This window comes from Nomascus leucogenys, chromosome 1a, assembly GCF_006542625.1.
Source record: "Nomascus leucogenys isolate Asia chromosome 1a, Asia_NLE_v1, whole genome shotgun sequence".
NCBI lineage: Eukaryota > Metazoa > Chordata > Mammalia > Primates > Hylobatidae > Nomascus > Nomascus leucogenys.
The window spans coordinates 62346736-63461988 of NC_044381.1; the positions used below are offsets into that span (position 1 = coordinate 62346736).

Below are 1115253 nucleotides of genomic sequence, written 5' to 3' on the forward strand. Positions count from 1 at the left end.
CTATTAGAGAAGCAGTTAATGAAATAGAAAAACAATGAAGAAAATCAATGAAATCAAAAGTTGTCTCTTGGAAAGATAAACAAAATTAGCAAACCTTTAGTTACACTAACCAGGAAAAAAAAGAGAGAAGACTCACATCATTAGAATCAGGAATGAAAGAAGGGATTCACTATTGAGCTTACAGAAGTAAGAATTATAGGGGAATATTATGAACAACTACATTAAAAAATTAGACAAGTTAAATAAAAATGAATTAACTCAGAAAGACAAAACTACTGAAATTAAATCATGAAGAAACAGAACATATGAATATAGCTGTAACAGGTAAAGCAATTAACTTAATAATTTAAAAAGTTCCTTCAAAGACAAATCCAGGCTCAGATGGTTTCGCTGGTGAATTCTACCATACATTTAAAGAAGCAGTAATATTAGTTCTTTAGAAACTCTTTCAAAAAATAGAAGAGGAGATAACACTTCCTAACTCATTCTGTGAGGCCAATATTACTCTGATGCCAAAACCAAATATAGATGTCAGGAGGACAGAAAACTACAAATTAATATCTTTTATGAATATTGGTGCAAAAATACTCAACAAAATACTAGTAGGGCCAGGCGTGGTGGCCTGTAATTCCAGCACTTTGGGAGGCTGAGGCAGGCAGATCACAAGGTCAGGAGATTGAGACCATCCTGGCTAACACAGTGAAACCTTGTCTCTACTAAAAATACAAAAAAATTAACTGGTCATGGTGGCAGGCACCTGTACTCCCAGCTACTTGGGAGGCTGAGTCAGGAGAATGGCGCAAACCCAGGAGGTGGAGCTTGCAGTGAGCCGAGGTCGCAACACTGCACTCCAGCCTGGGTGACAGAGCGAGACTCTGTCACAAAAAAAAAAAAAAAAAAAAAAAATACTAGCAGCCTGAAACCAGAAGTCATATTAAAAAGGGTGATAAACCATGCCTTACTGAGATTCATGCCAGGGATGCAAAGTTGGTTCAATATTTGAAAATTAATTAATATAATACACCATATGTGATGGTTAATACTGAGTTTCAAATTGATTGGATTGAAGGATACAAAGTATTGATCCTGGGTGTGTCTGTGAGGGTGTTGCCAAGAGAGACTAACATTTGAGTCAGTGGGCTGGGGAAGGCAGATCCACCTTTAATCTGGTGGGCACAGTCTAATCAGCTGCCAGCGAATATAAAGCAGGCAGAAAAATATGAAAGGTAGAGACTGGCCTAGTCTCCCAGTCTACATCTTTCTCCTGTGCTGGATGCTTCCTGCCCTCCAACATTGTACTCCAAGTTCTTCAGTTTTGGGACTCGGACTGGCTCTCCTTGCTCCTCAGCTTGCAGACAGCCTATTGTGGGGCCTTGTGATTGTGTAAGTTAATACTTAATAAACTCCCTATTATCTATCTATCTGTCTGTCTGTCTATCTGTCTGTCTATCTATCTATTTATCTATCCATCCATCCATCCATCCTATTAGATCTGTCCCTCTAGAGAAGCCTGACATACACCATACAATAGGGTAAAGTTTAAAAACCACACAATCATCTCGATAGATGCAGAAAAAGCATTTGACAAAATTCAACACCCTCTTGTGATTAAAAACACTCAAGAAACTATTAATAAATGAAGAATTCTCAATCCAATAAAGGATATTTATAAAAAATTCACAGCTAATATCATACTTAATGCCGAAAGACTATATCCCCTTAAGATCAGGAAAATACAGGAAAGTCTACTCACAACTTTTATTGTATGTTGTACTGGAGGTTCTAACCAGGACAACTAGACAAAAAAAATGAAATAAAAATAATCCAGATTGAAAAGAATGCAGTAAACTGTCCCTATTTGCAGATAACATGATCTTGTATATGGAGAAATCTAAGGAATCCAATAAAAACAATTAGAAATAGTAAATACATTCAGCAGGGCTATAGGCTACAAGATCAATATACAAAAAGCAACTGTATTTGTGTACACAAGCAGTGAACAATCCAAAATTGAAATTAAGAAAATAATTTCACTTAAAATATTATAAAAGAGAATACAATTTAGCCAAGGACATTAAAAACTTACACCATAAAAATATAAAACATTTTGAAAGAAATTAAGGAAAATCTAAATAAATGGAAAGAAATCTCACCTTCATGGATTGGTAGCCTCAAACTGTTAGGATGAAATTTTTCTTCAAATTTTTCTGCATACATGATGCAATTGCTGTTAAAATCCCAATGACTCTTCTTCTTCCCACCAAGAAACCCTAGTAGCCAAAACAATTTTGAAAAATAATAAAGTTGGAGGACTCATATTTTCTGACTCTAAACCTCATTACAAAATGGCAGTAGTCAAGTCTGATACTAGCATGGAATAGATAGAACACTTGCAATTAATTGGTTTTTTAAAAGATTACCAAGAAAATTTAGTGGAGGGAAGAATAGTCATTTCAACAAATGATGCTGGGACAACTGTATATTCACATGCATAGTAATGAAGTTGGACCCCTTGTCACACTCTACACAGAATGAACTAAAAATGCATCATCAACTGAAATGTAAAATCAAAATCAATAGAAATCTTAGATGAAAACATAGGGGCAATCATCATGACCTTGGATTAGGCAATCTGTTTTTAGATATGACACAAAAAATACAAGCAAACAAAAATATATAAATTGGACTTTATAATTAAAAGTTTGTGCTTCAAAGAGTATCATCAAAAAATTGAAAAGATAGTCCATACAATTTAAGAAAATAATTTTAAATCATATATCTGATAAGAGAACTGTATCTAACATTTATAAATAACTTTTTTGTAATTATATATTATAAAAAGACATAAAATCAATTAAAGTAGGAAAGGATCTGAATAGACATTTCTCCAAGGAAGATATACAAATGGCCAAAAATCTCATTTAGAGATGCTCAATGTTATTAGTCATCAAAGAAGTGGAATTTATAACCACAACGAAATATTACTTTACTCTCACTAGGATGGCTATGATAACAAAGATATAATAAAAAGTTTTGATGGAGATGTAGCAAAATTGGAGTGTCCATAAATTGCTGGTGGTAATGTAAAAATGGCACAGGTGCTTTTCAAAACTGTCTGCCATTTCCCCAGAATGTTAAACATAGACTTAATATATGACCCAGAAATAATTCTTCTAGATGGCATTTCAAGAGCAATGCAAACACGCCTGCATGTGCAAATTTGCATGCAGATGTTCATAGCAGCCTTATTCAGAATAACCCCCCAAATGGTACCACACCAAATGTTCATCAACTGTTGAATAGATAAATAATATGTAGTGTATCTACACAATGGAATATTATTTGGCAATAAGAAGAAATAAGATATTGATATATGCTGCAGTATGGATGAACCTTGAAACCATTATGCTAAGTGAAAGGAGCCAGGTATAAAAGATCACAAATTACATAATTTTATTTATAAAGACAAATCTATAGAGATGGACAGTAGATCAGTGTTTGCCAGGCCTGGGAGAGGGGAAGCAGGATGGAGAAGTGACAGCTAATGGGTGTAGGTATTCTAAAATTGATTATGGTGATGGTTGCACAAGTCTGTGAATATACTAAAAATCATTGATTGTAGACTTTAAATTGGTGAATTTTTATAGCATGTGAATTATATCTCAATAAACCTGTTAAATTAAAAAAAGCTGAGTGAATCCCCAAACAGGATAAATCCAAAGAAATTCTATTCATAATTAAACTTCGGAAAACTACAGAAAAATCTTGAAAACAGTGAGAGGAAAAAAAAACACCCTTCGAAAGACAATTCAGATGGCATTAGATTTATCATCAGAATCATGGAAGCCAGAGGAGAGGCACGACAGTCTTCAAGTGCTGAAAGCAAAGAAACATCCCCCCCAAACTCTATGTCCTGAACACTTTTCTTTTTTGAGTGAGGTAGAAACGGAAACATCACGAGACAAAGGAAAAGTTTAAAAATGTTCACTAGCAGAACTATCCTAAAAAAAAAAATGGCAAAGAAAGTCTTTGAAAGAGAAGGGATATCTTGGAACATTAGAAAGGAAGAACAAATAGCAGGAAAAGCCAAAACACGGATGAATACAATAAACTTTCTTTTTTCTCATGAGTTTTCCAAATTATGTTTGATGGCCTAAGCAAATATTTCTTAAAGGAAGTATTTAAGACAATTATATTACAAATGGAGGATTATAAATGGACTTACAAGGAGGTAATTTTTCAGTCTGGTAAAGTATCAACACCAATAGATCTTTGTGGTGCTGGAATAGTTCTGTATCCGGATTTTCATGGTGGTTATAGGAATTGACACATTAGTGAAATGGCATAGAATGTTACACATACACTTTTCAATGCACATTTCCTGACTTTGATATTATACTATAGTTACATAGATGTAACTCTTGGGGAAAACTGGGTGAAGGGTACATGGGACCATTCTGTACTATGTTTGCAACTTCCTGTAAATCTACAATGATTTAAACATAAATTTAAAAAAAGGGAATGATGACTCAATGACTAGGGAAACACCTAGGGCACAAGTGCAAGTGTCCGTGTGTATTTGTCTGGGTGGAGGGAGAGAGAGGGAGAGGGAGAGAAAGCAAGAGAGGTGTATATGTGTTGAATAGAAACACGCCGAATTGGAGAGTGGGCAGATATAAAATGCAAATTTAATCTACTCATCAGCCTGGCTGATGGTAGTTCTCATATTTTGCTGTAGAATATTATTTTTCCACAATAAATTTCTCTTATTTTTTATCCCATCATCTTCTGAGAACTCCCACAATCTAATTTCTGAAGCCATAATTGTAACATAAATCAAAATAATTATTTGGATCCTGTTCTGTTTTGAGGATGGCACCTTTGTCCATCCTCCCCCAAAGTCAGAACGCATGCTCCAGTCTTGCGGCTTTGTTTCTTACTCAAGTGTGTCTTTGGTGTTTACTTGCATTCTTCATGATTTTATCCATAAAAAGGCAGACTTTAAAAAGTAAGCATGCATTTGGTAAGTACAATCTATGTGCAAAGTAGAGTTAATTTTGGAGATTAGAAGACTAAATAGGATACTTGAGAAAATAAATGGATAATTAATGTTGTGTCATATATTTTTCAGCTTTATTTGCAGCAACTTTAAACAGAAGAGATTAAACTAGAAATATATAATACAATAACCTTACCAAACAGAGAAGCTAATTATAATTAAATCAAACAGAAGGTGGGATCTGCTGGTGACAAAAAAGAAAGATAAAAGCAATGATTAGGATAGTGGGAAGAGTTGAAATGAAAAACAAATCCACTTATAAATAACCATCTCCTCCCTCACAAAAAAGTTGACAAAAATTGAAGTTAATCTTTATTTCCCTAGAAGAAGGCAGGATATATGAGAAACGTATTAACCTGTAAAGTTCATTCTATTCAATAATTATCCACCTGTTGCAATGAATGATAAATGCTTCCTAGAGTTCTGCATCTTCCAGCAATGTGGCAGATTGATACATCTGAGGGGGAGCAAGCAGGCGTGAAGATTAAAAAATAGTGTCATGGATTTGCATTGCATTTCTTTTAATAAGTAGAAAAAAATATTGGATGTAGAGGGGGAACTGAACCTCATAACCGGACTGAATGGTTTATCAAGAAGTCCAGGAGTATATGTAAGAGAGAGGTGCCTAATGCATGTTCCCAACCCCAAAAAGATGAGTATGAAAGGAGCTCCAACTTTTTACATTTTCATTTTTCAAGGCAAGCCAACAACATTAAAGTTCAACTTAATCTTGGATTTTAACCTAGCTAGCATATAAGCAATATTTGTTGTACTTTGCCTTCACCTAAAAGAATATAATGATGTGTTTTAGGATTATCAGGCACATAAAGTAGTACAATTTAGGGGTCTTGACATTTGCCAGGGAGATAAAGAACCAGGTCCGATTGTCCTGAATATTCTTCCTTCTCTTCTATTTTAATATCAGAATGTTGAAAAAATCCAGCTAACATAAATTTTAAAATGAAGTCAAAAATGAACGATGGACCCCACCACATTAGCTTGGCTATGGTGGAGGCAAGAAAATTGTGGGTTGAGGTATAATAAGAGCTTTCAGTTATTTTAAAAAATAATCATTGGTGTGTAGAGCTGCCACCTCCCCACCAACTGCCTCCATGACTCACTGCCCATTCCCCATCAGCCCTGGGGAGCAGAAACGGGGGAGGCTGGGTGATAGACCTTATGTAGTGTTCAGTTGTTAGCTGAAAAGTTGGGCTAGAAATCTGGCTAGTGGGAAGTGTTTCCTGTAGTGCTAAAATGCTTGATGACATCATCTCGGGTTCAGCCAAAACCAAACCAAACAGTGTTACCATATTTTGCAAGTAGTAGACACTTCTGCAAATAAATGCATCATCCTTGTCATTCACAATCATCAGCACCATCACCCCCATCATACTGGAGATTGAAATCAAGAACTGGGTGGCCTTTCTCCATTAAAGACCAAATAAATAAACAGCCTTTGCCACAGAGCAGTTTAAATATGCATAATTTTATCTATTAATATTATTTGCCTCTGCGTTCTTACAAGGCTATTGAGAGAATCTACAATTGATTGTATAAGTAAAAAGGGAAATAATATGCAAGTGCCAAAGATCTATATTATTTTAAAATATGCATTTGTCACATTTATTTCAGTTTGTTCGTAGTGATAAATGCATATTTTATCACTATCAGTGATGGCATTTTTGAGTGCCTTGAGTAGCTCAGATTTTGAGGTACAAAAAGATTATGATTTTTCCATGCTTCCCTTTAAAAGGTAATCTTTATTAAAACAAAACAAGTCTAAGTACTATATATTGATAAATTAAGAATAGGGATTTTAAAAGCTACTTTTAATAAGATAACCTTATTTCTGAAAGGAATAATAAATTCAGTTTTCACTTTCAGGTGTAGCAGCATGCCTCACATATTGAACTTGTTCAATGAGTTATTTTGCTATCATTGAGGCTAGTTATGTTGAAAAGAATGAAACATCATGTTTTCACAAAACATAGATTGAATTGTTTAGATAGATGGTGATAGGATTTTTAAAAACTTTTTCTTTGGAAATAATTGTAGATTCTCAGTAGGTTGCAAAGAAGTGTGCAGGGAAGTCCTTTGCACTTTCCCCAAGCTTCCTCACTGTTAACATCATGTACAGCTATAGCACAGCATGAAAACCAAAAAATTGCATCAGAAAAATCAATAGCATTTATTCAGATTTCACCAGTTATACATGCAACTCATGAGTGTGTATGTGGGGTGTGTGTGTGTATAGCTCTATGCAAGTTTATCACACATGTTCCTTGCATAACCACCACCACACTCAAGATAGTCAACTGTTCTATCAACATGAGACTCTGTAATAAGGATTTTAATCGTAGATTTTTATATGGTTTGACTATACCAAATATAGAAAGTATGTTTATATATATATATATATAAACCATCTCTCTATATATAAACCGTCTATATCTATCTATCTATCTATCTATCATCTATCTATCTATCTATATGAAAACGGATGTAAATGATGGAAGGCACTTTTTTTCCAATTTTCCTCCTGAAAATTTTTATTTGTTGAACTGTCACATTGAAATGACCCTGAAAAAAATGTGTTCAAGATTTTGTGTACATGGATATAGAGTGGCAGTATATATCAGCCTATGGTAAGTCAGCTGAACAAAGACATGAGTAATAAAAGCAATGATACATGAAATCCAATTTATGAAAATATAAAAATGAGATTATTTATTGGTGGGGGTAGAATTCTGAGGCTTTTCCTGTTCCCTCGCCCCAACTTCTTTGGCACTTACAAAGAACCCTAAGACATTAAAGAATCCTAAGACTTTCAAATCACTACTTCAGAGCAAGCTCTCCTATTATTCTTTTTTTTAGTGTTGTCCCATATCTCCTTGTACCCAATATCTCAGAGAATTTAACGAACAGCTCTTTTTGGGGCTACAGAATTTTTTTTTGCACAATGCTTATTTGTGTTTCACTCTTGCTTCTGTTTCAAGGAGAAGACTGACATTTTGACGTTTCTTTCTTCTTTTTTTTTTTTTTTTTTGGAATTTTTTATAGCCTAGAGCAGAAACCACTTGTAGTCAAAGCCTGTTCCGCTTTGTTGGAAGAGCCAAAGCTCATTGAGGAAAAGGTGTTGTGTGTCCCAGAGGGAGAGGGGAGGTGTGAGTAGTTTGTAAGGCAGCAGAAGGAGAGAAGAAAAAATGGAGAGGACACAACTCAAAGTCATGGGGTTCTGGAACAGTGGGGACCTGAACATTAAGCTGTGGCAGAGCTCCAGGCGGGTGCAAGCCTACTGGGAAAGGAATGCATAAGGAAGCAAGAGAGCCTAAATCCAAAGCCCAGGACTTCAAGCCTGGGCAGAGTGGGTATATGACAGGAAAGCAACAAAACAAAGAACTTCAAGAGACATGACATTTCTCAGATATTAGTGCGATCTAGAGAGGTGGAGGAAGTCACAACAGAATTTCTTGATGAATGGCTGTTCGTCTGATGAAGTTAATTTAAGAAAAGCACAGAACAAACACTCTTCTGCCCTAAAGTATACAGACTGAGATTTATGCTTGCCTTGGAGTTTTACTTATCTACCCCTGCCCTGCTCCTCCTATATAAGATGGAAATCTTGTATGCACTTGTTTGCCTCTGAACCTCCAGTACCTGGAACAGTGTCTTGCATACGGTAGGAACTTAGTACTTATTTGTTGACCGAATATGGAAACAGGGCGAGAAAGACCACATTGAAGGAAATACCAATTACTTGAAATCACCCTTTTCCTTTGAGTGATTAGTTTTTATGATTGGATCAAACTTTTCATCAAACTCTTGCTTTAGAAAGAGACTTCTGAATACCCAAAGTCTCTAGATAGATAAGACTTGAGATTTAATTAAAGTAAAACTCAGATTCAGCTGAAATTCTAGATTCATATTAAAACAATTCTTAAATCTTTCTAATGATGGTTCAGCTTGGCCCCATTAGGAGAGTTTCTGCTATATACTGTTTCTAAGTGGGGTTAATATTCTGGAAAGGAATAGGAATATAGTGATGATCAAAACAGATGGTCCTCCTCTCATGAAGGTCATAATCGGGCGTTCCTGGGCCATCTGTCATTTATTTCCTTGATTATCTCCATGATATATACTTCCAAAGCAGAATGTTGAATACAACTTTGAAACAGTGAGAAGTAGGTACTCATTAAATGGAAAGAAAATGTGGGGTAATGGCTTTAAGTGAGCTATTGGAATCAGATTGCTTGAGGTTTGAATCCTAGCTCTGCCAGTTACTTGATGTATGACCAAGGGCATCTTACTTGACTTCTTGTGCCTCCATTTCCTCTTCTGTGATATGGGGATAATAGTTATACCTACAGCACAATGTTGTTGTGAAGTGTAAATAAGCTAATAGAAGTGACACATGGAAACAGTGCCTGGCACATAATAACTGCTCTGTAAGCATTAGCTGTCATAATTGTCTTTATTTAATATTTTTATATGGTATAGTCATTAAAGGGTTGAGAGTAATTCCTAATCCACAGTAAATCTCAAAAATATTAGTTATTATTTGTTACATGTTTCAGTGTTAGGAGGTGTCTCCTCTGGCTAGAAGAATATATTTAAAAACAAAGTTTTCACTTGGACAAAGTTGTCTTTATTGGAGGAAGTCACTGAGGTTATTGTTTTGTTCTGTCATTTAGTTTATGTGAAGCTTCTTTCGTGTTTAGTGTGGCATAAACTCATCCTTTGTAGGCTAAGATACTAAAGTGAAATCATTGCTAAACAAAATGAATTCACTCAGGAATCTCTGTTCAAAAAATAAGAATGTGTCATGGAATACTATAATTTAACTAAGAGTTTGCATAATGGTTAGCCAAGATAACCTTTCCCCAAAGAGTGAGGTCTAAGTATTAAAAACCAGAGGTAGGTAAATAAATAATCTTTGGAGACATAGACATTTGTCTTTTAATGGCGTCACTGTGATTCCATCCCGTTGTCCTCTTCCCTGAAGCAGAAAGCTGCAGGTCCTACTGGGTAGAGCTTGGGTCCTTCCAGGGAGGAATTAGGGCACTATTTTTTTCATCTTCATGTACATATGTGCAAGGCAACCCTCAGGGCTTGTATGTTTTAACCTGTGAGGAAAAGAAAGAGGCAAACAATGACAAGGGGAGTGATTTTGCCAGATCGTTACTTGACATTTCCTAATGTACAGTGTTGTGACCGCTCATTTGTGCTAGAGTTATTTTTGGTCAACATTTCCTTCTCCTCAAAGTTAAACAAATAGGAGTTCTAAATTCTTTCTTTTGAGAGAACCTCAAAACATATGTTATTTAAAGCTTCTATCTAAATCTACCAACACTATTGAAATCATGTGTCAAACTTTTAATGATTTTTCTGTCTGCCAAACTTTATGTTATAGCTCTTTGATGTTTTGGATTTCTGTGGTTTTCTAAAAATGTCTAACTCCTTTTCGTTTGTTATTAATGGAGTGTGTGTGTGTGTGTGTGTGTGTGTGTGTGCCTGTGCTTGGTGTAGCTCCAATCTGTATTACTGCCTTCACTTTCTTTTTGCAGTGACAATGTTGTGATACAACCAGCATCATCACAAAACCCTTTTATTGAAGCAGTGTGCAAAAATCAATTTTGTGACCATCAAGCCATTTTGGTTCCTATTGTATTGTGACTTATTAATGTAGAAAATATGTTTTAGATCTTATATATTCTGATTCTATAAATTTTTCAGGCCACAAATAAAAAGCAAACACTTTTTTCTTGCTAAGATAAAAGAAATCTTTTTAAGGGGAGAGGAGTTTGTTTTTGCAGCAGAGAAAAATAATTCCAATGAGATGATTAAGTTCCAAACAAATTTAAAAAAGCTACATATAAGACCTTGAAAATAGTGTACTTATAATAAGTAATTATTATAAAATGGGAAACGACAGGTATAATTGAACCACCTTTTACCTCTAGGCATGGAACTGTATGCTTTATAATTGCCACAACACTTCTGCTGGATACAGGTTATGTTCTGCCCGTATTACAACATGCTGCACACCAAGGATACTGTGGATTAAAGTTATTTACCCCAAATTATATAGCTAGTGATATGGTTTGGCTGTGTCCCCACCCAAATCTCATCTTGAACTGTAGTTCACATAATCCCCACGTCATGAGAGAAATCCAGTGGGATGTAATTTAATAAGGGGGCGGTTACCCTGATGCTATTCTCCTGATAGTGAGTTCTTACAAGAACCAATGGTTTTATGAAGGAGTTTTTTTCCCTTTTGCTTGGCACTTCTCCTTGCTGCCACCATGTGAAGAAGGACGTGTTTGCTTCCCCTTCTACCATGACTGTAAGTTTCCAGAGGCTTCCCTAGCCATGCTGAACTTTGAGTTAATTAAACCTCTTTCCTTTATAAATTACCCAGTCTCAAGTATGTCTTTATTAGCAGCATGAGAATGGACTAATATAGCTAGTAAAAGTAGGAGTTTGAATCCAGATTTGTCTGACCTCCAAGTTATGTTCTTTACACGTAATCATTTTTCCCCAGCATAGATACAGCATTTCCTTTTATTTTCAAAGACGAGATGAATATAAAGGTCAAACCGTTTTTGGTCTCTCTTGAGTGCAAGATTTAGCTACCAGTAAAGCATGTCCTTCTTGAAAACAATGTGATAGTCAAGGTAAAGATCATAAAGAAAACTTTCTTCATTTCCACAAAGAAAGCTAGTCAAGAAAAACTTCATCAACTTCAATGCCAAATCACTTAGGGCTATTATTGTGGTAGGAGCATTTTCCCTAAAAGCTTCCTGAATTTAAGAGAAGATTGTAAATATACCATTGTCAATGGGAATTGTCATAATATTTTATTTTTTAAAAAAGATAAAACTACCTTCCATTATCTTTTGCAGCTAGAAGAAAAAGCTTTATGATTCCAGGCATTTTATCTAGGAGAGAAGTAACGAGTACCATATGGCATGTCTGTTGTGAAAAGTGGTATAGTGTTTTATCATCCAGAAAATAGCACTGGCTATTAAATCGGAATTCATGTCATTGGATCACGGAGCCAGTCATACTAAGAAAAGAGCTTGACAACCTCCTCCAATTCATCAGCATGTGTGACCATCAAGTTACTACCCTCTCCAAAGATAGCAAATTCTGGAGCATTCCTAAGTGTGGCAGTCCAGACAGGGAGGTACTCAAAGCAGAACTGAAAGGTTTTATGGCTTCTCAGGCTGGTTCAGAGAAGGATCTAAGGTGATTGTTCTTGTCTGGTAAAACCTAGAATATATCTGAAAAGTTAGGAATTCCCAGGGCTTCCTTGGCTCCGGCTTCCCCAACAATTGTTTTAGTCTGACCTCAAATCTCACAGTTTGTCTTGAAACATAATTCGTCTTTAAGAGACCAGAAGTGAACTGAAAAGGGGTGAGGTATGATGTCCAAAATATTAGCCTCAATAAAACATTCCATTCATTGCCCACCCTTGAGGTTGGAACACGCACACACTCACACACACACACTCCTTCATGATTCTTTCCAAGAGGAAAGAATGTTTCTCTTTTTTAGTAAGATCACTGTTCTTGTTTTTAGAGTTTTGCATAAAGGTTCAGTTGCAAACTCCTATAGCTAGGAGACATCCTAGAGTACAGGGAATTAAATATATCTGGAAAAACTTATGGGAAATAGTGAAGGAAATGATTGTTTTTTTAAAAGGAAATTTTATAATTTTTTAAAGAAAGCTGAAGACTCTGGTTGGGGTGCTATATAGAAATATTGCAAATGGAAAGGAAGTTCTTCCCATTTTTTTCTCTATCTCTCTGACACAAAAACCCACAGGTTTAATAAACTAAAATAGAAAAGAATAGACAAGGAGGCTTAAATAATTTTCTTTTTTCCTCCAAGGTAATAAATATTGCGCCTGATTTATATTCTCATTAAGTCACTGAAAAATGCACCATCACATTTAGAACAAGTCCTTTGTAAACAAGGGTAGTCTCAAAGGTGCCTCTACACTTAGAAATAATCATTTACTCTGTCAAATAAATAAGAAATTGATGGAGGACAGATGCTACTGAAAAAGAATAAGTAAATATTTGATAGCTAGTTTGACAAATAGAATTAAAGAGCATTTTATGTACCTATCTTTTTTTTTTACAAAAATAAGCAGATGCATAAAATAAGTAGAGTATTCAGAATTTTTGAATTATTTCATTTCAAAATGTGAATGAGATCAAATGGTGTTATACCTGGAAAGGAAGAAAAGAGGAGTGCAAATTTAGGGTCAGATTCTATGACTCTTCCATAAAACATTCACTGAGCCAAACATTTGGATGCCTAATCAAGTCATTTATGAATTCTGTTGACATTTAGGAAGAATTCAGAACGCTTTAAGGTTAAAACTTAGATGTAGGCCCTTCTGCCTCAGATAAAATAGAATAATAAAATAGGTAAACTTTCTTATGTTTTTAGAGGATGATGACATGGAGATAAAGCTTCTTAGGAGATGAAGAAGAACGCAATACTTGTTGTGGGGCCACTTGGTTTAACGCAAAAACAAAAACAAAAACAAAAACAAAAACAAAACAATGTAGAAAAGCCCCTTTGTTCTTCTGGGCCTCCTTGCAATTTTTCTCTCAGCAACAGTGTAGGCCTCTATGATGAGTCTTTTAATTCTGGCACACTGGCTGAATTCCATACAGCCAACTGGGTGTAAGAATGAGATTCAAAAGGCAAAAGGCCGCAATTGCTGCCCCTGTTCCAAATGACATTGTGCAAAGCCAAGGATTACCTTGCAGGATGTGGGCAAAAACTTTCTCCATTGTTCACGATTGAATCATCTCACAAACAAATCACTTACAGCAGTTTCTTTAGCCTGGGGTCTTGCATCTCCTAAAATTGTACGCACACTCCTGGGACTGCGTACAGCAATGCTTTTCTTTGGGGGCAGGGCCCAGAGCTTCCCAAAGACTTGCAGTCTCTTAACTGTTCCCCACCACCACTGCCATACTTAAAAACCTACTTGGAAATTTTTATTTGTTGTTTTTTGAAGTCAATCACAATGATTCAGGTAGTGTTTTAGGATTATGCATAAATTTAGAACTGTGTTATCCAATATGGTAGCCACTAGCCATATATGGTTACTGAGTACTTGAAAAATGGCTAATCTGAATCGAATTATGCTGTATATGTAAAATACATAGCAATTTCAGACAGCACAAAAATGGTAAAATATCTCATTATATGGATTTTCATATGGATTACATGTTGAAATGATCATTTTGGTTATATTAAGTTCAATATAATATTAAAATTAATTTTACCTGTGAATACTAGAGAACAATATTACAAGTGATTTTTGAATTATATTTCTGCTAGCTAGTGCTGGCCTACAATGTACAATTCTACATATTACACAGATTTAAGAAAACTAAATAATTTTTGAATAAAGCACCTATCCTTAGAGGGAAGGGAAGAGAACAAAAATGGGCCAGGAACTGAAAAAAATGTTTCAGCCATTATTTTCTCATTAGATTCTCACAACTACCCAGTGATGAAGTTAATATTGGCTAAGAGAATACTGAATAAAATGGAAAATCTCACAATCATTTCCTTTGACTTTAATTCCTAAATCAACAATGACAGTCCATTATTTTAACAGTAGTGATTGCTCATGACTATAATCCCAGCACTTTGGGAGGCTGAGGCAGGAGGATCACTTGAATGTAGGAGTTTGAGACCAGCCTGGGCAACATGGTGAGACACCCATCTCCACAAAAATAAACAAACAAACAAACAAATAAATAAATAATTTAGACAGGTGTGGTGGTACACACCTGTGGTTGTAGCTACTTGTGAGGCTGAGGTGGGGATAGTTTGAACCCAGGAGTTTGAGGCTGCAGTGAGCCATGTTCACACCACTGCACTCCAGTCTGGGTGACAGAGTGAGACCCTGTCTCAAAAATAAATAGATAAATAAATAAATAGAAATGAAAAAAACCCATTAAACTAAATTAGTTTAAAATTAGTAATTAGTAGTAGATTAATATATAAATGAGTAATTAGTAATATAATTAGAATAGAATTATTCTAGTTTACTATAACATACTAATAATATAGTAGTATACTGCTAGTAATATAATATTAGTATTATAATGCTAAAAATGATTGAATACACTAAAAATGGAGTGCAGTGGTTATATTCCTAGGCTCAAGAGTCAGACACACCTGAACTGAAATCCAGACTCCATCAATGACTACCAGCGTGATCTGGGAGAGTTGCTTAGGCTCTCTAAACTACACTTTCTTAATCTTCAATACGGACGAGAGGATAAATTGAGATAAATATGCATTTAGTAGTGGACTTAGTTACATCATAAATATTCAGTAACTGTTAGTTGTTTATTATTATTCTTGCTGTCATTATTATGAAGTCAGACAGGCTGGAGGTTGAATCTCAATGCTGCAACTTAAAAGTTGAGTCATTTAGGCATATTGTTACCCTGTGTGCCTCTGTTTTTCTTATCTGCAAAATGACAATAATTTTCATTTCAAAGAGCTCTTGAAAAGACTAGTGATCTCATTCAAGATACTTAGCACAGTGCTTTTCATAGAAGAAGCAGTCTATGTCATGCAGTTATTATTGTTTCCTAGATAAGAGTGACACAGTGGGAAGGTGCATGGGCTCTGGAGCCAGACTTCCGGGGTTCAAGTCTTGGTTCTGCTGCTCTCTAGCTATATAAACTTCAGCCATTTTATTTAGCCTCTTTTTACCTCAGTTTCCTCAGTGGTTAAATGGAGTTATTGTAAGAACTAAACAAATTAATTCATGTAGTGAGATGGTGCCTGGCATATAATAAGTGCTTAGTACATGTTAGCACTTTTAATAGCATTGTTGTTAGTTTTTCGTTTTTCATATTTTATTCTTCCTTTCATACTCTTAGTGGTTTCTTTCTCTTTTGGATTCTTTTCAACATATCTCATGTACTTCCAGGGCACTCATGAATCATATGTGAAGAAATTGATGACACTTGGAACCAAAATAAATGCCATGATTTTGACCACTGTGTTTATTTGATATCGTAACAGATGCAATTTGCAAAGGGTGTGGTTATAACAGACACATGGAGTTTTCAAATTACCTATCATGTTCAAGTTAAGTTTATCACAGACGTGGTCAAGAGATTGAGATTCTAAGAATATACTTCAAAATTGAAGAAATTTGTAACATTTGAAATCCAGCTGACCAAGGCATATTATGGAGCTGGCTAGAAACTTTCACCCAGATTGCAAAGTTGTTCACACAGGTGAACAGCTCATAGCATACATAGAATCTTTATCAATGGGTGTGATGGAAGTAATGAATAGGACTACGCCACATGTGTTTGTCGTGGAGATCTGGTTGAAAAACACTGGTAGAAAATAAGAAGTGAAGCTAACTCACCAATCAACAAATACTGAAGGATCACTTTGGCAGGTAACTTAAAAATTGCTTTATCATTCCCCTTTAGATAAAAGAAGTATTTATCTATAAAGCTTTCTTGAAAAAACAGGAGTTTAAAGGATTATGGCTTTTCCATTTGCCTTTCTCATTTTAGACACGCTTTTATTTTAACAAACTTGGCATCACCTTTCATCTTCTTGCACATTGAACACGCTGATGAGTTTTGTTTTCATGTCATCAACCTGGATGTAAAATGCTGTTAACCTCCTTTAATATTATTATAGCATAGAGCATATACATTTCAGCCAATCAGATGACCTTTTCCTAGTAATAACTGGAAGAACTCTATATAATCTGGTACAATGTATTTACTTTAAAGCCTAGTTTAATATAAACCATTTGTTAATACCAAGTTTCACAGTAGGTACTGGAAGCTCTACTGAATGACCCGAGACTCCATTCACCAGGCAAAGACAATTTCAATGAAATACATTGTGTTCCCGATAATAGCTTGTCTCAGTTTTAGCATATTGTTGATTTTGTTTCTTTTGTTGAAGTCAAAGGATACATGTGAAGCATTTGGGAATTTTAGTTAGTTCGTTGAGTCTCTGCTTCCAGACTCTATTCAGGTTCCAATAATGATTTTGTTTGAGTTGGAGGAAATGAATTTTGATAGTACATCAGAGATGAAAATGTAACTAAGCTGCTACTTTTTGTTTAACTAATTGCTTTCACTTCATTCACTTTTGTACTTTGGAGGTGGAGAATGTACAAATTTGTTCTGTTTTGAACAGTGAAAAATATTTAAGAGTGTTCTGTTTAATATGCTCAGATTCAATGGTATTTAGATAGTTCTTTTTAGTGTGAATAAAAATTGTGATTAAGAAACATGGGAGTTTTGCATGGTAACTTCCATGTTCTCTTTTCATTCTGTTTTGCAGTAGACCAAATGACATTCCTGTTTGTCTTTCTGAACAAAATAGTTACGCAAATGGGCAGTTTAAAATTTTAGTTTTATAAGACCATTTAATGCACTTACCTTTAGGAAACAAAAATAAGCACTGAACCTAACTGTTGAAGACATCACTGAATATGTTCCCTGACCTGTGTGATGCTTTGAGAAATTCATAATTCCTTCAAAATAAAAAGGAAGAAAAAGTAATGACTTCTGCTATGCTCCTAAGACTGTGTTATTTTTTCCAAGATGAACTTTAATGTTTTTCTGCAGTTTGTAGTATAAAATAGAAATAATTGGGCTTTAGCACAAATGATTGCCTCATGTTCTAATGCTGTAACTCCGGAGCAAAAAGGAAACAATAGTTTATCTTTAGAAATTCCCAGGCTCTGGGCTCTGCACCCCTCCTTGCCACATCTGTGTTGTGCATCCTTCTCTATCGATCTCCTAGAGTTCTTGCCTCACGCCTGAAAACTCTGGGCCTCGGAGAAGTGGTAATGAGTGATAAAACTTAAAATATTGCTCATCGCAGGAGTGGCATTTTTTAAGAAGCAAAAGTGGTGAATTGTAGAATTAGAAGTTCTGGTGTCTATGATGCCGGAAAAGCAGTTTGAGGAAAAATTTGGCCCTTTTAGAGAGGTAGCATCCAATTTGTTTGACTGTTAACAAGATCAGTTCCTCATGGGGATAGTTGAATCTTCTACTGGTTCAAAAGTTGGTTAAGCTTAAACACCTTATTTTAACTTAAAACAGGTTATATGTATTCATTTCTTGACCTAAGGATAAAGTCTTTTCTTTGAGTATGTTACTAGCAATTGAACTTCTGGTTTATCTTTTTGCATAAACCATATCCATCACGTAGGATCTGTAGTTTCCTTTTCATTTTAAATAGAGAGATATCTTAATGACAACTGCAGAGAAATCTGAGGGAAGCTGGCTTCTGTATTTTTTCTAGACTATTATTATTATTATTTTTTGTTTGTTTAAACAGTTTTCTTGTCCACATCGTGTTATACCAGTATATATAAAAACAAATTGAGGGGTGATTTTTTTTGTCTTTTTTCTTTCCAAAACACTTTATTTGGTTTTCACAGAAATGCCACCTTCTTTTGTTCTCATTTTGTATCATGGTTCATAAAATTTAATGAAATTGCATGATGATCACCAATACAACATACAAAAACGGGCTTGGAAAGAAACACAGTAGACCCTGAGAAATATACAACTCAAACGGGAAGACCAGAAAGTTGTGTGGCAAAGAATAGCAGATTTGTTATTAGCTTTCAGAGTATTAGGAAAAAGAGATCCATTCTTCATGTATGTTAAATGGAGGTCAGTTAAAAGGCTTTCTTCTGTCTGTAAAAGCCATTGTCTCAGCTCATCTGGATTTTAGTAATGGAGTTTTCTATGGCAATTTTCCAAATGGGCTCTTTTTCCTATAATCTCAGAGGAGGTTTTTCAATATTTTCAAATTTTTCCCAAATATTTCTAAATTCTAGGAAGAAACAATGCCAGTACATGCTGCTTAAAATATCTACATTTTGGTTTAAGCAACTTTTTTTTTTAACACAGACATTAGACTTCATATATATTATATTATTCATATATAAGTATATATTGTATATTTATATATTATGTAATTTCATGTAAATTATATAAATTTAAAATTTATACAAATATATAGAGATGACTATAATATAATCAAAAGAGAAATTGGAATTGGCTAAAAATCTGAGGTTCAAGGCTCGAACTTCCAATTATTAGTTGGGAGAACTTGGATCAGTCAGGTAACTATGCTCAGTCTGTTTCCCTTCCTGAAAATGCAGATAATAATATCTACCTTAAGTAATGCATGAAATTATCTTGACAATTTAAAATGTCACAGTTATATGAGACATGCATGGTTGTATAATATATAAATGGTTATATAAGAATGTAAAAAGTACTATTATGTGAAATGATACTAGCATCAGAAAACACGTTTAGATGGGTTCTCTCTCACCCTCCCTCTCTCCATCCCTCCTTTTGTTTGTTTGTTTCTTCCTTCCTAGTAAATATTTTATTGAGGTAAGACACATATGAAAAAGTACATTATTTATAATTGTGCTGCTCTATAAATTTTCCAAGATGAGGACACCCTTGTTACTACCACCAGATCAAGAAAGAGCACATTATTAGCCCTCCAGGGACCCTCCTCATTTGTCTTTTGATCGCTATAGAATGCATCCTCTAGAATGCATCCTCCTGTGGTAATCACTGTCCTGACTTCTAGTAGTATAGATTGTTTTTGTTTAATTTCAAACTTTATATTAATGGAATTTCACAATATGTATTCTTTTGTGTATACCTTCTCTTGCTCAATATTGTTGTTGCATCACCCATGGTTTTGCGTGTAATAGTAATTCATTCATTCTCATCAGTGTACAGATTCCACTGTCTCAATATACCATAATTTATTCATTTTGCTGTTGATGAACATTTGTGTAGTTTCTAAATTGGGAGTTTTACAAATAGTGCTGCTATGCACATCTTACAGTCTTTCATTAATTATAAGCATTCATTTCTGTTGGGTATATACCTTGGAGTAGAATTGCTGGGTCATAGAGTATCCATACAATCAACTTTAGTAGATAGTGCCAAATGGTTTTCTAAAGTGGTTGTACCAGCATACATTCTCACCAGCAGTGTGTGGGAGTTCTAGTTGCTCTGCAGCTTTGACAACATTTAGTATTTCTCTGTTTGCTTAAATTTTCTGTCTGCAGAAATTTAGTCATTCTCAAGGGGATTTTATGTCAGTATGTATTTATTCACTTATTTTAGAAATTATTTAGTAATAGGTGGACATTTAGCTAATTTATACCTGTCTTTCTTCTCTTTCCTATTCTCTCTCTCATTTTCTCCCTAATTTTAATGGTTATATTATTTTTGATTCTATTGTTATTTACCTTTATAATTTTATACCATTTACTTGAATCATTATCTCTTAACCCTGAAATAAGATTTTAGAAAACTATTTACCTATAGATTTAGAAAGGGAAATAAACTTTATATAAATATGAATTTATGCAAATGCATCAATGAACAATAAAGGAACGCTTATACTAAAAACTCCTACAAATCATAGTATTAGTAGGAAGGCTGGAGAATTGGAGGATTTTGCTGGGAGAATTTGGTTTGTTCTTTGCAGAGAGAAAGAGGGAAGGAAAAAAGGTGAAGGAAGGAAAAGGGAGGAAGGGAGAGAAAGACAGAAAGGAAGGCAGGAAGAAAGGAAGAAAAAATGAGAGGGAAGGAAGGAGGGAAAAAAATGAAGGAAGAGGAAAAGAAAAGAGTGAACTTTTGTAGCCAGGTTCTCTGGCCTGCAGCGACTTCTGCTTGGAGGACTTGATAGGATGTGTAACCATTGAAGACTTGTCAACAGATGCTGCAGGGAATATATGAGATTGTTTTTTTCCCTAAAAGAGAGTATAATTTTCCCATAGCTATACCCAGATAATTTCATCCACAGAGATGGCCAATTTATTTAAACCAAGATAACCCCATTATTCCTTTTCTTGATTAATAGTCATGGGCTTTGGGAGATTTTTTTGCTTGGATTACAGGAATAATTGTTTCAACTCTCATGCTTGTTTGGCTTCTGTGGGTCTCAGCCCTCAGGTCTGCAGAAAAGAATTTAATTATGACTAAACACAAATTCTGCATCCTATCTCCTGCTTTGTAGGTATTGACTAATCCCACTTCACTGTGAGTCTAGTCATAGTGATTAAGCTTTTAGTGAATTCACAAAGTAGTTGCCCCAGATTCATTGAACACCCACCATTTTCCAATTTCTCTTACTATGTGAGGGTGCTGACTCTCACTTTGTTCCCCAATGCATGTAAGGACTTGACAGAAAAAGCCACACATTGTTTAGCTTAATAAGAGAAATTTTAGGGGACTGTAAAGACTGTCTCAAATACTTGATGATTATCATGAGGAACACATGTTTAAATAGTGTGACCCCCCCCCAGAATTTAAAATAAAGGTGGAAGGCTTGGGGTTCAGCTTAGTTTGTAAGAATGGGCTTTCTAATGCTTAAAGCTGTTTTACAAGGAAATGCTCTGCTTATGAGAAAAAGGATATCTAATGCCAAAGGCTGATTGTGTAGGCAGAGAGTTAATGGTAGCTTGTTGGATTTTTAAAGTCAGATCTATTAATGTCTATTTCACTCTGAGACTCTATGAATCAATATGCTGCATTACACTGAATCTGAGATACCATCTATGATAAAATGCATCCTGATTTCAGAGAGGTTTTCCCTCTCTGAAAAATTGTAGGTGTTAAAGTTGATGAAATATGGTTTATATTCTCTTATTTCACAAGGAGAGATTTTTGGATCAACATTACTTTGCAGCTTTGATTCTTTTCTCTGTTTGCCCTCCCCTCTCATACTTTGCTGGGTTAAGTTAGTTCCTGGGTATACCTTTGGGTTTTCATGTCCTAGAGATAACCAAATGAATATATATTTCCTATAAACTCTTTTGCAGTGAAGCACATGACTACATACCTAGAGCAAATGGGGTTTCAAGAGAGTTTCTTCTGATTATTGACTCATTCACAGACTAGTAGAACCATGTAAACTTCAGATCAAAGAGTACCTAGGGCTAACAGAGGACTGTTGACATTTGACAGTGTGTTGAGATCTTTTTTCTGTTGTTTTTAGAATACTAAAGTTTACTTCTCAGAATATCTCAAAATGTTATATTTTGATTGATATATAAATAAAATTTATATATTTGCTTTTCATTTTACAAAGAATAGCTATTATTTAACAGTATGGTAATTTTTGCTTTAATCTTATCACATTAATTTGCACATTATTTAATGCCTAGAGACTATGAAGAAAAAAAGGTTTATGCCCTACTTCCCATTTACCTTTTGAAATTTATTAACATCCACCTTTTGTAATTGCAGTGACTCTTCTCTAGTAAAGCTAAGTTGCTCTAGAAATGGCTTCTAATGTGTATTCCAGAATTTGAATGCTGGTGATTTTCAATGTGTTCTTAGCTTTGGTGCTGCCATTCTCCATTAATTTTGTAAAAAATATGATAGACTTTCACTTTATTCTTCCAGTTCCTGGCTATTACGAACTTTGGAAAGACAAAAGAATATCAGAAGAGGAAAGGGTCAGTTTTCTGGTTGCCTACAATCACATCTAATTTAGCCTCATATACAGTTCCAAGACATTTTTGGTACCTGTCAAGTGCAAAAAAGAAATGCAGAGATCATCTTCAAACAAGCCTTTAAAAACAGTGCTTTAAGATAAGGGCAATTGAAAGCTCATTTTTAGACCAAACAGCTAAAAAATATGACACATGCAGTCACTACTCATCATTACATTTTTCTAAGTACATCTAAAAATCTCATCAGTTGCTCTGAGTATGCACTGATGTGCTGGAACAGTCTTTCATGACAGACACGCTTTATGGCAGGGTCATCTTCCCCTTCATGGGTGGATGTGGGTGAACCAGGGTCTCCTGGCTCTGCACAGTGAATGTTCTTGGATGATGTGCCTTGATATACCTGTGAAGGCCTCTCTTAGCTCCTTTTAAAGGATGTTATTATTATACCTAAAGAGTGAACTTTCAAGGCATCCAGGTTAAAACACAGGCTTTTCATCTCTTAGCGAATTTATATAGTCATACCTATATACCCCTTTGTAAGCAACCAAAGGAAAAAGTAAATATTTACTTTAAGGAATAATATGCTGACTTTTATTCTACCCCCTCGTTGGTATTTGGTTTTCATACCTGCGTAATTTTGTAAACTAAGCATAATCATTTTGATTTGTTTTAGTGAAGGGGAGGAATCTGGACTAAATTACGGTATTTCCATGAAATGTCACTAATAATTTCAAATCCATGAACTTAGATAGGGAGTGAGAAAATGTGAAATGGAGCCTGTGGTTTTCTCATTAAATAGCGTCGTGTGTTGCAAACATTGTTTAGAGTCTCATTTTGTTTAATATGGGTGTGTGATTTCTAGACACAGAGAGTTGTTTAAAAAGATAGGATGTATGCCCTGTGAGTCTCTTTTACTTAAAATGGCAGGATTAATATTCATGTGACACTACACACACAGGTGCACAGCTGTGGGATTTTAGAGCTCTGTATTCCATTCCCGTAAACTAGCCAGTTTCAGAACCTCTGCTTAATCACACTGACCACTGCAACTCAGATTATGATTTTTACAGCTAGTGCCACAACACCAATTTTCCCACAGCATTTCTTTCCCTCTTAATCCTCCTTCACCTTTGCCTCCTGGGAAGATCTGGCAATATTCAAATAGGACAGAGAATGCTTGATTTCAGAAAGAAATGAAAACACATCTGTTGCCATTGCAACAGATAAGCAACCAGACGGTCCTTTTCAACCGGGAGCGATTTTAGGCATCACTCCCTTCAATGGTGAGTAAAGCTATTGTTTTCAGGTTTTGTTAATTTTTGATGCCCCCAACTGCCCTCTCGCATCTGATCAAGGGCATTCCTGAACATGTGGACAGCTCAGTCTGGTAAAATAACTGACAGAAAACTCATGAGGGCCAGCCGGCTGTCCTAATGAGCCCAAAACATGAAAGAACAACAAGGTGCAGGGGTCACAGAATACACAACACACAGGAGCTCCACCACGAATTCGTCTCATGTCATCCTCACTGCTTAACCGCCCAGGGTGAGAGGGGAAACTGAATACCCCATTCCTACCCCGGAAAGAGAAATGAGTTGAGGTAAGGAGAAGTAACAGCCTTCCCTTCCCAAGAATCCTCCTCTGCCTTACCGCCACAGTACAGGCCCTTGAAGGCCCTTAATTGCTGATGCGGATGGAGCAGCTAGAATCACCTTGGGAGCTTTTAAATATCCTGATTCCCAGGCCACAGCCAGGCCAATTAAATTAGACTCTGAGGAATATCACCATTTAAAAAAGAGAAAGAGAAAAAAGATCCAGGTAACTCCAGTGTGCAGCCAAGTCTGAGACCCAGTGGGCTAGTCTGAGCAAGCTGGAGAAGAAATAAGTGCGGCGTCTGACAAGGGGATGAAGCTCCACTCTCCCCAAGGATACTTAGGAGCGAGTTGTTGTTGCAAAGAGAAGGGAAGAAAGAGAGCAGGAAAAACAAAGTTGCCCCTTCCTGTCTTTTTTTTAAGTCAACTGCAGTCTCCACCCACCCAGTGCGGGTAACCTAGGCTTCCACCCGCAGCTCGGGGTGGGGGGAGGTGCGTCCCTAGGTCTGGGGGACTGGGCAGGGTGAGGTGACCGCTGGGAGCGCTACCCTGCGGCGCATCAACAGCCTCAGGCGTGGGCCCTGCACTCTCCAGAGAAGGCGGCGGCTGCCGGGTGCAGAGCAATTTGGGGACGCAAAAGAAAGCTGGCTCGTGCGCAGGTGGCCCTCACAGCCCCAGCCCACAGTTGAGCCAATCGCGGGCGCAAGCGCAGCCTGGTGGCGGCGGCGGTAACGGAGAGCGGGGCTCTGGCAGGAGCCCGCGGAGGCAAAGGCAGCGCCAACCGAGAGCCGCGCGCAGGCTGGAGGCAGACCCACGCGCAGGCTGGAGGGAGACCCGCGGCGAGGAGCCAGCAAGAGCGCTCGGCGCTGGGCTGTTTCCCGGCCGAGGGAGGCAAACTTCTCATGGGGAAGAAGTGGAGGGATGCGGCGGAAATGGAGCGGGGCTGCTCCGACCGCGAGGACAGCGCGGAGAGCCGCAGACGCAGCCGGAGCGCCAGCCGGGGCAGGTTTGCCGAGTCGTGGAAAAGGTTAAGTTCCAAGCAGGGGTCCACCAAGCGCTCGGGACTCCCGTCGCAGCAGACGCCGGTGAGTGGCCGGGGCGGGGAGAGCCCCAGTCTTTGCTTTCTTTTCTCCCTTCGCACGCGACTCGAGCCCTTTCCATGGTGCTGAACTTGCCTCCTTAAGGGTGAGAGCCAGGGAACTTGTGGCGCCGCTTCTAATGAAAGAGAGTGCTGGGGGCTGTGAGGAAGGGCGAGAAGGAACGTCTTCCCTCCCTTCAGCAGGGGAGGGTCTCCTGACGTCTCTGGCGGCTCTGCAAAAATTGAAAACATGTTCGAGAGGCGAGGGGGCTCGCTGTTAGATCGTAAGAGTTTTGCAGTTAACATAGCGTGTGAGACGTTGTCGAGTGTATTGTGACTCCTGTGTACGTTCCCAAGGGTCTGTCTGTGCAGCATGTCGAAGGTACTCGGCCTTCGCTGAATGAGGGCGGAATAGAAAGGGCATGCCATATTTTTACTCTCTTAGCACTTGCTCTTTCCATCCCACACCCCCACTATTTTAATGGGAGCGTTTAATTGTTTGCAGGATGTCATTTGCATACAGAGAATAGCAATAATATCCCAGGTGCTTGTAATCCTACTGCTTAACATATACAGCGTTCAGACAAGTTTTCCCATGTGTCAGCTCCTCTTCACTGTCTAATTAGTGCAATAAAAGCACTCCAGTGAAATTAATATAGGCATCATATGTGTGTAGAGAAGTGCAGTTGATAAAAAACTTTAGCTGTATTTGCATTTTTAGTATGTGAATATTATGTTTTCCTTTATCCCAGAGGGAGAGAACTCTGTTCTATAAGAGAGCGCAAAGCCCTCCTGTTGCTTCTGGGGAAGGAGGATACACCACTTTCAACTTTCCAAACATCATTAAGAATACCAGCGTGTGTGTGTGTGTGTGTGTGTGTGTGTTTGTGTGTGTGTCTGTGTGTGTGTGTATTTGTTTTACACCCAAAGGGCTTGACAGCAGATGTTGCGTATTGAAGAGACTTTGATTTAATTAAAAGAAAGAATGGTACATAAGCATTGATCCCACAGCGTGATTAATGTTACCCTGCTCTGTTTTCGGGAAGTCATCGCTGACGGATAAAAATTAAACCCTGAAAAGTAAGATGTTTAAACATTACTTCCACAGAATGTAATATAAACATTTAAAATTTTTGGTGTGTTTATTTTGGTTGCTTGTTTACAAAAATGTTATGAAATTTCAGGTATTTTTCTCAAATACTTAATGTTTTTTGTGAGCAGGTTTTTTCATCTAAATATGGGTATAGCACCCCTAAAAAGGCAAGTGATTTTACTTCAGGTATAGAAATATTGTTTAGAAATATGGACTCGAAAATATATTTTACAAAAGAATATTAATCTGAAGATAGGTTTTTCTGAAATAAATTATGTGGAAAATATAAAATTCATGACATCTGCTTTTATCAAGTATGTGAACTAAAAATTCAATCCTCTTTTTAATAGGAAGTCTAAGTGTTAATCTAAGGAACTTCTTAAGCTGCATTTTTGATTCTGTTCAACAGGTGTGTGCACAGTCTGTATCAGGAACACATAAAATCTTCATATAACTATGTTATAAGTTAGAATAAATGATTGCAGGTTTGTTACCTAGAATAAAAATGTGGGAAAGAGCCTAAGAGTGTACCATGACAACCAGAGACATCTGGAAAAGTAACTACGTCCTCCTGTTTACTAAGGATGATGATGGTGCTGTACTTCTCTGTAGTACTTGTTAATTGAAACATTAGTAATTCAGTTAAAAACCAGTTAAGGCAAAAGCCTGTGCTTATTCTCACATTGCATGGCAAGTTTATATTGATTTTCTTCTAAAAACCTAATAATAAGTGCTTCTAGCTATAATTTTTAATTATCAGTGTTTTAAACAAAGATAGTGAGGTTTTGTAAATCTTAGAGCGAAGATGGTGGTTTTGAACCAAGGTTTGATTCTATAGTTGTTAACAATGAGTTTTGACTTCATTTGTAAGTGAGATACCCAACTTATTATGCAAACAGGAGGAAGGAAATCATAATGCTTATAGCAGACATGCTTATAAAAGTTTTTAATCTTTAAGGTAAGATTTTTTCTCTCCCTTAAAGTGAGCTGTAAAAAAATAGCCTAACCTATAAAGATTAAAGCAGTTAATATGATTAATGCTGTTCTTTATTTATTCTTATGAATAAATAAGATATTCTATAATGTAGCTGTGAACCTTATTCATTATGTGTTGTCCCCAAAATATTGTGGTATCCATCCTGACAAAGAAAATATGAGGGGTTCACTCTTTCTTTTGAAGACAAAATAGAAAAATGTGGAAAAATTTGATTAATAGTATAACATGGGGGCTTTCATAAATCTTTATTCTTTTGAGAATATAAAATAATTGTTTTTTTAATGTGACATTTGTTACTGTCTTCTCTGCTTTAGTTGGATTCTTGAAATCACTTCCAGTTAAAGTTATTCCCAGGGAATGATATAGGCCATGACTCTGTCCTCAAGGGGAATGATTGTATTAGTTTTTTTTTTTTTCTTTTCTTTTTTTTTTTGAGATGGATTCTTGCTGTGTCGCCGGGCTGGAGTGCAGTGGCACAATCTCGGCTCACTGCAACCTCCGCCTCCCTGGTTCAAGTGATTCTCCTGCCTCAGCCTCCTGAGTAGCTGGGATGACAGGCACACACCACCGCACCCAGCTAATTTTTGTATTTTTAGTAGAGATGGGGTTTCACCATGTTGGCCAGGATGGTCTTGATCTCCTGACCTCGTGATCTCCCCGCCTTGGCCTCCCAAAGTGCTGGGATTACAGGTATGAGCCACCGCGCCTGACCTAGTTTTCATTTTCACTAGCAACAAAGCATTGCATACATCGTAATTAATAGAAGATATTTTCTTCAGTAAGGAGAGTTCTGCTATACTCCTGGCATCCAGAAATACTTTATTCATGATCTGAGACATGCTGTTTTGGTGTGTAAAGTGTAGGGGAGGTTGGCTTGACTTGACTTTGGAAGTTAGATTTCCTACCTACTTATCACTAAATATGTAGGGGTTTTCTTAGAGGTTGGGTAACTCCATGATTTTGACGCCAATATTAGAAACCCAAAAGTTGCATTTCTGGCAGTATCTTTGGAGTAAATTAACTCTTGATGCTCTTATGGAGTATGGCAGGCCTATGGTAGAAAATGTGTGCTATCCCTGCCACTGCCCACTTGGATCTGCTTCTGTTCTGGTGACAGGCAGAAGCAGCGCTGCCCTGTGCAATAGCTGAAGGAAGGGGCAGCTGTTCTGTGTCCTAATAGTGGCATTTAAAATGCATGTTCTCAAGTTCTGGACCACAATCGTGGGTGTGTCTAACGAATCAATCCTTGTTGATTTGAGAAGACTTTTTTTTTTCCATTTTTGTAATTCGGGAAACATCTTCTCTCCCATATTTTAAGGCTTCATGGTTTACAATGGAAGCTTTATGAATTCATGTTGCTTTGCTATAATCCATTAATCTACAATACTAAAATTACACCCCAAATCATAAAATTCCGATACGGTAAAGTGGTATTTAATTATATTCATTCCTTGGAAATTGTTCCTGTCTGAGATTAGGTCATAGGTGATTTTTCAAATCTAAACTATTTTTTAGTAAATGTAAAGACATTTTATATTAATTTCATAGTTTTATTATTATGAAAGTTATACATTTGAAATTCAGATATCAAATTAAGTTTCTGGATATTAATGTTTTAAATACTGTGTGTGTTGAATTGGTCAATAGGTATAAAAGTAATTTAAAACTTCTTTGTCTCCATTCTATAAGATTTGGATTTCATATTTCTTTGTGAATTATTGTTCTTGTTATTCCTGCTATTTGTTTTGATTCTGTCTGTACAGAAATGCATGGAAATCTATTGAAAGGTGATTCAGCAAGTGCTGTCTCGCATTACAAATGTCAGCTGCTCACCACAGCATGTATGTATTTTTATTTCATCTCAAATTTTTTAATCAGAATATAAAGAAAAAAATCCAGCATTATTTTGGGAAAAAGAGAAAAATAATTTAGATTTCAATTAAGTATATTTATCCTCTCCCAAATTATATGCTCTCCTTTTTAAACTTAATTTAAATTTAACCACACATTTATCTTTATTTACTTATTTATTTTTATTTAGGTAAAATATACATGTACAATTTACCATATTTGCCATTTTTCAGTGTATAGTTTAGTGGTAATAAATGGATTTATATTCTTTTTTTCCCCTCCATATCCCCCCCTTTCCCTTGCACTAAGCATGTATATATTTTTAATTTTAAAAGGAGATTTCTCTTTCTACCCCCACAGCTATTTAAAAGCTTGTTTTCAAATAGATGCAGATTTAATTTAGTCTTTGAGTAAACTCTGTAAAAGGAAAAAAAGAAACTGTGCTGAGGGAGTAAAATGATGGAGGTGTAATTAGAGTTGTTTTTCAACCTTAGACAGCACTCTTGCTTCCACTAATGCTATAATTACCCTTATCAGCAGGTACCAACCACAGATTATCACACCTTGTGCAGACAAGTGGGCAACTGAGAGAGTGTATGGAAACAGCAGTGAGTATGTAGAAAGCACAGTGCTGCCAAGTAAGCAAGTCCATTTCAGCTGGTTACCAAAGCCACTCTTCTCACAGCTATTTGAGATGCTGTGCGTGCAAGAGGGATCCACAAACAAACCTACCATTCGTTTCTGTTGTTGACTTGCCCTCTTTGAACCTACTAGGTAATTTCCAGTTTTCCCTGCTAAAAGCGGAATTCTTTAAGGTCTTAAAATAAATGAGGAAGGCTGGGCACAGTGGCTCATGCCTGTAATGCCAGCATTTTGGGAGGCTGAGGCGGGTGGATCACGAGGGCAGGAGATAGCGACCATGCTAGCCAACATGATGAAACCCCATCTCTACTAAAAATACAAAAATTGGCTGGGGGTGGTAATGCGTGACTGTAGTCCCAGCTACTCAGGAGGCTGAGGCAAGAGAATCACTTGAACCCTGGAGGCAGAGGTTGCAGTGAGCCGAGATCACGCCATTGCCCTCCAGCCTGGAGACAGAGTAAAAACTCCGTCTCAGAAAAAAAAAAAAAAAGCCGAGTCAAAGGCAAAAACTAAAGTCAGAAAAACTGATCTCCCAGCCAATTTCCCATTTAAGGATTACGTGGCTAGTAGGTCCTTTGTGGCTATCATAGAAACAACTGCAACTGGGTGAAAAGAATTCTCGTTTCCTTTTTCAGTGTCTAATATGCTATTGCAATGTCATTAAACCTTTAGTAGTTTGTTCTTGTTACACAAAGGCCTCTCCTGATGAAAGCAGAGCGAATCTCCTGCAGTGCTAGCCCATTACTGTATAAACCATTTCTTGACAGGTTGATTTTTGTCTACTGCCTTTTACTCATTCTGTTAAGAAAATAAAAATGGGACAGTGTTGTATTGCTCAGGAATACAGTTGTATTTTCTGGTTATTGTGATATTTTTTGTGTGAACAACAACAAAAAAGACCATTTTCTGATAATGGTCCATTTTGTTGAAGCATTTCTGAAATAATATCTTTCTCTAGTAATTAATATAACAACCAACAAGCTCCTCCTCCTCATCACAGTGAATTAAAAATTTTAATTTAGTTTCAGCTTTAATTTGAGGACCACGAATATCTTAGAAAATGCCTAATTCAAATACTTTGTTTGGAGGAGTAAAATATCTTTGCATTGTGATGATTTTAAGTTTGTTTTCATTATTCCCAAAGATATTAGAACAGCTTCTCCTGCGATTAATTACTAGATCTTTAAAAACAATGGAATCATTAAAAATAACTTCTAAATAGTAAGAAAACATTACTTTCATTTTGTTAGACCAGCTGTGATGGTCTTCTATGTGTTGCTTTTACTTTTTATTTCTTTCATTTGCAAAGCCAAAAGAGGGCTGGTAAAGCAAAAATGAAAGGATTATAGAGAACAATGTTTAAAGAAACATTCATCTAACTTTTGTTGAACGCTTAAGAGGTGTTAGGCACCATGGTAAGTACTGGACAGCCTCTCTAATACAGCTGATAGTTTAACACAAGAGATATGCAAAGTGACAACACAGAGATATACAAAGTCTAGCTTTATAGTCAGAGTACATTGGAGCAAAGGTTAAAGTAGTCAATGCCTCTTTAAGTGTGGTGGTGGGAGGTTTGGAGAAAAAGCTTCTGAGATATTTATGCCTGCTTCTCAAAAGATGAGGAAGAAAAACAGTCACTTGGGTTTTGCAATTTGGAAAGAGGGCAATAATACCTTTCTGAGAGTCATTTTAAATGAGTCATGAGGATAGATGCCAGTGCAGTGAATGGGAGACAAGTTAGATGAGGAAAAGAAATAACAACCATGACAGCAAGTGCAAATATTTGTATGGTACAGTATGGTGGCTTTGGAACTGAGCACATATAGATTGGAATCCTGGTTCTGTCCATTATTAGCTGTGTAGCCTTGGGTGAATTATATTTCTATGACTCTTTTCTCCTCAGTTCTGTTAGGATAAGCCTTCTTCCTTTCCTAGTGAGTTTGATTCACTTTAGTGTTTTGTTAATAAAGTATTTATTTATTTATTTATTTATTTATTTATTTATTTACTTATTTTTTGAGATGGAGTCTCGCTCTGTCACCCAGGCTGGAGTGCAGTGGCTTGATCTCAGCTCACTGCAAGCTTCTCCTCCCGGGTTCATGCCATTCTCTGGCCTCAGCCTCCCGAGTAGCTGGGATTACAGCTCCCGCCACCATGCCCGGCTAATTTTTTTTGTATTTTTAGTAGAGACAGGGTTTCACCGTGTTGGCCAGAGATGGTCTCGATCTCCTGACCTTCTGATCCGCCCGCCTCGGCCTCCCAAAGTGCTAGGATTACAGGCGTGAGCCACCGCGCCTGGCCTAAGAAAAGTATTTATTGTATTTATTTTTATTTAAAACTTAGTCTCAAATATACAAAAATAGTAGAGAACATGACAAAAATAATCCACATAATCATAATACACTTTAGAGATGAACAATTTGCCATCTTTTCTTCATATTTTTTTGAAATAAATAAAATGTCTTAAAAAAAGCTAAAATATCCCCATGCCATTTCCTTGATTGTCTGGATCCCAATCTCTGACCTGAGCCAAAATTTTGCACGGGGCAGCAGGGGAGTGGTGTTGGCCTTCCGATCTAAGACTGTATTAACATTCAAATTAGACAGACTTGATTTCCAGACTGATTCAGGTCATTCGCTGGTTTTGCAACTGAATCTTATTGTCTTCCATCATGATAAAATGAAGATGAAAATACCTGCCCCCTAGGATGACTTATGAACATTAAGTGTATTGATATGTGTAGTTAATTCAGTGTCTGGTCAGAGCTATTCACTGAATAGAAACAGTTATCTAACTATTGGTGTTAACTAGACTTGTTACAACACACGTGAAAAGCAGAAGTTGCTTTTGTTTGACAGGAAATATTGTTTATGGTCTTTAATTTTTCTGAAATTAGAATGTTGTTGATCACATCCATGATGTAATGACTGATGATTGTATTGGGCTGGTTTTGAAAATGCTTTAGAAAATAAAATCAGCTTGTCTTTTCCAAGGTGATTATTTTCTACAGCAGATCCTGGTCCTTGAAATGTCCATTCTTCTATGTTTTTACCAAAGGTAGTTTGTTGACATTCTTGGGGCTAAAATATAACATCCATACTATAATGAAATATGATACTTTTCGCTTTTGGCATTTTTATTACTGGATTCTTTATGTATTGAAATAGAGTATAATTATAAAATTAATCTCTTCATGAAGCTCAAGGACTTTGGGAAGGAATGTTTTTAAAACTTTCTCTTATTGTGGGATATTACAAACATATACAAAAGTAGAGGCAATGTTGCAATAAACCTATAACCCAGCTTTAATAATGATCAAATCATGACAAATCAATCTTGCTTCATTTATATCCCTATTTTCTATTTCTTCTGTCTCCCACTAGATTATTTGTAAGAAAGTTTTAGGTATTACATCGCTTCCTCTAAAAAATTTCTGGAAGAGAAAGATTTATTTATTTATTTATTTTTGAGGCAGAGTCTCACTCTGTCACCCAGGCTGGGGTGCAGTGGCACAATCACCGCTTACGGCAGCCTCAACCTCCAGGGCTCAGGTGATTCTCCCACCTCAGCCTTCCAAGTAGGTGGGACTACATGCATGCGCCACCACACCCTGCTAATTTTTATATTTTTTTTTGTAGAGAAGGGGTTTTGCCACATTTCCCAGGCTGGTCTCAAACTCCTGGACTCAAGCGATCCTTCCACCTCAGCCTTCCAAAGTGCTGGGATTACAGGCATGAGCCACTGCAACCACCCGGGACTCTTTATTAAAACAAAACTGTAACACTATAATCAAATTAAGAAAAAACTTCTTAATACCCACAGATATTAAGTTAGAACTGTATTTCCTTGATTATCTCATAATTCTGTTTGAATTAGAATCCAACTGTAGTGGACACATTATAATTTTCCTTTTTAGTCTATGGTTTTTCCTCTCCTGATCTCTCTTCTTTTCCTCTCAACAATTATTTGTCAGAGAAATGTATTTATCCTGCATAGTTTTCTACATTCTGTATTTTGCTGAATACATCCCAATGGTGTCATCTCAGATGTTTCTCTGTCTATTGTGTTTCCTATGAACTGGTGATTTGACCAGGTGCCTAGATCACTTTTAATTTGAGTTTTTGGCAACAATACTTCATAGGTATTCTGGCTGTCTCTCATTTTTGGGTATTAGCCACCACTGGGGATGATTGCTTAGAGAAGGGGCTGGCAAATTTTTCTTCAAAGAGCCAAATAGTAAATGTTTTAGGATTTTTTTTCTTTTTTTTTATTCCGGAGTTTCGCTCTTTAGCCTGGGCTGGAGTGAAGTGGTGCCATCTCTGCTCACTGCAACCCCCGCCCCCTGGGTTCAAGCGATTCTCTTGCCTCAGCCTCCCTAGTAGCTGGGATTACAGGCGCCTGCCACCACTCCCGGCTAATTTTTGTATTTTTAGTAGAGACAGGGTTTCACCATGTTGGCCAGGCTGGTCTGGAACTCCTGACCTCAAGTGATCCACCCACCACAGCCTCCCAAACTGCTAGGACAGGCATGAGCCTCTGCGCCCGGCTGATGTTTTAGGTTTTGCAGGCTATAAGGTCTCTTATAATCATTCAATTCTTGCTGTTACAGTTCTTTCAAAAGCAGCCATAAGCATTATGTAAATAAATGGTCATGGCTGTGTTCCAACAAAACATCATTTATAAACACTAAAATGGGAATTTCATATAATTTTTACCTTATGAAATATTATTCTTTTGATATTTTAACCATTTAAAAATGCAAAAATTATTCTTAGCTTACAGGCTAAGAAAAACTGATAATGGAATGGACCTGGCCTTTATTTGGAGTTTGCCAAGATCCATTATTTTATTTGGGCATTGCAAAATATGATATTATGATTCTGTCTTTCCTTTTTCATTTATTAGCTGAAATAATTTTATAAACAGAAACTTCCTTCATCAACTATTTTCTTATTCTGAGTTATAATTCTTATAATAGTCAAGATAAATGTCTGAGATAGTTTTTAAAAAGTTGAGCTAATAATAATAGGAGTTGTGTGGTGGCATTAATTTGTTAGTGTACTGTCAGGCCTTAGATTTTAATTGGGGCATTGTATTCAGTTAACTAGCAGAAACTATTTGGCCCATTAATTGTGGAGGCCAATTAAAGTATTATTAAGAAATAGAACTTGTAAAAATATATTGTCAAACTATTTCTGTATTAAAGATTCTGCTTTCAGAATTTAAAAAAGTGTTGGGCATCGTGTTAAGTTTCCAATGCTTCCATAAGAAATTACTACAAACTTAGTGGCTGAAAGTAACATGTATTTATTATCTCAGTTCTGTAGTATGGAAGTATGACATGGGTTTCACTGGACTACATACACATCAAGATGTCAGCAGGGCTGTGTTTCTGTAATATCTAGATGAAAATCTATTTGCTTGCCTTTTCCGGCTTCTAGAAGCCACCCACATTCCTTGGTTCATGGTCCCTGTCTTAGTTTGTTTTCATACTGCTGATAAAGACATACCCAAACCTGTGAAGAAAAAGAGGTTTAGGCCGGGTGTGGTGGCTCATGCCTGTAATCCCAGCACTTTGGGAGGCTGAGGTGGGCAGATCACGAGGTCAGGAGATTGAGACCATCTCAATCTAGTGAAACATGGTGAAACCCCCATCTCTACTAAAATACAAAAAATTAGCCAGGCATGGTGGTGCGTGCCTGTAATCCCAGCTACTCTGGAGGCTGAGGCAGGGGAATCGCTCCAACCCAGGAGGCGGAGACTGCAGTGAGCCAAGATCAAGCCACTGCACTCCAGCATGGGTGACAGAGCAAGATGCCATCTCAAAAAAAAAAAAAAAAGAAAAAAAGAGGTTTAATTGGACCTACAGTTCCACTTGGCTGGGGAGGCCTCAGAATCAAGGCAGGAGGTGAAAGGCACTTCTTACATGGTGGCAGCAAGAGAAAATGAGGAAGAAGCAAAAGCAGAAACCCCTGATAAACCCATCAGATTTTGTGAGACTTATTCACTATCACAAGACTAGCACGGGAAGACTGACCCCCATGATTCAATTACCTCCCGCTGGATCCCTCCCACAACATATGGGAATTCTGGGAGATACAATTCACGTTGAGATTTGGGTGGGGACACAGCCAAACCATATCAGTCCCTTTCTCTATTTTCAAAGGCAGTAAAGTTACATCTTTTTGGCCTTTCTGCTATCATATTGCTTTTTCTGATTCTCCTCTTCTGTCTCTCTCTTCTGCATTTAGGGAAACTTATGATTACATTGGGTCCACCTGGGTAATTGAAAAACCATCTCTTTATTTTAAGGTCAAATGATAAGCTACCTTATTCCCCATTGATATGTAAAGTAGGATATTCACAGGTTCTGGAAATTAGGATGTGAACCTCCTTCGGAGGTTATTATTCTGCCTTCCATAGGCATTGAGATATTACTTTTTGATTTGTTAATGCTTCACTAGAAAATGTTATGGAGATGGTGTTGAATGATTCTCTCTAAGGTGTCTTTAAATACATGATAAATACTCATGTGTTTGCAATGAGGTTCTGCTGGTAGACAAAGGAACAGAATAGATGAGGTTCCTTGTACACTTTGGTTTTCTGAGTGTTGAATTTATAGTGCTGGCGGTAGAAGAGGAAATTGCCTTTCTTACTAGTGGATATTCAGTAAATTTGGGTATGTGAATGTTTTGTGTTAAAGAGCACCCACTCCCTACAAGATAAAGACTCAAATGCTGTAGAAGAAAGAAATGTGAAAAAGACTTCTGAGAGACTTACTTGCTACAGATGGGAGAAATGAAACTAGGATTTGGCATATAACATGATATATTGTAAGTCTATTAGATAGTAATTATACATATTTTATATATTATGACTATATTATTCACATTATAAGTACACTAAACTTGTCTTAATTATATTATTAGTCTGCTAAAAAGTTTAATAAGATGGGTCAAATGAGTGAGAAAACCAATGGATTGTACTCATGAACAGATAGTGTAAATTTCAGTTATTGATTAATTGAATCAAAGCTGTACAGGTAAAATAATTTTTTGAATATTCTTATTTAATATTTTCTCCATGGATATTGCAAAATGCAATTATTAATAGTTTGTAAATATTTTATTATTTTTTTCTTCTCAATGAATGAGAACAACACTTAAGTTGAAATTTTGCATTATAATTAATTTTAAAATGGAGCTGTTACCATTTTTTCCTGTTATTTGAGGACATCTGATTTTTGATAAAAGTGTCTCCTTTGCTCCATAAATAAAGATTATAGTAATAGATAATTATTATACATCACTGTTAATAGGCAAGAAAGAAAGGTGAAAAATTTAGCACTCAGGCTTCAAAATGTTAACGTCAAATAAGGTGAGAAGTTGAGTCTCCCTTTCTTTTCAAAAATGGGCCTATTTTAGGGAAGTATGGCTTTGTGAAGAAGTCTAGAAAATTCTGAGCTGAAAAACCAAATTACTGCAAGTACAACTGAAGTCATACCATATTGGGCCTTGAACAATTAAACTATAAAACTTCATGGAAACAATAAATAGATTGTTTTCCCTAGAATATCTGTCACAGAGGATGTGTTTTAGTCCATTTAGGCTGCTCTAGTAAAATACCATAGCCTGGGTGGTTTATAAACATCAAAAGATTATTTCTTATCATATTGAAGGCTACAAAGTCCAAGATCAAGGTGCTGGCAGATATGGTGATTGGTGAGGGTGAAGGCCTGCTTCCTAGGTGGCTGTCTTTTGCTGTGTTCTTATGTAGTGGAACTTTTTTATAAGGGCACCAATCCCATTCTTGAGGGCTCCATTTTCATGACCTAGTCATCTCCCAAAGGCCCCAACTCCTAATATCATCACCTGGGGAACTAAGTTTAAACATATGAATTTTGGGGGTGACACAAACATTTAGCACTCAACAGGATGACTTTATTAATTTATTTATTTATATTTTTTGAAACTGAGTCTTGCTCTGTCACCCAGGCTGGAGTGCAATGGAATGATCTTGGCTCACTGCAGCCTCCACCTCCTGGGTTCAAGTGATTCTCCTGCCTGAGCCTCCCGAGTAGCTGGGACTACAGGTGTGCGCCACCACACCTGGCTAATTTTTTATGTATTTTTAGTAGAGATGGGATTTCTCCATGTTGGCCAGGCTGGCCTTGAACTCCTGACCTCATGTGATCTGCCCACCTTGGCCTTCCAAAGTGCTGGTATTACAGATGTGAGTCACCGTGCCCAGCCTCAGGATGACATTCTATGATAATTCAGGAAATTTCCAAACTGCATAAAGCTTCTATGTGTTAGAAACACAAAGAGCTAGGGAGTGTGAAGCATCCAACCTAGAGCTGCTATTGTCCTCTCAAAAGTCAGAGAGATATAAAGCCAATTTGCCTATAGCATGTGTAGCAGGTAATCTTGGGTTATGTGTCTACAACACTCATTTGTATCTGTGGGAAAGTTTTGAGCTTAAAATTGCAGCACTTGTTCAGAATTAGGGAAAAATGAACAACCATGTTTGTAGATATACAGCTGATGGAGACTCTGATGGTTGGATATTGTATTAGTTTGTTTTCATGCTGCAAATAAAGACATACCTGAGACTGGGTAATTTATAAAGGAAAGAGGTTTAATTGACTCACAGTTCAGCATGACTGGGGAGGCCTCTGGAAACTTACAATCATGGCAGAAGAGGAAGCAAACATGTCTTTCTTCACATGGTGGCAGGAAGGAGACATGCCAAATAAAGGGGGAAAGCCCGTTATAAGACCATCAGATCTTGTGAGAACTCACTCACTATCACAAGAACAGCACGGGGGTAACTGCCCACATGATTCAGTTACCTCCCACTGGGTCCCTCCCATGATGTGGGGATTATGGGAACTACAATTCAAGATGGGATTTGGGTGGGGACATAGCAAAACCATACCAGAGATGAAGGCTTAGAAATTCTGCAATTGGTCATTCATGGCTGCAAAGAAGTACAAGTGAAGCATGAAACAAAAACTAAAGAAAGCTGAAGATTATATTCATAGCACAGCATAGAAACCAAGACAAAGGCAAAAAGACTTGGACCTTCACTTTTAGACACTTTTCTCTTTATCTTTCCTAACTAAGGATTTTACTGTAGTTATACTGTATATTATTAGTATTACTATTCAAACTTGTGTGTATAATTAAGTTTAAGGTAATTGGTGAGTATTCATTATATGTCTTTTATTGTTGTTGTCTGTATAAATTCTCTCATAAAAGAAGCCCTTCAGGATTTATTGAGAGGAAGTAGTATAATTGGACCTGACATTTGCCGTCACCAACACATTGCCCAGAGTGGGTACCAGTTTCAGAATAGGATCTATTCCCATTTTTTGGCTTCATATCACAAAGTCATCCCTGTAAACACACATTTTGAACAAAAAGATAAACTTTAAAATTGTTTTCCCTGTTCTAAATTATTGACAGCCATTTTGTGACAGAGAAATGGGTTTTTATGCATTTAAAAGCATTAGATACTCCCACACTAAATGAAATTAATTTTCCTTAAAAGATAAACAATAATGATTCAAATTACCAAGGCCTAGGACAAAATGAGAATGATCTGGCTTACAGCTACAAAAAGAGCTCATTGCTTTGAAGGTTCATCAAGTTATTGAATGTAACTATAGAATGCACTGGTAACAGTAACTAAAACAAGAGCTTAATTCATGTTATTAAGACCAAACATCCCAAATGAATAGGCCATGAAAAATGAATGCAGAAGGAACCAGAGAGAAGCAAAAAAAATGTCCTACTTTTGTCTCATTACCCACTGAATAGAGTTGGGGGACAGAAAACATTATTTTTTCAATCATACTGTATCTTATATAACTGGTGCCTTTGGGTCCACTGATGGAGACAGACTGTTAGGCTGGTATGATAACATCATGGTCCTGTATTAATGTGAGCAGTGAGGTAATTCACAGGATATTGTATTACTGCATAGTTTATGAATCATACACATTGTAAGACCTCTAGAAGGCTGGATGTTATTGCGTCTTCCTGGGTAAAAACCTTATATGTACATAGAGTATAATCGGGTCCTTTGGTTTAGGATCTCCTTCAGGGCAACGACTGTATTTTATTCATCAGTGTATTCCCAAATCTTGCTGAGTGGCTGGCATGTTGTAGAAACTCAGTAATTGTGTGTGAAGTAAATGAAAGAGCATAATGAAAATCCTGTAGACTTTGGTGTTTCATATCCTGGACAGAGAGAAGATGAAGTAAGAGAGAAAAATGAGCATAATTTTGGCATTTATTAATACCAGGCTCTTTTAATGATCTCTTATGTAATCTTTCATCATCATTCCACTGTGGGTTTTATTTTGGTGCACAAGTTATGGAAGAAGAAATAAAATTTCAGAGAAGTGAAGTCTATTTTAACCAAGGTCAGCTGGGAAAAGGTAGAGAAAGAATTCAAATATAACTACCCTTTAATTTTTTGTCAATATGCTATGATTTGTGAATCAGAGGTAAGATGATAAAAAGAGTGTAAGCAGCGTTAATGTGTGTCTTTTCCCTCACAAAGATGATTTCTTCTTGAAGTTGGCTTAAAGGTCACTATGGATGTTGACACTAAGTCAAGGCAGTACTTGATAATGAGACTATATTGTCTGCAGGCCTGCAAACAAGCTTAGTTTGAGGAGAATTATTGAATGAAAAAAATAAAAAATAGGGCAATATAATTGTATTTACATGACCTGAAGACTTTATTTCCAGTATCTTTTTAATGTGCTGAAACATTTACTTATCCTTTCAAGTTTTAGATAAGCCCTGGTTATTTCTTTATGTGATGTCAATCAAAACCAGATCTAGAAAACTTTAAATTCATCAAGTGAAACTTACACAACACTTGTTAAGTGGGCTCTCTCTCTCTCTGTGTGTGTGTGTGTGTGTGTGTGTGTGTCTGTGTGTGTGTGAGATATCCACTATCAAAAATATGACAAGAGACAAATAAGTATCTTCATTAGGAGTTTAATTTGAGGAAGTTATTACCTTGGTTTATCTCAGGGTTAGAATAGAGTCAAGCCAATATGCTGTATCTTCAATATTTTTGATTGTATCAAACAAGTATTGATGTCCATCACAATGACCCTCAATCAAGATACTGTACTCAGTCATAAGAGGATAGATTTCTGTTTTATGCTTCCTACTTATTATGGCAAGAAACTGCATTCAGATCAGAAAGAGAAATGTTCAGAATCAATGGGTGGAAGAAGAGTTGATGATTAACTGGAAAATCATTTAATCAAAAATACCCCTTTCACAAGCATTCTTTTCTTTTAAATGAAGTCTTGCTCTCTCGCCCAGGTTGGAGTGCAGTGGCATGATCTCGGCTCACTGCAACCTCCGCCTCTTGAGTTCAAGCGATTCTCCTGCCCCAGCCTCCCAGCAGCTAAGACTACAGGTGCACGCCACCATGCCCAGCTAATTTTTGTATTTTTAGTAGAGATGGCGTTTCACCATATTGGCCAGGCTGGTCTCGAACTCTTGACCTCGTGATCCACCCACCTCAGCCTCCCAAAGTGCTGGGATTACAGGTGTGAGCCACTGTACCTGGCCACCAGCATTCTTATTTAATCTCACTCTGTATGCTTATAAAAGGTATACGACTACAGCTTTAAAGCCAAGTATATTTAAAATCTAATTAGGACATGTTGCCTTTTGCTGCTAATCTAAGTAGTGACCATAGAATTGAAGAATTTCCATCCATTCTTTCCCATCTTGTAGGGATATAAGAGAAGCAAAATGTGCTGACCCTCTTCATTTGTTATGAGAAGAGGGGGGGAAATGAATATTTGATGTATGCTTAGCATTTTGTTAAGCTTTTTTTGTTTATAAAAGTTTCATATTTCATATGTGTTATCTCATTCGATTTGTACAACAATCTGATTATGTAGGTAACATTTTCATTTTATCAAGTTCCAGCCCTCCTGGAGCTTATATTCTAATGAAGGCCAGCAGAAGATACACTGGTAAGCAAATGAATATGTAATAAAATATCTAGTGATTATAAGTGCTGTGAGGAAAAATAAAGCAAGACAGGGAGATAGAGAATGAGAGGGGGCACCATTTGAGCTAAAGAGAAAGCCTATCTGATTGTTGCTGTTAGTTAGATGTCAGAAGGAAGTGAGGGAGCAAGCCATGGAGATACTAAATGAGGGAAAGAACATTCCATGCAGAGTGAACTGCAAGTACAAGTGTCCCGAGACAGGGGCATGCCTGATGTGTTTGAGGAACAAGAAGGCAGCTAAAGAGGCTGGAGCAGTCAGCCTGGAAAAGAGGGGTAGGAGAGAGAGATTTGAACCCAGGTCTGACTCCAAACCTATGTGCACAAATGCTCCCCTCCATCTATGAATTGGTGGACTGTGTAGCAATTGGGGAAAGATTAGGGGATTCAAAACAACCCTAGGCTTTGCAATATACACGTGAGTAATGTAGGAAATCACAAACAGAACCGTAAGATGTTTTATTGAAGGCAGGATGATGTAGTTTGGCCTTTAGGATATTGGAAGCTGTGTATTTGCAGATTCCAACAACACAGGGCAGATTCAACTGCAGTGACATGAGAATGTTAGTGATAGTTACCCATGTTGGACTCCATGTTCCAGAAACTGTTCTGTGAGATCTACATATATTGAATCATTTATTTCTCGTGACAACCTCATTGTACTCATTTTACAGATAAGGGAACTAAGGCACAGAGATATTAAATAACTTACCCAATGTTGTGAAGTTTAGGTCTGAAATCAGCCTGTCTGGCTCTACATTCTGTAGTCTTAAAAAGTGGAGGAAATAGAAAAAAATGTAGGGCAATTCTTCTTTTATTCTTTTATTATTATTTTTTAGCCCATTACTTTTCTGAAATATGGAGCAAAGACTGACAGGTGAGCTACCAGAAAAAAACATTTACTCTTATCCCTCTGAAGAATATGAAAGGTAGTTGGGAGAAATGAGTTAAGAATAGTGAAGATCCACTTCAATAGTCAAAGTATTTTCTCATTCCAGTTTCCCTCTGGCTGATGATCAGGACAAAAATGAGATTAACCAATGAGATACAGTGTTGTGCAAAGACTAGGTCCTCAATAAAATGCTCTTTATATCTAGATAAAAAAGCTGTTTCCTTTTTTTTTTTCCTTTGAAACAGGGTCCCGCTTTGTTGCCCAGGTTGGAGTGTGGTGCGATCATGAAGTTCTTACTTTCAAATTAAGAAGCAAATTCTTGAAATCTGGGTCAACTTGATGATTATAAGGTATTCATTGAGTACCTACTCAAGGATTAAAAGGAGCCATGAGAAAGTATAAATCTGTTTTTGTTGTTGCTCTTGATATTTTAAAAATTTGTCTGTGTGTTATATGTTTTTCATTAGGCAAGTCTTTTAGATTAGTATCACTTGCAGATTGGCTGCCGAAACATGCCAGAAGCATCAGAATAAGTAGTTTTAGATTACATTTGTCAAGCTTGGTAGAGATTCATCAACGATATAAACACTCACACATACACACTCACAGTTCCTAAGAACAACAACAAAAAACACATGTCCAGAAATTCTGAAGAAACTCAATGATGAAATGTAAAATTCTTCATCCAAATATGTAACTGATTTTAAACAGCCACTCCATTGGAGAAGGGTTCCCAAACTTGATGGCCATCTGAATCACCTGGAAAGCTGTTTAAAAAAAAACAGGCTGGCTGGCGCAGTGGCTCACGCCTGTAATCCCAGAACTTTGGGAGGCTGAGGCGGGCGGATCATCTGAGGTCAGGAGTTTGAGACCAGCCTGACCAACATAGTGAAACCCCATCTCAACTAAAAAAAAAAAAAAAAAAGTAGCCAGGCATGGTGGCGGGCGCCTGTAATCCCAGCCACTTGGGAGGCTGAGGCAGGAGAATTGTTTGAACCTGGGAGGCAGAGGTTGCAATGAACTGAGATTGCGCCATTGCACTCCAGCCTGAGCAACAAGAACGGAACTCCATCTCAAAAAAACCAAAAAACCAAAGAAACAACAACAACAAAAAAAACAGGCTACTGGATGGACTATACCATGCCTGTGAACTTTCTATCTCTGTAGCAGGGTTAGGAAAACTATAGCTTGAAAATGTCCTCAGGTGATTTAGTTGATAACCCAAATTATGATAACACATTTTATTTTGTATTTTATTTTTTTCAACTTTTATTTCAGATCCAGGGGGTACATGTGCAGGTTTGTTACAATGGTATTTTGTGTGATGCTGAGGTTGAGAGTACAGCTGAATCCATCATCCAGATAGTGAAGTGAGCATAGTACTCAAGAGGTAGTTTTTCCACCCTGGCCCCCTGCCTCCTCCTCCCTCTACTAGTCCCCAGCATCTACTGTTTCCATCTTTATGTCCATTTGTACCCAATGTTTAGCTCGCACTTGGTGAGAACATACAGTATTTGGTTTTCTGTTTTTGTGTTAGTTTGCGTAAGATAATGGCCTCCACCTGCATCCAAGTTGCTGCAAATGACATGATTTTGTTCTTGTTTATGCCTGCATAGTATTCCATGGTATTTATGTACCACATTTTCTTTATGCAGTCCACTGTTGATGGGCACCTAGGTTGATTCCATGTCTTTACTAGTGAGGATAACACTATTTTAATGACCATTATCTATGATGGTGGTTCTTGATGTTAGCATATATCAGAATCACCTGGAGGGCTTGTTAAACCACAGCTTACTGGGTCCCATCCTCTGGATTTTCTAAATAAATACAGTTGAAGTGTGGTGTGAGAATTTGCATTTTTAACAAGTTTCCAGGTGTTGCTTCTGCTTCTGATGGTCTGGGCGTGACAGTTTGAGAACCCCTCAGTTATAGAAACTTTAGAGTAAGACTGAGGAGGGTTTAGGAGAGATGCGTATCACCACTTTGAGTCTATCAACAACAACCTGGACTCCATGGTACAAGATGGAATCACTGACCACTGAAGAAAAAAAATACTGTGAGTAAGACATTATTGTTCTAAGGTATAATTAATCAATTCGGTTGTTTGTGGTTTTAGCGAATTTGTGAGTAATGCACTAACCAGGGGCAATACAACATTATACAAAGTCATTTCTTAGCCGACTACCAATGTCTAAAATCTAGTTTCATGAGATTAGAAAGAGTAAAGTTGGGGAAGTAATCTTTTATTCAAGGATGAAATCATAAAATGGCAGACATAAAAAAGGGAGATAAGCAGGCGTTTCTCAAGACAGAGGAAAAAAATAGAGAATTACCTCTGGGATTAGGTCTGAATTTTTTTTTTTGGTCTTAACACCTTAGTAAGTACTTTACAACCGTTAGTACAGTGTAAATCAGTGTTCTTACATCCTAAATTCTTCTGAGATGCCAAGCTAATAGGAATAAAGTCAAGGAAGCTTTTCACAAAAAAACCTGTGAAGCTTCTATATGATTTATGGGGTCCAGTGTAAAATAAATATGCAAGTCCCCATATTCAGAAGTCAATAATTTTAAATGGCAACAGCAGAACATTACAGCATGGGGCTCTGTGCAATTAAACCAATCTCGTGTCCCCGAAGCCAGCCCTGGGTATAATCAAGAGAGTTTCAGAAGACTGGAGTTGGATTTGAGTTCTATCCCTGACACTCTGTATCACTATGAGTAACCTACCTTATCTCATGGCTTGTGAGTTTCTTGATATGTACAGTTCGGAGAATAATCCTTATCTTGAAAATTTATTGAGAAAAACAAGTTAGGTAATATGTAAAAGTCCCAGTGGTAGTGTGTGGTATATGCAGACCATTAAAAAAACCTCAAAAACCCTTAAATTAAAAGAAAAGAGTTGCTGGGGCTGAAAAGATTATTTATTTTCCCAGTATGGGTGTCATTTTGCAAATTCTTATAAAGCTGATTAATTCCTTAAATGTTTATTGATTGCCTATAATGTGTTAGGCATCGTCCTAGGTGCTGGGCTTACTGATGTCCTTGTGCAGATCGCAGTCTAGTGGGAGACACAGCCAATAAACAAGTAGATGAAACCTAATTATGAAATACGAAAAGTGCAGTGGCATAAAATAACTGGCACAAGGGGTATAATATTAGAGGGAGGCCAGGGAAATCTTCTCTGAAGAGGTTACATTGAGGCTGTTATAATCTAAGGGTGGAGAAAGATCTAGTATAGGAAGTGCATTCTAGGTAGAGGGAGCAACATGTGCAAACTCTCTTCAACAGTGAAGAACTTGGCATGTTTGAGGAACTAAGAGAAGATTAATAGGTTGGAGCCAGAGAATGAGGCAAAGAGTGCTATGGGATGAATTTAGGGAGAAACATGGGGCCAGATTTTGTAGCCCCTTATGGGTCAATGTCTGGGCTTTATTCTATGCATGATGGGAACCATTGAAGAGTTTTAAATAGGAAAATGATGTGAGCTGATGAATATTGCTAAAGTCTCTCCAGATGCGTTGTGAGGGGAAGAGTTGGAAAAGGCAAAAGAAAAGAAGTGAGAGGTTATTGTGGGGGAAAACCTGGTGAGAAATGATGGCCTGGACCAGGTTGGTGACAGTGGAGATGGGAAGAAATGGACTGATCTTCTAATGTATTTTTGTGGTGGGTGCAATTGAATTTGCAATTAATATGCATGTGGGTGTTAAGGGAGGCAGATGAATCAAGAATGGGTCCTATATTTCTGACTTAAGCAGCTGGGTGGATGGTAATATTTATAGAAATCCTGAACACGTGGGGAGAAATAGGCTTTGGAAGAAAGCCAAAGGCCAAGTTTTGAACATGCTGATTTTGAGATGGTGGCAACAAATTGGTGAGTTCAATACATGTGACTAGAACCCAAAAAGATGTCCCAGTTAGAGCTAACCTGGCTATTATCGGTTTACGGGGGATATTAAAGCCCATGAACACATGATGTTAATTAGGATGATAGTACATAGAAAGTAAGGGGGTCCAGGAAAGAGCCTTGTGGATTTATTTAGTAGAAGTGCTGAATTATCTGGAAAGAACCTTACGACATTGTAATGTTGAAGGTAGTCTATAAGGCATCTTTAAGAATTCAAATGATTTGAGCTTTGGGCGGAGCTCAAAAGGCACCCTAGAATGTTGAAAAACTATTGAGCGGTGCTTGCGACAATTGGGAGCAGTCAAGGTCTAGAAGCTCAGCCAGCCTGACATCATTCAGCCATTTTTGTCAACTTGTCCTTAACAAGGTGGATATGTTACTGGATTTGCAAGAAAAGCAGATGAAAAAAGTAGGTTAGCTGGTAGAGTTTGTAATGTGGATTCCTCTGGTGTTGTCTCCAGGGTCATAAGCGTCCAAAGTCATCTCCAGGGAGGAACTTTTGTCCTTCCTGGTAGAGAAGGGAGAAGGGAAAGGTTTGTAAATTTATGTTCTGCTTTCAGGCAAATAGGAGGGCAGAAAGCTTTGTGTGTGTGTGTGTGTGTGTCTGTGTACCTACATATATACGTGTGTGTGTGTGTGTGTATCCATCTTAAATTTCGTAGTTCCAAAAAGGCATAATGCACTTTGTTTTCTTGTATTTCTAGAAGAATATAGATATTTTTTTCCACCCACAAGTTTTAGTAATGAGCATAAAATATTGAGAGAAAACAAACTGCTTTCATGGCGCCAGGCTTCGGTTGGGAAGACTGTTTTGTAGAGAATGGTGACAGCAAATTATTCTCAGTAAACAAAGGAATGGTTACTCAGAAAATGCCAGCCTTCTTCATTGCTTAGATGAGATGTTTGCTTCTCCCATATGCAGATCACATTACAAAATAGTTGCAAAGAAGATGAACCTTGAAAACAAAAATTGCAAATTTTGATTGGTTTTTAGAGGGTAGTTCTTTAAAAACAATTATTTAAGGAATTTCTAACTTTCAGTGGATCTTTCGTATTTCTTATAATGTTTTCAGACTAAAGTTATCTGTCAGAAAGTGAAAATCTGCTACAAACATAAAAAGTGAACTTACTGTTAATGAAAGCAACTTGCTCACAGCAGGAAATGCAGTTTTACTCCAGAATTTTTCTTTGATGAGCAACCAGTGATAGACTGAAATGGAAGTGCTGGAAATGAAGCCAAACTCTTAATAATCAGCTATATAGGGGATTGTCGTAGAACACATTTGTCAGTTTACTGGGCCTAGACTTAGAGAAGGTTTTGCATTGTCGATATTGCATCTTGTTGTGGTGATAAGAGTGTGTGGGGCTTGTAAAGGTCACCTCTTACTGGGTCTGTGTGGGGAGCTGATAAGGCCAAAAGTTTAGAAATAATTCTTAAATCTCCACTGAGCAGAAAGGTATCTAAGTTGCTATAATATATAGTATAGTTGTCTTAAAGGTCCAGAGATACTGGAAAATATCAAATAATATGTGTGTTTTATCGGCTGACTAATTTTCAAAGGGTAACTGTTTGTAAGAAACCAAGCATAACGATATGAGAGGAGTTTAGTCAAATGTGTCTCCTTTGGAGTTTTTTAATTTAGCAATCCTGGCAACATTTTTTATTCATTCAGAAGTTTTTGTATATATACTACTAGAAAGATCCATCAAGTTATATCATTTATTCAGTATAAAGTAGTGATTTTCAAACTACATTTCGTAAAACCTCAGGTTTTCATAAAATATCTCTTGAGACTCCTTGGGAAATTAGGCATGTGGTCAAGGGGGCATCACTCTTTGCCACTAGGCCTAACTCAGTAATGAATAAAGATTGAGGGGTCTTAAATGTGGAAAGGTCCCTCCAAGGCAAAGGAGAAAACGATTGTCCTAAATGACACATGCAAGTGGCATTACTTGCTATATCTATTTAAAACTGTATAGATAATGTGTCACATTTTCCTTCAGTGTCTAAGACACTATTCTTTTTCATATTTTTCTTTCAGTATGATATCAGAATAATCATGCCTTCTTCATAAGTTGGTACTCATTGTATCTTTGTGATATTGGCCACTGTAGGGAAAGAAAAATAATTTTCCTTCTACCCTTCTACATTCTCATCTGAGACCCCTGTAATAAGTTAACAAGAGAAAACCAAACAGAAGTTTATTAACATGTATATTTCATATATTCGGGGGAGAAAACTCAGGGAAAGAGGAAATCTCAAAGAGCTGGCTTAGAACTCTGACTTACGTAGCATCTTCAACAAAAATAATATATTTTAGAGAAGTGACAATACAAAAAAAAGGGACATTGAGTCTCCAGGGGTGGCAAATTGTGGGAAGATAGTCATGTGTATATAATGATGTGGTCAACGACAAATCACACATTTGACACTGGTCCCATAAGATTATAATAGTGTATTTCTAGTATTCCTTTTTTACGTTTTGCTATGTTTAGAAGCACAAATACTTACCATTGTGTGACAATTGCTAACAGCACTCGGCACAGTCCCATGCTGTACAGGTCTGTAGCCTAGGAGCAATAGGCTGTACCTTATGGCCTAGGTGTATAGCAGGCTATCTCAGCTAGGTTTGTGTGAGTATACCCTTATGACATCTGCACGAGGACAAAATGACGCATTTCTTATTAAGTCATGTATGACTGTATATGGGAAACTAATGGTAGGTAGATAAAGGCTAGTTGGTATGGTTTGTGGTGTGGATTCCTCTGATGATGTCTCCAGGCTGATAAGGGTCTAAAGTCATCTCTAGGCAGAAACGTTTTCTTTCCTGGTAGAGAAAGGGGGAGGGACACCTTTGTAAATTTATGTTCTGCCTTTAGGCCAATAGAGGGAGGGAAGAAAGCTTTTCTTCCTTTTTTTTAAAATTTCAACTTTTATTTTAGATACAGGGAGTGGATTGGTGGTTTGTTACGTGGGTATACTGCCTGATGGTGAGGTTTGGGGTACAATTGATATTGTCATCCAGGTAATAAGCATAGCACCCATTGTTTTTAAACCCACACCCCCTTCCTTCCTTCCCACCTCTAGTAGTCCCTCGTGTCTATTTTTCCTATCTTTAGGTCCACGTTTATCCAATATTTAGCTCCCACTTACAAGTGAGAACATGTGATATTTGGTTTTCTATTTCAGTATTGATTCGCTTAGGATAATGGCCTCCACCTGTGCCCATGTTGCTGCAAAGGACACGAGTTCGTTCGTTCTTTCTCTTTTCTCTTTTCTTTCTCTTTTCTCTCTCTTTTCTCTCTCTTTTCTCTCTCTTCTCTCTCTCTTTTCTCTCTCTTCTCTCTCTCTTCTCTCTCTCTTCTCTCTCTTCTCTCTCTCTTCTTTCTCTCTTCTCTCTCCTCTTCTCTCTCTCTTCTCTCTCTCTCTCCTCTCTCCTCTCTCTCCTCTCTCTCCTCTCTCCTCTCTCTCCTCTCTCCTCTCTCCTCTCTCTCCTCTCTCCTCTCTCCTCTCTCCTCTCTCTCCTCTCTCTCCTCTCTCTCTCTCCTCTCTCCTCTCTCTCTCTCCTCTCTCTCTCTCCTCTCTCTCTCTCCTCTCTCTCTCTCCTCTCCTCTCTCCTCTCTCCTCTCCTCTCTCCTCTCCTCTCCTCTCCTCTCTTCTCCTGTCTCTCCTCTCTCTCTCCTCTCTCTCTCCTCTCTCTCTCCACTCTCTCTCCTCTCTCTCTCCTCTCTCTCCTTCTTTCTCGTTCTTTCACTTTCTTTCTCTTTTTCTTTCTATCGCTTTCTCTTTTTCTTTCTTTCACTTTCTCTTTCTCTTTCTTTCACTTTCTCTTTCTCTCTCTCTCTCTCTCTTTCTTTCTCTTTCTCTTTCTTGCTGTGAGAAAGCTTCTTTTGGTATCTGTTTCTCCTTGCCTTCGACTCAAAATAATCCTTATGCCAAAGTGGCATATTTTAGGGTGGCATATTCTGCTTACTTTCTCTTTATTACTCCCCTTTCACATTTCCCCCAAACATTATCATGAAGGGAGAGATTTATATAAGACAAATCCGTCACGGTTAAGGACTCTTTGAGAGGGAAGTGGTCAACAGAGAAAATCCATGTAGCATTCCCAGCCTCAGATTTCTCTTTGGTCATCCCCTAATTCTCTTCTTTTCCTGTCTCCCTCATAACAGACTTTCCATCTCCACCATGCACCTCAGGATCTCTCAGATCCGCGTTCTCCTCCCCTTATGAAGAGTAACAGGACACAAAGACAGTAGCTAATGTTTAAGAAGGTTTAAAATAGGAAAATGATGAAAGGTATTATTTAAAATGAGGTATAACAGAAAACTTTAAATCTGAATGTATAATTGGACTGTGACTAGTTGATTATTAATAATGTTATTCATTATTTGATTTAAAAGAATAGTTATGTTGTATTTTATGGAACAAATCCTAAGAGTTTAAATGTTCAGAATGTCAGAATTATAACTGAGATATGTATCTGAACCAAGGTAAGATCACACTTATTATTCTGACTTTTATTATAGAGCAGAAATTATTAGTCTGATATATTATGAGAAGAAAATAAGCTAAATTGAGATGATTTATGTCCGAACCCTTTTTATAGTGTATTTCAACTGTTTTAATTGTGGTAAAATGTTCATAACATAAGATTTACAATTTTATCCATTTTAAGTGTACAGTTTAGTGGTATTAAGTACATTCACATTGTTGTGTCAGAACTTCTAAGGAAACATGGGTTGTGATATGTATCTTTGGTTACAAACTTTTATTGCAAATTTTGTTTTTTCTGTTTTGCTATTACCCCATTATGAAAGTTAAAGTAAGATAATTCAAGATTTATGGCTAAAAGAAATTAACTGACTAGATACCTGACTGATTTTTCTTTTATTATTATTATTATTATTATACTTTAAATTTTAGGGTACATGTGCACAATGTGCAGGTTTGTTACATATGTATCCATGTGCCATGTTGGTGTGCTGCACCCATTAACTCGTCATTTAGCATTAGGTATATCTCCTAATGCTGTCCCTCCCTCCTCCCCCCACCCCACAACAGTCCCCGGAGTGTGATGTTCCCCTTCCTGTGTCCATGTGTTCTCATTGTTCAATTCCCACCTGTGAGTGAGAACATGCGGTGTTTGGTTTTTTGTCCTTGTGATAGTTTACTGAGAATGATGGTTTCCAGTTTCATCCATGTCCCTACAAAGGACATGAACTCATCATTTTTTATGGCTGCATAGTATTCCATGGTGTATATGTGCCACATTTTCTTAATCCAGTCTATCATTGTTGGACATTTGGGTTGGTTCCAAGTCTTTGCTATTGTGAATAGTGCCACAACAAACATACGTGTGCATGTGTCTTTATAGCAGCATGATTTATAGTCCTTTGGGTATATAGCCAGTAATGGGATGGCTGAGTCAAATGGTATTTCTAGTTCTAGATCCCTGAGGAATCTCCACACTGACTTCCACAAAGGTTGAACTAGTTTACAGTCCCACCAACAGTGTAAAAGTGTTCCTATTTCTCCACATCCTCTCCAGCACCTGTTGTTTCCTGACTTGTTAATGATGGCCATTCTAACTGGTGTGAGATGGTATCTCACTGTGGTTTTGATTTGCATTTCTCTGATGGCCAGTGATGATGAGCATTTTTTATGTGTTTTTTGGCTGCATAAATGTCTTCTTTTGAGAAGTGTCTGTTCATGTCCTTCGCCCACTTTTTGATGGGATTGCTTGTTTTTTTCTTGTAAATTTGTTTGAGTTCATTGTAGATTCTGGATATTAGCCCTTTGTCAGATGAGTAGGTTGCGAAAAATTTCTCCCATTTTGTAGGTTGCCTGTTCACTCTGAACAGTTTCTTTTGCTGTGCAGAAGCTCTTTAGTTTAATTAGATCCCATTTGTCAATTTTGGCTTTTGTTGTCATTGCTTATGGTGTTTTAGACATGAAGTCCTTGCCCATGCCTATGTCCTGAATGGTATTGCCTAGGTTTTCTTCTAGGTTTTTTATGGTTTTAGGTCTAACATGTAAGTCTTTAATTCATCTTGAATTAATTTTTGTATAAGGTGTAAGGAAAGGATCCAGTTTCAGCTTTCTACATATAGCTAGACAGTTTTCCCAGCACCATTTACTAAATAGGGAATTCTTATCCCATTGCTTGTTTTTGTCAGGTTTGTCAAAGATCAGATAGTTGTAGATAGGCGGTATTATTTCTGAGGGCTCTGTTGTGTTCCATTGATCTATGTCTCTGTTTTGGTACCAGTACCATGCTGTTTTGATTACTGTAGCCTTGTAGTATAGTTTGAAGTCAGGTAGCGTGATGCCTCCAGCTTTGTTCTTTTGGCTTAGGATTGACTTGGCAATGCAGGCTCTTTTTTGGTTCCATATGAACTTTAAAGTAGTTTTTTCCAATTCGGTGAAGAAAGTCATTGGTAGCTTGATGGGGATGGCATTGAATCTATAAATTACCTTGGGCAGTATGGCCATTTTCACGATATTGATTCTTCCAACCCATGAGCATGGAATGTTCTTCCATTTGTTTGAATCCTCTTTTATTTCATTGAGAGTGGTTTGTAGTTCTCCTTGAAGAGGTCCTTCACATCCCTTGTAAGTTGGATTCCTAGGTATTTTATTCTCTTTGAAGCAATTGTGAATGGGTGTTCACTCATGATTTGGCTCTCTGTTTGTCTGTTATTGGTGTACAAGAATGCTTGTGATTTTTGTACATTGATTTTGTATCCTGAGACTTTGCTGAAGTTGCTTATCAGCTTAAGGAGGTTTTGGGCTGAGACAATGGGGTTTTCTATATATATAATCATGTCATCTGCAAACAGGGACAATTTGACTTCCTCGTTTCCTAATTGAATACCCTTTATTTCTTTCTCCTTTCTGATGGCCCTGGCCAGAACTTCCAACACTATGTTGAATAGGAGTGGTGAGAGAGGGCATCCTTGTCTTGTGCCAGTTTTCAAAGGGAATGCTTCCAGTTTTTTCCCATTCAGTATGATATTGGCTGTGGGTTTGTCATAGATAGCTCTTATTATTTTGAGATACGTCCCATCAATACCTAATTTATTGAGAGTTTTTAGCATGAAGGGTTGTTGAATTTTGTCAAAGGCCTTTTCTGCATCTATTGAGATAATCATGTGGTTTTTGTCTTTGGTTCTGTTTATATGCTGGATTACATTTATTGATTTGCATATGTTGAACCTGCCTTGCATCCCAGGGATGAAGCCCAGTTGATCATGGTGTATAAGCTTTTTGATGTGCTGCTGGATTCGGTTTGCCAGTATTTTATTGAGGATTTTTGCATCAATGTTCATCAAGGATATTGGTCTGAAATTCTCTTTTTTGGTTGTGTCTCTGCCAGGCTTTGGTATCAGGATGACGCTGGCCTCATAAAATGTGTTAGGGAGGCTTCCCTCTTTTTCTATTGATTGGAATAGTTTCAGAAGGAATGGTACCAGTTCCTCCTTGTACCTCTGGTAGAATTCGGCTGTGAATCCATCAGGTCCTGGACTCTTTTTGGTTGGTAAGCTATTGATTATTGCCACAATTTCAGAGCCTGTTATTGGTCTATTCAGAGATTCAACTTCTTCCTGATTTAGTCTTGGGAGGGTTTATTTGTCGAGGAATTTATCCATTTCTTCTAGATTTTCTAGTTTATTTGCATAGAGCTGTTTGTAGTATTCTCTGATGTTAGATTGTATTCCTGTGGGATTGGTGGTGATATCCCCTTTTTCGTTTTTTATTGCATCTATTTGATTCTTCTCTCATTTCTCCTTTGTTAGTCTTGCTAGCGGTCTATCAATTTTGTTGATCTTTTCAAAAAACCAGCTCCTGGATTCATTAATTTTTTGAAGCATTTTTTGTGTCTCTATTTCCTTGAGTTCTGCCCTGATTTTAGTTATTTCTAGCCTTCTGCTAGCTTTTGAATATGTTTGCTCTTGCTTTTCTAGTTCTTTTAATTGTGATGTTAGGGTGTCAATTTTGGATCTTTCCTGCTTTCTCTTGTGGGCATTTAGTGCTATAAATTTCCCTCTACACACTGCTTTGAGTGTGTCCCAGAGATTCTGGTATGTTGTGTCTTTGTTCTCGTTGGTTTCAAAGAACATCTTTATTTCTGCCTTCATTTCATTATGTACCCAGTAGTCATTCAGGAGCAGGTTGTTCAGTTTCCATGTAGTTGAACGGTTTTGAGTGAGTTTCTTAATCCTGAGTTCTAGTTTGATTGCACTGTGGTCTGAGAGACAGTTTGTTATAATTTCTGTTCTTTTACATTTGTTGTGGAGTGCTTTACTTCCAACTATGTGGTCAATTTTGGAATAGGTGTGGTGTGGTACTGAAAACAATGTATATTCTGTTGATGTGGGGTGGAGAGTTCTGTAGATGTCTATTAGGTCCGCTTGGTGCAGCTGAGTTCAATTCCTGGGTATCCTTGTTAACTTTCTGTCTCGTTGATCTGTCTAATGTTGACAGTGGGGTGTTAAAACCTCCCATTATTATTGTGTGGAAGTCTAAGTCTCTTTGTAGGTCACTCAGGACTTGCTTTATGAATCTGGGTGCTCCTGTATTGGGTGCACATATATTTAGGATAGTTAGCTCTTCTTGTTGAATTGATCCCTTTACCATTATGTAATGGCCTTCTTTGTCTCTTTTGATCTTTGTTGGTTTAAAGTCTGTTTTATCAGAGACTAGGATTGCAACCCCTGCCTTTTTTTGTTTTCCATTTGCTTGGTAGATCTTCCTCCATCCGTTTATTTTGAGTCTATGTGTGTCTCCGCACGTTAGATGGGTTTCCTGAATACAGCACACGGATGGATCTTGACTCCTTATCCAATTTGCCAGTCTGTATCTTTTAATTGTAGCATTTAGCCCGTTTACATTTAAAATTAATATTTTTATGTGTGAATTTGATCCTATCATTATGTTAGCTGGTTATTTTGCTCGTTAGTTGATGCAGTTTCTTCCTAGCCTTGATGGTCTTTACAATTTGGCATGTTTTTGCAGGGCTGGTACCGGTTGTTCCTTTCCATGTTTAGTGCTTCCTTCAGGAGCTCTTTTAGGGCAGGCCTGGTGGTGACAAAATCTCTCAGCATTTGCTTGTCTGTAAAGTATTTTATTTCTCCTTCACTTATGAAGCTTAGTTTGGCTGGTGATGAAATTCTGGGTTGAAAATTCTTTTCTTTAAGAATGTTGAATATTGGCCCCCACTCTCTTCTGGCTTGTAGAGTTTCTGCTGAGAGATCCACTGTTAGTCTGATGGGCTTCCCTTTGTGGGTAACCCGACCTTTCTCTCTGACCGCCCTTAACATTTTTTCCTTCATTTCAACTTTGGTGAATCTGACAATTATGTGTCTTGGGGTTGCTCTTCTCAAGGAGTATCTTTGTGGCGTTCTCTGTATTTCCTGAATCTGAATGTTGGCCTGCCTTGCTAGATTGGGGAAGTTCTCCTGGATAATACCTTGCAGAGTGTTTTCCAACTTGGTTCCAGTCTCCCCGTCACCTTCAGGTACACCAATCAGACGTAGGTTTGGTCTTTTCACATAGTCCCGTATTTCTTGGAGGCTTTGTTCGTTTCTTTTTATTCTTTTTTCTCTAAACTTCCCTTCCCGCTTCATTTCATTCATTTCATCTTCCATCACTGATACCCTTTCTTCCAGTTGATCACATCGGCTCCTGAGGCTTCTGTATTCTTCACGTAGTTCTCGAAACTTGGCTTTCAGCTCCATCAGCTCCTTTAAGCACTTCTCTGCATTGGTCATTTTAGTTATCCATTCGTCTAATTTTTTTTCAAAGTTTTTAACTTCTTTGCCATTGTTTTGAATTTCCTCCTGTAGCTCGGAGTAGTTTGATCATCTGAAGCCTTCTTCTCTCAACTTGTCAAAGTCATTCTCCGTCCAGCTTTGTTCCGTTGCTGGTGAGGAACTGCGTTCCTTTGGAGGAGGAGAGGCGCTCTGCTTTTTAGAGTTTCCAGTTTTTCTGCTCTGTTTTCTCCCCATCTTTGTAGTTTTTTCTACCATTGGTCTTTGATGATGGTGATGTACAGATGGGTTTTTGGTGTGGGTGTGCTCTCTGTTTGTTAGTTTTCCTTCTAAGAGACAGGACCCTCAGCTGCAGGTCTGTTGGAGTTTGCTAGAGGTCCACTCCAGACCCTCTTTGGCTGGGTGTCAGCAGCAGTGGCTGCAGAACAGCGGATTTTCTTGAACCACAAATTCAGCTGTCTGATCGTTCCTTGGAAGTTTTGTCTCAGAGGAGTAGCTGGCCGAGTGAGGTGTCAGTCTGTCCCTACTTGGGGGTGCCTCCCAGTTAGGTTGCTCGGGGGTCAGGGACCCACTTTAGGAGGCAGTCTGCCCATTCTCAGATCTCCAGCTGCATGCTGGGAGAACCACTACTCTCTTCAAAGCTGTCAGACAGGGACATTTAAGTCTGCAGAGGTTCCTGCTGACTTTTTGTTTGTCTGTGCCCTGCCCCCAGAGGTGGAGCCTACAGAGGCAGCCAGGCCTCCTTGAGCTGTGGTGGGCTCCACCGAGTTCAAGTTTCCTGGCTGCTTTGTTTACCTAAGCAAGCCTGGGCAATGGCGGGTACCCCTTCCTCAGCCTGGCTGCCACCTTGCAGTTTGATCTCAGACTGCTGTGCTAGCAATCAGTGAGACTCCGTGGGCGTAGGACCCTCCCAGCCAGGTGCGGGACTCAATCTCCTGGTGTGCCGTTTTCCAAGCCCATTGGAAAAGTGCAGTTTTAGGGTGGGAGTAACCTGATTTTCCGGGTGCCGTCTGTCACCCCTTTCTTTGACTAGGAAAGGGTACTCCCTGACCCCTTGCGCTTCCCGAGTGAGGCAGTGCCTCACACTGCTTCGGCTGTGCTCACGTATGGTGCGCTGCACCGACTGTCCTGCACCCACTGTTTGGCACTCTCTAGTGAGATGAACCCGGTACCTCAGATGGAAATGCAGAAATCACCCGTCTTCTGCGCCGCTCACGCTGGGAGCTGTAGACTGGAGCTGTTCCTATTTGGCCATCTTGGCTCCCCCTGACTGATTTTTCAATTTCTTTAGGAGTAAATTATCTCAGAACCTTATTCCTCAGGGAAAAAGATACCTAATAATTTGCAGACAAACAGAAATGCCACTAGAAAATGTGGTATCTTCTGCACATTTGAATAAAGTTCTCAGTCTTGAAACATCTGAACAGCCATTTGATTTCTTCATCCTTTGGGGGAAATAGGCTTTTTTTAAATGCCCCCAAAAATAGGGCTTTCAGAATAAACAAATATTTTCCACATATTGCTACTATGATAATCACTGTACTACATTAAATCCTAACAATAAGGCCTTTTCTGTTTACTAGTCATATAAATTATTTTGGAAGAAAAATTGCCCTAGTAAGTAGACACAGTAGTGGGATGAGCAAAACATATAAGAGCTCCAATATTTTACATTTTTTTTGATAGCTTTTTAGTTTTATTTTCCTCAGGTTTGCATTCTCTACTATAGACTTTCACAGTTCCTCTTGAAGTTCATGGCACAGTAATGAAACAACATTTGTTAGGTGCCTTATGGTTTTCAAAGCACTTACATGTATATATATATATATATATATACACACATATATACTTACGTGTGTGTATATATACACATATATATTTACATGTGTGTGTATATATACACATATATATTTACACGTGTGTATATATACACATATATATTTACACGTGTGTATATATACACACATATATTTACACGTGTGTATATATACACATATATATTTACACGTGTGTATATATATACCCATATGTATTTACACGTGTGTGTATATATACCCACATATGTTTACACGTGTGTATATATACCCACATATGTTTACACGTGTGTATATATACCCACATATGTTTACACGTGTGTATATATACACACATATGTTTACACGTGTGTATATATACACACATATGTTTACGTGTGTGTATATATACACATATATATTTACGTGTGTATATATATACACACATATATATTTACACGTGTGTATATATATACCCACATGTATTTACACGTGTGTGTATATATACCCACATGTTTACACGTGTGTATATACCACATATGTTTACACGTGTGTATATATACCACATATGTTTACGTGTGTATATATACCCACATATGTTTACACGTGTGTATATATACACATATGTTTACGTGTGTGTATATATACACACATATGTTTACGTGTGTGTATATATACACACATATGTTTACGTGTGTGTATATATACACACATATATATTTACATGTGTGTGTATATATATACACATATATGCAAAGGATACTATATATATGCATACAAAGTATATATACATAGTATACATATATAGTATATACATATGTATACATAGTATATATATAGTATGTAGTATATATATATAAAAGGATACTATATATATATATACAAAGGATACTATATATATATGCATCTGTGTGTGTGTGTGTGTGTGTATGTGTATATATATATATATAGTATCCTTTGAGCCTTTTAGGAATCCTTTTAAGTTGAGACAGGCATCCTCAGTTGAGTTTCATAGATTGAGATACTTAACTTTTCTGATATCATTAGTGATGATTGATTATTTCCTGACTGTTCAGGACCTTTCCCATTTCCTCATAATACACTAATATCCCCTCCCCGTTGATGGAATCTGCTAGGACTGCAATGAGGTACCCACCAATCCCTGGTCATGTGGGTGAGGATGAGACCAGAGCATAGGCAATTAGAGGCTCCCTTTTGGAATGTGAACAATCAGGCTGCCATAGGTCCAGTTCTGCTTCATCTCAACGAGGGTGTATCCTGGTGAGACCATTTGTATTGAGAGAACTGCTGAACTTCCAGCTGCCTTAATCCAGAGCTGCCTTTGTTCCTGTCTTTTCCAAGTTCTTGAACCACCTGGAGATTCTATGAGTCCCTGATAGCCTCTCAATAAATTCCCTTTGGTTTGTGTTTGCCAGAATCTGTTTCTGTTGCTTGCCACCCCAAAACCAGCACAAGGAGATTCCCATTTCCCGTGTGGTGGAAGTTGGTACTTGGACCCAGATATTCCAGGACTCATTATGTTTCATCATGCTGCTGACTATTATTATTATTATTTTAAAGCACACTATTAAAGCTAAATTAAAAGCAACAATTCACTCATCCTTTAAAAAATGATTTTCAATTTCTCAAATATTTATTCCTGTCCCTTTTTACATTTTTCATGTCCTTCTCACCAAAGAAAGGTCTTCAGTCTTTTTAAAAACTTAAAAAATCATCAAGTTTAAAAAACTTATTTCCATCAGGTGTTTTGCGAGTGACCGAACATGACAAATAAGAATGATATATCAGGTACAGGCAAATCATTTGTTTTAAGAGAGAATGGATAAAGATGGATATACAGTTACTTGATGTTTGCCTTTTGGAATAATCATGTCTTCTTCTATTTTATAAAGTCACTTTCTTAGAGTATTTCTAGTTTAGAAGTCTATGTGAAATAATAAAAGAACCCAGAATGGTGTGCTCTCTAGTATTCCATTTTCTTGGCACTTATTTCATACCTTTCTCAGATATATTTCCGTTAATTCTTTCTAGATAAATTTTTATTTACTAATTTAAATTAGTGCACTAATTTAATAGGATTATGAGATAATATTTTGGAAGACCAGTTATTCATTCAGTTGCTGTTGGGGCAGGCATTGTGCTAGCATATGTGCATGTGCCTTTCAACAAAATAGTCACTGTTCTCAAAGATTTGAACAGTAACTTCATAATAAAGGATATGTAGCTAGTCAATAAGCACATAAAGATATGTTCAATACCATTCGTTTATCAGGGAAATTCAAGTTAAAACCATAATGAGATATCACTATACACCCAAGAGATTGGCTAAAATTAATGATTGACACTGCTGGTGTTGGCAAGGATGTGGAGCAATTGAAACTCACATGTGTTATTAATGAGAATATAAACAGGTACAAACATTTCAGAATAGTTGAGAAAACAGTTTCTCAAAGTTTAACGTGCACATACCATATGGCCCTGTGATCCCAATGAAAATATATGACCACACAGACTATCACATAAATGTTTTTAGCAGCTTTATTAATAAGAACCCCAAACTGGAGACAACCCAGTGTCCATTAATAGATAAACAAATGAATTGTGGTATATCTCTACAATGAAATACTGAGCAATAAAAAAGAATGAACTATTGATACATGTAACTACATGGTTAAATCTTAAAAATATGCTGAGTAAAGAAACCAGACACAGAATAGTACATATTGTATGATTCTATTTATATGAAATGCCAGAAAAGACCAGTGTAATTTAGAGGGACAGATAGATGAGTTATTACCTAGGGCTCCCCTTAAATTGGGAAGAAGTAAAAGGAAACTTTCTGGGGTTATAAAAACTTTCTATATCTTATGGTGGTAGTTTCACAGGTGTATAGTTTTGTCGTAGCTCATTGAAATATACATTTAAAATGGGCACATCTTACTGTATGTAAATTATACCTTAGGAAAGCTGACATAAATTTAGGTGAATAGTGTCCCTTAAAAATCTTATTTTGTAAGTCATATGTTAATGTGATTGTACTTGAAAACATAAGGCATTTTACTGGTTATGTTTTTTAAAATATAGTGCTTTTTGGCAATTTTAAACATAATTCCTTTTCATCAACAATGACGTAAGATGGAAAATTTATCCAGGAAACCAGCTATATTTTCTACTTATGGCAAACAATATCTTATTTTAATTATGGAACAATAATTAGCCTTCATATTTTTAAGCAGCTTGTGCTATTAGTTTGGGAAAAACATTAAAACAGCAAAAACTATCATTTTAGATGGTGAGAAATTGATGACCAATCCAAACTAGTTTATCAAATATAAAAGTAATCGTAATTTAAAATATTTCATTCAACATTGGATTGTATATTTTATAAAATTTGTAAGGAAAAACACACTAATGTATTAACTTTTCTCTGTTCTCTTAAGTATCTATTCTGATTTATATTACTAAATTTTCTCCACTGATTTACAACGTTTAACAGGTGCCAAATCCCAAACGATGGTTTGATACTATAGGTTAAATTACCAGGTCTTTTTTCTTTGTGAAATACAATACTATTAAATATTCATTTATTGAGAAGGGCAAATCTGAGCCTCACTGTCAACTAATGGAAAGTTGGAATATTATAACAAGATTACTTTTAAAATGTGTTTTCCCAACGCCTCAGGCAATAGTAGAAATTCAATATTTTTCTATCATTCATTCTTGTAATACAATTTTAGGATGAGTGTTTTTGGAAGTAATCTTCTCACTTTTTTTCTAGTACTATTTTATTCTTAGTGTTTTGTATTTTATAAAAATCTTTGTACCATAAATCTAGAGATAAATCTAGAGAGGCTTTTAGAAATGGAGACCACACTAAGAGTCTCTTAAATGCTCATCCAGGGGGCTGGATATAGAAAACTGTTCCATTGAGTCAGCAATAGAAGGTAGGTGAAACATTTTATAAGCGGGAATTAGTCAATTTTCCATGTTAAGGATATAATGGTCATATACAGCAGCTGAGATTTTTAACTTCTCAAAGTCTGCTTGTAATTTTCTTATACTTCTAAAACTTACTAGATGATTTATTTCCTTAAAAGTATATCTTAGTATCACCCAGTGTACTGCTTTTATTTATGATGTATGAAAAAAAGTTGTTCTCATTAGGTTATTTTTATCAGCTCTAGATAAATAGAAAAATATATGTATTTAAAGAATAATATTAATAAATAGACAATATTTAGGTCTACCATATTTACATCTAATCATGACAGTATTGTTTTCATGTGGCTAATACAACAACCACAAACTGAGTAGCTTAAGACAACAGAAGTTTATTCTCCCACAGTTACAGAGGCCAAAAGTTTGCGATTAGTCTCACAGGCAGAAATCAAGGTGTCAGGAGGGCCACACACTGTCCAGGAGAGAATCTGTTCCTTGTCTTTTCCAGCTTCTCTTGGGCTATCAGCATTCTTTGGCTTGTAGCCTCATCACTCCACTCTCTGCCTCCATGGTCATTGCCTTCTCTTCTGGATGGTCAAATTTCTTTCTGCTTCTCTCTTACAATGATACTTGTGATTGCATTTGCGGCCCACTAAAATAATCCAGGAAAATCTTCCCATCTCAAGATCCTTAACTCAATCATATCTGCAAAAGTATATTTTTCAAGTAAGATAATGTTCACAGGCTCGAGATCAGAACCTCATATCTTTAAGGGCCATGATGCAGGCTGTTATAATGACCTAAAAAAAATGAAGCTTGCTATTTTATTGCTCTTTTCCTGTCACCTCAAAGCACATATGGTCTTTCCTACACATTTTTAATTTAAAATATTTAGTCAAAAAGACTGAGTATGTTGCATAAGGCTGTGTGTGTTGTAATTCACAATAATCATACGAATCTTGGGATTTCTCTGCTTCATGAGTTAGTATCATGTCTCTCCAGTATCTAGTAGAGATTTTGAACCAAGATCTATGTGCATTTTATACCATATGTCATGTACCTGAGAATTTCCCTGACAGTCCAACTTATAATATTCAGTCCTATTATTAACCACTATATCTATCATATGTTACATTTTTTTTTACTCAGATGTGATTACTGTATACAGGCAATCTGACAGAATAGATCTTAATGATTTTAATGGATCTGTTTAAAAGAATAATGACATTTCATTTTGTTCATATTAGTTCTCTATCACATCTATTTTTTCCTTTGTGAAAGGAAGGAAAAAGGTAATCAATGAATAAGCTCTTAAGAGAGTGGTGATATAAAGTCTGTTTCACAACATCGAATTATGACAACCTATTATAATTATGATGAACTGATTCTTTTAATAAGGTATTGATGTAGCAGAAATAAAGTCCATCCTATTAAAATTTTATTTCCATGGTCTCTCTTAGGTACTGGCTTCTGCCCTCAAATGGTATAATCTTTCTTCATCTTAATAGTATCTTTTAGCTTTGTAGACCACAGGACATGCAGCTTGTGAGAGAGAAAGGTTATAGCTGCCATAAGCGTTATGAAGAATGGCACTACAATAAGTGCAATACAATGGTATAAATTAAATTTTGTTTTTACATAACAGTTAAAAGGTTATGGTTTCATTTAGCCTTGTGAATATTACAAAGCAAAGAGTCATGCTTGGGAAGCCATTTTTAGATTAATGTCAATAACTGTGGTATAAACCAGTGAGGAGATAAACATGCTCAGAGTCTTAGTTTGTTTTATGTAACTAACAGAATACCCGAGACTGGGTAGTTAAAAAAAAGCGAAATGTATTTTTCATAATCCTGGAGGCTGGGAAATCCAATATGAAAGCATCTGGCAGGTTAGGGCCCAGTCTCTCTGCTTCCAAAATGTCACCTTGAATGCTAAGTCTTCTGAAAGGAAAGAGTGCCATGACCTCACATGGTAGAAGGGGAACTACTTCTACAAGCCCTTTTAAATAAGGGCATTAATCCATTAGTGAGGGTGGAGCTCTCTTGACCTAAATACCTCCCAACACTGTTGCAGTGGGAATTAAGTTTCTAATATATGAATTTTGGGGGACACATTCAGACCATAGTATTCCATAAGCACTATTCATTGAACAAATATAAAGTAACTACAGTATTATGAGACTTGTTAAAGGTATAGTTTTGGGCACCTAACTGCCTGTGTACAAATCCTATTGTCATTGCTTACTAATCTTATGACTTTGGGAGTCACTTAATTTCAACTAGCAAAGTCTGTTTTCTTCTCACTTATAAAAAGAATGATAGACACTTTCCATATTATAATTTTGAAGGTTAAATTAGATGAGGTATATAAAGCACTTAGGACTTCCTCATGCAAAATACTCAATAAATATGAGTTATAAATTTTTTTAATTTTATTTTTTTATTATACTTTAAGTTCTAGGGTATATGTACACAACGTGCAGGTTTGTTACATATGTATACATGTGGCATGTTGGTGTGCTGCACCCATTAACTTGTCATTTACATTAGGTATTTCCCCTGATGCTATCCGTCCCCTCTCCCCCCACCCCACGAAAGGCCCTAGTGTGTGATGTTCCCCACCCTGTGTCCAAGTGTTCTCATTGTTCAATAGGAATTGAGTGAGAACATGCAGTGTTTGGTTTTCTGTCCTTGCAATAGTTTGCTCAGAATGATGGTTTCCACCTTCATCCATGTCCCTACAAAGGACATGAACTCATCCTTTTTTATGGCTGCATAGTATTCCATGGTGTATATGTGCCACATTTTCTTAATCCAGTCTATCATTGATGGACATTTGAGTTGGTTCCAAGTCTTTGCTATTGTGAATAGGGCCACAATAAACATACGTGTGTATGTGTCTTTATAGTAGCATGATTTATAATCCTTTGGGTATATACCCAGTAATGGGATGGCTGGGTCAAATGGTATTTCTAGTTCTAGATCTTTGAGGAATCACCACACTGTCTTTCACAATGGTTGAACTAGTTTACATCTCCACCAACAGTGTAAAAGTGTTCCTATTTCTCCACATCCTCTCCAGCACCTGTTGTTTCCTGACTTTTTAATGATGGCCATTCTAACTGGTGTGAGATAGTATCTCATTGTGGTTTTGACTTGCATTTCTCTGATGGCCAGTGATGATGAGCATTTTTTCATGTGTCTGTTGGCTGCATAAATGTCATCTTTTGAGAAGTGTGTGTTTATATCCTTTGCCCATTTTTTGATGAGGTTGTTTGATTTTTTTTTCCTGTAAATTTGTTTAAGTTCTTTGTAGATTCTGGATATTAGCCCTTTGTCAGGTGGGTAGGTTGCAAAAATTTTCTCCCATTCTGTAGGTTGCCTGTTCATTCTGATGGTAGTTTCTTTTGCTGTGCAGAAGCTCTTTAGTTTAATTAGATCCCGTTTGTCTATTTTGGCTTTTGTTGCCATTGCTTTTGGTGTTTTAGACATGAAGTCCTTACCCATGCCTACATCCTGAATGGTATTGCCTAGGTTTTCTTCTAGGGTTTTTATGGTTTTAGGTCTAACATGTAAGTCTTTAATCCATCTTGAATTAATTTTTGCATAAGGTGTAAGGAAGGGATCCAGTTTCAGCTTTCTACATATGGCTAGCCAGTTTCCCCAGCACCTTTTTATTGAATAGGGAATCCTTTCCCCATTTCTTGTTTTCATCAGATTTGTCAAAGATCAGATGGTTATAGATGTGTGGTGGTATTTCTGAGGGCTCTGTTCTGTTCCATTGGTCTGTCTCTGTTTTGGTACCAGTACCATGCTATTTTGATTACTGTAGCCTTGTAGTATAGTTTGAAGTCAGGTAGCATGATGCCTCCAGCTTTGTTCTTTTTGCTTAGTATTGTCTTGGCAATGCAGGCTCTTTTTTGGTTCCATATGAATTTTAAAGTAGTTTTTTCCAATTCTGTGAAGAAAGTCATTTGTAGCTTGATGGGGATGGCATTGAATCTGTAAATTACCTTGGGCAGTATGGCCATTTTCATGATATTGATTCTTCCTAACCATGAGCATGGAATGTTCTTCCATTTGTTTGTGTCCTCTTTTATTTCATTGAGCAGTGGTTTGTAGTTCTCCTTGAAGAGGTCTTTCACATCCCTTGTGAGTTTGATTCCTAGGTATTTTATCCTCTTTGAAGCAATTGTGAATGGGAGTTCACTAATGATTTGGCTCTCTATTATTGGTGTATAGGAATGCTTGTGATTTTTGCACATTGATTTTGTATCCTGAGACTTAGCTGAAGTTGCTTATCAGCTTAAGGAGATTTTGGGCTGAGACGATGGGGTTTTCCAGATATACAATCATGTCATCTGCAAACAGGGACTATTTGACTTCCTCTTTTTCTAATTGAATACCCTTTATTTCTTTCTCCTTTCTGATGGCCCTGGCCAGAACTTCCAACACTATGTTGAATAGGAGTGGTGAGAGAGGGCATCCCCATCTTGTGCCAGTTTTCAAAGGGAATGCTTCCAGTTTTTGCCCATTTAGTATGATACTGGCTGTGGGTTTGTCATAAATAGCTCTTATTATTTTGAGACACGTCCCATCAATACCTAGTTTATTGAGAGTTTTTAGCATGAAGCGTTGTTGAATTTTGTCAAAGGCCTTTTCTGCATCTGTTGAGATAATCATGTGGTTTTTGTCTTTGATTCTGTTTATATGATGGATTATGTTTATTGATTTGCATATGTTGAACCAGCCTTGCATCCCAGGGATGAAGCCAACTTGACCGTGGTGGATAAACTTTTTGATGTGCTGTTGGATTCGGTTTGCCAGTATTTTGAGGATTTTTGCATCGATGTTCATCAGGGGTATTGGTCTAAAAATTCCTTTTTTTTGTTGTCTCTGCCAGGATTTGGTATCAGGATGATGCTGGCCTCATAAAATGAATTAGGGAGGATTCCCTCCTTTTCTATTGATTGGAATAATTTCAGAAGGAATGGTAGCAGCTCCTTTTTGTACCTCTGGTAGAATTTGGCTGTGAATCCATCTGGGCCTGGATTTTTTTTGGTTGGTAGGCTATTAATTACTGTCTCAATTTCAGAGCCTGTTATTGGTCTATTCAGAGTTTCAGCTTCTTCCTGGTTTAGTCTTTGGAGGGTGTATATGTCCAGGTATTTATCCATTTGTTCTAGATTTTCTAGTTTGTTTGCATAGAGGTGTTTGTTTATAGTGTTCTCTGATGGTAGTTTGTATTTCTGTGGGATTGGTAGTGATATCCCCTTTATTATTTTTTATTGTGTCTATTTGATGCTTCTTTCTTTTCTTCTTTATTAGTCTTGCTAGCAGTCTATTTTTTTGAGCTTTTCAAAAAACCAGCTCCTGGATTCATTGATTTTTTTGAAGGGTTTTTTGTGTCTCTATTTCCTTCAGTTCTGCTCTGATCTTAGTTATTTCTTGCCTTCTGCTAGCTTTTGAATGTGTTTGCTCTTGCTTCTCTAGTTCTTTTAATTGTGATGTTAGGGTGTCAATTTTGGATCTTTCCTGCTTTCTCTTGTGGGCATTTAGTGCTATGAAGATCCCTCTACACACTGCTTTAAATGTGTCCCAGAGATTCTGGTATGTTGTGTCTTTGTTCTCATTGGTTTCATAGAACATCTTTATTTCTGCCTTAATTTTGTTAGGTAGCTATTAGTCATTCAGGAGCAGGTTGTTCAGTTTCCATGCATTTGTGCAGTTTTGAGTGAGTTTTTTAATCCTGAGTTCTAATTTGATTGCACTGTGGTCTGAGGTACAGTTTATGATTTCTTTTCTTTCACATTTGCTGAGGAGTGCTTTACTTCCAACTGTGTGATCAATTTTAGAATAAGTGCAACGTGGTGCTGAGAAGAATGTATATTCTGTTGATTTGGGGTGGAGAGTTCTGTAGATGTCTATTAGATCCACTTGGTATAGAGCTGAGTTCAAGTCCTGGATATCCTTGTCAACTTTCTGTCTCGTTGATCTGTTTGATGACAGTGGGGTGTTAAAGTCTCCCATTATTATTGTGTGGGAGTCTAAGTCTCTTTGTAGGTCTCTAAGGACTTGCTTTATGAATCTGGGTGCTCCTGTATTGGGTGCATTTATACTTGGGATAGTTAGCTCTTGTTGAATTGATCCCTTTACCATTATGTAATGGCCTTCTTTGTCTCCTTTGATCTTTGTTGGTTTAAAGTCTGTTTTATCAGAGACTAGGATTGCAATCCCTGCCTTTTTTTGTTTTCCATTTGCTTGGTAGGTCTTCCTCCATCCCTTTATTTTGAGCCTATGTGTGTCTCTGCATATGAGATGGTTTCCTGAATACAGCACACTGATGGGTCTTGACTCTATCCAATTTGCCAGTCTGTGTCTTTTAATTGGGGCATTTAGCCATTTACATTTAAGGTTAGTATTGTTATATGTGAATTTGATTCTGTCATGATGATGTAAGCTGGTTATTTTGCTCGGTAGTTCATGCAGTGTCTTCCTAGCATCGATGGTCTTTACAATTTGTCATGTTTTTCCAGTGGCTGGTACCGCTTGTTCCTTTCCATGTTTAGTGTTTCCTTCAGGAGCTCTTTTAGGGCAGGCCTGGTGGTGACAAAATCGCTCAGCATTTGTTTGTCTGTAAAGGATTTCATATCTCCTTCACTTATGAAGCTTAGTTTGGCTGGTTATGAAATTCTGGGTTGAAAATTCTTTTCTTTATGAATATTGAATATTGGCCCCCACTCTTTTCTGGCTTGTAGAGTTTCTGCTGAGAGATCATCTGTTAGTCTGATGGGCTTCCCTTTGTGGGTAACCCAACCTTCTCTCTGGCTGCACTTACCATTTTTTCCTTCATTTCAACCTTGGTGAATCTGACAATTAGTGTCTTGGGGTTGCTCTTCTCAAGGAGTATCTTTGTGGCATTCTCTGTATTTCCTGAATTTGAATGTTGGCCTGCCTTGCTAGGTTGGGGAAGATCTCCTGGATGATATCCTGAAGAGTGTTTTCCAACTTGGTTCCATTCTCCCCGTCACTTTCAGGTACACCAATCAAACATAGATTTGGTCTTTTCACATAGTCCCATGTTTCTTGGAGGCTTTGTTCATTTCTTTTTACTTTTTTTTCCTCTAAATTTCTCCTCTCGCTTCATTTCATTCATTTGATCTTCAATCACTGATACCCTATTTTCCACTTGATTGAATCGGCTACTGAAGCTTGTGCTTGCATCATGTAGTTCTCGTGCCATGGTTTGCAGCTCCATCAGGTCATTTAAGGTCCTCTCTACGCTCTGTATTCTAGTTAGCCATTTGTCTAATCTTTTTTCAAGGTTTTTAGCTTCCTTGCAATGGGTTCGAACATCCTCCCTTAGCTCAGAGAAGTTTATTATTAACGTTCTTCTGAAGCCGCCTTCTGTCAGCTCGTCAAAGTCATTCTCCATCCTGCTTTGTTCCATTTCTGGTGAGGAGCTGCGATCCTTTGGAAGAGAAGAGGTGCTCTGGTTTTTAGAATTTTCAACTTCTCTGCTCTGGTTTCTCCCCATCTTTGTGGTTTTATCTACCTTTGGTCTTTGACAATGGTGACCTACAGATGGGGTTTTGGTGTGGGTGTGCTTTTTGTTGTTGTTGATGCTATTCCTTTCTGTTTGTTAGTTTCCCTTCTAACAGTCATGACCTTCAGCTACAGGTCTGTTGGAATTTGCTGGAGGTCCACTCCAGACCCTGTTTGCCTGGGTATCACCAGCGGAGGCTGCAGAACAGCAAATACTGCAGAATGGCAAATGTTGCTGCCTGATCGGCCTCTGGAAGCTTCGTCTCAGAGGGGTACCCGGCTGTATGAGGTGTCAGTGAGCCCCTACTGGGAGGTGTCTCCCAGTTAGGCTACTTATGGGTCAGCGACCTACTTGAGGAGGCAGTCTGTCCATTGTCAGAGCTCAACCACCATGCTGGGAGAACCACTGCTCTCTTAAAAGTGTCAGACAGGGACGTTTAAGTCTGCAGAAGTTTCTGCTGCCTTTTGTTCAGCTATGCCCTGCCCCCAGAGGTGGAGTCTACAGAGGCAGGCAGGTGTCATTGAGCTGTGGCGGGCTCCACCCATTTCGAGCTTCCTGGCTGCTTTGTTTACTTAGTCAAGCCTCAGCAATGGCAGATGCCCATCCCCCAGCCTCGCTGCTGCCTCACATTTCGATCTCAGACTGCTGTGCTAGCAGTGAGCAAGGCCCCATGGGCCTGCCAGCCACAGGATATAATCTCCTGGTGTGCTGTTTGCTAAGACCATTGGAAAAGTGCAGTATTAGGGAACGTCCTGATTTTCCAGGTACCAGCTGTCATGGCTTCCCTTGGCTAGGTAAGGGAATTCCCCAACCCCTTGTACTTCCCTGGTGAGGTGATGCCCCACTCTGCTTTGGCTCACACTCCATGGGCCGCACCCGCTGTCCAACCAGTCCCAGTGAGATGAACCTGGGACCTCAGTTGGAAATGTAGAAATTACCTGTCTTCTGCGTCGCTCACTCTGGGAGCTGTAGACTGGAGGTGTTCCTATTCGGCCTTCTTGGAACAAAAGTCAAGTTACTGATTTTTCTGATTCTGAGCTAGATAGGAAACATAAAACCATCTAGGAGAAAATAGCCAATTTGATGAATTTAAGCCACATTCTCCATCCAACGTAATGAGTAGGCCGTATTTAATGAATGTGCTCAGCGTAAGTTTTTCCTTCAGTGTGGATCAGAGCTTCTTTGCAGCCTTTATACTGGCCCTTGGATTCCACATATTAAGCCTGATCATTGCTCTAAACGTGTACCCTTAAACTCTGAGTTCTGGTTGCAGATCTTTTTCCTGTCTTTGAGTTCAATTCTTGATCCCTCAAGCAATACTGTCACTTCCACTTTCTAAGAGGACTCAATACCCCAGAGTCTCCTAATCCAATGGAAACTGCTTGTTATCGTTCTTAAAGGCACTGATGCAAATGACATTATTATAACAAGAATGATTGAACAAAATAGATGCCTTTGGGTTGATTTCTAGTCACTCTTAATCTCTGGAGAAGTTTTAGTCACACTGCTTTTTCCATAAACAGAATTTCTATTTTCTCTCTTTAAAAAAAGGTACATTTGTTGTCACTGCATATGTGCGTGTGGATGGGGTGTGTTTTTTCTCCTGGTACATTGATGTAAACAGTTTCTTACAAAGGAAGGTTGGCCTTAGCTAAAGACTGATATTGGCAACACTTATCTAAGTTAACTTCCAGACTCTCTACTTGGAGGTTTCTCCTTCCTAACATAACTTTCTGTCCTTTTATTCCTTGAGGATAATTTTAGTTAACTTCTAATTATGTTTATTTTTCTATAGAGTGTATTTGTATAGACAGAGACTCTGCCATGTTCCTTTTGCATTGCTCTTCATTCATCTCTTTATTGACTATTTCATTTAACAAATATTATGCACTTTAGCATAGGCATCGTGCAACTCACCAGTAATAACATGGTAAGCAAAATAGATAGGCTTGGATCTTTTCATAAAGGGAGCTATTTACTTTTTTTTTTTTTTTTTTTTTTTTTTTTGAGACAAAGTCTCTGTTGCCCAGGCTGAGTACAGTGGCGTGATCTGAGCTCACTGCAACCTCTGCTTCCTGGGTTCAAGCGATTCTCCTGCCTCAGCCTCCCGAGTAGCTGGGATTACAGGTGTGTGCCACCATGCCCAGATAATTTTTTGTATTTTTAGTAGAAACAGGGTTTCACCATGTTAGCCAGGATGGTCTCAATCTCCTGACCTCGTGATCTGCCTGCCTTGGCCTCCCAAAGTGCTGGGATTACAGGTGTGAGCCACCGTGCCCAGCCACCAATTTTTTGTTTGAAAAAAGATAACGCTATATTAAATGATGGAAAGCTTTATCTTTCTTGTTTTTATTCCATTACTTCTGAATATTTCTGCACTTAGATGTGAAGCAATAAAGAATAGATACATAGATGCTTTCTTTAGCCTTTGGCATCCTTTAAAAATATATTTTCATCTGGAATATGTATTAGTTGTAATCTGCCAAATATTACTGCTCTTTGAGGAAACCCTGGTACAGGGAATAAAGACAAATAGAGTTGATAATTTTACAAGCATGAGAGGAGAAGAACCATCAGAAGAAAATAAAATTCGTAAAATGACATTTTATTACAAAACAATTAGAATTAGATCTCAATATGTAAAAAGCAAACAGAGTTTCAACAGGACTCTCTGAGCTTAGTGGTAAGAGTGGTTTAAGCTTACTTTTTTTTTTTCGCATTCCTAAAGGAAGAGACACATCTGTTTGTATAACATTGAAGAAAAGGAAAAAAATCATGTGTATGAATCAAATTTCAGGATAAGACTTTGTTTATTTGAGAATAAAACCTAGCAATTATCTACTGGTATTAAAATATCTTCTGGAGTAGGAGGAGGATATGTTTAGCTGGCTTATGTCTCTTCCAAATCTAAACCCAATGTCTAATGATTATTTGTACCATTTTTTAAATTCCTAAAAGGAAGATTTTTAAAAAATATTTGTACATTTTGCACTTTGCTCTATGTGCAGGACAAGGCCATACATGTAGTAAGTAAGCAAGTGCAAAATTTAATAGAATAAAGTTGTTTTTATATGATAGACTCGATGAAGACAGTCAGACAAGGAGTAATTATCATTTTACTTATCAGTTGGCAGATATTTACTGACAATTCATATGAGGCAAGAAATATACAAGGTGTTGGAATGTGAAGTAAAATGAGATAGAATCCATGCCTTAGAGGTATCCACTTAACATGCATGTTAATTATAGCACAATGTAGAAATATCAAAATGTAGCTATGTATAAAGTACTGCAGGAGCCGAAGGGGTCATGGACCAATGCTTCCTGGATAAGTTGAAGAGGACCTTACAAAGCACACTGGATATTTGGTTTAGATCTAGAGAGATTTTCTAGGTGTTGAACGAGACTAAAGTGTAACAGGCAGGGACAATAGCTTGTGCAAAGCCATAGAGGTACAGAAGGACCTGGTTTGTGACAAAGCAGAAGAAATTGGGGCATGGAAGTTAGAGGGAGTCTAGGAAGGCATGGATCTTTTGTTTTGCATAAAGTCCAGGTTTTATTCTCTATGCAGTGGGGAGCCATTGGATGATGTAAGCAGACCAGTGACATTATCTTGAAGTACCTCCAGCTAGTTTTAAGAATGGGTTGGTGGAGAGGAAAAGACCAGAGCCAGCAAGGCAACAAAAGCAGTCAGAAGATGATAGCATTAGTCCAGCCGAGCGATGGCCAGGGTCTGTCTGACATAAGACATAGAGACAAGAAGGGGAAGGAGAGACTTAAGATTTTATAAGGCAGATTTGAAAGAACTTGATGAGTAACTGAATTATAGAAAAAAGAGAGATGAATAAGTTAGAGGAAGGCATCTGGTATAATTTCAAATCCTAAAAAGATTCCCATGTTATACTATGTTGTTCAGGTGGAAATGCATCTGATTAAGATTGATATTAACTCAACTTATTGCCTAAGGAAAACCTATTAATGTAACAAGCAATTATCATTTATCTCTTATGTGTTGGACACTGATTTCTTCTTAAAAAGTCAGTAACAATAACTAGTTTTACTGAGTGCTACTTATTTAGGCACGATGCCAAGGACATAGACATTTTTATCATTCTTGCAATCACCTTGGGATGTATGTATTACAGCCCTTGTTTTATAGATAAAGATGCCCAGGCACGAGTGACTTGTTTCCCCTGTAACCTGCCAAGCTTGTAAGAGGTTTCCATAATAGAACAAACACTGGACATTTCTAGTTCAAAAACCCTGCTATTTTCTAGCTTACTCTGCCTCAGTATATCAATTTAATATATTCTGTGTTTTAGGATTTTGGAAAGAGAAATATTCCTGACTGATCATTAGAAAGCACCAACTTGTCCACATCCTCTGAATTACTTTAAGTTTGATTCCTGTGGATTCTTAGTTCTCCTTTTAAGATGCCTATGTTGTTTATCTTGCAGCAGTCTCTGAGGTTCCATGGGTCTTAGCTCTTTTGATGGTGTCTCCTGAAGACTGCCGATGAGAACTGTTTTATATTTGCCTTACAAGTGGTATAGAGCATAGGAGTCACGCTGTCTGGGTTCAGATCACCCCCTCCATCATTTATTAGCTTTATGACTTCACTTTAATTCTTTATGCATATACTTCTTTTTTGCTCATTCATCAAGAAAAGATTATAGTTTTATTTCACAGGGTTGTGGTGAGATAGTTAGCATAATAGAACCTGGCATATAGCAAACATTTTAAAAATGATCATCATTATTATTTTTTTTAAATGACCTAACACTGTTGAATCATACAGTTTCCAGAAACAAGTATATTATTTTTGCATTTCTTACTTTGCTGTCTTTATACATACTTTCTTACCTGGAGTAGACAAACTCAGTTTCTAAATCTTCAGTTGCTTCTTTCTCTAGAACAGAAGTTGGCAAAGTTTTCCTGCAAAGAGCCAGAAGGTAACTATTTTAGGCTTTGAGGTCCATATGGTATCTGTTACAATTGCTAAATGCTGCCATTGTAGCATGAAAGCAGCCATAGACAATTCTGAAAGGACGAATTATTCTGTGTTCCAATAAAACTTTAATTATAAAAACAAATGTCCAGCTGGATTTGGCCTGCAGGCATAGTTTGCCAACCTCTTTCCTAGAAAGTTCTTTCAAAGTTCCCAGTCTGAGTTGGGAGCCATTCTAGGTGAGCCTTTATCCACTCATTACCTCCTATTGAACATTCTACTTGCAGGAAATAATTTATATCTTTCATAAGATGAAGAACTTTGAGAACAAGGATTGTATCTTGTATTTGTCATCTCTTTGTAACTTTTACAAGGGTAGAAATGGTTCGTTAATGTTTCTTGAGTGAATGGATGAATTTCATTAACAGGGTGCTGTGCACTGGCTCTATGATTCAATTGCTGTTAAAAAAAAAATCTGACCTGCACTGATAAGATTAGTGTAAGGTTCAAATTGAGGCTCAATCAGCATGGATCATAGTTGGGAAAGGCTTGGCCTCCCTGTCTCACAGATAACACAAAATAAGCATATACTACTTCATGTTTGCTTTAAAATAATTATTTTCCCTACCAAGGAGTACAACTCTCAGAGGCCATTGAAATGAAATGATGCAATATAAACAGTTCTTTTATTTCTTAGAAATAGGATCACTCAGTTAAGTACAATTTTAAATTTAGTGATGTAGGAAAGACAGTGTTTGGGAATGGGATGTTGATTAGTTTTAGGCTTTGGAAATGCCTGTTAATGGATTATCAAAATACACAGGAGAAATGCTACAGACCTTTGATATATGCATGACAAGACCTTTGTGCATCTTCAACTTAGCTGAGTAGGGAGGAGAATGAAGATAAGGGTTACCAAAACCCAAAGAAGAATTGATCTGGAGGAGACATCTGGCAAACCGCATGATAGAAAATGATCAAATTTAGACACCTCTTTTCTGATTTCTCTTTATTTTGCGTACTGTAATTCTTTGTTGACTACTAAAGAAGCAAGATTTTGTACCACCTTTTCATGTTTGTTCATTAAATTGTCTAGACACATACAAGTGAACTCGATATTTAAATAGCTTTGGATTTCCATTTTTTTTTTTTTTTTTGGCAAAAGTAAGCAACAAAGTGCCAGGCTGTGTAGACTTGCATGCTGCTTCTAATTTGCGATGAGTAATTGACAACAATTTGAATGTTCATTTCTTTCTCCATTTCAACCTCGCTGGCTGAAAGTTGGCAGAAACACTTCTGATACATAAACCAGCCATCACTTTACGGGTTACACACTGATAATATATGGTGTGCCTTTTAGAACTGTCTCTCGCCAGTAACTCATGAGAGTGATTTGAGGGGATAATATGAACTTTTAGAATTTCGATTTTTGTCTCTGCCTGAAGGCTGCTCCGCTGGATAGATTGAGTAGTCCATGGTCAAATCTGAGTATAGACTTTATTTTGATGTAGGCTTAGAAATCTGAGGCTGATGTCCTTTGAAATGGCAAGCAAATGCTTTGCCTTCCCATTCATTCTAGTTACCACTATTCAAATCCAATTCTTTAATACCTCAGCTTAGTAGCATATCTTCCATTCTTTGGTTACTCTCTTCTCTAACCACCGTGTGTATTAATATTATTACAAAACTGCTTTCAGAATATCATTATTTGTTCTAGAACATGCAATGAATTCTTTATCTACCTCATCAAGGGCAAGTTCTTCAACTTTGCTTTAGATTCTGAAATCTAATCTCATTCTGTCTACTTAACACACGATTTTCTCCTTTACCTAATTTAAAACACTATTCCTGACAGATGGATTTACTTACTGTCCCCTGGGCCTGCCAAAACCGTGTTCTTCATCTGCATGCCCTCCTCCAATAGTCTGCTCAGTTGAACACTGGTCAGTCTCTGAGATTGTCCAGTTCCCTGAATCCTCTAACTACCTTAGCCTACCCTGATCTAACCTTCCCTCATCTTCCTTCCACCCCACATGTGTTTGTTTCAGTTAAAAGAGCTCTAAGTTCCTTGAAAGCAGAGATTACTAGCCATGTGATAGATTTTTTTTTTTTTTTTTTTTTGAGATGGTGTCTCACTTTGACCCTCAGGCTGGAGTGCAATGGCACGATCTTGGCTCACTGCCATCTCTGTCTCCCAGGTTCAAGTGATTTTCCTGCCTCAGCCTCCCGAGTAGCTGGGACTACAGACATATGCCATCACACCTGGCCAATTTTTGTATTTTCAGTAGAGATGGGGTTTTGCCATGTTGGCCAGGCTGGTTTCCAACTCCTGACCTCAGATGATCCACCTACCTTGGCCTCCCAAAGTGCTGGGATTATAGGCATGAGCCACTGTACCCAGTAATTGATTCTTAATAAATGTGTGTTTGGTTTTACTAATGAGCATTAGAATACCTTTCTTTGAATGTATTTTTATAAAGTTGTTTTTTCTATGTCATTAAAACTTCTGGATTCTGAAAAAAATAAGAACTAGTAAAATGCATTGCCATACACTTAAAAATAGAACCAAACTGTTTGCTTTTGGTACAGTATTAATATTTTGGCAGTAGATTATAACTCTTTACCAGTAATAGTAAACTATGGCAGGTCCTGGGTTTTAAGTATTAGCAATAAATAATTTCAAAAAATTTTGTTTTGAAAATTGAAAAAGTTAAAATTAATAAATGTAAAAATTAAAGAATAAAAATGCTTTCTATTCTACTTCTTCCTCAATTAGAAGTATATTAACCCAGATTTCTCTTTTACCCCCATGCAACTCTTTTGCCACCCAGTTAATGAGAGAAGAGGGTTTCAACAATAAGAGAATTAAATAAGAACATAAGTAACAAAAATCCCTCTCTAGATCATCCCAGTGAATGTCAAAGTAAACTTTGTGTATAATATAAAAATATCTCAGTTATATTTTAATTACAGAGCCAAACACTTAGAATTAGCTGCTGGATGTATAGAAAACTCCCATCAACCATAATGTAAGGATCAGAAAATCTTCCCAACCTGCCAGGCATGGTGGCTCACACCTGTAATCTAAGCCCTATAGGAGGCTGAGCTGGGTGGATTGCTTGAGTCCAGGAGTGGCAAAATGAATGAATGAAAATCTCCTAAACCAGAATTATTTTTACATGATTCTGTAATGTAGTTGATATTAATGATAACCCAGAGGCATTGAGCAAGATTCTGACTTAATGTTTCAATTTTGGAAGGGACTTTAATGGTTACCCAAAACAACTCCCTTATTTCTCACCTGAAGAAACTGAGGATCAGAAAGGTTAAGGAATTTGGTCAAGCTCACTCAGCTTTGATCCAGAGAACCTGATCTTTTGTTACCCAGGCCCGGATTTTTTAAAATTTTCACATCATATTCAAGAAAAAGAATAAACTATATTCAGTAAAAAATCAACAACTCTGGAAACTAAAAGAAAATATCGTCTGGGCACAGTGGCTCACACCTGTAATCCCAGCACTTTGGGAGGCTGAGGTGGGCGGATCACAAGGTCAGGAGATCAAGACCATCCTGGCCAACATGGTGAAACCTCGTCTCTACTAAAAATACAAAAAATAAATTAGCCGGGCGTGGTGGCGGGCGCCTGTAGTCCCAGCTACTTGGGAGGCTGAGGCAGGATAATGGCGTGAACCCAGTAGGTGGAGCTTGCAGTGAGCCAAGATCATACCACTGCACTCCATCCTGGGCCACAGAGTGAGACTCCGTCTCAAAAAAAAAAAAAAAAAAAAAAGAAAATATAAGGAGTAAAATGAATATCGTCTACCTTTAAATTATCCAAAGATAGCTTATTTTATAGATTCCCTTACAGTCCTTTATTTGAATCTATATTGAATACATAATGTAACTTAGCTATAATCACTGCGATCACATAAAATATACAGTTTTCTATGTAGTTTATTTCTACTTAGAACTTCATGAAGCAAGGAGGTTGTGGGTTTACTTTCTGCTTTGTTCTTAGTGCTTTGAACATTCTCTAGCATGTGCTGGGCATCAACAAGAACAACTTATTTCCCCATTAAGTAGTTTTCTAAGTCATGATTTTTAATGGCTTCACTATATTTCATTATATAGTTATACTATCTTAGTCTCTTATTTTGTACCATTTTTTATATAAATAATGCTGTTATGAAGATTCTTGAAGACAGATCTTTCAGAATACATTTTATTGATTTTTTTTTAGAAGATAAATATTGACTTAGCACTATTGGGACAAAGGGTATGGTCAAAATTATTTAAGGCTAAATTATGGGCATTGTTCATTTTATTAATAGTATCAATTTTGATATTTTTTCCTTAATAGATGAAAAAGAATTTTCATTTTAAAGTTTACATTACTCTTATTCATCAAATTGAATATTTTTCAATATTTATGGATTATATTGTTACTTATCAATTGCTTGTTCATAACCTGTGTCTTATATTTTATGAGGACTTTTCTTACATTTCTAATTTTGCATTAGTATAGAGATTGTATGAGTCTGTTCTTACACTGCTATAAAGAACTACCTGAGACTGGGTAATTTATGAAGAAAAGAGGTTTAATTGACTCACAGTTCCAGAAGCTGTACAGGAAGCATGGCTGGGAAGCCTCAGGAAACTTACAATCATGGTGGAAGGCAAAGGGGAAATAAGCACGTTTTACCATGGAGGAGCAGAAGAGAGAGCTGGGGGAAGTGACACACACCTTTAAACCATCAGATCTCCTGAGAACTCATTCACTCTCATGAGGACAGCATGGGGGAAATCCACCCCCATGATCCAATCACCTCCCACCAGGTCCCTCCCCCGACATTGGGAATTATAGTTCACCATGAGATTTGTTGGGGACACAGAGCCAAACCATATCAGTGATTTATAGATTCAAAGTACACACAGCTTCTCATTTATTCATTATAACAACCCTGTGGGGAAAATAGTGTATTAATCCTACTTTATAGATGAAGACAAACTTAAAAAGTTGTTACTTACTCAAATATGCAGCTGGGATAAGAACTGAGCTTTTTTCTATTAACATTGCCCTGGCCTAAAAAATATCTTTTCAAAGGAGAGATCCTTGAACTTATAAGATAAAGGAGAACTAATACTACATGAGAATATCAAGTACTGTATAATTAAATTGATGTAATGTGAAGCTTATCATGGGGCAGATCAGTGCTGATTAGCTTACTAGCACTGATGTGAACATCTGATATAGGCTAGGGACTCAATTCATTGTTGCTGAGCAAATGGCACGGTCTAAACTGGATAAACTGGATAAAGTTGCTAGGAGGGTACATGGTTGTTACGGCTGAAAATCCAAAATATTTGGGTAAGAGTTTGGCTTGGAAAAAAGTCCATTATATTTGTCAGTCAAGGTTCAGATCTACATTTGAAAGCAGTTTCTTTCAACTTAAAGAATCTCTAAAGCGTATTCAAAGAGGTTTGCATGTACCCAATATTCTGGAATATATAATGTAGACTCATCTTTTTCTTTCTCTTTCTTTTTCTGACGTAAACATAAGATTTCTGCATAAACGTAATATTAGACCATGGGAATTTAGGTGACTGCATTGCAAATTGCATAATCTCACCTGAAATTTATTTCAAGCTTTTCTGATATAGGTGGTCAGAAATTTAATGCCAGAATTTAAATTCATTGTCATTCTTTCTGCTTTGGAAAGAATGTATCCGAAGAGAGCCTTGTAGGGGAGAAAAAGCTCCAGCTCTTCCTTGGTGAAGTTTGCATTATTTTAGGTTTAACCCAACAAACACTTTAAGTCACTGTGATGTTGTATATAACATTCAACAGACCTTAGGGTGTCAAGAATCACAGTTATTGAGATACAGTTTATAAGATTATCTGATTTCAAGAATGCATTCTATTCTTTAGGATAAAAAGGAAAAGCAAAGATAGAGAAATACAATTATACTTAAAGGCCCCTTTTAAAAAAATAGATATTACAATAGTATTGGAAAATATGTGCTTTACAAACAAAATGTATTTTCCCCGACCAATACCCTCCAGATAAAAACCATATTATTCTGGCTGTAAAGGAGTGTAATAGTAGCTGCAAAAATCTTTATCTAAATGGAAATATATTTGATTATTGGAAAACCATGGTTTTATTCTGATTACCAACTGTACTATTTTTATTTAGAAATATCTTATCATACTACATTAATGTTGTTGAATTCTCTATGTTGGAGAATTGGAAATGTGTATATATGAACATTGAAGGGGAAAAAAAGCTGGTGCATGTTTTCCTTCCACTGTATATAAGGCTTAAAATTTTTTTTTTTTTTTTTGAGGTGAAGTCTTGCTCTGTTGCCCAGGCTGGAGTGCAGTGGCACGATCTAAGCTCACTGCAACCTCCACCTCCCGGGTTCAAGCGATTCTTCTGCCTCAGCCTCTCTAGAAGCTGGGACTACAGACATGTGCCACCATGTCTGGCAAATTTTTTGTATTTTTTTAGTAGAGATGGGATTTCACCGTGTTAGCCAGGATGGGTCTCAATCTCCTGATCTTGTGATCTGCCCGCCTCGGCCTCCCAAAGTGTTGGGATTACAGGTGTCAGCCACCACGCCCGGCATTTTTTTTTTTTTTCTCCTTAAAGAGGAATTTTATTCCAAAGTTCAACTTTAACTTTTTAGATTTGCTTCTCAGAATCATCTTTCTCCTGAGGAAACTCCTGTGGCTGGGGTTTCTCAAGTGTAAGAGTGTAATAGGATGACTCCCATCTAAAGTTGTGGCCTCCTGATTTTAAAATATTCTTTTCCATAGTAATGAACCCATTGTTTAAAATGAAAATTAAAATGGAAGTTGTAAGTTGTAATTTACTTTATAGTTGTTTTAGACCAAATCGTGTAACCTCTTAGACTCTTAAAAGTTGTTAAATAAATTTGTGCTTTGATAATCATTGCTGCTGCATAACTCTTTGCACATTGAGGATTTTTTTTTTTTTTTTTTGAGCAATGGCACTTTTCTTGTTTGCTTGTTTTTTGGTCTCAAGTCATTAACTGAAGAGCAGTAGTTCTTAAAAGCAGTTTACCGATCGAGACCACGGTGAAACCCCGTCTCTACTAAAAAATACAAAAAATTAGCCAGGCGTGGTGGTGGGCGCCTGTAGTCCCAGCTACTCGGAGAGGCTGAGGCAGGAGAATGGCGTGAACCCGGGAGGCAGAGCTTGCAGTGAGCCGAGATTGCGCCACTGCACTCCAGCCTAGGCGACAGAGCGAGACTCCGTCTCAAAAAAAAAAAAAAAAAAAAAAAAAAAACAAAGCAGTTTACCAATCCGGATGAAAGATACATATCTGTCAAATTACTAGTGATAACTTCTAAACGTCACGAGGCAGAGCAGAAAACCATTTACAGAAGTGTTTGTCACTTGCCTGCTTGAATTTGTTTTTTAATCCTAATAGTTGTTTCCCATTGATCATAGAATTAAGACCACATTTTCCAAGTCCTTCAAAGCAGTTCTCTCATTTTTATTAACTTTTCTTATTCTCACTTTTGCTTTTTTAGCTTTTCTAAATGGTTTTCCTGAACATTTCCCTCACTGGATTTTTGTCCCACTCCCACCTTTGTACATTCCCCAAATTCATACCCAGTGGAAATTGTCCTCCTGCTTTCAGATTGTCAAGTTTTAAAATTTTACATTAATTCTGTATTTCCATCTCTTTCACTAAAACTTTCTCACCTCACCGGTTAAAGGGTATTAAAAGGCATTTTCTTCGATATGAAGCTTGCCCAGGAGAGCACATTCCATGAACCTAGTAAGTGCTTTTGGTCATGATGAGAAATAATTAACTAGAATTTTAAGACCTTAGTCAACATTTTGATCTTTCAAAAGATTGAAACAAGCTTAATTAATTTGCTAACAGAAAAATCAGAAAGGAAAATAGTTAATGATTGTTGATCTTTTATTTTGGTACCAGTATTACCTGAGTACCATACTGCTGCGGTCAATTACATGAAGTTAAAGTTAACTCTTCCACAGGGCAGCTCCACGTGTGATTGCTTCTCAAACAAAGCACTCTCCCTAGAATGTCTAAAGTTTTTGTACTATCAGACCTTTTCCTGTGTAGTCTACTGTGGTTCATTAAGAAACTACTTAGAATTTCCTACATGATAGTATTAATCATTTTCCTAGGTGATATAGGAGTCCACAGTTCCGCTGAGGAAGGCAAAACATATCTGAAGCTGATAAATCTTTGTATTAGAAATCACATAATTAAGTGCCAAATTGAGTACAGGAGATGGAAATACAGACTAGGGATACACTGAAGTGTTCCGGGCGAAATTTCATTGAGAAGATAGATGTGGACTTGAGCTGTGCAAGAAAAAACGAAAGGATGGGAAAAGCACTGGTGAGGCTTCATGATGATCAACAGAGGTGCTATTGGCATTTTGGTAGCACAGTGTCTCATCATGAGGTATTGCCTGGTCATTGTGGGATGTTTAGCATCCCTAGCTTTTGAGTACTAAATGACAGCGGTACTTCCAGTTGCAGGGGCAATCAAAACACCCCGCACAGGTCCAAAGCACTCACTTGGATATTATACTTGCCTTGGTTGGGAGCCATGCCTGGGACATGCCATCCTCCTGTGGACAGTTTGAATTTTGGCCGTTTGAGGCACAGAGTTTATGATGCCAAGTAACAGGAGGTGAAGGTTTATATATTGACACTGTAATGTATTTTAGGAGAAGATGTAGAATTGGATGCTTTTAAGAAACAGGTTGATTTTTTTTTCTCTTGAAATTATTCCTAAATCTGAGTTTTGCAGTCAACCAGGGAAAACTTTACTGTGGATCCGAGAAAAGATTGTGTGACATAGGCAGATCATACATCAAAAAGGCTGGGATGTGTGAGAGCAACATAGGAACCAACAAAATATAAGTTATTGAAATTGGTGAATTCAAGAAAAATCTGGGAATGGGTCATTTTTGGCTGACTTATATGCCTATGCAGGGAAAAGACCTTCATACTTAGTGAAGCAAGCTTTGGACTAGTTTTGGAAGCTTGTAGTCTCCATGTATCTTTAGAAATTATGCATAATTATAATACTAAACAAATATATGCTTATCTTTTAAAATGTGAAGAATGCCAAACATTTTGGAAAAAGAAACTAAAAATTACCTCACCAAGGAATTTTTTTCAAACTATGCTTTCTATGGTTGAAATCATACAATATACACAATTTAGTTTCCTGTTTTTTAAATTTAATTTTAAATTTAAATTTAAAATTATGAAAGTATTTTACTTGCACATTAAACTCTTTATAAGAATATTGCATCAATAATAGAATATTTACTATAAATGGTCAAATAATTGTACTGTATTCTTTATCAGTTCTGTAAAACTTCTCATGTTAAATAAACCCAAATGAGGAAGCATCATTGATTTTTCTCGTGTTTTAGCAGTGTTTCCTAATCTCTTGCTTTCTCTCATGTCTTTGAGGGTCTAATGAACAATCAGTGGATCTCTTCCAGAAAGACGTGTACATAATACACATTTTTTTCTGTATTATAAAGCAGTCTCCAGACCTCCTGAAGACTATCTATGGATTCATTAAAGGAATATAAATCCTGGACTATGAATTCCTATTTTTCAGCACAAACTTTCTTTCGAATATGGAAAAAATCAGGAGAAGAATTAACTGTGATGTTGAGATGTCTGTCACTTGCTGGTCTCAGTGGAACTTAATGATCTGAGTGTGTTGTATGGTATACTTATTGCCAACTGTTCAGTACCCTGAGGCCATCTTCAGAGTTTGTTTATTCCAGGCCATTGTACCAGAACGTCTTTATTGATGAAGTTGGCTGTGTGCGGTTGGAAGGGGTATGAAGAGTCTCTAGGTTATTAACTTGGGCAGAACTGTGAAGTCACATCTTCAGAGTCTAGAGACAAGTCTCTTTACAAGTATCCAAAGATTTTCCTTGGTGATTTCTAACTTTTCCTTCAGGTGTTTTCATCTTTCTGTTTGGTATTCCATCCTCAAGCTCTACCAAATTCTCCCTTTCAAGCACCCTTAATTAGCACTTACAGCATTTCCCTTTTCATTCCTTGCCCCACCACTATCTTGTCTATTTTATTCTTTTCAACCTAGGCTAGGTACTGTTCTGGGACACAAAAATAAAAAGATATTTTCTCAACATATAGTATGTTTCACCCTATGCTGTGCTATTCAAAATCTCTAGAAATTCCTTGAAAGAGGTGATTGTTCTCAAACTTCCATTCTATGCATTCCCTTGGCTGTTTTATTGCTATAGAAACCTCAGTAGGCCTAAAAGTCACTTCTCTGACTCCCTTGGCCTGAACCAGGCTGTTTTCTTACTGTGACATTATTCCAATCCCCTTAGACTCAAAACTGCCCAGTCATTTTCCACATCTTTATCTCACTGTCCAATTAGAAACATGGTATCCAGTCCTTCCTAGAAAACAGATCATTTCTTACATTCCTTCCTTTTCATACCTATTGCTCCAGGCCATTAACGTATGACTTAGATTTCTTGTTTACTTTCTACATGGTTCTATATTCCTACCAAATAACTTTCCAAAACGTTACTTTGATTATATTACACATGTACTCTAAAACATTTGATGATTACTCCATTTCCTAAAGGCGAAAGTGCTTTCGATTGAATAATTATTCAACTAGAATATCCTAAATGCCATTCTCCATGCTGTATAGGGTACAAATGCGATTTCGATGTAGCTTCCCGAGAAACTCACAGTATAGCAGGAAAACTGAGGTGCACATAGTTAACTATAGTGTTATATAGAAGGTGCTGTAAGTCTTGAGAGACAAAAAGTTTTACTAAATCTGAGAGAAGAGAGTGATAATTCCTTCTAGTAGAGAGGCATAGGGGAAGATACTACTTTAAAGCCATATCTGAAAGAAAGTAGGATGTAGACACAAGGAGAAATGAGGCAGCATGTTTGAAAATGGAGAGGATAATCTGAAAAAAGACCAACACCCAGCCAAGGCAAAAAATACCCCAACAAAATTTGGGGAACTTCAAGTTGTCCAATTCAAAGTTGTTACTCTGGCTCTCAGGGCTTTCCAGATAATGGACAGCCATCTTTCTGGACATGTCTCCTTCCATTTCCGACCCACATTGTCCTAGGCTTTCTTGTCTGACAATGCTTTGATTTCATTTTATCCTTTCCTTTTACTTTTCTGCTAGTGGGCTCTTACTTTTCTCTCTAACCAAAGTTCAAACTGCCAGTCTGATGTCCCAATTCACATCTGAAAATGTGTTTTCTTTGTAGGTACAGTGTTTGTTTTTAAATTAAATTTGGATGCCTAAATGTGGGGCAAGCACACTCTATTTCACCACAGTCTGCCTAATTTTCATTGTCATATTTTCTAAATTGGCTTTTCTCTTTTTAGTTTCTGCTCAGGCTCTTGTCATAGGGATTTAAAATCCCTTGAGCTCACTCAAATTCTACTGAATTTTTCTTTAAGAAAGACTGTCCAAGCCACTCTAGCCCATAGAAATAACTTCTATCTTTAAATTTTCTTTCTCTTCTGATCATACTGTTCTATGCTTTTCAGTTATAAATTATGTATTGCCTTAAAATACCTCTAAATTGAGTGATTTAATAGCTACTTAAATGTTTAACTATTATACCTTATCTCTTCAGCCAGCTGAAAGAACTAGAAGTATTTCATGCCCACAAGAATGACTTACATTCAGCATGAGTGCAAAAAACATTAGGTCGAACCATAAGGAATTACTACCTTTGTTTGTCCAAATGGTTGAATATCAGCAATTTGAAAGCATTCGATGTAATAGTCAAATTTGACTTTTTACCTTGCAAATTTATAAAACTCCCCAAAATGGATTTTTAAAATTTTATAGCTAAATATTTGTTTATTTAGCATCTTTAATATAATCTGTAATATAATCAAAGTAACGTTTTGGAAAGTTATTTGGTAGGAATATAGAACCATGTAGAAAGTAAACAAGAAATCTAAGTCATACATTATGGGCCTGGAGCAATAGGTATGAAAAGGAAGGAATGTAAGAAATGATCTGTTTTCTAGGAAGGACTGGATACCATGTTTCTAATTGGACAGTGAGATAAAGATGTGGAAAATGACTGGGCAGTTTTGAGTCTAAGGGGATTGGAATAATGTCAATTATTATGGAAAAATTTCAATAACATTTGATAGAGCTTGACCACTGTATTTATAAATTAAGAGTTTAAAAAGTCATTTTAATCTGGGCACATGAACAATAAATATCATTAATCTATACTTATAGAAAAATCACTATTTTGTTGAGGAAAGGTAACATCTTAGGAAAGATCACGTCGTATTTGATCAGCATTTTTTTTCACAGAAAGAAAGAAGTAGACAGTTGTAGTTGTTTGAGTATTATCATGGACTCAGTTACTGGAACTTTAATTCTGGTCTGAAACAGGTCACTTCATCTTTTTACCTTCTGTTTCCTGTTGTGTAAAATAGAAATAATGGTAATGATACCTTTTTCACAAGCTTGTTGGAAGGATCAAATAAGATACCATGTAAAAGATTTCAAGGATGTGCCTAGTACATAATAGACACTCATTTTCCTTTCCTTTTTTTGTTCAGGCAAGGGTGGTCTTAGGGAGAATGTTAGTTACAAATGACAGTAATTTGTAATCATCAAGACTAGGGAAAATATTTGCTTTCCTATTTACTCATGTTTTGTTCATTTGGATCTACATAATAAGTATCTCTGACTTTGTGTCTCAATACCTTTACCTATTCGTCTATTGTTGCTTTCTTGGTCCCAGACAACTTCAAGTCTCTTAATCTTTGCTTGAACTATAATTTTCCCCACACTCACTAGGGCCCATTTCTCCATACCCTGTACTTCTTTTTTCTTTGCAGCACTCATCACAATTGCAATGGAAAAGTAATCATGGAGCTCAGTGTTTAATATCTGCACCTTTGCTAGTATATCTTTGCTAGTACAGTGACCATGCTGATTTCATTTGTTGTTGTTACTACAGAACCAAGCATAGTACCTGGCCTATAGTATCGTAATGTTTAATGAGTACTTGAGAATCAATGATTGGCTGACAGTTTTAATTCATACATTTATAGACAAAGACCTAAGAGTGGCCCATGCACAGCCAAGATGGAATAAGGGTCTGTTCTCTCGTCCAAACTCATTTTCCAGCTATAAACTACCTAAAAGAAGTACAGATTCTTATTTATGAAACTGGTAGAAAGGAGAATTTTGCCTTTAGTGAAACCAGTGACGTGAGCTCTGTATTCAAAATGATCAGAATATAAAGAATTGCAAGTAACTAATGCTGAAATTTGGAGAACTAGAAGTGCAAATGTTATTCAGAGTATAAGAGCCAAGTTCAATTGCTGACTCAGATGAGAAAGTTAGTTTTAGTTGATATAGTGAATTTACCATTAAGTTTCCTTTATGTGTATAAAAATCAGAGTAAATTCATTCTACTTCTCCCTCACCTGCCTCTCTTCTTTCTTAAATATACTCCTAGTAATTTTGCCTCCTGCTTTCTTCCATATGCCAGTGAGATCAATCTATCCGTGCATATTGATCTGTCTGTGGATGTCTATGGATACCTATCCATCTATCTTATCTGTCTCTGCATACCCAACTATCTACTGATATCTATTTAACTCATATGTCATATCTGGAGAATGTAGATAACTGTGTGTGTGAGTGTGCACACATGTATGCTCCTATGTATTTCACTAATGTTCTGTCTAAAATATCTTCCTAATAAGTTTTCTTTTTAAATTTTATTTTTCCATAAGTTATTGGGGTACAGGTAGTATTTGGCTACATGAGTAAGTTCTTTAGTGGTGATTTTTAAGCTTTTGGTATACACTATACCATATTTGTAGTCTTCTATCCCTTGCCCCATTCCTACTCTTCCCCCAAGTCCCCAGAATCCTTTGTATCATTTTTATGCATTTGCATCCTCATAGCTTAGCTCCCACATATCCGTGAGAACATATGGTCTTTGGTTTTCCATTCCTGAGTTACTTCACTTAGAATAATAGTCTCCATTCTCATCCAGGTCACTGCAAATGCTGTTAATTCATTCATTTTTATGGCTGAGTAGTATTCCATATTATGTATGTACACCACAATTTATTTATCCACTTGTTGATTGATGGGCATTTGTGTTGGTCCCATGATTTTGCAGTTGTGAATTGTGCTACTATAAACCTGCGTGTGCAAGTATCTTTTTTGAATATTGACTTCTTTTCCTCTGGGTAGATACTCAGTAGGGGATTGCTGGATCAAATGGTAGTTCTACTTTTAGTTCTTTAAGGAATCTCCACACTGTTTTCCATAGTGGCTGTACTAGTTTACATTTTCACCAGCAGTGTAGAAGTGTTCCCTGATCACCGTATCCACACGAACATCTGATTTTGATTTTTTTTTTTATTATGACCATTCATGCAGGAGTGAAGGGGGTATCACATTGTGGTTTTGACTTCCATTTCCCTGATCATTAGTGATATTGTGCATTTTTTCATGTTTGTTTGCCATTTGTTTATCTACTTTTGAGAATTGTCTATTCATGTCCTTAGCTCACTTTTTGATGGGATTTTTTTTTCTTATTGCTTTGAGTTCGTTGTAGATTCTGGATATTAGTCCCTTGTCAGATGTATAGATTGTGAAGATTTTCTTCTAAATAAGTTTTCCGGATGGGTTATTTGAATTTCGTTTGGAGTTAAGACATCTCTTATTTTTCTCATGTAACATTTTGTTATTTTCTCCTCTCGTGCTCTAAGAACCTGTTGTTTTGCTATAATTTTTACAGCAGGATCTGATACTTTCAAGTGGCCAAACCTGTTCAAATGGCCAAGCCTGTTCACATTAGTTTAAGTTCCCAGATACCTCATTTTGATGCTCTGAAAAACAGTAGACTCTGTTGATCCCTGGGCTCTGGATGGCAAATCTGTATTTCCTCTCCTGGGGCACTGAAGCCACGTTAGGGAAATTGAAGAAAAAAATTCTTTTTTTTTTGTTGTTGAGTTTTAAGTGACTTTGCTCTGAAGCTAAAGACTCCCTTGGCTGGTATATGTAGAACTGTTAAAGAATTGAGAGGCTAGTGAATGTATCTGTAGGCCCGAATATACTCTGTCAACTATTCTCGAGGCTGAAACAGGTAGAACTGGGAGGAGTATGGATTAATTCTGCTTCAGTGTTCATGACTTACATTTTTCTTAAGGAAGTTTTTCATACTGTCATTGGCTTTCCTTTGTGCATCTTACATTGAGGCTGAAATAATACAGCCAATTCCACGCATGTACGCTAAGGCTCTATCTCAGAAGTTTTGTGGGGAATGATTTGTGGCAAATTTTTCTTCTCACTTTTTACATTTTTATTTTAAATCTTTCTCATCACCCAGGTGCTTACTTTGACTCTGTCAGGCAGAAGTGATTGAAAATAACCAGATCTTTTACTTTTCTTGAAAAAAGAACGCCGTTACTTTTTTTATTCTCCTTAACTTTGTGTGTCTATGTATGTTTCTGTATGAGATTGTAAACATAAAAACATGAAAGTCAAGCTTCAAGGAAAGTTTTTTCCTCTTAGCTCATCATAAAACTGGTCGTTCCTCTTTTTCTTGTATAACTATGTAAGATGGGTGCTGCCAAGATCTTACCGACAGTTGCACAGAAATCCCTGACTAACAAGTCTTTGATTACTGTGGTTTCCTTGAAGACAGGAAAAGAACCCTTCAACTTCTTAGAACCAGAGCTGCCCAAAGAATATTATATGGCAATTAAAGAGTTACTGGAGAATGTAGATGATGTGGAAATATATTCACAATATGATTGAGTAGAAAAGTATAACATAATAGAAAAGTTATGTATGTATGCATCTGTGTGTGCCTGTGTGTGTACATGTCTTGATGAATATTTATTTTGATGTTAATAGTGGTGGTCACTGGAGATACTATTTTGGTTTAAAATTTTTAATAAAATTGCAGTAAAATTAATAATGGAGGTAACCTTTCCTGAGGGCTTACTGTATGTTAGGCATTGTGAATGCGATATCTGACTTGTTTCACTTCTCAAATTACTCAATAGTATACATATTTTAATAAGTAATAAAATAATGTTGATGTTTCAAAAGAAGTCTTCCTTTTTCTTCCTACTTTGCCGACAACAAATATTTAATTAGATAAATTGTGGCATTAACATTCCTTTTCATGAAGATTCAAAGTCTTCCATTTTATTATACTTCAAGAAATCTCTTGATAGGCAGTTTATAGATGTAAAGTAGAATGGCTCTTGGTATAAGTTAAGATGTGATATTTAGGATTCTGTCACTTTTGAACATCTGTGGCTCTATAAACACTAGGTCCTTCCCTGAGAGAGATCCCACAGATGATCTGCTGCTATAAAATTAAAGATCATGCTCAATTATCTGGTCTGACCATGAGGATTTAGAATTCAGAAACGAGGTCTGATGAATTCTTTGGTGTTCTTTGGTCTTCAATGCAGTGGTTCCTGAGGCTGTTGAGGAAGCTTCTTAACTGGCTTATTTTCCATCCATAATTAGGAAACCATTGCCCTTTTAGGTAATCCAAATTTTCAGAAATCGAGTCTAATTTGTTCCTTGTAACCTCATAAATCATTGATCTATTCATACTTGGTCTCCTTCCCTGAAAAATTTGACCTCACTTATTCTTATATGTTAGATAACTATCTAATAAGTGTAAGAACCATCAGTCGAGCAAATGCTGTCTCTGAGAAAAGCATTTCCAAACATTCTGACTGTTAGCATATGTTCTCAGTACCAATGGAAGATCACATGTACTTACTAGAAAAGGATAAATGTTTGTATTGTGTATATGTCTGTCAGCCAAACACATGGTAAACTAAGAATCAAACTGATTTTTATGGAACACTGATTGTCATTTTCTTCAGAAACTTTATAATCTATTCTCAGGTTTTGGAAGATTTATTAAAGTTATTGCTATAAATTAATATTTTGAGCCCTTATACATGGCTTAAGCTACAGGCCAACTATATAATAACTGGCTTACTGTTATATAATGAATAATATCATATAGTAATAATTATTTAGGGATTACCATAGCAGCATGAAAATCAATGAAAATGAGTTATGTATACACAGTTCCAATATCCAATTGACTACCAGATATATCTGTACCTTGATATTGCACAGACAGTTCAGAGCCAAGATTTCTAGGCTAATTCTTATTAGTTTTGCCAACTCAGCTCTTCTGAATGTGTCCCCTTTCTATATTTGCTATCTTTTTTTTTTTTTTAAAGACAGAGTCTTGTTCTGTCCCCAGGCTGCAGTGCAGTAGTGCAATCTCAGCTCATTGCAACTTCCACTTCTCGGGTTCAAGCGATTCCCTTGCTTCAGCCTCCCAAGTAGCTGGGACTACAGGCATGCACCACCACACCCGACTAATTTTTTGTATTTTAGTAGAGATGGGGTTTCACCATGTTGGCCAGGATGGTCTCAATCTCCTGACCTCGTGATCCGCCAGCCTCAGCCTCCCAAAGTGTTGGGATTACAGGCATGAGCCACCACGCCTGGCTTGTATTTGCTATTTTAAGGAACAGCCCGCCACTTTTCTGCCTCTTTCTCTCAACTGAGCTAGAAATCTTGGATTCATTCTTAACTCTATTCTTTCCATTACCACTTCCACATCCAACCAGCCACTACTACTTGTCGACTTTATGCCTAAATCTTCTAAGACTCAGCAGGTGTGGTGGCTCACGCCTGTAATCCCAACACTTTGAGAGGCTGAGGTGGGTGGATCACTTGAGGTCAGGAGTTTGAGACCAGCCTGGCCAACATGGTGAAACCCCGCCTCTTCCCCCCCCCCCAAAAAAAAAATAAAGTAGCCAGGTGTGGTGGTACACGCCTGTAGTCTCAGCTACTTGGGAGGCTGATGTGGAAGAATCCCTTGAACCCAGGAGGCAGAGGTTGCAGTGAGCCAAGGTCATGCCACTGCACTCCAGCCTGGGTGACAGAGTTAGACCCTATCTCAAAATAAATATAAAATAAAATATTCCAAGACTCACTTAAATATAACAGATAATCTGTTAATGTAATTATATCAATAGTAACTGCTTTTCAAAAATTGTAGATAAGGACTAGTCATTCAATTTGAATGAGTGTCATGGTCTGGTTGCAACATGATTGTGAAAAACTGGAAATAAGCCATGTTGGAAGTACAGACTCAGTGTGTTCAGATCTTTTCAGCATTTTGTAAGAAGTTAGAAATCTGGGTCATTGTATGGAGTCCTGATTTCTAAATGTAAGCCTCTAATACAAATAAAGATGTCCCAAGCCAGTTTAAAAGTTCTATAAGTTAAATTTACTTTATGAGTTGCTAGCTTAGATTTATGCATATAGATCATGCTGGGTACCAAATTTTACATGCGTTTAAATTGAGTTCTTTTTTCTAAATAGTTATTAAATAAATATTTTTCAGAAATAATTAGTTTTCTAGATTGATATTTTGAGGCTACAAAAGAGACAAATATGGAGGTGTTATTCTACCTTCTCATGTTTTGGAACCATTCTTCAAAACTTCAAGAACAAACTTCTGATATTAGGATTTTGGGCTCCCCTTGTGCTACTCAAAGCTTTTAGAATTTTTCTTTGTTTTTTCCTTTATCAAGTAATAAGTGTGTTTTCATTCCCTAAAGGAGGATATCATGTGACTGTCTCAATTGAGGTATCTCAGAAGATGAAACATTTTCTAATTTCTTGGTTATATTTTGCCAGAAGGGATAAACTTCAGAGTCCATTATACTTTTTTTCTCTTTTAATTAAAAGATTTTTATTAACTGAAGAATGAATGCCTTTTATGGCTGTTTTTAAAAATGACATTAGAAGTAATCTTTCTTTATTTTAGACTCTGGAGAGTGCCTGAACAATCTAAAGGCTCACCTAAAATTCTATCAAAATAAATTATTCTTAATATGGTGTTCTTACAGAATTTAATGACTGAAATAAATTGTTACATTTAGGTACAAGGCACAAGAGTTTTGCTTTTCTTTCTGACATTGCCTAAAAACCCTAAGATTGCTAAAGGCTAGGAAAACTATAGCTAAAATTTCAGTGGTATCTATGGGAGCATCAAAGAATAGAAATGCGAGTGACTGGCAGTTTCCATGGCAACAACGGAATTTTCGGGCTAGAAAGATGTGTAGGTTACACCATCAAATGTGCCAGAGATTGGTCTCCATGACGACAGCAGTGTGAATGGGGAAATGTATGCTCATGAGATTTTGTTTTAAAAGCCTATTGGGTTATTTTAGAAGAAAAGTCTTTGCCAAATTAATATCTTTTCTATTATGCTTTACTTTTTGTGGAAAACATATAGTTAAAATAAGGGATTCCATTCGTTCTAATATTTTTGAGAAAGTAACATTCTTAAATATTTGTACTACCAAAGAGGTTATTGACTTAAAGTAACTCCTTTGGCAGCATTTCTGAAATAAGGAACCAAAAGAATGCAGGTTTTTCCAATTTATTTACTTTTACATTTCAACATTTATTTCCAGGAGTAGTGCCCCTAAATATGAAAACAACTAGAGTTATTTAAGTTTTCTGATGTATATGAACATCGATTAGCCACCAGAATATATGATATATTAATAACGTTTTACTCTTGTGGTATCAAAAGACAGGATTTATTACAGCGTCATGGAATAGAAGAATACTGAAAGCTAATTACTACTCAAGTTATGCTTCCATTTGTAACAGCTTTTGATGAATTTTTCTTGTTGGTGTGTTTCAAAAAACTCTAACTTATAAGCACTAGCAAAATGGATCATTCCTTTAGTGTTTTGTGTGCATAATTAAGGATGGATATACTATGTGTTAGTGAAGGATTGACTCAATCATAGAAATAAACACTGGCCTTATGCCTAAGGTTTAAAATACTTTGGGAACACATTTTGTTTTTGTTTCATGGGCAGATGCTTGTGTAATCATTTTTGAGACCTGCTTGGTAAGATTGATGTGTTTATGTTAGGAAATATACAACTTACAAAACTATAAGCAGGGAAAAGCAAAAAAGGGGTAGTCTCCTCAGGGGTAGTGCCAGCTGGAAGCAGTTTGAACTCTTAGACTAAAAGAGACAAGAAAGGAGCCAGTCCCAGAACCTGAAATAGTAGCTGTGGAGGAGGGCCACCTGACAGGGGCTGTTGCCTTTAGTAGAGGGACACAGAAACCAGCTTAGAGAAGCCTAATTAGCAGGAGCTGAGGAAGGAAATACCCCAACCACTCTCTCCACCATTTCAGTCTCCCACTGTTGTCTCCTGTTGGCTGAACCCAAAAGAAGCCAGAGGTCAAAGATGCAAATAGGTGCAGTCCATAACGATCAGTTTACAAGGGCACAAAACAAGGAAAAGAGGGTCAAAAATGAATCTGGGAGGGCAAACACAAGATTTCCAGTACCACCAGAAATGATACATATTTCAATGTGCCAAGAAAATTAGTATGAGTTAAAAACACACATACACATGTACATACACGTATATATACATACACATGTGTATGTATCAGTTGGAGCTAACAGTGATAGAAAATACTGGTGTAAAATGTTAGAGAAATAATTCCTTTTATGTTCTATTTAAAAAAGCAAAATTGAATGTTATTAATGTTAAGGTATGATTAAAGTTTAAAAACTAATGAGTTTTACTTTCTCATTGTTGATAATCATTTATCCAGCATCTGCCTAGAGCATACAATATTGTTTTGGGCTTATACAGAGTGAGCTAAAGAATATAGTCCCATTTTCTAAAGATAAGTATCTCAGTCCTGAAAAGGATTACCAAAATATTAGATATATAAACCACCAGAGAAGACATTATGTAAACCATCTCAGTGGTTGATGAGTGTGATGCCTAAGGTCATTTCTAAGTAGGGGTGAAGGAAATATAAGACATTGTTCTGGCCTTCAAGAGCTAATCATTTATTTGAGAAAGAAGAATCTGTGTTCAAGAGACCAAGGGACGTTAAAAACTATATGTGATAAAGTACAAAAAAAAAAAAAAGACTACACAGATATAAAAGTTATATTGCTCTTCGCTTCTTTTTAAAAAAAATTCCGGGTGCAGCACACCAACATGGCACGTGGATACATATGTAACAAACCTGCACATTGTGCACATGTACCCTAAAACCTAAAGTATAATAATAAAATAAAAAATAAAAAAAATTCCAATCAAGAATGCTACTTATTTGAGGGTTCATCTGGTACCCTTGCTGGCTCCACACAAGGCAATAATTTTTTAGTAGTTTCTTTTCATATAGCGTTATATGTGTGAACTGGTTGGCTTGGTTTTACAATTGAATATTCAATTGTAAATATCCCACTGTACTTAAAGTAAGAAGACTCAAATATTAGCTTTACTATTTTCCAATAGCGTGATTTAGATTTTAACGTTTTAGTGCCTCCATTTTTTTACCTTTAAAGTACAAGAAAATTTTACTTAGCATGAAACAATGCATGGAAAAGTTTTTCAAATGCATTTGGCACATGGTAAATCCTATAAATAAACTGGATCCTGTTCTTTTACTTGTAATTTAAGCAGTTGAATTTTTCATATAGGGTTAGAGATGTAACTATTTTAAAAGTTTAATTAAAATTTTTGTTTAATAGAGGAGTAAACTGGAGTTTTGAGAAACTAAATCTTACACAAGGCTATATAGCTAATAATGCTAGAAATGGGATTCAAAACAGTCTAACACTAAAGCCATGTTCTTAACCAGTACCACAGTTTTAAACACTTTACTAAATTGTGTTAATGACATGCATGCATTTATCTATTCATGCACTCAACTTGGCATATACCACAGTATACAGTAATTTTTACTTTCCCCTCTCCTAAGTTTGATAGCACCATGTGGGAAGTAGGTCTGAGAAGAGAGGAGGTGCTCAAAAACTGTAGAATTAATCCATTAACATTTACTAAACTCAGGCCCTTCTTTAGGTGCTGGGGACAAATAAGAAAGATGAGGAACCTGGAAAGAATATTTAATAATCATCTCATCCAGAACTAAAGCCATCCCTCATATTAGAGAAAGTGGTGTAGTGTTGTGAATTATATGGACTCTGAGATAGACATACTCCCATTCAAATCTTCATGTACATTTAACTTCCCTGAGCCTTAGTTTTCTTAGCTGTCAGTGTGGTTAATAGTGACTAAGTCATGTTGTGAACACTTGTGGTGTGCTGCTAAATATGTTTATATTCATGTAAACATTCATTCATTCAACACATGGTAGCCAGAAATAATATTTTAGTGCCACCTTATTTTTAATGCAGCCGCAGATATCTTTCAGCTTTGAAGTTGGCAATTGCCTAGAATTCCACTTAATCACTATTTGAAAGTATTAAATGACACACCAGGCCTTGCCTGGTCATTGAAATGGCCACACTGTGAATTGACCATACTTAAGGAGTCTTATTTCCCACTAGACTAGTTGGTCCCCAGTGGACCAACCCCCAGTTGGACCCCAGTAGGTCCCCACCTACTCTCTTCCACCTCTGTGACTTTGATTATATTCACTCTATGCCTGAATAAATCATCTTTCCTAATCTACCAGTCCGAATGTTACTACTTTTATATTTAATTTCAATTTTCTTTGTCCAAAAAGTCATCTCTGTCCTCTATCGTTTATTATTGCCTGAGAGTTCTAGGCTCTACCATATTGTGTAACACTATTTTATGCTGGCTGAGGTTGTTTGGTGTCATTGCATGCAGGTGAGACTTAAGGGCAGTAATTGTCTTGTATTTTTAAGTGTAGTCATGGCTGAGTCTTATTTCAATCTCAACACCAACCTCACACTGATTGCTTATCTCAACTTGTGTATATAGTATCCTTCCAGTGGATACAGGAGTCATTCTAGCTCTTCATTTTGTCACCCCCTACTCCCTACTATATATGGCCAAGCTGCATAACTTCTCCTCTAGAAAGTATTAAGTAGTTCTGAGTCAAGATGCTGAGAGCTTCAGGGATCTTCTTGGCCAAAGGTCAGGGTATTGCCATGTTCCTGTCAGGACCTAAGTTAGTAAGTATGTTTTATTTATGAAGCAGCAAGTGAAAGATTTAGAAACTCAAGGGACAAAACTCAGGAAAAATGAACCTTATTTAATAAAGTCACTTTTACATTTAAGATAATATGAAATAATAATCAGATATTAGCCATACTATTTTCTTTGCTTTCTGCTGATGAAGTTTCTTTCTCTGGGAAGACCTGTCTCCCTGAAAAGAAGTAGGTTAGAGAGGTAGGTTCGTGGTCAACCCTGTGGGCTTGAGTTGGTTACTGATTCCCCAGGATTAAGACCACTCTTCTTAGTCAATAAAATGATTGACAAAAATAAAATCAAATTAAAAATGCTCCATTCTGAAATGTGGTGCTGAGAGTTGGGCTTCCTCATTCTCTAATTGGTAATATTACCAATTCACAAGCATGCATACTTCCTCGCAACATAGGGCAAGATTTAAAGTATTTAAAGATCTTTTTTTAATCATTGTTTTCTCTTCATTTTGTGCTTTGTATATATTATCTTTTGGGACTGGAATGGCCCATGACTTGAATTCGAAGAACAACAATGACATGTTAGCAGCCTTTTACTAGAAGGAAGAATTCCCCACAAGCAAATAGCCAAGAAGACCACTGCACATTGAGGAAAAATGAAGGTCCCTTCTAATGCTGAGAATGTTGTATACTAACAATTTTAGTCAAGACTTGTATTTCCTGACACTATACATACACATTCTTGGAAAAACATCAGTAGAATCTGCCTTGCCTCCGCCTGCTCCATCTTAAAATTAGATGAAAATAGAACCAGAGGCCGGGCGCGGTGGCTCACGCCTGTAATCCCAGCACTTTGGGAGGCCGAGGCGGGCGGATCACGAGGTCAGGAGATCAAGACCACGATGAAACCCCGTCTCTACTAAAAATACAAAAAATTAGCCGGGCGTGGTGGCGGGCGCCTGTAGTCCCAGCTACTCGGAGAGGCTGAGACAGGAGAATGGCGTGAACTCGGGAGGCGGAGCTTGCAGTGAGCCGAGATTGTGCCACTGCACTCCAGCCTGGGCGACAGAGTGAGACTCCGTCTCAAAAAAAAAAAAAAAAAAAAGAAAAGAAAATAGAACCAGAAACCAGGGACTGAACACATGGCAATGCATAGTGGTTAAGAACAAGAACCTGGCATACACCAAGAAAGTTCCTTGCATATGCTGTAGGAGTGAATGACATACTGACCCTATGGTTCTCTTGACACGTTTTACAAGACAAGTATAGGAAGTTTGACTGTTTGAGCTCTTTCTCTGCTAGACTATAAAGATTTTGAGGCCAGGGCTGTCTGATTCACAGATGTATATATAGTTTATGCTTTTCAACATATAAAGACTGACCAAGTATTTATTTGAATTTAAAAAAAAAAAGATTCTGGGAAAGAAAAAAAATTCTGTATACCAGAAATTCCCAGCTGTGAGTGTTTGAGAGTCATCCTGGAAGCTATTGCATCATTCAGAGCCCACACCAGATCAATTAAGTGGGTGAGGCTATTTTCGGTATTCTTAAAAACCTCTCTAAGTGATGCTAATCTGTAGCCAGAATTAAGAGCCACTGCTCTGACTGTAACACCAAAATTTATGTGTCTTACCATAACAGAAAAACAAGACCCAACAATCAGAAAGTGGCTTTGGTGACAGAATTGAATGTAAATAAATGCCAGTTAGTCAATTGACTATGCTAAAGGATTGTGAAGCAATGAAAATTAATGTACGCTTTTATAAACCAGAGTAACCATTATCTTGTTTCAGAAAAGTTGATACGATTTAAAGTATGGTTCCAAGTAATGCTCATCAACATTTTATATCTGCAGAAGACCTACTTGGACAGTGTAGATCCATTCTGTCACACATCATAAAGATAGATTAAGTGTTTATATTTTCCTAATATTATAAATTTGCCACTTTAGGTAAGTATTTCACGTAGCAAAAGTTGAAATCAGATTATTTAAATATTGTACAATAAGAAAACTGAAACAAGATAACTATAATGTAGTTATAAATTTCTGCAATGCCAATTTACACCTAAAATGGAGACAATACTGGTTTTTATTACTTAAAAATGTGTACTTTTTTAGTATTTATATCTTCAAACCCATAGCACATGGCAATTCTAATTTTACTATTGCTAGACATTGAAGTAGGAAGATACAAATGTAAATTATATCACTGTTTCAGAGATAGTTGTACACATTATATATAATTATTCAATAACATATAGTGCTGTAATAGTATTTAGTATAAAGGCTGGACTTACTTGGATCCTACCCAAGCAAATTTATATTTTAATTAGCAAGTATAATTTACTAAAAAGTTTTACTTAAATGATATTTGAAGGTATTAACTCAAAGGCATTGTTCAAAATAAAATGTTTTGTTAATTTGAATAGTGACAACATAGAAACACTCTCTGGTTTCCAGAGGGGCAGCAAGAGGAAGCATATGAGTGAAATGCAAGAAAGAATAAAGTTGGAGTCCTTTATCCTCAGAACTTGGTGTGGTGTCTGTGATTTATTAGGTGTTCAATAAGTGATTGTTGACTGAATAGCACTTTCATGTTGTCAGAACTAGGAAAATGATAGCACAGACTGTCAATGCCTTGGACTGGCTCTAACTATAGCATTATTAGATGAGGAATATGACAGTTGAAGCTGCAATGGACTTTTTGCTTAATGGCTCTATAAAGTGGTTGTACCAATTTACGAAGTGGTTGTATCCATAGTACATGCAAGTTCTGTTGCTCCACATTCTTGCCAACTCTTAGTATTTTTGGTCTTTTTCAATTTGGCATTTCAGCGTGTATATAATGGTATCTTACTGTGATTTAATTTGTATCACCTTGGTGACTAATAAAATTAAACCCTATTTGGCCTGTTTGACTATTTGCATATCTTCTCTTTCAAAGTGTTTCAAATATTTTCTTTATTTTTCTGTAGGGCTGTCTTATTTTAAACTCTTGATCTATGAGTTATTTATATATTCTAGAATGAATCATTTACAAATATATATTAGAAATATCTTTATCCACTCTGTAGTTTGCTTTTTTACTCTTTCAATAGTGTCATTGGACAATCCAAATGTCCATCAATACTAGAATAGATAAATAAATTTTGATATGATATATTCATATAATCAAATACTATATAGCAATGAGTAAGATGAAATATAGCCACATAAAAACCATAGATGGTTCCCATAAACATAATATTAGCCAAAGAATCCAGACACAAAATAGTACATATGAATTTTTTTAATATGTTCACAAACAGGCAAAAATAATCTATGGGAAGCTAATGTCCTATTTTTTTTTTTTTTTGTCTGGGTGCTTTTCACATGGATGTTAGTAACGTTGGTGTGTTCACGTACTAAAAAGACATCAAGTTATACACTTATGATTTGTGTAGTTTCTGCATATAGTATACTTTTCTCTATGTTATGCTTCAATAAAACTTTACATAAAAAAGATACAGGCTAGCCACACCTGGAGAATAACATACCAAGAAAGAAACTCTGAGAGATGAGAGAGGTGGGCATGGTGATTTGCTACAGAACTGTCTCATGGTAAGTTGGTTCTGGCAACGTCCATATCATGTTTCTGTCTATTGAATGCAAACAATTTCAGAGGGCCAATAATTATATTTTACATTAAGTGTAAACTTGAGATTTGATTTAAAGAAACTTAGTGAGACCTCTGTGTGGCTGATCCCTTCTTGTAAAATGCCTGAAATAATTGTGTTTGGATGGTGGTTAATATTCCATCTCCGAGGTTAAAAAATAATTTCTTAGAGGGCTTTTAATGTCCGTATACTCTAGAATTATTATAATGATCTGCTATCAAAGCATCTTTGGTCAATAAGAATTGTTAATGAATGGCCTTATGTTTAAATTTTTCTATCTACGTGAAGCAGTGTTGTGTGGTACAGAGAACAAATAATTCGGCATCTCCAAAAAGCTTGTTCAGTTTTACCATTTATTCTGCATTCATATAAATTCCTTAATTTGTGAGCCATTTCTAACTTGCAAACTAATATAATAACACTTTCATGGCACATGGTAGCTATGTAATAATTGGTGGCTATTAGTATCAATGTAATTTGTATAGTTTTTTGAATTTCAAATTCTATTCTCTAGAGAATGTAATGTGCAGTAAGAGAGCTGAAAATTAAATTTTATGATAAGCATAAAAAATAGAGAACACTTAAAAATTCAACTTAAATATTGAGTGGAGATCTAAATATATATTTAATCCATGCTTCACTGTGCATTTGTGAACAGAAATTTCCAAATTTTCAGTTTTCAATGTTAATAGTTAGAATATAATTGAATATAAATCATATGACCTATTTTTGATGAATAGAACCTGAAAATATACATTTAACTTAGATAGAAGGAATTATGACTGTATTGATCAGGATCATAATGATGATAAATAGCTAACAGTTATTGAACCCCTACCATGTGCCAGACACTCTTTGTTAGTTTTATACTCATTTACCTATTCCTAACAAATTGGATGAAATAGAATATTTATACTCTATTATACTAACTAGGAAAGAAAGATATTAAGGCATTACTTTATACATGGTTACAAATATAGAACTCCTGAAAAATTACTTGAGGAGTTACATATCCATTTACTGATAATTATGAAAACAATGATATATATTTATAGTCTTATTAACCTATTCATGTAAATCACTTGCAAGGGAAAATTGTTTCTCAAAATTACAAGAATTTGCCTTAAAATTATTAAATCTGTTATATCTTGTCTGATATTCTTTAAGCCTAAATAAAAATGATGAGATATAAAATTCCATTTCTTCTAGTCCATTTCTTAGAAGAAATGGACTTTTATATCTCATCATTTTTGTGACTTCTTCTAGTTAATTCAGCAAAATTTGCAATATCACTCCACCTCCTCAACACCCAAATTGGAAATTATGATCTGTTTGCTTAAGGAAACAGATTAAAGTGTTGTCAGGCAGTATCTAAATGCATCATTTAATTTTATCAAAGATATGTTTTATTGCAGTATAATACACAGATATACCTTGGAGATATTGTAGGTTCAGTTTCAGACTACTGCAATAGTTACACAAATCTTTTAGATTCCCAGTACACATAAGTGTTATGTTTACACTACACTGTAGTGTATTATGTATGCAATAATATGTCTAAAAAACAATGTACATACCTTAATTTAAAAAGACTTTATTGCTAAAAAGTGCTAACAATCTGAGCCCTTGGTGAGTTGTAATCTTTTTACTGATGGAGGGTCTTGCCTCAATGTTGATGGCTGCTGGCAGTTACTGAAGGTTGGGATGGCTGTAGCAATTTCTTAAAATAGGACAAGAATGTTTCTTTTCTTGGAAATTTAAGTTCCTTGTAGATTCTGGATATTAGACCTTTGTCAGATGGGTAGTTTGCAAAATCTTTCTCCCATTCTGTAGGTTGTCTGTTTACTCTGATGATAGTTCCTTCTGCTATGCTGAAGCTCTTTCGTTTAATTAGATTCTATTTGTCAATTTTTGCTTCTGTTCCAATTGCTTTAGATGTTTTCATCATGAAATCTTTGCCCATGCCTATGTCCTGAATGATATTGCCTCGATTTTCTTCTAGGATTTTTATAGTTTTGAGTTTTACATTTAAGTCTTTAATCCATCTTTAGTTAATTCTTGTATATGGTATAAGGAAGGGGTCCAGTTTCAGTTTTCTGCTTTGGCTAGCCAGTTCTCCCAGTTTATTTATTATTTATTATTTATTATTATTCCTATCATTTATTAAATAGGGAGTCCTTTCTGAAACCATTGTTTGTTTCTGCCAGATTTGTCGAAGATCAGCTGATTGTAGATATGTGGTCTTATTTCTGAGTTCTCTATTCTGTTCCAATGGTCTATGTGTCCTTGTACCAGTGCCATGCTGTTTTGGTTACTGTAGCTTTGCAGTATAGTTTGAAGTTGGGTAGCATGATACCTCCAGCTTTGCTCTTTTTGTTTAAAATTGTTTTAGCTATTTGGGCTCTTTTTTGGTTCCATATGAATATTAAAATAGTTTTTTCTAGTTCTGTGAAGAATGTGACTGGCAGTTTAATGGGAATGCATGGAATCTATATATTACTTTGAGCAGTATGGCCATATCCATTATATTGATTCTTCCTATTCATGAGCATGGAATGTTTTTCCATTTGTTTTTGTCCTCTCTGATTTCTTTGATTAGTGGTTTGGAGTTCTTGAAGAGGTCCTTCACTTCCCTTGTTATCTGTATTCCTAGGTATTCTATTCTTTTTGTAGCAATTGTGAATGGGAGTTCATTCATGATTTGGGTCTGATTGTCTGTCGTTGATATATAGGAATGCTAGCAATTTCTGCACATTAATTGTACATCCTGAGACTTTGCTGAAGTTGCTTATCAGCTTAAGGAGCTTTTGGGCTGAGACAATGGGGTTTTCTAGATATAGGATCATGTCACCTGCAAACAATGACAATTTGACTTCCTCTCTTCCTATTTGAATACCCTTTATTTCTTTCTCTTGCCTGATTGCCCTGGCCAGAACTTCCAATAGTATGTTGAATAGGAGTGGTGAGAGAGGGTATCTTTAAATGCTTCCAGCTTTTGTCCATTCAGTAGGATATTGGCCATGGGTTTGTCATATATGCCTCTTCTTACTTTGAGGTATAATCTCTCAATACGTAGTTTGAGAGTTTTTTTTTTTTTTTTGACACGGAGTCTCACTCTGTTGCCCAGACTGGAGTGCAGTGGCATGATCTTGGCTCACTGCAGCCTCTGTCTCCTGGATTCCAGCAATTCTCCTGCCTCAGCTTCCCAGGTAGCTGGGATTACAGACACGTGCCGCCACACCTGGCTAATTTTTGTATTTTTAGTAGAGATGGGGTTTCACCATTGGCCAGGCTGGTCTCGAACTCCTGACCTCAGGTGATCTGCTTGCCTCAGCCTTCCAAAATGTGAGGATTACAGGCATGAGCCACTGCGCCTGGCCTTTGAGAGTTTTTAATGTGAAGGGATGTTGAATTTTATTCAATGCCATTTCTGCATCTGTAGAGATAATCGTGCTTTTTGTCTTTAGTTCTGTTTATGTGATGAATCACGTTGATTTGTGTATGTTGAACCAACCTTACATCATGGATATCAAGTCAACTTGATTGTGGTGGATAAGCTTTTTGATGCGCTGCTGGATTCAGTTTCCATTTTAGTGAGGATTTTTGCATCAATGTTCATCAAGGATATTGGCCTGAAGTTTGCTTTTTTGTTGTATCTCTGCCAGGTTTTGGTATCAGGATGACGCTGGCTTTATAGAATGAGTAAGGGAGGAGTCCCTCCTTTTCAATTTTTTTTTTTTTTTTCTGATTTCAGTAGAAATGGTACCAGCTCTTCTTTGTACCTCTGGTAGAATTCAGCTGTGAATCTGTCTGGTCCTGGGCTTTTTTTGCTTGGTAGGCTATTTATTACTGCCTCAGTTTCAGAACTTGTTATTGGTCTATTCAAAGATTCAGTTCTTCCTGGTTCAGTCATGGGAGGGTGTATGTGTCTAGGAATTTATTCAAGATTTTCTAGTTTATGTGCAATAGGGGTTTGTATAGTTTTCGCTAATTGTTTGTATTTCTGTGGGGTCAGTGGTGATATCCCCCTTATCAGTTCTGATTGTGTTTATTTGATTCTTCTCTCTTTTGTTCTTCATTAATCTAGCTAGTAGTCTCTTTTGTAATTTTTTTCAAAAATCCACCTCCTGGATTCGTTCATTTTTTTTTTTAAGGGTTTTTCATGTCTCTATTTCCTTCACTTCATCTCTGATCTTGGTTATTTCTTGTCTTCTGCTAGCATAGGGGTTTGTTGGCTCTTGGTTCTATGTTTCTTTTAGTTGAGATGTTAGGTTGTTAACCTGAGATTGTTCTAGCTTTCTCATGTGGGCATGTAGTGCTATAAATTTCCCACTTAACACTGCTTTAGCCACATCCCAGAGACTCTGGTACATTGTGTCTGTGTTCTCATTAGTTTCAAATAACTTCTTGATTTCTGCCTTAATTTCATTGTTTACCCAAGAGTCATTCAGCAGCAGGTTGTTACATTCCCATGTAGTTGTGTGGTTTTGAGTGAATATCTTAGTATTGAGTTCTAATTTGATTGCACTGTTGTCTGACAGACTGTTTATTATTTCAGTTCTTTTGCATTTGCTGAGGAGTGTTTTACTTCTATCACATGATAGAGGTAAATATTGATTACATATGATTATGTAATGTGTTAGATCTCTTGAAGATAGCATGCCAGTGGGTCTTGACTACCCAGCTTGCCATTTGGTATCTTTTAATTGGGATATTTAGCCCATTTACATTTAAGGTTAGTATTGTTATGTGTGAATTGATCCACATTAAAAAGTGGGCAGAGAACATGAACAGACACTTCTCAAAAGAAGACATACATGTGGCCCACAAGCATATGGTAAAAAGCTCAACATCACTGATTATTACAGAAATGCAAATTAAAACCACAATGAGATATACCATCTCATGCCAGTCAGAATGACTATTAATAAAAAGTAAAAACAACAACAACAACAACAACAAAAAGCCAAAAACAAGTGCTGGTGAAGTTGCAGAGAAAAAGGAATGCCATTACACTGTTGGTAGGAGTGTAAATTAGTTCAGCCATTGTGGAAGACAGTGTGGTGATTCCTGAAAGACGTGGAGGGAGAAATACCATTTGGCCCAGCAATTCCATTACTGGGCATATACCCAAAGGAATATAAATAATTGTCATAAAGATATACGCATGCGTATGTTGATTGAAGCACTATTTACAATAGCAAAGTCATGGAATCAGCCTAAATGCCCATCAGTGATAGACTGGATAAAGAAAATGTGGTATTAATACATATATACAATGGAATACTGTGCAGCCACAAAAAAGGAACGAGAACATGTCCTTTGCAGGGACATGGATGGAGTTGGAAGCCATTATTCTCAGCAAACTAATGCAGTAACAGAAAACCAAATGCCACATGCTCTCACGTATCAGTGGGAGCTGATTGATGGAACACATGGACACATGGCAGGGAACAACACACACTGGGCACCTGTGTGGAGGATGTGGGCGGGGAGAGCATCAGGGAGAATAGCTTATGTTGGGCTTGATACATAGGTGATAAGAGGATCTGTGCAGCAAATAGTTTACTGTGTAACAAACTTGTACATCCTGCATATGTACCCCAGAACTTCAAAGTTGAAGAAAAAAAAAAAAACAAAAGACAAGAATGAATTTTTTTCAAAATGGTTGACTCTTTCACCGAAGAGTTCTCTATGGCATGTGATGCTGTTAGATAGCATTCTACCCACAGTAGAACTTTCAAAATCAGTCAATCCTCTTAAACCCTGCCTCTGCTTTACCAACTAAGTTTATAACCTTTGTTATCATTTCAGCAGTGTTCACAGCATCTTCACCAGGAGTAGATTCCATCTCAAGAAAAAACTTTCTTTTGAGCATCAATAAGAAGCAATTCCTTATCTATTCAAATTTTATGAAACTGCAGCAATTCAGTCACATCAAGCTCCACTTCTCATTCTAGTTCTCTTGCTACTCTACATCTGTAGTTACTTCCTCAATTGATGCTTTAAACCTCTCAAAGTTGTCTATTATAGTTGTAATCAACTTCTTCCAAACTCTTGTTAATGTTTCTATACTCACCTCCTCCCATTAATCATGAATGTTCTTAGTGGCATCTAGAATGGTGGAGGATCTTAATGTACTTTGCCCAGATCCATCAGAAGAATCACAATCTGTGGCAGTTATAGACTTAAAAAATGTATTCCTTCAATAATAAGATTTGAAAGTCAAGATTCCTCCTTGATCCATGGGCTGTAGAATGTATGTTGTGTCAGCAGGCATGAAAACAACATTCAACTCCGTGCACATCTCCATCAGAGCTCTTGAGTGACCAGGTGCATTGTTAATGAGCAGTGATAATTGAAATGAATATTTTTTTGTTTTTTCTCAGAAGTAGGTCTCAGTGGGTTTAAAATATTCAGTAAACCATTCTGTAAACAGATGTACTGCCACCCAGGCTTTGTTTTTCCATTTGTAAAGCACAGGCAGAGTAGATTTGGTATAATTCTTAAGCACCCTGGGATTTTTAGAATGGCAAATAAGCACTGGCTTCAAATTAAAGTCATCAGGTGTGTGAGCCCCTAACAAGAGTCAGCCAGTCTTTTGAAACTTTGAAGAATTGACTTCTCCGCTCTAGCTGTGAAAGTCCTAGGTGGTCTTCTTCCAATAGAAGGCTGTTTTGTCTGCATTGGAAATATGTTGTTTAGTGTGGCCATTTTCCTCAATTATTTTATCTAGACTTCTGAATAACTTGTTGCAGCTTCTACATTGGCACTTGCTCTTTCACCTTGTAATTTTATGTTAACAGAGATGGCTTCTTTCCTTTAATCTAATGAAATAATTTCTGCTAGCTTCAAACTATTCTTCTGCATCTCCCTAATCTCAGACTTTATAGAATTGAAGAGAGTTAGGGCCGTGTTCTAGATTAGGCTTTGGCCTAAGGGAATGTTGTGGCTGGTTTGATTTTTTTCTATCCAGACCACTAAAACTTCCTCCATATCAGCAGCAAAGCTGTTTTGCTTGCTTATTGTTTGTGTGTTCACTGTAGTAGTACTTTGAATTTTTTTTCAAGAACTTTTGCTTTGTATTTACAACTTGGCTAACTGGCCAGGAGGCCTAGCTTTTGGCCTATCTTAGCTTTTGCCATGCCATCCTCACTAAGCTTAATTATTTCTAGTTTTTTATTTAAAGTAAGAGATATGAGACTCTTCACTTGAACACCTACAGGCCATTGTTGGGTTATTAATTGGTCTAATTTCAGTATTGTTTTGTCTGAGGGAATAGACAGGCACAAGGAGAGGGAAAGAAACAGAGGATGGAAGAGAAACAGGAATAGCTGATAAATGCGTGTGTTCTGACTGCTTCATCTATCAATTAAGTTCATGTTATGTGGGTATGGTTTGTGGCACACCAAAACCATTACAATAGTAACATCAAAGATCAGTGATCACAGATCACCATAACAGATATGATAATATTAAGAAGAAAGTTTAAACTACTGTAAGAATTACCAAAATGTGAGACACAGACATGAAGTGAGCACATGCTTGTTGGAAAAAAAGAGCTGCTGGACTTTGACACAGGTTTGCCAAAATCTTTAATCTGTGAAAAGCACATTGTCCATGAAGCACAATAAAGTGAAGTGCAATAAAATGGTGTATTGCCTGTGCATGCAAAGAAGTACACAAATTATAAGTGATGATATTTACAAAGTAAACACACCTAGTCAACCATAACCCCGATTGAAAAATTGACTGTTCCTGGCCAGGCACGGTGGCTCACCCTTGTAATCCCAGTACTTTGGGAGGCCAAGGTGGGCACCATGCCCAGGAGAATCGCTTGAACCTGGGAGGTGGAGGTTGCAGTGAGCTGAGATAGCGCCGCTGCCCTCCAGCCTGGCGACAGAGTGAGACTGTGTCAAAAAATAAAAAAATGGACCTTTCTCAGCAAATCAGAAGTTCCCTTCAGCCTCCTTTGCATTTACTACACACCTAGATATAGATTTATTAGTCACCATTTTTGTTCAATATCTCTAAGTTTCGATTCTTTAGAAACATGTTCATTTTATTTTCAAGTGCATTGTCATAAAGTTTCTTAAATCCTCTTATTTTTTAATATATAGAGTATTAGTCCTTTAAAAACTTCTAGCATTCCGGCCGGGCGCGGTGGCTCACGCTTGTAATCCCAGCACTTTGGGAGGCCGAGGCGGGCAGATCATGAGGTCAGCAGATCCAGACCACGGTGAAACCCCGTCTCTACTAAAAATACAAAAAAAAAAATTAGCTGGGCGTGGTGGCGGGTGCCTGTAGTCCCAGCTACTCGGAGAGGCTGAGGCAGGAAAATGGCATGAACCCGGGAGGTGGAGCTTCCAGTGAGCCGAGATTGCGCCACTGCACTCCAGCCTGGGCGACAGAGCGAGACTCCGTCTCAAAAAAAAAAAAAAAAAAAAACAAAAAACTTCTGGCATTCCAATTAGCATCCTCTTTTTTCTCCTCCATCAGCATTACTAGGAATTTTATTAGTCCTCTCAGATAAACACATTTCATTGTTTATTTCTCTTATTATAAACTTGTCATCTATTCTGGGCATCTGTGTTCTCTGCTCTTAATTTTATTTTTTTCCTTCTGCTTTTTTGAGGTTTTGTGGTTCTTTTTCTAAATTCTTAAAATAGCTAGTAAGATTATTGATCTTAATTATTCTTTTGCAATATATGTATATAAGACTATCTTCTAAGCATGGCATTTTCTGCATCCTGCATGTATGTCTTATTTTTATGATCATTCGGTTTACTATTTTCTACTTTCCATTGTGATTTCTGCTTTGATCCATGTTTATTTGGGGGATTTTTATATTCGTCACACATTTCCTTTCTACTTAATATTTTTATTTGTTGAAATTAAGTGAGTTCAACTGAAACCCATATTTATTACAAGTTGTCAAGTTTACTTATTAGTGTTTGTCTAGTTATTCTGTTGTGAATCAAAAAGATTTCATTTTGTTATGGATCATAAAGATTTGCTTTTTTAAATGAACCAAAGCCAAAACATTTTATTTTTTCACCTAAACTTAAGTGTTAAAGCAAACATTTCAGACTAGTAAATCATTAAAGCTGTTACATGCAACTATATTAAGGCTAGAGATATTTATTATATTAAAAAAGCATTATAAAATGCTACATATTAGGCATTACCCTATTTTGATTTACTAATTATTGTAAAACCTTAATACCAATACACATTCAGTAATAGAAGCAGCAGCTCATCTTAGCCTGACATTGAAATTGGTAACTACTTGGAGCTCTACTTAGGGTGCTAATCAAATATAATTTATAGTTGATGAGAAAGGATTTTTTTCAGTGCTTTGAGGTTTAGAAAAATATTGATACAATTAATATATAGTCTGAAACCTATTTAAATTTTACTAATTAAGTGAAACTTTCAGCCCCAAAAGACAAATATAATGTCATATGTTGAACACTCTAGGAGCAATAATAACAGTAATTGCTCAATTGTTATCCTATATATATATATTTTTTTGAGATGGAGTTTTGCTCTGTCGCCCAGGCTGGAGTGCAGTGGTGTGATCTCTGCTCACTGAAACCTCCGCCTCCCAGGTTCACGCCATTCTCCTGCCTCAGCCTCCCAAGTAGCTGGGACTACAGGCGTCCGCCACCACTCCTGGCTAATTTTTTGTATTTTTAGTAGAGGCGAGGTTTCACCATGTTAGCCAGGATGGTCTCGATCTCCTGACCTCGTGATCTCCCCGCCTTGGCTTCCCAAAGTTCTGGGATTACAGGCGTGAGCCACCGCACCCGGCCTGTTATCCTATATTTCTACATATCAAAGGATGGTTTAACAATTTTTAAGAGGCAGTAGAATTAATATGCCATTTTAGCATTTGTAGAGTAAGAAAAATTCTCTCATTAGTATAATTAAAAGCAATCCACAATTTTGATTCTAAATCTGGTATCACTATATTTTTAACATATAACATGCAGTGCCTATAACGAAGATTCACATCATTGTTAGGCAGAAAAATTAGAAAATCCTCACAACAAGGTAAATGATAAGAATTTAGAAATTGATAAATGGTTATTTACATAAATACATAGAGTGTATTTTACAGTTTCCTATGAGGAACTTGTAAATACTCTCAAAACAATACTCTAGATGTATGAAATAATAGCATATATGAGATTTTTAAGCTACCATTTGAATATATGTTATTCCTTATTTTTTAAAATGTGATTGATATTGATTTCTACTATCATAATGGGAACCCAGAAGTATCTGAGACAGGTCTCAATCAATTTACAAAGCTTATTTTGCCAAAGTTAAGGATGCACCTATGACAGAGTCTCAGGTCCTGATGACATATGCCCAAGATGGTCAGGGTTTTATACATTTTAGGGAGAGAGGAGAAATCAATCAGTATATGTAAGACATACATTGGTTTGGTCCAGAAAGGCGGGACAACTTGAAACAGAGGCTTCTCTGGGTCATAGGTAGATGTAAAAATTTTCTGATTGGCAATTGGTTGAAAGAATTACTATGAATAGAAAGGAATGTCTGGGTTACAATAAGGGATTGTAGAGACTAAGGTTTTATCATGCAGATGAAGCCTCCAGGTAGCAGGCTTCAGAGAGAATAGACTGTAAATGTTTCCTATCAGACTTAAGAGAGTCTGTTCTATCAGTAATTACAAAAGGGAGGAGGGTATAATGAGGCATATCCAGCTTCCACTTCCCATCATGGCCTGAATTAGTTTTTTCAGGTTAACTTTGAAATGCCCTTGGCCAAAAGGAGGAGTCCATTCAGATGGTTGGAGGTCTTAGAATTTTATTTTTGGTTGATAACACCAAACTGAATGTGGCTTTAGAATTTATATGATAATTAGGCTGTTTTTCTCTTTCCTGGGCTTGAAATTATGAGCGCAACTTTTTGGTACAAATTATTGGAGGGATACTAATATGACTTTTCAGGTTTCTCTGTAGGCCCAGAGGGTTTTTTTTTTTTTCTTTTTGTTGTTGTTGTTTTTATTAGGGAGAAGAGGAAATGGGGCAATTTCTGAAACAAAGATTATGCTTAAAAGAATGGAATGCGTCACTGAAATGACACTTTGGTCTGGACTTAGCACACATGAAGTGGGAGTTGACTTTATAACTTTCATACTGTGTCATATGCCCTTAACTTTTTCCAAAGCATTTGTTAGGTGTGACCAGCAACTGTGACTTTATTCTGTTGTGCCATGGATTGATTTCCTTATAATGAAAGGGCTTCAATTAGTGAATAAGTTGAACTTGTGATTCGTAACCTTCTTTTAGCTTTAAATTTTCTCTCATTTTAAGATCTTAGAAATTAAAGGGTAAGAGAAAAATCTGCTTTGACCCCCGTCATTTCACTTTTGTAAAGGACTGTGGATTGTTGGTGAATACTACCTCAGTCTACAAATATGAAACTAAAAAAATTTATTTAGATGAGGATATGGTTATAAATATGGTTATATAGATCATCATTCTCTGGCTACTACTAGATCATATGAAGTGGCTGTTGAAGTAGGCATTATCTAGATAACCAGTTAACTAGTGAGCTAAAATCAACCAACAAACTTAGCTAATAATTTTTTTTCCTTTCAAAAAAAAAAAAAAGGGAAAAGGAAAGTGACAGTGAAGTGAAAAAAGAGAGAAAGCAGGCTAGTAGATCAGGAATGTAGTTTAAAGTACATAGGGCCACATGTATAGATTTTCTGGCATCTCTTAACAAGTATATGAAAGAGTGACTCGGTAGGCTCAGACTCAGACCACGCTACACCGGTTCGGCCAAGAGATCTTTATTAGAGGCAGCGGGCTAGGCTGGGCAGGAGGCAGAGAGAGAGAGCGTGGTGGGGGGTTTGCTTCTTTTATACCCAGGAGGGCTGCGTGGATGTTTGTGATTGGTTGGGGTGGGGCTTAGAGCGAGGCGGGAAAAACACCTCTCTCTGATTGGTTTTTCCTTTGGCGGGTTTGCATTGAGGAAGAAGAACCCGGAACCAGCACCATTAGGGTGCTCTAGTTACCTAACATTCCTCCCTTTTTTGTTTTTTAAGAAGTGGGGAGGTGGGCGTCACTGTTCCTCTGGTACTTCCTGCTGAACGGGGGTGTCGTGGGAAGGGATATTGGAGGAATGTAGGGGCAGAGCAATAGCAGGAGGCCAAGGAAGACGGCGCTGAAGGTGAACACTTCCCCGGGTGTGAAGTCTAAAGATGTCCCTTGTAAGTAGAGGTCATCTATGGACACGAGCCATCCATATGGCAGGGAAGGATCTGCTATGAGCCACGTATCTTCTTGGAGGGCCTGGAGGAAATCTAAGAAATTACAGGTCCTGGAGGTGGAGGCCATGGGTAGGTGAGTCCTGGTCATCTTCTTCGGTTGCTAGGAGTTGGTAGTGCCTGATGAGAAGCTGGTTAAAAGTCTGGTTAGATAAGGAGGAGATTCGTTGTTGCATGAATTTTATTAAGCAAGGGAGGAGGGTACAAAAGGCCGCTATTCCTAGGAGGGGTCCGAGAAAGGGTAGGACCCAAGCTAAAAGAGGCATTTTTAGAGTGTCCCAAAGTGAGAAGCCTGTATTCGTTTCGAGGAGCTTTTGTCTTATGTCATTAAGATTTTTTATATTAGTCTCGACAACCTGGGACTCATTAATAAAGCAACAACAGCTTTCTTGGAGGAAAATGCATGTGCCTCCCTTTTCAGCTGTCAGGAGGTCTAGGGCTCTGCGGTTTTGGAGGACTACTCCGGCTAAAGAGGTGATTTGTCGCTGCAGGGCGGCTAGTGACTGCGCAGTTTGTTCAATAGTGGATTCTAGGTGTACCTTTAATTCATTAACCTGCAAGACCCTGTATCCGAGGGAGGTGGTCCCTAGAGCGGAGCCTAGAAGGGAGGTTGCAAGGGAGAGGCCAAGGATGGCAGGTATAAAGACAGCCCATCTTTTTCTTGGGGACTGATTTATGGTAGGGTGGTTAAGGTTGAAGGCGGTGGTCCCTTCAGAAAGGGAGAGGAGGGTAAGTTGTGGCAGGAGTGTGACGGGGAAGCAGGTGGTATTGATGGAGGAATTGATTGTTTTGTAAAGAGTGTGGTTACACCAGAAGAAGTATCCATTGGGGGCGGAAGAGTTAGGGTAGGAGGTGGAGGTATTGCAGAAGGGAAAGGATTCAGGGAAGTCTGCGTAGCAGGTAACAGCCTGGGACGTATTGAAGAGGGGAACCCCGGATATTAAGGGGGTGTTGAGGGGTGGTGAATGATCAGAAGTGTTGGTAGTGTTTGGGAGGGTGACAGGAGCAGCAATAAGTGGAGTTTTATTGAGGCTGGCAGATAGGAAGCAGTTGGAGGGAGAGATATTAGAGGCATTTAACAGTTGGATTCCTTCCTGTAGAAGTAAGAGCCAGGATTGCTGTACTGAGACGGAAACAGAGGAGGAGTCTAGCTGCTGAAGGAGGTCTTCGGTGGCTTGAGAGATGTCGCTGGAGACGCTGGGAAGTGTGAGGAAAGGAAGGGGGGCACTGGGGCGTGATCAGGAACTTATGAGAGCATGTTAGGGGTGGGGTGGTCTTTGGCTGCATGGGGTGGCCCCCTACTTTGACTATAGGAGGACCAGAGGTGGAGACAGTGCCTTAATACTCCTGCAGAACCGAGGAAGTAGGAGGGAAATGACGAGACGCCTACTCACCGCAAGAGGCACCCTGGGCTCCTGCGTGGTGATGGTGTGTGTTGGGAAGAGGTCCTAGGGCCCCGTCAGTCATAGGCTGCCAACATAATGAGACTGGCTTTAGGACAGGGTCTGGCCCATCTCCCCCGAGGGAGCTGGGGCAGTTGGTCGCCCAGTGGCCGGATTGTTGGCACTTGGGGCATGGTCTTTTGGGTGGCCTGGGATTAGGACACTCACGAGCCCAATGACCTTTGTTCCCACATTTAAAGCAGGGTCCAGGGGGTTGGTGGTGAGTGGTGGACATAGAGGCATGGTGTCCGATAGGCTGGGCTGAGGCCTGGAAGGCCTGAGCCAACACATCTGGCACTTATGCGTCCTTGTCTGCTCTTCATGGTTGTGGTAGACTTTTTGAGGATCTCAGTCTGCGTGGTAAAGGGACCTCTGTCTAGCTGTTTTTAGTTTGGTCTGAATGTCTGGGAAGCTTTGTGTGAAGAAATGCTTTGGGGTCTATGTTGTTGGATTGTTGGGGTGCCTGTGTAAGGCGGGTGAGGAAGGCGGATGGGTTTTTAGGGGAAGTTGGAGGGGTCGGAGAGGAAGTTGGTGGGGTTGGAGAGGAGGTGGGGGCAGGGATTGTTGGTGGCGGCGCAGTGGCGGAGGGGCAAGGTTGGGGATGGTGATATGGTGGTGGTTCGTCAGCAGGGTTAAAATCGGAAGTAGGAAGGGGAGAGGGTTGGGAAAGACTTTTGGAGTGGAGGCCAGCCATGACACTTGTTGTGGTTAGGGTTAACAGGGACACATAGAGGTGAGGCTTATCGTCTAATAGGAGAAGCTAGGAATATGGAGGATCTCTGCCCAATCTCCTGTGTGCACAATCATTGTAAGGGCCCTGGGGAATTTCAGGGTCTAGGGTCCCATAAGGGGCCATTCATTTTGGTTGTCTAAGGGGTAGGTCAGCCAATCTTGCGTGCAGAATTTGATAAGGCGTTTAGGCTTGAGGTCGGCAGCAAGGCCCAGGGTAGCCAGATTGTCTAGAAGGCATTTTAGGGGGGAGTCGGCCAGCAGGGATGCGGAGCCTCCCATGGCGGAAGGAGAGGCAGTGATGGCTAAGAGGGCGTCCCCTAATTAGCCGAACACTGTAACCAGGTTCAGGGCCTTCGGTTGGTCGTCACCAAGGCGAAGGGACTGAAGGGCCAACAGGATGGCCGAGGGACCGTGAGCCACCTGGTACCAGGATTTTGTATGTAGCCAACAGTATGGCACGGGGCGGAGGCTCAGGCCGGAGGGGCGAGGAGGAGAGGGAGAAAACTCCGTTCCCTGCGGGTCGAGGAGGGAAAGCAGGAGTCTGCCGCCCCAGTATAGGACTAGGCGGCAGGCTACGGAAGGGGACTTACCAAACAGGAGCCGCTGGTGGATGCGCTGTTCGGCGGACGGGAAATTGGGCGAAGGCCGGCCGGGGCCTGGTCTGAGTCTGAGGGGAACTGGGGTCCCGCCGGAGGCGGGGAGTCCCAATCCGAGTCACAGCACCAATGAAAGAGTGACTCTGTAGGCTCAGACTCAGACCACGCTACACCGGTTCGGCCAAGAGATCTTTATTAGAGGCAGCGGGCTAGGCTGGGCAGGAGGCAGAGAGAGAGAGCGTGGTGGGGGGTTTGCTTCTTTTATGCCCAGGAGGGCTGTGTGGATGTTTGTGATTGGTTGGGGTGGGGCTTAGAGCGAGGCAGGAAAAACACCTCCCTCTGACTGGTTTTTCCTTTGGCGGGTTTGCATTGAGGAAGAAGAACCCGGAACCAGTGCCATTAGGGTGCTCTAGTTACCTAACAGTATATGCTTGCGAAAGATGTAGACCATGTCTTCTATATGTAATGTAAATATGCTGCCCATTGTAGTAGGTTACAAACAATATGTGATTTGATGAATGCTATTAAGGAAGAAACTTCAGGACATATAGAAGAACTTATAGCATATTGAGAGTTGCAAAAAATCCTATGGTTTGTGTCTTTAAGCCTTTTCGGAACAAGTCATGGCATAGATAGTGACAGACACATTTATATATTCTGCATTTTCCTGGTGTGACTATGAGACTCTAGCCATAAAGTTTCTGTCTTTTTTCCTCTTTAAAAAATTTTTCCTCAGACTCAATTTATAAAGTTTCAGGAGCTCTGTACTGAGTAGAATGCCTAATTTTATTGCAGGTCATTCATTCATTCAATGTTTTTTTCAGATCACTTTTTATGTGCTAGCTCTTCTGATCTCTGCTTGGCAAATAGGATTGAACAAGATAGACTTGGGGGCCTTTCCAACTACTGGGTGAGGCACTATTCTATTCCCTTGGCACACAAAATGTTTGTTGGCTGAACTTTTTCTCCCTTGAGGCCTTGAGATAAAAGCTTCCTTGCTGTTAGTACGATTCACATGGAAATTCAGGCCTGGAGTTTAGCCAGCTGCCTGAGAATTTTCCAATCACTGTTTGTTAGTGAAAGATTCAGGGTTGCAGTAGCTTCCCTGGGCTAATGGATGAACTCTGCAGCTGTCAAACAAGTAATCAGATGGTCAAATCAGCTTCTACAGTTTTACTCACAATCAGAGGGAATGGTACCATTGGGAGTCTCATCACATTTTAGCAAAGAAAGAATTTATATTAAGGTCACTGTGGCACATCTAAAAAAAAAATCTTGGTCCTTTCTTCAGATGTTTAGGTGTAACCCTGGTTACTGAAACTTCTTTACTCAGTGAACTTAATGTGTGTGTGTGTACACATACACTCATATATATATGTGTGTGTGTGTGCACATATATGTGCATATATGTGATATATATACACACACGCACACACACAGGAAGATACTAAGGCAGCAAGTTGAAAGATCAGCGATTTAAGACATTTGAAGTAGGAGAAAATAACTGTTAGGAGGGCAAAAAGCAACATATGCCTGTCCAGAAATTAGCTGCATATCCTCTTTCTCAAGAGTGGTGGTAACTTTCCCATGGAAATTCTTCCAGTAACTTAATAACATGGGGGAAATTGCTAATTCCTCATACCTTGTTCTCTTTAGTTTACAGAGCACTTTTGCCTTTAATGCATTTTCAAATAACCATCCTCTTATTTGATGGTTTTGATGAGCTTAGAACCTGGACTAGATCTTTTTGGGTGAGAAAGCAGACTTGGAGAGATTGGTTACTAAATGGTGAAATCATAACCACAGCTCAGATCCTTTTTGTCCTCGTGTAATATTCTTTTTCGCTACATGACCTTATTTCCAATCAAAAGAAAATTAAAAAGAAAAAAACTGCACAAACTGTTACATTTACAAACTTGCCTTTTACAGGTGAATTTAGACTCGGTGAACCAACAAATCTCCATTTCCCTAACTACAAAATGGAGAACTCATTGAGTTCTCCTGAAGATTAATAGCCTTAGACCTAGTGTCTGGAACAGAGGCAGACGTTCCAGGGTGGTCAGCTCTTATTATGATAGACTTCCCAAAATACTTTTGGTCTCTCTTGAGCATTCATGGTCTTGATCATATTGATCAAATACATGGTTGCTCTTCATCATTCATATGCATTCTTTTCAAAATGTCCTCTTAGCTTGGGGTAAAGCATTGCCAGTATCTCTCAATTTTTCAGACTCTTATTTTAAGGAAGAAAATTAGATTCTGAGATTGCATTGAATGTTTTCCTCAAAATCATTTTGTTTTGTTTATCCTCTTGTTGGAACAAGACAGTTCCTTAAAAAAAAAAACCACCTGTAATTGTTATTCTATTCATCATAGTACAAGTTAATGCCTCTATCTGCCTGACACTTTTAAAAACAGTCAATTAAATACTCATTTGCTCTATAAAAATCTTCAATTTCTTTCAGTTGGTGAAATCTTATCTATAAGATTTCTATAAGAAATCCATTTGAATTTGTAAATTTCTGAATGTGCAGATTTACCCCTGCCAAATTTTATCTATTAGAGATAATAATCTCTAATAGTAATTAGTAAATAGTAAAAATAGTGATCTGCATTGAAATAATAAATAGTAAAAATAGTAATCTGCATTGAAATTACTGAATTTATTTTAAGTATAGCTGTCATGTAATAAAAAATATGTATATATATTTTAAATGTACAAACAGAAGCTCTTGCCATGAGCCACTGCCCTACAAAACAAATTACTAGCAGGAGATCGATGTCTTGGGAAGATAATACTTTCAGACAGCAACTGAATGTGTCCTTAAAATACAAAGATAATTATAGTGGCCCTACAAGGTTAAGTCCTAGGCAAACTGGTTCTGTAGGTAGCTTAGGTGTGGAGACTCATATTTTCCTTTCTCTCCTCCCCTCATACCACCTTGACCTCTCTTGGTACTTAGGCTATGAGACCCTGGCTGTCTCCAGGGCTGCTGAGAGCTCAACAGGGCCTCTCCCTTCCTTGGCCAATGCATATTCCGAGCTCCATGCACCTCCCTGTCCCACTCCCAGGTACCCCCACCAAGTGTCATTCCTTCCATACTAACTTCATTTCTTCTGTCTTCCAAGGAAACAGTAATAGGATAAAAGTGCCCATGTACTTGTGCATACTCTTTGACAGGTAATAACACGTTTGTATTTTAACAACCTGGGCCTTAATTATAGAAAAGAAATGAACTCAAATTTTTAAGTTACATCGTGTACTATTTTGGAGTGTTTACTATGTGCTAAGCAATTACCATACCAGATACTATATTTGTAAATTTCCTATGATGACCAATCTCTGAAAAGCTCTTTTAATAGCTTTCACCTCATTTTATTCAGCTCAAATGGAACCTCAGAAAGGTGTTCCTACCTAACATGCACCCCTCCCCATCTCTCTTTATCCCCCTTTTTTATTTAACTTTGTTTCATGTCACTTATCATGTGGGTATACTATTAAATATTTATCTGTATATTGGTTTATATTCTGGTACAGCAACTAAATAGCAGCCCCATGAGAGCATGAACTTCATTTTGTTTACCTCTGTATTCCCTATATTTAGAACAATAGGTGCTATATACTTATTTGTTGAGTGAAGTGAGGCTTAGAAGTTAAATAATGAGCTCAAAGCCACATAAGTAGGAAGTGGTGGGAATGGACAATAATCCAGGCTTGTTTGGCTCCAAATTCTTCTGTCATTATACCATGCCACAACTTTCTACACCCCCAATATAATGAGGGATTCTAATTAAAGAAATGGAGGGTGACAAAATAGCTATTCAAGGGACAGTTTTTTTGCTAAGCTACATACCTGAGATCTCTAAGATCATAATCCATATGTTACCGTTACCATCTATTCTACTTGTACAGCTAGTCCAGTTATATGTTTATATTTGGGGAACTTTCAGAATCTAAGATAAAGTGATGTCTTGAATGAAATTAAGGTAAAGGAAACATTTTTATAAGATGAGAAAAATAAAATGAAGATCAGTTTAATGTGAGACTTGGATATTGGAAGATGATAAAAATGTGGAGAAATAATTTTTCATTATAATCTTTACATGCAGCCTGGGGTTTTCTTAGTGAGAAGACAAACTTCACCAAAAACATGCTATTATGTGCTTTAATATTAAACAATTATTATGAGCCAATGGGATGTTTGTAGGTAGACTTCATTTGTTCATTTATTCCAGGTAGCCAGGGGTCACAGAATGGTGGAGGAAGCTTTGTCTGTTGTCTACATTGAACTAAAAGAGAAATTGGCTTTGCTGCGCTTAAGTCCTTGTCAGTTAGCTTATTTCCTTGTGTACCTTTTCTTTGTCCTTTTTTTCCCTTCCTGACCTGGTGTGACTAACATCAGGTCTTTCTTTATGTCTGTAGGTCTACGTTGTTAAAACCAGCGGATTCTAGTGAGAAATGAGATTGCATCTTATTTTATTTTCTTTCCGAAAAAGAATAGATTCCTTACCCTAGGCAAATGCTTATGAACATTCATGTGATGATTCAGTTATAAAGAAAAAGGATGTATTTTTGTGTCTCAGTAAATCTTTAATGATTCGGTTACTGGTTTGCTTAATTGTAGACTTCTTTGTCATTACTTGCAGCGCCCTGGGTCACTTCCCAGAATGATAAAAGACATTTTATTTAATGAGACATACTACTCTCAAGCTGTAGGTATAAATATTCTTTTATTGTCTTGTCCATGAAGTCCTTACCACCTCCTGCCTCCTAGGATTGACAAAGATTTTTTTTTTTTTTTTTTTTTTTTTGAGACGGAGTCTTGCTGTGTCGCCCAGGCCGGACTGTAGTGGCGCTGTCTTGGCTCACTGCAAGCTCCGCCTCCCGGGTTCACGCCATTCTCCTGCCTCAGCCTCCTGAGTAGCTGGGACTACAGGCACCCGCCACCACGCCCGGCTAATTTTTTGTATTTTTAGTAGAGACAGGGTTTCACCGTGTTAGCCAGGATGGTCTCGATATCCTGACCTGGTGATCCGCCCGCCTCGGCCTCCCAAAGTGCTGGGATTACAGGTGTGAGCCACCGCGCCCGGCCGATTGACAAAGATTTTAAAAATCACTTCCTTGTCCCAGTTTAGCTCTGAGCCTCACATGAAATTCTAAGAGGATTTATGATTCTTTATAGTCATTTGGAATAACCAGTTGGGTTCTGCGATAAGCAAACAAATTAGCTGACCTTCTTTTAATCGCTCTGTCTCCCTGACACTGCTGAAGGCAGATGTGTTGAGGTAATCTGCCCACCACATGCACATTTTACTCTGGCCAATTAGTGGTTGGAAATGTCCAGAAGAGTATCCCGTATAATTAGGCATGGCCAAACAATGACTGCATGTGTCTCATATTATCTTTGAATGTTCAAGTTTCCTTAATTGGTTCAAGAATTAGTTTTCAACATTTTTTAGAACTGATAATCCTAATGGTGGTGAATAAAAATATTAAGGCTTCCCCAAGAATAACAATGATTTTTTTTTTTAAAGGAGAGAGCCCAGTTCTTTTTATTGTTGTTGTCTTACTTCCGTATGCTCTGCTCTTTATTTGCTTTCCTTTTTCTTGTTTTGGTTTTTGCATGCATGTAGATCTCTTGTCACCCAATTGTGAGATAGCCTTGAATCTTTTTTCCAGTCCTATTATTTTTCCTGGTTGGCATTAATAAATAGCTTTCAAAAGCTAAATGAACTTAAACACCTCAAGTTTAGCATATCATTTAATCCATGTATTTTGTAACTATTTTTGTACATTTATGTTCTAGACCATGCATTTCATAACTATTTTTGTACATTTATTATGTGCCTAGGCCTGAGGACACAGTGGGGTCTATGCCAGGCTCAGGTTCTACCCTTACAGAACTTGTAGACCAGGAAGGTGACAGGCTTCAGCAAGCACTTAAATCTAGTGTGATGTATTATGGTAGTGCCCAGGATCAATAGGAAAGTACCAGGGGCCTCCTGGCCAGGGGTCGGGAAGAATTCCCAGAGGAAGTGCAGTGCGTAAAAGCTAAGACTTGATGGGTGAGAATGAGTTAGCTTAGAAAATGAGATTTTACAAAGCACATTTTTACCTCTTTTGGGCTTATGAGCTTCTAGTTCTGGCAAATGTAGTTTATATAGGTGGATAGAGCCAGAAAAGTTGTTTGAAACCAAAACCAACTTGTTGAATTAGAAATAAAACAACATATAGTTCAAACCAGATGGAGCAGTATGGTGACATGCAAATAGAATGACATTGGAATGATAAAGGCTTGAATTCAAATCTTAACCCCTGCTATTTAATGGTAATTGTAATCTCAGTTAATGGTAATTGTAATCTCCCAATTTGGTTTAGGAAAAGTCACACAACTCCAGGCCTGTTGGCAGGGGAACTACTTATTTGACTAGTATGGGCATGATTTAAGACTAACAATTCTGTAGTTACACAAGAAAATGATGGTAGACTAGTGTTATTAACCTGAGAGTGATATCAAATGTCTTCTCATTTCACTGGGCATTTCTCTTAATATGCTCTTAACTCTTCAGTAGTAATTTGTTGGGTTCCAACAGAGCCCACTTGCAGAAATTCTGCTATATGAAAAGTGTATGAAGGACCATTAGTACAGACAGTAAAACAAATGCAATTAACATTTCTGTTTTCTCAACTTTAACATTAGTAAGGCTTCTTATTTTCAAAGCATTGCTCTAAAGACAATTTTGCTTTCTTGGTTCCTTTGCTTGTTTTAAATGAAAGAATCACTCTTTATATTCTTCAGCAATCCCAATTAAATACCACTAGGCTTTTTCAAACCCATGTCTGCTAAGCTTAATTCCTAAGGCGGCATTATTGCTTTTTATCTTCACAAGTTTTGTACTAAATTACATGCAATCATTAGCTAAAGCCATAATCTGTGTTCCCAAATCTCTCAGGTTTAGTAGCTACCAGATACTATTTAATTTGAAACTTTAATTCATTATGTTAGAAGAAAATGTATTTAATTACAAGTTATAAAAATTGTTATCACTTCTGTTCAGAAGATTTACCTGTAGTCATAGAGACATGAAATAATATAAAATGGAGAAGATCATTCTGATGGTTGTTAATTTAAAACTTTAATTTCAACTCTTATATTTTTAGAGTGTATAAGTATACTGGCTGCCCTGGTGTAATATGCTTTAATTGGATAATAGTAACAGTGTACTTTTACTATTTACTGTACAGTATCCTTCAGGGCCAGCCACATGGGAAATAGTCAAGAAAGCAGAATTTTTCTTTGTTTCACTCACAACTTCCAGCACCAACACCCTTCTTGCTATTCTGAAAGAAGATCCTGAGGTGAGCATCTTTGACTATTTTTCAACTCTGCTGTTTCTGAGGTCAGTATCCTTAGGTCTGGGCTGACAGTTAACGGCTATAGGAGCATCACCTCCCAGGGGAATTGATTTTGCAATCAACTATTTTTGAATAAAGGAATCTTAACCCCGTGGAATGAGAGATGTTCAAGATATGGGAACAAACAGACTGGGGATAGTCGAACCCTGCCTGAATTCCCTTCATATACGCGAGGTGTGGCCTTCAGGGGCCTTATCTGTGGGCATGATTAGTGTGGTAAAGATAGTATTAGCTGGGATTTAGCAGCCCGAGGTGCCTTCCCAATGTGGATTAAGAGTATGTGATCTTAAATTACCTCCTAGCTGAACCTTGGTTCTCTGGCTTGCAGAATGAAGGGGCTTCGACTAGAACATTCTGTGATTCTGTAATCTCTTTCATCTCTTTTTACACACTAGCTTCCATTGGACTGCAGGTTTAAAAAAAAAAAAAAAAAGCAAGATTTCATTTCAAATGTATTTGAACCTGATCAGGGATAACTGATTAGTCCTTCAATCTTGTAATAAATCCAGCTTAAATTGTTTCAGCTTTTTGGTGGAAATTACAGTGTAGTGTAGACTGAAAAGTTTAGAGCAATTTCACACAGAATAATTCATAGGCACTAGAGACAATAAAAGCCATTATTAATGCCAGAAGTTGCTCCATTACTGTGACAGTGCCATGGGGACACTACCAATAAATATGCAGTCTGGTCCAAAAGAGAGCTTGCATATGAACACAGATGCAAGAGAATAAACCTTGCTCTCTCTCCAGCCAGCTTGACATACCTGAGCCCTTCATATGTAAAACTCCTGTAGTTACTACATTCTAATCAACAATTTTCGTTCTGGTCAGCCACAGGGACAACGCATGAACCAGCCTCTGCCATCAAATACTTGTGTGTGTGGATACATTATTCTAGTCCCTTTTTCTTCCTTGATCTCCACCTAGTCCCTTTAATTTTCCCATAACTCTTTGGGAGTTAATTTTTTCTTAAGCTATGGTCTCTCAAAATAGCACAGAGAGGTATTTAGTGTCCTGAGATATTTATTAGTTTTTGAAATTGCAAAACCCATTTCAGAACTAGATGATAGTGAAGACTGGGAGGCTGAGGTGGGCGGATCACCTGAGGTCAGGAGTTCAAGACCAGCCTGGCCAACATGGTGAAACCCTGTTTCTACTAACAATACAAAAATCAGCTGGGCGTGGTGGTGCACACCTGTAATCCCAGCTACTTGGGAGGCTGAGGCAGGAAAATTACTTGAACCCAGGAAGTGGAGGTTGCAGTGACCTGAGATTGTGCCACTGCACTCCAGCCTGGGCCACAAAGCAAGATCCACCTGAAAATAAATAAATAAAAATTAAAAATTGTTACAAAAATTCTTAATATACACAAAAGGAGAGAATAATATAATGAACTGCCATATGTCTACCAGCTCGCTTCTACAGATTCAACATTTTGGCAATCTTCTTCCTTCTTGATTATTTTTCTGGATCATTTTAATGCAAACTCTACCATTATTACTTGATGATATAGTGCTGTGCTCTGGGCATTAAATCTTGTTTAGAAAAATTCAGTTGAATGCACAGATAACTACAAATTGACTAGTTTATCTGATTCCAAAGAGAGCTGATGCTGTGCAATCAGAGACTGCCTCTAAGAGCTGGTATATGATATTGCCTTATTATGAATCATCTACTAAACTGCAAGCTCATGAGAGCAGCGTGAGCTTATATGCTTAATATTTAGACTGTGGTTTTCAATTTAGAGATTAGAATAAAATTAGAAATCAAATGTATCTTTGTTATTCTTTCATTCCCAACTATAGTACCTAATCTAGTGCCTTGTGATGAAATATCTGACTTATTTTAAAGCTGATTTTGGTGAAATTAACATGTCATATTGAAATTCTTAAGTTTGATCTGTTGTTTAGCTTTCATGATCCTGTACTCAGAAATGTTTATAACAAAATTATGATGTTTATAATACCATTCTATCAGTTCCCTGATTACCAAAATGGTAGAGACTCGTTCAAGGTCAAATAATTATATGTGGTTGAATTAGAACTGGACTCCTGACTCCTGAGTCTCGGCCTAGGACATTGGCTACTATCTCTTTTTGCCTTCTGTAATCCAGTGGGAGCTTTGAGATTACCTAACCTATCTTAAGATCACCCAGCTTGGAAGTAAAGATTAGGATGATGATATAAATGATAATGATGAAAATAATAATAACTAACACTAATTGTAGTTATGTGCCAGCCACTCTTCCTCTAGCACTGTTCATTCTTTCTCTTGTATGTAATAAATGTTCATTGAATTCCCACTAAGTACCAGCCACTCTTCTAGGTGCTAGAATGTAGCAATAAGCAAAACCCCAAATCTCTGTTCTTAGGCATCTTATCTTATAATAGTATTTTACATAGATCATCGCATTCTTAAAATTTACATAATAACTATGGATAGTTACTCTCATTCGCATTTTATTGTTAGGAAAATTGATTGACAGAGAGCTTAAGTATCTTAAACCCAAGATCATACAGATAAGATGGGACACCCAGAATTTGAATTGCCCTGAGTCCTGAAAATAATGAAATTTTCTGCTTAATGTGAAGCTCTAGGGACATCTTAAAATCCTAGATGGAAACATGCACCCAAGAAAGTTACTAAGAAAAGACAGGGAAAAGATAAATATATGAGCATAATAAGAATTATGAGATGCAACCATAATATTTGTTGCTAGCAATTAAACTGAAAAAAAAAATCATGCAGTAGGTTTATGTTTTAGAATAATAAATAGCAGTGGGTTAATAGCAGAGGTCTCAGGTATGGGTTTAAATTATGTTAGTTTAAATGAGATGAATTAAGTCAACTGGAAGCATTTACATAGGCACATTTTAAATATTCTGTGAAGGTTTCAGTAACTTCTATTTAAAATTTCCTTTCTTCATGGATGCAGCCATACTTGGTCATTACAGAGATATTGCACACATGTGTGAACTTGTGCATGCATGCACACACGCACACCTCACTTTGTGAGATTTCCCCTTTCACTTTATTAACCACTATTTGACTCTTCACCAAATAGATTGTGCGAATTCCAACAGATTCATTGCCTCACATTCAAGCTCTAAGACTTTTCTTTTACATTTTGCTTCTTCCCTAATGTCACTCTTTGGGTAGTATAGGACAATTGCTACAGTTAATCTTGCCCACCCTAGTTCTTAGTGCTTAGATAAATGATACTTGGCTTTCATTTCAGAAAACTCAGTGAGGCACTATATCATCAAAAGAAGTATTACCAAATTCATAATATATGTTCAGTTTATTTATTTTGATGTGTAAAGAACCATGTATTTTTAAAAAATTTTAAAAGACCATGGGATGTGATTGCAGCTCACAGAAAGTTTGGAAATTATAGGCTACACGTGTTCATCCCTTTGGTAATAATAGCACCTATGCATTACAAACTCTGATAACCAGATGGATAAAACCACATTTCCAGAGCTATGAGTTTGATCTACTTCCCCGTGATCAAGTGCTTGGTGGTAGAAGATAGATGTCACATCACGACTTTAAAACTTCTGTTGACTCCTCCTTTCACCTTGCTCCATTTTCTGTTCTTTCTAGTTTCCTAGCTACACCTCATCTTCTGTTCTTTCTTTACTTTCCAGCACCTTTATATTTAAGGTTTGAAATTTGAAATATCTTGTTAGAGGGCTTGCTGATAGATAGGCATTTAGGCTCATGGCCTCTTTAATGTGAAGAGAACAGAGAGCTTGAGCAAATGGGCATGCTTGCAGCCCTAGATTTTTGGAAGTTATACCCTAACCAATCAATAGGGTAGACTCCCTTAGTTGTTTTTCCAGTATTGGTGATTGTGTTGATCTTACTTAGCCCTGCCTGACAGATGATGCACATTTTCTTAAGCTTGTAAGTCTGTGATTTTCCAATTGATTTAGAGTTAACAGATCTATGTGGGGATTGAATCCATAACTTTGGCCTCACTAAACCCTACTAATGAGTGAATTATTTATAGATAAAACCAAAAAGAGAAAGCATCAACAATAAGATGCTGTTGAGAATGATAATGATTGATAGCAAAATAAGTTGATATCCTGTTACTGAGCTTTCAGACTATTTTGCCAAAAGTAAAATCTGAACCCAAGCTTATCAAATTTATTGAAGATAAAATGACTGGTATCTTCTAGTCAGTATGTAGGTTCTTTGGAGAAATTATTGTGTTCTCTTAAAATACAATAAATATTGTACTCTCTCCATATTGTTCACTCATTTCTGCACTTTTTCCTACCCCCCAAGGCCCTCGTTGCATTAAGACCTGGGACAGAAATGTAGAGTGAGCAATCAAGCCCATTTTGACAAACAGAAATTTGTTTGCAACATAGAATATCATGTTTCATATTGCTTTATAAGTGCTTTTGGAATCACTTTCCTTCATAACAGATTCATAGGAAAAGCTTTGAACTGAATAGTTATTTGACTCAGTCTCTCTGTATAAAGAAGAGGAAAAAGAAAAGAGAAAAGATAAGAAAAAGATGCATTTTTTTTTTAAGGAAAGCATACCACTTGAGTATGATGCAGTTAGACCTACTTAGAATATCATCCCAGTGAGCAGACAGCATGATTTGTATTTCAAATAAGGCTAGTTAATTTTGGTGTGTGACATGACCACAGACAGTGTTCTCAAATCCTGCAAAACATCTGGAAAATGCATGCTGTTGTTAATTAGAGACTGGGCCAGAAAATGCTGATGGATGCAAATTCCTGCCAAAGCGAGGGGACAGTACTGCTATCTTTGTATGCAATGGAGAGAACTGCTACGAATTTCAGTACAATAAAACGTGTCTGCTTATCTTTGCATTTGGAGTTCCTAAGCTTTGGTTCATTATCACATTACACATCCCTCACTGTCTGGGATAATGGCGCTTGAAGAATGTGAACACACTTTTTAGGAAATATCACAACTTTGGTTTCATAATAAATGACATAAAATTGTACATTTAGACATAGTGCCTTTTGCTTCTTTAGAAATAACACCATGTAGCAAGTACTGATACTGCAGCAAGAAGTAAAGCTTGCAGTGTTTGAAAATGAGTCAAAGACATAACTTTTAAGCAGTATGTTCATTATTTTAAGAATTGTTTTCCCCCATAGCAAATATAGTTTTGGGAGTGACTCTGATTGCCAGATTTCTGGCAGGTGGGCTCTCCGTTTATACATACTCTGCTGTCCTTTTATCACTATTTTGTTTTTCAAGGCTACCATCAATCACATGACTTGTCAGGAGCCATGTTACATATATTCTATGTTGCAAACAAATTTCTCTTTGTCAAAATGGGCTCGATTACTCACTCTACATTTCTGTCCTAGGTCTTAATGCAATAAGGGCCTTGGGGAATAGGAAAAAGTGCAGAAACAAGTGAACAATATAATTATGTCAAGTCCCTGCTCTCTCACTGATCTCTCTCTCTGGGGCTCAGGGCTGGAATACACAAGGGACTAAGATTCAGAACTGGATATGCATAATAAACAGAAAATGGCAGAAATCTCTTAATTTTGTGCTACCATGTCAAAAAGTTCTCTTCACAATAACAATTGCTAGCATTAATTGAGAAATTACTATGGACCAGATACCAACCCCAGTGGTTTTCATGGATTATCTCCTTTAACTTCCACAGTAACTGAATGAAATTATTATCCCCATTTTTACAGTTGTTAAAACACAGGCTTAGCTAAGTGAAGTAATGTGCCCCATACAGATAGAAAGAAGCTGAGGTTTGAATTCAGGCCCATCCTCCTAATTACGTCTCTATTTTACAATCTCATAGTATAGAGACAGTAACTTCTGAGTTTTCGGGGTCACAGACACCACACAAAAATGGTTCCATTAAACACCTGGATGCATAGAGGGAAACAACACACATTGGGGCCTATTGGGGGGTGGAAAGAATAGCTAATGGGTACTAGGCTTAACACCAGGATGATGAAATAATCCATACCACACACCCCCATAACACAAGTTTACTTATGTAACAAACCTGCACATGTACCCCTGAACTTAAAATAAAAGTTAAAAAAAATTCCGTTAAAAGCGTATGATATACAGGGCTACAGTAAAAGTAGCTGTTTCCATTGGTTGAATGGAATCACCTGCTTGGCTTGATTTCGAGAGTGGCGGAGAGACCCACCTGCTGGTTATTGCCTGAAGTTTCATGATTTGGGATTTCCTTCAGGAATAAAAACACATTGAAGCCCAATCAACCACTCGCTAGCTTGCAGATTGCTTTTCCTGAAGTGTGCTTTTTCTAAGTGTAATGGTTTAGATCATTCAGACTTTAATAGAAGTTTTACTTGGCTAATAAAAATCTTATTTTTTTTCAAAATATTCTTTTCTTTTAAGGGATATAATATAGTCCCTGGAGAAAAATGGAATATTTTGTGTTTTACTGTGGTGAAAATCTAAATATTAATGCTTTATGAAGAGCAGAAGTTTTGCCCTCGCTCATGCTCTGTATCCACATCCATGGTGGGTTGTTAGAGACCCAAGCCAGAGGGTCTTCCTTTGGCAGTTCTTGCCCACAAATAATACATGTACTTCCTTTTACCTTGTTGGAGAGAAATAGTCACATGGCCTCAAATAACCACAAGGGGACTCTATCGACTTCCTAGGGCTGCTGTAAATAATGACTACAAACTGAGTGGCTGAAAATGACAGAAATTTATTTTCTCACAGATTTGGACTTCAAGTCTGAAATCCAGTTGTCAGTGGGGCTGGATCCTTGTGAAAGTCTGAGTGGGTATCTGTTCCATGCCTCTCTCCTAGTTTCTGGTGATTGCTGTCAGCCCATGGCCTTTCTTGGCTTGTAGAAACACTAGGTCAATTTTTGCCTCTGTCTTTACATGGCATTCTCTTCTTTGTGAGTCTGTATCCAAATTTCCCTCTTAAAAGAAAACCAGGCATTGGGTTAGTGCTCACTCTAATCTTCATTTTATAATAACTTGATTATATCTGTAAAAAACTTTTTCCAAATAAGGTCACATGCACAGATACCAGGAATTAGGACCTGGACGTATCTTTTTGGAGGAGATGTAATTCAATGTATAACAGGAACCATTAATTGCAATTGAACCATGAGATTGGAAGGAAAGAGACAAGAAAACATATGGCAATGGGTACCAGTGGCTAATTATGTTCTCATTTAACATTTGAAACGGAGACACTTCTTTTCATAAGTTGCCAGGAGTTTAAGAAAGGTTAGCAGCTCAAAGAACTAAGAAAGATCTGACGATAGATGTAAAACAAATAATTTACGTGTTAAGAATGTTTGAATAACAGAGAGATACTATTTGGGAAAGGAGCCACAAGGACATTTACGGTTCATTGATTTGAGGCCTCTACTTACCTTTGCCACCTTGTGGAAAGAAGTGAAACAGATTTGTTGTAAGCACAGGGGCAGAAATACAAACCAAGCCCTTTTACCTAACTGGAGCATTTTATATAGAATATGGCATCATCCCGGCAGTAATTGTGACAGAGGACAGAGGATAACTTAGAAATAAGTAGAATGAGACATTTCGGTGGCAGGGATGTCTCAAGATTTAAGAATATATTACAAGGAACATCATGTGATTACAAATAATGATTCTGTTTAAGTTGATGATGAAAAATTAAGGATTATTTGAAAAGCTGACAAGCTGTGTATTTGATTATTACTCAGGTATCTTTTGAAATAAAATAACTGTTTTAAAATTCTGTCAAAGGGTAAGTTGTAATTGGATAAATAAGCTGTGGGAAATGCATAGTTATAAGTGCCTTGGTTATGAAGCAGGTCCCATCGAAGCTTGTTTAACGTCTCCACAGTGAGGTTTGAGTCGTGTACCTAATGAGTGTGTGGGCGGATGGGATGCAGGGAGTATCCTTGGGGTCTGCCAAGTTACAAAATAGAGTCATTGGTAAGGTGGCATCTGAAAACCTTTATCTGTGGCCCTCACTTATTACAGGATGAGTCTTCTTGCAGCTAGACATTCTCTGTGGCCTACTGCAACTTGCTTGTGTACCTCCCTATTGACTCTCTCCCAGAGTTTGGGGAGTGAGGGTTGACAGCGGTTAGACTGTTCATGCATTAGAATCTCAAATGTCAGAAAAACATGAACAAAATTTCAGGAGCGGAGAGAGGAAAGCATATGGAAATAACAGAGAAGGGCTACAGTTACATCATATGATGGGTGGCCTGGATCTTAAAATAGTCTGCAGTACTTGAGATGAGAGGCCATGAGATGGAATAGAAAGATTGGGAGACAGAAGAGCTGGGTTCTAGGCCAAGCTTTGTCACCAACCATCTGTGGCTTAGGCAAATCCCTCATCTTTCAAATGAAACCAGATGTTTTCTAAACTCCTTTTTGGCTGGAAACTACTGTGGTTAAGGATGTTTACAACTTTCTGTTCACCAATATATGTGGTAGATGATTCATGAAGAATACGCAGCCCTCAACATTGGGGAAGCGTTATTTTAGAAAACTGCCAAATATTTACAAAAGAAGGGAAACTTAGGTTTGGGGTCTGAACTGGGTACAGAGGACTATAATAAAAATAAAGATAGAGCAGATATCTGTCAAGGATAATAATAAACACATTCCAATTGACAGACACTATTCTAAGTGTTTTCTATCATTAATCTTTGTACAGTTTTGGCAGAGGAAAGAGACCACAGAAGGTTGAAGTCACTTGCCCTAGGCAACACAGGTAGTGATGAGGTGCCCTGACTGTTGAACCATTGCCCTTAACCCCTGCATCCTAACTCTGCCGTGGATAGATACAGAGACATTCGGTGAGAAGGAAAAGCCAGGGGACAGTAGTGGCCTTGGACATCTCTTACCTTTATGCATTCACCCATTTACTCAACCATTATTTACTGTGTACTAACTGCCAGTCACTGTTCCAAACACTAAGGAAATAACGTAATCAAGGGAAGTCCAGTTCCTGCCTCCACGGCATTTTTAGTGTAGTGTAGAGGAACGTAGGGAGTCAAATAACACTTAAAATACAGCGTGAGAAATGCTGACACCGGTTGGGAACAGTCAGAACATGTGAGGGTGGGGTGGTGCATTGGAGAAGGAGTAACATTTAAGCAGTAACCTGAAGGATGAATATGACCTGAAGGTTATTTCAAGCAGAGAGAGCAGGTGGTAAGAATCTGGAGTCAGCTGTTAAACTTTGGGCTGGTGCCAATCTGGCTGCTTGAACATCAGTTGTGATTCTGATTTGGTTGGTGTGGGATGGGACCTGAGTGTTTATATTATGAACAAAGTGGTTTGGAAGCCAGGATAGTTTGACTCCAGGAGACCTACGTGGAGGCAGGTGGTTCTGAGGCCCCACCTGGGAGTTTCGAATCATGTTGGAAAGGGGCAGGAAAAGAGCTGAGTTAGATATGAAAGGTTACAACCTCCAAGGGAGCTTCCCCCTCTGGGTAGACTTTGGTTTTGGTGGTGCCTGAGATAGATAAAGGCTAGAAATTCTGGGAAAATCTGGTAGTGTTTGGGCCACCCAGGGAAACAACTGGAAGAGATACTAAAGTGACATGGCAGAACCTGTTTCTTTGTTTGAAAAAATATATATAGTTTAGGAAGTATTTATAAAGACTTGTGGCAAAAAGCTGCATTATGGGATGAATAATGTTCATTTAGATGCTTTCTTTTGCATGTGAACCATGTGACCAAGTGCCTGTTAGTATTTTGACACTATATGCAAATATTTTACACTAACTGCCTAGGTCAAATGCTGGAATAGCATATCCCATTTTTTTTTTTCAGTAAGTAACTCTAAAAGAATATAAACAGAGAATCATCATTTTCAATAACCTCAGTGACATCTCTATGCTATTCTTTCCAGGGAAAAATAAGTTGAATATAATGGATAACTATATGAAGTTATACTATATTTGAGTTGCTCTAAGAATACTCATGGGAGAAATTAAGTCAGTTTTCTTTTGAAAATTTTTTATTAACGTTTCTTCTGAATTATGGAACTTTTCTAATACATAAAAACGTAAAACAAATAATATAATGAACATTTGTATGTACACTGTTCACTTAAAAAGTCTTCCCATTTCCAGCTGGGCATGGTGGCTCACTCCTGTAATCCCAGCACTTTGGGAGGCCGAGGTGGGTGGATCACGAAGTCAGGAGATCAAGACCATCCTGGCTAACACGGTGAAACCCCGCCTTTACTAAAAATACAAAAAATTAGCCAGGCATGGTGGCGGGTGCCTGTAGTCCCAGCTACTCGGGAGGCTGAGGCAGGAGAATGGTGTGAACCCAGGAGGCGGAGCTTGCAGTGAGCCGAGATCACACCACAGCACTCCAGCCTGGGCAACAGAGCAAATCTCAGTCTCAAAAAAACAAAAGACAAAAACAGACAAACAAACAAACAAAAACTTCCCATTTCCTTTACTCTCTCCTACCTTCTTATTGCCTCTCCTCCCATAACTTTTATTGTTGGACTTAGTGTTTATCATTTAGGACATTTAAAAACATCTTTCTATGTAAGCATATAACCCAACAAATATATATAGCAAATTGGACATTTTAAAATGTTATGTAAATCATAGCTTCCTGTAGATATTCTTCCACAACATTTTTTGTCCATTATATTTTGAAGATACACCTATGTATATATTACTACATTCATTTTCATTGCTTTGTAGTATTTGACTGTTTAAAAACACAATGATTTATTTATTCATTCTCCTATTGAAAGACATTTAAACTGGAAACCATCTAAATGTCAAATTCTTTCACTAATCATATATATAGTTTCGATCATTAAGTTTTTGCCATTTATAGGTGTCTCCTTCCTTCATTTTCAATTATCATCTAGGTTATAGAATAATTGTTTCAGAAAGAAGTGTATCGTAAGGCAGACAGCATTGCAACAATCACTAAATTTGTTCACATGAATCCAATTACAGCCTGAACACTGTGTACCTAAGCTTAGAGTCTAAACTAAGGCTGATTTTCTAAATAGATAGTAGCTGGTTAGCGATAATAAAGCCAACACTCTGGTTGTATTCCATAACCCAATACTTTCTAGCTCTAGTGAGTTTAGTAACAGGGCCAAACAAATTGACAGCAATCTACAAGAAAAATGTTTTCATATTAACTTATTCAGGACAGCTCTTCAGGTTCACCTTTAAAAAGGATGACTTTAGGCAAAGATCACCCAATCAGATCCTGTCACACTCTTGGCCTTTTCAGTCTTGGATTCCGAATCAAAAAGGCCTTTGTTTTTAGTCATTCCTAATTTCCAGAAAGTTTTAGAAATAGTTGCTTTATGAGCATGGAGGTAGATATCAACATAGCCTAATCGCCAGGGTATTTATGGAACTATCGCCCCCTCCCCAAAATATCTTCCACACCAGTTATCATTGATCTTTCAAATGTTCTCACTGGAAGGTACATCTTTCTGCTGTATGACTAAAGATAAAGCTTATTAAATTTGGGGTAACATAAAGCTTGGCAAATGACTTGAAGTTAGATGACAGAGCTGGCAATTTCATATGATGGAAGAAGAAATCCAAGTCAACAAAATAAATTGAACTAGAATGAAAGGAAAAATTCAAAAATCAATGTAAAAGCATTGGACTTGGTCAATTATATTTGACAACATTTCATGTGAAATATCTGAGGATTTTAGGTGATACAAATCTTCATGTGAGTCAGCAATTCAATTATTCTGTGAAACTGAAAATGCAAACTTAAGACTACAGGAACAGCCTTAGGTGGAAGTATAATTTCACAATCAACAGAAGCAATCCATCTATTGTATTTAGGAACTAGTCAGACAACAACTGGAGATTTTTTTGCAGTTTAGAATCTGCATTGTCATTGGAACATTGATAAACCAGGAATCAGCAAACTAACCAGAGTATTGAAAGATTGGGGATAGTGCCATCGAAGAATTTTTATAAAAACTAGTTTCTATGTAATGACCTACAGTTCTGTTGTCATGATTGACCAGTATTTGACATGAAATATCTTGAAGAGATTAAATTGAAACAGTATGTAAATTGTGACTTCTTTTCATAGACTGTGAGATATTTGCTCATTTATTTGTGGAAACATCTCATGATTTTTCCAGGTAGGACAAATCATAAATAGCAAGATTCTAGAAGAATCCATTTGATACAGTCTCCAATCCATAGAGTGTGTATAATTAGTAATACCCTTAAGTCAGAGCAAATGTTAATTTTTTAGCTTCTACATAGGTCATTTTTTAGGCCTATATATATATGCACTTACAATGAGAACACTATTATGATGGAGTGTCTATGTATATGCACTTACAATGAGAACACTATTATGCTAGAGTGATGGATCCCAGGCTTCCATGTTATCACTTTTCTTCCCCAGAGTCCAATAGTGGTATGGAGGATTTGGTAGTCTGTTCAACGACATGAACAGGTTCCAGTTCTGTAGCAGAGTGTAAGAATTCATGTGGGGGAAAGATTTCACAACATAGTCTAATAGTTTCTGAGGCTCCCTTTCAAATACATTTTGACATTGGTCAAAAGAAAAGACATTTGAGTGACTGTTGATTGTAATCATATTTTAAAATGGACCTATGAAAGAGCATTCATTAACTTTAAATGTAGGTTTTGATTTGTTTTGGTTTTGGCAAACTTACACAGTTAAAATATTATAAAATATCCTGGGGTTTTAAAAACCTAAATTCAATCTCCATTTAAGGAAACGATTTACTGAACGTTATGCTGAAGTCTTCTTAGTGGAATTTCTCTTTGCTGGTTTTCTGGAATGCGAATTGCTCTATGAGTCTTAATCTGCTCAGTTCTGATGAAGCCGCTAAAAATGTACATTTCCATTGTGATTTAAGGTGGAAGTTCCCCTGGCTCTACCAGATTGCCTCTCTTCTATTGAGCTTTCAAAAAAAGTACAAGGTCCTGATATTGAAAACATGTAGTTTTATAATTTTCTCAGTCAAAGACTGATTTAAATTACATATGGATTCTTGGATAGTAGAGAGAGAATTTCAGAGCCATCATAATACTGATAAAAGATGCATTTTTGGATCCATATTATCTCCATCTCTTATTTTCTAATCTGAAGTACCACTGGAGCAGGCAATCTTCAGAAGAATGTAGTACTTTTCTAGCCCTAATATGAGCCAGGTGATGTTCTTGAGCATACAGTGTATTTGAAGCCCAGGAAGGGGGAATTTAAAGCACAGCATGTTTGATTTGCTTTTGATTTCACATGTTGGCTGACTTAACTGATCTTCAATAGCTTTGTTTAGGAAATTTCACAAAACGGATCAGTGGCCATTCTAGGAATAACTAACTTACATTCTTATTCTTTCATAAATAATACAAACTGGCTGGGCATAGTGGCTCATGCCTGTAATCCCAGCACTTTGGGAGGATTAGGTGGGTGGCTCACTTGAGGCCAGGAGTTTGAGACCAGCCTGGCCAACATGGTGAAACCTCATTTCTAGTAAAAAATGCAAAAAAAAATAATAATAACCTGGCTTGGTAGTGGGCGCCTGTAATCCCAGGTACTCGGGAGGCTGAGGCAATCGCTTGAACCCAGGAAGCTGAGGCTGCAGTGAGCGGAGATTGCGACATCGCACTCCAGCCTAGGTGACAGAATGAGACTCAGTCTCAAAAAATAAATAAATAAATAAATAAATAAACAAACTGTTTTCAGAAAAGTCAACTACCAGACTATCAAAATGACAGAATTTTTGAAACAATTTCTCTATCTGCAAAAAAAATGAGAAAAGTCTGCTTTTCTTTCTGGGTTATTTTGCAGATTAAATGAGTTACATACTGTTTATGAAAGGACTTAGCACAGCAACAACTATACAGGAGAAAGTAGTGAAGTAACTGAATTATGCTGCTCTAAGATATTCAATCACAAAAAATTTAAAGTCTAATAGCTGTAGCAACTGTTCATCAAATGTAGCAATGATTCATAGACAAGCCACAAAACTTTTTCTGGGTAATTTCTAAATAATTAACATTTATTTAATTTACTAGTTTCATTGCTCACTGAAATGTGTCTCTGTGTATGTGTAACTTTTAAATTCTCAATAGGGCAAGAAAATTTTCTTTTTAGGGGCTTCACACTTTAAGCTGTCTGCCAATAATCAGAAAATAACAATTAAAATTTTTTTTAATTTCTTTAGGTCATTTGTCACTTTTGTATAAAAAGAAAATATTCCTTAAAGCTCATGGGAGTTGTTCATTTTAACTTTTTTCTCAGCCAAAGAGGATCATACTATTTCTTCTTAGTGCAAATCAATCAGCCCTATTTGCAGGGGATGTGTATCTTCTCAACTTTTCAAGAAATAAGCAATCAATAACATCTTTAAATGTAAGGTGTTAAAACCTAATAAATGCAATTTTAATTAAAAGTTTTAATTTAAAATTTTAATTAAAATTATTTTAGTATTATTTTTCATTTAATTTATTTTTAATCAAAATGTTTTTAATAAACACGAGGCCTCACTATGTTGCCCAGGCTGATCTCAAACACCTGGCCTCAAGCGATCTCTCAGCCTCCCAAAGTTCTGGAGTTACAGGCATGAGCCACCTCACCTGGCCTAACGTCTCTTAAATTTCATGTTAAATTACAGGGGATGAATTTATTGTCTGGGGGCAAAAAATTAAACTATTCAAGATGTTTATTTTGTGATTTTAAAACTGTCACCACAGTATTGATGTAAAAGTTTTGAAAAATTTAAAATCAACCACTGTCTGTCAAGCATGATAATAGTGTATTTCAATAATGGTAAGTAAATTAACTAAAAAATTGAACAGAACTAAGTAAAATCCACGGACAAAGAGCCTTTCTATGCTTTGTCAGAAAATAAGACAAGAAAACCTCAACTCTTTGTGGGGGAGAACTGCAGATGCTTATGAGGGTACTACTGATGAAAGGGTTCTAAGGAGAGTTACAGGAAAACTGACAGTAACTGAATGTCTATTATATATCAACATTTTCACATTTGCTATCATGATTAACCTTTCTAGCAACATTATTCTTAGGTGATCGTATAATTTATTGTCCAGGTGGGGATAACTTCAACCACGAAAATGCTAAACCAAACATGATATTGGAACAAAAGGAATATATCAGAGCTATTTGTGAAAAGCAGAATATATAGTCTGCACATATGACTTACCTTTTTCATTATAGGGAAGCTCCCTCCCCTTTTGGGATTTAATAGCCAGATTTCCTAACATATCAGAAATGTCAGTTTCACTCATCACAGTTCACTCATGGTTTGTGCTACATTTCTAAGTGGTGAGAGCAATGTTGTATCCTGACTATCCGTGCCCAGAAAATAAAAATACAAAACAGATTCTCTATCGTGATCCTCACTCCCCATCCCAATCAATGAGATTTTTCCAAAAGCAGGTAGTACTCCTACCTCCCACCCCTACTCTGTTCTCTTCCGTACAGAGCTGCTGGTTGTCTCTCTTTGCTTTCCTGTTTCAGCCAAGAAAACAAGGTCAAGATACCACTCCTCTTAATTTTTATATTTTCTCTCATTACTTTATCTGAGGCTAACCTCCTTCCTATGAGCTACTCCCTGCTTCCCTTGGCTCTTGGCCAGTGGAACCTCTGTTTCCCAAAGGCACCTCTTTCCAGTTAAAATTCTTTTTATCTTTTGTTTTTCTGGTTTACAACAGCTGTTAGTGACACTGGCTCCCTTGCAAAGAGTTTAGCTCTCTGTATTGGTTTACCAGAAAGCTAATGCAGTTTAATGAGGCCCAGTGCCTAATTTTGTACTTGTACTATTTTATTTCTTAAAGTACAACCCTAAGCCTATAGAAGCAGCAAACTCCTAAAACCCAGGACACAGTGAGGTGCAGAGACAAAAGGTAAAAATGAGGATAGCAAGAAGGGTCAAGATTTTGTTGTTAACTTTATTGCATGCAAATTAAACATTAATTTTTTAAAGTCTACAGATTTTAAGTGTACAGTTTGATACTTTAAAGATTCATCCTTGTTTTATGCATCAATAATTTCTTTTTATTGCTGAGTGGTATTCCGTTGTGTGAATATATGATATAATTTTTATTTCCACACATCTGTTGGTAGAAATTGTTGTTTCCAATTTTGAAGTGAGTAAAACTGCTATGAATATTCTTGTACAATTCTTTGAAAGAATATATGCTTTCATTTATTTTGATAACATATCTGTGTGGTATTGCTGTCTTTTAACAAACATTTTAAGAAAAATGTGCTAAACAATTTCCTATAGTATACTATTGGTAAGGTTAAGACTTCCAGTTGGTCCACATCTGCCAACATTTTATGTTGTCAGCCTTTTCAAGGTGAGACATTCTAGTGGATGTGTGGTGTAATTTGTAATTTTAATTTGCATTTCCCTGAAAACCAATAACATTCAGCATGTTTTATGTGGTTATTAAACATTTATATATCTTCTTTTGTCATATAACTGTGCACATCTTTTGTCACTTTTTTATTATACTTTAAGTGCTGGGATACATGTGTAGAACATGCAGGTTCGTTACATAGGTATATGTGTGCCATGGTGGTTTGCTGTACCCATCAACCCATCATCTACATTAGGTGTTTCTCCTAATGCTCTCCCTCCCCTCGCCCCCCACCCCCCGACAGGCCCTGGTGTGTGATGTTCCCCTCCCTGTGTCCCTGTGTTCTCATCGTTCAACTCCCACTTATGAGTGAGAATATGCAGTGTTTGGTTTTCTGTTGCTGGATTTGTTTGCTGAGAATGATGGTTTCCAGCTTCATCTATGTCTCTGCAAAGAACATGAACTCATCGTTTTTTATGGCTACATAGTATTCCATGATGTATATGTGCCACATTTTCTTTATCCAGTCTATCATCGATGGGAATTTGGGTTGGTTCAAGTCTTTGCTATCGTGAATAGTGCTGCAACAAACATACGTGTGCATGTGTCTTTATAGTAGAATGATTTTTAATCCTTTGGGTATATACCCAGTAATGGGATTGCTGGGTCAAATGGTATTTCTGATTGTAGATCCTTGAGGCATCACCACACTGTCTTCCACAATGGTTGAACTAATGTACACTCCTACCAACAGTGTAAAAGTGTTTCTATTTCTCCACATCCTCTCCAGAATCTGTTATTTCCTGACTTTTTAATGGTCACCCTTCAAACTGGCATGAGATGGTATCTCATTATGGTTTTGATGAGAATTTCTCTAATGACCAGTGATGATGAGCTTTTTTCATATGTTTGTTGGCCACATAAATGTCTTCTCTTCAGCAATGTCTGTTCACATCCTTGGCCCACTTTTTATCTTTTGCCACTTTTTAATTTGAGTGTTTGTTTTCTTGGTATTGAATTGCAAGAGTTCCTTATATATTGTTTATAAGTCATTTGTCAGATATATTGTGAATATGTGATGAGCAGAAGCTTTTAATTTTGATGAAATCTAGTTTATAACTTTTTTATTAGTACATTTTGAGTCCTAGCTAAGAAATCTGAATCTGTCAACCTCAGTCGTGTGATATTGTCCTATGTTTCTTCTCAAAGTTTTATAGTCTTAGCTTTTATGTTCGTCCACTGTATTGCTATTATTTTTCCCTAGCAACTAATAAGCAACTTGTGAGAGATATTTTTAGGTCATGCAAATATCCTGTTTTTTTAAAAATACATATTCCCTGGTAGATTTAGTATCCATTGATGTTTCTCGGTCCAGTTAATTTTTTTTTTTTTTTTTGAGCTGAAGTTTCACTCTGTCTCCCAGGCTGCAGTGGAATGGTGTGATCTCGGCTCACTGCAACCTCCGCCTCCCGGGTTCAAGCAATTCTTCTGCCTCAGCCTCCCGAGTAGCTGGGATTACAGGCAGGCACCACCATACCTAGCTAATTTTTGTATTTTTTGGTAGAGACAGGATTTCACCTGTTGAAATCCTGTTGGCCAGGCTGGTCTCCAGCTCTTGACCTCAGGTAATCTACTCTCCTTGGCCTCCCAAAGTGCTGGGATTAAAGGCATGAGCCACCGTGCCCAACTATCTCAGTTAATTTTTTCTATGGTGGTTTAAAATGACAGATTTTCAACTTACTCCATATTCATCAGTTATCATCTTATGTAATGAAGATTCTCTCCTCTCCAGTTTATCTATCTATCTATCTATAATCTAATCTAATGTAACATGGAATAATAGATTCCTATTTTATGCAATAGGTTATAATCGTTATCATTAATTTGATACTCAAATTGTCCCAGATATGGCCAGTAGGTGCCCCTTCACCATGAGTCCCCATTCCTTTTGAAAAACCTCCATCATTCTTAAAAATAACTTCCTTACTTTCTGGCTTAATAAGATGACTCAAGCTCATCTTATATTTTCCCTACATAAGACCTGGAATCGTCAATTTCTTCAAAGATTCCTGGATATTTTATTCCTTCTAATGGGAAATTCTATGTTAGAAACCAGTATCTGGGTTCTAAGAGTGCTTGCTTCTCCTGAGATGTTATTACTTGGAGGCCCTTTTAGTGCACAGAGTTAGAATATAAATATATATTTACCCTTTTCTCTTTATGAAATTACTTTCTGTAATTATTTTATGTAGATAATTTCAAGCCAATCTCACAGCATTCTTCTGTGTTTTCTTTTGTATCTCCTTTCTTCCATGTGAGTGGCCTAGCTCTCAACAATATCAACAGATCTATTCATTGTCCAACATAATATGCACAAAGTAGCTCCAGAATGGCCACCCCATGCCGTTACAAAAGCCAACCTACTAATAAAAGTTCAGGATGTATTTAAATCCCCTCCCCACACCGATAGTGAAGTTGTATTGTCAAAATACTTTGATCAGAAGCTACTTGGACTAGTTCTTTCTTTCTTTTTCAGTGTCATTATTTATTATTATGAAATATAGTTGAGTACATTTATTTTTGTCTGCATTCAGTTCTGAGTTTCCTTGCTTCCTTTTTAGCTTATTTTTGTATGCTAAATACAACATTTATGTGCTCCCAAAGTCAAAATTATACTTAAAAAATATACTAAAGGAAGTGTGGGTCCATTCCCTAATCCTTTCACTCTTTTACCCCCCTTCCTTCCCTACTGTAAGCCCTTATAGAAAATCTATATAATTCTCTGTGTCTATATAGTTCTTCTTGTGTTTCCTTTGGCAAAAATAAGCATATTTATTTTTTTATTTTACCTTTCTTATACAAAGGGTACACTATTGTAGATATTTTTAAATTTCATAGACTTAGTAATAGGCACTAAAGGATTCTTCATTTTTGTTGTAGCTTGATAGCTTATTACTTTTTATCACTGAATAATAAACCATTATACAGATGGACCACAGTTCTTTTAAAAAATTCACTTATTAAAAGACATTTTGGCTCATTCCAATCTTTTTACAACTATGAATAAAGCTGCTACAAATATGTGTGCACAGGTTTTTGTGTGGATGTAGTTTGGCTGATTGGGGTAAAGATCTAGGAGCATAGTTGCTGGATCTTATAGTAAGCCTAATTTACTTTTGTAAAAACTGCTACATTGTCTTTCAAAATGATGGTACTATTTTGCTTTCTCACCAGCAATGAATGAGTTTTTGTTGCTGCACATCCTTGCCAGCACTTGGATATACATTATTTTTCTCTTCATATTTTTTACTTAATTCTACATCTTGGAAATTATTTCATATCGCTTCTTGGAGTTTACTAAGTACTTTTTATAGCTGTATAGTACTCAATTGTGTAATTGTATCATAATTTATTCATATTTATCATATAATATCATAATTATTCCACCAGTCTTTTATATTTGGGCATATTCATAGTTTTCAATGCTTTTGCAATGTGTTTCAAAAGTGTGTTTTCAGCATAAAGTTCTTGAGGTAGAATTGCTGAATAAAAGAATAAAAGCATATATATTTATTTATATATATATATATACACCTATTTAAAGATATCACCAATTTCTTCTCCATAAAGTTTGGCACATTTGGCGTTTCAAATGTGCCAAACTTTATGGGGAAGATATTTAAAAGTGATATTTAAAAGTGTCTGTTTCCCCACAGCCTTGCCAACATAATCTTTCTCATTTTGATAGATGAGAAATAGTGTTTCTGTGTGGTGTTACTCTGCATTTTTTTTGAGTGAAGTGTTTCGTCTGCATAAGGACCATTCTTAAACCATTTTAAATAAATTGTTCCTGTCTTTTGCTCATCCTCTCTGCCTCAATTTTTGGAAGCTCTTTACACTTTAGGGGGATTAGCTCTTTATCTGTGATGTATTGCAAGTATTTTCTCCCAATTTGAAATTTTTCTTTGACTTTGTTTATGGTATTATTTTTAATGCAGAAGATATACAAAAGTGGAATGTCCTCGTATATACTTTTCTCCACTTCCCTTTAAGTTAACATCTTCCATAACCACAGGAAAATTATCAAAACTAAGAAATTAACATTGGTATGTACTATTAACTGAATTACAAATTTTATTTGATTTTTTTTACCAGTTTTTTTTTTTTTTACTAGTTTTTTTTTTTTTTCCAGGATCCAATCTAGGATTCTACATTGAATTTAGTTCTCATGTCTTCTTACCCTTCTCCTATTGAGCATTCAATATATATCCTTGCGTTTTGTAACCTTAGCAATTTTGAATGGTACTTGTCACTCATTTTGTAAAATGTTTCTCGACTTGAGTTCGTCTGTAGTTTTCCAGTGAATAGGTTGAGGTGGTGCATTATTGGAAAAGATACCAGAGAAGTGATATGCCCTTCTCAGTGTATCATACCAGATGTACATGTCACGTTGGTAGTGATGTTAACCTTGATCATTTGGTTAAGGTGGCGTCTGCCAAATTTCTTCACCATGAAGTTACTTTTTTCCTGTTGTAATTAACGAATATTAGGGTAGGATATTTTGAGATTTATGCAAATAGCCTGTTTCTGCTTAAACTTTTGTTGACACATTTAGTATTCATCAGTGGATATTGCCTGCAGCAAATTTTACTGTGGTGTCCCACTGGTAATTGTTTACTTTCCTCTTTCTTCCTATATATATCAATTGAAATTTTTTTATGAGTTCCTTTTCCCAGTTTATTCAGTTATTTGTATAACCAATATAGACTCATAGATATAGTATTATTGCAATAATATATTTTTTTATTTTAATGCACAGGGTGTTCCAACTTTGGGAGCTTTTTCACATTGGCTTCTGTGCCCTTTTGACACAAACTGATGATTTTTGGTGGTGGTGATGGTTGTTGTTGTTTTTTGGCACTTTCTTACTTTCTGGCACCCCAAATCATCTAGGGTTCTCTTGTGTAATTTTCCTGTTCTTCCTCTAGAATGACCACTTCTACAAGGAGCCCTGGTTTCTTTTACTGGAAAATGGTAGTAAGAAACAAAAATCTGTTTGCTAGGTATGCTCACTGCTACTGGGTGTCACTGCTTTTAGTCCTATTCAATAGATAGAGCTAAGAAATATATGTACATATACCAACTGTATTAGTCTGTTTTCACACTGCTGATAAAGACATACCCAAGACTGGGCAATTTACAAAAGAAAGAGGCTTATTGGACTTAAAGTTCTACATGGCTGGGGAGTCCTCACAATCATGGTGGAAGGTGAAAGACATGTTTTCCATGGCAGCAAACAAGAGAAGAGAGCTTGTGCAGGGAAACTCTCCTTCTTAAAACCATCAGATCTCGTGAGACTTATTCACTATCACAAGAATAGCATGAAAGGACTTGCCCCCATGATTCAGTTACTTCCCACTGTGTCCCTCCCACAACACATGGTAATTCAAGATGAGATTTGGGTGGGGACACGGCCAAACAATTTCACCAACCCATGCATTCACACACATATTGGTCTCTGTATTTAGCTCTTATTGTCTGCAATACATTTCATTTACACATTTGTTCAACCCTGGCATATGTATACTTGCAGAAATGCTAAACCATGTCCCAGGAGAAACAAATGCATCAACTTCAATCCAATGTTGTGTAGATTTCTTTTTGTCTTTAGCCTTACAATGTTCAGTCAAAATCCTGTTTTCAAAGTTACTTAGGTCAGTTTTATTCCCTAGATCTACTCAGTGTGATTATGAGATTTATTTATAATACAGATAGATTTGTTTGACACTGTCTGAATTCCGTCTTTACCTACAACCAGTTTTTGTAAATTTATGTACCCAAAGCGTCTATGTTGTGTCTAGTTCTGAATTTTATCAAATGCATAGTCATGCGTTCACCAGCAAAGTTCATATAGAACAACTCCACCATCCCCAAAATTCTCCTGCTACCCCCTCAGAGTCAACTCTTCTCTCCATCTCCCAGTCTCCAGAAATCACAGATCTGTTGTCTAGTCTTATAGCTTTGCCTTTTCTACAGTACTAAATAAATTGAGTCATACGCTATGTATGGCATGATGAACAGATCTAATATTATCTTTTCCCAAATAGCTGATAATTATCCCAACATGATTTATTTAAAAGTGTGTCTTTGACCCAGCAGTTCAAGAGGCCGCCTTTATCATATGCTAAATTTCTATATGTTATTGAGTCTATTTCAGTACTTACTCCATTCCATTGGTTCGTCAATTCATGCACTAGTACCCACATTTTTTTACTTTTGGAGGCTTTGTAGCATATGTAAATATGTAAGTATGTATCCTTTGTAGCATATGTAAAGCTATTTTTCTTTAAAGCTCTTTTCTTTGACTGTTTTTCTAGTTATTCTTGCATTTCAATTTTTCTGTTTGAACTGCATTACAACTTGTGTAGCTCCAGAAAAAGGATTTTTATTGTGATCACATTAAGTTTATGAATTAACTTTGACATAACTAACATCTTGATATTTGAGACTTTTAAAACAATAACAAGGGGTGTTTTTAATTTATGTAAGTCTCCATTTATATCTTTTAAGGATATTTTTATAATTTTGTTTATAAAGGGTTTGAAGTTCATTTTTGAGTATTTTTTTATTGATGGTATTGTGGATTGAGTTTTCTCTTGTATTTTATCTTACTCTGTAAAAAATATTGATTTTTTTTAGCATCCTAAGTTTATATCTGCTACATTATCTAATTCTTTTATCATTTTAACCATTGGTTCTCTAGCCATTCCTGGGTATACTATCATGTTATCTACAAATAGAGATAGTTTCATTTCTTCCTGTTTCGTGTCTAATTGGATTGGTTAACACCTTCAGTTAAATAGTATTGAAAAGGTGAATACTGGACATCTTTGCCTTGTTTTTGATTTTAGCAGAAACACCCATAATGTTTCTCTGTCAAGTAAGATGCTGACTCTAGGACTGAGAGAGGGAGGGGTGTGTGTGTACAAGGAAGTATCCATCTATTCCTCTTTATCAAGGATTTTTATTTGAAATGGGTGTTAAATCTTGTCAAAGGCTTTTTTTTTGCAGCTAGTTATGTTTTATTTCAGATACTGCTTTTTATCAGTTTTAGGATTTTCATTACTTTTACATTTTTTGTATCTCTTCTGAGATCCCCATCTCTCATTACTCATATGTACATCTTTTCCTCTAGTTTAACATTGATCATAGGTTCTTTTTTGTTTTATCAATTCTTGTCCACTAATTCTGAAATCTGCCTTGTAACTCGGTCTGTTTCTGCTGACTTTTCTCTAGACTGAGTCATATTTTCATGTTTCTCTGCTAATTTGCTGGACATATTACGTATGACACATCATATAGACTTTGCCTTCCACCATTTCCCTCTGAAGAGCATTGAACGTTATTCTAGCAGGCGATTAAATTACTGGCAGATCATCTTGGCCTTCTGAAGTCTTGGTTTTAGGTTTGTTGGAGTAAAGCTAAATCAGGCTCGTACTTACTCTAAGGAACATCTCTGAGTCATTAGATGTGACTTTTATTCCTCAAGTAAACAAAGGTTCAAAAAGGGATGGCTGAAGTTTTTACCGAGCCTTTTGACTTAGTGAGCAGTGGGGCCGAAGTTTCTGGTCAGCTCTCTTTTTTTTTTTTTTTTTTTTTTTTTTCTGTTGTTGATGTTGTTGTTGTTATACTTTAAGTTCTGAGGTACATGTGCAGAATGTGCAGGTTTGTTACATAGGTATACATGTGCCATGGTGGTTTGCTGCACCCATCAACCCGTCATCTACATTAGGTATTTCTCCTAATGCTCTCCCTCTCCTGGCCCCCAACCCTGCAACAGGGCCCGGTGTGTAATATTCCCCTCCTGTGTCCATGTGTTCTCATTGTTCAACTCCCACTTATGAGTGAGAACATGTGGTGTTTGGTTTTCTGTTCCTGTGTTAGTTTGCTGAGAATGATGATTTCCAGCTTCATCCATATCCCTGCAAAGGACATGAAATCATCCTTTTTTATGGCTGCATAGTATTCCATGGTGTATATTTGCCACATTCTCGTTATCCAGTCTACCATTGATGGGAATTTGGGTTGGTTCCAAATCTTTGCTATTGTGAACAGTGCTGCAATAAACATATATGTGCATGTGTCTTTATAGTAGAACTATGATTTATAATCCTTTGGGTATATATCCAGTAATGGAATTGCTACGTAAAATGGTATTTCTGGTTCTAGATCCTTGAGGAATTGCCACACTTTTATCTTCCACAATGGTTGAACTAATTTACACTCCCACCAACAGTGTAAAAGAGTTCCTGTTCCTCTACATCCTCTCCAGCATCTGTTGTTTACTGACTTTTTAATGATTGCCATTCTAACTGGCATGAGATGGTATCTCATTATGGTTTTGATGAGAATTTCTCTAATGACCAGTGATGATGAGCTTTTTTCATGTTTGTTGACTGTATAAATGTCTTTCGATAATTGTCTGTTCATATCCTTCACCCATTTTTTGATGGGGTTGTTTGTTTTTTTTCTTGTAAATTTAAGTTCCTTGTAGATTCTGGATATTAGCCCTTTGTCAGATGGGCTTCCATTCTGTAGGTTGCCTGTTCACTCTGACGATAGTCTCTTGTGTTGTGCAGAAGCTCTATAGTTTAATTAGACCCCATTTTTCAATTTTGCCTTTTGTTGCCATTGCTTTTGGTGTTTTAGACATGATGTCTTTGCCCATGCCTATGTCCTGAATGGTATTGCTTAGGTTTTCTTCTAGTGTTTTTCTCGTTTTAGATCTTATGTTGAAGTCTTTAATCCATCTTGAGTTAAATTTTGTATAAGGTGTAAGGAAGGGGTCCAGTTCCGGTTTTCTGCATATGGCTAGGCAGTTTTCCCAACACCATTTATTAAATAGGGCATCCTTTCCCCATTGCTTGTTTTTGTCAGGTTTGTCAAATATCAGATGGTTGTAGATGTGTGGTGTTATTTCTGAGGCCTCTGTTCTGTTCCATTGGTCTATATCTCTGTTTTGGTACCAGTACCATGCTGTTTTGGTTAATGTAGCCTTGTAGTATAGATTGAAGCCAGGGAGCATGATGCTTCCAGCTTTATTCTTTTTGCTTAGGATTTTCTTGGTTATGCAGGCTCTTTTTTGGTTCCATATGAAATTCAAAGTAGTTTTTTTCTAATTCAGTGAAGAAAGTCAGTGGTAGCTTTATGGGGATAGCACTGAATCTATAAATTACTTTGGGCAGTGTGGCCATTTTCATGATATTGATTCTTCTATCCATAAGCATGGAATGTTTTTCCATTTGTTTGTGTCCTCTCTTATTTCCTTGAGCAGTGGTTTGTAGTTCTCCTTGAAGAAGTCCTTCACATCCCTTGTAAGTTTGATTCCTAGGTATTTTATTCTCATTGTAGCAGTTGTGAATGGGAGTTCACTCATGATTTGGCTGTTTGTCTATTATTGTTGTATAGGAATACTTGTGATTTTTGCACATTGGTTTTGTATCCTGAGACTGCTGAAGTTGCTTATCAGCTTAAGGAGATTTTGGGCTGGTCAGTTCTTTCAACCTGCTATCTTTTTTTTTTTTTGGACAGTTTGTAGTCTTGCCCTGATCATGTATATGTTATGAAACTGTCCTACTTACTTCCTAGGTGAGAAGAATGATTTCTATTATTTTGTGGTTATTTTTCAGGCTAGCTTGCCAAAAGACACTGATGTCTTCTTGGAGTATGTTAATAAGCTAATAGTTTGTTTTGAATGAATTGATTGGTAGGCTGGTGGAGCAACACCTTTGAATATTTTTCTCCTGGACTGATCAGTCTCACGGACTCCATGATGATTTTTCTGACTTTGGCAAATCTCTCTGCTGCTCATGCTGTTCATATGCAGAGTCAGATGCCAAAAAGGGCCGTATCTCCCCACTTGTAAAAGGGTTAAAGATATTTAGTATTGAAGTATAAAACTGTTTCTGTTAGATTCTAATAAATTCCACTTGATGTTAAACCACACCTGACATTCTTTATGTTTACAAAATTAATTTGAAGAGTTGAACAATATATGGTAAGTCCGTGGGAAATAACTCATTTTAGAAAGGTTATTTCTGTATTCTTTTAAATAACTCAGTTTATTGATCCCGGGGGCCAAACATTAGGCTAAGTTTAGATTTCTTACATTCTTTCTTTTTTTTTTTTGAGACGGAGTCTCGCTCTGTCGCCCAGGCTGGAGTGCAGTGGCGCAATCTCGGCTCACTGCAAGCTCCGCCTCCCGGGTTCACGCCATTCTCCTGCCTCAGCCTTCGGAGTAGCTGGTACTACAGGCGCCCACCACCACGCCCGGCTAATTTTTTGTGTTTTTAGTAGAGACGGGGTTTCACCGTGGTCTCGATCTCCTGACCTCATGATCCGCCCTCCTCGGCCTCCCAAAGTGCTGGGATTACAAGCGTGAGCCACCGCGCCCGGCCCGATTTCTTATATTATTTCAAATGAAAAAATAGGAAATTTAATTTCAGCAATTATATTCAGAATTGTTTCATATCAGTGATGAGGAGATGCTTTTGTATGTAGCGTTATCAAGTTTAAAGTGTTTAGTATGTATAAGTCACATAGGAAGATTATAAGGTCGTGTTCTATTTTAAAAGTATTCACTGTATAAGAATTTAACCACAAGTTATTTAGTTTAAAGATGGCTATTCTCTTTGTGAAGCATTATTTCCTTAATATTGGTTTTGTATAAATAGTCTTCTGGTATATTGAAAAAAAATGTAATCTAAAAGAACTTGATTTGCCAAACTTCTACCCAGGGTTTCAGGGCAGGGTCTAGGGTTACTGAAATCTGTAATAGTCAGTCAATGCTAAATAGAAAATCTTTCTAGGGAGGAGAGCTAACTCCAGGTCTCCAAGAAGCCGTGACCATGTTTCATGCCTGCAAACTTATTAATATACTTTCACATCATTAAAGTGATTACAGGTGCTTCTATCCATAATTTTTTGGTTACCCATGATCTCCTTCCTAGTACCTTCTAGTTCATTTCATTCCATTATGGCATTTAAAAGCTAAGTGGTGGTGACATTTTGTAATGTAGGGCAAAATTCCATCATATATTATTACCAATAATTGATTTCTCTTCAGTGATTCTTTATGGAGCTCAGTATTGGTGTGTATATGTAGAATAAAGCAACAATGAGGTAAGTAGTTGGAAAGAAAAAGATGAAGAGAAGAAAACAATGCAGTAATTAAGGAGTTAACTCATAAAGCCTTGAACCAGCATCATTACTGTAAAAATATAAAGGAAGTAATATTTAAGCTAATTAAGTTAGAGTTAAAGAACAACTAATCAGATTTCATAACTCAATGGAAATGGCTATGGTGGAATGGTTCAGGAGGAGGCAATTTGGGGAGAAAGATGGTTGTTGAATAAGAAGGAGGATAGCTAAGAGAAAACACAATTTGAGATAAAGGATTATAGTTTAGGGATGTGGCCAGAGATAGAAATGGCTATTTGGGATTCATTCTCTTAGAAATGATAGATGACACGTTGAGAGTGGGTAAGACAGGATTAGCCATCGTCTGTAATAGAGCAGATGATGTTATGGTAATTCTGTGGCAAACATTTATAGAAATATTTTGTCTTAAAATGTTTTAGTATGACTTATATCCATGAGTACATTTTTATGTTAGAAATTGGTCTCTTTTTCCTAGCAGTTTGCAACTCATGTATATTAACCACAGTATAGTCTTTCACATTTAAAAAGGGGAAAATAATCCCTTAGGTTTTCCTCTGCTGCTTGCTTATTAGTATTCTGTGGAAACACACGAGTAAAATATTAGGCAGATTTAATATTAAGAGCTTTCAGTGATTCAAGGTTTCCTTCTGGTAAATTACTTAGTTATAATTTTTTTCTCTAATTTTATTACTGATGGTTGTGCCTACTTGCACCAGAGCTTCTTACCTTTCAAGATACCATCTCTGTTGGCATGTTACACTTTAGAAGAAAAATTAGTTTGTTGTTTCATTTTATTTTAGAGGACTTTCTCATTCCACAGATTTATCAATGGATGATCACTTTTGGTCATCATCTCTGGCATTTCCCTTATTAGCATACCAGTGGAAAATTGGAGCTTTGCAATTCCCTTTAACCTTCAGATGTGTTATTTTCCTCTGTGTAACATATTGAGCTATTAAACGAATTGGTTTTCAACTTAAATAGAAACAGGAGATTTCACACACTGGAATCTGGGTTTCCAGCTGCTCTTGAAAATTTATAAAATTGGTTCACATTCTGTATTAGGTATCTACTGTTTCAAACAACAATATTTATTATCTCTATTTCTGTGCGTAAAGAATCCAGGTGTAGCATAATTGGACCTCTGGCTCTAAGTCTCCCACAAAACTGCATTCAAGTTATCTGGTGGGGTTGAAGTCATCACAAGAGTCTGCTGGAAGAGGACTATTTCAGCTCACTCCCATGGTTGTTGGAGGAATTCAGTTCCTAAGAGGATGCTGGTCAAAGGTCTCCCTCAGTTCTTTCTCACAGGGGCCTCCCCATAGGGCAGTTTATCACATGGCAGTTTGCCTTATCAAAGCAAAATTGAGAAGAGCCAGATAGTGTGCTAGCTGCACAGAAATGGCAGTCTTTTGTGAGATTATCTTGGAAATACCATCTTGTCACTTTTGCTGGTTCCTACTCTCCCATTGGAAGTAAATCTCTAAGTTCAACCCACACTCAATAGGAGAGGATTATCCATGGGCATGAATGCTATTGGGAGCTATTTGAGAAGTCGATTTCATACTGCTGAGTTTTCACAGCACAGACACTTGTTAGAGCTGAGTTCTGACCAGTTTCCTGGAAGTATGTCATGAACTCTCTGGTTCAGAGCTGACCTCTTGCAGTCCCCTTAACGGATTCATGTTCCCTGCTGGGATTCCGTACACAATTGAGTTTGTAATCTCTGTTTAGTGTCATTGTCACTATCTTTTTTATAGAAATATTTGTTCTACAGTTCAAAATTCTTCCCTTTTCTTCCCCGGGAAGACAAAATAACCACATTGAGTCCAAGTATTATACTTGAAAGAGACCAGATTGAATATAGGCATATTGTTATACCATGTTTTGGAAGTTCTGTGAGAATTCTCCTAATTTTGATTTGAACTTTATTGACATGGATATTTCAATGATTTAAAAACTGTTTGAGAAAACCTAGTAGAATATATTACATAAAAATTGTCACACTTAGAAACCAGCAAAGCTTAATTTGTGTTTTTTTCTGGGCAAAGCTTCCACTTTGCGCATACATTTAAAAATTTTTCTAAATGTGTTGTTAATTAGAAGCTTGTGGCATTACACTGATCTTTTTAAGAAATCCTATAAAATTGTATACGAATGCTCAATGGTGTGAAGTAGCATCTTCATGAAATTGTGCAACTAAAATGAAATATAGGAATCAATTGGTAAGGAAACAGATATCACACTGTAACTTTTCTCTTTATCTCCTGATTTCACATTTTATTTTTGGTTCATCAGAGTAGAATCTACTGCATTCTTACGACTGGCTTTGTAACAAATACATTTTTAAAACTGAGTTTATTTAAATTAATAAAATGTCACTCTTAGCTCAATTGTCAAACTGTGTTAGGTTTCACTAGAGCAAAGTGTTCTGTGCTGAAACACACACACAGACACACACACACACACACACACACACACACCCAACATTGAAAACCACTGACCTAGACTAAGTTTTTGGGGGCGGGTAGACAGACTTTAGCCAAAGATGTATCCAAACAAAAGCATTATTCCTAGTCGAAATCATAAAATAGTGGAATAAAAGCTTGTTTTTCTGTAATAGCTACAAATAATATTTAAAAACTCCAAGGTGCAGCAAAATTCTAAAGTATATTTTAAAATCATCCAAGATTTGAATATACTTAATAGTTTTCTTAGTCAAGGGGTTATTAGTAGTGGATAGATATGTTGATTTTGTTATTTGACCAGTGTATTCAATTAACCAGAATTTTCTATTCCTTAAACATACTGTGTTTACAGAAAGTTTATTTTATGAATACTATAGCTGTACAATAACCTGCATAAATAGTTTAACCCTCCTCCTTCTCCTCCTCCTCCCTACTCCACCTTCCTCTTCTTCTCCTTCTTCCTCTTCCTCCTCCTCTTATTCCTCCTCTTCTTCCTCCTCTACCTCTTCTTCCTCCTCTACCTCTTCTTCTTCCTGTTCCTCCTCCTCCTCTTCTCCTCCTCCTCTTCCTCCTCCTTCTTTTCTTTCTTTTCCTCCTTCCTTTTCTTCCTCCTCCTCCCCTCCCCTCCCTTCCCATCTCCTCCCCTTCTCCTCCCCCTCTCCTCTCCCCTCCCCTCCCCTCCCCTCCCCTCCCCTCCCCTCTCCTCTCCTCCCCTCCCCTCTCCTCCCCCTGCCTCCCTCCTTCCCTCCCTTCCTTCCTTCCTATCTTTTTGTCCTTTTCCTGTTCCTGCTTCCTCTCCTCTTCTTCCTTCTCCTCCCTCTCCTCTTCCCCCTCCTCTTCTCTTCCCCCTCCTCTTCTCTTCCGCCTCCTCTTCTCTTCCCCCTCCTCTTCTCTTCCCCCTCCTCTTCTCTTCCCCTCCTCTTCTCTTCCCCCTCCTCTTCTCTTCCCCCTCCTCTTCTCTTCCCCCTCCTCTTCTCTTCCCCCTCCTCTTCTCTTCCTCCTCCTCTTCCTTCTCCTCTTCTCTTCCTCCTCCTCTTCCTTCTCCTCTTCCTCCTCCTTTTCTTTCTTTTCCTCCTTCCTTTTCTTCCTCCTCCCCTCCCCTCTCCTCCCTTCCTCCCTCCCCTCCCCTCCCCTCCCCTCCTCCTTTACTTTCTTTTCCTCCTCCCCCTCCCCTCTCCTCCCCTCCCCTCTCCTCCCCCTCCCCTCTCCTCCCCTCCCCCCTCATCCCCTCCCCCTTTCCCTCCCCTCCTCTCCTCCCCCTCCCCTCCCCCTCCCCTCCCCTCCTCTCCTCTTCTCCCCTCCTCTCCTCCCCTCCTCTCCTCCCCTCCTCTCCTCCCCTCCTCTCCTCCCCTCCTCTTCCCTCCCCTCCACTCTCCTCCCCTCTCCTCCCCCTCTCTTTCCCTCCCTCTCCCTCTGTCCCTTCCTTCCTTCCTGTCTTTTTCTCCTTCTCCTCTTCCTCCTTCCTCTCCTCTTCTTCCTTCTCCTCCCTCTCCTCTTCTTCCTCCTCTTCCCCCTCCTTTTTCTCCTCCTTTTTCTCCTCCTCCTTTTTCTCCTTCTCCTTTTTCTCCTTCTCCTTTCCCTCCTCATCCTCCTCCTCTTCCCTCTCCTCTTCTGCCTCCTCCTCCTTTTTCTTCTCCTCCTCCTTCTCCTTCTTATTTTTAGAATATAAACTAAATGATAAGAAATGTAAAAAGCATGCTTAGTAAATAGTAAATATTGGGGTTCTTCTTGCAAGATTATAATGTAGAATATAGAATAATTATGTTTTATGTAGAATATAAGTCATATAAAATGTAGATGAGAAATGAAGCAACTATGTCCAGTAACTATGTCAGGAAACCAAATATTACTGTGCCGTCTATTATAAGCCTGCATTATAACTTAGATCAACATGAAGGATATTTATTATGAGGCAAAATTACTGTGTGGCTAGTTTATCTTATTTGAACATTAGTGAAAGTTTTCATATGCTTTTAAACACATATTTTTAGATTTCACAATCTAACTTTTAAAATGAGTTTCTGTTGTGTAATACTTGTTTTCACAAGAAGTTGTATAAATTTATCCAAAATTTTGCCTAGGATTATTTTTATTGTGGTATAATTAACACACATTTATGATTGTTTTCTAAGTAATCAATAATTTACTAATATTTTTAAGATCAACTATATGAAATTATGTTACCTACTCTGGAGTTCTAATTTGTCTTCTTAATTTTTTAGTGGAAAATTGAGATCCCAAGAATCTTAGCAGCTTTCTCAAGCTCTCATGGTCATTTAAAGATACACAAAATCTGTTTTTTGAGACCCAGACAAGTCCTGTAAAATAAATGGAGATGTATCTAGGCCAGATCAGCACTTCTATCACCTGCTGCCCCTCCTGAGGCTATGGAAACACCACCAGGAAAGACTGTGGTTCCCTTTTGACTCTAGGAGTTTTAGTAGGTTCTGCCTCCTATATCTGTGTGAATCCTTCTCACAGTCATCTGACATACTTGGATCTTAAACTGCTGCTGCCTTGTACTCAGATTCCCCTTATCTCTTCTCTCTATAGTGTATATTAAGTGTTAAATCCTAATTTACACTGGGTGTATTAAACACTAAGTTTTTAATATACCCAGCACCCCGTCCCTCCTTTTCTGAGATAGAGAAATCAGAAATGTAATCTGTGTCTTTCTGCTATGGCATACTAAGAATTTGATTTCTTATTATTAGAAAAATATTGGCAGTAGGAAATTCTAACATTTCAGGGATATTGTGATCATTAGTATCATAATAGCTGGTCAGTAGCTGGCATTCAATAAATATGCTCATTATCCGTTTTCTAGTGTAAATAATTAGTATAGGATTCTGAATTTTAACAGTGCCATTTATGTGTGAATCTACACAATGATTATAAAAGTGTTTTTCTCTCATTGAAGCAGGCCCTACACAGAACTGAAAACTTTTTGGTTCCCTAATTGAGTTACTGTGTATTTCTGAAAGTAATTAAACTATGTAACCTTAACAAAAATCTGCAGTCTAGTTTTTCACAGATTCAGACTGCAATTTCTGCTCTAATTAGCCAAGATTAGGGAGATGTTCCTGTGTGTGGTCCGACAAACACAAGAGCCGCCTGCAGGAAGGATACAGCAGGACTATGCCTAAGGAATACATTTTTGGGGTGCTATGCTGGGCACCATGCTGCAGCTCCTACCAGACTGTGATTGCTAGTGGTTTGGCTTTCTTCTATTGTACTTCTAAATTTGGGTTCTTTTTTTCTCACTCTTTTTTTCTGGTCTGCCAACTTGCATCTCACAACTCCTGCGAATTAAATCTTAGAAAATGATGCTTCCAAGAAATTTTCTGTATTTATTTGTACAAAGGTTCATGAGTGCTTATGTTTGAGTTATTGGATACTCTGCACATAGCAGGTGCTCAAGAATCCTCCTTTAATAGAATTTCAGAATCATATAAACATGTTTTTACATTGTTAGACAATACCCCCAAATGCTAGGGCCAGGCATATATCTCTTTTCTCCAGGATAAAGGATGCAGGAAGAATATAGAGCAGGAGAACTCTAGAATTTAGAGATAATAAATAGCTTGAGGCAAGATATTTAAGATTCATATTGATTTGTCTTCATCGTTACATATTATTTTGAGTACTCACGACAGTGGTTTTCAACCCTTATTTTAACCTGTAACCCCTTCTCCCTCATGCAATATAATTCATATCTCCAATTTATAAAGCATAAAGTAGAGCTCCTTTAGTTGCTGCCTCTTCGTAGCCCCTTTGAACTTTTTGCTGTATTCCTGAGGTTCAGCTCACCTATAAGGCTTTGGGATATTCCACACTCAACTCTTATTGACCAATGGAAATAGTGAAGAATCATCAGATAATCAAAATGGTATTTAATTCAGACTGTCGAATATATGCTTGGAATCATTTTAGATACTGTACAAAACAGAAAATTATAAGACCTACTCATTTCTCTGCAGGTGCTAATTTGAGAGACAAAATAAACACACATGAAATAAGAGTGAACAGTCAAGGCAGTTGATAATTAAGCATAGCTACATCGCTATTCTGGGATTGTTGCTACTGTTGCTGTTATGTGTGCTGCAAAGCCAACGTTAACAAGCAGCAGGTAACATTCAGCAGTGTTAGACATTTTTCTTACCTTATCTTATTCATCCTCATAATAGTTCTATTGTCACCTCTCTTTTACAGAAAAGGAAACCGAGGCTCAGGAAGGTCAACTTCCTTGCCCATAAACACCAGAATAGAATTTTGAATCCAATTAAGTCTACACTTTTGATTATTACACTTTGCAGGCATTCAGCATTGTCCATATGTGAGTACAAAAGGTATTGGCCTCTGGGAATGGTTATAGGGATAAATTGCTTTCTGTGACAGCATTGAAGGTAGCAGTTAAAATACAAATGGGACCTGTGCTATAATGCAGTACATTAGACATAATAAAAATATCCGAGCAGTTGAAGGAGCTTTTGTATTTTGAAACCAGTTCCATATAAATTGTGAATTTTTAAATAAGTGATTGTTTTGTTACAGGTATTGCTATGTCCATCAGAAAGGATGAGGAAATTGACCAAAAGACACCAAATGACTTGTCTTATGCTAGGTGGCTAGGGAGAGATCTGGGAATGGAAATCAGTCTTCTATGCCCCATTCTACCAAGGATTTTTTCAAAATTGGGAAAGTAAAAAACAGACATTTTTCTAGATTTAGTGGCAAACCTGGTTTGTAGGTTTAGTGGCAAACCTGGACAGGTTGAGCTTCCACATATGTGCAAAAGATAAAAAAGAAGTCACCCAGGTTGCAATGTAGTGGCCCAATCTCGGCTTACTGCAACCTCTACCTCCTGGGCTCAAGCAATCCTCCCACCTCAGCCTCCTGAGTAGCTGGGACTATAGGCATACACCAGCATACCTGGCTAATTTTTGTAGTTCTTATAGAGACGGGGTTCTACCATTGTTGCCCAGGCTGGTCTTGAACTCCCATGCTCAAGCAATCTGCCAGCCTCAACCTCAGCCTCCCAAAGTGCTGGGATTACAGGAGTGAGCCACTGTTTTAGGCCTTATTCTATATTTTGAACAATTTTCTTGATTTTATAGAAAATACAAAGAAGTTGTTTTATCAATCAGCCTTTTTTTACTTAACAAAACATTTCATACTTCTGGCCCAAATACTTGTGATTCCATTTCCACTAGAAATGATAGATTCATCTCTCTTTTTAAGTTCATTTTTGAGCCTTTAATCTCAGCATTCTCATGTGCACCACAATGTGAATGTAGCAAGACAGGTAAGAAGTACATTCTGGTTGTAATACATCCTTGACATCTTATGAAGGAGAGAGTAAAATAGAATGACAGAAGCCAAGAAGTAACATAGGGGATACGGTTTATGTATAACCTCAAACTCTTTCATGCCTCAAAGAGTTAGGAATTCAATATGTGCAAATTTTCTTACTAGAAAAGAATTAAAAGTGATACTGTAGAATTATGAATGCCATTATCCATCTGAAAAGTGGTAGGCAGGTGGTCCACAGGATTTTATTTCTTTATGATGAGATTAATTCTTATGAGTGATATCAATTTTCTGTTGCTGTCATAACTAATTCCCACAATCTTAATGGTTTAAACAACAAAACTGTATTACCTTAGAGTTCTGTAAGTCAGAAGCCTCAGTGACTCTCATTGGGCTAATATCAAGGTGTCAGCTGGGCTATGTTCCCTTCTGCAGGCTCTGGGGGAGGATCGATTTCTCTACCTTTTTCAGCTTCTAGAGGTCACCTTCATTCCTTGGCTTATGGCGTCCTTCTTCCATCTTCAAAGACAGCAGTTGTTACATCTCTTGGTGACCTCTCTCACTTTTATCTCAGACACAAACGTTCTTTTAACAACTCATGTGATTCAAATGGGCCCACCTGCATAGTTCAAGGTAATCTTCCTTTCTCCAGGTCCTTAAACTTAATCACACTGCAAAATCCCCTTTGCAATGTAAAGTAACATATTCACACGTTCCAAGGATTAAAACATGGACATCTTTGAGAGGTCATTATTCTGCCTACCACATTGGGTAAAATACTAAACAGTTAGGGAGTAACCAAGGGCAGAGACAGATTGAATTAATGGACATGTTTTAGAGAGTGTCTGTTGGTATGGTCTTCAAGAGAAGAACCAACAAAAACAAAATTATCAACAGAAAAGTAGACATTGGGATAACACCTTTTAGTTAGCAGTTGCCACACTTTGCACATAGAGCAATCCTCTTTGTTCAGTCAATATTTAAATAAACTAATTACACGATTAGGCCTGTCCTGTCGTCTGTTTCCCAATCTGGGTAGCAGATGTAACTCCATCATTTAGGTACTTGAAGTTCTGTAGCAAACAGTTGAAAACTACTAAGGTAAAATAAAACTAGGTTAATAGACAGTTTCTAAATCCAGAGTTTCTTGCCTAGAGTATATTTAGGGTCCACAGGAGAATGACAATAACTATAGCCCAACCAAACTTTAAACCAAATTTTGTCTTCTCAGAAAAATGTTTTTGACTTAAATAGACAAAACTATAATATGTCTACATCAAAAGAAGGGCAAGATTTTGTTCTAGTTTTTAAATTTGCAAAATAAAAAGTCCCAGTTGTCACAAAACTTATTAATAAGAAAAGGCAGATTCTACTATTAAAAATCTTTTTAAAATGTTGCTGGATAATATCCTCTGTTTTAGTTAATTAAATACCCTAATTTCTTCAGAATCCTTTTAAACTGTGTTTTTCTTAAATTGATTTTAATAAATGAGCTGAAGGAAATGAATATTCATGTGAATCTAGTAGATGGCTACAAACTTAGCTGGATTTGATGGTCTTAAAATTAATTGTATTTTAAATTAATTGAAATTTAGAGCTCAAGCTATAAAATCAGTGACAACTAAGCAGGGATCCAGACAGAGTAGAAAGATAATTTCATGTCATGGGAAATTTCTCAGTTTCAAATGTATGGGAAGTTTGAAAAATGCCTCTTCCTCCCCATTACTGATGCTTATAAAAGCAATAACTGGTTTTATATACAAAAAATGCCTGAATTATGCAATAGAATCACTTGGTCTATTTCTAAAAGTTAGTTCATGTGTGAATGTAAATCAATACCATATTTACTTGTGTAATTCTTTTACCCCACCCCCTGTAGAGTGGGCTGGACAACCTAGGAAAAATCCAGAATCCCTTTGATTTCAGTCTTCCTTGATGGAAAAGAGAAGGACTCGGTGAAGTAGAGGAAATTTGGCGGCAGAAAAAGGTATCAGTGCTTATTAAACCCTACCATGTACCAGATATGCTGTTTCATACTTTCTACACATTGCCACACATTTTAGTTAGTTATCACCCAGGAGACAACACTGAGACTTAGTGTGGCCAAGAACCTTGTACAAGATGAAACACTCTACATAGTCTATAGTCTAGCCTGGCTTGGATGCTCATAGGCTTGACTCCAAAGCTTTGTTTTTCTTATCTCTTCCACGCTGCCTCTGAATGTTAATGCCCTTTTTTTTTTTTTTTTTTTTTTTTAATTTCCTCTTCTCAATCAGAAGGTCCTGCTGGCCTCAAAGAGAAAACCAGCTAAGTCCCTCCAAATCTGACACTGACATGTTTATAGGATTCCCCAAAGCAGCCCAGGGCCCTCAAATTAGAAAAGCCTTCAAATCATGGGACTTTACTTGTTCTAGTTGGGGGATTCATTTACTTTTCTAACCTGTGGCCTCACTCCTAAGTGATGACTCCTGTCTGGGAGCAGATGGAATGTGTCATGCTCTCTGAATGGGGGTGGGCCATAGTTATGCTTCAGCTCAAATTCTCCCTGTCTTGTCAACCCACATCAGATTTCTCTGAGCATTTCGGTTTCCCTCTCCATTGCTTCATTCTATATGTTCTTTGGGATTAATAGGGTAGGTACGGGGCCAAAAATAATTTTCTGAATTTTAAAAGAAACTTTTCAATAATGTTGACTATAGTTGAAACTAGAGAACAAAGAAATGATCACAGAGGCTACTGAAAGAGAAACTTAAATGTCGAAGAATAAGGAAGGCAGGACTATGTGGAAAATAAGTTTGATAAAATGCTATCAATTTATGTGATATTTTTCTTTGATAAAAAAATCATATGATAACTGTGTTCTTGGTGTATTTATCACAGGTATAAGTGAGTTCTCTTTAAGGCCAATAGGATATTATCAAGGAAAAACTCCTGTAAAAAATGTTTAAAATATAGGGAGGGATTACAGTGAAAAGATATTCATCACACCATTATAATGCCCAGCAATAGGAGAATAGTTAAATAAATTATTGACTCTATTGTGAGGTCCTCAGCCTTTAACAGTAGTGTTTATGAAGAATTTATAATGACATGGAAAAGAATTTTACAATAATATTCTAAAACAAGATAGGAATATGATCTTTTCTTAATTATGAAAATGCAAAAGAATTCTCAACAAAACTACTAAAATGTTAACAGTCTTGCCCAAGGAATTCTGGTTTATTGCTGATGTTTTCTTCTGCTTCATTATACTCTTTCAATATTTACAACCAGAAAAATGATAAGGTTTCATGATGAAAAAGAAAAACAGAGTTTGAGTATTTTCAAGTGACCAATGAGGAAATAAAATATCCTTCTGGTCCGATGGGATTTCTCATTGTTGCAATTTTAATGGATTATGTGATCTTTCCGTTTAGATTAAAGCCAGTGGAAATAAGGAAATGACAGTAAACCTAAAGACTATGTTATCTCAGTAAAAGGAAAAAGTAATTAGAAAAGTTATGCAACAGAAATGTCTTAACTGTGATAGATCAAGAAAATGGATATCAAGAGTCATATAAGATACATCTTTCAGACATTAAAATATGATATGATTTACTTTCAGACACATATATAAGTTAAATAATCTTGGAATGAAACATAAATGACATCTTAATGCATTTGCTATGTTTTGCCTTTTCATAATTTCCTTTAATGTAAGATTATCTTATAAAACAGACAGGTCACCTAGAAATTTAGGAATCAGGTATGAAATCTCAGTTCATTATTTTAAAAACTTTCAAAGTACTAGATTTGGGTATCCATATCAGTGAGCAATGATTTATGTAAGAACATAAAGATAGTACTTTAAAAATTTTTAGTGTTTTGTCTTAATAGACTCTTTTTTAAACAGCAGATTAGGTTCACTGCAAAACTAAGCACTCTTGGTGTTGTATGTTCTATGAGTTTTGGCAAATGCGTATAATGACATGTCTCTCCCATTGTTTTACTATACAGAGTTCACTCTTGGTGTTGTATGTTCTATGAGTTTTGGCAAATGTGTATAATGACATGTCTCTCCCATTGTTTTACTATACAGAGTAATTTCACTGCCCAAAAACTCCTCTGTGCTCTGCCTATTCATCTCTCCTTCCCTCTAATCCCTGACCACCACTGATCTTTTACTGTCTCCATAGTTTTGCCTTTTTCAGAATGTCATACAGCTAGAATCATATAATAATGTAGTCTTTTTCAGATTGGTTACTCTCAATAATATGCACTTAAGTTTTCTCCATGTGTTTTTATGGCTTGATAACTCAGTTCTTTTTGGCGCTGAATAATATTCCATTATCTAGATGCACCACAGTTTTTAGCCATTAACCTACTGAAGGACATCTTGTTTACTTCCTAGTTTTGGCAATTTTGAATAAAGCTGTTACAAACATCCATGTGCAGGGGTTTTTTTTGTGGATATAAGTTTGCAATTCATTTGATTAAATGTGTAGGAGTACAATTGCTGGGTTGTATATTAAGAGTATGTTCAGTTTTATAGGAAACTGCCAAACCGTCCTCTAAAGTGGCTGTACCAATTTTGCATTCCCATCAACAATGAAGGATAATTCATATTGCACCACAGCCTTGTCAGCATTTGGTGTTCATCTTCTGGATTTTGGCCATTTTAATAGATATGCAGTGATATATCATTCCTGTTTTAATTTGCATTTCTCTGCTGACATTTTATTATGGAGCATCTTTACGCTTGTTTGTCATCTGTTTCTTTGGTGAGCTGTCTGTTCATGTCTTCTGCCCATTTTTAATTGGGTTGTTTTCTTACTGTTGAGTTTTAAGAGGTCTTAATATATTTTGGGTAACAGTCCTTTATCAGATACATATTTTGCAAATATTTTCTTCAAATCTGTGTCTTCTCATTCTCTTGACTATGTCTTTCACAGAGAAGAAGTCTTAAATTTTAATGAATCTCGGCCTATAGATTACTCCTGTCATGGATAGTGCTTTTGGTGTTAAATCTAAAAGGTCACGACCATACCCAAGACCATCTAGAAAAGCTCATCCAACCGGAACCCAGAGGCCTCATGTGGCCCAGGATGCAAATTCATAAACTTTCTTAAAACATTATGAGATTTTTTTGAGTCCTTGAATGCAGCCCAACAAAAATTAGTAAACCTTCTTAAAACATTATAAGATTTTCGTGTGTGTGTGTGTGGTTTGTTTTTTTATTTTTATTTTATTTTTGTTTTTTTGCTCATCAGCTATCATTAGCATATTTGATATGTGGCCCAAGACAATTCTTCTTTGAATGTGGCCCAGGGAAACCAAAAGATTGGACACCTCTGATCTAGATTTTTTTTCTATGTTATCCTCTAGAAGTTGTATAGTTTCACCCCTTACATTGAGATCTATGACTCATGTTGAGTTACTTTTTTTGCAAGATTAAAAGTCTGTATCTAGATTCAGTTTTTTGGCATGTGGATGTCCAGTTGTTTCAGCACTTGTTTGTTGAAAAGACAGTCTTTGCTTCATTGTATTGCCTTTGCTCCTTTGCCAAAGATCAGCTGACTATATTGATGTGTGTCTAATTATATGGCTGTCTGTTCTGTTCCATTAATGTATTTTTCTGTTTTGTCAATACTACACTGTCTTGAAGAGATATTACTTTTAAAACTCACAGCTTCTTCTGTCTGGGTTTGACACACATTTTCTGCAAAATAATTGCATTCTTGAACATGTTGCTCTCATGTTAAAATTAGTTCTGATGTTATACACAGCATAAGTACAGGAGAAAAGATGAATTTACAGAAAAATTCTTTAGTGAGAATTTGTTTTCACTTTGTGTACAATTTTTAAAACCATTTATTTCTGCAGGAGTAAACATGAAATAAATTATTAGGATATTATATTTTCTTAAAAGTCACCCTCCAAAAAAGTATTTAAGGTAGAAGAGATGAAGAAAAATAAGCTTAATGTTAATTTACTACAATTATAGAATAATCCTTCTAATAATTTTTAGTAATAGTTCTATTTAAGCCTAAAGTTAAGGAACAGATTGAGAAATTTACAACTCAGTATCAGATTAAAAACTCTTCTATTTTTTTCATCTCTTAGTTAACTGTCATCTTTCTCTCCATAGTAAAAAGAAAAACATTAGGCTGTTTTATCATCAGGTTAAGAAACACATTAGGTTAAGCTTTCTTTGGTGCCTAGATTTTGGTAAGGTGTGTTACTCAGGATATTTTCCTATGCTTGAAGTCAGAGCATGTCTGGTCAGCTGGAGGTGATACTGAGAGACTGATTTGTATTAGCCAAAGTCACAAGAGACTGATTTATAAATCTTAATGTCTGCTCATTAATTTACAGTAGGAGCTACACATAATACAATAACTGGATTAGTTAATCATAAAAGACACTCCCCTTGGGTGAGAAAATGTGCTCTGGTGGCCAAATTATAGGTAGGAAACTTGCTTGGTGGCTATGAAATTAGAGCAATGGGAATTGAATATTAACAGATACTACTTTCCAGCCAAAAGAGCCTGATAATTTACCCTTTGCCCCTCCAGAGATTTTCCTATTCTAATAACCAGAGATATTGCCTAGATCTCTTCTTAAAAATTTACCTTACCCACTTCTTTCTCTAGATTCTTTAAGGTTACTATAACATACTGTAATTAAATCATCCTTCATGAAATGTTGGTTTCAGTTTTCAAGATTATAGTACATTTCAGATTAGTTTTATTTTGGGTTATTTTTCCTGACTGCTAGAGAGACATATAAAAAATAAACTCTCTGAAAATAACAACATAATAGATTATAATTTCAATTATTGTGTGATGATTCTTACCTCATTTAATTTCAGAGATTGCTATACATTGATTTAAGATTCTTATCCTGTGCTTTTGACTTGTTGCTTTCCTTTTAATATATTGAATGATAGGCTACCCAAGATCTCATTTTAATTTTCTATTTTATTTAGATGGTTTGCAAATATTCTTAGTTTAGCATTTTTGCTATCCACCTTAATATGTTATACCTGTTTCATTTATGAAAATAAGTTCTTTCCCAAGATGTGTTCTCTACTGTAAAATTCTTTCATACATCAGTTTATGGGATGAAGAATAATGATAGAAATATTTCATTTAATTTTTTATCCCACAAATCACTCAGAAATTTTTTAAAATAGCATGCTGAGGGAATCTTTTATTCTGTCATTTTTGTCAATTCTGCCATGATACTTTCATGGCATTTTAGTTGAAATGAATGTGTGTGCATTTCAGTTGTAAATCAAGATGTCATCATATTGCTTGCAGAAATTATGTCATTCTAAGAAAATGGAAATAATGAAATCAATATCAAGTTTTGTTTTTCCATTAAGTATTTATTAAATACAATGTTATTCATGTGCCCATTATTTCAGAATTACACCAAAATTGTAAGAGCAAGAAAATAACTAAAAATCCTGGAATGAGAAACTGCAATAGTGATGGATTTGGCAGAGCATACTTTATTTTGGGGATAGGGAATATGTGATGGTAGTAATGCCCTGGATCCTTCCAATATGTTTACTAAGTAACTAAAATGATTTCACCTTTAACAATCTATACTGAGATATGTCCATTTTGTCTGCATTAAATATCAAGCTATTGGTATCCTTCTGGAAAAAATATTAGACATGCTACTATATTATGTTAGTTTGAGTGTATCTGCATTAAGAAAATCCATGAAACATAGAAATTCTGCCATGAATACAAAACAAAAATGAAATATTTATGTAACTCACCTCAGAAATCTAGGTGTCCTAAACATTACAGCTATTAAAAAGCTGGGCAACAGACAAGATTGGTTGTTGTGAGTCTTTTTGAAAAGGTATAAGTAATCTGGAAGCAACACTACTCGATGCACATTAAAAGATTAAAAGTAAATTTCAGATGGTGACGTGTTTGTATCTCCCACTATGTCCTGTTTCTTCAGGCCACTCCTGCGATGCTTTAGAACATGTAGCAGCATATGTAGCAGCACCTCTAAATATTGACCAGACAAGGGCAGGATTCTACCCAATGGAAAACTCTGATAGCCTATTCAAGTCTCCATCAATCTATGTCATGTCTCTTGATGAGAGAATGACATATTCTTTGGTGTGCTTGGAGAGTGACCTTAAGGGAGGAATGTGATTTAATGTCAGTGCAGGACCCAGTGCATTAGAATTAGTGTCATAATCTCACTCCCAAAGATTGGCAATCAGTCTCAGCCAGAAGCAACTGTGGCCTGTATTTCTTTTCATTGCAAGCTTACTTTGGTTTTCTGCTTCTGCGGTTTCATCTTCCATTTTTGAACTTCAATTACAGAGCACAGCAGTGCTATTTATGTCAAAAATCCCCATTACTTTGTTTGCTGAGGTGTAAAATAATTTTCCTTTTGAGTCAGACCAAGTGCTACCTAACCTCCAACTGATCCTACAAAAAGAAAATGATTAGGTTCTTTAAGAGTGTTAAATACTATCTTTAGGTATTTTAATGAAATGGTAACTGATCATTAAATAGTTATGACAACTAGATTCTGCCTGAATTGCTAATAAGCCTGGATAAATGTAGTAATCACAAATTGATGTTTAAACCAGATGTATAAACAACCCTGTTAATCTTCCCCTCAATTTTCCTGAATTCATGCTGAGAACATCTCAAATAATCCTCTAAATTTAGGCCTTCAAAATGTATAAAGACAAACAGAGAAATAGGTTATTTTAAAGAAATAAATATTTGTCAATGATCAAATACTTTTGCATTGATTATAAATATGAATTATTGATTTAAGGGGCAGGGATGTTAAAATGTATTGAAACTTGAGTAAAACATTGCCAGGCGTGGTGGCTCACCACCAAAAATACAAAATTATCTGGGCATGGTGGCACATGCCTATAATCCCAGCTGCTTGGGAGGCTGAGGCAGGAGAATCACTTGAACCTGGGAGGTGGAGGTTGCAGTGAGCCAAGATTGTGCTACTGAACTCCAGCCTGAGCCACAAGAGTGAAACTCCATCTTAAAAAAAAAAAAAGAAAAAGAAAGAAAGAAAAAATAACTTCTAATAAAAGGCTCCAGTAAAATAGGTAAGTACAAAGTAAATAAATTTTTAAAACATCCCAGCACTTTGGGAGGCCGAGGCGGGTGGATCACGAGGTCAAGAGATCGAGACCACGGTGAAACCCCGTCTCTACTAAAAATACAAAAAATTAGCCGGGCATGGTGGCGGGCGCCTGTAGTCCCAGCTGCTCGGAGGCTGAGGCAGGAGAATGGTGTGAACCTGGGAGGCGGAGCTTGCAGTGAGCCGAGATTGCGCTACTGCACACCAGCCTGGGCGACAGAGCGAGACTCCGTCTCAAAAAAAACCCAAAAAACAAAAAAAAACAAAATAAATGCCTTACTAGAAATAGTCACTTAGGAATTACAACAAATATTGAATTTATAATAGTAGCAAATTGCATGAAATATATAAAAAGTAATCTGCAAAGAGATTGCGCATTTTTCTATAAACCTTTACTGAGATAATGAAAATGTGAATAAATAGACATACTTCTAGTGGGGAAAAAGTATATCATATGTTAGGACATCCAAAATGGATCTTTGAAATAATGCTTTTCAAAGAAAAGACATGTGTTATTAGAAAAGAATAACTACTGAATAAATCTAATTATAATACACATAACCTCTTCCCCCACTAAAAACAGAGGGCAGGGGAGAAAGCAGACTATAAAAAATAAATTATTTCAAATGAATGGTTAGCAGTTTGGGGTACAAATTCAGTTAAATGCATGTTTTATATAATTTACTACAATAATTTCTAAAAATTAAAATATGTAAACATATAAGAAAAAATAAAAGAAAATTGGATACTTATCAGCTCTTAGATGAAAAAATTCTAAATTTAATACTGTTAGAAGAAATCAACAACTTAAAATTCAAATGCAATTATAGGATTGGTAAATAAACAGGGAAATAAAGATCTAAGCATCTATTAGGAAAACAAAGAACATAGAAAAAGGAAATAAAAATAAAAGACAAGAAAAAGAAATGATGAGATTTCCATGAAGCCACTAATCATATGTATTGCCAGGCCACATAAAACTAACTGGAGATTATCAGTACTCACAGAAATGTTCATGGCCTTTGACCCAGTAATCCCACTCAGGCATTCCAGATTAAGACGGAATTCAAATGAATGTAAAGCCAAAATAATTAGTCTTAAAAAATGCATAAAATGTTCAGCAGAGGAGCAACTGCAGTAAAAAACTGGGAGCAAACTAGTGAGTGATCTATGAAGTGTTAAATTAAGTTTTGTAGTAATGTCAAAGATATTTTACAGATAGTAACAGTGATACATAAGGAGCAATATGGAGTTATCTTTAACCAGATACTATAAGGTGTTTTTGTTGTTGTTGTTGTTGTTGAGACGGAGTCTCGCTCTGTCACCAGGCTGGAGTTCAGTGGCGGGATCTGGGCTCACTGCAACCTCCACCTCCCAGGTTCGAGCGATTCTCCTGCCTCAGCCTCCTGAGTAGCTGAGACTACAGGTGCACATCACCACACCCAGCTAATTTTTGTATTTTTAGTAGGATGGGGTTTCATCATGTTGGCCAGGAACGTCTCGATCTCTTGACCTTGTGATCCACCTGCCTCAGCCTCCCAAAGTGCTGGGATTACAGGTGTGAGCCACCATGCCTAGTTTTTAAAAATCATATTTGAAAATAAATACATAGGAGGCTTATAGATATCAGAATAGTGAATTTATAATCTGTTTTTCAAACTCTTTGGATTTTTTAATATGAAAAGACAAACCGAGAAGTAGAATAAAAGTTTCTGTATTGAATATGTCTATTAGTTATAGAAATATTAAACCAAGAGGAGGAAATGAAAAAACAAAGATCCTAGGAAAGCACCTCATTCAACCCAGGACACATTTCTCTGAAGGGGGATCCCAGTCACAAATGGAAACTTTGTATGACAGTTCAAGTCATTTGCTGCATGGCTCTCCAGAACCTATCTTCAGGGATCTCCTGTTCAGTCCAGAATTTAGACTGCATGATTTTGATTTTATCTAAATAGCCAAAATGTTTCTTTTTCACCTTCTAAACTATAACCAATCAAACAAGTTTGTAATAATAGTTACCAGGTAGCAAAGCAAGGCCATGTGCTCTCTACATTTTTGCTTGAGAGTCTGTGCATGTAAAACAAGGTGTATATGCATGACAGTCAAATTTCCTTTTTATTAATGACAGTTGTCAAACTGGACAGGAGAATTGATCCATCAATGTGAAATACAGAATGGGAAAGTTTAGTGTATACAACAAAGCACCCTTTCTCAGATATTTTTCTTGCAGTTAGAATTGCAAAGAAAAGTCCTGATCAGGAAAAAACCCTGATCCTATAAGGAAGATTTTTTTTTTTAAAGAAGGAATTCTGATCCAAATATAAGGTAATTCCTGGTAATGAGCATATATGGCTGTAAAGAACAGGCACCATGATCTAAAGAAAGAGAAAGCACGTCAATACTAGCACTCCAAAACTTCTGAACATCACCTGTTAGCCCTGGCTTTCCTACCATGCTGAATAATGACCTTCAAATCCACTGCGTACCTTTGCTTACAGACTAAAATCTTTTGGGGAATTGTGCTCTTCATTACATTGGAGACCATTAAATTATCTATCAATTTAGTTTTGTATAAGCAAAACAAAACATTTTGTATCAAAATGTGCCACTTGAGCTACTCGTAACTCCATCTAGTCAGAACTCTGTCTTTACTAATATTTTCTTGTAATTTTATTTACCAGACCTTTACATTGGAGAAAAGTACCAACAGCAGCAGACATCAGCAGGTTGACACAAATTAGGTCTACGTGGCAGTTTTCTGCCTTACTCCCCTAGTATGATGAATGCAGTCATTTTATGAGGCTCACCATTCCTGGAAAAGTTTTTGCTAGAATGTCTAAAAATCAGCCTCCATCTCTGTCAGTCCTAGAGGTTTCTGAATCTTGGTTCTTGGCTTTCCTCTGTTTCTACAGCATTCCAAATGTATTTTGATTATAATTAAGCCTTTTAAAACATTTCTGTCCATTCATTTTCTCACTGCACTAAATGTCCATGCCTTTCTTGCAAGTATAATGAGAAGAGCATTGCCCTCATAGACACATGTGTATTCCTATTACCAGCTGTGTATGTTTGGGAAAATTCTTGGTCTCTTTCAGCCTTAGTTTCTTATCTGTATAATGGGAGTATAATCTGTCTCACAGGGGTATTTTAAGAATAGAATGTGACAGGGAAGGCCAAGTCTTGAGCTTAGTACCTAATAAAAAATGTTCAACTAGTGGGAACTATTCTTTTGTGGTGATGATGGTGTCTCAGAAGCTCTTGGAATCCTAGGCAAGGAGAGAAGACCATGATCAAAATGAGAGACTCACCCAAGCTACAGAACCCAACCAAACTAATCAGTAAAACGTAATCTGTTCTGTCTATACATGGTTTCACTGATGTCTCCATTACTCTTGTACTGTATCCTGTAGTATTTAAGTATGCCTCAAGAGAGAACGTTGTAGGTCAGATTGCTGCTCTACAAAATAACTTCTGCAGATATAATCGCTGACCTAATTTTTAGTACTTTATTTTGTATTTACATGGTGATGTGGCATGTCTATGATGCACTATTCAATATGCAGAGGTTTGAGAATAATTCATTTAGGCTTAATTTAAAATGGAATTTGACTTAAGGATTACCCTTCCAATAGATGCTAGGTTGGATTTCTTTGATATTTGTAAACCTTAATTCTAATTGACATCTGGTTGATGCCTTGTGAGAGTATGCTTATTTACAGCTTAAACCAGTTCTTACAATACCAACTTCTCATCTCACTAACACAAAGGATTTTGGAACACCGCCTTCCGTCGGATGAGGTGGGCATCCACAAGAGGCTCCTGCAGCTTTTCAAAGCTGACACTAGTTTGGAAAAAATAGTCTAGCTGAAAAGCAAAACCCAGATCAAAACCAGATCTGAAGAACTCTATCCTTAACTTGGTATGTTAATTTGGCATGACTGCAATAAAACAGTATAAGTATATAATATTACTATCTCTATAGCTGTGTAGACAATTTATGTACATCAAGTTCAATTTGTTGCATTAATTATGTGTGCAGTTTCTTCAAGCTAACAATTTTGTGTATTGGTGTCCAATACGTATGTGTCTGTATTCACAATGTGTGAGTTACTAACATATTAATTTCACTTAACAAAACTATTTATTGTGTACAATATGTTGTTTTAAAATATATGTATTTTATAGAATGGCTAGCCTCAAGTGTGTGTTACACATGTTTTTGTATAGGAATTAGAATAGTTTTTTTTGTTTTTGTAATTCACAGAAACAAATCTTGAACAATCATTGCAATACAATAAACATAAAGCATAGTTTTATTTTCCCTAAGTATTTCTATTAAAAACCTGTTTAAAATAATGTAACAACTTTATGTTCTACCTTTTCTCCTGAGGTCTTGATAATAGAGTTTTATTTTCTGTATCTCTGTAATTTAATAAGCTAGTGACAAAAGCTAGGCTATTAGATTTAATTTTCACTAACTCTAGGCAAAGCTTGAGCTCTGTTTTACAGAGTTTCTCTCCTCTGTCCCTCAGGGAGCTTATATCTTCTCACTAATGAGCTAAAGATGTAAAAACAGTAAAGTGCCAAGAAATGCATGGGATCATAGCTAGTGGCATGGGGATTGCTCACACATGTGTTTTACCTTAGTCATTCTGACTTACTGCCATTTCTCTAATTGTCCGTCTTGGGATTTTTATTATGTATTTCTCCTTCTCCATTTACCAGTGTTCAAAAGTCAACATGTAAAAAAAAATCACCGTAACCTGTTAAAATTTCTACTGCAGAATGCAGATACAGTGATATTTAACTTTGTTTCCTATAATTAACTCCACTTGGTGTTGAGCTTCCATTTCTGTTGATGGTGGAGGAAAATAAACTTTGTCTTACCTTTTCACAGTAATTTGTTCTCTTCCTTTACACAGTTTAGGTTTTTTATAGGGCAATGAGTCCAGGGTTGTTTTCTCCCATCTCCCCGTCCCTTTCCTTTTCTTAGGGAAGATGGGGAAGCTTACATCACACCATGATGGTGGGGTGGGGTGGGGTGTCCAGGAAGTCCTCTGGGTTCCTTCAGGCCACTGTGGGTGAAGAAACTAGATTTGCTTTGTCTCTGAGCATTGGTGAGCGCCCAGTGCTAGTGTCCCTAGAGTCTGAAGTGGCCTCAGGCTTCAAGTTCCGAAACTCTGCACACAACTGCTTTCATTTACTGTGGCCACCAAATATCTTCCCTAGGCCTTTTTCAGTGACATAGCACTATGCTTTTTTCTTAATTCTTGACTTCTCCCTTTGTAGTCTCTTCAGTCCGTACTATAATTTACAAAGCCTCCCTCCCCCCTCCCTCCCCCCTCCCTCCCCTCCTTCCTTCCTTCTTTCTTCCTTCCTTTTTTTTTTTTTTAGAATATTTATTCCATATTTGGCAATTGACATTAATAATCTCTATGCTGAGTCTTTCAGCTTTGTCTCATTGGGCCTCCTAAATCCATCCTCTCGACAAAGACTGGCTCTTACAAATAAAAGCTCTGGCTCTTACAAGTGTTTCTGACATGGCCATTAAGAACTCATTTTGAAATTTAAAAGTAGAGTATAATTGTATTTGCTGCATTCTGCCAGTCGCTTGAACCAATGGATGCCTCAGCTTCAAGGAATATAATGACTGTCAAGAATTGGAGAAATGAAATTATATCAAACAGCATTTTAGAATTATTTGATCTCATTACTTTAAGCTCATGCATTGCAGATCTTGCATATTTGTTTTGTTCAGTATTGCTCATAGAATATTTTGGTGGCTTTTAGACTTTCATATCAATTAGGTAGTCCTTCTTACTCAGTCTGTTGGCCTTTCAATCTGGTCATAAAATAGTAGGTGACGAGGATAAATAAAATATTTACTAATATTTATAGGCAAATTTCTATGATTTCAGACATGTTGAAGAGTATTTGCAATGACTTTTATTCTGTGTGATTAAAATAACTACAGTTGATTTTTTTTCAAATGTGTACATTTTTTAAACTACAGTTTCATAGAAAGTAATTTAAAAGCCTACAGTGTAGGTGTTGATTTGCGACACTAAATTATACATGATTTTTTGTTTTATATAGACATTTGGAGTTTGCTGTATTATTCCCAAAGCTATGGCAATTATCTGTAATGGTTAGAGTAAAGAGGGGCATAAACACAAATGCTGTTTCATTCAGTGCAAAATTTGAAGGGAGGATAATCAGATTTTCTAACTATGGAGACAACCTCTTGAGGGTAAATCCATGTTTCCACAGAAATAGAAAGGAATTTAATATTTATGAAGCATCTACTATATGCTAGGTACTACATTAATAGCTTATATGTATATGATGTTTCATTTAGTACCTATTAGGTAGACAGTTCTTATAATAATAATAATAAAGCACTTTATAACGAAGCAACTGGCTCACAGCCCAGCTGGAATTTAAAAACTAGGTTTCTCCCCCGCACCCTATTGCCAAACACGAAAATCATCTTCATAAAATCTTTCCCCTTATCATCTGAGCAGCAGTTGACATTTGAATAAGGTGATATCTTTAAAAGATATACATAGAGAAAAGTTAGCCAGATAACCAAGAAAATGATTCATTAAATATATTTTTATAATATTATGTTTTGCCATATGATATATTTAGTCTGAGTCTTGTATAAATGGCTTCAGTATGTGGCTTTGAAACTGAGTATAAGTGATTTTGAGAACAATTAAGCACAATATGTTGGTACATACTCAGTGACCCTTGGGAATTAAGAATAGCAGTGATCAATGTATAAAGCATCAGTTTTCCCTCTTGGGAATTATTTTAGAAATAGGACAAACTTTAGAAGGGAAATCTTTCTATCTATAACATGTAAAATTACTCATAATACCATTCAGGTCCCCAAACATTCTTTGGGTGCTTTTGGGCAGGGTTCTACGTCACTTGCTCAGAAGACAAAGATGAATGAGATGAGATCTCTTGCCTCTAATCAGACATCAATCCTAATTAAAACTTTTTGGTACATGTTGCCCTGAGACAGTTCCCTGAGGGCAGGTATTCTGTTTTCTTATTTCTTCTTATGCTTTTAAATGGCATAGACATAGGAAGTGCCCTATACATATTCATTTGATGGTGATGAAATGAGAGCACGGTGAAATGAAGCCTCGGTTTAATAGCACGGAATCTAGCACATAATAGCTATTGAATATGTGTAAATCACATTGAATCAAATTTCAAGGTGCTACTTAAAGCATTTTATTGAGGATCCAATTTGGTCCTGAGAATATGAGTCAGTATAGTGGGTATCCCCCTAAATGCTGAATCCCATATATCGTATATATCTGATTATTGGCTTTAGAAGTTTTTTCCATTTCAGAATTTAAAATCACATTTGAAATAGATCATCTAGGGATTGCTTACACAGTTGTAAGAAAAAAGGAACTGTCAAGGCTTTTATTAGCAAACTTTTACATCATAAAGACTGACCTTTAATTAACTGAAGGTTCTAAATTAGGAAGTGTGAGGAAATTCCTGACTTAGAATTATAGTTAATCTTTTAAACCAGCATCATCTTTAAAAACAAACATACACAAGGAAGGCTTGCTGTATTCACCATTCAGGACGTTGTTTTGAGTTAACAGTACTGAGTTTAAAAAAAAAAAAACCCTTAATGTCAAAAGTTGTGGTTAAGTAGGTAAGTCTTCTATTTACTTCTTCAGTGTATATTTTGACAAAATAGAATGCTTAGGAAGGCACTAACAGACCTTACATAAGCTAAGAAGTGCATAGATTTTACAATTGAATGGAGGGAAGAATCGAATTAAATAATTTATTAGCCCATTAATCAGCAGCATCCCTGTCGTGGGCTTCCATGATAGTGTCGTTAAAACCAGCTCGCAGATTCATGCATTTTGAAAGTGTGTTTTGACCACCAATGAGAATATATTTAAATTTTTACAAAGTTAATGTTTCTAATGTTTATAAGGTTACTGTTTCTTTGGTTATCCTATGATTAATACTATTTCACCATTATAGACATCCTTTTATCTTTAAGGACCATGAAATAAGGAACAGTGTCAGTGACATCTTGGTTCTTTATAGCTCCAAGCACAGAGATAATTGTCAATTCGAAATTCTATTTACTCTTTACATATCGGTTATGCTATCTGGCAGCAGATGACACAGCTCCTAGCTAACTTTACTAGACTTTCCTAGAATCACCTCCACTATTGAATGTCTCCTATATAAATATGCCTTCTTGTGGATTTTCATCCCATTTTCTCTCTCCCTTACATTATAATATATCTATTTAAGCTTAGTTAACTTTTGCCCTCTTATCTGGAGTTTGATCCTTAATAGTCATTTTTCCCACAAATTTTCAGTTTCTTTATAAATGTGCACAAGGCCATTTTAAGGGAAGGTATACAGTGTTAGCCAACAGAAAATAAGATACAAAGTTTGTTTGCCTATCCAACAACTTTTACATGGAAAGTTCTTTGATTTTTATGAGAACTGAGAGGCACATTTCACAATATCTAACCATTGAACAATTACATAGTTAACAAATTAGAATAGTTTCTATTACATTAACATTTCTCTTCCCTCCTTCCTTCCCTCCCTCCCCTCTCCTTCCTTCCTTTTCTTCTTTTCTCCCTTCCTTTGTCTTTTTCTCTTTTATTTTCTTTCTTCCCCCTAACTTCCTGTTTTTTCTCTTTCCTTCTCAATTTCAATTCCCTCATTTGTAAGACTGGGAGAATATTAATACAGATATAGTAAGAGAGTTGTTAGAATTAAGAGATTAACACACACTAGCGTTTACCACAGCCCTGGGCACAGAGTTAAGTCTTAGGTCAATTTTGAGTGATTAAAATAAATACTTGATTTTGTTCATCTCAGTCAAAACACATTCAGACTTAGAATTGGAGAGCCTTAATAATCTAAAGAGTCCTAATGTTCTTTGGTTTGCTTAAGGTATTTTACCTAGTCAGTTGCAAAGAGAATGCAGTCAGACCTCTTGGCATCTATCTTAGCCTGTACTCTGCAAGCACAATCAATGGTTTTCATCATTCAGAAGGTGTGCACTAGAAAGTTCTGGTGTTGAGTAGAAAAAATGTTTTCTGGGTTCAACGTTAAAAAATTAAATTCAGCAGTCTCTTTTTTATCCTTTCTTTTAGACAAAGATTTATCTAGTATTACCTTCCTGGAAATGAGAGGAATAAAATACAGAGTTGATTCTCTTATCTAGGAAAGTAGGACGATGTCAGCTATAAGTTGAGCTGGTTCTTATTCCCATGTTAGTTTTTGATTTGGTGTCTTTTTCCTTATAAAAGAGGGTTTCATAAAAATACTGAGATTTATTCTGCAGGTGAAAGCACATTTGCCTAGTGACGCAAGTACTCTGAAGGAGGCCTGTTTTGAGCTAGAGAGAGATTGAGAGAGAGTGCGGAGGTGACATTAGAAGGTGTCTCCTGTGTTGCTACCTGCAGTTTTATCTTGCGCCCTGGCCAAGCAGTGATGAGGCATCTGTTTGGACTCTAAATTCCTATTAGTGTGAGAAACAGATTTTTTTAGAAAAGTATATGATGGTATAATTAATGGGATTAGTGAAGTACCATATTGACTATATACTGCTGCTAAACAAATGTAAAACCATAAATCTTTATATCTTCATTTATGTAAAAAAAAAATGACCAGATTATTTTGAAAGTCCTTCTTTGTGCCATGATACTTTGGGGAATCAGATTTTACTGTGCCCTGGACCATATTCATCCCTTGAGCTTAGACAAATATCTCAGTGCATGAGTTTCTTGATCTTCACAATGAGGAAATGTTGGATTGACCCAACCAGATGTATGGATTATATTTCCTGATGAGAAGCAAAACAAACAAGCAGCAAAAACAAACGTTAAAGATTTCCAGATCAAACAAAGTTGAATATATCTTATATTCTGCTTTGATACTCATAATGACACCCCATTAAATACTTAAGATATCCTGCAGTAAACAGTCATGTTTAGATTTGACTCAGTTTACTAGAGGAATTTTTTTTTTCTGGTGACAGAGTTTACTAGCATACTGTGGACTACTCACCCTCCCACAGATCTTAGACTAGAGTACCTCAATTCCAACTGTAAACATTTTGATGCTATGTTTATAAAATACAATTTAAGAGACCAGTATGAGTTGGTAATCACCTCTTTAAGTCTGCTCAGCCATGCACCATTCACTTTATTGTCCATAAGGGTCAATTACATTACAGGCATGCTAAGGAAACTGTGAAATTGGGCAGTCAAGTGGTCAAGAGAAGGAATATGGAGCCAAGACTGCTTGGATTCAAACTCTGCTTCTGCCACTTACTAGCCATGAGACCTGGAGCAAGTGAAGAAACTTAGTGCTTCATTTTCTATTGATATGTTTTGGCTATGGCCCAACCCATATCTCATCTTGAATTGTAGTTCCCATAATCCCCACATTTGGTGGGAGGGACCCAGTGGGGAGGTAATTGAATCATGGGAGCAGTTTCCTCCATGCTAGTCTTGTGATAGTGAGTTTTCATGAGATCTGATGGTTTTATAACGGGCTTCCTCCTTCATTCCGATCTCATTCTCCTTACTGCCACCATGTGAAGGATGTGTTTGCTTCCCCTTCCACCATGATTGTAAGTTTCCTGAGGCCTCACCAGGCCTGCAGAACTGTGAGTCAATTAAACCACTTTCCTTTCTAAATTATCCAGTCTCAGGCAGTTGTTTATAGCAGCATGAGAATGGACTAATACATCTGTCATCAAGTAAATGAGCAGATAATAGCACTTACATCTTAGGTCTCAGATCAGGAAGATGGCCCAGCATATCGTGACTTCTCTATAACCATTATACTATTAGATACCATTATTGTTATTGAAGAAGGCTGGTGACTCCTCTTCTGGAGATACTGAGAAGTAATGAAAAGAAAACCCAGTCTCTAATAAAAAATACAAACAAATTAACCACGTGTGGTGGTGCACACCTGTAGTCCCAGCTACTCGGGAGGCTGAAGCAGGAGAATCGCTTAAACCCAGGAGGTGGAGATTGCAGTGGGCAGAGATCGTGCCATTGCACTCCAGCCTAGGTGACAGAGCAAGACTTCATCTCAAAAAAAAAAAAAAAAAAAAAAGATTCGCATCCCATGTTTGTTCATGTTTGTTCATGTATTGTTCAATTTTCATCGCTTTAAATCTTCTCTCTGCAGTGTTTTTCATCTTCAATAATGGCATTACCCTTCAGCAGTAGTAGATGCCCAAAACTTATGAGCTCAATTAGTAAGTTCTTTCTCTTCTACTTTCCAAATATTTCTAAAAACCAGCTCTTTTTTTTTTCTTTATTGCTACCATCTCAGTGTGAATCCCCACCATCTAGTCTGTTGGGTCCTGTAGTAATCTTCTAATGGTCTGTAGTTTCCCATAGTCCTTTTTTATCAGTAGCAGCTAGAGTGCTAGTTTAAAAATATATCAGATAATTTGCCTAGGGCTCACGTGCATTAGAATAAAATTCAAGCATGTAACTGCGACCTTCAGAGGTCCGCCTTAATCTCATGAGGCCCCATTCATGGTGCTTTGGTCAACCTGGCCGAACACACACACCTTGTTCTCTACTTGCTGTTTTGCATTTATGTTCATTCAACTGGTGGTATTTCTTCCCAAGATCTTCGTAAGGCTGATTCCTTCTTTGTATTCTAGTCTAGGTCAAATGTTACGTTCTCAGAGAAGCAATCCTCCATTGCCCTAGGAAAAAGTAGCCTCCAACACACTCTATCTGGATTTTTTGTCTACTTGTTAATTTTTTTTTCCCTCTTCCTAGCAGAATATGAAGCTGCAAGGGGGTAGGGACCTTGTTAATGTCGTTCACAGGCATCTAGAACAATAATCTCTTATTTTCATTTCAATGTATATTTAGTGGCTGAATGGAGTCTTTAAGGGCCAAATAGTACTCATCTCACCAGTTTGTTTTGAAGATTAAAAGACAAACTATACGTAAAACAGCTGAGTCCAGAGCTTAGTACATGAAAGCTGTTGAGTATCTATGTTTAGTATTTGTTAGTATTTTAATACCATTTTCACAAACATCTTCCTATACACCTCTAAGGCTTTAGGAAAGAGACTCTATTGACTCCCCTAAAATCTGGAGAGGATGAAGAAGCAGAGTCAGGGCTGGAGACTGGATCTTAATGCCTTTGGTCCAGGAAGAGTTCTGTCACTGTGTTGATCAACTTCTACTTCTGTGGTAGAGAATAGTAAGCATTTAACTTTTTTTTTTTTTTTTTTTTTTTTTGAGACGGGATCTTACTCTGTTGCCCAAGCTGGCATGCGGTGGCATGATCATGGCTCACTGAAGCCTCAAACTCCTGGGCTCAAGGGATCTTCCCATCTCAGCCTCTCCAGTAGCTGGGACTACTAGTACATGCTACCAAGCCAGGATTGCTTGTTTGTTTATTTACTTACTTATTTGTACAAATACAGTCTTGCTATGTTGAGCTGGCTGGTCTGGAACTCCTGGGCTCAAGCCATCCTCCTGCCTCAGCCTCCCAAAGTTCTGAGATTACATTTGTTAGCCACTGCACCTGGCAGCATTTAAATTTCAGAGACTTTAGATACATGTTCATACTTTATAAGATAAATTATACTTTTGTTAAAGAAAAAGGAAGCCAAAATAGATTTCAAACCATGATGGAGTTAATTTACCCTCCTATGATTATTTAAAACAAATCTTTTATCATAGCTAATCACTTGTATTTTTTTCATGCCTTCTAATATTCAACATTTGGCATGAGTGCTCATTCTACAATAGTACTCTGTCTATTGTAACTCTATAATTTTTAATTTCTATTCACAGGCTTTGAAAATACTGACCATTATCATCTCCCTTGAATGAATACCTCCTACCTTGCTGAGCTTCATGTTATTTGCATAATGAATCGGCAAGGTTTATATTCAGAGACCTATATTGCTCATACAGTTATGCATTTTGCAAAAAGTATTATGAGATATATCACATGTACAAAAGTGTGTGTAACAAGAGCATAAAGAATAGCATTAAATAAACACCTCTATTTTTAATATCCAGGTTATAAAAATAGAATATGATCAGTATCCTTGACATTTTCCTCTTACAGAGATAATTATATCTAAATTTGGTATTAATCATTTCCTTTTCTTTATGTCCCTAAATAATGTAAGTTTTGTTTTGCCTGTTTTTGTCCAGTTCATATAAACGGAATCATACTATGTATATTGTTCTGTGATTTGTTTTTCGCTTTATGTTTGAGATTCATCCATATTGATGAACATACTCAGAATCAGTCGATACAGAATTTGATTGTGTGAGTAAATCACAATTTAATGCTCTGTCATCTTGTTGATGAATATCTGAGCTTAGAGTTTTTTGCTATAATGAACGACGTTTTTGTGGACATTTTCTTATGTCTCCTAGTACACCGTTCAAGAGTTTTTCTGGGGTTTACACTTAGAATTAGTCGTAGGTTTATACTTGGTCATTGAATATTCTCATATTCAACTCTACTATGCAATACCAAGTTGTTTCCCAAAGTGATTATATCAAATTACATTTTCCTTCAGTGATACATAAAAATTCATGGAGCTTTACATCCTCCTCTATATTGTCAAGAAGATTGTCAGGCTTTTTAAGTTTTGCCAGTCTGGCAGGTGTGAAATGGTATCTCCTTGAGATTTTAATTTGCATTTCGTTGCTTACTAAAGAGTCTGAGCATCATGTCATATGTTTATTTGGCGTTCCCATTTCCTCTTCTGGGAAATGTTTGTGTGTTTTTCTATTAGATTTTTTGTTTTTGTCTTACGGATTTATAGGAGTTCTTTTTATATATTCTGGGTACAGTTTTGTTTGTCATATATACAGCAAATATTTTCTCTGTTTTTGGATTATCATTTTATGGTCCCTCTTGATAAATAGAAGTTTTACATTTTAACAAAATTGAATTTATCAATAGTTTTCTTTTTTAAAAAATTGGTACATAAAATATTCTTTACTATGATATCATAAAGATAATCACCTACATTTTCTCAAAGATCCTTACCCTTCACATTAAAGTCTTGGAAGATATTTTTGCATTTATTCCAAGAAGGAATTGATGTTGTATTGTGTTTTATATGGATTTGTAATTATTCTGCATAATTACTGAGAAATCCATTCCTCGCAGGTATACAATACCAGCTCTATCTTATATGAAGTCTCTACATACGCATGAGTCTGTGTCTGGTTCTCTCTCATTCCGTTGGCTTGTTTGTCCTTAAGACAATATCATTGTTATAGTTTTATAATAAGTCTTAATAACTGGTAGGGATATATTTTCAAGATATTCTTAGTCGTTTACTCCTACATGAAAATATTTAGAATTACTCTGTCAAGTTGTTTGAAACATCCTTGGGATTTTTACTGAAATTGCATTAAAAGTATAGATCAATTTGGGGGAGAAGGTTCATACCTTTACAATATTGTGCATTTTTTTTCACAAACGTAGTATATCTCTCCATTTATTTAGGTCTCTCTTAGAGTCTTTCAATAAAATTTTGAACATTCTACATAAAGGATTTGCACATCTTAAAATTAGATTTATTCCCGGGTGCCACCAACCTTTTTTATTTGTAAAGGATATATTTTAAAATTGAATTTTTCTAATTTGTTCTATTTAAAATCAGTGTACTTTATTTTAATAATTTGGAAATGCTTAAGTTTTCTATGCATAAAATGTCCATGAATAATGGATGTTTTATTTCTTTATTTACAAACCATTTATGTGTTATCTTTTATCTTGACTTATTGCATTGACTCACAATCAAAGTTAATGTTGTAAGGAAGTGATAGTGGGCATTTTTTGTGTGTCATTTGAAAGGGAATAATTTTAATATTTCACTATTGAAAAGATAATCGCTGTAAGGTTTTTTTTTCGTCGATACCCTTTATCAAGATGAAGTTGTATTTTATTTGTTTTTAAAAAGTTTTTATTACGAAGTGATGCTGAATGTTAAAGAATACTTTTTACCAAATACATTGAGATGAATATGTAGACTTTCATTGAACTGTAGCTGTGTTGACTTACATTTCTGGATTCTGATGTTCAACTAACTTTATGTCCTTGAGATAAATGCAGTTTGGTCATTTTGTATTTGCTTTTTTGGGCATTGCTGTGTTTGATTTGCAATTTTAGTTGAATGACAGTATATAATCATTCATTGATATGTGAATGATTAGGATTGGCCTGTTATTTTTCATTTCTGGTGTCTCTTCAGTGTCAGTATCAAAAGTTAGACTTGTAAAAAATTTGGAGAAGTATTTCTTCCCTTTCTGTTCCATAGAAATTGTAATATATCGAGGTTATTGATTCTTTGAAGGTTTGTAGAACTTGCTGGTAAAATGCTCTAGGTATGATATTTTCTTTGGAAAATCTTAAACAGCTAACTTATTTTTTAAAAAGCATTATTAGGATTATTGTAATTTTCTATTTCTCCAATCTCTTAACAGACTGATAGTAATACTGACTTAAGTCACTTTTAATAATTCACACATTTCTAAGAATGTTCTTTTTACCATATTTTCATAGTTTATTTTTTATAATATCTTTTATTACTTTTCATTTCTGATATTGTTTATTTCTCCCTCTTTAAAAAAGTCAGTATTTTTTAGAGACTGCTGAAGTTTTTTAGCCATTAAAAACAGATTAACTCTGTTAATTCTCTCATATCTTCTTTTCTGTTTTCTATTCTTCTCATCTATTTCAGCTTTTGATTGTTATTTTTTTTCTGATAGCTTGTTAAAATACAATTCTCCTTTTAAATGGACTCCTCAGCCTACTTAAGCCCTGGGTATGTGTGTATGCATTATCTACCTTTCTTCTAAGTGTGGTTTTCAACTTTTGAGGTACTGTTTTCATCAGCATTCACCAGGTTTTCAATGTTTCTTCTTTTTCATTATGCTTTACTTTTACATGCGCTCTTTAGAAGTGGATTTCTTTAATTTCTGTTGTTTCTATCTTCTTCCTCCTTATTCTGCCTGCTCTTCTTGTCTTTCTCCTCCTTTTTCCCTCTTTCATTATTTGATTCTAACTTAATTGTTGTAGTAAGAGAACATGATCTACATGACGTTATCTAAAACAGGATGAGATTTGCTTTATGTTCTGAATTGCAATCATTTTCCTAAATGTCCCATCTGAACTTGAGAAAAACATGCAGTCTTCTGTTACTCGTTTCAGGATTTATTTGTCCATCAGGTCAACCTTCTGATTCTGTTACTCAAATCTTTTCTAATTTCAATAATTTCTTTTTGATTGCTTTATAATATCAATTATCAGTGTATCAGAACCTCCCACTATGAGGGCAGATTTGTAATTGTTTTTTGTATCTGTATTATTTTTTCTTTTGTAGGGACATATACATTTGAAAACATTACATATTCTTGGTAAATTAAATAACTAATCAATAGGTAATGACTTTCTTTTACCTCTGCTAATATTTTTGCCTTAGGGTCTATTTTGATGAGTAGTGATTAGCTTGATTCAGCTAATATTTGGCTAATAAATCTTTTACTATTGTCAAAGAATATACTTTTGACAAATTAAAGATCTAATTGGCTTTTATGAGCAATTCATGAATCAGGCAACATCTAATCTACAAAATAGAAAGAGCTCTGCTGGGCATGGCAAAACAGTTGGTTTTGAGCCAGAACTAAGAAAGTACAATATGAGAAAGGAAAAAGGTTAACATCAGGTTACTTTCCTTGCAAGAGTTAAAGCAGAGGTTACTTCCTTGTTATGCTGGCTCAGGTATACTGGGCCTCTTCTGACTGACTGTTGTGAATCTCCCAATTTTGGAAAAATTGGTATGTTTGGGGATTTTCCTGTATTTTAAGATTTCAGTTTAATTATGTGGCATTTGATAAGACTGTCTCCATTTTGGTTTGGTCTGCTGAGGCCTGGTACAGGAGTTCAATCCCAAATAATGGCCTCAATAAGTTTTATTTAATAGTCTTTTCTCTTTTAAATGTTTGCATCTTCATTAATGGTATATATTTGGATTTTATCTTTTTGAATCAAATATCATCTGTGTTTTTAGAGAGTTTAGTTCATTTACATTGATTATTGCTGATATATCTGTCTTCATTTCTAACATATTGCTTGTGCTGTTTTCTTTTTTCCTTGCCTTTTTCAACTTTTTTCTCTTTCCATTCTTCTCCATTAGTTTAGATTTTATACACTTATGTCATTCTTTTAAAAGGTCCTATACAGTTTAATAAGCATATTTAACAAAGCCTAATAAATATTTTACCTCCTCCCAAACAATATAAGAGTTTTAGAATGATTTGACTTGAATTACTTCCTTCCTGATTTGTATAATTGTCTTGGATTTTAGCAATATCTTGATTACTCTAACTCTATAAATGAGACCTGTTTTATTTTTCTATATTATTTTGAGCATGTGTCTATATATTATTCTTGTTTATCATTTCTTGAATTTTATACATTCCTTTTGAGGTAATTTTTTCTAACATATATCCTTTAGAAAGCTCTTTAGAGAGTCTCCTATTTCTAAACTCTGTTTCTGTTGGTCTGAAAATATCTTTGTTCTACCCTCATTCTATTGGACATTCAATTATTGGAACTATTTCTTTCTCAATATTTAAAATGTATTATTCCAAATACTGGCTTCAAGTATTGCAAACAGAAATCAACATTCAATATAATTCTTTTTCATTTGTAGGTCTCTTTTTTGCCAATTTTAATATCTTTCTTTTTCTGGTATTCTGAATTACATTATGATATATTGGTGAGTTTCTTCTTATTTATTCCTGCACTATCTTAGACTGCTTAAATATATAACTCGATGTCTTATCAGTTCTGAAAAAGAGTGCATCACATTACCTTTTCACGTATCACCTATGTCCTATCATGTCTTCTCTTTTGTGAACTTTGAATAGATACATCTTTCATTTTCTCATTCTGTTTTCCAGCCTCTGAGCTTCTCTCTTTTTTTTGTATTTTTCAAATTGACATATCATAGTTGTACATATTTTGGGGGTACATGTGATATTTTGATACAAGAATATAATATATAATGATCAAATCGGGATAAATGAGATATCCATCACATCAAACATTTATCTTTTCTTTGTGTTGGGAATATTTCAGTTCTTATCTAGCTCTTATCTAGCTTTTTTTTTTTTTTTGAGACAGTCTTGCTCTGTCACCCTGGCTGGAGTGCAGTGGCACCATCTTAACTCACTGCAACCTCCACCTCCTGAGTTTAAGCAATTCTCTTGCCTCAGCCTCCCGAGCAGCTGGGATTACAAGCATGAACCACCAGGCCTGGCTAATTTTTGTATTTTTAGTAGAGACGACATTTCACCATGTTGGCCAGGCTGGTCTCAAACTCCTGACCTCAAGTGACATGCCCGCCTTGGCCTCCCACAGTGTTGGGATTACAGGCATGAGCCACTGTGCTTGACCCTATCTAGCTATTTTGAAACATACAATATATTATTGTTAACTGTGATTTTCCTACTCTACTGTTGAACACTAGAACTTGAGCTTCTGTTTTATATTTTGTCTCTCCTTGTTTCTCAGTGCTACATTTGGAATAATTTCTTCAGCTCTATCTTTAAGTGCGCAAACTTTTCCTCAGGTGTGCTTCATCTGTTAAATGCATTTATGGAGGTTCTGATTTCTACTATAGGCTTTATCTCTAGAAGTTTTATTGCTTTCCTTTTTAAAACGTTGAGGTCAATTTTTGATGGTTTCTTTTTCCTTTGACATACTCTCAGTATCATCTTTAATTTCTTTAAGTGCATTTATAGATACTAAATATTCGTGGGGTTTGCAAGACAAATCCTGCAGTTAGCATTTTCTGCTGTCTCTCTCTCTCTCTCTCTCACTGTTTTGTTACATATTTTGTGATGCCTTTTTAAGTGCTAAAGTGTGTTCTTCCAGAGAGGATTTGAATTTGCTTTGTGTGTGGCATTAGAGGTGCTGCACGTCCATTACATCTTTAAAATAAATGTGTATATGAGGGACTGTTGAGCCAGTTACATTGTGGAAATTGTGTTCTCCCAAAACACAACTGGACTTGGAGTTAGAAAGTCTTGGGATTTTTTTCCCCCCCTATTTCCACCTAGAGTCAAAACCAAGGAGATATGCATGCCCCACTGTCTCTCTCTACAGGAGGTTTTATTTTTGTAGCTCAACCATTGGGAGCTTCCAGTTTCATATCTGCAGCTCTTCTGTCTGACTGCCTATCTGTTGGGCCCTCAACTTTTTTCTTTGATTTTCTTTAAAAATCTAGGCTCTGAGTCAACTCTGGATTGGCTGATGTATCCAGAGTAAACACCGGCTTCAGTGCTGTGCACCTCTTTGTCCATCCTTTATCATTTCTGGCCTCCAAGGAGTTCTCTTCATTTCCCTAATAACTCAGCTCTGTGTGAAAATGCCTTTTAAAAAGTTCCACCGTTTTTAGTTCTTCCTTGTTACTGAGTTGGTGTGTGTGTTTGTGTGGTTTTTGTGTGTGCATGTGTAAAACTAGTCTGCTATACTACTAGAAGCCAAACATATATATTTTTCAATAGGGAACTTTCTGTCATACTCAGATGAACTTTGTCTATTTGTCTCCCTGTATGTACACATGTGCACATATGTGTACGTGTATATATACGCATATGAAAAATAATGCTATGTGTAAACAGTACATTATAATTTTGTTAATAATCGAACAGTTTTAGCTCTACATCCAGAAAATAGCATTTATTGTAGACAATATTATGAGATGCTAACATGCCTTCTCCTTCTAATCCCTAAGGTATCTTTTGTTTTAATATCATATTATGATATTAAATATTATAGGATAAAAATATATTTAATATAAATTTAATATCAGGGTTTAGAGCAAGGAATAATGGGGAAAACCTTGACTTTAAGAAAGCAAATGTTGTAAAATTTCCATCCAGCCAACAAAAAATATTTAACATTTTTAAAATATTTAATATTTAGTATTTTCTGTGACCGAGTCCAATTCTAAATTGAAAAGGGATAGTTAACACAGATATGCTGCCCTCTAGAAGTTTAAGTTCAGGCTCATTGGTACCTGTATTTTGTAATACCTGTAAATATCTGAGCAAACTGACCAAGGGTTTATAAGAATTGCCACCTCAATTGTACAGTAGCTGCTTCCAAAATCCAAATTCCAGCTGTTACTGCATATGTGACATCGGGCGTGTTGCTTAGCCTCTCTAATTACCATTTCCTCATTTATTAAATGGGTTAATGAAAATAACACATGTATAGGTCTTACATTGCTGCTGTGAGAAACAAAAGATCTTATTCAATTGATACACAGTGCATGGCTGTATATCAATTGTATTATTGTATTAATAGTCCAGGCTTTTTTTTTTCTGAGTAAATGACACACTCTATAATTCTGGAGTTGTAGTTTTTTTGTACATTGAAGTCCAGCAGTTGAATTTTGAAGGCCTTCCTCTGTACCCTCCAAACTGAGAGCCTACGCTTGTAATATTTCCACTTTCCTGAAGTTGCTCAGCATTTATATACCATCTTATCTGTTACCATGAGCACAGATAAATTACCCCAAATAGGATGGAATTTGTGGGACAGCCTCATAGTGATTGCCAGTATATAAAAATCTTATATGCAACCATGAAAGCTCATTGGTGTATATTCTGAAACTCCTGAGACTTCAGAAGGTAAGGCAAGTCATTCCTTCTCCTGTGAACTATTCTATTTCTGCCTCTTCTTGGCATTTGTACAATACATACAGGTATTGTTTCTCTTACACAATGTATTTCTCAAATTAGATGGTAAATCTCCAGAGGATGCGTATCCCGATACTATCTTATTATGTTATTTTATATACATATATTTATTATTTATATATTTTATTATATATTTTACTGTATATTTTATATTATATAATTTCGTATTATGTCAATATAATTTATATATAATATATAAATTATATAATATAGTATATAATACAATATGTTATATATTATATAATATATATGTTGTATATTATATAATATAATTATATAATATACTATATAATATATAATATATAAAATATAATTATATTATATAATATACTATATAATATATAATATATAAAATATAATTATATTATATAATATACATAATATAATTATATAATATACAATCTATATATATCATATAATTTATATTATATATTATACATATATTTATTATTTTTATATATATACTTAAAATGTTGAGAATAATCTTACTCTTGGTTCATTCATTCATTCAATCAGCAAGTATTTGTTGAGCACCTAGTAAAAGACGCTTACAAAGAAAAGTTTCTAGGCTCTAGGGTATTTCCCAGTAAACAAGATACAGAAGATTCTGCTCTCATGGAATTTACATTGGCTTAGAGGGAGACAGGAAAATGAACAAGGTTTGTAAATAGTGGTCAAAGAATGCTTCTGTGAGAGGTGACATTTAAGGTTTGAATTAAACAATGTGAGGCATCTGAAGATGTGAGAAAATAATCCAGGCAGGCGAAAGGGGTTGGCATTTTGAAAAACAGGAAAAAGACCAGTATAGCTGAAACACAACAAACAAGGGGTAGATTGGTACAAGATTAAATCCGAGAAGCTGACAATGGCTAGGTTAATACGTGATTTTTATCAGTAGTATTCCAGGTGGAATTGAATAGAATGTATTGTACTGACTTCTATTTCCTTTTGCCTCTTCCCCCCTAAATAGGGGTTTTCCATTGCTAACCTCCTAAGTTAAAAGTAGTAAACTCATTATTTCCTGATTCCAGTGAATATCTCTTTTCCTATCCCAGTCTTCCACACTCATTATAACTCCTTTGGTCACAAATGACCAACAAAGCTAGTTTGGTTAGTGATGTATTAAAGAATTAATGTATTAATGGGCTAGATTCTCTGGGTTGAGATTTTCCCTCTCTATGGAAGATGGATTTTGCAAAATGAGCTTTGCACATGAAGGGCAAATCACAGCAAGATTCTGGCTCCTTGCAACAGACAGATTGCAAATCCAAATAAATTACATGCCCTCCCCTGGTTTAGCTTAATTTGAATTACTATTGTCTAATATGAGTTTCCTGAATTGTTAATCATGATTTATCAACAAATTGATTAGGAAACTACAAAACTACTAATCGTGGTCTGATGACACCTCACAAAATTGCAGTGATTCCCACACCTCGCTACCTTCTTATGAAAGGAAATTCTGAAGATCTCAGAAAAAATTGTCAGACTTTCTCAAACAGATGTAGAGCCCTTGATTTTATGGCTTACAGGTTTTCAGAAATAAATCACTTTTTTTCCCCCTGAAAATCACATGGCTTTTTGCATTAAATAAAAATAGGAGAAAATAAGGATTTGAAGGAAAGTTACAGGCAAATATGAATAATTTTGTGCTGTGACATTATAAGTCTTCCTGCTTATGTAAAATGGATATGCCACTGTTTGGAAATTACAGCGCATAATGGATTAATTTGTACCTGCAGAGTGATTGTCAAGGGGAGTCTAGGTGACAGTCCTCAGTGAAGCTTGATTTTGAATTTGGTACCTACTCCAGCTGGGAAGTTAGGCTGGCGAAAACAGCAGGAACAAGCTAAATGTGTGCAGAGACTGGTGGTGGTGGTGCCTCTTCTCAGCAAAGAAAGCCTTGTATGATGTCTGAGCACTTGAGCTGGCTTGGACCAAATAGCTGAGGCATTATTTGATTTGGACTAAGTAGCCCTGAGATGAAATGGCCTTTTATTCAACTTTGTTAAACTGGGGCGTGCTGGGCCTTGTTTCTCTGGAGTTTGCCAAGTGAAAGGATTGGCAGCCTCGGAAACAGAGCAAGACATTTCTGCCACATCAGTCTCTCGATGGCAACAGTTCGAGCTAATAGGCAGCTTTTCAACTCTGAGGACTATACTGTTTGCTCAGTGTTTCCTTGCTTTGTTTGGGTACACAAAAAAGAATAGGAAGAAAAAGAGGCAAAGGCCATCTCTTTACATAATGCAGCTATGGCCCTCTAGTGGGTGCTAGTGAGAATGCAGGTAATTTGAACAGCGGTTGGAAAGATTAAATTATTTCTAACCCTCAGGTAACATGGTGCATACCCAGAAGGGTTGGAGGAGTTCAGGTTCAGTGGGGCCTAAAACTTATACAGTTTTAGAAGAAAATGTAAAATATCTTAATTATGTAAGTGTTACAAAAACATGCAAATATGTAAACACATTATTAGGGTTCTTTCCCATCTCCCAAGTTTCATGAATTTCATGGTAAATCTACCTCTGGATTTACCTGTTCTATGTTTGCTGATTTTAACTAAAATTGAAATTATGGAGAATACATTTTTTAAAATGTTTGAGAATTGTAGCTTTTTAGTCTATAAAAGTTATTTTGAACAAAAAATGTGATATACTTTGTAAGTGCGATACAAAATTCAGACTTAATTCACAATTTTTTCTTAGGAATAGTTAATCTAGCTTTTATAGCATTTTGCAGAGTGAATAGCCTTTTTTATTTCCCAGCTGAGTTTAGAACTGTATGTACTAAGTAATGTAGAATACATTAGTCTTTAGCTTATAAAATCTTAATTGAGTTACGGTAAAGTGCGAAGTTAGTAAATATTAGTGAGTAACATTGCCCTCACTAACCAGAAGAAAGTATTCTAATGATCAGCATGGTCAATTCTACTAATTTATGGCTTACCTATATAAAAAGATGTGTCCCATAATTAGAAATGTTTTTTATCAGAAATGTGTGACCTCACCACTCAAAAGAATAACAAGCTAATATAACAGTACCGGGTTTATTAGGCTCAGATTCTGAGAGGCGAGCTGAGAGACAACCTGTAAGGCCATCTGATCGAGTCTCCTAGGCCACTAGACAGATCAAGGTTTGTATTCTCCATGTTTTCTTCACGTATAAGGATGGCTGATTTTAAAGAAAAACTTAGGTTGAGCTTCTTGATCTCTCCCAATATTGAGACAAACTACCTGAAGGATTAAAAACTCTGGATGATTATCCTGAATCACTAGATGTCTTTTAAGTTGAAATGGAAGTTAATTTTATGTTTGCAAGTATAAATTATTTTAACTTAAAATCCAAAAAAAAAATAGCTAGCTTTTAGGTTTGCTTTTGTGGCGTTTCAGGCACTGGTCTATGTATCATGCTAGTGCAGTACTTTCCATGTATTATTTCCTTTATCCTGGTAAAAAAAAACCCATTGAAGCTGGTACTACAGGTGAGAACACTAAGGACCACAAAGGTTAAATAATTTTCCCAGGGTCATTTAGCTAGCAAGTGGCAGAACCAGGGCTCATATCAGGCATTCTGCCTCCCTAATATGTTGTCTAACTGTCAGAATGCCCCAAGGAAACCCACTGGCGATGGGAAGTGGGACAGATTAATGCATTAAAAAAGGAGGAACATAGACACAATTATGAAACACAACTCTCAGAAGACAGTATCTGAACTCACATAGATGTTGGTATATTAGATAGGGCAATTGACTTGTAATTTGAAACTCCTGAAGAGGGGTGGTAGTTAAAAATATAAGAATAGAGCTGGGTATAGATCCAAAAGAATTGAAAGCAGAGTCTTGAAGAAATATTTGCATACCCATGTTCATAACAGCATTATTTGTGATACCCAAGTGCCCACCAACAGATGAATGGATAAATAAAATGTGGTATATAAATACAATGGGATACAATTTAGCTTTAAAAAGGAAGGAGGCCGGACGTGGTGGCTCACGCCAGTAATCCCAGCACTTTGGGAGACCAAGGCGGGGGATCACGAGGTCAGGAGATCAGGAGATCAGGAGATCGAGACCATCCTGGCTAACATGGTGAAACCCCGTTTCTACTAAAAAAAAAAAAATAATAAAAATAAAGCAAAAAATTAGCCAGGCGTGGTGGTGGGTGCCTGTAGTCCCAGCTACTCGGGAGGGTGAGGCAGGAGAATGGCGTGAACCCGGGAGGCAGAGCTTGCAGTGAGCCGAGATCGCACCACTGCAGCCTGGGCAACAGAGCGAAACTCTGTCTCCTCTGTCTCCAAAAAAAAAAAAAAAAAAAAAAGGAAAGAAATGCTGACACATGCCACAGCATGGAGGAAGTTTAAGGACACCATGCTAAGTAAAACAAGCCAATGACAAAAACACAAATACTGCATGGTTCCACTTACATGAAGTATCAGTAACAGAGTCACAGAAATGGAAAGTAAAATGATGGTTTCCAGGGACTTGGAGGAGGGGAGAATAGGGGAATCGTTTAATACAGACTAAACTGTACAATTAAATATGGTTAAGATGGTAAATTTTATGTGACGTGTATTATACCACAATTTGATAGGAGTCCAAGAAAGGAATAAGAGTTGAGGGATCACGATATGGCACCTTGGGAAGCACTAGAAAGGAGGAAAGAAGGGCTGAAAGCGAGACTGAGAAAGAATGGTCATCAGCGGTGCCCCGAGGGGTAGGGACAGACATTCTTACCAGTTCAAGGTGGCTGGCAAAGCTGGTAGCATACACACATACCTTAGGTCTTACTGACTTAAAGATATCTGGTCACATCAGCCACTTGTAGAGTCTGATGATATTTTAGTAAGTGAGTTATTTTACATTGGGAGAGGATAGTGGGCAGGGGCAGTAATATTTCTAAGTAAGAACATCTCTCCTGTGGTTTAAGTTCTCATGCTGGTGAGTCTTAAGAAAGAGCATGCCATTAATTTTAACTTTAAATTCCTATACAGATGGTGCTCACAGATGTTTCCAACAACAGACTTCTAAAAAAATAACAATTTTACTTGAAGTTTAAACATAAATATGCACAGACTTTGTAGTGCTTTGGCATACCTCTTGTTTTTAAAAATAGCACTACCCTTTCACCTGCTTGGGGTGAGTGAGCCTTTGTTTAGTTACAATTTTCTTTCTTTCTTTCTTTCTTTCTTTCTTTCTTTCTTTCTTTCTTTCTTTCTCTTTCTTTCTTTTCCTTTCTTTTCCTTCTTTCTTTCTTTTCCTTCTTTTCTTTCTTTCTTTTCCTTCTTTTCTTTCTTTATTTTCCTTCTTTCTTTCTTTCTTTCTTTTTGAGATGGAGTTTCGCTCTTGTTGCCCAGGCTGGAGAGCAGTGGTGTGATCTCGGCTCACCACAACCTCTGCCTACCAGGTTCAAGTGATTCTCCTTCCTCAGCCTCTGGAGTAGCTGGGATTACAGGCATGTGCCACCATGCCTGGCTAATTTTGTACTTTTAGTAGAGACAAGATTTCTCCATGTTGGTCAGGCTGGTCTCGAACTTCCAATCTCAGGTGATCTGCCCACCTTGGCCTCCCAAAATGCTGGTATTGCAGGTGTGATCCACCGCACCTGGCCACAATTTTCATATCTACAGTACCTTACCATTGTTGAGGATGTTATTGTACACTCAAATGTGGTTTTCTCCTGTAATTGTTATGAATTTAATAAGAAATTAATATGATGGCTTAGGAATCCAGCAAATTCTAAAATAATATGAAAAGCATACCTCCTCAGTTCAGGAAGAGTGTAGTTAAAATGCTGTAGACAGCAACGAAAAGGACAGAAAGATAGACGTGACTCTAAACTCCTACCAGCAGAATTAATTCAAATATATTGAGTGGATTCCATGTACTAGATACTATACCTGGGGAGACAGCAATGAACAAAATGCTTTCCCAAGAAGCCTTATTCCAGAAAGCAAACAAAATATGTGAATAAAATAGATGGTAGCAGATGGGGGCAAATGATTTTGGAGGTAAGGTGACCCAAGCTCTAACCTGATCCGTAAGTGTGTCTGGGTGCTTATGAACTGTTCTTAATGGTCATTCAACTTCTGTCACTGTCCCACTGCTAAAGTTTGCCTCTTCTTTATGCCGTGTGTCCTGAATTGCTGTTGCTTTCTCAGCTTCTTCCATGATGGAGGCTAAACTTGAAAAGCCAGGGTCGGTCCTTGTCACTTTGACACACCTCCTAACTTTGCTTGTGGTCCTGACTTGTCTGTGAGAGTGCCCCTTCCTCTAGGATATTCACTCTCCATTTCAGCAAATATTTATTAAGAATGTCTTATATACAAGACACTTTCCAGGTGCCAGGGACACAGTGGTGAACAAGACACACGTGATCTTTGCCTGCATAGAGCTTACTATCAAGCTAGGGAAAAACAAAAAAACATATAAACAGTCAAGTGAATCTAATAAATGCTATAATGGAAGCAAATAAGATGCTGAAATAGAGAATAATAGGGGAATGAATGTAGATATATTGATCAGAGAGTTCCTCCTTGAATGTGTGTCATTTGGATTAAGATCTGGAGAAAGAAAGGAATCAGCCCTTGTATTTATGCATTTGTGTGTGTGTATGTGTTTGTGTGAGAGGAGGCCACAAGAACCCCATGTGCAAAGACCCTTAGCTAAGGGGAGCAAAACCCAGCACCTTCAAGGAGCTGCACAAAAGCTTTTGTATCACTGAGTCAGTGTTGGAATACAGGGAGGTCTGAATCTGTTTCTTAAACAAAGCTAATGCTAAAATCTTATTTGACTCCATTATTTAATTTTTTTCCTCCCACAAATCCTCTCTCAAATCTAGGGCTTTTCTTTTCTTTTCTTTTTTTTTTTTTTTTTTTTTTTTTTGAGATGGCCCCTTGCTGTTGTTGGCTTTTTCTGAAGGGGAAGGGTGCTGACTTAGCCAGAGACTTCTGTGATTTGTAGGGGTGCTTTACTTGTCATAGCATCACACATAACCTATATATATTCCCATCGGGAAATTTTCCATTCGGGGAATATTTTTCCACAAACATTCTGTTTAAACAAAATTTCAAAATCATAATGAGACTTCCCTAATGAAATTTGCCTACAAAAATAGGCAGTAAATTTTAGTGGTTCACATGACTGCAGGACCCACCATATGGCATTCACATGCCTGAGATGCTGGTGTCCATCACCGGAGGGAACTGCTTAGTTGGAACTACCATGTTGGAAACCATGTATCAGTAGAGCATAATTGGTTTTACATTACACAATAAAAGGGGAGAACCTTATACATCCTTTTTTTTTTTTTTTTTTTGAGACGGGGTTTCACTCACATCACCTGTGGTGGAGCGCAATGGCACCATCTCGGCTCACTGCAACCTCTGACTCTGGGTTCCAGCAATTCTGGCTCAGCCTCCTGAGTAGCTGGGATGACAGGCATGTGCCACCACACCTGGCTAATTTTTGTATTTTTTAATAGAGATGGGGTTTCACCATGTTGGTCAAACTGGTCTCAAACTCCTGACCTCAGGTGATCCACCCGCCTTGGCCTCCCAAAGTGCTGGGATTACATGCGTGAGCCACCGTACCCAGCTGGGATAATTTCCATCAATGCTGGGTATTGGTACCTTTGAAAAAATATCAGTCAGCATTGCTCCTGAATCATCTCTCCCTGTCTACGCTGAGTCCTCTCCCCCAGGCTCTTCCTTCCTTAGAGGTTGTCCTCTGAGCCTGCTTGGGGGCTGGGGGAACCAACACTTCCAAGCGTTCTTTCTAGGCTGTCATAGAGTCCCTAACAGCCCTCCATGTTATGCCAGGCTTACTAAATGGCTTCACATCTTTCCAAGACACTTGCCACAAACACATGTGCATGGTAAAAACATACAATTTCATTTTTTTACTCCTACAAAGTTTTCCTTTTAAGTCTAGATTTCAGTTTCTTAAATAAAATATACTTTATTTTTCAGAACTGCCAGATGGACAAATATTTAACTACACCCTCTATTGCCTTGAAGAACGTCAGTAAGCCAGCACACCTTTGAGCTCCGTTGTGTAACTATCCGTATTTGGAGATTTTTTTTTTCATAGTATATTTTCTACCCAATGGATCTGGCTCCAACTGTTTATATTTTCACAGGAAGGGGTTGCCCTCCTCTGTCTGTGTACACATTTTGGGCTCAGTAGCTGGGCCAAAGGAAATATTTGTAGTAAAGGCCCATCTGTTAAAGAAATCAAGTTTCTTTCATTTCCACCATGGGGTATTCTTCAGCAATTCGACTGAAGAAAGAAATGAGCATAAATGGTTGTTGGTGGTTGTTTTTTTTTTTTTTTTTTTAACCTAAGCAGGATAAGTTTGGTGAAGGGAGAACTTGACATGAGTCTTACCAACCTGATGACCAAAAGAGAAGTATCTTCTTATGGCATTAGTGTGCATTTCTTTGATTATCATTGTAACGGACTATTTCTGCTTATACTTGTTGGGCACTGGTATTTTCTTTTCCTTTTAGGTTTAACCTTTTTGTCTTGATAGGTAAGATTTCTATAATATATGTGTTACATATGGATATCTCAATATGTCATCATTAACCCTCTGTCATATACGTGTCCAGGTTATTTCTGATCAAATCTGTCAATCTGTTCCTTTCTGTCCAGTTGAGCCACATAGAGTTACTGTTTCTGTCCATCAAACATGACAAAAAACCTCAGCGAGGACATACGGTTCAACCTAAATAGTTTATAAGCCTTTGATGTCAAATCTAGAGAGTTTGTATTAATCTTATATGATGTTGCATATGTGCTTTTCCTCATGCCTAATAACATATACTATTTAAGAATTGTGTTTCTTTGAAAATTAACACTTTATTCCTCCTTTTAGTTTTAGACTCCCTTCTAACATGGTTCAGTTTTATCTGATTTGGTATCTTCTGCATTTGTTCTGATTCGAATACTGTGGTGCTCTTACCTTTCCCTAACTCCTTTGAGATTCCATTCAAGAATCGCTCCCTTTGGGAAGCCTCTTTGACCTCTTTGGCGTGGCCAAGTGCTGTTCTGTGCTTCTTTGGGGAACCCTAAGAGTATTTCTTCCATGGAATTTATCACCTCTACAAATGTTGTTGATTTCCCCTCTTCTAATCTGGGATCATGTCTTAGTTACTTTCAAGTGCTAGGATTTAGGACAGTGGTTGCCTCATAGTAGATCCCCAGTTATTGTTCCTTTTACTGAAATTGTACTAATTGATGAGGATTTTCCCATGGACCAAGAAATAAAGCAGTTATTTCTACTGCTTAATGCTTAATGCTAGGTGATACACATCCAAGCAGCTGCCCCAGCCCCAGCACTGGTAGAAATAACAGGACCACTAGAACAAAATGTGCTGCCTTTTGCATTGCTATCCCACACTCTTTATAATTAGTCGCCTTTCCTTTGTCTTTCATTTTTCTTTTTATGTTTTTAAAAAATAATCTCCTGCTTTGCAGTTCTACTCTCTTTGTCTCTGCATCCTCTTTTCCTGAAGCCCATGTGTGGAGAGTGGTGCTTAACTATTTCATGTGTATATGGATTACACATTGCTGAAGTATTTTTCCTGTTAGCGTTTTCTCCTTCAGGTTACTTTAATACAGACTAGATATTTGTTAAAATATTGCCATTAGAAGAGTCAAATTATTATATTCATATTGGACTGCAGACATTTTCTATTTGGGGAGGTGCTCTGCATTTTACCTGGTCGTGAAAATATTTTGTAGACTAATGAACCTCTTTTGTAGACTTCACTTTTTCCTGCCTTGTAATACTCTTTGTTGTCCACATCTTTTTTTTAATCACTTAAAAAAATTAGACTCCTTTGATTTGTCACATTGATTTTTCCAAAACTTTCAACTGATACCTGTTGCCTTTTACCTCAGTATGACTCATCATAAACTATTTATAACAAACAAAAACAAAACTATTTTTATTGAATTGTATAGCCTACATAGGAAAAAACACAGTAAACAAAATAAATGCAGTTTAAGAATAATGAGGAAATGCAGAACTATGTACACATTACTCAGGAAAACAAATACATTTACTATTCCCATTTCAGACAAGTTTGAGCACGTGAGGGTGGTGTGGCCATAGACACCATTCCCATTTCAATCGCGTCTTCCTTTCTGCGCAGGCCTTCAGAGGTGGCTGCTATCCTGAATATCATGTTTGTTATTCCCTTGCTTTTCTTAATAACTTTTCTTTAAAAAATAAGCATTTTTGGAATTCCTAAATATTACTTAGTTGTATCTGTTTTTGTAATTTAAGTAATGAGATCACATTGTGTGATCTCTTAAGTAACTTGATTACATCATTTATCATTATAGTTTTGTGATTCACCTACTTCAGTGACTAGAACTTAAGTTCATTCTTTTTCATGGCAGTATAGTATTACTTGGTATGGGCATATCACAACTTATTTTTTCATTTTACTTATGAGGCACACATAGGAGTTTTCCAGTTTTATTGCTATCATAAGCAGCATAATTATAAATATTTCATGCATATTTCCTGGTACATATAGGCAAAAATTTGTCAAGAATTAATACCTAGTAATAGAATTTTTGAATCAGAGGCCAGTATGTGTTCAACTTTCCTACGTGATTTCCAAAGAAGTTTTATTCCTTTACATATCTGCTTTTAATGAGCAAACACCCCCTTTGCTCTCTATTAATGGCATTGCTTGATATTATTCTAAATTTATATTTTTGCCAACCTTGTAGTCATGAATTATATCTCATGATTTTAATTGGTTTCTTTGATTACTAAAAGGGTCAACACATTGTAATCTACTTATGGGTCATTTATTTCTTCTCCTTGTAAAATTTGTGATTATTTCCTATTTTCTCATAGTGTTTCTTACTGATTCTTGGAGTTTTTTTGTATATGCTACGTAGTAATATTTGTGTTGTGTCATATCCAGATTTATAGCTTATATTTTTACTCCCTGATGGCTTTTGAGGATAGAAGTTTTTGATACAATCTTACCCTTCATAATCTACCCATTTTGTGCCTTAAATAATTTTTACCTCCAACATAAAAAAAATTTCCCTAAATTGCTTTTAAAATTTTGCCTTTCACATATGTGTGCTTCATTCATCAAGAATTGATTTGCGTGTACGGTTGACGAAGGGATTTTTTTCCACATATGTAGTCAATTGTTCCAGTGCAATTTATTTGTCACAGTTCATTCTTGCAGCCGGGTGCAGTGGCTCATGCCTGTAATCCCAGCACTTTGGGAGGCCGAGGCGGGTGGCTCATGTCAGGAGATGGAGACCATCCCGGCTAACATGGTGAAACCCCGTCTGTACTAAAAATAGAAAAAATTGGCTGGGCTTGGTGGCGGGTTCCTGTAGTCTCAGCTACTCGGGAGGCTGAGGCAGGAGAATGGCGTGAACCCGGGAGGTGGAGCTTGCAGTGAGCCAAGATCACGCCACAGCACTCCAGCCTGGGTGAAAGAGCAAGACTCCGTCTCGGAAAAAAAAAAAAGTTCATTCTTTCCCCATTGATCTACATTATGAACTTACTCATATATTGCATTTATGCACTCATCATTCTATTTTGGGGTTCTCTATTTTGTTCTAACAAACAACTAGGGCTTTGCCTCAGGTTCTGTTTGTTAATCACTACTCCGATACCTATCTTCAATAATATGGCTTTATAATTGAAGTTTGCTATCTGGTAGTCAAGTTCCATGACATTATTCCTCTAATTAATTAGCATGTATAACTATTGGAACTTCATAATTCCCTACATATTATAGAAGCAGTTTGTTAGGCTCCACATATAATACACACACACGCACACATACATGTGCACACACACACACGGGGTTGGAATTTTTATTGGAATCGAATTTCTAGATTAATTTGTGATCAAGTAACATTTTTGCAATATTGACTATTCCAATCTGTTAACGATTTTCACTTACACTATTCTTTTATATCTTTCAATAAAATGTTATCATTTTCACCATAGAGATCATGCATATGATTTTTCTTACTATTGTAACTGGTAGAAAAAAATTTTAATTAAAAACACTTAACATTTTAAAGCTTTGTTGCTGGGGAATAGAAATTCAAATGATTTATCTGCACTTGTTTCATATCCAACAATCTTGCTAATTGTGTTAATAAGTCATAATTCATTGGAAGATTCTTTTTTATTGCCCATAAACATAATTATATCATAGTAAATAAAGATCATTTTGCTTCTTCTTTTGTAATTCTTATGCTTTTTTTTCCTTGCCTTACTGTATTGGCTAGGAGATCCAAAGTGAGAATGAACAGAAGTGGTGATAGCAGGGATCTTTGCCTTTCTTTGCAAACTCAAAACCTTCTTCTTAGACTCAAAGGATTAAGTATTTCAACGTTGAGAATTAGAAGGGCTCCCTTTATCTGACATAGGCCTTAATATCACTGAAGTCCCTAAGAAATTAGTTAAATCACTGGAGGTGAAGGAGAGGATGTTAAACCAATCTGAAAGGTTATGTTTGTGTCACAAAACATACTAGAAGCTAGAAGTAAAAATTAATTTCCATTATGGAGAAATAAAGTGGCATGCTTTGCATACCTAAGCTTGTAGACGAAAGCTCATGCCCACTACACAGTGAATAGATTCAAGAAAATGACACTTATTTTAGTGCAGAAAGCATCCTCAGAGTTTTAGGTGAGCATTTGCTGGCTCTCTCTATGCGCAGTCTCTTAAGGAATTTATGTGCAGAAAATTCTCCCTATTTGAGAGCAACACAGTTACTGACAGCCTAACTAGTTTTTGCAGCATTTCCTGTAGGAAGGGAAGATGACAGGGTGTTTGTAGGGCTCCTTAACCGTCTGTATAAATGTAATATAAGTGGCCTGGCATGCTCTTTCACTAATACCTTAATAGGTATGTGTAAGTTATGGAAAGAAAACAGGACAATAGTATTATCCAGCTGTCCCATTCTGAAGGAAATCAGAGCCTCTTAAGTCTTACCCAGTAAAACCACTAAGTTCCATGACAAACAAAAAGAGAATTTTCAGTACTTGTCCTGAAATAGGGAGGGTTTTCTGTAGAGTAGATGTTTTTCCCTCCTGAAATCCACTTGGAGACTACAGATGTCAGTCTCAAGACATAATAAATCAAGGACTACCTCTGTTTGACATACATTTGTCACAGTGGAAGTGGTCTGAGCCTTTGAGCAACCTGGAGCATGGATAAACTAATGGATAAGGGAGATGGATAACTCATACCTCTGGGAGAGGAGTGAATGAGCAGTGTACAACAACCACCGGTAACAGATGAGGACATGCAAACAATGAATTTTATCCATAGACACATTTCATTCATAATTACCCAGAGAAAAAAGGTGGCATATCCTTTATTATAGTCAGGGATCGAATTTGAGAAACAGGATTACTCAGGGAGGAGGGTCTTGGGGAGCACTGTGCAGAATGTAACTGAGAGATTGTGAAGTTACCAATATGGAGATCAAGGTTAGCCTGAAGAACAGATTTCATAATGCCCAGCAGACATGCATCTAGGACAGAGTAACCTGGACTTTGCCCCAGGAACAAACATTAAAAAGTTGCTTACATTTGTCATCATTTTTAGAGATTCATTATCTCCCCAAAGAGTTCCAAACTGATTATAGACACAAGTGTAATTGGCGCTTTGGGGAATAGATTAATAGTAAGCATTGTGAAGTTCCCAGAGTCGCATAAAGCCTTCCTTTTGGTGTTATAACCTTAATGTATAACCTTACTGACACCCTTAATGACAACCTTAACAAGAAAAAATACAAGTCATAATTACACCTTATCAAGTTATCACTTATGAATTTCAACTTGGCATGCCAGTGCTGCTGTCTCTATGGTTTTATGCCAAGAGGTGAAAGAGAATAGAAGACAGGAAAACAGAATTTCTGGTGAGAGGTCAGGTGGCAGAGCCATCTTTTTCTTTGATCTAACATTGTCATGTTTCTTGTCAAAGTTATTTGCAGTAATTATGGCTTTGCTGTAGTTCTTCATTGTTGAAGAACTGTATACATGGAACCAAACATCTATCTGATAAAGAATGGAGCACAGAACAAGTAAAATTCTTATTTCTCCTTTTAACTTCAGGATTCTGGTCATGCCAAATGATTGTTAGAGAATTAAAAATGCTTTAATAGGCTGGGCTCAGAAATCCCGGCACTTTGGGTGGCCAAGGCAGGCAGGTCACTTGAAGTCAGGAGTTAGAGACCAAGTCTGGGCAACGTGGTGAAATCCCATCTCCACTAAAAATACAGAAATCAGCCAGGTGCAGTTGCATGAACCTGTAGTCCCAGCTACTCAGGAGGCTGAGGCAGGAGAATCGTTTGAACCTGGGAGGCGAAGGTTGCAGTGAGCTGAGATCATGCCACTGCACTCCAGCTTGTGGAACAGAGCAAGGCTCTTGTCTCAAAAAAAAAAAAAAAAAAATTTACCGCTTTCATACAATGTTCATACTATAAATTCATGCACATTTTTAGATCCTGGCTCCTTATTTGCCTTATTAGAATTATGCATTTAAGTTCTTTTTACATAGGGCATAAATATAAGTAAATAATATAACACTAATAAATATATGATCATACAAAATGATAAAAGTATAATATAAGAATATATAAATCATATTTATACAGTTTCTATTATACAAATGGGTGAATTTCATATTATAGTCTAGAAATAAACTATGTACAGGTATGTGAGTCTGTTCCAGTGGATACAGTTGAGTTTAATCATTTTATTATACATTAGAAACCTCTGAGTCTGTTTCATCTTTGTATTTCCCAAGCTCCTTAAGTGCTTATCAAATGAATAAATACATGGAGTGAATAAATTTATAAATGAGCTAATGAATATATCAATACCTGGAAAAGCGGTTAGTGCATATTGGCATATTTGGACTTTGTGCACTATATTGTGAAATAGACTCATTTTTTAAATATTTTTATGTTAATATATAAGATTTTGAATGTTTAACATTTTAAAAATTGTTTTGTCACTGTTTAAAATTGACCTATGTGCAATTACAGTCACCTTTAAAATAGTTTCTCTCAATAGCAATTCTATTTTCTTGATGTCTCAGACATTAAAAATTTTTTAAAAGATAAGAAAAAATGACACTTTTCTTCCATAACCCCATACCCAGACACTGAAAATGATGCTCTCTCAATTCAATTTATATTTACTACCTGTGGGGTTTATTTGCCAAGATTCCTTTCAAGCACAACTCATACTTTTCTACTTGTGAATTAAAATATATCCCCTCTGTTAACCAAAATTATGTCTCAGACTATCCAGCTGGCACAACAAGGATCGGATAAGTGGTGCTGAATTGGCTCTTCACAAGAAGTAAGACAAGAGCCACTAGTTTGGCTCCCTAGGGATAGACAGTGAATAGATCTTTATCTTTTTTTCTCTTCGCATCACTCTGCAGTTTGCCTCTTTCTTTCATGTGTTTTGATTCAAGGAGACAGCTTCTGTTACTGTTCATCAGGTGGAAAATGGCTCAGCTCCATATGCTTGGAACTTTGTGTCCAGGGCTGTTGAGGATGATAGTGTCACCTCCCGTTGAGAAATCCATGGAGGTACGTTTGCCAGTCCAGTCATTACCCAAATTAAGCCAGGCCCAGCGAGTCCTTTGCGGCTCTTTGGTGGGTTGTTTTTTTTTTTTTTTTTCATTTGCTGAAGGCTAACTGAGAGGCCCTTACTCCCCTCTTCTGCTGGGTAGAAATGTTTCCTTAATCTTGCATAGAATCTGAGGCCGATGAGCCACCACACAGGTTGAGAAAGGGATTTATTTGAGTAGCCAACCTCCTCTGTGCTTTGGAGAAATAAGTGAAATAGAATTTTCACAGAGTGGTAAGCCATTCTTTCAACAGGTATTTATTGAACATGTATTCCAGATGACCCAATTTAGGCATAAACCTTGATGAAAAAGGCAAAGTTTCTGCCTTCAAGAACTACATTCCAGTAAGAAGAGGCAGATGGTAACCAAACTAACAATAATAAAAAATTAACAAGATAACAAGCTATGAATAAGTGTGAGAAAGAAAATAAAATGGGATAATTTCATAACACGTGACAGCGTAGGTTCTTTTACCCCTGAGTGGGTGTCAGGAGAGCTCTATATGAGAAGGTATAATGGTTATTATTGCTGTGCAACAAATTATTCCCAAAATTAGCAGCTTAAAAAACAAACATTTATTCTATCTCATGGTTTTTGTCAGACAGAAATAATGACTTATTTGGGTAGTTCTATTTCAAGGTCTCTTGCAAGGTTGCCATTATCTGATGGCTCAACTGGGCTAGAGAATCTGCTTCCAAGATGGTGCACCCACACAACTGTTGGCAAGAAGCCTCAGCTCTTTCCCACATGGATCTTTCCGTACGATTCTTAGGAGTGTCTTCATGACATGTTGACTGGTTTTCCCCAAAACAAATGATCTGAAAGAGCAAGGCAGAGCAGCAATGTATTTTATGTCTCAGCCTTGACACATCATGAGTCACATGCCATCATCACCATATTCTGCTGGTCACACAGATTAATGCTGATGCTGCGTGGGAGGAGACTATTACAGGGCATGTATACCAGGAGTAAAGGTATTAGGAAGACATCATCCTTCCTACCACAGGAAGGAACAGTTGCACTGAGGCCAGAATAATTGCAAGGAATCAGTTAAGTGAATACCTAGGAAGGAGGGCTTTCTATTAAAGGAAGCAGCAGTTTCTATGACACTGAGGCAGGGGAACCTGGTTGTTGCCAAAGAATAGACATAAGTCTAGGCTGAATAAGCAGGAGGGTTGTATGGGATGAGTCCAGTGAGCAGGGGCCAGATGACATGGACCTTTTAGGGGTTTGAAATATATTCTGAATGATGGAGTAAACTGTTAGAGAGGTTTTTTGTTGTTTGTTTATTTGTTTGTTTTTGAGATGGAGTCTCGCTCTTGTCGCCCAGGCTAGAGTGCAGTGGCACCATCTTGACTCACTGTAACCTCTGCCTCCCAGGTTCAGGCGATTCTTCTGCCTCAGCCTCCTGAGTAACTGTGATTACAGGCACCCATCACTATCCACGACTAATTTTTGCATTTTTAGTAGAGACGGGGGTTTCCCCATGTTGGCCAGGCTGGTCTTGAACTCCTGACCTCAGGTGATCAGACTGCCTCGGCCTCCTGAAAGTTTTAAGTGGAGCAGTGACATTAACTGCACGACTACATATTGAACAAAAATACAGTTTTGAGAAATGAACTGGATATGACCTGTAAAATTGCAATACGAAACAGAAAGAATGAGTTAGACTAAGACTGTTGACTTCTTCCCTTGATGGTCATATTATGTAAACTCATAAAGGTGAGACATACAAATATTTATTCTACTTTGTTGAATAATAGAATAAAAGTGATCCAGGGATTTCAATATGAAGAGTGAGCATCTCTGAATTAGTTCTGACCTCCTATTCTGTCATCATGAAAGAGGTTCTACTGTTGACCAGATTATTTATAGGGAACAAAATCCACAGTAACTACAGGCAAAAATATATTTTATAAATGTTTCAAGGGCCAAGTTACATTCCTGCTGAGGTGTTTTCCCTATTATTTGTCAGATGTAGGGCATCACTCACTCCGATTTCTCTAATTCCTTTTTCATGCTGTTAAAATGCAGGTTTTAACTCATTTACAAAATAATCACCTTAGACATAAAAGAATAGCCCACTCTCCCAGCTCACTGGCCAGTGATGAGTCTTGCTCTTTATAAAGTTGTTTTGATCTCCAGAGAAAATGCAGACTTTCATTTAAAATGAGATTATTCTGCTCTGTTGCTTGGTGCAGGTGTTGAGACTCTGGCCATGGTTCACTGAATTGGAGAAGGAATGTGTTCAGTTTTTCTCTTAAACCAGACATGCTTGACATGCCCCTGCTGAGTCCCTCAAAACATTTCAATGGTAACAGAATCTAGCAGATAAAATCCCAATCGTGTGCAAAATTAACATTTTCTCCAGGCCTAATGGTTTGATGAGACATTCTTATCTCTTCACTGCTTACTTACACTTCTTTCTTTTTACTTAAGAACGGGAATTGTGCTTTTTAGAGCCTTGTGTATAATCTACCAGCTCTTCAGAAATGATTGTACTAAACATTGTTCTTATTATTATTCAAAGTATTTCTAAAGTTGGAGTGTAACTTCATTATAGAGTTCGAAAACTGTATCTTGGTTCACTCGCTACCTCTGCCTGCCCCCGTGTACGTGCTATGCTTTCATTCATCCTTAAGTAAATCATGTGCTTTTGTGTCTTTACTCCTTTGTATACATGGTTTGCTCTGCCTGAGATGGCCTCTAACCTTAACTCCTCTAATGAACTTATATTTCTCTGTCAAAGTTCAGTGCAAATATCACTTTCCCTGAGAAGCCTTCTCTGATTCTTTGTTTTTTTTAATTTTTAATTTTTTAAAAATTTTTTTGGAGATGGAGTCTCACTCTGTCACTCAGGCTGGAGTGCAGTGGCACACTCTCAGCTCACTGCAACCTCCGTCCCCTGGGTTCAAGTGATTCTCCCGTCTCAGCCTCCTGAGTAGCTGGGATTACAGGCACCTGCCATCATGCCTGGCTAATTTTTGTATTTTTCTAGAAACTGGGTTTCACCATGTTGGCCAGGATGGTCTTGAACTCCTGACCTCAGGTGATTCACCCGCTTCAGCCTCCAAAAGTGCTAGGATTATAGGCATGAGCCACCGCGCCCGGCCCTCAGATCTAGCTCCTATTGCCACAAGCCCATGCTAGGACATTCAGGCTTCCATTAGAGCATTGTGTTCCAAGTATTATAGTTGTTTAATTTTATCATTCAATTCATAGTCCCTGACATATCATAGACTTAATACAAGTTGTTTATTATTATTATTATTATTATCATTATTATTTTTTGAGACGGAGTCTCGCTCTGTCACCTAGGCTGGAGAGCAGTGCCGTGATCTCAGCTCACTGCAACCTCTGCTTCCTGGGTTCAAGTGATTCTCCTGCCTCAGCCTCCCGAGTAGCTGGGACTACAGACATGCACCACCATGCCAGGCTAATTTTTGTATTTTTAGTAGGGACAGTGTTTCACCATGTTGGCCAGGCTGGTCTTGAACTCCTGACCTCATGTGATCCAACTGCTTCAGTCTCCCAAAGTGCTGAGATTACAGGCATGAGCCACCACACCCAGCCCAAGTTTATTATTTGATGGCCCAAAGCCATTTTAATCAATGTAAAATATTTCAAGGTTTCCCAGAAAATTTGTTCTGTGTCATTTGCTCCTCAGAATCTTGTAACAGCTTCGAAGAATAGGAAGCAACTTCAGATCAGCTGATCTCAAGAGATTTTAAATACATTGAAGTGGGAAGTAATCCCTATCTTTTTTATACCCCCTAGGAACTATGGTAACAGTAGCCAGGAAGATCTGAGGTTCGTTTTAAGTGATGATTGTGATGACTGTTCTCATCATGTATTATCCACTGGAACTATGAGCAAAACTGATATACACAAGTCTGTCGTCCGTCATGTGCATTTAAATTAGGTGACCTAAAATAAGTGCCCATCCGTGTGGCTGGGCATTTAAAAAATAAAAGTATAATTAATAATCACACAAAAAGAGTAAGCTGTATAATAATCACACAAAAAGAATATGTCTTGGCATCTAGAGTGAGAGGTGGGCTGTGGAGTTTTAGGTCCTCTGTGAGGAGTGACAGAGATAAGTAGAGTCTGAGTAAATAGCCTCCTTGTGCCTTCCAAATCTTTGTGGCCTGGGGATAAGAAGGAGCTGCAACCCAAAGTACTTAGAGAAATAGCACCCATTCATTTAGCCATGCATTCATTTATTCATTCAACAACCATCTACAGAGCTGAGTGCTCCCTATGGGCAGCCACTTACTGGGGTCAGAACCACAGTGATGAATGAAACAGGTCTTGCCTTCATGGTGCTTCCAGTCTAGAATGAGGGTAAACATGAATAACTTATTTATTACATTTTTGATAATCGTCATAAAGTAATATTCCGGAGTGTTATAAGAGCATGTAATGGTAGAGGTGGGTGTTAATTAGAGGGCTTTTCTAAGGAGGTGACAGTTAAGCTGAGCCTTGAAGGATAAGGCTGTCAGGCAAAGGAGAAAGGAATATGGGAGGATAGGAAGGGGGCAGGAGGTGAAGGGAAATCCAGTGCTCCAGGTAGGTAGAATAGCTTCTCGGGACTCTCCATGAATTTGCCATAGATGACCTAATGGCGTTAGCTTTCTTAAGTTTTTCTAAATTTGAATCATGTGGAATCAAATTAACTTTTGTCATTTGGCATAACATTTTTTTGGGGGTGGGGGGCCAGAGAAGTATATAGCATTTGAAGGATTAAAATTGTCATCGTTAATAGAAACACAAAACACTAAGTGAAATAATCTAGCCACAGAAAGACAAATACTGTGTTAGTCCATGAATATGAGGTGTCTAAAATAGTGAAATTTATAAAATCAGAGAAGAATGGTGATTACCAGGGACTGAGAGGGGGAATTGAGAAGTTCCTAAACAATGGGCATAAAGTTTCAGTTAAGCCAGATGGATGAGCTCTAGAGATCTACTGTACACCATTGTGCCTACAGTCAACAATACTGTATTATACACATGCAATTTTGTTAGTGATATCTCAGTATTCTTACCACAATAAAATAAAAATAAATTAAAAATAAAAATAAGATAAAAACACAAAACACACTGAAATTATTTTATTTATGCCTCTGCTCATTTTGCCCCTTTGGGAAGAGTAAAGATGGGAGAGAAAGACAGAGGGATAAAGAAGGGGGGGGGGATTCTTGGAAGGATTACTGGACAAAGAATAAAGGCATAGAAAGAGAAAACAGAATATAATAGAAGCAGAGTTATGAACTGTATGTACCAACTACTTTTTAAAAACTGGTTTTGTCCTTTCTTACTGGAGCATCAAAGGTAGACCATTTTTTTTGCCACTCCCTCATGATATAAAAATTCCTCACAACCATTAATTTTTCTTTGATATTTTCAAAGGGATTATTCTCCAGGTATCAGTGCCCAGAATCATATAATTGTGAGGGCTGGATAAAGTGAAGGCAAGAACCCAGGCACACTTCAGTTCATTGATACTGTGTAGTGAAATACAAAGTGGGGAGCTACAATATGAAAACAGAGAATGGCAGAAACTTCTTAGGATTCTAGTTTTGGCTGCAGTGGACTCCTTGAGTTTGGAGGTCTGGCAGGCTTCAGCTGCTCCTGGTGTTGGAACTGGAGATAGACACCTGTTCTCTTTCTCTAGCCAGAGAGGAAACAAGCCAACAAACTAGTCGACACTCAGTGGCAAGATAGGTTATTCATCCTCAAACGGATATCAGGATGTGATGTCAGTTGATAATGACAGTGATAGTTCTGAATTTTAATTGAGTGGGTCGCTTGAACTTAAAATATGAGAGGAAAAGAGGTGAGAGAAAGAATAGTCACTGGTTAGGTGAGGTGACGACAGTAGTTACTAATGACTCAGCTAACGGCTGGATATTAGAAAGGAAAATGTAAACATACAATAGATATTGCTGGTGTTAATTTCAAGGGTATTTTCCCTTGCTGCTCAACACTCATAATAGGCTTATGAATAGTTCTAAGCTATCTATCATGGAGGAGTTTAAGCAATTAACATAGGCTTGAGCAACTCTTTTTTTTTTTTTTTGAGACGGAGTCTCGCTCTGTCACCCAGGCTGGAGTGCAGTGGTGCGATCTCTGCTCACTGCAATCTCCACCTCCCAGGTTCAGGCCATTCTCCTGCCTCAGCCTCTCCAAGTAGCTGGGATTACAGGCACCCGCCACCACGCCCGGCTAATTTTTTTAATATTTTTAGTAGAGACGGGGTTTCACCGTGGTCTCGATCTCCTGACCTCGTGATCCGCCCGCCTCGGCCTCCCAAAGTGCTGGGATTACAAGCGTGAGCCACTGCGCCCGGCCTTGAGCAACTCTTGAGAACAGATGTTTGAAAACCAATGACAGGACAAGGAGGTATTGGAAATAAAGGTAGTGAAACTGGAATCAGAAGCCTATTAAATTTGGTTGACTTGATGTATATAATCAGATGGGACAGAAAAGCAATAGCTATTTAGCAAATATATTCACTTACATGCCAGTATATGTCACCATTTTCAAAGAAAGTTTTTAAAAATCAGTCTTATTACTGTATTGTTCCACCTCTCATCCAAATGATTTCCTCTTGCAAAGGATATCAGCAATAAATTTAATAAGCTGCATAAGGAACTTAATGTCAGAAAGGTAACTTATATTCAGATAGTCTATCTGGCTACTATGGGACATCTAGGCATTATTATGCTCAAAGAAAATTTAAAACTTCTTGACATTTAAAATTTTGACACTTTAAAAATATACAACATATTTTGTAAGTAATATGAGTGGCTTTATTAACTTGTATATTTTTTCTTTGCATCATGAAAATTCTAATTCATCTTTTCCACTAATTTCTGTTAAAATATTGAAGATCTCTTGCTTGGATTTAAGAAAACTACGTGGGTGTTTCATACTTATATCTTTCTTTGCTATCATCCAAATTAAATATATTTCTTTGTTAAAACATTCTTTCTCTAGTATTAATAAGAAATGATACACCCACGCACCACCAATACAGTTCTAAGAATTTTTTCAATTTGGTATGAAGTAGATTTAAAATACATATTTTAGGATAGAAATGCTCTGCCTTGGGACATAGAGGATGTAAGATGAAGTGGTTTTATAAGGTGAGAAGAAAGGACGGCAGCAATGACGCTTAAGGTGAGGGAGGGTAGCATGCTGGACCCAAGTACACCTGTCTAGATTCTGACTCAGGCTCCGTTCAAGGGCCATCTTGAGCAAGTTACCTAGACTTTCTTAGTCTTGGCTTCCTTACCTGAAAAATGAGAGATAGTGGAGCCCATTTTACAAGGGTTTGTTTCCTAAGGGTCAAATAAGTGAATGTGTGTAAAGCTTATAGAAGCTTTTGTGTTTCTATGCTTAGAAGTGCAACCTCATCTATTAAGCTGAATTTATTATTTTCATTTAAGAGGAGGCTATTTTTGTGCCAATTTGGGGACTTTTCTTTGGATCACTTACTGAGACGGAAACATCATTCACTCCCTTACCCCAGCTTTAATGAAGTGTAATTGATAAATAAAAATTGTGTATATTTTAGTGTTCTCGTCATTCAGTTTTGTTATCTATTTAGATAGTACAGATGGGAGGGGAGGTGTGGTCTGCTTTTGTCAATATGAATGAATTCTCTCTGACTTCTGAGAGGGGGCACACCATTCCACAATGTGTTTTTCTTCCTCAGCTCTTGGCCCTTCTTGTGGGGTGTGTGTGTTACTTTTCCTTTTCATTCTTCTCCTACTTCAGAATCTTTACGATTAGGTCAAAAGTAAGTCACACTAATTGTGTGGGCTAGATCAGGGGTAAGGATTAATAAGAATAGGTGAGAGTGGCTGGAGTGGTGGCTCATGCCTATAATCCCAGCACTTTGAGAGGTTTGGAAGACAGAGGCAGGAGAATCACCTGAGCCCAGGAATTTGAGACCAGCCTGGGCAACATAGTGAGACCTTGTCTCTACAAGAAATTTTAATAAAAATTAGCTGGACATGGTAGCATGCATGTGTGGTCCCAGCTACTTGAGAGGTTGAGGCAGGAGGCTGGCTTAAGCCTGGGAATTTCAGGCTGCACTGGGCTATGATCATGCCACTGTGCTCCAGCTTGGGCAACAAAGTGAGACTCTGTCTCAAAATAAAAAGAAGAAGGAAAAAGAATAGGTGTATTTGGGTATTTCAGACCAGGGGTGATTATTCCCTCAGTTGATTCCACGGCCCTTGTACATATTCATGGACATCTTGTACCTGGACTTGCTGTGATTGTGCCAGAATCAACACACAGCTTTGCTTCTCTTCTCTATGCAGAACCATGTAAGTGCTGTAGAGGATATGAAAGTAAATAAGATGAGATCTCTCATGACTAAGAAATGTTTCCCTGCAAACATACACAGTGTTAACTGACACCTCCATGGAGATCTGTAATAAGCACCCTGAGAGCTACTGCTCAAAAGGTTGGAAGATGAAAGATACTGTTGTAGACTCAGAGGTCTTCATGAGACTCACCTTTGGGGTTTTTCTTTCTCACAGTCTTGGAAGTAAATTTTAAGCAAAATAAAGTCTTTGTACTATCTTCTCATTTTTTGAAATTTAATCTTTGTGAAATTAAATGAAGAGAAAAAATATTAGTAAAAATTTGGTTACAGTGACATTTTAGACATGTTAAATGTCTAAAAAATGTAAGCAAACTTGGAGGAAACTTATAAAGTCAACTAAGATGAAGGTATGAAAATTATTATGAAAGCTCTTATGATGTCAAATAAAAATCAGGATTGTATTAGTTTTAAGTAGAAGACAAAAAACTTAAAAATAGTGGTGGTCAGTGAGAACTGTGAGATTATTAGTTATTTTTAGTTTTTCCAATTGGCCTTAAAGCCATTGTCATGTTTATGAAGCTTTAAAACAAAATTAAAGAGATTAGATATTCAAATACAGTTATTACCATCAAGAAATTAAAGGTAAAGAAGATAGCCGAATAGGAACAGCTCCAGTCTGCAGTTCCCAGCGAGACCAATGCAGAAGGCAGGTGATTTCTGCATTTCCAACTGAGGTACCAGGCTCATCTCATTGGGACTGGTTAGACAGTAGGTGTAGCCCACAGAGGGCGAGCTGAAGCAGGGTGGGGTATCACCTCACCCAGGAAGTACAAGGGGTTCAGGAACTCCCTCCCCTAGCCAAGGGAAGCTGTGAGGGACCGTGCCTGTGAGGGATGGTGCTATCTGGTCCAGATACTATGCCTTTCCCATGGTCTTCACAACCCCCAGACCAGGAAATTCTCTCGGGTGCCTACACCACAGAGGCCCTGGGTTTCAAGCACAAAACTGGGAGGTCATTTGGGCAGACACTGAGCTAGCTGCAGTTTTTGTTTTTCATACCCTAGTGGCACCTGGAATGCCAGCGAGAGAGAACTGTTTATTCCGCTGGAAAGGGGGCTGAAGCCAGGGAGTAAAGTGGTCTTGCTCAGCAGATCCCACCCCGCCAGAGCCCAGCAAGCTAAGATTCACTGGCTTGAAATTCTCACTGCCAGCACAGCAGTCTGAAGTCGACCTGAGATGCTCAAGCTTGGTGTGGGGAGGGACGTCTGCCATTACTGAGGCTTGCGTAGGTGGTTTCCCCCTCACAGTCTAAACAAAGCCCCTGGGAAGTTCAGATAGGGTGGAGCCCACCCCAACACCACAAAGCTGCTGTAGCCAGACTGCCTCTCTAGATTCCTCCTCTCTAGGCAGAGCGTCTCTGAAAGGAAGTCAGCAGCCCCAGTCAGGGGCTTATAGATAAAACTTCCATCTCCCTGGGATAGAGCACCTGGAGGAAGGGGCGGCTGTGGGAGCAGCTTCAGCAGACTTAAACGTTCCAGCCTGCTGGCTCTGAAGAGAACAGTAGATTGCCCAACACTGTGCTTGAGCTCTGCTGAGGGACAGACTGCCTCCTCAAGTGGGTCCTGGCCCCTGTGGCTCCTGACAGGGAGACACCTCCCAGCGGGGGTCAACAGACACCTCATACAAGAGAGCTTCCACTGGCATCTGGCAGGTGCCCCTCTGGGACAAAGCTTTCAGAGGAAAGAGCAGGCAGCAAACTTTGCTGTTCTACAGCTTCCGCTGGTGATACCCAGGCAAACAGGGCCTGGAGTGGACCCGCAACAAACTCCAGCAGACCTGCAGCAGAGGGGCCTGACCGTTAGAAGGAAAACTAACAAACAGAAACCAATAGCATCAACATCAACAAAAAGGATGACCATACAAAAACTCCATCCGAAAGTCACTAACAGCAAAGACGAAAGGTAGATAAAATCCATGAAGATGAGGAAAAAAGAGAGAAAAAAGCCTGAAAATTCCAAAAGCCAGAATGCTGCTTCTCCTCCAGAGGATTACAATTCCTCACCAGCAAGGGAACAAAACTGGATGGAGAATGAATTTGACAAATTGACAGAAGTAAGTTTCAGAAGGCAGGTAATAACAAACTCCTCCAAGCTAAAGGAGCATATTCTAACCCAATGCAAGGAAGCCAAGAACCCTGGTAAAATGTTAGAAGAATTGCTAACTAGAATAACCAGTTTAGAGAAGAATTTAGATGACCTGATCGAGCTGAAAGCATAGCACGAGAATTTCGTGAAGCATACACAAGTATCAATAGCTGAATTGATCAAGCGAAAGAAAGGATAACAGAGATTGAAGATCAACTAAATGAAATAAAGTGTGAAGACAAGATTAGAGAAAAAAGAATGCAAGTAATGAACAAAGCCTCCAAGAAATATGGGACTGTGCAAAAAGACCAAACCTACGTTTGATTGGTGTACCTGAAAGTGACAAGGAGAATGGAACCAAGTTGGAAAATGCTCTTTAGGTTATTGTCCAGGAGAACTTCCCCAACCTAGCAAGGCAGGCCAACATTCCAATTCAGGAAATACAGAGAACACCACAAAGATACTCCTCGAGAAGAACAACCCCAAGACACATAATCATCAGATTCTCCAAGGTTGAAATGAAGGAAAAAATGTTAAGGGCAGCCAGAGAAAAAGGTCGGGTCACCAACAAAGGGAAGCCCATCAGACTAACAGCAGATCTCTCAGCAGAAATCCTACAAGCCAGAAGAGAGTGGGGGCCGATATTCAACATTCTTAAAAGAATTTTTGACCCAGAATTCCATATCCAGCCAAACTAAGCTTCATAAATGAAGGAGAAATAAAATCCTTTACATACAAGCAAATGCCAAGAGATTTTGTCACCATCAGGCCTGCCTTACAAGAGCTCCTGAGGGAAGCGCTAAATACGGAAAGGAAAAAATGGTACCAGCCACTGAAAAAACAAACTAAAATGTAAAAATATACAAACCAAAATGTACAAACCAAAGTGTAAAACCATTAACACTGTGAAGAAACTGCAACTAATGGGCAAAATAACCAGCTAACATCATAATGACAGGATCAAATTCACACATAACAATATTAACTTTAAATATAAACAGGCTAACTGCCACAATTAAAAGACACAGACTGGCAAATTGGATAAAGAGTCAAGACCCATTGGTGTGCTGTATTCAGGAGCCCCATCTCATGTGCAAAGACTCACATAGGCTCAAAATAAAGGGATGGAAGAAGATTTACCAAGCAAATGGAAAGAAAAAAAAAAAAAGCAGGGGTTGTAATCCTAGGCTCTGATAAAACAGACTTTAAACCAACAGAGATCAAAAAAGACCAAAAGGACATTACATAATGGTAAAGGGTTCAATGCAATGAGAAGAGCGAACTCCTAAATATATATGCACCCAATACAGGAGCACCCAGATCCATAAAGCAAGTTCTTAGAGACCTACAAAGAGACTTAGACTCCCATACAATAATAATGGGAGACTTTAACACCCCATTGTCAATATTAGATAAATGAGACAGAAAATTAACAAGGATATTCAGGACTTGAACTCAGCTCTGGACCAAGTGGACCTAATAGACATCTACAGAACTCTTCACCCCAAATCAACAGAATATACATTATTGTCAGCACCACATTGCACTTACTCTAAAATTGACCACATAATTGGAAGTAAAACACTCCTCAGCAAATGCAAAAGAAGGGAAATCATGACAGTCTCTCAGACCACAGTGTAATCAAATTAGAACTCAGGATTAAGAAACTCACTCAGAACTGCACAACTACATAGAAACTGAACAACCTGCTCCTGAATGACTACTGGATAAATAACAAAATTAAGGCAGAAGTAAATAAGTTCTTTGAAACCACTGAGAACAAAGACACAATGTACCAGAATCTCAGGGACACAGCCAAAGCAGTGTTTAGAGGGAAATTTATAGCACTAAATGACCACAGGAGAAAGCTGGAAAGATTTAAAATTGACACCCTAACATCACAATGAAAAGAACTAGAGAAGCAAAAGCAAACAAATTCAAAAGCTAGCAGAAGGCAAGAAATAACTAAGAGCACAAGTGAAGAAGATAGAGACATGAAAAACACTTCAAAAAAAGCAATGAATCAAGGAGCTGGTTTTTTGAAAAGATTAACAAAACAGACCACTAGCCAGACTAATAAAGAAGAAAAGAGAAAAAATCAAATAGACATAATAAAAAATGATAAAGGGGTTATCACCACTGATCCCACAGAAATACAAACTACCATCACAGAATACTATAAACACCTCTACATGAATAAACTAGAAAATCTAGAAGAAATGGATAAATTCCTGGACACATACTCCCTTCCAGGAAGGGTGTCAAATCCCTGAATAGACAAATAACAAGTTATGAAATTGAGGCAGTAATTAAGAGCCTACCAACCAAAAAAAGCCTGGGACCAGATGGATTCACAGCCGAATTCTACCAGAGGTACACAGAGCAGCTGGTACCATTCCTCCTAAAACTATTCCAAACAATAAAAAAGAGGGACTCTTCCCTAACTCATTTTATGAGGCCAGCATCATCCTGATACCAAAATCTGGCAGAGACACAACAAAAAAAGAAAATTTCAGGCCAATATCCTTGATGAACATCGATGTGAAAATCCTCAATAAAATACTGGCAAACATCAAAAAGCTTGTCCACCATGATCAAGTTGGCTTCATCCCTGGGATGCAAGGTTGGTTCAACATATGCAAATCAATAAACATAATCCATCACAAAAACAGAACCAATGACAAAAACCACATGATTATCTTATATAGATGCAGAAAAGGCCTTCGATAAAATTCAACACCCCTTCATGCTAAAAACACTCAATAAACTAGGTATTGATGGAACATATCTCAAAATAATAAGAGCTATTCATGACAAACCCACAGCCAATATCATACGGAATGGGTAAAAACTGGAAGCATTCCCTTGGAAAACCGGCACAAGGCAAGGATGCCCTCTCTCACCACTGCTATTCAACATTCTGTTGGAAGTTCTGGCCAGGGCACTCAGGCAAGAGAAAGAAAGAAAGAGTATTCAAATAGGAAGAGGGGAAGTCACATTATCTCTGTTTGCAGATGACATGATTATATATTTAGAAAACCCAATCATCTCAACCCCAAAAGGCCTTAAGCTGATAAGCAACTTCAGCAAAGTCTCAGGTTACAAAATCAATGTGCAAAAATTACAAGCATGCCTATACAACGATAATAGACAGAGAGCCAAATCATGAGCAAACTCCCATTTACAATTGCTTCAAAGAGAATAAAATACCTAGGAATCCAACTTACATGGGATGTGAAGGACCTCTTCAAGGAGAACTATAAACCACTGCTCAAGGAAATAAGAGAGGACACAAACAAATGGAAAAACATTCCATGCTCATGGATAGGAAGAATCAATATCATAAAAATGGCTGTACTGCCCAAAGTAATTCATAGATTCAGTGCTATTCCCATCAAGCTACCACTGATTTTCTTCACAGAATTAGAAAAAACTACTTTAAATTTCATACAGAACCAAAAAAGCCTGCATAGCCAAGACAATCCTAAGCAAGAAGAACAAAGCTGGAGGCATCATGCTACCAGACTTCAAAGTATACTACAAGGCTACAGTAGCCAAAACAGGATGGTACTAGTACCAAAACAGATATATAGACCAATGGAACAGAACAGAGGCCTCAGAAATAACACCATACATCTACAACCATCTGATCTTTGACAAACCTGACAAAAACGAGCAATGGGGAAAGGATTCCCTATTTAATAAATGGTGTTGGGAAAACTGCCTAGCCATATTCAGAAAACTGAAACTGGATCCCTTCCTTACACCTTATACAAAAATTAGGACAGATTAAGGACTTAAACATAAGACGTAAAACCATAAAAACCCTAGAAGAAAACCTAGGCAATACCATTTAGGACATAGGCATGGGCAAAGACATCATGACTAAAACAGCAAAAGAAATTGCACAAAAGCCAAAATTGAAAAATGGGGTCTAATTATACTAAAGAGCTTCTGCACAACATAAGAGATTATCATCAGAATGAATAGCCAGCCTACAGAATGGAAGAAAATTTTTGCAATCTATCCATCTGACAAAGGGCTAATATCCAGAATCTACAATAACTTCAACAAATTTACAAAAAACAACCCCATCAAAAAGTGGGCAAAATATAGGAACACTTTTCAAAAGAAGACATTTATGCAGCCAAGAAACATGAAAAAAAAAACATGACACTGTTTGTAGGAGTGTAAACTAGTTCAACCATTGTGAAAGACAGTGTGGCAATTCCTCAAGGATCTAGAATCAGAAATACCATTTGACCCAGCAATCCCATTACTGGGTATATACCCAAAGGATTATAAATTATTCTTCTATAAAGACACATGCACATGTATGTTTATTGCGGCACTATTCACAATAGCAAAGACTTGGAAACACCCTAAATGCCTATCAATGTTAGACTGGATAAAGAAATGTGGCACATATACACTATGGAGTATTATGCAGCCATAAGGAAGAATGAGTTCATGCCCTTCACAGGGGCATGGATGAAGCTGGAAACCATCATTCTCAGCAAACTAGCACAGGGACAGAAAACCAAACACTGCATGTTCTCACTCATAAGTGGGAGTTGAACAATGAGAACACATGGACACGGGGAGGGTAACGACACACACCAGGGCCTGTCGAGGGGTAACGGAATAGGGGAGGGAGAGCATTAGAAGAAATACCTAATGTAGATGATGGGTTGATGGGTGCAGCAAACCACCATGGCACATATATACCTATGTAACAAACCTGCATGTTCTGCACATGTATCCCAGAACTTAAAGTATAATTTAAAAAGAAAAGCTTTGTTAAAATATTTTAAAAATAAGGGTAAAAATTCGTCATGATACCCAATATAATTAGTAGTCTATAACTTTTAAGAGGGCAACTTTCAGGATACTGAGACCAAGGAAACTTCTATTACCCCTTTGGGTCTCAGATTTCTTTTTTTTTTTTTTTTTTTTTTTTGAGACGGAGTGTTGCTCTGTCGCCCAGGCTGGAGTGCAGTGTCTCAATCTCGGCTCACTGCAAGCTCCGCCTCCCGGGTTCACGCCATTCTCCTGCCTCAGCCTCTCCGAGTAGCTGGGACTACAGGCGCCCGCCACCACGCCCGGCTAATTTTTTGTATTTTTTAGTAGAGACGGGGTTTCACCGTGGTCTCGATCTCCTGACCTCGTGATCCGCCCGCCTCGGCCTCCCAAAGTGCTGGGATTTCAAGCATGAGCCACCACGCCCGGCCCAGATATCTTATCTTATAAAATATTCCTTGGATTTTGGAAAGATTAAATGTAATAATGCATGTAAAGCAATGATCACAGTACTCAGTGGCCAGCAATCACGCATGAACATATGAATTTAATGTATTAGTATCTTTTAAAATATTGACATATTAATGAAGAGTAAATGTTACTTTACGGGGTAGAAATTCAAAATGAAAATTCCACCAATTTTCTTTACTTAGTAAACACCAAGTAATCATTATCATATAAGTCATTCATTTTTCAAATAGGAAAATAATATGAGATACGAGAGATAATTCATTCTCAATAATTTAAAAAAAATCTAAGTGATGGATAGGTTGTACTCCCTATAATAAATAGAATTCATGGGGACGCTAGCTTGAAAGCTCACTGCTGAACAAGTGCAAAGGAAGTATGGCCAGGTCCAGGTGGCGCAAGAGATCAGATACTGGAGCCAGGCTGCCTGAGTTCAAGTCCCAGCTTTGCCCCCGGCAGCATGAACTTAATCTAAGGTTCCCCATCTGAAAAGTGGGGTTAATAACAGCATTCACTGTATAATGTTATTGGTAAGACTTAAATGGGCCAGTGTGTGCAAAGAGCCTGGTACATAAATGAGCAACGTTTAATTTACCTAGAAAATGTGTCTATGAAGTTTTATGCCTTTGAATATTTTCATTTTCATAATTTTAGCCTTTTATGCGCTCTCAGAAAATGTTAAATCCTGATACTTTTTAGATGGTGAAAACCTTCAGATGTGCATTCTTGAGGCGTAAATACTTACTGAACGAGTATAAGAAAATCATCTCACAATGCAATTTAACACGTAATGACGAAATACCTCTGTTTCCCCATTTTACATATCTGGTAAATATCACTTCATTCTTAGAATATGAAGAAAATAGACTTCTGGATGAATATCAAAACAGTTATCAAAATATCAACTATAGTGGAGGGATATTAACTGTGGGATGACATTATCAAAAGACCCATCAGCACCCTATCTCAGCTTTAGAAGTCAATATACATGGAAGTACAGACTTAGTACAAAGATATATTCACTTGCGTTTAGTGGTTTTAAGAAGGTATTTTCCTCAGAAGTGCTATATATACACAGTTTCTCCTAGTATAAATCAATTCACTTTATATAAGTTGTAGATATAAATGTGTAAAGAAACCATATCTTAAATAGCTTAATCAGGCCCATGCTTTGCTATTATATTGAAAAATCTCATATATAATGTTTTGCCATTACTATCACATAGTTTTTACTGGTCAGTCATTGGGTCCGTGGCATGAAGATTCTCATCGCACCAGCACTGAAATCGCTATATTTTGCCTAACCTGTTCTTCCTCCTGTTTTCCCTTTTCTGAAAAATGATCCCACAATGTACAGTTACTCTATTTGACAACCTGGGATCCATCTTCTCTCTCTTCTGTACACTCTACCAACCTATCATCTAGTCATTTACCATATTCTCTCAACTCTCTTCCCTATCCTTCATCTAAGAGGCCATCCCTTCCATTTTCCTATCAATTTAAGGCCTCATGATCTTTATCTGTACTATTACAGCCCTTTCCTAATGGGTTTCTCCTCTGGTCCATCTGCTACATTACTTTAGAAGGATAGCTTTAAAACAACTTTTCTACTCATGCAAATTTACTTTATACGACTAGATATTTCCCAGAGTGCTCTGCAAACACTCATTCTGCACATGTTAAAGATGGTACATTTGATGGCTAACACAGTGAAACCCCATCTCTACTAAAAATACACAAAAAACTAGTCGGGCAAGGTGGCAGGCGCCTTGTAGTCCCAGCTACTTGGGAGGCTGAGGCAGGAGAATGGCGTGAACCCAGTAGGGGGAGCTTGCAGTGAGCCGAGATCCTGCCACTGCACTCCAGCCTGGGCGACAGAAGGAGACTCCGTTTCAAAAAACAAACAAACAAAAAAAAACATTTGAGAAATGCTGGCTTAACCATGTTAGGGTTTCTTAATTATAAGATTTATCAGAATGTTTAGGATTTATACATTATGAATATCCAAGATGTTATAATACGCAACTTTTCCTAAATTTTACTTACGTGTGTGTGTGCACGCGCGCGTGTGTGTATATATATATGTATTTTTTTTTTTGCAAGGGTACAGAGAGAATTGGTTTGCTCTGGAATACACTTTGTAAAATACTATTTTATTTGCCTCTCTAAACCTTCAAATTTCCTATCAACTTATAAGTCATAGCACAAATTTTTTAACGTGCCTCGCAAGGGCCTCCTGCTATCACCCTAGCCTCGCACATGGCATCTGTTCTTGCACATACCTTTTGTTTTGGCCCCATCAAACTGTATCTAGATCCCATGTCAGGCATACTGTCATGGCTCTCATGCATTCCTCCCTACCTGAAATCTTTTCCCTTAGCTTGTCTACTTGAAGTCCTCTTCACCCCTGAAGATGAGGTTCAAATATCACCTTTTTAAAGCTTCCTCCCACACACCCAAGGAATCTTTTTTTCCCTCTATACCCCCCGGTATGGAGCTCTCTCTTGAAGTTCTCATCACATTTTGTTAAATTGTTTGTATACCATTCTCCTTATGTACCAGTCTGGGTGATCCTTTATCATCAGTGTTCTTCAATCCTATGTGCCTCGCACCTGTCACATAGTTGGTGCTAAGAAAAAGAGTAGTTCTTCTCTAGTGGTAAATGGACACACCACTGTCGAGAGAGGGACAGCGCGAGAAAGTTAGGACTATAATGAAATCAGAGGCAAGGCTATGTTTACTCATTAATACACAGTGACTTCAGCCATGAAAACGTTATCCCCAGAAACTGCATTGGAATTCCAACTCAATTTCCTCCTTAAAAAAAAGCTCTCCAATCAAATGTTGAGCATTTGTAACTTTGAAGATTACTTCTTACTTTCTCTCTTTTCTGCTTTCATGGCCACCATCCTTCTGAATAAAGGAGAAAAGAGACAGAATGGCCTTCAGATGGGCTGAAATCCTTATTGAATATGTCATATCTCAGATCTTGGAAGCAGATCAAAGGAGAAGCAATAAATTGATTTTTTTTCTTTTGATTTAACCACCCACTCTTGGTTGGCTGTAGATGATTCATTTTTGAAAACAAGATAATTTTGGCAACAGCTGTCCATAAGAAGCTGCAGAGTTGGCTTTCTTCCAAGAGAAAAGAGATTCAGATTATGAATTTACTCAATAATAACCTTATAGAGTTTTACAGCTAAAATGAGCATATAGAAACCCATCATTTTACACGTAATAGGATGGATGCTGGCACAGAATAAAAGACTTGCCCAAGGTTACAAGAACTATAAATTTACATTTAATGGGTGGCAAAGGTATGTTTTTGCTCAGGTTTAAAAATGTAGTTCAAAAAAGATGCAAGAAATTAAACCAGAATAGACTTCAACATCCTCAGGCAAAATAATATTTTATGAAGGTTTTGTCTCCTCTTTACCTTCCATTTGTGTATAGCATTATGTCTTTTATACTAACTGATGTTTTATGTTAATAAATTGTTTTAGTAGAGGTGTGTTAACAGGATTGATGAAGGAACGGATTATGACGAGGTGGCTGGTGTCTGCAAATGTGGGCAGGATGGTGGGATGCCTGGCCAGCCAATGGGTATTATGTGAATCACGATCTTGTAAAAGATTTTTCCAAGTGGATTTAAAGCATTCTTTTAAAATTTTTGTTTACTTTTGTTTCTTAGTACAGGAAACTCCTAATTATTGACTAACCATTTAGCATTTTTTTAAAATGAGCCTTGCAAAAATTAGTAAAAATGTTTTTAAAAATCTTCAACATTTATGGAAGCAAGATGGTTTAGAGAGTTTAGACATGAGGCACTGGGAATGCAGAAATGATTAGAGATGGTCACAGTGGTAGGTTCTGGTCATGTTTGCTTAAAGTCAGTCCAGTAATAGATTAGTGGTAGCTATGGGGACTTAGACAAAATACCTTTGTGGCTAAGTTGGGCTAGTTAAGAGAAGAAAACGGCTGTGTGGCTACAGAAATAGGCAGAGTCCAAAACTGGGTGTGGCTTTGCTGGAATCAAAGCTGTCTATGAAAGAGGTAGGGGATTTCTTTTGATATTTGGAAAATTTTAGCCATTCTCATCTGGATGAAAGGTAAGAAGGGACCCTTTGTCTTCTTTCCTTTCATCTTCATTTTTTTATTCCACCCTCTTTCTTTTCTATCCTTGCCCTTACCACCTCTGTACTTTAGAGATTGCATTACGTTTGATCTTATCATGTACACATAAAGCTTATGCAAACTGTCTAAATATGTACAAGGCCAATTTGTTAATGTAGTTTGGCATTCAACCTTTAATAAATACTGTTTTGGTAGATCATAATATTTTGTATAAAACCAAAGTGATTTCTTTTTTAAAAAAAATCATTTAATTTTTAATTGACAATATTTATCTTGTACATCATGTTTTAAAATATGTATACATTGTGGAATGGCCAATTTGAGCTAGTTAGCATATGCATTACTCACATACTTATAACTTTCCATGGTGAAAGCACTTAAAATCTCTCAGCAATATTCAAATATGTAATACATTGTTGCCAACTAAGTCACCATGTTGTACAGCGGATTTCCTGAACTTATATCTCCTGTCTAAATGAAATTTTATATTCTTTGACCAACATCTTCCCAACACAGCCTCTAGTAACAACCGTTCTACTCTTTTCATCTACGAATTCAATGTTTTTAGATTCCACATATAAGTGAGATAATACGGTGTTTACCTTTCTGTGCTTGGTTTATCTCACTTAAAATAATGTTATCCAGCCAGGCACAGTGGCTCATGCCTGTAATCCCAGAACCTTGGGAGCGTGAGGCGGGTGGATCACAAGGACAAGAGATCAAGACCAACCTGGCCAACATGGTGAAACCTCATCTCTACTACAAATACAAAAATTAGCCGGGCGTGGTGGCGGACACCTGCAGTCCCAGCTACTCAGGAGGCTGAGGCGGGAGAATCTCTTGAATCTGGGAGGCGGAGGTTGCAGTGAGTCAAGATGGCGCCACTGCACTCCAGCCTGGTGACAGAGTGAGACTCCATCTCAATAATAATAATAATAATTATTATTATTATTATCCACTTTCATATATGTTGTCACAAATGACAGAATTTCCTTCTTTTTTGCGGTTGAATAGTATTCCATTGTGTAAATATACTACATTTTCTTTACCCATTCATCCATTGATAGACACTTAGGCAGATTCCATATATTGGCAACTGTGAATATTGCTGCAAGGAACATGGGAGTGCAGACATCTCTTTCACATACTGATTTCATTTCCTTTGGATGTATACCCAGTAGTGGGGTGGCTGGATCATATGGTAGTTCTATTTTTAATTTTTTGAGGAACCTCCATACTGTTTTCTGTAATGGCTGTGCCAAAACAGTTTCTAGTAGGATAAATTTGGGGGCAACTGCTCCATTTTAATATGTGTGAAGAACAATTGAAACTTTAACCTAAAGCCAGATGTCTCAACCATGGCACTATTGACATTTTTGGCTATACAATGCTTTGTTATAAGTGGCTGTCCTGTGTGGTGTTATGACAGTTAGCAGCATTTCTAGCCTGTACCAACTAGATGACAGCAGTACACATATGCCCACTTGCACTAACTAAAAATGTCTTCAAATATTGCCAGATGTCCCCCAGGAGAGCAAAATTCCCCTGATAGTCACTGACCTAAGCCATAACGCATGGTTTCTTCCTTACTACAAACATTTGTCTTTGAGTCAGTAGAACTTTTCAACTAGTGATTTTTTTTTCTTTACCCATCAAACATTTATTGGACATCTTTCAATGAATCAGATGTGAGAAATGTGAAAATTAAGAAATTGCCCTCACCGACTTCCATTTCAATAAAGAAGACAGACACATGGAACAAACCATTACTCTCTAGGTTTCAAACGTAATTCTGTAAAGGTAAATCCATGGTTCTGTAGGAGCCAAAAGGATGTTGAATCAAATTTGGACAGGAAAACTCAGCCAAGTTCCATAATGAAAGAAATCTTGACCAGGGTTGGTGGCTCATGTCTGTAATCTCAGCACTTCAGGAGGCCAAGGCTGGCAGATTGCTTGACCTCAGGAGTTCAAGACCAGCCTGGGCAACATAGAAAGACTGCACTTCTAAAAACAAAAAAAAAATACAAAAATTAGCAGGGCGAGGTGTGCATGCCTGTGGTCCCAACTACTTGGGAGGCTGAGGAGGGAGATTGACTTGAGCCCAAGGAAGCCAAGGCTGCAATGTGCTTGATTGCTCCGCTGCTCTTCAGCCTAGGTGACAGAGTGAGACCCTGTCTCAGAAAAAGAAAGAAAAAGTCTTTCTATTATTTTTGGAAGTTCCATAGCAAATCTCCCCATTATTTTGTGGGCTGTTTCTCCCGTGGCTCCTCTTAGCTCCGTGAATGCAGGACATTTTAGTCACTGAAATCTATTCTTAATAAAAATTGCACAATTTTTTGAAGAAATAAGTTGGTCCTGGAAAGTGCCTTTCATAGCAGAATTCTGTGTCGATGAAGGAACTTGCTGGGACAGAGGTGGTTTGTATCATAAGTTGTCATTTTTAGAAAGGTGAACAAAGGAATGTCAATGTCTGATAAACATGTCATGGGTTTAACGGAAATGAACAGAACCCAGAATGTCAATAACAGTCCAGGAAAAACCACTGTGTTTCCCTGATATGCAGTATCCACCTTGTCTGAAGGGCTGAGCAGCAGATTTTATGAGGAACCATACCTGCTACCTCAATTGGCCATAATTAGAGAACCTAAAAAAAAAAGTTAACTCAAATTGGTTTCAATCTAAATTTTCCTTCAGGGAAATCAGTATATCGGATATCTGCACTCCCATGTTTGTTGCAGCACTATTCACAATAGCCAGGATTTGGATGCAGTCTGAGTCTCCATCAACACATGAATGAATAAAGAAAATGGAATACTATTCAGCCATAAAAAAGAATGAGATCCTATCATTTGCAACAACATGGATGGAACTGGAGGTGGTTAAGTGAAATAAACCAGGTACAGAAACACAAACATAAGTTCTTACTTATTTGTGGGAACTAAAAATCAAAACAATTAAACACACAGAGATAGAGAGTAGAAGGATGGTTACCAGAAGGTGGAGAGGATAGTGGGAGGGTGGGGGCAGGAGAAGATGGTTAATGGGTACAAAAAACAAAATAGAAATGAATAAGACCTATTATAGCACAACAGAGTGATCATAGCCAAATAATTTAGTTGTACACTTTAAAATAACTGAAAGAGTATAATTGGATTGTTCGTAACAAAAAGGATAAATACTTGAGGGGATGAATAACCCATTTTCCATAATGTGATTATTAAACACTGCATGCCTGTATCAAAATATCTCATGCCCCGTATACATACCTATGTACCCATGAAAATTAAAAATTAAAAATTAAAAAATTCCTTTGGAGAAGTGAGCATTCTAATGTTAAAAATTAAAATTCTGTGGTACAATGAATTAATATGAAACTTTAATTTTTTATTTAGTTAAATAAACATTTATGATAAAGCGCCCAAGAATAAAAGACAGCATTGTGGGATTGCAAAAAATGAGAGAAGATATAAGCATTTAGTCTTGTAGAGAAGATGAACACAGAACCAAGTTAATTTATCAGAGGGTAAGATTAGTGCTATGATAGGGGAGTTCACATGAGGAAGTGAAGAATTGTAACTGGTGAATGAGGCAGTGTGAGCATTAATCTTTGTATTTTCTGATTTCCTGAGCACAAGAACATATATCAGGAATATTTGCAGGTCAAAAAATGCCATCTACCAATATTAATGAACCTGGTAGGAGTCTGGGATATGGCTTCAGAAGATTGTTGTCAAACTCATTTTTCTCTTAGAAAAACAATAAAAGGAAACTTTCTCTAAAAGTACAAGAATACTTATCTTCCCATCCATCCATTTATCCATCCATTTCTCTATCCGTCTTCCAAAAAGCAGTTGAACTGATCTTTTTGGAACAAAGCAAATCATGTCACTCCTGTGACTATGTTTTCAGTGGCTTCCCGCTGCTCTTAAACTGAAAACCAAACTCCTTCTCTTCCATTACCTACAACATGCTGCAATGACCGTCTTCTCCTACCTCTCTGGCCCCAGGTCATCTCACTCTCCCCTTTGTACGTTGTCCTGTAGCTACTCTGCCTACCTCCCCTCCCCCAGTGAATCTTAGGACCTTTGCATATGCACCTGCAATCCTGATCCCTCTACTCCTGGCTCCTGCCCTTCTTACTGCTGACTCTCATGTTTCACATCAAAGGTTCGGTGTCATTTCCCTCGACCTTTGTTCACATCCTCCTTTATACTCCAAAGCGCTCCTTGAGAGTAGGAATCCTTATCTGTTTTGCTCACTAATGTGTTCCTGAACCAGGCATAAGAAATAGTATATGCTCAGTACATAGATTTCGAATGAGTAAACCAATAATTTTCTTGAGTGTCTGTCACCTACACTGGATTATAAGCTTAAGGACAGCAGTATGCCCATTTTGCTCACCATTGTATAACCAGTGCCTAAATCAGTGCCCAGTCCAACGAAGATGGTCCAAAAATAATTTTTGAAGATATAAATAAATGAATTCATAAAATGATTTATAAGATCTATTTCAGGTAAAAATAAAAAGCAAAATGCGAACAATAACAAAACTTACGATCCCAACATTAGGCTGCCAACAGATATGGGAAGGGAGAGTAAAAATTTTAGCTTCAAGTTAAATACAGTTGTAAATATCTATTCAATTTGAATTTATTATGAACAAAATTCCCTAAAATCGTTTAAGCCAAATTCTAAATGTACTTCCCCTCCTATATAGAATTGTGACTCCTATTTTATGATTCCTTATGCTTCTGTCATTTAAATGGCGTTTAAAGATTGTTAATGGACTGTATTTTCTTAATGTCAATGAGGAGTTATCAAGCCTTAAATTAAGGACTGCATGAAAGACCAGTATTCACATTGTACAGTTTTACCAGTCTAAAATCCTTCTCAAAATTGACCACCAGATGGTGATGTCTGGGAAAACCATTCCACTTGAAGAATTCTTTCTTCAGCCACTTGATGGCATCTCTCCGTTGTTTTCAAGATCTCCTGACCCATTCATCTTAATTCTTTTTGTGTTCCAGGTCTGCGTTGCTTTCTGTTCTGCAGTTCTTTCCTATCTCATAGACTCCCACTACGATACCAGTCATGTGTAGGATGTACTAAAGGGAAGGTCTCTGGGACATTCCTTTGAAAAATATTTGTTGTGAACATTTTTAAATTCTAATTGTTTTAATTGCATTTTGCAGCAGAATAATTTTTTTTTCCTTTTTATCTTTAAAGGAAACAGCTGTGTAGGCTTCTTTAAATTTGTGAGAAAATATATATATCTCAAGGGACAAAAATACTGGTTAGCGTATTTGTGTATGTGTATATGTGTGATGTCTTTAAGGCTTGATGATTAGCTTGCACAGTAGTGTTATGCTGCTGAACTATATTATGATTCAAAATAGGAACATTTAAGCTGTACTCTTTGTAGTAAAATACAGACTAGTTATACCTCCTTTGCTTATGTAACTTCCTCTGATTGTTAAAAAATATTTATGATAAGAATGTACAATCACATCAAAGCTCCAATGTAGAGTTTGGTTTTATAGTGTTTGCAGGTAAATGAACATTTTCGAATGAATATATTTTTCTTAAGGACTGGTAATTTTTCTTCTGAATGTAGTTATATTCTCATTAACTTATTTGTTTTGGCCTTATGGAGAAGTCTTGGTTGGCATTTTATAAAACAAAGTTTTGGGTGACCATACTTTCAGGGATTACTTTCAGAGCATATTAAAGATCCTCCAGATGAGTTTTGCTATTAATAGTCTGCAAATGAAATGAGCAAATTTTTTCAAGTGCTATTTTTAAGTCAGGAAGTATATTCCAGATGAAACATTTTTCTCATTGCCTGCTCTTTAAAAGCAAATCATAGACATCTTAAAGCTCATTAGAGATTTATCTGTTTTGAAATAAAACTGTTTTCCTCTTCTTCCTTCATGAAGATTTTTATCTGTATATCTTTAAGTGGCTTATTGTTATACTTTGAGCCATAAGGCTCACTCCTTTCAAAACCCCTGCTTCCACAAAACACAGAACTTTTATTTATGATCATGATGCTCACGGAGGTTGACAATCATAAGTAGTTACGTACATGTGTAACAATAGTTGGAGACACATTATAACACACCAGGGCTCTGTTAAAAGTGTCTTGGCTGACTGGGAAGATCGAGCAGACAACAAGAGTAAGTTGTGAATAGCTGGAAAAGGGGACTTTATCTCTCCTCTGGCCACCTTAAATCAGTTAAGACAGGATTTGCAACAAATAACAAACCTCAACAAAATTAAAATACGAGGAAAATGTGTTCTGTCACCTAAAAAGGACTGAGATATGATGGTTCCAAGTTGGTTAATGTAGAGCCTAGAAGAAATCCTTTCTGTCTTCGCTTCTATCATCCCCAGTCTGTTAGCTTTGTCCCCTGGCGTGTTCCTTCATGGTCACCAGGTGATCGTATATTTCTAGGAGTCACATTCAAATACCAGAATGTCCAGAGGAAGAAGAAACCACCTAACCATACCCAGAGGCCCTGCAGCCAACTCCCTCGGGTCTCATTGGCCAGAGGTGGTTGAACACTCCTGTCTAAACCAATCCAAAGTGAAGGAATTTGATTTTTATGATTGCTTAGACTATTCAGTTTACTAAGTCACATAGTGGGAGAATTTTCCGAAGGAAAACATGTAAGAAGGGTGAATGGGTTTCAGATTGAAAACCAGTAATTTCTGATGCCTTACGTTTCCAATTATTGGAGGTTTGGAAGAGCTTGAACAAGTTCAGTAATCAGAAGAAAGGTGAGATGTACTTAAAATCTCAATCATTTCAATGTTCTTGGATTGAAGACCCTGAGAAGGACAGTCTATCAGCTTTTGACATTGTGCTGTCAGCCTAGCAAGGCTGGTCTGTTTTGTCTCCTTAAATATTTCACTATTACACCTACTTTAAGGCCTTCACTTTAGCCAGTAAAATAGATCATTTGTTATAAAATATAAATTTAAGGCTCTGGGCCTCCTTGTTTTAAACCTATTTCATGATTGTTGGATCTCATATTTCTGCCAGGGATGGTAATTCTAGACCATCACTAATGACTAAGCAGCAGAAAGGAGTCTGATCTGGTATTCCAGTATCCCATTGCCCACGGGAGCTCTTCCCTTGCTCTGAGCTGATTACCTAGTATCACTGAGAAAATAAAAGTTCAGCTCATAGTAATTTTTATCAACTAATCTTCTCTTTGACATCTCTGAGTTCCTCCTCCTTCCCTTCTATTTCTGAGGATGGAATACCTCTTCTCCCTTCCAGTGCAAATTCCTCCCTGGTATATTTTATTCCTTCCTCTCCTGACTCTTTTGAGCTTTGTCATCCAGTTTCTTCTCCCAGGTCACCTAGGCTAGGCACTTTATACTGATTTTTGACCCTTTCCTTTACTCCGTATGCAATGAGTTGCCAATTCCTATTGATTCACCCTCTCAACTATTATTAATTTTTTTTTTTTTGAGACAGAGTCTCACCCTATCACCCAGGCTGGAGTGCAGAGGCATGATCTCGGCTTACTGCAACCTCCACCTCCCAGGTTCAAGCGATTCTCCTGCCTCAGTCTCCTGAGTAGCTGGGATTACAAGCATGTGCCACCATGCCCAGCTAATTATTGTATTTTTAGTACAGACGGGGTTTCGCCATGTTGGTCAGGCTGGTCAGGTGGCTCAGGCCTGTAATCCGAGCACATTGGGAGGCTGAGGCAGGCAGATCACCTAAGGTCAAGAGTTCGAGACCCTCCCAGTTATCTTTTTTTTTTTTACAGACACATATTACATAAATATTCATATATATACACGTAGATATGCACATACATCTATAGTTATACATACACATATATATATACACATACTACGTACACATCCATATATATACACACACATATATGGATATGTACATACATCTGTAGCTATACACACATATATGCACATATATTACATACATATTCATATATATACACATACGTAGATAGGCACATACATCTATAGTTATGCATACACATATGTATACACACATATTGCATACATATCATATATGTCTACACACATTTTTTTTCCCATGAACTCTTTGAAAGTAAGGTGATCATGACCTTTATCCCTAAATACTTCAGTGTTTTATGACCTTTATCCCTAAATACTTCATCTTCTAGGAATGAGGACATTTTCCTACATTACACCGAAGAAAATCAACAATAAAGCACTAATATCTACTAAGCTATTCAGCCCATATTCACATTTTCACATGTCCCCACTGGTTCCCAAAAGATCTCTTAGAGCTGTTTTTTTCTTTTCCTTTTTTTTTTTTTAATTTTTATTATTATACTTTAGGTTTTAGGGTACATGTGCACAATATGCAGGTTTGTTACATATGTATCCATGTGCCATGTTGATTTCCTGCACCCATTAACTCCTCATTTAGCATTAGGTATATCTCCTAATGCTGTCCCTCCCCCCTCCCCCAACCCCACAACAGTCCCTGGAGTGTGATGTTCCCCTTCCTGTGTCCATGAGTTCTCATTGTTCAATTCCCACCTATGAGTGAGAACATGCGGTGTTTGGTTTTTTGTCCTTGCGATAGTTTACTGAGAATGATGGTTTCCAGTTTCATCCATGTCCCTACAAAGGACATGAACTCATCATTTTTTATGGCTGCATAGTATTCCATGGTGTATATGTGCCACATTTTCTTAATCCAGTCTATCGTTGTTGGACATTTGGGTTGGTTCCAAGTCTTTGCTATTGTGATTAGTGCCACAATAAACATACGTGTGCATGTGTCTTTATAGCAGCATGATTTATAGTCCTTTGGGTATATACCCAGTAATGGGATGGCTGGGTCAAATGGTATTTCTAGTTCTAGATCCCTGAGGAATCGCCACACTGACTTCCACAATGGTTGAACTAGTTTACAGTCCCACCAACAGTGTAAAAGTGTTCTTATTTCTCCACATCCTCTCCAGCACCTGTTGTTTCCTGATTTTTTAATGATGGCCATTCTAACTGGTGTGAGATGGTATCTCACTGTGGTTTTGATTTGCATTTCTCTGATGGCCAGTGATGATGAGCATTTCTTCATGTGTTTTTTGGCTGCATAAATGTCTTCTTTTGAGAAGTGTCTGTTCATGTCCTTCGCCCACTTTTTGATGGGGTTGTTTGTTTTTTTCTTGTAAATTTGTTTGAGTTCATTATAGATTCTGGATATTAGCCCTTTGTCAGATGAGTAGATTGCAACAATTTTCTCCCATTCTGTAGGTTGCCTGTTCACTCTGATGGTAGTTTCTTTTGCTGTGCAGAAGCTCTTTAGTTTAATTAGATCCCATTTGTCAATTTTGGCTTTCGTTGCCATTGCTTTTGGTGTTTTAGACATGAAGTCCTTGCCCACGCCTGTGTTCTGAATGGTATTGCCTAGGTTTTCTTGTAGGATTTTAATGGTTTTAGGTCTAACATTTAAGTCTTTAATCCATCTTGAATTAACTTTTGTATAAGGTGTAAGGAAGGGATCCAGTTTCAGCTTGCTACATATGGCTAGCCAGTTTTCCCAGCACCATAGGGAATCCTTTCCCCATTTCTTGTTTTTGTCAGGTTTGTCAAAGATCAGATAGTTGTAGATATGGGGCATTATTTCTGAGGGCTCTGTTCTGTTCCATTGATCTATGTCTCTGTTGTGGTACCAGTACCATGCTGTTTTGGTTACTGTAGCCTTGTAGTATAGTTTGAAGTCAGGTAGCATGGTGCCTCCAGCTTTGTTCTTTTGGCTTAGGATTGACTTGGCGATGTGGGCTCTTTTTTGGTTCCATATGAACTTTAAAGTAGTTTTTTCCAATTCTGTGAAGAAAGTCATTGGTAGCTTGATGGGGATGGCATTGAATCTATAAATTACCTTGGGCAGTATGGCCATTTTCATGATATTGATTCTTCCAACCCATGAGCATGGAATGTTCTTCCATTTGTTTGTATCCTCTTTTATTTCGTTGAGCAGTGGTTTGTAGTTCTCCTTGAAGAGGTCCTTCACATCCCTTGTAAGTTGGATTCCTAGGTATTTTATTCTCTTTGAAGCCATTGTGAATGGGAGTTCACTCATGATTTGGCTCTCTGTTTGTCTGTGATTGGTGTACAAGAATGCTTGTGATTTTTGTACATTGATTTTGTATCCTGAGACTTTGCTGAAGTTGCTAATCAGCTTAAGGAGATTTTGGGCTGAGACAATGGGGTTTTCTAGATATACAATCATGTCATCTGCAAACAGGGACAATTTGACTTCCTCCTTTTCTAATTGCATACCCTTTATTTCCTTCTCCTGCCTGATTGCTCTGGCCAGAACTTCCAGCACTATGTTGAATAGGAGTGGTGAGAGAGGGCATCCCTATCTTGTGCCAGTTTTCAGAGGGAATGCTTCCAGTTTTTGCCCATTCAGTATGATATTGGCTGTGGGTTTGTCATAGATAGCTCTTATGATTTTGAGATACGTCCCATCAATACCTAATTTATTGTGAGTTTTTAGCATGAAGTGTTGTTGAATTTTGTCAAAGGGCTTTTCTGCATCTATTGAGATAATCATGTGGTTTTTGTCTTTGGTTCTGTTTATATGCTGGATTACATTTATTGATTTGCATATGTTGAACCAGCCTTGCATCCCAGGGATGAAGCCCACTTGATTATGGTGGACAAGCTTTTTGATGTGCTGCTGGATTCGGTTTGCCAGTATTTTATTGAGGATTTTTGCATCAATGTTCATCACAGATATTGGTCTGAAATTCTCTTTTTTGGTTATGTCTCTGCCAGGCTTTGGTATCAGGACGATGCTGGCTTCATAAAATGTGTTAGGGAGGATTCCCTCTTTTTCTATCAATTGGAATAGTTTCAGAAGGAATGGTACCAGTTCCTCCTTGTACCTCTGGTAGAATTCGGCTATGAATCCATCAGGTCCCGGAGTCTTTTTGGTTGGTAAGCTATTGATTATTGCCACAATTTCAGAACCTGTTATTGGTCTATTCAGAGATTCAACTTCTTCCTGATTTAGTCTTGGGAGGGTGTATTTGTTGAGGAATTTATCCATTTCTTCTAGATTTTCTAGTTTATTTGCATAGAGGTGTTTGTAGTATTCTCTGATGGTAGATTGTATTCCTGTGGGATTGGTGGTGATATCCCCTTTTTCATTTTTTATTGCATCTATTTGATTCTTCTCTCATTTCTTCTTTATTAGTCTTGCTAGCGGTCTATCAATTTTGTTGATCTTTTCAAAAAACCAGCTCCTGGATTCATTAATTTTTTGAAGGGTTTTTTGTGTCTCTATTTCCTTCAGTTCTGCTCTGATTTTCGTTATTTCTAGCCTTCTGCTAGCTTTTGAATGTGTTTGCTCTTTCTTTTCTAGTTCTTTTAGTTGTGATGTTTGGGTGTCAATTTTGGATCTTTCCTGCTTTCTCTTGTGGGCATTTAGTGCTATAAATTTCCCTCTACACACTGCTTTGAATGTGTCCCAGAGATTCTGGTATGTTGTGTCTTTGTTCTCGTTGGTTTCAAAGAACATCTTTATTTCTGCCTTCATTTCATTATGTACCCAATAGTCATTCAGGAGCAGGTTGCTCAGTTTCCATGTAGTTGAGCGGTTTTGAGTGAGTTTCTTAATCCTGAGTTCTAGTTTGATTGCACTGTGGTCTGAGAGACAGTTTGTTATAATTTCTATTCTTTTATATTTGCTGAGGAGAGCTTTACTTCCAACTATGTGGTCAATTTTGGAATAGGTGTGGTGTGGTGCTGAAAAAAATGTATATTCTATTGATTTGGGGTGGAGAGTTCTGTAGATGTCTATTAGGTCCACTTTGTGCAGAACTGAGTTCAATTCCTGCATGTCCTTGTTAACTTTCTGTCTCGTTGATCTGTCTAATGTTGACAGTGGGGTGTTAAAATCTCCCATTATTATTGTGTGGGAGTTTAAGTCCCTTTGTAGGTCACTCAGGACTTGCTTTATGAATCTGGGTGCTCCTGTGTTGGGTGCATATATATTTAGGATAGTTAGGTCTTCTTGTTGAATTGATCCCTTTACCATTATGTAATGGCCTTCTTTGTCTCTTTTGATCTTTGTTGGTTTAAAGTCTATTTTATCAGAGACTAGGATTGCAACCCCTGCCTTTTTTTGTTTTCCATTTGCTTGATAGATCTTCCTCCATCCCTTTATTTTGAGTCTATGTGTGTCTCTGCACGTGAGATGGGTTTCCTGAATACAGCACACTGATGGGTCCTGACTCCTTATCCAGTTGGCCAGTCTGTGTCTTTTAATTGGAGCATTTAGCCCATTTACATTTAACGTTAATATTGTTGTGTGTGAATCCGATCCTGTCATTATGATGTTAGTTGGTTATTTTGCTCATTAGTTGATGCAGTTTCTTCCTAGCCTGGATGGTCTTTACAATTTGGCATGTTTTTGCAGTGGCTGGTACCAATTGTTCCTTTCCATGTTTAGTGCTTCCTTCAGGAGCTCTTTTAGGGCAGGCCTGGTGGTGACAAAATCACTCAGCATTTGCTTGTCTGTAAAGTATTTTATTTCTCCTTCACTTATGAAGCTTAGTTTGGCTGGATATGAAATTCTGGGTTGAAAATTCTTTTCTTTAAGAATGTTGAATATCGGCCCCCACTCTCTTCTGGCTTGTAGAGTTTCTGCTGAGAGATCAGCTGTTAGTCTGATGGGCTTCCCTTTGTGGGTAACCCGACCTTTCTCTCTGGCTGCCCTTAACATTTTTTCCTTCATTTCAACTTTGGTGAATCTGACAATTATGTGTCTTGGAGTTGCTCTTCTCGAGGAGTATCTTTGTGGCGTTCTCTGTATTTCCTGAATCTGCATGTTGGCCTGCCTTGCTAGATTGGGGAAGGTCTCCTGGATAATATCTTGCAGAGTGTTTTCCAACTGGGTTCCATTCTCCCCATCATTTTCAGGTACACCAATCAGACGAAGGTTTGGTCTTTTCACATAGTCCCAAATTTCTTGGAGGCTTTGTTCATTTCTTTTTATTCTTTTTTCTCTAAACTTCCCTTCTCACTTCATTTCATTCATTTCATCTTCCATCACTGATACCCTTTCTTCCAGTTGATCGCATCTGCTACTGAGGCTTCTGCAATCTTCGCATAGTTCTTGAAACTTGGCTTTCAGCTCCATCAGCTCCTTGAAGCCCTTCTCTGCATTGGTTATTCTAGTTATCCATTCTTCTAATTTTTTTCAAAGTTTTTAACTTCTTTGCTATTGTTTTGAATTTCCTCCCGTAGCTCAGAGTAGTTTGATCGTCTGAAGCCTTCTTCTCTCAAGTCGTCAAAGTCATCCTCCATCCAGCTTTGTTCCGTTGATGGTGAGGAACTGCGTTCCTTTGGAGGAGGAGAGGTGCTCTGCTTTTTAGAGTTTCCAGTTTTTCTGCTCTGTTTTTTCCTCATCTTTGTCTTTTTATCTACTTTTTGTCTTTGATGATGGTGATGTACAGATGGGTTTTTGGTGTGGATGTCCTTTCTGTTTGTTAGTTTTCCTTCTACCGGACAGGACCCTCAGCTGCAGGTCTGTTGGAGTTTACTAGAGGTCCACTCCAGACCCTGTTTGGCTGGGTGTCAGCAGCGGTGGCTGCAGAACAGCGGATTTTCATGAGGCCACAAATTCAGCTGTCTGATAGTTCCTCTGGAAGTTTCGTCTCAGATGAGTACCCCGCCGAGTGAGGTGAGACCCTCTCAGTTATCTTATCCCTCTCCACTGCCACTGTTGTCTTTTGCTAAAGTAATTTTAGACTTTTGGAGCTCAGTAGACTCTGTTCCCTGAATCTAGCACTTCAACAGTCTGGGGTTTGAAATAGTTTCCATTTTGCTAGTTTTTAGCTTTATTAAATATTCTGAGAGGTAACCTTTCAGTAATCTATATTTGCTTTGTGATACACTAGAATTATGTGTGCACACAAAACCTGAAGAGGCTAAGATGGTACTAACTAACTACCAAGTACAGCGAAAGCACTAATTAAAGTGTCTTATAACTAAATCTTCCTGATATTAGGGTAGGTGAATTAGAACTGTGTGAATTTACAGAGGACAATTTCGAGATGGCAAAGTAAATCCCATTATTATTCATACCCTATAAGTAGGTTGATAAAATTGTATGCAAATGTCAGTTAATTTTGTGAAACCAGTGATTTGTATAAATGGCTATTAAACAGGGCCAATTCAATTCTGGGTACTGTTTGTTAAAGCAATCATTTGCTTTTCTTTTTCCTTTTAGTTAAAAGTCTCAATCCATTTTATATTATGGCCAGAACTGAAGGGCCTGGTGAAATATCTCATTTTCCAGAACCATATGCTAAAATGTGTGAAGGGGAAGCACCTTAAATAATTTTATTGAGTTTGTGTAAAACGGTCTATTGACTGTTCTACTCTTGATTTCATTGATTTTGTCCATTCACAAATCCAAAACGTGATCTGTCTTGTTTGGAGACTTGGCATACATGCCTTTTCTTTTCTAATTGTTTTCTAAAGTACAAATAATTTGAAAAAATTTTTAAAATCACTTAAAAAGCTCTGGAGATGAACATAAAACATTCTTGTGAAACTATGATCTTGTTAGGACTAATATTTCCTTGAATTGGTTTTGTACCCATTATTGGATCACATAAAGGGAAGGTTAGACCACCAACTAAGGAGTCAAACTGTGCAGCAATCCACTTCCCAAACCCCCAATCCAAGTACCATTGTGTAATTTTAAAAGTTGTAAAACATTTAACATCCCAGTCATACTCCAATCCCTCCTTTCTTAACTAATGACCCTGGGTTTTGCTTCACTGACAAAATAAAAAAGCCACTCTCCTTTAACTTCATCAGATATCCTTACCTTTTCTTCTCTTTTATAAATCTCTCTTCTATTCCTCCCCTCTTTGGGGCACTTGAGTCCTCCTGTTTTCTAATGTTAGCTACAAACCCTGTGTCTTTGACATCTGTTCCTGTCTCCTGAGCTTTTTAGCCACAATCCTTTAGTTATCCACGTTCAAATCATGACACATTTAAATCACAATCAGCCCTTTTCCAAAGTCCCTTATCAAGTGGGCTTGTCTGTATCAAGCCATTCCTGTTCATTCAACTTCAACTTCTCCATAGTTCTTCTGTTTAGTTCTTTCATTTCCACCACTACTGCCCTGGTTAAAGCCTATCCCACTTGTATGTCCTTACTACTAATTTATTCTTATAAATTCTCTCAGCTTAGTTCTTAAAACAACTGTCATTATGTCATTCCTTGCTTCAAGAGCATTCATTCCTTCATTGCCTCTCTAAATATCTAAAGAACGAAGTTCAGATGTCTCTTCATTGTATTTTTTTTTTGAGATGGAGTCTTGCTCTCTCACCCAGACTGGAGTGCAGTGGCGTGATCTCAGCTCACTGCAACTTCCGCCTCTTGGGTTCAAGCGATTCTCCTGTCTCAGCCTCCCAAGTAGCTGGGATAAGAGGTGCATGCTACCACACCTGGCTAATTTTTTGTATTTCTAGTAGAGATGGGGTTTCCCCATGTTTGAGGTCTCAAATTCCTGACCTCAGGTGACCCACCCAACTTGGCCTCCCAAAGTGCTGGGATTACAGGCATGAGCTACCATGCCCAGCCTCTTCATTGTATTTATACTCCTCCTTGATCTGACACAAAACCACCTTTCTAAATGTTTCTCCTAGAATAGTCTTTGATTTAGCCATCTTGGACTTGCCAATGCTGTGCCAAGCAGTGAAATTATCATGATTGTCCTGTCTCCGCTCATGTTGTTCTAGCAACCCCGAATGTCCTCCCCACCAGCCTGTGCTGTTAAAGCCTATTTATCTTTCAAGTTCCATTTTGAATACCATCTGGATTCTGGCAACCCTCTTCTCCTAATCTATCACTAAGAATTAACTAATCATTCTCTGTACTACTAAACTAAATTCCGTATAGTGCTATCAAATCCTTCACTTATCCTGCTTTTTATTGTAGCCTGTGGTTTATTTGCATTTTTCCCATTAGGTGGTATGTTCTTCCCACTTCCCTGCCCCAAGTACCCAGCAAAGTGCTTTACACATATCAGGAATTCAACATTTGCTGGAAAGAAATTGCCTGTTATCCAAATAGTCTGGCTTATGTTTGAAGGGATCTTAATAATTTTATGAAATTTGGAATAAAAAGTAAAGTACAGTGTACAGCTTTCTAGTGTCCAATGTACCGGTTGGTTCCCAACGGGTTTTTGATGTGTTTAGATACTGATTCCTTTACCCCTCAAGGCAGCATGACAGTTTGTGTGACTTAGAGGATTTTCCCCAATATGTACCACAAATATTATTATGTTTTGTGTTTCCCATGTTATGAAGAAGGTTGGCAGAGTGCTGAGAGTATGAGCACTGGAATCAGAATGGCTGCATTAGAAATCTGACTCTGCCATTCACTCATTTGAGGCTCAAATTATTGAGGCTCAGAGTGTGGAGTTAGTTTTATTTTTAGACTCAGGTCAAAGGGGCCCCAGTTCCCAACCCCATACTTTAGAAAGCTCCACTCTGGCCTCCCTCTGACCACCTCTTTTTTTATAAGATGAGGAGTTCATGCTGCTACGGGAATGTGCTTAACTGTACCTCCCCTTTTAGGACAAGCCCTGGATTCCTGGGACCTCTTGTCTAAATGCCCTTGTTCCCACTTCGAGTATCTTCACGGGCCTCTTTCCTCAGCTTGCCTTACTATAGGTAGGCCACAGGCACAAACTGTTGTCTCGAGATGGCTGTTTGAAGTGATGTGCCTTAAGCAAAGACATGTGAACTGGAGGTTCACAGCCCGTTCACCTGATGTCCCCTGCAGTGTGGGACACAGGAATTCAAGAACTTAAAATCAAACAAGTTCTTATATGTTTCATGCAGGTATATTTGACAAGGGTAAAGTATGTATTTTAGAGTACGTATTTTATATAACAGCCTATTGGCTTGGTTTATAACTTTTGAATATTTAAACTTAAGATGTGTCCATCTTCCCTAGGCCTTGCGTATGTTATTAATGCTTTCTTCTCTTACAGATTGACAGTGTAGGTTAATTAGGCTAATGTGATTACAGCACGTTGGTGTTTAGTAAGTGATCAGTGAATATAAGGTCTTGTTAATAATAATAATTTATTCTTCCATTCATTTGTTTAAAATATATTTATTGAGTACTTACAATGCATAAGCATGATTTTACATAAAAAGACAGATAAGATTCCTGCTCTCATAAAGGTTACATCTCAGAGAGACAGACAGTAAAGACTTAAAGAAAAGGAAAAGTTGCAAGTAATACCAAAGGCAATACATAAAAATGAAATGATGTGCCAGAGCCTGGCAGGGCAGCACCATGCAGTCAGGAAGACATTCTTCCAGGAGGTGTCAGCTGCACAGTGGAGATGACAGCAGATGGAAGGAGCCTCTGTATGAAGGCAGGTAGTAAGAGAATAGCAGGTGCAGGCTGGGTACCATGGCTCATGCCTGTAATCCCAGCACTTTGAGAGGCTGAGGTCAGGAGTTCAAGACCAGCCTGGCCAACATGGTGAAACCCAATCTTTACTAAAAATACAAAAATTAGCGGGCATAGTGGTGGGTGCCTGTAGTGTGGCTACTTGGGAGGCTGAGACAGGAGAATCACTTGAACCTGGGAGGCAGAGGTTGCAGTGAGCTGAGATCATGCCACTGTACTCCAGCCTAGGTAACAGAGCAAGACTCGGTCTCAAAAAAACACAACAACAACAACAACAAAAAAAACAGGTGCAAAGTCTCTGGCTCTGGCTCTGGCTCTGGCTCTGGGGCACAGATGAGCTAAGCAGCACTGGGGACAGTGATGGCCAATGTACAAGAGGCAGTGATTTCAGTGTACCCCAGCTACACTGGTTTGGTATTAAATCGGGTAAACAGGGCAAAATAACTTATGTTTAACTGGATAAGCAGCATGCATTTTACTTTGAGGCAATGGGGAGTCCTTCGAAGTTTGTAAGCAGAGGCGTGATATAATCTAATTCACACTTTTAAAAGCTCAATTTGGCTAAAATATGGAGAATGGAGGATGAAAGGTGATGAAGGCAGTCATGGATGATAAAAGGCCAAGAATAAAAGTAGGAAGATTAGGGAAAAGACTCTGACTAAAAGCCCAGGCAAGAAGTTGTGGCAATGATGATAGCAATGGTGGTAGTAATGGGGGTAGTACTAATAATATTTATAAAAGTAACATCAATATTAATATCAGGAATAATAGCCATAATAGTGATAGTAGTAAATAGACATCTTTCTCTGCCAAGTTCTAATTGAATACTATAGAATCCAGTTTTTACGTAGCCAACTTGCGTTTTTGCAAAATCTAAATTCTTCCACTGGCATTTCATTCTGTTAACAAAAGTCAAGCCTAAATAAACACATTGTTTTCACCGTCTAATCCGGTAATGACGGAGACTTTTCAGAGTAGTGCCATGTAGTTATACAGAGTGTTCTGTGGGAAATTAGACATTTCCTCAGTTAACTGACTATTTCACGGACTCTGCCCCCTATAGATCATGCCGTCATCTGCCAGTGAAGAAACCACATCTGCGCAGTTAGTGACCTAAGGTGGAGGTACTTTGATTTAATTGTGGCTTCTTGTCCGTGTCATAGGCATACATTGTGCATAGCCTGGTACTTTGTCCTACTGAAGAAAAATGGAAGCTTATGGCTAAAATACTGCTTTACCCATCTATCTGCTATAAAAACATTATTTAAAACTATTGAGGGGCAGTGATTTCCCAAGTTAACATTTATGCAATTGTAAGTGTTTTTGTCTTAAAACCTCCTTCCAAAAGCAGTAATATATCTGAGTCATTCTGATTCTCTGTGCCCACTGGCACAGTGACCATTGCTGCTGGATATCTAATTAAATGAATGTCCCAATAAAGTCACATGAGCTATATTTTTGCCTAGGAATAATTAGAAGGAATATTAACTTGCACAAAGTCCACATCAGTCTATCTCTTAAACCTTTCATTGTAAAGTGGATCTGCATGTATCACTTAATGTATTTCTATGATTTTTTTTGCAGGATGAGTTTAGGTTTTATAGTATGTCAGATTAGTAAGCTTATGAAGCATTAATATAATGGAACAAAAAGAATGGTTTTTAAAGGAACATAATGTTCATACAAGTTGTAGTGATTGACTAATAATATAAAGCACAATCTACATAGTAGGAAATTTTTAACATAAAAAATTTGGTATCCTACTAGGAGCCAAAAGAGTTCAATTAAAATTCAATTCAGTTACAGAATAGAATTCTCATATATTCTCTGAAAAATGTTACATGGTTGCAGATTTCAGAATTTTTTTTTAATTATACTTTAAGTTTTAGGGTACATGTGCACAACGTGCAGGTTAGTTACATATGTATACATGTGCCATGTTGGTGTGCTGCACCCAGTAACTCGTCATTTAACATTAGGGATATCTCCTAATGCTATCCCTCCCCACTCCCCCACCCTACAACAGGCCCTGGTGTGTGATGTTCCCCTTCCTGTGTCCAAGTGTTCTCATTGTTCAATTCCCACCTGCGAGTGAGAACATGTGGTGTTTGGTTTTTTGTCCTTGCGATAGTTTGCTGAGAATGATGGTTAATTGAACCAACTGAATTTTTGGCTAGATTCAGTTAAGAAAGGCCAGGACCATAGTGAAAGGAGCTACGAAGTGCATAAGCCAGAAAAGCTCTGGAAGCTTTGCCAGTCTTTACCACCAGAGAAGATTTTAAATTCAGAGGTGTGAAACAGGAAAACTGGTGAGTGTGCGATTACCTGAGGTTCAAGGTCTGTTTGGAGGATGTTGCACTTAGACGAACTATTAGATTTGTGCTATTAGCTTTAAATCCTACAAAGAAGTGATAATTTTAAGTTATTTTTCTTTACTTGCATTTCTGTTGGAAGCCAAATAACTGAGAGTATTTTAAAAGCTTTTTATGTATTTGGAACAAAAAGAATGGTTTTTAAAGGAATATAATGTTCATACGAGTTGTAGTGATTGACTAATAATATAAAGCACAATCTACATAGTAGGAAATTTTTAACATAAAAAATTTGGTATCCTACTAGGAGCCAAAAGAGTTCAATTAAAATTTTATCCCTGGCATGACCTAGATACTACTCTATGAATTCCTTTTAGCAGACTAATCCTAGGATGGGTAGACTGCAGACTCCTGTTTTCTTTTGTTTTGGTTTTCTCCCTGAATGTTGTTATCCTTCTCTCTCTCAGCCTCTCTCCCTGAATCTAACTCATCACTAAAAATATTTTTATAAAAGTCTTAAAATAACTTTTTTTTACAAATTGCTATCTTTGTTCCAACAAGAGAAGATATATTTGTTGCTATTTTAAACAATTCTGGCTATTTGATGCAAACATTTAAAGTTGATTGACACTTTCATGAACGATTTGTATCAGAGTTGATATAGACTTGGATAAAATATATCAAACTAATGAGCAAAGCTATATGGTAATAATAATGTATCCTGTTGCTAATAGTCATGGTTAGAGTTACAATACATTTATTCTTTAACTCACTCAAGACAACACTTGTTTATTGCTTACTGTAGTAAATGGGACACCAGGGATAAAAAGATGAACACAGCATAGTTCTTGCCCGCCAGGAACTTGTAATCTAGCTAATCTCTCTTCTAATGGTCATTTTGAAGATTATCACAATAACTTAACATTTCTCTAACAAGCAAAATAATTATTCAATGTTAAAATAAAAAATTGTTTTAATTTACAAAATATGCTTTAAAGAATCTGGCACAGGTGCAAAAAGTGGTACATATAAATCTCATCTAGTTCCAGAGGAAAAGAAACTACATTTATGTAATAAATTTCAAGATGCACTAAATTATCCCTCTCAGCTATGTTTAGATGCCATAGGTTCTCTTTAGTTAATCCTTGACAAAAGAATGAAACCTTTCAAGCGAATAAATTCTTAGGTTGCAAATGTTGTGAATAAATGCCACAGACTGCCCTTAATTCCATTTTCTAATGAAATTCCTTTTTTCAACAAAGACCTAAATAGGCAAACAATCTTTGATAATTCCAATTCATGAGGCTCTAGGATAGTGATATAAATTAGTTTCAATGTCCAACTTTTATATTTGGTACACTTAAGTACTTGGAGTCAATAACTTACATGAAAGCATATTTTCCCCATCCCGATTTAATTTCCCTTTTTTAAGACAAAAAAGAAAGCCCATTTAATAAATTACTAATTCTAAGAAGCACATATTATAGTACTTTTCTGAGGAATAAATGGTACATTGCATTTTCTATTGAGTTATGTTCTGAGTTTACATCACATGAAACAGGCAAATATTTTCTGTAAGGTACTCCCTGTTTTGACTCATGACTTTTGAGGTAAAAAGGTGGTTTTGTTTTAAATTTCTGCTAATACTTTTAGTGATGTTTATTATTTTCAAAATATTATTTAGTGATTAAAAAATACTCGGATCATTGTGTGTATTACTTGGAGCAGGCAGAGAGAGTTATAATTTCACCCAAGTTAGAGAATGATGTGTAGAGAAGGAAGCCAGGCTTAATCTTTGAAAATAATGTATATTTTCCTATAGAATATTGAACTATAGTGGATGTAATTTAATATTTTTAGGAATCCGGAAGTGCCCTAAAATATTTAAATTGCAGGAACTATGTGTTTTGAAGTGTTTATCTGTGCGAAACTTTTCAAAACACAGCAAAAATTGCACTAGTAAACTTGTTCTTCTATTTTGGCTTGGGAAATTATATCACTAAAAATGTATTAATGTTGCTAAATTTCACTGCATGAAATGTTAAATGTTCTGCATTGGATTTGTGGTACCAGAGCTTTAAAATTCCGGTTTTTGTGTATGTGTGTGAGTGTGTGTGTGTTTTCCTTCTTCAAGGCAAGGAGGTAGGGAGGGAAGGTGATCTCAAGAACAAGCGATGCATTTGATCTGACACAGTCATATGCACCTTTGGAATATTTCAGTCTGAGATATGTATTTTGGTGACAGCAGGTAGAGTTGGAAGAGTACTATGTCAAGAATATTAATACCTCTTAGGACAAGGGTTGGCGATTTTTCAAAAGTATTATCCAAAACTAACATGAGTATTCTTGAGGTGTACTAGGGAGAAAGAAAGCTCAAATACCTTCCACAGGTGAATGGTAGATGGTTGTTTGTATGATATGATTTAAATAGCACCAAGAAATCCCCCTTACCCTTAAATGTATTCCTAAGTTTTCTTCACAACCTTCACATGGCCTGAATGCTTAAAGTTCTAGCAGTTACAAATGCATTACAATGATAAGACCTTGTTAACAAGTAAATGGCCTTTGAAGGATAAAGATGCATCACATCAAATTTTATATTGATAATATTTAATCATAAACATTCCAGAAAGACGGCTTCCTTAGTCAGTAGATACTGATGAAGAAAAAAAGTTCATTTTGGAGCAGTGGGAGCTTGAGAAGAACTGCAACCTGAGAGATAAGGAAGAGGGCTGGCCAGAATTAACTAAGGGCTCCCTAAAATAAAGTAGGGGGACACCATAGCCTGGCTGCACTCTGAACTTCTTTCCCTACGGGTGAATTGATAACGTATCTGACATTAGTATGTGTATCACTTGGAGCAGGCAGAGAGAGTTATAATTTCTCCTGAGTTAGAGAATGATGTGTAGGGAAGGAAGCCAGGCTTAATCTTTGAAAAATCGAGCATCACCTCTGACAGGCATTATTCATGATCTATGTGAGATGGAATAAAAGTAGATTTACTGACAAGAAAATGGATGTCCTAATAATTTAATAATGCTGCGCTTTTTCATAGAAAAAACGTCTACATTCTAGAAATGCAGAAGAGGTGTTACTTTGATTTTAAAAAAGGTTGAATTTCAGCCAGTTCTTCATTGCAGTGAACAATCAGAAGTTTGACAGATACACGCTATACCCTCTGCCATAGTTAGAATGTGTCCCCTCCAAAATTCAGGTGCTGCCAATGCAACAGTATTAAGATGTGGGGCCTTTAAGACGAATTGAGGACTATGAGGGAATCTTCCTAATTAATAGGATTAAGGCCCTTATAAAAGAGGCTTCATGCAGCATTTAGCTAGCTTGCCCTTCTGTTTTCTGTCATCTAAGGTAGCAGCAAGAAGGCCCTCACTAGACCAAATGCCAGTGCCTCGATCTTGGACATCTCGGCCTCCAGAACTATGAGAAATAAATTTCTATTCTTCATAAATTTCCCAGTTCAGATATTCTGTTAGAGCGGCACAAAACAGACCGAGACACTCTCTAAGGAGAAATATGAAGGCGAAAAATCTGCCCAGCACTTTTTGGAAGTATTTTGGTATTTCTGCTTGGGAGAGTAATAATTATATTGAAAATGGTATCAAACCTTTAAAAAAATTAAATCCTGTCAGCAGCACTCAGGACTTAAATGAAATTCATTTTCCAGACCATCTAATAAATACCAAGTAGAAAATGTGGGCTTTCTGTTGCTATCCACACCCTTTTTCCCCTCAGCCACCTTGTAGGAAAATAAAGCAGGTTTCTGAAACAAGGTGCCTGGATAAAGAAAGACTACTTAAAATCCCAAGAAGGGAATATTTCTAATGGATATGATCTAGGAAAATGTTGAGGTCATATTGGTCATACCTAAAACTGTGTTCATAGTATCATCATTTCATTCAGAAAAAAAGTTTAAGATTATCATATTAAGTCTCTGATCAAAATTTTGAATTATCAAAACAACATAGCTTGATTATACCTGTACCTTGTACATATCAGCACAGCACCAAACTATACCTGCCTTTATTTTAGCAGATAATTTTCCCTTTCTTCTTTTCCTTTCCCCTATCCCCTTTTCCTTTCCTTTCTTTTTTTTTTTTTTTTGCTGGAGTCTTGCTCTATCGCCCAGGCTGGAGTACAGTGGTGTGATCTCGGCTCACTGCAGCCTCCGCCTCCCAGGTTCAAGTGATTCTTATGCTTCAACCTCCCAAGTAGCTGGGATTACAGGCACCCACCATCATGCCTGGCTAATTTTTGTATTTTTAGTAGAGACAGTGTTTTGCATTGTTGGCCAGGCTGGCCTTGAACTCCTGACCTCAGGTTATCTGCCCACCTCTGCCTCCCAAAGTGCTGGGATTACAGGCATGAGCCACTGCACCCGGCTTGTTTTATTTTTCATATACCTACATATGTGTCCTGCATATGTATAGGTTTAAAAGCACATGCCTCCATTTATCTTAGCAGATATATTTATTGAAGGGAGTGGTGCGTAATTTATTTCAGTTTGGACAGTAAACAGGTGTATCTTATGACCTCTTAGGACCTGAAGTGTGATCATTCATTCCCAGAGGATTCTCTGGAGGCTTGGGGAACAGTAGTTGAGGAGGTATGTATAGTAAAGTACCTTTCTTTTGATTCCTATTAAGTGAAATAAGACTATATACTTACCATTACTTTTCCTGCTACTTCTTTTTATTTTCTTCTGCAAATGTGGGGTGGGTAGAGGGTGGTGTGGGGAGAAAGGAGGGGAGAGGAGGGAAGAGGAAGAGGAGATGGAAATTATAAGATTTTAGAATTAAAAGAAACAGTATAGAGTGCAGATTGAAAAATCACACCTTAATTTACTGATAAGAAAACTAATGTCCAGAGAATTTAAGTGACTTATCACAATCCATACATGGGGAAAGTTGTGGATCTAACACTAACAATCAGGAGCTCTAAATTTCAGCCAAAAGCCATTTCCACAACGCACAATAGACAACACATTTGAGAATGGAGACAGTTAATTTGTGTATCCCTGGAAGTGGTTTTTGCAGGTTGTGCCTGTTAACTTATTATATGACATCGGTAGACCATAGAAAGTTGTGAAGTTACTTAAACTTTTTTTACCACCATAGGTACAAATTATTCTACAGGCCCACAATTTGCCTTTCAGGTAAGAAATTAATGTACAACAAATAAGGGAAGTTATGAAGCATTTTGTAAGCTCGATCCTAGGCATATGTAGTATCTCATGAGAATAAAGAATTATTTTCTACCATCACGGATAGCTTGGGATAACACAGAAGAAATATGCATCAACAGCCCTTTTCAAGTCTAGAAACTGGAGTTTTTCAATATTGAGAATTTCTGGGAAACATCCAGATTGGCACCCATTTGTGTGTTTGACTTTGCAACATTGCGGATGTAATATCTGAGTCTCAGAGTCCCACATCTAAAGAAAACAAACACTTACTGCCAATTTCCAATTTAATTAAAGCAATTTACTGAAATTATATCACCAAAGCTAAAAATGTATCCTATTAGTGATCAGAAACTCTGGAAGATATAGATCATAAAACATAGAGACTACCTTAATTGTTATCTGTTCCATCTGTCAGACTGTGCAGACTAACCTAATTGATATAGTCATTTGTTCATTTATTCAACAAGTAAATATATTGATTACCCACTATGTACCAGGCACTGGGGATACATAGTGAACAGGACAAAGTCCCCATGATCATGGGCCTCATGGTCTAGTGTGGGAGACAGACAATAAAGCATAAAAAATGCATAATGCATTTTCGAATAGTGACATGTTCAATGCTGACAAATCAGGGTAAACTTCTGAAGAATAACTGGGGAGGATGAGAAAGATTGTAATAGAGTGTGTGGTCAAGGAAGGCCTCTCTGAAGAGGAGTCATTTATGGAACAGAGTCCTGAATAGGTGAGTTAGTCAGCTGCAATATAGCAGAAGAACAATACAAAGAACAGCATTAGCAAAGGCGCTGCAGGGTGCCAAGCCTGGCATGTTAGAGGTGCAGCAAAGAGGCTGGAATGGAGCCAGCAGGTGGAGTGGCATGGTTGGCGCATAGGTTGGCGCTGTCATCAGCACCCAGATCACAGAGGGAGAACTGCTGTTCATGAGAAGGAATTTGAGGTTAGTCCTTACCTTCTCAGAACTTGTTCTATGAAGCCTATGTAGGATAAATAAGAAATGGTTATTTGCATACTGTTTGTTAAAAGGTACATGGAATTCCTGAGTAAGCAGCTTGAATGTTTTATTTTACAAGACCAAGAACAGAGAACACCTGTAGTAAAGAAGGTGGTGGATAACAGGATATTATGTCTGAATTGTGTCTCCCAACCTGTGCACACTCCTCCAAATTTACATGTTGAAGTCCTAATCTTCACTACCTCAGAATGTGACTGTAGTAGGAGTTAGGGGTTTAAAGAGGTAGTTAAGTTAAAATGATGACATTAAGGTGGGTATAACTGGTGTTCCTATAAGAAGAAGAGACTAGGATACAGACACACCGAGGAAGGACCTTGTGAAGACACAGAGAGAAGACCATTTACAAGTTGAGAGAGGCTTCAGAAGCAACCAGCACTGCCAACACCTTGATTTTACACTTCTAGCCTCCAGAATTGTGAAGAAAACAATTTCTGTTGTTACAGTCATCCAATCTGTGGTAGTTTGTTATGGCAGCACTGGCATACTAACACATGTGGGTCATCAGAATTTCATAGTTGTGGTTGTCAGCTCCTAAGATGGCCTCCAACGATCCCTGCCACCTTGTAGGCCCACCCTTGTGTGATTCCCTCCCATAGTGAATTGAGCTGATCTGTGTAACCAAAAGAAAATGGTAGTGACTTCCAAGGCTAAGATATGTAACACTTCTGTCTTAATGGATCACTTGCTCTGGAGAAACCAACTGCCGTGTTGTAAGGACATGAATGCAGCTCTATATAGAGGGTTGCATGGCAAGGAACTGAGACCTCCTGACAGTCATGCACGTGATTGAGTAACTGTAGGAGCAGGCACTGTCCCTCTGCGAATATCCTGACTGCAACCTCATTAGAGATCTTAAGCCAGAACCACACAGCCAAACTGCTCCCAAATTCCTGGCCCATAGGGATTGTTAAATAATAAATGTATATTGTTGTCGTAAACTACTAAGTCTGGGAACAATTTGTTACACAGAAATAGGTAAGTAATATAACAATTAAGGAAGGGACCTCAGCGAAATAGCTCCAGTCCTTCTGGTGAATCTGAAAGTAGGTCAAATGGATTTTATTCAGTCTGATTAAAGGAAAGACTTTTGAGCTTCACTGCAGAGAGAAATCTCAAGCCTGGAATGACATTTTAAAGACTTAACTGAATTTCTGGCTATTAGGGCTTTGAAAATTTGGCTTCTTGCAAGCTCTAGAAGTCTTTCTAATGCTAATAATAACACCTACAATTTATTTAACTATGATTTCAAACATATTTTCACATAAATGTTCTCATTTAATGTAGAAGATGGCAATTTTTCCTGCAGTTCTCAGAATTCGTGTAGTTATTTTTCTAAAGTTATCAAGGCTGTTCCCCACAGAATAATTGTATAAGATAACGATTTTTTTTTTTGTTTTTATGGTGCGGATGATGCCTTTGCAAGGTAATATAAGATTTTCTCACATCTTAACATGGCTTTTAGCTTTGCATACAATACTTATACCAAGAATTGAGCAATTGAAGATAGCTGTATATAATTTTTAAAGCAGATTTTGACTGGAATATGAATATTTGCTACTGAAACTTTACCTTAATTTTTGAATTGTAATTCAGAGACAAGTGGGTTGTCTGTTGGCTACAAGTGATCACTACAGCTTTAAAAATAATGAAGCATGGAGTCTTTAATATAACATAAATCTGTGATTCTCCTTTTGAATTTTAAAGGAGGGAAAAATGATTCATTTGATTTGAAAAGGACATTATTTCTTATCCTTATTGGGTTTATTAGTGCAATTGTCTCATGTGATCTTAGGACAATGTTTTATTGTTGGACAGTAAGGCAGGACAGTAAAATGAAGACCCTGGTTTGCCCTTTTTCTAGCTACATATGGCACTTTCAGATGTTAAACCCTAGCAGAAGTCGGGGACTTGAAGCAGGTCTCTCCTGGATGAAGGCTGATGACAGAGCAGATATAAAGCTGTTCATAAAAGAAAGGTGATCCCTGGATTACCCCAGTGAAGCAGTGTGATAATGGGGACTGGAATGTTAGCTCAGTATAGCACCAGTGCAGAAGGTAGCAGGGTGTATGGAGAAGAGATACAAACTAAAGTGTGGACCAGTAAGGGAGAAGGATACAAGTTACAGAATGAATACCGGTCAGGTGTGGTGGCTCACTCCTGTAATCCTAGCACTTTGGGAGGCCGAGGCAAGCAGATCACGAGGTCTGGAGTTCAAGACCAGCCTGGCCAACATGGTGAAACCCCATTTCTGTTAAAAATACAAAAATGAGCTGGGTGTGGTGGCATGCACCTGTAGTCCCAGCTACTCAGAAGGCTGAGGCAGGAGAATTGCTTGACCCTGGGAGGCGGAGGTTGCTCCACTGCACTCTAGCCTTGGCGACAGAGCAAGACTGTCTCAAAAAAAAAAAAAAAAAAAAAGACACTGAATTCAATTTATAAGTGCGTTAGAGTATGCATCAGGGAGTGAGCAGAGCAAGGAAAATCAACACACAATTTTTATAGTGAATAGATCAGAAATTGGATGGTAGATTATTGATAGCATGTGTCTTGGAATCATATCGGCTTCAGTTTAACTTCTGGTTTTATAATTTACTAATTAATAGTGTGGCCTTGGCAGGTTTTTAAGATGGTGTGATAAGGTTCCTAGCACAGATCAGACTAACTTGAGGTAGTTACAAACATTGCTTGTGCCAGCCCATTGCTAGATTGGAAGCTCGGATGCCCTCTAGTTGCTATATCCTTTTCCTTCTTAGAACCTGCCCATTTGATACCAACATCTTCGTGAAAGACTGCTCTCTAAAGCCAGCCGTCATTTTTAACTTGTAAAAGATGGTAGTTTATAACTAGAAGGCATCTTTAATGTCTCGGAAGAAATATAAGGTCTTTGGAGTACTTTGAGTTCAACTCATTAAAGGGACTAATATAAACGTGACATTTAAATAAACTGATTTTTAAATCTTTTATTCAAGTAGAAATGTGTTTGTTTCCGACTTTTAGGTTCAAGGGTTTCATGTTCAGGTTTATTACACGTCACTGAAGTTTGGCATATGAATGATCGCATCACTCAGGCAGTGAGTGTAGTACCTGATTGGTAGTTTTTTAACCCAAACCCCCTTACCATCCTCCCCACTCTAGTAGTCCCCAGTGTCTATTGTTGCCATGTTAATGTCCATGTTTACCCAGTGTTTATCTCCTGCTTATAAGTGAGAACATGCAGTATTTAGTTTTCTGTTACTTAGGATAATGGCCTCCAGCTGCATCATGTTGCTGCAAACGGGAAACATTTGTATGTGTCATGTACGTATAACAGTTTCATATTGCCCCTGTAACAAATGGCCACCAATTCAGTGGCTCAAAAAAAGAGCACAGATTTGTTTTCTTAGAATTCTGGAGGTCAAAAGTCTTCAAGTAGGTCAGCAGGGCTACATTTCTTTGAAGGCTCTATGGAAGAACTCATGTATTGTCATGTTCTAGCTTCAAGAGGCCACCAGTATTCTTGGTGTGGTTTCATATTCAAAAACAGTGATGTAGCATCCTCCAGTCTCCCCCCTCTCTCTCTTTTACCCTTTGCTTCCATTGTCCGCATCTCTTTGACTCACATTCTCTTAGTTCTCTCTTATAAGGGAGTTCTTACAAGACTCTCATGATTTAATTGGGCCACCCAGATGATCCAGCATAATCTCCCCACCTCAAGATCCTTAATTTACAGTCAACTGTAAAGTCCTTTTTGCCATTTAAATTAATAAATGGGCTGTGGGGATTAGGATATGACTATCTTTGAGGGGATCGTAATTCAGCCTACATCAGTATGTATGTTGTGAGTATATTGTATGTCAAAGTAGCTTGACATATTCCATGGAAGAACATTACTTTATTCCTTTATTTAGCTAGGAAAAACTGGTTAAGTTGTGGTTCTGAAACCTAGTACAAATAGTAATATTTCCTTTCTGCTTTCCTGTGATATGAGAAATTTGAAGATTGCCTTTAAGATATGGAGGATAGACAGCCCAGAAGCCAAAACAGGAATATTTACTTAGAAACACAGAGCTTGGAATCTACAGAACAGCATTTGCAACACTGAAGTCTTGTAAGCTTGACTGTAGCCTTAGGTGCTCTTCAGTTCATGGCCAATTTAGAATCTCACTGTCATGGAGCCTGTGCAGATCAGGATCCTAACTTAAAGTAAAAGCATGAGCAATCTGAATCAAGTCTACTTTGCAAGTGTAGAATTTGGGGCAGAAATTGTTCTGCTGCAGAGTTGGCCTACAAGCACTTCTTGAACTTTAATTTTTAATTTTTGTGGGTACATAGTAGGTATATATATTAATGGGGTATAGGGATATTCAATAAAGGCATATAATGTATAAAATTACATCAGGGTAAATGGAGTATTCACCACCTCAAGCATTTATTCTTTGTGTTATAAATGATTCAGTTATATTATTTTAGTTATTTTAAAATGTACAGTTAAATTATTGACTATAGTTACCCTGTTGTGCTATCAAATACTAGATCTTATTCATAGTTTCTATTTTTTTTTGTACCTATTATCCCCACTTCTGCCCCATTCCCCCCACTACTTTTTCCAGACTCTGGTAATCATCCTTCTACTCTCAATCTGCACAAGTTCAATTGTTTTAATTTTTAGCTCGCACAACTAAGTGAGAATATGCAAAGTTTGTCTTTCTTTGCCTGGCTTATTTCACTTAACATAATGACATTTAGTTCTATCCATGTTGTTGCAAATGACAGAATCTCATTTTTTTAATGGCATATTTTGATGGCTCAATCTCATTCTTTTTATGCCTCCATTGTATAATAATACTCCATTGTATATATGTACCACATTTTCTTTATGCGTTCACCTGTTGACGGACACAGGTTGCTTCTAAATCTTGGCCACTTTGAATAGTGCAACAGTAAGCATGGAAGTGCAGCTATCTCTTTTATTTCCTTTCTCCTGGGTATATACCTAACAGTAGGATTGCTGGATCAGATGGTAGTTCTATTTTTAGTTTTTTGAGAAACTTCCAAACTGTTTTCCACAGTGATTGTACTAATTTACATTCCCACCAAGAGCATACAAGGGTTTCCTTTACTCCACATTCAAGCCAGCATTTATTATTGCCTGTCTTTTGGATATAAGCGCTTTTAACTGGGGTGAGGTGATACCTTACTGTAGTTTTGATTTGCATTTCTCTGATGATCAATGATGTTGAGCATGTTTGCGTATCCCTATTTGTCATTTGTCTTCTTTTGAGAAATGTGTATTCAGATCCTTTGTCCATTTTTAATAGGGTTGCTTGAGTTCCTTATATAGTCTGGTTATTAATCTCATCAGGTGGGTAGTTTGCAAATATTTCCTCACATTCTGTGGGTTATTTCTTCATTTTGTTGATTATTTCCTTTACTGTGAAGAAGCTTTTTAACGTGATGTGATTCAAACTTTTTCTTTGGTTGCCTGTGCTTGTGGGGTATTACTCAAGAAACCTTTGCCAGGTTTAATATCCTGGAGAGTTTCTCGAAAGTTTTCTTTGAGTAGTTTCATAGTTTGAGGTCTTTGATTTATGTTCTTCACCTATTTTAATTTGATTTTTGTATATGGTGAGAGATAGGGGCCTAGTTTTATTCTTCTGCATATGGAAATCCAGTTTTCCCAGCACTATTGATGAAAGAGAGTGTCATTCCCCAATGCATGCATTTGGCACCTTTTTCAAAAATGAGTTCACTCGTGATATATGGATTTGTTTCTGGTCTATGCATCTGTTTTTATGCCAGTACCGTGCTGTCTTGGTTACTACAGCTCTGTATTATAGTTCGAAAATAGGTAATGTGATTCCTTCAGTTTTGTTCTTTTTGCTTGGAATAGCTTTGACTATTCTGAGTCTTCTGTGATTCCATACAAATTTTTTGATCTTTTTTTCTACTTCTGTGAAGAATGTCATTGGTATTTTTATAGGGATTACATTGGATCTTTAGATTGTGTTTGGAAGTTGGACATTTTAACAATATTGATTCTTCCAATCCATGAACATGGAATATCTTTCCAAATTTTTGTATCTTCTTCAATTTCTTTCACCAAATGTTTTATAGTTTTTATTGTAGAGAACTTTCACTTCTTTGGTTCAGTTAATTCCTAGGTATTTAATTTTATTTGTAGCTATTATAAATGTGATTATTTTCTTATTTCTTTCAGATTGTTCACCATTGACATATAGAAATGCTACTGATTTCTGTATGTTGATTCTGTATCCTGCAACTTTACTGAATTTATCAGCTCTAACAGTTTTTTGGTGAAGTCTTTAAGTTTTTCCAAATAGAAGATTTTATCATCTGCAAGCAAGGATAATTTGATTTCTTCCTTTCCAATTTGGATACCCTTTATTTCTTTCTCTTGTCTGATTGCTCTAGGTAGGATTTCTAGTACTATGTTGAATAACAGTGGTGAAAGTGAACGTCTTTGTCATGTTCCAGATCTTAGAGGAAAAGTTTGTTTTTCCCCATTCAGTATGATACTAACTGTGGGTCTGCTGTATGTAGCTCTTATTGTGTTGAGGTATACTACTTCTATACTCATTTTTGGAGGAGTTTTATCATGAAGCGATGTTGAGTTTTAGCAAAAGTTTTCAGCATCAATTGAAATGATCATAAGATTTTTGTCCTTCTTTCTGTTGATATAATGCATCACATTGATTGATGTGCATATGTTGAACCCTCCTTGCATCCCTAAGATAAATCCTACTTGGTCACGATGAATGATCTTTTTAGTGTATTGTTGAATTCAGTTTGCTAGTATATTGCTGAGAATTTTTGCATCAGTGTTCATCAAAGATGTTGGCCTGTAGTTTTCTTTTTTGATGTGTCTTTGTCTGGTTTGGTGATCAGGGTAATACTGGCCTCATAGAATGAGTTTGAAAATATTTCCTCCACTTCTATTTTTTTGGAATAGTTAGAATAGAGTTTCTATTAGTTCTCTAAATGTTTGGTAGAATTCAGTAGTGAAGTCATTGGGTCCCAGGCTTTACTTTGTTGGGAAATTTTTTATTATGGCCTTGGTCTTGTTACTTGTCACTGGTCTATTCAGGCTTTGGATTTCTTTACGATTAAATCTTGGTAGGGTGAATATGTCTAGGAATTTATTCATTTCTTCTAGGTTTTCCAATTTATTGGCATATAGTTGCTCATAGTAGTCTCTAATGATCCTTTGGATTTCTGCAGTGTTGGTTCTAATGTCTTTTTTTCATTTCTGATTTTTTTATTTGGATCCTCTCTTTCTTTTTTTCCTAGTTAATCTGGCTAAAGGTTTGTCAATTTTGTTTATCTTTTCAAAAAATCCAGTTTTTGTTCCATCAGTGTTTTTATTCATTTCAGTGTCATTTGTTTCTGCCCTTATATTATTTCTTTCTTCTAACTTTGGGTTTGGTTTGCTCTTGCTTTTCTAGTTCTTTAAAATGCAACATTAGGTTGTTTGTTTGAAGTTTTTCTTATTTTTCAATGTAGGGACTTAAAGCTATAAACTTTCCTCTTAGTTTTGCTTTCACTGTATCCCATAGGTTTTGTATGTGTAGCTCCTTTATCATTTGTTTCAAGAGACGTTTCAATTTTTTCTTAATCTCTTCGTTGATTCACTGGTCATTCAGAAACATACTGTTTAATTTCCATGTGTTTGTATGGTTTCCAAAATTCTTGTTATTGATTTCTAGTTTTATTCCATTATGGTCGGAGAATTTACTTGATATATTTCTTACTTTTTTTTTTCTTTTGAGATGAAGTATCACACTGTCACCCAGGCTGGAGTGCAGTGGCATGATCTCGGCTCACTGCAACCTCCCCTTCCCAGGTTCAAACGATTCTCCTGCCTCAGTCTCCCGAGTTTTGTGGCTTAACATATGGTCTATACTTGAGACTGATCTATGTACTGAGAAGAAGAATGTGTACTCTGCAGTCATTGGATTAAATGTTCTGTAAATATTTATATGCCCACATGGACTATAGTGCAGATTAAGTTTGATTTTTTTCTTATTGTTGTTGATTTTCCATCTGGAAGATCTGTTCAACGCTGAAAGTAGAATGTTGAAGTCTCCAGCTATTATAGCATTAGAGTCTATCTCTCTCTCTCTAGCTCTAATAATATTTGCTCTAAATATCTGGGTGCTCCATTGTTGGATGCATATATATAATGTGTATATATATATGTGTGTATATATATATCTATATATATGTGTATATACACAGACACACAATCATATCCTCTGCTGAACTGACTCCTTTATTATTATATAATAACCTTCTTTGTCTCTTTTTATAGTTTTTGACTTGTGATATTTTTTGTCTGATATAAGTATAGCTACTCCTGTTCTTTTTTGGTTTCCATTTGCATAGGATATCTTCTTCCATCCTTTTTTTTTTCAGTCTATGTGTCTTTAAAGGCCAAGTGTGTTTTTTGTAGGCAACAGATTGTTGTATCTTCTTTTAATCCATTCAGCCACTCTATGTCTTTCAATTGGAGAGTTTAGTCCACTTATATTCAATCTTATTATTGATGAATAAGGACTTACTCCTGCGATGTTATTTGTTTTCAGGTGGCTTTGTCACCTTCTCTTCTTTTTTCCTTTCTGTCTTCCTTTTAATGAAGGTGATTTTCTCTGGTGATATGTTTTAATTTCTTGCTTTTTATTTTTTGTGTATCCATTGCATGTTTTTAAATTTGAGATTACCTTGAGGCTTGCAAATAATATTTTATAACCCATTATTTTAAACTGATGAGGATTTAAGTGATTGCATAAACCACAAAAAAACTAATAAAACTCTATAACTTAATCTCCCCACTTTTTTTTACCTTTTGTTTCTTTCTATTCATATCTTAGTGTACTGTCTATGTCTTGAAAAGTAGGCTGGGTGCGGTAACTCATGCCTGTAATCCAGCACTTTGGGAGGCTGAAGCAGATGGATAATCTGATTTCAGGAGTTTGAGACCAGCCTGGCCCACATGGTGAAACCCCATCTCTACTAAAAATACAAAATCATTGGGCATGGTGGCAGGTGCCTGTAATCCCAGCTACTAGGGAGGCTGAGGCAGGAGGATCATTTGAACCCAGGAGGCGGAGGTTGCAGTGAGCTGAGATGGTGCCACTGCATTCCAACTTGGGTGACAGCAAGACTCCATCTCAAAAAAAGAAAAGTTATAGTTACTTTTTATTTGTTTATCTTTTCATCTTTTTACTTAAGATATGAATAGTTTATATACCACAATTACAGAGTTAAACTATTCTGAGTTTTGTGTGTGTACTTATTATTATCAGTGAGTTTTGTACATTCAGATGATTTCTTATTGCTCATTAGTGTCCTTTTCTTTCTGATTGAACTACTTTAGTATTTCTTGTAGGACAGCTCTGGTGTTGATGGAATCCATTAGCTTTTGTTTGTCTGGAAAAGTCTTTCTTTTTCCTTCATGTTTGAAGGATATATTTACTAGATATACTATTCTAGGGTAAAAGTTTTTTTCCGGCCAGGCACAGTGGCTTACGCTTGTAATCCCAGCACTTTGGGAGGCCGAGGCAGGCGGATCACGAGGTCAGGAGATCGAGACCACGGTGAAACCCCATCTCTACTAAAAATACAAAAAAATTAGCCGGGCGTGGTGGCGGGCGCCTGTAGTCCCAGCTACTCGGAGAGGCTGAGGCAGGAGAATGGTGTGAACCCGGGAGGCGGAGCTTGCAGTGAGTCGAGATGGCGCCACTGCACTCCAGCCTGGGCGGCAGAGCGAGACTCCGTCTCAAAAAAAAAAAAAAAAAAAAAAAAAAGAAGTTTTTTTTTCCTTCAGCACTTTACGTCATGCCACTCTTTCCTGGTCTGTAAGCTTTCCACTGAAAAGTCTGCTGCAAGACAAGACATATTGGAGCTCTATTGTATGTTATTTGTTTCTTTTCTCTTGTTGCTTTTAGGATTCTTTTTCATTCTTGACTTTTGGGAGTTTGATTATTAAATACCATAAGATAGTGTTCTTTGGGTTAAATCTGCTTAGTGTTCTATAACACTCTTGTATAGGGTGTATCAATATTAAATATTGGTAGCCTTGTATAGGTTTGGGACATTCTCCGTTGTTATCCCTTTACATAAACTTTCTACCCCTATCTCTCTACCTCCTCTTTAAGGCCAATAACTCTTAGATTTGTTCTTTTGAGGCTATTTTCTAGATCTTACAGGCATGTTTTATTCTTTTTTATTTTGTCTCCTCTGACTTTTTGTTTTCAGATACCTGTCTTTAAGCTCACTAATTCTTTCTTTCTGCTGAATCAGTTTTGCTGTTAAGAGACTCTGATGCATTCTTCAGTATGCCAATTGCATTTTTCTTTTCTTTCTTTTTTTTTTTCTTTTTGAGACAGGGTCTTTCTCTGTCTCCAGTTGCGTTTTTCAACTCCAGATTTTCTGCTTAATTCTTTTTAATTACTTCAATTTTCTTGTTACATATATCTGATAGGATTCTGAATTCCTTCTCTGTGTTGTCTCAGATTTCTTTGAATTTCCTGAAATCAGCTATTCTGAATTCTCTGAAAGGTCTCATATTTCTTTCTCTCCAGGATTGGCCCTTGGTGCCTTATTTAGATTGTTTGGTGAGGTCATATTTTCCTAGATAGTTTTAACGCTTATGGATGTTCGTCAGCGTCTGGACATTGAAAAATTAGATATTTATGGTAGTTTTTGCAGTATGAGCTTGTTTGTACCTGTCCTTGGGAAGGCTTTCCAGGTATTCAAAGAGACTTGGGTGTTGCGATCCAGTGGTCACTTTAGCTGTATCTGCGTTACAGGGCACCCCAAACCCAGTAGTGCTGTGGTTCTTGCAAACTTGTAGAGATACTGTCTTGATGGTCTTAGGTAAGATCTGGAAGAATTCTCTGGGTTACCAGATGCAGATTCTTGTTTTCTTCTCTTCTCTCAAACAAATGGAGTTTCTCACTATGTGCTGAGCTGCCTGGAGCTGGAGGAGGAGTGACACAAGTACTCCTGTGGCCCCACCACTGGGACTATACTAGGTCAGACCTGGAGCCAGCGCAGCACTGGGTCTTGCCCAAGGCCTGCTGTAGCCACTACTGGGCTATTGCCTATGTTTAGTTAAAGACCTAGGACTCTGCAATTAGCAGGTGGTGAAGCCAGTCAGATTTGTGTTCTTCCCTTTAGGGTGGCAAGTTCCTCCTGAGTCCCAGACAGGTCCAGAGAGGCTGTCCAGGAATCTGGGCCTAGAGTCAGAAACCTTAGAAATCTACCTGCTCCTCCAATATATTGTAGCTAAGCTAGCACTGAACCCACAAGACAAAATCTTTCCCATTCTTTCTTCCCCTTTCCATAGACAGAGGAGTCTCTCCCCATGTCCAGCACCACCACAGGCCTACAGGGAGTACTGCCAGGGTATCTGCCAAGGATTCTTCAGTCAGATTGTAGTGAATTCTGCCAGGGCTAGGACTCACCTTTCAGGGAAGTGGGCTCCCCTCTGGCCCAGGATAGTCCAGAATTGCTGTCCAAGAGCCAAGTCCTGGAATTGGGGACGGCAAGAGCCTGCTTGATGCTCTGCCTCACTGTGACTGAGCTATTACCTAAGCTGAAAAACAAGTCTCTTTTATTTTTCCCTGTCCTTTTCTGAAGCATAAGAAGTCTCTCCTGGTAGCTACCACAGTTGTGAATACACTTGGTCACACCTAAAGCCAACACATCTCAGAGTCTCACCGAAGGCCCATGACGTGTACTACCTGGCTATTGCTGCTGATTATTCAGGGCCTCAAGGCTTTTATGTCGGCAGAGGATGGATCCTGCCAGGAATGGGTCCTTCCCTTTAAGTCAGTGGGTTCTGGCTGAGGATGTGTCTAGAAATGCCCAGAAGCTGGGACCTGGAACAGGGGCCTCATGACTCTGACTGGTGCCCTGTCCTTCTGTAGCTGAGCCAGTATCCAAGTTTCAAGACAAAGTCCTCTTACATTTCCCTCAAGAGGAAGGAAGGGGACTCTTTTGGAGCTATGAGCTATGCTGCCTGGGTTTGGGGGGAGGAATGGAACAAGCATTCCCTTAGCTACCCTGGCTGATGTCTCAGTAGGTCACCTACCCACCCCCCCAGCTCCCAAGTCCACTGGCTCTGAGCCCAGTTCAGTACTAGGTCTTGCCAAGAAGTTGCAGTCTTTGTGGCCTAGACTGCCTTTCAAGTTTATTAGGAGCCCCAGAGCACTTTATCCCATGGTAGTGAAGCTTGCTGAAACTCAAGTTCCAACCTCTGCCATGGGCAATTCCTCTCTGGCTAGGGCTGGTCTAAATGTTCCCTCTGTGGGTATTAGCTGAGTCCTGCCTGGTGTTGGTAGCACTGAGTTCCAATGCTAAACCCACAATCACTGTGCTCTGCCTTCCCCAAGCACACAGATTCTCTTTCCACACCATATGGCTGCTGCTGGGGGATGGGGGAGTGATGGTGTTGTCATTTCAAGACTGTCTTATCCACCCTCTTCAGTCCCTCTTTCAGTGATATGAAGTTAAAACCACTTACTGTGATTGCTCACTTGATTGTTGGTTCTTAGGAGAGTGCTTTTTTGTGTAGATGTAAAATTTGGTATTCCTGCAGGGAGGACAATTAGTGCAGGCTTCTATTTGGCCATCTTGTTCCACCTCCTCAACCCTACAAGTGCTTCTGTGTTCATTTATTAAAATTGCCTATCTCAATCATCAGAAAGAACACATATGAATGACTTGTGGTCAGGCTCAGTGCCCTTACTCCCCCTTCCCAACAAACAAACTACCAAATGAACAAAGGACCACCTCTTCTGTGATGATCACTCTTCTGTGACAAGAATGTTTGGTGTTTGTCAGTAGAACTTTGTTTCTTTAACTTATGGACTCAGATCCTTATTCAACACCAGGCATTCTGGGGAGATTGAAACTGTTATCAGCCATAGAAAAAATGGATTTATTATTATATTTTTAGTCATTCATTCAGTCAGTCATTTGTTCATTATCTATTTATCAGCAGTGTACTGCTCAATATCAGCTTCAACTAATATATTTGAAGCACATCCTAAAGGCAAAACCTGTGGGAGGTACCTTGATCTCATATGAAGATGAATTAAACATAATTCTTGCTTTTCAAGAGCTAGTGATTCTTTAAGGGCATATAAAAAATGTAAGAATTAACCCACATCTTAGTGGTAGGGAAATTGATATTTATCTTATTAAATTTAAAACGACTGGGCACACACATTCACTCATTGCAGCTCTGGGTAGCTGCTTCTTCTGAGGCAGACATTTCCCTTCATCCACCTCCCTCAAGTATGTTCTAAATTTCCTACTCTTTGTCTTACCTGGTTTTTATTCCCCAGTTTGTCTCACATAGGCTCTGGAATTAGCCATTGGCAGGTGGGGTCCCCAGAGGTAATTGGCCTGTGTTTGATCCTGTGACCTGGCCAAGACTTGATCTTATTACCACTTCTCTCCTCAAAATGCTGCAGCCACATGTGGACCTCTGAACAGGCCCCATGCAATATGCCAGCAATGAGCCACTATTAGCTACTGGGCATCACAACTGTGGATGGTCCCAAAAGACATACGTGATAAGTGCCAAACACATAGCAGATTTCTCATGATTTAAAATGGAATGTAAAATTAAAAAGAATTATTTTAAAAGAATATAAAATTGATCAATAGTAATTTTTAATGCTTTTAAATATGTTAGATTAAAATATTAAAATTATTGTTTTATTTTTAATATGGCTCCTGGAAATTTAAACTCATATATATTTATGTGATGTGTATATTTCATAACATTTAAAATGTAAAATTACACTATATTTTACTGCACAGTTCTGCTGTAGGATGAGGGTCGGCAAACTTTTCCAGTAAATGTCCAGATTGCAAATGTTTTTGGCATGGGGTTTGTAGGTAATACCTAATGATCAAGAGCAACTGCACTGAGAGTAGAACAGAACAGGGAAGAGTCAGGATTTGGCCCAAGGCCATAATTTTCAGAAACCTAATCTAGTACCTAAAGCAATGGGTGAAGAACTCCCTCAGACATGTTGGTTTTAGTTGGCTTTTGGAGCTCTTACTCTTTCTACATGAGTCATTTTCACTAGCTCACACATGCATTCACACAGCTACCAGTGATCCCAGTAATGCTCTTGATGGGCCCGTCTCACATTGTACTATCTTGGAATTAAGATGTATGTGAGGGGCTCCAAAAGAGTCATGAAAACAACTGATTTGCATACAAGATGGGAAAAGATTAGTGTTAAAGCAAAGTGAGTGCTGTGGGAACCCAGGAGGCTGTTGGATGCGCAGGGGATGGTGTCAAATAGTTGGTCACCTTTTTCCTTGGGAGCACTCTTTGGAGGGTGGTCATGTATTTTCGTGTGTAGACTTTGTATCTGTCAGATGCACATATTCTCTTATTTGCTCTTCAAAATCTGTGCTATGTTATTAAATCCATTCTAGAAGGAGACAATGACTTAGGATGAGTAATGTGTTCAAAGGAACATAGCTTGTAAGGAGTGGAGCTGGGATTAGAAGGGGGGTCTATCTGAGACCAAGATTTACACATAGTCTTTTTTTTTTCTAAGTTGTACTGCTTCCCATGAAGGTCCTGAATGTCTGAAGGTATAAGCAAAATCTCAAAATAGGACAAGAACTAAGAAAATTTCAGTTGGCCCTTAAATTAGTTAATAAAGGCTATTGGAAGTACATGGTCTGGAATTAGCTTTTCTTCCCTAACTTACCTATTTAGGTCAACTGGTAAGCAGATCATCATAATAATAATAATAATAATAAATCAGACTTTTCAAAATTAAAGAGTACTATTTATTAATACTAAATTCAGTGACCAGAAAAGTAATGACATCTACTAACTATTCTAATGCCCATATGGCAGGATTTTGTAAAATCTAATAGTCTAGATATCACCTTTGCACAGAGTTGCTAGTGTCAAATATGGGATAAACTACGATCGACTCTTTTGAGTCCAGTTATTTAAAAACAAACACTAGAGGGGCTTTAAACATGTAATTTTTAAGGGAACATTTTGTTATACAGTTCACCAGGCAGAAATAGATACAATAAACAGTGAATTATAAAACAATGGGAACCTGATATCAACTTCTTTCTCACTAGTGAAAACTCAATCTGGTGGTTTTAAACCTCCTTGGTGAGGAGTGGGGGTCATGGAAGGGGAATACAATCCATTTTGATATTACAATAAAAATCTCCCCAGAAAAATGTAGCTTTGAACACACACACACAATTTTGTACACACTATCAGGCAGTTTCCAGACCCTTCAAGGCCACTCGTAAACCCATTCTATGACCCCCTGACCTGAATGCATTGTCCCATACGTTCTCTTGATCCTCTTTTATAATTTCTGTTGGGCAATCTGATTTGCCCGGGTTCACCCTGATTGACCCTTGTTCTGAACTCCCAGATTAATGTTGTTCATACCTTGTCAGTATCTAAAACAGTTTCTGAAACTCTGGAAAAATGTCTGTGATATTCTGTAGCACATGCTTAAATACTGGTGTCAAGAAGTGCAGTAGAAAGTTAACTGTAGGAGAGTGTGCAGTTTTTAGTTAACCCAAGTTAGCAGCAAATTATAACAGTTTCTTTTTATCTGAATTCAGGACAATTTTATTGGCATATGTATGGCAATTACTTTTTCCTGTCAATGATCTAAATATCTTTAAATGACTAGGCTAGCTGATTCTATCACTTAAAAATTTGAGATACAGGTTTAGAAAGTACAGACTGTCACCAAAACTTACTACAGTTGACCATTAAGAGGTTCAGGAATATGTATACTATTTAAGAGATTAAAGCATACACTGATGGGTGCTGTTTCTTGTCAAATCTGTGATGTATGTACTAAAATTTTTAGAAAGTTTTTAACAGCAACTGAGATTCCTGGGGAAAAAGCCCTTCCCTCATCTCCCAACCCCCACCCCCAACACACACACATAACCTTCTTTAAAAGTTTGGTAATTCTAAATAGATCCACTGCAAAGAAATGGAAATGCAGCCTTTTCTCACTAGAAAATTTTGAGCACAATCATTACACAGCCATGAAACCACTGGTTGATATGTTTCTCATTCCTTTAGACTTGGTTAAATTAGCATTCATTGTGTAAAAGTTTCCTTGCCTGGTAAGCACTTAGTCATCCAGTCTTTTGTGCTCCTAGAATATATAGGACTTTGAACAGATTATGTAGCATTCATTGGAATGTGGACCTACCCTTCCCACTAGACTGTAACTTTGGCCTTGTCCATTTTGTATCCCCAACAAGTTGGATAAACCATTGTGGACATATGTACTGATATGTAAACACAAAGGCCCGAAGTAAAATTCATAACATGCTACCAAAAAATATCGCTATGCTTTATTATTTTACATAGATGAAAGTATAAAGTTTTGCTCTTTAGGCAATCGCCATGTGAAAGTGATTTAGGCATGGTGACTTGTGCATAATAGGTAGTCAATAAATGTGTTGTGTGTGTTGGATGAATGCGGCATGAGTTTCTACAAGAAGGACCAAAAGAGAATGGTCATATCAGATAGCCAAATGAAGGATGCAATGTCTGTAATGGAAAATTAAATTCACTCTTGGTGAGATTCCTTGGCAAATTTCATAGGTAATGAAGAACTTTAGCAGCTAGATTGTCTAGGTTCAAATCTTGACACTGCTGTTTACGATGTTACCTTTGGCAAGTTATTTAATCATACTATGCTTTAATTTACTCATCTAAAAATGGTTATAAAAATATATCTATCTAATATAGTATGTTTTTTATGCTATTGTTATAATTGAATTAATATATAGAAAGCGCTGGACATGTAATGAGTACTACATGAGAGTGTGTTGTCATTGTTGTTTTTGAGTCTGTATATCTGAGATAAAGAGGAATAAACAAACTGTATGCCTGCTTCACTTCCCAAAATTCTATGTGCAGGATACACTGGGATTGTGTGGATAGGGAAAGTTAGAGCAAGACCCAGACTGCCATTAATTAAAATTTAAATAACCACATGTCCCTTTTCTTCTTTTGCCTTTAATCAAATCTTGCTTTAATACATGATGAAAATCAGTAAAGCAAAGCCATCTTATTATTGGAAAAAATTATTTATAGATAATCTTGGCAGTTTGTGATTCAAGTGAATTGATTTGCAGCTTGGCAAGGAGATATTTGGATGGAAACAGTGATTCTGTCTTTTCCAGGCCCCAATCACTCCAAGGTAGTGAGTTGAGTCCTAGAAGAGGATCTCAAATTCTTCCAGTCTTCCAGGTCACTGTTAAGGACAGCTCAGCAGAAGGGCTCTGGAGGGGAAGCTGTGGGCAGGATGCACTGTTGTTTAAGCTTCATGCCCAAGATACCAGGTTTGTTTGTCTGTTTGGTTCCCCGGTGGATTACCTCACTTTCCCCAGAGCAGAATGGTCTGTCTCAAAGAGCATCAGACTTCATCAGGACAGCTGGATTTCAGTCCAGACTTAAAAACTATTGCTTTAAACCTTTAGATGTCAAAGTTTTTCCATTTCTCCTAGGCCCAGAATTTTATTAAATGGCTTTAATCAACACACATTTTTATTGTGCACAATATAAGCACAGTACTGCACTAAATACCATGGACAGAAATTCTGGCTTCCCAGAGAAGTGATGAAAGTGTCTAAGCAAGGGACTGCTATGCTTACCCGTCGACTTGATTATGGAAGCCAAACACTAAACATCCCTTCATTCCTTTTCCTCCAACCTCTGTCTGACACACACACTTTAGTGCCTGTAAAAGTGTAACAAGGTGACTGTTGCATGGCATATCTTTGCTAAATATGACCATGAACCCTGTTACACTGTCTAGATTTTATTAGAGAGAGAATGTTTTAAGAAAGGGCCACTGACTATGCTTGTGCAAAACCTGTGCTGTACAAATTACAGCAATGGTATTTTCAGAAAGGATGTCTTCTTCGGTGGTAATATGAAAGTATTTGCTGTTTCCCTAGGGATGATTCTATTATGGTTGTATTCAATTCAATGCCATGAACATGTGTTGAGCACCTAGTTATGTGCCCAGTGCTGTTAAGATACAGAATCATAAGTAAGCTAGAAGTTCATCCCTTCTCTAAAAGAATTTACAGGGAAGAGGATCTAGCTAGATATGAACATGTCAGGAAGAATATTGAGTTCAGTGCAAATGTGCTCTTTGCTTGGCATTTCACTTTCCATTTAGTCCTATAGAACAATTAACTAATTATGTACCTTTCATTTCCTGTATGTGTCTAAAAGCTATTGTGGACATATGTACTGGCATGTAAACACAAAGGCCCAAAGTAAAATTCATAACATTTTACACAAATAGCTATACTTTATTATTTTGTGTAGATTAAAGTACAGTATTTTCTCCTTTAGGCAATTGCAATGTGAAAGTGACTTATAATCTTTGATTCCTTTGCCTCTCACCACGAACTAGACAACTATGAGAGAGAAATAAGTATAAAGATCTTTTAATGCGTTTTATCTGACAGGTACCTATGAGATCAATTCATTCTAATATACGCACAAATAAGAATAATTAGTATTCCCATTAGTTAGAAGCCTATTTACAAAGTAATTGTTTGAACCAATTCTATTGCTTTTAATAAACTCACATAAATTTGTTGTTCACATGAATTTGTTGTTCATAAGCAACAAAGAATTTTTATAGATCCCTTAGTTGAGAGCAAAATTCTGTCAGCAACTTCATACTTCAGTTACAGTCAAAGAGTAGATTCTCATTTAAGCCATCAAATGCTTAGCTTTCACAGTAGACATACACTAAATCATTTTTCATGAAACTCTGCAGGTTCCAGGCTATTAACTTCTGTTCCATCTTGAGCTATGCCATGTGCCTCTGTCCTCCCATGCTGTGAGCCGACTAGGGGCAGACATTCCCATGGATTGTAAGTAACTTTGAGGGTCTCTCTGCTACTTAGTGATATTAACTTCCTGCCTTTGTTCTGCCCTGAATTGTCTGTTCATCCTGGCATTAAACACAAACAGAATGGTCATAGAAAACTCTTTAAAGCAGTAAATGAGCAAGTGCCTTACACAATTAAACCACCAGCAAAGAAAATCTTCAATTCCTCACAAAAGTGGAACTGAGTTCTCTAGAGATTTCATTCAATTTTATTTTACGCTTAAGTGAATCTGCCTCCTAAATTGGCTAATTTCCTAACCATGGTCTAAAAAATTTAGCGTGTTCATTAGTAGTAATCCAAGAATGCATTTAGTTAAGACAAGTTCAGAGATAATCTTATTAAATTCTGGTTTCTTCTGGAAGGAATCTCTTAAGACACAACATAAGGGAAGTTTAGGCAGCTCTGTAATCCATTCCATGGATCCTAAAATTAAATTTGTAATCCTGATCACCAATGAATTGCAAAGCAGAACCCCCAAGTCTAACTTAACTTTGCAGGCTTTTGGTGATAGGGCTACCAGGAATGCCTGTTACAAACATACAGAAGCACCGTGAAGAAGACTCTGTTTTCACAGTTGGCTTATTTGCATGTCTTGCAATGCACACTCTTCAACATCTCCTCCATATATAAGCCCCATTCACTGCCTTATTAACATACATTAAGAAGTACATTTTTAAATATTTGATTTCTAGTGCAAATGGCAGTAGTGTTGAGGGATACTCATCATTTAACAAATGTATGAACTATTACTTTTTGTCACTGTTTATGTTAAACACGAGTAGAACATTTTCCCTGCCCTCCTGGACCTTACAGTTTTGGGTTTTTTGTTTTGTTTTGTTTTGTTTTGTTTTGTTTTTTTGGTGAGAGAGAGTGAACAGATACCTGCAGTGAAGTAAAAAAACAAAAAATGATAGAATTACGACAGTAGTGAAGAGGCGTCAGGTGCAAAATGATAGCAGAATTTACCTGGAAAAGTGTAAGGACTCAGGGAAGCATCAAAGAGGAGAGACTATTTCATTTGACCTTGAAAGATGAGTTTCCAAGTCAGCAGGATGGGGAAGGAGGTTACAGGCAGAGAAATCAACAGAAGTAGAGATATGGAATTATAAGAATACATGGAATATTCAGGAATATGTTGTTAGTCCTATGTGGTTGGAATGCAGGGTGCATGAAAGTGGAAGATAATAATGCCTATAAAGAAGGTTTGGTAGTGCATCATGTTCAACCGTTTGGCCTTTAGCCTTCCAGTACTCAGGAGCCATCAAATATTTAAAAGGGAAGTGACAGAATATGATAAAATTTGAAAATGATGAATGGAGCCATCATAGAGAAAAAACTGTACAATTTGATAGCTATAGTTAGTGTGTCTAGAGCAGTTGGTGAGCACTTGGATTGTTTCTCCTTTTTGGCTCCTACCAATTATGCTGCTGTAAATATTTGAATGCAAGTCTTCGTGTGGACGTATGTTTTCATTACTCTTAAGCAGATACCCAGGAGTGGAGATGCTGGGTTGTATGATAAATAAACATTTAATTCTTAAAGAAACTTCCAAACTATTCTTCTTCTACTAAGATTTTTTGGAATGCCTGGACATTCTGATACATTAAACTGTGATTTATATTCCCTTCCTACAACTATTGCTGCTTTTCCAACAAATCTCCTTTTCTCATCCTCTCAGTCTTCTCATTCTGGGGATGCTGGCAGCTTAAGGTAGACCTTGTTTATTAATGTCAAGTGAGTTGGAGGCATTTTTCTCCAACAAAGACTGTAATTACTCATTTCTGCATGTTTTAAGAAATTAGGAGTTTTGACACAGTGGTTTGGAGAAAGCATCTCATACCTCAAATAAAATGACTTTGCTTTGAAACATGGAGGCAGAAAACAAAGCATTTAAAGAAAAGATAAAAATTATCACAATGTAAGATTTAGACTTAAATTTTCAAAGTAAATATAAATCTGCACCAAGCTCTGATGTGGTAAGCAGATTCTATTATATGTTTGTTGTACCAGGAAAAAATAGGTTATTCTTGACTTTTTAAAAGTCAATGGATGATATTGTTTATTTATACAAGAAGTTATTATAGATCTAATGGAATTTAAGGGCCATGTCTTAGCTGCCTGGTCAGAATTTGAAAATTGGGGATCTTTGTAACAATCTGTTGAGAACATCACCACCTCCTAATATGCTAAATAAATAATGTTTTCCATTCCTGTCATATCTCTTTTTTAAAAAGATGAAGTCAAAACACCAAACAAAACACAGTATTTCTATTTACGATATTCCAAGGCTATAAAGTGAAAGTGCTGTTGTTTTCCATTTCTGTCATATCTCTTCCTTAAAAAGGTGAAGTCAAAAAAAAAAAAAAACGTAGTATTGCTATTTATGATATCATTCCAAGGCTATAAAATGTTTTCCAAACTTATTTGTTCTAAGCCTAAACATGACAAACCAAAGAAAGAATTAAAGCCAAATGTTTAGTTCAAGCGTTGGCTAACTAAGGCCCATAGGCAAAATCTAGCCTGCTGTTTTTTTAGAGCCCACAAACTGAGGATGGTATTTAAAATTTTTTAATGATTGAAAAAAAATCAAAAGGAGAATAATATTTAGTAACACATGAAAATTATATGAAATTTAAATTTTAGTATCCTCAAAGAAAATTTTATTGAAACATGGCCACACTCATTCCTATGCATATTATCTATGGCTGCATTCTGCTGCGGTGCCATAGTAGAATAGTTGCAACAGAGATTGTATGGCCTGTAAAGCTTAAATAGTTCCTAGCTGGTTATTGAAAGAAAACATTTGTGGACACCTGATCTATATATTCAACCATAAAACTCACGCTGGTCTTATGTAGCTGATTAAAAATAAGTATATTATTTGTTTTGTTTTTGATTTCTTGGTTTGTCTTTACCTTTACCATTGCCTTTGTTCTTCACTGCCCAGAATGTATGCCTATAAACTTTGTGTCATCAGTCTTTCCTGTGAAGTGTTATAATACATACATACATACATACATACATACATACTAAAGTTGGCTGCGATCACTCTTAGCACATTGTAAAATCTCTATAAGGGGAAAAATTCAAGTCATTTTAATATTAAAATAGAGTTTTACTTTCAGCCCTTTTTCTTTAAGAAAAATCTTCCACTGACAATTACCACCCGATGTACATTCACGTTTTTCTTCATGAAAGTTTTATCTTGAAAGTGTCTTTTTTCTAAGAGGAGCATTTATGGGGAATGCTAGTGTCAGCCATGTGCCTTCTTAATGGGTTCAGCAATCAAATACATTTGGAGAGCAGTGCAGCCTGTTCTTGATCCATGGTGCACATTTACATATGAAAGACTCTGAGTTCCTGTGGTAAAGAGATTAACTTGTTTGACTCAGTATATTCCCTTGGAAACTTTTTTTTCATATAATACTGATTAACAAACTCAAGGAAACACCAATAATACACTGATTCTTTGTATTTTGTTTTAGTCAGGAGTCTAAATTAAAACCAAACATTACACCAAACCTCAATATAAGGAACATGAAATCACAACCCTGGGCAACATAGTGAGTCTCTACAAAAGATAAAAATTATGTGGGCTGGGTGGTACACACTTATAATCCCAGCTATTCAGCAGGCAGAGATGGGAGGATGGCTTGAGCCTGGGAGGTTGAGGCTGCTGTAAGCCATGATCATGTCACTGTACTCCAGCCTGAGCAACAGGGTGATACCCTTTCTCACGAAAAACAAACAAAAACAAAACAAAAAAACTATGAAATCAGCTCTGTTCAGGCTGAAGCATGGAGGCAGAGGATGAGCTCCACCTTTCTGTCTTCCCAGCTGAGCTCTCCAACCTACCCCAACATCTTGGGGCCTTGTGGAATCCATTACAATTGAAGATCTATGATTTACAAATGTAAGTTTATAAAATGGGCTTTCAAGCTATATTCTGTATAAAGGATGTTATGGGTTGAAGTGTGTCTCTCAAAAAGAAGTCCTAACCCACAGTACCTCAGAAAGTGACCTTATTCGGAAATAGGATCATTGCAGATACAATGAGTGAAGTAAAAATGATGAGGTCACACCTAAGTAGAATGGGCCCTTAATTCCAGTAACTGATGTTCTTATAAAAGGGGTAAATTTGAACATAGACACACATATAGGGAGAATGTCATGTGAAGGCAGAAATCAAGGCGATACTTCTGCAAGCCAAGGCATGCCAAAGATTGCCAGCATATCACCAGAAGATAGGAGAGAAGCCCAGAACCGATTTTCTCAAACAGCCTTCAGAAGGAATCAACCCTCCCAACAACACCCTGATCTTGGACTTCCAGCCTCTCAAACTATGAGACAATAAATGTCTATTGTTTTAAGCCGCCTAATATGTGGCATTTTGTTACACAGCCCTAGGAAACGAATATATGGGACACTGAAACTTTGAATTGGCATCACTGTCTTTAGTACAGAACACATGGAGAAAGTTACTACTCTTCCTATTAAAAAAAAAAAAAACAATCATATAAGAGAACAGTAACAAATGAAAGAAAGAATGAATTTCAAAGGGTTTTACCTTCTGGAATAGAAAAAGGAAGCAGAACATCAGTGAACCTTCTAGGTACCATTGAGAAACAGTCAAGGCTTAGAGATGAAGGTTAATGACTCTGAGATTGCTGCAAGGCTTTGGAAAGCTGTGACTAGCTTGAATGTACTGTATTTTTTTTCTACCCATCTGATTTCTAATCATGAATAGAAGCAACACCCTCAAAAAGGAAAAGTCTGCCAGAGAATGACTGTGTTACCCCAAAATTCATATGCTCAAGCCCTAACCCTCAATGTGACTGTATTTGGAAATAGGGCCTGCAGGAGGTGATAAAACTTAAAAGAGATCATAGGGTGGAGCCCTAATCCAATTGAGCTGGTTCCCTCTTAAAAAAACGAAGAGACGCCAGAGCGTATGCCTTCTTACGCTCTCTCTGTCTCTGCCATGTGAGAACACGGCGAGAAGATGTCCCTCTATAAAGCAGTAAGAGAACCCTCACTGGAAACTGAATTGGGTGGCACCTTGACCTTAGACTTTGCCTTTTCATCCTGCAGAATGGTAAGAAGCAGATTTCTGTTGTGTAAGCCATCCAATCCATGGTGCTTTGTGATAGCAGCCAGAACACATTAAGACAAAGTCCATGTGCCAACTGTGTAGAGAGCAACAATATCTTGTTCTTGGGCAACTGTATCCTACTCTTGAGGTTGTTTGATAGGAAAAAGAACTTCTTACAAAGGAACTTTAAATGGGTCAAAACTCTGGGGCCTCTTGGAAGTAAGGAAGGGTACCAGAAGGAGTCAGTATAGGACTGAGAAATGCTCCACGGCAGTGGTCCTTGACCTTTTGGGCACCAGGGACCGATTTTGTGGAAGATAGTTTTCCCACAGACCAGGGAGTGGGTCAGGGAGGGTTTATGGATGATTCAAGTGCATTACATTTATGGTGTACTTTATTTTTATTATAACATTGTAATATATAATGAAATAATTATACCACTCACCAGAATGTAGAATCAGTGAGAGCCCTGAGCTTGTTTTCCTGTAACTAGGCAGCCCTATCCAGGGGTGATGGGAGACAGTGACAGATCATCAGGCATTAGATACTCATAAAGAGTGCACAACCTAGATCCCTCATATGTATGGTTCACAAAAGGGTTCCTACTTCTATGAGAACCTAATGCTGCAGCTGATCTGACAGGAGGCAGAGCTTAGGCAGTAATGCGAGCCATGGGGAGTGGCTGTAAATATGCGTGAAGCTCCTCTGGGTCCCCTGACGCTCATCTCCTGCTTTGCGGCCCAGTTCCTAACAGGGGGTTGGGGACTTCTGTCCTGGGAAATGTACCCTTGGGATTCCCTAAAGGAGAAGTTGGCAAACTTTGTCTGTAGAGGACCAGGCCAGCTGGGAAGTATTTTAGGCTTTGTGTGCCATATGGTCTCTGCTACAAGGTCTCAATTCTGCCATTATAATGTAAAAGCAGCCATAGACAAAATGTAAATGAATGAGCATGGCTGTATTCCAATGAAACTTTATTGATGGTCATTGACATTTAAATGTCATATAATTTTCATGTACCATGAAACATTCTTCTTTTGATTTTTTCCAACTGTTTAATAATGTAAAACCATTCTTAGCTCATGGACCAGACAAAAAGAGGCAGCAGGCTGGATTTGGCCTGTGGGCAGTAGTTTGCAGCGCCTGCCACAGATACTTACCCTCTGTCTCTATCAGCAGGTGCTCTTTGCCTCTCTCTGAAATTTTACCAAGCTTACTGCTGTTTTTGGTGTGCCAATATTTGGCAGATGTTACAGAGAAAATACGATGGGCTCCAATACCTGGTATTTTTTTGTTTGAGATGACTTTGAAATTTTTATTTCCTTTTGGTCCAATTGATTTGATAGAGAAGAAAACAAGTCAGTCTCTCTCTCTCTCCCTCCCTCCTTCCCCCTCTCCCCACCCTCCTGTCTCTTCCCCCTACCCCCTCATTGCCTCTCTCCCAACTTCTTCCATTTTTTCATGTAAAGCTCCTTTCTTTGGTTTTATGTTTTAACTCATAAAATCATTTTTGGAATTGGTTTCCTCATCTGAGTGTTAAGATTTAAGAAATCATTTTGCTTATAAAAATGCCAACACACATTCACTTCCTTATATAGAAGTGAAAAGCTTATTCCTTAAAAAGCAAGCAATTTTAGCAATTATGGTACATAATATAAACGAGGCATCTATTTGCTAATTACTGTTTCCCATTCTCCCATTGGCCAGAATTCCATTTCTAGCTATGGCATATGAATAATTAAAGTGATCGAAGTCTCATGAATTACATTGTGTCTGGATGGGCTAAGACTTCATTATTCACTTAAGTTCATCACAAGTAAATAGTTGCATGGACTGCTATTAAAGTCTTGAGGTTTGTGCAACTGGAGATGTTTTAGGTTCTAGTTTTTCAAAATATGTGATAAAACTTCATAATAATTTGAAAAGCACAGAGGGTTACATTTATGTTTATGTGTCCCTGACCATCTCAATTTTTAACTTGAAAAATGGAACAACAAAAGGGAGAATTACAGTATATAGTTTAGCAGATATGATATAATTATTTAGAGATGCTATTTTGGCCATGTGTTAATAGCACTACTTTTGATGAATTTAGGAAACTTTCATATTCTTTTGTTTCTAAATGTTCATTACATTAATGCAAGTAGGATATTTTATTTTGATTGACTTCAAAGATCTAAGTAAACTCTTGGAAGCTGGTGTCACAAGTAGTCAATGTTAATTAACGCAAACCAAACTTGGCCTTTGCAGAGCAATTTGAACTGTTTATTCTTAACAATACCAACACTGACAACTGCTTATAAATGTTCCACTGCAGGAATATTTTCCATTGACTTGTACTCCTGTTTTTTTGGGGTAAAGGATGAAAGTCTAGTATTTCACTCATTGTTTTAAATACTTTTCAGTACCTAAATTATTGATATTTTTTGTGAGTGTTTTGCTCAAAATAGAATTTAAAACTGCAGCAAGTTGTACTCTTGCTGTTCCCTTTATTCTAGAAGTACCGTTTTACACTATTATTTAGTAAACAGTTCCAGCTAAGGTGAGTGTCAATTGTTATCAGGCAGGTATGCTAGATAAAAATGCAGATGAATAGGTAAACAATGTTCTGTCTACCCTGTTCTTTGGCAAAACACCCGCACAACATTAATTTTCTTTTCCAGTTCTCTTTCCTCTTCCCCTCCAGGGCTAGAGATGGAAGAAAAAATTGAACAGAATTGAAATAATTCTGGCCCTTCTCTATCTGTCAGCTACTTCTCTCCTTCCTTGCTCCTATAATGGAGGATGCATCACTCTAGGGGTTAACTGTAGAACTAAGAAGGATTTCGGGGACAAGGAAACCACTCTCCTCAAAGAATAGCTCAGCATAATTTGGAGCAGTTAAGGAAAAAATAAAAGTGAAGTTAAGCTGTATGGGGCCAAGGATAAAAGTAAAAGAGATTGAAATACAGCAATTGTCTATGTTCTTTTATATTGATTTTTCAAAAGGGCAAGGAAGATCTGTTGAAAAGCATTAAAAAGACCAACTGGTTTTATATGACATATTCAGAAATACTTTAAAGTTCATCTTCATTTTGAACAATATCTGATTCAAAGAGTTTCTGTAATTACATTATTCATTACTGTGTGGAGAATTTATAGTGCTATACTATGCAGTGCCAAATTTCCCACTGATGAATTAGCCAAATGATATGCAATATCTGTTACAGGATACATTCTGGATATCACATTTATCTCTTGTGCCAAAAATCACTTTAGGAGATAATGACCAATTTAATGGGACACACTATCAAAGACCTCAAGATGTTCTTTAATTTTGGTTTGTGAACTTGGCTATCACTTTGTTATACAGTGATCATCAATGACATTTAAATTATATCTTTGGTAGAGTTAAATTAGAAAGTTAAATATGACTAGGAATTACAGTGAGAAATAACTTTTATGAAAAATTGAACATAATTATTTTTAAATTAAACATATTTTCTCATTTAAACTGATGAAATATGTAAGAGATGTATTTATCTCAGAAATGAGGTCTGTAATTGTTAGCAGCATGGTGTTTTTATGGTGTCTTAATCCTTTTATTTAAGAAAAATGAATTTTTATAGAAACTGGCTGTTTGATTTATAAAATTTTAAGGAAAAGCATTTTCATCCTAATCTTAGTTACCAGATGTATAGCATTGTGATAAACAGCTGGATTTTAAAAATCAACACTTTATTTTATACTGGAAGCTATGCCTTCAGTCTTCTTGCTTAGCTTCTGCACCCAACTCAACTACTGATAAAGAGAACATCCCATGAGAACTGTCTAAGGTAGCCTTAGGTTCATGAATTAGTCCTTGATGTAAGTTAGAGAAATGGTTTTGTACATTTTGAGTCATTTTTTTTTCTGCAAAACATTTTGCAACACAAGCAATGGGGAAATGATTCCCTGGTTAGTAAGTGGTGTTGGGAAAACTGGCTAGCCATATGCAGAAAACTGAAACTGGACCCCTTCCTTACTCCTTATACAAAAATTAACTCGGGATGGATTAAAGACTTCAATGTAAGACCTAAAACCATAAAAATCCTAGAAGAAAACCTAGGCAACACCATTCAGGACATAGGCATGGGCAGTCTTCATGACTAAAACATGAAAAGCAATGGCAACACAAGCTAAAAGTGACAAATGGGATCTAATTAAACTAAAGAGCTTCTGCACAGCAAAAGAAACTATCATCAGAGTGAACAGGCAACCTACAGAATGGGAGAAAATTTTTGCAACTGTCCATCTGACAGAGGGCTAATATCCAGAATCTACAAGGAGCTTAAATTTATAAGAAAAAAAAAACCCCATCAAAAAGTGAGTGAAGGATATGAACAGAAACTTTTCAAAAGAAGACTTTCATGTGGCCAACAAACATATGAAAAACAGCTCATCATCACTGGTCATTAGAGAAATGCAAATAAAACCACAATGAGATACCATCTCACACCAGTTTGAACGGCGATCACTAAAAAGGTAGGAAACAACAGATGCTGGAGAGGATGTGGAGAAATAGGAACGCTTTTATACTATCGGTGGGAGTGTAAATTAGTTCAACCATTGTAGAAGACAGTGTGGCGATTCCTCAAGGATCTAGAACCAGAAATACCATTTGACCCAGCAATCCCATTTCTGGGTGTATACCCAAAGGATTATGAATCATTCTACTGCAAAGACACATGCAAGTCTATATATTTTCCTTACTTGATAAGCTTTGTTTTTATTTTTTATTTTATTTTTATTTTTTATTATTATACTTTAGGTTTTAGGGTACATGTGCACAATGTGCAGGTTTGTTACATATGTATCCATGTGCCGTGTTGGTTTGCTGCACCCATTAACTCGTCATTTAGCATTAGGTATATCTCCTAATGCTGTCCCTCCCCCCTCCCCCCAACCCACAACAGTCCCCGGAGTGTGATGTTCACCGTCCTGTGTCCATGAGTTCTCATTGTTCAATTCCCACCTATGAGTGAGAACATGTGGTGTTTGGTTTTTTGTCCTTGTGATGGTTTACTGAGAATGATGTTTTCCAGTTTCATCCATGTCCCTACAAAGGACATGAACTCATCATTTTTTATGGCTGCATAGTATTCCATGGTGTATATGTGCCACATTTTCTTAATCCAGTCTATCGTTGTTGGACATTTCGGTTGGTTCCAAGTCTTTGCTATTGTGAACAGTGCCGCAACAAACATACATGTGCATGTGTCTTTATAGCAGCACGATTTGTAGTCCTTTGGGTATATACCCAGTAATGGGATGGCTGGGTCAAATGGTATTTCTAGTTCTAGATCCCTGAGGAATTGCCACACTGACTTCCACAATGGTTGAACTAGTTTACAGTCCCACCAACAGTGTAAAAGTGTTCCTATTTCTCCACATCCTCTCCAGCACCTGTTGTTTCCTGACTTTTGAATGATGGCCATTCTAACTGGTGTGAGATGGTATCTCATTGTGGTTTTGATTTGCATTTCTCTGATGGCCAGTGATGATGAGCATTTTTTCATTTGTTTTTTGGCTGCATAAATGCCTTCTTTTGAGAAGTGTCTGCTGATGTCCTTCGCCCACTTTTTGATGGGGTTGTTTGTTTTTTTCTTGTAAATTTGTTTGAGTTCATTGTAGATTCTGGATATTAGCCCTTTGTCAGATGAGTAGGTTGCAAAAATTTTCTCCCATTCTGTAGGTTGCCTGTTCACTCTGATGGTAGTTTCTTTTGCTGTGCAGAAGCTCTTTAGTTTAATTAGATCCCATTTGTCAATTTTGGCTTTTGTTGCCATTGCTTTTGGTGTTTTAGAAATGAAGTCCCTGCCCATGCCTGTGTCCTGAATGGCATTGCCTAGGCTTTCTTCTAGGGTTTTTATGGTTTTAGGTCTAACATGTAAGTCTTTAATCCATCTTGAATTAATGTTTGTATAAGGTGTAAGGAAGGGATCCAGTTTCAGCTTTCTACATATAGCTAGCCAGTTTTCCCAGCACCATTTATTAAATAGGGAATCCTTTCCCCATTGCTTGTTTTTGTCAGGTTTGTCAAAGATCAGATAGTTGTAGATATGCAGCATTATTTCTGAGGGCTCTGTTCTGTTCCATTGATCTATGTCTCTGTTGTGGTACCAGTACCATGCTGTTTTGGTTACTGTAGCCTTGTAGTATAGTTTGAAGTCAGGTAGCGGGATGCCTCGAGCTTTGTTCTTTTGGCTTAGGATTGACTTGGCGATGCGGGCTCTTTTTTGGTTCCATATGAACTTTAAAGTAGTTTTTTCCAATTCTGTGAAGAAAGTCATTGGTAGCTTGATGGGGATGGCATTGAATCTATAAATTACCTTGGGCAGTATGGCCATTTTCACAATATTGATTCTTCCAACCCATGAGCATGGAATGTTCTTCCATTTGTTTGTATCCTCTTTTATTTCATTGAGCAGTGGTTTGTAGTTCTCCTTGAAGAGGTCCTTCACATCCCTTGTAAGTTGGATTCCTAGGTATTTTATTCTCTTTGAAGCAATTGTGAATGGGAGTTCACTCATGATTTGGCTCTCTGTTTGTCTGTGATTGGTGTACAAGAATGCTTGTGATTTTTTACATTGATTTTGTATCCTGAGACTTTGCTGAAGTTGCTAATCAGCTTAAGGAGATTTTGGGCTGAGACAATGGGATTTTCTAGATATACAATCATGTCATCTGCAAACAGGGACAATTTGACTTCCTCTTTTCCTAATTGAATGCCCTTTATTTCCTTCTCCTGCCTGATTGCCCTGGCCAGAACTTCCAGCACTATGTTGAATAGGAGTGGTGAGAGAGGGCATCCCTGTCTTGTGCCAGTTTTCAAAGGGAATGCTTCCAGTTTTTGCCCTTTCAGTATGATATTGGCTGTGGGTTTGTCATAGATAGCTCTTATGATTTTGAGATACGTCCCATCAATACCTAATTTATTGAGAGTTTTTAGCATGAAGGGTTGTTGAATTTTGTCAAAGGCCTTTCTGCATCTGTTGAGATAATCGTGTGGTTTTTGTCTTTGGTTCTGTTTATATGCTGGATTACATTTATTGATTTGCATATGTTGAACCAGCCTTGCATCCCAGGGATGAAGCCCACTTGATCATGGTGGATAAGCTTTTTGATGTGCTGCTGGATTTGGTTTGCCAGTATTTTATTGAGGATTTTTGCATCAATGTTCATCAAGGATATTGGTCTGAAATTCTCTGTTTTGGTTATGTCTCTGCCAGGCTTTGGTATCAGGACAATGCTGGCCTCATAAAATGTGATAAGCTTTGTTTTTAACCAAGTCACCTAATATTTCTCATCTTAAAACTCCAGTTTCCTTTAAAATTTTTGAAGAGTGTTTTCAGAATAAGAGCCAGAGTTTCATTTGCTTATTTTCTTTCTCTGAGGTGACTCTTTCACACTTTTCATTTGTGCTGAAATCACAGTGTGCAAACACAGGGATTTATGTCATTTCTCATGGAAACTATCAGTAGACAGTTCAATTTGCTCATTCTGATGACAGTCTCAGGCCAGAAACATTTATTAATTTGTGTGAATGAATCACTTTACAGACTGCACAAAATGTAAATGTGGGAAGAATGAGTAATTCTTGAGCTGATATCTTTAGTAGATAATTCAAAATGTATCAGCATATGTTTTTAGGAAAGTGTATAATTAGTATAACTTTTATTTTGTCTGTGTCCTCAAACTACCCCTAATGTGTTTTAGCACTTCACACAGTATTGCACATAACTTGTATTGAAAAAATGTTTAGCCAACAAATTTGGCATGGATGCCATTTCATCTCCTTTACCCTCCCTCCAAGGTCCATTCCTTCTTACGCACTCTCTACCCAACTAGGTAAAAGAAGCACACCTAGGCATTGCCACTCTTAAAACTCAAACAAAAGTTTAGAGTAGAACATGTTAAATTCATTTTGGGCTGAATGACAAGATGTTTTTTGAAGTTTTGAGAGTAAAAATAGTACTTATTTCATAGAAATAACAGTTCTTATTCCTCTTTTAACACTCGATCTTTGAAATGAGATTACTTTTTTTTTTAATTATTTGATTTGCTTAAACATTCGTGCGTTACTTTCTTTTTTTAAGTTTTGGGGTACATGTGCACAACGTGCAGGTTAGTTACATATGTATACATGCGCCATGTTGGTGTGCTGCACCCATTAACTCGTCATTTAACATTAGGTATATCTCCTAATGCTATCCTTTCCCCCTCCCCCTACCCCACAACATTCCCCAGTGTGTGATGTTCCCCTTCCTGTGTCCAGGTGTTCTCATTGTTCAATTCCCACCTATGAGTGAGAACATGCAGTGTTTAGTTTTTTGTCTTTGTGATAGTTTGCTGAGAATGATGGTTTCCAGCTTCATCCATGTCCCTACAAAGGATATGAACTCATCCTTTTTTATGGCTGCATAGTATTCCGTGGTGTATATGTGCCACATTTTCTTAATCCAGTCTATCGTTGTTGGACATTTGGGTTCGTTCCAAGTCTTTGCTATTGTGAATAGTGCCGCAATAAACATGTGTGCATGTGTCTTTATAGCAGCATGATTTATAATGCTTTGGGTATATACCCAATAATGGGATGGCTGGGTCAAATGGTATTTCTAGTTCTAGATCCCTGAGGAATCGCCACACTGACTTCCACAATGGTTGAACTAGTTTACAGTCCCACCAACAGTGTAAAACTGTTCCTGTTTCTCCACATCCTCTCCAGCACCTGTTGTTTCCTGATTTTTTAATGATAGCCATTCTAACTGGTGTGAGATGGTATCTCACTGTGGTTTTGATTTGCATTTCTCTGATGGCCAGTGATGATGAGCATTTCTTCATGTGTTTTTTGGCTGCATAAATGTCTTCTTTTGAGAAGTGTCTGTTCATGTCCTTCGCCCACTTTTTGATGGGGTTGTTTGTTTTTTTCTTGTAAATTTGTTTGAGTTCATTGTAGATTCTGGATATTAGCCCTTTGTCAGATGAGTAGATTGCAACAATTTTCTCCCATTCTGTAGGTTGCTTGTTCACTCTGATGGTAGTTTCTTTTGCTGTGCAGAAGCTCTTTAGTTTAATTAGATCCCATTTGTCAATTTTGGCTTTTGTTGCCATTGCTTTTGGTGTTTTAGACATGAAGTCCTTGCCCATGCCTGTGTCCTGAATGGCATTGCCTAGGCTTTCTTCTAGGGTTTTTATGGTTTTAGGTCTAACATATAAGTCTTTAATCCATCTTGAATTAATGTTTGTATAAGGTGTAAGGAAGGGATCCAGTTTCAGCTTTCTACATATAGCTAGCCAGTTTTCCCAGCACCATTTATTAAATAGGGAATCCTTTCCCCATTGCTTGTTTTTGTCAGGTTTGTCAAAGATCAGATAGTTGAAATGAGATTACTTTCAATTGTACTACTATATGTGGCATTGAATTGAAAGATGATGATGATGATGGTGATGATGATGGTGATGGAGGAGGAGGAGAAGCAGAAAAGAAGGAGGTGGAGGAGGAAGAGAAGGAGGAAGAATAATGAGAGTCAACACTTGTGTAAAGCTCCCCATACTGTGCCAGGCACTGTACAGAGTACCATGCTTATTAAATCATTGAATACTCACAACAGCCCTAAGAGGTAGATATAACTGTAATCATCATTTTATAGATGAGGAAATTCAGACACAGAGAGGTCAAGTGACATGTCTAAGGTCACACAGCCAATCAGTAGCATAACTGGGACTTCAACAAGGACAATCTCCAAAGTTATTCTTTCTAATATTTCTCAGTTTTACCCATCCCCTATTGGGCCTTTAAGACATATTTTTGGCTAAATAGACAAGTGAGCAAATGAAAGCTTAAAACAGACTGGACTGTATATATATTGTGTTTTAGTACAAAATTAAGCACAGTGGATTTAATTACAACTTACTGAGACATGTTAAGAGGGAAAAAGAGACAACACTAATATTGAATATGCATTGTGAGCCAGGCACAATGGTCCTGTGAAAGGGATATTTTCCAGAGATGCAGATAAGGGAGAATGAAGCCCAGAAAAGTTAATAAACATGCCCAAGGTGACATAAGTGGTAAAACCAGAATTCTAACCAGCTCTGTCTTGTTCCAAAGCGTGTCTGTTTTTCTGGAACTAGATCTTCCTTAGACAGTATCAGTCGGTGTAAACCAGAAAAGCAGAACCAGTTACAAATGTATGCTGGCCAAACCAAACACTTCTAGGAGCCAAACTGCAGGCCATCCATTTGCAACCTGGCTTTGAGTAATTGGCATTGTTTTCATACCATCAGTGCTGTGGGAAGGCTATAGTATTATTTGCCAATTTGGGGACTTCTCTTTTGCTAAAAGAAAGTCATTATTCAGTATTTACAATGTTGCTGCTTAAAGGACATTTTTCTAATACCCACGACAGAGCAGACTCTATTGTAAGCTATGTATGTAAGTTTTCTCATTTAATCCTTCTAACACCTCTATGAGGTAAGCTGTACTGTTAGGTTCAGCTTACTGATAAGGATACAGAGGAGCAAAGGGTTTTATAAGTGACATAGTTGGTGTTCAGACCTGTGCAGCCTGGCTCCAGAGGCTGAGCTCTTAAAAATTACGCTTCACTAAAATGTTACAGTGAGGAAGACTGAAGTTTACCAACTGACATACCACCCTGCATTGTCCGAGTACCTGGGTCCGTTAATCTTCCCGTAAGGTTTTTGTGTACCTGACACTTCATACCTAGAAAGATGCTCAAAATAAACATAAACTAAAAGGCAGGAGGTGTTAAAAGTAATAACCTGAAATTTCTCTTATTCTGCCTATGAAGTCCACGCCAGAGAGCTCTATAACAAAGTCCTGTTAAAGCATTAGTGACCAAGGCCTCTCATGAGGGGTACAGAAAGGCCCAACTTATACTGCATCCTGCTTTAGAGCAGTTTTGTGAAGAAGCAACTGCATTCATAAAAAATGGCTCAAAATCCTGTTCATATCCTAGTTTTCTTTGGAAACACATATAAGTCCTACAAATACTGCTAAATAACATTTAAAGGAAAGAAAAAGAAGTTCCCTGTTACTAGATTTGAATTTAGTTTAATAGGAATTTAACTGCCAGGTGCCAGTTACTGGAGAAATTGAAACACTGGAAGGTGTTTGGGGTCAGAGATGGAGGAGAGGGGAGAGAAGCAGAACAGGTCAATTCACAGGGAAGAAGTAGGAAATGTGGCAAAATACACAGGATCATGATAATGGAAAATGCAGATATTAGACTCCATGATGTTAAGGTAGATATGCAAATATTGAATATGCACATGGACAGGGACCAGACGACAGTAAAGATAAATACAATTTAAAAAATGGAATGAAGGGAAGACTTTCGAAAATTGGGTAGATTCATGATAAAATCCAAATTAAAAAAAGTGAATTTGGTGATCGAATGTGTGTGACTTTTTTTTGGCCATAATTTCAATACTATCAGAAATAAATTACTAAAAAAGAAAAACAAATAATTAAGACCTAGAGGTTGGGAAATCAAATAAATATACCACAAGTAGAGCAAATAAGTACAAAACACACACACACACACACACACACACACACACATATAGACATAAAATATTAACTTTTGGGTTCGGGAGTACACGTGCAAGTTTGTTATATGAGTAAACTCATGTCACAGAGGTTTGATGTAAAGATCACCCAATACTTATTTTTTGTGCTCCTCTCCCTCCTCTAAAGGGTGGCTCCTCTCCATCCTCTGGTAGGCCCCAGTGTGTGTTATTCCCCTCTTTGTGTCTATGTGTTCTAATAATTTAGCTTCCACTTATAAGTGAGAACATGCGGTATTTGGTTTTCTGTTCCTGTGTTAGCTTGCTAAGGATAATGGCCCTTAGCTCTGTCCATGTTTCTGCAAAGGACATGATCTCATTCTTTTTTATGACTGCATAGTATTCCATGGTGTATATGTATCACATTTTCTTATCCCAGTCTTCCACTGATGGGTGTTTAGGTTGGTACCACTTCTTTGCTATTGTGAATAGTGCTACAGAGAACATATTCATGCATGTATCTCTATGATAGAACAGTTTATATTCCTTTGGATACATACCCAGTAATGGGATTGCTGGGTTGATTGGTAGTTCTATTTTTAGCTCTTTGAGGAATCTCCACACTACATTCCATAATGATTGAACTAATTTATACTCCCACCAACAGTGTATAAGTGTTTCCTTTTCTTAACAACCTCACCAGCACCTGTTATTTTTTGACATTTTAATAATAGCCATTCTGACTGGTATGAGATGGTATCTTACAGTGATATTGAGCTTTGCTTCATATGCTTCTTGGCCGCATGTATGTCTTCTTTGGAAAATTGTCCATGTTCTCTGCCTGCTTTTTTATGGGGTTGTTTTTTTTCTTGTAAATTTGTTTAAGTTCCTTCTAGATGCTACATATTAGACCTTTGTTAGATGCATAATTTGCAAAAATGTTCTCCCATTCTGTAGGTTGTCTGTTCACTCTGTTGATAGTTTCTTTGGCTGTGCGGAAGCTCTTCAGTTAAATTAGATCCCATTTACTAGGTTTTGCTTTTGCTGCAATTGATCTTGCTGTCTTTGTCATGAAACCGGTACCAATTCCTACGTCCAGAATGGTATTTCCTAGGTTGTCTCTCAGAGTTAAAACAATATTCTTTAATGTGATGGTCTCTAAATTGCTTCTTTATACTTAATGAAATGAGAGATGCTATGTCAGTGTTTCTTTCTGTGATGTATATGTCATGATCCTTAAGGACTTACTTAGAAATTGATTCAAAGTGATTATTCTTGGTGTTTTTTTAGTATAGATTTTGGTAACATATGATTGCTTTTTTGAGTTTAGCTAAGTTCTTAGATCTAACTGAAATTAAAGGTTTCTTTTCTTTTCTTCTTAAAATAACTGTTGCATACTCCCAATGGTAGAGTAGGCTTTTAGTACTGTAGTGGAACCAGTTGTTTATGGCTAAAAAATATTTTCCAATGTATGTGTATTATTTAAGGTAAAGTTTGGTGCTGTGGCAGATAAATTCAGTGAGTTCACACGGTAGGAATTCACTTCTCACTTGCATCAGAGTTCAGTATGTTCCTGGTTGGGCGGCTCTCCTACAAACAGTGATTCAGGGACCCAGTCTCTTTCCATCTTCTAGTTTTACTGTCATCTTTTTATGATTCCCAGGCTCACTTTGGGAACTCTAGCTGGATCAACTGTGGGAGCTTTCATGGACCAATGGGATCCAGAAGTGGAATGCCTTCTTTTGCCCAGTTCTGTTGGCTAAAATTCAGCAACAGGGCCACATCTAACTTAAAGAGAAGTTAGGAAACGTAGTGTAGCTATGTATCAAGGAAGAAGAGGAAACAGCGTTTATGGAACACATAGTCTTGGTCACAATCAATCCTCCCGGTTGCCATATGCCTATTTAACTCTTCCTCCCACGTATGAGCACACTTACCTCTTCCCAAGAGAAACCCTAAACTATTAGAAAGAGCCATCAAACACTTAATGAAAATTTCCATGATCTATAATTCTAAGTTGGATTTCCTAATTTAGTAGAAAAGGGTGGGAATGGAGGGAATCTGATTCAAACTACCCATTATGATGACAAATTACAAAAATTGTAAACAGTGTCATGTAAAACAATGTAAAACAAATGTCAACATCACCTATACTTGTAAAAAGGATTATTTTTCATTTTAAAATCTGTATGTGTGTATGCACATTTATTTTAACTTTACCTAACTTTGATGGTTTGGGTGCACGCTGAGTGATCATTAATTGGTGTTTTAATGAATGACGAAAATGTGAGATACATACAGAACCTTATAATAATAAGGAATTGAACTCCAGTTACAGGAAGTGATGTGTCAGTATCAAACCACTTGTGAGTAGTGTATTTTCCATAGTCCACACTGCCTTTCTGCAGTTTAGATTTCTTACTTGGAATCCAGTGGATGGCAACATCATCCACTGACTCAGGTAATACAAGAGAATAAAAAAGTTAAGTTTGGAGAACAAAAAGGACAATTTTGTGTTTTGTTTTGGACTTACAGAGTTTGAAGTCATAGCAAGATTTTGTGGACAGATTTAATAGATAATTTAAATTTCAGTTTCGGAGATTAATAGAAAGTTGAGGGTTGGAGATATAAAGGGAGTTAGCAGCATGATAGTGTCATTTGGATTGAATAGGGGAAAATAGACATTTTAGGAGGTGCTGGTAGAGAAAAAGGAGGATGAGAAATGGGAGATTTGGGGATTTGAATTCATTAAAGAATCTAAGTTTGAGAAGAGAGTTTGAATGAATAGAAGAGGGTAAAGTCATGACAATTATGAAAAGAGGATGAACAACAGTGTCAAATACCGAGTGGAGTCCCACAGGACACTAGTGACTTTTTCAGATATTTACAGGAGAGTCAAGGAGGTGGAAGACCTTAAATGGACTGAGAAGCAGAGCAGGGAGTGAACGGAAGTGATGACCACATGGGGGAAATGAGAGACGGAGATGATTCCACATCATTATAGAGAAAATGGGATGAAGGAAAGACTTTTGAAAATTGAGTAGATTCATGATAAAATCCAAAGTAATTTCCTGTCAGCTTTGGGGAGATGATTCTAGTGTTATAAATGGCTTATAAATACCCATTCATATCATCTCCTTAAAGGTAATTTAAAGCTAAAGTTACCTGTACACCATATGTACACAATTCATTTCCCCTCAGCTTTATTGAGATTTAATTGACAAAAATGGTATGTATTTGACAACATGATGTCTTGGCATATTTATACACTGTGAAATTACCACAATCAAGCTGATTAATATGTCCATCTAAAACTACTAGAAGAAAACATAGGGGGAAAACTGGTCTTGGCAATGATTTTTTTGGATATGACACCAAAAGCACAAGCAACAGACACAAAAATAAACAATTGGGACTACATCAACCTAACAAGGTTATGCATAGCAAAAGAAACAATCAACAGAATGAAAAGGCAACCTAGAGAATGGGTGAAAATATTTGCAAGCCATATGTCTGATAAGGGGTTAATATTCAAAATATTTAAGGAAGTCACACTAAATAGCAAAATAAAATAACTCAATTAAAAAATGGGCAAAGAACATGAATAATCACTTTTCCAAAGAAGGCATACAAATAGCCAACAAGTATTTGAAAACATGCTCAACATCACTAATCATCAGGGAAATGCAAATAAAAACCACAATGAGATATCAGCTCATACCTTTTAGGATGGCTGTTATCAAAATGTCACAAGATAACATATAATTCTCTGTCATAAATTCTCGTAAAAAATTTTTACTTATTTATTAGTGTCCTTAATCTGGACACGTAAATTGCCAAATTGCTTTCAGAGAACAAAACTTCATGCCTTTTCATAATTCTCATGATTTTACTCTCTTTTATTCATTCAAACTCTCTTCTCAGGCTTAGAGTCTTTAATTGATTCAAATTCCCAAATCTCCCCTCTTCAAAAGCCTAGATTTGGAAGAACATTAAAAACACTATATAAAGGCAAGTATCACAATGATATCCTTTGGATGTCTTATTCAATAATATGTACTTTTGCTATAGTTTATTTACATAAAGATTTAAGCCACTGCCTTCTTTAAGCTCAGACATAAAGGTTACTGTATATGAGATGCATTTTTCTTCCTTTAGTTGAAGACTGAAAAAGCAGAGCAAGAAAGTAACATGTTTATTAGAATGTTCCATTTAGTGCTGTGTGAGGGAGTAAAGCATATAGTTACCTCCCCATTCACTCTCCAGGTCAGGAAGGCATAGGTAATTCACCTCACAGATACGACATCACCCTGAAGCAGAGGCTACCAGTGGCTGAAAGTCACACTTCAGTTTTCTGATCCTTGATGATGTGATGGTTTTTTTTTTTTAATGCTGTTCCGTTGTTTCTTAAGGCACTCTGTACAGATTAAAGTTATAACAATTTACTCCACAATGAGAGAAAATGTTTATATTTTAAAAAGAGCTGCTCCAAATTGGCAAAATAGCAATGCTTACAAATGGTTTTTATCTTGTAGGCTTGCAGGGGAGTATAGGACAGTCTAGTACAGAAGTGCTTAAATTGGCTGTCACTGGAGTCCAGACATTTGGGTAGTGTAAAGAACTCAAAGTTTAAGAATTAATGAGACCACATGAATAAAAGTAAATGAAAAAGAAGGATGACAAATACATAAGTGTTGGAAGGAAGTAAAGCATTAGTTGCAAGCTTCTAGCACAGACCATGAGCTAGGAAGAAATGGAAGTGAGCTGGAGAGGTTAGCTGTGGAAAGCATTGTGGAAGAAAGTGAACTTGAAAAGGTATTTGAAAGAAGGGTGGGCAGCCTTTGTCTTTATAGACAAAAAGCAAATAAAGAATGACACAGAGTCTTGTTTTATTAAACAAAAATTTATACTGTCTACTATGTAGCCAGCACCACGCTGGCCATTGAGGATACAGAAGAGATGAGGTCAGAAATTACAGACCCATTCAATACAGCTTTATGTTTAAGAGGGCTTAGAATCAGTATTCAAATTCTGGCTACATTATTCTCAGTGTGTGGCCTTAGGAAAGTTACAGTAGCATTTAACTTTCCTTATTTCTAAATCTAAGACAATGGCTCCCTGGTGGGGGGCTATGGTAAGGAATACATGGGAAAATATGTCTAAACTATTAAACGGTGTCTGGTGTTTATATAGTAAATGCTCAGAAAATGAATATTGCTTTGCTTGGATTGAAGCTTATGTCTAGTGAAACAGAAGGAGATTTCACTAGAGTGTTTGGTTGGCAGGGAACCTGTGAATGGCCTTCATTGCTGGTCTAGGAAATTTGAACACATTCTTCATAAGTCGTAGAGTCCTTACAGGACATTGCCCAGGTGAATATCATGATCAGAATGGTTACGTAACAGGTGGATTAGAACAGAGGACATGGCGGCCAGGCGTGGTGGCTCACGCCTGTAATCCCAGCACTTTGGGAGGGGGAGGTGGGCGGATCACGAGGTCAGGAAATCAAGACCATCCTGGCTAACGCGGTGAAACCCCGTCTCTACTAAAAATACAAAAAAATTAGCCAGGCCTGGTGGCGTGCACCTGTAGTCCCCGCTACTCCGGAGGCTGAGTCAGGAGAATGGCATGAACCCGGGAGGCGGAGCTTGCAGTGAGCAGAGTTGGCGCCGCTGCACTCCAGCCTGGGTGACAGAGCGAGGCTCCAACTCCAAAAAAAAAAAGAAAAAAAAAAAAAAAGAACAGAGGACATGGCATTCAGATGGCTAATAATGCTTGGCATCCTGAAATAAGTTGTATCATAGTTTTCTGTTTTTAGGAAGATGTGGAGACCCTATTTTAAGAAGAAATGTACAGCATGAATTTAGGCAATTTATAACATGATCCTAAAGAGTTTTTGAAATGTTTATACAAAACTAAACATTCCCTTTGTCCTACTCTTAATCATCCTGCCCATCCCTCATTATAAGGAAGCCCCAGATACCTGAAAGACTTCTATGTTTTCAGATATTTTATAAATAAAATTATTGGATGGGGGAAAAGATTGTTGTCATTGAACTAATTACACTAAGTCTCTGTAGCAAAAGTTGTAATATGATATTTGGATATTAATGGGAGTTTTAATTGATATAAAAAGGGCTAGTATTCACTCGGCAAATACCAATTTAATGCTTATTATTTACTTAGGTATTTGTACAAGTTCTTTAAAAACAGATGGACTGACCTGCTTTGTTCAGTAGGATTGTTCGGTGTGTTAGATACTTGCCGATCTCAACTCAAATGGGGTTTTTGATCAAGCAATCAAGCAATCAAGGAGATCATTGCTGCCTTGCCCACATTGCGCAGCTATGTGAAGTGACATGGATCTGCTCATGCCTTGTGTATTAAGCTGTCAACACCACTGAGCCCATATGCTTTTAGACAAAAGGCATTTGGTTTGCTCTTTCAAATCTCCACATCTCTGGCCATTGGGGAAATCAATTTGTAACTTGAAATATATAAAAGTGACACAAAAATCAAGATAACAAGAACAAATCCTCTGTTGATGTGGCAGATTTTTCTCTACTTGCTGTAGGCTGCAGATAAATTTTAATATGAATAGCACATGTGAGTGGAAACACTATATATGACTGTTGATATGTAAAGTTTTGGAGATAGAAGATTTGAAAACCACATTAGAGGTATATGTTATCAAGAAGTATATAATCCCATTGGATGGGGACAGATACACAAATAAAATATATACAGCAAGAGCTGACTTGAGACATATACAGAGTGTTATGGGAATGAAAAAGGAGGAATAAGGGTTAAGGGGTAGAAGAGACGTTTCATTTGGGTCTTGAAGGATGAACAGGTATTTGATAAGTGAGTGGTTGTGTGGGGAAGATGTAGTAGTTCTAGACAGAAGGAGTAGCTTGGTGACAAGTACAAAGACATGAAAAAATGATAGCCGTCAGGAAGCCATGAAGGGCCAGGTAGAATGGAGCATGGGAATGATGGGATTAAAACACAAAAGCTGAGATAGTTTCAGCATGCAAATAATCCTATCTTTAGGGCAAAAGACTTTGTACATCCAATAAATGAACAATACAGACAGCAGCTTAAGGATGGGTGTATATGCATGTGTGTTAGTACCCAGTATTGTAACATATAGGTAATTTTGTTTAAAACAACATACATATACAAATGTACCATATATGCTGTTCAAGGACAAGCCCACCACTCAGTATTTGAAACAAAAAGCTGAATATATTGTTGATTAAGCAAGGGAAAGCTCTACTCCTAAAGCACAGTGACCAAAGTAAGTGGATGATCTTGTGCAGAATTTGGGGAAGTCTTTTTCTTTTTGGGTGTTTGAGTTTAAAGGACTTTTAGAAGTAGGAGTTTAGGGACTGGCTGATCTTTATCCCAGAAATTTGAAACATCATAGAGAGGCAATTCCTGATTGACTGATGTTCAGAAGTATCCTTATTGAAGTGGTATCGGCACATATTGATGACCAGTCCCAAAATTATATATTCAAGGCTTGGGAATGAGAACAATCAGTGTCTGTCTGTCTTGAATTTGTAAAATAGACCTTTTTCCTCAATGGACATGCCCACAAAATATCACAAGAATATGAAAATATGAATTTTATGCATTTACTGTATATGCCACTGTGCTTATTACTTTATATACATCCTCTTATTTATCCTTGTTTCAATTTTAAGAGATAGATATTATTTCTTCCTTTTACAGGACAAAAAAGGAAAAAGAGTTGTTGAGTAACTTGCTCACTGTCACAAAGCTAGTGAGTAGCTAATTTGACTCTTTGCAGGTAAGAAAGCATAGTGACTTCTGGGTCATGGTAGACTTGGGTGTCTGGGAGGCAGTGCTGAGAGGTCTGCCTTAGGGCAGTAGGTATTTGAGAGACATGAACTCTTTCCCCAGCTCCTGGGCGAAGTCTAAAACCCCATCTCCCAAGGCTCTTCAAACTCAGTGGTTGACTATTTCTATGATGCAACATTATAATAATCATTATAGTATTTATAACAATAAATACCATATGATGGCATCAAAATATTATCCACAGATTAAACAAGAAGGGGAAATATAAAATTGCTTGTACACAATGATTCTAGCGATATAAACCTCTACAGGCACGTGGTCTGCCTATGGATAGCAACTCTATAAATGAGCACTGTTATTAGGCCAATTTGATATTTTCAATATAAAAATTTTCCTTTTCCTAATCACATTAGAAAATATGAAGATGCTTGATAGTATCTAGTGTTATCAAGGATGTGGGGGAGCATGCACTCTAAAACAACACTGCCAGAAGTATAAATTGGTGCAGTCTTTCAGGAAAGCAATTTGACATTTACCACAAAAATTAAACATAAGCAAAAGTGTTACTTAGCACATCTCCTTCCAGAAATGTATTGTATAGACAGACTTTCACTTGTGCCCACAGGAAGGTGTGCAAGGATGTTTATTAAAGTTGTCTGTAATAGAAAGAAGTGGAAAGAACCTAAATGTTCATCAAAAGAGGAATGCTAAATAAATTATGATATAGCTATAGAATTGAATACTGGTTAACTTTTTTAAAAAAGGCAATGATCTGTCTATCTGTCTGTCTGCCTGTCTGTCTTGAAGATATGTTCAAAGAGTTGCAGAAGAATATGGAGAATATATTCCCTTTTGTGTTATGAAAACTATGTTCATATATATGATCATATATTCTTGGAATATGTCTGAAGAAATAACAAAATTAGGAGTGGCCAGCTTTTGGTAATGGGGAAACAGAGGAGACTTTTAGATTTTGTTTAGTAATCTTCTGTATTGTTTGAGTTATTTTATAAACAGTGTATATTTTTTAAGTAAAAGTAAACCTTTGGTTAAAATAAATCTCTGTTACTGTTTTAATTCCTAAAATGGTTCTGTGTTTTCCAGTTTCGTTAATGCCAATTGTCCTATCCCAGTTTCCCCAGAATTCTTGATGGAGTCAGTGGGAAAAGGGGTATCTGTCTGGGTAAGAGACGAAGAGAGCATATCCTTCTCTATTCTCTCATCCCTTTTTCTAGCTTTGGAGGCCTTTGCTTAGAGCTGAGCACCCAGGAAGATGTGGAGGAATAAGAAGTGGGTAGACTTTTGTTGGAATTGTGTCTAGGAATTTCCTGGAGGGAAGAGAGAACTTCAAACTATGTATTGAAACAGAATTCAGTTGGATCAAACTATATAGAAAAAATAATTATGATGCCAGTATACCTCCTCTTGAATGTAGATGAACCAATTAGAAATGAGGGGATAATTTAATTTAATTGAACTGAAGTTTAACTTGATCTAATCTATGAAGAAATTGAGTACTGTTAAAAAGATATTCGAAGGCTTGTTTAATCTGCTCTATAGAATTGCTATTAAAGATTTTGTGAGCTCATTGTTGGTATCAAACATGCTAGTAATTACACATCAGACTTATGTTCAAAAGATTTAATCAAATTAAAACTTGCCCAAAATTATTATGCCCACGTGATAAAGTATTATATACTGTCATGTATTATTTTTAAGAAGAGTTTTTAATTATTAGGGAAAATATGTTCGTGAGATTCTGTTTAAAACTCCATGGGAAAATATGTTCGTGAGATTCTGTTTAAAACTCCATGACATGCTCCCATTTGTTCATAGATGAGTTGACATAACAAGAGACTTTTTGCTAGCTCATCTTCATGTACAAAGCATCAGTCCAACAATAATATATGTAAGAAAAACTTGAAGATTTTATAGAGAGTCAAATCTGTTCTTTTTACAGGAGCTAAGTATAACAATAGCTCCTAATATGTTTCTAATACTTTCTATACATTGTTTCTAATATATCTCTAATTAGTAATCTCACACATTTTCATAAAATCCTAACAAATTTCATCCCTAATCTTGGTCTGGGCTGACCACATATTGCCATGATTTATTTGTGTATTTTTTTAGACACAGTGCATCTTTGGACATCAATCTTTCTGGAGGCAAATTCACGAACTAAATGCCCTTGGAGACAGGAAGCTAAGATACACATAGAATTTGCCTTAAAAAACATACAGTGTAAGACCAGAGCAGAGAGGGCATGAATTTAAGAAGAAATAGAGAAGTGGGTCACCTTAATAATATGATTACTTAGATTTTTCAAATTTTGTAGTTTGCAGATAGTTTAAATGTATTGGCTACTAGTTAATTTTTGAAATGTTTTTAATATAGCAAATAACCTAGGGACTAAACGTAGTTTCTAGGTTGAAGTCATAACCTCCCACAGTTTAGCATGTGACCTTTCTTGGAAATATGGTAATTGCAAATATAATTAAGTAAGATGAGGCCATACTGGAGCAGGATGGGCTCCTGGTCTAATCTGATTGGCATCCTTATAAAAATATAGTGAAGGTTGAGAGGCACAGGTGAATGCTATGTGGAGGATGCCGTGAAGGCAGAGGTTAGAGTTATGCAGCTGTAAACCAACGAGTTCTAGATTTTCAGCAAACCACCAGATGCTAGGAAGAGGCAAAGAAGGATTCCCCTATCAGTTTCAGTGACAGCATGGCCTTAATTCTGAACTTTTAGCCTCCAATATTGTGAGACAATAAATTTCTGCTGTTTTAAGCCACCCAGTTTGAAGTACTTTGTTAATGCAGTACTAGGAGATGAATACCCCATGAATATGTGATTATGATGCTCTTCACATGCACACGTCCATTCTCTGTAAGGTGCCCCGGCTCATCAGAGTGGCCATTGAGCTCAAGGATGAGATGCCTTACCTGTCTTCATTTTCCTGATCTGTAAAATATTTAGATGACTACCCAAAGCAGTGTCATATGCAATGAGACTACACATAAAACACATAGCACAGAGCCTGGCATATAATAGATGCATAATAAATAAACACGAATTCTGTCACATTACCTTGCTTTAAATTGTGCAAGGCAGCAGATTGCTCCGGGAGAAGCTTTGTGCAAAGGCTGTCCTAATTAGCCTTTGAGTGAGAGAAGCCAGGTCTATGTCACTAACAGGGTATAGTTCTTACCTGGCCTAAACAGCCGAGAAAGAAACAAAGAAGGTCTATCTACTTCCAAAGTAAGCCTCTTTGGTTTTTGTTTTATTACTGTTTCTGTTTTGTTTTTTTGCTACTCTACATGAAAATAAAGATATTTGTAGAATTGCTACAAGTGAATGTCTTTCCTTTAGATAAAGGGATGGGATCATGCTTTTCAATTGTCAGAATCAGGGAAGAAAAGTGTGGAAATGAATAGCTGTGGTTATACTTAGTGTTATACGCAGGATTGCTCTGAACTGATTTTTTTCCTAATATCTCCTCTCTTCTTTCATGCATCAGTTGTTACACACTGGATTTTTATTACATTAGAGTGTGTGGCTTCCCCCACAGCACCTTTTTTACCCTAAAGAGTTCTCTCCAGTTCACTGAAGAGCCATCTTTGAAAAGACACTTGGTTTCTCTGAGCATGCACTTAGCTCATCAATGCGCGTGAGTTCATGCCTGCTTGTTACAGAAGACTGACCAGTCTTAGGTTGGGCATCCTACATCTTGGCATCTGCTGTTCTAATTTGTGTATTTGTGTGTGTGTTTGTATATGTGTGTTGACAGCCTATTTCTTACTCATTCCCTCCCTTTATTATAAGAGTGAAACAAACATCTTTATCAGTTACACATGAGACTCAGGTGCACATTCCTCTGGCCTAAGCAACACATGAAATTAAATTTGGATGAGCATGTAAAGCTCTTGTCAGGCCCTTGCCTGAGAGCAAGCTTTAATGGGTCAGAGATGGAAGTGAGCATAAGGAGAAAAAAATGGGGCAACAAGACAGAAGAAAAAGCAAAAATGGGGACTGCTCATGAGAATGTTTTGCCTCCTTCATAATGTTGCCGAAGGCTAGTTCTAGGTTAACACTTCACAGCAAGAAAATAGTCCACCTGCTGTATGCATACGTGGAATCTGCTCAATAGTGTCATTATAGAGACCAATTACAGAAGGAATCAAGGAGTAACAGATACTGAGAGAAGGCCAGGTCACTTCCACTTTTGGGGCTTTGATAATATTGAAGAGGAAAAAAGAGAAGAGAACACAAAAGGAGAAAATAAAAGTTAAAACCAGGTCATGAAACTGTAGTATGGTTTACATGTTTTCCTTCAAGTTAACACTCCTTTCCTATAGAGAACCGAAAGTCTAGATTTGAGGCCCTTGCTAAGAATGAGCATTGGGTAAAGTGGTGTTCTTGCAACCCCCAAGCCGGACCCTGACATTGATTGATACCATTAGTTATCCTTTGACCTAGTTCCATATGGTATGTTTGAGAGCCATTGTTCTTAGGTAATAGCAATATCTCATCATGGGAGGTATTCCTCCCTTTTTTTCTGATACTCGCACACTGGTAACATCTCGAAGAGCACCCCTAATAGCGGTGTCTGGAGATTTGCATTAAAAATCTGGCTGCCTGTCTGGATTCTGGCTGAACTGATGATGGGGCTTGATATCTCCTGGCAAGGGTGTGAGAGATGTGGCAAAGCTGTGGTGCTGTTGATCTGTGTTCATTCAGTGGGGGCCTGAGTGAATTGCTTCTGAACTTTTTATACCTCGTATAGTAACAGGCAAATGAGTGAGGCCTGAAAGATTTTAACCGTGCTTTCTTCTACTACTCTTTGGCCTACATTCTCACAGAGGAAACCTGCTTTTCCTTTTTATTTCAAATGCCCCCATAGATTAAACTGTGATAGATATACCTGTTAAAGAATTGAGGAAAATGAGAAAATGATGCCACCTATATTGTTCATATTATTAGTATGTTCAGAGAGCAGTGTTATTAGCTGCAAGAATGTGATAGAAAGTCAAGAAGGGAAGATTTTCCCAGCTGTGTGTATTTAGATGTAAAAGTAACCTAAATAAAAAATCTTTAATACGTATTGGGAAATTAGCATGAAATTAATAAGTAAAGCTTGGAAAAGAATATGTTAGTATATAATAATAAATATTATGCGGTGCAACTGTGCTTGGCTAGGACTGTTGTCAGGGTGATTTTCAGGAGAAGCAGCCAATAATTGTAATAAGACAGGAAATTAAAAAGCAGAAAAGGAAAGATTTTCAAAGGGGCTGGATGGCTAGAGGAGAAATGCCTCCAGCATTGCCACACTGAGTAGAACTTCCAAGAAAAAGATCTGATTCAAGAGAGATGTTTTCTTCTCTGTTCCTCTACATTCATTATCCTTAGAGAACTTGGCAGGAGACCAACAGGTGGTGGTGAAGACAAAATGCACAGTAAATGCCATGGCCTTGACCTTGCAGAGTTTGACTGTGCGGATCCAGTAGGACACACACAAGTTTTGCATCATATTTTTTCCATATTAAGTCTTACTTAAGTGGTGGATGTTGAATAACGTAAAATACCTTCTTTTATATACAAAAAGCCCTGACTATTTACTACCTTGTCTGGTATGTTCTATCTATATACCACCAAATTACTTAATATCTTTTTCTTTTTTTTTTTTTTTTAACCCCACTTGGGGAATGAGTTAAATAATTTTATTCCCAGATGTGCTTTAAAAATTTTCAACAGGCCGGGCGCGGTGGCTCATGCCTGTAATCCCAGCACTTTGGGAGGCCTAGGCAGGTGGATAATCTGAGGTCAGGAGTTTGAGACCATCCTGACCAATATGGTGAAACCCCATCTCTACTAAAAATACAAAAATTAGCTGAGAGTGGTGACGCATGCCTGTAATCCCAGCTACTCAGGAGGCTGAGGCAGGAGAATCCCTTGAACCAGGGCGTCGGAGGTTGCAGTGAGCCAAGATGTCACCAGTACACTCCAGCCTGGCAACAGAGCGAGACTCCATCTAAAAAAAAAAAAATAAAATAAAATTTAATAATGAGCATTTTGCTAACATAAGTAAGCCATTATACTATTTTATGTTTTATTATGTTGAATTTGATCAAGTAAGACTAAAAAATGCTAAAAGTGTCTTTTAGGACAAATAGGCTCTTTTATGTTTTTGATAGATACTTATGAAGTTTAGAGCCATTTTCTTCTTTGATATTTACCTGCCAAGTTAAGGGGGAAGAAAAGGAAATTGTCAGGTTTTGCTTGGCCATGTACACTCATTTGAGGTCTTAAAGGAACTTGGGTTCTTTCGTTGGTTTGAAACCCTGGAGGGCCATTCTTCATTCTGAAGCTATTGTTGGGGAAGTAAAATTCCATGGAGAGGGAGCTGTGTGCATCTCTAGTGATATGTGGGCTGGTGGGTTAACAATATTTGTCATGTGCACACACACATACCCCAATAATTCTTTTTCCTATTCTATGATATGACTTCAACTTAAGAAATACCTCTGAAATTCTAGTGCCAAATACATGTTTGAGAAAAAAAAATGCATCATATATTTAGCACATAAAGTGCTTTTGTATGCTTGTGTTCATCTCATAAGATGTAGTGCATATAAAAAATAAGACATCTGAGTTATGTGCAAAAGAGAGTATGGGGCATGAATAGTGTAGAGGCTGGGGTTTCCATTATTTGATGTGCCTAACAATAACCTATGGAGCTGGTAAACATGCAGATTCCCAGGCCCTCCTGGTGATTCTGAGTCTGCATTTATGGAGTGGCCCAGGAATTTGTGTTTTAATGAACATACGAGGTGATTAATGACACAGGTAGTGCTGGAAACACTGAGAGGATAACTTTATGTGGTGAGTATTACTTTGGGTCACACATTTGAGGAAAAGTTATGTCTAAGGATTTTTCACCTGTTCAGTCATAACATCCCATGTGAGTGTGTATGGCAGATACAAGAAAAGAAAAGTAGAAAAGAACCTCTCTGTTGCTAAAGGACACTGGTAAATTTGACATCACTTTTTTGTTTCAAAGAGAAAAACTTCATCTGTCGAATGTAATATATTATTTATCTCATAGTAAGGATTAAATAAGGTAGTGATTATAAAATGCTTCTCGTTGTATTCCACAGTGTCTGATAAAATATTTAATAGGCGTCATGCATCCTTCTTCTATCATTCATTATTATTTAAGCTATGTATTTCCTATTTGCTGCTTTATCTTTAATACAGTGAGTTGACCTAAGGGCTCAGATTATCATTTTGTTTATCATCTTGTGGCTGAAGAGCAAAGTTTTTTCCTAATCCAAAAAAAAAAAAAAAAAAATTTGCAGTTTCCCACTCTATTCTTTTTTTTAAAAAAAAAACAAATATTTTTATTAAAACAGAAGTTGAAGTTTAAAAAGGCATCTACTTTTCCTTATAGGGCTCAAAGTTGTAGTGAGCTGTAGTAATAGAAGATCAGTTTCCATACAACTTAAAAGTGAGCATGGACAGACAGTTCAAATGGCGAGTGACTGCGATAATCCCTTTGTCCTCAGGAAGAGCACAGATCTTCCTTGCTTTATAAAGTAGGAATATTTTTTAAAGGCATAGTTAAATTATCTTAATGGAAATGAATTCAACTCGTGAAGTGTCTGGGTCCTCAAATTAGAGCAGTCTTGTCAATCCCTTGTGACTATATTATCATAAAGAAAATAGACACTCAAGAGCCTTCAGGAACCATTTGCTTTTATCCTAGCAACTTACTTCTCCTACTACTAAAAGGCCAAGCAAATAGTACCTGTATTCTATAATTAGAGAATCTAATATGCTAGAATTTTGAGGGGAGGTGAGGAGTCTCTCTTCAATAACTATTAGCCTTTTTATGTACTCTAGCTGCCTAATCTTGGGACTTAGAAGGTTTAACTGGGGTCAAAAAATTTCAAATCTTACAAGATTTATACAAAGAGAAATCTCATATGATACAGGCTTTCTTCTTTTTAGTAAAAAGTATTAAGAATTCCTTTGGCAACAGGCAGAGAATGTGGCCTGGGTGGATCTGCATGTCCTCACAGCTACTCATGACTTTAGTGGGAACTGTGTATCCGTGGTATCTCCTTCCTTTGTCTCCAATAAGACACACTTTGAGAAATTAATTTAACCTCGGGGTGTTTGTTTTGGATTCCCATGTCAAGTATTACAAGTCACATGTCTTTCAAATAGAGTACGTACAAAGTACAGGCTTCCTCCTAAAAATGGATTCTTAGGGAATTATGTCTAGATTAAATTCCCTTTCAAGTGAATTGAATTTGAAATACATTGGGGATGATAGCCCTTTCTAAGAAAGATGTATGATAGGCTGGGTGCGGTGGCTCATGCCCGTAATTACAGCACTTTGGGAGGCCAAGGTGGGTGGATCACCTGAGGTCAGGAGTTTGAGACCAGACTGACCAACATGGTGAAACCCCATCTCTATTAAAAGTACAAAAATTAGCTGGGTGTGGTGGTGCACACCTGTAATCCCAGCTACTCAGGAGGCTGAGACAGGAGAATCACTTGAACCCAGGATGTGGAGGTTGCAGTGAGCTGAGATTGTGCTATTGCATTCCTGCCTAGGTGATGAGAGTGAAACTGTCTCAAAAAAAAAAAAAAAAAAAAGAAGGATGTATGATAAGGTTCTCCCCTTTTATTGTGTAATGTAAAACCAATTATGTTCTATTGGTAGATGGTTTCCAACATGGTAGTTTCAACTAAGCAGTTTCCTCCAGTGATGGACACCAGCATCTCAGGCACGTGAATGCCATATGGTGGGTCCTGCAGTCATGTGAACCACTAAAATTTACTGCCTATTTTTGGAGGCAGATTTCGTTAGCGAAGTCTCACTATGATTTTGAAATTTTGTTTAAACAGAATGTTTGTGGAAAAATATTCCCCAAATGGAAAATTTCCTGGTGGGAATATATGTAGGTTATGTTTAATTGGTATGACAAGTAAAGCACTGCTGGTCCCCTACAAATCACAGAAGTATCTGGCTAAGTTAGTGCCTGCCCCTTCAGAAAAAGCATGGAGTCTGTGATTTCCTTAGCATTCTGTTTTAAAGTTTGTTTCTACTGAGGAAATTTCATTTCTCAAAAATCTGATTTGTTCAGAATTACCTAAACTGCCCAAATTCACCAGCAAATAGTGACTCTTCCATTTTATTTTACATCGTATGCATTTTAATTTGGTTTCTAATAAAGCAAAGCAAAGTCAAACACAGACCGGGATGAGAGAATGAGGAGCCACTCCCTGCCTGAGACCTTGGAAGTGGTGTACACCTTGCTGTTTTGCCAGACAAGTGGACGACTGCTTGATGACTATTAACTTTTACGATCGTGAGTGGTGAGGCCCCTTTCTTTTCCCTGCCCGTTTTAATAATTGACTGGTGCCAGCAATTCTTTTAGGCCCAGTGTGACCGGTCCAGCCCAGTCTTCCATATTGGAAGCACTAATGCATTTTTAGTTGGCACACTGCATTTCACATCAAATTGTTCTGTTTCAGTTGTGTTGCTTCTTTCTCCCAAACTGGGCTGTTAATTCCTTGAAAACAGGAGAAACCTAGCATATAGGAAAGAGCCAAGGAAAATCAAGGTTTAATATCTTCTGAATATTCCCTATTAATCAAGTTCATCATTATAATGCATGAAATTTCTATTTAATAAAAGTTTAAACTGTTCTTTAAAATGTTAAAAATATTTTGAGATAAAAGTAAATTTGTAGCATCCAAGTTCTATGGTGGCTGGAGAGTCACTGTGGGAATAAAATAGATTAATTACTTAATAGAAGAAACTCCTCTGAAGTAAAAGAAACATCCATCCCTGCTTGTCTGAGTGGAGGCAGGCATTTTTAACAGTGAGCTCATGACTATGAAATAGATAAGGATCCTGTAACATTTGTGCCTCGCATTTAGTTAGAATATACTCTCAGAATGGAATGAATCTCACAAAATTGCTATTTTCTCTCAGGTATATTATTCATCTTCTCAGAATTTTCCTGCATTTTAGTGATTACTTCTTTAAATAGCTTCTAACTACTCGTGCCATAAATATAATATGCTAAAGAAATAGGGTTCAAGATGTTTCCACAGTAGAAAATATATTTTTAAAGTAATTATTTGCAAATGTCACGTCAGATTTTTTAACTCTTAAACATCTTTGATGTGGACTAGTCTAAATTCCTGACAGGAATCTTATTAGATAATAATAAACAATAATGAGTTTGAACAAAAAATTAAATTGCCTGAGATCTTACAAAAGTGAGAGAATTATATTTTGTTTTTACTCCCCCTTTCATTTTAAATTTCTTGACTGTATAACTTACTCTATTCCGATGCTTTTACACTATACTATAGAAAATATTTATGTTTATAATAAAACAAAACATACTGAGTTTATGCACCCGCTTTCTGTAATATGCTCTATTCTCTTGTATTTTAAGTTGTGAAAGACTATGACATATGCATAAGAATTCCTCCTTGAAGTGTGGTCTTGTCGATAAAAAAACAATGATACCTTGTACACATTGCTACACTTGCCATTGTGACGGTTTATAGGTTTATTATATTTTATCTACAGTGGACTGTATGATAAAATTCTTATCTAGAAGGAAAAAAATCCTAAAACCTACTAAGCTTGAATAATGCTTTTACTTGTACTGAGTTTAAGATCGTATCTTGGTTCAGTATAAAACATCTGTTAGCAAAGGAAGTTTTGTTAGAAGCTTTTTTTTTTTCTTTTTTGGCTTTAAGCAATCCTTTCTGTTCAATACAAAAATACAGCTCCCTATAGTTTAAGGAAAGTAAGGTAAACAGAAAATGAAAACCTCATAAAAGTCAATGTAAGATAACCCTATGTGATGCTCCAAGAGACTAAAAACCAAGCCTTAGTATGCTAGTCCTAAAGGTAGGGGAAACAAAAGCTAAAAATCTACAAACCCAGTGAAGTTTGGGGCCTGGGTTGAGTATATTTTAGAATATTTAGAATATTAGTTGGGCCTTCTTTAAGTTGAATATTTGAGTATGGGAAAAGATAGGTTTTCCTAATACATGAATAACACAAGGTTCTATCTACATGTGTGAAAACTTAGGTCTTTAATGTACAGGCGTAGGTCATTTAACGATGAGAATACATTCTGAGAAATGCATGCATCCTTGGGCAATTTTGTCATTGTGCGAATATCGTAGAGTATACTTACCCAAACCTGGATGGTATAGCCTAGGCTATGCTGTTTAACCCAGAGGTCCCCAACCTTTTTGGTACCAGGGATGGGTTTTGTGGGAGACAATTTTTCCATAGACCGGGGTAGGGGGGCAGGGATGGTTTTGGGATGATTCAAGAGCATTACATTTATTGTGCACTTTATATTATCATTACATTGTAATATATAATGAAATAATTATACAACTCATCATAATGTAGAATCAGTAGGAGCCCTGAACTTGTTTTCCTGCAACTAGGGGGTTTTGGGAGACAACAACCGATCACAAGGCATTAGATTCTCATAAGGAGCACACAATCTAGATCCCTCGCACGCACAGTTCACAGCAGGGTTCATGCTCCTGTGAAAATTTAATGCCAATGCTGATGTGACAGGAGGTGGAGCTCAGGTGGTAATGCAAGTGATGGGAAGTGGCTGTAAATACAGAAGAAGCTTCGCTCTCTTGCCTGCCACTTACCTTGTGCTTGTGTGGCCCACGTTCTAACAGGCCACGAACTGGTACTGGTCCATGGCCCAGGGGTTGGGGACCCCTGGTCTATCCTATTCTTCCTAGACTACAAAACTGTATAGCATGTTACAGTCCTGGGTATTGTAGGCAACTGTAACACAATGGTTAAATATTGGTGTATCTAAATGTATTTAAACATGGAAAATATACAGTAAAACTCCTGTATCCAAGATTAAAAATGATATACCTGTATAGGGCATGTACCATGAATGGAGCTCGCAGGACTGGAAGTTGCTCTGGGTGAGTCAGTGGGTGAGTGGTGAGTGAATGTGAAGGCCTAGGACATTAGTATACACGACTTTAGACCTCATAAACACTTCATACTTAGGCTATACTAAATTTATAAAATTTTATTTTTTCAATGATAAATTAACATCAGCTTTAATCTTTTTACATTATAAACTTTAAAATTTTGTTTGACTTCCTGACTCTTTTGTAATAAACCTTAGCTTAAAATACTAACAGATTTTAGCTAACAAAAATATTTAGCTGTACAAAAATATTTTCTTTCCTTATATCCTTATTCTATAGGCCTTTTCAATTAAAAAGTATGTTATTTTACTTCTTAAATGTTTTAACTAAAAACGAAGACACAGGCACACACATTAGCCTAGGCCTGCACAGGGTCAGGATCATCAATATCACTGTCTTTTACCTCCACATCTTGTCCCACTGGAATGTCTTCAGGGGCAATAACATGCATGGAGCTGTCATCTCCTGTGATAACAATGCCTTCTTCTGGATACCTCCTGAAGGACCTGCCTGAGGCTGTTTACAGTTAACATTTTTAAAATAAGTAGAAAGAGTACCTCTGAAATAACAATTAAAAGTACAGTATATGCATACACTAGTAACATAATCATTTCTTATCAAGTATTATGTACTGTATGTAATCATAGGGTCTATCCTTTTATATAGCTGGTAGCGTAGTAGGTCTGTTTACACCAAGATCACCACAAACATGTGAGTAATGCATTGCACAATGACATTAAGATGGCTATGACATCATTATGTGATAGAAAATTTTCAGCTCCATTATAATCTTATGGGACCATCTTATATGTGGTCTGTTGTTGACCAAAATGCTGTAATGTAGTGCATGACTCTATTAGAGAAAGATTTGCCATTGCATGACATAAAATTACTACACTGCATAGCTGGTAACATTTCCGCTCCTGGGTTCTATTTTTTAATGCCTAATCTATCCATGTCCTTTCTCATTTAATGATTTTGATCTCCATGTTGAAAACCTATGTGACCCGTCTGTCACCTGACTTTCTGCCTTCTGTGATGGCACAGCCACTCACCAATAGCCTGGAAAATAGCTCTGATCAATGGATGTTACTTTGCTTTGGGGATCTTTCCCTCTGACACTATCCACACTGCCTGCCACCACTAAGACCAGTCATCACTCCAGCCTGCCTTCACGTTGACATCACTGGGTGCATTTTGGCTATCACATACATCCCGGTCTTTGGCCTCTAGTCTTTATGATGTTAGGGATTTATTTTTCCCACTCACAGTTCCCTTGTTTGCCCACCTCAGAGTCAACCACATGCACTGATGATTCTTGGACCTGTCTCAGCTCTTGTTCTCTCACCTTCTGCTCCTTTTGAAGGGAGGAAAGGGTAGAATTAGGCCTAATGTGGCCTATTACAGATTCACACAAATTCAGTCTGCCCATTAATGCAGCTCCACAAGCCATTTACTTCTCTTTCGTGCAACCCTAAGCTCCCTCTCACAGAGGCCACACATGATTTGATTTTTCTTTTCTATCTCTCAGTCCTACTTTCCCTCACTTCCAAATGTGTAGCAAAGATCATGGCAGTCTGGCAGGAACTGCTCTGCATCTCTGGTCATGTTCACCTCCATGTGTCATTTCCTTCCTCCCAGCTTGCTTTTTCCTACACCTCATGCCTCCATGAAATTTCTCTCTGCCTACCATGTCCTTATAACTGTGGGAAGGCCCTCAGTCTCTCATTCATTTCCAGTAACCCCAGCTCCTCCTCTTCTACTTTTAAAGATTAGCTCTCACTATCTGAAGACAAAGCAACCAAATAGCTTTTGGTCAAGTGTGCTGTCCTCTCTCAGAACTCTCATACCTAATGTGTGGCCCTCACCTGATTGCTGCATTTTCATCATCAGGATCTCTTATGTCCTTTGACCCTGGCTTCGAACCATACTGAATTCACACTTCTGATTCTTCTCCAGTTACCTGATGTCTTGTTTTTCACCCTCAGATTTTAAATGTGAATGTTTTTAAAAGTTTTTCATGGTTTTCACTCCTGGTTCTTTGCTTAGCATTCCCCAGTTTCAACACTCAACTATATTTTCATGATGCCCCAAAATATGCCTTCACACAGAACTCTCTCCAAAACTGTAACTTCATTTTCTTTTTTTTTTTTGGAGATGGAGTCTGACTCTGTTGCCCAGGCTAGAGTACAGTGACATGATCTCAGCTCACTGCAACCTCCACCTCCAGATTCAACTGATTCTCCTGCTTCAGCCTCCCAAATAGCTGGGATTACAGGTGCCCACCACCACACCTGGCTAATTTTTGTATTTTTAGTAGAGACTGGGTTTCGCCATGTTGGCCAGGCTGGTCTTGAACTCCTGATCTCAGGTGATCCACCCGCGTTGGCCTCCCAAATTGCTGGGATTACAGGCCTGAGCCACAGTACCCGGCCGTAACTCCATTTTCAATGGCCTGCTGGGTATTTCAACTTAATTTTCCTACGATGTCTTCCATTTTAGCTCGTCTAATCAGTTATCTTTGTCTGAAACCTTTCCCATTCGACATGCCTCCCCCTAATGATTTTTTATTTCTAACTTTATTTTAATTTTTGAAGGAAATATATAAATACTTGTACAGACATATGCCTTTGGCTTGGTGCTAAGATAATCATATGCAGAGTCGGCTATCACTTCAGATTCTGGAGTATTTTTCTTCTTAGAAAGTACACTGTATTGCAGATGAGTGGTTTATCTTTGAATGCAGTGAAAGTGGAATGACTTTATTTTTAGCAATTTATAATGCAAAGCAATGCCCAGATTGTCAATTATTTGCTAATCAAATTCATTGTCCTTTAACAAGTAAAAGCTCACAAGTAAGAACAGTTGTTTCAAGAAATAAATTGGTGTTCCTAGGTAATATATCTAAAAACAAATTAAAAGTTGATTCAAGGTGTCCTGCAGCCATTTCAATATCATTCTTACCTTAGATGAATGTAGAAAAGAAATGTGGGCATTTCTAATGTGCTTGTCTCCAAAGCTGTTTTACTGGCAGTTAGCAATCTGCCTCTCCCCGTGGCCCCTTGCGAAATTTTCCATAAGGAATTCATGCACCTCCCTCAATACACAGCCACAGATCTTGGTTCTACCAAATGCAGTGGCAGCACTTGCACCTATATTTTAAGGAACAAAATGTAGTGGCAAAGTGTAACTTGTTTCTTTCATCGCCACCAAATATAAGACATATAAGGTAAATATACTGCCTTTCCACATACATTTACAATTTACCACTTGATTTCTTTGTTTCTCCCTACTCACAAATCCTTTCCAGTGTATTAATAGATTCTGTGATATGCAACTAATTCATACTGATAGCAGTCATAAATACTGCATACATGGTAGCAGTTGCGGGTAGTGGTGTTACAATCACATATCATTAATACATATAATTATATAATATAAAGCAATTGGTGATATAGTTTCCTATTTTCTGTTTATGCCTATCATTAACATACATTCGTGGCATGGGATAGTCAAGGCATTGTGGAAAATGCAGTTATGTGACAGGGCACATATAGTCTAGTTGTAAAGAAAGAACAAAAAATTAGGCAGATAAGGCGTCATTGACAATTGAGTTGTTCAGTAAAAAGCAGTCCAGAGGAGGAAGACTTTATGAGTTGTGGGAAAAAAACCCTTCTAGTGTTTCTTTCCTTTCCAGATCTATGTGGCTTTTCTAGTTTGTTATGGTTTTCTGTGTGTTTATGCCCATTTTCTTCACCAGTTACAAGATGCCTTTGCACTTTAGATACCTCTAGAGTAAATGGGCATAAGCAAACAGCTTTCCATGTGTGATGTCCTTGCTATATGTTACACCATCTTTAATTCTTGTGTTTCCTCCACTCCACTCTGATTCACTTCATTTCAGTTCTGTTTAGATATTCTGTTTGGAGATTTTTCTAACGCATATCATGTTCAGTAAATCTGAGTGCCAGTGAGAGAGCTTTTATTATTTCTCTCTGAGACCTCACAGTTAAAAATTATGAGGTCAAGGCAGGAGGATCACTTCAGTCCAGGGGTTCAAAACAAGCCTAGGCAACATAGTGAGACTCTGTTTCTATAAAAAATAAAAAATTAGCCGGGCATGGTGGTACCTGCTTGTGGTTCCAGCTACTCGAGAGGCTAAAGTGGGAGGACTGCTTGAGCCCAGGGAGGTTGAGGCTGGAGTGTGCTGAGATCACAGCACTGCACTCCAGCTTGGGTGAAAGAGCAAGACCCTGTCTCAAAAACAAAAAAATTATGACTTGCTATTTGGCTGCAAATGTCCTTGAACATGACAATGATAAAACTATTAAAGACATTTATTCTGTTTGTTTGTTTGTTTTAACAAGTTCCTCTATCAGGAATGAGATCTTCCCTCTCCCAACCAACCTCTATCTGGCTAAATTCTTATAGTTTCAAGACTCAGTTCAGGAGCCACTTCCTCCAAAAAGGCTTCTATGCACTGGGCACAGTGGCTCATTCCTGTAATCCCAGCACTTTGGGAGGCCGAGGCAGGAGGATTGCTTGAGCCCAGGGTTTGAAATCAGCCTGGGCGACAGAGCAAGACATGTCCTACAAAAATAAAAACAAAAAAACTGGCCAGGCATGGTGGTGTGCATCTGTGGTCCCAGTTACTTGGGAGGCTGAGGCAGGAGGATGACTTGAGCCCAGGAGGTAGATGCTGCAGTGAGCTATGATCACGCCACTGCACTCTAGCCTGTGTGACAGAGTGAGACCCTGTCTTTTATTTTTTATTTATTTTTTTTTATTTTTTGAGACGGAGTCTCGCTCTGTCGCCCAGGCTGGAGTGCAGTGGCGCGATCTTGGCTCACTGCAAGCTCCGCCTCCCGGGTTCATGCCATTCTCCTGCCTCAGCCTCTCCAAGTAGCTGGGACTACAAGCGCCCGCCACCACACCCGGCTAATTTTTTTGTATTTTTAGTAGAGATGGGGTTTTCACCATGGTCTCGATCTCCTGACCTCGTGATCCGCCCGCCTCGGCCTCCCAAAGTGCTGGGATTACAAGCGTGAGCCACCGCACCCGGCCGAGACCCTGTCTTAAAAACAAAAACAACAACAACAAAAACCCTAACACCCTCCCCCTCCAAAATAAATAATAATAAAAAGCCTTATGTGGTGCCAATCTGGTCTTAGATGCGTGAAGCTGCCACATAACACAGATCCAGGGGCCATTTACTTCCAACTTACATGAATGACACCTCCTGGTTTTATGCAGTTCACAGCCTGAGCAATGGTGTATAGCAGCCTTGGGTACATGTTGCCTTCTTTGAGCTCCAGCAGCACCCTGTGCTTTTCCTCATTACCGTATTGTTTCTATTTATATTTCTATCCCTTAACACATTGTAGGTATTTTAGAGACAGGAATTGTGACTTAATTTCTGACCCACACTCAGTACATAGTAAAGGTTTGTTTTACTAATTTTTTTAAAAAATGAAACTTAATGGAACCTCTTGGTAAAATTCATACCTTGATGAAAACTCTAAAGACCTAAGCTTAATCCACAGTGTTGCTACTTATCCTGACTCACAGGATTAGCAGTCCAGACGTTCTTCCCAATACTGACTCCTGATCTAAATACTGGGGTTTCTGGTTCGTAAGTGTCTTGTTCACCTCATTACCTGTCCCTTCCCTTCATCTTTGTGTTGTCTATTCTGCTGTAACTTAGTTCATTGGCCGTTCATACTTTCTCTCTCTGACTCATTAATTTTACAGAAAGAGTACTAGAGAATCCTTTCAAACTTCTCCACCTCCAATTTCTTCTCCTGTGCTTCTTTCCTCTTATTTTCCATTGTGCATCTCTCACCATCTTCTTTCCTACTTGTCACTGGAAATTAGAAATTAAGCAGTAAAGGCTGAATTGGATTTTTATTTTTATTTATTTATTTATTTATTTTTTGAGACAGAGTCTCACTCTGTCACCCAGGCTGGAGTGCAGTGGCATGATCTTGGCTCACTGAACCTCTTCTTTCTGGGTTCCAGGGTTTCTCCTGCCTCAGCCTCCCTAGTAGCTGGAACTACGGGGTACACACCACCATGCCCGGATAATTTTTATAAAAAATGTAAAAATATTTAAAAATTTTTTAAAAATTTATATTTTTATACTAAACCAAGAAGGGGTTTCGCCATGCTGGCCAGGCTGGTCTCGAACTCCATACCTCAGGTGATCAGCCCACCTCGGCCTCCCAAAGTGCTGGGATTAGAGGTGTGAGCCACTGCGCCTGGCCCTGAATTTGGATTTTTATGTCAGTATATATTTTTCTTCCCTGCCTCTCTTCCTAATGAGAAAAATATCCATAGATTTAATAACATCAATAAAGATTCAAATCTGTCTAAATGAAACAGAACAACTAATTAGAGCACTTGCCTCGAAATATATTTTTTTTGGTTCTATCAAGACATAGTTTTCAATTGACTTTCCTGATCTACCCTTAATCTGTATGCATAGCCACATTCCGTACATAATTTGTCTTTGCATATAAATAACATTCACCTACATACTCTCTCCTTCCAAGGCTGCATTTCTCAGTCTCTTCTTATATAGAATCAATGTTGAGAGTCCTGTTTCCAACCGTTGGTGAATATAAAGAGCATGTATTGCAGACTGGAGGCCTGAGGGTCACATTTGAACTGCAAATGTGTTTTATTTGGAATGCATACTACCTGTAAACAAAATTATTTTTTAGTCAACATATGAATATTGGATGATTTCACACACAAAAACAAAGAGCAACAGATGATTCACTTTGCAACATGGCAAGAATCAGCTGGAACTTAGCAACGATGACTTCATTTATACAGGTATCCACTCCCTAGTAGACCACAGTTCTCACCACTCCCTATTTTCTCCCTGATGTGAATGCCTGATACAACCTGCCCTTCATCTGTGCTCTTACATTGTATTGTTTTATTGGAAATGGTTTTTTATATCCATGGCTTTGTTAATTTTGAGGAAATGAAACATAGCTGGAGAGGACAGTTTATTTCAACAAAATCTGGAAGCTAGCTTCTTCTTTTGTATCAGTGAAATATATTCTTACATATCAAATGCAATTTTTAAAAGTGTCTCTGGATCTTTACCCAGGTATCCTCACTCATTTAAGTTACTTCTTTTTGGTAGGCATTTATGTTTCTGACCTTCAAAAATGTAAATAATAATGTTATTAAAATTATGGCAACACCCCTAGGAAGCATCTACTGTCAGTTACACAGCGTAATCCATGTAGAAAAATGTCAGGGCTAAAGAAGGGTGCTTAGTGATGCTGACATTGCCAAGAATGGTGAAGAGAGGTTCCGATTTAAACTCTCAGTAATTCTAAATCTCCATTCAGTACTTACTGCTGTCTTCCTTTGTACCCAAGTGGAAGGTAGGGGCTGGATTCAGAGAGAACAGATGGTATAGGATCTGTCCTAATTTACTCTTTGATACTAACAAGTACAAAAGAGTGAAAACTAGATTACAAAGGAAGATAGCAGATAAGATGCATATTCAGAAAGCCATTCCAGTTGTGCATGCCGCTTTGAAACAGAACTGTCTGGTGGCTTCAAAGCCTTCTAGAATTTGCTTCTAGTCCATTTTGGCAAGATTATCATGCAAATACTACTACTAAATATGTCATGATATGATGATGGGTGATAGTTTTTAACTTGATTTGCTTTACCTATTAAAGTAAAAATTTGGCAAGCCATTTTGGTATTCTCTCTAAGATAATAACAGTTCTTCCTCTAAATGAGGTATGTCATAGTGCACTTATTTTTAGATTCAGCAAAAATAATTCTTTAGCAGTTTATTTGTCATAATATTATACAGCTATTGGCAATATAAAACAAAAATTACAGTTTTATTTTCTTTATTCTCCTACACCCTGCCCTCCACTTACCCTTTGTAACTTTTTGAAATTTTCTTCTGTAGAATGCAACTAGAATGCTGCTGGATATTTTTTAAATTGTGCTGTCATTATTCCCTCCATAACTGGTTTATTAGGAAAGTCTGGGCAAACCTCTCCTAGCAAGAAAAACCTTTTTTTAAAAAAGAGCTGTCATCAGCTTGTGCAAGGGCTGAAGTCAGAGGGAGTTTTAATTGAAACTTCCACCATGAGCTTATGGCTCTCAGAATTCTGGAAGCTGCTAATTTGGTTCTAAATTAACTTCTGTAAGGAGTGGAAGATTGTTGAATTTAGGAATGTTATTACTATGTGGAAGAGGGATACCAATAAATAATGGAAAATGAAATGTCTCATGGAAGAAAGAAGTGTGTTTTTTTGCAGAAGGGTGTGATATGTTGTCGTTTGATTGGTTTTGTGAATGAAGCAGGTATTATTCTGGTAAGTTCACTCTTGTGTCCTTCACGTCTTCTAGTGTACAATTTTGGAGTACCAGAGTAAAATAACAGTACATTTTAAATAAAAGATAACAATGTCTTCATTTCATACCTAGTGGTCTTGAGGAAAATCACATAAGGCAAATAAGATAAATAAAGAAATCATCTAGGTAGGTCTGGCTAAAATGAATAGATGCTTTTCAGAATGATCTGAATGTTCTTCTATGGTTTTAAACCAACCATTGACTAGCACAAATGGTCTTTTAAATAATAAATATCTCACATATTTTACTTGATTCACATTTTCAAAATATTGGTTTCAATGAATTTTTAAAACTTTTTTTGGTAACTCTTTTTCTGTTTGTTTTTGTACAAAAATGGAACATTCAACAGAGCTCTTGAATCCTTTCTGCCAATACCTCATTTTTCTCAAACAAGATAGTAAGAAATTATAATGGTGTTGACAGTACCTGGGACATTTTCATATTATTTCTCATCATGCCTTTTATCAATTACTAGTGAATGATTCTAGGATATTTGTATGAAATTTCAATTTATGCATCCCATTGTTATACTTTGTCACTCTTATTTCTAAATAACTTCTGTTTGATATGATAGCTAAATTTACTTTTATGTAATCAAAGATATAATGTATTTAAGTTTCACATTTGAGCTTCTACATTAACAGTCCATTAGTCCTTTTATTCTTCCTTTCTAACATTGTTTAAAGACTTCATAGCCATGAAATACATGGAGACAAAAACATTATATTTTTATTTCTTCAGTCACAGCTTTAAAATTTCCATGTTGAATTTCCTTCTAGTCCATTTTGGCAAGATACTGTAACCTCGGGTCATTCCTGCTTATACTCCAGTGTCGCGTCTGATTTGAAGTTCTCTTCTGTTCTCCCAGGAGTAGACTATGGCCTTGGCTGCTTGGACTTTGGTGACAGGAGGACAATATGGTCTCTAGATCCTCACTTCCTCTTCCTTTTCAAGGCCTAGTCCCTTAGAGAGACTAGGCCTAAGCTCTAGGGAGAGAGAGAAGTTGTGGAAGCAGAGCTTGCTAGATAACTGGGCTGCTCGGTTCCTTCTGGTTCCACCTCATGCTCTGCTGAGAGAATGGCTTTCTGAGTAGATGCTTTATATTTGGGGAAAGAGGGTGATAGCTTTGTTCATCCTCCGTTTGGTGACTTCTGTGGCTGTCGACTCCTGCAGAGTGGGTCGGCTAGTTTCCCTGGAGTGCTTCCAGAAGACCATGTTTTCAGTTCATTCTCATGATGGAATACTCCTCACTTGGCTGTGCCCTTCCTCTGTCTTGCTTGATTCTTCATAGAGGACCACAGGAATCACAGGAGTCCTCTTCTGTGTCCACTGACATGCTATGGGAAACTGGAAGGGGCTGCCTCACTGATTTTCATCACGAATGTATTGAACTTTTGTCCTTCTGAGACCTGCGACATAGGCTACTCTGAAGGCCCTTCTGCTGTCAGACAACTCTATCCTCGAATGGGTGGAGACTACCAGGTTCTATAGTTTGCCCCACATTCCTGGGGATAGACATTAACCTCACCTACAAACTGTTTTACCATGCTCAACTCTGGCTCAGGAATCAACAAGCCAGGCTTTCTCACCAATGGCTATAAATGAGTCTCCTCTGAAATACTTGACTTTAGAAATAATTTATGCCTCTCTCTCATGATTAGGGTAATGATGAGTCACCTTTCAACACAAATAGCAGACACTCAAGAAATCTGAGCTACCCTTTACATTCCTCATTCTACAGATTGAGGGAAAAGAGGGCAGGGAGAAAGACTGGTGAGTGGAAAACTGGTTCTGCCACCTCTTGATAGACCCCTTGAGAAGAGGAACACTCCTGGTGGCATGTTGTTATACATTTTGGACCCTAGTTGTAATATAAAAGGTCCCACTCAACATGCTGTTAGAAGTGTGTGTGCGCACGTGTGCAATGTTCTATCTTCTATGGATTTAAAGCTACTTTGAGGCAGAAACCATGTCTCGCTGCTTTCTTCATACCCACTTATTACCCTGTAACAACAAAACCCATAACAAAACAGCAGTAAAAACAAACACTTCAATGATGCTTACTATCTATAGACCAGGCACTGTTCTAAATGCTGTATATATATTTATGCTTTTAATTCTCACAAACCTTATGAGGTTGATATTATTGTTGTAATTTTGGCTTGTAAAAATAGGTATAGGTAGTTAAGTAACTTGCCCATGGTTTATAGAGCTGATAAGAGGTGAAGCTGAGATTTGGACCCAGTCAGCCTGGCTCAGGGGCTGGTCTATACTGATTGTCCTTATCATAAACATATGCACACTGTGACCAGGTGTAAAGACAATAAGACACAAGGATTATTTGATCAGTCAGACTTAGTATATGAAGAAACACATCAAACTTTAATTATTTAAGTGAAAAAAACCACATTTTTCATGTTTGAAACTTTATATTATTGGACCCAATGAATGTAAAATCTTATGGATTAAATGGAATCAAAAAGATAACTTATGAATGAATTGAGCACATTAAAGCAATTCCTGCCAAAGCTAAGAGTCAGAGCAGTTTTCTAGTGAATAACCATCTCTGAATATATCAGTAGTGCTTACAAAGGTAAGTTTTTAAAATTCCAAAACATAATGGTTATCTAATCTCAAATACTATCTGGTACCTCTGTTTTTGTTGATAGGAAAATAAAATTTAGTGAAAGTTCCAATCAGAGCAATGAAATTCATTGTTCTCACTCTCCTTCTCTTTAAAATCACTGACAATTGTCTCCTGTCTATACAGATACTTTTCAGGCCATATTCCTCTCTCCCTCACACTCTTCTCTTACCCTCTGCCTCTGCCCCTCATTCTCTACCCACCCATTTTTTCCTCTCTGGGAGCAACAGGGCAAGCAGGCTGTAGGGTGTACAGACTCCCCTGTTTGCCTCTCCTCCAGCCATGGAGTTCCTGTCGGCTCTAACAGTGACTGTCTGGGGTAAACTCAACTTCGTGACACTGCTATTGTAGAGAAAAAAGAGAAAACTGGTCAATTCAAATACAGCAGGAGTTTTCCAAAGCTGTTAAACCTTGTCCATCTAAAACAAATTGCCCTGAAGCATTTCAAATTGTAAAACAAACAAGTAAATTCATTGAATTTGTTGGTAAATTAGCTTTCAGCAAACTGGCTTTAAATGAAGTGGTTGTCCAGCCAACTGGTGACATGATGAATTATCTTTTGGGATATTGGCCTTGAGGCTGCCTAGGCTCCTGCCTTCTTAATTGTACAGCTCCCCTTGGGTGCCAGGCGGTGCCCCTGCATCCTTTGTGCATATGCTCGTTAGCATCTGTTGCTTGATAGAAAGAGTCCCAGCTAATACTTCTGAACCTGCTGGATTTTGGATTATCTGCTGAAATTTTCTGGCCACAATGACCACTGACTTCCATGGGGCCAAATCCAGTGGCTACACTTCCATCTTCATAGTTCTTGATAATTCTAATGCTTTTTTCCTTATTGACCATTCTCTGCTACTAAAAATCTCTTTCTTTGGTTTCTAGAATCCCTCTTTCCAGGATCTGTGGCCTTCCTGCTATTTCTGTCACCTTTACAAATCCCTCTTCAGCTACCCACTCCTTTAATAGGTCTTTCTCCAGGACTCAGTCTTTGATCTTCTGGTTGTCTTACTTTACATCTTAGATGTGCTTATCCTCGCCCATGGCCTCCACTAATGTACCTACGCTGATGATTCTCAAGGTATATCTCTTGTTTTGGCCTTTCTGCTGATCTCTAGGCACATGTCCAGCTCTCTGTTTGTTACCTCAATTTGATTATCTCACAAGCACTTCAAATTCTCATCATTCTTTTCCAAATTTTCCTCTTTGACATTGCCTACCCTAATAAATAGCACCACTGTTAACCACTCAGTATACCAAAGCATGACTCCATCTCAGTCACTTCTGCCATATCAATTCAGTCACTAAATCCTGCCATTTCCATCTCCCTAATCAATATCAGTCTCATCAATCTACCTACCTACCTACCTATATCTTGTTTCCCCTCTTCATCACTGTTGATCCTGCCCTAATGCAGGTATACATCTATTCTCGTCCAAATCACCACATCCGCTCCTGAGTGATTATTTTCTTTGCAATCTCACCACTTCCCAATCAATTCTTCACACTGTGACCTTGGAGAAAGTTTCCAAGGTGCATTTCTAATCATGTCACCTCTTTGGGTAAAAGTTGTCCTTAGATGTCCGCTCCCTTCAACACAAGGACCATTTCATTAGCATGAACATAAGACCTTTATAAATTGGCCTTGGCTTAGCTCTCTAACATTTATTCTTTCACTTTCTGAGATGTATTCATCACTCCAGCAACATTTCCCACATGCACTATGTAAATTAGTGACCCTCAGCCATTGTTCCTGTTCTGTAACACCCATGCAAACCTTCACCTCCCATAGGAAACCTTCTCTTCTCACCCAACCTAAGTGCTCCTCTTTTGTGTTCCTATTGCATCTTGTACATGCACATCTCTACCTTAATACTTACCATACTTTTCTGGAATAATCTGTTTACTTTCTTGTCTCTTACACGGAAGTCCAAATTCTATTCACTTTCTCTCTCCAGAACTCAGCCCAGTACATAGTAGGTAACTAATGAAAGTTTATTAAATAAATGATTAATATATAAATGAATGAAATATCATAAATAAAGATACTAGCAGGGATTTCCTAAATTAAAAAATTCAAATAAGTTCTCTGAACAATTCCACTTGTGTAATTTAATTTTGATTCTCAAATCCTCTTAGTTTTGAGGACTGTTGCATTCTTGCTAACTACATGCTTCTAGTAATATTGCATGAAGCTATATATGTAAAATAAAGTATACCCATTTTCTTGAATAAGAGTACAATAAAATGCATGATACAGAAAAACTAGTGATCTAAATGATTGAAACTACAGTGTTTTTCTCATCTTTGTCTGTTGTCATATCCTGTCTGTCATGATGACTGTTAATTATTATTGTACAGTAGGTATGAGACCTGCAGGTTACCAGAAAGCCAGAAAAGCCAGAAGCATTGTATTTTATTATGAACTCATCCTTCTCTAATCCACAATGCAGCTATTTACTTTTTTTTTTTTTTTTTTTTTTTTTTTTTTTGACAGTGTTATGCTCTATCGCCGAGCTTGGAGTGCAGTTGCACAATCTTACCTCACTGCAACCTCCACCTCCTGGGTTCAAGTGATTCTTGTGTCTCAGCCTCCTCAGTAGCTGGAATTACAGGAACACACCACCACAACTGGCTAATTTTTTATTTTAGTAGAGACGGGGTTTCACCATGTTGGCCAGGCTGGTCTCGAACTCCTGACCTCAGGTGATCCGCCCGCCTCAGCCTCCCAAAGTGTTGGAAGTATAGGTGCAAGCCCCCGTACCAGGCTGCAATTTACTTTTAATTAAGCTGTTTTAAATGATTATCTGGCATCTGCAGTAACTCAGTAATATGATTATAGTAAACTTTTAGGTATTTCACTTATCTCTATACAGTATATTAAATTATTAAGACTCTCCTTTTGACATAATTTTTCTAGAATGTAGCATCTTAAAGTCTAAGCCTCTTTTTAAAAATAATCCCATTTTTCTCTAGAGTTTGAGTAATCAGAGGTACTCCTATTCACTGTTTCCTTAGCATGGTACGCTGAGACAGTACCCAGTAATTATATCTTGAATCTGCATTTCTGAAACTGTGTTTTTCTTTCAGTTACGTCACATTTAGAAGAGTTTTAACCCAGCAAAGCCCTTATATTATTTGCAAGGCTTAGGGTTTATTCAAGGACATAACAACAGATAACAGGAAGTAAGATGCATGTTTCTTAATCTTCTTGGAGTTCTAGACCCCTTAATAATCGGATATAGGTCCTTTCTCAAGGAAAATACACATACTCACACATTCACAAATGTTGACTGCAAGTTCAGGGCATCATAGATCTCTAAAAGAATTTCATTGACCAAGAACACATGGACACAGGAAGGGGAACATCACACTCCGGGGACTATTGTGGAGTGGGGGGAGGGGGGAGGGATAGCACTGGGAGATATACCTAATGCTAAATGACGAGTTAATGGGTACAGCACACCAACGTGGCACATGGATACATATGTAACAAACCTGCACATTGTGCACATGTACCCTAAAACTCAAAGTATAATAATAATAAAATTTAAAAAAAGATATTATTCTTTAAAAAAAAAAAAAGAGAGAATTTCATTGACCTTCTAGGGTCCGTGGGGCTCAGATGAGCTCTGGAGTCAGGTTTGGTTATCACTGCAGTGAAGAATGTTGTGTTGGGATGTGACAGAAGGTGTGGCCAAACCAGAGGTAACCAAGAGACAGAGAAGGGCTTGGAGCTCATGAAAGTAGTTGGGGTTTCCTCCTAAAGAAACAATTAGACCTGTGAGAAGTAAATTGAAGGATATTTACAAAACCAAGACTAATACATCAGAAAGTAAAATTTTCATTTATTTGATGGAGAAGCTTGATATAATTTTCCCTAAGCTTCAAGGGGAATATTGGGTTTCCATAGTCACCTCTGTGCTCAGTGGAATGACAGCAAGGAGGAAACTTCCCATTTAATTAGGCTGAATTGATTTACATTGAATTGGGAGGAGTTAATTATTATTATCTACAAAATATAAGGCTTGCTTAGGTCTAATATTTTGTCTACCAGCAATACAAAACCATTAAATTATGTCCAGTCCAGTCTCATAAATATAATTGGGAACCTTAGAAGTGTCAGGCACTGTGCTAGTTTCTAAAAAGAAAATAAAGATGTGTTTAAAAGACTGTAGCTTCTTGGATAGCTTGAGAAAGAGACACAGAAAGAACTTTGTTAAATGGTATAACTCAGGTCCAGTTATGAAGGGAATGAAGAAGATTTGATCCTACCTAGTGGAATCTAGGAAGGCTTCACAGAGGAGATGGAACTCGAGCAGGCTTTAAAGACAGATTGTATTTTGTGGAAGTAAAGTGTGGAGACAATTTTAGATACAAATATGTTCTGAACAAAAACATGGAGATTAGAAAGAGTGAGAAGGATAAGTAGTGTTCTGGAGTTGGGGCAGAGGTGTTATGACATGGGTTAAGGAAATACTCTATATGGCATAACTTACTTTGCATTTAACACTCAACAAATATTGAGCACTTACTATGTGTAAGTAGCGAGAGACAAATGATAAACAATGATCATAGTTGAAAAATCATAAATGATTTTAGAAGATGATGATGTGCTATAAAATTTTTTTAAAGAGCAGATGAAGGGATTGGGAGTGCCTTGTAAGATGAAAGCTAACACTTTAATTTGAATGGTTCAAGAATAATTCATTGAGAATTCAAGTGATATTTGAGCAAAGACTTGAAAGGGACGACAGAACCTTTAAGATATTTTAGGGGAGAATGCTCCAGGAAAAGAGTTACAAGGCCAAAGTGTGCCTGATGTGTTCAAAGAATAACATGGAGGCCAGTGTAACTAGAGCTGAATAGGTAGAAGAGGAGTCAGAAATACAGTCAGAGAAGTAAACAGATGTGTAGTGGGGTTGTAGGGAGGTGAGTCCATAGGGAGATGAGTCCTATAGGATCTGATAGAAGGTTTAGGGACTTTCTTGCTTCCTCCACCAACGCTTTCTCCAAACACCCAATAGTTCCCTAGTTTTGGAATCTCATAGAAAATACGGAGTAAATGTTTTCCCATAGCTTTCCCTTAGAAGGGCTGTGGTGATTCATCTATTCACATCTCAGCAGACAGAGTCAACATAATCTCCACATGCTTTAAAATTTTTTATTCAACCTCATAAATCTCTGAAATGTAGATGATCTTAGTAGACTTCAAATAGTAAGGAAGCAATATTTCAAGTTGCTAAGTGTTCTCTGTATTGACATATACCCATGTTGCATTAGATACAACAGGTATGAGCCCTTTTTCACTGAAAAAGGGCTCATACTCTTTTACTCTTTTACTCCAAGGCTAGTCAAAGGAAGGCAGTTATATAATAACTTTCTTAAGAGCAAAAGATGGGGAGATAAAATGATATATTCGTATGCTTTATGTTTGTTAGGATTTTTTTAAACATATGTGTGTTTTCTTTGGCCAAACATTGAAGTATGTATTCTTGATATCTTTGATTCAACATATTGACATATGAGTTTCCTCTTCTAATTAACACAGATGGAATAGTCGAGCCTTATTTTTCCACATGATTCTATCTATAGCAGGGATACACAGAAGCATATGTTTGTTAGTGCCTGAGTGTGTTAATGGACTTCTATAGATCATTGCGTTCAATACTGTTTACACTATACTGTCTCTCTTAAAAGCTTTCAGAGCTTATCAAATAGCTCTGTAGTAGTCACCATTCTCCAAAGAACCAATTAGAACCAATTGGACACACACACACACACACGTAAAACCAATTGGATACATGGACGAATGGACATATCTCTATCTCTATCTCTCTCTCTAAATATATATATATATATATTATATTGGCTCACACCGTTATGGAGGCTTAGAGATCCCACCATCTGCTTCCTGCAAGCGGGAGACCCAAGAAAGCCAGTGGTATAGTTTGAGGGCCTGAGGCCCAGAGCACTGATGGTGTAGATTCCAGCTGGGTTCTAAAAGCCAGTGCTGAGGGTAGGAGAAGGTCAGTGTTTCAGAGCTCAAGCAGTCAGGCAGAAAGGGAAATTCAACCTTCCTCCTCCTTTTAGTTCTATTCATGCTTTCAGTGGATTGATGATGCCAGCCCACATTGAGGAGGGTAATCTGCTTTGCTCAGTCCACAAATTCAAATGCCAGTCTCTTTTGGAATCATATTCATAGACAGGACCAGAAATAATTTTTGAACAGCTATCTGGGCACCCCATGGCTTGGTCAAGTCGACACATGAAGTTAACCATCACAGGCTCTATAAGAGAGACATTATTTTAATTTTAAAGAAGCATTACCTGAAGCTTACAAAGGTTAAATAGTTTTTCCCAGGTGCACTGCTTATTCAATATTAGTTCATGTTGCTCAGATTCAAAATCCTTTGTAATTTCTACTTTATTCAATTGTTTTCTTCTTTTTAACTCTCTTTGAACATTGTGTAACTAGAATCTGGTAGAAGAAATAAATTGTTAACAGATCTACAGGTACTGGGTGTTCATCCTTACTGGATATGACAGTAAATTAGATATTACTAAATTAGTTAGTATGGGTTTAAAAGTGTTGTATTCAAATCACAGCTTTGTCTATCGTGAATGGTGTAGCTTTGGTCAAGTTATTTTCAGTTTTGCGCTTTTACTTCCTGATCTATAAAATGAGGATAATCACATTAACCTTCCAGAGTTGTTGGGGGAATCAACTAGGGGCATATTTTGGACTAAATAAAGCTTCAGTTTTTGTTACTTGAATATAATAGGATCTTTTCTTTTTGTGCTTGGCAAAGTATGTTTCTGTATCAAAGATTAATAGTCTAAACTATGTCACAACTTTAAGATTGCATGTAATATGTCTTACTGTACAATATTGTAATTAGGTTTTCAATAAGAAAAGTTCATTACCAGTCTTGCATGACAAGTTATATTAACCTCATTTAACCCAGTCAACTGTTCTGTAGTGCCAAATGCAGACATTTGTTGACAATCTGTCCTCTTAATCTTTGCATAATTTAATTATTTCAGTTTCAACAATCTGTCTGTGTGCTCCTGAGCTTATATCTTCTCTTGCTAAGCTACTTGATTGCTCCTACCTAGAAAAGAATGACTAAAAATATCATATCTTCAACCCAATTTCTTTTATGACTTACCATCCATCTGTAGTCAAATATTGTCAGTTAAATGTTAGACCATTAAAGCTCTATCATTTTTGTTTCCCTGTAATGCTTAAAAACATTATTGAACTAGCAAAGGATTTACAGCTAATAACCGAATTTTTGTCAGAGTTTTTAGTTTCTAAAACATATTAATAGAAACTCAGAACAGCTTTGCTTTGATTTGTGGATTTAATTGATATTACCTTTGTGGGTGTAATAGAATCCCTTAGAATGCCATTGGCTTAATCTCATCCTGCTCTTACTGTGAAAGAGGCAGGCACTGGACAAGTGATACTACCTGTATGTTCAGGTGACTTTAGAATGAAAAAAATATATAGAAACTAACATATTTTGAAAATGATAGCTATAGCCTTTGAAACTTTTTGGAATAAAAAGTAATACTTTTAAATGTGTTGTAATAGCATTATAGACATCTTCATGGTAATTTGCTTCTGACTTTTTTAAAGTTGTGAGACTTTGGTATTTTAGTAAAAATAGTCTTTGCCTTCAGAACTGTAACATTTGTTAGATCAGCAAACCAAAATATTCCTTCAACATTGTGTAGGTGTTATGCCTTTTTTTGATAATGTACTGTTATTCATTTTCTATTAATGTTTGGAAAATAAACCTAGACTCTAAGAAAGTCAGTGTGTATGCAATGTGGATCATTACAGTCAGGGAAGCCCTTACTCATCCATGTGTGTGGGAAGGAGGCAGAAGTGGAGCATTTATATCTTTGATAAAGTATGCTTTATGGAAATTATGCTGGAACATTGATATTCCAAGACACAATTCCTGTGGAAGTCCCATTGTGACACAGGTTATGACTTAAATCACCTCAAGTTATTTGGTCTTGGAGGATGGTTGTAACGAGTATGCCCACTGCCACATCAAGCTGTCTTCATTTCCTTTGCAAACCAATTTGGAATGCATTCTTAGTGACATTGAATATTCTTCCATTAGAGTTTGCAAATTTTCAAGAGGGTAATATTTTTCCTGTTATGTATTAGAAATAAGTCTACATACCTCTTAAGAATCTTAAAGAATGTTTATAGCAAGTTTTCCTAAGTATGGTGAATAAGGAAATATAAGTAGATTTTGTCTTATTAATAACTTGAAAAAAATTATATGGGATTGTATTGGTAGCAACCTAATCACAATCAGTTATTCTCATTTAAAGCATTAAAAGTTAATTCTGAGAGCAAGAAATTAGATTTGTTTGTTTATAAAAAGTAGATGAAAAGACCAGGCTGTTCACTTAATAATTAATAAGCATAGCTGGAATTTGCTGATCAGTTATTATTTACCAGGTACGATGATAAGCCTTGTGTGTGTGTGTGTGTGTGTGTGTGTGTGTGTGTGTGTGTGTGTGTGTAGTATATATATATAATACCTAATGAACAATAAGATAGGTGCTGGTGGTATCCTAATTTTTTATATAAAGAAGCAAAGGCTTAAAGAATTTAATGACTTGCCCAAGTCTACACAGCTGATGAGAATTAGTATTCAAACCAGGAAAATAATCTGACCAGAACTCACACCCTCAAACACCCACTCAATGGCCTTTCTTAAACTCCATTGTACCTGAACTAAGTCTACCTATTAGGTCAAAGAACCCCAACATAGTGTGACTGCTAGAATATGGCAATTTATAGATTAATTTAGAGTGATGGCTTTCAGCTTTCATTGTGCATCAGGATTATAAGGGGAGTTTAAAAAACAATTATAATAAAAATACATTTGGATGTATTAGGTACAAAAGCTTAACACCAGATGAGCCAAACTCACTTCAGTCTCAAGAACTTTGTAACTGGCCTATACTTGACACTTGCCCTGGGTGATTTCTTCTCTGTATTCAGGTTTCCATTCCTAAGTTTTTTCAGAGTGACAGTCTATGAGTGTCTCCCAGCATAACTCCCCTGAAAATTTTTGATTACATTCCTTTTACAAGTTTTCTTTAAAACACTTTTAATTTTATGAAATTGTGTTATTTTACTTGTGTATTGTTGGTGTCTTTGCTAAGATGTAAATAATGTGAAAAGAGATCTTGTCTGTCTTGTAGATGTATGTATCTCTAATATAAGATAGGAACTTTGTGCCAGGCATGGTGGCTCAGGCCTGTAATCCTAGCACTTTGGGAGGCCGAGGCAGGTGGAACACCTAAAGTCAGGAGTTCAAGACCAGCCTGGCCAACATGGTGAAAACCCATCTCTACTAATTATACAGAAATAAAATAAATACGAGCATGGTGGTGTACGCCTGTAATCTCAGCTACTTGGGAGGCTGAGGCAGGAGAATTCACTTGAACCCAGGAGGCAGAGGTTGCAGTGAGCTGGGATCATACCATTGCACTCCAGCCTGGGTGACAAGAGTGAAATTCTGTCTCAAAAAAAGAAAAAAAAAAAAAGATAGGAACTTTGGCATACAGTAATTATTCAATAAATGTCTGTTGAATGAATGTGTTAACGACAAAGATAGGATAGACTTTTGTTTAGTTCATCTGTTTAAGTTCATCTGCTAAGCCAGCTCTCCCAACGGTAGACACAAAGTCTACATGTATCATTGTTTCCTAGGTGATTGGGAGGAGAATACAGATGTTGTACAAATAGGGGTGGGCTGGATTCAGTTTAAAATTATACTATTTGATAAAGCCTTCATTTGTAGATTTGAGGATAAAACAGTTTCTGAAGAATACTATGTTTTCCATTAATATGACAATACTAATACCTCTTTGATATGTAGCAAGGCTAATTTTTAGACTATCGAAAAAAGTTTAAGATAATGCTTTTTGCATGAGTTTGTTTCATTAGTAATACCAAATGTATTTCTATATTTTCTGTATTTTCTGTATTTCCCATTTTAATGGGAATCTTGAGTTTCAAATTTTAAACTGTATCATTCTTTGGTGCCACTGCTTTCCAATCTTGGCATTCCATTCTTTGAATAAGATCAAATTGGTTGGGAAAAATTCCTTTTGTAGAGATGGGAAGTTGGGTAGTACGGGATGATTAAATTATTTCATAAGAAAGGTTTTTGGCTTATCTCACATGGCAGTTTCTAGGACTGCCAAGGTGTTGTACAAATTCCTAGTATAACACAAAGGACAGTCTAAACCTGGAGTGAAATCAGATTAGTGTTTACTGTGGAATGGAGAAGCCTTCTTCAGGTAGATTATTTTGAAGGAGGGAGGGGGCAGTTGTGTTTTATTCTACCCAAATGTATTTTGACCTGCTGCCAGTTGGAGTTTGCTGGTGTGTTAAATAATAGTAGATTCAGGGAACCCTTAAATGTGAAGGGGGCTTACAGATAACTTAGTTCAGTTATCTCATTTTATATCTGAGGAAACTGAAGCCCAGAAAAAAGACTTGCCTCATAGCTACATGCTGTGTCTTCCCAGCTAGTATTAATGAATGGTTCAGTGACGTTTTGGTGTTTATTCTAGAAGTGTTTTTGCTTTGTACTTATAGAGCTTAAAACTACATGTTTTAAATATAATAAGTGCTTATGGATATTATATTTTAAAATGTTATTGGGTAAGAGATCTAAAGCATAAGTGTTTATTTGAAGTAACAATTTGAAACTAAGGTTGTCTTTTGTATATAGCTAAATTAAAATTATTTTTATTTCAAGAACTCCAAGATCATAAACTCCAAAGTTTTTGTTGTTGTTGTTATTTGTTTATTTAAGGTTTGGGCTATACCATTGCAGTTCTGTACAGGTTCACTCTCACAGTGCCAAAACAAATTTACTCTTAGTGTTTATGTAAAGATGGCTACATACACCTCAAGTTGCAAAACAGTAAAGGCACTTGGAAAGAATTACCCTAAATTAGACTATGTGCAATAAGGTTGCTAAGTTAAAGGAAAAAAATGAAGATGCTCATTTTTTTTCTGTACTTGTTGGGTCCCATCTTAGACCTATAGAATTTCATTTCCCTGTTGGGGGATGTTGTCTTGAAAAAGCATGGCCTTCTAGGTCAAGTCAATGAGGGTGCAAATCACTCTGCTATTTATGAGCAAAGGGTTTATTAGGATAAGTGACAGAATGATCCTGACCCTCTTTGACTCAGCTGCAAAATTATCCTGAGATAATAGTAGAGTGAGCAGGGATGTGTCCCAAATCATCAACATTAAGGGAGTATAGACATTTAAAAAAACAAAATTTGGGCTGGGCGTGGTGGCTCATACATGTAATCCCAGCACTTTGGAAGGCTGAGGTATGCAAATCACTTGAGTTTGAGAACAGCCTGGCCAACATGGCAAAACCCCATCTCTACTAAAAATACAAAAATTAGCTGGGTTTGGTGGTAGATGCCAGTAATCCCAGCTACTCAGGAGGCTGAGGTAGGAGAACTGCTTGAACCCAGGAGGCGAGGTTGCAGTGGGCTGGGATTGCACCACTGCACTCCAGCCTGGATGACAGAGCAAGACTCTGTCTCAGAAAAAAAAAAAAAAAAAAAAAAAAATTAATGGCGCCATTTAAAATAGTGTGAAATGTACATGTTGACAACATATACACTGAGCTTAGCAACTAATTAGCAAAAAGATAATTAAAATAGAAAGTTGTCATGTGACAAGTACTGTTACTGATACTACCCTATGTGGTACATTACCAAGATGATCTGATGGTGCTGCTTTCCCTGGGCTCAGTATTACCATGACTGCTCTGATTTTGATGATGCCAACCTCACAGGGGTGTTATGGAGATTGAAATAGCATATGAAATGCTGTAATGGCATGACAGCCATTGGCCACTATGACAGGGGCTGCTTCTCAGTTCTCTCAGTTTAACATTATGCTGACTTTACTAATCAACTTGCAATCTTTCCTACTAGACTTTCAGCAGGGTAAGGCCACTGTTGTTTTATCCTTTATGTCTACCAAACACAGTGCCTGAAATGGAATAGATCTTCCTTAAAGAGTTCAAATGAATGTGTACAGTCATCCACGAGTTACTTAACTGGGAATCATGTTTTCATTTTGAAAGCTAAATCTTTGTCCTAATAGAAAAGGGGAACTAATAAAGGAGAGTTAAGTTTGTATCCTACTCCTGTGATGGCCTTGACCTTGGACAACCTTGGCCTCAAACTGACGTCCTTATCTTAGGCAGCAGTAAGGCTAGGAAGCACCAGTGGTGATTATCTCAGTACAAGGACAGACTATGTATTATCTCTCACTGGATCTCCCCTCTGCGTTTCACTTCATTTGAAATATAAAAAGTTGAAATTCATAAATTAAAATAAAATTATCCTTTATTTGTGTTATTTTCATTGGGTATAAATGATCTAGTTAAATGGAAAATAGAACTCTTTTTTTTTTTTTTTTTTTTTTTTTTTTTTTTTTTTTTTTTTTTTTTTTTTTTTTTTTTTTTTTTTTTTTTTTATACTTTAGGGTTTTAGGGTACATGTGCACAATGTGCAGGTTTGTTACATATGTATCCATGTGCCATGTTGATTTCCTGCACCCATTAACTCGTCATTTAGCATTAGGTGTATCTCCTAATGCTGTCCCTCCCCCCTCCCCCCACCCCACAACAGTCCCCGGAGTGTGATGTTCCCCTTCCTGTGTCCATGAGTTCTCATTGTTCAATTCCCACCTATGAGTGAGAACATGCGGTGTTTGGTTTTTTGTCCTTGCGATAGTTTACTGAGAATGATGTTTTCCAGTTTCATCCATGTCCCTACAAAGGACACGAACTCATCATTTTTTATGGCTGCATAGTATTCCATGGTGTATATGTGCCACATTTTCTTAATCCAGTCTATCATTGTTGGACATTTGGGTTGGTTCCAACTCTTTGCTATTGTGAATAGTGCCGCAATAAACATACGTGTGCATGTGTCTTTATAGCAGCATGATTTATAGTCCTTTGGGTATATACCCAGTAATGGGATGGCTGGGTCAAATGGTATTTCTAGTTCGAGATCCCTGAGGAATCGCCACACTGACTTCCACAATGGTTGAACTAGTTTACAGTCCCACCAACAGTGTAAAAGTGTTCCTATTTCTCCACATCCTCTCCAGCACCTGTTGTTTCCTGATTTTTTAATGATGGCCATTCTAACTGGTGTGAGATGGTATCTCACTGTGGTTTTGATTTGCATTTCTCTGATGGCCAGTGATGATGAGCATTTCTTCATGTGTTTTCTGGCTGCATAAATGTCTTCTTTTGAGAAGTGTCTGTTCATGTCCTCTGCCCACTTTTTGATGGGGTTGTTTGTTTTTTTCTTGTAAATTTGTTTGAGTTCATTATAGATTCTGGATATTAGCCCTTTGTCAGATGAGTAGGTTGCAAAAATTTTCTCCCATTCTGTAGGTTGCCTGTTCATTCTGATGATAGTTTCTTTTGCTGTGCAGAAGCTCTTTAGTTTAATGAGAACTCTTTTTTAAATAAAATCCAAGCTGTATTTGAAGTCCAATTTAAAGATTTCTTTGAGGTTGAAGCCTTTTAATCATGGTGATTTAATCATATAGGTATAATAATAATTATAAGGACATTTGTCAAGTCCTTAAGTCCTCAGAAGCAAGGTACAAGGCAACCAACATTCAGCACCTTTCTTGAGAATACATAACATACACCCTCTCAAGTGACTTGGTTTTTAACAGTGGCCTTGACTTGAAAAATAAATCTCTAAGTTACTATGCAGTAAATCTCAGAATCATTTATCTTACAGTTTATTACAGTGCAAGTTGAAGGTGATAAAATTCTTATCAACAAGGAGTTCACAGTTTTATATGTGATTAAGGACATGCACTTCTTGTTATTTATAACATGTGTCCAGATTTTAAAAACCCTCATTATCATAAAATCAGCCATGACATATAAATCGATTGAAAAACAAGCCAGAGTTCTTACACCTTTTCTGAAAAGGAAAAGTAGATATATCTTCCCTGGTTTTTATAACATACATTTTTCATTTGTTGATGGCAGATAGTTGAAGTAAAAAAACTCAGAACCTTCACATGAGAGCTCAGCGAATGTCTTTGGCAAAATAAAAACACAAAATATTCACTGTTATCCACCTTGCCTTTTTCACTTGGAGCTCATTCCATATTAGTACCTATAGAATCACCTCATTCTTTTTTAGTGGCTACTTAATAGCCCTTTATTTGGATTTATGTAATGTAGTTAACCATTCTTCTATGGCTGGAAATTTATGTTGTTTCTAAATTTTTACTGATATAAACAATGATGCAAAGAATATCTGTGTGCATGTCTCATCGAACTAATGGGTGAGTACTCTGTAGAATAAATTCCTAGCAGTAAAATTGCTAGGTCCTTGGGTCAACATTTTTTAAAATAAAGATGGCCAAATTGCCCTTCATAGAAGTTCTATCAATTTGTATTCCCACCAGGAGTGCAAGAAGATACACAATTCTTCACATACATATGTCAAACTTTTAGATTTTTACCAATCTGATAGATGAACAATGGTATCTGTACTTTTAGAGTTTATAAAGCTCTTGTAACAAATAGGAGCATTTGAAGTCATTTACATTTCATTTTCTATGAACTCTCATTGTGTTCTGTGCCCATTTTTCTTTTGGATTGTTGGTATTCTTTTGATTCACTGAAACTCTTTCCATATTGGAAAATGTATCCCTTTGTGATAGAATTTGCAAATATTATTTTCCTCATTTGCCATTTATCTTAGGGCATTTTAGTGACATGTTTTGCCAAGAAGAAAATTTAGATTTTTACCTATTCAACTTATGAATATTTCATTTTATGGATTCTCATAGTGCGTGCGCGCGCGCGCGCGCGCACACACACACACACACACACACACACACACACCCCTATTCATTTCTAGTGTTTTTAGCTGGTATTTATTTTGATAGAGAATAGATAGAGATCAAATCTGAATTTTCGCCAGATGGTTTCCCAGTCATCTCAACACCATTTAATCTCTCTTCTGCTGATTCAACATGCCACTTATATCATAAACCAAACTCCTGTATATATCTGGATTTGTGTCTAGACTCTACACTGTTCCATTGATCTTTTAGTGCAACAGAACAACAATATTTTAATTGCAGTAGACTTATAATAAAACCATTCTTCATTCCCTCTTCATTAAATTCTTTCCTAAGAATTTTCTATTTGTGCACATTTATTTTTCCATGTGATTTAGATAAACATATTTGTATAGGTCTAAGAAATATGTTGTGATAGTATTGAAGGTTGTGCACCAGTATCAGTTTTCTCAAGTACCAGCCCTTTGTGGTTGTAGGAGAAGGCTATTTCATTGAATTTGGGCATCCATATTATACTGACTTCATATAAGTAATTTGAAAGATTGTGTTCTTTTTCTATGCTTTTGATCTGTCTCAGTAGTATTGGAGGTATCTGTAATTTCAAATTTCCAAATTTGGCATAGTATTGAAGGTATTTACTCTTTACAATTCAATTTCACCAGGGAATTACCTAAGATTGGTGCTTATTCAAAGGTATAAGAGAGTGTGGGGAGGAATCACTTAATTTAATTTTTACCTGTTAAGATATTTATATACTCTGCTCATCTGGGTCAGTTTTTATAAATTGCATTTTCTTAGTAACCAATAAATTTCTTACGGATTTTCAAATGTATTTGCAAGTTGATGTGAATGATAGCAACCTTTTATGTATTTTCATTTTCTGTTTTGAGGTTATTTCCCCCTTCTCGTTGTGTATATGTGCATGTGTGTATATAGACCTCCCATTCTTTATTAGTTGTGCTTGTTATTTATCCTATTTTTAAAAATGACAATCTCTGGTATTTTTTAATTCCACAACATTTTTGCCCTCTAATTATTTTTTTTGTTTCTCTTTTCCAGTTATTTCTTATTTTATATTGCTTAGTTTCATTTTGCTCTTCTTTCTTGTGTAAATTTGGATACTTATTCAGTATTTTGTTTTGTTTTCATTTATATGTTTATATATATTTGAGACAGGATCTTACTCTGTTACCCAGGCTGAAGTGGAGCCTGGGTGACAGTCTTGCATGTTGAGATCTCAGCTCACTACAGTTTTGACCTCCCAGGCTCAAGCCATCCTCCCACCTCAGCCTCCCAAGTAGCTGGGACCACAGGTGCATGCCACCACACTCAGCTAATTGTTGTATTTTTTGTAGAGATGGGGTTTCACTATATTGCTCAGGCTGTCCTTAAGCTCCTGGGCCCCTGTGATCCACCAGCCTCAGCCTCCCAAAGTTCTGGGATTACAGGTATGAGATATTATGCCCAGGCTTTTTTGTTTATTAATATAAATATGTTAACTATATATTTTCTCTTAAACTTGGTATTAGCTGCTTTTTACCATTTCCAAGTGTATTTTCATTATTTATCTTTATTACCTCTTTAACTCACATGTACCTGTGTATGGTTTGGTGGGGTGGGAGGCTATTGAGGTTCGCTATGTAGCCTAATACTTGGTAAATTTTTTTTGTGGACATTCCATAATTACTTCGAAGAAGTTATTGTCTTTGTTTTCAGGTTATAGCTGTTTTTTTTTGTTTGTTTGTTTGTATGTTTGTTTTTGAGACAGGGTCTCACTCTGTCACCCAGGCTGGAGTGCAGTGGCATGATCATGCCTCACTGCAGCCTCCACCTCCTGGGCCCAAGTGATCCTCCCACCTCAGTTTCCCAAGTAGCTGGGAGCACAGGTGCAGACCACCATGTCCAACAAGTTTTTAAATGATTTTTTGTAGAGACTGGATCTCCCCATGTTGCTTAGGCTGGTGTTGAACTTCTGGGCTACAGCGATCTTCCCACCTTGGCCTGCCAGGGTACTGGGATTACAGGTGTGAGCCACCACTCCGGCCTATATTTTCACTTCTTCTTACTTGCTTTCCCGCCATCCTTCTCTTTACAATTGGTTGATTACATTTTATTAGATCTAATCTTTTTATTTCTATCTTTGCATATATCTCTACGTATGCTATTTGACCAGCTATATGATTCTTTCTGAATCCCCAGCTCTAAAAAGAGAGGCTATCAGCATACATTCACTACCATCACTTTCTTCCTCATTTAAGTTTTGATACTTATATTATTTCTACTTTTTATAGTACTATTACTATAATGGCCACAGATTTGATTTTTGTTTTCTTAGCCTAGAACTAGATGGCTTCAATGGCCACTGCCATTTGCTATTCTTACTCTCTTCCTTAGCTGAAATTCATCCTATGACTTTCAAGAAATTTTAAACTCCTTAGAAAGTTTTCTATGAATGTTATTCTCTGAGTCTTGTATGTTGAAAAATGCCTTTTTTGTGGCCTTTATACTTTAGTGATCACTTGGCTGGGTATAAAATTCTTAGTTCATGTTTTCTTAGTTCATGTTTTTCCTAAGATTTTCCAGGTGTCAGTCTCTCATGCACTGGCTGTATATTCTGCTCCAGAGAATTCTGTGAACAGTAGGCAGAAGACAAGAGAGGAGATTAAAAACACATAAGCATCTAAAATAAGACCTCAGAAAAAAAGCATTTCAAAACAACATCCAACACACCTCAGACGTTGAAAGTATTATTGTAGCAAATCACATGGTAATGATAGATCCCAGGGTGTTAAGAAAAATGTAAATTATTTTCAATGTTATTTATAAAAATTCAAGCAAATGTATAATTTGTTTTAAAAATATCCTTCTAGTAATTAGAGAACTATTTACATGTTCTAATATTTTAAATACTATTGATAACTTTAGCTGATTTAAAAAGTTTGTTATGTGAATTTTTTTTTTATTTCTTGAGGACTCAAAACTAAGGTACATAGTTTTGCTCAGGTAGGAGAACAAGTAAGCTGTAATAAATTGAGATTTTTTTTTTTTAACTTCAGAAAATTCTTTTACACTACTCTCTGTCATCCCCACTTGAGAATCAATAATTAAGTACCAAACTGGATAGAGTACCATGAGAGGAAGGAAGGAGACTTGCTGGCTGGATTTTTCAAGGTGAGCTTCTTGGTGAGGTGGGTTTTGAGCTGAATAGATTTTTGTAGGGGTAGAGAGGAAAACAGAATATTTCTAGATTCTGGGAAATGAAATGTTGGTCAGAAAGTGCCACATAATTAGAACCCCTGGTAAGGCCCCTGTTTATTGCATTGTTGCTTTCCCCAGGAGGTCTGAGATACGAGTTGTGCATATACCTTTGTCCAGAGGCAGCATTTTCTATTTCTGAGAACTTGAATCAGCAGGCTGGGCAGCAAATAAAGTTACTTCTTCAGTCTGTCATGTGATTAGAACACTTGAAATGGGATAAATTCCAAAATGTTATCTTTACCAGATTTCCATTCAGACTAGAGATTGGTTTAAAAGAATCATTCAGTATTCAGCACACATCTCTTGAGGGTTTTTGTCAAGTGTATGCATAGGACTTCAGGAGGCTCTGGGTCAGAGTTCCCTTATAAGGAAGAACAGTTGAGTTTAGTTTCCATTAACCTTTTCTTAGCCAGTAGAAATTCTGTTGCCTGGCTGGCTGTGTGTGTGGGTGTGTGTGTGTGTGTGTCTGTGTGTTGCAGGCAAGAGGGCAGATGTTCAGTGATAGTGTGTGTCTCAGTGAATAAATGGTGAACTCCTTAAAGGCAAGAAGCAAGTCCATTAAATTTTTCTATCTGGGGTTTAGGGATAATGCTCTGCATAAGACAGTATTTTAGCAAATGTTTGTTCAATGAAGGAATATTAAGCTACAGCTAATACTAAATAAGAAATCCACGAAGCTATCTCCTTGATGAAAATACTCTATTTTTTCACTGTAGGTTGCAAGTGACAAAAACCCTACTCAAACTAGCTTAAGCAAAAAAGGGAACATGTGGCTCCTAGGCTGGGACAACCACGTTGGTGTTACTGCTTTTGGACAAGGTTAGATCCAGGGGCTCAAGCAATGGTGTCAGGTCTTTCAGTTCGGCTAGCTCCTACTTAGTTTGCCTCGTAGACAGGTTTCTTTTTGAGGCAAGAAGATGACATCCAGCAGCCACAAACACATCTTAGTGCTTTAGGTAGCAAATGGCTGTTGCCTTTGATTAAAGGGGAACTCTGGTTGGCCCAGCTTGTGTCACATGATTATTGCTGAACCAATCACTATGGTCAAAGTTTGGAGGACTCAGGTAAATGGTATTAATAAATTATGAAGAGCTACCAGCTGCTGAGATCTTCAAGAAGCAGCATGTTTGTTCAACGTGCTGTGGTCATGGGTGTTGACCCATTTCCTACAACCAGTAATGGCCTCTAGGGCACATATAAGTCAGGTGCTGTGTGTTACCAACCTGATAGAATGGTTGTATTTCCAGAAGAATGGAGAAAAACGATGTAGGTTAGGACAAAACAACCAGTCCCCACTACTGTTATTAAGGTGCTCCCTGGAGCATAATTGAGCTCTAAGAGGAACCTGCTATGTCTCCAAAGACTGATGGGACAGAAAAGAAATGTACTGTTTTAGGACAATTGTAGCAGAAAAATACTAGTGTTAAGAAACAGAATCTCAAGTTAATGTCTCATAGATTGGAACAAGTTGCTTCTTGAGGTTTCAAAATTTCATCTTTGACATCTGGTGGATTGTTTACTATGCTGGGTAGAGGGGGAGCTTCTGGAATGTATTGTAGCAGCCTGGCAAGCTAGGGGCTTTGGCTGGAACTGCAAATGGCACCACGGTGATTCGAAAGCTCCATCATTCTCCTTACCTACGGTTTACAAAAGCTGACTTTATACCACTGTGTCATTGTGTACCCACGTTAAAAACGAAGGAACATCTAAGGAGTATCTACAAGATAAAACGTAGTTTGGGAACATTTTCTCCCATTCTTCCAAATACACAAAGATAATATGTGTTTGTTATTCATTTTGTCTGTAAATGGAAAATTGATCTAAACAGTAGAAATATGCCTGAAAGAACAAATATGTACCTAACAGAATCACAGAGTACCTCTGTCTTCAGATGACTTCATAAAGAACGATGTTAGTAGGCAGATTATTTTTCTTAGTTTTTTAGAATTTTTTTTTTTTTTTTTACCAAATTTGATGAGCTGAAAAATATAATGAGGGGGGAATTTTAATGTTTAATTTTGTACTTTGGAATTTCCTTCTTGATTTTAATCTTTTATTCTAATTAGTTTATAAGAGTTTCCTTTGTTAAAAGACAATTTTAGTTACACTTGGAAAACTTTAATCTGGAATTTACTCCCATGTTTTCAGACATGTTTCCTTCAATGTTTTGTTTTTCTCAATAATTACTTAGAATAGTATATTAACAGTAAGTAGTATACTTTCCTTTTTGATTGCACAGAAGAAAAATGGATTTTCCATGAGAAAATAGACAATGGAAATGCCTGTTTTGTCCATTCTTCATATTATCTGCATTTCCTTTTCCTAGAAATTCAATCTATGTCTGCAGGACAACTCCAGGTTTTGTAACAGCTTAATAGGACTTTCAGAGCACTCTTGAGTAAATGCAGTCCAATGGTGTGGTATTTTCTGCATTCTCTCAGAGTTTTTCAGAATCCATTCTCAAAGTCTCTTATCTAAAGGAACATACATTTGGTACCGGAAAAGGAAAGGGCAGCAGAAGCCCTTGGCTGAATGCCCACATTCACTCTCTTCTGTTGTTACTTAACCTCTGGTGTGTACTAGCTCCAGGGAAATTACCCTATTAGACTTCCAAATGGAGTTCCGTCTGGTATTTAAGGTAGCATGTACATTTTTTTCATATCCTTTTTGACTTCACAATAGACTAAAGGGCATGTGACCATTGACTCTTTGCTCTTCATTATAATTATGATGATAAACAGCTGTTCTAATTTCTCTAAGAATAATACTAAAAACATTTCATAATTTGTTATTTACTGTCAAGTTTTTGTTGGACTATTAGCCAACAGATATTTATGGAAACAAATAATTTTATCTCATTATAACTTTTAAGATAATTTGCATATTTCTGGTGACACGGTTATTTGGAACTCAAAAATATAAATCTGGGTCGTCATGGATACATGCATGCCGAAGCTTATTTTATCAAATTATTACAAAGCGTACTATTTATTTTTAGGATATAATAGAGTTTAATCAAAACACCAATGCTGTTCATTTTTTTCCATTAAGGTTATTATATTAAGCATATTGCTGCTTAATTTCTTTCTTGTTAATGTTTTCTCTTAATGACATTTTATCGCCAAAGGGCACAGTTTAAACTGCGTGTCAAAATGACTGATCAGCAGTCTGGCTTGACTTTTGCAGGTCTTCCTTTCTCCTGCTGATATGTCAAGTAAGGATTATATATAACTCAGAGTAATGTTCGTTATAATGAGTTAGACCAACCTACCAGGGAACTCATGTAATTGACCCAGATGAGGGAAATGTAATTGACCCATATGAGGGAAAAAAATAAAACCTTAGCTTCCCCTAAGCAAAGTCCCAAATCTTACGATATTCTTCCTATCTTAAGGGTACAATAACAATTCTTAAGAATAGTCTAGAAGCAAAGAAAGACTTGACTGATATTTAAGAAGGAAAGAGAAAAGAATGAAAGGGATGAGTGGTGGAACCAGAGATAGGTCAGGTTGTCCATGAGCAAAAAGTAGGATAAAAAGGCTTGGAAAGGTTTTTTTGAGTATGCCAATATTGGGTAAATTACAGTGATCAGATGGGCCTTTCAAAAGTAACTTGCTTGGATAGAGCATACTACTTCTAGAGGCACAAGGTCAAACCAGAGTAATAAGAAGTTTCAAAATCATGTACCTTATGAAATTTGGAGCTCTCATTTATTTTTTCTTATCCGTAGTGTTGGCCACAATGTAAGGAATATTATGGTATAAGGAAGTGATTGTGTTAAGACATAGAGAAAAACTAGATTTGAGAACTAACCAATACAAAAAGAAAAGATGTTGCTTGGAATATTCTTTTTAAAAGGCAGCTCCAGTAACTAAATTTATAGTGAATAGGAAGACATATATGTGGCCAACAATCATATGGAAAGCTCAATATCACTGATCATTAGAGAACTGCAAATCAAAAGCACAATGACATACCATCAGAGATACTAGTCAGAATGGCTCTTATTAAAAAGTCAAAAAATAACAGATGCTGGTGAGGTTGTGGAGAAAAAGAAATGCTTATACACTGTTGGTGGGGTGTAAATTAGTTCAGCCATTGTGGAAGACAGTGTGGCAATTCCTGAAAGACCTGAAGACAGAAATACCACTTGACCCAGCAATCCTGTTACTGGGTATAGACCCAAAGGAATATAAATCATTCTATTATAAAGATACATGTATGTGTATGTTCATTGCAGCACTATTCACAATAGCAAACACATAGAATCAACCCAAATGCCTATCAATGATAGAATGGATAAAGAAAATGTGGTACATATACACCATGGAATACTATGCAGCCATAAAAAAGAATAAGTTCTTGTCCCTTACAGGGACATGAATAGAGCTGGAGGCCATTATCCTTAGTAAACTAACACAGGAACAGAAAACCAAATACCACATATTTTTACTTATAAGTGGGAGCTAAATGATGAAAACACATGGACACGTAGAGAGAAACAACACCCACTGGGGCCTTTCAGAGAGTGGAGGGTGGGAGGAGGGAGAGGATCAGGAAAAATGATGAATGGGTACTAGGCTTAGTACTTGCATTATGAAATAATCTGTACAATAAACTCCCAGGACACAAGTTTACCTAGGTAACAAACTTGTACTCTTGAATTTAAAAGTTAAAAAAAAGTTAATGGGACAAAGTTCTACCAATGGAAACAAAAAACTTTTTTTTTTTTTTTTTTTTGAGATAGGATCTCATTCTGTCACCCATGCTAGAGTGCAGTGATGTGATCATGGCTCAAGTGATCCTCCTGCCTCAGCCTCCCAAGTAGCTGGAAATATAGGCATGTGCAACCAGGCCTGTTTTTTCTTTCTTTCTTTCTTTCTTTTAACATTTTCTTTTTAATAATTGTGTATTTTCCATTATTTTTTATTTCCCTATGGTTCCCAGGATGGTCTCAAACTCCTGGGCTCAAGTGATTCTCCTGCCTCGCTGCCTTGGCCTCCCAGTGTGCTGGGATTACAGACATGAGCCACCATGCCTGACCAAAACTATTTTGAATACTGTGTACTATTTACAGTACAGTAACAGAATCTGATAGTGCCTGAAAAATACATCTTCACATAAGCAGAAAAGACAACTTCAATATAATTTGTCACACAGACTTTTTTAATATAAATTATCAGTATAAAGTAAATCTGAGGATGTTACCTTTGTTGAAGTTAATGTGTTCAAATTAGCATGGTTGATTCTTTTAATAACCTGGTTTCAATATTAAAATTTAAACATTAGATTTGATCTCACTTTAAAATGAATAAAAAAGTATATGTGTGTGTGTGTATATGTGTATATATATGTATGTGTGTATATACATGTGTGTATATATGTGTATACATGCAAATGTAAAAAATAATGGCTCTTATTAAAAAGTCAAAACCTCTCTTATTGTCTGTTTCTCCTTTCCAGTCTCAGTTCTCCACTTTCCTTTGGTGTTTTCTGAGATAACTACTAAATGAGCTATTTGTACTCAAACTCTTGCTTTAGGGTTTGTTTTGAAGGTAACTCAAACTAAGACAAATGAAAACCGTTGCAAAGAGAGTGGCCACCACATGCAAAAGGGTTTTGGAGATGCTCTGCCAAGAGACTGACCAGCTCAAGCCACTCTCTTGAGAAACAGGAAACCAGAGATCTTGATAGTTTGAAGTTCAGTCTAGTGTTACAAACAAGGGATTCGATAAATTTTACCCTCTTGACTATGGATTTGTTATTCTTGACCCTATTCAACATTTCAAAGTTTTTATATAACAAAGGCAAAGATTAAGATAGAAACACTGCAGTTTTGACAAAACTCTTTCTACTTACTTATGGAAACATTCAGACATTATATACTGGTGTTTTGGACAATGTCTACTGTAGAGAAGAAACTTGGATATATTATGGCCCCAGTGAATGGAATTTCAGAAAAAATCAAAACAAGTACAGCAACAAAAATATTAAAGATGCTCTTGTGGAAGAAGAAATTCCATTTCATAGGAAATCAAAAGGTCATGCCAAAGTAATTGAGATTTTGCAAGACAACAACCAGCAGAATGACAGACATGAGTGAAAATGGTATGAGAAAAATATAGTCAGCTTATAAAATGTAATAAAAATTTATTTTAAGTGGTAGTGATATTATTAATCTCATCATTCAAGTCTCAGAGATCTGCTTCAAACACTGACACGTTTTGTTGCAGATTCTGACAACCTGATGTTGTACAGATAATCACGTTAGCTCAAAATATTTCAGGTGTGTGTTTGAAAAGCCCCTTTAACTTAATAAATAATACATAGACAAAAGAATATTTTGGAACCAGAAGGTAGCTAAGAAAAGTCTATAGTACTTTGAAAAAATCAGTAAAAGAATGAAATCAAAGCTAATAGATGATAGGGCGAGTTACATCCATGGCTTGTTATAATCATTTTGAACTGTAGGGGTGGTTTTTGAACACTAAAATCCAGCTTACATGTGAATTTCATTGTTTTTTTTATTTTTCTGAAAAGCTCAAAATGTGCGTAAATCATGTAGGAATATTAGCACCACATCCAGCTAGAGATATTAATAAAGATCTCTGAAGCTGAGTACATTGATTATTGTTCAAATTAAGTTACACAGTCTTAGTACAACTAATTAAATTATCAGAATAAGAATCAAAAACTTTAAAACATGTGAAGAGTCAAGCTTTCTTATTTCTTCATGGAAATTTTTATTTTATATGTCAAAGATACATCCTGTTTAATGTTCTTGATTTAAATTCTTGTAAGCATAAAAATATAAAAATGTGATATGCATAATCTTTTTTATAGTTCAACATGAATGAACACATAACAAGCTGAACATCAAGTGTCTTATCTGACTACTTTTGAAAATGGAAACTAATTACATTTGAATATAAGAGAGTCCGGCTCAGGAATGCTCCTTTGAAACCCCCTGGTCTCCCCAGGCAGAGCCAGTTTCCTTACTCCTCTCTGTTAACATCGTACCTTGCTTACATTTATATTATTATGCTTTTCACTCTAATGAATTTATAAAGTATATTACTATATGGTATTTGCCTGACTAAGTACATGTAAGACTTAACAGTGAAGTACTAGCCTTGCTTATCTGTACCCTTGCTCCTTATCTCAGTACCTGACACATAGCAAAAGCTCAATAAATGTTTGAATGCATGAATGCATGAATGAATGAATGAAGAAACATGTTGATTTAGGGCATTCATTGAGGAAAGTTATATGCCTATTTGCTTTAAAGATATTGTAACATAAAAATATTTTCAAATATTATTCTAGGATGGGATAAATGACCAAACTTGGGAAGGTGTCAGGATGTCATATTGAAGATGGGGAGGAGAGAAGAAGAGGTAGAATTGGAACAGATTCAGAGAATGAACAAGGGAAGGGAAATAGCTGTGCTTTCAAACCCCACACTATGTCTTTTGGAAATGAAAGACAATGTTGAGTAGGAATTTAAAACACCGGAGATATGGTGACTGGGCTGATCACATCTCTGCCACTTCTTAGGTTTGTGACTTTGAGGAGGTGAACTTTTTTTGTCTTTCAGTGTCTTCTTTCAGAATTTGCTTCCTATATCTGCTTAAATTGAAGCATTCAGCTGCAAGTAACAGAAAACATACTAGTTTCTTAAATAATAAAGGCATTTGATTATCTTGCATAATTATTAGTAGAAGTCTGAGGCTGTTGATTCTAGCTTAGCTCAACATTTCAGGATGCCAGCCTGCTATCTCTTTCTCTTGGCCTCTTCCTCATGATTTCAAGGTGATTGCTATAGCTCTAGGTATCACCTCCTCAAATAACAGCATTCCAGAGTTAGGGAACGAGTAGAGTGACAGCAAGTAGCATAGCAAGGGCTGCAAGAGAGCTTGGATGCTTTTTTCGTTTTTCAGGAAGGGAAGCTCTTTTCCCAAATCTCCATGTCATTTATTTCCCTCATTGACCAGACTGTATATAAAGGATACTTGGAAACAGGCATCTTATTTTTTAGCTTCTCTAGCAGAAGCACAAGTAAGAACGAGGTTGAAAATGTCAGTTAGGTAGCCAACTAAGAGTACGTGTCCCTGTTGGAATAAGGATTATTATTATTTCTTAGCACTGTGGCTGGCTACAGGGTAAGTATTCATTAGGTATTACTACTTTTATTATTAACCATTCTGTACTGCAGTGAACAAAATAATTCTAATGTAAGTTAAAGTTTCTATTGCGAAATCGGCTAGTTCCTACCAACAAAATTTTTTAAATAAATTATTTACGAGCTCAGATATTACTTTTACTACCCTTTTAGTATTATCTCCACCCCATCCTTTTCTTATTCAACCCCCACTCTGTTTTTGTGAAAATTACCAAACATGACAAATAATTTGTTCCTATTTTTAAGTCTGAAATGTAAACAGTGGTTTTTCTGAAATACCAATTAAGATGAGTGGAAATTTTTGTTTTAATTATTTTGAACACATCTCCAGGAATTAAGATTGAGTTTTACCTCATAGCTTCACAACTGATAAAATTTTCATAGCAGAAAACCTCTTGAGATAGTACCTTGCCACACAGCCGTTTCTATGTGTACTCTTTAGCTAGTGGGAAAATGTGTCTAATATGCTGTTCCCATCAATTTAATCTTTGAGAACACTGCTTATTTCAGTTACAACATGAATTGTGGTGAGTGAGGACAGCAATTTGGAAAGATAAAATAGCATGTATTTAGTGATTCTAGTAAGAATACCAAAGAGGTAAACAAAATTAACAAAATGAAAAGTAACCTCTAGAGGAGAGAAGGATGAAGGTAATAAAATCTACAGACGGGTAAGTTATCCTACCAAATTAAGAGACCCCTTTGAATATACTAATCATGAGGCATTCTTTACACAAGCTATATATTAGTAGAATTTGCAAAGTCAGTAGCCCTGAGCAGTAGTGTTCATGTTTGTAAGTGGAAAAATAGTCACCTTAAAAAAACAATTTATATATTGAAGAAAGGAGAGTATACATAACTATTTGAAATGTAAGTTGTAAGTACACCGAGGGGATCAAAGAGCCAGTTAAAGAAAACGAAGTTATCCCCAAGGAAGCCTGATATGATTTCTGTTTAATAAATAGTTGACTATTGGGAAAAATGGGATTATAATCTAGACATACTATTGAATGATGTTATAATCTCTTCTTTTTTTTTTAAACAACCATATTGAAATATAATTTACATGGCATAAAGTTCACCCATTTAAAGAGTACAGTTCAACAATTGGACCTATTTTTAAGCAAACCAAACTGAAAAAAAAGTAAAAGAAAAAGGAGAGAATGCTTAGAAAAGATTGATTTCCTATTAGAAACTCATATAAATACTGAAAAATCTCCTGGAGGACAAATTTTTTATTTAAAACCCAAAAGCAAATTAAAAGTAATCTTATATACTGCATTGTTCTCTGTGTCCTGAGTTCAGGCACCCGTAGCGTATGCACAGGATCATCTCTACCTGGGGGTGGAAAAGCTCCAGCGTTTCTCCTGAAATGCATGGGAGCAAATAGAAACAGAGGCATAGAGGAAAAGTCGAGTGCAGAAAGAGGCCATAGAGAGATTTGACATGGACCCCAGTGTGTGAGTTTGAGAAAGCAAGTATTATTATGTTTCATTTTCATGTTTTCTTGATTTCTAATACTTCCTCTCCCCAAGGCAACATCGTCTATTTTTTTTCCTTTTTTTTTTTTTTGAGACAGAGTCTTTCTCTGTTGTCCAGGCTGGAGTGCAGTGGCAAGATCTTGTCTCACTGCAACCTCAGGCTCACAAGTTCAAGTGATCCTCCTGCCTCAGCCTCCCGAGTAGCTGGGATTACAGGCGCCCGCCACTGCACCTGGCTAATTTTTGTATTTTTAGAGACGGGATTTCACCATGTTGGCCAGGATGATCTTGAACTCCTGACCTCAGGCAATCTGCCCACCTCAGCCTCCAAAAGTGCTGGGATTATAGGTGTGAGCCACTGCACCCAACCTATTTTTAATTGCAAAACTTACCTTAACATATATTTTCAACTGTTTAAATAATGTAAAAATGTTACTTTCTAAAAATACTTAAAATGTATACTCCAAGCCTGAAGTTTCCTTTTGGAGATTTTACAGAACTCTCTTGCATGTGACTCCTTTGGTGGCATATCAAAATAAGAAACTGATGAGGGTTAAAGTTCAAAGTCATGTGCTTTTCCATTTAGAAAATTAAAAAGGAATAAGAGCTATATTTTTCCAGGAAAAAGATTAAGATAATTAGAATTGCTCAGCCAATTTACCAGAGTTTATGTTGACACAATTGCCAAATAGATTATCTATAACCCCGCTAATGGATCTTCAAAATTCTGTTTGCAGAACTCATATTTTCATGTTACTGTGTTATGCTTAGATGAGCTGGTCTTGTGTATTAAGTACTTAAGTTAATTTGTTTACTTGATATTTATTAAGCTATTAGATTTGTATTTGATGTTAGTTCTTTCTACAAACGGAGAAGCGATATACAAAAAATAATGGATTTTTGCCTTAGGTTGAGGTCATGAAAATGATGGTACTTAATCTTTATTTTTTTGAAGAAGTACCTTTTTTCTTTGTCGGTTTTGTGTGAATTTTAATACCTTTTTATTAGTTTTAAAGGAAAACCACAAAATAAAAACTAACTTTTGCATTATTAAGCACACCCTTGGAGTGTCTAGAGGTTGAGGAAAAACTGTTTCAACAACTAAAAAATGAAACATAAATATTGACAGGTTTGCTTTCCTTGTACTAGTCTTGGTTCAGTCCATTTTCTACACAGATGCTAGAATCATTTTAAAATGCAATTCCGATTACATTTACTGCACAGTTAAAAACCTCAGTGACTCCCCCACCCTCACTCCATCCACTTTAATGATACAGTTTAAACATCTTAGCAACTGTCGTCGTCCACACCAGCTTCTTTTGCTGTACAAAACTACTTCTTGTCTTCAAAGTGTACCATGGGCCTTCTTCCTTCCTTGCCTTTTCCGGGGCTGTTCTCACTGTTTAAAGTGACTTTCTCTTACTTCTGTGGCTGAACTTGCTAAATGTTTGTGCTTCCAGAAGGAGCTCAGAAATCTCACGTCTCCCTGAGGCTCCTGTTCCTGTGTCCTCTTCGCATTCTTTGCATCTCTCTGTCTGGACCGGGATTAAGAAACACACCTGGGAGCAGCTCCCTGGTCCCTGTTCTGTAGTGAGCATATGAATTTCCTTAGACACACCATAATACCACTGGAAATGTGTTCAGGAGAAGGATATTAAATTTGTTATGCATGATTGAGAAGAAGTAGGATTGATAAGTGAAAATCCCTAAGAAGTAGGTTCCAGTCACAATATGGTCCTATCCCTGGACTGCCTTCTCAGGTGGATGAGCCTGGGTGCGTGTCAACTTTTGGCTTCACTAGATGGAGTGTCCATGTTTGATGTCAGAGCTGAATGACTTGAAGCTACAGAAAGCAGGCTGAGCCTAGCAATCTGCCATCATTTCCCACGTGTCACTCAGTCCTTCCTCCAAAGTCAACTTTAAAGGATTAAACCTTCTTGAGCCACTAGCTACGTAATTGATGTTTTCAGCTTATCTAAGAGGTTGAATATCCAGTTGGATCTTACCTTTAGTTTAGCACTTAACATGCTATGTGAACTTCCTGTCTTCTATAGTAGTTTGTCTGTGTGTTCAGTCCTTGTGTGGACGATGTATTAATCTCTTCGTATCCTCAGTACCTGGCATAGTGCTGCACACATAGCAGACATGTAGAGGAATTGATTGAATTAAATTCGTCCAGCTAATTGATGTTAATTAAATCACACTTAAATCGTGTCTTTATACATTTACTAAACTCTTAAATTCATGGTTATGCTGCAAGTGTGGCATCAAATCCTATACTCAGAGAAATATACATAACTTCTCAGCAAACAATAAATAATGTTTGTATTATGTATTAATAACACTAGAAGTATGACTCTTTCATTCTACTGAGAAAATGAGGCAGATCTATAATTTGCTGAGGTTTTTTTTGCCTGAAGATAAGCATATGCTCAGATATATCTGAGCCAGATGTTCCACAGCATAAACTTCAGTAGCATGAAAAACTCTCTACTTATATCCATAATTCCACAATGTTTTAGGTAAGTTTAGCCTCCTAGGTTTTCTTGTTGCATGAGCCCTGTAGTATTAAGTAATATTTGCTTTCTATTCAAAATAGGTAGTGCTGAAAATGCCTTATTTTGTGGATTACTGGAAATTGATGGAAACAATCTGAGACTCAATGGAACTAGTCTTAAAATCTAAACAGCCCTGGGAAGAACTCAACAGAGAATCAACATCACTCTTATTATATACATTATTCCGAGACCCAAACTAGCAAGGTGCTCTGACAGAGTTCACATTGCTACTTCTGGGTACAGCCTGGAAAAGAATAGAGTTGCCTTGACTTCCATACTATTCCCATTCTGTTATATGTAATTGAATCTCCATGGCTTCTGCTTCTCACTCTTCTCTGTGTCCCCCCAACAGAACTGGAAGTGACAGATAGAAGGATTTGTATAAAGAGAAAGCTAAATAAAGAGGAATAGGGAGCTGAAGAGTGACTGAGAATTTGCAGTCCAGTATATGGGTAAGATGCCAATGGAAGATGACATTATGAGCATTCCTGCCTAAGACCCAAATAAGTTTTGGCTCTAGGTGAATGCTTGAGGAGTCACTAACATAATATGAGCATGCTGAAAATTGTCATAAGGAATATTTTGGTGATTTGGGATTTAGGTAGGTATGTTCCTATGAGGCTGTGTTTATGGTAAGAGTTCCTCTCATTGACTTTCTCTTTGTTTACCTCTTGCCCAGTCTTTTCTATTTGAAGGGGTAAATGAGTTTTCACACTGAATTTTTCCCCAACTGATTTAGTACCAGGTGGACAGCTCTAGAAAGAGATGTTCCCTATTTTCTGGCTGTAAGTCCACAGACCTTAATTCAAGGTATTGACTCTGAGCTTCCAAGTCTCTAGTGGCTTAGATTCTAGAAAACTAAGAAATCTATGTTACATTTATTCAGTAACAGACCAATAAGATAGCATTCAATTCACTCATTGCTTTTGCCAGTCAACTTTGTGGCAGAGATCACTGCCACATTGAATTATGCGGGATTGAATTTGTAAGACTAAGATGACAGGGATTTGAAGGCATTTGGATTCTTTCATTTATGGAGATAATGTTCGTGAGAAAGAAATTTTTTTCTTTTTCTTTTTTTTAATTTTATTGTTATTATACTTTAAGTTTTAGGGTACATGTGCACAATGTGCATGTTTGTTACGTATGTATACATGTGCCATGTTGGTGTGCTGCACCCATTAACTCGTCATTTAGCATGAGGTATATCTCCTAATGCTCTCCCTCCCCCCTCCCCCAACCCCACAACATTTTTTTTTTTTTTTGAGATGGAATATTGCTCTGTCACCAGGCTATAGTGCACTGTTGCAATCTTGGCTCACTGCAACCTCTGCCTCCTGGGTTCAAGCCATTCTCCTACCTCAGCCTCCTGAGTAGCTGGGACTACAGGTGCACACCATCACACCCAGCTAATTTTTGTATTTTTAGTAGAGATGGGGTTTCACCGTGTTGGCCAGGATGGTCTCTATCTCTTGACTTCATGATCCTCCCGCCTTGGCCTCCCAAAGTGCTGGGATTACAGGCATGAGCCACCGTGCCTGGCTGAAAAATCTTTTAAGAATATTTGGAAATATGAAGCCACAGGCCTCATTTAGAACAGATTATGGATTATATTATGGAACCGAAGATCCCTGTATTCACAATTGCTACTTAAGAAATGTTATCACACCATTTGGATAGGCCTACAATAAAAAAGAATAATAAAGGATTGTGGTTTGGTCAAATATCAGCAAGGAAATTTTATTCAGTCTTTAAAATGTAATGAGAGAGAGATTGAGATGCAAGCACACACACACACACACACACACACACACAGACAGTTTAGATAGTAGGCAAAATAATGAGACCAGTAAGGAAGAAGAATGCAGCAGAGGTGGTTTTCAAAGCAGCTTACTAACCATAGAACACTTATAAGAATATGTAAATAAGTGTTTGTCTGTGCTTAGATTGGAAATGACCTTTCTTCAGCATAACATCTACTGTGTGTGCTATAAAGAAAATGGCTGCTAGAGTGAATGTATAAATATTAAAAATTTCTTGTAAATAACATCATCAAAATTAAAAGCTATGTGGAAAACTACAAAAATACTAGCAACTCACATGACAATGGATTAATGTCCTTAATATAAAAAGAATTCTTATGAGTTAATAAGAAAAATAAAACTCTAATAAAAGAAGAAGCAGCCGGGCGCAGTGGCTCATGCCTGTAATCCCAGCACTTTGGGAGGCCGAGGCGGGCGGATCACCTGAGGTTGGGAGTTCTAGACCAGCCTGACCAACATGGAGAAACGCCGTCTCTACTAAAAATACAAAATTAGCTGGGTGTGGTGGTGCATGCCTGTAATTCCAGCTACTCAGGAGGCTGAGGTAGGAGAATTGATTGAACCCGGGAGGCGGAGGTTGTGGTGAGCCGAGATCGTGCCACTGAACTCCAGCCTGGGCAACAAGAGCAAAACTCTGTCTCAAAAAAAAAAAAAAAAAAAAAAAAAACAGCAGCAATTTGCTAGAAGAATTACAAATGGCCACAGGAAAAATGGAGCTTTATAAGTTACCAGATAAATGTATAACACATTTCTTTTTCTGTGATCATCTTGGCCAAAAATTAATTTAAATTAATGATATGCCCAGTTTTGTCAATGATTCACTAATAAGGACGTTCTTATACTTTGCTGAGGGGCACGTAAAATGGTTCAACACTGCTGGATAGCAATTTGGAAATAACTATCAAGAGCCTGAAAATATATTCATGATTTATGAACTAATCATCCTTCATCCTAAATTGTGTCTTAAGGAAATAATCAGAGATGTGCACAAAAATATATGATTGAATACTGTATTGTATATCCATATCGCATTATTTATAACATTAAAATTGCAAATGAGCTGATTATCTTCCATTGACTAACATAATAAAATCCTATATAACCATTAAGTATTGTATTTTCTAAGAATATTTGATAATATGGACATCAATGCATGTATAAGTATATTAAACTGTATATGAAATATGATTTTTAAAATAGTTGGTAATATTTCTAAAAATTACATCAACAGTTATTGATGCATAATGAAAGAATAGATACATTTTAATTCTTTATATTTTTATGAATTTTAAAACTTTTTGACATAAAAAATTGTTCTTTTATTATCAAGGAAGACAATAAATACATTTTCCTAATGTACAAAACAATCATGAATTTTGAGTTTATAGTTTGGTGAATTCCAGCAATTCTATACAGTTGCTTAACTGCCACTTTATTCAAGACATAGAGCATTTTTATCACCCTGAAAATGTTCCTCATGTCCCTTTGTAGTTGATTTCATCTCCCGAATGATCCCTGGCAACCATTGCTCTGCTTTCTGTCACTTTTGTCTTTTCTAAAATTTCATACTTAATTTTGAGATTCATTCACGTTGCTGTGTCAATATTTTCTTCTAAAAATGTATATTTTGAAAGAATGCTCAGTATGTGGTTCCCTGCAAGAATTAACTGTTAGAGGGAAGAGGCCATGGAGCATAAGGCAAAGAACAAGAGATCGAGACTCAGATCTTGGGGAAGTCACCTATATTCTCAGATTCTCAGTTTGTTCAGATGTAAAATTAGGATGATAATATCTTTCTTACCCTTATCTCAGCATCATTATGGGTAATGGATCAGAATATGTTTGTTGAACCACTTTGTGAGGCATCAACATCGGTTTCTATTTTTATTATTATTGTGAACCTGATTAAAATGGCTGATACGTAATTCAGTGTTCCTGTCTCCTTCAAAATGAGATTTGCCTTTACATAAAATAGAGAGTTGCCTTCATAAAGGTATATTATGACATCAAGTTAAGCCTTTGATGAATTGCCATCATGGGAAATATTTATGAATTGTCCAGATTTTTAATGAGTGGCAATTGAATTCTCTAGCTTGAGTTATCTTCAGATTGAATTTTTGATATCTTTACTTACTCCTTTTCCTCTTTTGCTTTTCTTTTCCAAAACCAATTCCTCTGTATTTAGATGTTGGTCTCTACTTGCAGTTTAGAGTCTGAGAACTTTTCCTTTTATTAATTTTTTGAGAGTTGAATAAACAATTCCTAGACTTTTTAAGGCTATGGAGTTGAGATTTGGGGAAGCAAAAGGGCACTGTAGAGTCAGTATGTGTTCAAATCAGTTTATAGACAAGCAATAGTCACCATAAGGAACGCTAAATGACTTGCAAGAAATGATTATAACAAACATACCTAGTTCACTCATTCTTCATTTGTTCATTCTATAGTCAACAGATTTTGATTGAGTTTCCATTATGTTCCAGACAATCTGCAAGGATCTAGGATACTGTCGACAGTTGCCCTATAGAAATTACATTCCATTCGTAGATTAAGGCCAAAAGTAAATAAACCAATCAGTTAAATAGCTACCAATTCTGAAAAGTACAGGAAGAATTCAAACAAACAGCTGCAATGAATGTTGAAGAAGGGCTCGAGAGATCAAGGAAGGACTCTCTAGGGAGATCACAGAGAACCTGAGTTTCACAGCATGAGAAGGAGCTAATCTTATGAAGAGCTGGAGGAGAAAGCTTTAGAAGAGGGGACAGCATATGTAAATGTCTTGTGACAGGAAACAAAACTAGAAGAAATAAAAGTGGTTAGGCATGATGAATTGGAAACGTCAAGAGTTGAGGTTGGAGAGATAGGCAGGATCAAATTTGTCACATCATCAAAAACGAGGAGTTCGGAGTTTTTCTTAACTCCATGGAGAGAACTAGATGATTTTAGTCATAGGAGTGGCTTGATCTATTTTAATCGTGGTGTTTTCATAAAAGTAAATATATCATGCTCTCATCTGATCTGAAGCCAACAGGTTCACTTGCAAAGAATTTAATTAAAGTACAAAGAAAAATATACCCATTAAAGCTATGTCTACCTATTCTTTACTAAAACAATAATTATGAGTTTTTCCTTGGGATAGTATCAGGCACTACAGAACATTATAATTCTTTCTCTATTATCATCTCTCTCCTTCCTTATTGAGGAAGTCTTCCCAGAGACAGCTGGGTGTCCCATGCAGTCAACCAGATACCCTTTGCCAACGCATGAACCATTTAGGCACCTGCAGATAGCTTTGGCTGGATGCTGAATAAAAGCAGTCAGAATGTGATTTATTAACCAATTTAGAAGCTGCTATAAATCAAATTCATCTTTGGTACCTTCATTTTCTAACTTAATAGCTTCAAGTTAGTAGTAGAGTCTTGAAAATATTGTTTTATTTTCTCCCCAAATACTCTGAACATTTTATATGAAGTCCAAGTAAATGTGAATAATCCCTGTAACCATATAATTTTACTTATATTGTTACAGAGATACGTTTGGTTTGTACTTACTATAGCAGGCATAAAGTTTCTGGCCATGTGCATCTTTTGTGTCATTGCAACAAACATCTTGTTGTCATAAGTTTCTAGAATGTTATCTTTCACTCATGAATAATGATAGATCATGGTTTTTTTTTGAGATACCCAACTTGAGTATCTGAAACTTAATCAGTTACCTTAAAAACACATTTTACTTTTTATGTATACATTTTTGAACCTTATATAATATATGAAGAGTTTATCTTTGAATTCAAAACCTACCTCTGAAACTTACAGTGTAAACTTGGGTATTTAATCTTGCTGTGCTTTAGTTTCCTCAACTAGAAAATGCAGGTAGGAATAAAAGTTGGATAATACTGATAATTACGTGAGTTTGTATATGTTTAAAAACTTACCCAATATTTGCAAAAAAAAATCATATAAGTTATTTAGAAACATCCCTTTTTCCATTTAATAAATACTGTGTTTCAGGCATTGTGTTAAATATTGAGCATACCAAATGAGTACAGACAATCTTTATCTCAACAGAGAGGCCAGCCGGATGTAACTAGAAGGTAGGGAAAGGGGATATGGAAGTCAGCCGTGCAAATAAAACAAACCCAGAGCTACTGGAAGAACCACTGCTTCTTCTGTGCTTTGCAGGATTCTGGTGTTAGGTTAGATAAGTTAGGGTCATTGGGTTGTTTTTCCTTTGTTCAGATTTGTCAGAGCAAATACTAGCTTCTTTTTGGGAAGCCACAGGAACCCTGTATAAATATTTTTATTTAATTGGCAGCAGCATATTGTAATGGGTAAAAGCATGGGTTATAGAATAAGATAGACCTGAATTCAAGGCCAATTACCAGCCACGTGACCTTCTGCATGTTTCTTAACCTCTCTGGGTCTTAACCTCTCTGAGGCTATTTCCTCATCTGTAATACTGGGATAACAATACTGTAGAGCTTACAGGTTTGTTATGATAACTAAATGAGCTATGTGCTTAACCCTTTTTAACACATAGTAAGTGCTTGAAAAAAGTTATTAATCATCATTTTAATATTATCACATAGCCACTATCTATTTTAAAAATAAGGACTCATAAAAGTTATATGAATTGCCCAGTGACTTAATGTGGATTCAAATCTGTTTCTCCCTGATTTCAAAATCCGTGTAATTTGCATTTATTTTATGCCTCATCAGGAGAAAAAACAAAAACTGGACCATTGTCTCTCATAAAGTAAAATCATTTAATCCCTCCCATTACTATTAATAGTAATAAAAATAAAATGAATGGCTCCTGCTTGTCAAAAATATGATACCAGAATAAATATCAACAATGTTGCATTTTTTGGAAGGCTGACAAAAATAGATAGCAAGTACGGTTTTCATTAGCTTTCTTTATTAAAATTCTCTACCAAGCAGAGTTACTGCTTTGAGGATCTTCCAGATCACAGTATGTCTCTGTTTCCCAGGTGAGCGGACCTTATGGTCCAACCCAGGGCTGGCCATTAGTGTGAGAAGCCCAGAGGCACAAGGCAAGGTGTGTGGCTGGGGCAGGCCCTCAGCTTTCATTGGTGCAAGTCAGAGGTGTTTGAGAAGTTATATGTGAGGTGTGAGCTTGAACTTGTGTTTGATTTGGGTATCCATTGGCCAAGAAATCTGACTTAAGCTGCACTGTTAATAACGAATGCTGAGCTTCCCTCCAATTCATGCAAGTTATTCTAGTAGTAATTGGAGATTCACTGCCTAAATTTCTCCTCCTAAAAGATATTAATTCGTAAGTTATTTATCAAGTTGGTCAGATTTGTGGCTTTCATAATGAAAATGTATCTAAAATACCTACATTCTATGTGTGGGTGTGTGTTTGTGCTTACATGTGTGTATGTGTTGCAGATATTTAAACTTAGAACATTTACAGTAATGAATAGCTTTGCAAATATTAGAAGAGTGAATATTAAGTGATCAGAAATGCACATCTCAAATTCTTTTATTTTTAACAAGCCTGTGGGAACTCATTAGAATTTTTGAATTATACTAAAACCCCATCCCCTTTGTGAATGGAAATTTTAGGGTTTCAAGGCTGAATAAGGTTGTATTTTAGCTCTAGGCCTTTGAATATCTGTTATACATTTTTTGGTAGGTGTATATATAGGATTTCTATTTTGGGCAAGATGGAAGCTGCTTATATACCTTTGTGTTTTCCAGAGTGAGACATTTTATGTATTAAAGTTTTACACCCCATTATTGGAATATATGATTCCCTGTCATATCCACTATCTACTTTAAAAGTAAGGATTCATGGGACTGCAGAGGAAAGCAGTAAGGAGAGTCAGAGGTGGCTCTCTTCTCATGTGTTCTCTGCAGCTTCTTCTCTTACTGGAAGCAACAAAGGAGGAGATGAAGGTGTTTTGTTTTGCTTTGCTTTTCCTAGATCACTAGCTGTGGGAAGGATGGCACATATGACTCCAATATTGGTAATAATAAGTTGCTAATATTTTTCTAGCTCTTACCATGTGTGGGAACTTCTAAGTTTTCTGCCCATATTGGCTTATTAATTTCACATTATCCCTTTGACAAAGGTAATATTATTATCCGCAGTTTGCAGATGAAGGAACTAAAGCATGATGAGATTAAATAACTTCCCCAAAGTGACATGTAAATGGTAAAGCTTGGGTTTACCTTCAGGCCATTCGGTCTATGGCCTGTGCGCTTATGGACTATGCTACATACCCTGCCAGTGGTATCCATGAACAAGATAACAATACTATTATTAACAACAACGTAAGTAATTGAATTTAAATGTGTTTTTCTCTATGTTAGCACTGTGCTAATTGCTTTAACCTTCACAAAAACCTGGAGGTGGAAACTGTTGTAGACCCCATTCTTACAGTGTGGAAACTAAGCCTCTGAGAAGTTGTGTAACTGCCCCCAGGCCACATAGTGGGTAAGAGGAGGCACTTAGGTTTGGATCGAGTCTGTCTGACTTCCAAAGTTACAGATAAAGATAGGGAGGATGAAACACAGACAGTCCAGTCCCTCCTCATTTCTTGAAATAAGCATGAGCTTTCCATTAGCCCATCACTACCCGCCACCACCTCTGTTACAAGTCGGGGTCAAAAAGAGTAAATTACTCACATCAGTTCAGGGGTGTGTGTGTGTGTGTGTGTGTGTGTGTGTGTGTGTTTTGGTCAGCTATTACTTAAAATCTATGTTGAGTATTCTAATTAATTCAGGAAACAATGTTTAAAAAGAAGCTAAATTATTAGTGAGTTTCCCCTCAAAGCTTCCTAAAGGACCTTCATGAGAAGTAATTCAAGAGATTCCAGAGGATTAAGAGACTACTATATTTAAAGTACCCCTATAACATAATATTGAATATAACCCTGAAGAGAGTTTTTTTGTTTTCCTAAAAACTCTATACCGTCATGTGAAGAAAGATTAATGGCCCAAGATGCCCAGTGTAAAGAAGAGGAAGTGTGAGTGGAGCTTGTTAAGTATCCTTATACATTTGGAAAACTATGCTCTGAGAGACAAACTTGACTTGGAAGTTAGAGGCAAGGACATTTCACCTCAGTCTTAGGTAGAATTTTCTGTCAACCAGAACTGTACAATCACGGAATGGGCTGTCTCAAAAACTCACCCACTCTCTGTCACCACAGGCATTTGTGCAGACGGTGGACAGCAGTCAGAGATGCCAGGGAAGAGAACCCAATAACGGAGGGAAAATGAATAGATAACAATTGCAGTTATGAGATATTTTTATTTTACATGGAATAAATGCTGCCTAACCTACTTAACAAAGTGAGCCATGTGTTTTAATAAATTTTAGTGTATTTTAGAATCTATTATCTACAAAAGATGGCAAAAGGGGAAATATACCTTAAGAAAGGAAAAAAGTTAATCTGTTTGGTAAACATATTTGGAAATACATTAAGGATTGTTCTGTAGGTAAATGGAATCTATACAGAGATCTAATATTTTGGAAAATACTGTAGAAACATCAAAAAGTGCCTAAAAATGTTATAGCTGTAAGTGAAGTTAAAAGGAAGAAACAAGAAAAGTATGTTTTTTGACAGAAATGATAAATTGCCATGAAGTTCATGAGACAAATGATTTTTTGAAAAAAATAATGGTTCTAGGTCTTTGAGGAATCACCACACTGTCTTCCACAATGATTGAGCTAATTTATATTCCCACCAACAGTGTAAAAGCATTCCTGTTTCTCCACAGCCTCACCAGCATCTGTTGTTTCTTGACTTTTTAATAATTGTCATTCTGAATGTTGTGAGATGGTATCTCACTGTGGTTTTGATTTGCATCATTCTATTCATCAGTGATGTTGAGCTTTTTTCCATATGTTTGTTGGCTGCATAAATGTCTTCTTTGGAGAAGTGTCTGTTCATGTCCTTTGCCCTCTTTTTAATGGGGTTGTTTGCTTTTTTCTTATAAATTTGCTTAAGTTCCTTGTAGATTCTGGATCTTAGACCTTTGTCAGATGGATTGCAAAAGTTTTCTCCCATTCTGTAAGTTGTCTATTCACTCTGATGATAGTTTCTTTTGCTGTGCAGAAGCTCTTTAATTTAATTAGATCCCATTTGTCAATTTTTGCTTTTGTTGCAATTGCTTTTGACACGTTTGTCATGAAATCTTAGCCTGTGCCTATGTCCTAAATGGTATTGCCTAGATTATCTTCTAGGGTTTTTATAGTTTTGGGTTTTACATTTAAGTATTTAATCTACCACAATCCCATTACTGGTATGTATCCCCCAAAATATAAATCATTCTATTTTAAAGATAATATACACATATGTTCATTGCAGCACTACTCACAATAGCAAAGACATGGAATCAACCAAAATGCACATCAATGATGGACTAGATAAAGACAATGTGGTACATATACACCATGGAATACTATGCAGCAATAAAAAGGAACGAGATCATGTCCTTTGCAGTGACATGGATGGAGGTGGAAACCATTATCCTCAGCAAACTGACACAGGAACAGAAAACCAAACACTGTTATGTTCTCATTCATAAGTCGGAGCTAAACAATGAGAACACATGGACACAGGGAGGGGAACAACACATACGGGGGGGCCTGTTGCAGGAGGAGAGCATTAGGATAAATAGCTAATGCACTTGGGGCTTAATACCTAGTTGATGGGTGACAGTGCAGAAAACCCCCATGGCACACATTTACCTGTGTAACAAACCTGCACATCCTGCACATGTATACTGGAACTTAAAGTAAAATAAAATGTTTAACAAAGAAAATTCAAAGCACAACCAAATTAATAAAAGAGGCCAATCATTAAGCAAGCGAGACGTTAGTATTAAGACTACAAAACACTGAAGCAAATGAAGGTGTCTACAAAGGCTCACCACCGGGCTTCTTCCTGGTTTTTCCCCTGGATGCTTAAATATCATCCTTCTGCACTAGGTGCACTACATCCGTATATTAGAGCCTGAAAATATATGTACAATTGATGTCCAGATACCTATGAATTTTAATGTTGTAATAATAAACTCTGAAAAATTACATTGCAGCACTGTTTTTTTAGTGTCGTTTGCAGAAAACACATTTCAGAGGGAGGCTTTTGAGTTCTCTGTACTACCTGGTCACTGTCATTTCCTTTCTGTTTTCTTAGGTTTTCATGGATCAGTTCCTTTTATATCCAAAAGATATAAAGAAGACAGGGTGCAAAGTGGTACAATACTATACTGAGGGTGCTATGACTTTTTTGAAGAGAAGGAACGTGGTCTTCAAAAGAAAGAATTCAGAAGGTCTATACAATGGCCCCCTTGTCAGTATTGAGAATGAGCTCAAATTTCATCATGATTCTTTGGTTTAGTGTCATTTACACAGAAAATAAAAAGGGAAGATAATCAGTGGGAAGTGGGCTTTTCTGTAGCACGGGAGAGAATTAGAGTTGGTTGAAAGGCAGGCTTTGGAATACAGAAATCTGATATGCCTTGCTTGCTATTTTTTAGGATACAGAAAGCTAGTATGATTATTTCAGAGCTTTAAGCCTGCTAGAATTTGTTCTGCAGGTATGCAGACATCTACATTCATAAGATTTATAAGTAAGCACTTTGAATTTGTGAGATGCTAATATCTGGGGCTGGGCTTGCTCCTCTCTGCTTTTTTTTTCTCATTAGACTTCTCTAAAACTGGGGAAGGCATCTTCTATGTGAAAATATAATTTCTTGAAAGTAGATAGGAGGGTCTTGAAAATCCTTCTTTAGATGTTTTGATAGCAAACAATTCTGGCACAAAGCGTCCCCAGTGATGGAAGAAAAACTGCCTCTCATGCACTGTCATCCTTCTTTGATCTTTACCTCTTTTGCAGTGTAATCTCCAAATCAATTCCCTGAAGATTTTGTGCTTTTCTCCTCTAATTGCCATTAGAGAGGGCTGTGAATCCTCGTACTTCCTCATTCTGCATAGTTTCTAACAGTTCTCTTTGACCAAAGTTATTCAGTAAAATTAAAGGGGATAGGAGGATCAAAGGCCATGTGTTTTCAGAATGATGCGGTCATTTTTGTGGGGTCCTTACCATTTTGAAATAGTGCAGGGCAGGGGGTAGGCAATTGCAGTTTTTCCAGCATTTTCGTGGAGCAGGGATCTCACCGCCTCAACAGAACCACTTAAGGGCATTCATTTAAAAGCTTAGAAAGGCTGGAGTCTTCCCCACTAAAGGCAGCACCTCACAACCTGATGAATACCACACTGCATGAGGAAACCCACGCTGCCCTTGCAGTCTCCCACCTTCCTCTTTACCCCATTTATTAAACTCATGGTTAACTCACAAGATGCATTCAGTTTTAATTTGTCTTGCTTGACTTCATTACCTACTACCATATGTATGCATGCTTAATGAAAATTGTCAGTGGGTTTCCAGCTCAGAATCAGCACATGCTACCCAGAAGATGGACCATGGTACAGGTATTTAGTATATGCCAGGCACTATTCTAAGTGCTTTGCCGATATTAGCTCAGTTAGTCCTCACAACAACCGTAGGCATGTGGGTTTATTTTAATCTCCATTGTACGGATAAGGACTACAAGACACAAAGAAGGTAGGTAAATCTCCCTAGACTAGCTTCAAAATTGGAATTTGAACCATGCAGCTTGATTCCAGAATTCATGCTGTTAACTAATACATCAACATCAGACCAAAGTAATAATCTGAAAGAAATGCTGAGCATTCTTCTTTAAAGTCTTTAACTCTTATGTAAGATTAAATTACCAAAAAACAGACGCAGTGGTTTTATTCCTAGAGCCCCTTTTGAAAGAAATAGGAGACAAGAGAAAGCTTGTCTTTACAGCCTAGTAGACTGGTTTCAATCCAGACTCCAGTTACACTAGTATGTAAGACTTGTTAATAATTTCTGTGGACCTCACTTGCTTAATCTGTGAGATAAGGATATGACCATAACACCTACTCCATAAGGTTGCCATGGGCATAAACCTCTGCAATGCATTGTGCTAGGTGATACATGTGAGCCGTTATTATTTTAATACTGCCTTCAATCCTTTGTGGAAATAGAATAGTAACAGAAAATGAATCAACTGTGTATGAGATCTATTAAAGTGATATTGTTTGATAGAAGATAATTAGAGACATAAATTTTACTATACAAGGTAGGTCAATGGTCTGCCTTCCACTGGTGGACTAGTTTTCTGCAATATCATTCTTAAATTTTTGACACAAGACCATTGTGAGTGAAATGGTGTTGTAGCGCAGTGTGTCGGTATTGATTTCATGCTGGAGTGGGCCTGTGTTGTCCCAGTTCTGAATCACAACAGTGTATCACCTCTGCTTGCACTGCTCCCAGTTCAGCTTCTGACTGTGTAATGGTCATGGAGCCGGGATTTACCAATCTCTTCAAGTTAATTAGAAATGGAAAATGAGCATAGTCACAGAGGAAAAAATAAATAAGATGGCGATGCTCCAAGGATGTGAGGATTCTCCCCAATAGGAGTTGTCAGGTCAACTGCTCCTACTGAGGCCGGATGCCAGGGGGAACGTGGGAGCTGAAGGGGGGTTGTGTCAGGAACTCCTTTCTCCTCTCACCCTCCCAACTTACCTTCTCTATGTGAAATTATCCAATTTCTACCTTCAAATTGAAAAGCTGTCCTTTAATTCTCTCTCACCACAGGAGTCCTAAAGACTATACATTCCAACTCAGCAACTGTTTCATAAAGCCTCCTTAGAAAATGATGGGGGTGGACACCCCACTTGAGGAAAGTCCATTCTTTGTAGACAGCATCCCACGTGGCACTTTATGGGTTAAACTTGTGTTGCAGAGAAAGGGTATCAAGTGGCTTTCCAGGAGATAACCCCCATTTAAAAACTGCCTTCTCTAAATGGTGAGCCAAATGCCCATTAGTTTGCACTGCTTTCTATGAAAGGAACAACCCAGTGTGTTTGAGTTTGCTTCTGTCTCAGTGTCTATCATCTATACAACGGATTAACAGGATGAAGACTGTCAATCACGGATAATAAAAACCTCAGAACACGACAAAGATCTCTTTTACTACAGATGTATTTGATGATAGCCTCACTTTATTATGTCACATAAATCAAAAGGGAAGCATTTATCTCATCATTCGGAGGCACCCCTTCTCTCCCTGTGTCCTTGCCCCTCCCCCCGTACCAGTTCCCAGTCCCTCAAAGATGCTTTGTGCAAGAAAGTGCAAGTTTCCCGTTCTGGCTTCATTTTTGTTCCCTTTTGCGATCCTCCTGGCTCCCCCCCAAACCAAGCTAGCAAAGCAATGGCCCCGGTTCCCCCCCAACGCCTGACCTGCGTTTACTGGGAGGAGAGCGGGAGAGGGAGCGCGCATTCCGGAGCAGGCTGCTTTGACTCCGACCACAGGCTGTTTTGTGCAGGCTGTCCCTCTCCTTCAAAACCGTGCATCCCCTCCCCGAAGCAGCAGGCAGTGTGCCTCCATTCAGCCACATTTGGTATGCATGAGCACGGCTGCATAGAGAGAGGAGGTGGCTTTCTTAAGAAGGTTCAGGGGCTCAGGCAAGGCTACTTGACTCGTCTTCCAAGTTCCAGGAAGCCTCTGCCCTAATGGAATTTGCAGGTGTGAAGATGACCATGGGATGTCAGAGCCGTGGGGGACCGTTTATTTTCTAGGCATTGCTGAGGTTTTCAGTTTCTTGTTTTCCCGGTGGAATTTGGAAGGGGTCATGAATCAGGCTGATGCTCCTCGACCCCTAAACTGGACCATCCGGAAGCTGTGCCACGCAGCCTTTCTTCCATCTGTCAGACTTCTGAAGGTACTGTAACTTGCAGCTTTGAATGGCGCTAATTGTGCTTTTCAGATTTAAATACCCAACTTGGGGACTTGGGCTGGGACGCACCTTTAGGGGAGCCTAAATGCATGCAGTACTGGCTCTGCGGTCTGTGGCTGGAGAGAGGTTCTCAGTACTCTTGCCCTCCCCCCACGCCCCCCACCCACACCCCGTGGTGTCAGAGACAAGAGGCTGGTGCGAACCACACTTGAGAAGGAGATTTTGGTCTCAGAGAATGGGCTACCTGGTGCTCCCCCACCCCTTTTAACCATTCCTAAAACAGAATTAATTAACTTCTTTGGGAGGGTGGGAATAGTAGTGGGAGTGAAATCTCTTACTCCCTTGTGTTTGGCTCCTGGCTTTTCTTTCTCTCTCCCTGGGGAAGCCCTTCGACCCACTTTCCCTTTAAATGGAACCTGAGAGAACAAAGGATTCTCCTCATTAGTTTAAAAGCTTTGTGTAGTTAGGTGGCCAGTCAGGTGAAGACGAACAAGGAATGAGCCTCCTCAGACAGTGACTTTTTTGGTGCCCTTGTTTTTAGAAAAGGCATAAAAATGTGAGTCTCCTGAGTGGAATCAGTAGTGGAAAAGTATTGTTAAACATATATTGAATGTCAGCTCTCTCTCTAGCTGTGAGTCACACAAAAGAATGGCACTACACCTGAGCAGGAATTGCCACCGTGTGTCTGCAGCGCTTCTCTTTCCAGAAGCAAACGCATTAAAGATACTGAAAAAGTCCATACAACTCTGTACTAATCCACCTTCACGATCTTTCTTGTAGGGTGGAAAACACAAATTAGATTTAAAGGTGCAGGAAACAAGCATTTTTGCCCAGCCAATAGAAGGTGGTAATACTTAATAGGGAAAAATAAATATCTCTGATGTTCTATATCCATTTGAAGTTACAAAAGGCAAAGTTCTTAATTCTCTTTTCCTGAGTATATATGCTCTTTTGATTTAGTGACCACTGAGCATTGAGTCCAGTGGCTACAATGGAGAATTAATGAATTAGCCCTGAATACATTACACTTGGAGAATTTTGTTCTGAGGGTGTGTTCTGGTTAGGTAAGGTTTGATGTGGACAGTTAGTTCCATACGGCTAAGTGGTGCCTCACAACAGAGTATTACCCCTTGCCTGAGTTTTCCTTTTCTTGCTAAACACCAACTGGTATTAACTTTCAACAAAGGCTGCCCCAAGTGCTGTTCAAACTCCCATGATATGGTTGTCATGGCGATGGCTTGCTTCCCTAGGGACTATTTAGGAGGAAAGGCAGGTTTGGGTATGGGTAGTAGAAGAGACTCTTCCTTGGATATGTGTGTTTTTGCTGTGTTGGAACAACATGTGTGGTAGGGCAAGAAAAAGAATGAGGCCAGAGAATTAACAATTCGGTGTATATTTTCTCCAGAATCACTAGTGAATCAAGAGTCGGGGCAAAGAATGGGCATATCTAAGTCTCACTGAAAGAATTCAACTCCAGTAATTCAGTGTGCAATGAGAAATATTTTTTCAATTAAAGTCATGTATCAGCTTTAAACCAAGATAATGCTTTTTAACTCTTCTTGACAGATACGTGACTATCACTCTCCATATATTATTAATTAGTAGGCTAGTTTTTTAAAATGGAGAATGTTATTCATTTACTAGTCAAAAAACCAGCAGAGAAGTACCTACCTGAGGTACTTCTTTTAGAAGAAGCTCTGTCTTTTTAGGCGAGTGAGCTCTGTCATCTTTTGTAACTGAAAGTACTGTCCATACTTTCAGGAGACATTGTTAATGCTATAGCAGTACTTTCATTGGCATACAGCTCAATCTTACCATCCTTTATTAAAGTATTACCATGCTTTGTAATAATTTATTGAATAAAGTGCATTACTGTGTGTCCTTCCCATTTTTTCAATATCTAAAAGACAGGATGGAACCTTACTGGAGGACTTTTTTCCCAAATGACATCTGTAATTTTGAAAGATCATAGCTATCCTCTGAGACTTCAGATATTGAGCACATTTCAAACTCTTAAAGAAATAAAGTCATACCAAGTTCTTTCAGCAATACTTAGAAAGAAATAAAAGCTGCTTTGGTATATGAACAGTTGTATTGTCCACTCTCTGACTGTGAATGCTATGTATTTTTTTCCTATGGATTGTGTTTCTCCTGTGTTTGCTTTGCTAGTTCCTATGTATTCTTGCCATTTTATCTTTTGAGTAAAATGTAAGTTCATGAATAATAATTTGCATGTTTTGGTAAATGCTCTTCCTGGCTTAATCTAGAAATGAAATATTTCATAACAGTATTTCTTATGTCCCTTACTTTCTTTCTCCTCCCTCTCTTCCTCCCCCTTCTCTCTCTTGTTCCACCTCCCTCCATACCACCACCACTATGTTAATTTGATGAATGGATTCTCTGGGAATCCAGTAGATTATTGAAACTTAAGGTAACAAAGCCAATTCTCCTATTCAACAGGTAATTTTTATTCATCTTCCAAGCATTATTCTGATATGACCTGCCCTCTTTCAGTGCCCCTACCTGTCAGTAAATGCAGTGTAGGTCCTGATGGCTTGATTGGATTTAGCTAAACTCTGATCAGTCACCATTTCTGACAGACTGGACTCAAGCCAATTTCCCTTTCTATCCTTTTCCTTGAAAATGTGTGTATCTTTGCTAACTTCCTTTGGTATCATGTTAATATTTAGAAATGGCTTCATAATCCTATTTCCTTATTTTCCATTTCCTAATAGAAACAGGATACTAAAGAATTAGAAGGGGAAGGCCGGTATCTGAAGTATGAATTAAACCCAATGAGCGTTGGAAAATACTTATTATTCCTCCTGAAAGCATCTCATTTGTTGTTTTGTCCATCTCAGAGCAAATTTTGAACATGCCAACAAACTCACATTTTGAATTTGGGGTTGCATTTGGAAATAAAACTTGGAAATGAATTTCTGGACAGGCACACAATGATGATAGCCAAAAGACAGAGCCTGTTTTCAAATGGGAAAATTTCAAATGGGACCCTTTCCAAATCATTTCTCTTCTGTTGTCATTTGCTTTATTCTTATGTGTTTCAAGATTGCATCTTACTATTAATCACAAAAAAAGTCAAGTTTATTTCAGTGACAGAATGTTCTTAGCATATTTCATATTCATTATCAGGTCTATCTTTGCCATTGTTTTATTTGGAAGATTTTATTTTGGTAACATGTTGAATTTGAAGATTATTTTTAGGGCAGAGAGCTTTCTGTGTATTGAAGTCTTGGCGAACTTACTGAAGGGAAGGCTTCTGAAAAATGGGTTGCATTGGGAGAAAGGGAACACTGTATTTGTGACAGATTTTGGAAAGAAATTTAAGTCAGTGTGTTAATGAAGACCAAATGATTAGTATCATTTTTAAGACTTTCTAATTTTTATGTTGAGAAATCATATGACTTTGCTCACTTTAAGCAATGTCAGAAATAGAATAAAGAACTTACATTCTGGAAAAGTCAGCCTAGACACTGGGTCCTAATTCCACTATGTTCCTAACCAGCTGTGTGACCTTGGGCAAATTACTTAATCTTTCTGTAACTTGATGTCTTCTTTAAAATGAAGGGTTTGGGTCTTGACTGGATTTAGATCCAATGTCCGAAGCCTGCTATGCTTCTTGGGCATTGAAGAACGTTGTCTATTTGGACTGAAATAATTGAATATTAAAATGGAAGAAGGAAACGGGTAAACAACAGTGTTTAAATCATATTAGGTTGGTGCAAAAAGTTTTTAATGGCAAAAACCACGATTACATTTTCACCCACCTAATAGAATGCCTTGTCTGCTAAGCTACAGCATTTGACCATTGTCTTGAAACTAGGCAGAAGGGGGAGGCAATTTAAAATAATTTTTGCAGCGAGGTGATCACCAGATTTAGGTATTATATAGTTGCTCTGGCTGTAATGCCTAAAATGGGTGAGATGATGCAACTGGAAGCGGAAAGATTAGATTAGAGGCCTGGGGAATTGATGAGAACCTGGCTAAGGCAAAAGTAATGAAGGTAATATAAACAGGGCCTTGCTAAATGGACTAGTTGTGGTGGAGAGAGGAATCTAGGATAACTTCTGAGTTTCTATCTTTGCTGTAGGGTTGGCTGGTGGTCCCAGCATCTAAGAATTAAGATCCTGAGAAGGAAGTATGGCGATTCTCACTTTGCAGTTCCTCTTTCCCGGGCTAGAAAGGGTATTTCAGTTATTGACTCTAGTAGGACTGACAAAAGTAAAGAATATTATTCCTTATCTCACTCATCTCATTAACGAGGATGAGCCTCATGGAGTGTCTGATAGCAGAATTCTTTGATGCAAATACTATTCAAACAGTAATGTCACTGTATTTTTGTTATATACCGTGCCTTCTGATAAAACTATGCAGAGTTTTACATAGTACATTCCCTTTTAAATTATTTTGGAATCTAGTAAAAAGCCCAAACTGTTATTTTTTATCCTTTCTCTTTTTGATGCAGAAGTATTACTTCAAGTAGGTAACACAAGGGAATTAATTGAAGGAGCAACGATCAGGTTAGGTTATCAGATCAGCACAAATTCTGCCCAAGTGCTAATGTTTTACACTTCTATAATTCCATATAATGATAACCAATGTTCATTCTATTGTCTCTGAAGCAAAGTAAGATCCAAATAACCAAATGTATTTGGTCTGTCTTCTGTAGTTGATTTCAGGCATTCCAGGAACTGACTTCCCTCTGGTGTTCTCAAACTCTTCAAGGAACGATTACGTTGAAATTTGTTTCCATTGTGTTTTAAATTTATGACCTTCAAGTTGCCCCATTCACATCTAAAATTCTGAATCTTTACAAAGGAGGTAGAATAATGTCAATAAACCAGAAACTTTGCTTAGCCTAGACAGGGTACTCAGCCACATGCTAGGGACCAACAGTTACATTTCCACCACGAGAGAGGAAATAAACACCCATTATGTCTAGGTGAATATATCGGCGAATCCTGGCAAGCAAGGCCAGATATTTATAATGGACTAATTCCATGAAGTGCCTTGAAGATGGGAAACTTGAAGAATAAACTGCTTTTAGGAAAACATGATGTATTGTTAGGCAGAATTTTAATGGCTACAAATAAAAGAAACTTCCATCTTTCCATCTCAGCCTGCCAGCCTCAGATTCCCTTAAGAAAAAAAGTGAGAAAAGAATAAAAGAAAATGGGACCAAACTAAAACCCAGGAGAGAGGGAAAATGGTCTGGTGTGTATCAAATGGTGGCTTTGACTCAGGCTGCTGAACAGTGAACCATGTGACTTGCCTTTTTGTGAAATGTTCTTCAGGCAGCCTAAGGAAAATTCCTGAGGCAACAAGAAACCCTCCTGTCTCTCTGGAGAGTTCTGTCTCCTGATGACCTTTTTTGTGGAGGCAAGAATGAAAATGTGTGGTCACTGGGGAGTGAGGAGGAAATGGCTGGGACATCCAAGTCCAGGGGCCACTGCACTCTGGGATGCTTGGAGGCACAGTAACGCCCCTGGCAAGGTCTGTCTCAAGGGAAAGGGCCCTGCCGTCCTGGCAGATGACTTCCTGCAGGGAGCCAGGACTCTGCCTACCCACCAGTGGTTCCACACCCTCCCCTCTGCTCTTTGTTGGTGTAACCTCAACTGGCTCCAAGTTAATTTTCAGATCATATTTTTTCTCCCTTTCCATTATCTAGCATGAAAAAGAGTTTTACAGGCTGTGACCAACAAAATGTATTCAACAAATGTTTGATGAATGAACAAACAAATGAACAAACACATGAAAGATATATGAAATCCCAAGAATGCTTAGAACCACTTGGGGAGCTTGTGAGAAAAGCAAATAGTCAGGGCCCACTCTCGGAGGTGTTGACTGAGTAGGTAGGTGGTGGGTTCAGGAATTTGCATTTTCACTGTTGTGCCAGTGATTCTGAAGTCCAGAGCTCTTGGAAGGACCCCACATTGAAAAAAGCTGCCATAGATTCGGCTAAGCTGGATGGAAACTTAATTCAGCGGCCCTTCTGATGCTGGTATCTGGGAAGAACAGATTTTGTGTTAGTCGACAGTGGTTGCAAAATTTTTTAAGTAAACAGTTGTCAGGTTTTCAAAATGTAATCATGAAAGATCATTGACAGAAAGAGAAGTAAATTGAGTTCAGCTGCCCTGCTCTGAGTTCTAGATGATATATATAATCTGAAGAAGTGTTTTTCCCTATTTCTTTTTATTTTCTGTTTGTTTATATGATCATTTCTCTGCATTTTTTTCATGAAAATTTTTAGTCACATGATGTGAAATTTCAGAATTTTCTATGCTATTGAACTTAGACGGAGATATGGTTGTGAACGAGAGCTCCTAAAAATAGTCTTTCATGGTCAAGATTCTGGAACATCCTACATATGCCCCGTTTCTTTATTCTGCTATAATGAATGGCCCTTGGGCTTGCAGTGGTCACTCAAGGGCATGTCCCTCAGATTCCAAGGTATGTGATAGGACCAAGTGAGTAGTGGATTATATATAATCCACTTTTTTCAATGTGGGGTCCTTCCAAGAGCTCTGGACTTCAGATTATATATATCATCTAGAACTCAGAGCAGGGCAGCTGAACTCAATTTACTTTGGGGCAAAGTCTGAAGTAGCCATAACTGATGCCCATAATTCTAGATTCCCCAACCCAACCACCTCTACCCCACAACCTTCAAAAACTAACCAACGATTCTGGACAGAAAGGAGGAGGAAGAGAACATTTAGGGCTTTCATTTGGGAAAGGATAATTATATTTACGATTAATTTTATACTTGGAAAATTTTTTAAATGCTGCTTAATATTAAATATTTAATATGAAAAAATAGAGTGAACACAATTTTCTTGGCTCTTGAGCATGTGGCAAAGATACAGTGCTGTGACTGCTGGGGTGGGATGGTTCAGGTATAACAAAATCTCTAGGAAGGGCACACTTAATTTTTATGTTTATCACACAGAAGATTTGTGTTTAACAGCCTTTGGGAATTCTGATCTAACCATTGGTTCTTCTGTACTTCATTTTCAGAGGGACATGCATAGGAGTTGTAGTTTAGGGGTAGCATTGATTAGTTTTATTTCTTTTCTCCCAAATAAGTAAAGATTCTTCAAGGTTTAATGCATAGGTAGGTAGGTAGGTAGGTAGATAGATGATAGATAGATAGATAGATAGATAGATAGATAGATAGATAGATAAAATAGATAACTGATAAGGAAGGTAGGAAGAATTCCTACATTTTACATACTGAATTGTCTTACTTGAAGAAAGTTTTATCCAGCACAATGAGTACTTGAAGCAGTGTTTCTCAAAGTGTGATCCAAGACTGTCTATGATAGAATCAGATGACAATGACTTCACATAGACCTACTAAGTTAAACCCCTGGGTGGACCTTGCAAACTTTCATTTCACAAACAACCTAGATGAATGTTATGCACTTAACATTTGAGAATCTGCTTCTAAAGTGTAGTGCTTTAGTGAAGAGATGTTGGCTCATTAAAATTAGGCTCTGGCGTGACCAGGCCTCAGTATCTCATTTTTATTGTTAAAAATTGAGCACTCAGTATCTCTCTGTACATTTATATAGACTCACAATGTATCCACATCTTTAAAGTTCTCATGCTCACAGAGCATTGAATGACTTTTATAATTATTTTTAAGGGATCATGCAGGAAACCTAATTTAGATACCAAAAATGTGTAGTCGATAGGTAGTATTCCAGATTCAAAGAAAATATGGCATGTCAGACTCACTCTTTGTTTACTTTAGGAGACTGTACACTTTCATGATTAGAGGCAGAAAAACTTTGCAGCAGAGAAAGCACATTAAGTCTAACTGCTGCCCTAATCAAGTGGCCATTGCTGAATCAAGCAAGCTCCCTCTCATCTGCTCCTTTTCCTCTATACTATCTCCCAACTGCTAGGATCACCCATTCACCACATTGCCCAAACTGGAAAACCTCGGTTTGTGCCTTTTGCCTTGTTTTCTCCCATCCTTATGTAATTAGCCAATCAGTTCTGCCAGATTTCCTCATAAATATATCTCTGTTCCACCCCCTTCTGTCTATTCCTAGTTCCCAAAATCAGTCTCTCTTTTTCTTGGGCCCAAAATACTACAGCTGCCTCCAGTGTTGTCTACTTCAAATCCATCCTTCCCACAGCCACCAGAATGGTCCATTTAAAATGCAAGTAAGACCAGGGTGCTGCTGTGTTTGACATTCTTCAGTGATTCCTCATCTCTTGCAGAATAAGACCTAAGCTCTTTGGCATGGAATACAAGACCCAAGGTGATCTGGCCTCTCTCTACTTTGCTGCCTCCTTACCTTGTTTTTCCCCTCCTCAAATCATGGAATTCCGTATAGCTGGGGTTTTTGCACGACTTATTTCTACTGCCTGGAAAACCTGCACCAGACCTTCTCCTAGCTAACTCCTGCCCATATTTTAATGCTCAACACAGGTAAGTAGGATGAGTTCAGAAAAATTTCCCTGAATCCTCTAAGCTAGATAAAGCTCTCCTCTCCTGCATGTCCATAAACATCAGTGGGTATTTCTAGCTTTACTTTTAGCATGTTGTGGTATTATTAGCTCTTCCAACTCATTATGAAAATCTTCTTGAAGTTGAGAATCATATCTTGTTCAATTTGGTGTGTGTAGCATTTAGCAGAGAGCCTAGGATATCTTGGGTGCTAGATGAATTAAATTTGAATAGGTAAATATTGGAGAAAATGAGTAACTGTGCTTTTGATTAGTGTTCTGAAGTTGCTACTTAGAGGAACCAAATGGTATTATAGGGTCTTGGTAATTTTTTTGTGATTAAAGAATACCTTGAGCTTGAGATGATTTAGTTCATAGATTCCCCAAGTTGGAAGATTAGTTAGGGAGTTGAACCAATACTTCGTGCTCAGTGAAAGCGACCCAGAATAAAATACGTACTCGAGGAAGAATCTATGTAGGTAGCACCAGCTATCTGCTTTGATAATATACACTGAAAGAGAAAGTGAGAGATAAAAATTATCTCGTCTATTGATCGTGTTGGAGAAAAGGCATTTCTTAATTTGGTGATCTAACATATGTTAATATATTTCCTTTAATATTATTGACTGGGTTACATTGTAAAATAGATAAAATACTATTAGAAGAAAAACTGTACTGTTAAACTTGCTGGGGCCACCCTTGCTTTATCCTCTAAATATGCCTTTGGAAAATGTCTAGAGATAACTGTGTAGGCTCTACCCAACTGAAATATTTTGGTGTTTCCGTTTGAAGGTAAATGTGACTTAGGATTTATTTTTCTGTTAGTCATAGATTATTTTACTATATCATGTGTCATGGGTCAAGGTCAAATAGAAATCTTAGCTTATCAGATTCCTACAGGGAAAAATAAATCAGAGTCAAAATAACTTGCTTATGGAAGAGATCAGAATTATTAGAAAATTATGCTACTGTTTGTTGGTTAAGATCAATAATACATGTGGCTGGAAAGAAGGTAAATAACTATTTGCTGGCATAATCTCTGTGATAATCTCGCTAGAAGAAAATATTGGAAAGAATGAGCTATGACACAGGCTTCCATAAGAAATATTTGCTCTATTGTGCTAGTCCACAAATAAAGGATCACTTGAACATTTAGGACCTGGCAGATAAATTTGCAGGATTGTTGAAAGCTTTGGGCTAGCCTAATGATGTTTCGTTAAAACAGGATTTCTCAGCCTCAACACTACTGACATTTGGGGCTGAATAAGTCTTTGTTGTGGGGGACATCTGTCCTGTGCTTTGTAAGACCATTTATTGGTATCTTAGGTTTCTATTGAAACAAACCAGGAGCACTGCACCACCACCCGCCATCCCCATTGTGAAAACCAAAATGTGCCAGATATTGCCAAATATCCTTTGGGGGCGAGGGGCAAAATCACCCCCAGCTGGCAACACTGTTTAAACATTTCCCCTTGAAAATAGATATTAACGGGTGGGTACATTAATTGATTTTTCTGGAATCCCAAGAGATACTTCCTAGTGATAGGAAGGGAATGCTTTAACTTTAGACACACTTTCTTTTTCATTTTACAAGAAATTGAAATTTAGCTTACATTTGGGAAATTAACTGGTCCAGTTTTATTCACTAAACACAGACTAAGAAATCATTTTCTCATCTTATTGTCAATCATCTCTTGTAAGAAAATTGAATGTAACCAATTTGTCTGAAAGTGTTTGAATGTTCCATATATGTTGTTTTGTTATCAAAAGCAGAGCATATTTTGCAGTTTGATTGATGGTTATCCAGTGAAATGTTTAATTTTTACCATTATTTTGTTCTGTAATAACTTCTACTTAGAACTGCTTAAGAACAATGCAATATACATTTCATTTCAATGAATAAGTGAAGAAAATATTTCACTTTCTCAAGACAAATTTTTTATGTGACATTAGCTCATGTGAGCAATCAAAGATTTTGGGATAAAAATCTAGTCATTTATACAAGCAAGCTATATAGTTTAAAGATGAGTATAACTATAGCTAATTTCAATCATTAATTTCAGCATGATCAAATGGACAAAAAAATGGAATTTCAGCTCTTAATTGATTCTGCAGTAATTAATATCCTAGCTGAGTTACCTAGAATAAGTAGTTTTATCTTTCAATGCTTCAGCTTTCTCATCTATAAAATGAGAGAATAAGGTTAGATCAGGGTAGGCAAGGTTTGTATAAAAGGCCAGAATGTAAATGATTTAGGCTTTGTGGGTCATACACCCTCTGTTGCAACTGCTCATGTAGTCTATTGTAACTACTCTGTGGGTCATGCAGCCTCTACTGCCATACTCAGTTCATGTTACATTGAAGCATGAAAGCAGCAACAGGCAATACACAACAAAGGAGCATAGCTGTTTTCTAATAAAACTTATTTATGAACCCTGAAATTTGAATTACATATAATTGTCAAATGTCATAGAATATTCTTATTTTCATTGCTTTCAACCATTCTAAAATGTAAGAACTATTTTTAGCTTAACAGCTGTACACAAGAGAGGCAGGTGGTACTTGGCCTGTGCTCCACAGTTTGCCAACTATGAGATGATCCTTAAGGTTCTTTCCACCTTTAACATTCTTGAATTTACTTAGGAATGACGGAAAAGCCATTTGGATGTTCCTATTTGTCTTAAAACTGCTCAGTGTCTGAGGGAAATTGAGACTAAATCATTTGTGCTTATTGGGGAGCAGTGTGTGGTGGGCTATCTTATGAGGGGTAGGAGAATACTTGTTCTCCCTCTAAAAAAAATTGATGCAGTCTCAGTTCTTCAAAATATGTCATGACTCACAAAAATATATATATTGAAATGTACAGGGACTGAAAATGAAATGATAATAAAAGCTTAACATTTGAAAGGTGCTTTTCAATTTGCAGGGTACTTTCCTTTACATCAAATGAAATGAGCTTCATAGCAACACTGTGAACAAATGTGGTGGGTTCAGTTACTCCTCTTTATAGCTGAAAAGATTCTGGCCCAAATAGGTTAAGCCACATATTAAGGACTTTTCTAATTCCAAACTCCTTCCCTGCAGTCCTCTGCATCTTGTGTTTGGCCCTGTTACCGTCTCTCTTCATCTGAGGCCCAACTAGATTGTGGAGTTATATCATGCATTAATAATAAACATTGGTAGATTGTCTAGGCCCAACTAGATTGTAGAGTTATATCATGCATTAATAATAAACATTGGTAGATTGCATTAATAATAAACTTGACTACAAAAAGAATGAAATGGCTAATTCTCAAAATGATTATTGACAAGATAGAAAACTTCTTTGAGTCTTAGTGTCCTTCATTATAAATTGAAATAATAAGAATACTGTTTTGTTTTATTCATAAATTAATGTTTATATTAATATATGAATAAATATGAATAAATATGTGTTTGCATATAGTTGGTATGCAGTTTATATGAATTCCATTCCTTTCAACCTAATAAAACAAAAGTGATGTGATGCAGATTAACAGAATTCAAGGTGTCTTTTGTAATAAATTAGACTCAGGGAATGCATGTTATCTATGTGCAACTGCTTTCACTTCAGAGTTATTGTAGATTGTGTTAGTCAGGATTCTCCAGAAAAAAAAAACAAAAAACAGAAGCAGTAGGATGTATATATATATATTGAAAGAGATTATTTTAAGGAATTGGCTTATGCAGTGGTGGAGACTTGACAAGTCCAAAAGCTGATGAGGGAGGCCAGCAGGCTGAAAACTCAAGAGAGAATTGCAGCTTAAGTCTGCTGGAGAGCCAGAAAATTTTAGCTCGAGTCTGCTGTAGAACCAGGAACAGCTGATGTTGCAGATAAAATCTGAAGACAGTCTGCTGGCATTCCTTCTTGCTTGGAGGAGGTGAGCCTTTTGTTCTTTTCAGGCCTTCAGCTTATTAGATGAGGCCCACCCACATAATGGAGAGTAATCTGCTTTACTCAGTGTCTGCCAATTTAAATGTAAACCTCATCCAAAAATACCCTCATAGAAACACTCAGAATAATGTTTGACCAAATCTCTAGGCACCACAGCCCAGAGAAGTTGACATATAACATTAACTATCACATAGATAATTGTTAATCAACTCATGATAACTTAAATAAAAATTTTCCTCTAAAGTTAACCTCTAAAATAACAATGACTGAAATGAAGTACAGCCACAGGGACCCAGACTTCTTTGTTATGGGGCCCTGGAGTCTCTCGTTTCTGCCTCTCTTGGCCCATCTGCTTTATAGTTTTCTTTGTAAGTTAGCTTCGTCTATTATTCTGTATTCTGCTAACACTTGGTATAGTGCCTAGTTCCTTGTAATCTCAAAGTTGCCTTCCTTCTGTCTCCTCAGTTTATCTCTCCCCTTCTCCTATGGAAAATCTCATTAACCAAGGTATGATGAGATGTCTACCCTTGTTTATTTAGCTCTGGTCAGAGAAATAGAGTCACAAGATTTAAAAATGGCCACCTAGACCCATTCATCTAGCAGGTGATGTGGCGGGGAAGCAGCCTCTCTTAGCAAGGATGCAGGCACAGTGCTTCACTAACTCAATTAGCATGAACTTCCTACACGCATAATAGCTTAATGGCTCTGGAATCTACCCAGACCTAGAAGGCATGGCAAGCGATCCAAAACTATGATTTCACTCTGCAAGTAATGATAAACAATTTTTCTATACCTTTTGCTAATATTTAACAAGAGGAAATGGAGTTCAACTACAGAATCTGATTTTAGGTATGCTATAAAGACAGTATTTCTGATTAAGAGGCTTAGAGAGTCTGGAATAAGTAGTAGACTCTCCTTCACTGGAGGAACATATTGAAATAATGAAGAAATGCTTTTAGAGTTCCACCCTGAGATGGCAGGATGTGTTCAGATGTCCCCGTAAATGCCTTCTTGAGTTGCTCCCATTGTTCACGGTTTCACCACTGATAAAAGGATCCACAAGCTTTATCAATTCTTCTGGTTGACTGAAATTGCAACATCCCAAATTTATGTCCTTGAAAAAAGAAAGAAAATAGCACATTGTTTGGAAGTAATGTCACAGTAGACTAAATATGGGTTAAAAAATTTTTATGATTTTTGAAAAATTAACCATGTTTAAAGGAGTTCAGAATAAGAGATTATTAATATTTCAACAGAATGTTCCTGCTTTCATTGAAGTTTTTCTGAAGGATAATAGTTCATACAAATGTAAAACAGTCAAATGAGCACTGTTTTGCTTTTAAGTGTATAGCAATTCATACATCAAAACAGCAGTATAAAATTAACATTTCACCCCCAATTGATTTACTCTTCACATACTTATTCATTCTACAATCATCTATTGCTAAGTGTCAGAAACCGTACTAGGTATTAGAAACTCAAAGATGAAAAGAACAGGCCTTTGATCCAAAGGAGCTGATATTGGAATTGAGGAGACAAAGAAATTGGAAATAACAATATAACTTGATACATGTTTTCATATTGGTAAGCAGGGATAGAAACACCAAATACAGGCTGGGAAGATGGGCAAGGTTTCCTTGAAAAGATAACCCTTGAGCTGAGTACTGAAGGAGATACCAACCAGAAGAAGGGGCAGAAAAAACTATTCTGGATTAAGTAGAGTGCTGCAGTACAGGCAAAGGCAAGGACGCATGCTGGAGATTATTGCTTATGGTGGGAACTCCCTTGAAGGGAATGAAGTATGAAGTAGAGGGGCACGTCGTGGGTGGAGTGGGCTGAAGAGAGTGGCGTGCAGCATAGGGACTGCATCTGTGCAGGGTTGGGGGTATATTTATAATTTATACTGCTTTGATGTACAGCTCATACTTGTTTAACAGTCTGCCTAGTTTACGTTGCTCAAGTTGAAGTGCAATGTGGCCACCTCCTCACCCTCTGCCTCGAAGAAGCTCCATAGACAGCACCATTGTCCCCAGCTGTGCAAATGCAGAGGCGAACCCAAATTCGTTAGTCATTAAATGTGGGAATTGCTCAGCCACTGCAGGATGCTCTATTAAGAGGGTTACACTGTAGGAGGGATCTTCACTTTTCTTTCCTTTTTTTGTACCCCCTGGCAAACTCATTTTCCATATCCAAACAACTTTTCAAACTGTCTCATTGTGGAGAAACATTTTATCCTGTTTTATACATTTTAAAATGTTTTCATCCAGAATGATAACAGCCTTAAGAGAATTATAGTAAACAAGAGCTATGGCAAGAACATCTTTCTTTTGCTCTGGACAGCTATAAAATGTTAGGCAAAGGGAATAGTGAGCAGTGTTAGTCCATTTTCATTGCTGTAAAGGAATACCTGAGGGTGGGTAATTTATAAAGAGAAGAGGTTTATTTTGGCTTATGGTTCTGCAGGCTATATAGGAAGCTTGGGGCCAGCATGTGCTTCTTGTGGAGGCCTCAGGAAGCTTACAATCATAGCAGAAGGTGAAGGGGAAGCAGGCCTGTCAAAGGAAAGAGAGGGAGCAAGAAAGTGAGGGAGGAGGTGCCAGGATGTTTAAACAACCAGATCTGTGGATGCAGAGCAAGAACTCCTTCATTACCATGGGGAGGGCACCAAGCCATTCACGAGGGATCTGCCCTCATGACAAAACACCTCCCACCCGGCCCCATTTCCAACTCTGGGGATCATATTTCAACAGGAGATTTGGAAGGAACAAATATCCAAATCATATCATGAGCATTACTTTGCAGTTGTCAATAGTGGCATATCACTGAGCAAAAGGAAAGCATGTGTTTTCAAATGTGTCCTGAATAAATACAAAGATGAATTCTGGATATCTGCTCTTTACATCTAAACTGACTTTTCTAGCATAGTCATCTTCCACCATTCTATAAAAGCCGCTAACAGGTATCCTACTTAACTGAACAGTGGAACATCATCAAGAAAACCTTCTTGAATTGAGTATAACTTACAGTAGAATTTGTGACTTTTTTCTATAAGCTCAATAATATTTTATAAAAGAAATCAGCCATGTGACCACAACCCATATCAAGACATATTAATTGGCATCATCCTAGAAAGTTCTTTAGTGACCTTTCCCAGTTAATACCACAGCAATCACTACCACCCAAGGTAACCACTGTCAGATTTCCATCACTGTATTGTATGTGTGTGTGTACACACGTACTATGTTCTGCATATTTTACTGGTTTGACATCTTTAAAAGACTTCTCTGGCTCAGAAGAGAATGCCCCTCCTAGGGCTAGCCAGTTCTTAGAGATAGCAAGGTTTAGCCAGGAGCATGGCTTTGATACACAAACAATCCAGAGCCATGCCTCCTCTATCTGGCCCTTACACCCCAGGACACAATATTCCTCTGCTTTAATCATCTCAAGGCCAGGTATCAGGCAACTAGGGACCACCCCTATAGCTTACAGTCCACTGAAATTATTCAGAATAGCCAGTCCTAACATGATTACCCTGCCTGCCTTACCATTCCCTAGGAAACCCCAGCAAAGGCTGGGGTCTAAGCTGTCCTGTAGCTCCCGTCTTCTGCCTCCTAACCACCCTGGTGTTTTTCCCATGTGACCCTGCGTGGCATACAGTGCCACCTGTCTCTAGGACTTGGGAAGATAATAACCTTTGTTTTCCTGAGTCTCTCCTGTGCCTCCTCTCATGGCCACATCTGACTGGCCATCACATTAAAGTATACAAAACACACTCTATATTAGTTTTGCCTGTCTAGGACTTTGTGTAAGTCAAGTCGTACAATATGTACTCCTATGTCTGCCTTCTTCCACTCAACAAGCTCCTAAAATTTGTTCATTTTCTTTTGTCTGTCATTCTGTGCATATGTTGTATGAATACAGCTTAGCTGATGTATCTTTTTTCCTGTTAGTAGACATTTGGGTTATTTCCCATTTGGGGCTCCTATGAATAAAGCTGCTATGAACATTCTTGTTGGACAAAGCACTCATTTGTCTTGTTATATACCTAGGAATAGAATTGCTGGATTATAGAGTAGGTATATGTTTGACCCTAGTAGGAACTGCCGAAGAGTTTGTCAAAATGATCATACCATTTCCTACTCCCTTTAACATAAAATATAAGCGTTTCAGCTGTCACACGTTCTCACCAATTGGCATTGTCTTTTTCTTTTTTTAGTTTTAGCCATTCTGTATAGCTTTTTCTCATTGTGATTATAATTCACATTTCCCTAATGAGTAATGTGATGTTAAATTTCTCATACAGAAATACCTTTAAAAGCAATAACAACAGCAAAAAAACTTAATGGGTAAAGTTGAGCAAAGAGAGGACGAAAATGAACTTTTATTGAGTTGCTATTGTGGTTGGAGACTAAGATGCATGATTTATATGTTGTTTTATCTTCAGTAGTAAAGCCTTCTTATCTCTGGTTTTCAGATGAGGAATTTGTAAGTGAGACAGGTTGAATAAAGCTGGAACAGTTTAATAATATTAATTACTTTTCATTGTGGTGAAATAAGTGAATGCACCTATAGTTCTGAGAATATGCCCTAACACATGAGAAGCATTCCATATGTTTTTGCTGTTTTGAAACATAATGCTACAAATTGTAAACAAAAGCAAATTAGCTCATGGATTTTAAGGAAAATCAGTCTAAAGTAGGCTATACATTTAACTATCTGAACTTAACATCAGGAAGTTTTAAAAATGTTGGCTGTGCCACTAGGAATGTGTTTATATTAGTAGTAGTGGTCGCTTATGAAGAGTTGCTAAGTGGGGTGGGCATGGTGATTCACACCTGTAATCCCAGCACTTTGGGAGCCCAAGGCAGGTGGATCACTTGAGGTCAGGAGTTCAAGGCCAGCCTGGCCAACCTGGTGAAGCCCCATTTCTACTAAAAAATGCAAAATTAGCTGGGCGCGGTGGCATGCTCCTGTAATCCCAGCTACTCAGGAGGCTGAGGCAGGAGAATTGTTTGAACCCGGGAGGCGGACGTTGCAGTGAGCCAAGATTGCACCATTGCACTCCAGCCTGGGCAACAAAATGAGACTCTGTCTCAAAAAAAAAAAAAAAAAAAAAAAAGAGGATTGCTAAATGGGCCAGATTATCTGCTCCATTATTTCACAGAGCTTGGTTTTGAGGAGAAGTGTCCACATTTCAGAAAGAGGGCATAGTCTGTCATTAGTTGATTGATGAATTCATGCCTTCAACAAAACGTCCCAGGTGCCTGCTATGCATGAGATGCCATACTGCATGCTGGAGATGAAAACTTGTATGTAATTGTGGTTATCCTCTGTGGAGTTATAGGAAGAAAAGATAGTCTTTGGGAACATGCTTTATCTCCCTATCCATCCACATTTACTTCTTTAATCAGTTATATTTAGACCACCTTGAGTGATTTTGAAGACTTACTTGGTCATTGTTCTGCCATCTTTGTTCCAGGACTCTGCAGTCAGCAAGGTATTTTTTGTCTCTTCTAAATAAATTTTAAATATCACAATGACACAGTTTACCAATATTTAATATTAATTTTTCCTTCAACTTTGACTTCTAAAATCTCAGACCTTACTTGGTAGAGTTTTCAAATAATCATATTTTGACCTCAGCAGGTTGAGAGACTAGCTTTCACAGGATACTCAGGTAACAGGAGAGCAGGCACTCATTACTTTGTTCTAAGGTTCCTTTTTCAATTTTTCCTTTTCTATTTTTAATAACTTTCTTTCCTTTTATCAATAAGAAAGCATAGTAGGGGTATTTACTTTGGTTGTAATCAGAATTCAAGGGAGAAAAATAATACAAGTGTTTGAGACAGTTTCAAACACTGCAATTCAGCATGTGATTTATTGAGGATGGGCCTTTTAAAATGACCACAGCGACTATCCATTTTATTTATTTACATAAATCTTATGCCAAAAAGGTTTTGAGATAGTGATGTTTTTAAACTAAAAAGCAACTTCTTTGATTAACTAAAAAAAAATTTTATCCCTGCAAATTCTGTTCAAAAACAAATATTGAAAGAAGGTAAATATGTCTGGTTTATCAGGAAATGGCAAAGCATATATATGTAATGGACTCAGAAATAGAAATCAATCCAATAAATGTTTTTGACCATGTCCCATGTTTCAAGCTCCATGTGTTATGTTAGCAATACAAAGATGAAAATAGCATAATCTTTACAGTCTAGGATCTGACCAACTAATGGGAGGAAATTTACATGACCAATTAATCATAATGCTTTCTAATAAAAATGTAATAGAAGAACATACCAGATATTTAAGAAAGCAATGTGTGAAGCAACGAATTTTGCTTGAGGAAAAAGTTAACTATAAAAGGGATTGTATTTGAGTTGGGCAAATCTAAAAGATGATTAAGATTTCAATAAGGAAAGAAAGAGATAAAAGGCATTCCAAGGAGAGGAAAGAGTATGTGCAGAAGCAGTGTGGTGTGAAGAAGCATGGCATGTTGATCAGGGTAGCCGAGTAAAGTAGGCATGAGGGAAAAGTAGGCAGTGTAGCATAAGCTAGGACCAGAAACAGGAAGGACTTCATGTGCAATGCTCAGTAGTTCGAACTTTTACATTTTAACATTTTGAAATGTTCTTCGGGGAAAATGTGTTCAACAAATATCTACAGAAATCAGCTGTGTGACAAAGTCTGGACTAGGAACTAGAAACTCAACAACAAGTAAAAATTCATTCTCAGCCCTTAGAAATCCCAAGTGGAGCTAGACTAACATAGAAACAATGGTGATTCCCGGACAGGTGGTTTCAATATGATGGGAGTAAGAAGCATGAAGGAAGGCTGTGTTTGCTCTGCATCTGAAAGAACACATTTTATTCACTACCAAGGTAATAGTGATTATGTGCCTAGCCAAAAATTAATGTATCTGTCATGTCATTTCTGATTTTGCTTTGGTATGGAGAAGATAATTAAAATATATTTGAAAAGAAAAAAGCATGCTGGAACTCCACCTTCACAGATTTGGTGTTCAAAGCACAGATGTACTCCTCTAAAAGGAAAGCTGGAATAGTTTTGATTTAATTGCTTCTTCTGAATGGCCCAGAGACAAAGCTGTTGGACTTCATGGCCTTTACCAGTTTTGCTATCAATAATACAAGAGATGGATGCTTAAATGTAGCTTTCTCACAGGGGAAATGCTGTCACAGGAGCCAATGACCTAAATTGTCTACAAACATCAAACTTTCTAAAGTGAAGAGGACACATCTGCTCTTTGAATATTAAACTAGTCACTAAACTGGGTCAGAAGGCCTACAAAGAGTGCATTTACAGCATAGAAAGTGTCGTCTTTGGTTTTCATTACCTTGAAGAAATTAAGTTTATTTCCTGTGCAAATTGCTTCCGATGAAAGATTTTTTGTGTAATAATTCACCTTTGACAACATAGCTATGTGCCAATTTTTAGAGTTCCTTAACTGAGTTTGAACTAAGTCCTTGGGAATTAATCATTCCATCCTACCTGTACTCCCTGTACTCTCCTAGCCCTGTCTTCATTTACACATACACACAACATTCAGCCTTCCCTTCGGTCATTAGAAACAGTCTTAATAATAATTTCAGATTGCTTTGGCACATTTTCCTACATTCATTTCCAGGGAAGAAGGAAATCAGTGAGGACTAAGAGAAGACTTGGGTTGGGTGATTTGGTTGATCTAGAGTGACTGACTGTGGAGGTACTGTGGGTGTTTAAGAGAGAAAAAAAGTCCACAACCATCTCAAGAGAAGGGATCATCTCTTATTTATGGTTTATTCTGCAATATCAATCCTGAAATCAATGATGCTTATTTGTTTCCTGAATGAATGAGTAGATGTGTTAGTCAGAAGTAGAGGCAGTAAGTGTATTATTTCAAGAGAATAAGCAGTGGAGGAGAGATAACCTAGCAGGTGGGCAACTGGTGTGGCATGGTCCAGAAGAAAGGTTAATTTAGGTTTTAGATACATGAGAAAAAGCAAGTAGAGAAAGAGAGATTTTAAATGCTAGCATTATTTGGGAAGAAGAAAGAATAAGTCATGTCACTTGCCAGGATAGAAAATGTAACTTACCCTGAGATCCACGGTGCATTTGTGTTACGACTCTAAGTTTCCTTTCATTCATTCAAATTTAATAATAGCTACTATTTATTAAGCATTTACTATGTGTAAGGCAAAGGGATTTTCTTGCAAAGGAGAAGTCTAATGGGAAGCACAATATAAATATTCGTTGAATAAGTCAGTGGGTGAGGAGTGAACTTCATCTTCAAAGACAAAAGGAAGAGCAGTTAGAGGCACAAGGATTCTGATGGGGAAGGAAGGGAAGTGGAGACTCTTATGCTTTAATCATATTAAGATAATCATAGTTAAGATTTAGGAAATGATTACTGTATGCCAGGTAGTATGTTATACATTTTACTTATATTACTTCATATATACCTCCCTGGTGAGTGTGGGTTAGTATCCTCATAATTCATAGTTAAGGGAACTAGAATTATTCCTAGAGTTAATTAGACTGAAGGATCTATTGTGACGAGCTAGGATTTAAAATTAGAGTTTCTGCCGCCAGAGGCTATCACTTCCTGAGAGTGAAGGAATGAGGCTGGATATTTGAGCATCCTTTACTTCTAATTTTTCAATGGTTTCTTATCTTCTCATGCTTACATCTTTATTGCTAGATGGATTGTATACTCATTTAGGGTAAAGACATTGACTTGGCATCTTTGAATCTCCCTCAGAGACTAACAAAATTTTCCTGAGTCATTGTAGTTGATTGAATATTTGTTTATTAAATTACTTGTTAATCAATGGAGTTAAAATTTGAGATCTAAAAATCAGGAATCAAAAATCAGAAAAGAATTTATTTTTGTAAAACATGATGAAACAGAAATATATCTATCCCTTGAGATGTGACCAATAAGATCTGAAGTCAGACTGTGTCAGGAAAAACTTCTAAAATGAAGGCATGTACAACTTCTTTCATTGTAAAAAATAAGAGACTACAGCACACTGTCAAACACATAAATCAGTATACATCAATAGGGAGATAGGATATCATAGTCATTGGGGTTACACTGCATATTCCAGTCTCATCTCAATAACTGATGACTTTGGGTAAAGGACTTACTCTCTTTAAACCTCAGTTTCCTCATCTGTAAAGGGAGTAATAATGACACCTCCTTTCTAGGGTTGTTAAGATCAAATAAAGTAACATAAAGAGCTTAACTTTGAATGAATAAAAGAAAGCTTAGCATTATAACACAAGTGTAGAACGGATCTCAGGTTGAGCATAAGTTGTAATTTCTTATTTTCTATCCTGGCATGTGGATGGCTGGCATAATGGCCTCGCCCCAGGTTTTTTGAGTAGGGAAACCCATCTAAAGGTAAAATCACAAACAAGCTATTGAATCATTAAAAAAGTCTCACAACAGAGAGGAGGGATGAGCTGCCATATAACATTGTACCTACCCTGTACACTTCAAGGAGGTGAGGATAATGGTGAGAGGTGAGAGAGCTCTTTTTCTATAAAGTGCCTAAGATACTGCAAGTACTGACTGATATGGTCTGAATGTTTATATCCCCCCAAAATTTATGTGTTGAAATTCTAATTCCTAAGGTGTTGATATTAGAAGGTGGAATCTTTGGGGAGGTAACCAGGTCATAAAGAAAGAGCCCTCCTGAATGATATTAGTGCCCTTATAAAAGAGGCTCCGGAAAGCTGCCTTGCATCTTCCACTATGTGAAGACAGAGTGAGAAGGCACTATCTATGAACCAGAAAGTGGACCGTCACCAGATTCCAAATCTGTCAGTGCCTTGATCTTGAACTTCCCAGGCTTCAGAAACGTGAGAAATAAATTTTTATAAGCCACCTAGTTTACAGTATTTTGCTGTAGCAGCCCAGATGGACTAAGACATCAGCTAATATTGCTTTGGCTTCAGTGTCATGGTGTGAAGCCTAAGTATTAGGGAACAAGCATTTCCTCCTCGTGTGAGCAGCCCAGTCTGGCAATGGCACCATACTGATGGCTCTGGGAGAGAAGGAAGTGTGGCGATGCCTAGGCAGGCATGAGTATCAGTCCCTCAATGGCGGGTCTGGATGTAGTGACATTTGCGAAATGCTGTCCTAGGTTTCACTGGCCACTGAAATTTCCAGGGGGCTCCAAGAAACCCTTGGAGAACGCTTGAGGGGGAGGAGTAATCTTCCGGTTTTTGAGGTTATAAACAGAATTATGCTACAATTATATCCATACATTTACCACTTCCAGGCCAGTGTGGTCAGGGGAATGGGAAATATCTAGAATTTTAGAGCTGAAAAGAATGTAACTGGTCATCTGGTCCAATTTTATTCGTTATCCTGAGGTCTAGAGAGGCTAAGTGATTTTGCAAGACCACATATAACATGATCTGTTTAACAAAGCTTGGATGATAGGGGAGCATTCACCACTGCATATACTCACTACTTACTAGCATTGTGTAAATTGCGACTCAGCTGAATAGTGTAAGTAGTTACGTTAAACCAGAAAACATCGGTAGGAACATCCCAGCAGCCTGGCTTGCTCTGTTTCCCCACGCATATCTGCTCCTTTACCTCTCTTCAAGTTTGGTCTCCAGCTAACAGATGATGTAAAAATAGGCTTCATTAATTCCTACGCACTAAATAAATTAATGTTGAGGTGCCACTGGGTTCACACTGAGAACTGTTGGATTTTACTGCTCATTTCTCAGTGGTTGCTTTCATTTTCTTTTTGTTACTTTTCTGTTTGGGGTTGTGTCAGTAGTGGACATCAGAGTAACCTATGGTCCTAATAAAGGGGCTAATAAGAGATAAGTAAATAGGTTGCACATGTCCCAGTGTTGACTGCACAGCTATTGTCACACAGTGAAATTCCCATGGCCTGAGCATGTATCAAATACATGCTGGTATTGTGTGAATTTTTGCGTCCTTTTCTTTTCCTCTTCATGGCAGCATGTACTTGAGAGTCCTGGATGGTTTTAGGAACCTTCTTATCTACATATTTCCCTTGCTGGACAGATTTAATCATAGATCCTATCCTTTCCACATGTCTGTAACTTTGTGCCATCTGTGATATTTGGCAGCTGCTGGTTACATCCCAAGTTCCTCTTGGCCCCAACATCTATTGGTTTGGATGAAACGGGAAGTATTTCATCTGTTGGCAATGTCTTTTAAAACCACTGATTGGTGATTTTGTCACCTAGGATGTTGAGATAATCATCTCTCTTCTGTATGGCACTGTTGAGCACTTGGAATTCAATTTACAGCTATTTTTAAGTCGTAAATTGCAGAGAGCACATAAGCTGGAATAGTGGGACTTTTTTTTTTGGTCCTATATGGTATATATTTGGTTTTAGGAGAAATTCACTGGTGTCAATGAGAAAGGAATACAGGATTGGAAGTATCAGAAAGTTCTCTGTGATAAGTAAGTTTTAAGCTAAGAGAAGTTTGGAAGAACCTTTCAACTAAAAAATGTACATATATATTCACATATAAATATGTTAAATGCACATAATATTAAGTGTAAATACTGTGCAAACATAAATTAAACATACTCTTAATATATACTACATATATATGTGTATGTACATGTGTATATATACATAAAATGTTTGCCAGTTGTATATACAGTATATATCCCAAAGTTAGGATATCCATGTACTGTATATCCTAATATATATACCATATATCCTAAGTGTTCAGAATATCACTACAAGACACAGTTACAAACAATTTCTATTGCTTTATATATTTTCTGAGTTTTCTCTTTTTTTAATAAGCATAGAGCATTTTTATAAAAAGGAACAAACAAACCTTATAAAGCAACCCATCCTAGAGTCTTTCTGACAGCAAACCATGAAAGCTGCCAGAGTCAGGAAGGACATAGGAAACTGTTAGTGTTGCCTGGGCACTGGCCAAATAGGTCACAGGAATTGGTTTCTTCCCCTACCTTCTTCTCTGAAACACCAGCAATTTTGAGCCAGGGTGATACATGTGATCAATGAAATGACTGCCATGGGATGATCAGATAGACTCCAGCAGCTGTTCTAGAGGTAAATTCTGATTATTTTTGAATGCTGAATTTTTGCGTTCTCGCAAATAGTGCCAAATAGTCTGTTCCCATTAACTCACAGAAGTTTCAGAAACATAAATTTACCTGACCACCACTGTTGAGTTGATGTGGAAGTTAATGTTTAATTATGAAGGACTGTTTGCTTACAGATAATGATTGCAACACCCCAAGTAAATAAAATCTGCCAGTGCCATGCTAGGTTCTTGTACCTCCTTCACCATTTTATTTGAGAGAGAGAGAGAGAGAGAGAGCGAGAGAGAGTGTGCGCGTGCTCACAGAGGATGGGGTTTCCAACAGTCATTGGGAGGTCCTCTAAGCTTGTCACCGACTGGGTCTCATTTTCTCTCTAAGCCTCTGGAAGAGCTCCATAGCACCCTGAGGCAACATAGTATGTGGTCTTTGTTTTCTCTCTGATTTCCTGAATCACATTATTCTAATGACTTTCAATTAAAAATTTAACCATGGACATGATTACCTTGTTCCTTCAGGTCCTAGAAAGGTAGTTTCAGCAATTTTTAGTAGTTTTTTTTTTTAAGGCAACTAGATATCAAAATTGATTGAAATAAGAGGGACTCACAGTCTATGCTGTTTCAATTCTGGGTAGAAGTATAGCATTTGCAACATTGTTCTGAATTTACATTTTTTTTCTGATCACTGGTCTATTTTAAGATGGGAACAAATGAACTTAGTTTTGAAACACTAACTTCACTTAAAATCACACTTGGTCCTCCAGAAACAAGAAAAACTAATTTTGGAAAGTATCTTATTTGAATAAACACCTTTGTTTAACCCTTAAATAGATAAAGCCAAGGTGGTCTCCACAGAACCACGGACTCACTTTGATTTTTACAATTGACCTATGTGATCATAGATGAAGAGAATTGTGATTTTATAAGTTATTCTGATGAAAACTCCATGTCCACTGTGTGTCTCTCTGGTAGCTATCTGGGTGAAGAAGGGATAAATCTTCACAGCTATTAGAAGATAATACAGGTAAATGGAAATTCTGTCTCTCTGTCTCTCTTTTTTTTTTTTTTTTTTTTTTTTTTGACACAGAGTCTCATTCGGCTGCCCAGGCTGGAGTGCAGTCACACAATCTCAGCTCACTCTAACCTCTGCCTCCTGGGTTCAAGCAATTCTCCTGCCTCAGCCTCCCTAGTAGCTGGGATTACAGGCGCATGCCACCATGCCCAGCTAATTTTTGTATTTTTAGTAGGGACAAGGTTTTGCTATGTTGGCCAGGCTGGTCTCGAACTCCTGACCTCAGCTGATCCACCCACCTTGGCCTTCCAAAGTTCTGGGATTATAGGCGTAAGCCACTGCACCTGGCCTCAAATTCTTTAAGAGGTAATTTAGTCTTCTACCTGTTTAAGATTTGTGGTAAGAGCTGATAAGAAACTGTGCAAGATCTTAAATAGAGGCATCTCCCGTCGTGCCCCACCTCACCCCTCAATCTCATGTTCTTTCATGACAGAAGAAAAAGAAGGGAATCTAACAAATGGTTTCGTCTTTCATACATGATGACAGAGTCAGTTTTACCCCTTCTCTGTTGATTTAATAAGTAAATCTTTTGTTAGTAAAAACAGGAGAGTTTTTGTTCACTTAAATTTTAACAGCCAAATGTAATCAGACACTCAGAAGTCCAAGAAGCAAAAAGGGAAATAGTAATATGCCTTGTGATCCCTATTCCAGTTAAAAACCAAGGCATTTCCCAGGGCTTGGATTACAGTCCATTTTGTAGATAGTCATCTGTGGGGATGATATGGCTCCTCTTCTGAATACAAAGTAGTTGTTTTGGATGGAGTATGCTAAGAGGACTTAGACCTTCCTAGAGCTATGTGTGCTTTCAAAACTGGAGAGCCTTATGACTGTCTTTTTTCTCACCCTTGCTGTAAACCCTAACTGTATCCCATAAGATCAACATTATATTGCCAAGTCGAGTGTGTGTATTCTGTGATCATAGAGGATGGATTTTTTTTCTTTAATGATGTAAATGATTAAACCAGAGGCACAGTTTGATTTTTAGTACCTACCTTTATAATAATATCTAATGTACCACAGAGTAGTCACTGTGCCAGGCACTGTGTGTGGTACTTTTATGCACCAAATGCATTTAGTTCTCCCAACAGACTTATATATAAGATTGCCCTCTTTCCCTATAAGAAAATAAAGTTTATATAGAGCTAGATCTTACACTGCTAGTAAATGGTAGAGCTGAGGTTTGAACCTAATCTGTGCCCTTACCCAATAATTTTCTTCTCCTATATTCCTCTTCTATTTCTCTTGGAATTATAGGGATTCTCTAAAACAGAACACAACATATAGTAATAGAAAAGAAATAGAGAAGCAGCCAAGGGAATAAAATGAGAATATGCAGGACTAGAAGACGATTCAAATTTTCAATCCTAAATTCTGTCAGAAATAATTTCTACAAGAGGAAGGACTTTGTCTTTTGTTTTCATTCTTACATCCCTAGCACGCAGCACAATGGTTAGCAAATGGAGGCAACCAAATTTTTTTTAAGTTTTTTTTAAAATTTATTTTATTTTTAAAATTTTACTTTAAGCTCTGGGATGCCTGCACACAACGTGCGAGTTTGTTATACAGGTATACGGGTGTCATGGTGGTTTGCTGCACTTATCAACTGATCATCTAGGTTTTAAGCCATGAATGCATTAGGTATTTGTCCTAATGCTATCCCTCCCCTTGCCCCCCACCCCCTGACAGGCCCCAGTGTGTGATGTTCCCCTCCCTGTGTTCATGTATTCTCGTTGTTCAACTCCCACTTAGGAGGGAGAACATGTGGTGTTTGTTTTTCTGTTTCTGTGTTAGTTTGCTGAGATCGATGGCTTCCAGCTTCATCCATGTCCCTGCAAAGGACATAAACCCATTCTTTTTTATGGCTGCATAGTATTCCATGGTGTATATGTGCCACATTTTCTTTATCCAGTCTATCATTGATGGGCATTCGGGTTGGTTCCAAGTCTTTGCTGTTGTAAATAGTGCTGCAATAAACATGTGTGTGCATGCATCTTCATAGTAGAATGATTTATAATGCTTTGGGTATATACCCAGTAATGGGACTGCTGAGTCAAATGGTATTTCTGGTTCTAGATCCCTGAGGAATCACCACACTATCTTCCACAATGGTCAAACTAATTTACATTCTCACCAACAGCGTAAAAGCGTTCCTATTTCTCCACATCCTCTCCAGCGTCTATTGTTTCCTGACTTTTTAATGATCGCCATTCTAACTGGTGTGAGATAGTATGTCACTGTGGTTTTGATTTGCATTTCACTAATGACCAGTGATGATAAGCCTTTTTTTTAATATGTCTGTTGGCCACATAAATGTTTTCTTTTGAGAAGTGTCTGTTCATATCCTTCACCCACTTTTTGATTGGTTGTTTTTTTATCTTGTAAATTTGTTTAAGTTCTTTGTAGATTCTGGATGTTAGACCTTTGTCTGATGGGTAGATTGTGAAAATTTTCTCCCATTCTGTAGGTTGCCTATTCACTGTGATGACAGTTTCTTTTGTTGTGCAGAAGCTCTTTAGTTTGATTAGATTCCATTTGTCAATTTTGGCTTCTGTTGCCATTGCTTTTTGTGTTTTAGTCATGAAGTCTTTGCCCATGCCTATGTCCTGAATGGTATTGCCTAGGTTTTCTTCTAGGGTTTTTATGGTTTTGGGTTTTACAATTAAGTTTTTAATCCACCTTGAGTTAATTTTTGTAAAGGTGTAAGAAAGGGGTCCAGTTTCTGTTTTCTGCATATGACTAGCCAGTTTTCGCAACACTATTTATTAAATAGAGAATCCTTTCCCCATATCAGGTTTGTCAAATATCAGATGATTGTAGATGTGTGGTGGTATTTCTGAGCCCTCTGTTTCTATTCCATTGGTCTATATATCTGTTTTGGTACCAGTACCATTCTGTTTGGTTACTGTAGCTTTTTAGTGTAGTTTGAAGTCAGGTAGCATGATGGGAGGCAACCAAATATTTTGAAACAAATGAATGTCTATGTCATGCCATTCATAAATTTATCACAACATTTAATGTAAGAGCTACATTATAATAATGACCAAAACGTAGAGGATATTAATTTTGTCAATTTAAATGAATGTTGCCATATTGGGCTTAAGGAATCAGAAATTTAGAATCACAGCAGGAATAAATTGAATACCTAAGGCACTCTGTCTTTGTTATTCTTAACAATTCCTAAGAAATCTAATTGTTATTATTGGTAAATACCTTCCTAACCAGATCCCAAAATTTCAAATTGAGTTAATTTTACAATTTATTAAGTATGAAGAAAGAAAAGCTAAAAAAAAATGCTTAGTAAATTGAAGAAGTTAGTATTACTGCTATTAGAAAATAGAAATTTACAAGAAATCACAATTAAATTTCAATAAATTCATGTTTCCTTATACTTACAAAAATTGGTAATAAGTGAGTTTTCTTTTTTATGGTTTAAAAACTTTATTCAGGTTGCTCCACTGCAGAGTTCCAGAGGGCGCCATTCATAGTGTTGTGAATCTATTTGAATAGAGCTCTGGGATTAGGGGTGCTCCCATTTCACAGCCATCAATACCTCTGCCTTTTCTTTTCTCTATAAAGACAATTTAGGCCAAAGCAACAGATTCCTATTTGTTTCATTTTAGCACTTATTAAATACCTCTGTCAGAGGCTGGGCTAGAAGCTTGCAAATGTATAAGACATGACCCCTAAAAGAGACTCACTATCCATTAGAATGAAAAATACTAAACTGATGTGACTGTTTCTTTATATATAGACAGATGTGACTGATGATGTAGTGATACAGATACAAAGATAATAGATATAAATAATACATGCTTGTGCTTTGATAGCTAGAAACCAAGACTATTATGATATTTTAAATTTGGGGCACCCAAACAGAATTCTCATATATACCTTAACCATTCACAATCGTCAAAGCTGCCTTTCTCTATGGGCTTTCAAATACTAGATGATGCTCGAAAACCGATCTTTTCTAGGGTTTATATCCTTGATTTTCTTTATCAATACATGTAACTGGTGATTTCATTTGTATTAGGCATGACTGGTTGCAAGCTGAAAATGACAGTAAATTCAATCTCAACCAATTTAAAAGCACAGAAGAAATTTATTGTCCTGTAACTGGAAACCCCAGGAGTTGTTTGGCTTCAGGTACATGATGTTGCTAAATATTGGGTTTCTCTCCCTGGATCTTTTTATTACACTTCCTCTGGTTTGTATTAATTCTTGGCAAGATCCCCTCTTGTGGCTCAAGGTGATGGCGACAACTCCAAGTTCATATCGTTGTATTTCAAAGGTTCTGATCAAAGGTCCCATGGCAAATCCAAACAGTCACTGTTGCAAGGGGTAGGCAGTGCCCTGACCCCTCACATCTATATTACCTGCTGCAACCCTGAACTGGGATGGATTCCCCAGCTAAGGAATGACTAAGACTGAGAGAAGGGTAGTTCTTTAAAAGTTTGGGTTTCATTTACCAGCAGTGGGTGAAAGGAATTTTGGGTAGCAGAAAAATAGATAACCACCACAAAGACCATAAAGAGAAATTTGATCTTCTTTATCCTTTAACATAATCAATACAACTTCTGTTAATAAAAGCTGTCAGCATCCCAAAGAATAAAATGTCTTGTCTGTAAGAGAATGGTAAGCATGTTGTGTTTAAGCTTTGAGATCTCAAGTTGTTCCTTGTCAAGCCAAAGTCCAAAGGTAGTAATGCTGCTGACCCCAGCAATATTAAGTACAATTTAATTTAGAACAGAAAAAAAGGCAGTAAATTTTATGAAGCATGTTAAAAATAAATGGTGGGGGAGGAGTTGAAAAATTTCCTACTGTGGATATAAATCAAGAGTCTAAAAATTTTATTGAAGCCTTAAAAATCACTACATATGACTGATTGTATTACTAATAGTACCTAACATTTTTTAAGTACTTCCTATATGCCCGGCACAATACTAAATAGTTTTAAATATCCATTTAATCCTGAAAGTAATCCCATGGAGTAGGTAGTCATTATTCTTATTTTACAGATGAGAATTTTGAGGCTTGGAGAAGTTAAATAACTTGTCTAAGATGATAGAATGGATGAATACTAGAGCCAGCTTTGAACTTAAGTGCAGTTTGAGAGACAGTGACTTAGCCTGTGCCGCCAGACTGCTCCATAAACAGAAATAACCCAAAGCAAGAAAAGCTGTTGTCCCACTGCTTTTGTACTAGCCAAGGCAAAAGGAAAGAGCACTGCAACAGTCTGGGAAGCATCTCTTAGGGGACACCTTGATACAGATGAGGGCATGATGTGGAGGGTGACCAGGTTGGTGGTGGATCTGGAAATTGTTGGATGAGAAGATTTATATCAAGGAAAAGAGATATAACAACTTCATCTGCTTGTGAGAACTGGCTTAAAGATACAGAATTATATTTTGTTGCATAGTAGAATAGTTGCTGCATGTTTCAGAGGACAGTTTGCAGCCAAGGAAAGTCTTCTTAGCAACTGTCCGTTGGCACATGCCATTCCTTCTGTCCAGAATGCTTCTCCACTACTTTACATGTCTAAATTCAACCTGTCCTTGAAAGCTTGAAATGCCTCTTACTCCACAAGACCTTGTTCAATCCCCTCACCATCAAGGTAGGTTTGTCTCTTCCCAGTAACTCCCCAGAGTGCTAAGACTCTACTGTGCCACAGACACCACCCCTGCCCTATGCTGTCCTGTATTAATGTAGGGCAAGCTTGTCTAATCCACAGCTTGCAGGCTGCACACAGTCCAGGATGGCTTTGAATGTGGCCGAACACAAATTCGTAAACTTTCTTAAAACATTATTACTTTTTTTGCCATTCTTGTTTAGCTCATCAGCTATCTTAAGTGTTAGTGTATTTTATGCATGGCCTAAGACAATTCTTCTTTTCCAATATGGTCCAGGGAGGCTAAAAGATTGGACACCCCTGATGTAGAGCTCCTTTCTCTGATGGCAGCCTATAAGCTTTCAGGATACGACCTCAAAGATGCAAACACCAGGATGCTCAGGACATCTGCTGAGTGGCCTTCCTCATGAGACACTGAGCTTCTTCTATCTCTGGGTGTCTTCATCAGAGAACTGAAGACCATGGTTATGGTTGCTAACTCTTGGACTGAATGGAAAGTATATTATATGATTTCCAAGACCCAATTTTATTCTAAATGTCTGATATTTATCGCATAATTTTATGATTCTTTGGTGTTTTCTTTTCACATCATTGTCCAAATATTATTTTATACCTCTGACAAAAAATTCTAAGTCAATTTCTGGCTCTGTAGTACCTAGATGCCTCTAGCTACAGAGAAACACTTTCAAGAGTTAAAAAGGAAGATACAGATAATATAGACAGAGTCTGTTATTGTCTTTTATCTCTCCTTAACTAGGCTACTTATATGGAGGTAGAAATGCTATTTAAAGAAAAATATGTGTTGTATATATTGCCACGTATGCTCTTTGTATAGCATGTTTGGAGCTTATAAAACACTTTTGCAAAAGTTGTTTTATTTTATAGTGACATAGAGACTATATAGCAAATTAACACTATAAGCAAATATAATGTTATATATGAATATATATGAAAATACATATTCATATATCATACATAAAATATGTATTAATATATATGATATATAAAGTATATACCATATATATAATAATGTAAATCATATATGTAGTTTACAAGCTTGGCTTGGTATTTGAGGTTGCCTTCTGCCCTGGAGAGCAGCTAATATAGTACCATGATTATTTTTCAGAGATATGTACTAGAGAAAGAAGAAAACAGAGAGCTTCTATCAGAAGCTGTCTCCTCTTTCCTCACCACCCCAAGTTTCCATTATGCCCTTTTCTCACTCTCTTTCCACCTCTCTGCCTAAGTGGATTATCATCTCAACTCAATGTACAAGTGAGAATAAAAAGTTTGGATGAAGTGACATCCAAAACCAATGGATCATGAAAAATCTTTCAAAAAGAGGAAAGTTTAATGAAGCAGTTTTACAGAATTTTAAAGCTGGAAATGACCTCATGTATATCCACATACTAATTATGTTACCTTGAACTAGATAAAAATGAAGAAACCTCATTATGCTTTTGAAATTCTGTTTCTTATACCTAGTAATGTCAATTGGCTTCTTGGTCGGCACAGACAGTTTTGGACTTTCTACAATTAAGTAATGTTATTTAGCTTGAGTCTAGAGCCAGAGAGAAGCAACATCTGTATATTTGGAAATATTTTGTTAACCAAGTAGTTTAGTTTGTATGGTAAAGTGTCATTAGATTATGTCTAAAGATTATGTTGGTTTCCAAGTGTATTTTGTGTCAATCTTTTAAAATATGATATACTAGATTTGAGGATACAACAAGCTAATTCAGGCTTCCATGTATTTCTCTATACTGTTGCCATTTCATAAAATGCAGTTCCTTCCTTGCCATCTGCAAATGCCCCAGTCAACTTTCAAAATCTATTTGAGCAGCTTCCATCCCAAAATCCATTTTCTTGTTTGGGGTATAATCAAGTGTTCTGTACTCTGTGTAATATTAGTTCATAAATACTTCTCTCAGTGCTTGTCTCAAGTGTCTCGTCTTCCATAGTAGGCTGAGGAATCACTGTAACCCGACATGTTTGTTACTGTAGCTGATTGTTGACAAGAGCTCATTAAAGAACAGAGTTTTTCATCCTCTTTGTATTTCTAGCACCTAGCCCAATATCAAGCACAACGGGGACTCACAATAAACACTTCATTAAAGCATAAATAACAATGTAAGGGTTAAGGTGGATGAATAGATGCAGTTTCTTCCTATCAACATTTGAATTCAGGGAACATCATGTCCACATATTTCGAGCTTTTCAAATATTTGAACTTCTAATACTTAATTACTTTGTATTCATGCAGATTATAATTTTCAAAGTACAATTATACCATGTATTCTTGCTGAAGTCGTTTATTAGTTAGAAGTGTTTTTTTAGTCTTTCTACCCAGTAGAGTTGGTCTAAACATGCAACAGCCTATGTTTAAAATCTACTTTGCTGATTAAAATAAGGAAATAAGCTTGTACTGATTCTTTCTGTCTCTTGCCAAAAGCTTGTTAAGCCAAGTACACTTTACATTAATAAAGAATGTACCCAGTCATGCAGTGAGGTACAAATATATTGAGGGCCCACCAAATGCAGTTTTACTGCTGGGTTCTACAAGGGTATCAAGACAAATAAAATAGAATCTTCCCTCCATGAGTTCAAAGGGTGATCACAGAACAGACATAAATGGAAATAATTTTTTAAAAATAAAAGGCACAGTAAGATTTATGCTCACTCAATGTCATAAACAAAAGGCGGTGATAGAACAAGAGGAAAAAAATTAATTTGTATTGGTGGGATATGAAAAGATCTTTCCCAGGAAATGGGATTTGAATTCAGCTTTGAACTTTCCTGTATAAGCACAGTATAAGCATAAAGAGAATAAAACTTCCAAGAGGAAATCACAACTTGGACGCAAGGCTAGAAGTAGCAAGGCGAAAAGCTTTTCTATGGGCATAGCTGGGATTGGGGAATAGCAATAGGATATGAGATAAGGCTGAAAAGTAACATTTGGGTAAAAAGTTCTTGCTGAGGGGTGAGGGTCTGGCTTTAATTTCCCAGTCACCAGAGATACATAAAAGTTTTTGAGGCCAAGAAGAGACAAGCTATGGTGTTCAAAAATTTTCAAGAATCAGAGACTTTGGAGTCAATGGCTATTGAGATCATAAGCAGCAGGAAATTCGGTAGTTTCATAAGGAAATAAATGCTCAGGCATAATTCTCATCTTCTGGAATCAGGGCCAGGACTAGAGAAAGGCATGTGAAGTGCCGAGAGTGTAAATTTCAAGAGGCACTAATTCTCAGTGAAAAGTACATGAAATAGTGCCTCACTCATCCTAACCTACTCCTAGCTCTGCCTAGAATATTAAGTTAGCATCACCCTGAAAAATATTCATCACGTTTCCCATCTCTTCCTATGAGTAGTGAAGTGGCAGATTAGATTCTTTCCTTAGGCAGAGGCAGAGTCTTCAACTTCTGCAAGGGGAGAGGAAGAGCTGAATTGCATAGAAAGTTTGCACTGCAATGAAATAACAACAGAGAACCAGGCCAATTAGAAAAAGATAACTTTACTCTCCATCAACCTGAAGCTCCCACTTATCCTGACAGGATATGCAGGTCTTTGTTACTTTGACCTCTTTTGGTTAGATTTTCAATATGAATGGAGAAAAAGACATCTTCAACTGGTTGGTGATGAGCATCTAAATCTAAGCAATGGATTTATGTCAGTGATCCATTATGATAATCTAGACTTATACCTCATTTTTAAGGTTGCTGAGAAGAGGAGAAAAAATGAAAATGAATCTTTTAAAAAAATTGCTTTCTTTTTTTTCAACTCTTATTTTAGGTTTAGTTTTTCCTATGAGTATATTACATGATACTGAGGTTTGCGATACTAATAATCCCATCACCTAGCTACTGAGCATAGGACCCAATAGTTAGTTTTTCAAACCTTGCCCTCCTCCCTCCCTCCCCCACCTAGTAGTCCCCACTGTTTATTATTGCCATCTTTATGTCCTTGAGTATGTAATGTTTAGTTTCCACTTACGAGTGAGAACATTCAGTATTTGGTTTTCTGTTCCTGCATTAATTTGCTTAGGATAATGGCCTGTAGCTGCGTCCATGTTGCTGCAAAGGAGATGATTTTGTTGTTTTTATGTGGCTGTGTGGTATTCTATGGTGTATATGTACCACATTTACTTTATTAAGTCCACTGTTGATGGGCACCTAGGTCAATTTCATGTCTTTGCTATTGTGAATAGTGCTGCAATGAAAATGCAAGTGCATGTGTTTTTTTGGTTGAGCAATTTGTTTTCTTTTGGATATAACCAGCAATGGAATTGCTTAGTTGAATGGTAGTCCTATTTTAAGTTCTTTGACAAATCTTCAAACTACTTTCCACGGGGGTTGAATTAATTTACATTTGCATCAACAGTGTATAAGTGTTCCCTTTTCTCTGCAGCCTTGCCAGCATCTGTTGTTGGTTGACATTTTAGTAATAGCCATTCTGATGGGTGTGAGATGGTATCTCATTGTGGTTTTCATTTACATTTCTCTGGTGATTAGTGATGTGGAGCACTGTTCATGTTTGTTGGCTGCTTTTCATGGTTTGTTGGCTCTTTGTTGAGAAGTATCTGTCATGTCTTTTGCCTAGTTTCATGGTCACTTGTGTACTTGTTTTGAGAAGTACCTGTTCATGTCTTTTGCCCAGGTTTTTATGGGGTTATTTGTTTTTTGCTTGTTCAATAGTTTCATTTGCTTATAGATTTTGGATATTGGAACTTTGCTGAATGCACTGTTTGTGAATATTTTCTTCTGTTCTGTAGGTTGCCTGTTTACTCTGTTGATAGTTTCTTTTGCTGTGCAAAAGCTCTACAGTTTAGTTAGGTCCCACTTGCCAGTTTTTGGTTTTATTGCAATTGCTTTCAAGGACTTAGTCATAAATTAGTTCCCAAGTCCGACGTCCAGAATGATGTTTCCTAGGCTTTCTTCTAGGATTCTTGTAGTTTGAGGTCTTACATTTAAATCTGTAATCCATCTTGAGTTAATTTTTGTATATGGTGAAAAGTAGGGGTTCAGTTTCATTCTACTGCATATGGCTAGCCAGTTATCTCAGCACCATTTTGTTGACTAGGGAGTCCCTTCCCTATTGCTTATTTTTGTTGATTTTGTCAACGATCAGATGGCTAAAGGTGTGTGGCTTTACTTCTGGGTCCTCTATTCTGCTGCATGGGTCTACATATCTGTTTTTGTACCAGTACCATGCTGTTTTGGTTACTATAGACTTGTAGCATAGTTTGAAGTTGGGTAACGTGATGCCACTGGCTTTGTTCTTATTGCCTAGGACTGCTTTCACTGTTCAGGCTCTTTTCTGGTTCCATATGAACTGTTGAATAGTTTTTTTTCCTAGTTCTGCAAAAAATGACATCGACAGTTTGATAGGAATAGTGTTTGTAGATTGCTTTAAGCAGCATGGCCATTTTAATGATATTGATTCTTCCAATCCATGAGCATGAAATATTTTTCTATTTGTTTGTATCATCTAGAATTTCTTTTATTGGTGTTCTACAGTTCTTCTTGTAGAGATCTTTCACCTCCTTGGTTACATGTAGTTCTAGGTATTTTTTTGTGTGTGTGGCTATTGTACATGAGATTGCATTCTTGATTTGGCTCTCAGCTTGAACATTATTGTTGTATAGAAATGCTACTGGTTTTTGTACATTGATTTTGTATCCTGAAACTTTACCAAAGTCAGAATAAATCTTTTTAAAGCCAAGAAGTAGGTGTCACAGAACATTTACTCATTCATGCCCAAGATCATTTCGTGCTATTACTAATTCATTCCCTATTGGCTATGTGAAGCCATGTGCAATGACAGATTCTTAGAGCAGTTTTTATTTTATAAATATACTACGTGGCTCATTGTTAAAATTAGTATATACCGGACCAAGCATATCTATTCAACTACCAACAGCCAGCCAGTTTCTCAAGGATGCCACGAGAATCACAGGAAATATTCAGGAAGTACCTGTCACAACATTAGCACATTGTAGGTCCTTGGAGCCAAAGACTGGCTTGCCTTCTTCCCTTCTTTCGAAAGTCTCCTTCTTCTGTAGAATCCCTGTCTCCCACATAGACTGAGTACACATCATTTCACTTCAAGATTTCAATGCTAAGATAAATCTTCTAAAGTATGTTCGGATGCCCTATGCCAGGAAATTTACTGACTTTAATATATTTCACTACTACTTGGAAGAAAAAGTTGGTTAAAAACTATATATATGTATCTATATATACATAGATAGATATATATACACACTGCATATATACGCAGGCTGCCAGTTTCTTAAGGTTGCCATGAGAATCATAGGAGATATTCAGAAAGTACCTGGCACAACATTAGCATACATATGTGCAGTGTGTGTATGTGTGTGTGTGTGTGTGTGCGCGTACATAATAATACATTTTGGGGACTTTTATGCAACACTGGTTACAACAAATGCCCTTTAATGTACGAGCCTACTAATTACAGCAAAAAAATAATTAATGCATAAAGTAATAGTCATTAAAAATAAGGAATATATTCACCCCTTTTTTCATACTTTCCCATCCATCAAAACATTTTAGTATATAGTCAGAGCATTGTGAAATTTGCAATTTCAGAATAAGTGGCTCTTAAGACTGGCTCATCCAATAAAATGCAGAGAGAGGCAGGATGAAGGATCGGAAAGAGGACTGGCTTGAAATCAGTCATACTTGGGTTTTAATTCCCCATTTACCAGCCTTGTAACCTTGGGCAAGTTGCTTGCCTTTCTGAACATTTGTTTCAGATATTAAATTTTCCCACTGTGATGTTGTAAGCATTTCATGAGATGATGTCTGTAAATCATCCAGGGTAGTTCCTGATCCATGATAAGCACTCAATAAATGGTAGTTATCATTATGAGACTGAAAATAATTACATTTTATGAAATTATTTTCATCTCACACAATCACTCAGCCATTTCAATCTCTGTATGTTCCAAGAGATTCACTTGGAATTCAGACTCATACGTCTTTAAGCTCTCAGTGGGTTCTGTTAAATGCATTACCTATCACATTGTATCATTTAAACGAAGGCTATTCCTTGGAACACACACACATAGAAATATTTAAAATATTTCTCTATTTTGGGACATGCTAGAAATCTCCATATTAAATCTCTATGTAAAGACTTTTTCAAATTGTCTTCTAAGATGTTATCTATTCTGTTCCTGCCTGTACAATTCCTTTTTGCTATTCCAAAGTCTCTTACAGTTTAAGTAAAACTTAATATCTATTGTGTTTTTACATGATTCTCCTTGTGATGTGTCTCTATCACCACCTAGTAAAACCAACCCCTTGGTTACATCATTAACCATTTGATTTGTTTTCCCTGATGTCGATCACTTTAACTTCAGTAACAACCTTGATTTGACAGGATATAAGGCTGTGTGAGATAATTTAGTCCACTAATGATAGGATCATAGGGAATTAGAATAGAAGGCATTTTATAGAGTGTGTAGTTCACTTCTTTCTTTACACAAAAAGTTCTGAGAAGTTAAGGTACCTTGTGAACTATCATTTAACAGTGTTTGTGACTTATGTCTTAACATCAAACATAGATTCCCTTTATTTACCCAGAATGAAGTTAGAACACAGCTCTAACTTACCTTAGGGGGATCCTCCCTTTATTCCTTATGTTAGTAGGTATTACATGAGAAGACATTACAGAACGGTAAAATGATACAGTCTTGCTAAAAAGAAAACGTCATGAGTGTCAGGAAAATTGGCATCATGAGAAGTGTTTCCTAACTTTTATTTTCAACATCAGCTATTTGGCCATCTGTGCATTTACTCCTAGCAATGACCACTACATAATTAAATCTAAAGCAAACAAATTATCTTCAGTAACTACCAAGGAAAATGCACTTCATACATCTGATATAGTCCTACAAGATTTGAGATTGGCACTGGGGTCAGTTGAGAGTATTCGACTGATAACTGAACACACACTTAACTAAACTGATATTTTAAAAACTCTATTTGCTACATGTAAACATTTGTAGTCAGATTCACTTTTTCTACTTTCTTTTCAATATGGATTTGTTTAAAAACACATTGAGGTTGTTACATCTGTGCAAGGACATACAGTTCTGCTAGTAAAAAAAAAAAATTAAAAGATTGGTGGGTAGGTAAATGTGGCTTTTATCTTATTTGTAATTATCATAAATTGTAAGTCCAATGAATCCAAGTGGCAATGTTGCTAAGAAAAAAGCCAGAATGTAAAACAGATGTTTGTACACTTTCATTAGAATTGCTTAATGCCAAAACAAGACTCAGCGAGATTTGAAAAGAAAAGGGTAATCATTTCAGAAATAGGATACAAAGCATGTAGTTAAACCAAATTTCTTATTTCTAAGGGCTCCTATTGTGTGTACGTTTGTGTGTGTGTAATTTCAAACAATGGCATAAAGCATTTTTATTTAGGTATTCTGCCAAAATTAAAGTCACATTTTCTTAGTAATGCCATAAAAATCTTCCATAAAGGATTCTTGTCTTGGCATCTTGCAAATCTTTTCCTGATTGTTCTATGTCTCTCAAAAAACTTCCCTTGTTTGAGCCTTTATGTCTAACATTGAATAAGCACTTTTACATACTGGGAACCAATGTAAGAATTTAATCCTCTCAGCAATTACTAAGGGAACCACTTTTATTATCCCATTTTTTAATAATGAGCACACTAAGAAACTGAGGTCAGCTTGCACAAGGTCACACAATTTGTGAGAAATGAGCCAGGAGTGGAATCCAGGCAGTCTTCCTTGAGAGCCCTAATTATGTCCACAGATTGCCTTGCATGTTCACTATTCATTACCATTCTCTGTGACTATATCCTGTCTTTCCAGGTAGTCTGTTGACATAGCCATTGTTCCTCTTTATACTTGTAAAGGCAGAGTACATTTCAATTTGATAAATGTCAATTTAGCATCACATCCAGGAAGCTGAGGTGGGAGCGAGGAGAGGGGGGTCTTGGACTTGCCAAGATGAGAGCTGAGAGGGACATTCCTACCTCCAACAAGCCAGGTATTTCTATTCTCTCCCCTCACATTCTCCGCTTTTTGGTACTGTCCACACAGTTGATTCCAGAATGTGCATATAGAAGGAGTTTAGCGTTAGCCATCCCAGTGGAAGGAGGGACTTATGGACTTTCATGCTTACTGTGTACACACAAGACCAACTACATAAGTTACCAGGCCTGGTACAAAACAAAAATTCAGGTCCCTTATTCAAAAAGCAGGAAAAAAAGTTTCTTTCTTCTGTAGTATCTCCCTCAACATGTCATGGTGTTTCTTATTTGCTATTTAATGTTGCACTTCCTAAGCATGGGAATACTTACTAGCTAAGTGCACCTAGGACCCTGAAGGAGAGACTTGGGGAGACGGCTGTTGATGGGTAGAGTTGGAGTTGGGGATGACCAAGAATTCATCCCAAGGAGGCAGTGGGAGATAAGACTGCCACTGAACCTAGGCTCCAAGGACCTGGCCTTTACCTCATTGTCCTATCATCCCTGAAACACAGAATCCACATCACAAAATAAACTTACTAAGAATGTCAATATGGCTACTACAGTGTATTAAAGCCCAAGAACAAGGCTTCCCTTCTTAGTTTGAGGATCTTTGCAATGCATGGGTGGCACACCCTTGAAACTGGCCCTTTGTAATACTTATTTGGTTTGGTTGGGGGCTGGGGAGCTTACGGAAACTATAGCTAAAACTTCTCCGAGTTATCTGTGGCTCCTGCCACCATTAGGGTTCTAGCATCCTTTAGTGTTACTGTTGTCTTGTTCCAATTACTAGACTGGGAATCGTAGAGAACAAAGTCTCCCTTTTTTTTTTTTTTTTTTTTTTTTTGAGGTGGAGTTTGACTCTTGTTGTCCAGGTTGGAGTGTAATAGTGCGATCTTGGCTTACTGCAACCTCTGCCTCCCGGGTTCAAGCGATTCTCCTGCCAAGCCTCTCAAGTAGCTGGAATTACAGGCATCCACCAACATGCCCAGCTAATTTTGTATTTTTAATAGAGATGGGGTTTCTCCATGTTGGTTAGGCTGGTCTTGAACTCCCAACCTCAGGTGATCTGCCCGCCTTGGCCTCCCAAAGTCCTGGGATTACAGGCATGTGCCACCATGCCTGGCCCAAAGATTCTCCTTTAAGTCCTTCTGAGCTCTCCTAAGGTGACCAGAAGACCACTGGGGGTAATGTGGGCAGCGTGGAAAGTCCATTTCAGGATATAGGAGCCTTTCTAATCCAACCCCAGAAAGAGGACTTGCACCACTTGGTGAGCACATCCCCTGGACTCACTGACAAACCCTGTTGGCTATTAAGCCAGCGGGAGGGAAGCAGATGGATGCAATTTGCACAACCAAGCACTACATTCCATTGGGAAGACTCATATGCATTATTAATAAAGAACTATTTACTTTCCAGCTTATCTCCAACCAGAGGGTACAGTTCTGAATATGCAAGATGAAAGGGACTTTAGATATCACCGCTTCACACCCAGGTACTTTACCAAAGAAATAAATGAATCTCCTGGAAGTCACTGGTAACTTGACTTAACTGAGATCACACACCTCCAGAGATACAGTTTTGAGGCCTGGACTTTATTACAGCACACCTTTCCTTTAAAGATTGGCACAAGTTCCTTAGGACAGAAGCCATCCTGAGGGAACAGCACAGAATGCTACCCTCACAATCATTCCTTCACTCTAAACTGCAACTTGCCACTGTCCATAGATCAAACTGATGTACTTTGTTCCCATAGAGAGCACTCTTGTTTTTTCATCTTGTGCATTACTCTAGTGGTTTACCCAAGTTCCAGCCACCAACTCTGATAGACATAGTCAAACATTCTCTCTCCTTTGAGATGTTTGGATTGTGCAAACAGAACAATCTTCAACGCAACAGCTAGCCTCAACACAGCAGCTCGTCACCCCTGCCTCCCCAAGAATTCAAGGCAGGTGTGAAGGTAGAGAGTTTAGGTCTGATATGAAAAAAAAAAAAAGGTGCTCATTCTATTTAACTGGTGGTGAGTTCCTTGAGAAGGATTCTGAGGTTGCGTCCAGGCTCAGTGGGGAAAGCAGGCTGTGACCACTGGCACTAGCTTCCTAGGATGCCAGGGCAGAAAGGGTGACAGTCATGGCACTTGTTACCTTTGTATCTGCTTAGCTTCTTGCTCTTGATTTCTTTCTGCATTTATTATGCTCTAAATTGAAATGATATTGGAGAATATTTTAGCTAAAATTCTAGGCACATAGTCTAAATTTTATACTCATTAGGCCTTGCTGGCAGAAAGACTCTTATACTATTTAAAAAGCAAGATTACTAGGGGAAGATGCTTTTTGTGATCCCTTTAACATTGAAAATACTTATTTAACAAAATGTTATACCTACATCTATGCATACAAGACTGACTACTTTAAAACTCTGTTTTTAGTTATGGTGAGTTCTAAAATTTTTGTAACATAATTAATTGAAGAAGTAATACAGGCCATGACAAAAATGTTAGAGGATAAGAAAGCATTCCATGAAAAACATTGTAACATCTATCACCAATAATTAATTCCAAATGCTTTCTCCCAAGAAGCAATTACTATTAATTCCTTTCATATCTTTCTAGAAACTTTACTATGTATAAACAAAAGTGTGTATTTATACACATGGGAAGATACTTTACATATTCTGCATCTTCCTTTATTTTCACATAAAATTATATCTAGGAGAAAATTTCATATCAGCACAAAGAAATCCTTCTCTGTCTCATTTTTTAGCATATCTATATATTTTCATTTCAAAGATGTTTCTTAATTATGTAACAAATCATCTAAAGAGGATGGTTTCTAGATGTTTGCAATTTATCTGTACTATTTTGCAAACAATATTGTTTTAAGAATTCCCCAATAGAAAAATTCCTCCCAAGTATGTTTTTGCCCACAAGCGCACATATATGTGTAAGATGATTTTCTAGAGATGGAGTTGCCAGCTCAAAAGATATCTGCATTTAAAATTTTTGATCAGTATACTCCAGCCAGCTGTACACCAAGAAGCTTGTGTGGTTGGCTACCATTTGAAAAACTGTGCTAAGATAGGAAAAAAAAAAAGACAAAAACAAAACAAGTGATTTTGAGTTGAATTAATATATTATAACATATTGAAAGTATAAAGGAAACTGACTTACATAGAATCTAGCAACAATAAGTAGTTCAGTTTATCAAACACATATGGAGTTGCCTATAGTGCCTATTGTGTACACCTGCGGTGTACACAGGTGAGTGTGGCTGCATGCCTATCTCTCTGTCTTCACGGTCTCCACCGTCCACTAGTGCAGGCAGAGTGTGGGTAAAAACGGGTGTTACAGGAACACAGGTGAGAAGCTTTCAGTTAGGTATGGTGTTGATAAAGAGGAACTCATGTTTGTAGTACTTTTTGGTACCTCAAACTTCAAACATCTTGCAGCTTTAGCCTATAGCATTTATGTACAATTCAGAACAGAGTGATATACCCACTGTTTCCTGAAAGAAAGAGTGGAAAGAAAAATGTGTTCACATAGGATATGTATATCTATGTGAGAAAGAGATGACCTGAAATGGGATTGAGGAGAGTGTGATCATGAGTCAAGTGATGAAGCTTACAGAAAGAGTTTTGCAAACTGGCCAACAGGTAATAATGTTTGTCCCTAACCCTTCAGTAATCTTTGGAGGGAGGATGGGCTTTGTTAGTGTTTGGTGTTTTAAACCAGTGATTTCCAAACCTAGAAGTACTTCCGAGTCATTTGGAAACTTTGAAACGTAGATTCCTGGATTCCTGGGCACTAATGCAAGATTTTGATTCAGGAAGTTAGAGAAGGAGCCCAGGAATCTGTATTTTCCTGTTTAGGTGTATGAATTTATTTGGGTGATCCTGGTGCATGGCCAGGATTTAGAACCTCTACAGGAGAGGGCTCTACAGCCTGGAGTTGAAAAGGAAGAAAGACTATAACCTGTTAATGGTGTAAGAAACCCTTGTAAGCCGGGCGCGGTGGCTCACGCTTGTAATCCCAGCACTTTGGGAGGCCGAGGCGGGCGGATCACGAGGTCAGGAAATCGAGACCACGGTGAAACCCCGTCTCTACTAAAAATACAAAAAAATTAGCCGGGCGTGGTGGCGGGCGCCTGTGGTCCCAGCTACTCGGAGAGGCTGAGGCAGGAGAATGGCGTGAACCCGGGAGGCGGAGCTTGCAGTGAGCCGAGATTGCGCCACTGCACTCCAGCCTGGGCGACAGGGCGAGACTCCGTCTCAAAAAAAAAAAAGAAACCCTTGTTTAGGCCAAGTGTTTGTAGTGTAGAAAATGTGTGTTTGAATCTCAGGGAAATTGATTCTCCTGTTTTTGAAAAAGTGTATGCCCTGGAAACTGTTATTAGAGAAAGGATGGTAAACAAGGCAGGTCCCTGATGCCTTTTAGTTTGTAGTCCAGTTTTTGCTCTATTCAGTGATCTTTGTGAGGGATTCTCAATCACACTGTACCTAATGCCTGGGATCCAGCCACAGATACAATTTACATTTCCAAGATGGGCCGTGAGCATTGTTGTCTTTTTAAAGCTCAAGAGCTGTGATGTTGAGAACCCTATCTAGATTTGTATGAGGTTGAGGAAAGGACATTAGCTTTTCCCCAGCTTTTCTCCTCTCCCAACTCAGCTCCCTTTCTCCCCTGATTTCTGGTGCAGGGAAAGGTACAATCTTGTCAAACACTTTTGAGATGGAGAGGGAGGGTGTTGTTCATCGTGCTAAGTGGCGAATGCTAAGAGCAGCAGAACAGTGATCTTCAGTGACTGGCAGAGGTATATTCCTGGGTGCGTGGCAGCCCTCCCTTTCCCAGCTGATGGCTGCTGCCAAGAACTCTCCACCCAATCCAGGAACCCAAGAGCAGAGGAAAGCTTTTCTCTTCCTAGGGATGGCAGTTTCATTCTATGGCACATTAGTTCATTGTTTTTATTACAAAATTCAGTAATATGCTAGTAAATGTTTGACAGCCAGCTCTGAAAAGTACAAAATCCCTGATTCATAACGTTTTCCTAGTTTCATGGTGTAAATGCTCTCCTGTGTCTGATTTCGAGCTGACTGCAGTTTAACAAACAGCCGTCTTGCAAAATTTTCGAAAACTGAACAATTTGCTCTCCTGAGCCTGTGTGTGCAGACTCCAGCCCACCACTAGTTATGTCTTTTTGTCCCCCCCCCCACATTCTAATCATTCTTCATTTTCGATAGTTTATTTTACGTACACATACAGTTGGTACTTAACTGTATCTTAAATATATCTCAATGAAACCATAAAAAAAAAGAATCAAGTATTGGGACTAAAGTTTTGTTTCTTTTGCTATGACCAGTGATTTCCATCTCTGTCCTGTTTGTGTTTCATGTAGAGGAACAACTTACCATGTTTCTAGCTAATATTTACTCTTAATGCACTCCGTTGACATGAACATTACAATTAAGAATAGTGTACAGTATTTCTATTCATCAAGATCTTATAAACCTTATGCCAATGGAGTTACAGTTTTCCCTAAATTGGAAAAAGAAAACATTTTGCTTTAATATTTACTTTTGTTCAAATATTATTTAGATAAATGGCCCAGGTATCTATTATTTATAATTTACTTATGACTCAGAAGCTGCTCATTAGATGGCTTTTTCAAGTAAAGCTTGACTTATGGTGTGCAAATGTTTATAGGTTTTTAAAGATAACAACAGGTGTATATTTAAATTAAGTCTACCAAATAGTATAGGAGAGGGGATAGTTGTTTTCTGAGGAATTATTATAGAAATCCACATAGGAACAAGTTTGTATAGAGAAGTAAAGATATGTACAAATATTCAAAAATGAGCTGACCACTTCTAGCATTAACCCCTACTCAGCCCCCTCCACTTGACATCTTATCTACTTAAACACAGAACAAAATGCAATGCAAACAAATTTCAGAGTTAAATTGGAAATGCTTCAATATGTGAAATTTCACTGATGGCAGTGTTGTTGGTGAAAGGCTCGAATCTTGTGCAAAGCCATAAACAAATGATAATCTGTTTGAGTTAGCTGAGTCAAGAATTGAAGGAGAAAAGAAATCTAAGGATAGATTCTTCAAAATTGAATTATTTGAATATCAATAATCTTGATGCAACCAACCAGAAACAAAAACCAAAAACAAATCATAAAACAAAACAAGCGCAATATAGTCATTGTGGAATGACTAGAAGTCAATGACTTCCAGAATGACAGTGACTTCTAGAATTGTTGAATTCTAGAAGTCAGCATATGATGTAATTATAATTTAAATTTCTGACGTATAACATAAAATAAATTATTTCCATAATTTGAATTTCTTTATTATTGATTAAAGTCTCATTCAAACTTTTCACCCTCATTTTTTATGATAAAATTTTTTTTCTCCTTAAGGGTTATTTCAAGTTAGCCTTTCCCAGGAACAGTTATCCTTAAATGAACACAGTGACCTACTGATGAATTCTGTTTGCGTTCAGAGTTGCCAGGTCTCTGTGTTTTTAGTAATAAGTACAACAAGAATAATTACTGAGAATGTACTATTTAACATTTCACTATGACTGCACTCCTCTGAGTACTTTACAGGTGTCATCTCTTTTAATGCTTACAACCACCCTGTGAGGAAGAAACTTCTATCATCATTATTTTAGATAGAAAAGTACCTGAAGCAGGAGAGTGTTAAGTACTTTTGCCATTAAAAGTAATGGCAAAAACCACAATTACTTTTGCAGCAGCTTAATAACTCGCTAAAGAGAGAGCAGGATGTGGACACTGGGAATCTGATGCTGAAGTCTGCTGCCCATGGTTCCATTAACATAATAGGGCCCAAGAAAACCAAAACTGTCAACTCGTCAAAGTCAGAGAGTAAAATGACCCCAAGTCATATTCTTTTCTCCTTTAAAACATAAATATTAGATGAACAGGAATAAGCAAAGATCTTTAACAGGAAATTCTCTCCTTAGTAACTGGTTTATTCAGATACCTGTCAGAGTAAAAGACTATGAGAAACAGCTGCACAGACTGCTTGCCTTATGCTTGGAAACTAGTAAAATATTTGGACAATAATTTAAATAAGAGCTAACCATATATGCCTTGCCTGTTCTGGTAGTTACTAAAATGGAATTAATTGTGGGCTGGTGAATTATATTGTTAACAATAATCATGGTTCCGCTAGCCTCTTTTAGTCAGAGAAAAAAGCGTGTTGTAACTCTTGAAGTTACTTATTATTACTGAAAAGCCCCAATTTAATAGAATCAAAAGATGTATTCTTTATACAGAAAAAAATAATCCAGCAATGAAAGTTGAAATTTGAATAATTTTATATGATAGAAGTATATCCTTTTCCTTAGACTGGTGCTTTTCCAGCTTTTTTATAGCTACCTAGAGAAATAAAAGTAAGATAATCATAAATGCCTTTGTACCACTGTAAAATTCAGCATTCTTTTTTTGGCATTATCTCGGCAATATTTTTCTGTTTTTTTTTAAGTAATTAATTTGTGCATCATGGTGTTCCTGTCATATATAAGCTGCCAGCTTGAAAAGCAAAGCTCTGTGTTTTAATATTATGCAATGCAAAAAATAATATTTTCTAAATAAATTGGTTTATTTTTTATCGATAATCTGTGGAATGGAACAGGGAAGTATATTACAGCTTGCTTTTCTTACTCAAGAAAATATCAATGGGCATTTTGGAACATCAGCAGTAGCTGAAGCTACATCTCTGGCCAGCAAAATTACAGTAATTAGATAGTGTCAAGAACTAATCACTGATGAGACTTCTACACTTTCTCAAGCGCAGAACTGGCAAATTAAATAAAGGGCTAAGAAGGATACAATATGTTTTTCTCTGAAGACTACTGGTCTTCCTTTTACTACGTAGTTTGAACCATCACATGTCCTACTTTCCTTTTGGTCTTGATAGCCAAGAAGTTCAAAAGTAAGACTTTGCTCAAATTTAGGGTCTTGCATTAAGCCTGTTTTTCCAAGTCTCACCTCTCCTCTTCCCCTTCATTCTCATCTTTACGACTTGATTTCCCCTTTTATAGTCTTCTGTTCAAAGTTTTAGTATTATTTTTATTTTCATGCACTATGTCTGACTGCCACAATTACTACTTGAGACCATCACTATGACAGTTACTCCTGTTACTACTTGAGACTGTTGTTATGAGACTGAACAAATGGGAATGAACGTAGAAATGAAAACTTAAGACAAAAGAAACTGTTCTAAAGGAAAGGCCAGGGGAAGAGAAGAGGGCTCCCTGCTTCTAGTGAGCAAAGGCAGCCACCTCGAGCTTCTTCAGCCCTTCTTTTTTATTGGGTAGAAAGAGTAGGGAGGAGGAGGTAATGATTGGTCAGCTGCGTAATTCATCAAAAGTTCACATTATTGCTAACAGGCTTCAGATGTGCCTAATCAGAAGAAACACTTGTGCATTGGTCGTGACTGCCCTCAGCATTCCTTGTGGGCAGCAGATGCAGTTTCTCAGTTTTCCAACATCCTGCTTTCATGAGAACAGTTTGCTGTTTACTCACATAGCCTCCAGTGGTATACTGAGTTGATCACGACCCTCACTCTTTTGGCCTTCAACAATACATGATATTGTGCCTTGTTTTAGACAGTATTACTGCACAAGCTCTGGAGTCAGTTTGGGTCCAGCTCTTGATTCTGCAACCCAAGAACTGTGTGATATTGGACCCACAACTGAATCCATCTATCCTGCATTTTCCTGTCTATTGAATGGGGCAGTAATGGTACCTGCCTCTTGGATTATTGGGAGGATTAAGTGAGTTAATATTGTATTTATTAGGTGATTTAAATGGGGGATCTGGCACATGGTAAGTGCTTAATAAGTGTTAACTATCGAAGAGATGAATGGAAAGACATGCTCACAGGGAAATATAAATAGGCAAATCTAAGACAAAATGCTTTGTAGAAATAATGATAGGTTTAGCTATCTTAACTTAAAAAAAATTAATTGATGACCACCCTAAAAGCAAACTGTGGCCCTGATGCTGACCAACTGTTATGACAAATAGAGAAATCTCAAAAATGTAGAATTTGCCATCAATGAAGGTGTTCCATAAACTCCTGGAAACTAGATCTGAAATGTTTGGGCTTTCCTATATAAAGAAATCAGATGGACATATGTTTTATGACTTTAGTTTCAATTAGCTCCACTCTGAAAATATCTCTTACAGGTCTGGGCCTATGAGTTCTACCACCCAATACCTAATCAAGAGCTCCAGTACCAAAAACATCTGAATCCCATTTCCTACTTGTTCCTCTTACCCATTTCTTTTTTACTTTCCTGGCACTAAGAGGACTTCTGTGATGTCTCCTTGAAGGAGTAAAGGAGAGATAGACAGATCTGAAATGTATTGATTCCCTCCATGTGAACCACATCCTATTCTAGAGGCTCCACCTGCATCCTCCTGTCACAGGCGGTTGTTAGTATCTCCACTTACATCGCAGGTTCAGGAGCGTTAAATGAATCTCTCAGCACCCTATATTTACTAAGTGGCAGAGTCGGATTCAAACCCAGCTCTATTTGGCACTAAAGTCAATTCTCTTTCTGTTCCATATCTCTAATCACTCTACTACCAAGTCAGTGGACAAAGATTGCTAGAATGCATTAATTTGGTCTTGCATAATTAGGAATCTTTAGCAAAGGATGTGGGGTGTGGATTACAATTCCCTGTTGTAAATTTCTTGATTTTCTGGGCAGTTTAATATCATTCATTTCATTGTCAAGATTGTAGTCTCATGTAGATAGCCTTCTAACAATCCCTCATCATTTACTGTTTATGGCCCCAGACATTCTTAATTACTCACAGCTAAGCTCATTTCCTAAACACTATCTTATATGAAGCCATTTTTATTTTTTTATTTTATTTTATTTTTATTTATTTATTTTTATTTTTATTTATTTATTTATTTTTTTGAGACGGAGTCTCGCTCAGTCGCCCAGGCTGGAGTGCAGTGGTGCAATCTCGGCTCACTGCAAGCTCCGCCTCCCAGGTTCACGCCATTCTCCGGCCTCAGCCTCTCCGAGTAGCTGGGACTACAGGCACCCGCCACCACGCCCAGCTAATTTTTTTTTTTTGTATTTTTAGTAGAGACGGGGTTTCACCGTGGTCTTGATCTCCTGACCTCGTGATCCGCCTGCCTCGGCCTCCCAAAGTGCTGGGATTACAAGCGTGAGCCACCGCGCCCGGCCGAAGCCATTTTTATTAGTTAAGGTGCAGGCTATACTTTTGTAATCAAAAGATTCCAAAATACAGTGGCTCAAATAAAAGAATGGTTTATTTCTCGCTTGAGGAACAGTCTAGGGCTTGCAGGAGGTTCCGTTACCCTCAAAACATGGCTTCTTAGCTGGCTTGTTTCCCAAGGAAGGGAGAAACAGGGAGACCAAGGCAAGGAGATGGCCCAGAAATGTACATGTGACTTCCACTCACATCTCATTGGCTCAAACTAACTCATACCTACATACTGGGGGACAATCAGTGCTCTTTGACTCACCACCCCTGAAGACTAAAAACTAAAGCCCTGTAAGGCTCCTTGCTGTCTGCTAGATTGAAGGTCACCAGGCTCCCATGCCCTCTATGATGAGGTCCCATTGGACTCATTCCATTCCATTTTTTCTCTAGAGACTCACTAATACAGGGTTGTAACAACCTTAGAGCTGATAAGAAATCTTTTAAAGCAACAGTTATGGTTCTGACATATACTATATAATAGTCTGTATATTTTAAGCCCATCAGTTGTGTTGAAAAAAGCTCCAGCCCCACTCCAGGATAGAGAGTGTTGCAGATAGGATGAGAAAAATTAGATTGCTGTTCAGACTAGCTATAGAGACAAAGATTTATGTTTATATTATAAAAACATAATCACCACACTAAAAAGATAATTTCAGAAATTAGATATCTCTTTTTATCCTGTCAACCTCTCCAAACCTCATCATTTTTAAAAAAAGTGAATACGTTTTTATTTGCATGGATATCAGTTGACAGTGAATATTCAACAACTCAGAATTTTGCAAATGTTGTTCTTCTAAAATATCTTGCTATGATTTTGTGTTGTTTTGATTTTTTTTTTTAAAGGAAAATACATCTGATAAGAAATCTGGCCCAAGAGAATTTAGAGAACAAAGCTTACAGAAATTGCAGTGGATTTGTTCCACAACCTGGTGCAGAGCTAAAAGCAAAGTAAAGACATGTTTCTCTGCTCTTGAACAGTCCTCTCTGTTTCAGTCAGCAGCAGAGAGCTGTATAGCTGAATTTCTTGTTGCAGCATGCATCATTCATGACCTGATGGAGTAGACAAAGTGCATAACAATCGATGCAGAAACCCTGCCGCATGAAAAAGTTCACCAGTAGGTTACAGACTTCTCTGATTTTGTTTTCTGCTGATCAAGGATATTTCCTCCTCCCATTTCAGAAACAAATTACTGATATATTTTGATAATGACACTTTGACCAGATATTTCTCCTTTGATTTATATGCTGATTTGGGTGATGAGAATTTTGGCAACTGTTCTAGTGAAATAGAATTTCGTGGTCAATACTCATTAAAATAAAAATTAAGCAGAATGATAACTTGGCATATTAAAGTATTAGACTGGTGGCTTTAAACCTACTTTTTCTTGCTCAGAATAGATTGGTGTTGAGGGAAGTCACTAAAAGTACCTTTTTTAAAAAAATTAATTTTCACTGGGCACTGTGGCTCACGCCTGTAATCCCAGCACTTTGGGAGGCCGAGGTGGGTGGATCACCTGAGGTCAGGAGTTCAAGACCAGCCTGACTAACATGGCAAAACCCCATCTCTATTAAAAATACAAAATTAGCTAGGTGTGGTGGTGTGTACCTGTAATCCCAGCCACTTGGGAGGCTGAGGCAGGAGAATTGCTTGAACCTGGGAGGCAGGGGTTGTGGTGAGCCGAGATTGTGCCACTGCACTCCAACCTGGGCAACAGAGTGAGACTCCATCTCAAAAAAAAAAAGAAAAAATGAATTTTGGCATATAGGCCCTCCTATTCCTACCCAACCTATCTATCCCCATCATGCCACCCCCATAGTAACCGTTTGTATTCATTTCTTTTTGCACTTTCATATAAACACAATTACACATTCTTGGCCAGGCACGGTGGCTCATGCCTGTGATCCCAGCACTTTGGGAGGCCAAGGCAGGTGGATCATGAGGTCCAGAGATTAAGACCATCCTGGCCAACATGATAAAACCCCGACTCTACTAAAAATATAAAAAAATTAGCCAGATGCGGTGGCACGTGCCTGTAGTCCCAGCTACTCGGGAGGCTGAGACAGGAGAATCACTTGAACCCACGAGGCAGAGGTGGGCCGAGATGGCGCCACTGCACTCCAGCCTGTTAACACAGCGAGACTCCATCTTACCTGGTGCTACATATACCGCTGCCCACTTTGTTTTTCTCACATAATATATCTTAGCTTTCAATATGAGTACATAGGCAGCTTCCTCATTCTTTCATAGAACTATATATTTTTCTGCTGTATGAATGTGGCAAAGTTTATTTAACCAGTCTAAGGGGCATTGTTTAATTAAATTTTCAACTACCCTGAAAGATAGGCATATTATTCTCAATTTGTAGAGAAAACCAAAGCTCTGAGACTTTCTGTCATGTTTCCATGATCATCTCTATCTTTCAGATCTGATAGATTGGATCATATTATACCACCATGATGGAAGCAATACCGTAAGTTCTAAAATATTGGGTGTTCTTAGTAACATCTCCTTTCTCCATATGTTCACAAGCAAGGTTTTGAATACCAAAGGTTCTAAACTTAAGAACACATGAGAATCATTTGATGCCTTTGAAAATGCAGATTCCTAGGCTCCACACTCAAAAATTCTCACTAGTATGCTTAGAGTCAGTCACCAGAACACTCTTATCCCAGGTTGCCCAACTTCAGCATGGCCACTCACATAGCATGCAACACAGAGGTCCTGTTTGGCAATCATTATTTTGAGCATACACCCAGATGATCTGGGGGGCAGTAATCCCCGGGCCACACGCTAAGACACACAGCTGTAAGTAGTTTCTAGAAGCACATACTATTTGTGTAGGACATCATGTTTGGTAGTTAACACCATCCTGGTCCCAGTGCCACCTGGTTCAATGTGGTGCTCTGGGCCAGGCTTTGTTTTCCAGGGCACTTGGCACCCTGGCTGTGTTTGGGGCCACCTTAGACTCGCAGTGGATGCAGGAAAGCAGGAAGCTGAGTATCTCTTGTTCCTTTGGAATTGAGAAAGAGTACAGTTCTCTGTAGCAAATTAGCATATAAATAAGTTCTGTTGAATTCCCAATTGCTGAGTGCACCAAGAATTGAAAGTATGTGCAAGACATTTAATTAGGAAACTCAGTCTCCAGAAAGATGGAAAACAGGGAAATCTTCCATGAAGAAGAGTTGCTTCCTGAACTTATCTTTTCCCTTTTTGATAGGTCAGAAATCATAAGAATGGGGCCATTTGCATGAAACTAAACACCATAGACAATCAGAGCCAGAAGAACCATCAGAGAGCATGTAAGATGGAGATTCTTAACCTAACACCCCAGAATGGCTTCCAGGTGTCAGCGGAAGCCCTGAAATCATGAACAAAGTGTTGCATCAAGAGTTTCTGAGCTCCTCAAAACAATTAAGAATCACCAACATTGCCTAGCACCCTGGTTTTACCAGTGATGAAACAACAATCTAATGACTTGCCAAAGTTACATCATAATTAGTGGCAGAGACAGGGCCAAAATATGGAGATCTTAATATGCGGTCATTGATATCTCCAAGGACTTTAAAAATAGTACATGAAGGTGACCCAGTAAGAGCCCTTGATAAGAAACATGCAGTTGCCAGGAACTGCAATCTTCATATTAGGAAATATTAACTGAGCATTTAATTTATGCTAACCACTGTCCTAAGTACTTTATATATTAACTCATTTGATTTTCCTAATTTCCCCAGAAAGTAAGTGATATTATTGTTAAATTTTGTTATTGTCATTGTTATCTTCATCCTTTTTATGTACATTTTTAAAGTACAAAAAGATGATTTATTTGCCAGGATTTTTATTCTGGCTGCATAGCCCATATTCTTCATCATTGTGCCATGCTGTTTCTTTCTATGGAGTCTTTTCCTGGTAACTTCTGCACTTCAGCATGAGTTCTCAAATGAAGAAACACCACTCATATGTTTTTCAATGATAAAAGACTAGATGGTTATATACTAAAAGATCAACAGCAGTTATCTCTGGATCATGCGATAGTGGAATTTAATCTTTGCTTGGTACTTTCTACTTTCCAAATTTTCTACAAAGTATATCTGCTGCCTTGCTAGTTAAAAAAAAAAAAGTTCTTTTAAAATACTATACACAGTTTAAGGAACCTAGAAGTTAATTGCCTCCTTGTTTTATCTGAAGCCATCTTGACTTCTGTACACATTCACTGTCAGGTTTTAGGCCTCTGGGGGTATATTCTTGCCTATCGTTGGAGTGCTTTTATGCATGTGGGAGTTTCAAGAGCTGACAGAACTGTATTAATGCCTTCATGGGTTGAAATGTGGTCCCATGGCACTAACCCTAAAATCAACAGAAGGAAACAGTTTTTTTTTCCCAAACCTCTATCTGTAGAACAAAAAGAATGATAACTGATGTGGGTTATGAATGTGTAGTTTATAAGGTGTTAACTTTTGATTTCAGAGAGATGAACAAAGAGTGGACACTAGTGAGACTAGATATAAAGAGGGAACAGGGGCCAAGAGAGACTGACAGGGGGAAAACCTGTGGATAGACCACATAGGAAAAGGTGATCTGAAGAATAAACTACATTCAGCCATGATTCTACATCTCATAAAAAAGAGAATAATATTCAACAGCCTTCAGTGCTAGTCAACAATAATTTATCAGTGTACATCTTGATATGCCAAAACTCAGAGTTGTTAATTATACAGCAACATGAAATGTGACCCCACTCTGCATATAAGACCATCAGAGGCCCTCTCTGTTCTAAGCTGTTACAAAACAGCATTAAAACAACTTAACGACTGCATCCCATCTGCCATGACCCCATTCACAAACATTTATAGAATCCATTATTTATGACCGGGAGGACCTGTGTTATGGAATTTATTACGATTTCAAATATCAAGTTAATGGGCAATTTCTTGGAAAGTCTGCACAGAATCCATTTCTTATGATTTTATCTCTTGGTATGAAAATCAGACCACATCTCAGTTTCTCAGGAAACTTAGCATTTCCCAGGTGTCAAACTATGCCATAGCCAAGTTTGCCAATATTTGAATAATAAAGGTCACTAAGCCAAATCTTGTTTAGGTATTATTGTCATCAAGATATGAAGTATTTCACTTTAGTGAATGTTTCAGAAGATAGAATTTATAACTGTAAAGTTTTGAAGCTTGTTTTTTTCTAACTTTAAACATATAGGTAGGAACATTTCTCAAATATGTGATACGTTTCTGTCCTTTCTGAAGCAAGGCAATCTGGGTGACTAGAGGCCATCAGTACATAAACAATGCCTCATTCTTGAGAAGTACTGATGCATCGACAGCAGTTTTCTCCTGCAGTTAAGTCCCAGATGGCTGTGCTGGTTCAGTTTTATGTCTGCATTTGTTGGATTTTTGATCTCTTCTCTTAGTTTCCCACTGCCATATGTCATAGCTTGTTTTTCTAGCATATCAGTCTCTAGAAATGCCCAGACTCACACGTATTGTGTTGCTGCTCTCCTACTGTGGACTCAGAAAGCTGATAAGAAAGTGTGTGCAAATTAGACTGTGTATGAAGAGTGGAGTGTGTTCTTGTGTATAAAATGCATGAGTTTCAGTGCACAGACATGTGATGCAAATTTTGTTTGCTTTCCTTAATCTCCTGGTTACCAGGATTGCTTTAGATAATTGAGGTGATTTGATGAGTGATATTTTAGGTAAGTTATGTTTTGCTGTAATCATCAATAGATGTTTTTAATGAATTCACTTAATAATATGCCCTAAAAATACTTAGAATACATTTTGGCCCTATTGTTTAGAAATGTAGGATGAGCAACTGAGTCACAGAATTCTGTGATTGTGATTTGACTATATTAGCTGGTCAGTAGCAGCACAGATGGTCCCTTAAATCTCCCAGTGTTCAGAGTGCTAATTCATTGATTCACTCATTAAAGTGGTATTTAAGAAGGAATAATTTTGTTCTTGTATGCATAATGATTTCAGTATTAAGAAAGAGCAGAGCTTCATAGAAATATAACACTAAAAGAACTTTAAACCAATTAGAGGCATTTTTAATAACTTAGCGTGAAAAGTCATCTTTACTTGACAGTCCCACTTGATTGAACATGTTTTCTTCATCTGTTAGCTTTGAGATTCTTAAGTGTCTATTACCTTCTACAATAAAACTCAACTTTGTGGCATTGTTCACTGTACAGAGATTTGGACAAGTTTCACTCATAAAATATTATGGAAGCTCTGATATACTAATTGCTTACAAGCCCTATCCCATAGCTACAGTAAAGTGTGTTATAAATAATCAACTCCTGCTAGACATTCACCTCTCATTTACCTTGTTCAAAACTAATTCCTTCCAATATGCCTCCTCCTAATGTGCCTATATATTAATTCAACTTTTTGAATAAATGGAATGTGCCACGACCTACCCCAGACACTTGAACATAATCTCAGCCTGCAAGAGTTTCTGGGCTAATAAGAAGATAGCAATAAACCAATAATGTCTGTAAAAATTACTTTATTACAATTGAACTAATGGAATTTTGGCTCAAATATTTAGTCACTACAACGGAAACATTAAAGCAAGGAACATGAAGTCATTGTAGGGTTTTAAAATGGCTACTGACTGACATGAATTCAAAGTTTCGAACAGTCTAAATTCTAAACACTTACCTTTACATGCTTTTCCTCCTAAATAACCACTCTTACAATTCATACATTCATGTCTTTAGGTAAAGAAAACTTAATTTTAAACCCTTGAGGCTGGGTGTAGTGGCTCATACCTATAATCAAATATAAGAACTTGAGTATAAAATTTGAAAACTACATGGGGAAATGTCTTTATCATGCATCTCTTGATAGTCTACTGGTCTACTGAAAACTCTCTATTAAGTAAAACTGTGGCTAAAAAAAAAAAACAAAACAAAAACCATAGTGATACTTACCTTGTGTAATGTAAACAATTTTTTAAGCTCTTTAAAGTACATTTAGATTTATTGGTAACATATTGAAGTCAGTTTTATCTCCAAGCATTTCTACTTCCTAAACCATTAGCAAGAGACTCAAAACAACTTCACCAAACTATTGGACCTCCAGGGTTAACTTGCCAACATAAAAATCTGAAAAACTTTGTAATCACTATCAAAAATACAAAAGAGAGAATAAATTCCCAGGTAAAAAGATTTACAAAAAAAAATTACTTTATTACAATTAGGATGAAGGTTATGAGCTAGAAGTTCAACATGAGAGGGTAGTATTAAAATCATATTTTAGAAACTTCTTTAATGGGGACTCCATATCATGAGTTTCGAATTCTTATTGGCTGTTTACTCATGTTGCCTATCACATACATTTCTTGTTTTTTGCCTTCCTATGTTTCCAACCTAATTTGACTCACTCTAATAGGCATGCCATGGTGCCCTTTAGTTCTGGGTCCTTTCTAGATCTCTATTCAATGACTTTCAGTCTCTTCCACATCTCTCTTCTTACACCTTAACTCTGGAAATGTCACCTGGGAAAAAAGGTCCACCTCTCCACAGACACCTTTGGTGGTGTTTCTTTATCAGCAAGAGGAATGCCAGTCTTTTTATACTGCATTCTCAGGTGTTATCAGTCTACATTTCCAGCTTTATCTTGCAATAGTCCCTAAAGCCACCCTCCCCTCAGCCCCCTCAGCCATCTTTGTCTACTGGATGTCTCCTGAATATGCATTTATGCTCATTATTAACTCCGTTAGCTATGCTGTCCTGCCTCTGACTATTGAATCCCTCCAATCCTCATCTTTCAGGATAGATTCCTCCCATGAAGATTTTTACAGTCCACAGGGCATTCTGCCTTCACTGACCTTATAACATTAATTTACATTTGTTACTTAACAACACAGTCCTGCCATTTCATTATATTGTAACATGCGATTACACATCCAGGCGTGACAGTTTCTAAACATCAAGGACCATGTCACTTTCAACACACAGCACATGCCTTGTGTGAACTAGGTACCCAATAAATATTTACTGATTTCATAAAAGAATTCTAACTGTACTCAGCTAAGCTATTGATCACCATCAAGGAGCACCTGCATAGGAGCAGCATTCCAGGCTCCTCAGGGATGTCAGGTTTAAGGGCTTTGTGACTTTCCCAAATGGCTCATGAGAGGAAGGTGAGTGCTGTGATAGACATGAATCAAGACCTGCTTTGATGATTGCTTTGATGATGTGACCAGTATGGCTGGATTCTACAGATAGGAGATACAGTATTATTTAGTTGTTACTTCAGAAAGCAAGGTTTGTCTTCCACGTCAGTTCTTGTCTCATCAATATTTTATTGCCATTTTTCTCTCCTGAGAATGCAAGAGTGTCTTAGTCCATTTTGTGTTGTTATAACACAATATCTCAAATTGGATAACTTATAAAGAAAAGAAATTTATTTCTTTATAGTTCTGGAAGTTTTAAGTCAAAGGTGGAGGGGCCTACATTTGATGAGAGTCTTCTTGCTGTATTATCCGTGGTAGAAGGCGGAAGGCCAAGAGAGGGTGTGAGTGAAAGGGGAGGGGAACTGAACTCATCCTTTTATCAGGAACCAACTCCTGAGATAACTAATCCACTCCCATGATAGCGGCATTAATTCGTTCATGAAAGTAGAGCCCTTATGACCTAATAACCTCTTAAAGGTCCCTCTTCTCACCACTGTTGGATTGAGGATTAAATTTCCTACACATGAATTTTGGGGATGCATTAAATTCATAGCAGTAAGTATATTGAATTTGCATTTGCTGAAAGAAACAAAAGTATTTAGAAAGCAAATCAGCAGTTTTAAGCATCACTCCACTGGCTGTAGTGAAGTTGGCATATGTTTTGAAAAATCTGTTTTTGTATGGTTTTATACTGTGTTTGTATTGATGTTCCTGCAATGAGCAGAATATAAAATTTTTCTTGCTCTTGAATAACAAATTGAAGGCATAGAAAGGAGGTTATTTAGACCATCACATTGACTGGCTTCATATAAAGACATAAAACTGAAATGCCCTAAAGACTCATTGGCATATCTTGCATTTTAATAAAGGGAAGGTGGATTAAAACCACAGAGCATTAAACAATTGGCTTTCTGAACTCCTGGAGGTAAGATGACATATTCCTGGAAAGTCTAGGGAAGTAGCATTGGGGGTTGCAGGTGGTTATTTAGTACTTATTATGAATCTTCATTGAAAGTTGCTATATGTCTAAATTTGTATTACCCAGCTGTGGACCATGGAAGATATTTCTAGGCTCTAGGGCAGTATAGCAACTGCAGAGGCTAGAGTTTCCTGGAGGCAGTGAAGCCATTCCAGTCCACATTTCTGGGGCCTTCTGTGGTCAAAGGGGAAGATTTGATTCCATGGTCACTATGGGCTTTTAGGTCATTGGGGTCACAGGACCTGTGTCAGGGGTCCCCATTACCCCTCTCTCCTTGGGTCCAGAGATGCACTAGGAAGACTCACAAGATTCCTACAGTCATATTCATGGCTGAGGTTTATTACACAGTAAGGATACAATGTAAAATCAGCAAAGGAAAATGATGCAAGGGATGAAGTTCAAGGACAATAAGCACAAGCTTCCAAGAGATCTCCCTTCTGAGTCCCACAGGATGTGCTTAATTGCTCCAGCAATGAGGTATGGCAGCACATATGAAATGCTGTCTACCAGGGATGCTCACTAGAGACTGAGTACCTCAATTTTTATTGGGACTGGTTACAGTAAAAATTGGCCACTCTCTACCTAATACATACCAAAATTCCAGACTCCCAGGAGGAATTTATATGTTTATCATAAACCGTATTCTTTTCAAACATTTTAGGCACAGTAAGTCACTCTTATCTGTCCTGGGAATTGTGGGAAACTTCCCAATATCCAACTTTCCTGACACCAGCCAGGGGTCAATTTTGCAGACAGGACTTTCTAGGAGTAACAGTCTCTGGCCACCTCTGTTGATTCCACACCACACAAGCCCCATGTGCAACTGCATTTGAGGACTGTATGATTGGGATGTCCCAAGCCAGTAAGTTATCTCTATCTTTTATCCATTCATTTAAAAAGATTACATATTCCCCCATGGTAGTGCAGGAAGTGGCCTCTGTCCACCTCTTCAGCCATATAGTAAGCTACTGACCTCTTTGTTTGTAACAAGTCAGCCACATTGACCTCCTGTCGATTCTTCCAGTGCTCCAGGTGGCTTTCTATTTCAGAGTCTTATTGTACACGGCACCTGGCTGAGTACTATGCATTCTTCAGCTCTCACCTTGACCAACACTTATTAAGAAATATCTTCCCTGACCCTCTTTTTAGAGGGATAGAGACCCAGATGAGATAAAGACCCACTTTTTACTCAATTTCAGAGTACTCTGCTTTTCTCCTCCTCAGTATTGATGACAGTTGCAATTAATGAAGGCACAAAATTAATGTTTTAAATATATTTTAATATTTGCCCTCACAAGTAAGTATAAGGTAGCTTGACTAGGCAGGGACCATGTTTATGTTGTTTGCAGCCATATCCCCAGATGACTAGTACCTGTGGTCAACCAGTGTTGGTTTAATGAAATAATACATTGAATGCTTTCAAAGAGTACTGTCAATGCTTTGACAAATAAGGGCTTGCCCTGTCCCAGATGGATTTGTCACATTGGATAGAAAGGAGTCAAGCAAACAGATGATCAGGACACATGCTAAAGATTGAAGAGACCACAACTCATGGCCCATGCTTGTGATTTTGAATCTTACAATTACACAGTAAATAAAATGTTTCCACATAGGGTTACCCCTTAATAGCTGTAGGGGAGCATTGAGAGTCTGACAGGCCTGGATTTGAGACATAGTGCTTCTACTTGTTGAACGATGTTGGACATGTTACTGAACTTCCAAGAATCATATTTTTCCTTAGCATGTTATACATTTGATCTTACAGCATCATCTGTCCAACCTCAGTAGTTGAACATAAGGTGCTGAGCACAGTGCCTGATGCATAGGAAATGCTGAGAAATGTTAGCTGTGGTCTTGAAACTGTCCAGCCGGATAGGAGCTTTGAGGCTACACTGTCTTTCCTCTCACCCAGTCAAGGAGTCCCTTTTCTAACTTTCTTCCACAGAACACAGTTATGGTAGAAAGCTGGTCCCTGGGAGCTCACTGCTTCAAAAGGAACCCTATTCAGCTGTGATGATTAGCAAGCTCTTGCTTGCATTGATCCCAGATATGCCTGCTATAACTTCTAACCTTGGACTACGATTCTGTTTTCTTGGGCAATACAGAGCAAGTCTGATTCTCTTCTACATTTCAGACCTTCAAATGTATGAAGACAGCTGTCAGGTCAAACCCAGACTTCTTTCCTTCAGAGTATATATCTGTAACATCTTCAACCATTCCTCATACCATAGTTTTCATACCCTCCTGGTTTCCAGACCCCTTGTAGTCTTGGCTGCTCCAGTTATTAGGTTGCTTCAGAAATACAGAATCAACAGGGTGTGTGTGTGTGTAAAGGTTTATTTTAAGGGATTGGCTCCTGTATTTTTCTAAAGTATTGGCTTATATGTTGTTGGCAAGTCCAAAATATGTCGGGCAGGTTGACAGGCTGGAGACTGAGGCAGGAATTGATGCTCCAGTCCTGGGGCAGAATTTCTTCTTCCAGGGAAACAGTTTTTGCTTTAAAGGCCTTCACTTGATTGGATAAGTCCCACATACATTATCAAGGATAAACTTCTTTATTTAAAGTCAACTGATTATAGATGTTGATCACATTTACAAAACATCTTCCCAGCAATAGCAAAATTAATATGATTAAATAACTGGGTACGATAGCCCAGCCAAGTTGATATAACATTAGCTGTCACAGGCTGTATCCTTAAAGTATGGTACTCAGAACTAAACAGGAAACATTTACTCTGATCGGGGTCCAACCCAGAGAGACTGTTAGCTCCTTTGGTCTGGAAACTAGTATGAGTGTGTTTTAAGGTTTTATTAACTTTTTAATAAATAGCCGGACTATACTGACTTGTTTGCGTTGAGCATATGTACTACTCTTGCAAGCAGGAGGCCTGGAATCTCCTAGAGAAGTTCAGGCAGAGGGAGCCTGGCAACAAGGGAAATCCTGAGATTGCAGGGAAGAGGGTGAGGAAGAGATGCTTTCAAGAAGCCTGGAGGGAGTGGAGACAATTATGTTTAACACATTCCGTCTTTGGTTTTGGTAACCCTTAACAAGTCTTTCTCCTCCAGCCCTTCTCTTCAATGGTCCCTGCCACCTAGAGCTGCTAGCATAGTATGGAATAATAGTGACTGGTTAAAAAAAAATGAACAAACAAAAACTTCAGACAAATTATAGAGTTTATTTGAGCAAAGAACAATTCATGAATGGAGCAACATCTTAAACCAGTGGAGATTTAGAAAGTACCACCCAGCAGTGTTAGCAGTGAGATTTGTAGTCTGGATACAGAAGCAAAGTAAATCATCTGAGTGACTACCGTGGTGTGATAAATTGGCTACCTGTGATTGGCTGAAACTCAACTGTTTGTTATAGTCCAAGTTAGGTTTTGGCTTATTTACATAGCGTGTGAGGTTACAGTTTGCTATATAGGGACTTGAGGTACAGAGGCAGCCTCAGGCCTAATTTAAGTTAATTTAACATGACTTATGGCGTTATGTCTATTACAGGTTATTTACAGCCTAATAGATGACTTTAGAAATTTGAAAAGCATGTCATAGAAATGCATTCATTGCAGCAGAACTTCTGACTCCAAAGATAGGCAGGGAAGGAGATATTTTTGGAAACTGGTACAAGATTCATCAGGGAGACCAGCTATAATCCTACTCTCCATTTCTGAAATCTGTCCACTGTCTCCATCAAGAGACTGACTTCACCAAGCACTGTATCCATTTTATTAACCTTCAGAGCCAACCCTTCTGCAGCTGTGCAGCTGTGCAGTCTCTGTCCCTGGTTTGGCTTCCTAATTCCCGTATTAATATCAAGAGGGCCTGGGCAGCTGAAGAATCAGCAGGAGAAAACAAGAGAATGGAGCGTGTCACTTCAAAAATGGTATAAGCCATGCAGGCTTATAGTATGCAGCCTTATATCCATCAGCCAGAGCTGTAGATTTTATTGTATATACAAAGCTACTTCTGTGTGGCTGCACAACTTGCTTAAAACATGTATCTAATATTATTTGGGAAATATCAAGTCTTGTGTTGGACTATGCCCTGGGTTCTTTCTGTTGCTGAAGTGGTAGCAATTTCTAGTGCATTCTTTTACAGGGATACTATCTGTACCGCTGATAACACACAAGATAATGTTAGGTACTCCATGGATGACCTTTTTAATTCTAGACTTGTATGTTTATGTATTTTAATGCATATTCTTATAAAATGAGGTGTAAGATTTTATTCATTTGAATGCATATTTTAAAAGCATAATTATTGCATCAGACATGTAACTGCCTGTTGCTTAAAACATGTAAAGGTAAAAATTTGAGTCTATTTTAAATCAAATGTTAAAAAGTAACAGTACAGACAATATTACAGGTATGGAAAAGTTGAAAAACTGCCATGAGAATGACTAAAATTGGAAAACACATGATCAATTGGAAAATGTTGTGCTTTATCATCAGAACTTGGTTCAGATTTTGGCTTCATTATGATCTCCTTAAGGTCTTACATTTCTCACCTATAAAAGGCAAATGATAACACTTAACCTTTAGGATAGGTCTGAGGATTAGAGCTAATAATATGAAGTGCCAGACACATCATAGACACTCTCTAAATAGCAATCATTGCTTTTAGTACTTTAGATATCTTAGAACACAATGGCACACATATAGAAAAGATGAGAATGAAAGGTAGAGACCTAGCATCAAGAAATAAAAACAGAAAACGATTTAAATCCATGATGCTGCATCAGTCTAACTAAACAGCAGTCTAGCTAATGCTGTTGAGAGCACTCTGTTATCTGACAGTAGCTTCAAATACAGAAGCAGAATGAGAAGACAACAACGAAGCCAAGCCCAGGCTGGGGCTACACAAAAATAGACTCAGTGGTAGAGAAAGTGTCCCGAGAGTTTCAGTTAAATGTGCACAGAAGAGCAATGGACTGCCCCCCTGGCCCTTCAGCGGAAAGGGAAAAAATGACCATAGGATCTCCTTGGCAAGTGGAGAAGCAGTAAGAAAGGCATAGAAATCCAACTCTGTGTCAAGGGGGTCACGAGTGGATGGCATGAGTGTCTGAAGACTTAACAAAATGAAAGCAACACTACAGACCAAATCTTTTATCCTCTTTCTCTATTTTGTTGAATTCTAAAAGAGAGCACCCATGCTTGTCATCAAACGCCAGGAGCCCCCAAAACATTTCTTCTCATTGTTTTGTCCATCTTAGTCAATACATTGATATGATTTTCCTCTCAAGACCAAACAAGTTCCAGAGTGTGGATGAATCCAAGCAGGCTACAATGCTTTGCTAGGGCTGCCATAACAAAGTAACATACACTAGGTGGTCTAAACAACAGAAATTTATTTTCTCACAGTTCTGGAGACTAGAATTTCAAGATCAAGATGTCAGAGCACTGGTTTCTTCTGAGGCTTCTCTCGTTGGTTTGTAGACGACCATCTTCTCTCTATGTCTTATAGTCTTCCCTCTATGCCTGTCTGTGTCCTAATTTTTTCTTCTTGTAGGGATACCAGTCATATTGGTTTAGGGCTCACACTAAAGACTTCATTTTAACTTGATAATTTTTATAAGACCCTATCTCCAAATACAGTCACATTCTGCAGTACTAGGGTTAAGACTTCAACATGAATTTTGGCAGACAAAACTCAGCCCACAACACATGCCTATTGACCACTCCTGGAAAGGTAGAATTCACAGTGTGACCCTCTAACTGGACATAAGAAGCCTAATCTTTATATTTATGAAGAGTGTCTCATTATCCATATCTCTGCAGTGTATTCTAAGGATCAGAATCAAATCATCTTTCTCTGAAGTTTCAAAATTAATAAAACTAGATTTCCTTTGAACATAATATGAAAAGATCAGAACAAGAGGTAGCACACTGTGATTGGTGTGTTAATTTTCATTCACAGACAATGAGTGCTTTATAAACACTAGAATATAATATTAATATATTCTCCCTCAATTTTTCTAGTCCCAATTATACCCTCAAGGATTTGTTTTGATACTCCTTTAAACTTGTTGTGAATCATGCTCTGCCACCAGATACTTGAATGTCCTTGGATAAATTTGCTCTAGGTCTAGTCCATTCATGTGTAAAATTGGGATGATAATTACCTGATAGGGGTGTCTTAGAGGAGATAATGGCCCTAAAATACTTTATACAAGGCCTGACATACAGCAGGTGCCAAATACATGGTAGGTAAAGCTATTAGGTTATTTGTATACAGACTATATGGGAAAGAGGCTAGATTTCTAGATGCTGGGCTGGGAAAGCAACAGAGAGAAAGGGGTGGTCCCCTTAAAATGATATTCTCTGTCAAAAGCAGAAATTCTTCTGGTTTACTCCCAAATCATTCATTCAAAACAACATTTATTTATGAACTCAGAAAGATACACTAACTGAACTGTAGCAACCTTGGCACATATAATGTTGTCTTTAAGGAACTGGCATAAAGATCTGAACTCTTATGACTTCGGTCTACATCACCAATTCCTTTAATACAGCAAGCAGCAAGGCTGGAGATTCTATAATAGGTACATATTTGAATTCTGAGAGCTGAGGCTACTCTTCTTAAAAATTGTTCCAATTGAATATAAGAAATGACGTGTGTTGAATATTTTCCTGCCACTCACAAGCTCTGGCTATAAAAATATATGCTGAGAACTAGAAAGCTGGACACCTTGTTTTTGCCCTCTTGATTCTATTACTCATCATTCTTTTTTTTTTTTTTTTTTTTTTTTTTGAGACGGAGTCTCGCTCTGTCGCCCAGGCTGGAGTGCAGTGGCGCAATCTCGGCTCACTGCAAGCTCCGCCTCCCGGCTTCACGCCATTCTCCTGCCTCAGCCTCCCGAGTAGCTGGGACTACAGGCGCCTGCTACCGTGCCCGGCTGATTTTTTGTATTTTTAGTAGAGACGGGGTTTCACCGTGTTAGCCAGGATGGTCTCGATCTCCTGACCTCGTGATCCTCATCATTCTTTACTTTTCCAAACTCTGTATGAAATCTTGAAGACACCTATAATTTCCTCCATCTTATTATCTATTTCCAGTGATGTCTAATTATCTTCAGACAGCCTCTTCATTATTTCTATTCTCTACTGCACTATCTTTAAGTTTCTACTAACTCTTGCCCAGATTATTATTTTTATAACCAGTCTCCCTGTCTTGATTTGCTCTCCTCTTTGATCCACCTCACTTGCCTGATTAAATTTCTTAAAATGTACCCTGTCCAAACCACCTCTTGAAATCACAAATATTCAGTCAGTAAGCTGCCTCCCAAATGGTCTAAATACAACCTAAGCTCTAACCTTAACATGACTTAATAATGCCTCACTTCCTCCCAAGGACACAGAATCTCCAAATCTACTCTGAACCCACTGCTTAAACTACAAACATAGCTAACATTTCTTGAGTGCTGCCTAGCAGCCAGGCATTGTGCAGAAGGCTTTATATGCATCATTTTTTAAAATGATCACGATAACCCTGTACGTTATTATAAGCTACTGTTATTGTCTTCATTTTATAGACTGGAAATGGGGACTGAAGAGGTTAAGGGGCTTTCCCAAGGTCATCAAAGCCCTAGTGACGAGGTTAGGTTTACCTGATTCCAGACAACCCTTCTGCCCCAATCCTGCCCCTTCAGATTTGCCAGTCCTTCAGGTTTATCCAAAGCAACTTCTCTAGTGAAATTGCAGGCTCCTTTGTTATTACAACCACGGGGATGCCAACTATATATTTTTATTCCTTAAAAGATACAGCGTGGTTTTAGCCTTCAGTTGATATTCAGTAAATGTTTGATGAATTAATAGATGAAACGGGTCATTTCAGATAAACCAGACAGTGAAAGTAAAAACAAAAGTGGCACCTAGTGTTACTGGACTACTGGATGGACTGACTTACATAAACAAAAGCTGAACTGCATTAAATTTTATTTCGCTTCGTAACTACCTCAATAATCTATCTCAAGGGCAGCATCAACAGATTCTATGAACTTTATGAGTTCATACCTATGAAGGAAAATTGCTGATGTGTGGCCTTCTAAAGGCGGGAATAGAGTTTCACAGCAAGCATCCTAAATGATAATCAAAGATGCACACCCCTGCACGTGGGAAGCATCTCAAGCCAGTCCACAAAATCAGCCTTCTTGGAACCGTGATGTTTGCTCAGCATCAGTAAAACCAATGGGTGATCTTGGGTAAGCTGCCTCCTCTTTGGGTAAGCTGCTTCCTCTTTGGACCAAGTTCCTTATCTTTAATCTGAGGAAGCTGAAAAGTCATCTTTCTGTCCCAATGCCAGCTACAGTTTTCCATGTACCACACATCATGCTAAAGGCGAACATATATCAATGGTGGATAGCACAGTTAGTAATAAGGCAAAGCCAGGATCTAAACCTGCAAAGTCGTGCTGAATTTAAAGCCTTCACCATACCATGTAAGGCCTCTTCCAGCTCTGTGTTCCAGTGATTCTCCTACAAGTTCCCTTTTACATTGAAGCTCTTGAGTTGCCTGGAGGCTTTTATACTCCAGTGTCTGAAGAATCCCGACCCAGTTTTGTGATAGTTGGCAAATAATATGTATTAACGATGTTCATGCTGCTAGCCTTTAGAGTAACTTCTAGGAAAATCTCAGTCATTGCATCAGCTGGTCTGACTCATACCTGTTGGAAGTATGCTGGCAAACGAGTGTAAGGAGGCAGACCAGGAACTGGAAAGAAGCATCTGCTGCCAAGTCCATGTCACCAGGAGACAGTTAGAACCTTAGACATTTTACAATATTTTTAAAATTTCTGAAAACCTCCCTAACCTCCAACAGAGCTGAAAAATAACACAATTGTCAAAATTGGGTGGTGGAATTTTAGGTGGCATCTGTACCTCTTTCATTGTCTTGTGTTTCACTCACACTGAGCGGGTTGACACTCATTCTCTGCCACTGCTTTTCTGGATGACGTTGAGAGACCTTAACTTCTCAGGGCCACAAACTCTGTGTGTGTTTAATAATACAGCTTTTCATTTCTGGGACACTTTCCCTTCAAAATCTGCATGGAGGGCACTTTTAAGAAGGTGCTGGGAAACTAGACGACTAGCGCTGCACAGGTGAGGATACTGAGGTAGGGTGAGTTAGCTCAGTAGGGCCCAGCATGGCGTCATCGTCTACACTAGTCAGGCTGGTTCTGGCTTCAACCACATTCTTGTTTAGTAGGAAACTGAAATTCTAATAATCCTGAGGTGCATTCCAGTTTGTGAATTGCAAGACTTGTTTAAGAGACAATTTCTCTCCCTGCTGCTTTTTTTTTTTTTCATAGGATGGTTCTAAAAAAGAGGTATACTCATTCGCTGGTTAGGAAACTCTGTATGCACTATTGGCGACAAAAGAGTTACTGAGATCCACTTTAGGTGGTTTTAAACGTGTTTTTTATTATATTTTCTTGATAGTAGTATGATATTTTATTTGCCATAAAAATATAGCTTCCAGTGGCCATTTCAGTCAAAAAGAGGAATAATTAATCATCTCACATGGACTCCTGTTCTTTGACTTTCAGGAAGTTAATTTTATTTGGTGAAAGTGAGATATGCTTTGCTTGTGCACTGAACATAGTAGATGATGGTACTTTGGCCATTTTCAGCAAACTCCTAGATACCTAGAGATATAGGGTTTTTTGAATGGTTGTCTGGTTTGTTTGTTTTGGAATGATACCTAGAGATGTAGGGTTTTTTGAATGGTTATCTGGTTTGTTTGAATGGAGGTGGCAGCAAGTCTCAAAATGCCTTTCATCGTTAAAAATGATTATAAAGTGTTTGCAAGAAGCATAAGTGATTTTCTGGTTTCAATAGGTAGAGCAAAGGTCATGAAACATGCAGCACTCATGCCACCACTTCTGTGGTTCCACACCTCTTGCAGACATAGCTAATTGAATATGGCATTCTTTCCTGCTGACTTGGGTCAAGGCCTCAGAATACTTTCTCAACGCAGCAGTTCAGGAAGCTACAGCCAGCTAATGAGAACTGGTACTCAAAACCCAACTGCCATCCTACATTTCTTCCCTTGTGGGTTTTCTAGATACAGCTGTCTTCCAGACCCTTTTCACCAAGCTCTAGAATTCAATAAAAGTCCAGCCCTTTTATAATAGCCTTTGAAAAACATTTACTCTGGAAAATATATGGTGTCTAAATATAATACATTTATTTTGCTTTATTTGGTTTAATGAGATTATATCTCTTTACTGTGGTTTAATTTTAACTGCATCTCTTAAAACTATTTTTGGGGACACTAGGGTATGAATCTTTGATCATACACATTAACCACCTGTGTGAACTTTACCAATTTCATTAACTTACCTGAACTTCAGATTTCTCTAATATGAAGTGCAGATAATAATATGTACAATGATCCCCTTAACATGAAGCCAAATTCTGTGCCAAATTTTCTTTTCTTCGAGATACGGAAACAACCCCCTAGAGATAACATAATGCTGCTTTTGTATGTTCTTCACCCTTCACCACCCCCCAGTTTCTTTTCCCTCTGACTTGGCTATTCTGATTTCAGGTATATATTTGATCAGAAGATGTTGTATAGAAGTAGATAAGGCATGCCAGAATTCAACATTAGTTGGCATAAAATTAAATAATATTTTTTTCCTCATATTCCTCTAGATGATGAAACTGAAATGAACACCAAAACTATGTTCTGCAATATGGTGACATAAAGAGAAACAGCTAAATAATATTTTGGCCTGAATATTCAGAGCACATTTGGAATGTACAATAAGACTATATAACAACCCCCCCCCCGCCATTTTCACTTTCTGTCCATATTTTGCATAGCCTAGCCTGGAGCCCCTAATATGAGTGAAATGGCATGGTATGGGGGGAGGATGATTGGACTTGAGACACGTGCTCATGTGTCAGCTCCATAACTGACTACTTGCGCACCTTGGATACGTGGCTACCTCTATGAGACTCAGCGTCCTTCTCTTTGAAATGAAGGAGCATGATAATATTGAACTCACAGTAATGTTGAAATGAGATAATGAATATGATTTAGTGTGTTTAGTAATGGATTTAGTAAACTGCAGTAAACTGTTTAGCACTTAAACATGTTTTTGAGTCCTAAAAGAGATGTTTAAAAACATTTTGAGTGAACGCCAACCAGTTAAGAAGTACAGACTGAGGCCACAAATCTAGTAGATTCTTTATAGAGTAATACTTTGTTCAAAGAAAGTTCTGCAATGGAAACTTTAAAATGCATGAAAAAAACAAGCTGCTCAAGTTGAAGAAGAAACCCAATGTTAAGCCCAGTCATCTTCCTCTTTTCCCCTAGAACTCCTCAGGAACCGGGAGACACAGTTTTCAAAACATTGACAAGTTTTACAGATGAGTAAACTAAAGTTTATGGATGAAGGAGAGTTATTTCTTGTGAGCCAAAGTCAATGGCTTCTTTGGCAACTGCTAGTCAATCTATAAATCAGTCCTTCTCCCTTCCCATTAATCAGGTGCTCTCACTGTATTATAAATGCATCTGGACTAAGGGGAACCCTCTTCTTTGAAGTGAGGTCCAGAGATATTTGAAGAGAGACCAACCAAGATGAGGGCTGTGATTACTGTTAGTTCATTCAATGTGGATGACCTGCATTCCGTGGGCTTGGGCCCATTTGCAGATGAGTAAAACTTCTCTGAAGAATGGGTGTGCACCAGAGTTTCAAATGTACAGGTATGTTATTAATATATAAACAGAAGTGTGTTTAAGAAAATTAACACTTCTAAAAGTGACACTTCTAGCCAACAAGTAGCATATAAAGATGTTATTTTTTGTGGAAAAATATACATAACATCAAATAAGATATAATATTTCTTATTAGATAATTATGAAATATATTTCAATAATCTGAGAGATTCCCACTCATTACTTTGGTTTTCTTGTGATTTCTGTCTGACATGGCAGGGACTTTAAAACTAGTCTAGGAAACACTTTTATTTCTGTAAGCAAAACTGTATCTTATATCTGCCTTAGTTAAAGATACAAATTGTACTTTTTAATATTTATTTGTTAAATTCTCTATTACCAAGGTGTATCGGAGATCTACATGAATCTCTCAGTAAATAATTGGTACATTTTATTTATATGCAGAAAAATTGGGAGTCTCCTCCATCCCCAGCATCATATTCCATACCTACAAAACAATGGCGAATAAGTCATAATCCCCATTTAACAATTTTCTCTATGTATTGATTCCTGCTATGTGCATGATACTGAGGGGAGCACTTCATAGAAGACAATGAGGCTTTTGAGCGCCTTCTGTCTTCTGGGTTCAGTTGTTATTTCATTTCACATTATTCCAGAATAACCTGCAAGAAGGTTGTTATTATATCATGTGTGTGTGAATGGTAAGACACTGAACATAGGACCTACCCTCTCAACAAGTTTTTAAGTGTACAATACATTATTGTTGACTATCAGAACAATGTTGTATGGCAGATTTGGAAGCAGGTTATTATTAGTGTTTGGGTCACAGGTGAGGGAACTGAGCCTCCGAAGGTAAGGGAAATTTCCCAAACTCACAGAACTAGAAAACAGAGGAAATGGGATTTTAATCTAGTCTCCCAAGACTCTGGAGCCCATCCTCCATTACACCTCAGTACCTCCTCTGCCCTCAAAGAGTTGCAGCCCAGCAGAGCCAACACAAACTACCCACAATGACCAGACAAGGTAGAAATGGCCAAGTGTCAACTGCTTCCAGGGACCTTCTCATCTGGCCATGTCTTCTCTTCCCCTGCAAACCCAGGCAACATACAGGCCTCCTTATTGGCTTGGGCTCCTTAGGCTACCCTTTTCCCCCTTTCCTCTCATAAACTTGGTTAATTTGGTTTAAGTACAATTATAAAATGATGCTTTAAGATCTAAAACTCACTTCAGATATGGATAATATGAGAGTAGTGTTAATACAATATATTTTGGAGAGTATTGATATTATATACTATATTTTAGTGTATGTGTTCTAGGATTTGGAGTATATATGCATACCATATATTTTGGAGAGTTTTCCTCACACTCTGAAAGATGAGTACTTACAAGTCTGAGCCTGAGAATTTGGGCTGATGTGGAGCTGTGTGTGTGGAGGGGATCATATTGCTAAGGCATGTTAGAACAGCCTTGGGGTGAGGGAGTCGGGTTGTGCCTCATAATAATAAAGGTAAGTCAATGGAGTCATGTATAATGCCTGTTGACTCTCGAGCAATGATTGTACCTAAGATGATAGAGTAGCAAAGAAGTGCTGAAGTATGTGAGGGTCCTCAGCCTTCTCTGGGGGAGGAGTCATTTGTCATATTTCCCTGGAAGCAGTAGATTAGGATAAAGCTATTTTATAAGATAGCATTTAAGAATGTGAGTTTGAAGGGAATGAATAATTTCCACCTGCTTTCATCTCATAATAGCTAATGTGGGCAAGAATGTAGCCATAGCTCAAGCTCCTCATGAGAAATCATATGTCCCTTTTCCATTAAGTGATTTCTAGTACCTTGAGTTGTTTAATATCTCACAGAAATACATCCTGATATTCCTCTCACATCAGTATCCAGGTGAGGTTTTGCTTTCTGAGGTAGTCTCAAAAACTGGACACTGCTTTTCACTCACCTGATGTTGCTAAGCTTGATTGTGATTTCCTGCAATTTTTCATGTCCTTTCTCATGCAAGACTCCAACCTAACCAGCACATCAAACAGAGTAGATTCGAATCATAGAATCAAATGGGGTGAGTGGAACATGGTTCTACCTTCTGGCCGGAGCAATAGACGAAGTGCCTAGAGAGGGAACAGAACCAGTCAAGAATTCTCCTGATTTAGATAGTAAGTGAGAATAACAGTATTGTTGCTGAAAGCGCATACCACCCAGCATGCTTGCTTGGGGAAGATGGATTGGACTATTCATGCATGGCCAGTGAGTCAAGTGTTTACAAGGACATAAAGATTTGTGGCCATTCAGCCTGTAACTTAGTGAAAGGCTACCTGCTGGGCAGTGTAGATTAGAGGGGTTACTGAATTCTTTGACATAAAATGAGGTAGGTATCAAATACCTAAGTACTCTAAAAAATTAAGAGATAGTTTTTTAACCAATCTTCTGTTTAACAGATATATTGAGTACCTGTTCCCAACAGGATACCAGTCTTGGCTGTGTAGGGGATGGAATGATGAAAATGTATACTCTTCTTCCTTTAATAAAAGTGTTAATATTTGGTTGGTGCAAAAGTAATTGTGGTTTTGCCATTAAGAGTAATTAAAAGTCATGGCAAAAACCATGATAACTTTTGTACCAACCTAGTAATATGCTAGAGTATATATCTAAAGTTGAATCATGATATGACCAGAGTAGAAAATAAAATCACACATTCCTACATTCATTCGTTCATTGAACAAATAATTATTAAGTACCTAATACCTCAGACACTTTACAAAGCATTGGTGAGTCACTGGTAAATGAGAGAATCAAAGACTCTGCTCTTACCATACCGTTTTTCATTTGTTTGTTGTGTGAGTGTGTGTGTGTGTGTGTGTCTGTGTGTGTGATGCAGCCAGTAGTCTTGTATCTTGAAAGCAATGATTTTCTGTGGCAATTGCATATGTATCTTCTTATAGTTTTGTAGTTTCTACTATGGAACATATGTAGCCGGTCTAGCTTTTGCTGATGACAAAGGAATGAGTTCTTGCTTATGGTAAAGGAGTAGATCCGATCATGTCAATGGAAATAATAAAATGAGCAACATGTTCATTTTATCCAGAGGATAGCCTAAGTTACAGGGGCTGTCCACAGCCTTGCTTCAGTCATATTTCAATCCCTGTGTGAAATCAACCTATTGATGGAATCCCTTTAAACATTATTTGTGACATGCGTACATTCTTAATGATGGATTCTAATTCTGGGACATTCAAGTAAAATACTTCATAAGAATTTCAGAAAAAAATTATTAAAATTTTCTTACCTGATGATAAATGCAGGCTAGAGGATATGAGTGCTTAGAAGAAAATCAAGAAAAAGTAGGATCATATTAAAAAATTGAAGAGCCATATTAATGACTATACTCTATTTATTTTACATCTACAAACTTAGACTATAGTAATTCCTAATAATCTCTGGTGGTAATAATTCCAAATTGGGCAAGAAGATATTCACATATGAACTCCTTTCTCTGATTAATTTGGGACCTTCTCCATCTACTGGAAAAACATTTCATTAAATTCATTTTCTACACACTTACATGTACACACACACACTCTTTTATTTCCCTTATGATCTGGAGGAATTCATCTTTATAAAATTGTAAGAAAACCTTGTGTTTTTCCCTCAAGATATTTCAAGGGTCAAGTTCTTAGGGATTACAAAGGTAAGACTATTTTGGCATATGTGTAACTCTGGAATAGGTATATGGTATTTGGTGCTTATTACGTTGAACATTCCTTAAGTGAACTTTATGGCATTTAGAAAAAAGCAGTGGAACACAACTATGAAAGGCCAAAGACCAGGTAGACTCCATTTCCTCCTGGTCAGTTTTTCATTCTGTTCTCCTATACAAATACCTGTTCCATATATATGTTGCTTTTGCAACACTTTCAAGTCATAGTAAATCCATTTTAGATTATAAGGGCCTCAAGGGTTTGTGTGTATAATTAATTTCCTTTTTCCTACCTTCCTTTAATTGTTAAGAAGGTTCCTCTAGGAAAAAAATATCTCAATAAGTGACAATAGGGAAGGAGGGTGGGTGATAGGTCAGGGAGGATAGATCCGGAGACAGGCAGCAAATAGCTGATAACCTGGAAATCCTTGTGGAGGGCTATCTGAAGCAGATAACAATATTTGGATACTGAAAATAGAAGTGCCCTTTCCCTTGATACTTTATGGGCCTGCTAATTTATTTCTTCCATTTCCAAGATACTGAATATTAAAATTGCCTTTACTTATTTAAAAGTTCACAAAATATTGAGTTGCAAAGAGTTATTCATGCAATGTTTCCCAGCATGAATTCGTTAGAAATGTTATTCTCGCAGAATGCTCTGAGATAAAAGAGTTTAGTGGTCATAAAAGTGTAGAAAAGGCCGGGCGCGGTGGTTCACACCTATAATCCCAGCACTTTGGGAGGCCGAGGTGGGTGGATCACAAGGTTAGGAGTTCAAGACCAGCCTGGCCAGGACAGTGAAACCCCATCTCTACTAAAAATACAAAAAATTAGCCGGGCGTGGGGCGCTTGTAATTGCAGCTACTTGGGAGGCTGAGGCAGAGAATTGCTTGAATCTGGGAGGTGGATTCAAGCCAAGATCGTGAGCCAAGATTGAGCCACTGCACTCCAGCCTGGGTGACAGAGCGAGACTCCATCTCAAAGAAAAAAAAAAAAAGAAAAAGTGTTGGCAATACCACTGGCTGTAGACACTCCTGGAAAGTCACACATTAGCAAATGGAAAGGTCTAGGAGGTGTGACAGTAAATAATCCTATTTATTTTTGTTTGCCTAATTTTCCAAAATTATTTGGCTATCGAACCTCCAATTTTATGGGTTAGAACCTGAACATTTTCATCAGAACTAATGTTACACAGTACGCTAAGCTCTGTGGGAAGCACCGGGTTGAGTAGTCTTCTCTGAGTCTCTTAGCCTGTGTTTAGAACTCTTCATAATTTGAAAACAAATCTGCATTACTTTCCCAAGTCTCTCCTTTAGGAATACTCTATTCTTCTTTTCTCCCTGTCAAAAATTTCTTGTCTGCATTTTTTATGCCTCATCTGTCCCCCTGCCCCATCCTCATTGCTGCTTCTTTGATGAGATCCATCAACTATCTCATACGCAACTTGCAGGCAGAGTTTACTCAGTACACAAATATTTATTAAGCATCTGTGATATAACAAATTGTACACTGGGTACTCATGTGAGAAAGAAAACTTAGAGGCCAGCACAGTATCTGTCTTCAGGAGTTTACAGTGTAGCCGAGAAATCATTTTATTATAATAACTTGTGATGTGTTGCCTGCCATAAGAAAAATACTAAGGAGGTGAAAATAAGGGAAAGATAATATTCAGATGGGGACAACCTAAGAAGGTGACATGGAAGGAGGATTGAGATGGTATTCCAGATTGGGTGAAAGCATTTAAAAAATAAAACCCTATAGTCCCAGCTACTTGGGAGGCTGAGGCGGGAGAATCACCTGAACCCAGGAGGTGGAGGTTGCAGTGAGCCGAGATCGCACCACAGCACTCCAGCCTGGGTGACAGGGCGAGACTCCATCTCCAAAAAAAAAAAAAATAATAATAATAATAATAATAACAATAAAAATAAAACTACAGGAGTATTTAAGGTGATAATAAATCCTAGAGACTCTTCAATGGAGTGTCTCCTGGATTGACCGAAATACAACAGAGAGCAACAACAGTTAAGGTTGGAAATGGCTGGGCGCAATGGCTCACGCCTGTAATCCCAGCACTTTGGGAGGCCGAGGTGGGTGGATCACGAGGTCAGGAGATCGAGACCATCCTGGCTAACATGGTGAAACCCCGTCTCCACTAAAAATATAAAAAATTAGCCGGGCGTGGTGGCGGGCGCTTGTAGTCCCAGCTACTTAGGAGGCTGAGGCAGGAGAATGGCGTGAACCCTGGAGGCAGAGCTTGCAGTGAGCCGAGGCCGCGCCACTGCACTCCAGCCTGGGTGACAGAGCGAGACTCCATCTCAAAAAAAAAAAAAAAATGCTGGAAAGGAAGTTTGGAGTCACATCATAGATAACAGATCATCTTAAATGTCAGGCTAATGAAGTAGGACTTTTTGTAGAAAATGGTGGCAGATATTGAATAATTGAATGTCTTCATAATGATACAATAAAAATGTCGTATTAATGCTCAGAATATTAACTTAGTAGAAATTACTAGAAAGAACTAAAGTGAAAGATGACTGGAAGCTGAACATACAAGAAAATTGGTGGAAAAGCAAAGAATATAAACAGACTCAATGAGACTTGGCAAGTAATTGATCATGGAGTGGATGAAAACCAAAGATGAGCCTGAGTCTTTGGGTTTTCTTCTCTGAGAGTCTGGTGACAGAAATGGGAGCAGCTGCTTGGGGGTGGTGAGGACCGGGTGTTTGGGTTTTGATGTTTTTCTTTTAAGAGTCCATGGAACATAGAGATGCCATTTCTATGCAAGCAATTGGAAACACAAACTTGGAGATTAATAGAGGGGCTTGGATAAAAAATAAAATTTTAAAAGTCTTGTGACTAAACTTAATAATTGAGATCATAGAGATGAATCAGATGCTCATGAGAGAAAGTACACAGTGGAAAAAGGTGAGATTTAATTATAGAAAAGTCTAGAAAGTGGGAGGGGAGTTCATGAAAAAGATAATGGCATATTGTGAGATAAAAAGAGAATCAGTTGGGGTAGTACAAAATTATAGAAAATAAGCAGGGGAAGTCTCAAGGAGTGATGTGACATGATGAAGAGATGAAAAAGGACCAGGTCTAAGGAAAGACTACTAGACTTTGTGAATCAGAGGTAATGACTGAACCTTGAGAGAGTATCCAAGAGCGCAGAGGTGTTCAGACTGTATACTGCACTGAAATTCCTAGGACGGCTTGTTAAACATAGATTCGCTGGTCAGTCCCCATTCTCTCACCCCAAGATTCTGATTTCACAGATTTGCAGTGAAGCCAGAAAATTTTTACTTCTAAAAAATTTCCAGCTGATCGTGATGTTGCTAGTCCAGGCAGCAAATTTTGAAAATCATTTCAATAGAATGATGGAAGGTTGTAATAGCTGTGGGAGGATATAGGAATACATGATAACCAAGAGGTCTATGCAGCAAATGGAGGAAAGTCCAAAATATTTGCCTATGAAGAGAAGATGAGAAAAAGCTGTAGTTCTGGGGCCTAGTTTTCCTTCCTATTGTACCCAGCACTGTAGCTTTTATATTTTATGTACTCAGGATTTTCTGTACATTAAAGATAATCACTAGTCATTTCTTGCTACTTGCTCTGATAGCTGAGACTTCTTAAATATAGCTTTAAATGTGGTAAACTCTTCCAGGTTCCTCTATCTTTTCTTCCCAGAAACTGCCCCCAATTTCAACCTCATATCCAAAATATAGCAGCTGTGTATCAATCACCCACTAACTACCAAAGTTGGAATATAGCAAGGTTTGAAGCTCTCTGGAAAGTAGATGGCTACTAAGGAATCCAGAGAGAATATGTCAGACAGCCTTTTAGCCTCGAAAATGCAACAATGTGTACATTTTTACATTTAGACACTTAAAAGCTGAAGATCAGTTTTGCAGAGACACAGAAATTTCCAATTTTCACATAAATCTGCAAGGACTTGACAGAAATAGTGTCACTGCTTTCCTCCAAATGCAGTCATGCTCATGTGTAATCCCAGGAAATAGGAATTAATGCAACTCTTGCAGTTTAGAAAAGTCATTTCGAAGTCTCTATAGTGCTTTTTTTTTAATGATACTATGATTTTATTACCTATAATTTAACACACCATGGTGCTTTCTGATGAACTGTTTATGGCCCTTTCATTCTTCCCAACTGCCAGATATGGAATGCTTATTTAAATTAAATTTTTCCTTTCTTATTCAAAACCTTTTAAGGACTCTGCTGTTTGAAAAATTGACTCTTACCTGGGTAAAAAGAGAACGAACAGTTACCCAAATGCAATCAAATACTGTCAGAGGGCAGAAACTTCTATTACTGATTAGAAGTCAACTTCAGAACATCCAAAGGTTACTTCTTTTACATGTAAATATTAGCTTGGACATAGGAAATTGGAGGCATGGAAATTCAAGGAGAACTGCTAAAGAATGTTGTAAGAAGAAAAGAGATGGTGTAGGGAGCTTAGCGTGTTCCTGCCACTTACGGGACATTTATCGAACACCCACTATGTGCTTAACATAGGAAGGAAACAAGTATAAGATACATCCCATTCTTCATGTAAATGCCATCTATTTGGGTGACAAGACAAAATGACGTAAAACAGCAACAAATAATTTTTTAAAGCAGTTGTTGAATGGCATGATATACATGAAGTGGGAAATGCTATGTAATATGTAAACATTGAAGAATAGCAACACAAATTAGTACAGCAGAGGCTCAGTTGATAAATTAATTCAGTGCAGCATTTCCCAAACATATTTGGCCATTGCCCTTTCCCTCACCTTTTTTTTCAAATAACAACTTCAATATTCTAAGGTACATACTTTAGTAAGTGGTTATGGAAAGGACAAAGCCAGATGCTAAAAATAAAGTTGTCTAAACTTTTTATCCTCAGATTTCTGAGCTCCAAAACTAGGAATAATAATCTCATGGAAGATGGATGGATTAAATTAGGTTCTGTGTGCGTGTATGTATTAATTAGCATCTAGAACAGTACCTCACATGAAATTGGTATTCAATAATTAGTAGCTGCTATTATTATTATTTTTAATTATCTTTATACAGAGGGGACAATATAAGAGAAAATATTGAGGCAGGATTGAGTATCATTTGAGGGCAACGAGGAGACTGGCCTGTCCAGGGGAAAGTGTTCTGTTTTGAATACAGAGGGGATTAGATTGGCTAAATCCTACCTGAATAGGTTTGGGACTTAATTCAGAGGAGAGAGGAGTATTAAGGACAAAGGAGAAGAAACTGGGAAAATAAAGGCTACCTAGAAGTATAGATATCAAAGACAGTAGCAGTTGGCCCTCATCCAACCTAAGGTCACCAACTAAACCTTTTTGTGAATGGCTTGTACCTGAGTCTGGTCTTTTCTCTGAGCTGGGTCAAGTGGGAAATAACAGCCTTTTTCTATGCATTGATTTGGACATTGCCAAGAAACCATCAAATGGAGTTAGTCAGAAGAACATACTTTTGCATATATATTTACTCTTCTTTTCCACCATCACTGATATGTTGTACCTCTCCACCAAGCTGATCATAATCAAACCCAATACCAGAAAGGAACCATGTCATAACAGAGAGGGTTATTGTGGTTTGAAGGAAAAATACTTGTTTTAAGTTTTTACATTTTGACATCATTTCAGAATTCCCAAATACTAGCAAAATATTATAAAGAATCACCATATACTTTACTTGGATTCACCAAACTTTCTCATGTTTCCATTTTTACTTCCCCTCTTTCCTTCTCTCTCTCTCTACACGTACACCATACATGCACACCCAATTTTCTTCTGTACTGCTTAAGAACTGTTTCAGACATACTATACCTCTACCCTAAAATACTTAGACTTTCCCCAAAACAAGGATATTCTCTTTCCTAACACTAGTACAGTGATCAAATTCAGGAAATTAACATGAATACAATATTATCTAATCTAAAGGTCTTATTCAGATTTTGCCATCATCCCAAAATGTCTTTCTAGCAAAGGAAATTCCTAGGTCCCATGTTGCCTCCAGTCATCACGTCCCCTCCATTTCCTTCAGTCTGGGAAAGTGCTTAGTCTTCCCTTATCTTTCATGACCTTGACACTTTTAAAGAGTACTGGACAGTTTTTTGGTCAACTCTGTCAATATTTGAGTTTGTCTGATGCCTCCTCATGATTATATTCAGGTGATGCATTTTTGCCCCAGAAGTGGCATGGTGTGTGTCCCAGTGGCTTGCATCTGAAGACACCTGATGTCTGTTTCTCATTCCTGCTGATGTCAGTTTTCATCCCTAAGTTGAGGTGATGCTTGCTAGATTTCTCTACTGTTCTTCTCTGCTTTATTTTGCAATGATGTAAATATCCTGTTCCTCTTGTTTTGGCATCCATTGATGTTTGTTTCTGAATCAATTATAACCATGATGGTTGCCAAATGGTGATGTTTTTAATTCCAATCAAAGGCAATTTTTAAAAAGTGTTTATTCAGAGAGATGCTACTCTATGTTAATTAGTCTAGTTTACCAAACACCACTCTGAAAGTAAAATGTTTTAAAATGTTTTATATACAGCATGAGAAAATATCTCTAACATCCCACTGTGACTGTTAATGTCCTGGGGGCTGGCACTGCTGAGAAAGTATGGAAAGCAATACCAGGTTGATGAAAAGCTATGAATTTCAAAACTTCTGTTATAGAGACAGCTTCATTCACTAATATTTACCTTTAAAAATATTGAGAAATACTATGTGCTTCGCAATAAACTATTTTTATAAAAAATTCCAGCTCTAGCTACCAGGAGCTCTTTCTGCTTAAAGACATAAGAGATTTTGGTTTTTGCTTTCACTTAAGCAATAAACTTGTTTGTGTAAGATTGAAAACAGATTTGAAACCAGTAAAGCCTTGTTTGAAAGAGCCGCAGGCTTTCTTTTCCCTGCGTAGGGACTCTAATTCTCATTCCCATTATGTAAAAATTATGACAAAAAATTGATTTTTCATAACGCCTATGAAAGTTATTGAACAAGGAAACAGTTTAGTTTTTAAAAACTATTTCCCTTATAATCAAATTATCAAATATTATAATTTTGAACCTATATTATAAAATGTGACCATCATATTCCATGAATACAAGAGGTGAGCATGTATTATGCCCCAGATACGGGGTGTAATACTAATAACTATAGTGTATAATGATACATAACGATAATGATACAGGGTATAATGATAATTATAGTCCAAAGTCACCCTGTGAGGTATTGCCTCCATTTACAGAAGACACAACTGAGACAGAGAAAAGTTAAATGCCCTTCATTTTATTTCCAATGTTTGTGAGTCCTATTCCATCCATTAATGCTGAGAATTGGAATCTGTTTATGTCTATCTGCATTAGTAAGAATAATCTTGAGACTGAGTTGACCATGTTGATGGCCCAAGGGCTTATTAGCCTTCTCTACTTTTGTGAGAAGGTTACATATGGCATTTCCAGACCCAATATGTTCTCTTGAAAATGTACGTTTTCCATCTCTGGCAGTATCTAGGTACAGAGTATAGATTTTATATTTCTGAAAAATCCATTGCTCCTATTAAAAAGCATCTACTGATACTATGACTTAAAACTCAAATGTCATAGACCTTTTAACCTGCTTATTGGATATTTAAGTACTTAATGTGCTTGGCATCCTATTGGGTTCTTTACATGTGTTCTGTGTAGCCTTCTGTATAGTAGTTTTAAATTCTTGATTCTGCACATGAGAAAGCTGAAGCTTAGAGACAGAAAGATTTGCTCAAGACCAAAGCATCAGAAAGTTCAGAGGGAAGGTTCAATTCCGTGATTTGTCTGATTTCAGAGTCCCCTGTCCATATACCACGCTGACCACACTGGCTTCCATGAGAGTGCCAGAATCGGTGGGTAAAAAGGTGATTAACATGCAAGGTCATGGGTCATGGTAACATTGTCTTAGCAAGATACGCGATGCATTTCCCGCTATTTGTTTTTTGTTTTTAAGTTTACTTTAGAATGTTTCTTCCTGATTTATTAATGCACTGAGGACAGGGTCAAATACTGATACTGTTTTACCACTGCCTTGTGTGTCAGTTCTGCCTCTTCTAGCCTCAGAACTGACTGAGCATCTTTCTGCTGTGGGACATCAGCAGGTACTGTTTCCTCTGCTTGGAATGTGATCCCCACCCCTCATTCTGTAACTAGCTATCTCCTACCCATCCTTCAGATCTCAGTTATAAATATGACTTCTGCAGAAAGCCTTCCCTGACGTGCTCAGTGTCCATGTGCCCTAATAGACTGTAAGTTCCATAAGGCCAGGCCCCATCTCAATCTGGCTTCTAACACTGTGCCTGACACATAATAGATACTCAGTAAATAATTGTTAAATATATGAATGAATGAGTGAATGAAAGCAAAAGAGGAAAATGAAAGAAGAAAGGGAAGACGATAAGGAGAGAGGGAAGAAGAGGAAGAGAAATAGGGAAAGGTATTGTTAGGGAGAAAGAGAAAAGAGGACAGGAAGGAAGAGAGGGAGAAAGGAAGAGAGGGAAGAAACGAAACATTCTCAGCCAAGTTATATAATACACTCATCGTAATGAAAACGATTACTGGATCTAACTAAGGCTAGTAAAAATGATTTTAGCCCTTGCATTTACCTTTTCTATGGCCTTGAATAAGTTATTTTTCCTGTCTGGACTTCTGTTTCCTTACTAGTAAAATTAAGGTTTGAACTTAAAGACAAGAGGCATCTCAGATCTCTTCAAATTCTATCATGCTCCGGATCTACATTCATTAGTGAAGAAGTGTTCTCCAATGCCTAATATGCACTTCTTCACTTATTCTCCAACTCTCTAAAGTGCAAAGCAGTCCATGGCCTGAACAATGCAATTTTGTTTGAAAACACTTAAGACTCTGTCACTCCATCTTTTACCTTACTAAGCTAAGACTGTTGAAAATTCAGGAGGATCATTAAAATCAATACTTAGACCTCTGCTTCCTTGTAATCAGTAAGCACTACTGTGTTTTGACTGAAGAAGACAATAAAAGCATATAAAAGCCTTAGCAGCAAGAACTGCACAGCGACAATGGGTGTGTCATTTATTTGAATGCACAAATGTCATTTTCTAAGACTGATGTTATTAACCAGGTTTTTCTTGATTAGGACTCTTATCTGTGGCATCCATACTTGATAGAACTGTGAGTAGACAGGAAGGAAGAACGGCAGATGGACAGGTATTATACAGTTCATAGGCTCTTGCACATTGCTGATTACATCTGCTGTGATACGTTTCATTGAGTGGTTTCTGTGCATGTCTTCTTCATCATGCCGACGTTCTGCAGGCTGTTAGCCAACAAGTGAAGTGAACCACACAGTCAGCTACAATGGATAAGATTGCAGTAAGCAAGAAGTGCAGTCTTGTAACTCAATTTTGGAGGAGCTGTGCTGAATGGATGGGCAAAGGATGCGCACACACGCTTGCGCACACACACACACGTATAGGTGTCTTCCTTTTGAAGCCATATATTATATGCACACATATCACATATTTACAGAAAAATATTCATGGAGCACTTGTAACCCTACTGAGTTTTAGGAAACTCTTGGATGTAACCCAGTAAAATTAAATCCAGTCAAGATGTTGGATTTGTGTTATATATTCAAACTTTAAATTTAGTATTTCCTGAGATACCAAGACTAACTCTGAGGTGTATGGACTAATTACTAATTGGTTAAAGTAGACTGGTCTTATATACCTAAGCACCCATATGTTGAAACTTTCCTTGCTGCTATAAGTTGAAAATAATCATAATAAGAATAGATCAAGACTGGATGATCAAGATACAGTTAATTCTCAATTAATAACCCTAAAAGGAAATAAATGAATTTTTATGTAATATAGTACACACACTTCATATGAGATGCTTTTTATAGTTTTGCTACTGTTACTTTCACTGTTGCCACTGTTCTTGGTCATAAGCTGTTTGAGTGTGGCAACTATCTCTCATATATTTTATTATCTCAATAATAGCTTTGTATCATTGTAGATGCTTGATAAATGCCTACAATCATGTAGTGGGTTGTCCAAAATATCACATAATTTAAAAATCTCTGATTTGTATCTTTGAAATGTGTTTTTACTCATATTTGAGTACATGTGTCTCTTGATCTGCACCTCCCATTGAACCATCTAGTTGACATCTCCAAGGTGCAAAGCAGTTGTCCAGTTTTCCGTGCTGTCATTTTGCACAACTCTGTGTTGCACATTGCTTCATGATGGTAGGCAGCTACTTCAGACTAATGCAAACTTAGCCGTCTTTCAAATCTTCCCTTAATCTGGGCAAAAGGCCAAAAGCTTTTGTTTCAAAGAGTTCTCCTCATGCAAAATAAACACAGTGGGTTCCCCTATTCCTTCAAAAATATTGTGCCAACAAATGGGTAATGAAGGTTTTTCACTGTTAACTTTTCAGTGAATGCCCAGAAAGTGAAAATGGGTAATTAAATGAACCGGGGTCTGTGGCAAAACCGGAAGGCAGTGTAGATAATATATCCAGGAATAAGTGAAATTTGGTTGTGCTGAGTTTATATGTGCTTGCTAAAAACCATGTCAAGGTGCTGGACACATAAGCGCTTTCTCAAGAAAATTGAAGAGGCAGAATTTACAGACATAGGTGACCTGGAGGCTCATGCTTCATGCATCCTAATTAAATAAAGCAGTCACTGAAATTGCTTTCTGTCATCTGGATAAGAAGCAATTACAGTCACACTTCAGGTTGCTGGTTCCATCAGGGAATAAGGTATTGTATTTAGCTGACTATTCCAATCAACTGAGGGTTAATAAATTAATGCCCATAATTGTGAAAATGTAGTATGACAAAGGAGAAACCTCTTAAATGCTCAGAAGATAGAGACTTTAAAACTCCAATCTGTAATCTTCCATTTCCAGATCATAAAGTTAGGGCTGATGGTAATATTTGTTTTCTTACTACAACTGAAAAAAAATCCCAAAATTGTAAAGAAAAAAAAGCCTATGTTTGCATCACCAAGTTAAGTTTCATATGGTGTATAATAAATTCAGTTACACTAGATTTCTTTATATAACATCCTCTACTTGTCTCTATTTAATAATTTGTACCATATATTTTATAGCCTTCACTAGAATGATGTTCTTCAAGGGTAGTGACTGTAAAATTTTTCTCTGAGAGGTCCTTACTACAGCAAGTCCCCAGTAAAAGTTTGATAAAGGAGTACATTTTTTGTTTTATTTTTTATTTTATTTATTTATTTATTTTTGTGAGACAGTCTTGCTCTATCACCCAGGCTGCAGTGCATTGGCACAATCTCAGCTCACTGCAACCTCTGCCTCCCGGGTTCAAGAGATTCTCATGCCTCAGCCTCCTGAATAGCTGGGATTACAGGCATGCGCTATCAAGCCTGGCTAATTTTTGTATTTGTAGCAGAGACAGGGTTTTGCCATGTTGGCCAGGTAGGTCTCAGACTCCTGGCCTCAAGTGATCCGCCTGCCTTGGCCTTCCAGAAGTGCTGGGATTACAGGCATGAGCCGCCGCACACTGCCACAGAGTACATTAATTGTGTTTTTATACAATATATGAATGACTAAATTTATGCCTTCTAGTGTCTCTTCTTAACATATGTTAAGTCTCTAAAAGTAGCTTCTAGATTGTGGGAGTTGTTGTTATTAGAAGAATTTCTGGGAAGATTGTAAAGTTTGCATCCGTTGGTCTTCTTGGTAGTTTCATCTTTTTCTTTTTTAACAATCTAAACTCTATAAATTGCTGGTTACTTGATGAGTGCAGTTGGCTGAATGGTTGTCAATCATGTTTTTACTAATTAAGAAAAAGCAATGAACTTAGGGAAGAAAGGTTTTGGAATAATTCTAATTAACTACAACAAAAGAGTTGGCCTGTTAAAGGAAAGAATTGGGCTGGAATTTCCAATAGGATGGGATTAGTTACAAATTGCCACTGTAAACAAGGAATAAGCTCAAGGAAACAGTGTTAAGATACTTTGTAGCAAAAAAATTATATATTTTGACCATTTTTTAAATGCATGTGTGAGGTAGAACAAAATTTAAAGTTATTTTGAATTAATTTTTCAGAAATTAAATTTCTAGAATGTATACATATATACATGTATATGGACATACATATATATGTGATGTATATATGTATATGGACATACATATATACATCACACTGAATGATGTGTTGATAAGCATTCAACAACCCAACAGCATTCAACAACCCAATAGCTCTCTCTAAAAAAAAAATAGTAAAGACCGCTGATTTGTAGCATTGTTGATTTCCATGATGTAAATGCTCCCACCATGACTGATTTCAAGCTACCAAGATGATGTTACTGAGCACAGAATTGGGAAGAAATGCACACAGTCAGCTGTCAAACTGAATCGAGCCAGCTCAAGGAAACCACTGCCCACCTCCACCCCCAAATATATCATTTAACTGCTGCACACCCCACCCTTACGCCCCTAGATATTAGAGGTATGGGATGCCTCTAACATCTCAGAGATTGAATCCTATATATCACACATAGAAGTGACCCCAAACCCAGTATAGAATCACCTAAAATTGTGTGAATGAAATATTCACCTCTCTTTTTTCCCATGTTTCAGTCAACTCAATAGAACAATAAGACTTACCACTTCTTGGGAATATGCTCAATTTAAAGAAACATATTCAGTTAATAAATATTGTCAATAAATGTGAACTCCCCACCAATCCTTCTGTCATTTAGCCAATGACCCAGACTTCCTGACCAAGTTCAGTACTGCCTGGATCTCTACTATGCCAGAGCTGAGATGAGGCTATCATGGCAGTGAGAGATTGCAGCTTCGAAGTACAGCAGGTCTTCAAATAACATTGTTTTGTTCCATGTCAATTTGTTGTAACATTGACAAGAAAAGGAAATTGATTCCCAGCTGGGGCCACTGTCTATGTGGAGTTTGCACATTCTCTCCATGTCTGCATGGGTTTTCTCTGAGTACTCCAGTTTCTTCCCACATCCCTAAGATGTGCATGTTAGTTTCATTAGCATGTCTACACAGTCCCAGTGTGAGTGAGTGTGGGCGTATGTGAATGTGCCCTGTGATGGGGTGGCAGCCTGACCACTGTGGGTTTCTGACTTGTGCCCTGAGCTGCTGGGACAGGCTCTGGCCACCCATGACCCTGAGCCAGAATAAGTGAGTTAGAAACTGAACAAATGAATGCATACAAATTATTATCAAATAAAAATTCATCAAGTATATGGTAATCATAGAAATATACAATAAGCCATGCAACCCCAAAGCTCTCAGCAAGCCTGCCATATTGGTTCTCGTTTTTGAACTGCATGTTGGGAGAAGGTGCAATTCTGACTTTGCAAACATTTATTCTTTTATTTAATCCATTACCACTGTGACCGTCATCACTCACTTATTCACCAAAACTTGGGTAAATAATCCTCTTACTTGTTTTTATTAATCTTAAATGTATGTACAGTTCACATTTATTTCAATGTCTATTATTACAAGTGTTTTGAGTCTTTGTTTAGAAGTCTGGTGATGTTTTTGTAACCAGAAATATACCATAGGAACTTAACTCTTATTTCTATCAATTCGCCTGTGGTAAAATTGATTTTTATATATGTCATCTTGCTTAAACTAAGTTTCCAAGAACTTATCTATGACATTAAGTGAAGAAGTACTGTGCTGGCTTATATATATTAAAGGCAGCCATGTCCCAGGGACCTTGCTGTCAGTACAACTTGTATCTTACTTAGGACACCTTAGTCTGGCTGTTTGACTTTCTGATACTCTAGGACCCCTTCTCCCTAAGTACCACATTGCCTTTTGCTTTAAGGGCTACAAGCCCCAACCTTCTATTACCCCTTCTTTTTAAATACCACATTTCCTCTTGCTTCAAGGGCTACAAGCCCCAGGCCACTTAAGATGGAGAGATGACTTGTCGGCGAACTATCAGATAGGTGCCAAAAGAGTCAGATGGAAATAGAATCTGATAACTGCTTATAATCAATAATTGGCACTAAGTAAAGCAGGGAGTTTTAATCAAGGTAAATGGAACTATGATGAATAGGTAGCTAGCTAAATAGAGTCCAGAAAATAATAGAGTGTAATTCAAAAAGAAAGGTGACATTTAATCCAAATATATAAAATACATCTCACAGAAAGAAAGGTTACTTCCTTGCAGATTCTAGAAATTCGGCTAATGAATATTTGTTGAGAACCCATGATGGTATGCATAGCCTTACTACACAAAATAACATACCAAAGGACCATATTCTGACACACTAGAAATTGTCTACCTCTAATCAACAAATATATCCCCAAGCCTCCCAAATTTAGTTCTTATTGAAACAATTTAAAACTTAGATGTGTGTTTATTCCCGATGGAATTTTATAATGCAAACTCAATGATTAAGTAATCTAGCATGTTTTTTGCTTATTAAGAAATGAAATACCTCACTACCTCAAAATATGTTAGTAAAATGCTAAAACTAATAGTAAGGATCCTCACTGAAAAACTGTTATAAAACAGATTTGAAACACACATAGACACATACAGCTCAGTGTAGTGGTAGAAAAAATAAATGTATACATTTTCAGGCTTAAGGTTAATTGGACACAGGAAATCACTTTTTTAACCTATCGATCCAGATCTTTTCATCATGCTCACTTTTATATCATCTCTAGTTAATAAAGTGTTATTACATGCATGTAGATTTAGAATGACTAGCATCTTATTCTGCTCTTCACTTCTGCAGTGTTTCTGCTGCTTTCTTTTGTCCTATTAGCTTGCTTTACTTCTGCAATATTCAGACTGTATTTCATTAATATATTAAGCTTTATAGTGGATTTATAGCTTGATATTTGCAAATAGAACCAGATATTAGTGAATACATGGTGGATGGGTCCCAATATTGTATTATTCCCTCTAGGACAATGAGTAGGAAGTGACAAATTTTAAAGGCTTTCAAATTATTATTCATGAAACATATTTTGTGAAAGTATTAGTGGCCAAACACATTTAGGGTAGGATTACCCCAATGGCTCCAGCCTTGAACCTGAAGTTGAGATTTTTACATATAAAAAGGGAATGTATAAATCTCCCATGATCTTAGAAGTGGGAAATTCTGTGGTCTTAGTGAAATATAAATTGTCATGATATTTTTTAATATTACTAAAAATATTACCAGCAGAAAACACAAACATAGTAATAGTGGGTATGCTTTCTTAAATATCTACTTTATGTCAGGTACCTGGCTTTCTTAAGTATCACTGCATGCTGATTACTATGCTATATATCTCATCTATAATGCATCCATTCTTGATAGCAACCTGACCAAGGAGTTGTCACTATCTTATTATAAATGAAGAAGCTGATGCTTAGAAAAGTTTAGTGAGAATTATGAGGTAGAACCAATATTCAAACTCAAATTAGGCTAACCATAATTCTGCTGTCTTACTACCATAGCAATCTGATTTTAAGCACTGAAAGGGCAGAGACCATGTTGATCTTGCTCATCGGACTATATCTAGCACCTAATAATTTGTTTGGCATTCAATGTATATGTGTGAGTTGAAAGAATGAATAAACATCTTTCCTAAACTCTCGTTAACGATCTTGTTTTTTCATCTTTAAAGTGAGAATTATAATATTAAAAATGTTAATTTTTCAGACATTTAATGAGACCATATGACTTAATGTGGTTGCAGCATTTTACTTCCACAGTGAGGAGCAGTAGCAGTCTAAGATATGATCTAGAAAAGGCTAAAATATACAGAAATGCTGAAATAAACCCCCAAATCCCATGAGTTAAACAATTCAACATTTGACTCAAATAATTTTATTGATGACCAATAAATACCCTGAGTAACTTCGTTTCAAATGTCTCATGTCAATATCAGCATAATAAATGCAAGAATTAAAATGAAAAGCTCTGGGAGACATAGCTTTAAATTCAGTTAGTCTTTGTACCCCGGGTAAAACTGCCACATATCATTGACTAAATCCTAAGTGTGGATTCATAAATTTGCTTTTACAAATTAATACATTTATTTGTTGTGATCAAGCTAGCATAATTGCTGCACTAAATCCCCAAATTAATAACCTTATCTATATAAAATAATATTTCATATTCTTAAAATGTCATTTAGCATCTGATTAGTCAAAGGAAACCTAGGTGTTATTTTTGCAATCTTTTTTTTTTTTTTTTTGGAATGGGGTTTCACTTCTTACTCTGTTGCCCAGGCTGGTGTGCAATGGCACGATCTTGGCTCACTACAACCTCCGCCTCCTGGGTTCAAGTGATTCTCCTGCCTCAGCCTCCCGAGTAGCTAGAATTACAGGCATCTTCCACCATGCTCAGCTAATTTTTGTATTTTTAGTAGAGATGGTGTTTCACCTTGTTGGCCAGGCTGGTCTCGAACTCCTGACCTCAAGTGATCCGCCCACCTCAGCCTACCAAAGTGCTGGGATTACAGGCGTGAGCCACAGCGCCCAGTCTGCAATCTTTAAACTTCATTAAAATTTAGGATTGAAATAATTTGCAATGGCAAAATATTTTTAAATAATTTAAACAACTTTCTCTAACTATAAAAGTAGCGTATGTTTATTAAACAAACTTTAGAAAATATAAGCAAAAGTAAGAAATGAAATATATCTCCTGAGCCTAAGATAACCACGATGAATATATATTAACATTTATCTGTGTATACTTAGAGATCTTTTACTTTATTTAAAGGTATGTGAGTCAGTTGAAAAAGAATGCGAATCTGATATTTTATCTTTATAGAAATCCTCAATATATGATTTCATGTACTTGGACCCCTTGAGTAGCTCCTTTTAGCTCAGGGGTCAGTCTGTGTACTGGTACATGACTCACATAAGAGCAGTCCACCAAAGCAATGTCATTGCCCTAATTCTACTATAATTTTCCTGTGAAATATTCTTTCCTAAATTCCAGTTATCTGTTTATTGTTTGTTATTAATATCTGTAATATTGGCATTTGAACCCGTATCTATATAAGGACCTAGAGTGACTTGATATAGCTTTTTGCTGAAGGTCTCTCATATTACATCATTATAAATGTTGACTCATAAAGATTTTATAATGCCTGAAGGACTATTCTCAAGAACATATGTACTGAAATATCTATTGATTTTCTTCTTTCTCTCATAAGCTTAGATTGTCTATACATTATCATGGTATTTCCTTTCCTTTATCATATTTCATGTAACATTTAAATTTGCAACAAATAAATCTCCAGCTTCTTATTGAGAAAAATATTTATATCTTAATTTGGTGTTATTTTATTTTTTGGTCATCTTTCAAGATGTAGCTTTTCCTACACACTGAATTGGGTACATCTTTGGCACTAGAAATCCTAGCATACACAGAACATATTAAATAATTCCTCCATTTAAGTTTATTTTTATTAGTATCTTATCTTTTATTCTCTCTTCATGTGAGTACTTTGGTCTTATTACAGGTTAAGAGTTCTTTATCTGGAATCCTCAGACACTCAAATATTTTAAGCGTTAAGTTTAGGTCTGTGAATTTGGATAGCAATAAAAATACATCTTTATATGCACTCATTTATACCTAATATTTAGCAGTTTTTTCTATTAGAAAAGTAGAGAACAAACTACAATAGTATTAGTAACATCCATGACTTTGTCTTTAATAGAACTCATGGATATTTTCATATTACCTTAAGGTTGTTATAGATATATTAAAATATCATCTATATTTATCTCTACTTTGAATTTATGATAGTTGTTAGGCTTACTGCTAGATCTTGGTATGTAATGTATTAATAAACCATTGAATATTTTATTTTGTTGCCAATTTCTATTTTTAATATTTCCACAACTGTATTTAACTAGAATTGGTTTTCTCTGTAAGCAGACATAGTTTATGCATAAAACTGCTCTGAGAATAAGGTGATCATTTATCTATTTTAGTATCCCGAAGATTAGGATAATATACCAACATACAACAATAATAATGTCACAGATGTAAACATAAAGAATGTTCTAAGACTAAGACTAGATAACCTTTAAGATCCAATTCAGTAGTTAGATCTTTTTATTTAGGGCACACTATTTTAAAATGCATACTTTAAGCCATACTGATTTCAACCTATTTTTCTTTGATTTATAGATATTGACTGTTTCCCACTCAGAAATGCCATAACTTGTTATTATTTAATGTATATTCTTGTCTCTTTCTTAGGTACTTCATTACATTTTTAAAATAGAATAATAGCACGCAAAGAGTTTTATAATCTGTTTTTTCTGTTAACAATATGTCAGAACAATCCTGCCTTATTAATTTTTGTACATTATCTTAATGGCTAAGTAATATTTCACTGTATAGATGTATCATACAGAGCCAACATCTCTTAATACTTTGACTGTAAAAATATCTCCTTACTAGTTTCTGTACTTTGCTTTTAAAAAAATGACTAGAGAATCTGGAAGAACTGGATAGAAAATGAACTTCAAAACAAAATGAAAGGATTAAAAATGGGTAGATAAGAGTCAACAAGGATGATTCTAAATCTGGAAGAGGAAGCTTCCAATTTTTGTTTGTAGATGGTGCTAATTTTGCCTAGGGAATGAGTTGCCAGATTAATGTGGATAATTTCAAAAAGACCTAGTAAGACTTGGAAGATGAGCTTTCATAAGGAGAGGTAGTAAATTCACAAAAAAAGCAATTCTGGAAAGAGAACATTTGGACCTAGAAGCTGTTGTTAGCTGTTTCCCAAAGTACAGGGTCCTGCAGCCAGAAGTGCTTCTCTTTTCACCCATTTCCACCCCTGCAGACCTGACCATCTTCAGGAAAAGTCCCAGAAAAAAAATGAAAATCTTGTTCTGATTAGATATCCAGTTATTATATGACTGACTGTGTCAGTGGTATGTTTCTTGTTCCTGTACTTCCACAAAAAGAATGACGAATAATGAGGACATCCAGTGAGAAGTAACTAAAATGATCAGGGGACAGACGCATGCCTTCATTTGAGGTGAGGATTGAACAAACCCAGGACCTATGTAATTTTGAAGGGTATATAAGGTGAAAATGAAGCTATTAGTCAAATTCTGGAATTACAGAACTTGTCTTAAAAGGAGTTTAAGAAATTCCATAAAAATAAATGGTGGAATCATCATACACCACAAGTAATAACCAAATGAAACTGATTATCTCTGAAGGTGATATTGTTGTCAATCTCACCCAAAGAGGGATTCAAAACAGTGAAGTCTGTGGATGATGGCTTTCTGAAGGGATTTCACTAAGGAGACATAAAAATGGTAAACCGACATATCTAAACTTCTCAAGGTACTGTTGGGGAGGACAACTACTGCCTATGACAAAATGTCCTTTAGTGGCATTAACAGGAGCCACACAATGACCTGGAATCTAGAGTTCTCACCATATGGCTTTTTAAAAAATAAACTTTTATTTTAGGTTCAAGAGTACATGTGCAGGTTTGTTCTATAGGTAAACTCATGTCATGGAGATTTGTGTGCAGATGATTTTGTCACCCAAGTACTTAAGCCTAGTACCCAATAGTTATTTTTCCTGCCTCTCTCAATCCCCCAACCCTCCACCCTCAAATAGGCCCCAGTGTGCGTTGTTCCCTCTTTGTGTCCATGTGTTCTTATCATTTAGCTCTCACTTAGAAGTGAGAACATGCAGTATTTGGTTTTCTCTTCCCTTGCTAGTTTGCTAAAGATAGTAGCCTCTAGCTCCATCCATGTTCCTGCAAAGGACATGATCTAGTTCTTTATTCATGGCTGCATAGTATTCTATAGTGTATGGGTATCATATTTTCATTATCCAGTCTTTGCCATTTAGGTTGATACCATGTCTTTGTTATTGTGAATGTATGTATGTATGCATGTGTGCTTGTGACAGAATGATTTATATTCCTTTGTATATATACCCAGTAATAAGATTGTTGTGTCGAATGATATTTCTGTTTTTATCTCTTTGAGAAATTGCACACTGCTTTTCAAAACAGTTAAACTAATTTATACTCTCACCAACAGTATAAGTGTTCCCTTTTCTCTGCAACCTCGCCAGCACCTGTTATTTCTTGACTTTGCAATAATAACCATTCTGACTGGTGTGAGATGGTATCTCATTGTGGTTTTGATTTGCATTTCTCTAGTCATCAGTGATAATGAGCTTTTCTTCATATGCTTGTTCACCACATGTATGTCTTCTTTTGGAAAGGGTCTGTTCATGCCCATTGCCCACTTTTTAATGGGGTTGTTTTTTCTTGTAAATTCATGTTTCTTATAGATTCTGGACATTTGACCTTTGTCAGATGCATAGTCTGCAAAAAATTTCTCCCATGCTGTAGGTTGTCTGTTTACTCTGTTGATTGATAGTTTCTTTTGCTATGCAAAAACTCTTTAGTTGAGTTAGATCTGACTTGTCAATTTTCGCTTTTTTGCAATAGCTTTTGGCATCTTCATCATGAAATATTTACCAGTTCCTATATCCAGAATGGTATTGCCTAGGTTGTATTACAGTCTTTTTGAAGTTTTGGGTTTTACATGTCTTTAATCCATCTTGAGTTGATTTTTGTATATGATGTAAAGGAAGAATTCAGTTTCAATTTTCTGCATATGGCTAGCTAGTTATCCCAGCACTATTTATTGAGTAGGCAGTCCTTTTCCCATTGCTTGTTTTTGTCAGTTCTGTCAAAGATCAGATGGTTGTAGGTGTGACACCTTAATTCTGGCCTTATTTCATCGTACTGGTACAAAAACAGACCCATAGACCAATGGAACATAGTTAGGGTTAGGATTAGGGTTAGGTTTCCAATGGAACATGATCTATGTGCTCTATGTGTCTGTTTTTGTAATGGTACCATGCTATTTTGGTTACTGTAGCCCTGCAATATAGTTTGAAGTTACATAGTGTGATGCCTCCTGCCTTGTTTTTTGCTTAGGATTGCCTTGGCTATTTGAGTTCTTTTTTTTTTTTTTTTTTTTTTTTGGTTCCATATGAATTTTAAAATAGTTTTTTTCTAGTTCTGTGAAGAATGTCATTGGTAGTTTTCTAGAAATAGCATTGAATCTGTAAATTGCTTTGGGAAGTATGGCCATTTTAACAATATTGATTCTTCCTATCCTCGAGCATGGAATGATTTTCAATTTGTGTCATCTCTGATATCTTGGAGCAGTGTTTTGTAATTCTCATTATAGGGATCTTTCACCTCCCTCATTAGCTGTATTTCTAGGTGTTTTATTCCTTTAGTGGCAATTGTGAATGGGATTACCTTCCTAATTTTTCTTGGCTTGGCTGCTGTTGGTGTATAGGAATGCTAGGGATTTTTTGTACAGTGATTTTGTATCCTGAAACTTTGCTGAAGTTGTTTATCAGCTGAAAGAGCTTTTGGCCCGAGACTGTGCGGTTTTCTAGATATAGAATTATGTCATCTGCAAACAGGGATAGTTCAACTTCTTCTCTTCCTATATGGATGTGCTTTATTTCTTTCTCTTGCCTGATTGCTCTGGCCAGGACTTCCAATATACTATGTTAAATAGGAGTGGTGAGAGAAGGCATCCTTTTCTAGTGCTGGTTTTCAAGGGAAATGCGGATTTTTGGCGACTTGGTATGATGTTGACTGTGGATTTGTCAAGGCAACTCTTATTATTTTGAAGTATATTTCTTCAATATCTGTTTGTTAGAGTTTTTACCATGAAGGGGTGTTGAATTTTATCAAGACTTTTCTGCATCTATTGAGATGCTCATGTGGTTTTTGTCTTTAGCACTGTGTATGTGATGGATCATGTCTAGTGATTTGCATATGTTGAACCAAACTTGCATCCCAGGCATAAAGCCTGCTTGACTGTGGTAGATAAGCTTTTTGATGTGTTGCTGGATTCAGTTTGCCAGTATTTCATTGAGGATTTTTACATCAATGTTCATCAAGGGTATTGGCCTGAAGTTTTCTTTTTTTGTTGTGTCTCTGCCAGATTTTGGTATCAGGATGATGCTGGCCTCATAGAATCAGTCGGAGAGGAGTCCCTCCTTCTCAATTTTTTGGAATAGTTTTGGTAGGAAAGGTACCAGTTCATCTTTGTACATCTAGTAGAACTCAGCTGTGCATCCTCATGGTCCAGAGCTTTTTTTGATTGATAGGCCATTTATTAGTGATTCAATTTCAGAGCTCATTACTGGTCTGTTCAGGGATTCAATTTCTTCCTGCTTCAGTCTTGGGAGGGTGTATGTGTCCAGGGATTTATTAATTTCTTCCAGATTTGTTACTTTGTGTGCATAGAGGAGTTCATGATAGTCTCTGGTGGCTATTTATATTTCTGTGGGGTCAGTGGTAATGTCCCCTTTGTCATTTCTGATTGTATTTATTTGGATCTTCTCTCTTTTCTTCTTTATTAGTTTAGCTAGTGGTCTATCTTATTAATTTTTTAAAAAACAGCCCCTCGCTTCTTTAATCTTTTGAATGGTTTTTCATATCTCAGTCTCCTTCAGTTCAGCTTTGATTATGGTTATTTGTTGTATTCTGCTGGCTTTTGAGTTGGTTTACTCCTGATTCTCTACTTCTCTGGTTGTGGTGGTAGGTTGTTAATTTGAGATTTTTCTAACTCTTTAATGTGGGTGGTTAGTGTTATAAATTTCCCTCTTAACACTGCCTTAGCTATATCCCAGAGATTCTGGTATGAGGTATCTTTGTTCTCATTAGTTTCAAAGTACTTCTCATTTACTGCCTTAATTTCATAATTAACCAAAAAGTATATATTTTTTACTGTGGTCTGAGAGTGGTTGGTATAATTTCAAATATTTTGCATTTGCTGAACATTGTTTTATGTCCGATTGTGTGGTCAATTTTAGAATATATGCCATGTGGCAATGAGAAAAATGTATATTCTGTTGTTTTGGAATAGAGAGTTCTGTAGATGTCTATCAGGTCTATCTGGTTTAGTGTTGAGCTCAGGTCCTGAATACTTTTGTTAGTTTTCTCCCTTCATGATCTGTCTAACACTGTCAGTGGGCTGTTTAAGTCTCTCTTTCAAGGTCTCTAAGAACTTGCCTTATGAATCTGGGTGCTCATGTGGTGGGTGCATATATATATAGAATAGTTAGTTCTTCTTGCTCAATTGAACCCTTTACCATTATGTAATGCCCTTTTTAACCGTTTTTGATCTTTGTTGGTTTAAAGTCTGTTTTGTCTGAAGTAAGGATTGTAACTCCTGCTTTTTGTTTTGTTTTGTTTTTCATTTGCTTGGTAGATTTTTCACAGTCCCTTTATTTTGAGCCTATGTGTGTCATTGCATTTAAGATGGGTCTCTTGAAGACAGCATATCACTGGGTTTTGGTTATTTATGTAACTTGCTCTCTGTGCCATTTAATTGGGGCATTTAGCCCATTTGCATTCAAGGTTAGTATTGATACATGTGGATTTGATAAAGTCAGCATGCTGTTAGCTGTTTGTCATGCTAATTTGTTTGTGTGTGGTTGCTTTATAGTATCACTGATGTGCGTACGTGTGTTTTTGTAGTGGCTGGCAACAATCTTTTCTTTCCATATTTAGTGCTTCTTTCAGGGGCTCTTATAAGGCAGGTCTGGTGGTGTGGAATTCCCTCAGCATTTGCTTGTCTGAAAAGGATCTTATTTCTCTCCTTCACTTGTAAAGCTTACTTTGGTAGAATATGAAATTCTTGGTTGGAACTTCTTTTCTTTAAGCATGTTTACTATAGGCCCCCAATCTATTCTGGCTTGTAGAGTTTTTGCTAAGATGTCTGCTGTTAGTCTAATAGACTTCCCTTTGTAGGTGACCTGTCCTTTCTCTCTAGCTGCCTTTAACAATTTTTCTTTCTTTTCTACCTTGGAGAATCTGATGATTATGTCTTGGGGATAATCCTCTTGGGACATATTTTGCAGAAGTTTTCTGCATTTCCTGAATTTGAATGTTGGCCTCTCTAGGTAGCTGGGGAAGTTTTCATGGCTGAAATCCTGAAATATGTTTTCCAAGTTGCTTCCATTCTCTCCATCTCTTTCAGGGATTCCAGTGATTCATAGATTTGGTCTCTTTACATAACACCATATTTCTCAGAGTTTTTGTTTATTTCTTTTCATTCTTTCTTCTTTCTTCTTGTCTGACTGTCTTATTTCCAAAAGCTAGTCTTCAAGGCTCTGAGATTCTTTCCTCAGCTTGGTCTATTCTGCTGCTAATACTTGCAGTTGCATTATGAAATTCTTGTAGAGTGTCTTTCAGCTCTGTCAGGTTGATTATGTTGATTTTGATCCTGGCTACGTTGTCTGTCAGCTCCTGTATCATTTTATTGTGATTCTTAGCTTCCTTACATTGGATTTCAGTATTCTCCTGAATCTCAATTATCTTCGTTCCTATCCATATTCTGAGTTCTATTTCTGTCATTTCATCTATCTCAGCCCAGTTAAGAACCCTTGCTAGAGAACTAGTATGTTTGTTTGGAGAAAGGAAGACACTCTGGCTTTTTGAGTTGTCACAGTTCTTGGGGGTGGTTCTTTCTTATCTTTGTGGGCAGACGTTCCTTCAGTCTTTGAAGTGGCTGTCCTTTGGATGGATTTTTTTTTCTTTTACCCTAGTCCATGACCTTGGGGGTGTGATGTTGGTGTAAGGTGGTCAGTGGACTAGCTTCACTACTGGAAGATTTGAGGGGGCCAAGTGAGCTCAGGGCTCCTAGTCAGTATGCTCTAACTCTGGGGAACTGATATTGGGCCCTGGCTTTGTTATCTAGCTCCTTGAGGTTAGGAACCTGCTCCACTGGAGGGGCTGAGGTGCTCCCAGACAGCTGGTCACAACACTCTGATGGGTGGTGGCAGCCAAAGTACTTCATAGGGTGGTGGCAGCAGGATCCATCCTTGTTTGCATGTACCACAAGCAGCGGCAGCGGCAGTGCAGCAGGGTGCATGTTCAGCAGCTGCAGCAGGGTGCTAGTAGGTGCCGGAGCCCCAGCCACCATGCAGCATCTGTGGTGGCAGTACAACTTGGGGGGCCAGGGTCCCCCACCAGCAACTGTGTGTGTGTTGGTGCCAGTGGTGGTGTTAGAATGATGGCGGGACACTGATGGGCACAGGATTTTGTGCTCCCTCTGTGCACATTCACACTGGCAGTGGTGGCTGCTTAGGGTGCGGGGGAGTCCACTGTTTTCTTTGCACCAGTGTCAGCATCAGCACAGGGGCAGAGCACTGGAGGGGGCAGGGCTGGTGGGCTTCAAGCCCACCAATGCTCCCATGGCAATGGCTATGAGGTGAGAGGAGGAGTGGTGGGGTTCATTTACGCCCAGCATTGGCATGGCAGAGTGCACACACACACATATGATGGCAGGCAAGGGAAGGAAGGGTTCCTCTGCAAACATGTCTGCCAGGAAAACAATGTGGGTGGTGGCCATGGGCGAGTGCATGAAGGCAAAGGCAGCAGAGGGGATGGGCAGGCTGGTGCGTGTTCATGGGGGCTGCTCTGCTGGAGCACTCTGCTGGTCAAGCACGGTCTGCCAACACAGGAGCTATGATGTGGGCCCCCAGGAGGTACCAGGTGGCTGCACTGCATGCAGGCGCAGCCAGGCTGGGGCCCTGGGAGAGGCCAGCAGATGGAGGGGCGCTCAGGTCAGACCTGCCCCATCTGATAGGCAAGACTGCCCTGCAGAGTGCAGGACTGACAGATCCCCTAAGGCTAAAGTCTCCTCTGGGAGCAAGTTGCGCCTAAGGGAATGGGCACTCCTGGCCATGCTCCACTATGGATACTCCCACACCAAACCTTCTGGGCTCTGCACTGGCTGCAGTTCTGCCCCGACTACTTTTCTAGGCAGCTTTCCCTGCCAATACAAGTGTCCATGGCAGATTAGAGGTCTCCTCCTGCTGGGATTCCAGAGGGCCGTGGTGAGAGCAGGTTGCTCCTTGCCTGTTTAGCTCACCCCTTCTGCAGTAGTCATTGGGGACCAGCAATGAGTTTCAGTTCCCAGCAGCCTCCCTCTTCAGCCCAGCCTCTATGTCTTCCCTTCATCTGCTCCCAATGCCTTTCCTCTGAGTGCACCAGTCTTCCTGGTGTCCTGTTCCCTCAGTGGGAGATGTTCCTCCTGCTGTGTTTAGTTGGACATCTTGGAGCAGGCTCTTAGGAACAGGGCCCAGGCTCAAGACTGCTCTCTACCATCTTAGAAGCAGGGAAAAAACCCAAACTCATTTTGTCTGTTGGATGCAAGATGAAATTCCAGAACAGAGTTACCTGCCCACCATCTGGCTTTTTGTTTCTGTGCGCTACGTATTATGTATATCACACCAACAGTGATGGCTGCTAAGTCAATGCTTGTCTTTATTAATAAGAAATGTACAGTATTACAGAAATGGTATTTTCCTTAGGAGAGATCATATTATAGTTCATTCTGAAGTATGAGTCTTACATATTTCATGCCCATACATTTACGAAAATTACTTCTTTTCAATGAGTCATGTGTTCCTTGCCAGTGAAGCTCAGGCTCTTGCACAGTGGAGTTCTTCACAGCTGTTGTTATATAGACTTCAGGGCTACTTCAGTAGCTAGCTACTTCTGCACCACTCGGAGAAGCAGAACGAGTCTGTAGATGTTTTAGAGCTGACAACATCTGTCTAGATCATTACTGTCTGTCAATCTTCCTTAGTAAAGAGAATTGCAAAATAAGATGAAATTTAATCAAGGAGGCTAGAAATGATTATTATAGCTTCTATTTGGGGGAATGAGTATTGCATTACCTATGGTACATTTTTACTTTGGTAAGGAATAAATACATTGCCAAGGAGGTGAAGAAACTACAGAATCATTAGCAACTTGTGTTAGATTCACATTACAATGGTATGTTGTAAATCAAGGCTACAAAGAGACAGGGTTCAGTGAGAGGTACTGGTGAACCAGTTTCCCTCTCCAAGCAGCATTGTGTGTACCTGGATGGGTAAGCAGCCACCTACACAATACTGTGCTCCGTTCCCTTTTTTCAAGCAGCTTTAGAAATCAGAGATATAGAGGATCAGGTCCTCCAGACACTGTGGGATGATTTCAGATAGTCAAAGCATCAGAGCACAATAAATAACAAGGAAAAAACAGGAAACTTATCGTTACGCTGTCATCTCTGATAAATGAGCTGCTGGCAGATAATACAGTTGGCTAAGACTGACTGAATGCCAAGAAATTTTCTAAACTTTTTATAAGCATTAACTTATTTAACCCTCCTAACAAAACCCCAGGTGATTCATGTATTAGGAAGACCTGAGGCATAGAGAAGTTTTGATAACTTGCCCAAAGTAATACTGCTAAGAGTAAACACAGTTGATGTTGAATCTCAGCAAGTCAGTTTTAGAGCTCACACTCATAACAATTATACTCTACTGCATATTTTGGGTAGTGATGTATTCTGCTCAAGAAGACATCATGATGCACCTAGCGTGGATTTTTATCCCTGCTTAAGTAAAAGCTTGTTAACGCCTCCTTCAAATCTCCCTTTGCCTCACCCAGTACTACTTCTACCTCTCTGATCTACTTTATTCTTTGCGTCTACTTTATTATTTCTTTTCCAGATTCTGATAATGACTCAGTTCTTGACACTTTGCCCCTCTGTCCCAGTGTGTATGCGTGGGTATATATACATATACCTGTATATATACACACACATATCTTTTTTACAAATTTATTGAGAAGGTATTTTGTGTTTTTATTTATACGTTTTTTAATATTTTTGAGCTAATTGTACATTTACATACAATTGTGAGAAATAATATGAAAAGATCTCATGTATTCTTTCCCTGATTTCTCCCATGTTGCATCTTGCAAAATCATAGTATAATTTCACAATCGGGACATTGACATTGTACAATCCACCACTCTCATTCATATTTCCCAAGTTTTACTTACATTCATTTGTGTGTGTATTTAATTTTATACAATTTTATCATGTGTATGTTCATGTAACCACACCACAGTCAAGAAGCAGAGGAGTTCCATCCCCACAAGGACCTTTTGGGTCACCCTTTTTATAACTATGCCTTCTCTCCCTCCTGCATCTCCCCTTTCCTACCCTTAAGCCCTAGCGGCCACTTATCTGTTCTCCATTTCTAAAGTTTTGTCTTTCCAAATGTTTAATATAAATGAAGTCATACAGAATGTAATCTTTTGAGTTTGACTTTTTTTTTTTACTCAGCATCATCCCCTGGAGACATTTCCAAGTTGTTGCATGCATCAAACATTTGTTTCTTTTTCATTGCTAAGTAGTATTCCACAGTTGGCTTAACACTCCACCTGTTGAAGGACATCTGGGTTGTTTCCACTTTGGGGCTTTTATGAATAAAGTTGCCGTGAATATTCATGCACAGGTTTTTGTGGGTGAACTTGTTTTAATTTCTCTAGGATAAGGACCTAGTAATGCAATTGTTAGTCTATATAATAGCTGACGTTTAGTTCTATGAGACATTGACAAACTATTTTCCAGAGTAACTGTGCACTTTTATATTCCCATCTGCAATGAATCCAGGTTTTTCTCCATTCTCACTAGCATTTAGTATTATTGCTATTATTTATTTTTGCCATCCTGACAGATGTGTAGTGGCAGCTCATTGTGGTTTTTAATTTGCATTTCCCTGATGGCGAATTATGTTTGAACATCTTTTCATGTGCTTATCTGCCACCTCTATTTCTTCTTTAGTAAAATGTCTGTGTCTTTGCAGATTTTCTAATTGGATTGTTTATTTTTTTTTTACTTGGGGGTTTTTGAGAGTTCTTTATATATTCTCAGTAACAGTTATTTGTCAGATACGAGGCTTACAAATATTTTTACCAAGTCTGCTTTATAGCTTCTTCACAGGGTTTTTTTAAAAGAAGAAAAATGTTTAATTTTGATAAGATTCAATTGATCAATTTTTTCTTTTATTGGTTATGCTTTTGGTGTCAAGGCTAGAATTCATTGCCCAGCCCAAGACCTCAAAGATTTCTCTCATTTTTCCCTGAAACTTTAATAGTTTTAAATTTTACATATATATCTGTAATCCATTTTATTTTATTGATTTTTTAATTATACTTTAAACTCTGGGATACATGTGCAGAACATACAGGTATGTTACACAGGTATGTTACGTGTGCCATGGTAGTTTGCTGCACCATTTTTATTATGCTGTACCATATTTAATTATTTTATTATGTTTATTATTTTTGAGACAGAGTCTTGCTCTGTCACACAGGCTGGTATGCAATGGTGACATCATGGCTCACTGTAGCCTCTAATTCCTGCCCTCAAAAAATCCTCCCACCTCTGTCTCCTGAGTAGCTGGGACTACAGGTACTGGCCACCACACTTGGCTAATTTTTAAAATTGTTTTTGTAGAGATAGAGTCTTACTGTGTTTCCCAAGCAGGTCTCTAACTCCTAGCCTCAAGTGATCCTTCCTCCTCAGCCTCCCAAAGTGCTAGGATTGCAGGTGTGCGCCACCATGACCAGCTGTGATCTATTTTAAATTATTTTTTTGTATGACACATGAGGTTTAGGTTGAAGTTCATGTATTTATTTTCTTACGGATGTCCTATTACTCTAGCATCATTTCATGAAAAAGCTATCCACTCCTCCAATGAATTGCTTTTGCACCTTTGTCAAAAATTGGTTAGGCATATTTGTGCAGGTCTATTTCTGGGTTCTTTATTCTGTTCCATTAATCCATGTGTGTATCAATCTCTGCTGACACCGTATTTTCATGATTAATGTAGCTGTATAGTAAGACTTGCTACCAGGTAGAATGAATCCTCCCACTTAAATCTTTTTCAAGTTTGCTTCAGCTGCTTTGAAACCTGCACCTTTCTATCCTATAGATTTTTAATTTATAATGAAAAGCAACAGCCTTGGCCCCAGTTGCCATCTTCATTCCAACCTCCTGTAAGCAACACCTTTTACTTGTTTGCATTTTAGCTTCTTTTGTTTTTTGCCTATTTATCTGTCAATGATATATTGCTACCTCTTGGTTTATCAACTTTGAATATTATGCATTTACCTTCTGCTGTGATATATAAGGTCTGACTGAAATCAGTTCACCCCTATTCCTTCTCCTTCCTTCCCCTCTGGTTAAACTGTGATTTCCAGTTTGTTCACTGGTCACCTGTGCACCTTCAAGGAATCCTGGAAGCTTCATCTCTTGATCTCCTGACTTTGTATGACATTACTGCTTCCCCAAATCTGACCTCAAATATTTTGTCTTATACCTGGTGAAACTTTTCAATGTTTACGTTGTTTTGTAATGAAAATTGTCTTGTTTATTTATAGTTTGATTTTAAAAGTTGAAAGTCAATAGACATTACTAGATTTTTAAAATTGAAAATATCTAATTACTCATTTCCCTAGTGTGCTAAGTAACAACCCCTTGTCTATTTCAATACAAAGTTTCCTAATACCAAGTTAAAATCGATTATCCCCATGAATTGCTCATAATTATGTCACATTTCAGATTACTTCACACTTGAGTTAACACACTTTTTATTGAATTATAAATTCTCGATATTTTCAGAATTTTTTAGTGAAGCACATGTATACTTAAAAAGCACAAATTACATCTGCATAGCTTAATAAGTTTTCACAATAAATAAAACAATACCAGCACCTCCCAAAATCTCGTATGCGGTACCTCAGTCACCGTTTGTTCTTTCCCAAAGGTAACCATTATTCTGACTTCAAATAGTATATATTTGTTTTACCTGGCTATGAACTTTATATGAATTGAGAGATACAATATTAGTCTTTTAGTCTGGATTCTTTTACTTAACATTAGGTTAGTGAAAGATATTCATATAGTTGCATTCAGCAGTAATTCTTTTATTGTTGCAAAGTAGCCTTTTGTATTAAAATAACACAGTGTTTTATTCAAACTCTGATGGCCATTTGCGTGTTTTTTACCAGTTAGGTTATTGTGAATATATTGCTATAAACATTCTTATACCTCTATTTGAGTACACAGATATAAACTTCCCATTGGGCATATGCTAGAAGTGCAATTACTGTGCAAATTACTATAGACTATCAGTATTTTCAAGTTTAGTAGATACTGTTGAACAGTATTCCTAAGTTTTCCTGTTCTATAGTCTCACCAAAGTGTATGAGAACTCTACTTGATCAATTAACTCACCAAAACTTGGTCCAGGCAGTTGTTTTAATTTTAGCCAGTTTGAGAGTAGATGTTTTTATCTCATTGTGGGTGTAATTTGCATTTTCCTGATGACTAATGAGATTGAATATATTTTCATATGTTTTCCAGCTACTTCTTTGTATATTCTGGATGTAAATCCATTTACTGGTTATGTGTTTTGCAAATAAATCATCCCATTATTTGTGTTTCTATTTTCTTAAAACTGTCTAGGTGAGCAGATTTTTTTTTTTTTTTTTCAAGACAGGGTCTTGCTCTGTCACCTAGGCTGAGTGCAGTGGTGTAGACATGGTTCACTATAGCCTCAATCTCCTGGGCTCAAGTGATCTTGCTGCCCAGCTTCTTGTATAGCTGGGACCACAGGTGTGCACCACCATGCATGGTTAATTTTATTTCATTTTACTTTTATTTTTTGTAGAGACAGGGTCTCATTTTCTTGCCCAGGCTAGTCTTGAACTTCTGGGCTCAAGTGATCCTCCCACCTCAGCCTCCCAAAGTGCTGGGATTACAGGCAGACATTCTTAATGTTGTCCAATGTATCAACTTTTCTGTTTTGGCTTGGTTTTTTTTTATCACCCCCATTTAAAACATATCTTACTCTCCCAAGGTTATAGACATATTGTCTAATTTTTCACCTAGAAGTTTGTTTTGCCTTTTATATTTAAATCAAAGATGAACTGAAATTAATTATGTATATTGTGAAGTAGTAGTCAAAATATATTTTTCCCATGTGAGTATCCGACCAATTTGGTTCTAATTCTTTAAAATACTATCCCTTCCCTACAGTTCTACAGTGAAACTTTAGTCATAAAGCAAGTTTCCATATATGAATGGGTCTATTTCTGAACCTTCTATTCTGTTGCATTGTTCTATTTGCACTGCCACACTCTAGCTTTATATGAATGCTTGAAATATGGTTGTGTAAGCATTCTAGTTTATCATTGTTTTGGCTATTTGTGGGCCATAAAACTTTTATTTAAGTTCTAGAATCAGATTGCCAGTTTGTAAAAATCCTCTTGGGAATGGGATACTGATTGCATTGAATCTATAGGTCAATTTGCAAAGATTTGGCATGATTACAATATCAATATTCCAATCCATGAATCTAGTATATATTCCCCCCAATTATTTAAGTCTTTAAAAATCTCCTCTCAATATTTTTGTATTTTTCTGGGTACTTCCATGGCTTTTGTTAAAATTTTTATTAGGCCTTTAAAGATTTTCATTGCAAACAGGAACTTTAAAAAATTTTACTCAGTAATTGATGATATAACAGAAATAAAGTGATTTTCATATATTGACCTTTTATATAATGACCTTAGCAGATTCATGTATTAATTTTTATAATTTATTTAGAGTCTTTTTGTACTGCTACAATTATTTTCTATATTTACTCATATAACAGATTTATTAGTTCCTTTCTAATATTCTTTTTATTATATTTTATTATTTTATTGCACTGACCAAGACCTCCAATAAACATTGAACAAAAGTGGTGATAACAAGCATCTCTATCTTTTTCCAGGTCTCCGGAGGAAAGCTTTTAATATTTACTATTAAAGATATTATTTGCTGTAGGGTTTAATTGTTTGTTTTGTAGATAAACTTTATCATTTGAAAGAAATTTTCTCTTATTCCTAGTTGTTTATACCTATTTTTGTCATAAGCATATTAATACTATATCCTCATCTTTTTATTTTAGTTAATGTGGTGAATTAATATAATTTTGAATATTAAACCATTCTTACACTCCTGAAATGAACCTGACTTGGTTATAATGTACTATTCTTTTTATATATCACTGAGTTTTATTTACTTACATTTTGTTTAGGACATTTTACCTAAGATTTTAAGATATTGGCTTGTAATTTATCTTCTCATAAAGTTCTTGTCAGGATTTAGTATCAAGGTTTGTTGGCTTCATAGTGACTTGGGAAATGTTCTCCCTTTTTCTGTCCTCTGAAGTATTTAGTTAGGTTTAGTATTATATTTTCCTTAAATATGTGGGAGAAATTCTATCTAGGCCTAGAGTTTTCTTTATCACATTTTAAATTATGGCTGAAATTTCTTAAAAAGGTGTAGGATTTTCATATTTTACTGTTTTTTATTTTGTTAGCTTCATTGAGTCTTATTTTTCTAAGAATTTTCCCTTTGCATCTGAGTTTTTAAGTTATTGGCATACAAATAATTATAAAATCTATTTTTAATGTCTGCTGGCTCTATGACGATGACCATGTTTACATTTATAATATTGGTTTTTTGCGACTTTTCTGTTTTTCCAATCAGTCCTGCTAGGATTTTATCAGTTTCATCAGTCTTTTCTAAAAACCACCTTTTGCTTCTTTCATTCTATTGTGTCTATTTGTTTACTTCATTAATCTTTACTTTTATCTTCATTATTTCCTTTTTTCTTTTTTATTTTGATTTAACTTTTTTTCCCCTAGCTTCTTGAGATAGATCTTGGAGTATTGATTTCCAGGCATTTTTTTTGCTTTTCTAATATGTTCAACCAAAGCTATAAATTTTCTCTGGAAGTACAGCTTTAGAGATATTCTTCAAGTTATAATATGTCATATTTTCATTACAATTCATTCTGAAACACTTTTTAACTTCCATTTTGATTTTATATTTGAACAATGGGTTATTTAGAAATACATTTTTCAGATCTTAAACAGCGGGGGATCATTCAGTTATCTTTTTGTAATTTGAAGTCCTTGCTAGTTACTCTGTGATCATAACGTTTACATGATTTTATGTTGAAAATTTTATTTAGATTCGTTTTATGGCCCAGAATATGAAATATTTTTGCAAGTATTATTTTTTACTTGGAAAGAACATATATGCAACCATTGTTGGGTATAGAATTCTATGTATGTCAGTTAGGTCAAGTCTGTTCCTTATTTTTTATGGGTTTTTTTTTGACATTTTTCCTACGTATTCTATCAATTTCGAGAAAGGTCTGTTATATATTTTGATGATTATTATGGAATTTCTATATTTTTTTGGGTCTATCAATTTTTGCTTTATAAATTTTAAGATTATATAATTAAGTATATGCACATTAATTTTCTTATGTGAATTGGCCTTTTGTTATTATTAAATAACCTTGTTTATTTGTAACAATGTTTCTTGCCTTGAATCCTATTTTGTCTGATATTAGCATGTCTTTCTTTGTGTCATATTTATATGGAATATATTTTCCATCTTTCTATTTTAAACATTTTACATCCTTATATTTACTATGCGTTTCTTATAATCAGCATATAGTCATTTTTTCATTTTGTGGGGGATTTTTAGTTGTTTTCTTATTTGTTTTTACCATCCATCATGCCCATATTGGTCCATTTATATTTTATATAATTATTGTCCATTTATATTTTATGTAATTATTTGTATATTTTGGTTCAACTAGGCCACCATACTATTTGTTTTCTGTTCATTCTGTGTCTTTTAAGTTCCTTTTTCTCTCCTTTCTTGCCCTCTTTTATTTAAAAGGTTAATCAGTTTCTCCAAAGAGATCAGAAAACCGAGCGAAGCAGAAATATATCATGGTTGTCCTATACATGTCTTCTTGGGAACATTTTGAAAAGTTTCTCTGATGAATTTATGTAAGAAGTAGACTAGCTGAGCTTCTTATGTGCAGTAAATGTGAAAATATTTTTAAGAGTGTATAGACATATCTGGCACATAGCACAATGCTCAATTGATTAAATCTGAATCTTACATTTATAACTTTGTAGTATAAATACAAGCACAAAAAGTCATGTTCTGCAGTGAGATACCACTTTCTACATATTAGATGTCTATTTAAAAAATAAAAACAGAAAATAACAAGTGTTGGTGATTATGTAGATAAATTGGAACACTTGTACACTGTTGGTGGAAATATAAAATGATGTAACCACTGTAGAAAACAGAACGTGTTCCTCAAAAAATTAAAAATAGAATCACCAATTCCACGTCTGGGTATATACCAAAAAGAATTGAAAACAGGAAAAAAAAACTGTATCATAATCTTCATAGCAATATTATTCACAATAGCCAAAAGATGGAATCAACCCAAGTGTCCATGGGCAGATAAATTGATAAACAAAATGTGGAATATACACATAATGGAATATTATTCAGCCTTAAAAAGGAAGGAAATTGTGACATATGTTATAACATGGATGGATCTCAAAGATATTATGTTAAGTAAATTAAGTCAGTCATAAAAGGACAAATTGTATATGGTTTCACTTATATGAGAATCATCAAATTTGACAGAAAGTAAGATGGTGGTTGCCAGGGTCTGGAAGTGGGGAGGGAAGAATGAGGACTTACTGTTGGATACATTATTTTACTTAGGGAGACGAAAAAAGTTCTGGAGATGGATTTTTGTGATGGTTGCGCAATGATGTCAATGTACTTAATGCCAGCAAACTGTACACTTAAAAATTGTTAAAATGGAAAATGGAAAACATTACATTGTACACACACACACATACACACACACACACCACGCACATGTATAATCACAACTTTTTAAAGGATTTCAATGAGATCTGTAATACATTCATGTTTGGTAATATCTTCATAATTTTTTTTTTTTTTTTGAGAGAGTCTCCTCTCCTGGGTTCAAGCAATTCTCCTGCCTCAACCTCCCAAGTAGCTGAGACTACAGGCATGCACCACCACACCCAGCTAATTTTTGTATTTTTAGTAGAGCTGGGGTTTCACCGTGTTGAACAGGATGGTCTCAATCTCTTGACCTCATGATCCGCCCACCTTGGCCTCCCAAAGTGCTGGGATTACAGGTGTGAGCCACCGTGCCTGGCCTAGAATTTTTTTACCTCTCTTGTGAATTATTATTATTAGGCTAAAGGAAACTCTGTCAAGGAAACTGCCCAGTACCTGATCCTCACTGTGACACATGAATATTCCATTCAAAACAAAAATCTATCCAAAATCTTTAATGAATAAAATTATTAAAGAACTCTGGTTCGTTGAGTTTGTTTTCATTTACCCTATTATAAAAAAGAACGTTTTGGATTATCAATTGAGAACACAGAATGAATGTGAGAGAACCCAATTCATAAAATTCAAAGTGAAATGATAAGGGAAACCCTCTTTAAATGTCATCAAAACAGAATAATTCTTCTAAGTATAGCAGTTTACAACCACTTGAATAAATGTGTTTATGCCATTACTTGCTTATAGCACATTCTTAGGTCAATGTAGACTGATTTTTATCTTGTCCAAACCATTTATTCCATCAGAGTTCCATGACTTTAAGTAAGTCTGGTTATCTGGAACATGGGAAATTATTCCAACCCCTGGCTAAAGTGTTAATTATAATTCACTGCTTAGAATTTCAGCCTCCACAGTGGCATTACCTACAACTAATAGGAAGATAGAAAATTCTCTTTTGAGTAGCTACCAAGGTACAAGGTAGGTGCTCAGTGTCTCAACATTTATGAGAAGTTGTCAAAGTGACCAAACTGAGAGCATTCAACTGAAGGACCAATCTGCATGCAATTTGAGTCTTAAATGTACAATATTTTTAAATAGAGTGAGTCAATATTTAAAACAGTAGCCCATCTGTGGTTCAGGTACCAAATGCAACAGGAAAGTGAGCCCATTTGACTCATGTTAGTCTGAGGAAATGTAACTGGAAAGAATAATACATATCACATTATATTTTAAAAGAATTGGCCAGGTGCATAAGGGCGTTATAAAAGGCATTAGTGCAAAGAAAAATACTAAAAAAAGGAAACTTTCTTAAATAACAAAAGAAGTAAAAGAAAACAGAAAGCTGATTATATGGAGAAAGGAACATAGTAAATTACAAATTACAAATAAATATAGCATAAAATAATATTACAAAGTCGAGACAAAACATGTAAGCTATCCCCATAAATGTAAATGAATTAAACTCACAAATAATAGAGGAAAAAAAGATTTTCGTATTAGCTCACAGTGCAAAACCCAACTCAATGTTGTATACAATATATGCCTAAAAGTGATTCCAAAGGCTAAAAATAAATAGATAGAGGTATACTAGGCAATTCCAAGCCATAGGGAATCAGCAATTGCCATGCTGATATTAGTCAGCATAGAATTCAGGGCCCAAATGAAACAAAGAAGGATGCTTTATAATGCTAAAGGCCACAATACACAGTGAAGGCCCTTAGTAATTAATATCTATCAAAAAGTAAGCCACTTTGTAAAGCAGAAATTCAGAGAGATGCAAGAAGAAGTAGAAATATGAATGATAGGAGATTTTCCACTCTCAGACACAAACAGGTCAAACAGATAAAAAATAAGATATAAAAGTTCTATATAACATAACAAGGTGGATTTTGTTTACCAAAGTTTACAGTAATAGAGAATATACATAGGACATTCACAAAAATAATCATGTATTAGGTTATATATTAGGTCATGACATTCTCAGAAATAAAGTGGAAAAAATGCAAAAATATAAAATAATAAGTAATATTTTCTGATTACAATTCATAGAACAAGAAATAACAAAAATGCCCCACTTGGAAATTTAAATATAAAACTCACTATTAAACTAGTCTTGAAATAATAATTATAAGCCAAAATTTCAGAATCTTTACAAAATAATGATGTTAAAAACACTATCTGAATCTGTTAATATAACTGAAGTAGTGATTAAGGAAGAGTTTAGAGCCTCCAATACTTATGCCAGAAAAAAAAATTATAAATAAATGAACAAATTTCCAACCCCAAAACACTCCGTAAGGGTGTTGGGAATAAATCAAAAGAAAGCAGAAGGAAGAAAATAATAACTATAACAGCAGGAATGAATGTGGCAGAAAATAAAACAATAGAATTAAGAAATAAGTGAAAAGCCAGTTCTTAAAAATACAGGTCATCAATTAGACAAATGATTATCAAAACGAAGGGGAAAATGTATACATTTGTGGGGAAAATTACAAATGTACAAAACAAGAGATGGCAATGGATAAACACCAAGGAATAATGAAAATTTAAAAATCATTAAAGCCACCTTATACTACTCTATGCAAATAAACTTTAAAATCTAACTGAAATGGGTAATTTCTTAGGATAATACGATTTATCAAAATTGGACTTAAGAGATAAAAGACTTAAACTGGTTTCCACAGAGATAGTTATCAAAGAATCACCTCACCAAACGACACTTCTTCAGATAGTCTCATGCATAAATACTACCAAACCTTCAAAGACTTGATCATCCCAAATGTACAAAAATTGTTTCACAGCATAGAATTACAAAAAAAAAAAAAACCAAAAGCTTCCAAAGTATTCTCACAAAATAAGCATGGCATCGATTCCTAAATATTATAAAGAGAACATAAAAAAGAAAACATTAACCTGGTCTCATATATTGATGTAAGTGTAAAAATAATAAATAAAATCTAACACCACATCAAAAAACATCTTATGACTAAGAAAGATTTATTTCAGAAATGCAAGGATGCTTCAATAACAGGAAATCCACCAGTATAATTTACTATAGTTATAAATCTGAGGAAAAAAATCATATTATCTCCAAAGAAAAAAATGCATTTAATAAAATTTACCACCCATTCCTGATTTAAAACCAAAATCAACAAAATAGGAATTAATGTATCCCTCCTTAACATAACTATCTCTCTCTCTCATATATAGACTTGTGTGTGTATGTGTAGCATCTGTACAAATATGCATGTATGTGTACATATCTATATCTGTGTATGTGTGTCTCCAAATACCAGTATCAGTGAAGAAACACAAAGTATTCACATTAAGATTGGGAACAGGTCAAGAATGGCCAGTATCTTACTATCATTTAATATGGTGTTGGATGTATTAGCCAATGAGATCAAACAAGAGCAAATGTACTAAAGAAATCTGGAAAGAAATAAAATTGTCTGTATTGACTGATAACATAATATCTAAAAAATCTTAGAGACTCAATAAAGAAACCAACACGAACCATAAAACATTTCAGTGAAATATTAGAATATAAAATAAATATACAAAAAGTATTAGCTTTCATGGGTACAAAACAAAAGGAATTAAAAGGAATAATATGATAAAATTTCATGTCATGAAAGGTGCCAGCTCTGTATGAGGAAAACTTTAAAGCACTTTTCACAAAAAATATAAAAATAGAGGTGAGCAAATTAATATATAAATGTAATAATTGCCTAATAAATACATTAAATTTTATTCTTCCTGAACATAAACAAGTTGACTGTAAAGTTCACATGGAAAAATAAACATCTGATAATAGCTAGGAAAATACTAAAAGAGATAGCCATAAGGGAAGGTTAACCCTGCCAGATGTTAAAAAAAAAAAAACTATAAAGCTCCTATATTTGAAACGGTGCAGGACTGGCACATAGATAGGTGAACCAAAGAATGAAATAAAAAATAAAAAGATAAACTCACATGTGTATGGAAATGTAATATCTGAAAAAGTGGTATCTCTAATCATTGGAATATCTCTAATCTCTAAAAATGACCTTTTTCCAGCTGGGCGCGGTGGCTCACGCCTGTAATCCCAGTACTTTGGGAGGCTGAGGTGGGCGGACCACGAGGTCAGGAGATCGAGACCATCCTGGCTAACGTGGTGAAACCCCGCCTCTACCAAAAATACAAAAAAAAAAAAAAAAAAAAAATTAGCCGGGCATGGTGGCGGGTGCCTGTAGTCCCAGCAACTAGGGAGGCTAAGGCAGAAGAATAGCGTGAACCCGGGAGGCGGAGCTTGCAGTGAGCCGAGATTGTGCCACTGCACTCCAGCCTGGGTGATAGAGCAAGACTCCATCTCAAAAAAAAAATAAAATAAAAAAATAAAAATGACCTTTTTAATAAGTTATGTTGGGAAAACACAATACCTATTTGCAAAATGATGAAGTTGAATCCATACCTCATACCATGTACCAGAATAAACTTGAAATGGGTCAAAGATCTAAGCATAAAACAAAAAGAGGAACATACAGGTACTAAAAGAAAACATAGGCCAGCAGCAGTGGCTCATGCCTGTAATCCCAGCACTTTGGGAGGCCAATGTGGGCAGATTGCTTGAGCCCAGGAATTCGAGACCAACCTGGGCAACATGGCAAAACCCTATCTCTACTAAAAATATAAAAAAATTAGCCAGGCATGGTGGTGTGCAACTGTAGTCCCAGTTGCTCAGGCGGCTGAGGTGGAAGGATTGCTTGAACCTGGAAAGTTTAGGCTGCAGTGAGCCACAATCACATCACTGCACTCTAGCCTGCGTAACAGGAACAAGATACTGTCTCAAAAAAAAAAAAAAAAAAAAAAAAGAAGAAAACATGGATGAATTCCTGTATGACCCCCATATGGGTAAAGCCTTATTATTATTATTCAAAATCAAGATGCAATTAAGTAAAGAAATTTATAAATTTTGCATAAAATAAAATCTCTTACTTAAAAATATGATACACAATTCAAAATCAAATTAAAAATTTGGAGAAAATATTTGCAGATATAACAAAGATGAATGACTAGTCTTCCTAATAAAGAACTTCTTAAAAATTATAGGAAATGAAATAACAAAAATTTGATAAAATTGGGGAAAAACAGTTAACAGAAAATACTGTGCAAATAGTCTTATTTTATAATTTAAAAAATGATCTTTTATTTATAACTGGCAAAACTACATATTTATGGGGTACAGTGTGCTTTTTCAATGTATGTATAATGTAATGTTTAAATCAGGGTAATTACCATATCCATCAGTTTAAACATTTATTTCTTTGTAGTAATAACATTCAAAAGTCTTCTCTTCTAGCTTTCTTGAAATACATAATACATTGTTGTTTGCTATAGTTACCCTACTGTGTCATAATAGAACACCAGAAACTTGTAACCTCGTACCTGTTGACCATTCTCTCCCATTGCCCCTCTTCTGTACTATCCCCAGCCTCTGGTAAGCACTCGTCTACCCTGTACTTCTATGAAATCAACTATTTTAGATTCCAAATATGAGTGAGAACATGTAGTGTTTGTCTTTCTGTGCCTGGCTATTTCACTTAAAAACTACAAATTCATTCATGATGCCACAAATGACAGGATTTTATTCTGTTTTATGGCTGAATACTATTCGTGTGTGTGTGTGTGTGTGTGTGTGTGTGTGTGTGTGTGTCATTTTCTTTCTAAATTCATCTGTTGATGGGCACTTAGGCTGATTCCATATCTTGGCTATTGCAAATAGTGCTGCAATAAACATGGGAGTACAGATACCTCTTTGACATAATTGATTTCATTTCCTTTGGATACATACTCCGTAACGGGATTGCTGCATAATATGGTAGTTCTATTTTTAACTTTTTGTGGAATGCTCATATTGTTTTCCATATGACTGTACTAATTTACGTTCCCACCAACAGTTCATAAGAGTTCCTCTTTCTTCGGATTCTCCCTAGCATTTGTTTTTATATACGTTTCGTCTTTTTAAAACAGCCTTTCTAATTGGGATAAGGTGCTATCTCATTATGGGTGTGATTTGCATTGCCCTGATGATGAGTGATGTTGAGCATTTGTTTTCATGTACCTGTGAGCTATTTATTGTCTTCTTTTCAGAAATGTCTAGTCAGGTATTTTGCCCATTTTTCAAATGAATTATTTGGAGTTTTTTGTTGTTTTGGTTTTTTGTTTGTTTGCTATTGAGCTGATTTGAGTTTTTTATATATTCTGGATATTAATCCCTTGTCAGATGCGTGGTTTGCAAGTTCTTTCTCCCATTCTGTAGGTTGTTTATTCATTCTATTACTCATTTCCTTTGCTGTGCAGAAGTCTTTTAGTTTCATGTAACCCCATTTGTCTTTTTTTGCATTTGTTGCCTATGTTTTTGAGGTCTTATTCCAAAAATCCTTGACCAGTCCAATTTCATGAAGCATTTTTCCTATTTTTGCTTCTAGTACTTTCCTAGTTTCAGATCTTTTATTTAAGTCTTCTATACATGTAGAGTTGACTTTTGCATATGGTGAGAAATAAGTATCTAGTTTAATTCTTCTGCATGTGGATATCCAATTTTCCCAGCATCATTTATTGAAGAGACTGTCTTTTCCCCAATGTGTGTTCCTGGCACCTTTGTCAAAAATCAGTTGGTTGCAAATGCGTGAATTTATTTCTGCGTTCTCTATTCTGTTCTATTGGTCTATGTGTGTCTGTTTTTATGACAGTACTATGCTTTTTTGCTTACTATAACTTTGTAATATATTTGGAAGAAAGGTAATAGGATGCCTCCTGCTTTGTTAATTATGTTCAAGATTGCTTTGGCTCTCTGGGGTCTTTTGTATTCCCATATGAATTTAATTTTTTTCTATTTCTGTGAAGAATGTCTTTCATATTTTGATAGAGACTTCATTAAATCTTTACATCACTGTGGGTAATAGGAACATTTTAACAATATTAATTCATCCAGTCCATGAACATGAGGTATATTTCCATTTAATTGCCTCCTCTTTAATTTCTTTCATTAGTGTTTTATAGTTTTTATCGTAGAGATCTTTCACCTCCTTGGTTGTTTATTCACAGATATCTTTTGTAGCTATTGTAAATAAAATTTTCTTAATTTTTTCAGATAGTTCGCTATTGGCATATAGAAATTTTAATGATTTTTATGTTGATTTTGTAGCCTACAACTTTACTGAATTTTTTTATAAAAAATGATGAGTTCATGTCCTTTGTAGGGACATGGATGAAACTGGAAAACATCATTCTCAGTAAACTATCGCAAGGACAAAAAACCAAACACTGCATGTTCTCACTCATAGGTGGGAATTGAACAATGAGAACTCATGGACACAGGAAGGGGAACATCACACTCTGGGGACTGTTGTGGGGTGGGGGGAGGGGGGAGGGACAGCATTTGGAGATATACCTAATGCTAAATGACGAGTTAATGGGTGCAGCAAAACAACATGGCACATGGATACATATGTAACAAACCTGCACATTGTGCACATGTACCCTAAAACCTAAAGTATAATAATAAAAAATAAAAAATAAAACAAAACAAAACAAAAAAATCATCAAAAAAAAAGAGTTATACCAGTTTTTTGGTGAAGATTTTAGAGTTTCCTATATATATGATCATGTCATCTTCAAATTGGCATCATTCAACTTCTTCTTTTCTGATTTGGGTGCCCTTTATTCCTTTCTCTTGACTAATTACTCTGGCTAGAGCTTTCAGTATTTTGTTGCATAAAAAGTGATGAAAGTGGATATCCTTGTCTTGTTCCAGATCTTAGAGAAGAAGCTTTCAACTTTCTCCCATTTATAACTGTGGGTGTGTTATATATGGCCTTTATTTTGTTAAAGTATGTTCCTTCTATACTCAGTTTGCTCAGAGTTTTTATCATGAAAGGATGTTGAATTTATGGAATGCTTTTTCAATAAAAACAATTCTATTGAAATAATGATTTTTTTATTCTATTAATGTGATGTATCACATTTACTGATTTGCATATTTTGAACCATCCTTGCATCTTTGGGATGAATCCCAATTGACATGGTGAAATGGTAAATGGTTTTTTTTTTTTTTTTTTTTTTTTGAGATGGAGTCTCTGTCGCCCAGGCTGGAGCTCAGTGGTGTGATCTTGGCCCACTGCAACCTCCACCTCCTGGGTTTAACTGATTCTCCTGCCTCAGCCTCCTGAGTAGCTTGGATTACAGGCACCCCTCACCATGCCCAGCTATTTTTTTGTACTTTTAGTAGAGACAGGGTTTCACCAGGTTGGCCAGGTTGGTCTTAAACTCCTGAGCTCAAGTGATATACCTGCCTCAGCCTCCCAAAGTGCTGGGATTACAAGCATGAGCCACCATGCCTGGCCATGAATGATCTTTTTATGTGTTGTTGAATTCAGTTTGCTAGTATTTTGTTGAAGATTTTTGCATCTATGTTCATCTGGGATATTGGCCTAAAGTTTTATGTTTTTGTTGTGTCATTGTGTGATTTTGGAATTAGGGTAATGCTGACCTCATAGAATGACTTAGAAAGTAAGCATTTTCCATTTTTTTAAACAGTTTAAGAAGAATTAATATAGTTCTTCTTTAAATGTTTGGTAGAATTCAGCGGTGAAGCCATCAGGTTCTGGGCTTTTCTTCAATTCGAGTATATTACTGCTTCATTCTTGTTACTCGTTATTGGTCTGTTCAGGTTTTCTATTTTTTCATTATTTAATCTTGGTAGATTGTATGTGTCGAAGAATTCATAACTTTGCATGATAAAGTGCCATATGCACAGAGGCACACAGAAAATGGGGAAAAGATCCTTGAACTGCTATGCAGTGACTTATAGGATATACTGTTAAGTTTTTTGTTTTTTTTTTTTTTTTTAAGCAAGGGAAAAGGATTCAAAATGTTTAAACTGAATCTAGTCTTGGAGCAACAATCAGACAAGTAAGATTGTACAAAACTACCTGAAACCAAGACCCTTTTAAAATGTCAATGTAACAAATGACGAGAAAAACATAAATGTAAAAGGCAGTGGATTAGTTTTATTTTTAAAGAGACTAAAGAGCCTTGCCAACTAAATACAGTAAGTAATTCTTGATAGAGTGCTGGATCCAACATCAATAACAATGACAATTATTACAAACCTTTTTGGAAAATATGAATATGGATTGAATATTGAATGTTGGATCATACTTATCAATATTATATTTCTTGGTTGTGATGTTAGCATTGTGGTTTTATGGGAGAATATTCTTATTCTTAAGAGGTACATACTTTAATATTTAGGAATGAAGTATCAACTTATCTACAACTTGCATTCAAATCATTCAGAAAAATAAAGATTATTTAAGTTAGAGCTATGCATTTTACTTACTTGTAATTCATTAGAATTTCGATTTCAATTTCAATAATGTTAAAAATAATAACTTATCCTAACCAAATGTTAATTGAATGCCTGTGATACTATAGGTATGATAGGGGAAAAGGAGTCTAGGGGTGTTACTAGAAAAGAGTCAAAGGATAAAAATGATCAATATACTGGATGAAGTTTTAGGAACAACATCAATGTAAAATAATTGTGTTGTGCATATTAAAGTCGGTCTTTCATTTCTTCTGAGAACTCTCAAAAAGAAAGGTGGCCACTTGTATTAGAAGGTTTCCTGAGACAGATACTTATTTTCAACATTCAAAAGCTAAGACCACTGGCTCCAATTTCAATCTAAAGAAGTGTTTCTAGCAACTGATCATTGCTTACAGCATAAACAGCAGTGACCTAGTACATGAAGTCAGGGTATGCTTCCATGATGAAGTGATTTCAAAGGTGAACTCTGAAGGATGAGTCAGAGTTAACTAGGCAAACAGATGGATTGAGAGAGTATTCTAAGGACATAGGAGCAGAAACAAAAAGAGAATATTGCAAATTTGAGAACGAAAGAAAGCCAGTATGGCTGGAGTACAGAAAGGGAAGCAATAGCAGAATAGCAAGAAACAAGGCTAGAAAGGTAGGCCCCAAATTTTTCATTTAACTGATTGCTGAGTGTAGTTCCTCTGTCTGTATTGACATGTCAACCACAAGGGGGCACACAAGACCAAATACCTGGTGTCTGGCACGCCTGCCATCCCAAGTGCATTTCCTTTGTTCCTTGGGGTTATACAAAACTATTTTGTGTAGCCTCTATCTCTTTCACATTTGCATCTGCCAACTAAGCAACAAAGGCAAAAACAAAAGTGACAGAAGTTCCAAGTTGCTACCACCACACAATGGATGCCATATGTGTCTCATGCTCCCTTTAGGTTTAGAAATCCAAACAGCTGTCTGGACACAGGTGTATCAACAGTACTATCTTTCTTCAGTTACAATGATTTTGTCTTTGGATTCAACATCAGAAAGGCTCATTTTTCAAGGCTAGGGACTTAACGTTTTTACAGGAGGAAAACTAAGGAGTGGTTTTCTTTTTCACAATGTCTCTGTTGTTCCTGGCTTTTTTCCCTTAATGGACATTGTGTGGTACCAAGGCATGCATAGGTAATTCAGCAAGCTTGTGCAGAATGCATTTGGATCAGTAGGAAAAGTAACTTCTGGTGCTCAAATCATGAGATACCAGAACTATCAGGTTCACTGTTACATTAAGATGTTTAAAGTGACCTTAGTAGAAAGCACAAACATGTAAAAACCTGAGGGAAAATGATACATGTGTATGTCTCTTTCTATATCTTTATATTTGTTCGTTATTCCAGAGTTTATAAACTGAATCAGAAGGTATATGACTACTGAATTGGTTATAGACATGAGCCCCATGTAGGCTTACTGTTGGGCAGACCCAAGGGTTCCTGGGTCACATACCACCTGCCCCAGCCTAGACTCTGGTCCTCAGGACTGGAGCTATTTGGAAGTGGCTTTGGGTTCAAACAGCATTAAAAATCAGAATTAACTTAATTACCCACCCACGAACTACCACTTGAACAAGTGCTACACCAATCTCTCCCGTATGAGAATGGAAGACAATTCGTTAGTACTGAGGAAATTTAGTAGGCCAAACTATCATTTTGTATTCTGCATGTAATTTGTTGAGAGTCTTCTAATAGAAAAGGTGTTTTGGTTGTTATGTAGCTGGCATTATATTTTATGGGAACAAAACTTATCAGACTAATATCAGTTCCTTCTATGGGAATGGCAGGACTAATAGACTGGAAAATGGCATAATTGTGATTTATCTTGATTCTGTGAAGATTTTTATTTTATGCATACTAATGAAAAAATTAGAAAATGACTCCACCTCACTTTTCAGTGTCAACTCTATAGACTAAATAGCATATGTACATTGTATTGCCAGCTTCTTGTTAACTATGTGAAGGGTCTTGGTTAATGAAGTAAAGGGTAAGGTCCTTCTCCTTTATGTTGACAGATGATCATATTATTTAACCAGTGAACTGTGTTTCATTAGTTCTAAAGGTAATAAAACTAGATAAATTTAACTATTAACTTCCAGAGAAAAGTCAAATAAATTAAAAAGGGAAATCTAAATTTCTCCAGACCCCAACTTAAGAAAGATTTCTTTTTGTTGCTTATATATATATGTTAACACTTAATTTTCATTTAACACCATACCTTGGGGAATTATTTTTATAACACAGAGGCCAGGCCGTGGATCTGAAAACCACTTTAGCACTTTATTTTATTTCCAAAACTTAGCAGTACTTTGGAAATGACTGAAGAAAAAATAATAACAAAAATGACTTGGAATTCAACACTTCAACCTCAGTGTTCAGCCAAATAGAATCTTAAGGTTCTGAATTGTAAACTCCTTCCATTTGACTTGATTTTAGAGTCACATTGAGCCAAAACCAATGTATGTGTCTTGAATTCACTGCTTTGAACTGAAAAGCCAAACTGTTTACTTGTTCCCAATGGGATACATTATGCTGAAAGATCGCTTCCTGTTTGTCCTAGAGGGGTTTCCCTTCCCTCAGAGAAGTCACAATTTGGGTCAGCTGTCTCTGCAGGGGCCATCCCCAACAGCTTTCTTGGGATAAGTGAGATCCCCAAAACACTAGGTTATGGCATTATATGAAAATAAAGACTTGGCACAGTTCTTCCCTTTGCAAAGCATTCTGACTTCAAAAACAGCCTGAATGCTGAAGACAGACAGCACACTTTCCCCCAACTGATTTTTACTAAACACACTGTGGATTGTTTCAGATGCTCCTGAAAGCCGTAGGAATGCTCCCTGTGTGGATATTTTAGATGGCCTGTAGGAGGACTGCCCAGAAAGAGCTGCACCTTTTTCTGGCGTGACACTGAAAGGTGCTGGAGAATAAAAATAACCTTGGATCAACATATGAGTCAAATGCTGTATTTATCCATCCTGCAGTTAGGGAACAAAAATTTAAAATGCCACCTTGCCGAAAATAACGGCAATTAAAGTATTGCAGCTCCATGACACTATGCATGGTAGCCAAGTGCTCTCCGGAAGCATCATTACAGAGAAATAATTACACTGGAGTTTCCAGTCTTTCATTTCCTATGATGGTGTCTACTGAACTCTTTACCCTTCTGTATTCGATAAAACGTGAAGGTTTGTTTTCCTCCTCTGAATCCAACCAAGGTGATACCACCAGTTCTGCTTATTATTTCAGATCATTTTCAGGCCCAGGTACAACTGTGCCCTGTCCTAGTAAATTCTAAGAATGATGCTAAATTCTGGCCTGAGTTACGACCTGAAGGAGGTTGAAATTGTGAATGTCCGGAGACTACCCCATTTACCAGACTGGAGAAATCAATTCAGTTAAAAGCACACCTATGATCTACTTCAGATGGGATAGACAGTATATTACTAGCCTTCATAGTTCTTTCTTTTCTAGTGAGGCCCTGTGGGGGAGTAGGCCAGATACTCGGACTCATCTTTGCTGTGTGCTTTCATCCCAGTGTGCCCTCTTCTCTGAAAGGCAACTGGAACTGAAGAAAAATGAGAAACTCATCTTGAGGTAAAATTGAAAGAACCAAGGAGCTTAAAGAAGGTAGTGATTATCAGCTAAGCAGAAATAGGGGGTTTGCTAGAACCATGCCTGGTAACTCTGTCTACCCTCCATCACAGTGCCTTGTATAGAGCAGGGATGCAGCACAAATTATGGAAAGTATAAAAATGATGAGTGAGCAGGAGATAAGTGAGGGGAAAGTAAAAGTTTAAAGAGGACATAAAGACCATTATTACTAAATAAATGTAAATGCAATTCTAGGGCTTCCAGACCACAATAGTGAAATCGTGCATTTTCATGGTGCTGTAATCCGAGTTCCAGGAGTAAATAATACATCCCTCTCATGTGAATAATGTAAACAGCAGGAGGGAGAGGGAGAGGAAGAATGGACTAGAAAACAACTAAAAAGTAGTGATGGGGGAGGACAAGTAGGTTGGGCACAGACAATTTTTAAGGCAGTAAAACTACCCTGTATGATACAGTAATGGTTGACACATGCCATTCTATAGTTGTCTAAACCCACAGAATGTACACCACCACCAATGAACCCTACGGACTTTGGGTGATGATGATTTATCAATATAGGTTCATCAGTTGTAACAAAATTCACCTGTCTCTTGGGGGATGTTCATAATAGAAAGGCACGTGTCGGGGCAGGACATACAGGGGAAATCTCTGTACCTTCCTCTCCATTTTGCTGCAAACCTAAAATTGTTCTAAAAAGTAACATTTTTACTTAAAAAATAGTGACAGTGATCCAAAGAAAATTTGGTAAAAGAGGTTATGTCAGGTAAGAAAAATACTGAAAAAAATATATACAATTAGAGCATTATATATGGTGTGTATAAAGAAAGAATAAAATTAAAAACAGAAATTCTCAGCAACACCCGTAACCGAAGAACAATCGGAACAGGCTTGAAAGCATATGGACAAGGTATTTCTTGTTACTGTGTGGGCTGTGTGCTGTGGGATGTGGGACATTCTATTGTGAGGCTTTGAGTGATCCTGTTGGATGCTATGTAAGTGAATATCAGAGGAGTGTTGAAACTTTGTATATTACTATGGATTCAGAGAAGGTAGGCACACAAGAAGATCCGGAAGGATACGACAGTTCACCCCCCAAAAATGCAAAAAAAGGTGAAATTTCTAGTAGAAATCCACAGTCAATTATAATTAACGCTGATACCCAGGAACCTTGTACACTGAGGAACTGGTGAAATTAACTACAGAGTGTGGCCTACAAAGATCATGTGGAGACATCAATTAGGCGCCCTGCAAAACATGCCAGTCTCCCATCTTAGGGGAAGGAGAACAGTTTAGGTATTCCTGTACTCTGATTTGCTAGAGTGAAAACAAAAATGAAGATGGTAGTCCTAGGAAAGAATGTGGAAAAGTCATATTTTGAAAAGGTGAAAGGAAACCAAAAAAAAGTATTAAGATAGGGCCGGGCGCGGTGGCTCAAGCCTGTAATCCTAGCACTTTGGGAGGCCGAGGCAGGTGGATCACGAGGTCAGGAGTTTGAGACCATCCTGGCTAACATGGTGAAACCCCGTTTCTACTAAAAATACAAAAAATTACCTGGGCATGGTGGTGGGAGCCTGTAATCCCAGCTACTCAGGAGGCTGAGGCAGGAGAATAGCATGAACCTGGGAGGTGCAGCTTGCAGTGAGCCGAGATCGCACCACTGCACTCCAGCCTAGATGACAGAGCGAGACTCTGTCTCAAAAAAGAAAAAAAAAAAGTATTAAGATAGTAAGTATAAAAATGTGACGTGGGGGTAGGAGGAGAGAGATTAAAAAAAAATGAAGTGCATTTCTGAAGTTATAAATCAGTTTTACCTCTGTCATTGAAAAGTATATTGTCCCTCTAGGTACTTCTCAAGATGTGAGCAACAAACCATATTCCATTTATTAAAGAGAATATACTGATGTTGGTCAAAGAAGAAGCCCTTAAACAGGAGAAACAGGAGTCATAAACTCCTATTAAAAGGATATATTCATGTTTGTTTAGAAGTTTGCTCTCATTTGTGACACAGAATGGCAAACCTTCCAAAACTTCCTGTGATCCAAAATGTATTCCCCACATCTACCTGTTCATAGGAGCCAAATAACATCTGAAGAAATTTTAATCCTCATTTCTAGTTAATTTAAAATCCTAGATAATAATGTTAAAGCTTTGGGAATAATTTAAGCAGACAGAAAACCAAAAAAGAAAACTTGAAGCTACTGTTAAAGTGAAAAGAAAAAAATTCAAATAAACTCTCAAACCAGAGAGCAGTCAGTACGATAGAAATTAGACAGGGAGCTGATCTAAAGGTGAGAAATCAGTGCACTTTAACATTGTGATTTGGCCAACAATTCACTGTTGGCCTTGGACATATCTGAGTGCCATGGCTATGGGATGTAAAGGCGAGGTGGAACCATATTTTTAGCATCCTAGCTTGCTTAATCCTTCATAAGCCAATAAAACAAGTGTTCTCCCATGTCTTGTTCACTTGGTTTGACTGTCCGGATTTGCTAGCAGTGGACAGAGATGGGCATAGTGACACCTTGGTGTCACTGCTGTAGAGTAGGGAAAAGTGGAGATTGTTTCTTTATCAGATTCCCCATGATACCCAGCTACAATATTAAACCCATGCCTTTCACCACCTATGCCTTTATCCTCTAGATAAACTGAGCAAAATGAGCCCCTGTCTGAAGATCAAAGTTCTTAACCCCTTTATATAATCTGCAGAATTCTGGTTCTACAAATATGTGTTCAGTTTTTCTGAGATGAAGATATCATTGATTATTCACAGTAGCCTGAAAAGGTTAAGAAAGACCTTTCATTATTTCAACCACATAGTACCTTCAATGTGTAAAACTCTAGATTCTGTGATTATAAAAGTGAGTAAGACACAGTAATTGCCCTTCAGCTGTTCTCAGTCCACTGGGGAAAATAAACCCAAGCCAATTTCAAAAATGCATTCCACATTACAGTATAAAGAGACACATAAAGCCTAAGGCTCCAGGGACTTATAGAGGGAAAAGTGACAAGATTAAAGTTTCTTCCTAGAATTGTCAGAAATGGCAATTAGGGACCAAAGTTGAGACACCAAGACAGGACAGTTAAGTAAATAAACGTTTGTATGAATCTGTATGTATGGGTCAGACAGCAACTGGGTTTTGAATGGCTTTATTTTGAGCAATTGTTTTTTAAGAGCCTGGCATGCTGAGTTTATTTGTCATCTTGCCCATACGTCTGGAAAGATGCTAGGAACTGACATAGCTAATTGAAACAAACGGCTCTTGTTCTGGTGTGACAAATGAGCAAGCAACATCTCACTCTTCTTTACTAGATTGTGCCACAGCCTCATGGGAGAAAAAATGTCAAAAAATCTCACCAGATACCTTCCCTAATTGTTACAAGGAGTCTAGATGTGCAGGGGTGACAAATGCCAAAACATAACACAGTTAAAAAAAAAAAATGATCCAGTGTGTTTGGGTTTGGAAATCAAAATGATGAGATTTTTTTTAAGTAATCACCTAACATTCACACTTTTAGGAAAGATAAGAGTTAAAAGCAGCAAGTAATCCATCTGTCTTCCACTTTTTATCTCCCCTGAAGTAGAGGAAATTTGTTGAACTGCTGATTATAACGTATTCTTGAATAAAGCCCTTTAGGAAACCCTGATGAGGAAGTTCAGAGAGAGTTAATTAGGTCTTCTAACCTTAGGAAATGCCGACATCTTAAAAACTAGTCAGCACCCACGTGTTATACTGTAGAGACTTGTAGACTAATTTTCAGCCTAGTGTAAGGCAAGAAAATGCTGATGAGATTACATGCGAGCGCACACACACACACACACACACACACACACACACACACACACAGAGAAGACACAGCGGGAATCATGAAGACCTACATGCGCTGATTTTTGCAAAAGTTGCCTTTGTGCCTTGTAGTTGTTGATCCAGGAGCATCCCCATGGATCCAATGAATCATCTGTGCAAATACAAAACAAAGATGGAGGACATGCTCTGCAGGAAACAAGGAAAAGAGTTTTAGAGGTGACCATCCCAGGCCAGCTTCATGTTTCCAGTTGATCAGCAGGGATAAATAAATTGTATTCCATTTCTTTGTTTCTGACATCCAAAGAGGCTGAGGGTTTATTAAATAGAATGCACAACAAAAGCAGAGTCAGCAGGAATTTAGTTGATGCACATGTTTAATGGCAGGTTTTGAAAAGAGCAGTGATTTGTGTTTTGCTGGAGAGCCCTGGATGCTGAGTAAGCTGGTGAGGCTCCCCTGGAGAGTAAGATGGGCGGGGGGCAGAAAGGGAAAAATATTGAAGGGGGAAAATTTCTCTGGGCATACGTATCAATGTGTATACTTGCCTGCCATAGAGCAGAAGGCAGAGCCAGCTTCAGGAAACCACATAGGTTAACTTCCAATTTTGAAAAATAAAGTGAATTAAATTTAAAAATTATTTGTAAGGAGCTTTAGAAAAGCATATAAGAAAAATAAGGAATAGAGTCAAAGTCAGGTAGTTTTCAAGCCCAGGAGTCATGGAGTGAGTGGTGGAAAGATCACAGGCTTTGGAGTTACATACGCCTGGGTAAGCTTCCTAGGCCTGTCACATAGCAACTGGGATTACTAACACTAGCTAAGGTATTTTGTATCAACAACTAACATATTTTGGGCATTTTTTTATGTGTTAGGTATTGGGATTTTATACAATATTTAGTTCATTCTCTCTGTAGCTTTATTTTATCAATGAAGTTTGAGATTAGGTATCTTGTTCAAGGTTATACAGCCAGTAAAGAATGGAATCAGGACTCAGGCCTCCATGACTATTTATTTATATTCCAAATATGTTCTCTGTGAAATAGAGATGCTATTACTAGTCTCCCAGCGCTTGTGGGTGAACATAGTGACAGTTAATAACTGGTCATTTTCTCGCTCCCTAGTTGTACCCATTTTGCTCAGTGCAACAATCACAATATGCCTCTGTGACACGAATGTCATTGGGACTCTGATGGCCAGGTTCTTGAAATTTGCCTGTTTTTCCCCCAGGAGAGAGGAATCTTAATCAGAAGGGAATTGCTACCCTACCCAGATGCTGGTCAGCATCCTCAATCCCCCTGGAGTGCTTGCTTGCTTGCTTTCTTTCTTTCTTTCTTTCTTTCTTTTTTTTTTTTTTTTTTGAGAAGGAGTCTCACTCTGTCGCCCAGGCTGGAGTGCAGTGGCGCGATCTCGGCTCACTGCAATGGAGTGCTTTCTTTCTGCCTGTGCTCCTTCCACAGATAATCTCATGAACCCCCTTGGTGTCAAAGACCATCTCGACTTGGTAACTCTCAAATCTGCATTTCCAGTTCTGACCTTTACTCAGAACTCCAGACTTGGCATTTCCATTTGGATGGCTAATCGGTATTTTAAACTTGACATATCCGAAACTGAACCTTTTGATTTTTCAGCCTGCCCCTCTTCCAATTATTATCCCAGTCAATAGCAGGATCATCCAATGCTAAAGCCCCCATTCTATGAGTTGTTCTTGATTCCTCTTTTTCTTGCTACCCCCTCCCAGTTAGCCCATTAGAAAATATTGTTAACTCTACCTCTAGAATACATATTGATTCTATACACGGCTATTACCATGACCCTAATGTAAAACTGCCACCACCTCACACCTGTACTATAATTATTCTTACCAGACTCCTGGTTTCTATTCCACAGTCCATTCTTCATTCAGCCATCAGCATGGGCTTTATGAAATACAGATAAACTTATGATGTCCCCTCACTTAAAACCCTCCAATGACTTCCCATTGTACTTGGAAAAAATCCAAACTCCTTACATTGGTTTACAGAGTCCTACAATATGGCACCAGCTCCTCTATGCCCTCAGGTCCTGCTGCAACCCCTTACTTACTGCACACCAGGTATATTGGTCTTTATGTCCCTCAACCAAGCACATAACTCTCTTGGGGGTTTGCACTTGTTTCTGTTATCTCTGCCTAGAGTTCTCCTATCATTTCTTCCCATTGCAGAATGTTTCTGATACTCAAGTGTCAGCCCAAATGTCACCTCCTCAAAGGAAGGTAACACCTTCCTGACACCTCAGTGACTCAACATCAGTGTTGTGTTGGCACTTTTCAATATCCAAGGTTTTTTTAAAATTTATTTTTGGTTGGCTTCTGATTTATTTATTCACACTCCTATTCACTTACTCATTTCTACCACACACCCTCTAGAATAGCTTTGTCAATATGGTATCCACTGCCAGCATATGGTTATTTAAGTTAAATTAGCTAAAATTAAATAGAATTAAAAATTCAGTTCTCCTGTCATACTAGTCACATTTCATGTGCTCAATACACACATATGGCTAGTAGCTACTGTATTGTACAGTGCAGATATTATAGATCATTTCCATCACCACAGAAAGTTTTGTTAGACAGTGTTGCTCTACATTATAAGCTTCATGAGAACAGGAACAGGGCTCATTCACTGCTGAATCCCCAGACAGTGCCCAGCACATGGTAGACTCTCAGAAATATTTGCTGAATGAATAGGCTGGGGGCAGAATTAATCTACCCAGAGGGACCAGGAGAATTCAGCACTAATATTTGGAGTGTAGAAGCCCTGCTTCACAAAGAAGCTATCAGCAAGGCCAATTAGGTAGTCCCACATCCTACACAGTAGAGAGCCCTGCACTGACTAGAACACCAGGTTGTAGGCCAACTCAAAATTTGCTTCTTCATTTAACAGTTGTAGACAAGAGTCAAGCCCATATGCACAAAAGGACCACAATGTGCTGGGCATCACTGTAGCACAAGTGGTACAAGGAGCTCCCATACTCACTTTTAAAGGAAGTGACTTGTAAATGCATAACTGTGACACTCTGTGCCCAGGCAGAGTGTACTGGAGTGGAGCAAAGAAATGAGTGATTGTCCTGAGTCTGAAAAGAGTAAAGACTCAGTATGTCAGACAGAGTGTCACAAGGAGGCTACCTGGAGCTGGGCCTCAAAGGATAAGTAGGATTTACCAGCAGTAAAGGGAGGAAAGACATTTTTATCAGAAGGAACAGCATGCCCAGAACATAAGAAAGCTGAGGTGGCTCAGTGCATCTGGGAACTTGAAACAGTTTGAAGCAGATGGAATGTAGAGTACAAGAATGAACACACCAGTGATGAGGCAGCTGAGGGAGACTTGGAGATCATAGAAGGCCTTCTATGAGCCACAAAGGATTTGGATGCTAATTGGTGTGGACTTGGAGCAACTGAAGAAATTTAAGTTAAGGGAGTAGCTTAAGGTGAACTTTGTTTTAGAAATATCTTTCTAGACGGAACTTCTTAATTCTGTGCCATGGACTTCTTTAACACTCTGGGAAAGCCTATGGATCCCTTATCAGTATTCAAAACAAACAAACAAACGACACATAGGATTTCAAAGGAGACCAATTGCATGGAAATCCAGCTATCAAGTTCCTAAAAAATTATAATACAGCAAATATGTGCTTCTTTATTAGTACACTAAATACCAAGATCTAGCAGCAAGTCTAATAACTATCATAATTTTGAACGGTGGTGACTTACATGATATGTGGGAATATTTGCTGCAACTATAATGAGGTATGAAAGCATCTGTGATTTTGTTTGGTGACAAAGTCACAACTACTGTTAATATTATACTGAGGATTGTTGTCTCAATTCATAACATAGGTAAACAATAAATTTCAATAATAAATTAGTGAAAATAAAGACAATGTTTATGCGAGTTCATGGACCACTGAATTCTATCCATGAATCTAGCTTAAGAGCCCCATTTCTAGGCAATATGAAGAGTGAAGTTGGGAGTGAGAAAGAGTAGAGGTGGATATTTTGAGGCTGAAGGAAGGGCAAGCAATTAGAAAGATTTCACTGTGGTTCAGGTGAGAGATGAGAAAGCCTACAACTGAGCAGTTCCTTTAAACCCAATATAACACGTATTAACTTCCAAAATGGATCCTTGCAACAACAGTTACTTGTATTAGAAAGGATTCATGGCTGGGCGCGGTGGCTCACGCTTGTAATCCCAGCACTTTGGGAGGCCGAGGGGGGTGGATCACAAAGTCAGGAGATCGAGACCACAGTGAAACCCCGTCTCTACTAAAAATACAAAAAATTAGCCGGGCATGGTGGCGGGCGCCTGTAGTCCCAGCTACTCGGAGAGGCTGAGGCAGGAGAATGGCGTGAACCCGGGAGGCGGAGCCTGCAGTGAGCCGAGATTGCGCCACTGCATTCCAGCCTGGGCGATAGAGTGAGACTCCGTCTCAAAAAATAAAAAAATAAAAAGAAAGGATTCATTACGTGTATCTATGTATCTATAAATAGGTACCCTCTTTATTTAAGATATTATGTAATTTACAGAACTTTGAGTATGCAAGCTTCAGGAAGCCTATGTCAGGAGTGAAACAGTTGTGCTGGTTGTATTTTCAAAGCCCATTTGGAACACGGCAAGAAGAAAACTTAGTAGTTCTAAAATTTATTCTGCCAGAGGGATGGGGAACATCCCTTTTGTGCATTTTGTGCCTTTATTTTGTTTATTTTTAACCACATGAATGTGCAGTCTTATGTGTGCACTCACACACACACACACACACTTTAAAATTGTGACACCAGTAATAATAAACAACAAATAATAATAAAATAGCCCAGGACTGAAAGAAGTGAATTTTGCCTTCTTCATTTTAACGCAAACATTTCAAACCCAGGGTGTTTTGGATCCAAGCACATATGATAAAGGAACAGGGATCTAGGGAATCACCTTTCAAGACCTTTTTATCTCATAACTTGAACTGAAAGCTTCTATCTTGTTATAAACTCTTAAACTGTACTGTTTGTTTTATCGTGACTTATTGAATTGTCTAGGCTCTAGGCAGAAGTTTTAAAGCAGGCAATCCCATTCATTTTTATTGCCAATAACAGTGGTGAAGGAGAGGGAATGTTTGGACTCAGTTACTGGCTTTAGATGTATTGTTGTTCCATGCCTGTGCATTTTACCACTCCAAGTAGAGACAACATTGTTTGACACGAGGGCCCTGCATCTGCCACCGAACACTGCATTTTGCATGCAGCAGATTTTGAGACTGAGAGAAGTAGTGCATCTTGTCTCAGAATAGAATAGGTATTAAATACACAGCTTGAAGGCCGGAATTTCTAGGTTCTGAACTCCTCCACTTATTAGCTATGTGATTTGGGGCAAGTTATTTAAATACTCTGTAGTTTCCTCATTGTACAAAAGGCATAAGTTTAGAATTTACAGTACCTTTCTCAGAGAAATATTATGACAGTTAAACAAATTAACACACATAAAGTGCCCTCAATAGGGTCTGGCTAAGGAAGTGTTTAATAAATATTAGGTGTTATTATCACTGTTTACATGGGAGAATGATCACATGCTTTCTATGGAAATAGAGATTCCCATGAATAGTTGCTTCAGGTTGTAAAAGAGATCATCATGCTTCTATTATATCTAACTTCATTGAGCCTAGAGACAAGATTTATTTTTGTTTGAAGTATATTAGAAGATATAATTAGGATGAATATCCAAGTTCCTAATCGAGACACTCCAAACCCATTGGGATTTACCTTGAACAACATATAAAGCTTAATGTTCCTTTTTCAAAGAAAATTTTGATCTTGGTCCAGGTCAGAAGGGTGGAAAATGCCAACACCCTAACCTCCATCCTACCCCCACCCCAAACCCTACAGAAGGACTAAGACAATGAAAAGTCAACAACAGTAATAAGGGAGAAAGCTGTTTACAGTTGTAAACCTTTGGGACTTGCTGTTTCACCAAGTTAAAAGTTCAGTTGCTGTTGCTTCTAGATTGTTTAGCTAAGCCTGTGGGCAAGATAGGAAGGTTGTTTCACTGTAGGGGATTTATTACAAATTAAAGGAAATGGAGTGAAAGAGGCATACATTTATGTAGTCCTTGGTGATATGTCAAAATAGTGGATATGCTGTTTTTCTTTCCATTTGTCCCTTGGAAAATAAAAACTGTCATTTCTTATTTACGTTATAGATATAAGCTTAGGTATGTTGTGAAAAAGACAACAGGAGGAATTTTTTTTTCAAAGAATATCATCTTTTTAAAGTATAAACAAATGATTCCATGATATGTATATAGTGTATGTGTCCTATCACCACATAACAAGTTATCACAGACAGAAACTTAAGACAATGCCCATCTGTTATCTCACAGTTCAGTAGGTTGGAAGTCTGGCACAGCATGATTGGGTTCTGCTCAGGGTATCACAGAGTTGAAATCAAGTCAGCCAGCTGCTTACTCATCTGGAGACTCAACTCAGGAAAGATCTCCCTCTAAACCCTTTCACATTAGTGCAAAATTCATTTCCAAGTAGTGTGGGAAGGAAATCCTTTTGTCTTGCTGGCTTTCAGTGAGGGACTGATCTCAGCAACTAGAGGCCACCCTCAGGTCCTTCCCATGTAGTGCCCAGGGGCAGTTTATAACACAGGTGCTGCCTTTCTTCAAGACTTGCCTGTCCAAGAGCATCTCTCTGACATCCTCTTGTGCAACAAGCAAGAGAAAACTCTACTTTTGCAGGGCTCATGTGATTAGATTAGGCCCACAAAAATAATCATATTTTAAGATCAACTGATTTGAGGAATTTAATTACATGAGCAAAATTTCTTCACAGCAGTACCTAGATTCACGTCATTGAATAATCACTGGCTGGGAATCTTGGAGGCCCATCTTAAAATTCTGCCTACCAAAATACACATATGAAACTATACAGTGGACACTCACCTAGCGTAGTCAGGGAAAGGGCAGTGGTAGAGAACTAACTGTCTTAGGTTTCTATTCTAGACGAATGGCTGTTAGAAACTTCACATTGATTAGTGTGTTTATGCTCTTAGCCCTTCCATTTTACAGGTGAGACAATGAAGGCTTCTTAGGTTACACAGCTAGAAAACAACCAGGCAAGATTTCAAACTTAACAGTATCTGGATTCGAAGCCTGTATGCTTAGCTCTATATCTGTGGTTCTCAAACATTAGTATGTATTTTAATCAGTGGCAAGCTTTGTGTTCATTTCTAGGCTCTGATTCACTAGACCATAGCCTGAGAATCTCAAAAAATTTAAGAAATCTTAAATTTAAGAAATTTTGTTCAATAGCAATGTTTCCAAGAGATTCCAAAGAATTTCAGTGACTTACATAAGCTTGCTTACTTTAACAACAGATATTTTAACACCAAAAAATTTAGAGGAACATAATTACAGAATATAAGACCATCTTTTATCTCTTTGTTTCTCACTTTTCTATGCAATGATAATAAATTATAAGGAGTGCACTAATCCAAGGTCTGGCATTTGGGAACCACTGTTGTATACTATAGTTGGAATGTTTTTAATTATTTACATGACATGCATGATTTATTAATTATCCATAAAATAAGATTTTTAAATAATTTTAAATATATGAATACTTTAATACAATGTTACAAGTTTTGAAACCTCCAAAGACATTCCAAGATCCAACAGAGAATTAATCATTGTTCTACTGGTGTGCAGTAGTACTACTTAATACTTAATACAATCAATTACTAGATTAACAATATCTTATAGTATGTATATGACTATATTCTCAGAATGATAAAAATGACAGAAAGAACCTCTTCGAACTTGTTTTCACAAGTTCTATTAGGTTGGTGCAAAATTAATTGTGGTTTCTGCCATTAAAAGTAATGGCATATTGATTCATGGAATATTGGGGAATAAAACAGATTTTAGAGACCTTAGGAAAAAGACATAAGAAATAGAAGAATGAAGCAGAATTGTCTAAATGCTTCATATGTTTCAATTACCATCTACATCAAATAGACCACATAGAAGTTGCATCTTACTCAGAGCCTGTGTTCAAAATTCAGCAGGAAATACAAAAATTACATAAAATCAAAATTGTTTTTGAAAATTGAATAAAGGGATAGAATAGACATTACTCTCTTCACTTAAGCACTAGATCAAGCATTTAAGTTTTGAGCCATGTATTTTTTAAACGCACATCAGTTTTTGTTTATATGGCCGTTTTTGTTGTCGTCAGTTGTTATGTTGATTTTGCTGAGTCCGTATGATTTCAATTCAGTTTAATGCACATATGATAGAGTTCCACTATAGAACTTTCTGGAAGAGATAAATAACACATTATGCATTCCTGTGCTGCTGAATACATTTACTTTAAATGTAAATGTAAATTAATTAAAATCAAGTAAAATGAAAAATTCAGTTTCTCAGTCACACTAGATACATGTCAAGTACTCAAAAGCCACCCATGACTGAAAGCTACTGTATTGGACAGATACAGCACAGATATGGAAAATTTCCATCACCTAGAAAGTTCTATCAGCAGACACTGATCCACTTTTGGTTAAACGATACTCCTTGAGGGATGACTATGATAATAAGAGACTGATATACCCTCTCCTTCTCTGAGGTGTTAATCTTTTCTCATACCAGAGATCTAAAGAGGCTCCACTAGATTATACATCTGTTTTTGCACATTCGCATTTTACTCACACGTATTTTGGGGAAATCATAAATGCTAAAGAGGTAGATTAATATGATGGAGGTGAAATAGCTCTGTTTCCAAAACCGGCTAATTCACTTACTAATTTAACTACCAAAAGCCAGTCCCCATAGGTCTTTGGGTCTTTGTTTCCTTGTCTGTGAAATGGAAATAATAATATCCACCTCACATGGGAACTGTCTGCTTGACTTAGATAATTCAAGGGGAAATATCTCAAAGCATCAAATAATTCTGAATTATTACAAACTTCCTCTTGAAATGATTACATGCAACCAAGTTTGCATATTTATTAAAGTGTAAGTAATAAAGATGTATGAAGTTAAAGTATATGTATATTATTGTTATTAATTTTAGAGACAAGGTGTTCCCCTGTTGCCCAGGTCAAGTGCAGTGGCACTACCATAGCTCAGTGCAACGTTGAACTTCTGGATTCAAGTGATCTTCCTGCCTCAGCCTCCCCAGCAGCTAGGGCAGCAGTCTTGCACCACCATGGCTGGCTTATTTTATTTATTTATTTATTTACTTACTTATTTTGGTAAAGATGGGGGTCTTGCCCAGGCTGGCTTCAAACCCTTAGCCTCAAGGGATCCTCCTGCCTTGGCCTCCCAAAATGCTGGTATTACAGGCATAAACCACTGTGCCTGGCCACATACATATATATCATTAAAACCCAACAGTAACCACAGAATTGTCTAGAAGTTAGACCCACAAAGTGTATTTTCCTGGAAGGAATATTTTATCATTAACTTTGTTCGGAACTGCCAGAGTGTGATAATAATAAAAAGCAGACTGAATTTTTGGTTGACTTTATTTTTGTTTTAAATGTTCTCCCTCCATCCTGTCCTTGGTATATCAGGGTATTGAGTGTACTCCACCCAGTGCCTCATTCTCGCTCCAAACTCAGCTTTGTTAGTCTTTTTTAAAAAGATTTATTATATTCTGCCTGTAATATGTTTCCCTTCCCTTGTTAGATTATAGATTGCTTGAGTGCAGAGATTATATCTGGTTCATTTTTATACCTCCCAAAAGGGCCCAGCACAGTGCTGGCACAAAGTCGGGTCTCAGAAATCACTTGTCTGTTGAATTGAGATTAGCAACAAGTACTTTAGATGAATTTAGAAGACAACTTTTATTTAAAAAAGAAACACAGCATTTAATTATAATGCTTTTGGCCACAAATAATAAATACCTAACTAAAAAATGTCTTGGTTGATACAGACATTTCATTTCCTGCATAACAAGAAGCTTGGAAATATACATCCCCAGGGCTGGTTTGGAGCCTCAATACTGCCAGAGTACTGGGTTGCCTTCTCTAGAATTTTCTTGGCCTCTTCCTCATGGTCCCCAAGTAGGTGCAGCAGATCTGCATGGCATGTCTTCATGCCAAACATACCAAATAAGAAGGGAGGGAGGGAAAAGTCTTATCTTCATCCATCTCTCTTTAAGAAGAAAATTCTTTCCCAGACACCCTCCAGCAGAGATCTTCTTAATTAAATTAGTCGGCACTGGGTGTCAGGCTTACCTCTGGCATTTTTAGCTTAAGGACTGTGTAGTATTGGTCCCAATTGCCTCTGCTGCAGTACAGGTATCCCTAACCCCCATAGGTAACAGGCCTTCTTTGTGATCTCGTGTTCTTTTACTTTCTCCGTTTCTCTGTTCTGTTTCTTTGGTACACCATATCATCTGCTGGGTATTGTTCACATCTGCATGTTAAAATGCATTTAATTTGAGATAACCCAACAGCAAAAACTAGAACCTAGGACAAAGATTTAGGAAACCCTGAACGAATGACCTCATATTCTGCAAGGTAAATAAAATACGGATGACATACTAGTTTTCTACTGCTGCTAGACAAATTACCACAAATGTAGTGGCTTAAAACAACATTAATTTGTTCTCTTATAATTTTGAAAGTCAAAAACCCAAAAAGAGTCTTGAGTGGCTAAAATGAAGGTATCAGCAGGGCTTGTTCCTTCTGGAGGCTCCAGAACTGGGCCAGGTGCGGTGGCTCGCCCCTATAGTCCCAGCACTTTGGGAGGCCGAGGCAGGTGGAACACGAGGTCAGGAGTTTGAGACCAGCCTGGCCAACGTGGCGAAACCCCATCTTTACTAAAGAATCTGTTCCTTGCTTCTTCCAGCTTTGGAGTGGGACAGCATTCCTTGTCCCCTGGCCACATCACTCCAATTTCTGCTTCTGTTGTTACATCACTTTCTCACCTCTTGTGCATAATCCTTGAGAATATCTGTCTTCTAGTCACTGGCCCATTTCACCTGCTAATCCCAGTAGCTTTTATTTTAATGAATCCAGTTGGAACTATATAAAATAGTGTCTTCTGTGTTATGGGAAGACTATATAAAATTGTGTCTTCTGTAACTATTTTATATAGTTCTAACGGGATTCATTAAAATAAAAGCTACTGGGATTAGCTGGTGAAATGGGCCAGTGACTAGAAGACAGTCACTTTTTTAAATTTTGTGATTAAGAGAAAGTGCTTGGAAGATGCCAGGAAGATGCCAGGGGCCACACTGTTTTCTCAGCAGAGCCTCCTGCCTCTCCCTCTGTGTTTACACAAATTTAACCAAATAATTCCATTATTACAACACTGCCAGCCTTCAAATTATAGAACTTCTGTTAATTTAAATTTCAGGCTATTGGCAGAAAGAACTTTAGAATGGGAAATGCTTTTAACACCCTCAGAAAACAAGTGGGGATAGTGGCTGTTATGTAGCGGGCAATGACTGTATCTGCCTCAGATAAGTCTTCATTCTTCTCATGTTTACTGTAAGTAAAATAAAGTTAAAATTTATGTAGCTTGTTGAAAGTCACACAGAAAATATGTGAAGGACCTGTGAAATAAACACAGTGTGATTCCAGAGCTCACATTCTTGTTAGCATGCTCTAGTGCCTCCTCCATTTCTGGCTTACATAGCTGGACTGAGGGAGGTGAGAAACTGAATATACAAAGGAACCACAGCCAGACCATCGATAAAAATGAACTCTGACCCACAATCTGCAGTAACTACCCCAGGAAGCCAACCTGCTATGTATAGTAACCAGTCCAGGAAGTCAAACTACTGTCTCTGGCAACCAGTCCAGGAAGCCAAACAATATCTTTGTAACAATAGGCTCTAAACAGCCAGGACTTGATTAGTAACTGGCAGCATCTCTATTTTTTCCCCCATTTTCAAGATGGGATCAACTTTGAAAAGTCAAATATATGCCCCTAACCAATAACACAGGGTGTCCATTTCCAGCTATCCTGTCTACAGCTTCCCCATTCTAACAGCCTATAATCAGGCTACCTCTAAAGCCTTTCTGTTTTTTATGGTAAAGCTTTCCCATTCCTCTGCCTTCCCACAAATCTCTGCCAGACACAAGTGATGGTGGCTGACTCCATTGCTCTAGCACGCTCTGAATCAGTGGCCTTTTCCTATTCTTATTTGCATGCTGTATGTTTATTTCCACAGAGGTGTCTAGTAAAGAGAGAGAAAATGCTGGCACAAGAGAAAAATTGATCTTGAATAGAATGAGTTTGATGCCTTTGAAGTATCTAAGTCTGTATATCTAGTAAGCACTTGGATATATCGGTTTGAAGGGTCTAAGCTGTGAAGAGTGGATAAAGTAGTAAAAAGTGAGAATATATGAGGTATTAGAACTGATCCTGGAGAAGCTCCTGTATTTAATGGCTGGGAAGAGCAGCATCAGCCTACAAAAGAGTGTGAAGTATGATGGGGGTGATAGGAAAAAAACTAGAGCAGTGGGGCCATGAACATCAAGGGAAGAGAGGTTGTAGAGGGAAGTGATTCACAGTGTCTGATGTGGTGGAGAGTTCAGTGGATTTGGCAATATAGAGGTCTGTGGTTACCTAGACAAATGCTATCATGATGGCACAGATTCCAGACTCACGGGGTTGAGTAGGACGAGGGGTCAGGAAAGAAAGACTTAAAATTTAGAGAACTGGGCCAGGTGCGGTGGCTCGCCCCTATAGTCCCAGCACTTTGGGAGGCCGAGGCAGGTGGAACACGAGGTCAGGAGTTTGAGACCAGCCTGGCCAATGTGGCGAAACCCCATCTTTACTAAAAATACAAAACTTAGCCAAGCGTGGTGGCAGGCACCTGTAATCCCAGCTACTCAGGAGGCCGAGGCACAAGAACCACTTGAAACTGGGAAGTGAAGGTTGCAGTGAGCCGAGATTGCGCCACTGCACTCCAGCCTGGGTGACAGAAGGAAACTCCATCTCAACAACAACAACAACAAAATAATTAGAGAACTTTCAACAAGTTTGTCTTTAAAGAGAGGAGGATGAATATGTGCTGGAAGATGAACTAGGATGTGAAGATGAGAGAGGCTTACTTAAAGGTGACTGAGGTCTGCACATATTTAAACGTTGACAGGAAGGATCCATTTGAAAGGGGTTAGTTGATTCATAGGAGAAGAAAGTGGGTAATCTACCTCAGGGTTTTGAGGAGACTGGAGGAGAGGGACCGAAATCTTAGATAATAGAAGGAACAGCTATTTTAATCTACCAGGAGAGAAGAAGATGAAGACTGTTGTCTAGGTCAGTGGATTTGTCATTTTCAAGAGGGTCCCTTTAAAAAGCTTTGGTTTTCTGATGTGAGATTGGTGATGTTTCAAATAGTCACTGTAGAAATTAGGAGAGGTAGTGTACCAGGGAAGTGATGCAAAGATTACCAGGCAGAGCTGAAAGCCCATTTGAGATTTACATATTGAATTTATTGGTATAAGATATCAGTAAATTGACCCAAGAATGTTAGGTTGTACATTATATCTGACTTGGAGAAATAAGTCAGCTGAGACTGAGAAGGAAAAGAAAATATTTGTAATGAGGTGAAATTGGTTTTGGAGAGTAGATAGGGAGACTATAACCCAGGAGTGAAGTCGGGTGAGATTTAGGTGATGACATAGGCCATAGGCCCAGTGTTTCAAGGTTTGAGAAATGTCAGGAAACTTTGTAAGGTTTGCTTGAGTTACACCAGTATATCAAGGCACTTTAGAATCCATCTGCTCAAGAACATTTTATAAACCTCCTAAGAACACTGTTAGTGTTTTATTGGATGGAGTCCAATTTGTTTGGGGATAATACAAAGATAATATTTCCTAAGAGTCTAAGGTTTTTTTCTATCGCTTTCTTGAAATTTCTATTATGTGTGTCTTAGAAGGATGAGCTTCAAAATGAAATGGGGGGAAAATATGTTATCATCCTTGCATGATAATAGTTATTAGCATTAATTGAGTACTTACAACGAGCCAGACTCTGCCAAATGTTTGCCTACATTACCCCATTTCATCCTCCCAATAACCATATAATTTAGGAACTATTATTATCATCATATTACAGTCAAGAAAACCAAGATGCAGAGAGACTGATGACTTGCCGAAGGTACCTAAAGTGATGGAGCCAGGACTAAAACCCAAGACCTCCTCAGGCAACATTGTGATGTCAGCAAAAGTATTTAGGCACTTCCCAATTCATTGTGCAAATGTCTCCTTTCACACTCAGACCTTGCCTGACACTCCCACCTTTTCAAGATGACATATCTTCTATCTCCTTTCCAACTGAGGCAATAAAACAATCTTTGCTAATAAGCTAATCATGTGCTTCCAGACATCAGATTCATAATTTATTGGGAAATTTTCTGCAGACAGTGGCCTAAATCAAAGGGATTGCACTAATGATGCTTTTACTCTATTTTCAAGCTCTTTTACACTATAAAACTGCAGAAGAAATAAACAGAACAGTTTTCACAAATTATGGCTCTAAAATCAAAACCTCTGAAGCTCTGGACCAAATCACATTGTCACCTTTCTCACTAGAAGTGAGCAGGTCTGTGGGGATGGGGGAATGAAGAGTTGACACAGGCTATAAATGAATCAAAGCTCATGGTAATTTAAAAATCAACCACTTTAATGTGACTCAAGCTTCCCCATCACCCAAGAAAACACGTTCTTGTATGTCTGTGTGAGTGTGTATGCATACTCACATGCATGTGTACATATGTATTGGAATTGCTTTCAATTCCTTAAATAAATATAATACACTTCTCAGGTCCTAAAACATAGGAGAGGATGGAAAGGTGGGGAGAAGAGTTAATAACCGTATGCCTGTCTATAGGGCAAAACAAGCTTGGAAGTTGAGGCAAAAACAGCACAAAGCACCCAAAGACTGGGTTCCCACATTTAAAGAATGTTTCAGTTAATCCCCTCTGTCCCATTTTCAGAGAGAAGTTCAAGGTAAAGTAGTTAAAGGCAGTATGTGTTGGCAGGAGCCAGGGCGCTACTGAGCGAATAAATTAGGGGTGGTAAGTAAAGGAGATGGAAACAGGAGAAGTAGAGAAGAATGAGTAAATCAGTCAGACTGGGTAGAGACTGGAGCAAAATAAGAACAAGAAGCAGATGCCTCAGAACCCCGGGGAGCAGCCTCCAGAAGTGAGCAGAAGTAGGGAAAATGAACACCTACACACAGCCAACATTGATTAGCTCACTATGTCAGTCAGGAACACAAAGGAAAACCACTTCAGAAACCATCTGAGAAAAGCAAAAGGAAAACAAGAACCTTCCCAGCTGGCCTCCTTTCTCTCTCTCTCTCTCTTCCGACTGTGATCATGCTGCTGCTCCCTCTGCTCTTCCCATCCTATCTGCTATCACTCAGATCTTTCTTTTTTGCCCTGCAAAGATCTCTGGAAACCCCAATTCCTCCAGAAAGCCTTTTCTAGCTAAATGAAAAGAGGTGATGCTGATCTCTCCTCCTGGTAGCAGACGATTGGCACCACAACGCCTGACTCAGGTTATCCTCAATGTAAATATTTCATAACCAGGGCTCCCACCACAGCATTAGCTCTTGGCTTAGTGTACTCTGTGTGTGTGTGTGTGTGTGTGTGTGTGTGTGTCTGTGTGTGTACGCGCATGCACGGCCACACATGCTGTGGACTGATTGGGTCCTGCCAAAATCCATGTGTTGAAGCCCTAGACCCTAATGTGACCAGCTGGAAATAGGGTCTTTAAGAGATCATTAAGGCTAATGAGGTCATAAGCATAAGTGTGGGGCCCTAATCCCATAGGACTGTGTCCCTACCCCTTCCTCTCTAAGCCCTCCCCACCGAGTGAGGACACAGTGAGCAGGTGGCATCTGCAAGCCAAAGGAGAATAGCCCCCATGAGAAACAAAACCCTACCAGAACTTTGATCTTAGACTTTTCAGCCTCCAGAACTGTGAGAAAATAAATTTCTGTTGTTTAAGCCACCCAGTCTTTGATATTTTATTATGATAGCCTTAAGCAGACTATGACAGTTTGTGTGGGTAGGGGGCGGCTGCAGTTGTGAAGAGTGTTGGTTGAATTTAGGTCACTTATGTTAGAATAAAACTCCCACAAGGCAAGGATTGTCAATTTAACTTACACCAAGGAACACAGTATTTATGTATGGCAAGTATCTAATAAATACCGGTAAATTCTGCTGTTTCTTTTAATTTGGGGGTGACAAATGACTTCTGCCTGTTTTCCCTTTATGTATACAGTTCGCTCCCTCTTTCATGTTCCCCTCTGCCTCCTCTAATGCAGTAGAATGACAAATGAAAATTAGAAATCTAACAATGCATTATATTCATCTTTGTACTCAGCACGAGTGAATCATCCACTTTTCCCATATCTGTGTCACATATAGGGAAACAATAAATACCTGAATGAAATCTCCGTGCCCCATGTCTGGCCAGGTCTGTAGGTTAACTGGCAGTGGAATGGCAAATGGAGAGGTGTAACAGGATAAGGAGAACCAATCAAGAGGTATGGGCTAGAAAAGACGAATCATTTTAGCCCAACGGGGACTTTGTATATACATTGACCTGTCACTAGGATCACGAAGCAGTACACAAATGAACCCTGAAAGTAGTTGTAGTTGTTGAAAATTAGTTCCTGCCCTAGAAAAGTGTTTCCTTGAGATAGGTCATCTCAAGATGTCTTCCAGGGCAGTAACACTCAATCTTCTGATTTCCTTTCTTCTCTGGGAAACAAATAAAATCTCTTTTTCGCATGCTTCTCTCTAACATTTGTGGGAAAAGTATCAGTGCAAATAGTTTGAAGCAATTTTGCTCATTTTCCTGTAATACAGGTGGTGTCTAAGCTCGATGCTTTTTGTTAAAGACACTGGCAGGGCATCAGTGAGTGTGTAGCCATGAGACCCACTTCCCCACATGAAACAGCCATCTGCCAACAAAACAAATGCATTTCCATTTCATATATTTGTGTTTTACGAAACAATTTAAATTATGCTGATGGCACATTAACACCAAGCGAAATGTCTTACCCCGTGACGGGAACAACAGTACGTTTCCTCATGGAGGCAGTGTTTCAGAAATTTATGTGGCAAATGAAAGCACCGGAAATAACTTCAATGGCTGATATCTCTGAAGCACTAAAAGCATCTCTGTTGTGGATGCACTAAATAATTAGGATCGTTGCTGGAAGAGAAAGAGCGTAAGTTTTGAGAAAAGAAAAAAACCCCTAGGGGATTTTTCTGAGTAATGTTAGCTGACTGGAAAAGAGTAAAGTATACTATATTAAAGGCGAGTGGAGTAGTCATGGGCTGGTTTTTCTTACACTTAACTGGCTGAATTGCATGTGCTTTGCTCACTGGACATAAATATGTAAGCAGTCAATGGCCCTAAGAAGCATCAAAACATTTTTCATTTTGTATGTGCAGGTTAGTCATAGCTGCACTACGGCTAGCAGTGGCTAGATGTAATTATAAGAAATACATAATTGGTCTGTGTTCCTGGTTCCTAATACAAAGCTTCTAAAACCCTTGGAATTTCCTTGATGACAGGAGCATCTCTCATCCTAATGAGGCCACTGTTAGAGGGCCCCTAGGTAGCTTCAGGATAGGAGCTGATTACCAGAAAGACTGAGGCATGATTAGAGAGTTGGGACTTTCAGCCCCACTCCTCAACCTCTGGGGAGGGGAGAAGGGCTAGAGATTAAGTTAATTACAAACACCCAATGATTTAACCAATCATGCTTACATAACAGACCTCTGTAAAGCCCCTAAACAAAGAGATTTAGAGAGCTTCTGGGTTGGTAAATACAACAAAGTGCCGGGGGGTGGGGGGTGGCACACCTGGAAAGTGCACGGAAGCTTTGTGCCACTTCCCACGTACCTCGCCCTATACATCACTTCCATCTGACTGTTCCTGAGTTGTATTCTTTCTAATAAACCGGCAATAAGAAGTAAGGTGGCTTCCGGAGTTCCATGAGCTGTTCTAGCAAATTATTGAACCTAAGGAAGAAGCTGTGAGAGTTTCCAACTTTACAGCTGGTCACTCAGAAATAAAACTGACCCAGACTGGCTGTTGGTGTCTGAAATGGAGGTAGTCTTGTGGGACTGAGCCCTTAATGTGTGGGGTCTGTGCTAACTTCAGATAGTGTCAGAATCAAAAGGAATTACAGGACGCCCAGTTGGTATCCAGAGAGTTGGAGAATTGGTTGGTGTGGGACAAAAACCACTTATTTGGTGTCAGAAGTGGTGTGGGTAAAGAACAGTTCAGACTGGGCTGGGCGCGGGGGCTCACGCCTGTAATCCCAACACTTTGGGAGGCCAAGGCGGGGGGATCACGAGGTCAGGAGATAGAGACCATCCTGGCTAACACGGTGAAACCCCGTCTCTACTAAAAATACAAAAAATTAGCCAGGCATGGTGGCGCGTGCCTGTAGTCCCAGCTACTCGGGAGGCTGACGCAGGAGAATCACTTGAATCCGGGAGGTGGAGGTGGCAGTGAGCCGAGGTTGTGCCACTGCACTCCAGCCTGGGTGACAGAGCAAGACTCCATCTCAAAAAAATAAATAAATAAATAAAAACAGTTCAGACTCATGCACCCCTTTCCCCACCAACATATGGCAAAAACATAGTTTATAGTCTTTGTATCACATATATTTCTTAAGTATTTTTTACCCTTCGTAAAGTTCTGCTGTGGCTTTCTCTCCTAAAAATAAAATCCCCAGAATGAGAGAGGAATCGCACTGCGGTGATTCACAAATGAGGAAATGGAGACTCGAAGGGGTCATTCAGAAACCTGCCCACTGTCCGTCAGTGGCAGCACCTGGTGTCCTTTGTTCTCAGGCAAGGACTCCATTAATAACTACCACTTTTGTAGCAGTCACTAGACGCCAGTTTGGTGGTACGTTATTTCATTTAACCTTCTCAATAATTCAGTGAGATAGGGACTATTATTTTGCACATTTTAACAGATGAGGGGATTGAGGCATAGAGATGTTAACCTTGCCCGAGTTTGCACAGCTACTGAAATGAGGAGCCAGGCGTTTCCTGTAGGCGGTCTGGCTCTCAGATTCCAGGCCTTTAACCGCTGCATCATACTGCCATTTTAAAGACATGAACACTTAGAATACGTTCTTAAATTGTAGTGTACATAAAAATTTCTGGGAACCATGTATTCAGTAGATCTGGGCTGGGGCCCAGACCTTGAGAACACCTCTACTGTCTAGACGTTATAGTTGAGATGGGCTAGGATTCTTTTGCATCTCTTTACTCTGGCATATGCTTTGGACATTCTGCCTAGTAGCCTGGTGTCCAGGGAACACTCACCTTCCATGTGTGGATGTTGTTGAATGGAGTAAAAAAATAACTAGCTGTGTGACCTTCTGGTAGGAGAAGTTGAGTTTCCCTGTTCTGGTTTCCTTCACAGTGAATAAATCCTTCATTTCCTGAGGTTTTGGCTCATGAGAGGATGCTCAATCCACCTTGCTGCTTCTTGACCCATGTGTGATGCTGAGTTGTTCTGCACCGGGAATGAGAGCTTATCTGTGTTTTCCTTCCTCTTACTGTCCAGGGAATCTCACCATGGATAATCTTCACCACACTGGGAGGAGACTCATTTCGCACTAAGTGATTACACTGAAAATACGTGCTAGATGTAATTAAATGAGATTACCCTTGAATTCTCTTATGCTGGGAATGGAGATAGGGGCTGGGGGAGGAAGGATAGAAAGAAGGGGAATTAAAATGTGCTGTAGCCACTATGCTTGACGCTTTGGGTAAATTAATTGAATTCTCACAGCAGCCATTCAAGGAGCATATTATCCACCTTCTTACAGATGAGGGACCTGGGCTTTGAGGAGTTAGGTAATGTGCCGAAGTATGCACAGCTAATAGATGACAGACTTGACATTTTATTCCACCTTATCTGGTTCCAACGAGTATGTTCCTTCCATAATACCATGCTGCCTATTGAGAGGAAGGCTGGCCAAGACAGGACAGGGGCTAGCTGGAGTGAGCCCCTAGGTGACCCTAACACTGCAGAATGCAAATCTTTAACCTTTGAGCTGTAGCTGCCTTCTAGCAAGTGGTGAGCTAATAGAGGTTTCCCTGAGAGGTTCCCAAGGTTTAAGGGCTTGCATGGATTTTATCCATTGCAACTAATTAGGAAACTTCTTCAGAAATTGTGGCTACAGAGTGTTAGGTAACTGTACATATAAACATCTATTTTTTTACTGATATGAATAAAATATAGTGTGACTTGAAGCCAGCCCTAGGCAGTATTATATTCGTGTTTCAAGAGTCACATGGAGGTCTTCATAACATTAGAGATGGTCAAAATGATTTTCCACTAGGTATTTCCTTGAAATGGCTGTGGTACAAGTAACAAGCTCCTTTTCCTTTCAAGAATCCTAAACTAGCCTTTTATTTTTTTACTCTTAAAGATATAATTTGAAGATATAGGACTAACATGATACTATAAAACGACTCCATTCAACAACTCCTTCACTAAAATTGTCTTTAGCTTCCCAAAGAAACTGACGTTCCAGGCTGGGTGCAGTGACTGACACCTGTAATCTCAGCACTTTGAAAGGTTGAGATGGGCAGATCACCTGAGGTCAGGAGTTCGAGACCAGCCTTGCCAACGTGGTGAAACCTCTTCTCCCCTAAAAATACAAAAAATTAGCCAGATGTGGTGATGGGCACCTGTAATCCCAGCTACTTGGGAGACTGAGGCAGGAGGATAGCTTCAACCCAGGAATTTGAGGTTGCAGTGAGCCGAGATCACGCCACTGCACTCCAGCCTGGGCATGACCAAGCAAGACTCTGCCTCAAAAAAAAAAAAAAAAAAAAAAAAAAAAAAATTGATGTTCCATCACTCCTGTGGAACTGTAATCAATATTGAATTGTTGTCTTTGTGTAAATAACTCCAATTTTGTGTAAATTACTTAAATTTTGTCCTTGCATAAGTTATTTTATTTTATTTATTATTTTTTTTTTGAGATGGAGTCTCGCTCTGTCACCTAGACTGGAGTGCAGTCCTGTGATCTCCGCTCACTGCAAACCCCGCCTCCCGGGTTCTAGCGATTCTCTGGCCTCATCCTCCTGAGTAGCTAGGACTACAGGTGTGCGCCACCACGCCCAGCTAATTTTTTGTATTTTTTTTTTTTTTTTTTTTTTTTTTTTTTTTTTTTTTTTTTTGAGACAGAGTCTTGCTCTGTCGCCCAGGCTGGAGTGCAGTGGTGCGATCTCGGCTCACTGCAAGCTCCGCCTCCCAGGTTCATGCCATTCTCCTGCCTCAGCCTCCCGAGTAGCTGGGACTACAGGTGCCTGCCACCACGCCCAGCTAATTTTTTGTAGTTTTAGTAGAGATGGGGTTTCACCGTGTTAGCCAGGCTGGTCTTGATCTCCTGACCTTGTGATCCCCCCGCCTTGGCCTGCCAAAGTGTTGGTATTACAGGCGTGAACTACCGTGCCCGGCCACGTAAATTATTTAAACACATTTCTCCTCTGTTTAAAAACAAACAAAATACCTTTCTCATTTATATCTGGAAACTGTTGTATCAAGAAAAAAAAAAAGCATGTATAATGCTTCAGTAAGTTTACTATGCTATACAAAAAGAAAGAATTCCTTCAAACTATAATGACTGAATTACTTTTCAGGATTAGCCTGTTGGTTTCTTTAGTTAGTAGGTAGTTAATAACATTTGTAGGTATAATTCCTTTTCATTTATGTAGTGCATACATATACTACGATTACTATGTGCAGGCATTTTATAAATAGCAACCCATTTAATTTATTAGGAAGATTGTCCTTTTAGACATCCATTGCTTTATAATATCCTCTGTCTGTTGGTAAGAAGTTGTATCATGCCTTTGAAACTGACAAATTCTATGCTGTGTGATTTGTAGGACTTTATTAAAAATGTATTTTGTATCGCTTCTTGGCCTTTTGGCTAAGATCAAGTGTAAAAATATATTTTGTATAATCTTTGTTATAATTATTAGTCCCTTTCCATTGATGTTAGTCTGAATTTTTTATTTCTTTCCGATGAAAGTTCTAGGTGAGTGATGTTTAATAGCCAGGTCAGAGGAGGGAATGAAGATGATGATTTGTAGTATTTGCCAATTTCTGTGGAGTAAATAGCTGATTTGATGCTACTGACGTGATGCCACAACGTGGAGTCGGGAAGAGATCCTAACAGTCAGCTCCCATGAGTCGTCTTTTTCATTCTTTAACTTAAAGAAGCTGTACATTTGGGTTTAGTGAGACAAACTCAGAAAAAAAGCACATGTCTCATAAAGTGTAGGATATTAATGGCCTAATTTTCCTATATTGGTATAGTTGATAAGATTTGAAATCTCATATACAAACCAATAGGAAGACTTCATAGAATTAATATACTTACATGAGTCATTTTTACTAGAAATTAAATGCAGTCACAAGTGAATGAGACCTTCTTGTATTCAGGCTAGCTCAGCTAAAGTAAGCAGGATAAGCAGTGGCCTTGTCAGTATGATAATGAAGACTGATAAAAAGAGGCCCCTACTAATATTAACCACCCACAACCTGTAATTATTGTGATAAGAAAGTCAGTGGAATAAATGGTTGTACATGGTAAGCGTTAAAGAGGAGAGCACTGCAATTCACCAGAAACAAATTCCAGGGCTGCCTCCTATCTGCATCACTTAAAATCTTAGGTTGTCTCACCCGTTTCATCTTTATATTGGAAATATTAATAATAGTTGAAAGTATAAGTGTCACAATGCCTTAAAAGTCAAAGGCATTATACAGATATCATATATAAATAATAAGATGTGTCTTATGTAGGGGTTAGATTCCAAAGTCAGAACATGAGAAGGCAGAAATTGTGGGTAATGTCAATCCATGGTTCTGACCTTTAGATATGCCAGCATCCCCAGAAAATAATAAATATTGGTGGATCAAAGTGGACACTAACCTGAATAATTCTTACTGAACAAAGCCTTACAAGTATTACCAGCCTGGATTCTCTTTGTCCATTGAAACGTAGAAAAGTAACATCTGCACTGATTCAAGTCCGAAGACTTATTCAAGATCTTAAAAACGTCCTGAAGCACTTTCTCCTTTTTTTAAAAAAATAAAAGAAGAGCTTTTTTGAGTTATAATTTACATACCATAAAGTTTTTATAATTTAGTGGAGTTTTGTAGACTGCAAGTTGTGCATCCCTCATCACTATCGAATTCCAGAACACTTTCATTCTCTCAAAAAGAAACTCTTTACCCATTAGCAGTCATTCCCCATTTCCACTCATCCCAGTCCCTGGCAAACACTAATCTACGTCCTATATCTAGATTTGCCTATTCTGAACATTTAATATAAGTGGAGTCTTACTCTATGTGGCCTTTTGTGTATAAAATTGTGATTTATCTGACAACATAGATGAATCTTGGAAAACATTACGCTCTTTCACTTAGCATAATGTTTCACTTAGCATAATGTTTTCAAGGCTCATCCATGTTGCAGGATGAATCACAATTGTAGTCCTTTTTATGGCTGAATAATATTTCATTGTATTGTATACCATATCAAGTGACAGACATTTGGATAGTTTACATTTTTTATTATGAATGATGCTGCTATGAGTATCTATGTACAAGTTTAGACATGAACATATGTTTTCAGTTCTTTTAGATATATGACTCGGAAAAGAATTGCCAGGTCATATAACTCTGGTTAACATTTTGAGGAACGGCTAGACTGTTCTCCAAAGCAGCTAAACCATGATGCATTCCCACTAACAGTGTATGAAGGTTGCAGTGTCTCCATATCCTCACCATCAATTGTTAGTGTTATCTTTTTTATTATAGTCATCCTGGTGGGTGTGAAGTTGTATCTCATTGTGGTTTTGATTTGCACTTCCCTAATGACTAATGATATTGAGCATTGTTTCCTGTGCTTATTGCCCATTTGTATATCTGCTTTGGGTCTTTGTAATATTTCACCGGAAGTGTCCCCAGTACAATCTACTTCCCAAACGGTTCCTTACCTTTTCTCAGTCCTATATATTCCCCATTCTTCCCTCTAGAATGGGGTTCTTTGGTTCCTAAGAACCAAAACACAAATTTATCTCATTTTTTCATAGAGCACAGCTTAACTTTCTTATTTTCTTTCTTGAGTTTTTACTGATACTCATATTTTTAGGGCTTCTCACTTTCTTTTTCACAAGAATGCATTTCCCCGCTAAAAGACAATTCGTCCCTAATAGGGATTCTGGTGCCATTTTTCATGCCATTGTTCTCAGCAAGTTTTGATAGGGTAGTGGGTAGAGAGTGTTCCTAGCAGCGAGTAGAGAGCCTGGCTACCTGAGCAGTGAAAAAATAAGGATCACCGAAGGGATAAATGAAATGCATTTAAAAAGCAGAGAAAATAACACTTATGGTGATGGGTGTTAGCTATTTCAATATGCTGTGAGTGGCTGAGGGAGCAGAAAGTATCTTATAGGTTAGCTGAGTATGGGGGCAGGGTGAAGATTACTCAGTAGACAGGGAAAAGAAACCATTGGTTAAGTATACAAAACTTTGGATTTTTTATTATACAGCCCCATAATCCTTTACAGTCAGCATTTTATAATTCAGTGTTTTTCAGATTTTAGAAAAGTGATACAATAGACATAACATATATTACATGGCACCCTAGTAGAGTCTAAGGCAGCATCCCATAATCATACACAGCATTAATTGTGTATAACACCAAGTGGGATAAGAAATCTAAATAGCTTTATACCAGTTTAGGCTTGGATTGGTTGCCAGACAAGTTAGGCAAAAAATTTTCTATTTTCTTTCAGTTTGGGTTTTTTACTTTTTAATTCTGAATGTCATATCATGGACCTGTATCTTTCAAATGAAAAAATGTGTAGGTGATAAGCCATTCTTCAAACGTTCTCTTTTGGGGAGACCACTCAGCAAGGTTATTGAGGATGAGAATGAGGATGAAAATGATGTTTCCCAAGTGCCAGTCTTCTTTCCAGCTGGTTATTAGGTCAGTGGTCAACACAACGCACAGATAAGCTCTGCTGCTTAGAAGCATTCACTTTGGCCTCATCACCAGCTTTCGTTTCAACTTCAGTCTTTTACAGTTTATTGCAGTGAATATAGTTGAAACACAAGATAATGGGCAAATGTTATTCAGGACAATGATGTGAAGCTCCAGAAAGAAAAACCACCACAGAGAGGAGAGTAGCAGGAAAGAAGACAGTAGATAAAAACAATGTTAGGAAAATACTCCCCCCAGAAGGCCCATTGCTGTACCAACTCTGTCCTTGGAAAATCTTGAATGGTAATAAATGAGCACAGGGATCTAGAAGGAGGGACTGACAGCCTTTGTATGGATTTAATTGAGGAATTAGCCTTAATTTGCCTTTTGTTTTTGAATGACTTTAAAGGGACTCTGATGCAGGTTTGGTCTAGTGGAAAATGCTCTTGATTTACCCAATCTCCTTGTCAGAATGACCCTAAGAGGCATCGTTTATTTTCATTATAAAGGTTTTCATTTTGTTAGTCACTCCAGTGGGAATATTTTACATACATTAACTCTAAAATTCATAACCTTGAAGTACAGATTCTAACATCCCCATAAAAACAAAAAAAAAGGTTTGGAGAGGTTAGCTAATTTATACAAGTTGTACAGTAAATAATTTGTTGCATTGGGATTCAGACACAGCTCTGTCTGATGATAAAGCTCTTGCTCTTTCTGCTGCTTATGATGCCTCTTTAATTGATACCCTGTTTTGTCACTGTCCACAGGGATACTGATTTTGCTGTATAGTGTAGAGACCTACAGACCTGGTTTCAAATCTAAGCTTTACCATATACTGACTGTATGGCCTTGGAATAGTAATGATAGTAGTGGTAATAAGAGTTACCATTCAGTATGTATCAAGCCCTATTCTTAAATATATATATTACATACATATAATTATATAATTCCTTTGTGTGTGTGTGTGTGTTTGTGTGTGTGTGTGTATATATATATATAAAATCATTCAATCTTCACAACGATCCTACAGGTATGTAGGATTATTATGCTGTTTACAGATGAGGAAACTGAAACCAAAAGTGGTTAAATCACACAATTTATAAGAGACAGGAGATTTCAACACAATATTCTATCGCAGAATTCATGATTTCAACTATTTCACTATAAAGCCTAAGAAGTTAAACTCTTTGAGATTACATTTCTTATTTATTAACATTGTTTATTAATAATTAATATTAATATTGGCTATTCATGACCAACACATTATTATTTAACAACATTCATATTTTATTCAGATTTCCTTAGTTTTTACCTAATGTCTTATTATTATTATTATTTTTTACTTTAAGTTCTGGGGTACATGAGCAGAATGTGCAGTTTTATTATGTAGATGTACACGTGCCATGGTGGTTTGCTGCACCCATCAACCTGTCACCTGCATTAGGTATTTCTCCTAATGCTATCCCTCCCCTAGCCCCCCACCCACTGAGAGGCTCCAGTGTGTGATGTTCCTCTCCCAGGGAGAGGCTTATCACATGTGTTCTTATTGTTCAACTCCCATTTATGAGTGAGAACATGCAGTGTTTGGTTTTCTGTTCTTGTAATCATTTGCTGAGAATGATAGTTTCCAGCTTCATCCATGTTCCTGCAAAGGACGTGAACTCATCCTTTTATATGGCTGCATAGTATTCCGTGGTGTATATGTGCCACATTTTCTTTATCCAGTCTATCATTGATGGACATTTGGGTTGGTTCCAAGTCTTTGCTATTGTGAACAGTGCCACAATAAAGATACATGTGCATGTGTCTTTATAGTTGAATGATTTATAATCCTTTGGGTATATACTCAGTAATGGGATTGCTGGATCAAATGGTATTTCTAGTTCTAGATCCTTGAGGAATCACCACACTGTCTTCCACATGGTTGAACTAATTTACACTCTCATCAACAGTGTAAAAGCATTCCTATTTCTCCACATCCTCTCCAGTATCTATTGTTTCCTGACTTTTTAATGATCGCCATTCTAACTGGTGTGGGATGGTATATCATTGTGGTTTTGATTTGCATTTCTGTAATGACCAGTGATGATGAGCATTTTTTCATATGTTTGTTGGCCACGTAAATGACTTCTTTTGAGAAGTGTCTGTTCATATCCGTCACCCACTTTTTGATGGGGTTGTTTTTTTCTTGTAAATGTGTTTAAGTTCTTTGTAGATTCTGGATATTAGTCATTTGTCAGATGGATAGATTGCAAAAATTTTCTCCCATTCTGTAGGTTGCCTGATCACGCTGATGATAGTTTCTTTTGCTGTGCAGAAGCTCTTTAGTTTAATTAGATCCTGTTTGTCAATTTTGGCTTTTGTTGCCATTGCTCTTGGTTTTTTAGACATGAAGTCTTTGCTCATGCCTATGTCCTGAATGGTATTGCCTAGGTTTTCTTCTAGGATTTTTATGGTTTTAGGTCTTATGTTTAAGTCGTTAATCCATCTTGAGTTGTTTTTTGTATAAGGTGTAAGGGAGGGGTCCAGTTTCAGTTTTCTGCATATGGCTAGCCAGTTTTCCCAACACCATTTATCTATAAAATAGAATACTATCTACCTTATATAATTGTTATAAGGATCAAATGAGAAAATATATGCGAAGAACTTATCACAGCCCCGACACATACACACACAAAAAAACCATCCCACAATGTTCATTTTCTTCTCCTTTTCTCTGAAGCCAGTACAACAATTTCACAGACAGTATTTAATATTTGCTACACTGGTGACCTGGATCACTTTTAAAAGTCAGAGTGATCTGGAGCAATACAATGTGCAATATGAACTCTTGGAATAGAACTGAATCCCAGCATAAGAGGGGCTCTCAGATTCATACAAGCTGGTGGAGTAAGACTCCAGGGACAGATATGAACTGAGAATCTGCACTGACTGCATGATAAGGGAAGGAAGGAATCCACTTGAGTATATAACAATCACCATCTGATGCAGTCTATTCCCGGAGAGTCTTCAGTACCTATTCGTTGTCAAATGGGATGAAAAACCAACACAGAGCCCTGCCCATTGTAGGAACATATCTTGAGTGACATTAATCTTTGTTTTTGCTTTCTGTAAAGAAGCCCTTAATTTATCAATATAAGTACATTGTATACCTATTATATGGCTCAATGAGGGTTGCAAAGTATGCAATACACAATACTAGCTCTTAAAGAGCACCTTAGCACAGTGAGAAGGCAGGATACTCAGGGAAAGAGGTAAGCAATGCAATTTCTTATGGAAAAAGGATAAAGAGTAAATATGACCATTATTAAAATGAATGCAAGGACCCAGGACTTGGATGGCCTGGAGAAATTTCATAAAAGAGATGAGACTTGAGCAGGGCCCTAAAGGACTTATCAGTCTCACAATTCTCATCTATAAAATGGAGATAATAATTCCAGCTTGGTTTCTATGGAGGTCACATGAGGTAGTATGAATTAGCTTTATCCACAGTGTATTGTGGGGACCATTAAACCCTTGAAATGTCCCAAGAGAAAGGTTTTATGATAAGGTAAATTTGCAAAACCCTATATAAATCACCGTCTTAGAGTTTCTCAATATTTACTTCATAATGATGCTAAGAATTATGGAAGGCTAAAAAGAAATTGTTGAGTCTTGTTTTACTCAGAGGAGAGGGATCCCAAATAATTTGATCACAGAAGCCCTTTATTCAGAGATCATCTATTAACATCTTATGTGCTCCATGGGACACACTTTGAGAATGCTAATATACATGAAAAGTTCTTTGTGTACTTGCATAAAGTGACATTGTGATTCATATTATTTTATGCGACTATCTGTGGTATAAGTTCACAAAGTAAACACAGAATTTCTTTGGATCAGAAAATGTATCTAACTTTATCTCTCACTGTATGCATGGGCTTTTTCTGCTTATATTTTTAAAAAATTTTAAAAAAACATATTTAGAGTTTATGTCTTACCGTCCAAATTCAACCCACTCAAATCCCAGTCAAGATTTCCCTTTTTCACAAAATCTTTCCAACCTTCCCTCCCCTCCTGCCCACAGGGATTCCTCTGTTCTCTGATCTTTCTTAGCACTGACTGTCCCCAAGGAACTGGGACTTTAGAGTCGTCTCTAAGAAACTGGAATTATGCAGAATTAAAATGTTCCATGTTTGGTAGAGTTGAATAGCATTAGAATGAAATTTGTGAGAAAACCACAATTTTAAAAGAAAAGGTAGCATTTCCTCATTAGAGTTCCAGAAGTTCCAGAAGAATTTCACAAGGGAAAACTGCTTCTTTTCTGTTATTGTTTTTATTTCTTTTTGTTTTGTTTTGTTTTGTTTTTGCTTTGTTACCCAATTCTAAGTTCACAATTACAAACATTTCATTTATATATTAAACATATTAAATTTAAATCTTCTGAACTTGGACATGGATTTACATTTAAACTTTTAAAATATCATTTTTAAACTCTTACTTGAAGTTCAGGGATACATGTGCAGGTTTGTTATATAGGTAAACCTTTGATGTGGAGGTTTGTTGTACAGATTATTTTATCACCCAGGTATTAAGTCGAGTACCCATAAGATATTTTTCCTGATCCTTTCCCTCCTTCCAGCCTCCAATAAACCCCAGTGTGTGGTGTTCCCCTCTATGTGTCCATTTGTTCTCATCATTTAGCTCCCACTTATAAGTGAGAACATGCAGTATTTGGTTTTCTATTCCTTTGTTAGTTTGCTAAGGATAATGGCCTCCAGCTCCATCCATGTTTCTACAAAGAATATGATCTCATTGTTTTTTATGGCTGTATAGTATTCCATGGTGTATAGGTACCACATTTTATTTATCTAGTCGACCATTTATGGGCATTTAGGTTGATTCCACATCTTTGCTTTTGTGAATAGCACTACAATGAACATAAGTATGCATGTATCTTTATGATGGAATGATTTATATTCCTTTGGATAAATACCCAGTAATGGAATGCTGGTCAAATGGTAATTCTGTTTCTAGGCCTTTGAGGAATTGCCACACTGCTTTCCACAATGGTTGAATTTACACTCCCACCAATGGTGTAAAAGTGTTCCCTTTTCTCTGTAACCTTGCCAGCACCTGTTATTTCTTGATTTTTTTAATAATAGCCTTTCTGACTGGTGTGAGATGTTATCTCATTGTGGTTTTGATTTGCATTTTTCTAATCAGTAATGTTGAGCTTTTTTTCATGTGCTTGTTGGCCGCATGTATGTCTTCTTTTGGAAATTATCTGTTCATGCTATTTGCCCACTTTTTAATGGGGTTGTTTCTTTGTTGTTGTTGTTGTTGGGTTTTTTTTGGTAAATTCGTTTGTTTTTTTAGATGCTGGATATTAGACCTTTGTCACATGCATAGTTTTCAAAAGTTTTCTCACATTCTGTAGCATCTGTTTACTCTGTTGATAGTTTTGTTTACTGTATAGAAGCTCTTTAGTTTAAAGAGATCCCATTTGTCAGTTTTTGCTTTTGTTGCCGCTTGTACTGGTACTATCCTAAGAAATTGAGGGGGACAGACTTGTCCGCAACCCATTTTATGAGTCCAGCATCATCCTGATACCAAAACCTGACAGAGATACAATGAAAAAAGAAAACCTCAGGCCAATATCCTTGGCCTCATAGGATATTGAACATTGATTGCAAAAATCCTCAACAAAATACTGGCAAATAGAATCCAGCATATCAAAAAGCTTATCCACAACGATCAAGTAGGCCTTATACCTGGGATGCAAGGTTGGTTCAACATACACAAATCAATAAATGTGATTCCTCACATAAACAGAACTAAAGACAAAAACCACATGATTGTCTCAATAAATGCAGAAGAGGTTTTTGATGTCTTGTTTTGAAAATACAGTAACAAAACTAATGATTCTTTTCTCTGTGTGACTTGATTGTTATAAAATTTTAGTACTTCCTGACTATACTGAAATCTGTGATTTAGTCTTCAAAATCACTTTTGTTAAAAAAAAAAGGGGATCGGCTGGGCGCGGTGGCTCAAGCCTGTAATCCCAGCACTTTGGGAGGCCAAGGCGGGCGGATCACAAGGTCAGGAGATCGAGACCATCCTGGCTAACATGGTGAAACCCTGTCTCTACTAAAAATACAAAAAAAATTAGCCGGGCGTGATGGCGGGCACATGTAGTCCCAACTACGCGGGAGGCTGAGGCAGGAGAATGGCGTGAACCCGGGAGGCGGAGCTTGCAGTGAGCCGAGATTGTGCCACTGCACTCCAGCCTGGGCGACAGAGCAAGACTTTGTCTCAAAAAAAAAAAAGGGATAAAATACAACAGTTCTAATTTAAACTTAGCACATTACTTATTACTGGGACCACCTTTTTTGAAGTTGTAAAATCAAAGTACAATAATTACTGAGTTTAAAATGTCATAAATATGTTCAGTGCTATCCTTGAAATCAAGAAATCCTTTGGCCTTCTGACTGATGCACCAATGGAACTATTCTGTGTGCCAAAGGAAAATGCCCATGAGTTGCTTTTACTGTGAATTTTAAAAAAATAAATAAATAAAGGATAATTTGAGAGCATGACACTGTAGCTATTCTGGGAGAAGTCAGATGGGGGAGAGTGAGTGAGTTAGAGAACTAGGGCATGATAAGATTAGGAACAACAGGATGTAGATAACAATGAGATTCTGTTCAGATACTGGCTTACTATACTAAATTAAAAACCACAAGCTAAATGTGCTGCACATTATATTATACAAAGAAAATTAAAATGAGGCAGAGAAATACAGACTGATCTCAACTTTTATTGTCCCATATAACAGAAAAGAGTCAGAAAAGGTCAGATTTAGAAAATGCTTCTGATTGCTGAAATAGAACTAGACACCTAAGCAGAATCTTTGGAAAGCAAAAGGTGATTTATTTGAAACCCTGTGGTTAATGAAAATATCTATTATTCAAATACAGGTTGTGATTTATGAAAATCAGTCAAGGACAGGAGTCATACCTAAGGCTCTGCTTGAAACTTGTTATTTATAATAATTCACATCAGCTCAGAATACAACTGGAAATTTCTCTGTGAGTTCCTCAACCATGGGGATTGTAGATTCTTCCTGGCCCGATGACAGAGCCTGGAAATTAGTTACTTCTCAGTGAATGCTTGCTGTCCCAACCAGTCATCTAGGGAAATGAAACAGAATGACGAACCACAAGGAAAAAACAGCAATGATACTGAGATTGTTGCCTTCACTTCAGTAACACATTTCTGCCACTTACCAAAATGTCTCATAGTTTTTAAGCTCTGGTTCTTCTGTTACCTCTCTGTTAATTAACTCATTAAGTATCCATTCATTCACTCAAAACCTCAGCTTTGAGCTTATTGTAGGCATGGGTTATATACTGTAAAATAAAAAAGCTTGGTCCTTGCCCTTTTGGAGTTTATGATCTAATTTAGGAAAGACAGACAATAAGTAGAAAATATATCTTAATCATAACTGGGATAAATAATAAGAATAAAAATAATGCTGACAAATACCCAGGCAGCGTATACTACTTCAGAATAGCAGTTCTAAATGAAATTTGAACTTTCCTTTGAGAAATCACTCATTAAATTGATTTGTAGTCACTGATTTGCCAAGAAAACTCTATGAAATTTAAAACTGAGTTTAGAAACCTCCCTAGCCAAAAGAAGAAACCACCAGAGAAAACACATTTTGTAAGAGAAAAATATAAAGGTGATAGAATCTTTAATGTTATAATTGGCCTTTATTAGTTTTAATTTTAAAGTCTTGCTTTGAAAGATTTCTTTCTGACCCCAGAGAGAAGTTTTCTAGACCAAAGCTTAGGCTACTGTTGATGCAGAAGATGCATTTGTTTATTCACCCACTTTCAAGACAGCAGAGCTTGGCAAAGTCCGTAGATTTTGGTGCCCAGTCTGAGGAACATGAGTATGAATACATACTCTTCTGGAGGTTTCCAAGGTGAACTTGAACAGGTTATTTACCCCTTCCAAGCCTCATTTTTGTAAACATTTTAGTCAAAATACAGCACACTTGCAAAAAGTGCACAAAATATCAATGTGTACCTCGAAGTATTCTCACCAAACAAGTCTGTGTAGCCACCACCCAAGCCAAGACATGGACCATTGCCAGCCCCTCAAAATCTCCTCTTGGGCCCCTCCAATCTCTAGTCCTCTCTCCTCTCCAGATTAGCCACTCTTTTGAATTCTAACATTGAAATTTGATGTTGCACCCCCTCTTTAAAAACTGTATTTGTATGGAATAAAATGGTATGTATTGTTTGGTGCATCTAGCTGCTTTTACTGAACCACATTTCTGAAGCTGTAAAATGGGAGAAATGATGTCTTCCTTATTCTGTCGTTATGATAATGCTGTTGAAGTTGTGCAGCCTGTAAGGTGCTTGGCTTCCAGCCAGTTGCCAAAAAAGATGACTGTTTTATCCTTCCCAGTTGTTTTCACTAGCAGTGCATACAAATACAGAAATGCTAATGATAACGGTGGATTGATTTGGAAACAATTTGCTAGAGCTTACCTTGCCTTGAGGTCTACTGTTTAAACACTGGTCTTCATCCTACCACTTAATTCTCCTTTTCTCTGTGCCTTTTCTTCCTATGGAGCAGCTGTTTCTTCTCCATTCATCTAGAAACAGGCTCAACTGGTTTGTGTTTCGGAAGATTACAAAAATGACCCAAAAAGATTTTCAAAGATAACGGTAACTGCAATTTATCTTTCATAAGGACATATTATGTTCCAGACACTCCGCTGAGCACTCTACATACATGACAGTCCCCTTGTCCCCCCGGTGATTTGGTATTCAAAATCACTTTTTGCAGTTTCTCTTCCCATACTTTCAGTTACGCAAGGTACCATACAGTAAGATATTTTGAGAGAGAGAGAGACCACATTCATATAACATTTATTAGAGTATATTATATTGTTATCTCTTACTGTTTGTAATTTATAAATTAAACTTTATCATAGATATGTATGAATAAAAGAAAACATAGTTTATTTTGCATAGGATTTGGTACTATCCATGATTTCAGGCATCCACTGGGAGTCTTGGAACGTATCTTTCATGGATAAGGGGAAACTACTGCATCTCATTCCATCCTTACCATAGGTGAATGAGAGAGGTATTTGTAATATCCCCATTGCAGAGCTGAAGTACTGAGACCAGAGACACTTGAAAGCTTACTCAACCACTAAGAAATGGAGTTAGGACCTCCATCTAGGCAGTTGATTGTAAGCCTGGCTTTTAACTGCTGATGTACAGGCCCATGATACAGGCAGATCCTATAATATTTTACTACAATCCTTTAGGAAAGATTATCATCTGTGGATTTTAACTCATCACTGGAGAGCGTCTTGGTGGAAAAACTAATGGGAGCCTGTGACACTCTCCCCTATAACTTTACTGGGAAACACCCTCACTACCTGGCATTGAAGAGGAGCTTGGAGGCCACATAAATGCCTCAATATAAGTCCTAAAATTTAAAGTCTAAATCAGTCCATTTTGTGTGTTACATCTGCACTAAGGCATGTCATGATTTACCTGGGAAAGTGTCTTTGAGAATTTTAGTGCCTTCTCTAGTTCTCCTACCATTTCCTTCCTATCATCTTTATAATTTATTTTCTATTTCTTAATTTTCTGTTATTGACCAGTAATCATAGTCCTATAGAGTCATTCTGTGATGCTAATTCAAAAAATTAGAGTCTCTATGAAAATCCGCCAGTTTTAATTCTATGAAGCAGTTAAAAAGAGAGTCTACTTGGGCATTTTATAATAAATCCCCTTATGGCATTACATAATATGTCTCAGTTTACAAAAACCAAACTTATAAATACCAATTTAATGCTTTCTTTGTGCATGATATCATGCTAGGGATTCTGGGTAAAACAAGAAAATAATATGACATAAGCCCCATCCCCAGAGAAGTTAAAATTTAGTTAAAGGAGAAAACTAAAATAGTCACAAAAAATTAAATTTAGTTTAAAGTGATAGTAGAAATGTTATAATACTGCCTATGAGTAAGAGGACATCTAAGGTAGTCTCAGAATAATTCCTAGAGATGTTCAGAGAAAACAGAAGTGACTTCAGTACGAATACAAGCTGCAGAGTCAGGCTCTGTAAAACACCCTGGCTGAACAAGTATGGCTTTACCTGAGGCTTCAGGGAGATGAGGAGAGACAGGTAGAAGATGAGTTTCCTATTGTTTCCTATTGCTGCTGTAACAAATGACTGCAAACTTAACAGCTTAACATGGCACAAGTTTATTATATAGCCGTTCCATAGGTCAGAAGTCCAAAATGGGTTGTACAGGTTAAAATCAAGGTGTTGGCAGAGCTGTATGTCTTCCGGGGACTCTAGGGGAGAATCTATTTTCTGCCTTTCCAGCTTCTAGAGACCACCTGCATTCTTTGGCTTGTGTCCCCTTCCTCCATCTTCAAAGCACATTGCTCCAACCTCTGTCTACATCATCACATCTCCTCTCTGACTCCTACTCTCCTGCCTTCCTCTGTAAGGACCTTTGTGATTACACTGGGCTCACCCGGATCTTCTCCTTATGTCGTAATTAACTTCATCACAGCTGCAAAATCCCTCTTGCCATGTAAGATAACATATTCCCAGGTTTCAGGGATTAAGATAGGTGTGGACATCTGTACGGGCATTATTCTGTCTACTCCAGGCTGTTAACCCCATATTAAGGAAGACTTTCAGTGATAGGCTTTGAAGTTGATCCTACACAGCACGAGATCATTGAACATTTCTATCTGGGGGGAGACATGAGCACAGCACGGAGTGAAAGGCAGAGTGGTGGCCAGAGAAACATGGAGACGACGAGACTGATGTGGAGAGTGTTGAAGCCATCACTGAACAGTGTACACACGGCACGTTTGCATGTCTCTGGTATGTTGCATGTGAGAATGAGAAAGTACCCACGTGCCCACCCATGCTATGCTTTGTAAATACAGCCTCCACTTGTTTCATGTGATATTTGCTTCGCCATGGGAAAGCAGCCACCTGAGGAGGCCTCAGACTTTCCTGCCTCCCAGTATTCCTGCTACAACATCCCTCTTTAAGCATTTCGTATTCTGAGGAATTATCATCACGCTTCAAAATAACAGTATTCAGAGGGATGGGAAGTACTTCTCCAAACAATCTCCCAGGTGTCCCAGAAGGTTTTCCAATCATAAGAAGATGAAAAAAGGTAGTCTGTGATGAGCAAGTAATTATGCAAGCTGCAATATCGTTCAGAGAGACCTTTTTCCATGAATGGCAGAGACTATCACCTGGAGGCAGCCAGGAGAAGGGACTTAATAACAAGCAAGCTTGAGTGGCATTCACAGCAGAGCTGAGATGCTGTTCACTAACTCTCCTCTCTGTCATTTTCTTCATCCCATCATAATGTCCACAGTTTGAAATGCGTGTTCACGTACAGTAAGTTTTGATTCAGACACTTACTTTATTGGAATTAACTGTAGCTATGTCTCCACACAGGTGTTAAAAAAAAAAAAAAGACGTAGACTTGAATGAATTAGCAGATTTGCAATGGACTAAGAGATTGTTGGGAGTTCCCACAAACACACAGGCAAGAGCTGAAGTTGCCTCTCTGGCAAAACAAATTCAAAGAGTTCAGAAAAGAATAAGCCCTAATGATTATTAACTCGTTTGGGGGTCTTATCATCAGTATAGTTGCTTATCTAGGCTAAAGCAATTAAGATGAGATCAGATAGCTCTACCCTACTGCCTGCTAAGGCTTGATAACGTGAAATTTTCAGAACACAAAAGTGTGTGCTTTCTGAAATGGAAGAGAAAATTATAACGTTGGTGCTCACTTTGAGAAATTATAACGCAATCTAAAAGGGACGGGAAAATGAAACTTACCACTTTTCCAAGGCAAAATGGTGCAGAAGAGTTATTTTGGTGGTGGTTTGAGTTTTGATGTTCAGTAGCGAAGAAAGATCCCCAGAAATAGGCCCAGAAGTCTCAGAAGGAAAACATAAATATTCAGCTGTGCTTTTAACAACTTGCTATTTTCTTTCTTAATTGTGTTTACCTTTAAAACAACAACAAACAGAAGCCAAAAACTTGGCAGAGGGTTGCTTTTTAAAAGGACTGTGTTCCTTGACTGCCAAATGAGCCTGCCTCTCTTTCTTTTTTGGTGCTTTTTCCTTCATTTTTTCTTTTTGTTAAAGTGATACTTTCCATTTCTTTCATTCAAAAACATCTTGCCCTTCAGCCATCATCCAGTACTTGGACATCAGAATGTTGGGGCCCACAGAGGACACTTCAAAGGCTGTGTTTATTATTATCATGTTTATTGTTGTATTATTGTATTAAATTGTAATAAGCATCCGTTAAGACTCAGGATAGTAGGCATTAGGGATGTGCAAAATTGAGAGAAGAATATACACAAGCAAATATTTGCTATACATTATAATAAGCCATTTGTACTTTAAAAGTACTATGAGCATAGTATTATTATTATAATCATTATTATCATCAAAGGAAGGACCTCTAGTGGATTTATGTTGATATGTCCATGTAGCACAGAACCATACAAACTTCGCTAGCAAAAATAGCCTGCCCTTTTTGAACCTGTTTCCCATGCTTGGAGTATAGAATGGAAAGGGGTCACTGCCCTGGGGTTGCTGATATCACATAGTAGCCACAGCCATTATCAGGGAGCGCTCCCAAGGGAAAGGTGACCTTAGATCATCCATCTCTTGTCAGCCCATGTTCCTTTCTGTGCCTATCTCAAAGTTGCAAGCTTCCATGTCTAATTTCATACATGCTGTTCCTAATGTTCTGGTTGCTAAAGCCTCTTCTTTCTGTACTTAGAGCGTATGTCCAGGGAAGTGGGTTCCAAAAGCAAAGCACGGGTTTTTTTTTGTTTTTTGTTTTTTGTTTTTTTACATAACATCCTTTTACAAAGGCCAAAGCTTGGAAGGATTGCTAAAAATCTAGAAGAGGACTTTCGTATTATAGTAGAGGAAAGTCTGTTTCCTAACTGTTAAGTTCTGCCTCTTCTTTCTGACGTTCAATAGTAGATGCCACAGAACAGATGAAATTTGGGAAAGTTGGAGGAAAGGGAAGCAGCACAGCTGCTGAGTTTGAGGGCTTTGGGCAACGTACTTGAATTATGAGACTTTTGAAAAACAGAGGAATGAGTATTTATGAATCGAATGCAGCCAAGCATGCTGCTAAATAGTTTAAGTATCTATTTTATTGGATGCCATCTTCAAAAAAAACATGAGGTATAGGTGTGAAAACTAAGGATTTAAAAGAAGAGACATGATTGTTTCGCAACCCCTGTGTGACAAAGCTTGGGTAATTCAGTCCTTTTAACCCCAGAGCACCTCCCCTCTCAGCAGTGATAGTACCTGGAGCAGTGGGTAACAAGTAGTCGATGCTTCATAAGTGCTCAGTGGGCCTAAATTTCACAGTTCATGAGTTCTCCTTCTAAGATGACTTTGTTGTTGCAGTTGTACACAAGTCTAGTGAAAAAGCATTTGCTTTAAAAATAAAATGTTGGCCAGGCATGGTGGTTCATGCCTGTAATCCCAACACTTTGGGAGGCTGAAGCGGGTGGATCATTTGAGGTCGGGAGTTTGAGACCACCCTGACCAACATGGTGAAACCCCATCTCTACTAAAAATACAAAAAAAAAAAAATAGCCGAGTGCGGTGGCACACGCCTGTAATCCCAGCTACTCGGGAGGCTGAGGCAGGAGAATCACTTGAACCCGAGAAGCAGAGGTTGCAGTGAGCCAAGATCACGCCACTGCACTCCAGCCTGGGTGACAGGGTGAGACTTGGTATCAAAAAAAAAAAAAAAAAAAGAAATTTAATTAATTTTTTTTTTAAGTGTCAAAATTTAGAAGAATTTTTTTTGTGGGGGAGATATGGTCTTTCTCTGTCGCCCAGGCTGGAGTGCAGTGGTGTGATCACAGCTCACTACAGCCTTGATCTCCTCGGCTCAAGTGATCCTCCTGCCTCAGCCTTCCGAAAAGCTGGGGCTATAGGTGCATGCTACTTCACCTTTTGTAATTTTTTGTAATGATGGGGTCTTGCTATGTTGCCCAGGCTGCTCTCAAAGTCCCGGCCTCAAAGAAATCCTCCCACCCTGGCCTCCCAGAATGCTGGGATTACAGGCGTATTACCATGCCCAGCCTAAGAATTTTTTAATCTAAGAAGTAAACCATTAAGACCTTTATTCATTTGGATAGGATATGCATATAAATATATGCACATATATCCACAAATTCCTAGTTTAGTCAACAGTAAATTTTAATATATTTTCAACATCTTTACCTTTGCTTTAAGAGCTTGCTACAACTATTCTATTTGCCTTGCAGACTTATTGTAGATTATATATATTTCCTGTTTTTTTCTATTTAAAATTTACTATCTTTGGGTGGAAATGTTTAATTAACAGAAGCCAGTGCTTTCTAAGGCAAAAAAAAAAAAAAACAAGTGTATTTCTCCTGGTAGAGATGAGGCTATATTTATTTATTTGATTTCTTAAAGAAAGATTGGTCCTAAGAACTGTCCAAGCTCGCCATTTATTCATATAGGTATAGCTTGTGGTCTGTTACGCCCAACATTGCCCAATTCCTTAATTCTTATTCTGAAACACTTATCTTTGAGTAAACAAACATTTAGGTACATGTGATTCTCAATCGGGCACCCTTCAAATGATAGTGCTAAATAGCCCAATTAGAATATTGGGAGTTCCTCTGATATAAAAACTCATTCAGTAGGTATGAGACCACTAACTAATTGATATTGGCCACTGAAAGGTTGTCAGAGATAATGATATCCTGTCACTCTCATTATTATACTTTTTCAGCATACCAAGTATATTGTGTGCCAAATAACAATAATAGTGCTGCCCCCTGTGAGCTCGTGGTTACCATTGAGCTTGTTAGATTAATTTGATGAGTGGAGTTCAAAACATTGACAAAGACTTGGATTCTATCCCACAGGGAAAGAGATAATTACCTAGAGTTCATGGGGCTTATACTATAGGTAATTTGCCCAGATCAAAAGTATTATAAGCAGGGGGTTACTATCTTACTTGGAGAGCTAATGTAGTACTATCAGACACCCTAGAATAGTGGTCAAAGATTTTGGATTCTAGTTCTAGCACTTTTGTTGATTTTGCATGTGACCTTGAATAAACCACTTAAATATCTGGGTCTCAAATTCTCTACCTGTAAAATAAAAAATAATAATGTCAATCCACTTGAGTTATAAAATTGCTGTGAAGATCAAGTGAGATAATGTATATAAGCATGAACTTAAAAGTATTCAGAACTAGAGACATGTTAACTTCTACTGATATTATTGTTACACAGTCATGTGGAACAGAGAATATCTAAAGACAGGAGCATGAAGTATAAATGAAAGTAAAAATAATTGGATGAGACAAGGGAACTAAATAAGATCAAAGAATAGCCTTCAGTCTTCCTGTAGTCTCTTCTTTAACATGGAAACAGCCTCCAACAAGTGTCCCTAAGCTGTTTAAAACTTTTGTCTGCTATTGGCAGAGGAGTATCACAGGAAAAAGAAGAATGTGATTGCCACTTTTTTTTCATCACTCAAAGAACCTCGAGCATAAAAGACTCTAATCCAGACACTTAGAGGCTGATATAACTGTTGGATGGGCTGTAGAAACAAAGGTCAGGGGGAAAAAAATGCTTCAAGTTCCAAGAACTCTGAAAACGCAGGAAATACACAGAAGCTATAGCTGATTATCTTAATTGCGTGCAACACCTAAGTAAGTAACTCGCAGGCACTCACCTAGAAAGCCCCTGGCAAAATCTTCCATAGGCATCTGTCACTGTTCACCTGGCTGCTGCTGGAGATTGAAGGCTGCTTTTCTTCTGCTTTCCACATCCCCTGGAAACAACTCTCTTTGGCATAATTCATATTGGAATGTAGCTGGCAAGGGACACCAGGAAGCGTAGGGCCCGGGCTTCTCCCCGAGGATGTGTGGTGATGTGCAGTTGACAACAGACAAGCTGGTGCAGTGTTGCTCTTCGACACCATTTCCCTAAAAATATTTGCATGAAAAGACTAAAGTTATGAGCCACAGATTTTAAATGCTAAATCAGAGTTTTTTTAAAGTGTGAAACTAGATTTTATTCTTATACTGTCATATGTATACTATTATAATCCTAAGATTCCACTGATTAGGGGTTGCACTATTGATAAGAGGTTTTCAAAGAAAAAGCAACGTAAAATCTACACACCAAATAAATGAGACATGCCCCCAAATCACTGATGTTAATACTATAAAAATGAGTCTTAGAGACAAGGAAATAGGATATGACTGCAATTTAGAGGACTCTTGTAGTAGGAAGTTGGGAGTCTTCATTCCTTCTCACATTGCTTCTCACATTCCTCTACATGCTTAATCCAAGCTTATCACCAAGTTGAGGCAGGATTAAGGCATTTCACTGCACCACCAAAGAGGCCTGCGGGACATGCTGAAGGATATTTCACTGGCCACTGGGCTGGAGGAATAATGGAGATGTTTTATTGTCCTGAACAGGGAAGGAAGAGGGAGAGAGGTGGTCATAGTCTCTCTCTACATGGACTTCCTCACAGAACACTAGAGAAGTAGTTGGTTCTCCCTCCTTCTCTTTGGTTTCCTTCTGCTTTTGTCTGATCTTTGTTCCGAAATGATCAGAGTGGAGGAGTCCTGTTTCTTCCTGGAAAAATCATTGTCTTCTCTCTGTATTTTTGGAGGCAGATGTAATTTCTTCAGGGATGTTTCTGATGCCCCAGCCTGAGAAGACCCACTGAAGTTTCTTGAGGCCAGATCTGCAGTAGGCATTACAGAAATGTTCCCTTCATCTCCCTCTTTGAGTTCTCTGAGGCTGGCACTGGATGAGAGCCTGTGCATGGTGAGATCTGAGATCTGGACTTGGCCAAGAGGCACAAGGTTAGGGCAGCTCCGTCAACCTGCTTTGGCTCTTGGTCTTTCCAGCCTACCTTGTTTAGGTAACAGGAGTTTTACACAGGGTACCTCCCAGCTCACTGGAGTGTTCTGCATTAGAGCTTGTGGCTTATATGTACATCCATTACCTTTGGAACCTGGTGGGGAGGGATAGTCAGTTTAGAACCCAAATTCTTGGATTTGTAACCAAATTCTGTAGTAATCTCACCTCATATTAAATAATACCATTTTTATGGCCTACAAATTAACTTCAAAAATTTTAACATATAATCAAGATTCTCAAAAAATATATTTTTTGGTTTCCAGAAAGAGTATGTGTGTGCTCCAGGAGACATTTTAAAACGCAGGACAGTGTCACATTTTTCAGAAAATGATGTCATGTCCTTACTTTAACTGTATTTATTTTTCTTTTTGCGTGTTTGTTTGAGACCAGCAGAAATATATTAGCCACAGTAATCTTCCCTAAGGCTGACTGGTTCATTCGAACTAAGTTTGATTTGAAAGAATGTTCATGGACACAGTCTCCCAATCATCAATGCTAACACAACACCATTATCTTCAGGGCTTCAAATGGCTAAGTAACTGTGAAAAACAAAAGCACTTTGAAACTGTACAGCCACTACATTAAACATTTTCAGGCAAAACTCTCCACTATGGGGAAAGAAAAGAGAAGATTTGAGATGTGTCACAGACTTTGTCTTTCCCTTGTGCCATAGAAGTTCTGTTGAGTAGCAATGAAGCATGAAGCATGTTGGATCCCAGTGCTGTAGATGACCATCCAGCTTTAGCAGTATAGCATTTTAACCAGAAAGGTAGAAGTGCCTATTTTTGAGGCCATTTCCATGTTATTTGGTCAGGAGAAATTGTTTTCTCCATATTTGGCATAGCTGCAGAAAAATAGTTTGAATGCTTTATCTTTTTTTTGATGATCAAATTCAATTTTGTCACTTCCCTGTGTAAATATTCCTTCAGAGGCTCTCCCTGATTTTCTGGATTAAATCCAGAATATTTCACGTGCATTATTAGGCCCTTCAGCAACTGGTTCCTACTTACCTATCCAGTCTCGTCTCCCTACAATCCCACACAAGATATTGTCACTACAGCCTCAATGAACTCTCATTTTCCCAACACCCATGCTCAGCTGTTAATCCCTCTGTCAAACTTCCCATTTTTCACTCTTTCCTTCAAGCCCTTGTCAAATCTTCCAGATGAATTTTTACTTAACTTTCAGAACACTGGACTTTAAGCTCCTCCAAAAATTGACCAGGTTTTATTAATCTCCAAATTCCTGGTGCCTATCAGAAAGGCTGCTACACTGAGTTTTGATAACTCAAAACAAGTCAGTATGTTGGTATGCCTGAAATGAGCTACATAATTGTGCATTTTCAATATTATTTTTATTCCAGTGTAAGGAGTCTTCTGCTTATGTAATATGAACAACTTTTTGTGACATCTCACTAGCAAGGGTCTTTTTGGTCATTACCAAAGTCCCTATTAAGAATAGTATTATGAATTCCAAATATAAAAACATGCCCTAACACACCACTTAAGAATTTAGACATAATTGCAGTTATAGTAGCAAGACCATTCCCAGGCTATGGAATCAGGCTGTAAAATGAGCAATAAAAACGTGCTGCTAAAGAAAAATCTGTTTTCATTAATGCCATGGGTTCATCAAATATTAGTCTTAGCTGAAAAAGAGTGAGCAGATCTTTTTAGGGCAAAATGTGGGTTCATTTATGGTTAGGAAAATGGTGCTTTTCAAACCAGGGCATTGCATTTGCATTCTGGAGGTGAAATCCAGGCTTCTTGGATTATAAATCCCAGGGAGCATCTTGACCTTGTTCTTCCCCTAAATCATTTTCATCTGTATTATTGTCTGCCTCAGAGCAGCCATTGTTGGCAGAGTCAGCCTTGAGATTCAGAGCAAAGCTCTGTTCAATTGATCAGAAATTCTAGAGAGCTTAAATGCAGTGACTCGATATGGCTTTTTTGTTTGAATGTTTGTTAGTTGAGGCATTCCTTTAGCTCTGCAAAATCCATATTTCCCTGGAAGTTAGTACAGAAACTCAAGCATTTACTGTAACAGAAATATTATCAATGAGCTTTACTCCTCCTGGGTTATGTAAGCAACAATACTTACATCCTGTCCTGTTTCTCAAATTCTTAAGGAATCATAATTCTGGCCAGGCCTGGTGGCTCATGCCTATAATCCCAGTAATTTGGGAGGCCAAGGCAGGCAGATCACCTGAGGTAAGGAGTTCAAGACCAGTCTGGCTAACATGGTGAAACTGCGTCTCTACTAAAAATACAAAAATTAGCCGAGTGTGATTGTGCATGCCTGTAGTCCCAGCTACTTGGGAGGCTGAGGCAGATGGATCGGTAGAGCCTGGGAGGTGGAGGTTGCAGTGAGCCGAGACTGCACCACTTCACTCCAGCCCAGGCAACAAAGCAATACTTCATCTCAAAAACAAAAAAAAAAAAAATCAAAATTGTACAGTATTCCTGATTTACAGTGTATGTTGAATGAGGGAGAGGTAGCAATGTACTAGAATAAAATTGAATAAAATGTCATAATTTTAAAAGGAATGTTATTTACCTCTTAATATTATACCTATATTTTCCTGGATCTTTTACATTCCTAATTCGTATTTTAAATATGAATTCATATTTTAAGTATGAATTTATATCAAACTCTTCTAAACCATAATTTGATTACTTGCAGAATAATAGAATTCTGTCACTACATACTTAAAAAAATTACCATAGTCACATAGTTTGCAGATTTAGAGTTACTTGTGTTGAACTAAAAAAATATTCAAAATGTTTATCTTTATTATTTCTTGACATTTCTATTCACCCATTCAAACATAATTATTTATTAAAGCATCTACCAAGTATGCATCCTGAAATGCAAAATCTAGCAACGGTTTCCCACAAGCTAAGTTGATTAAATTGGAAAATTTTCCTGTAAGAGATCAGGAAACCTTGAAGCCTAAATAATTGAAAAACAAATTAAATAAAACAGCAAGGTAGATGTGCTCTGAGAAAAGAGGCCTCAGTGCAAGCTGAAGAAGTCGGATAAGATTTAACAGGTCTTTTTGGCTTCTTAATTTCAGTGAATTCATAGGTTCTAATGTTGGTTTTCTCCTCTTTCCTTCATTTTGCTTAATTCCATTTGCTTCCAAACCTGTCTCTGCCCATTCACTGTGGAGTGGCCCATTCTCAGTGTTTCCACACAAAGAACGCCGTTCCTCAATAGGGCTGCATTTTCCCAAAAGATTCACTAGGATTCCTATGCAATCCATTTAATACTAGGTAGTCTCAATTTATTTGTTCCTAATCACCTTACTTTTTCCTTCTGCGATACTGTCAGGAGCACATAATATGTCACCCTAATCCATGAAAACTATTGTGGAGGTTTGCCTGTCTATGTTTAATGCATCAAGTCAAAAATGCATTATAGCCACTTGAAAAATAATACCATCATGAGCTTTTGACAGCTCTTTATTAAAAGCCAATAGAGATTTCTGTAAAAGGTTTTTTAAGGCCTCAAGTCAAGTTCTGCTCTGAATGTAAATGCAACTCTATTGTGGTATTACCTAAAAAAGAAAGTCATTTTGCATATTAAATATTTTCTAAATTGTTTAAATAAGACAGCTTTAAAAGATTTTGCTAGAAATTGCAATACTGTACAGACTTTGCCATCTCAATTTGAAAGAAATATCATGACTGTGAAGAGAGGCTTCAAATGATTTTTTTTCAATTTTAGTATAAACAAGGTAGGAACATATCATTAGTCATGCCAAAGTGAATTGCATTAGCATTCTTCCAAACTGCAGTGCCAAATTAGCATCCAAGTTTCACGTGGACTCTATCAACATGCCTGTAGGTTAGGCATGGGAAAGAAATACAGATCTATCTTGTCCAGGCAGTGACTCCCATGTCTCAGATGAAGGAGGTGATTTCCACCACTAGAAAAGAATGAATGTTAAATTTCCTCCAGAAACCTTCACTGAGTTTTTACTAACTCATATAAATGTGTATCTTATGCTCATCCCGTTGTTTTTTCTTAAAATTCTTCATTGACTCCCCCATTTATTGCCTTTGAGATTTCATTCAGGTTGGGCATGGTGGAATACACCTGTAGTCCCAGCTACTTGGGAGGCTAAGGAGGAAGGATCACTTGAGCCCAGGAGTTCAAGACTTTGGCAAATGATGAGTTATGATTGTACCAGCCTGGCTGACCGACCAAAACCCCATCACTAAAAAAAAAATTACATTCAAACTCCCTGGCATGGGGGAGAAGTCCTTCTGGGATCTTGCCCTTGCCAGTCTCTTCGGTTTCACTTCCTCCTTTTACTGGAAGGTGTGGCCATATGAAAGTCCTTGTGGGTCTCCATGTTGTCTCCTGCCCTCCGTGCTGTCCAAACACAGCTACATCTGCTTAGAATACTGTGCCACTGACCAGGCATGGTGGCTCATGCCTATCATTTCAGCACTTTGGGAGGCTGAGGTAGGAGGATCACTTGAGCCAGGAGTTTGAGAACAGCCTGGGCAACATAGTGAGACCTCATCTCTACTAAAAATTATTTTTAAAAATTAAAAAAATAAAAAAGACTGCTGTTCCACCTAACGTACACCATTTCATTAGTTTCTGCCTATTGATTGCTGCCTCCCTCACCCCAGTATCCTGTGAGCTCTATGAATTTGGTCTCTCCTATAGAATACTGCTTGTCCAGGGCTATTTCCATGCACAGCCTGTAATAGGGATTTAAATACTAATTGAATGAATACAGTCATTTAAGTCTAATTGTTGAGTCAAAAAGAAGTCATTGACTTTCTCTCCCTAAAAACACAACATCAAGAAAAATGCCAGGATCAGCAAAACAGCAGGCCTGTCTGTAGTAAGGATACAATATGATGAAACCTTTGAAGTGAAAAACTTAGCGTCTTCCTGCATTAATTACTATTCTTGGCAATAGACAAACGGTTTAAGTAGTTCAAGCAAATCCATATCAAGAGAGCCTCCAGGTCCAACGTCATGTTGTAAGTTCTTGAGAAGCTAAAGACCACCATTTGGGCTCACCAGTGTGGTTCTGGAGAGCATAAATGCTGGCCAGAATACCAACTCCTGGAAAAGCAAAAATTATGTTTGCTGCTTCTAAATTCCTAATGACAGAGATGTTTAATAGGTTTCCAATGACCATGCTTTTGAAGGCAGTCTCTCCAATTGTTAGTAGATCCATTCATCTTTAACCTGAAGCCAAGTCTGCTAGTCACAGTCTCAGTTCTTTGTAGATACACCTTAAGCGAGAGGGCATGTCACAGTACAAAAATGTATTATAGTCATCAAAGGGCTCTTTGTTTTTCAAGATTAATGTTTAATTAGAGTGAAAGACAAGGAAAGGTCAGAATAGGGCTGAATGAATACCATTGGAACTATTAAAGTTTATTTTGTTTTCGGCAATGTTCAGATTGACATAGGTGACTCACAATGTACCTCCCCACCCAACTTTTCCAGGCTAAAAAATAATAATAATTTATATTTGAGAAGGGGTTCTTAAGGAAGAAGCTTCTTTCAAGTCCGGGAGAAGAAAAACTGTGTGATCGAAACATAAGCCAAAATGATATATTATTTAGCTGGTATACTTTAATGAAAAGGAAGAGCTTTTTAGTGCTCTATCTGAAAGGAAAAAAAAATTGGCTTTTCAATGTGAGAATAAAAATATAGGAGCTGTATTTTGGATGATACTAAGGCTGGTGTTTATAAAATCAAGTTAAGGAATCATGTGGTATTCCTGCGCACTCTCATAAATACACAGAAAAACAGGAACAATTTAAATGTTTTACAAGTGATACATCTTATAATAGTAACTTTCTCCTACTTAGTTTTGCTACAGAAAGATTTGGGGGAAGTGCAAGAAACCTAGGAATACCCATTCATGTGTTAACAGTGAAAGTAAAACTTAAAATCCAAAGCTACAATCTGCATTTCCCTGGAAAATACCCAGAGGCTTTCTGTATTGTCGTTATTCTCATACATAAGTCCAACCTTCTTCCCCCCACCCACACACACCTGGCTCTTGAAAGCGCGTTGCTGTCACTGAAAATGGTGTCTTGGAGCCTCCAGAAGTAGGGCAGCTTTCCTTATTGTCTCCCCATCCCCCCACCTTCTCTGAGCTCTGAGCTCTCAGCCAGCCTGCAGAGCTAAGATAATTTTTAATTCCACTTTGAATAACAACAAAAGGAAGAGCAAAAATGCGTTGTATGGAAGACCCCTCTCTCCATTCTCCATTACTAGAGGATAATTCTCTAAATTCCAAAAGGAAAAAAAAAGTGAACACAAAATAAAAATAGTGGATACCCTTGGTTTCTAAATTCGTACTTATATTTCTCTGGAAAGCTTTGAAGGGAGGCAGTTCTTAAAAACAAAAAGTGGAGATAGAGCACAGGCTTTGACCTAGAAAAACCTAAGTTTAAATCTTGTTACTTCACAGAAGAAGTCATCTAGGTATCCAGTAAATAGGTGTTCAATTTCATTAGTCATCAGGGAAAAGCAAAGTGAAACCACAATGAGATGCAACTCTGCAGCCACCAGAATAACTACAATGAAAAAGATAAAGTAGAATTCTCACACTCTACTGATGGTAGTATTGATTGTACAACTACTTTCTTTTTTCAGTTTATTCTAAAGCTGACTGTATTTATACATTATGAGCCAGAAATTTCACTCATGGATATATACCAAATAAAATGTGTATACATGTTCACCAAAAAATGTTAGTGGAATGTTTATAGCAGCACTATTTGTAATAGCTTAAATCTAGGAACTATTCAAAAGTGTATCAACAACAGAATGGATACACAAATTGTGGTCAATTTACAGGTGGATGCTGTATAGCATTGTATAGCATACAGCAACATAAATGAATTTCATCTATATAATGTTGAGTGGAAGAGGCAAGACACAATAGATTATACATTGGATGATCCATTTTATGCAAACACAAAAACAGGCAAGACTATTCTGTGTATTGCAAGTTAAGATGTTGAATACTTTGGTTGGGGGACCAGGTGGGGGGCATTACATGACTGGAAGGGAGGATGAGGAGAGATTTCGGGTGCTGGTAATATTTTGTTTCATGGTCTAGATGCTTGTTACCTGAATATGTTTAATGTGTGAAAATTCATTGATATAGTTAAATAAATTTTAAAAGCTTTAAAAAGTCCTGCTGCCCACTAGCTGTATATATCCTATGTATGATTATATGGTGCCCACTCTGTACCAGTATTCTGAGTACCTTATAAATATTAATGCATTTAATTATCATAACAACTCTAGAATATTGCTGCTGCTGTTGTTGTTGTTATTATTATTATTATTATTATTACCATTTAACAGAGGAGGAAACTGATACAGACTCCTAACTTGCCCAAGCTCCCATGGCTGGTACATGTTGGAGATGGAATTTTAACTCAGCCTGCCTAAGGATTCAAGGTCCTTAACCAGTATAACATGCTGCTTCCTTAAAAACTCAACATCTTTAATCCCAGCACTTTGGGATGCTGAGGTGGGAGGATCACTTGAGTCCAGGAGTTCAAGACTGCAGTGAGCAATGATGGTGCCACTGTACCCCAGCCTAGATGACATAGCTAGACCCTGTCTCTAAAAATACCACTTCTTTGAGTACCATTTTCCCTTTTATAAAATCAGCATAATAACACATCAAGAGTTGACATAGGATCAGAAGACATATTTGATAATTTTACTATCCACAAGGTATTTAACTATTGTTGACTAAAAGTATGTCTGCTTCACTTTTCAGACCAAAGCTGACTGTAGATCTCCCTAGTTCAGGGTCAACAGAGTTTGTTATTCATGTACTATACTTCCTTCTCCCTTTTCAGGTCCCAGTGAAACCCAATGTCCTCAACACCCTGCAGGTTTTCTATCCCCTTTTCCCCTTTTCTCCCCACAGCCAGTTCTTACAACTTGGGGCTGCCCTGCCTGAATAGTACAGAACTTCCCTACATTTTGAACTTAACTCAAAATTAACTTGTTCTATATTTTAGGGTTGCTAACTGACAAGAACTCATCTAATTAATATTATTCCACCAAAGTAATGAAGCTACAATAGTCAGGTTTTCAGCTATTTTAACAATAGTCAACTGAAATCCAAAGAAGGGAATCTGATGTTGGAAATTTCAACCTGTGAGCTATTGTGGGAAATTTGGGGAGTTGGTTAACGTCCTGTAGTAGTAAGACTAACATTTCCTAAGATTTCACATTACCCACTAGTTTATATGAACATGATTACATTGAGTCATCACAGCAATCTAGCAAGGAAGGTGGTGGTAGTATTTTGCTCATTGTACAGACAAGAAAGCTGATGTTTAACAGTTTTTAGTTCATTTATTTGACAAATAGATAACAGACCAACTACCTTATAGCGAATACTGTTCTGGGTTCACTGGAGCTTACATTACCAAAAGAAGAGACTGGCTGTATGCAAATAACACATAAAGTATATAAAGATAATTTTATATGGTAGTTAATGTTACGAAAAAGTAATAAGACAAGATGATGAGACAGTGACTGGCTGGACAGGGGCATGAGCTCTATTTTGTCCTGAGAAATGGAAGTTAGAATCTCCTGTGCCTTCTTACCATTTCACTGTTTTCTCCACACTGGCTGCACATTGGAATTACCTGGGGAGATTTGAAAACCTACCTATGCCCAGGCTTCACCCCTAGAAGGACTTCTTAATTAGTCATGATGCCTTTAAAGGCAAAAAATGAATGTGGCTCAAAGAATGACACCACTTGCTTCTGTTGAAGCCTTATACTTAATGTAAAACGTAAACAAACTTCCATGGATTCTCTTCAGTCACTTGGTTTTATTGAGGCTTTTATGCTGGTTTATTTATTTATTTTTTTTCACTTGTGAGCAGAGTAGTCTGTCTCTATGCAATGGGAGAAGATAAAACTTTCAAAATATAAGTAAGCATAAACATCTTCTTGTAAACCACAAGAGATCACTCTTAAAATTTAGTCATGACATAAATGTTGTCCTTCTGGCCATTTTAATAAAGAAATCTTTGGAAAAACTGAACGGAAATTTGTAGTTCCATTATATATTTTTCTAATGAATGTCCCTAAATCTCCTGGTGTAAGCTGTCAGCTTGGAGGATTTTGAATTGGTTTCAAATAGTATTATGGTCCACTCTTTGCCCATTAAGTCTAGAAGGGGACTTGTTGAGTAGGAGAGGAAGTCTTAAAGGGACAATATGGAATAACTCTTCCTTTACAACCTCATTCGTTAGAGGACAAAAGAGATCACAGAAAAGGAGAGCGAGTAGAAAGGAGTGGAACAAGAAAATGAGAGAAAAGTGGGGCTGTGGAAATTAAGGAGAGGGATATAGGCTCTGAGGTCTAAAGCGGTTGAACCCACTCAGAATACAGAAAACAATGCGATACAAGAGAAACTCATCCTTGCTTCAAGACTGTTTCTCACTGGAGCTTGTGGATTGCTTTGTGTTTATTGGAAGCGGGAGTGTTCAAGCAGGGTGGTCATTAAGGATGCTGCTGCTCATTTTCTATTCTCTGGCTTTCATTCATCCATCTCCAGCCCTCCAGTGATTTCCTTCTTTGTTCTGCCACCAAGATCAGAGGCCAGACTGAATTTGCTTCTCTGTCACTTGTATAACCCTATGGAGTTTTCTTGTGATAAGAAATTATTTTAGCCAGGAGTGGGCTTACGCCTATAGTTCCAGCACTTTGGGAGGCCGAGGTCGGGGGGCGGACCACTTGAGGTCAGCAGTTCGAGACCAGCCTGACCAATATGGTGAAACCCCGTCTCTACTAAAAATACAAAAATTAGCCAGGCGTGGTGGTGGGCTCCTGTAATTCCAGCTACTTGGGAGGCTGAGGCAAGAGAATTGCTTGAACCCGGGAGACGGAGATTGCAGTGAGCCAAGGTGCTGAGATCATGCCACTTCCCTCTAGCCTGGGCAACAGAGTGAGGCTGCACCTCAAAAAAAATAATAATAAAAAAGAAAAAATAAAGAAAGAAATCATAATGACTAATACATATTAAAATTGTTATTCAGGTTATTCAGCTTCAGAGAGTTTGAAGACTATGAGGTCTGTATAAAATCTTTTAACAACATGGGAAGGATTTTGAGTTTCATAAAGTGACAGAATGGCTAAATTTGAGAGCATGGCTTAATGACTGTGACCTATGTTTGCCATTAGCTGAGATGTTAGTCATGAGTTAAGAGGATTTGCACATAGTCAATAAAAATTATTTCTAACTCAGTAAAGCAAAATATTTCCCTAGTACTTTGGAACAGTCAACTCGGGTTATTGAATGGATGTGAGAAATTGGATGGAGAGTTTAAAAGTGAGGGCATATATAGGAACAATATGTTATGCAATCAAAACACTTTGTGTCAAAATTTTTATTGTATGTCATGGGTAAATGCAATGGCATTCATACATTCAATTCTATGTTCAATAAATACGTAATCAGCCAAGTTTTCAGAGAGTTTTTACTGAGTCAAATTCATATAAGTTCTGTGTGTAGAAGGTTCTATACAAATACTTATATCTAAATGTAGCAAGAGATTCTACTTCAGCCAATATTCATCAATCACCTGCTGTGAGTCACCTAATTCATTAAGCCCATAACCCCTAGATGTGGGCATTATTCCTATGTAACAAATAAGGACACCATGTGTCACACAAATTAAATGACATTGCCAAACTGCCACAGTTATTAAGCAATGGAACTTACATAGAAATTCACATCTCGAATGCCAAAGACAAAAATCCTTTCCATTTTACCACAGGACCCCAGTTAGGAAACCTTTCTTGATGGCCAGGTGCTTGTTGCATTAGTTTATCTTTAATCTCCAAAGCCAGTGGTTTTTGAAATTTGGTGGGTATCAGAATCACCTGGGGAATTTGGTAAAAAGAAAAATGTCCCAGGCCTTGTCCTCCTTTAATGAACTTGTCCTTTGTGTTCTTTATTAGCTTTCCACCAAAATTTGAGAACCCCTGGTCAAAGCCATCCATTTATGGATGATCTACAGAGGTTAATAGTTTGCCCAGTAGCACAACACTAATAATGGTGGAGCCAGGATTCAATCCAATCTTATCCCAAAGTCTTTGCTTCTGAACTTGAAGAGCCATGCTAGTGGAGATAAAAGGCACGGAAAGCATATGCTATATGGGACCAGGCTTCATTACTGGAGAAGTTGGAAAAAACAGTATGACCACTGGTAAAGAAGACAAGAAGCCTTGTACAGTGAAATTTCCAAACAAGGTTTTGATTCACCAAGAGCAGGAGTTGAGTTGTAAATAACTTGTGCAATGTACCAATGTGATTGTTGATGGCTGAGATGCTCACCTCTTCTTTCTGAATCTTACAATTCTTTGCTTTTTCCTCTTCTCTTGAACTCCATGCATTTTGGGCTGGATATGTTTATAGGAATCTCTTCTTTGCCTGAGATTCCGTGCTGTACCTGAAAGATTAATTCAACGGTGTGTGTTTGCATGTATGTGTGTGTGTACATACATAACTGTTTGTTTGAGAGTCCTAAGTTTAGCCCTAAAAAGAATGTAAGAGGAAATGGTCCTAGATTAGACTTTTAGGAAGGAAGATTGTCTCTACTTTTTAAAGCCCTGTTTCTGGAAAATATCTCAGTTGAAAGGTGGCTAATTGTTCCTGCAAGTTCTTGCTAACCCAAACTGTATGATATATTTGTCTCATAGATAAAAAATCAAATGGCATTCAAAAGGAAGTTGAAGAGTATGTAGTACAATTTTAGAGGGGAAAAAACCCTGTGAATTTAGAGCAAGATATAATATTTCCAAGGGCCTCTGTCTGATTCTTTTTGAAACAAATAGACAAGTTAATTTTTTTTCAAGAGATAGATTTGGGGATGGAAACTACTTGCTGAATTGAGGAATCAAGCCAAAGAGTAATCATATCTATTATCCAAAGAGTCCAATAAGTTTTCAGAAGGTGCCTGAGATTCAGGGGAACAAAATCTGATCCAGATGTTCATTTGGTACAGTCCAACCCCTCTGGGTCTTTCATAGTCTGAATAGAAAGCCAACAGTTCATCATCTCTAATAAAATGCCTCTTGCCTTTCTACCTCCATGTATGTATCAACAAAATCTGCTGGCCATGGGAGTACCCCATCCCAGAGCAGATACCACACTATATTAGTCAGGGTTCTCTAGAGGGACAGAACTAATAGGATAGATGTATATGTATATAGGAATAGGGGTTTATTAAGGAGTATTGACTCACACAGTAACAAAGTGAAGCCCCATGATAGGCCATCTGCATGTTGAGGAGCAAGGAAGCCAGTCTGAGTTCCCAAACCTCAAAAGTAGAAAAGCTGATAGTGCAGCCTTCAGTCTGTGGCTGACGGCCTGAGAGCCCCTGGCAAATCACTGGTGTAAGTCCAAGAGTCCAAAAGCTGAAGAACTTGGAGCCTGACATTCAAGGACAGGAAGCATCTAGCATGAAAAAAAAGATGAAAGCTGGAAGACTCAGCAAGTCTGCTCTTCCATCTTCTGCCTGCCTGCTTTATGCTAGCCATGCTGGTAGTTGATTAGGTGGTGCCCACCCAGATTAAGGGTGGGTCTGTCTCTCCCAGTCCACTGACTCAAATGTTAATCTACTTTGGCAACACCCTCTCAGACATACCCTGGAACAATACTTTGCATCCTTCAATCCAATCGAGTTGACAATCAGTATTAACCATCACACACACTGATACCTGCTCAGATTTTCCTCCACACTACACAGTGATTTTCAAATCCCACTCTTACGTAATTCATATGCTAAGTACTAGAAATCATAAAATGTTCATTATTTTAAAGAGAAATCTTAATACTTCAGCTGCAAATACATCTAAAAACAGAGCCAGTTTTTTTTCCTCATTAAGACATAACTGCTCTAGCCTTGCTTCAGTTATTCAAATGCAGACAAGTTCTTTCTCTCCTCAAGGCATTTAACCAGGTGCTCCCTCAGCATAAAACCTTCTCCTTCCCTCCACTCTCCATCCCTGTCCCGAAATTTCTCATTGCTGACTCCTCATCCTTCAGTGTTAGTTCCAATGCCATCTCCTCAGAGAAGTCTTTCCTGACCACCTCATGGGAACAGGTCTGTACCTTGATATTCATTCCACTTCATGATTATTTTTTTCACACTATTTATATTGCTCTTATATATTTCTTTTCTTACTTCCTTAGTGTCCATTTCCCCACCATACTGTAAGCCCCATAAGGGCAAGGAACACTCCATAACCTAGCATAGCACTTAGCATATAATAGATGCTCCAGGAATATTTGAATCGATGAACCAGCAAGAGCAAGAAATTGAAAGAGCCACTTTCTTGATTCCCCTAATACTTGCACTCATGCTGTCTTTATATTCTAATGAAGTCCTAACACACTTTCAAAGAACTGTAAAGAGATAAAACAGCCTGATGATGAAGAACAAAGGCTCAAATCCCAGCTTTACCACTTTGTAGGTTAGTAAATGGGGGAAAAATGTTTTACCTTTTTTTGTGTTAAGTTTCCTTCTCGACAAATCAGAGATATTAACTATCTACCTCAAAAGGTTTTAACGAGGCTGAAATAATTTAACACATATTTTGTGCTTCTGACAGAGGCCGGCACATAAATTCTGATTATTGTTCCTCAGGAAATGGTTTAATACATAAAAAGCTCCATACAAAGAAGGGCTCCAGCACCTGCAGGAACCCTAAGCTCACTACAAAGTGGTTAAAGCCACCCAAACAAGAACCAAAGTTGTTTGTTTTAAATATGGAGACATCATCCAGATTCCTCACTTTAGCTTCTTACCTTTAGCTAGGAAGTAGCTTATTGTAACTATGGAGAATCTGTCTTATTGAATGCAATTCCAAAAGGCTTTAAACAATTTATTTACATGCCACCTTCAAACTTCAAGGAGCAACATCTTATGTTATCAACAGGATTAATTAATTTCACCAATAGATGCGAATGCCAATTAGAAGGGACTTTCCCAGGGCTAGAGAATGAGTAAACAAAGATGCTTGGAAAAAGCTGTAGCAACCCTATTTCCTAATTCAGCACTCAATTCAAAAGACAGAGCTATCTCTCCTTTAGATTTCCTGTTCTATCGCTCAATAAAAATTTTAATTGGATTCATCTTAGGATATTCCTCTTTTCAATCTTTCACTTGCAAAATCAACCCTTGTGGGCACATCTGATTACTGTAACCCAATTAGGGATTTGTTGATTTATCTCAAGAAACTGTTCCTTGAAGCAATAAGGTAAATCTCGCTGTTGCTATTCAGATCCTATGTTGCTCTAAGCAGTTAGGCTGACTAATATTCGCCTTACTGCGGAAGTCAGAGTGATAAGTCATTAATCCTTCTGAATAATTAACATATATGAGAAAAAGGGAGAAAGTACTATTGACATCTGAGAGAAGTTTCAGGGACTGTTGGGTAATTAACACCCATACTGGGTAGAACTTCTTGCTCACCTTGAAAAGTTCTGTCATAAATAAAGACGATAACTTTGGTAAGAATTATAGTGAAGGGTAACAACCTTAAGCAAAACTGTAAAGGAAACAAAGCTCATTCTTGTTTCTTAATACCCTTGTAGTGCACTCTTTTCCTCCTTCCCTAGATGCTTGGAAATAGAGAGGCATCACCTGCTATGCCCCACCTTTCACAGAGGAGGAGAGTGGCTCTGAAAACCAGATGTATTTAGCAAGGTATCCCTTGCACAGGATATTATATTATGCAAGGTGAACTTTAAAGAAATGAATGTCTTTTTTTTTTTTTTTTGAGACGGAGTCTCGCTCTGTCCCCCAGGCTAGAGTGCAGTGGCGCGATCTCGGCTCACTGCAAGCTCCTCCTCCCAGGTTCACGCCATTCTTCTGCTTCAGCTTCCCTAGTAGCTGGGACTACAGGCGCCCGCCACCACGCCTGGCTAATTTTTTTTTTTTTTTTTGTATTTTTTATTGGAGACGGGGTTTCACCGTGTTAGCCAGGATGGTCTCGATCTCCTGACCTCGTGATCCGCCCACCTCGGCCTCCCAAAGTGCTGGGATTACGCACCCAGCAGAAATGAATGTCTAATGATGGAATTTCAGTTACTGAGACACCTTGGTAGAGGGAGACGTAAATAATACTACTAATAATTGGTAATGTTTCATGCCGAGAAGGGGGCTGAAAATGGATATCACTGTTTAAAGAATGTTGGAGGACAAGAAATCTGCAAAGAGGACTGAGAAAGAATAAGAGGAGAGATAGAAAAAAAGAGACAGGATTAAATAGAGACATATTCACCAAATGTAGAGAGGGTATCTAGGAGGAAGGTGGCTTAGCATTAGCAGATATACAAAGGGCTCAAAGAAGATGATGACCATAAATTATCCAGTGGAGTTGGTGACAGTGACTTATTGGTGACCTTAAAGAGAGCAGGCCTAGGACTCAGGGAACTGAGAAGGGAATAGAAGAAGCAGAGATTACATGGTTTCTACATGGTTTGACTCTGTTCTGTGGAACCTGTCCAGGGCTCTAGCTTTTGAAGCAACTTTATCCAACAACTCCAAACTCAGGTCAAAAATTCTTGAACACTCTAGCTCCCTCTGCCCCAGCCACAAGGACCTAACACTCCCTTGCACAGTAATAGTGATACAGACCCATGTCCTATTCCACATCCTAGCAGATTGCGAAGTCCTGAAAAATGGTTAGCAAACTGTTGCTTGCTTATTGGCCAGGACAGACTGAGGAACTGTAATAGGAGACCACGGTTCTCAAAGGAGAGGGGCAAAAGAGAGAACAAATCCTCAGAATTCAACTAAGTGGTCAACATTCAGAATTGTATTAAATTTTAGAAGCTACACCCTCCCCCCACCCCAAATGCTAGCTTTTAGTATGAGATTCTAGTCAGGGTCTCAGCTGACTTCTGCAGCACCTCCAGGAATCACACAGGACTATGAGTGTCATTGCTAGAACTCTCTGGACCCAGGAGCTTTGTTTGAAAAAGGAGTTCAGTCCACCCAGTTAAACAGCCACTTTTCTGCTTCCATAGGGCCACAATTTCAGTCAGTCACATTTTGAAGCTGCTTTTCTGGTGAGGTTTACACACAAAAGAGTCAATGAAATACAAGCTACTTACCTACAGGTTTAATTTCTTTTGACTCACGAATGGCAGCCAATTTAAAAATGTAATTTGATTTTGCTCACAATAAAATTTGCATTGACTCAGTAATTTTGGATACTCTTTTCTGTAATATCTTGCAAAATTATCTCAGCAAGAATGAAATAAAATATTCTAAAACATTATTAGAGTTACTGCTTTCCAGTGTAGCATCTTACAGTTCAGAACTTGAAAGGACTGCATTTAGAATCATAAAAAAATCTTCTAACTTATAGATGGTACACTGCCAAAGAGGGAGATGAAAGATTTGCCTGAAGATGCTAGTTTGTACCCAGCTGTGAAGGGAAACTAGAGAATAGAATGGAACCTAAATTTAATTCCAACCTCACTGTCTGTTTCTATGCTACCTGCCTGTCTTATCCATTTTGACTAGCTACTTTGAAAGACTTATTTTATTTTGAAATGTACAATTATGAAAAGAAGTTATCAACTCTTGCCATGTGGTGAAGCTGTGTCAAAATGCATAACAAAACAAGGTCATTAATTTCTATAAGACTATTTTCAGCTCATGGCACTTTTCTTCACTGTGTTAATGTTGAACAAAAGTATACAATCATTTATGCAGTAGGCTAAGTTTGCTTTGGAAAGTTTTTGAGCTAGCAGAGATTAAAAATTGGTGATAAGCTGTGTGTTTTTTGTATGGTCTTTGGAGCTAAGAGCCTAGAAGACCTTGATAGACAAGAGATATAGCAGAGAAATGTTATTTAAATTTCTTCTTCAATGCCCAAGCCTGGAATCAACTAAGCTGTGTTCAAATGAATTTGATCTTATTTCACTTTACCTACAGGGACAGCTCTCTTCTGGAGTGAAAAGAGTATATTCCACTGAGTCATAAAAATCTGTTTACTGGGTGAAGAGAACTCTAGGCAGAGGCGGCTTATGTGAAACAAAAGCCCCTGGAGCATCAGAGAGATAGACTGTAGCCTGCAGTTTCTCTGAACCATATCCAAAACATCCAGCAAACTGGTAGTGATCAAACCATTATCAATTCTGATTTCCACTCCTCTTCTAATTCCTTGGTGGTCTCCTAATAAATCGATTGCTCTTCTGCCAAGGTTTCCCGTTTTTAGCAATGCAGCCTAAATTTTTTTATCTTATTCCAAAGGGTTAATAATGAAACACCCTATCAAAAGCTTTAGAGTATGGAACTCTATCATTAGATAAAATTTTGCAGAGGATGGAAATCTCACCCTTCAAGGAAAATTCTATGGCTGTCAGGTCTTCATACATGGAACTGAATGAAGTTTTTGTTTTGTTGTTTTGCTTTAAAAATCCTTGAAAGTTCAATCAAGGCAAAGCAACACTATTGTTCATATTTTAAGACTGATAGATTTAGTCATCTATTTACTTATTCATTTACTGCATTTATTAAGCTTACAGTACATTTGTTATGCAATGAAGTTTTAAAACTTTGGAGGCTGAATACAGTAAATTATAAAGTTATTTTCGTGGAGCAATCATCCCCAAGAATGCTCTCTCTCCTGGGTTTTGCAGCCAAAGTTAATTCCATTGCAAAGGCAATGCCAGGGGTCTTTGTCATTAAGTGTTTGAAGGGAGGAAAGTGTTTGAAGGGAGGAAAGTGTATTAATACTCCATATTCACAGGCCTTTTTGCACTGTCAGTAACTAAACCATTAATACTCCTTTTCCTAAGCCTTGAAGCTGTAAAGCACACTAGAGCAAATTTGGGAATTGGTAACTGATTGGAGTGAACAGCATTCCGAAGGATATTTTGATGTGGGGCACTGATTGCGCTTGGGGGCAAAAATCTGCCACTTCTTTTTTAAAGGTTCAAAAATATTAACAAGATTTTGTCTAAGCCTTATCCAGAAAACAAATTTAGGTGTCTACTTACTCTTGGAATCAAATTATTAGATCCAGCTAATTTGTCAGAGTTCCAGGTGCTCAGCAACCCAGACAAGTATATGGGACACACGTCAGTGAGTAAAGAGAGCAAGGTAGACACCAAAAGGTCATAGATAACATCATACATTTTGGGTGTGTACAAGCAAAAGGTTAGGTAAATTTGCAGGCAACCTATAGTGTGAGACCAGCTTCCTGTTTAGATGGTACTATTCTGTGAGAGAAAAACATGTTAGGTAATTATGCAGGTCAGCCTTGTTATTTACAATATCCCCAGCATTCATTCTTTACTTCATCCAACAGCATTCATCAAATGCCATGATACTCTCACACCATAGTAGGGGTACATGCTTCCAAGAGTGAATTGGATCCCTTGCCCCTGAGTTACTTAAAGCCTGGTAGGGGAGACAAACTGACTAACAGACTCATTAAACACAACCCAGTAAGTATTACAGGGAGGCATGATTCAAAAATTTCAGGGAGCTGTAAGTCTAGAGAAGAAAGAAAAAACCACTGCCCAGAGAAGTGGGGAAGTCCTTGCAGAAAGGACTGTTTCCCCTGGGTGCGTGGGCATTCGTGAGGTGGAAAGAGAAGTAGTCAGTGGGTTTGCAAAGTAGGGCATGGGGAAGTGATGGAAGATGAGGCTGGGAAGTGGGTTAGTGTTGGACTATGAAGGGCATTTGTAGGAATTTACATTTTATTCTCTAAGAACTTGCTACTATGGAAAAGGCCCTCTAGACTGCAAATATCTCACCTGTGGAATTTGTAGCAGAACAAGAATACCCAATCATTTTTTTGTGGCTCCTTGTTTTTATTATTTTTTTTGGGGGGGGGTCATTCCATTGCATAATTCATTAAATCACAGGTCCTGAGAAAAGCCTTGGCATATTTTGCTAAATTTCCCATATTCATGCCTCAACTGTACACCTTCTCAGTGAAAACACATGGACAACAGAAACAAAGATATTCAACTTCTAGCCTGAGAAGTAAAGGAAATGTAGTTATACATGTTTTTTGCCATAATGGCAAAATCATGATTACTTTTGAATCAACCTAATATATATTTTATATATTTTCTGCTTAATCTTCATAACCCTGTGAGATCATATTTTGTTCCCATTTCATGGTGAGGAAACTGAGGCTAAGAACTGCTTATGGCAAAACTGGAATATGAACCTATGTCTAGCTGATTCCCAAGCTTATGTTTTTTCCCTATAACTCCCACATATGCTCATATTCTCCAGATTACAATGGATATGCAGCTACCATCTTTTTTCCTTTTCAGTCAGGGAGCAGTAGAGTTCCCATACTCAGGTTTTACCACAGAACAGTCACATGAAAATCTCTCCTGTGGCATCGTCAGACTGACCTTCCCATATCACAGGATGAGAGTTTGCCTTCATTTCATCTTTTAACAATGCCTCAACTCTTAGGCCACACCATTTTTTTCTTCTTCCTACCAACATGCCCAAATTTTCTATGGAAATTGCTTCTCTGGGCTGTAACTCTGAAGATATTAAAATGCAACATGATGTGGATGGCCACTTAAATTATTATCAGCCATTCATTCCTAATTCATGTATCATACTTAAAGAATAGAGCCTTGAGATTACAGGATACAGAACTACTAAATGTTGATGGAGTAAGGTTAAAGAATGTCCTTGGCATGGTTGGTGCATGTGAAGAGGATAAGTCTAGGTGAGGTCACCAATTCTTCCAAGAGAAAATTGAACCCCTAAGATGGTAACTTTCTCAGCTTTCCACCACACCACCAAAAACCCTGCCTTCCTTTGCTCCTACCTTTTCCTTTCTTTTCTGTCATAGGAAGTTCCCTTCCTCCTATCAAAGTCCAATCCTGTGCCTGGGTTTTAAGTTCTATACTTTTGCCCTTCTCAGGAACCCAACACTGTAAGTTATGCCTTTTCTCTGTACTAGATTCAACTTCTCTTTCCCAATCAGTGTTCTTCCCTTCGATATCTAAGTATGCTCCAGCTTCACACATCTTCAAACAAACCCATTAAAAAAAAAATCTCTTCTTAGGTCTTATATACCCCTTCAGCTATAACTTTATACCTGCCTTTTCCTTTGTAACAAAACTTTTGAAATCCTTGTCTGTTCTTGACATCTCCTTTTCCACACCTCTACTGTCTTCTTAACTCATTCCAATCTGGTTTCATTCCACTCCATAGATGGCTCTGCCTAAATCTCCATGTCACTGAACCTGCTGGATGTTTTCAGCCCTCACTTCACCTTCTTGGAATGCTCTCTTTTCTTGGTTTGTATTTTCTACACTTATCTGGTTTTCTTCCCAGTTCTCTGGAATTTTTGAAGGCTAATCCTTAAATGTTAGAGTGCTTTAAGTCTCAACCAAGATCCTGTTCTCCTCTTACCCTTTACTCTCTGTCTGGGTAATCACATCTATACCCACCAATTTAGTTCCTATCTATAAACCAATAATTTCCAAATTTACTGTTGCCACTCTGGACCCTTTTTCTAGGTCCATATCACACACCCAACTGTCTCCTAGATATCTCTACCTTAATATCTCAGAGGAACCACAAATGTTGCAAACCCAGACTGAATGCATGATGTTCTCAACTGAATCTTGATCTCTTCTAGTCTTGTCTATCTCATTAAATGGTTTCATCTTTTACCTTGATGTAGAAACAAGAATCAGGGTCCTTTTTGAAACCACCCTCTCTTTTGCACCTCATACATCAACACATCATCAAATCTTACTGAAATTACCTCTAAAATATACCTCAAACGCACCCATTTCTCACCATCTCTTCTGTCATCAAAGTGCCTCTAGCCTAAAGTATAAAAATGGCTTTTTATGGTCTTCTTACATTCACCATAGTTTTGCCTAAGATGTTCTACACTCAGCAGCCATAGTGTAACACCTCCACTTTCCACTACAAAAAAAGCACTTCAGAGGCATCCCGTAGTTCCATTAGAGAGATCTGAGACCTTAATATGGGTCTGCATTTCTGGCTTTCTACTCCTGTACAGTTAACGCGACTTCTTCAAGATCTTGCTCCCACCTGCTACAGGACCTGCGCACATGCTGTTTCCCTCAGCCTGTCAATCTCTTACCACTGCTATTGATATAACTCTTCTTTGGAAGAGTGAGCATTAGTCTAGGTCAAGATGCATTGTGCTTTCTGGGCCTATTCTCTTCCTTCAGAGAATTTTAGCTCAGACTTTAATTATTCATTCAAATACATGAATATTTACATGATGTCTGTCTCCATCATGAGACCTTAAGCCCCAAAGTAAGCAGGGAATGTGCCTGTTTTTATTCATTATTGTATTTCCAGTGAGTAGTACAGTGCCTAGAAGATAAAACTACTCAATAGAAACTCGAGGAAGGCAGACAGGCAGGTGGACAGGCAAGCAGGCACGCAGGAAGGGATTGGAGACTGTTTACGAAGGCCCTCTTCCCCACTCTCTCACTTTCCATCACAATCAGTCTAAAGAAAAAACAGTAGCTCCAAGAGGAAGTCTGGCAATAATGTAATGATAAAGCAAGGGTAGAGAGGCATATAAAGCAAATCTAAAATGCTCTCGGTTTTCCCCCAGGTCTAATCCTAGAGTCATCAAATGTTACGGTTTTCTTGCCAGATCCTCCCATAATCCCTCCATATTGTAGATTTATCGTCTGTGTCCTCCTTTGCTATTTCTGAGTCTACCTGGGACTCACCACACACTGCTGTTGTCTTGTACCTTCCAAGAATGTTAGTACACTCATGAATAGATTTTGATAAACATGTGTTTTGAACAGCCGAGAGAAAAATCCTTTAGCATTCAACGTGTTGGTAAAGCAACAAATGCAAGAGAATGCAGTTATGTGACTTCCTTAACTTCAGAGACTGAGTTTAGAAAGTCTTTATACACCAATTATCAATTATATGCTCATATTCTAGAAACACTCAAACACAAGTAAAAGTAAAACTTCAAGATTGATTATAAACTTTGATTTTAAAGTTTTGCACTAATCCAAAAAGTATGAGTAGAATACTAAAAGATGTGTCATTTGGAGAAAATATCTTTCTCCAGAGAGCAATTTTTTCTTTCTTTCTCTGATTATTTTTCTATGCTGCAAAAGAATTATAACACACAAAAAAAGAGTCAAATGGTGATCAATTCTAACTTTTACTTCTTTAAATGAAATATTTTATTCAAACTTCATTTTATTGTTTTTATTAGGAAGCTAGTGAGTATGTATCTTTGTATACAACTCTATTTTCTGGGTTCTGTCTCCAATCAACTTCAGCCATCAAGAGGTCACATTTGTAAGAGCCTTCTTATTTCTTAATTTTTAAGATACTTTGCTTGAAATGCATCCTGAATACACTGCTTTCAAAATTATATAACCTTTGTAATTTTTATTCTTGTTTCTTGACTGCACTCAGAAAACAAAAGTTTTTCAAATTCACTCTTGCGTTTTCTCCAAATTCAAATTATACATTCCAAGTTATTCTTAAAACTTATGATTTATACATACATATAAATGCATTCACTATAAGGGTAATTACCATTATGCCAGAAACCCTACCAAACATAAATCTGTGCAGAGCCTGAACATTGTCTCTTCAAAGTTGCGTTATTTACTGCTATCCTTATGTAACTCTTAAAAAGTAAGAAAAAAACTTTTCACTTTTCAAAACAAACAAAAAAAGCCACTCTTTAGAGAAAAATAAATATTATACTCCTTTAGCTAATGCAGAGTTTGGAAAATACAGTTATTGGAGGTCTCATTTTCTAATTTTTATCTGCATTTTTCCAGCCTTGATTATTACATTTGATGAATGTGAATATATATATTTTTATTTTTTTCTCAGCCACTTTCATTTGCCCTGTTCTTCCTGTTCTCAACTAAACATGCTGCAAGGTTTTGTCTTCTTTTCAATGGACATTTAAAATAAACAGTGTTCTTGCCTTTACCAAAAGTATTTAAGGATATCACTTTTGATACTGAAGATAATTGAATTTGGATCATAATTTTATTACAAGAAATCAGCCATGCAATCATGTTCCAAGACATCCATTGCTTCTTGATAACCCTACATCTTGTGCCATAATGCCTGCTAATGTATCATTAATAAGACCACAGATGCAGTGTACTGCTCTATCCTTAACATTTTACTTATTGTGAGCCCAAATACTAAGATGCTGTGACTTAAATGTTAAGGTTTAAACAAAGTAGGTCAATAATATGCATATTACATTTTTATGATCAAAAGTCAATTGTAAGAAAAAGATAATGAAAGGTGATGAAAGGAAGTATAAAAATTCACCCAGATAAATAATTTTTATGACATGCTTAATCCTACTAACAGTTGCCCACACATAGATTATTATGTAATCCACATTAAGTTAACAAGATAATTTCTTGAATTACTATTTTGAGAAAGATAATAATAAATAGCCACCATTTACGGCATGCTCTTAGTGTAAGGCAATATACTAGGCACTTTACAAATGTGACTGTATTTCTAACTATAAACTGAGCTTTTCCCACCCTACCTCTGCCTTCCACTGTCTCCTGTGGACCTCTTTATTTCTCCTACCACCCCCAAACAGATAAATGTAAAAACTGAAAGAGTGAGAAACTCAAAACCTTGCACCCCAACTCCACTATTCACTACCATTAGGATTTGTGCTTTCTCTTTTTCCAGTCTCTGAACCTCATAAGTAAATTGGGAGTAAAAATATCTATCTCATAACAACTGTTGTGAAGAACATATTATGTACATCCACTGGTTGATACATAAGATTCCTCAATTTTGCTGTCTTCTAACAGGCTGAAGAGCTGAAATTCTGAGGCCTAATTCTAATTTTGTATAGGGAAGAGAGGCAGGGTAAGGAGGAGGATAGCCAAAGTGCTCTAAAAAAGTAAAAACAAACGAACAAAAACCTTTTAAAATATGTTCAAGCACTTACTGAGCTCTTGGTTCAGATCACAGTCCTGGTTAAGATCAATATTAGAAAGTATGGAGAAGTAATTTTTCCCTGACCATGTTAAGAATAGAGTTTACTGTTGCCACTGTCAGCCAGGCTCAACTAGGATCCAGCAGGACATGTGATTTTAGATAGCACCATCCTCAAGGACTATCCAGAACATATAACTGGAAAACACAATTCATGTGGCTTAATGCTCCAAAGATGTAAAAATAAATAAATAAATAAATAAAATAATTTTTAAAAAGGACAGTGGGTCACGCCTGTAATCCCAGCACTTTTGGAAGGCCGAGGTTGGCAGATCACTTGAGGTCAGGAGTTCAAGACCAGCCTGGCCAACATGGTGAAACTCCGTCTCTAATAAAAACACAAAAATCAGCTGGGCGTGGTGGCGGTCACCTGTAATCCCAGCTACTCAGGAGGCTGAAGCAGGACAATTGCTTGAACCTGGGAGACAGAAGTTGCAGTGAGCTGAGATTGCACCACTGCACTCCAGCCTGGGTAATAGAGTGAGACTCAGTCTCAAAAAGGAAAAAGAAAAAATTATATTTAAGAGATGAGGCAAAAAAAAAAAAAAAAGGAAGTCAATGTTTAAGGTCTATTGTAATTAGCCAGCAACTAAATAAACCAAGAGGCTACTTTTCACCATTTATGAGGATGGCTAGAACAACCAGGGTAATATAGAATCCTTTCTGCCTTGAACATGTGCTGAGTCTTCCCTGGATAGTGGAGAAAGCCATGAAGGAAGACAGTAGCTGGCAGACTGGGAATCATAATACTTCTCATTGCACATCAAACTTTATGCTGTGTCAGGACAGGAACCAAGGGCCTTTTGTAGTTCCAGTTTGGTTGTAAGCCACAGAAACCCATTCAGACTAGACTCTAGGTGGTGGCTAATTGTCAGCACAACCTTCCAGACAACCAAGAGCAAGGGCCAAGATCAGCCAGGCCTCTCATGAGGTTGCATGATCCCCACTTCATCTTCTGTTCATATGCCCACGTTATTCAACCACACCTCTCCGTACATCATGTTTCTCAGGGCCTCCTGATTTCTTCTCCTCCATGCCATCAGTGGCTCAGGTTGATCATGATGTTTCTTTTGAATCTAGTCGAAAATGTTCAGGTGCCAGCCACAATGAAGTCAACAGAGAGGTCATCCCATGTTTATTGTCAATGTTACAAGAGTTCCAGGTGCTCCATATTGTCTCAACTATTTTGTGTGTGTGTGCTTAGATTAAATTCTCAAGAAAGACACCATAATTGGCTGTGCTCAACCTGCAGATGGGTTCTCTTGGGATCAGGTTTCCACACTGATCTAACACTGTGGCCAGAGGGTCCAGATCACCTGTATAAAATCTGACTGTCCCTAGGGTCACCCTTTTAGCAAGAACTGGAAAGAGAAGGCAATTTTTAGAAAGGAATTAGGGGACATGGTCTGTTCAGACAAGTCTAAATGCCTGTAATAGAATGCATCCCTACAAATGCAATCCTACAGTGTGTAAACTAGAGCTTGTTACCTGCATTTCACAGATGAGGAAACTGAGACTCCAAGATATTAAAGGTCCTGCCCAATGTCACATACTTCATAAGTCACAGAAGTGGCATTTGGCCCTAGATCTGTCTCTCTGACTCCAAGCCCATGCTCCTTCCATTTTTCCCTACTACCTAAATATCCAGATGGCCTACAAATATGGGAACAATTAGTTGGAAGTAATACAACTAAGAAATAAGCAAAATTTCCAAAATAGCCCCCATACTTCCAAGCAGTATATTTATTGTCTTGGAAATAAGACATGTCTTAGGAAAGCTTTTAATAAAAAATAAAGATGGCCTAAAGGTGTTATTAGAAACCTAATTGGTGGGAAGTAAGAAAGCTGCATTGGAGCTGTGAACAGACAGGAGGCAGCTTAAACTGGGGAGAATGGACAACATTTAAACAGGAAAAGAGAGACCCAGATCAATTGTCCTTGCCTCTTAGTTTTGCCGTAAATCACCCAGCTGGCAGGACCTACCAGATGCTGTGACTTTGCCAAATCTCTCTTTTGTGGGGTACAAAACAGGGCACTGCAGACTCTGTGCCCAGGCCTAAGAGAAATGCTGGAAGAGAAAATACAGGAGAAAATCATTCAGAAAGTCTTTGCAAATAGCAAAGACTACCAACTGTTGGAAACTGGCAATCCAAGAGAGTTGAAAGAACATTTTTTTCTCTCTTTCTCCATGAGAAAACCTTAATGTGCTTTTCTAATTTATAAAATTACATTGGAAGATTTGGACATCTTTAAGTCTTTGCTAATGGCATTGAAATTCTTTTACCTTTTCTTATGCTGTGAATTTCCTGAGATTTTACTCATAGCTGTCTGACAGTAGCTTCGTGATGGCATTTACCAATACCATTCAAATAACATTCAATTGTGTCTTATCCATGGCTTAATGTATTTTGACCCTCTATGTTCAGAACATGAAAGTGTGAAAGTAAATTTGAATTTCCATAAGAATTTAAGGAGACATACTCTCCAAAGCTTCTATATAAGATAAAATCTCTGTAGCTTCCTCAGCTTCCTATGAAAAGAGAACTAGAGTACAATAAATTCAGATTCAAAGTGATGGTAAATGGGAAAACATTTCAATATGTTGGTAGTGACATATAGTATAAAACCTTGATAAATAAGACTTAGCTCTTCAACCATGACAGTCATGAAAACTTTTGGAATGAATTTTCATGTTACTTGAAATGGAATTTCCTTAGATATGGTGCATTTTCAGGTTAGAATTTAACCTTTAAACTAGAAATTTCCTGATTAAATTCAATGCCTGCCATGGGATGAGCTGTCAACACAGGCCTCCTCTGATTGGAAAATTTAGTGGACATGTTCTGCAGTGTGGATATTTACAATCTTAAATCTGCAAGGTTGCTGACACTTTTGAAAATTTAGTTTTTAAAATGCCTTCTTTGAGCACATGTAGCTCTGATATGTTCAAAGAGCAAAACAGCCAAGTCCATCAGATGCATCTATGCAGAATTCTAAATAATTAAAACAAATCTCAAGGCCTGCTTAAATAATCCAAAATGAGAGTAGCTTGGAGGATAAATCATAGTCTTCATCCTCCATGAGAAAAAATGCATTACAGAACAGATCTCAAACAAATCCAGATTGATTGGTTCCATTAAATAAAAAAATTTGTTTAAAACAGTGTTCATTCTATAAAATCATAAAAAAAACAGATGACAATCAATAGATTTTTGTTCTAGAATTCATATAAATGAAATACATAAATACTCTTATGGCTCTTTGTTCACAATGCTTGAATTATGCATTGTTGACTACTGTAGTTATTCTTTATCATGAGTATATTGCTTGTATGAATATTGTAATAACTCATCATTTGATGAATTAATTGTTCTAGTTTGATAAATAAAATTAAAAAAAAAAAAAAAAAAAAAAAAAAATACGTTACAGAAAATTGTTCTGTTTGTTAACTTCTATAATTGGTAGCCAAGACTGGGATGTGAGTTAAATTATATTTCTTTGAAGCTCTATTAGGTGAAGAAAAAGTTATGTTTTTTTTCTGAGATGTTTTAAGATCTAAAGTAGTTCAACCTTTGTTATATACCTGCCTCTTTTTCAAATGCCAAACACTTCCTTTTGAGAGAGCCACTTTTAATTTTTGTGTGCGTCTCTCTATGAAATCACATGTACTCGTGATTTATACAAAAGGGTTCATGCATTAGTATCTCTGCATTATATGGCCACAAATTTTTACAGATAAATACAGATAACTTCACAGATAAGTGTGTCAGTTTGGGCTGGACCTGAAATATTTTACAAATATTGCTTATTCTAACTTTGGTTTGGGGGACACTTTGCTCTGAAGATCACACAAGCCTCCAAGCCGAGATTTATAATTTATTCCCATTTCTCATCAAATTTTACAAATTTGAGAGGACAACTATTGTAGGTCCTCTCCTTGCCAGTGTAATCAGTCTCTTGACCAGCAGCCTATGCATTGTTTATGGCCTTTTTGAAACATGGATGACTTTTCTATGTGGATGAGTGATAGTTGTTTGAGACTTGCAGATTGTGGATTGATTTTAAAGGTGGCTTTTGTTTGTTTGTTTGTTTCTTTGTTTTCCCAAGCCAATCTTTTTCTTCTCCAGTCATGAGTGAATCACAATGTACCTTACTGAATCAGTCCTCACCTGGACGGATGCTGTTTCCAGAAAAGTTGGATTGGCCTTGTTTTCTCATTGTAAACATATTCTTAACCCAGGAAAGAGGGCGTTCTCATCTAAGTCCTAACTGTGTATGAGGGAACTACTAATCTGTATTGACAGTGAGAAATTTATCTCTCCCAGGCTGGCTGAAAGGAGATATTGTGTTTCCTCTTCTATATTAATATCAAATTATTTTGGAAAATGAGTCACTGCTGATACCCCAGCATATATATATAAAGATTGCCTATAGGTGTTATTAGAAACTTAATTGGTGGGAAATAAGAAAGCTGCATTGGAGCTGTGAATAGACAGGAGGAGATATATATATATATATATATATATATATATATATATATATATATATATAGTCCATATTCTGTGAATAGGAGGATATATATATATATACATTTTCCATATTCTACCAACATTTGTTCCATGATATTTACTGTAGAAGCAACACAGAATTTGTATGATGACTCATAATCTTTTATAACTACCTTGTTTAAGACCCACCTCTGACTCCCACAGCCTCCCTAAAACATTTGCTTCTGTATCTCCAGGAAAAGTCTAGTTTAATACATCATTGCTGTAGGGTGGTGATTCATTATTTATTTGTTCTCAGTACTCTCGAACACACATTGTTTCCATCAATACTGAGCAAAGATTGGTTTTATGTTTGAGCAATTTAAATAACACCAATGTGCAAAGTAGACTTCGTTGAACACCCTTAAGCAACCCGGCTCAAATCAATCAAAAGTTATCATTTGCTGTGTAGCATTTAAATGTTGGAAAAACAGCACCATCTGCTGGAAAGGGGCAGGTAGGGCTATACATGTTAGCCAAGTATTGGAGAATGTGAAGGCCAAAACTCTTGACTGACTCGAGTCCGTGCATATCCATGTTCGTGCAATTCACGTTACGAAATGGCAGTTGTGTACAGTTCATGGAACGAGCACAGAATGAAAGCTGGCTTCTGACCTAGGTTCAGTGATCATCATCTTCTCCTTCTCCTTTTCTTTCTCCTTCATCTTGAAATCTGTGTAAACTTGCAGAAATTACTTCTTGAAAATCAGAGTTCTTAGATGGTTGTTGGGGGTAAGGTGAGTATAGCACCTGAACTTTCTACCTTGTATTAGTCAGCTAGAGAATGGTTATTAAAGTACTTAATATTCACAAATCATATCAGGACTATAAGGCTTATGTATTAGTGTTAGCATGTCAAATTTTAGCTTAGCACAAGAATATGGTAGAAACCGAGCTGGCCTGACGAGTATTCTAATATGCTGCCAGAGAGACTGTTAATCGCAAAAGCAATTTGGCAACAAGACGAAGAGTTTTAAAAACATTCATTTGGTTTGACTCAGTCATTGTACTTCTAGGAATCCATCCAAAGAAAATCATTAGAGAAATGAAAATAGATTTATGGTCAAGAATGTTCATACCAACATTATTTATGATGTTGAAATACTGGAAATGGAACTGATTATCATCAGTAAGGCGTATTAAATAAGTCACATGATAAACTATTGTACAGCATTAAATTCATGCTTTGAAGAATAATGATATGAAGAAATATTCACAAATAATTGTAAGTAAAAAATAAATAGTATATGAAAGCAGATGACCAGTGTGACTATAATTTTGGGAGGAAAGAGGAATCAAGGAAGGAAATGGATATTGATATTATATCAGCCTTGTTGCTATTTGGGGCCATATAAGTCTTTGTTGGGTATGTGGGGGCTTTCCTGTGCATTAGATGATGTTTAGCAGCAACTCTGGCCTCTAGCCAAATGTCAGTAGCACCATTTCACCCACAAAGAACAACCAAAAATGTCTCCAGACATTGCCAAATGTCCTAGAGGGGAGACAGCAAAATTGCCCTCAGTTGAGAACCAATGTTCTGAAGGAAAATAGCACAAAGATTAGATAGATAGATGATAGATAGATAGATAGATAGACAGACAGACAGACAGTGTGTGTGTATATATGTGTGTGTGTGTGTATATACATATGTAGTGTGTGTATGTGTGTGTTATTTCTGTTGCCAGTATTACTCCGCCAAGCTGGATGAATAAGCTAGTTAATAGGAATCAAATGGAGAGCTTTCAGAGTAACTCACTGGCTCTCCAGGGTCTTGCCTAAAGCAAGTTCTTAGGAAACAGATTTGACAACTGGCAAGAAAAATTCATAGGAAATACAAAGATTTTCTGACACATGACCCTTAGGAATCTAGGCAGTTTTCTCCTTGTATTAATGGCATTACTTTATATCCAATTCTTGGTAAAATACTTTTTTTCTTCTTTGTAATTTCTGTATTTTTGTATTTTTCTACGATTACCATGAATTCATTTGTTGTCAAAAAAATTAAATGCATTTTAAGAATCCCCATGGGACAGGCTACAAAGCAAATTATGTAATCCTGTCTAGTGTTCTGTTGTGATCTTGACGGATTTTAACCTCTCTCTATATCCTCCCATCATCCCGAAATAGGACAAAACCTGCAAAATTGCAATTTTGTGAACAGGTATTAAAAAGTGTAAAACGTGAACATGAACATGTATTAAAAAGTGTAAAATGCCATGAAGATGAACACACAGTTATTTTAAGCAACAATTGCTTTCAGGATTGTAGGCTTTTTTTTGTTTTCATTAACTAGTTTATCTAAATGTTTACAAAAATTAATAAACCAGGTAATTTATGGGTTCCACTTCATTGCCCCTGGATAGGTGCTATCTTTTATAATAGGCCCAATAGTCCACTCCATTTGGAAAAACCAAAGTCAGAAAGATCAATGGCTTTTTCTCTTGGTGGCCATTACTTTTGATAAGTGGATCAATTACACTGTTTCAGATGATCTCATAGCAGATGAGCTTTTGTGGAACATGTTTACAGAGTCTCTTCTCTTTCCTCAGGCCCCAAATATTACATTCTATATAACATGCTGGTTACCTGCAAAATCTCCTTTTGAAAAATAACCTCTTTGGAGACCCAAGCTCAATATGTGGAATGAAAACGAGACTGAGACCACTTAGCTGCACTACAATAACTGAAATCAAATAAAAATGAGTAAGCTCTTTCTCTTTCCAATTTTTTGAAATGAAATTTTCTTACCAGTGGAGTATCAGTGTATGAAGGTTTAGCCACAAGCCAAGTCAAAGGAACTGTAATAAGTTCTGAAAGAAATGATTTAGTAGGAAAATGGTAATCAAAGAAAAGTATTCTGTATCTTCAAATAGTGACGGAAAGGATATCTGCAGAAGACCTGCAGAGGTACAAAAATGTCAAGGCTGCCTTTCTGCTATTTAAAGTCCATTTTTAACAGCTTTATGAAGATATAAATTATATAACATTAAATTAGTTCATTTTGAGTGCGCAATTCAATAATGTTTAGGAAATTTACAGAATATGCAATCGGCACAACAGTCGAACTTCTTTTTGAGGCCTGGTATATTTGACGGTCCAAGTCAAACCTTAATGACATAATGCATGGGAACATATGTGTGTGGCTGAGGACAGGATTTGTGGGGTGGGGTGATATTGTTCAGAGTTGAATCTCTTTGGCCAAGAAATGATAAAAAAGGAATGTAGTTAGTACAAAAGTGGAAAATGCCTACATTTCTGAGGGTCATATGTCAGAAAAATGGTTGTTCAATCTATGCACAGATATGTGTCTCCTATGAATTATTCTTATCAGCTGTCAAATCCACTTCCCAAGAACTTCTTTCAGGCAAGACCCTAGAAAGAGAGTGAGTTACTCTCAAAGTTCTACATTTGATTCTTATTACCAGCTTATTGATCCAGCTTGGCTTAGTAAAGTAGAAGCAAAAAAATAACTATATATATGTGTGTGTGTGTGTGTGTGTGTGTAGTACTATAAAAGTGGTGTGTGTGTGTGTGTGTGTGTGTATCCTCCACCCCACCCTAGAGAATATTTGGTGGTTTCTGTACATATTTTGATTGTTGAAACTAGGAAGATGCTAATAGTATCTAGTGGGTAGAAGCCAAGATACTACTTCAATGCATGGGATATTGCAATACATACATACAACAAAAATTATCCAGCCCAAAATATCAACAGTGCTGAGGTTGAGATACCCTACTTTAAACTCACTTCATGCTTCTGTGAGGCCCCACTATGGACAAAGTGTCTGGCAGGATTCATATTAATATTTTCTCTAGTCATTTCAAGACAATAAAAAGGACTGTGGTTCCTTTCAAGCATCTAAGGGTCACTTTTAAGAAAATAATCAAATAATTCCAGTCTCATGTAGTCAAATATTGAAACTACAAACTTATTCAGACGGACCATTTTTCTGCTCATTTAGCCCAGGCCTGCGAGAAACCTGCAGCATGCAAGACAGGGCATGGGGAGCTAATCCTTCCTTCCTATCTTGCCTTGTTCCCTGGCCCCTGAGCTGTTACATCCAATCTCTTTAAGGCCTAGCCCAGAGGGCCCAGGGAATTACATGACCCATAAGGTTGTAATTTGGTATCAGTGTGGGAATAATGGATGGACAATATAGACTTTTTCTTTCATGGGACACTGTAGCTGTTTGCTCAGAGATTCTCTTACCCACTCTTCACCGCTGCTCCCCAAGACCTTCTCCAAGTCTTTTGATTTGGACAATGTCTCTCCTTCTCTGGCTGCCTATCTAAGACACCCCATTTGAACCCTTGCCCTTCCAGTGACCACCCTTCCCTTAAGGAGCTCTCACGCACCACTCCAGGCATTCCTCTGCCAGGAGATCCCTTTTAAGAGATCCTCAGGCCATCTCTTTATTCATGGTTCCCAGGTGTATTTGTTATCAATGGCTGTGTGACAAATTTCCCAAAACTGAGTTGTTTAAAACAACAACATTTATTATCTCACAGTTTCTGTGGTTTAGGAATCTAGGTATGGCTCAGCTGAATCCTCTGGCTCAGGACCTCTCAGAAAACTGCAATCAAGGCATTAGCTGGGGCTGCCAACCCATCTTAAAGCTCCGTTGGGAAATTATCTTCTTCTAAGCTAATTCATGTGGTTGTTGGCAGGATTCTGTTCCTTGAGGACTGTTGGGAAGAGGCCGCTCTCCATTCTCTGACATGTGGGCCTCTCTGTATGGCAACCCATGACATGGTGGCTTGCTTCATCAAAGTGAACAACAGAAAAGAACCAGAGAGAGAGATAACGTGCAGAAGAACAGAGAAATGGGTCTTTGTGTTAGAAGTGTAGTCAATCTCTGTACAACCTTCCCTCCTAGAGACACATATCAAACTCTTTGAGCTACTTAGAGACTCACTTGAGTCTAAAACTTCACAAGGGAGTAGCAACCTCTTCTCCCCAGTGGAGAAATGTCATAGCACTTCAGCACTTCTCACCAAATATTCTGTCTCCTGGACTATTCAAGGTTGTGGAAGTGAAAGGCCTGGCTAATGCTAATAGCACTAGTTTGTAGTTTTCCTCTTTGTGAATCTCACATGGATGAGTTAGCATTTTGCTATACAATGTGAAGGGAGTAAGCAATTAGGTATGGTTCAGCCTTTAGGCCTCAGCAAAGCCGAGACACAAAGTACTCTGTTTGAATATCCTATTACCCTTTAATCTACAGGCAGTACAGAACAGAGAAGCAGGTTATAAAATTTTATTTAAATGTGCTGTGGAAAACATAAGTAAAAACGAGAACTGTGGTAAAACTGGAAGGGAGAGAACAGAACAACCTGTGTAGAGAAGAATAGTCATTTGTTTGATGAAGAACTAAATAGGCAAGGAATGAAGAGGACGTGAGCATGAGATAAATGAATCTGCTTGTTAACCAAAAACCAGAGTAGGAGCAATCAAACATTTTTAGAGGGACCAACAGCAGGCAGTTTATAACTAGGAAGTTTTAGAGTAAAAAAGATATATAGACACCAAAGGAAAATGATGTATATTTGTTTGGCAACATTTCTCTGGTCAGTAGTGACTAGGAATATTTAATTGAGAGTATTCAGCCGGTATTTGAAGATTCTGCTAAAAATGAATGCCGAATATTGGTCTACAACAAAATTATGATCAGTTTAGGACAAAATAAGAAATAAGGATAATATAGTAAGCTTTTCATATTGATTCAATTTAAAGTACTATATTCTTTTGGCATTATATCTTTCCTACTTGTGAGTTTTGATATTTCCTTTTATTTATGAAATAATGTGAAGGGTAGATATCTCATTATTGATGCTGGGAGTTTCATGTGATTTCCTCTTAATCTTCAAGGATTCTTTTTGATGGTGCATTCCATCACTTTTTCATAATAATGAGTATGTCGTTTGGGGAGAATACAGAGTGACCAAAATCCGTTCTTTTACCTCCATGTTAAAGAGTTCTGATTAGAAGTTTGGTAGAGGGGACTAAAGTGCCAAAGTTGTTGACATTTTAAAATGGTCTGTCATTTTCCACAATTTCTTTTCTTTTTATTTTATTATCACATTTCATTATTTCTATGTCATTACCACAGCAAAAACCTTATAGACTTTTCAAAGCACTGACCCACCCACTAAGCAATGAAACAAAATTTTATGAAGCAAGGCACACAGACATTGTAAGGAGTGCAAATACAAACAGGGCACAGTTGTTGCCTTCAAGAAGCTTCTAGTCAAATGAAGAAGAAAGACTTTTATTCCAAAAATGGTTTGCTGAATTCCTACTGCATATCAAATATTGAAGATGAAGTAATAAAAAAAGACTGGTCCTTAGCCTTTTGAGGTAGTCATAAAATGCTGAACATTATCTACAGTAAATGTCTTTGTTCTGTCAGTTTTCTTTCCCTAGGCTCCCCATTGGACTTGATGCCTAAATAAGAGAAAACTACCTATATTCTCGAAGATCAATTTAGTAACCTGCAGGGTGGGTCTATTCCCTACTTTTGACCACATTTATGTGGGAATATCTGCATTGGTTGATGGACAGATGGGCCCCAAGTTAGACTTTCCCAAATAAATATCAGTCATGAGCATACATAAATAAAATATAAGGTAGAATATAGTAAGGGAATGAACAAAATATCATGGGAGTATGGTGGGATGCAAGATTTATTTTTCTTTTTGAAATGGAGTTTCACTCTTGTCACCCAGGCTGGAGTGCAATGGCGTGATCTTGGCTCACTGCAATCTCCGCCTCCCAGGTTCAAGAGATTCTCCTGCCTCAGCCTCCCAAGTAGCTGGGATTATAGGCACCCACCACCACACCCAGCTAATTTTTGTGTTTTTAATAGAGACAGGGTTTCACCATGTTGGCCAGGCTGGTCTCAAACTCCTGCCCTCAGGTGATCCACCCACCTTGGCTTCCCAAAGTGCTAGGATTACAGGTGTGAACCACTGTGCCTGGCTGGGATGCAAAATGAATTCTGCTGAGGAAAGTGATGAAAATGATTATGTTTGAGCTAACCTTCAAGAAGGTAACAAATACACATTAAGAGATTGGGGTTGTGGAGAAAGCCCTTCCAGGCTGGGACGGAGTATTCCCAATGGCAAAGTCACTTGCTGAGGCAGGGCACATTTCCAGGACAAGGCTCAGTTTGACTGACTGTACCATCATGTGCCAAAGAAGAGAAATGAAAAGTTCAACTAGAAAGGGGATTCTAACCAGGTGACAGAGGAGAGCCTTGATTTCCATGCTAGGCAGTTGGGACTTTGTTTCTTAACAAATGAACATCTATTAGATTTTTTTTACTGAGGGTGATAATCTGGTGCTTTGGGAAAACTATTAACAGGACAGGGAATAGGATGAATTGGAAAGAGGGGAGACAGGGAGAGGGGCACAGACACCTCTATTAAGATATAATGAGTAATGGGTAATGAGGTCTGAGGAAAGAGAAGAGACTCTGTAAACATGTTCTGCAAAACTTACCTGCTATGAGATCATCTGAAACAGTGCAATTGACCCACTTATCAAAAATAATGGCCACCAAGAGAAAAAATGATTGATCTTTCTGACTTTGGCTTTTCCAAATGGAGTAGGCTATTGGGCCTATTATGTTTATTTTTTTCAAGAAAACTAAGTTTCTATTCCATTGAACTTTTGTATCGTTCATTTCAAGATCAGTTATTTCTGCTCTGATATTTATTATTTTCTTCTACTAATTTTGGGTTTGCTTTGCTCTTACTTTTCTATTGCTTTAAGATGCATTGTTAGGTTGTTTATTTGCAGTTTTTCTTCTTTTTTGACATAGGCGTTTAAAGCTATAAATTTCCCCGTTAGTACTGCTTTTGCTGTATCCCACAGTTTTTGGTATATTGTGTTGCATTATAATTTGTTTCAAGAAATTTTTCAACTTCCTTCTTAATTTCTTCATTGACCCACTGATCATGCATATTGTTTAATTTCCATGAATTTGTATAGTTTCCAAAATTCCTCCTGTTATTGGTTTCCGGTTTTATTTCATTGTGGTCAGAGAAGATGCTTGATATTATCTCAACTTTTTTTAACGTCTTAAGACTTGTTTTGTGATCCAACATATAGTTTATTCTTGAGAATGATCCGTGTGCTGAGGAGAAGAATGTGTATTCTACATCCATTGGATGAAATGTTCTGTAAGTATCTATTAGATCTATTTGGTCTATAGTGCAGACTAAGTTCTGTGTTTCTTTGCTGATCTTCTTTCTGAGTGACCTGTCTAATGCTAAAAGTAGGGTGTTGGAATCTCCAGCTATTATTGTATTGGGGTCTATCTCCTTGGATCTAATAATTATTGCTTTATATATCTGGGTGCTGCAGTGTTGGGTGCAAATATATTTACAATGGTTAGATATCATTACGTAGTTACCTACTTTGTCTCTTCTTATAGCTTTTGTCTTGAAATCTATTTTGTCTAAGTATAGCTATTCCTGCTCTCTTTTTATTTCCTTTGGCGTGAAATATCTTTTTCCATCCCTTTATTTTTAGTCTGTATGTGTCTTTATAGGTGAAGTGTGTTTCTTGTAGGCAACAGATCATTCGATCTTGTTTTTTTAACCATTGAGTGACTCTATGTCTTTTGACTGGAGAGTTTAGTCCATTTACATTCATTGTTGTTATTGATGAGCAAGGACTTACTCCTACAACTTTATTATTTGTTTTCTGCTTGTTTTGTAGTCTTCTCTGCCTTCTTTTCTTCATTCCTGTTTTCGTCTTAATAAAGGTGGTTTTCTCTGGTGATGTGATTTAATTTCTTGCTTTTTATTTTTGTGTATTTACTCTGTTTTGGATTTGAGGCTACCATGAGACTTGTGAATACTATAGTATAAGCCATTATTTTAAGCTGATATAACAACTTAACACTGTTTGCATAAAGAAACAAACAAAGCTGCATGCCCACCCCAGTCATTGTGGCAGCTCCCTTGGCCCTTGTGCTGGTGGTGGCGGTGACAGTGCAGGCAGCCTTGTTCCACTCCAGTCTGGCCGAGTTCATTTCTGGGCAGGTGGAGGTGTCCCCACTGAGCTCTTGGAAGAGAGTAGTTGAAGGCCTTTCACTGTTGGACTTGGGAGTATCTCCATATTCTGGAGCAGTATTTCATGAAACTCCATTAATAATATACCACTTTCACTTCCGAATTGACTATGCTGAATTGGTGTTTATGATAACTGATGCACTCACTGCTATTGCCCTGTATTTTGCAATCTAGGACTTCAATAAAGTTGTGTTTAAAAAGCAGAAACTCCTCCTAGAACTGGACCAGTATGCCCCAGATATGGCTGAACTCATCCGAACCCTTATGGAAACGTGTTACATCCCTCTGAAAGTGGCCCTGTTGCAGTGCTTTTCTCAGTGCTATTTTTCTTGCCTTAGCGACATACCAGTCTCTATACCTACTCACCTTGTTTGTCCCAGGACTCCTGTCTCCTCCAGGCAATTATACCAGATTGTTCACTAGAAAGTCTGAGCCAATTTTCAGTGCCACCATCAGCATCTCAAGTGAAGTGAACCACTTGCCTCCCCATCTGCCAGCACTGACTTTTCAAGTTTGATTTATGATTGCCAGTTCAGTAAATGTATCACCATACTGTGAAGTTATTTTGCTTTGATTTTTTTCTGTATTCTTTCTGAGTTGAAGCATTTTTCCATATAACAATGTGCTGCTTGTATTTTCTTTTTTATTTCCTATTTATGGCTTATTCTTTAGAAAGTCTAAGCACTAAGAATATATATAGCCAGACTTTTTATACAACTATGTATCAAATAAATAATATAATGTATTTATTCATACACATGAATGGACCAGAAATTTGAAAATGGTTTCTGAGCTTATCCAACCTGCAAAAAATGAATAAGTAAATAAAAATGGTTTCAAAAAAAAAAAACAAAGAAGCAAAAATTAATAGAAACTCTACACCTTAACTTTCTCCCCCTACTTTTTAACTTTTTGTTGTTTCTATTTGTATCTTACTGTACTGTTTTTGTCTTGAAAAGTTGTTGTAGTTATTATTTTTGATTGATTTATCATTTAGTCTTTCTACACAAGAGTTTATATACCACAGTTACAGTCTTATAATATTCTATTTTTTCTGTGTACTTACTATTGCCAATGAGTTTTGTACCTTCAGATGATTTCTTATTTCTCATTAATATCCCTTTCTTTCTGATTGACTTATTCCCCTGGCATTTCTTGTAGAACAGGTCTGGTGTCGATGAAATCCCTCAGCTTTCATTTGTCTGAGAAAGTCTTTATTTCCCCTTCATGTTTGAAGGATATTTTTGCTGGACATACTATTCTAGGGTAAAAGTTTTTTCTTCCTTCGGCACTTTAAATATGCCATGTCACTGTCTCCTGGCCTGTAAGGTTTCCACTAAGAAGTCTCCTGCTAGACATATTGGAGTTCCATTATATGTTATTTGTTTCTTTTCTCTTGCTCCTTTTAGTATGCTTTCTTTATCCTTTACCTTTGGGAGTTTGATTATTAAATGCCTTGGAGTAGTCCTCTTTGGATCAAATGTGCTTGGTGTTCTGTAACCTTCTTGTACTTGGATATTGATTGATATTCTGTAGGTTTGGGAAGTTCTATATTATTATCCCTTTCAACAAACTTTCTACCCCATCTCTTTCTCTACTTCCTCTTTAAGGCCAATAACTCTTAGATTTGCCTTTTTGAGGATATTTTCTAGATCCTGTAGGCTTGCTTTATTGTTTTTTTTCTTTTCTCTCATCTGACATGTATTTTCAAATAGCTTGCCTTCAAGCTCACTAATTCTTTCTTCTACTTGATCAAGTCTGCTATTAAAAGACTCTGATGTGGCCGGGCGCAGTGGCTCAGGTGATCCCAGAACTGTGGGAGACCTAGGTGGGCATATCAGAAAGTCAGGAGATCGAGACCATCCTGGCTAACACAGTGAAACCCCGTCTCTACTAAAAACACAAAAAAATTAGCTGGGTGTGGTGGTGGGTGCGTGTAGTCTCAGTTACTTGGGAGGCTGAGGCAGGAGAATGGTGTGAACCAAGGAGGCGGAGCTTGCAGTGAGCCGAGATTGGGCCAGTGCACTCCAGCCTCGGTGACAGAGTGAGACTCCGTCTCAAAAAAAAAAAAAAAAAAAGATTCTGATGCATTTTTCAGCTCCAGAATTTCTGCTTGATTTTTAAAAATTATTTCAATCTCTTTGTTAAATTTGATAGAATTCTGAATTCTTTCTCTGTGTTATCTTGAATTTATATGAGTTTCCTCAAAACAGCTATTTTGAATTATTTGTCTGTAAGGTCACATATCTCTGTTTCTCTAGGATTGGTCTCTGGTACCTTATTTTGGTTCATTTCGTGAGGTCATGTTTTGTGGGATGGCCTTGATATTTGTGGATGTGTGTATGTATCTGAGCATTGAAGAGGTAAGTATTTATTGTAGTCTTCAGAGTCTGGGCTTATTTGTACCCATCCTTTTTGGGAACGCTTTCCAGATATTCAAAAGGACTTGGGTGTTGTAATCTAAGCTATATCTGCATTGGGAGGCACCCAGTAACAAAGTCCAGTAACACTGTAGTTCTTGCAGACTCATGGAGGTACTGTCTTGATGGTCTTGGATAAGATCTGGAAAAATTACCTGGATTACTAGGCAGAGACACTTGTTCTCTTCCCTTACTTTTTCCCAAACAGAGTCTTTCTCCGTTTTGAGTCGCCTAGAGCTGAGGGTGACTTGACACAAGCACCACTGTGATCACCACCACTAGGACTGTGCTGGATCAGCCCATTCAGCACTGAGTCTCACTCAAGGCCTGCTGTAACCACTCCCTAGCTGTCTCCTATGTTGGCTCAAGGACACTGGACTCTGCATTGTCATTATTCAGTGGTAACTCCATGCCCTTTAATTATCACACTACACATCTGTTCTGCTTCAGCATCCATCACTGCAGGGAGTTTATTTTGGCACATCATATGATCTCTCATTGTCCCTCCAATGACTAAGAAATACGTATCATGGTGTGTCTTAGTGTTTTCCTGCTGCTTTAAGAAAATACCTTAGAATGAATAATTTATAAACAACTTATTTCTCACAGTTCTGGAGGCTGGGAAGTCCAAGATCACAGTGCCAGAAAGTTCAGTGTATAGTGAGGAATCTCTGCTTCCAAAATAGCACCGTGTTCCTGTGTTCTCACATGACAGAAGGGGCAAATGCTGTGTCCTCACATGGTGGAAAAGAAAAAGGGATGAATGCTATGTGAAGCCTCTTTTATATGGGCATTAACTCCATTCATGAGGCAGGAGCTGTCATGATCTAAATATTACCTCCAAGAGGACCCACCTCTTAATACTGTTGCATTGAGGGTTAGATTTCACCATATGAATTTTGAAGGGACACATACGTTCAAACCATAGTATGGTGTTTATCGGCTGTCATTGAAGGCTGTGATCTAAGTTATTTTGCCTGGAAAACATGGAAAGGGGTCAGTACCTTCATTTCTTTATTCTTTGACCTGATCTTTTCTATAACCAGTAGAATATTTCAGTGCAATGGAGTTTAGGTGTGGTCTGTGGCCGTCATATAGAGGAAAGGAAGAACCTGTATGCTTAGCATTTTTTTATGTTTTCAAGACTAATGAACAAGCCAGTATTTTACTCCTGGAAGAACATACAGAGAGAGACATTGAGTTGCTCAGAGTATCACAGAGACTTAGAAATTTAGATTTAAGACCAAAAAAAAAAAAAGTCATCCATTAGTCGAGTCCAGTCTGGTGGTTTTTTTCTGGTATGACTGGGCATCACGAATGTTCCTCTAGAATATTTAGTACTTGATACTACTAAGATATTTATTCATTTAAATAATTGTTGGTTGTTTTTGTCTTTTGCTGCTATAGAAACTCTTGCACATTTTAGCAGCAGCTTTTCCCTCTGCTAGTTTTGAACTTGGACATTGTAAACAAATGTGTGTGAACTTGATGGCCTTTCTTTCTGTTTAATATCTATCTCTAAACTTCTTTCAATTTTGACAGTGATATGATAAGTATGAAACCTAGGAGAACAATGATCCTGGCCAATGCAATGAAAAAGAGGTCACTACACTGCACTGATTAGAGTGCTGATTTTTGACCCCCAGGGACCATGAATGTGCTGTAAAGCTTTTCTGGGTGAACTAAATAAGACCATTAGCATACCTCTGTGTACAGGTAGAATTGAAAGTTTATACCTCAGAATGATGTCAGAGGGACAGAGCCCAGGAAAGCAAAATCAAATATTATGGAAGACAATTCATCACAAATTTGGAAAAGAAAACAAAATGTTGTATCTACTATTTTGGGTAGAATTGGGTTCAGCAATTTCGCTATTAGAGGTGGTACATACAAGCCCTATTCTACATTTATAGGTTGCCTAATTAATTTTATTTTACAAGCATACATCTCATAGATTGGATACTTATGTATCTAAGTGGGTTCCTTGGAAAGAATGGATTTCAGAGAAGGAGAAAACTTTTGGGAATGATGTAAATGCACATTATCATCATTATAGTGATAATGTCATGCTTATATATGCATGTTAAGCCTCATCTAATTATATATTTTGAATATGTGTAGTTTATTGAATGTCAATTGTATCTCAATAGCATTGTAAATGGTAGGAGAGAGAAAGAGAGAGGCAAATCTAAAATACCATGAGATGTGTCTGCCAGAGTGTTGGTTTCCAATATATTTTAGTTTGCTTCTCTTCTCATCATTTATTGTGTTTTCCAGGCTTTCTCTTCAAGTCTGTTTTCTCAAGCACTTGTTAAGGATCAATATCCACATTTGTTTTGACTTCTCATAGGCTGCTCCTTTCCTAAATATGTTTGATTTTAAGATGAGCTACCCAAACATGTTTTCACATTTCCTTACTCTCCTCACTTTCCTTACCTACTATCTGCACTATCTGAGAAGCTAGGCTAAGAATAATTCTAATTTAACTGGTTATGCTTACCTCACTTTATCAAGTCCATGAGGCAGCTACTCAGAACATCTTCTTAGGAGAGTTGTTTTTACTTCTTTATCAGATGTCAAAATGATTTTTCCCAAACATAGTGTTTGATCCATAAAAGGGCTGTTTTGTTCTGCAATTTTTGACTGAGAAATTGTTTAGCCTTTAGCCAACATTCTTAACTTCATACCTTTGGGGGTAAAAACACTAAGTGAGAATTATAAACTGCCTGGAACACTAAAAATCAATATAATGATTTTTAAAGAAGATTACATTTATCCTTTTAAATATTTATTTGCCCCCTTCTTTCTTTTCTTTGACTTTTCCTGTCTATACTGGCCACAAAACTGTCTTCAAAACTATCCACAGATTGAGACACGCATGAAGGAATCCACACTGATTATTTTGACCCATAGTTACTCTTTTCTTTCTTTAGACATCCTTCTGTTGCCTAAGGTAGCAGCCAGCTGCCTCCTTCCAGGCCCTCAATCCTCATTCCTGGCTACTGAGCCACTCTTTATCCAGGTCAAGTCCGGCCATTGCCAGAAGGAGAGAAGGGACAATGGTATAGGGGAAAGTTTGTATTAATTCTAGGGAGGCAAATGGGAAGATATGATTGGGTGTGATGAGGTTTATTAGAAGGATGCTGTTGTAATGCAGCAAGAAAAAATCAAGGCATGAACTAAAACAGTTGTATTGGTAACAGGGACAAACAGGAGAAAACAGATTTGAGACATATTTAGAAACTAGAATCAGCAGGACTAGGTGACCTTTAGATAATGAGTGGGAAAGTGAGTATCAGAGGGGAGGCTACTGACATACGGATTTCTATTTTAATCACTGATAAATTCATGACGGTGGTGTTCATTGATAAAGAATATACATGAGGCAGGTTTTAGCAGAATGTCATGAGTTCATGTTTAAACATATAAATTAAAGATGCCATTGAAGCATCTAATTGGAGTCCATTAGCACATGGTCGAATATAGAAATAGAAAATTTGTTAAGAGGGCTCATTTTAGTGTTATCAAGTTTTAGATCGTATTCGAGGCATGATTTTGTATGAAATTACTCTGGAAGGGAGTATAGAATAAGATAAATGAAAGGATCACCTAAATGGAGCCTTGGGGAAGACCACTGTTTAAAAGTTGTTCAAAAAACAGGCCTTTTGTAATGTAGACCAAGGAAGAATGGCCAGAAAGGGTGGGGAACACCAATAGTAATTGAAATAGTAAAATCCTTTCCAAAGTGTGACCCACAGGACCATACTTCTATGATTTTGATCTTTAGAATGTGATTCATTGGTCACAAATAAGTTTTGGAAATGCTGCATGTTATTAAGGTATTTCTTCTTGAAGATTTTCTTTTATGAAAATTCCTCTGGTAAGGAAAATTGTTTAAGTTATATAATCTAGGAATTTCCTAACATATTGAGCCAAAAACACTTTTCAGACTCAGTAAACCTGAATAACATCCCATAAGACTACTATTTCTGCTACACACTTTGAAAGAGAGCTGCTGTAATAGAAGTCAAGGTATGTGAACTTCAAGGAAGGTGATATCATCACTTTTCATTGCTGCAGCAAAGTCAAAGACAGGTTAGAGTTGAAAGCCATATATGCCCTTTAGCAGTGCTGAGCAATGATTAAGAGCTCAGACAATAATAGTAATGACCTCATAGGGTAATTAAAGCAGAATGAAAATAGTAACTATATGCAAACTGATTAGAGCAGTGCCTGGCCCATAGTGAGTGCTTTTAGCTGCCATTTGGTAACTCTTATTCACAGTTTGGCCATTTCAGTTGCATGTTATAGCATAATCTTGATTTTTAGAAGCTGAAGGGTATAGAAAGTGATAATGCAGTAATCAAAGATTCAGCTTCTATAGCATACCTATTTATCTTATATGTTTACCAAGTTTTATTATTTTTATTTTTATAAACTTCTAAATATATATAACAACTAGAAAAGTAGATAAATCATATTACAGAATACATTAACACAAAGCGCATATACTTATATGACTACTAGTCAGGTCCATTCAGACAGCACCTTAAATATCCTACTCTTGTCCCTTCCCAGTCACTATTCATAGTCTCCTCCCCCAAAATAATCATATCCGGACTTCAAATACCATGATTAATTTTACTTGTTTCCAAACTTTATAAAAGAAGAATCATGTGTTCCTTTGCATCTGACTTATTTTGCTTAACATTATGTTGATGAGAATCACCCAAGTTTTTGTATGTAACAGTTGTTTGCTCTTGTTCACTGCTACATAGTATTCCATTGTGTAAGCATGCCACAATTTATTGATCTATTATTAAAAATTTTTGTCCAATTTGAGACTATTATGAATAATGTACTATAAGCATTTATACACATATCTTTTGGTGAACATATGTATGCATTTTTGTTATTTGCCTAGGACTGGAATTGCTGGATTATAGGATGTACATAATCAACATTATTGACAAATTCCAAGTAGTCTTATCAAATGACACTCCAAATTGTAGCAATTTACACTCCACTCTGTATTTAAAAGTTTCAGTCCCCCTTCCTTATCAGTACTTTGTATTGTCAGTCTTTTTACTTTTAGCTGTTAGGGTGGGAATGCACTGGTATATCATTATAGTTTAGGTCAGTGCAAAAGTAATTGCCATCACCTTTAATGGCAAAAACCACAATTGCTTTTGCACTGACCTAAATAATTATCATTTTCTTGATGACAAATTAGGTTGAATAATCTTGATCTTATTATATATGTTTATTGGCCTCTTGAAAATCTTTAAAGAACCTCATCAAGTCCTTTGCCAACTTTCCTATTAGATTGTATATTGGACCCAATTTATGTGCATGCCCCTCCACCCCCAGTTAACTAATTCCTTCTAACCCCTACCTTTTGGGCCTTTGTCTACCTGCTCAATGGACAGCCCAAGCTTCTAATGCTGTTGCCTCTTTCCCTGACACTACTGGCTTCCTAGGGCTCCCCAGAGTAAGGGCTGGGCTTCAGCATGGATCCCTTCATGTCCACCATGGCTGGAGCTGCAGCAGTTCAGATTCTCAAGCCCAACCCTACCACACTATGAAGGGTCTAGCCAATCCCATCACCTCTAGGAGTTACCTAGAGGCTACCTGGAAAGGCCAGCTGACTTGACATAGAAATGTAAGGTCCTATGTGGAGTACTTGGACAAGGACAGATAAGAGCTAGATAGAACCAGCTTACAAATCCTTTTTCTTCCCTGCCCTCAGGATACTCTTCTAAATTAGATGGCTTTCTATGTCCTGTCTGGAAACTAAGCAATCAGCTATGCGACTTGCATTTTATTTCTTACAATGGAGTTTTTTGATGAACAGAAGTTCACATTTTTAATGCACTGCAATTAATCTTTTTTCAACTGTGGTTCATGCTATTGTGTTTTGTCTAAGAAATCTTTGCCTACTCCAAAGAAATAAAGATGCTTTATTACCTTCTAGAAACTTTATTTCCCATTTCCCATTTATATCTACAGTCTACTTGGAATTATTATTTGATGACATAAGATGCGGTAGTTTTGTTGTTTTCCTATATGGATATTCAGTTAACACAGCACCATTTGTCCTTCACCTTCTGCTCTGAAGTGTCACTTTGCTCACATATCAAGTATCAATATATGCATAGGTCTGCTTCTGGACTCTGTATTCTGTTCCACTGGTCTATTAGTCTATTTTTGTGACACTGCCACACTGTCTTAATTACTGTAGCTTTCTAATAATTTTTCATATGTGTGAGTGTGGATACTCTAAATTTGTCTTCAAGCTTGCATCTGCTATTTGAATCTCTCCCTGGGATTTAAGTTAAAATTACATTGAATCTAGATGAATTTGGGGAGGCCTGACATTTCTATAAGATTCAATCTTGGAATCCATGAATATGCTGTATGCTCCCGTTTGTTTAGGTCTTATTTAGTTTCTTTCAGTATTGTATTCCTTAGCTATATGGGCTCCCTTGCCTCCTGGATTTTAGCCCCACATTTCTTGTGCTTTCATAGCTCACAATGTTTTCAAAACTTGATATATATTTTGTCCAGCTCATACGGTTGTTGTAATGCAAACATTGGTCTGAAACCAACTAGTCTGTCCGAGGTGAAACTCTCTACCTTTCTATTGAAATGATTTAATATTATTTAATTGAATAGTTGATTCTCATTATCTGTAGTAATTATGTTCTATAAAGTCACCATGAACACCGAATTAGCAAATATGGAACCACTGCTCCTAAGGGAAATACACAGGTTCCTGGGAGCCTCTGCTCATGTGATTTTTCACAACTAACTGATATATGACATTGATTTATGTGTATGTCTGTTCAAAGACACTTTATTTAATATATATTGTTGACTCATTGGCATTGAGCTTAAATCCCTTTACTAGATAGATGCCCAAAGGAAAATAAATTGTCCTCCCAAAAGTCTACCTGCACTAGTATGTTTATTGAAGCACTATTCCCAATAGCAAAGACATGGAATCAAACCAGGTACCCATTAGTGGTGGACTGGATAAAGAATATGTGGTACATATACACAATAGAATACTAGGCAGCAATTAAAAAGAATGAAATCATGCCCTTTGCAGCAGCATAGATGCAGCTGGAAGCTATTACCCTAAGTGAATTAATGCAGAAACAGAAAACCAAATACCGTATGTTCTCACTTATAAGTGGGAGCTAAACATTGGGTATGTACAGACACAAAGATGGAAACAGTGGACACTGAGGATCCCAAAAAGAGGGATGGGGAAAGGTAATGAAGGGTTGGAAAACTACCTATTGGGTATGACGTTCATTACTGGGTCAATGGGATCAGTAGAAGCTCAAACCTCAGTGTCATGCAACACACCCATGTAATAAAACTGTACCTGTACCCTTGAATCTAAAATAAAGACATACATACAGAAATTTGAGTTCAGGGCCAACAGCTGCATCTATGCTGCTGCAATTGATGCCTAAATGAAATTCGTCTAACATATATTTCCTCCCTAAAGCACATCACAGCCTTTTTATACTTGGGAACACTACACAGCACTTCAGCACTTACTTGGGGGACATTTTAAGAGCAAAATCAACAAAAAGTATTAAAATGTAAAAACTGGCACTACATAGACCGTGAAAAGTTCACAGCATGCAACTGAAACGAGGAGGCAGAGTGTCACCTTGTCCTGCCCCAGCTGGGAACATGCAACATGCACATGGAGTGACTCTAATTGTTTGTCACTCTACATATTTCCACAGAGGATGGTGCAAGCCCTGCCAGTGTTGATTTCAGAGTCACAAATACATTTTGGCAAGTAGGCATATTTAAACATATAGAATCAGTGGATAACATACATAAACTGTATTTTTAAGTAAAATTATACTGTTTTCAATAAACTGTGCTATAAAGTAAGGTAATATAAATCTCAAGAGTAGATAACAAATATCTACAGCTCTCATATACTTGGGTTTGTCCTTTTTCAATTTAGCTTAATTTATCTCAGAGTTTCTCCACCTTTCCTGTTCTGCATCTGGACTTTATTTTTATTTATTTTTTATTTTATTATTATTTTTCTAGATGGAGTTTCACTCTTGTTGCCCAGGCTGGAGTGTAATGGCACAATCTCGGCTCACTGCCACCTCTGCCTCCTGGGTTCAATCAATTCTCCTGCCTCAGCCTCCCAAATAGCTGGGATTACAGGTGCCTGCCACCACGCCCAGCTATTTTTTGTATTTTTAGTAGATAGCGGGTTTCACCACGTTGGCCAGGCTGGTCTCGAACTCCTGACCTCAGGTGATCCGCCCGCCTTGGCCTCTCAAAGTGCTGGGATTACAGGCATGAGCAACTGTGCCCAGCCTGTACTTTTTTAAAAGATCATTTTTATTCACTTTAACTAACAAGATTGAAAATCCACATCTACATATTATTCTCTAGTCCTGGAGAAGCCTTTCCCAAACTTCCAAGGACTCCCAAAACACTCTCGGCATTTACTTCCCTGAAATTTAACAAAAAGATGGCACTGATTTAACAAGCAGGAGGTCACCAGCCCTGTCTGCCTTTGATATTAGCCCTCTCTTTCAGCGCTCAGGCCCAGTGAAGGATCATTCAGTTGGCTCCTGTTCGAGGCTAATTGCAGAAAATGAAACCTATATGTCATTTCCATTTCAAGATTTTCTTTTCATACCTCCTCATTTATTTTCTGTAATATATGTAATCTCTAAAATCCCTGTCTACTACCTAGAATTCTTTTTATTTAACAATAGGAAATAGCTGATAAATTCACAAAATTTCTTCCCCTATTTATAAAAGAAATAAAAATTTAGCAAAATTAAGATTTTTTTAAGTTGTCAAGGAAGAACAAAATCATACTTTTATTTAATAGCTCATAGTTTATGAGCTATTATTGTTTGTTTGAGAACAGAAAAGTCAGGATTCTCAAACAAGAAATGAATCTCTGCTGGCCTAGGTGGCTCCCACCTGTAATCTCAACACTTTGAGAGGCTGAGGCAGGAGGATTGCAGGCCAGACTTGGTGACATAGTGAGACCCTGTCACTACAAAAGAAGTAAAAAATAGCCAGGCATTTTGACATACATCTGTATTCCCAGCTACCCGGGAAGTGGGAGGATCACTCAAGCCCAGGTTTTTGAGGCAGACAGTGAGCTGCGATTGCACCACCGCACTCCAGCCTGGGTGACACAGCAAGACGCTGTCTCAAAAGAAAAAAAAAAGAAACAACTTCTTATTACAATCCAGATCCCAGACAGAGAGGATAATGATGTCTGTATATTGGTCACTGGAGCATTTTTATTAGTTATAGAGATGACAAAAGGTTATTCATCACATTTCTAGGTATTTCTAAAATGTTGATGCTTCCATTTATGGATATAAATCTTGTTGGCCTGTCTATACAGTAGTATGTTACTCTTCAGAATAACTAAATATATTTTATTTAGAAAAATATGAAATAATATAATTGTATAATTACAACTAAATGGAGGCTGTCACCCTCAGTTGGTTTGTGAAAATTCTAACATAGGACCTTTGGTATCTTCTGTAAGATGTTAACAGTTGCTGCTGATCTCTAAACAAAGAAGAGAGAGACTTTTCATTACATTCGTTTAGGAAATATTGGTTTCAACAAAATTAAACAGCTTTCTTTACTGCAGCGCTTGTGTTCTTTAATGTGTCAACGTGTATTTGGTATCTCCAGGAGAGGATTACAATGTACCGCAATCTCAAACATACTTAACTTCAGAAACTTTTAAAGCAACATCATGCAGGAATGTGCTATAAAAGGCATAGATTGGGGAAATACTCCTCTAGAATGTGACCCACATTGCATTTGTAGACTCAGAAATGCAACTGGAGGAAAGCAGATAATCCACGATTGACGGGAGTCATATCTAATTGTTACTGATGCTCTGGAGGTGGCTCTTCAAGATTACTGGCATCTGCCCAGGATATCTTGAAACTTGCCAAAACAGTTGAGTTTTTGCTTACCTACTTCATTAAACAGCACCATCAACAAAGCAGATGTTATGAGACTCAGGGATCATTATAAGGAAAGCTTCCCCAGCCATAAGAGAACTTTAAGCTCCGACATATAAACAAAATTGTTAGAAAAGCTCCTTTCAGATTTTACTGATATCAAAAGAAACCATTGTTCAATGAAGACTCTCCTTGAAGCCCTCTTTTAAAATATTTTCTATTTATAGCTATAAATCTTGTTGGCCTGTCTCTACAGCAAAACTTCAACACCTCTTAAAAATACATATTCTCAGTGATTACTGTCTTCTTAAACTAAGTATAACAAACCCAGTTTAGCCCTCCCTTGAGGACCGTGTCATTTTGTGGTCATCGGGGTCTGTATAGTGCTGAAAGTTGGGCTGTTCCAGGCTTGTTCATATGTGTTGGCCCCAGCATGCTTTGTTTTCTGGTTACTTCCTACTTATCCGCCTCTGAGGTCCTTGCCTTCTTATTCCTCCTCCTTCTTTACACTCTTCCCCAAGCTGTTTCTAACCTGCTGAGCTCTTGGAAACTACATTAATATACTTATTGGTGCAGGCGGTGAATTAGAGAAAGTGGAAGCAGAATGAGCACCTGAGTCGTGTTTCTTTAATTAAAAATAAGTAACTTTACAGAAGAGTTTTTTTTTTCTTATCAGGCAAGTATTTAGTTAACAAATATCATTATGATTTGGGGCTGCTTTTTGGATAGTCAAGTTTGCCAAAAGAGTGAGGTGTTTTTGTATTTTATTTTATTTTTTGAGACAGGGTCTCACTCTGTCACCCAGGCAGGAGGTCAATGACACAGTCACGACTCACTGCAGCCTTGAGCTCCAGGGACTCAGGTGATCCTCTCACCTCAGCTGCCCGAGTAGCTGGGACTACAGGTGTGCACCACCATGCCTTGCTAATTCTTGTGTTTCTTGTAGAGATACGTTTCACCATGTTGCTCAGGCTGGTCTCAAACTCCTAGGCTCAAGAGATCCTTCTGCCCTGGTCTCCCAAAATGATGGAATTACAGTAATTTTTTTTTATTTTAAAAAAAATCAGCAAAAGAAAAATTATCTGACAATTTAAAATCCTATACAATTCTACATTCCAGAGAAGACATTGTCTTTTTTGTATTCTTGAGGATACACAATGGATTGTTAAATGAACATTTACATAAACTCATTCATTGTACATCTCTTATATATGAGGAACCCTGCTATATGTAGGCATTGTAAGTAAAAGTATGGTAAATTAAACCTCTTGTCTACTGGCTCTAGCTAATAAAATTGAATAATCTATAGATAATGTTTAAATTGAATAATTCTCATTAGTGTTTCATATTAGGCATTTTGCTTTTACATTTCGTTTTGATAAACTCAACAAAAAGGCAAACTTCTTATCTTTCAGTTCTCTTGTGAAGGAAAAAGTATATTTCCTAATTGTAATTCCCTTCTTTTTACAGGATTAAAAAAATAACCCCAAAAACACTTTGAATGGAGTGCCACTTAAAGGGAAATTTTCTTTTTGGGGAGGTGGATGAAAGCTCCGTTCACACTTTAAGAGGTCTAGAATGTTCATGTCGGGGCGCCAGCGTGGCATTTCCCTACAGTGGCACTAATCCCCACAACCAAATGTGTCACTCATTTCTCTGTGTATTAATGTCCCAACTCTCATTTACACAGTCAGGAAAGCTCAGATCTTTGTTTTAAGTGCAAAGCCCTGCTGATGGGCCAACTTCATCCAGGCCTCTAGCACATTGTCTATGCTGAGTGAACTGGAAAAAAAGACCTATTATATCTGAAAATGTTAACGTTTCAACACAGGAAAGGACAGTAAGGTACAAACCAACACGGGGTCATCTTTCCTTTGTGCTGGATTTAGTTTCTGAATTCCTTCCTGGGAAAGAGTTCCGGCTGTAATTTTTCCCTCGCCAGCCTAGTGGATAATATCTTTACATCCCCCATCTGCTTCACCTCCTCTTTTACGGCAAAACACACGATGCCTTGTATTGTGGAACCTTATGTACTTGTGGCAAGCCCTGCACCAGACTGTGAACTGGAGGCAGGCCGAGGGTTACATCTGCTCTGCTATTTATGACACAACACTGTGAGCCCTTAAGATAGGTTCTGTGGCTTATTCTAAGGCGATTCAAGCCAACAACTTTCTCTTTCCCTAAAACATTACTATGTGTGAGTCACAAGTTATTCATTCATTCATTCATGAGGGATGCATTAGGCAGCAGGAACTGTAACTTATTCATCAGAGTTCCCCAGTACCTAATGCAGTGCCTGGGACTGGATATGTCCTTAAGAACTAAATCAATGAATGAGAATGGCTTGTTTTTTTTTTTTTTTGCTCATTGTAGTTTCTTTGGAAGAAGGGGAGGAAAGCAGTTGACATGACTCTTATTCAAATAATAGTTAAAAATTTGGAAGAAAAACCAAACTGACTTTAACTTGTCTCATAGAAATGCAACAAATGTGTGTCTCTTTTGCAAAATCCAAAATCCTTCCTTTATCCTCCCCAGATGAAAATAAATTGCCTTCAGAGTGATAAGATAAATCTTAAGCAGTTCCCATTCAGTCGTCAGCATTTATCACATATGTACAGTGCCAGGCAAAAAGGAAATGAGGCATCCCAGATCCTGAGTACAACAGAGTCAAGCATAACCTCAGCTTTGTTATATGAATACATAAAGGGGCATGCCCCAACTGGGGCTGCAGCCATGACTGACTTTGCAAGATTATACTATTTGAAGCTTGGACTTCTCTGAAACTGCCCTTGCTAGATGTCATTTGCTTGCAAAGATGGTTAATTTGGTTCATTGACAGCTAGACATGGGGACAGAAGCAGGTTTGGTAAAGGAGAATGACACTACATAAAAATTTCTGTGTGTTACTGACTAGACCTGTAAGGTTGACTCTCACATTCTATGTGACCCCACCCCCAACTACCAAAGAACATCAGTGCATAAAGCTTGCCTTGTGTGGCCACAGCTGTCTGCCTGTGTTATCTTATCCTAATTGCGGCAACAAGCACAATATGTGACATGTAACAGAAGCCTAATGATGATGATGAACATCATCAGCTGGTTAAACCTTACAAAGCATTTTCACATATGTGCTGTCATGCAGTCTCATATCATTAGTCATTCTCTGGGTCATTAATCAATCATTAATAACTTGGAAATTAATAACTTGGAAACAAAATCTGCCTCCTTTCTATTCTTTTGTGCCATTGAGTAGCATCAAAACTTCAGTGCTTTCACATGCTTCAAATTTTCAAAGTCAATTGATCATTCACATCTCCACATATTGCTGCTCCTCTCCCATTATACATTTTTTATTTTTGAATGCTTAAATTTTATTTGTAATTGATTTGGAAATATATTTATTGAATTTATTTCTGGATATTAAAAATCTCCTGAGTATATTTTTCCACCATATATTTCAAATTCCATCAAATGTTTTACCACCATGGATACAAAGTCTATTATGCTGATGACCAAAGTTACATTTAACCAACCTTGTTAAAAAAAAAAAAAAAGTTAAATGTTATATCTTAATAATTTCACTTACGCAAAGTAAGCCACTGGATTTAAATATGCCTTTAGAATGTGTGCCTTTCTATTACTTGACAGTGTTTGGAGCTTCCTCAAGGAAGTTTTCTCTCCAAGGACTGACCCTATATTACCTAATGCTTAAAAGGCCATTAATCTACTTGTGTCCAAGAAGTCAATGATCAAAGGTGTTTCCTTTGGCTCAGATTTATGTTATCTTAGCCACACCCAATAACAACTGTGTAGGTCATTACTTTATGCATTTTTACCTGACTCCTGGCTACATGTTAGGTCCCCACCCATTGTTTCTTTCTTTTTTCATGTCACTTTCATTTTAGGCTATCCTATTCCTGCTGGAACAAGGCAGTTTACAAATAACACTGAAGCAAAGGATAGTGTTAAGGCAAATCAATCAGTGATTTCTGTTGAAAATAAATGAGAGAAAAAGTTGCCTTCTACATCCCACTGGGCATATCATGGAAAATAGTTTTGAAAGCACTTTGTAAACCTCAAAGACATAGTCCTTCATAGTGTCTCTGACCCAGAAGGAAGATATTGCCCTTATAATAGTATTGTGACTGCCTGCCTAGTAGAGGCCAGATATAGGCCTCTTTCCTCTAGCCTGGCCCTTCCAGTCTCCTTATCAGTCTTATAAGCCTGAAACCAAAGGTTATGCTGGACCGTCACCACGATTTAGGTCAGCATCAGAAGTCCTGTCTTATAGTCAGGTTGTGTAATAACTTTGGCCAGGAAAAAAGTAAGAGGAGACGAGGAGGTGCATAAAGATTGATCCAAGTGAACCAATTGCTTATATTGGGAAAAAAACTAGAAATTATGATTACAAAGTATTTGTGAATACTGTCTAGTTTTGTGCCATACCTTACAGAATATGCCTTTGGAAAGAAAGCATTTAATTATTTTGATTATTTTAAAATTTTAATCTATTCCTATAATGCTCTGGTCTATTTTCTTCTGTTATTCCTTGTTTGTGCCTTGAATTCCAAATGTCACTACAATTTTTTTTTTTACTTTCTTAATCTCTGTAATAAGTTGTTTTTTTGTTGTTTGTTTGTTTTGTTTTGTTTTTGAGACAGAGTCTCACTCTGTCACCCATGCTGGAGTGCAGTGGCGTGATCTCAGCTCACTGCAACCTCTGCCTCCCGGGTTCAAGCGATTCTCGTGCCTCAGCCTTCCAAGTAGCTGAGTGTAATAAGTCTTTTTAAACCATGAGCTGTGTTTATTCTGTTCCTTATTTGCTTGATTTTCTAGAGATGTATTTCTTGTCCCCTAATAAGTATGTTTGTATCTATGTCATCAGTTATGATTCTTATACTTGGAACTTGATTTTTCTTTTCCAGTGAATTTATTTTTAAGGTCCTTTCTAACCTTGAGATTCTCTAAAATGTTTCTTCTGCCCAAGAAGGAAAAAGATAATGAGAGTTTGTGCAGTGCTTATTCTTATATTTTTTACAAACATTTTAAAGCAATGATAATGCTGCAATAGTATAATTAAGACCAGTTTCATCAAGTATATGTTTACCCAGTGATTGGTTGATTGGTCCATTCATTCATTCTTCAAATATCAAGTATCTTCTCTATGCAAGCATGATGCTAAGAACTATGTCTATAGCAATAAAGCAGAGAGGGTTCCTAACCCAGTGTTGTTCACAGTCTATTTGAGACCAACTCTCAAACAAGCAAATGCCTTAAGATAGAATCCTTACTATGATGTAAGCATCTGTGGGATGCATTTGGGGCACAAATGAGTGAATGGTCAGTTCTCCCTGAGACGTAGGTTAGGAATAGTTTCATCAATTAAAAGTTTTGCAAGACAGCAGAGTCATAAGGGGTCAAGGGAAGGAACAAAAAGAGCAATTTAGGCAAAGGAAGCAGCACAAGAAAAAACAATGAACACAAACCAATATGACATAACGTTTGGAGACTTGCAAGTGGTCCTGTAGCTCAAGTGTAAGATGTGAAGGAAGGACGTAATGAGAGACGAGTAAGGAAAAGAGATGGAGAAGCGTTCAGAATGCCATAAGAAGTTTGGACACAAACTCTTAGGCAATGGGGAGCAGCTGAAGGATATGATCAGGTTTGCCAGAAAGACCTTGTTTTAATAAAATAAACAGTAACTGTAAGATCACTTCCAGGAATAACAAGTCATCTTTTAAGGCTACCACAAAGCTGTGGTGACATGTGTACAATCAGTGAGTGTAGTTTGTAACTGTTTTACTCTACAAACTGAAATCTCTCTTTCCCTCTAAATTTTGGTTTACCGTATTGGTTTTCCATTTCGGTTCCAAAGATATCTCCCAGCCTTCCATGTCCTCCTTCTTTCTCTAGGAACATAAATTTCAGATTCTCCAAACACTTTATGCAGGCACGGGCCTTGGCTTCAGTTCCTTTCACTCATTGTCTCCTATGGATAGTGTATGATTTCTGTTGTCCAAGCTTCATATTGGTAACAAACTTACCAACTAAGCAAAGTTTTCCCAAAAAGGTTGCATTTGAACCACCCTCATTCCCAGAAAGGGTTCAGATTCAAAAGACTAGTTCAGCCCACGTTTTATCAGCAGCTTCTGCTATCTTCAGGCTGCTTTTAAATTTGCAGAAGTAGAAGGAAACCAGTAAATTTTTCTTTCTTTTCTTTTTTTTTCCTTTTTTTTTTTGAGATGAAGTCTCACTCTTTTGCCCAAGCTGGAGTGCAATGGCATGATCTCAGCTCAGTGCAACCTCTACCTCCCGGGTTCAAGAGATTCTCCTGCCTCAGCCTCCCGAGTAACTGGGACTACCGGCACGCACAAACGTGCCTGGCTAATTTTTGTATTTTTAGTAGAGACGGGGTTTCATTATGTTGGCCAGGCTGGTCTTGAACTCCTGGCCTCGTGATCCACCCGCCTTGGCCTCCCAAAGTGCTGGGATTACAGGCATGTAATCCCGGTGGTGCCCGGCCGGAAACCAATAAGTTTTTCAAAAACATTTACTTTTAAATTTATTGTGGCCAGGTGTGTTGACTCACGCCTGTAATCTCAGCACTTTGGGAGGCTGAGGCGGGTGGATCACGAGATCAGGAGATCGAGACCATCCTGGCTAACACGGTGAAACCCCGTCTCTACTAAAAATACAAAAAATTAGCCAGGCGTGGTGGCAGGGGCCTGTAGTCCCAGCTACTCAGGAGGCTGAGGCAGGAGAATTGCGTGAACCCGGGAGGTGGAGCTTGCAGTGAGCCGAGATCGCGCCACTGCTTTCCAGCCTGGGCGACAGAGCCAAACTCCGTCCCCCCGCAAAAAAAAACAACGAAAAAAAAAAAACAATTTATTGTGAGCTGCTTAGTGAGAATGTAGGTGCCTGCAAAACAAACATGAAGACCGTCCTAATGAGTCATTTATTGTATCACTGGTCAGGGATGTTGTTCAAGCAAGAGGATCTGCAGAGCTAGGCAAGCTCCAGAAATTGGAGTTAATGCTTTAGTTGGTCTTGAGCTGTTAATTATCTGTTGTTTAATAACAACTCCCTACACAACATGAGCCTTGCTATAATTTACCAGTCTGACCCTTCTTGAACTTCACCACAAATGCTATTAATGGCCAATGCGCTATTACAACAATAAAGAGAATTTCTTCTATTAGGTTGGTGCAAAAGTAATTATTTTTGCACCAACTAATAGGTTATCAGCATAATTTAGAAGCCATTGTCTCTTTAATCTTTCAAGCCTTTAGCATACTCCAAGTGTTCCCTCCACTAGATGCCATCAGTTTCTTCTCCTAGTTGGAGAGAGCTACTATAGACTTTATCAGTTTTCTAGAAATTTGCCTCTGAGAAAACAATTTTCTCTTCAAAACTCAGCCTAGACCTTGTGGGCTGTTACAACTGTTTGATGTAATAAAAGAACCTCCAAACAGAATTGTTGGGAAATTGGAAATTGAGATCTAATTCCACCGCTGATATTCGCTACCCTTATGCATCTCAGTTTTCACAGTTACCAAAAAGAATGATCATATGAGTAAGAATGTACAGTATTGCTCTTTCTGTGCTTGGCTTATTTCACTGAAAGTCCTCCAGTTCCACTCATGTTGCTGCGAATGACAGGATCTCATTCTTTTTTACGCCTGAATAATAAAAAATTGATCTCATGGAGACAGTGAGTAAAATAGTGGTTACCAGAGGCTGGGAAGGGGAGCAGGGAGCGAGAGATAAAGAGAGGTTGGTTAATTGGTACAAAAATACAGTTAGATAGAAGGAATAAGTTCTAGTCTTCTGTAGCAGAGTGGGGCAACTATAGTTAACAAGAATTTATTGTATATTTCAAAATAGCTAAAAGAAAAAATTTGGAATGTTCTCAACACAAAGAAATGATAAATGTTTGAGGTGATGAATATCCCAATTATTCTCATTTGATCATTACACAGTATATACATGTATCAAAATATCACATGTGCCCCATAAATATGTATGACTCTTATGTGTCAATAAAAAGAAAAGATTGGTCATAAGGTCTGCTTAGATCCAAAATGTTCTGTGATCTTAGGCAGTTCTTTGTGCTGCTCTGACACGTAGAAAATGATTGTAAACTAGAGGAATTCATTTTAATAAGGCATAAATCTCCTGGTTTAAGCATTAGCCCCTGCAAATCTCATCATTGTTATTTGTTAGTAGTAATCTTTTAATTAAAATCTGCCTAATTCGATCCAAGAGTGATATACAATGAACACGTTAGGCTTTTATTAATAAATGTTAAAATATCTTAATTGCATAATGAATACCAGTTGTGATTAAGTACCTCCATAGTTTTTGTTTCTTTTGTTATTGAAAGTACTCATTGTCTCTATCTGTTCACAAATTGACTAGTCCTTTTTTTGTACAATAATTCACACACATTCACTTTTGAATTCTTTTGTCTTGCAGCATCTGGTTCTTTATTTTCTGTGGCCGTCTGTACTGAGTAAAATAAATTGAAGATATGGCACTTATCTGCTTAATGTAATCAATATGTGCAGCTGAAGTAGAAAATTCATCCAGATCCCAATATGTTTTCAAGAGTTGTAGCCCTTCAGTGATTAATTGGCCAAGTAAGTCTATAAGATTAAAGCACCACTTTATACTGGTCTACAAGGCTATACTGTGTTAGCCTGCTCTAGAAAGGGAGCACAGGCAGATAGAAGATGGAAATGAACATCTCCAAAATTTTTGAGCTGTTCTGCCACTGTGTCAACATATAATAAATAACAACAGCCTGCACCAAAAACAAACAAACGTATTTTTATGAATTGTTACTGTTCTGGTTTCTATGTTTTTTTCTAGGGATTGGCCTTCATCTCATGTTTTTTCTAAAAGTACTCTTAATCTCTAATGGTCTGTCTTGTGACCCATCAATTATATATTTTTAGTTCCTTTTTAGACCTTTTAGGGCATCTGTTGTCTGGCCCATTTGATCCAAGTATTGCTTTTTATAAGAGGGGACATTTTCCCTATGTGGTGAGATTTCACTGGAGTCACCTCTGGTTAATCACTCTCCCATTCCTAATTTAGGGTTATCTAATAGTTTTGACATCTCTAGTCGAACTTGCTATTTCTTCCAGGTGTGTTCCTTATGAGATCAACTCTGTAGTTTCTGAGTTGTTTTGAGGGTGAGTCTGTGGTCTCTTTTTTTTGTAAGTTATAAAGATCATAACTTTCTAAGGTCCTTCTCTATCTGTGAAATATATTCTCAGTTCCCCCCAGATAGTTTGTAAATTCATTGAAAATGGTATTCATTGAAATTCATTGAAAATGGTATTTCTAATATAATATCAAGTAGGTAATTGTATAAAAGAATTCCCTTTGCTCATAATACTGGGAATTTGCTCATAAATACTGGGAATTTTCTGTAATCCATTTATCTTTTCATAAAATATGGAAGTTATCATAGGTCATCTGTAATTGATTGGTTCATTGTATCAGACAATTCTAATCAAAATATCAGATGTGAAGAAAAAGAAAAATTAGGGATTCAATCCAGATATTACATAGTGTTATTTCATATAGTGTGCACGATTATTGTGTCCCTTTAGATTTCAGCAGAGTGTAAGCTATCTTCCAGAGACGTGCCTATTCAGAATGGTCCAGGAGGTCCTACCCAGTTGTAGAAAATACTAAGAATTTTAAGAATCTTGTTAAAAGTTCATAATCATTAAACATAAGAATAAAATACAAATCTGTGTATATTTGAGAATTGTGTAAAGAAAAGAAAATGCAGCGCTGGCTCTCTTCAGAACCCAGATCCATATCTATCTGGACTGGCATACAGAATCGTCATAATAGCACTAACATTTATGTAGCACTTTGCATTTTGCAAAGTGCCTTCATGTCCAATATCACATTTGATGATGATAGATACTATTATCATCTTCTTTGGGCTGATGAAGAAATACAAGCTCTTAAAAGATAAGGTATCTTCCCAAGCCATGGCACTAGCACTCAATACAGTCAGCATTGAAGCCAATGTTGTCTGACGGCAAAACTTTTTTCCCATTTTGTATTCACAATCTTAGCAGTAGGGCTTCAGCACCGCAATGGGTCCTGTTAGAATCAGCGTGGCACTAACATGTAAGCTTCTTGAAGACACAGATCCTCAAGAAGGTCTATTATATAACTAAGTGATGTTGTTATGATACTACTAAAATTTACATAGCAAACTGTTGAGTGCTATATATATTTTGGTAATATTACAGCAGTTCTGTATGACAGCCCAAATAGATGTAGATCTGAGTCCTGGAGAAGCCCAATCTTGCATTCACTTTTCCTTAGAAAATTCTCAACTGCACATAATCTTGTATTTTATCCTAAAGTTCAATGCTGTCCTAGTCAATACTGTACTCCCAAGTTCCTAAAGCAGTGCCTGGTACATGGTAGGTGCTCAAGAAACATGTGTTTAATAGGAATATCCCTAGCCTTGGTACCAACAGCATGGATCTTTATATTTAAAGAAATGCATTTGTATCCATGAGATACAAATGCTGAATGTAGCAAACCAGTGTGGTACAGTCCCAGGAAACCCAAGTAATGCTCCATGGTCCCTCGGGCCCAGGTAACCACTGACCTCATAGGCCAGAGCAGACCTCTGCCAGGTCCTAAGCCTGGCTATGCTCCTAGCTGGTAGTGTCCTGAGCAACCCCACTGAAGATATTCCTTTTTGTTTGTTCATATAATGTTATTCTATATGTTCATTTCATAGACACATATCCAGTGCATTTGTATCTAACACCAAACAAACAAACAAAATCCTTGCATCTTTGTAGCTCAACAAGGAGCACGTGATGGTATTAAAATTTTGTGGGATGGCTTATGGGCACCTTTTCATTCTGTCTATTATATACGCTCTCCTCCAACAATGTTCCAAACATTTTTCCAAGTTCCTGGACATCCGTGACCCATTTTATCCTCCAATATATTGCTATTTCCCATATGTGGAGTAAATCCTTAAGCATATTATAACTCTTGGTATTTTCCAGTAGAAGAAATTTGTGCTTACCTCATCATTCTTTTCAGCTTCTTTTAAAATAACTGAGGGGCTTAGAACGTTTTGCATCAGACTTCTTTTGTGTCTTAGTCCTTCTATGGGAGAAAAGAGAAAGAATCCTTTGATGTAAATCTTTTCTGATGTAATCCTTTTCTAATATTAATCTTATTCACTCTGTGTCAATCTTTAATTACCATTAGTCCTTTAATCTGGCCACGTGTGGGATTTCAGGAGGAGGGCACTTTGCTTCCACAGTAATGTGGTTCCATGATTACAGTTTTCCCTTTCGGTGGATAAGAGTATAGGGCCCTAATTTTTCCAGATCTAGGAGGCACACTTTCAATCCCAAAGCCATCAAAATTACTACTAGAAATATATGTAGTATTCCATAAACCATTCATAGTCACCATGGGACGATTGGATATTTATGTTATACTGATATTTCTATTAGTAGTAGCATCATTATAACATATTTATATAGTGCTTTATCATTTATAAAGAGCTTCTTACACTCTAGCCATTCATATTCTTTATTCACTTGAACCTAATGAGAGCCCTATAAAGCATATTAGGGCTTCCTTTTTATGGACAAGAAAACTAGGGCTAAGAGCATTTAAGTGAATTGCCCAAGTTTTCTTATGACAAAGGCAGTTCTCTAACCCAAGCCCCTGGCATGGTCCATGTGATTTCACCCAGCAAACCTCCCTAGCATGGTTATGCAGCCCTTCCAATCTGGAGGACCTGTGGGGAATAGTTTCATTAGAAAAAGCATTATTATGTCTCAGAAAATATCTTCCCCTACATATAATATTAATAATAGCAGTCCAGCGCAGGAGACTCTGCTTTGGGGAAATATGTCATCAACATTGCCTGTTTTTCAGAATATGTTTTAGATAGTGCTTTGTGCTTGCTTAAAATGCTATCTCATGTTGCAGCATATCAACAACCTTGCAAAGTAGAGTAGATGGTATTTTCTCAGTTTGATTTGTGGATATGGTTGGTCATGTAGAAATTAAGTGATCTTCCTAGATATATGAAGGTAACAATCAGAACAAGAAACCTGTAATATTATTTTGTTGTTCAACTGATTTTCTATTTCACCACATACTATGGTTGTAATAATAATTACTGATTTTAACCACTTACATTTTAACCACATACATTAAAGTATTGATTGAGAATTAGAATAGCCTCTTTAATTGAAAACTCTTGAGCTACATGCAGGAATATATTTATTTAGAACTGGTCTTAACCATCCATGAACATGATAGATTCTCATAAATGCTTGCAGATTGGCTAATTTGTTTGTTTGTTTGTTTGTTTTTTGAGGTCAAACGGGTAAATTTGAAACTTGAATCTAAAGAAGTAGCAATGTATTGATTTGAGACTTTTTTCTCTCCAAAAGTATAAAATATTAAAATAATTAAAATTAAATTGAGTTAAACCACATTATTCTTTCAAGTTAATAAATGTTGCACAGCTGTGAAAATAATTTTGATATTATTTGTAATCTCAAAATTCAGGATCTGACTTCATTTATTTAAAGGCAAAGAAGTGCTGATCTAGAGGAATCACCCTATTTCTAGGTATTTCTACCAATTTACAGATGCCTGTTTTTATGTTCAGACTCCATAAAGGCCTCTTTTTCTGAATGATATTACATATTAACTCATTTCACTTTCAGTACTGTATAATTCACTTGTGGCTAAAAAAAGTAAATTATCTTACCCCATGAATAATTAATTTCTCTATATAGTCTTGCAAAACGTTAAGGCACAAAATGTTAAAATAACATGGGCAATTCATTCTGAGAATTAAAAATCCTCTCAGTATCTCTTTCCTTTTTCCCGTTTTTTCCTTGTAAATCCCTCCTGCTCCAACCACGGAATTCTAGTTATTATTCCAGGTATTCACCCTGCTGTGGATCTGTAGGCTGGGAGAAGCTTGGTAGTCCACAAGTTTTGAAATAAACTTTCTTATATAATAAAATGAAACTCTGGGATATGGTAGGCGCCTAAGACACAAGGTGAGAAAGGCTTAAGTTTGGGTCTGACTTTGCCAGCCCTGAGGTCTTCCACAAATCTTCAGAACTATGAGCCTCAGTTTTCTTATCTGGGATGTGGGGACAAAAATGACAACTTAGAGAGTTGTCATTAGGATTAAATGAGATGATGCATAAGAAACCTCCTAACAGTGGCTCACGGTACATAATACATGTTCATTTTATACAACAACCCAAGAGGAGCTGGAGAGATAACTAAGGAAACAATTTCATTCATTTGAAACCTTTATCTTCCAGTACTTCCATTTAAGTGTTTGTTTTTCCAAATTTTGCTATTGCTATTCGTTTTTATTACATAGTTTTATGATAGAGCTTAAAAAGTCAAATAGTGCTACAAGGACTTTCACACAAAAAACAGGGTCCCTTGCTTGACACTTCTCACCCCACATATCTGCTTTCACATCTGCTTCCAACTCTAAAGGCATCTTTTTCTGGCATTCAACTCTATGTTTATAAGCAGCATGCTTATAATTCTACTTTTTTCATCTTGCATGTTTGATAATTTTACTTTGAAAAATGGGATTTAGCTATTTTATTCCCTTTCCCAGCATATACTTCATCTTTTCCCTCACTCTCCATACAGTTAGCAATTTTTTTTCAATTTTTCAGTATTCAGTGTTTTTATTTTCTATAACTATGCAAATTTTCTTCACTGTATATAAAATTATTCAATCTCTTTTTCTGAACAATTCTAATTTTTTTATTATACTTTAAGTTCTAGGGTACACGTGCACAACGTGCAGGTTTGTTACATATGTATACATGTACCATGTTGGTGTGCTGCACCCATTAACTCGTCATTGACATTAGGTATATCTCCTAATGCTATCCCTCCCTGCTCCCCCCACGACAGGCCCTGGTGTGTGATGTTCCCCTTCCTGTGTCCAAGTGTTCTCATTGCTGAACAATTCTTTAGGTTAGTTGTGTTTGTGTTTGTTATTGTTTTCATGCGTACATTCCAGCCTTGAGCGGCTGTTCCCAGCTCTGCTGCAGAGCTGTCTTATCCTCTGGCACTTTGCTTTTCTATCCTTCTATGAATTCCCTCTGCCTCTGTCCTGTGCTTGATTCCCTGTTTTTAGATACCATGTTTTTTCCTGTTTACGGAGCATATTTTCCAATAGCATCCCGTGAAATGTTGCAGCATGTGGGGTTAAATTTTGAACTATTTTAGGAACTAACATTTATTTATTTTATTCTCACCCTTGATTAAAAATCTTTTCCTCATAATTTCAAGATATCTCCATTGCATTCTAGATTTCCTTGAATCTTGATCTTATTTACGAAACATGTTTTCTCCTGTCTGGAAGCCTATAGAATCTTATCTTTGTCTTGGTCTTTAAAAATTCTACAGCGTTATTCTTTGGTGGAGGTCTATCTTCATCTACTCCACTGGCCACTCACAGTGACCCCTTCAATTTGGAAATTTATGTTCTGCAATTCTGGAAGTTTTTCTTACATCAATTTTTTTGATAATTTTCTCTTTTGGTGTTCTCTGTTCTCTTTTGCTAGAAACCTTTATTACTGAGTCTCTAACATATATTTTTTGCTTCTGTTTTCTCTTTGTTCTATCTTCTAAGAGATAGCCTCACCTTTGTCTTCCTCAGCTTTATCTTCTATTTAGGTTTTTGTTTTTCCTGTTATGTCTCTTAACTTTCTAATACTATCTTCTTGTTTTAAAAATGTCCTGTGTTATAGTCTCTCTTCTTTCATGCTTGGGTCTTCTTTAGTTCTCTGAGGCTACTGATTATATTATTGTATATATTTTATACTATTGACTGTATATATACTATATAGTATATAGTATACTATATTTGTATATTATATATACTAATGTATAGTGTATATATATTTATATATGCTATATAGAATATATAAATGTAAATATATTTACATATAATATGCTATAAATATTTATATTTTATAGTATGCTATATATTTATAGTATGTAGTATATATACTACATATATACTAATTTTATATTATTTACTATATATATACTGTATATACTAAGTATATACCATATATACACTTTTTACTATACTTTTCTGCACTGTTTCCTTTATTGTTTCATTTTAATGGTTTCTGTCTTTCATGATAGAGGCTTTCCTTAATTCTTGATGACCCTTGGCTATTACTTAAGCCTTTTCTATTACTTAAACCTAAGTATAAGCTTGCTGTTATACTTCAGAGTAAGGCACTAAAATGCATATTGGGAATTCTTTGTCCTTAGGTGGGATTTATTGACCAGTGGTCTTTTCTATGGATACCCAGTATTTTCTTAGGAGATTCCTGAAAGTCAAGATCATGAGGTCTGTTTGGTGCTCCTCAGTATTTCCAAAGAAAAGTCCACCACTATCCTGCTGGAAGGTGTATGTTGGGTGGGGTACAGATGGTCAGGGGGTTGGAGGAGGACATAGAGCCAAATTGACCATGGTCTAGTGGCTGACAGAGGTAAGAAAACAGGTGGGCTTGGCGGGGACCTCACCCATCAATGTGTAAACTTTCACTCATATTTTTGCTTTCATCCTGGTGCCTGATACTTTCAGCCGTACCTCTGCATCTACTCTAAGGTTCAGCTTCTCAAAAGAGTCAACTTCTGGTCTTCCCCTGGGTGGGAGAGCAGCAGTTTCCTGGCTATGTGGAGTGGAGGCAGAAACTTGGCTGGTTCTTTTAAAGACTTTCAACCATTTGTCCCATATGGGCTTGACCTTGCTACTTCACCCATCTCCTAACCTTTAAAAATACCTGGTGCCTTTATTCCTAAGCCTGTCTGAGTTTCAGTGGGGTGAATCAGGTTGTTTCTTTTTTTTTAATAAAAATTAACTTTATTAAAACGAGCTATGTGGAGAAATTATTATTATTATTATTATTATTATTATTATTATTTTATTATTATTATTATACTTTAAGAATCAGGTTGTTTCTTGCTGGCTGTGCCACCCCTTCCAGTCCCTGAGCCTTGAACATTCTCTAGTTGGCAATGTTAATTACTACCCATCCATTCATGTTGAAATTTCCAAAAATTTTTTTGACATCTGTTATGTATTCCCACTTCTTTCTCCATACTGTTGTCCTTGCAGGTGATGCCTTTTTGTTGTTACGACTTTCCTCTCATTTTAGAAGAATACTTGAGAGAAATCAAGATAAATGTGTATGTCTAATCTTCCAAGTTTGATCAGAAATGCTGTTGAATCAGCCTCCTTCCCATTCTAAAAACATGACCACCCCTTAACTTAGGCAAAAGTTGGCTTGAAGGGAACAACATCTCATCTCCTTCCTCTTCTCATCCTAGGCCCAGGAGTCAAGTAGGCACCTCTGCTGAGCCAAAGTAGGCAGACAGAACTAGTGAACTAGCATTGGCTCAGGAAGAGGATATGATACAACCATTCTTTCAATCTGAAATTTTTACAAATGGTATGCAATATGCATTAACAATGGATGTAACACAATAGGCAAAAGCTTGAAACAAAACCTGTACCTGTCAATGGCAAACTAAATTCAAGAATAAAATCCTTCCAATAAAAAATAGTAAACTTTCTGAGAAAAGGCTTGGAGAATACATATCTGGTAATTTCTAACTTTATCTTAATTATCCAGAAAATTTTACTTCTAAGAATGGAACACATACACACACACACACACACCCCAAAATAAAAGCAAGAGCAAAAAATACTCCTAACTCCCATTAATCCAACAAGAAATTAAAATGTGACTATATTGCCATAAAAATTCACTTTTTTCAGGTACCTACTATGTGCTGGGTGGTTATAATGGTTCATAGTAAAGACTGAAGCTAAAACCTCCTTTAGTCATATAAAGCCTCATCATTATAGTGACTTGAGGAAAGCCAAATCTAGTTAGTACGCCTTCTTGGTTCTATGGAGCATGCTACAATCTGTGCCAGAGGCAATTAAAGAATGGTTCAAATGGCAATCTGTAGAGCTTTGAAGATATCCGTGGGAAATAGGCTGCTTGACTGTTCATTACCATTGTAATAGATTAGAAGTGACATTGGTTTAAAATAAAAACAACAACTCATCATTCTGGTCCAGTTGACCAATTAGGGCATTCACACTTGTCACACTGCAGTTGCACAGTTGTTGACATTATTTTTCATCATATGATGGTTATGGGAAAGATACACAATACTTTATAGACTCTATCTTTCCTTCTGCCCAAATTAAAGTCTTTGTGCTTATGAGAGTGTGTATTTATGTACATAGATGAAAAGGAGCAAACCATTCTCTGGTGGTAAAGAAATGAGATGGTACTTGACAAACAGATGTTGAAACCCACAAGATGCCCAGATACTAAGAAAATAGATTTGTATGGGCTGCCTCATTCCTTCAACTGTAACATAAATAAGAAGAATCATAACTACTGGAATAGGAAACATACGGTTGCCTGCCAGAAGCCTCTTCTTATCATACCAGATATTCAGGAAAACTCTCCTGAAGTACTAGATAAAAAGGCATCATGCTGGCATAAATATCATAGCATAAAATTTTACTTATTAAATTTGTATCACATGTTCTTTTCAATAAGCTCTTAAAATGGAGAAATTATTTTTAGATTTCTATTCTGTATATTATTTCTAAGTTTGTTTAACACTTTAGATGAGTGATGACATAGTGAGGAGTCATTTTGTCAGTGAACAATTAGTACTGAAGGTATATCCAGAACTTCAGTAAATATTATTTAATTTTCTTTCTGTGACTTCAACATTGGAGTTAGGAAGGAGACTACATGTTGACAGGACACAATTTGAACTTAATAAAACCTGGAACAACCTAAATTAGATGGCTGGAACTCAAATCCTTAGCCCTCTTTCTTTCTAAGCAGTAGCCCAATCTAGCCACAGGCAAATTGTGTACAGAAATCCAAGTGATGTAGGAGTTAGGTTGTTTATATTGGTAAACTCTAGGCAGATGCTATTACAGATTTTAATGTAGAAGAATGACCTTCCTTTTAACTTATCATATGTTTTGATTTTATTTCCTGTCAATTGGAGTTATATTTGTCAGTTATAAGTGTTGACTCACCGGGCACGGTGGCTCACACCTGTAATCCTAGCGCTTTGGGTGGCCAAGGCAGGTGGATCACCTGAGGTCAGGAGTTCGAGACTGGCTTGGCCAACATGATGAAACCCCATTTCTACTAAATATAAAAAAATTAGCCGGGTATGGTGGCGCATGCCTGTAATCCCAGCTACTCAGGAGGCTGAGGCAGGGGAATCACTTGAACCCGGGAGATGGAGGTTGCAGTGAGCTGAGATCATGCCATCACACTCCAGCCTGGGCAACAAGAGTGAAACTCCGTCTCAAAAAAAAAGAAAAAGAAGAAGAAAAAAAAAGTGTTGACTCATTATAAATAAAAAGAGACACTCACAAAGGATCTCCATCCCCAGTAATATTTCTTCCTCAGTAGTCCTTACTTCACCCTCAAACCTTTGACCCCATCTCTTTTTTCTGAGTTCAGGGCAGCAAAGGTGGTAGAAGCAAGCACTGTAGACCCGGGGTTAAGATTAGAAGGTTCAGGTGCATTTGTTGTACAATATAAAGTAAGAGCACAAGGCACTGAGGGAAATGGAGACAAGATAATTACTTTAAATCACTGCTATTGTTAAGGCAATAATAGAGCAACTCCTAAAACCTAGAACTCCTTGGGAGTTCCCATTGTAACAGTTCCACCAATGATGCTCACATGTAATACCTACTTAATCAGTGCTTTTCAAAGATTATTTGAGGTTTAATTTATATCTATTAAAGGAAAAACACTAAAGTAGCCATGGCTCATGTGTTTGTTTGGAAAGTGGCTTTGTTTAATTTGGCCTGCTTATTAATAATTGTGTCACTTGTTCTTACAGATTTTAACTTAACTTTACCTAAGGACTTAACGTAAAATGCGAATGCAATTTTCTAAAATGTTGATGGTTAACATCCTGGCTGTAAGTGTAATGCTGTAAGTCTATAACATTCACATTTAATTTTATTGTCATTATTCTTGGTGAGTCAGTTACAACATATAGATTGAAAAATTTTACTTTCCATGGTATATTTTAAATGCCAAGTTGCCAAATTTTGATCATTTGTATTATTAAGGGCAGTTTGTGCTGTTTCTATGCTAAGCACCAGAGACTTGGGCAGAAATAGGGTCTGGTCCTTATCTACAAGGGTGAAAGAGATAGGGAAAAATTGGTTGCAAAATGAAATTTGAATGAACACTTTCTAGACAAAAGCAGAAGTAAACATATAGTACACAAAGAAGGAGATAATTAGAAAACTCAAGAAAAATGGGAGAAAATGGATTTTGAGCTTAGCTTTGGAGGTGAGCTAAGGTTTTCCTGGTAAAGCAAGCAAGAGAGGATGAATACTGAAGGCCTGAGAAAAAGCAGAAGCAAGTACAGAAGTGTGAATGCCAGGGCTAGTAGGAGGAATGACCTAGTTTGGTAAAGAGTGAGAGTTATTGAGAAGTTTAATAATAGACAAGCCAGAAAATGTGGTTTGGGGGCAAATCACATAGGTATTTGAATGCTATGGTAAAACGTTCAGACACTGGATGAAGAGACTAACTCATTCTTCCCTAAGGTTTAGGAACAATGGTTTTCAACCAGGGAAAAAAATTTGCCCTCAAGGGACATTTGGCAATGATTAGAGACAATTTTGGTTGTCACAACTGGAGGTGGGCTACTAGTATCTAGTGAATACAGGCCACAGATGTTGCTAAACACTCTACGAGGCACAAGACAGCACCCACAACAAAGAATTATGCAATAGTCAATAATACCCAATGTCAATAATACTGAGTTGAGAAATCCTGCTTTAAGAAGATACTTCTTATGGCATCATCAAGGATGGAGTGGTGAGCAGGGACTGGGGGCACAGATTGTTAGCCTGTTAGAAAAGTGCAGTTAGAGTTGGAGTGAGATGAAGAGGACCTCAAAGGAGGCAGCAACAGGGTGTTGGGCACATTGCAAATAGACGTCAGGAGGCCAACTCTGAGAAACTCTGATGAAGAGGAAATGTTAGCAGTGTCATTCAGAAAGCAGCTCATGGAATTATCTGTGATTTTTATTTGCAAGTTGAGAATCTGGAGACTCACCTTCACCTACAGATTCAGAATCTGTGACCGAGGGACCAGAGTATGCATTTTTCACAAGTTCCTGGGATGATTTTTAGCAGGAGTTTTGCCTCAAGTCACTGATTCCTCAGCCTGTTTTCTAATACATTGGTATGCTTATAATTATCTCCAGGATTGTCATAATTTATGTTTAATCACTTAAATTAGCAGAATACATGCCTTCTAGCTCTATGAAGCAGGAACATGAACCAAACACATTTAGGATGTTGCAAAAACTAAAGGCATAGCTGTATACAGAGACTGTTTGGAGTTATTTACATAAAATGCAAAGTTTACTTCTGTAATAAGAAGCACCTTTGCCACATGCCACATGCCACACACACACGCACATGCACACTTTGCCCCATGCTGGGGCCATTGCCAGTTCTGCCCCCGCTTGCCTGGTCAGCGCATTCTCAGTTGAATGGTTAATTTAGTTCTGCATGCTTTCACCAGGTCACTGCATCCCAAAGTGAAATCAGACATTTGCCTTATAGATGCCAACATGGTATCAGAGTTCTCTGAGCAGGAGTTAGGGTTGGAGGTAATATTTATTTTCTTTCTGCGTAGCTATTTCCCAAAGGCCCTCAATGAATTAGCACAACTTTTGTAATACAGAAGGAACATACAAAATAAGTTTTAAAAAAGCAACTTGAGGAGTTTACTTTTGGATACTGTCCCTGGAAGGGATTGTTATAAACCACACCCTAACACTGACTCCCTAGGAATCCCTTCATTATGGATGGCAAGTAGAAAACAACTACCCAAATGCTGAAAATAAAATTCCCTTAGATGAACCACATTTAAAAAAAAAAAACCTTGGGACATCAAGACCCACACATGTCAGAGCTAAAACTGCAATCATTTCCAAATGCAAAATAACTCCTAGGATCTTGCCCCTGATATACACAGAACGTTTCAGCCTCTGTACTTGTCTTGCAAATTCAGCCCCTTTCCAAAGATAAAAACACTCTACCTTAGAAGCCAGCAGACCCTGCCTTCTACATGAAAGAGTGATTGTATCTGGGTAGAGTCCTTGCTTTGCCTGGCTTTGCCAGTTGCTAGTGGTGTGAACTTGGGCAAGTCTCATCGCCTCTCAATGTCAGCTTCTTCTACCATAGGGCTTAGGTAAATCAAATGAAATGCTGAATCTGTGAATTGTGAAGAAATAAATTTCTTTGGCTCATATAAGTCTACCATTACTGTTTTCAACTATATGATGAAAATCACTCAAGTCACTTCAGAGGAGAAGAAATTAATGTGGGCCTAGAAATTGACTAGAATTGGAATGGGAAAAGCATCAGAGACCACTTTCTCAAGCTGTCTGTCTTTCATAGGCCACTTGATTTCTGTCTCATACACAGCATTTCTGTTTCTAACTGCACAAGCACTGTAGAGTACTCATAATACATGTAACCTCCTCTCTCAATTTCTGCTAATACATGTGTTGTTGCCTCTCTGGAACTTTCTCTACCTCAAGACCTCTCAGCATTAATTTTCCATGCCTCCTGCAAGTTTCTAAGTTCAAATTTCAGAAAAGGGATTATAATTGGTTAGTTTCTGTTTGAGGGAAATGCAAAAGTCAAAAGTAGTGACCACTGGTGGATTTTTTGCTCCTGAGTCACTCACTACCACTGGTCCATTGGTCTATTCAGCTATGACCATGGGGATGGGTGTCGAGGTGATACCGTTGTAGAAATGGCCACGTGTGGTCAGAGAGGTATTGATGGAGATCTCTAGGAAGTACATTGGTTTGAGAACTTCCCTATAACTCTTGGATTTTGTACTCTTACATATATATCATTTTGAAGTTTGTTACTATCCCATTGTTACTATGTTACAGGAAACACATATGTTCAGAATGTTGTCTTTGGGAATGGTTCCATGGTTTAAATTGTACCCAGTCAAGAACAAAGTCACCACTCAGTAAAATGAAGGAGTCGACCTTCATTATCCTTTATGCTTTATGGTATTATGAAGCCATTGAGAATAGTTGCCATGACCTGCAACCAAGCATCCTTGCACAGTCACTTGGTTAAATCTTTCAAGGTGCACTACCTCAACAATTCAAGGTAGACCTCATATGATCAACATTATAAAGTAGGGAGACACCAGGAGTGGGCTACTTTATGCTCTAGCTAACAATAACTTCCAAGAACTTGAAAACATGATGATAATGTTATTTTCAGAGCATACTTTATGATTGTTTAAGATAATTCATTCATCTGTTTTCAGGAAGGCAATGTGTTCTAGAATACTCAAAATTTCTTGCTAAGTGTGAAGTTTTAGTGTCATTCTGAAAAAAATAAAGTGCCTGAATAGCCACTTGAAAACAACAAAAACCATGACCTTCTCTGAGGCCTAAGCCCCTAAGCCTTCACACCTGCAGTTTTATGGGTATTCTAACAACCAGGAATGAAAAAGACAACCGAAATTGACTTTAGAAATCCATTTACAGCCATTCCAAACAGCTTTGGCATTTCCTCTTAAGAGATACAGTTTATGTAAGCTCATGCCAGTGTAGCATTTTCTGCCATCTGATTTGTGACTCTGCTAGAAGTATGGCAGACCTAGGAGTTCCAGAAGGATAAAGACTCTTTCTCTTATAATGACACCGTAGGCATGTAACAAAATGAGGACCTGGTCATGCCAGAGATTAAGTTAATGCGTTTGGTAGACTAACTTGGGCTGAGCACCCTGTGTGGCCAAAGATTTATGAGATAATAAATAATTTTACTCATTGATACAATCCCTTTAATAAGTTGAGTTGACTCTTAGTCTTTTGGCTGACACAGCTACTTAATGCTCTGGCTAAGAATAACTTCCTAGCACTTGAGAACTTGATGATAATGTTATTTTCAGAACATACTTTATGATTGTTTAAGATAATTCATTCCTCTGTTAAACACACATACTGAGCCCCTCTATATGCCAGATACTTAGGAATCAGAGGAGACACAGTCCCTACCATCAATGTAGTTAAAATGTGACCAAGGGAATAAAGAGATAATTTCAGGAAACAACAGAAAAGTTGATGAGTTTGGTCACTTGAGAGCAATGGGGGAAAACTCTAAAGGCAGTACTGTAAAGGAAACTGCAGAAATGCAGAAATGGCCAAAAGCACCATTGCAATGTCACCTTTTGTTAGCCCACAGAGGAGATGTAATTATTCTGCTAAGTCTTCGTTTGCTATTTGAGAGCAACAAATTAAACCCCACTAATCTACCTCACTCGATGGTACTTACCAAATTTAAGAGGCTTCAATTATCAGCAGCTTAATAAACTTACTAATCTGCATTAAATGAAATCCTTTGCAAAATCACATTGAAACAATGCGTTAAGTCATAATCAGCCTGCCTGGTACCTACAGCCTGCTGTGGCTGAGCCCCAGAATGCACTGTGTAATCAAATTCCATGTTACTTAAATCTCAGAAAATTCCTAATGGGTTTTTTGTATGGGGGTGGCGGTAGGGTGGTCACATTAATTCATATCGTGCTTTTGTAATCCGAAGAAAATTGACATTTAGGTGTAAGTCAAGCAAGAATGTAATTTAAAACTGCTTAAATTCAGCCACCTATTATGATAAAAAGAAAGTTTAAGGAATATTTTAGTCTCTATATGGTAAGCCAGTACCCTATGCTAACAAAGTCCTCATACGATACTCATAAGGAATCCAGGGTTAGATTTGATTATATGGGTGTATCAAATTATCACATGTACCTGAAAATATGTACATCTAATATGTATCAGTAAAAAGAAAATTTAACAAGCAAAAACTTGTAAGTCATTTTAAAAAAAGAATTCGGGATTGTCATCATGTTTATCAATGCTGACCATAGCCCCTTGTGAAGTAACAAGAGATAGGAATGTTCTTTATGTTTGCAAAAGGAAAAACTGAAGCAATGGAAAAATCTGTCCCAGTCACAGTTGGAAACACAAGCAGGCTACCACTTCATTTCTCTGTTTGTTCTAAATAGGCCAGGTGGAAGAGGACTGTAAGAACAGAAGCACTAATTGAGTGACTTAGGCTTCATATAAGTAGCCTCTAAGTTACTGGTATTCATATCTGACACAAAAGCTCACGTTGATAGTAACACTGTCATGAGGAAGTTATCAATGAGGTCTTAAATGTTAATGAGCAGAGCAATATAGATGTGCCATCTAAGAACACAAAGAGAGCCATAAAATTAAGCTGAACAAAGCATTTCAGGACTTTGTCCTCAAATTTATGGACTAATTAATCATTTAAACCTGGCCAGGGTGCACACAACTATACACACATGCAAATACCAACTAAAATCCACCTGTTTAGGACCCTGTGGGCACAATTTTATTTTTTTAACATAGAAAATGTAGAATTTTCTAATTGGGTAAGACAAAAGCTAGCAAGGACCATCATTTAAAAACTACCTAAGAAATAAAAGTCTGAGCTTTTCCATTATTGTGAATCAGGCTGACTAAATTTATTTTTCAGGTTAGTCTGAATCTGCCTTTATTTTCTAAGGCTTAAAAAATCTTGAGCAAAGGGAATATATAACATGTGATCTAAATTCAGTGGGAAAACATAATTGATGGGCAATTATACTATTTAACAAATGGCTGAATTTAAATAATGATATCTACTGACATTAAGAAAAAAAGTTCTGTACCGCTAAAATGGCATTTGACAATCCAGAGCTTTCCTAAGATTTTTTTCCATAGATCATGAAATATTAATTTGAAGGCACAGACATTCAAGAATGATAGTGTGGACCCCTTGTCTTTCAAATGAGCTATTAGGCTATAATGCCAACAGAAGGCAGGGTGGAGATTTAATACATAATTTCTCTTTTATCAGTGTTTTCCAGCATGTAATCTGTAATGCAGAATTGGCGAATGCAATACTAAGAGTGTGTCTACCAGATTCTAACAGAAAAACCACATGCATTTGTGTGTGCCTGTGTGTGTGTGCACACACAGGTGTAGCATGAATTGTACATGTGATTCAGTGTAATCACTCAGTCAATTCAATGACAATGCTTTAAGAGATGGTTAGTTACATTTGTCCCAATATTTTCAGGCTTAATGGTTCCATTTATGCAAAACATGTTAGGAAAATAAAAGAGCAAGGTGTTCCATTAATTCACATCTGAAAGAATGTTCCATCTACAGTTAACTACTCTATTTTTTTTGGTAACTGTATAATATTATCTATTATTTTAACAGATGTTTATTGAAGTTCTACCAGATGCCAGGCACTGGGGTAAGGAAGGGGTTGAAAAGGTAAATAGATATGGTCTGGTCCCTGCCCTAAATGAGTTAGAGAACATCATGAGAATATAGGATGACTGCACACTATTAGTCAGTATAGAGAGTGTTAATGGGCAGGCGAAAGAACAAAGTACTTAGAAGTTCATTGTAAAGATTTAGGAGAAACAGAAAGAGAAAGGAAAATTTAAATCTTAAAAAGTAGAAAGTATGAGAACAGGTAATGAATTTGCAACCACCTCTCTGAAGTTATGGAAATAGGAAAGGACAGAAATTTAATTAAATGAAATGCAACAATAATCATTTAAGTGCTTACTCTATGCTAACAGTGCTAACTCTGTGCCAGGCCCAACTCAAATACCTCTCCTGGCCCAAATTGACTGTTTTTTCTCAGCATCCCTGGCATGTATATTTACTTCTCTGTGTCACTGAAGTTATTCTATGTCCCTGTGTTTTGCTTTCTAGCTGAATCACATTGAACCGGTAGCTTAACCCCCACTTCCTCAGTGTCCTTATCTGCAAAATGAGCATAATAAAAGCACTTACTTCACAGGTTTGTGATGGGGTCCAAAATAGTTAATACATGAAAATAATTAGACCAATGTATGACATATTGCAATAGCTATAAAACTGTTATTGCTGCTATTATGAAACATTATTGTAGTCTTTACTGCCTCTGATTGATTTTCCTCCAGCACGGTGTTTTCCCAACTTAGATGTAAGGGAATCATCTGAGAATCGTACTAACGTGCAGGTGCAGATCCAGTAGATCTTCGGTGGGCCGGGGGGGTGCCTGTGAATCAGCATTTCTAACAAGTTCCCAGATGCTTCTGATGCTTCTGGACCATGCATTGCACCCTGATTAGTGCCTTGTGGTTCATAAACTGGTGCTGGCCTACAAACTGTTTGTGAATGATAAGAGTACAAAAATTGAGAATAAGCATTTGGAAACTTATATGACAATTTGCCGTTGCCACAAAATCCATGTGCATAATCGATTTTATGGCATGTTATAAAAGTTTGTAATGTAATCCACTGAAATTTTCTTTTAAAAGATTCTTTACCACAATTCATTTAAGAAGCATTGTTCTAGAACACAGCATACACCTAAAAACAGATACAAGGACTTCATAAAGCCTTGTTTCTTCTCAGAAACTAAAAGAGCTTTGCACAGGTCAGTGTTCAACCCATATTTTTGAATGCACGAGTGAAATAATTAAAAAATAAGTAAGTACAGCTTTGATGTCTCATTTTCAAATTCTCCATGCAATGACTAAAGTTGGAGCTCCAGGTAGCATCGACTTTAATGAAGTACAATTAACTCCACAGCTATGCTTCTGTTTACCTTTAATCTTAATGATAATTTAAAGACTTCTGCATTAGAACTGTAAGCAAAGTGAAATGTTTTCTCTACCTGATTGTCCCCTGTGAGATATTAGATTTGTAAATTTGTAAAAATGCATGCCCACTTTCATAACAATTCTCTTTCAAATCATTAAAATTGGGATTGACAGTGGAATAAGATACATATACACAAGTATGTGATAAGATATATACACATTGTGGCCTCAAGTCGAGTCAGTATTTAACAGTAATGTGCACATCAGTGTGTCATGTGGCATTCAAAAAAGTAAAGGGGAAAAACTAATTGTTCAAACAAAAGAGCCATATTATTATTTGGGGATCCAACTAGTATGATAGTATATAATATGCCCTCACCAGTGGTGACAGTTTTAATGAATAATCATAAATAGTGTTATAATATATATAGCATCCCAGAGCCAGGAATTTCATGGGAGTGTGTGTGTGTGTTTGTGTGTGTGTCTGTGTGTGTGTTTTATGATTTTCTTTTTGCACTTATGTCACCAACAGAAAACAAGGTATCATTTACCAGAAAGAAGTTAGTTTTCTACTAAATATTGGAGAAAGGACCTAAGATCTCTTGCAAACGTAGAGTTTAAACGGATAAATGAATTAGGATACTTGGTTTCCACTCCATGATTTCCCAGTGATTAATGAGTTTATAATTACCTTACATCCAAAATAACATCACACTTATTCCTCATGTCCCAAACAGGAATCTTAGAATAAATCACATTATCAAATAAAACAATCTGTAGGGAGTTTCAGTTCCCTGGAGGGAGGTAGTTCTGAAATTGCTACTTATAAAAATTTACAGTTGAAATATCAAATTTCCAGTAATCCCTCCGCCAACTCCCATCCCAGGTTATGAATATTTGTGTCCCTTTAAAGAAGCAATAACCAGATTAAAGACTAACTTATAACATGATATTTTTACCCTTCTATCTTTTTTATTTGCAACAGTTGAGGATCTAAAATAATGTTGACGTGGCTGGAGGTAGTGAGCTGGGTTGACTTGGCATAGACATAGTTTGAAGAAGTGAGCTAGGATGTGACATGTAAGGCTGGTGAGATCCAGTAACGAACCTGGGCTCTATTTTGAAAGTAATATGAAATCACTGAATGATTGTGGCGTGTGGGAGATGAAATGCCATGAGCTAATTCGTCATTTTAAAAGACCATTAGTAAAACTATTCGGTATGATATTAATGATGGATACCTGACATTATGCATTTGGTAAAAGCCATAAAACTGTGCAATACAAAGAATGAGGCTTAATGTAAGGTACAAACTTTAGTTAATAATAATGTATCAATTTTCCAATTATAAGGAAGGTACTATACCAAAGCAAGATATTAAATAATAGGGGAAATTGTGGAGAGAGGTGGAAGGAGAGAGTATATGAGACTGTACTTTCTTTTCAACTATTTTGTAAACCTAAAACTGCTCTAAAAAATAAAGTCTATTTTCTTAATCCAGTCTATCGTTGTTGGACATTTGGGTTGGTTCCAACTCTTTGCTATTGTGAATAGTGCCGCAATAAACATACGTGTGCATGTGTCTTTATAGCAGCATGATTTATAGTCCTTTGGGTATATACCCAGTAATGGGATGGCTGGGTCAAATGGTATTTCTAGTTCTAGATCCCTGAGGAATCGCCACACTGACTTCCACAATGGTTGAACTAGTTTACAGTCCCACCAACAGTGTAAAAGTGTTCCTATTTCTCCACATCCTCTCCAGCACCTGTTGTTTCCTGATTTTTTAATGATGGCCATTCTAACTGGTGTGAGATGGTATCTCACTGTGGTTTTGATTTGCATTTCTCTGATGGCCAGTGATGATGAGCATTTCTTCATGTGTTTTTTGGCTGCATAAATGTCTTGTTTTGAGAAGTGTCTGTTCATGTCCTTTGCCCACTTTTTGATGGGGTTGTTTGTTTTTTTCTTGTAAATTTGTTTGAGTTCATTGTAGATTCTGGATATTAGCCCTTTGTCAGATGAGTAGGTTGCAAAAATTTTCTCCCATTCTGTAGGTTGCCTGTTCACTCTGATGGTAGTTTCTTTTGCTGTGCAGAAGCTCTTTAGTTTAATTAGATCCCATTTGTCAATTTTGCCTTTTGTTGCCATTGCTTTTGGTGTTTTAGACATGAAGTCCTTGCCCACGCCTATGTCCTGAATGGTATTGCCTAGGTTTTCTTGTAGGATTTTAATGGTTTTAGGTCTAACATTTAAGTCTTTAATCCAAATGTGGCACATATACACCATGGAATACTATGCAGCCATAAAAAATGATGAGTTCGTGTCCTTTGTAGGGACATGGATGAAACTGGAAACCATCATTCTCAGTAAACTATCGCAAGGACAAAAAACCAAACACTGCATGTTCTCACTCATAGGTGGGAATTGAACAATGAGAACTCATGGACACAGGAAGGGGAACATCACACTCCGGGGACTGTTGTGGGGTGGGGGGAGGGGGGAGGGACAGCATTAGGAGATATACCTAATGCTAAATGACGAGTTAATGGGTGCAGGAAATCAACATGGCACATGGATACATATGTAACAAACCTGCACATTGTGCACATGTACCCTAAAACCTAAAGTATAATAAAAATAAAAAATAAAAAATAAAAATAAAGTCTATTAATTAAAGGGGAAAAATGATAACTTGTTGCTGGGTAAAGAATGGGTTGTGGGGAACAGTTAGAAAGCCAGCATAATATTCTTTTTAAAATTAGCATAGCTTGTCTCAGAAGAATCTTATTATCAGAAATTCATCTTGGCAACAAATATTCAGAGATCAGAACTCTACATGAGTGTAAGGGTGAGAAGGTGGAAAAACAGAGAGGAGGAAAAAAAGTCATGTTTCCATCCAATGGAACAGAAACAAATTGGAAACGAAATCTGCATTTTTGCGCTATCTCTGAAAATTATTTTTATAACGTATACCAGAGAATCAATTTATTTTTTAAAATTTTAATTATTTAATTTTTATAATTTTTTAAATTGATATAATCATACATATTTATGGGCTACATAGTGACTTGGGGTACATATAATGTATAGTGATCCTACTAAAATTCTTTATACTTACTTTTGAATTGTGATTATTTCTATGTGCATCAAATTTAAATTAATATATTTAGAGAAAGTTTATATATATACACATCTATATATGTATATGTTTATATATGTGTGTGTGTATGTATGTGTATGTATATTTATTAGTGTCTTCTAGAATGTAAAATATTCCAAAAAGATTTAATATTAACACACTAAGGTAAGAATAAATCAGTAAAATACAGGCTTTGGTAGTTAGTCATAAGGAAAGACATTAACAATATTTTGAAGCTAAGCCTAATAACCTTGAACAACCTTAAAATGGTCACATTAGAACAATATAACCAAATTAAAGACTAGCTTATGATATTTTTACCCTTCTATCTTTTTATTTGGAGCAGCTGAGGATCTAAATCTGCATAAATCTGAATTTAGGCAGATGGATTTATTTTCTACCTAACAATCTAGTAACTTGACAGAAAAATGCCTATCAGCCAGAAATATATTTATGCTGCATTAACTTAATACCTAATAATTTTTCATTTCCAGAGAGTTATAGAAATAGCATTACACTTATATTGCTGGATCTGTCTGCTTATAAGTTGCTTCTGATGACACAAATGGGATTGATTTGTTATCAGTTCCTCCAGTTAAATAATTCTTGATTGGTAGGTCAAAAAAAAATTACAAACCTTGAGCAGTCTCTGCATATTCTGACCTGAATGATCATCAAGATTTGATTTATCATTTAATAGGGGATGAGGCAAAAGAATACCAAGTTCTACTCTTGGAAATTCTCTCAATGGCGGAGTTATTAATTAATTGTAATAACATCTTAATAACATTTGAAGTGTCATTGAAATAGATTAAAATTTTACACATGTGCCAAATTGTTCAACCAGGGCATTCTTAAGGATGATTGGAGTCTGGTGAGAATTTTTTCAGGAATTATTTATTAATTCAAATTTCTTTGCATACTCTGCACTAAGTAAACACAAAACCATGTTCTCTGCTACATTTTTGTTTGTTTACTTATCAAAGAAATGATTGCATGAATTTATAAAAATTAAAATTTAAAAAGATCTCTTATTTTCAAAAAAGCCCCTATACATACTTCGTTCACGTTAATGAGGGACTAACAATAAAGCTGATTCCCAGAATCCTAACTCTAGGAATTGGGGCTGACCTTGAAGATCGCCAAGGTTAAGTCACTCCTCCAAGGTCATATGTCTAGTTGTAAACAAGTCATGGCTAGGATGCATATCTTGAGACTCCTAATTGGTCATGCGTCCCCCAGGTTCTACCTTACTATTGCTTTGAATGGATACAGAAAATAGGGATTTCAGAAATAAGATCCGACAGCCAAATTTAAGTCTGTACCTTGTGACGATAAATAATTTGACCTCAGAATTGGATCATCCATTGATTAAAATAAATCAGCGTCTCTACCCAGAACACTTAATAGTAGTTAGGAATGATAATAAAATAAAAATAAAATGGTGTGCATATATAATATACATGTATACATACATATAGACAGAGAGAGAGAAAGATTGATTTTTTTTTTTAGTAGTTAATCCTTAAATGACAACTCTACTACGAATGCTATTGCAACTTTGCAACTATTTTTTCATTCTCACCTCTGTTTTGCCTCTTCATCCTTCCAGGGCCAAAGAGATAAAGAAAGTTCAGCTGGTGAATCTATGATATTATTTGTCACATAAATTCCACATTTCTACCTAACATAAAATGTTCCAATTTTATGACTCAGCACATTTCTTTGGCTGCTAACAAAATCAGAAGGAATGAATTGTGAAAGCTAAACAGAATTAAGGACTTAAATCATGACATTATGTTGCTGCAACTCTGCATTTACTTCACAGAAAACGAAGTTATAATTCCCACCAGCATAGCCTCATTTTTACTCTATACTAAATATATGAGGGCTTTGGGTCCACTGGGCTAAGCCTATGGCTGACATATAACTTTGGCATGATGCTTAACCTCTATAAGCCCCAGATTTTTATTTGTATCCTGGAATTTTATAATATCTACCATACAATGTTATTAAGATTACATGAAATTCTATATGCCATAGCATTCTGGGAACTGCAGAATAATTTACAAATATAACGTATTATTGCCAAGCAATGATTAATTGCCCCATAATGAAGAAACAAATTTCCAAAGAAACAGAAGTATATTTTAAAATTATTTATAAAAATGCCTATGTAGAATGACATACTACATGAACATTCTGAATATATTTAAGTATGATTTACACAGCATGACCTATTGACAAAACATGAGTTTATCATTGTAAATCATAATTTATTGAATCTTTTCCCAATCAGATGATAAAAACATAATCTAACCTAACATTATGTTAAGGTGTATATGAGTTTAGAGGCTATAAAGTAAATGTTAGTACAAATAACTTCAGCCCACAAAGAGATTATTCCCCTAAGGTGAATTATAGGGATGAGAAATTGATACTCCCCTAGAAACAATGATAAAAATAGGAGAAGGAAGAAGGGAAGTGTTCTAGGTGAAATTACAACACTCTGGTTCTGCCATAGTAGACCTAGAATACTGTAGATTTGCAGTGGAAACTAGCAACAGATGATTATACATGTTGGAAAGAAAATAAGTATTATATCGTGTGACCCTTCCCCTAATGGAAGTGTGACCAAAATAGGGAAGAGGAACAATGGTCATGGTGAATCACTCTGGCAGTGGCCAGCTAAGCCCATCAAGGAACACAATGTTTCACGCAGAGTTTTAAAGAATGCAGGGGCATTGATCAAGTAGAGCAGGACGAACCTAGCATTTCAGATGAAGGGACAACATATTCAGAGTTTGAGAAGCCTGGAACAACATGGTTCATGAGGGGAATAATCAGTAATTTGGTTTGCTGGAGCGTAAAGTGTACGAAGATTTGTACAGAAATGAAGAAATTTGAAGAAAGATACTTCCAGAGCCAGAGCCAGACTTTAGATGCTGAGCTGACCATACTAAGGATGGAGAGCCCTGACCGGTATTGATCAGGGGATGGCACCATTGATTGTTTTGGAAAGAACACACTGATGGCAGTGTTCTCTGGAGGCAGCTGGTTTTGTCATGGTCCTCTGCCATTAACTTTGTAGGTCAATGTTAGAGAACACAATACATTTATTTTTAAGCATTGGAATAAAAGCAAGGAGCCTGAGGGACATTTAAGAGAGCTTGGTCCTGTGTTTCTCAAACTTGAGTAACTTTTGTGACACCACCATGATTTTCTCTTATCCAAAAATCATTTTTACTCTAGTTTTTAAATATTTTTGATAGGCTCATTTTTTCACAACTCCAAAAAGGAAAAAATATATCTTCAAGCACTAGCATTTGTTAAATTTGCAGGTTTAGCCATTCCTCGTGTATTATATATTAATATAAACCTAACTATCAAAAGAAAAATGCTTATCTGGGCATTTTTAGGATGGTACCATCTGGGTACCACCCTAAAATCCTTCTTTAGGAAACACTGGTCAACCTGATGCCATCATTTTCCAATGAAGAATTAATGTGCAAGGAAATCGGATGATTTGCCTACATCCTCTATGTGCTAACCATGTGCCACAATTCTAGGTGCTGGAGCCACATCATCTGGGGCAACATCAGATCAACATCATTGAGCTCTTTTCTCCGCCAATTTGTTCACTTATCTAGTCATCAGTTACAAAATCACTGCCCTCAGGAACTTACATTCTAGTGGGGGACACAGACAAAAAAACAAACCTACAAAGACACAGCATAATGGCAGGTAATGTGAGGGACTATGAGGAAAATAGAGGGAAGCAAAGGAATAAATAATGACACAGTGTGCTTTTAGATAGGATGGTCAAGAAAGACCTCTGAGCAGTCCAGATGTGTTGAGAGGGTGAATTGTGGCATATCTGAGGATGGTTCTATCCAGGCACAGGAGCGACAGGAGCAAAGTCCTCTCAAGGAGATCTTGCCTGACATGCTTGAGAAAGAGCAAAGGCAAACTAGTGATGGTTCCATGAAAACCTGTCTGTTGAGACCACTACTACTCCTTCCTTCTTGACACCTCACCCACTCACACCCCTTTTTTCTATACCAAGGGTTGACCAGGACCAGTTCCAGCCTACTACCTGTTTTATTGGAACAAAACCATGCTCATTTGTTTACTATGTCGTTTATGAGAGTTCTTATGCTACAACAAGAGTAGTATTACTGCAGAGACTGTATCGCCCTCAAAGAGCCTAAAATATGTACCATCTGGCCCTTAGCAGAAAACGTTTGCTGACCACTACTTTATATCATGCTCTTTAGTTGATGCGGTTGTCAAATGCGAACATCCCAGAAAAATACTGCTTTGGACATCTTTATAAAAATGAAATATGCATTTTCCATGTTAAAATCTAGTTACTGATGGTAGAAAATCTGATTTCACTTTTTCAAAACAGAGTTGTGTACCAGTAGAAACTTTTTAGTATTCTATCTTCAGGTGTGATTTTTCTTTAACAATGAATGGGAAGAATAAGGTATCTGCCATTGCATACAGAAAAGAGTGAGGAAGAAGCACAGTAAGCATTACCCTTGTGGTTTTCTCTTGTTAGTATTCAAATTATATTCACTCTAAACTACATCTGAAACAGGTTGATAACATACCCTGTTGGGAGTTGCATTGTCAGGTGATACACAAGATTTTACGCAGATCTATATGGACAGTGTGGCCTAGAGCTACAAGTCTCTTTGGAGCTAATTACCTTCTTAAATCAAAGGGTCCTAAAGATAGTCTACAACCTCACATGAAAAAGTTGCTGTGCTCACCTGGGACTTCCTTTTTCACTTAAGCAAAATGCCCAGGGTTCTGGCAGCAATATTTTTGTTTCTGGTTAAAGTTCATGGGAGGCTCCTCTTATTCTGTTCTCTATTGAACAGTTATTTATCTTTATAAAGGGAAAACAAAACAAAAACAAGTAAGACTGGAGAAAATAGGGTAAAAAAATACATAAGCAATATTTAAAGACTCCATATACATGTAACTCAGTGTTTAAAGTAATTCAGATGAAGGGTTGAAGTAGTATCTAGTGAAGAAGGAAGTTGAAAAAGCTGAATTGTTAAAATATTTCTTACATTGGGAAGATTATCTACAATCAATTTATGTAGTCTCACAGACCCACTACAGCCTACTAGCTCGGTGTATCTTTCAGGTGTTTGCCTGCCCACCCACTCAGCACCCCCTTCTCATTTCCCCCACTTCCCTCCTCTTCTCCCTTTGTTTCTCTAGAAAACTCACCCTTCACATTATAAAACTTTCTTTTCCAAATCTTCCCAACTGATCCCTCTATCTTTTTACTTAATTCTCCTTGCTTTGTCTCTTCCTGAGATACTCATCCACAATAACCTCCTATTATCATATGGTCAAGCTTGACAGTTGAAAAAAATATTTTATGACTATATAAAATATAGTTTTCTGACTATAAACATATGGTTACAGGAGAAAACTTTGAAAAACATGGAAAAGCAAAAGGAATAGAATAAAAATTAGCTACATAGTTACCACCTTAAAAATGTTTCCGACCTGTCACCTCTGTATCTATTTAAAATTTATAATTTTTCTGCCCTTACTATTTTATGGCCTGATTTTTTCACATAACAACATGAAAATATTTATTTCTCTAGGTAATTAAGCAGTCTTTTGAAACCTGATTATGATCACCAAATGGCATAAAATACTGTTTATTTGATTCATCTCCTGTTGATAGACTTCATTTGTTTCCACTTTTTCTGTATTATAAATAACACCGCAGTGAACATCTCTGTGTGCTTACATCTCTGATGATTCCTTTGGAATAAGCGCTTGGGAGTGTTACAGCTGCAGAGAAGGAAGATTATATATTTCATTAAGGATGTCACCAAGTGTTATTCTGTAGCTAACTCCTGAAGACAGGCAAAGGGACTTCCTCCATCATGTGTTTAATGCTAAAACTCAGTCTGATGTTTCATTTGGTTCATGTTTATCGTAATGTTTCCCCAGCTGAAAGTCACTAGGTAGTTTATTGTTTCTTTCTCTGGGGAAACCTTGCAAGTGACAGACCAGAAAATGTGGGAGTTTGAAGAAGATTGATCCTGGAAAGAGCAGAGGGCCAAAAAGATGGCTCAGGACCTAATTCAAGTTTGAAATAAGTCATTCGGTTCCCAGTATAATGCTTATTGAGTGTCCACATGACACATACTAGGTGCTTTGACAGAGGATTATGGAAAAATTAAAACCAAAGCCCCATTGCCCTCACAGATTTACCATCCACAAGAAAAGGGAAGAGTGCCATCTCTTAGCACTTATCTCTGTGTTTGGGAAGAGAAAAGTTCTTTGGAGATGAAGTGCATACATATTCACTTTTTAAAAAGTATTTTTGCCTTCTTGAAATTTAAGCTCTTTTCTCCGCCAGTTTGTTCACTTATCCAGTCAAGAATACTATTATCTAAAATATTCACTCTTGGATGATATATGAAAGAGCCCTTTCTATGTGACTGAATACCAGCTGGAATCTCTCCATTGGGCCACCCCAAATAAACATATCAGGGCATCACAACTTTTGATCTGCATGCATAGGCTACCATGGTCACAGCTCACCTCTTTTTGATAAGGAAGCAGGACTGTAGGTTTCTAATCATACATTTGCAATTGCTAGAGGGGCCGCAGGATAAGAAGTATGATCAGAGAAGTTTTATTATTCACATTTTAGAAGTTCTCTAAGGTCCCTGACAAACTCCAACTTCATTCTTCTTAGGCTTATGTTCAGGGACCAAAATATTCTATTGAAACATTCAGAGATTTTAGCAATTTCTCTTTAAAGAAATGCTATCATTCCATTCTTTGGGGATGGTGGAACAATGCTGCTTGTGTGCTCCAACCACTCGGATCATTCATACACTGTTTCTTTAGAAGGATTTGCTTTCCAAAGTTGAACTTTCAGAACTCAGAACACCTTATCACACTTTCACAAGCTTTCTCTCTGAAAATGGAAAAAGAAAAAGGGAGGGAGGGTGGGGGGAGCCTGTTAGGACCTGTGCCAGTTAAATCCGATCTCTCCGGGGATTTGTTTTTCTTCTGGCGTCAGATTAGATGTTCAAATCAAGCAGTGTTTGAGGGCTGGGAGGGAATGTCCATGGGATTCTTAGTGAGGCTAATCCCGAAGCAGCACATTCCAAGGGGCTAATCTGCCCAAGTTCATTGCTTACTTGAAACGTCTCTTGGGGGAAGAGCCGAACAAGTGACTTTTTTTTCCAGTGGGCGGTCATAAGAGCATTATTAACGGAATGACCAGCCCTAGCTGCAGCAAAATGAAAGCAACAGGAGCTGCTCCGGGGACTGCTTTTGCCAGCACCCAGAGTCAGTGCTCAGGTAAAATGATTTCAGCTAACTTTTCTCTTGTTCAACTTCTCAATATTGGATCTGGGGACCTAGAGGAAGACCAAAGATCAACACCCAGGGAGGCGTGGAGGGAAAGGGCAAAATGAACTTATGAATTTAGTACCTTTGGGTTGGGGATGTTTGTTCTGATGAAGACAGGGCATACATTTGAAACAAGAGAGGGTGACGATGAGAAGCATTGTGAAACTTTTCTTGTAATTTGTTCCTATAAAGTTAGTGGACTCTTTTTCCTAACCTTGCAAATACTGGTCTGAGTGGTCGTCCTTCTGTTAAGCTGCCCTGCTGAAGAGGAGATTGCAATAGCACTTTCCAAGGCTTTTTGGAAATGGGTTTAATATACCCTGTGTGTATGTGCTTGTAAATCTTCCTGCCTGGAGAACTTGGTTCGATAGCTGGTGGGGAGGACATAGTAAGAAGATTCAGAGTAGTTTGGGGACTAACATTTGTAGCAAAGACTTTGGGAAAAACATTGAATCCTGCTTAAATGAAATGACTTAATTTTTTTAAAGCAATATTTACAGACTTTTGTTTTCATTATTTTGATGCTTTATTGACTGCATATTTAACTTTCAAAATTAGTAGTTGCGTTATTCTTTGAGGGTAATCATTATACTTTGTTCATTGTGAGTGTCCTCATTTCTGTTTTGAATATGATGTCTTTTAATTATTAGCCTTTGAAAAACACTTCCCTATTACACATCACACATGACTGATAATGCAGAAAGACAAGAAAGAAAATAGCCAGCCCTTTGCAAACTCAGTCATGGTTATGTGACCATTCTACCTTTAGAAAAGAATATACAGAGAGGTTTCCTGGGGGCCATAGAAGCCATCTTTTCTAAGCGTGCATGAGACTTCCAAAGCATATTTAAAAAAGAAAAGATTTTAAGACATGATGTCTGTTAAAGTTTTGTGTTAAAGGAGAATTGAAGGGTTAGCTAGAAACACAGCACATCAAAACTATTTCATGCTTTCTAACAATGAGGATAACTATTCTGAGATAACTGAGTTGGATGTTGAAGCAAAATATAAAGCTTCATATAGAGTAGTTCAAAACCTTCAAACAAAGAAAAGGAATTCGTTCAGGAAACAAACCAGGATTAAATGTCAGAATGCCCTCTCCAATAAAATAAATTTAAAAATCTAATATAAGATGTTCACACTAAAGACCTGAATAAAAGCATGATAAAGCGAAGCTCACAATATAGTAATTATGCATGATATTTTGTAGAATCCCTAATTCATGTGTTATACCTGCATTCTTTCTATTGTGTATTATACTTTTCTACTCAACGAAAAAATCCAATTTAATCATGAATGATGGGAAGATTTCTTAATGTTCTGTTTCTCTTTTGTTTTCCTCCCTATTTTCTGTGCCTTTGCAAGGGAGATGATTAATCTGCTAATAATAAGATACAGAAATGATTCTCAATCTTTTTGCTAACAATGATGTAGCGTTTCACCTTTCAGAAGGTAATTAAGCAGCAAAGCTACACACAAATTAAATTACTTTTTTACTGAAACGCTAACTAGCTGGCAATCCATATGTAGGAATTCTTACCACCCATCATCTGACTAAAACTTCCAGTGCTTTCCAGGCTAACAATGGGATCCATGAGCAAGAGAAATAAGGAAGGTGTCCTTGAAAAATCTCATCCATTTGTCTTTGCAGCACAGATACTTAAGTGAGGAGTCTTGTGCTTACATTTCTTTGCTGTATAGCCATTTCTCAGATTCTGGTGTCTTCCTAATGTCCTACCTTCATCCTTTACCCCAAGGAGAAAGGAAGAAGACATAGCAGAGTATTCATTCCTGCGCATGTGGGGACTAGAAGAGGGGAATGATAAGGGGAAAGATGCAGGATGAACTGGTTCCAAGACCTGTCTCTGGGAGCCAACTCTGTCCAAATGCCAGGATAATCCTGGGCATGCTCAGATAGTACTGACCATAACAAGGGTATTTCATATCAATAACATCTAATGTCTTAATGGCAATTTAGCAGAGTGGGTTAGAGTGTGAAATCTGAAGCCAGACTGTTCAAGTTCAAACCCTGGCTTTAGAATGTATTGCTGCGTCTCTCTGCCTCAATTTCTTCATTGGAAAAATGGATATAAAAGTAGTACTTTCCTCGCAGAGTCCTTATGGGATCCAGGGAGACAATGTATTAATATATTTAGCACAAGGCCAAGCACATGATGCACCCTTACTGAATGTTAGCCATTGTTAATTACCTATTGAGCGCCTACTACATGTGCCAGGTGCTTTATCTGAATCATCTGGTTTGATTATCCCAACAACTCTTCAAAGTAGCTGGAATTATCCATATGATATAGAAGAGGTTCCAAAATGTTAAATAAGCTTCCTATATATCTTGTTAGTGGCCAGCCAGGGCTTGTGGGTTCCTATCATCCCCAACACAAAGGGAGACCAATTTAGGTCGGGTCTCCTAGAGCAATTTCATAGTCCCCTCATCTGAGCCTTCATCTGAACTTTTAGTACCAGAATCAACCCTGGACAGGTCTCTCTTCTTGGAGCAAAGCATAGTACCCCTAAAATCATGATAACAATGCTGTGTTTCAGGTATTGCTGTTGTCTCCATTTTATAGATGAGGAAAACTGAGGATCAAAGAATCATGTAACTTTCTCCAGGTCACAGAGTCCCACTCACACCACTTTTTCTAAATGCAGACCTCATGCTCTACCCATGGTCAAGCTTGCCCCACTTTTTCTCAGGGAGTATTGGTCAGCACTCTCTAAAATTCCCAGATGCTCCCCCACAAAAGAGCCTTCTGAATGCTGGCCAAAGTTGAACACAAAAAGAGAAAGAAAGTAAATTCTCCTTTTTCTGCTCTCTAAAGTGTAGGAAAAGTTGGTTTCAATCCAGTGAAGAACATTTTACCCTCTTTCTGCCAAGAGATATTATCAATGAAAGTATTCAGTGTCTACAGAAAAATCATGGCCTATGAATAGTTTAGCGAACAGGCTTTTTACAAAGATAAAGACTGGCTGTCTATGCTGCTAAGCTCATTTTTGTTACAAAGAGGTAGCCACTAGCCTTTTCTACCTGTTTGAAAAGAAAAATATTTGAGACTAGACATTGGGAATTTTTCATGTTTAGCTGAAAGGCAAAACTGCAAATGTTACCTTTGTGGTGTGAGAATGCAGAGGCCCACCTGGACCTGAGGGTCTCTGAGGCAGGGTGGGTGCTCCTTTTCAGGTGGACAATGCATGAACACCCAGAAATGATTCCATGTGATATTGACCATTACTGAAACAGGATGCAGTTTCTTTGTGCCCCTCAACCATGGCTCATGTTGCTCCTTGTAAAAATGTGCATTGTCATGAGTATTAGGCAATTACTGCCTTCGGGGCCACATGCTTGCCTAGACCTCCCTTGTGAGACAGGAGGGAGGTGAAAGACTGAAGTACTAAGGACCAATCAGAATTTAGCACAGCTTATAGACATCGGAGTCATTGGCAGAGTCAAGATTAATTATGGTTCAACACATGGTGGCTTATAACGGTTAACACTATCGAGACAGGTCAAATCAACAGCTCAGTTGTGCTTTAGCCCTGTATATAAGAGTATGAATTTAGTATTGATGCTGCATTAGAGAGAAGATGATGCCATGTAGAAATAACATTAAATGTTGCTCTAGCAACTTCCATCTTAAAGGCTTAGAGAAGGAATCTTCTGAGCAGCTCATTGAATTTCATGGGAGACTCCGCTGCTATTGCAAATGCTGGTAAAGAAAACCATGAAGGGATGCAGGATGGATAACTGCTTTGGAACAGAGATTGTACAGTTTTCCGGAACATCCTTTGTCCATGTGGGAACCCAATCTCAGTGGCAGGACTTCTGGGTGGATGGACCCAACAGTGCCCATTCTAAGAAGCTGTATATGCTCTGCTGAAGGGCATGTGGGGTGCACAAGAAAAAATGTGCTATCTTTTTTCCAAAGGCATTACCCGTAAAACTTTGGACTATGATAAAAACATTTATCTTCCTCATGCTTTTATTTCCTTCCCCCCAACCCCCCTGTACTTAGCACTGTTAATTAGAAAAAAGCATAGGGATACATTAGGGCTTTTGAGTTATGCAATTCTCTTGCTATTTTTCTTTCCTTCTGCAAGGAAAATCTAATGGAAGTGTCAGCTGTGAAAACCTTATACTTATTTGGATGCATTTCTTCCCATTACTGAATACTTGTTTTCTATAAGGTTACAAACATTACTATTCTATCCCTCCAAATTTATTTTCTCTGCAAATAGCATTGTCTTTCTGTTCTGAATTTGTATATGATTCCATCACTAACTTTTTTTTATTATGGTCAGTTCCTTTAATTCTCGATATTGTGATGTTAAATAACCTAATCAGCAGGTACGGGGAGTAATTGATTTTGTTATATTTAATGTTTATATGTGAAATAACCACAATTTCAATTCAGTTGGTGATATACTAGTCTCATATGATTATGAAATTTTGCTTTCTAGTTAAAAATATTTCACGGTATGTTCACCTTTCCTTTTTTTTGTTGTTGTTTTCTTTTTCAGGCTCAGAAATCCTGGATAGAAAGAGCATTTTATAAAAGAGAATGTGTCCACATCATACCCAGCACCAAAGACCCCCATAGGTAATCTTCCTGTCTATAATGTTAAGAACATGAAGTAGCAATTATACAAAAAACCTACAAGAGTAATCATGACCTGTTGCAAGGGAAACACTGTCAAATTAAATATCTTTTGTTATTGTTTCTGGACATCTTTGAAGCAATCTTATTTATACACACTACATAGTATGTCATGCCTACAATTAAGTCTTACTCTAAGAGCCTATAAAGAAAAACACATATACCATTGTGGAAGGAATTAATCACCATATATAACAGTGGATTATGTTTTTTGTTATGGTTATTGATTTTTCCTTTTAAGTACCTCCTCCAAATGCTTAGTTTGTACCAACACGTTCTACAATAGGAAAAAGAAGAGACTTAAATAAAAGACTCCTAGCAGATTCCTAACTAAACTGTAAACCTTCAGATTCCCATTTAAGCACGTTGTTAGCACCCTACTTACCTTCCTTAGGATCAACAATATATAAGATAAGAAGCATTTGGGATAAAGTAGCATATATATGTCTGAAATGCCTTTATGAATGGGCAATTTAACAAATCAGTTTAAAATATAGACTACAGAGTCTTAGAGACTATCTGTGTAACCTTGTGCAAATTACCTAACCTTCAAAACTACAATATTTCATCTATACAATGGATACTAAATTGTTAGTTTTTAATAAATGGCAGCTACATATTGTAACTATTATTACTAATAGTCATAAAGGTAGTAATAGTAATGTATGAAGGACATTTTCGTGATAGAGCAAAGTTTAAGTTTTCAAATATCTCATGAATATTTTTTCATTGTTTCGTCAAGAACACTTAAGCCTGCAGATTTTTATTCTCAGAATTGGATATTTGACAGCAAATGTCAGTTGGGAACAGACAAGTTCAGTTGTGACTCACATATAAGTGAGATTCCTCATTTAAATGTGCATGTTAAACTTCTTCCCCTCAAAGCTCTTCAGAGACTTTCGTGCTTTGATACATTTGATAGATGGGCTGAGTGAGAAGTAGAAAAATCCACAGAACTTTTGTTTGCAGGTGTCCAATCCTGAACAAAATGCCGGGTACAAAAGAGGTGGATGGAGAAGGGCAGGAGACATATTACAGCTTATACAGCTAAAGGAAAATGGGTAGAGGGGAGAAAAGAAAAGATATGTATATCATGGAAAGCCTGAGTTTACCAATGCCTGATATAGCCACATGGTGGAATTCTTCCTGAGAATTGACTGACAGGTGTTGGCACAGACTGTAGATTTCTCCAGCTGGTTGCCTTAAGTGTGTATCCCAATAGTGACTAATACCAGGGGTTCACTTTAACCTCTTCTGTTATAGGTGTTGCTGTGGGCGTCTGATAGGCCAGCATGTTGGCCTCACCCCCAGTATCTCTGTGCTTCAGAATGAGAAAAATGAAAGTCGCCTCTCACGAAATGACATCCAGTCGGAAAAGTGGTCCATCAGCAAACACACTCAACTCAGCCCTACGGATGCTTTTGGGACCATTGAGTTCCAAGGAGGCGGCCATTCCAACAAAGCCATGGTAATCAGAAAGCCATTCAGTTGCTCCCAAATGCTATCTCAAGTCTCAAGTCCTGCAAAGGGGTGGTTAAGAGCATGAAATTTAGTCTTTGGGCTTAATCTCCACTCTACCACTGTCTGACCAGGTGACCTGCTCTGAGTCCCCTGCCCCTGTGTGTCTCAGCTCATTCTCTATAAAACGGGGAAAAGAAAACTTTCCTCCTGGGATTTTTAAAGTAATTAGTGACTTTTAAATAATTACAGACACAGTGACTCATTATTAATCATTTTAAAATAGCTTTCTATAGTTATTCCCTGTTTATTATGTTATTTTCTGGGTCTCATCCATTAAGACATATTTTTCTAACTCCTTTTTTTACCTCTTTGGTGAGAATGTGTTGTCTTTAGACTTCTGTTTTGTTCTGTTGGTAACTAGCATTTCTCTTAATTCAAAGTAGAAATGATTAACTCCACCTATTTCTTTCCTTGTTCTAAGAGAAATATTGCCATCGAAATTAAGTGCTTTTTCTCCAAGCATCTGTGCTCAGTAATGTTCTCATTAGAAGATTCCACATAAAAAGCATTTTTTTTTGAGTTGGGGAGACTTTAGGAAATATGCAAATGTTACTTCTAAGAGTCGTTGCTTTTAAATTTCACCTTTCATCATGGGCCACTTCCTAGTTAGCTGACAGAATTTGTCCAGCATGTGTTGTGATAATTCTAGATGCTGTTGTCCAACAAGCTTGCTTCTAACTGTTATAAGAGAGAAAACTAGCTGAGGGTGGAGCAGGAGATGGCTGTTCTTAGGCGTGTCATGGAGTTTTTTGAGTCTGGAGGAGAAATTTTGCTTAAAGAAGCATACTACAGACCACAAGGGAAGTCACCTCACATGAATGGCAGTCTAAAAATGTGCAATAAAGCCACTTCTTTCTTCTCTTTTCTCACCTCTCCCTTCTCTGTCTCTCTCCTCTTCCCCTTTCCCTGTCCCCTACTCCTGCCACTGCAGTAATTTCTTTACCAAGAATGGCTGACTGAGCTATTTTAACACTTCTTTTCTATGAAATATAATTCTGAGCTATATATTAAATTAAAACCAGTTCTGGGCCGGGTGCGGTGGCTCACGCTTGTAATCCCAGCACTTTGGGAGGCCGAGGCGGGTGGATCACGAGGTCAGGAGATCGAGACCACGGTGAAACCCCGTCTCTACTAAAAAAAAAAAATACAAAAAAATTAGCCGGGCGTGGTGGGGGGCGCCTGTAGTCCCAGCTACTCGGAGAGGCTGAGGCAGGAGAATGGCGTGAACCCAGGAGGCGGAGCTTGCAGTGAGCCCGAGATTGCGCCACTGCACTCCAGCCTGGGCGACAGAGTGAGACTCCATCTCAAAAAAAAAAAAAAACCAGTTCTGAACTATATTTTATAAAGAAAAATGTGCTGTTTGCAACCTCCAGCAAGGCGTGGGAATACAAAGAATGAGTTAAGTAGTCTTGGCCTATGCAAAACTAAGGGAAATGGCAATCTGTCAACTTCCTTACTCACTTAGATGTATTTGCCCACACAAGATTATTAACTGTCCCCAATTCAGTACAGTCACTGTTGATAGTATGGGATTGACCCACATACAATGTAGATTCTCTGAAACCACGTGTTAAAAGTCATGCAAGTTGTCCCTGTAAGAAAAGTGCTATAAATGAGGATGTGGCTTGCTGGGCAACAATCATTGTAGAGTGGTACACCCAGTGCCTTCACAGGATGCTTGAATACTGCCTGCAAGCCTCGTGTCATTAGTCCAGTAGGCATATGATAAGCCTCTGGTCATCATTTCCACGGTTAAGAGTTAGTGTCAGATATGGAGCACGAATAGGCTTGTAAGTGAGAGCATCCCTCAAAGTTGTCACCTTAGGAGACTCTGATGACCATGATGCTGCCATTGTCCAAATGTGCACTCATCTGCCTTTTGGGGAGTGATTCCCGAAAATTTATAGATCACAAGAGGAAAGCAGTCTGTATTTTCGTCAAATGATAGTTTTAATGGAAAATGAATCAGAAGTACCTGAAATTCGTAAAACCTAGAGGTTAGTCACAAGTAACTTATACTGTTTTTTACAAGTCCAGTCTATTCTATGAAGATAAAATTTTCTACCATTAAAAAATATCTTTTAAAAATGGAGTGTTAGTAGTGAAGTATTAGTATTAGGAGGTTAGAAGCGAAGAATGTAGATTGTGGATTTAGATAATACAAGTTTAACCCAGAACCATCATATAATGCTATGACATGGAGAAAATTACTTAAATTTTCGGAGCCTCAGTAATTGTATTCTGTTGTATAAATGGTTGGTGTTACTGTCATAAGCATTAAATTGGATGACTTATGTAAAGCATTTGGCACAGTGCTGAGCACACAATAGATATAAAATTAATCTAGCTGCTATTAATATTATTAGTACTATCATCACTATTATTTGCTTCAGTCTCTGAAAGAAATTACGAAAACATTTTGACTAAATACTTTGAAAGACACTCATTTGGATGCACATATCTTATATATTATTTTAGAAAGCCAAATTACACTTTTTCAGTTAATGTTTTAAAATTATTCCAGAAGTTCTCACCCCTTAGCCTGGTGGTGGACCACAGCATCTGAAGGCACACTGCATTTTATCTACAGCCTGACTGTCACTAATGGGCTATGTGACAGTTTACTTGGCTTCCTACTGCCTCAGTTTCCTCACTCACTTGTAAAATGAGGATAGTAATTCCTCCTTCATATGGCTGTCTCTAGAATTAAATTAGTCAATTCATGTTAAGCACTTAGAATCTTGTCTGGTGTTAAAGCTGAGCAACTCTTTGCTGTTGATATTCTTCCCACGAAGAGGTAACTTACTGTACCGGAAAGAGAGGCTTTGCGATTAAGATGCATGATCTTGAAGTCAGACAGAACTGGATCTCAGCCTTCACTCTCTCACTGTTTAAATAGAAAGGCTTGAGTAAACCATTTAACTTAGCTGAGCCTCAAGTTTTCGTATCTGTAAAGCAGGCATAGTTGCCTTATTTGATGCTTATGAAGATTAGAGAGCACTAACTGGTATACAGCTAGTGCTCAAGATGTTTATGAAAATAATAACTACTTATAAAAGTAACAAAAGCAGAGTAGTGAAACAGCTTCCTTTACTCCCTGGGAGTTCAGAGATGTGTTAGAATATTTCCATAGGGGTGCCAGGCTGCATAAGTCCGCAATCAACTCTGTTCCAGTGAATGGCATTGGTGACAGGCACTGGCAGGAGGGTGGGTCCAGGACACCAGCCCATCACTGACAGAGATCTGTGGTCTGTGGATCACCACATCACGTACTTAGATTTCCACTTTCAGTCAACCTCCTGTATCTACTCACTCCAGCAAAACAGTAAGTGAGACACTGTTACACCTCAACAATTGAACAGCTGCCATGGGTGTGCTATTACAGGGGACAAAACCAAGATCCCTTCTCATTATATGACTTTCCTTTTTGTGATTATTTTTTCTCTTCTTGGAAAATTGTAGTGCATTTGACAGACCCTAAGAACTCTGGAGACTGAGATGCCAAACGAGTTTATTAAAATATGTGTCCTTCATAGTATTAAAATAACTTGTGCAATTGCTTTCAGAATCTATAGCAAGTAATGATAACGACAATAATAATAGCAACTAAAATTTATGGAACATCTACCACATCCCTGGCGCTGTGCCAAGTACTTACCTATGATACCTTGTTTTATGTTTATAATAGTAGTACTGTTATTCCTACATGACAGAGTAACCTACTGCAGCCCTTAATAGTTCAGTAATTTCTCCATATCGCAGAGCAAATATATACTGTATGTATATTACAATATTTCACAGTGGAAAGAAAGACTCGAAGAAGTCCCCACTGTGCTCCACAGAGGGGACACATATAGACACTGGATTTGACAGCCCTCCTGAGGCCCCACATGGCTCTATGGAACTTAGAGTTGTCTGTTGGTGATCAGATTAGACAAGGTCAGCTATATACTTTGTGGAACCCAGTACAAAATGAAAATGTAGGGTCCTTGCAGGGACAGAGAAATCAATCCTCCCTTCCGATAGCTGGCAGCCCCAACTCTCAGTGGATGGGTAACCCCTGCCATGGGATTGCCACCTTTACACTGGGACATGGCTGGTATCTAAGGCAGGTGAGCCTCTGCCAAGTTGGCCATGAAACACAGCATGGTTTTGCCAGCCCAAGACAGAGAAGGCTGCTCCCTTATCATTACCCTGAAATGCTGCAAGGTACATACTCACCCCTGACCTTCCCCATCCTGGAGAGGCAGCAAGAAGGTAGGACCAGGGACCACCTGTGAACTCAAGCTTCAAGACTCCACTGTCCCATTGGACTTCATTTACTAAACACAAATTCAAGGATAAAATTATTAAGAATTTTAAGACAGCAAGTGCACAGCAATGGACCCTAAGCACTGGCCTCCTGAATAGTGTGACTATGTTGGTCCCACGCCCACGAAGCTGGCTCTGAGGCTAGGTTTCAGAGGTTATGGCTGCCCTAGATGGCCTCAGAGCTGTCACTATGAGAGTAAACCTTTCTTTCTTTCTGAGTCTAATCAGCCAAATGAGAACCAATTTACCTTCTTATTACTACTGAATATTTAACAAGTGGAAGTTCCAGCTATTCATCCAGACATAAATAAGCATTTTGTCCACTTTGAAAACTTGCCCTTCAATTATTCTGATTCTTCTGTCTAGACCAAGGGGTGGAGTTGTCCACAGGTCAGGGGTCTCATTTTATCTGGCAGGATAATTGTTTTGTGCCAACCTGTTCCTTCTTTACCTCTTATCCTCTCAAACAAACTGGCACACAGTTTGTAGAGAGGGAAAATCAGCAACCACCGTCTGTTAAAGAGTGCCAGTCTTTGCATGGGGAAGGCATGGTTAATTTTTCACTAAGATTTAAGTCAGATTGGCCAACTGATTTAATATGCCTTGGGTCCCCTGCCTCTAACAAGAATACTTGAAAGTTGAAATGATTTTTAACAAAGTGGTCAAAAAACTCTACAGGAAGATTGATTTTTATTAACTTTTGAAGCCAAGTTGAAGACCTTGTGTTGCCAATGTGGTCTGCACATAATATGAGACACTCTGCAGGAGTTTGGGTAGAGGATAAAGTTGGAGAAAAAGAGAATCATAATCATTATTACAATGTTGCAGGCCATGTGAGCCACATCTCTGCTCAGGAGGGCTCTGTGTATCTGTTTTATCATGCAGGCAGTACAGCAATGTGTCACAGAGCTTAAGCCACCTTAAGACACTTGAGAGATTGAATGCAGCGATTCACAACTTGCAAACTTTTGAGATAAGCACACTAATACCTATGTCCAAGGTTTACTTCCAAGAGAGTCTCATTCACTGGTCTGGCATAGACCCTGGGCATCCAGAGTTTTTAAAAAATTACTCAGGTTATTCTACTGTTCAGTCAGGCTTAAAAAACACTAACTAATCTGAGCCTAGAGAAGTTAAATTATTTTCCCAGAGTCACACACTTATTTAACAACATAGTTCTTGAGCCCAGCCTCCTCAGGACTCCTGTCAGTTCTGTTTCTTCTCTGTTGTATGCACCTAGCACAGGCTATATTAGATGTTTTGTTGGGAAATATATATGTGGGTAATTGAAAGGAAGCTAATTATTATTATGTTTCTAGCTATTGATAAGGAAACTTTGTAATAGATTCATAAAGTCACTATTGTTTAATGAGGTTGATGAAACTCAAAAGCTGTGAGCAGGAAGGGATCTTCGTAAACTTACATCCTAGATTCACAGAACCATTTTCTGTGCCTTTTCAAGTACTTTGTACTGTTCAGTCCTCCATTCCCAGGCTTGACAGGCCCCCATAAAATCACAATGAAACCAGCACTTGACAGAGAAAAATTGTGACACAGGAAGAAGACGTTCAAAGCTGACAGAACTGAGGGATTCTGACTTCCTGTTAAGTACCAAGCCACATCCTACCAAATTGCAAGCCCCGGAAAGCTATTCCCAAACAACCAGAAGACCCTGCAGTTCACTCAGATGCCCCATAAATGTCAGAACATAGAGACAAAGCGAGAAGATAGTAAGAGGCAAAAGCTCTGGTTTAGGCATTATTTTACTGGAATGGAATCCAGGTAGCTTTCTAGGACCCTCTACAGAGCAACAAGAAGATGAACCCATCAACCAACATAGTATCATTTCTCAAAGACTCTTCTACATCTGGGGCTCACGCCTTACATTATTTAGGGAAGGAAGCAGTGTTGGACTTGATTACAGACAGAATCTTATTTTCTTGCTAATCATCTCTTCCAATTAATGCTGAGCTGATTTGTGGGCCAGGTAAATAAGTGTAACCTAATTAAGGACTTGTATTTAAACCTCTCAAGTCACCCACGTAATTCTCTTTAGGTTTTCCCTTGCTATTTACGCTCCTTATTAAATTAGGTTGAGCCCCTTATTATAATCTTCATATGATTTAGATAATTATTTCTAGCCCTCATTTTCACACTTAAAGCTCTAACTATAGAGCCTGCCAGAGGAGGAAAGCCTTATTCTCTGGGCGTTGTGGGTGTGAGGTGAAAGGGAATGTGGGGATTTAAGGGGGAGATAACAGGCAGGGGGAGGCTGTCAGCAGCATGACATCTACAAGCTTATGCTCTTAATATCCTTTAGGATTGAATTTGAGATTTTAAAAATTGCCTATCTTTGCAATATGCAGATTTTATCTGGGAATCATCACTGATTGGCACACACCAAGTAGGAAATTAAATGAGTCCCACTTCACAAAACAAAATAGCTAATCAATAGGCTGTGGCTAACCAAGCAGCTTTACATACACATGGTAAGGTTTTGAGAGGTTTTGTAATTGTTCCATTGATTTTCAGCTTCTACCTTGTAATCTCAAGACCACTGAACAGGCAGTACCTTTGGAAGGTTTTTCTGAAACTGAGAATAAAACTAGAATTTATCAGTTATATTTCTGATCCTAATCATAGATCTACAGAGAAGGAAGAACCAATTCTCGTCCAAGAAACCATCCTATCTTTGCATCTAGAAAATGTTATGCTAAATAATTCTGGCAGAAAATTCATACACTACCTCCTGTGACTAGTTCATATGCTTACTGGAGTTTTATATTATTTCTAAACCTTGGGTTGTGGCTTGTCAGCATCCATCCCCTGTAAGTACCTGATATCTCACATTGAGACATTGCAAAAACAATGTGGAATAAATTACAATGACACCTCCACTTCCAGAGTTTTCTGGGTCATCAAACTAGGGATTTGATGACAGTTAATGTGATTCTAAATATTTTCTAAGGATATCTTTTGTCTATTAAACCATCATAAGCATTAAACTCTTGCTGCAAAGCAAAAGGCCCCATGGACTTGGAAAGCTGATATTAGCAAAATTGCCTTAGCAGTCTCAAGCAACATATTCTGTTCAGCCACAGCTTTAATTACAAGTGCCCATTTTAAAGGTACCTACAGAGAGTTAGGAAATGAAATGGTGCTTGTTACATTTCTCAAACAGAAAGGAAAATGGGGCAAATTTTCCACTAGAGTCTTGGAAGAAAGGCATTAAAAGTATTGTTAGAATAGATTTAGCAATGATAGTTCCATTTTTCAGAACACTACGTAACAAAAACCAGGTGATCACTTCCAAGAATTAAAGATGGCCTTACAGTAGAAGGAGGTGGACCTGTCATTTAATATTTCCAGGAGTAGCCAGATTCATTGTTCTGCAGTTCCTTTACATTTTCATTGAAACAGCAGGGCAAATTTACTTGGGTTAAAATTTAGGCGTAAAGAGGTGACTGATGAATTTTCAAAGGCAGATTGCTCTGCCAAAACTCACATTGAGAATGCCAAAGGAAGATTATTATTATTTTTTCTTAATGAAACAGCCCATCTTTTCTATGCAGTATGGTTGCTGCCCCACCCACCAACCAGCCTTTGCCTACTGTGGGTTTGATGAAGGGGAAAGGTTTGGTTTGTGACACCAAATCGGTGCAGAGCGAAGCCATGATAAAGTTGAGTTCTGCTTTGATAGGCAAATAGTAACATTTCTAATGATGAAGCAGTCAGAGTGGCTTTAGTAAAAAATGCAATAAGTCACCTGCTAAGCAAAAAGACCTTTGGCACCAGGCAGAGCAAAAACTTGAGAATTTTAGTTACTGAAGGCCTCTGCCATTTGAATGAAAGAAAATCTCTAGTTTTCTATTTATAGTCTCACAGAATGTCATGTCTAAATTTGTTGTTTGGAACTCAAAATACATTTTCTCATGAAAATCATGCTGATGTACTGGCCTCCAAGGTAACTAAGAATAGATCAAAAAGTACAATTTCAACCAGAACTAGCCTCTAGTTCATACAGAACATTCTTGAGATGTTATTCTGATTGTCATTAGCACATCACAGGGCCTTCCTGCTGCCAGGCAGTGAAGCTAATGACAGAAAGAGAAGAGATAGGTAATTCCAGCCATGTGTAACTTATTTGAGACCGGTTTATCTCTTGAAATGATAAATTGGGGAACTAAAGGCCATGGATGAAGAAAGGATTGGGTAGCCCAAACAGGTACTTTTAGAAAGATAAACACCTGCACCAGTCACTCCCCAGATAACTCCGAGGTGAAAAACAAAGTTATTTTGAAAGGCATACTGAAGCGCTAAAGGCAAGTTACTTGGACCTGTTATACCCAGGAGTCATATATAAGGTGAATGTGACCTTCATTCAACTTGCATTTATTGGTTTTTCCACCATACGTGGTATGTTCCACAATTTAATCCACACAGTGTCCTATGAGGTCGTCAGGATCACCCCTGTTTAACAACAGAGGATGCTCAAATTGCCAAAGGACTTGCAATGCCGCTTTCTGACACTCAAGTGTCATGCTGCTTATGTTTGAAAAATCTCTAAATGGGAGCACCACATTAGAGTAATGCTCAGGGGACAAAACTGAGCATGCTCATTAGGAAGACTTCTTGTTATTTGTAAGGTAAGCCCTTTGCAATTAATAGACTCACAAGTGACAGTCAAAATTGCCGATCTTGACAACCAAAATAGCTCCTAATTTCAAATCATATTGACTACTTAATAGGAATTGATTAATTGCTCTGGGCACGTCCATTTATGAGCGTGGAGCTGCTGACTCAGCACATGAGTTAACTGCTGTATTAAAGCACCTGGAGGGCTTACAAAAGGAACTGATCTTTATGAGCATAGGAATATCATTTAAAAATGAAAATCCTCAGATAATCTCAAAGTGTTTTATCCCTTGGTTTTAATTATCCTCTTATCTACAAAACCATGTACCTGTGTTGCTAAATGGTGACAGCCAAAAATGAAAAAAGTAGCAAATTAATTCACTTAAATGCTTTATTTATATCTTGCCTTTTATTCTCCAAGAGAAGGGCACAATAAATCACAAATAATGGGCAACATCCAAGGGCCGGAGCCACCCGTTGTTTGTGCTACTTGCATGATTCTAGATAATTAGGTGTGTTATACAGTTAACCAAATGTTCCTTTGTGTAAGAATTAGTACTGGTCAAAAGAGGTTAGGTAATTGAGGATACTTTGAGTAGCTTGTCAATTGCTGCATTTTCATATTTATTGTGGCCTTACTAATTCTTCCAGTACTTCCTAAATCTTCCTTTGGATTTTCATGTAAAATACTGAGCGCTCTTTCTTTGACCAAATAACAAACACAAAACACATCATCTGGGATGTTTGGTCTGGGGAAAAGTTATCATTCTCACTGTTCATGTGGTACCTGGGGAGCTGGTTAGAACTGCAGAGGCCTAAGCCCTACCCCAGATGTATTGAATCAGAGCCTATATTTTTGACAAGGTCCCCAAGTAAGTTCTGTGCACATTAAAATTAGAGAAGCACAGCCCCATCTAGAGCCGCCAGTGTTAACAGTAGCTTCAATAATGAATTAAAGGATTGTTGAATAACTAGCTCTGATATTTCAGTCACTCACCTTCCCTGGGTCTCTGTATCCTCATTTGAAAAGCAAAAGAATAGAATGGATTCTTTTGAAGAGTCCCATGATTGCCAAGATATCTCTAAACTCTGTTTTCTTTCCAAGACAGTGACTACTTCATAGCCAGTGCTGAAAGACTTACTAAAGAAAAAAAGACATGGTCAGGTCAAACACAGTCCCTCTCCTCAAAGCTCTTGCAACGTAGGGAGATAAAATTGACACATGGGAAAAACAACCAGAAAAAAAATATGTATCACACTGGGTTTAAGACTTATATTGCATCAGCCTGAACTTGCATTCTCAGGAAAAGTCATGTTGGATGAAACAAAGGCCTTTGAAAGATGAGAATGCTTTCTGTAGATGAAAGGGGCGAGACTGCATTATCTAGGACTAGGAGGGGGAGCAGCACTGGCCAAATGCAGGGAGAAGTGAGGAAAGCCTCAGAATTGGCAAGATTATGTCAAGTTACAGGGGATGCTGAGGGCAAGAATGGGGAGTTTACATCTAATAGAAGAATTTTAATTGAGAAATAATACGGTCCAAAAGGGATTGAAGAAAGAAATCTGCCTGTTGGTGTCTCATAGAGAGGTCAGTAGGAGGCTGTTTCTGTAATTCAAATGGACATCCTTATTGTAAGAATACATTCTTAAAATGGCAACTGAAGAAATAGAGAAAAGGAGCTGGTTGAGAGCACTGTTTTGATAAGTGGACCATTAGGATTTGGAGACTGATTGGTCATAGGTAAACGAAAAGGAGAAGTACAGAGAGACAGAGCCTTTTACACCTTTGAGGTAAAGAGAAAGGGCCCCTGGGGTCAGACCTGGGCTGTGAGCACTCTCATACTAGCATAGTGAACTTGAGAACATGATGGATTCTTTCTGTTCCCATCGGTAAAATGTGGGTGAAACCAACATCCCTGTTGTTGGGAGGAGTATGTGAGAAGGTACAAGTAGAACACACAGCATGCATGTGCTTGGTGCACAGTAAATACACAAGGTTCTTGTATTCTGGTTATTTTGTTGTTCTTGTTTTTTTGGGACTTTTTTTTTCTCTTTTTTTTTTTTGGAGTTGGAGTCTCGCTCTTGTCGCCCAGGCTGGAGTGCAGTGTTTCAGTGGCGCGATCTCAGCTCACCGCAACCTCTGCCTCCTGGGTTCAAATGATTCTTCTGCCTCAGCCTCCCAAGTAGCTAGGATTACATGTGCACACCACTGCACCTAGCTAATTTTTTGTATTTTTAGTAGAGACAGGGTTTCACCATGTTGGCCATGCTGATCTTGAACTTCCGACCTCAGGTAATCTGCCTGCCTTGGCCTCCCAAAGTGCTAGGATTACAGGCGTGAGTCACTGTGCCTGGCCGGAATTTTTTTTTTCTTAGTAAAGTAATTGTGAGCAGTGAGAAAAATGTGAAGAGAGCCCACGAGTAGTGTGACCTCACCTACTGTCTCTTTCTTCATCTGTAAGATGGGGAGCTGGGATCAAGGGGATCTCTTAGGTCATTCATTCATTCACTCTCTTGATTGCTTACTAGCTGAGTAACAAACATTCCGTGATAATGAACACAGCTTTGTATGGGTTAGGCTACTTCAAAAGATATTTCAACATATTGAGTAGTTCTATTGGTCTTTTCCAGTGAGCTGCTCACCTGATCAATAAGTAGACCCTTTTCATTTCTTACTGTTATATTGTATGTATAACTATGGAAGCCCTAAAGTAAATTATTTATCAAGGGAGGCTTATTCCTAAAAATGAATTTATTTATTACCAATTAGTATGAATAATTGAACTCCATAATATGTCACTTAGCTAGTTAAGCTTGCTGAAATTATTACACAATATCTGTATTAATTTAGTATGAATTGTAATCTCCCTTCACACTATGTGAGTTAATAATGTATGCATATCTATTCCCAGGTACTAACTATGGCTCTGGATCTCACAGCATGTTTGTGCCTGGTGCACAATAAATATACAAGTTTCTTGTATTCTGGTTATTTTGTTGTTCTTGTTTTTTGGGATTTTTTTTTCTTTTTTTTGGAGACAGAGTCTCCCTCTTGTTGCCCAGGCTGGAGTGTAATGGTGCAGTGGCTAGCTGAAATGTATAGGTGCAGATCTACATGGAGAATTTTGGGGTTCCAAAAGCCACAATCATAGCAACTCAGAAATGTTAGGAATTACTCTGTAGTCTTGCAAGAGGCAAATAATTTTAGGAGTATTTTTATACTTTAGATGCTTTTCTATGTTTAAGAAAAGTGTAATTTATATCTCACCTTAGGAGAACATAAGTCCACATTAAATTGGGGTTCTTTAAAATGATATGTTAAAGTTGATAAATAAGAGAACAGTAACTTGAAAAGCAATTTCTTAACATGTCTCACACTAAAGCATTCTTGGTTTGTATAGTTTGGAAGCCTTGCAAGTCCCAGTTCTACTTTATTTTACTAAATAACCTGTTCTGGAATTAGTCAAAATGAAATAAATTCAATTCAGCAGAACCCCCAAATTTTAACTATTCAAGTCGCTAAACCACACTACTCAAGTAGCAGTGTACAGGCACAGCAAAAATGTTATTCTTTCATCTTTATCTTAAACCACTTTACTGAGGTATGACTGGCATGCAAAAAGCTGAAAACAGTTAGTATACGCAACTTGATGAGTTTGGAGATATACCAGGGAAATCAGCACAATCAAGGCCATAAGCTTACCCAACACCTCCAAAGTGTTCTTCTGTCCCTTTATTTATTTATCCTTTTCTTTATTCTTTTATTTTATAGCATTCATTATAAATATTTCTTATAAAGAGACTCTCAATGAAGATTTTTAAAAGAAGCTTTTACTTAAGAAATTCCTCTGTTTGCCTCTGATACTCCAGTACCCTCTCTTCTGCCTGAATGCTCCTTGTGTGGCACAAAAGTACACATTGGTGAAAATTTCTGTTGATAGATAGCTGAAAGTTTTTGCCCTCTGCATGAGAGTTGGTGCACAAAAGATGCCATTTTTCATATTGTAAACTCTAGTCAAATTCTAGTGATATAATGTACTTAGCTAAAATTGTCAACATTTACTCTGTATTCTGGAATCTTTTTTTGCTAGATAAGTCAAATCAATATAGAAACAACTGTATTGGATGCCAACACTTTGGATTTCTGGCATATATGTTCAGGAAACTTTAGCTCTTTGGTATCTCTTGATGATGCAGCTTATTTTATTAAGCTGCTTTCATATTCTGCGTGCTTTTGCCTCATGTTTCAGCTAAATATATTTCAAATATATTTTAACGAAAGAATAGAGAAACAATTTTTGAGGCTTTGAAACAATGGGGTTTTCCAGACCCAAAAGTATGGCAGTAAATTGTCATCTCCTGGATAATCTTATTTATAAATTGAAAAGCATATGTTTGTATGATTACATGCAGGCATATTCATTTTGTGGTTATGCAACTTCAACATTCATACTTAAATTCCAGAATTAATAATTTTCCCTTCTTTCCCACACAACATAGGCTTTAGAATGCCATAACTCTAATTGTTACCATTCATTTATATGCTGTATTGTCTAGTGCTTTAGTTCTATCACTTTCCACCGTAAATTAGATGTTATTTTATATTATATACCCAATACTTTTTAAGATTTACCTTATATTAACTAATATCTTAGTTTATCTTCCTACCTTACAACCCAGATCATCCATTTTGGATCATGTAAGTCCTGCTTCCTATATATATTTTAAAACTTCCTTCAGGCCACGCGCAGTGGCTCACGCCTGTAATCCCATCACTTTGAGAGGCCGAGGCGGGCAGATCACAAGGTCAGGAGTTCCAGACCAGCCTAGCCAAGATGATGAAACCCCATCTCTACTAAAAATACAAAAAAAAAATGGCTGGGCCTGGTGGTGGGCACCTGTAGCTGTAATCCCAGCTACTCGGGAGGCTGAGGCAGGAGAATTGCTTGAACCCAGGAGGCAGAGGTTGCAGTAAGCCGAGATCATGCCATTGTGTTCCAGCCCAGGCGACAGTGCAAGACTCTATCTCAAAACAAACAACAACAACAACAAAAACAACTTTCTTCAGTGAAGGTGCCTAGAAGTAAACTCTGTCAGTTTTGGCAGTATGAAAATATCTATAATCTGCTCTCATTTTTAAAAGACAGTTTTGCTGAATATGGAATTCTAGATTGACAGGTAATTTCTCTTGACACGTGGAAGGTTCTGGCTTCAGGTGTCTATTGTTGCTGTTGAGGAGTAGGTCTTCAGTCTAATGACTATTCTTGGTACGTGATCTGTCTTTATTTCCAGCTACTTCTGAGGAATTTCCCATCCCTTTGGTGTTACGTGTGATGAGTATGTAAGTGAGGTTTCTTTTCATTTATCCTGCTGGAATTCACTGAACTTTCTGCATCTTAGAATTGGTATCTTTCTATAATTCTGAGGAATACTCAGCCAATATTTCTTCCAATATTTCCTCCTCCCCATCATCTCTTTTACTTCTATCTATAATTCTGATTATCTCCTCCAAGCTCCTTTATTTTCCTTTCGTGTTTTCAAATCCTTTGTTTTCCTGGCTGCATCTCATTTATTTTCTGGATCTATTATCATTATATCTAATATGTAATTTAACTTATCCATTTTAATTTTCATTTACTTATTACATTTTAATTACTAGAAGTTCTGTTTGGTTCTTTTCAGATGTATATATATATGTATGTATATGTCATTTTTTAGTTTCTTGCTCCTTACTCTTATACTCAATCATCTCATTTATGCTTTTTAACATATTAACAGTTATTTTATAGCCTGTATCTGATCGTTTCAATGACTTTGAGGATCTTATTTTGGTGCCTGTTGTTTCTATTGGTTCTCATTCATGCTGCCTTATTTCCTGTATAATTTATTTTATGGTTTTACTATGAAATACTTATTTCCCCATGAGAATTATTTCAGGCATGGATTGATGACATATTCTTCCCCAGAGAACCTGCATTTACTTCTACCAGTTATCTGGAACCATTGTCCGGCCAGAACTATTTAACATTAAACACTGCTTGGCAATTCTTAAACCAGATTGATAGTGTGAATATAGACAAGGCCTGTGTGGGGGCCTGATTGTGTTTAAAAATAATCAGAGGGGAAATTTTTTCCTCATTTACCTATAGTCAAGGTTGAGGTAGGCAAGTTTTCTTGCCATCTTCTTCTGTACATCAGGCTTATGTAGTTTTTTTTCTTTCTTATACTTGAGGATGAGCCCTTTGAAGTGTACCAGCCCTATGTGGGATCCCATATTAAACTCTCCCATAAAATCATTCAATTCCCCCCTGCGTGCAACCATTAAATCAGATGCTTTAGGTCTTCCAGGGTTTAGGAAAGACACTCAGGGTCAAATCCTGCTTTGGTACTCCCTAACCTCCTGAGGTTCTAAACTGCTTCTTTGTTTAGGAGTCTCAATAATTCTTTTTTTTTGTGCCTGCTCAGAAACCTATTTCAAAGGACTTTCTATATTTGCCCAGTTTTTCAGTTGTTTCTAGCTAGAAATTGAAGTTTTTTGTTTGTTTGTTTGTTTGTTTGTTTTTTGAGACGGAGTCTCGCTCTGTCGTCCAGGCTGGAGTGCAGTGGCGCAATCTTGGCTCACTGCAAGCTCCGCCTCCTGGGTTCACGCCATTCTCCTGCCTCAGCCTCTCCGAGTAGCTGGGACTACCAGCGCCCGCCACCACGCCGGGCTAATTTTTTGTATTTTTAGTAGAGACGGGGTTTCACCGTGGTCTCGATCTCCTGACTTCGTGATCCGCCCACCTCGGCCTCCCAAAGTGCTGGGATTACAAGCGTGAGCCACCGCGCCCGGCCGAAGTTTTTACATAATTACATTGAGACCTAAATGAGTATCTATATATATATGGTTATATACATATTTATTACTGCATATATTTATAGTATTTCATTTATATAGACTTATTATAATTTTATTTCCAGTTGCATCTGGTCACACCTTGATATTTGCTATACACTCAAATTTTCAACTATTCTTCAAGAATAGTTGTCCTGCTTTTTGTTACTTGTCGTCTTTAAAAGATAGAGTAACATTACATTTGGTATGCAGTTGTTATAGCTATAAATAAATGTAATTCACTATTACCTTATTTTAAAATTCTCATTACATTATGTATAACTGTAGAATCTTTCAAATCCTCTCAAAATAATAGGGTCACAGAAATAATAATATGTGCATCTAGTTAATATAAAGAGATATGAAAAATATTAGAAACATTTGAACTGTTGTACACATGTAAAGGGTGGTGAAATATAAATATAATTTCCTTTGAGCAAAGAACTCAGTCTGGGAAAAGTCATGCTTGCACAACATTTTAGAAAATCTAATCATTTCAAAATGAATTATCATAATTTCAAGAAAGCCTTTAAAAATACGAACTCTATCTAATGAAGGCTCTTTTGATAAAGCAAATGATCACCCCTTTTAAAAAAATCTGATTTTATATAAGACATTTTTGTCACATAACTACACATATAATTGCAATCAGTAAAGATAACCAGCCTTAGCCAATCCTGCCTTGTCTCCCTAATTTATGTCCTTTCTTCTTCCAGTATGTGCGAGTATCTTTTGATACAAAACCTGATCTCCTCTTACACCTGATGACCAAGGAATGGCAGCTGGAGCTTCCCAAGCTTCTCATCTCTGTCCATGGGGGCCTGCAGAACTTTGAACTCCAGCCAAAACTCAAGCAAGTCTTTGGGAAAGGGCTCATCAAAGCAGCTATGACAACTGGAGCGTGGATATTCACTGGAGGGGTTAACACAGGTAATTGCAAGTGGAACAGAGAAAGTCAGCATAGGCCATGAGAATGTTGTGCCTGATATAATTTTCTGCTAAGGTTAATTATCTCTATATCACCCCACTTCATCCCTACCCATGGGTCCATGGTTGCTGGTTATCTCTCCCTCCTTTATCTAAATGAGAACTGTAAAGTTATTTCTTAACCAAGAAGAATTACTTACACATAAGAAATGGGTTGGGATATTTAATAGTTGACTATACAGAATTCATAAACATGACTAATGGAAATTCACAGTATATTTTTAAATAGCTCAAGTTGCCAATAATTCTTTAAGGAATGACTTCTGCTTTAAATTGGAAGCCCTACCTCTGTCCTTTACACAATTTCAAGTTTGGTGCCAAATAGCTTTAATTTTTGCAAAATGATGTTTCCATCTGGGACATAAAGGCAAAGTCTAGGGCATTACATGTTTATTGTTTAAAATATTTTATTAACTCCTCACTGTGCCAATAGAAGACACACCTCACTCTGAATTCCAAAGAATTTTTCCTTCTTGCCATCTATATTGTGATACAGATGCATTCTCAAATCAATTCTTACTGGCCCACCCTATAGTTAAGTGCTTATTTACAGAACGTTTTTGATGTGCACCAGATAATGGAATGGATGCCTGTAAATGTTTTTGGCACATTCCCCCAGCCTGAAGTCTGAGGTGCCAATTGGAAATGCAGAGGTAATGTTGAAATAAGTTAGGCAAACTTATTACAAGCCCCAAAGTCTGTACATGTGGATACATTCGTAGTTAATGGAATATTCTAAACATAACTCTGGACCAGTTAGTTTTAAATAACACTTTATCTCGGGCCAGGTATGGTGGCTCATGCCTGTAATCCCAGCACTTTGGGAGGCCAAGGCGGGTGGATCACCTGAGGTCAGGAGTTCAAGACAAGCCTGGCCAACATGGTGAAACCCTGTCTCTACTAAGAATGCAAAAATTAGCCCAGCGTGATGGTGGGTGCCTGTAGTCCCAGCTACTCAGGAGGCTGAACCAGAAGAATTGCTTGAACCTGGGAGGTGGAGGTTGCAGTGAGCCGAGATCGTGCCACCACACTCCAGCCTGGGCAACAAGAGCAAAACTCTGCCTCAAAAAATAAAAATAACACATTATCTTAATGTTGTTTAATTTTGCATTTGTAGTTTGGATGCTGTTTGAGTAAGACCTACACTGAGAATTCTCTTAAATACCTAGAATTTGTGAACATTCTGCACACAGCTACATAAGGATATTTCAGTGATGAAGTCTGCAGACTGCTCATGTTCAATGTTATTATGTGAAATTCTGATTCAGCCCATACACTGCCATGATCTTAGAATGACCTGCTTAGCTCTTTACTCCTTATCCTGTAGTAATCAAATATCTGCAGAGCAATTTTTCTTTCAGTGACTGTTCAGGTTTGGAGCTCCATGTTTCCCTCTCAACTAAGCAGGCCTCATTGGCTTGTGATTATTGTCTATTGCATTTCTGTCACATAGAGACCAACTCAAAGGGTTCTACAGGTTCAAAAGAAAGTCTTACCAATGCTCTATTTCTAAGAACTTGGAATATTGTTTACTGTTTTTGTTCTTTTATAAAATGCATTCAATATCAAAAGAAGAATTTATAGCCTACATGCTACAAACCCGAGAGTTCATCTCTGCCTCACTCCAGGCTTAGTGTTCAATCCAATACCCAAAGTGAGGTTCTTAACGATAAAATGTTAAAGTTAGGTAAGAGGTATTGATAGAATTGTGCAGACAGATGAGCATACCATAAAGTTAAACTTCTTGTCCAGGGCTGGCCCTGAAAGGAGTTTTGTACTGGAAACAATTGGAAACAATTTAATACCAATATTCACAGCCTTATTTTGGGGAGTTTTGTTTTGTTGTTTTTTGGTTCGGGTCTGTTTTTTGTTTGTTTGTTTGTTTGTTTTACCAGTTCTCTCAGAAGATTCATGGATAAGATAATAAGTGAAAATTATATTCTTTCCAACACTCTTGAATAGCTTAACATGATTAATGGCCATTTACACTGTTTTGTTATTTGCGTTTTAAACAGTGATTCTTTCTGTTTCATCTTATGAATATTTCAGTATTGAGTTACTTAAATACACATGTCTTTTCCCATGATTAAATTGCCTGATGTGTTTCATGTGTTTAGTTAGTTTAGTGCGCAGTGTCTGAGCCCTTCCTCTAGTCTAGCCCCTGAGGTGTAGGGAGATGAATAAGGCACTGACCCTCCAAATTTCCTCTCAAACAGTTTTACTGTTAGAAGAGACATCTTCACATATAATTATGAATCATTGCAGAACATGTTAAGTGACATACTGAGCTATTCAAAATTGACAAACTGCAATATGTTCAAATGGAGAAGAAATCAAATCCAACTCAACATTCATATAGGAAATGGCACTAGGTATAAATTTTTCCTGGAGAAATGGGTGGAATTTTGATAAGCAGAAACATCTTTTCTTAGAGGATATATCTTATATGTCTTCCTATAAAAATGAACATTTGAGAGGGAGGTTAAGAGAATTAGAAATTGCGTCTTCTTTAAATGATTTTTAAAAAAGGTAAGAGTTATGCTGCCTAACATCTTGTAAACTGAATTTTCTCACCCTTAACTATGATGGGGAAGGTCATTTTAACAGAAGAGGAAAATAATTAGAACGGTGAAGATTAAAAGGTGTGTCTATATATTTTAACATAAATTTTCCACAGAATAATCCAACATTGTCTTTATGAGTAGGTTCTCATACAGGTTAACAAAATCTCAAACTAAGTAACTCATGTCTTTGAATGAATTTAACTCATATACAGACTGTGGTGTAGATTTAACATACCATTATACATGGTGCTTTTAACATGACACAGTCAAGCTGTTGGTTCCTAATCATGCTAACAAATTATTATGCTTATAAGAAAAAGAGTTTCTAGTTTAAAAAATTGTATTTATTCTTTTTATAGACATTGAGTGCTTTTTGTTTTTTTGATATAAATTGGAGTAAGAAATGCAATGCTAAAATTCATATACAAATCTGGCCAATGCATCTGGCATTACAGCCACGAGTTTGTTTCCTCCTAAATACAAGTAGTTTGTATAGAAATGCGTCAAAATTTTATATTCAATTTATTTAACCTCGGGAGAAACCATTACCACAGTTTTCTTTAGAATGATGAAAAGATATTTGCTTTAAAAGACAAAATCAATGCTTCTCTGTTTGCTTTTTTTTTTTAGGTGTTATTCGTCATGTTGGAGACGCCTTGAAGGATCATGCATCTAAGTCTCGAGGAAAGATATGCACCATAGGTATTGCCCCCTGGGGAATTGTGGAAAACCAGGAGGACCTCATTGGAAGAGATGTAAGTCTTGAGTGCTGTCCCTTTCCATGACTTCTCCTAGAGAGGATATCAGAAAAGTATAATAAAATTAGTATTCAAAATATGCATATTATAGTACTCTTTTGGTCCCTACTCACTAAAATGAAACTTACGTTAAGGAATGGTTTCTTGGGCAAATATTTATTTTCTAAAATCTCTAGGCAAACTCCAGATCAATTCTTACCATCAAGAAAGGTCCAAAGTAAGACTTACCACCTGTCCCCTCTCTGCTTAAATCAAGCAGTGGTCTTTGTTCACCCATGAAATCCTGCAATTACTCTTGGTATAATGATATCAAGATTCATTAAACCACTTAATATATAGCAACATGAACTCATTGACAGATATACTAAACACGGACTCTCCGCACCCCAGGGCTCTAGCATCTTTATAATGTGAGTATCTTTCACCTAGCTCCTGAGAGCTGCAGAGAGAGATTCTTTTCATTTCAAAGTACCATGAGGTCTATCTGAGCCACAAAACTTTTTTTTAGGCCGGGCGCGGTGGCTCACGCTTGTAATCACAGCACTTTGGGAGGCCGAGACAGGCGGATCATGAGGTCAGGAGATCGAGACCAGGATGAAACCCTGTCTCTACTAGAAATACAAAAAATTAGCCGGGCGTGGTGGCGGGCACCTGTAGTCCCAGCTACTCGGAGAGGCTGAGGCGGGAGAATGGCGTGAACCCGGGAGGCAGAGCTTGCAGTGAGCCGAGATTGCGCCACTGCACTCCAGCCTGGACGACAGAGTGAGACTCCGTCTCAAAAAAAAAAAAAAAACAAAAAAAAAACTTTTTTTTAAAAGTGGCTAAGAATTAATTGGTCTTAAACTACTTCTTCTATTATGCAATACAATGCAACCATCTTATTTTAATCCAACACAATATATGCAATTTTTAAAAATGCAATGCAAAATACTTTGAATTAAAAAATAAATGTCATCATAGGGCTCACTGTCCTGCCCTTTGCAAATCTTAAAATGTGTAGTGTGAGTTACCTATGGCAATGCAGGCATTTAAAAAAGGGGGTAGGATCCATTTGACCCTGAGCAGAGATACTTTCCCCAGGGGCTTGCATTTCTCCTGAAAATTTACCTAAATGGGACAGACTGTGATGCATTTGAGCGGCAGACACTTTCATCTCAGTTTTAAATAAAACATGTGTTTCAAAAAAAACTAAATGTCATGAAACACAAGCGGTAAACAAACACTGTTGACCTTAAAAAATATCTTTATAGGGTACGAATGCAGATGTCTTATGTACATATATTGCATAGTGATTAAATCTAGGCTTTTAGTGTACCCATCACCTGAATAGTGAACATCGTACCCAACAGCTGATTTTTCAGCCCTCAACCCTCCCACCTTTTTTAGTGTCCAATGTCCATATTCCACTCTGTATGTCCATGTGTGCCTAGTATTTAGCCCCCACTTATAAGTGAGAACATGCAGTATTTGAGTTTGTTTCTGAGTTATTTTACTTAGGAAAATGGCCTCCAGTTCCATCCATGTTGCTGCAAAAGACATGATTTCACTCTCTGTTATGACTCGGCAGTATCCCACCATACATATATATATGTATGGTGGGATATATATATATATATATAGTGGGATATATATATATATATATACGGTGGGATATATATCTCTCTCTATATATATGGTGGGATGTATCTATATATATATCCAGTCCTCCATTCCTCCACTGATGGACACTTAGGTTGATTCCGTATTTTTTCCATTGTTGATTGTGCTGCAATAAATATATAAGTGCAGGTGTCTTTTTTATATAATGATTTATTTTCCTTAATAAAAAAACACTTTAAATCCATTAGAACCTTTATTTTAAGTGATAACAAGTGTCCACATCAATGATATCAGATTCCATGTATAAATGCTAATTTATCCAGGATACATAGGATAAGGAATGAGATATCAGTTTCATTACTGTTAATATTCTCTTAATTAAAATTTATTGACTGTTTCATATTACATACAAATTGAATATCTCAGCAATGATTTCCGAAGTGTTATATAGGCAGACCTGACTGGAAAAGTAAGTGTTACTAATTTCTTCAAAGTATCTGAGGCTAGTCTTTCATGTAATATATTTGGGGTAATACTTAGATTCCAAATTGGCTTTTAATTGTATGTTGATTTTGCACTAGAACAAATATATGTCTTAAAGAATTAGAATATGCCAAAATGCTTTCAGCACCAAAATCATTTCGGCACCAAAATCATTTAATAATGCATATTAATACATAAGTTAATTGTTTAAAATGTGTTGATTCAAAAGTCATTTTGAAATGTTCATAGCTTCAGGATCTCTCTTGTAAACTCAAATTATTATTTTTCAATTTGAAGGGGGACACTACTTTGAACTTTCTCATTCAGATGAACTATGAGTAAATGGCAGTTGATTATTTCTTTATGCAAGATAGAGTAACTAAATAATTTCCTTAGTTGCCTAAGCGTTTGCAGAGAATGCTGGCCTACTGGCTCTTTGTATTATTTTGTTTGTTCATCTTATAAATTTTATAAGATTGCAGAAAGACAGTAATTCTATTACATTTACTTACCTGTTGAATTGGAAGAATCACTTCTGATTCTTCTACCTCCCATTCCAACTTTTTCTCTGACTTCACCTTCTCCCTTCGCTCCTCATTTTTTTTCTTCTTTTGTTTCTCCCCATTCTTCTGCTTGGTTGTATGCAACTAGAAACTTATGCATTCCAATGGGACTTACTGACATTGTCTGCCTTCCCAGCTGAACATAGTCTTGATCCTAGCACAGAGGGCAGAAAAATGTTCAGTACATGTGTGCATCCATCATCCCTGTTCCTGAGGGTCTCGTAAAGGCAAACCACAGCTCACAAAGAACCAGGTGGACCACGGGAGAGACTATTGCAAAAAGGAAATGAAAGTGGCAGGTTATAGAGAACACAGGAAAGACAGTTGTATTTTACTTTTTCCGTAACTCTTTCACAGGGATCTATTGAATTTTGACCACTCTGTTACCTTCTTCCCTTAAAACTGGGGAACTAGAATATACCTAGGATTTCTCAGACTCTTGTGTGATAATAGAGTTAGTTTTTCAAGTTATAAATTATTCGGAGTGAAAGTACTATTTTTGGTGTACAGGATTTATGACATAGTTTGAGATAAATTTTTGTATGTGTTCACTATTCCAATATGATAGCTAAAAGGTAATATGTTAGGTTGCCATTAAAAGAGGTGTTTGAATAAAATGGTGGTGGTCACTAGTGAAGATTTCCCTCAAGATTATCAAATTAAAAATATTATCTGGTAAGCTTCTTACACAGTCACAACTCTTTTCTCAGCTAGCTTAATGTACTGCCATCTGTCCTTTTCCTTCCGTTTTATATAATCAAAATCACATGTAATAAACATCAAAAAATAAACCTTTTAGCATCAGACATCAGGTAGCAGAGAAAAACAAAACAATGTATTATTAAAAATCTTTACCACTTCAGAATTCTATCAAAATGCAATCATTTGAAAAAATAGAATAGCTGCATCTTTGGTCAAGTCTGTTTATACTCCAGAATAATATTGAAGAGGTACAAAATAAATGTCAAGGGAAATCTGGGAAATGTATTGGAAATAAATCCAAGGATAAAAGAAAGGCTCCATTTCTTATGCCTGATATTTTATTGCAGTAAATTTATTTCCAAACCGATGGAAAATATAAATTATTTTATTTCTGTGGGGCTGGCTCTCAGATGAGAAGCTTCACTTTTAGAAGCTGAACATTCAAGTACTACTAGAATTATTTTATTTATTGATAGAAGTAGTGAGTGCAGCAATTGCTATTCATCTTAATCCCTTTAGGATGGCACTAGAGAGGCAAATACTAGTCCTAAAGATAAGGAAGAAAACTTACTTGTCCTTGAGTGTGCTTCTAGATATTCTGAAACATTCACCTCCCTTCAGGTCTCATCTCATCGCTGGGCTTCAAGTTACTTAAGTGTAGAGCGTTTGTCTTTGGATTCTCAGAACCCAACTTAGAGCCTCACACTCAGTAGGTGCTCAGTAAATATTGATGAAGATGGATTGGGCATGATGAAATTCAAGCTACAGGGAAAATAAGTATTATGGAACACATAATGATAAATCTTACCTACTTCACAACTTTATCACAACTTCATCTCGAATCCTACCCCCAAGCTGCATCACATGATTGTGACTACAGTGGGGACATTTTTTAACCAAGCATCTGGATGTAAAACTGTTTTCTTAGATAGCAACTCAAGGTGGAAGGTGGAAGGTGAGGGAGCGGCCTCTTGGGTGTGGAGGTAAAACAGTGTGGGATGGAAACAGGCCTTTCTCTAAAGCTTTTGAAAGATGTGTGATCTACCCATCTGAGGGATAGCACTAACCTTGATGTTTTAAATTTAAATATTATCCATTCTGTTTAACCAAGCCCTTCTTTTCTCAATTAATAGATCAAACAACAGATTTTGGTGAGGAATAAGGCTATGAATACTGAGATGGTAATCATTTTATCCCCTGCCACTTAGGCCTGAAAACATACACTGTTTCAGTTATTGAGGCTGACTCCACCTCTGTGGTTTCTCCATATTATTTCTACCATCTCTCTCCTCTATTACTATCCACAATCCTACACTTCATCAAATGTAGCTCAAGGCTCACTTGCACCAGGACATCTTTCCTGACTAACTTCACACTTAACATCATATCCCTGATTGTAATGTTACCACAGCTGTCTTCTTCCTCCCCAGCTGGCTTAGTCTTTTCAGGTTTCTATAACAAAATGCCACAGACCAGGGGGCTTATAAACAATAGAAATTTATTTTTCCACAATTTAGGAGGCTGGACAGCACCTTCCTGCTGTGTCTTCACATGGTAGAAAGAGATAGGGATCTCTCTGGGGTCCCTTTTATAAGGCCCTAATCCCATTCATAGGGCCCCACCCTCATGACCTGATCACCTCCAAAGGTCCCCTCTCCTCACTATCGCCTTGGAAGTTTGAATTTCAACATATAAATTTGGGGGAAGAAGGGACATAAACATTCAGTCCATTGTACCAACTTAATTAAAAACTCCCCAAAATGAGGACTGAATTGTTTATTTCTTGTTAACCCTTAATGTCATAGTATGTATGAACATGACATAGTGACATGCCACTTAAACTCTGTAAGATTTGGTTTCTTCATCTCTATAAAAACACTTACTTTGCCTGTCTTCATACAATTTCTATGAGCATAATCACGATAATAGTAATTATAATTTATTGAGCTCTTATTTGACTATGCTCTGTGATTGCATATATTAGCTTTACAAGGTATGTATTATACCCCCTTTACAGTTGAGTAAACAAGGATCAAAACCAAGATCCAACTGTCTCTAATGCCCGTTTTCTTAAATATATGTATGTCAAGTAAGATGTTGGAAAATATTCAATGATAGTGTGTCTTTATTGTTGGTTGAGATATTGGTACATATCTGTGACTGTAAACTGAACTCAGAGATAGACTCGATGCATGACCGGAGCCCCTTTCTTTGTCCCTAGAGGATCTTGACTTGGATAGAGGATTATGAAAGTATCACCAGTATAAAGTCAAGAAGGAACTTCCAATGAAATATAATTTTCATATGACACAGTTTGAATTTAGATTTCCTACTGTAGAAAACAATCTGACCAGATTTGTGTCAGGTAAATGAAGAGTTTCTGAGGCCTTGATTATTTGTCTTCTCTGAAATCTAGATTAACAAGACACATAACAATTTAAAAACCCAGACATAATCAAAAGACAAAGCACTTTCCATTTTAACTTGAGGATGGAAATTGTGTTTGGGTAGATTTACAACACATCATCTTGTGTGGTTATTAAATTATCTTCATATTCAATGATGTCTCCTATTTTCCCTAAACTATAGATTTATTTCTCCAAGTTTTATAGCCTGTAAGGTTTCTTATGTTTAATTGGAAAGTGCTCTTTTGATGCCATCTTTATGTTTCAAGTCAGGAAACATCAAGTCCAATAACACAATTGATTGCTAATTTAATGTAGTTATCAAGTCAGTACATTTGTTATTTATTTCTGAGGCAAGCCAAATATGACTTCATATTATAAGCTCAGAAAACTTCCCAGGAGTGGCCCTGGCATGGAGTTGATTGGATTTTTACGATTAGATTAGATAAGATGTATCTGGGGATGTGCGAGGAAAAGGTCGGAGACAAGGACACTCGCCCAAATTTGTTATAATTATACCAGACAGAGCCAGCACTTGCTGATCCTGGACCACATTCAGGTTTGGAGCTAACTGCCTTAGTCACATTCACTTACGTGGGGAATGAGGTTCTAGTGAGAACAATGATGAGTTTGGATCTGGGCATGTTGATTTTGACTTTCCTTTGAGATATCTACCTACATGAAAATATCTGGCAGGCCAGTGACTATGTGAGATAGAAGTTTAGAAGTACGATCTGGCTACACACTTAGATTTGGAAGGCATCTCGTAGAGATGGCAATTAAAGTCATTGTGGTGGATGGGAGAGTGTACAGATGAGGAAAAGGATGGCTTACCCCGGGATCCTCATGGTCTCCAGCTTTTAATGGATGAGCAGAGGACAAGCAGCCTGCAAAGGAGACCAGAGAAATGTCTGAGACATGGAAGCAAAGTCAGAGGGAGTCATGCAAGCCAAAAGAAGAGTGTGCTTCTGAAGGAGAGTGTAGAGTGCAATGCCAAGTTCTATCAAGAGGCTAAGGAAGGCAGAGACCTGGAAGTGCCCATCCATTTCATCAAGATGGATATCACTGGCATTATTGGTCAAAGCTGTTTCAGAAGAATGGTGACAAGGCAGCAATCTTCAATGGGTTCAGGAGGGAGAAGTGGAGAAGCAGAGTTGGCAGAGACCTCTTAGAGGTTTTGGCTGTGAGGGGGAGAGATCCAGGTAGTCAAAGGGAGCGACAGTGTGGGGGAATTTTTCCTCTAAGATGGGGGAGACTGGAGTTTGTTTATGTGCCGATGGTAGAAAGGGACATAGGGACAGAGAGGTGGTAAGTGATAACTCCTACAAGGGCCATGAGGTGATGGGGCCCAGAGCTAAGGAGGAAAGATCAGCTGTGGGTACACTTGTCACTGAAGGAGAATGGGAGACAGTATACATGTGGAAGATTGGTGTCAGGGTGTTGAAGGAGTTTTAACCTGGAGGTTTATCATTTGTCACTGAAATAATGATAGCCCCAACAACAACTAAAATAATATTCACATTTCTGTAGAGCTTACTGTCAGCACCCTTCTAAGCACTTTTACATAGATAAACTTGTTTAATTCTCACAGTGGCATTCAGAAGTCATCATTTTTAGCATTACTGTCATCTTCCCAATGTTCTATAACTGGTAAAGGATGTTTCTGGGATTTAAACCTAGGCCACCAAGCTCCCCAGACCATATTCTTAGCCATTATCCTTTGCAGTATAGAGACCAATACTGCTTCTCTATGTTAATAACAGCTCTTATTTGCTTGAGATCATATTTCATTGTTCTATGAGTTTTCTAGCTCACAGAACATTATAAGTATTATAAGTATTATAATCCTTATAATACTTCAATGGGGTGATTATTATTATTCTCTGTGTACATATGGAGACAATGAGACACGGAGGATAAATAACTTGCTTAAGGTTACCCAACTGGCAAGCATGTAGGAGCAGGAGTTGGATCACCTGCCACATGGAGAAGGGATGGTATTCGGGTCAGAGGTGTGAGGAGAGTGATGGAGGATGTTAGTCACCCCAGTGGAACAGAAACCAGAACTGATTAGAGCCCAGGGAAGGAATCCCAGGGGTGGCAAGGGGGTGGGGACTAGAGCTTATGAAACTATGATGCATCAACCAGTTTAGAACAAAGAGGAGAAGACACATTTTGAAGCCTTAAAGAAGCAAGAAGATAATAATGATAATATCAATATACTATTATGTTAGCTATTGTTATGTAAAAAAGTACCTCAAAAGTAATGGCTTTGCGTTAGTAGATTCTTCCATTGCTATAAAGGAATGCCTGAGACTGAGTAGTTTATAAAGAAAAGAGGTTTATTTGTCTGAGGGTTCTGCAGACTGTAAGAGAAACATAATGCCTGCATCTGCCCCTAGCGAGGGCCTCAGGAAGCTTCCACTCATGGCAGAAGGCAAAGGGGGAGCTGGCACACCACATAACGAGAGAGGGAGCAAGAGAAATGCCAGGCTCTTTTAATAAAAGAGCTCTCATGTGCACTAACAGAGCAAGAGCTCCCTAATTACCATGGGAAGGGCACCAAGTGATTCATGAAGGGTCTACCCCCATGACCCGGACACTTCCCACCAAGCCTCTCCTCCAACTTTGGGGATTACATTTCAACATGAGATCTGGGGGAGACAAGCACTCAAACTATATCAGGCTTAAACAACAAACATTGATGATCTCACAGTTTCTGACAGCCAGGAATGTATGAGTGGCTTGTCTGAGTGGTTCTGGCCTGGGCTCTCTCTTGAGGGCACAGCCAAGATGGCAGTTGGGGCTGCACCATCTGAGGGTTTGGATCAAGCTGCAGTATCCTCCTCCAAGATGACTTATTCAGGAGTTCCTTGCCATGTGGACCTCTTTACAGGGCTGCTTCATCATCTTCACACATGCCACTGGCTTCCCCCAGAGTAAGTAACGTGAGAGAGAGCTAAGAGAAACCCTTTTATGACCCAGTTTTGGAAGCCACACACTATCACTTCTGTTTTATTCTATCCCTTAGAAGTGAGTCACTGAGTCCAACCTAGACTAGGAAATAGTTTCAAAGAATTGCTGGAGATATTTTTTAATCACCCCACTCATACATGGTGATTTCTAAAGGATGTAACCTCCTTTCAGAACTCAAGAGACTTTTCCCACTGCTAGTAGGTTCTGTAGCTGAATGGTAAAGGGTTCCCCTCAGGACTGGGGAAAGGGAGCAAGTCCATTTGTGTGGAAATCATGAAATGAGGACTGTGCTGCTCTGCAGTGTGCAACTTAAGGGACACATTTTCAAAGTGCTGCAGAAAGACATAATTGTTCTACCCATAGATTTCAGGGGGATTCACACTGCTAATGTATCTGGGCACTCTTTGGAAATGGATCCCTGGGTCTGCTGGTCTCTAGTTTGGATTGCCAAGCTGAAAGGTGGCATCTGGGTTTCAATAGGACCCTGCTCTACACCTATCCTTACAGCCGAGGTGCCTGAGTGGGCAGTAACTAGCCAGTGTCCCTGCTAGCTCTGGCCTCGCTATAATTGTGAGGACACACAGAGCCTTTCTTTTTTTCATGTCGTTCTCTCAGTCCCCATGTTCCTTTATCTCAGATGCAGAGGTTCCTTCCCACCTCTGAGTGGTATCCCATCTTACCTCCCAGAAACAGATGCCTGATCCTAAGAGAATCTCCCCACTCCTTTTGTTTCTCTCTCTCCAAAGCACAATGCCGTTTTGTTGCCTGCTGGTGGCTTTCCTGACCTCTGTATACATACAGTTCTAGATGGCTCATCTGGAAATGATCTGATCAGCTGTCAGAAGGACTTTCATGCCCAGCTGAGCCACTGATAAAAATGTCCAGCAGCAAAACCAACCCTAATATCCTCTACAAATTTACAATCAGACTGGGTCCTCTGCCTTCCCTCTTAAAATCTACATGGGATTTAGAGAAAAGAGTAGGATTAGTGGGGCAAATTTGACCAAGATACCTCACCTCTTTGAGCCCCTATAGTTCTTTCCACCTATAAAGTATGCCATCGATGGGTTAATCCTTGGGAAATTGTTCATCACAGTACCTGGCATGCAATAAATGATCAATAAATGCTAATATTTTTCAGCCTAAATTAAAATGGTGGTGCTATTAGGAAAGAATGATTGTTTGGGCCACACATCCACTACCCTGCTGCTTGCCTGGAGCATGTTGGTACACAATTCAGTAGGTAATGAGGTTTGGGATTGCAGAAGGCCTGTGATTGATGGCACAAAAACCTGATGTAGTCCAATTCAATTCTGTCTGGAAAAGTAGTCCCAGGTCATCAAACTGCCCTCTCATTTCAGAAAGCACCGTAAAATGGAAGAGACCACAGGACATGAAAGAACTACTTTTCTTTCCGTAGCCAACACACATTAAAGGTCACTATTCTGCGTTAACTTGAAAAGAGCAAAAGCACTGTTTAATACAGGCTGTCCAGACTCAATTTTAGAGGCAGGAAACAGAAATTAGTCAAGTCCTCTAATTTACAGATGGAAAAACTATTGTCCAAAAGTTTCTTTCAGTGAATCTGTTTTGAACACTTATTGTGAGATATTACCAAGATGCATGATTGTGTATCTCTTCAAGCCAGCATAATATTTATCACACACTGTATTTCCTCAAGAAATTCTTAATAAGTAAACAAATGAATGAATTCACAGACTTGCCCAATGTTAGAAATTAGTAACTAGAAGAACTAGAGCTAGAACACCCATCTCCTGACTTCCTGTTTACTACTTCTGGGTGAGACCAAAAATGCTTGAAAATAGTTGGGAAAACTCAAGCAGTGTTCTTAGATTAGCTTCTGAATCACTGATTTAATTAAGCCCATACAGAAAACACAAATGAAGCACTCTGCCACCAGCCCATGCCTGAAGGCTGTGTTATAGTGTCTCTGAATCAGTCCCTTCCTGGGAATGATGATGTCCCTACTAATGCCTTCTATAAAAGGGCTTTACCTCCATTCACCCCTTAAACAGCTCCCACTTCACTTCAGAGGGCCTCTTTGTTTCAAAGTCAAAATATACAGAGGCCTCAGAACCAGAATTTTATCAGTCAGCCAGTATTAAAAGGTGTACAATGGATTAATGAGGCAAGAATTCTCTCATTTACTCTTGAGGAACAAGAAAGAGAAGCAAATGTCATTGCTTACAGGTATTCTGGCCCACGATGCTCAAAGAGTACTAAGTGTCTAACATCCATTTCTAAGCAAATTTCTCTTCTAGATATACATACTACTACATTTTTTAATTTTTAATTTTGAAAAATGTTTGTGGGTACATAGTAGGTATATATGTTTATGGGGTACATAAGATGTTTTGATACAGACATGCACTGTGAAATAAGCACAACCTGGAGAATGGGGTTGTCATCCCCTCAAGGATTTATCCTTTGAGTTACAAATAATTCAGTTACATCCTTTAAATTATTTTAAAATATATAATTAAGTTATTGTTGACTGTAGTCATCCTACTGTGCTATCAAATAGTAGGTCTTATTCGTTCTATTTTTTTTCTACCCATCATACTACTGTATTTACCAACTATAAAAGTTCACCTGATGTGAAGCCCTTTCAGACACCATTCAGCCTTTCTCAACTCAGGTTTCTTATCTGAACTGCAAAACAGGAAATTGTTTGAGTGACTGTCTTCTCAATTCTCCAAAGATAGTACATAACCTGGATCATCCTATGTTCTTGGGAAAGAAAGTGATCTGTTACATGCAATGGATGCTGTGGGGCAGTAGGACTTAATTTCTCAGGAAAGCCTGGCTGAGAAACATGCCACAGTAATCCAATATACCTACAAATTATGAACACATCAAATTGTTCTTACACACACACACAAAATTCCACAAAAAATAAAAAGTCATATTTTACAATCTCTTAACAATGAAAATGGCTGCATTACTTCCAAAGTCTTTTCAGAGGAAAAAATTCATTTGTATTCATGTTATTAAAATACATTATTTTTTCAATTTGGAAAGCATAACAGGAAGATCAGCAAATCTTTTTAGATATGTAAATTATAACTCAAACAAAAATAGATTGCTGGTACATTTGCTATGAAGAATATTAAATGGATTTTGTAGGCAAGTTAGACCAAACTGTATTCCTTTGAGGTATTTGGTAAATTATTTCTAACTTTTCAGTAATTAGCAAATAGTTTCAGACCATCACCCTCTTAGATGCCTGGGAGGACATGGCGAAGAAAACGCACTTTGCATATTTTGCCAACAGACTGCTGATTTTTTTTCTTTACTTACACTGATTTCTATCTCATGCAAAACAAAAGTCACTGATTTGTTTCATATCATTTCATTTTGATCACTAGTTTACAATTGGAAAATCAGCTTATAGTTGGTAAAATAGAGCAGAGCCGGAGAAGGAATTAACATTTATAGAATGCCTGCTATGAGCTTGGCATAGTGCCAGGTACTTTGCACATATAATCTCAACTACTCCCCAAGAGGTAAGTGGTTTTATCTTTTCCTTTCTGCAGATTAAAAAAGTGAGACTCAGATTCACCCAGTCATTAGCAAAACTGAGATTCAAACAAATTTCCACAATTCGTGTGTTCAGAATTATTCCAGGATTCAGCACATCTTTCTCCAATGATGACTGAAAACTAAATTAGGACACTCTACTTATTTTTCGATTTTTATCCCTTATTATTCAGCAGACAAACTCTCTGCCAAAATATGACCACACTTGACTGGCTTCCACATAAGATCAAAAGAAACGGGGATCAGTAAGATGAAGAAATTGAAATTCATGAATGAAACTGTAAATTTGACTCTTTTGCCATGAGCAATTCAGATGTACAGTATTCCCAAAGAGCCGCTGAGCTATGTTTCACAAGAAAAGAAGGTCAAAAGTCAGAAGACTGGAGCACCCATGTCCTTAGAATACAGATACTATATATAGAACGTAGATTATTTAATTTTCTTCTTTTATTCTTAGATTGTGGTGAATACATCAGCTTGGCTGAGAATTATTTTCATTCCTTTATTCATTTGAAAATTTCACTTTCACTGATAGTCTTTAAATAGGTCACAGGAATTAAAAAACATGGGCTTATGTCTCAGCCAGCACAAATGCCTGGTGTTCACTATTACACACAGTTTAACCTCTAGAAAACCCACTGTCCCCTGCCTCTCACAGACTGCTTGGGTCTTACCCCTCCTTCTCAAGGAGTCTTGCAGGAACTGCTACTAGAAAAGAGAGAACAGTAACTAAAGCATTTTCTTTTGTCTACAAGCACAATGCAGAGGCACTTTAAGAACAGGAGAGTCTTTCTGCTGAGCCTCTTTCAGTAAAGCATTAATATTTATTAACTTGCACTCTGCTATAGAATGAATGTTTTATGATAAAAAACAAGTAGCAACAAAATGGAAATTTTAACCACAAGCAACCTACTCTTCCAGTGACAGCGAGCTCAGGATGGGGTGAGCAAACCACTGTCTCTGTGTTTTGGGGACTCTTATGCAATCATCTAGACAAAGCAGTAATTGATTACTGCTCCACGCAATTACTAGAGACAATAATCAAAAAGTTATAGATTTCTTTTATCAATAAGAGCCAACTAAAATGAAGCTGTGAATTAACCTTATATTAATGCTGCATTAACAAATGCTACATTAATGCTACATTGACAAATTAACATTATAGCAATACTACATTAAATTAATGCTGTATTAATAAAAAAGTCCTATATATTAATAGGACTGAAGCCTTTTTCAGAAGCTCAGAATTATATACACATTTTACATTTAAATTAGATCCTCAATTCAGAAAAGAAAGGATTTTTTTTCTGTGTTGAACAAGAGCATGTCTGTCTCAAGTTTGCCTATTCATTCATTCATTCACTATTTATTGAGTACATTTTATTTACCAGACACATAGAAATGTGGGATTTTGAATCAGTATGAAGGTCTAAAAATGACTTACGTGAGTTCTTCACTGTTGAGGACTGCCCTTATAAATCACTTTGTGATTCCTAACTACTCCATCTTACTACAGCTTTTCATAATGAGTTATTACATACTGAAAAAGAACAAGAGCAACTCAATTCTATAATTAATGTACACACTCCATAAAGGCACAAAAATAAAAATTCAGTAGCATTTATTTCTTTCCTGTCAATTTTGATGATTCAGTACAGTGATAGCTGTACTGAGACCATGCAACAATTAGCCTGTTGAATATTCCCTTTCTATTTTCTTGAGTGCAGTTCTTACATAATATTTTAGGAGTAGATTTCCAACCCATCATCTTATGTTTCCACTGGGTCTAAGCAGTGTGGGAAAGGAAAATAAGCATAGATTTTGGAATCAGGCAGACCTGGGTATGAATTCTGATTGCGTGTGTGGTAGACTTTCAGAAAACTTACTTTACCTCTCCATTTCTTGGTTTCTTTGCCTACAAAATGAACACAATAGCGTCTACTTTGCAGGATCATCGCAAGGAATATAGATAACATGTATAGAGCAACTAGCTCACAATAGGTATTGCTGTTCTTTTTATACAAAAAAAAATCTGGAAGGGCACACTGAAATTGCTCTATTTTAAGTAGTTTAATTCACCATGAAATTAAAATAACAACAACAAAGGTAGAATGGGACAGAGTTGAATATTTTGGGCCTGATTCATATCTGTCTCATGAGACAATTATTTTGTATTCAGATTTCCACCTAAATAAGGTATCTAGTAAGAACAATGTTGATTTTAAATAACAGACCTTCAAACTACTGAATGGCATTGACAGAAAGGATCACATTTCTCCTAGCTCCCTGCCACCATCTCCAGAATTATAATTGTTCTGCTATGCCTGTTAAAGTATGGACATGACAGAGAAAGGGAAGAAACAAAATAACTAGATTGTAAAATTATTGTGGGATCATTAGCAAATACAAGGTTGACTTGAAAATGAAACAATCATTGGCATGCCAGTTTTTTAGTACAATGAGAGCACCATCTCTATTTTCTGCCTCATTTCAGTAAATAAATAAATACTCATTTAAGCACAGTCTTTTTTTATTATTATTATACTTTAGGTTTTAGGGTACATGTGCACAATGTGCAGGTTTGTTACATATGTATCCATGTGCCATGTTGATTTCCTGCACCCATTAACTCGTCATTTAGCATTAGGTATATCTCCTAATGCTGCCCCTCCCCCCTCCCCCAACCCCGCAACAGTCCCCGGAGTGTGATGTTCCCCTTCCTGTGTCCATGAGTTCTCATTGTTCAATTCCCACCTATGAGTGAGAACATGCGGTGTTTGGTTTTTTGTCCTTGCGATAGTTTACTGAGAATGATGGTTTCCAGTTTCATCCATGTCCCTACAAAGGACATGAACTCATCATTTTTTATGGCTGCATAGTATTCCATGGTGTATAGGTGCCACATTTTCTTAATCCAGTCTATCGTTATTGGACATCTGGGTTGGTTCCAAGTCTTTGCTATTGTGAATAGTGACGCAATAAACATACGTGTGCATGTGTCTTTATAGCAGCATGATTTATAGTCCTTTGGGTATATACCCAGTAATGGGATGGCTGGGTCAAATGGTATTTCTAGTTCTAGATCCCTGAGGAATCGCCACACTGACTTCCACAATGGTTGAACTAGTTTACAGTCCCACCAACAGTGTAAAAGTGTTCCTATTTCTCCACATCCTCTCCAGCACCTGTTGTTTCCTGACTTTTTAATGATGGCCATTCTAACTGGTGTGAGATGGTATCTCACTGTGGTTTTGATTTGCATTTCTCTGATGGCCAGTGATGATGAGCATTTCTTCATGTGTTTTTTGGCTGCATAAATGTCTTGTTTTGAGAAGTGTCTGTTCATGTCCTTTGCCCACTTTTTGATGGGGTTGTTTGTTTTTTTCTTATAAATTTGTTTGAGTTCATTGTAGATTCTGGATATTAGCCCTTTGTCAGATGAGTAGGTTGCAAAAATTTTCTCCCATTCTGTAGGTTGCCTGTTCACTCTGATGGTAGTTTCTTTTGCTGTGCAGAAGCTCTTTAGTTTAATTAGATCCCATTTGTCAATTTTGGCTTTTGTTGCCATTGCTTTTGGTGTTTTAGACATGAAGTCCTTGCCCATGCCTATGTCCTGAATGGTATTGCCTAGGTTTTCTTGTAGGATTTTAATGGTTTTAGGTCTAACATTTAAGTCTTTAATCCATCTTGAATTAATTTTTGTATAAGGTGTAAGGAAGGGATCCAGTTTCAGCTTTCTACATATGGCTAGCCAGTTTTCCCAGCACTATTTATTAAATAGGGAATCCTTTCCCCATTTCTTGTTTTTGTCAGGTTTGTCAAAGATCGGATAGTTGTAGATATGCGGCATCATTTCTGAGGGCTCTGTGATTTAAGCACAGTCTTGCTTTGAATAACTTTTGCCATAAATCTTGCCTCTACCCAAAGCAATACTAAGAAGAAAATGTAGACTGTACTTTCACTGTACCACAGAACTGATGTTCTTTCTTTCTCTCTTTCCTCTGTCTGATTCTCTTTTTCATATCTTGTGTTCTTTTCTTCTGACTTCTGCCTCTTCCATTTGATACTCTGCAGGTTGTCCGGCCATACCAGACCATGTCCAATCCCATGAGCAAGCTCACTGTTCTCAACAGCATGCATTCCCACTTCATTCTGGCTGACAACGGGACCACCGGAAAATATGGAGCAGAGGTGAAACTTCGGAGACAACTGGAAAAGCATATTTCACTCCAGAAGATAAACACAAGTAAGTAGCGGTTATTCCCACTAGCATGGCTCGTAGGAAGTATGCTGAAAGCGAATAACTTTGAGTACACCATGCAGCAATGTAATAAAAACTTGAGCAAGTTTTAAACATGAACCATTATTTCTACTGGGCCAGAGCTTAGAATGAGAGGAAGCCATCCAGAGGAGAACAATTGGAGGCATAAGAAGTAATTACACAATTAGTGACTCCAGCTTATGTATCATGTGTGAAAAATTCAACTCCATCTGGGGTATGTGTATGCAGATAAACTTTCTCTTCAAACTTTTCCTTCATCATCTGCATGGTACTCTCAGGAGAAAAGTTTCTATTTATTAAGCTTTTTTTGGTGGATAAACAGAAAAGCAAAAGAATCAGATTTTGATCTTAGCACCGATCTGGCTGTGCAAAGGCATTTCAAAGAAATTGAACATTCACTCTCTAAGCTAAAGCATCATGTGAAAATGTTTCTATTTATTACGCTTTCTTTGGTGGCTAAACAGAAATGTTTCTATTTATTAAGAGAAAATGTTTCTATTAAGCTTTTTTTGGTGGCTAAACAGAAAAGCAAAAGAATCAGATTTTGATCTTAGCACCAATCTAGCTGTGCAAAGGCATTTCAAAGAAATTGAACATTTACTCTCTAAGCTACAGCATCATGTGAAACTATCTTCATGAAATTTTAATTGTCTGAGTTTTAAGTATGTACTCATTGTCTCTAGATACATATGGATTTAGATATAGATAGATGTATATGTGAACCACATAGTACATAGTTAACACTAATATTATCTCTTAAGCGCATAAGAATCTCTATTTGCTGTATTTGTTGTGTAAACGTTTGTTTTAACTGAAAGGTAGCATCATCAAAACAGCAACACTCCACAGATCACTAAGTGGCTTGCATTTAAATGCAATTTAGGTATGAAAGCAATCTACTGTCCCGCCTCACAAAATAAAATTCAATTTGTTTTTATAAAGTAACAGGTGAGGATGCATGGCAAGCTCAAACTTTCTGGTAATTAGATGTCCCATCAGGGAAACTTTGATCTAATTGATTGAAATTCCAAAGCCTACAATTCCAAAAAACAAAAGGTTCCCTTTGGCTAGATGAGTTTTCAGAGGTTTTATGTACTGTGATTCAACTTTTCCAAATCACTTTTCCCTTCTCTAGATTTTTCTCTGCACCTGCCCCAAATGGGTCTTCATTGCCATAGCCACCTTCCTCCAAAAACTGGGATGTTAGATTTATCATACCACAGCTTCTCCTTCCTACACTCTGTTTTCTGGTCCCACCTTTTACAGACTGCTACTGTTTAAGTGTCGTGTTTTGTGGTTTCATATTTTTCACAGTGAAACCTGAAATAATAAATTTTGGCCTAGGTCTGAAATAAAAATTATATTAGGAAATTTCCTTCCCCAACTGTCTTTGGAAAGAAGAAACACAAGTGTTATTATCCCAAGCTGAACATCTTCTGGAAACAAAGAGTAGAAAAGACTAGAAAATATACAGAGACCAGCAGAGATCAAATGTAACAAAGCACTGTGATCAATGGGTGGTAGGTTTTGCTGTAAAAACTAAAATTGAGTTCCATTACAGTACTTGATAGAATGGGCAAATGTTATGTAATCAGTGTTATCTATTTAGGTTTTTATAAGCTACAGCATGACCTTCTGTACACCATCAGGTTAAGAATGAGAGCTTAAATAGGACTGAGCTGGAAGCTGAAGAGGATGAGAGCAAGGAAACAAGGAATGAATTCAGAGTCAAGTTCAGTACTCGGTAATAAGACAAAATCAGTCCAGACAGGCAAAGCATGTCACTGTGGCAGGCCCTAGTGGCAGCTGGGCTGGTTAGCCAGTAGTGTGGGTAGCAGGCCTAGGTATGTGTTTGTGTACGTTATGCACCCAGCAAAGGGGATGGGAGCTGGAGTTAAAACCCAGCCCAAGCCTAGGTTTTAGTCAAGCCTTGGTGCCTTCCAGAATGCCTAGAGAAAGGGGGTGCCTTTTTCTAATTGATCATCCCAGAGGGAGTGCCCTTTTGCAATGTACATGCCTGAAGGGGTGCCTTTCTTCAGAAATGGCAGAGCTGCTGCATATATGGATGGCACTGCAGGGGAAGCCCAGGGAGGCTCGTGGACAGTGGCCTGGCCTCCCTGAGGAGCAGAGGCCAGCAGCATGGAGCTGAACAGCAGGCCATGGTGGATGGTCAGCATGTCAGGAATGCTGGAGGAGTCACCACCAGATACTAGTTCTTGGGTAGATCATCAGGGACACATCAAATTCCATTTATGGAAACACCAAACCTTTGCTAGATTATCAAGGCAGGTAGTGGCACATGGGCACATTGACAAGCAGGGACCCCTCAGGAGTCTAGAGTACAAAGGAGGGGAGAAGCACAGATCCAGGTACCACGGGACTTACTTTTGGCACTGTATTTGTGGCTTCATAGAGGCCCACAGGCTCCTCTTCCAGTGAATATATTAATAATTAAATGGTAAGAGGAGAGTTATAGAAGCCCAGGAGAAATTCTGAAGTCACAGGAAGTGAAAAGGCCCAAGGTAAGGAATTTATGCATGAGCTGTAGTGAATGTCAAGAGTTAGCTCCTATAGCAGTTCTACCCCTGAACTTAATAGTGGTAGGGTGACCAATTTGTCTCAGTTTGCCTGGGACTCTGTTAGATTTAGCAGTGTAAGTCCCAAATCCCTGGGTCCCCTCAGTCTGGGCAAACTGAGATAATGGGTGACCCTACAAGTGGATGACTCATAAGTCATTAGGTCAACTTCCCTCATTACTGTACTCAGACCCCAAAGTTGGGCAGAGCGGCAAGCTCCTTAGAGGGTAGGGAGTGGCCGAGGCTCTTTGAAGTAGACAAAGCAGGACCTTTGAGGTCTCCATTCAGTTAACAGCAGAAAATGCTCACTGAGAACACAAAGGCTTCCAGAACAGCACCGACAAAGACACAAAGACAGGCAAAAAGTGGACCTGGTCTTAACATGAAAAACGGCAGAAGAATACAGACCTTTAATGCAATCCTCAGTCAGCAGTTTAGAACAGCAAATCTACTTTCTGACATGGACACTGTGTGGTTCTTCCTTTTAAAAATAAAATTTTATGGCCAGGCACAGTGGCTCACACCTGTAATCCCAGCGCTTTGGGAGGCTGAGGTAGGTGGATCACGATGTAAGGAGTTCAAGACCAGCCTGGCCAACATGGTGAAACGCCGTCTCTACTAAAAATACAAAAATTAGCTGGGCATGGTGGCAGGCGCCTGTAATCCCAGCTACTCGGGAGGCTGAGGCAGGAGAATCGTTTGAACCCTGGAGGCGGAGGTTGCAGTGAGCCGAGATCGTGCCATTGCACTCCAGCCTGGGTGACAGAGCAAGACTCCATCTCAAAAAAAAAATTAATTAATTAAAAATAAAATTTTATTCTATAAGTTTATCCTAAAAATTCCATTTACTTTTTCATTTCCTGCTTCAGATGTTTAGGAAATCTAATTTACAAATGTGGAATTCAATTTCCTGAAAATGAAACACTATGCCACAATAACAGTGTCTACCACCTGTTATACTCAGGATGGCCCCAGGGAGGTGTGAACCCCCCTGAGCATTTTCTTGCTAAAGTGCCATTCCCCCTCATCACTAAGGAGTGACCTGCATACTGTAGTTTCCTATCAACGAGCCTGTTTTCTTACATAAATGGTATAATCTTCTGAAGAATATTTCTCCTAAACATTAAGTGAATCCTGTTCAGGAGACTCACAAATGCTTTTCATCAACATGACAATGATCACTGAAAACATACTCCAAGCACCAGTGTTTGACCTTTTTCTCCACCCTCTGACTTTCATTGTCCCTCCTCTCCCATGCATTTCTACAGCCAACAGTCAGTACTGAAACATCATCATCAGTTAGTGATGGGCTTTGTTTATAAAAGAGAAGCCTTTCAGACATGAGCAGTTACCTGCCTCACAATGCTCTTCCATCTACAGTTTTTTAAACTTCAAATTTAATATGCAAGGAACAATTTCAGTCATTCCTTTAGTAAATAAATACTTATTGAATTCCTATTAAGTTCCAGTCATGGTTAAGGTCTAGAATAGCAGCAATGAACAATTCATTGAGCTTACCTCAAGGGGGGCAACCAGAGTAATAAGTAAGAAAATGACTGACTGTGTGATGGCCAATAGTTTTTAAAAAGTGCTTTCGAGAAAAATAAAGCAGAGTAAGGCATCTATCTGTGCACTTGCATGCATGCACACGTGTGCATTGGGAGGACGGTTTCCATTAGGTGATCAGGAATGGCCTCTATGAGGAGGTATCATTTATGCAACAACCAGAATGAAGCGAGCGGCCGGCTGTGAAAGAGCATTCTGTGGAGAGTGAAAGCAGAAACTAAGCCACCAGGTGTTCAGTAAGGAGCAGGGAAAGCTTGGTAAATAGTTGGAGCTTATTCTAACCAAGATTGGATCTGGGACATTATAGGATCTCCCTTATTATTTAAAATATCACTCTGCTATTGTACATAGAGATTAGACTGAGGTAGAGAGCAAGATTAAAAACAAGGAAATGCCTTCAGGAGGCTATTGCAATAATGCAGGGGAGAGATAACTGGTTTGAAAAAGGATGGCAGCAGTGGAGGTAGTAGAAAGCGGTTAGATTTTGCGTGTGTGTGTGTGTGTGTGCATGTGTGCATGGGGTGGGGGGGAGCACTGCAGGGGAAGCCCAGAGAGGCTTAAGGACAGCAGCCTAGCCTCCGTGAGGAGGAGAGCCCAGCACTGCGGAGCTGAAGAGCAGGATGTGGCAGATGGTCAGGATGCCAGAGATGCTGGAGAAGCCACCATCAGATGCTAGTTTTTTGGCAGATTGTCAGGGACACATCACATCCCATTCATGAAAACACCAGGCCCTTGCTAGATTATCAAGGCAGTTACTGACACATGGGCATATTGACAAGCAAGGACCCAGTTAGGGAGAAGTCTGGAGTACAAAGTAGGAGAGAGGCACAGACCCGGATACCAGGGGACTTACTTGGGGGAACACACACACACTTACATACACACACGCACACACACACACAGAAGACAAAGCTTTGTTTTTGAAATTGTGGTAAAATAAATATACGTAACCTAGAATTTACCATTTTAACGATTTTTAAGTGTGCAATTCAGTTTCATTAAATACATTCACATCGTTTTTGTGCAACGATCACCACCATTTATTTCCAGAAGGTTTTCATCATTCCAAACTGTAACTCTGTACTCATTAAACACTAACTCCCCATTACTCATTACCCCCTCCCCTAACCCTTAGTAGCCACTCTAGTTCTACTTTCTATCTTTATGCATTTGCCTATTTTAGGTACTTCCTATAAATGGCATTATAAAATCTTTGTCCTAAGATATATTTTGAAAATAGAGCTCAAGAGGGCTTGCTACTGAATTGAGCATTCAGGGTAAGGAATAGACACTTCAAGGGTGATGCGTGGTCATCCTTTGAGACACCAATGTGTCCTTAAAACAATGGGATGACATGAAAGCCCCTAAGGAGTAAGTGTTTACAGAAAAGAAAGGGGCTGAGGACTAGTCTCCAGGGAATTTGTACAAAGTTTTTGAGAAGGGGTGAGATTCCATGCAGAAATAAAGAACATGCACAAATGAAGAACAGGAGGAAAAGCACAGAATTATGGGCACAGATGTGGGTAGGAAGGGACACTTTCTGGTGGAAAGATAAGGTGATTCTCTAAACATAGCTTCTATGTCTACATAAAATAATACAGGAGGTTATTGGCTAGGAGTGTGTAAGAGGAGAAGGTGTTGAAGATTAGGGACAGAAAACAACTACAGTCAGTTTAGAGACTGGGAGAATGAACAGATTAGGAAAATGTAGGATTCTCATGCAGCACTGTTGGTATTTATGGTTGTAAATTTAAAGCAGCGTGAATCATCAGAGTTGTATGGTTTTTTCCAGCCATGTCCAGTTACAGTGGTAAAATAGGCATCAGTCTGGGATTTTATCTGGCAAGTAGGAAAGAGAGATGGAGAGGCAAGAAAAAGAAACCGATATATTCTCTCTGTATCTGTATCCCTAAAGTACCATTAGTGTCTATGAATGAAAAAAATGTTATGCCTGACATTTAAAATAACATAAAATCATTAATCTAAAAGAGCATATTGATGTACAGAGAGATGGTTAAGTAAATTATCAAAAGTGACCCACATCTTTAAAGTGTTTAAGTAAACAGGTTCATAATAGATAATTTTTAATGTTTATTTTACTGTTCAGACATTTACATAAGTTCAACCAACTTGATATATTGCTGGAAATATAGTAGCTGCTCGATAAACATATGTTAGCCTAAAGAGTGGATACCAAGGGACTACTCCAGAAAGTAGCATCTATGTATCCTGATAAGAATTTAAAATTCTTATAAAATTGTTATTATGAAGGAATGTTATTATAGCCACCCTATAGCTATCATCCAGCCTCTACATTTATCAGCCCTTGGCCAATCTTGTTTTCTCTATCCAGACACCCACCTACTTCCTCTTCTGAATAATTCTGAAGGAAATCCAGACAGCGTATCATTTCTTTTATAAATATTTCAGTTGGCCACACAATGTTGGCCACACATAGGCTAGATCTTAAAAATATTTCCTTAACCCGATAGCAGCATCATGGCAAATATTGGTCTAAGAATTTTTTAATAATTCTTTCAAAAAATAAAAATTAAGAAATACACTATTGCATGCTGAAATTTATCTTAAAGATTTAACAATCATCTTTTCTAGTTGCAAATTCGACTTTCAGCTAGCCAAAAACTATTTAAAATGAATGTTACATTGCAATTCTTAGAATTCAAGATTAGAAAAATCTTCAGCAACTGTGGGTTTCTTTTAATGGTTTAAAGAGAAGAGTATAACTTTTGGGAGAAGAGGAAGTCTTTGTCTGTTGCTAGTGGCATAAAGTAACAGCGGCAGGTAGCCTGGGAGTTGAGATCGTCAGGGCTCTGTGACCTTGGGCAAATTATTGTATTTGATTTTGTTTCTCCATCTGTAAACTAGGGATAACAATTCCTCACAGTGTTGTGATTAAAGGAGTCAACACATGATTCTGTCATGTGGCAGTTCGAAAACATTGATTCCTTTCCTGCCTTCTTGGTGGTTCAGTGCCATGTGCTGTGTCTACACAGCCTCACTGCCATAGGTTCCAACCTGAGACTTGGACCTTCTCTCTCAAAGCCCATCAGAGCCCAAGGTGTTCGTCAGAATGTCTTACAACAGGCTCGGTGCAGTGGCTCACACCTGTAATCCCAGCACTTTGGGAGGCCAAGGTGGGCGGATCACCTGAGGTCAGGAATTCGCCATTGCACTCCAGCCTGGGCAACAAGAGCAAGACTGTCTCAAAAACAAAAAACAAACAAATGAAAAAGTCTTATAACAAATCATAACCTGGCTCTGCTTGTTAAAAAGAAGTCTTATACTGTCTTTAGTTACAGAAAGATTCAAAGGGAAAAGTGGATGCTTAAAATTAGATTCTGCTACATATCACTATGCCTCTATTATTTGTTACAGAGTAGTTTAATTTCCTAGTCACTACAGCAATAAGAAATATATTCTAAACTGTAGTTGTCCCTCCTGCCTCAGTATACAGAGAATAATAGAGAAAATTTAAGCTTTCTTTAAAAATCCAAGCTGTATCAGTGTCTTAGAGTCGTCATAAATGGCATTAGGATTTTTGAGTACTCTACTTGTTGAACGTGTAGGAACTTGAGCTGAATATGAACTGACCCAGACTATATCTTGAAATAATAGATTTGAGTCAATAACAGATTTTTTTCTTGTAATTTACCATTTTATTCAAAAAGATTAGAAGAAGAGGACAGAAATCTAGTTGTCTGCAGGCTCCATTTGATTGAGGTGTTATTCCTTTGCCTTTGAATTATATTTTAGGTTAGGCTGAATGGAAACTTTATTTGGATTGCACATCTAATTATATAGTGAACATCAACCTTGGGTATAGGAAATTTCATTATGAGGCTAGAATTTTCTGACTTTGTTATCTCCCTACTTGAAAGTGAAATCTATGTCATATGTAATCTAGTCTAAGGGATTATTTCCCCATGGCAGACCTTATAGATATACCTATTTTGCAATATTAATTGATGGAGTGTCTGGGTAGGTTTTGATTTCTATAACCAGTGCTTTTGCTACTTTCAAAGTTTGCTTGGAGGAAAATTTGAAGCTCTGTTTTTTCCTTTACCCTAGAGTAATATCTGACATTTGAGTGTGGCCTCATCTGATGAAGCCACCTAGAGCACCTTTCTCTAAACCAGCAGATTAAAATGGGCTTAGCATTTCTAAGTAAACAAGTAGCAGAAAGGATTGCAGGATTCATAAAATATAATCAAATTTGGTATTTGAGGATATTGGTATTTAGAAATATCTGCAAAAATATGTTTTATCATAAAGTTCCTAAGCCAACACACCTATTTATCTATGATTATGTGCCTCCCCTGGGAGACATTTTAAAATGCGAGAGGTGGGATATGGGGTTGTCACCATTTCTGGTGCTTATGAATGGCATGGGAGAGGGGCCAGGAATGTTAACATCCTACAGTTGCAGGACAGTCTCACATGAAGAATCTCCTGGCCCAGACACCAACAGCATCTCTTAGGAAACACTACTCCGAGCATGTTACCCTAAGTTTTCTTTTTGTTTTTTCTAAATCTTTCTCATAACCCTCTCCTCACTTCTCAGGACCACACCCTTCTAAGGTAGCCGGTACAAGTGTAAAGACATATGTACAGGAAATGTTACTAGTGAATCGCAGTGAGATTCAAAATACGTATTTTTTTTTTTATTATTATACTTTAGGTTTTAGGGTACATGTGCATAATGTGCAGGTTTGTTACATATGTATCCATGCGCCATGTTGTTTTGCTGCACCCATTAACTCGTCATTTAGCATTAGGTATATCTCCTAATGCTGTCCCTCCCTCCTCCCCCCACCCCACAACAGTCCCCGGAGTGTGATGTTCCCCTTCCTGTGTCCATGAGTTCTCATTGTTCAATTCCCACCTATGAGTGAGAACATGCAGTGTTTGGTTTTTTGTCCTTGCAATAGTTTACTGAGAATGATGTTTTCCACTTTCATCCATGTCCCTACAAAGGACATGAACTCATCATTTTTTATGGCTGCATAGTATTCCATGGTGTATAGGTGCCACATTTTCTTAATCCAGTCTATCGTTGTTGGACATTTGGGTTAGTTCCAACTCTTTGCTATTGTGAATAGTGCCGCAATAAACATACATGTGCATGTGTCTTTATAGTATTTAACAAACCCGTGAAGCCTCTGGCGTCCTAAATCCACAGCAAGCTGGACATCAGCCCTGGCACCTCCTTCAAATCCTAACATCACTTGCTATTGGGAAGTTCTTCCTCATATCTAATTTCACTTGCACTGAATCTTAAACGTGTTGTCTCCCAGATGAGGACAAAAGTCATTGTCCATATTAGAGCTCTCGGCATATTTGAAAACTAAATATACTTGAATTGACCTTCTTCCATAATAGCTGTAGGAGGCTGTTTTTCGTGGGAAGAGACACACCGACTTGCTTAACAGGCAGAACTAACTCATGAAGTAAATCAGATCAGAATTTCCAACTTGGCAGCACCCAGTCTTAGCACCACTCCTTTGTATGTTTCAGGCTAAGGAACTCCAGAAACGTGCTCAAAGCTGGCACCTTCCTGTCAGAGTCCTTGATGCTCAGGGAAATCCTATAATCCACAGTTATTAGCTGACTTCAGGGAGAGGCAAGGGCCCAGAAATGTGGGTGCTTTACCTGTGGGTCCCTGGACAGCCTTCTAACTCGAGGGCATTGCCCAGGATATCATTTAATAAATCAAGGTTCTAGCAGAATAAAGAGTTACTAAATTGAATGCAAAGAGAATTCTAACATATAATCTATAAATTACTGAGAATTATTTTGAAAATAGGCCGGGGGGCTAATATAAATCTTGAGTGAATGAATAAATTCATGAATCATGCTTTCCAAAAATTCACATTCCATTTCTGGTATATGTCTTTCATTTCCCTGGACTATATAGTAAAAACCCTATATGTATTAGTAGTTTTCTTTTGTTAAATTATGAAGCAAATTTGGCACGGGAATCTGACAGAGGTTATCTAACAAGCACCACTGACATCCTCAATAAATTTACCAATATCTCTGACGCCAACACTGACGTTAATGTCGTGCACAACAAATGTTCAAAAAAGAGTTTAAGTGACTTGACCCAGTCACTTTATTATAACAGATGTAACAGTTCAAAAAAAACACCAAAAATATTTTAGTAATGGCAACATGATTGAAATAAACATGTAGTTTCCTGGGAAGCTCTTTTTAAAGATTATATATATGAATAAACAATATATAATAAATATGACATATTTATTTTTATTCTCGTTATGATGGTTAAATAAGTCTCATTTCTTTGCATTTATACTAAATAAAGAGAGGCCAAGACTGAGTGGTCTGCAGTAGCACAGAAAGACAGGAAGATGACAGAAGGAAGGTATGAGTTTCTAATGAGAATTTCTTCTGGGGAGTTTTCCATTTTGGAGTAACCTGTGTATTCATGTAGTAAGAGATTAGATTGGCAGGAGATCTTCAGGTCTCTTACCCAACACTGCCAACCTAGCATGACACTTTCCCTGCTGAGTCTCGATACAGCTCATAACCATATAGCCTTAGTTAGTCCACAGTTTCTGCCTCGGTAACAGTGACTCAAAATAATAGATGGTTCAATGAGACAGGAGTTTTTCCCATTCATACGTTACTCTGAACATGAGTTCAGCTCTGATGTGGGTGCCTCACTCCTGTGAAGACTCATTTCATCTGCTTTGCTCTGGCATTCCTGTTTGTGTGGTCCATGAGAGCCCACCGTCACATCTACATTCTGGCCAGAAGCAATCAGGAAAAAAGAGCAAGGGGAGGCCCTACCCTTCCTTTCAAAGGCACAGTGAGGAAGTCACACACACCATTTTGGCTCACATCTCATGTGTCAGTATTTTGTCACATGCTAACACCTTACTAAAAGGCGATTAGAAATATGTAGTCTTTATCCTGGACAAACACATAGCCAGCTAAAATCCTATCACTATGAAGGAAAGGAAGACTAGATATTGAGAGACAGATGGTCATTAAGAGTTGGCTGGAGTTGGCACATGAGATAAAATGTATCCGCCACTCATAAATAAGATATGTCTGTGTATTCTAACGTGTTCATTGAAGAACCTCACTCATAAATAGCTCCTGCAGCTGCAAGTCATATCTTGCCCTTTTGCTCTTTACCTGTGAGCTTTATAGTGATAAGTCTTGCATTAGCTCTGGAAATCAGATTGAGACAAACTGCCTAAAAAGATATAGATTATTTTAGACCATCCTGGTTTAGTTAACTTTTTAAGTTAACAAACCTAAACAGATCCCCTTAGCCTCAAAATAATAATTGCATATGCAGCACCATGCATAATGCATGCATGTGCATTCCCTAATGGACCCTTTACCACATATTTTGTTACACATCATTTGGTAACATTTCAAGTTCCAAAATATTAAAAATAAATAGAAATGTTTCTATGACACTGTACTCTTGATGTTCATGCTTCTAAGGTGAATCCTGGAAGATAATTCTAATGTCACCTACACATGCCAGTAATCTTGGCAGCAGGTGGTAGAATGGAGGTTGGCCAGCCTCTCAAATCCATCCTGGAAAATAAAGGTTGTAACTGGGTCTTGGCCCTCTTGGGGGAAAAGAACAAGAGACCTGTCTTAGGGAATAAAAGCAGCCATCCTCTGACTCTGTTGAAACATTTTAGGAGACTCTGATGAGCAGATGAGTTTGTGAGGGATTTAAAGGATTCTTATACCAATTATCTAACTTGACATTCTTATACTTTAATAACACCTAAGTGATAACTAATGATTTGGCAAGATACAGACAGTCCTGAAGGGCTCTTGAAGCCTTTGGAATGCCAGTAAATATATAATTGGATGTGTTTGCTGATGACAATTATGAAAAGATAATTACTAGCTAGAGTTCTCTTAATAAATAGTGAACTGGCTCACTTTGTTTTAGAGATCAAGATACACAGAATCCAACTCTAGTTAGTTTTTTTTTTATAATTTTAGCTTGCGTTATTCAATGAAACCTAAATGGTAGCTCTATAGACAGCTGAGATTTCCTTTCCATCTTGCTAAGTGAACAAAGCCTAGGAGTATCTGTTGTCTTAGATTTAGTGAAACCACAAGCAAGCACTTTGAAAATAAACCTTGCCTTTTCTCTCACTGTACTCTTGTAAAACAATTTCTTGGCTCAGCTTCTGGCTTAACATCTTTTTCCTCCATTATCTCATAATATCAAACTCATAGCTATTGGAACTTTTTCATTCACACAAGCTAGGTTTCAGTAGAAAAATAAACAAATGTTTAAAAACCCTACAGAAAATACAGCGAACAAATGCAAAAGGCAAGTGGCAATGCAAAGAAAATATTCACAACAATGACAAAGAGCTAATTTCCATAATATGCCAAGAGTATCTACAAATCAAAAAGAAAAATATTAAAATCCTTATAGGAAAGTGGGCAAAATCTGTCCACAGGAAGATCATATGAAAGAAAATACAAGTGCCCAACCTCATTCATAATTGAATAAATGAAAATTAAAACAATTTTAACCTGTCAAATTGGCAAAAGCCAAAGATTAAAAATATTGAGTGTCATTATGTATATATAGAAATATGTACTTACACATTTGTTGTGGGTGCATAAATAGGGCAATCTTATTTGGAAGACAATTTGGCTACCCCTATTAAATATGAAATGTAAGTACCCTTTAGCCTCATAATTTTACTTCTAGAAATTCATTTTACATATATTTACCACAATATTGTTTACAGTAATAAAATGGAAATAGCCTAAAGATTCATCAGTAAGCAACTAGTTAAATTATATGTCAATATATAGTGAAATACTCTGAAATTATTATGAATAATGTAATACCTCTGTTGGGCTCATAGAGAAGATATTCAAGGGTATGTTTTTTTCTTTCCTCAAGTTAAAAGTTGTACAATAATACAGCTGTATGTTCAGTATAATCACATTATGTTTTCTTAAAACTGCATATATATACTTATAAAAAAATACCTGAAAGGACACAGGTGAACATTGATTAGTTACAGTTTCCAGGGAGTGAGACTTGAGGTGGGAGAAAAAATACAGGGAGTGACGCTTTTCACTTTATACCTTTAAAAATTGCTGGATGTTGTTTTTTACAATGAGAAAATATTGCTTTTATAACGAAAAAAGAAAGAAAAGGAAAGGAAGGGAGCAGGAGGGAAAGAGGGAGGCAAGCAGGAAGGGAGAGGGGGAAGGGAAGAAAACCTTTGAAAGTAGTCTATTCACAGGGCCAAGGAGTTGGGTACCTTTCTCCCTCAAGGGTATGAATATCATTCTTGACCTGTGGGTCAAGTGCCCCCACAGCTGTGTTTGACATACCTTCTTTTTTTGCTCACTTCTGGCAATCCTCTACTACTTTTAAAACAAAAGGAAAGAGTCAAGTCAGGAAACATAAGAGAGGCTGGTTAAGGACGTTAGAGAGAACAATATTCTCAAATCACATATAAAGGATGTGTATAAAACTGATGAGACCAACGTAACAGATTCGATGCTTACATTTTATAATAGCTGAAATCAGAATCAAAATTATCTTCCCCCTTTAGGGTTGGCAAATGACTAAAAGCCTAGGTGTATTCCCAATTCTTAGCTATAACCAGATATCCTGTTATATTGGAGATACTGAAAATGTCCCATGTTTACATTCATATCATGAGAACAATCTAGTGGAGCTAAAATTGTCCATCGTGCTCCTTCATGATGTTCCTAGGCACCCCAAAGTCAGCTCCCTTCCCCCAGTGTCCTAGCACCCGTTATGGTGCAGCTCATTCACCGCTGGTTTTACAGTCAATATTGTCTGTGTGCTCACCATGAAAAATGTGCTTCTCTCTGTACTCCACCCCACTGTACTTCTAAGATACCTCATGTGGAAGCTAAACACATGTCAAACTTCTTCAGCTTTTTAAGATGTGGAAAAAATAAGAACTCAAAATATCTGTCATTTAAAATAAATTGTGACTGCTCTCTGTTATATTTTCTCTTGACAGTACTTTTTATTAAGCGCTTTCTCTACTGTATTTGCTTGTGCATCTGTAATGCTCAAGGCACTGTAGGGGTAGCAAGATAAATAAGGTATAGCTGTATCCTTGAAGAGTTTAGTCTTACAAATAAGTTAGTAATAACTAGTGTTGATTGAATGCTATTCTAAACAATTTACAAGAAATAACTGATTTAGTCCTTATGACAACCCTTAAGGGGATAACTTTAGTACTCCCATTTACCAGAAAGAAAATGAGGCACAAAGAGGCACAAGGTCAGACCGCTAGTAAATAGCACACTCAAGAAGTATGCGTCTTAGTCCATGCCTCAACCACTATGCTCGACAGCCTCTCTGTATGCAAAGAGCTGCATTATAAAGTAGCAAGTGTTTTTTTTTTCTAATTTTTATTTTAGATTCAGGAGGTGCAGGTACAGTTTTGTTACAAGGGTATATTGCGTGATGCTGAGGTTTGGGCTTCTATTGATCCCATCACCCCAGATAATGAACACAGTACTCAATAGGAAGATTTTCAGCCCTTGCCTCCTTTTGGAGTCCCTAGTGTCTATTATTCCTGTCTTTATGTTTGTATGCACCCAAGATTTAGCTCCCACTTATAAGTGAGAACTTGTGATATTTGGGTTTCTGTTTTTATGTTAATTTGCCTAGGATAATGACTCCAACTTCAACTATATCCATGTTGCTACAAAGGGCATAATGATTTTATTTTTTTTATGGCTGCATAGTATTTCCTGGTATATATGTATCACATTTTCTTTATCCAATCCGCCACTGATGAGCACCTGGGTTGATTCCATGTCTTTGCTATTGTGAATAGTACAAAGCAGTAGACGCTAAGTGCCCTTTAGTAATACAAAGTGCTACAGGAATTCAGACAATCAGCATCACTTAGCTCATTGCTTTCATCTTGCAGATAGGAAAGCCACTTGTAAAAAATCACAGTCACATGTTCTGACTAAATTCATCACGTGAATTACCTTGGTAGAGCTTTTATCTGAACCTGAACTCTAAACTCCTTGTCTGCTCTTCTTTGCGCAGCCTTGTGTCACTACCTTAGTTTTACTTTTTATTCCTAATTTTCCCCCTTAAGACTATTTTTCTTCTATTGTGTCCTGAAGGGTAATTAAGAAAATATTGAGACAATTTGGGGACATAACACATACCTGCTATCCAGAGATTTCCATTTTTAACCATATTACCACTAATCTCACCTTGCTTGACCTTCACTAAAGTGTTACTCAATTTTTTGTTCATCAGGGTTTGATAATTGGGGGAAAAATAAGAAAATACCAGCATGCCATTAACTCTGCAGGAAAGACATAGCTAAGCCAATGTTGCGCTTGGTTCCATTAACAAGTGCTTGTGCTAAATTTCCAGGAGGATTTGTGGCGTTGTCTATTTGAAACTTTGCTGATAGTATTAAGCCAGCAGTCTAGTTGCCATACACAGTGGTAGAATGGCCTGGGGAGTATGTGCTTAAAAGCCGAATTTATGTCCTCAGAAACACATTAATTAGGAACTCTCTGGAAAACATACAGTAGTTGCTCTTGGTTGGCCATTTTACAAACTATTGAGAATCCAGAGGAACCAACCCTTAGAGTCTGTGCTTCAAGGGATATTGCTTTGCATTTTCCCAGTGAGTACATTCTTATGAGAAGGCAGCTTTGCCAGGCTATGGGTGCTGACATATAACCAAGTGATGTTGATGTTTCATGAAAAGTGGGTGAGTTCCTACATGCCTCTCACCAGCCAGCTGCCAGCTGCCAAACTCCTACTTCCCAATATTTGCCACAAGTGAGGCTGCTCTCGAAGTCTAGCTTGATCCCAGGAAGCTAGGGTCTAGAGACCTAACTTGAGGATTCGGGATATTCCCTTAATGCTGTTTCTAAGGAAGGAACAAAATGAAGGCAAAGCAGAGCTGTTCATACTCATGGGGTCCTCCTCTGAGACCATCCGACCAAAGGCTAGCTTGCTTAGCAACTCCAGAAATATGATATTACCATTAAGTTTATCTCCTAGTTTGGGAAAGAATAACCAAATTGGTAGGAAACCTGCCAATTATACTGAAATGGTTTTGATGACTTTTTTGGAAGATATGTAGATATAGTCATAGATGTAGATATATTTGTATCTATACCTTGGCCAGAGAGAGAAAGAGGAATCCGTCCAATTAATAATATTACGCATGTTGAGTAACACATTAGCTTTGTTTCAATTCCTCTTTTAAGAAGAAAAGAAAAGAAACTGGGTAGATTAGCCTCTAAATGGATAGTTCTTTTAAGTCAAAAGTAGCTAAACACTTGAAACTAGAATTCCTATCCTCTCTTGGAAAACACAGAATTGGAAGATTCATAATTATCATTATAATTAATATAACAACAACTAAGATTTCTTGAGGTTTTACTAAGTTCTAAGCATCAGTACAAGCACTTAACAGATATTAACTCATTTGACCCTTTCCACACCACAGAAGGTATCTAGTCTGGAAAAGAATAAAGAATGATACTTCCTCCAGCAAAGGGCTATGATTTTTAAGGACCTGTCCAGTTGAAGGAGTGATGAGACAACATATAGCTGGTACAGAAGGGCTGGGTGATGCTCTACATAGGTTTCAGTGTGCAACTTGAGTTGCCATCACGTATATAAATTTATGTAAATTGGGTAATCCATCTGCTTTAATAAAATGTGTATGCAACCACAGGGTGTAGAAATTTCAAAGATTTTATTTTTTGACAGGATGCCTGCCGTTTTTCTCTCTTGACTCCCGCTTGTTTTATTCATTTTGGGGTAGTTGCCAGTTAGACTCAGTTGGTAAGTATAATTAATGGAAAATGTGAATTTCTTCTTAAACTCCAAGAAATTAACCACAGAAGTCTTCATTTCCTTTATAATTTCCTAACAGTATCACTCCCTGTGACTGTTGTTTTATCTCTACCTCTTCTGACATTCAACCACATCGGAAACTAGTTACTCCCTATTATTTATCATCCTAAAGATACCATACAGGACAGCTTGGCAGCACTACTGGGATACTTCTAGGAGGGAATAAGTATTTATTTAGGTTCCAAGCACTATGCTAGGCATTTTCATATATACTATCTCTTTTAATACTCACAAAACCCTTCAAGATAGGGATTATTATCTTCCTTTTCTACAGTTGATGAAATGGCACCTCCAAGAAGTTAAGCCTTTGCCTGAAATCCAATTAGTGGGACAGCTGGGTGCAAACCTAGGCTGACACAATTCCAAAATACTTTCTCCTTTCATCCTACACATGGAAGCATTATCTCATTTTTTTAAAAAGGCTCCCCTAAAATTTTGTTACCTTGGAGAGTTTGAGGGTCATTATTTCATTCAGCAACAATTTGAGCACCAACTCTGTGCCAAATATAGGTTAAGCATTGATTCAGTTGGAATGAGTCATCAAGCAAAACTTTGGGAAGAAGATGGTGGTTAGTTGCAAGATGGTGGAGAAACAATATTAGGAAGAAATACGACAGGGTGATGGAGAGGAGCGTGGGGATGGAGGCAAGCAGAGGACCTCCTGATTGTGTACCCACAGGACAGGGTGATGGAGAGGAGGGTGGGGGTGGAGGCAAGCAGAGGACCTCCTGATTGTGTACCCACAGGACAGGGTGATGGAGAGGAGGGTGGGGGTGGAGGCAAGCAGAGGACCTCCTGATCGTGTACCCTTGGCTACAGTCTTTCTTCATGTGACTCGTGGACTTCCCTTTGTCATCCTATGCCTGAGAATATATGAAGGAGGCTGGGAAGGCAAAGGGACGTTCAATTGTCATCATTGGCATCTTTTTTGATCATTGCACCATCATCAAATGCATTGGGATAACCATGACATGAAATTTTCCATCATTGGGCCCATAACTGTCCCATGAGAGAGATGAAAAAACACTATATGTTAAAGGTCATAGTAGAACTTCATCCAGGCAGCTCTGGAATTAGGAAGGAGTGAAATATACTCTCAAAGACTAATAGTTCTGGGTCCAAACCATGTGACTTGAAAAGGAAGCAAAGATTCCCCTGGACAGGTTACATATACTGTCATGCATCGCTTAACCATGGGGATACTATATCCTCAGAAATTAATCATTAGGTGATTTTGTCATGAACATCATAGAGTGTACTTATACAAACCTAGAAGGTATAACCTACTACACACCTAGGCTATATAGTATATAGCCTATTGCTTGTAGGCTACAAACCTGTATAGCATGTTACTATGCGGTAGTGAATACTCTAGGCAATTGTAACACGATGGTAAGTATTTGTGTATCTAAACATAGAAAAGACACAGTAAAATCATTGTATAAAAGATACAAATAGTACACCTTAATAGGGCACTTACCATGAATGGTGCTTGCAGGACTGGAAACTGCTCTGGGTGAGTCACTGAGTGAGTGCTAGAATATTTTTGTACACTACTGTAAACTTTATAAACACTGTATAATTAGGCTATACTAAATTTATTTTTTAAATTTTATTTCTTCAAAACTAAATTAACCTTAGCTGACTGTAACGTTTTTACTTTGTAAACTTTTTAATGTTTTAAAACTTTTTGACTATTTTGCAATAATACTTAGCTTAAAACATAAGCACATTATACAGCTATACAAAAATATTTTCTTCATTTGCTTATTCTATGAGCTTTTTTCTGTTTTTAAAATTTTTTATCTTTTTATTTTTTAAACTTTTTTCTTAAAAATGAAGACACAAACACACTCATTAAACTAGGCCTGCACAGGGTCAGGATCATCAAGATGTCACTAGGTGACAGGACTTTTTCAGCTCTATTATTACCTTATGGGACCACCATTGTATTTGTGGTCTGTCATTGACCAAAGTATCATTATGCAACATATGACTGTATATCGAGAACATCTTATTTCCTTCTGTGGGTGCTATAATCTGTTCAGCCCAATCACGCAAACTTTCTACTGCCTCAAACAGTCAAGGGAAAGGCCTTCCAAAACACAAATACCAAATTGATGATCAGTTCACTTTAGACTGTAATTACATCATTTTTCAGGTGCTTTCAAGTAAGCATGTTTAAAGCTTTCCCTGCCTTTTAGAGGGTCTTCCCTCTAATGAATAATTTGTGTGGAGAAAACAACACAATCTATATCCCTCCTTTTTCATTATATGAAACGACTTGACACAGTTGGCTGTGTAACTGAAATATTTGTCATGCTTGTTAATGAAAAGTTACTTTGTCAATAAAGATAATAATGAAGCCAAAAAAATAACTTTGAGGGAACGGAGCAAATTTTAGTGAAACTGGTTTCTTGGTATTGACTTGTCATGTTTATCTCACCCATTTTCCTATTCAAGTTAAAGACCTCTGTTTTTTCAGCAAAGAGACTTTTCTACATTGGCATTAGTTGTTCAGGGACTGGGATAGTTCTTTAAACAAGTAGGTCTGAACAGGAGAGGTGTCCACCGTTCTAAGACTTCTTAGACGCTTTTACATTCAGGGAAGAATTTTGAGTTCCCTTTTCAGATTAGAAAGATTTGAGTTGCAAATGTTTGACTGGCATTTTGATCTCAAAGTCAGCAAAGTTTACTGTTGTTGGTCAGATACAATAGGTTCCCAGTATAACATAGGAACCTGTTATCTTGATGGAACCCAGTATCTTCCTTATTTCATTGCTAACTACCTTTCATATTTTTCATCTGTTTTTATAGCTTCTTCTCCTAACATAACACCATGTAGATCGTATGTCCCACCCATTTCAAGATACTTACAGTTTCCCATAAATGATATACCCTACTGGATGTGGTTTTGTCTCTTTCTGACATTTGCTAAAATTTCATTCTCTTCTCACTCTAACTACCTGGCCAAGACCTACATTTCTTCTAAGTCTCAGATTAAAAATTTTCTCCTCTCTGTAATCTTATCAGAACTCCCATCCCTAGTATTCCTTCCAACTCATTCCCTGGTATCCTCCTGGGCCCACATTCACCTCATCCTCCATGCTCTTGCTGCGCTCTATATCAGCCTCTCCCACATACAGCTCCTTTTGGTAGAATGGAGCCTTCATAGTCTCCCATCTGCCTTCACAGTCTCCCATCTTCTGTAGATTGTGAGATCCTATAGAGCACAGCCTGTGTCTTATTCACTGTTGTCATTCTGAAAACCTCGCATAGTGCCTAGCCTATGCAAGTAGGTGTTCAATAACTTGTTATTATAAGCATCACTATTTGATTTCCCTGGCTTTATTTGTAGCTCTGATTTCCAACCTGACACAAAGATGTAATAGAAGGGATTAGATACTAAAAAGCTATAAAAAAGGACAAATCATAAAGCAATAATGACATAGAAAGACCCAGGATAAATAAATAGCAACATGTACAGGCAAAGACCATCATGCATACTTCCAATTCATGGACATAAAAGCGTTTAGTCTGAGAAAGTTGACTGTGTTCCTGTTGAATCATGATTGTTGTTAAATCATTTTTATCTTATGAATTTAGAGAGTCTAATGATATATATTTTACAGCAGCCACTGCACCATGGCCTCAGTATTTCCATTTCCATGGAAAAAGAAATAACTATTGATTTTCCTCCATTGATTCAAAATGATAATTGCCCATGGTTGCTTTTCAGTCCAGATTAGGATCATTCCATTCAGTAGAAATGCATGGCTAACTTTAGAAAGTTAGACACACAGAGAATTAATGGCAAAACTTATGCAGACTGAGCACTTTTCTGCCATGATCAACAGTTTTATAGGGAGATATATTTAGGGAAGATAAGGTGTCTCATTCCATGGGGATCTTAAAGAAAAGTGAGCTGAGATTTTAATTTGCTGGAGATAATCATCTTAAAACCAGGGACTTTATCACAGGACCCTTCAAAGTCCCTTCTTAGGATTTATAATTATTTGTCTCTTCAAAATATTTAGATCATGTCAAGTCATTGAAACTAATGGATGTAAAACTGAAGAATCATTCATATAGGCTTGGGAAATGACTATAAATAGTGCTTCCAGATATCACTAATAAAGTTGTCATAGCTGTTAACAGAATAAAAAACTTTTTTTTTTTTTTTTTTTTTTTTTTTGAGACAGAGTCTCGCTCTGTCGCCCAGGCTGGAGTGCAGCGGCATGATCTCAGCTCACTGCAACCCCCGCCTTCCAGGTTCAAGCGATTCTTCTGCCTCAGCCTCCCCAGTAGCTGGGACTACAGGCATGCACCACCACACCCAGCTAATTTTTGTATTTGCAGTAGAGACTGGGTTTCACCATACTGGCTGGGCTGGTCTCAAACTCCTTACCTTGTGATCCACCTGCCTCGGCCTCCCAAAGTGCTGGGATTACAGGCATGAGCCACTGTCTCTGGCCAAAAACTTGTTAACCTTGAACCCTCAGCTCAAGATCATGAACCCCTGAGGCAAATGAGGACAACAGAGATTTTATGCCCTAAAATGGCCAAATAAGGAAACAGTTGATTTTTTTTTTTCTTTTTTGGCACCCATAGCTGAAACAAACAGCCCTTCCCCTCATGAACAGGCTAGGCTGTTCTCGTTCTGTGTTAGAGGCCAGGTTTCAAAGCTGCGTAATGAGTTTCATGTGCTGCAGCCCAGCAGGCAAACATTCAAGTCCTAAATCGCAGGCAGAGGAATCAAGAACTCTCATTAGCTAAGGAGCCTTGGCATCTCTGGGTTCACATGGGGTACTGGGCAATTCCTGCTGGAACGAGGCAGGGTGAAAAAACAGGTGTGCTTGTGCTAAAACAGGGAGGAAAAGATTGAAGAGTCAGCTTTTCTGGTCATCAAACAAATCTGAGCTGAGCCCTTCCTCATTAGCAGCATTTCTTCCACCCAGAGGGAGAACAGAGGAAGTGCACACTGACTCTGGTGCGTGTTAGAATTTATTATAAAATCCTGGGGGAGGCTGAGAAACAAGCAGCAATTAAACATGGTGTGCCTGCATGAAGAGTTTGGGGAGAAGTAGAAAGTTCACTTCATCTTTCTATTTCCATTCTTAGATTCTATTTTTACACATGTAAAGCGGGATTTGTTTTCTTTTGTTTATTTTTTCATTATTCAAGTAATAAGAACTCTTATAGGGTATATGAATTATTGTTCATAAACTTAGGTATGTAGGAAATGTCACTTGGTAAACATTTTCTTTTATTCAAATAAACCCAATTCCAAGACCCTTTCCACCTGGTTTTTGGTAAAGTCAATCTTTTTTTTTTGAGATGGAGTCTGGCTCTGTCGCCCAGGTTGGAGTGCAGTGGCGCAATCTCAGCTCACTGCAAGCTCCACCTCCCGGGTTCACGCCATTCCCCTGCCTCAGCCTCCCGAGTAGCTGGGACTACAGGCGCCCACCACTATGCCCGGCTAATTTTTGTATTTTTAGTAGAGACGGGATTTCACCGTGTTAGCCAGGATGGTCTCAGTCTCCTGACCTCGTGAGGTAAAGTCAATCTTAACCTTTATTAGGTCTCTCTGTCTCTCTCTGTCTGTCTCTCTCTCTCTCCCCCCACCACCACCCTCCCCAACCCCAGTCTCTCTCTCACCCCACCCTCCTCCTTCCTCTGCCTCCCTTCTCTCTCTCTTTCATGGTCATGCTCCTTCTCTCATGCTTACAGAGTACTTGGAATGTTCAGAAAAAGCCTCTTAACTTTTGTCAGCCAAAGTAACCACTGATAAAATAATTGTCCAAGCTTGCTTGATCTCTGCCAAGTGGGTGGCTCTGGTACTTCCATGCTAATGTAAAACCAGTGGGACCCTGGCTGCAGCTGGCATCACTGGCCAGCAGGGTTCAGCAGCCTCAGGTTCAGCATGCCATGGTGGACTTCACAGCAGTCTCTGTCAGACAAGTTGCCTGCAAAATTCCTGCCTTTACAGAGCTTGCATTTGCAGGAGAGGAGATAGAAAATAAGTAAAATATGTAGTGTATTGAATAGTGATAAGGGCTAAGGAGAGATAGAAAGAAGGCAGAATGGGAGTGCAGAGTAGGAAATGAAATTTCAAATAGAGTTGTGAGGAAGACAAGGGGGAAGAGAAGGGAAGGGGAGGGGAGGAAAGGCAACCGAGAACTGAGTTTTGAGACAGTCTTAGTGTCAGACATCAGGTAGGTAAGGAGGAACTAGCAAAGAAGAGGAAGAAGGAGCAGCTAGTGAGGTAAGAGAGAAACTGGGAGAGAGCACTGAAGGGGAGAAAATAGAATTTTCTTTAACCCTTGTAAGTTTGTAGCTGGGACAAACTTCTATAACAAAAGAAATTAATGAGAGAAAGAGAAAAACAAACAACTTTATTAACACATGCAGTGCACACCACACAAGGGATGTGTTCAAAAGCAGTGGTTTAGAAGTCTACTTACATAGTATATCCAACAAAGAACAGTAGTTTTTTTTTGGCGGGGGGGTTGTTTCTTTGTTTGTTTTTGAGATGGAGTCTTGCTCTGTTGCTCAGTGGTGCAATCTCAGCTCAGTGCAACCTCTGCCTCCTGAGTTCAAGGGATTCTCCTGCCTCAGCCTCCCAAGTAGCTGGGGTTACAGGTGTCTGCCACCAAGCCCAGTTAATTTTTTTTTCTCTGTAGAACTAGGGTTTTGCCATGTTGGCCAGGCTAATCTCGAACTGGTGGCCTCAAGTGATCCACCTGCCTTGGCCTCCCAAAGTGCTGAGATTACAGGCATGAGCCACCATGCCTGGCCAGAACAGTACATTTTGGGAAAGGGACAAGGCAAAGAGGAAGGCAGTCCTAGGCTCCTAGAGGTGGGAAAATGTGGGAAGGTAAATTGATGGGGAGTAAGATTTCCTCACTCTAGCTCCCCTCTGAGGTGATAAAGGTCTGTTCAAAGAGAACTTCTATCTTATTTTCAGGTGGGAGAGGTGGGAGTGAGGAAGGTAGAAAGGCCTTTTGTCTTCATAATTCTGCTCTTAGGTAAACAGAGGCAAGGCAGAAGCGCTCCAGGAATTGTTGTGGCTTGCTGTAGGTAAAAAAGGGGAGCTTGGCCAGGCACGGTGGCTCATGCCTGTAATCCCAGGACTTTGGGAGGCCGAGATGGGCGGATCACGAGGTCAGGAGATCGAGAGCATCCTGGCTAACACGGTGAAACCCCGTCTCTACTAAAAATACAAAAAATTAGCCAGGTGTGGTGGCGGGCGCCTGTAGTCCCAGCTACCCGGGAGGCTGAGGCAGGAGAATAGCGTGAACCCGGGAGGCGGAGCTTGCAGTGAGCCAAGATCACGCCAATGCACTCCAGCCTAGGCTGAGCGAGACTTCGTTTCCAAAAAAAAAAAAAAAAAACGGTTGAGGAGGAGGGAGCTCAGGCAGCCCTTTCTACAATTTTAAAAAATTGTATCATAAAAATATTTATGTCAAAGAGGCATATTTTAGAATGGAATATTCTGGTTTCCTTCAACACTGTCTGGAAGCCAAAGTGAAGAGTGTATTTCCAAGAGGAAGGAATGAAATGGCCAACTGTGTCAAATGCTACTGACGGGCCAAGCAGGAAGAGACCTGGGGACTGACTGTCAAGGATGCAAGAATGCTGCGAGTCCCTTCTTCCTCCCACCCCGTCCAAGGCTCAGATCATTTCTTCCACATCTCATCTGCTCCCACTTCTCCCCCATCAAAGACACTTGCCCTTCTCTTCTTCCCCTTCAGAAAATTGGTGGAGTTGGGCCTTTTTTTTTTTTTTTTACAAAATTTTTCCAGGCAAGTTCTGTTTTCTAGCAGCTCTGGCCAGCAACACAAACCTCTCCTGAGAATAGACACCCCAGTGGCCTCTTTTGAAATGAGAAGAAGGAAAAACAAACGGAAAACAAAATCTGAATTAATTAACAGCTCAATAAATTAGCCTGCTACACAGAAGAGATATTCTTTACTTTTAGGCAAAGCACCAAATAGTAAATGTACTAAATATATAGCTAGGCAATTTTTACTAGTGCAGTGAAACCCGTATTAAAATAGGGTCAAATCGTAGCACGTTTGTTTTCAAATAGTCCCAAACGGCTAGTTTTAGGGACTGAATTGCAAGAACAGTGCATGTCTCCCACTCTTTGCCTCTATAATAGGAGTGCTTATTGTATCAATCCTGTACCAACCAAAATAGGCATCAAAAATTGGCTTATACAGCCAGATTTCCAACTTGGTTGGTTTCTCGTTGATCATAGGCACACTCAGGCTTAACAGACTAATATATGTTTCCTTATGTAATTTATCACGTTAAACCCAGAGGTGAACAAACTACAACTAGTGGGCCAAATCCAGCGTGCCATCATCTGTTTTTGTAAGTAAAGCTTTATTGCAACATAGTCATGCTCATTCTTTATGCAGTGTCTCTGGCTGCTTTCACACTATAACCACAGAGTTAAGTAGTTACAACGGAGTCCATCTGGCCTGAAAACAGAAAATATTTGCTATTTGACCCTTTGTAGAAAAAAATTTGCTGATGCCTGGTTTAGACTTTAAAATAGACTTCTGGAAAAAATATTGTTCATGGTTATTTCAATCTCATTCCATGGACTTTTGCATTAATTTGCTCCAGTAAGCACTTTTTAGATTTCACTTCTTTTCACAGGCAAAAATCTCCTTTCCCTGCAGCTTTACACTAGGGCACTGGTTCTCAAAGTATGGTCCTGGGACCAGCAACAATAGCATCACTTGGAAACTTCCTTGAAATGCACATTCTCAGGTCTTATTCTAGACCTGCTGATCAGAAGCTCTGGAGGTAGGGTCCAGCAGTGTGGGTGTTTTAATAGCTCCTCCTTCGGGGAATTCTGATGCACGCTAAAATTGAGAGACATTTGAAGTGGAGATTTCTACACACCCCTTTTTGGGATAATTTTCAATCAACAAATGAGTTTTTGCACATTAGAATCGGGGTTTTAAGAGCAGTCCTTAAAGTGCCACTTTCTTACTTATAACATTAAGATAGTCTACTTTCTACGGTAATGGTATTAGCCCTTATTATTGCAATCAAATAGATCCTTGGTGGCAGCAGTAGAAAGAAGCAAGTAGCTGTTTCACAGACAAGACAAAGTAGGATATGGGGTTGAATACTCAAGTGATTAAGGACCCAAAGCACCCATTGCATGTCTCTAGGCCATGACTCTCTCCTGATTCCTCATCATCTCATTTCTGGATGAGGCATTCATTTATAAGAGAGAAAAGTAGAAGGGATTTATTTCCAGCACCATCAAGGATATGCTAGAACATGAAAAAAAATTAATTTATATTTTCCCTTATAAGATTTATGCAGGTGCTGCTATATTGCTGCTGTTTTCCTTTGCTTAATGATTTAATCCTTCCCTGGAGCTTCATTTCCATGTAGCTAGAGAAAGAAATAGCTCTGATAATGAACAGCTGTGATTTAGACTGAGCGAGAAACTTGATCCCAGGAAAACGGGGGGGGGCAACAGTGAGCCTTGGCCCTTTTAAGCCAGAGAGAGAAGAAACAATGAATAAACTCAGGTCCCTTTTTAAATATTTGAGATTTGTATCTATATTTAAAAGCTACCAGAAACCAGTTTGAGACCCTAAGGTATGAGCAAGGTAGAGTGACTGTATACACTGGTTTGTTCAGGATTAAATAACTCTAGTTTATACCTTTCATCCCAGAGTAATTATTAATAATGACCCCTTCACTTGCAAGTATGTCCTGATTGTATGATAAATTCTATGGTCACCTCAGTGAGAGACAACTCAGTAGAGCACTAAGAATTCAGACTGTAGATTTTCTAACAGGACTTTGCTTGAAACCCATTTCTGACACTTATTAGTTGTGTGAATTTTGCAATTTATCCTTTATGCTTCCGTTTCCTTAATTGTAAAATGGAAATAACAATACAGTTGACCCTTGAATAATGCTGCCCTTGGAGGGCTAGTCAAAAATGCATGTGTAACTTTCGACTCCTCAAAAAAAAAAATACTATTAATAGCCTACTGTTGATCAGAAGTCTTATCTATAACATAAACCGCCAATTAACACATATTTTGTATATTATATACTGTATTCTTACAATAAAGTAAGCTAAAGAAAATCATATTAAGAAACTCATAAGGAAGAGGAAAAGAAAATATATTACTATTCACTAAGTAGAAGTGGGTCATCATGAAGGTCTTCATCCTCATACTCTTCATATTGAGTAGGCTGAGAAGAAAGAAGAGGAGGGGTTGGTCTTGCTGTCTCATGAAGTGGCAGAGGTAGAAGAAAATCTACATATAAGTGGCCCCATGCAGTTCCAACCCATGTTGTTCAAGGGTAAACTATATCTCTATCAGAAGGTTGTTGAGCAGATTGAGTAAGATATGCAACCCACCTGGCTGAGTGCCTGACACCCGGCAGGTGCTCAGCAATGGCTACTTCCCTGTAGGGAGAGAGAATAATATTAATTCATCCAGAATAATTACTCTGGGATGTCAGGTATAAACTGTCTACATTCAATTGGCCCAGTGGACTTCATTACATTAAATCATCCACTACAACCCAGAAATTCACAAGCAACTTTGTTTTAATTCCATTTGTAATGAGTTTTTTTTAACATGTTGCCATGTTGCAGTTGTTTTTTCTTTCTAAGACACATATTAAGGACATCAAGAAAAAATTGTCCTTCAGAGAAAGTCATATTTGTACTTGAAAAAAAAGTTCATGTTCAGAGTTGAACCAGAGGCTCAACTTTGTTCAATGCTGCTGCAAAGCAAATGTCAGAAACAGAAATGACTGTGTTGCAGCTCATGGTGTTGGAGTTTGGAGAGACCCAGTAAACTGTATCCCACTCTTGACTGGACACAATCAAGTATCAAGTCTTCAAATTGACTGAGAGCTAGAGAGTCAGGCAGGTGGAGATCAAAACGTCATTTTTATTAATGATGAAGTTGTTGGAGTTAATGACTTAGTGTGAGGGTCAAATGGATTTGCTGGCCTGCCTCAGCTCCAAGAAACCCCACCAGAGAAGAAAGATGGGTCTGTAGCAGACGTTTTTTACCAAGATGACTGACTGGCACTGGTCCCTGGAGGAAAAGGAAGAAATAAGCTAATTTTCCCATTACTGCAGGATTAGCTCTATCCAATCAAGAAACACAATAGTCACCACCTATCAGGTTATTCAATTCTATATATGGAGAGAAGTAAAGGAAAGACAAGAGGCTAGATATGCCATTCTAATGGAACTCCCTGCACATGGAAACAAGGAGGGAGCTCCTTTCCCAGAGGAAAGACGGTTCCCCACAATGTTGTCACCCATATTTCTCACTGAGGATTTAGTCACAGTAAAGATTCGATCAGATTGGACTTAACAAGTTATTTTTCTCAAAAGATGCCCAGATAATCAAATAACAATTTATCACTTTTCCCAACTGTGGATCAGAAATTGGATGAAATACCATTACTAGATCCAGAATAATCATTGCCTTTCCTTTGTCTCATCTATGATAATGGTTACTTTAATGACCTTGGTGGTGGATGAAGGTCACCCCTAGCTTACAGCACTTGAGCTGTGAAAACATACCAATCACCTCAGTGGGAACAGAATTAGGTTTCCATTTCAGTCATATAGTTCTTGTTCATTTCCGCTGGAGGAAATAATAGTTTTGTAGCCATCTTTCCAGCAAGGGGAAGAATGTAAACCTTTGTTAATGTTTTCTCCCTGGTGACCGAGATACTTTGTCGCTTTAGCTGGGTTCAATTCTGAGAAACAATGAGGCTTCAATTTGAGGCTTCAGTTTAAAAGTGTAGGACAGCTGAACTGAAATTGGCTGTTCGAGTCCCTAAGAATCTGGGCTCTTTCATATGTAATCCAGATGCACAGGTGAAATGGAAACACCCACCCAAGGCGCTCAGCATGTTCTTCTCTAGGTCTCTGACCATTGCTGAGGCCCCGTAGTTAAGGCCTGTAAAAGGACACCATGAGGCCACCCAAATGGCTGTCATCTCCATTTCAGCAGGATACCTTCCAACAGTGTTGAGGTATGACAGGCAACCCCTTAATGATTATCACATTATTCCTGTCCCTTTAGCTCTCTTAGTCCTAAGGTATGATCCTAAGCATTGTACCTTTTTATTTTTGTTTTATTTCACAAGCATGTATTTAAACTACCTTTTGAGTGTGAGGCACTGTAAGAACCAGAATGTTATCTGAGAGGGCTGGGGAGTCTGTCAGAATGAGTTTACTTACAGTTAAGTGGAGGAAGCTCTCCTTAAAGCAAGGCAGAATACAATAATCACCAAAAGACATTCTTTTAAAAGAAAATGGGATCATAAAGTAATGAATGATTAATACTTGCTGAAGAAGTTAGGAAGGGCCTCAGGAACTGGTAACATTTGAACTATGAAGTTTGACTTAGGGGTCTCTGAGGGGCTAAATAGTACCCCCAGGGGCCCAGGCATGGTGGTTCACACCTGTAATCCCAAAACGTTGAGAGGTCAAGGCAGGCAGATCACTTGAGCCCAGGAGTTCTAGACCAGCCTGGGCAACATGGCGAAACTCTGTCTCTACACAAAATATAGAAATTAGCCGGGTGTGGTGGTGCCTGCCTGTGGTCTCAGCTACTCTGTAGGCTGATGTTGGAGGATCAGTTGAGCCTGGGAAGTCAAGGCGGCAGTGAGCCAAGATCATGCCACTGCACTCCAACCGGGGTTATGGAGTGAGACCCTATCTCAAGATATAAAGAAAGAAAGAAATAGTACTCCTTTTCTGCATCCAAGTTCTGACCAATTTGAGAAATAAAAGAAGTACTTGGTGGAACCCAAGATATCATTGAAAATTACTTGTAGTGGACAAGTGAACAGATGGGACTTTAGTTTTATTGGCCAAGTGGGCTTAATGACACTCCAAAATTGGGCAGAATCCCATGTTGAGTCTTCACCTCCTCACCTCACTGCACATCTTCAGTCTGGGCTCCTGGAGGAGCTGGGAGATCTCAGGTTCTCTGAAAGCAGGCAGATGCCAAGAGGAAGCAGAGCCAGGCAGAGCTGAGCAAACCGTTAGTCTTTTCAAATTCACCAGGTGGCCAAGTGAGTAAAGGGGCAGAGAAAGTCCAAGGGTGTGCATAGGAAAAATTCCTTCTCTTGAAACCAGGAGTGAGGAAAGATACTCATCTGAAAATTGGTGTGGCTAAAGGAAAAATTTAAAAATCATCCTACATGGAAGATGGTGAGGATAGTCTGGTGAGACTAAGATCAGGTGGAGAGAGAGCTCTGGAAGGAGATGGGGAGACGAAGGTTGGGTGCAGAACAAGGAGAGTATTGCATATCACACTAAAGGAGTGGGCTTTTCCTAAAAACAATGGGCCTTTCCTAAAAACCCACTATATTTTTACAGAAAGACTGTATTTGTGAGCGACAGCTAGCAGTTAAGTGAAGATCCTTATATTAGGGAAGTCAGGTAGGAAGTAATCTCAGTAGCCCACAGGAAAACCAATAAGCATAGACACTGGGCATTTGGTATAATTCCTGATTTCATGAGAATTTAAATCACATCTGTCTACTTTGCATCTCAGGTCAGTTGATGAGGAGAAAATTACTCCTATCATAAATAATTTTAAAATTTCTGTGGAAATAATTACATTGTCATTTAGCCTATCTACCTTTTTGTTTTTTTAAGAGACAAGATCTCACTCTATCACCCAGGCTGAAGCACAGTGGCACAATCACAGCTCATTTCAGCCTCGACCTCCCGGGCTCAAGCAATCCTCCCACCTCAGCCTCCAAAGTAGCTGGGACTAAAGGCACATACCACCATGCCCAGCTAACTTTTAAATTTTTTTGTAGAGACAAGAGCTCCCTATGTTTTCCAGGCTGGTCTTGAACTCCTGGGCTCAAGTGATCCTCCTGCCTAAGCCTCCCAAATTGCTGGGATTACAGGCATGAGCCACCATGCCCAACCCCCTGCCTTCCTTTGTACCCCAAATGTCAGAGAGCAACTACAACATGTAGAGCATTGTATGATATGTTGGTAATACAGAAATAAATACCTAATAGAGAAAAGAGATGCCTAGACATCTCTGCTCTGTTCAAAACCCACATCAAAAGTCATTACTCATGTAATTAATGCAATAAAGCTTCAAAAGCTATATGTAAGGCACTATAAGAAGTTTTTCTTTAATACCATCATAGCTGATTGACAAATTTATGAAGGATGTTCATTGGTGTGTGCTTCTTTTAAAAAGAAAATGCTATGAGAACACACAATGAGAATGTCTTTGAACCTGGGACCTGAAGGATGAATATGTTTCTCGCAGAGAGAACATCAAAAACAAAATTCCTTGAAGAGAAAATAGAGCTTTTTGCATTTGGGACAGGTAGAAGTAATTGCCGTCTCTTTCAGTAGGTACAAAGAAAAAACTTATTTTTATAATTTGAAAAACGCAAATTAACATGCATACCACCAGCAACATTTCCCCACTATAACCACCCACCTTCCTGCCTAGCTCGTCCCTGAAACACGGGCCAGGTCTTTTCTGTGATTTTCCAATCCATAATTCCCTTAGCTGCTTTGCTCCTTATTAATTTTGTCAAGAAGCCAAGGAACTTGTATGGGCTGTGGACTTAGATCCTGGAACATTTGCAGGGGAGCACGGGTAGCGTATTATAAAGTAAAATGAGTTAAAACCACTCCGATTACATTTGAGGAGGCAAGATCTGACTTTTGATGTGGGTTTTGCACAGAGCAGAGACTAAGACTATAGCTTTGTTTGGGAGAGTTTTCTTGTAGACTTAGATCGATTACATTAAAAGATTCAGCCTTCAAACAATGGCTCCAAAGAAAATAATGTTGGCTTTTCCCTTTTATGAAAGTAATACTTGTCTTACAGCCCAAGGGATTGGCCATCCTTTTTCTATTGAAATTATTCAGAGGAATGCTTCTTGGATGTCCTGGTAATGTATTGACATTATTAGCAGAATATTTCAATCAGAGCCATCTGGCTACAAGGGAATAACAGCTCCCATTGATTATGTAAAAAGCTAAGTTATTGTCTGAGTATATAATACACTTGGAGTTGGTTTATGGGTTTTGTTATTTAGCATTTACATCTCCTTCCAACCCATAGAACTCGAAAGACTTAACAAGCCAGTTGATGAATAAGGAGAGGCCCCTGGGGGAAGACGTTCGGGGAGTGATACAAAAGGCCACCTATCCCAAAGCAGAAAATGTTAGCCTTTTGGACACACAAGAAGGGAATTTGATAATTTGGCATATTATCAGTCTGCATGAGAGGATATTCAAACTTTGGAGAAGGCTATTTCAAATTATTTGTTTGCCAGAGCCTTCTTCCGGTTTAAATGTGTAAAATGCATTCATTTTTCTTTTCTCTTCATGAATCATTTATACATTTAAACCAGAAACTTTATATAAGCTTAATAAATCTAAATAAACATCTTTATATTTGTGTTTAAGCCTAAAACTCTTAAGTGCCAGGCTCTAAGTGCTTTATAAATAATAATTCATGTATTATTCAAAACAGTTTTGTGAATTATATACCTACTCTGTGTATTAAATGCTGTATAAAATATCAATATGCAAACACCCCTCAATGTCCATGGGGGATTGGTTCCAAAATCTCCCACAGATACCAAAATCTGAGGATGCTCAATTCCCTTGTATAAAATAGTGTTTTCATATAGGCTACACACACCCTTCCAGATATCTTAAATAACCCCTAGATTACTTATGGTACCTAATATAATGTAAATGCTACAACAATAGTTGTTATGCTTTATTGTTTAGGGAATGAGGACAAAGAAAATATCTGTATGTATTCAGTACAGAAATAATTTTTTTTCAGAATATTTTTGATCTTTGGTTGGTTGAGGCCACAGATGTGGAACCCATGGATGCAGAAGGCCAACTGTATACTTTTTATGTATCAATATATGTCAAGATGCATTTCTGCCCTTCTAGGATGTGAATGGCTCCAGCTTATATGTTGTTAGCTTTGTAAAATCCAGCAAGGCTCTGGGGGTTTACAGTAGCAGCGAGATAAAATAGATAGAGCAGCACATGCTGAGAGTGAATCAGGGAAAGCGGGAGTCGACGGAAGCCAGCAGGCACATGGGGAAAAAGACAGTCATGGATCTAGAAAGCAGAAACTGAGAATTAGAATACAGAAGATTCTGCCCAGTTGCAAACAGGCAGCCCAAAGCCTAAGGAAAAGCCTCCTCTAAGAGAGTGAGACTGGCCAAGGCTTCCAGAGTGCAGGATGGAGATGGGAGTGGTGAGGGGCAAAGCCCTTCAGGAAGGCCCACTGCAATCAAGCAAGTCTTGGGGTCCATGTTGCCAGGAAGGGAGCAGGCAAAAGGCCCAGCCTCATTGGAATGTAGAAGGTGGTGCTGCTCTCCAGAAGCTGGGGATATTCAGAGAGGAGTGATTGCTCTCTCTGCCCTGGGTCTTAGACCTTTGGAAAGACCTGATTTAAGCCCTTCATTATCAGGGTGAAGTTTCTTGATAAACCACACAGATGATTCCTTTTCTCTTTATGTGAGAGATGCAGAGTAGCTTCCCATATAGTAAACAGTCTTCCCACACGATCATCAATTATGCTGGAAAGGAAGCCCCTCCTGACACTAAACAGGGTATTGGGCCTGCACTCAGCATTGACCTCAATAGTTCATCTTAAAGTCCCACTTAAAAAAAAAAATCTGCTATCCCAAATTCTCACACGAAGGACCCTCAAGTCCAAGTACAGACGCTCCTCCAATTATGATGGGGTTATGTCCAATCAAATGATTTTAAGTTGAAAACACAACTAATACACAACCTGCCAAACATCGCAGCACAGCCTAGCTTACCTTAAACGTGCCCAGAGCATTTACATGAGCCTACACATGGGTACAATCATCTAACACAAAGTCTATTATATAACAAAGTGTTGAATATTTCATGTAATTTATTGAAAATGAAAAACGAATGGTGGTATGAGTACTAGAAGTATGATTTCTACTAAATATGTATCACTTTTGCATCATTGCAAAGTTGAAAAATTTTAAGTCGAATCATTCTAAGTGAGGGACTGTCTTGACTCTTTTCCTGCCAGGTTTTCATAGTTAGAAAACAGCTCATGTGGACCTTCAGGATAAAGGACAGGTGAAGACTGCCTTAGAGCAAGCAGAGTGGTGGCTGGGAAGAGGAATGTTTGGTCATGATAATCGCATGCAAAGTACATAAAGGGGTATATATATGTATGTATATATGTATATATGTTTATATGTGTGTATATACATACATATACATATGTTTTATATATATATATATTTTTTTTTTTCTTTTTTTCTTTGAGACAAAGCCTCACTCTGTCACTGAGGCTTTGGTGCAATGGCACCCTCAGGGCTTACTGCAGCCTCGACTTCCCAGGCTCAAGTGCTTCTCCTCCCTCAGGGTCCTGAGTAGCTGGGACTAGAGGCACATGCTATCAAACCCCACTAATTTTTAAAAATATTTTTTGTGGAGATAGGTTCTTGCTATATTTCCCAGGCTGATCCTGAATTCCTGGGCTCAAGTGATCCTCCCACCTTGGTCTCCCAAAGTGCTGGGATTAGGGCATAAGCCATTGTGCCCAACCATAAATGGGTATTTTTTATAAGGAGGCAGAAATATGCCTATAGGAAGGGTTGGCAAATTATAGCCTACCCTGTTTTTATTTAGCTCATGGGCTAAGAAGTTCTTTTATATTTTTAAATGTTTGGAAATAAAAGAATAATATTTTGTGGCATGAAAACTAAATGAAATTCAAACATCAGCATTTATACAAAAATTCCATTTTTATTAGTAAGCCTGTATTTTAAAACATATACATATATTCAGTTATATTTTGAATTTTAATTATACAAAATTGTGTATAATTTTTTTCTCTCTTATTATGTAAGTACCTGCACAATTTTCTCTATTTTACCCTTTGGCCTACAATGTCTAAAATATTAATTTTTACTATGTAGCCTTTACGCAAAACTTTGTCTACCCCTGGTGAATATGGGACTCTCTGCAGGAACCATGGACAAGTGACTATAAATAGGCCTGAAAAGTTACCAATAATCGCAGCTATATCAGTTCTCTCTCTCTCTGTCTTTCTGTCTCTCCACCTCTTTCTCTCTCTCCTGTATCCCTTTGGCTCCCCTCCCTTCTCTCTTCCTCTCTCCCTCTTTTATTCTCTCTTCATCTCTTTCATAGATGCCCTCTCTCTTTTCTGCTCTCTTTCATTCTCTTTTATTTTCTCTTCATCTCTTTCACAGATGTCCTCTCTCTTTTCTGCTCTCTTTCATTCTCTTTTATTCTCTCTCTCTCCCTCTCTTTCCCTCTCTTTCATAGATTCTTTCTCTTTTCTCACCCCTCTCTCCCTCCTTCCTCCCCCATACCACTTCCTTCCCTCTCCCTGGGGCCATGTGATCTCTCCCCTCCATGGTGCCCTCTGCTCCTTTGTTCTCTACCTGCATATGGCTTTTTTGTTCCTTGACTTACCTTCCTCACATGGTTGGTCTGGAGGACAATCACTAACAGAGGCTTCACTCCCCGAGTAAGCATGCCCTGGAAGCCCATCTCCCAGTTACTGGCCTTGGGCTCAGGATCTCCACTTCAATCCCAGGAAAGCAAATCTGGCTCACTGCAGGTCTGATATCCATGTAAGTCCAGCCAGCTTTGAAAAAAGTCAAGCAGGGCTGCCCCTTCTATGCAGTGGACGGGTCTGTTCTCTGATAAGGGAGAGGGGATAGGGCGGACACCATGAGAGTTTTCAGTACCCATGCCCCACTGACCTCTTTGGCTAGCTTAAAGGATTTCCCATTCAATCCACTCATCCACTGCCCGGCTTCTGTTCTTTGTCCTCTGATTACTAGATAGAAAAGCAAAGCAAGAAGGCAGTGCCCCAAAAGAAGGCCAATCAATGGGCGTTAATACAGGATTGCTGTGAAAATGCCTGGAGCACTGATAATGCACAAAATAGATTTGTTTAGCTGTATTGAAAACAAACAGAAAAAAAAATGCAGAGTTTGCCATATTAATTTAATATATTCTGCATTCTCAGTCCCTAGGAAAAGATACGCTATGCACCATCAGTTTTCGATTTTTTATCACCGTGTGAGGAAGGCATTCTAATTAATCCAAACTCTATATTTTCAGTGTCTTGACATCCCCATATCTCCAGCCAAATTTGCTAACATTTCACATGCCAAGATAAAATATACAAGCATGTTATTCTGGAGTATTGTTATTAGCTTTAAATATGAAAAGATTGTACATAGAGGGGGTCCATTAAGTTAAATATCAGTAAGGGAGTTGCCATAGAAACTGGTAATAAGAGAAAAAGACATTTAAGAAATTCATGTTATTTTTACCCTTGCCTAGTCCCAAAGTGGGTTGGAAACATATGCCTTGGGAAGTTCCAACCTCAGGGAAGGACCCAAGCCATCTTTCAAGGAATTTCTTCCTGTCTAGAGAACCATAAGTATTTAGAAGTGAAACATTTTGTTGCGTGTCGACTGTTTAATAGCTTGTGTGGTACTTCCTATTTCCAAATGCTTTCCTGAGCATCAATTTAAGTGCAGGATTATAGTGGCAAAAAATTGTATAGCGTACAGGATTGGTTTGCATTGGGACTGGCATTCACCACTTGGGTACATCATGGATTTTCAATAAAAGATATCTGAGTTTATTAACCATTTACAAGTAAGGTCAGACACATTCCAGTTATAGTTAGGCTGTCTTGAATAGATAATTTCTCCTAACTCTATAACATGAAGGCAATATCCAAAATACCTGCCTCCATAGAAGACCTAAGAGATATTCTAGTTAAAATGAGATGCATTTATTTTCAAATGTCATCCCTAGATGTTTTCTTGGGCTCACTCTGCTCCTAAATAGCTCAAAGGTTTCTAGTCACATTTCCTTTTGCAAAAATATAATGTATTAAAATATTCTCTGTCTGTACAATAATATTTCCACAGTTGTACCTGAATATTCATGTATTCACAACTGGGAATCTTCCTAATTGTAAGAAGCACCTTAAACTTACTAAGAAAAAAAAATACTTTTGAATGTTTTCAGGCACAACTGATTATCAGATTTATGTAGTTTTCATAAATTCATCTCACACTTTCCAGACCACAGAAGAGATGCATTAGTTAAAGACATCAAGAATCGAATTCTGAAACTATTTGTAAAGAGCTGTGGTAGTGTGCAAACTTCAGCCATTATTTCTCAAGTATATATTAATTTGTTACCCATTAAAATGAGGCAAAATAGCTTGACTGCTCTCTCTCCATGGATGCATAATATCAAAGTACATGAATTCTCTACACAGACATTTAAATCAACAAAAATCACGTAACCCTGGAGATGGCAAGGCAAGGAATTGCTAACTGTGTTCATGTTATTGGGACACGCTTTAGCTAGTAAACACAAGTATCTGGCCACCACTGATAGACTTAGTATGGAATTGTTCAAGATCTTCAGGAAGTTATCTCTCACATAAAGTGCAAATCCCCTTTTTAAGTGACCTATACTGTAATAATCATGATCTGTGGCCTATAGTCATTAAGATGTAGGTAGAGAATGATCTTCTATGCTCTATCTCCATGTAAATGTGAGCCAGTTTCCAACAGCAAATAGATTATCCTTCAGGCCCATACGCACTTTAGATCATCTGTGGGTGACCTTGACATAAAACCTAACAGTTAATATAGTTTGATTGAAATTTTACCCAGGCATTTTACTATTACACACCAAATATTTTCACAAATAGCTAAGCTGATCATAGATTATGGTTTCATATCAGCAGAGAGAGTTAATTGCTGTTAAAAAAGAAGAAGAAGAAAGACTCCCTAGAATTTTAAGACATTCTTTCATTCCTGACACCTCTCTCCCTCACAATGCCTCACCCAGTCTTTTCTTATGGCAATTTAGACACTTTTAGCTTTATTGGGAGCCCCGGCTGAATTGCCTAGCAGTTGAAACAAAATGTGACAAAAGTCTAAGAGGTTATCTTATGCAAGGACTTAGGGTTCAGTATGTAATTAGAAAGCCCTAGGGTAACCTAAAACCCTGTAGAATGCAGAGCTGTTAAATCCTGTTACTCAAGCTGACATTTTCGTATGCTCTAATGTTTCCAGTTCCAAAATTGCAAAAGCTGGAGAGTGTGGCAAGCATCTTGCCTATTCCTGCTTAAAGCAACCTTACATTGCTCTCAAATAAAATTCTAATGGAAAGTTCTGAGAACTATGGCAAGTCTTTGGTGATGGTAGAAAATGAAAAATGACTGCAGTCAACTAAGGCTTACTTCATTCCAAAACCAAATAACAAGTATTCACCAAAAAAGGGACCTGGAAGAATCTAGGTAATTTTTTTTCCTACAGACTGTATTTTTTAAATTAAATCTAAACAACCTTTTATTTTATTCATTTGTTTTCAGTGAATGACCAGTAGGTTTAGCTGAGCGAGACACAAATTTGTAAGGCTCTTCAAAGGGACTTACATCAGTTTCTTTATGGGCATAAAGAAAATGGCAGTGAGCCCTATGAATCCAGCCCAGCTGGATATGCAGTGGATTCCCAAAATGTTTTCTTTATGTCACAAATAAAAAATGTAGCATTCTTGACATTCTAAAAAGCTGTTTCTTTTCTATGAAGTCTTATCCTGCAGATTCTAATTTGTAAGATTGTGAATCTTGCTAAAGTTGTTTAAATATCCTGTGTTCGAGCTGTAATTTAGAAAAAAAGTGTGAACAGAAAAAAAAACAAGAAAGAGGAGAATGGAGAGAGAGTGGGGTGATATTCTAACCAGGAGTCCCCAACCCCCTGTCTGCAGACTGGTACCGGTCTATGTCCTATTAGGAGCCAGGCCATAGGTGAGTGGCTGGCAAGTGAGCGAAGCTTCGTCTGTATTTACAGTCACTCCCCATCACTCACATTATCACCTGAACTCTGCCTCCTCTCAGATCAGCTGCATAGGAGCGTGAGCCCTATTGTGAACTGTGCATATACGGTATCTAGGTTGTGTGCTCCTTATGAGAACCTAATGCCTGATGATCTGTCACAGTCTCCCATTATGCCTAGATGGGACCATGGGAACCCTAGATGGGAAAGCAAGCTCAGGGCTCCCACTGATTCTACATTATGGTGACTTGTATAATTATTTTATTATATATTACAATGTAATAATAATATAAGTAAAGTGCATAATAAATGCAATGCACTTGAACCATCCCAAAACCTTCCCGCCTCCGGCGTCCATGGAAAAATTGTCTTCCATGAAACCGGTCCCTGGTGTCAAAAAGGTTGGAGACCACTGCTTTACACAGTGTTTCACTGTGGAAGGTTTAGCCAATCAATATAACTGGGCAGTAATAATAGGATATAGTCCTCCTGGGCATATAATTTTGTTCAAAAATTTATCCTAGAACTTGTGTCAGAGGCCTCAGTGAGTTTCACAAAACAACACAAACAGATGTCTTTTGCAGATGTATCAATGTGCTTAATTTAGGGTGGGGTTTTGCAAGGGTCCATTAACAAAGTATTCACAGGCTTATGATCAGCTAAGATAGGTTTCAAGAATCCATAAAGCCCCTCAAATTGCGTAGAAACATTTTTGTGTCTACCCACATGTATGTTTACTTTTCTGGAGAACGGGTCCCTAGCTTTCATAAAATTCACAAACATATTCTAAGAATAGGCTACAGACTACTTTAGGTCATTACTAGTTATCTGATGTCATTTTCTTTTGCCAGAAATAAAGACAATATGTGTATGTGTGTAAGTGTGTGTGTGACCTGACAGAAAGGTTTAATGTTAACATATCTTGGTTAAGTTACACTAAGCATGATAGTTTTAGGCATAGTTTGATTTTCTACCTCTCATAACTAAGAAATTCAAAACTGCTTTTGTTTGTAGCCTATAAAGGCTTTTGTTATCCATGGAACAAATGTCCATGTATTATCACTGAAAAAAATAAGAGAGAATTTGGAAGCATAGATATATTCAATATTTATGAAAAAGATGACAGTTTGCTCCATTCAATTTTTGGCACCAAATTTGACTGTGTGTGTGTGTGTGTGTCTGTGTGTGTGTTCAGCTCTGGATTAATATGTTTGTTTTCATCATTTTAATTGGTAATTAGTTTTACTTCAAATATAGGAAATCATTTTCCTGAAAATCTTTCTGTACTTCCAAAAGTTATAATATTTTGATACATTGACAAATATATTGACAGAGAATAAACTGACCATGTATTACTCTCAAACAAATCAACCTATGAGATTTGATCTTTTAATTATGTATGCTCTCAAAGGGAGAGGAGGTTTCCAGCCATCTTTCCTGCTGTCTTGTAGATGCCAGATCACTGGAACACGGTAGAAGGTCCATGCTAAGTACTTCTGCCTCCACGAGAACACTGAGTGGATCACACTTGGTCTGTGAGCTGGAGTAAAGATTCCACCAACAGAATCCAAGAGTCCTAGAACTTGGCAAATTCTAGGATGTCTTAGAAGATCTTAGAAGGGGTCTAAATATATCATCTGATATAAAACAGCAGGTATAGGGTATTGTTCCTTAATACAAAGTCAATGACATAGGAGCATGTGCTAAAGCAAATCCAGGGAAAAAAATAAATAGCATGGCAAAAAACACAATTACTTTTGCACCAACATAATACTTTGGGAAATACTTCATAAAATAACTTTTAACAATGGAAAATAGGCTACCTTTTTGAAGGCATGTTATAAAATACAAATCCCTATGGGGTGGATATTTTTATGAGAGCAAATTCTCCTCCCAAAGAGAAATGTTGTATTAACATTTCAAGTTAGCCCTTAATCTGTTTTTGTTTTTACTTTATTTTTTGAAATGGAGTTTCACTCTTGCTGCCCAGGCTGGAGCACAATCGTGAGATCTGGCTCACTACAGCCTCTGCCTCCCAGGTTCAAGCAGTTCTCCAGCCTTAGCCTCCCAAGCAGCTGGGATTACAGGCACCTGCCACCATGCCCAGCTAATTTTTTTTTTTCCGGTATTTTTAGTAGTGACAGGGTTTCGCCATGTTGGCCAGGCTGTTCTCAAACTCCCGGCCTTTGGTGAACCGCCCACCTTGGCCTTCCGAAGTGCTGGGATTACAGGCATGAGCCACCGTGCCTGGCCAGCCCTTAATCTTTAAAGTACCTTTCAACAGGAATTTACTCAATCTTCATAATCAGCAGCAATAAGGAAACTGTCTCCTTTACAGACACCCAAAGAGAGCCTTAAGGCGACCTATCCTTTGAGTCACTAAGGGCTCCTGGGTCAAAACAGAACAGCAAGGCCTTTCACTTCCCTCTCCTTGGATTTGAAAGAGTAATTCTCAAGACCTCCCCATCCACAGAAAACGAATGGGTCTCCAGGTCACTTGTCTCTCCCAGTTCCCTGTAGGAACTGAAAGAAATCTTGGCATCTTGCCTTGATCAACAATCATCATTTTCTTTTACGTGTTTTAAGTGGACATGCAAGACAGCACCCACTTTTGTGTAACTGGCAATTTGGATCATTCTTTTAAGATGAAAATCACACCAGGAAAAACATCAAGTTAAAGGAGATAAAGCCCTAGGAGACTAAAGTATTTATACTTTAGAAGTAAAACAGGTCACATAAGTCAAAAATATCTTTTACCCAAGCAAGAAACCAAATCCTAAACTATTACTCATTACGGGGAAGCAGTTTCTTGACATCAGATAAAAGCATAGCAAAAGAAGTAAAAGGGAGAACTCAGATGTCCAAGAGTTGTTTTATTTTAGTTTATATTTATGGGAGCAGTACAGAATTTTGATTATTTCTTTTTTAAGATAACTGCTGTGTGTGCCCTCTAAGGTCAGCTCATTTTTATGGTACTGCTCAATTCCTTAACTATTCTGAGGCAGCAGAGAGAAAAAATACAATGTGATACCAAATTGAACAAAAGGCAGTTATTCAATGATAAATCATACTTGAAATGTCACTTAAAAATGAATTCTTCTTTCTCATCATGTCTCTCATGGACATTTGATTTTATTATTTCTCTTTAAGGTTAGGTTGAACCATGCATACAGCAATTAAAGCAATTTTCACCTGAAAACAGCAATATCTTCTGGCTCAGCATAAATAGCTTAAATACTTTTGGGAAACACTTAATTCAACTGAATCCAATAAATGTTTACTGAACTCACATCACGTGCCTAGCTCCTTGCTCAGTAGTGGCAGTTGCAATAATGGCAGATGGCAGATACCGTATCTCCTGGGTAATTCATCTTGACAATCGTGCTGTTAAGAATCAATAATCATACAAAAATTAGCTGAGCATGGTGGACGTGCCTGTAATCCCAGCTACTTCGGAGACTGAGGCAGGAGAATTGCTTGAACCTGGGAAGCAGAAGTTGCAGTGTGCTGAGATTGTGCCACTGCACTCCAGCCTGGACAACAGAGTGAGACTCCATCTCAAAAAAAAAAAAAATTAATAATCAGCCTGATCATCTATGGTCAAAGATAGACCCAGAATTCACCCAGTAGTTGATTTAACAAGTTAAAATATGTCCCCAGCTGATTTTGATAGTGTTTAATAAAAAAAGCCATGTAGGCATTTTCTTACCCCTGTGATAACTTCAGGGAGGTGGCATTTTTTAACTCCTACTTTTCATATAGGAAACAGACTCATCAAAAAAAATAAAATTAATAATCAATCTGATCATCTATGGTCAAAGACAGACCCAGAATTCAGCCAGTAGTTGATTCAACAAGTTAAAATATGTCCCCAGCTGATTTTGATAGTGTTTAATAAAAAGAGCCATGTAGGCATTTTCTTACCCCTGTGATAACTTCAGGTGGCATTTTTTAACTTCCTACTTTTCATATAGGAAACAGACTCATTGGAAAGATAAGACTTGCTTCAGATCATGTTCGGCTTCCACGCTCTTGGTTGCTGGTCTGGTGCTTTGTCTGTTGACTAATTTCTTTTTCTCCCTCCTCACCCCAGGCCCTCCCCTGTAAAGTATGAAACCCCATGCCTTCACTGACCCCAGCATCCTGAGAGCTGACGGGAGAGGGCAAAGTCAAATAGACTTTCTGGTGGGAAAATTTGGCTGAAGCGTTTTCTGTAAATTTTTGCTCAGTACTGTATCCCTTCATATGTTGCTACCTCCCCCGTTCTCAGTAATTTTAGTTTGTGCTTTTTGTTTCTCTTTTTGTTTCTTTGGTTTGCTGGCTTTGTGTTCTTTTCTCTTTTTTTCCTTTTCTTTTCCTTTTTTAATGCAGGAATCGGTCAAGGTGTTCCCGTGGTGGCACTCATAGTGGAAGGAGGACCCAACGTGATCTCGATTGTTTTGGAATACCTTCGAGACACCCCTCCCGTGCCGGTGGTTGTCTGTGATGGGAGTGGACGGGCATCGGACATCCTGGCCTTTGGGCATAAATACTCAGAAGAAGGCGGGTAGGTAACTTTCCAGGCCCCGTGGAAGAACCTTAAAGCCTGTTTGGAAACGAGGGTATGAGTGGATTATGTTTTCAGTAGCTCAACCAAGACCTCAGATCAAAACAAGCTATGAACAAATTGTCTAAAAAATGTCTGTCATGGGAGGGCTGTGGTGAAGAACAGAGAAACATATTATAAATGTCCTATGTAGTGGGAAATTCTATGAAAGCTACACGGATAATGAAAAGGGTGAGGAAAAGAGAGGAGGTCATAGGCTGTGGTCTCCTTTTTCTTCTCTTCGTATCTCCTTCTCCTCCTCCCAGTAAGGAGAAGCAGGAATTGAGTTTTAACACATGAAGCACAGCCAGTCTGTACCAGATGGATCAGGTTGGTAACTTCAGAGAAGCTGGGTTGTTCAGCTTCCAGGCTTGGCCTCCAAACACCAGCATTGCGAAGCCACTGTGAAGATATGTGGTAGACCGTACCATCAGGCTTCTCTACACGGGCTGGGAAAGTCAAATCTCTAATGGTCACTACTCTGGTCCTTTGTAAACTCCTCTTGAACCCCTCGTGCCCTTTCCTTGGTCTGTTAGGCTCCTAATGCTACTTTCAACAGTCCAAAACCCCCAACCCCAGGAAAGATCCCCCCTTCACAGCACTCCCCTCCAATCCAACTTCCCATTGAGCAAATGCTGAAATCCAGGCACTCTTGCAGATTATTAGATCAAAATAAACCATCCCAAGGTGTGAGTGAGATTAAGCGGGTAAAACTCAGGGGAGCCATTGATGTTTTAAGTAAGAACTTCCTAATCTAATCAATTCCCCTATCACATGAAATTTTTGGGGAGGGGAAAGCCCCAAATGAGATGATGGTCTTTTATTCATGCCTTTTATAAATATACATTAAGTGTTTCCTGGGTGCCATGTACTAGGCCAAACATTAAGATGTAAAAAAGAAAAACATACAATTAATTGCCACTCTCAAGATGCTCACAGTAAGTCTAGTAAGTAGACAAGTATTACAAAACAAAAATACAAGTGACCTTACCTACAGCAGGATGCTCCCTCCTCCATCCCTCTCATACCCATCCCTCTTGTACCCAGCCTGCTTTATTTAAATAGAGACTGAGCATGGCAAGTCAGTACCATCCCATCTCTCCCCATCCCCTTCCTCATCTTTGACAGCAGCCCAGTACTCCACATAAGCCATTAAAACAGTACGCCTACCTAGTTAGTAGATGAACCTATGTTTGTGAAATGAGGAATAACAAAAGGCATTGAGCCTCCAGCTTAACACTGCAAACCCGAAAGCTCTGATACCAAAAAAAAAAAAAAAAAAAAAAAAAATTCTAATTTTTATAAACTCAAAGGTGGAGTTTTCTTTACTGGCAAATTTAGTTAAATTACTATTATATTTTGATAGTAAATATTGGTCCATTTTATAGCTCAGAACTCTTTAAATTTAGATAAATTACTATTATTTTTTATAGTAAATATTGGTCCATTTTATAGCTCAGAACCTAAAAAGTGAGTATGTACCCAAACTTCTCTCTGTTTACAACCAACCCAGAGTTCAAGATTCTGAATTGTGCTTTGTTTTATTAAAAATTTAACCAAGGGTTGGGCACAGTGGCTCACGCCTATAATCCCAGCACTTTGGGAGGCCAAGGCAGGTGGATCACTTGAGGTCAGGAGTTCAAGACCAGCCTGACCAACATGGTGAAACCCCATCTCTACTAAAAATACAAAAATTAGCCAGGTGTGGTGGCACGTGCCTGTAATCCCAGCTACTTGGGAGGCTGAGGCAGGATAATCGCTTGAACCCAGGAGGCAGAGGTTGCAGTTGCAGTGCGCCAAGATCGTGCCATTGCACTCCAGCCTAGGCAACAAGAGCGAAACTCTCTTTAAAAAAAAACAAAAAACAAAAATTAACCAAGGTTCTCCTTTCTCTAAATCTAGCAGTTTGTTCTATTTTTCAGAAATAAACTTAATAGTTTTAATACAGTTTTTAGCTTTGGCTTATTTCTTACTTTTTAGTTTCCAAATTATTTTATGGTATTCCTACAAAGTAGATGCAAATTTGCATTCAGAATGCACCTTTTGTTTTTCTGGGTTTTTCTGTTTGTTTGTTTTGTTTTTTCAGAAAACTCATGGAAAAGTACACTGTTCACCTCAGCATTTCAGGTTTCTCAGGTGTATACACAATGAAAGCCAGGACTTAGTGCCTATTATTTATCATGATCTTGGATTGTCTACCTTGAAAATGTTAAAATATTTAATAAGTTAAATATAAATATGTTAAAATACTTAGATTGCCCTTCCTGCTTTAATATGGAGGCAAGGTTATGTATTTTAGAACTGGGTGGGACCTAGATTATTTAAATTAAATTATTATTTAAATTAAGATTATTTAAATTAAGTGCTTTGTCCAAAGCCACACAGCCTAGGATCCCAGGCCAGAATCCCTGCTGGTATATTATGAACATGTACTGAAATGTGTTTTATGGTATGTGCTGTAGTGTTCCTCATATAGTACTTCAGTGATACTGTTTTGTAAATATTCAAATGCACTTCAGTTGTCTTCAGCTTCCTCTTTTCATTATACTTTATTATTATTATTATTACTATTGATATTCCAAAGAAATCAAAAGCAATACATTCCTGGTTGTAAACCAATGTCCAAGCTGATCAACCCCGTGTCCTGCGGATTGTTTCCCTTTTCCTACCTAGACCATTATACACCAACCCCAAAATTAAAAGTCAAAAATACCATGTTTTCTTTTTTTTTTTTTTTTTTTTTGAGATGGAGTCTCACGCTGTCGCCCAGGCTGGAGTGCAGTGATGCGATCTCAGCTCACTGCAAGCTCCACCTCCTGAGTTCACCCCATTCTCCTGCCTCCGCCTCCCAAGTAGCTGGGACTACAGGCACCTGCCACCACTCCTGGCTAACTTTTTGTATTTTTAGTAGAGACAGGGTTTCACTGTGTTAGCCAGGATGGTCTCGATCTCCTGACCTCGTGATCCTCCCACCTCGGCCTCCCAAAGTGCTGGGATTACAGGCGTGAGCCACCGTGCACAGCCAAAAATATCATCCTCTTTTAACTTTAATTAGCAGTTTTTGTTGTAATTTTTTATAGTCAAAATATGCAAAAGCACAATCTATATGGGATCTACACAAACTATGAACAATGGCTGCTTATCAAAGAATATGAGTTTATGCACATAACTAATGCGGAGGTAAAGAATTAAGTATAATTTTTTATCTTAAGATGTTTTAAAATTAAAACTTTAAAAATTTTAAGAAACATTTAGAAATGGTTATTAAGAAAATAGAAGTCTAAAGAGAAGTTGTATTTTATATGTAGTGTTATGATAAAAGTGTGCTCTTGCTCCAGGAAAGCAATTATAAATTCATCATGATAAAATGAAGTCAGAATGTTTCTCTGTGCTACCTGAATAACTTCAAGAATTTAATCACGTTTATTTAGCTTGATAAGAAATTGTCTAGCCACACATGTGCAGCCAATTTTAAAAATCATTTCCAAATAACATTATCTTGCAGTAGTGTGCTTTATGTTAAGAAAAAGAAAAATGGCCCACCCAGACCTTATTCACCAGGAAGGATTTCTTCTTTGATTTCTAATAAAGTCCAACAGTGTTGGAAATGTTTCACTGCAAATAAATGTAAATCCACAACTATATGATCATATGAACAAATCTATATAAATGTGCATCACTGTACAAATAGAATTGGATATAGAGAACAGATACATCCTGTTTATGAAACCTTTATTTCAGGGCTGCATCAGTATCTTTCCAATTACTTTGGTAACTTAAATATGATTAAAAATGTTTTAAGTTAATTTAAAGATTCTTAAATAATACAGAGCCAAGAACTATTCAGCTACAGAGCCTTTAATTTTATAATCTTAAAAGAGTGAAAAAAAAAAAAGCCTTACATTTTAACCTTTGTGAACTTTATGTTTTATCTTTGAATTCCCTTCTAGAATGTGAATTTGAAAGACAATCACTTTGGAAGTAATTTGTAATTGGCAAAACTGATTAGTTTTTGTAGATGAGATTACTTAGGATAGAAAAAGACAGACTGCATCTATTACAATCCAAATGAGTTTGGATAAACTAAGAGACAATTGCAATTAAATTCTTGTTTGAGTCTCTTTTTCCCTATCTCTGCTCTGTGGCATGTAGTACCTGAAAGAAATGGTCAAACTCCCATTTTTTTCTCATTGGCATAATGGATTTTCTATTTCTCATCTGTCATAGTTTAGAATGAGTCATTGATTAATTAAAATTTAGTCACTTTCCCTAATTAATTTTGTTGTTTTAGAAATATTATCAAATTTTATTTCTAAATCATGAATGACTAAACATGACAAAGTTAAAGAGATTCGTGCTACCCAAATAGTAATTGAATCACCTAAGTTTTTTAATACTAACATTGTACTTTTTGTGTTTGAGCAATATGAACTGTAGTACTCATAGTTGGGGGTACCATACCTTTCAGGATGTAGACTCCTGACATTGAAATCAGAGATTACTTTGCCTGATAATGGTCAACCGAAGTGTCAGATTGCAGAGAAATGTTGTCTAGCCTGTCATTTGTCAATCAGTGAGCAAGTACTTCACCCATAAAAAATGTCAGTGTGAAAAAGGTATCCAAATGCGTTTGTGTTCTAAAATGGTGCTCCTCGTTCATCCAAATTTTATTACTGATTTTTATGTTTATTTTGGCATCTTCATTCCAGAGATAATCATCTGTATTTACCATTTTTAGATACTTTAGGACAAGAAGCAGAGCTTTCTGGTAGCAGACAGCCCTCAAGTTTTGTACTCATCTGTTACTAACTTTTGGGAAGTTATCAATGGGGAAAACACCAAGGGACTGTTCACATTTTTGTGTGTCAGTGGAATTTGTATTGGATATTGTGAAGAATAAATGAGCAATGGCTTGGGAGCAGGAGAATAGATAATACATTTCTAATAAAAATTTGACTTTCCTGTTTAAAGGGTGTTTAATAAGGGTCCCTACATTATTTGATTAGCTGAGGCAAAGACATAAATGAATGCTAACTGGAGATGAAAAACAAAAAAAAAATGTTGTATGGCATCAAATTATGTAACTATGTATTGCTAGCAGAGATGTGGCAAAAGCGTGTTTCTCTGCAAATATACATCAAAATGCCCAAAGGTATGAGAAAGTCACCAGAAAGCTAGACATTTTATTTTTATTTTTTTATTTTTTTATTATTATTATACTTTAAGTTTTAGGGTACATGTGCACAATGGGCAGGTTTGTTACATATGTATCCATGTGCCATGTTGATTTCCTGCACCCATTAACTCGTCATTTAGCATTAGGTATATCTCCTAATGCTGTCCCTCCCACCTCCCCCCACCCCACAACAGTCCCCGGAGTGTGATGTTCCCCTTCCTGTGTCCGTGAGTTCTCATTGTTCAATTCCCACCTATGAGTGAGAACATGCGGTGTTTGGTTTTTGGTCCTTGCGATAGTTTACTGAGAATGATGGTTTCCAGTTTCATCCATGTCCCTACAAAGGACATGAACTCATCATTTGTATGGCTGCATAGTATTCCATGGTGTATATGTGCCACATTTTCTTAATCCATTCTATCGTTGTTGGACATTTGGGTTGGTTCCAACTCTTTGCTATTGTGAATAGTGCCGCAACAAACATACGTGTGCATGTGTCTTTATAGCAGCATGATTTATAGTCCTTTGGGTATATACCCAGTAATGGGATGGCTGGGTCAAATGGTATTTCTAGTTCTAGATCCCTGAGGAATCGCCACACTGACTTCCACAATGGTTGAACTAGTTTACAGTCCCACCAACAGTGTAAAAGTGTTCCTATTTCTCCACATCCTCTCCAGCACCTGTTGTTTCCTGATTTTTTAATGATGGCCATTCTAACTGGTGTGAGATGGTATCTCACTGTGGTTTTGATTTGCATTTCTCTGATGGCCAGTGATGATGAGCATTTCTTCATGTGTTTTTTGGCTGCATAAATGTCTTCTTTTGAGAAGTGTCTGTTCATGTCCTTCGCCCACTTTTTGATGGGGTTGTTTGTTTTTTTCTTGTAAATTTGTTTGAGTTCATTGTAGATTCTGGATATTAGGCCTTTTTCAGATGAGTAGGTTGCAAAAATTTTCTCCCATTTTATAGGTTGCCTGTTCACTCTGATGGTAGTTTCTTTTGCTGTGCAGAAGCTCTTTAGTTTAATTAGATCCCATTTGTCAATTTTGGCTTTTGTTGCCATTGCTTTTGATGTTTTAGACATGAAGTCCTTGCCCATGCCTATGTCCTGAATGGTATTGCCTAGGTTTTCTTCTAGGGTTTTTATGGTTTTAGGTCTAACATGTAAGTCTTGAATCCATCTTGAATTAATTTTTGTATAAGGTGTAAGGAAGGGATCCAGTTTCAGCTTTCTACATATGGCTAGCCAGTTTTCCCAGCACCATTTATTAAATAGGGAATCCTTTCCCCATTTCTTGTTTTTGTCAGGTTTGTCAAAGATCAGATCATTGTAGATATGCGGCATTATTTCTGAGGGCTCTGTTCTGTTCCATTGATCTATGTCTCTGTTGTGGTACCAGTACCATGCTGTTTTGGTTACTGTAGTCTTGTAGTATAGTTTGAAGTCAGGTAGCGTGATGCCTCCAGCTTTGTTCTTTTGGCTTAGGACTGACTTGGCGATGCGGGCTCTTTTTTGGTTGCATATGAACTTTAAAGTAGTTTTTTCCAATTCTGTGAAGAAAGTCATTGGTAGCTTGATGGGGATGGCATTGAATCTATAAATTACCATGGGCAGTATGGCCATTTTCACGATATTGATTCTTCCAACCCATGAGCATGGAATGTTCTTCCATTTGTTTGTATCCTCTTTTATTTTATTGAGCAGTGGTTTGTAGTTCTCCTTGAAGAGGTCCTTCACGTCCCTTGTAAGTTGGATTCCTCAGTATTTTATTCTCTTTCAAGCAATTGTGAACAGGAGTTTACTCATGATTTGGCTCTCTGTTTGTGTGTGATTGGTGTACAAGAGTGCTTGTGATTTTTTTACATTGATTTTGTATCCTGAGACTTTGCTGAAGTTGCTGGAATACAGTCTACCATCAGAGAATACTACAAACACCTCTATGCAAATAAACTAGAAAATCTAGAAGAAATGGATAAATTCCTCGACAAACACACCCTCCCAAGATTAAACCAGGAAGAAGTTGAATCTCTGAATAGACCAATAACAGGCTCTGAAATTGTGGCAATAATCAATAGCTTACCAACCAAAAAGAGTCCAGGACCTGACGGATTCACAGCCGAATTCTACCAGAGGTACAAGGAGGAACTGGTACCATTCCTTCTGAAACTATTCCAATCGATAGAAAAAGAGGGAATCCTCCCTAACACATTTTATGAAGCCAGTATCATCCTGATACCAAAGCCTGGCAGAGACACAACCAAAAAAGAGAATTTCAGACCAATATCCTTGATGAATATTGATGCAAAAATCCTCAATAAAATACTGGCAAACCGAATTCAGCAGCACATCAAAAAGCTTATCCACCATGATCAAGTGGGCTTCATCCCTGGGATGCAAGGCTGGGTCAACATACACAAATCAATAAATGTAATCCAGCATATAAACAGAACCAAAGACAAAAACCACATGATTATCTCAATAGATGCAGAAAAGGCCTTTGACAAAATTCAACAACGCTTCATGCTAAAAACTCTCAATAAATTAGGTATTGATGGGACGTATCTCAAAATAATAAGAGCTATCTATGACAAACCCACAGCCAATATCATACTGAATGGGCAAAAACTGGAAGCATTCCCTTTGAAAACTGGCACAAGACAGGGATGCCCTCTCTCACCACTCCTATTCAACATAGTGTTGGAAGTTCTGGCCAGGGCAATCAGGCAGGAGAAGGAAATAAAGGGTATTCAATTAGGAAAAGAGGAAGTCAAACTGTCCCCGTTTGCAGATGACATGATTGTATATCTAGAAAACCCCATTGTCTCAGCCCAAAATCTCCTCAAGCTGAAAGCTAGACATTTTAGAAACCCAAGTGTAGTCTGTAATCCCTAAGGCCTGTCATTCTGTGCAGTGGTCACTATTGTTTTCTCCTGCTGCTCCAGAGATTTCCATCTAAAGCTGAAGGGTGTCAAACCCTTATCATTTGTCTGTATAAGACCTGCCAAAAGAACGTAATTGATCTCAATGGTTTGTATTCCAGCATGATTTAGACATAATTGGAATGTCAAGTGAGAATAAAGGAGACATATCAAGCATGCTGGCTTCATGTATCCATTATAGTTTTTGTAAATTTCATCTTGTCTCTTTTCTAAAATTTTCTATGAGAAATCATGTCAAAACTTGATTCTTTTTTATAACTTTCTCAGAAGGGAAACCTTGGAAACATCTCGTACAGACAAAGAACACTGGTGGTTTTATCTATTAAAAGAGTCATTTTTATAAACTGTTTTCCAAGTTAACATTTATTGAGTGCCTATTATATGCATGAGCCTGTTGGAAGATGAATAAGGCACGGCCCTAGCTGTCAAGGACTTTATAATGAGGACTAAAACATAGACACAAGTGCAGATAACTAGAAGGTCATGTGTGCTTTGATAAAGGCACAAAGGGTCACAAGAGCACAGAGGGTAAAATAAACGCGTGGTGCATTCTTCATGAGAATCCTGTCAATGGAACAGTGTATGTTAATATCCACAAAATGGCAATAGAATGATTCTATTTTTCCTTTTCCCCTTTTCCATCAAAAACTGGATCTAAGCTGAGGGTCAGCCTGGATGACTGAGAAGAACTAATATTTGACCCTCCCTTATATAACTCAACTCAGAGAAAGAATTAATCTGAAAAAGATTGAAGAAAATTGGTAAAAGGGACAAATTCATTGAGACAGTGTAGCAGTGTTTTGTGTGTGTGTGTGTGTTAAATTTATATACACTAATAAAATTAATTTAATTTAATAAATTTAATCCAATAAGATTACTTTATATATACATAAGTATATATATTAATCCCTAATCCCTATACTTATCTGTGTGTATATATATATATATGCTTAAAATTTAAGTGAAGACTTAAAGGTAGAACTGATAGTATAACTTTTCAAATCAATCAATCGCTAGGTATTTTTTGAATGCTTGTTTTAGGTACTATGGGTGCTATGAAAAGTCGTATAACTTTCCTCAAGAAATGTACACATAATCTTATTTGAACTAATATACTAACAAATAATTTTTCAATTAGATGTTATTATTGAATTCTGGGAAGGCAGAAGGAAGCATAGGTTGGAATAAATGGAGAAAGTTTCATGGAGACAATACCACGGCAGTTTTTGCCTCTGTAATATATATAAAGACATAGACATATTGCCATCTGTGTTATTGTATCCAAGCTCTATAAGGCTAGAGTAGCTCCATGTATTTAAGAAAGTGTGAAATAAAATAAATACATTTGTCCTAGAGTTCCCTATTTGATCCCTCACGTTGTATCAACATGGGAAGAATGAAGCATTGACTTTAAAAAAATTATCCAGAGTTTCCTCTTCAGGGAAGAAAGCACCACGGAGAGGAAAAGTTTCGTTGATCTAAATTGGCTCATCAGCTCCCTACAAAGACTAAATTTGCTTTGTAATTGCTCAACTCCACACTCTTTTCTAAAGATTGTGGAGTTGAGCAAAACTCTTTAGGAAACAGTGTCCTTGAACATAAAGAACAAACATCGGAGAAAACATAGTTGCATAATCCTTTATGATAGAGAAATCCCTTTTAAAGAACCATTATCTACAACTTTCAGAAAGCGCATCAATGCCAAGTGATGATTTCAAAGCTCTCTATTGATTACATTCCTCTGAGATTTCCTTAGCTAACTCTTGGCTACTTGTTTAACAACAACAACAACAACAAAAATCCAAATAAACGTGTGGTTATCAAACTTCAGCATGTCTGAGAATCACCTAGAGAGCTTTAGGAGATCCAGCTCCCCCTAAATATCCTGACTTTGATGCACGTGGAGTGGGGCCCAAGAAACTGTATATGAAACCCAAACCCCAGGTAATTCCATTGAGAGTGGTCTATGGCCCACACTTCTCTGATGTTTTCAAAAATACTTTCCTTGGTTTCTGGGCCTCACCTGCATTCTCCTCACAAGTCACTGTGTTGTTACCACAAGCCTTTTGTACCCTCTGCCAAATTTTGTCTTTAAAACCCAGTTGACTTGAAAAACATATTTACCATCAATCACCACATTTCTCTCTTTCCCACAGCTGTACTTGGTTCCAAACATTTATCAGACTTGAACATTCTTCCCTGAAAAGCAAGCTGTGCCATAAAAATACTCATTTTGACAGGACTGACAGATTTATTGCTTAGTATTTTTATTTACATGGAGTTTTTAAGGGCATTCAGTTTACTTATTTCCTTGTTTCTTTTGCAAATCATTTTTTGACTAGCTCAAAATATATAACCAATCTAAAAAGAGAAAGAAAAAAGGAAGAGGAAAGCAAAGGTATTTAGAAGTGAAATGGTGCTAGTTGATGGCGAATGATGGTCCTCTCAGCTGAGAGGCAGGGTTCCAGGGGCCAGCAATGGAAGCTCAGCATCTGCAGTGTCCTACCCCAGCTTCCTTCGACTTTACAGTTGGAATGAACAACCTTTAAAGAGTCTTAACCTCCCGCTTGCTTTGATTGATTTTTACTTTTTTAAAGTCCTTGAATTCTTTCTCAAGTGAAACCTCAGGTAGAGGTGCAGTATGTAATACAGACAAGGTGCAGGTTTACTCTGTCAAAGCTGGGATAGGAGGCCTAGACCATGGTTCTCAAATTTTATTCTGCATCAGAATCACCTAGAGGGCTTGTGAAAACAAATGGCTATACAGGAGGAACGAGTTCAGGAGATGTATGGTACATCATGGGGACTATAGTCAATAACAATATATTGTATACTTGAAAATTGGTGAGAGTAGATTTCAAGTTTTCTCACCATAATAAAATGAAAGCATGTGAGTTAATGCATATGTTAATTAGCTTGACCTAGCCATTCCACAGTGTATACACATATCAAAACATACCATAAATACCATAAATACATACAATTTTTGTCAATTAGATATGCATTTTTTAAAATAAGAGGAAAAAACTACAAAAAAAACACAGTTGCTGGCTCCACCCCCAGATTTTCTAATTCAATAAATCTGCTTGAGGTCAGGTAATTTGCATTTCAAAGGAATACTTAGGCGATGCTATGCTTTTGGTCCAGAGACGATACTTTCAGAACTATTTTCCTAGAGCCTCTTTCTTTCTGCGTGGCTCTTACCTACAAAGGCAGCTCTGAGGCAGCTGTGGAGCTCCTTCTCAAAATTCCAGGGGCTTCTCTGTGAAACTCCATTGAAGACCCCTGACCTACAGGTCAAGATCACATTCCTTTGCTTGGACTCAAGATCCACTGTATCCTGGCCCCAGCTTTTCTCTAGAGCCAGCTCTCACTCAGCAAACCTTCCATTCATCCTACAACCCAATGGAGCTGTCCTCCCCACTGTTCTCCAAGCACTTCCTGCTGTCACAAGGCTTCTCTGCCTTACCATGAGGTGTACAAATGCATTTCTTTACCCATTTAATTTCTAGTAAATTTTCTCTGAAGTTTCACAACCTAGCCTCTCTCACAAAAAGATGTAGTAAGGGCTTTAAAATCCACAAATGTATCTGAGTGAGGTGCAAATAATAAAATGTACTGGTGTTTCATTCCTTTCCTTTAGAGGAAATGGATTCTGAATCAACCTGGCTGACATTAGGATCTACAGCTGCTAAGGATATAGTGGATTAATGCCTTACCTAGTGGTATTATTAATAATAAATAATGTTTGGGATGTTTTTAATGGATTTTCCCCAGATTCCTCCTGCAATTCTCAGATGTTGATCATGGACCACAGGATTTATGAAAACTATATAGAGCAGTGAACACATGCTATAAAAGCTTCTTCAGTCAGAGAAACACTAAAAATGCATTAAAGTAGGATTTCAATATTAACTCAAGTCTGCATTACTGTTGTCTAGAAAAGTCTCCATTCAGTTTCAATAACATCTTTTTGCACTATCCTAATTGTTGGACAACTCTCTTAGAGTCGATGTACATATTTATTATGTTTTCTTGGGATATTCCATGGAAAGCAAATGTCCATTCATGAGCATAAACCTCCAAAAGTCTTGAGTAAGCAGTAAATTATCCATTCCTCTAAATCCATAGAACCATGATTCAGTGTCTTGGAGACACACTTAAAATTTGGAGTTGTTTAAGCCTTTCATCTCCTTGGTTTTTGCCATTTGATAGTAAATTTGAGATTTTATTATCTCTAATGCATTGATGACAAATACAGTTGACCCTTGAATGACATGAGGTTAGAGTTGCCAACCCCCCATGTGGTCAAAAATCCATGTATAACTTTTGACTTCCCAAAAACTTTACTACTAATAGTTCATCATTAGCCAAAAGCCTTACTAGTAACATATCAACATATATTTTGTATGTTACATGTATAATATATTTTTACAATAAAGTAAGCTAGAGAAAAGAAAATATTGAGAAAACCATAAGGAAGAGAAAATATATTTACTATTCGTTAAGTGGAAGAGATCATCATAAAGGTCTTCATCATTGTTGTTTTCATATTGAATAGGCTGAAGAGGAGGAGGAAGAAGAGGGGTTGGTCTTGCTATCTCAGGGGTGGCAGAGGAAGAAAAAAAATTAGAGTGGAAGTGAACCCGCACAGTTCAAACCCCTGTTGTTCAAGGGTAAACTGTAGTTTAAATCTGAGTGTCAACTCGAATAAATTGGTAGAGACTTCCTGGAATGACGTATTAACATGATTCTAAGATTGCATCTCAGTGCAAAATAAAGCATACTGTGATAGATTAACAATGTCTGCTGAGGCAAAGATAGGAATTTGGAGTCAACATGCCATGAATTTGTTATTTCATGAACTGAAATAAAGCCAAAATCTTATAGATACCCCCATAGCTATAAGACTACCAGGCAATCATCATGTAGTGCATTGAATCATGAAACCAACAGGAAAAATAAGACATCCGGCTATCCGGAAGATAGAACAAAGGAAATGGTCCATTTTTTCATCAACTCTGTAAGGCACAACAGTGTTTAAGTTATCTATCATGTGAGCCTTTCCACACAGACATAATACACAGGAGATGAAGAACGAGAAACGCTTTAGTGTAGGATACTGCTTGGATCTGGACGGAGAGACAAGCTAACTGAGCAATTGCCTATGAAAAATGCATGAGAAATTTTTTTGAAAAACCAGAAATCTATCATAAACATGTAACAAAAATAGAGACACTTATATTTGTCCCAGTGTTTCATAGAGAAGAATAAAAGGAATATTTTGATAAATTACTTTGAAAAAGAATTTAAACTTATCCCTCCCCTTTTCCCACACCTCTGACCCTCTCCCCAGCAGTATGCTCAAAAATTTGAAATTAATATTTTTTAGAGCTTCTACATGCATCAGCCTGATCTAGGCACTTTATTTCATAAACTTCGTGAGGTGGCTATAATTATTATCCCTATTTTATAAATGAGGAAATTGAGGACAGAAAGGTTAGGTAATTTGCTAAATATCTCAAAGCTAGAGAGTAGTCAGCCCAGACTGACTGGAGCTGGAGCTTAGGCCCTTAGCAGCTATACCATGTTGTCCTCTAAGAAGGTGGGACCCAGTAACTGCAAGAGTTTTATTTTGCTTGCCCCAGAGCTGAGCTTTCCAGACAGCAGAGGAAGTGGCACCCAGATTCCATCTTCTCTCCCTTCTCTCACATGCTGGGTAACTTCTCCTGTGAGTAAGGGTTGCACCAACGTGTAAGACCAGTCAATTGCAGGAGGCCAGTGTTGTAATCTGCCTGGAGACCCCAAAAATTCAGTCCAGCTCTGATTCTGTCTTTTATATGGGTCCTAAAACAATAAAAAAATTTGACTTTTCCTCTTGCCTGGGCTATGGCAATACTCGCTGGTGGGATTGCACTTGGAATGAACTCAGAGGGTGTTATTTCCTTCCAATGTTGGCAGCAGAGAATCCACCTGACATGTGGCAGTCCCTGTATGCTTTGGCAGCACTTCACTTCTACTATTGTGCACATTCATAACCAAAGGCAAAGGAAAGAAGAGACACGACAGAGACACAGCCAACATTGTTCAGGATTTTTCATCTAAATGTCCCGCTTGTCCCTGCCTAAGATGGAGAGTTTGGCAGCCCTGCCTGACTCCAGAGCAGCACTGCCTGTCTCCAGAGCAGCACTGCCCAACAGAATTCTCTGATGATATGGCTGGGTGTGGTGGCTCACACTTGTAATCCCAGCACTTCGGGATGCCGAGGCAGGTGGATCCCTTGAGCTCAGGAGTTGGAGACCAGCCTGGGCAACATGGCGAAACCCTGTCTCTACAAAAAATATGAAAAATTAGCCAGGTGTGGTAGCATCTCAGGAGGCCAAGTCCCAGTTACTTGGGAGGCTGAGGTGGGAGGATCACTTGAGCCCAGGAGGCTGATGCTGCAATGAGCTGTGATTGTACCACTGTACTCCAGCCTGTGCAACAGAGCAAGGTCCTGCTTCAAAAAAATAAAAATACTCTCTGTGATGACAGAAATCTTCCATATCTGTGATGTCCAACCAGAGACTCCCTGAGTGCTTGACCTGTGGCTAATGTGACAAAGGAAATGAATTTTAAATTTCATTTCATTGTATTATAATTAAATTTAAATAGCCACATATGAGTAACAGCTACCATATTGGATAACATAGCTCTAGCATTTCTGCAGTTGGTTTCTACCAAACTGAGAAGCCTTGAATGTCTGATAGATCTCAAATATTATTTGATATTTTCCCTATTTTTAATTACATTCTTTCCTCCAGTCAGCGTTATGTATTTAGTCATTCAATAGATATTTTTTGAACACCTACTATGTTCCAGGCACTATTCTAGGCACTGGCAAAAATACACTAGTAAACCAAATAGACAAAAAATCCCTGCCCTTGTGGAGCTTTTATTTTAGCAGAGTTAGATAGACAAAAGTAATAAACATAATCCATAAACACATTATGTAATATTTTAGAAGATATATGCTATGGGGTAAGAAAGCAGAGTAAAGGAGATCAAGATAAAGGGTGGCAGAAAAGCCTCTGTCTTCTGCACCTTGATTAGCACTGAGGGAAGGGGAGAAGAGAGTATATAAGTAATAGAATGCACAGTCCATGTATCCAAGGAGTTTACAGTCTGGTGAGGATTTTCTTAATCTGTCTGATGAAATGCCATGTGTAAAATGCACAGCACAAAGCTTGTCTTATAGAAGGGACTAAGTACCTCTCTTACCACTGTCACCCCCACCACACCACCCACCTTCAGTTTCCTTTTTAATGTGCATCTGTGCCTTCTTTTTTACCACAGCTGGCTCAGGAGTGTAAGGTGAGAACAAGGAAAGAAGAGGGAAGGGAAGGAGAGAAGGAAAAGGGAAGGAAAGCAGGAAGGAAGTAAGCAAGGGAAGGAAGAGAAGGAAAGAAGGAAGGAAAAGAATGCAGAGAAAGAATGAAGAAAAAATAACAAACGTAAGAAAGGATCACTTTATGAGCAGCAGTACATAAACTTTGTTGGCAAACAGACTGTACCATCATCCTGCCTGATTATGGGCAGCTTCTCTAATATCCTTCTAACTACCTCATATTGCTGGATGCAAACCTCAGGAAAAGCCTAGGTGAAGAACTTTTCTAGAATAGACCCTAAAGTAGAATCAGCAACTATTTCTCACAGGCCTTAGCTGATAGAAGCCATTTGTTTCTGGATTTGATTCTCATAAAAGGTTGGGAAAAGTAATCTCCTAACCAGCCCATGCTCTCTATTGGTCATGTCTCTGTGTGCCATTCAACCTTCTATAACTTTCTATCCAACTGGTGTTTTCTGAAAAACATCAACATCAATCAGTTACAGTTAACTCTTATTATAAGAGTTACTCTTAGGGCTTCTAATTGTTGAATAAAATGTTTATTTGCCATTTAAGTAATTAAAAAGAAACACTGGACATCTGATTAAGTGGTGATGAACTCAGAAAGTAGTGGATCCTTGTAATCACATTACTGAGTCTTCACACACATGAGATGCAGCATCTTAAGCATAAAATAGAGGAAATCTCCACTTACAGCCAATCATTTAAACAAGTCACTAACTTTACATTAATACACTAAGTTGAACCTACATATTTAGGTTTGAATAAGTCATTATGAGAGATTTTTCCCTCCTGATTCTCTTGGCTTCTAAATCCAGCTCTGATGCTTACCAGCTATATCGTCTTAAGCAAATCAGTTCACCTTCACAGACCTTGGATCCTTCATCCATAGAATGGTTGCTCTAAAACTGTATCATTCTTTTATCCTAAATATCAAATCTCTCAGTAGAATTTGCTGATTTGTGCCTTCTCTAGAACATACAGACTTCAAAAATATTAAAGTAGGAGGTTGCAGCCAAGTATGAATTCTTATCCTAACACCCATTTGACTTCAGGATGGCATAAAATTATCTGAGAGTAATGGTTTCAGGGCATCTTAGCAACACTAGTTTGCATGACTTTTGATGAATATGATCCAAGAGCTAATGAGCTCTCCGCACTGATACCCCAGCTAAGTGGCTTTGAAATGTGGCCTTTTGCATCCTATTCACAGACCTACTGCATCTGAATTTCACAGAAATACTGAAATCTATCTCCCCCATAGGGATGGCCACCTCCAGCTAATATGCATGCCGGTTACCTTGCTTCATTTCTGAGCTAGGCATCATTGGGATTTCCTGTAGGTGCAAAAGCCCCTAATGCTCTTAATAATAACAACTGCCAATTATTTAACACCTATGTGCCAGGAACAGTGCCAGGTGCTTTCCATACACGATCTCTTTTTTTTCCCAAATACATCGACCTAAAAAGACGTATACTACCCTTGTTTAACAGATGAGGAGACAATGGATTAAAGAGATCAAATAACCTGCCTCAGGTCCCTCACTGGTAAATAAAGGAGCTGTATTACAGCCAAAGGCACCATGCCGTAGCATCTTAATTATGTCATTCCATCTCCTATAGCAGATTGTGAAACTGGCCTCACCACTTCAACGTATGATGTGGAACTAGTTGAAAAAATGTAGATGTATGTTGTGTTGATTTTTATGTGATATAATTGCTTTGTGTTGTCAAAACCACCAACATCTAAGTGAGGGAAATTACCTTGATATTATTGAAACTCTTAACGTCTTCAAACAGCTATTGAGAACTTCTATGGGCAAGATGTTGCCCTAAGCATTATGGGGGAGATGAAGTGAATAAGAATCTGTGTGTTCCTGACAAGAGCTGCAAAGCAATTCAAAGGAGGGATGAGGTAGTATCCAGAAATAGAACCAAATATGTGTTTTTGAGTTGGGCAGCCAGTTCACTTCTTGAATTCCTGGTCTCAAGCAATCCTGCCACCTCAGCCTCCCAAAGTGCTGGGATTATAGGTGTGAGCCACCACTGGCCCAATCATTTCTAAACACTCTTTTAGTTTAAACAACAACAGAAAGATAGAGACCAAGAATATTTCTTAGAGATAAATCTGATTAAAAGGAAAAGGATCAAGAAAACCAAATTGCTGGATGGTAAAACCTTATGCCATATCTCCCATTCTCCCAAATGGGCTTGAAGTACATCCCAGCATGAGGACAAAGAGGCATGGGGAAGACCACCTGGTCACCCGCCTGAAGCAGGCAGCTACTCAGTCACTCGGTCAATCCACAAAGATTCTTCTATAGCTAACATTGAACCAAGCACTCTTCTAGAACTTAAGGTACATGCAGAATAAAGAAACAATCCATGCTTCAAAAAGTTCATCATCTACTAGAGTAAGACAAACAAATAATTTCCATGCAATATAATAATCATAGAAATATGTATCAAGTGGTTTGAGAGCACCAAGGGAGCAGTAATCAGAGACTTTCACATAGGAGATGAGGGTGATTTTTTTTTTACATTTTCTTAAATTTTATTTTTAACTGACAAATAACATATTATGGGATACATTGTGATGTCCCGATATATGTTTACATTGTGGGATGATTAAATCAAGTGAATTAACATGTCTTCACTAAAGCTTAATAGTCTTAGAATTGAATCTTAATCATCCATACTCCAAAGCTCAGAATCATGCAATATACCCTTGTAACAAACCTCCATGTGTACCCCCTGATTCTAAAATAAAAGTTGAAAAAAGAAAAAGGAGGTGAAGTTTGAGCTGAGTTTTAAATGATGAGTTTTGAGTGATGAGATCAGGACTACAGAATAGTCCAAGTAGCAGATATAGCAAGCTGAAGATATAGAGGCATGCAAGAGTCTGGTGGGCTTGGGAGATTCAGTCTTCACGGGATATGTGTGACAGAGTGGCAGGAGATGAGCCTAGCTGTGGAGCAAGACCATAGACAAATAAAATGCTGTATGCAAGTAGAGATGTAATCTTGCTGGTGATGGAAAGCTATTACAGGGGTTTAAGAAGGGTGCAATAGAATCATGTCTGCTTCGTAGAACCATTTAATTAACACTGTGGGGAATGGACTGGAGGAGGATAGAGAAGAAACCAATTAGCAGTCTGTTGGTACCATCTGAATAAGATATGATGAGGACACAAACCAAAGTAGATAGAGAATGAGGAAAACTGGAAAAATATTTTAGGAAGTCAAATTTTGTGCTTTCCATGCATGATCTCTTTTTCCCAAATACATGGACCTAAAAAGACATATACTACCCTTATTTAACAGATGAGAAGATGAAGCCTTAAAGAGATCAAATAACCCGTCTCCGGTCCCTCACTAGTAAATAAAGCAATTCAAAGGGGGAATAAAGTAGTATCCAGAAACAGAATCAAATATATGTTTTTGAGTTGGGTGGCCAATTCACTTCTTGAACTCCTGGCCTCAAGCAATCCTGCTGCCTCAGGCTCCCAAAGCACTGGGATTACAGATGTGAGCCACCACACCTGGCCTAATCATTTCCAAACATTCTTTGAGTTTTAAAAAAAAAGAAAAGAAAAGAAAAGATGGTTTCTAGCAGAAATTGTCAACATCAACAGGTGCTGCTGTTGCTTTATCTCTCCAAACAGACCCCAAAGTGAAATTAAGACATCAAGAAAAAAAAAAACCCCGTTTTTGGTGGTGACTTAAACTGGGCCTTAAGGGCTGACCCAAACATACACACATATTACTGAAGATGTCCCTTATATGCAGCATTTAACAGGCACAAAATGTGATGATAGTATCCATGGAAAAAAAGTCTCTGGCCAGGCACCAAGGCCTAAAAGAAATACCTGGTACGTACTAAATGCCAAATAAATGTAAATAGGCAGCTGGATCAAAAGGAGAAACTATTTGTAGGTTCTATGCACAAATCAGTAATAATATTTTAGAAATATTTATGAATAGTTGGAGTATTACTTTGAGGGAAATGGTGGTTCTCATTATAATGATCTGTTAGAAGAGACAATTCAAAGTAAGGCAATTGAGGCTGTTTATCACCAAAATATGGAAAAGATCACTGTTTATGCCTCATCTGAACAGAATCACTTGATATCATTGCTTGTCTCCAAGATGATCACCATTAATATATTCCTTCAGTGTATATTCAAGCTCTCATCAAGAGGTGAAGTCTATTCCTTCCATCTTCTTGATTCTGGGCTACTTTTAGTGACTTGCTACAATAATCAAGTACAAGAAAATGACATTCTAGGGCTTCTGAGGCTAAGTCCCAACAAGCCTTGTAGTTTCTGCCCGAGTCTCTTTGAATGCTCTCTCTTGGAACCCTCATTTTAAGAGAAGCCAGCTTCCATGTAAGAAGTCCATCTACCCTGCAACCAGCAGGGAAAGAGCAATGCAAGCCAACCCTCAGCTCTTTTAGCCAGACCAGGCCAGGTACCAGACTTGGAAGTAAGGAAGCCATCTTGGATATTCTAGCCTCAACAGATGCCACATGGAACAGAACTGAGGCCCCAGACATATGGCCACAGTTGAGCTATTGTCTTCATCAGCCATTCCAGCTATTCCAGTTGAGGCCCTAGATATGCTGGAGAAAAATGAGCCATCCCCATTGTGCCTGCCTAAATTCTTGACCCACAAAATTGTCAACACAACAAATAAGTGTTGTTTTACATGAATAAATTTTGGAGGGTAATACCCATCAATTACAGAATACATGGCGTACAACTTTTTCAGTTCCTTGAGGCTAGAACTGAATATTATTTATATCTCTATATCCAACTTAGTGCCTGGCACACAGAAGGCATGAATATTGTTTGTTGAATGAATGAATGAATGAATGAGCAAGCAGATGTCTGCATGGAGTGTTTGCAGACTCCACTATAATTAAGCCTCCTAAATCTGCTAATATCTCCATTTCCCAAACATAGGAAAGAACTGGTGGTCTCTGACCTCTCTAAAGTGGGAAAGTTATTTCTCCAGCCTTACACCACTGGACTCACCAGATGAGCAGAGCACTCTTAACACCAGGAGAGAACTCTGCATTGTACATAGAGGCCCTGGCCCACTAGTTGTGCTACTTCATGAGAAGGAATACATCAGTGATTCTTTCCTAAAAAGCATCGTAGGACTCTGTTTGAATAATGCATATGCTTGTGCAGGACTTGTTATGTGTCAGGCACTTTTCTAAGCCTTTTACAAAGCTTAACTCATTTAATATTCACAGACCTATGAGATAAGTACTATTATAGTTCGCATTTTACATATATGAAAAATAGAACATCAATACTAACTTACAAAAGATCACACAGCCAACAGGTAACAGCTTAAATCCAGACAGCCTGGCCCTGGTGGCCGTAATGCTGTTGTTATCAATGCTTCCTGCCTCTCTGGGAAGAATCATGGTGTTACTTGTCATGTTACCAGAGTCATGACATTTGGGGAGGAAGTGGCAACTTTTACAAAAAAAGCAGGAGAAAAATATGCCATTCTCTGTGACCTCAGGCAAGACATGCAACTTTATGTGCCCTTAATATAACATTTAGTAATTTGCTTTGGCTTCTAGCAAATGATAAAATTTCATTTTTCTTTAGAGAATTAGATATTCTGTGGGTGATTGTGTCTTTTAAGTGCCAAATTGTGGTGTTATTAACACGTTTTTTTATATAGCTAAAATTTTCTCATATTGTGTCTGAATAAACTAATAGAAAACATCTATGGGGGTCACAGGAAGGGCTCTTCCTCAAAAGTCATTAACCTAAGGTTAGCTCTTAGAGTCCCATTGAATTCTAAATGCATTTCCTAATTTTTAAATCTAGGAACAAAACTCTAATATTGCAGGTAATTTGCAGGTAATTAAATTCATTCTGAGAAATGTATTTGTGTGTGTGGGTTGTATTGAGGGCATTTGAACAGAATACTAATAGCAAACTGTGGGGCGTTTTGTTGGTTACCCTGAGCACTGGCTGAACATTGGCCTATTTTAAATTACTCTGTGACTCATCTACAAAGCTCCAGATCATAAGTACAGCATTTAAATGGAGACACAAATGCCATAGTATAGAGATCTGCCTCACTTCAATGACTACACCTCCTATCACAAAACCCTCTAATTTGAGATGTACCAAAAATAACATGGGTAGATACAAAGCCACAAATTAACAGTTTCCATAAATAAGATGACTTTGTCAAGACTCAATTCTAGAATAAAAATTTCACATAATACTACAACCATATTTTGATGTCAACAAATTTTCAATCAATATTCTAGTGCCATAAAAAGAAATCTAAAATAGGCTCATCTCTAATTTTTCTGATGATTAAGTATTACAGTAAAAAATTTTAAATCACTCCAATGTTGCACAGAAGAAGATGGGAAGAACTAGAAAATGATAACTTTAAGAAAGCAGGGCCGGGCGCGGTGGCTCACGCTTGTAATCCCAGCACTTTGGGAGGCCGAGGCGGGCGGATCACGAGGTCAGGAGATCGAGACCACAGTGAAACCCTGTCTCCACTAAAAATACAAAAAATTAGCCAGGCGTGGTGGCGGGCGCCTGTAGTCCCAGCTACTCGGAGAGGCTGAGGCAGGAGAATGGCGTGAACCTGGGAGGCGGAGCTTGCAGTGAGCCGAGACTGCGCCACTGCACTCTAGCCTGGGCAACAGAGTGAGACACCATCTCAAACAAACAAACAAACAAACAAACAAAAAAAAAAACAGGCTTCCATATATCCTAAGGAATATGGTTACAAAATAAGAAAGGATCTTCAGAGAAGATAGAGTAAGCCTTTGTACCCAAACAGAAGAAATCTAGTTCAGCAGAGCAAATACTTATCAAAAATTAGAAGTAAATATACTTGTTTTTTGTTTTTGTTTTTTGAGATGGGGTCTTGCTTTGCTGCCCAGGCTGGAGTGCAGTGATGCGTGATCTCGATTCACTGCAACTTCTGCCTCCTAGGCTCAAGCAATCCCCACACCTCAGCCTCTGAGTAGCTGGGATTACCGGCACGTGCCACCATGCCTGGCTAATTTTTGAATTTTCAGTAGAGGTGGGGTTTCAACATGTTGGCCAGGCTGGCTTTGAACTCCTGACCTCAAGTGAGCCACCCGCCTCAGGCTTCCAAAGTGCTGGGATTACAGGCGTGAGCCACCAAGCCCGGCCCGCAAATATACCCTTCAAACTACTTGATGCACTTTGCGATTATCTTCATTTAGTGTTCCCCCTTATCATCCCTGATACAGATGATTAGGAAACTATGAAAGACTTAGAATACAATCAGGAACAGCAACACCATGGGGCAAGGCTGAAGTCAATAGGCTCAACGCAAACAGTGAGATCATCAAGCAGTATGACTTAGCACAAATCATTTAACCTCCTTAGGGCATAGTTTTCTCTTCTGCAAAATGAAATTAATCCCACTTGCCTCACAGATTGTTATGAGATTATCTCTGAAGTCCATTGTGTACGTTAAACCATGACGTGCTACAGACATATCAAATGTTTTGTGGGATCTTATTTAAAACAATGTTATTAAACTCTTTTTGCCAAAGGCATGAGACCTAATATCTTTTCTTTGTTAAAAGGGGAGATCTACAAGTGTTGGGGAGCTGTTAAAGGCAGGAAAACACTAAAAATGAGATTTTCTTCTTGTTGCAATCAGAAGGATGGAAAAAGAACTGAATCAGAAAGGGCAGTTATTTAATATTTAATTGCTTTAACTTTATGCTTTGAATGGATCAAATCACCTTTGTTCCACCTGTAATAGGTATCCCACACTTTGGAAAACACCTTAGAGAATCCTTCCACTTCTAGAATTCTACGGTTCTTGTCACTAAATGATCTAGCCAGAGCCACCACTTCAACAACTGGGATATTGGGCTCAAAGGATAAGATTCTTACTGTCTTTCAGCTCTCCTAACCACTGAAACCCATAATCAGCTAAATTGCACATCATTCCTCAATTTTTAGAAAGTGACAGATTGGATACAAGTGTCAGACAGATCCCTCATGCAGATAATGACCTTGGGGAGCCGGGATTTCATTACAGATGGTTGATAGTAGAAAACAAATTTTGAGTTGTTATCAAAATTAAACACCTGCAGATGAATGATTACATCTATCAAGTGGCTAATCAGGAGAATCCTTTCTGTTGTTAATCATGTACAACATCAATGGATGCTTGATACTGAAGAGCTCTCTAGACTCATCCACTTGGGTTACCTGTCAGGTAGACACATGCCTAGGTCTGAGTGTGCATGTCTTTACTTTTCAGGAAAATTAATTGGCAACACAAATGTGATCATACCACCCTTCTGCTTAAATCTTTCAATGGCTTTTCATTGTCTGGGGGATAAAACCTAAAATCTCTATAACATCACCTTCAAAGTCCCCATTGATCTTGTTCATGCACACTCCCTCTGCAGCCCTATTTTGTTCCACTCTAATTTGCTCTCTCAGCTCCAGCCATACTGACCTTTTATTTTTTCCAAACTGGTCCTGTTCTTGCCATTTTGTCTGCTGTTAATTCTCTTACCCAACCCTACCAACCCCAACTATGCCGATGCTCATTCATTCATGTCTCAGATAAAACAGCACTTCCTCAGAAGAGTCTTCCCTGAACCCCTTAGATTAGGTTAGATTCATTTGCCACAAGCTTCTCTACTTCTTTTCCACTGACAATCATGGTTGAATTGCTGATTCACATCTTTCTACTCCACTGGTGGAGCTCGTTGAAGGCTGGGAGTGCATATATAGCTCCTCTGTTCCTGGCACATCCTAGTGTGTGGCACTAAGTAGACATTCACTATGCATTTGTTGAATGACTAAACAAATGAATGAATGAATGAATAAATGATTTCAATCTGGTCCACAGCTAAGACCACAGAGTCATTCAGAATAATTAAGATAATCTTAAGAGAGGATCTGGCATTATTTTTTTCAACCATCCTCTTTTTCTAAATATAAATTTTTTTTAGACAGGTTCTGGCCATGTCACCCAGGCTGGAGTGCAGTGGTGTGATCTTGGCTCACTGTCTCCCTGGCTCAAGTGGTCCTCCCACCTCAGCATCTCAAGTAGCTGGGACTACAGGCATGCACCACCATGCCCAGCTAACTTTTTTAATTTTTTGTAGAGACAAAGTCTCACTGTATTGCCCAGGCTGATCTCAAACTCCTGGGCTCAAGTGATCCACCTGCCTCAGCCTCCCAAAGTCCTAGGATTACAGGTGGGAGCCACATCACCCAGCCTAAATGTGTATATTCTTGATATAGAATATACACTTTGTAGGAGTGGGGGAACGGGTGACCCAATCCTTCATCCAGCTGAGTGACCTTCCAGGATCGTTGGTATACTTCTGTCATGAGGAATGCCACCCTCCTCAAAGCAGGGCCATCATAATATCCAACCTAGTGAGTTCAGCTGAACCTCACATAAACTGGAGCACAGCAGGTCACTGATAGGAAGACATCTTCTGGCTCCCCATCTTGCCTTCTTTTAAGCAATAACATTTTTCTTGCTTCATGTTGAAGAAAACTCCACAACTGCCTGCTCAAATAGCCACGGTGATGAAGAGAGGCAATGGTGTGATCCACTTGGTGTAAACAGAGGCAACATGGTGTGGTAGAAAGAGCCCTGGACAGATATTCAGAAGAACTAGGTTCTGATTCTGATAACTCTGTCACTTATTTGTTGCATGAACTTAAACATTGGGCTCTTTCTGGCTAAAATGTCCTGCCTGTGAAATAGAACAAATCCCTTGTCTATAGGGTTGCTGTAATCAGCAACTGAGATAATTTATTTCACTATTTTATTTAGGAGTTGCTGATACTTTAATTATGAAAGCAATTTGTAATCTGTAAAATGCTAGGTAAATTATGGTAATTTTGCCACTGGTCCTTGAGAGCGGTTTTGTCTTCCTGAATTTAAATAATATCTGTTATTAATAAACTGAGTTTTCCTTCCCTGCCATTTAATGGCTAGTAGAGAAAGCCCTGTTCTCACCAGGGTAATGGGAAAGAAGTTAAAAATTAGTTGTGATTGATTCATATTCAAGACATAATTGAGCATTCATTAGATATGATGCCTCTTTCCTGTTTTCATTTATTCTTCTGTAGCATAAAAATATCTTTTAATCAGGTAGCCAATACTATACTGTCTTACTGTTCACTGTAACAGAGCAAAAGCTTGACATAAATCATGAATACCTAAATCATAGGCCAGACAGGCTGCCACCTACATGAAATGATTTTTGGGAAAACCTAACTCCTATTTCTGCTTATGGATGTTCAAAAACTTATTAATGAAATACTGTCTTTATTTCCACAATTAGAGATGATGCTGCAATTTAAATCTCCTGCAGTACTGTTAGGAGATTTATATGGTACTGTTAAGAACAGTACTATAGCAAATTCTTACCAAGAAGATGCAGATGATTAATTGAAGGTATTTTTTGATAAGCAAACTTGAGGAAAAGGGCATTAGACACATGCCATATGAAAAACAGAAAAATAAAATTAAAATATCTAAATCAATCTTTCTACTTTGTTGGGTTCTGAGAGAGTAAAATTGATTTATTTTTAAATGCCTTGCTTTTTAAATTATCACAGGCGGGATACCTTTTGTGAGAAAAATATAGAAGTAACTCCTATCTAAAGTAAACCCTCATTATTCCCTCTTGAGCTCTGTATTTCTCAGAAATATGTGCTGAATAGGAGTTGGTTGACCTGCTTTTGACATTGTTTTTATTTGCAGACTGATAAATGAATCTTTGAGGGACCAGCTGTTGGTGACTATACAGAAGACTTTCACATACACTCGAACCCAAGCTCAGCATCTGTTCATCATCCTCATGGAGTGCATGAAGAAGAAGGAATTGGTAGGTAATTCCTTATGGGTGGCCAGCTGTCTCCACATTTTCAGTCATTTTCTTGAATCACACAACATTTTCTCAAATCATGCAACATTCTCTCTTTCTGGCGGAGCTTACAGCTCTCCTCAGGCTCCATTGGCTCCAGTAGCTTCCTCTCCTAAGTAACTAAGACACTGCTTTTACTGCCTTCGAGTTAATAAGGTGTGTGCAGCAGAGTTTTAGCATCATTTCCTTTTGGAGCTCATCCAAATGCTCTGACTGCCTCAACAAAATGAGTTGAAGTGACAAAATTGGTCCCCTCCTGGAAAACGCTTCAGCTTGATCTTCTTAGGTTTCAGATTTCATTTTGCTTGTAAATCATGAACCACTGATGTGCTTCGTGTCAAATAGCTTTAATGACAAAGGGTCCAGGCTGTTACACCAATCTGTACAGGTAGAAAACGGAGAAACGTACTCAAGAAATCCTGGAGGAGTCTATAGCTACTGAAGTGTTTCTAAAATCAGAGCAAAATGTCTTACAAATGTAGTATGATCAGAGCTCCTGTTAGGGTGAACAAAATCATGTGATTTTGTTCTCTGCTTACTCAAACATTTAACAAGAACTTGCTATCTGCCAGGCAGGGAGCATGATCTTTATGCATATAAACTCATGTGACCTTTGCAACTGTCCTGATGAGAAAGAGACAATTATTACCCTCATCTTACAGATGAGGAAACTCGGCTTATTTGATTAGTAAATGAGGAGCTAAGACTCAAAACCAGTGATGTTTAACCTCTGTATGGAGTATTTTTATTCAGAAAGTGTCACATTGAAGCCAATGCGGTGGATCACCCACTCTGAGTAGATGCCCCCAGCCCTCAGCCAGAAAGACTATTGTCAAAGGTCAGTTAAACCCAACTGCTGAGAGAGATAGCAAAATGTTTAGGAAAAAAAAAAAAAAGAATTGATTAGAGCGGGCAAGACCCATGTCCAGAAAGCATCCACACAGCCTTTGTGAGAAACCTTTCAGCAGCTTCCAGGTTTGGGATGAGATGAGTGAAGATGAGAAGAATAGGACAATACCTAGGTACACAGTCTGGCTGCCCCATATATAGAAGCCAGTGAGCGGGTGGGGCACACAGTCATGGATGCTGTCATTCCAGGAGAACTCTACTACGCACGAAGGTACCACCCACATGTGACATCCTCCCATCTCGGATGTGGTTAGCTCATGGAGTTGCAGCTCACATACTTCCCCTGTCCAGGGAGGCACTGAAGCCCTGAGCTTCTACATGCCACAGTAGGGATTATCTTCTGAGTACTGATGCTTTTCCAATGCTGAGGCCAATTCTAATTGAGAAAACTTACCATGACTATACATTTCAGCAGTCCTGCAAATTCCCTAGAAAGGTAGCTAGGAGCAAAATTCTAGGAACCAGTGGGAAGTCATACAACCAAATGAGGCTGAATGAACTTTTCTAGGTATTTTGTGGGATTGTTATTACAGAATTCTGCCTAAATTTCATGTTGTTTAATCATGGTCTCTGCTGAAAAAGTCAACTGCATTTTAATGCAAGTTATTTGTTATAAGAAATGTGAGGTATTCCTAGCTCCAGGCTCAGAAAATTAGTTCTTTTTTAAAAAGTTTATTTTTTTAAAATATACTTTAAGTTCTGGGATACTTGTGCAGAACGTGCAGGTTTGTTAAGTAGGTATGCATGTGACATGGTGGTTTGCTGCACCAATCAACCCATCATCTACAGTAGATATTTCTCCTAATGCTATCCCTCCCCTAGCCCCTCAACCCCTGAGAGGCCCTGGTGTGTGATGTTACCCTCCCTGTGTCCATGTGTTCTCACTGTTCAGCTCCCACTTATGAGTGAGAACATGTGGCATTTTGTTTTCTGTACTTGTGTTAGTTTGCTGAGAATGATGGTTTCCAGCTTCATCCATGTCCCTGCAAAAGACATGAACTCATCCTTTTTTATGGCTGCATAGTATTCCATGGTTTATATGTGCCACATTTTCTTTATCCAGTCTGTCATTGATGGGCATTTGGGTTGGTTCCAAGTCTTTGCTATTGTGAACAGTGCTGCAATAAACATACGTGTGCAAGAGTCTTTATAGTAGAATGATTTATAATCCTTTGGGTACATACCCAGGAATGGGATTGCTGGTTCAAATGGTATTTCTGGTTCTAAATCCTTGAGGAAATGCCACACTGTTTTCCAGAATGATTGAACTAATTTACACTCCCACCAACAGTGTAGAAGTGTTCCTATTTCTCCACATCCTCTCCAGCATCTGTTGTTTCCTGACTTTTTAATGATCGCCATTCTAACTGGCGTGAGATGGTATCTCATTGTAGTTTTGATTTGCATTTATCTAATGACCAGTGATGATGAGGTTTTTTTCATATGTTTGTTGGCTGCATAAATGTCTTCTTTTGAGAAGTGTCTGTTCATATCCTTTGCCCACTTTTTGATGGGGTTGTTTTTCTCTTGTAAATGTGTTTAAGTTCTTTGTAGATTGTGGATATTAGCCCTTTGTCAGATGGATAGATTGCAAAAATTTTATCTCATTCTGTAGGTTGTCTGTTCATTCTGATGATAGTTTCTGTTGCTATGCAGAAGCTCTTTAGTTTGATTAGATCCCATTTGTCAATTTTGGCTTTTGTTGCCATTGCTTTTGGTGTTTTAGTCATGACGTCTTTGCCCATGCCTATGTCCTGAATGGTATTGCCTAGGTTTTCTTCTAGGGTTTTTATGGTTTTAGGTTTTACATTGAAGTCTTTAATCCATCTTGAGTTAATTTTTGTATAAGGTGTAAGGAAGGGGTTCAGTTTCAGTTTTCTGCATATGGCTATCTAATTTTCCCAACACCATTTATTAAATAGGGAATCCTTTCCCCATTGCTTGTTTTTGTCAGGTTTGTCAAAGGTCAGATGGTTGTAGATGTGTGGCATTATTTCTGAGGCCTCTGTTCTGTTCCAGGGGTGTATATATCTGTTTTGGTACCAGTACCATGCTGTTTTGGTTACTGTAGCCTCATAGTATAGTTTGAAGTTAGGTAGCGTGATGCCTCCAGCTTTGTTCTTTTTGCTTAGGACTATCTTGGCTATGCAGGCTCTTTTTTGGTTCCTTGTGAAATTTAAAGTAGTTTTTCCTAATTCTGTGAAGAAAGTCAATGGCAGCTTGATGGGGATAGCATTAAATCTATAAATTACTTTGGGCAGTATGGCCATTTTCACAATATTGATTCTTCCTATCCATGAGCATGGAATATTTTTCCATTTGTTTGTGTCCTCTCATTTCCTTGAGCAGTGGTTTGTAGTTCTCCTTGAACAGGTCCTTCACATCCTTTGTAAGTTGTATTCCTAGGTATTTTATTCTCTTTGTAGCAATTGTGAACGGGAGCTCACTCATGATTTGGCTCTCTGTTTGTCTGTTATTGGTGTATAGGAATGCTTGTGATTTTTGCACATTGATTTTGTATCCTGAGACTTTGCTGAAGTTGCTTATCAGCTTAAGGAGATTTTGGGCTGAGACGATGAGATTTTCTAAATATACAGTCATGTCATCTGCACACACAGACAATTTGACTTCCTCTCTTCCTATTTGAATATCTTTTATTTCTTTCTCTTGCCTGATTGCCCTGGCCAGAATTTCCAATACTATGTTGAATAGAAGTGGTGAGAGAGGGCATCCTTGTCTTGTGCCAGTTTTCAAAGGGAATGCTTCCAGCTTTTGCACATTCAATGTAATATTGGCTGTGAGTTTGTCATAAATAGCTCTTATTATTTTGAGATACATTCCATCAATACCTAGTTTATTGAGTTTTTAGCATGAAGGGGTGTTAAATTTTATTGAAGCCCTTTTCTGCATATATTGAGATAATCATGTGGTTTTTGTCATTGGTTCTATTTACGTGTTGGATTATGTTTATTGATATGCATATTTTGAACAAGACTTCCATCCCAGGGATGAAGCTGACTTTATCCTGGTGGATAAGCTTTCTGATGTGCTGCTGGATTTGGTTTGCCAGTATTTTACTAAGGATTTTCTCACTGATGTTCATCAGGGACATTGGCCTGAAATTTTCTTTTTTGTTGTTGTTTTGTCTCTGCCAGGCTTTGGTATCAGGATGATGCTGGCCTCATAAAATGAGTTATGCAAGAGTCCCTCTTTTATATTGTTTGCAATAGTTTCATAAGGAATGGTACCAGCTCCTCTTTGTACCTCTGGTAGAATTTGTCTGTGAATCCATCTGGCCCTGGGCTTTTATTGGTTGGTAGGCTATTAATTACTGCCTTAATTTCAGAACTTGTTTTTGGTCTATTGAGGGATTTGACTTCTTCCTGGTTTAGTCTTGGGAGGGTGTATGTGTCCAGGAATTTATCCATTTCTTCTATATTTTCTAGTTTATTTGCATAGAGATGTTTATCGTATTCTCTGATGGTAGTTTGTATTTCTGTGGGATCGGTGGTGATATCCCCTTTATCTTTTTTATTATGTCTATTTGATTCTTCTCTCTTTTCTTCTTTATTAGTCTGGCTAGCAGTCTATTTTGTTGATCATTTCAGAAAACCACCTCCTGGATGCATTGATTTTTTGAAGGGTTTTTTGTGTCTCTATCTCCTTCAGTTCTGCTCTATCTTAGTTATTTCTTGTCTTCTGCTAGCTTTTGAATTTGTTTGCTCTTGCTTCTCTAGTTCTTTTAATTGTGATGTTAGGGTATCAATTTTAGATCTTTTCCACTTTCTCCTGTGGGTATTTAGTGCTACAAATTTACCTCTAAGCACTGTTTTAGCTGTGTCCCAGAGATTCTGGTGCATTGTATCTCATTGGTTTCAAAGAATTTGTTTATTTCTGCCTTAATTTCATTATGTACCCAGTAGTCATTCAGGAGCAGGTTGTTCAGTTTCCATGTAGTTGTGTGGTTTTGAGTGAGTTCTTTAATCCTGAGTTCTAATTTGATTGCTCTCTGGTCAGAGAGACTGTTGATTTCCGTTCTTTTGCGTTTCCTGAAGAGTGTTTTACTTCCAATTATGTGGTCAATTTTAGAATAAGTGTGATGTGGTGCTGAGAGGAATGTATAGTCTGTTGATTTGGGGAAGAGTTCTGTAGATGTCTATTAGGTCTGCTTGGTCCAGAGGTGAGTTTAAGTCCTAAATATCCTTGTTAATTTTTTGTCTCATTGATCTGTCTAATATTGACAATGGGGGTGTTAAAATCTCCCACTATTATTGTGTGGGAGTCTAAGTCTCTTTGTAGGTCCTGTATTGCATGCATATATATTTAGGATAGTTAGCTCTTCTCGTTGCATTGATCCCTTTACCATTATGTAATGCCCTTCTTTGTTTTTTTTTTGATCTTTGTTGGTTTAAAGTCTGTTTTATCAGAGATTAGGACTGCAACTCCTGCTTTTTTTTTTCTTTCCTTTTGCTTGGTAAATATTTCTCCATCCCTTTATTTTGAGCCTACGTGTGTCTTTGCAAGTGAGATAGGTTTCCTGAATACAGCATACTCATGGCTCTCAAAGTTTGTGTCTTTTAATTGGGGCATTTAGCCTGTTTACATTTAAGGTTAATGTTATGTGAGAATTTGATCCTGTCATTATGATGCTAGCTGGTTATTTTTCCCGTTAATTGATGCAGTTTCTTCGTAATGTCAATGGTCTTTACAATTTGGTATGTTTTTGCAGTGGCTAGTACTGGTTTTTCTTTTCCATATTTAGCGCCTCCTTCAGGAGCTCTGGTAAGGCAGGCCTGGTGGTGACAAAATATCTCAGCATTTGCTTGTCTGTAAAAGATTTTATTTCTTCTTCACTTGCGAAGCTTAGTTTGGCTGGATATAAAATTCTGGGTTGAAAATTCTTTTCTTTAAGAATGTTGAATATTGGCCCCCACTCTCTTCTGGCTTGTAGGGTTTCTGCAGAGAGATCTGCTGTTAGTCTGATGGGCTTCCCTTTGTGGGTAACCTGACCTTTCTCTCTGGCTGCCCTTAACATTTTTTCCTTCATTTCAACCTTGGTGAATCTGACAATTATGTGTCTTGTGGTTGCTCTTCTCAAGGAGTATCTTTGTGGTGTTCTGTGTATTTCCTAAATTTGAATGTTGGCCTGTGTGTTCTTTTATTTTTATTTTTATTATTATTATTTTTTTTTTTTTGAGACGGAGTCTCGCTCTGTCGCCCAGGCTGGAGTGCAGTGGCGCGATCTCGGCTCACTCCAAGTTCTGCCTCCCAGGTTCACGCCATTCTCCTGCCTCAGCTTCCCAAGTAGCTGGGACTACAGGCACCCGCCACCACGCCCGGCTAATTTTTTGTATTTTTAGTAGAGATGGGGTTTCACCGTGTTAGCCAGGATGGTCTTGATCTCCTGACCTCGTGATCTGCCCGCCTCGGCCTCCGAAAGTGCTGGGATTACAGGCGTAAGCCACCGCGCCCGGTGGCCTGTGTGTTCTTAACAAGCAACAAATTATCTCCACATCTGGGCAAAAATAAGTTAGAAATGTTTAAATCAAAATTACAGTATAACTATAATTTCAAATTTTGAGGGACTACTTATGTGCATGGATGGTACCAGATGCCTTGAAAATAAGGTAGACACAAAGTAGGCATTGTTTTCTCCTCTTGCAGAGACAAGGAAAGGAACTGAGGCTAAGAGAGGTGGGGAGATATACACAGCCAGGAAGAGCCAAACTAGGACTGTCTTGCTGCAGAGCCCGTGTTTTCTGCTCATTAGGCTCCATAGCATAGCGCACAAAACAAGGAGGCATTGCATCGTCGTAGAGTTCCTCTTTTCTCTTGTATCCTTCAAGTTTCTTTTGATTCCCCTTACAAACTATGTGGGGTATAATATTATGAGACCAGTCTAACCATTGCCAAGTTTGGCTAAGCTATTTGGTTCTAGAGTTGATGTGACGTCTTTCTCATCCCAGCACTTAACTGACTTACATAATAAAGCCTGCAGTATGGATGGGCCTCTGGGTGGTGTGGCCTCATGAAAAATATGCCTTGGGTCTGCAATTTCAAGCTAGGTGGGGCAGCCCCTCACGACATCATCACACAGAGATACTGCTGTACTTTCTGCTCATTTCATATAGATCTTGAAGAAATTCACTTCTCTGCTTACTCAAAACCTGTCCCCTTTAAAAAAGATTCCTTCTAGAAATCAACCTGTAACCTAAGTTCTATCATTGTTTTCAGGTAAAGAATAGAAATTAAAGAGATAAAGACTATCTACAACATACTCATTTGGGAACAGATGTCACAGATCAGGTGTCCCTCTATTGTCTTCCTCCTCAAGAGGGGTCTGGTCATAAAGAATATCAAGACCAGGAAAAGAGGACACAGGTGGCCATGCACACAGTGAGGCTGATTATGTGCGTAGAAACCAAGAGCCTTATGCTCCAGAGGGCAGTGCCAGCTCCTTTTCTGCTGCTGCCTCCTGGAGCTCCTGTCTGTCCTCTGAGCTCCTGCAGAAGCCTTCCTCTATCACCACTGCCAACCAACCAGCCCCAGACTGGGGCAGTACATTTGCTTTTGATACCCTGGAGTGTAGGAGGACCACTTGGACTTGGCATGGTAAGCCCCATGGTTGTGTGGCCCTAAACAAGTCATGGTGATGACAACACCAGCCCTGCTCCTAGTTCGCCACCTTCTGCTTCCACACTGGTGACTCCTCTCATTCACTCTCCTCCCCTGACAGCGGCCAAACCTCCTAGCATCCAATCAGTTCATCTTTCCATCTCTTCCCAGTCACACCTGGGAATCATGCCTCCGCTCAAAGCCTTGCTGCTCCAGAATCTAGGACTTTAAAATCTACTCCCCACTCCAGAGATAACTGCCCTACCTTCCCCCTCCCACCACTTCATTCATACTGAACCTGAACCTGGATGCCAAGCTTCTCTGTTCACGACCCTCAGATCAAACACCTCAAGCAATCTGTGTAAAAACGTGTTCAAAATAGTTTTCTTTACCTTGTGCCTTGTTGCGAGTTTGCACTATGTCTTTCCACCCTCCCTGCTCCCATCTGGGTTCCCTCACCTGTCAATTACTCTATTCTATGTGCCTGATGCTTCTCATACCACTCCCAAAGCTGAGTCAATCGGTCTAATTCAATTAGGCCTTCAATAATGCCAGCCAATCCTCGTATTTATCTCTAGTCAATAGGCTCTCCTATTCCCTATAATCATTGTTCTAAATCTTTTATATTCTTTTCAAGTTTCAAACCACAGCCACTTCCTCTTATTCTTTTTATATATGTTAAATACTAATCTTTTGTTGGTTGTGTTACAGATACATTTTCTCAGTTTGGGGCTTGTTTTTTCACTTTTTTTGATGTACTTTGATAAATAGAAATTCTCAAATTTAATGTACAGTCACACTTTACTTAACAATGGTGATACATCCTGAGAAATGTGTCGTTAGGCTATTTCATTGTTGCGTGAACATCATAGTGTATTTCTTTTCTTTTTTTTTTGAGACAGAGTCTTGCTCTGTCACCCAGGATGGAGTACAGTGGCCTGATCTTGGCTCACTGCAACCTCCGCCTCCCAGGTTCAAGCAATTCTCCTGCCTCAGCCTCCTAAGTAGCTTTTGGGAGCACCAGCCACCACACTCAGCTAATTTTTGTATTTTTAGTAGAGACGGGGTTTCACCATGTTGGCCAGGCTGGTCTCGAACTTCTGACCTCAGGTGATCTGCCCACCTCAGCCTCCCAGAGTGCTGAGAGTACAGGCGTCAGCCACCACACCCAGTCCATAGAGTGTATTTCTAAAAACCTAGACAACATAGCCTACTACACACCTAGGTTCTATGGTATAGCCTATTTGTCCCTAGGCTACAAACTTGAATGGCATATTACAGTTCTGAATACTGTGGGCAATTGTAACACAATGGTAGGTATTTGTGTATCTAAACATATCTAAAGATAAAAAGGTACAATAAAAATACAATATTATAATCTCATGGCACCACTGTCACATACACAATGCATCATTGACTGAAACATCGTTATGCAGCCCATGACTGTAGTTAAATGTATCAGCCTTTATTATGTTTTGTGCCTTTTGCCTCTTGTTTAATAAACTCTTCTTTACCCAAATATCAAAAAAGATATTCTATATATTCAACTAAAATGTGTCTAGTTTCACCTTCCACATTAAATCTGTAACCCATCTATAACTGATTTTTTTTGTATATGATATGAAGTGAGGATCCATGTGGATGACTAACTGACATTACATCATTTATTGAATGGTCCATCCTTATGTGGCATAATGCCAGCTCTTTCATAAAGCAGGTTTCCACCTATACATGAGCCTTTCTGGCTTCCCTACTTGTCTAGTCCTGTCTGGTGCCCTACTTTTCTAATCAGTGTAACTTTATAATAAGCCCTGATGTAAGATAAGGCAAGTCACACTCCTTGTGACACTTCTCCAGAGTTGCCAACTATTTTAGCCCTTTGCTCTTAGAGGTAAATTTTAAACTCAGCCTTTCAGATTGCATGTACATGTGCATGTGCGCACACACACACACACACACACACACGCACACATTGTTGAGATGTGGATTGAAATTGCATTGAATTTAACAATTCATTCTCCTCATGCTCAACAGAAGACTCCTCCTTAAAGGAAATCAAAGGGCATAAATGTAAGCTCCTCTGCTTTCTTCTCCTTTATCCCAGTGTGACTATATCTTGAGCCATGCCTTTTTTTTCTGTGTAGTATCAGAGGAAGTAGTGCCCCTCTTCTTCTCTACAGTCATTCTCTGAACAGGCAACACATCCCATCACTTTGCATTTCCTCCATGATTTTTTCTCTAGAAAATGTACATTTCTTGGACAGTAACTGTATTACTCCCTCTACACTGAGTTCTACTTCTGTCTTTTCTACCTTCCTAAAATTTCAAGGACATTGTACTTTTCTGCTAGTCCTTCAACTTTTCTTTTTCTTCTCCTCTTTTCCTTATGCTTCTCATTACTTTCATCTGTAAATGTGGACATTATCTGAGACTTCTTTGTTCTCAGTCCTTTTGTTCTTTGTGTCATTTTTTGGAGAAGTAATTTTAAGTCTCCTTTCATGGGAGATTGTGTCAATTTCTCTTTAAAATTCTGTCAAATTTTTGCTTTATATATTTTGAGATGATGTTGTTTGGCTTATAAGTTTTTAGACTAGCTATATTTCCTGGTGAAATATTTTTCTATCATTATTCGGTGACTTTATTTATTCTTGACAATGCTATGTCTTGCATTTCAGTTCGTCTGATATTAATCCACTTACATCAACTTCTTTTAGTTCGTACTTTCCCAATATAGGAAATTTTCATGCTTTTTCTTCTTTTATTTTTAGCTTTTCTGCACCCTGTATGTTAGATGAGTTTCTTAAAAATTATATATAGCTTTTGTTTTTAATATCATATTAGATGCTCTATTTTTAAGTGGTAAATTAGTCTAATTGCATTTATTCTGTGCTTATTACCCTGTATACATTTTAAATTTCGTTCATTTGTTCAGTAAGATAGTCTCAATTGCTAAGTCTCATTTATGTATTTTGTTATAATACCTTTTTTTTTTCTTGGTACTATCATACATCTCCTGTTGGCTTTACCAACAACCTCATTGGAGATTATTCACAAAACTATTTCTGGCCCTAACCTTGCTCTCTCGATCTCTCCAACCATAATTACAGCTTGCGGTTAGATGTCTCACCTGGTTGTCCCATCATTACTTCAAGTTCTACACGTCCAGAAACAAAATCAGCCTATCCAACATCCTCCGGTGCTTCCCAGCCCTACCTCTCCACCATGTTTCCCCTTCCAATTCTCGTTTCATTTTCTCAATCTTGAAAGCTTCAGTTCCCCTATCCTCATTGCACCGCCACCAGTCAATTGTGGCCAAGTTATTCTGAGTTTCTTTCGGCAGCGTCTCTCACATCTGCCTGCTCTACTTTGATTCCAGTGCCATCATCCTCATTCTGAGCCTCAGTTTTCTTCCCCAGGGCCATTACTATGTGTTCCTACCTAGTCCCAGAAAGGAAACCTTGTTGTCCGTCCTCCAAGCTATTCCACACACTCCTCCAAGCTTGATGCTTGAGGCCCAGGCCTGACTTGTTAACTTCTTTGCTCAGATAGTTTCAAGGACTTGCTTTTGCTACTGACAAGTGTCCAAACTATTTAATGTGGCTTTGAGGCCCTCCACAGTCTGAATGCAGTCTGGATGAATCCCCACACTTCCATTACTTCTTTTTACCACCCTGTTTCCCAGCCAATAATTTAGGCTTTCCAAACTCCCATACTTTCTTTCATCTGGGAAAAGATTCTCTTCTGCTGCCATTTCCACTTGCACGATCACATGAAACTGCGAGCATCCAGCTATGACATCTCACAACTGCTTACTCTGATTTTCAACAGAAAAATGCATAGTACAATCTTACAGTACAGCCTAGTAGCCTAGGTCTAAGCTGCGTGTTGGTGAAAGCTGTTATATATCATTTCTTCTGTAGGGACCCTGACATTATTTATGATGTGCATAACCTCTGCTAGAATTAGTTGGTTATTACAACCCAGATTAAATAGTAATTATTTTAAATGAGATACATGCAGTGACTGTCAAGAAAGAGAAAGGGAGAGAGATTTCAATAATTAGCCATTGAATCTACATCTGGGTCAAATGGACTTTATCCATTATGCTTTTCTTACACAAGTGAAATATTCATATGCCAGACTTCTTTTTCCATAAAGGTGAAATGTTAGCTCATATTTAATTATGTTAAAAGACAAAAATTAAATAAAGCACGAATAACTTTATACTAATTTGTTGCCTTCTCCAGGATGACTTCATTTTAGTACTACTTATTTATGAAGTATAGGAAATAATCTGATTTTTATTCTTCTTATCTCAGAACCTAGAGCATATTTCAGTTTTCTGACTTTATTACTACACAGTTTTTGGTAAATTGCTTTAACAATTTTAATAAGTAGGATGTTATTTACTATTTCTTAACTCTGCCCTATAGTTTCCAAAATAAGATAGTTGTCCAATGGCTTATTTTGGATTTGTGCTAGTTATTGAGTGTTTATTGGTGCACTCATGGCCTGAATGTAAAAAGAAAAAAAAATAGCTTTCTAATCATAATTTATGTGGTGAAATTACTTTAACATCTTAATTTCTGGACTATATCTTGGGGGTTTTTGTAATGTACTTCACAGACTTTATAGTATGGTAACATGGGCTTCCTGCTTCCCTACAGCTGGTTCTCATTTGCAATAATGATTCTAAAATCAAGAAGCAAACATTGCAACTAGAGTACTAAGTCTGTTTATCCAGTACATCAATTCAGGATATACAGGAATGAAAATAAACCAACTCTTGTCTGGACACAGTGGCTCATGCCCATAGTCCCAGGACATTGGGAGGTGAGAAGTGTGGATCACTTGAGCCCAGGAGTTTGAGACCAGCCTGGGCAACATAGCAAAACCCTATCTCCACAAAAAAAATACAGAAATGAACTGGTTGTGTTGGCATGCAACGGGAGTTCTAGCTAAATCTCCTAAGCCTAGGAGTTTGAGGCTGCAGTGAGCTGAGATCATACCACTGCATTCCAGCCCAGGGGACAGAGCAAGACCCTGTCTCAAAAAAAAAAAAAAAAAACTAAATAAACTAATTTTTTCTTGACCCTCGTCAGTCAAGTCTCCAGGGACCATTGTTTTAGTCTGTTCCGGCTGCTATAATGAAATACCATAATCTGGGTAGTTTACAAACAACAGAGATTTATTGTTCACAGTTCTGGAGGCTGGACAGTCCAAGATCAAGACTCTGGCAGATTCAGTATCTGGTTAGGGCCCACTTTCTCATAGATGGTACATTCTTGCTGCATCTTCATGTGGTGGAGGGGGCAAGCAAGCTTCCTCAGGCCTTTTTCTTAAGGGCAGTAATCCCATTCATCAGGGCAAAGACCTCAGGACCTAATCACTTCTCGAAGGCCCCACCTCCTAATACCATCATCTTGGTGATTAAGAGTCAACATATGAATCTGAAGGAGACACAAATATTCAAATCCTAGCAATCACATATCCACCAGTTGACATGGAGAAGAAGTACCTTGAGGAGAGTTAGAAGAGACTTGGCATCTACCTTTATTTAGAACGTAATAGACATACAACATGAGAAGCGAAACTTAAGGGCTAGGTCACTGTTGTACCCTGGCAGCTATGGCTCTAATACCTCATTATCACCACATTCTCTCTTGGGCAGGGCAGCATAAGGCAAGCAAAAGCCAAGGAAGTACAAATTGTGCTAATGGAATAAATGGAAGCAAAGATATTAGGCCATCACTTTTGCAACCTTTTTAGTAAATTTTCTATAGCATTTGAGGCTGTCGACTTCCTCTTTCTTCTAAAGTTACTTTCCTGTGAATTTCATGTTAGACTCTCAATTTTCTATTTCTTTAACACTTCTGTTACCATTCATTTTCTTTTTCCATTGTTAGATCCTCTTCTTCCTCACCACTCTAAAAACAAATGTTTAACTATGATCAATTATTGGCTCTTTTCCCTTTCATTCACTATTGTGACTTCAATTACCATTTTAATCAAGACAATTCCCAAATGCACAAATATCTAGCCTTGCTTTCCCCTGGCTCCTGCATTTCCAAATTCCACTCTCACGCATACCCTCATTCTTCCTTGCCTAGACTATTGCTATTCCCTATGAACTTGGTTGCCTAGTCCAATATCCCCCTAAAGATGCATCCTACACACATTCCGGGGTTGGCAAACTTTTCTGTAAAGTGGCAGATAGTAAATATTTCAAGTTTTGCACACCAGATACAGTCTCTGTCACATACTGTTCGTTGTTTGCTTTCTTGTTTTTCAACAACCCTTTAAAATGTAAAAATCAATTCTCAGGTTACTGGTCACAGAAAAACAGAGCATAAAACAAATTTGACCCACAGGCAGTGGTTTGCTGGCCCCTTGCCATAGAAATGCCTGGTAGCCCTTGTTGAAGCACAGAGCCAATCATATCACTCTTTTGAACGTAAAGTAGAATGTTTTGCCTGTAGTTTCAGTCCAAAATTCCATTGCTTCTTTATGGATTCATCATGCTAACCAAACAGATCTCCTTACAGTCATTTTTAAATTTTCTATTTCCCTGATATTGTTCAAGCTTAGAGCACTCTCTTTAGTCACATTCAATTGCCAAACCCATGCACATGTCTGCATTTGCATGTGTGCACGCACACACACACACACACACACCTGGAATCCATTTACCTCCTTTATTTGTAACTCTCTTGTGCTTGTCATTTATGCTTTATTTATGTATATCTCTAACTTGCCGTGTAAGCTCTTAAGAGCAGAATCTGTCTGATTCATTATTCTATGTTTCTCCTGCACTCACTCTTGCCTAGTTGTGCTTAATATCATAGCATATACATAGCAGACACTCAATAAATCTTTAACAAATAAGTGAGTGAATGAATGAATTCAGATATATATACATTAATGGGGCTGATACATATTCAGTATCTATAAATTTTGTTAAAATCTCTACTAACACAGAGGCACAGCTCCTTAGGGAGTCATAAATTTGGTTTATGGGCTTGGATTTGATCCAGGCCCATCCACTTAAATTGTGCAACCCACGGGAAGCAATCTAATGTGGCAGTTGTAACCAAGTACTAGAAGCAGACAAACCTGGATTCCAACTCTGCCTTCATCACTCAAGTAGCTTAACCTGCATTGAGCCCTGGGATCCTCAGCTTTAAAATAGAGTGATAATTCCCGTGTGTTCTAGACTCTGTCACACTAGGGGCTTCCTCCTTTTGGTCGAAACAATGGTTTGATTTTTTTTTTACCCCAATGTGATAAATATAGATATACCAAAAGATTTTGATCCAAGGGTTGCACATGCCCCATATCCCCTACCAAATGCAAGGCCAAGATGTATCCCAATGTTACATGGCTTCCCATTCTCTGCAGGCCCTCAGGCTCCAGAGCTGACAACTTTCCCTTAGACACTGGAGAAGACAGCAGAGGGCTATTGTCTGTGCCTTACAGATAAGTCTCTGGAGGCCAACTCCACTACCTTCCAGTGCAAGGAGATTTATTATGTTTATGAGAGTATGTTTGAAGCTGATGTTGGCATCCAATTACAACTCTCTTTCCACATTTAGGAAACTGAAGGCCAACTCCCTACCTATCCCTTAATAGACTCATAAAAACCAAGCAAGCATGATTTTTAAATAAGTTTCATCTCTCTCTCTCTCTTTTTTGTTTTTGTTTTTCAAATGGGCATCCTGTCTGTATCTGAGAAAGGAACAAAAAGTCGATGTTTCCTGCTTAGAAAAATGGTAGTCTCTTACTACCATAAGCAGGAGATGGTCAGTGTTACTTGTCAGGTCAGGGTGTCAGGACAACATAGGATTCACTCCTCAGAATTGTCAGTACCCAACACCCTGTTGCTGGGAGAGCTAAGTATTTAACTTTTATGTGTAAAGAATGTTGGCACAGTGTGTGGCTCCTAGGAAGCACTCAGTAACTGTTAACTGTAACTACAATTATTCTACATGTAACTACAGGGACTCATTAGATTATAAACACAGACGTTTCTTGTTCCTCTCATATTTTATCCAGTCTTAGTTAAAATTATCAGTAGGGCATACTTTGATTTCAGGACTTTTGATTTCATCTTCAGGTTCCATCTTCCCTTCTTGATCATTTTAGTGGACAGGGTACAATTAAGAGGAAGCATATATAACTTCCCAGGTGATAAGAAAGAAGCAAGCCACTGCCTTCCCTGTTTAACACCAATGACCAAACAAGCTCAATTGGCCTGCTTATAGTCATAAGAGGAATCAAGCCTTTTATAGATGGGAAGGGACTTTTTTACACCAAATGGCTGAAAGTCATAGAGTCATGCATCAAGTTTAGAAAAGCTTTTTCTCCAAAATAATGTTTGGGGAGAAATTGAAATGTTCTTTGAGATAGATACTGAATTGTACCAAAACTCCTTTTAAATGTTATCTGAATATCATCTTAACATAATTTAAGTCCAAACATTTTAAATAAAATAGTGGAAAGAAGATAAAGAGAAAGAATTTTTCAACTCAAAATGTTTTCCATGTGAGTTTTCAACATACAGTGGGTTACTGATAAATTTTTGAGGTTCTGAAATGCTTTTAAATTATTAGAATATCATTATTTTAGAAATAAGGGTGATGCAGGCTTTATAGTCAATTTGCCTGATTCAAATCCCAGATCTGCCATTTAATATACAATATTGGGCAAGTTATTTAACCTCCATATGTCTTAGTTTTCACCTCCAGAAGATTTAGATAATAATACCAATATTATGTCATTAATTATAAGGATTAAATGAGTTAACATATACAAAGAACATAATAAGCACTCAATAAATATTTTTATCATAACAATGGTGATGATGTCTATATAGCACTTTATGTTTAGCAAAGATCATTTTCATATTATCTTGTTTGATACAAAAATCAACCTTGCTGAGGTCAGTATTAGTATCTCCATTTTACAGAGAGAAATCAAGACTCAAAGACAGTAAGTGACAAGTTCAAGTTTGTTTAGTTAGTGGCAACTTTGTACTTAAGCCAAGAGCGTCTTTCTGCAAATCCTGGGCTCTTTCTACCTTTTTCATCTGATTCAATATTCTAATTATCAAGTGTGATCAAGTTAAAATGACTGTTAAGTAGGAGCCCATTTTCTCTTTCATTCCCAGAACAATCTGAATGAATATTAAACTGTGAGATTCACATGGAAAGAAAAGACTATCTTGTTGGCTGATATTCTTGGAATACCTTCTGCCCCTATGTACCAGTCATTATATTTACAAGGAAAATGTAGGCACAGTGTCCAGACCACCCTGTAGTCTCACAAAATATTCATCGACATGAAAAACAAATATCAAGAAAATGTAATTTACACAATTCCTTTCCAAAACAGCCAATAATAATAATAATAACACCTTTCATCTACTGAAGTATGATAATGCTTATAGTGTATAAAGCTCTGTTCCATTCCTTGTGTCATTTGAGCTGCATGACAATGGGACAAGAATTATGCTAGCTCATCAGAACAACGAAACAGATTTGGGAAGACTATAGAAATGAAGAGCAAATACCCATTTGATTTTCTTTTTCTTTTATTTATTTATTTATTTATTTTTTGTTTTTGAGACAGAGATTTTGCTCTTGTCACCCAGGCTGGGGTGCAGTGGCATGATCTCAGCTCACTGCCACCTCTGCTTCCCAGGTTCAAGTGATTCTTCTGCCTCAGCCTGCCAAGTAGCTGGAATTACAGGCACCCGCCACCATGCCCAGCTAATTTTTGTATTTTCAGTAGAGACGGGGTTTCACCATGTTGTCCAGGCTGGTCTCAAACTCCTGACCTCAGGTGATCCACCCACCTCGGCCTCCCAAAGAGCTGGGATTACGTGAGCCACTGTGCCCCGCCCAGTTTGATTTTCAATCCCGCTATCCAAGCCTCAAATTCTCTCTCATAACCAATGAACACACATAGAATTTTAATACCTCTGGCCTTTTTCAGCCATATTCCTCAAAAAATATTGGTAGATTAGAGGCAATGGAAAAATATAACTACTCTCTTTTACTGAGAAAAATTAATAAAAGTAATACAATCGATTAAATAAGAATACTATTGTATTATTTTATTCCTTTTAATAGCTTACTTACTAAATAATTTACATGACAATTGGTAGTTTGAGTTCTAACTCTAGGAAGGTCTTCCTAGAGACTGGAGGCATACATCTCACACCTACTCTGCATTTCCACTCCATCCCTAGGCAGAATCTCACCATGCCTGCCTAAACTACCCATCCCTGGCTGACCTCAGCGCCCTCTAGTCTCTCCATTCCAGTTGAAACAGGGCAGCTGGATGACTCCCATTAAGGAGCAACTCTTATAATGTAACCTCCCACCCAATCAGAAACCCACATTACCCTCACTGTGCTTCCCAAGGCAAGGAATGGCTATCACTAATTGCATAGGAGATCATTTTAGGTGGAATGTAAATCCATCTTTTTGTTTTCTGAGATATGTTTTCATTTGCTTATATATGAAATAATTATAATAAAACACAAAGCCAAGGGTATTAGACCTAAATAAATAAAAGTTTTAAAGGGGAATTAATTTGAAGAAAAATTTCTACTTGTAGTGTTGGTGTATCAATATGGCAAAAAGGTGAAGATTATACAAGCATGATTGTAGGTTGGAATATACTAGCCTTCAGAATTAAGTTTCAGTTCCTTAGCCAGACATTGAAGACCTTCCGTGATCCAGACTTAGTCTATCCTTCCAGCCACAACTCGAAGTACTACTTGTACTCTAGTCTAACCAAATGTACTTTTTGAAAAATCTGTGAATATCCCACCTATGTGACTTTGTTCATAGTGCTCTCTGTGTCAAAATGTCCTCTCCCTATAATTCTCCATCTCTATCCACCCTCCAGACATAGTGTGAAGGGTGCCTCATTGATGATCTCTTCCCAGAAATCCACAATGAAAAATAGTTTCTCTCAAAGGATTTGGCGATTGATTGAGTGTGGTGGCTAAGGAAAGATAGTGGTCAAGAATGATAGTTCCACTGAGCAATACAGGGAAGCCCAGGAGTGGAACTTGATTTAGCAAGAAGATTATAATACATGTATGAAATGACTACAACTGATAAAGCCTCATCATGTCTGTTATTTCTCAGATTTGGTCATCAAAATAACCTCTCATGGTAGGCAGGGCAACTGTTACTATGTATGTGTTATTTGTGGTGACCTCAAACTCAAAGATGCTGTGAGATTTGTCTAAGTCTACACAGCTCCAGACGGCAAAACTAGAACACAAGCCTTAACCTTCCTTAAATTAATAGTAATAATAATTGCTTTATTTTTCTAATTATGAAAATGTTTTAAGGGAAGGATAGAGAGAGATTTGTTAAAGGATACAAAATCACAGTTAGGTAGGGGGAATAAGTTCTAGTGTTCTATACCACTGGAGGATAACTGGTTAATAATATATAGTTTCAAACAGCTAGAAGGAGGACATTGAATGTTCCCAACACAGAGCAATGATAAATATTTGATGTGATGGATATGCTAATTACCCTGATCTGATCACTATACGTTATATATATCAAAACATCGTTATGTATCCCATAAATATGTACAGTTATATATCCATTTAAAAAAATAAAAATATTTTCATTGTAGAAATATAGAAAATAAATAAACACATGAGAAAGGTAAATAATCATGGTTATAACTTTGGTGCATTTTCCATTTTTTCTATACTAATTTGTATATAATTGAGATATTGTTTACATATATGTTTATATCCTGAATTTTTCACTTAATAATCATATAATTATGTAATTATGTAATTAAGTGAAAATTATAATTTTCACTTAATAAATACATAATTATGTTCCTGTGTCATTAAAATGTCTTAATGAACAAGTAATAGGTCATAACTTTTCAGAAATTTATTTATTTTAAAAAATTTAAAAAGCAAAAAAACTTAAAAGGAAAGTCAGGTGCAGGCTTGAGCCACATATATTTTTGTTGTTGTTTTGTTTCTTATTTCAATAGGTTTTTGGGGGAACAGATGGTGTTTGGTTACATGAATATGTTCTTTAGTGGTGATTTGGGAGATTTTGGTGCACCCATCACCCGGGCAGTGTACACTGTATCCACTGTGTAGCCTTTTATCCTTCACCCCCTTCCCACCCTTTCCCCAAGTATCCAAAGTCCATTGTATCATTCTTACGTTTTTGCATCCTCATAGCTTAGCTCCCACTTATGAGAGAGAATGTAAGACGTTTTGTTTTCCATTCCTGAGTTACTTCACTTAGAATAATGGTTTCCAATTCCATACAGGTTGCTATGAATGCCATTATTCCGTTCCTTTTTATGGCTGAGTAGCGTTCTGTGATATATATATACATACACCACAATTTCTTTATCCACTTGTTGATTGATGGACATTTGGGCTGGTTCCATATTTTCGCAATTGCAAATTGTGCTGCTAAAAAGATGCATGTGCAGGTATGTTTTTTTGTATGATGACTTTTCATCTGGGTAGATACCCAGTAGTGCGATTGCTGGATCAAACGGTAGTTCTACTTTTAGTTCTTTAAGGAATATCCACCATGTTTTTCATAGTGGTTGTACTAGATTACATTCCCACCAACAGTGTTAAAAGAGTTGTTTTCACCACATCCCTGTCAAAATCTATTTCTTTTAATCTTTTGATTTTGGCCATTCTGGCAGGAGTGAGGTGGTATTGCATTGTGGTTTTGATTTGCATTTCCCTTGTAATTAGTGATGCTGAGCATTTTTTCATGTTTGTTGGCCATTTGTATATCTTCTCTTGAGAATTGTATATTCATGTCCATAATCCACTTTTTGATGGGATTGTTTGCTTTTTCCTTGCTGATTTGTTTGAGTTCCTTGCAGATTCTGGATTTTAGTCCTTTGTCAGATGTTTAGCAAGATGGAGTTCGCTGATGACCCTGAGAAGTACAGTTTCAGTAGTGTTATGGAAACAAATCCTGAAGAGGCCATTCAACAGAAAACGAGACTGGAGAAAGTGGACACAGAATAGAACATGCTTTTGAGAAATTCTGCACTATAGGAAAAGAAAAACTAAGGGAAGAAGCTGAAGGAGAATAGACAGCAAGAGATGATGTCACAACAACTCTTGTCCATAAAAAATATACCATGGTCTTCAATACTATTCTATCAGTGTTGGAAGACACAGGACTCAGGGGAATCTAAAATAGTGAAACCTGTAGAAGCAGACAGCACAGTGGTGGTTGTCAGGGGCTGCAGAGAGGGGGAAATGGTGAGTTGCTAGTCAACAGGAACTTATGGAAAATAAGTAAGTTATAGAGATCCATTGTACATTTGTCCTGTAGTTACCAATACTGTATTGTACAGTTAAAAGTCTGTTGAAAGGGTAGATCTCATGTTAAATTTGCTTATCATGCTTTTTTTAAAAAAAGGAAGAAGAAGAAAGAGATTTCAGTAGTTATCTTCCCTCTCTTTTAAACCCAAAAGAAATGATATCAAAATATTTCTAGCCAATGGCCACTGAGGAATAAAGAGGCTTTGATAATAATAATGCTAAAAAGCTGCTTATTAGGTATTAGGCAATATGTGTACATATGTATCTGTATCTATCTACCTACCTACATATCTGTCTTCCCCTTTCTCATTTAAATCTAAAAACCATTTTAAGAAGTAGGCACTATTGCCATCTTACTTTTCTAAATCTTAGAGAGGTTAAATAATTTGCCCAAAGGACACAGAAAGTTAAGAAGCAGCATCAAAATTTAAATCCAGCCTTGTTTGAATAAAAAGCTTGGACTCTTTCCATTTCTCTCTTCTAATGTGAGAAGGACACACTTTTAACTCTTCAGCCCAGAAATCTTACCTTCATATGATCTGATTAGACAGAATGCAATCTAGATGATCTCTAGTTCCCATCCAGCACATCTTTCTTGGATTCTGTGATTCATTTACATAGTAAGAGTTTTCTTTCATATTTCATATTAATTTCACATTTCTCAGTGAACAGTCATCTTGAAGTTGAGTATAGCTTTGATCCAGTTTATTTTTTCTATTGTGAAAGTAATATATACTAATTAGAAATATGCTTATTATAGAAAATTTTAAAACTATCAAAATATAAACAGAGGAAAAAGATCTTCCACAGCCCCACAAGCACCAATGACTTTTGCTGAATTTTCTTCTAAGGTATTTTTTTCTGTGTATAAGGTTTTAGGTTTATTTTCCATTGTTTTGAACACAGTGGTAATCATGTTGCATATATCTATACAGTGAAAGTTTCACTTAGCAATAAAATATTTGCATTTTTTCATGCTATTTATAAACATATTTTTAAGGCTGAACCATTCATTATTTCATAGAGTCAGATCCCTCCCCACCACTGAAAACATTAGGCTGAGTTTTAAACTAGGAGGAAGTTACCAATAGCACCTAAGTCCTTTTAGCCATGGTTTTATAAAAGAGTAGGTATCTGGTTATAAAGATACCCAAGTCTATGCTATTAATATATTTTTCTTCCATTTCTACTATAGTTCTCAAAACTTCTTTCTGCAGGATATCTACCTTGGCAAATATAAACTTCAAGCTTATCCTGGCATCAGTGTTATTACCCTATTAAGAACACTTGAGAAAAGTTCATATTGATTAGCATACCACTCCCACGTCTGCCTAACAAAAGCCTTCCTAAATATTAAAGTTGAATGTGAATGCTGTACATGGACATCTACTACAGACTGCATAATATTGTAGCATTTGAATGGAAGCAATTGTTAAATACCATAATACAGAAATGACCATTAGTGCTTGCCCTTCCCACTCATGAATTTCATATAATACAATTTCTTTAAGGTCCAGACATTTTACTGGGCAATTTTAGTGAGTGTCCTAGGCTCTTAGGCACCATGGAGTTTGACCTTACTCAAAGCCTACTGCAGAAGTTTTGTCCCCTGAATACACAGTCCATGTGAAAGAGCCACAGGAGAAGAAGTCATTGTATGACAAAAAGAAATATGAAGACCCAGCCTGTACTTGACATTTGTGATGAATGCAGCCTTTCAATGATAAACTCCTGCCAGCCCCACCTCAATTTGAATTTGCATTCTCCATTAATGTGGTTATAATGCTGGCCCTGGTCAAAGTCCCATCGTAAGTCTCCTGTTTCCTGGGTATAATACAAACAGCAAGGTCACATACATGCCAGCTGTTGACTAACAAAACAGTGAATTATTATTGAAGCAGTCTTGGGCCACTGTACAGAGTATTCTTTACATGCAACAAAAGCTATGTTGGGGACAATGTCAGAAATCAATTAGAACCACCAAAGATAATCTTTCATTCCCTCTCTCATACAAGCTCTACTTCACTTTGTCTTTCTTTTCCTTTTGAATTGTTTTGCAAGCAGTATTACCAATAAATCTATATCTGATCAGAAGTGGTTCATTTTGTAAAATATTATTGAAATCAAATTATTGATAAATAAGCATCTTTTTATTGTTTGAACTGTTGGTACCTAGAGAAATGGTATCTTCTTGACTGCTTTGCCTCTCATTAGTATTTACATTTTTAAAATTTTTTTAAATTACTTTTTCTATCATTTGGGAGCAAGAAATATAGCCCTTGGATTTTGTTGGAGCCAAAATACTGGGAAATATAAGGAAAAGCTTGTTTTTACAGGAGAAGACACTCTCTATCCCAAGGCCTAATTTTAAGCAGTTTATAGCCCCCATAACTAGCATTTATTCTGCATGGAAAGATATTTGAGGAAGAGGGCAACTACTGGGGGAATGTAGGATTTACAGTAGCAGTTGTTGGAATAACTGGACCTCAGCCTGTCCAACATTCTCCCAGATTTATAACACAAAATTACTATATCAGAATGAGACTCCAGGGAGCTAAAACAACCAATTGACAAGCTGTTCTGCTTCCTGTTAAGGCTGAGCTAGGTTTCTCTCCTTCTGGATCCTAAAACATTCAAAACTAGGCCAAGTTTTTAAGCCCCTGGAGGAAATTGCCTGCTTATTATCATTTCATCATTTTGGCATTATAAAAAAGCAAACACAGGAAAGTTATTTGCATAAAACGAGACAAAACAATTAGTCTTATGCTCCTGTTTCTACTATCAGCTCTTAACACCTCAGAGTAAATTTTCATTTATATTAAATGTTAACCTGACCAACTCATCTTCTGTGTTGGTCACTTCAGGGAAAGTTAAAGGACGGGCAACGGAGCATCACCAAAGGAAAGAAACTGTAGAGATCATTGAGATTAAATCTACCCCTTCAGTTACAGATGAGGAAACTGGGACTTTAAATAATGACAACAATAGCAACAACATTTACTGAACATTTTCATTATCCAGGTTACTTTTTAAGCCCATCTATTAAGTTAGTCCAGTTTCTCCAAGTATGTACCAGGGTCTTTTTAAACTGTTTTTGTGCATATTAATTTATTTTTCTCACAATTTATGAAGGAGATAGTGTTTTCATCTGTAAAACAAGAAGTTACGGCCAGGCACCGTGGCTCACACCTATAATCCCAGCACTGTGGGAAGCCAAGGTTGGAGGAACACTTGAGGTCAGGAGTTCAAGATCAGCCTGGGCCACAGAGTGAGACCCCATGTCTACAAATAATTTTGTTTTAATTAGCTGGGCATGGAGGTGCATGCCTGTCGTCCCAGCTACTAGAGAAGCTGAGGCAAGAGGATCGCTTGAGCCCAGGAGTTCAAGGTTACAGTGAGCTATGATTGCACCACTGCACTCCACCCTGGATGACAGAGCAAGACCCTGTCTCAAAAAAAAAAAAAGGAAAACAAGAAGTTAGATGACTTGCTCAAGGCAAGAGCCACTTAAGTGGCCTGATAGATTATATTGTTATACATTATTATATTATTTATTTTGTTATTTATATTAAATATATTATAATAAAATTATATTGTTATATAAGAAATAATAAATATTATATGTTGAAATATAAGTTTCAACATATGATGTTTATTTTTTATTTTTACAGAAATCCATTTTTCTAAAAGCTTCTATGCATTGACGGTTTCATTCAAGAGTATTGCAATAGGTCCATTATATGTTAGTGAGGAAAATCAAGGACAAAATATGCTATATTCCATGCAATAAAGATCCTCTGATTTCATAAGATATTGCATTGAAATATCATCCCTACATCTGAAGAAAATGTTAAGAAAATATCTATTGAATCAAAATCTGAATTTCAGTCTTAGAGTCGTAATATGGATCATCTTGATTCAGTGACCATATTTTGGAAGCTAAAATTTAAAATAGATGGTCTTGGATGTGAGCTAACAACTGCAAAGAATATTTGAAATGGGGACTATTTTGGGAAATTCCATTTGTATCATCAGTGTGTGTGTGTGTGTGTTTAATGTGTATATGTGACAAATGTATTTGATGTGTGTCTACGTGTGTGTGAATGTAAATGTAAAATGACTTCTTAAAACCTGATGATTTTAGAAACCATAGGTAAAGCCCAATAACAACTTGGAGTAGGAGTGAGAACAAGAGCATCCAATATTCTTTCACAAGGCAGTATATGTACATTACCAGCTCCTCCCTGATTGTATACCAGTTCCAGAAATGTCTTTTTTCCAAGTCCATATCAGAAAGTTAGGATCAGTCACTGTAAAAAGGTATGTTTAGGACAATTGTTTCAGAAAACTGCTAAAATATGCTTTTCTGTTAAGTGACTTGTGAGTTCCTTCCCAGTCCTTGCCACGTTGACATGGGTGGTTCTGTGATTGCTGAGTGTGTTCAATGAAGCAATGCTTGAAAAGCAATTGAAACTCTGAGTTGATTGGGCCTGTAACAGCAGTCAGTCTGCTTGAAATTACAAGCTGGACTCCTTGAAATGAAACTTGTCATGCCCAGCAAAGCTGTTGATTTCCTCTCACCTCTGGGAATCTTTGGAGGAATTGAACTAGCCTGATGGATAGGTTCTAAACACCAAGCAACTTGGAAAATGTCCCCAAGCCTGCCCCTCTTTCAAAGCATCCAGGATGCTTTGACTGTGGGCTGTTTTCCTTGTTAGTCCCTGGCAGCATGGTAGTTATGCTTTGGGTAGCCTTCGTTTAAAGAGGAGGAGATGGGCCTGCGCGGCAGCTCTCACCTGAAATCCCAGCACTTTGGGAGGCCGAGGAGGGCAGAACGCTTGAGCCCAGGAATTCAAAACCAGCCTGAGCAACATAGTGACACCCCATCTCTATTTTTGAAAAAAATTAATTATATATATTTTAAAAGATGATGAGATAGTTGATAAGTTAATGTCCTAAGTAATTATAGGGCTTACGATTCACATATTTCTCCTTCTGGAAAAGAATTCTTCTTCCAGTTACCCAATTTATTTTAGGGACTGCCTTACTCGTCTCAAGTCTTAAGCCCATGGAGTTCTCATATTTGGCTAGAATGTGGCATTAGCTGCTTTTTAGACTGACACCATAATTAAGAAGAGACACTAAAATGGTATTTTCTCAAACAGACTCTACTGCCTAATAAAAGCTAGGTTTTTCTTTTCTAAAGAGTGAATAAAAACGAAACCTCGTTTATTTTCAAGGAATTAGAATTGTCTATTATATCTGGTATAAACCCATGAATTTTCTTTTCATTCAGGATTTTAGAGACCTATTGAGTAGTACTTAATTTTGTAATTGTCCTCACTGCTAAATTTAGCTGCTAAAAAATCCTATTTTTTTTATTTTAAATAACTATGGCTCCAAAAATGTCTCTATTAGGTACATCTTACTCATCACCTAAAAATTATATTTGCTCTTTTAGCTAATAAAATTGCTGTAATGATGAAATTTTTGAGGTTATAAACTTTGCGTTTCACCTACCTATAGTTCCTACTGTGTAGAAACAAAAAATCATGGTGTCCTTAAAGTTCAGTAAAAAAGAGATGATTAAATTTCATCTACCCAGTATCTACCCAGTCGTCCAAAATTTGAGATAAAGGGCACAAGTGATCCTAAAGACAGGCACAGTGTATACAGACACACACATACACACACACACAGTCTCCCCAGGCCTTCAAACAATGCCTGACCCTTTAAAGGCTCTTTGTTAATACATTTGAAAGGGCGGGAAGAAATAAAGAAGGAGAAAACATAACCAGCTGAAGTGCAGGGTTTGTATGAGACAGGGACTAAGCATTTGAATGTTTCTCGAATGTTTGTATGCCTCTATCTGTACATAACTTTCAAGCTAAGGAGTACTTTCCTGCAATGACTGACAAAGGAGAGGTTAAAAAGGAAAGAAACATCTCTCACTGATGTCCATAAGTGAATAGCAAAGTGACAGACTCAAAGACAGGCATGGGACAGAAAATAATTACGTTGTACTTTGTGCAACTGTTACCTCACTTAAATGCAGCAGGTTTGTAATTTCTAGCTAAAAAATATACACCTTTTCGTGCTATTTTACCAAGCCAACTTTTTGGAATTTGACTTTCTTTAACAGCTTGCTTTATTCCATGCTAGTTCTACTTGTGGGCATTTAGAGAATTCTCTATTGAAAAGGCAAAGTTTAAAAGAGGTGATGATCAATGATAAAATACATTTGAATAATGTGACCAGTCAGTAGGTGCTCTTGCCAAAGGATTAGAGAGCAAGTTCAAGTCTGTAGTGTAGGCCTGGCTCTTTCTTTATAACTAAGATTCTTTTTACCCTGTCCTGTAAATTGATGATTTTCCAGGAAATAAGAGGAGATTGAATTCTGTACTTTAGAGAACAAAGAGAAAGTTGAGAAAGCGTCATGGTTCTTTTTTTCCCACAGCTAGTGGGCTTTCTTTCAAGGATCCATTGAGTAGAGGAAAGAACTACACAAAATAAGGGGAAGTGTGGCTCCAGTGACTAAGCAGCTGCTTAACGTGGCCCCGAGGGCCAGCAGGCCCCTCTGATAATCACTAAGGCTCTGTTGCTGCTCAACCTGTTGTTCTCTCAGTAGGTTCTTTACTTGCTCAAAAATAGTGACCATTGATGTTAATATGGAATACTACCTCTGACCTCATTGAGGCTTGCGCTCATCCCCCTTCTGTCCCTCGACAAAATCCAAATGAGTGGAGAGGGCTGCCACAGACTACACAGCATGGAAATTCTAGCCATGTGACTTTCAGTAGATAGTCTACCTTTTTAAATCTGTGTTATCCCTACTGGAATAAGAAATATAATACTGAAGGTCACTGGGAAGATGGAGACTCACACATGCACATGCTTAGAGGAGTGGTGGACACTGCAGTTGCTCTCATTACTGTTAAGAGCTTACTTCTATTCCTACCCTAAGCAGTTATATTTATTTCCTTAGCAACTGTTCTCCTTAAGAATCTAGATATGTTCAATTCTTAACTTCCTAGTAGAGATCAGCAGAAAGAGATCAAATAAAAATAATTAGAAAATGTTCCTGCTAAGAATATGGCAATCCCTAATTTATCAAATGGTCCCTAATACAGATCCCTTAACTACCCAGAATATATGCAAGAATCAGAAAATAAGAAAATTAAAGGAAAAAAAAAGAATAATTTGAAGCCTGACATTGATGTGAGACAATCCATGCACTAAATTCCCCACAGTCATAGGCATTAAATTCCACAGAAACCACCGCTCCTGTGCTCGGTTTTGGTCTGGTGCTCCTGCCCAGTGCAGTTAGAAATCAGGGAGGCACAGTCAATGAGAGTGGTGAGGACAGTTAGTCACACCATTGAGACAGAAAACTATAAACAACAGACACGTGAACTCTCCCTGTGAGCAGTCTGGGGCCATTGAGAGAGGCCCAAATAGCCTATCATCCCTGACAGTCAATGAGAACATCACTAAGTCACAACAAAAGATAATAATGGATTTTTATCCTACTTAATGTTGTCTAAGAAGACAGATGTGTCTATTCCTTTTTAGAAACGTTTTCATCCAAGAGAATTCACTTGTTTTTAGTTGGCATTAGTGGATAACCCATACTTGACTAGAAAATTTACTTTTATAGAGCACTTCATTCTTCAATATTTCTAAATAAAATAGGCATCATTCTAGAACTACAATCATTATAATGGGGAGATGTGAAAAAAAATGCTAGCATCTGACTGAAGTGGTAAATGTGATTTGAACATTTTTCCAAGTGTTCTTTGTGGAAAAGTCATTGCTGGGGAAATGGACAACCTGCCCTCTACAGTAAAATCGTACCAGAGTTGCTTTCTGGGACAACGTTTAGCATATTTAGCACGTTTAACATTGCCCAGTCATGTGATTCACAAAACCATTGTAGGTACATACATGTGTGCACATCTACATCGTTCCTTATTGCTATGATAGGCAAGTGGATGTGGATAAAACTTCTCTCCAGTTTTACTCTCCAAAGAGAACAATCTGATGACAGGTTCTATTTTTTTTCATCTGGTATACACACACATTGTTCTATGGCAGTTATCATCTAAAAAGCTGTTGACAGCCTCTAAGTTTTGCCAAATCCGTTTCTTTTCTCACTCTTTAGAATCTCCTCTAGGCTGCGATATAGCTCTATTCAAAAGCATTTTAACAAAGAGCACAGTCTTTTTGCTAACCGGAACAAAAGCAAGATTTCCAGGGCAGGGGGGCAGTAGAGACTCTACTCATTCTGATTCCATTGCAGAGTAGAACTTTGTCTGAGTCACCGCCTCCCCGCCCCGGCCTCCACCATCTTCCAGGGTCCTGCCCTGGGCTTATACTCAACCTTTGAGTCAAAAAGGATGGAAGCTCTTGATAAACCTGTCACTTTCCCCCAAATCATCCTGGCTTTCCTGTTTCCGTTAAGAGCAGCCCTTGGCCAGATGCGGTGACTCACCCCTATAATCCCTGCACTTTGGGAGGCTGAGGCAGGTGGATCACCTGAGGTCAGGAGTTCAAGACCAGCCTGGCCAACATGGTGAAAGCCCTTCTCTACTAAAAATACAAAAATTAGCCAGGCGTGGTGGCACATGCCTGTAGTCTAAGCTACTCGGGTGTCTGAGGCAGGAGAATCGCTTGAACCCGGGAGGCAGAGACTGCAGTGAACCATTACACTCCAGCCTGGGCAACACAGCAAGATTCTGTCTCACAAAAACAAACAAACAAAAAACAGCAGCCCCATGCTCGCAGCACTGTGGCCGAAGAACTTGGAGTCATCTTTGATGCCTCCCTGCCCTTTATTCTTGTAAGTCAACATGCCTTATGATTCTTCTTGGAAGTCCCTCACACACTGCTTTGCCCCTGCATCACAATCACACTCCACCCCTATTCCAGGCCCTTATTATCTCATCTCAAGCCTGGTGCAACTGCCCTGAAGCTGGGCCCCACCTCAAATCCTCACTCCAAGATTTAGTTACCTCTAACAGTGTTTGACTTTAGCAAGAAAGCCTAGAGAGGCTCCAGATTTGAGGTCAAATCTTGATTCTGTCACTTATCAGCTTAGTGATTTTGAGTAACTACTTCAATCTCTGAGCCTCACAGGATTGGTGTGAGGATTAAACCAGGTAATGTATATAAAGTGCCCGGCTCAAGGCCTAGTATTTAGTGGATCATTGAAGATCGTCCATAGCTTGTCCCAGACTTGCTTTCTAGCTTGATTTTATAAGTTGCCTTTTCTTTACCCAACCCTCCAGCAAATTGGGTATTTGCACACTCTGATTTTAATGTTTACTTTTCTCTTATTTTCTCTTACCATTTTCTTCTTCCTGTACCTCCCCACCACCAAACTTTGCTGTTGAAATTCTAATATAGTCCACAAAGTCCAGGCCAAATCCTGGTCTTCTCCATGAAGTCTTACTGTGTCATCCCAGCCAGAAATGACCTTTGTCTCCTTAGCCCTTAAATTCTTTCCTAGCAAAAATTTTCTTGTGACTTTTATCACAGCGTCTTGATTTTGGTGATATTTGAATCTCTATTTCTCCCCAAAAGCAGTTTTTAGGCTGCTAATGATAGAGGCTGAATATACATGAGGATTTACGTAGACTATTTGTCATTTAACAAGGCCTTAACTGTGAGAAAGAAACAAAACAAATTATATCATTTTGCTGAGGATGTATGTTTTCTGTGTGTATTGGTTCGTTCTTGCATTGCTATAAAGAAATACCTAAGACTAGGTAATTTATAAAAAACAGAGGTTTAATTGGCTCATGGTTCCACAGGCTGTACAGGAAGCATATCAGCATCTGCTTCTGGGGAGGCCTCAGGGAGCTTTTACTTATGGCAGAAGACAAAGTGGGAGAAGGCGTCTTACATGGAAGGAGCAGGACCAACAGAGAGGGGGGGCAGTGCCACACACTTTTAAACAAAAGATCTCATGATAACTTACTCACTATACAGTACCAAGGGGGGATGGTGCTAAACCATTCATGAGAACTCTGCCCCCACAATCCAATCACCACCCACCAGGCCCACCTCCAACACTGGGGATTACAATCGAACATGAGATTTGGGTGGGGACACTGATCCAAACCATATCACTATGTTTAAGACCTATACTTTCTCTTGCTGCAGACCTAGTGTCAAATTAAAACTCACCCACTTTTACTGTATAATTCGGTAATAATAATGTTAGCATGCATGTCTCAGGGCTATATGTTAAGTACTTAGTGTACATTATCTCACTTAACTTTCAACAGAAAATAATTCCGATGGGAAGTATAATTACTCCCATTTTTCAGATAAGGAACTTGAGGTTTAGAGATGGCAAAGAACTTGTTCAAGGGCAGACACAGCTAGTAAGAGACAGGATGGAGACTCACATACAAGCAAATTAACTCCAGAGGCTGCTTGCTCCAAAATTCTGCTGTTACATGGAGAATCGGCTTGAAGAAGGGGCAAGGATACAAGCAAGAAAAATTCTTTTTTTTTTTTTTGAGACAGAGTGTGGCTCTGTCACCCAAGCTGGAGTGCAGTGATGAGATCTCAGCTCACTGCAACCTCCGTCTCCTGGGTCCAAGTGATCCTCCTGCCCCAGCCTCCTGAGTAGCTGGGACTACAAGCTCATGCCACCACACATGGCTAATTTTTGTATTTTTAGTAGAGACAGGGTTTTGCCATGTTGGCCAGGCTGGTCTCGAACTCCTGACCACGGGTGATCTACCCACCTCGGCCTCCCAAAGTGCTGGGATTACAGGCGTGAGCCAGCCCAGCCACAAGGAAACTTCTTAATCGGGCTATAGCAGTAATCTAGGAGAGAGGATAGTAGCCCAGACCTGGAACGGTGAGAAGTGGCTAAATTCTGGATTTAATGTAAAGGAGGAGACAAAAGAATTTGCTGGAGAATCATATACCATTAGTGGTATTAACTACTGATAATGACAATTATACTGATAATTACTCTTCTCGAAACTTCCTAACGTCAGAGAGGTCCACTTAATTTCTTACATGTGACATATAACAGTAAAAACAATCTTAAGAGAAACAGGAAAGAATTACTCCTCTTGGGAAAAAAGCTGTCACTCCTAAACAGTCATTCTAATAAAAAAGTTAATAGTCCGAAAATCGTAGCCTATAATTTTTATGCAGAGTTTTGACCCTGGAGTAGTTAGCAACTGACTTGTGCAATGGGCATAATAATAATGAGAATAAACTCAACTATTCAGTGATAGAATGTATGTATGGTTCTATGTCCATATTGGCTCAAGGAAGAGAGAGAGATTACTTGGGTTTAGGAACCCAAAGTGATAATAAAGCTGATAAACAGAATTGTGTTTTCTTTGATTGAATTCCATCTGAGCTTGAAATAATAGAAAACTTTTCAAAATAAGGTTCATTTTAGATGGGGATAATATTACAGGGCCTTAGACTAATAGTCCCTTTTACCGTTAAAAATAAAAGTCATGTTTTTCCATTGTCAGATCAGAAAATGCAGTTTTATATGAGGACTTGCATTCTCCCACCAGCTTTAGTTTTAATTTGTCAAGCTGGTTTGCAGGGTAAACCTACTGGGGCTGCTTTTTGTTTCCCTTTGTATTTCCATTCTTGTCATAAGACAAAGGGCGCTGCTTTGCTTCTTATTCTTCTCGAGTGGCCCTAGAAAAATGCCATGGAGAAAGCACAAATTGAAATTGAAAACTGAAAAAAGGAACAGAAAAAAAGCAGCATCTCCAGGCCCTGCATTGTGTAAATAAACAAGGGATTTTCTCTGCCCGTGGGACTGAGGACAGACACAGAGGAGCAAGGAGAGGAGAACAGCGCCCAGCGCCTGGCAGGCAGGTAGACTTACAGGCAGAGAAGGGTCTGAGGGGATTTGATTTCTGATAAATGACCTTTTGTGATTTTCTTCTTTATTTGTCATTGTTTATGACAATAATCATCATGTTAAAATATAATCTCGTATCTTTGTTTACAAATGCTTTCAGATATATTAAACAAAATTTAGGATTATCTTGGGTCAAGCACAAACTCCAGAATGTCCCGGCATTGGCCCTGCGTGTCCTTCAAACACGGGTTTGAAGGACACATCCACAGAGCAGCCCGGAAACTTTTCTTTCTTTACCCTGTCTCAGGCCATGAATTTATTTTAATATTGGCTCTTATGACCACATGGGAATGTTCCTGACCAAATGATAATATCTCTTTTGCCTATGATTAGCCTACAAGGCTACAAGCAAAGTGAGTCCTAACTCTTTAAGATCTGAGTGTCCCAGGACAGCACTAAGCCTGTTTGGTCTTTACTGGTAAGACTTTACTGGTAAGACTTACCAGTATATTAGGAGGAAACCTGATTGGTCTCCAGATGGGAAATAACCCAGAAACATACTGGCACCACAGCCCAGACATTGGGCAACTCAAACTCCTTCCGTGACTAACCTGAACCTAATCGGGAGTGGTCAGTATCAGATATATTCCCCATCTAAAAAGTACAGGCTAGATTTGGACTGAGATTGGAGGAATTATTCCACAAACATTCATTGGGTGCCCAAAATGTGCCAGCCATACTACTGGGTAAAGGGGATGTAGAGATAGAAGAGAATGGAGGGGAAGATCCTTGCCCCTTCTTCAAGCTGATTCCCCAAGTAACAGCAGAGTTTTGAAGCAAGCAGTGTCTGGAGTCAATTTGCTTGTACATGAGTCTCTGTCCTGTCTCTTAGTAGCTGTACCTGCCCTTGAATAAGTTCTTTCCCTTGCCCTCCAAGAAATCAAAGGCCATTAAAGGATGCAGATAAGCAGTAGGAGAATGAGCCTTCAAGCCAGGCTGTCTGGGCTCGAGTGTATCTCAGCCTTTCCGCTTGCATGGTTCTCCATGTGGTATCTAACCTCTCTAGCGTCAAGGTCATCAGCTGAGAAATGGGAAGAGTAACGGTAACTAAGGAATATACTTTTGTGGGATTGGATGAAGTCATGTTTGTGAAGTGCTTGCCCAATGTTTAGCACGTTGTAAGTACACAATAAGTGACCATTAGTAATGCCGTCACCAATGTTGGTATCGTTTGTGCTGTGATAGAGGCATATTCACATAGTTCAGAGGCAGCACGGAGGCTAGGTGTCTAACCCAGGCAAGGCATAATTAGCACCAAGATAAGCTTGCAGAAGATAACTGTGCCTCAGAGCACAAGGAACAGATAGCCAGACAGAGCTTCAGGGACAAGACAGACCAGCAGAGAGAACAGACTGGGCAAAGCTGCCACAAAGGGAGAGAGAGCATGACCAGGAAACACACCAGGGACAGCAATGGAAAGGGAATTAGCAGTTACTGAGCCCATGCTAGCTACTAGAAATTGTGCTATGTGACTTAAAAAGATGATCCCACACAAAGCTTTGCAATAATCCTGAGATACAGTCATCCTTATTTCACAGAGGAAGAAACCCCAAAGCTCAGAGAGGTGCAGTAGATGGCCTAAGGTTATACCGCTACTAACCGGCAAGATTCAGTTTTGCATCTGTATGATTCAAAAGTCCATGCTTCGTACACAATCTGTCCTCTCTGAGCCAGAGTATAAAATACATCCGGTTGTTGGGAGGGGCATGGGAGCTGTGGAAGATGAGAACCCAGGAGCTAGGCCAAGAAAGTGCCAGTGTCTGCAGTAAAAGGCTTGAGCATTGCCCTGGGCCATGGGCATTGATGAGATATTATCAGCCTAGGAATAACAGGTTTTCCCGAATAGGGGGAGGGTTGTAATGTGACACTTAACTAACTTTGTAGGCATAAGAACTGGGTGAGTCTAACTGGCTAAGCATCAACAGTGTGGTATTTGTGGTGTAGAATAGAGATCATGGTGCCATGGTCCAGCCGAAAAACATAGGAATGTTTTTAAAATGGTGATTTGCCCTAAGCTAATGAACAGATTCCATAAAACAGCAAATGGCATGGTGGCTCACGCCTGTAATCCCAGCACTTTGGGAGGCCAAGGCGGGTGGATCACGAGGTCAGGAGATTGAGACCATCCTGGCTAACACGGTGAAACCCCGTCTCTACTAAAAATACAAAAAATTAGCCGGGCGCGGTGGCGGGTGCCTGTAGTCCCAGCTACTGGGGAGGCTGAGGCAGGAGAATGGCATGAACCTGGGAGGTGGAGCTTGCAGTGAACTGAGATCGCGCCACTGCACTCCAGCCTGGGTGAAAGAGCAAGACTCTGTCTCAAAAAAAAAAAAAAAAGATTTTCATATGGTACCATCCATGAAAACCAAAGTCTCTTCTTATGGATGTTGTCAAGGAATTAATGTATGAAGTAGGAGACAGGGCCTATTAGATGCCTTAATGCTGATTTTCTACCATTCTGAGACTGAGGAAGGAAAATCTATGGCTTCTAGAGCTTAAAAGATCTCCAGTCACCACCTAGTCAAACTTATTTTTTTTGCAGATGGTAAAACCAAGGTTTAGAAAAGGGATGTGATTAGGCCAAGATCGTTTCAATACAGGACATCTGCCATACTAAAAGGACCTCATCCCGTCAGTCCCACAAAGAAAACCCAGGAAACTAAAGGCAGTGACCAGTGACACAGGCTGAAATGGATGTTTTCTTCCAAAACATTTCGCCTGACCTCCACGGTAGAGTCTCTCAGAGGCTCTAAAGTGAGTGTTATTTAAGTAGCTCTCTCCCACTGCTCCACCAGGCAAGGTGCCAAAGGGGCAAGAAGGCAGATCCCTCACCCTCAGCGAGCTTATACACGCCACCATTAGGATGTTGGTCTCTAGTGTTCTTTATAGTTGAGCAGGAAGGGAAGAAGAAGTAAAATGTATCTTTTCCTAAAGTAATCAGAAAATCCAAACTGCTATTCTTTGTACGCTCAAAGGTCCCTTTTGCTGTTTCTGATTCAGGGTTGCCCCATCCAAGTTAGATAAGGGTAAGACTGGCCCAGTAACAAGTGGTATGACCTCCTGGTGGGCAGGTCCCAAGAGAGGTAAACCAAGGGCATCTGGTCTACCAACTGGAACATGTCAAGATTGTCACCAGGGGAACTGGACTAGTTTGAGTAGGGAGGCAAGAGAACTTCTGTCTATAGCACTTTACGATACCTTCATGACACTCTCTCGCCTGGTGATAGTTTCTTAAAAAAGGGCTCAGGCTGCAGAAGTATTTGATGTCCTGACAAACATGAAGAGAAGTACAGAAAATATAGTTCTATCTTGTAATGATGAAAAAATATGACAAAATGTCAAAAAAAGAGCTAAAAATGTTTACAACCCAATAAGAAATCCATATGGTGTTGGCCTAGAAGAACTGTCTCTGGTTCTGGGTGTTCCTCCTCAGAGGGATGTCTACTAATTTTTTCAACCATCTGGTTGGCTGACAAGATGGTAGGTAACAAATATTCTGAATTCTGCTAGCCAAGGCCATGAGAAATATAAAGAAGCTTCTGGAAATATTATTGCTGGACCTGTGGCATCTGTCACATTAGCATCTAGTGAGGTACATTACACAGTTTTATGATCAATGAAAGAGGTAACATCAATTGCCAGGAAAAGGATTGAAAGCAGGGAAGAGTAGACGACACATTGTCATCTAGTTCCAACCCCCTAGAGAACCTCAATGAGCTTTTCCTGCAGAATTACTAGATGAAGAATTTCCACCTGTTTCCATTTTTTGCCCTCATCACAAAATCAGTAGAGCTGCTTTCTCCTGTCCTCCCGACATGTCACCTTAGGATCAAAGACTGCTCTCTCAAGGATGAAAGATATGTCAATCATAGGTCCAGGGAGGCTTGGTTGAGTGACTGACCCATATTTTAAAATTTTCTCACTGTGATATGTCATATGCGCTTAAAAAAAAACCCCAAACCTCATGTTCACTGAATGATTTCATTTGCTCCTCCAGTAATATAAGACAGCACTGCACTGCATAAGCCATATGCAGCATTCAAAGTGCTAAAGCAAAAATCAGGAAAGTGAAAATAGGAGAGAGTGACAAAGTCAATATGTTTTTTCAGGACCCCTTTTCCAAGAAACGAGAGCTTAAACTCATTCTGGCGGTTGGTAGTAGTGCAAATAGAGAGGAATAAGAGCTGATTATACGCATGGCTCCTCCACCTCGAAGTATAAAGGCTACATTCTCAATATATGCACATGCCTGTGTTTTGCAGTGCCATTTTACAGCAATCACCTCTCCCTAGGACTTTCATTAATGGGACTGGAGTGCCATCACAGCAAATCTGGTTCAAGGACAACACAAGCTTCCTTTTACTGTAACTTGCTTTTATTTGCTAAAATACTCATTTCTAGCTACGAGGCAATTTATGACAAAAGCCCCAAACTTCCAGGAGTTATTTTTAAAACTAAATGCTAAATATAGAACAGGACTCATACATAAAGATGTTCATCACACTATTATTTATATGAAACATTTAGAAACTTTGTAAGTGTCCAGCAATGGGGGTATTAAGTGAACTACAATACATCTATTGGACAAAATACTCTGCAAACATTAAAAATTATGTTTTGAAGAATTCCCAAGAATACAGAAAAGTGCTTGGTGATAATGTTAATGGAGAAGAAAATGAGACTACAAACTAGTATTTCACAAATATGCTCTCCCCTTCCCCGCACAAACTCTGCCTATGGCAGCCCCGCAAGCATGTCCAAACCACCTTATTTTGTTTTTGTTGTTCTGTCTTGTTGTTTTAGGCTTTTAGCAGCCTGAAGCCATGGATTTTAGTTTCTGTCTCTAGTGATAAGAGGAAAAGAGGGATGAGGAAGGGGGCTTTACTGGCCCAACCAGAAACAGGAACTAAGAACCCATGACTGTATACTCTCCCTTGGACATCCAAAAGGAAGCATACCAAAATATCCTCAGTAGTCTCAGTAGTGTCTTTGAGTAGGACTTGAGGTTTGGGGAATTACTTTTCATTGATCTTTTTCTAAACTTTCTATAATTTTTAATGATAAGTATGCATTGCTTTTATAGTAAGAAAAAAGAAATGATTTTCTGTGTTGGAACCTGTAGACCTCTAGCCTCTGAATTGCATTTTTTGGGAGGAGAAACAAACTCCAGTGTTCTTAAATGATGGTGGGAGGAAGAAGGGAAACAAGGAATGAGGGATTAGAGTCAAAAGCAAAACCTCTATCATTCTCTGGCACTCTTCACTAATAGCCAAGTTGTTCATCCACGATGATCCCTTGGGAGAGTATGGAGTGGAGTGGTGCTGTGAGTGTGCTTGAATCTATAAGACAATCCTCCTACTTAAAGTAACCTAAATCAAACTATGTTTTCTAAAGTTAGATGTAACGCACCTTTAAAATAAACTGACAAGTCCATTGTAAAATAAAATATCCTTTTGAAAGTCAAATAATCGCTTATTTTTTCTAATGTATAAATTCATACATGAAAGTCTTATAAGACATACTAGAATCATATCAATTTCACCCAATTTCTATCTCCCTAGCATCACTTTTAATTCACCCACTTCGACCTAAAACTGTGAGACGTGTTCAAAAATATTACATGAAAAATCAATATTTAATTTATATGAAACTTGGTGACAAATAATTGAACTTATCTGATATTAATTTTCTGGTAGAAATTTTGCATTTCACTTTCCACTGATCTTTTGTTTGCTCAGTTCCAGGTGTGTTTACATTTCCTAATTTTCTCCAATTTCCTTCCCTCCTCCATATAAATCATCATGTTCATTTCTAGAAGTCAGTCTCTTTGGCAAAATGTTAACATTAAGAATTTTATCAACCAAAGAAAGTTTTTCTCGAAGACTGAAAGTCGAATATGAATATGTTTTAGATGCATAATATTCTATTCATCAAGTTGGCATTGTTCTCTTCCCTGTACCAAGTCAACTTTAATTACGCCAAAGAGAAAACAGAAGCTAGTATGTGCTTACAGCCTTTTCATTGCTCATCAGGAATCCTGTTTGGATCCCTATCAAGAGTCTTGTATCATTTCATATCTTGATGAACATAGATTTTTGTGTTTTCTATTAATTGCTCCATTATTTCAAATTATTTTAAATACTGATGATTCGTCCAGGAAACATTACGCTAAACTGGAGGCTTTTAAAAGTCACTGCATTAGCTCCTCCCTAGCCCTGGAGGTGGGGTTGGGGGGAGCTGGCACAATAAAAATAAATAAATATAAATAAATAAATAAAAGTTATTTCATTGTAGCGACTGAATTGCTTACTGAGTCGAATTCTCTTCCTGTTTCCCTGCTTCTATCCTTGGGAAACACATTGCCAGATTCTGTGAAAAAACTGAGTAGGGAAATAGGAAACATTTCAGAGATTAGTTTATGAAAGCCCAAGATGTACCATTTTTAGTGTCCTCAAGCCTATTGTTAACATGATTATAGGCAGACTGCTCTAAATTCTTAGATGATAAGAACTTTCTTTGTTGATTATCTATCATATAGCAATGAGAATATTTCTAAAATTCTCAGACATGTTACTAACCATTTGTCAAACTCAGATATCATTTCTTACATATCTAACACAGCATGAAATGATTGTAGAGTGTTCCTTTATATTTTTGATAGATTGAACCAAAGTGTCCTTGCAGCTTATAGATGCTTTTCACTCTAATATCATAGTTATTTTCATGTTCAAAAGCTCTACTCCATCTTCATCTCTATTTTCATGGATTCATTGTTCACCGTGGCATACATATAAATCACAAATTAAGCTAATTAATAGATACCTTGAAAGTGAGTCAATTTCATTGTCCCAATATTTTTTATATCCTTATCTTATTTAACTGTAAGACCTGTTGAGTTTTAGAAATGGAAAGTCCGTGACTAACTCAGCCACATATACTATGTTTTGTTATTTAGGTGGTGAATATGCCTATTTGTTTCCCAGAAAATGAACCAAACTCTTTTCAAACATAAAATTACTTCCATGTTTCTGCTTGGTTTTTCTATAATATATTCCTGCTTTGAGTCTTAAAGTTGAAACTATATAGAACCAAAGTTTCAAATGTATTAGTGAAACATGCTTTAGGGTAAATTGGTGCCGCCTATGGCTCAAAAATGTCACACTCACACCAAGTCTCAAAAAAATAGCCTATCATCCTCTTATTGGTTCCATCTGTGCTTTGTTACTTCTTTTTCCCTGTCTTCTTTTGGAGTGTTATTACTTCACTTCATCTCTCTTGTTGTTTTTTTTTAAAAAGTAATTTAGTGATTGTTACTGTAGTTGTTGCTTTGGGACCTACAGCATAACACTAACTTTTCACAGTCTACTTTTCAGTATTCATCAATAGTGTAAAAACCTTAAAACTGTGCCCTTCTATTGCCTTTCCCTGCCTTTATGCTAATGCTATAATATATTTTACTTATATATGTTATAAATTCTACAATGTATTATTATTGTTATAAAAGTCAGTTGTCTTTTAAATAGTTTTAAATAATAGCAAAATATACATTTACCCATGCAATTACTGCCCCCCAAAAATTTGTTAAATAATGCCTAACCTCAGGCAGCCCACTTTCTGTCACATAATGCTTGACTAGGTGATTGACCCCCTGAACAATAATAAGAGTGTTCAGTAGACTCTTGTGTTAAAATTGGCTCTTGACACTTGTGACAAACTCTTGGTCTATGGCCTAATACACCACATTCACTTTGCTATGTTACCATTCTTTTGTTGAATGTACTCCTTTTTAATGTTTGCTTCTTTCAAACCAGTCTCCTAAACACAACCACTTGGTAATAATTCATCCACTCAACAAATGCTTACTGAGCAAGGACTAGGACTCCTGACTGCAAATAAACTTCTCTTCAGTGCAGAGACATGTGTGCAAATGGAAGTAATGAAGGATTGGAAGTGGCATCCTAGAATGCCTTAAGCTTAGAGAATCATAGGGGCATGAAGAGAAAGCAAGGGTCGGATCCTAGTTATATTATAGAAAAGAGCTTCTTAAATGGCACATGTCTACTGAAAGTCTTCTAGTTTGTTCACCAAGCAGAGGGAAGGGTATTTCAGCAAGGAACTGAATGAACAAAGGCAGATGGACTAGAAGCAACATAAAGGATCCTGACACGAGCAACATGCTCAGCACAACTAGGGCATCAGGTATGTGGGATTGGGTCATGCTGTGATGGTGGGAGTGCAGTCAGCAAGAGATAAGAATAAAGAAAGGAGTGATGGAAAACCAAGTCTCGTATGTTTTCACTAATAAGTAGGAGCTAAGCTATGAGGATGCAAAGGCATAAGTATGATATAATGGACTAAGGGGATTTGTGGGGGAAGGTTGGGAGGATGGTTGGGTACAATGTTGGGTACAATGTACACTGCTCGGATGACAGGTGCACTAAAATCTCAGAAATCACCACTATAGAACTTATCCATGTCACCAAAGACCACCTGTACTCCAAAAACGATTGAAATAAAAATAAATTTTTTTAAAGTGTTGGGAGTGTGACATCAGCAGTCTTTGAATGCCCTGCTAAGAATTTTTAGCTTTATGTCATAGGGAATCAAGGCCACTTTAAACGTTCTAATATGGAGAGTGATATAATCAGGCATGGAAGATGGCCTGAACAGCTGCACAGAGACTAGAATGAAAGGAGGGATGGACAGGACCAGAATCAAGAAGACTAGCAAAAAAAGGACTGTAATAGTAGATGCCACAGGCTGAACAAAGGCTGACAGTGAGGACAGAGAAAGAGAAGTAGATAGGAGGAAGAAGCCATGTGGCAGAGGACTTTTCACTGTCTGGCAGATCATATGTTTTACTTACTTTTGCTCTGTCTTCCTTTTCTAGAATGCAAGTTCTATAAAGGCAGGGAATTGTTGTCAGTGTGGTTCACTGCTCCATCCCCAGCACCTAAATGGTGCCTGGCACAGAAGAGATACTCAATAAATATGCCCAATAACAAATCAACTACATGCAAGAGGGTAAGGGTGACAAGTACAATGCACAGATTTCTGACTTTTAAGGGGGCACAAAATGAGAGCAAGCACATACACAGGAAAGCTGGTTGGCAGGCAGGTTGGTGGGATGGAGAAAAGGGGACCATATCAGTTTGAAAGATTTTGCTTCTCTTTAACATGAGAATCAAAATTCCATCTAGCCTAAGGTAATCTGTCCACAAGAGAGCAGAAGATATAATATATCAAACTGAATTCGGAGGAAAAGTGTTTTTTTAACAAAATGTTTTGATGTTGAGTTTTTTGGGATTTTGAAGAAGAATCTCACTGTATTCCATAGTGCTTTGATAAGATCAACCACCACATTGCAAACATCCAAAAGTTTTAGGGTGCATGTTGAAAATACCAATTTTATAGTAAATAAATATCAGACTTTATTAAATCACCTACAAAATGATTAAATTAATAACTTTTACTTCTACCCAATTTAAAATATTTTTCTATTAAACTTCATATTGGTGAGATTTGATAGAATGAGCATATATGCCTATCTCCCTTCCTCCTCCTCATCCTCAAATAACACAAAAAAAGACAAAATCACAAATATATATATCTCCTAAGCAGACTCTATAAGTGCTCATCATGAAGGGAGAGGGAAAAGTATACCACGTTGTGAGACAAGAAATTTTTAGCAATTTCTGGAATGTTAAAGGAGGTATAGAGACTAGTGTTTCAGATCCAGCCCAGTGGCTGACACCCGTGATCCCAACACTTTGGGAGGCCAAGATGGGCAGATCACTTGAGCCCGGGTGAAACCCTGTCTCTAAAAAACATACAAAAGTTAGCCGGGCATGGTGGTGTGCACCTGTAGCCCCAGCTATTCAGGAGGCTGAAGCAGAAGTATCACCTGAGCCTTGGGAGGTTGAGGCTGCAGTGAGCCAAGATCATGCACTCCAGCCTGGGAGACAGAGTGAGACCCTGTCTCAAAAAAAAAAAAAAAAAAAAAAAAGAGGAAGGAAGGGACGGAGGGAGAGAAGGAGGGAGGGAGAGAGAGAGAGAGAAAAGGAAGAAAAGATGGAGGTAGAGAGGGAGAGAAAGAGGGAGGGAAGGAAGGAGGAAGGAAGGAAGGAGGAAGGAAGAAGGAAGGAAGGAAGGAAGGAAGGAAGGAAGGAAAGGAGTTTCCAGGAAGGAAGGCAGGAAGGGAGGGAGGGAGTGAGGGAGGAAGGAAGGAGTTTCCAGGAAGGAAGGAAGGGAGGGAGGGAGGGAGGGGTTTCCAAATTATTCTAGGAGAAAAGTATACACTATGAACAGTTATTTCAGTTACCATACAGGATTAAAATAAAGGCAGGGAACAGGAAAGGGCCCTGACAGTAAAATCAGAATAATAAATTAAAGAATTCCCTTCAGAGTAGTTCATAGGCCAAGAAATTCCATATCTACGAAGTTTATTTTACTGATATACTCACCCATGTGCATATACAGATATTCACTGCAATGGTGTTTGTAATAGCAAAAGATTGAAAATGACCCAAATGTTCATTAGCAGAAGACTGGCTATTCTACAGCCAACAAAGAATGATATATGTGTATATATACATATAATTATGATATATATGTATATATACATATATCATTATTTGTATATATGTATATATACATATATGTGGTTTTACATATGTATGTGTATATATACATATATGTGGTTTTACATATGTATGTGTATATATACACATGTGTATATATTACATATATAATACATGTATATATGTATTAATATGTATATACACAGATATATACCCATATATATATACACATATACCTAACCATATAAACATATATATGTATATGGTTAAGTAATTTATAGGATATATATATAAATCCACTGTAATATTAAAAACACAATTTTTAGTAAAAGGAAATAAATTACCTACATTTAAAAATGAATGAAAATGACAAAGTACATATAAAAAATGTGAGATACATCATTTTAAATGCATTAACTAGAAAACAAGAAAGAATAAAAATAAATTGACTAGGAAGTCAACTTAAGATTCTATGAAAAGAACAGCTAAGGAAGCAAAAGTAGAAGAAATGAATGGATAATGATAAAAGATAATACTTTAAACTCTATATAATAATATTGGGCCAGGCATGTTGGTTCATGCCTGTAATCCCAACACTTTGAGAGGCCAAGGTGTGAGGATGGCTTAAGTCCAAGAGTTTGAGATTGCTCTGGGCAACATAGTGAGACCCCCATCTCTACAAAAGGTTAAAAATTTAGCAGAGAGTGGTGGTGCATGACTGTAGTCCCAGCTACTCAGGAGGCTGAGGTGGGAGGATCACTTGAGCCCGGGAGTTCAAGGTTATAGTGAGCTATGATCATGCACTGCACTCCAGCCTGGGCAACAGAGTGAGACCTTGTCTCAGAAAATAACAATAATAATAATATTGATCAATACAATGAAAAACTGATTCTTTGAAATGACCATGATTTTGATATAGTGAAAAATAGAGAAGAATGAAAAAATGTCATATAATTCTAGATATAAAAGAGATTTTAAAACAGTAAGAGAATTCTATGTACAACTAAATAACAATAAATGTGAAAATTTGAAATTTTGGGATTTGATATGTCGACATAAAATTTCTTGATTTTGATATTCTTAACAACACTGGGTCTTATTTGCTAATATTTTATTTAGGATGAAATAAAATATTAGCAAAATGTTGATGAAATGCTCGATTATCTAGAAAAACATGAACTTGAGTCAAGGAGAGGCAGAAAATCTCAACTGATCAATAACTGTTGAAGAAATTATAAAGATGATCAGCAATCTATCCGTAAAAATGGTCCAGCACCAAACAGCATATAAACATCCTACTAACTCTGCCAGACGCAGGTGAATTCCTTTGTTATAGGGACTGTTCTGCTACATGAAGGGGAAAACGTTCCCAACTCAGAAGGTTAGCGTAGCTCTAATACCCAAACCAGATAAGACTGGTGACAGGTACCAACCTCACTCACAAACATCATTGCAAAAATCCTAAATAAAATATTAGCAAATAAGATCCAGTGTTGCTAAGAATAATGCATCAAAATCAAGGAATTTTATGTTGACATATCATCTCCCAAAACTACTATTTTAATTCACATTCCCTCCAAGAATATTTAAGAATACCTGTTTTTTCCATCTCTGCCAACATTGATGGGTGATAGGAAAGGAAGGCCTTAGTTTTTCTTCTTTCACTTTTTTTCTGAAGCAGATATAAAAAATGTGTAATTAATATTTTTAAACATTCAAATTTCAAATAAAATAAAAATGGAGTGCTGATGAATACATAATATCTCAGGTCAGTCCAGGCAAGATTATAATGTAACCTTGTCTTTGGAGCCTCCAGCCTCCCGTTGGTCCTCCCTTTTCCTCTTTTTAAGGCATCCTTCCTCCCACACCCTGGGTCACTCCCAGGTCCTTGGGTTCTGAAACCAGCACAAGGATGGGGCATGAACACGTGAGCAACCATTGCCCCCACTTCGGTTTTCCAGAAAAACTGTGAAGCCCTGTTGTACCAAAATATTCCAAGGCCGTTTCCTCAGAAACCACATAGCAACACTACATTTATACATCTTCCTTTCCCCAACCTCAAACCTAAATCTGTTGCTAGGAAAACCTGATAATCTTATATTTCAGGGTAAATTTAATGTTATCTATTTGTTGCCTCAGAAGAATTTCCATCTGAAATGTGATCTTTATGAAGCAAAATTTTAGTCATCAGCAGAACAAGTCAGATGGTTAAGGAATTCTATTTGATGCCTAATTTCTTAATTCTAAACAATGAACTCTGATGTTATCCTGAGTGTCTTCAGCTTGCTGCCAGCTAAGTACATGATATATGATAATATCTTTCAGACCATAGCCAACACTGGCTTAAAGAATTGACTTAAAGGGCCAGCCAAAATTTTACCTCTGTTCCCTGGTTCTTTCTCCAGTGGACCCCAAATTTTCCCCTTAATTCAGGAATCCCTTCCTGAGTTCAGAGCATAGAATAGTTCCCTCTCAACTTCCAAGTGGAAACTTTGGGGGCATTAATAGCTGTTTGGGATAATGTCCAGATGGCACCTTGGCCAAACCTGTGGTTAAGCAGAAGCAGATTTCTGGAAAATTTAATTGAATTGGGACACACCTCCACCTGACAGTCCTTACCAGAGGTCACAACTATAACCTATGATCCAAATATAGCAGATAGATGGAGTTTGTTTGGCTCTTTATATTTTTTAACTTTTTTAGATCAGGGCATACATGGTGGCTCACACCTGTAATCCCAGCACTTTGGGAGGCCAAGACCAGGAGTTCAGGACCAGCCTGGGCAACATAATGAAACCCCATCTCTACCAAAAAAAAAAAAAAAGAGAGAGAGAAAGAAAAAGAGAGAAAAGGAAGGAAAAGAAGGAAGGAAGCTGAGCATGGTGGCACAGGCCTGTAGTCTCAGCTACTCAGGAGGCTGAAGTGGAAGGATTGTTTGAACCCAGGAGATTGAGGCTGCAGTGAGCTATGATCGTACCACTGTACTCCAGCCAGAGTGACAGAACAAGACCTTGTCTCAAAAAAAAATTGTTTTCAGTTCAAATATCTATGAAGGCATTTCAGTTTGCAATTTCTGCCTTACCCTCATCCCAGGCTCTGACCTTAGGACGTAAACATGTACAAGAGTCAAGTGTTCATGTTATCTTATTCTTCCCTCTCCTTATTTTTTTTCCCAAGTTATAAAGGTGAGAGTTATTCAATTCCAATCACAGCTGTTATTCTAGCTCATTGTGTGACCTTAGACAAGTTACCTTGTCTTTAGGTGGTGGACTAGAAGTTTTCTAAGGCAACTAATTAACAGTCTATGGTTCTGTGTGTCTATTCTCACTACCATAGTGATAAAACCTAGACTTATAGATTAGCAAATATGATTGTTTACTTCCTATGTAGTTGGAAATAAATAAGCACCATTATTATCCCATTCTAGAGATAAGCTCGAGGCATGAAACAGTTGAGTACTAGAATAACTCAAATGTGGATATTCAAGCAATATTTTGGCTTTTTTTCTATAGCCTCCTCTGATGTGGAAAACAAACTCTTCATTATTGTTATGCATTGTTTGGAACTTTTTCTTTCCCTCTTTCTCTGCCATCAGTTATCACTGCCCCAGAAGTTGAGAGTTATGCCTGACGCCACATAACTATGTTGTTTATGTACAAAATGATACTCCATTATGTCAGCCACTCTCTGTCCACATCAGTCAATCTATGGACTCTGTGACAATCTCAGTGTTCCAGGGCCAAATACGAAGTCAGATGTACTCCACCAACACTGTAATGGACTTTACCCACTTACTCTGCTTGAAGTTATCCTCTGCTCTATTAAATGGGTCTGTGACTAGCTGTCCTGTACAATTTAGGAGTTATGGAACTGGATAGCTTAGCTGTATTAATTTCTCCATCTATATCTAATATAAATGTTCATATTAATGATGTTTTGATTGCATAGTCATACATATCCATCCTCATGTAATTCATATATTTATTTTATGTATTTACATAAAACCAGAAAGAATGGAAGGTAACATAATTTAAAATATGCATTGCTATGCCTGACTCATAGCAAGGGCCCCAAAATCATAGTTTTATTTTTTTATTGGGGGTCCAGGCTGTCTTAGTCTATTCAGGCTGCTCTAACAAAATACAATAAAATGGGTAGCTTACAAACAACAGAAGTTTATATCATACAGTTCTGGAGGCTCAGAAGTCCAAAATCAAGGCAGCACAGATTCAAGTGGTTCATAAACAGCAGTTCTAGCTGTGTCCTCATGTGGTGGAAAGTGGAAGGGAGAGGCCTTTCATAATGGCACTAATTTTATAATGACTATTAATCATCACCTAATGACCTCCAAAAGACTCACCTCCTAAAGCTATCACATTGGTGAGTAGGTTTCAACATATGCACTTTGGGGGAAAACGACCATTAGACCATAGTGGGGTGCATATGGTTATGACCAAAACAATGCAACTGTAAGTGGTCTGTGTTTGGAAACTACTGAGGCATCTCCCTCTTAATAAATCGTAGAGCTCTCTCATCGGATTCTTGTTATGTGTGCTTGCCCTGTGGTTAAGAATCTACTTTGTAGATAAAGAGATAGTCTCTGCTAAGATGTAGTCTCATTGATTTAATTTCTCTTGGGGGAAAAATGCTTTGCTAATGATCACCTTGTCTCAAATTGCAGATTACAGTATTTCGGATGGGATCAGAAGGACACCAGGACATTGATTTAGCTATCCTGACAGCTTTACTCAAAGGTAAAAGAGTTTCTGTGTCCAGAGAGTGTGAAAATAATTTAAACAAATTAATACAGTGACCTTATGTCTCCTAATAATAGATATAATCCCAAATGATACTATGACACAATAAATTATTGATAACATAGGGGTCTCTCCTGTAAGATAGTTACTGCTATTAAATTATCCCAGAATAGATGTTACAGTGTGACTCAATTTTATGATTTAAGTATACTACAGTTTAGTTATGTCCATTGAATTATAAACATATATAAAGAAAAAGGCTGACATAATATGTAAGACACAATGTTATCTGAGGTTATTTAATAGTAATTTTTACCCTATCTACTTTCAAAAACCATTTGATATGGCATATGTGTGGGTATATGTGTGTGTGATATATATACACACAATAATAAATACCTTAAAACACACAATAATATATTAAAATGGAAAATCAAAAACCATTGAGAGGAAGGAGAAGGAAAAAAATTATGGTACTGTACTTATAATAGAGCATTAAATTAAAGCTTCCTGGAAGTCAAAGCAAAAATGATAATACTCTGAGTTGTAACTTGTTTTGAAGGTGGGTATTTATCCTATTCTCTAGTCCCAATAATACAAAGTCCTCTATCTGTCCTCATCCTTGGAGCCATATGAAGAGCAGTTTCCTTTAGGTTCTGTGGATTAAATCCAATCCTTCCTGTGCTTTACAAAGTACATTACATTTGACTAATAATTTGCAGGGTTAAACAGAAGGAAGTTTCCCCTGTTCAGTGCTGAAATTCAAACTAGAACTATAAGACAAAACAAATCACAGACTTGTTGAATGTGGTTCTGAGTTAGAAATGTCTCCTACATTCTCTCTTAGCCTCATAGTTTGTTTGTCTGCTGTAGCATCATGGTTGGTCACTACCTGTTTGTCATCTCCCTAGATAGGGCAGAGAATGTGTCTCATTCATTACTACCTTCTTAACACCTCACACAATCCTTAATATATGTCAACATTCAATCAAGTTTTGTTTAATAAACGAAGGGATGAGTGGATTACTCAATGATTCAGTGATAGATTCAGCATTCCAAAATTAAAACTCAGAATACCAACTATTTCATTCATTTTCCAGTGTATCTACTCTTCTTCTACTATTAATATTCTCTTGAGGACCCATCATGTGCTGCTGTGCTCAACTCTTTACAAATACTGTAAACATTATATATTTCAACAACCAAATGATATAGGAGCTATTTTTAATTCCCATTTTACAGATGGAGTAAGTTGAGCTACAAGAAGTTAAGTAATTTGCTAAAGGTTAAAATGCTAATTAGTAAGCTTGGCCTTAGGTCCAAGTATGTCTAACTCTTCACTATACCATGTAACCCCTCTGACAATACTAGTTTGTCAGTTCTCTTCACCGACTCTCCAAGTGTATATATGCACGTTCATTCAAAATCCTGATTGCGATTTAGAAGTTTTGCAATCCCATGAATCATATCATGTGTCCAGCTTGAGAACTGCTGCTCTAAAGCATTGTATCCCAATGAACTAAGAAATACAAAGGCTTTGCAGAAGAATCCTGGGACCAGGGACCAGGCATGGACTGAACCACAAAGCATACTGCAGGCCCCACTCTCCCCTTATCAGAGACAAAAATAAAAATTGAGGCAAGTTACCCTATATTTGCCACTCTCAAATAAAGATATTTTAAAGTAATAATGTCAGTAACTGACATTTATTGAGAACTTACTATGTGCCAAACACTGTGTTGGATGCATTCCATGTATACATTTGTTTATTCTTTTTTTTTTTAGAGTTTTTTTGTTTTTCTTTATTAAACAAATTATTTTTGGTAGAGATGGGGTCTTGCTATGTTGCTTAGGCCGGTCTTTTTTTTTTTTATTATACTTTAGGTTTTAGGGTACATGTGCACAATGTGCAGGTTTGTTACATATGTATCCATGTGCGGTGTTGGTTTGCTGCACCCATTAACTCGTCATTTAGCATTAGGTAGATCTCCTAATGCTGTCCCACCCCCCTCCCGCCAACCCACAACAATCCCGGGAGTGTGATGTTCCCCTTCCTGTGTCCATGAGTTCTCATTGTTCAGTTCCCATCTATGAGTGAGAACATGCCGTGTTTGGCTTTTGTCCTTGCAATAGTTTACTGAGAATGATGGTTTCCAGTTTCATCCATGTCCCTACAAAGGATATGAACTCATCCTTTTTTATGGCTGCATAGTATTCCATGGTGTATATGTGCCACATTTTCTTAATCCAGTCTATCGTTGTTGGACATTTGGGTTGGTTCCAAGTCTTTGCTATTGTGAATAGTGCCGCAATAAACATACATGTGCATGTGTCTTTATAGCAGCATGATTTGTAGTCCTTTGGGTATATACCCAGTAATGGGATGGCTGGGTCAAATGGTATTTCTAGTTCTAGATCCCTGAGGAATCGCCACACTGACTTCCACAATGGTTGAACTAGTTTACAGTCCCACGAACAGTGTAAAAGTGTTCCTATTTCTCCACATCCTCTTCACCACCTGTTGTTTCCTGACATTTTAATGATCGCCATTCTAACTGGTGAGAGATGGTATCTCATTGTGGTTTTGATTTGCATTTCTCTGATGGCCAGTGATGATGAGCATTTTTTCATGTGTTTTTTGTCTGCGTAAATGTCTTCTTTTGAGAAGTGTCTGTTCATGTCATTTGCCCGCTTTTAATGGGATTGTTTGTTTTTTTCTTGTAAATTTGTTTGAGTTCATTGTAGATTCTGGATATTAGCCCTTTGTCAGATGAGTAGGTTGCAAAAATTTTCTCCCATTCTGTAGGTTGCCTGTTCACTCTGATGGTAGTTTCTTTTGCTGTGCAGAAGCTCTTTAGTTTAATTAGATCCCATTTGTCAATTTTGGCTTTTGTTGCCATTGCTTTTGGTGTTTTAGACATGAAGTCCTTGCCCATGCCTGTGTCCTGAATGGTATTGCCTAGGCTTTCTTCTAGGGTTTTTATGGTTTTAGGTCTAACGTGTAAGTCTTTAATCCATCTTGAATTAATTTTTATATAAGGTGTAAGGAAGGGATCCAGTTTCAGCTTTCTACATATGGCTAGCCAGTTTTCCCAGCACCATTTATTAAATAGGGAATCCTTTCCCCATTTCTTGTTTTTGTCAGGTTTGTCAAAGATCAGATAGTAGTAGATATGCGGCATTATTTCTGAGGGCTCTGTTCTGTTCCATTGATCTGTGTCTCTGTTGTGTTACCAGTACCATGCTGTTTTGGTTACTGTAGCCTTGTAGTATAGTTTGAAGTCAGATAGCGTGATGCCTCCAGCTTTGTTCTTTTGGCTTAGGATTGACTTGGAGATGCGGGCTCTTTTTTGGTTCCATATGAACTTTAAAGTAGTTTTCTCCAGTTCTGTGAAGAAAGTCATTAGTAGCTTGATGGGGGTGGCATTGAATCTATAAATTACCTTGGGCAGTATGGCCATTTTCATGATATTGATTCTTCCAACCCATGAGCATGGAATGTTCTTCCATTTGTTTGTATCCTCTTTTATTTCATTGAGCAGTGGTTTGTAGTTCTTCTTGAAGAGGTCCTTCGCATCCCTTGTAAGTTGGATTCCTAGGTATTTTATTCTCTTTGAAGCCATTGTGAATGGGAGTTCACTCATGATTTGGCTCTCTGTTTGTCTGTGATTGGTGTACAAGAATGCTTGTGATTTTTGTACATTGATTTTGTATCCTGAGACTTTGCTGAAGTTGCTAATCAGCTTAAGGAGATTTTGGGCTGAGACAATGGGGTTTTCTAGATATACAATCATGTCATCTGCAAACAGGGACAATTTGACTTCCTCTTTTCCTAATTGAATATCCTTTATTTCCTTCTCCTGCCTGATTGCCCTGGCCAGAACTTCCAGCACTATGTTGAATAGGAGTGGTGAGAGAGGGCATCCCTGTCTTGTGCCAGTTTTCAAAGGGAATGCTTCCAGTTTTTGCCCATTCAGTACGATATTGGCTGTGGGTTTGTCATAGATAGCTCTTATTATTTTGAGATACGTCCCATCAATACCTAATTTATTGAGAGTTTTTAGCATGAAGGTTGTTGAATTTTGTCAAAGGCCTTTTCTGCATCTATTGAGATAATCATGTGGTTTTTGTCTTTGGTTCTGTTTATATGCTGGATTACATTTATTGATTTGCGTATGTTGAACCAACCTCGCATCCCAGGGATGAAGCCCACTTGATCATGGTGGATAAGCTTTTTGATGTGCTGCTAGATTCGGTTTGCCAGTATTTTATTGAGGATTTTTGCATCAATGTTCATCAAGGATATTGGTCTGAAATTCTCTTTTTTGGTTATGTCTCTGCCAGGCTTTGGTATCAGGATGATGCTGGCCTCATAAAATGTGTTAGGGAGGATTCCCTCTTTTTCTATCAATTGGAATAGTTTCAGAAGGAATGGTACCAGTTCCTCCTTGTACCTCTGGTAGAATTTGGCTGTGAATCCATCAGGTCCTGGACTCTTTTTGGTTGGTAAGCTATTGATTATTGCCACAATTTCAGAGCCTGTTATTGGTCTATTCAGAGATTCAACTTCTTCCTGGTTTAGTCTTGGGAGGGTGTATTTGTCGAGGAATTTATCCATTTCTTCTAGATTTTCTAGTTTATTTGCATAGAGGTGTTTGTAGTATTCTCTGATGGTAGATTGTATTTCTGTGGGATTGGTGGTGATAACCCCTTTTTCATTTTTTATTGCATCTATTTGATTTTTCTCCCTTTTCTTCTTTATTAGTTTTGCTAGCAGTCTATCAATTTTGTTGATCTTTTCAAAAAACCAGCTGCTGGATTCATTAATTTTTTGAAGAGTTTTTTGTGTCTCTATTTCCTTCAGTTCTGCTCTGATTTTAGTTATTTCTAGCCTTCTGCTAGCTTTTGAATGTGTTTGCTCTTGCTTTTCTAGTTCTTTTAATTGTGATGTTAGGGTGTCAATTTTGGGTCTTTCCTGCTTTCTCTTGTGGGCATTTAGTGCTATAAATTTCCCTCTACACACTGCTTTGAATGAGTCCCAGAGATTCTGGTATGTTGTGTCTTTGTTCTCGTTGGTTTCAAAGAACATCTTTGTTTCTGCCTTCATTTCATTATGTACCCAGTAGTCATTCAGGAGCAGGTTGTTCAGTTTCCATGTAGTTGAGCAGTTTTGAGTGAGTTTCTTAATCCTGAGTTCTAGTTTGATTGCACTGTGGTCTGAAAGACAGTTTGTTATGATTTCTATTCTTTTACATTTGCTGAGGAGAGCTTTACTTCCAACTATGTGGTCAATTTTGGAATAGGTGTGGTGTGGTGCTGAAAAAAATGTATATTCTGTTGATTTGGGGTAGAGAGTTCTGTAGATGTCTATTAGGTCCACTTTGTGCAGAGCTGAGTTCAATTCCTGGATATCCTTGTTAACTTTCTGTCTCATTGATCTGTCTAATGTTGACAGTGGGGTGTTAAAATCTCCCATTATTATTGTGTGGGAGTTTAAGTCCCTTTGTAGGTCACTCAGTACTTGCTTTATGAATCTGGATGCTCCTGTGTTGGGTGCATATATATTTAGGATAGTTAGCTCTTCTTGTTGAATTGATCCCTTTACCATTGTGTAATGGCCTTCTTTGTCTCTTTTGATCTTTGTTGGTTTAAAGTCTATTTTATCAGAGACTAGGATTGCAACCCCTCCCTTTTTTTGTTTTCCATTTGCTTGATAGATCTTCCTCCATCCCTTTATTTTGAGTCTATGTGTGTCTCTGCATGTGAGATGTATTTCCTGAATACAGCACACTGATGGGTCTTGACTCCTTATCCAGTTGGCCAGTCTGTGTCTTTTAATTGAAGCATTTGGCCCATTTACATTTAATGTTAATATTGTTATATGTGAATTTGATCCTGTCATTATGATGTTAGTTGGTTATTTTGCTCGTTAATTGATGCAGTTTCTTCCTAGCCTTGATGGTCTTTACAATTTGGCATGTTTTTGCAGTGGCTGGTACCGGTTGTTCCTTTCCATGTTTAGTGCTTCCTTCAGGAGCTCCTTTAGGGCAGGCCTGGTGGTGGCAAAATCACTCAGCATTTGCTTGTCTGTAAAGGATTTTATTTCTCCTTCACTTATGAAGCTTAGTTTGGCTGGATATGAAATTCTGGGTTGAAAATTCTTTTCTTTAAGAATGTTGAATATTGGCCCCCACTCTCTTCTGGCTTGTAGAGTTTCTGCCGAGAGATCAGCTGTTAGTCTGATGGGCTTCCCTTTGTGGGTAACCCGACCTTTCTCTCTGGCTGCCCTTAACATTTTTTCCTTCATTTCAACTTTGGTGAATCTGACAATTACGTGTCTTGGAGTTGCTCTTCTCGAGGAGTATCTTTGTGGTGTTCTCTGTATTTCCTGAATCTGAATGTTGGCCTGCCTTGCTAGATTGAGGAAGTTCTCCTGGATAATATCTTGCAGAGTGTTTTCAAACTTGGTTCCATTCTCCCCGTCATTTTCAGGTACACCAATCAGATGTAGATTTGGTCTTTTCACATAGTCCCAAATTTCTTGGAGGCTTTGTTCGTTTCTTTTTATTCTTTTTTCTCTAAACTTCCCTTCTCACTTCATTTCATTCATTTCATCTTCCATCACTGATACCCTTTCTTGCAATTGATCACATTGGCTCCCGAGGCTTCTGCAATCTTCATGTAGTTCTCGAAACTTGGCTTTCAGCTCCATCAGCTCCTTTAAGCCCTTCTCTCCATTGGTTATTCTAGTTATCCATTCATCTAATTTTTTTTCAAAGTTTCTAACTTCTTTGCTATTGTTTTGAATTTCCTCCCATAGCTCAGAGTAGTTTGATGGTCTGAAGCCTTCTTCTCTCAACTCGTCAAAGTCATTCTCCAACCAGTTTTGTTCCGTTGCTGGTGAGGAACTGCGTTTCTTTGCAGGAGGAGAGGTGCTCTGCTTTTTAGAGTTTCCAGTTTTTCTGCTCTGTGTTTTCCCCATCTTTGTGGTTTTATCTACTTTTGGTCTTTGATGATGGTGATGTACAGATGGGTTTTTGGTGTGGATGTCCTTTCTGTTTGTTAGTTTTCCTTCTACCAGACAGGACGCTCAGCTGCAGGTCTGTTGGAGTTTGCTAGAGGTCCACTCCAGACCCTGTTTGGCTGAGTGTCAGCAGCGGTGGCTGCAGAACAGTGGATTTTCATGAGACCACAAATTCAGCTGTCTGATAGTTCCTCTGGAAGTTTTGTCTCAGAGGAGTACCTGGCCAAGTGAGGTGTCAGTCTGTCCCTACTGGGGGGTGCCTCCCAGTTAGGCTGTTCGGGGGTCAGGGACCCACTTTAGGAGGCAGTCTGCCCGTTCTCAGATCTCCAGCTCTGTGCTGGGAGAACCACTACTCTCTTCAAAGCTGTCAGACAGGGACATTTAAGTCTGCAGAGGTTCCTGCTGACTTTTTGTTTGTCTGTGCCCTGCCCCCAGAGGTGGAGCCTACAGAGGCAGGCAGGCCTCCTTGAGCTGTGGTGGGCTCCACCCAGTTGGAGCATCCTGGCTGCTTTGTTTACCTAAGCAAGCCTGGGCAATGGCAGGCGCCCCTCCCCCAGCCTCGCTGCCGCCTTGCAGTTTGATCTCAGACTGCTGTGCTAGCAATCAGCGAGACTCCGTGGGCATAGGACCCTCCAAGCCAGGTGCGGGACACAACCTTCTGGTGTGCCGTTTTCCAAGCCCGTTGGAAAAGCGCAGTATTAGGGTGGGACTGACCCAATTTTCCGAGTGCTGTCTGTCACCCGTTTCTTTGACTAGGAAAGGGAACTTCCTGACCCCTTGCACTTCCCAAGTGAGGCAATGCCTCGCCCTGCTTCAGCTCGCGCACAGTGCGCTGCACCAACTGTCCTGCACCCACTGTTTGGCACTCCCTAGTGAGATGAACCCAGTACCTCAAACGGAAATGCAGAAATCACCTGTCTTCTGTGCCGCTCACACTGGGAGCTGTAGACCGGCGCTGTTCCTATTCGGCCATCTTGGCTCCACCTACATTTGTTTATTCTTTACAGTAGTTCAATTACCAGATTTTACAGGCTCTATTTTATACATAAGGAAATTGGGGCATAGAGCAATTCAGTAACATGCTCAAGATAAGTTGACCAGTAAATGGTAGAGACAGTCTGACCCCATAGCCCTCACTTATGTATAGAGATGCAAAAATCATCCCTTTCCCACTGATAAGAAATGAAGCACCACATTTACAACCTTGAACAAAACTCATAGCAAATGGGGAAGTGATCCAATTATTGATAAAAACGTATTGGCCATTATAATGTCTTCTACTGAAAATATTTTCTTCCTCTCTCATGAATTTGTGGGAATTTAAGTTGTGATTCACTTTCAGCTCAGTCTTAGAATTTATTCATTGTATTATAGAATAGTTGTTTTCCAACATTTTTGAGCATGACATACCATATGAAATACATTTTATATTATAACCAAATAGTTACACATATGTATTTGGAAAATTGAAATTAAAGTAGATGAAATATATTTACATTGACAATATGCAATTGCAATATGCAATGAAATTGGATATTTTCTATTCAATCTATTCTATTCTTTTAAATGCTAATTATATCCCACCAAATTGATTTTAAGACCCACTAATGAGTCATAACCTGCAGTTTAAAAAAACACTGCCACAGAAGATTAAAGAAAATTACGATTGCTCTAAGAAATTAACATTTCTAATCACCATCATGAACATTATTTATGCAGCAGTTGATGCTAATGGGAATTTATGCCACTAAAAGATTATGATGTGTCAACTCTATTTTGTGAAGGCTTTGAAATGCTCTCAGATGCTGACCCATTTGATTTGTAAAGGCTATCAAGCACCGTACTTTTGCTGGCTTCTTCGGAGGCCAAGAGCCTACTTACATTGGTTTCAAACTCTTAAGTTTATTAAATTATTCTTCCTACTTTTTTTGAATTATGCGTGGGCATGTAACATGGTTTAACACTTAATTGTTACATTTAGTTTGCAATTATCTAATGCATGTAGAAACTTTGTGCAGTCCAGTTTTTATTCTGTGGAATCTGAGAAATTTCTGAGAGAACCAGAAGTTAGGAGGAGGAGAAAGCCAGGAAACGACCCACTGGTCCCTAAACCCAGAGGCCACAAAAAAGGACAGGAAACCAGGTGGCCATGGGAAAAAGATTTCTTTGGTGCTCCTTGTTTCTGATCCTGCTGGGTTTGATTTTTCTTTGGGATCTTCATATTCTGTATTAGAGGATACTGTTTATATTATACAGACTTATCCAGTGTCTGTCCAAAAATGAAGAAAGAGAGAGACAAACAGAATGTTGTTACAGGCCGAGCTCATGCCTGTAACAGCAACCCTTTGGGAGGTTGAGGCGGGAGTAGCACTTGAGCCCAGGAGGACAAGGCTGCAGTGAGTAATGATTGCACCACTGCACCCCAGCCTGGGCAACAGCGCAAGACTGTCTCCAAAAAAGGAAAAGAAAAGAAAAAACAGAAAGAAAAAGAAGAAGAAAGAATGTTGTTTCAGTCAGAGATGTAAGAGGCCCACAGTTTCTTCAACTGATGACCTGGAGTAGCTTTTGAGAATGGGCAATGTCTCATTTGTCCTTCATATGATGGGACCACTCCACAAGGGCAGTGGTCTCAGGCCAAAGACTGGGCACTCTCCTCCTGCGTTAGCCTTCCCCTGCTCCTGCTGCACACACCAGGATATTCAGTTAACTTTGAATTTTCAGATAAACAACAAATAATTTTTGAACATAAGTATGTCCCCAAGTGGGGACTTATCATGCTTATGTGTGTCTCACTTGAGACACACTTATACTAAAAAAAAAAAAAATTGTTTATTATTTGCCTGAAATTCACACTTCACTAGGAGTCCTGTATATTTATTTGCTAAAACAGGCTACCTTATTTTAGGGGTGGAGAGGGGGCGATCCCTTTTCCATCTTAAGGGTCATAGCTGACACTTCTGTAACAAAGGCATATTAACAGGAGACAAGCATAACAAATATGTTTGATCTTATTTTTATGTGACATTCCAGCCTTCAGAATGAAGATCTGAAGATACACAGAAAACTTTTCATGTTTATGCTTAGGCTCAGCGAAGTATGAACAGCTCTGTAGAAACATGATTACACAGAAGGAGTCTGATGGAATGCTAACATACTGAGAGGGGAAATCCAGCAAGGCCTGTCTTAACAGATGCTTCTTGGCCTCTCTGTGCAGCATTCCTGCTGATGCAGGACAAGCAAGCCCCAGGGTGGGACTTAGGCCATGAGGGTTCTTGGCTTTGCCCAGGAAAGAATTCAAGGATGAGCCAGCTTTACTGAAGGAGTGTTACAGCTCTGGCACCATTACAGCTCTGTTACTGCTCCTGCATAGCGGGGCTACCCAATAGGCAGTGTGCTTAGATTAGCAGCTCAGGACAGTTTTGCAGTCATATTTATACCAACTCTTAATTATATGTAGATTAAGGGGTGGTTTATGCAGAAGTTGCTAGGACAAGGGTGGTAACTTTTACATCATTGGGTCATTGCCTTGGAAAGGGGTGGTAATGCCTGGGTGTTGCCATGGCAATGGTAAGCCGACATGGCACACTGGAGGTTGTGTCTTATGGAAAGCTGCTTCCACCCTGGCCCTGTTTTAGCTAGTTCTCACTTTGGTCCAGTGTCCAAGCCCTGCCTCCAGAGTCAAGTCCCGCCTCCTACCTTACTTGCTTCCAAGTATGACATAGATCTCTTCTGGAATAAGGGTATTAATTTTGTTATGGCCAGCTGTGACACAGAAGGACAGGAGAAGTGGGTAGGGGGTGGGATTAGTATAGTAGCTTTAGGCTTTATGACTGGCTTTGGGAAAATGGGGTTCTGGTCTCTGTGACCTGCCTTGGGGAAGAGGGTTTCCAGTTTCCATGGCTTGCCTTGGGAGAGAATGAAAGGTGAGAGACAGGAGGGCAGGTGAAGATCAAAGAGAAACTTTGCTTCTGAGTCTGCTTCTGAGACCTTCAGTTTAACCTTAAGGCAAGTTTGGCCTATCAATCATTTTTCTGAGCCCCAACATCATTTATATTTCTGGACCTCAGATACCTCAAGGGTGAGATTCTTTGGGAAGAATAACTCAAGAATTTAGGGAGGTCTGCTAACCCCTCTGTCCACCTCCTCCTCTCAGCTGGCCCTGCCTTAATCACAACAACCAGAGAAAACTTCCACCAGAGAGGAGCCCAAGGTTAACTTAATAAACTGGTGTTTATCAATCTGTTCTCTCAGCAGCCCCATGCTGTCAGCATCCGTCATACAGCAGCATAAACCTCTTGCTCCAGGCTCCAAAAAGGCAGAAAATATCTATTCACAGCAAATGAAGTTATTATAAGTGGTCTCTGGACCCTTTCTGTGAATAAAATGACCCCCACCATTCATCTATTCTCATAGGCCTTGGATTCAATATAAAGTCAGATCACATGACTGTATAGTTTCATTCATACATGTGCACTGAAGAGTACTATGTGACGATCACTGTCCTCCATAAATGAGAAATTTGTTTTCTTTTGGTTTAATCTTCACTGGTAAAGAAGTCCATCTGAGGCACAGGGACAAAGTAACCTTTATTGCTTGCTTTCTTTTCTGGAAAGCATTTCAAAAGAGCTAAAAGAGAATGCCAAAACAATATGTTTCTCCCCATAAATGTCAAGGTCATCAAAAACAAGGGGAGTCTGAGAAATTGTCACAGCAGGAACAACGTGGTTTCTTGAATGGGTTCCTGGAGCAGAAAATGAAGGGTATTAAGTTAAAAACTAAGAAAATGTGAATAAAGTATGGGCTTTAGGCTTTTTTAAAAATGTTAAGAGATAAATAAGAATGATATCTTATCACATATTATTAATCTGAGCAGGAGACATATTGTAATCAAAAACCTCCACAATTCTTTCATGTCAAAAAGACAAAAAAGGAGATAGCGATCTTTGGAATTAATTTTAAAGGTCAAACACATATATATATTCAAAGGACTATGACAGGCAAAGGTAATATCTGTACAAAGTATCTATAGAAATCACATAGATATGAATAATAGCTGATCACTGTTGATCTTAGAAATGACTAGAAATATCACTGGGGTATTTAAGCAAGAGATAAATGAATGTGGAACTGAAAAAACTGTATGAAATCAAACTTTCATATGAACCCATACAATTATTTCAGATAATTATATAGTTCCTATCATTTTATTTTATGTGTTTCTGATCTTCAGACATAATTAATGCTATCAATAATTAATCAACTAATTAATTACTTATAGATACATGGAGAATAACTTCTAATATATCCATTTGTAAATTTGTTCAAACTATAAAATAATTTAAAAATAACATGGGCCTGGCACAGTGTCTCACACCTGTAATCCCAGCACTTTGGGAGGCCGAGTGGATCACCTGAGGTCAGGAGTTCAAGACCAGCCTGGCCAACATGGCAAAACCTCGCCTCTACTAAAAATACAAAAATAAGTGGAGCATGGTGGTGCGTGACTATAGTCCCAGCTACTTGGGAGGCTGAGGCAGGAGAATCACTTGAACCTGGGAGGCGGAGGTTGCAGTGAGCCAAGATCATGCCATTGCACTCCAGATCGGGTGACAAGAGCTAAACTCTGTCTCAAAAAAATAATAATAATAAAAATAAAAATGAAATGAAATTGAAATTGAAATGCAAAAAGAATAGCCAGTATGTTTTGTATGACTTTAGAAAAGTTTTAGGAAAGCATACTGTTGATTAGATTAGATAACACAAAATAATGAGAATCTCTATGTTCTGACCCATCTTCCATTACAATTGTACGATTGTATCTTTAGGGGAAAAAAGAAAACCTAAACTTAAAGGTAGATAAATTTTTTAAAAATTTCATATATATATGCTGGGTGCAATGGCTCATGCCTGTAATCCCAGCACTTTGAGAGGCCAAGACAGGAGGACTGCTTGAGCCTGGGAGTTCAAGATCAGCCTAGGCAACATCATGAGACCGTGAATCTACAAAAAAAAAAAAAAATAGCCTGAAGTGGTGGCATATGCATGTAGTCCCAGCTACTTGGGAGTTTGAAGTGAGAGGATTGCTTAAGCCCAGGAGGTCAAGGCTGCAGTAAGCCATGATTGCACCATTGCACTCAAGCCTGGGCAACAGAGCAAGACCCTATCTCTCTCTCTCAAAAAAAAAATTATATATATAATGTTTTGAAATGACTTCTGAATGCATGTCTCCCAACTCTATTAACTAGAAAATGCAGAGTTACTATCACAAACTATCACTAACATTAATAAGCAATTGGCCTTGCTGCCTAACTCATCTCATTTTTAAAAATAACTTAAATCCTAGTAAAACGAAACTTTTGGCATATGTTTTGAAGTAGTTTATGTCCAGTAATTCCATGCATCAGGTAGCTCTCATAAACAACTAACTTATCCTAGAGTGTTTACTGAGAAGTTACCTTGCTTAACTTCTCATGATTCATGAATGTGTTTTATGGGAATGCATTATGGCCTAACTTTGATAATAAAAAATATTTCTAATTATGTGTACAAGATTTGCTGCCCCTCTTTCCTGTGGGCAGACAGTTTAATATGCCACATGGATGATTGCTTTCTTTTTAATGTTATTATTTTCTTAACCTTATACTGTTTATATATCCTTAATAAGGCCAATAAAAGAGACATACTTGTTGACATTTTTATGAGATACAAAGTTACTATAGCTCTTTTTTTTTTTTTTTTTTTTTGAGATGGAATTTTACTCTGGTCTCCCAGGTTGGAGTGCAATGGCACGATCTTGGCTCACTGCAACCTCCATCTCCCAGGTTCAAGTGATTCTCTTGCCTCAGCCTCCTGAGTAGCTGGAATTACAGGTGCCCACCACCATGCCCGGCTAATTTATTTATTTATTTATTTATTTATTTATTTATTTATTTTTGTATTTTCAGTAGAGATGGGGTTTCACTATGTTGGCCAGGCTGGTCTCGAACTCCTGACATTGTGATACATGTGCCTTGGCCTCCCGAAGTGCTGGGATTGCAGGTGTGAGCCACTGTGCCCATCCTATAGCTCTTAAATAGTGGACAAATGAAGGTAGATGAAATTTTGTCCAAAAGCAACCTACAAAGTCAAAATGTGAGACATTTTCCATCTATTTTAGACATAAAAGTGCCTAGGACATTACTGTGTGGGCTGGTAAACTGTAGGTGGATAGCAAAGTGTTTTAGTTAGGGACTAAACACACCAGGTAAGGTTTATAGTGTTGAGTCTTTCCAAAAGTATTTATTAAGCCTTTCTCTGCTTTAGGCCACTTTTAGCTTCCTTGTGTCCTCTGACTTGCAGATCAAGCTTCCCCAAATGCACTTGTTTCTTGGTGGTCCATTTTACCCCTTTATTCAAATCATTAACTTTGATGACATGAAGCAAATTGGTCATCAGAAGTTGAAGTCCAGGCATGGAACCCCCAAAGCCAATGTCTTCCATGTGCCTCTTGTTACTACCTCATCCCAAAACCACCTGGAAGCCAAATATCCACTTTCCCTCTTGCTACTCCATGCATTTTACAGACTAGGAAATTAAAACCAAAGAGTCGGAAAGATACTCAAGATAGTTTGTCAAGTTAGCGGCAGAGCCAAAGCTTAAACCCATGTCTCTTCACTTCTACCTACTTTTCTTTACATTGCATACATTAGGCTTTGGAAGATACAAGATTCCCTGGCTTTCCAAAGCCACAGGTGCCCAGGTATTTGCACCTGCACCTCTGGGGGATCTTGAGTAATTAACAGATCTGGATGTCTACTTCCTAAAACTCTCAGTGCACTTACCAGCTGCCCAGATGACCTTAGTTGCACACACAATATTTTAGTGAGGGAGAGTAACATCAGCAAGATGGTGGAACAGAAGTCCTCCTGGCATCACTCCTCCCACAAAAGTACAACTAGTAATTATTCAAAAACACGAATACCACCCTGAATGCACCAGAACTTAAGGAAGAAATGGAAAAAAAAAGAAAAGCAATATTTTAGTGAAGAAACTAGGATGCCCACAGTTTTTTTTTTTTTGGTTTTTTTTTTATTATTATTATACTTCAGGTTTTAGGGTACATGTGCACAATGTGCAGGTTTGTTACATATGTATCCATATGCCATGTTGTTTTGCTGCACCCATTAACTCGTCATTTAGCATTAGGTATATCTCCTAATGCTGTCCCTCCTCCCTCCCCCCACCCCAAAACAGTCCCCGGAATGTGATGTTCCCCTTCCTGTGTCCATGAGTTCTCATTGTTCAGTTCCCACCTATGAGTGAGAACATGCCATGTTTGGTTTTTCGTCCTTGCAATAGTTTACTGAGAATGATGGTTTCCAGCTTCATCCGTGTCCCTACAAAGGACATGAACTCATCATTTTTTATGGCTGCATAGTATTCCATGGTGTATATGTGCCACATAATCCAGTCTATCGTTGTTGGACATTTGGGTTGGTTCCAAGTCTTTGCTATTGTGAATAGTGCCGCAATAAACATACGTGTGCATGTGTCTTTATAGCAGCATGATTTGTAGTCCTTTGGGTATATACCCAGTAATGGGATGGCTGGGTCAAATGATATTTCTAGTTCTAGATCCCTGAGGAATCGCCACACTGACTTCCACAATGGTTGAACTAGTTTACAGTCCCACCAACAGTGTAAAAGTGTTCCTATTTCTCCACATCCTCTCCAGCACCTGTTGTTTCCTGACTTTTGAATGATGGCCATTCTAACTGGTGTGAGATGGTATCTCATTGTGGTTTTGATTTGCATTTCTCTGATGGCCAGTGATGATGAGCATTTTTTCATATGTTTTTTGGCTGCATAAATGTCTTCTTTTGAGAAGTGTCTGTTCATGTCCTTCGCCCACTTTTTGATGGGGTTGTTTGTTTTTTTCTTGTAAATTTGTTTGAGTTCATTGTAGATTCTGGATATTAGGCCTTTGTCAGATGAGTAGGTTGCAAAAATTTTCTCCCATTCTGTAGGTTGCCTGTTCACTCTTATGGTAGTTTCTTTTGCTGTGCAGAAGCTCTTTAGTTTAATTAGATCCCATTTGTCAATTTTGGCTTTTGTTGCCATTGCTTTTGGTGTTTTAGACATGTAGTCCTTGCCCACGCCTATGTCCTGAATGGTATTGCCTAGGTTTTCTTGTAGGATTTTAATGGTTTTAGGTCTAACATGTAAGTCTTTAATCCATCTTGAATTAATTTTTATATAAGGTGTAAGGAAGGGATCCAGTTTCAGCTTTCTACATATGGCTGGCCAGTTTTCCCAGCACCATTTATTAAATAGGGAATCCTTTCCCCATTGCTTGTTTTTGTCAGGTTTGTCAAAGATCAGATAGTAGTAGATATGCGGCATTATTTCTGAGGGCTCTGTTCTGTTCCATTGATCTATGTCTCTGTTGTGGTACCAGTATCATGCTGTTTTGGTTACTGTAGCCTTGTAGTATAGTTTGAAGTCAGGTAGCGTGATGCCTCCAGCTTTGTTCTTTTGGCTTAGGATTGACTTGGCGATGTGGGCTCTTTTTTGGTTCCATATGAACTTTAAAGTAGTTTTTTCCAACTCTGTGAAGAAATTCATTGGTAGCTTGATGGGGATGGCATTGAATCTATAAATTACTTTGGGCAGTATGGCCATTTTCACGATATTGATTCTTCCAACCCATGAGCATGGAATGTTCTTCCATTTGTTTGTATCCTCTTTTATTTCATTGAGCAGTGGTTTGTAGTTCTCCCTGAAGAGGTCCTTCACATCCCTTGTAAGTTGGATTCCTAGGTATTTTATTCTCTTTGAAGTAATTGTGAATGGGAGTTCACTCATGATTTGGCTCTCTGTTTGTCTGTGATTGGTGTACAAGAATGCTTGTGATTTTTGTAAATTGATTTTGTATCCTGAGACTTTGCTGAAGTTGCTAATCAGCTTAAGGAGATTTGGGGCTGTAACAGTGGGGTTTTCTAGATATACAATCATGTCATCTGCAAACAGGGACAATTTGACTTCCTCTTTTCCTACTTGAATACCCTTTATTTCCTTCTCCTGCCTGATAGACTTTAAACCAACAAAGATCAAAAGAGACAAAGAAGTCCATTACGTAATGGTAAAGGGATCAATTCAACAAGAAGAGCTAACTATCCTAAATATATATGCACCCAACACAGGAGCACCCAGATTCATAAAGCAAGTCCTGAGTGACCTACAAGGGGACTTAAACTCCCATACAATAATAATGGGAGATTTTAACACCCCACTGTCAACATTAGACAGACCAACGAGACAAAGTTAACAAGGATATCCAGGAATTCAACTCAGCTCTGCACAAAGTGGGCCTAATAGACATCTACAGAACTCTCCACCCCAAATCAACAGAATATACATTTTTTTCAGCCCACAGTTTAATATAATGTCAAGAATAAGGGTGATCTCATACTTGTTTTATCTTTAAATTGTTAGAGCATCAGTAGAAAATTGCTGAAACTGGGAATTGTTTTAGTTACAAGTAAGAGAAACACAATTTGAACAAGCTCCAGCAAAAACAAATAAAACAGATTTGTAAGTTTGCATGACCAAAGTCTAAAGGTAAACTGAATTCAGGCAAAGTGGCATCCAGGGCTCAAACGAGTCATAGGAGTCTGTCCTCTATCTCTCAGACACTAATTTGTACATAGGTTAGACAGAGCAACCACAAGCAGTACCAGACTCATACCCAGCCAACTGAGAAAACTGCAATCAGAAGGAACCATCTTTCCTGGTAACTGCAATAGAAAGGTGCTGAGAGGATTTGTATTTGCTCATCTTGGTTCCATGCCCATCCCTGAATCCATAACTGTAGCAGGGGAATTGGGAGAATTCCTATGACTGTGGAATGAGAGATGGGGTTAGCTGTATTCATGTCAGAGTTTTTGGTTCCCAATGAAAGCAGAGGTTCTAAAACCAGGAGAGGGGGAAAGAAAGGATGCTGATAAGATGAAAAGCAACTAAAAGAAATACACATCTCTACAATTATATTAAAAGGAGTACTTTTGGGAGGCCGAGGCAGGCAGATCATCTGAGTTCAGGAGTTCAAAGCCAGCTTGGCCAACATAGGGAAACCCTGTCTCTACTAAAAATAAAAATAAAAAAAATTAGCTGGACATGGTGGCACATGCCTGTAATCCCAGCTACTGGGGAGGCTGAGGCAGGAGAAATGCTTGAAGCCAGGTGACAGAGGATGCAATGAGCTGAGATCATGCCACTGCACTCCAGCCTGGGCAACAGAGTGAGACTCTGTCTCAAAAATAAATAAATAAATAAAACTCCTGAGGGGCAAAGTATGTCAAATTTGCCTCAAATGCAGGCACCTATAAATCTATGTTCCAGGAATACATTCTTCGTTCAGCAGATAAAAACTGGAACTAGGTCAAGTGAATACTAATCAGGGTTCAGACATTCTCTCAAGTCATACTCATAAAGTTTACTTTAGGTAAACCTAAATATATCACTTATTACCTACCATTACTTACTATATAATGGTTATTTATTATAATAATCACTGTTACCTTTTTTAATTTTAATGGTTTTTGTAGTTCATTATTTTTGACAAGAATTTGTGAAGAGATTACATTTTTAACACTTTTTTCCCAAGACCAAAGTCTATTCCTTATTTTAAAAATGATTCCATACAGGTCAAGTTGCTCCAGGCATTCCCCACTAAGCTCCTCTTAGCCCAGCTCCCACTCCTACCCACAGTCCCTGCATGTGGTACTTACCACAGTGAGCCAGTGAGATGATGGCCATAATCAAAGCATCCCTACTCCCTGATTGCAAATTGTTTGACCTCATTGAGCCACAGTCTCCCCATCTATAAGATAGAAATAATAATAGTAATACACAGTTGTAACAATTTTAATTGATAATGCAAGCAAAACACTTAGCAAAATATCTGGGATATCTGTTTAATAGATGATGGCCTGACTGATAATGATGACGCCAAACTAGAAATAAGGACCACACCTGTTTTACTTACCACAATGTACTCATATACACAGTGCCTGGAATAGAGTCGGAATTCAGTATATATTTGTAACTTCTGAATGAATGATCAACAGGTTTTGGCTCAGATTAGATAACCTTAAATCCTAATTCTTTACTGGCTGTGGCCAGTTAACCAAGTTATCTAACCTCTGTGTGCCTCAATTCCCTTCCCTGCGAAAAGGGAAATCAATTAAACCTCTCCCATATGGTTTGATATAAGGGACACATGAGATGGTTATAGCTAGCTCTTTAAGGGCAGACACTCTACTCTGCCTTCTTTATGGTAAATACTTAACACATAATCGTTCTATACTCTTTCCCTTCTGAAACAGGTTTTAAAAATTCCTAGGGCATTAGGATATCCCCCATATTCAAAATCCATCAAAATTGTAAAATGCCAAATTTGAAAGGACTCATAAATTTGAAAAAAACAAAAACAGCGGAAAACCTGTAGCATACACGTGAGAATCCAGAACAGACCACAGAAAGGAATTTAATCTAGAAAGTGGTTAAGCACATGCTAAGCTACCTTAAAATAAAATTATTTTTCTTGCAGGCTTATTTTCGTGGAAATCCAAATAGATCTCAGTCCAATAACAGACTGATAACAATTTTAACAATTTTAGACACATTTGTTTGTCTCTAACAGAATTCAATAAAAGAACTTAAGTCCCTTAATTCCTTTTATGTGTACAGTGCTTTATAATTCACAAAGCATGTTTATACAAGTTTTATCATTAATTTTCACAACTCTGTGGAATGGTTACCAGATAATTTACCTCCAAACTGGCACTTTCTTGGGCATGAAAGTTGGCAGTATTAATACTTATGCCAGAACACCTGGAATGAATCAGAATGTCCAGGCAAACTGGTAGGTATGATCAAACCCCATCTTCCAATAGAAATTTCCAGAGAAATTTCACCTGTGACTTTCACAGTGTCATACTATCTCACACCCCACCACCACCACCACCCATTCTCCCATTAGTCACCTCCGTTTAAGAGTTAAACAGGCTGGCACAGTGGCTCACTTCTGTAATCTTAGCACTTTGGGAGGCCAAAGCAGGAGGATAGCTTGAGCCAAGCATTTTGAGACCAGCCTGGGAAACATAGTGAGATGCCATGTCTACAACAAAAATTTTTTAAATAGCCAGGTATAGTGGTGCACACTTGTAGTCCCAGCTACTCGGGAGGCTGAGGTGAGAGGATAGCTTGAGCCCAAGAGGTTGAGGCCACAGTGGAATCACACCACTGCATTCCAGCTTGGGCAACAAAGGGAGATGCTGTCTCAAAAAAAAAAAAAAGAAAAAAAAATGAAGCCACTTCTTCTCTTTTCAGACAGAGTAGTTCATCCCTGTCCTCTGATATTTTGACCCCTGTCCTCAAGGTTCATTTATTCTAAGCAGGCTTGCAGGATATTTTTGCAAAGTTAGTACTCTTCCTAGGCAGAGTTCCAGTGGCATTTCACAGGAGAGAGTGGTTTCTTCAGCTTTCTTCAGCTTCTTTCATATAGGTAGTAAGTGAGAGAATGGGGCCTGGACTCCCATCTCTCCTCAGAAGATGAGAGCATGGTGTTCTTTGCTTCAGGGTCATAACCAGGAGAAAAGCTGCAACATGAAGACCCAAGTGCTTGCAAGGACCAAGAACACCAGGGTTCCCCAGTCTCAAGTCTTAGGACATTCCTAGAAGATTTTTCAAGATTATGAACATATCCATAATATTGTCTCACTGTGAAATCTGAAAGCTGAATAGAGTTATAAGGATTTAGGGAACTGAGAGGTGTCTGCTGATGTTTGAAGGAAGAACTGGAATCCAGGTCTTCAGATACCCAGGTCAATTATTTTTCCCCTGCACCATGCAGCCAGTTCTGATGGCAGCTGTGGTCACCCCCAGCCCCCTAGTTACACAGAAGCTGGGCATCCTTGTGCTCTGTGACTTTCTCATGCCTCAGAACTGGCACAGAATCAGAGCTCATTGTGTTTAGTGATCTACACAGTAAGCTAATTGCCATCCCAACACTTCTGAGCTCCTCTTGGCTTGTGAGGAACTCATCACTGCCGACTTCCCAGCAGGGCTATGGAATCATACTTTTCTTTCTTGGCTTGCTTCAGGGCAATGAATCAGCTTCATTCATTAAATCAATTGCTGCCTAGTCTGCATTACATAATCACAGAGATTGATAGCAGCACAATTCTGAAATAAGTAGCTTACATTAATAAAATTATGTTCCTCCTGGCTAAGCATGAAAACATAGATATAACAACAGTAAATCTAACATACAACAATAACAACTAATATAGGAGTTACTATGTTTCTAAGTATTAACTACTTTAATCCTCACAAATACCACAATGGGGCAGGTACTAGCAGTATCATCCATCTTACAATTGAGGAAACTGAGGCATGGAGAGGCTAAGTATCTTGGCCAAGGTCACATGCTAGAAGTTCATGGAATCTATACATGAACCCAGTTTGTCTGAGTCCAGAACACTTGCTCTGCATTCTAAGCATCGATGGCCATGATTGACTGTTAAGGACCACCCCCATGTTTGACATGTTTGGGACAGTCAATGATGACTAAACTTTTCTTGATGCATGAAATAGTACAGACAAACTACCAGATAAATATAGTCCACTACACACAAGAATCTACTATCATTCTCTTCTGGACCCCTCCAAACAAGCACGACCAGTTTTATATTAAAAGGATTATGGCAGAAACCATATTTCATGCTCACCACACTGGTTTCTCTTATTATACACTGGAAGACTAACTATCCCAGCCTCCTTTGCAGAGAAGTTTGGGGCCATGTGAGTGTGCTTCAACCAATGGGATGTGATCAGAAGTGATGTGTGGCATTTCTAACATGGAAAATGAGAAGCAGATAAGAATGGAGAACAACAGACCAGAAAACAAACCTGAATATTAAGCTGATATCAAACTGACTTACATTTCAAAATGCTCAAAAGGCCCAGAAATTGGGGCATCCAGAAACTCAAAAAGAGAGAGTGAAGGGAGAGAAAGTATAAAAGATTTATTGTCTTTTTTAAGAAGCAGACAGAATGCCATATCCTCTCCTCTACTCTGCAAAGCCCACTCCAATCAAAAGGTAAATATTTATTCTCTAGTGAGAGTAAAACAGATTTTCTGGTCTAGGGGTACCAGGTACAAAGTGAGACCTAGGCCACAACACTGAAAGAGAGCCATGCAGGGGGAAGGAGATGAAATCAATTAATGTATATTAGATGCTGAGACCTCAGCCCTCTTCCCCAACTTCATTCCCAGTGTGCTGGCAGCTTGGTCTTTATCCTCCAGGCAAAAGATTGGAAGGAGCCTTTTCTGTAAACTTTGATCTTCCCAAGAAATAAGACCTAAAGACACTCACACGAAAGATTTCCCAGATAAGAAGCCCAACCAGTTTATCTAACCATTAAGTTCACAGTTGATCATTTCCACTCAAGTTCTCGGGGCTTCCAGTCAGCACTCTGTGTCCACTCTTAAATATGAACAGATAACCAAGGATTGCCAAAAACATAGGAAAGACCTCTAACATAGAAGAGAGAGAGAGACAAACAGCGAGATGCAGTGTGGAGCAAACAGAGCTACATAGGGAGAAGGAAACTCACCAACACTGTCATTAATAGCCTCAGAGAAATCAAAGAAAATGTTTTAACCATTAAAAAAAGAACAACATCCTATAAAACACTCAGTTTTTTTAAGAACTAGAAAGAGTTTTGGGGAATTAAAAATAGGATAGCATTAATACAAAATTAAGAGAATAATCAAAAGATAAAATTGAAATACTCTTCCAGAAAGTAGAGACAGGAAGAATAAAAGAGAGAATGGTGGATAAAAAAATCAATGCAATAATTCCAGAAAATGTCCCAGAACTCCAGAACATACATTTCCAGGTTGTAAGAAACTACTGAGTGAAAATAATCCCATACCAAGTCATACTATCATAATATAGAAGAACACGGGAGCAAGAGAACAGGGGAAAAGAGAGAAAGTGAGAGCTTCCAAAGAGAAAAAGTGGGTCACATGCAAAGAACTAGGAGCTAGAATGCTTTGGACTTCCAAACAACAGTGCAGAAAGCTATTATACAACTTTGCAATGCCTTAAAAGTTCTGAAGACATTTATTTTCAATCTAGACCTATATCTAATATACCAATCACTTGTGAAGGTAAAATAAAGATATTGGCAGGCATTAGGTGCCCGGAAAAAACATTTTCCGCGGATGTTTTTCTTCAGAAACTACTGGAGGATGTGCTCTACCAAAATGAAAGAGGAAACCAAAAAATAATAAACAAATACAGAACACAAAACAGAAGAAATAGGAGCTTCAACACAAAACAGAGGAGTTGGAAATTCCCTGGATCATGAAGAAGGGAGACCCAAGGTGATAGTTGTGCCCTCAGGAGCTTAGAAGGCAAAAGCAAGAGCTGGCAGACCTTCTATAGGCTTCTGCATGGAACTGGCATCATGTCACCCTGCTGCATTCTATTGGCTACAGCCAGCCACCAGGCCAGCCCAGATTCTGCATGAGAGGAGATGTCACTAGAGTATGAACACTGGGAGCTACGGTTCCTTGGAAGCCATCTTCAAAGACCGACTACCAGAGAGAACCAATCTAATCCTCTGGTTGCCTCTGTGGAAAGAGGAATGGGGCATTGAGGCTTGTAATTTTTATACCAAATCTTGCGGGAATAGATGACTCTCAACTCTGTGCATGTATAACTTTGGTAAAAATAAAGCATATATGGTCCCTGAATTTCCCAGAACTCAAAGAAAGAGACAGAATGAGTAAAAGAAAAAGGAAGGAACAGAAGGTTGAAAATCATTAATTGCAATAATTCCAGAAAATATATCAGAACTTCAGGACATAGGTTTCCATAGACTCTTTTCCATAAAAATATGGGGAACGCAGTTATTTTTACGTATCCAGCTGTGTAAATGAATTCCTTTTTGTCATAAGTAAGCAGAATAGCCCAATTGAATGGCTTTTCTTTTACTCCCTCAGTTTTATGTTAGTAACATGTTTCTCAGCTTTGCATATTGTGTATAAAACAGACACACTCATGCAGTTCTCTGTTAACATGTTCATGGGAGACCTGCAAAGTACTGACTGATTTATGGCAGAGAGGGCACAATAAAGAGAACGCGTCTATTTGGATAGGTTAACAAAATGAAGCAAATACCCTGGTGCTTTCCAATGTTATTCGTCATAAGGCCATATAATTTCAGTGGTCCTTTCTGCTTGCACATGAGAATATAGTGGCAATATTTACTGCAGAAAATCCTGGCCAAGATCACCAAGGAGACAGGGTACATATTTAATTACCTGACTTTGTGAGGTTTCTATATAGCTTGATTTATCAAAGTCTAATACCCTAACTCTGAAAATGAAACTAAGAACAGTTCTTCAGAGTGAGTGAGATCTTACACAGAAAACACAGACTCAATAGGTAAGAGGAAAAAACAAACAATGCTGAATTACCACCTCCTGCCATCCCTAGACCCGGGAAGAGGAAGAGTTCAGCTCCCACTCCAGGCAGGGTGCAATCCTGAGAAGAGAAGTGGCCTTTAGTTTCTGAGGTGCTGTCGGCCAGCCCTGACCTGTCAGGACAGGCGCTACAATTCCATCAGCAGCTTGTGTCAGGTGCCACTGGAGAATCCAGAGTGATGTCCTGTTAGACCAGGCAGCCCTGGGAGGGCATGGAGAGGTACTTTCCTAGGCTGGCGCGGTGGCTCACGCCTATAATCCCAGCACTTTGGGAGGCCGAGGGTGATGGCTCACTTGAGGTCAGGAGTTCTAGACCAGCCTGGCCAACATGGTGAAACCAGTCTCTACTAAATCTACAAAAATTAGCCAGGGGTGGTGGTGTGCTCCTGTAATCCCAGCTACCTGGGAGACTGAGGCACGAGAATCACTTAAACCTGGGAGGCGAAGGCTGCAGTGAGCCAAGATCATGCCACTGCACTCCAGCCTAGGCAACAGAGCCAGACTCAGTCTCAAAAAAAAAAAAAAAACTACTCTCCTAATTGGGTGTGGTTGTGGCAGCTCTCATGGAGAATCCCCCGTGTATTTATCCCCCCAGGCTACCTGGGGATAAATACACAACAAATTCTCTCAAATTAAGTTCCTTCAAAGCAATCACATTCTTAAAATCTAAACAGAGCACCTGTATCTAGATTAAGACTCTTGCACTGCAATAAATTTACATCCTCTTGTTTATATCTTATCCTTTACAAGCTTAAACTCACTTAGGGAAGTGTCTGAAGATAAAGCCTCAATAGAAGGTAGCATTTGGTTGACTCCCTGATTTCTGCCAGAGAACCATTTCTAATACTGATCAGCAATTCTATGTGTACAAGCCCTGGGCAATTTAGGGCTGTCTCTACTTAATTCTCAAAATTAGGGATTTAGTACAGAGCATCTTTTTATGAAAATTCAATGATACCTAATTATTCTCATTAACTATAGCAGAAATCAAACTAATAATCTGGCTGGTAACTCTTCTCCATCCAGCAGTGTCTGCATGGCAGTGGCATTATTTACCTGCTAAGTTTATTAACTTATCATTATTAATTTGGTAAATTTATTGTTGGAAATATGTAAAACACTAAAAATATTTGTACAGTGCCTTAATAAAATAATATTATCTATTTAATCTTCAAAGTGATCCTTTGAAGAAGATATTATTGACATCATTTTATTCATGAAGAAACTAAGTCTTGGAGAGGTTAAGTAACTTTCCCCAGCTCCTACAAATAATAAATAAAATCAGTGCCCTTTCTCTTTCACCCAAATAAGTTGTCATGGACCATATTTTTACTTGCCACTCAACTGCTGTCCAGTAAAGAGTAACCAGAAACAGATCAGAATTGAGTCAGACAGCTGCCATTTGGCTTAGATCTTATTCAGTTCTTCAAGAAGCCAGTGTGTATCCATCCTAATACCAGAGAGAAATTACCTAATCCCTGGCACACCTACTGTGTACAAAGCATTAACTTAAGTGCTACAAAGTCTTTGAAGATGTGTAAAACAATCTTAAAATATGGTAGAAGTAGAGATCATAATATAAAGTACAAATAAAATATGAAAAAGCTCAAATGAAAGAGACTCCTGGATTCAGGGGAAATAGTGGCAATGAAAAGGAAAATAATAACAATATAATGTCAAAGATCTGATAAATTATTATAACCAGTATAGTGAGGGTATGGTGAGACATTCATTCACTTGCTCATTCATAATTTGTGAACAGTCAGTTGTTATTTTTTAATTAATTTTATTTCAATCGTTTTTGAAGTATGGGTGGTTTGGGTTGAACATGGTTAAGTTCTTTAGTGGTGATTTCTGAGATTTTAATGCACCCGTCACCTGAGCAGTGTACACTGTATCCAATATGTAGTCTTTTATCCCTCACCCCACTCCCAATCTTCCTCTCCAAATCCCCAACATATGTTATATCATTCGTATGCCTTCACATCCTCATAGTTTAGTTCCGCTTATGAGTGAGAACATACAATATTCAGTTTTCCATTCCTAAGTTACTTCACTTGGAATAATAGCCTCCAGCTCCATCCGAGTTGCTGCAAAAGATAATATTTCATTCCTTTTTATGGCTGAGTAATATTCCGTGGTATATACATACTGCATTTTCTTTACCCACTCATTAATTGATGGGCACTTATGTTGCTTCCATATCTTTGCCATTGTGAATTGTGCTATAATAAATATATGCATGTAGCTGTCTTTTTTATGTAATGACTTATTTTCCTTTCCTAGATACACAGTAGCAGGATTGCTGGATTAAATGGTAGATCTACTTTTAGTTATTTAAGGAATCCACATACTGTTTTCTATAGTGGTTGTACTAATTTATATTCCCACCAGCAGTGGAAAAGTGTTTCCTTTTCACCACATCCACACCAACATCTATTGTTCTTTGACATTTTAATTATGGCCATTCTTGCAGGAGTAAGCTGGTGTCTTATTGTGGTTTTGATTTGCATTTCCATGAGAATTAGTGATGTTGAGCAGCTTTTCATATGTTTGTTGGCCATTTGTATATCTTCTTTTGAGAAGTGTCTATTCATGACCTTTACCCACTTTTTGAAGGGATTATTTGTTTTCTTCTTGCTGATTTGAGTTCCTTGTAGATTCTGGATTCTAGACATTTGTTGGATGCATAGTTTGTGAATATTTTCTCCCACTCTGTGGGTTGTTTGTTTACTCTGTTATTTCTTTTGCCATGAAGAAGCAATTTATTTTTGTTTTGTTGCATTTGCTTTTGGGCACTTAATCATGAATTCTTTGCCTAAGCCAATGTCCAGAAGAGTATTTTTAATGTTATCTTCTAGAATTTTTATGATTTCAGATCTTAGATTTAACTATTTGATTCATCTTGAGATGATTTTTATATAAGGTGACAGATGGAGAATCCAGTTTTATTCTTCTACATGTGGCTCGCCAGTTTTTCCAGCACCGTTTATTGAATAAGGAGTCCTTTCCCCAATGTATGTTTTTGTATGCCTTGTCAAAGATCAGGTGGCTGTAAGTATTTGGCTTTATTTCTGGGTTCTCTATTCTGTTCCGTTGGTCTATGTGACTATTTTTATACCAGTACTCTGCAGTTTTGGTAACTATAACCTTGTAGTATAACTTGAAGTTGGGTAATGTGATGCCTTTATATTTGTTCTTTTAGCTTAGTATTGCTTCGGCTATATGGGCTCTTTTTTGCTTCCATATGAATTTAGGATTGTTTTCTCTAGTTCTGTGAAGAATGATGGTATTTTGATGGGAATTGCATTGAATCTGTAGATTGCTTTGAGCACTACAGCCATTTTCACAATGTTGATTCTTCCCATCTATGGGCATGGAATTTATTTCCATTTGTTTATTTCACTTATGTTTCTTTCAGCAGTGTTTTGTAGGGTTTTTTTTTTGGTAGAGATCTTTCTTCTCCTTACGTAAGTATATTCCTAAGGTTTTCTTTTTATTGCAGCTGTTGTTCTTGATTTGATTCTCAGCTTGGCCGTTTTTGGTGTATTCCAGTGTTACTGATTTTTGTACATTGATTTTGTATCCTGAGACATTACTGAATTTGTTTATCAGATCTAGGAGTTGTTTGGATGAGTTTTTAGGGTTTTCTAGGTATGCAATCATATAATCTGTGAACAGTGATGGTTTGACATCCTCTTTTCTGATTTGGATGCCTTTCATTTCTTTCTCTTGTCTGATTGCTCTGGTTAGGACTTCCATACTAAGTTGAATAGAAGTGGTGAAAGTGAGCATCCTTGTCTTGTTCCTGTTCTCAGGGGGTATGCTTTCAACTTTTCCTAATTTAGTATGACATTGGCTGTGGGTTTGTCAGATATGGCTTTTATTACTTTAAAGTAAGTCCCTTCTATGCCCATGTTTTGAGGGTTTTTTTCAAAAAGTGATGCTAGATTTTATCAAATTATTTTTCTGCATCTATTGAGATGATCATATGGTTTTTGTTTTTAATTCTGTTTATGTAATGTATCACACTTATTGACTTGCATATGTTAAACCATTCCTGCATTCCTGGTATGAAACCCACTTGATAATGATGCATTATCTTTGTGATATGCTGTTGGATTTAGTTCACTAGTATTTTGTTGAGGATTTTTGCATCTATGTTCGTCAGGAATATTGGTCTGTAGTTTTCTTTTTTTGACATGTCCTTTGCTGGTCTTGGTATTAGGGTGATACTGGCCTCATAGAATGATTTAGGAAAGATTCCCTCTTTCTCTATCATTTGGAATAGTTTCAGTAGGATTGGTACCAATTCTTCTTTGAATGTCTGGTAGAATTCAACTGTAAATCCATCTGGTCCTGGACTTTTTTTGTTGGCATTTTTTAAATACTTATTCAATCTTACTGCTTGGTATTTGTCTTTTCAATGTTTCTATTTCTTCCTGAATTAATCTAGGAGGGTTGTATATTTTCAGGAATGTATTCACTTATAGATTTTCTAGTTTGTGTGTGTAAAGATGTTCATAGTAGCCTTCATGAACCCCAAATATCTGAGACAGGTCTCAGCTAATTTAGAAAGTTTATTTTGCCAAGATTGAGGTTGTGTGCCCATGACACAGTCTTAGCAAGTTCTGAGGACATATGATCAGAGCATAGTTTGGTTTTATACATTTTAGGGAGACATGAAACATCAGTCAACATATGTAAGATGAAAATTGTTTTGGTCCAGAAAGTCGGGACAACTTGAAGCAGAGGCAGGACAACTCGAAGCAGAGAGGGGGCTTCTAGGGCATAGGTAGATAAGAGAAAAATGGTTGCATTCTTTTGAGTTTCTGATTAGCCTCTCCAAAGGAGGTAATCAGATATGCATTTATCTCAGTAAGCAGAGGGGTGACTTTGAATAGAATGGGTGGCAAGTTGGTCCTAAACAGTTCCAAGCTTGACTTTTCCCTTTAGCTTAGTGATTTGGAGGCCCCAAGATTTATTTTCCTTTCACATATTCCCCCTTTTCTTTAAAATCTTTCAGAGAAAACATTTTAGAAGAAAAGGAGTCTCTGATCTCAGGTTTCATCTGATCTCTCATGGCTACAATGGTTTATTCCTAGAGAGGTAGTCCCAAATTGTTAGGAAAGCTCATTTTTAGCAGGTTGTTAAGTCTCATGTCCTGTGAAGAGAAAATAGGGGTAAAAGGGTGAAAAACAACAACAGATAAAAGAACAATCTTGGAAAATCAATATAGGCCACATTACTCTGAAGTCGATACATCAGTAGGCAGGATGAAAGTGGCTTATGTATGTAAATAGGTTACCATTATTTTCTTCTGAAGTTTAAGTTGTCTAGCTTCAGTTCACAGGGCTTTATGAAAGCACAGCTTAGTTTTTGGTGACTCCAAATTAAGAAAAATGAGGAAAAAAGAAGGAAAAATATTAACATTATTTTGAAGACTTGTAGCCAAGAAAAATTAGAATTCAGTCCAAATTGTAGAAAATAATAAAAATTGAAAAACATTAGACAAGACTAGAATCTAACAACAGGTGTACTATAGTTTTTGAAACATAATTTTTCTCTCTTCAGTTTCCTATTTTTACTAAAGACAAATCATAGTAGGACGGATTTGCTTTATTATACTTGGCCTGGTTATTTGTATACAGTGCTGCAAGAATAATTATTTTTTACATAGGCTTTTATATTGGCTTTAATGGAACTTTGTTCCATAGAAGGAATCTCAGATAAGACTTTGTAAAAACCCAACCCAGCCATGGATTTGTACCATCAAATACCTATGAGTTGGGTGAATTCCTCTCCTCTTGTCCCAACATAAAACTTGGGGCTCCTAGGCCTGTCAGAAAGTGAGATTCTTTACTTACCACAGGTCAGGAACCCTGTACAGGGACTGTGTAAACAAGATATGAGGCCAGTTTTCCCAAGGGGCTTTTATTGGCTCCATAAGTCAAGTTCAATTCCTTAAAGAAAAGCACACCATTCCAGTCAAAGCCTTGGTAAAATAACCAGGTTCTCCAGTTGTGTTCTATTACAAATGAAAACAGATTCTTATTACACTTATTCAAATACCTATATTGCCATAAGTTAAGAATACTCACAAATAGTTTCCAAATTCTGAAGAAATCAGGTAGAGAGAAAAAAATATGCTCCAAATTTTGTTCATAGGAGTATACTAACTTCTTAAAAGCTGTCAGTGACTCAGAAGAAAAGTTTTCTTGACTCTGAGAAAAAACAAAGGGTCAGCAACATTTTAAACCAAAAGTCTAAAAGATTACTTCAATCTTCTATTAGTTCAGTCCATGCTGTTAATTCCTGTTCTGCTTGATATTCATGAACATTTCGGCTCTCCATGAGTCCTGAAAGTTTTTTCTCTATTCTGATGTCACAATCTCCAAAGTTATCAGAAACCTGTGTTCCGAAGCACCTGTTAGAGTTTTATAGCTGATTATAAAACCACCTTCTAAAGAGGACCAAAACAAGACAACAATTGTCCATGGATGACAAAAAGTTTTAAGGCAGCCATAGTCAAAGACACAATTGACAAGGAAATTTGTTATCTCTGTAGCACACAAAAATTTAACATAACGATTATAATTATTACTGATAATGTACACTAAGTCATATCATAATTATAGAAGTTTCTCATAATTTTGAAACACATACCAATAACATATTTGTACAATTACAGCCCAAAGAAAACCAAACACCATTTCATATTTGACAATGCTTCCTGTATAATTTTTATACCAAATAAGCCAAATTATGTCATTTTTGGACTTTAGGGAGCCTAATATCTTAGAGGATTAATTAGATCAGAAAAATACATAATTTATAATTTGATTTTGGAAAGTTTGTCAAATATCAAAGGTTTAAAACACTTGATATCACAGGTCATTGTAAAATAAGTCACTCATTCGACCAAAGTGATAACTCAAGGATTTCAAAAAAGAACAGGTTATAACCTTCATTCTTTGGGAGAGGAGACTTAATTTTCCAAACAATAAGCCCTAATAAAACAGCATGAAGCTAATTAAATTTGTTTTTCAAAATTTTATAAACAATCTATAAAATTGCAATCAACGATAAGATATAACTTCCATAAGCCTTTCATAACCTTTACTAGGGAGTCAGTTAATGCTTCAAGAAAACCTTGTTAATCTGTTACAGGGGCCCATAGGCTGGTCTTGCATCAGTGTGCCTTTGACATTAATGATTGATTTATAGAAACTGAATTTATTTTCTCTTTCATAATTGGCCCTTACAATCACACACTCACCTCTTCTGCAATAGTCCCTGGGCCTTGAGGATTGAATAGCTTTAATTTCTGGCCCTGTGTCTCCAGAATGCAGTTTACTTTAATTGGTGTCTTCTACTAGACCCGAAGATGTGAATTAATTGCTGTCAGTGTTTAAGATTTAGCAGGAATTGGTGTCCTTTTCAGCCTCAGGAGTAAAAGCCCTGTAACTCAATGTCAAAGCATTTTAAAAGCACATACAGAAAGATACACAGTGTAATAATCTTAATTTAAAAAAAAAATTTTAATCTCAGATTTTTTCCTGTGCAAACTAAACTTAATAATAATGGCATAGGAATTGTTTCAATAAACCATAAAATCTGTCAGGCCAGTTAGGCTAGTTACCAAAAGGCAAAAGAAAAGATCTTCTACAGTGCACCAAATATTATATTGGAAGAAAACATTTCCTTTAGACCTTTAAGAAAACATTGTTAGCATCAGGCCACAACAAACAGAACTCTGGGAAAAACAACTTATATGAGCTGCAAATGAGTTGTTAGTATTTCATGGCCTTTAAAAGGGGAGAAAAAAGCAAAAATAGTGAGATGCAATAAAAGTTGAACTTTGGGTTAAAAAGATAAGATATTACAATTTAAGAGTAAATACATTCCTTAAGAAAATTTCATTGTTCTAACCAATTATTTAGTGTACAAGCTTTTTTTTTTTCAACCTCAAGCCCAATGTGTAGAAAGACCATTATAATTTCCCTTTAATTACAGACTACTTAATCATATAAAAGGTTTGTGGGTTTTTTATGTATATAAATCCTCTTATTGTGACTTACACAGACCGTTCATGATATTCTTGGACTTTCTGGTTTGTCCTAAACGCCCCTCTTTCTTAAACAACCAGTCATTTTATTCTAGGACTACATTTACCATATAAGATTCTTTCTCATATAAAATATTTCTCTTTAAGCTTTCTTACCAAAAAAAAAAAAAGCTATTTTTTACAACTTTCTTTACATCTCTCTTATTTCCTGGTTCATTTTTGCTTTTTTTATACATAACCTTTAAATAAGCTTTGAATGAGACAAAAATTGTTCACCTTTTTAGAAAGGACACACTTTTTTTGAAAGAATGTTTTCCTACAATTTATTTTCATTGGAAAATACCCCAATAATGAAATATCTATTATTTAATTTAATACAACTTTAGATTCTAAATTATGATGAGTTTGTCTACAAGTGCTTACATTTGCCTAATTATTTTAATTGTTTACCTAGATTATTTATGAAAATTTCAATAGTCATCATTTAAAGTTATGGACCGCCACTGCAAAATTATAACTGAGACAGTGAAAAAGATCTAATCTAACTGACTCCATCTGGCTTCTAACCTCCAGGCTGTTCTCATTCATTCCTGGGCATAGGCCAAACTATTAACAACTTTGGAAGGAAGTTATAGTTTAGCTTTGAAACAAAGATGGTAACAGTCTTTTCCCAAAACAAATCTTACTGCCTGTGGACTAGACCGCCTAAAGCCACAAGATTAGAAGTTATGGTAATCTTACTAAATTCAAGATGTAGCTGTTTTCATTAAACCAATATGAGTGTCTTATTTATTAAAAATTACATGAACAAAAATCATTCTGTCTTGGGCTGGGTTTATAATTTTGTAACCCCTATGACAAATGTTGACACCTTATAGTATTTGGCAGGAATTAGTATAAAATTGCTTGATTAATAAATGAAAACAAAAATGTATGCTGGCAATTCTTAAGACATTTCTAATATTACCTTACCAATAATTTTAAAGCCAGGTTATTTATTAAGGAGTTTGCTTAAGTTATGTAAACTTGAAAAAGCATTTAACTAGACTTTACTTTTTCTGATAAGGTATTGATTCAAGCACTTTTATTTTCTTAAGCCAACTAATTGGAGCTCTTTTATATGTTTTCAGTAGTGAAACATTGTGTACACAACATATAAATACATAGAGGTATTAGGCATGCCAATAAAAATATATCTTATAGATTCAAAAAGAGCTTTTTTCCTACCTTAGACTTTCAAATTCTTTTAAATTATTAAAACTGTTTCACTAACCTAGGCAGTTGTCAGCTAAATAGCTTTAAATTTGCATAATGACGGAAACAACTCAGGTGAAAATCAAATAGCAAAATTTACATTATAAGGTACAAAGAGAAAAAGTCTAGTGTACTAGACTTTTTCTGGTGTACTAGAAGGAAATTAAAACAGATTTAATTGCCAATTAAACATAAAATTATAGAAACTGTAAAGGCCTTTTAAATATATACACACACATATATAAACACGCACACAAAGATCCTATAACTTTTACTTTAGAACTTAGCCATGAGATAAATACAAATTCACTGGCTTGCAAACAAAAAACCTGTTGGAGCCAAACAGTGGTTTTTTACCTTAATAGAAAAATAATAGCAGATTTAAAGCAGGCTGAAAAGAAAATAGAGAAAAAAGAGAACTTAGGAACTCCAAAGTTTGCAGGTCAACCTTAGGGCTCTTTTTCCTTAATGTGAATATGCACAAAGACCATATTATTTTCATTTTCTTTTCTTTCTTTTTTTTTTTTTTTTTTGAGACGGAGTCTCACTCTTTCACCCAGGCTGGAGTTTAGGGGCATGATCTCAGCTCACTGCAACCTCTGCCTCCGGATTCAAGTGATTCTCCTGCCCCAGCCTCCTGAGTATCTGGGATTACAGGCACGAGCCGCCACACCTGGCTAATTTTTGTATTTTTAGCAGAGACAGCGTTTCACCATGTTGGTCAGGCTGGTCTCGAACTCCTGACCTTTTGATCCACCCAACCTGGGCTCCCAAAACGCTGTGATTACAAGCATGAGCCACCACGCCTGGCCATTACTTCCATTTTACACAAAGTCTGGCAGGTAGAAGTGCCACAAAACCTACAGAGTGTTTCACGCCTGTAATCCCAGCAATTTGGGAGGCTGAGGTGGGCAGATCACGAGATCAGGAGATCAAGACCATCCTGGATAACACAGTGAAACCCCGTCTCTACTAAAAATACAAAAAAATTAGCCAGGTGTGGTGCAGGTGCCTGTAGTTCCAGCTACCCAGGAGGCTGAGGCAGGAGAATGGCATGAACCCAGGAGGCGGAGCTTGCAGTGAGCCAAGATCACGCCACTGCACTCCAGCCTAGGTGACAGAGTGAGACTCCACCTCAAAAAAAAAAAAACAAACACACACCTACAGAGTGCTTAAAAAGGAGTCATTCTCCTTGTTTACTCCTCATTCTTAGATTATTTGTTTCCCACTGTTTTTCTTAAAAGGAGGAATTGAACTGTGGCCTAGGGTTTTTGTGTGGTGGATCAATGTGTGCTGCTTGTGAGCAGAACTCCACAGTGTGTCACCACTGGATCATTTCCACTCTCATATGTCTCAGTTTCTCTCTCCAGAGGTCCATGACCTCTGAGAGGGCTCAAAACACCAAGTGATCAGCCCTTATGTGTGTTTCCTGCACAAGCCTTTTTTTAAATAAATTTTTGTTGGGGATTTCCCTGTAAGGGCCACTGCACATTATGGGAGGTCAATGCACCAGACACTTCCACAAGGCCCCCAGTCACCCAGGGGCACATTTTGGCTGGGAGGAGCAAATGCCCTTTCTCTTCAAGGCTGAGAAAACTCAGTCCCTCATTTACCTGTAAAAACAACAGTTCAGTTCCTCACACAAACGCACACAGACAAGCTGAATTGAGATTAATTTTGGGAGAAAAAGCAATAGAGAAGATGCTTTAGAATACATCTCTGAACTAGAATTAGGATCCTTAAACAACAACTTACAAGGAAGAAAAAAAAAAAACAGCCAAGACCACCTCCTGTAAACTGTGCTTAGCCACCCCTAAGTTTGGAGCTCTCAGTGCCATTACACACACCAAGGTCAAATCTTCTCACAGTACAAGGTAATCTCTGGTACCCCCAAAGCCAAAGATATCAAGTCATACAATATAGGAGAACAGAACTTTAGACCTAAGAAGAATCCACCCATGACTCTCGAAACTCCACAAGGAAACAGAACACCCCAAAAGGGGTGAGTGGCACCTTTTTTCTGAATTCTTTACAGGAGTTCAAGTCATTAGAAGCCTTCTCCAGATTTTTTAGTACAGCAGATGGTGAAGGAGGAAAGAGGTATAGGGTGAAAGAAAAGTAAATGAAAGAACATCTGTTTGTTTGTTTTTAAGACAGGAAGCAAACTCAGAAACCAAGTGCATAGTTTTTAGGGTTTGTTTTGTATTGTTTTGTTTTCCTCTTTTGCAGCTGTGAGGAATTTTAGCCAAATTAGAGAGGCTTTGTTACCCATAATTTAGAATTCTCACTTGGATTTGACCAAGTTAGGTGGAGTTGGTCAAATCTAATGGGAGAAAGACTGAAACAACCAAAGAAACCCCAGTATGATCACTGACACTAATGATAAGGAAATATTTCAGATGGATGGGTTTTCATTGACTGTGCCCTATTGCATTTAGTTGCAACATTTACAAATAAAGTGTATTTGTGGGAATGAATTGAATCCCTAGGAAGAATATTTAATCCAGACAAAATTATTTTGATAAGACAAAAAAGATCCAAAGACCACAACAAGAAGAAATGTTCCTCAACATTGTTATAGGGAGGGGTGGCATTATCTCGTATATCATAAAGTCATGACACTACTGTGAACATGGCAAGGTTGGCAAATCCTCCTCCCTCTGCATCCTAGTCCATCAAGCAAGACCATATTTATACTATCCATGTCAGATAAGACACCTGACTTTTTATTTTTAACAACTCTCCCAAGGAGGATCCAGAGCCTTCATTTACAACCCATTGAAGTGTTTAGCAACTCTTCAGTTATTTTTTAAAAAATATCCCCCCAGCACTGATGCTCAAATCCCCAAACAACTATTTCCTGCAACATGTAATCACTAGGGCCGTGACATACTTGTGATGTCTTACCTCAAGTAGGCCCTGACTCTGGTCTGCAACTCCCTCATCATTTAAGCCATATCCTCTAATACACTGCCCACATTCCTCCATTCTCTCCACGTCTCCATTCCCTCTCACCTTCAGCAGATGGTATCCCCTGTTACTACTTATAATATTCAGCCTCAGCCAAGCTCCTTTCCTATCATTCTTTTCCATTCATGAATATTAGTTTCTTCACTCACCCTCTTTGCTTTTCCTCCTCTCTCTGAAGACCTCTCTTCTTGGCTAAACCCAAATCCTCCCTGACCTCCATTCTCTAGGATCTCATCCATCATGTACTTGTTCTTTCCTTTTACACTTTCACTGTTTCCCTTTCCAAGGGCTTTTCCCCCTTCTGCTATAAGCACATTCAAGGCCCTCATCGACCTAAGAAGTCCTTGGCTACTCTCCACCAAGCCCTGCAAGGTAGCATCTAACCTTTCTCCTCTTCACCAGCAAACTCTGAGAGGTAGTCAGCCTTCCTACAACTGTCCTCACCTCCCGCACTCTAAATTCTTGACTCACTCACTCACTCTGCAAACTCTTACATCCCAGCTTCTACCCCACTAAATTTATTCACACAGCTTTCCACATTCCTGAAGATTTCAAATGGTCTCAACCCCAATAATCATCTTCCTGATCCTCTCAGCCACTTTGACAGTGTTGACTTTATCCACTTCTTCCTGCAACTGTTTTCTACTTTGAGGGGAGACCACAGTTTAAAGCCTGATTCTATGAGTTACTCTGCCTCTCTGAGCCTATTTTCCAATTAGCAAAGTGGGAATAAAGATACTAACTGTACAGATTTTTTGTGAGCATTAAATGAGATCATACATGTAATATGCCCAGCATGTAATTGGCTGTCACTGTATGATGAAAATTCTATTTATTTTTACCTTTCCTTGGTGTCAAAGTTCCTGAGTATTCTGCCTTTCTGACCACTCCTTTGTCTTCTTCATTAGATGTCCTTATTTCTTCACTTTACCTTCTGCCAAACATAAAGTCCCATGGTTTCAAATATCACATCTACATGAATAACTCTAGGTCTGCCTCCAACCCTGGCTTCCCTCCCTGCCCACCCCTTTCTGAATGCCTACTGGACAACTCCCTCAGGTGTCACTTAGCACTTCAAATTCAATCAAATTAACTGTCTTAAAAATAATAATAATAGTAATATAAACAAAGTAATCATCTTTCCTCCAAAACCTGATTTCTATCTGATTTTCCTATTTCTGTTCATATACCCACCGTTGTTTCAATTATCTAGGTTCAAAGCCTCCTCCAAATTCCTCCCTTTGTCCAAGAAAATGCTTGCCAATTCTGAGCATTTTTTGCCTCCACAATATCTGTCATGTCAATCCCATGTCGATCTATTCATTTTCCTCCTTGCTCAGCAACATTAGGCCTTCAGGATTTTTTCTTTGATTTATTGCAGTGGCCTCTGAAGGGTGTTCCTCCTTCCTATTGAGCACATTACTATCCATTCCCAATATTTCAGTTAGAGGAATACTAATAATACTAATGCAAAGCTTTGAGCAAGACACTCTTTTGCCTACAAAATCCTTCGGGACTTCCAATGTAGACATGACTACCTAAACTCATCCTTCTCTTCTTCTCCTAGAAAGCTTCAAGAAATAGTAAAGAAAAAAGAAAGAAAGAAAAACAATCAGACTGCATGTTTGGTGAAGCTAGGAACTATATTCCAAAATGTTTGTATATGCAGGAGCTATGCAGGAGGAAGGAGGAAGGGGTGAAAGCAGAGGAGATAGAAATTAACAGTAGGAGTCCTCACGAAGCACCAACAAAAATATTATTCCTGGATGTGAGTAACACCCCAAGATGCAAAGTTCTTTCCTTTGTCTGGAACAGTATGTGCAAAAACAAGAGTGAGTTGGATGGTGGCAGGAGTCCCTCCTGTCCCTGACTTAGTACACAGAAATAGAGGCGGTGGGCCACGTATTGAATTATGCAGATAAGCCATGCTTGCAGGAGGGAGTTTGACATTGTAGTAGATTACAGGAAGCCTTCCAGTTGTGATAATTAATAAGTAGCCTGAAATGCTATCCTGGGCCCATTTAAATGATAAATAATAAAAAAGAGATTAGCATAGACTGCATACAGAGATATTCTAAGAAAGAATAACAAAAGAGCAAAATCTATTAACAAAAGAATAATACTTTTTATAAAAATGTTTCTGGGTAGTAAGTCTAAGTTTCAAAAGCATTAAATAAATTTTTCCCCTTTTTATGTGTCTGCTTGATCAGTATTAAACTGCTATGGCTAAAGTTTTACAGAACTATATAACCCGAATGTTGGTCTCTTTGTACACATCTTTTCTATACTGCAGAACTTCATTCACTTTCATATGTGTATCATTTTTATTGTCGTGTTACTTTTGTTCAATAAAAACTTTGCGACAAAAAGTGGAGAAAATTTTTCTGGGGAACAGATGAACATTATGAATAAGTAGGTATCACAAAATTTAAAAAATTTTTATCTTATTGAAGCACTCATCTATGAAGAAATACTTAAAAGTTGAAATACCAAAATTCAGGTAAGAGTAGATGAGGCAGCAAAAGGAGATAAAGTATGAATAGCACTCCAGAATGAAGTGGAGGAATCATCACAGAATTGCAGATGAAATGAGAAATGTTGCAAGATCAAATATACATTGTGAAAAACCCAGTGCAGGACACAGAGGATAGAAATGTGAACAAAAATGAAATGAAGTGGAAATAAAGATTTCATGGGGATTAAAGAGAAATTATATGACAGAAAGTGGAGATCCAACAAAAGCATAACTGGTCTCCAAAGAAAGAAACCAAAATAATGAATCAAAACAAATTTTTAAAACATAATTACATAATTTAGAATATAATTTAGATATATTTTCATTTTTAAAAAATATTAAACTTGATCTAGATATTGAAGGAGCCACCTTATGCCAGGAAGAACTGACCCACAATCATCAAAGCCCAGAAAGATCGTAATAAAGTTACTAAACTTCAGAGAAAAATAAAGGATACCCTGGGCCTCCAGGCAAAATGATCAAGTCTTTTATGAGGGGAAAAATTGAGCTGGCCTTAGGCTTTCTTTTTCCTCTTTCAACTTTTATTTTAGATTCAGGGGTACATGTGCAGGTTTGTTACACGGGCAAATTGCATGACCCTGGGGTTTTGTGTACAAATCATTTCATCAATCATCCAGGTAGCAGTGAACATAGTACTCACTGGGTAGTTTTTTCAGTCTTCACCCTCCTCCCACCCTCCACCCTCAAGTAAGTCCCGGTGTCTCTTGTTCTCCCCTTGGTGTCCATGTGTACTCAATGTTTAGCATCCCCTTATAAGTGAGAACATTGATATTTGGTTTTCTGTTCCCTGTGTTAATTCGCTTAGAATAATGGCCTCCAGCTGCATCCATATTGCTGCAAAGGACACAATTTCATTCTTTTTTAAAGCTGCGTAATATTCCATTGTGTATATATACCATATTTTCTTTATCCAGTTCACCATTAATGGGCACCATTAATGAATTATCCAATTCACCATGTCTTTGCTATTGCAAAAAGTGCTGTGATAAAAATACATGTGCATGTGTCTTTATGGTAGAATAATTAATATTACTTTGAGTGTATGCCCAGTAATGGGATTGCTGGGTTGAATGGTAGTTCTAAGTTCTTTGAGATATCTCTGGACTGCTTTCCACAGGAACTGAACTAATTTACATTCCTATTACACTATAATAATGCTTATTATAACAGTATATAAGCATTCCCTTTTCTCTGCAACCTCACCAAAATCTGTTATTTTTTTACTTTTTAGTACTAGCCATTCTGAATGGCATGAGATAGTATCTCATTTTGGTTTTGATTTGCATTTCTCTAATGATAGTGATACTGAGCATTTTTCCCATGATTATTGGCCACATATATATACTTCTTTTAAGAAGTATCTGTTAAGCTGGGTGTGATGGCTCACACGTGTAATCCCAGCACTTTAGGAGGCCGAGGCTGGCAGATTGCTTGAGTTTGAGACCAACTTGGCCAATATGGCAAAACACTGGCTCTACTAAAAATACAAAAATTAGCCAGGCATGGTAGCAAACACCTGTAATCCCAGCTACTCGGGAGGCTGAGGCAGGAGAATTGCTTGAACCTGGGAGACAGAGGTTGCAGTCAGCTGAGTTGAGCCATTTCACTCCAGCCTGGGTGACAGACCAAGACTCCATCTCAAAAAAAAAAAAAAAAAGGGTCTGTTCATGTCTTTTGCCCATCTTTAAATGAGGTTGTTTTTACTTGTTGATTTATTTAAGTTCCTTATGTATTCTGGATATTAGACCTTTGTTGGATGTATAATTTGCAAATATTTTCTCATATTCTTTAGGTTGTCCGTTTACTCTGTTGATAGTTTATTTTGTTGTGCAGAAGCTCCTTAGGTTAATTAGGTCTCATTGTCTAATTTGGTTTTGTTTCAATTGCTTTTGGAGTCTTTGTCGTGAAATCTGTGCCAGGTGCTATGTCCAGAATTATATGTCCTAGGTTTTCTCTTGGGATTTTCATAGTTTTAGGTTTTATATTTAAGTCTTTAATCCATCTTGAGTTGATTTTTGTATATAGTGAAAGGAAGGGATCCAGTTTCAATCTTCTGCATATGGCTAACCAGTTATCCCAGCTCCATTTACTGAATGGGGAGTCCTTGCCCTATTGCTTGTTAGTGTTGACTTTGTCAAAGATCTGATTCCTGTAGGTATGTGGCTTTATTTCTGGGTTCTCTAACCTGTTCCACAGGTTTATGTGTCTTTTTTTTGTGTGTGTGCTAGTATGATGCTGGTTTTGTTATTGTAGCCTTGTAGTATAGTTTGAAGTCAGGTAGAGTGATGCCTCCAGCTTTATTCTTTTTGCTTAAGATTGTTTTGGCTATTCAGGCTCTTTTCGGGTTGCATATTAATTTTAGAATAGGTTTTCCTTTGCTTTTTTTCTGAGATGTGATTTCACTCTAATGCCTAGGCTACCAAGATCATGGCTTACTGCAGCCTTGACTTCCCAGGCTCAAGTGATCCTCCCATCTCAGCCTCCCAAGTAGCTGGGACCACAGGTACATGCCACCATGCCTGTCAACTATTTTGTATTACTTATAGAGAGATGAGGTCTCCCTGTGTTGCTCAGGCTGGTCTCAAACTCCTGGGCTCAAGTGATCTTCCTGCCTCCATCTCCCAAAATGCTGGTAATACAGGCATAAGCCACCATACCTGGCCAGTATTTTTCTAATTCTATGAAAAATTACACTGGTAGTTTGATACAAATAGCATTGAATCTGCATATTGCTTTGAGTAGTATGGCCATTTTAACAATATTAATTATTCCTATCCATGAGCATGTAATGTTTTTCCATTTGTTTATGTTGTCTCTGATTACTTTCAACAGTGTTTTGTAATTCTGGCTATAGAGATCTTTCACCTCCCTTGTTTGCTAGGTATTCCTAAATATTTTATTCTTTTTATAGCTATTGTGACTGATATTGCATTCTTGATTTGTCTCTCAGCTTGGACATTATTGGTGTATAGAATACTACTGATTTTTGTACATTTATTTTGTATTCTGAAACTTTACTGAAGTTGTTTATCAGTTCTAGGAGCCTTTGGGCATAGACCATGGGATTTTCTATGTATAGAATCACATTGTCTGTGAACAAAGATAGTTTGACTTCCTGTATTCCTATTGGGATGCCTTTTATTTCCTTCTTTTTGCCTGATTGCTCTGTCTAGGGCTTCTAGCACTATGTTGAATAGAAGTAGTGAGAGTGGGCATCCTTGTCTTGTTCCAGTTCTCAAGGGGAATGCTTCCAGCTTTTGCCTGTTCAGTACGATGGTGGCTGTAGGTTTGTCATAGATGGCTCTTTTTTTTTTTTTATTATACTTTAAGTTTTAGGGTACATGTGCACAATGTGCAGGTTTGTTACATATGTATCCATGTGCCATGTTGATTTCCTGCACCCATTAACTCGTCATTTAGCATTAGGTATATCTCCTAATACTGTCCCTCCCCCATCCCCCCACCCCACAACAGTCCCTGGAATGTGATGTTCCCCTTCCTGTGTCCATGAGTTCTCATTGTTCAATTCCCACCTATGAGTGAGAACATGCGGTGTTTGTTTTATTGTCCTTGCGATAGTTTACTGAGAATGATGTTTTCCAGTTTCATCCATGTCCCTACAAAGGACACGAACTCATCATTTTTTATGGCTGCATAGTATTCCGTGGTGTATATGTGCCACATTTTCTTAATCCATTCTATCGTTGTTGGACATTTGGGTTGGTTCCAACTCTTTGCTATTGTGAATAGTGCCGCAATAAACATACGTGTGCATGTGTCTTTATAGCAGCATGATTTATAGTCCTTTGGGTATATACCCAGTAGTGGGATGGCTGGGTCAAATGGTATTTCTAGTTCTAGATCCCTGAGGAATCGCCACACTGACTTCCACAATGGTTGAACTAGTTTACAGTCCCACCAACAGTGTCAAAGTGTTCCTATTTCTCCACATCCTCTCCAGCACCTATTGTTTCCTGTTTTTTTAATGATGGCCATTCTAACTGGTGTGAGATGGTATCTCACTGTGGTTTTGATTTGCATTTCTCTGATGGCCAGTGATGATGAGCATTTCTTCATGTGTTTTTTGGCTGCATAAATGTCTTCTTTTGAGAAGTGTCTGTTCATGTCCTTTGCCCACCTTTTGATGGGGTTGTTTGTTTTTTTCTTGTAAATTTGTTTGAGTTCATTGTAGATTCTGGATATTAGCCCTTTGTCAGATGAGTAGGTTGCAAAAATTTTCTCCCATTCTGTAGGTTGCCTGTTCACTCTGATGGTAGTTTCTGTTGCTGTGCAGAAGCTCTTTAGTTTAATTAGATCCCATTTGTCAATTTTGGCTTTTGTTGCCATTGCTTTTGGTGTTTTAGACATGAAGTCCTTGCCCACGCCTATGTCCTGAATGGTATTGCCTAGGTTTTCTTGTAGGATTTTAATGGTTTTAGGTCTAACATTTAAGTCTTTAATCCATTTTGAATTAATTTTTGTATAAGGTGTAAGGAAGGGATCCAGTTTCAGCTTTCTACATATGGCTAGCCAGTTTTCCCAGCACCATTTATTAAATAGGGAATCCTTTCCCCATTTCTTGTTTTTGTCAGGTTTGTCAAAGATCAGATAGTAGTAGATATGCGGCATCATTTCTGAGGGCTCTGTTCTGTTCCATTGATCTATATCTCTGTTGTGGTACCAGTACCATGCTGTTTTGGTTACTGTAGCCTTGTAGTATAGTTTGAAGTCAGGTAGCCTGATGCCTCCAGCTTTGTTCTTTTGGCTTAAGATTGACTTGGCGATGCGGGCTCTTTTTTGGTTCCATATGAACTTTAAAGTAGTTTTATCCAATTCTGTGAAGAAAGTCATTGGTAGCTTGATGGGGATGGCATTATTATTTTAAGGTATGTTCCTTCAATGCCTAGTTTGTTGAAGGTTTTTAACATAAAGGGATGTTGAATTTTGTCGAAAGCTTTTTCTGTGTCTATGAAGATTATCATGTGTTTTTTGTTTTTAGTTCTGTTTATGTGGTGAATCACATTTATTTATTTTTGTATGGTGAACCAACCTTGCATCCTAGGAAAAAAGCCTACTTGATCATGGTGGATACGTTTTTTGATGTGCTGCTGGATTCATCTTGCTAGTATTTTGTTGAGAATTTTTGCTTCTGTGTTCATTAGGGATATTGGCCTGAAGTTTTCTTTTTTTCATTGTGTCTCTGCCAGGTTTGGTTATGAATGATGCTGACCTCATAAAATGAGTTAAGGCAGCATCATTCCTCTTCAATTTTTTGGAATATTTTCAGTAGGATTGGTACCACCTCTTATTTATATGTCTAATAAAATTTGGCTGTGAATCTCTCTGGTCCAGGGCCTTTTCTTGTTGGTAGATTTTTTATTACTAATTCAATTTCAGAACTTGCTATTGGTCTGTTCAGGTATTCAGTTTCTTCCTGGTTCAATCTTGGGAGGTTGTATGTTACAAGGAATTTATCAATTTCCTCTAGGTTTCTAGTTCTTGTGCGTAGAGGTGTCCCTAATAGAGTCTGAGGGTTTTGGGGGTTTTTTTTGTTTGTTTTTTTTGGTTTGTTTTTTTTTTGTATTTCCGTGGGGTCAGTGGTAATGTCATCTTTGTCATTTCTGATTGTGTTTATTTGGATCTTCTCTCTTTTTTCTTTATTAGTCTAGCTAGTGGTCTATCAATCTTATGTATTTTTTCAAAAAACCAACTCTCAGTTCCACTGATTTTTTATTATTATTACACTTTAAGTTCTGGGATACATGTGCAAAACATGCAGGTTTGTTTCATAGGCATACATGTGCCATGGTGGTTTGCTGCACCCATCAACCCATCATCTACAGTAAATATTTCTCCTAATGCTATCCCTCCCCTAGCCCCTCACTCCCTAACAGGCCCCGGCGTGTGATGTTTTCCTCCCTGTGTCCATGTATTCTCATTGTTCAACTCCCACTATGAGTGAGAACATGCAGTGTTTGGTTTTCTGCTCCTGTGTTAGTTTACTGAGAATGATGGTTTCCAGATTCATCCATGTCCCTGCAAAGGTCATGAACTCATCCTTTTCTATGGTTGCATAGTATTCCATAGTGTATATGTGCCACACTTTCTTTATCCAGTCTCTCATTGATGGGCATTGGGGTTGGTTCCAAGTCTTTGCTATTGTGAATAATGCTTCAATAAACATGTGTGCATGTGTCTTCATAGAATGATTTATAATCCTTTGGGTACATACCCAGTAATGGGATTGCTGGGTCAAATGGTATTTCTGGTTCTAGATCCTCGAAGAATCGCCATACTGTCTTCCACAAGGGTTGAACTAATTTACACTCCCAACAGCGAAAAAGTGTTCCTATTTCTCCACATCCTTTCCAGCATCTGTTGTTTCCTGACTTTTTAATGATGGCCATTCTAACTGGTGTGAGATGGTATCTCATTGTGGTTTTGATTTGCATTTCTCTAATGACCAGTGATGATGAACTTTTTTTCATATGTTTGTTGGCTGCATAAATGTCTTCTTTTGAGAAGTGTCTGTTCATATCCTTTGCCCACTTTTTGATGGGGTTGGTTTTTTTTTTGTAAATTTGTTTAAGTTCCTTGTAGATTCTGGATATTAGCTCTTTGTCAGATGCATAGATTGCAAAAATTTTCTCCCATTCTGTAGGTTGCCTGAGCACTCTGATGATAGTTTTTTTTTTTTTTTTTTTTTTTTTTGCTGTGAAGAAGCTCTTTAGTTTAATTAGATCCCATTTGTCAATTTTGGCTTTTGTTGCCATCGCTTTTGGTGTTTTAGTCATGAAGTCTTTGCCCATGCCTGTGTCCTGAATGGTATTGCCTAGGTTTTCTTCTAGGGTTTTTATGGTTTTAGGTTTTATGTTTAAGTCTTTAATCCACCTTGAGTTAATTTTTGTATAAGGTGTAACGAAGGGGTCCAGTTTCACTTTTCTGCCTATGGCTAGCCAGTTTTTCCAACACCATTTATTAAATAGGGAATCCTTTCCCCATTGCTTGTTTTTGTCAGGTTTGTCAAAGATCAGATGGTTGTAGATGTGTGGCATTATTTCTGAGGCCTCTGCTCTGTTCCATTGATGTATATATCTGTTGTGGTACCAGTACCATGCTGTTTTGGTTACTGTAGCCTTGTAGTATAGCTTGAAGATGGGAAGTGTGATGCCTCCAGGTTTGTTATTTTTGCTTAGGATTGTCTTGGCTATGCAGGCTCTTTTTTGGTTCCTTATGAAATTTAAGAGAGTTTTTTTCTAATTCTGTGAAGAAAGTCAACGGTAGCTTGATGGGAATAGCATTGAATCTGTAAATTACTTTGGGCAGTATGGCCATTTTCACGATATTGATTCTTCCTATCCATGAGCAAGGAATGTTTTTCCATTTGTCTGTGTCCTCTCTTATTTCCTTGTGCAGTGGTTTATAGTTCTCCTTGAACAGGTCCATCACATCCCTTGTAAGTTGTATTCCTAGGTATTTTATTCTCTTTGTAGCAATTGTGAATGAGAGTTCACTCATGATTTGGCTGTTTGTCTATTATTGGTGTATAGAAATACTTGTGATTTTTGCACATTGATTTTGTATCCTGAGACTTTGCCGAAGTTGCTTATCAGCTAAAGGAGATTTGAGGCTGAAACAATGGGGTTTTCTGAATATAAAATCATGTCATCTGCAAACAGAAACAATTTGACATCCTCTCTTCCTATTTGAATACCCCTTATTTCTTTCTCTTGCCTGATTTCCCTGGCCAGAACTTCCAATACTATGTTGAATAGGAGTGGTGAGAGAGGGCATCCTTGTCTTGTGCCAGTTTTCAAAGGGAATACTTCCAGCTTTTGCCCATTCAGTATGATATTGGCTGTGGGTTTGTCATAAATAGTTTTTATTATTTTGAGATACATTCCATTAATACCTAGTTTATTGAGAGTTTTTAGCATGAAGGGGTGTTGAATTTTATTGAAGGCCTTTTCTGCATCTATTGAGATAATCATGTGGTTTTTGTCGTTGGTTGTCCAAAGACTCCATGTTCAGCCCTCATTTCAGGAGGGCAGCCTGGCCAGCAGATTGCTCCAGGCAATTGGCAAAATACTTCTGTTGTGGGGACATGCAAGATCGGGTAGCCAGAATGGTTCTGCTACATTGATTTGTTTGTATAAGCACAGGTCCCACATACCCCAGGAGTGGCACTGCTCCTTCACAGCACTTATACAATCTGAAAGTATGCTGTTCATGAGTTTATTTGCTTACTTCCGAGTACTTCCCCACCACCAATAGGATGTAAGCTCTGTGAAGAAGTTGACTTTAGCTACCTTGTTTGTCACTGGACGTTCAATGACAAATCAGTTCCCAGCAGAGAGAGTATTCAATAAATACCTGTTGATGAGATAAATGAATTACTGCACGAAATAATGTAATTTAATTACAGACTTCTCCTCTAGACTGTAATCTCTCAAGACAAAGTATTCTGCTTTATACATCTTGGTCCTCATGCTGGCATACTGCCTCCCATATGAGGAGGCATGAAAGTATCTTTGAAGGCATAAATAAATGAACAGATGAATGAGTGAATGAATGAACATATGCTATCTACACTAGAAGTTCTTAATTTTATCCTCACATTAGAATCACTGAGGAACTTTTAAAAACTGCAGTGCCCAGGACCAATTAAACTGGAATCTGTGGGGGTATGCCCCAGGCATGAGTATATTTTAAAGCTCTTTAGGCAATTCCAAGTGCACAGCCATAGTTGAGAATAGGGTGACCAGCCACCAGGTTTATTCAGGATTGACACATCTCCCAGAGTGCAGGAATTTAAATGCTAACACTGTGACTACACTGGGCAAGCCTGGACGGCTGAGAACCACTGATCCAAACTGTCACCCACGGCCATTCTTGAGTGATGTATTTTCAATTTTTGAAAGTCAAGACTCATTGGTTTCATGCTTTCATTTGACACTTGCCTAATTACATTCAGGCCTGTAGCTCACCTTGACCTCAATAACTGCTTCCTGCTATGTGTTCCTGTTCAGGCTCGTGCTGCTATTATTGACTTGGGTGACATACTAATTTGTAACATACAAATGGCAAAGGGAATGATTAAACCATTCCAGCAAGTCAGCACCAACCAGTAGACCAGCTAAAGAAGCAAAGAAACATGTAAAGTGCTACCTTTCCAAATGCAATAGCAATGAGCCTTCACTTCTTTTCCTCTCCAAATTGATGACAGAACATTTTGACACATTTCTACTTATCACTTGTGTCTGCCAGTTATCCTGGTATGAGTGTGCAGTCCCTGTTGTTACCTGAGGAGATAATTTTTAATGGAAAATTCCACATGAAAGCTGAAATGATATTCATCATTGTAAACACTAATAAATTTACTCCAAGTATGTGGTCGATAATAAACCCATCAATGTGTGGACACCAGAATCAGAAATGCTCTTCAACCTATGAAGGGAACAGAGCACCACAGCTCTTGAGGGCCTTGTTACTCAAAGCGTGGCCCCAGATCAGCAGCAGCGGCCTCACCTGGGAGCTGGTTAGAAACACAGAACCTTAGGCCCCACCCAAGAGCTACTGAATCAGAAGGTCTGCAGCTGGGACCCAAGAACCTGTGTCTTAAAAAGTTCTCCGAATTGTACTTATGCATGGTAAAATTTGAGAAGTGTTCACTTAGCAAACATTTTTTGCCTAATTTATAACGTCAGTATCTCAGAGCCCAGAGGGAAGAGGCGAGGGTAAGCAGGAAAGGAGGCACACAGCGCAGTAGTTCCCAGCCTCTGCTGCACATTGGAAGCACCTGGAGAGCTTTAAAAAGATCCACGCCTGGATCCCATCCCAAGCAACATGATTTAATTGGTATGGGATGCACCCTGGGCAAAGCTCCCCAGGTGATTCTAATCTGCAGCAAAGTTTGGGAATCACTGATATGAGTTAACCACCAGGAACCCTGCCCCCCCTCCTCATTGTTTCTGGCCTTGACTGCTGGCGAACCCAGAGGAATGAACAGCATATACATTTGCTATATTTCTTTCCTAAACATCAGAAGCAGCGATGATGAAGAAGAATTCTCTGGATCTGACTCTCACCTCTAGTTTGATGAATACTTGTTCCATTTACCCTGTTAGTAGCTGTTTTATCTTTGGCTGTTCAACCTCCCTGGATCTCAGTAGTCTCATATGTTTCAATGAGACAGGAGACAATAAGACCCAGTCCCCAGATTAACTGGGATGTTACATATGACATGTGGAAGTGCCTAATACTTTGCCCAGCACATATTTGATGTTTAAAAACTCTGAGACGAGGAAGGTTGTCTCTTTATCCTCCTCCCCAATTGTGAGATATCCAGCAGCATGAAGCTTGGCAATTATTTAGGGGTGTCTCTTCCTCAGTGCACTAAGGGTGTTGGTGAACTGTGAAAAACCTGTTTAAACAGAAATCACTTATACAATCTCATTTCAGTCTCACACCCCAGCCACATAAACCGGATATTTATTGCCTCCATTTCGCAGATAATCAACAGTGGCTGAGAGGAGTCCACACACCCACAGGGACTCTCACTTGGGCCCCCTGCCTGGAGCCTAATGTTCCTTTCGTTACTGCACTGCCTCCATTTCCAGCTTCCCCTCCAGCTGCTTGGCAGGCTGCCTCTATGGACAGGATGCAGTCACCTAGATGAGCTCTGGGCCGATAAAACTTCCTGTGATGAGAGAAATGTTCTATATCTGTGCTTTCCAGTTCAGTAGTCACTAGCCACATGGAACTATTAAGTTCTTAAAGTGTGGCTAGACTGACTGAGGAATTATAACTTTAATTTTATTTAATTTTAATTAATTTAAACTTAGCCACCTGTGAACCGCACAGCTCTAGAGACAGACTCTGGAGAAAAATGAGAACCTGGGAAATAGTTCCAATGGTTTCTACCCACAAACCAAAGTAAACCTAAGCCGCTGGTTTGCCTCTCTGTTAAAAGACCTTCCTAACTCTTTTTCAGGAAAGTGGCAAGTTGGTACACTAGTTGATGAGAGCACCCTCCCCATGCAAAATACTATTCAAGTGATGCCTTGAAACCAGAGATTGGCCAGCATAAGCAAAATGTGTGGTAGAGCAGAGCTTCTCAAACTTGAGTGTGCGCACAAGTCATCTGGGATCTTGTGAAAATACAGATTCTGGTTTAGTGGGTCTGGGACAGGGTCTGAGGCTTGCCTTTCAAACAAGCGCCAGGGTAGCACTGCTGCAGCTGCTCTGTGAACCACACTTCGCCTAGCCAGACCGTAGAGCAGTGCTGCTCACCAGGCCAGTTTTGCCTCCCTTCACACATGGGGGCATTTGGCAATGTCTGGAGACATTTTTGAGCATCGTGTCTGGAAGGATGGGGGTGGGAAATGCTATTGACATCTACTGGGTTCAGTCAAGCTGTGCTATTAATAATCTACAATGAACTTGTATGCATGCATCAAAATATCACATGCATACCATAAACACGTACAATTATTACATATCAAAAAAGCATGGAGTTTCAAAGACCTTCTTTATAAAAAATTTTTTAAAATATAATAATAATCTACAATATACAGGAGAGCCCCGTGACAAAGAGTTACCCAAAATGTTAATAATACCAAGTTTCAGAAACCTGCTCTATAGCCAAGTCGGCTCTTTGGGAATAGGGGCATTAATGACAGAGGGATGGAGCAGGTGCTCTTGGTGTAATAACTGACCGTTGTTTTCTCTCTTCCACTCTTTTCTCCCATTTGTCCTCACACAGGAGCCAATGCCTCGGCCCCAGACCAACTGAGCTTAGCTTTAGCCTGGAACAGAGTCGACATCGCTCGCAGCCAGATCTTTATTTACGGGCAACAGTGGCCGGTAGAGTATATATCGTCTCCCATGAAAAGCCCACTTTGGTTGGGCAAGGGTATTTGTTTAAGAAGCCTCTGAGATCGGCTCAGAAAACAATTGCCTTTTCTTTAAGATGGAACGTGTTCCTTGGTAGCAAAGTCCCTGTCCTGGGCTCCCTTTCTCATATTTAGGAAAGCACCGCCATCTAGTGGAAATTTCAACTGAACCCAACTCCAAATATTTCCATTCTATGAGTTGTCTTTAATAGCAATTTTCAGCTGCAAATGACGCCATTTATTTGAATACATCTGTAAAAATATAAGACAAATCTGTATTAACTAAAATTAAGGAAGGGGTAGAATTATTAATTTGCTTCTGATTGTCTTTGATGGGGGCAAAGGGAAGGGTCACACCTCAGGATGCAGAATTAGCAGGCTTCCCTCTGTAGTCGCCATCTGGTCCTGGTGGCTGAGCACAGGTCCTCCCTATTTGCAAAGAACAACACGAGGAAACCAATGCTTTATATAACTGTTCTTGGTTTGCTTCCCTCAATTGACTTTACCAAAAATAAAAATTTGAGAGATTGGCCATCAGGTGGAATATGTGTGCATCCACGGGAGGCAGTCCAGCAGCCTGAAACTTGGTTTCTGTGTCTGGAATCACAGCACTCACCGGCAGGCCTTATCTTACTCCTTCCTTTCCCCTAGAGAGTTTCTGCCTGGGATGGAGCCCCTGTCTTCATTCGGTGCTGGTGGATTGCTAACATGGAAAGATTTGTCAGAGTCTAGACCCTGTGACATTTTTGTGAAATGAGTTAAATAAAAATCTAAGCCACGGGCAAATCCAGAAAGTAGGCTGGTTGTTCTGTTATGTTTTGTTTTGTTTTCAGTTAGGTGACATCTTTGTGGTCTTGCTTCTACACAGAGACCCAGCATTGATTTAGGGCCTTTGGTCTGTTGACTTGGGTCCCTCTTCTCAAGTCGGCCTGGGGTCTCCCTCAGAGCCTAAGGATAACAAAAATGAAGACAGCAAAGTGCCCCCTTTGACACTTCACTGGTGTTGAGAAGTTTGATCAGATAATTTCAAGGGAAAAAACCTTGTGAACCCTTGCACCTTCTTGGGATCCAGTACAAGAGATTCAGGGAAGAAATAGTTTTGGGAACTAGAAATGCTTGACTTCTATTTGCAAAGACAGGCCCCCAAACATGGGAGAGGTTGTGGCTGTCCCAAAAGTGAATCTGTGAACAGTCTTGCTAGCATGTTCTTAGATGTGCTGAAGGTTTACCAGATGTCAAAGGCATCCGTTTATAAGCTGTTCAAGTGAACACTAAAGAACTGCATCCCTAGATAGACCCTGGGGCAGACTAACTCAGTGACTTGGTTTGCAGGTGGGATCTCTGGAGCAAGCCATGTTGGATGCCTTAGTTCTGGACAGAGTGGATTTTGTGAAATTACTCATAGAGAATGGAGTAAGCATGCACCGTTTTCTCACCATCTCCAGACTAGAGGAATTGTACAATACGGTAGGGCCAAACTACGGCACTTTTTATTTTCTTTTTTTTGTTTGTTTTACCTTCTCCTGCCCCCCATATGCCTGTGATTCTTTTCCCTTCTCCCCTCCAAATGCATGGTTCATTCATCACAAATACTCCCTTAGACCTACATAGATGACAAACACCAAGTCACCAAGATTCCGCTTGTTTTAATTGCTCAGTTGTCAGCATCTAAGGCAAAAAGTTATGTCATAACCTAAGTGTATCATTCTCATATTCTTATACAAAGCCACAAGGCTCTGGAGATGAGAACACAGGTTGTTCTGTAAGCCCAGATGGTGTTAGAGGCAATTAGCAAAGGAGGATTGATTTAACTCTAAGCGTAAAAAAAGGCTGATTAAGTATCCTGCACCATTTTTTATCCTCAGAGCTATGAAGTTCATTCTTCATAGTTCAGCTATAAAGTGGAAGAAAAGGTAAAATATCTCTGTTTTGAGTCACTCAAAAATTTTGGTTTTGTTTTGTTTTTTAGCTTAGTAATGATTTGTTAAGTTACTCACTAGGGATACCAATGAGTAATCATAGGTGAAACTACTGTTTATGAAGTTATTGAGAGCATTCACACGAGTTAAGTGCATTGGCTCTGAGCTCATACTAAAATCCAGTGAAGTTTAAAGAGCAGAAATTTTTCCCTGTTTAACAGATGAGGAAACTGAGGCTGTCTTAGTCCATTTGTACTACTATAATAAGATGCCTGAGACTCAGTAATTTATAAACAACAGAAATTTATTTCTCTGGGTTCTGCATAATTTATAAACAACAGAAATTTATTTCTCTGGATTCTGCATAATTTATAAACAACAGAAATTTATTTCTCTGGGTTCTGCAGTCTGGAGAGTCTAAAATCGAGGCTCTGGCAAGTTCAGTGTCTGGCGAAGGCTGCTTTTTGCTTCCAAAATGGCACCTTGTTTTTGCTTTCTCCAGAAGGGACAAATGCTGTGTCCTCACAAGGCAGAAGAGACAGAGGGCAAAAGGCCTGAATGTTGTGTGAAGCTTCTCTTATAATGACCTTAATCCCCCTCACAAAGGAGGAACCCTCAGGACCTAATCACCTCCCAAAGGCCCCACTTCTTTTCTATTATTATTATTATTATACTTAAAGTTCTGGGATACATGTGCAGAATGTGCAGGTTCATTACACAGGTATACACGTTAAAGGCCCCACTTCTTAATACTAGTACATTGGAAATTAAGTTTCAACATGAATTTTGGAGAGGACACAAACATTCAAACCATAGCAGAGGCCAAGGTGAATTCAAGGTCACAAAACTCCTAAGAAAGAAGCCAGTAAGTACTGAACCCAAGCTTCTGCCTCTGAGATTATTCTACCCCTCATTTTTAACAATGTCTCTGTCCCATCACGCAGAGGGCAAGCAGGATGGAGCTTATTTCCTGTCCCCAGCCAGTAGTAGTTGTTAGATGGTGCCACCCTGGCACTATCTGCAAAAAATAGAAACAGGTTAGCAGAATGTCTCCTGGTCTCTGTTTTCTCCACAGACTTTTCTTGGTTCAGCATACTGAGACTTTCAGGAAGAATAATGGGTTTTCAACTAAAAAAATAAATAAAGACAAGCGTTGAATGGCCTATCAATTAGAGAATCAAGGGAGTAATTTATTCCAAAGACTGGGGTGTGGGGGTGGGTAGGAAAATTCTAGACTGAGGAAGGCCAGTAAGTTTGATCACTTCAATCTGCTGGTGGTGGCTTCCCGGAATATTTTGTTGAGGATTATGGAACAGTAAATAGCCTCAGTAATAATAATAGCTAACACTGATTGGCATTAAGCACAATTTTTAATAGCTTTATAAACATTATATCATTTAATCCTCACAACAACCCCATCAGATAAAGTGATACTATCATTCCCATTTTAAAGATGATAAAATTGAGTCACAGTTAAGTTGCTTGCCCACATTCAGAGCCAGTAAGCAGCAGAGGTGTAGAGCCAGGCACTCTGACTCCAGAGTCTGTAGGCTGAATCACTGCACAATCCAGCATCCCCTCAGTGGAAAAAGAGTTCTGATGGGTATGTCCACATGAATGGGCAAGTCATTCCAGCAGTTCATAGACCTGTCTCAGTACTTGAATTGTTGCAACAGTGCTTAAGAATTTGCCATTGGCTGGGCGCAGTGGCCTCCCAGCACTTTGGGAGGCCAAGGCGGATGGATCACTTGAGGTCAGGAGTTTGAGACCAGCCTGGCCAACATGATGAAACTCCGTCTCTACTAAAAATACAAAATTTAGCTGGGTATGGTGGTGCACACCTGTAATCCCAGCTACTCTGGAGGCTGAGACAGGAGAATCCCTTGAACCCTGGAGGCGGAGGTTGCAGTGAGCTGAGATCACACCACCGCACTCCAGCCTGGGTGACAGAGTGAGACTAACTTAAAAAAAAAAAAAAAAAAAGCCATCACTATTTTAGATTCTCTAATCGTCTCAACAGATTTAGCAAATAAAATACAGGATGTCCAGTTAAATGTGGATTTCAGATTAACAACAGACAATTTTGTTATATCCCAAAGACTGCATGGGATATACTTAGGTTAAAATTGCCCAAAGATTGCATGGGATATACTTAGGTTAAAATTGTACATTGTTTATCTGAAATTCAAATTTAATTAGGCATCTTGGATTTTATCTGACATTCCTATTCCTAAAAGACAATAGAATGGCAACTTATTTCACTTTATATTTACCTCAAACAAACATCCATCATTTTTACAAAACTCTCTTTTTCCCAAACAGTCTGTGGCTTTTTCTTTAAATCAAGTTACAGCAAACTGTCATCCAAATCCAGCCTGCTGCCTGTTTCTGTATGGGCTGCAAGCTAAGATTTTTTTTTTTTTTTACATTTTTAATGGTTGAAACAATCAAAAGAAAAATGCTATGTTCTATGACACATTAAAATAATATGAGATTTGACTTTCTGTGCCCATAATTAAAATTTCATTGAATCATAACCAAGCTCATTTGTTACATATGATCTATGGCTACTTGCACATTACAACAGCAGAGTTGAACAGTTTCAGTAAAGACTGTGTGACCCACAAAGTCTAATTTACTCTCAGGCCTTTTACAGAAAAAGTTGGCCAACCCTTTTCTTGGACAATTTCTCATTCATGATGGGTAATAAACAAGTTGCGACGGCAGAGTGCCCAAGTGTATTTCCAATGAGGTCAATGAGTCCCTTTGTTCTCCCACCCTCATCCCGGCCCCCGGCTGCAAAACTGACTTCTTCCATCATATTTTGGCCTAGCTGTCAACAGAGCTGACAACCTCCCTTACAAAGTTTGAACCTAGAACCTCAAATACATTTGCTTGAGGAAATACAATTCAAAAGTCTGCCAACGTGTTTGTTTAGAAGAAACAGGTATGGCCGGTATGGTAGCTTATGCCTATAATCCCAGCACTTTGGGAGGCTGAGGTGGGAGGATTGCTTGAGGCCAGGAATTCAAGACCAGCCTGGGCAACATAGTGAGACCCCATCTCTAAAAAAAATTTTTTTTAACAAAAACATTAGCCAGGCATGGTGTTGTGTACCTGTAGTCCCAGCGACCCAGGAGGCTAAGGTGTGCCCAAGAGTTCGAGGCTGCAGTGAGCTGTGATTATGCCATTGCACTCCAGCCTGGGTAACAGAAGACCCTGTATTAAAAAAAAAAAATCACTGACAAAGCTTTTCATCTGCAAATGGGGACAATTTAAAAGAAAGAAAGAAAAGGCAGATACACTGAGCAACTAGAACAAGGTCCATCTTAATGAACTGCCCTCCACCAGCCAGAGCCCTTCCTTCCAGATCCTTCTTGCCTTGCCAACTAGAGCCCCTGACTAGCAAAACTGTTTGATTCTTCTTTATTGTTTTCAGAGACATGGGCCCTCAAATACATTGTACCACTTGGTCAGGGATGTCAAAAAGGTAAGAACCCTCTCGACTGCAGGTCGGAGGCCCTGTCTTGACTGCTTCCTGTGATTAGAGAGTGCCTCCGTTTTGCATGAGCTGCCAGAGTATTCCTCTCCCTATCAGGCGCCACTCATTTCAGAACAGAGTGTGTGTGTGTGTGTGTGTGTGTGTCTGTTAACTCTGATGCTTCTATTCATGATGCAGCTGTGGTGTTATCTCCAATCACCGTGCTTTTAGATGCTTTTGGTGGTCATAATGCTTTTGGGTAGCGGAACTCTCGGCTTTCCCCGTGCCAAGTGGATTTATGCCATTACCTGTATTTTTCCATATGCCCCTCACTGTTTGGGGAGTTGGTTTCCATGCTGCCTGACTGACCACAAGAGTAAATCTTCATTCACCAGCTCCTGATACAATGTCACATCTAGCATTACATAGAGTGTAGTAAGTAAGCATAGCTCCAAATTTTCTAAAAACAGGGACTAAAATATAAACATGCATTCCATTCTTCTAACATTCTATTTTTTCCAGAATATTTTTTCACACTTTTCATCTCATTGGATGGGAAAAAAATGTTGGTAGGTATGGATCAGGTAGAATTATTTTCATTTTACAGATGAGGAAGCCGAACTACAAGGAGATGAGAGCTATATTGGCAGTTAGTGAAGAGCTAGGTTTAAAGTTCAGTTCCTTTTATTAATAATTATAAAATAATAATAGTCATGAGCTAGTGATGACTAGGTACACAGCATTGCTGCATACTTTCAGTGCATCTTAATTCATTTAATCTTCACAACAATTCTATGAAATAGAATTATTATTTTATTATTACAGGCTAGGCACAGTGACTCATGCCTGTAATCCCAGCACTTTGGGGGCCCAAGGTGGGTGGATCACCTGAGGTCAGGGGTTCAAAGCCAGCCTGGTCTGGTCAACATGGTGAAACCCTGCCTCTACTAAAAATACAAAAATTAGCCAGGCATGGTGGCGTACACCTGTAATCTCATCTACTTGGGAGGCTGAGGCAGGAGAATCACTTGAACCCAGGAGGTGGAGGCTGAAGTGAGCCGAGATCATGCCACTGCACTCCAGCCTGAGCAACAGAGTGAGATTCCATCAAAAAATTATTATTTTATTATTATAATATAGTTTTATTCCCATATAAAGACAAGAAGAATGAAGTATAGGGAGATTCTGTTTAATCTTAGCCAAGTGCTTGTTCTTTTGCCCCATATTATCTCCTTCAGAGGTAGCTTGAGTTCTGAACCCTTAAATCCATCCCAGAAAGTGATGTTTTAATTCCAAAAAATAAAACAGAAGATGGCACTGCCCCTGCCCCATACATATGTGCCCATACACACATGCACACATATGCCCACTATCACCACTTGGTAACAATTCTTCACCAAAGTCCACAGGACATATTCAGAGAAAGCTACAAAGTGAAGTCAAAAATACAGTATGATTTCTTCATCTCACAGGAAGTGATTGGCTAGAATTGCCCTTAGGCGTCCTGTAACTACTTTTTTATTTTTCCTTTGAAAGGCCAAGCAAAGGTTTTGGGGCTACTTATAATGTACCTATTCACCTGCTGGACCTTTGCTAAGAATGAGTAAAGGATATAAAAATAACACACAAAAAATCAAAATCTCCATCCTTTGGCCCTTGCAAACTTTCCTCCCATCTCTATACCACCTTAATGAAGGACTTTTCATCTACTTGAGTGGGTGAAGCCTGTAGTTCTTTCAAAACAAGGGGAGAAAACACTTGCAATCTGTACTCCCAACTCAACAACCACTTTCCTGAGGTTGTATCTTTCACTGGTCTACCCATTCCATGCCACCGTAGTAGATCTACCCTCAACAAACCCATTTCTCTTTCCTTTGAAACTTCCAGTTTTGTCTAATTCATCCTGGCTGAAAATTGCCTGAAAACTAAACTCAGAAGATTAGAAGTAGACACATTGAATGTGTCTTCTTCAGCGAGATAGTTGTTGCTCATGTTCAATCAAATGTTTTGAGTTTTTCTAAAGCAATGGCTTCGAGTATTCTCTCCTTCACCTTAAGTTAATCTCTGTCCCTGAAGGAAGTGTGAGGTTTTCTAAAGAGGCAGCTATGCCTTTGTCCCTCAATCCCAGTCATCACCAACCCAAACCTTTAAAAAAAGTCGCTCATCCAATTGAATGACCCAGCCTTCCAGCAATAATGTCTTGTCTAATTTTCAAAGGGATTTTTGCAGTTAGATTTCACTGAGTATAAATTATTAAAATCCCTCTCGTTACTTTATTTTCCCCATAGGACTCTGCTTTGCAATATTATTTTCTCTTTTCTGAAATCCCTTGAGCTGCCTTTTGCATTTGCTCACGTCACTTGTATGATTAGAAGGCATGTAAAGTATCTCTAAGGTAGGGTTTTTTGTAGCTTCTCAGCTAAAGATGTACCTGAAAAATAATATAGACTAACAAGAAAGAACAGGATGGTAAGAATTTGGGAGGAAGAAGGAATAAAAGCAGCCTTTTTTTTCCTTTTAAGTATGATCCAAATATTAGAGCAAGAAATCATTATATAAGCATACATTTACCATTTACTTACAAATTTAGTAACTGGAAAAGATGATAACAAGTGACCAAGAATAGTACTGAACTGGTCTAGAAATAATTTATCCTTTCACCTGGAAAAAGAGACTGCCAATACGACAGGGAGACACAGAAAGCCAAGTTTAAGTTCTTTCCTTGGGAAAAAGTAGAAGCAGGAAATGCAGAATGCATTATTTCCAGGACCAAGGTAAGTATCTGATGATGGGAGAGCGAAAAAGATGAACAATAGTAGTCACCGGAGTCACACTGCCTATATGTTCTATGGATTAAGGGAGCTGAAAATGAAGTCTTTTGTTTGTTTTGTGTTTGGGGAAGAAGTGAATAAGGGAGAAATTAACATTGGTGCACAACTTTCTCAGGTGACTTTCAGCAATTTTCAGGTGACTTTCAGGTGGTTTCAAGTGACTTCCAGCAATTTAGGCCAATAAGATAATCAAAGGCTACAAAACTAGAGTTAAAATGCAAAGAAAATCTTGGGAACTTAAAGCAATTTTCAAAATTAAGGAACATAATAATAATTAACATGTGCTTTCTTCTTTACAATTATGTGGGGAAATATATGTGTGCATATATATTTAATCTGGACAAAATTAATGAATAAGTTACTAACTCTGGTACAAAACGCTATTCATGAGTTAGGAACACAGTCCTAGGCCTTAAGCATAGTGTTTGATAATACAGCTGTAAAATTATATGTAAATAACTCTTAAGAACCACAGGAATGCATTGAGGAATTATCAGACCATCATAAGTCAATCAGCATGACATCTCCAGTTCACCTCTTCTTTGAGACCAACAGAACTGAATGTGGGGAATTGCTCCCAAGCTTGTTTTGAAATCTCAAATTATTTATATCAAGGGAAAAATCTAGGAGCAATGAGGTAAAAAGAGTGGCACTTCAGCATTAATCAGAAATTTAAATTGTTTTAAACCAACCCAGTTCCCTGAACTATTTTCATGCATAAATCCATTGAATGTACCAATGCTCTCATATTAAACCAGAGTGGCCCAAGTCTGTCTGCTTTTCTGTGGAATATAACCTGCCATTTTAGTAGCTGTCTGCTCAATTTGTGCCTCTGTATGTTTTAAAGTAGTTTTTTCCTTTCTTAAATGTGCTAATACTTCAAATTACCTATACTATCCTTCCCCACCAAAAGAGGATGCTATTTCAGTATTAGGTGGAAGTAGTGGTGAAATTATGATAATTTAAAGTTCATTTACATGGGAATTAAGACCCAGAGCTTTTCAGAATGAAAAAAAAAAAAAAAAAAGCATTTCAGACACACTTTGAGTAAGGAAAGGGCATTTGCATAATCCCATCTGCTAAATGCATGGAAATTTGCAAAAGCATTATTATATTTCAGAGGATTGGTTGCCCGACATATTGCCATGTTAAGGGGCTGTACATTGGGTTGATGTCCTCTTTTCCCCTGAGCTCTCACCAGATGAAGCCCCTACCGGGTGATTACTCACACCAACTGCAGTCCACTTTTCTTTATTATACAAGCTGTCCCAGGGGAGTCTTTTCTTCACACTTCCTTGGTAAACCTGACAACCAGCAATCATTTTATATCTTATGTATATCAGAAGGAACCAATCTTGTTTTGAAGGCTTGTCATGAGTTTCAAAGGAAAACAGTTTTCCTAAACAGTTGAGATCTGATAGTGATATCATGAGCTGACATCTGAAAAACCCCAATCATTTTGAAGAGCAGATCTAATAAGTGAATTTAAACTATCCTTTTCATTAAAAGGTTTCCTTATGCATGGCACGAAGTAAACCTTAGCTTCAGGTTAGTAGTTCATAGCATGAAAAAAGAAGACAACATTTTCAAGTTGTCAAATCGTACCTACCCATAGAACCCAAGCCTGTCTAGCAAATTATTTGAATCACATGACCTCCCATTGTTAAGGCATGAAATGGGAAATAATACTTCAGGCTTTACCAATTACCAAAGTCATTACCGAAGGGGGAGGGGGAAGTGCTAGAACAGAAACAGCAGGCAGAATGACTGTTCCTCCAGTATCCTTTTTGACTTCTAATTTGACAAGGACCCAGGCAAAGGAAGACTCCTCCAGAAGGTGTTTGGACTTTACCTGTTGGCATGTGAGGTAATGCTCACCTTCTCTGCTTTTTCCAGAGGAGCTGGATGCACTGAGCACCACCCCATCCCCGTCTATCCTTTTACCGTCCCTTGTCTCCAAGCCTCTGGTTCCACTAACCAAACTCCAGGGGATCATTGGAAGCTACATCAACCTTGGAAGCTCTGAACAGGGTCTTTGGCCAGTGGGCCGAAAGGAGTAAGAGCAGCCTGCCAGGTAGTGGTCATGCAGTTGGATTTTTAGAAATAGGGTCTTAGAAGTCACTGTGTCCAAGCCACCTATTTTCACAGCATAAACTAAGGTACAGAGAGAGGAAGTGATCTGGCCAGAGTCACATGGGGTCAGGGCCATGGCCCAACCCAGAGCTGTTTCCTCTATGGGGTCATGTTGCTGGCTGCTCTCTGAATGAGTATCCATAAGTTCCCCTCTACCTGGCAATACCCATCCTGGGAGAAGCAATGCAAATGCATCATCTGTGACATCCACAGGTCCCAGTGGTCAAGGCCATTGGCCCAGCTTCTTATCATGCACTGAGGCTGCCATCCCCCTCAGAGTCCACGCAGGACACCTATCCCAAAGGGCCTGAATTGTACTCAGTTTTATTCATGTTATAAAATCTATTTCTTCCTCCCCAAGAAGGTTTCCACTCTTCCTAGTAAGAAAGGTAAAAGTAATTCCATAACTTCTTTGCTCCCTAAAATCTCTGTGAAGAAACAGATGCGATCCAGCCTTGCAGGCTGAATGCAAACACATTACTTGTTAAATTTTCACTCCTGCAAATATCACTTCCAGGAGAGCATCTGACTCACTCCTTAGACCCTAATACTTCATCCACTCTGGGTTTGTTTATATGGCCTTATAGTATATATAAAACATATATATACCATACGTGTTTTATAGCAGTGGCTCATGCCTGTAATCCCAACACTTTGGGAAGCCGAGATGAGCAGATCACCTGAGGTCAGGAGTTCGAGACCAGCCTGACCAACATGGTGAAACCCCATCTCTCCTAAAAATACAAAAAAATTAGCTGGGCATGATGGTACATGCCTGTAATCCCAGCTACTCTGGAGGCTGAGGCAGGAGAATCGCTTGAACCCGGGAGGTGGAGGTTGCAGTGAGTCGAGATCACACCATTGCACTCCAGCCTGGGTGACAAGAGCGGAAAATCCGTCTCAAAAGAAAAAAAAAAAAAAACGGAAGAGGCAGGAAAATGCGCTGGAGAGGGAGGAATTCTCATTGGCTTCGGTTAGGTGAATATCGCCCCCTTGTGGTCAAACAGAACGCAGGACCCTCAGTGGTCACGGAATCATTTATCCTCCTTCAAGGCTGACCAAACATAAATCATTCTGAAAGAATCAAGCTTTATATGAGAAGATCCCAGCACCTTCTTGCCAATATATACCGCTAAAAGTCCTTTATGGATACAGCCACTTTCTAAAAATGTTCTATTTGCCCCTTAAATGTTTACTGATTTTGAATTTTACTATAATCACTTTCCTGACAACTCCCAAAGACACCTTGAAAGCAGAAATATTCCCTTTCAGTATTGGTCTTCAAGCAATATTGGTGTCTTGTTTTTAGAATTCTAACTGATGCTTACACCTAGGTTTCTCAAAGCAAAATACATAGCTGTTAGGCTTGGTATTACCCACATTTTAATTTTTTTGTTTTGTTTTTTGTTTTAGACAGAGTCTTGCTCTGTCGCCCAGACTGGAGTGCAATGGTGCAATCTCGGCTCACTTCAACATCCGCCTCCCGGGTTCAAGCGATCCTCCTGCCTTAGCCTCCTGAGTAGCTGAGACTACAGGTGCACACCACCATGCCCAGCTAATTTTTTGTATTTTAGTAGAGACGGGGTTTCACCATGTTGCCCAGGCTGGTCTCAAACTCCTGAGCTCAGGCAATCCGCCCACCTCGGCCTCCCAAAGTGCTAGGATTACAGGCGTGAGCCCACATTTTAAATTTTTTAAATTCCTACAAGATTAAAACTAGGCACAAATTTATAGATCTGCTCTGATTGCCTTTTTATAGCATCACAAAAAGTCCTTTGAGGATTTTCCTGAAACTTGGCCTTTGAACATTGCAGACCATAAAGGCCATGGAGTTCAAACCCCTTTCACTGGAAAGAAATCTGAGAGCTTAAGGGAAAGTGTCTGCTGGCCGAAGGACAGACAGAAGCCCAGGGCAGCTGACTGGAAACTGGTGTGCTTCCTCCTCACCCTGCCAAGGAAAATGACACAATGGGTGGGCATCTTGGAGCGGTCATCCCCATAGGAGCCCCGTGGCTATGAATGAGGCTCACCCAGGCCAGTCCAGTCTCTGAGACTCTTCTACTCTTTAAATAACAGCCTCGCCTAACAGTCCAGGAGAGCCAAAGGATACAGAAACTGTGGCCTTGTTAGCCTGCCCCAAAATGATGGAGAAAAGTGGTTGCATTAGTACTATTTTTAAACTCATATGGGAAGGCTAATACATGAAAAGTTACTATCTTAAAACTTTCTCTGAGCTCCCTTTTTAATATTTTTTTGCCATGCTTTGCATAAAGAAGTCAGACAATTGGTCTTTTTTAGCCTGAGGATAGCTTAGCTTGCTGATTCAGTTAGATGGATAAAGATAATCTTCAAACAAAGGAGATTTTGAAATTCTGAGGAGGGTAGAGGCCATTTTTGTGAAGGGACTATTCAGCTCATCAAATGGATGCCAGATTAGGCTGTGGAGGGCCAAGGTCAAGGACGGAAGGGGTCTGTGTCTCAAATGTTCCCCCTCATATATGATGCCCTTCCCCATTTTGCCTGGCTGGCTCCAGTTAGATGCCCAAGCCTGCCATGTACCCCAAGCCAAGGGAGAGGTAGAACCCAGTGGGATGGGGTGGGAGCTAATTCTGGGGGACAGCAAGGAAGTCTAAAAAGCAGCAATGGGCTGGGTATGGTGGCTTACGCCTGTAATCCCAGCACTTTGGCAGGCTTAGGCGGGAGGATCACCTGAGGTCAGGAGTTCGAGACCAGCCTGGCCAACATGGCAAAAACCTGTCTCTACTAAAAATACAAAAATTAGCTGGGTATGGTGGCATACACCTGTAGTCCAAGCTACTCGGGAGGCTGAGGCAGGAGAATCACCTGAACCCAGGAGGCAGAGGTTGCAGTGAGCCCAGATCACGCCATTGCACTCCAGCCTGGGCAACAAGAGTGAAACTCTTGTCTCAAAAAAAAAAAAAGGCAGCAATGGAGTCTTACATGCTTGAGGCTGGTGCTTCAATTACTATTCCTTAGTTCTCACCCCATTGAGGATAGCCACTGAATTCCAGATACAGCATTACCTGTATTTCAAAGCAAATTTCCATAGTGAACTAGGGCTATTCCAACCAGGGATGACTAACAGATTGTGGCTACTTGGTTTTGTTACTGAGAACTTAATACTAAAAAACCCAAATCCAGACTTGATCCCAACCACATCAATTAATTTCACTGTTTTACTGGTTTACATTTTCAACAAAAACAGTCTGAGTGCCCACTATTTGCCAGGCATATTATAAGAGCCTCTGAGGATATAAAGATAAATCAAACAAGAAAAATATAAAGCTATAGGTTTAGTGATAGGATCCAGTGGGATACCTCTAATCCTGAATCCCAAAACCTTCAAATGGATACAGTTGCCCATAGAAAAGCTGAGTAAGGACAACTGAAAACCTACCCTCAGGTTAGCAAAAAAATTTTAATTAATTTTTGACTGAAAGCAATTAGCTTTTGACACTATGAATTTCCCAGTTCTGCTGCCTAATCTACCACTACCACCAGAACCTTACTGAGTAGACAAGCAGTTTCACAAACTTGAGTGTGCATCAGAATCACCTAAGGAACTAGGAAAGGACACAGAGGCCCCGATACATTGAAGTAGGTGAGACAAAGTCCAGGCGTTTGTAATGTCACCAAGGTCCCCAGGGTATTCTGATGCCACCAAAGTTGGAAAACCACCACTATACGTAATGAACGTCTTCTGTGAAGTGGCAGAAATCTCTCACAGCATTCTGGGTGGGTCCTTCATTAAGGACAAAAGTGGATGGAGCCCCTCGTGTCTGTCCAAAATAGATCTAAGGGCATGAGGCTTCCTACGCCCTTAGATCGTAGACACCCAGCCGTTCATGGTATAGAGCGCTCTCCTGCAAGAAGGAGCTACACCAGGCAGTGAGAGTGGATTAATCATAACCTTTGGAATTCACTATGCACTCAGACTTTCTCACAAATGGAACTAACTCTCCCTTGACCTAACAGCAAAAATTCTCTTAAGAACCTAAACTTTAGAAGTAGAAAGCAGTAATGAGTAGATAATAAGAAAATCTTTACTATTTTTGCATGTATAGATGGCAAACAGCTAAAAAAGACACCATAACTCTAGATCTTTAAGAAATGTTACTCTCTTTAAAAGAAAAAAATGAAAAAAATCTCCTTAATTCTAGAAAAATAAATACTCCATTGACAAAATGTCTTCTCCAATTTATCTCCCCCTTCTCTTTAAATGCAAGGGATATTCATATACAACCTCATCCTTACACCCAAAATCCCCTCCCTAAATATTGCTCTTCTTTTATGAAAAAAGTGTCAATTTTTTAAAATTATGGATAGAGGTTTCATATTAAAGGAGACCTGAGTCCTAAAATCACAGCTGATGGAGGCCCTGGTAATGACACTCATCTTCTGAAAGGAGTCTTCCTTTAGTGGGTGGTAGAAACCAAATGATACCAAGAGAGTAGTAACAGGTCTGGGTCAGAGGCAGAAAGGGGGGCTTGGGGAGCATCTGGGGAAACCTAGTTCCTAGTGCCTGGGAGTGATAGCATTTGCCATGTCTAGCCTTGTGTTTCTTTCTTCTACACTGGTGTTTTTTTCTCCCCAGCTGAAGACTTGAATAAATATTTTGATTTTCTATTATTGCCGACGATTACCGCATCTTCTTATTTAACTTATGTCTTCTTTCCAAGCGAGAATATCCAGGTTTCGGTTGGATCTATTTTAAGGTGAATTAATTAACCAGCATAATAATACATTCATATGTTTCTTTTTTCATTATTTTTTTTTACTCTAGTTACAGAATACGTGAACTAGAATCCCTAGTAAACCACGCTATCTTTTGGATTTGTCTGTTTGTTTCGTTCTACCCTGATAGGGGAACCTGCCCCCAGACTACAGAATCAGCCTGATTGACATCGGCCTGGTGATCGAGTACCTGATGGGCGGGGCTTATCGCTGCAACTACACGCGCAAGCGCTTCCGGACCCTCTACCACAACCTCTTCGGCCCCAAGAGGGTGAGGCTGGCTGCAAATTCGGGGCCCCTCCTGGGAGTACTAGGGTGTATGGGATTTGGGTTGTGGCTTCTTTGTCTCCAAGGGGAATTAAAATCAGAAAATTGCGCTGAGAGTGAGCCTAAACAATCAAAGAAAAGTAATGAAATTCAAATTAATCTTATCATTGAGATTATTAAACTCAGCAGTTTTCCAGGTTTTGGGTCTTTATACCTTTAAAAATTGTTGAGAACCTCAAAGAGCTTTTATCTATGGGAATTCTACCTACCGGTATTTATTTGCCATGTTAGAAATTTAAATGGAGACTAAAAATATTTAATCCATTTTAAGTTAAACATAGAAATCCCATTATATGTTAACATAAAGAACATGTTTACAAAAAATAAATATATTTTCAAAAACGAAGAATAAATTCATAATAGGAGCATTTTTTATCTTTTGCAAATTTCTGTAATGTCCAGCTTAATAGAAGAGGGCTAGATATCTACCTGTGGATTCAGTCTGTTGTAGGATATTCTGGTTAAAGTATATAAAGAAAATCTGACCCCACAAAAATATATGACAAACATAGCAAATATATCAAAGGAAGGAGTATTTTAACCCTCATTACATGTAATTGTAGATATCCTTCTTTTGATACTACACCAAAATGTAATAAGTAACAGTTTCTTAAAAATGAGTTGCAAGGTGAAATCTAAAACCATATGAAGTGAACTTTTCAAATTCTGTTACATTGAAATCCACTAGTCTAGCCAGCCATGGTCCCAGCTACTAAGGGGGCTGAGGCAGGAGACTCGCTTGAGCCCAGGAGTTGGAGGCTGTAGTATACTATTACAGTGCCTGTGAGTAGCCCCTGCCCTGCAACCTGGACAACATAGTGAGACTCTGACTCTAAAACAATACAATAACATAATAACAAAATAAAATCCAGTGGTCTATCTTGTACTTTGATGGATCTTGTAATATCATAGATTGGTCATGGAAAATTATTGGTTAAGATATGCAGCTCGTCCAAATATTGACACATTTTATTATACAATTTTATTAGTATCACCTCTATCTTATGGGAAATGTCTTTCGGTACTGAAAAGCTGTCAACGTCATGGTGGGGGTGGGAGGAGTAGATACAAGTTTTCCAAAATCCCAATTTTTTCTTAAAAGTTTGAATTTTGTCATTGGCAACAAATACTATCAGTTGTTTTCCTTTAAATAACAGCCTCACTTTGGTCATTCCAAAAACATCTGCCAAAGGTCCAAGTCTACACAACCTTAGTCCATCTGCCAATCAGTCCTTCAAGTAAAAATTATATTCCATGAAAAAGAAAATGGCTATAATACAATCCAAACAATCACATACTTATCGTCAGGACAACCCATAATAGTTCAGTAGACAGCAGAAGTATTTTAGGGGCATACTTCCTGTTTCATCCCACAGAACAGTAAAAAGATGGTTAATCAAGGGTAAGGATTTAATAAAGTTAGCCATTTTTTAGACCTCAACAAGGCCGTTCTTAAGTAAAATGGTTGCATTTGCTTTCTGCAAGTGCGTAACACTGGAGTCTAATGACATTTGGTAAAGGTGGGTACCACTGCTTTTGTTCTTGCCAATGCACCCAGCAGCTTTACTCACCACTGCTTTTGCACCATCAGTACAAATGTCAAGATGGTGCCAAACCCAATTACATCTTAGTACTGTCATGGAAATATCTTTGAATTCACACACCCTCTCAAAATGTTTCAGGACCCTCATGACCCATGGGTCACATTCTGAGAACTGCTGCTGTAGCTGGTAGTGGACATGATTTTTTTTTTTTTTGAGATGCAGTCTCACCCTGTTGCCCAGACTGGAGTGCAGTCGTGTGATCTCAGCTCACTACAACCTCCACCTCCCAGGTTCAAGCGATTCTCCTACCTCAGCCTCCCGAGTAGCCGGGATTACAGGCACGTGCCACTACACTCAGCTATTTTTTGTAGTTTTTAGTAGAGAAGGGGTTTCACCATGTTGGCCAGGCTGGTCTTGAACTCCTGACCTTAGGTGATCCACCTGGCGCCTTGGCCTCCCAAACTGCTGGGATTACAGGCGTGAGCCACTGTGCTGAGCCATGATTTTCATATTTAACAAAGTTTTTTTCTGATTCTGAAACATTTTGTGGAACTAGTAAAGAACTTTGAAAACACCTAAAATTTAGCAACAGGGATTTGTTTGAAAATGAAAAAATATATATAACAGAATTTTTTAAAAAACACCAATAAGTATAAATAACAAAAAAATGAAATTGATATTAGCCTAATAGTCATTTTAGAAGCTGAAAGAGAAAGAGAGAGAAAAATGAGAGAGAGAGAGAGAGAGAGAGATTCGGTTTGAGCTGTTCTAGCGTGAATAGTCAAATACAATTTGGAGGAACTGTAAGTGCTGTACCCTTACCATTTACTCAAATAACTTTCAAGATGGCGCCCAACCATTCTGAAATATTTAGAAGCTTAAAATTGTTATTCCTGGCCCCCGAGATGTAATTTTGTATTACCTCCCGTTAAATACAGATCAGGGTCTGTGTTCTTCTGAGTTGCCTTTTCTCTCTGACTCAGCCTGTGCCTGTTTTGCACATTCCCAGCATGGCCAATGATGCTTCCTGTGTGCTGACACTTTCCATGCTATTAAGCACCTTTGCCACCATCAGCACAGGCCCTCTGGCCCCACTCGCCCTTGCCCTGATGTGCAGCAACACAGGGAAATGGCCAGCATAAAGCATCTGAACATATTAATATATTTCTGAATAATATCTCAAGTCTCCAGATAATAGAGGCTTTTCAGAAATTTGAGAAATACATGATTCATTCTGCTTGACTGAAGGTTTCCTTGTTCATTTGTCTTGGTCTGTTCAGGCTGCTACGACAAAATACCATCAGCTGGATGTCTTATAACAACAGAAATTCATTTCTCACAGTTCTGGAGGGTAGGAAGTCCAAGATCTAGGGACCAGCAGATTTAGTGTTGGGTGAGAGCCCGCTTCCTCATTCATAGTGACACCTTCTCACTGTGTCCTCATCCAGTAGAAGGGTGAATGAGCTGCATTAAGCCTCTTTTATAAGGGTACTAATCCCATTCCTGAGGGCTATTCTCTCTTGATCTAATCACCTCCCAGAAAGTGTCCCCCCAATACCATCACCTTTGGAATGAGAATATCAACATATGAATTTGGGGGGCAAAAACATTCAGACCAAAGCACTTGTTCAAATATTAGATGTTGTGAAGGTGTCAGCCAAGCAAGATGGTTACAGAAGGTGAAAGAAATCTTGGTTCACAAAAGACATTATAAGCCTGCAGGCTCTATCCTCAGGCAATCTCATTATGCCTGGCCAGTTTCCTCATTTTCTGTAGATTCATTAAAATCACCAAATCCAAAATTCTCTTAGAATTTCTATAAATCAGTTCTTCTTGTGGCGTTTTATTTAGCAAAAGAAAATAAATGCTATATGGTACAATAGTGTTCTTCTATTACCTGTTTAAAATATAATAGGACCCTTGGAGGCTGGGTGTGGTGGCTCATGCCTATAATCCCAGTACTTTGGGAGGCTGAGGTGGGAGGATCACTTGAGCCCAAGAGTTTGAGACCAGCCTGGCAACATAGTGAGACCCCATCTCTACAAAACATTTTTAAAACTTAGCCAAGCGTGGTAACATGCACCTGTACTCTCAGCTACTTGGGGCACTGAAGTAGGAGAATCACTTGAGCCCAGGAGGTTGAGGCTGCAGTGAGCCATGATCGTGGCTCTGCACTCCAACCCAGGTGACAAAGTGAGAACTTGTCTCAATAAAAACAAAACAAAACAAAACAAAACAAAAAAGATAATAGGACTCTTCTTACCTTCATGAAAGAAAGATCTAACTGATCTAACTTTGTTCACAACATTTTTTTTAACAGCCCAAAGCCTTGAAACTGCTGGGAATGGAGGTAAGTGTTTGTCCAAATTATTAGCGTCAATGATTTATTCTCTTTATTACCCATTATATATATGCTATATATATAGTATATATATAAAATAATATATAGTGTATATACACATAATATATATGCTATATATAAAATGTATATACTATAAACATATAGTATATATAATGTGTAATACTATATATACTACATACTATAGTATGTATGTATTATATATATAATAATATATATATAATGTGTCATAAGGGTTGCTCACAGCACCTTTGAAAATTCCACCATGAGGTTATATCTGCAATGCAAACAAAAAAAATCCTATTTGAAATACTAACCTGAAAACCAAGGAAGCATATAAATTCTAATAATCAAAATCTATTCATGAGTGTTTACAAATGGTGACAGGTCCAAAGGCCAGAACTACTTCAGAAATGCATCTAATAGGTATTCAGAAACTTGAGATAAATTATCCATTTGCCATCTTTTGTTCATGTGGTTACTGTCATATATGCAAATAAAAATCTAGGATGTCCTTATCCTTTCAGCAAAAAGGGTAGTGCTGTCCATCATTAGGTACAAACATTACCTTTTGAAGAAATAAATGGACAGAAGTAAAAAAGAAAATGGCCCATTAAAAAATAATTTTTTAAATCAGAGTGTAACACTGACATGTTCCCTCAACACTATGCTTATGCATTTATCATCACTTGTTTTAAAGTTGGGCATGGATGAGCTTGTGGGTTCTTTTAGGACAGGAGCTGGCCTAGTTCATTTCAGTACTGATCCCAGAACTAGCTGGGAGAATATATACAATTGCTACTTGCTGCAATGAACCAATTCATTTCTAACTCAGCCTGTGTGGTTTCCCTGTAATTACAGGATGATATTCCCTTGAGGCGAGGAAGAAAGACAACCAAGAAACGTGAAGAAGAGGTGGACATTGACTTGGATGATCCTGAGATCAACCACTTCCCCTTCCCTTTCCACGAGCTCATGGTGTGGGCTGTCCTCATGAAGCGGCAGAAGATGGCCCTGTTCTTCTGGCAGCACGGTGAGGAGGCCATGGCCAAGGCCCTGGTGGCCTGTAAGCTCTGCAAAGCCATGGCTCATGAGGCCTCTGAGAACGACATGGTTGACGACATTTCCCAGGAGCTGAATCACAATTCCAGGTGGGTCTGCCCAGCAAAATGGGCTGGTCAGGCGGAGAGGAGGAAAGGTGGGCTCCCAGTGCTGGAGGGTCTGAGCTACTCAGAACTTTAAGGGAAGTCAGTATCACCCCAGTGATGCACACACAGGATGGACACAAGCAATTCCCCTTTATTGCGCACAGTGCCACAGATGGGGGTACCTACAGAAACATGGAACATTTCATCCTCTCAACTACCCCATGAGGTAGGCCCCATAGTTATGCACTTCTTTCAGCTAGGAAAACTGGGGCTCAGAGAATTTAAGCAACCTGTCCAAGATCACACATTTGTGGTGGCAAGTCTGGAATTTGAACTGAAGTTTGACACATTTAACAGGACATACTGCCTGGTGCAGTGGCTCATGCCTGTAATCACAGCACTTTGGGAGGCTGAGGTGTGTGGATCGTTTGAGCCCAGAAGTTTAAGACCAGCCTGGGCAACATAGCAAGACCCCATCTCCAGAAAAAATTAAAAATTAGTTGGGTGTGATGGTGCATGCCTGTAGTCCTAGCTACTCAGGTGGCTAAGGTGGGAGGCTCTCTTGAGCCCAGGAGGTCAAGGCTGCAGTGAGCCATGATCATTCCACTGCACTCCAGCCTGGGAAACAGAGAGAGACCTTGTCTCAAAAAAAAAGAAGAAGAAGAAGACATACTGTACTCTATTGATTGATTGTTCCACCTCCTACACTCATATGACTGAATCTGAGAGCCTGAGTACAGAGATCATATATTGTTTGACTTATACCCCCAGTTCTATACATGGTATCTGGCACATAGTAGATGCTTAGTGGATGTTGGCTGGATGAATTTACAAACAGACTAGACCCCATATGAAACAACTACATCACCCAGTGACCCCATTTTCTGGTTGGCCAGAAGGTCCACTTTTAAGTCTCCAAGCTGACCTGAAGGACTCTTCCACCCATTCTGTCTTTCAGAGACTTTGGCCAGCTGGCTGTGGAGCTCCTGGACCAGTCCTACAAGCAGGACGAACAGCTGGCCATGAAACTGCTGACATATGAGCTGAAGAACTGGAGCAACGCCACGTGCCTGCAGCTTGCTGTGGCTGCCAAACACCGCGACTTCATCGCGCACACGTGCAGCCAGATGCTGCTCACCGACATGTGGATGGGCCGGCTCCGCATGCGCAAGAACTCAGGCCTCAAGGTCAGCACACCCAACAAGGCCCTCCTGGCTATGAGGACCGGCGGGTGGGTTAGAGTTTTCCCAGCCAAAATCTGCCATGGGATTGGGCATCCTCTTATCTCAGGAGGGAGGTTCTAAATCCTGACTGTGCCTCAGAATCCTGTAGAGTGTTGCTTGGTTTTGTTTATTCCATATAGAGGCTGGGGCCTCCCCCTGGGTCCTGCTGCATCAGCATCTCTGTAGAGGATGCCTGGACATTAATATTTTTCGGAGGAGTCAAAGGGGATGGCCATGCACAGGTACTGCAGGGGCTGCCATTTGCACGAGCAAAGCCAGCTGCACCAGGAGTCCCCACCTAGGCCACCTGTCACTGTGGAGGGTGCCTGAACCCCTGGCCCTCCTTGGCATCATGTCATAGAGACATTGGCTCTTACCAGATGTGCTTGAGAGGTCTTTTTAAACTAAAATAAAACTGAGATAGATTTACTTGGAAAGCCGTTGCTAGATAATCCTAATCTATTCTTAAATGAAGAAAAACAAGTCACAGACCACTGTGTATAATCTGAGGCCATTTTTAATGTGTCTATGTATAGTTATGTCTGTATAAATTACCCTATAAAAACCAGGAAGGACACATAGTAAATTATCAGCAGCGGTTACCTCTGAGGTTGAATGGACTATGAAAGGGATGTTACTGTTTTTAAGGGAAATAGGATGGTGTATAGCGTTTGCTGTTTTTATGTTCTTTTCAGTGTTTTTCAAGGAAAATGTGAAACTGAAAAAGGAAAAGAAAGACAAAAATGGGAGATGGAAGACTGAAAGAATATTGGGAGTGTGTTGTTTGTTTTAATTTAAGGTATACAACAAGATAGGTTTTTTGAGGGTTTTGTTTTTGTTTTTGTTTGAGACAAGGCCTTGCTCTGTCACCCAAGCTGGAGTGCAGTGGTGTGATCTTGGCTCACTGCAACCTCCACCTCCCAGGTTCAAGCGATTCTCCTGCCTCAGCCTCCCGAGTAGCTGGGATTCTAGGCACAAGCCACCATGCCTGGCTAATTTTTGTATTTCTAGTACAGACGGGGTTTCATCATGTTGGTCAGCCTGGTGTTGAACTCCTGACCTCAAGTGATCCACCCGCTTTGGCCTCCCAAAGTGCTGGGATTACAGGCATGAACCACTGGCATATATCATACATGATGTTTTGATATACATAGTGAAATGGTCACTCTAGTCAAGCAAATTAACATATCCATCATCTTGCCTCATTACCCTTCCCTGTGTGTGTAAGAGCACCTAAAATCTACTCTCTTAGCAAATTTCCAGTATACAGTACAATATTTCAGCTAGAGTCCTCGTATTGTACATTACATCTGTATGGTACATACTCATCCTACATATCTGCAACTTTGTTCCCTTTGACCTATATGGCCCCACTTCCCATTTCCTCCCCTCCCCAACCTCACCCTTGCCCCTGACACCCACCATTTTATGAGACCAATACCCCTTCTCCATACCACTCTTCCTGTGGGCTCTTGGCCTAGAGTCACAGAAAGGTTCTGTGATGTGGGTCATGGGCACTCCATAGCCACACTGCTGGTGACCGCCAAGCCCAGCCTCAGGAAGGGAGCCAAGCCGGCTCTCAGCTCCGAGGACAGGGTGTCATGTCCCCTGAAGATGCCAGCATGCCACCTGAGCCTTCGTAGGCCAGCCAGGCACCCAGAATTCAGCGTCATGAATTCACAGCCATTTTCCCTGAACTACTTTGGTGTCCCTGTGGGCATTCAAGCAAGGACTGTCCCTGCCTCATTACTTGAGGATCATTTTTACTGACCCTTCAGGGGGGGTCTTAGCCCCTCACCTTGGAACAGTTTCTTCAAGGAGGTTCATCTTCAGAAGCCTTGTGCCCCAGAATTGTTTTAGAATTGAGAGAAGAGGTGAGAGAGGACTTGGGGAATACAGTCAGACGTCAGTATTGTCATGCAGAAACACACTTGTTCATTCTGAAGAATGAGACCGCCCTCTCAGAAGAAAGGCTTCCGTATTTAGTGTCCTTGCATAGATTTATGTGTGATGTTTATACATGAGAGAAATACAGTGCTGGCTTCTCCTGGGGCTTGTGTGCAAGGGGACCCTCTCAGCGCATACAGAGCCCACTGGGGGGTGTGTGTGTGTGTGTGTGTGTGTGTATGTATGTCTGTGTTTCTGCTGTATCGTAGCAAATACCAGGAAGATGCCCTAACATAAATTAAATGCTTTCCTACATGTATTCTCTCAAGGTCAACTTAGGACAGCATTTTTTTTTTTACAGAGATAATCAGATAACACATAATCCACTCCACTTGACACATTAGCAAAAAAAAAAATGCCAATGGACAGATGTATGAATTGATTTCACAGTCAAAATCAAGGGCTGTCTAATGGCTAAATGTAAATCTGAATTCTTTCCCACTTTTGCCTTAAATAGAGTCCCTTTTTCCTCTGTTACCCACATGCAAAGTGGGTGTTAATTGGGTAAGACAAATTTGGGCAAAATGCTTTTTTCCTCCAAAAATGAGACTGAGCTGTGCAAAATATTTCCTAGATGGGACAAAATGATCCTCTTAGTATTAATATGTTAGTTATTTGGATGTCCAGGTTCCCCACAGGGCATATAACAACTGTGTGTGCACGTGTACACACACACACGCACACACTCTTATACCCCACACCTCAGGCTCTCTGATTCTAAACAACCACCCTAATCTTAATCCTTTAAATGTGATTATTATTATTATCATTATTATTACTTTAGGTAATTCTGGGAATTCTACTTCCTCCTTCAATTCTCAGCTTGGAGTTCAAGAACAAAGACGACATGCCCTACATGTCTCAGGCCCAGGAAATCCACCTCCAAGAGAAGGAGGCAGAAGAACCAGAGAAGCCCACAAAGGAAAAAGAGGAAGAGGACATGGAGCTCACAGTAAGAAAACACTGCACAGTTATTCCCTGTGGGCAGAATTCCTAATCCACTTGTCCCACCGATATGCTCAAGATTCAGTAACTCCTTGGGTCAGACATCTGTTCCCAGCCTTCCACCAGGTTTAATCATGGAGTGCTTTCATTTCAGTATTGAGACCAGGGTATTGGAAAAGTGTAAATAACATGACCATAGGATCCACCCATATGTGAAATCTTGCAGCCAGCTAGTGGTGCAGGACAAACCAATGAAATTCTAAAGCAAGACACTCTACATTTTCCAAACAAGCAAAGCCTTTTGAAAAACCAGATGATGTGTCTGTCTCAGTACACAGAGAAGGAAAGGGAATCCATGATTTGAGAGCAGCCGGCTTCACTGAGCTGGTACTGTTCTGCGGATCAGAAGCTAAGCCTGTATCTGTCTTCAGGGTCAGGCTCGCAATTACAGCACTAATTGAATTTTGAGGTTTGTATGCAAAGCTTTTATTAGCTCTTCCTGGTGTAATTATAGAGCATAGAAGCTTTGTTCTGCAGAGGGAAGGGGGCAGCTGGACATGGGACAGCTTCTTGCAACCCCCGCCTGAGCAGCGTGACTGCCACTGGCTCATATGCAGAGGCTAAAAATATCACATGCTGTTAAAGGGACAAACAAGGCTTCATAGCTTGGAAGTCATCAAGCAACAGCTCCATAAGGACTTTCTCAATATGCCTCACCCTCCCTCACCACCCCCGCCAATGACCGTTGCTGTAGTGACCCAGAAGAAGCTATAAGGGGTGAAATAAAAAATCAGTTTTGCTCAGGTGACAAAAGGCCTTTGCATTATTATCCTAGGAGGACAGCAGTGTGAATTGTTTCTACTGCAGGTAAACAATATTTCCTTCCAGTAGGCTTTTCCTAAAGATCTATTTGCAGACACAATCCCTGACTTACTGAATGAAAGGCCAACTTTTGTTTCAGTTTGAGGATTTGTATAAAAATCTGTGGAGGAGTCGGCTCAGCTCTGTAACAGATGATGGTCTTCCCTAACAATCTCACCATAATTTTGTCCTCTGAATAGAATATAATAGTTTGATCATTAGAAGAAAATTGGCAATAGTAATACTGAATCTTTATTGAATATTTCAGCTGAACATGTGCTCTGAAGCCAGAATCCTGCCCCATCACCTACTTGTTGTGTGACCTTGGGCACAATTTTATAACCTCAAACATAGGAACAATAATGTTGTCTACCTCACAAGTAGTTGTCTAGTGTAAAAAGTGTGCCTGTAAACTACTTATATTGGAGACTGGCACACTGTGAACTAATACTGCTTTAACAGTGCTAAGTGCTTTACACATACTTACTAATGGAATCCTCACAAAAGTCCCACAAGATAGGCACTATTATTATCCCCATTTTATTTATTTATTTATTTTTAGAGACAGGATCTCACTCTGTCACCCAGGCTGGAGTAAAATGGTGTGATTATAGCTCATTGTGACCTCAAATTTCTGGACTCAAGGGAACCTCCCACCTCAGCCTCCCAAGTAGCTGGGAATGCAGGGGCACACCACAATACCTGGCCTTTTTTTTTTTAAGAGATTGCCCAGGCTAATCTTGAACTCCTGGTTTCAAGCAGTCCTCTAGCCTTGGCCTCCCATAGTGCTGGGATTACAGGCTTGAGCCACCACCCCAGCCCTAATCCCCATTTTACAAATGAGGAAGCTGACACTCATAAAGGTTAAATTGCTCAAGGATACCCAGCCTGTTCATGGCAAAGCTAAGATTGGAACCCAGGCATATAGACTCCATCAGCCACACTTTTAGACAATAGGTTAAGGGTGAGAGAGAATGTCTCTCTAGTCTCAAGCGTGGTCAGCTGATTTGGTCCACCATGTAGCAGAAGGAATCCAAAAGTGATGAATGAGCCTCCAAAGTCAAGTGTGGCACAGTCCTGACATCAGCACACATCCTAGGAAGACATCCAGAAACTGAATCAGCATTCTCTCTGGTTGGGTCTCAAGCAAGAAAGCAAAGGGAGGTAGCTTCCCCCGCTCAGCCTAGAGCTTTGAGAATCTGATCCTTCAAGAAGCCACCATAAAAGATGCATCTCTAGACTAAGAGCAAAGTTTAGTAACAAGACAGTAGACCCTGGCATCGTTTACTAAGAGCCCAGTAGAAGGCTCTGCAAGAGCATTGCTGCCCGAGCTGCTTCTCCACAGGCAGAAACAGCAGGGAGAAGCAAAGAAGGAAAGGACATGTGGCCTGGCAAACTCAGGGCTGGACAGCAGTTGTCTGTAAAGTGGACCCTTCCCTTGACTCTGATGGCAAATTCTGTCACTGCTCGGGCACTGGTCAGTGGACAGAACTTGGACAGAACTGCAGAGTGCAGCTCATTGGCACCTCCCCTCCTTTTATGGGATTGATATTTGAGCTTCTGTGTTAAACCAGTATATCCTCTCTTGGAATGGGACATTTTCCTTTGGCCCTTCCAAAACAATACACGAAAATATCAACCTCAATTCACTCCATTTTTGTAGCTTTTAGTCGTTTAGTTTACCTCAAAAGAACTTTCTCAGCCTTGACATCTGTGTCTAGCCAGCATAGATTCTCAAATCATGCTGTGCAGTTTTGTCTATATTTGACCCTGTTTGATTCTGCTTTAAGGAATGTCAAAGGAAATGTCTGAATACAGAGAAAAGACATCAACAAAATCACAAGTTAAGCTGCTTAGGCTGGAATTAATGAAATGTCAAAAATGCTTTACTTAAACCCATGAAAGACAAGCCTTTTACAAATGCATTCATGCTGGAATATATCTGAATAATAAAAGCAAAACAGGTTTTTGTTTTTGTTTTGAATGCAGTGCTGGATAAATGTCTCCACTTTGCCTAATAAAGTCCCCACAAGTCCACAGACCCAGGGCATGTCTATAGCTCTGTTGGGAAAGTCACCATCCCTCAGAAGTTACCCCAAAATGCCACTCTCCAAGATGCCTAAAAACCTTCTGGCTATTTTTACTCTCATCTCATTGTGTCCCCAAACAGCATTAGATTCTCAAGCATATAAATAAGCAGAACAGAGGCATGATAATTATGTTACATAAATTATAGACAGCCAAATGTCATGTAACCTCAGAGTTTCTTGAGGTCAATGATCAGTATTTGTAGAACTCTATCACAGTCTAGTGTGCCATGTCCATCAGAAAGATTTACTCTACTCATTGATGAAAATACACACTTCAATAAGTCTTAGTATGGAATCTAACTAACTTTATTAACTCAAGGGACTTTTCCAGCCAGAGTCCACAAAGGAATGGAAGTTACCTTCTCCAGAAATCCTATTGGTTACAAGTCAATCATTTGTGATTATTACATAGTTGAGTAAAGTGGATATTTGAGATAATGAACCAAGTAGTTGAAACTAATATTTGTATACTTTAGGTAAAGTGGTTTTAAGCCAGAATTATCTAGGATTGTCTCTATTCTCAACTTCAAAACTAATGCATTGTTCCTATAATGAGCTCTCTCAACTTTAAGCTCGTTTCCCAGTACTCTGTCTTGCCCCAAATCCTTGTCAGTCCTGAGCAGTTATAAAGTCTTACCCTGTCTTCATATGTAATAAAAATCTCCAAACTTGGTGAAACTAGCTTTGTGTTAGACCAGTACTGAAGAATTAAAGTCAAGAAATTATGCTGTTATAGATTCTAATAACACTTTTTTGTTCTAGTGAGTGAGTGATCTCAACTAGATCATTTTAATCAAGAGTGTCCAAGAAGGTCTCAGTTCACTTTAAAGCCTAGCTAGTGTCTACTGAGCACTTATTAAGTGCCAGATGCTACCTGACTTGTAGGCCAACCCTATAGTGAGTACTTTATTACCCTCATTTTGCAGTTAAAGAAACTAAGTCTCAGAGTGGTTAAAAACCTTTCCTGTGGTGCCACCAATTTGAAGCGTCTGAGATAGGATTCAGTCTCCCGTCTGAGTGACCCAGGGCCTAGAACTCTTTCTCAGTTAAATCATTATAGTTGTCACTGCTACTGTTGTCATGAATGAAAAGGAAATGATTCTGTTCTCAAGGAAATTTCCAGCAGCTTGGAGATGAGGACCTCTCCAGGTCAGGCCTGAATGGAATCCTTCTCCTAGTCCCACGTAGTTGCAGAGGAAGGCAGTGTTCACAGGAACTGCCATAAAACCAGTACCAGCAGTAATTCAGGATTTACAGTGTTTAAAATCAGGGAACCAAGGCACATGCCTAAGGGTCAGGGAGATGTCCCTAACTGTATTAGTCCTGTTTTCACACGGCCATAAAGATACCACCTGAGACTGGGTAATTTATAAACAAAAGAGGTTTGGCACTGCAGATAATTTACCTCTTGGGTATTCACAACGTTTGGATAAATTAGGTATGCTGGTCCAATTTACCTTTGACTTAAGGGTCATTATCACTTGAAGAGACAGAATTTGAATTGAGATCTAGCCTGTTTCATGATATATAGAAAGAGAGCAGGTGGGGAGGAAGAATAGATTCCTGAAGCCTGGCCTTCCCGGGCTACACTCTTTCTTCCTCTCTGGACTCTGAGTATCGTCTATAACCCACATCTTCTAGAAGTCCCAGGGTGGAAGAGAAGAGAATGATCAAGAAATATACCCAAGGCCTTCCATCTCAGGCAAAGGGTATTCACAGATTGTACGTGTAGTGCAAATGCGCTCTTAGGAAAGGAACAACCTCTAAATCTCTGGGGCCTTGGGTTCTTAGGTTCTATGAGCATCGTTTCCTCATCTGTAAAGTGAGCACATTGAACAACATGCTCTCCAGAGCCCTGTCATCATGGTATCGATTCTCTTCCAACGTAGGCAATGTTGGGACGAAACAACGGGGAGTCCTCCAGGAAGAAGGATGAAGAGGAAGTTCAGAGCAGGCACCGGTTAATCCCCCTCGGCAGAAAAATCTATGAATTCTACAATGCACCCATCGTGAAGTTCTGGTTCTACACGGTAAGCACATTTCCTTTTCTCCTTCCTAGTGGATGGCCACAAGGAGCCAACGTCCATTTCTCATGCATCTGTGTGGTTTTCTCTGCAAGTCGTAAGTGCCGCACACACGAGAGTGAAAAGTTCTGTGACCTTGCTTTTTCAATAGCTTTGCAAGATTTGTGGCGTTTGTTAGGCAGCTTTCACAGGCCACATTTTGCCTCCTCTCAGAAAATAAAGGAAATGGTGGAGGTGAGTACTAACAGAAATAGAGGTGAGATGAGAATGAGTCTTGCCTAGCAGGAAAGTAGATGTTCTTTTCCGAAATACTTCCTTGTTTTGAATGGATGAGGGCTAGATCACACTTGCCCATTCTAGATGCCAGTCCTGGATTTGGGGGTACTTTTGGTGGGTCAGGAGTGAGGAGAGTGTGGAAGTAACACCACTAAAGAAGGTAGTGTGTGTATGCGTGTGTGTGTGCGCGCATGTAACTACTCCCAGTCTGCTAGTGTCATCAAACACCCTTTCTTGTTCCAACACAATTAACAATATGCAAACCACAGCAGCAAAAACTACTCAAAGGCAACCTACAATCATGGCAAATATTGTTTAGTATGCACATCCTGTAAATATTTTCTGCCTACAAAAGGGTGGATTGTCCCTGAAATGACCTCCTGATATGGTAGAAATGGTTCAATTATTGGTTCTCTACTTCTACTGTTCAGTGATTTTTTTTTTTTAAGATGAGCTTTTGGCCCAGGTCACCTCTGATTCTTTCCAGCCACGGTGGAATTGTGCCAGATGAAGGATAGTGCCATCTGTATTTTTAGCCCTTTCCACAACCAGCTGGGTAGCAGTCATTTGAGTCAGCAACAGGATAATCTGAATCTGAGGCCAAAATGACTCAAATGACCAGATGAGGTGCTTTTCATGTGGTCCTGTGTGCTAACACTTAACATTGACTTTAGAGCTGGGTTTCTCTACTTCAGTGCTATTGACATTTAGGGCAGGATAATTCTTCATTGTGGGGGGCTGTCCCCAACAGGTAGCATGTTTTACAGCATCCCTGGCCTCTACTCAGTGGCAACTTTTCATCCCCCAAGTATGACAATCAAAATGTCTCCAGACATTGCTAAATGTCCCCTTGTGGGATAAAATTGCCACCATTCGGAACCTACCACTTTAAAGTGTAGTCTTGCGAAAAGATAGGATATTATCGAAATATAAATATTAGATGTTTTCAGTGAAGTAAAAATTCAAATTTATCAATGTTAGGAAAAGAGAAAAATTCTTTCCCCCCAAAAATAACTGAGGCATACAAAAATCATTTCTATTCATATATTTTATACAGCTCTATATTATTTTTAACCTTGCAGAAAACAGCTTAGTGGTGACAAGCGTGGACTTTGGAATCAATCAGACAGCCTGGGTGGGAATCCCATCTGCACCTCTTACCGTGTGCCCTCAAACAACTTAATTTCCCCTTCTGTCCACAGTTTTCTTAAGATGCCAATAATAGTAGTTCCGATTTTATAGGATTTAATGAAGATTAAATGTGTTAAAACATATAAAGCACTTAGAACAGTCCCTTGACATATAAGGGCAATGTAACTGTGACTATTGTTTCTTCTAGGCTATTCACATTGCACAGCAATAGATAATCAGTGTTGTGTTCATACATCCACTCAACAAAAATATCTTTTATTGAGCACCTACTAAGTTTGAGGCAATGTTCTAGGTACTATTTAAGTACTCTCTGTAATCCTAACAACTATTTTATCAAGATAATATTTATTTATTTAGGAGACGACAAGGTCTTACTCTGTCACCCAGGCTGGAGTGCAGTGGTGCGATCTTGGCTCACTGCAACCTCCATCGCCTGGATTCAAGTGATTCTCATGTCTCAGCCTCCCGAGTAGCTGGGATTACAGGTGTTCACCACCACACCTGGCTAATTAATTTTTGTATTTTTAGTAGAGATGGGGTTTTGCCACGTTGGCCAGGCTGGTCTTCAACTGCTGGCCGCAAGCTATGGGCCTGCCTCGGCCTCCCAAAGTGCTGGGATTACAGGCAATAGCCACTGCGCCCAGCCCAAGATAATATTTTTGCAGCTATTTGACACCCAGGTCTGTCCTTCCTTTTATATTATGATACCCCAACTGTTAGCCTAGAACAGGGCCTGGCAAACTACAGCTGTTGGGCCAAATTCAAACCGTGGCCTATGATTGTGGCCTGCGAACTGAGAATGGTTTTTACATTTTTAAAGTTTTGAAATAAAATTTGAAAAGGAATACTTAAAACACATATTCAAATTTTAATGTCCATAAATAATTGGAACACAGGCAGACTCTTGATTTCTGTTAAAAGAAAAACTTGAGCCGATAAATTTAAAGGAGTTTAATTGAGCAATGAACGATTCATGAATTGGGCAGTCTTCCAAGCCAGAGTAGGCTCAGAGACTCTGGCAGGGCCACGTGGTGGAAGATTCATGGACAGAAAAAGGGAAGTGGCATACAGAAAACGGAAGTGAGGTACAGAAACAGCTGGATTGGTTACAGCTCAGCGTTTGCCTTATTTGAACACAGTTTGCGCAGTTGGCTACATTTGATTGACCGGAACTCAGTGATGATTGATTGGTCTTGTTACACCTTCATTTGTTATAGTTCACAATGTACAGAGAAAACATTAGGCCGAACTTAAAATATGTAAGGAGGCAGCTTTAGGCTAAACCTCATTTACCATTAGCAATAGGCTGACTGCTTTTGTGCTACCACATCAAGTTGATGAGTAGTGAGAGACAGAGAGAGACTATCGGGTCTACAAAGCCTTAAAAGTTAACCAGTTGGCCATTTACAGAAAAAGTTCACAGACTCCTGAGAGCAGAAATCAGTAGAAATAATAGTATCAGTATCTCTAAAACATCCATGATGACAAGGGTGTTTTGTTAGAAATGAAAATTTCTAGCCCCATCACAGACCCATGGAATCCAGTCTTCAGGAAGGAGCCTAAGAGGCTGTGTTAGTTTAACCAGCTTCCCAGGCGAATCTTATGATTAGAGACACTTGAGACACGCTACTTTGCTTATGTCACTGGCAGCTTGTTGGGAGGCTGCCTCTTTGGGGTGGGGAGGGCTGTGTGTCCAGCACCCTTCTGCGTGGCTGACTGGGTTCACCTCAACAAACCTATCAGACTGGATCCCCCAGATCTGTTCAATTGTGTTTACATGATTCTCCAAAATTCATCTTCACATATTGACAAAGCCCAGGCCTTGAGGAAGTGACTGGAAATGAGGTATGCCAGTCTTTTGAATCACCAGACATGCTTAACAATACAATTCAATTTCAGATTGAAGGTCCCATGTGCTTTGGGCTGTGTTTTCTCTGTAAGAGTATTTCTCACCAGATTTCCAAAAATGGTCTCTCCTACTCTCCCAAGTTTCTGAAAGGTAGGACACACTTCATTTCCATATAACCTCACTTCTGCATCGTAGCAAGTTTCTCTAGGAGCAGGTTGGGTCCTCTTCTGGTCCAAGAAGAAAGGAGGCAGGGGTCCAACTGGCTCCTAGACCCTGCTTGGGTTGAGAGCCTATTTCAGGTATCCATCTGGAGAGGGTTCAAATTCGAGGTGTGAAGTGGCTGCAGGTCAGAGGACACAGTGCGTGCTCTGAGTTTCTCTAGTAGTGACCAACTCTATCCTCTACAAGACCATGTGCCCCTCTGCTCTCCAGAGGCAGTAGAAAAAGGCCCAGGAAGAAGTGAGGAAGAGCAAAGCCCCACCAGGGATCCATAGCAAACTGTGGCAGGCTTTAGTGCTTGTGTTTGATAGCTTAAGAAGCATGAATCTTAGTTAATGGAAAATGCACAGAAAGAATATATGTTAATAAAATACAAATTCTTAGAGTTCTCCCACTGACTTAAATAAGACTCATAGGTTCAAAAGCTTGGAAATTCTACATACAGGTTGTTAAAGCTTACAGAATATATATATATATATACACACACACACACATAAAGCATGTCATGTCAAGATAATCTACAGCAAGGCTGCATGAATGTTGGTGAGTTCTATGATAGGCTGCTTCCAGGACAGCAGCCAGTCCTCTGTTGTGCCATCTAAACATAAGACCCTATTTTCAGAAGTCTGTATTTTGAGAGTTGTCCCAAAATATTATATTATAGCTTGACTATGGGAAAAGTTCATTATAGAGTAACTGTGATGTAAAAAACAGGCAGGGGCTAAAAATGATGAAAGTGGAGGAAATATAACCAATAATGAGGGCAATTTAAAAAAAAGAGAGAGGTGTGAACAGTTAATTGGGGATCATTGGGGATCAAAGGGAAGTAAGGACTAAGGGAAGAGGAGACAAAAAGAATAACAGAAGCATCTTGAAAAAAAAAAGAGGTGGATATTAGCCAGCATTTATTGTGTGTTGAGAGATACAGACAGACAGACAGATATATAGATCCCCAGTCATTATAAAGGCCCTATAAGGAAAGTGGAAGTGATCCCCATGTTACAGAATGGAGGCCCAGGCAGGTTAACCTTACAAAAGATGATACATCTAGGAAGTATATGAGCTGAGATTTAAATCCAAGCTTCACTGATATCTATGCCTACCTTCCTTCCACTGAACACATTAGACTTGTATTCAGAGGACGGATGTAGGTTCAAGGAGTTACTTAAGTATTAGAATAGGTTCAAGGAGTTACTTAAGTATTAAAATGCAGAGGTTCTGGAAGAATGCGCATGTCACTGGGCCTACATATGACGAGAAGATAATGTTTTGGAATGTATTGCAATGATTTGGGCAAAATGATAAAACCAGGGCAGTTAACAATATTCATTTCGGCTACAAGTGATGGAATTTGACCCAACTAAGAGAAGGAAGCAACAAGGAGAAAGAAAGATTTCAAGTCAGAAGGAGGCTGAGAGTATATTTTAGAGTTCTAACCACTGAAGTCCTTTTTTTGTTTTTTGCAGTCTGTACTCACAGGACTACAGAATTAATGCCAGTGTATAATAATGGTAAACGGAAACCATATGAACCAAGTTCCATTTTGAACTGATTTTTAAACAGCGTCCTACACAACTTTAAGTAAACTCTTTCAGGAGAAGTTTTCATGATTTGCCAATGCTCCTGAAGATGTGGAGGGATAGGAACCTAGGCATAGGTTGAAATGATAGGCCCCTGAGGGTGGGGGGTGTGCCAGCACAAACCATGCAGATAGAGAGTGAGCCCAGAAGTCCAGCTCTCATAAGTGATCTTATTTAACTCTGACATACTTCACCCTTTAAGAGATGAGGGACTTTTGTGCAACAGTTGTGTCTGCAAATGTGTCAGTGTAATGGGGTCTCAGCGATGCCTTGGAGTCATATTAAGACTCCATTTAGGCCAGGCGCGGTGGCTCACACCTGTAATCCCAGCACTTTAGGAGGCCGAGGTGGGCAGATCACTTGAGGTCAGGAATTCAAGACCAGCCTGGCCAACATGGTGAAACCTCGGTCTCTACTAAAAATACAAAAATTAGCCGGACGCAGTGGCGGGTGCCTGTAATCCCAGCTACTCCAGAGGCTGAGGCACGAGAATCACTTGAACCCAGGAAGAGGAGGTTTGCAGAGAGCCGAGATGGCACCACTGCACTCCAGCCTGGGCAATAGAGTAAGACTCAGTCTCCAAAAAAAACAAAGGAAGAATCCATTCAGCTGGGCATGGCGGCTCATGCCTATAATCCCAGCACTTTGGGAGGCCAAGATAGGAGGATCTCTTGAGCCCAGGAGTTTGAGATCAGCCTGGCCAAAAAAGTGAGATGCTGTCTCTACTAAAAATACAAAAACTTAGCTGGGTGTGGTGGCACGTGCCTGTTATCCCAGCTACCCAGGAGGCTGGAGTAGGAGAATCACCTGAGCCCAGGAAGTCAATGCTACAATGAGCGGAGATCACAATGCCACTGCACTCCAGCCTGGGCGACAGGAGTGAGACCCTGTCTCAAAACATCAGAGAATTAGCAGAGAAAGCAGCATATCCCCCAGCAAGGCTGCAGCTTCCTCCACCTTCTAAGCTGCCTTCCCAGCTCCAAAGTCATGCAGTACCTCCAGACCCCTCGAGGCCTCAATCCTTTCACCCACACTGTGTCTATTCTTTGCTACACCACTCTGAAGAGTGCAGCAGATTTTAGTTAATAAACTCCCCCTTGGTTCCTGCTCACAGCCCCTGAGGCCCCTGAGGCCCTTAAGGCCAGTGAGCACCTCACTCAACTTGAGGCATTGCCTAAGGAAGGCCCAGCTAGTCTGCCATTTCCCTTAAGGTCAGCCCCTTATGCAAGAGCCACCAGTTTCCCTGCACTTCACTCACCTTGACACAACTGAATCTTCCAGGAACAGTCACCAAACCCTGGGAGTTCTTCCCAGACATCCAGCAATTCAGCCAGTCACAACAGGATTCAACCCCAAGGAGCCAGAGCCTCTTGGAGATTAAACCCCACTCCCGTCCACAAAAGGCCACACAGACCCTTTCCTTTCTATAAATTGTGTTGTCTTTTCTTGTGTTGTTTCAATGAAGCAGACACCAGGAAGGAATATCTTAACTTGAGTAGGGCAGGAAAGTGGTGAAATGAAAACAGGTAAGACCCTCCCCAGGGCACTGACAAGCGAAGCACTTTAAGCCTGGGCTATTTTTATATTGGTTTGACCAATTTACAGGTGTTACATGCGTCTTCCTCTTCCTTTGCTTCTCACAGACACTTATTCTGCCTGGCATTCATGAGGCAAAAATCCACTGTGCTGCCCTAGTTTAAGAACCTAAGGTCCACGCCTGAGCAAGAGCCGCCACTGACAGCCAAGGCTCCCTTTTTAGCCAAGAAAACACAAAAATGGGTAACTGCAAGACAAAATGATGCATCATGACACATAGATTTAAACAAAGCACCAGAGCCCCAGAGATACATGTACAGGTCAAAAGGAAGACTGCATATTATAATCTTTCAAGTATTACTGTCTTTTCTAATTCTTTTGGTAGTTTAGCACCTTCAAGTTCATTTTGTCATAAATTCTGTGTCCTGCTTGCTGACCCTGTTCTGTGCTGCTATGCAGTGGCCTTGGCTGATACTGGGGCTCCTGGGCCTGAACAGCCAGAGCACCGTATTGTATTTCCTTACAGCTGGCGTATATCGGATACCTGATGCTCTTCAACTATATCGTGTTAGTGAAGATGGAACGCTGGCCGTCCACCCAGGAATGGATCGTCATCTCCTATATTTTCACCCTGGGAATAGAAAAGATGAGAGAGGTAACAGCTTTTATAAAAGAAAACGTAAGAGAAAGACAGTGGTTAAGTTCTGTCTGTGGGTGGAAGGGACAGGAAGATGCCTGGGATGCAAATTGAGCTGGAAACTGTTTTCTCTAACGTTACCACAGCTGCTGCTTTGCTCCTCTGACAAACCTGGGGAGGCTTCACAGTGTGGTGCTTATAGGGGTGTAACTCCCTGAGTGCTTAGGATTTGGTCTATTCTCTGCTAACATAGCTTTTGTCCCAAGAAGGCCTCTAGTTGTTTTTGATGCCTCATCCCTATAAACATGACTTTCTAGATTTTGCCACTTTTAACTCCCATTTCACCCCCTTATTCTGGGTGTCTTCGGACACAGCCTGCCAATACCTGTGACTCTCCGGATGTGTTTCGGCTGCTCTAGGAGGAACTCTGCTTTCACTCATTCATTGGATTTATTCTCTGGTTTATTTCTTCTCAACATTCTGCTCGCACCTGCTGGGCACCAACCACTCTGCCAGCAGTAGGGATCACCGAGGTGAACTGAACACAGATCCTTCGGGCTGTGAGTGCAGGGTCCCTCTTTTCTCCCCCCACTTCTATGGCCTAAAAGGAGCCTTCAAAATGCCACCCCTAAATGGTTTATTTGAAATCAGAGCTAACCTCAGGGGCCCATCAGATTCAGAGCTGCTAAAAAGAATGTGATCAAGCGAAAGTCCACAAGAGGGCTCTGCAGCCCCGCTCAAGGTTCACCACACGCTCCTATTTCATCAGGGAAAGCCATTAGGCAGGCAGGCTTAGGAGGTAGTGCTGATTTCTCTGCATTTTTCCTGAAATGACAGTAAGCAGGACAGGCCCTTTCTGGAAGAAATGCTCCCATTCAAGTCCACTGAGTCTTTAAGAGCTCAGAACAACCCTAACTGCTGTACTGCAGTGGGTGGGAAAACACACTGGGCACCATAGGAAAAAAGGACTCCTACAAATCCACAACTTCACTCTTGCCTTCATTACAAAGGCAGGTTAAAAGGCAAGGGTTTCAGCTCTATAATGTTCTCTTCCAGAGAAAAGATGCAGTATCTGTTAGATGCAGTTGTATTGTGATCATAAAAAATGTCTTATCTCTTAAGCCCTTGAGTTTTTAAACTATTTGGGGGATATTTTAACTCCCACTACCATCTCCCCACCCTGAGAACTTGGGAGTGGGTCTGCTAGTCTCATTTTACAAAAGCCTGGACTTAAAAAAAAAAAAAAAAGGAATGCCTTGCCTTGTTCCAGCTAGTCGTCTACACTTCGGTCTTCCCATTCATGGTGGCTTTTCTTCTTGACCAATGTTGTGGATTTCCCATTTGTAAACTGAAAAACAGTAATAAATTTGCTTTGGTCTTTGTGCAGCTCTCTGAGAACTGAGGCCCGCTCCTGCTGGGGCCCTGTGGCTGTGCTGTGCCAGCTGGCGCTCGAGCGATTTAACGCCTAGACGCATATTCCTTCCCCATGATAAGCAGAAAAGGGAAGGACTCGAGCAGGGAGATTGGAGTCTCTCCAGGGACCAGACTGGGAGAAGACAGGGAGCAGTCTGTACTCCACGGACTGTTCTGGCAGAGGCTGCCAAACGGGCAGGCTGCCAGGAGCCTCGAGGCCTGGATATCCATTTCTCCTGAAGAGGCATAGAATAGCAGGGAGGGCAGGCCTTTGGAGGCTGGGGTCAGGAAGGGGTCAACCGAAGATTCCCGCTTCCTGTGGGGAGTGAGGTGATGACCACCTCCGAGTCTGACCTTTTCCTCTGCGGCCCAGTGAGGCGGTGCCCCAACCCATGTCCTGCCCTGAACTCACTGAAGAGTTGCTTGGCGACCAAAGGGTGAGGACCCCACAGGCCATGCCCTTCCTGCCTCCTCACAGTCAGCACGCAGGACCTCCAGGGCTCAGACGCAAGATCCTGGAAATGTGGAAAAGTTTGCATGCTTTGGTGCCTTCCCAGGGATACACAAGGAAGGCTTTGTGGTTTCCCATGATACCCCCATTCCCAGCCCCACATACTTCTGCCTGGAGTCACCAAAGCAAGCCCCGGTAATCACTTAATAGCATGGCACTGTTTGCAGCGTGCGTGGGTAGACGTTATCTCATCTGGATCCTCCCCCTGCCGACAACTGTGAGGTTGATGGCGTGACTATGATGACATCCCACTGCACAGGTCTGGGAACTGAGACTCAGGGTTTAAGCAATTTCCCCGTATCCCACAGCTAGAAAGGACAACTGAGTATGAAACCTGACAGATCCGTCCCTAGACTCACTGCTCTTTCTACTCCCCCACGATGCTCCTCAGGCTCCCACGTTCTAAGACAGGTGCCTAAGGGCTGGTTCGAGAGGTGGAGGAGGCAGGGGGGATTCTTGACTTTCCAATTCTGCTTCACCCCAGACTGTTCTGCTCTCATCTCTTTTTTTTTTTTTAATGTTGGGACTTTACCAAAAAATGCTTCACTATTTAAAAATTATACTACAAACCTCTGTGTTTAGCGGTTTTAGGAAAGTGTGAGCAAAGGGTTGGAAAAGCTCAATGCATTGCCCATCAACCCTCTCTCCCAGCTACATACACGGATTTTTGCTCTGTTAAGATGCAGCCAGAGAGTGAGAAGCCATCAGGACAACACCAGCTGCAGAGAGAGACTGCTGATGACTAGGACAGTGGTTCTCAAACTGTGGCCACCAGCAGGAGCTGGGAACTTGTTAGAAATGTAAATCCTCCACCCCACCCCCCAGCCTCCTGAAGCAGAAACTCCAGACTGAGGGCCCAGCATCTATATTTTACCCAGCCTTCCAGGTGATTCTGATGTGCACTGAAGTTTAGAAACTCTGGGCTAGGGCTTAGGGCAGGACACTGCCTGTGAAAAATAGGGCTCCCAGGTAGCTCCTGGTACCCTGCTCAGCTTCCAAGTCCCAGCACTGACTTACAAAAACCTGTCTTCATTAGTATTTCAGAATTAGGTAAATCATTATAGTGGACATGAGGATTCACACAAAAAGCTGGATATAAACCTGCCTCCAGTCTTTTCTCTCCTCTCCTTTGAGAGGTTCTGAGGTGGGGAAAGGGGTTGGTCATGGTCTGAAGAGATGGAATCCTCAGAGGTAAACACCAGCAATTGAGGAAGGTGGCCCTGGTGCACAGCTGCACTATGTGGGGTTCCCTGGCTTCTCACATCCTGGGGCGGTCTGTGGTGCAGGATGGGTGCAACTTCTGCTGTCCAGCTGTGCATTTTATAGACCCATGCGTGGTAGCCCCCTCTAAATTTAAGGTAAGGCAAGAGTCCCACAAAGGAGTTAGGATATGCAAGGAACTGGAAAATTGCTGTTAGTGCCTACACAACAGTCAGTCTGTTGACAAATATGTATTGAGTTTCTATTATGTAACAGGCCTGGGGTACAAAGGGTCTGCCCTCAGAGTTTCAGTCTAGGAAAGAGAGAAGAATGGATGGATGGATGAATAAATAGATGATTGATTGATTGATTGATAGGCAGACACACATACTCATACACACATACATATGAAAGCATACAGAAGATAATTTCATATAGTGATAAAAACTTCAAAAAACTAAATAGGGTAATGTATTGGAGAGTGACTTGGGGACGTGAAGTCGACTGCAGCTAAAGTAGTCAAAAAAGGCCTTCCTAAAAAGGGGACATTTGATCGGAGACCTTGAAGATGAAGAGGAGCTAAATACAGATCTGGGAGAAGAAAGTGCTGAACAGAAGGAATAAGTAAAAGCATCCTGAATATCGAATAAACTTGTTATGCTTAAGAGATGACCAGTATGGCTGCAGGGTAGAGAATAAGGGAGAATATGGTGGGACGTGAAATGAGGCCACCATAAGGAGTTTGGATTTTTCACTATTTGTAATGGAAGTCATCAGAAAGCTTAAGCATACAATTATGATCATTTGCTTTAGTTTCTGTTGTTGTTGTTCATTTGTCCCATAAGTCTTTTTTTTAATTGAGGTATAATTTATCTATAATTGAACAACTCCTAAGGGTGCAGCTTGATGAGTTTTTACCTATGCATATAACTTGGTAATTGCCAGCCAGATCTTTAAAGATCCAGGCTTTTAAAGATCATTATTTGTGCTGCTCAGAGAATGGGTTGAGGGTAAGTGGGCAATGACGATGATGGGGATACCAGTTAGAAGGCTGCTGCGATCTGCAAGATGTGATGGAGCTTAGAATAGGGAGGCAGCAGTGGAGGTGGTGAGAAGTAGTTGGCTAGGTTGCATTTAGAAATAGAGGTGATAGGACTTGGTGCAGAGGATGTGGGATGTGAAAGAGAAAAATGGAGGAGTCTTCCCAAGTGAACAGCCTGAGGAACTCACTCAATATGGTGGCACTGTTTACTGAGATGAAGGAAGACTTCAGAGATTTGCAGCATACTAGGATTGAATCATTTTATAGCAAAACTCTTATGTGTGTCTTAGAATTTTACCACCGCCCAAAGAATCAAAATTATTGCTTATATGTGCCTTTGGAATATTGCAGCTGAATAATCACCTAAGCTTAGCTCAATTGGACTTTTATAGCATGCAACTATTTAAGTAGATATAGATAGAAAACGCAAGCTACTAACATCAGCCAACAGACCAAGCACTTCCCAACTGGGCTGAAAATAGAGACAGAAACCAGACCTAACCCTGCTCTCCTTCCTGCCTTATAGATTCTGATGTCAGAGCCAGGGAAGTTGCTACAGAAAGTGAAGGTGTGGCTGCAGGAATACTGGAATGTCACGGACCTCATTGCCATCCTTCTGTTTTCTGTCGGAATGATCCTTCGTCTCCAAGACCAGCCCTTCAGGAGTGACGGGAGGGTCATCTACTGCGTGAACATCATTTACTGGTATATCCGTCTCCTAGACATCTTCGGCGTGAACAAGTATTTGGGCCCGTATGTAATGATGATTGGAAAAATGGTAAGCAGGATCTTCTGATTCCATGTTATAAGTTTTCAGAGGAGGAATGGTGATAATAGGTAGAGGGAAACAACTCATTTCGGCCTGCTATCAAAGTCTAAATGAGATGGCCCTAGAGGTGTTTTATTTTATGAATTCCTTTTGAATGTTTGGGGGTTTGACTACATCTGTATACAAAACTGGAGAATTTATCAGTCACTCATTCATTTACTGAAAAATACATAAAGATCATCTATTTTATGCTGGACACTGGACTAGGAGTTGGGTATACAAAGATGTTCTTTCCATGAGATTAAAATTGATGGAAGAGAGAGAGGGAGGGAGGAATTACCACACCATGTGAAAAATGCTGTAATAGAGATGTGTATAAAGTACAACAGAACCATAGAAAAGATAGGTCAGAAAAAGCACACAGAGGTTACATTTTAGCTAGGTGTTGGAGAAGGAATGGGTCTCCACTACAAATTTTTAACAGATTTTTTAAAGATCCTGTGTTTTTAAATAAAGTTCTAGAGAAATGCCTTTCCCTACACAAAGGGAAGAAAAACAATTTATTTGCGCTGAGTTGAGTTGGGTTGAGTTGGGTTTGAATTGACCATTAAGTTCTATCACGCATCATGTGTTTGTTACACTACTGGAAAATGATGTCTGTTAAGAACTAGGTTCCAGAATGATGCTCCTACTTATCAAATTCTTGAAGAAAAAATCCCAAGTAGCAAGCTAATATGCTCCCCTACAAATGGCCAAGGACTTGTTCCAATAGTCCTTGACCACATACCAGTTTCCAGACTTTTTCCATAGAGACTGAACCCTAGGAGAACAGCATCAGTGTGAATCTGGGAGTGCATCAGTAAACAAGCTCCCTCTCAAAACTCACTAGAGGAAGAATCAGAGCCTAAAGCCAGAACTGGGTACTTTTCATCAGTTCTCCCAGTTTTCTAAGTGTGTCCCCTACTTCACCTTTACAAGATACATGTGGAAAAGCTAAGTACATCCGTCCTACCATGACAAACACTTCTTACTGAAAAACCTTTTTCCTGGTCAGACACAGTGGGTCATGCCTGCAATTCCAGCACTTCGGGAGGCTGAGGCAGGCAGATTGCTTGAGCCCAGGAGTCTGAGACCAGCTTGGGCAGCACAGTGAGACACTGATGATACAAAAACTAATGAAAAATTAGGGCCGGGCATGGTGGCTCACGCCTGTAATCCCAGCACTTTGGGAGGCCAAGGTGGGCAGATCACCTGAGGTTGGGAGTTCGAGACCAGCCTGACCAACATGGAGAAACCCTCTCTCTACTAAAAATACAAAATTAGCCGGGCATGGTGGCGTATGCCTATAATCCCAGCTACTTGGGAGGCTGAGGCAGGAGAATCACTTGAACCCGGGAGGCGAGGTTGCAGTGAGCCAAGATCACACCATTGCACTCCAGGCTGGGCAAGAAGAGCTAAACTCCGTCTGAAAGAAAAATTAACAGGGTGTGTGTTGACATGAGCCTGTGATCCCAGCTATCTGGGAGCCTGAGGTGGGAGGGTCACCTGAGCCCAGAGTTCAAGACTGCGGTGAGGTATTTTTTTCTCAAAAACAGAAAAAGAAAAACCTCTTTGCTAATATCTTTCACTTCACTTCCATTGTATGAGCCATTCAAACCAATGATTAGTCAATAGATTTTTTTTTTTTGAGAGTGTTTTACTCTGTCAGCCAGGCTGGAATGCAGTGGTGCCACCTCTGCCTCCCGGGTTCTAGCAATTCTCCTGCCTCAACCTCCCGAGCAGCTGTGACTACAGTCACCCGTCACCACGCCAGGCTAATTTTTTGTTTTTATTAGAGACGAGGTTTCACTAGGTTGGCCAGGCTGGTCTCAAACTCCTGATCTCAAGTGATCCATCCACCTCAGCCTCCCAAAGTGCTGGGATTACAGGTGTGAGCCACCATGCCTGGCTGATGTTCTTTATTATTATTACTTGATATTTACTATATGTATCATTGCTAACTCAATATTTACGGAACAGCTCTGTGTATGTATGTGTGTATGTGTATCTCTACTGAAATGAATCTTAAATAATCACGACTTTTCCTACAAAATCACTGACAAACTCATGCAAAGAGAGGAAGAATTTGAATTCAAAATGAATTAGGTGTAACAAACACATTGAGCAATTTATTTAAACCCCTTTGAGACTTGGTTTACTTGTTTCTAAAGTAGTGATGTATAATAAATGCATATTTTACAGGGTTATTGTTGTAATTATTAGAAATAATACATACTAAATGACCAGCTGTGTCTGGCTCATAGCTGGTGGTTGACAAATTATATCTGTTATCATTATGTTCAAATTGCATTTTTTAAATACAATACAATGAAAGAAAGGAAAAATTGGTGAGTATAGTTATTATGCTGTATTCCTAACCCTACTGTACAGATGGTATTTATAACACCAGCATTGTTTAGGACAAATATCACCAAACTCATTCTAGAGAGAAAAAAAACTTGAATTCATGAGCTTGAGTTACTTACCCAAAATGGAACCCCAGTTCAATTGGGGATTTTTTGACTAGGAAAGAAATGTGTATCTTACTCTATTATACTGCCTGTTATATCATCTTCTTTGCACTTTAACAATGAATTTGAGATTGTGGTGAAAATTCCTGCCTAAAAGCAGAGAGTCTAGATTTAGAGTCAATGGATAGGGCTTAGGAGGTAGGATCTGTGGACCCTCTCTGCAATTTATATATAAAAATGTGTGGGTGTGTGAATTTTCTGGACAGAGGGGACAAGCTTTCATGAGATTCTCAAATGTATTTTCAAGTGGACCCAATGAAAGCAAAGAACTATAATAGCTATAAAATTAGGCCACATTTTCTCAACCTTGACACTGCTGATATTGTGGGCTGTATAATTCCTTATTTTAGGAAGCTGTCCTGTGTGTCATAGGATCTTTAGCAGTATCTACCCAGTGGATGCCAGTAGCATGCACACATGCACGCACACACGCAGTTATGACTACAAAAAAGTCTCCAAACAAACATCTCCACGTGTCCCTCAGGGAATGAAATTGGCCTCTGTTGAGAATTACTGCATTCTGTGATTACATAATCAGATTGGATTTTTTTCTGATTGCTACCTTATTTTATTTTAACAAATAAAATCTGAAAAGACCCAAACAAACCAAATATATTACCCTTTAAAGCCTGGGTAGCATTTATATACTTGGAATAACTAAAGTCATGTTAATGCAGCGAGATTATTTTAAAATCCATGTCTGTCATCTTAATAATGCCATAATTATCCCAGTTTTGACTAGAATGAAACCTTACTCAGGAGTGTGCAAGAGGAATGCACTGCATTTTCTCTACCTTTTAACTTATGAATGACTTCATTTATCAGTCAAGAATAAGTAGAAAATGAGTATATTTGGGGACTTTGCTTCTCTTTCAAGGGGCTTTTAAGATAATCAGTTCAATAATTGATGCACTGATCCAGAAGGCAGATAAAATATGCCTATAGAATTTATCAGTGAGCCAGATGGACTACCAGGGTGGAACTTAAGAAAATGTGCCCAGATGTGTTATACTGAAACCTTCTCAACATTAGGGAGTTCCCATTCAGCACAAAACAGCCAAGTGAGTCCCTGCCCTGTGGTCTAGGGACAGACAGCTGATGAGATTCCTGGACACACAATCATTAGGAGTCATTTTGAAATTGGTACTATGAGTCTTTGCATAATATAAGAAGCCAGTACACCAAATGCCTCACACCATGGAAAGCCTGCATATCCGGAAAGACTCCAATTGATCTGCTGCAGGCCCAGAATCACTTAACAAAATCCTGACTCTTTTCCTCCATATTCCACTTCTCAATGGAATTCTCTAAGCCCAGTACTAAGCTCACTTACATAATTCAGAATAAAAACAATAATAATAGCTATCATTTGCTGTGTGCCAGATACCATGTCAGACATGTCATCATCATACCCCCTCGGAAATAGGTTTTCACATCTGTGTTTAATAATTTAAACAATTGAATAAGAGACTAAGCAAGAGACAATAACAGGATTCAAATTTCTCTCTAACTGACTCCACAACCTGACGTCCTTCCAACTCTAATAATAATAATACATTAACATTTATGGAGAACTTACCACATTGTTTCACATGCCATCTCATTGAATCTTTATAAAATAAATGTGTTATTATTCCTATTTTACAAATAAAATAAAACAAGATTAAGCAGCTTGCCCAAGGCCACCTAGCTACATTTCTTTTTCTTTCCTTTCTTTCTTTTTTTTTAATGTTTAGGAAAGCCTTTGTTTTGTTTTTGTAATTATTTTTACTCATTTTGTGTGAATTTTTTTCCTTGTAGCTATTTTTCACTAGCAAAGTCAAGATGAAAACCCAGGTATTCTGACACCTAAGTACATGTGTTTAACCACTACAGTGTATATATAATATATATTATATGCACATTATATATTATATATACATTATACATTATATATAATGAATATTATAAATGCATATTATATAGATGTATATTATATATTACATTGTATTATATATATGTTATATACTCTCCTCTGTAGAACACAACAGAAAGATATTTACAAGATTAGGACAGGATCAGCTCTCTTAATATTGAACCAACTGGACAATTTGGCTTTAAAAAGAGGAGGCCAGCCCCAGTTCTCACTACTAATGCTCTATTTCTGCACTGCACTCTATCAGATTTTGGTATTTGAATGAAAGCTAAGACTTCTTTGAAATATATGAAGCTAAGTGTTTGGGAAGAATGTGTCTTCTCTTTGATTGTTTTGACCCTTTGGATAGATAGCACAATCAATCTGAACAAAAACAATCCTTAGAAATTAAATTAGAACAGTTTCTGTATTTACTGGCTGAGTTTCCTTGGGTCAAACTAGCTTCTAAATCTCATGAGCACAAACCCTCTCCCAACCCATCTTTAATCAATGTAAATAAACACAACATGAAGGACCCATGTGTGCTTTTTCATTGATAGAACTTTCTGTAAATAAATGATGAAAGAATTTTACAAAATAAGAGAGAGGATGAAAAACAGACCCATATTTCCTATAAAACTGTTTCGACACAGCTGGCTTGCTCACTTTAAAAGAGTTCTGAGACCATTAAACTATAGAAGAAATAACTAATTAGCATGCAACTTTAAAAACTATTTAAAAATATGAATGGATGTCAGATTTTAAGATATTCCTGTTTGGTTTTGAAGTCATACAATACTTGTGAGATGCATTTTGAAGTTGCTTTGAAACTTGATTAGACTCCAGTGTCCTAAGGCGTACAAGGAAGGCTATAATGTTTGAATTCCAATAACAGAGACTCCTTTAAAATAAAATCATGGCCAGGCACAGTGGCTCACACCTGTAATCCCAGCACTTTGGGAGGCTGAGGTGGGTGGCTCACGAGTTCAGGAGTTCAAGACCAGTCTGGCCAAGATGGTGAAACCCCGTCTCTATTAAAAATACAAAAAAATTAGCCGGGCATGGTGGTGCACACCTGAAATCCCAGCTACTCAGGAGGCTGAGGCAGACAATTGCCTAAACCCAGGAGGCAGAGGTTGCAGTGAACCGAGATTGCTCCACTGCACTCTAGCCTCGGTGACAGAGCGAGACTCCATCTCAAAAATAATAATAAAATAAAAAAATAAAATAAAATTGTAAAACTAATTTGAAGGCTCCATTGTCATTGAAAAAATTAGCATTAGGCTTTTTTTTGTGGATGGGCATCCCTTCAGGAAGTATGATAGCTAAGAGAAAGTCTTTTGTATTCTGTGTTTTGATGCAAGCGATAGAAATCAATCTCCACCTAGCTTAAGCCTAGAAGGGATATATTGACTTACGAAGGGCATAATGAAACTGGCCTTAGGGGCTACTGCAAGCAGGGACCCAACCACTGTCAAGATTTGCTCTCTTTCTCTTGCAAATGGGCTTCATTTACTCTGATCAGTTTCACTGGCGGAGAACTCAGCGTCAGATACAAATAACAATGAACTCACCCCATTACAGAGACACAAGGAACTTCTTTCTCCCAGCTTCAGTCAAAAACAAACAACGCCAAGCCAATACAAGGATTCTGGTTGGCCTGTCTTGGTCACATCCCTGCCTTCTATCACTCTTGCCGGGGCTAGTATCATATTTAACGTAGCCTGGAAAACACACCTACCTTGTGGCCATACTGGGTAGAAACTGTTTATAAAAGGAGGAGATAATGGGTTCTGGCCAGAAAAAAATCAATAGTTATTGCATCCTCATCTATTTAATATTTTGAGTGATAAAAGGAAAATAATTTGGCATATAAGAAACAGATCCCAAATAACATACATCATGGAAAGAAGGAAGAATGAGGAACAAGAGATAACATTACATTGGAGAGCAGCCCGGAGGATTTTATAAACATGTCAGGATGAAAATCCATCATTTCTACAGCAGGTACAGGTCTGAGTCATTAGGGTGCATGATTCTAATGCCCAAGAAAACACCCTCCATAGCTAACAGGATACTCTGCAGGAGAAGTATACAAACAGCTGTTTTCTCTGAGAGACTGATTGGTGGTAGAATACTATGCAGTGGGGTGGGGCCACAAGAATAAGAATATAATGGATATTTGGTTTATCCTAGCTTTGTTTATAGGCAGTTTTTTGTTGTTGCTTTGTTTTGTTTTTGAGCTTTCCAATTATTCATTAGCCTTTCAGAACTTAGAAAGGAGGTTTACAGCATTGCAGTTGCTCTTGAAATAGTTCAACTCTCCCAATTCCAGTTTCTCTAAGAAGAAAGAGACCCAAAGAGGACACTTGCCTCCCCCAGGAGCAGAGAAAAAGTTAGCACCTGATTCACATAGAGGCCTAAGCTTCCATTTATATGACTCCTATGCCTAGCCTTGACTCGGTCCCACAGACAGCAATGAGAAACGAAGAGCCTTCATTTGTGTGTGCACTTTTAAAAATGTTTTTTGAGTCACTGATAGAATTCTGTGGACACTGGCTTCAATAGACCAAGCATCTTCTTATCTGGACACAACTCCCTGTCTAAACATCCCTTACCAGCAGTCTAGAAAGTGGACCTCCTGCAAAGGTTCCCATCATTGTCAGCAATTATAAGAACACTCAATCATATGGGTTTTCTCTTGTTTCTCCCTCTGCTTCCCCACCCTTCCAGATGATAGACATGATGTACTTTGTCATCATTATGCTGGTGGTTCTGATGAGCTTTGGGGTCGCCAGGCAAGCCATCCTTTTTCCCAATGAGGAGCCATCATGGAAACTGGCCAAGAACATCTTCTACATGCCCTATTGGATGATTTATGGGGAAGTGTTTGCGGACCAGATAGACCGTAAGCAAGTTTATGATTCTCATACACCAAAGTCAGGTATTTAAATTCAATTCAGTTGTGTCTTTTCCAAGTTCATTTGTTTGCTCTCAATAAATGGCTCAAGATAGAGGACCGATTCCTAGCTTGCTATCTTGGAGGAAACAAAAATTACAGAAGGTGAATATACAATTTTAGCAAAGTAGTTCTTGGGTGTTTCTTTAGGTATGTCATGTTCTGTGACACGAATCGACATCTGGTATACCAAATTTGATCAAAAAATGAACCACTTAGAAAGATCTAAATTATGATTCAAACTCCCAGGGCCATGTGTTGAATATTTCAATATCAGGAATATTTTATGTCACTACCTCCCTACCTCTACCCCAGCCACCAGCCCCAGCCTTTAGAAAATATATTTCTTGAGTTGGACTTCAGAACAAATAAACAATGCTCGATTTCACCATCAGAATTCAAGAGTAAGGGCAAACATCTGCATGGTATTTTTCTTGCACTGGAAACTATTCTCCAACTCCCTTTCCCGCTGTCTTAAATTATGTGCTATTGAGACTCATAGGAAGCTAGTATTCATTGCCTGGAAGTATGGAAAATGCCTTAGGTCATAAACTGAGCTGCTTGCTATAAATGCCAAAAAGAAAATAGTATCTATATTATGAAACGATTCAGTTTGGGGAGTGAATGCCAGCAGGCCCCCAAGGTTTCATACCCTAATAGATGCTGATTCTCTGTGATAAACACTCCTTTTGTATGGAGCTTGAAGATAGTTGTATCCTAGAAGTCTGTTCCAGGATTTTATTTGGACCAAATGTCAGGACACACCAGGCATTGGGAAATTTTTTGGGAAGAAAGCATCATTAAAGAAACATCTTTCAGTGTGGAGGAGTTGAATCCCAGGAGCAATGATTTCTCATTTCCCCTGAGGAGTTTAGTTCTGGAAATAACATCCCTCCAACATTGTTGAATTAACATTTTTCAGACATTTTTTTGCTGACAGGCCAGCCATCTGAGCCCTGGACTGTGGACATGGATTAAGGTTACATAACCAGGTAGTATAGCTTATTAAGAGCAGGAGCAGGGACTAGTTAGCATCCCCACTCCCACTGCCCATCCCAGGTACGACTGAGACCAGGAAAACAGGGACAAGGCAGCAGAGTGTGAGTCCTCCAGGCCTGTGAAGAGGATGTGTACGTTGGCAACAGAACACACCGGTACGTCACTTATTCTTCCACGATGGATTTTGAACAAACACACTTTCCTTCTCAAAATGTGTTATCTAAGGCAATCAAGACTTTTTGGAACACCTAATTGGAACAAATACTTGTTTCATGAGACTCAGCCAACTCACTGAGGAAGAATTTTAACTCCATCTCCTGGTTGTAATATCTTTGGCTGACAACGTGCAGCCTTCACCAAGACAACTTGCCAGGGACTGGGGAAAATCCTTTTGAGAGCCTGCTTTCAAATGGTCCCTAAAGGCAAAACAACACTTTTAAACACCCACCTATGACCATTCTTCTCAGAGATTAAATGTGCTATTTCCCCCCAAGAAGCTGTTTTTCCACTTAGTTACATTATTTTGCCTTTTTTAGTTTTCCTTTCTGCTCCAAAATGAGATTAAACCCCCAGGGATGTTTTGACAATGCCACATTTTGGGATGGGAGAACGAGGGAGGTGTAGGTGTGTTTTATAAATGGGATTCTGTCTGTCCCTCTACAAGTGGCCATTTATTGATGTTGTACTATGAACCCAGCCTAGTGCAACAAACACCACCATCTGGCTGAATAAGAGGATTTATTATTGTTATTTTAAAAGAAGGGCTGATTGTAGTTTAGAACTTGAAAAACCCCTGGAGACAGAGAAGATGTGTTTTGTGTGAGTGAAACATGAAAATAGATTTCCCACACTGTTAATTAGATCTGTGGAGTTCTACGTGTGTGAGAATAAATTTCGACTCCAAACCTCAATGTATAACTGACCCAGCCTTGGATAGATGCAGCCTTCATGATGCCCTTCCCCAGCCACTTACCTTCCTTTTCGATGTTCTGAAAGAGCTACAATGGTAGCCACTGTTCTAAGCTAAATCAGCCAGTTTTCTGTCTAGTGCTAGTGAGTATTTGTCCTTTCTCAAATGGATATAGAAGGCTGCCCCCAAAATCTGTCATGACATTTGGCCAAGGTCATTGAACATTCCTGTCCTCCAAATGATTTAATATTGATGTTATGGCCCTGGATGGGCCCAATGGGGATTGGGTGACTGCCCTAGATGGTCATTCAGAACTGCTCTGGAGTCCCAAGTACCAAGCTATTTGAGAAAGGTACAAATCGTTTATGCTGCTCTACGATGTCTTGCCTCTTTTCTGTGTCGTGCCCAGGTTGGTTTGTGAAGCATGTTTTCAGGCTGATCAGATCTCATATCCGCCTGGACCCACAGCCCTGCCCAGGGTCTGCCAGTCCCATCCTGTAGGTGTACCCCGTGCAGGCCTTCTGAAGTGCTGCTCATTCAAACACACCTTCGCAGAGTGACTCATTTCTAACGGAATGCGCGTGCTCCATAGCTAACTCTTTTTTTTTTTTTTACTTCAGAATTGCTGAGCCCATTTCATGTTTGGGAAAATACTCTTTCTTAATTGGGTTGGATGTATATGGATGTACAATAGGGCCCTTGGGGTGGGTTTTTAACATCAATCATACACCTCAGAAGAGAGGGTGGCTTTGATGCCCTCACTTCTGGGAGGCAATGTTACCTTACTACAGATTTTTGATATGCCTTCCACCTTTTCTTCTGTTATTTGTTCTAAACACAGAGACCAAAGATCGATAAGATCAATAAAGCCTAAGATACTGGAATGAAACTTGTAAGGTTACTTTCCAAATGTGCTTAAAACTAAACCAAAAGGAAAGAAAATGGAGTCGCTGTAAAGTCACAACATAATTTAGGTGCTTTTCACCTCTAAGCCATGTTGGACTAAACACAAATGATAGTTCAGCCTTAATCTAAGTTCTCTGTGGAGACTGAAATGTTTGTTTTGTTTGGAAGCAGAGGAGAGTGAGAGAATGTGATTGGAAGGAGAAGATAAGGAACCTAGGGAAGGGACAGTGACTGTCCGCTCTACCCGGAAACTTTGCCTACCACCCTGATTTAATTCGTGAGAATGCAACTTGCTGTTGTTGTGTGGTTGGTTCCTTTTTGGTTTGTTTGGTTTCTTTCAAATAGCCCAAAATTGTCCTCACGTGTTTGCTATATAGACTCCTAGCTCTCCAAGAACCAACCTAAGGGCTACCATGAAGCAACTTAGGCCCTGGGTTGTTAAATGCATGGCTACCAAATGATGACACCCTTTTGGGTAGTCTCATTGGTGTGACCCATGTGGCATGGCCTCTGAGAGCTGGTCAGGATCCCACTGGAGCTTGAGGGGAAAAGCCACTTAGAAAAGAGGAGAAGCAGAATTCATTTCCACCCCAGCAGCATTTCATGCCAAGGTCGGAGCAAAGCTAAAATTAGATGGACTCTTGCCAGCTTAGAAATCTGGTTCTACATTCTAGTGTGTGAGGTCCCTAGAAGTGCACCTTTGTTGGCAGGGAAAACGGGGTGTCTCTGGCTTTCTCCAGCCCCTGAATGAATGCAACTTTCATTTATTTACAGGGCATCCATGTGCTGCTGGCTGTATATTCAGATTCCCCAGGCTGTACCAGGGCAGGAGGAAAATGAATCATGCTCTTGAATGCATTAAGTAAGGGTCTAAATTTAGTCCTCCTTTCTGCTTCCCTGAGTATTTTTACAAGTTTAGATAGTAATGTGAAAGCAGAATGTCCAAAACTTACTTTCTACCATGACAACTTAATATTATCTAGCCCTTTCCATTCACTCCAAATTAACTATCCAACCTACTTAATGCCTGGGTTATTTTTTTTTCTTACTGCCTAGGGCTTTTCCATCTAAAATTAATAGGTAGTCTGGGGTAGGAAGGTTTTTGTTTTGTTTTTGCTTTATTTATGTGTGTATATATTTAGTACAAAGGTTTGCTATAAAAAAAATCCTTGCTCCTTTGTGTCCATGTTGTCTCTGTGATGTTGACTGAATTTAAAGTGTTGTTTTTGTCATGTGTGTGCATGTAAAGCCAAAACACATTCCTGAATTATTTTTCTGCCTCAAATTAATTGTTCCTCACTTCCCATGTGGAAATCAGGACAGCTCAAGGAGCCAGTCTCTAAAATATGCCTGCTTATGGTGAAGTTTAGAGCAGCATGAATGAAGAAGATGACTATTGTTATGCATTGCAATTGTGAAACTCCAGTTCTCAAGACTCAGGGCTGTGCATCTGTTTAGTATTCTGAACTGACCTTCTCTAATGGATTCAGAGCACACTAATGCCTAACAGCTATAGCGTGGGGAGTGTTGCTTGACCAAAGAAAGTATTTTGGAAAAGAAAAACTTGAGCCAGTGCCAACTTTTGGGAAAGGAAGAATTGTTTTGTTGGGTTTTGTTTTCACAAATTGCTAAGGAAGCAAGCCAATATGAGGCACCATCCTCATTTTCTGTCCCTGAAAGCCAGCTCACATTATAGAGAATGCCCACCTGACTTGTTTACTAATACAAACTGAGGCTTAATGGATTTACAAATAACAGAGCTATCTGCAGACAGGCCTTTGTGATGATTCCGGACGCTGTTTTGATCAACACTTGTTCTATTGTCATAACATTTAATTAGCATTTTCTCACAGGTTGGACTCCACTTTGAATTCTTTCTTCAGTCAATGAATATTTATTTTGTTTGTACTGTGAGCTGGGAACCAGAGCACAGAGATGCATGTGACAGAGGCATTGTCTTCAAGGAGCTTACTGTCCAGGAAAGGCAAGCTGCCACTGACGATACATGTGTAGAGATGGAGCCAAAGAAGGTAGTCAGTTCTACCTGGGGTGGGAGATGAGACCTTGCAGAGAAAGGGAGAGTTGAGCTGAGCCACGCAATATGAGCTGATGTTTCAGGAAGATGAGAGCAGGAGGTGTAAGGAGAGAAGAATGGCCTTCCAAACTGCAAATTAGTATGAAAAGTTCCAGGAGCAGTGGATATTTAGTATGGCTGATGGTAGAGTAAGAGGCAAGAGACAGGAAGTAGGACAAACGGGGTACAGATCCTGGAGGACTTACACTCCATGCTCAGAATAGTACCATGATCAAGATGTATGTTTTAATCAGAGCTCCCAAGCAAAAATATGGAAAGTCCATAAGAGGGGTAGAGGTGGGAGATGAGAGGTGAGAGGAAATTTGTAATGCAGCAGCAGCTGGAATGGAGGAAACAGGCAGGATGAGATTTTAGGAAGATACAATCAAAAGAACCTGGAAAGAAATCAGATGGTGCAGAGGGCGATAGTGGGAAAAGTGGATGAGGATTTAAAGCAGAGGAGCTGAAGATTACGCCAAGGTTTCTGGCTTAGTCTAAAGGGTGATGTCATTCACTGAGATAGAGAATCTGGGACAAGGAACTATGGGGGTATGGGGACTTTTTCTGTCAGGATTGAAATGAGTTTGAGGTTTCTATGGGAATTCCAGGAAAACCATGAAGAAGGCTATTTTGCACATAGAACTCTGGAGCTCAGTAGAAGCTGAACAGGAGATAGAGATTTAGGGATCAACCACCATGATGGTTAATGCCATGATGGGTGAGTTTATCAGAGGGCACAAGTAGAAAGAGAAGAGAAGGCCAGAGAGGAATACTGAGTGGTCAGCGGTGTCAAATGCAAGAGAAAAGTCCAACTGGGTGAATATTTACAGAAGTCCATTCAGTTAGTCCTTCAGGAAGTCACTGGTGACTTTTGCCAGGGCATTTTTATTTCAGTGGCAAGTGCAAAAACCAATTACAGTGATGTAAGGGTAAATCAGCAACAGGACAAAGCATTTACTAGGGAAGAGGGAGAGAAATGCTGTATATGTATCAGCAGGGCAGGAGGAGCAGAGAAAGCACAATGCAGTAGAACTCTGAGAAGAGTGATGTCTTATAATCACCACTAGGAAAATGGCAGATGTCACGGACTTGGTACATATCACAGGATTCCTCTGGGCCACCTATTTTCATAGATAAGTTGTGTGTTTTCCCAGTCATGACTCTGTGCCCCAGATATAGTACAGGAAAGACAAATGGCTGGATTAATCCAAGACTGAGGCTTTGCTGTGCCCACATGGCAGAGAGGGAACAGGGACTAGGGTTATTAAAGATGTTTGCAAGGGTTTTTGAAGTTATACATTGTGAGGTGTAAGATGAAGGCAAAAGAAAGGTTATAAAGTTGGTGAAAACCCCAGAGGAAAAAGGAATAATCAAAGGACTGGATTTCTAGCCTGAGAGGCAATTACATTGACTAAAGATCCTGAAGGCTGTGATGATACGATGTTGTGGTCAGGCAATAGTAAATTGTGTTCAGAATTAAGAGGTGAAGCAGTTTAGAATAATGATAAGGTCCAGGGGTAGCTATGAGGATGGGTTCTAGAACATGCTGGAGTTGAAGTCAAGTATCTTGAAGCTAGATTCTTCTGTGTTTATCAATACAGATATTGAAGTTGTTCACAATAATGACAGAAGTTGCGAATGGGAAGACTTTGATCAGGATGACGTGAAACTCAAAAAAGAAAGGGCTTTTTGCACAAGAGTGAAAAACAGTGGTTTGGAAAAGGCAAAGAGTATCAATAAAAATGCAGATATTGCCTCTGGGGACCACAATGTAGAAAAATGTGCAACTTCTACTTGAAAAGGTAACAGAGAGGTGGTGTCTTCCTGCAAGATGGATTTTAATTAAGGCAAGAAAATGGGGAAGTGGACTCACAAAAATATAAGAAAGAAGGCCAGGCACAATGGCTCATGCATTTCGGGAGGCTGAGGTAGGAGGATCATTTCAGATCAGGAGTTCAAAGCTCCAGTGACACATTATTGTGCCACTGCACTCCAGCCTGGGCAACAGAGCAAGACCCTGTCTCAAAAAAAAAAGGTACTAGAAAGCAGAGGAGTTTGTATTCAGTGATAATTGGGTTCCGGAAAACTCAGGGGAAAAGGAGAAAAAGGGAACAGTGATAAGAGTTCAGGGGCAGAAAGCCTAGCATCATATGAAGACAATAGCCCAGGGGAAGGTTGGTGGCTGGGGGAGCTTGCATTGTAGAAATAGAGGATGATAGAAAGAAGTACGGTGAGCCAGAGTTTTAAGACAGCTAAAGACTGGAACGCTAAGTAGTATAAGAGATCAGATGAAGCTAATGATATCTAGCCCTAAAAGGATGGAACTGGAGACTTTGTGTAATAGAGAAGAGTAACTAGAGGAACCTCCCCAAATGGCTAGAGAATTCTCCATCTCAAAGGAGGCTCTCCTTTTGAAATTGGCAATGGCTTGTGATGCTAGAGAAGCATCATTCATCACCTTCCACAAAGGTGAACTCTTCATATAACCTTGGAATATTCCACTTTTCTTTAACCTTTTCCAGACTTGCTAATACCTTGCCTATAATTAAACTTAGCGCTTGTTCCATCTTGACCATTTTCAGCCTCTGTTGTAATTCTGCCTTTAACAGAGCACTTTTGTTTCACCCTATGTTTGCATGACTCCAAAGACCATGCTTTTTCTACTCTATCATGACTAGTAAGCCCTAGGTAACCCGGCTACTCCCAGTGGAACTCCAGAAACACCATGTAGCTTGAGCCCGCAAAGCATGCGCAAGCTAGCGTTCACTCTCATACACTTTCCCGTGTGTGTGCAGACTCACATTTCTTTTTTCTCTCCTCCAGCCCTGCTTCTGCCAAGACATTTTTATCTATTCCCTAAATCTTCCTTTCCGTTGCCCCTTCTGAAAACGCTCTAAAGTCCCTGAGAGCTTGTACATTTGGACCACAAAAGCAGCCAGAGAAACTCAAGGGCTATTTCTGGATTCTGTGCTGCAACATTCCGTTCCCTGGGGTGGGGGGTACCGAGCCAGTACCTGCTTGAAATATAGGAAGAGAAGTGAGTACTTCTACATACTATTCCACCACACTAATTTAACCATCTTGTAAGTAAAAACAGGACACCCAAAATAAAAATAAACCCATAGGCTCCACGCATCCTAGACATAACCCACATGTTTCAAAGGAAAGATTATATATGAAGTAATTGTAATCTGGTGTCATCATAAATCATCTCACAGTGTGGCCGCAGGGATCTCTTAGACTCCCAGAATGGTGGTAAATCTGGAAATTCTTCAGAACAGCCCTGTACAATAGAATCTACTGTGATGGGTGATGGTACTCATCTAGATCTATGTTGTCCAATACCATAGCTGCTTATCATGTATGGCTACTGAGTGCTTGAAATGTGGCTAGTATAAATAAGAAACTAAATTTTTAATTTTTTTCTTTTTAATTAACTGAGATTTTAATTTAAATAGCTGCATGTTGCTAGTGGCCACTGAATTAGATAGCTCTGTTCTAGAATATAAAAATCCTTTAGAATGCCAGCTCTGTGAGAGCAGGGACCACATCTTTCTTGTTCACTGCAGTGTCTCCAATACCTCAAACTACGTCTCACACAATGTAGGTGCTCAGAAAATAGTTGGTGCATGAATTAAACTCCTTGAAGCAGAGGATAGACAGTGATGTTGTTATCTGCTTTAAACAATCAATCAAGCAAACAAAAAGATTTCAGGGACTACATATAAAGAAACTAGAAAAGCTGAAATGTCAGAAATGTCAGTGAAGATGATGAAAAGAAGCCACGTTTGTTATAAAGGAATTTAAAAAGTGGATTAAATTAAATGTAGTGATCATGGATTCATGACATACACACACACACGCACAGGGTGGAGGTGGGGAGGAGTGAGAAAGGAAAGTGGAATCAAAGGGGATTCTAGAGTTAAGTTCCTGAAAGTAGCTAGCTAACTTTGTTTTCAGGAAGAAAATTCCAGCTGCGTTCAAGAAATATCTATTGAAAAAGTCATGATTGTAGTATATGTGCAGAGATTAGGCAGCTATAAGGAAGGGAGGGAGGAAAAGAGGGAGAGAAGGAAGGAAGAAAGGAAAGAGAAGATAAAAAACGAAAGAAGGGAGGGAAGGAGGGAAGGACCGAAGGAGGGAGGGAAGGAAGGAGGGAGGGGGGAGGGGGGGAGGGGGGAGGGGGGAGGGAAGGAGACCAGCCCACCTGCTGGCCCTTGATTGTTGAGGGCAGCAGAGGAAGGAAGACAGAGCTGTGTGAGCCCAGCAGCAGGATGAGTTGAGGCCCATGCAGAGAGCCCCACCAGCTCTGAGCCTCACCATGCTGGCGGTGGTTGCCATGCATCCTGTAACTATGGCCTTTCCAAAGGCTCAGTGTTCTGACCAAACACAGCAAGGCAGATGGTTGATTTCCACTCAAAGCAGAGCAGAGTACACCCCTTCTGAATAATGTAGCAAGATTTTAATTGCTCTGTATTAACAGCAACCAACAAATAGACTGATCTCCACACAGGCTAACTATTAGCAGATGATCCCAGCAAGGCTCACACATAGTTGTTTTTCCTCAGATGTGACAGAGTCCAAATAAGCCTGCAACCTCAATGTGTAAGGGAAAGGAAGATGCTCAAGATCTTTTGCAAGATACTGTCCAGTGGAGCGAGTCGCTTCCTGTGGCTGGATTTCAGACCACGTCTGTCAAGTGATGTTTGACTGAATTGCTTGGCTTTCAGCCAAATATTTGATATCTAGAACATCAGGCCTAAGGTTCAAGATGAGTGCTTGCTTGGAAAAAGACCCCAATAACTTTGGGTCAAATGCAGGATGTTGAGTCTTCATCTTAGTGACACACTCAGTTCAAGGAGATGAGACTCACTGGTGAGTTAAGGATAGAGGGGGCTATTTCTTGACCCAGGCTGTGGTTACGTGGGCTTTCATTTTACACTGGACATATATGTTTTATGGACTCTTCTGTGTATGTATCTCATAATCTAATACATAAAGGAATAAAGAAGACATCCTGCTATAATATTTTCCAGATTCTAGTTTGAATGGGTTCATTCATTCAATGACATTTACTAAGCACTTCAAGTGCCAGGCTCTGTGCCACGAGATGGGAGTTAAAAAGACATACTTTATTGCCTCAGTTTTGAAGGAAGTTGCTGAAGATTGACAGCTAAACACACATTACAAATCAGTGTGATATATATTTTCATAGAGGTGTTGTGTAAGGACTTAGCTCAAAGGAAAGAACACAGTTTAGCAGTAGGAAAAAGGGCAGAGAAAAGGAAGGGAGGGCCAGATGCACTCTGAGAAAGTCTCCTGGAGGTAACAGTTAAGCTGGATCACGAAGGATATTAAGGGTTTTTCAGACAGATAATGACAGGGCATTCTAAATAGAGGGACTGTTATGTACAAAACCAGAGGCATGACAAAGCATGCCTGGTGTGGTCATATGGGGGCCAGAGAGAGCAGAGACATGAGGTGTCCTCCCTGGGCCAGCCTGGAACTAGCCTCCAGGTTAGTTCCACGTACGAGGTGCTCCCAAGCCCCCTGTATCTACTCTGGGTTGATGTGGACACCATATTGTTTTTGTCTGATTTCTTGTGTGTATCCCTCATTGGATTCTATGCATTGTGGGGGTTGGGGATGGGTTGGGGCCAGGGTCTGTATTCATCTTTTCCACCATTACTTGAGTGAATAAATGGAGAGGAGGTTAGTAAGGCAGATTGCTGTAAAGGGCTTTATATGTCAGGCTAAGGAATTTGGATCTTGTGGGAAATTCGCAGGTCGCCTTGTGTGGAGCCCCTTTTTAAGTATAGCTTCAGTTTACGGGATGCACAGGTGTCACTAAAGAGTGGGGAGATCATGGCTAGAAAATATGCAACCATAATGCTCATTTCAGGGAAATTAGATAAGCCATAAAAAAGCCCTTTGTTCCAAAATATCTTCTAAAAGAGGAGTAACAACCTTCTCTTTTAAAAAAGAGTCAAAACATTCCCTGAACAGGTTAAACCTGCTGACTCTTCTCTCCCTAATGTGAAGTATATGAATCTCTCAACCCCCAAAATAGCTGAAATCAGCATTCAGGGAAGGAGCGTTGAAATGGGGGCAGGTGATGTGGAAGCTGATGGCTCAGCATGCATGAGGTGGACCCTGAGCAGCCAGAAGCCAGCATGAGGCAACTGAGTGTCTGGAGGGCAAGGAAAGTGAGACAGGGTGTGGGGAGGCTTCACAAAGACACGTGGTGGCAAAACGGCTTTGCCTACATTGCAGTTTTGTCAAGGGTCCTGGCAGATGCCCAGTTTGCCTCCAAACACTATCTTCTACGCTGCCTGCAGTAAATTGCTGATGCCTGAACTTGAATATCAGGATAACCTGAAGTTCTACAAGCCTCAGGCTCCTCAGTTCAGTCTGCGAGCACGGGCTTCCTAGCTGCAGCTTTTTCAGTTCAGCTAGGTTTCTCCTCCTCCAAACCCCATCTCTCCCCATCTGGAAAAATAACAGAGACACAGAGGAGAGAAAGGAAGAGAGGAGAGGAATGAATGCATTTATATACTACCCTCTCTCACTTTTTTCTTTTTTATCATTAGTTCATCCACATCAAAAAATCTATTCCCACTGGGCACAGTGGTGCACACCTGTAGTCACAACTACTCGTGAGGTTGAGGCAGGAGGACCTCTTGAGCCCAGGAGTTCTGGGTTATAGTGTGCTGTGTTGATCAGGCATCCACAGTAAGTTTAGCATCAATGTAGTGACCTCCTGGGAGTGAGGGACCAGCGGGTTGCCTAAGGAGGGGTGAAGTGGTCCAGGTTAGAAATGGAACAGGCCAAAACTCCCATGCTGATGGGTCGTGGGATCACACCTGTGAATAGCCGCTGCACTCCAGCCTGGGCAGCATAGTGAGACTCCATCTCTAAAAAACTAAAAATAAAAATCTATTCTCCAGGAAACTCAAAGGTCTGAAAGGCCCAAGACAGCCCAGAGGAGCTGAGTACTCTCAAACATGCTTTCTTGTGATCACAAGATAATCTCCCATAGTCAAGGCCTATCTCACTGGTTCTCAACTAGGGGCAGTTGTACCCCCTAACCACCACCCAGCAAACAGACATTTGGCACTGCCTGAAAGTATTTTGGTTGTCACAACCCATGGGGCGCTACTAACATCTAGCAGTAGAGGCCAGGGATGCTGCCTAACATCCCATGATGCACAGGACATCTTCTCCAGACAAAGAATTATCCCACCCAAAAGGTCAATGTGCTGAGATTGAGAAAACCTGGCCTATCAGAACCCAAAATTCAACTCCTTATTGCTTCTGAAAGAGAGGACACAATGTAGTTGCCTCAACTTGTAAAAAGTCCTAAAGGACAGATCTAAAGGGGCCCCAAGTCCTCACAAACTAAAGCCAGGCAGAGAGTGCTGCAGGTCCCCATTGATCATCCCTTACAGGGTTTCACGACATCTCCCTCTACTCTGCTCACTCTGTCTTCAGACCAAAGACCAAGTTAGGACATCGGGCACTTAGGGTGTCTGAACAGTCAACATGAAGGACCCCTTTTGGCAAACGCCAGTAGATCTTGTCCCATGCCCTTGGGCACCAGTTTTGGACATAATAAGCTATCATTGCTATGAAGAACAACAAGAACCCAGAGGCGTTAACCTATTATTTAGAATTTACAAATATTTTGCTAATCCAGGTGGAGTCTAGCAAACTTCCACACCTCCCTTCTCAAGTTTGCATCTAAGAGACAGCAGTCTTTTTTTTTTTTTTTGGATAGAAAAGCACCATGATGCACTCATAAAGCAAGTGGTCTGGGTGATCTCAGACGTCCTGGCGAAACAGTTCAGTTCAATCAATCCAACTCACCATTTGTGATAAAGCACAAAGGGGAACCATACCCCCCATGATAAGACTCAATAGTTATATTTACTGACCAACTTAACACCACTGAACCAAACTGAAAACAGTTTTTAAACATTCACTGGGGCCAGTGACTCTCTCCTGAGTCGATGGGCTAGCTTTACAGAATCACAGGCCTTGAAGCAAAGGGATGAAGTCTGTTATGTGCTCTTTTTAATATTCTGAACAAGGGCTTCAGAAGTAAAATGTCACTGTGAACTGAATGGTTACAGTACTGTTACAAGAAAGCCGGTTGCTGACAAGTACTTCAAAGTCACTCGTGCCACCTGAGGAACATAATGTTCAAGCACCGAAGGAACTATATATGGTGCATGCGGTTCTATTCTACAGCAGGTAATTGAATATACAGGGCGGGGGACACCACTATCAAACAGGTCATGCACTAAAAGACTGGATTCTTTCCTGTGGATTTAAGATTATCAACCCTATCAGGAGTCTACATAAGATAGCCAACTGCTGAAAATGTCACTGCTTTTTGCAAAATGTATGGCAGTCGTACTTAAGCAGATTGTATTGAATACAGGGATGCCTGAATTCTCTATTAACTGTCAAGTGTGTTACAAAAGCTATGTCTTGGGTTTCATGGGTTTCTAGGGAAAGGGAAGTCAATTAACATTTGTTGAGAGGCTATTACAGTGGCTGGCACCAGGCCAGGCACATGATACACTGTGACTCATTAGTGCTGATTTACTAGTGATCTACATGAAGAGCAGAGGTTAAAGAACTTGTTGAAGGCACACAGCCAGAAAGTGGCAGAGGCTGAATTGGAATCCAGGCCCATCTGACTTCTAGACCCATGCTCTTAACTTCTGCATTAGAACAGAAGGCAGCTTCCATCGGAATCCACAGCTTTGCACTTTCCCCTCTACCTCACTGCAGTGCCTGGACCACATCATGCATTTATTTACTTAGCAACCACTTATTACAAAGAGAAAACAGTAAACAAGAGAGGCCTTGGCATGTACTTCAGAGCAGTTACATCTACTGTGGGGTTCGGTGGAAACAGTAAGTCAACAAATAGACAGCATACTTAGGGGTGGTCATAACTGCCAGGAAGAAAGTAAGTCCAACTAGCAGGATTGGGAGTTACTTCGGTAAGGACTTGGGCGTACGATTTTATAGAGAATGGTCAGCGAAAGGGATTGAAGAGATAGCATTGTGCTGAAATGTGAATAATAGAAATAAGCATGAAAAGAGCTGGGGAAGGAACATTCCAGACAGAGAGAACAGCAAGGGCAAAAGCCACGTGGTAGGAATGGTCTGGATGCTTTCATCTAGGATCAGAAAGAATGCCAGTGTGATTGGAGTTTAAGATCTACAGCAGCAGCTGGGTGCGGTGGCTCACGCCTGTAATCCCAGCACTTTGGGAGGCCGAGGTGGGTGGATCATAAGGTCAGGAATTTGAGACCAGCCTGGCCAAGATGGTGAAACCCCGTCTCTACTAAAAATACAAAAATTAGCCAGGCACGGTGGCAGGCGCCTGTAATCCCAGCTACTAGGGACACTGAAGCAGGAAAACCACTTGAATCGAAGAGGCAGAGGTTGCAGTGAGCCGAGATCACACCATTGCATTCTAGTCTGGGCGACCAAGCAAGCCTCCATCTGGGAAAAAAAAAAAAAAAAGAAGAAGAAGATCTACAGCAGCAGCTCAGGTTGGCCTAGCATGTCATGGTGGAATTTCTGTGTTCAAGTACGTGGTTTAATTCTAAATGAGAACTGGGATTTAAGAACAGGATTGGCAACTCTGCAGCTATTCAAGACACAGCGCACTGCCAAAGGTTGATGGTCAGGAAGATAGAGAATCGCCCAGAAACCAGTGGTTTCGAGAATTAGGAAATCAGGAAGAGAGCTTCCTCCACCATTGAAGCCATCCTGTGGCTTCCCAGAAGGGTTTCTATGACACTGACATGGTGATACCTTGGATAGTCTCAGAATCACCCATCATGGATAAATTAGACAGTACCATGAAAAATACGTTGTACTGCCCATGAGGAGATTCACCTGTCTCTACAAGTATGTCAAAATGGCATTCATCATGAAAACAGGGGGCATCCTGGTAATACAAATGAGACATGGCTTATAGATGGGTCAGAAAATTACAAGTTGGAAAGAGGCAGCTACTGTCCCAAGATGCCAGCAGCATTGCACAGAATATAATGTACTCAGAGGAAAAGCTTGAAGAAGAGTTTGCTTTTCGAAGTCATTATTAGTCCAACCATAGTTCATAGTTATGGAGTGCCTGGTGTGAGTAGAGAACTCAGTTAAGAATGGTTTGAGTTAGTGTGACAAGAACAGTCCAGGACAGAGGCAGAAGCCAGACACTGAATCTCAGTTCTGTCATCTCTACTAACCCTGCAACCTTGGGCAAGTTACTGAAACTGTCTGTTCTTTGGTATATTCTTAACAGTTTGAGGACAGCAAGGAGGTCATCCTTGGTGTTCCTCTCACACAAGAACACAGCCCAGAAAAAGAGCAGTCTTTCCCAAATGAATATGATATGTGCAAATGAATATAATCAGACATTCATGCATATTATTGTTTTTGATGAAGCTAAAATGTGCATCAGTGTCAGAGTGGGATGTATTCGAGGAAAAAAAAGTTAATAAATAATAGCACTGGTGATGTGTAATGTGCCAAATTAATGAAAGTAATACCCAAAGACCAAAATTTGGGAAAGAATGAAACAAACGGCACAGCGTCAAAGGCTACTTAGACATAAGGCGTTATTAGTAGTAACGGTAGGAAAAAATGAAGTAGAGTACATGTAAGAGTGAGCCCAATGAAGCTAAAATTTGCAAAGCCGTTGTTTCTTCCAGCAGGGAAGCCAGCTCCAGGTAGATGTAGGAGCCTTCACTACTTCAAACACCCAGGTGCCTTCTAGGCTTCTGTGTTCCATTTATGTTCATTTAAAATGAGGGGGGAGGATGGTTTGATCCTAGGAGTTCAAGACCAGCCTGGGAATATACCAAGACCCTGTCTCTACAGAAAAAAAAAAAAAGCAAATTAAGCGGGGTGTGGTGGCACACACCTGTGGTCCCAGCTACTTGAGAGGTTGAGGTGGAAGAATCGCTTGAGCCTGAGAGTTTGAGGCTGCAGTGAGCTGTGATTGTGCCACTGTACTCCAGCCTGGATGACAGAGTGAGACCTTGTTGGAAAAAAAAAGAAAAAAAAAAAGAAAGAAAAGAAAAGAAAAAAACAAGCTCACTGAAACAACCATGCAGTCTCAAATAGCATGCCTCTCTCTCTTCACAGCAAAACAGAACCAAGGTATCATGCTGCTGCTCATCGTGAAAAACCATGATTGTGTTTCTCCCATTGTGTCAGCCTGCCAGCCAGCCTGAAAGTCATTCTGGGCAGCTAACCTAATTATTCATTCATTCATGGATTCAGCAAATATTTGGAAATAACTCTGTTCCAGGCACTCTCCTGCGTAATGGGGATTAGTAATGAGAAAAACTGATGAAGCTCCTGCCTCCTTGGGAGCTCACAGCCCAGTAGAGGCATCGGATATCAAACCCAGAATTACACAAATAAATACTTCATCATAAGCTCTGCTAAGTATGTGATGAAGGAATACAGAGTGCTATGAAAACATCTAACAAGGAGACATATTTGGGGCTCAGAGAAAGGCTCTCTGAGGAAGTGACTTTCAAGCCAAGCTATGCAGGAGAAGCAGGAATTTGCTAGGGAAAGAGTAGGAAAAGAGCCCAGGCAGGGGAAATAGCCAGTGCAAAGTCCTGAGACACAGGGGAGGGTACTCCTCCTGCCAGTAACTGAGAGAAGACCAGCAGGGTGGAAGTATGATGTGCAAGGAGAGAATGGTGGGGAATAAAGCTGGAGAGGCAGACCAGGGCCAAGTTGTGCAGGGCCTTTTAGGATTTGAATGTTCTCCTAATTCACTGGGAAAACTAAGAAGTGAAGGATTTTGTGCAGGAATTGAGTTGATGATTATGTTGTTGATGATAGTGGTGGTGGTGTTGGTAGTGTGTGTGTGTGTGTGTGTGCGCGCGTGTGTGTGTGTGACATGAATTGCATGATTTAATCTACATTTCTAAATCAATCCAAGCGTGGTGGTGTTGGTAATGTGTGTGTGTGTGTGTGTGTGTGTGTGTGTGTGTGTGTGTGTGTGTGAAATGAATTGCATGATTTAACCTACATTTCTCCATCAATCCAAGGGTTACCAGAACGCTTTTTGAGGGCTCAACAAACACCAGATCCTGCAGGTTAGGAGCTGGAAAACCTGGCTTCCAGGCTGTTTGCCCTAAAGTGCTGGCTATTAGGACCTGAGCCCAGTTCTTCACTGTGAGATGAAGTGATTAGACCTGAACTCTAACAGTGGTGGTCTTGATGGGCAGCGTGGCCCCCATGTTTTGGAAACTTTACCTTGGAAATTCATGGGTTTTTTTTTTTTAAACTTTACATTTTTTGGGGAAACTTTACCTTGGAAATTCAAGGGTTTTTTTTTGTTTTTTTTTTCCCCTCCCTGAAAGTTTTTGCTTGTCCTCCCTGATTAGGGGCATCATTGACATTGAGAGGTTAGAGCCCAGGCTGTGTGTGTAACCTGCAGTGCACAGGACACTCCCACAATGAAGCACTGTTCTCTGTCCACACAGCTTTCTGCTGTCCCAGCAGACATTCACATAGGTGGAAAATCTGCTTATAATTATCTGAGCCTAACTCCATTTTACATTTAAATACACAAATTTTTGCATGTTTTTAATGAGCTGTGAATTTTTCCAGGAATGAAACCACCATGAAAATCAAGGGAGATGGTATTTTGTTTGCTTTGGAACTTTCTCATGGGTTATTCAACATTTTGGAAAATCAACTCACCAAAGACAATGTTCCTCATTGTATTTGAGCCTCACATCTGTCTACATTTGTGTCTGTCTTATTCATGGAAGTTCTTCATTTAGGTATAAGCATCTGACCACTTCACTATGGCTTCTGCAATTTTCATGTCTGAACACTTACATATTGAAATAATTATTTTATTATAAATTATGTTCCTTTAATTTCCGCTTTATTTAAAATTAGGACATTATATTGATTCTTCTATGACTACATGTACAGGTAAATTATACCATCTATAAATTTCACTTCCGAAGAATGAAGGAAGAATAGGAAATAGTTATTATTAAAAAGAAATGTTAGGGCTGAGAAGATTGAGAACAATTGAACAAGCCCGTTCAGGGCTTTAAAATGCTGCAATTTTAGAAATCTAGTTGCTTACTGTCTTTAGATGGTCTCTTGGTAACCTTAACGTGTGAGAATTCTATGTTTAAAAAATGTATTTTGTTAAATGGTGGAGAGAGTTATCAAAGTTAACATTACCAGTGAGAAGTCATCTTAGTATTGTTTACCCACTGACATGTTATAAAAAGAAGGGCATTTCATCTTTGTGATTTTTATCCAAAAACCCATAACCCCAGTCTAATCATGAGAAGAAAAAAAATCAGACAAACTCAAATTGAGTGACATGCTACAAAATATCTGTCCAGTACTCCTCAAGACTCAGTGCCAAAGTCATAAAAACTTTGAGAACTGTCACCAACCAGAGGAAACTAAGGAGAATGATAATAAAATGCAATGTGGGATCCTGGAAGAGAAAAAGAATTTTAGTGGAAAACTAATGAAATTTGTATCAGGTTTGGAGTTTAGCTAATAGTAATGTACAAACAGTAACTTATGAATGTAAATTTCTTAGGTTTGGCAAATATAGGTGGTTATTTAAGACTTTAGCATTAACAGAGACTGGGTAAGGAATATACAGAACAGGAATTTGGTGTACTAACTCTGAAACTTTTCTACAAATCTAAAATTATTTAAGTCTGTTAAAAGTCTGTTTTTGACAAAAAGCATAGGAAAGCATTAGGAATTCCACTTTTGAACATAACTTTAGGAATTTTTCTAAAGATTTAAAATCACCATCATGTGGGAAACACACACACACACACACAAGAAACTGGGAAGAAATATTGTATCTTTCCTGGGTCCTCACACTCCAGGGTCAATATGTAAAGAAGACAAAGATGTCCGGGAACCACTGCCAGCTAATGTAAAGCGTTGTGTCCTTAGTGAGTATGCAAATACCAACAGTCAAGGTGGACATGAAGAAAAAGAAGGGGACAAAGTCAATCAGGCTTTAAGGGGGCAGAGAGACATTGCTGGCAACACAGAAAGCAGAAGCCTGTTTCTGCTCTGACAGAAGCAAAAAGAAGGATCAATAAACAGGCTATTACTGAAAAAAATTTAGGTAGTCAAGTGGTAAAGAGATGTGAGGGCCATAAAAATAATAATAGCAAATACTTACATAGTGCTTTCTACATATCAAGCACTGTCATACGTGGGTTATGAATAATACTAACTCATTTAATCCCCATAACGATCCTAAGAGATAGGATTATTGCCCCTATGTTTAATGGGCAAGGAAACTGAGGCACAGAGAATATACCTATGTATTCTGTGGAACCCTATGAAACTACCTTTGTTGTAAGTCAAAAATGGTCTACTCTCAGAAAGTGCATATGGTTCACATTTAACTTAATCGGTAACTTGCCTAAGAGGTACAACTATTTGAGACGCAGGGTTGGACTTAGAACCCTGGCAGCTGGCTCAGAAGCCTGGACTGTGAGCCTCCAAGGTACAGGGCCTCCAGCAGAAATGGTCAGCATTTACAGAGTGGCAGGCACTGTGCTAAACCTTTACACATATCAACAACAACTCGTTTGTCTTTACAACAACACTCTTAAGGTAGCTGTAATTATTACCTAATTCATAATTGAAGAAACTGAGGCCCAGGGAGCTTGTATGACCTGCCAAAGGTTACACAGCTAGTAAATGGCAGAGCTAAGACTTGAACCCATGTCGGCCACCTCTGGAGCCTGGGTCCTGTGTTCTCTGTCTCCTGTGTGTCTGTAGGTATGGCAGAATTTGGAATGAGATAAAGCTTTTGCTGCAGGTCATTAGTCTAGAGAGAAGGGACTTTTCCTGTCAAGCCTCCAAACAGATGCTATGGGCTTCCATTTGGTAAGATACATCAGGGAGACATTTTCTGGCCAGCTCAAAATAACTGATACTGTTATTCAGATGGAATAGAAAATTTACCTCATTATCTCTTCCAAAATAAGCAAAGAAATGAAAGACAATGGAATAAAAGGAAAGAAAAAGAAAGTGAAAGATTGGAAGATAGACTATAAAAGATAATTATAAGTGTTCCCATCCTGGAGATATGTGGAATCAAGCACTGTATTTTATTTGCAATTGAGTAGCTTCTCCCTGATCTCAAATGATTCAGTGGCCATTCAATGGACACTTGGTACCTGAATCTACTTTCTCCAGTAGTTGAGAGGTCACATCATAATAACTTGATATTCAGTCTACTTAATACACACCAAGGTCCTTTCAGATAGAGAGAAAAAAATAGTGAATGTTGCTCACCAGCAGATTTACTTTTAAAATATCTAAGGCCGGATGCAGTGGCTTATGCCTGTAATCCCAGCACTTTGGGAGGCCAAGGCAGGCTGATCACTTGAGGTCAGGAGTTCGAGACCAGCCTGGCCAACATGGTGAAACCCCATCTCTCCTAAAAATACAAAAATTAGCTGAGCATCGTGGCGCATACCTGTAATCCCAGCTACTTGGGAGGCTGAGGCAGGAGAATCGCTTGAACCCCGGAGACGGAGGTTGCAGTGAGCTATCGCGCCACTGCACTCCGGACTGGGAGACAAAGCGGGATTCCATCTCAAAAACAAACAAACAAACAAACAAACAAACAAAAAACTCTAGTAATATGACCCAAAACTTTGTTAATGCTAACTACCAAGTGAATCTGAATAAGCAAAAAAAATCTGAATTATAGATTTTTTTAATGCTCCATTATTTTTACATGTGTACAATGTCTTAAGTTAGGCTAGCAATGGATTGCCCAGCAAGAAGATTCTACACAAATACAGAGTCCCAAAATCTAAAGCAACACCAATCTTGAGCACTAAATATTTTAGACTTATGCACACATGCACACAAAAATGTAAGTAACCTTAAATTAATCGCTTTAAATATCAAAATAGAGTAAATCAAGTCCCATGAACTATTGCTCATGGATCAATGGTTGGAGTCCGTTCCATGGAAACATAACTTAGACTGGAGGCAGACCTAAGCAAGGCAGAAGCAATGAAAAATATATCTTTTTAAATATTTTTTACATTTTTGTATTTATATATACATACATATATCAATTAATTAAATGAAAAGAATGCTGCTAGGAAGATATTGTTGGCCCTGCTCTACTCAGCTGGCCCTGTAAACCTGCCATTGTTATTAGTATTCTATGAGAGCAAATTCATCTCTTGGATTTTGAAAGCCATAAACGTGATTATGAACATCTTTTTTTTGTTTTGCTAAGTACAAACTAGACAGATGTGAACATCCTGAGTGATCTCAGATGCTGACACACAGACTTCTACCAGTTTTTAAAGCCAAATCCGTTTGCCTGATATTCCTAAACTCATTGTCTCTGGTTCCTATTATAATCTGGGACCAGTTAGAGCAGTGCATATCCATGGCAACCGTCAATATAACTAGTTCCTTCAATCACCTAGTCACGTGAAATAATAGGCTATTCTTCGTGACATACAGCAAAACAAGATTTTGCTTTGTTCATTGCTTGTATAAGCCTTATTTTATGCTTGTCTTTAACCTCTTCTCAACAGACATCCTACTGCAAACCCAACCCTACCATGCTAAATAAAGCTATCAGTCAAGGTAGGTGCACATAGCTATGCCTAAACAGACTGCTTATTCTTGGGTCCATCTATGCTGTCTAGTGAAATGGAGAAGTCTCTCTTTCCATGGATTAAAAACAGATGCAGGATAAACAAGACATGAAGAGGGCTTACATTGAGTCTTTGAGGCTGTGGAATGAATCACCTCATCCGACACAATATAAATGATATTTCCTAGCCTGAAATTGGTTATGTCCCTTCCAAAGAGTATCAGTTTACTCATTTACAAAGGAATTGTTGGACAATAATTAAACGAAGACTGGGCTTTTTAGTTTCTTTCATTATATTTATGGGGATAAGTTTTCCATTTACCTTAAGTGCATTATCTACATAGATGTGGTTCCAAAGCAAGCATGTTAGCCAAACTCGCTTTATAGCCATACTTGCCCTCAGAAGTCTTTATAACATGGAAAGATTAACACTTATGGATGTCACCAGTTGAGAGCCACTGACCCAGACAAAAGGATGGAACACAAGGAAAGTCTAAATGCAGATATCTGGGCATGCAAATCCTCCTGCCTTTAAAATAGCTTTCACACCTTGAGAAATAGCACAAGGTAGTGGTTAAGATGATGGAATCCTAGTTTAAATCCAGGCTTTTCCTCTTACTAGCTGTGTGTCATTGTGCAAGTTACTTGCCTATTTGTGTTTCAATTTACTCATCTGTAAAATGGCCATAATAATAGTACCTACTTTGTATTCTTTATGAGTTGAAATTTACAAAGCACATAGAATAATGCCTGGGGTATAGCAATTCTTTAGTAAGTGTCTGTGAAACAAGAATTTTGAAAAACAAATGAATGGGTCAGAAATTCTAAAGTGTTTCCTGTAGGGTTTATGCCATTTTTTCTTAATGATCAGCCTCTACAACCTTAATACCTTTTTAAAAATGTGTTTGTTGTAACGATCAGATATTGTATATGAAAATGCTTGGGATAGAATTTGATATGTGCATCTCTAGCATGGTTGTAACCAGATTTGTTTGCTAGATAATTATAAATGCTTGCTGTATTTGGGCTTGAAATTTGTTATATCAGATCCATGTCAACTCTATTTGAAGATTGTAGAAAAATATCTCAGCCATTTGCCTTGTGTCTGTGCATGTTGGCATGTCCTATTGTGGCCCCAGTGAACAATTATCACTTTTATTCCACTAGACACCTTAAGTAGAATTGCATCTTACACATACATTTTATTGTAGTCAGTTCACATATCCAATTCGGGCATGAGGCTACTCCCTTATATCTGGTTAGCTTAACTTAGTATTCAAGCTGGACTTGACCCCAATTTCTTTCTTTTAGCTCTCCACTCTCCTGTCTCTTTTTCTCTCTCATCTCTTTTCTCTCTCTCCTGTGTGTGTATGCGTATATTTGTATGATCATTGAGAATGCAGCACAAAGCGTGAGTATTAACTGTCCCCTTTTTACTAAATAGTTGCACAAGAGTAGAGAAAGGAAGACAGAACATTCTTTTATAAACTCCCTAAGTCTGTAAATACCCCCACAAATACTGGTCTATCAGAGCCCAGCAAACAGTTTTTGTTTCACAATCCGACAAGGGATATAAGTGGAAAAAGCCCAACTTGTTTTCTTTCTATGTAGGATCCAGAAACTAGCCAATTTTTATACGGCTTGTGGTTTAGTTTTAGAATTTTCCCACAGGTCTATTCAGACCAACTTGGCCAAAGGAAATGCCGTTCACATAGCATTGTTTAGAGTGGCACTGCATGAAGCATTCGCTGATTAAAAATGTGATGGCCATATTTAAAAAAAACAAAAACAAATGTAGGTTAGATTTGACATGTCACCAGTTTCTACTCTGGAGAGTTTACGTGTTGGCAAAGGGAGGCCATCTAATTTTCAAATACTCTAATGAATATTATCAACTTAGTTGATCTTTGCTGTGTATGTGCATGTGCACAATTCCAGGCATAAAAAGAAAAATACAGATTTTCTGTAAGCCACCTTGAAAGTAGCAACCCTCCTGTCTTCATGAATATTGAAAATGAGAAATTAAATCTACCCTTTCTCTTTACATACTTTATGATGGGTGTCATTGTTGAGTGAAACTGTCTAGAAAATTGTTCAGGTTAGCCTCTGGCTATAGCTTCGGTTTGGGTTTCTCGCCAGGAAAAAGTTTAAGGTGCTTAAGGAACAGAAAGATTTTTCCTGCATCCAAGCTTATTGTTCTTTGACACAGCAGGTGCAGTAAACAGTGTGAGCTAAGCAGCAACCACTAAGGAGTTTAACTGCAGTGAGAAAAGTTGGGTTTCTGCCCTGATGTCATCAATAAGAACCTTGTTCCCTCTCCCAAACCTCATACTGTGAGGTTTTCATCTACCTATAAAGGTTGGATTTGCTCAAACCAGATTAGAAATCAGCTTTCTCTTGGCAGACTGCTGTTTGGCCAATAAAGGCAGGGCAGCTGTGTATGTGGGTGGGATTGAGAGGAAACCTGAGCCCTCCCTGGCACGCGTTTTCCTTCACCCTCCATTTCTTACAGTAGGTAGACATAGAAAGGAGTCTGAGAGTCACTGTTGCAGACTGCACAGGACCAACATTCAGCTGCCTTCAGATCTCCCTGCTAGGTACAGCAGGGCCATTCCCTATTTCATGTAAGGGCATTGAAGATCTGGTGGGGAAAATAGAAAGCATGAAGAGACGGTTTACTTCATAGATGAGAAACCATCAGGCCAGAAGTGGAATGGATGAGGAGCAATTACTCAGTTTCTTTAATAAATCCAATAAAGGATTATAATAAATAATAACGCCTTACTGTTATAAGTTTATCTCCTTGCCTTGGAGCTTGATTTGATCCTCTGAGGTCCTTCCAAAGGCTCCACATGCTGCTTTCCCTGCTCCCACCTCTCGGTGCTCTTCCCTCTTCTCCAGCTACTCCCTGGCATTACTCCAGACCAGGGACCTTCTCATGCTCACAGGATGCAGCCAACCCGTGTCCACCCCTAGGCCAAGTAGTGCCTGGTGCTTAGAGCATCCTTTCCCCAGAGAGCCACTTAGCCAACTCCATCTGAGGTTGGAGTCTTTGTTCAAATCTTGCCTTCTTAATGTGGCTTACCACCACCACCACCACCACCACCATGGGCCTCCCGCATCACACCGGATCCTTCCTACTCTGTGTTCTGTACTTTCTTCCACAGCATTTATCACCTACTGACAGCCTGCTTAGCTTATTTATCTATTATGCTGTTGTTTCTTTTCTGTCCATCCACTATCACCACCACCATCCCTTCCCCAGTATAGATAGTCTAGGGGCAGGGATCTTTGATGTTTTGCTCACTGGTGTATCCTGAGCACTTAGAATAGTGCCTGGTACACAGTAGGGGCTCCATAAATACCTGTTGAATGAAAGATGAGGGAAGCTGGAAATGTGTCATCATCACTGTTATTAACACTATTTCTATTATCATCATTAGGTCAGGCTTAGAAATGAGGACACTGAGGCTCAGACACATCAAAGGACTTACCCATAGGACATAGATGGCAAAATGCCAGATCTAAGTCTCAATCTGAACCTACCCGAGGTTAGTGCCTTGTGTCTAGTGACTTCACAAAATGATTTAGTAATGTGGGATAATGTGATTATTTAAAATATAATTTAAAAAATGATGAACAGCAAAGTGCCTTGACTATTATTTCCCTCTTGGCCCGCCCCCGCCCCCATCCCGATTCACTTGGTTGGTATCTCAGTTTATTATTTTTTAACAGATAAATCTAGGCTGGGCACAGTGGCTCATGCCTGTAATCCCAGCACTTTGGGAGGCCAAGGCGGGTAGATCACCGGAGGTCAGGAGTTCGAGACCTGCCTGACCAACATGGCAAAACCCCGTCTCTACTAAAAATACAAAATTAGCTGGGCATGGTGGCATGTGCCTGTAATCCCAGCTATTTGGGAGGCTGAGGCAGGAGAATCACTTGAACCCAGGAGATGGAGGTTGCAGTGAGCCAAGATCACGCCATTGCACTCCAGCCTGGGCAACAAGAACAAAACTCCATCTCAAAAAAATAAAATAAAATAAAAACAGATAAATCTGCCAAGATGAAAATGTTTATTTGTTGTACTTTAACTGATGTGTCAATGTTGCTCTGGGAAAGAACAACGTTGTTAGCCCACTATACAAGGGTGTGCTGTCACCCAACTATTTTATCATACTCATAGCAGTTCACATTCAGCATACAGTTGGACACATAGTCACAACACAAGAGCCAACAGCTGCTTAGATTCGAAGTGGAATGTGGACTGCCTATTATCTGGATTCTTGGTTGTTTGAGGAGCATCAGTTGAAGCGTGAAAAGCTTAGGTTTTAACGGTAAACAGAGCTTGGGATCCAGAGGGCACAGGGAGGAATTACTGCCTGCAAATCAGAGAGATTCGAGCCCGAACTGTGAGCTGTAAGTACAGATGGGTTTCTTGCATCGCCTCTTATGAGGGGATTTGTAAATAATGTCAGCAGGAACTTATTTGCTTGTATACGCATTCCCGAATATTAGGAGCCACACTGATTATTTCTGTAGATATCATATAACCCCTCAGGCACAATGCAATGGGAGTCGACAGGAGCCATAGATTATTTCTCTGGAGGTGGTATAGCCTCATGTCCCCTTATGTGCATTTACACATAGACATGCAGTCTGGCTCACTGGACTGATCCTTCCAGGCACAGAGAGCCCTGATATGAGGTTGCTGGCGCTTTTCCTAAGAAGGCCCCTCTTGAAGAGGGCCCTGGCTCTTCCCTCTTCGAATACTCTAATACCCTAAATATGTATGGGCTTCTGAAAAGTAATACAATCCCATTTTAAACAGAAACAACAAGCATATTCCTTAGTCTGTGGCCTGTAGGCTGAGGTAGTGTGGACCCACAGGGAAAACCCTCCACAGTAAAGGCAATGAGAATGGACTCCAGCTCCCTTCACCTACAGGGGAAGGGGTGCCTCCTTCTGCCCTCATTGCTCTGAAAGGTGTATTGTTGCACGTCAGGGAGTTGTGATGAATTACAGGCAGGTGGACGGCAACACAAAAATCTGAAAGAGTAACTTATTTTATGTTTTCTCTGAAATTTTTCTGTTGTTTTGGTTTGAAGAAGAAAAGAACTTATCTAATCCTATTTGGTATATGCAAATATCAAAATGAAGGTGTAATGATGTTGATGAGGCAAGCTCTGAGTAAAACTGAGTTAAACACAATTATTTCCATTCTTCTACCCCTTCCCAGAGCTTCCCTCTCCCTTCTCACAGCCCCTCCCTTCTCTGACGAAACTACTAGGCAAGGAAACTGATTCCTTCTAAAGTCTTAGTGACTATGTTCTCAACCAGAGAAAAATGTTGATCGTAAGAAAACAAAACTATACAGAGTAGGTTCAATAAAGACTGACTATAAGTGTCTAAGAGAAAACCGCAGAGGCATTCAAAGACAGGAAGCAGAGCATGACGTGCGTGAGCTGACTGGGAACAAAACCAGAAGTGGTTTTGGCAAGTCAGAATCAGAAGACATGACCACACTCATCTGCTCTACTTCTCTCCTGCCTCAATCAATAATCAATCAATCATCTCTCTCCTTCTCTCTTGCTCTTTTCTCCCATTTCCTTTCTCCCTTCCTCCACCATCCCTCTCTCGTATGGCTTGCTTTACATGACCCAGTGAGGTCTGGCTCTATATGATCTTTAAGTACTTGCCATCATCTAACTTAAGTCTCTGCACTTCTGTTTTATTTCTAAAGACAAAGAGTCTGATTAGTCAGTGGTCATTCAATGAACTCACTCCTTCTTGGTCAATGGTGGGATCTGCTCCAATCATCAGTAGCCTGAATTGGGTGAAAGGGGAAGTGAAGAAATGAGGAAAGGACTTTGTCAGCCTGAAGGACGCAGGGCTGCCTCTTCCAGCTGTGAGCAGGGCAAGGGAAATTTAACTTGGGTATCAGGTATCTATTAACACAAAAATGCTATAGGAAAAACCATCCTAGAATTCAGGAACTTAATGCCATAAGCACGTATTGAGCTCAGAAGACTGAGAGTTGGCTGCATGGTTCTTCTGGTCTGGGCTGGGCTCAGTCACATGCCAGGAGGTCAGCTGGCTATCACTTCCTCCAGAACAGCCTCAGCTCAGACAGCAGAAGCACCTGGAAGCAGAGGTTCCCTGTGTTTCATTCTCCAACAAGCTAGCTCACTCATGTCTCTTATGGTAATGGCGGAAGCCAAAAAGTGGAAACAGAAACATTAAGGGCTTTTCCAAGGTTCTGTTTGGGCCACATTTGCTAACATTCCATTCACCAAAGCAAACCACATGGCCAAACTCAGAATCAAGGAGTGAGGAAAGAGATCCCACCTGTTTAGTGACAGAAATTCTAACATCACATGACAAAGCAGTGTGGATCCAGGGAGGGGAGAGAAATTGGGGCTATTAATGCAGTCGATCTCTTAACCATGGCAGCAAACCCACTGGCATGTACAATAGGCTAGTTTAGGTATATATTCTTCCCAGGCAAGATTTGCATAAAATCTTTCTGATATTAATTCCTGATACAAAATAATGAAATACTAAGGTTGGAATTTTGAAACCCTCTTCAAATAAATAATTTTTGTTTCCAGGTAAAGCTAGATATATAGTACAGGAAGAACATGGAACCAAATAACAGAGGGAATTGAATTCTCCCCACTTCTCCCCAGGACACTCTTTCCCCCATACCTCCCCCCTGCCCCACCAACACACACACAACAAACATACCTAGATTTGTGACATCCTGCTAATTTACTGGATTAAAAAATGAGACATTGAGCTTAATAGTGGGTTCTGAATAGCTCAAAGCCGAAACTGTGTGCAAATAGCAGATAGACTGCAAGCCAAGATGGCCCCGAAGAGTTGGAGGCTATATCATTGGTCCCCCCTTTTTCCCCAGGTGGGGGCTGAGTTCCATTTAATGCAGTGGGAGCTAGTTTGCTTTTCTACCAGGAATAAAAAGATTAAGGTTCTACAAGTGGCCTACAGTTGGCTCCTGGGATAGATGATTCAGTTTGGGGCATAGTTCAAGTCTTTTGCTCCTTTTCCTGGAATCATGGAGTGACAAAATATCAGGAATAGATGGAGTTTAGAGATAATCTAATCCAGCATTTCCCAAACTTCAGTCAACCACATACCCCCAACTCACTAGTTTATAGCCTTTGTTCTACTCTTAAATATTTTTAGTTAAATTGGCTCATTTTTTAGAAACTTAATTTATTTTTAAAGATTTATGGTCACAAGTTGAAAATCAGTATCTTTTGACATAAATAGAAGATAACCACAAAATAAACAGAGTGAAAAACCCTACATTGTTGTGAAATTCTACCAGATGCTTGAGCTCAGTCTTTCCTAAAAAAGGGAATTTAGCAAACATTAAGGAAGTGTTAAAAGAATAGTATGCTTAAACTAACACCCTCTCTCTGATGGCGTCAGGAAGATGGAAAGAAGCTTGACAGTGTCATCCCTATGCCCTGCTTCTGTGTCCTAAAGCCATCTTGGACTTCCCAAGCTGTGTGTCTGTTGCACTGTAGGGAATATCAATAGCCCAACTCCCTTCGTTCATGGATGGAGAAACCAAGGCCTCCCACCAATTTCCAGTGGCTGCCTTTGCGCCATATCATTATCAGTTAGCATCTTACCTAGTGTTTGGGTTAGGTGAAGAGAAAAAACTTAAGCCACAAAAGAAGTAAAAGGGGATGCTAGTAGATGGTGCTTTTGACTCTAGAAAGTTGGGTTTGCCTGGTTTTCAGTGACCTCTGCTCTTCTTGTCCATTGTAAGAGGATATTGGCAGTCACCTACCAAAAGCAATAGAAAGATCCTCATGTTTCCACAGAGAAAACCTCTACCTGGACCCACCACAAAGACCCTCAGATAAGGAAACTTCTAGAAAGATGTAGCCATGCAAAGGGAGGCATCTCCAGTTCTCTTGCCAAGGAAAACGTTGTGTCAGGAAAAGGCCTAAGAGCAGCGTTATCTAAATCAAATTTGTCCTCCCAGTAAGCCACAGCAGCTGTGCTAATGGCCTTCTAAATCCTCCATGGCGAACTGTATAGATTTTCAAAAGGAGGTGGAGAAATCCTCTTTGTCTCGTTATCTTTTCAAGATGGATTTTTAGTTGAAAATCCTTTCTATAAAAAAAATAGGATAAATATAGTCAGATACTCAACTAAGCTCTTTATTCCATTGCTTGTGATTTGGACTGAGCTTTTGAAACATTTCTTCAGACAGGAGAGGAAGGGGCATTCTTTAGGAAATATCCTTTTTCGCCATATTTTTAAGGATGACTCTGATTATATCAAACATTGGTGTTCCATTTTAAATTTCTCTGACTTTTTAGGGACAAGATGGTGTGCACATTAAATAAATACTTCTTTTCCCTGCATATTATAGGATGAAATCAAAAGGGCAAGTGTCTTAATCTTTGGGGTGGAGATGCCTGCCCCTGATACCTCTTACTTGAAGCTAATTTCTCTCTCCACCCTCTGAACTTTTAAACTGTTCTGTGTACTCGTACTTCATCTGAACTGCTCAGGCCAAGTTATTCATGTCGATGGGGACAAGAATAATCAGTGTCTAATAAACTGTTTCTCCATTTGTTCATAATTGAGAGATTCCTCTCAATCCCATGTTGGCTCTTTCTTCAGAGGCACCAAGGAAAGGGAATTTGTAGCTCACCAGGCTTTTATAGACATCCTGATTTTGTTCTTCCTGGCTCTGAGCTACCTGACAGGGACCCTAAAGTGTTCTGAGCCTCCCTACTTCATATGTAAAATGGGAAACATTAGACCTATCATGTCAAAATATGGTAAAGATTAAAATGAGGTGATATAAGTAAAGCTCATAGCACAGGGCCTTCCATTTAAGCCTGCAATAGGTGGTCACTATTACATTGGCAAGGCCACGTGAGGTAGAGCAGAGTACATATAGAATTCAGGGTCAGACAGAGAGTAGTGCCCATTTCTGCTTTATTTGTAATTGTATCTTCACTGCCAGTTGCCACTGGCACATCAGCAGGAACTCAGTAGTTTTTGGATATATGGAATGGTTCTGGCATTATCCCCTTATTAGCTGTGTGGTCTTGGGTAAGACATTTCACCCCTCGGCATGTTTTTCCTCAACTGTAAAACAAGGACAATGCATTTCTTACAGAGCTGGTAAGAAGATGAAACACAACGTCCAATGTAATGTGCCCAGCATGGAGATTGCCACATAATATGCTTTCCACGGATGTTTATTCCCAAATCTCCACTCTCCTTCACTTTTGACGATCCCAAATAAGGAAAAAACTAGGACCAGGATTTTCTGGGAAAGCACCATTTTTAAAGCTATCTTTTAAAATAGGCAGGGGGCAGGGTCCTCAGGTCCAGGACATATGTGGGGGAATTCCTCAGTCTTCTCAGGATGGTCCCTCGTCACAAGTATCAGTGTCTGAAATAAGCAAGATGTCCTATTCTGACCCTTTTTGGTTCCTGGGCAACTGTGAGGTGGTATAGGGCAGGTACTGGCCAGGCCATGTGGGCTTGAGAAGGATCCTGAAAAGAGGAACATCACTGATCTTTCACCCCAGACCTCACATTCCCATTTCTACCGGGACTGAGAGAAAGGTCCCTTCTCTTGCGTCAATTTCAGTTGGTTGGTGTGCTTTCAGGAGTTTTGTCTTGAGAAGGTTTCCAAGGTCACATCTTGGCTCAGAGGGAAAAAGCATCAAGATTAATTGGCAACATCTGTCATGGATGCAAGATGGGGTATTGTTGGTTTGCCATGGAGATTTACACAGCAGCATCTAGAGGGAGATTTTTTATAGCTTTTGTCAAAGACCAGACCTATTGCTTTAACCTTGGCAATTACCAAAAACCAAAAAATCTATTTTATCCCTCTGTCAGTTTTTTGCTCTCACAGGAGCCACCCTATATTTACAGGTCATGATGACACTTGATGAGGTCTTGACATAAACAGGAAAATAGACACCCAGTGAAATAGAGGAGTTGTAACTCACAGAAATGCCTGACATTGCAGGTCACGTGTGCAGTGTGTGACATCCATGTCTGCAGGCATTCAGCAAGTGTTTATTGAGCACCTACTACATGCCAAGTAGTGTTCTAGAGGCTGTTTAGTGAACAAAAGAGACAAAAACCTTGCCCCATGAGGCTTATATTCCAGCAAAGGATGTCATTGACTTGTTATTATAAAAGTTTATGTATGAAAAACATTTCAACCATTGGAAGGCTGTGCTCCAAAACCCCCACAACATCTATAGGGAGGGCTTTCTTACTATCATCCATGTACTGTGGCAGGATTCTACCTGAACAACCTGTTAATTTGTTCCAGAGCCCAATCATCTATTTCTACTTATTAATGCATAGTTAACAGAAATAGCATTTCCAGGCTTCTGCCATGTGATATGTCAGTGTGACCCCCATAAGTAAACCATAGAGAATCTGAATCTCCAAATGTTTGATCCCTTCTAATTCACCACTGCTGCATAGATGTAGCCTTCCCATTCTGTACCTGCACGTGACTTTGAGGCCCTACGACTTAATCTTAAGTTATGACCAGCTTCTAGAATAAGTTTTCTTCACTTTAACTTTGGCCAGGTGCTTGGCCAAAGTTTCCCAGCTGCATTAATCCTACAGGTTTGATAATAGGTCTAATCTGTGTCATGAGTTTCTGAGTCAAAGATCCCAACTGGACAAAATTCGAGCTTTATCAGTATAGGCCCCTTATTTTATACTTTGGGGAAGAAGGGGAGCAACATGGCCTCTGGCTCCTGGCAATAATTCAACCTTGGTATCAGATCAGGTTTTACATCCCATGTTGCTTCTTCCAATCTTTCCATGCCATTCCAAGACTCCAAATGCAGTCTCTCAGGAATGAGGTACCCAAAATATGAACATCTCTTATTACTGGCTTGTGGACAAGGGCTAGAGGTGGGGGTAACTGCATCAGTCAAGACTAATTACAAGTAACAGAAACCCAACTGAAATTGACTTAAGAAAAAGAAAGAATCTCATGGTTTGTATGACTGTAGAAGGCTGGTTTTAGGCATGGCTGAGCCAGGAATCAGTTTCTGTTCTCTGTGATAGAGTCACTCTTAGGCAGGCCTTCTCTACTTCATAGGCTTACATTGTATAGTGAAAAGAGAACTTCTCTTTTATACTAGTTTCAGCAAAAGTTCCAAGGCTGATGCTTATTGAGCTAATTGATCAGGTGTGGGTCACATGTCCATCCCTGAACTGATCGCTGCAATCAGGGAATAAAACACACTGATTAACCTTCTCCTAGATTTGGCATTGAAGTTCATTTCACCCATACTTCATGGACTGAGAGTGGACAAGGGGTGGTTCCACAAAAGGAAACTAGAATGGGGAAATATACACTAGGCAGGTGGAACCAGTCAATATCCACTAGAGGGACTCTGTACTGACTGTCACCATGAAAGAGGTGACAACATGCCACTTGGTATGGAGATGGTACTGACCATGCATTTGCCTCTTGCAAAAGGACTGAGAGAAAAGCCACCCAAATGTCAGGTCCCAAAAGCAGGGAAGGAGGAGGCCCAGGGGAAGTCACCAGCCTACATTCCCTAAACATCCACCCATGTGCCATCTTGGGTGCATGTCCCTGAGGCATTTCCCTGGGAACATAAATCTCCAGATACTGGTTGGTGCCATATGACAATCCAGATAATTTATTCCCCATCCTGGAATCTGCTGCTTATCAGGGCTTTAAGGCACCAGTTCATCTTCATCAGTGGTAGACATCTGTAAGTTTGAGTCACAGCACTTTCTAGGTCGGTAACTACCCAGAACAAGGACATCATTAGAAAACATTATAGAACAACATTTTGCATTAACTGCTGCATATAATGCTGTTTCTTTGCTGATATTACCAAATGAAGGCTGTTTCTTAACTATTCGTTTTTACCATCATCATCATGGTAACAAGGATCATCTAATTCATATATATTGCCCTTATTGCTATAGAACCTAGATGATGTTCCTCAGGCTGGTCTTGACTACCAGACTGCTCTGTATGGCCAGGCTAGAGGGACTATCACAGTTCAAATGTGAGTGCTTCCTCAGAAACCCCATCCAAGCTCATATCACACAATAATGTAACGTTTTGTACCCTTTCTATGTCTCTACTAAATTGCAAGTTCTTTAAGAACAGGAAGCATCTCTCTAATTCCCAGTATACCCTGTATTCAGCATATTATAACCACTGAATACATGTCTGTAGAGTAAGTGCTATTATTAGTGATTGCAAAACAAAGAGGAATAAAACATAGTTGCTGAGAAGCTGAAAGTCTATCAATTACAGAAATAAAAATACCAATCATGACGTCAGCTAATGTTAATTGAGTGCTATGTGCTAGATACTGAACTACATACTTTGCATGCATTATCTTGTGTAATGATCTTGACAGTACATTACTTGACAGTAATATACCATTATTACTCCCATTTTACAGATGAAGAAGCTAAAGTTTATGGGCAAAGCTAAAGTCAGATCATTTGAAAATGGCAGAGTCAGGGTTTGGGGGGGGGTTTTGTTTTTGAGACAAGGTCTTGCTGTGTCACCCAGGCTGGAGTCCAGTGACATAATCTCAGCTCACTGCAACATCCGTGTTCCAGGTTCAAGCAATTCTCCTGCCTCAGCCTCCCAAGTAGCTGTGACTACAGGTGTGCGCCACCATGCCTGACTACTTTTTGTATTTTTAATAGAGACAGAGTTTTGCCATGTTGACCAGGCTGGTCTCGAACTCCTGACCTCAGGTGATCCACCCACCTCGGCCTCCCAAAGTGCTGGGATTACAGGCATGAACCACTGCACTCAGCCAGAGTCGGGATTTGAACATAATACATGTTCCTAACCACTAAATTAATACTACCTCTGTTAAAGCAGGATGAGTAAAAGGTGGGGGACGTTGGAATAAATTAATACCCAAAAGATTGGCAGGAGGCTCCCGGCACCAAACAAATCAAATCTTCAATAAAGATATTAAGTTTCTCAGGAAGGTACATAATGTTAAAAAAAAAAAAGATATTAAGCTGGTCCAATATTTTAATTAGTGAGGGCCTTTGAGGAACCAAGCAGAGACCTGGAAATATGTTGATGGCACTTTCTGAAAGTCCATGGAAATGCACATGGACCACTTGAAACAAGCAAGCACCTACTGTTCCTTGTTTCCTCTCTCAGCTGGGCACAGGGGCCAAGTGGAGGAAGTGTCTTCATGGCCTTCCCTCAATATAGGGTCAAAAAGAGCAAGATAAATGAGCTCTGCCTCTCACAAGTTTATTCCATATTCTCTCAGAAGAGTCAAGAAATGGAAATCAGGGACCACATTTGTAAAAATCATGTAAGTTCTCTAACTTAACCCCAAGCAGTTATTTCTGCTCTTTGTTGGCGTCTACACAGAGATCTGAGCAGGAGCCAGAGGAAAGGGCAGAATAGAGGAGTGACCAGCCTACCAGACTGTTAGGCTGGGAGGAAGTGGGTAGAGTAGGTGCAAGAAGCTTCGCAGAGGAGAGAAAAACAAAGCAATGGTTCCATGAGGCCTGTGGCCAAGTGGGTAGCAAAGACGCTGAAGTCAGGTTGAGTGTAAAGATTCCTTGCCAAGCTGAGGGCAGGATTTCTGGAAAGAACCTAAGAAAGGAGCTAATGACCCCTCAGAGCTAGGACTGTGCATCACAAGTAGGCCTGCAGAGGTGTGGGAAATGTCTATTAGTGTCCAACAACAAGATCGTGTCCCCATGATCTCCTGTATTTATGCAACATTCGTCCCGTACAGGTGCATGTGGATGTGCTATGTGTATGCACTGAGCCAGATGATGGGAAATCTTGAGGAGCAACCTTCCACCAGGAATCTCGTGTGGAATACAGACGAGTAAACTGGCAATGGCGATACAGTGTGAGAGACCCCCAAAAGGGCAGGCAGAGGGTGCTCTGGGATTGTAAGGAAGATACCTACCCAAGTCCTTGCTGGATGGGACAGCAAGGGAGTTGGGTGGGCTTTGGAAAGCCAGGTGAGCACTAAAGAGTAAGCAGGATTCACCCAGGTGAAGCATGGGAATGAGAGCAAGGTAGCAGAGGGGCCTTTTAGAAGCCAAGCAGCAGCATGGCTCAAAATCAAGAAGTAAGAGAGCGCATGGCATTTCTAGGAACTGCAGGAAACTCAGTCCAGTTTGTGCTCAGAGGGAGAGGTGGGAGGTGGCAAGACATGGCCCAGGGCCAGGCACTCTCAGAGTTTGACTTCATGCTGAAGCCAGGGGGCCTTCGTTGCTGAGTTTTCCTTCTAAGGGTGGAAATGATCAGGACCTCTTACAGGGCTGTCTTGGGTGTTTAGTGCCACAACTGCAATTATAAAAAAAGATTCTTGCTCTTCAAAAATGCCTGATTCTGCATCAAATCATCTTGGCAGGCAGAAATAAAGGAAGCACTTTGGTCCTCTTTTCTTGGCCATAAAAACCAGGTCTTGGTGTCCTAATGTTATTAAAATCCTCATAGGCTGAGAAGATGCATTTTGGGCCTCAGAGCATATCAAAAATTACATAATTTTTCCAGCCTAATTCTAGCCCAGTGGACTCAACTTTCATGGCAATTGAGAATTACCTAGAAAGTTTTAAAAGAAATGCTGATGCGTGGGGCACCCTCAGGGATTCTGATTCAATTGTCTGGAGCCAAGCTGGGCATTGGTATTTTTTAGAGCTCCCCAGGTGATCCCCAGGGCAGCCAGGGTTGAGAATCACTGTAGAATGTGCAACCTAGCAACGGAAACTCTTGAGAAAGGAATGGACGCCTCTTGCCAAGTACTCCAGCCGAGTAGATTCTGGGTCAACTTTTCAAATCTTCCTGGCCGATCATCAAAAGCAGCCTGTGGCAACTGCTGAGACCTCTTGGTGCTCCTCCCACTCCCCCCAACCCCCTTTTACAGGTAGATGCAAAGAGCCTTGTTCTAAAGCCATTATAGGGGGCTGGAGAGGGCTACCTCACCCATGCCTGGCACCTCACGGCATCATCTGGCTTCCCGAGCCACGTTGTCTGTGCAGCACTAGGAAGCTTTGTCAGGGATTTTTTTCTTTCTTGCATTTACCCGGAAATTCCAAGCACGCCTCATTAGGACATTACTCACACTCAGCCAATCCCACATATCACCTTCCTCTTCACCCCCACCTCCAGGCTTTTTTTTCCCCCATTTGCCCATTTATCCACTGCGGTTAGGTTTTGTTTCCTGTGCCCTGAAAAGCACACTTTTGGAATGGAAATGCTGCTGGAAGAACGGGTGTGGCTGTGAGCTCCATGATCGCGGCCCATCACCCCTCATTGCCCTCCTAATGAAATCCCATCCATCAGGAGCAGAGAGCGACAAGCCCACTAAATACTTCCCAAGGCACTGCCCTGTGTTGTTCCTTCTGTACTGAGACAGCAAATCGTTAGCTGGAGCTCCCAGGTTGTTTCGTGCAGCAATTAACGGCTGCCCTGGTGTTAATTTCCGATCAATAGTCCCGAGATGCTGCTGCTCTTACAGCTGTCGGGCTGACAGCCTCTACAGCACATTTTGAAAGTAACTTGCCAGTGGTGGGACTCTCTTCTCCCTGGGCACACCCAAGAAAAGTTCTCACCAGGCTTCAGAAGGAGCACCAAGTGCCCCTCACCCAGTGTAGGGGCCTCACCTCACCTAGCGGCAGGGTGAGCAAGCAGGTGGCTCCACCCCCGTCTTCTGGTCAGATGATAACTTGGGGAGACTGTGGAACCGAGCCTCCCCACCGCCAGCGTAGCAGACCCTCGAGATATTCATGAAGCTCTCATTTTTCAATTTTGGCTTGTTTGGAACTTTTTTCTGTTTGAGATGGCTATATATTTCTTCCATCTAAAACCCTCATACAAATCTTTTTTTTTTTTTTTCTAACTCAAATAGACAGTTTCTCATTTCTTGTGTGTGTTGCTCCCTCCAGCTCCCTGTGGACAGAATGAGACCCGAGAGGATGGTAAAATAATCCAGCTGCCTCCCTGCAAGACAGGAGCTTGGATCGTGCCAGCTATCATGGCCTGCTACCTCTTAGTGGCAAACATCTTGCTGGTCAACCTCCTCATTGCTGTCTTTAAGTAAGTGGGTCGTTCAGAGCACTTGGGATGGATGAGGACAGCAGGGGCGAAGGGGAGTCGATGCTTCAGAATACAGTGGGTTTTTCTCACTTGATTCTCTTTGGTCTGTATTTTAGCAATACATTTTTTGAAGTGAAATCGATATCCAACCAAGTGTGGAAGTTTCAGAGGTATCAGCTCATCATGACTTTCCATGAAAGGCCAGTTCTGCCCCCACCACTGATCATCTTCAGCCACATGACCATGATATTCCAGCACCTGTGCTGCCGATGGAGGAAACACGAGAGCGACCCGGATGAAAGGGACTACGGCCTGAGTAAGCTTCAAGCGACAGCCCAGCTGCCACAAATCAGAAATCCCTACCACTTCCTATAGGCAATCATGCAGAATCGCGTGCCCACCTAGTTCCTCCTGCCTCTAGCAGGCTGCAGACAGCTCTAAAGGCTTGGAGAGTATTGGGGGATGAGGGAGTTGACTTGAATGAGAAATAATGTCAGAAGGAAGATGGTAGAGGCTGAAATTGAGCACTCTTAGCCTCATGTCTTTCTTAGAGAGATACAATCAGTCTCCAGCAGGGCTATTTTAGTACCTTCATAAGTTCTAAGTTTCTTGCTTTCCAGAGATCTCATCTCAAAATACATCAACCATATTAATATGCCACCCAAGGCTACATTATATATAATTTAAGCAATAATTTCTGGACCTATAATTTTTTCTGATCTTAAACATTTTCCTAAACCTTAGGGGATGTGCCTAGATTGCCTCATGAGAAGACCAGCCCTGCTTTCTGTTACTCGGAAGACAAAACAGAAGACCCTTCACCATCCACCTTCCAGCCCAGTGTTTCTAAAAGGAGGTTCTATTAGCATTGAGGTGGAACAATTCCTTGTTGTGTAGGATTGTGCTACACACTGCAGGAGGTTTGGCATATCCAGCCTCCACACATTAAATACTAGTGACTCCCGCAGATTCCTAAATACCCCTTGGGTACCATGGTCCATTAAGAACCACTGGGAATCCAGTCCCATACCAGCAAGCTCCTATGGTTTCTCAAAGTGTGTCAAACAGGCCACCTACATCAAATCTACTGAACAAGAGCCTCTGGGATTATAGCCCAGGAGTCTACCTCCCTCTGTGTGGTCACCAGGATATCTAAGGTTTGAAACCAAAATGATTTGGTCAACAGCTTCTCTAAATCTGAAGCTCTTAACATCCTCCCTGACCTTGCAGTGCCCAAGTTCTTTTTAGACATTTAAATTAGAGAGACCTGGGAATTCCAGAATTCACTGTTTCCATCTGAAACACAAATTTAAGCAAAGAGAAAAGTTGGAGGGATCGGGGTGGATGACCTATGAAATAAACCCTAAGCTTCTCGACTCAGGAACTCTAGCCAATGTGGAGGAGCATGGGATACAAAATCAGGGGCAGCGGGATGCTCTAATGAATGATAGCCTGCAGTGGATAACATGCTGAGAGCTAGCTCAGAGTCCCAAAATAATTTACAATAAAGCATGAATCATTTGTGGTAGAAGAGGAACCTCACTTATCCAGAGAGCTTAGGAAGGGAGTGTTTGTAAATACAATGCAGGAAGTAGGACAGTCCAGAGATCCATTTCCTTTCCAGTGCCCACCCCCTCACAGAAGGCCAGAGAACCTGAACAAGCCAGACACTGGGCTAGATGGGAGCCAGCTCCGTGCAGCTGCTGTTCCGGGTTTTCTTCTTGTTATCACCAATGGTAGCAACGAAAGCATTGCCAGGTCACTGGATGCTCAGAAGGGAGGAACAGCCATGTCCGCTTTCTCAGAGAAGAAAGATTTTAGTGCTGTGGCTGGGTGGAAAATGGTGAGGGTCAGAGACAAGGGCCCTGCATTACACGAATCAGTTGGGGAAACTGAACTTTTCACTATCCATCTGTAGGCTTAATTAAAAGAACCCAGGGCACTGCCAAGTTCTGGCAGAGGCTCAATCAAAACACTCTGAAATGTAAAATTTAAGTTTTATTGTTAAAATTTGACGTGTTAATGGAGTTTTAAAAAATAGTATTTTACTTTTGTTAAAAAGGCATTACATATAGACAAAGAAGTTAAATGAAGTGCCAGCAGAATAAGTGTTAAATATACTCCTTTGAGTCTCAAATATAGCAATAGCATAGCAGCAATAGCAATCGTCTGTGCTTTGAGGGCCTCTCTAAACTGCCTGTTTTCATTCCCCTCCCTCCAGACTAATGCTCTGTGTAATTTCATGAGTGAATCTCAAGTGTCCCCTGTGATACAGGTCTTCCTCACCTCAGGAAGCCTCCCATATTTGACAAGAGCAGTCTGATTTCTGGTATTTTCTTTTCTCTCACCTGCTTTTACATATACTTTCCATGCCCCAGGCAAATTCAGGCTAATGTCTCAAAGCAAGCAAGAGCCACCTCAGCAAACTAAATCCCTGAGGGTCCAAAATCCAGGACTCCAAATATTTGGGACAATCCCTATCACATCTTGAGGGCATGGGATTAGAAGAGTGACTTGTCCCATTTAAGAATTGGCAAAGCAGTTCTCTCCCCCAACCCTGATTCGTAAACCACTTAAAGGTTCAATTTTCCACTAGGCTCTTTCTACTGCTATATCAGTTATGAATCCATTTACTTTCTATTAACAGGAACCAGGCTAACAATAATGCAAATAAATAAGGCTTTTTCTCACTTAACAAAAAGTGAAGAGCCCAGAGCTCAACATTGGCTCACTGAAGTCAAAGATCCAGATTCCTTCTATTTTTTAGGCTCAGCTATTCCTTTTGTGCTTTCTTGTTTCATGGCCACAAAATAGATGCCTCACCTCCAGTCATCACATTCATGTTCCAGGCAGGAAAAAGAGGAGATGGTGAAAAACTGTAGAAAGAAGCAACCACATGTCTATATTTTATCAGGAAAGTAAAACCTCTTCCCAAGACACCACTCCTCCCTGCAGCAGACTTTTGTTTCTTGGCCCAAACTGGGTCCTCGTGGTTGCTGCTAGCTTCAAGGGAAACTGGAAATGTTTGTGCTGGGTTTCTAAGCTCAGTAGCAAGAAAGGGAAAAAGGAGAATGAGGTTGCAAAAGGGCTTTTAGTAAGGCCAATCAACAATGTCTCTCTGCCACACCCCCCAGCCCAGAAGTTTTTGAGCTTTTAAGATACTCTATGCTCTGAATAGCTTCCCTTTCGTTGACGTAGCTTTTTCCCTGGCCTCACAACGTGCCTAATTCTACCCAGCTCCTGCAGTAAACCAGATATGCTCAGGTGAATTTCAGGGACCCATAATAAATTTCATGTTCAGAAAGAAGACAGTGATGCAAGTTGGCTAATTGGATTTGGATTTCATTTGAGACTTAGCAGGGAATCTAGGCCCCTTTTCCTACCTAGATTTATACTGGGAATGTCACTAGGCCCACAAATCAGATGCCATCACTTTTACTTCTCTCCCTCATGGCTTTTTTTTTTTTCCACAGAACTCTTCATAACCGATGATGAGCTCAAGAAAGTACATGACTTTGAAGAGCAATGCATAGAAGAATACTTCAGAGAAAAGGATGATCGGTTCAACTCGTCTAATGATGAGAGGATACGGGTGACTTCAGAAAGGTGTGTTCTGTGGACACATGCCTCCCGGCAGATGTGTTGTGCCAAGGCATGCTTTATCCATCGAATTTATTCATACAGTCACAAAACAGAGATCTTTTGTGTTTGTTTTTATTGTCTGAGAAATCATGGAGCTTATGAGAGAACAGAACATTGCCCAAAGTATCTATAGATCAAAATCCCAGACTTACAGATCCTAAACTTCTCTAGCAAGCAGTAGCAGCTGTCCTCCCAGACAGAAGAGAATTTTGAGTACAGGACAGGCCTGAGGTTGCTGGCTCAGATCAGAAATTGGGAAGTTCTGATCCAGACAAAAACCAAATGAGACTCAACCTGACTCTATGCTCTCCATTAGTTTATGTTTTGTGTAGACTATTGAATGTCTTTTCCAAAGGAGTTGAACAGCCCTAGTGCCTGCCTTATATGGGTGCCCAACACCTTCTGAATAAATGACAGTAACAGAGTTGTAAATTAGCTAATTAGGATTTTTCCCCAGTATTGTTTTTTCCTTTTTATAGAACAAGATAAAAGCAAAAAAGAAAAAAAGCAGATTTTTCTACCGAATGGTTATATACATTTAGATATCATTGGCCAAATAGTATAGCCAGCAGGGCTATAAGAAAAATCTTCAGTCTGAAGGATACACCTCAGGGTATTAAAAAGAGAGAGAGAGAGCACCAGATCTTCAAATAAAGAGAATTATTTAAACCTAGTAAGTCTAGCTTTATGAAAATACACTTACATTTTCTTATTTTTCTTATTTTGCTGTAGACTAATAGAAACTTCATTCCAGGCTGGCACATTCAGAACCTAGCATTTGGGAACCACTGTTCCAAAGGAAACCCAGAATATTACAAAACATAGGTGTAACTTTAAATTTTAACCATTTGCAATATAAAGACGGCAGAAGCAAATTAGAAATAGTGTAGAAAGGCCTAACATACTGACGACTTTAGTCAGTATGACTCAGGCTTTTAAGATTCAAGGCAGTCACCTCCAGTTTTTATGAAATGACATTTTGTCTGCTCATCCACTTCAGACTTCTCTAGTGGCTCTGTAGGAATTACCCAAATGGTATATTTTGTCCCTGGCCCTTTATTTGTTTGAAGAATTCAGTCTATATAAGTAGGTATATACACATATGCCATTGAGTGATAGTATCCATCGGTACTCAGCCAATACTAATAAAGTTTAAAGCCATGCACAGATTTTATACACCTCTGTTGCTACAAAATAGACCATTTTATGATGATATAATGTAAAGCAATTTTCTGGCAAACAGAAGAAGAAACTAAGTCTGAAGATATTTCTCATTTTGAGGCCTTGAGAAAGCTATTTATTAACGGACATATAACCATGTGGTTCCCCGGAAATTGTTCTATGTGGACACATTACCCATTGCTCAGATATGTTTACAAAGCATTTGTCTACAGGCCTTTGAAATGCTTTTTATTTTTTTTTATTTTTTATTTTTTTTAACTTTTTTTTTTTTAATTTTTTTTTGCACACAAACAATAAACATTTTCTAAAAATACATACAAACAAAAAGATGCGTATCAAACATATTAGGAAGGTTACACATGGGAAGTCGGGGAATAGAAATGGGGGGTGGGAGTTAAAATAAATGAGAGAGGGACTTTACATGGATCAGTGATAATAACTCAATCCTCTATTTGACAAAGAAGAGGGAGAAGGAAGAGAAAGAAAAAGAAAGTGGGATAAAGGATCAGAAAGGGAGGAAAATAGAAAAAATTAGAGTATGACTCCAGGGTAGACCTGTTTTGTTGTCACTGAGTTGGTTGGTTGGTTTGTCTGTTGTATTTTTCATGTTTCGCCAAGTTGGCCAGACTGGTCTCGAACTCCTAGCCCGAAGCGATCAACCCGCCTCGTCCCCCAGAGTGCCGGGACCACAGGCGTGAGCCACCACGTCCAACCCCCACATTGCTTCTGGCCTCCGTGGTAGACCTCCCAGACGGAGCGGCCGGGCAGAGGCGCTCCTCACTTCTTCCCAGACACGGGGCAGCCGGGCAGAGGCGCTCCTCACTTCTTCCCAGACGATAGGTGGCCAGGCAGAGGCGCTCCTCACTTCCCAGACGATGGGTGGCCGGGCAGAGGCGCTCCTCACTTCCCAGACGGGGCGGCTGGGCAGAGACGCTCCTCACTTCCCAGACGGGGCGGCCGGGCCGAGGCGCTACTCACTTCCCAGACGATGGGTGGCCGGACAGAGGCGCTCCTCACTTCCCAGACGATGGGTGGCCGGGCAGAGGCGCTCCTCACTTCCCAGACGATGGGTGGCCGGGCAGAGGCTCTCCTCATTTCCCAGATGGGGCGGCCAGGCAGAGGCGCTCCTCACTTCTTCCCGACGGGGCGCCCGGGCAGAGGCCTCCTCACTTCCTCCCGGACGGGGCAGCCGGGCATAGGCGCTCCTCACCTCCCAGACGGGGCGGCCGGGCAGAGGCGCTCCTCACCTCCCAGATGATAGGTGGCCGGGCAGAGGCGCTCCTCACTTCCCAGACGATGGGTGGCCGGGAAGAGGCGCTCCTCACTTCCCAGACGATGGGTGGCCGGGCAGAGGCGCTCCTCACTTCCCAGACGATGGGTGGCCGGGCAGAGGCTCTCCTCATTTCCCAGATGGGGCGGCCGGGCAGAGGCGCTCCTCACTTCTTCCCGGACGGGGCGCCCGGGCAGAGGCGCTCCTCACTTCCTCCCGGACAGGGCAGCCGGGCATAGGCGCTCCTCACTTCCCAGACGGGGCGGCCGGGCAGAGGCGCTCCTCACCTCCCAGATGATAGGTGGCCGGGCAGAGGCGCTCCTCACTTCCCAGACGATGGGTGGCCGGGCAGAGGCTCTCCTCATTTCCCAGATGGGGCGGCCGGGCAGAGGCTCTCCTCACTTCCCAGACGGGGCGGCCGGGCAGAGGCGCTCCTCACCTCCCAGATGATAGGTGGCCGGGCAGAGGCGCTCCTCACCTCCCAGATGATAGGTGGTCGGGCAGAGGCTCTCCTCATTTCCCAGATGGGGCGGCCGGGCAGAGGCGCTCTCACTTCTTCCCGGACGGGGCGGCCGGGCAGAGGCGCTCCTCACTTCCTCCCGGACGGGCGGCCGGGCAGAGGCGCTCCTCACTTCCTCCCGGACGGGGCGGCCGGGCAGAGGCGCTCCTCACTTCCTCCCGGACGGGGCGGCTGGGCAGAGGCGCTCCTCACTTCCTCCCGGACGGGGCGCGGGCATAGGCCTCCTCACTTCCCAGACGGGGGCGGGCAGAGGCCTCCTCACTTCCCAGACGGGGGGGGGCAGAGGCGCTCCTCACTTCCCAGACGGGGTGGCGGGCAGAGGCGCTCCTCACTTCCCAGACGGCGGGTGGTCGGGCAGAGGCGCTCCTCACTTCCCAGACGGCGGGTGGTCGGGCAGAGGCGCTCCTCACTTCCCAGACGGCGGGTGGTCGGGCAGAGGCGCTCCTCACTTCCCAGACGGGGTGGTCGGGCAGAGGGCTCCTCACTTCCTCCCGGACGGGGCAGCCAGGCATAGGCGCTCCTCACTTCCCAGACGGGGCGGCCGGGCGGAGGCGCTCCTCACTTCCCAGACGGTGGGTGGCCGGGCAGAGGCGCTCCTCACTTCCCAGACGGTGGGTGGCCGGGCAGAGGCGCTCCTCACTTCCCAGACGGTGGGTGGCCGGGCAGAGGCGCTCCTCACTTCCCAGATGGTGGGTGGCCGGGCAGAGGCGCTCCTCACTTCTCAGATGGGGGTGAAATGCTTTTTAAATTCAGAAAAGCCATAGACCTGGGGGGAAAGAGAGGTAGGGAAAAAAGAGTGTTAAGATGCAAGGAAGGCTTTGCCTCCCTGAGGAACTAGAATGAAGAGGTGCAGGCACCAGCACACGTGAATAAATTGTGACCATTTCACTAATTCTTTCTGAAAAGAAACAAAAAGAAACTATAGTACATCCACTTGAGCCTCTGGTCCCATGCCTGCAAACCCTTTAAGAATACTCCTTCCCCAAGGCCCTGTTCCTTTCTGGGTGATTACAGAGCTCCATCCTCAAAGAGGATGGCCAAGGTGAGCAACTCCCAGAAGTCCAGGACAGAATATAGACCCACCTTCCCTGTGTCCTAGGCATTAGACTGACCTTCTGGAGTAACAGGGGCCTGAAAGACCAAGATGACCTCAAGACCAAGCCCAGGTGCCAGAGAAACAAACCTAAGCCAGGCTTCATTCTGCTGCTTCTGTTTGTGTGGGTTTTGGAATTTTAATGCTGTTGTTGTTGGGTTTTTTTTTTTTTTTGCATTTGTAAGTGAACCAAAGATAACGTCTCTCAACACTGAAATTGCACTCACAAAACAGAAACACCATGGGATGCACAAGGGAACAGAGATTAACCAAGGGAAGAGTAGATCCATATTACCAATCTCAAACATCTTCCAGAACATGTCCTTTCTGAGTGGAGTGGCAGGTGAAATCACCTGTCCTATTTACATTTGATTGAGTGAGAGAAAGGGATAGAGACATATACACATATGTATATGTATGTATATACACACATTTGGAAAGGTATATATGGTTAAATTTACATAAATTAGCTGTGTATATTCTATACAGTGTGTAGAATGTTATATAATTTTACATTCACATTAGATAACCCCAATAACAGAGATTTGAAATCAACAACATTAAGAGCTGCCTTTTTGTCCTACTAAAAGACTTAGGAAAAGGAGTTTCTTTACAGAGTGAGATTCTTACTCCTCCTCCTGCCACTGCCCTTAAAACACAAGTTATTTATACACGTTGTATTTGCGTGAGTCTTCTTAGAAATACAAAGATACCCCCATAATTATCCATTTAAATGGATCATTATTCAATCACACTTTTGCATCACAGTGGTATGTAAAGAGCTAAATACAATATTCAGGAGATCACTAACACCTCATAGGAACCTGATTCTGAAAAATCCTTGTCTTTCCCTTTTATATAGCAATGACCCTGATGCATCTAGAGCAATACAATTCTAGAATATAATGCACCAGTAGAGTAACCAATGCCCTCTGCTTTATTTGGGATAGTATCTAACTAATGATAATTATACTCAAACAACCAAGCTTTTCATCTATTATGCAACATTGGTGACTGGCTTTTTTTAAATTTATTAATTAATTTTTTTTTTTTTGATGAGGGGCTGTGGACTCTTGGCTGAAGATAACCAATTCTTAAAGCCTGTTCCATCAAATGTTGTGCTCACTACCTTTTCATGAGTTCAGTTCTGTTTCAACATGTGAATACCAGGCTTTCACCATTGCCAGGCAATAAGCCACGCACCAAGGATCCACAAGGCAGGCCTCAGTCCTCAGGAAACATGCAGCCTCATTGAGTTCTTATGTGCATCCCAGCAGGGATGACCAGAAACATCCAACCCAGTGGTTCTCAATCTTTAACAGGTCTCAAAACCATCTGGAGGGCTTGTTACAACACAGGTTGCTGGGTACCCCCCTTCCTACCCCTAGAGTTTCTGATTCACTAGATCTGCAGTAAGGCCTGAAAATTGCACTTCTAAAGTGTTTCCAGATGATACTGATGTTAATGTTGATGCTGCTTGTCTGGGAACCATACTTTAATAACCACTGATGAAAACCAATGGACACCTATAAGTCCAAACTTGGGAGAGGATGGTGCTGAATTATTCACTGTGGAGCATATAAAATCCTGGCATCTTACATTTGGAAAATGTTCTGGAAGTCACTGAGTACAGACTGCTTGTACCCAAAGCAGTTGTTTCCTCCACACACCTGATCAATGTCGACTTAACAAACATGTTCTGAGCAACTGGCATGAGCAAGGCCTGAGTAGGAGGAGGGGATATAGGAACTCTACTTTGAAAGAATGCCTTCTCTGGTTACACCCAACTTTGATTTGAACACCTCCTGGAAAAGAGAACAAACTGCCTATGCTACCAGTCTTAGGAATGAATACAGGAAAAGACTTTTCTCTCTGAAAATTAAGGCCGGGTGCAGTGGTTCACACCTGTAACCCCAGCACTTTGGGAGGCTGAGGTGGGCAGATTACCTGAGTTCAAAACTAGCCTGGCCACCACAGTGAAACCCCGTCTCTACTAAAAACACAAAAATTAGTCGGGCGTGGTGGCAGGCACCTGTAATCCCAGCTACTTGTGGGAGCTAAGGCAGGAAAATCGCTTGTACCCGGGAGGTGGAGGCTGCAGTGAGCAGAGATCACACCACTGCACTCTAGCCTGGGCGACAGAGCAAGACTCTGCCTCAAAAAAAAAAAAAAAAAAAAAGAAAAGAAAATTAAAATTCTTTTCTCTCTGAAATAATATTTTGCATATGTGAAGATCATTGTCATCTCCCCACTGTGCTGTGTCTTTTCCAAAGTAGATATCCCAAAATCATTTAATTGCTTATCCTGCTTTCCAGCAGATCATCTACTACCCTGCTCACTTTCTCAGTATGCACTTTAAATTGTCAACATCCTTTAAACGTGGTGCCTAAGTTAAACTCAGTTACCTGTGTTGTTAGAGCCTAGATTTAATTCTTTTATCCATTCGTTTACTTTTTTTGAGCACCTACTATGTACTGGACTAGTACATATAGAGTAGGACAAGGAGTTCTCTCCATGGTATAACAGAAAGAACACAGTATAATGTGCATAATATAGTATAACAAAATTTTAATACTAATTCTGCAATAACTAGCTATGTGACCTTGAGCAATTTACTTAACTCCTCTTGAGCAATTTACTTAACTCCTCTTGAGCAATTTACTTAACTCCTCTTAACCTGTGTCCCCATTCATAAAATGGAGTATTAAGACCTAACTATAGAGTATTAAAAGTTATTGAGAGGCATATATGAGGTATTATGCTTTCAATAAATGGTGATTATTATTTTTTGACCTACACATTAGGTGTGCTATAAGATTATATTACTAGTCTTAGCAACCAAGTCACATCTTTGGTTCAGAGTACGCTTTCAATGAATTAAACCAGGGCTTTTTTACATGAACTGATTCAATATCCTCAAACTTCTTCTTGTGAAATGTTTGTTCTAACCTAGAATCAAGACTTAGTATTCATTACTATAAAGTTTTTCTCTTTTTTTCCCCCTTTAGTTCATTATTTCAGCACCTCAAGTAATTTTGGATCCTGATTTTTTCACCTAGTATATTAATTTTTCATCCTATGCATTTTAGGCCATCTTTTGTTTGATAACCACACTTACTATATGTTAGACATAGTTCACCAAAATGTTCACAAGCACAGATCAGGTGAACCAAGTCAGAGGACCACTGCATGACTCCAGAAAATGTCTTTCATGACATCAGCTCATTGCTCTACCATCTCTCCTTTGGTTAATTAGCCAGCTAAGTATTCACATTTCTCTAGGTGGCCCCGCATGTCAATCTCCTGGCTAAAACCACAGTGTACATCACAGATATTGTGCATCTATATCAATATATTGGTCTTGATTATCAGAAAAGGGGCAAGATTAATAATGATCTCATGCAGTCTCCTGTTAACCTTATCTTTTTTAAGCAATCAAAAAATACCATCTGTTTAATTACCTACTACTGAGCCATTTTATAATGCTGCCCAGAATTTGTGTCAAATTTACATAATTTCTAGAATCTAGGAATTTTAAATATCAGGAAAAGTTTTTTTCTATCTCTAATTTCCTGGCATTTCTTTTTATTTCCCATTGGTTCTTAAGGGTTACCTACATTTTCTGGTGATCACAGTAGGGAGTTCTTTTCGGGTTCCTTTAACCCATTGAAAGCATACTTCAAAAAACGGTGGCTTGTGGGTGGCATCTGCCCACACAGGGCTGTTTTGCTGGACTTGCAGTGATTGTTAAAATTCATCCTGAATATGTCTTTGGACTTGGCATGCTCTCCACTGCCACAGAGTGAGTCCCTGCCTTGATCGTCTGACATCCTGCCTGCTTTACCTACACACTTCATCTGCCTGCCTATAGGCATTTAATTCCCAGACTCTTGATGAAAGCATCCAGATCATCCACCATCACCCCACCTGCCAGGCTTCACCTTCGGAAGTTTGAGGTTTGAATTTTCTCCTTGATGGCGACATTTAAGCAAATGCAAGGATTTAGCAGTATTCCTAGTGTCATCTTTTAATCTAGTATTCTTCCCCAAGGCAGTAAGTTTTTTGCCCTTTTTCATTTTACCTAGATCCAAAAAAGTGATAGAAACATGGCTATTACTAGTATACTCACAGCCAGGCACATAAAGAACATTACATGTTCTCACTTATTTGTGGGATCTAAAAATCAAATCAATTAAGCTCATGGACATAAAGAATAGAAGGATGGTTACCAGAGGCTGGGAAGGGTAGTCGGGGATTGGAGAGGGGATGAGAATGGTTAATGGGTACAAAAAAAAATTAGAAAGAATGAATAAGATCTGCTGTTTGATAGCACAATAGGGTGACTATAGTCAGTAATAACTTCATTGTATATTTTTAAATAAAGAATGTAATTGGATTGTTTGTAACTCAAAGGATAAATGAGAGGATAGTTACCTCATTCTCCATGATGTGCTTATTTCACATTGCTTGCCTGTGTCAAAACATCTCATGTACTCCATAAACATATACACCTACTAGGTACCCACAAAATTAAGTAAAAAAAAAGTCAGAAAAAGTAGTATGTTCAACTTATAATTTTTCATAACAATGGCAGAGAAATGACTTAGGATATATAAAATTCATAAGTAATTTTTTTTTAATCAGTGTAAGCCAAAAAGCTGAGCTTCATCCACCTCCCACTGTATCTTTTTCCAAAGCTGATTTTTGGTCTCTCCATTAACTAAGTTTAAACTTGTTTCTCTTTTTCTCCCGAGTTAATGAGAAGGATAATTAACCCAAAGGGAAGTGTAGGTGACCCCAAAGGACTTAATAATTCATAGATTAGATATCAGTCTGTGGATAAGCAAGAGTTTGCTTTAGCTATTCTGCATCATTGCCTTTGATTTGAAACCTGTGTACCCTTTTCCAACAGGATTGAGTTCATGCAATACGGAATTGCTTTTGCCCTCATCCTACATGCACCCCACTGCCAGCACTCAGGGAATGTCTGAAATTTAGAATAGGCATGGCCTGCCAATACTCTGTTATTTTACCACATTTCCTTTCACCACATTTTGAGGTTATCAGAAAAGAAGATAAAGTTCCATAAAATAGCATAACAATTCTTAAGAAATTGCACGTGGAAGCCAAAATGTTCTGTGCCACCAGAATCTTCTTTTGAATGCTGTTTTCCTCATCTCACTGTCTGAAGAGGCTAGTCATCATCTTAGCTGGGGTTTTGCACCCACCTATTGGGCCTTCTCTCATGGGTCACCCAACAGCTTTCCAGCACCCCGTTGTGTCCCTGCTCTGATCACCACTTGAGTTATTCAGAAATGAGCCATTGGAGATCTGGAGATATGAAAGAGGGAAATTTCAATAAAGAGTTCCTCTCATAGCATCTCTTCCTCTCTGCAGTGCCTCTTTTTTTCTTAGTCAATTTAGGAGTCTGTCTCCTTAAATTATCCATAAATTTTTTATCATCCATATATATCTCCATTTTTATCCCACAAATTCTTTGATCAGAATCAGTTCTCAGTGACTACAATCATGACTCAAAACTCTTGGTATATACCTCAGGCCTGTTTATATCTGTGACACCTGCCCATTTACATTGAACTTTGTTTTGTTTGAGATAGGGTCTCACTATATCACCCAGGCTGGAGTGCAATGGCGCCATCTGGGCTCACCACAGCCTCAGTCTCCTGGGCTCAAGTGATCCTCCTACCTCAGCCTTCCGAGTAGCTGGGACCACAGGCATGTACCAGCACACCCAGCTAATTTTTTATTTTTGTAGGAACTGTGTCTCCTCATGTTGCCCAGGCTGGTCTGAAACTCCTGGGCTCAAGTGATCCATCTGCCTCGGCCTCCCAAAGTCTTGGGATTACAGGTGTGAGCCACTGTACCCAGCCTCAAAAAAAATTTTTTTTAAAGATTAAAGGAAGGCCAGGTGCAGTGGCTCATGCCTGTAATCCCAGCACTTTGGGAGGCCGAGGTGGGCGGACCACCTGAGGTCAGGAGTTCAAGACCAGCCTGACCAACCTGGAGAAACCCCATCTCTACTAAAAATACAAAATTAGCCAGGCATGGTGATGCATGCCTTTAATCCCAGCTGCTCAGGAGACTGAGGCAGGAGAACTGCTTGAACCCAGGAGGCAGAGGTTGTGGTGAGCCGAGATCGCACCACTCCACTCCAGCCTGGGAAACAAAAGCAAAACTCCGTCTCTAAAAAAAAAAAAAAAAAAAAAAAAAAAAAAAAAAAAAAAAAGTTTAAAGGAACCAGTCTAGTTATGAAACAAACATAGGTAACCTTGACTCTAGGACTTTTTTTTTCTTTAATAGCCCCTATATTAAACCCCTATCAGCTGGGTCCATGACCTAAGTGATCATACATTTAAATGGTTGGTTTGCTAAACACACCCAGAATTCTGGGAGAAAATGGAGAAAACAGTCCATTATTGTTTTAGTCAAGTCTTACATTTCAGCCCATCTCAAAGCCCATAGGAGAGTTAAGGTTTGACAAGAATAGTTGCTTGGCCCTGTTCCAACAGTCCTCCCTCCCCTGGTTCCATGCCCTGCAGCCATCCTTCTTCAGTCTTGGGGCTTTCACCATGTACCTTCTCTCTTTCCCTGAAGAGACTCTTCCTCCTGTACCTCCTCTGCTTTCCTCTCATCTCCTTGGGCTACTCAATTTCTGTGTTCGGTTTACTGCCTACGTCCAGGCAATCGGGTCCTGATTCTGGACCAATGCTGAGTGCAGTGGCGCCTACCTGTGAAAATCCCAGCACTAGGCCGGGCGCGGTGGCTCACGCTTGTTATCCCAGCACTTTGGGAGGCCCAGGCGGGCGGATCACGAGGTCAGGAGATTGAGACCACGGTGAAACCCCGTCTCTACTAAAAATACAAAACATTAGCCGGGCGTGGTGGCGGGCGCCTGTAGTCCCAGCTACTTGGAGAGGCTGAGGCAGGAGAATGGCGTGAACCCGGGAGGCGGAGCTTGCAGTGAGCCGAGATTGCGCCACTGCACTCCAGCCTGGGCGACAGAGCGAGACTCCATCTCAAAAAAAAAAAAAAAGAAAAAAAAGAAAATCCCAGCACTTTGGGAGGCTGAGGCAGCTGATCAATCACATGAGATCGGGAGTTTGAGACCAGCCTGGGCAACATGGCAAAACCCTGTTTCTACAAAAAGTACAAAAATTAGCTTGGTGTCATGGTACATGCCTGTGGTTCCAGTTACTCAGGAGGCTACAGTGGAGGACTGCCTGAGCCCCAGGAGGTCAAGACTGCAGTGAACCATGATTGTGCCACTGCACGCCAGCCTGGGTGACTGACAGAGTGAGAGCCTGGGTGACAGAGTGAGACCCTGTCTCAGGAAAAAATAAAATAAAAATACTAAATAACAGAAGGCAGGATCTCCCTATGTTGCCCAGGCTGTCTGTAGTGCTGCGGCACAGTCATAGCTCACTGCACCCTCAAACTCCAGGGCTCAAGCCATCCTTCCACCTCAGCATCTTGAGTAGCTGGGGCCATAGGGACACACAGCTTTTTAGGTCCTGACTCTTCTGTTACGTGTTGTTGGTGCATCAGCTCTGCCTCTCACCTACAAATTTTCTCTATAGTGTTGGATCCTGGGGCTAAAGATCAGGGATGGGATGTGGACAGAGAGGACCCCACAGCACAGGCCATGGCAAGGAGATACTTCACAGCACTCCGACCAGTGACTGCAGTTAGGTCAAAACAGCAACTTCATCTCTGTCAGTACCAACCTTGTACACACCGGGCTCGAGAGAGAAAGGGAGAAGGAGAAATAAAACTACCCCGCCTCTTATTACTCTCCTAGCACTAGAGAGCTAGTGAGACCCATACCTAAAGTGTGTTAAGCAAAACATCTCGTGCTACAGAAATGCATGATCTATCCTCCTCTGGACTTCAATGAACAAGTATTTTTATACACTTAACAAAGTTTATTGGCCAGGTGCAGTGGCTCATGCCTGTAATACCAGCACTTTGGGAGGCCGAGGTGGGAGGACTGCTTGAGCCCAAGAGGTCAAGACCAGCCTGAGGGATATAGTGGACCCCAGCTCTATAAAAAATGTTTCAAAAAATTAGCTGGGCATGGTGGTGCTCACCTACAGTCCCAGCTACTTGGGAGTCTGAAGCAGGAGGATCACTTGAGCCCAGGAGGTCGAGGTTGCAGTGAGCCATGTTTGCACCACTGCCTTCCAGCCTGGGTGACAGAGTGAAATCTTGTCTCAAACATAAATAAATAAATATAACAGATTGCATTGTAAAAAATTTAACTACAGTACTTGCAAAATCAAACTCCATAGACTAGATAGTGAAAAACTAATTGCAAGTCTATGATACACACAAACTTGTTATTGTAAGTCATTTTGTTTCTTGGGCTATGTTTATATGACAAAATGAAGTGAAAGAGGGAAAAGCTGTATTTTCCTTCTGAATTAGCTGTGTCAGCTGAGTACATGGCGTTGAGTTTGCCAGATACAGAATAGCTCAATGTACAAGTCTTCTGGGAATACACCTGGGCATGGTGGCAGAGTGTGCCTGGCCCCTGAGATGCATTGGGTTGGTTATGGGGCAGCAGGAGGGAGCAAAAAAAAAAAAAGACAAGCAGGGCTCTTGAGGACAGGCTGGGACCTTTGGCTGGGTGAAGGGAAGCTGAAAGATAAAAGCAGAGTGGGGGTGGGGGGTCCTGAGAGAGGTAGAAATGTGCCCCAAGGCAGGGGAGTCACACCCCCACGCTCCTGGCCAGCAGGAGAGGAGGTTTTTAAGAAGCCTATAGGTCTCCCAGAGATCCACATGCCTCTTGTATTATATAACCTGCTTCTGGCATTGAAGTGTATGTGCTTCCCTAATAGAAGTGTTGCTGTCATTAAAACCTCACCACCACCCCCACACACTGCAGGGACCCAGCCTAATTCCCACATTCACTGTGAAGCATATTCTGTAGCCACGGTCTTCCTGCAGCAAGTGCCTTAAGAATCAGCAGTCATATGATTTACTTTGCATATTGGAAGGATTGGAAAAAGTAACTTTAGTCCTCTCCAGCAAAGTTGTGCATGGGTCTCATTTAAATTCACCAAAAGGTTTGTCTTTGGACATTTAAAAGTGAAAGTGTGAGCTCAAATTGTAACTTGGCTTTGGTTTGTCCTTTCCAAGTTAATTTGAGCAAGTGAAAAATAAGGTATGATTTTATTTTTAATATGTGGCCTCTGTCTTAAATAAATGGCCAGGCAGACTGAGTGACAATTGAAATCAAGTTCATAAATGTCACTGACCCATTTGTTGACACCTGGCAGGTATTAGTTGGCCACATAGAAATGAAAACAGGAATATGAGACAAACCATGCCCATAAGAATTTCCAGGGTTCACACCTGTGATCCCAGCACTTTGGGAGGCTGAGGCACGAGAAGCACTTGAGCCCAGGAGTTCAAGACAAGCCTGGGCAACACAGCAAGCCCCTGTCTCTACAAAAAAATCTAAAAAACAGCTAGCATGGTAGTATCCACCTATAGTCCCAGCTACTAGAGAGGCTGAGCCAGGAGGATCACTTGAGTCTGGGAGCTTGAGGCTGCAATGATCACCATTGCACTTCAGCCTAAGTAACAGAGTGAGACCTTGTCTCAAACAAACTAACAAAAGGCAGGGTGTAGTGGCTCACACCTGTAATCCCAGCACTTTGGGAGGCCAAGGCAGGAGGATCACTTGAGCCCAGGAGTTTGAGGCCAGCCTGGGCAACAAAGTGAGACCCCCATCTCTTAAAAAAGTTAATTTAATTTAACTTTAAAAAGAAAAGAATTTCCAATGGGAGGATAGAGAGTTCTAGCAATAACTGTAATATAAGGCGTCTCTGATCAGCTAACCAGAGAGGGAGAGACAGAGAGAGGAGTAGAAGAATTGACTTATTGACAGATACTCTAGTGTTTACAACAAATTGCTTTATGCAATCTTGGTTAAATTCTTGATTTTTGCTTTTCCTTTATGAATGAAAGGATTGGATTAGATTAGATCAATCCTGGATGCCTCAGTAATTGGGCCACATTAATTCCTTTAGAGACACAACCTTCTAAAAAGATTATCATGAATAACAACAAAAATTATTGCATAAATGCAAAATAAAAATAACCCCCATCCATGGAATACACATTTTACATGTGTTTTGCAATAAAAATAGCTAGATTCTAAAATTTCATTGCAAAATTCTGAGTAAAATCCTCAAAATGCAACATTCTCATTTTGTGGGTGACCCTGAGAAACCAACAACTGGATGCTTAGTCAGGTCATCACACTCTGCCCCAAGCCACAGCTAGGCCATGGTGGACTTGGCCCCACTCTACTTCAATAAGAACTGTTCCATTTTAGTGCCTATTTATCAGGATTGTACATTCCATTTCATTGAGGGAAAGGGGGATTGACAGCTAAAAAAAAAAAATTACTGGATTAGATAATCTCTAAAGCCTCTTCTAGCTCAAAAAGATTTGAATTCTGTGATTCTGTCACAGCATCAATGTCATTCTCTCCTTCCCAACCCCTCTCGACACCTGTAACCTGTCTTCCCTCTGGGAAGACAGCATTGAAGGTACCTAGGTCAGGCACAGCTGTGATCCCCTTTATCCTTGCTCTCTAAAGCCCCAGCAGAGGAACCAGGCCGAGTGACTTTCACTCTCTCTTCCTCGCACAGGGTAGAGAACATGTCTATGCGGCTGGAGGAAGTCAACGAGAGGGAGCACTCCATGAAGGCTTCACTCCAGACCGTGGACATCCGGCTGGCGCAGCTGGAAGACCTCATCGGGCGCATGGCCACGGCCCTGGAGCGCCTGACAGGTCTGGAGCGGGCCGAGTCCAACAAAATCCGCTCGAGGACCTCATCAGACTGCACGGACGCAGCCTACATTGTCCGTCAGAGCAGCTTCAACAGCCAGGAAGGGAACACCTTCAAGCTCCAAGAGAGTATAGACCCTGCAGGTGAGGAGACCATGTCCCCAACTTCTCCAACCTTAATGCCCCGTATGCGAAGCCATTCTTTCTATTCAGTCAATATGAAAGACAAAGGTGGGATAGAAAAGTTGGAAAGTATTTTTAAAGAAAGGTCCCTGAGTCTACACCGGGCTACTAGTTCCCACTCTGTAGCAAAAGAACCCAAAGCTCCTGCAGCCCCTGCCAACACCTTGGCCATTGTTCCTGATTCCAGAAGACCATCATCATGTATAGACATCTATGTCTCTGCTATGGATGAGCTCCACTGTGATATAGAGCCTCTGGACAATTCCGTGAACATCCTTGGGCTGGGCGAGCCAAGCTTTTCAACTCCACTACCTTCCACAGCCCCTTCAAGTAGTGCCTATGCAACCCTTGCACCCACAGACAGACCTCCAAGCTGGAGCATTGATTTCGAGGACATCACCTCCATGGACACTAGATCTTTTTCTTCAGACTATACCCACCTCCCAGAATGCCAAAACCCCTGGGACTCAGAGCCTCCGATGTACCACACCATTGAGCGTTCCAAAAGCAGCCGCTACCTAGCCACCACACCCTTTCTTCTAGAAGAGGCTCCCATCGTGAAGTCTCATAGCTTTATGTTTTCTCCCTCAAGGAGCTATTATGCCAACTTCGGGGTGCCTGTGAAAACAGCAGAATACACAAGTATTACAGACTGTATTGACACAAGGTGTGTCAACGCCCCTCAAGCAATTGCGGACAGAGCTGCCTTCCCTGGAGGTCTTGGAGACAAAGTGGAGGACTTAACTTGCTGCCATCCAGAGCGAGAAGCAGAACTGAGTCACCCCAGCTCTGACAGTGAGGAGAATGAGGCCAAAGGCCGCAGAGCCACCATTGCAATATCCTCCCAGGAGGGTGATAACTCAGACAGAACCCTGTCCAACAACATCACTGTTCCCAAGATAGAGCGCGCCAACAGCTACTCGGCAGAGGAGCCAAGCGCACCATATGCACACACCAGGAAGAGCTTCTCCATCAGTGACAAACTCGACAGGCAGCGGAACACAGCAAGCCTGCGAAATCCCTTCCAGAGAAGCAAGTCCTCCAAGCCGGAGGGCCGAGGGGACAGCCTGTCCATGAGGAGACTGTCCAGAACATCGGCTTTCCAAAGCTTTGAAAGCAAGCACAACTAAACCTTCTTAATATCCGTCACAGGAGGCTCAAGAATCCAGCCCTAAAATGCTCTCCAACTCCAGTTTTTCCCCCTTCCTTGAATCATACCTGCTTTATTCTTAGCTGAGCAAAACAAGCAATGCTTTGGGAGGTGTTAACTCAAAGGTGACTTCTGGGCCACAGATCAAGAAAGCACTTGATCTGACCCAGTGCCAGACACAGGGGATTTAAGGCATGTTCACACTTACTGGGCAGGGAGGGGAAAGAGAGGGAGAAGGAAGGGTTAGAGATGAATGTGTATCTGCAGTCACAGCAGAAAGCCATGAGAGCAGGGGAAACAAGGGGCTTCGAGCACGCTCCATGCCAGGAGGCATCTGTTGATTTCTAACCATTATCAAGAGCTGTAGGATGCAGGGCTAAATTGCGAAATAAAATAAAATAGCCAGCGTACACAATGAGATATTCTAAACTTCCATTCTGTTTTCTTTTCACATTGGCTCCATCACTGGTGACTGATGAAGAGCATCCTCTTTATTCAGTATAAGCCGGCAGCAAGCAGTTCTACCTAACGTCCCACATCCTTCTCATGCCAACACTTCTGTAATTGATCATTATAAAGAAAAAACAAGGTAACAGTCATAGTTCACCTGTCTCTTATCTATTCACTTCTGGTGCCACAACTGTTTATCCTTTTTTGAAGAAAATAAGGGAACAGAAATGCCTTTTTGTATTGCAATCGAAATGAAAGAAGAGTTGATGTTAAAAAAACAAAAGTCAAGTGATTTATTATATACAGTGGGCATTCAAGTCTAGTCAAGCAAGCTCAGGATGAATGTAATTAAATAATTTTATATTTTTTAATTTATTTTGTATCTCACCTGTCATCAATGAATTCATTCACTGAATATGTAATATTGAACTTAAAAAAAAAAAAAAAAACGGTGGACAGAACTAGCCTGAAATTGCCATGTGGGCTGTTCTGTTCTCACCGTTTATGTCGTGTGTCATGCTGCTGTGTGACCGTCATCATTTGCATGGCTCTACCATGTCCTCCTGAACACCTCCAAGACGTAACTGCCAATTTTTCACACCACTCATCACATGACCATTTTGTATATGAATATATGGTTATATGTGGATATTTTCATACCTAGAGTTTTGCCATCTAATCTGAGCTCAGCATAAATTTAATTGGAGTTTTTCAAGGGCTGGTATCTTTTCTATGGAAATGTTCCAAAGTACTTTTTAAGGAAGTTTCAAAACTATAAATAACCCTAGATTTGACTGGGAGTTTGGTATCAACCCAAAGCCATCAGTTGCAAGCATACCATGAATATTTTTCTTATAGACAGAGCTATAAAAAAAGATACAGTAGACCAAAATAGAAAGCAAATAAACCATATAAAGAGTTCTATAGTATATGCCACTTATACAAATGTATATGCATTTATGCAGAGACACATATTTATATATAAAATAGATGGACATAAAGAGCTTTCTTAAGAGGCTTGGACTTTTCTATCACCTTGAAGTATAATCCAGATTTTTTTTTTAATATACAAGAAGTTCCATTGAAAGAGCTCATTATACTATTAGACCAAATGTTGAAATTATGATTTTTTAAAATTCCTATGACTTTTCCTCATATCAAACTAGAGTTGTCAAAATGACTCACTGCTTGCCTCCTGCCCTTTTTTGTCTGAAATCACTCACTATCAGGACATCTTATTTATTCTGGCTTTTCCTAAACAAAGTTTTTACACCAAGTACAATCTGAATAGACATGCAACTTTAAACCAGCTAGTGTTACAGACTCTAAAGTAGAGGCATCATCTTCTAGATCAGAATCTGGATTGGAAGTGGGACAAAGAAATCTTGACCCCAAATCTTTGGATTCCTATTTGACTCATTAATGTTTAAAAAAGAATAAAGCCTTTAAGGAAAACGACTTATTGTTCCTGGCCTGAGATACTACCTGTGTCTTTTGTTTAATTGTAATTGAAAACACCAAGTTTTACTTCATTTTGTGAAATCAAGTAAATACATGGTCTTTAAATATAAGATAAAAAACAAAATAAAAACTCTTCTGAATAAACATTTCAGGTATAAAAAGTGTGATGAGGTCACATATGTAAAGAATTAAACTATTCCTTTTTCACTCCTTGGCATTTAGGTGAATTGGTAACAAACACCCAGACTCCCTTATTTACAGCTGTTCTAGAAACACTTAACATTTTATTGGGCCCCACACTGGCTATTTCCCTCTCAGCAAACATGCACTGGGTCTGAGAATAAATCGGTTGTCTTAAACTTCCTTGAGTCATGAATTCCTATGAGGATCTGATGATAACTCTAGGCTCTCTCTCCAGAAAGAAAAAAAAAAATATACATACATGCAAAGTTGCAATATAACTTGAAAGGGTTCATGAGCTCCTGGTTCCCATATTGATTGATAATGAGGAAAAGGAACCATGTTTGCTCATAGTTAATACAGTTGTAATAGGCACTTTACATTTGAGACCATCTCTCTGTGATTCTCAGGAAGGCCAAATCTCAGCACCAGAGTTTGAACCAAGATTTTTTATTTTTGTTCTTTAAATTAGATGTTGCCAATTTAATGCACTTACATCCTAACATGTTGATGATTTTAAGTATCGAGCACAATCACAATGCTGAAGGCTCCCTGAAGGGTCTATAGAGGAATCCAAGAAGGAGGTGAAAACACTATTCATTGACATCAAACACCTCCAAGGCCTCATTCTGGGCCAGATTGGAAGTGAGGGAAAGAAATTTTGAGCGCAAGTGTTTCCATTCATCGTGATTTCAGAGAGAAAAGTATAGCAACTGGGAAACTAAATAGTCAACAGTCCTGATCGTGCAATTACCTGATTCTTTTGTTGTGCATGAAAATTAAGTTCTAACGTTTGTGAAACGTGTGAAATATATAAGCCAAACTTAAGTGACTGTAGACACAAACTGTGTAACTTCCATGAGCCATTTCCTTCCTGTGCACATACATGTGTGTTATTTTTCAGTCCATTTCCTTCCATTTCCGGGTTCTCTGTGCACCGATGTGGCATTGATTCTGTGGCTTTGTGCAGTCAGCTTATGCTCAGCCCATTGATTCCACCACATCCCTGATCGAGGGGACGTTAATTACCTGTCTTTGTGAATTAAGCAGTTTAAGAGCAGCAAGTTACTGAGGACAGTAAATAAAGTCATAGAGAGCTCAAGGAAGTAATAGCTTTGGTTTAATCATCTGCTTCAAAGGTGCCAATTTTTATATACTACTATATGTAATGATTTGTTCTAAATTGCTTGTTCCTTTTGAAAAAAAATTTAAGGATGTTTTATGAAAATGACCATGGAGGTCTCCTGCTTAACCAGTATACTTTATATTTATAGTTAGAGGGCCCCTCCTTGATAGATTTGAATGAGGAGCTGGAAAGCTTGGGTACAATTGTCAAGACTAGTTTGTGTTATCTCTGCAAGCCAAAAGGTGTATTAGCAGTCAGAATACAGCACTTTACAGAACTGGATATTTTAAATGTCTAAGTTTCCAGGTCTAGGATATTATTTAGCACTTTGAAAGTTCCCCTTTTAAAATATATATATAAGAATAATCAAATGAGAAAAATGTACTGATAAAAACACAAAATGTGTTTCTTCTGAATGTTTCAAATGTATTCTAAAATATGGTTTCTGTAGATAATATTATGGTAGATAACTGGATAGTACTTTTCTTTTTTACTTTCTGAGTCTGTACAGTCTAATCTTCCTGAATGTTTGGGCTGTTTAATTTCTTTAAAGATGATAAATATTATCCAGTCATCCATCATGCTCTATCTATAGGCTATACCATTCATATGTTGGGCAATGCTGTATTATAAAACACATGTAAACATGTATGTAACCCATGTTTAATCCAGCATAGTTGTAGCATGTGGTTGTATTAATGAACGTTACAGGAGAGCTTTATAATCATTTATAAATCTGTAACATTCAATAAAGAAGCACATGTTGCAATGATTAATATGTTCCCAATTCCATGTTATTTAGCATCTTTGTGAACTGGACATTTTTGTTCCTGATCTGCTTGATGCTTTTCATGTTCCTGTAAACCACTGTAAAATATGTGTGTAAGGTGATGTATATCCTCTAATGAGTCCTGCGAGCTGTGGTAGGCAAGTTGTGATTTTGTGAAAGATGAACTGGCATGTTATGCAAAAGACTATATGACAAATGAACTTAAAATGATATTTTAAACTCCAGTTGAATTAGCTGTTTGTTTACATCTGCCAACCCCATGCAGAAGCAGTGTACAGTATTTTATAAATATGTTCATTTAGTAACACTATGTTGTTTCTAGATAAAGTGATACTAGTGTGTAGGTGGTTATATATTTGGCCTAGATATTGCATTATAACTCACTATCCTTTAACAATAACAATGTGACTTAAATGAAGTAATCTCTCTCCAAACCCGGTCTTAATTTTGTGTCGACAAAATGCATGCACTGCTTTATGCATTTCTTTTGACTTTTCTAAGGCACTTAACATTTTACTATTGCCTGCTGTGACACTTAAGCCAGTTAGGAATTCACCCAAACAGTTGGGCTTCTTACTATGGGAATTATGTTCAGTTTTGAAAAATTAAAAACAAACAAAAAAAGTAACCAAGGGATTTTTAAATCTTTTTTTAAGCACTGAACAAATAATATGAAATAAAGTATTAACTGCAGGTTGTATAGCCATGGGACCCAGAGATGGCAAGCCAACACCTCTTGGGTCTGCCAAGGTCTACGTGTTGTGCATCTGTGATATATGCAAGACACATTTCTGATTCTTCAGAGCTACTGGGTGCAAATTGCTAAGCCAGAGATGAGAGCGAAAAGTCCATTTGTGATAGTGCAGAAGTGTGCAGATCGCTGTGAATGTGTGATCCAATGATATGACAAGAGACCTCCCTCCTTGTCTTGTGGCTTCTTCACCTTGTGGGTGAGCCTAGCCTGGGGATGGGAGGCGTGTGTTTGGATGTCTGATGAAGCACTGGGTGGTTCTAAAGAGTTTACTCTTTTAGAAAAATTACCATTACTAGAAGCCATTCAACATCTGGAAAAGAGAGGAGCCAATTTGCACAGTTTTGAAAATGACTGCTCCTAAAATGAGTAGAGAAAACTTTCCTCTCAGCCTGCATTGACCTAAGCTTTCTCTTCTTTTTACAAGTTGGATATTCTCTCAGATTGGAGTCAACCAAAAGAAAGGCTGGTTCCAATTAAGGAAAAGCAATTTTTTTCTTTTCTTTAATTCCTCTCAGAAGGTAGTTGTTACCTTTTCTCTGATGATTTCCTTGCACTCATCACTGCTAATGAAAGCAACATGTGACTGTTTCTACAGGTCATCTAAGAGAGGATTTTGGTGACCAGGTAATCCAGATGACAATAAGAATGAGGAGAATTTTCCCTTCCTTACATTACCTAGTCTACCGGCCTCCTTAAACCTGCAGGCCTTTGTGCATTTGCACAATGTTTTGTGCTGGAAACTGAAAAGACATGTGTATGGCTAGGAGTCCATAGGCTTTGTAAAGAGTGTCAGTGCCAATCAGGACCCATATCTTCCTCTGGAGGAGACAGGTGGCTGAGGCCTATGGGGCAAAGGGGGAAATTCAGCCTCGTGCCTGGATGTGCAGCTTTCTTTCTCCCCTCTACTTGCTTCTCTTCTCTTAGTCCAAGACTAGCTGCTTTTTCACCAGACCAACAGACCCTTGCCCCCATTACCTTTATACCTTGTTGACCCTGGCACAGTAAGCTGAAACAGTGGCCACTTGGCAAAAGGCAAACATTTAGACTTTGTCCCAGGCCTGATCTTCCCACCAATTTACCCTCCACCTGCCTCTATCCCGGCTGGTGTTCGCATTGACCTCATCCAATTTTTGCCTCTCTAAATCTCAAGAGCATCTCACCGCAGCTTCCCACACATCATTAAAACCAGCCATCTGCACATAGATTGAGAGGCTGCAAATTCAAACACATGGAGGGGCCAGATCCAGAAAACACAAATGTGTGAACTGGACTGGTGAAAGTCAACAGAAGAAGTAGGGTTTGTAAGTAAGGCATGACAGAATACATATCCCACCACAAAGACATTCAAATTCAGCTTTCCAAACACTGTGCTAGCCAAGCAAACATGTCTGCCAGCAGCATTCAGTCCCAAAGGCAATAGTTTGGGACCTCTGATTTAGAGCCAACAGGATCAGATTCTTGATTGTGACTTGGTGAGTGTACACATAAAATACACCGAGAACTGAGAGGGGGGAAAAAGAAACTCGCCTTATTTAGGGTTACTCTTGTTCTGAATGATATATGCATGTATATTTGTTAGCCACATAATTCTAAACTTGAACACAGAGTCTTTGTAAGAGAGATTCAGCAGAAGAGTACCATAGCATGGTATGAAGACTTACCTGCTTCCTGTCACTACTGCTACTGACCTGAGTTTATATTGCTGCTACCACTGTGTAAAAACAGTACATGCAGTATACTGTACTCGTAGCCATTTCATAATATAGGACCTAGACTCTCATTTGTAAACGTTCTAACCCTAGTTTATAATGGGGGAAATTATTCAGATACCATTTTTAAATGAATTCCTACAAATACAATGGTTTTGAAATTGGGTTTGCTAAATATATATACATCTTTTCCTCGTGTATGGATAGACCACGGTATGCATATCTATCAATACTATAAATATATATAAATCCTTAGAGGAATTGTTCTTTTTAAAGGTCTATTATTGGATTCACAATGCACTTTGAGCTTGATTGTTTAGATACATAATCCAGAGCAGAAGTTGACAGATACCATGGGAAAAACTTTCTGAAATTTCTGTAACAAATGTTTTGCAATTAAAAAAAAAAAAAAAAACTCAGTAGTTTAAAACATGACTTGGACTTCCTTGTGCACTTATTTGCCGCCATCTAATCTTCACCATCCTCATGCTAGGAACTTTTGGAGTAGAGATAATTGCCTAGGGCTCCACAAATTACTTGTTCCAGTGAGCAGAAGTTGCAAACTGGTAGCCTGTGGGTCATACCTAACCAGCAGGAGAAGGGTATTATTGGCCAGCAATTTTTTTTTTTTAATTTGGAACATTTAAAAATGGAGGCTGGGCACAGTGGCTTACTCCTGTAATCCCTGCACTTTGGGAGGCCAAAGTGGGAGAATCCCTTGAGATAAGGAGTTCGAGACCAGCCTGGCCAACATGGTGAAACCCCATCTCTGTTAAAAATACAAAAATTAGCCGGGTATGGTGGCACATGCCTGTAGTCCCAGCTACTCTGGAGGCTAAGATGGGAGGATTGCTTGAGCCCAGGAGGTCGAGGCTGCAATGAGCCCAGATGGCACCACTGCACTCCAGCCTGCCTAGTCAACAGGTCGAGACTCTGACTCAAAAATAAATAAATAAATAAATAAATAATTGACAGATTTCATGTCTAATTCCAGATTTCTAGCTTCTTTTAAAAAACCTGAAGATCTGGTAATATGAGACCCGTGTTTTCATATGACAATAATCAGCTGAATCATGGCATCTTGGGTGCTCTTTTAGAAGGAGCCTGTACTCTCTAATATACCACAGTCCCCACCATTCTCAGGTTCCCTTTACTCAGAGCATTACACCTGGATGGCCCCTATATGTACTGGGAGGATGAAATTCAGCCCTTAACAGTGGGTCAATTTGTGAGTGGCAATGTAGTGGTCTTTTACAATTTTAATTTCTTTTAAGGTAAAGGAATCAGAATACAACAATCAACTGGAAACAACATATGTGTTAGTCAACAGGAGAAAATAACTGATTATGATACATGATTAAAAATAATTAAATTTTGTGTATTGACATAGATGTCATTGATATATTATTAAGTCTATTTAAAAAGAAGTACAGAGAAGCATATATGGTCTGTCTCAGTCCATTTGGGCTGCTATAACAAAATACCTTAGACTGGGTAATTAATTTATAAAAAGAGAAACTTATTGCTTACAGTTCCGGAGGCTGGGAAGGCCAAGATCGAGGTACCAGCAGACTCAGTGTCTGGTAAGGGCTTGCTCTCTGCTTCACAGATGGCACCTTGCTGCAGCCTCACATGGGGGAAGGGGCAAGGGAGCTTCCTTTAGCGTCTTTTTAAAGGACACTAATCCCAATCGTGATGGTGAAGCCTTCATAAATTAATCACTTCCCAAAGATCCCTAATACTATCATACTGAGTATTAGTTTCAAATGTGAATTTTAAGGTGACACCAACATTCAGACCACAGCATGTTCTAATATCACTTTTTGTAAAAATTAAACCAGGCATATAGATTATGGATATATTTGTATATGAATAGTAAAAGTCTAAAAGGATATCACAGAAGAGAATAAAATTTTTGCAACAGAACTTTCTTTTTCCCAAAAATTCAAATGCTGTGTAAGGGCAACCTAAAGTGACCCAAGTAAGGTTAATGCATGTATCACTAGACATCAACCAGGAGGATTTTCTTTGCTTTCTTTCTCCTCAGAAACCTGTTGTAGGTATTGTGACAATAATCATAAGCCTTATAATGGCAGGTCATCTTCTCCTAGGTATGGTAAAGCTGAAATAAAAGAAAATAAAAATGGTAGCAATGGTTTAACTATTAATGTTGGGAAATTATAATTTTAGGCATAAATACAATCAATGCCTTTTGAGCAGCTACTTTGTTCCTCTAGAAGAACTGAAAATTTTATTAAAAAAGCAAGACAGTCATGACTAAAAAGATAATTACATGTTTTAGTTATTTAATTAGAGCTGTTGAAAAAATGGGGACGAGCAGCCTAAGTTTAGCTCATCAACACTAAAACTATTCAAGTAGAAGCAAAATAGCCACCAGAAAGGCAGCGTATGGATGGTTTCCCACATTTGGGTTGGAAATTGGACTAAAAAATCTGCGCTGAGACTCTATGTAGAACAGACTCAAAATCTTCTTAGAATAAAAGGAAAGAATGAACATTTGTAGCCTAGAAGGGCCTGAAGGAATCGGGCAAGACTAAAGAAGCCAGGAGGTAGAGTCTGGAGTCCCAGGCAAAAACAAAGGTGTAGCCGCAAGAATAATTGAGGCAGGCCGGGCGCGGTGGCTCATGCCTGTAATCTCAGCACTTTGGGAGGCCAAGGCAGGCGGATCACCTGAGGTCGGGAATTTGAGACCAGCCTGACCAACATGGAGAAACCCTGTCTCTACTAAAAATACAAAATTAGCCAGGCATGGTGATGCGTGCCTGTAATCCCAGCTACTCGGGAGGCTGAGGCAGGAGAATTGCTTGAACCTGGGAGGTGGGGGTTACGGTGAGCCGAGATCACGACATCACGCTCCTGCCTGGGCAACAAGAGCAAAACTCCACCTCAAAAAAAAAAAAAAAAAAAAAAAAAAAAAAAAGAATTGAGACAAATGCCTGGGCTCCAGTTGGAAACCAACCTAACAAGAGCAGAGGATTCACATTGGAGATTTGCTGGAAAGTATGGCAATCCCTTATATTCATTTAATCTCAACACATTTATGAGACTGCCATTAATATTTGCATGTCCCAGATGGGAAAAAATGGGGTTCATTATTTTATTATTTTGAGACAGGGTCTCACTTTTTTGCCCAGGCTGGAGTGCGGTGGCACCGTCTCGGCTCACTGCAACCTCTGCCTCCCAGGTTCAAGCAATTCTCCTGCCTCAACCTCCATAGTAGCTGAGACTACAGGCACATACCACAAGGCCTGGCTAATTTTTGTATTTTTAGTAGAGTTGAGATTTCACCATGTTGGCCAGGCTAGTCTTGAACTCCTGACCTCAAGTGATTTGCCCGCCTCGGCCTCCCAAAGTGCTGGATTACAGACCTGAGCCACTGCACCCAGCCCCATCATTTTATACATCAGTGGTAGAGTTTGAATGTTATTCTGTGATGAAAAGAAAGCAACTGAAAAATTCTGGTCCAAAATGTGGGCTGTAACATTATGGCATGGCAAGGGAGAGGGTAGGTACAGTGAGACTAATTGCAGGATTCCAGGCTCCAGGTGACAAAACCTTATAGATGAAAAGACACTTTGGAGAAATTTCACAACTCAATTCAGGAAATATTTCTTGGATATCCACAATTTGAAAAACACTTGAGTAAGTGCTAGTACCTTCTATGTGAAATGTCAGCCTCTTACTCAATTTCCTGGTGAACAATTAGTCATATTTCATAGAGGACTATTTTTCAGTGTATGAGCATGACTTGAAATGCCTCCTTTCTGGCAGTTATTTTGTGCAATATGGAAGAGCTCTATACCTTTGGCTACACCCTTAGAGAAGGAGGCATTGACCCAAGAACACCAATCAGAGTTTTTTCTTTGAGGATCTGGAATACAGTTGAGAGAGCTGAGCAATTCTGGGTATTGAAACCATAACTTATAGTCTCAGGAATTGTCAGCAATCATGTTTCTACATACTGGCTGACTTGCAGAAGAAGTCAGTCTGCCAAAAAAGAAATGAATAAAGACACAGAGACAGAGGCAGATATATGAAACGAAGTTTCTAGGCTCTTCCTGGAACATGGCTATCATCTCACATTTGATGTCTAAAGCCATATCAGTATCTTTAAAATAAATTATCTCTTTAGTAGGCTGAATAATGGCCCCCAAAGATGTCCCTGTCCTAATCCTCAAAAATCTGTGAATGTTACCTTATATGGAAAAAGGGATTGTGCCAATGTGATTAAGAATCTGGAGATGGGTAGATGATCCTGGATTCTCCAGAAGGTTCCAGTGTAATCACAAGAGACTTGCAAAAGTGAGGCAGGAGGAATCAGACTCAGAAAGTAGACTGTGTGACAAGAGAAGCAGAGATTGAAGTAATACAATGTAAAGATGGAGGATGTGGCCACAAGCCAAGGAATACAGGAGCCCTCCAGAAGCTGGAAAAGACAAGGAATGCATTCCTCTCCTAGAGTCTCCAAAAGGAACTGGAACCGCAGACATCTTGATTTTAGCTCCTTCAAACTCATTTTGGATTTCTGACTTTCATAATTGTAAGAGAATAAATATGTGTTATTTTAATTCACTGTTTCTGGTGTTTTATTATAGCAGCAATAGGGAAGTAATGCACCCCACCCCTTCCCCACCTTCACAATTTTAAAAAATCAAGTTGGTGTCTATTTTGTGCAACCACAGACTCTAAGTCTACTATATCTTTTTAATACTAAGATGTCAGCGACTATGAGAAACACCACCAAAATAATACCAGATTTGGGAGGACAGAAATATTGCCACATTAAATGTATACATTGATCAAAAATTATATCCTGGATTCAGGATGTAAAAAACAATGTGCTTAGATTTAATAAAATAAGACAATATATCCTTCAAGTCACAACTAAAGGATACATTGCCTTCACAACTCTGCCTCTATGAAGCATTCTCCAGCCCACCACAATGAACTTTCCTTTCCTGATCAATGATATGGTTTGGATTTGTATCCCTGACCAAATCTCACGTAAAATTGTAATCACCAATGTTGGAGGAAGGGCCTGGTGGGAGGTGATTGGATCATGGTGGCAGACTTTCCCTTTCCTGCTTTCATGAAAGTCAGTGAGTTCTCATGAGATCTGGTTGTTTAAAAGTATGTAGCACTGGCTAGGCATGGTAACTCATGCCTGTAATCCCAGCAGTTTGGGAGGCCAAGGTGAGTGGATCACTTGAAGTCAGGAGTTCGAGACCAGCCTGGCCAATGTGGTGAAACCCCATCTCTACTAAAAATACAAAAATTAGCGGGGCATGGTGGTGCGTGCCTGTAGTCTCAGCTACTAGGGAGGCTGAGGCAGGAGAATCGCTTGAACCTGGGAGGTGGACGCTGCAATGAGCCGAGATCACACCATTGCACTCCAGCCTGGGTGACAGAGTGGGACCTCATTTCAAAAAAGCAAAAAGTGTATAGCACCTCCCCCTTCTCTGTCTTCCTCCTTCTCCAGCCATGTAAGATGTGACTGGTTCCCCTTAGCCTTCTGCCATGATTGTAAGTTTCCTGAGGCCTCCCCAGCCATGCTTCCTGTATAGCCTGCAGAATCGAGAGCAAATTAAACTTCTTTTCTTTATAAATTACCCAGTCTCAAGTAGTTCTTTATAGCAATGCAAGAACAGACTAATACAACAACACATCAAGCATTGCATCTTGTCCTCTATCATAGCAATTGTCCCTCTACACAATACTGGTAAGTTTACCTGTTTATCTCCCAGCCAAACAGTGAGAGCCATGGTCCCTAGCTTAGTGCCTGCAAATAGCATGAATGAAGAAATAAATGAATAGACAGTTCCTGCCCTCAACAAACTCCCAATCTGGTAGAAACACATCTGTTACCATACGAATCAAACTTCTCAAAGCACTATAAACAGATTATATATACAGAGTCCTCTAGATTACACAGTGTACTTTTAATGTACATTCAAATTTGCAATAACTGGAAAGAAGGGTTGAAATAAAGCTTGGAGGGGCTTCTCAGAAGAAGTGATATTTGAGCTCAGATATGTTGGCCTTGAAGAATGAGTGGAATTTCAAGAAGCAGAAAAGAGGGAGCAGGGAAGAGATTTCAGGAAAAGTAGTATAGCATGACCAAGAAGAATCACAATGGCATGAAAACACAACATAGTGCTGGAAGACAGGTGAGTGATTCATTGCGGCTGGAGCATATGCCAACATACTGGAAGTGGAATGCTCTAGATATGAGCTAAGGAAAATTTGATCTAGGTAAGAGCTAAAGATGACCTGAAAGTAGAAATGATAGAGGAAGCCTGTAAGACTGTGAAATATTTGTTATTTGACCCCATTGCCTAGCATACAACTCCTAAAATCCTTAGAATCTCCAAAGTGACACCTTTTTTCTAGTGAGCTGACTGATGGTTGGCAGCCCCTAAGTAGTTGCAGAATGGGGGATAGTCACTGGAAAAAACAAGTCATGATTAGAGAGTTGGGATTTTCAGCTCCAGCCTCCCCCACCTCTAGGGAAGAGAGAAGGACTGAAGGTAAGTTGATCACCAATGGCCAGTGATTTAGTCAATCATGCCTATTTAATAAAGCTTCCATAAAAACCCAAAAGGACAGGGTTTGGAGAGCTTCTGGATAGCAGAACACCTGGAGGTACCTGGAGGTTCCTGGAGGGTGACATGCCCGAAGAGAGCAAGGAAGCTCCACACCCCTCTCGTACCACATCTCTTTATTGGTATCCTTTGTAATATAATAAAGCAGTAAATGTAAGTAAAGTGTTTCCCTGAGTTCTGCGAGCCACTCTAGCAAATCAATCAAATGCAGGGAGGGAAGTGTGGGAGCCCAGATTTTTTAGCCAGTCAGTCAGAAGCACAGGGAAAACAACCTGGAGCTTGTGGTTGGCATCAGGAACAGAGTGTGGGGACAGTCTTGGAGACTGGGCCCTCAGCCTGTGGGATCTGACACTATCTCCAGGTAGACAGTGTCAGAATTGAATTGGAGGATGCCCAGCTGGTGGCCACTGCAGAACTGATTGCTTGCCTGGTGTTAGGGGGGAAGCTTCCACACATCTGGTCACAGAAGTCTTCTGTGTTGACTGTTGTTGTGGTGTGAGAGCAGAGGAAAAATGGTTTGTGCTTTTTCCCCTCAAAGCGAAAATGGGAAATAGACAAGACTTGCTAATGGAGTGAAAGGGCCATGGAATGGGTTAAATATAGCAGGAAGGATCAGTTAGGCAGACACAACAGGGTGAGAGTAGATACAACCAATGGAAAGAGAAAAGTTAAAGACGACTCTGAAGTCTCTAGTCTCAAATGTAGTCACACAAATAGTCTGGTGAGTGTGCAATTGTATATTGCAATTGCAATCCCATAAACATTTGCTGAATGGATGAGTGAATACATGAATTATAAAACAAATGAGTGATGAATTGAATGAATGAACAAATGAATAATGGTTATTTGCCCAAACAGTGGTGAGTAGACACAAGGCTGAGGTAGAAGATGCATGGGACCTTTTAGTCAAAATTAAATCTAGGCTGAAAAGTGTTTTGGGGACCATGGCCCCAAATGCTTTGCCCACCAAGGTATTTTTCCCCCATGTGGTATGTCTGAATACGCCCTCAGTGAGTTCCCAATCTAGAAGTAACAGATATATATATATATCTCCAACAGATGTCCCCTAAGAAATATTTAGAACTTGGCATCAAAGCTAACTTTGTCATGGGAAGATGCTCCTAATAGGGTGCTCCACTGGAGGCCCCTGAATCAAGCAAGAGAAGGTGATAGGAAGATTGGAGGAAAAGCATGGCATCCCACATGACCCAGAGATACCACAACTGGGAGCAGAGGTGGCCTCCGGACCAACCAGTCCCTTCCACTGGGCACCCAAATGCTTGAAGCCTCTCAAAAATTACTTACATGGCATTATTCTTAGTTATATTTATTCTCCACCCCCACGCCCACCCCTATCATTCTCAATGTATAATTTAAAGAATCCGTTCTGTCTTATCTTATTTGGTAAGCCTAGCAATGCTTCATCAAATACAGTGCTTTCTCTATTTCAGAAAAAAAAAAAAAACTGAACTATCTTTTTTGTGTCAGTTCTGCCAAGGGATCCACTTTTTGTTTTGTTTTGTTTCATTGTTGTTTATTAAAACAGGGGTGGAAGGGCTATGTGGAGAAGAATGATGTAGGTGGAGGGGTAGAATTTGTTGCCATAGATATCTCTCTCTCTCTCTCTCTCTCTCTATATATATATATATACACACAATTTTTTTTTCTGCAAAGCTTGTCCCTATGTAATCCAGGCAAAAGAACCTAATTGGCCTCCCCAATGTTGCTGGCTTCTAGATACTGCAGGGGCTGTTCCTGAATTTGCTTCCTTACTTAGGGATTTCAACCAGACTTGTCTCTGCTATTTGGGGTTTCTATGCTGACAGCAAAAGCTCCCTAGTGGCTCTGTTTCATTCAACCCATTTTACTGGGCCATTAGCTCAGTCTGCAGTGGCAGAAAATCAGGTCAATTCTACAAAGTACACAGACATTCCAAAAATTTTAATAACTGATTTTTTTTCCTAATCATTTTTTTCCTCTCAGTTTCTCTATCTTTTAAATGGGGCTTAGAGGTTGAATCAGATCCGTGGCTTCTAAATTTCTCAGGTTACAACTACTTATTAGAATCTGCTGAAAACTAGAAATCCTTTCTAAGAGGGAAAAAGAAAGCTGAGATTTGAAAGACTGTTTAAAGGGGTTCATGCAATCCCTAAACTCATCCACAGTCACCAAGGGAAGAATCTATGTACCCCAGGTTAAGAAGTGATTGTGCCTCCATCTCTAAAGCCCTGAGACTCCATGCAGGCTGCCAAAACAGAAAATACACGATCATTTTTGGAACATCTGTCTCTAGAAGAAATCAGGCTGACAGCTGTATGAGCCATGATATTGTGAGCAGCAGGCCCTCGCCCATCCTCCTCCACAGCTGTTGAACAAATGCACTGAGGTTGAGAGAGTAAGATCCTGAATTAAGCAAATCAAACTATTCTCGACGAAGGCAATATGAACAGTCTGTGCACCTTCCAAGTCTCCTGTAAACCAAAACTCCAATGGTAAGCTCTGCCTTCAAATGAAGATTAACTGAGTCTTGTCAGTTATCTCAGTTTCTCTTGCAATCAAAGTCCCTGCCTCTAACTCCTAAAGGGCTGTCTGCTGACAAGAAAGCCACCCCTATTTTTGCAAGTGGCCTTTCTCATTATGACTTTATGGGACTGACACATAACTCCACTCACACTGGATTTTATACATGAACAAGCTTCTTCTGCTATTTTTTGAACCATGAGCTGCTGTTTCACAAACACACACTACAACTATTGTCACATCTCTTCGTTTTTCCAGTGAATCCTTTGAATCCTCACATCTTGTTAGTTGGAAGTCCACTGTCTCCCCTTGAGTCTCTCTGCTCCCTCTTTTTTCCTCTAACTCCTAATTATGAAATTTTCAAACATACAGAAACAGTGAAGTAATAGAAAAACGAATATCTGTATGCCCTCCATCTATATTCAACAATTATTGACATTTTGCCCTGTTTGCTTTCTCTGTATGTGTATATGTTTCTAAAACTATATGAGAGTAAATTGCAATAATTGAAACATTTTATGGCCAGGCCCAATGGCTCACACCTGTATTCCCAGCATTTTGGGAGAACGAGGCAGGCAGATCACTTGACATCAGGAGTTTGAGACCAGCCTGGCCAACATGGTAAAACCCCATCTCTACTAAGAATACAATAATTAGTCAGGCATGGTGGCACATGCCTGTAATCCCAGCTACTTGGGAGGTTAAGGAGGGAGAATCGCTTCAACCCAGGAGGCAGAGGTTGCAGTAAGCCAAGATCGCGCCACAGCACTCCAGCCTTGGTGACAAGAGCGAAACTCTGTCTCAAAAGAAAAAAGAAAAAAAAGAAACATTTTACTTCTATATTCCTTAAAATTCATCTCCTAAGAATAATAATATTCTCCTCCATAACCACAATACCATAAGAAAATTTTAAATGATCCTTAATGTCTTGTAATATCTGTTTCACACTCAAATTTCTGCAATTGTTTCCAAATGTACTTTTGTGATTATTTTTTATTTTCCAAATCATCACCCTCTGGCTGACATAGCTCTTTAACCTTTTAGTCTGGAGCAACCTCCAAGCACACACTTTGCTTTTCATGACATTGACTTTTTAAAGCGTCCAGGCCAACCATCTTGTTGAATGTCTCACATTCTGAATTTGTGTGATTATTTTCTCTTGTCTTATTTAGGCTCCTCTGTCCCTTCTACCTTCTATAAACTAGAAGTTTGGCCTAAAGCCTTTTTCAGACTCGGGTTAAATATATTTGGCACAGGCCGGGCGCAGTGGCTCACACCTGTAATCCCAGTACTTTGGGAGGCTGAGGCAGGTGGAGCACCTGAGGTCAGGAGTTCGAGACCAGCCTGGCCAACATGGTGAAACCCTATCTCTACTAAAAATACAAAAATTAGCTGGGCGTGGTGGCACGTGCCTGTAAGCCCAGCTACTCAGGAGGCTGAGGCAGGAGAATTGCTTGAACCCAGGAGGCAGAGGTTGCAGTGAGCCAAGATCGTGCCACTGCACTCCAGCCTGGATGACAGAACGACACTCCATCTCAAAAGAAAAAAATATATTTGGCACAACACTTCACAAGTATCTTATGTACTTTTGTATTACAGTAGAAGCTCCATAATGCCATTAGTAGTGGTTAAGGTAGAAACCACCAGATCTCTCCAATGTAAAGATATATTTTACCTTTACAATTCATAAGTAAACTGGTGTGACACTTAAGTCACATTAATATATCATTCCCCCAAGAATTTTACAACGAATGGTTTTACTATGAAGAATTTTACACCTAATGGTTTTAGTATCCATTGATACAATCCTTGAATGAATACATTGGGGATTGTAAAATGTACCCCCTTCCCTTCTGGAATTAATCCAAAAATGTCAGTTCTACTTTCACATTCAAATGAGGTGAGCATGAGGTCTGAGCAGTCCACTACCACCATTGCTTCTTCTTGTCACTCAGTGTCACTGTTGAAGACAGTCCCTGCACAACCCTAATGGTTCTGGTCCACCTTGAGATGGTGCCATTTGGATCCAAATCCTTGAACAGGCTGCTGTATTCCAAAAAAGAGGCCAATTCCAGCTTATAAGTGCTAAGTGGAGCTCTGAGTGCCCCTCCTCTACGCTCCCAGTTCAATTCTCAGGTTCACATACGCAGACTCACTCAGCACATCAGCCTCCCTAGGAGGGCTAATTTCACAGTTAGTTCCAGCAACTTCCACTTCATGGATTCCATGAAGAAACTGACTTCGTTCTTTTCCCAAAGACCCACACTAGGGGGCAGGCAGGTTTTCCTTTATAGCTAAATAGAGTGGGACTGATAACACTCCCTTGTCCACACTCACCCTTCTTTTTTCAGTTTATTTTTCTCGCCTTATTGCACTTATGTTAGGTCTTTGGAAAAAACTGATTATTGTGACATGTAACACATATGGGAAAATCTATGTAAATAAAAGTCTGGCTAATAAGCCCAATGAGTTCCAACATCTGAGAAGACCCAATTATACCTGTCCCCAATAACTATTATCTCCTTTAAAGGTAACCATTACCAGGCACAGTCGCTCATGCCTGTAATCCTAGCAATTTGGGAGGCTGAGGTGGGACGATCACTTGAACCCAGGAATTTGAGACCAGCCTGGTCAACACAGGGAGACCCTGTCTCTATACAAATATAAAAAAATTAACAGGACGCAGTGGCACAAGCCTGTAGTCCCAACTACTCAGAAGAGTGAGGTGGGAGAATGGCTTTAGCCTAGGGAGTTAAGGCTCCAGTGAGCCAAGAGCACACCACTGCACAGCAGCCTGGGTGACAGAGCGAGACCCTGTCTCAAAAATATAAATAAATAAAGGTAATCATTATCATGACTTTTATGCAGTGAGGTGCTGGTAAATGTCTAACAACCCTTTCTCAAAAAAAAAAAAAAAAAAAAAAAAAACCTCTCAGACTGTACTGCTTGCTGATTTCCTTGATGTAAATATTCCAACTGTGGCTGATTCCAAGCTACCAACAGAGATTTGGGTTGAGATGCCACAATCAGCTCTCCGGATACAGCACAGTCCCACTCCAGCAGACTACTGTGTTTATGGGAACCACTTCCTTTCTTTCTTCAGGACTTTACTGCTTATATATACATATTTGAAAACCTAAAGTTTAATTGAGTTATCTTTATGTAATTGGAATAATATTATGTGCATGAATCTCATCAATGTTGTTTAGACTAACTATAACATGATCATTTACATGGAAATGTAGGGTATCAGTGTGTAATTATACCACAGTTCACTGGACATTGGAATTGTTTCCAGTTGGAGGCTATTAAAACTAATGAAGATTCTGTTGGGTCTGTACTTATGACTGGAATTTCTGAGTACTAGGATAAATGTGTCTTCAACTTCATTACATTAAGCAAAATTTTCCAGAATAGTTTATCAAATTACGTTCCTTCCCACTGTGTATGACATTTTGCTTCTCTCCATATTGTCAGTTGATATGGTCAGACTATTTAACCTTAGACTTGTAGAGAGTATAAAATGATATTTCATTGTGTCTTAAGGCTTTTTTCTGATCACTAATTAGCATCTTTTCTCTTGTTTTTGGCCATTTGGATCTTCTCTGCATTCTCAACTGTCCTTTTATAATTGAACTCTTTTGTGTTCCAAAACAGCCAGTCACAGTGGTTCACATCTGTAATCCCAGCATTTTAGGAGGCCAAAGCAGGAGGATCACCAGGAGTTTGAGACCAGCCTGGGCAACATAGTGAGACCTCATTTCTAAAATAATAAATAAACAGGCTGGGTGCAGTGGCTCATGCCTGTAATCCCAGTACCTTGAGAGGCCAAAGCAGGTGGATCAATTGAGGTCAGGAGGTCTCTACTAAAAATAAAAAAAAATTAGCCAGGCGTGGTGGCACATGCCTGTAGTCCCAGCTACTCAGGAGGCTGAGGCACGAAAATCGCTTGAACCCAGGAGGCGGAGATTGCAGTGAGCCGAGATCACACCATTGCACTCTAGCCTGGACAACAAGAGTAAAACTCCTTCTCAATAAAATAAAATAAATAAAATAAAATAAAATATTTAAAAAATCTATTCCCAATCAAACCAGAAAAACTCAGAGTGGAAGCTAGAAATTGCTATTGGAGATTAGAGAAAGGATTACCTGTTTCAGTAGCAGTGGCTGCATGCAGCCTTCTAAGGGAAGCCATGCTTAGTGACTGAAAGGCGATGTGCCAGGTGCAATTGCATATGCCTGTAATCTCAGCACTTCGGGAAGCTGAGGCATGAAGATTGCTCGAAGCCAGGAGTTGACACCAGCCTGGGCAACATAGCAACACCTTCTCCACACTAAAAATGAAAAAATTAGCCAGGCATAGTGGCGCATACCTGTAACCACAGTTATTCAGGAGGCTGAAGTGGGAGGATCACTTGAGCCCAGAAGGTTAACACTGCAGTGAGCCATTATTGACCACTGTACTCCAACCTGGGCAACAGAGCAAGACTCTGTCTCAAAGAAAAAAAAAAGACAATGTACCCTTCTAAGAGTATCTCCCCAAGTGATTCAACAGTATCTATACCCCCACACTTCTACCTTCAATGATCCAAAGTCATTTCTGGCACCTCTGCATAGAGAAAAACTGCACAGATTTAATCTCTGGCAGCCCTTCCTGTATGGTCTCCATCATAAGCTACCTGTAATTAGTCTTATGCTTATACAATGTACATATGTTCAAATGCTTTTACAACTATTGATATACTTTCTTCATAGGGACACTTATGCAGCTTGTGACTATATATATTAAGCCAGTCCATTAACTTGTTAACTTTTCCAAAAGCCTAGTAAATTTCAGCCAGGCTAGAGGACAGAACTCAAAATCATAAGGTATATAAAGTAGGACTTTGAAACAGCTCTACAGGGTAAATAGCTCTGGCTAAACTAGGCATACTGAATTTATCTGCACTGACTACAGACATAATTATCAACTTCTGAGCTACCATTTATCATGTAACTGTAATTGCAAGACACTTCATATCCTTTGCGTCTAATCTTCAAAACAGCTCTACAAAGTAGGTTTTGTTATCTCCAACTTGATGAGGTAATGAAGGCTCAGCATAGTTAAAAGGTATTTCCAGGGTCACACACGTAGTAAGGAGGGAAACTCAAATTCAAACCCAGGTCTCTTAAACTCCGAAGCCTATGCTTTTCCCACTCCTCTGCCTCTCACAACGGATGCAAAGCCTGAGTGTGGGATTTTGTCATTCTTTGAACTCTGGGCTGCCAAAGAGAAGCACTTCAACTGGAGCTCATTTAATCAGACTAACCAATGAATCCCAGTGGCGTTTTCTCACATCTCTGTTTACCATATTTATTTGTACAAAGTACTGTCATGTTTAATTTTAGTCAGTGTTTACCTTCTCCAAATACTTTTGTGCCAAGAAAATAATAAAAAATCAACCTGAATAAGGCATTTTGGGTGGTAATTTTAAAATCAATAAGTAAAACAGGTAGGAGAGGGAAGATTTGGAACCATAAATGTCTATTTCCTGAGCTTGCTGTTAAGCTAAGTTGAAATGCTTAAATGTTTCCCATTCTACATCTCAAAGGAATGACCACAACATTCCATTACTTACAGTTTTGACAACAAGTAATCCATCTCATCCGACTCACCTGTTGGAAAGCAAATGGATCCACTAAGCAAGCTAGAAGATGATAAATGGGGAACAAAGTCTTTGCTGGCTGTGGCTCATCCATCATGTCTCCCAGGAAATGGGACCCAGGGGAGCAGATATGAGTGAGGACATGTTCCCTGTGGCATCCGGGAAGGAACAGGCCACCAAAATGGCTTCTCCAGACCTACTTGGCTTCAGGTTACAGAATTACCAAATTGCTTTCCCTGCTACAGAGCATCTAAGTACTCAAACCTCACCCCTCGGAGGCAGTCCTCCCATTCATTAAGAGGCACCCCCCGAAAAACTAACCTTTTCCATGTCTTTCAGTTCTCTACTTGCCCACTTTGAGAAAAGAGAAGGCAACCAATGTTTATTGAGGGCTGACTACAAGTCAGCCAGTTTGACACGTTTTCTCTTCAAGCAGATATAACAGCCCTGTGAGGTGGGCATTATTAGATATATCTCTTTTTCCAGAGCGATTATATCTCTTGCTCAAGGACACACTGTATCAAGTGGCAGAGTTGAGAATAATTTCAGGTCTGTGCAGCTGGAAGGTCTGATAATTCTTGACCCTTCTTCTAAGTAGGTCTCTCTGTTCTTTGAGGTCATGTGTCAACAGGCTAGGAACCAAACACTGCTTTAGACCTCTAGAGATTTTGAGGTGGGGGGAAGAAAAAACCCTTACCAAGTCATCTACTTCCAATATCTCTCTTATCTGCCACAATGATTTACTCTCCCTAGGCTAAGCCATTCTGTGCTAGCTGTAGTCCCACTCCAGAAAGCACATCTGGCCGGGCAAGGTGGTTCACACCCATAATCCTAGTATTTTGGGAGGCCACAGTGGGCAGATAGGTTGAGCCCAGAAATTTGAAAGCAGCCTGGGCAACCTGGCAAAACCCTGTCTCTACAAAAAATATAAAAGTTAGCCGGGCATGGTGGCATGCACCTGTGGTCTCATGTGGTCTCTACACAGGAGGCTGAGGTGGGAGGATCGCTTGAGCCCGGGAGGTCAAGGCTGCAATGAGCCATGATCACACGACGGTACTCCAGCCTGGGTGACAGAGTGAGACCTTGTCTCAAAAAAAAAGAAAAAAAAAGAAAGAAATCACATCAAACTCATGTCAGTGGAGTGGCGTTGTAACAGGAGACAATGCTAAATCTCCCTTAATTTTTTATTAAATATTTACAAACTTTTCTACCCTACCTATTATTTTATCTTTACTGCTATATGTATTATTTTTTATCACAATATTGAGTTGGAAATCCTGATTTAGTCTAATCTTTTGCTTTCTCAGCCAAAGAAAACCAAGTCAAGCTCAGCAAGTGTGAGCTATTTGCCCAGGTAACCTCATTTATAAGTGGTTTTGCTAAAGCGGGCCTTCTAAATCATATCTTGGTTCCTGACACTACACTATAATATACAATTATTAATCCTGGGCAAGGAGAAGATCTTGTTCCTAGTGCCTCGTGGACTCCCCTCTGGGTGCCCTCTCCTTCAAGGAGAAGGATCTTCATTCTACCTTTTCATCTTTGAAGTTTGCATTCTCTGTGGGTAGAGACCACCTTTCTCCCCACCCCTCTCCCAGTCTCAGAGCCTCTCTTCACCTGCTGTCTCAGAGAAAAATGAACTAAGCCAGCACTCTGATGAGGATAGATAGGCAGCACAGTTAACTGGGCTGCAGAGCTGTGCTTCTCAAATATTCTGGTCTCAGGATGCTTTATACACTTCAAAGTTATTGAGAACCTGCCAGGTGCAGTGGCTCACGCCCGTAATCTCAGCACTTTGGGAGGCCGAGGGTGGATTACTTGGGGTCAAGAGTTCGAGACCAGCCTAGCCAACATGGTGAAACCCCATCTCTACTAAAAATACAAAAATTAGCCAGGCATGGTGGTGGGCACCTGTAATCCCAGCTGCTCAGGAGGCCGAGGCAGCAGAATCGCTTGAACTCACGAGGCGGAGGTTACAGTGAGCACAGATCGCACCACTGCACTCCAGCCTAGGCAACACAGCAAGACTCTGTCTCAAAACAAACAAACAAAAAACAAAGTTATTGAGAACCCCAAAGAACTCCAAACCAAACAGACCAAAAATTAGTGAGAAGAATAGCATTGTTTTAAATGTTTGCAAACCGCTTTAGCATCTGTCTTAATAGGAGACAGCTGGAGTCTCATAATCTGCTTCTGGATTTGCTCTGTTGTGATATCACACGTCATGTAGTCTCTGGAAATCTCCCCTATACATTCATGAGAGAATGAGTGTTTTAAAAGGCAAATACCAGGCTGGGCATGGTGGCTCACACTTGTAATCCCAGCACTTTGGGAGGCCAAAGCAGGAGAATTGCTTGAGCCCAGGAGTTTGAGACCAGCCTGGACAACATAGTGAGACCGCTGTCTCCACCAAAAAAAGAAAAAATTAGCTGGACATGGTGGAATGCACGTGTAGTTCCAGCTACTTGCGAGGCTGAGGTAGAAGGATTGCTTAAGCCTAGAAGGTCAAATGAGCCCATATCACACCACAGCACTCCAACCAGGACAACATGCAACAGAGCGAGACTTTGTCTCAAAAAAAAAAAAAAAAAAAAGCAAATCTCATCTTAGTGTTACTCAAAAAGTTTTGACTTCACACACACTGAAAGGGTCTCTGGGACACACACACACACACACCCCTGCGGGTGTCCCAGGACCATAACTTGAAAGCTACTGCTATAGAATAATGAACATGGAGTAAGAGAAGCTCCAATCCTGGTGACCACTTACTGGGTATGTGACCTTGGTCTTGAATTCATGCATAAGAAAGAGCCTGGCACAGACTAAATGTCTTCTAAAATGCTTTTTAAAACCTGCTCCCAAAATATTTATGTAAAAAGAAATATGCTTAGGGATAGTGCCTGATTACAAAGAAATGACTCTCAAGACGGGCTATCAGGCAGGCTGGGAAGCACAGATGGGAAGTGAATTTCAAAAACCTTTGGCAGTGGTGGGTATCCCTTGAGTCATTCTTCCCAACCCTTGGTTCACATCATTCATGTGCCCACTTTATGGAAAATTCCAGCTGTGGCTGCATATATTCTACTTACTACAACAATTATCTATTGTATCTGGGCCTTTCACTCCTTACCAATTCTTCTGAACCTTCCTCTGCCCACACCATTGAACAAGAAGTCTTCTAAGAGTTTCCCCTGCAGAAATGAGTCTTTTTGATTGAATGACCTATTTGTACCTGCTGTTGGGGCTCTTTCTCTTCATCCGTCAGAGACCACCAGAGCTGTCCTCTCTCTCCTGTGCCTACCTCTGACTGCAGGCATGGACAGTGGTCTGGGACTCATCCCAATCTATTTTCTCACTAGCTAATGAGCAGGAATTCTTAATTAGACTTAGTTCTTGGGGAATCATTTCTGTGGATGTTATAAATAACAGGGTGTGGTCTGCATTCAGAATCATAAAAATTAATTTTGGCTATGTGGTACACTCTGCCATTCCTATTCAGCCACAGAGGTCCAAGAACACTAAGGCCATATTCCTGCCACCAAGGCAGCAGGGTTTTGAGTTTTAGTTGAATTATACTGCCCAACTTCCAAATTATTTGTTTTTTGAGACAGAGTCTTGCTCTGTCACCCAGGCTGGAATGCAGTGGCACAATTATGGCTCACTGCAGCTTGGACCTCCTGGGCTCAAGCAACCTTCCTGCCTCAACCTCCCAAGTAGATGGGACCACAGGCACACGCCACCATGCCCAGCTAATTTTTTATTTTTAATAGAGAAAAGGGCTCACTATGTTGCAGGCTGGTCTCGAACTCCTGTGCTCAAGCAATTCTCCTGCCTTGGCCTCACAAAGTGCTGGGATTACAGATGTGAGCCACTACACCCAGCCTCAACCCTCAAATAAAACAAAGACCTGAGGAAATATGGGGAGGCCCTAGCTGCCTGGACTTGCAAGTCCTCCGAGATTCTATTTGAATAAAGTAGGAACCACATGACTGAAATGTTTAGGAGAAGGAAAGGCTATTAGAGGTAAGAAATACAAATATCCTATACTAGAGAAATCTGGTGCCCTACACTAGGCTTCATCAATCTGATAGGCAGGTAGCACAAATAAATACGTGCAACAGGTGAAAACTGTGCTTAGCAGGAGAGTACACACTCCACCTGAAGGGGGCAGCACCTGCAGCTGACTGTTACCAGGCCGCACAGTGGCCCCAGTGTCACCAAGCTTGATTTTTCAAGAGACCTCAGAAATCTGGACTTTTTAAAATGTGAAATCTACCACTATTTAAATGTTTGCACATTTTAAGTCATACATATTCTCCAATAAAAATTCAACAAGGCCAGGCGCAGTGGCTCACGCTTGTAATCCCAGCAGTTTGGGAGGCCGAGGCGGGCTGATCACGAGGTCAGGAGATCGAGACCACGGTGAAACCCCGTCTCTACTAAAAATACAAAAAAATTAGCCGGGCGTGGTGGCAGGCGCCTGTAGTCCCGGCTACTCGGAGAGGCTGAGGCAGGAGAATGGCGTGAACCCAGGAGGCGGAGCTTGAAGTGAGCCGAGATTGCGCCACTGCACTCCAGCCTGGGCGACAGAGTGAGACTCCGTCTCAAAAAAAAAAAAAAAATTCAACAAAAAAGTTTTCCAAAAAGTTTCCACAAAAATACCCATGGGCTGCCAATTGCATCTGATAGCCCAAAATTTCATTCCTTGGAAGGCAAGACTATTTCTCTTAACCTGAAACACTGTGGCTCCTGCCCTATGTTGCCCAGGGCTCAATTTTTGTTTTGATCTTCTAGTGTGATGAGAATTTGCACATTACACGGTCACACGACACGTAGAACTGTAGCTGATAGTTTGCCATTTCCGGAGCTGATTTCACGTACTTTTAACAGATCTCACAGGCTTACACAAGGATATTCTTCCTTCTGGAAGGTTGCAGAGATTAAATAATTATAGCCTGACTTCAGCTACTTCTGTCTTACCTCAACCACCACTGCTGGCTCCACTCTGTTCCCCAGAGTGCATGGCTACCCAGCACGGTCAATACTTATTTCTTGGTACCCTTTGGCAAGAATGAATCACACTGGATATAAATAAATAAATAAATCCATTCATCCTAGGGGAAAACCAAAAGGTAAAGCAGAACAGTGAGCAGAGAAACAGGGAAAAGAACCCTATGAAAACACTTCGGGCCAGTGTGGTGGCTCAGGCCTGTAATCCCAGCCCTTTGGGAGGCTGAAGTGGGAAGACTGCTTGAGGCCAGGAGTTCAAGGCCAACCTGGGAAACATAGCAAGACTCTACCTGTACATTTTATTTAAAAAAAAATTCTTTTTAAACAACAAACCTAAAAGTAGCAAAATAAAGCAAATAAACCTAATTATGTGTCTAGTTGGTGGCATAACCACACAGAGATAAACTATTTCCTATTACTTTAAATATAGAACTGGACAAAAAGCTATATTTGGCAATTATATTGTTGGCTATCGTATTGATATTGTTATTCTGGGACTGTTGTGTCTGTATTGTAGAATAAAGCAATTTAGTAGTTATATTGTATCACTGGGGCAGAATCCAGTGGCTCACGCCTATAACCCCATCACTTTGGGAGGCCAAGGCAGGTGGATCACCTGAAGTCAGAAGTTTGAGACCAGCCTGGCCAACCCTGTCTCTACTAAAAATACAAAAATTTGCGGGCATGGTGGCAGATGCCTGTAATCCCAGCTACTCAGGAGGCTAAGGCAGGAGAATCGCTTGAACCCGGGAAGCAGAGGTTGCAGTGAGCCGAGATCACACCATTTCACTCCAGCTTAGGTGACAAGAGCAAAACTCCATCTCAAAAAAATAAAAAGAAAACAACAAAAAAAGTAGTTACATTGTATCACTAGCAATTACAATTGTCAACATGTGAGAAGATAAAGATATAAGACTGAGCCTGAGCAACATGATGAAACCTGGTCTCTACAAAAATTACAAAATTTAGCCAGGTGTGATGATAAGTGCCTGTGGTCCCAGCTGCTTAGGAGGCTGAGGTGGGAGAATCGTTTGAACCTGGGAGGTTGAGGCTGCAGTGAGCTATGATTGCACCACTGCACTCCAGCCTGGGCAACAGAGCAAGATCCTGTCTCAAAGAAAAAAAAAAAAAACAGATGTAAGTCTGATAAAACTCTGTAGAACTAAATTTTAATTAGAAATTTTACTTTGGAGAATTTGTTTTTAAAAATGCTAATAATGCAATTTATAAGCTTTTTCTATTAAATATGCATATGTGTATGTATATTTCTTTGTTTGTTTGTTTTGAGACAGAGTCTTACCCTGTTGCCCAGGCTGGAGTGTAGTGGGATAATCATGGCTCACTGCAACCTCAACCTCTCAGACTCAAGTGATCCTCCCACCTCAGCCTCCTGAATAGCTGGTATCACAGGTGCATGCTCTCACACCTTGCCTTCTATTAAATATTTAACATATTCAAGACTATATGTGCAATAAGCACAGAGTACATATTATTGAGCAATCAAGATCTGTTATAAAAATATATCTTGTGTTAGGCCATAAAGCAAGTTTCAATAAATCTTAAATGAATAATAGCAGAGCAGCTATGTTCTTTAACCTCAATGCAATAAAATCAAAAGTCATTAACAAAAAAAATATATATAGCTCAAAAACACAAAAAACAAAAACAAAAAAATCCCCCCAGGGCCAGGCACAGTGGCTCACACCTGTAATCCCAGCACCTTGGGAGGCTGAAGTGGGTGGATCACTTGAGGCCAGGAGTTCAAGACCAGCCTGGCCAAGATGCCAAAACTCTGTCTCTACTAAAAATACAAAAATTAGCCAGGTGTAGTGGCGCACACCTGTAGTCTCAGCTACTCAGGAGGCTTAGGCACGAGACTCGCTTGAACCTGGAGGCAGAGGTTGCAGTGAGTCAAGATCGCACCACTGCACTCCAGCCTAGGCGACAGAGTGAGACTCTGTCAAAAAAAAAAAATTCCCCCAAACCCACTGTATGTTAGGAAGCTACATAATATATTACAAAGTAACTCTTGGATCAAAAAGGAAAACATAGAGAAAGTTAAATTCTTAGGACTAAATGATAATGAAAAAAACTACACGTTAAGATGTATGGAGCACAGCTGAATAAGTACTAACTTTGAGGGAAATTTATAGCTTTAAATTGGGCCAGTAGGTGATAAGAAAAAACAAGATTGGCATTCAATTCAAGAAATTGGAAAAAGAGCACAGAGCAAATCATCGCCCCATAAAATGTTTTACTTCAATGCCTTTTCACTTTTTTTTTTTTTTTTTTTTTTTTTTGAGACAGAGTCTCACTCTGTCGCCCAGGCTGGAGTGCAGTGGCACAATCTCAGCTCACTGCAACCTCTGCCTCCCAGGTTCAAGCAATTCTCATGCCTCAGCCTCCCGAATAGCTGGGATTACAGACATATACCACCACACCCAGCTCATTTTTTGTATTTTTAGTAGAGACAGGGTTTCACTATGTTGGCCAGGCTGGTCTCGAACTCCTGACCTCAGGTGATCCGCCTGCCTCATCCTCCCAAAGTGCTGAGATTACAGGCATGAGCCACTGTGCCCGGCACCTCTTTTTTTTTTTTTTTTTTTTTTTTTTTTTAATAGGGTTGCTCTTTCACCTAGGCTGGCGTATACTGGAGGGGTTTCGCCATGTTGCCCAGGCTGGTCTCAAAGTCCTGGGCTCAAGGGATCCACCTGCCTTGGCCTCCCAAAATACTGGGAATACAGGCATGAGCCACCGTGCCTGACCAAGAAATTTTACTTTGAATGCATGATGTATTTTATCTTTAAAATGTAAATGAAAATTTCCTGGCTTTATCACCTAAAAAACTTACACACAACAACCAACCCAGTATATGAGTTCCTCTAGCACCCTAATTGTGCTTTCTAAATATCATTTTCCACTATTAAGAAAAAAATCTACTTAAAGAGATGATTGCTTCTAGGTCTAAAACCAAAAATGTACAAAATGAACCTAGAACATCTTGTCATACCTGAAAGCAAGGAAGCTATCAGACTCCTAGGATCATACCAAAGGACTTAGGAACTAACATATTGGTCGAAGATGGGCAAATGTGGCCATCAATTAAAGATAAAAACTTCAGTAGATTAAAAACACAGGTATGTTTCTATCGATACGTTCATACTGATTTTTTAAAAAGCACTGTCATTGGTTACTTTTGGAAATTCCTAAGGATCCAACTCATTATCTTGAAAGTAATAAACAGAAGAGAATCAAGCATTTATTTTGACTTTCCAAAGGGACTCTATGTCAAGGCAACCAAATAGTTTACATGGGAAAGTTTCTCTTTATAGATGTGTTTCCAGCAAATAAAGCATGACAAAATTAGAATGCTATCATTTTGCAACTCTACTGAGTCAATGTCTCTAGGCAATGAATTTCAATGGCTGCTCACAACCCTAAGGGAAGAGACCTGGACAGACAACAAACAGCAACTCTGAAGTCTTGGGTGGGGGGTGGGGAACTCTAAGTAACAATTTGCACCAATTTGAATGTACCACAAGGGATTGAGAATAGAGAACACATTAAATGGTACCAGGGTGAAATGTGGAACAGTCAGGAGTATCACAGGTAACCAAGTTGCTCTTGGATCAATACAACTGCCGTCAAACAACTAAAATCTTTAATGAGTCCTAACCACCATTGAAGAATGCACTCATTTTTAGTGAAGCTGAGGCATCTAACTGCTGAGATTGTTCCACCTTCTCTTGCCTTCTACAATCATATCCCTAAAATAAACCCCATTAACCAAAATTCCTGATCATATCTATTTCTTCATTAAAAGTGTCCTACACATTAATAAGAAAGTACATACTTTGTGAGGCCGAGGCAGGCAGATGGCATGAGCTTAGGAATTTGAGACCAGCCTGGGCAACATCGTGAGACCTCACCTCTACCAAAAAATAATAACAAAAAAGTAGCCAGGTGCAGTCAAACATTCCTGTAGCCCCAGCTACTTGGGAGGCTAAGATGGGAGGATTGCTTCAGCCCAGGGGGGTCGAGATTGCAGTGAGCCAAGATCGCACCACTGCACTCCAGCACGGGCGACAGAGTGAGACCCTGTCTCAGAAAAAAAAAAAGAAAAAGAAAAAAAAGAAAAGAAAAAGAAAGCACAAAATTTCTTCCCTAGCCTTTGTACACAAGCACTTTCCACCAGAGTTCCACTGACATGCCACTGAATTTGGATAATCATGTGAACCTGGATTTGATAGGAAACAAATGAGAAAATCAAGTCTAAAGGAGTTTTGACTGCTTGAAGAAGAAAAATGCTGTGAAATGTCTATTTCTATCATTTCCATATGTTGGACAACATTTAGACCACTCAAAAATATAAATTATAACTCACAGAGCTTTATTATTTATATTAAAATGGAAGCTTAGAGAACATCTCCAGAAACTGTTACCATTCAGAGGGCTGTGACTTTTCAGCAGGGAGGAGATTTCCAATGTATTGTTAACATAGCATTAAAGGTATGAAACAATTTCTTAGAGGTCTAAAAATGGCAGAACACCTCCCCTGTTTCTCATAGTGTCTCAATCTTTTCCATATTTAGTGAGCAAGAGTCAAAAATATCAAAACTCCTGGGAAATTCTCAGTAAAAGAATGTATTTTTGCTCAGCATAATTTAGTTCCATTTGTGGTTTTATCGTGCAAGACTCAGGATCTGTTATACTTGAAAGAGGGAGAAAGAGGAAACATGTCTGTCAGCCAATGGTCCAAATACTCCTTTATCATTTGGCCATTTTCTTGCACATTCATATGAAATTAAAAAACGGGATGAAAAAGAATGGGAGCATGGCCTAAAATAACAAACAATCCTTAGTTTAAAAATGCTAAGCTATGATTTGATCATCTTATACATCAATGGTGACAGAGGAAAATCTTGTATCTTCTATGGCAAGACATCAAAGGAAGCAAATTTATGATAAATAATACCATGCAAAAAGCAGGGCATTGATTTTAATTGCTCTTAATGTATACTGCAAGCCAGAGAAAAGGCAAGACTTTGGAGAAAGTAATGATTTAAAAATAAAAAACAAAAAACATAAAACCCTGAGATCATAGTGTCTGTGAGGATAGAGAACTGAGTTCTGCTTGAGCCATTCTCTAAAGCTAAAAGGAGACATTTTTCCATTTTCCGAAAGAGCTACCTATATCTACTACCCTGTAATCTTGACCCATGTTAAAATCTTGGACTTCTAGCTAGATTTGCCATTACTATGATTGCAGAACTCAAAATATCAGCTAAGAAATTAATTTAGTGCTGGATAACTGAAGCAACTAGAAGATTTTTTTTTTTTTTTTTTTTTTTTTTTTTTGAGATGGAGTCTCATTCTGTTGCCCAGGCTGGAGTCCAGTGGCGCCATCTGGGCTCATTGCAACCTCTGCCTCCTGGGTTCAAGTGATTCTCCTGCCTCAGCCTCCTGAGTAACTGGGACAACAGGTGTGCACCACCACGCCCTGCTAACTTTTTGTATTTTTAGTAGAGACAGGGTTTCACCATGTTGGCCAGGATGGTCTCGATCTCTTGACTTTGTGATCCACCCACCTTGGCCTCCCAAAGTGCTGGGATTACAGGCATGAGCCACCACACCTGGCAGGAGACTTTTTAAAGGTATAATATTTGCTGTAAATGTTTTGCGTATTCTGTTTTTAGTATCTATTAGTAATGGCTGGTTTAAGATAGTGTCATCCAAACTGGAATGAATTTTTCTCTTTTTTAGAGATGGGTTATCGTTATGTTGCCCATGCTGGAGTGCAGTGACTATTTACAGGTACAGTGATAGCACACTACAACCTTGAACTCCTGGGCTTAAGTGATCCTCCTACCTCAGCCTCCTGAGTAGCTGGGACTACAGGCGTGCACCACCACACCCGGCTGGAATGAATCTTGACAATGAAGATTATCCGCAAATGACCTATCTGCTACTTTTTAAATTGCCACACAGATGCTACAGACAAGATTCACTGTGTTCAGTGATCTCAGGTTTCTAATCTAGTATACAGTCATATAATTTGAGAATTGTTGAATTTAATGGAATCCTTTAAAAAAATCTAGTTCTAGTGTGTGTTTTGTTATGTAATTGAGGATATATGTCTGGAGCACTGTGTTTTTGGACTCTGGCTACGGTTGGGCTCAATAGGAAAAAGATAACTTAGATCAATTAGAGATGCTACTGCCACTTCTTGGACCCTGGAGTTGTGGGGGACAGGACACTTCAGTACATGCACCACAGATTTACCACCCCACTCAGGTCCAACATCCCATCTGGAAGCGAAAGATTCAGATCTATTTCTAAACTCTTCCACTAGCTAGTCTGGGCCAATAACATTAGAAAGCAAAAATAAGTCACCCAAAATATTTGAGCCTGCATTTACTCACCAGCAGACAAATGAAAACACTAATTAGTAATACCTGCTCGAGCACTCAGACAGGGCAGTTGACAAGATCAAATAAGACGATGTTTAGGCGAGGGCTTTGAAAACCCAGAACACTCTATGAATATCAGTTTAATTTAATTAATTTTTTAAAATAATAAATTATCCTCTATAGATGTCTATTTATCATTCACCTAGCTTCAGCCTATACATATGTGAATGTTCCAGTATGATTAGGAAATAAAACCGGATAGAACCATTTTTAAGCACTGTGCCAGTGGTGTTTTGTTTTTAAGGGGTGAATATTTTGGAAAGTTTTCATTTATCAATTATATGTACTTATACATCCCTTTTATCTGCCAAGAGTTTGAGACAACATACAAATCCTATAAAAGTACATACAATAAACAACAAAACCAAGGGAAAGGGCCACAAAACTGTCAGACAAGATGAAAAATTTAGGTCTGAGCTTCCTGGCAACCAAGGAAAAAAATTAAGCAACACAGTTACATAATTCTCATTTTTAGAAAGGACAAAAAAAGATTTAGTTAAAAAATTAGAATTATGGCCAGGCGTGGTAGCTCACACTTATAATCCTAGCACTTTGGGAGGCCCAGGCAGGCAGATTGCCTTAGCTCAGGAGTTCAAGACCAGTCTCGGCAACATGGCAAAACCCCATCTCTACTAAAAATACAAAAAATTAGCCCAACATGGTGGCACGTGCTGGTAATCTCAGCTACTCAGGAGACTGAGGCACAAGAATCGCTTGAACCCAGGAGGGGGAGGTTGCAGTGAGCCAAGATCATGCCTCTACACTCCAGCCTGGGCAACAAAGTGAAACTCTGTTTAAAAAAAAAAAAAATTAGAATTAATTTTATCTTCCACCATGCTGAAGAAAGTCTATATTTTTTCATCAAGCCTTCTATTAGCCCATGTAATACGGACCCAGCTAACAATGTCTCTCCAGAGACCTTTAAATATAAAAGAGTACTGTCACCAAGAAAAAGGATATACTTTGATTCTGGCCTAGCATCCATTTCAAATTCTGAGAGCACACCCAAGGGGCAGCACAGAACCCTATGAAGAACATAGAACTGAGAATCTAAAACCAGTTCATGTCCCAGTCTCCCCATCTGTTGGCTGCGTTGCCATGGGCAAATATTTTAATTCTCTGAGTCCCAGTTTTCTCATCTATAAGAAGAAATAATTATATCTACCTTGGAGAATTGTAATAAGGAAAAAACAAGTCTATTTGGCAGACACTTCATCTGTAAAGCACTAATGACATTTTCATTACTATTAACTCTAATGTTTTATAGTCCATGAATGTATCTAATGTAGCAATGCCCAGAGCATATTCAATGCATGCTAATCCCATATGTTCCCTCTCAGAGATTTAAAGTGTACATTGGCTGTTTTACTTTATCCAGGCTAATATAACAAAATACCACAGACTACTGGGCTTCTAAACAACAGAAATTATTTCTCACAGTTCTGGAGATTGGGAAGTCCGAGATCAAGTTACCAGCAGATTAGGTGTCTGGTGAGGGCCAGCTTTCTGGTTCATAAACCGCTGTCTTTTGGCTGTGCACCCACATGGTAAAAGGAGCAAATGAGCTCTCTGGGGCCTCTGTGATAAGAGCACTAATCCCAATTCTGAGGGTTATGCCCCCATGACCTAATCACCTATGAAAGCCCCATCTTTTAATACCATGACCTTGGTCCTAACCCCTCAACATAGGAATTGGGGGAGAACACACTCAGTCCATGGCATTGGCATGTTGCAGACCTGAGCGGTCCTAAAAACAAAATGCTCTGTTTAGCTTGTTTTAACGCAGTCTTTCCAGAGTACAGGAATACAGGCCCCACTTTATATTTGCATGACTCTATTGTGTAATCCATCCTTTGGGAACATTATATTAACACAAGGGCTCGCAATTAGGGGTGGTTTGCCCCCCAGGAGACACATGGCAGTATCTGAATACATATTCGGTTATCACAGCTGTGGTCAGGGCAGGGGCTGAGATGCTACCATAATCTAATGTGTAGAAGCCAGGAATATTGCTAAACATCTTACAATGCACAGGACAGCCCTCCACAATAAAGAAGTATTGATCCCATACAGCCAATAATCTCAAGCTCAAGAAGCCCTAATCTAACCCCTTTTAAAAAAATATTTATATTTCTAACCTGTATATTGTTAAAGGGTTAACACTCCTAGAGGTATATTATCTTCTGTGAACTGGAATAGCTTTTATTCCCTCCAACCTCATTTGTAGTAGGCCTAGTTTATGTATTTATAGTGCTCCAGGGCTTCATGAGCAATCCATGGGGCCCAGCCCTCACCCTCAACAACTCTGATTAAATCCCTTACAGCTTTGTTCATTCTCAGCCACGGTCATAATCTCACAGCTGTGCTGTGTATCAGCACTGCCCCCAAATTTTCCTGCTTCTCTCAGTTCTAGCCATCTTTGAACCTTCTCCAGAGACAGCAGGTCCTTCTTGAAGGGCAATGACCAGATCTACACCCAGAATTCCAGATACAGGGGACCCTTGCAGTGAGCTGGATGCTTCCTAAGAAAAGATGTATACCAACAATATACTTGCCAGGCCACAACAAAGACCTAGAAAGTGTCACTTCAGGCCAGGTGCAGTGGCTCACACCTGTAATCCCAGAACTTTAGGAGGCTGAGGTATGTGAATTGCTTGAGCCCAGGAGTTTGAGACCAGCCTTGGCAACATGGCCAAACTCTGTCTCTACAAAATCAAACATTAGCTGGACATGGTGGCATGGCTGAGGTGGGAGGATAGCTTGAGTCCAGGTGTTCGAGGCTATAGTGAGCTGTGATCATACCACTGTACTGCAGCCTGAGAGACAAAGCGAGACCCTGTCTCAAGAAAACAAAACAAAAAAAAAGTGTCACCTCATAATCACAGTTTGGGTGATGTCTTTCTATGTGTCATGTGTACAAATATCAGCTGAAGTGTGCCCTTTTCAGCTCCCATTCTGCTCAATAGAAGAAATTTAATCGCAGTAAATTCAGGATCCCTGTAGATTTCCATTTCCTCAAGGCTCCCAAGATGTCAGGGGCAGGGTCTACCAGGTCCTTCTTGTCACCTCCATACTGGTCCTCTGCTATGTTATTCCAGTTCCTCTTCATGGCCACAGTCTCTTGTGTCCCATCCATGCCACTATCAGGTCCCTTGTGCCTCAGTTTCCCCAGTCTACCTGGGGCTCCATTGTTCCTCATGCAGACTTGGCCCAGGGACATTCAGGGCACAGAGACCAATATTTTTTCTCGCCCTCCAACTCCACTCTAGGGTACTTTTCCCTGTTTGCCTGTTTTTGTTCTTCATTCTACTCATCATATATTCTCTATGCCCTGAATCCCCTTAGGAGGCATGCTTTTGAAACTCCAAAACTTAAGCTTTTGAACCTCAAAAGCTTTTCTCTTTTTTTCTCAAATTCCCATCTCCACCAGCAGTTTCAAAGTCTGTTTAGACTCTTAGCTTTCTCTCTGCACTTTTGCTAAGTCATTCATTCATCTACAGAATAAAAGCAGAATGTCCTTAGTCTGGATTCAGGGACAGATTAGGGGTAGAGGCAGAGAAACTTTGGTTAAATCTCAAAATATGATTATCTCAAAATTCGTGAGCTCTCCTGACACTTCTGGGTTGACTTTAAGGGTCTGTCCACGTCTTCTTATATCCAATCTCAACAAGGTTTGATGTTTCACACCCTGAAAGAGTAGAGTATAGGGATAACAAATTGATTTTATCTCACTGGACAAATTCAATTGACTGGAATGACTGCCCGGAGTAGTGTTGAAAAGGTTTTTTGAGGCCTCAGCTGGGCTCAGTGGGCAAAAATGGATTTGGCACATCTGCCATGGGTATGGGAGGAGGGATGTGATAGCATGCAGGCCAAGAATCACTGGTTTACTGTTATTTGCAAACTTACTGTTATCATCTAGAGCCTCCCTTTACCACAACATATAAATAAATATTGTTAAAGGGCTTGATGGAAAGCCTGCAAAAAGAGGGAAGCCCGAGTATAAAGGATGCCAAAATAAACAGGATCATCTCAGCACCAGCATCCCAAGTAGCACCCTCTGGAACTGGGAATGGGATATGCGCAGATTCTCAGGGCCCCAGCATGTGGTCCTTCACTTCTCCCCAGCTCCCCAGCCCGCCCTCAGGGAAGAATGGAAGAGTATATGGGGTTTGTACCTTCTGGAGTAAGCAGAGAAACTTGATTGCACAAACTAGTTATTTCATGAGCAATGGGAGCCAGTGATGTTTTTTAAGTGAAGGAACAAGATAAGAGGGGATCTTTAAGAGAACTAACCCAGCAGCTGCACATAGAATGAAGTAGAGGGGAGAGCATAAAGGCAAGAACACTTCTTGGAAATTTGCTACAGTAGGCCAGGTGAGAAGTGCTCATGAATGGGAATGAGTGCAGAGATGGGGCAAGCAGGCCACCCTCACCTGAATGCAAGTCAAACCACGGGCCTTACAGAAGCCCAAGGGTCAGGACTTTCTGCAGCATCTGCCTTTGCTTTTAAGGGAGCTAAGGATTTGTAAAAGTCAAAATGCCTCAAAACAGAATGCTGCTAGCCTGGCCTGATTTAGAGAGGCCTAGTTGGGGACCCTAAAAGGAGACATGCCCACTTTCAGGTGGCTGCATTCCCAAAGGGAACTTCTGCTACAAAACGTGGCTCTAGGCCACCCTGAGAAAGGTCAGGCACTTGGGATGTGGCAGCCACTCTTTAGCTCTTTCCCTTTGGGTATTTATCCAAGACTCAGAATAATTCCTCCAAGGTGTAAATCAGCCCTTCCCGCTGAAACAAACTAAATCGAAAACACAAAAACAAAAGCAGGCACAGCACAGAGATGAGATTACCAAGAAAGAACACACTCTGGCCTAGAGCTGCTCTGTGATCAATCAAGGCAGGCAACTTGGGGCATTGTGGGGGAAGGGGGCGCATATCCTGCCTGGGGTAGAAAGCAAGCATAGAAATAGTAGAAGCCACCCCACAGTGTTTTCTCCTTTGAGAAAAGTGAGATTTAGGATCCCCAAATCCATCCCCCTCCAATTTCCTCCTCCCCACATTGACCCGCCTTTTTCTCTTTATTTCTGTCTCATCTTCCCTCCCCGATTTGCCTTTCTTGCTCCCTCTCTGCTCTGCCTTTTTCTTACCCCTCCATCCAAACATGGCAATAACAGAATGTACCTCTGGGTCAACCTGAAAGAACCTCTAGCAGACAATTTATGATCATCTCTTCCCAATCCCCCATCCTAGTATGAGCTGGGCAGGTGTCCCTGGAAGATGGCTGAGTTATCCACAGTCACTTCACACATTCCTAATACCTCATCACCAATCAGGAAAATATTTGGATTCTGTAGGCCAAGCCTGCTTCTGCCTGGCTCTGCTCGCTTCCCTTACTGATGACACATGGGGTGAGGGGTGGGCCAGTGAACCTTCATGCTGGCTGCAATCAGTGGGACATTCAGCAACTCACCCCACCCAAGCACAGAATGAGACATAAACATTGGATGCCACCAACAGGTGCAGACTAGGCTGCAGAGTTCCAAGGTCAGAGGAGGCTGGGAACTCAGGGAGGCTGGGAGGAGAGGTAGGAAGACAGAAGGAGCACCCCAGGTCGGGGTGGATGAGTAAAGAACCCCAACTGAAATCGTTCAAGGCCTTGTTGGGGCCAGTGAGTGTGCTGGCCAGCCTGAAAAGAAAGCTAGAGAGAGAAAACTAGAAAACTCAATTGGAGCCAGTTTGAAGAGGGCCTTGAATGCTAAGACCAGAGTTTGGAATTTATCTCATTCATAATATAGAGACATGGAAAGTTGTTAAGCCAAGGAGGAACACTATCAGAATGTGTAAGACAGTATCAAAAGACCTTTCTTGGCCAGGCGCAGTGGTTCACACCTGTAATCCCAGCACTTTGGGAGACGTAGGTAGGTGGATCACCTGAGGTCAGGAGTTTGACACCATCCTGATCAACATGGTGAAACCCTGTCTCTATTAAAAATACAAAATTAGCTGGGTGTGGTGGTGCGTGCCTGTAATCACAGCTACTTGGGAGGCTGAGGCAGGAGAATTGCTTGAACCCAGGAGGAGGAGGTTGCAGTGAGCTGAGATCATGCCATCACTCCAGCATGGGTGATAGGAGCGAGACTCCATCTCAAAACAAACAAACAAACAAACAAATTTAAAAAAAGACCTTTCTTGTTTTAACACAATTAGTACTTGGCCCATGGCTGAAAACAGTAGTTGCTAAAGAACACAAGGGGTGAAAAAAAGTGGGGCCAGACCCTGCCCTTTGGGCCATCCCTGTAATCCCAGTGCTCTGCAAGCCTGAAGCAAGAGGATGGCTTGAGCCCAGGAGTTCAAGACCAGCCTGGGCAACATAGCAAGATCCTGTCTCTACAAAAAAATAAAATAAAACAAAATTATCCAGGCATGGTGGCACATGCCTATAATCCTAGTGACTGGGGAGGCTGAGGTGAGAGGATTGCTTAAGCTTAGGAGTTGGAGGCTGCAGTGAGCTATAATCACACCACTGCACTCTAACCTGGGCAACAGAGTGAGACCCTGTTTCAAAAAGAAAAAAATGTCGGGCCAGATGCCACATGCCCCTATGGTTTATTGATGGGTCCCATTAGAATGCCACCACCTCCAACTATATGAGCACTTCTGCTGGGCAGGGGTTAGGGAGTCAGAAGAGATGAGCCTGGGAAAACACAGTGGCTTTTCCTCCTTTGGGCAGCCAGGGATATACACCCTCTTTCCCCTGGTGTTGACAAGGACTCCAGGAGACACACACACGGAGATTGAGGAACCTGAAAGAGGAGAGGCAGGAAATCCATTCCCTGCTTAGGCAACGGGTGTTTATCTCCTTCTGAGCCAGGAAAAAGGAAATAAGAGTGACAACAGGTGAAGAGAGAGGGGACTTGGGAGCACCTACGTTGCCACCACTTGGTACAATATTGTGTCAGCTTCCTGTGGGTCAGGAGGACAACTTGGAAAAAATAGCTGGCCTTAAAGATAAAAAAAAAGGCTGCATATTGTATGATTCCATTTATATGAAATACTCAGAATAAGCAAATTCATAGAAAGCAAATTAGTGATTGCCAGGGGCTAGAGCAAATGGGAGGATGGGGAGTGACTGCTTCATGGAGGGGTTTCGAGATGATGAAAATGGTCTGGAACAACATAGCGGTAATGGCTGCACAACACGGTGATTGTACTAAATGCCACTGAACTGTGCACTCTAAAATAATTAAACCGGCAAATTTAATGTTAAGTGTAATTTATCACAATAATTTTCTTTTAAAAAAATAGTAGCTGGTAGCTGGGCACAGTGGTGCACACCTAAAATCCTAGCACCTCAGTATGCAAGGCAGAAGGATTGCTTGAGCCCAGAAGTTCAAAACCAGCCTGAGCAACGTAGCAACACCCTATCTCTAGGGTCTCTAGGTACACAGTAAGGTTGTACTTCCTGGTGCCTTTCTGGGTGAGTGAGGCCACGTGACTAGTTCTAGCCAACAAGATGCAAGTATAAGTCACTCTGGCCCCGCTACAAGATCTTCTGCAAGCTCTTGTTCCCTCTGGTACAGAGTCTGGCAATGTTAAAGATGGCCGATGTCCCGTGAGCCTGAGTCCCTGATATGGTAATATGTGCAGTGGACACGTAGCATGAGACAGAAGTAAGTCTTTGTTGCTCTAAGTACTTCAGATTTGGAGGTTATGAGCACAGCATTACCTAGCCCATCCTGGAACAATTAGCATTTGGACTCCTGCCTCTTAGATAGACTTAATGAGCCCTCACTGTTAGCCAAAGACGTTAGAAAACAAGAAAGACAAAATTGCTTCAGCAGCTCATTATGAAAAGAGAGACGTGTCTCTTTCCTTTCTCCTCCTTTTTTTGTACAAGGCACAAAAAAAGATGCCTGGTAGAGGGAACAGGAAGTGAAAGATTACATCATGCTCTCCTCCTCAGATCCCTACCCTTGAGCAGAGGGAATTAAATCAGATATGAGATTAAATTTTCAGCCCAACTAGACTAAGTTGTAATAAATAGGAGTGACTAGAAAGCCGTGGGAGCTCCCAAAGCGAGAGGAAAGGGAGAGTCTACAGATCTTGACTGAAGGCTGTGATTGAGTCCCCAAGACCTGTCATGATCCCAACAGAAAGCCGATGGATCACACCCTCACATGGAGGTAATTCAGAAGAGTTTAAGAGGGCAGGACTGTTTACAAAGTGGTGGGCAGGTTGAGGAGAGCCCACAGGGCTAGCAGCAGTAGGGAAAGTGAGAAAGTGGTGGTAGCTCTAGGGAAGGACCTGTGGTCTACAGGCGAGAAATGTGGCCACTGCCAACCCACTACCCATCTGGTTGGGCAATACCCCAACCTCATCTTCCCCTTGCCCTCTGGTTTCCTTCCAGTGCTTCCTAACTGGCTGAACCAACAGGTAATTAGAAAGCAAGGGAGCCCTTTGAGGCATCCATAAAGGTCTGTCTCCCAAGGCTCAGAACATGGTGGAGAAGAATGAAGAGTGCATCAAGAGGGCAAATGGAGACTATCCAGAACCTACCTCTGCCGAGCTGAGATTACTCCAGAAATTGGTTCCAGGTGTGTTAGGAAGATTCTTTTTGTTTATGAGAAGGATGGAATGGAAATAAGAGGATCATTTATAATAGTTCTTGTCAGAGAATGAGTGAAAAGGTTGAAGGCTAGGAGGGTGAAACAGCATCTCAAAGACTAAGGAACAGGAGAAGATAAAGAGGAAGTAATATGAGCAGAAGTGGCTAAGGAAGAAAAGGGCTGGGAAGTTTTCACGGGTACCCATTCCGGATGTCCTGACGACCCTCCAGGGAGCTATTTTGGACGCATGCAGAGGAAGAACGCTGCCTCAGTTAGCATCCTGGCAGGAAACAGATGGACACTCAAAAGGGTTGAATTTAATGAAGGGACTATATAGGGTATAGACTGCATTAAGAAAACCAGCAGGAGATCATGATACACAATCACAGGAAGCTGTTTCCATCTCTGTGCCTGAAAAGCCAAGACAAGGGGTGGTGATTCTGGAGCCATAGACGAACCCGTCCCCACCAGGATCAGGGCTATAGAGGAACACAGCCGCTCAGCCTCTGCCAAACACTTCGTGAGGTTGCGATGGGGGATCAGAGGCAGCAAACACCTCATCCAACTGCACTCTCACCTTCCAATCTTCTGCTCTGTCTTCCACTGGGGAAGCCAATCAGTAACCTAAGGGTAAGGGAGCCCCAGTGGGGCCAGAAAAGGGCCGAGAATGGATCTGTGGGAAGAAGAGGACAAACAAAAACCAACCAACTTGGAGGAAGTGAAAGCAGGTAGATAGTGAGGAAATGGATGCTAAGGTAGCAAGCATTTTTCTGTGTAAAGAAGAGATACAAGGTAAAAACACAGTAGTGTCAAGCAAAGGTGTTTTTTCTTTTTTTTTTTCGAGACAGAGTCTCGCTCTGTTGCCAGGCTGGAGTGCAGTGGCATGATCTTGGCTCACTGCAACCTCCACCTCCTGGGTTTAAGCAATCCTCCTGCCTCAGCCTCCTGAGTAGTTGGGACTACAGGCACATGCCACCACATCCGGCTAGTTTTTGTATTTTTAGTAGAGATGGGGTTTCACCATGTTGGCCAGGATGGTCTCGATCTCTTGACCTCATGATCCGCCCGCCTCGGCCTCCCAAAGTGCTGGGATTACAGGCATGTGCTATGGTGCAAAGGTGTTTTCTAAGCAAAAGAGACCTGAGCATGCCTTAAACTGAGACCCAGATCACCCAAGCCACATCACTGAGGTCATGGTGACCGGTTAATCCTGGCTAAAATTATGTTAAAAAGTTTCCATCACAGCTATGCGTTTCAGATGACTCGAAAGATTCCAAGGATGGGCCGGGCGTGGTGGCTCACGCTTGTAATCCCAGCACTTTGGGAGGCCAAGGCGGACGGATCACGAGGTCAGGAGATCGAGACCACAGTGAAACCCCGTCTCTACTAAAAATACAAAAAATTAGCCAGGCGTGGTGGCGGGCGCCTGTAGTCCCAGCTACTCGGAGAGGCTGAGGCAGGAGAATGGCGTGAACCCGGGAGGCGGAGCTTGCAGTGAGCCGAGATTGCGCCACTGCACTCCAGCCTGGGCGACAGAGCGAGACTCCATCTCAAAAAAAAAAAAAAAAAAAAAAAGAAAGATTCCAAGGATGAAGTCAAGGGGCAACTCGATCACAACACAACCCTGCAAGCACCTGTTGACTCTATCCATCTTTCACTAAAGAGCAGGCTAATCTTTTAAGAATAGGAAGACTTTCCGTCATAGTAACACAAAGGCTACTGTATTGCATCCTGGGCTCCCTGGAGGCTGGCTGGATCTAGTTCAAATAATTTCTTTCCGGAGTTGCTGTTGCCAAGAAGATTTAGAATAGCAAACAGTGGTGGTCAGTCGAGGTGAAGCTGCCTGTGCTTTTCAGCCCTTCTTCCCAGACACTTTGGAGAAATCAGCATCTGACTTTCCAACAACAGCCAATTGTAGTCAACCAATGCATTGCATTTATCTTAAAGGGTTAACTGTCCTCTGCAAAATCACTCATGAGGACAGTTAAAAAGGAAGAATTCTTCCTTGTGGTTGGAACGGTATGCAGGTGAACATCTGAAAAGACCAGCAGAATCTGGATCACTAGTGGGTGGTTAACTAAGAAAGACAGCACAGACTGCTGCATTCAGCATGAAGTGAAAAGGCTCAGAAAAGGCAAAGTGATCATTGGTCTTAGAAGGGTAGCTGCACTTTGCCAGGAAAATGAAGAGTAAGCCTTCCAGAGTTCAGTCTGCCCAGTGATTTACCACCAAAGTCACTGCCCAGAGTACAGAGCTGTGCAGGTTGTACACTGCACAGAGCCCCCCTCTCCCAACTGCCCCACTTTCCCGCAAAAAGGGTAGCAACAATTGGAATCCAGCATGCACTCCATTCACAATGCTGTGTGCCCTAGCATGCAGGTGGGTCTGCCTAGAGGAAGGGATGACTTTTTATTTGCACAATGATGCTATCCACTTGGCAAACCATGTTCCCTGGGGACTGCACTACCTAGAGGTGGTAGGAGAGGTCTATTTCGGACTGTAAGAAAGATGCTATCTGTGCTAACAGCAACACTGGCCAAAGTCTTCCTAGTTGCTAATAATGCATTTACTCTTTGAGACCGAGTCTCCCTCTGTCACCCAGGTGGGTGTGTGCAGTGGTGCAGTCTCACCTCACTGCAACCTCCCAGGCTCAAGGCATCCTCCCACCTCAGCCCTCCAAGTAGCTGGGACTAAAAGTGCGTGCCACCATGCTTAATTTTTTTGTTTGTTTTTGATTTTTTGCAACAGAGTCTCACTCTGTCACCCAGGCTGAGTGCAGTGGTGAGATCTTGGCTCGCTGCAAACTCCATCTCCTGTGCTCAAGCAATTCTTGTGCCTTGTTGCCCAGGCTGGTCTCACACTCCTAAGCTCAAGTGATTCACCTGCCTCAGCCTCCTAAAGTACTAGGATTACAGACACGAGCTATTGTGCCTAGCTGCATTTACTCTTCATATCTTGCCTAAGAGAACCTTGCACATAGCCAAAGCATGAGTGGGAGAAACTCAGAAAAGATGATAATAGTAATAACAACAACAATCCCTCTTTTTTGTTTAGCCCTCATCATTTTAAATAACACTTTCCTATCCAGAATCTCATTCAAGCCTCAGAGCAATGCCAGGTTCAAACTGGGTAAAGATATCCTTTCCCATTTAAAAACTGTGGAGCTGAGACTCAGATAGTTGGGAATGAAATCTCAGTCATCTGATTGCAAATTCTCTGCTCTTTGCACAAGACAAACAAACAACAACAACAACCAAAAAAAAACTACACATTTAGAAAAGCTTCTAGGTATATCAGCTTGGACAGCCAGCACTTATTTTCCTGTCTCCTCGGTAACAGAACAGTGATTTTCCTCTGGGGACCTGCTGCCAATCTCAGTTTATGTTCTTCAGCCCAGGGAGACAGGCAACTGAGGCCTGGAAATTCAAAGCATTGCCATAATGGCTAGTTCAGGAATGGGCATGCAATCCAACCAGAGCCTATGAGGGGTGAGGAGACACTTGCAGCACTTGACACAGGAGGGAGGACTGACTCCCTTCCATTGGTCTTAGGCATGGAAGAAGGTGTGTCTGGAGTCATTGGCTGCCATCTTGCCCCCATGTGGAATGTGAGAAAGGCAACGTGGATGATAGGGAAGCCAAGAGACAGGGTACACATGAAATCATTTGAACCTCTGGTTTTAGGCACACACCCTAGTACTTTTTATTTACTTGAGCCAATATTTTATTTAAGCAGCTCAAGTTGCAACAAAAAGTACATCATTGCAACTAAAAGTGTCACCAGGCAACTAAAACTGCATTGTCTGTCACTTGGCTGAGTCAGGTAGTTTCTTCTTCTTCTGTCTTGCTAGTCGTATGCAGATACAGGCAATGCCACTCACAGCACTGGGAACCAGCATAAGGTTTAATTGCCAAAGACTAATGCACAGAAATTCCCTCAGTGCCATGATATGGCTAATCACCACCTCTCCTCAGCAGCCTGGAAAAGTTAAGGAACCCCCCTTTGCCCAGATGCCCGATGGAGTAGCCTAGCCTGCTAGACACTGTGAGGGAACTGTGTAATGTAATAAGAATTACACCTCACTTAGCAGACATTAAGCGGTGCTCTAATTGTGCTTGGACACCTGCATCAGATAGACCCCTGACAGTGAAAAGATGGCTCCCAATGGCAATGGAGGTTTATGCAAGAGACAGAACAAGAATCTTCTCCCTCAAGCATGGGACATAAGTCATCCCCTTCAGTCTGACTGATCCATTTTGGATCATGTACTCACCATTAGATCAACAGCAGATGGCAGGAGAATGACATTCATTCACTGGCTTAGACTAACCAAGATCTACATGGAGCTGCAAATGGTGTCAGCTTCTTCTGAGTCACAGTAAGAGGAATAGGTCCCCAAACTGAGATTCCGCTGAGAAGAAAGAAACAGGGACTAGAGAGCAGGGCACAGTGGCTCAGGCCTGAAATCCCAGCACTTTGGCAGGCCGAGGTGGGTGGATCACATGAGGTCAGGATTTGAGACTAGCCTGACCAACATGGAAAAACCCCATCTCTACTAAAAATACAAAAATTAACAGGGTGTGGTGGCACGCGCCTGTAATCCCAGCTACTCGGGAGGCTGAGGCAGGAGAATTGCTTGAACTCGGGAGGCAGAGATTGCAGTGAGCTGAGATCGTGCCATTGCACTCCAGCCTGGGTGACAGAACGAAACTCCATCAAAAAAAAGAAAGAAAAGAAAAGAAAAGAAAAGAAAAGAAAAGAAAAGAAAAGAAAAGAAAAGAAAAGAAAAGAAAAGAAAGAAAGAGGGACTAGATGTTGGGTAAAATCAAGAATGCCATTATAACCACTACTTGACCATATGACCCTGGGCATATCCTCTAACTCTCTGGGCCTCAGTTCCTTGCCTGCAAATTGAAGAGAACAGAATCAAGGATATCAACACTCCCTATCTACTGTAATATGCTACGACTCTAGTAACTCCTCACACAAAACAGGAAAACCAAGTAGACAGTATGGGAGGCAGGGAAATTTGAGAATGGTGGTACTCGCTGATGTTCACTCATTTCAAACTTGCTTCACTTTAGGGAAGATATCTTGATAGGACAGAGGTATGTTTAAAAATTTTGTAGAGACAGGATCTCACTATGTTGTCCAGGCTGGTCTCAAATTCCTGGCCTCAAGCAATCCTCCCACCTCCACCTCCCAAAGCACTGGAATTACAGGTGCCACCAGGCCAAGCCAAAGTAAAGATTTTTACTCTCCCCAATTACAATAAAAAACAATCAAAAGAATTTTCCAGCTGTCTTTATTACAAAGTCATATTTCTTATTATTCCATATTCTCTGGCATATAGAAAATCAATTTTAGGCAATGACGATATGTTTAAGCAAAGTCTGGATTTAGCTTTTTTCTTTTCCTGGACCTGATCAGATCATACAACTACAGCACATTATAAATACCTGGGAAGATTTTTAAACCCCGATGCCAGGTTATAGCCCGGACCACATAATTCAAAATCTTGAGAGGTGAGCACCTGACCTCAGTAGTTTTTCAAGCCCCCAGGTTATTCTAATGTGCCCCAAGGCTGAGAACACTGCCTTTGAGTCTGCCATAAAATCAGTGTCTGCCGAACCTCAGTGGAGAAAGGAAGGTGAGTGCCACACTTCCCTACTCCCAACTATAGGAAAAATAAAATTATTGCTGGATCTTTAAAGTCTAATGATTCCTGAGATATCTGGGGGAGGGAAGATGTTGTTGATTCTAAGCTTTATTAATAGGAACTAGCCAGAATGGGAAGTCTCGCTCCTAAGCGGCTGTAATTAAATCATATTGTCTGGTAAGATGGCCCTTCCCAACTCATCCCCCATGAAGAACTGTGGCTGGTCTTACTTCTGGAAGTGCCTCTAACCAGAACTGTTTCTAGGGCTCCTTAGCAGAAGGTCACTGAAGTTATTTTATTATGATTTTGTTACAGAAAGATTTAAGTAAAAGGGGCCAGAGAGGGCACCTGAAATATTCCAAATATTCACCAGGCAGAAGCACTTAAGAGGGACACCTTCAACTGGAGAAGCTCCAATTTGGGGCTAATCCAAGGGTGTGTCCACGTGTAGCCTGAGCCAGAGACTAAATGCAGGCACAAGAAGTCATCCCGGGCAGCCTAGAAACGTTTAAGGTGAGGCATAAAAGTTATTTAGTTCAAGGCATAATCTGTTCTGTTAACAGCATTTTCAAATGTTCCCCAACCTCTGACTTCTGAGACTGACAACATTCCAAGAATCTGAGACTAAATGCTGGAGGGAAAGAAAATATTCCTACCACTAGCTTAGGAATATCGGGTCATTCCTTGAACCAGGGGTGAAGATGAGTACTATACTGGAAACCAAAAATTTGTACTCCCTCTGCTCAATCATATCTCTCAGTAATTTGAGGACTGCAAAGCATAATTAATTACCAAAAGTATTTATTAAGCAGCTACTGCTTAGGGCTGTGCAATGACTAAAAAGGTTTGGTCTCTAATTTACAGCTGGTACTTATTAAATATATGCCGATTGATTTGTAAGAATTTATCAGAGAATAGATAAAACACACACTCAGAAGCCACTACTCACGCACAGACATTATTAAAATGAAGACTACAGTAAGTTTTCCTTTCTCTGTTGTAACCTAATCACAGCCACTTATTGTTTATGAGCCGACTACAGGCTTATAAGCACATTACTATAAATCTTGTTCAATATGAGGATCCTATCCTCTTTTCTTTTTGCCAGATCGAGCCTCGCTCTGGTTCTGTCACTCAGGCTGGAGTGCAGTGGCCCACACTCAGCTCACTGCAACCTCGTCCTCTTGGGTTCAAGCGATTCTCATGCCTCAGCCTCCAGAATAGCTGAGATTACAGGTGCACGCCACCACGCCGGGCTAATTTTGTGTTTTTAGTAGAGACGGGGTTTTGTCATATTGCCCAGGCTGGTCTGGAACTCCTGGGCTCAAGCAATCCACCCACCTCAGCCTCCCAAAATACTGGTATTACAGACATGAGCCACTGCACCCTGTCCTTCTTTTCAGAGATGCAATACAGGCTATTTGTATAAAAGGCTGACATAAGCCAGCACAGGAATGCCAGGTATACCCTGAATGCTAAGAGGATATCAGCACCAGGCCCCAGGCCCTGTGGGAAGGATTCAATGCAGAGAAAAAAAACAGCACTCATCTGTGACCAGAGCCATGCTAAAGCCATTGACTTACTTTCATCTTTTCTTTAAAACTATTTTTTTGACACATAATTATACATAGTGATGAAGTACATGTGATATTTTGTTACATACATACAATATGTAATGATCAAATCAAGGTATTTAGGATATCCATCACCTCAGGCATTTATCATTCTTTGTGTTATGAACATTTATCTTCTAGCTATTTTATAATATGCAATAAATTATTGTTAACCATAGTCACCCTACTGTGCTATCAAACACTGGAACTTACTCCTTTTATCTGACTGTATGTTTGTACACATTAACCAACCTCTCTTCATCGTCCCTCCATCCCCAGGCTCATTTTTTTTTTTTTTTTTGAGATGGAGTTTTGCTTTTGTCGCCCAGGCTGGAGTGCAATGGTGTGGTCTTGGCTCACTGCAACCTCCACCCCCCAGGTTCAAGCGATTCTCCTGCCTCAGCCTCCCAAGTAGCTGGGATTACAGGCACCCACCACCACATCCAGCTAGTTTTGTAACTTTAGTAGAGACAGAGTTTCACCATGTTGGCCAGGCTGGTTTCAAACTCCTGACCTTAGGTGATCTGCCCACCTCGGCCTCCCAAAGTGCTGGGATTACAGGTGTGAGCCACTATGCCTGGCCAGATTTATTTTAATCTTGCCCCTCAACCCAACCTGAGTTGGGATGGGAATCAGTCTAGGCTATGTGGGGTCAGGGGAACAGGTTCATGTCAGATGCAAATAATTATAGAGCATGGAGCATGAAGCACACACTGCAATAATTAGAACTCTTTTAGCTGTGACTTACAGAAGCTCAACAGAAATCAATGTAACCCATAAGAGAATGTATTGGCTTCAAGGTATAGTATTGGCTGGATTGAAGTGCTCAAAAGCTGTTATCCAGAACCAATTGCTTTCCATTCCCTTACTCTGAGGATTTCCTCCATGTTGGCTTCATCTTCAGGCAGGCCCTCTCCCAGTGGTGGTAATAATAATTGCCAGAGACTGGGTACAGTGGCTCACACCTGTAATCCCAGCACTTTGGGAAGCCGAGACAGATGAATCACTTGAGGTCAGGAGTTTGAGATCAGCCTGGCCAACATGATGAAACTCCCATCTCTATTAAAAATGTAAAAATCAGCCGGGTGTGGTGATACGCACCTGTAATCTCAGCTACTCAGGAGGCTGAGGCAGGAGAATCACTTGAGCCTGGGAGGCAGAGGTTATAGTGATCTGAGATCCACACCACTGCACTCCAGCCTGGGCAACAGAGTGAGACCCTGTGTCAAAAAAATAAAATAAGAATAATAATTGCCAGAGCTCCAGGATCACATTCTACCAGGTTAACAGCCCAGACAATTCTAGCAAGAGCCCAGGGCTAGTTCTCACTGGCCTAGCCACAGTCACAGACACATCTGTGAACCAACATCTGTGACCAGGGAATGCAGTTCTCTCATGGGCCAGGCCTTGGCCTCATGCCCACTTCTCATTCAAGAAGGAGAGGTCAGCCCTGCTCATACCACAAGGACTAAGACTTAGAAGAGAGTAACCAAAAGAAAATCAGGGTGTTTTCCCAGGAGAATGGAAATAAAGGGTGAAAAACAACAGCTCTCCACTGCCTTGACAGTGCTGGCCCACTTTGTGGATCCTGGAGTTATGACACCTATTCTTATGCTCACTCTCCTTAAATTTCCTGTGCCCAAAACTTAACAGGCAATTGAATAAATAGTTTTAAAATGAATCAATGAATGAATCTAGTTGAGAGCATAAAACATCAACTATTTAAATATTCCACAGTATTTGGTGACATGATCAATGTAAACTATAAAAGCAAAGATGCAAAAATAAAGGAAGAGATGAGGGGATGCCACAGGGAAGAGGCAAGGCCTGAACTGGGTCTTGAAGGATGGGGAGAAACGGGGAGGGGAATGAGTTTCATGAAAAGTCACAACATGGGCACAGCACTGAGATCAGACAAGTACCATGAATCCAGGGACAGAGAGAAAACTTGCCAGGCTGGGCTTCATGTGGGCAAATAATGGGAGAGGAGTGGGGGAAGGTAGGAGGGCCCACCATGAGTCTGGGATGGCCATTTGAGGACCCAGAACTGTATCCTGTAGATGCTGGGAGGGGGCAGAAAGGGAGAGTTGGCACTGAAGGAAGAGAGAAGAGTTCAGTTTGGGACAAGATGAGGCTGCAGTGTCAGCAGGAAGCATGAAGTAGGAGAGTGATGATGACAGTGCTGCTTTGCACAGATAAGCCTGGTGGAGACATGGAGGGGGCTGAACTCTTAGGGGTGAGCGTGGAGGCAGGGTGTCAGTGGGGAAGCTGCTGCCGGGTGGAGATAATGAGGGTCTAAACTCCATCCCTTCAGACTGCCTTTTCCAGCCCAGCTTCAGAGGCCCTTTCAGCAGCCCCTGCCTGCCCATTACTCTTTCTCTCTCCTGTCTATCCTGGCTCCTGACATGATAGCATGTCAGATACTTGATTACCCAAGAAACTTCAAACTTGAGGAAGCTGCACATAGAGAGGGTCTAAATCATACAGTGCAAAGACTACGACTTGCTAAATGACACAGAATTCCCTTAGCAAGGCATGGCACAGAAGCACAAGTGAACCAAGGAAGATACAGCTCACTGTCCAACTCTTCAGAACGTTTTCTGAATAGGATAAACACTGGATTCTGCAAACCAACTGATTGAGTTCAAATGTCAGCGTCACCATTTACTGGCTGTGTGACTGTGGGCAAGTTCTCTCTCTTAGCCTTGCTATTTCTCATCTGCAAAAAGAAAGTAAAATTGAACTTCCCTCGGAGGTTTAGTATTAAAACTAATTGTGTTAATAATGTATATAATGGGCCTGACTCAATAAAAGTGTATTATTATTATTTGCATCTGGGAACATCACAAGTAAACCTGTTGGTAGGACTCACCTAAACTTCCTCCCAAAGCTAAAACTCCCAACACGTAAGGGAGGCCTTTGGAGATGGGGTGAAGTCCTCTCCACTGATCCTCAGGCTGAGCTGAGTCTGTCCTGAAAGATATCGACCACTAGAGGGAGAGTGGACTTCCAGAAACCACAGTCCCTCAACCCAGTGTCTTTCAAACTACGGGTTTGAAACACATTAGTGGTTGTGATACCAACTTAGTGGGACCCAACTAGCATTTTTTAAATAAAATATAACAGAACAAATCTGCATTAATTTCAGAAGATACAGGTAGATATTGTTTCATGAAGCCCTTTTCTTTAAATAATTATATAGACATGTATGTTGTTGATCCCAATATGAAGTATATTTCTCACTGTGGATTATGGTCAACTATCAGGAGATCTTGAGAAACACTCCCATAAAGGATGTGCAGGAGAAAGCTACCTGTGTTGTTCATTCTCAAACACCAACAGGCCACATTGAGGTGAGTCATTGCTCTATGTTAAAGAAGAATCGGACACAGAAGTACAGGTCTGGATTTAACTAATGACACCCCACATTGTTAGGAATTGTTGTTGATTTCAGATTCTCTTCCTCTGGTGTTCATTAGGCACCTCTCAAGGTCTAACCTGGCTCTCGTTTTTCAGGCCTATAAATGCCCTGCGTGGCTCTCATCCTAGGTGATAGCATTTACTCCCAAGGCTTCCATTGGTTCCTCTGTGTGACTGAATCCTGAACTACCTCTTTGGCTTTTAACTCCAGATATGTATTTCCAAATGATGGCTAGAATTCTCCCCATGGATGTCCCATAGACCCCTCAAATTCAACCTGTCTGAAACCCAACTCATTATTTTCCCTTTATAAAAAGAGAAGTAAAAGACCCTGGTCCTGTGTTCCTTCTCTTGGCTCCTCTCTCCTAGCAGTCACTGTATTAGGCTGTTCTTGCACTGCAATAAAGAAATACCTGAGACTGGGCAATTTATAAAGATAAAAGGTTTAACCGGCTCACAGTTCTTCAGACTGTACAGGAAACATGATGCTGGCATCTGCTCAGCTTCTGGGAAAGCCTCAGGAAACTTACACAATCATGGTGGAAGGCAAAGAGGAAGCAGGCACATCACACGGCCAGAGCAGGTGCCAGAGAGAGGGGAGAGGTGCCACACACTTTTAAATGACCAGATCTCATGAGGACTCACTCACTATTGTGAAGACCGTACCAAGAGGATGGTACTAAACCATTCCTGAGAAATCCGCCCCCATGATCCAATTGCCTCCCACCAGGACCCACCTCCAACATTGGGGATTACATTTCGACATGAGATTTGGGCAGATATGGTTTGGATATCCAAACCATATCCAGTCACCCAGGTGAGAAAATTCAGTTATGGTCAAGTCTTCTTTCTCCCTCTGTCATTGCTGAGTTGAGTCATTTATCTGTCCCAGTGCCTCATCTGTCAAGGTCTACTTTTCCCTCCCACTCATACTATTTCAGATGATTTGTATATCTTCTTAGTGGTCTCCCTGTTTCCAGCCTCTCACCTTTCCCATGGATCCTTCCCGTGGCCATCAGCTACCTCACTAAAACACAGACCGAATTGTGTCATTCTCTCATATCATTCTGGTCTTAATAACATGCAATAACTCCCAAGAATAACCAACATAACAATATGTAAGCATGGGATTTAAGTCCCAAGTCAGGAATGACAAATGATTCCATCCCAAGTGCCAATCCCAACTGATTCATTGAGAACTATGTTGAGAAGAATTCTGAGGCTTCATTCAAATTCAGGAAGAAAGGTTAGGAAGGGGCACAACAGGGGGAAGTGGGTATCCCTGATCTAGGCTCAATCTATTTTTTTTTTTTTTTTGCTTCTTCCCACATAACTCTACCAACCATTCAGCCACAAGAACTACTTATCATTACCTAAATATACCATGCAATTCTATTAACCACAAAGACTATAATTCCTTTCTTTACTGTTAGCTTACTCTTGCCTCAACTTCCTATCAGAATCCTCATCCTGTTCCTCTACCATCAGAGTTTATTATGTGTACCTCTACTGAGCATGTATCAACCTCCTTTGTATTATATATTTTTTATTTTTTGTAGAGATGGGGGTCTCACTATGTTGCCCCAGGCTGGTCTGGAACTCCTGGGCTCAAGTGATTCTCCCATCTCAGCCTCCTAAAGTGCTGGGATTACAGATGTGAGCCACCATGGCCAGATGTCATTTGCATTTTAAACACTATATGTATGTTACGTATCATGTGTGTGAGTATTTCTGCCTCTCCCACTGGACAATAAAGTCTTTGAAGGCAGTCAACATATCTTACTCATCTCTCAACCCCTAGATTCCAGTCACCAACTTAAACACAGCAAGTATTCAGGGGGGCATTTATAGAATGAATGAACTATTTAACTAATATTCTGATGGCATGTTGACATGTGACTTTTCAACAACAAAAGTCACAGGGGGAGGCTGAGGCAGGTGGATCATGAGGTCAGGAGATCGAGACCATCCTGGCTAACACAGTGAAACCCTGTCTCTACTAAAAATACAAAAAATCAGCTGGGCGTGGCAGTGGGCGCCTGTAGTCCCAGCTACTCGGGAGGCTGAGGCAGGAGAATGGCGCGAACCTGGGAGACGAAGCTTGCAGTGAGCCAAGATCGCGCCACTGAACTCCAGTCTGGGCGACAGAGTGAGACTCCGTCCCAAAAAAAAAAAAAAAGAAAAAGAAAAAAGTCACAGGAATCTCTAGGAACTAGCCCCATCTCAGAAGTAAAGACTCTCTTCTAGAGATCTCCTTATTACCAGCAGTCAGCAAAAACCATTAAGACAGCAGCCCCAAGCTATGAAGCAGGTGGTAGAACTGAGAATGTATGAGAAGAATCTCTCATTGGTGCAAGAGCGTAACACTGGACACTTACAGATGACTCTGCAAGCACACACAAAACAAGCCTTATGCTCCTTTCACCAATCGAGCTTGGAAGATGTGACTTTCCCTGTATCACAGGAGCACCCCTAAGTAGAAGGAGACTCACACCCACACCTCACACTTCAGATCCACAGCTCACACTTCAAAGTTGTGCTCTTCCTGCTTCACCAGTGAGTGTTTAGTGAACTTTACTCCAAAGAAAGGAATCCACTATCATTAAAAACTAGTAATAGTACATTGGAAAATCACTGCATTGCACCATTCTGTCTATGCTATAAAGGTCTCCCGCTCAGATCCTCCAAGCAACCCCCTAAACAACTGGAGACTCAACCCTATGACTAGGTGAAGATGGCTTTGGTTTTTTTGGTTGTTTTTCCTGTGGACCTCATCTAACTTGAAAGTTGTAGGTTTTGTTTGTTGTTGTTTGAGATGGGGTCTTGCTATACGAGGATGGTTTTTGAAAAGATATTTCCAACCACCTTATTTTACCAAGCATTAACAGCTTTTCTCATTGGTCATTTATATGGAGGCCAGTGACCCAAAATCCTTACAATCAATTATTTCCAGTTATAGCAGCAAACTGGGAACACTATTTGGAATATTGTAATAGCTTGAACAACTGAGAGAGAAGTCACCAGCACAAGGGGCCTTATCTTTCCTTTATAGGAAAATAACTTTTATTACTGTTACTCCCTGAACGCCTAAGAGGAAAAAAAAGAAACTGAAGAGAGACAGTGACAGACTCGTTAATTTCCAAAGTTGATGCCAAGTCCTGTCTTAGAAAAAAGACATCACAGGCGCTTTGTTCTTCCAGGAAGTGTAATGCTTGGGATGGTCAATTTTGAGTAGCGAAAAAGCAAATGGTCTAGGCCAAAACCCGAGAGATCACCACGATTTCAACGATTTGAGGGTTATCTTCCCTGTCTTTTCCCTCTTTGTCTGTGTGGTTCCTCAAACAAAGTGGGCTGGAAAAGTTCAAACTCAGTTCACAGAAGAGAACATTCTGTACTGGCACAACAGGCTGGGCTGCTCTCTGTAAAACAAGATCAACAGCATGATCTCAGCTGCCGCGGCGGCAGCAGGCACCACGCCGCCGACCCACAGCTCAGCATTTGAATGCAGGGCTGTCAAAGGCGATCTCTGGACAGCACACTGCCAAGGTGGGGACACACACATACACACACACACACACACACACACACACGCACACGGTACGTCAGAAATGACTTTCTGCCCCTTGTAGTTCAATTGTTACTTCCTCTCCCCAGAGGGTCAAGAAAGTTGTTTAGATTTTTCTCTTTGGAGAGTAATTACAGCTGCAACATTTCCAAGGGAACAACCCCCTGCGTGTGCACTTCAGCTCTGGCATTGATTGGGGCTTTTCAATCTGTTTGGATGTTACTGTAATCAGATGACAGCAGTAATGCTAAGTACATTGCTGCCTGGGCTTAGGGAGTGAGGCAGTGAGGGAGGAAAGAGGGGATAGAGGATCAAGTTCATTGTTACCCTAACCCCCACTCCCAGCTTTTCTATTTTCTTCTGGATCCAAAGCTTTTTCCTCCTTTGTCTAGAATTTAACGTGCAATTCAACACATACTTATCGAGTGTTTATTTTGTGCCAGGGCCTGTCCCTAGAATAATACTAGTAGCAAGGTTGTTCTAGTGAAGTGAAATCTGGCCCTCACACCCATCAGAAGAGGAAGGATAGGAAAAGGGAAAGCTGTGTATGGAGACAGATGACGGGGCAGGAGGGGAGGGCTGCCAGAATGAAGGATGGACAGGCCTGAACATGGGTGGGTGTTTTAAAGTATGACAAAGCAGACATCTGGAATGGGGCTGCTTTTCCATTGCCCTTTCTATGTTGACTTCAAGCCTATTTGCAAGAGGAAAAAAATGGCAAGAATGCACAACTGCCCCCCCCACCCCCAGGAGGGGTGGAAATGCACCTCAGCCTCCTTTAAAGGTTCCTGTTTCCCCGCTGCTGTGGCAGGAGCAGAGACCAGCAGGAGGTGAGCAGGGCACAGAGGGGCCTCACAGAGAAACAGAAAGAGGATAATCAAGGCCTCCAACGCAGTGGCTTTGAATCCTGATTTGTTGTGTGAACTTCAGGCAAGTTTCTCAGATTTGTGCCCATGAGTCTCTGCGCTGTCAGCTATTAACTGGGGAGAGTCTCCCTATTAGTAGAACTATTGTGGGATTTAAGGAAATAATATCTGCCTTTGCTTGGCAGACACTAGGTATTTAATAAATAGTAACCATTGTTATTATTAACATAAGTACTATTCAGAGAAAGCTGTTAACCTGGTGTCAATTAAGAACTTGCACCAATGTGACCTCTGAAATGTTTTCTTGCCCATGTATTTTCACAATTTATTTACTTAGTGAATGTCTATGGAGCACCTGTTTGTAGCCCTGTGCTCTATTCCAGGCACGGCAGGAGGCACCGGGGCAACAACAGTCTTGTCCTAGAGAGGCTTCCTCGCCTTTCCAGGGAGGGCAGTTTACACAGGGCAGCAAACCCTGGGTGGCAGACCAACGCTTCCTCACTGCTTACCTTCTGTCATGTTCAAGCTTGTTTCCTCTAGGTCCAAGATCATCTCTATGATTGTGACCAGCCATCCCATAGGAAAAGAAGCTTCCAGAGATACTGGGGAGCAAGGATTGGTCAGGGACAGCTCTGATGTGAGACACTTCTCAGAACTGTTCTTTCAGAATGTAAACACCCTTTCTCACTTGAGGACCAGAGCTCCTGCCAAGACTTTGAAAAACAAGTTACACAAGCACCTTTGGGGAGGTTGGCCATGCCACATCACAGCTGTGGCTACATGGGAGAGGAGGAGGGAGCTGGCCTCAAGGACTTAGTCAGGGACAATACTTCCACCCCTAAACACAAGTTCACAAGGCCAGAAGTCCAGTAGAACACAAGCCCTTGGACCACCACACCATGCCCCAGCCTGTGGCCCAAGGAGTCAGTCATTGAGGATAATTTCGCAGACTCCCCTGCCACCATCACTGAGAGATCCCAGAGTTCAAAGAGTAATCAATTGCCTGCCATTAGAGCCAGTGCTCAGGCCCAGGTGGGGTTTTCTTGGAACTAGTCACTGGGATATCTTAAATTCTTTTTTTTCCAGACAAGGTCTCACTCTGCCACTCAGGCTGGAGTGCAGTGGAGTGATCATGACTTTGCTGCAGCCTCGACCTCCTGGGCTCAAGCAATCCTCCCACCTCAGCCTCCCAAGTAGCTGGAACCGCAGATGCACACCACTATGCTCAGCTAATTTTTTAGTTTTTTGTAGAGATGGGGGTTTTGCCATGTTACCCAGGCTAGCCTCAAACTCCTGGGCTCAAGCAAACTCCTGGTCTTGAGGAGTTCCTGGGCTCTTTCTGCCTTGGCCTCCCAAAGTGCTGGGATTATAGGCCTGAGCCACCATGCCTGCCTGGCCTTAAATTTTTTATTCCCTGGGGAGATCATCTCCCTTCACTTCCCTGACCAGAGCTCCCTCACAGAAGGCCCTATTTAAAATTTTGGCAGCAAAGAGCCTGTCTCAAAAACACTTTTCTCCCAGTTGAAGTTATTTGCCAAGGGCTGGTGCCAACTCCAGCCAGTTGTAGATGGAATTTCTCAGGCCAGAGTGTGCCTGGGGCAGTAAATGCAAAACCTTAAGGATCTGACCTGGACCAAGCTAAATAAATCCAGGGACTGGGCATGTAACCAAGATCTCAGAAGGAGTAAATGAAGGGGAGTTCTCAAATAATTAAGCAAGAGTTTGCACCAACCCACACACACCTGGTGGGAGCAAAGACCTAAGAGAGTGACATTTGTTGATCACACATAATGTATCAGGTACTTTACATACATTCTCTCACTTCATCCCCACAGTAATCCTGTAGGGTAAGTGGTGATATCATCCCTGTTATAGATGAAGAAACCAAGACTCAAAGAGCTTAAATAACTTGTCCAAGATCATGCAGCCATGGACATGGCAGAGCTGGCACTTGAACCCTAGTCTATCCAGGTTGAAAGCCCAAATTCCTTTGATTACACTATTCTACCTCCCTGTATGCAAGAATCTCCTTTCTTTTTTAAAAAAGTTTTTTCAAAAGAAAATGTTTTTCAGAATTGTGCTCCAGAGAATCTTATTAGAATACGATTAGAATCATCTTGTATATTTATCTTGATTTTTCAGAGACTGAGATCTCAAGTTGAAGTTCTGAGACCAAGTCCCACTCTCCAGTCTCATATGGTTTACCCTATCTCAGTATACATAATCAATCAGCAATAGTTATTGAACATCCACAAGACCTTCTACTATGTTCTATAGGGGATAGAAAGGTGAATTAAGCATGTCTCCTGCCCTCAAGGAAATTATAGTCTCTCTGGATAGGATAGGTTGTGCTGCAGTAACAAATAACCTCTGTATCTGAATGGCCTAACACAACAAAGGTATGTTTCCTGCCCTCACCAGATGCCCATTGTGAATCAGCTGGGTCCTCACCTGAGGACCCAGGCTAATGGGCAATCTGCCACATATCTCAAACATTGCTAATCACCATGCCAGGACAAGGAAAGTGTGGTTGATCACTCACCAGCTCTTAACACTTCTTCCCCTGTAAGCTTCTTTTCCAAAGGGACTCATGCCAATTCTGCTCACATTACATTGGCCAAAGCAAATTGGCCACACACAATGCCAAGTTATATACAAACCTACCACAAGTCTGGAAGTGGAGAAAACCTTGAAAAATTTGGTGAATAGCCCTAATAATGACCACAGTCTGAGAAGAGGAATGGCCTCAAAGCTTCATCCCCCACATTCCACAACAGAGCAAGCCAAATAATTAAGTGCCCGTAGAGTGGGTGCTTTCAAGGTTTATATCCCAAGGACTCGACAGAGACTCATGTCTGGACTAGAGACCTCAATGAAGTATCCTGAGGGGTGAAGGCCTATGTTGAGTCTTGAAGAGTGGGAAGGATTTGGCTGGACCTACAAGACCAGACAAGTTGCATCCACCTTGAATTTCAATAGGGTGATGGTAACCCACCACCAATCACCCTGATAAATGACATAGATTACTCTAGGCATGAAGGGACAACCCAGATGAACACCTGAAGGAAAGAATATGCAGTGTGGGCTTAAGGGAAAAAGGGCCTGTCATTGCTTAACAGAGTGCTGGAGTCAAGGAGAAATGGCAGTTGAGGCCAAGGCATTAATTGAGAAGGTGTAGAAAAATCTTCAAACAGGAGAAAACCATGATTAGAGTAGAACTTTAAGGATTCTAATAGGTGGCTACATCCTTTTATTTATTTCTTCATTTGACAAACGTTTTAAATATTTTGCATTAGAGATGCAAAGGTATATGAGGCTTGATTCTTGCCCTCAAGTTGCTCCAGTCTCTAGCAGAAGGAGAATACATGTGTGTTGCCTACTTACAATACCCTTGTCTTTTAAGAGGGATTGATCTCAAAGAGATCTGATGAATATAACCTAAAGCTTCAAGGATGCCAGATAATGAAGGAGAAAGGGCTGAGTGCACTAAATTGCTAAATGGGATTGAAGTAGTGGTGAAGAATCCAGAGGTGGGAGGAGGCTGGAGTCAGTGCAGCTGGAGGAGAGTGGAGAGAAGATGATTGGAAAGGATAGGGGAGATAAGGTAGCTGGCAGTGGGAGAAAAGGCTTTGGGAATGAAGGAAGATTTTTAATGGGGATTTGTATAAAGTTTGGCCATATGGTGTTCAATGTAAGCCCTCCACTTTTCTCCCTTGTGAGCATTTCAGTCAAATCCACATTGCTGAAATGCTTTCGGGGTGGCTTGAGAGGTCGCAAGGGGGCAAGTGGGTTGCAGTGAAGCATTGATTATGGCTTCCACGTGGGTACAGGGTGTGAGCAGGGACTTCCCAAAGGGCCCAGTCATGTCTTATTAAATAGATATGTGCAACCAAATTTGGACAGGATAGAGTGGCTCATTCTGGGTGTGGGAGAGTCAGTCAATAAAAGCTTCATAAAGGAGATAAAAGACAATCCTGGTGCCAGGTGTCGAAAGATCAGATGTCCTCAGTCCACTTGGATTAATGGAAAGCATTCCAATCCAGGCACCAAGAGCATCACATGCAGAGGTACTGGGGTGTGGAACAGCCTGGCTTGTTCAAGCAACTCCAAGCAAACCTTGATGGACAGGATAATAGTCAGGAGGGGCAAGTTCAAGAATCTAACCCAATAATCAGAAGTGCATGTTCACCTTTGAAATTATTCATTCAGTATTTACTGACCCTCAACTACTTTCCAGCTTATATAGTGTCACAAAAATCTTTTGATCTGGTAAAAACCTGGGAAATTCATGATTTCCTATTAGTCTATTGGTAAGGAAAGTGGGGATCCAGAGATAAACTTTTCTAAGGATGTCCTGACTTACTTATTCTTGCCTCTCACATACACAGTATGACAATATTTACCTTGCTGCTAAGCACCATGTCTCCACGTGCAGTGATGACAAAAATCCAAGATCCTTGAGGTCCTGTGTCCCAGCAGGTGAATGATTGCCTGAGACAGCAGCAAGCAGGAGCAGAAGTCTGGTGACTATTAAAACACACTGATTTACAGTCAACTGTCAGGTGGGAAAATTTATCTCCATTGATCATAGCCTAAAGTATCCTGTGTGTGGGGTGTGAGTGTACATATGTGCCCACGTCTGTTTTAAGTATCCACCTGGGAAATCTCTCAATCAGCATTTATTTCAATAATCTCATACAGAGCTCTGGCACTTTTTTTCCACGAATGCCTCCAAAGCAGTTTGTAAATTTTATATAGCTGGGGAGTTACTGTGGCAAGAATAGAAGGAAATAGATATTTATCAGCTTCCTAATGAGAACTGAGGACTCAGTATACTTTTGTTGAGAAGAACAGGGATCCAAGAATGTATATTTAATTCAGAATGTGTGTGTATTTAAATGACATAGTATTTCATAAAAATGTTTTTCATATTTCCTCCTAATCATCCATTCAAATTCTACACAACTTTCAAGGCCCACCCTCTAGAATCAGCTTCTAGTTGCTAAATTTTGGTTCTCTGGAGTAAAATACTGTCACATTGCTCTGGACATTGCATTTCTCTAAACACCCCCAGAAGACTGGCAGTAGGGGGGAGACCTTGTGTCTCTCTCAGGGTTTTATATGATGCATTTCCAGCCCATTTCTCAGCAGAGGCTGAAAAGTATTCATCCAGGAGGCCAGTGAACGCCTGTGAGGAAACTGGAGAAACTTCAGATCATTCGTTCAGTCAGTCAGTATTTACTAAGCAATTACTATGTTCTAGAAACTATGCAAGGGTGCTAGAGATACAGCTAAGAGCAAAAGACATGCATCCTGGCCTCCCAGAGCCAGCAGTCTAGTAGGGGAGATGGTCATTGATGGGATAATCAACCAGATCATTGTAAATCTAGCACCAAGATAAAGGGAAGCAAGAAAGAATCTGAGAACATAAGTGGGGTAGCTGGGTTTCCTGGCTCATGCCTGTAATCCCAGCAATTCAGGAGGGCAAGGAGAGAGGGTCACTTGAGCCCAGGAATTTAAGATCAGCCTGGTCAACAAAGGGAGACTCTGTCTGTACAAAAAAAAAAAAAATTTTTTTTAATTAGCCAAGCATGATGGCGCATGCCTATAGTCCCAGCTACTTAAAAGGCTGAGGCAGGAGGATTGAGAGCAGGAGTTCAAAGCTGCATGATAGGCCAGGCACTGGCTCACACCTGTAATTCCAGGACTTTGGGAGGCCAAGGTGGGCAGATCACCTGAGATCAGGAGTTTGAGACCAGCCCGGCCAACATGGTGAAACCCCATCTCTACTAAAAATACAAAAATGTGCCAGATATGATGGCAGGCACTTGTAATCCCAGCTACTTGGGAGGCTGAGGCAGCGGAATCGCTTGAACCCAGAAAGCAGAGGTTGCAGTGAGCCGAGATCATGCCACTGCATTCCAGCCTGGGCAACAGAGCCAGACTCCATCTCAAAAAAAAAAAAAAAAAAAAAAAAGCTGCATTATAGCTAAGTTATAATTATGCTACTGCCCTCCAGCCTGGGTGACAGAGTAAGACCCTGTCTCAAAAATAATGATAATAGAAAAAGAGAAAAAAGTAGAACATAAGCAAGGAACATTACCTAGACAACTGGGTTGGGGAAAGGTGCCTGAGAAAGCTCATCTGGAGGCTGAGCAGGAGTTATGGAGATCCGTGTGTGTGGAACAGCCTTAGTTTCCTCATTTGCAAAATGACTGTACTAACAGTACCTTGCCCAAGTGTGGAACCCCTAGAAGTAGGCCCCGAGATAAGGACTCATGATGAGATGATTTATAAAAAAGTGTGCCCTAGGGCCGGGTGTGGTGACTCACACATGTAATCCCAACAGTCTGGGAGGCCAAGGCAGGCAGATCACAAGGTCAGGAGTTTGAGACCAGCCTGGCCAACACGGTGAAACCCCATCTCTACTAAAAATACAACAATTAGTTGGGTGTGGAGTTGTGCGCCCGTAATCCCAGCTACTCAGGAGGCTGAGGCAGGAGAATGGCTTGAACCCGGGAGGCAGAAGTTGCTGTGAGCTGAGATCGTGCCATTGCACTCCAGCCTGGGCGACAGAGCGAGATTCCATCTCAAAAACAAAAACCAACAAAAAAAAGAAGCGTTCCCACTTGAACCTGGGAAGCGGAGGTTGCAGTGAGCCAAGATGGCACCACCGCACTCTAGTCTGGGTAACAGAGAAAAAAAACAAAAAGTGTCCTTAAGGGAAACTGGTAGAGGAGGTAGAGAGTGGGACTAGGAAGGGAAGAGAGGCGTCCAAGCAATGTTGACAATCAAATAAAGTCCACACAGAGGTGTGCCGGAGACAGGAGAGGTCACATGGGGAGCTGAGAGTGTTTGTCCCACAGTGCCTGGTAGTCACAGGTGAAGTCCCAGGCACTTCTGCCCTCTAGACTGAGAAGCAAAGCAGTTCTAGTAGCTCAAGGACCATCCTCCAACACAGAGCCACGGTGCTGGCTGCTGCGTGCACAGCACAAAGTAATGAGGGTGTACAGGACTATGCAAGAGCACACAAGGGGGTGTGGGCAGGGCACTGAGGCGCTGGTTACACAGGGCACATAGGGAGGTACAGATGCAATGAAACAATGCACGTAAGGAACAGAGCACAGTGCCTGACTCATAATAAGTGCTCAAGCAGTATTAGCTCTCATTGTAATGTTTATTTTATAGAATATGTATCGATGCAGCCTGACACAGACTCTGCTCTGCCCAGTTATCTCTGCCTACTCAAATCCTCCAGGAAACCCACTCTTCCACCCACCACTCCCCGCCAGGCCTCCCGAGACAAACACACATATAAATATAGCAATATATATTTATATTTCCCAGGATTGTCACATTTTGCTGAGCTCATAACAGAACTGAATAGCCCTGTCATCCTCTGTAATATATTCTATCATTCACCGGGGCTTCATCTCTCCCTGTCCTCCTGGGCTCCTGGAGCTCAGAAATTCATGTGCTCGGATGCTTCTTCAATGTGATCTGTACTAACCTGATGTAATTCTCAGGCCTTCATTTCCTGTGCAAGTTGATAGAATTTTTAGACCAGAGGGACTTCCTAGGTCTGCTCATCTTGCTGAGCAATTGGTTTGCTACTTCAAAAATCTGCATTTTAAATAAAAAGGAATGAACTCTGATACCTACAAGAAGAAGGATGAATCTCAAAAACAAAAGAGCTGGACACAAAAGAATACTCATGTTATGATTCCATTTATTGGAAATTCTAGAACAGGGGAAATTAATCTATGGTGCCCAGGGCTGGGGTGGGGGCAACTGCAAAAGGTACCAAAGAACTTTTGGAAGTTGAAAATGTCAGCATTGGCTGGGCGCAGTGGCTCACGCCTGTAATCCCAACACTTTGGGAGGCCAAGGCAGGTGGATCACGAGGTCAGGAGCTCAAGACCAGCCTGACCAACATGGTGAAACCCTCTCTGTACTAAAAATACAAAAATTGCCAGGCATGGTGGTCTGTGCCTATAATCCCAGCTACTCAAGAGGCTGAGGCAGGAGAATCGCTTGAACCCGGGAAGCGGAGGTTGCAGTGAGCCGACATGGCACCATTGCACTACAGCCTGGGATATAGAACGAGACTGTATGAAAGAAAGAAAGAAAGAAAGAAAGAAAGAAAGAAAGAAAGAAAGAAAGAAAGAAAGAAAGAAAGAAAGAAAGAAAGAAAGAAAGAGAGAGAAGAAAGAAAGAAAGAAAGAAAGAAAGAAAGAAAGAAAGAAAAGAAAAGAAAGAAAAGAAAAGAAGGAAGGAAGGAAGGAAGGAAGGAAGGAAGGAAGGAAGGAAGGAAGAAAGAAAAAGAAAGGAGGGTGGGAGGGAGGGAAGGAAGACAGAGAGAGAGAGAAAGAAAGGAAGAGAGAGAGAGAGAAAGAAAGAGAAAGAAAAAGGAAGGAAGGAAGGAAGGAAGGAAGGAAGGAAGGAAGAAAGAAGAAAGGAAAGAAAGAAAAGAAAGGAGGAAAGAAAGAAGGAAAGAAAGGAAGAAAGATAGGAAGGAAGGAAGAAAGAAAAAAGAAAGAAAGAAAGGGAGGGAGGGAAGGAAGGAAGGAAGAGAGAGAGAGAAAGAAAGAAAAGGAAGAGAGAGAGAAAGAAAAAGAAAGAGAAAGAGAAAGAAAGGAAGGAAAGAAGGAAAGAAGGAAAGAAAGGAAAGAAGGAAGAAAGAAAGAGAAAAAGAGAAAGGAAGGAAGGAAGAAAGAAAGAAAGAAAGAAAGAGAAAAAGAGGAAGGAAGGAAGGAAAGAAAGAAAATGTCTGTCTTGGTTATGGAGTTGTTTACAGTGGTGTATACTTGGTTCAACATTCATAGAACTACACGCTTGAAATGGGTGCACTTATTGTATGTAAGTTATACCTCAATAAAGTTGATTTTAAAATTAAACAAATAGGCATTTTATTGCCTGACCAAGAGGTCAAAAGTAGATCCAAGACTAACCATAAGAAACAGCACAGACCAGACACACAGAAGCCTTTGTGTTGTTCCCCATCACCACCCCCTGTTTTTTCTTTTGGCAAGAAGTTGGTCTTTATCATGTGTACTAGTGGAGGGGAACAATGGCAAGGAAAATCTAGAAAGAGAATAATGCACAAGTCATTTACATCTGGTGGCCCTGGAATGTGTTTTGTTGCTTTATGGAATTTGAACAGAGATGTGCCTGCTTGACATCCCAAAAAGACACTTCGAATGAAATAATAAAGTTTCCTATAAAGACCTGAATTACTTGTATCCAGGAAGCCCTTTGCTTATCTTGGCTAATTTCACTTCTTCCATCTCCTTTTTCCAAGCAGGAAATGCAGTGATTCACCTAATCCCAAACCTACCTGCAAGGAGGCTCTCCAGTTTGGTGCCTCCACCTACATTAGATTGGATGCCTCTGCATTAACATGCAGCATAAATAGAGGATGTTGAGATGCTCAAGCCACTGTAAAGAGACTTGAAAAAAGTTTTCTTGCAAGTTGCCGGAATAATCTACTTGCAGATAATTGAGAACAGATTCTACAAGAAATAGTTTCTTATATCTAGCATGCAGTTTAGCTGTCTCTGGCTCTGGGAAGTCTCTCCTGGCACACCACACTCCCCTCTCCCCCCTTCAAGCCCTGTCACTTCTGAGATTGGGTTGGCTGCCTGCTATTTGCACCCCACCTCCTGTCCCCAACACCCTGGACTTTGTCCTTCATGGCATTTACCACGTGGAAGGCAAATGCCTATTTACTAATCTGTGTCCCAGACCAGACTGAGAGCTCTCTGAAAGCAGGGTCGGCTGAGGTCACTGTTGTATCCCCAGCTGCTAGAACAGTGCCAGGCTCGTAGTAGGTGCTTAATGAATAGTTGTTATTATTATTCTGAACACATAACAGAGTTTATTTAAGGTTTTGAAAATCAACTGCACAAACAGGAAAACTCTGGCGCTTCTAAAGGGAACTCCACCCAAGCCGAGCTCCAGCAGGAAATACCAAAAAGTAAGTATCTAGCACAAAAATCACCGTGTGTGTGTTTCAAGGCAACTCTCATGAGCTTATCTCCAAGAAGCTGTGGAATAGTCTGGAGAATCCAAGGCTTTAGGTCCTCCAAGGCAGATGACTTACAAGGATAGAGGGAAGGGAGGAGAAGCTTCTTGCTATCTTGACAGTCTGGGGCTGTGGAATAACACTGAGATTGGAGTCAACAGGCCAGGCCAAAAGGCCTAGACTCTCAGAGCCTCTGTAAATGACCATATTAATACCTTCTCACATCTTACAGTCCTGTCTGTAAATTCTTAGGGGTGATGCAAATTTTAGCTTCCTAGATTATCAGAAACATCAATAACAAGCTGGGTGTGTGGTGTGCGCCTGTGGTTCCAGCAGCTGGGGCATGAGGATCACTTGAGCCCAGGAGTTCGATGCTGCAGTGAGCTATGATGGTGCCAATGCACACAGCCTAAGAATAACAGAATAAGACCCTGTTCTCAAAACAAGGCAAAAAACAAACAGGCCAGGCACAGTGGCTCACACCTGTAATCCCAGCACTTTGAGAGGCCGAGGTGGGTGGATCACTTGAGGTCAGGAGTTCAAGACCACCCTGGCCAACAGGGTGAAACCCCATCTCTACTAAAATTAAAAAAAAAAAATAGCTGGACATGGTGGCATGCACCTGTAATCCCAGCTACTCAGGAGGCTGAAGCAGGAGAATGGCTTGAACCCAGGAGGTGGAGGTTGCAGTGAGCTAAGATCGCACCATTGCACTCCAGCCTGGGCAAAAAGAGGAAAACTCTGTCTCAAAAAAAATTATTAATAACAATAGTAGGAATAAGTGCTGCTCAGACCCTAATGCATGCACCAGAGACCAAGAGCCATTTTGCCTTCCCCTCAGGAGTCCCCATCCATGCATAGCAAGAGTTGGGGCAGAGCTCCCTGCTGTTCACTTGGCACTTCACACTTGAAGACCATCCTTTCCAGCCTTAAGGCCTTCTGTGGATGTCACTGCCCTCCTGCTCATGTGCGACATGTAGACATTTAAGGGAATCTAATACAAAACAAGTTTTACAAAGTGCTGTGTTTCTAGCAAGAGAATGACAGGCCCATTAGACGCAGCCATCTGACTGGTTTCGGAGGGAGAGAAAAAGCTCACATGAGGAGAAACCAGAAAAAGAGGAAGGAGGGAAGGAGGGAAGGAAGGAAGGAAGGAAGAAAAAAAAAAGAAAGAAAGGAAGGAAGGAAGAAAGGAAGGAAAAAAAAAAGAAAGGAAGGAAGGAAGGAAGAAAGGAAGGAAAGAGAAAGAGAGAGAGAAAGAAAAGAAAAGAAAGAAAAGAAAAGAAAAGAGAAAGGAAAGAAAGAGAAAGAAAGAAAAGAAAAAAGAAAAGTCATTAGAGAAGAGAAGAGAAGAAAAGAAGACCAAGGTAAATACTTAAGAAACACAATTTAAGAATCTTAAGTCAGATCTTTCTATCACAGGGTTGTGGTGAGCACAAAACCTTCTGTATACATGTCCCTGCCTAACCACAATTTAAGCACAGTGTTTTGTAAACAATGGGTGCCAACACAGTCAATACGTATCTACTACCTTCCCTGGGATAGGCAAGGTGAGAACAAAACAGGAGTCGTATGGGGCCCTCCCCTGAAGAAATTTGTCTGGTAAATGCTTGATGACTTAAATAGAAAGTTTTAGAGATCAGTTCTAGTTTATCAAAATTCCATAGTACTTTATCTGTCCCATTCTTAGGGAGCAGCTTCTCCAAAGCTTGCAGCTGACATACCTTACCAGAGATGCCAGGCAGTTGTGAAGGGCTCACTCCTGTGTCCTTCATAGCACCCAATAGAGTGCCAAGCACACAGTGCATACTCAATACAGATTGTGCACTCTAATGAGAGTGTACTTCTACAAAACTAAGAGGAACCGAAGTAGCACACCCCCAACCTGTACTTAATAATGCAGTGAATCTCAGGCAGAGGAAGGAGGGTGGTGCTCCAGGCCACACAGCCAGTAATGTGGTCAGAAAAAGGACCCTGGTCCTTAACTTCTTGCTTTCCATATACTCTCTTTCCAAGGAAATTAGATCCCAAGTTGGAAGAGGGATTTGATTCAAAGAACTAACCTTAAGGACAGTAGAAATGTGAAAACAGTCCATCCTTGTCTCTTTTGACATTGAATTTTTTTTTTTGAGACAGAGTCTTGCTGTATTGCCCAGGCTGGAGTGCAGTGGCATGATCATAGCTCACAGCAGCCTCGACCTCCTGGGCTCAAGCAATCCTCCTGCCTCATTCAGCTTCCTGAGTAGCTGGGACTATAAGTGTGCACCAACCCACCAAGCTAATTTTTGTACTTTTTGTAGAGACAGGGGTCACACTATGTTGCCCAGGCTGGTCTTGAACTTCAGGTCTCAAGCAATCCTCCTGCCTTGGCCTCCCAAAGTGCTGGGATTATAGGTGTGAGCCACCATGCCCAGCCTCTGCCCGCTCTTCTAGCTCTCTGTTCCTGAAGTCTCCTTCCCCATCTATGGTGTTAGTCAAGCGGAAGATGCTGGCAGAAAGGTCTGCAGCTGCTGCAGCAAAACAGCAGCAGCAAAGGCTAACCTCCCATGGAGGGAACGGAGCAGCAACCATCAGGGAGTGCTTGGCAGTCCTCAAGGCAGGCACATGAAGAAAATGGGATTTGTCCAGTGCAAACTGTGTAACGGCTGAGCCAAGGAAATGCAGTCTGTTTCTTCCTGGCCTGTTCAACCAGATCAGCCCCAACTCCTACTCAAGCACTAGACTTTAGCTGTTGAGATTTGAAGAAGTCCCTTTCCCACCCAAGCTTGGAACCAGTTGAGACAGTCACAAGAGTCAGGCAGATGGAGATGAAACACCACCAGTATTACTCATAAAGGCTGGGTGGGGAGATAGGCCGTAGGTGTGCAGCGAGAGTGAGCTTTCTAATACTAAATCCCAGAATCAGACATACTCACCCACCCAGTCACAGGCAGCTCTGGAGGCCTGCAGGCCCCCAGCAGAAGCAAAGGTAAGTGGTGCTGGAGCAGAGCAGGATAGGGGCTTTCTGCTGGCTAGCCAGGCCCATGAGAGGGAGGAATTGAGCCACACAACTCACTTCCCTCTATGAAGCTCATCATTCTATTAAGTCACCCATCTTCTCCTGGGAGGAGTGAGTCAAAGGATACGGAAAGTCCAGAATATTACTGTAATAGAAGGCCCTGCTACATGGAAGCAACATCATGAGTGGTAAGCAAGCCCTCCCCCAACATGAGTCGAGACAAACCAGGCCGCATGTAATAGCGGAGGTTGTCTAAAAGGCTCAGGAAATAATGCTCTTTACTGGGCACGGTGGCTCATGCCTGGAATCCCAGCACTTTGGGAGGCCAAGGTGGGAGGATGGCTTGCATCCAGGAGTTCAAGACCAGCTTAGGCAATATGGCAAGATTCCATCTCTGTAATATACAAATAATAAAGAAAAAAATGGCCAGGTGTGGTAGCCCATGCCCATAATCCCAACACTTTGGGAGGCTAAGGTGGGCAGATCACTTCAGGTCAGGAGTTCAAGACCAGCATAGCCAAACATGGTAAAACTCTGTCTCTAATAAAAATACAAAAATTAGCCTGGCATCATGGTGCACGCCTGTAATCCCAGCTACTCGGGAGGCTGACATGCCAGAATCACTTGAACCCAGGAGGTAGAGGTTGCAGTGAGCAGAGATCGTACCACTGCTCTCCAGCCTAGGTGACAGAGCGAGACTCTGGTTCAAAAAAAAAAGAAAGAAAAAAAAATAAAATGATGCTCTTCTTTTTCCCTGATCTTCTTCCTCTTCCCACAAACCGTGCTCCTGACTTTCTGGTACCCACTCTCCTTACAGCTGTCCCTCTGTAGTTTGGGTCATGGCACTCTTGCTTGAGGGAAAGGAGTAACAACTAAACCGGAGGTTTTTACTTCAGTGATGGTTGAAGCGGCACGTTCCACAAGGTAGAGAATGAAGAGAATGAAGAAGTGGTACGGGAGCGGAGGCAGGGAAGTGCTGGGAGGAGAAGGATGGGGTCCCTGACAAGGGAGCCACCCTCGGGCCTGTGCCCACGGACCTAGGTGAGGACAGGCACTCCTGTTTTCACACCCAAATGTTGCATTTTCCAAGATGACCCTGGCCCGCCGTGCCCCCATTCTGTGCCTATAAAAACCCCCGAGACCCTAGTGGGTAGAGACACAAGCAGCTGGACGCCAAGAGGAGGACACGGGCAGAACACACTGGCAGGCACCAGCAGACCCTGGCAGTCCATCCACCGGTGGAACAACAAGGAAGCTAGAGGAATTTGGCCGGGGTAGTTGGAGTTGAGTCTGGCTACTGAGCAGCAGACTCCAGGGAAAACCACCTTCCCACTCTGTCCCCCTTCTGGCTCCCCATCCATCTGCTGAGAGCTACTTCCACCATTCAATAAAACCCTGCACTCATTCTCCATGTATTTTTGTATGTAGGATAAAATTCAAAACACTTAACTGTGCCTACATGTGATCTGATTTTTCCGATACACTAAGGCAAGAACCCCAAGACGAAAAGCCCTCTGTCCTTGCAGTAAGGCAGAGGGTCTAATTGAGCTGATTAACACAACCACATACAGATAGCAAAACTAAAAGAGCACACTGTAACACATGCCCCACTGGGGCTTCAGGAGCTGTAAACATTCACCCCTAGATGCTGCCGTGGGGTCAGAGCCCCACAACCTGCTCATCTGCCTGCTCCCCCTAGAGGTTTGAGCAGTGGGTCACTGAAGAAGCGAGTCACACCCCCCATGGCATGCTCTGCGAAGGGGACAAGGGAACTTTTCCCGTTTCAGAAGGAGCAGATCAGGTTGGTGTACTGGCTAAGGAGGACTGCCTCCTAACCTCTTCCCTTTCTTCCCAAAAGAATGCAGAACACAAGCAAAAATAATCTAAAATCATTTCATATTGCTGTTCAGAACCAGAGGAGAATTCTGGTATATTATCAAATATATTTGGTGCTCCTGAAACCCTTGGAATAATTTCCTGAATTACAGGAATGTATTTTGCTATTCATAATAAGCCCCTTTGGACCACACCTGAGTTTATGCTAATGAGGTGACTCAGGGTAGGGCCCCTGGAGAGCCTCAGGATAGGGGCTGTCACCAGAAAGGCCAAGTGATCAAAGGGCTGGAACTTGCAGCTCCATCCACAGATCTCTGGGAAAGAAAGGAGAAGAAGCTGGAGGTAAAGTTCTATAAAACCTGTTGTACAATAAGATTTGAAAGCTTTGGGATTGCGGAGCTTGTGGAGGTGGTTGGAGGGTGGTGCCCGAGGGCATGGAAGCTCCATGCTCCTTCTCACATACCTATGCGACTCTTCCATCCAGGCTGGAGTGCAGTGGCGCAGTCTCGGCTGGCTGCTGCAACCTCCGCCTCCTGGGTTCAAGCAATTCTCCTGCCTCAGCTTCCCAAGTGGCTGGGATTACAGGCACCCACCACCATGCCTGGCTAATTTTTTGTTTGTATTTTTAGTAAAGATGGGGTTTCACCATGTTGGACAGGCAGGTCTTGAACTCCTGACCTCAGGTGATCTGCCCGCCTTGGCCTCCCAAAGTGCCGGGATTACAGGCATGAACCACCTCGCTCAGCCTGTAATATCCTTTATAATAAAGTGATAAACAAGTTTTCCTCAGTTTTTTAAGCCATCCTAGCAAATTAATCAAATCCAAGGAGGGGTAAGGAGAACCATGATTTACAGTCAGCAGTTCAGAAGTATAGGTGATGGCCAGGCCTTGTGGCTCATGCCTGTAATCTCAGCCCTTTGGGAGGCCAAGGCGGGAGGATCACTTGAGCCCAAGAGTTCAAGACCAGCCTGGCAACATGGCAAAACCCCACCTCTACTAAAACTACAAAAATTAGCTGGGTGTGGTGGCATATGCCTGCAGTCCCAGCTACTTGGGAGGCTGATGTGGGAGGATCGCTTGAGCCCATGAGTTCAAGGCTACAGCAAGCCATGATTGCACCACTGTACTCCAGTCTGGGCTACAGAATGAGACCCTGTCCCAAAAACAAAAACAAACAAAAAAAAACCAGAAGTATAGATGACCGTTTGGGATTGGCATGTGAGGTGGGAAGCAGTCTTGTGGGACTGAGCCCTTCATCTGTGGCTAATTGAACTGAAGTCACGGATGCCCAGCAGGGCTGTGCTGGAGTGTTGCTTGGTATGTGGAGATCTCCTCACCCCACCCCCACACACACATCTCATCATGGAAGTGTGCAGTCTTGAATGAGAGTAGAGGGAGGAAAAAAAGTTTGCTTTCTCCTCCAAGGAATCAAATGAGTCAACTCTAGAGCACACTGCAGGATTTCCAAAGCTCAGTCTTCCCCTGTAATCTTCACTCGTGCATTCATTCTATAAACATCTTCATGGAGCACCTACAAAGTAGGAGGCCCTATACTAGGCGCTGGGGACACATTGCAGCTCTCGTGAAATTTTTGTCAATCCATAAGTCAAACAAGAATCTGCTGAGCATCTATTATGCACCCCACCGTGCCGGGTACTCAGTGAACCCCTCTGAAACTTGCCCCCTCCAGCCTGCAACAGTAAAGCACCTGAAAGCCTGGTTTCCTTTAGTTTTAGGAGAGATTTCTTCTTCACAGATTGCCTGGGGGTGGCAGACAGTTTAGGAAAACAACATACATGGCTGATTCTAGAAATTCAATGACGTGTCTCCCGTGGAAGATTGCACAAATTCTGAAGAAGAGTTGATGAGCATTACCCTTAAATAGGTAAAACCATTATAAAAAATAACACCTCAGTGGCTTTAAAAAGGTTAAAGGGGTGAAACTCTGCATCCCACTCTTTATGGGGGCGCAACTGCTGACCCCACCATGGCTCATAGAGAGATGGATCTGTACATTTTTAGATACCATAGAAAGATTTCTTTCTGCCTGAGCTTCTTCAGAGCATTGTACATTTTTATAAAATTGTAAAACACCACAGCAGGCAAAAGAATAAAAGCATTTTTCCCTCCTTTAGTCTCAATATAACTGTATATGAAGGGTGGAGAGCCAAAAAGTTCACGTTCAGAAACTCAGGTGCTATTTGTAGCTCCCTAATAACCAAAACTTTTTTGGCCACCTACTCATCCGTTCATTTTGTTATCGCCAAATCTCAAAAGCCTGGGGGTAGGCACGTAGTAGGTTCTTAGTGAGGACTTGTTGAATGAACAGATAAATGAATGAAAGGATGGCTAAATTAATGAATGAAATATCCAGAGATCAGTCCATAGTAGATCCACCTTCCCACAAGCACAGAGTAACTTCAGGAGTGGGCATCAGAAACTCTTATTTATACCCCACTGGAGACTGGAAGCAGAGAATTTCTTGTGTGCTGACCTTAAGGGGAAGAAATTGAAGATAGAAATGGACTCACTCAAAAAGACTGCTGAATCCAAGAACTAGAGAACTGGAGAAATGTGTGATTCAATCTATGACCCACCCTCAGGTCAGTAATTACCTGTTAAGCTTGGTGAGGCGGTGCATGAGGCAGGAAGTCAGCCTGGGCAACATAGCGAGGTCTTATCTCTAAAAAAAAATATATATATATATATATATAATTACTTCAGCTTCATTACAAATATTCATTGAGCTTTTACTATGTGCCAGGAGCTATGTCTACCAAGGTGAATAAGACCACACACTCCTATTCCTCCAGCTTACATCCCACCATCTTGTCTCCGACCAACTGCTCGTTCCTGCTTTCATTTTCCTATCTACGAATTTAGAGTCTTTAGTCCAGCATTATGCTAACCACTCCCGTGCAAACGTCTTCAACTCCCTTGCCCTCTCTCCCCTGTTGCACACACACAGCAAACCTTTGCTTATGAATGAAATCTGAGACCCGCCTCCTCTATGCCAGCTCAGCATTGCTAGAGAAAGTCACACAACTGTGCCAACTGATGTCATTTATAATACATGACCCAAACTCATCCTTCTCCCAGTTATCTGATTTCAGTAAACGGCACCATGGCCCACCCAAATATCTAAGCCAGAAATCACTCTTGAAATTCCCTTTTACCTCATGCCCCCTGTTCAAACCATCACCAAGGTATTGATACCATGTCCAAGTTAAATCTGAGGCCCACCTCTTCTCTCCATCTTCATCTGCCACCACCTTGTCCAGGTCTCTAATACCTCTCACCTGCCCCACTGAAATGGACTCTGAATTGGTCTACTGGTTTATTCACTGAAAGAATGAAAGAGAAGTATTAACTTCTAAACTGGATCCTGTTTGCAGCAGACACTATCTGCCATATATCTTTACCTTTACCACTTCAGTACTCACTAGCCTGACTTCCAACACCAGAACCCATATTTCTTTGCCAGAAGATTTTCTCTGGCAAAGAAGCTGTTTTGTCTACCCCTTGCAGCAGGCTAGAAATACCTGCTTGTGCCTCACAAGACATTTTCTTGTCTCCCAGACCTCAAGCAATGGCTTACAGGATTGGGTGTATAAATACCCAGTTCTGGGCCAGTTGCAGTGGCTCACACCTGTAATCCCAATGCTTTGGGAGGCTGAGGTGGGAGGACCACTTCAGGCCAGGAGTTTGAAATTTGCCTGGGAAACATAGCAAGACTTTGTCTCTGCAAAAAAAAAAAAAAAAAAAAAAAATACAAAAGAATAGCAAGGCGTGGTGCCCATCTGGGGTCCTAGCTATTGGGGAGGCTGAGATGGAAGAATCGCTTGAGCCCAGGAGTTCCAGGCTGAGGTTAGCTATGATCGAGGCATTGCACTGTAGCCTGGGCAACAGAGCCAGACCCTGTCTTTAAAATAAACAAAATAAATAAATAAATAAATAAATATCAGCCGGGTGCAGTGGCTCATGCCTGTAATCCCAGCACTGTGGGAGGCCAAGGTGGGCAGATCACTTGAGGTCAGGAATTCAAGACCAGCCTGGCCAACATGGCAAAACCCCATTTCTACTAAAAATACAAAATTTAGCTGGGCATAGTGGCATGCGCCTGTAACCCCAGCTACTCAGGAGGTTGAGGCACAAGAATCACTTGAACCTGGTAGGCAGAGGTTGCAGTGAGCTAAGATTGTGCCACTGCACTCCAGCCTGGGTGGGCAGAGTGAAACTGTCTCAAAAAAATAAAAAATAAATAAATAATAAATAAATATCCCAGTTTTCTCAAACTCAAGTGGGATAACTTGAGGGGTACATTCTAAAGTGGTTCCCAGAGCTCTTCAGAGGGATTAAGCTTCAGTTACCCACAGTGATAACTTGATTTATAACTCATCCTTTGTTGGATTTCTTCCCTCTCCCGCCTCAATTTCCCACCTTCTATTGATGCTTCCTTACACCACCTCCCAAACAGATTACTTTGACTTGGTCTTCTTCCAGGGGAAACCAGACGAAGCCAATGTCTCTTTCTACCATCCTTACCACGGCATAGTATTGCCTTTAGGATAAAATTCAAAACACTTAACTTTTCTCCAGAAGGTCCTATATGCTACTCCCACATTTTAACTCCCTTTCCCACAACACTGGTTTCATATTGCCTCCTTTGTTATTTTTTTTCCCCCAAGGCAGGTTCTCGCTCTGGCACCCAGGCTGGAGTGCAATGGCATGATCACAGCTCACTGCAGCCTCAACCTCTTGAGCTCAATGATTCCTCCCACTTCAGCCTCCTAAGTAGCTGGGACTACCAGATGAGCACCACCATGTCTGTCTAGTTTTTGTATTTTTGTATGTAGAGATGGGGTTTCACCATGTTGCCCAGGCTGGTCTTGAACTCCTGAGCTCAAGCGGTCCTCCCGCCTTAGCCTCCCAAAGTGCTGGGATTACAGGCATAAGCCACCACATCCTGCTTGCCTCCTTTCAATTCTTTGAATATTCTCAGCCCTCTGCCACCTCAGGGCCTTTGCACACCCCATTCCCTGGGCCTGGATCACCCTTGCCCAGCTCTTCACGTGCTGGCTTGACCCTCCTCCTCCAAGTCTCAGTTCAAATGTCCTTTCTTAGACAGAATTAGTAAAGGCCTTCCTTTATTAATTCATCTAGTTTTTCCTGATATTCTCTTCCTTTATTGGCTTCATGGCACTTACTACAACTTGTAATCTTGTTTGTGAGTTTGCTTAAAATTTGTCTCCCGACTAGACCGGAAGCTCCAAGAAAACAGAAATCTTAACTTTCTTAACAAGGACATGGCAGAGGGCCTAGCGTATTGGAAGCCACCAATTGCCAATTTTATTTTTAAGATCAAACAAAATCTTAACCTCAAGGCGTTCACAGTATAATGGAAGAAATTTGTATACAAATATGTAATTTCCATGAAGTTAAATTGCCATGGACAGAAGGCGCTAATGGATCACAAAGTTCACGGTGTCAGATAAAAGAAATGGCACCTCATTTTATTGATCCAATAGCTCTAAGTCCCATGAGGTACTGTGAACCCCCAAAATCTGAGACAGATCTCAGTCAATTTAGGAAGTATATTTTGCCAAAGTTAAGGACGCACGTCGGTAACAGCCTCAGGAGGTGCTGACATGTGCCCAAGGTGGCTGGAGCACAGCCTAGTTGCCTTCTGCCATGACTGTAAGCTCCCTGAGGCCTCCCCAGAAGCTGATGCTGCCATGCTTCCCGTACAGCCTGCAGAGCCATAAGCCAATTAAACCTCATTTCTTTATAAATTACCCAGTCTCAAGTATTTATTTATAGCAGTTTGAGAACAGACTAATACAGAGATAGAGTTTCTTTAAAATGAGCTTTACCGCACAAACCATAACTATTCTCTCACCCACATTTACATAAGTGCCCAGAAGTATAACACTCTGTTGTCCCACAATCCCCACCCCATTACAAATATTCAGACCATGTTCTTCCCATGGCATAAAAAGTCAGCAAATAGTCCCTTCCTTTTCTGCCCCTCTAACCCCAGTGTGGGACTAGTGCTAAAGATTATTATGACCAGTATGTCAACTGATCACAACTTAACAGAATTGTATACTCAAAGAATCACAGGATTACAAAGAGCCTAATGAGATTTGTCTGATTATGAATTTAATAAAGGTAAAAATTATATGCCCAACTTGAGAGGAAACCCTTATTACTTTTTCCCTCCCCTACCAAAGAAAGTTAACAGAGGTAAGCATCCATTTAGGTCCTTCCTTTTTAAATTTGCATAATAAAAATTTTCAACACAGAGAAGTAGAGAGAGCTGGGCACAGTGACTCACATCTGTAATCCCAGCACTTTGGGAGGCTAAGGTGGGAGGATTCTTTGAGCCCAGGAGTTTGAGACCAGCCTGGGCAACATGGTTGAGACCCCATCTCTAGAAAAAAGAAAAAAATTAGCCAGAATGGTGACACACAACTGTGGTTCCAGCTACTCAGCAGGCTGAGATGGAAGGACGGCTTGAGCCAGAGAGGTCGTGGTTGCAGTGAGCCATGATCATGCCACTGCACTCCACCCTGGGCAACACAGAGAGACCCTGTCTCAAATAAAGAGAAATAGAGAGAGTAATATCATGAACTCATCACTCCTGTATCTATCACTCATCTTCAACAATCATCAAGGCCAATTTTATTTCATCTCTAAACTCCCTTCCTGCCCCCATACATTTAACCCCTACCTTGACACTTTGGGATGTATTTTTTTAATTTCAGATGTCACAGATACCATGTCATTTCATCTATAAATACCTCATCTGTAATACATGTCTCTTAAAAATAATCTTTTAACATTACTAGTATCTAAGTTTTTTAAATCCCTTAATGTCATCAAATATCCCTGTGTACTTATTTCCATATGTAAACCAAAAATAAAATTCTAAGGCCCCCACAACCATCCAAATGGACCCCTCCTCCTAGCCAAGGGCATTTCAAAGTTAACTCAAAAAACTAGTTCAGGCCATAATGGAAGAGAGGGTCAAACATGTCTCATTATATCCTCCAGCATTAACATCAAAACGGAGCTTAAGTCTGAAAAGAAACATTTACAATGTATTCTCTCTGAAGCCTGCTACTTGGAGGCTTCGGCAGCATGATAAAACCTTGGTTTCCACAACCCTTTATCACAACCCAGATATTCCTTTCTATTGACAATAACTCTTTCAACCAATTGCCAATTAGAAAATTCTAAAATCTAGGCTGGGCATGGGGGCTCACACCTGTAATTCCAGCACTTTGGAGCCCCAAGTGGGCAGATCACTTGAGGTCAGGAGCTTGAGACCAGCTTGGCCAACATGGTGAAACCCCATCTCTACTAAAAATACAAAAAAAAAAAAAAATTAGCCGAGTGTGGTGGCGCATGCCTGTGATCCTAGCTACTCAGGAGGCTGAGGTGGGAAGATTGCTTGAAGTCAGGAGGCAGAAGTTGCAGTAAGCCAAGACTGCACCACTATACTCCAGCCTAAGCAACAGAGTGAGACTCCATCTCAAAAATAAATAAAATCTACTTATGACCTGGAAGCCCCCCTACTTTGAGTTGTCCTGCCCTTCCACATCAAACCAATGTAAATCTTCACATGTATGGATGGATGTATCATGTTTCCCTAAATGCATAAAAGCTAGCTGTACCCTGACCACCATTGGCACATGTCCTCAGGACCTCCTGAGGCTGTGTCATGGGTGTGTCCTTGATTTTGGCAAAATAAACTTTGTAAATCGACTGAGACCTGTCTCAGATACTTTTGAGTTCACACCTAAGTGTCTCATGTTGTGTTTGTTTTATAGTTGGCTTGTTCAAATCAGGATCCAAACAAGGTCTATACTTGCATTTGGTTGATAAGTCTCTTAAATCTGTTTTAATTTATGGCTTTTGCTTCCATCTGCCATGGATCCCCACCCACCACACCCTGTACCAGGATTACATTTTAAGACAATCTTTCCAAGCCTTTTGAACACACTGTTTTCTGATTTCAACTGACTCATCTCTCCTGCTAAACAAATAAAAACCTAATAGACCACTTTCTTTTTAAATTTTTTTTTGCTGAGAAAGGGTGTCACTGTGTTGGCCAGGCTGGTCTTGAACTCATGGCCTCAAGCAATCCTCTCTCCTCAGCCTCCCAACCCACTGGGATTATAGGCATGAGCCAACATGCCTGGCCTAGACACCCTTCTTTAAGATATAACTTTAAGAGGTATGCTTGGATTTAGGTCCATGTTAAAGTATTAGCATTTATCAACGAAAGATAGTCTGATTATACCCTATACTGGAGGAGATAAGAGTCAATTTCACACAACAGTTGCTATAACACTTTTTAAAAACTCTGCTATCAGGGGATGTTTCACAAAAGTCAATAAGTATTTTGCTCCATTGACGGTGCCTTTGCCATAGCTTTTAAATAATAAATATGAAACAGGAAAATGTTTCAGTGGCAATACACATCAGTCACATCCTGATGATGGTACCCCTTCGCCCTAGACCTCCTTAAGGTTACTTTTATATTCTTCTCTCTATGAAGTGGCGTAAAACTAATAGCTTCATAGGAAAAATCTCACTGAGACCTCTTGGCAAGTTTCCCCCAAGCTGAGTCGCATCTGTGGAGAACTGGTGTGAAGTGAAAACACAGGGAGTAACAGATATCTGTGAATTTATTTGGGTCAACTTGACGCTATTAACCGCAGGCTTTGACGGAAATGCTGTGAACCCTCCTCCCTCGTCTGGCTTCCTTGCTTAGGACCCAGGAGGAAGCACATTCTCAAGGTCTGTTTACTCTTCCAACCTGGTTCCCCTGGGCTTGCAACCTCACCCCTGCACTTAACACCTGAACAGGCAAAGTTTTGCACTGTAAACTTGGAGGTGTGAGTCTCATTATTGCTTTTCCTATGGTGCATGCCTGGGATTTGTCCAGCGCTAGAACAGGCAAGAGTTCAAAGCAGCCTTGATGGCACCTTTTCATGGCTTGAGTCAATTAGCAAGGGATTCCAAGCTGGCCTGGAAGTCCTGGCTGCCAGAAAGTCCCCGGAGCAACAGTTGGAATAAAAATAATAAAAACAACCACAGAGTAATTTGTGAAAATGCCAAGTACAGCGCAAACACACTGACCCTTGTAAACCTTGACATGAACTTGGAGAGGTGGGGCCCAGCGTGCCTTCAGGATGGCAGAGGTGGGAGGCTGCTGCCTTCCTGCCAATTCTCCAGCCTTTCCAAATCTTCCTAACACCTAACATCATCCAACCAAACTCCCCTAAACCGCTCACTCTACCTGACCAGACATCTGGGTCATCCCGTCTTTTCATCTAAGCAGGCCCTCTCTCCACACAACTCCTTTCTTCCACAAATGAAAGTGTTGCATGTATAAGGTAAGGTCAGAGCCTGCGATTCTAACAGCCTGTTAAAAACAGCAGCTTTAAAAAGAGGGCCTGCTAAATACCTCTTCAAGCCTTTAATGACTCCCAGAACCTAAATAAGTCAATGTTAAACTTCCAGGCTCTACAATTTATCTTTTCTCTTTTCCTTCCTCCCATTAAATGGTTCGGGATATATGTACCACTGTTTACAAAAAAGCAAATACTTCTCTTAAGATAAATGGACTTTCTCTAAGCTCACAGCTGTACAAGCTACAAAAAGCTACAGAAGTGACTGATAAACCACCACAGCTTAGTTTATATAGATACAATTAAAGCTAAGGACAGCCCAAATCACATTTTGTTACCACTGTATATATTGAAATAAAGACTGTTTTAGGACTCCTACACTTGACCATATTAGGAAGGTGAGGAAAAAATAAATTGGAAAGGGGGAAATAAAGGAAGATTTTATTTCATATACATTTGCAATTTTTAACTTTATTTTATTATTATTATTATTGAGACAGGGTCTCACTCTGTCGTCCAGGCTGGAGTGCAATGGCATGATCTTAACAGCACTGCAACCTCCACCTTCCAGGTTCAAGCAATTCTCCTGCCTCAGCCTCCCAAGTAGCTGGGAGTACTGGTGTGCTGTGCCAGCCTACATTTTCAATTTTTTTTTTTTTTTTAATCCTCATTGCGGACCAGGTGCGGTGGCTCATGCCTATAATCCCAGCACTGTAGGAGGCCAAGGTGGGTGAATCACCTGAGGTCAGGAGTTCCATACCAGCCTGACCAATATGGTGAAACCCCGTCTCTACTAAAAATACAAAAATTAGCCAGGTGTGGTGGCACATGTCTGTAGTCTCAGCTACTGGGAGGTTGAGGCAGGAGAATCGCTTGAACCTGGGAGGTGGAAGTTGCAGTGAGCTAAGATCGTGCCACTGCACTCCAGCCTGGGCAAGAGTGAGACTCCATCTCAAAAAATAAATAAAAAATAAAAAATCCTCATTGTGGTTCTGCTGGGGGCAGGCCAGGGGACAGGAAAAAAGGTAGTGACCAACAAGAGAAATAGATGGGGCTTCTAGGGGATGCTGGCGATGTTCCCCATTTCTGAACTGGGATGTTTTTTGTTTGTTGTATAGAGTCAATGTCGCACTGTGTTGCCCAGGCTGCTCTCGAACTCCTGGACTCAAGTGATCCTCCTGCCTCAGTCTCCTAAAGTGCTGGGGTTACAAGCATGAGCCTCTGTGTCTGGCCAAGGACCATTTTTGGCTTTCTGCCTTAGTAAGCTCCAAAAATACCACTTTCCCCCTTTCCTTCACCTCCCCCAAGTCTGCCTCAGTTGGGGTGGGGTGGGATGCAGCTATCTGCTTTTATAAAAGTCATATAATTCGCAGGTTCTCGGGATTTGGAAAAAGTAATACTAATAATAATAATAAAAAAGTTATGTGAGATAACTTCTGAGCAGGTGGTTTAGGAACACACTTTAAGATACAGTGAGTTCTTAGAGGCCTCCATAAGAAATACTTAAAAATAAACTTTTGCAATATAAATGTATTTATTACCACTAAACTGAACACTTAAAAATGGTAAAGATGGTAAATTATATATGTATATTTTACTTCAATAAAAATAAATTTTAAAAAAATTAAAAACTGTCCTGTGAAAAAAAATAATAAACTCTACTCTAAATGTATTTGGGTGTTATAAAAGCAGATAGTGGATTCCACCTCAGTCCAACTGAGGCGGACTTGGGGGAGGGCAGGGAAAGGGAGAAACTGGTATTTCTCTAGTTTATCTGAGGCAGAAAACCAAGAATAATCCTTGGCCAAATGCAGTGGCTCATGCCTATAATCCCAGCTCTTTGGGATGCTGAGGCAGGAGGATCACTTGAGTCCAAGAGTTGAAGACCAGCCTAAGCAACAAAGCAAGACCCCATCTTTACAAAAATGAAATGAAATAAAAAAAATTAGCTGGGCATGTTGGTGCATGTCTATAATCCCAGCTACACGGGAGGCCAAAGCAGGAGGATCCCCTGAGCCCAGAAGGTCAAGGCTGCAGTGAGCTATGATTGTGCCACTGCACTCCAGCCAGGACAACAGAGTGAGACGAGACCCTGTATCTTAAAAAACAAAAAACAAAAAACAAAAAAAACACCTTCCTCTCACACACACTGCCCACATCCAGACAGACATCAGATCCAACCCATGGTCCAGCCTCTAGCCACTGCCTCTCTTTCTTGATCTCCTAATATGTGTTCCAATTTCATTCTTGCCCCCTGCCTATTTGCCCTACATATAGATTCCAGGATAATATTTCAAAAACACAAACATAGCTATTTAATAAACAGCCCCCTTTACTAGCCCCCTAACACTCACACCAAAATACACGCAAGTAAGCCCAGCTCCTTAGCAAGGTCTACAGCCCTGCCTCTCTAACTTCCTCTCCCCTGAGTGCGCTCATCATCCCCACATCTCCAGCCTGCTCTCTGGTTCCCAAACACATCATGTTCTTCTGCACCTTTTTGCCTTTGCTAATTTTGTCTCCTCTGCCTGGAAGGCCCATACATTCCCTTCTCCCCCTGGCAGAGTTCTACTCAAATGTCAGGCTAAGGCCACATCAGACGTCACCTCATCTGCCTTCCTTTCCTGCTGGAAGTTCCTTCCCTTGCTATCTGTCACCACTAGAATGACTATAATGAATATATTATGTCTGTTTTTACGAAGAACTTCTCTACTAGATCATCATCCCCTAAAGAAATGGATCATACCTTGTTCTCTATGAAGTTCTAAAGCCTTACATGGTTTCTGATGCATATTAGGTGCTCAATAAATATTTCCTCGACTGAATTTAATCAACTCTACAAAAGAAAACCAAAAAAAATCTATTACCTGGGCTGTGCACAGTGGCTCACCTCTGTAATCCCAACACTGGAAGGCTGAGGCAGGCAAATCACATGAGGTCAGGAGTTCGAGACCAGCCTGACCAACATGGCAAAACCCCCATCTCTACTAAAAATACAAAAATTAGCCAGGCGTGGTGTTGTGTGCCTGTAATCCCAGCTACTTGGGAGGCTGAGGCAGGAGAATGGCTTGAACCCAGGAGGCGGAGGTTGCAGTGAGCCAAGATCGCGCCGTTGTACTCCAGCCTGGGTGACAGAGAGAGACTCCATCTCAAAAAATAAATAAAATAAAATCTATTACTTGGCTCTTCAGCCTTGGGCTCTCTTACCTAAACTGTTTCCTTTCAGTTCCCTTCCAATTATGGTGAACACTGGTCATTTCTGGCCTACAAAGATGATGCTGCAGAGGCCATCTTTCTTTGCTAAGCCTCTTCTCATTGGCCAGGCTTGGGCCTGAGCAGCCAACACTGGTGCCAGCAACTATAATTGCACGCTTCTCCTGTGAACATCGGCCATGACCCAGTGGCAAGGTGAGCACAGTAACTGGAAAGTGCTCTGTCTTTGCCAGTTGTTAAAGCCTTCTTCTGTCACCTTCTGAAGCACCAGGCAGCAGATAGAATTACCCTCACCCAGAGCAGAGATGTCTTGTAGGATACTGAACTCCCTCCAAGCCAAACCACCTTTTCTTCCAAACCTCACCTTCTCAGAGGTTGCTTTTCCAGCCTGAGATGCAGAGAATCATCTTGGAATGATTTGAGTTTTATGGGTAATCACACTGACTCAGTGGCTGGGCACAGCTTGGAGACGCCCATGGGTGAAAACAGGTTCAGGTGGACAAGCACTGGGTCCATAGAAAGCATTTCGAAAAATTAAGATGATGAGCAGCTTTCGAATTATAGCATGTTCACACTGAAAAGGACATTTAATAAATACCGAGGATCATAGAAGCAATTTAGAGATCAACAAGTCCATACCCTCATTTTACAGATGAGGAAACTGAGACCAAGAAAGTGGGGGTGACTTGCCCAAGGTTACTCAGCTATTTGGCACTGAGCCCCATTCTATTCAGCATTCTTTCCAGCTTCCACACTTAAGCTCAGGGACTCACTAGCAAAAACAAAGTCCAGGGTTTCCCAACATCTCTGCCGAGTCCATCTCTTACCAACTCACTTGCCTTTAAGAAGGTTGCACTTCTGGTCCCATGGCCTGTTTACTGAAACTGCACATCAGACCCCTCACCAAATGCACAGGATGTCCCCTCTCCCACACACTTGGAAGCTTCCACTTAAGCCACGGTTTCTATATCACCAGACCACCCTAAATGATTTTTAAAATTATAGAACTCTGGACTTCTATGTTTTCCATTTCAGTAGATCTGGGATGGAGCTCGAGCATTTTTGTTTTTTTTTTTTTTTTTTTTTTGAGATGGAGTCTTACTCTGTCGCCCAGGCTGGAGTGCAATGGTGCCATCTCGGCTCACTGCAAGCTCTGCATCCTGGGTTCATGCCACTCTCCTGCCTCAGCCTCCCTAGTAGCTGGGACTACAGGCACCACCTCCATGCCCGGCTAATTTTTTTGTATTTTTAGTAGAGACAGAGTTTCACCGTGTTAGCCAGGATGGTCTCGATCTCCTGACCTCATGATCCACCCACCTCGGCCTCCCAGAGTGCTGGGATTACAGGCGTGAGCCACCACACCCAGCCGCCATTGTACTTTAACTCCTTCACTAAGTCTTCTGTGACTCAAAATTTCAAGACCACTAGACCAGCTGCCCTTTTTGGGTCCTTCGTGACCTAGACATATATGCTTCTACATAATGGAATCCCCCACCTCAGATTCACTGGTGTTCCATTATTTCTGATTTTTCTTTAAAAAGGATAAAATCAGAAGTATGAGTTTGTTACCCAAACTTAAAGCAAGAAAACAGGCATCCAGAGAGAATGTGAAAGTTACTCAAGGTCACCGACACACTGCCTCCATCAGCAGTAGGCATTTTAACTCAAAGACCACGAGGTGATGCTGTCCTATAGAATAAGCAGCAAAAAAAAAAAAAAAAACAAAAAACAGACCTGTGACCCTGAATGACTCAGCCACTGCCCTGAAAGGTGAAAGTCAATTAATGTCTGTACACCATCTCTCCATCCATGACATGACAGCAATAATGCTTGCCTCCATTTCAGGCAACAGAGATGCTTATGAAACACTGAAAGGATAAAAGTGTTATGGGAAGACACAACTGCCTTTTTAAAATAACTCAGATGTGATATTCCCCCTTAAGTGGCCACATTGAGTGAAGTTTCCATTTAGATCCAGCATGGTCATATGAAATATGAGAGCACTGACATCTTAAACCCCTGTTCATATAACTTAGGCTATGGCAACCTCAGTATGGCTACTTTAATTTATAATTTATAAAAATCAGCCTAACACCAAGATACAACTTTCTTAGGTCACTAGATTCTTAGTCTCCAGTAAATCCAAAATCCTATCATAAACTTTGCAAAAAGGGAGGTGCCTCCATGGGAAAAAATCATAAACTGTTTCAACTAGGAACACTGGACTCTAGGGGCTGGAAACCGAAGAGCTGGCTGAGGATCCTTGCTTAAGTGACCCAGAGAATGTTCCTGGAATCATCCCGCACCCCTAAGAAAACCTTTATTTTAGCTTCATACACTGTCTTGTCCCAAATCCCACCAATTTATGAACAAACAGAAACACTGCTGTTCAATAGAATGCCTTAGGTAGGATTGAAAGCTCAAGAAAGTCTTGAATACAATTCCACTGAGTGATATGAGATTTCAATGGCTACCGTCTCCTGGGATTGCAGCTCCTACAATGCTAAGGCTGTTTTGCAATTGATCATGTTCTTCCACTTCCATGCATGTGAAGCTCATACTCAGAGTTCCCTCCGCTTTTCCTACTGGTCTTCAGGATGGGAAGCTCTCACTGATCTTCACTTACATGCAGTGGGAAGCCACAGAGACAGCAATATATAGATTCAATGCCATCCCCATCAAGCTACCAATGACTTTCTTCACAGAATTGGAAAAAACTACTTTAAAGTTCATATGGAACCAAAAAAGAGCCCACATTGCCAAGTCAATCCTAAGCCAAAAGAACAAAGCTGGAGGCATCACGCTACCTGACTTCAAACTATACTACAAGGATACAGTAACCAAAACAGCATGGTGCTGGTACCACAACAGAGACATAGATCAATGGAACAGAACAGAGCCCTCAGAAATAATGTCACATATCTACAACTATCTGATCTTTGACAAACCTGACAAAAACAAGCAATGGGGAAAGGATTCCCTATTTAATAAATGGTGCTGGGAAAACTGGCTAGCCATATGTAGAAAGCTGAAACTGGATCCCTTCCTTACACCTTATACAAAAATTAATTCAAGATGGATTAAAGACTTAAATGTTAGACCTAAAACCATAAAAACCCTAGAAGAAAACCTAGGCAATACCATTCAGGACATAGGCTTGGGCAAGGACTTCATGTCTAAAACACCACAAGCAATGGCAACAAAAGCCAAAATTGACAAATGGGATCTAATTAAACTAAAGAGCTTCTGCACAGCAAAAGAAACTACCATCAGAGTGAACAGGCAACCTACAGAATGGGAGAAAATTTTCACAACCTACTCATCTGACAAAGGGCTAATATCCAGAATCTACAATGAACTCAAACAAATTTACAAGAAAAAAACAAACAACCCCATCAAAAAGTGGGCGAAGGACATGAACAGACACTTCTCAAAAGAAGACATTTATGCAGCCAAAAAACACATGAAAAAATGCTCATCATCACTGGCCATCAGAGAAATGCAAATCAAAACCACAATGAGATACCATCTCACACCAGTTAGAATGGCCATCATTAAAAAGTCAGGAAACAACAGGTGCTGGAGAGGATGTGGAGAAATAGGAACACTTTTACACTGTTGGTGGGACTGTAAACTAGTTCAACCATTGTGGAAGTCAGTGTGGCAATTCCTCAGGGATCTAGAACTAGAAATACCATTTGACCCAGCCATCCCATTACTGGGTATATACCCAAAGGACTATAAATCATGCTGCTATAAAGACACATGCACACGTATGTTTGTTGCGGCACTATTCACAATAGCAAAGAGTTGGAACCAACCCAAATGTCCAACAACGATAGACTGGATTAAGAAAATGTGGCACATATACACCGTGGAATACTATGCAGCCATAAAAAATGATGAGTTCATGTCCTTTGTAGGGACATGGATGAAAGTGGAAACCATCATTCTCAGTAAACTATCGCAAGGACAAAAAACCAAACACCACATGTTCTCACTCATAGGTGGGAATTGAACAATGAGAACTCATGGACACAGGAAGGGGAACATCACACTCCGGGGACTGTTGTGGGTTGGGGGGAGGGGAGAGGGACAGCATTAGGAGATATACCTAATGCTAAATGACGAGTTAATGGGTGCAGCAAACCAACATGGCATATGGATACATATGTAACAGACCTGCACATTGTGCACATGTACCATAAAACCTAAAGTATAATAATAAAATAAAATAAAAAAATAAAAAAAAGATTTCAGAAAAAAAAGAAAAAAGAGGCATCTGAAAAAATGGAGCACTGGGACAGAGCAGAGAGAAGTGGACACACAAGCTGAACAAGCTCATGGGCAAATACCAGAGAAGCAATTGCAAAAACAGAGAAGGAGAGAAGAGGAAGAGAAAGGAGAATAAGGTATCTATTTTCAAGATAGATGGTAAGTACATCTATCAATTCCAGATTGTTTTGAGCTGAGGCAGTAACAATAGAGGTAAAGGGTGATGGGTGACAGCTGCAAGGAAGAGAAAAGTCATGTCATCCCATGCACTGACTGTACCAAGGCAGTGCTGGGACCAAGAAAGCTATAGCTGTCAGGCCCACGTAAGTTCAGGCTGACCTGGCAGACTGAAATCACACAGCAGTGTGGCTGCACACGAGGTACCTGACATTCTGGTTTCCAAGCCCACAGGGAATACAGGGCCACAACCTGTCCTAGGCCAGTCTTGGAGGACGACAAGAAATTCCCAGTGGGCAAAATACATGAGTTTTTTTTCCCACCAAATAGACTGGAAGCTTCAGCAGATCCCAGTTTTGCTCGACCTACTATTTGAACTCCAAATGAAGGTTTTCTAGAACACGCACGTAGAACAAGTCTCCCAGAGTGGTAAAACCAGATAACGTGCCTGTGCTCTCTGGAGAGCCTCAGAGTCTCTGGGAGGAAGTTGAGGCTGGTGGGGAAGCCACAGGTGCCCACTTGTCCTAGGCAGCTTGGGCTATTATAAGACATGACATAGACTGGGTGACTTGAAAAACAGAAATTTATTGCTCATGGTTCTGAAGGATAAAAGTACAAGATCAAGGCACCACCAACTAATTCTGTTTGTGGAGAGGAACCTCGTCCTGGTTTGCAGACAGCAATGCCCTCACATGACTGAGAGATCATCCCTCTCATGTCTCTTCTTATCAAGGCACTAATCCCATTCATGAGGGCTCCACCCTCATGACCTAATCACCTCCCAGAGGCCCCACCTCCAAATATCATCACACTGGGGATTAGGGTTTCCACATAGGAACTGGGGGCAATGGTGGAGATGCCTGAACAAACAGTCAGTCCATAGTATCACTAATATTTGTTTTTCTCTTTTGTCTTACAATGAAAAATGTCAACCTACAAAAAGGTGTAACATAAACCAGTTTCCACCATGCAGATTTAACAATGTTAATATTTTGCCCTATTACCTTTGCATCTTTATTCTAAATGTTACATCTACACTTGAACCTTATGTGGATTTTTCCCTGATCCTGTTCCCTGAGAAGTCGCCACAGTCATGAAATTTGTGTTTATCCTTTAAACCCTTCTTTTTAAATTTTTACTACATATATATGTGTTTGTATAAACAATATTTGCTATTATTTGAAGGTATTTTTTATATTTGCATAAAAGGTAGTACATAAGATCCTGAAACTTGCTTTAAATTCAAACATTCTGTTTTTAATATTTATCCATACTGCTACATGTAGGATCTCGATCTGTCACTCAGCCTGCAGTGCAGTGGTGTGATCTTAGTTCATGGCATCCTTGAACTCCCGGGCTCAGATGACTCTCTTGCCTCGGCCTCCCAAAGTGCTGGGATTACAGGCATGAGCCACCATGCCTGGTGCATTCATTTAATTGTGGTATGTTCTTTCTTTGAATAACCCTTGATTTATTTATTCATTCTTTTGACAGACTTTCAGTTTTTCATTTTTGCTGTTACAATACTGCAATGAAATCCTCATTTCTCTAGGTTATATGCCTGGTGATAGGGTACATATATATTTACCTTCCACAAAAACTACCACATTTTCCCTATAATGGCTCTTCCAAAATATGCTCACTAACAATGCGTGAGGTTTACTTTTTCTCTACACTCTAATATTGTTGACTTTTAATTTTCATTAATCTGATGAGTGTGATATAACGTCTCATTTTTATTTTGGTTTGCATTTCTATGACTACTGGTAAGACTGATCATCTTCACATATTTTTTCTTCAGATCAGCCTGTTCCAGGAATTGCCTGTTCATAATCTTTTCTCACTTTTCCAGGAATTGCCTGTTCATAATCTTTTCTCTTTTTTTTTTTTTCTTGGTTAGGAAGTTATCTCTCAGTTATTCACAGGAGTTCTTTATATTCTTTGCATACTCTGGATGCTAACCCTTTGTTGATTGTGTAGAATGCAAAGTATTCTCCCAAAAGGTAATTTGTATATTAACACTGTTTTGGGTATCTTTTGTCATTCAGAAGGGTTTTATTTCTTAATATAGTCAAGTGTATCAACCTTTCCTTTACAGTTGTAATTTTTGTTTTGTATAGAAATTCTTCCCTATCCTGAATAATAGTCTCCTGTAACCAATTTTAGAGTTTTGCTTTTTGTAATTAGAGCTTTAATTATTCTAAAATGTATTTTTGTGTATGATAGATTATACATATATATTTTAATTTTTTCTCTTATAGCTATCCAGTTGCCACAGCAACATTTATTGAAATAGGCCATCATTTTCCCTGATTTGTAATGTCTCTTTTATCACACGTCATGTTTCGTGTATGTTTGGGAGTCTTTGTGGGCTCTCTATTCTTTTCTATTAGTCTTTCTGCTTCATCACTCTGCCAGTATCACACTGTTTTCGATTAAATAGCTATTTAATGAGTCTTGATATCTGCCAAAGCAAGACTCCTCCCCTTCCCCTCCCATTTTCTTCAATTTTTTTTTTCAAAATTTTCTTAGCTTATTCTTAGCCTCTTCATCTTCCAAATTAATTTTTGTGTTAGCCTGTGAATTTCGATGAAATTTCTGTTTGGGATTGTGTTAGTTTAGGGCTTAATCAGAAACACAGAACCACTGTGAGTGACATAGAATAAGGGATTTATTATAGGGCTGAGACCTCATACAATTGTGGGAGGTAAACATTTTATGCAAGGTCATTGGTTCCATGTCTGGTGTCAGACCTCAAGTCACCAGAGCCAGCAGGAAGGAAAGAAGATGAATGGGAAAGACCACGAATAATTAGGAAACAGTAAGGGCAAACCCATGTCTGTCTGTCACTATCCCCAACCTTTGTGATGACCAGCAGGATACGCCAGCACCCTTCCTCATGGAGCTGCCACACAAAGCCAGTCCAGCTGCTATTTCATGAGCTGCAACAGGGCCTGGCCCTATACTGACCTTCAGGGCATAAAAATGGTTACTATTTCACCTCCACCTTCCAATCTCCCCAAAAATTTTTTCTCATGGCTTACCTTAATCCACAACCATTCAATGAAGGGATGTCTGGGTAACAAAATTCCTACTTAGCTAAGCTGACACTGTTCAAAGCTATCTCTGAGATTTCATTTGGAATGGCTTAAATGTATAGATGAATTTGGACCACTTGACAGCTTTAAAATATTGGCTCATTTCACCTATAATATTAGTTTATGTTTTCTTTTATTCAGATCTTTATGATCCTTGAAATGTTTCATACATTTTTCTAGAACATTCTTACACGTATTTTGAAACTTAAGAACTTTATAATTTTTTTAAGCTGGGTCTCACTATGTTGCCCAGCCTGGTCTCAGACTCCTGGGGCCGAGTGTTCCTCCCCCACTCACCTGTCAAGTAGCTGAGGTTACAGGCATACACCACTGCACCCAGCTCAGGACCTTACAATTTTTGTTTGATACTTTGAATGGGACCTTTAAAAATTATTGTTTTAGTCCATTTTGTGCTCTTATAACAAAACACGTGAGACTGGGGAAGTCTCTCTGAACCTATTCTCATCCAGGGGGGTTGCCCAAAAGAAGAAAAACATACGTGAGACTTGGTAATTTATAAAGAAGTTTCTTTGGCTCATAATTGTGGGGGCTGGGCCATCCAGAATTTGGTAGCCCATCTGTTGAGAGTCTCATGCGCCTCAACTCATGGCAAAAATCAGAAGAGGAAGCGGTCATGTGCAGAAAGACCAAATGTGAGAGGCAACAACCTGACCTCAGATAACCAATCCAGTCCCCAGAGATGGCATTAATCTATCCATGAGGGATCCACCCCTATGACTTTAACACTTCCCACTAGGCCCTACCTCCCAACACTGCCGCATCAAAAATCGAATTCCAACATGAGTTTTGGCAGGAACAAACTAGATCCAAACTATAGCAATTATGTAGACTAAATGATTTAAAGTAAAGGTTTTGATTTCTGTAATTCTGTTGAAAGTATACCTACTAGTATCTCTATTATTAGGTCTAATCGTGCGCTTGGATTTTTCTATTTAGACAATCCTATCATGTCAAATGTTGAAAATTTTGTGACCAGGTGTGGTGGCTCATGCCTGTAATCCCAGCACTTTGGGAGATGAAGGCAGGTGAATCACATGAAGCCAGGAGTTCAAGACCGCCTGGCCAACATGGTAAAACCCTGTCTCTACTAAAAATACAAAAATTAGCCGAGCGTGGTGGTGCACATCTGTAATCCCAACTGTTTGGGAAGCTGAAGCATAAGAATCACTTGAACTGGGGAGGCAGAGGTTCCAGTGAGCCAAGATCGCACCACTGTACTCCAGTTTGGTTGACAGAGTAAGACTCTGTCTCAGGAAAAAAAAAAAAAAAGTTTGCCTCTTCTTTTTCATTCCTATGCCTTTTTGTTTTCCTTGTCTTACTGCATTAGCTGGAACTTCCTTCCTCTACAATATATTTTTTTTTCTTTGGACAGAGTCTCCCACTGTCACCCAGGCTGGAGTGCAGTGGCAAGTTATAATAGCTCACTGCAGCCTCAACCTCCTGAGCTCAAGCCATCCTCCCATATCACCTTCCCTAGTAGCTGGGATTATAGGCATGCACTACCATGCCCAGCTGATTTTTATATTTATTGTAGAGATGGGGTTTTAACCATGTTGCCTAGGCTAGTCTCATACTCTTAGGCTCAAGCCATCCTCCTGCCTTGTCCTCCCAAAATGCTAGGATTACAGGCATAAGCCACTGTACCCAGGCTACGATCTTGATTAGTAGCAGTGAAGGGAGCATTTTCATCTGGTTTCTAACTTTAAGGATAAAGCATCTAGAATTTTACCATGAAGTATCATGTTTCTTACAGATTTTTAGAAACTATTAGTATAAAGACTTCTTCTATTCCTAAGTCTTTTATTAATACATTTTAAACTCTAATGTTTTCCTTTCCTCTATAAGGATAATTACATACTTTTCTTTATTCTGATGGTTGGTAGCCAGCCTGTAAGATGCCCCCCAATAATCCTGCCTCCTGGTATTCACACCTTTCTGTAATGTCCTTCCATAATGAGAATGTGGCAGAAGTAATGTTATGTCATTCCTGAGATTAGGTATAAAAAGATTTTTCTTGGTTTATACAACAAATTAGTTTTCTATATTTTGCTGTTTATAAACAGTTTTACAATAGAAATTGTTTAAGATTTAGTCAAAATTGCCTGTAAAATTATCTGGGTCTAGTGTCATTAAAGTGATGATTTTTTAAAATTATCAAGCCACTATCTTGAATAGTTACTGATAATTATTGTCGATTCACATTTAATGTGTTATCTTTTTCTAGAATATTATCCATTCTGTCAGAGTTTCTATTTTATTTATTTTTTGAGACAGAGTCTCAGTCTGTCACCCAGGCTGGAGTGCAGTGGCACGATCTCAGCTCACTGCAACCTCTGCCTCCTGGGTTCGAGCGATTCTCCTGCCTCAGCCTCCCAAGTAGCTGGGATTACAGGTGCCCACCACCATGCCCAGCTAATTTTTGTATTTTTTGTAAAGATGGGGTTTTACCATGTTGGCCAGGCTGGTCTCGAACTTCCAATCTCAAGTGATCCACCAGCCTCAGCCTCCCAAAGTGCTGAGATTGCAGGCGTGAGCCATCCCACCCAGCCTCTGTCAGTTTTAAATTTAGCATCATAAACTACTTCATATTCATCACTTGTGAATTTTAAAAATCTATATCTGTGGTATGATTTCACTATTATTTATGCTTTTCTCTTTGATCCCTTGATTAATCTTGCCAGAAATTTGATAATTTTATTAAACTTTTCAAAAAGTCAGCTTTTGCCTTCCTGAGATCCTCTATTGTTCCTTAATTTTCTATTTTATTTAATTTTAGCTTTATCATTACTGTTTTCTTCATTCTACTTTTTTTTTTTTTTTTTTTTTTTTTTTAGACGAGTATTGCTCTGTCCCAGCTGGATGCAGTGGCTCAATCTCGCTCACTGCAAGCTCCGCCTCCCGGTTCACGCCATTCTCTGCCTCAGCCTCTCCGAGTAGCTGGACTACAGCGCCTGCCACCCGCCGCTTTTTTGTATTTTTAGTAGACGGGTTTCACCGTGTCTCGATCTCCTGACCTCGTGATCCGCCCCTCGCCTCCAAGTGCTGGATTACAGCGTGAGCCACCGCGCCCGGCCTCTTCATTCTACTTTCTTTAGATTTACCCTATTATTCCCTCTTTACCTTCTCAAGTACAATAATTTATTTTCAACTTTTCTTGAATGTGTCAAATGCTGTAAATTTTAAGGTTTTTTTTTGTTTTGTTTTGAGACAGAGTCTGTCGCCCAGGCTGGAGTGCAGTAGTGCAATCTCAGCTCACTGCAACCTCCACCTCCTGGGTTCAAGCAATTCTCCTGCCTCAGCCTCCCAAGTAACTGGGATGATAGGCATGCCCCCATGACGCTTGGCTAATTTTTGCATTTTTTTTTTTTTAGTACAGACAGGGTTTCACCATGTTGGCCAGGCTGATCTCAAACTCCTGACCTCAAATGATCCACCCGCCTCAGCCTCCCAAAGAATTGGGATTACAAGTGTGAGTCACCACACCCAGCCCCCCAACCTTTTTTTTTTTTTTTTTGAGATGGAGTTTTGCTCTTGTTGCCCAGGATGGAGTGCAATGGCAAGATCTCAGCTCACTGCAACCTATGCCTCCCAGGTTCAAGTGATTCTCCTGCCTCAGCCTCCCAAGTAGCTGAGATTCCAAGCATGTGCTACCTCGTCCAGAGAATTTTTTTGTATTATTAATAGAGATGGGGTTTCACCATATTGGCCAGGCTGGTCTTGACTTCTGACCTCAAGTGATCCACCCACCTTGGCCTCCCAAAGTGCTGGGATTACAGGTGTGAGCCACCACACCCAGCCTAAGATCATTTTTAGATTGCTTTACTATTTTTATGTCATTTGCAATGAATTAATTTCTCCACTATTGATTGTGTTTCTTCTTTCTTTAGTTTTTGTTTGCTTCTTGTGCTGAAATTTTTGGTTTGCAAGTTTATTTTGTATGGGAGGTTTTTGTTGTTCTCTCTCCTCACCATTCTTGGTCTAATAGTGTTGCAATTACCTCAACCCAGACCTACAGGATCCCCAAACTACAACTGGGTTTTATAATTGACAGCTCAGGAAAGATGTCCTAGGATAATATTGGTGATGTTGCTGTAAGGGGCTTGGTTTAGGTCCTGGCCAAAAGGGTCTTTCTGCTTCCTCCCTACAGCACTACTCTGCCTTATATAACCTAGGGAGTGGTCAGTTTCATTTCTTTTAGACCCTCCTTTCAAAGAGGTGGAAGGATAGAGAACACCTCTCTCCAGGCCCTGGTTTTAAGCAGTGAACATGTTTTTGGTTTTGTTTTATTTTTAGAGACAGGGTCTTGCTATGTTGCCCAGGCTGGAGTGCAGTGGCTATTCACTAGCATAATCATAGCCCCCACTGCAGCCTCAAACTCCTGGCCTGAAGCAATCCTCCTACCTCAGTCTACCAAGCAGCCGGGACTACAGGCATGCACCACCATGCCTGGTTTGAACCTGGTTTTAATCACCTGCCGCAGAACACTTAGGGCCACATTTCAAGGAAGAGTTGATTTATGAACTGCTTCTGCTTGATTTTGTGCCCAAGGCCAAGCTGACCTATTGCTTCTTACTCATTATTTTTCTGCTGCATTTCTGATTGACAAATTTTTATCTTTTTTTTTTTTTAAAGAAAAACAGGGTCTTGCTATATTGCCCAGCTGGTCTCAGACTCCTGGGCTCAAGCAGTCCTACCGACTTAGCCTCCCAAAGTGCTGGGACTACAGGCATGAGCCACTGCTCCCAGCCTTATCTTATTTTTTAGCATGGCTGTGTCTGTTATGTTTTCTCATTTTACAGTTTGTCTATTATTGGAATTATTGAAGCAAAGAGAGTGATTGGAGCATAAATTTATAATAGTCTTGACAGAAGTCTCCTGCTAATTCTTGTACCAGGCCTCAAGATGCAGAAGTCTTTGTCTACATGGAAAATTTTAACATTCAAAGATGGGGCAGAGATACGCCAGAAGCTGACTCAAAACCTGTGTTTTGTAGGGCTGCAAACATTCAATGTTGGCCCACATGTCCTCCTTAAGTGGGGGACATTTGTTCAGCTTTGCCACTAATTATGTGCCTCACCATTGAAGTGGTGGTGGCCAGTTACCATCACAGGGTTGACCTCAGTGACCCACTGCTTAATGATCCCTTTGTCTGGTAGAATCACCCTTCCCTGAGGTTTCCACTCAGAGAAAGAGGAACAGAACTGCTGGTAAGTAAATACATGTTTAAAATGTTAAAACAACACTCAAATATTGATTTACCTTTCAACTCACAAGGATATGCACCCCAAATTAGGAATATGTGGTAATGTGGCAGCAATGGGGTGGGAGCTACATGAAAAGCTACCAGATAAATACTATCCACCAAGTCTTCCTGGGGTGACAATTTTACAATTAAATTTTGATAAGAAGAAAATTATTTTTATATTAAAACAAATACAGATAGATAATATTAATACTAAAGCCATATGAGTTTTTATAATAAAGCACCACTCTTCAAAGAAATGAGAAAAAAAATCGCTGTTTTCCTTTGAGTTCAGCCCTTAGAATCTCACAAGTTCACTCCTCTGGACTATTGGGATATTTTGGTGGAAAAGTTAGAGAGGAATCATCATAAATGAATGAGTTAAAATACAAGACTAAAAGGTGGAATGAGAATGTCCATTTTGGGCCAGGCACGGTGGCTCACGCCTGTAATCCCAGCACTTTGGGAGGCCAAGGTGGGCAGGTCACTTGAGCCCAGGAGTTCCAGACCAGCCTGGGTAACATAGTGAGACCCTGTTTCTTTTTTTTGTTTTGTTTTGTTTGTTTTGAGACGGAGCCTCGCTCTGTTGCCCAGGCTGGAGTACAGTGGCACAACCTTAGCTCACTTGCAACCTCCACCTCCCAGGTTCAAGGGATTCTCCTGCCTCAGCCTCCCTGACCTCACGTGATCCACCACCCTCGGCCTCCTTTTGGTATTTCATCGTCGCCACCATTACACGTTTCCCAGAGCTCTAAGCCTTCTCTAATAGAACAAAATTTCCTACTGACAGGGACCCCTACTGAGCATTCATTCATTTACAAATAATTCATCTTTTTTTGTTTTGTTTGTTATTCCTAGCCTGTTACTGTTTCATGGATTTACTCATCTTCTATATTTTCTCTTACATGTTAGCAATTTTTCACCATAAAAGCTCTCCAAAAGTTATGCCACTTTGTGATTTTCTTTCCTTTTCTTCCTTCCCCCTTCCCTTTCCTCCCTCCCCTTCCCTTGCTCCCCTTTCCTTGTTCCCCTTCCTCCTCTCCGCTTTCCTTCCTCTCCTTCCTCCCCTTCCTTTCCTTTGCTTCCTCCCCTTCCTTCCTCCCCTTCCTTTCCTTTCCTTCCTCCCCTTTCCTTCCTCCCCTTCCCTTTCCTTTCTTTCCTTTTTTTATTTTAGTTAACAGTCTTTTTACTCAAAAACTCATTATATAAACAATGAACAAGAAGTAATATTTCTTCATTGGGATTTCAAGCAAAAACCCACCCACCTTTTTTTTTTTTTTTTGACACAATAGTTTATTTTAGAAAATACTATTTGGAATAAATTTAAGTTGTGAGTCATGTTAGGTTAAATTCAAGATGTCTTCTTGTGTGTACATATGCCCAATGAGAGGACTGAGAGGCAGCGTCATCTATGGCTCTTTGATCTGCTGGCAACAGGCACTGTTTCCATATATTTCAAAGCACTCACACCTTTAGCTTTATGTTGCCCTAGAGATATTTTTCTGTGCTATAATTTTATTTTTAGTTCAGTATGGTGCAAAAGTAACCCAAAGGTTGAAAAATTGAAAAAGAAGAAAAAAAGAGTAAGTATAATAAACGTTTAATATGTTACCTTTTATGTATAAACTATATTTAACTTTCTTTCTTTTTTGAGACAGAGTCTCACTATGCTGCCCAGGATGGTTTTGAGCAAACCCTCGGCTTAAGGGATCCTCCCACCTCAGTCTCCCAGGCAGCTGAGAATACAGGCACACGCCACTGCAACCAGCCTATATTTAACTTTCCAACTGTTGTTTATTAAATTTTTTTCATTCTTCTATTGATATATTTTTCTATCTGTGAAAACTGGTATCTTGGAGTGGGATAGAGCACAATTTTCCCCATTAAAATGAATAGAGCTGTTTTTATGTAACAGCTTTTGACTTGGTAGCAGAATTACAATGTACAAATTAGGCCGGGCGCGGTGGCTCACGCTTGTAATCCCAGCACTTTGGGAGGCCGAGGCGGGCGGATCACGAGGTCAGGAGATCGAGACCACGGTGAAACCCCGTCTCTACTAAAAATACAAAAAATTAGCCGGGCGTGGTGGTGGGCGCCTGTAGTCCCAGCTACTCGGAGAGGCTGAGGCAGGAGAATGGCGTGAACCCAGGAGGCGGAGCTTGCAGTGAGCCGAGATTGCGCCACTGCACTCCAGCCTGGGCGACAGGGCGAGACTCCGTCTCAAAAAAAAAAAAAAAAAAAGATAATCTAACAATGTACAAATTAAAGTCATTTGGTAGGAGATGAATATACTATGTTCAGGGCAGCCTATGAGGCACTGGAAATGCAAAGATGAATTGAACACATATCCTGCCTGGAACGCAAAATCTAATAGGAGAAAATGATAGGAAAAAGGCAACTTAAAAAGCAATGACACAAATGCTATACTAACAAAACAGGGAGAAACACTTCTTGCAACCAGAAGGAGGATGAACTTCAAGTGGGCATATGAATTCAGGGTAGGGGGAGATGGTTCAAGGCTTTTGCTTAGTCCCCTCTCCTTCAGTAAAAGTACTTATATCTTATTCCTTTAGGACTCTGCAAGTTAGCTAGGCTGCTAATCTGCAATAAAGTAACTTTGGGTGAACAGTTAGTGGCTAATAATTATCCAACTCTCTACTAGGCAACTCCACGTGATGGTCCCACAGAGATCTCAAACAACTCCTCCAAACCCAATTCTTCCTCTTCACCTATAGATTTGTGATTTCCACCGTTGTCCAAGCCAGAAACCCAGGAGTCATCCTCATCCCTTCCCTTGCCCTTATCCACCAAATTGGATTCCAATGTTCCGTCCATCTTTTTGCCACTCTCCTATTCCAAGCTACTTCCATCTCTGTTTTGGACTCTTATCTCCGCTCCTTGGTGCCCTTCAATTCAGCTTGCAGACAGAGAGGTATTTCTAAACAGATCTTGGCTGGGTACAGTGGCTCAAGCCTGTAATTCCAGCACTTTGGGAGGCTGGGGTGGGAGGATCTCTTGAGATCAGGAGTTCAAGACCAGCCTGGACAACATAGTGAGATCTCGTCTCTACAAAAAAAAATTAGCCAGGTGTGGTGGTGCTTGCCTGTAGTCCCAGCTACTAGGGAGGCTGAGGCAAAAGGATCACTTGAGCCCAGGAGTTGGAGGCTGCAGTGAGCTAAAATTGTACCACTGTACTCCAGCCTGGGTGACAGAGCAAGACTCTGTCTAAAAATAAATAAGATATAAATCTTACTTCTATTTCCTGACTAAAGACCCACATGGCTTGCTGTTGCCCTTGGATAAAAGTCACAAATATGGGTATTCAAAGCCCCGTAAATTCTACCCAAAACCTTCCTTCCCAGCCTCCCGTCTCTCCACGGCTGCCTTCCTGTGAGTCACTTCCTTCAGTTCCTTACATGCAGCATAATCTCTCACCTCAGGAACTTTGTACTTGCTATTCCCTCTTCCTGGAACATCCATCCCCCACCCATTTCCCCTGCTTGCTTAGCTAACTCCTCCTCAGCTTAGCTCTCAAGTTCTCCCTGATCCTCTGACAAGATGTTATGTTTTCCTCCCAGCACCCTTGCATTCTCCTGTCACAGCCCTAATCACAATTACTGCAACTGGTTATTTTCCTCTCCTTGTAGACTATGGGATCTGGGAAGGCAGGGCTTATGTGTGCTCTGTTCACCATTATATCCCCAGTGCCAAGCCCAGTGCTGACATAGAGGGGGGACCCAATCTGTTGATGAATGAATGAATGAATGAATTGCTTCCTTTACATGTAATTATAGAAAATTACCTACAGACTGTATGCTTTTTTTTTTTTTTTTTTTTTTTGAGACAGTTTCACGCTTGTTGCCTAGACTGGAGTGCAATGGCACAATCTTGTCTCACTCCAACCTCTGCCACCCAGCCCAGGCTCTATGCTTTAACCCAAAGAAATGGATTGTCAAGAAGTGTATTCTAGGCAGGGCGTGGTGGCTCCCACCTGTGATCCCAGCACTTTGGGAGGCCGAGGTGGGCAGATCACCTGAGGTCAGGAATTTGAGACCAGCCTGGCCAGCATGGCAAAACCCTGTCTCTACTAAAAATACAAAAATTAGTCGGGCATGGTGGCAGGTGCCTGTAATCCCAGTTACTCAGGAGGCTGAGGCAGGAGAATCGCTTGAACCCGGGAGGCAGAGGTTGCAGTAAGCTGAGATCATGCCACTGCACTCCAGCCTGGGTAACAGAGCAAGACTCCTTCTCAAAAATAAAAATAAAAATAAATAAATACAATTAATTATTAATTTTCAAAAATTCAAAAATAAGTGGCTAGGGCCAGGCACGGTGGCTCATGCCTGTAATCCCAGCACTTTGGGAGGCCGAGGCAGGCAGATCACCTGAGGTCAGGGGTTCAAGACCAGCCTGACCAACATACTGAAACCTCATCTCTGCTAAAAATACAAAAATTAGCCAGATGTGGTTGCACGTACCTGTAGTCCCAGCTACTAGGGAGGCTGAGGTGGGAGGATGGCTTGAGCCCCAGGAGGTCAAGCCCGCAGTGAGCCATGAGTGCACTGCTGCACTCCAGCCTGTGTAATAGAGTGAGACCCTCACTCAAAAAAAAAAAAAAAAAAAAAAACACCAAAAATAAATTAAGGCTGGGTATAGTGGCTTATGCCTGTAATCCCAGAACTTTGAGAGGCTGAGGTAGGAGGATCATTTGAGCCCAGGAGTTTGAGGTTACAGTGAGCTATGACCATGTCACTGTACTCTAGCCTGGGTAACTGAGCGAGACCCTGTCTCTAAAATATAAATAAAGAGAAGAAAATAATAAATTATTAATATAATTCACTAAACAGAATAAAAGCCCCCCCAAAAGTATGATTATCTCCATGGAAAAAGCACTTGTCAAAAATTCTTCGTAAAAACTCTCAACAAATTAGAAATAGAAGGGTACTTTCTCAATCTGATAAAGGATATCTACAAAAACCTACAGCCAACATCATACTTAATAGTTATGGTTTCCTGGGCAACTCCATACACTGCAGAGGAGTTCAAATTGGCATAAACTTTGTGGAGAGCAATTTGATAAGACATAGCCAATCAGTCATTTGCTGTTTGCTCTCAGGTAAGATCAAAAACAAGGTAAAAATGCTCACTACCTCCACGCTAGTCAATATTTTACTAGCAGTCTTAGCAAATACAAGCTAAGAAAAAGACATAAAGCTTAGAAAAGAAGAAAAATGTCTTTATTCAGACGTGGCATGATAGTACATGTGAAAAATAAAATCAACACATGGGCCGGGGACAGTGCCTCACGCCTGTAATCCCAGCATTTTGGGAGGCTGAGGCAGGAGAATCACTTGAAGCCAGGAGTTCGAGACAGTGTCTCTGCAAAAAAGTGCAAAAAATAAATAAATAAACACATGGGATTGGGACAACTGGGTATCATTTGGAGAAAATTAAGTTGGGTAAATCCTCACAAATTATACTAGAAAAACTTTTTTTTTTTTTTTTTTTTTGAGATGGATTCTGGCTTTGTCACCCAGGCTAGAGTGCAGTGGCATGATCTGTGCTCACTGCAAACTCGGCCTCCTGGGTTCATGCGATTCTCCCGCCTCAGTCTCCCAAGTAGCTGGGACTACAGATGTGTACCACCATGCCTGACTAATTTTTGTAATTTTTGTAGAGACGGGTTTTCGCCATGTTGGCCAGGCTGGTCTCGAACTCCTTACCTCAGGTGATGCACCTGCCTCAGCCTCCCAAAGAGTTGGGATTACAGGCGTGAGCCACAGCACCCAGCATAGAAAAAAACACTTTTTAATAGATAATGAAATCAAAGGCACTAGAGGAAATCATGGGACAATTATTATTTGTATGTGGAAGGCCTTTCTAATTATAAAATAATATCCAGAAGAATAAGAAACTAATAAATACAACAATAACAAAAAAAAAACCTTCTGCATATCTTATTGTAGAAGGGGGAAATAACTGCATGGCTAAAATACAATAAGTAAAATTAAATGGCAGAAATTGAGAAAAATATTTGTGACTCATACCACAGGCAAAGGGCCAATATCCTAATATAGAGAGACTCTACAGGGGAAAAGCCTACAATCCAAAAGAAAACAGGCAAAGGAAATAGATGAAAAAGGAAATACCAAAAGCTCTCAGGCATATGAATATGAGAAGATTCTCAATCTCACCCATAATGAAAGAATGAAAATTAAAAGCACCCTGAAATACCATTTTTATCAATAAGATTGGCAAAGCTCAAGCTTTTTCTTTGGGAACAGGGTCTTGCTGTGTGCCCAGGCTAGAGTGCAGTGGCTGTTCTTCCCAGGTGCAATCATAGTGCCTTGAATTCCTGGGCTCAAGTGATCCTCCCGCCTCAGCCTCCCCAGTAGCTGGAACTACAGGTGCACACCACTGTGCCTGGCTTCAAACACATTTTTAACATACTCATTGATGAGGATATGGAGAAATAGGTACTTTTATACATTGCTAGTAGAACTATAAACTCACACAAACTCTAAGGAAGACAATCTGACAACATCTATCAAAATTACAAACACATGGACCTTTTAACGCAGCAATCAGATTTCAAGAACTTATCATACAGGTGTGCTGCCCCCATGTGAAAGAAGGTTATTTGCTGAAGTATTTTTGAAATTCCAAAAGACCCAAAGTAACCTAAATGCTGGGCAGTTTGTTAATAAATTTGTTATGTAAATTAGGGTATATTTACATCAGAGTTTTTTGGCAGCATTAAACATGAGAAAACAATATATCAAAGGTCGATATATAGAGGACCTTCATGTAGTTACCCTGAAGATATATTATTATGTTAATAAACTGGGTGCTCATGCCTGTAATCCCAACACTTTAGGAGGTCGAGGCCGAAGGATTGCTTGCGTCCAGGAGTTCAAGACCAACCTGGGCAACACAGTGAGACCAGGAGACCCTGTCTCCATATATTGTTTAAAAAAGATATATTATGTCAGTAAAGAAGGTGCAGAATGGTTTTTAGTAACCATTTGTGTATAAATGTGGAAAATATATGTATTTGCTTGGATACACATGAAGTATCTTGGGAAGGATTTAGAAAAAATAGTAATATTTGATTGCTTCTGGAAAAGGCATCTAGATAGCTGACAGAGAAAGTTGGGAAGAAAATTTTCCATTACAAATCCTTTTATACTTTTTGAATTTTGACCCACATGAGTGTTTACTTATACAAAAGATAATTATTTTATTTTTATTTTTTAGAGATGAGATGAGATCTAACTATGTTGCCCATGCTAGAGTGCAATGGCTATTAACAGGTGTGATTATTGCATACTGCAGCCTCAAACTCCTGGCCTCAATGCAATCCTTCTGCCTCAGCCTCCCAAGTAGCTGGCCCTATAGGCATACACCACTGTGCCTGGCTAAAGATATTTTTTAAATAGGGTAGGAGAATGTAAAATAATGTAGAAAACATTCATAGAAACTTGTTAGCTAAAAAATAGATTAAAAAAAAAAGCCTGTGTTTTTAAAAAATGTGCTATCAAAATACCAGTGAAATTCTTCACAGAAATAGAGAAAAAAAATCCTAAAATTCATATGGAACTACAGAAGGCCCCAAATAGCCAAACCAGTCCTGAGCAAAAAGAACAAGGCTGGAGTCATCACACTACCTGACTTCAAAACATACTGCAAGGCTATGGTAGTCAAAACAGCACAGCATAGACCAGGCATGGTGGCTCATGCCTGTAATTCCAGCACTTTGGGAGGCCGAGGTGGATTACTTTGAGGTCAGGAGTTTGATACCAGCCTAGCCAACATGACAAAACCCCGTATCTACTAAAAATACAAAAATTAGGTGGGCATGGTGGCAGATGCCTATAATCCCAGCTACTCAATAGGCTGAGGCAAGAGAATTGCTTGAACCCGGGAGGCGGAGGTTGCAGTGAGCCAAGATTGCACCACTGCACTCCAGCATTGGTGAAAGAGTGAGACTCTACCTCAAAATTAAAAAAAAATTAAAAAACACACATGATACTAACATAAAAACAGGCTCACAGACCAAGGAACAGAATAGAGAACCCAGGCCGGGTGCAGTGGCTCACACCTCTGTCTCAAAAAATAAATAAATAAAAATTAAAAAATAAAAAAAAATAAAGAACCCAGAGATAAATCCACATATTTACAGCCAATCGATTTTCAATAAAGGCACTGAGAACATTCAGTTGGGAAAGGACAATATCTTCAATTAATGGTGATGGACACTTAGGTTGATTCCCTATCTTGGCTATTGTGAACAGTGCTGCAATAAACATGGGCACACGGATCTCTCTTTGATAATGCTGAGTTCCTTTCTTTTAGGTATATACCCAGCAGTGAGATTGCTGGATCACATGGTAGATCTATCACTAGTTTTCTGAGGAACCTCCATACTCATACGAAGATCTACACTGAGAAAACTGGGTAACCACAGGCAGAAAAATGAAACTAAACCCCCCCATCTCTCACCATATAGAAAAATCAAATCAAAATGGATTAAAGGCTTAAATGTAAGACCTGAAACTATGAAACTATTAGAGAAAAACAGTGGGAAAACACTTCAGGATACTGGTCTGGGCAAAGATTTTTTTGGGTAGGACCTCAAGGACAAAGGCAAGAAAAGCAAAAATAGATAAATAGGATTGCATCAAGCTAAAAATCCTTCTGCACAGCAAAGGAAACAATCAGCAGATTGAAGAGACAACCTTCGGAATAGGAGAAAATATTTGCAAACCATGCATCTGACAAGGGATTAATAAGCAGAATATGTAAGAAATTCAAAGAACTCCATAGCAAAAAAAAAAAAAAAAAAATTCATCTAATTTTTAAACAGGCAAATGATCTGAAGAAGACATACAAACCCAACAGGCCGGGCACAGTGGCTCACACCTGTAGTATCAGCACTTTGGGAAGCCACTGTGGGCAGATCACTTGAGGTCAGGAGTTCAAAACCAGCCTGGCCAACATAGCAAACCCTGTCTCCACTAAAAATACAAAAATTATACAAAAATTATCTGGGTGTAGTGGAGCACACCTGTAATCCTAGCTACTTGGGAGGCTGAGGCAGGAGGATCACTTGAACCCAGGAGGTGGAGGTTGTAGTGAGCCAAGATCATGCCACTGCACTCCAGCCTGGGCAACAGAGCGAGACTCTGTCTCAAAAAAAGAAAGAAACAAACTATGGTACATATACGCAATGTAGTACTTTTCAACCTTTAAAAAGAATGAAACTCTGTCATTTGCAGCAACATAGATGAAACTGGAGGTCATTATGTTAAGTGAAAAAAGCTAGGCACAGAAAGACAAATATCACATGTTCTCACTCCTATGTGGGAGCTAAAAAAGTTGATCTCAAGGAGATAGAAGAATGATGGTTACCAGAGGCTAGGAAGGGTAAGGGTGGGGGAAGAGGATGAAGAGTAGTTAATGGGTACAAAAATATGGTTAGATAGAAGGAATACGTTCTAGTGTTTAACAATGCTATTACTCATATGGAGTCAACTCATTCTTCAGACAGACAGAACCTGTCATGTGCGAGGCACAGAGTAAGGAGATATAAATAAGGTGGTTCATCCCAGTGACAGGCATTCCAGACAAACCCTTGCCACTCTGCTCATGTCCTCCGCCATATTCCCCATCACCTCACTTGCACATGCTACCATGCTCCAGTCCAACTTCACAGAGAAATCAGATGCCACTAGGCATGAATTCCCATGGCTTTTCTCCATCTCCAAACTTCTCCAAATTTTCAGCTAGGCTCACATCCTTTAAAAAATAAAATAGGCCAGGTGTGTGTCTCATGCCTGTAATCCTGGCACTTTAGGAGGCCAAAGCATGTGGATCACTTGAGGTCAGGAGTTTGAGACCAGCCTGGCCAACAAGTTGAAACCCCATCTCTACTAAAAATGCAAAAAACTAGCCAGGCGTGGTGGTGCACGCCTGTAATCCCAGCTACTTGGAAGCCTGAGGCGGGAGAATCACTTGAACCCAGGAGGCAGAGGTGGCAGTAAGACGAGATCATGCCACTGTACTCCAGCCTGGGTAACAGGGCAAGACTCAGGCTCAAAAAAATAAAATAAAAAATGAATAGTGACGAGGTCTCATTATATCGCCCAGGCTGATCTCGATCTCCTGGGCTCAAGCAATCCTCCCACCTCAGCCTCCCAAAGTGCTGGGATCACAGGTGTGAATCATTGCACCCAGCCCAGGCTCATATCCTTCTTTCTACCTCCAAGGAAAACATGGCTTTTTCCTTCCTGGGTCCTTGAGACTCTGTTCCCTTCTCTACCTTGTTTTACCAATGATCTCATCCTTCATATATTTTTAATTTCTTTCTAACGACTAGCTCCTTCCCCTCAATTGAAACATATTCAAGTATGTACAATCTAGAAAATTATTCCCATCATCTTCCTTCCCTCAATGTACCCCTACATCTGCTATTCTCCTTAACCTGCCAACTTCTTGAAAACTCATGCCATAGTCTCTGATGATATATGTTTACTCCAGTTCACACCTCAGGTCATTGGAGTTTGACTAATGCCCCCACTAATCTACTAAAACTTTTCTTCCTAAATGTATCTGTTAGGGCTTGGCACGGCGGCTCATGCCCGTAATCCCAGCACTTTGGGAGGCAGGAGGATAGTTTGAGGCCAGGAGTTCAAGACCAGCCTGGTCAACATTGTGAGACCCTGTCTCTATCTAAAAACAAATCAATCAATTGATCAATCTATATATCCTTAAGGAATACTTTTGGTTGCAAATAATAGAACATTCAACCAGCAATGGTTTAAACACAAACAGTACATTTCTTCTCATATGACATGCCCAGAAGTAGGTCATTGCTGGCAATACGTAACAGATGACAGTGCTCTGGGTTGATATCCCAGAAATCCTCTTGACTTTCTGTCATGCTCATAACAAAGCTAAATATCATATCCTTACGCAATTGTATTCCAAGACAGGAGACCTGAAAAGTGGCTCAATGAACAGAGTTTCCCTGCATGTACCAGATTCTCAGCATGGAGGAAAAGCTTTCCTAGATGCTCTTATATAAACTTTACCCTTATCCCTCTGCTATGGTCTGAAGATTTATTTCCCTCCAACATTCTTATGTTGAAACCTAATCACCAAGGTGATGGTATTGGAAGGTGGGGCCTCTAGCAGGTGATTACATCAAGAGAGCTTCACCCTAGTCAATGAGATTTGTGTCCTTACGAAAGAGGCTTCAGAGAGCTTCCTCCTGCTTCCACTCTTCCCCCAAGGGAGAACACAGCAACAAGATGCCATCTTGGAAGCAGAGAGCAAGCCTTTACTGGACACCAAATCTACCAGCACCTTGATCTTGAACTTTCCAGCCTCCAGGAGTGTGAACAATAAATTTCTATTACTTATGTATTTATTGCGATGGAGTCTAACTCTGTTACCCAGGCTGGAATGCAGTGACACAATCTCGGCTCACTGCAACCTCCACCTCCCAGGTTAAAGTGATCTTCCCGCCTCAGCCTCCCTAGTAGCTGGGACTACAGGCATGAGCCACCATGCCTGGCATTTTTTTTTTTTTTTTTGAGACTGCTTCTTGTTCTGTCACCCAGGCTGGAGTGTAGTGGTGCAATCTCAGCTCACTGCAAACTCCACCTCCCAGGTTCAAGCGATTCTGCCTCAGCCTCCCAAGTAGCTGAGACTACAGGCGCCTGCCACCACGCCCAGCTAGTTTTTTGTATTTTTAGTAGAGACAGGGTTTCACCATGTTAGCCAGGATGGTCTTGATCTCCTGACCTCATGATCCACCCACCTCGGCCTCCCAAAGTGCCGGGATTACAGGCATGAGCCACTGCACCCGGCCTCATTTTTGTATTTTTAGTAGAAACAAGGTTTCACAATGCTACTCAGGCTGATCTCAAACTCCTGACCTCAAGTGGTCTGCACACCTTGGCCTCCCAAAGTGCTGGGATTACAGGCATGAGCACCTGGCCCAAATTTCTACTATTATAAATTACCCAGTCGGCGATATTCTGTTATAGCTGCACAAGCAAACTAAGCCAAGGCCCTTCTTAGGTTTATAGTTCCTACCTCTCCCAGAGGTAGAACTGGATGACAATTGGTGCTCTAACACATTCCATACCATTTTGCTCTCGCTTCTTTGCTCATGCTGTTTGCCAAATGTGGGATGCCTTTCTTCTCATCTTCTAATCATCCTTCACAACTTAGCTCAAATACAACTTCTACTGGGAAGCCTTTACCTACCTACCCACAAACGGCGCTAATCACTGATTCCTTGGAATCCTAGAGCTCTTTCTATAACTTTTCATGTTGCACATGCCACACAGTGTTGTAATTATTTGGACAGATGTCTTCCTCTACCACACTGTGAACTATTTGGGAAGATATACCATGGTAGTCATTAATTTGCTGTACATCCAATATGTCCACTTAAAGTTAATATTATACCATTCACATACAATTTAGAAAATTTGTTATCACAGTAAAGGTCCACTTACCCCTCTCCTATCCTTTATACTATGATGGTCATATATAGTGCATTTATTTGTTATAAACCCCACAAAGCAATGTTATAATTTAGGTTTTAAATAGTTAATATGTATTTTAAAGAAACTGCTGTTGGCCGGGCGTGGTGGCTTATGCCTATAATCCCAGCACTTTGGGAGGCCGAGGCGGGCAGATCACGAAGTCAAGAGAGCAAGACCATCCTGACCAACATGGTGAAACTCCGTCTCTACTAAAAATACAGAAGTTAGCTGGGCATGGTGGTGCGCACCTGTAGTCCCAGCTACTCAGGAGGCTGAGGCAGGAGAATCACTTGACCCCAGGTGGCGGAGGTTGCAGTGAGCCGAGATCGCTTGCTACTGCACTCCAGCCTGGCAACAGATTTTATCTCAACAAAAAAAAGAGAAAAGAGCGAAGAGAGAGAAAGAAAGAGAAAGAGAGAGAAAGAAAGAGAAAGAGAGAGAAAGAAAGAAAAAGAAAAAGAGAAAGAAAAAGAAACTGTTGGCCAGGTGCAGTGGCTCATGCCTGTAATCCTAGCACTTTGAGAGGCCGAGGTGGGTGGATCACCTGAGGTCGGGAGTGCGATACCAGCCTGACCAACATGGAGAAACCCCGGCTCTACTAAACATAAAAAAAAAAAAGTAGCCGGGGCCGGGCGCGGTGGCTCACGCTTGTAATCCCAGCACTTTGGGAGGCCGAGGCGGGCGGATCACGAGGTTAGGAGATCGAGACCACAGTGAAACCCCGTCTCTACTAAAAATACAAAAAAAATTAGCCGGGCGTAGTGGCGGACGCCTGTAGTCCCAGCTACTCGGAGAGGCTGAGGCAGGAGAATGGCATGAACCCGGGAGGCGGAGCTTGCAGTGAGCCGACATTGCGCCACTGCACTCCACTCCAGCCTGGGTGACAGAGCGAGACTCCGTCTCAAAAAAAAAAAAAAAAAAAAGCGGGCGGTGCTCACGCTGTAATCCAGCATGGGAAGCGAGGGGGGATCAGAGGTCAGGAGATCGAGACCATCCTGGCTAACGGTGAAACCCGTCTCTACTAAAAAACAAAAATTAGCCGGGCGAGGTGGCAGGCGCCTGAGTCCAGCTACGCGGGAGGCTGAGGGGAGAGGGTGAAGGGGGGGGAGCCTGCAGTGGGCGAGATCGCGCCACTGCACTCCAGCCTGGGTGAAAGAGCGAGACTCCGTCTCAAAAAAAAAAAAAAAAAAAAAAGTAGCCGGGCATGGTGGTGCATGCCTGCAATCCCAGCTACTCGGGAAGCTGAGGCAGGAGAATCACTTGAACGTGCGAGGTAAAGGTTTTGGTAAGCCGAGATCGCACCATTGCGCTCCAGCCTGGGCAACAAGAGCAAAACTAGTCTCAAAAAAAATTGTTTAAAAAGTCTTTTATCTTCACCCACATATTTGCCATAGCTTTACCTAACATATCCTGATAAAGACCTCACTTGGTTCACACTCAGTATTAGTTTCTATTGCTATGTCACAACTTACACACACCTGGTGGGTTAAAATCTCAAAAACGTATTACCTTACAGCTCTAGAAGCCAGATGTCTAAAATGTGTCTGCAGGGCTTTATTCCTTTTAGAGGCTCTAGGGGAGCCTGTTTCCTTGCCTTTTATGCTACCAGAGGCTGCCTTCATTCCTTGTCTCACAGCCCCGCCTCCATCTTCAGAGCCAGCTGTATGGCATCTTCTCTCTCTCCAGCCTCCCGCCTCCTTCTTATAAAATCTTGTGATTACATCAGCCCTACTCTAATAAGCCAAAATAATCTCTCCAGGCACAGTAGCTCACACCTGTAATCTCAACACTTCAGGAGGCCAAGGAGGGAGAATTGCTTGAACTCAGGAGTTTGGGACCAGCCTGGGCAACATAGCAACATGTCATCTTTAAAAATAAAATTTGGGCCGGGTGCGGTGGCTCACACCTGTAATCCCAGCACTTAGGGAGGCCAAGGCAGGTGGATCACTTGAGGTCAGGATTTCGAGAACAGTCTGACCAACATGGCGAAACCCCGACCCTACTAAAACTACAAAAATTAGCCGGGCATGGTGGCGGGCATCTGTATTCCCAGCTACTCGGGAGGCTGAGGCAGGGGAATCACTTGAACCTGGGAGACAGAGGTTACAGTGAGCTGAGATCACGCCACTGCACTCCAGCCTGAGCGACAGAGCAAGACTCCATTTCTAAGTAAATAAATAAATTGAAAAACAAAGACCCTTAATTTAGTTACATCTGAGACGTTCCTTTTACTACCTAAGGTGACATTCACAGATGGGGGATTAGGATGTGGATCTCTTTGGGAAGATATTATTCAGTCTAGTATTATTCACAACATTTATCAGTAGTATCTAGCACAGTAACAAAGATATATAGAAGGTGCTTGATAAATGTGCATCAATTAAATACATCTTTGCTAAAAAGTGGTCTGATGACCGTTAGTATTAGCAACACATGGGAGCTTGTTAAAATGTAGCACTCTGGCCCACCCCAAACATACTGAATCAAAATCTGCATTTTAACAAGATGCCCAGGTGATTCTTATGCACAGTAAACGATGAGAAGTACTGAATTAAATGAGCTCATCTAACAGTTAAAATAACAATAGAAAAAATATATATTAAGCATCTGTAACAGATACTTTGAGTGTCTTCACGTGCTCTGACCCACCTCTAATTTCAGCCACGGCTGTATTAAAGATTGCCGAGAGAGTGCAGATTTCTGGCTGACTCCCTCTTCCAGTGTGTACTTTCTGCCCCAGGGACTTCACCAAAGGTATGAGAAGCTAGTGCAGGGCATAACACTCCTGGAGCAACCCTTCATCAGTGGGGGCCCAGTGTTGGAGGGTAAATCCCTCTGTCTCCCATTCTTGGGATGGACAATTCTAACAAGCATTTCTATATCAGAGATTTCAATAATGCTCCTGATGGTCACACCTGTAATCCCAGCACTTTGGGAGGCTGAGGCGGGTGGATCACCTGAAACCCCATCTCTACTAAAAATACAAAAATTAGCTGGGCATGGCATGCCTGTAATCTCAACTACTTGGGCGGCTGAGGCATGAGAATCGCTTGAACCCGGGAGGTGGAGGTTGCAGTGAGCTGAGATCGTGCCACTGGACTCCAGCCTCAGTGACAGAGCGACACTCCATCTCAAAAATAAAGAAATAAAAGAAAAAATAATGCTCCCAAATATCGGCTTTTCTTCCTTCCCTGTGTCACTCTTCCTGCTCCCTCACTCCTGCTTCCTGCGATCACCTCCCAAATAAACCACTTGTCCCCAAGTCCTTGTCTTCAGCTTAGCTTTCCTGGCGATCAAAACCAAAGTAGTGTTTATTAAATACCAGGCTCTCTACCATAAGTTTTATATGATTTATCTCATTTTATACTCACAACAACACTGTATTTCTGCCCCATTTTTACCCTCTTTCAGATGAAGAAACTTTAAAAGCAGTTATTTGCCCAGTTTCATAGAACTGATGTACGACAGAACTGAAATGCTAGAGTCCAGGCAGCTTGACCCTGGGGCTTATGCACTTCCTCAGTAAGTGCCTCCTCATGAGAACACACCAGGGCTTACATTTATATAGTATTTTCCAGATTTAAACTGAAAAGAATAAATCCCCTCATTCTCTAAACTGCTGGCCAGCTGAAAAGAGAAATGGACCAGAAGTCCCCAGTAATACTGAAGACTAGACTTAGGCATAAAGCAAGTTCATCTCTGGTGACCATGGAGAGAAAAGGTGAATGAAGTGGATGGAGCATGCTGCAGAGGACCGGTGGGTTGGTTGCAGAGGCTTAGTGGGAAGAAGGATGAGTTCTTCCTTTCCAAGAACATCCCATCTGCCATACCTTCCCCATGTGACTCAGGAGAAGGAGATCCACCTCCAGATCCAGGAGTACCTCCCAACCAGGACAGACCTCTCTTAGGAGGGGACATGTGAGCAAAGGCTCAGCGAAGGTCAGGGTGTGAGCCATGCTGAAATCTTAGAGAAGGGCATTCCAGGTAGAAGGAAGAGCCACTGTGAATGCTTGTAAGACAGGAGTCCAGCTGGTTAGTTCCCAGATGAGCAAGGCGGGTAGTGGTGCTGGAGCAGAGTGAGGAATGGAGTGCAGTAGGGGAGATCAGGACGTCTCCTTTCGGGCTCACAAGGAGGCTTACCCCACTGTGAGGACAATAGCAGTTTCTGAGTGAGACTAGAGTCACGGCTGTGTTTTGAGCAGAAGAGTGCTGTGACCTGACACATATTTTAAGAAGGGCACTTAGCTCTTAGCAGTTGTGTTGAGAAGAGAAGCAAGGTCAAGGGTGGAGGCAGGCAGAGCAGCTAGAAGGCTCCTGCAGTTATCAAGGCAAGAGAGGAAGGGGCACGGCATGGCAGTGAAGGTGAGAAGGGCCGGGTTATGGAGATATTTGGAACATAAGACTAACAGAAGTTCTTGATGGATGATTGGCTATGGAGTATGGGTATCCATTTAAAATTAGAGAGATGAAAGATAACTCACTGGGTTTTGTCCTGAGCAACCAGAAGCACAGGAGTGTCTCTATCTAACATGGGAAAAGCTGCCAACAGAGCCATGCATTAGGAGGGAATGATCGCAGTTCAATTTTAATATGTTGGGTTGGAGACGTCCATCATATATTCAAGAGGAAATGATGACTAGATAGTTGGATGGTCACATGTGAAGCTCAAGAGACAGGTGTGGGCCAGGCGTGGTGGCTCGCGCCTATAACCCCAGCACTTTGGGAGGCCAAGGCAGGTGGATCACTTGAGGTCAGGAGTTTGAGACAAGCCTGGCCAACATGGCAAAATGCTGTCTCTACTAAAAATACAAAAATTAGCTGAGAATGGTGGTGAGCGCCTGTTATCCCAGCTACTTGGGAGGCTGAGACACGAGAATCCCTTGAACCCGGGAGGCAGAGGTTGCAGTGACCTGAGATCACGCCACTGCACCCCAGCCTGGATGAGAGGGCAAGACTCCAAAAAAAAAAAGAAGAAAGAAAGAAAGAGGTGTCAATTGAAGATAAAAATATAAAAATTGGGTCATCCCTGGCATGTAAAAGGTATTAAAGGCTGTCACCCAGGCTGGAATGCAGTGGTGCAGTCATAGATTATGGCAGCCTCCAACTCCTGGGCTCAAGCAATCCTCCCACCTTGGCCTTCCACGCTGTTGGGATTATGGGCGTGAACCACGGCACCAGCCTTGAAGATATTAAAGCCTTGAGGCTACATGAAACCAGGAAGGGAGTGAGTATGGATGTGGAAGAGAGCCAAGGACAGGGCTCCAGGGCAACTCAACTTTAAGAGAGCTGGGAGAGGCCAGGAGCAGTGGCTCACGCCTGTAATCTCAGCACTTTGGGAGGCTGAGGTGGGCGGATCACCTGAGGTCAGGAGTTTGAGACCAGCCTGGCCAACATGGTGAAACCCAATCTCTACCAAAAATAAAAAACTTAGCCAGGCATGGTGACACATGCCTATAATCCCAGCTACTCAGGAGGCTGAGGCAGGAGAATCACTTGAACCCGGGAGGCGGAGGTTGCAGTGAGCTGCTGAGATCGCACCACTGCACTCCAGCCTGGGTGACAAGAGCGAAACTCTGTCCAAAAAAAAGAAAAAAAGAGAGAGAGAAAGCCAGGAGAAGAACTGAAAGTAGCAAAGAAGAAAAAGAAGGAATCCACCTCTCTTCCTTTTCTTCACTTGGCTTCTAGGACACCATAGTCTCTCTTTTCCTCTACTTTACTGTCCACTCCTTAGTCTTCTTTGTTGTGATGTGAAGTGAAATAACTGCCCAATAGATTTGGCATCATGGAGGTCATCCTTGATCCTGAGAAGAGTAGTTTCAGTCCAGTGACAGAAATGAACGTCTGACTGGTGTGAGATCAAGAGAGAACAGGAGGGTCGGGCATGGTGGCTCACGCCTGTAATCCCAGGATTTTGGGAGGCTGAGGCGGGTGGATCACCTGAAGTCAGGAGTTTGAGACCAGCCTGGCCAATATGGCGAAACCCCGTCTCTACTAAAAATACAAAAATTAGCCAGGCGTGGTGGTGCACACCTGTAATCTCAGCTACTCGGGAGGCTGAGGTGGGAGAATCGCTTGAACCCGGAAGGCAGAGGTTGCAGTGAGTCGAGATCACGCCATTGCACTCCAGCCTGAGCGACAGAGTGAGACTCTGTGTCAAAAATAAATAAATAAAGATAAAAATAAAAAGAGAACAGGGCATGTGCACATATAGACAGTACATAGAGGTAACTTTGAGATGTCTGCATACAAGGAAGATGGCAAATGGAGTAACAGTGCAGGAGGATATGCGGTCAAGGGGGCACACACACACAAGTATACATATAAAGACAGGAGGGTGGACACTTTTTTGTGCTGAAGTGAATGATTTAGAATAGAGCAACAACTTGATAAGCAGGAGATGGGGTAATTTTAGAAGCAGTCATTAAATAGCCTAGAGGGGAAGGGAACCTGGTGCCACATGGAAGAATTTGCCTTAGACAGGAGCAAGAACAGTGTATCAGGTGACAAGAGAGAAGGCAGTGTCTGGGTGGAGAGGTAGGTAGGATGGAAGATATGATGGTGGGAAGAGGAGGTAGTTCTTGTCAAATTGCTTTTATTTTCTCAGTAAAATAAGCAGCAAGTTTCTCAGCTCAGAGTGAGGAAGGGAGGGGTGTTGGAACTTTGAAGAGAGAAGGTGCAATATAGTCATTTCAGAGTGTGGGAAAGTAAACTGATGAGGGAAATGCACACGGACAGTGTTGAGAGCCCACTTGAGATGTATGATCATAAATTTAGAGTGACAACAGTTAGCCCGGTCATTTCTGTCCAGTGTGTTAAGCTGGACAGAATCAAGAGTTTGGCCAAATGGTCCTAGGAATGAGAGACTGGGGGAGGTGCATGCGAAAGAATGATATAGTGAAAGACCATGAAATCTTAAGGTGGGTAGGAGAGATGTAAGAATGAAAGGTCAATGACAGACAGTGGAAAAGTAGACTGGAAGTCAAAATAGGGTCAAAGAATTGTTCAAATGTGGTTATTTGAACAAATAAGCTGGGAGAGAAAGAAGTGTTGGTCAGGAAGGAGGATGATGGTCAGAGGTGGTGCTGTTATTTGGTGATGGAAAGATTGAGGATACCCACGTGACAGTGGGGTGGAGGAAAAAAATGATTGCAGTTCAGGTACCAGGGTTTCAGATAGGTCATTAATCTATTGGGATGCTAAATTCACCAAAAACGTTAATAGGAGTTGGGTGGAGGTGGGGGACTGTGAGTCAGGTGCTAGAATCTTCGGGGAATGAGGGGGAGTGCAGGAAAGCCTGCAGATGACAGCCACAAAGCGGAGGTGGTATAGTCTGATGGCAGGTACTTCAAAGCAGCTGGGGTGGAGGGGGAAGAAAGAAGAGTCTAACTTGGTGAATAATTCTCCTGCCAAGGGTTTGTTCTGAATTCCACTCTCTAGTATCTCACCAAGCTTCCTTCCCTCTTTTGGCAGCTGAGAGGCCATCCAGGGTAAGGATTTTTTCAGGGTCGTGGGGTCAGAAGGAAACCAGCAAACAGTCAGGACTTTTATTCCCTCTCCTCTGCTACCAAAATATCGAGGCAGTGTTTTGGATATTTAAAAGAACATTTTAAATGTCCTTGTTTGTTTCTGCCTCTGTGCAACATTGTGTTGGGAAGGACAGGGAGCTGGTAGCCATGGCAGTGGAGCAGAGGGTGGTGGTGAAGAGGTGGTTTTTAAATGGGGTGAACTTCAGGCAGGCGGCACCCAGAGCTGGAACCCCCACGGCCTCCTTGGAGTCCTTTGTTCATTCAGCTTACTTAGGGAGAGAGGCTGCATTCTTCCCCGCTGGGAAGCAAGCTTTGAAAGGAAAGGTTTTGCCAGACTCCATAAGGAGAGGGTGTGTCCCTAGGAGCAGGTTTTGGGGTTCTGCCTGAAAACCTTGGTCGGCAGGGAATTTGGGGCACCCTGTTACGAACAGGACAGTCTGTGATGGCAAAGAAGCCAGCTCTGCAGCATCCTGGATGCAGAGTTCTTACACACCGTTAGCTGTCTCACCACTTCTCCCTGGACAGGTGGCCACTCGTGGGGGTGGCCCAGAATCCTGGCCAAAAAAGACAGCCAGGCAGGGCCCCCACAGGAAGGTAGCTGGCAGGGGAGCCAGGAGAGGAAGGGGGAGGGAAGCAGTCACCTCTTCCACGTTCCTGGATAGGGAGCCCCAAGACCCTTTTCAGGACAAAGAAGTGCCCCCAAACAAGCGGACACAGGGCAAGGCAGGACAGGACAGGACAGGGCAAACCTGGGGCACAGCTCGGGGCCAGGGAAGTCCCATGACTGCAGTGTTCAGCTGCAGGTTTCCCAGCTGCTCTGGGCGGGAAGCGGCGCTGGGAGATGGGGGCGGGGAGAAGAGAGGCGAAAAGAGGAGGAGGGAAGTAAACAGGAGACCACAGAGAGAGCCAGTTCCCGGCGTTCAGAGAACACTAGCCGCCTCCGGTCCCCGGTGGGTGGCTGTATGTGTGGAAATGAAACTGGGAGGAGGAGGGAGAGAGGGAAGAGCGGGCACGCACTTCTCGGCTGTCATCCGTCTTGCCTCTCTCCCGACCCTCCAGCCCGCTCCCCACCGGGTAGGGGGTTGGGGGAGGTGGGAGGGAAACGGTTCAGCAAACGCCCACCCCCAAGTACCAGTAGCTGGTTCAGCTGTCGGTGAATCAGACACTGTCTCAGCAGCTTGTCACCTGCGCTCTGGAGGGGAACAGAGGGCAACCTTGGAACTGGGGAGGGGGAGGTTGGGAAAGTGCAGGATCCAGCACTGGGCCTGGGCCTGGGCGTAGGGGTGACGCCTACGGCTCGGAAAAGGGATATCCACCTCCCTACACCCACATACTTCTCGACCCAGTACCTGGACGCCGAGTAGAAGGGGTGGGACAAGAGCATGGGGGCCCTACAGAAGGGGGAACTGGAAGAAGGGGAGGGGAGAATGGGGTGGGGGTGTGCTGCGGCGGGAAGCGCTGGGTGCCTGGCGGGCGCGGCCGCGGGGGAGAGCTGCTGCCCGGTGCCTGCCGGCGCGGGGTTATGCGAGGTAACCGCGCGGAGAGGAGGAGGGAGGCGGCGGGGGCCGCGGGCCGGGGTGTCTGGCACTCGTTGGACAAAGAGATGATGAAACGTGAGCGCTATATTTACCAAGGGGGTGGAGACGGGGCGGGGGGGGGCGGGGAGTAAAAAGGACAAACTGTTCCACAACAACCACAGGAAACACAGCCCATCTGACTCACGGGGAGGGCCGCACCGACCCCCTCGCAGGCTTAGCCTGAAGGCAGACGCGGGGCGTTGGTGCTCCCGGGACCGGACCGAACCTGGGCTGGGGCTGGATTGATTTATAATTAAAAGCACATTCGATCCAAGAGTGCGTGTGTGCGTGCGTGTGGTTCTTGTGGGGTAGGGGAGAGCACGGAATGGCAGGAATGTTTCCTAACCCTTTGGCCGGGCCTTCGCGGGAGAGATCTGCCTGCAAACTCTGGGAGCGCAATTCCTGCAAAGTCATCTCCTCCCGCACAGCCTGGCCGGCCTGCCCGCCACGCCCCGCCCGGGGACAGCAGCACCCGCCTCCCCCACTCCCTCCCCACCCCCGCAGCCCATGGAGTTGGGGTGCGGTGCGGTGCTGGCTATGTTTAGAAGCTGATGTCATCTCGACACCCTACTCTGCAGTGTTCCCAGGAGGACCGCAGGGCAGGTTTTCCTCTTTCTCGCGGGCATGGGGGATGGAAGGTGGCCAAGATGCCCTGCCCTGTCCCCAACACGCGCACCCCACACCCATGTACCCGGGAGATTAAAAGAAAAAAAATGCAACACCGCCAGAGTTATGAAACAGGGTGGCGGGGGCGGTACGTGCACGCGGAGAGCGCAAACCAAGGGCCTGGGCCGCGCGGGGCTCCCCCCCAGTCCCCGCCCACTCCCACCCCCGCGCTCCCGGGTGCAGGGGCTAATTTCAAGGTTAGCTCACGTGGGCGTGGGCGCCCGGAGCTCCTTGCACGAGTTTGGGGCGGGTTCCTCGTCCCCCAATCTAGGGCAGTTTGTTCAACTGCAGTAAAGGGAGCTTGATGTTCCAGCAGGGAAGGGATTTCTGAGAAGTGGGACTGTCCTCAAATGAACTCGCCTCCTCAGGCTGCTGCGGCGGCGGCCGCCTGCGGAAGACTTTTTAAAAGGGCGATGCCAGGCCGGGGCGCGCGGTCCACGAGTGGCTGAGTCGCCCGCCAGTCCGCGGCCGGAGCCGAGCGCCCGCCCCCAAGCGCGGGTGATTCACCGAGTGCTGCGCTGGGCCGGTCGGAGCGCGGGGGGCTGCGAGCTAAACTTATCCTCCTGCATATGCATGAACGGGCGGCCTTTCTGCGCTGCAGAGGAGAGGGCTGGAGTTTTGCGGAAGGCTGCTAAGTGGGGCGGGAGCAAAGTAGGGCGGCGGGCAAGTTTTCGCGCTTGCCTGAGCTCTCTTCCCCCTCCAGCCCCTGGGTGTTAACTGTCATTATGGCCACGGGCGTTCCACCAGATCGGGCTTTACCTGACTGTATTTCAAAATCCAGGAACATCGCCATTGTTGGAAGCCTTGTCCCTTTAGCCCCGCCTCTCCCCTCCTCAAGCTCGCCTCCTTCTCTAATTCCCCTGCTTTCAACAAAATGAACACTGGTTTCCTCCACATATGTTCCGTGTGCCTAGGTGGGGTCGCTGGAGCCGGAGGGGCTGGGCCCTGAAAGGGAGAGGTCTGGATCCAGCCCAGAATGAGGTCCAACACGTGATTCTCTACCCCCAGTGGGCCATCTGTTCTCCTCCTTCCTTCCCGCCTGGAGGCTGGCAGTTCTGCCCGGCACGGTCCACGCCTCCCAGCAGGAAAGAGTGAGAAAAGCCAGAACTGGCAGAACCCAATACCTACAGAGTGTGATTTTAGCCCGAACTTCCCTGGTCCTTGAGCAGGGGTGACACCCGGCAATCTGTATTTTAAATCGAGCGCCAGGTGATTAGCTCCACCCTGCAAGGTGGGGAAACCCTGCCTTGGGGCACAGTTTGAATAAAAATCTCCAGGGGAGGGGCCTGGGAATCTGTGCTGCATATGCCAGGAAATATCTTACTCCCCGCTAGGGTGAAAAATGTACCTTGGGCCAGGCGCGGTGGCTCACGCCTGTAATCCCAGCGCTTTGGGAGGCCGAGGCGGGCGGATCACCTGAGGTCAGGAGTTCGAGACCAGCCTGGCCAACATGGCGAAATCCCATCTTTACTAAAAATACAAAAATAAGCCGGGCATTGTGGCGCATGCCTGTAATCCCAGCTACTGAGGAGGCTGAGGCAGGAGAATCGCTTGAACCCGGGAGGCGGGGGTTGTTGCAGTGAACCGAGATCGTGCCATTGCACTCCAGCCTGGGCGACAGAGCTAGACTCTGTCTCGAAAATAAATAAATAAATAAAATAATAAAATTTGCCATGGAAAAAGAATAGGTTATTTGAACCCCCATTCCACTTTCTACAAACCACCTTGAAGAAAGAAAAATCGAGACCATAAAATTAAGGAAGGGATTTTGAACACATTTATATTTGTGTCTGCTATCCATTAAATGTTGATTTAAGGTTTTCTGACCTTCACTGCCATAAAGAGCAGTATTTGTAGATGTACAGCAGATGAGATGGTATTTAAAGAACCCAAGTCTTGCCCCAGTTTTTTTCTCTAGGATTTTTTTTCTTTTTTTTTAAGATCCCTTGAGTGTTTGGAGTTTGGGAGGAACTATTGGAGATTTATTAATCTAATCTCATAAATTTAGAGATAAGGAAATAGCTCCCAGAGATTGCCTGAGGTTACAGAGTTTATCTCAGACCCAGAGGCCAGCTCCTCACAGTGGTCTACAACGCTGAAACAGCTGACTGTAGGCACTACTTCTTATTAGAGCTAATAATGATAATACTGTAATTATTTTAGGATGCACAGAAAACAAGGCTTATATGTTCTGGCTACATGCCCATAAGCCATTGTTTTGAGAACTTGGATAATAAAGCAAATTCTTAGGCAGAATTTAGAGAGGAAAGCATAAACTAGAAGCACACTTATAGTCTGAATTTTCATGCTCCTTCCGGTTGGTTTGTTTGGATTTGAAAATGTGTATTTACAAAGACTAACTTGGGGGAAAACAGACCTCTTACATGTATGTGGCATAATATATACTTTAGTGATAAATTCTTTTAATTAGGAATGATTCATATTAATTTGGGATCATTTATTTTGCCAACATTTAATTGGGACAACCACATGCTGGCAAAACAGCCCAAGCTGGTTTTAATCATAAAACTATTATAATACACATTCCAACACCCCCAAGGAAACTTCACTGTTGAAAATACAAGAAAAAAAATCCTGACATAGAAATTATTATTTGCTGATATGTTATTTTATATATACGCTTTTAACATATAAACTTCATGGAGGACAGTCTCTTTTCATTTCTGTATTCCCCCATGCCTAGCTCATTGCCAGGAACATAAATATCTGGAGAATGAATGAGTGGAAAAGGAGAAAAAAGAGAAAGCATTCTACAGTTCTAGAATTGCTGGGTTTAAAAAGATATTCTAAATCAAGTCAAGCAGCAGTTATGTTTGTAAATGTGTGAGAAATTCATGTAGATGAAATCTCAGTTTTCTTTTATTACTTTCTTTTGTAACTCTGAAATAAGTGAGTTTGGAGAATTCAGTGTTTATGTCCAGTTCAAACAAAGTGAAATTAAAGGGAATTAAAGAAAAGCTGGCAAGGAGTAAGGAAGGGAAAAGTTTATATTTTTAAAAAACCTAAAGTGATTGATGTATTCAAATTCCTGGATTATATAATCTTCAAGGAAAGATACAGACTTTTCCTCTATTCTGGAATAATGATAATGGTGGTCCTAGGGCTATCTATAGATGTCCAGGCCCGAGCAGTCTGTTTCACCAGTACAATCCCAGTTAAAATGCAAGTCTGAGGGGTTGTACAGGCCATGATCATAGGGATCCTGGAGAGATCCCACTGTTATGTGCACTGGGCCTTAAGGAGGCAGGCAAAGGTGCACTTTCTAAGTGATCATGTATCCTAGGGGACAAAATTTGTCCCAGAAAAATCATGAAGTAGGCAAACTCCCCTGGGCTTCAGTGAATTCTTTTCTAAAATTAAGAGATTAAGTTCTAAAAATGCAAGAACTCCAAGATGGCTTGGAGTTTTTTTATATACTGTATACCTACCTTACAGGGCTGCATGCAGGGTGCTTGGTACAGGGCCTGACACAGAATAAGCCCTCCATGAAAGGGGTTGGTGATAATGATGCTGATGGTGATGACATTCTTGGTTGCCCAGTATCCCCTATCTACATCTTTCTTCCACCTGCAGTCACCTACTGCAATATCTTCCCTGTACCACTTTAATATTTTTGTTGTTGTTTTCTTTATTTTTTTAAGGTGTACACTTTTATTGAACTGGTCTTGTCAGGTTTTTTTTTAATTAAAATCTATTATACTCTTACTTACCTGAGCCACCCTTAGTTATGATTTAAAAAAAAAAAAAAAAAACTGAGCCTTGCTCTGTTGCCCAGGCTGGAGTAGTACAGTGGTGTAATCAGGGCTCACTGCAGCCTCGACCTAGCTGACACAGTCCTTCAGCCTCAGCCTCCTGAGTAGCTGGGACTACAGGTGCGAGCCACCACATCTGGCTAACTTTTTTTCTTTAATTTGTTTTTTGATGTGCCACTTTAAAAATAAAGTCAAAAGAAACTACTGTAGACCTCAAATTGGTAGAGTCAATTTGAGACCCTTCACTTGGAGACCAGAACCTGGTGTAACTTTCTCTTAACAAAGGTTAATAGCCAGTGGGGGTCAGGGTTGGAACTCACTGAATCCGCATCACATAGAATCAGGTACCTCTGACATTCACGAAAGTGAATTATTTTTAATCAATTGTGCTGACAGTATGCCTCTTGCAAAAAGAACTAGCCCTAGATTCTTTTCTAGCTATCAAGATGGAAAACAACCGCATTGTTAATTCAGACGGAGGGGTAAACCAAGTTAATCAGACTCCAAGACCCATACTAATTGTTGACCAAGTAATGCCACAATATTCCATGGCTAAGGATTTCCAGCTTGTTCCAGTCCCTAAAAATCTGTTCCGCACAGTTAATATTTCACAAAACCAGAAGGGCTTAGTTGCAAGCACAAAGAGCTAGAAATCAGGAGACTTGTGGTTTCTACTGAGTTCTGTCATTATCTGTCTAATAAGACAAATAAGTCACTTCTCTGTAACTCAGTCTCCACATTTGTGAAGTGAGGGAAGAGAAACATGTCCTAAAAACCATGCAGGGGCTCTGGAAAGAAAAAGAGCTAAGAATGGTGGGTTTTTGTTAAAAGTTACACAAATGAATGGTTTTTGTCTCCATTTATCTGAAAGTGGGTTAAAAATAGCTTCCAAATAAAGCTAAAAGAATGTATTTAGACTAAATTGCACCGGAGAAGTAGAGGAATTAAGAGATATGACAAGCAAAGATTGGATGTTTCCATGGAAGAATCTCAGGCAGTAGAAAGGCTATGCTGTAAAACCAGAACTTTTGTTAGCACTGCATTTTTAAGATGAATTGGTCATAGTTAATGTATTGGATGGAAGAATTTTTAAACATCTGCCCCAAAATATGCTGCATCCAAAAAATATATAACAAAACGAATTCTTACTCATTTGTGTTTATTCTTGGACTTACCCTGACATAATGGGGTTTTTTAAATTATAGATTCACACTGCATTTATTCATCACCCCTGTCCTCTCATCCATAACTCAAATTTACTACCAGCAACACAAAATACAAAGATGTGTCCAGTTTCACTACAGCTCTTCGCGTTTACAAGTGTCGAGCGCTTGCTTTCGGAACGCCCTTCTGATTGGCCAAGTCAATGCCAGTGACATCAACCAACTTACTTTTGATTGGAAGGCTGGTTGCTGGGACTGTAGCGTTTGCAGGAAGTCACTTAACTGTTTGGGGGCTGGAAAACCGAAGCTGAAGTTCTCTTTTGCCATAGGAACGAGCGCAACTGACTAGGGAAGATGTGTCCCAAAGCTCCGCAAGCTGGAATGTGAGCCAGGAGGTCCGGACCGGCCACGGGACCGCGAGGCACTCCGAAAGTGTGAGGCTGCCCCTTCCCTGCCTCCCAGCTGTTACCCTTTTAAATGTCAGTGTTCGAGGCTGTAGGGGTAGCACGAGGCAGCGAAACGGAACAGTCGGATTGGCCGCACGCCTCAGTTCTAGACGCACCTCTCCACCGAAGGCCGTTCTGACTGGCAGGGGGAGAAAGTAAACAGAGTTGAATCACCCTCCCCACTGGCCAATTGGAGGGGGTTTGGTTTGTGACGTGATGGGATTCTGCGAAATTGTTACTGAGCAAGAGAATGCCGGAATGGTGTGGACCGGCCGGAGCAGGGGCTCAGAAGCCGTCCGTGGACTCGGGAAAAAGTGTCTCTTAGACCTGGCGCTCGGCGGGGCCCTCGCCACCCGCGTCGGGGTGATCGGGTGAATGTCCTGGGGCTTTGGCTCAACGGAGAGGCGGCCGAGGGCGTGCACCTCTCTTGCAGTTTCCTCTCCTAGCGCCTCGGGGGCGTTTTCAGTCGAATAAACTTGCGACCGCCACGTGTGGCATCTTTCCAAGGGAGCCGGCTCAGAGGGGCCGGCGCGCCCGTCGGGGGATCGCGGCCGGCGCGGGGCAGGGGCGGCGGCTAGAGGCGGCAGCGCGGCGGAGCCCGGGGCCGTGGATGCTGCGTGCGGAGGCGCTGCCGGTTACGTAAAGATGAGGGGCTGAGGTCGCCTCGGCGCTCCTGCGAGTCGGAAGCGCCCCGCGCCCCCGCCCCCTTGGCCGCCGCGCCGTGCCGCGCCGCGCCGCGCTCGTCGTCCGAGGCCAGGGCAGGGCGAGCCGAACCTCCATAACCACCGCCAAGTTTGGCCGCTCCGCCTGGGCTGCCGTCGCCCGCACCATGTCCGCGGCCGCCTACATGGACTTCGTGGCTGCCCAGTGTCTGGTTTCCATTTCGAACCGCGCTGCGGTGCCGGAGCATGGGGGCGCTCCGGACGCCGAGCGGCTGCGACTACCTGAGCGCGAGGTGACCAAGGAGCACGGTGACCCGGGGGACACCTGGAAGGATTACTGCACGCTGGTCACCATCGCCAAGAGCTTGTTGGACCTGAACAAGTACCGACCCATCCAGACCCCCTCCGTGTGCAGCGACAGTCTGGAGAGTCCAGATGAGGATATGGGATCCGACAGCGACGTGACCACCGAATCTGGGTCGAGTCCTTCCCACAGCCCGGAGGAGAGACAGGATCCTGGCAGCGCGCCCAGCCCGCTCTCCCTTCTCCACCCTGGAGTGGCTGCGAAGGGGAAACACGCGTCCGAAAAGAGGCACAAGTGCCCCTACAGTGGCTGTGGGAAAGTCTATGGAAAATCCTCCCATCTCAAAGCCCATTACAGAGTGCATACAGGTTAGCGGCGTCGCCCTTTCCCCTGGAGCTCTGGGGTTAGTTAACCTTTGGCCAGGCAGCGTTCCTGGGCGTTCGGGACACTGCACTCGGCCGAAAGGGTGCAAACATGTTGGATAAGATGCGGTTTAACTCTTTAAATAATTTAAATGTGCATTGGCGGAAAGCTCACTCTCTCCTTAATTGTTCCCGGCCTCCGGGAGCCACGGAGAGCCTTAAACTGGCGGGCAGAGCAAGTGCGGTGCGTGGCTTCGCGAGGGGTGGTGTCCGCCCCTCCCCTGTCCCGCCCCGCCCCCGGGACTCCCGCACCCCGCAATGGTGGGGCCACCCCACCTGGGAAAGACGCTGGCAGCGGGGAAGTCAGATGGCGTATCTTTTATTTAATTCTCTTGTCGGGTTGCAGAGAAGTGGTTGAAACCGAGGGGGGACGCGGCGCACTTTACTTTGAGCCTTTTAGGGATGACTAAGGACTCATTTAACTGGATGCCTGCTACTTTTCTGGGCTTGGCAAGGTGGTTTTAAATTTGGCCAGGAGTCCCCCGAGAGGTTTAAAGTAACCCGGCTTCAGGCAGCAGAGGAGTCTGATCAAGTAATGGTGGTTAACTTCACTCATGAGTCTTCCTAATGAGCCAGATTTCAGAGCTGACTTTTTTTTTTTTTTGGCCATGTGACTTAGGTCGCACCCTCCACCCCTGAATCGCGGTTTGCAGGGAGGTGTGGTCCTTGCCGGAGGTCAAGGCTTGGTAATGAATGTTGAGCGGTTCTGGAGGCCTCAGGGAATAGTTCCTCCCAGGAAGGGTGAGAGGCATGGCCGTACAACTGAATGTGGCCAGAAAGACATCTATCTGCCTTTTAAAATGGGCTTTGGAGACTTCCAGGGACCTGGGTCATCCAATTCTCTTGGTTGTGTTTAACAAGAACGGTAAAAGTTAGAAAGCATTCACATTTGGACATGCTGTCTGACCATCTTCGGAACGCTTCTTTTAAAAGCGCTATTCAGATGAGGTAGCGGGGCTTGGTCCTCTCAGATAAGCCTTTTGCCTCTGTCCTGTGACACGGTGTTTGAGAGGGTATTGTTGGAGTTAGTTGGAAAAGTGTTGTCATTTTTTGGTGTAATACTTCGATACTTTTAAGATGAGGTCTTGGGCCTGTGGTTTAAAAATGATACATGGAAAAAAATGATACTTGATTGGGGTTTTTTGTTTTGTTTTGCTTTCCTATTTAAAAGAAAGGCCACGTAACTGCTTCTCATTCCATTTCCTTTGGAAACTTGTTCTTGTGGAGGTGGCTGCTGGCACTGGAATCAGACTGAATTTCCTCCATGGTTAATGCAAAATCAGGTTCTGTTTGGGGTCATGATCTAGGTTGCCATAAAACAGCACGTTTTAAGGCTTGTATCTGTAAGGTTGCTGAAAGACATGTGCCTGTGTTGGGAGATGTGACCTTTAGTGTGGCTCTGGAGGTGAAGTACGGGTATATTAACCGGAGGGTGTTACTTACCAACAGCTGTTGGGCGGGCCTGGCTGTGTCAGCCATGTTCCCGGAGTTCAGTTGTTCCCATCGACACCCACTGCCACCTTGAGCAAAGGCATTTTCTCCTTCAGGGAGCTGCCCAGTCGTGCAGCCAGAGAGGCCTGCAGTTCCTCTGTGAGCTGCCAGAGTCTGTCCGACTCAGGAATAGGGTTTCCAGCGTTCTGGGCCATTCGGCTGAGTGATTTTTCTCAGGCATTTATAGAAATGGCTGCTTGTGTGTGCGTGCATGCGTGCTGCTCCTTAATTCTCCATAAGGCAAGTCATTCGGCTCAGCTGTTGCAGGAGAACCTTTTTCCCAGTCAGGAGTGGAAAACGAAGTGAGATGTTCGTTCAGCTTTAAGTGCTGCAGTTAGTCCTTTGAACCTAGGGATATGGTGATCGCAGGTGCCTATGTTTTGGGGATCTCTAATCTTAGTGCATGGTTGAACAAAACCTCAGCCTGGGTTAATATTGTCAGAAGTGTATTCCTGCTAGAGGAGGTATGTGTTAAGGTTACTTTAAATAAGAGACTTGGAGGTCTCATGCATTTGGAAGTTTCAGATAGAACTTCAATTTAAATTGACTTTAGGGTACGGTAAGGAGCTTTCCTAATTTTCTTTCTGCTGGTGTTAAATCAAGAAGGTGGGCAGAGATGGCATTTGGAATGTCTGCATTCTGTGAAGATTTTAAGAGCTAAACTCCCTGCCACACCCCCTTGCTCAGTGCTGCTAACATTCCCGCAAGAAACCCTCCAGCTTGCTCACTTCCTTATAGAGACACATACAGCTGCCACTTCCATAGACCACTTCTACACCAGCTTTAGAAGTTGAATCATTCAAACAGATTTTCTTCTAATTCAGTGCTGCTACTTCTGTAGTGTGCTGGGAGGAACGACACAGTTGAGGCCGACTGAGCTGGGTTCTGATTTGTCCTATTGTTTTCTCGTTAGAGACCATAAGCAAGTTACTTTAATTCAGAGTTTGCAAACTGGAGGCTTGCTGCTGAATTTGCTTTGCAGATTTGTTTGGCTTGGCCAACACAGGGTTTATAAAAATTTAATTAGTTACCAACATCTAAAAATCAGAGGATTATGGCATGAATCCATATTTCTGGCTTGTCTGGAAAAATCAAAAGATCTGTCAAAACTGGGCCTGAATTCCTGCCTAGCAACAATTGGCTTGAACTGATCATGATATGGGGCAGTGCCTCATATTTTAATCATTTACAGGATCTCTTTGGGCATTTAAGTTTGCAACCTTAGCTTTGTTTAAGTCTCACTTTCTTAATCCACAAGATAGGGCTACTATCCTCAAGTCACAGGTTCTTGTGCAAAGATAACGTCTATAAAGCACCTAGTAGGGTTCCACACACAGTAGCCCCTTGAGAAATGCTGGGTCCTGTGGTTTGTGTATAATGTGCAGAACGTCACCTTAAAAATCAGAAAACACTGGATAAACTTATTTTTAAGCAGTATGTTAATTTACATTTTCAAATAGTATATTCAGTTTGTTTTTCTTCAACCAGACCAGATCTTTTCAGGTGACATACCTCTAAAGTTTAAGCAGTGGATCCATTGTTAATCTAAAGAAAAAAAGATGCAACAAATATACTATTTTTCCTGTTTCCAGACTTTTTGGACACTTTTTGATATATTTATTTGTACTGTTTCAGATTAATTTTAGAACTATTAGAGTATTTTATATGAAAATATATCAAGCATATTATTTGACAATGTAATTAACATGAAGTTTATCCTAAGTCTCCTGACTTTGTGGATACCTTTCCCATAGAGTATGGGCAGATTTTGGGGGTGGGTGGTAAAGGTAGTGTTATCCTTTGGAGAAGGAAACAACTACATTCTAATTCCAGCTCAGAAGTCATCAGAACAGGCTGATATTGAATCATGCTGGTTGATATCTGGATGATAGAAACCTTAGGCCTTGTTTCTGTGCCAGGTGCCATCTTATTCTCTTTTTGGAGGGGCTTAAGTCAGCTATCGCCAAGTAGTGACAATGGGTTGAGTTTGATAATACTGGTTATAGGATTCTGAAGATCAGAAAACCCCAAATTCCAACCATCACACCCCAGTTCTATGAAAAAATATTTTTCAGTATTTATATATATATATATATGTATATATGGTGCAAAAGGAGGCTCACAAAAAACCAGGAGAGATGGGAGCTACAAAAGCCCGGAGTGGCGGCTTCTGCTTTTCCTTAGCCTCTTCGAACACATTCTTGGGATCCTTGGCATACTTGGTGTGAGGCACCTGGACAGCCTCCGTAGTAGAAGTTGTCCTCCAATATGGAAAACAGATTTTTTGGTCCCTCTAGGAATGTCCATCACTAGCCAACTCTAACTTAGGTGGGAATTTTGGTTAAAGGCATGAGGTTGCCCTGAGCTTCTTGCACTCTTCTCCCTTAATTACCGTAAAAGGCTTTGGAGTCAACTGTTTGGTCAAGGAGAGTCTGATGTCATCAGAGGTATGAGGAAAAACTCACTTCATTGCCTGGGAGGTGGGGTCTTAGGGACAGAGCAAGGCCTTGCCCTAGACTAAGCGGCCTTAGCTCGCTGGGCTGCCCCTTAAGTAGGCCCTGCCCAGCCCTTACCACCGTCTCTTCTCTTCATGAGTGGAACGGAAGCCCTGTATCTGGATCCTTAGGGACACATTCTCTCTACCCCATTCTTCTTTCCAGAGGGCTCCCCAGAGTGATGTGGAATGGCATTTCATAACCCAACTTGCTTCATCCAACATAAATGTACAACTAGGCCTGAGTGGGGCTTGCGCAGGTAACTTTCTCTACCCTTTTTTCCATAATTGTCCCCTCCATTACTGATCCTCCTGCCTCAGCCTCCAGAGTAGCTGGGATTATGGGTGCGTGCCACCACACTCGGCTAATTTTTTGCATTTTTAGTAGAGACAGGGTTTCACCATGCTGGCCGGGCTAGTCTCGAACTTCTGACTTCAAGTGATCTGCTCACCTCGGCCTCACAAAGTCCTGGGATTACAGGTGTGAACCACTGCGCCTGGCCTCCCCCATTACATTTTAATTCCACAGATACACTTGAGCTGTTTATGGACTATGCCCCCTTCTGAAGGCAACAAATTGTTGTAATAGCTAAGACTTTTTTCACCTGTCACAGAACCAATTTTTGCCCCCTGGGAGATGATACTGCCCCACCCCACTCAGCAATAGGAGTGATATCAAGTATCCTGTTAGGGAAGAATAACAATCTATGCAAAAGGCTGCATACACATGGCTTCTAGCTATAGAGGATGGGTTTCTAAGGCTGCAAGGGTTTGCTATAGGGTTTGTTTCTGGGTTTTAGACAAGAGGCTAAAACTCCCTTGAATCAACTGAAAGATGCCCAAACTGTTCTCCAGCCCCCAGCCCGAGCTCTCTGCAGAAATCTGACCCTGGGGCTGGAGGCTGTTAGGACTTTATAGCTCTTATTGCTAGTCGCAAGGTAGGAGCCACCCAGTTGCCTTTCCTTCCTCATTTCCCATTTGTCCTGTGTCATCCTCCATCTGCCCTAGCAAAGACAAAGTCGGGGGGCCTCTGAGAATCTTCTGCTGGCAAGATTACAGTTTCACGATAGAAAACATAAGTGGAGTCAAATTACAGAGTACACACATTGTTTCCCTTGATTTTCCTCTCACATCTTCTGTGCGTGGTGAGAAGAGAGAGGGGAGGGGTATAAGTGGGTTCCTGGTTGAGAGAGGGAGGTACCAGAGTAAATACAGTGCCACTTGGATGGTGACACCCCATTACCTTCAGACACAAAGATGTAAGCTGAGGGAAATGAATTCTTGGATTCAGGGAAATGAATTCTTGGATTCTGAACCTGAGGGTCAGATTTACATTCCTGTCTCAATTGTTGACACTTATCCCAAGGACTAGTCATTCTGCAACATCTGTGGGAAATTCCCAGATTGAACTTCCCAGGGAGAAACATCATATGACATATTGGGAAAATGGCTGACAATGGTTTTCCTTAGTAAGTTCATTGAGAAGAAAAGTGGGCGGATGATTTCCCAGTCTTCACTCTTTCAGAAGCCCCTAAAACAATCTGACATGCTCTAGTTGGAGCCTGCTTTCTATCCCATCAGTTTGATTTCTGAATGCCTTATGATCATTAGCATTCTTCGTTAAAAAAAAAAATAAAGCTTTGTTGCATTTGTTAGTCTTGACTTCCAAATCTTCCGTGTTCTTTTTTTTTTTCTCTCTCTCTCTCTCTCTCTCTCTCTCTCTCTTTCCCCTTGGCTGTTCTCAGGTTTGGAGAAAAAGCTTGTAGCATGCCATTTCTTCCTCTACTGCTAGAATCCTCCCCCACATCCGACCCTCCCACCTTTTCCTAATGTTTCTCCAGCAAGCCCAGCGCCCACTGAAGAGCGTAAATTAGTGCCTAGTAATTGGTACAAAGGCACTTTCTGTTTCTATGCAACACACGCAGAAAGGAGGGGCAAAAGGAAGACGAAGAAAAAAAACCCCACAGATGGTTAAAAAGGGAAAGAAGTGAGATCCTCTTTCAGTGGTCTTTGAGCAATCCTGGCTCTCTCTCTCCGCCCCACTTTTTGTTGAAAGTTAGTCACAGGCCTAGGCCTAACTCAGAGCACTTGGTGGCAGCAGTTGTTAGTATCAAAAGAATAGCACTTGGAGGTTGGAAGTGACCTTGGGAGGTCATCACATCCATCATTTTGTCTTTAAGAAAGCACATCCCCACCCTCTCTCAGAGAGATGGGGATTGTTCTCTTGAAATGTTCTGGGGGGACTTGGAGGGCTTTGAAGCACACCACCAGGGTTCAAAAGCCACCTCTCTGCCTTGACTAGCATGTGAGTGGTCATACTGTGTAATCTCCCAGAGCCTCACCAGCTCATGAGGGCTTCAACTAGGTAGTTGGAAGCATTTGTCAGCAGAATATGCTAAAGTCCCTAGCTTCAAGCTTGGCTCTGTGGGTGCCTAGGAATTTTTCCTTCATTTTGAATTCTTTGCAGTACTTTCATTTGAATTCTTTTCCCCCCTTGCTCTCCTGGGACTTCAGTCTATGGTTAACATTTTTCTTTTTCACCTTAGTTTAAAGGGCTGCTTCATGGAATTAACTAAGTGAAAGGGCAGAGGTGGAGTGAGCTGGGGTGGCCTTTGCCTTTTTTATGGGAGCAGCACTCTCTTTAACAGCCCAAGGCAGAGCTGCTGAGAGGTTTCCTACCACTCCCTACCTGGAATCCTCCTGAAAATTTAATACCTTTTTGATGCATTAAGGCCACAAGTAAACATTTGTTTTATCCCAGCCTCAAGCAGTCCCCTCAGCAAATAATAGGACTAACATTATTATTCATAAGAATGTGATCCCCCCTGAGAGAGTGAGAAGCACCCATTTTTTTTTTTTTTTAAACACGTGGGACCTTCCAAGGGCATTCATTGCCATGTGTGTCCAAAGTCTTTTTGATGGTGTGCCCGAAGGCTTCTCTTTTAATCTCAGTTTCTAGTGTGGCATAATTGACTTTGGAATCCTGAGATGAGAATTGAAGAATCTGGATCTGAAATCTAAAGGTTCTAGAGCTGAGAGAACCAGTTTGCTCACGATCTAAGCCAGAGCTGCTGCTGCTGGGCCTTTGAATTTATTTTTTAATGAAACTGAGAATGATCACAAATTTGAACAGGAGAAAGGCCAATCCTTAACTGGCCAGATTGAGTCTTTTTAAAAAGTGAGGACATTTATTTAAATAGATTAAAATAAGAGACGGGAGCTTAAGCCATACAAAACTAGTGACAAGGATTTGAAATGCAGTCAGTGGTGTTATGTATTCAATGAAGTTTGAACATTTTTCCAAGCTGAGCCTCCATCCTTGTGGAAGGGAGTATCTCCCAAAGGGCCTGACTTGAACCGAAGTGGGAACCAGTGGAATAGGCAATGGTCAAAAACACAAGTCTCTCTTGGGAGTTTTGGACATTTTAGAACTGGGAGCAAAATTACAGATCATCTTGGCCCAAAGAAATAGAGGGAGAAGAAAAGGTTTCACCATCTCTGTCTTCCAGAGAGCTAGCTTTCGTAAGACAGGCAGTTAGAAACGAAGAGTAAGGCCTGACCTATTTCATACTGAACAGTCAAGACTGAGGAACTGGAATGTGAGGGGACCTTTACCTTCAGTACAGAGACAGTAGATAGAGTCGTCAGAGCACAGGCTTTCGGGTCCTTCAGACATGGGTTTTTGAATCCTGTCTCCACCATTCTATTTATGACAACTCAGGCTCTACTTACCTTCTCTGAGCCTTAGGTTTCTCGTCTGTAAAATGGAGCTCAGTAATTATATATTTATGAAGTTGTTATGAAGCTTAATTCAGATGAGGTGTTTAAATCATTTAGCACACAATTATAGTTAAAAATAAAGAATTTATGTGTGTGTTCCGGAAGCCCTTGATTCCTAGAATTTTTGTTTAGAATTCCAGATTAGTCCAGCACTGCCTCATTCACTTAAATTATTTATTCTTATTATTATTATGATTTTGAGACTGAGTCTCACTCTGTCACCGAAGCTGGAGTGCAGTGGCATGAAAGATCTTGGCTCACTGCAACCTCTGCACTCTCCCCCGCTACTTGCCCCTGCCCCCCACTCAAGCAATCCTCCCACCTCAGCCTCCCAAGTAACTGGGACCACAGATGCACACCACCATGCCCGGCCTATATTTGTATTTTTTGTAGAGACTGGGTTTCACTATGTTGCCCAGGCTGGTCTCAAACTCCTGAGTTCAAGCCATTTGCCTGCCTCAGCCTCCCAAAGTGTTAGGATTACAGGCATGAGCCACTGCACCCAGCCATCTCATTCACTTAAATTATTCACTGAGTGACTTACATGCAAAAAGCTGTGTAAAATGCTGGTACCAGGCACTTTGGATTTTGTGGCTAATAGTGATAATAATGATAATGTCTAACATTTATTATATGTCAGGTTCCCAGCTAAATGGTTTACATGCATTGTCACATTTAAACTCACAGCAATCCTGTGAGATAGGAAGGTGCTGTTCTTATTTAATAGGAGGAATCAGACTGGGAGTTAGTTAACGTAGTTCAAGGTTACACTGGAATTTTCCTAGTCTGTCTCTAGGTGGGTGGAGTTGGTCATGAATGCTTGCTGATCTGGACCCCTTGAGTTTCCACCAGCGGGAAGAGACCCTGTGTTTTACGTGGTTCTCTTGGGTTTGGTCCCAGAGCCACCAGTCTTCAGCTGTCTACTCTTTTGTTGTTCTAACTCTGGCTCATGGTTGGTTTTCATGAACCTCGGTTAGGAGTGTCAGCAGAAATCTTGGACTCTGACCACACCTACTCTGTATTTTCCATAGTTATCCAGAAGCTGCTTCCTTCCCATTGAAAAAGAACCTGGTTGTGGGCCCAAAGCTGTATTTGTCAGGACAACAGAATCCAAACAGGGACTGGCTTAATAAAAAAAATGAAACTTGATTGGTTCAGATTACAAACACATCTAGGGGTAGCTCTTGTTTCGGTGTCTGTGGATACAGGCACTCAGTTTCTGCCTCTCCATGGCTCAGTTTTGCTGCCTTTTGCTACAGCCTCATTCATGGGGTTGGTGGGGGCTGTCTCCAAATAGTGGTGAGATAGCTGCCCGCAGTTCCAGACTCATATCCTGCCACTTAAGCAAGCCCCAAGGAAAGGCAGTTTTCCATTCCCAAAGATTCCAGCAAAAGTTCCAGGCTTTAAGCTCCATGACTAGTTCAGATTGTGTGCCCCATCCCTGAAATGAATCACTGTGGCATGACTGGGTCACATCCAATCTCTGGGTCTGGAGGTGTGGGGTCACCCTCCCTGGAATTACGTATATCCAGAATGGGGAAGGAGTTGTTGCCAAAAGGAAATTTAATGTGTTATTTATTATTCAGAAGGGAACAAATGCCAGACAGGCAAAACCAACACCTTTTCTCTCTATCGTCCCATTTAGTTATTTATTTGTTTTTATTTGTATTTTTTTGAGACAAAGTGTCACCCTGCTGCCCAGGCTGGAGTGCAGCAGCACAATCTCAGCTCACTGCAACCTCCACCTCCCCGGTTTAAGCCATTCTGGTGCCTCAGCCTCCCAAATAGCTGGGATTACAGCCACACCCCACCATGCCAGGCTGATTTTTGTATTTTTAGTAGAGATGGGGTTTCACCAGGTTGGCCAGGCTTGTCTTGAACTCCTGACCTCAGGTGATCCACCCGCCTCAGCCTCCCAAAGTGCTAGGATTACATGTGTGAGCCACCATGCCCGGCTATCATCCCATTTAGAACTACTAACAGGATTTTCCAAAGAACAGAGTTTGACAAAATGAGAGGCAAACAGTACGATATTTTTTTTTTCTATATATTTTTCTTTCTTTTGATGGGAAGGAGCTCTGAACTATCTCTGGAGTTCAACCCGAAAGATAGGCCATAAGTGAATGTACAGAAGGGTCTTTGCAGAAGATAGATGATTCTGACAGGTATTACATACGCTTAGGCAAACACCCACTGGCCCTCCTGAGTGGATGTTCTAGAAGCCGATACCAAAAGCCTCACGTGGAACAAGTATAATAGCAGCAGGGTGAACTTCAAAGCCATTGACTTGGTTTTAATTCCAGTCTGTCCATTTTAATGTCCAGAGAAACAAATCATGTTTACAGGAACATTTATTACCCTATGTGCTAATAGATAAAAGCATAGTCTATGCAAAGACGAGCTGTTTATATGGCAGTTCCCACTGAGATTCAGAAGTGTATTCAGTGTGCACAATGCCCAAGAAAAACACTGTAATAAATCATAAGAGGCAAAAAGTAGAGCTTAAAAACAACTTAACAAAAACACATAAAAGTGACTTAACTCCCTGTGCTACTGTAATTCTACAGTAGTTTTGTACCATTACCATTTTAAGGAAAATAAGCAGAATGACAACCAAACAGCTGGCTTTCTCTCGTATTGCAATCCATACTCATGGCCAGCCCCAAAATGCTTGTTCAGTAAGCATTATCCCACTGAAGCAGGGGTTCCCAGTGTGAAAAACACAGGCTATTTTCTCTAACCTGAGGCATTTCTTTTTCTTTTTTTTTTTCTAATTTATTTTATTTTATTTTATTTTTAATTTTTTTTTTTTTTGAGACAGTCTCGCTCTGTTGCCCAGGCTGGAGTGCAGTGGCATGATCTCGCTCACTGCAACCTCCGCCTCCTAGATTCAAGCGATTCTCCTGCCTCAGCCTCCTGAGTAGCTGGGAGTACAGGGACGTGCCACTACACCCAGCTCATTTCTGTATTTTTAGTAGAGATGGGGTTTTACCATGTTGGCCAGGCTGGTCTCAAACTCCTGGCCTCATGTGATCCACCCACCTTGGCCTCCCAAAGTGCTGGGATTACAGGCATGAGCCACTGCAGCCAACCTAATTTTTTTTCTTTTCTTTTTTTTTTTTTTTTTTTTGTGATGGAGTCTTGCTCTGTTGCCCATACTAGAGTGCAGTGGCGCAATCTCGGCTCACTACAACCTCCACCTCCCAGGTTCATGTGATTCTCCTGCCTCATCCTCCTAAGTCACTGGGATTACAGGTGCCCACCACCACACCCAGCTAATTTGTGTATTTTTAGTAGAGACAGGGTTTCACCATGTTGGCCGAACTTCTGACCTGAAGTGATTCACCGGCCTCGGCCTTCCAAAGTGCTGGGATTACAGGCATGAGCCACCGCACCCAGCTAATTTTTGTATTTTTAGTAGAGACAGGGTTTCACCATGTTGGCCAGGCTGGTTTTCCTGAGATAGGGTCTCACTCTGTCGCCCAGGCTGGAGTGCAGTGGTGCAATCATAGCTTATTGCATCCTCATATTCCTTGGCTCAAGCGATCTCTCACCTAGGTCTCCTGAATAGCTGGGACCACAGGCACGCACCACCATGCCCAGCTAATTAAAAAAAAAATTTTTTTTTTGAGATGGGATCTCACTATATTGCTCAGGTTGGTCTCGAACTCCTGGCCTCAAGTGATCCTCTTGCTCCAGTCTCCCAAACTGTTGGGATTACAGGCATGAGTCACTACACCCAGCCTAACCTGAGGCATTTCTTCTCAAAGCCCTGCTTGCTCCTAAATTTCAAAACACTCTCTAGAAATACATGCCCAAAGAGGGGACTATATTCCTTTTCTGAGATCTCAGGGGGAGGGTTGAGTGGGGGCTGTTTTGCGAAGGGTGGACAGCTCTGACCTGCAGTTCTTTGTGGTCTTTGGTGCCAAACACCAAGCCATGTGACTTACTGGCTCACTCCATCCCAGGAGTAGAAGGGTTAAAAGCTTGAAAAGCTGCTGGTGGCCCATGTGGCATGTGTGAGTAGGATTTATGGCCACTGCAGCCATACTGTGGTGTGCATACAGTGTGCAGAGGTTGAGCCCAGAGGGAAAAAGCTGGATGGAAACACTTGTTGGAGTGGCATCACTTTTCACCATGAGTCCTTATGAATGCCACAGCCTAGCAGGTAGAGACTAATCAGGCACCAGTCTCTCCATTTCTGCTGCTGGGGGACAATCGTTTTCTTGGCATTTCAGAGTCTCAGTTACTTCTGCATTAAATTGTATTCTCTTTTGGCTAAATGTTTGCAAAATCAGGGTTCTCTGTCTGATTTGGGGTCCCTTGCCTTTCCTTCCTCTGGGAGTGATCTTCTGTTTGGTGGGCATGGGGCTCATCTCTTGTTTCAGCCTCATGGGAGAGCCATCCATGTTGCATGCTGTCCTTTGACCTTGTGGTGATGTCCACTGAGACGTCTGTCATGCACTTGCCTGTGTCCCCATCCTCACAGGCTGACATCAGTGGCTCTGGGTGTTAGATCCTTGCACTGTGACCCAGTCCTCCTGTGGATTTCTCCAGCAGCACGGTTTTGGGCTCAGGAACACAGTCCTTTTCCCCACCCTGCACTTTAGAAGGGTGCACACATTGAGACCCCTCTCAGCTGTAGCTCCCCAACTCCTCAGGTGTCATGGCCTGTGTAGGGCTTCCAAGAGGGCCTTATTTATATAAGGCACTTCCTCTAGGCTTGTCTCGAAGGCTGTCTCTACAAGGAGAATAAAGACCTGGACACTTCTTAGAGACCTCTGTGTCTCTAATACAGTCCTACCAGCTCTTTCTCTTTTTCTGCCCCTCATGTCTTGGTTGGAAGATCTGGCAAATTGAGAGTTTTTTTAAGCTCAAGGACTTAGGTTTTCTAAATGCTACTTTGAAAATTAAAGCTCAGTGGCAACTTATTTATCCTAAACTATGTCTGATCCCCCTGTGGCAATGCATTTGGAAGGAAGGGCCTGGAAGGCAGAGAATTAGAAAAAAAGGCACTGTGAAAGGTCAGTCTCTGTGCTTTTAGTTTGAGTCTGGGCTCTTCTTTCACATCTGATCTCATTTTGTGCATAAAACTGAAGGAGCAGTTTGAAACCTGGTTTTAATCTGGTCACACACTATTGTGCAGGGCATCCTTGGGCACATCATCTGCCCTCTGAGTTGGCTTCATCTAAAACATGACAGGTTTGAATTCCATGGTGATAAAAATCACCAAAAATGCAAAGCTTCAAAGAATCTGTTCTTGGGATAGCTTTGCCATTAGGCATTTATATCTTGTTCAATATTTAATGCCTAGCTAGATATTTATTTATTATCTATGTTTCCCACAAATAGCTGGACAAAGGCAGCATAGTCTGGGATAGCAGGAATTACCTAGTCTGGGCCAGGGTCTGGTCTTTGAAGGGCTAGCTGTGTGGTTGTGAGGAGGTCGCATCATCTCTCTGGGCCTTTGGAGGATCCCTAAGATTTCATCCACCTCTAAATTCTGTTACTCTGACTTATATGGTCTTTTATCACACTACACCAAGAGACAGATCTTCATTGTGTTAAAAATGTATGTTTAGGGTCTGCATTTTGCCTCTGCACTATTTTTAGTTTTCAGGCAGAGCCATATAACTGAGACTTCAAGACAGCTCTTGGCCAGGTGCAGTGTCTCACGTCTGTAATCCCAGCACTTTGGGAGGCTGAGACAGGAGGATCACTTGAGCCCAGGAGTTTGAGACCAGCCTGGACTACATAGTGAGACCCCTGTCTATACAAAAAATAAACAAAATTAGTTGGGTGTGGTGGCATGCACCTGTGGTCCAGCTACTTGGGAAGCTGAGGTGGGAGGATCGCTTGAGCCTGGGAGGTTGAGGCTGCAGTGAACTGAGATCACGTCACTGGGTGACAGAGCAAGACCTTGCCTCACAGGAAAAAAAAAAAAAAATGTATAGTTTTTGCTGAATCAAGAATCTAAAGAGTCAAGAATCTGTTGTCAGCCGGGCACAGTGGCTCATGCTTGTAATCTCAGCATTTTGGGAGGCCAAGGCAGGAGGATCACCTGAGGTCAGGAGTTCGAGACCAGCCTGGCCAACGTGGTGAAACCCTGTCTCTACTAAAAATACAAAAATTAGCTGGGCATAGCGGCAGGTGCCTGTAATCCCAGCTACTCAGGAGGCTGAGACACGAGAATTGCTTGAACCCGAGAGGTGGAGGTTGCAGTGAGCTGAGATTGTGCACTGCACTCCAGCCTGGGTGACAGAGCAAGACTCCATCTCAAAAAAAAAAAAAATTTTGTTGTCTGCTGTCTTTTGTTTGAGGTCTGCTGGAACCGCATGTGCTGTCTCACAGATAGCTGAGGTTGGGAACGTGCGCATGATATTTGGATGTTCTTGCTTCTTAGACTCCGGCATGCTTAAATGAGGAAGTGCTGCATACAGATGTCACAGACACATACCCACTTCCCATTTCAGAACCTAAAGCATAGGACAAGTTGCTTTCTACAGATAAACACAGAGATCTGGAAGTAAAATCTCACACCTAAGCCCTACAGTGTCTCTGTTGTATCAACAAATAAAATATAAATGGAAGCCAAATCACAAGAAGGATTCAGTGAGAGGTCAGAAGCAAATGGTAGTAATATGACGGGATGGCATTCAGGCAGGATTATTCTTTCAAAGCCTATCTAACATTTTTATTCGTTCAAAACGTCTACATGCAAAGCAATATTTCTGATAAACAGGAGACTTTTGAATGAATGATTTTTGAGTTCAGTGTTCATTGAAATGATGTATGCAGAAAAATGTGGACTTCTCTGTACCCAGGAATGGCCTGCACACCTCTTCTGTAGTGTGTATTGGTGGTTCTGCACATGAGGGTAATGGAGAATGGGAAAAAAGCAACTGTTCATGTTTCGTACCTGCGTGTTGACATTGCTTTTTGGTGGGGAAGGAAGCCAGATGGTGATGGACAATGGGGTGCTTGAGGCCTAGGGTCAGGGCAGGTCTGTGTGGATGCATGCCCCAGCAGCTGGGTCCATGAATGCTTTCTTACAGTCAAATCTTTGCACTTCTTCATGATCTGACTCCTCTCACCTGCTTTCTAACAAGCACACTCCTTTGTTGGGCAACCCTACTGTTACTGTTTGTGCATTTCCACCTCTGAAGGAAGGTTCCTATCTGTTCTTATAAGAGGGCTATGTCCCTTTCACATACGGAAAAAGTAGGAGAGGTGGAAATAGAGGAGTGAGAAAACAGATGTACAGATGTAGTATATTCAAGAAGTTTCTGACTTTCTCCTTTTTTTTTTTTTTTTTTTTTTAGTCAGGATCTCACTCTGTCACCCAAGCTGGAGTGCAGTGGTGCGATCTCAGCTCACTGCAGCCTCCACCTCCTGGGTTCAAGCGATTCTCCTGCCTCAGCCTCCGTAGTAGCTGGGATTACAGGCATGTGCCACCATGCCCGGCTAATTTTTGTATTTTTAGTAGAGACGGTTTTTCACCATGTTGGCCAGGATGGTCTCGACCTCCTCACCTCAAGTGATCCACCCGCCTTGGCCTCCCAAAGTGCTGGATTACAAGTGTTTACAAGTGTGAGCCATCACACCGGGTCAGGAAGTTTCTGACTTTCTGACAATTAGTTTGAGAAGAAGACAAAATGACTCTTCTCTCTTTGGTCATGGATCAATTACTGAAGTGTCCCAGTAATTTCTCAATAGAAAGTAAATCACCCACTGTCCTCCACTTCCATGCCCATGGAATATATTCCTTTTAAAATTTTTAAGAGATGAGGTTTCACTATGTTGCCCATGCTGGTCTTGAACTCTGGGCCTCAAGCAGTCCTCCCTCCTCAGCCTTCCAAAGTGCTGGGATTACAGGCATAAACCACCATGCCTGGCCTGGAATATATTCTTGATCAAGCCATTTGTGGAATGGTTTAAACTCAGATGTATCCCTGTTTTCCGTAAGACTTTTAAAAAATATTAAAATAACTTTTTCTGACTTTTTCTCATAAGAGAAATTTATACTCACTGTTTAAAATATCAGAAAACATAGGGAAAAATTACAAAAGGAAGTAGAAGTTATTCTTTATCTCCTCACTGGTAGATAGTACTTGGTCAAATTTTGTATATATTCTTTTTACTTAACATTTTTTTTATTTTAAATTGTAGTAGAGATGGGGTCTTACTGTGTTGCCCAAGCTGGTCTTGAACTCCTGACCTCAAATAGTCCTCCTGCCTCAGCCTCCCGAAGTGTTAGGATTACAGGCATGAACCACCTCACCCAGCCCATATTTTGTGGGCAACAGGATTTTTTTCTCTCCATATATATTCACACACTTATGCAGCTGATCATACATTGTTCTTCTCAGTTAGCAGTGTATGGCTAACATCTTTCCATTTCATTATATAACAGTCTGGTACCTTTTTCACAGATACGTATGAGTCCCCTGTAAGGTATACTTTATGTATTAAACCAGCACTTTATTGTTGAGCATTTAAGTTGTTACCACCTTTTAGCTCTCATAAACAATGCTGGTATCCCTTTTCGTGTCTCTATCTAATTATTATCAAATTAATTGCCAAAAATAATCTGCAGGAGAATATTGCCAGATGGCCCTGGATTAATTATAAATTCCACCAGTGTGGTAGAGGGCCTGTTTCCTCACGCCTTCACCAATGGTCGGTATGAACAGATTTTTTAGTGTTTTCACTGGCCTCACAGATATCTTGCTGGTGTCTTAATTGGCATGTTTTGATTACTTGTGAGATTGAATGTATTTTCATATGAAATATTAAATATTTTCATATTTATTTCTTGGTCATTAGTATTTTTTTTATTTATTTATTTTGAGGCAGGGTCTGGCTCTATCACCCAGACTGGAGTGCAGTGACACAATCTCAGCTCACTGCAACCTCTGTCTCACTAGTTCAAGTTATCCTCCCATCTGAGTAGCTGGGACTGTAGGTGTGCACCACAGAGCCTAGATAATATTTGCATTTTTAGTAGAGATGAGGTTTCGCCATGTTACCCAGGCTGGTCTCAAACTCCTGGGCTCAAGCAGTCTGCCTGCCCCGACCTCCCAAAGTGCTGAGATTACAGGCATGAGCCACCACTTCCGGCCAGTATTTCTTATTTTATAAATTATTTATTTGCATCCTTGCCCACTTTTATTAAGTTGGGCTGTTCTTTTTTGATTTGCAAGTCCTTTCTGTGTTACAGATTTTAACCTTTTGTCATATGCTTCAATTTCTTTTATTCATTTATTTTGATTCTTAAATTTTTCTACTTATATATATTTTTAACATGCAGAAGTTTAACATTTTTACGTATTCAAAACTATCCTTCAAGTAGGATTTTGCTTTTGGTTTCATGTTTAGAAAGTCTCTCTTTATTCCAGGATTCTAAAAATACTCACCTATATTTTATTGTTATGGCTTTATTTTTTACATTTACATTTATAGCCCATTTGGAAATCATTTGAGTGAAAAGAATGAGGTAGGGATTAAGATTTAATTTTTTTCTTTTACCTGATGTCTAAGCCACTTACTGAATTAAACATTTTTTGTTTCACTGATTGGAAATACCCCATTTACCATGTACAGAATCCCTATAGATTCTTAAGGTTATTTTCAGATCCTACTCTGTTCCACTGATTTGTCTTTTCCTGTGCTCTATCTCACTATCTTAATTATTACAGCTTTAATAATCCATTTTAATAACTAGTATTGCAAGTGCTCACTTATTATTTGTTCTTCTGCAAAATTTTCTTGGCAAGTTGGGCATGTTTATTCCTCCAAATGAACTTCAGAAATAATTTTGTCAAGTTCTAGAAAAAGAAATTCTTACGGTGTGTGTTAATTTCATAGATGAATTTGTACAGAATTGCCATATTCACACCATTGAGCCTTACCATCAAAAGGCATGGGGAGCATTTCATTTGTTCACTTTCTTTTACATCAAGGCTTTATGCATTTCTTCAGCAAGGTCCTGAACTTTTATTGTTAGGCTTATTCTGACTGGTTATGGCTGGCGTATAAGAAAACCAGTGCTCTTTTGTATGGTTACACCTGTGAATGCACTTTTAATTTAGATTAGATTTTTCAGTTATCTTGAATTTTTTCAAAGAGAAATTTGTATCAACTGCAAATCTTATTTTATAACCCCCCTTCTTCTCACCATTTACTTCTTATTTTATCTAATTGCACTCACTAGTGTTTCCTGGAAAATGTTAAATTATAGAAATGGGAGCGGGTGTCCACTTATGCTTTGGGCTAGACTTTAGCAGTAATAGTACCTTTATTTTACTGTTGACCTTGCCGAGGAAAGGTTTCAGAGCTGATCTTTTATCCTGCTGAGGAATTATTTTATTTTCCTGAAAGCTTTTATTAGGGATGGTTGTTCAATTTTATCACATAGTATTTTGTACACGATAAGAATGTGTGTATGATACTAAATGATACTAAATGTGTGTATGTGTGTGTGTGTGTATGAGCTGTTAAATGGGGGAATAATATCAGTATGATTTAATATCAAATTATCCTTTTTAAAATTACATTTCTTTTGTAGAGTTGGGGTCTTACTGTGTTGCCCATGTTGGTCTTGATCTCCTGGGCTCAAGCAGTCCTCCCATCTCAGCCTCCCAAAGTGCTGGGATTATAGGCATGAGCCACCACAGCCAGCCCAAATTATTCTTCTATCTATGGAATCCTAGTGCTGTTTTTGCAATCAGAAACCAGTCTTTTTTTTTTGAGACAGTGTCTCACTCTCACCCAGGCTGCAGTGCAGTGGCACATCATAGCTCACTGCAGCCTCAACATTTGGGCTCAGGCAATCTTCCCACCTCAGCCTCCCAAGTAGCTGGGACCACAGGCAAGCAGCACTACGCCTGGCTAATTTGTTGTATTTTTGGTAGAGATGGAGTTTCATCACATTGCCCAGGCTGGTCTTGAACTTCTGTGTTCAAGTGATCCATCTTGAGCAGCTGAGCATTATTTTTCTTCTAAAAGAAGTCTTGATTTTGTACATCTGCAAGAAACTTTAATTCTTAATTGGCACTTTTTGAGTTCTGTTCTGAAAAGGAGGCCTAAATCCCTTAGATTTGTTTTTTACCAGATTGGTTTACTTTTGCTAGATGCAATGGAAGCTTTTGATTTTGTATTTTTGACCTTCCTGTCTCCATTAAAGTTAGACCCATCCCTGGACTTGGGTGGGGCAGGGAAGATGAGAAGAACCAGGTAGGAAAGAGACAACATTCAGATGGCAGGCCTCCCTGACCCCAGGCAGGACTTCAGTGGCAGCCTGGACAGCTCAGGGAGTCTGGGGAGGGTTGCCTACGTCCAGTGAGCAAGCCTGGCACTTGGCAAGTGCCCGGTCTCTGTCTTCTCTGTGGAGAACTCACCTCCATTCATTTCAGGACTGCCCACAAAAAATTTGGCTTCATTTGGCATCAACTAATCAGCAGTCAAGGAGGCTCCCTCTCAAAAGCAGCGAGTGTCCTTTTGTGCTAAGTAGGAAAGCACATAGCCAGGGGGCCCCAGTCTGCTGCTCCTGCACCCTCCGTAGGCCCAGGAGAATTCTGGAGGCCTGATCTGTCTCTGCAAAGAAAGTCTTTTACACATTGTGTGGAGTGTTCAGTAACTTTTTTGATCACATTTATTTTATACTCTGAGCTGAGTCAGTCAGCAAGAGGTGCTTATCTCGTTACTGAAAGGGGCGGGGAGTGGTATATAAATAATGAGAACTCAGAGAAACTTGTGCTGTTAACAGCTGTGCTCCAGTAAAGTGGAGTTTATTGTGTCACTGCCTCTGGGTGTGTTTTCCTGTGAAGGCCAGAAATAATGCAGTGGTACAAGTCTGTTGGGTATTTTTTTCCCTCTCCTCAGGAGGATGGTAACTCTCATTAGTACTGAAGACAGGTTTAAAGATTCTCTAATTGATAGCTGCATTGCTGTGTGATTTGTTCAACATGAAGGCTGACCATTCTCCTTCAGACCTTAGCACTGAGCCTCAAAGAGAGGGCCTAACTTGGTTTCCCCCAGGCTGCCAGATGAAGGTGGAGTCACCGTCTCTCTAGGCCAGTCCTCTCCTCCTCTGCAGATCATCTCTGGTCCCATTCAGCCTTACTTCTGTTCTTGTCTACATGTGACTTCCCCATTCCATGCTTTCTTAAGTGCAAAACATCTATCATTTTCTAAATAATACCTTATTATATGACTGTCATTAACTTATATGCCAGGATGTTAGATTAAACATCATGGCATGTTAGATCCAAACTTTCCACCAGGTGGGAGATTTTTCAAAGGGCTGCAAATTGTAGGTCCCTAAGCAGAATCCAGCCTGCGTACACACCACTGGGTGGCACCATAATTTATAATGTTGAAATTGAATGCCTCTAAGTAGGGGAAGCACCCTTCAGTTCACCATGGAATCCATTATGATCCATGATTGAATGCACCTGCTCCCACCCTGTCCCTGACCTGTGTCTGGCTCCTGAAGGCATTTGAATTTACAAATTCTGGTGGCCAGTTAGAAGTTCAAGTCCTCTGTTATTTGTTTATTTATTTGAGACAGGGTCTCACTCTGTTGCCCAGACTGGAGTGCAGTGGCGTGATCTTGGCTCACCACAACCTCCGCTCCTCAGGTTCAAGTGATTCTCATGCCTCATCCCCAGTAGCTGGGATTATAGGTGTGCAAAACCACACCTGGCTTCAAGACTTTTGATTGAGATCAGGAATCAACCAACTTTTTGCAAAAGGGCCCGATAGTAAATATTTTCAGCTTTGCAGGCTGTACAGTCTCTGTGGGCAACTGCTCAACACTGCTGTTTTGAAAATGCAGCTGTAGATAACACTTAAACCAATGAGCATGGCTGTTTCCAGTAAAACTATATGCAGACAAGGAAATTTTAATTTCATGTAACTTTCTCCTGTCATGAAATATTCTTTTAAATTTTTTCAACCACTTGGAAAACCCGAATATAAGAATGGTATAAGTTATTCTTAGCTCATGGCAGGCCAGATTTGGCCAGTGGGATGTGGATTGCTAGCCCCTGATGTAGATCACTGACCAAAAAGTCTTTAAAAGTTTTCCAAAGGATGCCAGATAAATCAAAATGATCCCGGGCCATTTATACTAGCAACTCACTTCCAAGTAGATCTTTTTTAAATGCATAAAAATGGTAAACTTGAATTATACAAGTTACATGAGTCTAACGAAGGCTTCTACTGGCTCTTGATTTTCTCGGGGCTCTGTGGGTGTTCCTCTCCGCTGTCTGTGAAACACTTCAGGGATAAGGATGCTAGGTCAGTGACAGCACTTGGATTAGAAGCAATGAGAACCATCACAAAATGACAGCTCCAAGGGGCAGTCAAGAGAGTATCACTGTCAGCTAGATCGAAAGTGAATTCAGTGGGAACAGACCTTGATTACACTTGAAATATATGTAAGTCACAAGCATAGAAACTTAATAGTTCTCCTGTTCTGATGGCTTCATGCCAATTTTCCATGATCACTTCTGTAAAGCCATCTTCCTAACACAGCTAGAGTATCTTAATTCTTTTCCAATCCTAGCCCACAGCTGAATGATCTTCTGGTCCATTTTCCCCACAGTGGACACAGATCCCCTCAACTAAATGAACCCCCTCCTCTCATGACTCACTTGAAGAAATGAGTACATGTGCCAGTGAGGAGGCTAAGCCACATTAGCACTCCTCCAAGAAAACCACTTCTAATGAGTTTTTGTCTTAACATGCATTGAGAAAACACTGAGCTCTTCCTTTCATTGTTTTCCTCACCGCCACATCACAAAGGAGTGGAGAAAGGGCTCCAAAAAGGACCAAGCAGAGAGGGCATTTTGTTTTGGTTTGGTTTGGCTTTTTGCAACTTACCATTCTGAGTTCTGACCTCTTGTTATATTTTTAATAGAACATGTTTAGAAAAACATGTCCCCCATAACTGCTTCACTGGGGTTAAAGAGGACTTCACTGCAGTCTAATTCTGGAATAGCTCAGGTTTCTCCAGTAACCAGTAATATCTGAGCAGATTTCAATGTGAGTGACCAGGAGGAGGAAGAGAGAGAGAGCGAGAGAGTGTGTGTGTGTGTGTGTGTGTGTAAAGTGTGAGCATTTACCAAATGCTTGGCACCATGAGTAGGACAAAAGTCATACATGACATTATTTTTGCCTCAAGAAGCTCAGCCTTGTTGGGTTGTAACAATCTGTATTTTGACTTTTGCTCAAAGGTCTGCTGAAATGGGTTAAAATCCTGTTTATCTAATAGAAATTGCAGAAGTGTAGTTTTCAACTCCATGTGTTTGTTGAGTTTTTCCGGGGAAACTCTTTTTTTTTTTTTCCTCTTTGCAGCCCCATCCCCGAGCATCAAAATGCATTAATAACCCTACCTCTTTATCCACCTTGAGTAGGGCCCAGCATTCATTGGTTTGCTATTGCCTTTTGCTGCCATAGCTTTTCAGCTCAGAGCTCCATAAGGGTTTATACGTAGATCTGCACATAGAGGATCAACTGCTACAGACACATTGGGTTTCCTCGAAAAGTACGTTGTACAGGGTGTTGTTATGACTATTGCTCTGCTTAGAAAACAGCAGAGAGCCTTCATCTTGAATAGATTATCACAAAGGTGATAGATTTGGTTGGTTTTGTTTTGTTTTATCATATTTCTGCATCTCATCAGCACAGATTAAGAGAAGCTGGGGAAAATAGAATGAATAATTTTGGATGACTCAAATGCACCACGCTGGACAGCTCCCAGCCTCTGCAAATTCTCTATGGGTTCCGGGAAGGCCAGGACAGGAGTGAGAAAATATTCACTCCTCACACCTAGCCAAGGAGTGTCTGGAGAGTTCTGTGGAAACCAGGAGGCTGTATGTCCTCTGTCTATGCAGCAGCTGTTGTCGCTGTCCTTGGAAAGGTGTGAAGAGTAGGCAGAGGCAGGCTTTTGGGAGCCGGGCGATGGCAGTCACTTACAAGTGGAACAAGTGCGGTTCTCATCTTCAACAGCTCGTCTGCTTGTCTGCCTGTATATGTCCTCCCCAAACGCAGACACGGCCTTCAACTCGCCTGCCTTCACCTTGTGGGGTGGGGAGCAGCAGGAGGTTCTGGATGCTGGCCTGATCACATCTGGCAGGCATGACTTAGCTGCATTTTCAGTGGGACACAGACATTAGCGTGAATCCAAGGAAAGCAATCGGAAAGAGGGATGTGGAAATTGTCAAGTCCCCAGGCCCCCCGGGAGTCAGGACAGTCAAGTGGCCAAGAGCACGGGCCTTGGTAGACAGGGCCAGTTCATGACTCTGCTTTCTAGTTATGTGACCCTGAGTACAGAGTCTAACCCTCCAAGCCTCAGTTTTCTTATCTGTGAAATGGGGCAACCTTGTGGAGTGCTTGTGAGAATTCAGTGAGAAGGGCACGGGAAGCCCTTAGCTCTATGCTTAGAACAATGTTAGTTCGTCTTTTATGAGGAATATAGAAGAAACTGGAATTGTTTGGAAATGGGAGAAGATATTAAAGAAAGACATATCTGTCTGCAGATATTTAAAGGATTATTATGTGGCAGAGGGAACAAACATTTCTTTTTTTTTTTTTTTTCTTTTTGAGACAGAGTCTCACTCTGTCGCCTAGGCTAGAGTGCAGTGGCGTGATCTCGGCTCACTGCAACCTCCGCTTCCTGGGTTCAAGCAATTCTCCTGTCTCAGCCTTCCAAGTAGCTGGGACTACAGGTGCATGCCACCACACCCACCTAATTTTTGTATTTTTAGTAGAGGTGGGGTTTCACCATGTTGGTCAGGCTGGTCTCGAATTCTTGACCTCAGGTGATCCGCCCACCTTGGCCTCCCAAAGTGCTGGGATTACAGGCGTGAGCCACCACACCTGGCACAAACTTATTTCTAGTGTTAAGACAGTATGACTAAGTGTGGCCTTTGCAGGAAGGCAGATTTTATACCAATAAAAGATGTGACAGAGATGCTCAGGAACAACCAGCTGCTGAGTGGCCCCTGCACTCAGGAGCTCAGGGAGAAACGCTCGTTCCAGGTAGGAGGCTGGTTGGACCCAATGCCAATTCTTTTCCATTCTATGACACCAAGAAATTTAGCAAAGAGGCTCAGCTTTTTTACTCTTGAAAGAATTTATGAAACCAGCAATTGTGTGGAATAAAACAGAAAAAATAATTTCCAAGGGACCCATTGGGTACCAAATGGCAAGCTCATTTCCTTAGTGATGTTAGCAACTTTCTCATTGTATTAGCTTGGGCTGCCATGACACACAACCACAGATTGGGTGGCTGAAACAACAGAACTTTATTTCCTCACAGTTCTGGAGACTGGGAGTCCAAGGTGGAGGCGGGGGACGGGTTGGTTTCATTGGAGGCCTCTCTCCTTGGCTTGTAGATGGTGGCTTCATCCCTGTCTTCCCAAGGTCTTCCCTAGTCTTCACATGTCTGTGTCCTTGTCTCCTCTTATGAAGACACCAGTTGTGGATTAAGGCCCGCCCTCATGACCTTGTTTAACATCAGTGGCCTCTTTAAAGGCCTTAACTTCAAATGCAGTCATTTTCTGGGGTGCTGGGGGTTAAGGCTTCAACATTAGGGATTTTGGGGAGGGGGACACATAACAATCATCTCCGAGGGATTTATCCTTTGAGTCGTAGGGACTATTGACCATGACCACCCTTCGGAATTTTTTTCATGTTCTTTAAACTGTATCCTTTCTGATTCCTTTCTCTTAGGTGAACGGCCCTTTCCCTGCACGTGGCCAGACTGCCTTAAAAAGTTCTCCCGCTCAGACGAGCTGACTCGCCACTACCGGACCCACACTGGGGAAAAGCAGTTCCGCTGTCCGCTGTGTGAGAAGCGCTTCATGAGGAGTGACCACCTCACAAAGCACGCCCGGCGGCACACCGAGTTCCACCCCAGCATGATCAAGCGATCGAAAAAGGCGCTGGCCAACGCTTTGTGAGGTGCTGCCCATGGAAGCCAGGGAGGGATGGACCCCGAAAGGACAAAAGTACTCCCAGGAAACAGACGCGTGAAAACTGAGCCCCGGAAGAGGCATACTGACGGCACAGGAAGTCACTGCTGTTTGGTCAATATTCTGATTTTCCTCTCCCTGCATTGTTTTTAAAAAGCACATTGTAGCCTAAGATCAAAGTCAACAACACTTGGTCCCCTTGAAGAGGCAACTCTCTGAACCCGTCTCTGACTGTTGGAGGGAAGGCAAATGCTTTTGGGTTTTTTGTTTGTTTGTTTTTTTGTTTTCTCCTTTTATTCTTTGGGGGGGAGGGTAGGGAGTGGGTGGGGGGAGGGGGGTAAGGCCAAGACTGGGGTCGAATTTTAAAGATTCAACACTGGTGTACATATGTCCGCTGGGTGAGTTGACCTGTGGCCTCGCACAGTGATTCTGGGCCCTTTATGCTTGCTGTCTCTCAGAATTGTTTTCTTACCTTTTAATGTAATGACGAGTGTGCTTCAGTTTGTTTAGCAAAACCACTCTCTTGAATCACGTTAACTTTTGAGATTTAAAAAAAAAAAACGCCATAGCACAGCTGTCTTTATGCAAGCAAGAGCACATCTACTCCAGCATGATCTGTCATCTAAAGACTTGAAAACAAAAAACAGTTACTTATAGTCAATGGGTAAGCAGAGTCTGAATTTATACTAATCAAGACAAACCTTTGAAAGGTTACACTAAGTACAGAACTTTTAAACCTTGCTTTGTATGAGTTGTACTTTTTAAACATAAACTGCACTTTTATTTTCTAATGCAGAGGATGAATAAGTTAAATACATGCTTTGAGGATAGAAGCAGACGTTCTGTTTGGCACCACATTATAATCTGCTTATTTTACAATATACACGTTTCCCTAAGAAATCATGGCAGAGATGTGAGGGCAGAATATACACAACAGATGCCGAAGGAGAAGGAGGGTAGTGTTTTGCAAAAGAAAAAGAAAAGAACCAACAGAATTTTAACTCTATTAACTTTTCCAAATTTTCCTATGCTTTTAGTTAACATCATTATTGTATCCTAATGCCACTAGGGGAGAGAGCTTTTGACTCTGTTGGGTTTTATTTGAATGTGTGCATAACAGTAATGAGATCTGGAAACACCTATATTTTGGGGAAAAAGGTTTGTTGGTCTCCTTCCTGTGTTCCTACAAAACTCCCACTCCCGGGTGCAAGAGTTATGTAGAAGGAAAGGGAGCTGAAATAGGAACAGAAAAATCAACCCCTATAAGTAGTGAACGCCAAGGGAAAATACCACGGTGATTTCAGAGGAGACTCTGCAAAATCGTCCCTTGTGGAGAACGTAGGCAACATGGAATACTACGAATGAAATCACATCACTGTATCTTTTACATCAATAGCCTCACCACTAATATATCTTGTATCTAGGTGTCTATAATGGCTGAAACCACTACATCCATATATGCCATTTACCTGAAAACTTAACTGTGGCCTTTACGAGGCCAGAAAAGTGAACTGGGTTTTCATAGTTAAGAAAAGACCTCAAATGAGTGGAGTCAGCAGTGATCATGGGGGAAATGTTTACATTTTTTTTCTTCAGAAGTAATGCTTTCTGATGATTTTATCTGATATTTAAAACAGGGAGCTATGGTGCACTCTAGTTTATACTTGTGCTCTGAAATGTGTTGTGTAAACATAGGGTGCCTACCTATTTCACCTGACACATACTCGTTTCTGATTCAGAATCAATGTGGGCTCCTGCAGTGGGCGCGGGTCACAGCTGACTCCAACTTCCAATACAACAGCCATCACTAGCACGGTGTTTTTTTGTTTAACCAACATAGTTGTATTAGTAGTTCTATAAAGAGAACTGCTTTTAACATTAGGGACTGGGAGCAGTCCATGGGATAAAAAGGAAAGTGTTTTCTCACGAGAAAACATGTCAGGAAAAATAAAGAACACTTTCTACCTCTGTTTCAGATTTTTGAAACACTTATTTTAAACCAAATTTTAATTTCTGTGTCCAAAATAAGTTTTAAGGACATCTGTTCTTCCATACGAAATAGGTTAGGCTGCCTATTTCTTACTGAGCTCATGGAATGGTTCTGCTTATGATACTCTGCACGCTGCCTTTTAGTGAGTGAGGAGTTTGGGGTTGCCTAGCAACTTGCTAACTTGTAAAAAGTCATCTTTCCCTCACAGAAACGAAAGAAAGCAAAGCAAAGTCAGTGAAAGACAATCTTTATAGTTTCAGGAGTAAATCTAAATGTGGCTTTTGTCAAGCACTTAGATGGATATAAATGCAGCAACTTGTTTTAAAAAAATGCACAATTTACTTCCCAAAAAAGTTGTTACTTGCCTTTTCAAGTTGTTGACAAACACACATTTGATATTCTCTTATATGTTATAGTAATGTAACGTATAAACTCAAGACTTTTTATTCTTTGTGATTAAATCCTGTTTTAAAATGTCACAAAACAGGAACCAGCATTCTAATTAGATTTACTATATCAAGATATGGTTCAAATAGGACTACTCAGTTCATTGAACACTAAAACTATGAAACAATTACTTTTTATATTAAAAAGGCCATGGATTTAACTTATGAAAATCCAAATGCAGGATAGTAATTTTTGTTTACTTTTTTAATCAAACTGAATTTTTGAGACTATTGCAGGTGTTTAAAAAGAAAGAAAAGTTGTTTTATCTAATACTGTAAGTAGTTGTCATATTCTGGAAAATTTAATAGTTTTAGAGTTAAGATATCTCCTCTCCTTGGTTAGGGAAGAAGAAAGCCCTTCACCATTGTGGAATGATGCCCTGGCTTAAAGTTTTAAAGTTTAAGGTTTAGCTCCACATCATGCTTCTTTTGAGAATTCTATTTGGTAGTTATAATTGCAGAAACTGATTAGTTTGTCAGTTTGCAGATAGATTTAGCGCACTACTCTGGATAGATTGAGATGTTCTTTCACATCAGATGATCTGTAACACTGTAAGATACTGATCTTTACAACTGTTTAATCAGTTTTATTTTTGTACAGTATTAGTGACCTAAGTTATTTTGCTGTCCCGTTTTTGTAAATCAAATGAAATTATAAAAGAGGATTCTGACAGTAGGTATTTTGTACATATGTATATATGTTGTCCAAATAAAAATAATAAATGATAAAGACTGAATTGTTCCAGCCATTATGTGTTGTAAAAGGGGGCTATTTCACCATAATGAAAGTTACTTCTTTAACCTGTGTTCACAGGATTTTGGGATGAATGCAAAGATGATTTTACCCTGTACATTTCAACACATGCAATATTTATATAGACTTGTGTGTATTTACTATTCACAGACCTCTGAGGAAGTAGATGGAATAGAGATCACTTGAAACCATTGTGTTATGCTGAAGGGAGATAAATCACTTTAAGAGGCTTTTAGAGCTCATAACTGTGCAGGGTGTATTAGGAACTGGTCAGAGAAAGTTGTAAGCTCAGATTGTGCTCTTGAGATACGACATTAATAAGAACACACAAGTTGAAGTTTCATTGGCTCAACAGTAGAAACATAATACCAAGCAAAGACAAGCATCAAAGTGTGTGTGTGTGTGTGTGAGAGAGATTTATGCAGACATGTACTAGCTATTATGTATTAATTAAGCTTTTATTGTAAACAAGTCATGGTGTTGGGTGTTTAGGTTTTTCTCATTTAATCCTTACAGCAGCTCTGTACAGTAGATAATTATTATTATGTACATATTTCTGATGAGGAAATTGAGGATTGGATAACTTGCCAAGAGGCACATCTAATAAGTGGCACAGACAGTGTTTAAATTTGGATCTGCTGAATCCAACCCTGCATCTTTCTATGCCTGCATCACAGCAGCAAGGGATTTACTGGAGTGTACCATTCATTTGACTCATTTTATTGAGCACACCTATTCATGCCAGGCACTGTTGTCACTGTGGATACAAAGGTGAAAAAATAGACAAGGTCCCTGTGTTCAGGGAGTTTCTGTTAGTAGAGGGAAATACATAGTAAACAGATTATCCATGTACTCTCAGATAGGGATAAGCATAGTGGTGAGAATAGAATAGGGTGATGTGATTGTGACTCGGAGGGTGGAGAGAGGCTACTACAGATTGAGGAGGCAGGGAAGGACTCCTTGAGGGTCTTTGCATTTAAGCTGGGACCTAGATGACAAGAAGGAACTAGCCTCAGAAAATGTGTAGGGAGTTTGGAAGGAATTTGGCAGGAATGTGACCAGCGTTTGGAGGAACAGAATGACAGTGGGGTGGCTGGAATGTAAACTGGACAAGAAGGGAAGGGAAGTGCTGGGGTGGTTGGCAGCGCCCAGTTCACAAGGGCCATGTATTGCAGGTTGTAACACGGTGTTTGATTTTGATTCTAAGGGGAGGGGCAGTCTGTTGGAAGCTTTAAAGCAGAAGAATGCTACGATCCCACTTGTATTTCAGCAAGCTCTTTACGAGTGCCAGGGAAAATGGATTTTAGAGGGACAAGAGTGGAAGCTGGGAGACTAGCCAGGAGATTTCTATTTGTCCGGGCAAAAGATGATGGTTTTCCAGACCTGAAGGTTAGCAGTGGCGGTGGAAAGAAGTGAATAGTTTCAAGAAATACATCAGAGGCAGAGTCATTTGGACTTGGTGATGTTAGGATGTCGGGGGTAAGGCATAACAAAGTCCAGTAATGACCCTCAAGTCTATGGCCTGAGCAACAGGTAGATGTTACTGCAGAGTGGGGAGGGTGGAAGAAAGGGGGAAAAAAGGGGGTGGATGAGGGAAAGGGCATGGGCTCATCTTTGGACATGTTGAGGTTGCAGTGCCTGTCAACTGGGAATGTCAAAAGAACGATTGTATGTGTTAGTTCAGATCTCAAAAGAAGTGGACTGGACTGGAAATTTGGATGTCGTAGTCATATTTAACAGTAATTGGAGCCAAAGAAGTGGATGGGATCACCTGGGAAAAGAAGTGGTTACAGCCTAGAACCAAAGAGGAGGAGAAGGAGGAGGTAGAAAGGTAGCTCAGGAAATAACAGGACAAACAAAACCCAGAAAATTGCAGGGCTGTTGAGTACAAGTGTGGGGTGAGCTAGTCAATTGTACTGAATGGCATTGAGGAGTATAGTAAGAGCAGTGCTGAAAAGCGTCCCCTGAATTTAGGAATCTGAGGTTATTGGTGACTGATTAGAGCCATTTTATTAGAATGGCGGAAATAAACAGCTGATTGGGGAGGGGGAGGAGTAATTGTGAGTTGAAAATTATAAATAGGAAGTATAGTCAATTCTTGCATAGTTTGCAGAAAACAAAAGCAGACTTATTTATATACAGCAAAAGCCAGGAAAAAGAGGAGGCACAAGAAAAAGACAAAATAAGATGAAGGAAAATAGAATGCGCATGCCACTTAAACCTCCTTACTAAAAGTTAGAATCTCAATTTGGATCAAAAGCAATGTCACAGCTCCTCAAGAGGCTGAGGCAGGAGGATGGCTTGAGTCCAGGAGTTCAAGGCTGCAATGAGCTGCATCATGCACTGCACTCCAGCCTGAGTGACAGAGAGAGACACTGTCTCTAAAAAAAGATTGCATTTTTTATCACTAGGCAATAAAGTTAGCAATTAATAACAAAAGGATAATTTTGAAAGACTAAAAATAGTAGAGATTAAAATACTGTCTTAAAATAATTTTTAGATCAAAACAGAAAATACAAATTATAATCCATTTAAAACAATAGAAAAAGCAGTATATCCATAATATACCCTATACCCTAAAGCAGTACTTACAGAAAATTTCAGAGCTCATATGCTTCATTATCATCTATGAAAAAATAGAAATAAGCCAAGTGATCAATTTATGTTTGAAAATGAACAGTATCTAGGAAAAGCATGAGAAAATAATAAAATGAGATTAACATATAAACCCAAGCAGCAGATCTTTGAAAAGACCAGTAAAATAGACACACTTTTGACAAAGCCAAACAAAAAAAAGAGAAAATCTAAATATATATTACGAATGAGAAGAGAGGTGTAACTATAGATAAAATCAGCTAATAATTTTGGACATCTTGATAAAATGACTCTAAAAGCGTCCTAGAAAAGTTTTCATGGGCGGTACAGTTGTATAGACTGAAAACTACTTTTTTAACTGACAAGAGTTTTGATGGGTGGTACAGTTGTATAGACAGAACTAATTTTTTGATTGACAAATATCACAGAACTTCAGCACCCAGATTATATAGACAACATCTTTCAAAACTTTAAGGAATCAATAATTTCTCTAAATGATTAGAGGCCAGGTGCAGTGGCTCACACCTGTAAGCCCAGCATTTTGGGAGGCTGAGGTGGGAGGATCGCTTGAGGCTAGGAGTTTTAAACTAGCCAACAAAGTGGGATCCTTTCTCTACAAAAAATAAAATAAAATATTAGCTGGGCACATGATTGTAGTTCCATCTACTTGAGAGGCTGAGATAGGAGGATCACTTGAGTTCAGGAGCTTGAGGCTATAGTGAGCTGTGATCACATCACTGCACTCCAGCCTGGGTGACAGAGCAATACCCCATCTCTAAAAATATAAATAAAAAAATAAGTAAATAAATAAATAAATATTTTAAAAAACTGTTAGAACATAGACCATAGAAAATAATGGAAAACGTCTTGATTCATCCAAATAATGGAAAACATTCTTAATTCATAGTTTAACTCTTGACCTACAAGAACAGTCAGAATATTTTACAAAGGAAAAGTAACTTAGGGGAATGTGCCCTACCAGAAATTATAGTCTATTTTGAAGACATAAGAATGTATAATAATCGGCTGGGCACAGTGGCTCATGCCTGTAATCCCAGCACTTTGGGAGGCTGAGGCAGGCGGATCACGAGGTCAGGAGTTCAAGACCAGCCTGGACAACACGGTGAAACCCCGTCTCTACTAAAAATACAAAAATTAGTTGGGCGTGGTGGTATGTGCCTGTAGTTCCAGCTACGCAGGAGGCTTAGGCAGGAGAATCACTTGAACCCTGGAGGTGGAGGTTGCAGTGAGCCAAGATTGTGCCACTGCACTCCAGCTTGGGCAACAGAGTGAGACTTTGTCTCAAAAAAAAAAAAAAGTGTAAAAATTTAATATATTTTATAAAAGTGGTGGCCAGGTGCAGGGCCCATACCTGTACTCCCAGCACTTTGGGAGGCTGAGGTGGGAGGATGGCTTGAAGCCAGGAGTTCGAGACCAGTCTAGGCAGCAAAGTGGGCTTGGTGGTGTGGCTTGTAGACCCAGCTGCTCAGGAGACTGAGGTGGGAGGATAATTTAAACTCAGGAGTGTGAAACTGCAGTGAGCTATAATAGAACTACTCCACTCCAACCTGGGCAACAGAGTGAGACTCCATCTAAAGAAAAAAAAAAAGTGGCATTACAAATCAGTGGGGAAATACATGTATTATCTACTAAATTTTGTTTAAATAAAATATTATCTAGGAATAATTCAAATTATATCACGCTGTATACCAAAATAAAGTCTACATACATTAAAGATGTAAGTAAAATGATAAAAGCACTTAAAATATAGGTGAAGATTAATAAATCATGATTCATAAATCATCATTTGCGCAAAACTAAAGGTAGAAGCTATTAAAGATGTGAAACTATTATAAATGAAAAATTATCCTAAACAAAGTTAAAAAGTATGGATATGGATATGGAAAAATGCCCATTAATAGGATTAATATCTTTATAATTTACAAGTCAATATGAAAAAATGAACACATATTTAGAAAAATCTGGCAAATGATATAAATTTACATTTTATAAAATAAGAAATAAAAACAGCCAATAAACTTTTCTTAAATATTTGCTATGCTTTCAAAGAAATGCATTATCAAATAGTGAGGTACAGTTATCTGCCTATGCTGGTACAGATTAAAAAATATAAAACACCCTTTTGGTTAAGAACTGGGGGAAAAGGACATCTTGCTAGTGGGGATCCAAACTGGCACAACTTTTCTAGGACATAATTGGGCCATAAGAATTTAAAAACCATACAAATGTTCATCTACTTTTCAAAGCAATTGCATGCCCAAGGAATTATCATGAAAGTTTGCAAAGATTTAGCTGCACAAAAATGTACATGGTAGCATTTTTTATAATAGTTAAAACTTGAAAACAAAATCAATGTTCAGTTCTCATGGATGGTTTAAATAACAGTAGGGTCCAGGTGCGGTGGCTCACTCCTGTAATCCCAGCACTTCGGGAGGCCCAGGCAGGTGGATCACCTGAGGTCAGGAGTTTGAGACCAGCCTGGCCAACATGGCAAAACCCCGTCTCTACTAAAAATACAAAAATTAGCTGGGCATGGTGGCATGTGCCTGTAATCCCAGCTACTCTGGAGGCCAAGGCAGGAGTATCACTTGAACTCGGGAGGTGGAGGTTGCAGTGAGCTGAGATCCCTGCACTGAACTCCAGCCTGGGCGATAGAGTAAGACTCCATCTCAAATAAATAAATAAATAAATAAATAAATAAATACCAGTAGAATAGTATGCATCCATTACAAATGATGTAGAATAGCTTTTCACCACGGGTATTCTGTAGTACATTAATTTTGTAAATGTTACCTTATAGGAGGATCCTCTGATTAGGTAATGTGGGATACCCAGGCGAGGTGAACCATGTTTCTCTACTGAATTTCTTTGCAGAGTCTTTATTGTGCTCCAGTATGCATCATTCATATCCCAGGGGCTGACGTAGCATGCAGAATTGCACAAACTTACTTGACTATGGTCATTTTGCCCTAGTTTGTTTGTTTTTAGAGACATTATGAAAATCAGACTTTGAGAAATGACATAGAAATATGTTCACAATATATTTCTATAAAAAGCAGCTTACCCAGTATAGTCTCACTTTAAAACATGTATATGCGCTCAGAAAAAAAAAAAAAGGCTAGAAGGATTTAAAGGATACTACACAAGAATGTTAACCATGATTATTTTGACACATTAGAGTAGGGATAATTTTAAATTTATACTCCTTATCTATATTATGCTAAGATTTCTACAAAAGGAGTATATGTTACACTTCTAAAAAGAGGGGAGAAAAAAGGAAATGCCCAGAAGTCAATGTAAATGTGATATTTTATTCACTTATTTATTCTGTAATACCAATGCAGTCATGCATAAATGCCATATTTTAGAACAGCAATATGAAGCCCCTAGCTCTCGTATGAAAGTTAACCTGCCCAACCATGGGGTCACACCCAGAAGTCTGTTTGGGTTGATTTGGGGTGGCCTCTATGGCTGCTGCCCTGGCAAAGCAGCGAATTCTTGATATCTCTCATCTGTTCTCTAGTTCATGTGGCCTCTGTTCACCTTGGCAATGAAACAGTTGCTTCTTGAGTTTCAACTCAAGTAAAGAGTTGAATGCAGCTTTTACTCCTGGTTTTCACTACAAACTCAATTCTTCCTAAGTCATTTAGGGTTTTCTCAAAAGACCAACCTGTGTTAGGCCGTTCTCACATTGCATTGCTATAAAGAAATACCTGAGACTGGGTAATTTATAAAGAAGAGGTATAATTGGCTCAGGGTCTGCAGGCTGTACAGGAAGCATGGTGCTGGCATCTGCTCAGAAACTTTTTTTTTTTTTTTTGAGATGAGTCTTGATCTGTCGCCCAGACTGGAGTGCAGTGGTGCGATCTCAGCTCACTGCCACCTCCACCTCACGGGTGCAAGGAATTCTCCTGTCTCAGCCTCCCAACAACTGGGTTACAGGCACCCACCACTACATCTGGCTAATTTTTGTATTTTTTAGTAGAGACAGGATTTCGCCACGTTAGCTAGACTGGTCTCAAACTCCTGACCTCAGGTGACACTCCTGCCTCGGCCTCCCAAAGTGCCGGGATTACAGACGTGAGCCACCATGCCCAGCCAGAAAACTATCAATCATGGTGGAAGGCAAAGGGGGAGCAGCCACATCACATGGCCAGAGCAGGCACCACAGAGAGGGGAGAGATGCTACACTATTTTTTTCTGAGAAGGAGTTTTGCTTTTGCCACCCAGACTGGAGTGCAATGGCATGGTCTTGGCTCACTGCAACCTCCACCTCCCAGGTTCAAGTGATTCTCAGACTGCCTCAGCCTCCTGAGTAGCTAGGATTACAGGCATCCACCACCATGCCCGGATAATTTTTGTATTCTTAGTAGAGACGGGGTTTTGCCATGTTGGCCTGGCTAGTCTCAAACTCCTGACCTCAGGTGTGATCCTTCTGCCTCAGCCTCCCAAAGTCCTGAGATTACAGGCATGAGCCACCACGCCTGGCCAACTACACACGTTTAAACAACCAGATCTCATGAGAGCTCACTAACCATCACGAGAACACCATGGAGGGGATGGTGCTAAACCATTCTTGAAGCATCCACTCCTGTGATCCAATCACTTCCCACCAGGCCCCACCTCCCTCACTGGGAATTATAATTCAACATGAGATTTGGGTGTGGACACAGATTCAAATCATATCATGACCCATGTTCAAATCCTAGCTGGGTACCAGGTCCAAGCAAGTTATTTAATTTCTCTGAGACTCAGTTTGTGTGGATATGTGTGTGTAATATCCCATAGCATTGTTGTGAAGAGTAAATCAATAAAATACATAAACTGTTAGCTCCATGCCCCTACACAAGGCTAACAGTTTTGAAACACTAGGGGTCTTTTCATTTCTCACATTGAGTGAATATGGCCCTCAATGAACAGTAACAGTTTCAACCCACTTTTTCTTTCTTGAATGGGTGCAGTTTTCTTACATCAGCCTTTGCTTATAGAAATGAGTGTTGGTGTCTGAAGACTATAGCCCCAAGTGAAATCTGGCCTACAGTCTGGTTTTGTAGGGCTAGTGAACTAAGAATGTTTTTATATTTTTAAATGGTTGAAGAAATAAAAATATTTTTAAATAAAAAGATATCTTATGTATTTGTCAAATACATAAAGATTACATGAAATTCAAATTTCAGTGTTCACAAAGTTTTATTGGAATGCAGCTCTTCTTATACACTTACTGCCTGTGGCTGCAGTCACACACACTAGTTTTTGGCCCTCAAAGTCTAAAACATTTACTGTCTGGTCCTTTGCAGAAAACAAACAACAACAAAAAACAAAAGGAAAACTAACCTCAGCTCTTGGCAATCTATTATATAAGTGTTTCTTGAAGGCCAGCATTAAAAAGAAGAAAGTTTCTGCTTCCCAGAAATGAAAACAAAGATAAGAAAGATGTTGCTCATTGGATTGCATTTTTTTTTTAAAGTACACAAAATACTGTTTTTTGAAGGCTTAATTTTTGAAATCTCAGCCAGGCATGGTGACTCACACCTGTAATCCCCGCACTTTGGGAGGCTGAGGTGGGAGGATCGGTTGAGCCCAGGAGTTCAAAACCAGCCTGGGCAACAGAGCGAGACTCTGTCTCTTAATAAAAATAAATCTCCATTTCCATCACATTTCTTCAACTCCTACGAATTCTGTGATAGGTTTGGGTTCACAAACCTTGGCACAGCTAAGATTGCATGTTTCCTTTTGTATTCTCTGCCTGCCTGTTGGTTAGGAGCCACCACATTGACTGTTAAAATGTTTTTATTATTAAGCTTTTAGGTTGGTTATCTCCATTTTAAAATAATTTTTTATTTGCTTTTGTTCTAAGTTCTGATGATTTTCGTTTTTGTATTTTGCTTCTGTACTGATTGATATTTAATCAGCAGTACTGTAGGATTTTTTTTTTTTCTGTCATTAGCCTCCCCTATTTAGTGATTTATAGACAAACACCTGAGAAGACCCTGTGATTCTTTTGTAATGCGAGGATTCTGGTGAAGTGTGGTCGTCTTTACCTTCTCATTTACCTGTAGGTAGGTAAGATGGTCCATACTAATGGCAGGTATTCTGTTTAACACTGCAGAAGGCATCCCCAGGAACAGGGATGTACAGTCCCTTAGGCAGAGCCTCTGTAGAAAGATTACCTTTTTCTCCTTTCACCTACGGTAATGAGTATTTTGATAGAGACTGCAATTGCTGCCAGCTTTGGCTGCATAAATCAGGCTTACGCTGAGTTTAAATAATTGGAGGGCAAATCTAGCACACCATTTATTCCATTATGCTTTTTCTATAAAAGCAAAAAATCTTCCCCCCCCCAGGACAGAGTCTCGCTCTGTCGCCGAGGCTGGAGTGCAATGGTGCGATCTCCCCTCACTGCAACCTCCGCCTCCCGGGGTCAAGTGATTCTCGGGCCTCCGCCTCCTGAGTATCTGGGATTACAGACATATGCCACCACGCCCAGCTAATTTTTTTTTTTTTTTTTTGATATATTTAGTAGAGACAGGGTTTCACCATGTTGTCCAGGCTGGTCTCCAACTGCTTACCTCAAGTGATCTGCCGGCCTCGGCTTCCCAAAGTGCCTGATTACAGGCGTGAGCCACCACGCCCGGCCAGTAAAAAAGTCTTTATTAAACCCAACTAACTCTAAACAAAGCAGTACACATGAGAAGAGGACATAAGGGGCTGGAGCCACTGAAGTACAAGTGGTACCTCTCTACTGTGTTTTGAGTGCTGATAATCACCACCAAACCCAACTTGATTGGCTTATTTTGAGCGAAACCTTTATGTCATTTTCAGGCTGTCTCAGGCAGAAAAACCACACTCCTTGGAGACTCAGATATGCAGGTTTTCTTCTGATGCCAGCTCTAAACAGCCATATTTACCCACTGTTAGAGCAAGTTTCCTTTCTGTTCATCCTAGGAAAAGCCTTACAGTCTTGTATCTTTGCATTGTTGCTAGCTGTCATCTATCCAATGTTGCAGAATTTCCGTTTTCCTAAAGCAGCCGGATTCCAGCTCTTCCTAACTCACTGCAGCCCCTCCAGTTTTGGAGCCTCTTCTTGGAGGAGTCTTCTTTCTTAACGGCTCCTAGGGATTTTATACCCCTGTCTAGGCCACTCTTCACTGTTTTGCATATTTAAATCAATTTGACAAATCAGAAGCGTTCTAAAATAGGGATCTTCCCATAGAGGAAGTGCTAAATTGTTTGTAGTTTCTTCAAGCTTTTTTGTTTTGTTTTGTTTCCTAGGATATATTTAGTAATTTCATTATATTGTGTTTTATGCTGTCCAAGATTCCAACTACCCTCCACATATTTAGGGGAGCCACGGATAAGTGCATGTTAAATGACTCGTTTCTCCGTCTTTCTGAGTTGAGATCCACACTGATGTGCAATTTGTTGTTCCTAAGTGCATTAGATAATGGCTAAAAATATGTTTTCTTTTTCTATAGAAATCAAAGTAACTTTTTAAAAGCTTGCAATCACCTTCTGTGTTTCTACGTTGGTGTTAAGGCAATCAGCTTTGGGCGTACTAAAAAATCGTTTTCTGTTATCACCACCCATTGAAATGCCAATTGGCCTCCAAGGAATTTACCTGAACAAACCAACTTTTATGCATGTTTCATTTGTGTTTATTTTTATTATCAAAATATATCGTTTGTATTTGCTTCAATTCAGAATCCTATGATGGAATGTCTCAACATTTGAATACTTGCTTTTTAAGTGTTCTCCAATTTGAACATCTGAGATTTTTATATATACTCCAAAAGGCATTTTTGAATGAGACTGCCTAAAGTTTACTTTTGAAATTGGCATTTAGTTAACTTTCCTAGTGCTTTTGCTTTCCTTCACTCTGACCCCACTCCAATGCAATTTGCAAAAAAAATTTTTTTTAGATCCTGCAGAGAGAGCAAAAACAATTTGCAATCTTAATGATGATAATGCATACATGAACCCAAGGAAAAAATAAACCCAATGCATTTTTGGGGAACCATACTAAGTAGACAATGTTGCTCATTGTAAAAAGTTAGGATGAGTCTTTCATCTTCTAAGGATAACAAGATAGAGTAAGGCGGAAGTAGGAGACAGTAAGTTGTAGAGCTTTTCACGAGAAACTATTATACTTCAGAGAAATGAAGTATAAAGTTCAAAGGATTATATGCATTTACTCAGATGATGAATCACTGATATTAACCATGGCAGACTGAAACTGTTTTTTTTTTTTTTTGCTAATTATTATTTATCTTTGGCAAATAAAATGTACATATTAATGGTGTATACAGCATGATGTTTTGAAATATGGATACACTGTGGAATGACTAAATCTATTAATTTTTAGAACAAAGGGCCGGGTTCCGTGGCTCACACCTGTAATACTAGCACTTTGGGAGGCCGAGGCAGGTGGATCACCTGAGGTCAGGAGTTCAAGACCAGCCTGGCCAACATGGTGAAATGCTGTCTCTACTAAAAATGCAAACAAAAATTAGCCAGGCATGGTGACAGGAGCCTGTAATCCCAGTTACTTGGGAGGCTGAGGCTGGAGAATAGCTTGAACCCAGGAAGTAGAGGTTGCAGTGACCTGAGATTTCACCATTGCACTCCAGCCTGGGTGACAAGAGCGAAACTCCATCTCAAAAAAAAAAAAGAAAAAAAGGCCGGGTGCGATGGCTCATGCCTGTAATCCCAGCACTTTGGGAGGCCGAGGCGGGCAGATCGCCTGAGGTCAGGAGTTCGAGACCAGCCTGATCAACATGGAGAAACCTCATTTCTACTAAAAATACAAAATTAGCTGGGCGTGGTGGTGCATGCCTGAAATCCCAGCTACTCGGGAGGCTGAGGCAGGAGAATCACTTGAACCTGTGAAGCAGAGGTTGCAGTAAGCCGAGATCGTGTCATTGCACTCCAGCCTGGGCAACAGGAGTGAAACTCCGTCTCAAAAAAAAAAAAAATTATTTTAGAACAAAAATTCAGCCACTTACTCTTCTGGGCTCCCGTTGCACACAACATTATAAAATTAAAGCAATCTGTTTACTCTTGTCTTTTCCTCTAGGCTCTTGGTTTCTTTTTATCTTTTGAGACAGGGACTTGCACTGTTGCCCAGGCTGGAGGCCATGTGTTGGAGTTGGAGGCAGCACTCATATGGCAGCCCATGAAGGAGAGAGACCAGGACTCCTTCCATGCTAGGGGTTGCAGACACTCTGCGGGAGCAGGATAGACCCTCCACCCAAAATTTGGTTCAGGTGTCAAGATGATGCCACACACATACACTGAGGAGACAGCAATGTTTGCTCCTTAAGTAAGGAGTTTTCTGGGGACAGCAGGGCAGGCCTCCCAAGTGTGTCCAAAATGTCAAGGAAAATAAAGAATTGCATAGAGAGAGAAAGAAAGAAAACAAGGAAAATAAAGGAGAGCAGTGGCGCTGAGCATGGCTCACTGTAGCTTCGACCTCTCGGGCTCAAGCAATCCTACCTCAGCCTCCCAAGTGGGACTACAAGTGTGCGCCACCAGGCATGGTTATTTGTAAAATTTTTTGTAGAGACAAGGTGTCACTCTATTGTCCAGGCTGGTCTCAAACTCCTGGGCTCAAGTGATCCTCTCACTTTAGCCTCCCAAAGTTCTGGGATTCCAGGTGTGAGCCACTGCACCCGGCCCAGTTTCTTGACTGTGTTGCTGATCTCAGTGTACTGTGGCTACTCCTCTCTCTCTAAGGACTCCATATGCTGTCTCCCCCCAGACACTCAGACTGGCCCATCGATGTTGGGAAAGAGAATGTTTTTGTCTGCTACATTTGCTGAGTTGTACTATATAAGTCTGGAACTGCAAATGGCCATCTTTTGGCACAGAAAACTGTGTGCACAGGAGAAAAAAAGGGCAACATACAGAGAGGAGGAGAACTGACACGTGGAACCAGTGTGAGCCTGGAAGGCAGTATTTGAAGTCTTGAATACAGCTGTTCCCAGAGCCCACTGTCATCCCTGGACATCCCAGTTATGTTTTTGTTTTATTTATTATTATTTTTTGAGTGATGGAGTCTCATTCTGTCACCCAGGCTGGAGTGCAATGGTGCAATCTCAGCTCACTGCAGCCTCTGCCTCCTGGGTTCAAGCAATTCTCCAGCCTCAGCTTCCCAAATAGCTGGTATTACAGGTGCACACCACCACACCCAGCTAATTTTTGTATTTTTAGTAAAGACGGGGTTTCACCAGGTTGGCCATGCTGGGTTCGAACTCCTGACCTCAGGTGATCTGTCTGCTTTAGCCTCCCAAAGTGCTGGGATTACAGGTGTGAGCCACCGTGCCCAGCCCAGTTATGTTTTTAAGTACATGTCCTTTTTCTGCTTAAGCTAGTGTGTTAGACTTCAGTAACTTTCAAGCACAAATCCTGTCACAAATTTGGTATAAATTTCTACCACAAAGTTGGTGGAAAAGTGTTTGTCAAAATAACAAACCAAACGATTATTTCAAATCTCTGATTTCACATTTTAAAAAAATCAATTTTTTTCTTTTTAGTTATTTATTTATTTTTGGAGACAAGGTTTGGCTCTGTTGGCTAGGCTAGAGTGAAGTAGCGCAATCATATCTCACTGCAGCCTCAAACGCCTAGGTTCAAGCAACTCTCCTGCTTCAGCCTCCCTAGTAACTAGGACTACAGGTATGAGCCACCATGCCCAGCTGATTTTGTATTCTTTCTGTAGAAAAGGGGTCTTGTTATGTTGCCCAGACTGGTCTCAAATTCCTGGCCTCAAGCAATCCTCCATCTGGGCATTCGAAACTGCTGGGATTATAGGCATGAGCCACTGTGCCCTGCCAGATATCACATTTTTTTAGGCTGTGGTATCTAATTTATCTATGGTAAGTCAAACAAAAATTGTAGTTTCATTGACCAATAGTCATTTTTGACCATTTTTCTAGAATATAATGTGGGGTGGGGGACTTAGCAATTTTAATGAACCTTGGATTTCTCCCCCCAGACTATTTTGTTCCTTTTAATAGAACGGAATTGTTTTAAATTATTTATACCTATTCTGCTAATTAAGCTAAATTTTCCTCCCTCCCTCCCTTCCTCCCTCCTCCCTTCCCTCCCCTCCCCTCCCCTCCCGTCCCCTCCCCTCCCCTTCCCTTCCTTCTGACATAGTCTCGCTCTGTCACCCAGGCTGGAGTGCAGTGTCACGATCTCAGCTCACTGCAACCTCTGCCGCCCAGGCTCAAGCAATTCTCCTGCCTCAGCCTCCTGAGCTGGGACTACAAGTGCCTGCCACCACGCCCGGCTAATATATATATATATATATATATATATATATATATATATATATATTTATTTATTTTTGTATTTTTAGTAGAGATGGGGTTTCACCATGTTGGCCAGGCTGGTCTCGAACTCCTGACCTTAAGTGATCTGCCCGCCTCGGCCTCCCAAAGTGCTGGGATTACAGGCGTGAGCCCCCACGCCCGACCACAACATTTTCATTGTTTAAAATTTTAATCTGTTTTCAAGTAGATTGCCTAAGAGCCAACTGGTAAGAAAAAACAGTCAACATTTCCTACTATTAATTCACATATTGATAACATCTGTTCACTTTTACAGATTTCCATTTTTCTTTTCTTGCTCTGCCACCCAGGCTGGAGTGCAGTGGCACAATCACAGCTCACTGCAGCCTCAGCCTCCTGAGCTCAAGATCTTCCCACCTCAGCATCCTGATAGCTGGCACTACAGGTGTGTGCCACCATGCCTGGCTAATTTTTTTTTTTCTGTAGACACGGGATCTCACTACGTTGCCCAGGCTGGTCTTGAACTACTGTGCTCAAGTGACTCTCCTGCCTCAGCCTCCCAAAGCTCTGGGATTACAGGCATGAGCCACAGCACCCAAACCACAAGTTAAAAAAAAAAATTTTTTTTTTTAAGCAGCCACTTTGTTCTCTAAGTTACTTAATTTTTTTCAGTCAGAGATGCTACTTTGTCTATTTATCAACACTTCCATTTTCTCTCTTTCTCTCTGTCTTCCTTTGTTTTTCCCTTCCTTCCTTCCTTCCTTTTTTTTCTCTTTTTCCTTTTTTTTTTTTTTGAGACGGGAGTCTCACTCTGTCGCCCAGGCTGGAGTGCAACGGCACCATCTCGGCTCACTGCAACCCCTGCCTTCAGGGTTCAAATGATTTTCCTGCCTTAGCCTCCTGAGTAGCTGGGATTACAGGCATGTGCCACCATGCCTGTCTAATTATTGTATTTTTAGTAGAGATGGGTTTCACTATGTTGGCCAGTCCGGTCAACACTTATGTATTCATTGTCTCTTAATGTCAAATGACTATATATATATTTTCTACTCAATATAATTCATAAATTCACACAACATGACTATATTCTAAGTCTCAGAGCATGGCATATTCTTTGGATGTACACACAAAATTTATGCCTCCAGCAACCAATCCCAATCCCAGTTTTTCAACAGTTTATGATTTTCCATGCATCTCACAGGTTGCTACGGTATTCTCACTTTAAATTCCTCAATATTTTGTTTCTGAAAAGTCACACATTTGGCATTGAGGAGCAAGGAAGAGAATGTGAAGAGAATATCACAACATGAAAAGAGGAACGGTGCGCCATGATTCCAGATTAATGCAAAGAACAGTCAACCAGCAAAGTCCGTGGGAACAAGCCTTTGGGGTCCACTTCTGCCCTCTGACAGGTTCATCAGCCTTTTGCCATGCTCACTGAGACAGAACTCAGCTCTCTCTTTATTCTCCTCCACTGTGTTCACCTCTATCCAAATCTGACAGATATTGTACTCCATGGTAATACAACCTCTCTATACAGAGCTGTTATCCATTTGGAGTCTATGGCACAGGCTGGAGGCAGGAGGGCAGATAACGAACAGAATCTCTCCACCTGGGCCCCCTGAGTTCAAAGGCTTCAGGCTTATTTTTGTAAACTGAATCCAACCTTATACAGAGTAGATTTATATTTCCACATTCTGATAAGAAAGACAAAAAGAAACAGAATGAACTTTCTGATCTCCATCAGGAGACACATGGTAATTAATTTGTTAATCTCAGCATTCTTCTTCCCTGGTTTATATAGTCAGAGAGGAATGATTTGTAAGACTAGACTTTGGCTCTAACCTCACAACAACTATGGGTTATGATCAGCTGAGAAAATTGTTCTCCTCCCTCTACAATGATGACAAATGAGTCATTTAGAATTTTAAAGGCAAGATATTTTCTAGAGGATTTTTGGGTCTGGGTTTTTGCTTACTCTATATTAAAAGAGCCTTATGATGACTCCCAGGAAATAGTATCAACAAAAGATATTCCGTATAATACGCTACTCCAAACTTTCCTCTTTAATGCCAAGAACCATAATGAAGATTTATGATTGTCATCATGGCTGTGCAACCATGCAGTCACACAGGGCCCAGCACAGGCCTTTCTGAACATGAAACCCTGTCTCTACTAAAAATACAGAATTAGCTGGGGGTGGTGGCAGGTGCCTGTAATCCTAGTTACTTGGGAGGCTGAGGCAGGAGAATTACTTGAGCCTGGGAGGCAGAGGTTGCAGTGAGCTGAGATGGTGCCACTGCACTCCAGCCTGGGCGAGAGAGCAAGACTCTGTCTCAAAAATAAATAAATAATAAAAATAAATAAATAAATATAATAAAATAAAATAGCTCTGCTCCCCCGCATTTCTTCTTAATCCGTCTGCCACATACCAAAGTGATCACTGATCTAGTTTTTGTCACTATAAATTAGTATGCATTTCCTAGAATTGTAGATATATGAAATGAAACAGCATATTCTGTTTTGGGGGGTGGAAGGGTCTGACTTCTCTTACTGAGCATAATTATTTGAGATTATCCATGCAATATTCCATTGCATGAATTTACGATAGCTTGCTTATCTCATCATCTATTAACAGATATTTGGGTTGTTTTCATTTAGGAGTTAACAAATAAAGCTTCTTATGAACATCCATGTAAAAATCTTGGCACAGAATTATGCATTCAATTCTCTTGAGTAAATACCTAGGAATAGAAAAGCTGTATCCTATGATGGGTGTATATTTAACTTTTTAAGGAACTGGCAAATTGTTTTCCAAAATGGTTGTATGTATCATTTTACATTCCTACCAACCTTGTATGAGAGTTCCAGTTCCTTCACATCCTTATCAACACTTGGCACTATTAATCTTTTACAGCTTAGACATTTTAGGGAGTGTGTAGTAATATTGCATTATGGTTTAAATTTGCATTTTTCTAATGACTAATGATGTTGAGTACTTCTTATTGTGTTTATTTGTCATCTGCGTATCTTCTTTGGTGAATTTTCTGTTGAAAATTTTTGCTCACTTAAAAATTGTGTTATTTTCTAAATTATTGAGTTTTGAGAGTACTTTATATATTCTGGATACAGATACATGCTCTGAAACTATTTTCTACCAGTCGGTAGCTCTTTTTTTTTTTTTATTCTTAATAGTGTCTTTCAATGAGCAGAAGTTTACTTAATTTTGATGAAATACAATTGAACAATCTATTTTATGAATTGTGCTTTTGACATCATATCTAAGAAATCTTTGCAAAGCCAAGGTCACAAAAACTTTCCCCTGTTTCCTTCTAGGAGTTTTATAGTTTGGTTTCTACATTTAGGTCTATGATCTGAATTATTATTATTGCTTAGAGATGGGATCTTACTATGTTGTCCAGGCTGGAGTGCAATGGCTATTCACAGGCATGATCATAACACAAGATAGCTTCAAACTCCTGAGCTCAAGCCATCCTCCTACCTCAGACTCCCAAGTAGCTGGGAATATAGGCACCTGTCACCATGCCTGGCTTGAGTTAGTTTACACATGTTGCAAAATTTGGATTGAAGCTCTTTTTTTTACATATGGATATCCAGTTGTTCCAGATGAAAAGACTGTCATTTCTCCACTAAATTGTTTTGGCAGTTTTTTTGAAAATTAGTTCTTCACAGGTGTGTGTATCTGTTTCTGGACTCTTTTTTTTTTTTTTTTTTAGACAGTGTCTCGATTGGTTGTCCAGGCTGGAGTGTAATGGCATGATCTTGGCTCACTGCAACCTCCGCTCACTGCCTCCTCCTCCCAGGCTCGAGCAATCCTACTTCCTCAGTCTCACAAGTAGCTGGGACCACAGGCATGTGCCACCATGCCTGGCTAATTCTTATAGTTTTTGGTAGAGACAGGGTTTTTCCATATTGCCCAGGCTGATCTCAAAACTGCTGGGCTGAAGTGATTCACTTGCCTTGGCCTCCCATAGTACTGGTATTACAGGCATGAGCCACCGTGCCTGGCCTGGACTGTTGGTTCTGTTCTATTAATTTATCTATTTTTATTCCAATATCCTTGGTATATTGATTACTTGAGTTTTTACTAATAATTCTTGAAATCTGATAGTGTTAGTCCTCCAACGTTGATTCTTTTTCAAAGTTGTTTTGAATACTCTAGGACTTTTGAATTTCCGTATCAATTTTGGAATCAGCTTGTTGATTTCTATAACAATGCATGCTAGGATTTTGATTGGATTGCGTTGAATCTAGAGATCATTTTGAGAGAATTGATATCTTAACAGCATTGAGTTTCTGATTTATGAGCAAGGTGTCTCTCTCCATTTACTTAGGTCTTTAATTTCTCTCAATGTTTTGTAGGTTTTGGTGTATAAGTTTTTCCTATCTTTTGTTAGGTTTGTTCCTAATAATTTCATGTTTTTTATGCCATTGCAAATAATATTGTTTTTTATTTTCAATTTCTGATTGTTTATTGCTAGTCTATAGACATACAGTTAATTTTTGTATATTGACCTTGTATCCCACAAAGTCAGTCAACTCACTTATTGGTTCTAGTAGGGTTTTCATAGGTTTCACCAGTTTTTCTACATGAGTTGTTATTAGTTTTTTACTACCTTATTTTATTGAGTTGATGATGTATACTAGAGCATACCATTAAAAAAAAAAACCCCTGAAACTAACTCATATTTACTTAGGTCTTTTTAAATTTCTCTCATGTCATTTTAAAAAAAAAAAGATGGCTTTGTCCCTTCTTTTCCTGAAATGGATTTTTTTTTTCCCCTTGCCTGTCACACTGCCTAGAATCTTCATCATTGAAAGTGAGCACCTTGGCAGGGCGCAGTGGCTCATGCCTGTAATCCCAGCACTTTAGGAGGCTGAGGCGAGTGGATCACGAGGTCAGGAGATTGAGACCATCCTGGCTAACATGGTGAAACCCCATCTCTATTAAAAGTACAAAAAATCAGCTGGGTGCAGTGGTGGGTGCCTGTAGTCCCAGCTATTCAGGAGGCTGAGGCAGGAGAATGGCATGAACCCAGGAGGCGGAGTTTACAGTGAGCCGAGATCATGCCACTGCACTCCAGCCTGGGTGATAGAGCAAGACTCTGTCTCAAAAAAAAAAAAAAAAAAAAAAAAAAAAGAAGTGAACATCTTTGTCTTGTTCCTAAGAAAAAAATTTTCAAATTTTCACCATCAAGTATGATGGTACTTATAGGATTTCATGAATGGACTACTAGAAATGAGCTCATATGAGTTAGTTTTTTTATGGTATGCTCCAGTGTACACTATCAATTCAGTAAAATAAATCAGTGAACAACTAATAATCTGTGGTTGGTTGAATCCCCAGTTGCAGAACCCATAGATACAGAGGGCCAACTGGATCTCCCTCATCAAAGATATGGAGGGCAGACAGCTGAGAGGTGAGGCCAGCTGGGCTTCCTGGTTTGAGTGAGGACTTGGGGAACTTTCCTGTCTTACAAGAGGATTGTAAAACACACCAATCAGCAATTTTCCAGTCTTACAAGAGGTTTGTAAAACGCACCAATCAGCGCTCTACAAAATGTGCCAATCAGCACTGTAAAACGCATCCATCAGCGGTCTGTAAAATGCACCAGTCAGCAGGATTCTAAAAGTAGCCAATGGTGGAGAGGATTGAAAAAAGGTCATTCTGATAGGACAGAAACAGGACATGGGCGGGGACAAATAAGGGAATAAAAGGTGACCACTTCAGCCAGCAGCTGCAACCCAGTCGGGTCCCCTTCCACGCTGTGGAAGCTTTGTTCTTTCGCTCTTCACAATAAACCTTGCTGATGCTCGCGCGTTAGATCTGTGCCATCTTTAAGAGCTGTAACACTCACCTTTAATAGCTGTAACACTCATCGCGAAGGTCCACGGCTTCATTCTTGAAGTCAGCGAGACCATGAACCCACCGGCAGGAACCAACTGCAGACACACAGCTACCTCCTTCATTGCGTGTTGTACAATGTCACCTTATAGGGGATATCATATATATCTCTTAAAACTTAACCTGAAAAAGTCCCTAGTAGAAAACAGTGGGCACAGGACATTAATAGGCAATTCAGAGAAGAAACACAAATGATCAAGAAACATAAATACAGGCTCAACCTTACTAATAAAAAGTTTAAATTAAGCAAAAATAAAGTACCATTTTTATCAGAGTATGAAAATGAAAAAGGTTGGTAATATCCGATATATGGGAGCATATTTATTACAATGTTTCTGCACTACTGTAACAGAGAACAAATAAGAAAGTGGCTTAACAACAATGCGCATTTCTCTTTTTTTTAATATGGCCAGTGTGAGTAGTCCAGATAAATTTGGACTGTTTCTCAAGTGGGTAACTTGCCCTGGGCCCCATGACTCAGTGCCCCTCCCCCTCCTTTGCAGACTTTGTGCTCTGTATCAGGCAGTCCTCCAGGGGTGACCTGGCTGCCTCCTTCTAGGGCTTTGAAGACTTTTGCTGCACAATGCCAACGGGCTCTATCAATTGATGGCTCTATCTTGCAGCTAGCTCAGGCTATGTAGCTAAGTTCTGGACATGAGCTAAAGTAATGTGTGCCTCTTGCAGATCATGCTCTTAAAAGAAGTGATCACGGTCTCCCTTTGTCCTTTTTTTTTTTTTTTTTTTTAAGAGACAGGGTCTTGCCATCTTGCTCAGGCTGGTCTTGAACTCCTGGCCTCGTGATCCTCCTACCTCAGCCTCCAGAATAGCTGGGATTACAGGCATAAGCTACAGTGCCAGCTCTTTATTCCTTTAGATGGTTTGGATACAGATATGCTGGCAAGAACTAAAGCAGCCATCTTGGACTATGAGAGGGAACACACAGGTTCCTGAGGAGAGCAGAGCAACCAACAGAAGTTGAGAGAGGAGTCGGCCTATCAGCCCCAGCATGCTTATGTTCTGTTAATAATAAACTTCTATCTTGTATACATTATATTTTGGTCTTTGTTACAGTAGAAGAAATCTGTACCCTAATTTGGGGGCATACTGGAGAAGCAGTATCTTACCCACAAGGAAGTTAATTACAAAAGTAGGGACTGCTTATGTAATAACTCCAACAACTCAAAAAGCCAAGGTAGTTTGATATTTGATAGCAAGGCATGATGGTATTTTCTAAGAAAAAAAAAATGCATTGGACCTGGTTATTCAGTCTCACCTCTGTCATTTACCAACAGTAAGAACTTGAGCCTGGGCGTGGTGACTCAGGCCTGTAATCTCAGCACTTTGGGAGGCTGAGGCAGGAGGATAGCTTGAGGCCAGGAGTTTGAGGCTAGCCTGGGTAACCAAAGCAATAAACAGTCTTAAAGAAAAAGAATAAAAAAAGAACTTGAAAGACTCAACATTAAGTCCCTGTTTCTCCATCAACAGTACAAAGTTGTTATATATGACAATGTAGACTTAAATACTTACAAAGAAAAAAAAAAAAATCTCCTTTAGGGGCCGGGTGGTGGCTCACGCCTGTAATCCCGGCACTTTGGGAGGCCGAGGGGGGCGGATCACCTGAGGTCAGGAGTTCAAGACCAGCCTGGCAAACATAGTGAAACCCCATCTCTACTAAAAATACAAAAAATTAGCTGGGCGTGGTGGTGCGCACCTGTAATCCCAGCTACTTGGGAGGCTGAGGTAGGAGAATCGCTTGAACCCAGGAGGAGGTTGCAGTGAACCGAGTTTGCACCATTGCACTCCAGCCCGGGCAACAAGAGCAAGACTCTGTCTCAAACAAACAAAAAACTTATCAAATAACTTCTTTCCATGATTTCTGACTGAAAAGAAGGGGATGGCCTAAATCACTCAGAAGGTCCCTCCTAAATCTAATAACTCATCTCTGATAGTACAGAATTTCACACTGTCAGAGATCACTGGGACTAAAATTCTAGGCTGGGTGCAGTGCCTCACACCTGCAATCCCGGCACTTTGGGAGGCTGAGAGAGGATTGTTTGAGGCTGGTTTGAGACAAGCCTAGGCAATATACTAACACCTCATCTCTTTTTTAGAATAAATTCTAAGTAATATGAAAGGAATGTAAAATTTACCATTCTATCATAACATTCATTGGGCAGCTTCTCCCAAATCTTTCCTTCACTGGAATTCATTAACCCACTCCTTAAATTTGGCAGAAATGGTCAAGTGACCCTCTTGGCACCCTTTCCCCTCAACCTTCACTCTAAACGCATGACGCTGAATGCCAAGAGCGTGTAACATTCTCCTCAGGCAAAAGGAAATTAAAGTTTACTAACAAAAGCATGGTCAGACAGGTACGGTACTATTTGTGGAAGGAGAACATCTTTCAGGTGTTTCTGACCTACCTAAAAATAACTAACCTACGTTGCAGCCTCTCTGATAAAGGCAGGGCCAGGGCCAGGGCTAGAGCTGTTTTTAGGTTGCCCTCAGCTTCACCAAGTCCTCTTAGCACAGCTTAGAATGAAGCTAACCAGAGGAGCCCTGCTCTCTCTCTTTGGGATTATACAAAGCTGGCTTTTTTTGAAAATATCTAAATCTTCCAGCCAATCACCAGTCATTTATTTTGCAGCAATAAACAGTTATAATTCAACATTAAAAAATAAATAGAATCCCCGATACCTAACTTTTTTGGTGGAAATAAAAAGCCCAAATTGTCAACAGTCATATCTCCCAAATGTGCAAATTCTATTAATTATAAATTTTCCAAATTATGTATCAATATAAAATCAGATAGAATATCTTTAAAGAAGCTCATCTAACTTATATTTGAATTTAACAAGGTAACAAGATCTATAAAAATAACTATCAGCACTCCCCAATGCTCAGTCTGCAGGTATTGGCATCCTTTGAACTATTTATCAATAGACTACAAAATAGTTAATTTCTACTTTCACTTTATTTAGAATTCTCAGACCTGGGTGTATAAAATTCACAGTACATTTTTCAAGATTTAAAATATGAGAAGATACATAAACATTAATA

At 39.0% G+C, this 1115253-nt stretch overlaps 2 protein-coding genes and 1 long non-coding RNA gene across 18 annotated transcripts; 2 read left to right on the forward strand and 1 right to left on the reverse strand.

The window, feature by feature from the left end:
• The first annotated feature begins 24773 nt into the window (after nt 1-24773).
• TRPM3 (transient receptor potential cation channel subfamily M member 3) lies at nt 24774-945451 on the forward strand. Of its 16 annotated transcripts, none has more exons than XM_030810016.1 (27): nt 24774-25281; nt 623937-624016; nt 625337-625541; nt 642131-642344; nt 645596-645720; nt 662087-662258; nt 705699-705873; nt 732200-732323; nt 780422-780494; nt 831653-831753; nt 833115-833249; nt 837141-837191; nt 846847-846882; nt 847032-847172; nt 851093-851122; nt 851993-852282; nt 853238-853466; nt 856234-856401; nt 861235-861375; nt 868508-868636; nt 873311-873562; nt 880751-880961; nt 918537-918687; nt 918804-919003; nt 922161-922293; nt 937077-937360; nt 939031-945451. In XM_030810016.1, exons 1-27 carry the CDS (start codon nt 25099-25101, stop codon nt 939051-939053), a joined length of 4056 nt encoding a protein of 1351 aa, XP_030665876.1. In that variant the 5' UTR covers nt 24774-25098; the 3' UTR covers nt 939054-945451. The 16 variants fall into 16 exon arrangements, with proteins under 16 accessions (XP_030665876.1, XP_030665877.1, XP_030665865.1 ...); XM_030810017.1 differs by having other exon boundaries at nt 880751-880925; XM_030810018.1 differs by lacking the exon at nt 24774-25281 and adding an exon at nt 361717-362346 and having other exon boundaries at nt 880751-880925.
• Nucleotides 752811-800013, reverse strand: LOC115834639. Its single transcript, XR_004029551.1, has 4 exons — nt 799290-800013; nt 777337-777412; nt 753775-753960; nt 752811-752851 (listed from the first exon to the last, which is right to left on the reverse strand). It is a non-coding gene; the product is annotated as an uncharacterized LOC115834639 (long non-coding RNA).
• A 117119-nt stretch (nt 945452-1062570) lies between the features above and the next one.
• KLF9 (Kruppel like factor 9) lies at nt 1062571-1092343 on the forward strand. Its single transcript, XM_003267396.2, has 2 exons — nt 1062571-1064369; nt 1088929-1092343. Exons 1-2 carry the CDS (start codon nt 1063865-1063867, stop codon nt 1089156-1089158), a joined length of 735 nt encoding a protein of 244 aa, XP_003267444.1. The 5' UTR covers nt 1062571-1063864; the 3' UTR covers nt 1089159-1092343.
• Nucleotides 1092344-1115253: the final 22910 nt, after the last annotated feature.

Coding starts and splice junctions, on each gene's coding strand:
- TRPM3 (XM_030810005.1), top strand. CDS start 25,099: ATGGGGAAGAAGTGGAGGGATGCGGCGGAAATGGAGCGGGGCTGCTCC. Junction 642,345..645,595: donor CACTGGAGGGGTTAACACAG/GTAATTGCAAGT, acceptor TTTTTTTTTTAG/GTGTTATTCGTCATGTTGGA. Junction 705,874..732,199: donor AAATACTCAGAAGAAGGCGG/GTAGGTAACTTT, acceptor TTTTATTTGCAG/ACTGATAAATGAATCTTTGA.
- KLF9 (XM_003267396.2), top strand. CDS start 1,063,865: ATGTCCGCGGCCGCCTACATGGACTTCGTGGCTGCCCAGTGTCTGGTT. Junction 1,064,370..1,088,928: donor CCATTACAGAGTGCATACAG/GTTAGCGGCGTC, acceptor CCTTTCTCTTAG/GTGAACGGCCCTTTCCCTGC.